Source organism: Diceros bicornis, chromosome 29 (genome assembly GCF_020826845.1).
Source record: "Diceros bicornis minor isolate mBicDic1 chromosome 29, mDicBic1.mat.cur, whole genome shotgun sequence".
NCBI lineage: Eukaryota > Metazoa > Chordata > Mammalia > Perissodactyla > Rhinocerotidae > Diceros > Diceros bicornis.
In genome coordinates, this window is record NC_080768.1 from 14,200,664 (window position 1) to 15,354,096 (window position 1,153,433).

The window sequence follows — 1,153,433 nt, forward strand, 5'->3', positions numbered from 1 at the left end:
CGGCCAGAGGTTTCCAAAACAGACAGCGACGTCTTGCATTTCTTCTCCCGCTAGAATTTCTATGGCAGCCCAGGGCATGGCGTGAGCTACCCCCATCCCCGCCCTCCCACGACAACAGCTTAGCGAGGCAAAAACCCTGATGGTCACGTAGCAAGCCGCCTCTCTGCTTTCCAGGGATGCACTTGGAGGAGAAAGTGTGTGGTATAGTTTGGCACTGCAAAACATCAGCTTTTCCTAACGGCCTCAAATGATGGAACTTCTTTGTTAGGGAGGGAAAAAAAGCCACGAAGCCCCAAATTTAACACACACAAACTGCCTGGCTGGCGGGCTTCGCCTTACACGTGCACACAGTCGTTGAGAGGGACACCTGCGCGCCTTGTCCACCAGCGACGCCTGGCACAAAGCGCACGGGGCCATATCAATGAGTTCTAGAGTATTTTGTCTATACTGCATCCAATTAGTATGAATGTTCAGCATAACATTCCGAAAAACTTTGACTATCACGTAACAGAGAGCTGGGCTAGAGACAGGCTCCAAGATTTATTACCATTTCTAAATTTTATGAGTTCCATTGTTTCCTACGCTTATTACCAGCGTTAGCTATAATGAGGGGTCTAGAAAAAAGAGCTGAAAAGAAAAAATATGCCACCCCCCCCACCCCAACTCCCACCTGTTCTCCAGCTATTTAGCTCTTCTGTTCTGGCCTTTTTAGGATGGAGCAGAGTGTCTCTTCTCTTTTTTGTGTATTCTTAGACAGCAAAGTACAAAAGAGCAAGGGCGAGTGTTACCTGCACCCTTAGAAAAGGTTTAAATGTTTTTGTGGAAACTGGGCCACAAACGTGATTAATGAAATACCCTTCTCGTTTCCTTATGATCATGTCAGGGATGCAAATTTTAAGTAAGTAGTAATTTAAGTAGTTTGTGTGGTTGTCATGTAATGTCTGGGGCATACCTTCATGATTGACAAGTTTTCTTTAAAAAATGAGAGTGGCTAGAAGGAGAGGGAGATAATTAATCTGCCCTCGCCACCTTCTTTTTTTCAAGTGTGAAATACACGTGGCAAGAAGAAGACGGATCCACCCCAGGACGACTCTAGATTCCTCCCGCAATGACGTGCGCGCGGTTCTCTGTGTCACAGGCGCCCCGGGAGCGGGTCGTGTTGCTCTCGTGTTACCGTTACTTCTTAACGCGTGGCAACGCGCTTGGTCACTTAGCAACTTTGGGAACTCACATTGTGGGAGTGGACACACTAATTCAAGTTCAGGGATTCTCCTTGTCAGTTTTACCCCAAACTTTGGAGAAACTCAATCGTAAAGGCTGAGGCTCTCCTGGGAGGCATTACTCTGATGTTTCCAGTGCTTGGTCTATTCCTTGATCTGCACGTAGTTACAAAATGCAAGTGTATTTCCTCCTGCCCCGGGTCAGGTTAGGTGCAGGTCGGTGGAATCCTCTACTCTGAAGTTGAGAGTGGGAGGTGGAAGGAGAAGGCTCAGAGCGCACTAGTCTCTCTGCCACGCTTCCAAAGCCAGGTCTGCGGGGCCCGGGACACTAATTCTCAGCTACCCCCTGAGGGGGTACGCTCGGGCGCCCCAAGAGGAGCCACGCGCGTTTGTCTGCCCCGAGCGCGCACGCCCCAGCCCGGCCGCCACAGGGTCCTGGAAGCGAAAGGCGCCTGCAGGTTCGAGGGGGCTGAAGAGCCAGAGCGCGGCTCCGCGAAGGTCGCGGGTTGGATGCTCCAGCCCGCCGCAGCCTCCGGAACTTCACGCTACCCCGGCGGGCCTTCTGCACGCCCGGGGGGCTGGGGCAGGGGAGTCGGGAGCGCGAGTTTCGGAGGGAACTCAAGTGGAAAGTGACAGCGCCTTGTGGAAAGCAGTAAACTTTTATTTTTCTCCTAAACAAACCAAGTCAAGGCAAGGGTAGCGTTCAGCTGCTAATCTGAGGGGAGAATGGAGACAGAGGAGAGTAACTGTGGGGTGTGGAGCCCTTGGGGGCCTCCAGGGTCCGTCCCTGGCCGGTGTGCGCTTGTTGGAGGTCCTGGTGCTTGAACTCGAGGGCGGACACTTGTTCTAGGACAGTGCCAAGGTGGGGCTTGTAAGGAAGTCTGGGTGTTCAGAGCCCCCTCCCCTGTCCGAAGGTCATTTGCGCTTTTCAGTCTCGGACGTGAGGACACTCTGGAGGGGAAGGCGAAGGTCATTTTCAGAGGCTCTGTAAAGGACGAGCCTCCCACCGGGGGTGGAAATCCTTAATTACACCCTTCTGCCTCGGAATCCGTCTTCCCGGCAGTGTCTTGCACTCCTACCTCCTCGGGTGACTCAGCTGACCTGAAATGCCCACCCCACGGAAGATCAAGAAAAGTAGTTTTCTAAGAAGGTTAGAGGTTTTGATTACACAGAGAAGTGTTTCCACTTAGGTCCAAAGCAATTACCCGCCCCCTCCCCCTGCTCCTCCTCCCGGCCACCAGGAGAAGAAAGGGACAGACCCCCACGCACGTACCCCCCGCACTTTGTTGGTGCGTGTGAATTTCAATTGGCGCTGTAAGTTCATTAGTGTTTGCAATCAGCGGCGCGCAGACTCCTCATCAGAGCCGAAAGCCGGCAAGAGCCATTCATCAGCGTGAAGTGTTATTCATGGATGACCCCTAAATCACTGCAAGAGTAGTAGATGCCCTGATTGGTCACAGCATGGGAGCCTCGGTGCTTTCCCGTCCCCGATGCGGCCGGGAGGAGGGAGGGAAGGAGGGGCGGCGGACGTGGTTCAGTCCGGCAAATCCCATTTGACAGAAAAAGGCAGTAAACGGGGAATCTCTTTTTTTTTTTTTTTTTTTTGAATAAAGAAGAAAAAGAAATAAAGTACCTGTCATCTTGACAAGTGGCGGAGCGGAGGAGTCAAGGATTATAAATGCTCACAATCGAGTCCAGCGCGCCCTGTGATTGGGCCTTCCCGCGATCTGCACTGGGGGAAGCGCATGGTAGGCTCCTCTCCTCTGCTCTCTCTCTCACACGCACGGACACGTGTACGCGCCCGGTCTCGGGCACACTTGGCCCGGCGCGTCCCCCGTCTCACAATTAAGGTCCTGGATGCTGATCCCTGGCACAGCGCCCTGCTTGCCTCCTCACCTTCCCCGCTTCCTCCTCCTCCTCCCTCTCCGCCTCCATCCTCCCGCGCCCGGGCCGAGAACCGAAAACTCCGGCCCGGCCTCAGCAGCCGAGGAGGAGGCTGGAGTGGGCCGGCGGGAAGGGAGAGGGGGAGAGCGCGGGGGAGAAAAAGAAAGTGAACTCATTGGCGCTCCGCGCGCGCTTCCCTCCCCCGCCGTGTCCCTTGCTGCCGCGGCCGGGCGGTGGGCAGGGAAGGAAGTTGTAACACTTGCTGTTCTCCCCCCTCCCCATCTCCCCCACTCTGCTGCCTCGGCGGGGCCCCCTCCCCCGCGCCCGGCTCCTTTGAATTTGGCCAAGTGCTGTGTGTGCGCGCTGCTCGGGTGGACGCGGCGGCTGCGGCCGGGTAGCGAGCCGGCGGCGCGGGCGAGCCGAGCGCGGTAAGTGCGGCGCCGCCGCCGGCGCGCCCTCCTTCCTTTCTGGGGTCCTAGTGCCCGGGCCGCGGCGCCGGGAGCGGGCGGGCAGGAGCCGGCTCCGACGGCGCCGCGTTTCCCCAAGCCGCTCTAGGAGGCGGCAGCAAGTTGGCCAGCCCCGGTGGCCCAGGAGCATCTCCTCGGCGGGCAGGCTCTCCCCGGGTCTGGCCTCCCGCTTCCCGGCCTCCCCGTCCCCGCCCCTCCCTCGCTTCTGACACCTCTGGCTGCCAGCTCAGGTGGGAACTTCGCCGGTGCCTCTCGCCCGAGGAGCTGGGCACCGCACCCCCGTTCCGAGGAGCCCCGGGCTCCCCGAGAAAGGCAGCCCAGAGGCTGGGCGCTCAGTGGGGGCAGGGAGTCCAGCCCGTCTTGCTGTGATCGGGGTGATCCCCAGTTTTGTGGTGGGGCGCCGCGTCTTCTGAGAAGGTGTCTGACAAGATCCTGGGGGCTTCCAGCGAGCGGGAAGCCCTAAGATGTCACCACTTTCCGGGGAAGTGGAAACGAGGCTTCTCCAACTCCCAGGCAGCCAAGTTGAGAGGGAGTGTAGGAAGGAGACGAGGGGCCGGGGTGGTGTGGGGAGTGGTGGATCTCGACTGAAACTTGATCTGGGACCTCTGGATGGGGCTGGAAACAAACAAATATCCGGAACTGGGCATTTAAAAAATTACAGATTTATGAGTCTGCAACTCACTCTAAGTCTGTATCGTGTTTAACAACCGATTAGAAAGAGCTTCAAATGTTTTAGACGGAGGTGGGTTATGTCTGATCTCTGCTGAACACGTTATTATGCGGTTTGAATTCCATTCTTGCTGCCTCACCTTTAAGGTAGTTGTAATGGTAACCTGCTACTAATTCTTATTACGGAGAAAGGGTAACAAGTAATTCTACCGTGTAATACAGCAGACACGTTTGTTTTCTGAAGTCATTATAATTTAAAGCTAGAGAAAAGTTTCCAGGTACTTTTGGGTAAGGGCGATGGAATTGAAAAACTGAGAGCTGTACCAGCACTTTTTACAAGGCCCTAGACAGCTGGGATCCCCGAGAACAGGACTGTCTCTTCATAATACTCTATTTCTTATCTTCTGACAATGTATTTGTCAAACATTTGTAGGCTCTGGCAGAATCCACTGGGTGGTCTTTTCACTGGAAATAGAAATGTGTTCTCTGGCATTACCTTTCCCTTCTGTTGTCAAAAGGAAAAAAAAAAAAAGACAGGACTGGCATCTTTGCAAAGCTTGGAAGAGTACCCCAAAAGGTGGTATTGCAACTTACAGAACTTGGTGATTTGATTCCTTTAGTGAATTTCTTTAAAATGGGATGCACGTGCTCCCTCCCAATTGCCTACCTAGAGAACTATTTGTAGTCTTTCTAGTATATTAGGAGCAGAGTTTAGAATTAAGAGTAATCGTATAATTAAAATTCATTCTAGATTTTAATATTTCATTCGAAACAAAAGATTTTACAAATACACCAGCGGTCTTGCTTTGTGCCTTCCTGAATACGTTCTTAATTGTCTAAAACTTCTAGCTTGTATTTCCTAATATGTGAAATTCGTGTAAGCCTTGCAACTTTCGATTTGTGATTCTAAATGCAGAGCAAATATTTAATTCTTGCTCTAAGAGTGAGAGGTTAGTTCAGTAACAAGACTTGCTAATCCTACTTTAAAATGTCATGGCATTCACAAATTATTCCTAAATTCTTCAAAGATAGGGGTTTATAATGAGTTTAGTTATTCTATTGTGTATTTCAGGATTGTATGTCTCTTCCTGTTGCATTTTCCTTAGCAATTTTGCCTTTTTTCTTACATGAATTTTCATATTTCTCTTACTCAAAGGTACTATTTTTTTCTAGTAGAAAATACATTTTATTTTAGATAATTTTAAAAAGAATATATATTGTGAAAAAAGTAGTTCCTTTGAGTTAGACAAATATATTTTTACATATACTATTCAATTTTTATGGAAGATGTATTTATACCTAATAACTATGCCAGTGCTTATATATTTGAAAAATGTATTAGTATCCTGTGCCAATAGCATTAATGTTAGCAACTCCTAGACAAGAGACTATCCACCCTAATGAGGATTGCTTATTTAAAATAAAGCAGATATATTTATAGTAGAATTGTGACTAGTTATTTTTCCGAATTGAATCATTTTGCATGGCTGTGTTTATTTTCTAGAAGGAAATGTTTTAGGGAAATTATAGAGGCTTTTCTTACTCTGATCTTGTAGGCGTGTCATGAGTCTTTTGGTTAGAAAAGGGAGCCTGCTTTATTAGGGTAAAGACAAAGAAAGATACGGATGCTTATCTTTGAATAGAAGAAAGCACCTCAGTAGGTGAAAAGTTTTAAATTTATTCGGAAAGAAAACCTAGCTCAACAGTAATAATCCAGTTAGCAAGCTCAAGCTAGTCTTTCTTAGCTCTGCTTCTGAGAGCCAAGAGTAATTATTCTCTTTGTAAAGAGTCAAGCAAATAAGAAACCAGATAAAACTGTATGGCTGTCATTGTGGGTAGAATGACCTATCAAAAATACTTGGTCAACTCTGAGCTTGATGTACTGAAAGTGATGTTTTTGCAATAGCTGTAAAAGTAGGTTTGGAAATGCTGAAGTTTATCCTGCAGTGGTAGTAGGAAATCAGTCCAGATGATGGTCACAGTCTGATATAAAAGTGCCATAAAGACTTTATTAGTTTATTAATATTGATTATTTTAATAAATACATTACTTCCTTTCTATTAAACTTTATTTCACCCTTTAAAAATTTGATTTCTGGGTGGCTGAGGAATGTCATCAAGGTATAGTCTCGTGAATCAGTGTATTCAGCAGCGTGAATGAATTGTCTGCCTTTTCTTGAAGATGTGCTGTAGAAACCTGTTAAGCATGTTCAATTACACGTTGCTTATCTACCCAATGTTTTATTTCGTAGTCGGATGTCCGTTTCAACTTTCAGGACATACTTTCTTTACTTAGATTGAGAACATTAGCAAAGAATACAGTAATTTGCTAGCAAACTTTTACTCTGATCCACAACCAATTGTACATCCCTTTGAATTTTCAGTTAAAGTTGGTGTTCATATTTGTTTTATAAAGTGGAATGATGGTCCGGAGAAGAATTGAATTTTCAGTTAGAGTCAATGTTCATATTTGTTTTATAAAGTAGAGTGATAGTCCAGAGAAGAATTTAACAGGCATTCAGGATAAGGAAGTGTACTGAGAAGCTAGTATAATAATGCAATGCTACTTAAAAGTTTCAACAACTAAGCCTTAAAAATTATGTCATATAAGCTTCTTTTAGAACACATTTAAAATATAATTTTGGAGATATCAGCTGTTTTAAGAGTCCTGATGGAAATTTTGTGCTTAAAAGAAATAAAAAACTTAGTTTCAAAACTGATTAATTGTTGTGTCTTATAAAAACTGATTTATTTCATACTTTTTTATACCAAGCATTACCATTATGAAGCTCTCCTTCTAATTGAGATTAATGTTTCTGAGCAAAGAAGTGGTTTGGAGGGCTGCATTCATTTTGAGTGCTGTTGTAATCAATTTTAGATACAGCATTCCACAATGGATCAGTTTGTATCCAAACCTGCCTTATTATGTAGAATTAACTTGTTGGTGATTGATAGTAATACTTCCACATCTTGAGAAGTCATTTGTTTCCAAACAAGTGTGATGGCTTGTATGAGTTTCACAATATTGCTTCTCATAATTAAAACATCCTTTTGGGGACTTCATTTGAACTTTCTCTAAGAATAATATAAAGCATGAGGAAGCAATTCATTAATACATTTTCGACTAAAGTAGCCTTTTCCCCCCAAATACAGTATGCCTCAAGGTGTATTTTCTTGTGCATCAAAGGGTTTTCTGGTCTTTTGAGTCATAAATGGTGAACATTAGACATCTAGGTTATTTCCTTTTTTGTTTATATCAACAGTCTAGTTGAGTTTTTCAAGGATTTCTTAGAATTATAGATCTACATGTTATGTGTGTGTTATAACTTTATTTCACAAGGTGGTAGGGATAATCCTGACAAAGAAAGATAAAGCACGTGGAGGTAATTCTTTATCGTCTTCGGAAACCTGGAAAGATGGTGAATTAACGTTATCGTCCTTGCTGTGATGTTTGCATTTGTTTCTTAATTGTGTCTAGTCGGCCTCAGCTTTATCAGTTTTTTATTCTCTTCTGAAAGACCCTGTGAAGATTTTCCTGGGTTTTGGTGCATGTTGCATGGCTTACTATGATCCATGCTTATAGTCTCAATAAAATAAAATATTAAAAGCATAGAATATAAGATTAATATAGATAAGAATTCTAGTACAGCCTTAGTGTATAGGATTTTTAAATAAAGATGTGACTGCTTTATAGTGCATGTAAAGTTCCCACAGTGACATTGTTTTTGTTTTCAGGAAAAAAAGACTTGGTAGGAAATATGTTTATTGTATTTTAATTTTCTTCTCTGTAATGATAGATTATTTACATTGAATTAGTGTTTTTCTGGTAAAAACATTCATTTTAAACAGTTTTAAATGCTAAAATAATGCACTTAAAATGCCATTTTAAAGTGTTATTTTAGCCAACCATTAGAATACAGACTATCAAAATGCAGAAACATGCTCTAAGGCATCTAGATGTTTCCTACACCAAAATGACGATAAGATTCATTCATTTGAAAGAATTTTTTTTATGGCTTTGATCAAATAACTCAGGTGACTGGGTAGTTAGAACAGCTACATAGAATTCTCATAAAAAATGGTAATCCACTCAAACCTGCTCCTTTCTCCTTAAATAAGTCACAGTGCAAATTAATGTCAGTATCATAGAATGTACTCATAAGTCGTACAAGTAAATGATTGAAACCATATCATAGATCGTATAATAATAATAATAATGAGACTTTACTGCCCTGTTGATACCCTTGCAGTCTTAGAAGAGTAGCCCTGGAGTGGCACATTTCAAACAAGTTTGTGATAGGTGGCAGTCTTAACTGGGTTCCATGACTTCGATGAGCTAGTAGATGGCTCTGATGTGTTAAGGAGTATATGTAGAATGCAATGTATCGTGTTACCAAACTATGGTTACATTCTTTTTTTGTGTGTTAAGTAGTTGATAATCACTTGTGGAGATATGACAGTTTAAAAATCATTTTCCCCACATTAAAGTTCTCCAGCTTACTCTGGAGCATGCAAAACAGAGATTATCCCTTTTGAAAATGAAGAGTTTTGAGAAAAACAAGTGCATATATTCACACTTGTGTTTTCATGTTCAGTTACATGAAAGTTATTGTGTCATGCTGTGTGTTGGTAAAGTGTTTCTAAGTATTGTGGAATACTTTTTACTTCTATTAGACAAGTTGAGGAAGAGGGGGGAGGATGTGATTTGGTTTGCCCTGGTAGGGGGGAGGATCATATTATTTAATAATAATCAGCTATATTATAACTGGGTCTACTGGGTCTCCGACTCAAAACCAAAAGGCGATAGAGAGAGAGAGAGAGAGAGAGAAGTGGGAGAGAGGAAGAGGAGAGAATATGAATATGAATATCTTTTATAAAGAGTGATGGTCCTTTGAGCATTTTCTGTGGGTAGTAGTGTGTTTGGTAGGAAAAGCAATCTAAAAGGGCAAATTTGGTCACTTAAGTTAATTGAGTAAGTGCGGAAGAAAATTAACTTCTGAATTTTTTCACTTCTAAGAATGTGCATTTTAGATCCGTGCATGAGAATATGAACATTATTGTTTTTTAAAATTAATCCAAGAAATTCCAAATATTGTATACTGTTCTTCATATTGATGGAGAAAAGAAAATGTATTAACAGCTCTATTTTATAGGTATACTTTCTTTGTATATGGGACTGAACAACAACTTATAATTTTAAAATTATAAATTTTATATAGAGACTTAAAAAAACACTCCGATTATTTTAAAAAATCATTTACGAGGTAATGTACAATGTCACTTATCTTTGAAGATAAGGCTCATAATCAATATATTTTAGTCATTCTGTCATTTCTTCCATTATTAGTTACACTTGCCAGAATTATTGTGATAATTCCTCTTCAGATTGACATAATTTAGGAAAAAATAACAGCTTGGTAATGACTATCTCTCTTCAGTCAGATTCTGAAGCACTTCTGGATAGGAAGATCATGTGAATTTGTGGTCCCCGCTTTCCCTGGAAAAAAAAACAAAAACTGTTCTTTTAGTAGAATGGATTATTTCATCTGGAGTTAAGTTTAGCTCAACGAATATTTTCTAATTAGAATTGTGGACCCCCTATCAGAGTGAGGAGGTGCAATATCTTTTTGATAACAGGGGCATTTTCAAAGAAGAGGACCTTACTTCCTCAAGAGTAACTCCAGCATCCCTGTCGTGTCCAGCATTTGGCTTCTGCACTGGAGTGGTATCTTAGGAGAGCTAATGTACTTGGACTGCACTCTGGAAGGTATGTTATGCAGAGACTGATAAGACAGGATTGAAATTAATTTAATTTATAACAAGAAATGCATGAAGTATTTTAATGAGTTTGCATGAAGCACATGCAAATATGTTAATATTGGGGTATGTTTATTTCGGTAATTATAAAAGCAAGGTATATTAAAAAGTATACTTATTGTTTCTTCTCAGTCTACCAAATGCTCTTTTAGAGTGTAACATCTATGCTAATACTGTTATCAGAGAATTTAGTATTTGTCAACATGTAGGTGGAAAAAATTGGCAAGGGACTGATTCTTTTAAATAGCTCAGAAAAAAAAAAAAGCTGGCACAAGGCTTGTCATTTAAAATAATTATGAAAACCAGGAGAAGCCAGCTGTAAATTTTATTTCTTTCAGAATTTATAATAACTTCCAGCTAAAGAAAGCTGTCAGTCCTATAGTTCTTGAAGAACAAATCTGTGACTTTTTTCCTCTGAAGAACCAAAAAAAAAAGCATCTTGAACAGTGTTATTACACTTTTCTGCATTTATAAGCAAAAATGAAATGAATAATTGAAAATGTAAACTTTTTTCACTTACATTTTGTGTAATTATGAGAATAATAAATATAGGCAAAAATACTGCAAATAACAACTAATCTAGTAATTTAAATAAATATATAAAAGTGACTTACTGTAATATCATAAAGGAATAAAAGCTATAGTGTAAACAGCCTTATTTTATCTCTTGATTGTCACAAAAATAAGGCATTCTTTTTACAGTGATATTGCTGAATTTTATGATAGTGTCAGTAAGAGTTGGAGAATAACATGAAATAATCAAAATAACTGAAATATTAATCCTCTTCATCTTCACTAATACTTTAAGAAACATTCCAAAAGAATTAGAAAACTTTTGAAAATAATTGTAGCATCTTGCAAAAAGGGAATGTACTTGTTGCCTTCCAAAGCTATTGATGAATTTGGGTTCAGAAAAGGGTGAAGGTTGAAGAGAACTTCTGCCAGGTCATTTTCCTTCAAATTAAAACGGAACAGACATTTTCCATCTATAATATATTTCTAAGTTGATATTTCTACTATGAGTTAATTTTCAATTTATCTTTCTCCCATAAAGGTGCCAGCATATTTAATGTTTAAAATAAACTTCAATATAAATGAAAAGTAAAGTTATTACTTATAGGTAAGGTGTACCTGCCAAACCAGCATTGAATCCTCACTTTCGGAGTAATTTTAATGCTTCCATATAACTTTTTTTTGCCAAATATGAATAGAATATCCTATTGTGTGTTTCCCGTGATTAAAAAATTAAGTAAAGCAAAATTCTTTCTTAGTGGTTCCTTTTGTCCTAGAATATACAATCGCTGAATGAGACGACTCTGGCATTACAAAAATTTCTATAAACAATGTTGACGTGTTACGTTGATTTGCCAGTAAGGGTTTTCTCTTTAATTGTTACTAATTTTAAAAATTACATGTGTGGCAGGGACTTTGAATCAATACTTTACTAAAGAGAAATACTTCTTTAATGTTTTCTATCCAGTGCTTTGATCATGATATAATTTTCTGTATTTTAATTTGTATGGTATTAGGAGGTATAGTTATGTATAGTGTTATAACTTTAAAGGAAAATAAATCATTGCAAGGATGTAATTTTTAAATAAATTTATTTTTTCTGTTCTTCATGTAAGGATTTGAAGCACAAGGCCCTCTGGTTAAAAATGCAGTCTCAAACAGAAAAGTTCTCATATATTTTTTCAAATTCAAATATTATTTTACTAATGATATATATAAATAAACCTTAACAATTTAAATTATTTACACTTATGACTTTGGCCTTTTATATGTTTCCACTAATCAGAACTTCAGATTTTTGATTATATAGACAATATGCTCTATAGTCCGTGATTAATGAATTTAAAAATGTTAGTAATCAAAACTTATGCTAACTCCAATCTAAGTTTTTAAAGAAACCTAAAAGGAATTAAGATGATTAGATAAATCTGGTGTTCTAGAAATCATAAAAATACTTTAATTTAATGAATATTCTGTTAGACACTTCGAGAATATTATTAATACATATGTTTGCAATATCCACACAGTTAACCAAAAAGTTATTTACTAGAAAGATGAATGATGTATTTATGTTATTATCCTTAAGTCATACAGCATGCATGCATTTGTAAAATAAATGTTACGTTTTAAGATGCATTATTTATTGATATTCTGGTTTAAAGTAATCTCAGTAAAATTCATATAATCTCGCATTTCATTTAAATATGATGTTAGCAAGTTGGGTCAACCCTCAGTCAGTGTAGCCATGACAGAAGTCTAATCTCTTTTTCTTCAAGTTTTATATAAAGTCTGCACCTTCCAATAAAATAGTTCAACTCCACTGTGCAGGTGTCTGCTGTCTTTGACAAATGAGAGATCTGAAGGAGAGGACCGAGTGCTTGTTTTATGAGATGCCATCAGTTCATTCTCCTCACATCATCTGATGAAAGTGGTTTTTAAAAACTGTAGTGTACTTCAGATAGGAATTTTAGCATATCCAGTTTGGTGAATTTTATATTTAGCCATCAGCAGAGGATAATGTGAATGACTTAAATCATTAATGTAACACGCATTTCATTTATATGTGATATAAGGTATACGAATTCGTTTTCATTTATATGTGATATAAGGTATACGAATTCGTTTTCATTTATATGTGATATAAGGTATACGAATTCGTTGTATAATTGCCACTTGAGTTTTGAAAAATTTAAATGTTGAAGAAAGCAGAGTATTAGTAGTTCCCAGTCTTGGAAATTGTTATTGTAAGCCTTCTAGGGACTGTTTTATTTTTTATTATTTTGTTTTTACCTTTTTTAAAAAAATCAGACCTTCTGGGGTATTTTTTATCATTTAATTTTAAGTCTGGAACATAACCATTTGATTTAGGAATATATGTAAGTTATTAGTGCACATAATGCATTTTTTCCCCCAAAGGAAAGTATCTCAAGGCTTTCTGGGTGAGGTTCTGGTTTTTTAGGATTAAGAACATTGGTATAAATGGCTAATTTTGGTGGAAGAGTGTTACATAGTTTTTAAGTCCTTGTTATTACTTTTAAAAGAATATCCCGTAGGGAATAGGAAGCTTTGTGGGTAAGCTGCCACTCTTTGGTGAAGGATTATGCATTCTCCCCTAATTCTGTGATCCCAGAATCTATTACACAATAGTTTTATCAAGTAGCACTAGACTAGCTTGCCATCATTTCATTTCCTTTAAAAGTTAATTGGTTCCTCTCCTAAATCTAATATTTATGTAGAATTTTAGTCTAAATATATATTTGAGGCGTTAATAGATTCAACTCCTAAAATCCAGAGGTTAATAATTTGATGCAAGATAATGAAGCCAGAAAAGTTTTGAAGGATGCTTTTCCATTATACCAGAAGACCAGTGAATTGATTATTGCAGAGTGCTCGGTCCTTTAAGTGGTTTGCCTAGTCAGTGAAGTTTGCTTGGTCCGTGGCCTGACTGAAGTTCTTTGTAAGCTTTTCCATGTTAGTAACATTGAGAGTAATTTAAGAAAGAAATAATAGCATATAAAAATGAAGCTGTCACATATTATGAAGGTTAGTTAATTTTCTGCGAACGTGTATGTAAAATAGTGAGCATATTATAGCATACTGTGGTCATAGATTTTAAAAAAAAGATATTTTGTTATGTGATTATATTCCCATTTAGAATGACCAACTCCTTGCAAAGCATTAAGAGTTTGACAAAAGTGTATGTTGTGTTCTAACGAGACCTCTTTTGGATCAAAGAAATATGTTAAAAATTGAGTGGTCGTACTGGACAACTAGTTGTACTTAGAGTTATTTCACTTTTCATTTAGTCAATGTCAAATAGAAGACAATTCATCCTATTAAAAATATCAAATATTGGTTAATTAAGACATTTTAATTGTAAAACACGTGTTGCCACATAAAAAAACATAATTTTTATAGACAGTTTTTCTTAATAAGTAGGTTCTTATTTCTCAGGCTACTATCTTCTTAAAGTTTAAAAAGAGTAGCAAAGTTTATTATAAAAATTGCAAAGTGAAAAAGTAAGTAAATATTTTTGCAATTTAAATAATTCAGGTTTTTCTGTAATTATTCATTGAAGCATACTGTAAACTTCAAAAGATGGCTCTTTATAATATTCATATTCCTGTTCTGAGTTATTATCCCCTTAGGATTTTATATATACATATCTATATGCATTGTGGAAGATATCTGAATCTAAAAAATTGTTTTCTATTTTTAAATATTGAAAATATTTTTAAACTATTTTAAAATATTATTTTTTATGATCACTTTAGTATGACAATTGATTATTCAAACTTTCATGAAGGATTCTAGACTTTCATAATTGGTATAAATAAGAAGTTAAAAAATAAACAATACTACCTAGAAACTAGCTAGGTGTAACCAAATTTCAATTACTTTATAAGATTTTTAGAAGAAGAAGAATTTCAAGCAGACCTTAAAATATTTTATGTAAATATTGTCCAAATTTTCAATTTATTACTGGTAAAACACAAAGTTTAATACATTTTTAAATAATTGTCTGATTGAAAAACATTAGTCACCATGTTTCCTATTTCTAATTCTTAGACTATATGTGTTTTAATTTCGTGCATAAAAGTAATACGGATTTAGAATATTGAAGAGCAGGTTTTCCTTCTATCTTTCATCAGCTCTGAGGCTGAACCCTTACAATCCCCTTCTTCATTATTCTAAGCCACTATCAGATTCTAATCTTTGCTGTCTCCACAGCTGTTTGAGGACTTTTTTTGTTGTTGTTGAAAATTTAATTACAAATACATGTGTTTTGTGCGCTTCACTTTCTATAAACATTGATAAATGAAGGTTAATGGAGAGCAAGACTGTGCTGTGTATAGGTCCATGGATGATTCTATTAGTTTTCAAATCATCAAATCATTATGTCAGTGGTTATTAGGAAGAATTGCAAAGATTAAAACACAACTTTGGCTTCACTGATACTGAACAATAAAAATCACTGAAAATTTAGTAATTTCTCCAGAACCAGTACATTTTTACAGAGGTAAACACCACCGAATCAAGTGCTTACACGTTTCTATGGGTCATTTTTCTAAAGTGATGGTCATAATTTAAACTCCAAACAAAATATGATAGTTTTTTCCCCACTTAAAAAAAAACCATTAGAATATGATATTGCAGAGAGAAATTTATGAATCCCTTGCATTTATTTTGATGTACCAAGTTGGAGAATGATTGATGTCCCATGGGCCCTTAACAAATATACAGTGATTTAACCTTGTAGAAATTAGAGAGAAAATTTAGAGAATTTTAGAAATTTAGAGAAAATTCAATGTATTTGCTTGCATTAATATTATTTATAGAACAAAATTGGAAACGCTAGCTATATATAAACCTTATGAAATGTTAAATTTGTCATCTTTTAAGCACGGCCTATCTTCTTTATTTACAATATCTCTCTTTTATAATATCAAAATTTTTTTCCATGTCTGTCTACCATAAGATTGGCTATCTCTAGGAATAAGTAAAGGTACTTTCTGAGATTAGAAAAGTGTAGAAAATTATTGGGTTCAATACCTACCAAGATGTTGCATATAAGCACAATTTTTATTTTCTTCTTGTTTGAGATTCTAGAGAATATCTGTTGCCTGCTGAAAATTCTTTGGAGTACAGGAAGGCGGGATGAGGGGTCGGATAAATCAGGCTTCTTTTGGAGAAGATAGACCTGTACATGGTATATCACTATTCTGGTCCTTTTTATGTGAACATGTGATTGTGGGAAAAGGTATTCAAAATGTAAAGCCAAATATGAAAAATGCTTTAGTTTCAGGGAAGCTTTTGAGAATTGTTCAGGGGAAGAAATGTACTACTTACCAATCAAAACTTGAAATTTTTCCCCTTTTATATTTAATATATTAGAAATTAATAATGAACCACTGCCATTGAACCTATAAAAATTATGAGGCTATAAGGGCCAGCCTGGTGGTGTAGTGGTTATATTGGTGCACTCCACTTCAGTGGCCTGGGGTTCAAGGGTTCGGATGCTGGGGGCAGACCTGCGCACCACTTATCAAGCCGTGCTGTGGCAGGTGTCCCATATAAAGTAGAGGAAGATGGGCACAGATGTTAGCCCAGGCCCAATCTTCCTCAGCAAAAAGAGGAGGATTGTCAACAGAGGTTAGCTCAGGGCTAATCTTCTTCACCAAAAAAAAAAAAAAATTATGAGGCTATCTATGTACATGGCATAAAGCTCTGCCCTGATTTGAAGGTCTGTATTTTTGGTGTGCACCTCATTTACACAGGCATTTTTCCTCTCCCAATTCATTTAAATCAAACTCCACATGTTTTGTCAGTGTTCTTTGTCCAAGGGACTGTGTTTTGGGGAAGATTAAAGAAAAAAGACATGACCTCGGACCCCTAGGAATTTCTCACTCCTAGTTGAGGCGTGCTATAAAAGATAACTGACGTTCATTAAGTTTATTAAGAAAGCCAAAAGAGGTCATGGAAGAATTACTACTTTGGTCAAATTGTACTCTAATAGCCCATGGATCTTTGAAATTCCAGAGAACTGGAGGCAGTACAAAAACTAAGGCTTCTAGCATTAGAAGCAGCATACAGACATTAGCAGTGCCTTGAAACTCTATGGGACATTGAGAGGACCTGAGGCGGTAACCACTAAAAACAACAGAAGTGCCCTGGGGCTCACAAATGTTTAAAAGGATAGATAGCCAAGTGAATCAGAACATATGCCTTACACTTCTCTGCTCCACACATGCATGGCCATGATGCCCAAGAAGATGGGGCATTGGAAGCCAGTGACCTGGGAAGAACAAAGGTTGACCATTTGCCTCCTTCCCTGCGGAATAACTTGGCAAAATGTTGATGCAGCTTGCCCATAAAAGCCCTGTGAAGGCGGAGACGCTCCTCCCCTATTCTCAGTGCAGCCTTGGCTTCTAGCACTGTGCCTGGCCCTGAGGAGTCCATCAGCAGATAATTGATGCGGGGGTGAAATCTTCCTTCACTCCACATCAGTGTCAAGTGTCCTCGCTAGAAAATAGATCCTTTCTACAAAAGGTTTGTGGCCTCTAGACTTAGGTCATCACCTAGGAGCACTCCAGTTCTAAAAGTGTATGATTCTGTTATTTTAAGATTGCCTATGATTCATGTTAAATATATAGTGCCAACAAAGAGTTGTCAGCATTTAGATGAGAACCAAAAATATGGCTATAGACTGTAGATCTCTGGAAAAGGACAGGAATTGACATGGAGAGGTAGGGGGATTCCAGGAGAGGGAAACAGAATGAGCAATGGAGAGATCAATGAGAGCAAACCCAAATTCATAACCAGGTAGCAACAATGTGGCAGGTAACATAGGTGAATGAAATTGGCCAGGTTATTTGCATATTAAATTTTTACTTCTACACAGATATGTGTTCTCTCATATTTCTTTTTTTGTGTGTGTGAGGAGATCACCCCTGTGCTAACATCTGCCAATCCTCCTCTCTTTTTGCTGAGGAAGACTGGCCCTGGGCTAACATCCGTGCCCATCTTCCTCCACTTTATATGGGACTCCGCCACAGCATGGCTTAACAAGTGGTGCGTCAGTGAGCGCCCGGGATCCGAACCTGCAAACCCCGGGCCGCCGCAGCGGAACGCGTGCACTTAACCGCTTGCGCCGCCCGGCCAGCCCTTTCATATTTCCTAAAATAAGTAGTTATTTTTGTCTTGTTTTTCTACTTTTGAAAGATACATGGGTACAGAGAAATGTTTCTTTACTCTTAGAAAAACAATGGAGCAAGTTTGATAATAAATGGTGTTGACATAGCCTCAGAGTCAGAGACACAGGGGGTGATGGGGACTGTGAACTGAAGGGCACAGGCTTCATCTAAAAGGGGACACCACATCTCACCTCTAGACCAGTTGTTGCCATGTGGAGGTGAAACAATGTTGCCAGATTGTGAGATTTTTCAAGAAATGCCAGAAGATGAATTATGTGAAATCTCTAGATTTTTAAATGTTGGCTCATTAAAAAAGAACTCACACACACACAAAACACACAGATAAAGCAAAACACGTCTGCAGGCTGGGTTTGGCAGTTGGGCCACCAGTTTGCAACCTGTGATGTAGATGCAGGGATCTGCATTATGTATTTGGGAGACCGTGGGTGAGCAGTAGGGATGGAACAGAGGATCCTCCCGTGGAGAAATCTGTGATGAGTTTGGAGAGAGAGCTTGGGTCCAGATTGTGGATTATCTTAAATGTCATCCTCTTCTACCCATTTTGGAGAAGAAAATGTTTTCAGTTTGCAGTACACTTTTTCCTGCTTTAAAACAGAAAGCCAGGCTGCCAGCAAGCCTTCTGTATGCATTATTCATGCCAAGGCAGGAAAGGGTTAAGGAACAATAGCAGTCACAGCCTCTTTTGCCCTTTCACGAGCGAGCAACTTCAGGTCCATCTCTCCTTATTTCCATCTTCTTCCCATCAGAGACTGAATATGCTAGGTTCTTGACACCCTTAATACACCTATGATTTGGGGGGAACTCCAGTAGTAGGCTACAGCTAATGTATTTTTTTGCTAGCATTTGAATATTATCTGAATCCAGATACTAATTCTATAAGAAAGAAAAATCCAAAGTTAAACATGACGTACTGGATTAGGTCATACCCATTACATTAACCGAGTGAAAAGAACACCAAAATTCCCTTGCATACTGTTTTTCCTTTTTTTTTTGTGGTGACTGAATTGGGCTCTGGAACTAGAGAAGTCTGCTCAAATCCCATTTCTGTCAGTTATTTGCTGTGTACCTTGGTAAAGCCACTCTATCTCTGAGCCTCATCTGAATAATGCGATTGGTGATAATGGCTGATGACATTGCTGTAGTTGCCAGGAGCCTGGCACGGTGCCCTGCACACTGTGGATACCACAGTGGTGCTGGCTTCAGTCATTGGAGTGGTTGTCAGTGGCACTTTATAGTGAACATCACCCTCACTAGCATAGCTTCATGTGGGTTTGGAGCCAAATTTGGAGACCAAAATTCAAGTCCTAACTGTGCCACTTGGTTACTTGAAGCTTCGTAAAATTGAGATGCTAACATGCCCGCCTGTGGGCTGGTTGTGAAGATGAAATGAGCTAACGCATGAAGAGGGCTTACATAGCATCAGGTACGCAGTGAGGGAGAAATATTGTGTGTGAGTGTGTACGTACGTGCATCAGGAGAGTGACACACTTCTCCAGCAGTCCGACTCCTGCAGCCTTAGCTCTCTAAATTAGGTAAGAATAACGAAAAAGCAGTCACCGAGTTTCTTCTCTTTATTTGGGCCATCACCTAGAACCTTACTTTGAATTAATGAATAATTCTTAACAACACTGGGTCTCTGACTCTCCAAGTTACCGATTATGAGTGGTAAGTTCAAGGAGGGGGAGCTGAGATGCCCTGTGCAAGTCTGGCCCTTGGAGAGCCAGCACAGTGACAGCGTGTAGTGTCCTATCCAGGGAGCGACCTACACAGTAGCAATGGTTACAGGAGTGAAGGCTCCTAACGTTGGTCCAGATCATTTAAAGAAGAAAAGAGGACAATGTGTGTGATACATTTCACAAATATTTATATGAAAAAGGTGAAAAAATTTTTGACATTCCAAGGAGTATAAGATGTATCTTTAAAATTTACTTTAAGACACATCTCCTAATGATGTCTGATAACTGAGATATTTTATGGAAAAAAATTATCGTGACAGGGTCAGCATTTTAAGCATCTTTTTTTAAGAAATGAAAATAAACAGTTGCTTTTTTCCACATTACTATTGGAATGACTTAAGTATATACTATTTAAATCACAATATCTAGAGATTGCAGGAAATTTTCCGTGAAAATGTTGTGCCTAAATATACATATATTGATATATTAAGTAGAAATAATTACAAAATAAACTTGAATATGGTAAAAATGTTTCTATTTTATGAACAGAATTACTTATCATTTGGATATATCTTGTTTGTTTCTTTAAAAAAAAATGTATGATAGAAAACGTATCTGCGAGCATATTAGTTAGCCCAATGGATTTCTTAATGTTTTGCTGAAAAGCAAATTTTAAACATTTGTCTGTGAAATGTTAGTTGGCTGCAGCGGAAGGTAGCCTCTTGTGTTCTTTTTCAGTTCTCTTGTCTTTATTAAGTTATCATTTATTAAGCATCTGTTATGAGTCCAACATTGGTTTAGGGTCTGTGAGAAAGGGGTGTAAAAATGAAGACGTATAATTCAGAAGTCCCAAAGAAACATATAATTAGACAGCAGTACTAATAACATAGAGCTAGAATTGAATCTGAAGATGTAACACAACCTGTATATTCCACAGGAACTCAAGGAAGAGGGAGGAAGGGGGGAGTAGTTCGACATGACCTCAACTTCATCATTTCCAAGACAGTATACTTGATCGCTTTTCTCTCAGCCTTGAGGAGCAAAGCTGCCCCTTCTGTATGTGCACCATCATCCTCTTTGATCACACATGCTAGAAGTTTAAGAGCCATCTTCAAGACAGCCCCATTCTTCACTACTCACGTCTAATGGGTCATCAAGTCCTACTGACTCTCCCTACGCTGAGTGTCTGCGCCCACCCCTCCTTTTCATCTTCACTGCCACGTTCCTAATTTCCGTCCTCAGCATCCCTCATCTTGATGACTGCAGATGTCTTCTGACTGGGCTTCCTGCCGCCGGTCTCTCATCTCTCCAATCCACTTTTCTAGATTGCCCCCAGAGAGAATTCTTGCTAATATCGTGATTCCATCATGGCAATCTCCTCATGAACTCACAGTGGCTCGGCTCCCCTTTATCTGTAGGATGAAGCCCAAACTCCTTACCGTGGTAGTTGGGGTATATTCTTCATGGTCTGGCCAAGATCCTGCTGACCCCACCTCCCAGTGGGTCTCTCGTGCACGGCATCGTCACAGAGGTTGATTTACTTACTCTTTCCCCAAGCACAGGACAAGTCCTCCCCCTTCTGTATCAGGTTAAACGTTCTCTGTGAAAACGTTCCTGATTCTCTCAGTAGACTTAATTGTTCCTCTCTCTCTCTTGCTCACATACTATTGTATTTGTAGGTCTATTTATCATTTACCTCATCCTGCACTGTCTTTTAGTTTATTAGAATTAAAGGTTATAAGAGTAAGAAGGAATTTAAAGATCATACAGGTGAAGCACCTTGTTTTCCAGAGGGACAAAGCTGAGGCCAGAATACATATGCAGCTGTACCCACTGTCTGCTTGTCAGTCATCCTGGCATCTATCTCAGCAGCATTCCCCGTGACGCTCTGGCTTCCCTTTGCTCTGTGACACTTCTCACACATTTCTTTGCCTCTTAGCAGCTCCCTCTTTACTGCATTAGTGTCTTGTGCTCTTCTAGTTGGCCTGAAAATACTGGAGTTCCTCAGAAACTAGCCCTTAGACCTTCTACCTTCTCCCCCAACCCTCAAGATATCGTAGATTCTTGTGGCTTCACTGTTCACCCATAGACAGATAGTTCACAAATATTCCACTCAAAACTTCTCCTCTTAGCTCAAGATCTGTGTATCTAGGGGGATCTTATAATTTGTCATCCAGATAGGGATAATTTGAGAGTGAAAGTGGGCACTAAATGGCAGGGTGCCAGCACAACTAGCGTAAACTGGGATAGTCCTGGGCCAACAGATCCCTATGGTCATCTAGGTATATTGAACCATTGACATATGCTCTTGGATGTCTCAAAGGCTCCTACAGCTAACATTTGATCTGAACCTGTGATCTTTCCCTGAAAACCTCAGCCTCTCCCAGTGGGTCCAAACTCAGTGAATGATGTGACTATCCTTCAGGTTATCAGGCCAGAAACCTTGCACGCATCCTTGGCCATTTCCTTTACCCCACTCCCTATATCCACTTCATCACAATGTCCAGGTTATTTTTATTTTACTTTCTAAATACCTCTCAAAACCATATTTTTCTTTTGTCTCCACCACTGCCATGCTAATCCAATTCCCATGACACCTGGACAGGACTTCCACAGCAGTTTCCTCATTGATCCATTGACATTCAGTCTGGATCCCTCTCCAACTCATTCTCTATATCACAGCCAGAGTTACCTTTTAAGTATGCAAAAAGGATCATATCATCCTTTATTCAAAACAACACATAATACAAAACTCCTTATTATGTCTTTCTTTTCCACTTAATTGTAAAGCCCATACAGCTGGGGACCTTGGTTTTGTAACAGCCAACCAACCAAATTGATCAAATCTTTGTTTTTATCAGTAGCATGACATAGCACCTCACACATAGTCCTTGATAAGTACTAATTGGTTGAATAAGTGAACAAAAGAGCCAGGATTCTGAAACCTGACTTCAGACTACTAGTTATGGAGTTTCTGTATTCTTTTTTCCCCCGAAACATTTGAACCCTCTTGAAGGTGGAGGCTGTGTCATTCTGTAATTTACTATTCTATTCTTTCCCATTTAGGAAAATGGGTTATTCCCTCTACCCTTTGTTTATTCAGTACTTTTCAGCCATAGCTACACCTTAGAATCACCCAGGGAGCTCTCAAAAAAAACAGTGCCAGGATTTCACCTTCATCTAAATCAGAATCTCTGAAATTAGGACGTGGTTGTAATCAGTAACTTTAAGAAGCCTCCCAGTGTTTTTAATGCACAGTCAGGTTTGAGTCAGGTTTAAACCACTGGTTTAAATCTAATCATCCTTCAAGTCCCATCTCACACACCATGTCCTCCAGAGAAACTCATGGATCCCTCATTTTTTCTTATGATTTAGTAGCGTGCAGTTGAGCTGTGTTATACAGTCAAGACTTATTTCGTTATTTTAGGATTTCCATTCCTATGTTGTAAGATCCATTAGGGCTGAGATTATATTTAGGAAGTTGCTGACACCTGAGAAGTTACTTTATAATTTTCTTTTTTTTGACCGATGTCCACTTGTCATTTTGCCAAGACTTAGTTAATAAGCAAGATCAGTCTTTATAAACCGACTTTGGTTGGTGGCTGTCTCTATGGTTGGACATACCAGCAAACTTTTCTTATCTATTCCATCTTATTCCTGACCCTCTTGTAGCTGTCCTAAGCCACTTGGTCAACCAAGGCCTAGATACACATGGCCAGGCTAGGCAGATGCCTCCTTATGCTACTTAGAAAACCAATTTTCCGTCCGGATCTCTGAGACTTTTAGGAAATATCTATAAAGCTGCTATGTATTCCTTTAAGATTTTGTTCGGTTGTTGTGGCATGCAGCACATTGAATAGAAACCTAAAATGCACACTATTTAACCCCTCTTTCATTCATTCTTTGAGATGGGGCAGGAGCAGGTGTAAAAGCAATTTCTTAAATGTATGCATATGTTTATCGACCTGGTTACTCCACTGTCTCATTGGTAAAAATCATCAAATTTAGCGTAGTTGTTTTGCAAGGATTTTTTCCAAACAGGCATAGTAAAATAGCAGGTTTTAAAACAGTTTCTTCAGGCTCGGTTGCAATTTTCTGCAGGAAACTAAAAAGGCAGATAACTTCACAACACCTTTTTCTAAAGTCGTTCTTATGGGCTTCAGTGCTGATGATATAATTGAGGGAAGAGGGAAGAGGTACCTCCTTCCCCCGCCTGCTTCTGCCATGAGATGGAAGGATAACGACACCTCCTAGTCACAGCCCTTCAGCACAGATGAATCTTGAAATATCCTTTTTAGTGGTATCATCGCCTCAAGCAGATTTTGCCGTCATTTTGCAGCTGCCAGGGGATTCTTTGTGGCAATTCACCCCAAACCACAAAATATTTAGCAAAAATGCCCATAGTATGGAAGTAATATTTTGAGTAGTGTTATGATGGATTTCGAAATTTATTCCTAACCAAATTTCTGCTGCCTTTTAAAAAAATCCAGATGTTTATGCATGTGTAATTATTTATGATAATTGTTAAATTGTAGTTTCTTTAAGACTTAGAATATCATAAAAGTAAAGAGAAAAAGCAAGCTATATTTACAACTTTAGCTAAGTTTGTTTTGTGGATGAAATTCTGTGTTGCATTTGAAATGGGATTATGAAAGCGAGCTACCTATAAAGTGGAGCTAATCGAATGCGGGTTTTGGTGTGTTCGATGGTTAGCTGTGGATCCTGAGATGCTAAGTGTACTTCAAGTTCAGTATTTATGTAAAACCACGAAGATACCATCTCACTGTGTAATCCTTGCTGGGGCTCGGGCTGACTGACTACAATGGCTGGCATTTTCACTGTTCTCACACTTATAAAAATAAAATCAGAAAGCATGAGAGGATACAGAAAGACATCTGGTAGTACAAAATGAAGACATTTATCAAAAAGAATGCCTTTTTTCGTTTTAAAAACTACAAAAAGTTTGTTTTATACAATTACGCTTAAAAGTAGAAATTTCACATAATGAGTAGAAAGGTGAACAAACAACAGAAAGTTGAATATTTTCTTTTTTATTTAATAGTAGCTTAACTTCATTTCTCTGTTAAATGTCTTGCCTCGATACATTGTTTATGCTAATTCAGAGTCCAAGTGTATAATTAGTTTCAGGAAGTATATCACAGTGGTAAGATTTGATAAAGAATGGGAATGACATATTGAGGAAAAAAGAATTCTTGTGCTTACCTGTGTCTTTCAAAGAAATGATTTATTACTTTCCTTGGAGAGCTACACTTGTTTTATGATATAGAATATCAGTCACTGCATTAAATTGGGATATTTTCATAATGATATTTAGTACAAAGGACAAGCTTGAATGTCCATTCATGCTGTTACACCTCTCAGTTAGAGCTAGGTGAGTTACATATAATTATAAATTAAAGAGACTAGATTCAGAAGCCACACATGAAATTAACATCATCTTACATTTCTCTTTCACTATCTGTAAATGTCTCTGTTGTTAGTATATTGTAGTGTCTAACCAAAAAAAAAAAAAAAAAAAGAGGCATCTTCATAAAGTCAATACGCTGTATGTAAAAGTTTAAAATGTGACTTTGTGTAATACAAATTATATGTGTAAGAGCTTGCTCTAATTTTTTTTATTTTTATTTTTTTTGTGAGGAAGATCAGCGCTGAGCTAACTTCTGTGCTAATCCTCCTCTTTTTGCTGAGGAAGACTGGCTCTGAGCTAACATCTATTGCCAATCCTCTTCCTTTTTTTTCCCCAAAGCCCCAGTGGATAGTTGTATGTCATAGTTGCACATCCTTCTAGTTGCTGTATGTGGGACACGGCCTCAGCATGGCCGGAGAAGCCATGCATCAGTGCGCACCTGGGATCAGAACCCGGGCCGCCAGTAGCCCAGCTCTCTCACTTAACTGCTAAGCCATGGGGCCGGCCAGAGCTTGCTCTAATTTTGGTAATTTGTGTTAAATTTTCTTCTCTAAGATGATACCTCTTTTAGTGCCGCTGATCTATCAAACCATTTTATCTTTTCATTTCTGTGGGCAATTTTTCATTTATTATGTGTTCTGAAAAAGAAACACACTGTGTATAATTATTTATTATATTTGCGCAATTTTTCAGAACATTTGTTTATGTGTATATTTACAGGCTTAAAAATTATTCACATTGTCCACAGTGATTAAATGAGAATTACATGGGGGAAAAATATATATATATATATATACACACACACACACACACAGAAAGTATATATATATATGTAAAAGTATATATACACTTTTGTGTTGATGACTTTCATCTCCAAAGATCTGAACATTTAACTGCCATTAATCATTGCTTCTTTAAAATTAATTAGATTAGATTAATTCATAAATCAAGTGATTTTGAAATCTGCAGTCTAGCTAGTTAGGTTGGTTAATTTTGTTCCTTTAGATAGATTAACTGAGTACAAAATTTGCCATGTAGCATTTCAGAAGACCCTGCCAATTCTTCCATCAGTTTTGAACATTTATTGTAAAGATCATCTTAAACTCTAACGGAAAAGACACCAGGATTCCACCAAAAATTCAAACAAAAATCTGCACCAGGAAAAAGAAAGAGTCTCTTGAGATAGATTGAATTTTTCTGAAGAGAAAAATATATAATTTACTACCATCTAAAATATTAATGAAGATATATGTGAGCGGCTTTTTAGAGGAGAATTTATCTTATATTTATTATCAGAAAATGCTGTGCATTTAAAATCTTTCTTTCGTCCCAATCAGACAGAATTTCCAGTAATAATGCAAAACTTTTGATTCTTGACCATTTTGTTTACCAGATATCTAGTATGCGATATCTCTACTAAAATAATAACTTTCAGTGTAATTTACACTAGCGTTTGTTAGCAGCAAAAGACCTCTCCGTTGAGGGTTAAGAATATTCAATCCTTTAAAGCTGACATATATAACGTGTAGCTATGTCAGCTACAGCTGTTTCTAAACATCAGTAACAAAATTATAGACAGGTTTTGAAGCTTCTGTGGTGGGAATGAATACATCTGAGGATTCAACTTGCTGACAGTGTTTATGTAATTTAATCTTACCATCTGGTAGAAAGTAAACATTTTTTATAAAATTAAAGTTTATAAAGTGAATCGCTTACACTTTGCAATTGTTGTGAATGACAAATTTAAATGTAGTTTCATGAAAAATAAATGGAGATTCTGTATCTACTATTTTGAGATGAACACTGGATTGCAATTGTAATGGTTCCTTAAACAGTAAACAAATGGGTACTTTCATCTCAGCTAAAGATTCTGCATTTCATGCTTCTTGCATTCCTCTAAGATAACATGCACGTTTTTATTATATCTATTTTACACAAAAGAAAACAAGACTCAGCACTGTTGCATGTTAGTAATCTCAGAATAAGTGATGTCACAAATAAAATACCATGTCTGAACTGAAAATAAATGATTTCTTCTTTGCATTTTGTAGCTTTTCCGTAACATAGTTACTTTATACAATATGCATTTAGTTTTGTGAATTATTTGGCACAATCCAGTGTGTTCACTTTGCAAGTAGCACCTTTCTCTTTCCTTAGAAGTCGGCAAATTAGTAGATTTGTGAAACTGACAAATTAGTCTACAAACCCTGCCAAGTTCAAACTTTATAAATCTGACCTAGACGTTTTACTTGAAATAAATACACAGGCTGATAGACTCTCGTGTTTATGGTTGCACCCTGTGTTAAATTGAAAGTCTACGCTCTGTGTTGATGTAATAAAATTTAATTAGTTGTAAGTCAGGTTTTGGTTTAGTAGTAATTAGTTTAGTGCATAATTATTACATCTAATAGCAATCTGAAATCTGCAAGCATTTTGATCTTTTTCCAAGTTAAAAAAAAAAACCTCTGTTAAGATTTATAACAGAAATAGCAATAATAAAATCACATTAGCTAATTTCATTAGACAAATTATGGAAAATGTTAAGTGGCTAAGTAAAATTCCAGTGATGATGTACATGTGTCATATTGAGCTAGTACATAAAATATTTTAAAGTGTTTTTTCTTATTAAATTTAAAGCAATCTAATGAGACTTTTGATGTTTCTTACTTTTTGAAATGTATTATCTGTAATTCTACATGACAAAATTTAGTGTTATTCATGTAAAATCTATAGTAGGAGGATCATCAGGGTCGACACACTCTTTACAAATCAAGGACATTTTATGAATAAATTTGAAAATTACCTTTAATTCATTGAGTTCTGACACGTGTTTAAAAATTTTACGTGTGAGGATTGCCTACTTCCAACAAGATACAAAGTAGTTTTCAGCCAACAAAAAAATGACACAGAAATACACTATATAAATAAATCTACACAAACTTTTAAAGTAGTAAATTTAATAAAGTTAAAAATGTAATGTCTCTCTGAGTTACACAGATACTATTATTTTTAACCAGTCTATCAGAGTCCAAGACTGAGAGACCAGTGATATTTACTTTTGGTATTTTCCTATTTCTTTCAATCCCTTTCTTTAGTAGGAACCTTCTTTATTTTTTTGTGTGTGACCCAAGTGCTGTCTCATTTCTATTTTTAAAATTATTTTTAGCAGCTTTTTTATTTTCTGCAAATTTATTGTTGCTTTTAACTTAAAATTTACGACCCAGGTAGATCAGTTGTCCACAACACAGTTCAGTACCAAGTGTGTTTCTGCATCAAAGATCATGTTTCTCATCATTTGTCTGACTTTAAAATATTTAGATAAAAAATGAAAAGTTCAATAAATAGTGTGTATTGTAAAGAGCACAGTCTTAGTAAAAGTGGGTAAATTGGTATCATCAGGCTATTAAGTAGTTTAAAACGAATTTTTATAGCTTACTAACTGATTTTTATAAGCAGAACTTAGGTTTACTACAAATATATAGAAAATATTAAATTTTCTATTTCTTTGATAATATTTTTTTCTTCATTATTCTTCTTTATTAGTAAAGGGTCTATTTTGACTTCAAAAGAGGTCTTATGTTATGATCATTTCCATGTGGCAAGGAGAAAGAAGTGATTTGAAATAAAATATTCATGAACTAACATAATTAAAAATATTAACTGAGACATCTAAATTGGCTTTTATAGTATACCATTATAAATATTTATTTAGGTCTTTGTGAAATGTCTGTCGTGATGTACACATCTTTTACATAGGATATCAGTTCAGTTTTCCTAAATTTGAATTTGTATTTATTTATGTTGAATCGTATTAACTGTGTCAATCTGGCATTAATGCCAAGTATTTATTCTAGAAGTATTTACTACAGTCCTAGTAGGTTCACAGTATCAGAACTGAAGGAGGATGGAAAGAATACTAAGAAGGAAACCTTCAATCACTGGGCAGTCTTCAACGTGAGATAAGACCTGCCCGTGAAATTTAGCAAAACAAAATAATATATAATTAGGTACCAAATGAGAGACATTTAGTAAAAGATGAGGTTGGATAATTGCTTTAGGCTATTTCTAGATAGACTTACCATTTATTCTTAGTTTGGTGGTTAACCTTATAGAAATTTGACTTCATTGGTTCCCTGGCTGTGGAACCAAATACATAAGATACTGTTTAATAAATCAATCATCAGTTTACTAATTTATATTGGGGAATAACCTATGTCCAAAATGTTTTTATTGATTACTTTGGGCACTGGCAATCAAGGCACCCAAACAACTGAGAAACTATAATCCTAAAGTTACTGGGTAAATTTAAAATTATTTATTCATAAATTCGGTAAGTGACTGATTGAGTCCTACTCTGCGCAAAGACCCACATTAGGAACAATGAGAAATAGAATATCTTGGTGGATACGGCCATCCAGAAACATACAGGGTGGTAAAGATCTTGTATTAAAATATATAAACAGAGTCCAGACTCAAAGTAATAACTACAGCATTTTGGTGAATATTTTACCTGAACCATGAGAGAACCTAGAGAATCCCTACTGCGATATTATGAAATGCATATGCCTGATGGAGAGTAAATTTAAAAATTCAGTCCCACATACCAATGTGAATAAACATGAACAGTTGACTAGACTTTGTGACCACGTGAATATGAATGAAAAGGAAGGATCCAACGAAGATTCTTAGATTTTTTCCTGGGTCATGAGAGTAAATGTTAAAAAAAAAAAAAGCTATTTCTGTTCCCACTCTGACTCTCTAACTTTCATCATTCTTTCAAGTGAGAGTGGAGAATGACAAGCAGTTTTTACAATATTTATTCAGTCGGCAAATATTTACTATGTGTCGTGTGCATAAGGATTTGTCATCTAAGAAACAGTACTTGCACACTTATAGCTCTGAGGTGCCGAGACACACCTGGTTCCTGCCCTCATGTTTTTGAGGTGACAATGGGACATCAGAATACAAATCCAGTAGGATTTAAGTCTTCATGACAAGAGTTTGCAGAACATACATCAGAATTTTTGGTGGTGTGCGTTTAGAAGTAGGTCCTCGTTAAACCCTGAGAGTAAATATGTCTGGAAAGAGATAGAAGCGAAGACCTGAGGACTAAAATTTAAGTAAAGCCTTCAATGAGGGAGCAGTAAAAAGATGAAGAGCCAGTCATGGGAGTGGAAGGCCAGTTGATGGACTTTGGAAAAGTGTCAAGGCCATGTTCGCAGACCTTGGCCTGTATGACCAGAAAGTTTCAAAAGTGGAAGATTGACAGGTGATATTGAAAGGCTCTGAAGAATGAAGTTTGAGTGAGAACCTTTATATTTGATTGGGAGGAAATGGCCTCGTCTACCTAGGAATCTCAAGGACACAGTGGAAGAAACTGAGACGTGGAATATGGGAAATATCAGAAAGTCATATATACAGCTTTTTACACAAATCCAACCGTAAAAGGAAGATGACGACTTAGCAAGTGGAATATCTCAGGGGGTTTAAAAATAATGTGTGGATAAATATTTAGACCAATTCTTCTTATATGTAAGTTCTCCTCAGCTGTTTCCGGAGTACTGATGAAGATTTTTAACATTCTGTTTTATAAATGTTGACTTTTAGGTTGCCTCTTTGGTGATACTAAATAGAAAAAAATTGCTATTTTTTATTAAGAATATATTATAGTTACCTATTTTTATAAATCATATAGCATCATTCAAAAACCAGGCTGTATGCAAGTTGATAACTAAAAAATTATTTTTCCCAGAAATTAAGATTAATTTACTCAAAGATTCAGGACTATGTATCTAGTTTATCTAGAAGACCAAATTATGTTGTCTCAGGAAATTTCTCTTTATCCATTAACTAAATAAATTTTGATACTAAGGGTAGTATCTGTAAGAGTAAGAATTGTTTCCTAAATTAATAGGTTCATGAGAATAAAAGCAAACTTATAAATAATCTATTAGAAATTTAATTTATATACAATATTAAATCAGAACTGATTCCTTATTTTTCCTCTTTATTCTTTTGGGATTCTTGAAACGTATGTAAGTGTATATGGCTGCGAAGTAAAAGCTTTGGATAGCTGCCTACTTTCATTTCATAGCTGGCATTCTTTTTATATGTTTTTTTCTTCTTCTTCTGATTTCATCTAAAGGAAGTCTCCTTAGCTACTAATTCATACACTCACATACATACATTGTACCCCTCAAGCGCAGATTACCTGAGTGACCCACAATAGTGGAAAGAGTCAGTTAAATATTTAAGGGCAGGAGGAGTCCGATTGAGCCCCACCAGGGAGAGGGGGGCAGTTGAACTGATATTAGGAAGTATAGAAAATAATTGAAACTGGAGAACTGTAGTCCATTAATCTGGAGTTTCCTTGTATAACCAATGAGCTTTAATATCCAATTTAATGAAAGATGCTTATTTCGCTTTCCAGAGCAGAAAAATTAATTGGTAGCTATAATTTAAGTTTGGTCTCCTTTCTAATTGAAAGAATGTCTAAAGGGATGGGGAAAAAAAAAAACATTTTCATTCCACTCGTTTTCATTTTTTAATTTCTTTTTTTTTAGAAAAGTTTTATTATAAGTATTGACATTTTCATTATTTCAATTGGATATTTAATTTGTTGCACAGTATCTGTAAGTAGAAAAAAAGAAACCTTTAAAGACAGCAAACAGTTTAATGAACTTGCAATCTATTCTCTGGGTTTGCAAGGTGTGAGGATGAAATTTGTCCAGGAAGAAGCTGGCACCTGACAATGTTTCAGAAAATGCATTTTAAGTCAGATAACATGAGCACATATATTTCATCTTTTCACTATGTTAAAAATGTTAATTTTATTAGTGACTCCTTACAACCTACTATGGTATTTTTTTTTTTTTTTTAAGAATGTCATTGGCAGGGGCCGGCCTGGTGGCATGGTGGTGAAGTTCAGACTCTCCACTTTGGCACCCTGGAGTTTGTGGGTTCAGATCCTGGGCACGGACCTACACACCACTCATCAAGCATGCTGCAGCAACCTCCCATATACAAAATGGAAGAAGATTGGCATGCATGTTAGCTCACAGACCATCTTCCTCAAGCAAAAAGAGGAAGATTGGCAACAGGTGTTAGCTCAGGGCCCATCTTCCTCACACACACACAAAAAAAGAATGTTATTGGCAGTTGGCCAAGCCCTGATGCTGTATTGTGTTACTGATATTCACACATTAGGCACTTTTTTTTTCTTTTTACCTTTATTACTTCAGGTCTCTGGTCTGCCTAATGTAAATATACATGTGTATATATATTATATATTATGTATAATTATATAATATATATGTTATATATAATTCAAATATATATATATTTGCAAACCACAAAAGTCTATATGCTAGTGAACACACAGAAATATTTCATACCTGTTTTTTTTTAAATGCCCTTCTTTTCATTACTCCACTGTGTAATTCTCAAATCAAGACAAAATCCCTCAGAGTGCTCGCACAGAAGTGCCACCACCATAAAGAGGCCCATAGGAGGATGGCCTATTTAAAACATCTGAAAATAACTTGAGAGAAGACCCTCCTAGTTTTTCCTCTGCCAAAGAAACAATGACACACAGGAAAGCTTAGAGCTTTCTGTTTTGTTGTCAGTTTTTCTCCTGGTATTGACCATGATTGCTTCTGTAAGGTGTAGGCCAGTTTGTCTTCATGAAGGCAGTGTAGAGAGAGCCAGGGTGGCTGGTCTGCAGAGCCCCTAAATTTGAAAAGTCAGTTTCTCATCTTAAGCCCATATGTTTTTGCAAGTCTTTTGCATGTGAGTGCCCATGGGTGCTTATGGAACACTGGGGTGATGCGCTCAGTGGCTCTGAGAGTAGGATTTTGTCTACACAATCGAAATGGCTCCCTGTCCAACAGTTAACGAATTGCAATATGATTGCTTCAACCATTTTGTGTTGCACGGTGGAATGACTTATTTGATCAACATTAACTGTGCCTTAAATGACTTAGATGTTTTAGTTAATGAGTTAAGTCTTAGGCAAAGTCCAGGAAATATTCTCTACGGCCACAGACTATTAGACCAGCATCTTCATACACAAAAGACATGATGCCTAGCATAGGGCCTAGTTTCCAGTAAGTGTGTAATAGATGACGTTAAGACAATGAAAGATTATATAAATGAAACAATTAAGAGGCAGTATAGCATAGGCGTTAAGACTGTGGCCTCCAATATGAAACTACCTATGTTTGAATTACAGCTCCAAGCACTTACTGCCTGTCTGACTTTGGACAAATTACCTACTCTCTATGGTTCACTGTCATCTTCAAAGTGGAGATAATAATAGTACTTATAGTGAAGCTTAAAGTGTTTATACATGTGAAGATGTTAGAATCATGCCTGGCACTTCGTTAACACTCAATATGTGTTAATTATTAGTATTATTATTGCATAAGTAAATACATAGAATATTCTTTGGTTGGAAAGTGAATATTCTTTTAGAATCACAAATTCTAAAGTAAACTGTTGTAATTATTTGTTAAAATAATTAATGACATGTAAATAATGTTTTTGGTTGGCAGAACTCTTTTCACATATATATTTTTATCTATTTATTTATTTTTTTGTGAGGAAGATCAGCCCTGAGCTAACATCCATGCCAATACTCCTCTTTTTGCTGAGGAAGACTGACCCTGAGCTAACATCTGTTGCCAATCCTCCTCCTTTTTTGTTTCCCTTTTTCTCCCCAAAGCCCCAGTAGATAGTTATATGTCATAGTTGCACATTTTTCTAGCTCCTGTATGTGAGACGCCGCCTCAGCATGGCCGGAGAAGCCGTGCATCAGTGCGCGCCCGGGATCCGAACCGGGGCCGCCAGTAGCGGAGCACACTCGCTTAACCGCTAAGCCCAGGGGCCGGCCCGACACACATATATATATATTTTTGTGTGTGTGTGTGTGTGAGGAAGATCAGCCCTGAGCTAACATCCATGCCAATCCTCCTCTTTTTGCTGAGGAAGACCGGCTCTGAGCTAACATCTATTGCCAATCCTCCTCCTTTTTTTCCCCCAAAGCCCCAGTATATAGTTGTATGTCGTAGTTGCACATCCTTGTGGTTGCTGTATGTGGGACTCGGCCTCAGCATGGCTGGAGAAGTGGGGTGTCGGTGCGCACCCAGGATCAGAACCTGGGCTGCCAGCAGCGGAGCACGCGCACTTAACCGCTAAGCCACGGGGCCGGCCCACACATATATATTTTTAAAATTTTATTTTTATTCAAACCTTATGAGATGGGCAGGAGAGATGTTAGAATTTTAGAGATGATTAGTTTAAAGTTACGTTCAAGAAAAGGTGACCTATGAAGATCAATTATGAGTGAGATGGGGCCCGTGAGACCCACCCTGGGGTCAAGCCAGGAGCAGAGGCCTCTAGCCTGTGTTCATCCAGTGTGGCCAGTGCCGGGTGGTCAGGTGGTGCTTAATAAAGACTCATTGTTTCCCTTTACCTTGTATGAGATGTCACCATCCCATCAGTACGTGAAGATGCTGAGACCCAATGATAAGTTTAGTTGTTTTTAGTGTGTATTTAGGATGATCCAAAATTGAGCCAGACAAAGTAGTCCGAAACCCTTTCATTTTCTCAATCGAGAAAATATCTTACAAATTCTTCTACCCAGCTGTATCTGGAGTTCCCACTCAGTGTTACACACAGAGCCACTCAGAGAATCACATCTCCAGGCCTTCTCCACCTACTATCCTTTGGCTTCAGCCCACCTGATGCCCCCGATTCACTGTATTTGGGGGAAATTTCTGCTTTGAAACCACTCTGAAAATTCTCAAATTAGGTGATTACAAAATGATCCTTGAATCATGATTGAAATAAAAAGGAATTTTTTAAATTTAAAATTATAGAATATTTGCCATACATGTTTTCTGTTGCTCTAGTCTCAAAACTACTTAAATTGATGTTTCTGATTGAAAGGTTTGGGGTTCAGATAAGCCAACAATTAAACTACTCCAGAGAAGTCATAGGATTTAATCTGTGGGCAAATTATGTAGACTTCTGTACAATATTTTATACATTTTGGTGTAAATTTTTTGCTCTGATAAGAGTTAGCTCCTGTAAAAACATTCTTTAAGTGTTTTCTGTATGCAGAATTTATGTATCTTCCTAATAGATTATAAGCACCTCACGGGCAGGAATGGTGTTCTATAATTATGTTTCATCCTACTAAGCAGAACATCGAATTTAATACATATCAACCATTCAATAAATAGATGATCGCATCACACATCCATTACTTAAACTTCTGTGCCTTTAATAACCCGAAATGTCTCCAAGATTTGTAGCGGCTGAGAACATTCAGATAACTAAATTGCCCACTTTTATTCTTTTAGATAGATGGCATCAATTTCTACTGCCTCGCCAAAAAATTATGTAGGCCAGGGATAGAACTTTCCTTATAAATTTTACAACCAGCTCCTGAGAGGCCAGTGCAAGATCATTACCTTCACAACACTGTTGATCTTCTCTGTGGCTTTTGTAGTGATTCAAACAATGTGACAGCAGCCATCCCCTGAGGACAAGTTTAATAGAATTAAAGGAATATGAGCCTACAAAAATACATACTAACTCTGCATAAAATCTGTATCTTGCGTGTTCAGGAATTGTCTTTTTGGGGGCCTTATAATTTCTCATGATATGTGTGTTTCCCTTCTAAATTTAATAACAGTAATTTTAAAGCTATGGAATTAAAAAATTAACAAGTTGAACTCATTGCTTGTAAGTAAAACAACTTCATGATCATTTTCCTCTAGTATCGATGAGGCTTCCAACTTTTCCAGAACAATTATGAATAAATATTTTATCCTAGGACCAATTAGGCATTCTGAAATTTTTTCTAGTTAATTTCTGTGTATTGGCTTCTTAAACAGGTGATGTGGTTATAATACTCCGTCTGTACATACCTGTGCATTTTCAATTCCAAATATTTAAAAGCGAAAGTCAGTATTGGAATGAAGGAAATGTACAGAATATATATTTTAGAGCAATAAGTGAAATCATTTGTTTTCACCCGGGTCCTTCATACGATTTTAATTCTTAAGTATTCACAGTTTAGTGTCTTCAAGGTGAGAATTTTTGTATTGAACAACTAAAATAAACTTTTAAAATTGCTGAGCAAAACCATATCTAAATCTTGTATTTAAGTTAGATTTAATTTCAAAATGCTTTTAAGGACCCCTTTTACTTATTCTCTTGGTGGTCTTTCAAAAGCCAGGTGTCTGGGATTGTCTCCAGCCGGCTCTAAAAGCACCCCAGGCTTTGGATTAATACGTGAGAGCTGCCTTTTATTCCGCAATGCCTATTTACATAATGCCCGTTCATTTAAACCCACTTGGAATGTATGGCCAAGATGAACCCGAACCATAGTGGGTCGGCAGTGCAGGGTCGTGTTTTTTCATTGAATTAATTTAAAAATATCCCTCTCTCCCACAGCTGGAAGAAGAAAGTACTGCAGAGGTATTTCTTAATTCAACTGCTGTATTCCAATTTCAGAATAAATACTGTATACTTATAACAATATATAATAGAAGAGGAACTTAAAAAAAATCAATGTCTATACTTAAACATTTCAGTACTATAAAATATATTATCATAATTTATATAACAGAGTAACAAAACGTACTGCAAATCTCAAAGTGATCTCTGCTCTGAAATAGCCACTTCCTTCTCACAGAATACATTTACTTCATCCTTTGATTCAGCTTTTAAGTTCAAAAGGCATCTTTGTGTGTGTATGTGTATGTGTGAAATACGAAGCTTTTTAATGTGATCTTTGTCTTCTAAATATTGTTTATGTTTAAAATACAGTAAGTCAAATTTAATATTATGGGATGAGATGCTTCTTTAATTTTAGACTTTGACATGAGTTTTGAATATGTTTGTGGCTTAGTCAAGAAACCCTAACCTTTGTCATTTTTTTCAGATCCACTTTTTTTTCTTCCCCCAGAAGGTTAGATAGTATCGGCTTTGTATTATGGGCAGGAATCCACTTCACTAAATTACAGCTTGTTTTAAGTATTTACTTAAGTATTTGTGGGACTGAAGTCCTTAATAGTTGCAATTGCATGCACTCTAGGAATTTAAATAAAACCTGCTTTTGGGGTAAAAAAAAATTGAAGGATTTTCTTCTTAAAATAATGTGAACTTTGAATTAGGAAATGCTGCTTTGAAAAATTAATTTTCATTCATCACATTTTAATGCTTGTTTTTCCTTGGCTTTTACCAAATGACTTGAACTTGAAAATGTTGATATTTAGTTACATATTTATGGAGGATGATAATTTCACCCATGTGTCTGCGTTACTTGCCTCTGTGTTTTTCCCGAGTAGAGTTAATGTGATGTTTATCTGCTGTTATCTTTTTGAAATCCTACTTTGGCATCTTTCTTTAGCATACATTTATGCAATGATTAAATCTTCTCATCTTCCTTTATAGCATCTCCAGATGCTATATAGTAAAGAGAGCATTTTTTATACTTCTTTAAGTTGGATACATTTCATAAAGTCATTCTATGTGAATAAATGGCCAGGACTTTTTACTTCAATATTATTCAGTATGCATGTAACATTATTTTTTATTGGGCTTCTTGATAAGTCATTTTTTCCAAAAGTATTTTATTAGGAACTACATTTGTTAAATAACATTTAATTGAGTTTTCTTTCATTTTAATAAAATCTCATTGCTTTTCCCCTTCACAAATCACATTGATTCATTAAATTTTATTTTATTTTATTTATTTTATTTATTTACTTCCTGGCTATTATCTGGCCTCAGAAGACTTCTTGATGAATTTTTAAAAATTTTACTAGCCATAACTTTGCTTTTTTTATCCACATAGATATGTGAATGGGCCAGCTTTGTGACATTAAAGCAAATCAAAACCCAGCAACCAAATAAAGCAACAAGGCAATTGAGACTTTGAAAGAATGAAACAACTTTCTCAGGAATTGCAATCAAGTATTCTGCATACATAAACTCATCAGGACAGTTTCATTTTTTCTTTACTATTCCCCTTGAACCTTGAACCTAACAATAAGAAATAATAGAAAACCGAAGCCCTGCTATGGCTCACTAAACTAACACCCTTAAAAGGCATTTGACTGTGACTGGATATGAATGAGAATGTTCCCCAAATCTTCTGCTGAAAGATGGGGCCTCCTGTGGGAGTCTTTAATTGTTTTCCTCTTTTTTCTCTGCGGGAGCCACAGAGCTCAGCTTCTTAACAAAACCAGTATTAGTGAGGAGATCAAAACCGAGCTCTAATATGGTCAACACTTGAGCATCTTTCCATAAAGTTAATCAAACCTGTTAAGAAAAAATGTAAAGTAGCAGAATGTAATATTCCGGAAGGAAATTCTATAATATAATATAAAATTCCGAACAGTTTGACCCCGTGGTAGGTGTTTACTTACAAAAAAAAAAAAAAAAATGTTTACTGATTTTCAGGAGAGCCCATCGGTCAGTGCAGTGAAAAGAGTTACTTCATTTATGTGTAGGTCAGCTTTGTAAATTCAAGGCAACTGTTTATGACATGTGTATCCCATTGTGTCAGACTATTTATATTCAAGGTTACTTTATTTTCATTTCACATTTGGCAAGTGTAAAAATATAGTATAATGCATAATCAGTCACCAATAATATTTCATTAAAAATAAATCAGTTGTAAATGTCACTTTATGATTTTAGCCGATGTTTTGCTTTTTGTTTTATTTGGTTGTAAAAAAAGTTTTTTAAGGATTTAATAGGTAGCATGTCTTTTGGCTTTAAAACATAAATCAATGGACACATGTTTATATGCTCAGATGTAAACAGTTATCTGACTGACAGAAGGAAATCCTAACTTACATTTATAAAATTCTCTTTCCCCTTTTGAGGAATTATTGCTGATGGAAAATATTGCACTTTCCAATTGGATAGTTGTACCCTCCTAGGTCAGCAATAAGAAAGGGTAGGAAAATTTTAGACTTGGTTCTAACCAAGGGCAGGTTTTTTCGGATATGATGTGGTTTGAAGGGCAACTCCTTCCTTCAAGAGTCGCTTCTGTTATTCTGTGATGCCTAAATTATCCCAATAGAATTTCATTCCGATTTTGCGTGAATGAACTACTCCCTATTAAAATGTTAATATCTCCTGGTCACTTACATCTAATATCTTCTGGTCACTTACTTCTAAGCTTGAACATTTAAATATCAAATTTTGTCCTGTATGAAGGAGAACATAAATTCAGGGTGATAAAGCACAGAAAACACGAAGGCATGGATTTCTTGGCGTCAGTGTCGAACTTCCCGGGGGTCGAATGAGGATACTGAATGGAAAAATGGTTGGTCACTAAAAATAAGATTGCCCTAATAAAAAATTCTGTTGTAGGAAGTCCTGGGACGTTGTGGGAAGTTCAGGTACGGGCACGCTGCATTTCTACACTGGCAGGATTATTTATCAGATTGTGTGCATCTCTTGGTGATCTAGTTCTTCCAAACAGCAACAGTATGAGTTTACCTACTAAAGCAGTGATGTTCAAAAGCAGGAGTCTGAATCTAGACTCCCTGGGTTCTAAGCTCAGCTCCACTATTTATCAGTTGTGTGTTTTTAGGCGGGTAACTTCTCTTAGCCTCAGTCTCCACCTCTGTGAAATGTGTGTCTGCTAGGATTGTTGGGAGGATGAAGTAAGATTGTATGTGTAAAAAGATTCTGTGAGGCACAGGGTTGCTTATGTTAAATCACTGATTTTTTTAATTACCCAAATGTTGTAAACAAACATGCAATATCATTTAAACCCAATATACCACTAATCTAGTATGATTAGCTAAAGAAGACGCAGGACTAATCTTTTTTTACCCTTACATGCATATTTCTTTTTATTTATTTTTATTTCTTAATTTTTTTTTTTTTTTGATGGGGAAGATCAGCCCTGAGCTAACATCTGTTGCCAATCCTCCTCTTTTTGCTGAGGAAGGTTGGCCCTGGGCTAACATCCGTGCCCATCTTCCTCTATTTTATATGTGGGATGCCTTTCACAGCATGGCTTGATAAGCGGTGTGTAGGTCTGCACCTGGGATCTGAACCTGAGAACCCGAAGCAGAGCATGTGAACTCAACCACTATGCCACCAGGCTGGCTTCTGTTTCTTTTTAGTTAAATTACTCTAATTGAGGAAAAAAAGATTGAACTCAAAAGGTACCCAAATAAGTGTGATCCAGAATGAAATAAGACCACATATGTTGTGATTCATTATGCTAACATAGTAGACTTCATAATACCTTAATGGGCAAGCTAGCTGTTTGGTTTCAGCCATCAAGGGATTTCTAACCAGAAATTTAGTTACTTCATTTGACTTTGTAGTAGTTCTCTTACTCTCATGCAAACCAGGATTCTTTGCAAAGACAGCCTCTATATTGTGCAATTTTACTAATTATAATCTAGCTAAATCTTTTCTTTCATGATTTTTCATCTGTATAAGTATCATTATTAACATTTTGAGGGGTTAAATGACTAGATTAAAGTGAAAAAAGAACTCAGTGGTGCCATCAGATTTCTAAACTTGGTATGTTTAACTTAAACCCAACTAAAAGCAATTTACCTCATGATGTGACTTATTGTTTTCTCCAAAGTGTTTTCACTTCAAAAGACTAAAAAAGAAATAATAATAATCACTATAGGAAAAGCCAGAAAACTGTGGCATTTGAATGAAATACTTGGTTGGTTAATTTTTATAATATATAGAAAAATAAGATAAAATGAATTAAGCATGTTTATAGGACCAAATCTTTATTCCAATTATGTGGAATACCCATCAATTTGCTGAGACTATTAGATGAACCTTGGAGAGTTAACTTATATTAACAACTGGAAAAGTACAGAGTTGCAGAATATTAAGGGTGAAATTAGATTTTCAAAGATTAGAACTGCATTTTAGAGGAAACCAGAATTTCCTGGGAAATTTTGAAAGCCGTCTTAATCACCACAAAACCCACATAGAAGATGTTGCATTGTTTTTAACCAGTTATTTAAAGGATTCAGTGCTTTCATGCCCAAAAAGGATGGCGATAGAGGTCCTCGTTCATATTTCTTGCTTGAGGAAAAGACCTTGATTATAATTCATTAATATGCAGTTGCAGAACCAAGGACTACTTTGTAGAAATAATTTCTACTCCCACGAACTCAAGGGAAGTCTCCCAAAATGAATGATAAGAAATGGATTGGGGAAGAATAATTTCCTTTCCTTCTTTTCTAGATATTTCAGCTGAAATGTAACATACTTAGAGACCAGATAACGTATGTCCATTTTTTATCAGCGTTTTCATTTTTCCACATCCTGAACCATGCACGTATTTACAGAACTGTCCCGAGTAGAAGCATGCCAAGATTGTAGGAGTTATTTCTGAAAAAGTGGCAAACCTTATCTAGATCATATTATATTAATACAACATGCATTTATTTTATATGTTTGTTTTCTATTTGTTTTTCATTCAAGTGTTCTAGTTTACTTGACCTTTAGTGGAGAATAAAAAAACAAATATATAAGTATCCTCCAATATCTGAGTTTAGTAAAGTTGAAAATATGTTCCACATTAAAACTAAAAATGTAGTTTGCTGCATTTGTATAAAAAAACAAATAGGTATAAGTTTTCATCTTGATATACAGAGTGGTAGTTCTGTCTCTGTTATTATTCCAAAATAAATGTTTTATAAATTTTGTAAAATGCTGACTGGCTAGTTGATTCCTCAACTTCAAAAAGTTCAATATTATAAGAAATTGTTTGAAATTACAGCAAGAGTGCTTTAGGTTAGACACGCAGAATATTTTTGTACGACAAAGATATTTAAACAGGCTATACTAGAAAGTTATTACAAGTTCATTCCCAGTAGATCTCTAGGTTTCTAAGACTGAAATTTCTGGGATAGAAGTTAATCAAATCCTTTTATTGAGTATGCAGATCACTCTACTGGGCCTCTGGGGAGTTAATGGGATGTTTCTTTCCTTAAAGAGTTTACGATTTGATGTAGAAGCAAGACAAAAACATATGAAAGCACCAAAAATCTCTAAAAATGACCATTGTATCACAGACATAAGCACTTAATAAGATATATTTGATGATGCTGAAAATATAATTACAAATATAAAGGGATTCACGGTTGAGTATTTTTTAGAAAAAGAGTGGATTTCTTATGGCTTTAATGCAAGTTTTTAGTGTCTGAAAGAATTAAAGTGTGTTTTAAAATGTAAACAAACCTTTTCAAAATAAACAGAGCTAGGCTATTTCTATTATTTCTCATATATAACCCACTATTCTTTGTCTTATTTTGGGGGAAGTATAGATTGAACTACCTGCCCAGTCGTCACAGAGAAGAAATGATATGGTTTTGAGGAATGGAAAAATTAGTCTCTTTTCTTTCTTGATTTAAAATTGTTTTGTTATAATCATGTGAAAACCATCATTTTATTCAGATTTTTGGAAGGAGGACAGAAGCTGTCAAAGGAAGGATGGCAAATATAGCTTCGGGTATCTTCCATCAGCTTTAAAATCATTTAATTTACTCTTTTTTTTAATTTTATCTAGTCATCCAAGCTATTTTCTCAGTTCCATTAACTTCAGTGCCATCTTTGGCTTCTGATCAGCAGTTGAACAAAGTTTTAAGTTGATGGCACTGTAGCATAAACAGAGAATTCTTTTCAAACACTTATCACTGTTTGAACGGAAACTGTTTTACATATTCTTTACAATGATCTGTTATTTAGACTATATTGGGAACCTGATCAAAGGAAGTGTGAGACACACTGAATCTTTGGCTTTTCTGAATTTGAGGTCAGCATTTGCGTGAAGAACTAAAAAAGAAGAAGAAGAAAAAAAAACTTCATTCTTACCTAGACAAGATAGGCCTTTTAGCCACTGCTATCTTGTTAGTCTTTTCCGAGTAGTCTCACCAGACAGAGAGCTCGTCAGTTATAATGCCATCATTACTGTTTCTATCATCCCTTCAAGCCTTGAGCTCTTCAAAGCAGCACAGAGCGGCACAGAGCACTGTATGTATTGGGTCCCACCACTCAGAGCAAGACGCTGAAATAAAATGATGCCAGCTGACTTGAAGGCAATTTACTTCCCTCTGTGGAAATTTCTGCTTCTCATATTGAATCGATTCACTGAGTGAAATTTGACCTCTTGTTATGGTGCATACACATTGCAATGTGCTCAAGTAATTCAAAATGAAATACGAGTTGTATGTAGAACATACAAAAACCTGACTAGAGTATATCCAGCTTATTTTGAAAATGAAAATGTCTTTAAAATCTGCTTTTCTTTTAAGAGAGCTATATTTACCATACATTAGATTTTTCTGCTCCTTGTAAGATAATATGAAAGTAATGGATTCTAGCCTGAACTGTAATTGTAAGCATGTAGTTAGGCTTCCTTTTAGATGGAAGCTGAAATGGGAAAATAACACAATTAATAAAAGAAAAGGAAAACTCTCTTTGTTAAATGGTGTTTTTGACCTCAAGTACTATGATGATCAATTTCCTGCATGTGTGTGCACACCAATGCTTGTGTGTGTGTAAACAGTCCAAAGGAGATGAAACACTCATATTAACATTTTCTCAGTATCTGTTAAAAGATAGAGAAAGTTAGTAGGTTTAAGAGTGCAAGAGATAATATTTGGGTGAAATTCATTCATTCATTCACTTTTGAAATGTGTAATTGTTTAAATGATTCCTTTTACAAAATTTGCCTGTTTCAAACAATAACTTCTAATATTTATTGATTAGTGCCATTGAATTTATACTGAAGGAAAGTGGGCTTGTGTTTTTAATGCTAGAAGATTTCTTGCTTGTTTTTTTGTTTGTTTGTTTTTTTGCTGAGGAAGATTCATCCTGAGCTAACATCTGTTGCCAATCTTCCTCCTTTTTTGCTTGAGGAAGATGAGTCCTGAGATAACATCTGAGCCAATCTTCTTCTATTTTGTATGTGGGTTGCCGCCAAAGCATGGCTGACAAGTGGTGTAGGTCCACGCCCAGGATCTGAACCCGTGAACCCAGGCTGCTTTAGTGGAGTGCCCTGAACCCAACCACTACGCCACAGGGCTGGCCCTGACTTGCTAGTTTTTAATAACAGATTACTTACTTCATTGGAACTCGTTACATTGATTACGTATTATTTATTGGGAGGTAAAACTAAACCATGTCTACATGCACAGAATGAATAGATCCCAAAACAGCCAATTTACTGACTTCTTGATCAATACTGATCACTGTATTTGTCTTAAGTGAGTGCCAATTCATATCAGTAAGATGGTTTTTTAAAAAATTCTATTTATATGAGCTCAAATAGATTGAGTAAGAAATACACTAACACATCTCATAAATATTATAGTTATTTGTATGGAATTCTACCCTGTTGAATAATTTGTGCTAGGCGTCTCATTTCTCCAGATTTTCTAATATTCAGGCAGTTGGTGTGAGGGTGGAAGTAGGAGGTATTGGCAGAGATAGCACAGCTTCTTCAGATCTTTAATAAATGTAATTAGTTGAGTTTTATGCCTTGCCTTTTTTTTTTTAATAGTGGAGCAATTCAGTGTAAAAAGAGCAGTTGTTTGAGTATATTATTTAATTAAACAGACTTTCTTCCCGTATTCTTGAAAAAGAAAAGCAGTTATTCAAAGCATAAAAAGAAAAAAGAGATTAAAAATAATGGTCTGTAAACTTTACAAAGTACATAAAGAAACCTCATTAATTCTGGATATTTCAAGAGTCAACAAAATCTAAAATAAATATGAGAAAATACAAGAACAGAGATCTTTTGAAGAAAGCATTCTAAATTCATTCTAGTTCTTTTTTTAAACACTGTAACAAATAATTATAAACAAAAGTACGACTCTTATCAGAACTCATGTAGTAAATTTATTAATAGCAGAAGCTTCCCTATAGGATCAAGTTTCTGAAGCTGCTAATACAGGTTTCTCAGCTATCCAGAAGTTCGCTTTACACCACTCCACTTTTCAGAAAGACATACAAATCCAAAGAAGTCAGAAGAGGTTTTTTGCTTTTACAAGAAAAAGCGAAAATAGGGTCCAGAGTTTGTTTTACAGAAAGCCATTGTAGAGGCAGCTTGCACCCCCAGCAGCGAGAGTGTCACCTCCAAGCTCCTTCCCCGGGAACTACACTCGGTTTCTCAGCATCAAGCCGCCATCGCTTTGAACTGTGTCTGTGAGCATCTGTGCTTTATCTGGATTTATTTTGGTAGGTTGTTTTTCGGGTCTGGCATGCTCAAAAATTTTTCCCATATAAATTAATGGTAATTGCATCTTCAATTTATGCCATTTCGGCTTAGGAAATGTTTCATAGGAACACTCTATTTTCAGATCGTGGGGGAAACCTGTATCTGAAAAAGTCTATATCTCTGTTTATGAATACTGTCCCTTTTTGAGTAGCAGAAGATTTAAATTTTTGTAGAGGATAATAATTATTTGTCAACTCTCCCCAAATGAAGAATAGCACCTAAATGGGAAAGTACCCTCCTTAGAAAGTTTTTTTTTACTATTCCAGTGGCCCCCCCAGAAAGTTTTTTTTTACTATTCCAGTGCCGCCGCCCCCCCCCCCGCCTTTGTTTTTTTGGTGAGGAAGATTGGTCCTGAGTGAACATCTGTTGCCAATCTTCTTCTTTTTGCCTGAGGAAGATTTCCCCTGAGCTAACATCTCTGCTGATCTTCCTCTCTTTTCTACGTGGGACACTGCCACAGCACGGCTTGATGAGCGATGTGTAGGTCTGTGCCTGGGATCCGAACCCACGAACTCTGGGCCACTGAAGCCGAGCGCTCGAACTTAACCACTACTCCACCAGGCTGGCCCGTCCAGTCCCTTTTTTTGAAGAGTAGAGCTCAGAAATGGGCTTGCTCCTTTTATGAAGGCGCTGCTATGATAGCAGAAGCCATAAAAGGAAAGAATTCTTTGGTTGAACAGAAATTAATTAGGAAAAGATGAGGAAGGGAAGAAAAGCTCTTAAGTCAGTGGCTTCAAAAAAACATTGTAACAGCTGTAATATGAGAGAACATACTAACACATTTTTTAATATAATTATATGAAAAAGACATTTTTATATTTCCCTCTTCTAGCATAAAAAGAGTTTTTTGTCAAGCAGTAACAATTTATTCCTTATGGAAACTGCTGTATTATTGTCTGATGGCCATTTTAGATCCATAAAACGAAATGGATTAAAGAAAATTAAACAGTATTTTTAAGTGTCTACAGCCTGTGGATGCTAACAACAATCGATGTGAAACAGCACCAAAATTAAGCTTGTGTTTCTAAGACGTTTTTGTACTGTAATCCAATACTTAAATGTTTAACTCTGAAAGTTTGTTTCAAAATACAATTGGGAAAGTCTCAATAATTTGGGGAAGGTAAAATGCGATACAACCCAATGTAAGCACATATTATGTATATGTTATATGCTATACATACTCTATATGTGTATATATATATACTTTTCATTCTGCCTCACATTATTCGTTATAGGTATTTTAAAACTTAGATAAGTAAAATGAATGCTTTTTGAGAGTCATAAAAATTGCATTCTAACTCAGAATTTGTCAGTAAATGCCTGATCTTTGCTCAGTCAATTAAACTCATGGGGCCTCAGTTTCCATGTTTGCAGATGAGAGGACTGGTTGCCTCTTTTAAAATCTCAGGATACCTCAAGATTCTTATTAGTATTCAGGTCGTCTTCCGACATGAAGTTAAACACCCAGAAATGGCTCAGTATCTCCTAGGACACTCAGTGCCCTGATAAAATCTTATGCATGTCCCCTAGAGGTGTGTAACGTAGTGTAGGTGGGTCTCACTTACATGTTGCAAAGATTAGCTAGAGGTAGATATTTTCGATTGGGTTGAGTATGACTTGTGAGCTGTTGTGCTTTTGCATGTAATGAAATCAATGAACAAAAGTCAAAGTGATGAGAAATGAAGTATAATGACTTGACAGTATCAAATGATCAGGGTGTCAAAACTCTTAAGTAATTGCAAAGAGGGAAGCATGATATGGTACAACGTGAGTTCTCTAATAATTGGAGCCCCTTGGGGCAAGGCCAGCGGTCTTCTCCAAAACATCTGGCTCTGCTCAGTGTTCTAGATGCGCAGTGAATATTTGCTGATTGACTTGTGTCCCCTTGGCTTGTGACACGTCTATATGTCATGTCAATGAGACTTTAACTTAATTGCTTATAATTCAGCATCTTTTTAAAAACTGTGTACTATAATTAAGAGAGGATTACATTAAATATTTATACGGTAAAGCATATTTAAGTAAAAGCTGTAAGACTTGGAGTGAATGAAAGTAGATTGAGAATTTTTCAATATTTGAAAATCAAAGTATTAAAATTAACACGGTTCTGTTATGTATGTTTTACACCCACTAAAATTCATTTTGAGATGGCAGTGGTGTTCATCTTGTTTTTCATATGATAGCATGTAATAGGTGACTTTGATGTGTGATTCTTGGTGGCCCTCCTTCTCCTTGTGCTGGAAGACTGTGTAACTCTAGCTTGGTGAGATTTTTCTGGATTAAGTGAGTATGATTGCTCAAATGTCAGCAGTACATCAATGCTTTACAGTTTTGTCTCATACAAAAAAATTCTATGATGCAAAAACACGATAATGAGTAGGAGATTTTAACATAAATACTACATCCACAATATTACACAACCAGACATGCTAAGGTGTTTACTTGTTAGATGTGTGTACATAAGAAAGCCAAGAGTTGAGGGAAGAGACCTTTGAGGAAATCAGACCTGGAGACTGTACAGCATGTGACCTTGAGGTAAGAAGGCTGATTTTGTGTGTGCACCAAGTCCCGGGCTCGTCCCGGGCTCATTGCTGAGGATTTTCCAGGCAGATATCTGAGTAACCACAGTTTCAATTCACCCTCACACATCTCAAAAGCTGGTGCATTTGGTGGTCTGGAATACTTCCAAAAGGGTGTGGACTGCAGTTTTTGAAGAAGCATAATTAGTCATGCCTATAAATCAGTACGTGTATGTGTGTCTGTGCGTGTGTGTGCACGTGCCAGCCTGCATGAGTGTGCCTGTATAGCCTACACATAGGCCGGCCCACCAGGGAGGCCTTGCTGAGAACTGAGTGGTGCTCAGGTTCTCTCTATCCAGAATTATCTCATCCACTTAGAGCCAAATTTATGAGTGGCTAAAGGAGGCATCTGCATCTTTGCAAATATAATTTTGTGGAGTTTACCCTTAGAATGTTTTCTTTTTCTTTTTTAAGGACTTTAATTATTCTTAGAAACTATTTTGTAGTTTCCTTGAAAAAAACCACTAAAAATGACTAATGAGATGGGAAGATGAACAAATATTATATTTCGAGTTCTGTATCACATTTTTTTATTTTCTATAAATATATCATTGTATGCATATACACTTATTAATAAAAATTGAGTGTAGTTGCAAATTTAAATAAAAAGGCATTTTTCGTTTCCTTGTTTTGGTGCTTAATTTTTTTCCCCCGAACATTAATTCTAGACACCTAGAATGGGCTCAACAAATACTTCCTAAATTAATTTGCTCTGACAGTACAGACATGCTTAAGTATTTCTTGTATGGCTCTGAATATATCAGGAATTCAGATAACTGCAGAAAACGGTGTCAAAAATCAGCACACAAATATTTGAACAAATATTCATGATTCTTTATGTGCACCTGACCTCTGAAAGCTCGCTCTAACACCTGAACATGAGTAGAATTTCTGGCCCCTTATTTAGTGGAGTTATAATTGGATGTTCCCTAAGAACCTCGTTTTGTATGGTTCATATTAGCACAGTGCTGTAACAAGGTTCACAGGGCGACTGAAGCCAATAATCCATTTATAACTCTGCCCTGACGACAATTAACAGACCAGTGGATATTCGAGAACTGAATTTACCTGGAGGTGTCAAGTGTCAATGTCAGGATTGTTTCTAAGCTCTAACTTCTTTTTCCCATGTGCCATGTCTTACTAAATGAAATTTTTCATTGAAAAAAATTAAAGGTTGTTTATCATCAATGAAATAACCCTGGTATAATTCACATTTTGCCTACACAAATAATACATTGAAAACAGAGGTGGGGGGATGTATCTGAGGCCCTCAAATTTTCATATTATATTGAAGAAAAAATTTAGTGTCTCTTAAACTTCAAATTTATACTTTATTTCATTTGCCTGACATTGGCATAGATCCGAAAGGTAATATGAAATTATTTACGTGTTTATTGAACACCTGCTCTGTGCTGGGCCTTATTCCAAAATCCACAGATAGCCTGCTCAACCATTTGAATCCTGTGTTATAAAAGTCAAGTTGATTTTTATTCAGGGAAGTGCCAGGATTTTAGAAATAATTGTATGGCCTTAAATTATTTTATGAAAATTTTCATTTTGTGATTAGAGTATTATTGAACTTGGGTAATAAAGAAGATTTCAGCTTTACTGAAATTTCATTTGTATAATAAGATCTTGCAATTCTTGGCATTCATTTGCATGAAAATTGAGTCCAGATTTTTCAAGGTAGCATTCAAAGCTTTCTTTAATGTGAGTCCCTCCTTGTTTCTTGTCTACTACCGACTCATCCCTTGAGGTCCTCTGAGTTCTCCTTGACCCCTGGAAACTGTGCACTTCCCACTCCTTTGCCTTTTTCCAAGCTCTTTCCTCTGCTTAGAATGTCCCTTTTCACCATTTCCACTCAAGTGAACACTCAAGATTACAAGACGGTCTCAACTACCCGCTCCCTTAACATGTCGTGACGGATCATCCCATTGGAAAGTCTCCTTTCCCAGCACATGGTATATCTCAGTTGCTAACCTTAGTGCAGTTGGTTTTATCTAGAATTCTTAAATAAGTATTTGTTTTTCCTTTTAGGATGGTTGAAAACCTAGATCTTAGGAACAGTGCCTGCTAGTTTACCTTCGTATCATATTTGGCAGTAAATGCTTCACAATTTCAGTTGAAATCAATATGGATTTCCAACCTCCGGTGCTGAATTTTACCCTCAGTCCTCTTATCACATGCCGGGGACTCTGCTCTCCATCAAAGATCCAAAGCTTTTTTTGTTTTGGTGTTTCACTTCAAGGTTGCCACTGGAATAACGGTGGTGTCTTCAAATAGATTGTAACTGCATTTTAGATTAGAGACTATATCTAATTTACTTTTGCATTCCTGATTGATTACAGTTTGAATTTTATGGTTGTATGAGCCAATAAATCATGGTGGTATTTATTACAGAATTATTTTAGAGGAAGGTTCAGCAAACTGTGGCTCCCAGGTCAAGTCAGACCCACCACCTGTTTTGTATGGCCCATGTGCTAAGAAAGGTTTTTACATTTCTAAATAAATGAAAAGAAGTTATAAGAATAATAATATTTCATTACATGGGAAAATTATATGAAATTCAAATTTTAGTGTCCAGGAATAATTTTATTGGAGCACAGCCACCTGCATTTGTGTGCATCTTGTCTGTGGCTGCTTTTGTGTGACAACGGCAGAGTTGGATGGTTGAGACAGAGCCTGTGTGGCCGCAGAGCCTAATCATTATCTGGCTTTTTACATAAAAAAATTTTTAAACCCTGTTCTAGAGTACCTGAGAAATATTTTATTAGATTGTAAGCTCTTTGAAGACAAGGGCCGTCTTCATGTCTCCCACTGCCTCTTCAAATGTAAGGCTCTTTGGTACTTCTTTAAACATTTGTTTATTGATTGGTTTGTTGATATTTGCCAGAAGTCAAGTTAGAGCAGTGCGAACAGCAGACAGGGCTATTTACGCAGTAAGATTTGTGCCTTTCATTTCTAACTGGCATGCCGCAAAAGTCAGCAGAGACTCAAGTCATTTTTGGCCTGCAACATGTTGATTACTGTTTGGATACTTTGGCTAGTTTTCTGACATGTCATTTTTTCATGTTTTACAGAAAACACTAATTCTCACTTTGCAATGCAGTTTCCATTTATTCCCAAGGGTGTTTATGCATTAGTTTTTGATTAATGAAATGTTTTCTCCTTTACCAAGATAAGTGTAGGGGATGCAACCTATCTAAATTGCATCTGGTGTGTGTATAAGGGCTGAACAACTGCTTTGTGAGCTAAGCACAGTTAAGGCTATGGATTTGGGTAAAAAAAAAAAAGTAAATAAATAAAAAGGCACTGGATCTTTCTTCTGCATGCCAGCCACAGAGCTTTCCTAAACTTTTCTCTGTCCCTAGAAAAATAAAGACTAGATGAGAATTCCTGTGAAATCTTGTTCTGTTTAGGGATATGTACTGAACCAGGAATTACTCAGCTAATCCTCCTATCGTTATCATGTTTTGTTTGCTTGCTGAATGTTAGCAATAGGGTTTTCAGGACCTCTTTCATGGTGCATTAAGGTAAGCATGGTTTGTTCCCATGAGTGTATTATTTGACATTAAGTACACCATCACGGGATTGGAATTTAAGGAACCTAGGAGAAGACTGTTTTAGAGAAGTATGTTTCATTGATAAACAGGGTTCTCAAAAATGAATGGAGGGACTATGTCAGGAGTATGAAAAAGTGCGTAACATTCATTCAAGTGTTTGTTAAATAATGTATTCAGACTGACTGTTTCCCAGCCTTTCCGTTGCCCATTATATGTTCTAGTAAATTAAAGCTCGGAAACCTTTGTCAGTTATAATACTCAAACTGACATCTAATTCCCCCAGACAGTGGGTACAAGTCCGCGAGTCTCTCTAATTCTTTCCAGTCTTTACATTTATTGATTCTTTTGTAGACCTGTTTCATTCAATCTATTACAAACAGCACTGGTTAAAAGTGCGAAGTTTACCACATTCGACCAGAGGCACATTAAAAAACAATAGCATCGTGGCGTACATTCCATACATCCCAGGAGAGTAGCTCTTAATCTGAGCAACATTTTCATCTATAATTACTACATTAGATTTGAAGTGCTGGCTTGATTAAAAAGATTGACGTGTTTATTTTTTGGCTGACCTATTTGGGTAGATGTGGATTTGGCTCATCTATTGTGTGTCACCCCCCCATGTTACAAATATTTTATTAGTTGAGCAAAAATACTGCTTTATTTTGAAGTTACCATTTTATCATAGATTTGAAAGCCCCTTATTATAGTTATGCAAGAAATTGTGTGTGCACAGATTCTCACTTACCTATTATAAATTGATATATATTTCAGAAGGCATTTTAGAGTTTCGTATTATTGAGATTGTTATTGAAACGTTTATAAATACTGCATCAAATGGCCTCTCCAACTTGATGGCCCATGTTAAGCTTTCACGGAATTAACATAATATACTTGTTATTGTATGCCATTCCTCGGGATTATGTCTTTTCTACGCATCTGATGTTGTAAAACATACTGTGTAAATAATTGATAATAAACAAACAAATTCCGCTTTTGCGCTGGTGTACTTCACCAGTTTCGAGACTTTCAAGTTCCGTAAATAATTTATGGCACTTATTAGTGCAGGCAAATCAAACGATATCCTTGATCTGAGCTGTTTTTTGTCCTTGTTGTTCCTGAGCAGAATTGTTAAGTGATCCTTCTGATTGGTAACTCAGCTGAACGCCACGGAAAATCACTGTGGCATTCCTGTGTGCATCAGTGTACACTGATGCTCATAACATTGCCAAATATTGGTATTTACACTAATGGAATTTGTAGAGTTACCAGAAGGTATTCTGAAACTAGGAGTTGGTATATCTTTTAAGAAAGAGAAGTGTCTTTTCACCATGCTTTTTGTTTACCTATAACTTCTTCCGCGGTGCATGTTAAGAAGAGGATTTTGACTCGATATGCATTCCTTGGCAAAGACACAAGCACGCTGAAAAACATGAACCAAAATATCAAAAGACAGATTATATGATCTTTTTTTAACGCATAAAAGCTTAGGCAGTATGCCAGCTAGCCAGACTCAATAATCCACAATGGTACAATAGTCTTTCTTGGGTGTGGAAAATGTAACCATGTGATAGTCAGAAGTGAAGCTTCAGAATTTATGAAAGATTTATGACTTCAACATTTTTTTCTCCTCGTGGTCTTCTGTGATATTTATAATTACATGAATCTTAACCAAAGGTTCCATTGATTTCATAATGAATTCAAATAAAGATTTTAGTTCCTGAGTGACCTTTAAAGGTTAGACTGGTTATGCATGTTTTTTCTGAAAGTTTTCTGTTGTGATGAAATTTATTTTTTACCCTGGAAGTATTCAGACATAATGGATAGGGTCACTTCAGACTGTGGTTATACCTGCAAGGCAGATGAAATAAAAGGTAACCAATACAATTACACACGCACACTTATATATTCAGAAGGACGCCTTTATAATAGTTTTGTTCAAACAAGCCACGAAGGAGAAATTTTGTCGCTTTTTGAGGGGGGGGTCAGTATAAGATGAGCAATCTATGATGCATCCCTTGTTATGGTATTTGCCATCTCCTAGAAGGGTTTGATTTGCAAGGAAAGCCCCACGGACAGTGCCTTTTCCTCCACACTACCGTGTCTATGATGGCTCCCTTCTGAAGGGCAGGGTCCTTGATTGCTGGTGAGGGTCATCTGCTCAACCTGTCCCTTTGGAGTGGATAAGGGAGAGTATTTTAAAGTGCTATGGCACACTAAAGCATGGCTTTTAAAAAATATTTTTAAAACCCTTGAAATAACAGTGTAAGTACAGCTTCACTACATTCTGAATATTAATTACTCTTCATAACCCTAAATTAATTTGTCAATGTGCTGTGCAAAGACATTTAAAAAGAAATGCAAATGCCAAAAAATTAAAAGATTTCCAATTGTTGTAAACGTTAACTCGCTTAACTTCAAACAATAATTATTACTATTTGTGAAGGAAATCCTGGCTCTCCATTATATTCTCAGAAAAATTTCTAACCTTGAAAACCTACCTAAGGCCCTGGCTAGACCTCAACTCCTGCAAGCAGCTTGTAGCTTTGAAATCAATAACCCTTCTGGCAACTTCTTTTCAGGGCCAAGATTAACTGCCCTAGAAAGAAAGCTTATCTTGGATTGAACTCCAGAAAAGAGCTAACAGTCCTCTTTGGGCTCTACTTCTCTGGTGTTTCTCTGCTGGGAGTCTCATAAGAATTCTCCCTGAAAGATACCACTAGAGAACAGTACTTTGATTGTCATGCCATCCCCCAGGAGGAGCGAATTTATTTGGCCTATGGTAGGCACAACACCACTATTTCCCCATGTCTCTCGCCCTAGAGGATCAGAGCCAAAGTAGAAGCTTTTTGCATAGAGTTGCCTAAGATCATCTATTTACTAGATGTAACATTCAGATGGTTCAGGAAGAACTGTAGCGTGTCCAGGTGCAGGACAAATTGGCAGCATAGCATCCAGAAAATCAGTGTGGCATTACCAATTCAGAAGGCCAATAATTCACCATTGCCAGATCTTATCCAGGAGGCAGGAAATAAGACAAACGGGAAGTCTGAGCATCTTCTCAAGGGTCAATATGAGCAAGTTCCAGGGTGGCAAGAGGTAAGCGTGGTCCTTGACACTAGGCTCTTCACCTCCTCTATCTCTGTTTTCACTGTCATTGCATCTGGTTGGAAAGTTCCATCTGGACTTGAGTCCTCAGGTGTGGCAAAGTGACTAGTGCTGATTGTGGAGAAAGAATAGAGGGCTTGTTCCTGGTTCTGCTAAAGATTTCCAGTAGTTCCTTTTAGCTGTACTTGTTACTTTTTAAGAAAAATTCTGATCGTTGCAGACATTTTTTTCTTTTTCTTTTTTGTATCCTTTCCTATACATTTCAAAGGAACATACCGGGAAGTTTTTAAGACAGTCATACCTTGTTAGTCTCACCTCTCTGTACCAAATCCAAAACCCCATAGAGCATCACTCCTTTCAAACCAAATATCATACTTGCCCTGGGCCTTTGTATTTCCTCTTCCCTCCCCATGAAATGCTACCTGTCAGTTCTGGTCATCTTCACAAGGGGCAGGAACTCAACACCTGACCCACCAAGAAGTCCTTCTTTACCTTCACTCCCTGTTTTCCATCCTCAGAACCCCTATTGCAATTAGTGGCAAGATGTTACAATCTGACCGTTGAAACTCCTTCCAGCAGTTTTCTGATTCCACCTACTATTACTTTATTTGTCAATCTATTTCCTAGACAAATGGCAAGTGCTATTTTTATTATTTTTGTTTTCTACAAGATTTTTAACAGAATTACACTGAAGGTGTAGGCATTCAGTGTTGAACATTTGTTAGCTTGATCGCCCTAAGTTTGTCACGTCTGAAGTCAAGGCCTGTGGTTAATACTCTTACTACTTAGTATCTTCTATAGCAGCGGGTTAAAAACTATGCCGCCATGACCTTCTCCAGCGGAAAGTCTGGAATATGGAACAGCCAGTTGTGTTCTGGGGGTTGCACCCCCAATTCAACAAGAGCAGTTCTGCTTTTTTACTGCTAAGAGTTCATTTCACTGCAGAAGATATTATTCAGAGGATAAAGAGAAGTTTCCAAACCACTGCTTTGATTACTTAGTAAATACTCAATAAATAATTATCCCACCATGGCATGCATAGGGAAATAATAAGTGGCAGCTCAATAACACAAAAAAAAATACTGTAAAGAGACATAAATGCATACTGTGGCAAGAGTATCTTTTGCATATAAATGGTTGAAACAGTGACAGTAGCTTTAATTATTTAATCTAACAGATTTAGGGCAGCTACCTACTTGTATATAATCCATAGTGGCCTTTCAGTCAGGGCTCACCGCTTCTCAGAAATGCAGTTTTGGTTTGTTAAACCTGTTCTCCTATTTGGCAAGGAGATAAAGAATCAGAGGGAAGGCCTAGAGCAGATGCCTGACCTCCGAGTGCTTACCCCATTCCACAATACGTTCTACAGAGTAGAGATTTCTTTGTACTAATCAACTCCCTATAGGAGTTCCTGTAGAGATGGCTTAATTTGTCAGTCATCTATCCCTGAGTGTGTATTACTTTAAGCAGGTAACCAGATTACTCTTACTGAGGGAAAAGGCGCATTGATTGAGGGCTAGGTAAGGTGAGGCCATGTGTGAACTCAAGGCAAGGAGAAGGAAGCACACGCAGGTGGAGTGCCAAAACCAGAGAGGTGAACGTGTGGGCGCTGGGGTGGCTTTAAGACCCAGCCAACCCTTTCAGGTGTTGGTGTGAACTGTGAATGCTGCTGACAGCCTGCCACTCTGGAGAGAGGAGAAAGGACTAACAGCACAAAACTTAAATGACTTGTGGCCATGCATGATGGACAGTTAGAATGAAGCCGACGAGAAAAGTCAAGGGTGGTGGGAATGGGTGCAAGCAACAAAGGCAGGCGGGTGTCCGGCAGTGCAGAGTCAAATGTGGGATGGCTCAGCTGCCAGGTCAGGCCCAGGCTGCATAGAGACCAAAGACCCAATGATGAAGGACAGAGAAAAGGGAAGAAAAGAAGTAGTGATAAAAGTGTCATTTGAGAGAGGTATAAAATCACGGTCTGAGATACATTGTAAAGGCACACATGGAAATGGGAAAGGTGCTAGATGGAAGGGAAGAGTGGGAGTAAAATCCAACAGGAAGAAGCCAAAGTCAAATCATAACCACAAAACGTTCCTTCCAAAGTTGATGAGCCCTTGCCTACTTCTGCTATCATCTCATTTTTGTAAGCTATATGAAAGTGTATATTAGTAAGATTTATACAAAAAATTTAAGTATAGTTTAGAAAGTGTTGGGACACAATGGAGAAAGCTATCCAGTAGAAACATTACCATAAACCTAGGAAGTACTAGTGTGGTTAATGACAGTGCTTAACCAAGACTACTGTACATTTCATTATTCAGTATCTTAGAAGCAAAAAACATTGGTGGTTAGTGAGAAAATTAAACTTGCTTAGACAAAACTTTAAATGAGGTGAGAGTTGGTGGAAAAGTGATTGTATATGTTTATATTTCTGTTTGTTTCATTGTAAAACATATAGCTTAGCATCCAAATTTACTACAGGTGTGAAGATCCAGGTACAAATCTCTAATCACTGAATGTGTAGTACTAATGTGTGCATGTGTGTATGTATATCATATAAACATAGATGGCTTTATAGAACATCATTGCATATTTTAAGGTATATTTTGCTTGGGTTTTCCCACGAGGTGATTAGACATTTCGTTTATGAAAAAAATTCTATTACAGAAAAGATTTAAAAGGAAGAGCTATAAAAGATCTTAAAATGATACATATGGGACAGAACAATGTAGGAAAATATCAACATTTCTTGTATAAGCATAGAAAAAGGATCAGTTTGAATGGGCCAATTCTTTTTGCTAGAAATAATAGTACAAAAATAGAAACCTTAAGTATTAGAAATAGTATTATTGAGCCCAATTCATCTTTAAAACTTATTCCACTAACTCAGAATCAAACACTGAGAATAAAGGGTTTGAAATAAAAGAAAATACATCCAATTCACACTTCAGGCAAATGAAAATACTACAGACTAAGAGAACATTCTTACTGAGGTTTTTTTCAATGCTCTCATTTTAACCAGCTGGAATTATTTTTAAAGTACATCCAATTCAACCTTTTAAAATGACAGATTTGCCTTTTAATGGGAAATATGTATTTCATCATAAAGATGGAGCACAGTGTCCTTGGCTTAAGTTATTCTCTGCAGAAGGATGCTCTTTTTTTGTACTCTATGCTAAGCCTATAAGGAAGAACACATATTATAGAAAATTTGCTCCTGGCATGGGAGATTAGAAGGATACAGACAGACTGATGGAGAAAAATTAAAAATGCATGCTGTTCCTTCCAGTATCCTGAATTCATATGGGAATGTTAATTGTTATGTAATGAGCAGTTCATACAGATAGAACCAACCAAGGAGAAGAAGAACCTGAGAAATGAGAGTTCCTTTTATAGTTCAAGAAGACATGACCACAACTTTAAATAACCAAATAGTACGTTAGAAAAGGTATCTTACAAGCCACCTTATTTGGAGGGCTTATGGTGTCTTACTCAAGGAATATCTTAAATCTATTCTCACTACAACTTTGTTTTTTTTGGGAGGAGTTAAAAAGCATCTTCAATTTCTAAGGAAAAACAAACAGCTGATAACAATGGAGCTGAATTAAGCTATCTCAGTGTTTATGTTAGTAAAACTGACACATTTTCAACAAAGATTGACGTTCCTGAGACATAGGCATGACTGATGCTGCTTGACAGAACAGGATCTGTGAGCGTAGGGTAAATATTCCAGGACTGTGTGTAAGGGAGAGGGCTGAGGTCACCCAGAGGCTTATCCAAAGTAGGACATTGGGGAAGGGCTTGTGAGCAAGTGCTTTAGGGCCAAAATGTGGGGCCAAGTGGGGACTAAAGGAAGGACCCAAGAAGATCCAGGAGTGAGGGGCAGCAGTTGGTCCGTGTCGGCAGCAGGAGGGTGGTCTAAAGTCATTCCCAAGGTGGGGGGTTGGGAGTCTGGAGAGGAGAGCGGTGCTCTGGAAGCACGTCCCTCTGTTGAAACAAATATACAACGTATCTCATCCTATGGCTCTTGTATAATGGATTTATTTCAGAACCCACTCTGAATAACAAAACATGGACTGAGGTTTGTCAACATCAGGCATACTGTCTTATTAATTTAAGTACTAACCTTTTGTGGAAGGGCCGAAGGGTCTTTTAGGAAACAGAATAATAGCTGTGCATTTAAGGACATTTTGGTGGAAATGCCAGCCTGGAATGCTGTATCTACACAGTCTCCAAAGCCCTTTTATAATCATAGGAAACAAACTGGATCACTACTTACAATATGTGGGCAAAAACACTTGGTTTTTAGGAAACTCATTCATTCATTCATCAAATGAAATGATTGTCTGTGCTACTCCCTGTACTAAATGTGGTGGGTTAAAAGTGGAATCAGGGGCCAGCCCCATGGCCTAGCGGTTAAGTTTGACATGCTCTGCTTTGGCAGCCTCGGTTCGGTTCTCGAGTGCAGACCTACACCACTCATTGGCGGCCATGATGTAGGCAGTGACCACATGCAAAATAGAAGATTGGCACAGATATTAGCTAAGGGCGAATCTTCCTCAAGCAAAAAGGGGAAGATTAGCAACAGATGTTAGCTCAGGGTGACTACTCCTCAGCAAAAAAAAAAAAAAAATAGAAAGTGGAATCAGACTCAGAGGCTGTTCTAGCTAAAGGATCCAGCTAAATTTGAAAGCATGGGACATTTTTAGCTCTACTTGACAGAAGCTGGGGTACCTGAGAGGGCAAAGAGGGAACTAAAATTTTTTAAAAGGGGTTGGAAGTTACTGGTTAACTTTGAATGCACAACTAAGGTGGGTGAACTGTACTTTTTAAAATCTAATTGTGAGATTCTGTCTTCTCACTTGTGGCCCTGGACTCTGCCTGGGAGGGGGTCATGGGGGTTGAAGGTGACTGAGAGAGAATGCTGATGCACTAAACCAAACCCACAGCCAAGCAGGCAGACAGGAAATGCAGGTGGCAGATCCAGAGAGAGTGGGCATGTAGAGCCTGGGCCGTGAGATGAAAGATCAAGAGGGTTGGAAGAAGAGGGCGAGTAGAAAGCCTGCATTACTTCCCCAAGTCTTGAGAGACTATGGCATCATTATTAAAATGGGTCGAAATATAAAGTTTTGTCCTTTCTCCTCACCCCATTTAACCTTTATGTAACATAAACTTATACCCCCAGCTTCAAGACGACAAGACAAGACGACAAGTGGTCTAAGCATGGTTAGTGTTTAGGGCGTTGAAGAGAAAAAGATTGAGTATTGGCTTCCTCCACCCCACCCCCAACCTTGCAAAGTGGTGGAAGGGAAGACAGCGGAAGGAAATTTCCAAAGAATGCCTCGTATTTTCTGGAGCCCTAAGAGCTGCCTTAATGTCTTCAATATATGACACAGGCAATTGGGATACTGGAGCTCCTGGTTCTAGGGCCAAGAGTTTAAGCCAACAGACTTGGCTCTGAGCAGAGGTTGCTCTCCAGAGCTCACATTCCCCAGCTTTGCCATGCCTGCTTCCTCCCTCTTTCCAAACTCTCTCCCTCCCTAGCCTGAGACCCAGCGAGGCCTTCAGTGGCTGCACTGGAGGGGTTTGCGACAGTTCTTGCTCCAGTGCAGTGTCTTTGGCAGGTGGTCCCTTGTCATGGGCACAGCCTCATAGCCCCTCCAGAAAGACATCTGCTGCTCAATTTCACCATTGCCCAGGCATATGGCCTTAGGCCTCCTCCCGAATATGGTGGAAGCCCAGAAGACCTCCTGAGGTCATTAAAAGTTTTAGAGCAGGGGAATGACAGAAAAAGAGTAATGTTTCAAGAAAATTAATTTCATCCAAGGTGCAAAATGGATTCAAGAAGGGAGGTAGTTCAGAAGCTGTTGCTGTCAAGGTTAAACATTAATGAAGCATCCTAGTTCTAATAGTAATGGATGGAGGGCATAGAGATTGAAGGAGTAAAATCAACTGGACTCAGTAATCAGTTGGCTTTGGGGGACAATAGAAAGAAAAGAGTCAGAGAGTCTGATGAGGTTTTGAGCCTCATTCTGATTACAAAAAGTAAGGAAAACAGGGACAGCTGGATGTAGTATAAGAGTGATAATGGGTTCAGTCTGATACAGATTTCAAATGGTGTTATTACAGTGCTGACTGAAGGGGTGTTATCTTTAGGCTCATATAAGAGTTAAAATATTTTCAAAGTGTTTAGGACCATTATTTTAAGTGTGTATGGTACAAGTTGAAAACCTGTGAAAACATATACTACAAACTAATTCAAAATAGATTTTTTTTTGAAAGATTGAATAATTCAAAACGAGTTTATCCTGAAAATACACTTGAAATAAATATGTGATCACGTTTGCGCTTCCTTGCAGAATTTTATTAGACACTGTGCACACATCTGTGTCTTCAATTCACCATTTCTTTCCACTCAGGTTATCTCAATCATTGTGTCACAATCTGTTCTGCTCAATGACTCAACATAATCAACACATTATGGTCTTTCCATTCACACATTTACTTTTCTGGCCCTTATTTTAATGAGACACATTAAATGGCTCTGCAGATTCCTGAAAACCTTTTCCTACAGTGCTTATACAGAAGTCAAGTGTTAAATTCGCTTGCATGAAAAATAATAATTAAATGCAAATTGAGAACATTTTAAAAAAACAAAAGGAACCAAATTCCTCTGTTCAATTAAAATTACAGCTTTACTCTTTCTTTATGCAAACATATATGTTTGCATTAAATGAACTGGTGAGAGATTTCTCTAAAAAATAAATTCACATAAGATATCCACAAAAATTGAGTCTGTATTGTTCCCCATTTGCCAGCAAGCTCTGTGGCTTTTCAGTTTCCGCAGCTGTGGATCAGCTGATTCATAGTCCCCTGAGATTCACACTCTTATTCATTCTCTTTAGCTTTTCTGAATTTAAAATAACCCCATTGACAGTAAAATACAGTTTGCAAATAATTCTCTAATGCTCATTTGATCATTTAATTCCTATTTAAGCTGTGACTCTGAAAGCACACATTGGCCAAGGCTTAAAAAAACAAATTTAAACTCTCCCATCCCTTTTCTGCTCACATTCTCGTTCCAACCGTGTAAATTTCACAACGGCTCCTTCCTTCGTGAATATGGCTCCCCTAACTAAAACAGTTCATGTAAGCTAAATGGTTCTTTACATTTAATTAATAAGTAGTCGAATTTGCTCACCTCAGCTATTTGCATCATCACATCTAGAAGTTTGGGCCTCTGGATGACTACTCGATTCTCTCCCTCTTCCAGGCCACCTCTCACTTGTGCATCTGACAGCCCCCTCTCTTGGTGCTGCTGGTCCCAGGGCCTTGGCACCCTACTCTTAATTCACCGTCAGTATATTTCCTTGGGGTCCCCCAGGTGCAGTGGAGCATTTCTATGACTGATTTACACCCAGCCTTTCTCCACATGGGTGCTCCCGTGGGCCTCCCCAAATCACCAGGCTACATCTGGCAACCTGGCTCATTCTAAAGCTTCACTTCCCTTCATTGTGCCCTTGGCACGTCATTTTCATGTAGACAACTGCCATGAACAGTTTTATTTATTTGTGTATTTATTTATTTGCAAATTCTTCTTCTCATATTTGAATGCTGTCGTCCCCCTATGTAAATTTTTATCCTGGAAGCTCAGGGGAGTCTCTGTGGAGAAGATGTGGATGCTCTCGACTCTCATCGTGTTCAGAAGCTCTCCTCGTACGCTTGCACGAAGTTAAAGTGGGTTAGGCAGAATATTAATAAGTTAAGCGAACTGACAATTAATACCGAGAACTCATGCTTCACATTTGAATGTGGACTGCCTCTCATCAACCGCTGGGCACTTTAGTCTTCTCTGAGGCTGGCCAAAAGACATAAAAGCAACTCATTAATTTAGACAATTCCCTGAAAGAAGGAATACACAAAATGGAAAAAAAAAATAATCAGCTAAACTAACATGGGATCTAATAAAAATGGTTGCTTGAATTTTTCACATTTGAAAGGTCCACATTTGTGTTTACAAACGTTAATTCAGAAAACAGAGTACAATTTAACTACAACCTAAAGTGATGGGGTAATGACCCTCCCTCAGAACAGTTTTCCTGGGCTCCGAATGCCCAGGACTATACAGCTGAGTGAAGCACAGCACTCCGCCATTCTTTTTTTTTTTTTTTTTGAGGAAGATTGGCCCTGCACTAACATCTGTTGCCAATCTTCCTCTTTTTTTTTTTCTTTTTTCTCCCCAAAGCCTCAGTACATAGTTTGTATCATAGTTGTAGAGTTGTAGCTCTTCTATGTGGGACACCTTCTCGGCATGGCTTGATGAGCGGTGCATAGGTCTGCGCCTGGGAGCCGAACTGGCCAACCCCGGGCCACCGACGCAGAACGCTCAAACTTAACTGCTCCGCCACCAGCCGGCCCCCTGCTCCTTTCTAGGTTTTGTTTTCCTGTTTTGGTGTTGACTGCTTTCCTCACAGAGCCTCAAGATTGCCCTCACTCTTAAAATGGTAAGTGTTTCTGCCGCCCTGGCTCTCCCCACTTAGAAGCATCTCAGACTCTATTATGGTCCAGTCCTGTGAGAAAAAAGCCACAGGGCTGCTTACTGGTGATTCAAGAAAATGCCTCCCTCTTCCTCTGTTCAAGCCTCGAATTCCTGACACTAGAGAGTGATTCCTTTATGAATGTCTTCCCCTTGTTCCTAACCCCTATTATTTATTGAGAATTCTGCCAGCATTCTTTACGACGAGTCTATTTCCCATATGTGTCATAGCCTTGGATTCATTCATTCTACAAATATTTGTTGAGAACCATTCATGTTCTGTACTTGCTGAATGTCAGTTTTCAGGGCTCAAAAATCGAGTGATTTCTGCTCTTTTCTTCCTTCCCTAGAAGTCAATTTCAGGTTATTAGCTCAAGGAGTAAAAAATTAGCAGGAGTTACTGACTATTCATTTGGGGAGCTTCTTTCTAAGAGAATCTGGCATACCTGCCCAAATTCTCTAGACTTTCAAATTCTCAATCTCTCTTTTTTTTTAATTTATAAAATGCCTCTCTGTTATTGTTATCTCTAAGTCCCTACATGTTTTCTTATGTTATGCGCTCAACCTAAGAGTGAGACTCTTGGAAATTTGTTTGCTAAATCATCTGGCAAATGGTCTTGTTGATGTCTGCTGAGATGCTTAGAGCCTACAGTGGTTAAGTACTTATTACAGGAATCCAGCCGGGCAAATTAAGAAAGCTACATGTTGGCTTGTTATTTTAGGACTATTATGCTATGCTTCTGAGGGGGCTGCATATTGGACCTTCTGACCTGACAGGACTTGCAGTTCTTTAGTCAGAGGTTGCTGCGTGGAATCTCAATCTTTGACCTGGCAGCAATAAAAGTGATTATCTTCCAGGGGGAGAATGTCCTCTATGTTGCTTTTCATAGTTCAGCCTGCTGGAAGAATGGAAAACACTTACTTACGCGGCTCAAGGTTCACTTCGTATGTCATATTTTATAACTAAGCTGGGAGCTTTTTTTTTTTTTTTTTTTTTTTTTTTTTTTTTTTGTGAGGAGATCAGCCCTGAGCTAACATCCGCCAATTCTCCTCTTTTTTTTTTTTTTTTGCTGAGGAAGACGGCCCTGGGCTAACATCTGTGCCCATCTTCCTCCACTTTATATGGGACGCCGCCACAGCATGGCTTACCAAGCAGTGCGTCGGTGCGCGCCCGGGATCCGAACCAGCGAACCCCGGGCCGCCGCAGCGGAGCGCGCGCACTTAACCGCTTGCGCCACCGGGCCGGCCCCTAAGCTGGGAGCTTTTTATACTTACAAATTAAGTTACTTACTTCATTTTTCACTGAAGTGCCTTATATAAACAGTACTACAATGTGTACGCTCTCAGCTCAAAGTGAGGTTCCCCCAACCCTTACAAAAAGATCTGTGGAGGGGCAGAGCTGTTATTAAAATTATAGCTGATGTTCTTGGTGCTTTGCTTGGAAGTATGCATTATAAATTGAAGCTGCCATGTGAGTAACTTACACATCACATAGTGAATATTAAAAAATAACTTTGAAGTTCCTTTACCCTTTCTAAGAACCATTATTAAAGTAGATTTGGAGTATCTGAAAAATTTCTCCATATGTTAAAGATTAGGAAAATATGATCAGAAGTAGTTTAAGTATATTAACTGTAGGACCCCTAAATATGCCGGTTTTCTACAAAACAGGAATTTATTATTGTCGTCATTTTAAAATGTCGTCTTTCTTATTGTATTCTACTGAAAGCTTTGCTTTTGGCACCTCCTTTCTGTGTAAGAGGCCTCACAGCTGTGCTTAAAATCTCTCCCCAACACTTTCAGTGGTTTCTCTTAAGCTATTTCTAAATGTTCATCTGGTTAAAAATGCTGATGCACCCGTGTTTTGGAGGAGAATACCCGTGTAGTAGAATATTATTGTGTTTCCCCAAAATGTTTCCCTTGGTTTCATGAGCTTTAAAATGTAGGTGATGCAAAAGAAAGTTGGCCTTTTCCTGTCTACTGTAGGTATTTTTGAATAATGCAAGCTGCTTAAACACAGAGTTAATGTCTAACATGCCTTTTTCTAGCAACAGACTTTGTACTTTATAAATGCTTTATGATGTTAAATATTTGTGAGAAGTAAAGGAACTTGCTTTTCAAAATAAAAAGCATCGGATAATCTTGCAGCAAACACATCATTAAGAAGTCAGATGCCAAATCTGAAGGTACCTAACACATCATTTTCTGTGAATCTGCCTGTGGTTCTCTGGTCTGGGGAGTAAAATTTGCTTCTCATCAAGACTCTAAGGCAGGAGTCAGCACACTGTTCCTGTGAAGGGCCAATTAGTAAATATTTTAGGCTTTATGTGCCAAGAGTCCAAATCAAGGATAGCCTGTAGGTACTCAATAAGAGAGAAAACAAATTGCCATAAATATTTTTTTGACAAAATTCAAAATGTAATGATAATAATAGAGTACACTGTTTGTAATACAGGTCTACTAATGAGAAGAATAGATTCTTTTGGAGGGGTGTTAACATTTTGCTTAATTGGGGTTCAAATTTAGCATTCCCTAGCATCAAAACTATTACAACATCTGCTGTAAAAACCATTCTTAGCTCAAGAGCCATACAAAAGTAGGCAGCAGGCTAGATTTGGCCACAAGGTGGTAGTCCGTTGACCCCTTCTCTAAGGTGGTTTTTCTCAAAGCACAGTCTTGGGACCATCTGATGACACATCACTGAGTTGGTTTATTAAACATGCAGATCCTTAGGCCTCACTGCAGATTCTCAAGCTCATCTGATTTAGTCTTTCGCTGCTACTCTTGTAACCTTGCTTTAGTTGGCAAATTCTATCCGCTATCTTTAGGAAATCCATCTTGCATTTTCCATAGACTTTTTCCCTTTAGTCTTCAGATAGGCTCAGCGCCCCCTTTTAAAAAAATAAACATTATTTTGACCTTGTTGTACTCCAACTACCATCCCATTATCCTCATTCAAAGCTAGACACTTCAAATGTGCACTCCAGGCTCATTGCCTCCACCACCAATAAGCTTTTGCATCTTCTACAATATAGTTGTTGTCCTCACCATTCTATGAAAAGTACACCCCCAAATTGCCAAGACTACTCTTTCAGATCCTCAGTCTTTGTTATCTTAAACCTCTACGTGTCGTTTGACACTGCTTACAAACTCAGCCTCCAACCCCCCCCCCCCGCCCCAATATCTCTCCTTTCATGGTATAGCTGGGTAAGGTCCTTGAAAGAAATGTTACCTGGTCCCGTAGATGATTTCTTCAGACACTGTTAGTCATTTTGTAAGTGCATCTTATACCATTTGAAGAGAGTATTGACTGGGCTTAGGAGTATAAGAGATAAATAGGCCCTGGCACAGGGCAAGAGTCTAGGGCTCTGAGAGGTAGATGGAATCTGAGAGATTGGAACATATGAACATATCAGCCCCTGGGTGTGCTAACGTGTATTAAATACTCAAAAAAATGTGAGATCCAAGACCAGATCTCTGTTTCTCAGTTGATGAGACCTGGATGAGAAGCTCTAATACCTACTAAGGCTCCCTATTACCTGGTTGGTAACAGGGCCTATGTTTCTAAACTTATTTCCCACTGTTCCCCAGACTGCACTCTTTATTTTGCTGAGTCGATCTTCTCACTCGTGCCTCCATCCCTACTCTGTACTCAACCCATGCTCTTCCTGCATCTGATTTCATTCATACTCTTTCCTCAACATGACCACAGAAGCGCCATCTTTCATGTCTTTAAGCCATCCCTTTCCTCTGTAGGTGACCTTCGATAAGTGGGGTGATGTGGGGCGAATCATACAGGACAAACCATAGTCAACATGGGCCCTGCCACTATCAACGTCCCTCCTTATCTCTCCTGGATTTATAATCTCATCCTCAGAGTCTCATGGCGTCAAAACAGGGCACAAGACACAGCAGCATTATTCATCTTGAAGTTAGTTTCTCTCCCTGGAATGAGGACAAGAACTAGGATTCTTTTTAAGAGTAAAGATAATATTCATAAAACTCTTTGAACCTGTGAACAAAAGATGTGACTCTTGTTTACAGGAAGTATAAATACAGTGGATACATTGTTTTGTGTACTTTTGTCTTTTTGTTTTCTGGTAGAAATCAAAGATGGCATTTTGGGGAGAACACTTATAAATTAGATTCATATGAGCTTCTATGACTAATTTTGCCATAATTAAATATTAACCTCTACAGCGTGTCTTATATTTATGCCATGGCTCCCTTTTCTGTTTGAAAATTGCTTAATTATATACAGAAATATGTCTAAAATATAGGCTCTATTCTAATACTGAATTTGAAGACAAATTTGATGTGTACATGAAAATAAACCCCCAATGTTCCCCACTTAAGGCTTGGTAGATTATTCAGAAATCAAATCTACTGCCACCTGTAAAAAATCATTATTGAATAATTCAGCCTACTAATTTTTTAAAAGATCCAGAATCCTTGCATCGAGAAAGTGTAGTAAAATTAATTTTTTTGCAATGCTGAAACCATTGAATTTCATCTTGATGAGACAGAAGCAATATACACTACTGAAGTACTTTCTGATTCACCAAAGAAACTTTATTCTATTTTAAATACATTTAGTTGTTGTTGTTTTTAATTCTTTGAAAATTGATCCTTTACTTACCATGTGAGTTTGCACAAATTCCTTAATCCTTGCAGGGCCTCAGTTTATTCATCTGTTAATTGGAGATAGAATAATTACTGAAGGGTTTGTTGCTACAGAGTTATTATGTTATTATGTGTAAAGCTTGTAGCATAGAGCCTAGCACATATGAAATACAGCCAGTGGCAGCTCTAATATATATTTATTAAGTTAAAAAGTACAATTAAGGGACCGGCCCAGTGGCATAGTGGTGAAGTTTGGCACGCTCTGCTTTGGCGGCCCAGGTTTGCGGGTTTGGATCTGGGCATGGACCTACACCACTCTTCAACCAATGTGGCAGAGGCCCACATTCAAAGTAGAGGAAGCAGATGTTAGCTCAGGGCTAATCTTCCTCAAGCAAAAAAAAAAAAAAAGAGTAAAAGGAAGATTGGCAACAGATGTTAGCTCAGGGCAAACCTTCCTCAGCAAAAAAAAAAAAAAAAGTTCAGTTAACCAAACCCCATCCATATCTCTCAGCTGCTATGAATAAATATTTTTTATTCTCGTTATTAGACTACTCTAAGACATGGAAAGGGAGATATAAATGCATAGAGATTCCCTTAGCTCTTTCAGAAAATTTATAAAAGGTTTGCATATTTTTCAAGCAAAACCAAGACCCATGCTGGGTTGTGCCTGGCTCCCTGGGCACATTCAGTGATGTGCTCCTTTGCAGTTAAAGTCCAGACCTGATGACCACATGGCCTCCACACTGTTTCCAGAGATAGAAATCAGATACCCAGAGCATCAGGCAGCGAGTGGAACAAACAACTTGAAGGAGAGTGCCACAGCTGCAAATATTGCACCAACAGTAAGAACGCGCCTGGAATCCCTGCAGACGCCTGTCGCCCACCTCTGCTGAAGTACCCAGGGCTCTGACTAATAATAAAAGGTCAGCCATTGGAGGCTCCCTTTATCTCAACTACTTAAAAAAAAAAAAAAAAAAAAACTTATGTCAAGTGAGCACTTTACATGTTGTTCACCCACTTAGCCAGCGCTTCCTCTGAAGCTGAAATAGCTTGCTTACATAAAATGCTCAGAACTGCCTCCACAAAGTCTTCTCAGGCTGCTTGCTTCCCTTAAAGCTGTGGTTTCCTAATCCTTTGATCCCCATAGCACTGAACTCTTTGAGAGTAACAGAAAGGACAGAGTTGAGATTTTAGTGTGACAAGTGGAAGAAAATCAATTTTGACTTTCCAAAGATAGAACTAGCGGTGCAAAAGATCACCAGTCACAAATAGATGTTCTCTGTCGTTGTCGTGGGTGACTAAAAATGCCGAAGAGGGGCGATGTAACGCGGACAATAGGAGGCAATTGTTTTCCTTTACTCGAAGAATAAAAGAAATTAAGACTGATGTTGGGACCACATCATGAACCTCAACACCCTGTCCGTTCTACTATTCCTTGTATGTTTGCCTGATGTTACAGATTTTAAGCATGCTAGTGTTCCACCAGAGGATTTACACATTGATTAGCAGTTAAAAGCATTTGTCTGTGAGTTTAGTTGGATGGCTGTTTCCTACTTCAGGAAAACCAGATCTTCCCTGTAATTGGCAGTCCTATTATAAGTGGATATTCTGTTAAGCTTCTAAAGAACTTCTAAGAACTTATTAAGTAATTGAATAAAGCAGAGTGCATTTAGTCTGATAGTTGCACCATATTTCAGAATATCATATAACCTATGAGTCAGTTCACATGTTATGTATAAGTGATAAAACATGGGATAAAAAGCAATACTGAAAAAACAATTATATGAATTACCATACCACCCACTAATACATTCCAGAGTGATTTAGTCATCGTTTCTCCTAATTGTACTGTTAAAAATTTGGTTACAGAGGTCGGCAGTGGCCTAGTGGTTTAGTTCGCATGCTCTGCTTCAGCAGCCCAGGGTTCACAGGTTCGGATCCCAGGCACCGACCTATGCACCACTTATCAAGCCATGCCTTGGCAGGCGTCCCACATATAAAGTAGAGGAAGATGGGCACGGATGTTAGCCCAGGACCAATATCCCTCAGCAAGAAGAGGAGAATTGGCAGCAGATGTTAGCTCAGGGCTTATCTTCCTCACCAAAAAAAAAAGGAAATTAGTTACAACTATTTTGATCCTTAGAATACAGCTATTATACCCCAAAACGCATAAAGAAATTAAGATAAGCTTTCCATAATTGGTAACAAACATGGTTGTCTTGAATGCGCTTAATTATTATCACAATTCAATTCAATACAATGGTGATTTATTGCCTTTTGAGAGCTGCTTGTGAATGTCTCATTAAGACCAGTTACTAAACAGTGCAGTACAACCAATATGAAGGCATATTTAATGTCATGCCAGTAATAGAAACACTGCTTCTTAAGTTCTCTTTGCATGCCAAAATTTCTAAGCAACAAACAAACCCCACTACAATAGTAGAATTTAAAAATTAGTCTCTATTTTTTGGCTATTGTCTAGAGATAAGAAACTCAGCTTTTCTTAAATGAGAGGAAGAAATATATGCAGTTTAGGTAACTAGGGTTTAAATCTACAGGAAAATTTGACTATTTTAGGGAACTATAATACATCACTTTTTGGAAATAAGAGATATAATTCTAGTTTCTCGACCCCTACTGTTTCTTAAATATGTGCTTACATTGTAATCTTCAAGAAAGTGAAATAAATTTAACTGTAACATAACCAGTAGATTTTATTGGCTTGACATCTGATCTGTAGTTTAGCTATATCCTTCAAAAATTTGAAAAGTTGAATGGATATCATAGCTTAAGATATGAAGACTTAATTACCTTCTCTTCTTGATCAAAAACACACATTTAGTACTATGTTTTTGGATGTCCATAATCAACCTTCATTTTCAGGAGCTTAAACTCTATTTATCATATTTATTTTTAAAAACACCCCTCATGAAGTCTGGGTAATTCTCTCTAAATTTTTATAAGGCTTAGCAGAAATGGTGTAACTAAAGCAGTTAAATTTTGACAGTGATTGTATTGTTAACATAATAGTGTTTATGACTAATAGGCAGTCTTTCTTATAATTAAGTTCATCTGTAGTTAGAGTAGACTAGGGCTATGACGTTATCAGTACATAAGAATACACTGTAGATTTTCCTAATTTATCCACATTCTTGAGATCAAAACAAATACATTAATTTTCTACTATATCACCCTTTAACTAAATCACGGTACACAAATGAAATTCCAGCTAGAGATAAGGAAGGTGTCTGCAAGACCATAATAATTTATCATGATTACAGGCGGGAAACTGCAGTAAAAGAACACAAGCAGAAACTTGGGAAGAAATGGCTCTGAACCGGAGTGCAAATGAAGTGCAGAGAGCCGGCCTTGTCACTGGGGCAGGAGGGTTGTGAATGGGATTTTCAAGGGCTTTAATAGTGGGCAAGGACAAGCGGTTAGTCCAGTTGACTAGTTAAAACAAATGTCATTAGAGGAAAAGTATTGTGCAAGCGACTGACTCAATCTTTATTAATGAAAAAAAGAAAATATGATGTCTCCAAAATGAGGCAATTAGAGCTGAATTGTGGCAAGCTCTCTCTTCACTGGCTAAATGACCACTTCAGTCGGCTAGTTTTAAAAGATACAGTTGAGGTCAAATAGAGGTGTTCTGGAAAGTCCACCATGTGTTGTTGTTTTGCATTCAAAGCGTGACATTTTTCAACCTACATGATTTAAAAAAAAAATGGAAGAATTGTCCAGCTTAGTAGAGCCAATCAAAAACGTATTGAAAATATCTGTATATATTCTTCCTTTCTTTCTTTCTTTTTTTGGTGAGGAAGATTGGCCCTGAGTTAACATCTGCTGCCAATCCTCCTCTTTTTGCTGAGGAAGATCGGCCCTGGGCTAACAACTGTGCCCATCTTCCTCTACTTTATATGCGGGACGCCTGCCAAGGCATGGTTTGATAAGCGGTGCGTATGTCCGTGCCCTGGATCCGAACCTGCAAACCCCAGGCCACTGAAGGGAACGCACGAACTTAACTCCTATGCCACCGGGCCAGCCCCTATATATTCTTTGTATAATAGTGGCAGTCACGGAGTGGAACATTCAAATCAAGTTATCTGTAGACTGTAGGGTCACTGAAGTCTATAGATTCCATAGGCCTCAGGCACAGAAGTGGCAACAGAGTTTTCCTTGAATTTCTGGGGAGATTGTTGTTCACACACAGGTCTTTTTATTCATACCTTGAACATGTCAAAAGAGTCGTCTTTGACTGCAAAGGACACTATTTCACTGATTTTCTCTTCTGACTTGCAGTCAGGTCTCAAATTCCGTTGATCTCTAGAGACCTTTCTAAGAGCAGGGCTCTACTGTCTCCAGGAATCCCCTCTTAAAACTCACTTGTGGAAGTAATGAAACATTATATGGAAATGAACACCTAATTGTGCATGAGGAAGGAAAGAGAGAGCTGAAGAAAAGGATGCTGCTCCAGCTTCTCTACTCTCTACCCTGTCAGAGTCTGTGGAGAATTTCCTATTCTCAGCGAAAAATCCCTTCTTCTTTGATTTTTTTTTTCTAGTTGATTTCTCCAAAGGCCAGTGAACAATCCACATGTAATCGTTACAGAACAATGGAAATTCTGCTATACGTCTGTCCTCATATTTACCAGCCAGAAATGGTGGCCAGCACACAGGCCTCAAAATGTGTGTTTCCAGCTGGGTCAGACTACATCCACAAAGGAGAAGGAAATATTCCTGATGCCGTGCCTCCTGGCTATCCTTTGGTACCTGTGGCCGTTCCAGAAAAAAAAATGGATCACCCAGGCATCCGTTATAGTCTGGTGCATATCATTTCCTGTCATTTTGGCTACTCCACCTCTGTCATCAATCCTTCCTGAATAGGAAAATTAAAGATTATGTAGACACAGACCTCACACCCTTTGAAACAAGTGGGTATATATTGATAGGAATGTTGTATTTTAGACAGTATTTACCAGAATCTTTCTGAGAGTAGACCATATCTTTCTTAACTACCATTGAATTCCTAGCTCCCAGCATTGTGTGTGGCATGCAGTTGGTGCTCAATAAATGTTGAATTGACTGATGATTCTTGTTAATAGCATTTAGCCACTGTGTTTAGACGATGCTGACATACTTAAAATCCTGTAACTGATTCTGGTCTTTTCTGGAACAAGGGCAGGCTTGCATCCCAGTAAAGAACACCACTGACCATCTTTCTAACCAAAGTGTTTACAGAATGAAAATGGATGTGATTCAGATCATTTCTCGTGTAAATGCCATAATCAGTGTATAAGTATATTTTTTTATTTCACTGTCATTTCTATCCATAACTTTCCTGCAAGGTGATTAAATGAATAGCACTGCCACAGCAAAGATAGTGGTCTCTGTGTGATTCACCATATAAGACCAAAGTACCTGAAGCATGTGTTAAATATGATGAGGACATGTGTCTGAGCGTTTTTAAAGAAAACTGTTTAACGAACACGCCTCACTAGTACCTATGATAAGAAAAGCTAATGTGCGTTGAGTACTTACTGTGCGTCAGGTACTTATTCTAAGCACTTTACATGTATAAACTCCTTAAAACCTCATGACACTCCTATGAGATGGGTGACATTATTATAACCATTTTACAGATGAGGAATCTGAGATGCAGGGGTATTAAATAACTTGTCCAAGGCTACAGAGACTGAGACTTGTTAGAACTGAGACTTGGATCCGGACAGTCTGACCTGATTTTTGTGCTTTTAACCTATGCACAATATGACTACTACTATTTTGTGATTTTCTTGGAGATTTCCCTCTCAAATTATTCTTTATATCTTTGGGGCAGAAAAAAATTGAATAATAATGTTACAAATATGAAAGCCACATAAAGAGAAAGGTATTCTGCCTAAGAAAACTAAAGATTTAATTAAATATGGAAAACATGTTGGTGGAGATAAAATTGTTTCCTAGGAATTTGGCCATAAATAAAGAACTTGAGTGAGACAGCTATCATGATAACCGTAATGAAAACTTAAGTAACGGGTAACATTTATTTAGTGCTTTCTATATGGCAGGCAATGTTATAAGTGCTTTAGCTGCATTTTCTTATGTATAATAAGTCCTATTTTATGGACAACCAAGTTAGTTGCCCAAAGTCACATGAGTGTAAGCAGCAGAGCAGGGTCCCTAATTTAAAAATATCTGACCCCAAAGACTGAGTTTGGAACCACCACTCTGAACACTCCGTGCAATGGTGAGAGACGACACCCTGTGAGTTTCACATCATTACGGCTATAACCTCGGGCTTGTGTTTGGTGTTTTGGTGAGCTCCATAATCTTTTAAAGATATTTTAACTGCATTTGTGATTGAATGTGTTATATAGGCAACTACTGCTTTTCTAGTTTTTGCAAAAATTTATCATAGCTTAGTAGGTGTTAGTCATTGTGCAAATTCATACATTATCTCATTTAGACTACCTGATGACCCTGATGAGTAGATATTATTATCCCTATTTTATAAATGAGGAAATTGAGGCTTAGAGAGGATAAATAAATAGCTTAAATTTGTGCAATAAGTGACTTCAAAGCCCATGACCTTTACTGCTCCATACATAACATTCTACCAAATTAGATTAAGCCATATGAGATTGCCATTTTGGTATGTCAAAAAATGGTCAAATATTGGCAATTTCACATTATACAACCTAATTAATGAATAATAATTAATTTAACCCTTTGTTACTTTTTTTTTTTTTTTGGTGAGGAAGATTGGCCCTGAGCTAACATCTGTGCCAGTCTTCCTCTATTTTGTATGTGGGTTGCCGCCACAGCATGGCTTGATGAGTGGTGTAGGATCCACACCCAGGATCCAAACCCGTGAACCTAGGCCACTGAAGCGGAGGGTGCCGAACTTAACCACTACACCACTGGGCCAGCCCCTAACCCTTCCCTACTTTTAATTGTTAAATACACTGAGAGAGAACCTAATCTATTCACCAACATAGTGCAGAAGAAAAAAAAATCATATAAACGTGACAGTAGCACTGCCTTTAATAGTGTGAAAGTGTATTGATATTAATAACAAGATGACCAAAGACTATGTTAAAATTCATTTTCTTTACACATGTAATATCAGCAATGTAGTTGTTAAAAACAATGATATATTTTGAATAGGGACTAAGTAATTGAAAATGAAGAAAAATAATTCATTTCCATTGGTTTGAATATTATCAACAAATACATTTGCTCAAAACCACGTAGTAAGAGTTAAAATCTGAAAGCTTCAAATGGTGGCAGTTATCCAACCTAAGAAAACACATGTGATTGTGCTTTTTTAAAATCTAATTTTAAAATATCCAAGCGATAGTCTAAAATAATTGTTTCAGTTTACATTGCAAACTCATGCAAATTGACATTTATCAAGCTTCTCTGTCAGTCGGTCTAATGGAGAAGTCTGCTCGCTCTGCTTAAAAAAAAAAGAAAGAAACCTCTGACTTGGAATATCTTTTTTGTGTTATTTGTCAAGATTTTGGGTACTTTAGATGGAACAGTTAATATGCATCTGTATGGACTGGGTTTTTCTATTTCCTGGAAAACATTTTGTATGGCTCAACCTTAAATTTGGCCATATTAAATGAAAACAGGGGCTCAGAATCTACATCCTTTGGCCCTTTGGAGCATCTTCCATTTTCGTGGCTTGTAGAAAGTCTGCTTGATAAAGAAGAGCAGTGACTGGTCTCAGCTCTCCAGTGTTGAACAGTTCAGGGCTCTGACAGCTGGATCTTTTCCTCACTCTTCTCTTCTTCCTCCAGTCTCTTCTGGGATCACACCATTCTAAGCAGTGCCCACATGTGGGAGGATCACACGAGCCAGCGTCACCATAGATTGACAGTCAACTGCCCCCGAGAAGGTTCTTGCTACCTGCTAGGCAGAGATGACTTGACGGGTAGAAATATTTCCTTACAAGTCAAGAGGTTAGGTAAAAATAGTAGTTTCATGATTACATTACACGACCCTTTTTAGAATTACCTAATAGCTAGCAGATGGTACAGTGTACATTTTATGTGTTTACTGAGACCATAATTTTCCCTTTTTTAGTTTTTAGTTTTCCTTTAGTAACTGGTAGTGAATAGTGTGTGATATGAAACAATAATGTACAGCTATATGAAGAGCATCATATAAAGAATATTTTTCTTTTTCTTCTTGGGAAATTATTATATTATATTATGTTGCGTTATTTAGAATAAGTTTTGAGCTCCAGTGTAAGAAAGTGAGAAAGACCTCTCTTTGCTGATTAGAAAAATCATGTCAGTGGATTTTATCCACCAAAACTATTAGAACGATAGTGCTTCAGAGGGCTTTAGCCTCTATCTGTGTATCTTTTAGTGGAGTTTTGTTTTACCCCATCACTTAATCAAAAATGATGAAGATTTATGCATGTCAAGTTACTTCAAATTCTCAATGAAAGGCATGATTGTTCTGTCTGTGCTTAAGTACCTTAGCTCAAATCCAGTTATGCTGCTGCAGAAAAATGTTAACATTTTTAAATAGTTCTTGATTTCATTTGCACTGATTTTATCAAAATAAGAGGGAGGAAAAAAAAAGGACACTGTGTCTTTGTTACATGTAGTAAACATGCAATTTTCTCTTTAAGGTCCCCCTGCTAAAAGTTAGCCACTTTAAACTCAGAGAAATTAGGTGAATAATAATACGATATTTCATCTTTTTAAGGATTTGCCATGACATTTATTTTTTAAAGACCAGAAACTTTATTGAAATTGAACTTTAGAAAAGTGGCCTTAGCTCTCTGTTGCTGTCCCAAAATGAAGAGAGAATCTAGGAATTGATAGAAGGTGGCCACAGATGAAACTCTGGTGGTGGGTCACATGGGGGAACATGTTAGAATAAAATGCCAGAGCTAAAATCGCAATGATGCTGGCAGCCTAACACTTAAAACTATATTAGTTGCGATCTTTCAAATGTGGGCTTGTGTAATTAACTAATACGCGTTCAGCCACCTTTCAATATAGACTATCTGTTTTTAGAGGTTGCTATGCCATATATAAGTTTAAAATTCAGGTAGATGTTTAAATTAATGAGAGAAAGACATTGAGAAATATTTTTAAATCTAAAATTTTAAATCTTTTTTTATTCCATCCTGGCATTTGATGTCATATAGTCTCAATCTACGAGTAAGACATTTTCAGCATATCATCAGTCTTCAGCACATATTGTATGCAAATGTCATCCTCGCTTTGAAAATACCTTTTGCATTTTAAGCAAGATCCTATTTTGACAGTTTTTTATGCTTTTTGGGGAGAGTTCTCTTGGAGAGTTAACAAAAAAAAAGGCATCTTGAGTTTTTGCCTTGGCATGTTCATTTTAATTTCCTCATTTCTGTTCTATCACAGTTAACCCCTCAATCAAATCACCTGGAAGCCCTTGTTCAAGTTCAAGGCTTCCATCAACCCCCATCAGTGATTCCGAGCAGGAGGTTTACACATGTTAAACCACCAGAATGTAAGTTGTTCTTCAGGATTGCCCTGGGGAGTTTTCTACTGCATTTTTGCCAATTGAGTTATGATGTGAGATGGCATGAATATTGATCAAATTTCTAAACTGAATTTCCCAATTTTTAGACTGTGGTGTAAACTAACCCACGGGTTGTCATAACCGATTCAGTATGTTTTTAACAATAGTCAGTGAAGCATGGAGGTCTTTAAAACTCATTGAAATGTATAAAATTATCTGCATATATGCTATCAACAAACCTTCCTTATTAACTCCTTCCTCCCCACGTTCAAACCAAGAACAAAATTCATATCCAAGGAATATGTCAATGTTTCTGTGGGGGGGGGGCGCTGTGTGTGTTTTTGCTTCTTGGTTTGTTTTTCCTTTTCCCAGTCATATATATTTGGAAGTCTGGAGGGCAATGTGTTTATACACGTTATGAACACAGAGGTATTCCATGACGGATGAGTAAAGGAAACTAGTATTGCACTTTGGAAAGTATTTCTTCATTGCAAAGTGGGTTTGTTTCCTCTAAAGAGAAAATAAATCACAAGTCATGGTGAGCTTTCATTTTTGGAGGCAGGTTACATATTTTCTCATTTATTAAGAACTTCTTTCTAAATTTTTCCCTTTTTTTTTGGTGAGGAAGATTGGCCCTGAGCTAACATCTGTGGTCAGTCTTCCTCTATTTTTTTTTTTGTGAGGAAAACCAGCCCTGAGCTAACATCTATTGCCAATCCTCTTCCTTTTTTTTTTTGCCCCCAAAGCCCCAGTAGATAGTTGTATGTCATAGTTGCACATGCTTCTAGTTGCTATATGTGGGATGCAACCTCAGCATGGCCGGAGAAGCGGTGCATCAGTGCGCGCCCGGGATCCAAACTCGGGCTGCCAGTAGCAGAGCGCACGCACTTAACCGCCAGGCCACGGGGCCGGCCCAGTCTTCCTCTATTTTGTATGTGGGTGAGCACCACAGCATGGTTTGATGAGTGGTATAGGTCCGCACCTGGGAACTGAACCCATGAACCCGGGCTGCTGAAGCGGAGCGCGCCGAACTTAGCCACTAGACCACTGGGCTGGCCCGCTAAATTTTTCCCATTTTTTCTGTCTAACTTTTAGCTCTTTACTTTTTTATTAAAACATTTTCATTTACAGTGGGATGGGAGGGGAGTCTGCCACAATTCCACGTCTGCCCTGGAGACGTTTCCTGAAATGAAAGCGTGAATTTGGGTTTGTGGAGAGTCAGGATGAAGGGGCCTGCTCCAGGTCTCTCCAACTGTGACCACAAGCCCACACCTAAGAGATTTTCTGGACCAAGCCATCCTTTGGAAAGGGTCAAGCATTGTTTATCTTCTGGACCTTATCCCACTGATTGATTAAAACAGCTTGGTCTCCAGAAATGGGAAGGGGATTTTGACTATCTGAGCAGTGTTTCCGTGCATTCAGCACCTTGCCAATCAATAGGAAAGAGAAGAATGGGAAAAAATACTTAGGAGAGGATAGTAGGGGAAAATGAGATGGAAAGAGTATAATGCCTTCCTTGTTTTGGTAAAAACAAGTTAATTCCTGTTAATATCCCTTTTGGTGCCAGTATATAGTTCTACTCCTGTCTCATCTGCCACAGGGAATCACATCTTTTCTCTTCAAAATTGATTTGGGAAAGAGAAGAATAGCACAAGAGAGAAAATGTATACATAAAATCAGTATTCAATTTAGAATATAACAAAAATATGTTATAGATTATTTAATGATATAGTATATTTTAATGACATTTTCCTGTGCAGCCTATGCTGGCATAGAACACAGCAGTGAAATCAGTTGAATAATAATAATAATAATAATAATAATAATAAATGTGTGTGTTTTATTACAGGCTTACACCTTACAATTTACAACATGCTTTAACACACCTAATGTGACCTCATTTGTTCCTAAGAACAAAAAGCCTTTTTAAGAAGTTAGCAAGTAGGGGCTGATCCCGTGGCCTAGCGGTTAAAGTTCTACGTGCTCTGCTTTGGCGGCCTCAGTTCGCGGGTTCGGATCCTGGGCGCGAACCTACACCACTCGTCAGCCATGCTGTGGCGGCGACCCACATTCAAAATAGAGAAAGATTGGCACGCATGTTAACTCAGGGTGAATCTTCCTCAAGCAAAAAAAAAGAGGAAGATTGGCAGTGGATGTTAGCTCAGGGCCAATCTTCCTCAGCAAAAATATTATCTCCCTTATATAAATGGGAAAACTGAGGCTCAGAGAGGTTAAGTGCCATGAATACAGCTTCACAGTTGCCCTGTGCACCGGGTGTTTTTATAATATTGAGCGCGTGTGTTTGGGTATATGTGTGTGAATCTGATGGTAGAACGCCACAAATGGAGGTAGATTGGTAAAAAAAGAAATTGAATGAATGGTAAATTATTAGTACTTTTATATACCAGTTGGCAGCTAAGGGATTGCCCTCAATGTGTTAATAGAAGCAGCAGAATGTCCAACAGATCATTTCAATCCAATTAAAGTGATCTGTTGCGACTCTATGTGACTGGAGGCAATGGAAGAAAGATGGTTAAAACATCCTTCCAAGATTATCCTCTTTTCGAATCCAAAACTTGAGAGGGTTTTTTACTGAAAAATGATTACAGCATGACTAATTTTATGTACTCCACAATACATATTATCAACTCATAAGTCAAACTGCTTTCTAAAAGATTTTAAGTATCCTTGGATAAATTTCTTTAATATTTTAATTGAAAGATGAGGCGTCCACTTCTCACAATTTTTATTTCTGAGAGGCATATGAGGTCCTTTAAGTAGTGAATCTGTTCTTTTTCTTGCTGAATATTCTCCTGAATAAGAATAAAAGCGGCAAAATTAGACAACGTGTGGAAGAGGAACTCCTGGCTTGTTAGTTTTGCGAGGAGAGTATCCAGACCCTATGTTGCTGGCTGGAATTCTCAAACGGGAGAAAATTCTTTTCCTGGCATGAATTGTGTAACAGTTGTTTATATACCTCGTAACCTAGAAGACTCTATCAAAGGTAATCCTCCCAGTAGACTAATCCTCTCCTTCAAAGGTGAACAGTGTGCATATCGATTTTTACATTTTATTTTTAAATTTTAAAATTATGTTTATTTAAAAATCTATATTTAAATTTTTGTGTTGTAAAATTGTTTCTATAAACAAACCACTTCCTGGCCCCAGGTGGGACAGGGGGAGATGTTAGGAGATATGAGTGCAGCTCATAATAACCCCCGTCCTGCTGGGCTTTGCTTATTTCTTTAGGAAGGCAGTGGAGCATGAAAATTGAGAACATTAACTCTGGAGTCAGACATTCTTACCAGTTCTGAGACCTTCTGCAAGTTATTTCACCTCTCTAGTCTGACTTTCTTCACCCAAAGATGGGGTTGAAAATGGGTTCGTTGTGTGGATTAAATGAAACAAACTCTGAAAATCATGAAGCTCGATGAATGCCTGGTATAACCTATTTGCATACTCAGTACATGACAGCAATTATTATTGTGTTTGGTCTCAGGATACGTCTAGCATTTAAGTTTTGAAAGGGCCCCTGAGAATGGATCTTATTTGGATTCATCACAGATATAGGGACTTCTAAACGTGGAAAAGATCAGTGTGCTGGAGAGATGAGACGGGGCCTTGTCTCTGCATGTTGGAATGTTAGCTGGAGGCATGAGGCCCATGCAGGTTGGTTTTCAAAATGGAGTGGTCACGATGTTTGCAGAGGACCACAGACAAAAGAGCGAAGCTTCCATAAGAGATAGAACCTGCCCCAGTGACTGGTATCTGAACTTTTCAAAGGTGAATTATATGGTAGACAGGGAATTAAGGCTATGGTGTATGGAATGGTTAGGACTTCCTGGGGCTGGAACCATGGAGAAGTCAATGAAGAGCAGAGTGGACGCCTGAAAATTAACACAAAATGCTCTGAGGCCCCGAAGAAGAATCTTGGGGTCCTTTGAAGGAAAAGTCTTCCTTCCACAAAGGGACCATGGTTAATTGTGGAATTTAAAAGGGCCAACTAGCAAGCTGTGAGGTGTCTCCAAAGTCAGTGAAGAGCTGCATTGCACCCCACAGGAAAAGCTTTAGGGGTCAGAAAAGAGAATTACCCTACCTCAGACATCCATGAGTCTGACAAAGGGGTGGGCTGTGCCTGGAGTTAGAACACAGGGTCTCACAGGGCTCAGAATTTGCTAGATTGCAACTGTGGCAACTTTTAAATCCACCATCACAGACCTAAGCAGCTCAGCTCAGGCACCATTTAACAGAGACCTTGAAATATCATCTAAGAAAGGAACCATCAGGAGATACAGACCAAGGACAATTACTCTGGGTATTTTGTAATATAGCGGAACCTTTGCAACTTGCTCTTATTTGTGCTTTTGTTATTCCATCTGTTTCCTTGTTGGCAAGTACCATCCTTACGTGAAAAAGGCCTGTGTGTATATTTTTAGAGACAGCAAAGACAGAAAAACTGGGTAGGATGTCCTATTCCATACCCCAGCCAAGGAAAGGAAACTGGAAAAGTAGAGAAGGTGGGAGCCCATTGAAGGAAATAAAGAATAATAAGGCCGAATTCCTGGGAGACTTTGCTAAGGAGGAAAAGAATACATGGAGAGTCAGCTCTTGAAGGATTCGTGACTCCAAGGGCAAGGGATCTATTTTATTCTTGATTGCCTCAATTTAGGCACCAAAATTGTACAAGAAAGACGACTAATGGAATGTAATGAGTTTCTATTTCAATAATGCCCAAGTAGGCTTCCTTAACTTGGTTCAGCAAGAACAAAGTCATTAATTGAGAAAAATGAAAATAACACTAAAATAAACAGGAATCAAGCCAATTATGAGCAAGCTTAGAGAGAGAGATATATAAGAAACTGCAGTATATAAAATGCAGTGTAAATCTTGAAAATCATCAAGCCCTATTTCGTGACTAAGGGATGGAGAGGCTGAGTCGTAAGCCTTTTCTGTTGAGCAGAGCCACCCTCCACCTTGGTGCCATGCTGGATTGCTCTGCTGTAATGACCTGGTACAGTCTTTGGACAGAATGCATCTCTGCAAGAGTTACTGGGATCCTCCTGCAGTTACGTAATGGCAGTTTAAAGCTTTCTGTCTTAACTCATCCTTTCTGCCGTAACTCCTGCTGCTGTTGCTATTCTGTGATTTGCCATTAATCTCTCTCTCTTTGAATTTGTAAATTCAGTTATTGCATTAGAGGGCTCAAGTGGTAAACACTTCTTTCCGTAGAATAGGGCTGTAATAGGACTTTTTCTTTAGACTTTCCCACTTTGCATTTGGTGAGGTCAATTTCTCTCCTGGGACATCAAAGAGTTGGCAGTGCAGTCCTCTTTGTCTGGATGCCCCATGGGTTTCTCAGAGCTGCACATTCCCAGTCTGTGAGTGTTAAGTCTGCCTTGTCGAGGCACCTTGGAGACCCATTAATAATCACATGGCCACAGGGTCCCTGTGACTTCATGGCCCCAATACCCGAGCTTTCAAGGCTTCAGGCCCTTCGCTGATGACAATGATCACGTTGGTTATTGACCAGTGTCCACTGTCAGTGGCATGGCCTTGTGGACATTATGGGCCACACAAGTGGAGCTCTGTGATCTTTACTGAATCTTCGGTGTCAGTAATGTCTCTAGTTTCTACTGTCAACACCCGATCTTTGGGTGAGAAGCAGTGGTTTCTGTGAAATAACTACTAAGAAGTCTAGCTTCAATCTAAATTTTTCGTTGTCTGTGTGTGCCGTTTTTTTTTTTTTTTTTTTTTCAATTTTGTTGTCCTTTCCAAATATTCCTCTTTTCATGGCTTCAGGGCAAAGAAAAAAATAGTCACACATCCAAACCACTCCTGTCCCAGTAGAAAATTCCTTTTCAGCACCTTTAAGTCTACTTTTTCTTGTTACATTAGCCCTGAGGTTCAGAGCTGTTGAAATTTTCTTTAAAGGAAGGCCTATTAAGGGCGAGGTGAATATCTCAGTATTCTGTGAGAATGGGTGGAGTCACAAAAAGGCACCTTCTAACTTTGTGTAAATCACTTTACTTTTCAGCCCTGCATTTAGGTTTCCTTACAAATAAAATGAAGGTGGACTTGATCTTATTTAAGATCCATCGCAGCTCTAAAATCTGTAACTCGAAGGTTGTGTATTGCAAATTGGACAACTGAGTCTTTAAGAATAGATATTTCCAGGGGGCCGGCCTGGTGGCGCAAGCGGTTAGGTGCGCGCGCTCTACTGCGGCTGCCTGGGGTTCGCCGGTTCAGATCCCAGGAGCACACCGAAGCACTGCTTGTCAAGCCATGCTGTGGCGGCGTCCCATATAAAGTGGAGGAAGATGGGCACAGATGTTAGCCTAGGGCTGGTCTACTTCAGCAAAAAAAAAGAGGAGGATTGGCAGATGTTAGCACAGGGCTGATCTCCTCATACACACAAAAAAAGAATAGATATTTCCAGGCCTGGCCCAGTGGCGTAGTGGTTAAAGTTGGCGCACTCTGCTTCAGTGGCCTGGGGTTCGCAGGTTTGGATCCCGGGAGCAGACGGACACACCACTTGTCAAGCCATGCTGTGGCGGCATCCCATATAAAGTAGAGGAAGATGGGCACGGATGTTAGCCCAAGGCCAGTCTTCCTCAGCAATAAAAGGAGGAGGATTGGCAACAGATGTTAGCTCAGGGCTAATCTTCCTCACACACACACACAAAAAGATATTTCCTTCACATTCCACCGTATTGATTTCTCTCCTGGTGCCTCTGCAACCACATGCCAGGGCCTACAGTTCAAAGAAAAGCGTGAGAACTGAAGTCAGCCTTGTCACTGCTAATTGGTGTCTTACATAGATAAATTATCTAGTTATCAGGTGTCTCTTTACTTTGTGACAACACAGCATCAAGAAAATTCATTAAGAATGCATACAGAGGGGATTCTTATACTCACAGATTTTTTTTAGGATGAACTCGCAAGCTTTTGAGGCACAAGAGTAGATTTCAGAAATTCATCTTGCACTCCTAGCATTATGGGAGATTTCTACCTTTGTCTTATTCTGTAAGATGAAACGCCTTTGTAGACTTTAGCATGAAGTCACCGACATCATCTCCTTTGTAGTATAGAAGCTTCAAGTTTTGTTGTAGAGGCAGCCACAGTGTGTGTATTCCAGAGGTCACTGCCAAGCTACATTCGGGTGGGCTGGTGGATGACACTGGCTGCTCTGAGCACCCGCTGGCTTGGAGCCTTGCAGCCACATGAGTCACACTGTAAATGCATTCTTAACCATGTTGATGATGACTTGAACACCCAAGTATATTTTCTTTCTATCTGTTTCCTTGCACTTCAGAAAATACACTATGGAGAACAGCTCGATGGATTTCATTGAGATTTCCTTGACTTTGTGCCAGCAACATTTTTATTTCAGCTTTAACCTGCTTACTCTTTTTTTTTTCCTTTTCAGTAAACAAATAGAGTGCCTTATGTTGAGGCGAGGATTTGGGAGGAGTTTCAGGAAAATCATTCTTCACATTTTAGAGGTGGTTTGTAATAACTTTGCTTATGCTATAAAAATGTTAATAGCTTTTGAAGAATAAAAACCCTGTAATAATTGCCCATCTATAAGCAGAGTCTTATGGTTTTAGCTGCAATCTATAGTCCCGAGTGGGGAAAGGGTAACATAATACCTTCTATTTATGCATGGTTTATGAACTGATTTGCACAAGGGGCTTTGTATTTATAAAAATGCGTCTTACTTTGTATGCATCTTAACCATTTAATATTTGATTTGCCAAGAGGGCAAAATTTTGTTTTTAAAATGCTGCAATACGACCTTAAACTATATAGATTCCATTAAGTGCATCTTAGAAGTGTTTTGAGAGATGACTTTGCAAGATCAGACCCTAGCTATAGGTCCTCAGGCATTTTAGTCATTCATGTAGCTTAATTTTCATTTCTCTTGCTGATACATAAGTCATAATAAGAGTAACAAAGAATTTCCTTAATGAATTGATTGCAGATAGTGCATATAACACTGAAGAATGTTTTCAATTCTAAAATTTGGAAAGATGGTGTTTAAAGGCACTGTAGTTAGTTATCTCAACAGGTGGTAGCTGGTAATTGATAATTATATTTAAAGTATGTGCATTCATTGTGGTTAGTAGTAATATAGCATTTTTATCCACAGATCTCAAAGCATGTGTGAATAAATATGCATTATTTCCCTATTTTAAATAGCCGGAGACTCGCTGAACGTTAATTAGATATAGGCAGATAGAGAAACTTCAGTCCCTGCTTGCTTGGAGCTACTAAAAAAAATTCTGCCCAGAAACTGGGATAAAGAACACAGTGTACCTGATCTCTAAATAACTACCACTCAGGGGCACAGTGCCAGCTCTAAGCGCAACCCCATGGAGCGCAAATTGCCCCTGCACACATCTTCCACCAGGCTCTTCACACCCAGGCTGGCAAAGCATTCTAGCAAATCACAGTCAGAAGAGACCTCAAAAATCATTCTTCTGAATCCTGGGCCACTGCCTGTAGCTATGCAGCAGATGAACCAAGGATGGGAAGGTGACAACATTTCTTCCATCCTTCATAGGGCTTCCCCCTGAACCCTGATTAACCCCGATTAGGAAAACATTTATTGGGATACCCAGTATGCGGGAAGCTCTTTTCTAGGTGCTTGCAGTAGAGCAGTGGCCCAAACAGACAGTCAGTGATGCACTGGAGCTGGCATCCCAGGGGAGAAAGATGATCTGTGCTCTGCTTGCTTCCACTTAAAGCTTTCGCATTTCCATCTGCACCCATCCTCTGCCAATAAGGGTGTCCCACCTTCTTTAACGAAGGCTTTCCCATCCTGTTTTTTGCATATCCTCATCAGACAGGGAAATATTTTTGAGCTTTATTTTCTGTAGTTTTTATTATGTTATTTTTTAAATTTGTGTGATGAAAACAACAGCTATATGAAGCATGGTTTCTCAAATTATACATCCCCTCTTCTACCTCCTGCTCTGTCATATCACAGCAAATGAAGAGGCAGATTTCCCAGCAAAGAAGAGGGTACAGTCCTGCCTTATGATTACGCTGACCAATGAGTGTCTTTCCTGGACCAGACCTGGGGGTCTCTAATACTCAATGGCTCCCAGTCCTCAGTCTCAAGGCTGTTCTATGCTGGAGGAAGGAGAGTGTTGTAGGGTTAGATGAGCCCCTAAATCGCTTCCTATTTTCTTTTTTTTTTTTTAATTTTATTTATTTCTTTCTTTCCCCCAAAGCCCCAGGAGATAGTTGTATGTCATAGATGCACATCCTTCTAGTTGCTGTCCGTGGGACGCGGCCTCAGCATGACCGGAGAAGCGGTGCGTCGGTGCGCGCCCGGGATCCGAACCCTGGCTGCCAGCAGCGGAGCGCGCGCACTTAACCACTAAGCCATGGGGCCGGCCCCGCTTCCTATTTTCTCATGATAGTACTTCTTTCTTCCCAGAAGATTCTAGAAATGTTTTTCTGATTTCAATTCTCCAACTTCCATCCTCTTTCTTTGTTCTCCTCAGTATTGTGTTCACTCACTGAATATGCGATTCTCCAGACTCTTGCCCAAGGAGAGGGCCTGACTCATTCTGATCACGACCTCACTGGACAGCAAGGTGCCGGCCTTGGAAGCTGGAGTTGTGTCAGATGAGCATTGATTATCAATTGAGTTGACCCTAGGGGAAAAAATAGAAAAGGGAGTTACCTTTGGGCCCACAACCTCTTCTGGCATTCATAATTATGTCTATTATTAAATGTGAGTCAGCCCAACTTTGTAATAAACTTTTTCTCGAGTACATTCCACTCTGTACCTCTGTGTCCAGTTGCTCAGGTTTATGTTTCATGGGCAGCTACTCACAACTGTAAAAAGTGGAGAGCAGCAGTAGAGGGAGGTTTTGGCGAAAGGGTGATGCCCAGGGCAGGAATGTTCCTGGCTCTCACTCCATGAGGATCTCTCAGCTGTTTCAGGAGTGGCTCTTCTCCTAGAATAGCAGTCCTGTGCAGCTGAGGGTTGCCAGCAACGTCCTGCTCTTTGTACCAGGGCTGGTCTCTTGGAACAGCTGGTATGCTTGTACATCAGTGACATTCTAAGCCTCGGATGCTCTGGGGCTCGGGGCACCAGCAGACTCCCAGAGAATTATTGAATGATACCCAACCTCACCCAACAATTCCTAAAGATCTGAGTGTGAGATGAATCTGCAGGAGAAAAAAATAATAGCTGGAAAGAAACTTAGAGATTAAGTTGGCCAGAGTGCTGCCTGGTTTGCATATTTTTTTTGTATGTGTCTCTGATATGCATTTAAAATCACTTGCCTAAACTTACAGTAATTCTTCAGGAGATTTCAGAATTCTCATTCTGCACACTACAGGTATCTCTAGAGTTTTGTTGTTGTCATTGTTGTTTTGCACTCTTAGGGAAATTAATTGTTGGTAGCTTATGAACAAATGTCCATTCAGGCGATTGGCTTCATAATTCTCCTGCCTTTCTGGCTGAAAAAGCTGAGAATTCCACTTTTATTCAGAACCCCAGCTCTCGCTTCTCACCTGGCCCCGGTGTTGATCCGGAAGGAGTCCTCACCTTCATTGCAGATTGAGCAAAGTTAAGGAGGAAGGGGAAGAAATACCCCAGCCCCTGCCATCACTATTATCAGGCCAGATCTATAAAAACATTAACAAAATGTCACATATCTATTATGTGCATCTAGTAAACTTTTGTTGATCAGTCATTAAGGACACATATAGACATTATAGTCTCAGAAGTGTGTAGAAAAGGGGTCTCCAGAGGGAGGATTGCCTCCATAGGCCACCAAAACAGCTCCTCCAAATCACCCACGTAAGTCACCAGCACCAGAAACTGCTACTAGTGGCCTGAGGCCTGAGGCATCCTTACCTTTCCTGCTTAGCAAAATAGGAGTAGGGGGGCTGGCCCGGTGGCATAGTGGTTAAGTTCATGTGCTCCGCTTCAGCGGCCCAGGGTTCACAGGTTCGAATCCCGGGTGCGGACCTACGCACCGCTCATCAAGCCATGTGTGGTGGTGTCCCATGTACAAAATAGAGGAAGATGGGCACAGATGTTAGCTCAGGGCTAATCTTCCTCAGCAAAAAGGGGAGGATTGGCAATAGATGTTAGCTCAGAGCCAATCTTCCTCACAAAAAATAAAAAAACAGGAGTAGGAGGACCCCATGCAGCAATGAGGGGAATTCCCTGATGCCTCCCACTAGTTCTTCAGCAGGAGAAAATGTGAAGGTTCAGGGTGGAACCACCCCCGCCCCCAACACATTCCCACAGTGGCATTGTTCTGCAGTGGCTGGTTCCTGGCTTGCCAGTCACCCCACACTCCAAGTGCATTATGGGTTAATTTCCCTTGGGAAACTGACCCCCATGCATGTACAGTTTCAGTGGGAAATGCACATTCCAAATTCTCACATGACTGCCTCAAAAACAAATTTCTGAAATACAACCTGTTCGTAAGTTGTGGACCGCCTGTATTTAATACTTTTTTGGCAGTACGGTATACTTTTAAAATTTTATGCTTCTTATGGAAGAGGACATTCTGGAAACTATTTAAAATTCACAGCATTTTGGATTCTTTCTCTAGCATATATTTCATTTCTTCTTTGGCTGTATATCTGACACGTGGTCAGGTCACCGGCACAATTTATCTTCAGCAGATACTCCAGCACGGTCTTTCCAACTTACCAAGATGAGTTTGTGTAGATTATTCTACCAAAGAACAATATCCTAGGTGACAAGATACCCCCAATTTTTTTCACTGAGCAAACAAAGAATCGCTTTAAGAGGGACCATCACCTTCCATTTCAGAAAAAGCTGCAGGTACACCACGCCTGGTAGAAATTTCTCACCTTCTCTTGGATGTAAGCATGGCGTTTTGCTCCAACTCTCTGGAGCTGTTGTTTTGTCTTGGTTAAGTCCCTCTTTACACTTTTCAGCTTTTCGAGCTTTCCAGGCCTCTGATTCCATTGTCACTGTTTCCTTTTTAACATGAGGAGTTGTGACATGGGTGGTTGATTCCTTTTGTTAGTCTGAGTAGCCACAGGGGCAGATCTGGTTTAGGGTTTCTGACAAATGCAGAAGCATCCGAGTTCACTGGGAAAGGCTGCCTCTTTGTTCACAGGACCTGTCAGTTCTTTCTGCGTTAACAACCCTTGGACTTTTCATGTCAGTTTTTTTCTCCAACCTCTGTCTTAGAGGTGGGAATACAGGCTTACTGTCCACAAAGGTGTGTCCGCCCACTCAGAGCCAGTGGCCCACAGTTTATGAGGGAACAGCCCTGCAGAGCACACAGTTCGCTCCTTAATCGCAGCACTGCCTCCTGCCCCGTGCCTCGCTGCGAGCAATTATTTTCATGGGAAGTAAATTCAGCGAGAATATTCATTCACTCTTCCTACTCACAAGTCTACTATGTGCCACATACCATGTTAAATGCTGGAGTTAGAAATATAAATAGGACACAGTCTGTATTCTCAAGAAAGTGTGAGTCAGCCTCACAGAGATAATTACAATGGAGCCTCATAAGCATGCTGATAGAGATACCGCGCAGACTGTTGCAGGAACTGAGTAGGAGAAAGAAGCTTACAGGAAGATGGAATCGGGAAGACTTCCTGGAGGAAGTAAAATTAGCCTGGGCTGAGTTTTAAAGGATGCATAGAGAACAAGCACGGGAAAGACATTCCGAATGAAGCAGAGAATCCGTCAGGGTGCTGCTGTGGAGGGCAATGAGAAAGACTTCACCTGCTGATACAGAAAACTTCTTCTCAGTTACCCCCTCCTTGCCCTCCCCCCCGCCTTCTCATGACCTCACTGGAGGCCAGTGGCCCTCATGTTGTGAATATCCCTAGGGCCAAGTACCACACTTGTTGGCACTCAAACACCTGTGCTTATTATAGTTCTAAAATACCTCTGGGGCATAGTAATGATTCTGAATTGAAAGCATATGGGCGTTTATAGGGAAAAACATATTAATAGGTTAAAAATGTTCTCCATGTCTGTGATCTCAAATATCTCAAAATATATGTGGTTATGCACGGTCTTTATATGGACCTTGAAGCAAAAATCCACCTTAATAGGGGTGGTTCTTTGGGATTACCATAACATGCAAATCTTCAGTGTCAGTGAAGAGAGACGTCTAGTGACTCATGCACATTCTGAATGCTGAGCGTTCCACAGTTTCTAAAGTGTAAAAGAACTGGCCTCAATGTGCTGCAGGGTTTGGAGTAAGAGTAACAGAGAGCATACTTGCAGAGAGAGGGTGGCTGCCCTGAAACTAAGCATCCACGTGCACAGGAGCCAATTGTCACGGGCAAATGTACAGAACACTTATCCCAGGGAGATACACAAGCCCTGGCGCTGGGAGGGAGAATGAAGCCCTACCCATACTTTCATTCATTCAGCACATGTGTATTGAGCTCCCACTATGTGCTGAGAGACAGATCCCCTGTGCTCATCAAGCTAACAATTTTGTGGGGAAATCAGAAATTGAATAAGTAATTGCAAATGTCGTGAGTATTTCAGCAGGAAAGGTTAAAGAATAAAGCAGAAAGTGGTAACACACAAAGTGCACCTGGATTTGGGTTTCAAGGAAGACCTCAGTGACTGGTATGGGCAAAACATGATGGATGAAGAGGGACATGGGTTGTGAGAAACATGTTCTAGGCAGAGGAAACCGGTCAGGGCCCCACCACCAGGCAGGGGAAAAAGTAGCCAGGGCTAACTCATGGACTGTTTCGTAGATGGGACCATTCCAGAAATAATTGTTGAGCAGCTATTATGTGCAAGCATAATAGAGGACAGAACAGTGAACAAAATGGTCTAAAAAATTCCCTATCCTCCTGGATCTGAGTTTTTAGGAGAACTTTATCCCAAGGGCAAAGAGAAGCATTGATGGGTTTGATACAGCCAAGTGACATGAGCAAATTTGCATTTACCTTGGCTCATTGCGTTAATAAATCTTAGAGAGGGAGGGTTTGTGAGTAGAGTGAAGGAAGAAACATTGCAGAATCCCTTTGAATTCAATCCTTTGAGCAACCCATAAGCTTCAACATGGTATCTGTGGCTTTCTCTGAGAGCAAAAATTTATTGCAATTTTGTAGCTGTTGTTTCAAGATACCAAGCAAGTGATGTATGGTTATCTAAAGCTTCGTGCTTTACACTGAATAAGACGTCATATTGCTGAAATTAACACTTCTGGAATACCATGTTTAAGGAATGCTTCCTGATGGACGGTTGCCTGCAAATCTGCCTGCAGTCACTCTCATTACGCCCGAATCCGTGCAGTTGATAAGAAATGACAGACTATAATATGTTTGGTTAAATAGACCATCTGCCTATTCATAATATGGACATTAATTCTCATAAACAGTTACTTCAGCTATGTGCAATGCCTGATTTCCTTTCATGATATGTTTATCCAGAGGCAATTACTTCTCTTTCATGAGATTGTATAATGGACCATACAAACATATTTTTTCCCAGTGTAGACTTTAAATAATTTTGTGTGAAATTTATATATAAAATGTTTATGCATTAAATCATTTATATGTGAAAATGGTTTAACAAGGTCATTCTGGTATGAAGTAAGAAATCTTTTTGATGAAGTAAAATGTGGAGTCCAGAAGAGTTTGATATTGTAACAGACAGCCACAAACATCCAAAGATGGCGCTGTGTAATTTTAGTCCTCATAAATAAAGTGGTGGGAGTGCTCATTGACCTTGCTGTGTATTCTGGATACAGTATTGAGCCTGTGGATCCTTGCAGAATTTTTTAGCCAAAACTCATTCAGAATTCAGTTTTGTGGGATTTTAGAAAAAGAATATGGAGGATGTGTATATTGCAATTGATGACGTCTAGGGCCATGTCTGACAATAAACATATTAACATTTCTTCCACAAAATTCATGCCAGGGCTGCCCATGTGGCCTAGAGGTTAAGTTCAGGCGCTCCACTTTGGTGGCCCAGGGTTCGCAGGTTTGGAACCCCAGAAGCGGACATACACATCGCTCGTCAAGCCATGCTGTGGCAGCGTCCCACATATAAAGTAGAGGAAGATGGGCACAGATGTTAGCTCAGGGGTGATCTTCCTCAGCAAAAGAAAGAAAAATTCATGCATATTCCAATTTAGTGAGATAAATAAAGAATATAAAGCAGTACAGGTTGTTTTGTCACCAAATGCGTTTCCTTCATTCTATTTTCAGAACTTTCTGAGTTTTAGAATACAGATAAGAGATTGTGTAGCTATAGGAGAATCCCAAAGGAATTTTAGAAAATTTCCAAGTCCAGACTATGGCATTCAGACCAAGAAATGGCAAATATGTCTGGAAATACTGATTACTACAATTGGAATATATAGGTTTCTTTTGTTTTCCGTACAATAAGACTATAGGTGGCTTGGTTAATAGGATTGCTTTTAAATAAGTTGAGGAAATGAATAAATGAATGAGTGAACGAATGTGGGAGTGAAGGAACAGTCACATATTCCCAAATTATAAATAATGCCCTTCTCATTGTTTCTTAGTTGCTTTATCCTCAGAATGGGTCTGGGATCAGATGAACCCCAGATTCTCCCCAGCCATATAGGGATTCCAAATGAGAATGACTTTCCCAACGTTTTCCAGCAACTGAGTACCAGAGGAGGAATGTTCAGAACTGGAACAAGTCAAGCTCATTCTTTCCTCAAGACCTTTGTAATTACTCTTCCCTCTGAATAGAACGTTTTCCCCCAATTTCCCATGGCTGGCACCTTGTCATCTTCTAAGTCTCATCTCAAATGCAATCGTGAGTCCTTCCCTGTGCTACCAACCGGTGTCCTTACCTTGCTCTATTTCCTTATCACTCTGAAATTCTTGTATGTGTTCATTCCCTGTTGATCTGAACCCCTCGCTAGTGTGTGCTCTCCGTCAGGGCAGGAATTTCTGTTCTCTGCTGAATCTCTTAGGGCCTACGACAGTGACTGGCAGACAGGAGCACCCCATACCTATGTATTAAATGAATAAATAAGTGAATGAATGTTTCCATTATTGTTGGTGCATAATTGAGACCCAACCTATGTGTAAGCGTTGACTCATCTTTTCATTCGTAACTTTAAACTATTATAATTTTAGAGAATGGGTGATGACAGTATTATGAAAATTATTTAAAGTTTTTAAAAAATGAAAGCACAACTAATTTTTCTTCTCTTTCTTTTTATTCACTTACCTACTCTAGTGACTCATTCTAATGTCTGAGTCTTTTTATGACAGAAACAAACAAGAGAAGAGAGAGACGGAGATAAAGAGCTAAGATCATAATTTTTTTGAACTGCTCTTTCTTATGGACAAATGCTCTCTCTGTAAAAAAAAATCTGAGAATATTCTAAGTTGTATGTCATTTTTAAAAATCTTGATTATAGGGGCCGGCCTGGTGGCATAGCAGTTAAGTTCTCGCTCTCCGCTTCGACAGCCTGGGGTTCGTGGGTTCGGATCCCAGGCGTGGACCTGCACACTGCTTATCAAGCCGTGCTGTGGCAGGCGTCCCACGTATAAAGTAGAGGAAGATGGACACGGATGTTAGCCCAGGGCTGATCTTCCTCAGCAAAAAGAGGAGGATTGTCAACAGATGTTAGCTCAGGGCTAATCTTCCTCACAAAAAAAAGAAAAGGAGGGGGGCCAGCCCCGTGATGTAGTGGTTAAGTGCGCACGCTCTGCTGCTGGCGGCCTGGGTTCGGATCCCGGGGGCGCACTGACGCAGTGCTTGTCAGGCCATACTGTGGCGGTGTCCCATATAAAGTGGAGGAAGATGGGCACGGATGTTAGCTCGGGGCCAGTCTTCCTCAGCAAAAAGAGGAGGATTGGCATGGATGTTAGCTCAGGGCTGATCTTCCTCACAAAAAAATAAAATAAACTTGATTATAGTCCTGTGTAATATTACAACTGCTACTCCTTTCAATGTTCAATTTGTTGAATTCTTTCCATTATTAGTAAATTACTTTTTATTAGTTTCTAAAAGTTGACAAAAACTTGTTATGATACTGCAATCTAACACGTAGTATGCTGCAAAATCTTTGATATTTGTGGCATATGAGTAAGTGATTTCCTCCAGAGTTGAGTTTATCTTGCAGAAAAAAAAATGATTTACTTTGTGGAGTTTTCTTCTTGAAAGAGACCTAGTTGAAAATTATATTGAAAAAAATCTAAAACCAAATAGAGACAGAGACCAGAGAGGGAAAAAATAGCATTGCTGACACTACAGATGAAATAAGGGGGAAGGACAATAATATCTAACATGTGTTGCTTATAGTAATATTATATCCCAAATCATGAAAAGGCTTTAATGGAAAAAATCATTATGCGTATCTGATTCTAAAGAAAAACCAAAAATTGATGAATAGTTTGCTCTTTTCAAACTGTAAAAATAGGGTAATTAATTTTAGATTGCTTGACACATTTTGGCTTTCTAAAATTAAACGTCTCAGAGAAATAGACTCAGAAGAAATTTCACAAAACAACATTAATTAAAATGGTTGGGAAAAAACAATAGTATAGTAACAGTTGTAGAGTAGTATTTCTTGCTACCGAAGAAAATTCGAGTAGTATTTCTTGCTTTGCTGATAGCTTCAGTGAGGGAACTTCTGTGGCGAAAAATATATATATCGGCTCTTGCCTTAAACAGGTTATTTAACAAGACTGTGGTCAACCACAGCCACCAAGAAATTCCAAAGCGAGAGTCACTTCATATAAGTTTGTCACTGACTCTAAGTTTAGGACTATAAACAGGCCAGCTTGTGTCAGGCTTGTCATGTAATGGACCTCAGCTAAGATAACTGAGATGCCAGAAGTAACCGAAAAAGTAGGAGAAAGATATGTTTATATGAGAAACACAGAAGCACACTTGCCACATTCTTTAAATATTTTCTCCCGTCTAGCATCATAACCTCTGTCTTATCTGGATTAATCCTTTTCGGGCTCACTTTGATCCCAGTCCCCTGTGGGGCCCCTCAGATGCTGAATAAATTGTGAAATTGCACTGTCAGGATTAGAGATAAAAGGGGAGATGTAGACCATGTGTTGTCAGCATCCTGATCTCAGAGTGAAAATGCCTCTGCTTTCTTCAAGGTGTCCTCTGTGAGCTTTGAACAGGTGGGTGATTATCATCAGATCCTGGCAACTCTCCCTGCCAGGCCTGGCCTTGCAGCCTGGGTGAGCCGGGAAGGGCAGTATCTAGCAGGGGATTCTTCCTTGGTGACATTCCCCATGGGACAGCTTCTGGGGTTTCCCTCTGCGCTCATAGAGCGTTGGGTGGGGGTACAATATATACCTCATATAGAATGCAACTCAACAACCTACTAGTTTGCCTATTGATTTTATGAATACTATATGACATGGCTTTGAAACCAGACCTCTTTATGTCCCTTCAGATTTAGCCTCCGAGCCCTGTGGACAGTGTTACATTGTCACTGCCTCTTTTATACTATTGTTCTACTGGCCTGCATTCAAAATTTCCTCCTTTAAAGCCCACTTCCCATCATCACCCGCCAGCCCCAAGATCATCCCCTTGCGTTCTTTGAGGCTTTTGACATCTGGTTTGAAGATTTTCTTTCCACACGGTTCCCTTAATCTGCCCCCATCCTTGGTGATTTAATACGTTTACTGAAATCTCATCCCCAGGAGAGCTGGAATCTTCATGAGAATAGTGGCGGCTTTTCTCTGGTTTACTACTGGCTTCCCAGTGCTCAGCTCATAGTAGACACTCAGTAAATATTTGTTGAATTGATTCATTATCTAAACACTTTGATCTCTTCCAACCACTTTCTTTTCCATTTCTAATAATGCCTCCTTCTAATTCACTAAGAAATGAGAGGTCATCACACATTTACTCCATCAGTTTCTCTCTTCTTTACCAAAAAAGGATATCTTCTCGCTCATTCTTCTGTTTAGTGATAGTCCATCTTCCTCTGCCCTGGAAGGGATTCCTTTTGCTTCCTTGCTCTGTTCATTCTTCCCCCACGCTCATATTTTCAGTAGCTTCCTTTTCCCTTTCTGTTCCTGGTCAGGTTATAAAATACACAAGTCTCAACCATCCTTCTAAAAACATGTCTCAACTTTGCCTCCCACTGAAACAACACTCTCATTCCCTTCATGGCAACATTCTAGAAAGAGTAGTTTATACTTTATTGCTGCATTATCCCATTGCAATCACACTTGCTCTTCTACATCTCTTCTGAAATGACTCAGAGGTCACCAGTGATCCTAATTCCTAAATCCAGTGACCTCTTTTCAGTCCCAGTCTAATATATATTTCCCATTGTTGCCCACATGCCCTTTCCGTCAGTTTGCCTTCTTAAAACTTTCTTGGTTTTCCTGCCTGACCTCTTTGTCTGACTCCTACCCTGGAACCTCCCACCCCAGTTGTCCAGGTTAGAGATGATGGTGGCTTGTATTTGAGTAGTAGTTATCAGAGATGGAGAAAAGTGGCTGATTGAAGAAATATTTAAGTGACGAAATTGACAAGAGTTGATGATGTATTAGAAATGAAGAGTAAGAGAGGGAAGTAACCAAGATGACGCCTAGGTTTCTGACTTGCATAACTGGGTGGTGGTAACCGAGAGAGGAAATACTCCAAGCAGACTATGTGATGGGAGGCGACTGTGAATTCAGCTTCATGTATGCTGAGTTTGAGATGTCTTTGAGATGTCCAAGAATATATGTCAAATAGGCCTTTAGATAGGTCTGGAGCTTGGAGGAGAAGTCTGAACTAAGGATAAACCAAATTGTGGAGTCATTAGTATGTAGATGGGAATTGAGGGCATGGATGAGACATCCAGGCTAAGAGGGGAGGGTGAGAAGAGGAGAGGATCGAGTCTTGAAAAATTGGAATGCTGGATAGGGCAAGACAAGTCTAAAACGGAGACTGAGAAGTAATCAAAGATGAAGGGTGAAAACTTGGGTAATCTTGTGGCATGGAAGCCAAAAAAAAAAGAGTGGTTCAGAATGTTTAAAATGGAGTACACATCAAAAATACTGTTAACTAATTCAGCAAGTCATGGTTCCTTATGTAAAATGTAAAGTTGATGTTCACATCAGCAAAATAATTTAAAATATATGCCTGTCGACATCAAGTATTGATTTTCTTTTTGTTGCTGAAGTTCCAGAACTTAGATAAGCATATCAAAGAAAGGCAGGCCACTCATGGCTGACCGTCTTCTCCCTGTGCAAACTAAAGACCCTTTCAAGAATGAAATAATTTGTCTTTTCTATTTCAATATATAACCAAGGGTATTAGAGCATTGTGGTGGTCAAGACAGTCAAAAAATTATTTTAACTGGTTTGCTTTGGGCTGACTTAATTTTTAAAATATTTTATTGTCCTGACCAATGGAATTGATTGAACCAGCTGTACACGTTGGAACAATTCACGGCTGCTCATAAGGGTTTTATGGGAACTTGGGCGGGATGTAAATCACTGTTCTTTACATTCAGATGCATTTATTTACATGGCCTCCAGGTTAGCTAATGTTGTATTTGCCTTCCATTCTGTGATTGCAATTGGCCTGGCTCTTAGACTGATGGAGAAAAGGAGAATATGAAGAGGAAGACATGGTCTCCTGGAATCCTCAGTTCTCAAGCTCCTCCCTCCAGTGGTCTGGGAACTCCACTGTGCCTGTTGTGAATTTGTGTTACTCCCATAGTGGGTAACATATGTAGAGAAGATCAATTTTTGTGTAGCCTAACAATATATAAACTGTTGAGGAAACTTTTACTACTTCTCAATTTTCTGAGAAGTTGCAAATATCACTTCCTACATTAATATATCTTCTTGCAAATCAAATCATATTGAACTTTATTAACTATGCTCGATGTTATTTATGTTCTAATTAAATTAAAGAGCATCTTGCATTTCTTCACAAAATTAAATTTCCAAAATCGCTTTCTATTTTAATGTCTACATTCTATAATCAACGAATGCCTTTAATTCTCTTAAGTAATACAATACTTTTGAGTGTTTGGGGAATGAGGCGAAGGCTTTGGAATCATTAAAAAAAAAAAAAACACAAGCCACTGACTTCTGCACTATTGTTTGTTTAATGAGCAGAGGTCAATTGCTTTAGGGATAATGACAGTCTGTGGCATGCTGAAATCATTCTCTTTTTACCCTGAAATGGGTCATTGGATGAGTTTACTTAATCTGTGGCCTTTGTTCCTAAAAACTGTTTCAAGGAATGGACACAATTGTTTCCAGCAGCAGACTTCTCTTGAGAGAGTAAGCCCTAGCAACTTTGCTCCTTCTCATGTGATATAGCATCTTCCAGCTTCATCAGAAAAGTGAAAGAGAAAGTGGAAAGGAATTTATCTGGTTTTCATTCCTTTGTTGTTGTTGTTGTTTATTTGTGTCACATATTGCTTTTCAGGTGGTCCCAAGAGTAAATCACACATTTCTATTGAGGTTGTAAATTTCGTTTTGATTTTCCATCGCTTTTCCAGCATGTAGCACTTTTCTTTAAATTCTGTCACATCTCCTAAATGAAGGCAGTGCAAGGGCCCAATATATTTCTCTGTTTTGCAACTGTGGTCTTTCTGAGCTGTGGCAATCCAGATGCTATTTAGGCTCTTTAGATTAATGTGACAACCAGAGTCCCTGCTAGAATCTGTTAAAAATAGGTATCTCAGGATGTCGATGTGTGACATGGCCATAGGACAGAAAACTTACACCAATCTGGGGCCAGCCATGCATGGGAGAAAGGGATCAAGAGGCTGTTGTTACTGAATTTGCTTTAGGACTCTGAGCTGGTTTCCTGACTTTTCCATCACTAATCAATAAAACCAGTATAGTAACTGTCCTCATCAATTTTATAGATTTGTGGTGGTTAATAAATCCAAGAATTTGGGGAAAGCAGTTTCTAATGTCTACTCAGTACCAATATGACATTTTATTGGAGGGAACCACTGCTGGATACTCACTCTGTAGTTCCCAGTAACTCCTTTCCTTGTGTGTACTCCCTGGTTTTACAAAGAACAGCAAATATCCTAAGAGCTAATTTGTCTCTCATGTTGAACAAACAGAGGCAGTAACAGCCATAGCAGAGGGAGCACATTGTGGATACATGTTTTTGGCCTGAAGTGGCCTGAATTTCCTAGAAGTTGTCTCATTGACACAATGCACAGTAATCTAGGTGTTGGCAAATTATTTATCCCCAGGATCACCAGCAGGGTTTACTACCAACACAAGCAGTCCAAGGTGTAGGGGGGAAAAGAATTTTAAAAAGAAGAAAATGTAGAAAGAGAAAAACAAAACAGTGCTTATGGATCGGACTCATGTTATCGCCCACCTTAATTCCCTGGAATAGCACTTTGGATATAGTTAATCTATGTCAACGTAAGTAGACACAATACATGCCTAGCCTGTGAAAGAGTACATGAGGTGGAAATGCGTTTGTTTTCCCGGACATATATGGTGTAGTTATCAAAGTCTTTGTTAATAGGGAGCAGGTAAAGATAATAGTGTTGGATGAGTGAATCAGAAAGGACCTAGAAGAGTGGGCTGAATTCAATGATTCCAGTCTTCCTTCTAAAATTCAACAGCACAATCATATTATGTAAGAATGTGTCTCATCCATATATGAAAAAGGCACGATTCTATTGACCTTAGACAGGTGGAATACCAAATGTGATCCAACTGCCAGAAAAACTTGTGCAATCCTGACTGTATTCATGAAAAATCTAGTGACATGGATCCATGTAGGGTCCAGAGCAGGGATAGTTCCCTCCTGCCCTCTCTTTCTTCCATTTGTGATGCACTGTTCTAGGCTCTGGCATTGTAGGGATGAACTTACTTTCCACCAAGGAAACTACCAATAAATACGTAAACAGATAAACAGGATAAGTTCAGATAATGATAAGTGTTAAATTGAAAATAAAGCAGTTGTAAGATAGTACTGGGGTAGAGGGGAAGTTAATTTAGTTAGGATCATGAGGGCTGCCTCTCTGATGGGTTGGTTTGTACATTGAAGATTGAGGGCGTAGAAGGAACCAGCCATGTGAGAAGCTACGGGAAGACACAGGGATGGGCAAATGTGAAAACTCATAGATTTAAAAAAAAAAAAAGGATGTTTTTGAAGAACAGAAAATATCAGCTGGAATTTAGTGAACAAGAAGAGCATGGTTAGATATGATATTGGAAAGGAAAGAGAATGCATTTCACTGTGTGCTGATCAGGCCTGAGGTGCTTCAGCAAGCATGGACATACCAAGGTGAACACAAAAATGGTGAGGTTTTTTTTAAAAAAAGCCATGTGGAAATAGTAAATGGAACTGAAGATAGTTATCCTGAAAAAAGAAGACTTTGGGGAGGTGAGCCATGAAAAATGTCTGAGCATTTGAGAAGTGTTCTATTGGAAGAGCTGCGTAAGTGGTAGCACCACAGAATAGCTCTCAGGCCCTTGGATTGGGCCATCCTAGGGCAGAACACACATTGCTTAGAAGGAGTAACTTTAACCATCAGCCTCATCCAAAAATGATACAAGCAGCTTCGCAAGACTATTAGCATCTAGTCACAAAGTGTTGTCAAGCAAGGCTGGACATGAGATTTTTAAGGCTGGTGACCATGTTTTATGTATGTGTGTTATCACTCTAGCACAGTACCTGGCAGATGGTGCTGAGTACATGTTTGCTAAAAGAATGAACAAATAAAATGCAGCAGTAATTGGTCCAAGGATGATCTAGGTGACCTCTGAGAACACACCTAATTCTAGGATTTTATAATTCAATGATATGAGTAAAATCAGCATTATGTTCAATACTAAAAAAATTTCATTTGGGGAAAAAATTGTTAACTTTGGTGGGAAGTCTTAAAAATAACTTCTCAAACTGTAGCAAATGCCCTGTTACCCTTTCAGCCCTCAAAGCCCCCCAGTGTGAGCTGTCCTGTGTTTCCTAAAACACTAGGTACCATAACACCGTTACTGTTTGGTAATAGCATAGAAAATATTATCTAACTTACAGAGGATCTTCTGATAGTCTGGCTGTTCAATGTGGGGTTTTGAAAGTTGAAAGACAATCATTTATCATTGCCTTTAGGCTTTATCTAAGCACATATGAAACAAATTTCATTATTTTATTCATTATATTTCAGTTAAAATTTGCTTTTAAAATATACTGTCAATCCCTTTAAAAAAGAGTATAATTTCAATAGTCTTAGCCTTAATGGCAAAGAAAAAAAAAAACATTGAAATTCCTCAACTAGTTTCATAATTCAGAATATAAAAAATGTACATGTACTCTATTGTACATTGATCAAAGACATTATTACAGTACATTCTTTAATTTAAGGTGATTCTTCTAATGTGTAGCACCAATTATTCTGATCTCTGCTGAGAATTGATGACATGTGGTATTTTTATTTAAGTTGGATAATTTAAGTAGATAGTTAAATGTACCCAGTCCCTGAAATAAGCTGGAGTATATGAAACTTCGGTTTATGGAACTGGTTGAGACTCAATCAGTAAGAATATAATTTAAAAATAGTGTCGGCATGGAATGGATTACAAAGGAGACCGTGATTTTCCTTCATTAATTCAACAAATATTTACCAGCCTGCTATGTGCCAGGTAGTATTTGAAGGCTTGGCATACAACAGTGAAACAGCAGATAAAGATCCTGCTCTTACAGAGTTCCTCATAACCACTAAAGGATTGCAGGTGAGACGATGAATGAGCTGTGCGTTACAATCATATATGCCTATATAGCACTTTATAGTTTACAAAGTACTTTCACAAACACTACCACTATTAAGCCCCCAAAGCCTATGGAAAAGGTATAATGATAATAACAATAAAACACTAATATAATTAACATGTACTGAGTGTTTACCATGTGCTAGGTACTTCTGTGGAAACCTGACATGTATTATTAACTCCTTCAATTTTCACAACAACCCTGTGAGGTAGATATTATTATCCCCATTTTGCAGATGAAGAAATGGAGACACAGAGAGATGAAATCACTTGCCCGTGACTACACAGCTAGTAATTGGAAGAATACATGCTCTGACCCACTGCACCATGGCTATAGAATGGAGAGATGAGGCTCTGCAGTGACCCAGGTCACACTGCCAGATGGAAGTTGAATTTAGGTTTTCTGACTTCAAGGCCAGTGCTTGTCTCAGTGTACCACAGCTGCTTAGCACCAAGCAATCATGTCATTGTATCAATTAGTGAACTTTTGCTGAGTTATGCTTTGGTAACAAACAATGGCAAAATCTTGTGGCTTACAATAACACGGGTTTATTTTTTTACTCATATTACACGAGTTACACAGGTTGGCTGTGGCTCTGCTCTGTGTTGTCTTCATACCAGAAGGAGAAGCCATTACCTCCAACATGCTGCTCTTGTGGCAAGAAAAATAAATAAATAATAAAAAATAATTTATTTGCAAACTACTATGTGCCTGGCACTGTTCTAGTCCTTTTTCAAGTGTTTCATTTTTTATTTTACCCAACCCAGTTGGCCTTATTATCCTCATTTGATAGATGAGGAAACGGAATAGGAAGAGAAACAGAAAGGTTGCGTAACTTGCCTAAGGTGACACAATTCTTAAAGGATAAAATCAGATTTTGAGGGCGGGCCCCGTGGCTTAGCGGTTAAGTGTGCGCGCTCCGCTACTGGCGGCCCGGGTTCATATCCCGGGCACGCACCGACGCACCGCTTCTCCGGCCATGCTGAGGCTGCGTCCCACATACAGCAACTAGAAGGATGTGCAGCTATGACATACAACTATCTACTGGGGCTTTTGGGGGAAAAAAAATAAATAAATAAAATTATTAAAAAAAAAAAATCAGATTTTGAACCTGGGTTTTCCTTTCCCAAACCCCACATTTTCCGCTTCAATATACTGCCCACTGGTAGGGAAATTGCTAATGAATTTGGTTCAGGTTTGGCCAGATGAAAAATTTCTGTATGTGAATGATTGCCAGCTAGTAAAGTGAAACCTGAACTATATATAACCTATAAGGCAATCAGTTATTCTGTCTGAGTTTTCCAGATTATTGATTTAATCTTTTAAAATAAGGACTTTTATATTTCTCTTGACTGAAAAACATTCACACTTGTAGAAATTCTCCTGTAGTCTACAGGATATTAAACATGGAACGATTCACTGGTAGTGTTTCCTACATCAACTCCCACTTAATTCCAGTACAGACTTTAATGGTGCAACATTTTCAGCTGGGTGTAATACTCTGGTATGCAAACAAGGGTTCGTTTACATTTGATTATCTTACATATCTAGAGGTCCCTAAAACAGAGCAAAAAATTTGCTCAGGGTGGTGTTGATTTTTCCATCAAATCAACAGTTTCTTCTCAATATCCATAGTCACAAAAGTATTTTCATCTGAAGGATCTATTGTCTTAATTCAATGGCTGCATTTGGAGGTCTGGGTTTCCAGGTGACTCTTCTCCAGGGGTATCAGTCTGGGAACAGAACAAGTCCTTCCACTGAAAAACTCATCCTAGGACGTTGTCTTTTATTGTTAAAATGGAAGGGTGTGGAGAGAAAATGAAATTACTGCTGTTCTTTCCCATACTAGTGGGCCTTCTTTTCCAGTATAATTAGAGTTACCATTTCATAACTCTGAATTTAAGATATAAAATGAAATGGTTGATTGTTTAGTAATCACTAGAATTCTATTTTTCCCCCAAGGCAGAAGTTTTATCTTCTTTAATGGGAGAAATCTGTTTATGTTACTGATACATGCTGCATAGTTTATACCTTACATGTAAAGATGCTCCCTCAAACTGAGTTAAGACATGTACAGAACATAAGATTCTTGGTCACTGTGAATGAGATCTATCAACTATAGTGACTTATTTATTTCTGTACATTAATTTAAATACCTGCATTTGAATTATACTATGTGATTGCTGATAATGTCACATACGCAGACTTGTCAATCGCTCTTAATTATTTAAGTGTAGACATAACTTTCTTTTATTATGCTCCTTACAAGTCAAACAAATATGAAGAACAAAGCTTTTAAGACCTCTAAAATCTCTCCATCAGATGTATACTGCTGTGAAAGTAGAAATTGCTTTCATGGAGATTTGGAAGGGGAAAAAATTTAAATAATGATGTGATTTAGTGTGCAATCAGCATACTTAGAATGCATGAATATTAAAATAAAGAATGCAATAAACATAACTACGGGCTTTCTATTTATTGAGCAACTGACTTTTAAATAAGGTATTTTTCCACTAAAATTTTCTTCATAGACCTTCAGAGTTCCATTGTTATTTTTCAAGATCACTGTTAAAGGCTTATTCTACTCACAGAATTCACCTGCATGTTTAAATTGACGTAATTACTATAAAAAGGCTCTAGGATACCGTTGGGCTCAGTACTTTCGTTGAGAAGTTTTATACAGAAAATGACACCTGGCTCATAAGAGGAAACCAAACGGCATTCATTTGGTGTCTATTAAGTGCTAGGAGGTCTACTGTGCTCTCATTTAATCACACCACAGCAGTCCTCTCAATTTGAAACAATAGTTACCCTTTGTTTGGCAGATGAGGAAACTCAGGTTCTTGTAGATTAGATGTCTGCCCCAAGTCACAGAATTTGTAGAGCAAGAATTTGGACCCAGATTCCTCTGCATCAAAACCCTGGGCTCTTTTTCCTCATCTACACTGCCTCCAGACCCCTTGTTACCTTAGGAAAGATAAAGTGATTTTTTTTTTCTTTTTTTTTCAAATAAAACCTTTGATCTCTCTTGTGTCACATGTTTTATTTTAGTGTTAAATATGGCCCACGGATGCCCAAATGCATTGCCTTCTTGTTGATCCGTTATTCCCAGTAAGAATTATACAGAGAAGTTGATGAGATTATTCAAAATTTCGCAGCCTTCAGGCTAAGTAGACCACTTTACATGAGGGCATAATTCCAATCTCTTAGACAAACAAACATTTTCTTTGATAACAAAAAGCTGGAGATCCTCCTTATGTTTGTTTTCTTAAGTTGTCTTCCCTCTTCTCCTCCCCACAATCTTCAGGCTCTCTGGAAAGTAAATGATATTATCTTTCTAAATTGAAGCAAACGTTTAATTTTTTAAGATTAATCACCATTATCTAATCTATTTTGTTTAAACAAAGTTAATACTTACAAGAGGGCTTGAAGATGATGTGACATTTGCCTCAACATTGAGATAGTAGATAGCACAAACCCAGTAAATGGCTTTTAAAAAAATACAGTTTATAGCAAAGAGTAAACTTTTCTGAAAGAAAACACTTTCGTTGAGATGATAATTCACTTGGCTAACTTTGAAACTGATCTGTTAATTTTGTACAATTATGTTTGCTTCCAGTCCGTCCGTTTCCTTGTGTCAGACTGCAGTCTCCTTGCTGGGGCCCTCCACTCTTCTTTGAACCATTCTCTCTCATTCTAATCATGTGTGGAAAAGGAGGTTTGAATTATTGCATTGTAGTAGACGTCGATTTTTTGATGCAAAAACACGTTCTGTTTGGTGGAGCACGTTTTCTCATGAGAGAAAAATCCAAGACTTCATACCTTGATGTAAAGTTTACATGTGTGTTGTAAAACAAAGGATTGTGTTAAGTGTTTGAAATCAGAGGAGTATGCGGGCTGGATAAAGACAATGATGGATTTCGGTGTCTTCTCACTGCCCCCAGATGACCCTATGAGCTACGCCACCCTCAGCCTGTCCTTGTACTCTCTCATTCTTGAGAGCTTTTTTTTTTTTGTAGTTATTGAAGCTTTAAAACATGATAGAAAAGAAATTCTCATATAAAAATTTTTAAAGAGAATAAGATAAGAATATTTCCCAAGAATATCAGTCAACTTGAAAAAATGAACTGGAAAGTCCTTCTTCCGGTATTTAGCACTGTTCAAGTATGGATGCCTTGAGGAACGCTGGGAGATTTCTTATCCTTTCGGGTCTTTATAAGCAACGGAAAGCTTTGGTTAACAGAGCAGAATTGCCCTTATTTAGGTAGACGTTACACTGAAAGTGGTAATCTTTTTGAAGTGCAAATTTTTTTCATTTAAACATATTAAACTGGAGGACTTCAGACGTGTAAAAAGCCTTTTATTTCTTTGGTCACAACCTACCATTTTCTTTAACTTTGGATTTCAGTTATCATATGGTGTTTGTGTCCTCAGTTTCAGATTTCCAGGAACATGTAACTAAAACAGTCCCACCAGCAGTGAAGATAATATACTAAATACATCAATACTCATCGCTCTGATGAAATAAGATCGAGGCTGTTACATTCAGCAAAAAACAGTGAACTAAACAGTCTGGATTTTGGGATTGTGTTTACAAATTGTATGTGTATATTTAAATATGTGCAGGGACATAATTTGTCACTAAAGCATTTCAATCAGGACACACTTAATGAAAGACAATACTTTCTGAAAATTGGAAACCATCTCAAATTTGAATGCAGCACAAATGAACAAGTTTTTACCCTAAACTTCAGGAGTTGTATATAATTTAAATTTTAGAGCTTAATTTTTGTGTCATTTGGCAAGGATCACAGCCCTCTGGGACCCTGTTGGCTTTCCCCGTCTATGTTTTAGCCAGATCTATGTCTCTTTTATTGGGGAAATCTCCTAAGACAGTTTGAGTCTATAGGAACTCTATAAACCCATCATGATAATGTACCCCCAAAGCACAAACCTCATAAACATTTTCAAATGTTTAATAGAAGAGATCATTAACTGTGTTTAGGAGGCAAGCTGATCAACAATGGAAGAAAAGAGCTTATTAGGATAAGATAATTAACCTAGGACCTGTGCAAGGCCTGCCCCATCCTACTGTTTACTCACCCAGCATCGTATTGGAAAAAACATTAAATCAGATCTTGCAGAGAATTTCATAGTTTATACTTTTCCATGGAGATTCTGAGGTTCCAGAATTGCTTGCATCTCAGGCAAGTGTCTGTAGCAAGTGCTGAAGTCAGCACGACAGTCCACAGGTCTGGTCTGATTCAGGGGTTCGTGGGGAGCTTCGGAGACTGCCGAGGAAGCACATCTTCCAAGGGACAACAGTGAGTGTGTCCCTAGCACACGTGATAGCAGCCAGAGAGATTTTTCCCTCAGAGGTTACACGGCCTGCCACAATTGTGCTCATGTGTTGCGTGGAAGAGGATGGGTCCAGAGAATTAGAACGATCAGACTAGTTCTTTCAGAGCCAGTTCTAAAATCTGGGTTTTTCATTGTTACCACTTTTTTTTTTCCCTAAGTGATGAGACAGAAGTACTGAAAGTTGTACTCTGAAAGTGTCGGGTATGTTTAACCTGCGCTACACCATGTCTTGACTCTCACATCCCTTAAATCCCTTATGTGTTCCTCTTTCCTGTTCTTTCTACATGATTCTATTACTTAATTTATTCCCTTAGAAGACATGAGTTCCCGTGTTCCTGCGGTGCCCGTTAAAGGCATGTTGAGCTCTCTGGGACACTAGCACGGGGCCCTTACTGCTCTGTACTATCACTGGACACACACATAGGTTCCAGGCGTCCCACAAATGATGGGGAAACCAATGCTTCTTTCCTTCTAGGACTTCTCGAGGTTATTCTGATAATTCTAAATTATTTCAACCCAAAAGTTATAAGAATAAAATGCACGAGATAATTGTCTTTTTCCCCTTCGGCCATAGCTATAAGGAAGAATAGATCAAATTAAAATATATTATGGCTTCCATTTCAGCCTACCTTAAATGTGGAGCTATTTCCACATAAGGGGTGAGTGACAGAAGACACACTACTTAGGAACAACTTAATAATTTAAAGACTTTCTTTTGAACTAACAAAACTACCCAATCATATATTGAACCTGAGGACCACATTGCAAACTATATATATTAGCAGTTAAAATTTTTTGAGTGTACATTTGCTGCAGTATCCTGTAGATAAAACTTTAAACTGAAAATTCATCTGCTCCATAAGCTCCTTCAACTCTCAAAATTTTAAAATAGCGCTCATGAAGAATCTTAAACCAGTTTTTAGGAGTTAGTAACGTAATCCCCTGTATCTTTGCATTTCTGTTTTTCTCTTGTAAAGTGGCCTTTGGTCTTTGCTTCACCTGTCCAAAGAAAGACCATAGCATAGCAATTATAGATTATTTTTCAGATGTTATTTAAAAATTCTTATGGATTTTGATATTCTTGGTTCCATATAGAACAGAGTTTTAGCTGTGGTTGGAGCATTTCCATTTATAATATAGCCCCATATAAAGCCAAATTAAATGGAAATAGTTGTAGGCCAAATTCTGTTGGATTATTATTTTTAGCTTACTCTTTTCTTCTTTCAAACACTGCTTTAAAAATAACTCTCTCTCTATATATATATTTAAAAAAAACTGCCCCCCCATGCCCCCCCCCCCCAAGTGCAATTTTCTTCTCTCAGCTTCACGCAGAGCTCCTTTGGAGTAGAGATGGTGTCAAAAAAAAGGTTCGAATATATTCAAGGGTTACTCGCAGTTTGTAGCTACCATGGGGCATAATGGTTATTGCATTTGGCAGCAGATCTCAAACTTTAGCATGCAGCAGAACCACTTGAAGGGCTGGTTAAGGGTGCTGGATCCCACCTCAGACTCCGATTTAGTAAATCTGGACTGGGGCTCAAGAATTTGCATTTCTAGCAAGTTCCCAGACAATGTTGAGCCCCCTGATCGGGGATCACAGTTTGAGAACCTCTGCTTAATGGTATTGTCTGCGCTCAAATGTAACATGTATGTGTATACGTACATATATATGTGCATATGCGTTATATACACATATATGTTTTTGTAAGTTACACAGTGGTGCAACGTGAGGCACACCCATGGATCTGATCGTGATCGTCCTCCAAACCTTAGAGGACACTGTGGATAATGACTGTTTGGAAGGGGCCGTGCCAATAATGTCTCTAAAACGATTAGTCTGTTGGGAAAAAGCAAACCAATAAAAGTGAATTCCGAGATTAGAGTATTTGAGGTGACAGAAGTGGGAGTGTCTAGAGGACATAGTGTACTATGCATTAACACTGCCCACGGGCCCACTTCTATGGCTTTAACTAACTTGCAAAAACCTAGAGTGAGTTGTGATTGGTGCAAGAAAGGGACCACAATCACTAAGACCAAAAGGACCAGTATTGATCCTGTCTTGTTTAATCCTAGCCCTTGGAGATGGGTATTACTACCCTCATTTTATTGATGAGAAATTTAGATTCAGAGAAAATATGTAACTTGCATAATGTCGTAAGACTATTATATGGTAGACTTGAGGTGCAAACCTGTTCATCTGGTCCCCAACCTGCTGCCCTTGATACAATGCTGCATTCAGTGGAAAAGGAATAAGACTTTGCCATTTATATTGTGCTCTACTCCCTCACCCACCGATAAATTTTATTACCTTTTATTGTTTTTACTACATGTGCAACATATTAATATATCCTGATTGTAGAATATTTGCAGAATTCGGGTGTATATAGTATAAATGTATAAAGAAAAATTTACATAGTATATGGTATATACATATACTATATAAAATATATAACCTATAAACAAATGTATAAAGTATATAGAATGATGAATATAGTGTTTGCTTCCAGTACTTTCTATGCATTTACAAATGTGTGTGCATGTATGTATTTTTAAATTTGAATGAAATCCTACTACATGTATTAATCTGGTTTCTGAGCTTATTACTGAATTTAAAGGTAAATAAATTGTTTGCTAAACCTCACCAAATCACTTTATATGAAATATTTAAAGTGATTTGTAATGACTTCGTTAGACAATTAATAACGTATCCAAAAGGAAAACTCATGGTTACAAGCAGATTCAATTTTTATATCTTCCAACTGTGCGAAAAGAACAATATCAGTACAAATGCTCACTGCATTTTTCATTTAGGTACCCAATGACCGCATACTTTCAATTGCTTAGTGTTTGCAGAAAAGCCATTTTCCCCCTCAAAAAATATATCAAGAAAAGAAAACTCGCCAAGGGCTAATTTGCAATTCAAAGAAAAAGGTATTGTTATGTAAGAAGTCAGAATAAGATATTTCCATTGCTTCCTGAGTTTCAGCTTGTGACTTGTAAGTGTACGTGTGTTACAGACTTCAATCCCATTGTATAAAAAAGCAAATCTTTGAGTTTTACAACCTTCTTACGAAGTCTTTCTTGTAAAAGACCATGCTGTGACTACCTATTAAACTAATGTCAGGATTTTAGAGAGGTAGTTCTAACAAAGGAACGCACCCCTCTCCTCTTCTCAGCGAGCATTTGTTACATAAACATCAATCTGTGAAGGACAAAGCTTTCGTTGTTTGGAAATGGCTCCAAAAACTCCGCCTTGAAACATTTACTAACCTCCCGGTGGTGTTGACAGGTCTGTTTCTACAGTGCTGTGCTTTTTGTGGAGTTGGCTTTGGATTTGTTTTGGAGAATATCAAATAGCTTTTAAATGTCTTGGTAATTAGATAAGGCAGGTATCTTTGTCTATAAAGCTAGTTATATTTTTCCCATTGCAATGGCCCCCCAAACTACAAGATGGCAAAGTAATATTTGTGAAGAATGATGCTCAGTAACGGTGGAGCTGCCTATGAGTGGGAGTGCGTGTTCTGATTCCGGAGACCCTGGCTGTAGGATAAGGTGATGGGATCTGACTAGGATGCTTGCTTTCTACAGATCACTTATGGAACATTTCGGGGAGCCACTTCCAAATCTTACCAGTTATTTTTATGAATATTTTAAGAAAGTTATTTTTTAAGAGTTCCTTTTGTCTGCTATATCCACTGGTAATATGATAAATAGCAGGCAAATTGGTGTTAAAACAAGCAGTTCCACATAGCCAACGTGGTAACCTAATATAATAAATTTATTGCCTACTAAATACTATCATGATATTGTAGGCATTACATAATTGGGGGGACTGTCTGTAATAACAGCTTTTAAAAACTACTTTTGTTTCTTTTGGCAATTTACCCTGAATTCTGAAATGATACTGCTAAAAAAAATCATACTTTTCAAATAAATGTTGTTTCTTATCCACAGGGTTACTCTAAGTAAGTGTAACTTTCTCTGACAAATGGGTGAATTATTCCTACATATTATCTCCAACATAGAAAAACAAATCAAGATGCTGAACTCAAAATATGATATTGATAATGCTAAAAAATTATCAGTTACTGGATCATAATGGTTATCCCGATGCCAGGAAATAGTAAATAAAATGTGTTATCTAGAGCTTAATTCATGTATTTTTAAAATAGTCACTTATTCATTCAATAAATATGTATTGAGTATGCGCTAAAATTCTACGCACTGAACTGGACACTCAATATTGTAATCTGGTAAGTTGTGATTGTAGAAATCTGAGTATTTTTTAAACAAAATTTTTTAAACAAAACATTCCAGAACTCCAGCACTAAAATGAACGTTGCCCTTCAGAGAATTATGACCTTTGGGAAGTTTTAGCTCTTCCAGAATTGTGACGGTGACAGTCTTCTCTGGCACAGCCGGGTTAGGTGACATGCAGGGACTCCATCTAATGAATGTAATTCCCCAATGTTCGTACCTCAGTGTTGTCAGTTACACACCTTATTCATGTGACTCAACTCTAAACTTTGGATTTTTCAAATAACAAATTTAATTTTAATCAATGATGGTTTTTATCAGAGAGAATAGAGAAAGTAAGAATATATACAGGGCATCCATTGATTCAGAAAGACCCCAGTTCAGGGTCAAAAGAATTGCATAGGCAACAACAGATCTCCTTTATTCCCCATCCAATGAAAATATAATATTAGCTTGGAAGACAACTTGCAAAGATTTGTTCCAAAGAAGCCACAGCAAGAACGGTATTGTCCAATTTGGGGACAATCCCCACCAAGACACTTTGCTGGCGCTCCCGCTGACCATTCCTCAAGTGCCAGGATGTTGGTTTAAACATTGGGATCATCATCTCACATGTGTAATTACACGCCACGTGCCATCATGTCACGTATTATAACTCTACTGCATACGCACTTCCAGATCGTGGTGGGTTGTTTTAGCTCGCCCTCCACCAAGGCCAGAGACAAGGCCTGGTTCAGCACCTCCGCAGTGGATTTTGAGCATCCCCAAATTGCTCTGATCACTTAATCCTTTTCTGAATAAAAATTGCCGAGATCAGAAGCCAACCACCTGATGTTAGTTTGGAGTCAATGCGTCCTTTGTAAGAAAGAGAAAGAAGGGAGGCACAAACCCTCTGCTTCCAGGAGATTGATATGCGTGAGGACAAATCACGGAGAACTGCATTTTTTACAGCCCTTAAGTGCCACACCCGATAGTCTCATGGCTACATGGCATTTATAAATGACACGACTAAATGAAATTAAAAAGGGTTTAATTAGAAAATTTTATTAAAATCTCACAAGCTATTTACTTACTCTGCAGAGATGGTGAAGACATTCAAACTTCACTTTCCTTTATTTTTTTTTTTTAATTCAGAGAACTCGCAATATTAGTGCAGAGATCTTGAAATGGACAAAGTTTGGTAATGCTAACTGTTTTTGCAGGTTTGAGAGATTATCATTACCTTTATATGTGTGCAGCTGTGCGGCAGTATTTGTGTTGATCTGCAACCATCTTCCCGTGAGGAAGGAATCCGAGCACTGACGGGCGAGGCACCACTGAATTGGCATGCCACAGCCCCGACCGCTAAATCCTGAAGAAGGTTCAGACATCTGCAGGGGCAAGAAAAGAAAATAACATAGAGGAAGGAGCAGTTAAAGGAAAATGATTTATCTTCACAAAATATGAATGTGAAAGTAGTGGGACAGTTGACAAAGGGAAAATTGAACTCTGGTGCATGGCAGTTACTCTCTAAATGCCCTTGAGTGATTAAAGGAAGGAGTAAGACAATGACAGAGCGCATCACTGAAAGGAAATATCTGCAGAAGAGCCAGAGAACAAGATCCTCACAGTAGAGACCCTCTCCCCCTTACATACATAAAATCAGAAAGACCTCCGTGGCTCTCTCCCCTGATTGCCTTTTTCTCTCTTCCCATCTAAGGTTTGAAACTAAGGGGGACTGATCCTTGAATAATAAAATTGAAGGGAATCTTGAAGATTATCTAATCCATACCCTTTCTCTAAGCAAAAGCACACTCAAATTGTCTTAAGTTAAAATGAATGAATGAATGACTTGGGAGACCAGGATAGAAGGACATCTACAGTGGCCCAAGCCTCATACTCATAATCCCACTTTAAGAAGAGGCTCATGTAGAGCCCTATCAGTTAAATTCAGTTCTGCTTACGATCTGGACCCTCTAGACAGAGATTCTGTAGTCAGAATATTCTTAATTCTTCATATTCTTGGAGGCTACTTCAAAATTGCAGTCTCCATGGCACGGCTCTGAAACCTCTCTGAAAACTATTATCCCTCCACGCCACCTAAGTAGTGGATCCTGGGTCGACTGACAGCTTTGTAAAAATAAGCTTAACACACACACGGATCATAGGTAGTGTTTTTCATGCTTTTGCTGTATTTTGGTTTGGGGACAAAATCAAGTCCCTCCCTTCCTTAATCCTACAGGGCCTGCGTTCTCTTATCTCTGGTCATTTAGAAATTCCTTATGCTAAGACCCCCAGCGTCTTGTGGGCTCTTAGAGTTTATTATAACCGATCGTGTTTCCTTAAAACAGGGCTCAATCTTTATAACCAGTTAGTTATCACCTTACAGCAGGACTCGTTCTTCTTTCTTGACAGTTCAAAGTCTAACCACCCCTTTCCTAAGTACTGCTGAAAAGACCTTTCCCTGAAATTTAGTCTTTAGGGCATCCATTGATTCAGAAAGACCCCCGTTCAGGGTCAAAAGAATTGCACAGGCAACAACAGATCTTCTTTTTTTTTCCCCTTGCAATTCTTGTAAATAAGACCTTTCCGTCTTTCCATCGAGCGTTGGAGGAGGCACAGCACATCATGCACAGGTGGGTCCAGTGGTGCATTTCAATTCTTGTCACAGAAGAAGGGGACATGTCCTTGAAAATTGTTTTGCCTACTTTTCACCTGAGTTAAGAAGGGGGACACTGTGAGAGAGGGAAACAGTGAGGATTTTGAGGTGTTTTGATATCTTCCCTATGTGTGATGCCTTTGTCTTCGGACCTCAATGCTATGAGCAGTAGCGATATTTTTACAGGACTTCTCATCTTCAATAAATTGTAGAACAGTAATTAATTCTCACAGCATCCATTTGACTAAAGCGTTATTATCCCTGTATTATAGAGGAGAAAACTGATTTGCCAAACCCCACAAAGAAAGGCAATGTCGGAGTAAGGATTATTGCTCAGGAGGGTCTAAAAGTCTAATCTCAGCTCCGAGATGCTTTTTTATTTTTGATTTTTGTTCTGTAGGAACAGATGCAGTGGGATTTACCAGGTAAATTCACTGAGGGTGTGTGAGCGTGGAAGGCTGCTCTGCCCTCGCTGAGTCTTTGTGACCATGAGATCAGTTTAAGCTGATTAGATGTAGTTAGTTGGTTTTCAGAGTCCTGTCAATAAAGGTATAAAAAATATAGGGTGAATTACTGTATGATGAACATAACCAAAAATTTGGGTCTACCCATTTCCACATAAATCCTGTGAAGGTGTAGTCTTGTTCTTTATTGTGAATAGACTTATTTTTACAAAGAGTTGGTAGACTAAGATATTTAGTTCACATTCTTTCCCATAATAACAACTCATTTATCTGTAGGTCATTAATCTCAAGACTCAACACTGTAATTCAGCCAAGAATCGGGAAATTAGCAAAAGAAATGGCCCAGCAGTCTAAAAATATTTCCCTAAATTCTGTAAACCAGTAATGCATTGCCAGTATGAACTGCTCATTGAAAAACTCTGAAGAGCTGATTTACTGCATTTACTAGACATGGTAATAATAGATTTGCACCAGATTCACCAGGTAAAGAACCAAATAAAATGGGGCAATTCTGCTAGAGGCTAGTGCACAGAAACCCAAAGCTGACCCTCTGAGAGTGAGGGCAGGAACAGAAGGGCTGTAACAAATACCTGAAAACTCAAAAGTCTTGTCAGTCTTAGACCAATACTCTCCTATACAGGCAAGCCTTTTAAGCACTGTATATATTCTCTAAGGACTACACGACATTATAACTACTTTAATGATTACTTTTCATGATGGTAAACCTGAGTGTTCATTTATTTGGTGAATATTTATTGAGTTCTTAGGACTCTAAGAGTGGGCAAGACAGACATGGTCCCTGCCCTCATAGAGTTTATAGTCTAGCAAGGGGAAAAGTCAATATCCAAGGACGTGCATTATTAAATGATTTCAGCTTCTGATAAGTGCTGTGAGTGAGAGAAACAGAGCACTCTGAGAGAGAATAACTGAGGAGGGTGGGCTCCTTCAGATGTGGGATCAAAAGAGTCAGAGACTTGTAGGTACCTGCGGCATGAAGGATGAGGAGGAGCCAGCCATGCCAAGTACTAGGGGGAGAGCATTCCTGACTTGGAGAAGAGCTCAGTGAGGCTGGCTCGCAGTGAGAAAAAGGGAGGATGGCAAGAACCGAGGTTGGAGGCAGCGCCAGCTCCTGTAGGGCCTGGAAGGGTTTTAAACTGGGGAGTGAAGAGGTCTGTGTTAAATTTGTAAAAGATGATTGTGAGTTGGGAGGGTGGAGGAGGGCCGTGATCAGGTGAGAAATGAAGGTAGCTTTAACCAGGATGGAGACAGAGAAGAGTGTACCATTCAGTATCCTCCAATGAAAACAGGATTATGATCCAGACATAATGATAACGAAATAACTAACACTTACTGAACATAGACCACATGCTAGGCACTGTGCTCTCTCTTGATCCCACGGGAACCCTAAGAGAGAGAAGTGCGATCATTATCCTATTGTGCGGTGGAGGAAAGTGTGGCTGAGAGAGGCGCAGACTTTTGCCTGTGGTTTCATTCTAATAAATGGTAGAGCTCGAGGTTTGAACCCAGGTGTTTTGGCTCCAGAGTTCACATTTTTAGGCTTGAGATAATTTCTAGAAAATGAGCATTTTCCATTTCCCAACTCTACCTGGCAGATTTTCGAAAGATAATTCAGGCAGAGGAACCAGCCCCAAGAAGTCCGACCAGAATGCTCTATTCTTCACTCCTGTGAGTGAATCAATAACATGATGTGGGTACAAGTCCCTGCTTTGTTTCCTTTAAACCAAATATCTTTATTCTCTTAAACATTTCCAGGAAGGTGTTATTGATTGTACCACATTTCAATAGTACATGTTGATTGTAAGAGGGAAAAAATGTGTACATTGTTAGAAGGCAGGTGCAAAACAATTAAAGAAACATCAGGACAAAAACACTCCAAGAGCTTGGCTTACCCTATTCAGACTTGAGGAGGAGGCCACATCCAACGCAAGGCAATTTAAAACAGTGAATACCTGGTTTTCCACTGACAAAGGGACTGTGTAAAATGAGAAATGTGAAGGAATGCCAATTCGGAAATTTGAGCGTTACACAAATATTTTGGTTTAAATTTAATTAAGGAGCTTTGTATTCTAAAGATTAAAGCATAAAAGTAGTTATCTTTCTAGGAAGGCTGTTTCTCCTATTAATGCTTTAAATAAGAATAGCGTCTTCTCAAGTATACATACAGGTGTTCCTTCCTCCAAAGATGGACCTGTTAGAGCAAGAGAAAGAATCAACAACAATGTGAAGGAAATGTATAGGGGACAGTCTTGCTAGAGGCCAGAATGAGTGAGAAGGGCAATCTGAATAAAAAAGAATGTGGAAATAGGCTCCAAAGAAAGTAGGAAATGCTAACATAATGTTAATAGCATGAGAAGAAGCTTCTGGGGAAAGCTGGACTGAGAAAGTGTTTTGAGTTGGTGAGTGTATAATTCACACAAGCCGGACTTGGTTTTTGAATCGTAGTCTTCTCCTTCTTTTTAGTCAATAGTGTCATAAAGAAAGCATCTGATAAGGGCAAGGACAAAGAGGCATAATTTGCACCCCAGACCTCTTCAGAAAAGAGAAAGGAGCCCAGTCTGAGAATATAGGGTCCCTGTATCTACTGATCCCTAAGAACTAAGATGTGATATACTGCTTGACAAAGCAACCAAGAAGATGACTGGCAGATTTGCCACCTTCGGTGATGATTATGCAGAGACAAAGTAGAGAGAGGACCTGTTTTGAGAGGGAAAGAAGGTGAGTCAGGAGGGTGAGGTTGACTGGGGCCATTTGCCCTCCCTCTCCTACCTCCTCTAGAGGTCACCTAAGGCAGACTTGCTTACCTGCAGCATCCTGTGCATGGAACCTTTGTTTTTGAAATGTAAATAATTTGAGAACAGAGAAACTCTACGAAATTAAAGGCAAAATTTTTTGACATCATACTTGGGTCCTGAAACTTGCAAGATGATTACTTTTAGAGTACAAATAATATGCAGGCTGTCTTGAGATTAAAGGACTGTCTCAGAGTTGAAGTCAAGTAGTCGCTTATTTAATTGTTTGTTCAGTATTTTTTATTTATGTGATTGTTGATTAGTTGGTTGGTTTTCACCATCGTCTTGTGGAATGGCGAAGAGTTCTCTCCTGTGCGCCGGAACCTGGTTTGAGGCCCATGCGTGGACATCCTCCCACTGAGCGGGAAAGACTGAAGTGCTACAGGTACAGGACGTGAGACTAGGCGCGTGTTAGACCTCTCACGTACAGCCTGGGGGCTCTTCACGGGCGGGGACTGTGTCGTTCATTTTGCTCCCAGCACCTGCTATAATTGCATCCGCCCCCCACCAAGATTTGTGGAAATATTACTAGACTTTTTCAATGGGACACACACATTCACTCACAGATTTTGACTGCACATCTGCAGTGTGGCAAACACTGTTCTAGGCCCTGGGAGTAAAGTGGAAATCGAGTCCTTGTTCTCATGAAACTTGTATCTTACTGGGGTAATAAAGAAGTAAGCAGATAAGAGAACAAGATCATTTCAGAGGGTAGTAAGAGCTATTCTTAGAAAGGTGCTGTGTGTTAGAGTAATAAGGAAGCAACTTAAATTTGCTGATCAAGCAAGGCCTGTCTGAGCAGGTGAATGGCTGCTAAGGCCGGAATAACAAGAAGTCTTCAGCTATGCAGGGATTTAGGGAGGGGGCCTTCCAGGCAGAGGATAGCTCACAGACCTTAAGAGAGATGGTCTTTCATGTGTTCCTGCAACAGAAAGGCCAACGTCACCAGGTGGACACATCATTTCCCATTTAAACACACGAGGGTGTTTTGCCCTTCACGGTCAAAACCAGATGTCCCTTATTGACCTTTTATCAAGTGAAAAGAGTAGAATTCAAGTAAACTTAAATAGTTATCAGGTAACCATATGTGACATCGTGTTTTATCGTTTACAAGGGTAGAATATTCTGCAGGCTATTCTCCCTCTAGCCCTCTCTGAGATAAACATTTGTGATAAGTGTGTTGAAAAGAGCATAAGGTTTCCTCCGTCCTTTGACTAGAACACTACCCTCTCTGAAAAGGACATGCTTAAATGCCAAGAACCAGTAAATATTATTATAAACAAATTTTCAATAAAATCGTCAAAGGTATTTCCCCACTGAAAGTGAGTTAATCATTGCCATATTTTTAAACACTGCTGTCCAATTATTTAAAGTAATGTGCAGCATTTAACGATGTTATTCACCTAGAGAAAATAATGTTTCAGTGAAAATTGTCAGCTAAATTTTCTTAGGTTATCTGATTTTCCATTGTTTATATTATTCTTACTATCTTTCAAGGGACATAGTTAGTGTATTTAGTCTGTATGTATATATGGACCTTTATATATAGACCTTTCCACTTGGTAAATTTTGATCTCTCTATGCTATGCATAAAGTCTCCTAAATGAAATGAAATGAACTCAATTCTGTGTTGTTTACTGTGCCACCTTGTTAAACAGAAAGAGCTATGTTAATCTCACTTTCATCACTGTGAAGAATAGTATGGAAGGACTAAGAAACATTTATAAAAGACCTACTTGGCAGTGGCCTTTTTTGTCTGTGTCTGAACAAAGTGTCGTAACTTGAAAATAAAATGGAAATAATATTAAAACATAGCTTTTCCATGAGGTCAGGTCCTGATACTTGGGAATGTTTAGAGAGAAAGCATAAACCAGGCAATAATAGATTTAGAAATTCTGCACTGTGGACAGAATAGGATGGAGTTTGGTGGAATTAGTTTACGTTGAATATTCAGAACAAGATTAGATAGCAATGTTAACCGAATCCACAGATTTTCCTGAGGTGAAAATATCTCATTTCAGAGAAACCTTATGTTAGGCAAGTATGTTCTTAGAGGTAGAGGGTTTTTTTTTTTTAATTTTTTTATTGTTTTCTTTTCCATCTGTTGCAGGGAAATGGGGTATTTTCAAGCACTCTTTAATATGACAAGTGTTAAAAAGCAAAATTATGCATTACATTTTGGGTTGTGGGTTGCTCGAAGGTAGACAGAATAATAAACTTTCTGTTCAGAAAAAGGAGTATTGTTATTATTGTTTATTTTTATAGCTATCTTCACTCGTAATAGTACAGATCCTTTTGGCTGAGTCGTTTGGCTCAGCATCTCCCAGGGACAAATGAGTTATCTGAGCAGTACGATGTTGCCTTATGAAGGGATGACAAAATAGGAGAGAATCCCAGTTCTATAACGTGTCCAACTACTAAAAGCAAAACTGCTCTAGTTGCCAGTAAAATCACTACTTTTTCTGTATTTTACCAAGTGGTCCAGCTCCATCAATAAATGCTCCTCAGCAGGCAATTTTAAATTCTAGGCACCTGAGGAAATTTTTAGACGAAGCCCTCTATTTAAACAGTAGTGCAAAATTACTTAAATAAGGTTTACAACTTAGGGAGAGGATGCACAGGTAGCTGGCAGGACCTCCCTCTGCCTCCAGCCCTGTCACTCTGGTTCTCCTCTGCCTGGCCTCAATCTTGTTCCTTCTCTTTTGCCATTTATATTTTTCCATGCATACCAGACTGAGGAGTAGTTAACTGCCAGTGAGAAACTCGTACTAGCTGGGTGACTTATGCAACTTAACCTCTTTGAGTTTCTGTTTCCTCATTGGTAAAATGGGGATAAGATGAAGAACCAGCTCTTGGGGTTGGTTTGCACATGGACCATAATGAACCCCAATACACATTAGCTTTGGTTATGATGATGATGAAGGTGGATGCTGTAAAGGAAATGAGACTTGCCTGGGAGCCGAGTGCTCTGGACCTAACTCTGCCACTGGATGGATTATCGTTTGACCCCTCCCAGTGCCAGAAGCCCCTAGTGTGCAGGACGAAGGAGCTGGAATAAGCTCCATCCCTCTGTGACATTTCATGATTTGATTAATTTAAGTCAACAAGCTCGTACAGTGGAGCTGGCATGTCATCAATAGAGATGAAAATTGGTCGAGCACCAACCGTGTGCAGCATGGTGCTAGTGCAGGTTTGGGAGATAAAAAGAGATTTAAGACAAACCCCTATGTCATGGCCTGCGCGCTCTAGGTTTTGTGCTAAAACGAACAGCACAGTCAGTAAGTGCCACAGAGCGGGAGGCTATGAACAAGCCCCGAGGACCTCCAAGTGCAGAGGATGGGCTTGAAGAGGGGAGAGGGAGAGCATACCAGGTGGGGGCAGAGGGGCCCATGCACGGATCTGGCACAAAACCTAAGAATCAGGAAGGATCAATTACCGCATTGCACAAACCAAAAATTTAAAGATGCTTAGTGAGGCTAAGAAAACCCACATCAGTTACTAAAATTACTGCCTTGTCTTTAATGATCTACAGTTTCCTTATTTGCTTTAGCTCTTTCATCAGAGCCACATATTTGTTTCTTTTTTTCTGGGTGGGCTTTAAAAATATTTCTGTTGAATATGACAGATTATACATATATATGTGTGTATATATATGTGTGTGTATGTATATAGAGTAAGCTCAAGAGAGTTATTGCTTACGATATGATTACTTAAAATTATTGTTAGTATTATCTTTGGGATAAAATATGGATCAGCACTCTTCATACCCTAGAAGTGCAATGAAATACGTTACGTCTATACGATATTTTGATAGTGTTGCCTGTGTTCCCATGTGCAATGCAGGGTCCTGCGCCGTGAGTGTAGGTAAATGAATAAGCCATCACTGAAGCCTTGCTTCAAAAAGCTAGCAATCTATAAAGACAGATACTCATGTTCACATAATTATTAAATGTATGAAAGAAAATGAGAGCAGAAAGTAAGAATGTATGTAATGTTTGTGGGCCATTTATACAGTCTCTGTTTCTTTTCTTTTCTTTTAATTTTCTTCTGGATTCTTCCATTTCTCCGCAGTTCTCGCAGTGTGATTTCTGCCCATCATGGATCCTCCTAGCAGTCATTTTCCCCATATGCTTTATAATTTTTTACTGTGAACTCATCTTCAGCTGGAGCCCCGGAGCTCTGGGCTGCCTGCGGTGTCCCTGGGCAATGCTTTTGCGTTGGCTTCTGCTGGGCCCTAGGGGTTTCAGATGCATTTTTATTTAACATCTCAGTCCAGGGTTCACCAGGTTGTAAATATGTGGCCTTGACACCCACACATTATAGAGACTTCAGGTTCTTCTCTTTCTAGAAGGCTCTTTTTTCCACCTGTGACCTGAGCACCTCTATGTTTAGACCATGGGCCCGTGGGCAGAATTTTTCCCAGTCACCTTCTCAGAGATAGGACAGTCCTTTTCACTACATAGGTACATATAGAAAGCAGATCCAGCTTCCCCAGTTCCAAAACCCCCATCCATTAAACAGGGCCTTCAGGAGAACAACCAGTTGGAGACTTCAGGCCATTCAACTTGACTGCCTGCTCTTCGTCTGGGCTCCGAGTCCCTCTGTGTATCTACCCACTGGAGGTTTTCCTGTTTTGTTTTCAAGGTTGGACATACATTTATATATGTATATATCAAATTACTTGTTGTAAAACTTGTATTTTATTCAGTATTTCTATGTGTTTAAAGTTTTTTGGGGAGAGGGATGCTGCTTCGAACCAGTCCATCATATCCAGTAGAAGTTGTATTCACTGAAGTTTTATATTCTTGAATAGAGGAGAAAAGAGGAACATTGACAATTTTTCTCTTACTCACCTAGAACAGAGTTCTTTTCAACAAAAATTTTAGAATAGATAATTTCTATTTTTACAGAAAATCTATTCTTACCAAATAGGAACCTGACTCATTGCATAAAAATAAACTTTTTTTCTCGCTTTCATGTTGTGCATCGGAAGGCTTATTTCAGCAGCCAGATCAGGCCGTGAGTTGGCAGGGTTTAAAAAAATGAGCGCTGTCCAGACACGTCCGTGCTGGCTGCAGCTGTGCCATGAACCTAGTGGGTCCAATGGACTTGTAACTTGCATTTTGGGGCAGCATGTATAAAAAGGGGGTCTTCAAACGTTTTTAGCCACAGAACCTTTGGAAACTTGATGTAAAACAGATAAGAGTGGGGGGACTTTCTTAAATGGGAGTGAAGGCCCTGTCTTCTTTGCCCAGTAACTTCTAAGGCACCTTCGAGAAATCCTCCCGAGCCCCAAGGAGCGGTGTTTGTAAACCATTGGACCAGATCCCTCTTTCACGTCACAACTTACACAGTTCTGGGAGAAAGTAGTGGTAGGCGGCACTATCTGACGATTTTAGCTGCTCGTCTGTCTTGGGTAATTTCTCCCACATACTCCTCCTGTTCCTTTGTAATAACATAAAAATCTCATTGAGTAAGAGATTGACTCCTAGTCTTTCATATGTTTAAGTTATAAAACTATCATTTTTTTCTTTAATAGAGACCATCCTAGGCCAACTGACGTATATGGTCACCCTATCTTTAATGATGAAGTGGGACAGTTTGGGGAGAGTTTCCTGCAATTTAGAAATATTTAATTCTATAATAGCATGCGTTTTGTTACCATTTGTCTATGTAATTGTCACTTTAATAACAGATATATTTGAAGATATTTCCATAGATTGGACATGAACAAAAAACAAGACCTCTTTTTTTTTTTCCCCAAAGATCTTTTGGCCATTATAAACTCTTTCAATACTAGACTGACTATAGCCCAACATTGGAAAGAAAACAATACTAGCAGATTCTCCTTTCCCCTTGAATGTTTTCCTACACAGAAACAGAAACCAATATATTTAATTATAACTCTAATGGGCCAAATTTCCGAGATGTTATAATAATGCATTGTCATTTTAAAATTTAATTCTTATTGGGAGTATGTTAATTATTAACCAGCAACCAAGTTTTTATTATTGCCAGCTTTTATAAAATCATGAAAAATATGGCTTTAAAGCAACGTTTATAAAATGCTTTATAATTCAAATACCAGTAGACATGTATGAGAAGTCAAGAGGTCTTGCAACACAGTGCCCTTCCTATGGGCATGTCCATCCCTAAACTTTTTAGGAGGGACAGGCATCTTCGAGGTCACTGCTAAGCTATTTCAAGGAGTGTAGTCAGGATTTATATTTTTATGTTGAGTTCTCTGACTTCTCTATTATATTAGTATGTTCTTTGTCTTCATGTGCTGTGTTAAAAAGCAAAGATAAAATTTTCATTATCCTTCTATCCTGAGGTTTGCATTATGTTTTTGAAGAGTAGTTTCAGTGTGTTAATTACATGTAAATATGACAATCGAAAGCGCTTATCTGTCATCAGGAAGTGAAAGTAGGTGGGAAGTACCAATGTTCCTTTCTTTGTCTGGAACCTGAAATTTTTGTCAGAAAACTATAAAAGAAACTGAATAAAAATTCGTAGTCAAATATCTCCTAGTATATGCTTACATCAGTAATATACTGCATGAACTATTATTTTAAACAAAGAATGAAATAGAATTGCTTCTACTTTGACAATCTACTGACAATTTAGAACCATGAAAATACCACCTGGTATTTGGATATACGAGAAAGCTGTAGATTTCCTATTTTAATAGGTTTGTATATTTATTGCATTTCAAAGAACATTTAAATAGGAACGGCAAATCTTCTTTTTCCTTTTTTCTTTTAAAAATTTATTTTTAATTGAATAATAATTTTACAAGTCCATTCTTGTAAAAAATGTAAATAATATAAGCACATATACAATAAATAAAATAAAATAAAATTCCTTATATTAAATTGAGTGAATTTAAGATGGTGGTTAAAAAGGGGGGGAGGTTTTTTCCGTATCATATGCACCTTGCTTTGTTGCAATTATTTGTCGTTGTTATGTTGTTATGAATGACTCATTTTAGTCATTCTGCATGGTCTCAAGTCAGATGACATTAAAAAACAGTAAAAGTTGTGCTGTATGAGCATACTTTTTTGGACTAATTTAGATGTGGTAGGCCTTTATCAAGTCATCCTTAATTCTCAATAGACTTTCCAGAATAAAGATATGTATGTTAACATTCCCTGTTTGCTCCCAAGATGGAGTATTTGCATTAATCTGGAGAGTTTCCTCTAACTTCTGGATGATTTGGAATAAGAAATTGTATTAGCCAATTTTCGTTCTCCAAAGTCAACAATAATGAAGAAAAGCAAATGAATGCTTTGACACTGAGGTACATGTGGTGAAATGAAAGGCTGTCTGAGATTTGCTTTGAAATACTTCAGAAAAAAAGAAGGAATGGGAAGATAATTTCTGAATGTTGGTGATGGCTGTATGGGGGTTTGTTGTCCTATTTTTTCTATTTTTGAGTATATTTGAAATCTTTCACAATAAAAAAGAAGACTGAGGAATTATTTTTAAGCAGTGTAGGAAATATTACTCCAGAGACTTCTCTGAATGCAGATCTTTTGACAGAGTTTATGAAACTGCAGCCTTGAAGTGAGATGTGTACATTACCTCAACATTACTTTGTAGTAGAGTTTTTCTGCCTGAAGTGTTTATTAGATGGCTTTTACCTTTTAAGAACTTTAAAAATATTTCCCCTTTATAAAATCTGAATTTATAAGACATGAGAGAGTTTAATTAAAGCTAAAAAAAATAATTGAACACTTAAGGTTAGACTTTTATTTCAGGGTTACAAAAACTTGCCTTTCTCTTCTGACTGATGTCGCTTTCAGATGGAAATGAATGAATGAAATTTGAGTGTTGCCAGCTTGCCAGTTTCCTTTCTACTCCAAGATTATAGGTTGAATGACTCTAAGTTTGCAAGATTTTCCAGATGACCCCAGAGGGGCATATTCACAGGTGTTAATCTCTCATAAACAACCTATTATAATTTTGCTTTTTAAAAGATACATGTTATGCGTAAAATACCATTAATGTCCAGGCAGCTTGGTATTTTATATATATTTGTGGATTGCTATTGGTCACCATTACAGTAGAAGGTGATGCTATGGTGTTTTAAGTGCATTGAGGAAAAATGAAGGGAAAACACTGAACCTGTGTTTATTACTGTGGAAGAAATCTGACACTCCATTGCACCCTTATTATTTTTCATACCCTGAGCTAAGTAGACTAACGGCTGTTAAGAAGCTGTCAGGGGAAGCGTGTCAAACACTAGGTGGATCATGCAATCAGACTGGTGTCGGGTTGGAAAAGTCAGTAGTTGGGAAGGAAAAAAAGTGACCTTGTATTCTCAACGTTGTCTTTACACTGAGTAGAACAGATGAGACTGTGAATTATTCAGAGCTCTGAAAGCTTATAATTGTTAGCAGTGGTGGCGGCAATTGAGGAGAGAGACAGGACTGTTTTAGTCCAAATGTCTGATTCTGTTAAACATCAAAGGAATCTTTTTCTGAAAACCATCTTTGGGTATTTGGGTGGTGTGGACCCCATGAAGAATCCTTTCCCCTATTTGATAGCTTTTTGGGAATCTGGGTCAAAAAGGCCCAAGTTAATATTTAGCGTAGATTTTTGGAAATGCAGAGTACAGGAACAAAGACACTCTAGGGAGAGGATTTGCTTTTTCAGCAGGTAATTGTCTGGGGAGTCGGTTCCCTATTTGACATAGCAGAACCTCTGAACTCCAAGGGGGTGTCACGTTTTATGCAAATGATCTTATCTTGTTAATAACAGGTTGAATAAGATTTTAGGCCTAAAAGAGAGTATTCTCCACATAATTATTAATTGCAATTTTTAAAAATGAGGTTTATAAGATAATAGCCGGGTAGCATTTTACATTGTGAGCAATTTCAGATAAAAACTGGTTTGCTTTTGTAATCTTTTTTATTCACTTATCTGGAATCTATGGAGATAGACTTTATTTAAAACTAGTTATTATATTAGGTTTTGATTATTTTAAAGTTTACCAGGGATTTTTAACTTTATGGGCTTAAGTAGTATTTTTTTAGAAGTTCCTTTGTAGTTCATTTAGGATTTTTCTTTCCAAACTGAAAAATATTTATATTTCTTCCTCAAAAAAATCATAATAATATTGATGGCATTTTAAAATTTCCATGACATATCTAAAGAACTGTGTGGTGCCTGTGTATAGAATTAAAATTTAATATCAGAATTACTTTTAAATGTCAAGACTTGAAGAAAGACATTTTAATAATATTTACTGCATATTATAAAATGTCATTTTTTTCTATTTTAATGCATTTCATAAAGATTGACTTATAATGTCAGAAATCATTTTACTTATGGAATAAATGGCTAAAATATTTATGCATTGCCTCAGTACTCCTAAAAAACTATCTCTTAGTTTAGTCCCGAATCTTATATCTCTACCAATAATAATCAGAATAAGCATTTCAATAAAACATATCATGCCCCTGTGTTCCAGAATCTCTTCTAAATTTAGAATTAGCATATTTTTTGATGCAAAGGCTATTTTAACCTCTGTATCCTTCTGTCTATGCAGTCCTCTTATTAGGATAAATAGGAGAGATTCAAATGGTAGTGTTTCGTTAGAGAAGAACAGATCAAACCTTCCCTTACAAAATAATCTTGATCACTGTTTTCATCCATTTCAGTAATAGTTATAACCTCATTCTCTGGATCCACCAGGAGTCTTCATTGTTATATATATTGGATTCCAATTACTAAATTTGGTTTTGAAAAAAGGCTATCACTTTGTTGTAGAGAAAACCCTCTTAGCAAAAAAAAAAAGTCTCCCATGAATCCACTTAATCAAATAGACCATTCTTATATCAGACAGAAAATATGATCAGAGGCAATAAAATCGTTTTCTGTTAGAAAATAGTTTGTTCTGGGGCCGGCCTGGTGGCGTAGCAGTTAAATTCATGCACTCCGCTTTGGCCGCCCGTGGTTCGCAGGTTCAGATCACAGGCACGGACCTGCACACCGCTTATCAAGCCATGCTGTGGCGGTGTCCCACATATAAAGTAGAGGAAGATGGGCACGGATGTTAGCTCAAGGTCGATCTTCCTCAGCGAAAAAAAGAGGAGGATTCGCAATAGATATTAGCTCAGGGCTAACCTTCCTCACCAAAAAAAAAAGGAAAATAGCTTGTTCTGTGTCTTTGTGGCTTGATTTCTGGATGTGTTGGAGCTGGAATGAGCTACACACTTATCTGATCTGAATAAGTTTCCCAGTCTTTAGACTAAATGACTTTTGTAGGTTGGAATATAATAACTTATCTTTAATGAAGAAACTACTTGGGAAATGATAAATATTTTCCTCATCTTAAATCTCAGGTCTTTTATTCATCGACTATTGGTACAACATATGTATTTTTTTAAATTAAGAGGCTTCTAAAGAAATATAGCCACACTGTTATCTTCCATCTCAGTGTTAAGGGTTAGTCTCAAATTCCTAGTGTTCAACCCTTTGGTATTGTTGTATTTCTTCCTTGTAGTTTAAATACAGGCTTTGGGAGTATAAATAATATTTGATTTTTGATTAGAGGAAAATTCATTATACCTAGGTTAATGCTTGTTTGTAATATTTGGGAAATGTGGTGAGCATGTCAATTCCTGGTAGAATTCAGTACATGGAATTAATCTTTGTATCAATTTTAACCACAATTTTGTTTTCTGGGTTTGTTTCTTATTTATTTATTTATTTATTTTTGCAAAGACATGATGTTCAGCATTTATATTCCACATATATTTATTTAGCCTCTCCTATGTGCCTGGCACTATGGAGTATGTAAGTGACAGGTTCTTGCCCTCAAGAAGTTATCAGCTACATTTTAAAGTAACATATGATTACAGGTCAGTATATATAGAATGCAAGTGCTCTAAGAGGTTGCTCAGGGCACTGATCATTTTAAGCCAAAGTAGTTGGGAAAGGCTGCATGAAGTCTGCACAGAGCTGTTTTTGGAGAATGGGAAGATTTGGATAGGTAAAGGCAGGTGACGCATGCAGCCTGGGCAGAAGCGTGGAATTGTGAAGGGATGTTTTCATGAAGCCACCAGAGGAGCTCAACCTCTGTTCTCAGAGAAATTGATGTTTTCAGAAGTGGACCAAAACCACTAACCGTTGGGAAAAAAAGAAAAAAGACCTTTAAATACTAATTTACAGGGCTTAAAATTTAGAAAATTCTGCTTTTCACTCCTGAATTTTCCTGAAATGAGTGAAATTCCAATTTTCTTGGATGGGTTTTGATGTTTCTCTTGCTAACAAGAGCTGACAGCTGATAATCTTCCTGCGGCTGGTGTCTCTTTGGGGGACACTTTGCTGGGCCTCCTCACAGCATGGTCTCCTGATATGGGAGATCCATTCTGCTTGAACTGTTCACCCAAAACCTCATCTCAGCTCTTCTGACTGGCAGTTGACCTCACAGCCTCTTACTTCTGGAATCCCTAAACTGGAGGGCAGGTTTCTTGCTGGATGTTGCCAAGGGTACTGGCAAGATAGCTTGAGTACAGCTACCTTCCGTCACAACCTAGCGACCCATGGAAGATAGCCATGTCTTAGTCACAGGGCCAATGGGAATGCATGCTGCTGCAGGTCTCTGCCTTTCACTTGGACTTGCCATCCTCTGCAGTTCTCCTTTCCCCTCCTCAGATAAGCTCAGTGTAGACTAGCAAATCGGTGGGGCCCGAGGTAGCTGTTCAACCAGGGATTGGGATGTCATTCTCCACCTCTTGCCAGTACCCCTGTCTCTAACAAAGCCTCCTCCTTTGGCTTAAAGTTGAGGTAAAGATTCTCACCACAGCTGCATCTCCATGAGGCTGATGGATCCCACCATCTCTTCCCCTCTCCCCTGCCCAGCGTTTTGTGTAGACGCAGAAGGTTGCAGAGTGGTGACTGTTGGGAGTAGCTCTACTTCTTGCTAAGCTCAGGGAAACAGGGTTTGGCCCCAGTTTTTGACAGCTCTTCTCAAAATGTGGGGCACTCAATCCTTTGCCCTCAGCTTTTGTCCCTTGTGTCAAAGTCTCGGCGGTAAGAATACCTTCACTCGTTTTGCTGACTAACTTACCAACATTTCTCACCTGGACTACTACAAAAGACTCTCAAATGGTCTCCCTGCAGCCCATCTTGCCCCCTCTCCTTCCCTCCCGGTCCTATGGTCCATTCTATGCTTAGCAGCCAGGGAAATCTTTGCGAAACATAAATCAGGTCACATCACAATCCAGACTGAAACTCTCCAATGACTTCCTATTGCCATCAAAATAAAATTCACACTTCTTGCCTGTAGCGCCCAATGCGACGTGGCCCTCGTCCAGCTCTCTGTTCTCATCACTCTCCACTCCCCACTCATTCTTCGTGCTTCAGCCACACAGGCTCCCTGCTGGTGTCTGTGATGCCCCGAGCTTTGCTATCTCAGAGAATTTGCATTTGCTCTTCCTTCCACTAGAAACACCTTTCCTCCGGGTCTTCCTGTCTGCTTCTGTCTTGTCATCCCTAATGAATGAATCAGCTCATCAGTTCAAATATCAGTTCCTAAGAAATGCTTTTCCTGACCACGCTAAGTAAAGTAGTTGCTCCTTCTCTCAACAAAATCCCTTTATGGGCTGGCCCCGTGGCTTAGCGGTTAAGTGCATGCACTCCGCTGCTGGCGCCCGGGTTTGGATCCCGGGCGTGCACCGACGCACTGCTTCTCCGGCCATGCTGAGGCCGCGTCCCACATACAGCAACTAGAAAGATGTGCAACTATGACATACAACTATCTACTGGGGCTTTGGGGGGAAAATAAATAAATAAAATTATTTAAAAAAAAAATCCCTTTATTTCCCATTGCCCTTTTTATTTTCTTCAAAGTGCCTATCCTTCCTGGAATTATTGTGTCTATTATTTGTTTACATGTTTCCTTGTTTTTGTGTAAGTTCCACAAGGGCAAGGATTTTGTCTGTCTTTTTCATCGCTCTATATCCAGCACCTAGAAAGGAGCCTGGCACTTCCTGGGCTCTCAATAAATAACCATTGAATGAGTGAATAGAGGGATTTATTCAGCAGTGTATCACCGACCACTGCATGACAAGCATTGCATAGAAAGAATAAACAGAATAGGTCCTACTGTCTTTAATTCATAGGTGATGAAGTTGACTTCGGAATGGAGTGACATATCCGAGCTCAGACAGCTGTTCAAGAGAAAAAACAGAAGTTGAAATTGAACACAGTACAATGTGACTCCCAAGAACTGGCTTTTCCTACCATCAGCTTGGAGCACGGGGTGGTACACCAGATGACACAAAGTCATTATCTTCAGGTCCGTCATATTTAGTCAAAGAAAGACAATTGAGAGGAAGAGGATAAGAATGTGTTAAGTAATTTAACTGGCAACTAATTTTCAGAGATTCATATCAAAATATACATAGATATATTGTGAAGGGACATGAAAAAATTTTCCAATTTAGGGGCTGCCCCGGTGGCATAGTGGTTAAGTTCGCATGCTACACTTCAACAGCCCAGCATTTGCAGGTTTGGCTCCCGGGTGCGGACCTATACACTGCTCATTAAGCCATGCTGTGGCGGCATCCCACATAAAAAAAATAGAAGAAGACTGGCACAGATGTTAGTTCAGGGCCAATCTTCCTCACCAAAAAAAAAAAAAATCCAATTTAAATAAAGGACTAGATTTCTAAGACTTTCTCTGTCTTAAAGGCCTGTTTCTGGCCTTGCTCTCTGGATGTCATTACCTCTGCTAAGTGAGGACCATGATGTTCTGCCACACTGCCTATTAAAGAGGTCCACCAGCTCTTTGCAAGTACACATGTTGCATCCATCTAGTACAACGTGGCCAAATGTAACAGCCAAAATTTTATTCATGTTGTACAAATATGTTTCTAACTAAATCTTATTCAAGGAAAAGTTTATTCAAAAGTTAAAGTTATTCTTAGAAATAATAAGATCATACATATATATATATATATTTTCCCTTTTACAAGTCAATAAGACCAATTCAAAAACCAACACATTCAACAATTTAGTTCAATAAACATTATTTGAGAATCTTCTATGGGAGGCTGTAGGGTGTACAAATGTGAATATAGGCAGAATCCTGGCCTTGTAGAAGCTTATAATTTAATGGGAGAATTTAGTCTCCCACTATTTCCAGAATAAAATCCAAATACCCCAGCATGGTGACCAAGTTGCTTCACTGTCTGGTTGCCCACATCCCCCTTCAGCCTCATCTCTCCACCCCGCAGATTACACTCCAGGACAACAGCACAATTTGTACTTCTCCTCCCCTGACTTGTAGTTCTATCTCCCCCTCCCTCCTGATACATCATTCCTCTGCCTGGGACACTCTTCCAACCAGGCTAACTCCTACCCGTTCCTCAGGATGTCATCCAGGGGCCCTCTTCTCTGAGAAGGCTTCTCTGTTCTATCTTTCCTCATGGTAGCCAATTGCTCTGTATTTTAACTGACTGGTTACTTGTGTATATCTCTGAATTGACTGTAAACTAAGCAGGAAGAATAGTGTCTTATTCATCTTGTCCCCAGATCCAAGCACAGGGCCTGACATATGGTAAGTGTGCGATAATGCTTGTCAACTGAATGAACGAAGGAACGACCAATCAGCTGGTGCATTACCTACCTCCTCCCCTACTGCTGCTAGCCGGGGCAGCTCCAGAAACCTGATTCCAGCAGCAGAGCCTGGCTTCTGAATCCTGAAACTCTGGGCAATTGCTTAAATATTCCACATCCTTGGGACAACTCTGCCACTAATTTGTCTCCAGAATTCCCAGAACCACCACTAGAGGTAACATGGTCATCAAACCAAACTAAACTTGGAATTTTTTTTTTCTGTTTTTAAGTCCAAAAAAGTCTAAGATTGACAGAAACTTAGACTGACCAGTAGTAATATAAAGGAGAATACATGATCACTTTGACTATCTGAGGAGTGCTCCCATATGCTGGCTAACTCTCTGACAGGCCCCGACAGGTGAACACCAGCAGGCGTGTCCCTCAACACCATTTGTCCCTGAGTCCAGGGTATTTTACGGAGCCTCCTGAAAGAAGGTCTCCAAAGGCAACTTGGATGCCAGGAGACAAAGCGTGAAAGGGCCTGGTCATATTGGGATATCAAGTCATTGTGAGAGAACCAAGATGGAATAGCGCAGAGACTAAATGCCAGGAGATCATAGGAATGAGGAACAAGAATTGGTAGTAAACATGGATTTGAGTTGTGAGAGGGTCTACTGGGTCTCAGACCCAGTGCCGGATGCTTGCCCCCGTTCCCTGATTTAATCCTCACAGCCTACAGCAACCCTTGGTCATATTATCACCCCTATTTTATAGTTGAGGAAGCAGCCTCGGAGAGTTTATATAAGCTGCCCCAGATAACACAGCTGATTGATTGTCAGAAGCACGAGTGAAAGCAAGGCCAGTCTGACTTCAGCATTTACATCCTTCCCTCATCTTGGTGTCTCCTCCGTGGATGTGATGGATGAACACAGACCCAGAGACTGAGGAGCAGAGCCCAGGACACCAAGATGCCACCCACACAGAGGCAGCCCAGAGAGGTTGTGTTCACCTGGAATGTTCTCTCCAGGCACTCTTTAGCCCCAAATTCAGCTGTTTATATGGCGCTCGGAAGAGGTGGGGAGGCTCTAATTATATTCCATGAGTCACGTTGATATTATTTTTCCCTAGAATGATTTTCTTAGTAATATTATTAAAACTTGGACATCTCAGATAAGGGCCTATAAGAAAGTTTTCCCGAAAACATTTTTTTCTGCTCGTCTTTTCCTTTTTCAGCCCATGAAAAAGCTGTTTTTGCCATATGAGTGCCTTCTGTTGTTTATGGAACAAACTACAATGCTAAAGAACAATTTGGCACTGTTAGATTTCTTTTAATGAGAAAAATAGGAGGCTATAAAGATGTTTTGTAAGAATGTAAGATATTAGAAGGTGGGCATATTGATACCTGCAACTAAGCTTGTAGAAACACAAAAACATAGAGCCATTTCCAAGAGGCATGGGAGTTCAGTGTGGCATTGTGGGAGCCTTCTGTCCATAGTATTCCACCCTTACACACATTTGGGAATATTTTCTATGTAAAATTCACCTTTACAAAATGAAAAGAGCACATCTCGGTAATAAAATTGCATGTACCATAGAGATAGATTTTGGTCCCTTAGGATCCAGCCAACTAGTTGAGGTGTTTTCCTACAATATTTTTTGTTATATTTTTCCAGTGTTACAAAATGTTAGTATTCTGTGGCTATTATCCATATTGTTAGAAAAGGATGTGTCTACATCAGCCACTGATTCAAACAGATATGTTTTTGTCACAGTTCCTTTGAGATCACAGATCTGCTTGGCCCTACCGGTGAATGCTTCAGGCTTTGAGCTTTCTTTCTCTCTGAAAAGAAGCATTGAGCATCTGCTATGTGCTAATTTGGGGGATATAATGCACAGGTGGTTTGTTCTCTGTCCTTAAAGAACTTTCAATGGACTTGAGGATACAGATGAATAAACAACTTGTGGGACAGCAGTGTAACGCATGCTAAGGGGGCACACTGGAGGCCCACATGGGCCTGGGGTGTTGCTCCAAGGTTTCCCAAAGAAGGGCCATTATAGCTGAGAGCTGAGGGATGAGGAGGAGTTAAGGGGACAGGTGAGAAAAAGTGTTCCAAACTCGGGTAACAACATGTTCAGAGACACAGAGGTGGGAGACGGCACCGTGCAGTCGGGGATCTGGGTTCATTCGACTTAAGTAATTTTCTTAGGATCTCACAGCAAGTAAATTCCATGGTCAGGTTATGAACCTCGTCTGCTAACCATTCTACTACACTGCCCACTGGGCATCTTTGGGGGCATCCATCATGGAGGATTCAGAAGCATATTCCAGCCAAATCAGACTCGGTAAACAGTGGCAGCAGCAAGAAGAGGGGTCAGTTATCAGAGTGCACATGGCTTCAGGAGCTCAGTGAGTGGGCTGTCTCTGCTCTCAGGCATATCTAGAGACCACGGTTCAGGACCCACTTAAAGAGAGTGGAAGGCTGCATCTCTCTTCCCCTTTCTCCTCCTCCTCCTCTTTCTTCATTTCTTGAGATATGAAAGTTGGCCAGCCCCAATGAGTTCGAACTGGGGAAAGATGAGTCTTGCAGCCTTCAAATGAATCCTGACGCCTTTAACCAAGGGGCAAGAATGGTGGTGATTTGCAGTGGTATTCTGGTGCCCTAAGACTCTGGACAAAACCAGCAGCAGACACAGTTTGCCTGCCCACCTCTGCACTTCCCTTTCTGGACTCCAACACCCTGTAACCCACTGTCCTCATGCCTCCTCCTTTTTCTTCACAGGCCCCTACCCTGAGTCTCTTCCAAATTTTTCCTCCCTTTGGCCCACCTCAATCAAAACTCTCTTTCCCTGAGCCCTCAATTAATTAGATCTGATTATCTAATTAAACTAATTCGCACTGAGGTATGAATGAGGCTTAACCCTCCTGAGGACGTTTGCATTTTAAAAGAGGAGCTCGTTAACCCAAATGCCTGGACAATTAGTGGAGTGTTTGGGGAGGTATTTGGGGGGCTTGGGGCTTTCCTGTGCTCCCTGCTTCCTAGGCCATCACAGGCCTGGGTTAACCTAAGGATTTCCTCCACCATGGAGTTGAAAGTATTGGAGTCAGCATCGCAGATGCTCACCATCTATACATCCCACCCCTCTGCCTCTGATGGTTGGCGGAGTGAAAAAAAATGTCATCACTTAAGAAGAGGGTTTCTACTAATACTGTGAAACTTCAGTCCTGGTTGTGAAGTGCTTTCTTTTCTTAGAATCAGCCTTCAACTCCTGAAGTGAAGTTTAAGGATTCCTAGTGACAAAATGATAAGATTTCTAGGTCCGCCCCTATGGCAGCCACAGAGGCTGCCCTGAAACGTTGGACATTCATTCTGGTTTTTTTCACCCTAATTTTTAATCCCTAAACAGATTCTGTTTTTCAAATGGGAAAGATAGAAGCATTTGTGTTCCAGCCCTGAACTGACATGGGGCGGGAGTTGACCAACGCCAGAGAGTCTGGGTCAGAAGCAGCTTTGAAAGTCCTCGTGGTAGTGTCTTACTGTGGCCCTCTCTGTGAAGAGCCATAAAGGCTGTTTTGTTCCCCAATGCCCCTGAGCTAGAAGTGAGGTAGTACATTCCAGCAAGATCCAAATTAAGGAAATGCTCTGGGAATCCAACCCAAAAGCTGCTGTTATTACCGACCATGCCCCGCATTGACCAAGACTGCCAAATATTATTACCATTTCCCATCAAACATTGGATTGCCATGGATACACACAAGCTAAAACGTATGGGCTCTTCTTTTTTTTAAGATATGACTCAGAATTCCTGAAAGTAAGAATCTGGACGAGCATAATTTATATGCCCATTATTGATCGTTTTGTTAAAGTTTTTTCTTGATGCAACACTTTCTTTTGCTATAATTTTGTTATGCTGATTTATACTTTTTGTGTCTTTTCTTGTTTTTTAGTGCATTTAAAGGTCTCACATTTTTAACATATTGAGGTAGGATCGGGACAGGGGCTACCGTTTAATATTATTGACAAAGAGTTGGCATTTTCCAATCTATTTTGAGTGATGGATGAAGAGAATTATTTTGTGTGAATGCGAACTGACTTTACATACATTCCTGTAATATTTAAAATAATTAAATTTCCTGGAATGATAAGAAAAAGTGATGTATATTATTGATGACATAAGACATAGTGTTGTGTTCACTCAGGAATATATATGGAAACCAGTGGGGTATGGACTTTTCTGGCCCATATATTTTAAGATTGTAACTCTTATAGCAGAAACAGCCATATTAATACAGTAAGGGTTCACAAAGCAGGGCTTACATGCAAAAGCAAAACAAATAATACAACGGGAAGCAGTAAAAATTGTGATTAAACCTTTCATCCGATTATTTTTCATTTCATATGCTATTTGAGTTTTTATCTTTATGTTTTGCTTCGTGGAAGAAATAAGTATGACATCTGGACAAGGCATTCTCAAGGGAGGACATAACTGTTTACCGTAGATATTTTAACTGTCAGGGCCTGAGAATTAAAGTGGGAGAACTGACCAGCTGGGGAAAAACAAAATAGGGTTATCCTTCTTAAGTGATTTGGGTTCATGCATACATGTATTAAATTTTTTAATTATTATGAAATTATCGATATCCTATTACATTTTATTTTACCCCATATATTTGTTTCACTGTCAAATATATGAAAGCTCTTTGAGAGTCTCTGATCAAAGCTGATTTTTCTTGATAAAGATGCAAAATAAATCATTAAGGGTTTTTTTTTCAATTGTACTTGAAGCCTATGGGTAATTTTGGTTTATCTGCAAGCTGTACATCATGCGAGGAATTTCTGAACCAGAGATGTTTATAATCAGAGTAATCCTTGATCTACCAAAAGATTTACTAGATGCTAATTGTCTGTGACTAGTGGAGGTTGTCAGACGAGAAGGTGACACCAGGGTTTCTAGATTGCATGGACTTACAGTTCAAGTCTAAATCTTCCTGTTTTGGATCAATTAATGTATTGATTAATGTATAATTAATATTTACAACTATTTAAATGTTATAAATATATATTTTATTGTATATTTATATAAAAATATAAATAATTAATATATTGACTGCTGTGTGCCCTGGGAATCTACTTATTTAAATTGCTGCCTTTGATTATGACGTCTTCCTGACTCTTTACCAAAAACACTCCTTAAAAATATTATGAGATTAAAACAAAATATCTCGTTTTTTAGAAACAAATTGCTTGTGCTAATTTGACCTTAATTTTGTCTGTGATATTTCTTTGTGTAGTTTTGATTTTGATAGAATAGCCTCCTGGGAAATAAAAACTTCCATTTATTTGGAAGGGAAAGAAGATAAAGGAGAGAGAAGAAATCAGGGACCTATATAAGTGAGGGAGGATGGATCACATATTCTCATTTTACACAATATTTCATAGTTCATCTCTTTAAATTTCTATTTCCCTAGCTGTACAATGCCAGTAATATTGTTACCTCATTATGAGGTATAAATAAGAGAGTTCATGGAGAGCACTAGCACTATGCATGGCATTTGGTGGCAGTCAATACAAGCTAGATTCCTTTCTGTTCTCCTCTCTTCTGGTGAAGAACTCAAATTCAGAGAATTTACTTGGGGTCAGAACTGAAAACCAAGTCATATTTATCAGCGATCAGCTATTAGATTGTATAACTATTTGTCGAACCATGTGATGGGGCCTTTTTTATAGCTCAATAACCAAAGAATTTTGACAATTTCGTATGGTTTGACCCAATACTGAAATAAGGAATTTACACAGTTATTCAAGTAATATAGATAATAGAGATAAATAAATTCTTTTATGCATTGTCTTGATCTTTGAAGTAAAGGTGCTGCTTTTAAAGGAATGGATTATTTTATTTCTGTACTTCCTTTCCACAATACAAGATGAAAACGGTAGTTCACCATCCTATGGTTTCTGATCTCTTCTTCATTACCTCTTAGAAAAAACAACTAAAAGCATCCCTTGATCCTCAGTGTCCCAGACCCACCAAGCTGCTTTGTTTCAGGATATATATCTGTGAATTCTCAAGACCATATATTAGCCATATACTAAGAATAGCTCGTCATAGTGTTGAAGCTCCCTATTTGTGTCATGTAGGCTCTTTTAGGTGGCAAATCCAGGTAGGGTCAGATTGCGTTATAATTGTGGTTTATTATGATGCAAAGAGAGTGGAGAAAACAGACCTCAGGGTGGCCAGGCCTCAGAGAGAGCTGGAAGGTCATTTGTGAATGATGCGTTACCACACAAAATTGGGGTTCTCTTGCCTGACGTGCATAAAAAAAACCAATTAATTATGGCATCAGCTTTTGGAGGAGAAATCAGCTTTATTCTGTGAGATCAATCTGCAGGGAGACAGGGGGCGTGTGACCTCAGATCTGTCTTCCCAATTCAGGATTTGAGGCAAAATTTAAGAGGTTAGGGAGAACATACTGGCATGTAGAAATGCTGGCGGGACAAATTTTGATTGGTGGGCTTCAAGCATTTATGTTAAGGTTCTAAACATTTATGACAGGGTTCTAAACTTTTACGATGAGGTTCTAAACTTTTATGATACGGTTTTAAACATTTATGATGAGGTGGGGAAGGAATTTTAACACCAGATCTTCCTGCAGGAGGGACCCCTTGCTTCTGATAAGGGTTTGACTTTAAAGTTCTGGTCATCTCCTGGTCCTTCGGTTCTGTGGAGAATCTTTGGTTCCGTGGTCATTTCAGGTCAAGATTTCTTCTTCTGCACATGCTCTAGCTGCATGATTTTGCAAATTTCCTGAAAGGCAATTCTGAATCACTCTGCTGATAAGATGGGGTCAGGTGAACTGGTCCTGGAGGGCCCACTGTTACACCAGCATAACACTCTGCCCCAGGCCTGGGACTCAATGGTGGTTTGGGTGACTCAATTCCTCTTTCTACCTCTGTTGCTCCTTCCCACTCACGCTAAAAGACTTTCTTGGCCTTATCTGTGCTCCACAGCCCATGCTGCCCCCACACTTGGCCTGGGCCACAGCTTTTACCCAGGCCCTTGATCACTCAATGCATCACCTCTCAGCCCGTATACAGGAGTGCATTTCATCTTGTCCATCTCAGATGAAACATCACTTCCTTCAGAGAGAATCATCCCCACCACACATACTCACCTCATTATTCTCCATTTTAGTGACCTGAGGTTTTCATAGCACCTATCACAATTTATAATTATTTATTTGCTTGTTTATTTGTTTGTCTATTTCCCCACTGAACTAAAAGCTCCCTGAGGACAGCATGTCTCTGTTCTTCACCATTGTAGCCCTAGAAAACCTAGCAAAATGCCTGGCACATAAAAGGTCCTTGAAAAATAGTTGTTCAATGAATACATGTATGAACAAGCAAGAAACTCCTCAGAAGGGCCTGGCCCATAAATAAATCTTTTAAAAAAAAAAAAAAAGGGCCGGCCCCGTGGCTTAGCTGTTGGGTGCGCGTGCTCCGCTGCTGGCGGCCCAGGTTCGGATCCCACGCTCGCACCAATGCACCGCTTCTCCGGCCATGCTGAGGCCGCGTCCCACATACAGCAACTAGAAGACTGTGCAGCTATGACATACAACTATCTGCTGGGGCTTTGGGGGGAAAATAAATAAATAAATCTTTAAAAAAAAAAAAAAAAAAGAAGGGCCTGGCCCGCCATGGCAGACACACCAAGACTTCTCGGGGAGAGGAACTGTCCAGTAGATTCTCTCTTCAAATGCAAATAATTGAACCACTGCTAGTTTGAATACCTCACCTAAATGGGGCACATTTTGTCAAATCATGTGTTTTTGTGTTGAGGCCCTTCTTTCCGTTAACCTAGGATGTGCATTTTCTTGTGTTAGCTTTTATTCTGCTGTTATAAGGAAGCTGATAGTATACAGAAATGAAACTTTCAGTAAAACATTAAATAAAATTGACCTCAGACTGAGAGATTTAAAGACTGTTCGAGAAAGTGCAGTCTTGGAATTAATAGCAAGGTAGAACGGCGTATATGGGAATCAAAGAATTGAAAGGAAGAAATATCAAAGTGAAGACTGGAAAAAATGAAGCTCTAATGATTGAAACACATTAAAGAAAGAGGTGATGGGCTGGCCGGCTGCAGAGTAGACTTTTGGAGATTGAGAAGTGAAGCGGAGAGACAGGAGTGGTTAGAAACCACTGGCTGGGGCTTATTCAGGACTGAAAGAATAGTCGGGCATTAAAACCCCAGATTATCTAATCATCTGTGGCAAGTTTTCAATTGAAATAGTTTCTCCTAGTTATTAACATCCACTTTGTTGAAAAATGAAAAAGATTCAAGCAAGGGCGTTTGTACATCTCTTTGTAAAACTAGGTTTGAAATTCACAGTCTTCTTTATTGACCTCTTTTTGAAATGTTGAAGTAGAGCTTTACCTCTTACAACTTCATTGAATCAATATGGAACAAACAGGGGAATGGAAAAGGCAGCCTGTGTGACTCTAATTGAAGAATACCAGTTTGTAATTAATTTATTTTGGAGTACAAGATACAGAAACAATAAAATTTTTGAAAAAGACAAACAGATGATGATGCTGCTTATCTTCACTCACGTTACACGGCAAGGTTGACATTTTCCTGTGTATCAAGGTCATAGAAATTAGGAACGAACACTCCCTGTCTTTGAGGAATCTCTAAATTATAGATCTTCGAGTTAGCAAGAAACTCAGGATAATTTAAACCAACTGTTTGCTTCCAGAAAGGCAAGATGTTATTATCCCCCATTTTAGAGAAGAGAAGTAAATTAAGTTACCTGCTGTGGTCCCGTGACTGAAAAATAACTGATGACTGAGGATGCAAAGGATGGTGTGGCGGCAGGGAGGGTTGTGAAAAGCCAGGCTCCGGTGTGCTATTACACTGCAAGCAGAGTGGTTATTGCCCATACTGATATGGGCCGTGTAGAAGACTTACTGTATTCAAGTAGGCCATTGTTTACCAAAATAGTTTCCTTCCTTTCTGAAAGAAGAAAGAAGGAAATGAAGGAAAGAGGAAGGAAGGAAGGAAAGAAGGAAGCAAGGGAGAGAGGGAGGAAGGGAGGGAAGGGAAAGAGGAAAGGAGGAAGCATCTACTGAAAGTGACAATTGACTTTTCAACCATATGGTTGAAAAGAGGAGAGAAATTACCTTGACTTAATCTTTTCTGTATTTTGAATTATGGGAGCTGGTGCCTCACATTTTAATGAATAAAGGCGTTCAGATATTGGATACTTATTACCAGCTCACAGATCTGATCGTAGAATTATACACCTTGAGAATTTTAGTACTGACAGGTAAGTGGACACACAGCATTAGCTATGCCTACCTTTGGTCTTAGAGATGGGAGGTGAGGATCAACCCTCCTGAAGTTGAGATAAATTTTCTCCCATCTTACATTTGCTACTATGTACATAAGTAAATAATATTATTAATTTTATAGTTTCTTTTTTTTTTTTTTGCTGAGGAAGATGCGCTCTGAGCTAACATCTGTTGCCAATCTTCCTCTATTTTCTATGTGAGGTGCCATCACAGCATGGCCACTAACAGACGAGTGGTGTAAGTCAGCACCTGGGAACCGAACCTGGGCTGCAGAAGCAGAGCATGCTGAACTTAACTACTAGGCCACCGGTGCTGGCCCAATTTTATAGTTTTTTGTTTTTGTTTTGTTTTTTTTGAGGAAGATTGGCCCTGAGCGAACATCTGTAGCCAATCTCCTCTTTTTTTTGCTTGAGGAAGATTAGCCCTGAGCTAACATCCATATCAATCTTTCCTCTACTTTGTATGTGGGCTGCCACCGCAGCATAACTGATGAGTGGTGTAGGTCTGCACCTGGGATCCAAACCCAAGAACCCAGGCCACCAAAGTGGAGTGCACTGAACTTAACCACTACACCACAGGGCTGGCCCCCAATTTTATAGTTTTTAATTGAAGTGTTATGTGTGTACGTACCAAAGGGGAATCTTTATACTTTACTTTTTCATCTATAGAATTCTCTAGCTAGTTTGATGTGTTTGCCATGCGTGATTTCTAGAGCTTACATTCTGCAAGCATAACAGTCAGAAAGCTGAGGCTTTTCTATTGTCCCCAAGCTCTCCCTAGACTTCTGCAAAACAGTGAAACTTTCAAAAAGGAAGGAAACATGATGGCAGACTTCTCATTTCATAAACAATTCAGTTTAATGATAGATTCCAAAATAATTGACTTCAGTTTGTGCTGAAATGACCTTTGATCTCTTTTAGCCTGGCATTTCCAGCCTACCTCTGTTTTATACGAAAAACAGAGTATTCTTTTTATTTATTAGTTCTCTGTTGCTTTTGAATTATAAAGCTATCCTTTATAAAGAAAAATAAAATAGACGTTTGAAAGAAAAATGAAGAGGACTGCATCTTGTACATATTAAGCCTCAGTAGTGAGGATGATTAATAAGCCACATACATGTTTCCTATATTTCTTTTGGCTTTTGTAAAAGCTGTTCACTTTGGCAAGACCTTTTCAATCGAGTAGAATCTATCTTGTGTAACTGAGGCTTCCACCATTGCATCACCTCTCTATGTGTCCCCCAAATTTCTTCCTTCTTTTACCTAAAATTGCAGCCAAACATTGAATTTGTCTGAGCTTTGTCTGTATGAAATGGTTTGTATTTTTAAAATAATATCTATAAAAATAGTATCTTTCTCCCTATATTACTAGGCTTCATTTCCCCCCATTCAGCACAAGGTACAATTTTGACAGGTAGCATAATGAGATGTAGGAGGCAGGCTGAAGTTAATTGAGGTTAGCAAGAAAAATACTACTGTCAATTTCAGATTTTTTTCTTTAATTATTTTTAACTCATGAATAATCAATTAAATGAAAAAGAAATGTACGTTTGAAAGCATCTTGAAAATCCCCACTCCTGGAAGCATCAGAGAAGAGAGGCCCCTTGTGACACTATCTACAATAGAACACACCACTGGCTTTTTGCGGATGACATAGTTTTTTAAAAAAAAATGATGCTTCTTTTGAAGTGACAGAATGAATACACTGGGAAGAGGTGGTTGAGCATATACGCAGCCATAAAATGCAATTTGCCTTTTCAGTGACATCCTGGCTGCACTATAACATCGGGAATAAGTGTAGCATGCAACTATAAAGAGAGGGTGTTGTTGGGTCTATACTGAGAAAGATAAACAGCCAGTCGGTACATTTCTGCATCAGGGTAAGTTTCAAATCACTGTGCTTCCTCAGTGCACATTAATGTGCCTTTGGGGCTTCAATATACGGAAAAAGAAGGCCTAAACGAACTCTCTTGAATGATACATTCTCTTTTAAAGACCAGTAATTGTTTGATCAGCCCTACTAGCCAAGTACCTTAGCCTGTCTGGATGACTTAATTTCTTTTACTGGGAAAAAAATGATTATTTTGTCAAAAACTTAGCATAGAAGAAAATCCATCCAAAAAAGAAAAAAAAAAAAGGAATCTGCATTAGTATTCTTCCATAGACTGGTTCCTTCGGACTTTTCCCGTTTTAATGCCCCCTCCACCTTTTTTTCATGTGTAGGATTGGAATGCTCTTTCCTTTGTAGAGTGAGAGTTAGCATTTTAGTTTTATGTTGATGCCTGTAGAAGGTGAAGGTTGTGTTAAAGAGGCTTCTGTGATCTGGACGGGATAGCGGTTGTTCCCTGTGGGTCGTTCTTTGTGGGGTCGTCCTCTCAGTCACATATTTGTTCAGAGAACTTTTATGGAGCATCCGCCCCCGTTCAGGAGGCAGCTCTTGAACTCTTTGCTAAGAGTTCACATTGTGACCGTTTTATAATTTTATTTATTTATTTTTTCCCCCAAAGCCCCAGTAGATAGTTGTATGTCACAGCTGCACATCCTTCTAGTTGCTGTATGTGGGACGCGGCCTCAGCATGGCCGGAGAAGCGGTGCGTGGGTGCGCGCCCGGGATCCGAACCCGGGCCGCCAGCAGCGGAGCGCGCGCACTTAACCGCTAAGCCATGGGGCCGGCCCGTAACCGTTTTAAAAGTAAGATAGATAGCATAGGATATTTGGTAATCTGACAGCTAGTTTCCTTTTCTATCTCCGCAACATTCTCCCTTTAGCAAAACTGAATGTCTTTTCCTTAAAAAGTTAAATGGAAACATCATTAATTACGGTTGGCCCAAAGCAATGGTAAAAGAAGATATAAAACTTGAAGTCACGAACCTAGTTCTGAAAACAATATTTAAAGATCAGGTGATAAATTTGTATTTTATCTAATTCTAAGATGGAAGGATATTCACGGCTTTCTTAAGGTTCGAATTGAGAGCTGTTCATCCCACAAGTCATTTTTCCCAGAGAGTGCTGGCTTTGGAAGCATTCTTTCTAATTTTTATGTGAGAAGACAGACTTCTGTCATTAGGGGCTGAGATTCCAGGTATGAGGACCTGAAATATCCATGTATTGAGAGTCATCACTTTGACTAATGGAGGATCCTGAACACATATCATCCTAAGCACCTCTTCACAGCTTGTCATTTTTCCAGCTCAGTTGACTTTTGATATATCTCACTTTATCAGTCATTGAGGTGGAAATTTCATCACTCTTATATGCTTTTTGAGTTTTTCTTAGTGTTTGTTTGTAATAGGCTTTATGGGTGATCAGTTATGTGAATTGCGGCCTTCACGGTGATGGGAACCTATCTTAATTTCACTCATGAACCTGCTTCTCTCCTAAACTCTGCCATAAACCACGGGTAGAATTTGTTTTTCATTTAAACATACTTTGTTGAAATTAGTATATGTACTTTTCATCACTACTTAGTGGGAAAATTAATAGCTGAAATTATTTGCACCAGCTCTAGTGTTTGCGCATTGCCTTATCATCTCTGTGATTTCACACATTGGTTACTATGCTGGGACACGTCACCGACTGATTGCTCCACTAGGTGCTATCAGATGTCAGGATTTTACCAAAGCCCCGCTGAGCAATATTATGACATAAGACTAATATTTCTGTTACTTCTGCAGATGATCATCTTTGCCTTAAAAGCTTTCAGGGTAAAGCAGGAGAATTGATATTATCCACCATTTTATCTTGCCTAATGTTACTTCATGTACCTGCCCTCATACTCAACGTAGTGTCATGGTCTGATGCACAGATTTTATGTCATGCAGGTCTGGATTTTAGCCCTAGGTGTGCTACTTTGCAGTTGTGTGAACGTGAGTGAGTTACTTCATTTCTCTGAGTCTAGGTTTCCTCATCTGTAAAAGAGGATTAATAAAAGAACCCACCTCATAAGTCTGTAGTAGAAATTACATGAGATAATGCAAGAAAAATGAACATTTACTGAGTGCTCAATAAATTTTGGCTCTGTCCATTAAACTTCTTTTAGTCTCTATTTGGCAACTTTTTATGCAACCCAGGGCTATAGAATCCTCAGGTTAACTATATATTGGAATGTTTAACAGTTTAATTTTTAATTTGAAGGTTTCTCCCTTTGTTTTTCTACTGTATGATTATAATGAGAATATTCTGTGCAGCCATTATTTTTCCAGATATAAATTTTACCATAATAAGAGTCATGGAGACATATGAATGTTACAGCATGATTTTGTGATGATAGCTTCCTTGCTAGGTCATCACATTCCTATTATTCAAGAGGAAAATCTGAAATAGAGCATGAAGACTGTTGGGGATAGTGAAAAAAAATACACAAAAGCAAATCAACTAAATCCAGTAGTGGCAAATGAGAGATGCCCTGAAGACAATATTATATTATCTTTTCTCTCTCTCTCTTTTTTTTTTTTTTTGCAGGGGAAGATTCGCCCTAAGCTAACATCTGTTGCCAATCTTCCTCTTTTTTTCTTCTCTCCCCGCACCCAAAGCCCCAGCACACAGTTGTGTATAGTTGGAAGTTCTTCTAGTTCTTCTATGTGAGCTGCCACCACAGCATGGCCACTGACAGACAAGTGGTATAGTTCCATGCCCTGGAACCAAACCCGGGCTGCCGAAGTGGAGCATGCCGAACTTTAACCGCTAGGCCATCAGGGCTGGCTCATCTTTTCTCTTTTAAGAGACTTTATTTTTCTATTAAAATCAACTCTATTGTCTCATTTGGGTTTTTGGAACATCAAAGGTCATGTAAATCAAGAAACATTATTGATTATTGAAGACCTACTATGTGCAAGACACAAAGGTAGATAATAACAGAGGGTTTTGGGGATGAGGTGACTGTGAATTTTGAAGTGGAGAAGCGTGTGGAGTAGAACAGAAAATGATGGCACAGCAGAACTTTAGTTACAACCAGTGCTCTCCCACCTCTCAACTGTTAAAACCAAAATAGTGTTCATTCTGGAACAGGAATGACATAGCTTAAAACTGGTTCACATGGACACAGACCAGAGAACCTGTGGGGTTGATTAGATCTGTTATTGCCCCACAGTAGTTTCGACCACTGTGCCTTGGCTTATTCGTGTGCTGAACATGAATAAGAGGTGCCACCACATTGAGATCAGTTTGTCAGATTTTTTTGCTGCACCAAGAAGACACAGGTTGATGGCGTCTAGCATCCAGAAAGCTGAGCTGCGCTGGTTTGAACATGGTAGCCTTGGCTAGCACCGAGTATTGCATGGGCAGGCCACCTCCAGGAATTATTACATTTTTACTGAAACATGTGAGCGTTCTGCCTGAACGTATAGAAGAGGATATAGTCGGGGCAATAAACAGCTCTACTCAAAAAGCAACAGGTTGTTACCAAATAAAAAGTCCTGCAGGGCCAACGAGTGAAGAGTATGATTAACAGAGATGCTTGTATCCTTTTATTGACACTGCGAGGCATTGATTTACCGTAGGAATAATCGCATTGTGATTGTGGATGAATTTTCAATTCTGTTTTGAGTCTTTTATTGCTTTCAACGTGCCACCAAAATGTTTAGTATTTCAAAATATGCCGGGAACAGTGTTGTGGAGAATTTGCTGAGCTAGAAAATTAGGTGTCATCAGACCAATAGAACGTTCTTCAATGAGCCATCCTCAGGGATGTGGAAGAGTTTTATTATTCAGAATCTGGATTTTGATGGTATTTAGTTTACAGACATTTTGGCCATAATTTATCCTCTTTTACTACAGTTTTTTAACTAGGTTCTTCAGATTTGTGCCCCAGTTCTGTTCCCTGGTTACACTGCTTTGCTTCTGCAAAGCTGCTCTTTTCTGCCTTTCTGCCTTGGCCTGGATAGAAGGATAACTCCCATCAGAATTTTAAATGTGCACACCAAGTCCTTTGTGTATGGCCGGGTAGAAATACCCAATGGCAGTTTGATATGGGTGCTTGCTTCACAGGAACCTCTTTCATGCCTTGTTGGAGGGCTTTGAAGGAAATGGCTGCCATCCTAGATGTACTGCAGTTTGGTAAGAGTAGGAGGGAAAAGAGTTCTTATAACATTATTATTAGCTCCCCAAGTTCTGCAGATCTGACCAAAGAGCGTATGATCCAAGCCATTTGGGGAAGGCTAAAGCGGAACCAACAGCAACAACTGTGGGCACATCTCTCACCCTTGCTGTGAAGGATTCTGCACTGTGGGCTCAGATATGTCACGAGAAGAGGGTCTGGCTGTGCCAGGCTCGGTCTACTCAGGCAGTGGGGAATCTGGCTCATCTACTCCTTTCCGCTCCAGGAAGTTACATAGACCTGTACTTCTACATGAAGTACTCCCAAGAGAAGGGAGTCCCCTAGTCCAACCCCTGATGTGAGAGTAAGCCATACTTACATTTGAGATACATTTTCTGTTTTTAGTGGTTCATACTTAAGGACCCAGGCTTTCACAGCCAACTTACTATTAGAGCATATATGATAATGTTTATAAATTATAATAGATTTTATAAATGTCTTACTATCATAAGTTAATCTTCTAGATATTTACTTGATCTTTCTTGAATTATTAGATGCATTTCTTATGTAGAGTTTATAACAAAATATTTTAATGGGAAATTAAATTATAATAATTTGGATATTTTCTATTTATTGCTATTTATTAGCATTGGACCAATATTTGGATACTCATGGTTTTCTGAACTCCATCTGAGTGCAGTCCTATAGTACCTGAGGACTTCTGCCAATAACATCATAGTTGCCTCAGTTACGTAGCTCTTCATCTGCCTAGTGTTTCATGGTTTTCAAATTGTACGTGCTAGAAAGGTTCTGTAGGTAAACTATGAGAGGAAAAAAGCATTATGTACATTAGTTGAAATTGGCATCATGTTGCCAAACTGTAATAAGCCTTAGGGGAGCTCAGTGTTGAAACTACTCAATTGAAAGCTGCAATTTCCCATAACAATTTAAAAGGCCTGCAGGCATGCTCAAGTCCTAGCTGGATCTTTCAGTTAACACTCTGTAACATGACCCCAAAGTCTCATTTACATCACGGCAATTAAAATATATTCCACATTACATGTTTACTACTGTATACTGGAGAAATAATCCAATGAAATGCCACTATTTTCTGGAAATAATCATGGAAATCTTTATATTCACGATTTCTTCTTTCCAAAGTGGGGTTGCTGTGTCATACTGATGGTGATTGTGAAGGAGGAAGAGGTTGGGGCAGGGGAAAAGGAAGGCAATCTAGACTAATAATAACTAGTAGTCATTACTACTTGGTTACCCACATGAAATTGGGTTGGTCTCAGTCGGTTCACAGGTCACAGTTGTCCATTATGCAAAATAATTATTGTAATCAGAGCTAATTGGCCCCCTACCAGTAGCTAGAAGTAGAGGGACCAAAAATTAAATGAGTATTAAAATAATATACCTCCTGGTTGCAGAAATACTGCTCTTGGACTAGGACAGAAATGCTCATGTCCAGTTGGGAGAGTGATGGAAAAGTCCAGTAGCACTCACCTAAGGAAGATGTTTTCATAAATTGGAGTCCTTTCCTTAGTGCTCCATCCAAATTAATTTCAAATCCTCCTGGCATGTGGATTATAACTATAACTATTAACTGATATCATAACTATTTTGTAATGAGATGAATAGCAAGTTAAATTATTTTAAAGCAAAGCCACAGTAGCCAAAATTAGATCATATTTTCTCAACAGTGACTATTGCATTTTAGTAATGCCTTTCTTTCAAGGAACACAGACCAAATTGACTTATTCCAAATTATTGTTGCGGTTTAATATTTATTGAGTAGCCACAATTTACTAGCTTACCTTGAAAGTGTGGTTTTTAGCAATTGTCTAGACTACATCACCAAGGTATGAAATACAGTGGCAAAAGTCCAGCTTCTCTACTTGGCAGACAGTCAACGGGAAGCCAAGGAAATGGATTTCTCTCTGTGCCTCTTGGAACACTTTTGCTTGCACTGCCCTTTGGTGGTCAGGAAGTTCGTTGAAAGAATCCTACTTCAGCAGACATCTGAGAAGAAGACAATTTCATCTGCTGCATAGGCCCATTTTAATACTGTGCCTCAGCTTATAACTACCAGTAGTCACAGCATGAAAACTATTTTTTCCATTGGGCCACATACTCCAGAGCATTTATGCTAATGATTGAAAGGGGCCTCTTTTAAGCAGACACGGCCTCCTTGTGGGCCGCTGGGCTGGGCAACAACAGAGTGTGGGCTGGATTGCAGCTCCCACTCACCCCTCAGCAGGTGCCCCTGACAAGGTAGGCCTGGGTCAGGCCATGTGTACCTGACTCATAAAATTTTTTTGTAAACATTATAAATTATGCACACGTTTGTCTTTATGATATAAAACATTCAGCTGATTAATTGGATATACTTTTCCTATTTTTACTTGACTATTTGGCAGCATTTATACAAGGTCATAATATTTGAGTGTATTATACATATGCATTTTAAGGTGTGTAACTAAACTTGAAATGACAAAACATTATATTACTATGTCAGCCTATACCATGTCCAGCATATTTATATGTCCTGATAGTGTTGCATTAAAATTCATTGAAAAACAAACAATAAACACCAAAGAAGAAAAATATTAAAGAGAATTGAACCCTCTAGAGTAAGTGCAGAGACTATTTGCCAGACTGGCTATGAAAACGTTGGTCCTTTTTCCCACACTCATAGGAACTGAGTCTAGACCTGACCCAGCCCCTACGTGTCCATGGCAAGCTTAGGAGAGTTTCCATAGTTCTTTGGGCAAATCAAACACTAGGCTGAATCCAAAGACATTTTGAAACGCTGAAGCAACTCTGGGATTGACCTATCCCCTTAGAGCTTCACCACTTGAAGGAGGGAGGGAGATGTGGGACTCTCTCTGTGCATGTCTTCCTCCTGGCTCCACAAGAAGGTGCCACGTTGAGCGAGACCCTCACCTCCAGCACAGAACCAGAATTTCCTGCTCTCCAGGGGTCTGTGAAGAAGGTGCCATTTGGCTGGTTTGGGGCTTTTCAGACTGAGACGAAATCTATCTGGTGGACTGTAGACAGAGGATATGTTTATTTTAGTAATTCTGCCTGTGGGCTATGGAGGCATGAATAACTGCGCTTATCCTTTATTCTCCACATACTTGTTGGTAGTTATCAGGTCTCCACCTAGTTGTTACTAAAATAAACCTCACATAGTTCTTTCAATTGTGAGACTCTTAAACAGTTTCATTGCTTCTCTTGAAAGTCCTTCGTGTTTGCCTCCTGCTTTCTACCACTAAGATGTAAATATTTGGATAATGTTATAGATGAAATCATTTTGAAATTATTGGGCTGGGAACTTTTTTTTTTTTCATTTGATAACCTAGTATTTCTGAATATGCTCATAAAAATGCAAAACCCAAATTCCATTCAAACATTTTAGCAAAATACCAATTACACTACAGAAGTAAAACCCCTTGCTCTCAGTCATTAGAGGACTGAACTTTTATATGTTTTTCCCATCCCCGCATCCTCAGATAAACCTAATGACATGATTTTGTTCTTGGACACTGAACGATGTTTTTCGATTTAATTATAACTGGCCCTTATCAAGTAGACATTATGATTTGTGCCAATCACTATGCTTTTAAAACTATATCTCATTTAATCTTCATAATATCTTCATAGGAAAGATATTGTCATATGCATTTTAAAGACTGAAATACAGGAAACCAAATCTCAGGGAGTTTAAGTAACCTGTCCAAGGTTATAAGTCACATAAATTGTAAATAGTGGAGCTAGACTTTAGACATAGATCTATCGGATCAAATTTCCTATATTTCCACTCTAGTTGAATTACTATAGATTTTTTTGGTTGAAATATCAGGGTAATAACTTGTTGATTCAAAATCATATTTCTCTCTCTCTATGGTCTTTCTTCGACGTAGACTCCAATGGCAGACAGCCTTTCTCCACATGGTGGCAAAATGTAAACAAGCTTCACGTTTTCATGTTCCCAGACCAGCAACTCCACATTCACTGGTTTTGAGTAGGTGCATTCCCAATAGTTTTGTCACATGCCCTGGAGCTGACTTTATTGGCCTGAGTTAGGTCACATCTCTATTCCTGAATCAATCACTGAGATTCTGTGTAGGCAGTTCCTTGACCCCAGGATTGGGGTCTTTTCCATCTGAACCCCTGGGAAACAAACATGGGAGAGGAGTATTTATTCTGGGAAATACAAAAAAAAATTCGTATGACCTTGATGGCCATGATGTAGAAGAGGATCTCTCCTTTGGTAACTAAACCACATGGGATGGGAGACAAGCAAGAGGAATTGTGACTGTGTTCTCCTCTGAAACACGTAATATCACAATGAGGTATCGTTTATTTCTTCCTTAATTGTCTTTTCCCTGAAGAAGAAGCTTTAAAATATTTCCAAAATATTTTATCTTTTTAACTTGGTCTTGAATTTTCCACCTTTCTTATTCCTCACTTGAATTTCACTGGGCTTTTACTTTGGCCTCCCCAGTACTGTGATCTCTGTATATTTAATTATCATGGTATTTTCAATATGACAACCTTCCTTAACTTTGTTAATACTGGACCTGTTGACATCCTGACACAGTTTGTCAAACTCTTTGTTGTCATTTCTCTCTCTCTCTCCCTCTCTCTTTGTTTTTTAACTTTGTTTTTTTATTGCTTCAATCCCCTTTTGGTTCTAAGGTTTGGAAGTATAGTCTAGTGGTTAAGAGTACAGATTTGGAATTAAAATGAAATGTGTTCAAATTCTGCTTGGCTACTTCCTGACTCTGTGTCCCTGGACAAGTCAATTAATCTCTCTGGGCCTTAGTTCTCGCAGGTGACAATGAGCTTTATAATTCTTACCTGGCAAGGTTGCCGTGAGGATTAAGCGAGGTCATGTATGTAAAGCACCTGGCATATTTTAAGCACTCAATAAACAATCAAGATTGAAATTAATAATTCATCAAGGAGCTTTTATGTCCACTCTTAAAGAGAGGAATATGCCAGGCACTTAGGGAAATAATATTAGCTCTTCATTTAAGAAGATCCTCCTGTTGCCCACAGCTTTCCCAACTGTCACCGGGTCAGTAATACCCATCTTTGAGTCACTTTTATGATATAGCAAGCTATAGCTGTGTTTAAGCCATCTGGAAGGCTTGCTTATTTTTTTCTCACTAAGACTAAAGCTTTGAATTCGGGGTTGCTGCTACACAGGTCTTATAGTTTGGCAACATTTCAGAGAAATAAATAGAAGAGTACCAAATGGGAGTGAGCCCCAGCCTAGCCACTCGCTGGTTGTCTGACTTGAACATTTGTATTAATTTCTCATATTTCCTCATCTGTAAAACAGGTAAATCACACAAACTTGATGAGCCATTGTTAGAAATAGACATGCAATGTGTAAAATACCTAGCATGAAAAAGTGTTTAATAAATGGAGGTTATTGTTATTATTGTGTATTTGACTACGGCTCAAAGACGGGCACGTTAGTTTGAAGGTGGCTTGGCAGTCCACGACCCGGTTCAATCAGAACAATACAGAGTTGGGTTGTTTTTTACCTAGTGTCTATTTGAGGCCATTTGGATAACACAGTATCATCTACATGATACATAGCGGTTTCCTTGATTTTCCCTCTGAACCAGATAGTATTACTGGCAAAATTGTCAAAGGCCTGGCTCGTGCTGAAGCATGGGTGAATAAAATGGTGGCCTCTATATTCAGGGTTCTGGTTTAAACCATCATAAAAATGCTTAAATAGATATGATGGATATTGGTTGATCTAGGCAGGCAGACAAATTGAGAGATATTATTTACACTTTACCCTGCAGGTCTGCAGGGTAGGAAAGCTGCGTTTGGCTCAGCTGTATTGGATTCTAAAGTGCCTTTTCCCATCTACATTAAGTATGGAGATTATGGCCTTCTCCCTCCAGTTTCTCACGCCCTTGCAATCACAGACTATATTACTGTCTTAATATGTATTACCATTACGTTATATTACCTATTGTCTATAATTTTTATCAGGAAAACCAGAATCACTTTTAATTTCAAACTCTGCAAGTGAATTGCTTTATTTGTTTTTAAATCATAGAATATATTCCCACTTTACATTCTTGGGTAATTTAGTTTCATTATCCATGGTTTTTCTTTTTTGATCATTTCCAGTTTTTGTTTCCTTCTACATATAAGGAATTTTGAAAGAATTTTTAATGATTTGATCAGATTTAAGCCACTTTTCTTATAGCCTAAGGCACTGTTCTATATATTTTTCAATTAAAAATTTTCCAGTATTCACACTTATGCAGGAGCTATTTTAGTAATGCTCCTATTTGTTTCATTATTTAAGTTTGCATATTTGCTATCTATGCTAAATCGTGAAGAACAGTTGAGTTTAAAAATAGTAAGCCTCCTATTTATTATTTTTTAAAGACATAAATATATATCTATGCACATGAAAATGTTCACAATATGTTACATAAAAATGGCTTACAACATCTATGTTAAATATATATATGACACGTATGTTCATACACACACACACATAGAAAAAGTCTGTAAAGGTGAACACTAAAATGTTAAGAGGACAACAATTTTCGTGACTTTTGCTGCACTTATCTGTATTTTCTAGTTTTCACAAAGAACAAATATTACTGCTTAATACATGTTTTAAATGAAAGAAAAGCAAGAATTGGGAATGTGCATTAAATAGTGTTGAGGGATGGCCTTCCGTTCTCTCTATCTCAGTAGATGGTCCTCTTTATCCATCCACTCAAGCCGGTGACCTGGTAGTCACTCCCAATTCCTCGCTCTCATTTTAGCCCATCACCAGTCTTGCTGATGCCACCTCTCTCTCTCATATCTGTCCATTTCGCTAAATCTCCACTGCCATTTCAGGCTCCCTAGTCCAAGTTGTCATTCTCTTGCCTGGACTTCTGCAAAAATCTGCCAACAAGTTTTCTTGTTTCTGCTCCGGATCTCCCTCTTCCCTGTTCTCCACACTTCAGCCCTGGGAATCTTTCCAAACTGTAAATCTGATGGATCATGCCAATGCCCTATTTAAAACTCTCATATTCCACCCATTATTGGTGGAACGTGAACGAACCTGCTTAGCCTGTCCTATGAAGCTGTGCATCTGGCCCTTAAGTTCCCTCTGGACTCATCTCTCCTCACTCACTCTGCCCTGCCCTGTTGGCATTTGTCCATCAAGCTCTTCCCTGCCGCCAGGTGTTTGAACACGTTCTTCTCTCAGCCTGATCTGTTCTACTGTCAGCCCTTTCCCTGTGACACACATACTTGTGACCAGGCTAAATTCTATTTATCCTGTGGGTCTCAACCTAAATGTCATTTAAGAGGGGTCTTCTTTTGGCTCTCTGTCTCAATTAGACCCCACCTCCTAGTCTCTCTCTTAGCAACTTGCAATGTTTTGCAGCATTTGTTACATTTTTAATTGTATATTTATTTGTGTGATTAATTATTTAAACTTTCTCTTTCCCCTTTCAGACTGAAAGAGGGTTCATTACTCCATTCCCAGTGCCTCTCACTATGCCTGACATGTATGATGAATGAATAAAAAAATTAATGATCACTAGGCTTTGTGCTCAATTCCATGTCAATGCATGTAGAGCCCCCACATTCTTCTGAATTAATGCTGAGTGTTCCTCCCACTGGTCTTTTCTTGCTTTTTCATCCAATCTGACAATCTCTGCCTTTTAATTTGTGTATGTAGATCATTTATTTTTATATGTAATGTGATTATTAACATGGTTAGGTTTCTCTTTTTCCATCCATTTAGTTTTAACCTATTTGTGTCTTTTTGTTTCTTGGAAGCAGCATATAATTTTTTTTATCTAATCTGAAAAATCTCTGCATTTTGTGGGGTGTTTACACCATTTACATTTAATGTGATTATTGGCCTTGTTAGATTTAAGTCTATCATCTTGCTCTTTGTATTTGATTTGTCCCATATGTTCTTTGTTCTTCTTTTCCTACCTTCTTTGGATTAGCTGAATATTTTTTATGCTTTCATTTTTTATGATTCCATTATTTCTTTTGTTGGCTTATTAGCTGTAACTCTTCGTTTTGTTATTTTAGTGGTTGCTTTAGTATAACATCTAAAAATATACGTCTTTAGTATAACACAATAAGGTGATATTATGCCACTTCACATATAGTATAAAAACCTTACAATAGTTTACTTCTATTTCCCCCTCCCTTCCTTTATGCTACTGTTGCAATACATTTTACTTACACATATGTTATAAAATCCACAATACATTGTTATGATTTTTGTTTAAACAGTCATCTCTCTTTTAAAGAGATTTAAATAATAAGAAAAATGTCTTATATATTTAACCAGATAGCTACCATTTCCAAGTGCTGTTCATTCCTTTGTGTAGATCCATATCCACATTTCTATCTGATGTAATTTTCCTTCTGCCTAGAGGGCTTCTATTACATTTCTTGTAATGAGAGTCTACTGGTGATCAACTTGTGTATGTCTGAAAAGGTATTTATTTCCCCTTCATATTTGAGAGATATTTTCATTGGGTATAGAATTCTAGGGTGACAGATTTTTTTCTTTCAGTACTTTAAAGGCGTTTCTCTACTGACTTCTTACTTACATTATTTCCAGTAAAAAACTCTGTATGTAACGTGGGTCTGCTTTTTTCCTGGGTCTGCTTTTAAGACTTTCTCTGTTACTGGTTTTGAACAATTTTAATCATAATCAAATGCCTGGTATAATTTTCTTTACATTTTTTGTGCTTTGGGTTCGTTGAGCTTCTGGGATCTGTGGATTTATAGTGTTTATCAAATTTGAGAATTTTTCAGTTATTATTTTTTCAAAATTTTTTCTCTTCACTCCTCTCTGTCTTTTCCTTCAGGGACTCCAATTGCGTCTATATTGGCCTCTTGAAGTAGTCTTACATCTCACTGATGATGTATTTATTTATTCTCTTTCTCTGTACTTCATTTTGTATAGTTTCTATTACTATATCGTCTATTACTATATCTTTAAGTTCTTTAACTTTTTCTTCTACAATGTCTAACCTGTCATTAATCCTATCCAGTGTGTTTTTCATCTCAAACATGGTAGTTTTCATCTCTAGAAGTTTTATTGGGGTCTTCTTTTTGTATCTTCCATGTCTCCACTTAATTTTCGGAACATATGGAGTATGATTATAATGACTATTATCATGTCCTTGTCTATTAATTCTAACACCTAGGTCAGTTCTGAATCAGTTTCAATTGATTGATTTTTCTCCTCATTATTTCCCTGCTTCTCAGTATGTCAAATAATCTTTGAGTGGATGATAGACATTGTGGATTTTGCTTGTTGAGTGCTGGGTATTTTTACATTCCTGTAGTGTTCTGGAGCTTTGTTATGGGATAATTAAGTACTTGGAAACAGTTTGATCCTTTCTGGTCTTGCTTTTAAGATTTTTTTAGATGAGACCAGAACAATGTTTAGTCTAGTGCTAATTATTCCCCACAGCTGAGGCATGACTTTTCTGAGTACACTGCCTAATAAATTATGAGGTTTTTCCAGTCTGGCTGATGGGAATATACACTATTCTTGGCCCTGCGTGAGCTCTAGATACCATTCCCTGTAATTGTTCTTTAGAGGGGTAATTTTGCTCCTAGGGGACATTTGGTAATGTCTGAAGATATTTTTTAGTGTCATGACTGTGGGTGCTACTGGTATCTAGTGGGTAGAGGCTAGGAGTGCTGCTAACCATCCTACTATGGGATAGCCCCCAATGAAAAGGAACTTTTACATCTAAAATGTCAGCAGTGATGAGACTTAGAAACTCTGCTCTAATCCTTTCAAATCCTTCTTTCTCTGGCCTTCAGTAGTCTCCTTGCACATCTACTGATCAGTACTCTGCTGAATGCTCAAGAAGGACCCTCTGCAGACCTCTCGAGTTCTTTCTCCATGCAGCTGTCTTTTCTCCAGCAATTTGTCCTGCAAATTCTTACCATCTGTTCCACCAAACTTTCAGCTCTGTCTCTTTAACTTAGGAAGTCTGCTGGGCTCTTCCTAGGTTCTTCCTCCCTGTGCCCAGAAACTCTCTCAAGGCAGTGAGCAGGGATAATCAAGGGCTCATCTTGTTTGTTTCCCATTTCTCAAGATTCAACTATCCTTCATTGCTTCTGGCAATATCTTGAAAACTTTGTTTCATGTATTTTGTCTATCTTGTTGTTGTTGCTATTTTATTTTATTTATTTATTTTTAAAGATTTTATTTACTTATTTCCCCCCCCAAAGCCCCAGTAGATAGTTGTATGTCATAGCTGCACATCCTTCTAGTTGCTGTATGTGGGACAGGGGGTATGCGGCCTCAGCATGGCCGGAGAAGCGGTGCGTCGGTGCGCACCCGGGATCCGAACCTGCGCCACCAGCAGCGGAGCGCGCGCACTTAACCGCTAAGCCATGGGGCGGGCCCTGTTGCTATTTTAGACAGTAGTGTAAACCCAGTTCCTGTTACTCCATCTTGGCTGGAAGCAGAAGTCGACTTCTTATTTATTATTGCTATCAAATATTCTCTGTATTTCCTGCCTTGTTTTAACCTTCTTAACCACTAATTATTCACTGTATTTATTTTTCTCTGTACCTATATCTTCTCAACAAGCATCACTTTTGTTTCTCACAGTAGACTCCCCTTTCCTTATATTTCTTTTCACAGTTTTGTTTGTGTTTTAACTTTGTGCCTCAAATATGATAGCTAAATTCACTTGCAGTCTTCTGTTTGAAAATCTAAGCTCAATTTTTAGTTGTGTTTGAATTTAGCATTACAAAGAAAAATCACCATAATATGAGTTTATTTTTGGACTTAATTATTTCAATTCTTTGATTTGTAAATTTGCCTCAGGAAACAAAATTTTCTCTAAAATGAACAATAGCAATTGATTTCTTCTTGAGTTCAAGTGACATTAATCCCGCTATTCAGTAAAGGAAATACTTTGAAATTCTTATGGTGTGCAAAGTTGTATTTAATGTTTGATTAACATAACTGGTAATAAAATCATAAATACTAACTTATTAGGGAAAATATGAATTGTGAATAACAAAAGGCAAAAATTTCTTGGTATTGTGTACAAAGAACTTAATTTAGATCTTTAATCTGAAATATGTTGGGATAAATTAGCATTTCTCTGAAATCTGCTTATTCTTTTGGGTGAGCTTTTCCGAACTATTATGAAGATAAGAGGACAATCTATGCAGAAAATATTTAAGGTAACATTCAGGAATTTGTAATTCTTACAGAAAATAAATAACAATGGAAGCATGAGTGAGTTTGACCAACAGGTTATTTAATCCTTTGGGTTTGGATATTTGTTTTTATGTCAGTTGCTAGATAGACCCATAAGCTCATGGAACTTTAGAAGTACAGATGATTTTAGAGATGTTTGTTATAGGCCTGACAAATAGTAATCATTGTCATCAAGGGTTTTATAGATACAGAAACTCCAGTTAAAATCAGATTACTTTCTAAAGGCACAATTAAAAAATGTTTCTTTGGAATTAGGAACATTTTATGAAACAATGTAATGTTATTAATTAGAAACATTTTATGAAACAATGAAATAACGTTAAGTTTTCTGGCCAAGTTTCAAAGCATGTTGAAATAATATATCTGAAATAGAGGATATGATCACCCTAAGTCTAGTGTCTATATAAGTCAGAGACTGCCTGCCCATTCATTCATTCATTCAAATACTTTGCAAGATATTGAGCAAAAACCAATAACTAAATAACGCAATTTGTTGTAAGACCACCTGTATTTTCCAGAGGAGTGCTATGGTTAGTAACTGAGTTGTTTTGCAAAGAGCTAATGAAATTAACCAAACCAGTTTGATATTGTCATGTATTTGCTGCAGCCAGTTCAATCAAAAGTTTTTGGTCAACTTTCTTCCTAATAGTTTTCTAATTTTTCAAAGGCCTTGCCCACCGGTGCGGCAAAGGTCCTGTTCATTAAATGCTTTATGCTGAATATGCACACCGCAGCCCTCTTCCTTGTGTGGGACTGTGCAGTCACCATTGAAGGGCTTCCACAGCTCAGTGATCCTAAAGCAGCTGCACTTTTCCACCTCTCATCTTCAGCCTTGAGTGCAGGAGACAACACAGAAAACCGCCTTTTGAAGTCATATCGAACTCAATGACTTCCATCAGAAGCATATCAGGAGTTGAAAACATTACAGTGCAGATTAAATCCTTGAAGAGTTTGAACTATGCACAAAAATAGAAAGACAGATGCAAAGGACTTTTTATTGTTTGGAATCTCTAAGATCAGAATGTCTTTGTCTTTGATAGTATGTTTGAATGCTATATTTTGATTTATTATGGTACTTTAGAATTGCTTCATAAATAAAGAAGACTCAGAGAATTGGTGCTAGAGATGTTCTATAAAGCTCAATCTAAAATTATCTCTTTATTACTAATTTATTAACATTTAATTAGTATTGATTTATAAACATTGGTAACATTACCACAAGGGTACATCTTTAATAGTGATGATGTTCATATTATGATGATAAATTACTACAACAAATAGTTTAGACTTTGCATGCCATAAGATTTCTGTATTAGTTTCCTAGGGCTGCAATAACAAATCACACGAACTCGATGGCTTAAAATAACAGAAATTTAGGGGCCGGTCCAGTGGGTAGTGGTTAAGTTCACACACTCCGCTTCAGTGGCCCAGGGTTCACAGGTTCGGATCCTGGATGCAGACCTATGCACCACTTGACAAGCCATGCTGTGGCAGGCATCCCACATGTAAAATAGAGGGAGATGGACATGGCTGTTAGCTCAGGGCCAATCTTCTTCAGGAAAAAGAGGAGGATTGGCAATGGATGTCAGCTAATCTTCCTGACATAAAACAAAACAAACAGAAAAAAAAACCTCAGAAATTTATTCTTCCAATTCCAGAGGCAAAAAGTATGAAATCAAGCTGTTGACAGGGCCATGCTCCCTCTGCAGTACTAGGGAAGAATCTGTTCCACACCCTCTACTAGTTTCTGGTGGTTGCCGTCAACCGTTGGCGTTCCTTGGCTTGTAGCTCCGTCACTCCAGTCTCTGCCTCCTTCCTCACATTGCGTTCTTTCCTGTGTGTCTGTATGCCTCTGTATCCATAGCTCCCTCTCCTCTCTCTTACAAAGACACCAGTCATTGGATTTAAGACTCACCCTAATCCAATATGACCTCGTCTTAACTTGATTGATTGTATCTACAAAGACCATATTTCCAGAAAAGGTCACATTCACAGGTATTAGGGGTTAAGACTTCAACATACCTTTTTGGGAAACACAATTCCACCCACTACAGTCTCTGTTGCAACCACTCAACTCTGTCTTTGTGGCATGAACACAGCCAAGGACAGTACATAAACAAATGCATGTGCTGTGTTCCAGTAAAACTTTATATACAAAAACGGGTGTTGGGTCAGATTTGGCCGGTGGACCAAAGCCTGTTCTAACGAATTGAAGCAAAACTTCAGCAGAGAAAAAAGCAATTTTCTCTTGCTTCAATCAGTCCATTTTTAAAGTATAAAAATGCTTACATATGTGTGTATATAGCAACATTTATTCTGAAATAGGTGTCAGCTTAGGGCAAGAAATGGAACTTTTACAATGATTTCAAATCTCAAAGTTCTATTACTAAAAATGCTTGAGTTATAATATTTTTCTTGTCAATTAAGAGCTTTATGATGATCTTTTAGTTATGAGAGTCTATATGGCCTTGCCTCCAAAGAGATCAAGACTATTTTGGAAACAAGATTTCCCTTGAACTCAGACATATTTATTCACTATATTGGAAAGAATGTACTTTTCCCCCCCACTAAATGTATGCTCCATGAGGGCAGGGACATTGTTTCATTCAATGGTGTATCCTCAGCACAGAGAAAAGAGCCTTATACACACTAATAGTCATTCAACAAATATTTATCTAAAGTAACTTTTGTTTGTTGGAATAAAAAGAATGAATTGGTGTGTTGTTTAATCCTGTTGTATAAAAATAGTCTCTGTCACTGTACCTTGAAATTATGTCTTGTCTTAAACTGAAAGAAAAGCTACAATAAGAGAAATACAATTTCTATTAAGAGCTATTGGGGGCCGGCCCCGTGGCTTGGTGATTGAGTGCGCGCGCTCCGCTGCTGGCGGCCGGGGTTCGGATCCCCGGCGCGCAGCGACGCACCTCTTCTCTGGCCATGCTGAGGCCGAGTCCCACATACAGCAACTAGAAGGACGTACAGCTATGACATACAACTATCTACTGGGGCTTTGAGGGGAAAAATAAATAAATAAATAAAATTATAAAAAAAAATAGAGCTATTGGAAGAATTTGTAGAGAGAATAATGGGGTAAAGAATCAGAAGGGGTCAGTGAAATATACTAGTTTTTTTTTTTAAATCAGATTCATGGAAAAAAAGAAAATGGTAGGTTAGTCAAGATACATTTCAACAACCCAACTGAAATATTAGCAACTACTTTTAACAGCCCAGCTCAAATCAACAGCAGAGAAATATGGAACCCCAAGTGAGGTAAACCTTTACTGGCAATGTGGGTAGGGGAGGATGTAGTTTGGTGAAAATGTAGCAGGAGGAACAGTCCACAAGTTTCTAAGCATAGGCTCTGGAACTCTGTATCACTCCAGCTCAGAGTCTCCCTGCTCTTCTTACAGCTGCATGAAAAGCAAAAGTTAGAAAGTGAGAGGTATAAGAGTAAGAATGTGGCTCAGAAAGAATCAAGACTTGTTGACAGCGTAGATGTAAGCAGAGCCACCATGGGAGATTCAGCAACGACTACAAGACTCCACGTTGGAAGCACATTAAAGAGTGTTGTGATGTGTATCATGAGAGCCAAGGATGAAAAGAGGGAGAGACAGACCCTCCGGGAGAGGGATGCTTCACGGAAGAAAATATCTAAATAGAAGTCACAGCCCTAAGGATGTGGAACCAAAGAGAAGACCTGGGGCCACCGGGAACCATTTGTCTCAAGTTGATTATGGAATCACTCAAACAAAAGATGAATTTAGGAAAGAAGGAGTGGAGTGGGGGGAAATACTGATGGCTGAAGACAGGCCTTCAGGGACCTTCAGATTAAAAGGAAAACCAAAAGAAAGAATAAAGACAGAGGAGGACATTTAAAATGCGGGTTAGCTCTGGGCAGCTGTCCCTCTTCTAAGCCCCACAGTTTAGGGAGCAGAGCCTTTTCTGCCCACCTTCACCCCTGTCAATTCAGCAAATTCAGGAAAAAGAGCATTGCTAAGCAAAGAAACACAATTCTCCTTGCTCCTTCTAACTTATTCTTGCTACTGGCAGTTGTAAGAAACTACCCCATCAAATTAGCCACTTGAATTGCCTTAAATATCAGGAAAGTGCTGATTAAACTCATTTTCTAGGGAGTAAAATGCATTTTGAGGAGAGGGAGTCTGAGGGAAGGACCAGCTTTTTCCACAATTCAAGATGTTTAGGTCCTTAAAACATGAAAATTGTGACCTCAGAAGGAAAAGTCTTTGTAAAAAATAATAAAATGTTCAATGCATTTTTCAAAGTTTCCTTTCTAAGAAGTTCTCAGTTTGCTCCTGCTCTTTTAAAAAAAAATTGAAAAAGAAATAAAAATAGTATAGGTTTTTGTAAGAAAAAGAAAAGGAATTTATTTGTGAATGGAGAAAATGCTGCAAGGGAAAACTTTTCCATTGTGGAAAATTTCAGAAACATATTGAGGCCAAGTTTTAGCTGGTTTCTGTAGTGAAATTTGAGCCTAATTTTTTTTTTTTTGTATTAATGTGAAAAATTAGCAGAAAGTGTACCTCAACTCCTGGTAATAGAGGATATTTTTACACTGATTTCACAAATTTTCATTTATTATTAAAAGCAAGTTTCCTAGATAGGCAATATTATTACTTTCCACCATTCTCCAGATTGAGAAGGATGTAGTCAGTTTTAGATGAATGTTATGCTGACATCATGCAAACCTTTTATCTTTACAGAGAGGCCAATGAGAATTGAACCCTGAGCATCATTTGTCACAACCAGGACTGATGTGCACACAGAAGGAATGAAGTATGGATGTGAAGGAACGGAGGCCTTATTGCTCCCTGACCAAGAGCAGACGAGAGAAAGAACGGCGGTATACTAATTCCTCAGCAGACAATGAGGAGTGTAGGGTACCTACACAGAAGTCTTACAGTTCCAGTGAAACCTTGAAAGCTTTTGATCATGACTCCTCACGGCTGCTTTATGGAAACAGAGTAAAGGATTTGGTTCACAGAGAAGCAGATGAGTACACCAGACAAGGTACGTCATTGTTCTAGGAAAACAAGGCATACTCAAATGGCATGAACTTGTAGATGTCCCTTGTTTCCCCTCAAGGTGACACGACTGTTTTCTTAGTTTGATGTCCTATCCTCTGATTCAGATTTTTGGATAGTAGATAATCACATAGTATTCTTAATTAAAGGTAGAAAGCCACCTATGGCACATTGACCCCAGACACAGGTACCAACACAGGTAGAGAATCATTCCACAACTCTACATTTTGTGTGTGAGGTTTGTGATTCTGCACATGGCCAAGTGTTTGTGCATAAACTTGAAACCCAGGTCTCTAGGGCTCTCTTACACTCTCCTGAAGGTGCTCACAGACATTGTTTTTTGAGTTAAAACTGGTGCCAGGAGAACAGGAACTGTTGATGAGGAATCTCGTCTTTCCCTCATAAGGAAGTAACAATTCTTATTCTGGATCATCTCATGATCCATCCAGCCCATCTGTTTATGTCTGTTTATACAAGATCCTGCCATGGAAGAGTTCCATTTTCTCTCTCACAGGCAATCTAGGACATTAAGGTTATACCTTAAAACATCCTAGTTTCCCATAACATAATCCACTATGGTTTGGTTGTTTGCATATATTTGTTGAACATTTTTATACTCTGTTTTCTTCCTGAATATTCTACCAGTGGAATAATGACTTCTGCAACTTTACTTCACAATCCTAAACCTACTGATTTCCACACTTTGAAACAGTAGCTTATTTTAAATTAGGCATACATAGTTATATTTTGTTTCTTCTAATACAGTCTTGAGATGTGGGCAAGATTACTACTAATAAAAATAAAATCCTCTTACATTTGTATTGCACAGTCAATTCACATAGAAGTTAGCATCCCTTAGCTAATTTAATCAGAAAATGAGGAAAAATAAATTAATCTTCAAAAATAAAGAATATATTCATTTTTTTTTCCAATCACTTTACAGACAGTGTGACTAACAGTTTGATATTGAGCAGGAACAAATTTAAGAAGAAGTAATAATGCAATAAATCATTCAAAAGTTTGAACATTTTCCGTGGTTCTTCTCTTATCCGCATTGTGGAAAGAGTCATCCTAGATAGATTGAAATAGCGTTCGCTCACCCAAACCAGATTACGTCAAAGAAGACTCATTTGATTTACTAAAGGGAGGGTTGTTTTTTCCCCAAAAGCATGCCTTACTAATTACAGGTATCAAATTTTATGAAAGAAGACAAAATAGCTTAACATTTTTAATCCAGTTTTTAAGGAAATATATAGAACACACATTTGAGATACGTACCCTTGGTAAGTCAAGGGACGTTAGTTCATCGTACAATGTGTTATAACTCTAAACTCGATTTTTTTCTTTTATATTGTCTGACAGATGACATAGATTATCAGGGTACATTTTTCACCAATTTAAAAAAGAGTAGGTACTGTAGAAATGCATGCAGTCTGAACCCAGTGTGAAGTCTTGCTTTTTGTAACAAAAATAACTGTTTAGTGCCCTATTGGAAAAAGAAAAAATACATTGTGGAATACTATTAGGAGAAAAAAAGCAGCACATGTGGCATGATGCTCTGAGAAGGCTCATCTCCACCCCAAGCAAGCATTTCGTCTTGGCAGAGCGGAGAATGCTTAAACAGGTTAAAAATAGCGAGCTGAAATTTTCACCTCCTAGGCAGCGTTAATCCAGTGCACTGTTGTTGATGACATGGCGGTACCATCTGTGGAAACCCTGGAACCGAAGCTCTTAGGGGACCAAATAGTACTATTACTCAGCTCCTTGAAAGCCAAGGACAGGAGAACAAAAGGGGGCACAGGGAAGAGAGAGCGAGCAAGGCGGCAGATGGAGGCCTCTTGTTGGAAGCAGCTGAATGGGGTAGTGAGAAGAGGTTTAAGAGCAGAAGTGGAAGGAAAAGCAAAAGTGCACTGCGTGATGGTGCACAATTCACTTGACATGTCATAAATCAGAATGTACTAAAAACACAAATAGGATGTACTGCTATTTATAGCTAAGGTGCACTGGTTCCCTACTGCGCTCCAGTCAATGTGCTAATAAGCAGGTTATGTGCACTATCGTTTAACCCTCGGTCACCTTGTAAAGGAGGTCCCAGTGGCATCCTACTCTCACACACCGAGACATCCGGGCTTGGAGAGGCCTGAGGTCCCGTAGCTAGCAAGAGCTAAGCTGGGACTTGCACCCAGGCCGGTCTGACCATAGTGTTCAGGGTTCTAACCTTGTGCAGTTCCCAAAGCAGAAAACAGACAAGTCAGTGTAATCATTGCCCTTTGGTTTATTGGAATGAATTTTAGCCAACTTTGATGATGTGGATAGAGAGAAGTGAGGAGACTGGAGACATATTTAAGAAATAAAATTGACATGATTTTGTGATTGGGTGGATGAGAATGAAGGAGAAGGAAGCGTTGCAAATACTTTTGCTTCCCTGTGCTTTGATATGCGGAATGTTTGTAGCAGAAGCGATAATGTAGGAGAGAAATAAATACAGAAATCCTGCTATCAGATTATGTCTTTCTCGAGCAAGCATAATGAAAAATCCTCCTAGGCTTTCATTTTCTTTGAACCTGACAAATGTCAATTTTTCCTCACTGACTATTATGCTGTGGGATTAATTATTTAATTGACAAAATGTGCTTCCTGCCACAGATTCTGACATCATACACATAATAAAAATGAAAGATTAAAAATATTAATGGTAGCCAAAGATCTTTGAAACAATTCCAAAGAATCATGCTAATTTAGCTTGTCCATGGAGTTTTAAAACAACTTGTCAGCCCCCATCCACTTATTCTTTGAATGACACAGGAAAATGCAGCTTCAGCTCGAGGAAGCAATGATAGAGACCCCGTTAATAAAATTACGTGAGAATTCAAATCGAGAAATATGATATTTTTATTTTTATCCACCAATTTTTAGGTCCTATTATCAAAGTTGATTTTAATCATTTCTATGGCTTTGCTAACTGGCAGATGACTATTGTTAATTACATGTTATATTTAGATACTGTAAAGCTGGGGATAATTTCATTTTCACAGTAATGTGTAATTTGACTGGATCTCACATAGATCTCTTTCTCGCTTTCTTTTTCAATCTCTGCATGTGGTTTATTGGGTGACGGAAATTGTTACTCTTTTAGCAGCTGTGGAGGTCTCTGTAGGTGTGATGGGGTTAGGGTAACCATGACTTGTTCTACATTCTTGGATACTATTTTCTTTGATTCATCTTTGAAGAGAATTTATCCCATCAAGTCTGAGACACATTTCTTATGAAACAGCTGCATAAGATCATCCCACAGTTTAGAGAATTGATAAAATAAAAGATCTTTTTTCTCTGCACTATGTCCATCGCCTGTAGTGTTCTTGACCGAATGAGAACTTGACCAAACTCCAACAAGGAATTTGGCCATGAGGGTGAATTTTGAAATGAGGTGATGTCTGAAAATAAGAACACTTTTGTTCCACAGACCCGTTAGCTCGAAAAGAACACCTCTGAGACAGTCTTAACCCAAAGTGTTTACCAGTTAGTCAGTAACCAGTGTTGGGGTTGTGAATTTCAGAATTTTAAAATGAAAAGACACCATTTATTCTTCATCTATCGAATAGCAATGGGGAGGAAGATTATATGTTTTAAAATTTGAAAAACAGATAGCATTATGTCTGTATTTATACATACCGGAAATCAAAATAGAGAATAAATTTGCAAAGAAGAGAAGGGAAGGAGGAAGGCAGATTGACAAAGACGGGCGCTCGCTGATGGATTCTCGGTGTGACCCACCTTGGGTCTTCCCTGACAGTGGGCTTCCCGTCCCAGAAACTCTCGTCTTTCCTCACCACTGCTTTAGGATTTGCCTTCTCGCCTCGTGACATTGCTGGTCCAAGGCCAGTTCAAATGTAGTTTGTGGGAAAATAGATCCTCAAGCCCTGATTTACACCACTGCACCTCCCTAAGGAGCCCCAGTCCATCTTTTATGCAAGTATTCCAGATGCTAGAACATCTCCTTACCGAGGATTACCCTCTTTTGTGAAAGAAAAGGACATTAGAGGTGCAGTCTGAGTTTTCCTGTAAATCTGTGTGCAGGATTCCAGCACGATGGTAGCTTGAATGACTCCTCAACCCACCCATCTCCTAGCCAACTCCTTACCTCCTCTGAGCGGAGCGGTGACCAAGGGTGCAAATGAGATCTAGAACTCCATTTGGGTCCTGAAGAACAAAGCTGATGCAGGTTCTTTTCCCCTTTGGCCCAGATGATAGCTCAGAATGTGGTGAAGATCAGAAAGAATGCTGTGGCTTTGTGGTGCCAGAGAGAGGCTGACCTGCCTCTCCCATGGACCTTCCTTGAGTGAATGTTGCCTTGCAGGAGCAGCTGGTTTCCTCGGCCTCTCAGGAGCTGGGGGAACCTAAACAGATGCATTTTCTCCTCTCTGATATTGTGAGAGTGCCAGATAAGGAAACCAGGGAAGAGAAAAGCTTGTCCCTAGAGTCTAACAGGACTTCCCACTGTTTCTTAAGGCACCCTAGGAAAGCAACACCATGCTTACCAGCACCCAGCATGCAGGAACAGGGACAAGATGCAAAACAAACAGATCAGGAAGCTCCTCATAAAAATGAGCAATGGCGATTGGAGAGGAAAACTTGAACCAAAATAAAATATTATAATAAGAGCACTTACAGAAATCTAAGCACCAGAAAGAAAAAAAGCAACAGCAAAACCCACAATAACAACCAGATGCTGGGGGGAAAAGCCAAAATTTACAAACTTAAAAATTTTGTAATAGATTAGTTGAAGAAGAGACAGTGGTCATTGTTAAAATCCACATTAATGGTTTTGAAGACCAAGTAGAAGAAATAACTCAAAACGGAAAATAAAGTTTCAAGTAAAACTAAGAAGAAAACACACACACACAAACCTAAGCACGTCCTAGAGAAATTCTTTAACTTTATGGATAAAGATATTTTACAAGATTCTAGAGAGACAAAACAAGTTACTTTTCTTGTTACTTAGAAAAGAAACAAAAATAAGACTAATGAATTTCTCATTTGTAACAATGAAAGCTAGAAGACAATGGAATAACATCTAGTGAGAGAAATAACTACAACCCAGGAATCCTATAGGCAGAGAAGATATCATTCATCTCTAAGAGTGAATGCAAAATATTTAGGGGCGTGCAAAGATTCAGGGGCTCTATCACCAATGTCCACTGTCTGAGGAAGTATTCAGGAATACCAACAGAGTCAGAATCACTACCTATGAAGAGGAGAGGAAACAGCGATGAGCAATCAACTTTGCAGTATATAGGCTGTTAAATCCCAAATGATGATGACAGAGGAACTGGAAATGGGTAAGAAGCGCTGAAAGGGAAACCTTACAGATGGCTAGAACTGATGCTCCTTGCCTATCTCAGCAAAATCCAGTAGTTGGAGGAAAGAGGTAGGGAAAGTTAAAAGTGTTCCAATATCTCATCTGAAGAGAGAGAGGGAGGGAGCAGTTATGGAGTAGAGCTTTAGTGGGAGAAATAATTGCTATCTTGCATTCATACAAGAATGAAAAACATGTATTTGAATATGAATGTCAGGAAAGGGAAGGTAATCATTAGTGGGAATGAAAAAAAGCACAATCGACCTACCTAATTAGCAGGGGGAAAAGGAGAATGAATAGCAATCTGATCAATTTAGCAACAACATCTCCAAGGAAAAAAGTAAAACCATGAATAACAATTAAACAAGATGGAAGAAGTCAAATCTGCTATATTACATGAAATATAAATGCACTGAATTTTGACACAAACTATTCAGTTGATTTATAAAAGTTATTGGTATTTATAAGAAACAGACTTAAAATGGTAAAAGCTGGTTGAGAATAAAAAGATGGATAAAGAGATATCAGGTAAATACGAACCAAAAGAAAACAGGAATGGCAGCATTAATATTAGGAAAGGTGGAATTTATGATTAAAAACACTAAACAGGGGTTGGGCTGATGGCGTAGTGGTTAAATTCAAGTGCTCCACTTTGGTGGCCTGGGGTTTGTGGGTTCAGATCCCGGGCGTGAACCTACACACCGCTTGTAAAGCCATGCTATTTCAGCATCCCACATGCAAAATAGAGGAAGATTGGCACAGATGTTAGCTCAGGGCCAATTTTCCTAACCAAAAAAAAAAAAAAAGAAAAAACACTAAACTGGATAAAGAGGACCACTGATAAATAATAAAAGGCACACTGTGTAGAAGGATGAATTAATCTTAAATTGCATACATTAAACAATATAATAGCTAAATTTATAAAGCAAAAGCTATTAAGAAAAAAGTTGTTGAAATACATTTATTGTGAGATATTTTGGTTTGCCTCCTTCAGAAACAGGCAGATCTAAAAGACAAAAATGACAGCAATTATATAATATTAATAAAAAATTTCAGCTAAGATATATATACAGAAATTTTTAACTGTCAGATAGAAGTGATACAGTTTTTCATATTTCTATGGAATAGTTGTAGAAACCAATTATGCATTGGGCCACAAAAAGAAATATTAAAAAAATTGTGTAGAGACTTTATAAGACAAATCATTTGATGATATAATTTAGTAAAATTAGAAATAAATAACAAAAACATAAACACACAAAGACACTTTCCCCCGTGGATATGACATCCCTAGATTATGATAAGAAGCAATAGAAAGCAATGAAAAGATAGCACTTTTTTCAAAATTTATGGGAGACAGTGAAAGCCATAATCATAAGAAAAAATATATTGTTAAGGAATATATTTAAAGAATAAATACCAACAAAAATGAATTTACTATGCATCTTAAGAAATGAGTAAAGTATCAGAAAAAAGAAACCAAAGGAAGATAGGAAGAGGTAGATAATCAGGAGAAAACTGAAATTAAAAACAAACAAAAAGCTGATTCTTTAAAAACACTAAGAAACTAGAAAGCCCCTGATGATCCTGATTAAAGAATTAGAACAACAATAAGGAGAGATATGGAAGACATTTAACAACTAAAATGCACTATTCCAAGTGTAGGGGAGGAAGACAATTCCTCTACCCACTCTAGGTCCTTCTGTCTGGGCTACCAATTAAATTGACACGATACAGAATAACAGGAGAAAATCAAAGTTTAATAACATTTATACATGAGAGAAACCCAGGAATTCTGACCAACTCGGCCATCTGGCCAAAGCTGCCAGCTTAAATATCATCGTCAGCTAAAGGCAAAGGAGGATGTCAGGGGTAGTGGTTTGGGACTTCAGAGGGGAGGAAAGCAATTCCCATGGAGATGGAAACGCAAAGGAGTGTTAAACAAGTTTTGCTGGGCCAAAAATGGGCTTGTTGGTGCCTTCCTATCACACCTATTTTACATTATACTATAGCTCTCTTATGGTATTAGCTCCTTCTGGGAACAGGCCTTCTGTGTTAAATTCTTTTAGGCAGTTTGGGGGAAGGTCAAATGTTCTTCCTGAGTCTTCTGAGCCTTTATGGTCTTCAGCTCGAAATAATGACCATTCCAGAGTGGTGAATCTTGGGACAGCCTGCACTGAACCCCATCACAAACAAGAAATTTTTTAAATCTAGAGGAATTTATTTTTTCTTATCAAAGTATCATTAACACCATATTATTTCAAAACATGGAGAAAACTTGTCAAAACCAATCATCTCAGAAGCAATTAGAAAGGTGATTAAAAGAGACACCATTAAAAAGTACCAGATTGGTTTCTAGGTGAATTTTACATAACCGTCCAAGTACAACTAAGTCCAATGTTCAAAAAAACTACTCAACGTCAAAAAAAAGAAAAAGAGAGGCCATCTTAGAAGTAGTTTGGTGCTCCGCTTTGGCGGCCCGGGTTCGCAGGTTTGAATCTCAGGCACAGACCTATGCACTGCTCATCAAGCCATGCTGTGGCGGCAACCTACATACAAAATAAAGGAAGAGTGGCATGGATGTTAGCTCAGGGCAAATCTTCCTCAAGCAAAAAAAAAAAAAGGAAGATTGGCACAGATGTTAGCTCAGGCCCACTCTTCCTCAGCAAACAAAAATCAAAAAAGAAAAATATGGAGGCCAGCTCAGTGGCGTAGTGGTTAAGTTCCCACACTCCACTTCAGTGGCCTGGGGTTTGTGGGTTCAGATCCCAGGCACAGACCTACACACCACTCATCAAGCCATGCTGTGGCGGCATCCCACATACAAAATAGAGGAAAATTGGCACAGATGTTAGCTCACGGACAATCTTCCTGGAGCAAAAAAAGGAAGATTGGCAACAGATGTTAGCTTAGCACCAATCTTCCTCACCAAAAAAAAGCAAGAAAAAAAAAAAAGAAAAAGATGGCAAGCACTAAAATTCATATTATGAAGTTGCCATAACCTTAATAAAAAAAAAAACAATTAAAATAGTACAAAAAAGAAGCCATGTAGACCAAATTTTATTCTCAATCTATGTGTAAAAATTCTAAATAACTATTTGCATATAATAATCTAGCAATATATAAAAAGAATAATAGTCTAGACCAAATTAATAACCAAGTGGTTACTAATCTTCAGTGATAATGCAAAGATTTTTCAATGTTAGGAAATCTATTAACATAATTAGATTAATAAATCAAAGTAGAAAAACCTGATCTTATCAATAGATGATAAAAAGGTTTGGGGTAAAATTTAGAAACCATTCCTTATTAAAATAAAACTCACTAAGTCAAACAAGAATAAAAAACACTTAAATATGTTAGTCATATGTAAGATGATCAATCAAAAAAATTAAACAGCATTCTAAATGGTGAGGTCCTAGGACCTTTTCCATTAAAATCAAGAAGATAAGAAAGGCTTACCTACTCTCACAATAACAATTCAAAATTGTTTTAGACATTTTAGCAATTGCAGTAAGAGAAGAAAATTAAACAGTTGATATATATTTTGGGAAAAGTTAAAATTAGCACTTTTGTTAGGTGTATGATTGATTGTATACATACAAAAACCATCTGTCTCTAGAAATTAAAAAAAAATAGTTCGAAGAAAATTGGTACTTGGATGAATACAAGAGACATATATAGACATCCCAGGGAGGACAGCAGAATAGTTAAAGGATAATCTGTGTTTTGAGTCCCAGATCTGCCATTCATTGGTTGAGTGGCAAGTGACCTAATCTTGGCCAACTAATTTGCTTGGACAAATTCTACTTAATTTCTCTGGCTTTTGATTTTCTTTTACGTAGGTTGTGCTTTAGTTTTCAGTCTGTAGTTTGTTGAGAAGGAAATAAATTAATATATGCTTAGAAAATGCCTGATGCCTGTTATATACTCTTTTTAAGTAATTATTAAGCAATAATTGGCTAAATTTTGAAGTCAGAAAAAACATCCTATCATAACGGCAAAAAACACTATAAAGTACTTTGGAATAAATTTTACAAGAGTGGTCTGGGACCTAATATGAAGGGATCTATAAAATATTATTGAAAGATATAAAACAAGATCTGAATGAATATAAAGACAGTCAATGTTTTCAAATAGGAAGACTGATATCCTAAGACTATTTCTCCCAGAATAAATGCTTATTTATTAGAAGTCAAGGTGTATTTTTAATTGGAGAAAATGATCTTAAAATTCATGTGGAAGAATACACTTCTGAAAATAGCCAAAAATATATTTAAAAGGCAAATAGTGAGGATAAAATGGCCTTAATATATATTTTTAAAAATACGATGAAGCCCCTGTAATCACATCTATATGATATTGGCATAAATAAAGACAAATCAATCAGCGGAATAGACTAAAATTTCAGAAATAGATCCTAGTATATAGGAAAATTTAACATAAAACAAAAATGGTTTTTCTATTCAGTGGGATTTGATAAATGGTGCTGGCACAACTGGTTATCCATCTGGAAGAATATAAAATTGGACCCATATCTCTCAGCATATTCAAAAATAAATTAAGATGGATTAAAGACAAATGTAAAAAATAAAGCAGTAAGAATTCTAGAAGTTAATTCGAGAGACTGAATAAAGTAGGAATGACTTGTTCCCTGAGTAGCAGAACGCTCCCAAAACAATGGCTTAAACACCTAACAGCATTATTTTCTTACAAAACAAGAAGTCCGGAGGTAGAGCGTCCAGGGTTCAAAGATGCTGTCAAGGACACAGGTTTCACTTCTGTCTTTTTTTGCTCTGCCATCATTAGCGTGTGGCCTTTGTCCCATGGATCCTCAGATGTTTGCTGCATTTTCATATTCCTGGTTGAAATAAGAATAAAAGCAAAGTGAGAAGGCTTTTTCTACATTGGACTATTTCTTTTTACTCCCCAGAGACTTCTTCCTACATCTCTCTTTTTCAGAACTGTTATACTTGGCTATGCTTAGCTGCATGAGAAGAGGGAACATTTACTATTTTTGCTTTCCAGCTTTTATAACAGAGGAAAGCAAGGAAAAAGTGGTTGTGAATCCACACAGCCTGCCCCAGGGACTAAATGTATACCCCAAGAATAGGGAGACCATTCTAATAGAAACAGAAAACTCAGAAGAAAAGGCTTAAGTGGTTATTTTGTTTTTAATTTAAAACCTTTTATACATAAATAAAAATACCATAAACAAAATTATTATATTGGGAAATATATTTACAATCCATGTGACAGATATAAGGTTTATGTATATAATATACTGTGGGTGACTTCTACAAATTGGAAACAGAAAGACAAACAACCCAATGGGAAAAATTACACAAATAGACAAGTCACAGAAGAGCAACTTCAAGTGGCCAGTAAACATATGAAAAGGTAATCAGTTTTCTTACTAGTCCAAGGAAGGCAGTAGCTAATCCCAGCTCCTGTATCCCCACTGCACAGGTCCTATCCTGGCTTCCTTCATTGAGCATTCATGTGCCAGGTGACCACCAGTGGTTTCCTTAGGAAATTCCTCCCAGCTTGGTAAGCAGAAAATTCATGGTAGAGGTTACTGTAGAGGTTTTCCTGGTTGGAATTCTTTTTTTTTTTTTTTTTTGTGAGGAAGATCAGCCCTGAGCTAACATCCATGCCAATCCTCCTCTTTTTGCTGAGGAAGACAGGCCCTGAGCTAACGTCTATTGCCAATCCTCCTCCTTTTTTTCCCTTTTTCTCCCCAAAGCCCCAGTAGATAGTTGTATGTCATAGTTGCACATCCTTCTAGTTGCTGTATGTGGGACGCGGCCTCAGCATGGCCGGAGAAGCAGTGCGTCAGTGCGTGCCCGGGATCCGAACCTGGGCCGCCATCAGCAGAGTGCGCGCACTTAACCGCCGAGCCACAGGGCTGGCCCCTCCTGGTTGGAATTCTGAACACATTTTTTCCCAGGAGACAGCCTCATACATAGAAGTCATGCTGTAGAGTGCTGTTAATCCAGTTCCTCAGATACAGATGACTTAGTACACTTGCTTGTTCCATCCTGGCTTCCTATGTGTTTTCATGGGAAAACATGTACTGATGCATATCAACTTCTAAACACAATACATTCCTAAAGTGAGGACTTTCTGTATAATTGTGAAGTTTGGCTTAGGAAGAAACCAAAAAAAGAAAAAAAAAAGAGCAACTGATGAATTGCTGTACTCAAAAACTTATAAAAGTATGTGAAATAAACACAACAAGTATGTATTCATAGAATGACTAAAAAAAAGAAAGTTAAAGAAAAAGAAAGAAAGGCAAAACATTAACAGAGGTTGTATTTGGAGAGTGGGGCTATGAGAGACAACCTGCCAATTTTGAATCAGCAAAGGTCGAGGGCAAAAATAATCCCTGCGTTGGAATTGCAGCAGGTTGGTTCGCTACTTTTCTGAGTGGGGAGGAAAAGCATCTTTCTAGACAGGCAGATACAGCTTGTTAGTGTCCACGCTGTCCTAATGGTTGGTTTTCAATTCAGGATGAACTCTAGATGTGGTGTTTAAGGCAGGAGCGTGGCATAGTGTTTCTGATTTGGTTTAGGGATGAAATATAAACCAGAAGTCCCTGGCACTAGAGGAAATTTTAACCCTTGTGACTCATACTTTTACTCTTTTCTCTTCCATTTTCTCCTCCTTGGAGTTGTGATGCCTTTGTTCTCAGCCTTGTTTCATATTCCATTGTGCTACCTTCTTTCTGCCTCTGTATAGACTTATATGGTTGGGAGATTTTTGAGATCCTCTAAGTCCATTTTATAGAGGAGGAAAACTGAAACTGTGACTTGTTAAAATGGTCACTCAGTGAACAGCTGGTGAGTTGCAGAGCCAGAAATAACCAGAGTCAAAATCCAATCATTTTCTACTCTTTCACCTTTCTAATTTCCACAAAAAAAAAAGAAACTCTTCTAGAAAACCACAGTAAAAAGCTAAACATGTTCTTGAATATGCTTACAACATTGGGGTAGACATAGATAGCTTAGGGAAATCATAAAAAGGACTAAATATAAAAGAAAAATTGATTAATTAGACTTCATCAAAATGAAAACTTCTACTTATCAGAAAATACCTTTAAGAAAATGAAAAAGCAAGCCACAATCTGAGAGAAAATTATATATATGACAAATGACTTGTATCCAGAATATATAAAGAGCTCCTATAAATAAATAACAAAAAGATAAACAATGCAATTTAAAAATGGATGAAAGTCTTAATAGAAACTACACAGAAAAGTTATGCAAATGTCTAATAAGGACATGAAAAAGTGATCAGCATCTTTAGCCATCAGGGAACTGAAAATTAAAACCACAGTGAGATACTACCACTCACCCACTAGAATGGCTAAACTTAAAAAGATCCACAGAGCCAAATATTGGTGAGAATGTGGAACAATGCTCATATGTTGCTGATGGGAGTATAAAATGTAAAATGGCACAGTTTCTTTAGAAACTCTTTGGCAATTTCTTCTATCAAGTTAAAAATAACATCTCCCACTTGACCCAGCAATTCATGTCCTAAGTATTTACCCAAAACAAATAAAAACTTATCTTCAGAGCAGCTTTATTCATAATAGTCGAAAACTGGAATCACCAAGTGAACATATGTTACAAATTGCAGTGTATTCATGCAATACACTATAACTTGTTGATACAAAAGCATGAACTACTGATACACAAAACAACATGGAAGAATTTCAAAAACACTCCATTAAGCAAAAGGATCCAGAGTAGGTACTATCGGACTCCATTTATATCAAGTTCAAGAATAGACAAAACTAATCTATAGTCAAAGAAACCAGAACAGTGGCTGCCTGTGGGGGTAGGGATTGACTGCAGGGGACATGAGAACTTTGTGGGTGTGATGGAGATGTGCCATATTTTGTTTGGGTTCATGGTGGATACATTTGTTAAAACTCACTGAAGTGTCCACTTAAGATTTATGTATTTCACTGCATATAAAATTTACCTAAGCAGTAATAATTTTAAAAAACAAAAACAAAACCTAGCCATGTTCAAACAAGTGTACTTGAATATGGAAAGTTTTGGGTCTGTGTTCTTGATTTCATCCAGCTTCAGCCAGGGTGAGATTTCGTTTGGTGCTGGGGCAGAGTCAGATTCTCCCTGCTGAACCATAACCACAATCCTCTTAAAAACCTCTGCTGCAGTGGCACTCCAATGTTTTGCTGGATAAAGACACTTTGTCCATTAAGATAATAGCATCCACAACATATCCAGATTGTGCTGAGGGAGAGAATGAAGAATTGGTGATATATAGATGGGACCATGCCTTTAAAATATTTTCATCAATTTCCAAATAAAAAAGGCCCAGTTTTTTTTTTTTTGGCGAGGAAGATCGGCCCTGAGCTAACATCTGCCAATCCTCCTCTTCTTTTTTTTTTTTTTTTGCTGAGGAAGACTGGCCCTGGGCTAACATCCACGCCCATCTTCCTCCACTTTATATGGGACGCTGCCACAGCATGGCTTGACAAGTGGTGCGTTGGTGTGCCCCAGGAATCCAAACTGGCAAACCCCAGGCGGTGGCAGTGGAGTGCACACACTTAACTGCTTGCACCACTGGGCTGGCCCCAAAAAAGGCCCATTTTTAGTTCTTAGATATAGATTACTTTTTTGGCAGTTTTATTACTAGAATATTACTAAAATGATAAATAATTTTTAAATCTTTCTACATACCATATGTTCCAGATAGGTCAAAAGAATTAAATTCATATTTCTTAAATGTAGAACATCCAAGTTGTACATTTCCTTTTAGAATGCCACTAGTAGCATGGGGCAGATGTAAAAATGGTATTAATAACTCCTTGAAGATACTAATTATGTGTCTTTCTGTACCATTTTATCCTGCTTTGGAAGTGAAATGGAATATAGTAAATTTTCTTACCCTTCTTCTTTTTGTTTTATTTATTTGTATTTTCTGCATTATGAAAATATCTTAAACCTTCAGCCATGTTGGAAATTGTGAAAGAGGAAGATTTGAGAGCCAAGAGCAAAATGCTTCTAATTTTAAGGACTGAGATTTAGTTTAGTCTTGGATGCCATTATAGTGAATAATGGGAACTGATCCTAGACTTCAAAAGAAATATGACCAGATGGTCTTACCATTCAGCACTTAATGCGGCTATGAATTTGCAGTTCTACCCCAAACTTTTCATTTCCCCAGTGTCCCCCCTCACCTCTGTCATCCTACAAAAATGAAAGGAATCTGAAACCCTTTTTCATGTTTTCTGAAATACTGGTACCGAGAAAACATTTTCTTTGTGAGAATAGGGTTTTATAAAGAGAAGACAAAAACCTGGAACATGAATTAGATCCACCAGGCTAATTACAGCAACTCTGAAGTTTATTACTTTTAAATATTAACTACTTAAAATGATTCATTTAGAGATCAAAATGATTAATCCTTCTCAGTCACTATAAATGTCAGCCGTGGGATTAAGGGATTTAGATGGTCATGTTTACTCAACCTTAAATTTCTGTACTTAAAGACAGAAGTTAAATAGCCCTGGTTTATCATTGTTTCATGTTAGTGTTTTCCTCTTAGCCTCCTCTTGGAGCTCCCCAGCTTAACTGATTGTTAACTAATTTGGGCTGTTAAGTAGGCAAGTGCTTTTTTCAGGCTTGGTGGCCGAGTGCTTTGTAGATTACCTTCTAGAAGGTGTGAGCAGATAGATGTAGCTTATAGCCCTCCTCCGGACACAGTGGGAGTAATCCTTTCCCCCTGACTCGCCCTTTATTGGTCTGATGTCTTGAGCCTGCAGCTTCCTGCTAAACGTGTATCCGGTTCCTTGCCACATTGCCAATTTTGGATCCACATTATGAATCACTGTGGTGTGGCTTCAGTCACAATTATTAAACACCTGCGGCTCCATGCCAAACCATATGCGTATTTATACCAATACCTACTGCAGGTTGACTATCAGATCTCAGCAGATACGTCGTAGGCATATTATCACTGGGTCTCTGATTGTTCTAAAGAAATAATAAGTAAAAACAAGAAGCAAATGCATCTTCAGAATGCTTTTGATAAAAACCAGTTTCAAAGTTATTTCTCTAATTACAAACGGTTGCTAATATCAGACTTGCACTGTTTTGTGGTTGGGTATATAAATCCTTCATGTTATGTGCTTAAGAAGTTGCTCTTTCTAGACAAGTCAGCCGACTCATAACCTAATTTTTCTCCTTTGAGCCACCAATCCTTCTATTCAATATCTATATGTTTGTCTTCCCCTGGAGACTTTACACATCTTAGCTTGAAGAAAATGCATATTCTCGGGGCCCATTCGTTCTAATCCCCCTTTCTCTGCTTGCAAATATTTTTGAGGTTTTCCCTTCTCATCAAATTCACCCTAGAGCCTCAGCTTTACGTGTCCATTGACAGAGGTACCTTTACACCTGAGTTCAGGATGAATGCTGAGGGGGCAACCTGCAGTGGCTTCCATTAGACTTGTGTTTTGGGCAATAAATTGAATTTTAAGTACGGTGTACCATGGTCATTTTCTCTGTCCTCTCAGCATTTGAGATTATCAGTATATGGTTATAGATGTTAATATCATATTAATAGATAAATTGAGCAAGAAATTGAAGATACTTGGATTTTACATACAGAGTAAAATGGGGTGGGGGGAGTTAAAGTATTTAGTGGGATTTTAAGTTAATTTTAAAAATGTAGTTTAGTGTAAGGCCTTCTAAGTGAAGATTTACACCGTCATTGAAATTTCTATTGCATGTTCAGGAATAAGTATTCTGTTCGAATGGGGACAATGTTAATTTAAGAAGGTTAAAGTGTTTGGAGTGTCCCATGAAATATGCATTAGGACTCAAAGGGAAAAAGTTACATACATCTCTATTACTGTGTGATCTTCTTATCATTTTGCAAGCACAGCAAAAAAGGGAACTCTAGTTAAAACAGTAGTGACACTAATTCCAAAAGCATCAAATAAGAAATATTTGCCCAATTTGTAGTTTTGTGTAATGCTCCACCCTTGGAAAATGTCACTCCCTGTCTGAGAATAGATCATTGCATCCAAGCTCAGAACAACCAAGGAAAATACTTGAAGACAGTTATAGATTATTTTATTTCTGTGTATTAAATTTATATTGATTCTTCTACCATTTCCCATACTCAGTTTTGGGGGTTGTTACTATAGAAGAAATGAGTGGTTATTCTTTTTTTAAAAAATCCATATATGATGAAGGGAAAAGGAAGAATTGAAATGAGAGAAAAACGTTGCTCCCATATTTCTTACACAACTTCATTTCTTTACAATAAATGAGGAAGGATTTTTAAAGCCCAGCTTCTCCAAGAGTAGATAATAAATTAATTACCTCTAATTATTGAATAGGAGCTATTAAACAGCAAATCAAGAAAATATATTTGTTTTTTTTATTTGTTTGTTTTTTTCGTGAGGAAGACCAGCCCTGAGCTAACTCCAATGCCAATCCTCCTCCCTTTTTTTGCTGAGGAAGACTGGCCCTGGGCTAACATCCACGCCCATCTTCCTCCACTTTATATGGGACGCCCCCACAGCATGGCTTAACAAGCAGTGCGTCGGTGCGCACCCTGGATCTGAACTGGCAAACCCCGGGCCACCGCAGCAGAGCGCGAGCACTTAACTGCTTGAGCCACCAGGCCAGCCCCAAGAAAATACATTTTTTTTTTTAAAAGATAGACTTTAATGTTTCCTTATTTTGTTTTTAAATTAATGAAATTATTATGAAAAGTAAAAATTCACAACTATAAAATAGAAAATTACTAATTTCCTTTACTTACAACTCCTTCTAAATGATCCATTGTAACAGTTCTATAGCCTCCTTACTTTTATTCATGCTCAAAGCCATAAGCACTTATATAATCCATTGGCTCTCTTCCTTAGTTTCCAATGGGATCATACTATACACACTACTCTGCAACTTATATTTTTTTTACTTAAAATATGTATAATGGGATTCTCTCCAACTCTGAAGATATGGTTCCAAATTCGTTCTTTATGCTAGCCACATAAAGTTCCATGCATGGGATATATAATTTATTCAGCCATTCCCTTTCTGGTAAGCAACCCATTTATTTTAATTTTTGCAACAATGCCATAGTAAAAATTATTTGTACATATATGTTTAAGATCAAGTGATTTTATTCCTATAGGATATAGTCTCAAAGGTAGACTTTTTGAGCTAAAGAGTACTTTTAATCTTAGTAGAAAACTATTTTCAAGTATAAAAGCAGCATAATAGAAAGCAAAGAGAAAAATAATAGAATAAAGTAATAATGAATTTACCTAGCAGGCTCACAGAATCAACTATTTTTTAGGAGAACAATGATTTTTGGTTTATTCCCCAGATTTCAATACCAATGACCTCCACATTGCCAACTTGCAGTGTGGTATAAAAGAGAATCAACAGATAATAACAAGTGTTGATCAGGATATGCAAAAATTAGAACCCTCATACACTGCTGGTGGGAATGTAAAATGGTGCAGCCACTGTGAAAAACAGTCTGGCAGTTCCTCAAGAGGTTGAACACAGAGTTACTATATGACCGTGTAATGCCTCTCATAGATATATACTCAAGAGAAATGAAAACATTTATCTACATAAAAACTTATACACGAATGTTCATAGCAGCATTTCATAATAACCAAAAAGTGGGAACAACTCAAATGTCCATTAACTGATGAATGGGTAAATAAAATGTGGTATGTTCATACAATGGAATATTATTCAGCCATAAAGAGGAATGAAGTCTTGATACATGCTACAATATGGATGAACCTTGAAAACACAGTGCTAAGTGAAAGAAGCCAGACACAAAATGACACATATTGTAGGATCTCTTTTCTTTGAAATATCCAGAATAGGCAAATCTATAGAGACAGGAAGTAGATTAGTTGTTGCCTTGGGCTAGGGGGGGAGGCAAGGTAAGAGGGGAAATGGAAAGTGACCGATAATTGGTACAAGTTTCTTTTGGGGGTAATAAAAATGTTCTAAAATTGATTGTGGTGGTAGTTGCACACCAAATGTATGTAGTAAAAACCATTGAATTGTATACTTTAAATGGGTGCAGTATATGGTTTGTGAATTACATTTCAATGAAGTTGTTTTTTAAAAAAAGAACAAACAAGTGAGAAAGAAAGAGAAAAATCTAGACAGGGGAGGGGAGAAAATACCATGAGTTCGAACACTGGACCACCCTCCCCCGGGTGACGTAGTCACCTGTGTAACTCGGAGGCTAGTCCCTCATGTAGAGTCTTTTTCTTTTCAGCTCACACAGAGATAGTAAATGTCTTGCCTATTGGTGAACATCACTCTGCATTGCAGCTTTGAAAAGTCCCTCCCTGCTCTAACTAGGTTATAGACACCATGTGAGAAAAAGACCCGAGAGCTAACCCGCTTTTCTAATCCCCTTTTCTTAAAAGAGGTGGATGTGCTATGTGCTAACTTCACTTGAAGTATTTGCTCTTATATGGTCCTTTTCACTCGGTCACATACCCTCACCCGTTTTTTAAAATGTGAGCCTTTTTAATGATACAAGCTGCCTAGGTTATGTTCACTCAGTTTTTCTTTTATAGATTTTCAATTTATGAGTGTCATAAAACAAAAAAGCCTAATCTAATCCAAGCTATCTCTGCCTTTTAATCACAATGAATTTCATCCTCAGGTATACTTTATTCTTGCTACAATTTATTGTTTTGGTACTGTTTCAAATTGTAATGGGAAATGCTGTTGTTGGCCCTGCTGAGCAAGGTTACCAAAATTCAACGTGCAGGAGATAAATACTTATTTCACCAGTCTCGGCCAAACAGAATTAATATAAAGATTCTAAAGGGCAAAGAAAGAAACTAAAGTGATGGTGTTAGAACCACTGCAAAGAACACAATCTGAAGAAACCATGGAAAATAAGAATAAATGTATCCTTATTTCTCTCATGTTACTTGAAGCCAAAGCTGACTTTAGGCAAGATGGTCAAGTTTTTAGCCTAGTTCCAAAAGCATCTTTGCTGTCTTTTTTCTGCCTTTCTCTTCCCACTTCTCTACATTGCCTTAAAGCTCCCCCCACTACACACACACACAACAACCCCACCCACCCAATCTCCCCACCTCCATGATAACTCAGCCAGCTGTCTCTTCTCCCAGTCAGGGACCTTTCTTCTGTCCACCTTCCCTCTGTTTGTCAAAATTGCATGTATTTTCCATAAGTATACGCCATCTTGCTAAACATTGCTACATTGTGAGAAATAATCTAATAAATTAATTCATTCTAGTTTAATAGCTAGATCTCCCCAGGAGTGTTTGCATTAAAATAAGGGATCCTACGAGCAAGAATCCTTAACCCAAGAGAGAATTGACAACAATAGAATCTGAAGCAGGGAGGCAGGTCTGGGGTAGAGATATTTTTGAATGAAAGAAAAGGAAAAGTCTACTTTGGTGGTGTTGTGGCTATTCTAAAATTATTTGAAAATGTTCCTCTCCTCACTCTCAAATTATACAGTTCTCTAGATTATTAACGACATCTGACAAGTGTTTATTTTTTTAAGGCATTTTTCATTTAGCCTTTCTTTATGCTGGTCGCAGTTACATAAAGCATCTCTTAAACCAAGTCATGACAGTCTTGAAAGAAGAAAAAATAGAATGGTAAGGTGACTTGAACAGAGCTAGTCAGTGGCTTTAACTTGGGTCCTTCGGAGGTCAGGTTTAGCGTTCTTTCCTAGAGGAAACAAAAGCAAACCTTTTAATTCAGTAAGGAAATCTACCTGGGTTTCCTCTGCTTGTGCTTTGCTTTCTATTGCATTTCAGAAATAGCCATTAAGCGTTTTGAATTATTGTGAGACAGTGATTTCAGAGGGTGAGATATTTAAGGAGTTTGGGATACACATATCAATTCATAGAGAGGATGCACTGAATATTTATTTGCAAAGTGAGCTGTGCTTACATACCCGGATAACAAATAATAAAGATTGCAGTTTTCTGCTTTCTTTCACCTCATAGATTTTCGCATCAAGATGGCAACAGTGTGAAAAGTCAATAACGTGGAAAATGTTTCAAGTTTTATGTTTCGGAGATTAGAAAGGGAGTTCTTGCTATCTTTGAACATCTCTCTTATGTTTATTCTCCCATGTGGGTGTCTCCCAAAATAGAGGAAAGATGCAGAGCAATGATCATTCATTTTCACCTTTTAAAAATTATGTTTTATATTCTTATTTTGAAAAATCAGCATATTTGATGGTAATATTTAACTGTTTTAGACCTTTTTTCTCCTCTCTCCGTTTTAAATGTGATATATAAATAACAGTGGGTAAGCTCTTCCAGAGCCGTTCCATTAACTGTCTATGACATTGACTTTTTTAAAATTTACTTTCATAGGTATAATCCATACTAATTTTTTGAAAAAATACTGACAATACTGAGTCTTACCTCATCAAACTTACTCACTTTCTCACTGTTCATGGGCTCTATCTTCCTATTTTTCTCTTCTCTCTCTTTTTTTTTTTTTTTTTTTTTTTTGGCTATTTCCTTTTCTTTTGTTCTTTTCCGTTTTTTTTTTCTTTTTTTTTTGACTTACTTTTTGGTTCAGGTACTTATTCACGTCTCTCTGATAAGCACAGTTTGATTTGTAGCTAATTGTAGGAACAGATTTTCATTATTTATGAGTGTCATTGTCAGAATCCATTTGGAAGTCTGACTGAGATAAAGCTGATTCCAACTTCTGATATGACCACAGCAATAAAGCAATTAACCACACTAGTTAAAATGTGCGGAGGCCTGGAGGGTGCTAATATCTTTACAACCAAATATTTACTGTATTGTGCATTATGTTTGATTTATTTCCTAGAAGATTCAACATATTATCACAAATAATTTATAACACCCTCTTTTAAAAAATATAATGTGTTATTTCTCATACCAGCCAATTAACTTTGAAATGTTCATAGATTTAAGAGAAGTAAAAAAATGAAAACTATGAATAATATAAGTGCTTAATATTCTTAAAAGGTTGATATTATGTGGTAGCATTTACATCAATCTTTGTATACTATTATTCTTTACATGTATTTTGATTCTGGTTGGTACCTAAATCTCAGACTCTACCATGCCAACAAGAGACAAGAAATGGAAGGGCCATATATATACATCCTACAAGCAAACATTTTTCTCTCTCTTCTCACCCATCGTATCATAAAACATATGTGAAATTTCAAGAATAAATACAGGATTGGAAAAAGTCATTAATAACAGCAGTCATTTAAAAGTGTCACCTAATTTAAACACTTTTGCTTTAAGTTATTGCAGTGTCATGAGTTTTATTATGCTCAATTTATTAGGAAAGGCCTGCAGAGTTCACAGCCATTTATTTTTCAGGGAACTTGATTTTATCATTAATTTTTAAATACATAATACTCCCACTTTATTTTTAGAGTACACTTTATTTGCAAAAATGAATTTACTCTGATCGATACAGATGTTTCCAGGTGTTTATTAAAGCAGAAAGTCTAGAAAGTCAGATGTCTGCAAATTTTCAAGATTACACTCCAAAGTTTAGTGTATGTATACACACACACACACACACACAAAACACATTTATATTGGTTGTTAAGTTAAGGTGGGAAGATATAATAAAACCTGACCAAGCTCCTGTTTCTACTTAACAAGTAACTTATTCTTGAGGGAAATCTTTTCTCTTCCAAAGAAGTGACATCTGGGTGGAAAATCCTATCGTTCAGGACTAGACCAGGACACAGGAAATAATTCTGGCAATCTCTATGGCTTCACAAGTCTGCTAAACAAAATTCTATCGCTGATAACTAATCCTTTCTCTGGGTTGCGTTTTCATGGTCTGTGCTATTTTACTTGCCCATCTCTCTGGAGGTGCTCATGGGCTTCTGTAGTTGACAAAGGAGCTCTAAGCTGGGGTGTGTGGAAAGTCAGTGGTGGAGGCTCACCCCAGCCTCCCATAATTGCACCCACTTGGTCATATGCCATACAATGCTAATGTAAACACCTGGTGCTGATAGCCGAAAAACCTGAATGCTTGATTATTGATTTTAGGGAGATTTTCTTAAAATAAAAAAAAGAAAAAACTAAAGCTAAACGTATACTCACTAGTTGTTATCTTTTTTTCCCCCTAATTAGGACAGAATTTTACCCTAAGGCAGTTAGGAGTTTGTGAACCAGCAACACGAAGAGGACTGGCATTTTGTGCGGAAATGGGGCTCCCCCACAGAGGTTACTCTATCAGTGCAGGGTCAGATGCTGATACTGAAAATGAAGCAGTGATGTCCCCAGAGCATGCCATGAGACTTTGGGGCAGGGGGGTCAAGTCAGGCCGCAGCTCCTGCCTGTCAAGTCGGTCCAACTCAGCTCTCACCCTGACGGATACGGAGCACGAAAACAAGTCCGACAGTGAGAATGGTAAGTTTCATTTTTCACTTTATAGTGTTGGCGTTCAGTGCTTCTGTCTGTTTTGCTCGACTGTGGGGGCATGTTTTTCTTCCTATCTTCCTTCTTCCTCTCCTTCCTTCTCTTTCTTTCTTCTTCCTTCCTTTTTGTTTTAATGCAGTGGAACTCAAGAAATGTCCTTGAATAATGCATTTTTTTTCCTGGAAAAAAATCAATTTTCGACATCAGATTGTTAAATTATGCAAGTGGTCTATGATGTGTTAGCTATAGTTTTGAAAAACCGTTTAACCTTGTGAAAAAAAATATTAGCTTTGACTTATCTTGGACCATGTCACCTGTTATCCTCCGTGGAGAGCAAAGCAAGTGGCAATAAAGTTTACCCCAGAGCCAGCTGGCAATCAAAGATGTCTTTGTAGATTCTTCTTGAAGATATCTCAAAGAAGTTGCAGAATCTTAGAATGGATGAGTGAGCACACAGAATAGTTTATTAACAGGGCTCAAGTGATTGAAGAACAAATTTGATCATGCTTTAAACTTACTAGTTGATGAGAGCAATTGAAAGCTTGGTGAAGAGGGGGAGTGTGGTCTTTGATGTGTTTTATGGACTGGATTACTATGCAATTAAATCCATGCACAAAAATTGGATTTTAGGATATCCAAATAGCAGCTTTACATATTGTAAGAAAAATGTCTTTGTAAATTATTGAGACTTTTTTCCTATTGCTAATGCAGGATAATAAAAACAGTTAATTTATATGCAATAAGAGATTTAAAAGGAAACTTAATTTTTAGTCAGTGCTGCTTCTAGGAAGAATTGGAGCATCAGCATTGATACGCCAGTCACCAAAAAGACATTTCTCCTTCAGCGTTTAATATTAACAGTGCACTTGCTATTCAATCTGGTTATTAATGCTGTGTGTATGTGATGCATCAAGAAGCAAAGAGAAAATTAAAATGGAAGAATTGCATGACGTTTGAAAAGAAAGATGGTTGTTTTACCGATGATGTTTCATTTTTATTATTTATTGAGCAACTTTGTCGGCTTGGCTTTGTAATAGATAGGCAGGTCTATTGTCAGCCTTCAGTCTCAGCTAAGTCACAGTATGAGGTGGTACCTGGTGATTCCCACGGCTTATTACTAGATTCTTTTCTATTCATGAAAAAAAAGTCTAATTTAAACCAAAAGAAACAATACCATATCTTATGTAGAGCACTTTAGTGCATTAAACCAAAGTCAAGATCAATTAATAATATGCACTCAATATTTCATTTTGGAAGTGTCAGTTCTTGGTGGAGGCTGGCTTTATTCCACCTCAAAACAGGAAACAAGGGCAGTTCTTTCTGACAAAATGAGTCTTAGAATCATGCTACCAACATTTATTTCCCTGAGCTAATCCATTCACCTCAGTAAAACCTATGTTCATATCAGTTTTCCATGTGGATTCAGAAGTCACTAACCTTAAATACATAAGACTTGGCATAAACTTTGTTTCTCGTCCATCTGCATCTTCACATAACACTCTGAGCAATTGCAGGTACAGTGGTTATATTCAAATGTAGCATTTGGCATTTGATTTTCCTAAAATGTACGATAAAATTTATTATGGTATAGAAAAGAGAAGGGTAGAATGCAGCAGAATAATGCATTCAGGTCTGATTATCTGCATTGGAGATCGTCCATATCCATATCTATTAAATATTTTTTCACATCGGGTCATCTTGCCCTTTCCACCCACAACCTTTGTAGCATCTCTTTCTCTCTCTCTCTAATAACAAGTATATCTTGTTATTGTATCTGTGTTGGTAAATTATAAATTAATTTTATTAAAAATATAAAGCTACAAACTTTGCAACATTTGGTTAACAGCAGAAAATATCCAAATGATTGGGAGGAGAGGAGCAAGACTTGTGAGTTTCTCACACCACTGGCCCTCTCCTGCGGGGATTATTATTAACTAGAGGAGGACCTTGTTTCCCCAGGATTCTCATACTCCCTGTTCTCAGAGGGATGTAAAGGCTAGAAAAGATGTGCTCTTTCATTTCTCCAAGTGGTTATTATGAAGCAGAATGAAGAGAGAGAAGACAGCGTCCAGGGCTTTGCCTTGAAATTCAGAACATTTGGTAGCATTTGTTGAGAGTAAACAGGTCAGCCAAGTTAAGAGTATAAAGTGTCAAAAACAATGTTTGTTGAGCTGGGCAAGTGATGACTTAAGCTTGTGTTTACTCTTTCCCTGAGGTTTGGCTGTAGTTGTTTTTTTAAATAACATTTTGATGGTCTCAGAACTCCCCGTGAGGGCAGCTTAAGGGAGAAAATAAAATAGATATGATCTCTTACTGAATAATAGCTATTGCATAGATTTAATATATATATCCATAAGAACATTTCAGATTGACTTATTTGTTCTGAATTTTCAGTGATTAGTCAGAAGAAGCAAGATTCCATTTAAAGTAATTAATTGCATTAAGATCTGGGGGAAGCATAATTTTCTGAGATATTTAGCAGACTTTATAATATTGAATTGTGGAACTAAAGTAGAGTATTGAGGATTTTTTTCTGATATAAAAATTTTATCTTAAGCTGGGTTATAGTAAAAGCTAAAATTTATAATCATACACATAGTCTTTTAAGATCTTTATAAACAATATCCTCAAAACTATTACATATTTTTGCTATTATTACTACTTCTGGTCAAATATTTCTAATGTAAAATTACTAAAATAATTCAATTCTACCCTCTTCAGTTATTTTTAATTGCTCTAACTTTGAAAGACTATTGGTTTTCCAGTTATATTTTCCTTTGACTTTCAATTATTTTGTCTAATTTTATTCATTTTTGGACTAGTTTGAGATGTGTCCTTGGAAGTTCTATTCTATCACTGTAGGTCGGAACAAGAAGGACGTGCATAAAGTAACTCACCAAAATGAAACTAATTTAGGAACCAGACACTGACTTGTTTTCATCCGGGTTAGCATGGGAATTTTCGTTGACTGTTTTCATCATTTGAAATAATTGTGAATAAGGCTGTTTTCCCAAGAAAACATTCAACATTTGTAAAATTACGCAAGCTGAGCGCCTGATGTTCTAGTTATAACCTCAAAGAAGAGTTTAGTCGCTAAAAGGAATTAGATTTCATTTATTTATTGATAAAGAGGCCAACAGTTCAAGTTAAGAAGGTGCTAGAACTGCTGTGAGGCTAATGAAATTTTGATGGCCTGAGCATCCCACGAGAGTAAAAGAACATTCAGACCATGTCACACGTCTCTATGTTAGCAGAGATTCAAAACAAGTGATAAAATTTAGTCTTTTGCAAAACTAACTCTTCACCAACCAGGGGAATTGGAAGCTAAAAAGCATGTTGAGGAAAAAAAATTGTTACAGTATATTGAGCTTCATATGGAATTCCAAATGTTATTCTTGTTCCAAATTAAGGATATGGGAGAAGTCGTTTCTTTTGACACGAGTTGATTGCTGCTGTGGTTGTCTTCGTAGTTCTAAGTCAAGTGCCAGGCACCAGAGCAAATACTGGAGGGGCGGTGGCTTGTGCCCACCGATTAGCAGCAGTCCTAGTAAGCTGTTGAGAAGTTACAAAATACATGTGATGGGATGCCCTAATCAAAGGTGAAATTCCCAGTATGCTCTGGATTGTTTTAGGCATCTCTCCTGTCTCTGATGTTTTGTTAAAAGACCCCTGACTGCATTCCTGCTATCCAGCTTTGCAAGTAATCTGATCTCAATTCCAAATATCAATTTAAATGTCAGGAACAAAGGAATTTTTTTTTTTGATTTTTATTGATATTTTAATGGTTTCTAACATTGTGAAATTTTGGGTTGTACATTTTTATTTGTCCATCACCCCATATATGACTCCCTTCACCCCTTGTGCCCACCCCCCACCCCCACTTCCCGGGTAACCACAGTCCAGTTTTCTCTGTCCATGTGTTGGTTTATATTCCACATATGAGTGAGATCATACAGTGTTTGTCTTTCTCTTTCTGGCTTATTTCACTTAACATAATACGCTCCAGGCCCATCCATGTTGTTGCAAATGGGACGATTTTGTCTTTTTTTATGGCTGAGTAGTATTCCATTGTATATATATACCACATTTTCTTAATCCAATCGTCAGTCGAGGGACACTTAGGTTGCTTCCACTTCTTGGCTATGGTGAATAATGCTGCAATGAACATAGGGGTGCATAAGCCTCTTTGGATTGTTGATTTCAGGTGCGTTGGATAGATTCCCAGTAGTGGGATGGCTGGATCATAGGGCATCTCTATTTTTAATTCTTTGAGGAATCTCCATACCGTTTTCCATAGAGGCTGCACCAATTTGCATTCCCACCAGCTGTGTATGAGGGTTCTTGTTTCTCCACATCCTCTCCAACATTTGTTGTTTTTTGTCTTGGTGATTATAGCCATTCTAACGGGCGTGAGGTGGTATCTTAGCGTTGTTTTGATTTGCATTTCCCTGATGATTAGTGATGTTGAGCATCTTTTCATGTGCCTATTGGCCATCTGTATATCTTCCTTGGAGAAGTGTCTGTTCATTTCCTCTGCCCATTTTTTGATCGGGTTGTTTGTTTTTTTGTTGTTCAATTGTGTGAGTTCTTTATATATTATGGAGATCAACCCCTTGTCAGATGTATGTTTTGCAAATATTCTCTCCCAGCTGGTTGGTTGTTTGTTCATCTTGATTCTGATTTCATTTGTCTTATAAAAGCTCTTTAGTCTGATAAAGTCCCACTTGTTTATTTTTTCTTTAGTTTCCCTAGTCTGGGTAGGCATGTCATCCGAAAAGATTCCTTTAAACCCAATGTCAAATAGTGTGTTGCCTATATTTTCTTCTATGAGTTTTATAGTTTCAGGTCTCACCTTCAGATCTTTGATCCATTTTGAGTTAATTTTTGTGTATGGCGATAGCACATGGTCCACTTTCGTTCTTTTGCATGTGGATGTCCAGTTTTCCCAACACCATTTATTGAAGAGACTTTCCTTTCTCCATTGCATGTCCTTAGCACCTTTGTCGAAAATTAGCTGTCCGTATATGTGTGGTTTTATTTCTGGGCTTTCAATTCTGTTCCATTGATCTGTGTGTCTGTTTTTGTACCAGTACCATGCTGTTTTGATTACTATTGCTTTGTAGTATGTTTTGAAGTCAGGAATTGTGATGCCTCCTGCTTTGTTCTTTTTCTTTAGGATTTCTTTAGCTATTCGGGGTCTTTTGTTGCCCCATATAAATTTTAGTATTCTTTTTTCTATTTCTGTGAAGAATGTCATTGGGATTCTGATTGGGATTGCATTGAATCTGTAGATTGCTTTAGGTAATATAGACATTTTAACTATGTTTATTCTTCCAATCCACGTGCATGGGATATCTTTCCATTTCTTTATGTCATCGTAGATTTCCCTCAATAATGTCTTGTAGTTCTCATTGTATAGGTCCTTCACCTCCTTGGTAAGATTTATTCCTAGGTATTTTATTCTTTTTGATGCAATTGTAAATGGTATTATCTTTTTGAGCTCTCTTTCTGTTAGTTCATTATTAGCATATAGAAATGCAACTGATTTTTGTAGATTGATTTTGTACCCTGCAACTTTGCTGTAGTTGTTGATTGTTTCTAACAGTTTTCCAACAGATTCTTTAGGGTTTTCTATATATACAATCATGTCATCTGCAAATAGTGAGAGTTTCACTTCTTCGTTACCTATTTGGATTCCTTTTATTCCAACAAAGGAATTTTTTATCAAAACATCAACCTTCAAGCTTTAAAAATGTTTGCTTCTGCATCTTTTCCCAGAAGAAGCCGAGCGCATATTATCCTTTGTCGTCCAGCCGTGTGGTATCATGAAAGGTGGGTGGATTCGGAATCACACCCGTCAGGGTTTAAATCCTCTTATTCAACCTCTAACACTGTTTGCTCCCAGCTCACTCAGAGCTTGGGTTCCCAACTTTTCCGTCACTGCCTGCTACTGCGTCAGTTGTCCTGCTTGTTCCAGAGATGTGGTGCCCTCCTAGGGGAGGTCCTCGTCTTGCTCCTTCTCCCTGTCTCCAAGACCTCTTATGCCCTTTGGAAAGCGATGACCTTTGACATTAGACTAGGAGGAGTTGGCAGGCCTCTTCCACCTCATCGTGATTCGGGACCTTGAGAGCCTCTATTGAGGGCAGTAGTTGAGAACGTGCTGTTGCGGGCAGACCACCTGGGTTTGAATTGGCCCCACTACCTCCTGGCTTGTGTGACCTGGAGCAAGCTACTCAACCTTCCTGTGCTACACTTTCCACAAGGGTAAAATAGAGAAAATAGTAAATAGTGTATAGTCCGTAGAGGGTTGTATATAAGGTTGTATATATATGAGGATTAAGTGAGTTCAGTTATATAATGTACTTAGAACAGTGCCTGGAATCTAGTGAGTTCCAAATAAGTGTGTGTCCCTTCCTTCGCCCTCCCCCCTCATACTCTCCCTGTGTCTGCATTAGTCAAGTGTGAGCATATTTGCTTCTCTCTCTCACAGAGAGAACTAGTGGTCTCCTCCAGAAAAGGCACTGATAATTTGCATAGTCTGGAATTTCTGTCACCATTTATTGACTCTTTTATTTTTCTCCAAAACTCCGCATCCTTTTTAATTTACTGTAATTAAATGAATGTACGTTGAATGGTGCTGATAATTAGTCTGATGGCTGTAGACTTCAAAGACTTAGGCATGCTCCTTCCCCTCCTGGCCAACGGAAATTTCAAAAGTAGTGTTTCCCTCAAAGGCATGTTACTGAGACAGCCAGTCAATTAAAAGGCAATTTAACTGATTCTCATCAGTTCACACAATAAAATAAATCATTCCTGGAAGACTTTATTTCTCACTTGGGGTCTTACAATATACTTGTTGTAGGATGTCACTAATGCCACACTAATTGCGCATGATACTAAAGTATTAAGGTCTAATTTGGCTAACAAAGAGGGCATAACATTAAAGTGCCATATTTTTAGGTGTAATAGATACTGCTTTGCACAGCTAAAACACTTCAAGGAACCAATTTACTTGTCCTTTGAAATAGTATTTTAAAAGTCTACTTTCTATACAGATAGATAAAGTCTGAAAGTTGAGTTATTGTACTTTAAAAGGCAAAAGGTATACCCCTTAAACCAATTTGATAAACTGTTGTAGTGATAACGTTTACGTCAATCTCTCAGCAGAGAACCTGAGCTATTTTGCAATCCAAATTACCAGGTCAGGCAGAGTATGTTCTCTGAAAGAGTGGGCAGTGCAATTTCTTCTCTCTCTGAGCAACCGCATATAGGTGAGAGAGAAGCAATGAAAGGACTTGTAGCTATTCTATTACCAGTTAATTTCTAGGATCATTTGGGAGAAACTGCTAGTGGCATGGGAGTACCTTGTTATGTCACATCCTTGTGATGCTTCCAGCAATGATGCAGATGTCATTTCTCTCCTGGCTCTTTTCACAAAGGGGATAAGATTTGAGTTTTCTGAAGATAATTTGAAGAGAGCTGTATTATTTTGCCTAACTAGCCTAATTCCATTCCTTCAACTGTATCCACGAACATTTCAGCCTACTTTGGAAATTGATTGTAAGAATTAAGATGGAATTCCATTGCTGCAAGAAATAAATGGTATTTCAGTGTTATTCTAATTTTATGAGATTCTATTACACATACTAAACTATAACTTGAATATAAATTCCATTATAGCCCCTCTTCTGGCATGTAATGGTCAATTCTGGCGTGTTCTACTGTTGTAAATTATATTTTATGTTTTAGGTGCTCTGGGATGTCAAAAATAGCAAAAGTAATGTGTTATGTGCTTACTAAATCAAGCTCAGAATTAAAGTTCTGCCTTGTAAAATACAGTGAAATAGTTTCTAATATATAGAAATAATTACCTTGCCTTGATATGTATACATTTATAGTTTAAATAGTGACTTGTCATTCTTTTAGCAAAAGCGTCCATATTTCATTTAAGGATGAAATATATTCACTTTATGGATATGTTACAAGTCACTCGAGCACAGTAAGTTATGATTTAAATAAAATTTTTTTTAAATTTAATATTATGAAACTAGAATTAAGAAGACTATAAGGTCCACTACCCTTGTTGTTGTTACTTAAGTATTTATATACGTTTATATTTTCCATTGTAAGAGGATTTTCAGAACCTGTTGGCGGTTCGCTACTCTTCACGTGCATACTGCCGTTTCTACGAAACTCGACTTGTGTTCTAAGTATTTTTGTTCAAAGTATATAGAGTATGTGCTGTCTCTGTCTAAATTCTAAATGTTCTTTTAATTGTAGGGTTGAAATCAAATTAAAGCGTACTATGTGCATACCAAAACTGATGGTGTGTGCTATTTTGATTTTTGAATGTGTTTTTGATATCCTTGAAAAATCACAGTAGCAGCAGCAAAATTGTTTTAATTAATGAATAGAACGGCAGCGAATGCTGAATCAGGTTTATTGATGTAATTATCACTGAAATAGAAAAAATAAGTGTTAGACCCATAGAACCTTAGTTTATTTGCCATTCTGAGGGTATTCCAGTGTTTGAAGAGCGACTAACTGATTTTTTGGGTACTATTTAAAGACTATTCTTCTCAAGTCCTAATAATTCTGTTTATTAACGTTACATACACATGCAAATTTAAATGTGAAAATCTTATACGTTATTTACTGAGTAGTTCGAATGATGGTTTCACTATATTGGAATTTCTTTATATTTATCAGTTGACTTGAAATAGTTTTCCATAATGACTAGACTATACATAAACTAAATGTAAAAGCTTTTTGAATGCTTATTAAAATGGATACAAATGCATGTCAACTTGAGAAAAGGGCAATTAAAAATGTCTTATGAATAGTATTTTGAATTTAAATATTATTTTAAGTCACACAGAAACTGAAACCTGAATAAAGTTTAGATGTGATTTTTTGAATTGACTTCTTATTTAGTATATCAGCTGTCTTCATTCAATGAATAATAAATGCTGGGTATTGTACCAGGTGCTGGAAAAACAAAAATGAGTAAGACGTAGTCTCTAACTTCTAGAAACTCACAGGCTGGTTGGGCACACAGGCAAGTAAATGTTGTAATTGTATTTTAATATGGTAAGTGGTATTACAACATGATATGCAAGATCTGTGTCGGCACAGTGCACATTGTTGCCAACTGGGAATGGGACAGGAGAGGAGAGAATGTTTCTTAAAGGATGAAGGAGGTGGCATTGGAATACAGGCTTGAAGGACGTGTCGAAATTCAAGATGCAGACAAAGTAGCAAAGGAGAAAGTGTAAAATCCGTGGGGAGTGTTCTGAGAGCCACAGGCCGTCTGGTGCCTGGAACACAGGGTGTGTGTGGATGAATGATGAGACTTGAGGCTGCCCAAGTGGCCCCAGACCATATCTCCAAGGGCCTTCATGGCCATGCTAAGGAATTTGTGCTTTTTCCTGTAGGTAATGGGGAGGCGCTGAAGGACTTCCATGCAGAGAAATATTGCTGTTGTAGTTACATTTTACAAAGTACTCTGAAAGCAGTGTAGAATGTTGACTTTCCCACAGAGGGTAAGCTCTGTAGGCATGTGGCCTTGTTCACCATTGTATCTCTAGGCTGACCTCACCCAGTGCCTGAACCCAGAACTGAAGTTTTTGCTGAGTGGATACATAATAGACTTGGAGGTCACATTTCTTTGGCAAATTGGCTGATCAGGAAGTATTATAATTATCAAAGTGAGAAAATATAAAAGTTTGAACCAAGAACCAGAAAGGAAAGGGAGACCAAGTCAAATAGAATCTAGACTTAATGATTAATTCATTACACTGGGGTTAGGAAGAAGGAAGACATTTAAAAAGACTCTCTAACATGGAAGACTGGGTGGAGTGATGGTGTAATCCAAGTTGGAGGTTAAAGTATATTGTTTGTGGTAAAGTTAGTAATTCAGACAAGGATAGGTTGTATTTGAGGTGTCTTTGGGACATCAAAGTTCAGTAATCTATTAAGCAATAATAGTAATCTATTATACATAGGTAAAAAATTCAATTAGATTTTGTTTAGAAATATCTACTTTATGATCTACATGATTTCAGTTAAAGCTATGGGGTAGAATTAAACCTCTCCCCAAAAGCAAATAGAATGAGAAAAGAAGAGGCCTGAAGATAAAATCCTGATTTCACCAATATTTAACAGAAGGGTATAGAAGAAGGATACAGAAGACCAATGAAAGAAACAAAGAGGGACTTGCCATAGAGACAAAAAGAAAACCAAACAAGGTCGGTTCACAGAAGACAGGAGAGACCGGGCATGTTCAGCAGAGTCAAAAACTTGCAAGAGTCTAGTAAGTTAAGTGCCAAAGATGTTCTTTGGATCACACAGGAAGATATTAATTTCCATATAGTGGGTGTGGCAGTCAAATTGCTACCCTGGGTGGAGAGAGGAACAGAAACCTAGGATATGGCTCCAGCAAATGTAGGTTATTCTTTCCAAAGCTCAACTAAGAAAGGAGGGAGCTAGGCTGGTAACTCCTGAGGAATCAAGGGGGTGGGACATTTTTATATTGGAGGACATTTCAGCATCCTTATAAGGAAAGAAATGGAGCGATACAATAAGAAGGGGAAAGTAGAGGAGATTAAGGGGAAAACTGATAGAGCCTGGCCTTTGAGGGATCAGGAGCAGAAGGATCCTTGCAATATAAACTTGTGTCACTGTGAATTCCTTAAAACTTTTTATCTTTTAAGATGCTTTTCATCTTACAACATTTCTATCTAATATTGATTAAAATCATAGCAGATATCAACTCAGTGTAGTATAAATTGATGATATTTGATGCAATTGAGAGTCCATGTCGTCAAAGTGTTTGGGAGAAAGTACATTCTTACTCAAAATTGATATTTTATTTAAAATAGTTCTGTAAAACTGTAAAAAAAAAAAATGCACACAAAATCTAATGGAGCACAGGGAGTTAATCAACTTTGGAGCACAAGCTAACACGATTGCTCTCAGGACTACTCCAGATACAAAGGTAATTTCTTCTTTCTTTCATCCTTGATTTCTGTGTGTGTTTGTGTGATATATATGTACGTATATAGATATATATAACAAATAAATATATAGGTACAAATAAGTATATATTTAACTATAGATCATACACACACACCTATATACATATATACCTATATAGATGTGTGTGTGTGTGTATGATCTTTGCCCTAAGGATTAAATTAACAGCTAGAAAATGTGTTGATTATTAATGAATACCTTTGAGGTATTATCAAACATTAATTTTTTAAAATTCACAAAAAGGGACCAAAAAAACATATCACAAGCGATATGTTCAGGAGAGATAGAAATAGACTGTAAAAAGCCAGAATTGTAGTTATTGGTATTTGCGTATTGAAATTTGGAAAATTGTGACTTTGTGAAATGATTATTCAGACTAAACTGAATAAAAGATTTGTCTTGAATTGGTTAATACCAAAGTAATCAATAGGAAGTGGGCTAGCCCTTCCAACTGGTTTTTATAGGGGTGTTAAAGTTCACAGAGATCTTAACATTTTGACATACAGCAGATGGAGATTCCTCGGGGATTTGAAAGTGCTGGAACGAAGTGTCAGATGCTGCAGAAAACAAGTATGAAACATTCCCTTGTAATGGACTGTGTCTCGTTTACTGTGACTGGAGTTCCATCCTATAGATTGTAGGGTACAAAATGTGCTTATGGGTGAACCAGAGTGTTTCAATGAACCTATTTAAAGACTTCAAGGCTTCAGATAATCATTAGAATTTTTAAAGCATTTAATCATCATTTGCACTGTATTGTCTCAATAACCCAAGTAAAATGATAGGTTATGACAAACATGATAAAAATGGAATTTTAGATTAAATGAATTTAAATATAAAATATTATGAGTGTTTAAATTCATGCCCTTAATTTATCTGTTTTAATTACTTAGCATTACATGTTCGTTGGACAATGCAGAGAAGCAAATGAATAATATTAGTGTGTTTCTACTTTGGGATTTACACTTTTATTCATCTCTATATATATCTATATCTACATATAGATAGAGGTAGACTTTTTTTTTTTCCTGAGGAAGATTTGTCCTGAGCTAACATCTGCTGCCAATCTTCCTCTTTATTTTTTTGTATGTGAGCTGCTGCCACAGCATGGCCACTGACAGACGAGGGGTGTGTGTCCGTGCCTGGGAACCAAACCAGGGCCACCAAAGTGGAGCACACCAAATTTAACCACTAGGTAACCAGGGCTGGCCCACTGTATATATTTTTTTAATTAAAATAGCAATTTCTGGGGGCCAGCCTAGTGGCATAGTTGTTGGGTTTGCGCGCTCCACTTCGGCGGCCCGGGGTTCGTGGGTTCACATCCTGGGTGCGGACCTATACACCGCTCATCAAGCCATGCTGTGGCGGTGTCCCACATCCAAAATAGAGGAAGATGCAGCCTGAAGCAAAAAAAGAAAAAAAAATTGCAATTTCTCTTTTGACCTAAGTTTCCCCATGTTATTAGATATTTTTCTAACATAACACTTTTCTATGCTATGATTTATAGTAATCTGTTTAGCGTGTCCACTACTTTTGGAGGTCCAGGTTGTTTGGATTTCCACTACTATCAATTGTGTTGTAATAACTATACTGGTGGCTAAATCTCTGCCACTAATTCCGTTATTACCTTAGGGTAAATGCTTGAAAGGGGAATATAAGAGCCAAAGGATATGTACAATTTAAAGCTTTTAATATACCCTGTCAGAATGCCCTGCAAAAAAACTTGTATCAATTTATACTCCCACCAGCAGTATAAAAAAGTGTCTTTTTCCATAAGCCATTGACAGCAAATGTTGCCATGCTTTAAAATTTTGGCAACTTGATGGATGAAACATAGTATCTTACTGTTGTTGTAATTTATATTCATTGGATTAATAGCTTGAATATATTCTCATATATGTGCGTGAGCTGTTTGTATTTCTTCTTTTGTGACCTGCCAATTCATGCCATTGGTCCATTGTTCTTCTATTGGGGTATGTGAAGAAATGGGTCTTCCAGGACCTAAGGAAACTGAAGGGAGAGATGGAATTCAAGGACACTGCGAGACTGACTCTGCTTTTTTTGCCCTTGTATATGTGTGGCCTTGATGAGAAAGGTTTGGTTGCAGGGAGACCTGATATGTATAAACATCTCCTTAAACGCAGGCCTTCTGCTCATAGATATATGTGTCAGTTCCACAGTAGTGATGAATAATGATGTAAACTCCAAGTATAAAAGAGCTGGAGCATAGCACAAATGTAAGGTCCTCAAGTCTAGCAGGACACCACTTTGCTCAAAACAGCTGCACACTCCTTAGTAGAGATTCTAGATGCCAAGCAAATCTGTATTTACTCCAGCTCGGAGTAGCCAATTCATTTCCACAGCGTTTCTGTATCCTTATTAAATAAATTAAAAATTTAAAGCAGGTGATAGTAGCAGTGGGCAGTAAATCTCTTACCATCAATAAATAGCTTGTTGGAAATGATGCAGGAGATATAGATATCCATATCCATATCCATATTTTTTTCTTCTTGAATTGCAAGTGGTTTCATATACTAAGAATCTTAATAACACTTTGTCTCTTTTAAAACATTTAGATATTAATCTTTTGCAAATATTTTCCTCAGTTTGATTTTGTGTAAGATATTTTTGATATAAAGAATGTTTTAGAAACTTTAAAACATAGTCAAGTCATTTATATAATTTACTTGTCGCTTTTTTATGCTTAGAAATGTTGATTTTACCCTTAGAGCAAGTAATCATTTACATTTTCTTCCTTTTTTATATATTTTTCTTCTTTTTTTTTTTTACATTTAATCTGTCTAAATTTTTCAATGTAGTCTATGATGTGGGAATTTAAATTGATTTTCTTCACATGATTCGCTTTTGTAAATGTCATTTAATTTAATTAGGGGAGGCTTGATAATGTCTAATAAATATATACTAATCTACTTCAGTTTCAGCAAGGAGACATCAATAAGAATTAGTGCTGTTAAATCTTTGCAAAGAAGTGGGATAAGATTTGCGAAATATCTTATATAAATAGTAGTTTTTAGATACTAAATTCAGGTTTCATAGTTTCTGAGAGATCTAGAATGCTAACTAAAAATAAACATTTTCAGAAATATACAATTCGCATTAGCAGTGTAATATGTAACCTTTAGGCATTGCAAAAAAAATGTAGTAGTAGGAAAACAGATTTAAATAAGATTATGGAAGTTATATATAATGTCAGAAGCAGTTATTGAGATCTATTTTTCATTAAAAAATAAAGCATTAATCCTGCAAAAAGTCAGGATGTATTATGCATCTATTTTGTGAACATCCTTATATTAAATATTTTGAGAGATATTTTTAAGGAATAAAATATATCCTCTGCTATCAAGCTTATAGACTTGGAGATACAGGGCTTTACAAAGAGGAAACAATTAGAAGGCAAAACAACTAGATGAAATATATTGGTAAACTGCACACTGAGATGAGAAAAGCAACAAAGATTCAGAAAAGATTTTGCAAAATTTATAGAATTTCTGCAGGACTTTGAAGGTGGTAAAATATGTGTAAGTGTAGCAGACGAGTGGTGCATGCTTACAGTTGGGACAACTTGAAGAGATACTTAGAAGCAACCAAGGGAAATGATGGAGCCTTATAAAGAAGCCACCCAGTCTGGAAGAATCCTCTTGGGAAGCAGTGGAAGTTAAAGTTGACAGTTAAATGGAATCCACTTATGAAGAACTCTAAACATCATGCTGAAAGGTCTAAGATAGTCTCTGGGTAGTGTCTGTCCAGTCCATGTCTGAGAGCAGAGTTGAGATACGGTGAATGGACTATATCGAGGTGAACTTGGAATGGAGGAGCCAAGGTCCCATATGAACCAGGAAGGTGTTATTGTGACTAGAGAGGAAGGAACAAGTTGTAGTGGTGTTAGCAGTAATATGAGAGAGAAAGAGTAAGAAGTCAAAGATGACTCCAAGCTTTTGAGTGCAGAACCTGGAAAATTGTTGCTGTAGGAGAAAAAAAAGGAAAGGCCATAGAAAGATAGTTAAAATAGATTGTTATCTGCACTATTACATAAAGTCATAGTACCGAATTCACAATGTAGTTTGTGAAATAGTGAACAGTATATAAAAAATGTTATTGAGGGGCTGGCCAGGTGGCACAAGCAGTTAAGTGCGCGTGCTCCACTGCGGCGGCCAGAGTTCGCCGGTTCGGATCCCGGGAGCGCACCGCCACACCACTTGTCAAGCCATGCTGTGGCGGCGTCCCATATAAAGTAGAGGAAGATGGGCACGAATGTTAGCCAGGGCCAGTCTTCCTCAGCAAAAAGAGGAGGATTGGCATCAGATGTTAGCTCGGGGCTGATCTTCCTCACAAAAAAAACAAAAAAAAAGATGTTACTGAAAATGAAAAGTGTGGATTCAAAGGAATATGTAATGATTTTGTTAGAGAACAAAGATAGACAGCAAATAATAACAAATCTAGGTCAGACTTAAAAGAGACAAAGTTATTTCTCCATATTTCCTGAGTCATCCTCTAGAACATGGCATTCGGTTATCATTCAGTATCCAACAAGAATATTGCATCATGATATTCCAGATAACCCCCATGTACTCCACTACCATAAGAGGCACTAATTTGCTACTAGAGTAAGAACATTAGCGATTGAAGAGCAGAGTCTGAGGATATTTTATCCCCATACACTTTAGTTGCTTCCTGCCAAATCTCAAAACAATCACTACATAAAATAGATTTCCTGTACTCTTGACCGTATTTATCTTCATTACAGCCAAAATGAGGGGTTTGCAACTGATATATTTTCCACATGAACCACCAGAGAACACCGGGATCTGCGTCAGGATGGTGCAAGGAAGGAGGCTGCAAGATTATTAATAGTAAACCATATTCCCCTTCCACCTGTGCATCTCAATTTTGATTAAGATTTTAAGTCAAGATGGTTGAGTTCTGTAGAGGGCTTAATAAAGGCACAGCAGATGCCCTGACACTGGGCCAGTGGGCTCTTCAATGCTGTAAAGACAGGACTTAAATTCCAGTAGCTCTTATTCTCCGTGTTTGCATCTTTAAGGGTCTAGATGTTAACTTCCTGGTTTCACCATTAGCACAATGAGTGCACTTATTTTGTCTCAAAATATTAAGAGATTAGCACAGAGGGTCAGAAGGGGAGCATAGACTACAACATTTTTTTAAAGTGTTGTCTTTTTTTTTTTTTTTTTTGCTGAGGAAGATTTGCCCTGAGCTAACATCCATGGCCAATCTTCCTCTTTTTTTGTATGTGGGACGCCTCCACAGCATGGCTGATGAGTGGAGTAGGTCCACGCCTGGAATCCGAACCCGTGAACCCAGGCTGCTGAAGCAGAGCGTGGAACCTTAACCACTTGGCCATGGGGTTGGTCCAGTGTTGTCATATTTTCACCTATTCCAAGATTGATCACTAAGGGATAAAAATTGATGAAAAGGAATCTATTTGAAGGTGAAAGTTTGTGCTTCAAGGGATAAGAAGTGAATCTTGGTTACTTCTCCCATAATTCAAACTGTTTGTACATTCATGTATAGATCATGGATAGTTGACAGCTGTCAGGCCAGATTTCTTTCTTCCTAGAAAAAATATCAGCAAGAGTGAGAGCTTAGGTTGACCTTTTTCATGAGATACATTTCTCATCCTATTTTAGTTAGAAATTTTCACCCACAAAAATCCTCTTACTCCAACCAATTCTGGTTCTGCTATTGATATCATTTCTTTATGGCACAGTTTGTATTCTGTCCAAAATCCTTTGACTTCCCATAGAAAGTGTCATTACTGCACAGAAGCATTTTGAAAACAGTCATTTTGTAACAGCAACATTTCCAGTGCTAAGATTTTGAATATTAATATTGTTGTTATTTTTCTTTAGAAGAAATCATTATAAGAGAATCCAAATGACAGAGTAGAAGCTATAGAGGCAGAGAAAAAGATAGATATTTGGATTTTATTGAGCACCTATTACATCTAATCTGCCACTCTCTGAGGTTGCTATTATTATCCCTATTTTACTGAGGAAAAACAACTAAGGCTTAGAGGATCTAAATATCTTGCTAAGGTCACACAGATATTAAATGACAAAGCCAGGATTTAAATCCACTGCCTCCTTCCAAAACCCACTGTGATACACTGCCTATTCTTGTGTGGAATCTATTGATGTCCAGACAATAGTAGAGTGTAGGTCCCCTCAGATCACTTACTTTTCAAAGAGAAGGAAAGAGTCTTGTAAATTTAAATGTCTTCCATGTCACCATGAGCTTCTGTGTAGTTGGATTTGTTTCACGTTTCTTAGTTTAAGATGTAATCCTACTATATTAAGAGAAGAGTTTCATCGGCACAGTGGTAAGGACGCTTGATCAGAAGGGAAGAGATCTGATTTCTTATTCTGGTTCTATCATCAGCTCGTTGTTTTACCTTGGACCACTTACCCAGTGTCTTTGGATCTGAGTTTCTTCAAGCTGTGCCTTTTTATTAAATAATTTTTTAAATGCATTATTTTATCTTTGGTTAACATTACAAAGCTAATATTACAAATTTTTCTCTTGAGGATTTCCCTCAAGGGAGGGAAGTCATGTTGGGTTAGGATAGGTCCAGCAAAATGAAGATATGAAGCATAAAAATCTCATAAACCACGCAAGGCAGCAAGAAAAATTAGATTCATTGTTTGCATCAATCAAACATAATCGAAGTTTCCTTTGCTTCTGTGTATGTCTCATAAATATCACGTCTATGAAGAATGGAACTATGACCCTTAAACTAATACAATATACATTATTGCCTAGAAAGTTTTATCTTTTGTTATGGTTTGACTAACATCTCATTTATATTGCTCAGTCATTTCCGATTTCTAAAATACATTTGTTTCAATGCTAATAGTTTTATCAAGTAAACATTAAGAATTCTATGGTATTTCGTTATGTAAGTTTAGAAAATTTGCTTCATAGTAATATTCAGGAAGAAATTTTTTGGTGAATGCCTTACTGTATCTAGAAAGTAGGTCCTAAATGTTTAATAGATGAATACAGAAAGAACTGACATTACCTAAATATTTCAATTAATCTTTTTTTAAAAGATCATCAAGCTGGTTTTAACAAACGAAAAATAGTCAATAACTTTTCTCTTCCTTTCCAATGCACTTTTCAAAGAGGAAGATTTGGCTTGAGACATACTGGTTTGTTTTGACCATGGTGATTTTGATTTCCATACATGTATCGTTCCCACCCCATATTTCCCCATGTACTATTATCTGCGTCTTTCTTGAGATACTACAGGCTCTCAAGACACAGTCTGGTGCAGGTTATTATTTCGCAGGAAGCACATTCATGTGATTATCAGCTTGTTTCTAGGGGAAATGATCTCTGCAAATCAATTCTGCTTTCTGTTGCTAAAGGACTTGCCAGATAATTGAATATCATGATGGTAAGTCTGACAGAGACCGTGTGAGACAGTAGTTCTCTTCTCTGTAAGGAAGCCTAGAGAGACACAACAGAACTAGACATCATGATTTTTCTGAATTTACCTGTGTCTATATTTAATTAGAAATTTTTCCTCATTTTTTTGTCCTAAGTCCTCAGTATGAAGTGGAGAAATTTTGGGCCTCAGCTTCGTGTCATAATCCTTTTTAGACTTGAGAAGCAAGACTGTTATCCTTCTTTTCTCAAAAGTAATTAGGCCCGATATTCATTCCTTGATAAACTGATCCTGCCTCCTGGCCCGAATCATTTTCATTATTGACTGAGCTTGTGCCCAATTCATCCTGTCTCCTCAGTTTCTGGGGACTTTATAACACACACACACACACACTCTTTCTCTCACCATTTTAATGATAGTAACGCCACATTTCTGCTCCAAGTTATTTTTAGTGCCTATGACGTGTATCGACAGTATGTTAAAAAGCATAGCGTCTGTCCTCAAAATATGTTTTCAATGGTTCCATCCCCTTTGAAGGACCTTTCCTTCAACTCTGATCTAAGGCTCACCATGATGTTACCGTAACCGTTAACAAGATCCATTTCTTGTTACGTTACGTTCCCTCCTTCCTGCTTGATCGTAAATTTCTTTGTAATTTGAACTTGGAATTTCTTGAGAATTTTCAATAAAACTCTTATTTCCCAGATGACTATAGATTACTAGATCAGAATTTTCTTATAACTCTCTTCTCACATCCTCTACTCTGACTAATCTAGTAAATTGTATTGGAATGTCTAATTTTTTATCCTGCTTGTAATTGTCAGACCCTCTCCCTCCTTCCTCTGCTCTCAGCTCATCACTCTCAATTTCTTTGTAACTGGGGTATTCAAATACATGTTTCTTTCAACCTGCGATTCTTAATAGGCCAGGATAAGCAGTAAGTATCTATTTGAAGGGCTGACTTAGTAGCTTTTCAAATCTTATTTCCCACACACTAAAAGTCAATGCAGCTTTAAAGAGATCTGAATTTAAAAGGGAATACAATATGTGAGTTGATGAAAGCCTGCTCCACAAACATGATATTTCACTTAATCTGTTTTAAAAATGTACCTTAGAGTATCTTATTTTAGTTTGTAGCTTAAGGTGTTCTTTGGTAAATTATGCAAACTCACATTTAGCAAAAATAACTTGTTGTCCTTTGCAAATATACTTCCAGTTAGAAAACTACTATGGGGGAATACAATGGTAGCTGTCTCTTAGTAGCCTACTTTTTTGTCTTAATGGGTATAAATCATTAGGAATAAATTGTGTTCTGTCATTGTAGCCAGTCATTGGTGACATTTTCTTGTCACTATGGGATTATAAATAACAGCAATATACGTACTGTCAACAGATTCATTATGTTATGAAAAACATAAACCAATAGTCTGTTTCTTTTAACTATCCTTTGTGTATTTCTATATTAAGTACGACACTGACATCTTTACAGATTTTTAAGGAACATTCGGAGCAGTTTTCATCATTAATAAGTTCCAATTGTTTTATTATGTTTTAAATGTGTTTTCATTATTTCTCTTTCTCCCATAATTCACCTGGAAAATAATTCCTCCAAGAAGATTGGAACAAAACAAGAGTATTTTGTTTGGAAACACATATTTTATCAATAAAACAGACGGGTTTTTTTTAGCGGTAAAACATACAAGAGACTGTGAGCCTTTGTGATGTATTTTAAGAGCTCATGTTATAAGAGTAACTAAAAACACAAGGTCCTCAAATTTTGTGTTTACATAATAAATATTGGTGCTCTGTATCATGCTGAAGGAAAAATAATCCAATTTGAGGGAACATTGATGTGGACCAAATCCCATCCTTGCTTGCTTCACTGATTGTTAACTCAGTACATCACTCTCCAATTTGAGTGTCCTGGCAATGTTATATACAGATCCCCTCTTTGACCACCACCCTCTATAAAGGAAGATAACATCTCTCACTTTCAGTAGCTTCTATTGCTTCCTGGAGAGAAGGTTTTACTTTTCTTTGCATCTTCAGAATTAAGACAAAGGAAGCCCTTGCTGGGTTATGGAGAGGGCCCTTCAGGCAAGTCTGCTCCAGCTTGAATTTGACCCCTGTCTTCCTGGACAAATTTATCAGCCTTTCCTTGGAAGTTTCTGGAGCAAGACTTGAAGGGTGTTGCTTTCTGCCAGTTCACTGGAGCCAGTTTTGGGAGCTCCTGGCGTCATGACGTCCCCATTGAGAGGAATGGGGAAGCTTCTCTTGATTTTCTAAGCTTTTCTTTGTTTCTCTCTTTCCAGTGACATCGTTATCCAGGTTTTGCTTACTTTGTTTTTCATTTGTTCATTCAAGAAACGCAGCCAAGGCATTGTTCCTGACTCTTCAGGGGCTACAAAGCTGAAAAACAAGACCTACCTGAGAGCGTAGTAGAGTGTTTTAGAAATAACTCTCATAGGAGCTAGAGTCATTTGTGTATTTCAAGCCTCTTGAGTCAAGTTTCTCTCTTTTAATATTTCTGCATTAATTTCTCATTATTTAAAGCAATACATCATTCACTGTCCCTTTTTTCTTCTGAAGGTTAGCCCTTGAGCGAAGTGGGGTTTTTTTTTTAAATGTAAAATAGGAAACTACAAAATGTTTTTTTTATTGCGGACATAACAGTTTATAACAGTGTGTAATTTCAGGTGTACATTGTTATTTATCAGTTTCTATGTAGACTGCATCATGCTCACCACTCATAGTCCAATTTTTATCCGTCACCATATATATGTGCCCCTTTACCCCCTTCGCCCACCTCCTACCCCCTTCCCCTCTGGTAACCACTAATCTGTTCTCCTTATCCATGTGTTTGCTTATCTTCCACATATAAGTGAAATCATGTGGTGTTTGTCTTTCTCTGTCTGGTTTATTTCTCTTAACATAATACTCTCAAGGTCCATCTATGTTGTTGCAAATGGGATGATTTTGGCTTTTTTATGGCTGAGTAGTATTCCATTGTATATATACACCACATCTTCTTTATCCATTCATCAGTTGATGGGCACTTGGGTTGCTTCCACGTCTTGGCTATTGTGAATAATGCTGCAGTGAACATAGGGGTGCATGAGTCTCTGACTTGTTGATTTCAAGTTCTTTGGATAAATACCCAGTAGTGGGATAGCTAGATCATATAGTATTTCTATTTTTAATTTTTTGAGAAATCTCCATACTGTTTTCCACAGTGGCTGCACCAGTTTGCATTCCCACCAGCAGTGTATGAGGGTTCTCTTTTCTCCCCATCCTCTCCAACATTTGTTATTTTTGTCTTGGTAATTATAGCCATTCTAACAGGTGTAAGGTGATATCTCATTGTAGTTTTGATTTGCATTTTCCTAATGATTAGTGATGTTGAACATCTTTTCATGTGCCGGTTGGCCATCTGTATATGCGAAGTGGGTTTTTTGCTGATGGAGTCACCAAATCTTTCCTGTTTCACAGACTGAGTCTGAGTTATATTTGATTTTGATTTATGCTTTTTCTTTGTTGGCCTCCTGATGCTTCTTTGATATCTTTCTATTCCTCTTCCTACTTAAAATCATATTGCCATTTAAAGCTGCAGATATGAGTTGTGAACTAAACATATTCTCTCTCTTTCACAATGGAAATTTTTAAAAGAAGTTTTGCAAACATAAACTGCTATAAAATTTTTTTAAATGTTGTGAACTCATGTGATGTGTATTATATATTTTTCATCATGGTAATCAAAATGATTTGCCAAAGTGGAGCTCAATTTTCTATTTTTTATTCCCGTTTACCATTTCCAAATTACTTCCAAAATTTCAAGCTTATTACTCCGTCTTACTTCTCTATTTGAAATCTTTCCACTGCCATATACTTTCATCAAATTCAAACTATTTATTTATTCCATAGCTATTCTTAGACCCTGGTATACAGGGAGCATGTATATTTCTTTGTTCAAATTTCTGCCCTTCTTTTGTTCTTTTCTTACATCCAGGAATCTTTATTTCTTTCCTCCAATTCTCTTGATTCCTGGCTCCAAAAAATGTCTGTTCACCAGAGAAGACAAGACAGAAGTTGAGTCGACCTTCTTAGGAAGACTTAAATTCTCTAAGCTTATCTTTCCTGTTATTTAAACACCAAATAAACTTATCTTCCTCTTCTTTCCTTGAGAAGACATTATAATGGACTTTTCTTTATTATTAAACTATGTGCTTTCTTGCCTCTTTGCCTTGATCATGCCATGCTGACAATCTGCGATATCCTCCCAGCTACTCTTTACAGATTAAAATTCTGCCTATCTTTCAAGGCTCCACTTAAGTACCTCTTCCTTTTAGTTGTCCTTATAACTGAAAGGGTAACCGAGCTGGCCTGCCTCAAAATCCCCATGGTGTCTATTTGTCCTAGCTCTACCATGATATTTTGCATTTACTATGTTATTTTGAAGTTATCTATGTATCTGCCTTATTTTCCTACACTGGATCATAAATCTCTGGAAAAGAGGAACTAGGCTTCTAAATCTATTCCACAGATTTAGTATCAATGGAATGACACACAAAGTAAGTGCACAGTAAAATTTTTTCAACAACCGAATGAGTGAATGAAGTGTCCATTAAATTAGGCATAACATCAGAAAATAGTGGGAAAAATAAATAGAAAAACTTAGCTCTATGCAGACAGACATTTTGATCTTCTTGGTGGGAGAATAGATATTTGTATACTCTGACCTGTAAAAGTATTTTGCAAGGAATTTTATGTTGTGGATATTTTTTAATCCACATTTGTGAAAAGGAGAATGAATGCATTGACTTCTGTGACATACTGTTTTAATTAGGATTCAGACCATTTGTGCATCCCTTATTATGGTTTCTTCTTATTTGCATTCACTAGATTTCCTTTCCTAAATGATTTATACACTTGCATAACTTGAAATTTAAACGTTAAATTTATTGCACATTGTCATTATATATTAAAATTATTTTCATACTCTTGAGGATTTTAATATGTCATATGTTCTTATACATATAATTTATGTTAAGAATTTTCTTTAGCAAGCTTTACACTGTCATTTGGAGCACTTTAGAAATCAATATTGTAGAATACTATAAGGAGAAAAATTATTTCTAAAAGTACTCCCCTGTGTTCCCATTAATTTGTTTATTATCAAAGTCTTTATTAGGAATATAGTTGCTAATGTAAGCCTATAATAAACAGAGTATAATTGAATTTTCAACATTTTGTCACCTGGGAGTAATTTTCTTACAAGACCTCTGCTCTATCTTCTGAATAATTGTCAGCAGTTACTCAGTATTGCCACATTAATGTCACCAAACATTGCAAAAATATCTACCTGATTGAATTATATTTAAAGATATTCATTTCAAGCCCTTGATATTTTCTCTTTAAATTATTTACCTCAATTTTAAATATCATTTAAAATGCAATAAATGTGATGTAATGAGCCGACATGTTTTAAAAATACAAATTCAGACATGAGCTAAGATTTGTTTGGGGAGATGATAAAGACGGTCATGTTGGGAGCCCTAAGGCGTTGGAACAGCAAAACGGTAGAGCAGGGAGCTAGCTGAACCAGAGTCGGGGCCCTGACACTACAGGGTGGACGTCAGACCCTCTCCTACACTGTGTGGGGGTTATTTTTGGTCAAGCCACTTTTTTTTTCTGTGAACCTCGCCTGGGGTGAATCAGATGTTATGCTGGTATTATATTATGCTGAATGGTATCTGAATATTATATTATCAAAAATAAATGATGGGGTCGGCCCAGTGCCATAGTAGTTAAGTTCGCACACTCTGCTTCAGCGGCCCGGGTTCGCCGGTTCCTATCCCAGACGCGGACCCACACACCACTCATCAAACCATGCTGTGGCAGCGTCCCACATACAAAATCTATGAAGATTGGCACAGATGTTAGCTCAGGGTCAATCTTCGCACCAAAAAAAGAAAAAAAAAAAATGAAGACGATAATAGTTGAAAATGCTAGACACAGGTGGGTTGATGGGAAAAAAACAAAAATTTTTGTTTTTCTTGGTACCATATGGTTAGAAGTGAGCTTTTCACAAATCCAGAACACACGTTATCAACCCTGAACAATCCAGGATTATGTCTGTTGTCCCAATGTAATCAATACTGCCTCTTTTCACTCTTAAAAATGGTTTGGTTTGGTCATTAGATTAAATGGCCACCCAAGCTAAACATTTTTAGCTTAGTATCTCCTTTATTTTCCGGACAGTTTGCTAATGATCCATAAAATAACGTTAAAAAAATTGTGTTCCTGTTCAGGAATCCTGGACTTGATCTACTTTGAAAAATTCTCAAGCTCTCTTTGTTCAGCGATTAAATATTGTTCAACAATTAAATTTTGAATTTGCATATGAGCACAGTTTATTTTTTAATTCAGATATTTCAATGTTTACTTGTTTGTGGTACAATATGTATATAAAACAAATCATATATATATAAAACAAATCATGTACATATATGATGATATATGTATATGATTTTGAAATTTTAATTCGGAAGAAAATTTCCCAAGGAGAATTCTTCACAATGTGTGAAAGCAAGAGAGCCTGGTGATGCTAGCATATTGTCATTTTACACTTCTGTGTGTGTACCGAGTTTGATCACAACAGCAAAGCGGATGCTGCGGATGTTCCATTGTATGATCATAGAGAAGCAAATCTCTGTACGTGAGTCAAATTGAGCAAATTTGACAGAAATGAAAAGCTATGATTTCAAATGCCATAGCTTAATTCAGTTAAAACAAACATTGATGGGTGCCCCTGATACCCAAAGGACTGTGCTGGGTTGTGTGGAGGATACAGAGAGAAGGCAGTTGTTTTGTGGGGGACTGTAGTTCGGAGGTAGAAGTGGGGGTAGCTAATAATTATCGGGCACCTTGTCTGTGCACATATGTGCTCAGCTTCTGAAAAGCAATGAGCTTAGGCTATTGTTATCCTTGTCTTTAAATAAGGAAACTGAGGTACAGAGAGATTTGTCTCTTTGTTTATCTGTCTTGAGCATCCACGTGTGCCATTGTGCAGAGCACGGGAGATATCGTGATGGATCAAACAGATATGTTCCCTGTCTTTTGTGGGAGCTTACAAGTCTAGTGGGAAAAACAGACCTTCCACAAGCAAACCACAGACGTGAAATTACACCACATTTAAGGAAAAGAACTGGCTTCTGTGAGAGGCGGTATCCAGGGTGGAGGAGGGAGATCAGATGTCTTTGGATCAGATGGTCAAGGACATCTTCTCTGAAAAATGGACAGCCTTAAAGCTGAGGCTTGAGGGATCTGAATGAGCAAGTCAGATGAAGCAGGAGAGGTGACAGGCAGGGGGGAAGGCCTGAGGTGTGTAAGAGCTTGCTGGAGCGTTTGAGAAACTGAAAGCAGGCCGCTGAAGGGTAACTTAACGGTCAAGAAGACTAGTGTGACTTATGAAATAAGGCTGGAGAGGAAGGTTGGGCTTTGTAGAGTTTGGATTTTAAAGGAATTTGAATTTTTTAAAAACTACATTGGATTCCAGAATTTTTTTTCCCCCAAATTGCAAGGGGAAGCCATGAAAGGGATTTGAGCAGAGAGAGACATGATCCAACTTGCCTACGATCCCAGAGCTAAAAATTCCAAGAACTGGAATGGATCTCAGGCCAATCCGATTTCAGAGCCCAGCTCCACATTCTAACACACTGTTTCCCCTGAGATTTGACAAATAACTGCACACACAGCAGAAGGTATGTGTGTTGCTGGGTACCCACAAAGCATTGGTGATTTTAAGCAGGAAGATAGAGCATCCATTTGGACTTTCATTTAAAAAATCCAAAGAAGGATGTGGCACATGTCCAGAAGCTAGCAGGGCAATTCAGGAAAAGGGAAGAGCATAAAAATGGGGCAAAAATGGAGCAAGGAGGGGCTGGCTCCGTGGCCTAGTGGTTAAGTTCAGCATGCTCTGCTTTTGCGGCCCAGGTTTGTGGGTTCAGTTCCCAGGCACGGACCTATGCAACTCATCGGTGGCCATGCTGTGGTGACGACCCACATACAAAATAGAGGAAGATTGGCACAGATGTTAGCTCAGGGCCAATCTTCCTCAGCAAGAAAAAGGGGGGGTGGGGCAAGGAGAAGCAAGCTGTTTTTGGGAAAAGTGAATAGTCCAAGTTCCCTGAGTATGTGCCACCCATTTGGGGTAGCCGGAAAATCGCCAAGGTAGATTAAAGAAAGACTGAACAGGGCTTTTCATGCTAGTCTGAGACCTTTTTATGTAATTCAATAATTAATAAAGAGTCACTGAAGGTATCTGAGGAGGAGAATGACTTGATCAGAGCTATGTTTTAGTATACTTATAATCTGAGAGTATAAGGTATAAGAAGGAGAATCTGAATGACAGAGGGATCTATAGGAAGTTTATGTAGCTGGAGAGTATAGTGGTTAGAGTCTAGCTCTGGAGCCAGACTACTTGGTCTCATATTCTGGTTCCACCACTAACTAGCTTGGTGGCCTTAGACAGTTTTCTTCGTCTCTTCGTGTCTCCATTTCTTCATCTATAAGTGGGCTTAATAACAGCACCTGCTTCATAAGGTTGTTGAGCAAAGTCAATGAGATGATCCGTGCCGTGTTACCAGGGGGCTTGGCATACAGTCAGTACTCAACGCGTGTTAGCCACTTCAGTAAAAGAACTAGTGCAGTAATTCCCAAGAGCTTGTTAAGCTCCAACTAGAGTGAAGGCAAAGGGAAAGGAATGGAGGAACTGTTTGGAAGAATTACATTAGAAACTGCATGAGAACAGGTCCGTGTCTGCTTTGCTTCCTGTTACAACCCCCATGGCTAGGACAGTGCCTAGCATTGAGTGAGCGTGCAATAAATGTATATGCATTTCAACTGAACTCATAAATGATGTATAATTACTGCATACGTGTTCTGCTGTATCTGATTTATGCTTGTGCTTAGCATACACATATGCTGATGATGATATTGACTAGTTTTGATAATATCAAGAGCAACACTTTGAGCTATGTAAAAAAAATAAAGTAACAGAGGGAAAGATATTCAAAATTATTGTTTAAAATGTCTCTCAACTGTGAAAATGTATGCAGCTCACAAAACTCACCAATTTCCCGAAATTTAACTGAGGCCACATCTTTCTTTCCCATTTCAGCAGGGGGGTGATTAGTTTACCAGTGACGCAACCGAGGTTAACCCAGGCTTTGGCTGACGTCCCAGAATAATTTAGTAAAATCTTCTCGAAAGTCTCTACCGCATGCCCTCTCAGCCTTCCTGACCTCATATGGAACCTCCTCTTGTTTGGCCCCCAGAGCATGGAGGAGGTTGATGACAGGGCGGCTGGGCTTGTGGGATGAGCGACCGCTCTTACTGCCTCCGTGCTCAGCAAAGGGCCCATGTTGACCAGAAGACTCCTTGTGCTGGAGCCTCTCCACTGACGTGGCCTCTTGGAGGGGGCTGTGTGCTCTGACCAGGGACGGGATCAGACAGCTGTTAGAGGGCCTGACCGATGCTGAGCTGAGGAGTGAGAGCAGGTGTTTTTGACAGCTAGGAAAGAATTGGTCTGGGAATCCCCTTGACAAAGGGAAATCACAGAAATTAGAGACAGAAAAAAACCTATTAGTCAATTCCCTTGCCAAAGATAAACTGATCCCTAGTGAGTATTCCTAGCTCCCTGGCCACTCCAGTTATATCTCTGTCAACGTGTAAGGTTGAGAGACCATGGGATGAAGACAAAAGACTCAGGCACTGGGATGAGTTAAGTACTGGGATGAAAAAAGATCTGTAACCATTAAAGGAAAAGTAATGATTTGGGGGGGCGGGGAATAAGCCCAGTTGACTTTTTTTTTTTTGTAGGATTGAAGATTTGAATAGAGAGAGAAAATTCCATACACGGTTCTGTAATCATTGTTTTCTCAATGAAAGTCTGAGTATTATTAATCCAAAGAGCAGAAGTGCTGTTGCTCATATTTTGTTCATTTTTTGCCAGGAAGTAAAGGTGTGAGTGAATATTTTTGACGTCGAAATATTAGATTTAGAGTATGCATTTTGCTTTGGAAGTTATGATAGCTGAGAAACCTCATAGACTAATGCTCTGATAATATTTATTGAAGAAGGAATTGTGTGATAGTTTGTTAAATATGTGAATTTAATTGACTGTCTATAGCCACTTAAGAGAGCCAAAGAATTTTGTTGCTAAAGATAAGATCATATTTAGATGCAAATAGAGAATGAAATATGAATTGGTTTTTATTTGCTTAGACCATTTTTCTCATCATTTCTAAGAAGAAAAAGGAGCTAATTCTCAAAGAAACTGTGCATTAGTAATTTATCTTGATTTTAATCACATTAAACTAGATGCCTGATTAATTGAACTGACTTGGATTGTCTGATATTTTTTCACTTCTTCATGTTTCTTGGATGTTTTCAAATTACACCCAGTCATTTTGTTACATATTTCACATTCAAAATAGCTCAGCCGAGCAATGTCCTTCTCAGCCAACCTCAGCCCGTTTCTCTTGGAGGCGAAGGACTTATGCAAGAAGCATTTAGAGGGACTTTCTTCCTCTTGTGCTATATTCATTTTCCAGACTCATCATCGGGGTGCTAACTCCTACTGCTCTCTCCTTCTTAGGTTTCAGGTCTTTGGTGCTAAGGCTGCCTCTCAGATTCCAGACCCCTGCGATCCTGGATATCGGCCTGATCCCTCAGCCAGATCAACTCTGAGCATCAAAAAGCAGGCAGAGGGTGAAGCCATAGCCCCAAATTCATCTGATCTTTAACAACTCCTTTTCACAAATTCTTTGCCTTGATCGCACTTCTAGCACATGAGCTCACCCTCTGCAGGTTACCTGATGCCAGACCCAGGTGGCATCTTGACCCCTGATTTTCAGGTCAAGCCGTCTACCATGCCTAGCACCCATGCTGTGGTTTTTACTGCTCCAGTTCCTTTTCTGGAATCCATGGTCTCTACCACATACAATTATTGTTAAAGAAAAAATTATCCTGACACTTGTTAAAAGGGTAAGGAAGACTTTATTCAGGACTATTGCCAAAGGTGTCAAATTATCGCAATGTTGTATTTGGGTTCAACTCTGAATATAACAAGAACAAGTAGGGATTTATAGCCAAGGATCAGGTTGGGGGGCTTGGTGGATGGAAAATTACTAAGAGGAGACATCAAGGGTAGCAGGATTCTTGCTAAACTGACTTAACAGTGTTCTTGCTGAAGGCAAGCCGAGGACTTAATACATCAAAGGTGGAAGATGAAGAATTTAACCAGATATGGAGGGTGGGGCATTCTCTTTAAACGGACATACCAGGATTCTTGCTAAAACTGAGCTATGGGGGCCCAGCAAGGATAGGAGAGGGTGAAGGGCTCAGAAGAGCCTGATTGAAGTTTGGTGAAGGAGGGAGTCTTTGTCAGTGTGACAGGCATCAGTTTTGTTCTAAGAACTTGTATATACAATTCAGCTAATTATGGCTCTCCCAGTGGCAGGACTGTTTCCGTGCACAGACGGTATGTGCATTTAAGCCCACTTCCATCTCTCACCCTCTGTCAGCATCGTATTTGCATGCTCCCTCCACCATCCTCATCGGGCCTGGGAAGTCTGACCTTCAGGTTTCGCTCAAGATGGATACTGTGTCGAGGAAGGGGTTTAAGAAGAGCCTCGGAAAATGGCTCGATAATGATGCTCGTAGCTTTCACACTCACCCTGTGAAGTAGATTTCATCAAACGAAGAAACATATACTACTCACATGTGACATTTTATTCAGAGCCAAAATTATAAAGGAAGGGAGTTAATGTGTTTATACGCGGAAAAATTGGCAAAGTTTTCTTTAAAAACGTCTTGTGCCGTGCCATTTTTTTTCTTGAAAGTGTACACTGTTCTTCATTTAGTACCATCCCTTTGAGAGAAGATTGCAGAGTAAATGCAGGTAGATGTCGTTGCAGAATTTTATTGTTATGTGTGTTTACAAGCAAAGAGTGTAAACAAAGAAATGCATTTGTTCTATTTATTGCCCCCAAAACACTTTGTATTAAAGCAGCCCTTGAACAAGCTAGAAAATAAGTGGAATAAATGGGCTACTTTAGCTCCTTTCCATTGACTTTTAAAAACACCACCGATATTGAAATATTTGTATTTTCTTTGCTGTAGTGCCAGCAACATAATAGATGAGAAAAGAGTGGATATTCACTGTTCTCCAAAAATACAACTTCTCTTCCTGCAGCTTGAACCTTCCCTTGTCTCCGCGACTTCCTGCGTGCTCCCTCCTCTAATTACTCTCCCTTTTTTCAGACTCTTTTCATGACTTCTCTTTTCTTGCTCCCTTTATTCCCTCTTGCCCACATTCCACATTTCTTTTCCACTCCCCCTTTATTTGGCTACAAGTGCTTAAAACTAGTATTGCGTCTTGAGGCTGAATAAGTCCCATCTCCTACAAAACGGTTTCACGGATTTTGTACTGAAAAAGTTAGCATCTGGTCTCAGTGCAAGGGAATTTAAAAGATAAATCAACAATCTCAAAGAGAAGGGCTTCATGATAAGTGTAGCAAACGGTTCTTCAGCCTTAGACTCATTTTTACATATAGTAAATTATTTAGCTGGCCCCATTGTTGTAAGCACAAACACATCATCAAGCATCTGGGAAAGAAAAATCCTTCTGCTTTTCCAAGTTAAATTCCTAATTCATGGAAACATTAAATCAAGAGAATGTTGAATTGAGAATGTAATTGTACAATTTCATCCAAACATTAAATCAAGAGAATACTGAGTGGAGAATGTGTAATTGCACAAGCAAGGAGTCTTGTAAGGTAAATCTGGCAAATGGAAATTTTATTGTGCATCTTACAAAAATAACACATTACTATTACTCTATTCAACAAAAAATCCATTACAATACTTACAGTATTCAGCAGGGGCTTTTGTTAAAAGTTATTTTTAAAATAAATAAAAATAAAATGATTGGGAGGTGAAATGTAAAAAATTTGAGGTTTTTATGAATTTGTCTTTTTTCTGCCTCTAAGATAAATTATTTCAACAAGAAACTGGTATAAATTGAGAGTTTCTTAAAACTATTAGTAGATGACAGGTGTATGTTTTTACATTATTTCATGAGATAGAGTTTTTTTCTTTTGAAGGAAAAAATTATCATTCATATTATCATTTTTTTCAGTGGCAGTCTTGTACAGTAACTAAAGTGATATCCAAATTGCTTTTTAAAAATTGTGTCACCTATGATCCTATACCTAGGGAAAGTAATATTTATCTTAAAAAATGAAAACTTGGGGCCAGCCAGGTGGCGTAGCAATTGAATTCTCGAGCTCCACTTCCGTGGCCCAGGGTTTGCAGGTTCAGATCTTGGGAATGGACCTATGCACTGCTTATCAAGCCATGCTGTGGTGGTGTCCCATATAAAGTAGAGGAAGATGGGCACAGATGTTAGCCCAGGGCCAATCTTCCTCAGCAAAAAAAGAGAAAGATTGGCAACAGATGTTAGCTCATGGCTAATCTTCCTCAAAAAAAAAAAATGAAAACTCAATTCAAGAATATTATAAGTTAATGTCACTTTATTATGTCATAAGCAGCAAAATCTCACTGTTTATTGACTTAGAACATAAGAAAGAGAAAGTGAATACCGAACACAGTGAGTTACTGTTTGGAGAAAAATCAGTCATTCAATCAGTCAGAATTCACAAAAGTATCTATGTGCCTTAGAGTTAAAAATTTTAGTAAACATAGCCCAGTATGATTTGGAACCCTAATAATTGTGAATAGTCAAGAACTTATCCCAAGAATAGGTTCTCACAAAAGAGAATCTCACAGGAAAGTTTGGGTACTGTTAACACAGGAGGGTAGAATTTTTACCTTATAATATAGTTGGAAGTATTTATGTTTTGAAGAGAGTGATATATAAAATAGAACTCTATGTCCTGAGGGATAATAATTGGAAATTTAGAAAAACAATAATTCATCTTGCTTTGGAATTTTTCTCTTCCATGTAGTTAAGCAAGTATATAAACATATGTTTGTTTACCAGAATGGAGAATGGGCTGTCACAGTTATGAGCAGGTTATTAACTCTTGGGAATTACGGTGTTTTCAACCGTCTAGATATCTTGGGTTGCTTTTTTCTTTTGTTGTTGGCTGTCTCTTCCGCTCCATTCCGGTTGCTCTCACCCTAGCTCAGAGATCCATCACCACTTCTCTGGAATCCAGGAACCACTTCCTACCTGGTCTCCCTAACTTGACGATCTTCCCTCTCAATCCTCTGCTGTGGCCAAATCAAGCTTCTTCAAACCTGTTTCCATTGTTATTTTCCTGAAAAACGATCTTCTAATGATAATAACAATAATAAAGTAATAATATTTATTGAGCAGCTCTACGCACTAAGATATGTTAAATCTTTTGATATTTTATCTCATCTAACCCTCAAAACAATCTTACAAAGTATGTTTGAGTGTTAACCACATTTAACAGATAAAGATTTGAGGCTTTAGCAGGTTAGGTCTTTTGTAGGAGGTTACACAGCAACTTTTAACTATTCCTTATTCTCTCATACTGTAAGTATAAAATGCTCTGCCTGCCTTTCAAGCGTCTATAGAATCTACACCCATCCTATTAACTTAGCAACACACTTACTATTTTAAATGTAATTTTTTTCTGGGACACTTGGTAGAAGATTAACTTCAGAGAACATCTGGAAATTTGCTATTACTTTGTTGTATTATCATGCTTTTGAATCTAAAGTTTAGATCATAAATGAAATTGAATGTGAAACTCTCTAGCCACCTCAATTTCTTGGAAACATTTATCTGTATCACAAACCCGAGAACCATTTGGAAAGGGTTAGGAATCCATGACCAAAAGTAGTTGATCCTGCAACAAGAGTAGACTGATAACCAGCACCAAGACAAATGAAGATTGCACTCTAGGTAGAGGTTGCTTTAAGAGCATCCTTTGCACCACAGTCCCCAGTCAGTGTTATTAAATGTGGTCCCTTTCATAACTGAAATTTCAAACGTAAATTATATTGTAACATCCCTATAGAAATGTCTCAAGTCATAAATGAAGAAGGAAGGAAGATGCTGTTCTCAATACATCCCACATCATTAACATGTCACATCTCTGTTCCCATTTAAATGAAACTGGGATGTTTTCCAACTTTTCATCTGGACTGTAAGTACAGTTGCCCATGTCAGGAAGGGAGGGAGGCGAGGTGAAAGTACCAGTTTTGTGTTTCAACTAATCCGATCCCCCAACCAGCTGGCCTTCCCACCTGCCCTACAAACTCTGCTCAGAAACTACACATTCAAACAACTTATCAAAGCAGACCCCTGATGTAGCCATTTCTGCAAAGTGAGCCAATTTAGGTCTGGTAGATGGAAGAAAGAGGTTAAGGAACTATGCCCAGGCCATAGAAATTAGACTTCAAAATGGAGCTAAAGTAATTTTGAAGCCATTTTACCTGTTGGGGAAAAAAAATTGCATGTAATAATTTTAAGAATTACTGATTTTAGCTCAGTGGATGTGGCACAAGCAAAGAAATCTGAAATTTAATTATCTAACAAGGAATATGACAGTAGAAATTTGTTTAACTATGCCTCATATTATAAACAAGTCACCAATACCAATTGAGTTATTTCTGTGGGAGCACAATGCTATAGTTTCAAAGCTACCTTTCAGTAGATGACTCTTTAAAGGTCATTCTATGAAGCATAAGATAAATCCTTTGAGGGTGCCCATAGCCCACCTCCCTCAGTCTGGTTTTATGTTTCATTGACTGTATTAGCATTAAACTCTTTAAGAGTGACAGGCTGCAGTAAGGGGGTCCCAGGTGGGCTATGGGATCTGCAGGGCCAGCTGTTCCTCAGCTCAGATAATTCTTCCTTTTTTTTGAGATTTACAGATCCGTTTGCATTTGACAGACCATGGCAAGTCTTTGTACTGCCCAGTCCTGATGTTTTAAAGGAAAGCAGCTTAATAATTTATTAACTGCTACATTTCCTCTGGGCTTTATCTGTGCGATGCTGTTGAGTCATAGAACATTACAAATATGAAGAACTTTGCAGAAGCACATTCTCGAAGAAAGCTATGGCTTTTCTGTTGTTGTTATTACGAAGGACTCCTCTGAGAGCTCTTGTTGGTTTACCTATTGGAGAGCAGCAGAAAAATGATCGGCTTTGTGAAGCGGGACAGCAATATCACTTTTGAGGTTGCTAATAATAGGCACTGCAAGAAACTATCTACAAGATAGTTAGCAATGTGATGACAGTAAAATGTGGTTGCAGCGTGTTCTGAGACATTCCTGAATTGTCTGTATGCTCCAGGGCCATTGTGCTGCTTGCTGTCTCTCACCTCTGTGCCCTTCCTCATGTGTTTCCTTCAGCCTGAAGCACACTACACCATACCTCCACCCTTGTGAAATCTTGTCCATTTTTATAGACTATCTCAAAAGTGACTTTTTACAAGGCTTTTATTGATCCTTTTCAGAATGGACATCACTTCAGCCTTCTTTGACTTGTTTATGACACACACATCTCCTACTTTGGTGATTACTGTTAACTTTGGCCCATTACTGGACTGGAACGCTGTGATGCCCACTGCCATATTATCCTGGCAATTCCTGTATGGCCCAGCATGATATCCTGCATAGGGAAGATGATTATTCATTTAATAAAATTTAAGAGAAGAGCTGTTAATTCTATGCCCTAATCTTTCTTTTCCATGTTTCTTGTCTGTCTCTTAATTGCATATAATTTCTTAATGATGTTTTCAAAATTTTGTGAAATTTATTTATCTATTTATTATTATTATTTTCTTTTTGGTGAGGAAGATTGGCCCTGAGCTAACATCCATTGCCAATATTCCTCTTTTTGCTGAGGAAGATTAGCCCTGAGCTAACATCTGTGCCATCTTCCTCTATTTAGTATGTGGGATGCCACCACAGCATGGTTTGGTGAGAGATATGTAGGTCCATGCCTGGGATCCGAACCCTTGAACACCTGGCCGCTGAAGCAGATTGTGAAAACAACCATTAACGCCACCCGGCCGGCTCTGTGAAATTTATTTTAACATGGAAAATAAATTATTTTTAGAGACTTTTTTGTTAGACTAATAACAAAAATAATAATATTTGCCTTTGTGAGCTATTCTTCAGTTTACAGAATATTTTCATATATATTATTTGACCCTGATGGGAAGGTTATGACCATGCCCATGACTAAGGAGGAAGATAGAGTCTCCTTTTTCAGATTAGGAAGCTGAGACCCACAGAAGTTAATTAACTTGTACAAAGTTGTATATCTAATAAATCTTAGAAGTTCAAATCAAACCCAGATGTCTTAAGGATTCCAGTAGGACTCACTCCACTTATATATATTTTTCATCAAATCATTATTGAGAGCTCATTGTTAGGCCCTGAATAGACAGTCTGCCCTCTGCTCTTAGGAAGCCTACATCATAATAACACAGCGGCAGAGCTGTTAGAAATGATGGTGCAGCCATGTTGCCTCACTACCCAGACTAATGCACAATTAAAAGGCAACATTCATTTTCAGTAACTGAGCAGATTCAATAAATTTAATGGCATTTAATGATTATTCAGCTTGTAGCATGTTTTATTCAAAGGTCAATCCTAAAGTGCTGTATATACTGTTTACTCTGTTTATAAATGAAAAGGGTAAAAGAATAGGAGACTATCTACATTGAAGAAATAATTGCACTGCCCTGCATACAGTTGGCACTTGATAAAGGTTTATCGACTAACTCAGTGGAAATTTCCTTGATGCTTCTGATCTTATCCTTTTTATAATTGGCTTCTTCCTCTACAAAATGGTCAAAAAACTGACTTTGGGGGATATAGGCCATAATATTTAATTTAAAGCAATTTCAGTCATAAGCTGAACAAACTGCTCAAATGTTCTATTCCTTAATTTTAAAAGGAATACTCTGGAGAATAGAATCTGACTAGAGTTTTCCCTGGTTTTAGTTAACTTTACTTATAATTCAACTACAAGTATTCTCAAGTTACTGATATACAATTGGATGGCTATTTTATCTATAATGTTCTTTTATCTCAAGTGTTTTAAAAAATCACATTTTCAGTGTAAGGGCTATGGGATTTAAACAGTTAAGGGTAATTCTTCCTCAAGGCAGCTTTACTTCATTACAGCCACCTGCTCTACCATACAGAGGTGAGGTAATTAATAAGAGGCATTAACACGTCTAGTATCAGTGTGGAGAAGGAAAAACCGAAATCTGTTGAATAGCTTTCACTGTGAAACAGTAATGTTGACTCACTCACCATCTTTCACTTTACCACCCAACTCGAGATCATTTCTGCAAGATGAAATAAATGGTGAGCTCACACCCCAATGTAACTTTAATGGGTTTAATTATGTGTAACTTGAAATATGTTTTTGGCTACGTCGTACATCCAGCCACTGATCCATAACCAGCATTTTTGGAAAAGCAGAGCTGATGCTCAGGAGGGAGATGGGGATTGGAAATGCAGACTTGGCATGACAGATGAAGCTATGGAGTCATGAGTTATCGCTCCGGGGGGAGCACTGAGAGCAGAAGGAAGGAGACAGGATAAAGCCACCAAATCTAGAGGAGTACCTACGTTTGGAGGTGAGGGTGAAAATAGAAAAGGAGATAGGTGAGGAGCAGTAGAGAAATAGGGAGAGACTAAGGATTGTACATTGTTACACAAATTAAGTGAGACATTAATTTCTTGAGGAAAAGGGTCTTCTGAATGCAGGAGGGAAGTAAGGATGCTGTGAGAATCTACGAGAAGCTGTTCTGGCTATTTTTAAATGAAGTGAAATAATGAACAAGAAGAGCTATTTGGGGTGCAGAATTGAAGGGAGAGGGACTAAATAAGGATAGAAATTTATTTTTTTAAGGATCGATGAGATTTGTGAGTGTCTGTGTAGGCTAAAGTTAAAGATCCACCGGGGAAAGAAAGAGTAAAGAATAATCAATGGCAGTGTGTCTTCGTGGGATAAAAGATACTATCAGATGTTTCCCCTTTATGAGGCCCATTCCTATCACCATATCTATGTAGCACATCATTAAAAATAACTAACAGAAAACATCTTTTTAAGTGACACATTCGTTTACTTAAATCTTTGCATCTGAATCCTGTTCCTACTTATTTTCCTGCACTTGTTGACAAGTCATTAGGAAAGAGAGTGTTTAGTTCAATATTATCTGTCATCTAAGAGAGTCGTATTGCTTAAATAAAAACTTGATGGATCAGAACCGTTTTAAAAACAAAAAGCCAAATGCTATGATTGGTCCTGCCTCTATTCACAAGCCATAAATATATGCATCTTTAGACATACAGAAAAGTAAAATAAGACATGAGAGAAGAGTAATATATAGAAAACTAGAGAGTTAAAAAAAGTGATGGTTAGAAATGTATGCAAATATTACATAATCAAATACAGAAATGATCATTCCACATGTCTAACTTTTTAACATGTGTATGCTGCCAAAAGATAATTTTTTATCTTAGAATTCTGTAATAGACACAATAATTAAATTACATAGAGTGGACATTGACAAACACAGCTAATGGACTTTGCAGTTATTTTTTAGGCTGTAAGATTCCTTTAACTTGATCCTTTGCTTTGATATTATTTTTAAATACCATCTAATATCCTGTTATAGATTTTTTTAGTAGACTGGTTAACAAAATGTCACCAATCCATGAGAGTTGGCAGGAAGTCAATGACACTTTATCAGAGAGGATTGCTGGCATGTTCGTAATAATAATGATACCTCTAATATGCATTAACAATTTCCTTCCGTATCTCAAGACTATCGGATATAATAGATACCAACAGAATTGTGGCCAGCTTGATGTTATGACACACAAGTCATTCAGTGTTCTTATTCACTCACCAGAAACCACACACTAGGGCAGAGAATAATTACAATTTTGTAGTTGTAATCCCAGGGAAGAATAGTTCGTAGATAGCGCGTGGTGATTCAAAACAAAATTCAGTAATAGAATAAAATAAACACCATCCTTGGGCTGTTTCAATATCTACGGTGTAGTTGTTAGGTAGGTCACCAATGCATCTAAGGTATCTACAAGAGCTGAGCGTGGCCTGTAACTTCTTGTGGAACAATCCACTGGTTTCTCTTGCTGCCTAGTTTATGTTTATATTTATTTCTCTAGAGAAGAAATCTGAGAATTTTTTTTATTATGGGGACTTTATTAACAGGAGAGAAGAGCACATTTACCTACCCTTCTCTGCTCCCCTCAACACACTTAACTATAAAAGCAAAACTACCCTTGTGCGTTGAAACATACATGCATAGGGAAGTAAAAAGTTACATGAATAACATTGACCACATGTACCTCAGGTTGACCCCACTTAGCTTGTGAAAAACCTAAGATCACATGCTGAAGTGATGTGGTAATAAGCAAGTCACCGACGAATTGGGGTGGACTTGATCCTCTTAATAACTAAAGTGTAGTTTTATTGCATTTGAGAGCTGTACAATTTTAAAGAATTCTATTTAAGCTCTGAGGCATGAAGTTCTAAGTGTTTTGTTTTAATCATTTATATATTTCATTTTTCATAGACTCTGGGTTATTCTATGTCATCCTTCCCACGTTCACTTAAAACTGTAGAAAATCAAATTGATTTTCAATTACGAGTTCTTGATTTTAGACTTCAGCTAAACGAAATTGAACCAGAATATTCTTAAAGCGTAAACAATGGATTGCCTAAATTCCCAGCTCTCATATGAAGTATTTGCTAATGTGGCATTGATCAATCTACAATTCCCAGTCTGAGGAGAAGTGATAGGAATATTGGATAAAAAATGCCATCCAGGCCAGAAAGATAAATTGTTTGGGTTGTCTTTTTGCAAGTTTGAGGTCACGATTCATTCATCTTGTTACTTTGCTCTATCCCTTTAGTGGCTTCAATTGCAGGATTAAATATTGAATGGTGGCAGATCATTCAATATATAGGCTCTCCTAGTTTGGCATTAGAAGGCTTTTCATGCTTAAAATGGAACTGTGTGCACACAGAATGCCAAAGATAATCGTGCTGATGATCTAGTCTGTGAGATTAATCCCTCAACAATATTATCAGACAATTCTTAACACATTGATTTGTCCCTGATATGACACTTCTGAAACAAATGGATATACTAAGCAATTTAGGAATAACGTTGAGCCTTCTGTACAGCCTGGGTCTTTCAGAAAAATTAACCCATTAGCAGATTTGGCTGGAAACGTCCAACACGTTATCACAACCGCTGTTTGTGACCCCAAAAATAAAAGCAAATTTTAAAAGATTCAAAATGCTTTCAGGGAGTCTTAATTAACAGAGGATTAAAAACTAAAAATCTCTTTGGGTAAAATTTTGACCTCATGGCTAAATAGGCAGAATGAAAATACTAAATTAGTACATTATCTAATAAGTCTAATTAGACCAAGAATATTCAAATCTCCTTTTAGTCTGAGGTATTATACTTAAAATATTTAGTGTAGTTGTTGCTGTCCTTATGCATTTTGGGGGTTACATACATACTAAGCCCATTAAAAGGGAAATGAAAACATTAAAGGTTGAAAATGTGTTATTTAGCCGAGAGACCCAAGAGGCTTGAAGGATAAATGCATATACTTTTTAAAAATAAAAATGTTTTATTTATAAAATATAAAAATTAAAGTTTGACAGGGACCAAGAGGTCATTCAGTTTCTCTCTGCCTCTGCAGAATTATTTTATTTCACATTTCTCTGGACTGTCTGAAATGCGCCCAAATGATAATTTTTCACTCCTTTCTGAAGTTGCTAAAATCCAGAAGTTCTTCAAGGTTAAATTGTTTTGAGGTGGTTAGGGAAGGGGAAGATGTTGCCTAAAATTTTCTTTTCTTAGAACCAGTTCATTCATTCTCCCTAGGTAATGCTATTTTAAATCATTATAATAATTCCATTTTGCTCTATAAACAGTTTTGTCATTTTTCATTTTTTCCTCAACCTAAGCACATTTGGATTTTTCTCATTTTCTTGTAAGTCATTCATTCCATTCCTTTCATCACCTGGATTTATCTCTGGCTTCCTTCCAATTTATCCACATCTTTGTGGAGCATGGGGGTCTAAGTAAAGTTTCACTGTTATGATGAAGCCTGGTATTTCTAGAGATAGTATAAGAATACAGTCTTTGGAGGGCCAGCCCTGTGGCCTAGTGGTTAAGTTCAGCACGCTCTGCTTTGGCGGTACGGGTTTGGTTCCCAGGCACAGACATACACCAGTCATTGGCGGCCATGCTGTGGTGGCAACCCACATACAAAATAGAGGAAGATGGGCACAGATGTTAGCTCAGGACCAATCTTCCTCAGCAAAAAAAGAGAAAAAAGAACACAGTCTTTGGAGTCAGAGAGTCCTGAGTTTAAATTCTATTTCTGCCACTTATGACTATGAGAATTTCATCTAGTTATTAAAACCCTCTGTGCCTCCATTTCTTTATCATTAAAATGGGGCTAACAATGTCTACTTCACAGGAGAGTTGTGATCTTATATAACTGGCTAGCACAAAGTAAGCAAAGAAAAATAGCTATTATAATTATTGTGCATTATTTATTTGACAAATTATTTCAGATTGATTATGGGTTTTCTGTAAAATCTTTTATTTTGATTTTTTTTAACAATAAGATTTTGTATTTGTCTATGACTTCTTTTGAATCCAACCTAGTTTAGGCTGGATTTTAAAAAAGAAACAAATCCTTCCAGTCAGTATAGAAATGAAAAAGCATAATATTAATAATAAAGGAATCCTGAAAACTGCACACATCATTATATGTTATGAATTAAGAACAGAAGAGTTAACTGTGTAAGGAAGGGGAAAACCTAGATGGGTCTGGACCGGAAACCAGATCCACCAAGACCCTGGCTCAATTCAAGCAGAATATAAAGACAGGTACCAAGTAGTTTTGACATAAAAAATACCAAACAAGAGGTAATAGGGAGCAAGCAGAACAAGGCAATGAACGGAGAGTCCAGGAACAGACAATGTAATTGAGCCCTGACTGTGTGTGAGAGCCCATCTGAAGCATTTGTGCTAATCCTATGATGTACTTTTTTTTTTTTCGGTGAGGAAGATTGGCCCTCAGCTAACATCTATTGCTAATCTACCTCTTTTTGCTGAGAAAGATTGGCCCTGGGCTAACATCCGTTCCCATCTTCCTCTACTTTACATGTGGGACGCTGCCACAGCATGGCTTGATGAGCAATGCGTAGGTCCATGCCCGGGATCCAAAACTGGGAACCCCGGGCCACCAAAGCAGAGCGCGAACTTAACCACTATGCCACCAGCCAGCCCCCTTATGACGTACATTTTATCTCCACTGTATAGGTGAGTTGTCCAAGGCTGAAAAGGTAAGCATAGCACTTGCCCAGGGTACTACAGTAGCAAGCTGTGGAGCTGGAGTTCAAACACAGGCATTCTTCATGAAATCTTACCCCAAATCGATGTTCTCAAACTTGAGCGAGCACCAGAATCCCCTGGAGGGGTGTTCAGGCTGAGCCCATCCCCCAGTCTCTGATTCAGTAGGTCTGAGGTGGGGCCTGAGAATCTGCTCATGCTGCTGCTGCTGCTCTGGGGACTACACTTTGAGGACCACTGCTCCAAATTTCTGCTCTACGTTTTCTGTGGGTTAATAATCATCAAGTGGAACTATAGGCCAGGCCCAGCTGTGATTTCACTCGGGTCTTACGTATGGCGATCCATGTGAGCAGACATTAGTTCTTTGTTTAAGGGAGTCTGGTACTCAATACTAGAGAAAGACATTTAGACCAGAAGAAAGCGGTGTCCTGGACACCCTATGAAAATAGAAATGCAAATAAGGTGACTCCAGTTACACGGACCCTTTGTCTCAGGAAGGAGGCAGAAGCCCATTTACTATAAAGTGAAGCACAAGGTTGGACCTAGCATGGAGGGCGCTTGTCACTGAATCCTCTATGGATTAAACTAGAGCACACTGAGTGCCTTTTTACTAAGGGTGAAATTGATTCCAGAACCTGGACAGGTGTTAGGCTATGGATCACATGCCTATTGCTCTGAGGAGGAAAGGGGTATGGGGACACGAACACACACACACGCACACACACACACACACACACACACACACAACCCACACCTCTCCTGGGATTATTGTGGTTCCTGGACAATTACCACAGCTTTCCTCCATATATTCCTCTCTCTCACTGCACGTAGTAGAAATTTAGTGGTTGTTGACTAACTAACTGCCCAGTTTGTACTGGCTAACTTAAACTTGATTGACTATGAGAGGGGAGGATCAGAGAAACATGAAACGATGTCACAGTTATGTCTTTGGAACTCACTATGCTGAGATCCTAGGAATGAACCACAGGCAAAGAGGAGTTGAATAAAATCTGTCTATATACATGATTGGTGAAGACTTGAGATGTGGTTTTCAAAGCCATGGAAAGGTGGAAGAAAAGTAAAATGTTACATTTTCAGTTTTTATTTAGCTAATAGTCAATTCAACCAGACACATCTGTGGCAAGAGCTAGGTTTCTTTCTTTAGGATAAAAAGAAGTCTTTACGTTAGCATCAGAAAGCATTTGGTAAATTCCTCTTTGAACATGGCAACTCCTTGGGTCCAATACAGAATAAGTCCAAAGATTTGGCCTAGCATTTGGGACTTAAAATGGATAGTTGTCAGCTCTTCAGTTCAATTCAATTCAATTCAGTTCAATTCACTCAGCATGATGCAGCAAGTATTTATTGATTGCCTACTTATGTTTACACTATGCACAGTCCTGGACTTGGTTTTATGATGGATAAATACAGGCCCTTCAGGCTGGTGACCTACCCCATGCACTTGAGGAAGACCATTTCAGCTTTCAGATGCATTGACTAATAAGCTTATAAATCATTGCACAAAACCTGTAATAGCTAAGTGGTTCCTAAAGGAATTAGTAGACCTCAAATACCAAACTCACACCTTGGTTAAAATACGAGTTATATGAGTAAATATTTTGGTAAAATATTTTGGATAGGAATGAGTACAGACGCTGTTTTAGAATGCTTAAGCTGGTAACTTTTTTTTCATCTTTGAAATAGCCAACACTGTATTTCTTCATAGAACCTCTTAACTGGATTCTAAACACGTTCAGCATTTCCTTAGAGTGAAGGCGACTGGGTAAAAGCTGGTAACACTGGTTGCTTTGGAATTAGCATTATGTTATGACAGTCAGCAGTGTTCTCCATAACCGGTACAATTTATTCACAAGTATGTATTTGTGCGTGCAAAAATTAGCTTGAGTTTTCTTTGCATCAGCGATTGGTGATATTCCAACGACCTGGGTGGAAGAAAATTGTGCAAATCTGCTCGCACCTCCAGACTAAGACAAAACAAGTTCCCCCTGCCATCTCTGTGTTATGTCATGGCCCATTTGAGATGTACAACACACTACTTGTTCAGTTTTTGTTATAACCTTCATAGAAGATGGAAAATGTACCCCAAACTGCCGCGCAGTAAGATCATTGCTTGCCTGCCAGTTTGCAGTTTCATATACTACGTGTTATTGTTGTGAAGGTGAAGTTGATGGCAAGCGAGTCTCTGACAGTCTGTCACCTGACTATGGAAAAAGGGTCTCCAGATAGACTGTGATTGCAACTATTGTAAATATTCCTACATTTGTAACATCTTCGTAGTGAACTTGATGAATTAACCAGCATTCCTTTTTTGCTGTTTTAAAAACTGAAGTTTGGTTTCAAAGGCCTTAACCTAGTTTTCTTGTGTGTCTTGGGGGAAAAAGGAGACAGCTGTTAAGATATTGAAAATATTTTCTTTTATTTTCTGTCTCAAATTTTTTTTGTTACACATTAGAGACCTTATGTAATGTTTAATATTTCAATTTACTGTATGCATTTTCAGCTTTAGTATTTGTCATCTTGTTCCAATTTAATGAAAGCTTATTTGGCTATGGTTTTCATTGGAAAGCAGAATACACGTACAACTTTCAGCAATAATATGTATTTTTCCTTTTCTTTGGATTTGAACAGCCTTCTAAAATTTTCTCTACTGAGATTCTGGCAGAGTTATTTCTTCAACATTTGGCTGAGGGTTTGGAATGTTTTAAACATTTGAAGTGACTGGGATCAATTACTGTAACCTAAAATGGATAACCTTTAAGACACAAAGCTCATGTTTTTCTTAATCATCTCATTACATGACATTTTTCTGTTTGTATATCGATAAAACCCTGCTTGTTGGCTAAATAAGGCACATTTCATTTATTTCCAAGTACTGTTGATATTGTAAAGCTAGCATATTACATATAACATTAAAGTTATTTTTAAGATATAACATCTTTGTGGATGAGAAAAATAAAACTCAGAAGATGCATAAACTTGTAACAATTTAGCAGTCTAACAAAGTATAATAAATAGCAAAGTGGTGTATTTGAAATGAATCTTAAAAAAATTCACAATACAAACATATTTTTTAAGCTCTGTTTTTCTAATTAGGGGAGCTCCAAGAGTTTTCTGATTCATTTGCACTAGTGTTATTTTGTTCCTGTAAGTTTTTCTTTTTTCCACTATAAAATCACTGCTTCTTTGGAGAGATGTTTACTTAGAAGGGGTCATGTAGTAATATCCTGTTATTTTTATTTATCCGGTTAATGTAGGACTCACATTGCACTTTCAGCTTAGAAAGAAAGCAAGCATTGCCAGCTTCAAGATTTGACTTTTTGATAAATATAAATGCGGAGCAACTCTCTGCCGATGGTACGTAGTGGATGTGACCCGTGACGGGCACGTGGCTGTAGCGATGGAGAGAAATATTACAGCCAGAACATTCCTGCTTCTGCTCCACTGGACTCAGAATACATTAGCAGGGTCCTCGCTCAGCTCGGAGTTTTTTTCCTGATGATGGATTAGTGATAAACTCATATGCAAGTTATTCCAGAGTTCCTCTGAGACATTAGCTTTTCATGAATGAAAAGGTCATTTGTAAGTGTTCTACGTCCTTTCATTATTTTTCCAATGGAAGCACATTGCTTTGTACAATTTTACATTGCTATATTTTCTTTGAAATAATAGCTCACGGTTGTTTAGTTTTAATATCCTAATTATTTGTTTGGTGGTAGGAGAAATTTACTACTCCTCCGTGAAATAAATTATATTTAGTAAAGGGAGAACTTAGTGTAAGGTTGAGATCATTCTATACTCTACAAGCTCAGACTTTTCGTGAGGCCAGAAGTCTCCTTGCTCATTTTGTCCTAAATGACTTTTGATATAAGGCCAAACTTTGTACCAGATGTGTGGTATTTTATAATAATTACATGGTGCAAGCCTTTAGTCATTTTCCACTGAGACCATTCAACATCTGTTTTATCAAGATGGTTTTCAATTTTTTTTTCAGGGCCATAGGTGAGTAAGAATATTAAGTGAGACACTAAGTCACATAATTTATTATTTTATAATGTCAATTGCTCTTGCATATATCTGTTATAAATTACCACAAACCTAAACATTTCCTTTAATGATTGAGCATAGCAGAATTGGTTTCTCGCTATTTTGGGGTTAAAATTTTAAAGGCATTCATTTAACATTTAAACTTATTGTTTTCTTTATTCTGTTATCCATTATATCCAAATACAGATGAAAACTTATAAAGAATGGATGAGGAAGTGGATGGGAAGGGGATGGTGTGGCCCATTTATTACCATTTCCACCGTGAGACCACTTTATCTATTTACCAACCCACTTCATTATAACTCTTCTTATCTGTACTAAACAGAGTTTACAGATATTGATTAACAAAGACAAATGGTCAGAGATTGTAAACGGAAGAGATGCCCAAACCATGCGACTGCGTGGAACACTGGTTCTCATACACCTGTTAGCATTTCCTACACTTGCATGAAGGGCAGTTCGAGAACTGCGCTTCGTTCAGGTGATGGGCAAGTCTCTAACTCTGAATCCATAGCTGCTGTCTTCACTCACTATTGGAATATCAAAATGCACAGGTCCTTTCCATTGCTATTCTTGAGTATTTCATTCAAAACTATAGGGGAAAAGACCTTTATTCGAATTGTTTCTAACTTGGCAAGCAAAATACTATCTTTGCAAAAATGTGTACTCCCTCAATGACTTTTATACAGTCATTTCACATGCCTCAAAACCTTATATACTAACTGGCTGCTATTACAATAAAAACAAAGTCGGTGCAGCTCTTCAAAGCTCTGTGCTTTTGCACTGACAGTAGTCCAGTAGTCTGTTTTCTGAGCCAACATAGACTGAACCCGCCATAAAAATAAACATATGCACATCCATGGCCCAAAATAAATCAAAGTGGACATAATGAAAATTTTCTAGTGAGCTTAAAAGAAAATTTAATATACTTCACCTCTTTTTTGGGAGGGTAAGGGAGTTGGTTTGGTTTTCATTGGAATTTTTATGTGGATAAAACTTCCTGTCGGCTGCACTTGCCTAGGATTTTCTTATCCCACAATTATGATGTGAACAAAGAAGTAGGAGAGGAATTATGTTAATAAATTTTGGTGGGCCAAATGAGTGTATCATGAGACAACTCAAATTTTTGTAAGCTAGATGATATTTGAATATAACTGAAAAGCCAACCAAACCCTGAAATATGAAATTTATTTAAAACATAACTTTTTCTTCAATGAAAGGATTTTTTTGTCATTTCTCTGACAAATTTGATTTGAGAATAAAAAGAAGCATATAACCATGATGGAAATGTATTTCTGTCCCAAAGCTGGTTTGTCTCTTAGATATCTTTGGTCACAGTTCAATTATTCCAAAATTATTTTTAGGTTTTTCGATTCTTGCTTTAGTCACATATATATTTTGTTCCAAAGATATGACACAAATATAATCCCGAGTATTTCTGAAGCCAGGCTATTCAATATTCCTATCATTCAGACACAGTGTGGCGAAGATGGCAGTTCAGTCAAGTGAAATGTACTTTAAGTCCTAAGGTTGATCAGTCAAGAATGCGATTTCTCCAGTAAGACATTTTTACAAAGGCACAATAACTATACTTTCATAGTTCAAACAAACAGAGCATAAGGAATTATTTTGAAATATAATGGTGGTACAGCTGTAACAATAAAACGGTCTGTAATAAATAAAAGATTGTGCATCTGTTTTAGAAGACCTCTGACTGCTATTCCTTGTAACTTGCCACAGGCATGATACACTGTATCTTAACTGTAAGTACAAATGCAAGAATAGTATATACCCCATATTGTGTTTTGTCTTGAAGAATTTTAGGCAGTTAGAGGCATGCTGATGAATGGGAGACTGAAATGGAGTTGAAACGTCAGACTAAATTATGTTTAAGTGTTATCTATTCTTTTTGTTTTGCTGAGGGAGATTTGCTGTGAGCTAACGTCTGTGCCAATCTTCTTCTATTTTGTATGTGGGTTGCTGCCACAGCATGGCCGCCGAGGAGTGGTGTAGGTCCATGCCTGGGAAGAGAACCTGGGCCACCAATACAGAGCATGCTGAACTTAACCACTTGGCTAGAGGGCAGGCCCCTCAAGTATTATCTAGTCTTCAGAGAAAATTAGCTTTCATCTGTTTTTCTAGAAGTAGTTTTGCTAAAATAGGCATATTCTTACCCCCAATGGGACAATAGGATACCTTTACAAAACAGAATACAGTTTAAGAACAGGTTCTTTTTGCATAAGATTATTTTCTTAATTGGTAATAAAAACTTGGGCTTATCATTGTGCTTCTGAATTTACTGGTTCTTGTTTTCAATCACCATCAATACAATCTGATAAAAAAAAAAAACTTCCTGAAATTTGCTTCCCCTTCTATTCCAGTAAAATAAGAATAACCACAGTCCTTCCATTATTGAATGCAATAAGATGTCATGAGGACTATTAAATATAAAGTTCTTAACAGTTTTTTAGTGTGTAACCTGAATGTGAAAAATCTATGAATGGTTAACAGAGAGTATTTGATCTAAATCTTTCCCAAGGTGAGAAATATTATTTTGGAATATGAAAGACTACACCTGCGAAGTGAAGTAATTCATCACTTTAAAAAACAAATTTGGGTTTTTAATAGAAGCAAAACTAACTCAGACATTTAAGACATCAATAAAGCTTGCCAGAATTTGAAGGGAATATCACGATGCGACTCTTTTTATGGATCAAGTACAAATGAAGTTGACAGTGTATGTCTAATCAGAGCACTGAGAACTGGAAGCTGCAAAGACAGTATTTCCACTTTCTCGTGTTGACACATTTGTGTGTGCAGGCGGTGCAGCCAGGCTGATTAAAAATGCCAGGGCTTTGCTAATGTGGAGCGCATGCTTCCTAACTCTGAATTCTGAGTTCAAGAGGCCCCAAACCACAGCGTGTAAATAAAGCACATTTATTAATTAATGTGTTCTATTGTATTGTATTTAAGCAGGGTGACACTTAGGACATCCCATCAATGTAAGCTTACTGTTGATTAGAATATACAGCACCCCGTCAAAGGAGCCTGAGAAACGTAACCATGGCGCTGGGAGCTGAGGCCAAGATGGAGGCGCATAATCATTGGCCTCTCCTTGAAGGCTTTTCACCATCACCAGTCATTGCTGACACTTTCTCACAGAAGGCAGTGCTCTTCATAAAAGGAATAGAGAACCTAGGAAGGCAACTGAAAGTTGCTGCCTGAGAAGTTTGTTTTAATGTGGCACTATTTTCATTAACTTCTGACCTGGCTTTTTGGTAAGTGTCTGAAGGAGCAAACTCAGCACCCAGACCTGAAAAAGGTAGTAGGCATAGTTACTCAGTACTCCCCACCAAAAGGCTTCATCGACCTCCATTCTCCTGGAACTTCCACCTGGTCTCCCATAAGGTAAAATCAGCTCCCAGCATCCTTCATGGAACATTCCCTGATCTCCCACTCACTCCAATCTGCTCTCCGGAATGTCTCCTGTGGTACTCATGGTTGATGTTGTATAACTTAGGTGACAGGGGGAATAGTCAGCCCAAGGGTTGATGTCCTCAGCTCTCATCACCTTTCTCTTTGTATAAAGATGAGAGTGTATCTGGAGGTTGTACCCTTAGCAGGAATAGAGTGAGTGCATGTTCAGTGCGTGGAACTAAGCTAGACACTTAAGGAGATGACAAAGGGATAAGAAACATCATCCCCTCCTTAAGGAATTTCACATATACTGGTAGCTGAAGCTGCCCTGGGGCATGACTATCTTTCCTCGGTTTCTTCACCTGTAAAAATTTTCAGATGATTAACAAGGACCGTTCTTACTCTTAAGATGATGTGATGCTTTACAGGTTACTTGTTATTGCTTCCTGAACATCAGATTCGCTGTAACTTCCTCACGAGCCTATGGAGTACAAATGTCAGACAGTGTTTTAATGTAAAAAAGTAAATTTGCAAAAGCACGTTTTAATTTTTGCCTCTATTTCCACTAACAACAATAGACTGAAATGATGTTTGATTAGTTACATTTCAGATGTTTAATTCCTGTCGTGTTCATGACAAGCAGATTTGTCATCTTCAAATTTTTAGGACAAAGGAAGGCAATGAAACATACTTAGATGTACAGTGGGAAATAAAAGAATGATAACCTTTACATCCAGAATGCTGTTTGCTTTCATTCCGTTTGTACTGATTAGACTTATAAGGCGGTAATTTGAGGAACTTTCTATCCATTGTGTGACCGTAAAATAAGAGGATTGATTTTTGATGTGTGGCCTCTGGAAATCAGTTTTATTGCTTTATACTCATTCCATGAATATCTGAATCCAGTTCCAGTGGACAGAGTTCTAACATAAAAACCAATCTCACATAAAATAATTCACTAACATGAGAAGGAATAAATAAACTTTTAGTTATCAATTCAGAAAACTAATTTTTTTACTTCTAGGTTGAATCTTACCCTTTTAGGTTGAATTTTAATACAACCAAGATATATTTATTTAAAGAAGAATAGAGATTCTCAGGGTCAGCTTCTTCATTTAACAGCAACTAAATTTATCAAAATATGTCAAAATAACATATTATAGGGAAGTGTGACCCTTGAAACCTCGAGGAAGGAAAAGCTAGTAGTAAGTAGTTCAGATCTTTTAAATAATGTCATTCCAACAAGAAAGAAAATGTCACATTGTTTGTTACTTTTTATAACATTGTAACCTGAATGACATTGGTGTTAGGACCTGGGACCTTAAGCATTAGTTGAGTGAATGAATGGATGAATTTTCTTACATATTGACCTTCAATAAGAAGAAAGACTTGGGACTGAACATATTAAAGCTATAAAGAAGGACTCTGAATTTTAAAAGTTTCAATAATGAAATTGACATTTGTTCAAAATATATGGCATCATTTAAAAAAAGACATCCCTATAGATCATTAGCAAATGACCTGGTTTTCCATAATACCTCTGCTGCTTTATGCTATCTTAAGAAATTCATTCTTCAGTCCCAGATCTTCCTTCTATTTTGTCAAAATGTATTAATGAGTACTAGAATGGTAATATCAAATGCATTAAAAATCCCTTTCAGAATTGATGGACACATAATAATATAAATAACCTGGAGATTTCCTCAAGTGTTTATAGCAAACCTGCCCATTTTTATAAACCTGAACTTCTGAGTTCATGTGTGTCTGTCGTTTCTTTCTTCACAGATGAACTCATCTTTAATCCTGACTTGCTGTCTTAGTAACAGCCATCTAGAAGTATAATCATAAACTCACCATGGGAAAAAGGCAAGCAGGGCCGTAACCTAACACCCCAGTATGCAGTGGGAGGTAGGATATTGACCAGAGAGTTGTCTTTTTCAGTTAGTAAATCATTGCAAGGACAGAGATAAAGATTAACTTCGTTGTATTTAAACTTTTTCTTCCAAATTCCACAAAAAAAAAGATCCCAGGTTATCAACCATCCCTCCCAGACGTTCTTTCCTCCAAATTCCTTAGTAGACACTTTCTTCTGTGACAATAAAATGTAAATAAAATGCAGGCAGAAATATATCCCATATTCCTGGAAGTTTGGGATAAGGGTTTGAAAGCTCATTGTCTGGAAAGATCAGGTTCTAAAGAAATCCTCAGGACCAACTGCAAATATTCATCTTCTGTGGACTAAGGGGCCCCCTCCTTGAGGAGGGGAAAAAGATAGAATTCTTGACACGAGAGCATGGTAAAGTGGGATGGCAAGGAATTAGAGATAAGGCTGCTAGCTCTGGTTGGTTGACATTGTGTAACACTTTGGCTCTTTTTTAAACATCAGATTGAACTTGCCCGATTGAAAAGTTTAAAATAAAGAGTCATCTTTTGTGTTACACTCTTTTCTCATTAAAGTTCAGTGGGTTCAGTACGGATGAAATAGAATTTATCCGTTCATTCAAGAAGCTTTCTTTCTGAAGAACCCCTGTCTCTTGGCCTGTGTCATTCATGATGAAGTACTCAAGAAGAGAGTATCATGTGAGGTGACCTGCGTGCATTTTAGCAGCCTCTTTCCTGTTGAGTTAGCAGCATTATTTAAAGAATTGAAACCTCGGGCTCGGTTGTACGAGGTCCACAAAGCAGGAAAGAGGTAGGTTCCAGATAATTGAGGCCATGCAAGGATTCAGGTGAACACACCAGGCAGAGGCTTCAGATAACTAAAACTTGCTTCCTCCATGCTGTGGCACTCTGCCAAATGAGGTAAACACACCAAATGAGATGAAGAAAAGAAAGGAGCCAGAGCAAATAGATGTGACTCTTAGAAACATCCACTTTCAACATTGCAGGGACTTTTCTAGAGACCCTGTCTCTCCAGGTAAGGGCCATGCCAAATTACCCCCTCAGAACATTTTTGGTCTGCCCCCCAGCCACAAGGTTGTCTTCTATCTAATTGGGGCAACTGGCATCCCTCTGGAGTCATTTCTCAGGAGACATACAAGGTCCTAGAAAAATGAAAAATGCAATATTTCTGTATAACACAATTTCTATGAGAAAATACAGTTCCTATTCCAGTTTACATTACAAGGAGCATATTTCTTTTCATCCCAGCAGCCAAAACAGAGGACTCCCAGTCTCATTTTAAGTGAAATAGCCCCAGGAGCTTTGGCTGCATTCTTTTTCCCTGTTGGGCACAGATCCAGCACCAGGGCTAGATACTCCACAGCACAAATAACAGCACCCCTTTCCACGTGTGCATTGGGGTAGGATCTTGTTAGTCACCTCTAGCTCTTAGGAATTGGATGATGAGGGCTCTGCCCAGCCATCCACTTACATGGGTAATTCCTCAGATAGATATTGATAAGAGGAAGGCTTGTTTGTTTTATATATTTAAATCCATCCTGAGAACAATACCATAATGAGAATATTATGAGCTGCAAAGAATGCATATTTTCTTTTAAAGATTTATTTATTTATTTTCCCCCCAAAGCCCCAGTAGATAGTTGTATGTCATAGTTGCACATCCTTCTAGTTGCTGTACGTGGGACGCGGCCTCAGCATGGCCGGAGAAGCGGTGCGTCGGTGCGCGCCCGGGATCCGAACCCGGGCTGCTAGCAGCGGAGCGCGCGCACTTAACCGCTAAGCCATGGGGCCGGCCCCAGAATGCATATTTTCTTTGGTTAGTGGCACGTCCTCAAAAACATGTATACGATCACCGTTTTGCATTTTATAATTTTAAGTTTGCAAAGATCATGTCCTTCTGTTTCAAATCTCTGCAGTGTCTAATACAGAATGCTAAAAGCCACGGGTGCTGGAAAAATGTCAATAATGAAGATGATAATAATGATGACATGGTCAAGTGTATAATAGTTCATCAAGCAACACTCTAATTTTCTTGTTCTGAAAGTGGTGTAGCACACTCAGAAAGACTTTTAGCCTAGCGGTGTGTGTGGTCTTGCCTGTACTCATGTCTGGAGCCCATGGCGGCTGTGAAGGAGGGCAACAGAATCTTGAGAGGCGGGAGTTGGCTTTCCCTCTGTCTTTAGAGGAATGCAGTATTTCTCTTTGCTGGGCCTTGCTAATGATTAACTCTCAGCTGGCATGTTGCCACACAGATTTTTTAAAGGGCATTTTTTTCAATGCAAAATAATTTTGTCACTTTCCAGTTACAACACATTGCTATAATTAAGGGGACTCGCTTTCTACTTGGAAGCCCTACAAGCGTCTGTGCCACATGAAAATTAAGAAGCGCTAACAGCAGAGCAAGGACGAAGATGGGACCTTGTCTTAAAAACGAGGACCACAAATGAAAAGCACAGGAACAAAAATGAAAAAGAAAATTTTCCAAGGTTATGGAAATATTTGGGTATAAGCTTTAGCCCTTCGTTTTTGATAGATCATATTGCATTACTAGTGGGAGAGATGAAAACATTTTTTTCATTCACTCTATTTGAACTAAAGTATATTGTGAATATTTTCTCCTTTTTTCCTTAAAATGCATTCTACTTGCCCATTAATGCGCATGGGACAAGGATTTGCCATCATTTTTTGTTATTTGACTCACGTGTCTTCCCTTGTCATTGTGTCAGTGTTTTCAGAGGCAGGTGTGAAGGAGGGCGTGAAACCCGGGCATTGACCTGCTGTGAGTTCCCATCAGCTGTAAAACTCTGATGCAGGGACTTATCCCTAAGCCCTGCTCCAGTGGTCGAGAGCCGTTATCTAAAGCCTGTCCCTCATAGCTTTCTTCACTCTTGAGCTTCGCCATGGCTTGTCAGTCACCAGGTAGGCACCATGGTAATCGATTACATGGAAAGTAGTTTCTTGATGGTAACTAACAACATAACTATTTTAGCATACTTTCTCCTTTTAAGACACTTTGTGGAGGGTTTTTGACCAAAAGTGTTTACTTTCCTATATAAAGTCAAAAGTGTAGTTGATTGTTGTGTTAAATGCCCTCACTGTCCCTCTTGAGATCAAATGAGAGAGCACCTGGGAGGTTCTTAGAAACAGGATTTTACAGTTAGGAGGTTGCTGGGTATGCACTGATTCTCAGAACTTCAGTCTGTAAAAGCAACAGCTAAAGTGCAGTTAAAAATGCAAACTCCTAGTCCCAGATGGGAAATCTGGAGAGGAGCCCAAGAATGTGCATTTTAAATGAGTGTTTCAGATGATTCCAATGCAAGGGTTCTGGAGTCCTTGGTTTAGCTAATGGAGGAGATCAGGGCTGTGGAGCTGTTCCTTTCCTAAATGAGACTCCAAGAGGACACACAAGGCCTTAGTATGTGTTACATTAATAGGTTGGCATTGTAGTTGAGAAGACAATGAAGATTTCCTGTGAAGATGGCATTGTATGTTCATATTATCACCTCCGCCCTTCCCACACTCAGACACTTCTTACTGCCTGCTGGGTTCTAAACACCAAACTGGTAGATAAAATATAAAAAGGAAAATAGTTTAAAGACATTTCTGTAATCAAAAACAAGATAAATATCTCTATGGCTGAGAAAAATAACAGAAATATACCAGTAAGAGAAGCTGAAGTGAGGGTCTACTGAAGTTTGGGTAGAAAAGCAGTCAGAAGCAGGCAGGAGGTTGTCTCCTACAGAACGACGAGGGCTGACAGTGCCCCATAAAGGCCTGGACCTGAGACAGCCTCTGTGCCTGAAACCATGGACCGAGCTGGAGCTGAAAAGTAGTGAAATGATGCTGGGAAACAAGATCTGTCGACTGCTCTCTGGAAAGCTGAGTATCTGGGGGTGGCTGGATGAAGCAGACACAGCCTGCTGGCCAAGACCTGAGCCAAGATACGCCCTGACTTGGAGACTGTATGGGTAATATCTCCAGTTTCATGACAGAACAAGAGCTCCAAGGTGTTGATCTGGTTCTGGTCTGGGGGTGCAGGGGGCTGGGTGCAGGCAACCAAAATACCATCAAACAGGGAGAGATGAATGAAGAAAGAGGGACAGAGACAAAGAATATATAAAATAACCAAAATGAGTATGCAAATCAAAATTCCAAAATATGTAAGTAAAATTAATGTTAAGAAAGCCAGTGAAATCAATGTGTGGGAGATGAGCTCACTGCATATGAAGTGAAAATAATTAGTTTTAAATAAGTACATTTATTATCCTCAAAGTGATAAGGGAAGGAATAACATCCATAAAGAATAAGAAACCATGAAAACAAAATAGACAGAAAGGAAACAGGAGCACAGTATATGAAAAAGTACCGCTAACAATTCTGAAAAAATGATCCTTACAAACAAATTAATAGGTAAGATAAACTCTAGATTCAACATAGTTGGAAAAAATTAGTGAACTGGCAGGTAATATTAAGGAATTCAACCAGTATAGAGCATAGAGAAATAGATGGAAAAAAATATGAGCGAGCAAATAAGAAACACAGAGTATAAAATAATAGTCTACAAAATACAAGTTGTAGGAGTATCAGAAAGAGGATAAATGAAATAGAGGAGAAGCAGCATTCATAGAGATAAGGGCTAAGGATTTTCTAGAACTGAAGCTGGACATGAATCCTCAGACTGAAGGTACATATCATGTGCAGAGCAGGAAAAAAGAAAGACACCTTTGGTAAGAAAATATAGAAATGTTAGAGAGAAAAACACTAAAGTAACCTGAGAGAAAAGACAGATTATCTTCAAAGTTACAGCTCTCAGACAGAAGTCTCTCTTGAGCATTTATAGAAAGCGAAAGATTTTTCCAAAATGCTTTTGAAGTGCAGAGAGAAAATAGGTGATTTCTATTCCCAGCTAAACTACCATTCAAGGTATTTCATTCAAGCTCCTAATGGAAGAGGGTAGATAAACAATTACAAGAGGTGTAGACACAAGAGAGGTCCTGCCCTTTATGAACTTTCAGCCAAGTTGGGCATTCAGTCCTGCAAACACTAATCATAATAAATCTCTTAAATCAAGTAGGTAATAATGTCATTTGAATGTAGCTTACTCTGTTAACGCAAAAGTGTGCTAAGGTTGGAATATATTATCATAGTGAAAGAATCATAGAAGTTGTAAGATCACAGCTGAAGATTTTGTTCATAATCTTAAACACACAAAGCTCACATAATATATTTCTTCCTGAGTTTAGTTCCTGGAAAAATTTATCCTTGCAAATTTGATTTCTTCCTTCAAAAAGTGGAAACTATGTCACTTAACATTTTCATTTTTGGTATGGTTGCTAAGAAACTGCTTGTCAAATTTTGTGCCTACTTGTGGTGATTGGACTTTTTTGATATTAGACCAGACTAAAGTAGGATTTATTTTGTTAACAGTCCATGCTCTCTGCTTCCTGTAATTTTGTCAAAATTTATCCCTAATTGTGTATGTTGTTTAATTTTGCAAAGTCCTTGAAATCTATTTGGAAGTTGATGGTACTGAGATTAATTTCTTTTAAAAGAAGAGTTAAGTGAAATCTACCATTTTTATAACCAGTGTGGAAAAAATACTATTCTTTGCAGAAAAATTCGGTTTTTAAAATTCATGCAGCTAGATTCCCAAAAACTACCATAGCGGTTTGGGTTTGAAGTGATGGTTTGAAGAAATTCTTTATAATAGGAATTCTAATTCTGCGCTTGCATAGAAATGTAGTTCATTTATAACGTGTATAATACTGAACTAACCTGAAGAAATGTGTGAAATAAATCCTTATAAAATCGCTCAGAGATCCATGGTGAGTCTATTTAAAAGCTTTGCTGTTTACATAGTATATGAAATAATGATTGTTCAGAACACACACACACACACACACACACACACACACACACACAGATAAATGTAGAGATCAAATTCACATAGAGAAAAAAAGGTACAGAATAGATAGCTTTACATTTAATTTTTTAACCTCTTCTGTTTCTGTGACTGAAAGATGAAAACAATCTTCAGCCTTTCAGTGATTTTGTTTGTGTCACTTCGATAGTTTTCAACCTTTGTCATTGTCTAAACTAGTGGGTAAATTTCCTGCCTGGAACGCTAATTGGTGACATGCTATTAATCAGCATACTGCTTCAAAATACTTGAATGCCCATTAAGTCTATTTTTTCCGTAAGTCTATGGGTTTCAGATGGATCTTTAACAGGAGGGAGAAGAAAGGTCAGCTTTTCCTTGCTTCTTTAACTGTACTTTCTGACCACAGTGATTTTCAAGCCTCATAGCAAATGTGAATGCTTGGTTGTCTCATCATTCTGGCACTGTTGTTTTTGATTCCAAAAGAGAATGTAGCATTTCAAATGTCGGAAATGTGCTATAGATTTTTTGGCAGTAGAAAGGAAGTCGGTTTGACTTTCCTGTCTTTAAGAAATATATAATGTTATGACCAAAATTAGTACTCTGAAATTATTTTGCTCTGAAATTGGAAAGAACTAATATACATTTATTATGTTGTACATGAACCCTTTTACTGGCAGCCAGGTTTGAACGTTTCTTTTTACTAGAAATCAACTTTCATATATTCATTTATTCATTTGGCATGAAAAGAAAAACAGACAAAGATGGAAACAAGAAATTGCATATGAAAATTTTAAACTAATGTAAAGTAAGGTTCATTAGCATAGAGGTATCATTTACCTGTTTTCATATATGCCAGCAAATAAACAATTGTGTACAGGTATTTTAAGTATACTACGTTGCCAATATGTCAAAAAAGCAGAAGAAGCTAAAATACATCAAGACAAAATAAATTATTGCTTATTGAAGTTTTAAAAAGTTATTGCAAGGTAAAAATTGATGTATAATTTAGATACAGGTTTTTTAGTCATATCTGATATACTTTTTTTTTCACATTATAGAGTACAAATATACTAAGGTACTTGCAGTCATTTAAGGGGAGTTGTTTGGCATTCATATCATCCTCAGACACCTTATAATAAATCCAATCCCCCTACCTTTCCAACATACCGTATGTTAAATTAATTAAAAATAAAACTTTTAACCGTACTTGTAAAAGTACTAAGAAATTGTCTCAATTAAAAAGCACCTGGAGCTTTTGTTTCAGAGTCCCTACGGTGAGTCGCTATAATATTTGTGAAAATTTGAATATTATAGGAAATGAGTCGTCTTAATTCACACCCCAAGAGAAGCTGCTTTCGTCTCGTTGCCGTCTCCGTTCAAATATCCATATTGCGTTTTTATATTCAACAGCTGCTTAATATGTTATTCAAGTTCAAGCATGGTTAAGCTTAGTCCTAGAAAACCTTTTGAGACATCAAGGAATGTGATACTTCTGACCAGCTGCAAAAATGGTAACCTCTTAGAAAAAAATGAGCCTAATAAAACAAAAAGTAGGCAGTGAGCTTATTCATCTTTTTTCTTCCTTGTATTTTTCCTCTCATATTGCTTTCTTTTTTTTTAAACCTCTAATAGAGCTCTAACCTTTAAAAGTTCTTTGATTCAAGCCATTTTTCATGATCTGGCTGTCTCATGATTGTTTTTATTTCGGTTTAACATTTCTCCTGATTCTCTACATTTTTTCAAGCTATTTATGAGATTTTATTCCTGAGTTCAGTTGAGGTTAATAACTCATGGTTTAAATCAGATCACTGAGTATATGCATGTGACCAAGTCAGTACTATTTCTAAGGTCACAACTGATTTCCCAAAGTAACTGGAGCAAAATTATTTCTAGATAGAATTCGTTGTAAAATAAGAAACCTGTCTGTACAGTTATGCAAACAAAGCATGCTCTAATAAGTATTCTTCCCTACTGATAACATGGAGACGATTTTATTGATCAAGAAACACTTAAGCCTGCAATACAGTTTTTTAAAATCTTACAGTAATACATCCTCTACATTACTGTCTACGTCAATTTTATGTTTTGATCAAAATTTTGTCACTCAGCATATTGTTAATATGAATGACAAAATACTTAATTCTAAGGTAGTGAATCTCCACATCCAATATAGTACAGAGAATGGAAAACAATCATAGTAAATAAATCTTTGATTTTGTGATTTGATTCTCATTGAGTTGTAATACATAACATTTGAATGTTTAATAGTTTCTCAATAATCAAATATAAAAACAATCATCACCCATGCTAAAAGTTATCCAATCCTTCTACTATTGTGAATGGTATATCCTTATATTGCATATTTTTGTGTATATTTTGCTTGCACTCATTTTTTTGTAGGTGGCTGACATCAATGTGTAGGACAATGATAGAAAAAGCATTCATAAAATATAGCCTCCCGTAGCTAAAAATCATGAACACCAGCAATGACTTATTACCCAATAAAGGCCTAAAAATCACTTTGAGGGAAAAAATTGTTACAGTGGCATCCTCAAGGATCAGGAAACAAAAATATAGATCAGGACAAAAAAGAGAGATTTTTTTTCTAAATGATAGTTATATTTTCACATAAGTTTAGTGAAGAGTTAACATCCACGCTGTGGGACAGAGCCAAAGGAAAAGCCAGGAAGAGTCAATCATTCTGATGTTTTGTTTGTTTTTCACATGGCTCTTTGGAAATGTAGATGATTGAGGACATTTTCCACATTTTAACTAAATGTTTGATATCTGTACATCTCTCCAAAATAAAGATTTACATTTCAAAAGTTGAATTTATGCCTGAAGATTTGTTTTCTTTAATATTCCTAATTTTGGAAAAAATCTATAATTTGGCCCTAAATCGTGATAAAAATGAATTAGGATATTATTATTTCCAAAACATTTATCTGTGCAGGTGCTAACATAAAAAGGAAAACATGCTCTAAGATTTGCCTTGGGAACAGATGTTTTTGAAAATATTGGTGAACAAAAGCAGGCCAAAAAGGTAGGAAAACATTTCAATGCAAATGTACAGCGTGTTGAGATTGCCGCAGACAGTGAAGCTGCTGGAGAAAGCTATGCAGTCCTTTTCGGTGCAGTTTCATTTTTATTTTCAAATAACAAGCGGGGATAACAAGTCAAGGAAGCTGGAAAACAGCCGCATATAACTGGTTCTCCAATAAGCATCATCTCTTTAACCACAGAATTCGTAAAGTTCTTTGCTTATTGGAAAGAGGGTTTCTAGAATTTGCTAGAGGTTTGCAGACACAGAGGTTATCAAACCTGAATGATTGTTGGGGGTAGTGATAGGCTTCTGTAACCTAGTTCCAGGGTTGGGGACCCATGGGGGAGACAGGAACTGAGGAGGTAAGAATCGAAAGGATGGAAAGCTGAGATGAGTCCTAAGAGTGATATGACCTGTCCGGCCAACGGCGATGCCTCGCCTCTCACAGCCCTCACATCTGCCTCACATCCTGTCTTCAGGGTGATGCATGGAAGACACAAGAAGATTATATACAGAAGATGATTTTAGAAAATGATTTTGGAAAATTAGTTTTCAAATCAGTGCTGACGGTTCTGAGTTACAAAGACCTTGTATGTATGAAATTATTTATTTAAGATTTTTGTTATTAATCATAGCAAATAAAAAGTTCTGAGCACATTGTGCTGTGCTAAATGTTTATTGTTCATGATCTTATTTGACTACTACATAAACCCTATGAAGTAAATGATATTATTATCCCCATTTTTCAGATGAGAAAACTGAGGTTAAGAAAACTTAAGGAATGTGTCCAATTGTATCCATCTAGTTAAGTGGTAGAAATGGTTTGAGCAAGTCTGTCTGATTGTTACATTGTTGCCCAATTTGCTATGCAGCCTCCTATTTTGAATGCATTTCTAATTCTCACAAATATGACTTGGGTGTTTTGAGAGGCAGGTATTATGTGGTTCTAAGATGGATGAAGTCTTCCTTTAATTTAATCCATTTGTGGCCATGAAATGAATTAATACTGGACTGCAGTTGACTTGGTTCAGGCACTGTCAGTTGGATTACCATATGATTTACCCTAATCATCCTGCAGAATATCCATTCATACACATCTCTTTCTCTCTCTCTCAAACACACACACACACACACACACACACACACACAGGTGTACAATACTGGTGAAGATTTATTATTGCCACATATGGCCACTAATTTGAGAGGCCGGGACTCTTCTGTGAAATGATGAGTTTTGTCTGGAAGTTTCTAGAGCCTTTATAAAATTAAAAGTGGAGCATAGGTACAATTGTTCCATGGTAAGGTTTACTGAGATAAATCAGTTAAAAGAGATTAGGCTCAGAACAATTAAAGGAAAACTTTGGTTTAACTTTGGCTGCTTTGGGGACAGAATCTTGTGGATATGACTGTATGTGATTAACATTCATATGAGGTCTGATAAATGGATATACACCAAACTATAGGTAAGGCTGTTATAAAGACATGCTAGGTTAGAGCCATAATAGCAATCCAATAATAAATTAACAGTTTGAAATTCTGTTTTTTATTTGACCCACTTAGAAGACACATAACAGCGGGGAGAGGAGGGGAGTTTCCTTATGTCCTATTACATTAGTCCATTTTGGAAGACACTTGCGTAGCCTGTACATTGTCCTGATGGCCAGGAATTGATATAAGTGCAAGATAAAAAAAAGTTGAGTGCCATAGAAGTAAATCTAGTTATTCCAGAGATGGGAGAGCTTTCATCACTGGACACCTTGTAGAACAGCTTTCAGAAGGTAATTCTGAAATGCCTGCCATGTCATCACAGAAGCGACAGTTTTGAATAAAATTTTCCCTGATAGACTAATTAAAATCCAAATTTCTGTGAGCCATTGTATCTGTCTCCATCATCCTCACCCATCTTCATCTTCACCTTCATTATCATCATCCTTTATTTTTTCATGGTCTCCCCACTGCCAATCACGCTGAGAAAAAGTAGAGAAGATGTTATTCCCAAAGTGATAGCGCACAGATTAGTGATTATACAATGTCGCTTACCTAAACTAGTTGCCAGGCTAGGAGTAAACTTAAGCTCTGGCACCAAGTACTCTTCCCTCTAGATCAAAGTTTCTCCCTTTATTTCATGCTTTATGTATGACTTTGAAAGATAAAATAAATAGGAGGTGTGTAGCCTTAATTCCCATTCATTGCTGTGTGCTCCCCAAGCATTCCAAAAGAATCCAGAAGAGAGGACTTCTATTAGCAACTGTTTAGCCTCTGGCCATAACTATCTTCCTTTTAGTGCAATGAGGGCAAGCAAAAAAGCAAAATGTGACAAAGAGAGAATCAAAGAAAACTCACATTTCTGCTCTCGCATTCATACAGATCAGTTCTATTTTTATGCTTATTAGGATTCTTTTAAAACAAGAGAAAATAAAATGAAATGAGCTATGAAAAAAGGAAGAAGAAACAATCAAAGCTCTTTCTAATCAGCGGGGAATATACAGTTCTTGATTTGCAACTTAACTTGGTGTAAACCAGCTAGCCGAAGTCCTCCCAGCGGTGACCTCAGGGACCAGAAAGCCCTTCAGAATTCCCAGGTTCCTGCTGGAGCTCATCATTCTGGATTATCATTGGTTGAAGGTCAAATTTAAATGCCAGCTTTGCAACTCCGCTGCTCTGTTGTTAGGCAAATTGCCCTGGGAAATGAATCCCACTGCGGTTGGGAAGAAACTGTTTTAAGATAACTTCTTAAATGCTTCTGGTAAAATATCCCTTGTCTCCAAGCTCAGTCTTCATTTTTGTCTGTGTAAAAACTATTTGTAATGCAAATGTGGTCCTCTGTCATAAAACACTTCTGAAGGCATGCAAATTTTTATAATCCAATAAAGGTGCTTATTTATCAATGAATAGCTATACTTTTTTTTTTATTCCTTTTAAAAGAGTGTAAACTGTAATGTTAGAAGCTACTGAAGGCAAGCAAGCAATGGGCTGTCATCCTTTGAAAACGGCGTCGTGAAATGAAGTTGCGTCTTTTAAAACCAAACACGTGAATTCAGTGGTGACATGGAAGGTGTAACTGTGTTATTGTGACCTGTTGTCATGTCAACATTGCTGCTTCTGTTGTTGGCTTCAGGTAACCTCATAACCAAGTCCCTGCTGCCTTAAAAATTAATTATGATAAGAATTTCTTTTCAGTTCAGACTGTTCAAGAATGCCTCACGTGCAGGCTGCAAATTATGAAGTGTAAATTAGGGCATCGCTGAGCAGGGAAGGTCCCAAGAAACCAATTTAAGAATTCTCTCCAGATTTAGTGAAGACCTGGAAAGCGTCCCTTCTGGAGGAAGAACTTGAAATTAGAATCGACTTGCCATTCAGTTTCACTGCATATTGGGATCAACTTTCTTGGGAAAGAATGTGCTAAATGTATGTGGACCAAAAAAAAATTTTTTTTTTAATTTTACTGCTCCTAGTACAATTCTCACAGCTTTATTCAAAAATAGTCACTTTAGTGATATAGATAATAGTAACAATTGCCATGCACCATTCTAAGCATGCCACATATATATTAACTCGTTAATTCTTACAGCAACTCCATGAAGTGGGTATTATATTGTCACCCCCATTTTACAGATGATGCAACTGAGGCACAGAAACTTGAAGTGGTGGAGGTCACAGAGCTAGTACGAGGCAGTCAATCTCCGTCTATAGTCCTTGTTCCTAGCCTCAAAATGATACTGCCTCAACAATTTGACTCAGTTTCTGAATTTTTTTTTTTTTTTGGTGAAGAAGATTCGCTCTGAGCTGGTATCTGTTGCCAACCTTCCTCTTTTTGCTTGAGGAAGATTTGCCCTGAGCTAACATCTGTGCCAATCTTCCTCTATTTTGTATGTGGGTCGCTGCCACAGCATGGCCGCAGACAAGTGGTGTAGGTCCGTACCTGGTGTCCGAACTCGAGAACCCAGGCTGCCAAAGTGGAGCATGCCGGACTTACCCACTAGGCCATGGGGCCAGCCCCTGAATTCTTTTTTTACTATATTTACAAAATAAATGGCAGGTAGTTTTTAAGGTGTGATCAATAGATTACTTTAAAAATTAGTTTTCCACATGGAACTTCAGGAACGCCAGGAGTCTGTGTCCCACACCTTGCTGAGGTTCTAGAGCAGGAATCAACTTGTCCTCGGTTGGCTTTCCTTTCTGCTGGTGCTTGGGCTCTAACTTCCCCACTCTGCCTTACCAGTTAGCACTTGTTCATTTGTTTTCCAGAATTTCCTTCCAGAATTTCTCGACATGTTTCATTTGCTGTCATCGCATTTCCTGTTCCCTTTGTTCTTGTGTGTGTGTATGTACGAATTTTTTAAAATTTTCGGGGCCAGCCTGGTGGCGCAAGCAGTGAAGTGCACACGCTTGCTGTGGTGGCCCGGGGTTCGCCGGTTCAGATCTCGGGCGCGCACTGACGCACCGCTTGTTGAGTCATGCTGTGGCGGCGTCCCATATAAAGTAGAGGAAGATGGGCATGGGTGTTAGCCCAGGGCCAGTCTTCCTCAGCAAAAAAGAGGAGGATTGGCATCGGATGTTAGCTCAGGGCTGGTCCTCCTCACAAAATAAAATTTTTTTTCTTTACTGTCATTTTATTTTCAGAGTTCTGCTCAGGTTGTATAAAGTATTTTCTCTACTGGACTTTGGGATGAGAGGTGGGGAAGGGCCAGAAAAGAAAATATCTGTGGTTCCTTCACATCTTTCTTCCAGATCACCTTATATTTGCAGAAGTTAAAGTTTAGTCTCAAATAGCTCTGAATATACAAAATTCATAGTATAAAAGTTTTCACAGCTGTGGTCAATCTGGCTGCATTATTCTTTCAGACTGTTTGGCGATGTCCTGTATTAAGGATGGATGTTCTCAAAAATTGTGCTCATTCCATAGACTTTAAAAATGAAGTAACAAAGCCCAGTGAAATAGTAAACTGAAAGTTAGGAATCATCAATACATGAGAGAACAATACTACTACAAAATACTCTTATTTTCTAAAATATATGCAAAGGTTCATATGTTAATACTCCAAATTCCAAGATGGTCAATTTATTTTTAAAACAAGAAACACCTGTGTATTATCAACCATAACAATAATATGTTTAATTTTGAGGGAGTCTTTTTGGAAGTTGCTAATAAGCCATATTTTTTAAGATTTAAAATAGTTTTAATATATTCTAATAGGCTACCTCTCAGGCATGAGGAAATATATTTAGATGTTTCTTAGTTTTCGCTTAAGTTCAGTGAATATTAAATGTATACCCTACATTAACTTTAGTCATTCTTTTACCAGATAGTGATTAATGAAAAAAAAGATATTTAACAATTCCATTACTTTATCTTACTAGGTTCTATTACTTAAGGAAAAATTAAAGTAGAATTATCAGCGACCCACGAATATATTTTTGAAAAAGCAGTTTTCTCTTGTAAAAGCATATGAATGTTAAAATAAAACACATGAAAAAGAAACCCTATAGGTAAATAAGCCTAAGACTAGCCGTTCGTTGTGTTTCACGTGGTTTGCTGGATCAATTTTTCGTGTATTTTCTTTGGTTGCAATTCTATTAAATAGAGCTAACTAAAATTTTAAAAAACACGTTAAAAGTGGGAATTCAACTAGAGCTCTTTTTGAAAAAGTGAAAAAGCAAAAATATAAATGGAATGTTTCTTATAAATTTGCATGTTAAAATATCTTAATGAATCTTTAATGGCAATTTGCGTTTTCATCTTTCTCACATTTGAGGCTTTCGCTCAAAGACACCCTTGCCAGCATTTACCCCTTAAAAAGCAAACATTGAAGGAAATTATTTTTTCCTGTTGATTTTGATTTTTTGACACTTTATTTTTCATTTTGACTATTTAATTGCTGTCATCTCTAGTATGTGCCTAATTTTTTTAAAATGTACATGAACAAAAAAATTTCATGTAAGAATGTTCAAAGCACATGTTTCATCTGAGGATTTTGCACAAATCTTGCCATGTTACTACCCTTAAAAGAAATAATGCATGGAAAAAAATCGTATGATTTTCCTAAAATAAACTAAATTGACCTCTTTTTAAGTCAATTTCATAGAAAAGTATGTTTGCTTGGGGCAAGATAAGGTATCAACATCCTCTTCCCTCTATCCACAGATTTGTTGCGTTTTTTAAACAATTGGGGTTAAGAGAAATTAAAAAGAGGAAAGAGAAGTAAGGCAGAGAAAAGAAAAGCCATTTTTATGAGCTAATTAAATTTTTGCTGACATTATCTCTTATAAATTGTATTTAACCTCAGTAGGTATGCTCCAAATGAATACAGAAATATTATGTAAAAACTGACATTCTTTTTGATGATATGGCATAATATAGATAAGAAAGATTTCTGAGATATCTCATCAAAATTTAGTGCTTGCAAATTGATCCTTATTTTCAGATTTTTTGAGAATACCCATTTCTTACATGATTTTACTTTCATTAATGAAGACAATCATCCAAGGAAATAACCATATAGCTTATTAACACTTTATTTTTCACTCCACACTAGCTGTTGTGCTACTTCAATAATGGTTTCAGAAAATAAATAACATTTTATATAATTTGGGGGATTATATTGAACTCAATTATAGTCTCTGGAGCAATCAAGGAAGATGTTTGTTGTTTTTATTTCTCAAAAAAAAAAAGTCAAAAAACCCAAATTATTCTGCTTGCTTAAGACAACTACTGAAAACATTTGTATTTCTTACATCTCCTAAATGCTGATCTTGTCTAACTCATATTAACCTTCCCTGTAAGGATCACAAATCTTCAGATAATCTCCTATATCTTAGTAATTTATTTTCTGTCAAACATATAAAACAAATCTTGGTAAAACATTCCATTAAAAAGAGAGAGAGGTTGGAGGAAATTTTTCCGTTGTGGTATGCACTGCATTTTCTGGAGTTTCTGATGAAACACAGATGTTTCAAAGTGCCCACAAGGATGGTTAGTCATGATCAGATTGATCTCTGGTTAATCTCCGAAACCTTATGCTTCCATTCTTTATATCAAAATATATTGCCTTCTTTTGCTGAATGAACTCAACTTGAATTTGCAACTGAAAGTTGAATCAGAAACACTCAAAGTGGAAATTGAACACATTAGAATTTCTACAATGGTTTATTATACATTTCTTTCCAAAATGTTCCAAATGTAATTTGGTTTGGGAGTAAATGTCTTTTTTGACTTTAAGCAGTGCCAATATTTACACATGGACCATAAGTTCAGTTCTTGCGGATATTTTACAGTATTCTACAGTGAGAAATAATGGATTTACTTGAGAAAGTAATTGTTTGCGTGGGTAGCTCTTTCCATACTTCCATACTGGAGAAGCACTGAAAATGTACTATTCTATCTAGTTTTGAATCTTTGACTTCAAAAAACTAATGAAGAACACATACCCTACCCTAAGAAAATTATAAAATCAGAAACAACCTGAAGACCGTGAAGACAGCTGCCAAAGATACTGAAGATTGTCATTCTGACGTTGACGCTTAGGCAAATCTCTGCAGAAATATGAAGAAAAACATGAGTGAATGATTTTTTAATCATCTTGATAGCGTTGTTAAATGACCCTGGACAATTAGAACCATACTTTTATCAGAAGTTAAAACCAATTAGGGGTTAATTTAGTCATTAATGTATTTTGTAGTAAGCTAACTACATTTCAGAATATTTAGCCCTTATTTCAATGTCTTAAATATCTTTAAGGCCCAGATCATTTTCCTTAACTAATATTGTATAAAAACCTGTTATTATTCCATTATCTGATCCGATGAGTATTTTTAAACTTTACATGATTTTGAATCTAGAGTTAATACTTTAACAAGTATAATTTAATATAATATGATTAATTATTGAATTTATAGAATAATTCCTAATCTTTCAGATAGAAAATATAATACCTCTATGTTCATTATCTTTTGAAAAATATTGAATTTCCAAACATGTTTGCAAAATATTTGCCTTTCAGTTTTGCATATTTGTATTTCTAATTTTCTTCCATGCTGAGGCATCTGTTCATGATTTCTAGCTTATTTTCAAAATCTTTTTGTGTTGATGTTGAGTTTGATATTCAAATTCTTTATGTGCTGAGTGACTTGGAGGCCCACTCAATGAGACTTTTCAGATTCATAAATTTTAACTTAAAACATTGTGATTTTTTTTCACTTGGGAAAATAGTCAACTTTTTACTGATACCCATTAAACAAAGTCTGTGTTGTTACTTTTGTTTTGTTTTGTTTTTTTACACTGGGACCTTCAAATGTACTAATGATTGAAATCACATTTGCAGTTTTTCTGAACATGTATTTTTTAAAATATAGCTTTAATTCCAGAATACAGAGGAAAATCTTTTCATAAGGGAGAGGGAGCTTTTGTTTGTTTTAGGGAGGGTGGTCGTATTTTGAGAGGAACTTATCCTTTGGGAGAGAAAGGAAGCTAGATTCCCCAGGATAGAACTTATCGGCTCTCTTTTCTGCAACGGAATTGTTACTCATTAAGGTAAAAGTCAGGCTGTGGTTTGAGTTACATGTATTTTCTGTTAATTCACTTAAAAATGCTTTCCTTTCATGTATATTCCTTGTAAACTATAAGTCTATAGGATAATATATGTGCCCATCTTTATCTATGGCTATCGAAAATGACATAGATAAATATCACTTTCTGCTAAAAATAAGCCTATGGTAGTATAGAGGTCAATCCTGAGTCACACAGTACATAAAACAGACTGGATTTTGAGTCATGACATCTACACAAAATGCAATACTGCTGAATTTTCATATTAAGAGGTTTTGGCTGAAGGAATTCAGATACATACACAGTATGGCCCCAGAAATCTTGCCAAGAAAAGTTGAGTTTAAAATGCAGGGGAACTGATCCAAGAATAGGCCTCAAACATGTTGCATTCATTACACGCAGCTGTGTACATGAGAAGTGACTCTTTATCCCACCTACCAAAACCTTATCCAGAGCTGTCAGTTTTTTTTTTTTTTTTTGCCAACTTGCTGACCTTTCTGTTCCCACAAAAGGAAAATGTGATTGACAGATGATGATTCAAAACATTTTGGCAATAAAAAAAAAAAATGCATGCTAATGTATTTGCTATAAATACAACACGTTTTTAAAGAGACGTTTCTTATAAGTTCAGTTTTTGTGAGTAAATATTCATTAACGAAAGGTATGGAGAAAACCAAATTGGATTCAGAATGCTGATGGATACGGTATTATGTGCTTTTGGAATGTAAGGATTTAGAGGTACTCAGTGTCCCTAGGTGATTAGAAATTCTTATAAAGATACTTGGCAAAGAAAGAGAAACACAGAAACCCATTTCAATAAGGCTGGAAGAAACACATGTCAATCACACATCAGCAACTGTTAAGTCAGTTCAGGGAAGTGGAGGGAACATTAAGAGATACCCATTGCCACCTAGTTAGAGTTACCTGGTTAGGTCACATGTTCTCTGCTTCTGCCTCTCCCAGCACTGCTGACTGATGTGCTCCCATTTGATCTCCAGATCCAGCTTCCCAAAGACAGGCTAGTCTCCTGCAGTGTAGAGTGCAACGACTTGGGGCCCAGCTCCATGACAGACCATTTTATGGATGCTGGCCCTGCCAATAGTTGGCTTTCTTCCAGTCAGCTACTGATTCCATCAATCAATTAGAGCCAGAGTTACAGGAGCTGATACCATGAAGCCAAGCAAGGAATCCAAAAAAAGCAGCCTTTGTAAGGGTTTGTGTGACTTGTGCAGCTCATATATTTTGTCATAAATGCATGTGTTAGAATAATAAAAGACATATATGTTTTTGTGTGTGAGGAAGATTTGCCCTGAGCTAACATCTGTTGCCAATCTTCCTGTTTTTTTTTTTTTGCTTGAGGAAGATTAGTCCTGAGCTAACATCTGTGCCAATCTTCCTCTATTTTGTATGTCAGTCACCGCCACAGCATGGCTGAGGAGTAGTGTATGTCCATGCCCGGGATCCAAACCCGCAAACCCAGGCTGCTGAAGCAGAGCATGCGGAACTTAACCACTATGTCACAGGGCCAGCCCCCAAAAAAGATATTTTTAAAAAATATATGATGCGTTTAAAAAATATTTTATTTTGCTAAATTTTTCTAGCACAATATTTTAATTTCTCCAAGAGGAAGTAAATAATACCAAACAAAATAATAAGGGGAATAATTTGTATTATTGTTTTTCTATCTCTGATGGTAACTAATTCTTATTAAGGGAATTGTGCTGATATAAGTGCTTCCCTGTTCCAGGAAGCATAATGGATAAATACTGTTTAATCTGTGTGCAAATATATGTGGTATAGGCAGCAAGGTCCAATATTTCCCAGTGCTAGGAAATATACTCTGTCTTTTGACCCAACAGATCCTGAGGCAACTTCTTTCCAAAGACTCTAACCAAATCCATTATTTTCTTTGGTGAAATGTATTTGGGGATTTTATGACTTATTAATATTCCAAAAGCAGGAGAATAATATTTGCATTTTCCATACTCAAAGAATATTTGCCAATTCACACACAACTAATTTGTGTCAGAAATAACGATGCTACCCCATCCCTAAATCCTTCTCCAATTCCATAATATCATGGGACTGTTAAACATTATTTGGCATTGTTGGATGTTAAAAACTAACTTTAATTTTTATTTGTGTCCATCAAAATTGTTTAATTTTTGTAACTTTTAAATCAATGCTTAGTTGTATTACATTTGAGTATGAAATTTCTTGACATGCACATACATTATTTGAATAAGCAATTTCTTCTATATGTGATATAGATGAGTATGATAAAAACAGAAAGGCTTAAATTCTTGTTTTTACTTATATCACACCTGTATTTTAAATCTTTAGATCCAATATTTGTGTTTTAATAATTTATCACCAGAAGTGAGTAATTGAATCTAACATTTCAGTTAGTGCCAAAGTGTAAAACCATTTTGCCTTAACAATTCAAATCCAATTCAAATGATTAGTTTTGATGTTTGGGAAATTTCTAAATATTTATTACTGTGGAATCAGATGATCATCTAACAGCTACAGTTGTATTAATCATGGTAATTCAAAATTTGCCACAAATTCAGTTCGGGTAAACCAACATTTACTCAGTGCCTACACATACTCAGTACTGTGGGGCATTGAATGATGAATAAAATGTGAACCCTGCCTTTGAGGTCCTACTATATTTCAGCCCATGGTCTTTAGTTCTCATCATGCCTCAATGCAGTGCAGTCACAGAGGTATATGATGCAGCTATGATTTTTGGTCTGGAGAGTACAAAAGGTAGCTGGTAGACAAAACATTTGATTTATTTGATTTGTTAGTTAATGTGTAGAAGAATGTTATTAGGCCACTTCCTCTGCAAAGAGGCAAAGTATGCTTGAGAAGCAGTACATAGCTCATTTTACAAAGAAAGATTCTAGAGTGGATTGAAGAAAGGCAGCACATGAAGATTAAAATGGAAGGCCAGGTTCTGAATATAAAAGTACCAAGGTGTCCTGCTAAGGAGGTTAAATTTGGCTTTGTAGGAAACAAAGCAGAGACATGAACAGATTTGTGTTTTTAAAAGATAACTTTAGTAGCAATGGAAAGGCATGCTGATAAGATGAGGAAAAGAGGAGGGAGAGAAGATATAGTATTACAAAAATCCAGGCACAAAATGATGAGGATCTATTTTTTTTTTTTTAACTTTCTTTTTCCCCCCAAAGCCCCAGTAGATAGTTGTATGTCATAGGTGCACATCCTTCTAGTTGCTGTATGTGGGACGCAGCCTCAGCATGGCGAGAGAAGTGGTGCATCAGTACATGCCCGGGATCCGAACCTGGGCCGCCAGCAGCAGAGTGCGCGCACTTAACCGCTAAGCCACAGGGCCGGCCCTGATGAGGATCTAGATCTGGACAGGGGTTCTATGAATAGCAATGGAAGAGTGAAGGAAAGACAATTGAAACTTCAACTAGGTGGAGAGCTATATGAATTAAAATATGGAGGACAGGAAAGAGGAATGGCTTTGGGGGTGAGGGTGACATGTAATGTATTTGACTTTAGACATGTTGCATTAGAATTGCCTAGGAGACAGCCACAGCAAGCATTGGGAATTGTGTTGTAATACAATCAGAGATGAAGAGCCAGGGGAATACAGAGAGAAAGAGATTAATGTCAACTAATTGGTCGAGGACGGCTTTGAGAAGAAAAAGACATTAAATGCCAAAGAATAGATAAAATTTCTGTGTGCAAGAATTAAGTAAAAGGACATTTAAGGTAGGTTTGAATTCAAAATGTGTTTTATGTTTATTATTTTGTTGGGCATCCACCTAGATGTATACACAATTTGATATATTTTTCTTATAATTTCTCTAACATATGAAAGTCTTTATGTTGAGTTGTAGTCAGGTTCAGTGTTTTATATATTCACTCATTCATTCATTCATTTACTCAACCATGTTTAAAAACATGAACTATTTTTAAGGCAATGGATACAATTTAGTAAGTGCTGTGATTGTTATGTTTTCTTAATATAGTGAATACGTGCAATAGCCAAGTGGCATCTAACCATGAGGGGACAGGAAAACTTTCAGGACAGGAAGAAGAGTCATCTAAGTTGAGACATGAAGGACAAATAGAAGTTAGCCGAGGGAGGATGCTATTCCAAAGAGAAGGAATATCCTATGCAAAGTGCGAGAAACCGTAGCTAGAGTAAAAACTGCAAGGAGAGGCTAGGTCACAGAGGATCTTATAAACCCTTCTAAGGAGTTTGGATATAATCTTAGTGCAATGGGGAGCCATTTCAAATTTTCGATCAGGAAATTGATATGGTTACATTTGTCTTTTTGAAAAATTTTTTTGAATGTAGTATGAAGAATATGTTGGAGGAAGGCAAGAATAGAAGCAGGGGTGATATTGCATCCAAGTGAAAAATGATGACTGCATTAATGGAGGCAGTGACTATGGTGTTGACAATAGCGAATATGGTGGAGGGCCTATGGATTGATTTGATGTGGGGAATGGGGAAGACAGTGCTGATAAAAGAGAAAAGAATGACATCCAGGTTTCTTTCTTGAGAATTGGGATGGATACAGAGGTTTTGTTCACCGCCACGGGGAATGCAGGAAGAGGTATAAGTTTGTGGAAGATGATTATTTTAGCTTTGAACATGTTGCATTTAAGATGCTGCCTGTAGATCATCTAATTGAAGACATTAAGTGATTGGATATGAGCCTGGCTGGTAATTGAAATCACGGAATAACATAATTTGTGAATTAGGCTTTGAGAGATGGCAACAGTTGTGGAAGACAGAAAGAAAGCGGAGAGGGGGAGAGAGAGAGACAGGAGGGCTGGAGGGAGGGAGGGCTGGAGGGAGGGAGGAAGGGCATCTAGGCAGAGGGAGCAATGTAACACACGAAGTGGCAGAAAATGGTAGGGGCATATTTAAGAAATATCATATTGTCAAGTACAAGATAAGACTAGAATGGTCATCTTAATAGACTGAGGATTGGGTTCATTCTGTAGTCAATAGGGAGCCAATGAGTATTTGAGCATGGGAGGAGCATTTGCAAATAAGCCGTTAGGAAGATTTGACTGGAATATGGATTGGAGTGGGATCGCAGAGACCATGTAGTCCACTATTGATTTACTGGGGATAGATGTAATGAGATTCAGAAGTAGGGTGGTTTCAGAGGAAATAACAAAACATGGATGCAAGAGGTTCTTGTGACAGTAGAAGTGTTACAGCTGGACTGGACCGGACATAGTAAGGACAGGGAAAGGAGATGACCATGAGAATGGTGATGACTTTGAGGAAAAAAGGGAAAATCAGAAAAGGGATCTGGTTTCGGGAGATAGGTAGCTTGTACTGTATGTAGAACTTTATGATTGTAGTTCATAGAATTATAACAGAAGAACAGTATATTAGTATATTTTATGTTTAAACTTGCTTTTTTTCCTCGTTTCCCTTGAGCTTATAAAACTATATTCCAGAGATTAGACCAGAGGATATTTTTCTTTTGCTATAGACTACAAGAGAAAACAAGACTTAGACGTCTATTTGGAAAGAGATTCAAAAGAGAGGACTCAGTAATCCTTACCAAGAGTGACAGTCAATCATCTTGGCTGGGCTGGACTGCTACAGGGGAGGCAGAGAGCAGCCACAGGAGCTGAACCTACGGTTTGAGCACATCCCTTTGGCAGGGATCAATAAAACAATGGATACAGAAAAGACGTGGGCATTTCCACGGGAATTGCTAGGATGCAAGTTCTTTCGCTGGCATTTTCGAAGTCTATAAAAATATAATTCTGGATATGTACCAAAAAGAGTCTGATGCAGAGTTAAACACATCCAGAATGCTAGATGCCGTTTCCACTTAAGTAGGCGTCTATTCTGGGGGGTGAAGGGGGGTCTCCTCATGACCTTCGCTGGTGGGCTCGCGAGTTCCACGGTTTTGTGGAAGTTCTGGTTTTGTTCGGAAGAGTCGATTCTCCCTGCCAGACCCCCACGGAACACCATTTTACTTAAGTCGTATTGCTTCAGACAGCCTACAAATACAGTGTTTATTACATGACTTCCATCTTCAGTGTTTACACTGCAGGTGGATATGTTTTCTTTAGTGACTTGACTTGTGAGTTGATTATTGTTATTGTTTTTATTTTTCAATGAGAGTTCTTATTCCAAGAAAAAAGTTTTAATTCCCATTGAAAAGAAAGACAGAGGACCCCAGCCTGTGGACCTGAGTGTTAAGATGCTTTTTAAGACAGGGGCAATTGGAAGCTGCTTGTAATATGGAGATTAGACATTCTGTCTCCAGCATGGGAACAGGACTGGCTCAGCTAACAGGCAACTGCTTGCCTGCCCGTCTTCCTCGGGCCAGATAAAGGCCCAGAAGGAGCAGCTGCCAGCCAGGAGGAATGTGAGAAAATAGGAAATTGATTTGAAATAGGATAAGGAAAAAGACAGAAAAATGAATTTAAGAATTTTTAAATATTCCCTTTTTAGGCCTATGTAGTTGCTGTCTCTGCAGAGCAAGATGATCTTTAGTTGTTCTCTCACGGGAGTGAAAAGGCAGCAAATTCACAGTCAGTACAGATATAAGAAAGAACTGAAGTTGGTTTATTTCTTTATAATTGGAGGAAAATTGAATATGGATTTGTATTCTACTCTTTGGAAAGTCTTCTTGATCCTTTAGAAAAAAAGAAGTGGAAAATTATAAGCATTCTAATTCTAGGCTCAGGAAATGTAGATTATTTTTTCCTGCTAGTTACAAGGATATTAATTACATATCACATTAACCAGAGGGGGCTGGGCAGTTTCATGTTCAACTGTGAAGGTCGCAGGGATTCTAATTTTCTATTGAGGGTGGTTCTTTTGCTCTAACAGTTGCCTTTAGGCAAATCACAACACCTCTCTGCTTCTTGGCTTAAGAGAGTATGGAGGAGGTCATGTTAACAATATTAGGATCACTAATAAATAGGGGAGATGTCTGTCTTTAGGGTCATACCCGGCAAGAAGGCAAGGGGATTGAGTAATGAGCTGTAAGTTTCCTTTGGGTCCTAACATTTGGTGATGCTGTGTGATGTCTTCAGGCAGGAAACTGGGGCTGTGTTCTAACTCCACTTCCCAAGAACCTTCTATTTGTAGAACACCCCCCTCTACCTTTCTTGAAGTTGTTGACAGGATACAGAGGCATTAGAAGAGAGGGACTTTACAATATATGTAAAACCTACCTAGGAAGAATAAACACATATGATTGCCACCAACGATGTGATAACAAACGTAACGGTATAGTTCACACACAGCTTATTACCTCTCTGTGCTTCTAAAAAATCACCAATGCTATTCTCATGAAGGGAAGAACCTCTCACCTCATATATACATTGCAATGTGGGAAGTAACTTAACACATGGAATGTTCAGCTGTGGAGTGGAATACAGTTGAAAATAGCTGTTTTCTAAATCACGTCTGCATTAAGAAGGCAACATCTGGAAGTGACTGAGTGGGCCCTTTACCTCATTCCTCAAAGTAAACAAACAGAAGCTTCATGTGTAAATTGACAGTGGATGGACAAGCAACAAAACAGTCAGGACAGTGGGAAACCAGGGTGGAAAAAGGAAAAACATGAAGAAAATGAATTAATTTAAATATCCAGTAACGGAAAACCATTATCCTAAGACACTAAAGAAATTGGAAGAAACTCCTGCGTGGCCATTTAAAGGATTCTGAAGACCTGAGAGATTTCTTTTTTACAGAGGGAAAAATTGAGGCCCAGATAAGTTAAGGCTTAGCAAGGTTACACAGCCCATCAGAAGAAGAGCCGTGTCCAGAGCCGTGTCTGATTCCTAGAGAATTTGTAGAGAAGTGGAGAAATCCCTGAACGGTGGGCTGGTTTCAATGTACAAACTGTTAAGGTTACTTGATTCCTTTTAGGTTCTTCTATTTTGCAGGGAGCACATTTTATCATTGGTTTCAGTGGTGCCTTGTCAAGTAACCCAGGGCGTGGATGAAAAGATACCTGCTGATCCGATTTACAGCCATGAATTTTCCTGACACTGATTATGACACTATATGTTTTTATTAAAATTGCTAGAAATAATCACCAAGCAGTAGAATAAGCCTTTTACAGAATAAATGTCTAGCTATAATTTAGGACCTGTCTCACTAATCATAAATTGCTGTTAATCACGATCTAATCTAAGTGCTCTTTTCCAGTTAGAAAATCCTTCATTCCAACCATCCTTCTGAAAGCCTGCCAGAAATTCCTTGAGGGGAAATTTACCCAACATCCATTCTAGAATGCAACCAATAAAGGTTCAGGTATTCAACGTAGACTTGTACCTGACCTGAGAGCCTAGCTGCTTATACTGGCTGCTTATATCATCTGAGCTAAAGCTATCTTAGACCTGGTAGTTAAAATGACACAATGATATATTGATCTAATGAGTAATATTATGAAATTCATTCCAAAATCCTCTAACTTGTTCTGCCTTAATCTTTAAAATCCATTTGAATGATCACATTGTACAAACCTTTTGTTGAAGATCTTGCCAAGGACGTTGGCCAAAGATAACACACAGCTCTACATATTTTCACAGTGGGTTCTATGTCGAAGTCAAATTGCCACCTAGGATGGTAGGCTTTGAAACACCTGTAGAGTCTGGTGTCAAAATCTTCACCTGGACTCGTCTTAGTGGTCACGGTCTTTTGTCCGCCATAGCCTTAGGAGTTTTATCCACTTTGCTTAGCATCAATTAAATAGATGCCCTTATTTTGCCTTTCAATTTTTCTAGATCTTTGGAAAGACCTAATTCCCTTTGCACCAATTCTCCTAGAAGAAAGAGACAGTCCGTGAAGCTTGCTATCACTCAGAAGCTGAAAGCCCTGGGACTAGACACACTACGACTGGGGCTTTCCTTACCTGACAGCCTGTCTGTACCCGGTTTTTACTGTATCCCCACCTCTCTTTCTAGAGTACTCATTTCTTCTCATATAGTAGTACCTAATGTGTATCTTTGCATGATTGCCTTTAAGCTGCTGAAGTTGCTCCTAGCAAGACCCTAAGCACGCTTGCTTTTTACAGACTGAGACAGACCCCAGGTAGAAATTTGCCTAAAAGAACCAGTGTATTTTTCCCTACAGAGTATTTTAAATCATGCAAATACTGTTTTCTACACTAGTTTTAAACTGGTTTTGCCCCGGGGATGATTAAAGAAGGCGTTACATGTGAAAGTACCTAAGGTGGGTTAGGCTCACAGTAGGCATTCAATAAATGTCAGTCAAATTCAAATCTAAACATTTTGAAGAAAAAAAACCAGTTTGTACACTAGCTGTCTCCATTTCCCCACCATCCACTTGCTTTTCAACCCCCATTAAACCTGATATTCTGATATTCATCCCATTACTCTGCTAGAAATTATTCTCCTTTAGGTCACAAATTGCTTCTTCCTGCCAACTTCAAGAGCTTTACTTCAATCATCATAAGTATTAATCTGTGACGTGTAGCTATGTTAACCATCACCCACCTCATTCCGTGCCTCCATTCTTGAAACCTCCCCACTGGGTTCTTTGTTGGCTACACTGCTGATTCTCTCCAGTTTCCTAGACTTCGCCTTCTGTCTTCCTTGGTGCCTAAACTTCCTCTTCGTGACCCCTGTATGTAAGCACCCCCCAAGACTCAGACTTGGCCCTTTGCTTTCTTAGTTTGCTCATTGCCTCTCTGCTCTACTTTCATAATACATAATACTTTTATCTACTTTCATAAATACCACTGTCATGGAATACGTTAGTAAATGTGCACCACAGAGTGAAATTCCTTCTTTCCATCTGTAAACTCCTTGCTGGCACATTTAAAGAGAGATATCCAATGAAATGCTCGCTTCACTCTATTTCCTTTATCTTTGTCTCCTCATAGAACTTTCTTCTCTTCCTGGGCCTAGATCTCTATTTCTAGAGCCTGATAACCCAGAGGTTGGGGTTCTCAGCTCCATCCCTGCACATCCTACAAAGGACGTTCAGAGAAGAGCCCTTAAGATGATGAAAGAGAAGAAAATTAGACCCATGAGGACATGGTAAAATAAAATAATAATACTTGAGATTATTTAGCATCATAATGTGGATCTTAAGGAAAGATTTAAGAATAATCATCTTCAAGTATATGAAGAGCCTTTGTTGAGAAAATGGTGACCAGCTGTTCTTTGTTTCTACTGAAGATTGAACAAGAGCATTTAGGCATAAATTGTGGTGTTAGAGATTTAAGTTAGAGGTTCTCAGAATAGAATTGCCCTCAGTAAACAATGTTAAATATTGTAATGTATTACTTGAAATGGACATGGCAGGGTAGGGCTGTTTTTTTTTTAAACGAATAGAGTCATCTGTATCTGGGGATCCAGAAGGATATGACCAAATTAGATCATGTATTAAGTTTATGTCCAGTTTTATAATTCTGTGATTTTATAATGAAAAAGTATACCTTTATAGTTTTAAAAAATAGTGACCTCAACCATCAATGGTGCTAGGCGCTGTAAGGTCACAGTCTCTGCCCTGGAAAAGTTGGTTACGTTAGGTTTGGTTAGGTTAGAGGTGTGTGTGTGTATGTGTGTGTGTGTGTGTATGCATGTGTGTGAAAGAGAGAGAACCAAATAATTATAGAATAGTGTGATAAATACAAATGATTGCATCATTTTAATTAACAAGAAGTTTCTTCAGTATAGACTATTTGTTTCCGACAATCCATCCATCTACGCTTCCCCAAACCCATCTTTAATTATTGTCTCCTTTGTGCAAGACACTGTGCTAAATTCTGGAGAATCAGCAAAGAAATGGTCCCTGCCCTCATGTGTTTATGGTCAGGGAAGAGTTACAGGCAAGTAGAAAAGGCAACAGAATACAGCATGATGAATGTTAGAAAAGGATATTTACGGAGTTGAATGGGAACACAAAAGAGGGGCCTTTAAACTATTTTTAGTGGACCAGGAAAGGCTAAATGGAGGAACTGGCTTCCAAGCCAAGTCATGAACAAGCAGAAATTGCCCAGGTAAAAAGCAGAGGTATCAAGCATGTACTTTGTCATCCAAAATGACATATAAAAATATGTGCATAGAGGGGCCGGCCCCGTGGCGGAGTGGTTAAGTGCACATGCTCCACTGCTGGCGGCCCAGGTTGGGATCCCTGGCGGGCACCGAGGCACAGCTTGTCAGGCCATGCTGTGGCGGGGTCCCATATGAAGTGGAGGAAGATGGGCACAGATGTTAGCCCAGGGCCAGTCTTTCTCTGCAAAAAGAGGAGGATTGGCATGGATGTTAGCTCAGGGCTGATCTTCCTCACCAAACAACAAAAAAAAATACATGCGTAGACACAATTTATGTTCACAAAATAGAAAAAAATGACTAAAAACATATTCCATGTGACTGTCATGAAAACAACTGAAATTAATATGTTGTTGATTATCCAGATTTGTTTGTCAATAAAGACGTATTAAACAAACTTTGCAAAAATCATCTTAATACATATGAATTCTTTTGAAAATTTTGATATTATAAATTATAAAGGGTGAATATAGACATTTGTATGAATTCTGTGTTCTGTCTGCTGCATAAAGGATTTGACCTGTGGATAGCTATTGTCTCTATAGACAACTACCCACTTGACAACATCACTAGCCATCAACGAATAACTAATTCTTAGCGTCTAAACAAGCAAAACAAAGTACTTCTAGTAATATATTGAATTTCAAAGATATATTGCCTAGCTTTTTGACATTTACCTGAAAATGTGTCTTTGAGAACTAACGCTAAAATATGCTTTAGGGATGGGTGAATGGAATGATGGTTGGAAACACATAGTCCAGATTGAAGAAACTGCTCCATAATTATAACATCAATCATTTTTATTGATCATATTTACATTTCTTAAACGTGGACTGTCAAAGAATACATTCAAGGGACCCCCCATAATGTATTCTTATTTTCAAAACCTGAAAATCAGTTGAACCCCAATAAGTTGCCACGCATGGACAAACACTGCCATCCCTGGGTGGGCCTGGGAATTAGTCTTGCTGCTGTAGACCTTGTATCCAATGGACCATAGCTGAGCGGTGCTCCCTGTATCTTGGCCAGTTCTATGCTTTCCCAGTGGCGGAGGTTTACTCATATAACCGGGCTTCTACACCCTACTCTACCACAGAATCCCTTCCACCTCGCCTTTGGACACCTGGTGGCTTGACTTGGGCCCTCAGCTCTTACTACATACCCAGTTCCTGGCATATGTACCCCCAGCTAACTCTTGCTGGCCATATGGATTTCTCTTGAAGCTCTGTCCTCCTGCCCATGTCCTGCTCTCACCACTAGGGAGGAATGATCTCCCTTCCTTACCCCCTGCCCTCCTACCTGGATATTTGCCAGCACAGGGCTGAAGCTCACTAAGCCTTTTGGATACAGTGCATTGCTTGATTGCCCCCTGTAAGGAGCCCAGACCTCATCACACACTCCCAGATCCTGCTTCCTCCTCTCCCTGCCTGCCCAGGCTGTAGACGACCCAGCCTGCTCCTGCCCAACGTCACCCGAATTAGGACAAAAATAAGAACCAGTTCCTTTGACACACAACAAGCATGATTGGAGATCTAAAAAAAGAGTCTTAGGTCGTCATTATCTATCATATTTCAGAAAGCATTTGTGTTTTTGGTGAAATAATTTAACACCTTTAAAAATAAAGAGGAGAACTTACCTTTTAGAAATGATTTATGATGTGGGTCATTTCAGAGAGTTGTGAAATAAATAGCTGTATTGTGGCTGGATTTTTCTGGAGGTTAAATCAAAGAATCACCTAGATATTATGCTAGCCTTTCAGATTTAATGTAAACATCTGTGAAAAATTAAGAATTGGCTTTTATTACAAGGCTTTGTTTTCAAACCTTTATTTCTGTTCCAGTGTAAATGATCATTGAACTTTATTGGGAAAAGGACCCAGAAATATGACTTTAAATACAGTTTTATGTCAGCTTATAACAGAGTCCACATAGTTGTTAGAGACTTGAGGGCTACTGACAAAATAACACTTTGCAAAACAGAAGATAAACTCAAAAATTTTATTCATAGCGTGTAACTAAAGTAATTGTACAATTATTGTGTACCAATGGATGGCACATAATGGTACATATGATATCAGTGCACTGTAATTTTGGTGACATAAACAGTTTCTTTGACCTGTTATTTAAAAAAGAAAAAAATCTTTCTAAATAAATGTATAATTTTTAACAGAGACTGAATTCTAGAGTGACAGATACATATTGACCTATGCCAATCCCTAAATCAGATGTTCAGGAATGTTTATTAACTCTTTCATTCCTCTATGAGATTCCAGCTTGCAGAGAATACTAATATGTGTACTACTTGTTACCCTAACTCTTAAGGCAATTTCAAAACACAGGAAAAGTCAGCTGCTATGTGTCTTCCCCCCTCTTCCCATATCCACAAATTATCAATTTTTAAAGTTGAATATCATGTTTTCAAATCTTTGGTCTGGCCTATCATGATATATTTGATTTAGAAAGTAAACTATACTTCTACTACCAGTTTTAACTGCTGAATGGATACTAAGCATTTAGTGAAATGGTTTAAACATCAAGCTCAGGATCTGGGGCTGAGTTCAGGATCTGGCTCTCTGTAACTATGTGGGCCATTATTAACCTCTAAGCTCTAGTATCCTCATCTGTAAAATGGGATAGTATTACTTTCTTATGGGGGCTTAGAGAATGAATAAAAAATGGTATGTGTCAAATGCTCAATATAGTGACAGTCATATGAAGTGTTCAATGTTAGTTTTTATCATTGTCATATATTTAGTATAGCTAGAAGTGTTCAAGTTTGATTTTGTATTAGCATCTCTGACAATATGGATTTGCTGTTTAATCATTAGCAGGAAAGGTAATCATTCCTGTTTGGGTTAAACTTGGATTTTTCTTCAAGGTTTTGGCCTAAGCAGAGAGAGGTCAGAGGAACTCTTAATATGAAAGCAAGTTGGTGCCAGTTTGTAGTAACAGCTCTTTTGTGGACTTTTTTTTTTTAAATACAATTTGCTTTGATTTGGTTTGGTTCATGCATTTTTAAAAATCTTCCTTGTGGTGTGCAGTCATTAGGCTTTTATGCCTAAAGAACTGAATTCAGTTATAAGTAAAATTCATTTAATAGCACAAGTATGATTCCATGTGGTTATTTATTCAGAACATAAAATAGCCACATAATTCCACGTATTTAATAGTGTCTGCTCATGGAACTTGGGGGAATTCTGCAGATCTTAGAGAAGAAATGCTTAAGTTATAGAAGGCAGTATCCATAATGCTAATTATTCCTGACATCATCAATATGGCAAACTATAGTAGGCAAAAATAGAAATTTAATGTGTGCCTTATTATATGTCTCTATAGAACTCTTTAGAGGACTCCTATATTTAACTGATGGCAGCGATTTGATGTGTGGATGGGTGTGGCTGCAAAACCTGTGTCTTTTCTTGGGAAGATGTACCTGGAAACCATCCTTCACTTTGCAGCAATGGAAACTGTTTAAAACCATGTCACTCCTTCTTCTTCCCCATGCGCTGCTGCTGCTGCTCAGCTGTGTTCAAAGTGAGCCCTTGATTATTCTCAAGGGATATTGTCTTTGTCCAATTTGAAAATAATTAGTTTTGTATTCAGAAAAGGTAGAACTAGATATACATGTAGAATATTCCAATATAGGCCAATATAAAAATTTACCTAACCTGTATCTGATATTTATAGATGGGCATTGCTTAATTAGCATTTTAAATTGGAATTTTAATAAATGCTATCAATCAGTGACCAATTTGCATAGCATTTATCTGGGGAAATGAGCATGCCAAATATCAGTCTTCTTGAGATTCATCTTGACCCAAACGCTGATTTAAGATTTTAAAACCTTTCATTCTTCCATTAGAACGTTCATCTTTCTGTCTTCTAATGTTCTAGTCCAAATCCTGATCTGCTAATTTGTGTCATCAAAAATCCAGGGGTAGATATCTGAAGCATAGACAAGCCCCGGGGCCTGGCAAATTCTAACTGTGCAATGTTCTACCTATTTAATTTTTCTAAGATTCCAGTTGCACAATACCTTCTTCATATTCTGGCCTAAATAGTTATACAGTGTTTATTTGCAATTACTTCAGGCCCCCACCCCCCGCCCCCAGAAGAGTCGCACACATTACAATGATCCGTGAAATGATCATTTTCAAAATATTATGACTTAGGAAGGTATTTGCTTAAGGACTTAGAAGTCTTTCAGTGCCCCACAAAATATCTATTGTTCTCTTTTTTGACCCAATTCTACTAAAGAGAATTTCAAAACCCTGAAATAACTTCAAAATTTAGACTGTGTCAAAGAAATGTTTAAATAATTTCTACGATATCTTAATAATGTCCTAATTAAAAGGTGAATATACTGATCATTCTGGGAAGAATAGACACGATGGTGTGATAATCATGCTGTAACAGTATGTGTTCATGAATCATGGTTTTAGAAGAGCCATTGTTATTGAGAGAAATGAACACTAAGGTATGGAGACTTTGCTTAAACACTGAGGAACAGAAATTTCCATGTATGATGATGGATGTGTTAGATGGTAAGAAAAAGTATCTACCAAGTGTTGGATGAGCTGTATTCACATTATTATAACATTAGATGTAAAAAGTGACAAAAGTCAAGGTAAAGGTAGTATGCTAAAGAGGAAAAAGAAATTACTGTTGTTGAATCATGGGAAAGAGGAAAGAATACAGTCTTTACTGGATCTTATTGATAAATGAAGGGAGAGCACTGATCTTTCCTTACTTAAAGTATTAATTAATTTTTTGGTTTGTTTTATGTCTATATTTAGACGATAGTTAAAATGTGGAATGACAGCTAATGATATAAAGAAATGTTGATTGAATTGATATCAGTATTGTAATGTAAAGTGCTACTGGTTTATTTATAAAAACACTCGAGGGGTGGAGGAACTGGGAGAAAACAGTGGTGAATCTAAAAATTAACGAACATTCAGTCCTCCAATTCTCAGTTTAACGGGGGAAAACGCTGAAAGGGATGGAATGTTCTAGAAGAAAGAGAAAATAAGGGAAGGAGGTACGTTGAACTGGAGGCAACGCAAAAATAACCATAAAAGTGGATCTGGAGGGAGAAAAATAAGACAATTTTTAAAATAAAAATTTAAGAGCCACCATATTGCAATATCTTTTATTTAAAAGTAAAGCTAGTTAGCACACCACATTAGCTATCCTAGATCAGGGTTGTCCAGTCTGGGCACATCATTTAGAGTTAGCTCAGACCACTTGAACACATGCCTCCAGCCCCAGTGGCCTTCTTCCCTCCCCGGGGTGCAGGCTTGTCTCTGCCATTAATGGGGGTCTGAAACAGCAGCGAGAACGAGGGGGGCGCAGAGCAGCCCCCGCACAATGCGATGGGCCCCGGGGCCGACTAAAGTGGCCGAGCCTCGGCAGCCGAGGCCGGGGGGCGAGCCGGGCTGAGCCGGTCCCCGCCGCGATCACAGGCGACACCCACCCCCACGCAGCGCCCGCCCGCCGGCGCTGGACTCCGCGCCCCCATCAGCGACCCCTCCCGCCTCCAGGATCCCCGTCTGCCCACCTTCCCCGGGCAGCGCGTCCCGGGAGCGAGGGGACGGACTCTCGCCGAGACCAGGGGAGTCTGGCCATCCCTCTCGTTGGGATCAAGTAAACCTCTCAGCTGCGGGCGGTATGAATGGTGGCAGATCAGGGGTCGAGATTCATTCATGTGCTGGGAAGGAGGTTCTTTTGTGAGCGCGGGGTAGTAGTGCTTCTGGAGAAAACCGATTTTGAGAAATCGACAGCAACTTGGAAAACCACATTATCGAATATTGATGGTTTGGGGTCTGCGTGTGTGCGCGCGCGCGTGTGTATGGAACACCTCCTATCGGGGTCTTGAAAGCGTGTCTGTCACCAGTTTGGGGTGCAGTTTTCCCCCTCTTCGTTAGGGGCATGGATGTGCAAATGCCCCGGCGCGCGCGCGCGCGCGTGTGTGTGTGTGTATGTGAGTGTGTGTGTACGGCGGCGGGCAGGAGGCGGCGGCCGGAGCCCGGGCGCAGGGCTGGCGGGGAGGCGGCGGCCCGGCCCGGCGCGAAGGGGTTAAGCGCCGCCGCCGCCCCCTCGGCGGCCGGGTGAAAACAGAGGAGCCTCAGCCTATCATGTCTGGCTGCCGCTCGCAGCCGGAGCCCCGCGCCCGGCGCTGTAACATGATACGCTCCAGACCGAGGCGACTTGGCAGCGCCGGGCCGGGCTCCGCACGGCCACAGCGAGGGCGCGCCGCGGCGAGGTGGGTGAGCGGCGGCGGCCTGGGCGCGCGGGCGGCCGGAGCGCGGTCCTCGCCCCGCGGGGTCGCTGGCTCGCGCTCGGGGGCGGCGGCGGCGGCCGCGCTGTTCTCCCCGGCGGTGCCGGAACGGGAGGCGGCTCCGAGCCGCTTAGCACCGGTGCCGAGGCCACATTAGCATCTGAAATGAGGTGGCTTTTTAACCCCTGAGGGACCAGATTTCAGGATTTGGAAGCAGTCGAGGCTCAACTTTCTGGATGACTCTTCGTGCCTCGGAGTGGTGCAGGTAGCCGCGGGGAGGATGGAGTCTTTTGTTCCCGGTATTTTTAATTAGGTGGATTTTTTTGTGAGTGGTGTACAGTCGTAATCTGTGAGGTCAAGCTTTTTCCTGCGTTCTGTGACTTTTCCCGTGTATCGTGTTGAATTCGTTGGGAGCTTTTGGAGTGATTTGGCATCATTTATGTCTGATATGTTTGAAAATCTGCATTGAGCTTAAATGAATCGGCCCTTTGGTTCCATGAACTAAAATCCACCCCAATTGCTGAATGGGGGGAAAAGGTACAAAATAATTTTGCTAATGGAAAGGGCAGTTTTTCTCCCGCGAAATACTGTGTGATTTTTGTCAGCAGAGGGTTTTACAGAGCAGAGTCTCTAAAAGAAATCCAACTTTACCGTCGTGCTGCCATGCAGATTGCTCCCGTGGAAAAATAGTTGAGCAGGATTTGGAAAAACTTGTGCGCTACGCATTAAAGTAAAAATCATTTGACCATTTATGTGTGTATTTGAATAAAATAAAGCAGAGATCTGTGGCAGGTTTTAGAATGAGAAGTCCCATTTCCTCTTTCCCCCGTGCTGGCGTCTCTCTCTCTCTGGAATATCTCATAAATGATATGTACAGAATATATGTGCCTGTGTCACAAAGTCATTCTGTCTTCTGAAAGCCTAATATAATCAAATTCAGTGCCTTAAGATGGTGTAGTTGAAGATTTGATCCCCTTCCACTGAAGTGGAAATACTTTCAGTAATTGAAAGCAGATTCACGTCTGGAGTTGCACAAGCCAAGGTTTTCATTTTTAAAATAAACCTTTTGTTCTCTGGTTTTAAATGTTTCAGAGAGCCATGGAGAGACCTCTGTGTGCTAATTGTTAAAGTAGTCCTTGAGAAAGGACTGAAAATATCCAGGGAAGGCATTTTAGAAATACAGCTAACTTACTAAGCCTGCCTCTCGGTAGGAGAATATTTCAGTGCAGCATACACTGTCTGTGCCACACACTGTGTTTTTTTCAGCGGATTCCTCGGCGTTAAAATGTTAACTGTAGTGCTCAAACTCCCCGAACCCCAAGCAGAGTCCATTTGTTTTAAGAGGTTAAAAAACTTGAGAAATTTGGGTGTTATCCCATTTTCTACTGTGATTTACACAATGTGATGATAAATTTGAAATCAAGTATAAAGTATGTTTAATTGAAAGAGATGCTAATTATACATTAACCAATAGACTGAAATTTACAAAATATGATTGCAGGTTGTTAACCGGGTTCCTTTCCCATCTTTGGAGGCTGTGTTAAGAGCTTTTAAAAATTGGCCATTAAAGACTGAAATTAGGATACATTCTAGACAAAGAAGGAGTCGCTTGATGTCTTATTAGCTGTGAAGATAGAGAAGAAGAGTGATCTGTTAAGAGCCCAGCCTTCCTTCTTCAGGACATGAAATCTAAAATGAATTGTGTGATTATGAGGAAAAAGTTAGAAGAGTCGTACTTTTAACAGTGATAGCTGAGATCAGAAAAAAATTGAAAGCAGCCTTCCAAATATTTTTAATTACTAGTTTCTTGAACCTGTTGTACTGATTATTAAAAAGATATGAATGGGCGTATTTACAGAGTATAACATGGCAGTTTGATTTCTTAAAAACTTCTTGGTAGCTCTTTATTTTGTCTTGTTTTCATTGTCGTCCTGATAGTTGATCATTTGAGCACCTTAAAATAAATATGAAGGGAATAACTTGATCGTGATTTAAATGATATTCTTAACATTTCTCATGTACAAGTCCTGTTTTATAAAATTAATATTTAAAATCTTCAGCAAATCTCTAACTACCAAATAAAATCTTACTCCATGTTGGCTGTGTGGCATCACATTTCTTAGCTATCAGTGGCCTAGTGTGCGGCATAAGAGAATTTAATTCTCTTCAAAGATTTAGAAAAAGAAAAGTGACTTAACATGGACTCTTATAAATGTCTGAACACTGATTTTCAGTGTAAGATCCTTGTCTAAACATTTGAAGTAACCCTTTTTGTGGCTTCTATTTACTGTTAGTTTTATGTCCTTACATTTTTTTCCTTGGTGAGAGGGTGCACAGGATCTTCTGTCATCTGAAATAATACATTCAATTTATCACGGGACTTCTTTCTTTCATACTGCAGGAAAGTGGCAAAGGAGGCACTGTCTGAATACAGTGATCCGGATAATTAATGCCATAAAATAGATTAAAATGCTATATTCCAGGTATTCATTTCCTTAAAAGGGCCACCAGAGCAGGGTTGCTAAGCACCCGTCACTACTGCAAGTAACAGAAAATGACCCAAATTAAAGAACCTGTTCTAAGCTGTATTCTTGCATTTTCTAAAGTGCATTTCAAAAGGTTTAACAAGACTCATTCAATTAGTGGAGAAAAAAAGATCTATTTTCAGCTCTGATCAGCAATTAAGAGATTGTGCTTTGGAACATCAGTCTCTTTATGTTTATAATTTATTTTGTTTTCTACACTTAACAATTGCGAATAAAGATTTTTAACAAACCACCTTTCTGACAACTCAAATGTAAATGCTAATTATAGGACAGTGTATTTGTTTTAAATTTTTATCTAAATTAGTAATTTTTTCTTAACTTTTTCCTCATTTTCAAAGTTTAAATTTTACACTAATATGGTATATTACTGCTTTGCTATGGATTTCTTACTCTGTCTTTGTGCAGATATATTTATGTATACACATCTAAATATGTACGTATGTAGTTTCAAGTATGGCCGTAATTATTCCATCTTATCTTAGATATGAGTGCTTTAGCACTGAACACTTGAGAAGTAGGATGTTCTTCCTTAAGGATGTTTGGATGTTGTGAATTTGGTACCATGAAGGTACATGATATATCAAAGTGAGAAAGGAAATAAGTAAATTAGGGGCACTAGTTTTTGTTGAGCATCAAGTAAGCTGTACCCTTTTGGGTTAGACCAGAACTTCTATGTAGTTATGGCAAAAAACCTAGCCGCAACGTTCAGAATGTTTAATGAGTTAGATCGTCCAGCTACCTGGTTCTTAGCTAATTCAACAGCACGAATATAAGTTGTGAAACTTCTCAGCAGAGAGAGAGGACTAGAAGGATAAGGCCTGTTAGAGGAATAGGAGAGCAGAGCAAGAGAGGTCCCAAAGATTTAGATTAGGATTATTAGCAAGATTTTTGCTATATCACATTGATCTGGACAAGTCTAAAACATATAAATATCCATAATAAGTTATCAACCCTGCATGCTATTTTGGCTATAATCACATATGCAGTGATTCTGTATCCTCAAACACGGAACCTTTTAATGCCAAAATAATGCTTAATTCTTTCTTCTAAAAGAGATATTTTACATCAGAAATTTATTATATTTAGATTTATCAGATTGTTTGGCATTACACATTTCTGTAGTCATAGATAATATAAAATAAATGAAATTTGTATGACTTATTGTAGTTGTCTAAAATGAAAAGTTATTGTAATGCTCATTTATGTCTAGGATGTAACCTGAATTGAAGTCTCAGTTTAGGTATTTGGAATGTGGGGTTTGTTTTTTGACATGTCAAAATTTGTTTTTCCCCATAGAGAATAACAATTTGATGTTTAGAAATTATTTGGTTATATGTATTTTTAGTGGGTTTGAAATAGTATGTACTTTAATATTTAAGAAACCACTTGTTTTAAAATTGGTGTTTGTATGTTGATTTTAGTTATAAACTCAGCTGTTCAGTTCCCTATCTTATATCTACTTTTAACTTTTACTACAATAGGGTGAAAACAACTACTTCCTTGGTATCCATAGATGTTACTGATGGTATTTATGCCATAGATGTTACTGATGGTAAATTCATTTTGCAAGGGAGGAAGAATAATTGAAAAGTACACACAGATATGTGAGGACACATTGCATCTAAATAAGTTAGATTTGGGAAACCACATAACAATTGTATTTAAAAGAAAAAGAGTTTCTCTCTTAAGTGTTATTCCCTTCTCAATATTAAATACTGTTTCACATAAACATCTTGTTTTGTACATTTAGAAGGCTGAATAGATTATAGAGCATACCAAAATGACTAAGGTACAAAAACACTTCAGTTTTTTTCTATTAATATATCTTAAGCTAAAACTTTTAAAAATTAAAATGATGTGTGGGAGTTTTAATGAATTTTTTTTCATGTTAGTTTCTGCGCAGCACCTTTTTATCCGTAGTCTTAAGCTGTTTCCGGCAGGCTGAGAGAGGATCTTCTGTCTAGAGACCTGTAAAATGCAATTTGGAACTCTTTTTATGTTTTTTCTTTTAAATAAAACAAAATTACCCTATATAACAAATTTAACATTGTTAACCTTTTGTAATTATTTAACCGTTATTTCATTTTACCTCCTGCTTAAAAGTTGTACATTAGTGGAGTAGACACCTGGCTGTGCTCTTAAAAGTTTATTTGTCTTTCAATTCCTATGATAGTAGGGGGCAGTACATCTCCTTAATTATCTTTGTTCAGGGAAATGCTGAAAGGCCGTGGTAGTTAAACAGGGCCATTTGGATTTGTGAGGTGGAAGTCAGATGCAAGGAAAGTGGTTAAATGCATTATCATCTTATTGAGCCCATCATCAGTAAAGTGACCTTGATGGAGGTAGAAAAAGCCATTTGGCTCTTTTATGACAGCCATCCTGCTTGGTTTATCACTGACAGATTTTTATATACTGTTTGATCATAATTCCTTCTTTTTGTTTTCAAGTATTATTTCCTCTGTAGATGATCAGGATGAAGGTGAAAATTAAAATGCATTTCTTTTTAATGATAGTAGATTTTCCTTCATAAGTTTATTTCATACACTGATATGTATGGAGGTATTCCTTCATTAAAAATTAAGGTGATCGGGCTGGCTGACCATTCTGTATTTGCTTTTAAAGGATCTTTTAATGATGATGATTAGTCTCTCTGCAAAGAAGCTGCTATTCTGCTACTTTTCAAATTGTTTTTAAGCTGTTAAGAGGAGAGACTTGCCAACCTCAATTTTAGCAGTGGGAATAATGTTTGTTTTAACAAGTGCGTAAGTATGTTTACTTGAAGGTTATTCAAGTTTTAGTAGTTCTGTTGCTGCTGTTCCAGAGTCATCACTTTCCTTAAAAAGTTAAAACAAAACTGAAAGATTTATAGTTTATATCTCTTAACTTTATGGCCAATATTTTCCTTGTGATGTATTTTATATCAACTCCATTCAAATGGAATTCTTGCTTAACTATTTGAACAAGTATTTTTCAATAATAGGAAGAGTTTTATTAAACACAGTGCAAGATCTAACCTTTTTGGAAACTCCACTTAAAGCAATTAAGTGCTGCATGCAAGATTTTTGTTTTCCTAGGCAAAGCTGTCAAACATTACTGATTGCAGTTGAGCGTATGCTTTACTTTTTACTAAATTCTTTTTTATTGCAATTAATCAGAACTAAGTACAAATCTTATCATAAGAAAGAAAAAACTTGGCCCATTATCAAAATACCTGGAATATTATTTCAAACTTTATCAGAGATATCGCCCTATCATCATGCCATGAATTATGTAACACTAAAATCTAAGAAACTCAGATGCTCCCATAGTAGTTTCATAAGGAGAGTCAAATTTTCTTGATCGCAAGGGATTTATGCCTTTAAGAACTTTTTATTTAAAAAACAAGCATACTAAAATGGAATATGTTTAAAAGGAATTATCAACCCCCCCACTTTCCGCTGGTCTGTTCCCATCATCAGGGCCAAGTTCAGGCTCTTTTCATCTCGTGCTCAGACTGTTTCATCAGCCTTCTAACCTGGTTTCCCTGCCTTCTGTCTGTGTCTTCTTTAATCCAGCCTCTACACTGTCATCATAGTTGTCAATCTGAATCATAATTATAAGCACGACACATCCCTGCATAAAATCTTTGTTACGTCCTTCAGATCCAGTTCAAATTCCTTAGTATATTTTATCAGCCCTTTCATCGTTCGCCTCTAGCTCCATTTCTCTTCTCTGCTTATATCTTTCCACCCCTGGACCATGCTTCGACATTTTCACTTAGTTGGTGATACTTATGCCTTTTCTTACCGTCTCACAAATCTTTCTAGAGCCTACTTGCATAGCATTTCTTCTCTGAAGCCTTTACTGATTGCTCCAGGCAGAGCTAGCTACTCCTTCTGTACTCCCACAGCACGGTACCTGTTTCTGTTACAGCACTTAACACATTATACTATAATCATTTGTTTACAATTCTCTCTCCCCAACTAGGGGGACAAGTTCTTTCAGGTCACAACTGTGTTTTATTCGTCTTTACGTACCAGCACTAAGCACAGTGCTGAGAAAATAATTATTCCGTAAATGTTGAATGCTTATTGAATGAGTATGTTAAATATAATGTAACTTCTTGGTAATGGAAGATTGTCATTATGAACATCAGTTACTTTGTTCTGTTAAAATATAATAATTTACTCAGAGGCTGTTGAGGGCTAAGTATACTCAATCCAAGGCCCCATATGACAGTGCTTAATATCACTGTTATCTATCATTTTTGAGCCCATAAACTATGCAAAGTGTTTTATACGTATTTCATTTTATTCTCACAACATCCGTTTTAGAAGGGATTTCTCCATTTTACTGATGGGAAGATTATTACTGAGTGAGGTTAAGTAACTTCAGGGTTACTCAGGTATTCAATGATGAAACAGTGATCTGAATATAGTACTATGTGATTCCAGACCTGTTCTTCATATCGCAGTCCTTCTTCTTAGAATTTTTAATTACATGTGCAATTCAAGTACGAATATAATTTTTAAGATAAGGTTTTTCATTTTCTTCTCTTGTCATGCTGTCAACTTTCATTTATTCTGTCATCAAACAGCTAAAGTTATTTCAATGTTATTGTTTTAACTTTTGCATAAAATAGCAACAGAAAGGTTCTAAGCAAAGACTATTCTTAGAGCTAATTTTATTAGCTTTATTAGTTTTGGCCTCTCAGAAGCCTTTTTTGGCCTAATAACCTCTATTTCTTTGTATTTCCGGTCAGGTGTGATTTTTGGGTAGCTGAGTTCCGATTAGGTATTAGGTGTTTAGTTGAAGCAAAATGTTAATTTTCGTAATTAAGAACTTTTAAAAGAAGCCAGTAGTTCAATGAATCATAACATTAAATTTTAGTAAGAAAAAAATTATGCAAAAATTGCATGCATAGATATATATGAAACTTAAACACATTGATAAGGGCATATGTGACTCTAATTTTTTAAACTGGTAAATGTCATATCTAATGAGACTCTCTTTTGGGTGACTAGAGTAGGGAAGATATATTCTTTAATACAATAATTTGGAGCAAGAACTAGTACACCTTCCGTGTTTTTGTTACCAGAAGGTTAATAGGTGAGGAGTACTAAAAGAACAGAAAAGAAACTCCGTATTTCCATATTTCTACTCTCTTGCCCCACCTTCCTCAACATTAAGAACAAAAAACTCACAAAATTTTAAAAACCAGTTTTACTGACTTCTCATATGAAAGTGAATGTAATTAGAAATTTTCAGAACTAAAGAGAATCTTCAAGATCACCCAGTCCAGACTACACATTTTATAAGTGGAGAAGCATGGCCTACTGATAGCTAGCGTTTATTAAGTATTTACTAAATGCTGGACTCTGTGCTACACCCTTTATATAGGTATTATTTCATCTCAACTTCAGAACAACTCATGGAATGAAGTTAAACGCTCTTATAATCTCCATTTTAAAGATGGAGAAACTGAGGCATAGAAGAGTTAAGAAAAGTGCTAGTTAGAGGGAAAGCACATCCCTAAGACATGCTCCTTTCTCCCTTGGGAATGGCTGGAGAGCACCACATCCTTCTGCTAAGAAGAAACTGGGGAGCCAGCCTCGTGGCCTGGCTGTTAAGTTCAGCACACTCCGCTTTGGTGGCCCAAGGTTTGGATCCCTCCACGGATCCTGGGCGCAGACCTACACCACTCATTGGCGGCCATGCTGTGGTGGCAACCCATCTACAAAATAGAGAAAGATTGGCAACGGGTGTTAGCTCAGGGTGAATCTTCCTTAGCAAAAAAGAAAAAAAAAGAAGAGAAGAAACCAGGCCTCAGAGCCCTTGACTTGAGTCCACTTTTTGCATTAAAAACAATTATGACATGTTAAAACACCTAATTGTAGCAGGCAGTTTATGAGGTGAATATTCTTACTCCCTGTTGTGTAGATGAGAAAATTGAGGCTTAAAGAGATTAATTTGCATAAGGTTATTCAACTACCAAAGGACAAAGGCAGGTGGGTCCTACTCTCAAGTTTACATCCTTCTTCATTACTGAATTCTGCCTCCAGTTCAAGTGTCAAAGTAGGTTTTGTCTTGACTTTAGTTCTAACTTTGCTTTCCACGTAAGTTCTCTTTACTGTTGTAGAATAGAAATATGCCGGTGTGCAACCTTTCATAAATATCGTAACCGTTGAGTGTTATAAGTATTTCCATATTTTTTCAAGACAAATCATTTCATTTATCAACCAGTACTTATTGAGGGATTGTGTGTTTGGTGTTGTACTCTATTTTTGTTTTTAATCTTATTTATATTTGTTTTTAGTGAACTATGATCATAAATGATCATCTATGGTATGGCTCACGTCCACTCCCTGGTTAATATCCAGCAATGATTAGCATCATTGATTAGGAAATTAGTAGATTATGCCTTATTGACACTTCTATTCCCTAATTAATGGTTTGTTTATTTAATTGATGGTGAATGCCTTCATTATTAAAGGCTGTTAACACATCAAAATGGTGTTTATTGAACCTGGTAAATGATAAATTATATTTGTGTTTACTCTTTTGTGCCCAAGGCTAATCTATTGGTGGTCTTGTTTTTTTATAGTTTTGGTCTGCTGAGAACTTCTGCTTAAGAGGTCAAGTAAATTAACATTTAAACTATTATCTGGTGGTGTGACCTTGGAAAAGTCACTTGACTTTGAGTTCATACCTGTAAAGGAGCGAAGTAAACCAGATCAATGGCTTTAAACCATATGGATTCTTGTAGAGGTTCTGCAGAATTTCTTCATTTGATTCAAAAGTCTTAAAAACAAAATCAAACTGAAAATGGTAGTAAAACGTAGCATGCACAATAAAATATATAATACATTTGTTCATTTTGTGTTACTGGGTTAGCTTATTGTTATGTGCATGTGCTGCTTCTTGTGTGCATCATATATTTGCATTTTTTAGGAAGATGTCTTTGGTTAGGGAAGTTGGGGCTCTCAGCTGGCTTTTTGGTTAATTCAGTTTGCCTAAGGAAAAGGAAGAGAAAGCATCCCTTGCAGAGGAACTCTAGGAAAGGAGGAACCTTACTCACCACCTTCCAGGGAGGTGGTTCATGTACTGTGGACTGTGTATGCGTGCTACATTTGGTCTTTGGTTGTAATAGAGATTCTGAAAATGAAGGTGGTTGTCCTCATATGAATAGATTATTGCTGTTCCCATGTTGCGTCACAGTACTTGAACCAAAACTTTTTTGAAATGACTCTTTTGAAATTAAGTTTATTTTCAAGACACAGATAAAAAACAGTTATTGTTATATAGGCATGTCTCATTTTGATCAAATACCAATTTAGCTAGTTTGATGGTTTACCTTCCTTCACAGGCTCTAACCAACATTTGGTTATTTCAGAAAATTGGATCTATACTCCGAGAGAGGGTATTTACCACAGTGAAGTATATTCCGTGAGGGCTTTTCAAAAGAGAAATATCAGTGTTATACTGAGAAATGATGGCATCATCTGAAAAAGGCGATCCCTCCTGAGATGGCCCTTTAAAGGCAGTAATATTCGTCTGGGTGAATTCTACTGTTTTTAAGAGTTGAGTGACATTACATTATAGCCCCTTTCACATGTCAAGATTAAGGACTGAACCCGAATAGTGTCCTTAATTGGCAGAACAATTAAATTTAGAAATTTGGAAACTAAAACTTTATAGTTGTTTTTAATGGACAATTGTTTAATTTAAATTATTCTTAGACTTTTTTTTTGCTGAGAAAGATTGGCCCTGAGCTAACATTGTTGCCAATCTTCTGTTCTTCGCTTGAGGAAGATTCACCCTGAGCTAATGTCTGTGCCAGTCTTCCTATATTTTGTATGTGGGTCACTGCCACAGCATGGCCACCACCCAGTGGTGTAGGTCTGCGCCCGAGAACCAAACCTGGGCAGCTGAAGTGGAGCGTGCCAAACTTAACCACTAGGCCACGGGGCTGGCCCCCTAATCTTAGACTTTTTTAAACTACTAAGATCTATGAGTATGTGATAATATGTTTGATTTCTTTAAAGTATATTTAAATTTCATGCATATTACATTTCATACTGAAAGCTAAGCTCAATCTTTACTTTGATGATTCCAGTTAGGAATAGGGATTCAGGTCTTTCGTAAATTGAACAAAATCATTTACTTTCATGGTCAGATATCAGTGTAAAGCCCTGGTTTATTAAAATGCTTATTAATAATATTTATTTCAGTAGTGCCTCAGTTTGGCAAGACCTAGGCATTAGAATTGTAAACTTACATATCGTTCCACCTCAACTGAGGCAGAACATGCATAGAATAAATATTAAAGATTTTTAAAATATGTTTATGGAGAAAGAAAGTTGATAGGATCTTTTCATTTAAAAGACATCTTCCTAGGGTGGCCCAGTGGCGTAGTGGTTAAGTTCATGCACTCTGCTTTGGTGGCCTGGGGTTCGCGGGTTCAGATCCTGGGCATGGACCTACACACTGCTCCTCAAGCCATGCTGTGGCGGTGTCCACATACAAAATAGAGGAAGATTGGCACAGTTGTCAACTCAGGGACAATCTTCCTCACCAAAAGAAAAAAAAGAAAAAATCTTTCTGTATTTTATAAAATTCTTCTCTAGACCCTACTTCCAGGAATATTTCAATTAGCAATAACAAGATGTCTACCTTCTAAATGCCTAGGGTGTACTTTAAACTCTAATGATGCACCTCATTAGAAGGAGACCACTTGAAGATTTTATTAATCTCTGCAGCGTGGAAATGGAAACACTCCGAAATAGAGATACACGTTCTAGGCTCTGACAAAACAGTAGATCGCCATCATGACCCTAGGACAGAGGACCTTAAAATTGAGTAAAGGTAAATTTGAGACACTATATTGAATTACTTCTCTATTTCTTAAGTTCACCAAGAAGAAAATTCTGTATATATTAGACTGGTCCGTTTAGGAGAATTCTTCTGTTATACTTAATTTTTTGTAATTTAGTCAGTCAGAATCTAATAAAAAATGGTGAGAGCCTGATTCGCATTGCCAAAATATCCATCAGCCAAGAAAATAAGCCTTTTTTACTATAGGCTAAAATATTCGAGGTGGCCAGCTGAAGTACACAGTAAAATACTGAAGTTCTATGCCTGAGAAAAATATACATCAATTACACATTAGTGGTTGTCTACGAAAAGGCAGGAAGAAAGGAAAAGGAGGAGAGAGAGATTGGGAACAATGATAGTGGTGTTTGGCTCTCTCTATAACATTTTATTTCTTTTAAATAAATCAAGAGATCTAACATTAACAACCATTTATGATAATGTTCTATACATCCTGTGTATCACACAACTCCTACTTCCCTTAAATGTAAGGACAGACCCATTCTATATATTTCTGTGAAATTGTTAATATTGAGCCTGATTTCTTTTTAAAATGGTATTTTTTAACCTAGTAATCACTGAGTTTAACTCATTGTACCCACTCATGATTCCTATAGCAAATTTTTCTCTGTCTATAAGATTAGAAATCAGTATATAACATTTATAGCGTATTTTAGGAATTTACTAATTTCTTAAGGAAAGTCAGTTCATAATTTTTAAAAAGTGAATTTACTCAGCATTTATTGAAAACCTACTATGTGCCACCTGGTATACTCTTCATCACTCTTAATCATAATCAAATAATTTTCAGTCTATTTAGACTAATTTCTTCTCATTTATGTATATACTTAATCACTAATCATAAAGTCCTGATGCTGCAAACTAGATATTTTTTGGATCTACCTATCATAATGTAATCACAATCATAATTTATAATATCCGCATTAGCTTCCCTGCCTTTAACTTTCCTTTTCAATCCAAAAAGGCAGATTATCTTTCTTGGGGATCACCTTGATCTTATCTCTCTCCTGCTCAGAAATGTGTAGTGTCATATCATGACAATTCTTGAGCCTGATGGAAGAAGAGGTAGGATTATGGACAAGTGACAGAGAGAAGGCATTCCGGGCAGAGGGAGGCACCTGGGCAAAGTTTTAAAAATTGGTGTGTGTGAAGTATATTTGAGAAGATATCAGATAACTGACTTGGAGTGTGAAGTTCATGAAAGAGAATTTTGGAAGATATGGCTGGAAAAGTTGTTTGAAGCCACAACATGGAAGACCTTGAATCTCAAATAAAAGAGTCTGGATGTTCATTTGGGGTCTACTGGAGATTTGGCGTAGAACACAGTGACATAATAGAATGTGTTTGGGGGAAGACCTCTCTGGTAGATGGATTATTAAAGGGAGACAGTAGAAGTAGAGAAACTAACAATGAACTTTTCCTACCATTATTTTTAATTCATGACTTGCTCTTAAATTTCTTAAATTTTACAGTTGATCAATGTAGGCTTCACAAAGGCAGGAACTTCTGTTCACTTGAGTATCTCAGAGCTTGGAACAGTGCCTGGCGCTCAGTGGAACTCAATGAATACTTGTTGAATTGATTGAATGAGGACACCAAGATCCAAAACTATTAAGTGACTGTCTGAGTTTACACAGCTAATAGCGACAGATCCAGGACTAAAAATTGCAGCTGACTCCCAGTTTAGTGTTCTTTTGACCGTGACGTGCTAAATTGTCATGCAGGTCATTCGCCTTACCGTAACTTCTTTCCTCCTTGTCAGCTCTTATCTTAACTTCTCAACTCATTTCTTCCAGCAAATGAATGCACACTACCTCATATCTTATGTACTCATTAAGAGCCTTCTCTGAGCTCTTAATAGGTTGCTTTCACATACAGATACAGGTTAGACTATTTATTCTATTACTTTTTTTGGATGGCAAACTCAAGGTCAGAGCCTACATCACTTTGGGGTTTGGTTTGTTTGCATGTTTTATTTTTCAGCAGCCCTCCTCTGCCAGAACACATGTACTCAGAACACCTTTGTCTGGGCAGAGAAGCTTGTTGACTGACTGCCCAGCCTTCAAGTCTGTCGTGTCGTTCAAGTTCTTGAGAAGTTAAAAACATACAATTAAAGTTATTTTTGTTAGATTGGAAAAGGACCACTTGAAATTTATTTGATAATTTGTAATAGTTGAAACAAATAGTGCAATGAAATTTTTGAGGGTTTTCTAGCTCTCTACCAAACCAATAGCCTTGTGAATTTAAATAACTAGTTTATCATTTTGCAAATTAAAAGCAAAGGGAATAAAATTCATAGTGTTATTCTGTCTGATTCTGTGAGACCACCTCGAAATAAGATGCCACATAAAGACAATTATTGTATAAAACTGTTGCAAAAACTGTTAGATGACCCACTATTATTGTCTGAATTTTACTTGGTAAGAATGTTAGTCATTGCATCTGTTGTCAATATATTGCTTTATTTTAGTAGAATAGTGCAATTGATGAAATACTTTAGTCCAAGTAGCTCTTATTTGTGTATTTTGTTATAATTTCTTTCGCTGAAAAAAGCATTATTCATTAAATGTGACAGAGGCTCTTAGTATGATTAATAAAATATTAAGGAATAAATATTCTTAAAGAGACCAAGAAATTGCCACACTATTATAAACATTTATAATTGTCAGTGAATCATTAACCTTTAGATGTAGAGATGTTTTCCTCACAGCTGAAAGGAGAAAAGCTAGAAATATTGTACTCATGAAATAATAAGTTTCTCTCAAATGTGAAACATTCATCTATGATTGAAAGAAGTCCTGATATTATAACTTTCCAGATTTAAAACTTTTTTAAAGAAAATTTTACAATTCATTTAATTTCAAGTGAATTAAAAGTACTAAAATTTGAACCAGGCTTATGCTGAATATGGTAGTAATACGTAATTCTACAAGGTATTGGTTTAGAATTTTAAAAGTTATAAAATTACAGAATAAAAACTTTTAGGCTTTTCAGAGAAATATATACTTTCAGATAGATTCTGTGAGAGAGCCATAATTCTGTATTGTACTGTTATTTATCTTATGATCATATTACATTATAACCATTTAATATTATTCTGTATATAAGTAAGATTAATATATTTGTATTTTTTGTTTGTTGAATTAGAAGCTTTTTGAATATGCTCCTCCTCTCCCCAATGCTCAATATTACCTGCTAAGTGTGTTTATTCTGTTGGTGCTTATTTTCTAATAGTTAAGTCATTAAGGAAGGAGCTTGAGCCTAATAAAATAAATATTTACAGTGGTTTTATACGTGTTACGAAAAGAAAACACTATAATATTTTGGGGGGGCACATAAATAAATGTTTTTGCCAAAGTCTTAGGGAATTGAGAATCACTTCCTTAAGCTATTTATAACAATAGTACACTGCTAGAGTATTCAATTTAATTTAATAAATATTTATTGAGTACCTACTATGTGTTTGACTTCAGTCCTTTATTAATATAAGGTATAAGAAGTTCACTAATAAGTATATAGTATAGTAAGAAAGTAAATAAAATAATAGTTCTTATAACACTATAGTGCTTACAACATTTTAATAAATATTGACGAGTTCCTTGTAGAAATAAAATGTTTTTTAATTTTAAATTTTTATTAAGAATATTTTGGGGGCCGGCCCGGTGGCACAAGCGGTTAAGTGTGCGTGCTCCGCTGTGGCAGCCTAGGGTTTGCTGGTTCGGATCCTGGGCGCTCACCGACGCACTGCTTGTCAGGCCATGCTGTGGCGGCGTCCCATATAAAGTAGAGGAAGATGGGCACGGATGTTAGCCCAGGGCCAGTCTTCCTCGGCAAAAACAAGGAGGATTGGCAGATGTTAGCATAGGGCTGATCTCCTCATACACACACAAAAAAGAATATTTTGTTCTGTTTCTTATATTAGAGGCCAAAAGTAGATCCAGGTCTCATTTCCATATTAAACTTTACTAAACATGGACAAAGCTAAATAATATTGAAGATTAAAACCAAAATACAATACCATTTTAGGCGAGAGTCTTAAGCTGTTAGGCTGATGGCTTAGGTCAAATTTTAGTGTAAATCACCAAAGAATAGATGAGAACAAAACAAAACAAAGCGCTGTACTGGCTGAAGAAAGATGTAATTCTTCATTGGCTGGTTCCTTAGGCATTTGAGGATATATAGGGCTACTATAATAAATTTCTACAAACTGAGAGGCTTAAAACAACAGAAATTTATTCTCTCACAATTTGGGGGGCTAGAAGTCTGAAGTCAAGGTGTCAGGAGGGCCGTGCTTCCTCTAAAGGCTCTAGGGAAGAGTCCTTCCTTGCCTCTTCCAGCTTCTGGTGGCCCAGGCATTCTTTGTCTGGGACCTGCATCACTCCAGTCTCTACCTTTGTCTTCACAGGGCGGTCTTCCTCCTGTGTCTCTGTGTATCCTTTCCTCATCTTATGATTTATTCACCTTGTAAGGATACCAGTCATTGGATTTAGGACCCATCCTAATCCAGTATGACCTCATCTTAACTAGTTATATCTGCAAAGACCTAATTTCCAAATAAGGCCGCATTCTGAGGTTCTGGTGGACATGAATTTTGAAGAGACATAGAAGTTTGAAGTAGCATAGAAGAAGGTAAAGAATGGATGGTTTCTTTGATGTCCTCAGTTTTTTGCTTTCCCCTTCCTTAGTGGATTTAGATAAGTTAGAATTGAGCGTTCATGCCTTCATACTCCTATTCTCTTTAAGATATTTTATCTGCCAAAACTGACATATGCTTCTTTTCTCCTGAGTCTCACATTACAGGAATTTCCAGTAAGAGGTCCCTAGAATTTTGGATGTTTGCTGTTCAATCATAGGGAAAATTAAAATTTAGTTTTTCTTCTTTTTTATTTTCAGAATTTGAAAAACTAGAAAGAAACAACAAACTATTAAGAATGCCATACTACAGGCGTAGCATTCAGAGAATATAGTTATAAACTTTCTAGTTGTAAGTTGAGCATCATAGAATATGTTGTAGTCATTAGTTATGATAAACTTTATGTGAGTATGGTCTGTTGCCTCTCAATTTCCCTATAAGTTTTAGATTTATAAACTATTTATAATGAAAAAAAGAAGTGGTGTGGTAAATGAACTTTATGATTGTCAATAAGTCTTATTTGTAATTTATTCAAAAAATTACCCTTGGCTTTCAATTTTAGTTGCAAAATCGAAATATCTGTATGTATCAGAAAATAGTTTTTAAAAATGAACTGTATTTTAATAAACACATGAAATATTTCTCTGTGAAATGAATAGATATCTATCTAGGCCAAGAATTTCAAGAGGTTTATCATCATCTTTCAAGACAATAAATGATAACGCTGAAATCTAAAGTGTTATATTCCCAAGGAGTGATGGATGAGACCCTTTCCTGAGAGCAGCTATTGGTTAATTAGATATGGGAAAGGCCTTTTCAGGGTAGTGGACTAGGGAAGATACAGACAAGGGAAAAGCCACAGTGCTCACACTATACTTGGCTTATAATTCTGCTTTAGGTCAACTCTGGCAGGAGGAGAGTACATATGTGAAATATTATAATATGGAATATAGTTCAAACCCTCCTCTATGAACATGCACCCTGTAAATATCCAGTCTTATAATTAAAGTGTTAGAGTCGGCTGTGCCTTTTTTGGGGTGTAGGGAGTGAAGAATGGGAATGGGTTGTGAATCAAGGACTTTCTACCAGTCAGATATTTTGCAGTGTGTATAAATGGGAGTCATCTACTGAGATTTCTCAGACAGACATAAGAGAAGATGCACTTATATTCTTGGATAATCAGTTGGCTTTCTCTTCAGCTGGTGGGATATTTTTACTGCGTGAAAGGTGGCATCTCAATTTCCACCTTTCTGAGGTACATGTTTTCCCCAGGTGTGACTTGCCCATAACTTCTTTTTTTTCTTTTAATTATTATTATTGTTATTATTTTGCAGGGAAAGATTTGCCCTGAGCTAACGTCTGTTGCCAATCTTCCTCTTTTTGTTTTTCCTCCCCAAAGCCCTAGTACATAGTTGTATATTCTTGTTGTAAGCTCTTCTAGTTCTTCTATGTTAGCCACCAGCACAGCATGGCTACTGACAGATGGGTGGTGTGGCTCTGCAACTGGGAAGTGAACCCAGGCCGCCGAAGCGGTGAGTGCCGAACTTGAACCACTAGGCCATCAGGGCTGGCTCTGCCCATGACTTCTTAATCTCAGTCCAGGAGTTGGTCAGGAGAGGGGGATATATTTTAAATTACAAACCTTTTTCCTCCTTTCTTATTTGTATGCCATTCACAATTATAATTGATTTTAATAAAATAATATGAATTTTAAACAAATCTTTGACAGATTTTCTAAAACGAGTATATTTTATTGTATGAAAGTATATCTGAATCTTATTGCAGAATGTTTTTCCATGCAGAATATTCCAAAAATGACTGGCCTGGGAGAATTTGGGTTGGGTGCTCCTTCTTCACAATATGGCGGAATATGCCTCAGTTTACTTCCTCTATTATGTGAATTTATACCATTTTCACTTGAAATGAACTTGAAGTACATTGCTTTCTGAGGAAGACAGAGAGACCCAAGTCTTGGCTCTGGAATTCATTCCTCAGGTTGCACAGGAGGAAGAGGAAGAGGAAGGGGTGATGATCTGACCTATAGAACTTAAATTCCTAATAAATTTATTAGCTATTAAATTTGTGAAAAACTTTTGCCAGTTTAAAAATGGTTTAAGCTCAGAGGCAACAAATACAAGGCATAAAATTAAAAAAAAAAATGTTTCACCATCATTTATTCGTTGAATACCTAGTTTCTCACACTTTTTCAACAATAAAAGTTACTTCATTAACTTGTTTTCCTGCAGAATTAGAATCCCCATGTATTTGATAGTGGTCAGATTTCTGCTTTACGTGGGGCCACGGAGTATGAGGACAAGAGGTACTGCACTGGATGTCAGAGATGTGAGCTGTCATCTGTGCCCTGCTACAGCTACCTAACTTGAATTAGATAGCAAAATCCTACGTAGTGACTCAAAGGACCTTTAAAAAACATTGGTTTGGAATAGAAGATCTCAGAGAATTTTTTCGGCTCTGAAATTCTTCCATTGTACTTTTATTTAAACTGACACCTAACATCCGTCTTTTCAAGTGTACATTATGATGGTTCAGAACTGTGTTCTTTGTCTATACCTACATGGAAATTTTCCTAATGACAAAAATAAAACGTTACCTTTTTATGATTAATTTTTATAGTTATGTTGATTTGTTTGGGAATAAATAACCCAACTTGGTATATTAATTTTAGTAGATCTCCCTTCAGTACTCTCTTTGGCTTTGTGCTCACAGTTCTTTAATTATTTCCCAGGAGCCTTTAAGTAAATTGAAAACAAACCAATCTCCTGTGTGTGTGTGTGTGTGTGTATGTTTGTATGTTTTAATTAGCCTACTAATGTTATTTCTTCTTTGTTTCCAGTAATAATAGTCACTAATTTATCTATGTTTTGAACTATTGGCCAATTACTTGGAGGTAGAAAAAAACTAATCCCAATATGGATGTCTAAAATAAATGATTTAAAACAAAGATCAGTAAATCAATGATAAAGAGATGATTTTAGGATTTCTTTTACATAGTCAGCCAGAAGGATCATCAACTGATTTTTAAAAGTTTATGTTTATTTGTGCAAATCTCCAGTGGAAGCACTGTTTCTAATAAGTAATTTTTATTCTTGAATATGGTTCATAAACATCTGAATTTCTGCATAAGTGAATTCTTAAAATGAGAATAAAGAAACAAGCTGAGATTTCATATCTCTGTTTTGTTTAGTGTTAAGCTCTGCTACCATATGCCCCAGTTTCATAATTTTACAGTGGAAAAATAAAATTAAAGCATTAGTTGCCACATTTTTCAATTCACCAAATTCATATTTCATATTAAAGTTCAAAAAAATTATTTAACTCTAGATAGTGAAGGACTTATCAAGATCATGATGAAATCAAGACCCAGAGAATATAAGAAATTTCACTGTGGACAGAGGTAGATATTGGTATAAAGAGAACTAGAAGCCAGTTCTGGCTTCTTACCCAGTATTCTCTCTATGGTACCAATATTTTGTTAAAATAATGGCATCTGCCTTAGAGGAAATAAAGTACGTATCTTTCTAGTCTGTGTAATATGTATGTAAAATCCCACTTTATAACATAAATATGAGGAAGTGATTTTAATAATGTTTTTTCTTCTTTTGTGTCAGATATCCCAAGACATTTGGAAGAGTTCTTATAAATTTGAATTTTTTAATTACAAAATATCCAGCTGGGACTGAGCCATTTTTAGAAATGAGTAATAGAATCGTAGCGTTGGAAAGAATCTCAGGTGGCTGTGAATACTAACTTATCCCTTGGGTGAGGTCATCATTAAAAAGTATGGAAGTTTTTTATATACTATAGGAACTAGTTTCATGCTGGGCCCTAAATTCATTTATCTAACTGTACTGTCCTAAGTGAGTTATTTATTAACTAGTGAGAATAATATGTAAATGCTGTGTTGTAAATTTGATGATCAAAAACTATTTAAAGCAAACAGATAAAGGCAACCTCCAATTTATGTAAATCTATATTTTAAAAGTTTGCTTGGGGGGCCAGCCTGGTGGCATAGTGGTTAAGTTCCCACACTCTGCTTTGGTGGCCCGGGGTTTGCTGGTTGGGATCCCGAGTGTGGACCTACACGCTGCTTATCAAGCCATGCTGTGGTGGTGTCCCACATACAAAATAGAGGAAGATGGGACAGATGTTAGCTCAGGGACAATCTTCCTCAAGCAAAAAAAGGAAGATTGGCAACAGATGTCAGCTCAGAGCCAGTCATCCTCACCAAAGGAAAAAAAAAATTTTGCTTGTAACTCAAAAAGTATTTCCTCACAATACATTAGTTTCCCAGGTAATCCACAAAATCCTGTTTAACCCACAGTGTAATGTGAGAACGATACCATCATACTCATTCTCAATTCTGAATTCCAGGAACACAGCTCCTTTGGTTAAATATCTGTACTCCAGCCTTACCACTTCCTATGCTAGACCGTAGAATAGGATGTATATCGATAATTTCAAAATGGAGAAAGGAAAGAGAACAACAGACCTTAATGGCTCCTAAGAGAAGGGGAGGGGGTCCTAGGAATTGAAAGGATCCTTGGTTAATCATTGCCGGAAGTGAAAATAAGACACATTGGTAAGGACTACCATGCTTTGGAGCTTCTGCAAACTCCAGGCTAGAGTTTGCCATTAGAGATTTGCTCTGGTATGTGTCCGTTATGCAGGAGGCTCTCAAACTCATCATCACTAAATGGGTCAGTTCTGAGACTTTTTGAAGCTTACAAGTCATTAGAAAACTAGCCTCGAAGTGAAACTCCTCATGATCCCAGGTAAATTGCAATAGATTTGATTACTTGGCAGTGAAACTTTTTAATTAAATAAGACAGACAGTTACAGGGTTTTAACTAAATTAGATTTGGGACAATATTTTAAGTGATTTAAATGAAGATTGGTATCTTTTTTTAAGTATAGAAATCTTCCAGTAACAGAATTTCCCATATCTGTCAATGAGTATAAAATTATGCTTGGCTTGAATTTTATTTGCATTTTTCCCTGACCATTTTCTTGTGGAAATTTTAATGAGCAGTGAAATGACCAAAAACTGGACAGCCAAGGGGAAGAAAATAAAGATAATCTAAAACATACTTAATTATCCTCAGTATAATAAAAACTTGACTGTAATAGAGATAATACAAGAACATTCAGATTATCTAAAAACATTTTAAAGTGGCCTTCGACTGTTAGGAGAGTAGATATGCCACTATCTATTGTATCTTTAAGATGATCTTTCTCATATATATAAAAATAAGCATTTATTATGTGTGTCTTATTATAAATTAAGTAGATTACTTATAAAAATGAATACTTCTTAAGAAATAAAAATGTAATTGAGATAATCATAAATGAATAGATCATTTAAGCAGTATTCCTTATGATATCACAGGGCATCATATGTCTTATTTACCCGTTTTCTTAAAAATTATGTTTAGAAGTCCACTTGTATTTTAAAACTTCATTAAATCATTATTGTAACCAGATGTGATTGATAGTCACATTTCATTTTAGTGAAACACATTTCTCTAGACTCCCCCTCTCAATCACTACGACCAATTAAACTTGCTCTAAAAGTTAAAAGAGTAGTTTATTTTAATTACTAAGAATACCCAGGTGGGGATGAGGGTAAGGGGGTGCATTTCTTGAGTGGACTTTTTAATTTTAGAAATTTCAAGAGATTTTCTGCCTTGTGAGTAAATTATAGAGTAGGCTTAAACCTAGTTCTCCATTCTTTCCAGCACTTTGAACTTTTTCTATTATTCTGCCTAAATGTAACTGTAATTGCCTTTTTCTGATGCTAAAGTTTCTATATTTGTTTCCTATTTTTTTCTTGGTTAGACTAGCAATCAGTCTCTATGTTACATATTTTTTTCAAACCTTATCTCCTTAATTTATTATTCTTTTCTTTTTTTCTCTTTTCTAATTAGTAACGTGTGCTCTAATTTAATTAATCTCCCTTTGATTGTTTTCCTTTGACATAATTAAGGCTATTAATACGTAGCTGAATACAGCTTTGTCTCCATTCCATGTGTGGGTATCCATTTTTAAATCATTATTCTGTGTGTATTTTGTGATTGCAAGTTATATTTTTCTAGGTTTAATTCATTGAAATCAAATAATGTGACTTGAAGAATGTTAGCTTTTTAAGAATTTCTTGAGATTTTCTTTGCATTTTTTACAGTAGTCTTCAAACTTTTTGCTTACATTCTCACTTAAAGAATTTTGGTAAACCAAATACCCCTCATACATTCTTAGTTAAAATCTAATGTTTTTCATCAAAGTAAAAATAGTTGCAAAGGATTTTCAATATATGACAAATATTGACATTTTGAATAAAACTGTTAGATCACAATTTTTAAATGTCTATTAATAATAATAAATCAATAATAAATGTCCTAGCAATTTTATGCTCACCATCATTTATTTACAAGTAAATTAAGAAATTCTTTGACAGTTGAATATTTTAAATTATTTCATGTTCTCTTTGAGACTTGTATTTTCATTCCATTTTCCCTAGAGTGTTTTATTTTAATGCAATTTAGTTTTATTCTTGAAAGTCTTTTATTTGATGAAAATTTAAATTTAGAAAATTTCCTATGGCCACAAGGTTCTAAGAACTGGAACAGAATTTCCGCTTTGAGTTAATATAATCCGTACACACTTGATCCAAAAACAAATATGCATGTTCTAATAAAAATTATTGATCATAAAAAATAAAATTCGATTGGAAATGTATTTCTTAATGAAATGGAGTGGTAAGTGTTGTAATGCCCTCTTTTACTGGGGAATAGTTTAATTGTTCATTGTTCTTTGGTTTGCTGCCCTAGTGTGTTTATGTTGGGGCATTGCCCCATGGTAAGTTTTTGGATAGTTTTCTTTCTTTGTTAGAGTGAAAGTAAGAAAGAAAGATCTCTTCTACAGGTACCTCTTCAGGCAAATCAATATTAAGGCCTGAAATTCACTCTTTTGCAACTATTCGGGCACACATACCCCTTAGAAGGGTTTTCCTTACTCTCAGCATTATAGATAGCACAACTTGAAGACCACTTGTTGAATATATAATACATTGTTATGACTGATCATGAGTATTTCTTAAAGAATATATTCTTTAAGTAGGTATCAGCATTTGCTTTGTATCTGTTAAGCCAAACTCAAAATTTGTTAATTATTTAGATGACTAAGTATAATTCAACTGGGGCACTGTTTAGCATTGTGGATAGGTTTTAGGATACCTACTGTTCCTGACTCTTGCTTTTAGACACTAAAAAGACTTGGTGGCAATCCGGACACCTGCCCCTCCTCACACCCCATTTCCAAACATTCTCAGGCAAATAGGACTGTCCCTGATTGAGAATCACTGATTTGACATCCCCAACATCTTTTTTAAGCCTGTTGGCTTTTTTATGTATTTGAAAGACCTGTTATTATTATTATTTTTTTTTAAATAATTTTATTTATTTATTTTTCCCCCAAAAGCCCCAGTAGATAGTTGTATGTCATAGCTGCACATCCTTCTAGTTGCTGTACGTGGGACATGACCTCAGCATGGCCGGAGAAGCGGTGCGTCGGTGCGCGCCTGGGATCCGAACCTGGGCCGCCAGCAGCGGAGCGCATGCACTTAACCGCTAAGCCACAGGGCCGGCCCAGAAAGACCTGTTATTAAAGTCTTCCACTGTTGTTTTGTTTCTTTTCATTTTTTAATGAGTTTCTTACCATTTTGCTTTGTTTGGTACGTAGAGTTCATGCCTACTCTGTCTTCATTGTCTATTGCATCCTTAATAGATCCTTTTTTATCCAAATCAATACTTTTTCATGTCATAGATACTACTTTACCTGATACTAATATGGTATCCCCTGCTTTCTTTTTTTTTTTTTTTTTTTTTTGTGAGGAGATCAGCCCTGAGCTAACATCCGCCAATCCTCCTCTTTTTTTGCTGAGGAAGACGGCCCTGGGCTAACATCGGTGCCTATCTTCCTCCACTTTATATGGGACGCCGCCACAGCATGGCTTACCAAGCAGTACTTCGGTGCGCGCCCGGGATCCGAACCAGCGAACCCCGGGCCGCCGCAGCAGAGCGCGCGCACTTAACCGCTTGCGCCACCGGGCCGGCCCCTCCCCTGCTTTCTTTTTAATTGAACTTTCTTGGTTTATCCTATGGCTTTATGTTTACCCTTCACATGGTAGCTGCTCCCCAACACTGTTGGTCCTCATGTGCAGAATGGGTTGCAAGTCACATTGTCCCATTTCTCCCAGATCTTCCCCCATCTACACACCTCAGTTCTTCACAAGAGGTGGTGTTAGCTGTGTTTCATCAGCATTTCCCTTATATAAGTCCTCTGGCTCTGCAGAGGTTTCTCAGGATGAGCAGTGCAAATTCATTGGATGTATCTTCCTTCTAACTGGTCACAGCTCCAGTGAATCTAGCTGAAATTCCTACCCTGTTTTTATAATGTGATGGGCTCCTTCAGTGCTAGTTTATTGCCTGATTTTATATCCTTCAGTCATTTCAGTTGTTTACTGGGGGAGAGAGAGGAAGGGGAGACTGTTAGATCCCTGTGCTTAAGTTATCATCTTATTCAAAAGTTAATTTTTAAAAAAATTCTATTCTTTTAAAAATATATAAGTGATTTTCAAATTATGTAAATACAAAATCCTGGACCATGGGATGGAGAATGAGTTTACTATTTATGTATATTACTTATTTAATACTAGTCCTTTATTTGCTCGAGTTTTATGGAAGTTTAAACGTTCAATAAAATTACTTGACGGAAGTTTTAGAGAGAAAATATATTTATGATAGAGGATATATTTTTGTTTAACCTTAGACTGAAATGCCGTACTACCAGAGAAAATGTAGAAGGTATTTTGCAGTTCTTGAAAGATTGATACTTGAGTGGCTTATGTCATTAGAAACCCTAACATCTTTTCTACATCCATATGCATAGTTCTTTATTCTGTTCATAAATTTAACTTGTGTAAATGACAAGTAGTAGCAAGCCCACACTTGGGGATTTCATCTTCACTGACTAATTCATCAGACGTTTCACCTTTCTGTAGTCACAGATGGTTTTAATATCTGTCTCTATTGAACAGTCACTCAGATGTGTCCATCTCCATCTTTATTGGATAAATAATATTTCAGTATCTCTCAAGTGACTATGATAATTGGATTCCAAAAGAGAATTCAAGCTTTGTAGGTATTGTCCTATTCAGAATTTGCACTCTATGTTCCTGTCTCTCTTGTACATTTACATATATTCCTGCTTAAGTGGAATACACGGGATGGTACCATTTTGTGTAAATTACTTAGAATAGCTTTTGTGGGGAAGCCCTGAGTGTAACCTCTTTGCTATCTAAAAATGGCATTTACCATTCCAAAATAAGTCCCTGGTGGTATTACTTGCTTCATTCCAAAGTGACCTACACTTGATTAAGTGAAGTCTCATTTCATAGCTGTAACTCCTTAGAGATTTTTAGTGGGTGTTTAAAATGAATGCTTTTATCTAAAGCCATTTTAGTTTTCACTGAACCTTTATTTTTTTCCCTATTTTCAGATTTAGAAAACAGGTTTATTTCTTTTTTCAGTTTCCTGTTAGTAAAAACAAATAGGTGATTTGGCAGTGGTTCGCGTGTCTGATAAGTTTAAGTATTTGGGCTTGGTGAACAGAAAAAACTGATGAAGAAATAAAGTTTTTAAGACTAGCTTGCTGATTTCCTTGATGCTGGAGGAATGTAAGTTCTTCACATTAAATTTTTTTTAAGAGTTAGAAAATGTTGATTTTTAAAGTGAAGAGTGGCACAAAACTTCAGCAGCCCATTGTATTCTTTCAGGATTTATAAACTATGCACTTGTGGGTGTGTGTGTGTGTGTTTTTGTGTATATACACACATATATTAAATATATGTAAATACATATGAATATATGTTTATATACACATATATATGTATTTAATTTCTTAAGTTTTTATTGTGCTAATTTATTAATTTACTAATTACTCCAAATTTACTCATGCTTTCTTTAAGTAGCTCCAAATCGGCTGCAGAATTGTGCTTTTAGGTCTGGCAGTGAAGCACAACAATACTTCCCAGGATGGAGTATGTGGTCTTGAAGACAAGATGTTTTAAATGTTAGGAGAATATGTTACCTATAGGAGAATTTGAGGAAGACCAGCCATCCCATTGTCTCACAGTCGGTCATTACTGGCAGTGGTTCTGACGCTAGCTTGAATCTTCAGAAAGGCTACTAATGCCCACTTCTTAAAGTTTGGGCTGTTTCAGATAGACGCTATTTCTAAAAGCACATTTCTTCAGATATCACATTTATGAGTTCATGCGTTTCCTTGGTGTAAGATTTAGAGGAAAATATATTAGCAGAATTTATTACGTATCTTTTTATTTTTTTACTTTTTTTATTATGAGGTACACTGAATATCTGTGAGGTCAAGAAAACCAGTTGCGTGATAGTTTGAGCACTTTTCTTCGTTACTCTGAAATTCTTTTCAAATTTGGTATATACTAGTGAACTTAGGGTTGAAACTAAATTATTTTGTCAAAATTTGTATAAAGAGAGAGCAAAATTGTCCTTGATGTATCTTTGCTCTTTCAGCTACTCATTCTTTTTTTTTTTTTTTGGACTTTTAACATTAATTAATTAATTTATTTATTTTGTGTGTGTGTGTGTGTGTGTGTGTGTGTGAGGAAGATTGGCTCTGAGCTAACATCCATGCCAGTCCTCCTCTTTTTGCTGAGGAAGATTGGCTCTGAGCTAAAATCTGTGCCCATCTTCCTCTATTTTGTATATGGGATGCCACCACAGCATGGCTTGACAAGCGATGCATTGGTCCTCGCCCGGGATTTGAACCTCCGAAACCCGGGCCTTTGAAGCAGAGCGCACAAACTTAACTGCTGTACCACTGGGCTGGCCCCCAGCTAGTTGTTCTTAATTTCGTTTCCTTTCATTAGTCTTTCTTTGCTGTCTGGATTTGATTGACAACTGATTTCTAATATTTCTTCTGAAAGACTAATTGTAGATAAGTTAGTTGTTAAAGAGCTGTATTGTCTTAGTTTCTTAATTCTGGCAAACTTCTTAGAAAATTTGCGACCAGAAAATAATCTGTTCTTTTGAAAACAGTCTTGTTCCATTTCTGAACATGTGTTGGCATTCAGTTGGAGTGACTCTGTGTTAAACTGCTCAGAAAGTTCTCCACACCAGGGGACAGCTGCTCTCTGGAGCAAAATGGAGATGAGACAAATATTTCTGTGAGATATTTTTTACTTCAGATATTAATTTCGAGGATTGTGCCATAGTTAGTATTCTTTAAAAAAATTTTTAGTAGTGTCCTTGTCTGCTGTATTTATTGGTAGAATTGCTAAAGGCGGTGCTTTTAAATGTTCTTTTTCATTCAGAATCTTCCATTTGATGAAAACCTTGAGACATTTTGCATGGTTGAACCTTTGAAATGACTAGATCGCTGTATAAGGATTGTGCCACCGTGTGTGTAGAAGGAGCCTAGTGAACGACTGTTTTATGTCTTTGGGCCCACAAGGAACTGTGAAGACGCTTTTCTTCCACGTTTTGACGTAATCAGCCTTCAACATTTATTGAGATCCCTAGAAAGAAGAGCCTGGTAGCGTGGTTTGCAGCCACTGCTTACACTGTGTAAAAACAAATAAAAATAACCAAGCCCACAGTTTATTTTGTATGGTCGCAGAGTTGCTAACAGTTTGAAACCGAAAGAAAGGGACCTGGATGAGGCCTTTCCTACCTGCCTCTTGTATCGCTCCTGCAATAGCTTTTCTGTGAACGTTTTTCATTTTGTTGTGTTTTTTTTTCCTTTTTTGAGTCTTTTCTCCTTTGCATTCTGTGATTTTCCTCTAAGACAAGTTATGAAAATAAACTATGTACATTTCTAAGATTACACTTTTTTTAATATAACAAAGCTATTTAATAAATTTTATATCTGAGAAACAAAAGATCACAATTCATCTACTAGTTTATTTTTCACTACCTATTTTCAATAACCATAAATTAAATAAAGTATTTTATGTCTGTCCAAAATCCTTATTTCTGATTATGGAAAATGAATATTGAAAAAGAAAGCAAAAAATAGTGAATACAATTATGCAGATGCTCTGGAAAATACTTGGAGAGGACTGATTTGGTAAAAAATAGAGCAAAGGTTAATTTAGTTTGAAATTATATATACTTTTATATTATACCAATTGTAAATTTTATACATGGTAATAACTGTTTCTAAAAATTTACTTTGTAAAATGTCTTTCATGAACAGATCTGAATATTAATTTAGTTTACTTGGTTCTGTCGAATTTAAATACCTTTACATTTTTATTTGTTTAGAATTTGGAATTTTAGAGAATATTAAAAATAATTTTCATAAGCTTGCCTCTATGGTCTAAGAATAACCAGTCTCCTAAAATTAAAGAATTAGTCAGATATTCTCTAATGTCACATAGAAAACATTTACGGAATTTTTAATTTTTTGATTAGCTATTTTAGTGCCATTTAAACACTGGCTGTATGTAATGGTTTATGTACAATGTTGTGCTATTATTCATGCTGTTCATGTAGTTCTTACAATTTTTTTAGCAAATAAAATTCGACTTTCCTATATAGTTTTTGTTTAATAATTAATCTCTTGAAAAGAAGTATGACATATGGCATAAAATTTTACTGTTCCATTTTGCAAGATCTTTTGATAGCCCCCATCGTGTGCCTTCCTAATCATAGGCTGTCAACTTCATACAGTGACTTGACTCTTTGCCACTAGAGGGCAGTAAAAAAATTGATGTTAATAAACGTCATTGTAGCATTTTTTTTAAGCTTTTGTACATTGTTCTAGACTGTCAACCCTAAAAAGTTTGTCTAGAGCTCTGCTTTTCAACTGGAAAGGAAGTACCCAAACCTGAGTAAAATTTATCTGCATATCTTCATAGATTGTAATTTAAAATCTTCCCTTTTTGTTAGTGGTAGTAAGTTAGTTAGGATTCTAGGCAAAATGTTATTTAATCATGCAGATTTTCTAGAAATTCATGATTTAAAATACTCTTTTTGTTTTATTAACGTTGAGGTTTATTTTAGGATTTGAAAACCTTTATAGTTGATGGTTGGTGACTAAATTTTTTTGGATAGATTCTTATTTGGCACATTTTATTTACTAGCATATTTTACTTGAAGGAATATTTGTCTGATAAAATGTTTTTCAATTTTATTGGAAATTGGAGCCAGAAAGTAAAAGGTTCAGTAAGTAAAATAAGTTGGAGCCCAATATTTATCCATATTTTTCAATAACTTAATAAGTAAGTGTTCAGTTTAGTTTCTTGTTGGACACGAAAATGTACTTTTAGCTTTAAAGGCTAAAAGTCACTGTAATTTTGACTGTTACTGCTTTCTAATTCAGAAGTGGATAGAATTACTAAGTAATGGAAATGTTAAAATTCTCCAATGGTACTATACATATTTATGATTCATTTAGTCCTATGATGAAATAAATACCAAAGACCACTTTTAGGGATTAATCAGCCTAGGCTTTTATATTACTTTAACTTACCTTCCTATTTATTTTATTTTTATATATTTAAATTCATTAGTTTGAATGTTATAAATATATTTATCAAAGTCAGCCCATCATCCCCAGAACAATACAGCCTAAACTCAGGCTTATGAATACTTAATTACTAAATTTAGAAGTGTTAGTGTCTTGTTAAAAAGGCAAAGCTTGTGATATTGAATGTGCAATTTTGAAGAAATGAGGAATGCCATTTGTTTTTATTAAGCTGGGATTTGAATGTTTGAAGAAAGCATTGAGGGAGGCATTTGTTTAGAAATTGAGGTAATAATCTTCATTTGTAGTGTTGAAAATATTATTTTTACAATACTCTCATCCTGTATAAATAAACACAGGAGTCCATGCTTGAAAGAACTAGGTTTACTTTATGTGTCTACTGATAAATTATTTTTTGTCATTTTTCATTCTATGGAGAATTCTACCTAACTTCAAAATTAGAAGTAAACGTTTTTGATCTGTAAATGAGGTATCACTTTTTTGTGATAGAAATACCAATATGTTGATTTAAGATTTCGAATATGTAAGAAACTGTTTTATGATGCTATTGATATTAATTCTTTAAAGATAAGTAAATGGATGGAATTATAAAAAGTCTTTTCCCCTGAATTTTGCCTGCACATTTAGAAACTAAATATAAAGAGAGAGGATAAAAGCAAAGAATAGTGATTTTTTTAATGGAATCTGCAGTCCACTCCTCTTTGGATATGATTGATAGCAACAGGAAGTATTTCAATATGTTTTCAAAAATTGTATCAGCAATTATTCTGTTTTGAGAAGTTATGCTCTGTATTATTGCAGAATCTTTAAAGTGGTTTTCAAGGCATCACATTTTTTTCTCTCCAAGCCTTGTAGAAGATTCACTTATTTTGCTCATGCTAAGCTTCTTTGTGCAATTGGTACTAAAAATAAAACAAAAGCCATTAGTAACGTAATTTAACAAATACAATCTTAGGTGGAGTCCAGAGTTTTACAGTAATTTGACAACACATCCTAAGTTTGACTTTCCCAGTCTCTCAAAGTAAAGCTTTTCACAACGGAAGCTGTAGGAAGCCGCTGGCACAGTTCTTTGCTAAAATTTCCTGGAAATACAGCGGGCCAGTTTCCTAATGGTATTTTTCAAAATTATAATTTCCTTTCTGCTCAAGTGTGAAAGAAGCATTTTTGAAATACAGTTTTTGAGTTTATTTGCAAACCTTAAGTAACTAATATAGTAACAAACTTGCTTTAAAAATATATAATTTTTAATTTAAAAGACTGCATCAATGAAGATGAAAAGTGAAAATTTGGGTTCTAGTTGTATTTGGAAATTTGTATCTTTGAAAACATTAGTAAACTATTTAATGAACAATTAGTTGTGTCATTTTTGTTTTTTCTTTTACATTTTTGAAAAGTCAAACACTTAACTATTTTGTGAAATTTTCTTAGGTTTCTTATTTTAACTCTGGATTTGTGTAGTGGATTTTCAGAAGCAAAATGAATTCTTGTGCAGTGACTAAAGTGTGATTTTAATATGTCAAATCTCAACTGACATCTTTTTAGGTAATTATTTCAGGAAAGGGAGAATTGGGTATTCAGGGAGTGATTTTGAGATGTATACTGAGTCATTTTACTGATTTTGAGTGATTTTGCATCATTTTACTATCTACTTGTGTAGATAGAGTATTTCCTTTTCTTTCTATTAAATATTAGTCTTTTTGAGGAGTATTTTGTGTTTGTTTTAATAGAATCACCTTTAAGAATTATCTATTTCCTGGACTTTGAGTTGAGAAATTTTATTTCGTCAAAGTAAATAATTGAGTATTTGTTAACACAAACTCTGAAAAATAGTTCAAAGAGAGACTAAGATCTTCTGAATCAAGATTAAAGTGTAGTTTTAAATAAAGAGACTGAAAAAATATTTTCAGAGGGAGGCTAAGATTTTCTAAGTCAAGTTTTAGATGTAACAAAATAAGGAGACAAAAAATCATGATATAAACCTAAAATTTAAATAGCTTTTCTTTGTCTTGCACTTTTTAACAATAAAAAGTTAAAAGGTTCTTCTCTCCTTCACCTTGGCTCTTCTGACATTCTTATACGATAAGTGTTGCTCAGGTTTGTTTTTTGTAGTCTTTAAACAAATTTTTGTGCTAAAGATTCATTATCCTGGGTAAATCCTCAACTTTGTACTTATGTTGAATATTTTTTAAATGATAGTTTATTCTATCATTATAATTTATTTCTAACAATAGAATTATAATTTATTTCTAACAATAATTGAATGATTTTTTAATTTTATATCAAAATTTAAGAAGTGATATTTTCTTTTGTTGTTCATTCTCTCCTCTCCTTGGTTACTTTGATGAGAGGAAAAACACCAAAGAAGCAAATTTCTCTTGGACAGTGCACAATATTTTAGTAAATGCAGATACTGTATCTTAATGAAATAATTTCAAAATGCAGTGTGAATTAAATTTACACTTTAGTATTCATCTATTAACTTAAAAGAAAAGCCATCATTTGTAAACTAAATTTTATTAAATATTACACTTGAACTACTAGACTATATCTATAGAATATATCTGTAACTTATCAAAAATAATATAAATTAGATAGTTTTCGTTTGGACATGTGGTAGAACACTCATTGAAAAATTGGTTGGGGAGGACAGTTGTTGCTTTACTATACATACACGTTTTTTGGTAACAATAATGATTTTGAGTTTATGACTCCTTTCAAAATAGTGATAAAGTAAACTCCATTATTAATATGCTGAAGTCCATATTGTAGATTTATTATGTACTCACATGAACATAATAATACAGATTGATTTTATTTTTCTTCCACTAACGTGGATGGAATAAAAGGTGAAGTTACCACCACTAGCTGTGATTTTTTTTAAAAATATTACTCTTAGGTCTAATCCTGCAAATATTATTTTTGAAATATTAATATGATTAAATCTTGGCATTGCAGAACAGAGTCCTTGCTATGTTCTAGATTAGAATAAAAGAAAATAAAGAGTCTTTCTTTTTTTAACCTGTTGCAATTTTAGTATGATTTTCATTGCTGGCCTGTGAAAATATCTACATATAGGCCATTATCTTGTACGTGGCAGGCTAGCATTGCCTCTGAGAGATCTGCATTATTTGAGAAGTGGATATTCATGTCAGTTCCTTTCAGAAACCACAAGTAGCTATTACACAGGAATATGATCTATTTTTATGGTCTTCTCCCATAGGATGCCTTCTTTGTCACATTACAGTGTACTTAAAAGAGGTCATTATATTGAAATAAAAAGACTCCAAGGAAGCAGATACTAGTGTATATCTTCAGTATAGGAATCACATTAGGATTTTAGGTTCATCTCTAACGGCAATACTTTTGGATTTGTTTTAGCTTTCTACATGTCACATACTTAAAGTTTTCATTGAAACTAAGACTATCCAAATTCTTATATTATTTTAGGAACACACAGGAAAAAAAGGTACTTTTTTGTTCTTTAGGTAACTTTTTCTTTATAAATGAGCATATCACTATAATTTCGTATTCAAGCTTTAAGGCAGGACTCGTTAATGTGTGGTATCTGTGTAGTCCCCCAAATACAAAACTGTATACTTGCTTTATCTAGTGATGACAATTTTAAGTGGAATAATAGCTTTGTGGTTATCTCCATGCAGCATTAGAAATATGTCTTTAGTGGAGGAAGATGGGCACGGATGTTAGCCCAGGCCCAGTCTTCCTCAGCAAAAAGAGGAGGATTAGCATCAGATGTTAGCTCAGGGCTGATCTTCCTCACAAAAATTAAATAAATTAATTAATAAAATTAAATTTAAAAAAAGTTAAAAAAAAAAGAAATATGTCTTTGCAGTAGAAATAGTAGATGGTAGGAATAAATAGTATATGTGTACTGTAGTGTGTGTGTGTGTGTGTCTGTGTGTCTGTAACAGTAAAATTTTCCAGAGCCCTTATTTAATACCACCGTCTTAAACCATATTGAAGGGCAGGTGCAAACCAGCTACTTGATGTTAGTTTGTAGCCAAATATATAAGAAGATAAACATAAGTGATCAAGTAACTTAGTTTCCTTGATATTAGGGCCCTTTAGACCCCAGTTCTCAGGGTGGTGATCTGACCATTGTTTCTAGAAATTAGAGACAGAAGTACCAATAACAAAAGGAGCAGTGTTATGTGCCCTACTCAGTGATATCCCATATACCTGGACAATGAGGTATACCTGGAAAGGCACAGCAATATAAAATGATTGTCAGTGTATCCATTAGTATGCCTGTTAAGAACTTCATGAGAGTTGGGGCCATCCTTGTCTTGCTAACAGTTTGCTTCTGGCATTTAGCACAATGCCTGACGTATAGTAGAAGATAAGTGATGACAACGGGAAACATTACGTGCCAGGTACTGTTCTAAGGACTCTGCATAGATTAATATATTTAATCCTTACATCAACCCTATAAAATAGGTACTGCTTTCATCACCTATTTTGCAGGAGACTGAAGTACAAAGAGATTAAGTAACTAGTTTAGGGTCGCACAGCTAGTCAGTTGTGGGGCTGGAATTTGAACCCAGGCTGTGTGGTTTAAGGCTTTATGCTCTTCATCATTACCCTACTGCTTCTCGTACTGATGGAGTGAACCATTTCCACAGAGGTTTAAAGGCTTTCTTTACTTGTTTTCTCTTCACAACTGATAAAATGGTGACAATATTTTAGCTTATTTTTTCCCCACATGGTTATTTTTCATGCAGAGAGAGAATGAAAGAAAATTCCAAAAGTTAGTTGGTATAAACTGCCCTTTGAATAGGATTCATTTTAACTGATTGTGTACCTACATATGAGAATGTTTGTTAAAATTTTATAAATCATGAAGATTTAGGAAATATCAATTTTTTTAAAGGAAATAATAATGATAAAATCTATCATGTATCATTTCTGGATTTGGTAGCCATTTTAAAATGTATTAAAATATTTGCAAATTGCTCCTTATTAGAGTTATAGATAACTGTGTGGTTTACCGTTAGTGAGTGATCTTGAAAGGTACTAGAGTTTGTATTATCTTTGAACTATTTATTTAAAAAATTACAAGACAATATTAACTTTTTAAATTCAGTACAGTTGATAATCAGTTATTATCATTTCATATATAGTGATAAATTCAGTTATCTAACTGCCACAAATATCCCATTTTAAGCCATAAATTAGGAGTTTATGTTTTGTTTTCACTTAGATAAATAATACCTTTATTTTAGATACTCTGTTTTTTCATAGTTTTTTATGTTAATAATTCAAATACTTTTGAAAACATATTTTATTTTACATGTGCTGTAATAATGGTATAACTATGTTCCTTTCAGACTCAGAAAAAATTTTGGTATAGTGTGTAATTCAGTATTTTCTGATAATGCATATGCAAATGACTTTTATAACATTGTCTACATGTATATTTTTAGCAGCAGTGTAAGTGTACATAACATTTTTTCCTTAATTACAAATGTATCACCAAAACTACTAATATTGGACTTGTGTGAGGTATTTCTTAATGCTTCATTTGTACTCTAAACAGTATTAACTGGTTAATTTTAAAAATGAAAGTGATAGAGGCTCCTTTGTCTAATGGCAACTTTATGGAAATGAACACTTCAGATGATTTCACAAATTATTTTTCTTCATAGCTCAAAACAAAAAGTATCATGTATAAATCCAGCAAATCTATCCAATGACACACAATCCCACCCAGTTTCAGTCCTGACCAAGCAATCAGTAAGTTTGATCAAGTTAACTATAAAGAAATATTTCACAAGAATCTCACTAAAGTTTTCAATATTTGATAATTGGCTCTAGAGGTAAACAGTGAACCTAGAGGCCAAAAAGTGAGATGTAATTTGGTGTGACTTATCTTTTTGGTTTTCTGGAAGTAAATTTAACAACAGTATTTTAGTATATTAAGTATATATTGAGTAACTGTTGGTGTTGGGTACTGTGTGAGCCACTGGGATATATTGTGAGGAAGACAAAGTTCCTGTTCTCAAGGAACAGGAACATCTGTCCATAAATATAGACAAGTAAATGGGAAATTTTTTAGTGACACAAGTTATGACAGTATTGAATACAGGATTCAGTGGGAACACAGATGGTGGGTGCCTAACCTGCCTTAGAGGACTCCACAGAGACTGGCTGGAGGAAATCCCATTTAAGCTGAGACCTAGGCAATGAAGAGAAGTTAGGGGTGAGGGTGCGTGTGTGGTGTGGGTTTCCTGGAAGAAATAGCGTGTGCAAAGCAGAGCCTGGAGAGAGTGCGGGGGAATTGCACGTAGATTGAAATCGTTAGAGTTCAGGGTGTGAAAGGAGAATGACCAGAGATGAGGCCAGAGAGATAGCAAGGCTGATCGTAAAGGCCCTTGTAAGCCAAACTGAGATGTGTGGACTTGATCTTGAGGCTGATGGAAAGCCATTGAAGGATTTTTAAGCAGCCATTTAAGGCTTTTTAAAACCATTTTTAATAAACTTTTAAGACTAAATTTAAGAAAGAACAATGTTGTATTTGTTATGTTTCATTCTTGAGAATCATTTTTTTTTTTGTGAGACATCCCTATAGGAAACATTAGCTGCTGTAATAAACTCTAGAATTAGAGGGGAGCATGGAACTATATTAACAGGCTGGGTGCTGCATCCTTAAGACACTTCCATTCTAGGAAGGAGGAGCATGAAATTTTTGGTTCACAGCTACCAGTTGCGGATACAAGTGACGTAAAGTAGTTAATACAGTTCTTACACAAGGAACAGCTACTCTCAAAGAATTAGGGTGATCAAAGTAAATCAACAGCAATCTTAGTAATAAAAATTTTAGGTAGGGTCTAGGATCACAAAAGCCACTGAAAAAACAGGGTGATAGAAGAACTCCCATACGCCACACTGTTGTTTCAGAAGAGCCCAAAGAGTTTCAGCTGGACCGTGTCCTCCCTTCTCAGCCAAGTGCACCAGGGTGGTCCAGCTGAGTTCCAGGCTTGTCTTATTATAAAGGGCTAACCTTCATGCAGATAGCTCTCAACGTACACCACCCTGTCCTCAACAAAACTGAAATTCCTAAAATTGTTTCAAGGCAAATCTAGTCCCTTGAGGTCTTCCAGATGGTGGTAGTTAGTTAACCTAGGGAGAGATCCAGTTCCAGGCAAAACAAAACAAAAGAAAAATGTATTCCAGGATCAGGCACATGCCCTCTGTCTTCTTATTCTTTCTCTCTGTAATTTATCTGGTGCCCACCTCACCCTGTATCGTCACTCTGTTTTTTTTTTTTTTTTTTAAAGATTTTATTTATTTATTTTTTCCCCCAAAGCCCCAGCAGATAGTTGTATGTCATAGCTGCACATCCTTCTAGTTGCTGTATGTGGGACGCGGCCTCAGCACGGTCGGAGAAGCGGTGCGTCGGTGCACGCCCGGGATCCGAACCCGGGCCGCCAGCAGCGGAGCGCGTGCACTTAACCGCTAAGCCACCCGGCCGGCCCCGTCACTCTGTTTTGAATGTCAGCAGTGTTAAAGGAAATCCACAGTGGACATTTCCTTTAACTTCCTAATTCCTGCACGTGGTTTCTTGAATTTGAAGAATCACTGGGGTGTGGGATATGATGTAGAAGAGAAATAGCCATAGAAAGCCCTTTTTATGGCTGCTGCAAACCAGTGTCATAATATAATTGTGTGTTCTTCTCATTTGATGCCAGTGTCTTTAGTGAAAGCCCCTAATAAGATGTAAAATGCCTTTTAATTGTAAGTGGTGGTTATTATTGTTATTATTTTGTGTGTTTATCTCTTTATCTTTTTTCTTTGAATTACTATAGATAATGGTTTAACTGTATTTAACTATCATGTATCAAGGTTGTGCAGTTTAAAAACTATAATTTTTGAGAGAGAATAATATGCAGAGTAATTTCATTTTCATAATACGAAATAATGTACATTAGGTATGGGCAACATAATTAATAGAGATTCTGGTTTTATTATTTGGGCTCTTAATATACTCATTAAATATGCCACTGGAAAAAAAATTTGATTAGCCAGTGCAATTTAATAAGTGCCCCTTTTATGCTAAGCATACTGGCTAGACATGCATGTTTTATAAAATGTAAAATAAGATTTTTCTCAGCCCGTAAGGAGTTACTATGGGTAACATACCTATATACTCTAGTAAAGACTTGAGATATTTTTAAAATGAGACCTAAGTGAGGTTCAAGGGATTTATTCAGACATTATTCTGAGGTTGTAAAAGTTGCACATAGTAGATGTTCCATAAACTTTTAGCAAATACAGTGATGTAATTTATTGTAGTGCAAACAGAGCCTTTACATTGTTGGGCAAAATGTAGCAGGAGTTCTCGAATATAGTAGATTGCAATTAGAGATTACGTATGGCAGTGATGTGTTTTAAGCAAGGGCTTGAAGTGGGTGGAGATGAAGTTTTGTACAGATGATGAGGAAGTGAGTGTTTTTTGGATAAGATGGCAAAAGCAAGGACATAAAAACAGTAATGATTAATTGTCTCCAGGTGATGGCAAACAGACCTGAAATACATATGGATAGTGATGGGAGAGAATATATTGACAAGTACAAAGAAATGGGGTTTATGACTTAAAGAGGTCATTGTTGAAAAAATTTGGTTTGGGAAACCAGAGTTAGGTAGACAGAAGAGGAGTCTAGGCTTGAGGTCATTAGAACAGTGGCTGTCCAAATTGAAGAGGGTTCTAAAAAATACTGACAAGTGGGCCGGCCCAGTGGCGAAGTGGTTAAGTTCGTGTGCTCTGCTTCAGTGACCCAGGGTTTGCAGATTTGCATCCCTGGCATGGACCTACGCACCGCTTATCAAGCCATGCTATGGCAGATGTCTCACATATAAAATAGAGGAAGATGGGCACAGCTGTTAGCTCAGGGCCAGTCTTCCTCAGGAAAAAGAGGAGGATTGGCAACAGATGTTAGCACAGGGCTAATCTCCCTCACCCAAAAAAAAGAAAAACAATTGACAAGAGAAAGCAAAGTGGCATGATTTAGTGATGTGTTTAATTTCCATGATGAAAATGGGAGTTTTTTTTAGATAGCATCCCTGAAGAAGATGGAGTGAGTAATTATAGCGAGGAATAGAGCTTCAATTTTATGAATTGGTAAGTTATCTAAATAAATTTATTCTGTATACAAATAGAGACAATGCTAGAGAGCATGGCCAAGTCTGGGGATGTCAATTATATGTTATTCTTATATTTCATAGAGGAAGTCGTATGAGGAGTCAAACCAAGAAAACAAAGGAAGTAAATCATAAATTCAAGGGGAAGTGAGAAATAGGCAGTTAATGAATACCAGGGAAAGAAGTCAGAGATGAGAGAGGATAGCTGGAACAGTCCAATGTTATAGGATACTAAGATAGAAACCATTTCAAGAGGAAGGTTTTTGTTTTAATGGAAGCATCTAAAAAGGAGACTATATGAAGGAAGATATGTAATCTGTAATGTAATTACATGTGTATATGAAACCAGAAAGTATTAATAATTTAAAACTTCCAGAAGAATGCTAGAGACAGAAGTCTGGGTCGGGGGAGCGGAGTGAGGGGAGGTAGCAAGAGATGAGGAATTAAAGGAATTGGACCTAAGAGTACTTTGCAACTGCTGGATAAAAATGATTCATTTCATTTTCATTTTTAATTGACTCTAATTACATGAATGTTATTCAGCAGTTAAAAGATAATTTTGTATTTTTCTCTTCATTTTAAATGAATTTGTTACTTTTTGGAAAGTGATTATGTACTCTTGAAAGCATACATGCTTCTGTGGACATAATATGGACATAATATGTTTGGGATTCTTGACAGTTTTTGTTTTGTACGGTGGGTAGAGTTTCATATTTAAGGGAAAGGGAGACTCTAAAATTGGTAAGTAAACATATTAAGTTGACTTTTGGAGCTACAATTTTATTCTGAAAGAGTGAAACCTTATGAAAGATATTATATTTTGTAATGTGCTCTAATAAACAAAGGGAAAATGTATCCTTTCAAAATAATTAATTCTCTCATTTTTTTGTGTGTTTACATGATCTCCAAAGCTACATTTTCATAATATTTTTACCAGATAAATATTACCATAACGTAAAGTGGTGTAGAGGAGAAATTTCTAAACCAGTATTGTGTCTTTTTATGAACTGTGAAATAACTTGTGGTTATTTTAGTAGTAAATTAAGCATTCAGGGTTTGTGTGAATTTGCAGGGTTGGGGAGAATATGCCAAGTCATATGTGGGCATTTATAAAATATTTAGACTTTAATAGAAAGGAAAACCAACTTTTATTGAGTTAAATGTGAGTAAAAACCCTATGCTGTTGAAATGATTGATGGTTTTCTCGTCACATGTAACAGACTAACATAATTTCACAAAACCTTTGCTTACCACTTACAAATTATCCAAAATTCTTTTGTAGTAAAGATAATAGGGTGTACTCCCTAAGCAAAACTTTGACTCCTTCCTGCCTTCCTTCCTTCCTTCTTTCTTTCTTTCTGATTTTGGAGTTTTAAAAAAATTTATTTTTTAAGAAAAATCTTTAAAATATAATTTTGATAAGTGTTCTTAGTCATTAACTATTTTATAGGAAAGAAACTATATATAATGGAAAACGCACTGTAATGGAAGGTAGGAAACTAGAGTGATTGACTGACTTCTTCCTTTTATTTTTATTTTATTTTATTTTTTGCTGAGGAAGATTCGCCCTGAGCTAACATCTATTGCCAATCTTCCTCTTTTATTGCTTGAGGAAGATTCGCCCTGAGCTAACATCTGTGTTAATCTTCCTCTATTTTATATGTGGGTTGCTGCCACAGCATGGCTGACGAGTGGTGTAGGTCCACACCTGGGATCGAACTTGTGAACCCTGGGCGGCTGAAGTGGAGCATGCTGAACTTGACCACTACGCCATGGGGCTGGCCCCACTTACTTCTTCCTTTCACAAATATTTTTAGCGCTGATAATAATACGAAGTACAATGCCAAGAGAAAAATTCATTAATTCATTTATTCAACACACAGTCTCTGAGTGCCTGCTCTGTGCTAGTTATTGGTAATTTACCATTGAACGAGACAGGGTAAGTTCCTGCCATAATGGAATTTATATTCCAGCTCTGCAATCAGATAATAAAGAAGTAATTAATGTAAGAAGTGATAAGCCATGGTAATGGAAGGGCATGAGACAATGAAAGAATTGAATGAATGGTGCAATGGAGAGTCACTGGAGGAGTCATCTTAGGATAGGGTGGTCAGAGAAGGCCTCTGTGAGGATGTGCTGTTTGACCTGAAAGACGAGAATGGACCAGCCAGGGAAAGATCTGGGAAAGGGGTATTGGGAGCAGGAGGGAGGAAAGCCTGGAATGAGAAGAGGTCTTGGCATGGTTAAAGGTCAGAAACGAGGCCAATGTGGGCTGCAGAACAGTGAGCAAGGTGGAGAACGGTATGGAGTGAGGTGGGAGAAGTAGGAAGGGGATACATCATGTAGGATGTTGAAGGTTTTGGGAAGTGGTTTGGGTTTAAACAGGGAATGATATAGTCTGATATATCTCTTTAAAAGATTATTCTGACTGATGGGTAGAGATTGAATAGATGTTGCCTTAACAGAAGTTACAGTGTGACAGGAAAGCTCAAAACATGTATGTAATATAATACACAGTAGGAAATGGTAAATTGTGTAGGAGAGGTCAAGACCAAATTCTGTTTGAGAGAACAATAGGCTTAGTTAGGAAGATCAGGGAAGACTTTAGTGGAGACATGTTCCAAAGGTGTAAATGGTTTAGACATCCTGGAGAAAGGAGAACAGCGTTCCAGAAATGAGATAAAGCACCTTGGAGAAAGGTCCAGGGAGCTAGTGAGTAGTTCAGTTTGGTTAGAATTAGTGGAAAGTAAGTTTGGGACAAGATCGTGGAGGACCTTGAACTCAGGATTAAGAATTGGAACTTTCCTGTAAGCAGTGGGATGCCATTGAAGAAATTAATTGTAGCAATGCATCACAAACCTTAGTTATTTTGCAATCTGTCTGTAAAATACACTGGGGCTCAGGGGGGTTCAACTTAGCTTTGCCAATGACTAGCTGTGCAGCCTTGGGATTTGTTTTCTGTCTTTATCATCTGTGAAATGAGGAGATTAAACTAGGTGCTCTCTACAGTCCCTGTTATTTTTAAAGTACTATTATTTTCTTTTTTTAAAATTATTTTATTGAGGTCATAGTTGTTTATAACTGTGAAATTTCAGGTGTACATTATTATTTATCAGTATTCTGTATATACTGCATCCTGCTCACCACCAATAGTCTAATTTTTATCCGTCACTGTATAAATGCTCCCCTTTACCCCTTTTGCCCTCCCCCCAACCCTCTGCCTCCTGGTAACCACCAAACTGTTCTCTCTGTCCGTGTGTTAGTTTATCTTCCACATTTGAGTGAAATCATATGGTGTTTGTCTTTCTCTGTCTTGCTTATTTTGCTTAACATAATACCCTCAAGGTCCATCCATGTTGTTGCAAATGGGACGATTTTGTCTTTTATGGCTGAGTAGTGTTCCATGGTATATATATGCCACATCTTCTTTATCCATTCATCCATTGATGGGCACTTGGGTTGCTTCCATGTCTTGGCTATTGTGAATAATGCTGCAGTGATCATAGGGGTGCATAAGTCTCTTTGAATTGTTGGTTTCAAGTTCTTTGGGATAGCTGGATCGTATAGCATTTCTATTTTTAATTTTTTGAGAAATCTCCGTACTGTTTTCCCTAGTGGCTGCACCAGTTTGCATTCCCACCGGGAGTGTATGAGGCTTCCCTTTTCTCCACATCCTCTCCAACACTTGTTATTTTTTGTTTTGGTAATTATAACACTGTGATTTTCAATATAATAAATAGCACAAATATTTCAAAAGTACAAGGCATTTAAATTTACTCATTATTTTAACAAATTAGGTTATATGGAAAGTCTGCAACAGCGTTATTAGAAGAGGTCATTATAAAGTATCTTTATTGCCTTTATCCCCAACTTTGCGTGTCCTTGTTTGTTGGTAAACTTTTCAAACAGCAAGTCTACAATGCTGGTTGGGCAAAGATTCCAAATATATTTTTTCCCACTGCAAAATGTAGTGAACACAATAATAATGGACTTCACTTTAAATAAACCTCATTTTTCCTCTGCAATAGCATCTCTTTTTTTTTTTTTTTTCTACTTATATTACCTAAGAGAGGGGCATATAAGACATTAGTTAATCCGGGCATTCATGTCAGAGTCTAATGTTCCAAGGTTGTTCGGTTTGTCTCTTGTTCCTCACACTGTTATGTGGAGGCCACTCGCTGCTGCACTCTCTCCTATTTACAAATTGATAAACCATTCGCTGACTGCCATTCTTACACAGCAGCCTGTGAACTGAGAGTGAGCAGCAAGAAGCCACCATCTAGCACAAATACAGTCCTTTACTTGCTCACTATATTCCTCTAGAAATTTCTGACCACCAGACTGACAATGCGGTATTATAAATTGTTAATATCTCGGGGGCTATATCTTTATAATTATTATATTGTTATATAAAATACTTGGACTTTTGTCTACTATAAATATTCAAATATTTCATTAATACATAAGAGTGTTCATTAAAGATATAATATAGCTTTATTTTCATCATGATTAGATAACCATAATAACCAGCTGATATTGATAAGAGTTGCTTAGGTTACTCTGTGATTAATTTCTGCATCTTTAGTCATATAAGGTGCTTTGTATTATCTTTAAAATGCTGTGCTTTTCTTTTTTGTCATTGGTGAGGGAAAGTGCTGGATAACAGCATCTGTAGTGCTCTCGTCCACTGAGCCTTGTGAGTCAAGAGCTCACCGAACAGTAAGTCATATCATAGTTGGTATGTAAAGATGTCAAATTACAGGGGAAAAAACTGGTGTACTCTGGTTATCATTTTTGATTTCGTGGAAAGGTAAATGGGATGAGTTGTGTGCAGAGTGTTGTGTCAGGTTAAATATCTCCATCATTTACTTTAGTTATACCAAAGAATTGCTCAAAAAATACATTTAAAATGATTTTGTGAATGATGGGGTTTCTGAGATTGTCTTTAGGCATATTTAGTACAAAATGAAGGGACTCCTTGGCAGCTCCAGTGGCGTCTTAGGCGTCCTGCTAAGCTTAAACTTGCTAGCTCTTGGGCTTGGAGCACCCACAGTCAAAATTATGGCTGAGCTGCAAACTCACAGTTTTCTGAACCTTTTCTACCCACCGCAGTGTCAGCTTTATGCCTACTTGTGTTTTTCTCATGTTTCCTCTTGACTTCCCAGTACAGTGCACATAAGAGATACAGGCACAATTTTGAGAAAAAAGAGAAAGAATTTGCCATATGCAGATGTACACGATACTTCATATGTACTGTTTCAAAAGACTCTAGCAGATCAACAAGAACTTGACATTTTACTGACCTCCGTGGTGAGGCTAGTAAGCCTGCTCTTGGTTTTAAATATTGTTTTGCAGAGAAAGGTTTATAATGAGGTTTTTCTTTGAACACAGTATGGTCAGTACTTTTTTTAATCAACAAAATAAACTTTAAGGCAAACACTACTTCCAAAAAATGATTACAGGACAAACATTTTATGTAAACATGGAGGGGTATTTATTTATCATGGTTCAGTTTGGGACACCTAGAATGTTTGTCAGATAAGTGAATGAATTTCGCTACCTGTATGTCACCGAATATTGTTAGACATCTATCTGCTTAATTTCATCACATTAAAAATTTGCAGTGAAATTTATATATATAAATATATATTTCATATATATATTTCTCACATATATGAAAAAGTTGTTACAACTTATAATCAAACTTATTAGCCATAAGCTTTTTGATGACCTGATATTCTTCTGTATCATTTTGATTATGTTTCATATCCTGGTATAATTTAATCTGAAGTTCTGATTTATTTATTTTTTTTTTTTTTGCTGAAGAGGACTCTCCCTGAACTAGCATCTGTTGCCAATCCTGCTCTTTTTTTTGCTTGAGGAAGATTAGCCCTGAGCTAACATCTGTGCCACTCTTCCTCTATTTTATATGTGGGTCGCTGCCTCAGCTTGGCTGACGAGTGGTGTGAGTCCTCACCCAGGATCTGAACCCACGAACCTGGGCTGCGAAAGCGGAGTGCGCCAGACTTAATCACTATACCATGGGCCTGGCCCCAAATTCTGATTTTTTTTTTGGATTAACTTATATAACATGGTACTGTGTTAGTTTTTGGTATATAGAATATATTTTCATCAGTATATTTTGTTAATGCTAAAGTGGTAGGTAGTGTTTTCACATTGTTCAAGGATTCTCATTGAAATTTGTGAAACATGCTAGCAAAAATTATGTTATTATTTTTCCCCCAATCTTTTTTTTTTTTTTTTTTTTTGTGAGGAGATCATCCCTATGCTAACATCTGCCAATCCTCCTCTTTTTTCACTGAGGAAGACTGGCCCTGGGCTAACATCCGTGCCCATCTTCTTCTACTTTTTTATATGGGACGCCGCCACAGCATGGCTTGCCAAGCGGTGCGTCAGTGCGTGTCATGGATCCGAACTGGCGAACCCCGGGCCTCCGCAGCAGAGCATGCACACTTAGCTGCTTGCACCACCGGGCCGGCCCCCCCAATCTTTTCTTTTAAAGGTGAATTATATCCAGTTGATTACAAGAAGTCTCAGGGGAGTACTTTTTAGTAGCTTTCAATTGTTTACCATCGATTTTAATGCGGGACACCTACAGAATCCACTTTTGACATGGGGCAGGTTACAGTAGTATTGCATTACACTGTCAGCAGGTGTGGCCACAGACATTGGTGTAAAGTAAGAAGGAAGGGATTGGGATGCAGAACAGTAATTGGAAAGAGAGAAATAAATCCTTCCCTTTCAGTTGCTTCACTGCTTCCCCATGTCCCAGGTAGAATGCACCTGCTGAGTGGCTGAGCAGAACAGGTACATGCTACCATTCCAATTTCAGAGGAATGTCAGTGCTCTGCATCTCCGCAGCAGATGTGATGAGCTGAAGGAAGGAGATGGACTCGGGCAGAGTATAGAGCAGAAAAGAGGTAGCCCAGATAGTGTGGTTCTCAAAACAAGGGACAATAAGGGTAGACTATCTCCTTAAAAGCTTGTATTTCTAATGATTCTCCTCTAATTCCTAATGGTACTACAAATTTCTGTAGTATTTGAAGCCACATTAAAATTATGACAGCATACACTAAAATTGCGCAGCATGGTTCAGTAATATAGAGCTCACGTTTCCTGGAATAATTTTAAAATCTAGCAGACTGTGAAGTTATCCTGATAAGGAACTTGGTTTTGATTACAATAATGAGATATACGGTGTGGTGTCAAAAACTGTCTTCCAGTTGACACAACAATCCATAATTTATAGATTGCCTTAAAAATTAAAAGACAAAGTCAATTATAACTAATTATGATGCTACATTTGCTCGAGAAGTTATTATATCCTTTGGGATAAAGGAAGTAATATTCATGTCAGTCAGGAATCTTTAGCTACAGTTTCCCGGTTCTATCTTAAGAATTTTTCAGTTTCTTTTCATGAGAATCCTAAGCCACCGAAAGCCTGAAACCCTGCTATTTTTAGAAATAACTGTAGTAGCTTCTGTACATCATTGCAGAGTTGTTCCTAGTCTGAACTTCTTATCTCTGCCAAATCTTCAGAGAGGTTACTGGAAGTTTTGCTCGACGACTGCTGAATCAGACAGAAATGAATTTTAAATTATGCCGGAGAAAATAATAGTAACCTGAGTTACAGCATCAAAATATCATTGTTATTCCTATTGATATTGGTTTCAAATACTCAATAGAAATTAAAAATTCAAAATATTGCATATTTATTAAATCTTTATTTCACAGTGGTCAGCATTTTTTTTTTTACAGGTAAAAGCCAAACTATCTGCGAATCACAAGATGGGACGTTTAGTATCTTTTAAGGAGGTGAAAAAGAGTGGTTTATATTTTCCTGTAATTTTATGTCATAAGGAGAAGAGAGATGACATTCTTCCTTCTTAAGGACAGTGAGTTCTTAGAAGAAAAGAAAAATTCATTCTTTTATAAACTTCCTAGAAAATTTAATGACTTTACAAATTAATAGCTGCATCTCAAGTTATTGGCGAGGCCTTCTTTTGTGTATGCTTTGATCATCAAGCAGTTTATAAGTGTAGGTGAAGCACATGTGTTTTATGTTGTGGAATCGGCCACAGTGCATATATGGAGCATAGCCTTCTTGCCTTATTTCTGGAAGAAAAAAGAACGTGCTGGAGTTAACATTAAGGGAATATGTATTCAAAGAAGACAAGCTACAATAAAGTAGTTGTTTGAGTAATATTATAAGTTGTTATCCTTTTTATATATTTAGGATTTCATTTTGTTGGAAAGCTTTCAAAGGGTGACCTAGTATATGTGCAATGACAAAAGCTCCTTGTAACAATTCAGAGCATGCTTTATGCTTTATGAAATGGGATTGTAAAAATCCTCTCAAAAATGACATCCGAAATAGCATTAAAACACAATTTCCTCTGATAAGGCTCTAAGGCACTCATATGAAAAGTGATACCACTTTGAGTGAGACTATGTCAGCATTATGTGATGTTGTGTTGCTCATAGCTGACATTAATCCATTAAGGGTGCGAGGGTCATTTATTTTCCTCGTGAAGTCATTAAATACCATTATTGATTTCTGTTCAGTCAGTTAGTTCGTACCTTCATTTTATGATCATTATGTACGTTAATGCTAAGTCTTGATTTCATGCACTTTAAATAATAGATACTATCATATTCAAAGTTAGAGTTTAAAATAATAACAACTACGAAAAAGAAATTCTATAATTGGTTCACTAACCGAGATCAATTCTAGTAACCAAGATGTTTACTAGAATTGTAAAAATGGTATTGATGTTTAAAAATGTATAACCACCCATCTTCAGTGTATTGTTAGCTAAATAGTATAAACAGATAACTTTTCATTTATTTTTTAAATTAAGTGAAATTAATAAAGCTGGAATGTGGGTCTATATAATATTCCTCTTTTACTGTCACCATTTCTATAATGGTTGGTTGTACTACTGTCTGCTGCTTTGCAAGTGGGTCTATGACTCTTTCATTTTCTAATTTCCTATTTTTTGCCATGTAAATGAAAACAAAGAGTAAATACTTAAGCAGATTCCTAGTTCTTCAGTGTCTTAAGCAGGAAACTGGGGGAGGAAGATGAAGAGAAACCAGTGACCTGGTTATTCTGTTCTGGAAGCATGATGGATAATACTAAATGGTTTTTGTTGGAGAACTCATTTTATATTAAATTGTTCATTTAATTGAAATGATGTAGAACTGATATTTCTACACACTCCCTTGAAATAATTTTGTCAAGAGAAACGGCAATATAGAGAATTCTGTTCTTTCCAACCTCTGTCGTTTTTTTAAGAGACGTCGTCTTTTCCTCCACTTACTACATGATATTTGTGTTTTACTTGAAGGCATGCTCTGATAGTCCTAGGAACTTTTTCATATTTTGGCAATGTTTTAAATTATTTCTCTGACCTATCCTTTTGGAATGTGATATAGAAATTATTGGTTTAAACAATAGTGAGATGAGGTTTGGTAGATCACATTTCTCCTAGAACTACTGTTGAAGGTCTTTAGCTTCTGGTGCAGTGGGACCACGTGGTACCAAGTTTATTATGGCAGCATCTTTGGAGAAGTTGTGTGCTCAGCGCTCTTTCATAGGCTTCTTGCGTGGCTCATTGAAGGAAACCTGAGCAAAGCTGTGATGTTAACGAATTATGACAAGCCTTTTGCCTGTCAGGCAGAGGTTCCCGCCTTGCTCCTTTAAGACAAAAACTTAATGGAAGATGCTCAGATGGGCAAGCTCTCTGATGATACCCCTTAAGTGCTCATCCCTTTTCTGATGCGAATATTCAGAGAGCCGTGAAGCTGCAGGTGGCGGCGTTTAATATCGTCTTTCTCATAATGCCTGAATAATTTTCCAGAGACTGATCGCTGCAGCTGCTGTGAACATGGTTATTTGTTTATTTTTCACCTTGGTCCTGGTGGAATGCTGACCCAGCTAATCTTCAGGACTCATGGGGAAAATGGTTTCGTATTCATAGCTCTCGTCTGTTCTTTCAAATAAGCAGAAAACTGAAGCTTCTGACCAGCCACTTTAATAATAGAGAGATAAGGAGAACTGGTTCTTTAGTTTCCTTTCAAAGTGAAAAAAAAAAAAAAATGACTGTTAATGAAGAATTTGGTGAAAAATGAAGACTACCTTGCATATTTTTAATGGATGTTTGTGAGAGGAAAGGAGAAAGCATAGGCTGTCGTGGTGAGTTATAGAATGTTTTTGAGATTTCCCTCCGGTAGTGCTGCTCATTATGTTAAACAGCCTAGCTTTTAAGCTACTGTAGTTTTCATTTTATGTGTATTGGCCTTCATTTGCTGAAATGCTTCAAGTTCACAGTACTAAAGTCATTTTGAAAACGGGATGTAATTACAAAGGTATCTTATGCTTACCAACAGCTTTTTTGGATCAATTTAATTATCATTACTTGTGGATACTGTAAATTGAATATCCCTTCCCTAATTACATTAAACTCAGGGGTTAGCTGCTTAAACATCTAAATGAGAAAAGTTCATCCTTTGCTATAAATAGGAGAATTGTTCTCTTATTTAGACTGACCTTAGAAGCTAAGCATTTTCCATGTGATTGTCAGGTGAGCATTATAAAGACAGTCTGTAATGAGATCTGTAATGAGGAACTAAGGTATAATGGCCCTTTGAAAAAGTTAATTTATTCAGGATTTTCTTATTGCAAGATGGAATTAAAGTTTGAGTATATGGCCAGACCCCTTTTTTAAAGAGGCCTGTCACACTGTTCTTAGTTTACTGATATTCTGCCAGTAGTTTGAAGTGGTTTAATATTACTATTCCAGCTTAATGGAAGCCACCATAAACATAGTGAATTAGTCTTGCCCTTTTAAACACAGCTAATTTATTTAGGGACTAGGAACGTTATTTTCCCTGCTTTCTCCTTCTCCCTTTTTACACAAATGATATACAGGAATTTATTCAAGCCACATAAAGAGTACATTTTTCTCAGAGGAAAAAAAAATGCCTTTAGTCACTTATAAACAGGAACTGTTTTTTCCTGTTGTGGAAAATCAGCCTTTAATTAGTTGATGTGTGTGTCTTGGGTTAGTATTTGTTGTCTGTTCAACTCAAGTGATTTTGTGCTTTGTAAGGAAACAGAGACTGTTCTAGTGAGAGATTTGATTGATTTCTGCTTGTTATAGTCATTGTAAGTTTTAGTGCATGCATAGCTACTTGCTTTTATTTATTTTGTTTTCTTCTCAATTGTAGCTTCATTAAAAATCTGTCTGTTACAGTTGAAACTCTTAAAAATGTAAGCCTGACTGTTTTCACAAAATAGCGCCTTCTGAGTGTGCTTTATGATTTATCATAAAAACCTGTAAGATAGGACAAATTGAGGTGAGATGTGTTCGGATCTGAAGCAATTCCTGAGATAACTAGAAGAGGTTTTTATTGTGCAGGCAAGTAGCTAAAATCATTAATAGTAATGGCCAATTTTGAGACTTAGATCAAAACACATCCTGAATGTTTTCTGGATTTTCTAATGAGGTATGTTGTAGAATACAACAGAATCAAGAAAAAATGTAGACTTAGTAACACTAAAGAATTAACAAGTGGGGGTTGGCCCAGTGGCATAGTGGTTAGGATCGCGCGCTCCGCTTTTGTGGAGGGTTTGCAGGTTTGGATCCCAGGCACGGACCTACACACCGCTCATCAAGCCATGCTGTGGCAGCATCCCATATACAAAATAGAGGAAGGTTGGCACTGATGTTGGCTCAGGGCTAATCTTCCTCAGCAAAAAAAAAAAAAAAAAAAAAAGAATTAACAAGTGTTTTTGAGCTCTAGGTTTTCAAAAAGCAATTCCGTGTTATACTGAAGTATACTGGGAACAGTGTATTTATAGATATTTTTAAATATTTTCAACTGTACTAAATTCTAGAAGTTTATTTTTGGTGGGATACTAAATAACAAAATGAAAATTCTTTGGATTTAAGTTGTCTTTTAATACCTTTTTAAAACTAATTTCTTAAAAATATGGAGTCTCACATTAGCAGTTCAGTAGTTAAAGGTATGAAATTGAATGTTGGTACAAGTGGCAATTTTCCTAATCAATTCAAACAGGCACTGAACTCTGGAATTACATTTCTAATATTAGAGGACCAGCCATAGGTAACCAAACTTTTAAAAAACTGGCAGCAATTTTATGCTTCTGAGACAATTAGACACAGTTACCAGTTGTATCAATTCATTAGCAGTCAGTCAAGTTTTATTCTTCTTCATAAAAAGCAATCAGAGGTATAGATAAGGTAGGAATTTCAAAGAGCCCTGCACATATAACTCTTCCAGAAAAGGAATCTTGGTAAAGATGCTCTATATCAATGAGTTGAGTAATGAAAACTCAGGATCATGAAAAGTAAAGAACTAATGATTTAAAGCTGATTTTAGGTATTGATGCATATGATGCTTTTCCTGTTCAAAATTAAATAGAGGGTTTTGTGTGTGTGTGTTTTATCTTTATCGGTATATGACACCTCGTAGTCATAAGAGTTGAGGTTCTCAGTCCAGAGTTTGTGGGACCAAAATATATCTAAGACATAGGCTTCTTGGAAGGAAGATGCTGACTCATGTAATCTCTTACTGTAATATCTAGTAAAGCATCAGGATGTAAATGATTTTGATGCTGCTGATGATAATTGACACACATTAAGTTTAGCTCAGAAATTAAGGACTATTATGAAAACTGCTCCTCATCATTTATCCTCACTTCTTGGGAAATGTTTATGCATTGTGGAATATTTATGCTGTTCTGCATGCTCAGTTAATAGTGTCATGATCCCTTCTGATCACTCTAATTACATTTCACTGAGATGGTACCAAATTGGCTAAAATCTTGCTAAAACTTTTCTCCCTATTAGCTTTTTCAGTGGCTTCTTATGCACTCTCAAATTCTATTAAAAATTATTTTCTTAGGGGGCCGGCCCAGTGGCGTAGCAGTTAAGTTCACATGTTCCACTTCAGCGGCCCAGGGTTTGCCAGTTCGGATCCTGGGCGTGGACCTGGGCACTGCTCGTCAAGCCATGCTCAGGTGGCATCCCACATAGAGCAACTAGAAGGATGTACAACCATGACGTACAACTATCTACTGGGGCTTTGGGGAGAAAAAATGAAAAAAGGAGGAAGATTCGCAACAGATGTTAGCTTGGGGCCAATCTTCCTCAAAATAAATAAATTAATTAATTTTAAAAAAAAGGAATTTGAAAAAAAAATTAGTTTCTCATGACTTTTATGAAAAGACATTTTTTTAAAAATTCTAGATTTCGGTACAATGCGCAGGATGGTTTATAAAGCAGCATCTGTATAAACTTTGCCATAAGCAAGTTTCCACAAAGAGCTAAGTAGTAGTTTTGTCTTAAGTAACATTAAGCATATACCAGAACTTGTAGGTGCTTTGTAGTATAATTCTTGCAGAAGCTTGAAAATAAAAGTAGAGTTTTCATCTTGCACAGTCTGTGGTCACTCTGTACATAAACACTGATAGGATGGTGAAATGACTTGGCTTGGTAATAAAACTGTCCGTGTGGTAACGAAGAAGTATATGGAGCACTGAGGTTCTTGAAACCAGGATGAGCTGAAGAATGCCATTTCAAGTTGGAGCTTACAGAATTCAATCTTAACGCATAGGGTGGTAAAGAAGAGTGTAAGTTAGAGCCTCAGTTGGAAAAGATACTTGATTTCATTTTCACAGTTACCCTCTGAGGTCTTGGTCCCATTTTTCAGATGGCACACCTGAGTCGCACAGGAGTTAAAACAGACGCTTTTCCCAGCATCACAGAACCAACAAGGAGGTGGTCTGGTATTTGAACCCAGATCTGTGTCACCCCAAAGTCTTTCAGTGGAAAGCTGCCTCCCATACTGTATGGCCCATGGATGTGGCTGTCGGTATAAACACAAAGAAGAAATCCCTCCTATCTCTTCTATTTCCTCTTTGTAAATCCCTCTCCTCACAGCTCATCACCATGTTCTTCTCCCATAATCTTCATTGCTTGCCCCAAAGTCATTACAAATAATTAAGTCTAAGTATAAAGTGTACTGGCAGTGCAAATGCATCTTCAAGACGACTCCTTAAGCCTCCACTATTAGGAAGTTCTAGAACTCTTCGTTGTTCACAACACCTAGGAACTAAAAGAAATAGACAACTGTTGATGGGTTGCGTGGTTTAATAGAGTTTACAGACTAACTGAAAATTGTATAAACCCAACCACAGGCCAGATTCTCGACGACTAAAATCTCTACCACCCTTTACCCAAGGTATGTTATTATCTTGTTCAAAACTTTACGGACTATAATAATAATGCTGGATAAATAAACACGGGGTAACAAATGTCATCATAAAGTATCTATGTGTTTTTAAAGGGAATCTTAGAAAAGCTTTTTCCAGCATGTACCCCTTGAAATAGCAACAGGGCCAGAATCCAAAAGAGTGAAAAATAATTTTTTAAATAAGACACTTCTATGACTTCTGGTTTACATAACCATCAAAATATTGTTCCTGAGTGTCAGAAGTAGTTCTGGTCTATGTCTGAAGCTGCTGCAAGAAGCGTGGAATCCAGGAAGTAAGTACTCCAGTAATTGAGACATAGTAAAGTGAGCCCAAGTAGATATCTGGAGCTTATCAATGAATTATTGAATTACTGTAAATACTGAGAAGGTGTCATGTCCCAAAGACCATCCTAAAGAGTGTATGTTACCAATTGTATAAAAAGTTAAAGGAGATTCTTACATGGTAATAACTTACTTTCATCTTATTTATACTGTAAACTTGGCATCCATTATATTGACCCTTCCTTTTCCATAATCCATCTCTCCTTCCTCTCTCCAACCACATCCGTGTCTTTTTTTACCTAGAGGCCAAGGAGTAAGCTAGTACAACCTTAAGTAATTCTTATTGTGCCAGTCCTAGCAATTATTTTTAACTTTTACTCCTGAAGTCAGATTTAGAATCTACTTCTTTTTGTTTCTTTTTCTGGTCCCTGAATTATGGTTTATGCTGAAAATCTTGTGCCTAGTAGGTTTGTCAACTAGGAAAAAATGGACGTCAAATGACAGAGGAGTGACCGTGATTGACGGATGTTATCTCCCTGCTACCTTAGTACAGACACATCAGCGGACCTAAGTTAATATAGTAGCTGTTCTCAATCATATGTTTCGCTTGCCAATCATCAAAGATGTAAGTCAATAGTATCTAACTTTACACTATTCAAAATACCTTTGTGTACTGACAAGAAAGCATTAAATTTTCATCACAAACTCTCCATCCAGAGACTAAATGTGAAAAAGAAGCTATAGAAAGATACACATAAATGAGTTAATTATTTACAAATATGACAGAGGATTGATATTCTTAATATATAAAGAACTCTTATAAATCAATAAAAAAGAGACAATAGAAAAATGGGAAAATTATAAAAGATGACATGGATAGCTAAGAACCATGAAAAAAATGCTCAGCACTATTAGTGATCAATGAAATTTACATAAAGCAGAAGTGAGATATATTTTATTTTTCACATTGGCAAAGATTTTAAAAGCTTATTAATGTCATTGTCATACACTTCTGGTGAGAGTGTTTCCTGGTGAACAGTTTAAGGAGCACAATTTAGCAATATATGTTTAAAAATTTTTTAAGTATATATTCTTTGGTTTAGAAATTTTTATTTGGAATCCTAAGTAAATAATTTGGAAGAGTGTGTGTGTGTGTGTGTGTGTGTGTGTGTGTGTGTGTGTAAGAACATTTAGCAGCATTGTTTGTAACGTCAAAAAAATAGCACTCTCCATGGCCAACAATAAGGGATTGTTTAAAGTACACAGTTTAACATCACGTAATCTTTGAAGTACTAGTTTAGAGCTATATAATCTCTAATAATTATTGAAAGAATTCAAGATACATTAAGTAGAAAAAATAGGTTATAGAAGAGCACATATAGTATGTTTCTGTTTAGTATATATACAGTGTATATTTGAATGAGAAAAGTTTGAAAGACTACACTTTAATTGATAACCGTATATATTTTTGGGTGGAGACAGTTGGGGAGATTTTATTTATTTTGCCTTTTATTTCTTTGGCTCTTCTTTTTTAGAATGATGAGCATTTACTGTTTATGTAAAAATGAAGAGAAAGCGATGCAGCACTGGTCATCAGATGATTTAATCCATTCTTATCACCTCAAAAAATTTATGCCAAGCAAATATTTGTCTTATTTGGACGGTAAGAGCCAAATAATACAGATTTCTTTAGTTCAAGTGGTACCTGCTGTGTGTAGTTAAATGCCTACCACAGCCATACTGATAATCAGCATTAAATCTATCAGTAAATAGGCAATGAAAAAAAAGGAAAAATGAAGAGAGAAAAATTCAATTGGAAAGAGACGTTGAGATTTTAAAAAATAAAATTATCTAAAAGTAAAGGATTTTTGTTTAAGTTTATCACATATAATTAAACTTTGCAATTTATCTTATTATTACATGTCTTAGGTACATTAATAAGGTGATTTACCCAAACTTTATAAATATGCAGTAGGTACTATTACTAGTGGGGCTTTTGCAAGAGTGAGTTGGGTCATATTTTAGTGGATTTGTTCTTTCATAAATTATTTTTTTAATTAAAGTAATTTAGATACATAGTTAAAAATTCAGTAGTACTGAAGGAGCCGTCTTGAAGAATGGTAATCCCTCACCCACCCCATTTCCATAGCCAGAATCAGCTACCCTGTTAGCTGTTTAGTTGGTGGATAAATCCATGTTACTAGACCCTATAGCATTATTTCTTAGTTTATCAATTTGAGAAATTATCTGGTGGCGTCTTATGACATGAGGCTACATCTCTCTGTCTACTCATTTTTTTTCTCCATTCTTCCAATATTGTTATATGACTATTTTAAATTTAGTCCTTAAGTATATATTGTTAACCCTGGAACCATAGATTGTATGCTGATTATATTTATTCCCCTATACTTCTCTTTGTTTTTTCTTCTTTTGCTGGAGCGTGTTCTCAAGGTGCTGAGACACAGGACAGGGAAGTAAATTTTCTGAGTCTTTTCATATCTTACAAACATGTCGTTTTCTCTGCTTTCACATTTGTGTGATAGTTTGTGTAGAATTCTCCATTGAAGTTGATTTGCTCTCAGCATTGTGAAGGCATTGCTCCATGGCCTTCTACTGTCCACTACTACTGTTGAGACCTCCAGTGCCATTCTCGTTCTTCTTTGATTATATTCAATTTATACCCCACCCTGTGCCCCATGGGAGGTTTTAGGATGGTAATTTTGTTCCGAGAGTTATGGCATTTCATGATGAGGTGCCTTGGCGGGGGGGTGTGGGTGTATTTCATTCACTGTGCTTGTTACACCATGGAGTATTTCTTTATATTTGGGGACTCATGTCCTCTGTTATGGTAAATTATTTTAGGATATTTCTTTGATAATTTCCTACTTTCCATTTCACAGTTGTTTTTTTTTTCTAGATCTCTTATTCTTGGATATTGAACCCCCTTTGTTGATTTCTGCAGTTTTCTTCTCTCTTCTTTCACATTTTCTTCCTGTCAAGTTTTTTGTTCTGCATTCTCAGAGATCTCTCAGCTTTTTTTGTTTGTTTGTTGAGGAAGATTCGCCCTGAGCTAACATCTGTGCCAATCTTCCTCTGTTTTGTATGTGGGTCACCACCACAGCATGGCCGTTGACGAGTGCTGTAGGTCCACACCCAGGAACCGAACCCGGGCCACTGAAGTGGAGTGTGTCGAACTTAATCACTAGGCCACGGGGCCAGCCCCAAGATTTCTCTGGTTTTGCTTCTAATCCTTCTATTGAATTTTCTTTTATTTTGACATCATGTTTTTAATTTCCAAGAACTCTTTCATATTTTTTGATTACTTATTTATCATAGCATACTTGTTTTGCATTTGGATGCTTTTAACTCTGAATGTTAACATTTTGGAGTGTTCATTATAATTGTTTTCATTCCTTGCATTATCCATTTATTTTGGTCTCTTCCATTCATGCTGGGATTTTTTTTCAGGCAGTCCTTGGTTATTCATATGTATTGAATTGTGAGGTACTGAAGGCTAATTGGAAGCTCTATGGGTATGGTATTATGACCTGAATAATTTGTGTTCCCTCAAAATTCATATGTTGAAATCCTAACCCCCACCCTGATGGTATTTGAAGGTGGGGACTTTGGGAGGGAATTAGGGTTAGACTAGGTCTTGAGGATGGGGCCCTCATGATGGGATTAGTGCCCTTATAAAAAGAGGAGGAGCCATGAGATCCGTCTTTGCTCTCCTCTATGTGAGAGTCTGCCAAGAAGATGGCCATCTGCAAACCAGGAAGTGGGCTCTCAGCAGACAAGATGCTGGACCTGCCAGCACCTTCATCTTGGACTTCCAGCCTCCAGGACTGTGAGAAATAAATTTCTGTTGCTTAAGCCACCTAGTCTATGGGATTTTTGATATAGCAGCCCAAATGGAGTAAGATAACGTGGGTTAGAGGTTTTAACTTGTGGACTTGACTGTTTTAGGATTGGGTGGAAGTCTCCATTTTTTTTTTCCACAAATGTCTGTATGTGAACATCTTTTATCTGAAGTCGGTTTGTTTCTCCTTAAAAGAATCTGCTGCCCTCTTGTCTTAAGGGTAGACAGCCCAGCTGCTAATGTTTCTGTGCAGAGATTGAGGAGGGGGATTATTGGTCCAACAGTTCTTTAGAGCTGCGATTCATTTTTGTTTTAACACTCCATCTCACCTCTGCCTTCCGTCATGTCTGGTGCCCTCAAGTCTCAAAGTCTTCCCCATTCTCTTTCTCTGGAGAATATACCTCTAGTTTTCTGCATAGGGTAGGGGTTGGGGAGAATGTTTACCCTTGGCTGCTAGGATTCTTTACATGCATGGGGCTGGGAATCAACTGGTTCTTTATTTAGCCTGTTCCCCAGTGTTCTGTCCCAAAGGTCTCTTCTGCCATTTGTCTTACCTAGGACTTCCCAGTCTTTATCTTCACCAGGGTGATGAGGACTGGATCACCTTTCTTCTCATTGCCTTAGTGGGTTTGGTGACAGATTCTGCCCCTCACTTATTCATCTCCAATTTCCCTGCCCCTTTGCTGTTTCTTATACAGGTTAGACATACTCCTGTCTCAGGGCCTTTGCATTTCGTATTCCCTCTGCCTAGAATGCACTTACTACTTTTACACTGCCCCAACAAACAGTTCCAAAATCTCAAGGACTTGTGTTACTTGAGGGTTGCAGGTTGGCAGTGGCTCTCCTGGGACTGGCTTGGCTCAGCTCCACATATCTCATTTAAAGAGCTAGGTAATCGGTCGGGGTATATGGTTCATGGTAGAGGGAAAATACTCGAGAGAGGACAGAGCCAAATCTGGCAAGTGCATTTAAAGCTTCTGCTTAGGTGTGACATGCCTCTCATAGGTTCATATTCCATAGGTCAGAGAAGGTCAGGTAGCCAAACCCAGGATGAGTATATCCGAGAAACGTGATGAGGCTAGGAGGGAAGCAGTAATTGTGAACAAATAATTCAGTCTACTACATCCCAGACATCACGTGACTTCTTCCCGCAGTTCCCTCAGGTCTTCGTTCAAATAATCATCTCTATGCTGTCTTCTCTAACTCCACCCTATTTAAGGTTCATTGCTCTCCCACTTCCTATTCCCCTTCTCTGATTTCTCCATAGCACTTCATACCATCTGACATATTATATAATTTACATGCTTATTTTTTCAATTAGCCATCTTCCCCAACTAGAATATCTCTAGGCTCCACGAGGGCAGAAATGTTCTGTTTTGCTCATTGCTGTTTACTCAGTGCCTGAAACAGTGGCTGACACAGAGGAAGTGCTCAAAATTATTATTGTAAATATCTAGAGATCTCCTCTTCGCCTTAGAGCTCCTCCATCCTTCTAAATCCTTTACCACATCTCAGGCTGATTTCCATTGTTCAACGGTTTGTTGAAATCACTTATCCACTGGTATATCTGCTTCCATCCTCTTTGACTTGGTGATTTTACTTCCCTGTTATTTTAAAGAATCTGTGAAAGGAGAGGAGATAAATACTTTTTGTCTAATTGGCCATCCTTAACTGGAAATCTGACTTCTTAAATATTTATTAAAGAAAAGACTCTTGAGGGGCCGGCCTTGTGGCTTAGCGGTTAAGTGCACGCGCTCCGCTGCTGGCGGCCTGGGTTCGGATCCCGGGCGCGCACCGACGCACCACTTCTCCGGCCATGCTGACGCCGCATCCCACATACAACAACTAGAAGGATGTGCAGCTATGACATACAACTATCTACTGGGGCTTTGGTGATAAAAAAATAATAATGATAAAATAAAATAAAAAAAAGAAAAGACTCTTGATTTAATGTGCTGGCTTTCGTACAAACTAACTACCAGCTACAGATTTGATTGGGATTTTTTTTTAAAGTGAAGGTCACATAGAGTTAGGTTCTCAAAAGCTGGAGGAAATAAATTGCTTAACATAGTACCTATTACAAGACATGTTTTGGTTGGTGATAGATGATTCTTGTTTGTCCTTCATTTTAAAAAGTAATATAATAGTCAACCTACTTGAAAGTGCATTAGTTCTTGTGCAGGTGTGAATGAAGAGGGCTGTGTGTGATCAAGAGCATGTTTATACTGAATACATGTGACATTTGCAATCTGTATTCTTAAGACCGGTTTGCTATTTTTGGCATGACTTCTAACTTTATGAATGCAAAAAGCAGCTCCACTCCTTGTAGTTGTATGCCAGCCTGTCTGTCAGCTACACTTACTCCCTATCAGTTATTCATCATTGCTTTCCACTGTGTTTCAGTGGGTTATTCATGCGCTGTTTTCTCCCCTCACTGCTGGTAATTTCCCTGGCCTGGGTCACTGTACAACAGGTATTTGGGTATCGTGCTGTTATATATTTTTATATATAAAAATTCGGCATAGTGAATATTGTGATGGTGATCTCATTCCTGTTATTCATATGTGAGACTTATGAAACTTGTTTTCCATTTTTTAATAACATCATAATACTTATTTGTTGACTGTCAAGGCAGCCATAAACTTATATCAATATCATCAATATTGATGAAAACATTTTGAAACTCCTCCTATAGAATTACCTTTAGAGTCAGCTTATAGGGCACATTTAAAAAGTCTTGTTATTACGTACCAGCTTCTTATTTCTAATTAAGCAATGTTAACTCAGTATGAGCATTTACATTCTCTAGCTTTTTTTTACTTCAAATAGTGTGTGTTTATTTCCAAAAATGAAATCCATTCTGCAAAGATGAAAATCTATATCACACCTAAAATTGTGTGATACAGATCTCACGACTGCCTGATAGCATTCGAGGGTGCTTCCTTCGAAAGGAAAATACTTATTTAAATGTCTAAATGATTATATGTTTGTTTGTTTGTTTGTTTTTTTAAACCTGTACCTCATTGCTGTACCTGTTACTGCCTCTTCTGCTTTTATTTTTATGCTCCAAATCTTACTTTCTGCTTCTTCATGACATTACACTGACTCGACATAAATCATTCCTTTGTTGGCCTTGTCATCGTGTGCTCACTGAAACATGCCTTACATAACAAGGGAGAGGGAGACAGGTTTCAGGTTTCTTCTTATTAAACAAAGCATTAAGTTTCTCTCAGGAAAGGTAAGATGTTGAATATGAAATACACTTAAAAGATGTTGCCTCACATAGTAAAATCCAAGATTTTCCTAAATGGAAGGGAGCTAAGATGTTTGCTAATGAAGATAAATACAACAGATCTGGTCTAGAAAGGGGCAGAAATTACTAAGCCCTCAGGAAGACAGAGTCAAGGAAAATTCCTGATTGGGCATGATCAGCATGTTGCTTAATGGTCAGTGAGCTTGAGCCTCACGTTAGCCTGAAGTAGATGCATATGATCCTGAAAACTAGGTTGATAACCATTAATCCCTTCAGTTGTTTTTGTTTTTAGATACCTGCTACATTTGAAATGTTTTCAATATTGAGCAATAATATGGTATGGTTGAAAGAGTACATGTTTGGGAATCAGAAAACCTGAAGTTAAATCTTGTCTTCACCTTCAGCTGAATTTCCCCATCTGGAAAATGGGTGTAATAACATCTAAATAAGAGAGTTAAATAATAATAAGTGGAAACAATGAATGTAAAGATTCACAAGATTCAAGCACTGGCTTGGCATATGGTGGGTGCTTAAAAATATCAGGCTATTCTTCTCTGTCTTCTTTATTATTTAGTAAGATATGTCTGGTGTGTGTGTGTGGGTGTGTGTTAGAATTTATACATCTCTATCTTATATGCTGTGCTAAAGTGAGAAATAAACAAAATCTGAATGCCTGGTCTCAAATATTTTGAATTCTAGTTGCGATGTAAAATAAATACATGTACTCCAAGTGTATTTACAAAGTAGGTTTTATTAAATTAACTAATAGGGTTGTACATAAAAGATTAAAGTAAAAGAATGATCACAGTTTAAGGAGTATGGAAGAGTTGAGTTTGGAGCTTCATACCAGAACCTTCCATGGAACAGCTCCAAGACTTCTTTTTGAATTTCCTCAACTGTGTCTGACAGTACTTAATCAGTTAGTTCAATGGTTCTTCATGCCTTAAAGATGGCTGGCCTTTATTATCCTGACAAGAGCGAATATAGGCTGGTTAAGGTTATCTGTGTTTAATCTTCATAGGCAAATACTATGGAACATCTTTATCTGTTGTATTCATGATCCATAAAACGTCTTTTGAAGTCAGGTTGCATATTGCAAAAAGTAGAGCTCTAAAGTAGGTCACAGTCCTAAGAGACACATTGGAATCAACATCTGAAATTGAAAAGCTATTCTCCATTCGTATTAAGTTTTTAGGTTACCACTAAGAAAAAAAGCACACTAAAATTAGATATAATAAAGGAAGACTGTCTTATTCAAAATGTAAAGACTATAGAATTAATGCTAAAATTTTTCTTTTGTCTTTTTTTTTTCTTCTATCGTTATGTCTAAAAATTGAAGTTAGTCTATGTAATATTAGCTCTCAAGATCTCTGAGAATTGATCAGGTTTGCTGTCTTTTTTCTTTCTAATTCAAGCACTTGTGCCCTGTGACTTTTTTCTGTTCCAGAAACTCGTTGCCAAGTGTCTTTAAAAATCAGTTACTGTGGGCTCACATATTTCTGAATGGAATCAACTCCTCAGTTTGATTTTTCAGGGGTCACTCTTCCTGGGCAATTACATCAGCTTTTTCTATCAATCACTGTGTAAGCATTGGGTTTGCTCGGTTCAGTCTTGTCCAGAAAGCTGTTAAAGCAAGATGTTGAAAGAGAATATTTTTCCATTGAAGGGAGAACAAAGTAAATTACCAGCATGCACTCTTTTTATGAGAAAGTTTTTGGAAGCGGAGGTTTATAAATTTTCAATTTGGGGAAGGAGACTCTCTGCAAAAAATCAAGTATTTGGGAAATTTTCACTTTTGAAATATAGTGCTTTGAAACCAGTTTCTTTAATGTCTTCTGTATAGTTCTTGTCTTTTCCTTTGGCAGAAAATGGCAAATAGAGAGAAATATGAGAAATTATTCTTGGAAGCATCATGATTTAATATTCATATCTTTGTGGTCTGTTTGATTATTTCATATACTTAAATTGTGAATATAATTTGTCTCTTAAATTCCAGTTTGGTCCTGGAGACTTGTGCTGTCATGGGTCCTGGAGCACATGGTTCCTGTCCACTGAGTGGTTAATACTAAGGCTCTGGCATCAGATTTCCTGTGTTGGAATCCTGGTCTTGTCACTAAATAGCTGAGTGATCTGAAACAGTTGATTTAACCCCATAAGGCCTCAGTTTTCTCTATGTAAAATGAGGATTAATACTACCTAGCTCACTGAGTTACTATAAGGATGAAACATCATATATAAAATTAATAATGCCTGGCTCATAGTAAATGTACAATAAATGTTAGCCATCATTATTATTGTTGTTGTTGTTGATGGTCTTTGAAGGGCTAGCTTGCATTTTCTCAGTTGTAAATATTTTGTAGGGTTGGGTCTATGGACCTTGATTTCATATATTTACAAGGAATGGTTTCTTTCATTTTGGGGTTTTCAAAGTAGTATATAGCTTTCATTAAAATAACCGTTCCTCTAAGAATTTGCTCCATTGTGATTATGGTGGTATAAATCTCATCTGGCAATTAAACACCAATAATATGATAGTCATAGATTAGGCATAGCTACCTGAACTCTGACCTGCTGTCAACAACCACTGAAAGACCATTTTGTAAGAATGATCGCTCACATTATTATTTGAACTTCATGAAATTCATGAACTATTTATCTTTCTTTGTAGCTCATTAGTCTAGTTTACTTTGAGATAGCACATAGTTGAATAGTAAATGATGTAATGGGATCCTTTTCTTCTAATATATATTAGTATATTCTGATATACTGTATATTGATAAACTGTATACTAATCAGTATACAATTAACTATCCGATTTTGTGCAGTTGAATAGGAAATGATGAAACAGGGTCTTTTCTTCTTTTCTTCGAATCAAAGTGACAACCTAACTTAGACTTTCAATTAAGCTTTCCAGCTTCCTACCTGTGTTCTTGTATTGGTTTCTTACGTAGGAACATTTTCTCTGCATGGACAGAAACAGTTGAAAAACTCAGCTCCCACCGAGAAATAAATTACATGCCAGCTATAATGAGACATCAACGTCTAGTAAATTTTCTTTTGCTTGTGAAAATGTGGCAGTATGAAGTAACAGTCAATGATTATTTATTGTTAATTCCCTAATGTTGGCTTCTGATGCACATGTCAATTGTGATGTGACTAAATTGGACAGAATTATCAGTTATTTAACATATCCACTTGATTGCACATGGATGAAAATGGCTGTGATAATCTAGCAGGGATCCTTTCTGTTTTAGTGAAGCATGTAGGTGCTCATCCTGCAGACCAGTACAAATGGACCTCTCACTGGCTTTAATGAAGATTCGCTTTCTGACAGTGAGCCAGACACTCAGATCAAGGAATAGTCCCTGTATCCTCAGATGTGTTTAATTCCGTTTCAATGGTTCCACCTTCTTTATTTATAATTTCTAGTTATAGATTCTTGTGGGAGGTCCAAGGGCTGTTTTAAACTGTTTTGTCTTTCTCAACAAGAATAATAGAATAAGCACTATATAATACTTGCTTTGTTTCATCGATGTTTTATTAACTGCCCTTCTTCCACATTTATTTGATGCTCAAGTAATATATGCAAACCACACTTGTAAATAATTATTTCGCTGTTTTCCAAGATATTTTCTAAGATATCTTGAGGAAAATAACACATTGAATTTTATTTGCACATATAATTCATTTCAATAATTGTCAGAACTGAATGTCTTACTTGAACAAATGCCATATCTAAAAACAAGAAGGATAGAATTAGATCAGTGAGGGGATGGAAAATAAACAACTTAACTTAGAGAGATACAGATATATAATTTGTACCTCAGATCTGAGATCATTTCTCAGCCTGATCCAGAAGTCATAAAGATGTGACACCAAAGTACAAATCTGCCGGTTAAGATCTTTGTTGTGTTTTTGCCAAATCCTGTAAAATTTTCCTCAAATTATCGCTCCTGACTATCTTTTAATCTCTAGTTCGTTGCTACTACCATAGTCCAGTTCCTTCAGTTTATTTATTTATTTTTTCTAATAAAGAGGTCATATTAATCTAACTTAAATATTGCTTTATCAATCAATGTCTTGCTTAGAAATTTACGGAAGTGACCTTTTTTCTTCTCCATCAATACTAAATCTTTCTCCTGGTCCCAGCCTTTCTTGATTTAGCCTCACTCTGGCTCTCCAATCTTATTTTCTGTACTCTGAAGACAAACCTCTCTGCTTCTGCTAGTCCTTTTCCCATTATGATTATTTCATGTCCCGCTTGCCTAAAAGAAATTTCACTATAACCCTCAATTTTGAAATCCTCTTTATCCCTTAAGGATCAACTTCAAGGATTGATTAATTTTATGATTATTCCAGTTCTCATTGATAATCCTATGCTGTTAAATTCTCTTGTACGTATTATTTGTAGCATCAATTTAACATTTATATGGATAATGTGAGTCTTAAAGTCAATGACATTTCCTTATTTGTTCCTACCGCGAGGACAGGTGGGGCTGAGTTGTTGTTCAATCTCTGTTTAGTAATTGCAGAGAATCTTTGATATCCATTTCTATGTATTAACTTTCCCTACAGCATTATCTTCATTATAATGCTTCTCTTTTGCAGCAATTTCTTCTAATTTTTAAATCTTCTTATATATTCTGTCTTCTTGTAAGCCATCTCAAATCCTTGTTAGGAGAGGTAATCTTCCATGAGCCCTGAGCGACCCTGCACATTCTTGCTGGCTATGCCAAAGTGTAAGGCCCTGACTACTCTTTATCTAGACCATTTCTCAAGATTGTGTTTATAGCAAGAAACCTTGAGGGAGGAGGTATTAACCAAGAGCAGGCTTGTTTACTGCTTACTATAAAACAGTGGATTCCGCAAGCTCAGTGTTCCTTAGCTGTGGCACAAACCCACTGTGTGCACAGCATCCATTTGGGCCCATGGGACTTGGGGGCCAAGGGAACAAACACACATACTGATCCTCATGCTGCTTGCTGTGCCATAAATATTAAAGTCTTTTGCCTCTGGCCCAAGAGTCTCGTGTCTTCCTTCAGCATTCATAACAGCAGAAGGCTAACTTATTAGGTTGTAATTCAGATAAAATGAAACCCAAGACCAAACAATGCTTTATGGAAAGATAGAAACTATTCCATAAATTAATATAAATAAATGTGCTTTGAGGCTTTTAAACCAACCCACTGTGCCAGCACTGTCCTAAACATGCTGAACATGTAATTGGATGTAAGTATATACTTAACTATGCTCTGCAGAGCTTATATATCATAAAACCGTAGCAGCAGTAACAGTAATTAAATTGGTCATTTCTTAGAATTATGTTGAGAATACTCAAGCTATTAAAATTGATTGAACTTTTCTGCTTCAACTAAAAAGATGAATATCGAGAATACATTTAACTTCAGCTTTCTTCGGGGGAGGTTTCTGAAGAGCACTTCAGTATAGAGTTAAGAGTTTTATTTATTTATCTACCTCAGTCTGTGTTCTCCTTTTATCCTCTTTGGTTCTTTTTAAATTTTTTGATCTTCATTCTCACTACAGTTTTGAGAATGTAGCACTTCTATGTGGATAAAAGCAGGAACATATGTTTTTAGATTGTTTAGGGTTTTTTTTTTTTTTTTAACTCTAAGTTTGAAAGATAAAAGGAAACTATGAACATAGAAATAAATGACATATGACCTCTGAAGGACTGGGGTAGAAAAAAGTTAATATGTATTGATCAGTTAGCAAGTGCCAGGTGCTTTTAAAGTACTTTACATGCATTATATCATTAAAGCTCCCCATCATCTAAGAGTTAAGTATTATTAGGAGAAGAAGCTAAACTATTAGAAAATGAAACTAAGTAAGGTTAGGTAAGCAGCCCAAGTCCATATTGTGGCAAGCAAGATTCCAACCCAAGTGGGTCAGCCATCAACACCAAAGTCACTTAACCATTACCTCTTATCTCCTGTGATAGTTAAGTAAAGGAAGTTACAGCAGAGGCTGTTGTGTTCTCCAGAACCAGTTCTCCTATCCTCCTGGGCAAGACTACACTTCCCAGCCCTCCACCACCTCTTACATCTAGATGTGGACATGTGACTAATTCTCTACAATGGAATGTGAGCAGAAGTGATGTACCAGGCCAAAAGTGTGCCTGCCCCGTGGTCTCTTTTTCCATCTACTTGCTAAAAGCAAAGGACTTTAAGGATCATAGAAGATGACAGAGTCACAAGATGGAAGGAGCCCAGGTTTCTGAGGCATCACATGGAAGGCAACCCCACTGAACACCAGCATTGGGCTAATATTAGAAGAAAAAGCAAAACTTTTATTATGTTATACCACTACTATTTCAGAGTTTATCTATCACAGCAGTTCACTTTACCTGACTAATACAGATGGATATGATCAAATATCACCATTAGGAGCATTAGAAGATACTTAAATATTTGATGAAATTATGATGGCATTAGTTACTTCTGAGACTTCTAAAAGACTTGATTATTACTTTGCATATGTGAAAGAGCAAATATTGTTATTACTTTCATAAAAAGAAAAAAATTCCAAAAATATTGGGAGTGGTGCCAAGATAGTAATAACCTCATCTATGAACTGCCTCTGTTTAATTGGGCAAGATTTAATCTCTATCAGCCTCCGTTTCCTAATCTGTAAAATGAAACAATCCAACCATTTTAGGGTTGCTGTAAAATTGCTAGACTAATAGTGTACAGAAACACAGTGGTGTGCATGCTCCTTGAGGATAGAAATAGTGTCCAGTTTATCTGTGCATCTGTACTAGGACTGTTTTAGCACATAGGACATGTCAATAAATATTGAGTGAACTTCCAGTGGTTAGAATGTGATATCCTGATATCCATGATATCGTGATGCCAAAAGCATTTTGGCATTTTGAGTCAAAAGCCAAAAATGTATCTATTCTAGTTGACCCAGTATTAACATTTAGCATTATTTATGAATAATCCCAGCAAAAGAAGAAGTGAGATAGGATGCCTTATTTCAACCTTTGGAAACAGTCTAGGTATCTGACTATACAGAGTAATTTGGCAAAGTGTGATAGAATCACTTGCTGCAAAGTTTTCCTACTGTTAAAAGGTAAATAACAAAAACCATATTAACATCATGAAAGTTGATGCTAGAAAACTAACTGAAACACAGAATCAGAGCTATGTCTTTTTTTAAAGTATGGAAAAATTACATTTATACTTAGTAAAGAATTAGAAGGGAACATACATAGAAAATTGAAAACAGTTTGGTATCTTAGTGATAGAATTGTGGAATTAGTTTTTTCCTTTTGGTTGATTTGCAAGGCAAGGTGGGAGAAGAGGCTAGAAAAGAATTTATGGGTTAGCTATTTAAAGATCTTAAATGGAAAAAAAAACTTTGAATTTCATTCTGTAGGTACTGGGGGCCTTAATATTTTTATACAAATCTGTGATTGAATCTAGCTTTTAGAAAGATAATTTGTAATAAGAGAATATGGTAATAGAGAGAGAGATTAGATCCTTATCTCAGTAAGTCAGGTGACAGTGGTGGGTGTGAATTAACAATGTCTTTTATTTTCTGTATTCTGATGCTTTGACATATGGGGCCTTGGTTACTCTAGATGGACTCCCTCTCCCAGGGGTAGCCAATACCTAGAGATAATAAACCACTGGCTTAGGAGTACTTCTTTTCAGATGCAAACCAACTAATCCAGAGCCCTCACCTCAACCACCTTCTTCATCGAGCTCTCACACTCTGGGCCATTGTCCACCTGCCCTAATCACCCCCAGGCCAGACACCAGATAGCTAGGGACAGCCCCTATGCCCCAGACCAGAGGAAATCATTCAAACTAGACAGTCTTCAGCCTGTTCACCCTGCCTCATCTATTCCTCCCTGCGGAAAGCACAATAAAGGCTACTGCCCTCAGTTCCCCTTTACCCTCTGCCTCCTGACTGACCCTGGTGCTTCCCCATGTGGCCCTACATGCTGTGGCCCCATGTGGTGTGGAATGCCCCCTCCTCTCGGGAACTGTGAGTGACAAACTTTCTTTTCAATTATAATCATCTCCTGTCTGTTGGCCTTACTATACCTCAAATTTTCTATTAGTACTCTATATTTTAAAGTAAGACATTGTGGGCCTAAGTGAAAGCAGTGAAAATGAGGATAGAGAGGAAGATAGAGAGATGTTTAGGAGTCAGAATTACAGGTTTTGATGGTGATAGAATATGAGGAATAAGGGAATGGAAGGAACAGATGATTACTGACGGATTTCTAGCTTGATGATATTAACTGTGAGAAGGGATAAACTAGAAGAAAGAGTTTTGAGGAGGAAAGATAATGAATTTGGTTTGGAACTTGTGGAGTATAGAGACATCCATATAGAGATATCTAGTAGGCAGTTACAAAGAGGTGTTCTGCACAGTGGTTTTGAATCTTTTATGACCACGACATGCAGTAACAAATACGTTTTACGTCTGACCCTGTACCAAGATATGATCTCATATTTCACAAAACAGTACCCTTTTGTTTGTATGATACACTCTGATAGTTTCTGTCTATGCCGTCTATTTTTTGTTCATTTTTAAATGTGTGTTTTAAGCCACTAAGTTGAATTCATGAACTACTACAAGATCACAACCCATTCATTGGAAAACACGGGTTTGGAGCGTAAAAGAAACTTAGACTTGAAGATATTTTAAAGTCATAAATACACTGATGTTAGTTGAACCTGTGGGACATTTTCTAAGGGTCAAAGTGGGGAGCAAGAAAATTTCCCAGATTATAACTCTATAGTATACCAAACATTTAAAAATTTTAAAGCTGATAGAGGAAAAGGAGACAACAAAAGAAACTGGGAAAGAATAGTAAATCTTGTGATAGATTCAGTAAAGTAATGTTGAGAAACCAAGAAAGAAGAACATTTCAAGGAGAGAATAATCAGCAGTGTCAGGTGCTGACGATACCAAATAATATGAAGAAAAACAAGACTGGATTTGTAATCTGAGGCATCGTTGATGGTAAATGAGAAAACAATTTCAATATGGTACGAGTGGAAAAAATAAATGGGAGTTAAAGAAAGGGAGGCAAAGAAGTTAGACTTCTTTTTCATAGAGGTTGTTCTTAAAGGGAAAAATATATAATACATATAATAATAATATATAATTGTGCATAATATATATTAATATAATTTATATTTGTATATATATGAATGACAGTAAGTAAGGGGGGCAAAAAAGGATTCAAGTGAAATCCTTGAAACAGGCTGGTTTGTGTGCTAGGGATGCATGTTAAAGAATAAATGTTTGCTGAATTTTTTGAAAAGGGAATTTAAAGAGTTTAAGAGGAAATAGATGAAAGTGACCAATAGGTGAAAAAATAATAGGAACAATTAGAATAGGATTATGACCATTTCAGTTATTTAGCTTAGAAATGGACAACCTAGAAACTAATAGCAAGAATCATATAATAGCTATGGCCCCAGATTAAGAAAGATGAAAAAATAGTCTGGTTAAGTTAGTATATATTTGAATATACATGTATATACATATAGACATATATATATATATTTTATTAATAATTAATGTATATATAATTTCTTAGGTATAAACTGGTTTAATGAAGATAGAGTAGCCTTTCTGAAATACATATTTTTAATATATCTTTTGAATGATTTAGAATCAGTCACCTGGAAGATATGGTAGATTACTACTGGAAGCTATTCTGTGAGTTTGTGATCGTTTTATCTGTGTTACAGTAAAAATCTAATATTGGTTGAGAGGGTTTAACTAGAACCTGCTATGTAAACTTTTCCCCCTTTTAAACAAAAAAATTTTGTGATGCTACATACAGCTTTAAGATGCCATTCTACAGTAAATGCACTTACACCTTGCATTAATCTCCAATTTAAAGATTTACCATGGTCATGCTAGAGCAAAAAGCTTCTTGTTGACTCAAGGGGAAAAGCATGTTAATGCAGAAGTCTAAGATGATGCTGTTCATTCCACCACAGATTTAAATATGCCATTGAGAAGCTGTGCTCCTAGGCATAGAGTTGGCTAAAAATCCCCAACTGATTTGTTGTGGGAGAATGGAATAGTGAAGGAATGTGAGCTGGTGGGAAATAGCACTGGATTATGAGTCAGGAACTACAATTTTGCTCCACCTTGAGCAACTCAATCTCATCTTTAAATGGGACTGAAAATAACTGTGCCTCCTATCTCACAGGATTGTGATGATTATTCAATGAGATAATAAGTGTGGAGATACCTAAATAAGCAAAATAAATAGATGAATATAAGGCAGTAGTATTGTGATTATTATGATTAGATCTATCCAAACATTACTGTCAAATTTGCTTAAAACAGCACGTTGCAGGGTGCTTTGGCTCATCCTCAGCCCAAATCCCAATGTGGCCAAGTGGACTTTTTACTAGGGTTCTTTTTCAAAGTTTTTATGAACTTTTTTAGAGTTGGCTGTCCTTTCACTATTATGTATTAGTGATAGAGAAGTTTTGCAGGGCTCCTTGAGTGTTACTTCATGAAGTCTGTGATGTGTAAGCAGATGAAAAATGTTATATAGGATTAATGTATATCACAGGAAAAAACCTGTGAAGCAAGTCATTCATGTTTTCTCTGGGCTCATCCTCTTCGGGAGTTAGAAAAATGAGTGCATTTTATACCAGAAAAAGAAGAATTTCAAGACAAGTAATTCCTACTGGATTTTAAAATATGAGGCAAGTAAAATGATTCTTAGATTTTTAAAAGAAGAAAGGGAAGGGAATAAAAACTCTGCATTTTTAAGGAACTTCTTTCATCACTTTAACATGCAGCCAGAAGCAAAGATATATTCGAACCCAGCCAAGAAGAGTGTAAAAAAAAATAAATTGGACAAACTTCTGGGAACTTCCAGAACCATAATTTAAAAGTAGGGAAAAAGCTTCCAAAGTGTCATCATTGTTAGAAATCTCAGAGCTTCACAGTAGCATTGGAATCCAGCAGAGTCTTCTTCCTCTTTTCTGTAGTCTTTCTATTACTCTGTTTAAAGAAACAAAGTTCAGGGCCGGCTCCATGGCTTAGCGGTTAAGTGCGCGCGCTCCGCTGCTGGCGGCCCGGGTTCAGGTCCCAGGCGCGCACTGACGCACTGCTTCTCTGGCCATGCTGGGGCCGCGTCCCACATGCAGCAACTGGAAGGATGTGCAGCTATGACATGCAACTATCTGCTGGGGCTTTGGGGGGAAAAAAATAAATAAATAAAAATTAAAAAAAAAAAAGAAACAAAGTTCATCATAACATAATAGACTGGTAGTCAACATAGTGCAAGTCCAGGAGAAGAGACTGATGTTCAGCCAGTTTTTACACTTCATTTGTGTACCTAAACATAACATTTGTCTTCAGTCATTTAAAAGTATATGCTGCAAATATCCATAGTCCTCTGAAAATTTGAAATCCTATAAATGCACATAGGACAAATTTAGAAGTATATAACTTATGAGAGAAACTGCATATTAATCTACATGGAAATAAATAAAAGTAATCCTCTGTATGTCAACACTAGTTACCTGCCCCTTCTGATTTCATCAATACCATTACTTGATAAAGAGGCCCCAGATCCTCTTTTGCTTGATTTTTTTCCTTCCTTTTTCAAGTTCTTTTTGATTCTGAAGCCTTGGAAGCATCCAATTCAGATGCATAGACCTAGGTCGGAAAAAAAGGAGAGAGACCATTAACTGTTACTGGTGCCTCATAGTAATAAAAATCTTTGGAAATATTATTTGAATCAGCTACACTAGAAACACTCAAATTATCAGGAAACACTAGTCAGTATACTGGAAGGTGACTGTGTTAGGCAGAATTCTAAGATGACACTCAAGATTTCCGCCCTTTGGTGTATACATTCTGAGCCACTTCTCCCCAGGAGTGTGGTGTACACATTCTGTGAATATGATGGAATATCACTCCTGTGATTATCTTTCATTATATGGCAAAGGGATTTTAGAGATGTAATTAAGGTCCATAATCAGTTGACTATGCATTAATCTAATGGAAGATTCTCTTGCGTGGGCCTTATCTAATTAGGAGAGCCCTTAAAAGAGGTAAGATCCAGCAGATGCTCTCCAGTAAACCTCAAGGAAAAAGCAAACAGCCATGTTTGTGAACTGCCTGTGGAAAGAGGCGACCTCTAGGGGCTGAGGGCCTCCATCCTATAACTGCAGGGAAATGAATTCTGCCAGCAACCTAGATGTGCTTGGACAGGGACCTTGAGGTCCAGTGAGAACAACAGCTTGGCTGACGCTTTGATTTCAACCTGGTGAGATTCTGTGTAGAGAACCCAGTTAACCCGTGCCTGGACCATCCTGATCCACAGAAACTGTGAGATAATTAATTTGTTGTTTTAAACAGCTAAGATTAAATGGTAGTTTGTTAGACAGCAATAGAAAACTAATACAGTAACACAGAGAATAAAGTGAAAGACTATGTGAGAATTCCAAACCTATTCAGAAAAACAACTAGAAGTAACTGCCATTTATTTACTACCTGCTGTGTACTGGGCGTTATACTGGAAGTTTTCTCTAATACTCACTGCAAGTTTTATGAGAAAACTAAGACTCAGTAAAAGTTTGAAACTTACCCAACTTCCTTCCCAGTCTGTCCATTGCACTGTCTAGTGTGGCATCCACTAGCCACATTTGGCGACTGAGCACTTGAAATGTCGCTATGCCGAACTGAGATGAACTATAAGTGTGAAATGAACACTGGATTTTGAGCCTTTAGTGCAAAGAAAGGAATGTAAAATACATCAATTATTTTTGTATATTGAGTCCACGCTGAAATGATATTTTGGATATATTAGGTTAAATAAATTATATTATTAAAATTAATTTTACCTGTTCCTTTTTACTTTTTTATGTGGTTACTAAAAAATTAAAATTATCTATGTGGTTCACATATATTTCTGTTGGAGAGAGGAGAATTTGAAAAACAAGAAACAAAACAGAACTCCCATTCCACTACCCAGAAACAACCATTGGTAAGATTTTTATGCACTTCTCTACTGTTATTTTTAAGGTATAAATTTTTCTCTTCCTCCACAGTTTATTGCAATATATCAAGAAACATTTGTAGAGCAAGAGAAAGAAACCCCAGGAGAGCTTAAAATATTTGCCTGAGATGTTCCATTTGTTAAGTGAAGGAGCTGAAATATAATCCCATGTCTTTCTGACTGAATCTGTTGCCTCCAAAACCTGTGTTCTTTTCTACTTTACCACAATACCTCTCCTGAAGAATCTTTACAAGAGAAATTAAAAGATGACTCAGTATTACATTATAGAAAATATTAAACACAGAAAGAAAAGTCAACAGGGCCTGAAGTTTTACATTTTTATGAATAATTTCATTTGGAAAAAAATAAAACTATATTTCTGAAATTTCTTAGTTACCAATGTTTATAGGATTGATTGCAAATTTTTTCTAGAATATATTCAAGAGGTATAGGTGGGCAAGAGATGCTGGATATAGTCAACTTTGGTTGTTAATGCTAGTAGTTATTACTAGGTATGCATAGATTTGAGTACATAACTGCTTTAGAGATAATTCTTTTAAAATGAATTTTGCAAGAAAAAGAAATTACAGGCATACAGATAGGAAAGGGAGAAATCTTTGCAGACTATGTGATTTTGTGTGTAGAAATTCTTAAGGAATCTTTACAAAATTTTCTAGGACTAATAAGAATTGAACAAGGTCACAAGACACAAGAACAATATACAAAAATCAATTGTATTTCTATATTCAAGCAACAGACAATCTGAAAATGAAACTAAGAAAACAGTCAGTCATAGTAGCAAATCCAGTCTGTGGACTAGCAGGTTCATTTCCACCACAGGAAGATCCAATTCTTTGGTGTATAGACAATATCTTAGTGTATTCAGGGTGTTTTACCCTCAAATTAAAACATTTCATTTTACTTTGATTTCAGAATATATATTACTAAGTTTCAGTATTCATTTCTGAATTTAGCTGAGATTAGCTTGTTTTACATACTAGCTTTTTCAAAAAGCAAACACAAAAAAGTTATGCATTAAATTATTCCTGCTAAATGTATGAGCCGACTTGACAGTTTTCTCCTGCTTTTTATTGCACAACAGATGTTGACATTTCGAAATAAACAAACTTTTTTTCCCTAGAAGTGAATTTCCTTCTTTATGAATCAGTTTTGGACAAGTTAGTATAGATCTGTGTCTTCTAGAGAGTATGTGATTTATTATTTTTACAACAAAATGGCTTAAAAGAAAAATAATTATAGTACCCTGAAATTCATACATCAGCTCTTTCCTTCTCTCCTGGGCCATAGTTCTAATTATTTTTTCTAATGGTAATTGATAACCTGGTGAATTCCCTTGCTATTGCAGCTTTGTAGAATTTTTTTTGCTCTTAGCTTTCTTGGGAATAATAGAAAATCTCCAAGTTCAAATATATGTCAAAGTGATGTACTCCTTCTGTACATAAACAAAAACTGTACAGAAGTGTGTTAAAGGGGACTTCCATTTTTTATTTCAGATTTGCATCAGAAAGGTAGTGACAGTTCATTAGCACTTGAAGTATCTAAAACTTGGAAAATATATTTCACAATTCAAGGTTAAATGGGTCATCATCAGCTATGAAAGCAAGTGTCATGCACTCTGTAGAATGTTTCATATATTTCAAAGTGTTATCTCTTGCAGGGAAACACAACTCACCATTCTTCAGAGAAATGACATGACGATGGGAATATCTATACTGTCTTATCCTTTAATATATGTATAAAGAATCGGCTATGCAGATTTTTCCTCAGGGAAAGTTTCACACTGGCTCTAGTAGTTGTTATCAGTATTAAAACGTTAGATGAAAAAGATTGTACAGTTATAAATTATCATGCTTTGTATGTGCTTTTGCAACAGCACTTTTTTAATACTGCTATAGTTGCTTGTAGAGTTTTAATTAAGAGAGAACTGTCGCCACAGGTTGGCTGCAGAAGGCTACAATCTCCAGCAGAGAGAGAAATACCAGTGCCAGGTCCTACAAGTTGGGTAGTGAATGGGGGGTCGGGAACATAAAACAGGCTTGTAATTAAAAGCATAATAGTCACCTTTTTCTAATTTAATGAATAATATAAAAATATTTAAATGCATTCACTTATTTTTAAAATAATTCCCTATTCCTTTTAATGCCTTATAAAAGTCTTCTGAATGTTGCTGCCCCTATAGGATTTTTTTTTTTTTTTTTACTCTCAGCACGTGGTTTGTTTTCTAAGCTGGATAATAATTCTTAACCACAAAAGTTATGATCGAAGAAGATTTAATCCTTTTCTTGTTTTCCTCTGATTCATTAGAGTCAGGATTGTACTTCCATGTTCACCAAAGAATTTTTCCTACAAAGTGACTTAGATCAAAGAGAAGACAGTCTTAACTTACTCTAGAAAAATCATTCAGAAAAGAGATTCCTATGAAGTTCTAACTCAGATGAGCTATCAAGAATTTGTGGCTAGGAATATTTAATACATAAGGGGGGAAAATGAAGTTTAAATAATTCTGTGTTATTTGTTCATTGAGCCTATTACCCCATTTTTAGGTGCATTTTGAATAAGACTTAAGATTTCCAATCTTAATCCAGACTACATACACATAGATCAAAGGAAGAATGCTCTTGCCTCAAGGCTGTAATTCTGATCAAGGCTCACGATTTCTTCTTTCTGCTTTCACCCTGTCAACCAAGTAATTATTTCTGCTTTATCCTCAGTTATCTTAACCAATTATAACTCTTTGGAACAGGTGAGGTTCCTTTTTGCACAATACGATGGGTGGGACAACCTCCCATTCCCGATTCTTGTAGTAAATTAGTGGGTACTGAGAAGAGAAAATAATTGCCATGCCATGCCATGCCATAACAAACTTAACATAATCTATCGTTTCTTCATCGAAGTATTAAAAATTATGGCAAATTCTATTCTCCAAGAGGAAGTTTTGGACAATCTGAAAATGTTTGTGTTGGTAACAGTGTATCTTCTGATGTCCTTTATGATGGGCTTTGGTTTTTGGTCGAAACTTTATTCTATATATATCACTTAACAGCACACTGGAATTGGAAGGGGCAGGATTTGAGCCAAGCCTCCCTACTTTCTCATTTAACATACTCACTATAATTCTTATGGTGAGAGACAAACTGGATAATTGGAGAGAAGAGAAACAAGGCATTTTACTTTATTACTTTCTTTTATGATATCATGTAAGTATTCTATAGGGTGTTTGCTTTCCTCAAATGTATCATAGCATACTACAAGGGAATATAACCAGTTTGGAGGGAAGAATTTGCCGTAGAAATAAAAGGAGCTAGAAAACCTAGAAATCTAACTGTTCCTGCAGTCGTTTCCTATTCTTTCTTCCTACTACTTCTGTTATCCATCACTTTCCTATATCTCGGATGAAGCCATCATCCTTTTATGTTTACAGTTCCAGTTGGTTAAGAGGCAGTAGTTACTTAGGTTTATTTGGACAAGAGGAAGAAGAACATGCTCACAACAGAGAAGGAAAAGTCAAATTATGCCATTTATCATTTTGCCAAATACTTGAATATGTTATCATTTCAAATGGTGACATCTAAAATCTTGCATTGAGAACCAGAATAACATCTTTCAGTTCATTCAGAATAATGACTTTATACACCTCCATGCTGATGAATCTCTTTTAAAACCAAACCAGTATTTGTAAAAAAAATTTTTTTTCCCCCAAAGCCCCAGTAGATAGTTGTATGTCATAGCTGCACATCCTTCTAGTTGCTGTATGTGGGACGCGGCCTCAATATGGCCAGACAAGCAGTGCGTCGGCGCGCGCCCGGGATCCGAACCCGGGTCGCCAGCAGCGGAGCGCGGGCACTTAACCGCTAAGCCACGGGGCCGGCCCCAAACCAGTATTTGTAAATCCAGAGTCATAGCGTTTTAAAACAAAAGGGAATCAAATTACATACGAAAATAAAACCCCAAAAACCCAAGACCCAGGAAAGGCTCAGTAATTTGTATAGTCACATAGCTAGGTACTAGTGTCAATGAGTTTAGTGTCCATACCTGCTGGATCCTAACTCTCCTTTCTACTACTTGACTCTGCCTTTGACTTGAGTAAAGGACAAATGTGGTGGTCATAAGATTTACAAAAGAATTGACTATAGGGTTATTTTAAAAGCAGACTCTCACAGTACATTAAACATGTAATTTTAAAATTAAAAACAAAACCAGAAACTATAGTAGCTACTGGTTCCAGATATAAAGTTAATCATTACATCTGTGCTGTTAGATATGCATTATTATCTCCAATTTTATAGATTGGAATGTGGAAGTTTAGACAGGTTGTTAGTTAGATGATTTGCCCAAAGTCATGCAATAATAGCTGCCAAAACACAGAATTCATAGCCTGTCTGACTTGAAAGACCAACCACTTTCCATGACACTAGGCTTTTTCTCCTTTGTATTTTATGCTTTTCAAAAAATCAATTTCTTATGAAGCAAAGCATAATTGTTCGAATAAGAATGTAATACTGCTATGAAGTCGTCTAGAACTGCATTTATGTCCACCCATCCCACTAGCATCTGCCTTCTATAAGTTATATTGAGGAATTTCTGTTACCTGTGAGTTCCACATCATGCCAGTCTCCTGTGCCTCCATGTTTATAATTCACTGTGTCTTTCTCACCATCCTGCAAAAGTTCATAGGTCTAAAATTACTCGACTCTTTATCATTTAACAACATTAATTGTTTGCTTGGGTGACATGCCATATTCAAAATGAAGCCAGCAAGATTTCCAAATAAAGGAAAGACGTTTTGATAAGGAATATGGAAAATGTCGACGCCAAGTGAGAGCACATAATCAGGAAAAAGTCTGAATGACTCATGATTGATTTGGCTTATTTCTCCTCATTGTCAGTGCCTGACACCTTTTCCTATTGCATTATTCCTATTACACCTACCTCTTTCTGGTACATCTCTACGCTTGGCAGAGGCAGTCTGACCATCTCCTTTAAAGTGGACTATCTGGTTCACTATCCCTTTGGGGTTCATAGTCCTCTCAGTAGCTGTGTACATTTAGTCCAGTTGTTTGGCGTTTTCCCTTCTCTTTTCACTTCTTTTTGCCCAAACCAAACACACAACTCTCTTCCTCTTGAGTGGGACTGCATACCTGACATGGTTGTTAATGCGTTCAAGTTACAGGAAATGAAATAAATAAAGGAAATAGTGGGAAGGAAGACTATCATTTTGTTTGATGTCTGCACCCTCACTAGAATGTAAACTCCGTGAAGGTAGAGCTGTAACTATCACGTCTCTATTCCCAGAGCCTTGAACAGTGAACACATTTGAGTGAAGGAATGAATGAATTGAACTCATTTGCAAGGAAGCCTCAATAGCTGCTTATTGCTGTCAACTATTTTACTTTCTAATACTCAACATGGCAACACATCTTTTTCATATAACATACAGGTAGCTGCTATTCCTGTGCTGACATGTTGAAATACATTTGATTCACCTTTAGCTTGTGAATCTATCCAGTCATAGTCCTTGCTTTATAATCATGACTATGTGTAATGTTGTTGAGGTGATCACTTGTCTCTTTATCTTCTTGAGACTAATTAGGCCTTTTCCCTCCTCCCTGAATTCTTTGACATTTTCTGAGCTCCTAATAGTACCAGAAATCTGCTGGTGTGTATAATACATTCTGACAAATGAAATTTGGATAATTATATTGTTTTTCTTTAGAGATATACTGTGTTGTCTGTAGTGTTAGCTTTGAAAGCAAATATTTCAATTAAAGGAGTCGAAAATAGTTAACAGTCAAAGGAGGTAATACAGTGGGTTAGAAAGTTAGGAAACAGGTTCTTGTCATATCTTTGCTATTACCTACATTATTTCCTTCAATTTTGAAACATATTTCTGTTTTGTTTTGTTTTAACTTTCTGAAATTGGGATTTTTTTTAATTGATGTCAAAAGAAACTTGCCTGCTGCCAGGTACAGGAGTGAATTGTGACATGGTTGTTACCATGGTGCTCTGCCTAATTACAGATGATCAACAGTGATTCAGAAGAATCATTTGACTTTAAATGAGGTGAAGTCTTGTGATTATGTTACCAATGCAGAAAATAGTATTTAATTACAGTCCTGCACTGCCTAACGACTTTTCGGTCAATGACAGACTGCATATATGATGGTGGTCCCATAAGATTAGTACCATATAGCCTAGGTGTGTACTAGGCTCTACCATTTAGGTTTGTGTAAGTACACACTATGATGTTACACAATGATGAAATCGCCTGACCCATTTCTCAGAACGTATCCCTGTTGTTAAGCGATGCATGACTGTATATGGATTAAGGGGAACTGTTACCTGTTGGTATTAAAAAAAAAAAAATGGTGTACATTTAATGCAGTATTTTACCCCATACAAGATTTAATTAAATGGATGATTGATGTTACAATCCATGATGTCACACATAGAGAAAAAACAATAGTGTGTATGAAATTGTGTGAAATTGGGTTGGTTCCTTAACCTCCTTAAGCATTGATATCTTCACCTGTAAATAAGGAGTTAGGACAAAGGTCTTTCAAGATCACTTCCAACCCTAATTTCCTGTATTCTTATGTTGAAAATGAATCTTCAAAACTTAGCAAGATTTAAAAACTCCTAGTCGCCATCTAATATCACATTCTCTGTAGCCCACCAGGATTTCTCCAGTGCCCACTCCTGGAATTGTTTCAATAAAGGAAATTATAGAAATACTGTAAGTCTTTTAATGAAATCACAAAATTCTGAAGAAAAAAATAGACTTTTCCTCTGATCTATTTATGTATTTGGGGGAAAATGAAAGAACTATTTATTTATCAGCAAAGACCTTAACCCAGAAGGTGAGGACAAATGAGGATCCCATTTATTCATACCAAAATGTTTCTTTTATGACAATGATGATTTATTATGGTAAATTACATGTTAATTCTAAAAAAATCCAATTTTGTAGCAGTATGAATCACTCAGATTGTGAATTTAGATTATTTAAAGGATTCTACTTTGATGATAGCAGTCCAGTGCTCGTCTTTACTCTGTACCCTAAGCAGTGAGTATGTGATTGTGCGCTGTTGAACTGCATCAATATTTAGCCTCAGTGACAAATTTTTGTGATTGTTGTGCTTGCAACTAGAACTCACCTTGGCTCCTGAGCTTGCCAACTTCTATTTCTATAATTCTGAAGTGATTTCAGGGTAGATTCTAGTTTCTGGTATTTTGATATAGAAGGAGGAAGCATGACATATTGGGGTCAGTGCAATAATTGAACTTGAAAGGAGTTGGGAGGGAGGGAAATGAGCAAAAAGAAAATTGGTGTTCTAGAAAGGAACCCTAAAATGAACCAAATTTAAATATCACTTGGTCTTAGAAAGGTTATCTTTATGGCTTATTTTGTGTTTTGTGGATAAATGATGGTGCACTTCCAAGTATATAAAAGTTGCCCAACATATCTGTTTTTCTCCTGTTATTAAGCATTAACTTTCTTATCACTTAGGAGTTTGTGAGGACATAATAGAGACAATCATTTTGAAAAGACAGGCCTCTTCGTCTCTCTGCTATTCTCTACTAACTTTTAATGTTTATCTGGGATTGTGGATCCAAGATGAGTTTTTAGGTCTCATTTCATTCTTCTTCCTTTCTGCAGGAGTCCTATAAATTTTCCCCACTCTGCCCTATTTGCTTCAGGAGCCTAGATAGTACCAAAGGCATACCAGAACCTTTCCTTGCCATTACCAGTGAGTGGTCCCTCCTTCCTAAACATCTATTCATTCATTCATTTTTTCATTTGTTCATTTATATGTCTATTTAATAAATGTTTGTTCAACACCAACTTATGGGCCAAGTGTTCTGAATATAAATTTATATTAGCCACTGACCCTGCCCTCATGGCTTATGGTATGGTTAGGGAGAAAAGTAAGTCAACAATTACTGCACAATGTGGTAAGTATGGTGAGTAGACATATGTACAAGTGCCAGTGATCTAAATTAAACTGCACTGAAAGAGAGACAAACATTGTTTTTTAAGCCTTTGCTGTATCCTATGTATCAGTAGGTTTTTATGTGTTTAGTTGGTTTTATGTGTTTAGTATATATGTAGCAAGATGTCCTAATATCAACCAGTAAAGGAAAATTACTTTTTGAGATAACTGGGAATTTCAGACTGATCAGTGAGAAATTTCTTCTATATTAAAATTACATTATAGATTCACAAACATAATCATCTCAGATTTAGTGACTTTTTCTAATTTTTCTTTTGGTGCATGTGGAAACAAACATTACTCAGAGGAATTAGAAAAGCAATCTCATATTTTCTTTTTGTCATTGAAACTACTCTAAATTTTATTCACGTCACACTTTTTCAACAGGCTACTTCTCCCATGTATTGTTTTTAGAAAGATTATAGATTTTAGTTGAACTTTCCCTTTCCCATTTATAATATTTAATTTTACTTATACTCTGTCTTGTTCCAGACAGGGTGAATGGTAGTTTAGAAGGATATGTAAAATAGACACAGAATGAGTCAATTGGAAGCAAACATAAGTAAGGGTTGCAGTTGTCTGTATTGCTGGGTCTCAAGCAGGATTCCTCAACCTTAGTACTATTGACATGTTGAGCCACACAAGTATTCATTGTGGGGGTCATCTTGCACATTGTAGGATGTTTAGCAGCATCTCTGACCTCTACCTACTAGATGCCAATAGCATCCTAGTCATGACAGCCAAAAATGTCTCCAGACATTGTCAGATGTCCCCTGGGGGGCAAAATTTCCCCTGTTGAGTACCACTGGTCTAGAGGATAGATGTAGAGAAGTGTTTTGGAAGTAGAATCGGCAAGGCCATGGATTTCCTGCGGAGGTTGAGGAAAAGGAAAAAGTCAGAAATGAGTCCCAGATTTTTGGTCTGTGTGCTCAGTGGAAGCTAGTGTCATCTACTGAGACAGGGAAGACCGAGGAAATGTGGGTGGGATGGGGATGGGAGAGGTGAAAATCAAGGAGTTTTAATGGATTTGGACATCCCAAGTTTAAGATGTGCATTAGAAATCCAAAAGAGACGTCAAATGGACAGGTGAATTTTTAGTCTGGAGCTCAAGAGAGAATTTTCTAAAGCAGTTGGACTAGAGGAGAACATCTATAGAGAGAGTGTAGATAGAGGGGAAAAAAGGGATCTCGAAACCAAGCTCTGAGAGTGGTTAGAGGCGAACTGACCAGTGAAGGAGCTGGGGAAAGAAGAAAACAAGGAAACAGTGCTCTCAGGGAAAGCAAGGGAGGAAAATGTGTTAGGGAGGAGTATCAACCTATGAGAAAGGCTTCTGGGACATCGTTGGGAAATTTTAGCGATTATTTTGTTATTACAAAGCTAACTAAAATTATTTTTAGCTGTCAAAAAATTAGCTCCAAAAGCAAATAAAAAGACAGTAATAGAGACAAAAAAAATGGACTATGAAATGAAATTAAAATGCTAAAATTTGCAAATCATAATGACCTAAACCCTTGTTCTGGTTGTGCTACAAATCTTGGCTGTTTACATTCTAAAAGCCTATATAAAAGGCAGTGTTAGTTATTTGTTTTCACAATGACCATAAAGTAAAAACAAACTAGGTCGGGGTCCCCAGGACCACCCCCACGTTAGATGATTTGCTAGGAGGACTCACAGGACTCGGTCATTAGACATACCTACAGCTAAGATTTCTTACAATGAAATGACCCAAAGCAAAATCAGCAAAGGGCAGAGGCACTTGGGGTGAAGTCTAGAGGAAACCAAGCAAAGCTTTCAAGAGTCCTCTGCTAGTGGAGTCACACGGGCACACTTAAATTCCTATGTCAGTGAGTTAACGACAACACGTGTGAAATGTTGTCTACCAGGGAAGCTCATTAGAGACTCAGTGCCCAGGGTTTTTACTGGGGGCTAGTCACAAAGTCACCCTCTGCCAAGCATGTCCCAAAATTCCAGACTCACAGAAGGAAAGCAGGTATTCAGCATAAGCCACACTATTTATAAAACAGTTTAGGCACGGTGAGCCACTCTTATCAGTCTGGGAATGGTGGGAACTCTCCCGAAATCTGAGTTCCCGGATGCCAGCCAAGGGCCAACCATGCAAGCAGGGCTTTCTAAACCTAGCTGTCTCAGGCCTGCTGTGTTAACTCTTTTTTGTACACAGGCCAAAGCCCAGGAAAAACAAGCATTGTTGGCACTGAGACTAATCAAAATTTTTCTGGAATGGGCATTTGATTAATAAACTGCTTCCAACATATTCCAGGTCATTTGGCTAGCTAGTAAGCTAAAATTTTTGTCTCTTTGTATTGGGAGACAGTCTAGCATATAATAAAATAATCATGGACTGTGATATCTGACAAACCTGGCTTCTAGTCACAGCTCAGCTACTTGGCAACTCTCTGTACCTCCATTTCTGGTAATAAAACCTCCCATTTTGAAGATTCAATGAGATATATACAATGCCTAGCATTGGGACTGGCACGTTAAAGACCTTCAAAAATGGCGGTGGCATTGGTGTTGGTATAATAATTGCAGTAGTAGTTGTTTGTTTTATTATTGTCTGTCTTCAGTTAGATATGCCATTACTTTCTTGGATTAATCGGTTGTAATATCCACCCTACCGTATTTTCAGCTACATGGCTTCCAGTTTTTCAATTAAAATTTTAGTTGAACAGTATCAGAGGCATTTTAATAAAAATTTTACTGAGCTTGATTAGTTGATGAGAAGTAAATTGCTCATTTTTGATTACCACATTAACTCTTTCTAGCCATTCGGGTACCATTTAGTAAATTACCTCTTTTAGTACGGTACTGAAAATGTTACCCAAGTGACCAGAAAGAGTTAATAATGCACCAACAGACTGAGCAGTTTACTACCTGCTCACTATCAGATCAGTCTCATTATATTAAATGTTTCCCTTCCTATAATTGTCATTTTCTTTAAAAATGAAATATTGGATACGCTTCTTTATTTTTAATAGACCTTATAAGCTCAATGAAGAGTATGGTGGGTTCACTCAGAAGCCTTCTAAGGGGATTTAAGGTTTTGGTATTCTCTGTATAATATAGAAAATAAATCTGATGGGCATAATAAATGCATCTTACACAGTGCACAAGAAGGGCATTATTTTCCAAGGGCACAAATGATTCCCTGATTATGATCTCAGTATTAGGGAGTCAGATTAATGTGCCTTCCCTATGTGTTTGAGCACTGAAGAGAATTATGTCTCATGGTATTGTAGCAGGTAAACTTTTGTGTGGGCAGGATCCCTACCTTTTTATGATGTATACGTTATCAGTCCCCCTGCGGATGAGTTTTTACCCTAATTCTAATACACCTTTTAATTATTCAGGAATGACCCTCACTTTCTCGTTAGTAGGGACTTGCAATCAATTCTTAAAATTACATCTCTAGCTCAAATATTTTTCCAGGTAGCTTGGGAAAATCATTACCACTCACTTGGAAAGAATACTTGACTCCTGAAGTACTAGTGTTTTCACATAAAGGGTTATCTTTCATTGATATGTTATAGTCTGGGAATCTATGAGCCACTGAGTATTTACTGAGTGGTCGCTGTATGTGTAACATTATGTTAAGTGCTTTGAGTGGTACAGAAGTAATGTATGACTGGCTCACTCAGTTGTTTATTCAGTAGATACTTACTGAGCCAGCTGTGTGCTATGTACTCTAAGAATATGAAGATGAGTAAAAAGCATCAAAGAACTTGAAGTTTGATTGAGGAGATGGTAATGATGGCATCATAATACCATTGCACCTATAAAAGTGCAGTAAAAGGAATATGCCCAGCTACTTAGGAAGGTCAGAGAGGGAGACCTAACCCAGCGTGGAAGGAGTCAGGGAAAATTACCTGCAGGAGATGAAGCTGAGCTGAATCTTACACAGCATGAATAGGAGTCATCTAGGGACAATGGCATTTCTATAAGAGAGGACAATAGAAAGGCACAAATTTGAGAAAAATGATGAGCGGCGGAGGGCTGGTGGTACTGTCCGAGTTTTTTGTTGCTGAACGTCACATGCAAAGCAGAAAGCAAGGCTGGAAAGGTAGGGAGCTATCAGATCAGTGATATACTATGGTTTAAGTTTGCTGGTTTTAAAACCTAGTTGGAGAGAGAAAACTAATGTATGTACACAATGTAGACAGTATTATGTGTGATTAACAGTTGATCACTGGAGTCCATTATTGTATACATTCTTCCCCCAAACCCCCATGTTGTAGATGAAGAACCTATTGTTTAGATATTAAGTAAATTACCCAAGGATGCAGAGAAAATAAGTATGGAGATAGAATTCAATTCTACGGGATTCCAGAACACAAATTCTCAGAGAGATTGAATAATTTGTCCGGGATTACATGGTAAATGTCTGAGCAGGTATTCAGTTCAAATCTTTTTTCCTTGCATGAGGGCAGTATTGAAAATGGGTTCTATCTACATGGAAGGCAGGGAGAGAACAGTAAAATCTCAGAATAAACATGAGATGTTGGAGAAGGACAGTAGTATGTAAGTACCTTGGGGACAATAAAGTAAGCACGTATGTCGGTTTTCCCCACAGTGCCCATTGACACCTGTTGCCCTGGCGTAATTACTAATAACACCATCTTTCACTCTCAGAAGTTTTCCAGTTTGGATGATAAATTATATGATCACCCTCGATATAGAACATTATACAAATGTCAGGTTTTGTACCAACCACAACAGAAAGTGTGATTGGGGGAAGATTTAGGAATGTTGGTTTGGAAAGTGAGGCCAGATTATGTTTTCTAATTGTAATAGAATTGATTAAAAGTGGAAATGGGGGTAATCACTGATTTCACAATAGTATATTCTTAGAGACATGCCAGAGAACAAAATGCATCTTTTTTCCTCATTTCCTGTGTAGCCCCTGGGATAACCATGTTATTCAATATCCAAGCAAGTTAAAATTTTGGTGGATGGTTTTTGTTTTATAGCAAACTTCTTTGATATAGTAACAGAATCAGGATTGCTCTGGCACTGTAACCTGTTCCCTTCTCCTCAGATTAGCCTCTTAATATACGTATCTGGAAAGGATACTGTAGAGTGTTAAAGGAAAACAGCAACCAAGTTATAAATTTTCCTAAGGTTATTAGCCCTGCCTCAGGAAATCCTGTAGAGAGTTTCAAATAGAAAAGCTTTCACCTTTCCTATGGAAAATAAATTCTCAGTGGGACCGGGTACTTACTATTTTCTATCTTCCATGTATGTATTTGGGTGAATTTTGATATTTGTGTTGAAATTCTTACTGGTATTTCATTTTGTATGTGTGTGTGTGAGGAAGATTAGCCCTGAGCTAACATCTGTTGCCAATCCTCCACTTTTTGCTGAGGAAGATTGGCCCTGGGCTAACATATGTGCCCATCTCCCTCTACTTTATATGTGGGACGTCTGCCACAGCATGGCTTGATGAGCGGTGTGTAGGTTCACGTCTGGGATTTGAACCTGTGAACCCCGGGATGCTGAAGTGGAACGCATGAACTTAACCACTATACCACCGGGCCGGCCCCTCGTATTTCTATTTTTAAAAAGAAGTATTATGATTATTGTCTTCTCATAGACTCTATAGCAAAGACAGAATCCTTCTTAGGCCAGGATTTGGGCAGAGGAGAGAATCATCTCATTTCAACAATCTCAAGCCACTGTTATTTGTTGTTGCTGTTTTATTTTGTTTTAGCAAATATTTCTTCAAATATATAGGCCAAAGATTTATGCTCCTGAATCTTTACACTTTTTCACAAAGAATTTTTATTGCAATAGCATTTGATCCATAATGAATTATGTTATATATTATTATATATTAATAATAATAGTACCTACCTCAGAACTAGTGTGAGAATTAAATGAGTTAAAATATGTTAATATATGTAAAACACTTAGAACAGGGACTGGCACACAATAACCACTATACAAATGTTTGTTATTATTATCAGTTTTTCTAAAATAGGGTGTTGACCTCACAACAATGGAGAATTCTGTCCAATATGTAGATAAATGCCACAGACAAATATGGTGTGTGTTTATTTACATTAGATTTGCATGCATTAACTATTGTTGTTTCTATTATTATTGTTACTACCTTTATTTCCTGTTTACAGCAAGCTTTTCTTCTGGCCAGATCAAATTTGTAACTTGTCATTATGTTGGGGCAACCAGTGTCAAGTGGCACTGTCCAGGGAAAAATTGGTTGAGGTTTATAAGACATCCTCATAAAATTAACATCCAAATAGCTTCTCAAGTCTTTCTTCTATCCGTGTGGCTGTGTTCTAACAGTAGGGTCACCAGCCCGTTGAATGAGAATGTCACAGCAAATGCCTCTGCTGGGCATCTGAGCAGAATAGCTGCCAATATGCATGCCTTGCTTTGTACTTCAGTGAAATTCCAGTTAGAAACCCTGTGAGGTTTCTTAGTGGCTGATGACAGCACACAAATGGGTCAGAGGATCACATCCTGGCTGCCAGGGAAAGCCTGCGCTTTTTTTCTTTCTTTCTTTCTGCCAAGAAAAAAAACCACCGACTTGCTGAAAAAATAAGCAGAAGCGACTGCTGCTCGTCTGCAGGCTGGGCTCCCGTGTTTTCCTGCTCTGACGCCTTGAGGAACCCTGTGCACTCATAAACATGGCATGTTATTTTAGGCTTCATTCCTTAGCGTGAGCCTGTCCCTGCTAGCTCACCAACTCTCTGTGAAGTTAGAACTTCGTATCCCATCTGCTTGGGAAAATTTCATCTCTTGCCTCTCCTGGTCTCAGAAAGCTTAGGTTTCACTCACAGAACCATTAGATATTTCATTTGTTTGTGAAGTGGGTTATCTTAACTACTGTTTCACTGTACGTCAGAGAACCTCTTTTTTCCCTGCTTGTTTACGTTTTATGCATTCAATGATTGTTCACTAAAAGCCTGATAGTCAGCAAGATATCGACATGCTGGATACTCTGAAGGAGGGTTCTGAAGAATGAAAGATATAAATACAGTTAACTAGGTTTGAAACACATAGTTAGAAGCACACAGAAAGAAATAAGGTTTATAAGGAAGTACAGTATAGATAAAGTGTTATAGAAGCTCTGATACAAATCTGCCATTTCTTTAAGAATATCTCATTTTGTTTCTAGCCCTTCCTTGTCTCATCCTTCTTGCATTTTCCCAGCATCCTGTGGGACTCTTACATAAATCAAAGTGTGTCAGTGGTAGTTTCTTAAATCAGTTTTCGACAGGACTATCTTACACAGTTCACCATGAACCAAAATCTGTAATTGCAGGACATAAATTCTCGCTATGTAAATATCGCCAGTCTCTTTCTTTTCTATGTAAGGTCTCTCTCTTGTCTAGTTCAATCTTCTAATTATGTATTTTGAAGGCTTTTACCAGTTCTTTGCACCAGCTACTTTATCTTTCTGCTTCCATGGTCCATTCCTCCCTAAACCGAATTTTCAACTTCAGTCAAGTAAACTCTTTATTTACCGTTCCTACTCAGGCACTTTGCTGTCTCCTATATCCTGGCCTCTGCACTTGGAAACCCGTCCCACTCACACGCAGAATGCCTGCTTTCTCCTCAACTTAAGACCTTTTTTTGCCTCTGTTCAAGACTTTTCTTCTCTGTGATCTGTGCCAGCATAATCTCATTGCCTGTAGTAATTCTAAATTTTCCACTTGTGTTTCATTATACAGCTATGACTGGTTACTTAACGTTGATTTTTTGTTGGGTGTCGGTGGATCCTTTTGTGTCCCTGTCTCTATTATGTTGTACGCTGCAGTGTCTTCTTCAGTTTCCTAGCACCCAGTCGTGTTCTCTGAAGGTGAACGGATGCAAACTGACACAGATTTGTAGGTCTATGGAAGAGAGTTGACTCCTCTTGCTGCTCACTGACCACTATTTTAGGGAGTGCATTGTTCATAATCTTCCCAATGGCTTAACTATTTTTCACTAAGTGAGGCTTCTTAAGCACTTTCCATTTGCTTTTTTTGTGTGTGTGTGTGAGGAGATCAGCCCTGTGCTAACATCTGCCAATCGTCCTCTTTTTTTGCCGAGGAAGACTGGCCCTGGGCTAACATCCGTGCCCATCTTCCTCCACTTTATATGGGACGCGGCCACAGCATGGCTTTACAAGCGGTGTGTCAGTGCGGGCCCGGGATCCGAACCAGCGAACCCCGGGCCGCAGCAGCAGAGTGCGTGCGCACTTAACCGGTTGCGCCACGGGGCCGGCCCCTCCATTTGCTTTTGACTGTTCTTTTTGAGCAGGTGTAAAAATACCAGTAGTGCCTGATATTTGAATATTAAAATTTAGAAACTAATTGGCCCAGTATAAACTTTTAGATAGTATTTTTTTTAATTCACATGTCATAAGGGGAAATGCATATCCCTTCTTTGGCAGATTAGAGCAATAGACTATAATGGGCAGAAAGGCAGCAATTTTGCCAGAGGTCTGCCCAGGAAGTGTGTGATGGAGCAGTTGTGTTAACAAGTATTTATGGAGTGCCTAGAGGCATGAGGCATTTTGCTAACTGCCAAGAATACAAAAGTAAGCCAATCCAGACCAGGGTCCCATAGCTTGAAGCACTTATAATTCCATAAGGCAGTGACCACACAGATAAATGTGAAGTCACCACTGAGATGGAGCTTCCTCAAGAACTGTTACCTACTCTGAGTTTGAAGGGTGAGGAGGACACAAATGGGGACAGAGGAGGGGGAGAAAGAGGGGAATTACAGGTAAGGAGTAGAGCATACGCAGAGGTAGCAGGAGGGAGTATGACCCACTTGAGGAACCGAGAGATGATAATTATGGCTGGAACACAGCAAAGAGGTGCATAATGCGATGGTAAGCTCTGTATAAGGATTTGGACTTTTAGCCAAAAACCAATAAAGAGTGCCTGGGCTTAGAAGGATGTGACCTGATGAGTATTTTGAATTGTTACCCTGACTACAATATAGAAGAACAAATTGGTGACTGCTAGGAGATGAAGATACGTAGGTGGATTTTGGAAGATGTTTATGAGAAGATAGGAAAGTAGATTGGACACAAGAGGGAGGGAAAAGTAGGTTTCCAAGATGGCGCCTATGTTTATGATTTGCACGAAAGGATGGATAATGGTGCTATTTTCTGACATGGGGTATACTAGAAAAGAACAAGGTTTGGGGACTGGGGGAAGGTCGTGAATTTTGTTCTGAATATACTGAATTTGAGGCATTTTGCAGCATCCACGTGGAGATATCAAATAAGCAGTTAGATATGTAGCTGAGTAGCTCAAGGCAAACGTCAGGGCTATAGATATAAATTTTAAAGTGATCATTATATGGATGATAATTGAAGCTGTGAGTGTAAATGAGATTGCTTTTACTTAATATATGATTAGTTTTTATCTGGGTGGATGTCAGCAAATCTCTAAACACCTCGTGGCATCAATTTTCTTACCTGAACAAGAGGTAAGATCAGGAGCTCTCAACTAGTACGTCAGAATCTAATAGTAGATACCAAAAACTTACATGCTAGATCTCTTTTGACTAAGTTCCCCTCAGGGATTTCCTTTTACTCCACATCGCTGAAGAAATAAAAAGTAATGGAAAGTTGCTGCTCCTCATAAAACAGGTGTGGTTTTTAGCCAAGATGACTTCTAAGATGTCATCCACTTTTATAGTTAGCTGTGATTCTACCATATGATTAAAATAAAATTGAAAAAAAATGTTAACCAAAAAAATCAGTTGATTTATTTGATCTGCCTGTGGTTTGCATGGAAATACCTCTTTTTGGTTTGTGTGAATTTATTAGTGTATGCATACTTTTGATAGATTATATTTCAACAAACTGTTGTTAGCACCTCCCTAATATATCTCAAATCTACCAGCTCGTCTTCAGCCCCACTGCAGCCACCCAGGTCTGAGCCACTCACTCTCATCTCTCACCTGAACCACAGCAATTGCCTCCTGGCTTGGTTTCTAGCAGCCAGAATATTTTTTAAATCAAAAGCCACTTTTTAGTTGTGTCCTCCTCAAAACCACTCATGGCCTACAAGACCCTGCATAGTCATGCAGGCCTTTGCCTACCTGTCGGTCTTGGCTTGTTCCACTTTTGCCCCTGCCCTCTGACCTCCTTTTGGTTTTAAAACTGACTGGGGCTGGCCTGGTGCCGTAGTGGTTAAGTTCACGCACTCTGCTTCGGTGGTCCGGCGTTGATGGGTTCACGTCTCGGGCACGGACCTACACACCGCTCATCAAGCCATGCTGTGGCGGCATCCCACATACAAAATAGAGGAAGATGGGCACAGATGTTAACTCAGGGACAGTCTTTCTCAAGCAAAAAGAGGTGGATTGGCAGCAGATGTTAGGTCAGGGCCAATCTTCCTCACACACACACAAAAAACCAACTTACCAAGGTCTCCCTCTCCAGTGCTGTTGCACAATCGGTGTCCTCTTCCTGGAATTGCCCCTCTGGCTTGGAATAGCATCTTTTTCTCTGTCTTTAGATCTCAGCTTATTGTCAGCTCCACATTAGTGAGAAACCCTCCCTCACTACCCTATCTAAGTGGGGCTCACCATATTTACTCCCTTACTTTGTCCTTTTTGTTTCTGTTCATAGCAATTATATTAATTCATTTGTTTCCTTTTTATTATTTGTTTTTCTTTCTAGAAAAATTGAAAGCTCCTGGTAGGAGAGGCCACGTCTTTTGTGTTCACTTCTGTTCACCTAGCACCTGGTACTATGCCAGGAACACAGTGGGCGCTCTACAAATATTTGTCAAATCCTTGAACAAATTGAACATTTACCTTTTTATTTGTATTTTGCTTCAGTTAATTAAAGTAAGTTGTTTTGGTTTTTTTTTTTGCTATGGAAGATTCACCCTTAGCTAACATCTGTTGCCAACCTTCCTCTTTTTGCCTGAGGAAGACTCACCTTGAGCTAACATCCGTGCCAGTTCTCCTCTATTTTTTATATGTGGGTCCCCGCCACAGCATGGCTGCTGACGAGTGGTGTAGGTCCACGCCCAGGAACTGAACCCCGGCCGCCGAAGCAGAGCATGCTGAACTTAACCTCTAGGCCACAGGGCCAGCCCCTGTTAATTAAAGTAAGTTTTTAATCTCTGAAAACTTACACTATCCAGGCAACTGAAATATTCTGCAAATGTGCAGAGAAATAGAGAAGTCTACCAGAGATTTAATTTGTCCACAGAACATTCAGAAAATGGGTGATCATAAAAATCTCCAAGAGGTATCTGTTTTTGAAAAGTTTCTACATGTGCCCTTCCTCTAGTGTTAGCTGAAATCACTTCAGAAAGTATGCACATTGAAATCTGTATATATCTGAATACATATGACTTAAAGCTTAACTGTAGGTTTGCAACATGTTTATATTTGTAAAATCTGATCTGTGTGATCCTTGCTGAATTTATCCTGTGTTAGTTTTCTAAATCTGGAATATGTTTTTACAAAATAAATACCTCCTATTCCATTTCTTGATCTACCTCATGTGATGAATTCTCAGGAGCAAACGGGATCTTGACCTGTAGCTGCTTACATCTGCCTATTTGTTTAGTGGAACAGAGAATTATGGTTAAAGCAGAGGAATGGTACAGGTGTGTGTGTTTGCTTTGCAAACATCTCTCCCTTCTCAGTCCAGAACGCGCTGTGAGCTCTTAATTTTAGATTTTGTTAGGTTTGCTGTTAATAGAAAGTAGCATACAATGTTTTATAGATTTATTTCTAAACTATATTGTGGTGACTTTTTCTCATTGTGTTTTTTAACTGTTTGATAAATTGTTTATATGTTATTATGAATGTGAATTCATTACTATTAATTGTTAATGAATAACTTTCCTTCAAAATAGAATAGTGAGCCTATGCACTTTGCTTTATATAATATCCTGACCCATATTTTAGTTTTTTAGTTTTTTTCACCTATCCCTTCCATGTCATCTTCTTTATCTGGTTCATCAGTTATTGAACATACACACTCTCTTCCTCCATTATCCAATCTCCGTGACAACCAGAGGTGGTTGCTAAGTGCTGGTTTCATCCAAGCCGTTGTGATGCCAATGCTGAGCCCACCACCAGCCCCTATCTAATGTGGATTGATACACTTTCCATTGGAGTTCCATTCTATGGCAAGAAGATGACAGCTTGTTCATAGTTTGACCAAACTCTCTATTTTCACCTCATGTAAGAAACCAAAATCTTATTTTAAACTTGTTACTTGATATCTCTTTATATAAAATTTCCTAGGGATATTCTGTAATTACAGATATTAAGGGACTGAGAAAAAATAAATGCCACATAAGTAGTTTTCTTTTTTTAACCCATCTTTTTCCCATCTCCCTCAAAAAAAAAATTCCCTTCCCATGTCTGATTGCAATAGAAAAAGAGACCAACCATGGATCACCATTCAGAATTCCTCCAGTTCAAACCCAGAGTTTTCTCGTTTTAGGAAAATATGAGATACTTTCAAATGCACAGTATTTGCAGTAGACACAAGAGTTTTAGAAACTTGAAGAATGTCCATATTTATAAATGAACACAGACTCTAATAACGCCAGCACAGGTTGCTAACGCTTGGGAGGAAAAAACAAGGCATACACTGACCTTCAGGCCTCTGCGACTCTGCTGGGGAAAGGGCACTTCCATGGATAGGTCTGTTGATTCTGGCATTCTTTGGTTAGTCACCTGATTTAGATGTTCTGTTTCAGAGATTGCAAATATGTGGCAAATTTGTTAACGCATAAGTCCACCTGGAATGCTTATAATCGATACCAATGATGGATCATGGCAGCCTTGGAATCTTTCCTAACACAGCAGTCACTATCAATTGTCAACCTTGTTTTTAAAAAGAAGCATCAGCAATCCTTCTAATTCTCAGTTATTCTTATTCTGTTCTTGTGCTGTGTGTCTCCCCTTCTCACCCCACCCCTCTCCCCCACCATGGCAACTAGACTCTTATTTTCATGATTGCTCTATGATATTTTCTAAAGGACCTGTCATTTGCTTAACAAAATGAAAAACAGGGATGACGTGATTTTTTTTCTCTTCTACTTTGCAACCCAGCAATAACTTACCTAAATGAGCAAGAGTAGGCAAGGCAACATAGAAGTTTAAAATGGCTGTCCCAGATATAATTCTAATGTGTCCAGTGACGTTACATAAAATTTTAATTCTCTCAGAACTATGTATTATTCTGGTGTGTGTGTGTGTGTGTGTGAGTGTGTGTATGTGTGAGAGAGAGGGATGGGAATGGTGTGTGTGTGTGTGTTACAATCAAGTAAAATGTCAGCATAGTAATTATAGACCAAACAAGTTCACTTCAAAGAATTAATTCTGTTCAAAGGCAAATTCATTATTTGGAAACTTGCGTTTTTAAAATAAAGCATTTTCTTTTAGTTCTTTTCCGATGAAAGATGGGTGCAGTAGTTAACAGTTCTAAGATGAAGTCTGTAATAGCATAAAAATCCCTGTGGATAAGAAGGAGTGTGTTGTTTGAGTTTTCTAGCTCATCTTGTAGGATTTCAGAACTCTTTAAGTGCTTAGCTTCTAGTGTTTCTTGGATTAGGAATAGTGTTGGGTGAGTTTTCATGGAGAATTGGAAGGCAAATGTTAGGCTTGTCAGCATCCGAGAACCACAGAGGCAGCCCACCCATTGTTGGATTCACACTGCCAGGCGCAGCACTTTTCACAGAGGAGCCTGCTTTTGAAGTATTTTCTTTGCTTAATTTTCTTCACCTTTGAGATCCTTTCAGAAGTGTTTTCTTTTTAAAATATCATGCATTCTTCTTTAGAAGAATTAGTCTTTCAGATAGTACAAAGGACCATAGGATACTTGTACTCTGTCATGGATGGCTAAAAACCTTAGGGCATTAAGGACAGATAGAATAAGGGTTCTGGAAGAAGAAGCTTTGCAGTCTAATTATAAATGTGCTTTTTCCTCCTTTTAATTTTGTCTGACTATAGAGAAATCTGTCTAGGCAAAGAAAATAAGAAATTTGGGTTTCATTCAGGAATTGCAGTTTGTTTGTTTATGTGTATTGGGAAATCAAAGTAGGAACCTTTCTTTGGGGTTAAAATTCTATATTGGAATCTTCCTTGTGTATGAAAATAGTTAAAGGTCTTATAAAAATTCTACTCAAATCTAATACCTGTTATTTTACAAAGAGTAACTTTTAAAAATTATTTAAGATGACCATAAAATTTTTTTAGAAATTTTAAGTTAAAAAACGTCAGCATAAACCGTTAATGTGGGATTCAGAACAGAAAACAGCAATTCCAGAATGACTCAGGTGGTCATATGTATGTATGTATGTGTATTTGTAAATTTAGGTGCAGAATTTGAAATTTTGAGTATACCTTGATTCACAAATAAATGAAAAGTAGCCGTACTTATAGGCCTATTTGTTGAAGGCTAATCCATAGAATAATATCATATATTGCTAAACTATCACTTCTCTCTGTTTACCAAAACCAAACACTGGGGTCACAGTCCCTAAAATAACTCCTATTTCCTTATTCTCTTTCCTGCTCTAATTAATCTGTGTCTTTTCTCTCAGGTGGTAACATATTTTGCAGATGTTAGTAATGTCAACATCTAGTGGATTTGTTCTTGATTTTGCTTTGTGAAACCTTATTCTCGCTCTGTTAGCCTCTGAAGCTTGCTTAAAATGTTTATTTCAGGTTTCCTGGATTTTCGTCATTAGAGGCAGGTGATTAATACCTCTAACACTAAGGATGTATGGAGGATCTTCTATTTCTATAAATCTGCCCTTCCTTGATGTGAACTATGTGAGGTTAAAATAAAAACTGTCGTGGGGCCGGCCCCGTGGCTTAGCGGTTAAGTGCGCGCGCTCCGCTGCTGGCGGCATGGGTTGGGATCCCGGGCGCACACCAACTCACTGCTTGTCCAGCCATGCTGAGGCGGTGTCCCACATACAGCAACTAGAAGGATGTGCAACTATGACATACAACTGTCTACTGGGGCTTTGGGGAGAAAAAGGGAAAAAAAAGGAGGAGGATTGGCAATAGATGTTAGCTCAGAGCCAGTCTTCCTCAGCAAAAAGAGGAGGATTGGCATGGATGTTAGCTCAGGGCTGATCTTCCTCACAAAAAATAAATAAATAAATAAATAAAATAAAAACTGTCTATTTTTGTAACCCAAACACCTAATACAGTGCTTAACATAGAGTAGTTACTAGGTCTTTGTTGAATGAAAACATGTCCTGAGGTGCTGGGACTGGAAAGGAAAGATGTTCATTTCACCTTCTACTGCTGGGGTTGAGTGATGCTTCAGGGAGTAAGCCAGTTGGGGATTGGTTTAAATAGTATCTGTTAAAAAATCTTTATATATAATTGCACCTCCCTCCCTTCTCAATAAGATAAAGATGATAAAGCTACCCCTTCTTCTTCTTTTTTTTTTTTTATTTTCCCCCCAAAGCCCCAGCAGATAGTTGTATGCCATAGTTGCACATCCCTCTAGCCGCTGCACATGGGACGCAGCCTCAGCACGGTCGGAGAAGCGGTACGTCGGTGCGCGCCCGGGACCCGAACCCGGGCCGCCAGCAGCGGAGCGCGTGCACCCAACCGCTAAGCCACGGGGCCGGCCCTACCCCTTCTTCTTTTAAGCAGAGCTCTCAAGCTAACTTTTCTGATCCTGACAATATTCTGTTAATGCTAATAATCATTTTTATAAAAATATAAGACCAGGGATTGCAGGACAACTATATAAACTGTATGAGTATTTGCTCAACTAAGTGAATTTGCACGAAGAAATAACTTTTCAAACTCTGATGATTAGAAATATACTGATAAAGTGCTGGAATCTATTATAAAGTATACAAAAGGAGAGGAATAATAATATTCATAATATGAGGATAAAATTAATAATGTAAATATAATTTAATAAGACTCACTCAAAATATCATTACTGTTTTAGCTGACTTAATGTGATCCCCTGTCCATTATGCAGACTAGTAAAATTTGATAACCATGCAGAAGTATTCTAAGGTTGCATCTTTTACTGTATTTAAAGTTAAATGATATGTGAAATTTGGGAGTGACGAGACTGTCCATCAGCTTGGGCCTTGGCAGCAATTTTTCCATTGTTGACGTTTTTCCTTTCCTCCACCATGGCTTAAAAATAACAACGAAAAAATAACTCTTGATTTGCTTTCCAGTAGTGGGTGACATTTTGAGTTCCAATGATTGCTGACCCATTGATTCATCATTTATTGAACACCTGCTATGTTTCAGATACTGTAAAGATGTACAAGACTGGGTTCCTACTCTCAAGGATCTCTCAGTCTAGCTATGTGAGATTTAAACTATTTTATCTTGCATTGGTTGGACCTTCATCAGAATTCAGTTTTGCTGCACTATTTTGAAACTTGAAGAGCCTTCTGAGGGCCACCAAGCCATTTAGAGGAATAGAAAGTGAGACTCTTATGAAAAACACTCAAGAAGAATTGAATTATTTAGTAGAGAAGAGAGAAAGCTAAAGGGAGATATATTCATTGCTTTGGAAGATATAATGGATGATACCATCTGGTCCTAGTGTTGGCTCAAGGTGGGAAGAGGAAAAAGTGTGTTAAACTACAGAATGAGATATTTAGGTTAGACTTGAAGGTTTAAGACCAAGTGAATTATTTTAATATGGGTCCTATTAATGAATGTACTCCAGACTTTTTTTTTTTTTTTTTGCTGAGGAAGACCGGTTCTGAGCGAACATCTATTGCCAATTGTCCTCCTTTTTTTTCCCTTTTTCTCCCCAAAGCCCCAGTAGATAGTTGTATGTCATAGTTGCACATCCTTCTAGTTGCTGTATGTGGGACGCCGCCTCAGCACGGCCGGACAAGCGGTGCATCGGTGCTCGCCTGGGATCCGAACCCGGGCCGCCAGTAGCAGAGCCCCCGCACTTAACCGCTAAGCCAGGGGGCCGGCCCCAACTCCAGACATTTTTAAAGGATATTTTATTTTATTTTATTTTTTGTGTGTGTGTGGTGATGGGTTGTAGTTGGTGTTTTGGTGGTGAACATGATGTAATCTGTGCAGAAGTGGAGGTGTAGTGATGTACACCTGAAATTTTTACAATGTTGTAAACCAATGTTACTGCAATAGACAAAAAATTAAAAAAAAAATAAAGGATATTTTAAAATTATACAAAATATCTTTTGTTTCCCCAAGTTGAATCTTGACTGAATTTGGGAATCAACTACAGAAGAATGTTCCAAGTTCTCTATAGTCCTTCAGAAAATTATAGAGCTTCACTAGAGAGAAAGTTAACACTTGGTTCCAAGACGTACATGACATTGAATCAATAAAAAAAAAATGGTCACAGCAAGAGCAGCCCAGTTTTAAGAAGTACATCCTAATTCACTTTTATAATCGTAAATCATTTAGAAAATTGAAACTCATTTACTGTGGACAAATTTAAGCGTAAGATTTTGATCCTTTTCATGATTACAGTTTATTTTTAAACAGTTTCTCTTTTCCTTGGCTCAGTTGCATATTGCTAGGGAAGATGTATGCTAAAGAGTTAATGCCTCTCATTTGGAATTGAAAGGCATTCTTGCTGTTGGCTTTTACAGCACTTTTTCAAATTATAACAGCTTGATAACTTGGGTTAGGAACTCAACCTTCAAAGAAAATGGAGAGTTAGAGTCCATCTGCTTTGTGATTTAACTTATTGCAAAGCCTCTGATTTTTAAATCCTTTCACTTCTGGTGCCAAATTTCCTCAAAGCGCAAGACCCCTTAACTCAATCTTTCCTCTTTGCCAAACGAACAATTTTATGTCTACTCCCTTACCATACAGCCACTGAAATTAATATTCATAATATGCTTAGGAAGGGTTAGGATCTCAGTTTTTTCCTCGTAAAAACCTTCTGTATCGTATTACTTATGGCCAGTCTTAGGTACTAATGTATGTACCTCTGTGCTACCTGACAAAAAATTAGCCTGAGAAGGTGAATTTCCCTTAGGTAAAAAGCTGTGCATTTTTCTTCTCTTCGTGCTTTGGGAGAATAGAGAAACATTTTAAACATAGAGGTTTTCTAATGACTAGCTGATGTTTAAAAATCTCTTCTTGATCTCTGATTTGATTAATCTTTTCTTTTGTCTTTTTATTCCTTAGTTGCAATGCCAAAGCAGTTTGTACTGTTCTTCTAATATATGAAAAATATGTGTTTGCTCAGTTTAATAAGTATTCCAACTTTTGCCAACAGGAAATTACTGTCTACAACACATCTGACCATTGACTTGCAAAAATTTTTATAGTGTGGTTGAGCAATTAATTGAACTACATTATCCTTGTAATTCATATTTTTTCCAAGAATTATGGTTTTCTACCTTTTTTAGTTAATGCTAGAGATCAGACCAATTATGTCCCCTTTGAATGGGAGCTTCTTAGCTTTCAGAGAAAAGTGTCCTCTACACCTCTATTATTAACTGCATATCTTTCTCCAAGAATGATTTCAACCTATTCACAGATCAAGAGGTTTGGAATGACAAATGATTCCTTCCACAAGGAGACCTTCTCCCGGGATGGGCTAACCTGCAGAAAGTGTAACATACTGGAGACATGATGACATCCAAAGATATGGTCTCATTAACGTGTAATGAGAAAATGTGAGATCTGAAAGAATCTAGAAGGGGCATAATTGATTCTATAGTGGGAGTGATGTCTACTCACGTTTTTAAAAAGAAACACTTAAAGGACAAAATTATCTCCAAATATCAACTAGGTTAGAATCCAGAAACTTGGTCCCCAAAAGCTCTACACAGAGAGTTGAAGCTAAATGCATATCTGTACTACTCTTGCTACCCATTCATGTTTTATTTAAGCTACTCTGAAACGTGCAGTTAAAAGAAAATTATGTGCCAGTACAAAAAACAGAATTCAGAAACCTCTATAATTAGAGGGGTAATTAGGAAGACCAGCTTAATTCTTAATCTAACATTTAAACACTCAACATGGTGATTAATTTTAATGTTTCTTTACTCTTTTAAATAAGAGTTATTTTAAAAACATTATTGATTTGAGAAATGTAAGACTTGCTGTTTTATATGTATATAAATGTTTTTATTAGCTTTGGTGACTTTTCTCACATGTTGGTAATGTAAATGCATCAGAAAAAGAGGGAAATGAAACTAATATTTACTATTAGATGCCTACTATGAGCAAGCCAGTTGCCAGGCAATGTGTGTGTGTGTGTGTGTGTGTGTGATATTTAATTTAATGTTCATAGCCCTGAGGAGTTTGTCTCATTAACCCTGTTTTCCAGATGAAGAATCTGTGGCATGGAGAGGTTAAATAACTTGCCCAAGGTCGTAGGATTATTAAGTGGCAGTTAAAATGCAGATCTATCTAAAAGCCATGGAGAAAAAAATAATCCAAAGAATTCTGAAACAAAGCCCACTGTATCATATCATGAACACTTGGGAAACCGGGAACAGTGTCTGATTTGTCTTTTTGCACCTTTCATTCTATTTCCATTTCTCTCCTTTTCCCTTTAAGCTTCCTTTTTCCTTTTTCACGATTTACATTTCTCTTTTTCTTCACTCTTTCTAAAGCCAAAACATGAACAGCTTAAAAGGTTAAGGAAGAGAGAGAATAGGGAGGCAGAACTATTGTGGTCTCTTTATTTTTTATGTCTCAAGTGTACAATGCCAGAATATCCCCGGGCTTCCAAAAAAAGCAGTGAACGTGGTTACTTACATAGCTCACATGTGAGTACACGCTGAAAATGTATGGTAAATGCAAAGTAAGGGCATAATTAACATCACAAACCATTCTAATAGAATTAGTCTATGACTTAATGAGGGAAGTGATTCCAAATCATTCTGTATTGTTCAGTACAATTCTTTTTTGATATCAGGTATAAATTTAACTGCATGTTGTAACCACTGACAAACTATCATAAAGGTTTTTTTAAAATCAAGAAATATTGTTTGACTCTTTTTCCTTCATTAACTGTAACATTATTTAAGTCTTATTTAAAATATCATGCTTATGTGGTAGACATTGTGTTAGTATAATTTGGAAAAAAATTTAGTTGCCTGCTTGTAGCAGTGGATGCTTTAAAAAATTATTTTCAATATTTTTAAGGAAAAAAATTATCTATATGGCTTGGGGCTTCAACATAAATTTGAGGCTTAAAATACATTTAAAACTACAACATTAGAAATTAAATTTCATGCCTGATTCATAGTAGGTGTCCAGTAAAGGAGCATTGAATGAATGTTCTAATAAATAAAATATTAATATAAACTAAACAGCCATACAAGTTAATAGCATGTCAAGGAAAATTCAGTATCTCAAGAAAAACAAATGCAGTATTAACTTACGGGCATTATTTGAATTTTAAATTGTTATCCGTCAAAACGCAATAATGTATTTAGTGATCTTGATTTTTTGACCTGTAAAGTATTTTTATAATTTTCTGAAAATTCAGTGGTAACACTTAATTCATTAACTTGGTACTCTCTCAGAATAAAATATTTTACAAAGCTCAAGAGTTATTCTTAAAGAATAACTTTCCAGGTCCCAATGCTTCATGCAAGAGAAAATAGTAATGCCTTTTTTTTTCTGTTTATGTCTTTCCCTGTCTGGATGGACCGTTGACTGGAGTCTCATTGTTCCTAGCCCTTTAAGAGCAGAAGTTTCACCCCACTTCTCCACCCGTTTCTCAGGGTTGTAGAAATCTGGCTAGAAGGCACAACAACCTCCCTCCTTCCTAGTAGACCAAGGATTCCTATTGTCAGATGCAGTGGGCGTGAAAGCAGCAATTTTACAGCACAAAAGCTCCAATAACATTCACTTCGGTTGGCTGAGATTGAAATGCACACAGGCACTGCTCAGTCTTGGTTGCTTAAGCACCAGCTTCCCTTGGCTTTTTGCCACTTTGTGCATTTCAGAGAGACAAGTCCTTTAAGGGGAAAAAAAGGAGTTTTCCTTGTAACTTTCACTGGCGTCAACAGACCATTCAGGCATAGTTGATTGCATTACAAACTCAACTATGCAAACTATTCCAAATTGAATGCAACAAAGTAATTAGTGAAATCATTTGGTCATTAGCATTCATAAGCATGAACTGTCCTATTTAAAAAATAAAATTTTTTCTTTGCTAAAGGATCACTCAAAGCTTTATATGTAGAGAATGACAGCTTATCTCTAAAAGTTTTTACTTACTCAAGTATTGAAGTTTAAGGTCCTGGGTTTACAAATACCTCCTTCTGCTTCCTTCTCCTCTATAGCCAACACTTTGTTGAATTAATTTGAGGAACCATAAGCACGTGCATTACATTGCAAGGCAAACACTGAAATGAGGATGACCCACTCCTATAGGATGACGTGTTGACCACAGCAACCCCATGTTATTATATAAAGAATAGGCAGAGAAAGGCATAACTGGTAGACATACAAAAACATTTCAATATCCTGACTGATGCTGAGCTAGGTAAAGTTGCACACGCACTGTGTTCCTTTACTTTATCAGAGTCCCCCCAAGAACGGCAAGGAAAAGCAAGGTGCTGTCCATTAGGTTAGCATTCATTCCTGCAGCCAGATGTTATCATACATCTGATATGTGCTAAGAATTGTTCAATATGGTTACCAGACATTATCTGCTTTCTACAGGATTCCTACATTCTGTATCTTTTTTTGTGTGGGGTTTTTTTGGGAGAACTTTAAAACAAAATTATAAAACCTCATGTAAAATGTCAAATGAGATAACATTTCTCATTTCCACTCAACATTACCTCTAATGATTATCTGTTTATAAATCAATCCTGTTTATACTAGTCAGATCAAACTGTAAATTTCAAAAGGATATTATCATACTGTACAAAATAATTAGCACATTTATTAACTGGGCCCCTGTTTACTGTTCATATGCCAACTCTGTCCTCGTTTGTGTGAACTGAGTACTGTGAGCTTCATTAGAGTTATTATTGTCTATAAATAAATTATATTTGAATTTCTGCAATTGTGTTTATTTTTCATATTTTGTTAAATAAGCTAGAGCTCAACCCTTTATCAATATTTTCAAGTACTTACTTCTTTTAATAAAGGGCTAGGGTCTTATTTAAGCTAACAAATGAGCCATCATTCATGAAGAACCCTAAGCAAAATCTTATTAATCCACATGTTAATAGTCTTCCTTATTGATGGATTTGTCGCCTGCTCTGTTTAATCTGTGTATAGTCTACATCCAGGGATACTCAAAGAGAAGCCACAGGGCACAAAATTACGAGGGTTGGAGTTCAAACTACATCATCTCTCTTTCTCCACCCTACAGATTCTGGTACCCCAGGGCAGACACATGCATGCTCACTCTTCTCCCCATCCCTGCACGCACCCCTGCTCGCCCCACCAGCCTCCAGCTGCTGTGCTGTCACCACCCAGCTGAGAACCAGAATCACTTCTGAATTGATGGTGTCCCTCTGGTATGCTTGGGCATAAAAAGGCTTCATGTGCATCAGAAACACTTTTACCTGAATATCTGCACCATTCACACATATTTACACTGACTTCTTTCTGAGTAAATATATATAACTTGCAGAATTTCCAGTGGAGTTATCTGCCCGTTGCTGAGTTGCAATCCTACTTTACTCCTGGCTTGATCAGGAGTTGATTCTGTTTTTCCAGAGTGATTAGAAAGAGAGAAAACTTATAGGGAGGCTTTCCCCTCTTTACCTTACGATGCTTTCTTCTGTGGCTACAGTCTGATTTCCCTTTAAGGTACTGAGGAAGGGTTTAAATGGCATCTGAGGTAATCTCGAGTTTCTGGGTTACTTTTCAGTAGTTTGCCCTCGTTGGAGAGTTAGAAGAGGAAAGAGTGGGAATGACCCTGCCCTGTCAGTACGTGCCTGTAGCGGAAACGCTTCAGAAAACAAGTGAAGCACTCCTAATGAATTGTGCTTTTGGTTCTCTGAATGTGCACAGCATCTCCATCAGGTTTTTACAGCTTGACTCTGGCTGTAATTGCTACTGGGATGAGATGCACAACATGGGGCATTGAAGCTAAGTACTTATAGTGTTTTAGTGGGCAAAAATATATGGCATGGTAGGAGCATCAGGCTGCATGAAATTCTCACTTGTATATCTTCCTGTTCCTCACCCGTTTCTGACGTGCTGCTGATTTGCCAGCAGGCACTCTAGATGAAGGTCATAAAAATGGCAAAGCTGAAAGATGTTGTTTCTTAAAAGATACTGTACATCAATTAAGAGGAAGTGGATTGGGGATGCAAATGCATAAAAAGCCTCTGTAGCCATTCGTTCTTCAGTCAAGAAGAAAAAGATAACAGTTTTGATCTTATTATAATATGGTACAAAATGGCACACATTGAAGTATTTCTCCTAGTGTAAACAATAATTCTGTACTTCTGTAGCATCAGCTCTCAGACCCCTTGTCCTGATTTGTCATTAGATGTGAATCAGTTTTTATGTTTCTTCCAGAGCAGCTTTAAAGCCTAATGTTTCCTTATTTGAGATGTTGTAATTCTAAAGAGGGTAAAATTGATAGTTTCATTAGAGAAAAGTATCATATCCAAAATTATAATGTATAAGAGTAATCCAAATGCCCATGCTGATTCACCCTTATGGTTATTTAAAGCATAATCAATGAGGTTGGAACTTAATGCAATTCAGTTGGCATCATAATTCTCCAGAGTGTCAGCTGTGACCAATCAAGTGAGATTATTTAACATTACTCTCTGCATTTTCTATTTTGTTCTCTTTCTTTCTTTTCTCTTTCTTTCTTTTTTTTCCTCTATATCTTGGTTTTTTATTTTGAAAATCGACCCTCGTGTCAATCCAGCAAAAAGATTTTGTTGTACATACATTAACTTATATCTTAAAAGCAGTATAAATATATATTAATTAATTCTGAGAATAATACAGTCCGAAGGATTGAATTATTTAAATTAAATTTGTCAAAAGTGGTATAATGCAAAGAGTTCCCTAAAACCTCTGAAAGGAGTAATTTTCCTTGTTGCCATAGAAATAAGGAGTTCCTTGTTCTTTGGTCTTTACTCAGATCACGCTACTTTTGTTTAATTACAATAAAATAGTTACCACTAATCAAAAGATCCTTTGTTCTATTTAGAATTCAAACTTTTGTTCTCCTGAACATATCTACCTGCCTTTCTAGGATTACTTAGTAATAGCAAAGCCAGAAAATAGCAACATGATAGCCTGAATTGAGAAGAAAAATGTGCACCTCATGCAAATACCCTATAATAAACTTTAAGATTTTTCTATTGATTTTTTTAATGCTCACGCTTTGCTGTATTCTTTTCATAAAATTTTTTCACTCCACTGGTCACTTGAAGCTTTATTTCATTCAGAATTACTTTAAAGCACATGCTTTTATTGAAATTTAATTTGAGAAATGGAGAATTGGGAATTCTCATACATTCTATCAAGAGTAACTATCCCACAATACAATACAGTACAATGCAATACAGCGCGCGCGCACACACACACACACACAAATACACACATAGAGAGCTTAATCCTGGCAACATGGCAGTGCACAGGAGTAAGCTATTAGTATTAAAATTTCCAAAATATTTTAATGCAAACATACATGATCACATACACACACACAGACTTCTATTTGTTAAAAACCAAAAAAGAAAAGCTAAAAAACTGAAACATATAAAGGAAATTGGAATAATAATACATGTTCCACAGTTTTGTCTCAAATTTCTTCTTTAACCTTAAATTGAAAATGGATTCCATTTGAAGGTGATTCAACCATTTAATATTTCAAAACTTGGGTTATTCCCTAGAGTTTGCTTCCTTTGCTGCTTCCCCTGCAAACAGTGATTCTCCCAGTAATACCAGCAGAAGCAGTAGAGTGAAGCTAATGCAGTCACTCTGCTCTGGAGGAGAGATTTCCAAGGGAAGCAAAGGCTGCTTCACATGTTCTTCCTACTGGTTAATGCCATCAGTGGGTGGTCATGCCTGCTCTGTTCTTGAACAAAGGACTTCCTTCTCAGGAGCAGCAGGAATAAAACTGACAAGTATCACATCTGTTTCATGCTGCTTCTCCAATCCCCAAGGACCAGCACCACATATATAGCAGCAGCTCTGATGGCACCACGAGGGAAACCAGACAGTAGGGCATCATAAGTGAACATCTCCTGCTTGCGTGAAAGAGGGAGGGAAAAGAAAATATTAAACTGTATAAAAAACAGCATTACAGACAAAAAATAAGTGGGCACAGATACAACTTGTCAGAGAAAACAATGTTTTAGAGATAGTCTCTCCATTTGGTATAAAATCTGAATGTTGATATATATATATTTATTTAAAAAATAATAAAGGATAGGGTGCATGTATCTTTCTATTTATGTGCAAAGATCTGGTTACGTATTAAGAAAGCATGGTTTAATTTAGAGGGAGCTTCCAACTGGTTTTATCTTCTGGCCTTTGCTGTCACTATCTACAAATGGGAAGAGAAGTGGTAAGGGCATTTAAGAGCCAAAGAGGAGTTAACAATTAGACTTAATAATTGAACAAATGGAACATCAGGAGATAGACTCAAAACAGCATTGATGGAAATGTTCTAAAACTGGATTGGCTGATGGTTGTAAAACTGTAGACATATTTAAAATTGTTGAATTTATGAATTCAAATTTCAAAATTACAAATTTTATAGTATATAAATGATACCTAAGTAAAACTATATTTAAAAATTAACTCATATCTTCATAGTTCTTTACAGTTTAAAAAATGCTTCCAAATATTTAATGACATAGGAAAATGCTCATGGCATGATGATACATGGAAAATAGCAAAACAGGGCTATATAGTACGATCTCAACTTTGGCTATATTTGTATAAGAAAAAAGACAGGAAAGAAATAAACCAACTTGCCTCTGGATATATGGATTATGGATGATTTTTGTTTTCTTTGCCTAGTTTTCTTTATTTTTCTATAGTTCTGTTTTTCCTAATTTTTATACTGAACATGAAATATTTTTATGATGAAAAAAATAAAAACATTTTAATGAGAAAGTTTTTTATCAGTACCTATCAAAATTGTTTATGTGGGTAAGCTATGACACAGTGTCTCAATTCTCTGGATGTAGCCTATAGAAATAGTTATATAAGTGAGTAGAAGTATAAGTACTAGGTGGACCTTAGAAGCAATCTAAATGCCCATCAAAAGGGAATTTATGCTATGTAATAATACTATTCAGTTATGAAAAAAAGAACTGGAAAAAGTATATATAAGATATGTATATATATATATATATAAACAAGAGTGTGTGTGTGTGTGTGTGTGTGCATGTGTGTGTGTAGATATATACACACTAACTTGAAAAGACACCTATGCTCTGTTGTGGAGTAGATAAAAAAGCAATTTGTTAAACTAAATATGAAGACTGATTCCATTTTCAAAAAATGTGTGTGTGTCTAGGCAAACTTAGGCTATGTAGGAAACGTAACTGTGTTTATTCTTTTAAGTAAAGTAAGTTTTAATCTTGAGCCCCTATTCCATCAGATGGTAGAAACTCTTTAGTTAGACATAGTCAAATCAAGATTTCTTATCAATTTCCTAATCCCATGTGAAGAATAGGATTATATTAATGTCACATTATGGTGAGTGCTGTGGATTGAATTATGTCCCCCCAAATTTATGTTGAAGCCCTAATCCCAATGTGGTGGTATTTTGCGATGAGGCTTTTGGGAGATATTTAGGTCATAAGGATGGAGCTTTCATGATGGGATTAGTGTCCTTATAAGAAGAAGAAGAGATCAGAGCTCTCTCTGCCATGTGAGGACACAGCAAGAAGGCAGCTCTCTGCAAGAAAAGGGGCCAAGAAGAGGGCCTTCACCAAGAACCCAATTAGCCAGCACTTTGATCTTGGACTTCTGGCCTCCAGAACTGTGAGAAATAAATGTTTGTTGTTTAAGCCACCCAATATATGGTATTTTGTTATAGCAGCCCAATATAGATTTTGGTATCAAGAGATACGGTGCTGCTGTAACAAATACCTGAATATGTGGAAGAGGCTTTGGAACTGGATACTGGTTAGAGGCTAGAAGAGTTTTGAGTTGCATGCTAGAAATATGAATGTTAAAAGTGATTATTGTAATGAGGTCTCACATGGAAATGAGGAACACGTTATTGGAAACTGGAGGAAAGGTGATCCTTGTTATAAAGTGGCAAAGAGCTTGGCTGAACTGTGTTCTAGTGTTTTGTGGAAGGTAGAACTTCTGAATGATGAAATTGAACATTTAGCTAAGGAGATTTCTAAGTAAAGTGTTGAAGGATCAGCTTGGTTCCTTCTCAATGCTATAGAAAAATGCTCAAGGAGAGTGATGAATTGAAGAAGGAATTGTTAAGCAAAAAGCAACCAGAACTGGAAGATTTAGAAAATTCTGAGCCTATCCATATTGCAAAGAATAAGAAAGCTTGTTGTGAAGAGAACACTAGGAGTGTGGCTGAACAACCATTTGATAAAGAAATCATGAGTGCAACTCATGGACTTAATCAGCTATTTCAACAAAAGCCAGGAATAGAGATGGGATTATACCAACAAGACACTGCCAGTTTGAACTAAGGAAAACAGAAAAAGCAAGACAAAATGAAGGACGGCTGCCAGATTTCTTAGATCCCGCAATTCTGGAACGTAGAGCTATGCAGCTGCACGCCAGCACTCTTCTTCAAGAAAAGGGAAGAAGGACCCTGAAAGCAGTTCAGAGATCATCAGGGCCACCACCTAGGTTTCAACAGGCCAGAGGGCCTCTCTCTGAAGCATTGGGGGCAGGGGCCCCCAGAGCTTTAGGGGTGCAACTCCCACTCGGCAGAGCTGTGGGAGCAGACCACTGCCCCAGTGGTTTGAGAAGGTAGAGCATCAAACAAAGGAGGATTATTCTTGAGCCTTCAGATCTGGTAGAATATGGCTTGCTAGGTTTTGGACTTGCTTGGGACCCATCAGTCCGTTCTTCTTTTCTGTCTCTCCTTTTTGGAATGGGAATGTCTATCCTTTGCCTGTCCCACTATTGTATTTTAGAAGTATGTAACTTCTCTGGTTTCGTAAGTTCACAGCTGGAGAGAATTTTGCCTCAGAATGAATCCTACTTCAAGTCTCATCCATATCTGATTTAGATAATATTTAGATGAAACTTTGAACTTTAGACTTTAGAGTTGATGCTGGAACAGTTAAGATCTTTGAGGCTGTTGATGGAATGAATGTATTTTGCATGTAAAACAGATATAAATTGGGGGGATCAGGAGCAGAATGCTATGGACTGAATTATATCACCCCAAAATTCCGATGTTGAAGCCCTAACTCCCAGTGTGATTGTATTTGGAGACAGGGCCTTCGGGAGATAATTAGGTTTAGATGAAGTCAAGAGAGTAGGGCCCTCGTAATGGGATTAGAGCCCTTACAAGAAGGAGAAGAGACACCAGATGCTCTCTCCACTATGTAAGAAAACAATGAGAAGGTGTCCATCTGCAAGCCAGGAAGAGGGCCTTCGCCAGGAGTCAAATTGGCTGGCACCTTGATCTTGGGCTTCCCAGCCTACAGAACTGTAAGAATAAACGTCTGTTGTGTAAGCCACTCAGTCTGTGGTATTTTGTTATAACAACCTTACCTGACCAATACACTGAGAAACATCTGGTCTTCTTTCACATTTCATCCGTTGAAACCTATCAGTATCTTTTTGCTCATGAGTCTGTTGTAATCACTGCTGCCTCATAAGTCCATACTAATCATAAGACCTTTTAAAATTCTGCCCCTTTCTCAGTGATTTCCATGGCCCTTTGATTTACAGAAAATGTATGGCTGCCCCATATGACACATTGGGCATGGTGGGGAATGGGGGCAGGAATGGGTTGTCTCTTTGAGGCTGTCTCAGTTTCATCTGTGTAAACACCCTACACAACTGTCTTTGCCCTCACGCTACTTCACCATGCTGGGGAAAGGGTAAAATCTTGCTACTCTTGGGTCCATTTTTTGTTTCTGTTATTGTATCCAACTTGATAGGGAGGCAGCATCGAGCATGGCTCCTTCTCAACACATCAACACTTTGCTTAATTTTCTTCTTCAATCATGCAATCTTAAGTACCGTGAGGGTTGGGGGGATGGGTGCTAGAAAAATCAGCACTGAACACCCAGGAATTCTTCCAGAACCTTTCTGTTTCTTGCATGAGTCTACGATTTTGAAATGCAAAGATCAAGAATTTATTTATTTATACTCTGTTTCTGCTTTAACAACTTTTTCTTAAGGCATTATGTACTCACAAAATATGGAGAGAGATACAAGGGAAAAAGGCAATGGTGGTGATGGTAGGGAATCTTGATTATTATTTTAAAATATTTCTCTGGTATAGCTGGTTAGCTTTAGAATTTAGGATTAGAGAGGGGAAGGAAAGACTCACTTTTTACTTTATATAATTCTATAATATTTTAAAAATAATAATCATCCCTTTAAAATAAAAAATTAACTACTTCCATAAATTTCATATCACTTGATCCTTATTACAGTACTGTGATGTAGCCAGGGCAGTTACCAGTATCCCCATTTTAACAGATGAATAAGTGAAGTCATTCACACAAATCGTATCTTTGATCTTGGACAAGTAAGAAAAACATGAGAGACGAACTTGTAATGAGTGTCTTCAGTGTGTAAGGCATGTGCTAGGAAAAAAGGTATTAAAAATATGTTTCTCTGAGCCCTTATTGATTAAAGAGCATTTCCAATGTTACTTTTTTTTTTTTTTCTTGGTAAGGAAGATCAGCCCTGAGCTAACATCTGATGCCAATCCTCCTCCTTTTGCCGAGGAAGACTGGCCTTGGGCTAACATCCGTGCCCATCTTCCTCTACTTTTTTATATGGGACGCTGCCACAGCATGGCTTGACAAGTGGTGCATCGGTGTGCACCCGGGATCCGAACCTGCAAGTCCTCGGGCCGCCAAAGCGGAGCGCGCGCACTTAACCACTATGCCACCAGGTCGGCCCCCCAAAGTTACTTTTTAAATTGATTTTTCCATTGAAATAGCTTGTGTCCATCTTTTCATTCCCAGCGGTATCTCCTTCATTCTAGTCCTCATGGTTTCATGTTTCAACTACCACCATATCCTTCCCTGCTGCTATTCATTCCCTCCAATACATTCTTCACACCAATTGCTTTTACTAAAACATTGCTTGGATCGTATAATCATGAGGGCATGATTTGAAAATTTAAAATCAATTGAAAGAGCCTCATGTGCAACCCCTCGCATAGCTCAGGAATCTTTTCTAGAGGATCAATCTTTTCTAGAGCATCCCTTCCATATGACTTTCCAACCATTTCTTGAACCATTGGATAGGGATTAGCTCCTTTATGAAGCAGCCTGTCCTTTTTTCAGCCAGCTTAAAGTGTTGGAAAGTTCCTTCTTATTGCTCTACTGAATACCTCCCTTTAACTTCCACACAAAATGAGTCCAGTCTTTCTTTTAAATGACAGTGTTTCAACAAATATAAGAATGTCTGCTTTGGCAGCTCAGTTCTTCTCTTCGCCAGGCTGGGCATCCCCTGTCCCTTCCTTGTTTTTGTTTCTGTGTTCCTGAGACTACAATAATTCTTGACACATAGTAAACATTTAGTACCCATTTGTTTCATGAGTTAATGAATGGTTCAAGTGCCCTGTCATTACAGTATTGCTTTGGTTCCAGTTTTATAATCTGTAAAGGAAGGCATCAATACATATCCTCCATCGGGTAGGTGATCTGTAGTAACTCCTGCAATGATGTAACATCTGTTCTCTCTTCTCTTAGCTTCACAGAAATGTCAGATATTTCTATGCCAGGGTAATTTTTAAATCTATAAGTTTATTCCCTCCCTCTGCTTTAATATCTGTTGTTTTTGAACAGCGCATTCCAGCCTTACAGTATAAATATCTTAAATGAACATGTGCCATCTTATTTATCTCCTGTATTTGAAACATTTCCCATACGGTTTGAGTTTTTACCCACAGTGTGTGAAAAGTTCCAATTTTCATTAGCATTCATATATAATTAGGCCATCACTAGAATGAAGCAATAAGGCTTTAGTAATATGTTTAGTTATATCATTAGTAAAGACACTATATTGCACAACTTATAAAGCACACGTCCTAAAGGAATAAGACTGAATTATAAGAGATATTCCTGGTGAAATGGTAGTTTTGATTACCACCTACTTTTGTTTATTTATCATACTGTCTAGAATTTTTTTTTTTACTTCCAAGATAATAAAACCAAAAAAGCTAAGAAAGTAATAAATCAGTTAATTCTTCTCTAATAATAGATGTATTGGCTGTGAAGATTGAAGCTACTTACTAAATTAATAAGTGACTTTTAATCCACACCCAACTCTCACAAATAATCAAGAATTTTTTATAGTTGAATTTCTTATATTATTCAAAAGCAGCTATTGTAAGTCCTCTCTAAAGATATAATGTAATATTGTGAACATGTTGGTTATTCAACAATAGAATTTTTTAAAGAAAAATATAAAGCCAAATGTCTCAAGAAATGGTTTTAAATTATTATATACCTTTGAAATCTACGTCTCTCATACCAATTGTCATTTATCAGTATGTTTTCAAACTTTCTGTCTTAAATCACAATGTCTGTTTTTACAGTGCCCTTTTAGGGATCTGGATTACTCTATTAAGTAAAACAGTCAGAAAACACAGTTCCTGGTTGCATGCATAAATGGATTAGATATCTAAAGTTTTCTGCTTTAAAGAAAATTCTTGGCATTCTTTAAGAAGGAAGGGAGAGAGAGAAAACAGTGGGATTTTCACATCTGTTAAAATGATCATTAGTATGTAGGATTGAATTCTATCTTCTTTTTCAACTTAAGACCAGCTGTTGAAGTAAACTTGAGGGGCCCCTTAATTATTGCATATTTCAATAGCTTCTAGCAGGTTCAGTTACCTAGTTCCACCACTCTGATCAAAGGAACTCATTTACTTTGTACACCATTGTTATTGAAAGCATTCCTCATTTGATTGTTTTGCTTCTGAAATGTTCTATAAAAGGTCAGACAGGGTGTCTTTCTCTGATTTCATCATGCCGCTGAGAATGACCTCTGCTACCAATTATGTGTTACTTGGATGGGTGCTAAGATACCCCAGGGCTTCTTTCCCTTGGCCTCAGTACATGTTTGCTTTTGCCACTTATATTGCTGAGTCAAAGATGTTTCAGTGTCTGTATGATATGTGGAGTCAGTGAAAAACAAATTCAGAAAAGTGAATAGATTTTCTCTGTTTCTAACATGATTTGGCAGTGTTGCTGGAGACACATTTGCCGTGAGTTGTGCATCCTCATCAAAGGCTTTAATTGTGTGGAAGGTATGCTTACTGTTGTTGGCTTCATGACTTTTTGTAACCATGGAATAAAGTCTTAACCTGGCATAACACATGGCTCAGGGAATGAAGAAAGCTAAACCAATGTGTAAACCTTTGGCCCTTCCACGGGAGACACCTGATGAATGACTAAATATGAATATCAAATCTTGACTCATTCCAAATAGATCACAATACTGAATTATGCCGGTGTTTATTGCTTCCTCCTCCCCAACCATAATGTACTGGGTCAAATAGTCAGACTATGCAGCTAGCCTGTGAGCTCTCGCGTTTGGCAAAATGGGTGCTCTCCCTTTGAAGTTAGCCTACCAATTGACTGTCACTATGGTTTTACAAAGATATGTTCTGTTTGGAATATGCTCTAATGTCTGCACGATTAACAAATTTTGGATCTAAAGCTATTTTCTCAAATAGTGGATGTGAAAATTTCTTTGAAATCTCTTTATACCAGATGTATAATAAACTTCTTACCTAGATACTGTTCTTTTCTATAGTGTTTCACTACTTTCAAGATTCAATTTATTGGTATATATCGTGACCTATTTTAAGACTTAGGCCATATTCTTCTTTACTGTAATGAAGGTTTTTCCCCCTAAAGATATATAAAAGAAATGAAGCATATATTACTGCAAACCACAAAGGGTACATGGAAAGGGAAATAAAATAATAATAACTTTTAAATAAAGAGGTAAATATAAGAGACACAATATAGTCTGTGTCCTTGAAATCTAAATTTAGGTATTAGAGTTCAAAATGGAGGATACTTTTAAGGATTTGTTTACTTTTTTTGGTGACAGAATGACTTGTATATTAAAATTTTGAGTAGGTTGACTCTATTGTCAAAATATGTTCAGAATCTAACAATTTCCTGTTATCTGTACTGTTAACATGCTAGCCTTAGCCACCATCATCTCTCACCTTGATTTCTCTAGATTTCTATCTGGTCTTTCTGCTTTCACCCTTGACACCCCTCCCTATCTGTTTGCAACACAGTGGCCAGAGTGATTCTTTTAAAGTATATGTTAGATTATGTCACTTATCTCCTCAAAACTCTCCGCTAGCTCCCCATTTCACTCCGAGTACAAGCTCATCTTTATAATGGTTTACGAGGTCCCATGTGATCTGGCTCCTGTTGTCTCTGAACGTCCTCTCCTATTCCTCTTCCTCCGTGTTTGTACCACTCCAGGCATGTTGACCTCAATCCTGTTCCTGGAATATACCAGGCATGCCTTAGTACTTGTTAGTCCTTACCTGGAATGCTCTTCAACCGGATTTCTTCCTATTTAACTCTCTCATCTCCTTTGTTCAGTCTTTCCTCAGTGAGGCTTACCCCAACATCCCTGTTTAAAACTGCAACTCATTCCCCCACCCCATGCTCTGGACTCCCCCTACCCTACTCTTTTTTTCCAAGGCACTTATTGCCTGCTAAGTTACCATCTAATTTACTTTGTAATTATATTTATTGTTTACTGTCTTTCCCCAGAATAATGTAATCCTCAAAAAGACAGAGATTTACTTTGTTCACAGAAGTAACCCATATGCCTAGAACAGTGCCTGGCACATACATAGTAAGTACTCAAAAATATTTCATGAGAGAATGAATTGAATCAAAAGAACTAGTAAAGTTGAAGAATTGGTTTTAGGAGAAAGATGTGAATTCAGTGTTGTCCTATTAAGTTTTAGAAGTTAGCAGTAGAGCTTTGGAAAGAGGATAGGGCTATAGATGCAGTTATGGGAAGAATGTGCATCTAATTCATCATAAATCCTGTCAGCTCTATCTTCAAGCTACATTCAGAATTTACCACTTTTCACTACCTCTACCACTATCACATTCTTATAAGCCACCATCATTTCTCACCTGGATTATTGCAGTAGTATCCCATAACTAATTACCTTGATTCAGCCCTTACCCCTCACCATATTTTAAGCTCAACACAGTGAGTTGGAAGGCAAGGATCCAGGGAAGAGGAACACCAGAAGCTGCAGAAGAGAGGGAATAATTAATGAAGAGATGTCTGAAAGGAGGTTGGAGAAGCTTAGATCAAGAATAAAAGTAGAATGAGAAAGAGCAGGACTGCTATTTCTTTGGAATTCTTGGGAGTGGCTTAATAAAATCAAGAAAGGCTGAGTAATCTCATCCCACTAAAATCAGAGACTAAGGACACCAAATGTTGGGAAGGATATAAAGCAATTGGAGCTCTCTTATACCACCGATGAGGATTTAGTATGGTGCAAACACTTTGGAGAACTGTTTGACAGCTGTTTATAAAGTTAAATATCTACCCTCTGACTCAATAATTGCACTCAGATATTTACCAAAAAGATATGAAAACATATGTTAAGAAGACTTGTACAAAAATGTTTATGGTAGCCTCATTTATAATAATCTAAAACTGGAAACAACTCTAATGTCCATCAACAGGAGAATAGGTTGTCATATATTCATAAAATGGAATGTTATTAAACAATAAAAAATAAACCACTGCTATTCACAACACTATGAATACATCTCAAAAACATTACATTAAGCAAAAGAAGCCAGATGTGAAAGAGTACATACTATATGATTCCAGTTACATAATCCAAGAACACACACAGAATATATATGTTATGACAGACATCAGAAAGTGGTTGCCTAGAGTGGGGAGGTGGGGAGGAGGAAGGGAATTATCTGGAAAAGGGCACAAGGGAACTTTCTGGGTGAAGGACGTAATTAATATCTTTTTTTGGGTGGTGGTTAGTTGGAAGTACACAACTGCCAAACTCATCGAACTGAACATTTAAGATCTATGCACTTTATTGTATGTTAATTATACGTCAATAAAAATATACATAATAAAAAGCTATGAGCATATATTGTGAGATTCTAAGATAAACAGGAAGGAAAATTTGAGAACTGAAATGCAATGGCTCAGATCTTCTTAGAAAAGTAAGATAGTAAAGTCATTTCCTGAGCTTGGTGCGTGAGTGATGAGGTTGGAAGATGAGAAAAAGCTTAGAGCAGCTACTTTAAGGAATGTGACAGGAAGTCAACAAGAGACAACACAAGCAGTAATGAGCAGAAGTGAGGGCCCGGTTGAAGCAGACGGTATGACTGCTGCTATGAACCAGTCAGCATAACTTTGTGATTAGGGGTGAATAAATTAGATAACTGCTAGTTAGGGAGTCAGGGAGACAGTTGGAGTCCAGGGTGTTTGTGTCTTTCTGGAAGTCTTCACAGGAGAGGTGAGGTTTGAACTTTGCCTCACAGAATAAGATAAATTTTACTAGGGAGAGAAAGTACGGGTAGGATATATAGGGTTAAACAGAATGTATGATTAAAATGAACTCCACTTGTGTCTTTTTGCTGTCTTTGACTACTAGAAAATTTAAAATTACTAATATGATTCACATTATATTTCTTTTGGACACTGCTGACCTTGAGGCATGGAGATAAATTAAACTATTGCCATAATTGAGGCGAAAGATGATAAATGCCTGGACTAGGGCAATGGCAGTAGGATAAAAGAAGAGCAGTAAAATTCAAGAGATCTTCCTTAGGACAGAATTGACTGGCCTAGGTTAGCGATTATATTTGGGAGGGCAAGGGTTATGGAATGGCACAAATCAAAGATTGCTCTAAGATTTCTAACTTGGATAATATTGGTTGGGATGGGATGCCATATACCACATTAGAGAAAACACGGGAAAAAGAAGCAAATTTGTAAGGGGTTTAGGAAGAAAGAGAATAATACCACGTACTGAGTTCCAGGCACTTGTCATATATTAAATAATTTTAATGTCTACAAACATGTAAGAATTAAGACCAGAGATGTTGTTAACTTTGTCAAAGATCAGTCAGCTAGAAAGTCGTAGAACTAGGATTCAAACCCACACCAGTGGTGGTTCTAAATGATTTAATAATTTGGGAAGGGCCAAAGAACAAGCGATAGTTTGGGTTCTGTAAGTAGTGATGGGTGTGCTTATCCTGAGTCATGTTGAGAGAATGCTGAGTACCATAATTATCGTTTGCTGTAAGAACTGACAGACTAACCTGGAATACAATAATCAGAAATGGCAAGATTCATTTTGGGGAATGATTCTTAACTAAGTGCAAGATTATAAAATCTGTACCATTTTATAAAATAGCTCCAAACAATTATGTATAAAGGACAGAACCTATAGTAAACACTCAATAAATAATACCTATTGTTGTACTTACTGTCTTAGAGGTGTAGAGGCACAGGTTATGAAGACGAATGTGTATTATCACAAGGACGAGCCCTACTCGTGTTTTCTTTTAATATTTATAAATCATACTTGGTTTTCTTTGCATTTTCTTCTCTTTTAAAATTTGAAGGATAGGAAAAGTAAGAGTTAACTGAGAATTCTAGTTACTTGGGTTAGATTTTCCTGGTAATATGGTAATTTTGGTAATGCAATCTATGTTTCAGACAATATAAATTTCCACTGAAAAATAACTATATAAGAAGCAATTGGTATGAGCATTTTAAGAATGTGTATTTTTCTCCAATCTATATAATTAACACACAAGACTGCAAAATTTCAAACAATGTGAGATAATTATAAATTGCTATGAAACAAAAACCAAAGACCATGCCGGCACACAGCAATTAGGAATGATATGACCTGCTTTAAAACAAAGACTTTGGACCGACTCTGGCATGAGTGGCAGTTTTGCACACAACAGCATATTTTATAAACAGCCACAAACCAAAGACTAGTCTTAAAATGAGAACATTGTTGTACAGACAGTTGCTTATCTATCAAATTGGTCTTTTCAGCCACATAAAAGTAGCTGTGAATCTGGAGGAGCATATCTAAGTGTAAAAGATAGCAATATAATAGTTTAGTCCACTGAGTGACCTACTGCAGCACCATCGTGCTAATCCCGGGCACAGGTCTACGTTTAATTAGTAGTACTTTCAGAAATGCAATACCCTTGAATAATTCCAACAATAGACGTGACCTTAATGACATGATCAGTGTTAAGAAACCTACTTCTTTGCAGATGGGTGTACCTATTTTCAGTGACGTGACTTTTCCTAAATTTTACCAAATTGATATCTCAATCACTTCTATTTAGAGCTAAGTAGAAAAAACAAAATTAGAAGTATTCAGATTCAAGACACTTCTTTTAGTGGCTTTAAAAGACAGTAGAAATTGTGGCCCCTAGGTTTGATAAAGAAGCTTACGTTCATATACTAACTCAAATTCATTGTTAATAGCTGCCTGATTCAGGGTTTTGAGAAATTTTTAGGGTCTTGTTGGAGGTCAAGAGTGCCGTATATATTAATACCTGTTAAGGTCATAGACCTAGGGTGGGCATGAAGAAATGGGAGGGGATATAATGAGGGCTTCATATAGTCCATCTCTGTTCTAAGGCATGACTTTGCTGATTCTGCTGAGGTCAAACTGTAATAAAAAACTATCATGTGATCATTGATCATCTACTATTAATTACAAATTGTGCCAGATATGATTTCATTGAATTTCGTTCTCCTTGAATCCCTAGAGGTAGTAGCTGTTTATCTACATTTTGTACATTATTCAGAGATTCAAACCCAAGTTGACCAGACTCAGTATTACTGAGAATGGAGTAGGAGACGCACCTGAATCATGAGACTTTTTAGAATATAGCCAATAAGGTGTGTATACACTTATTTGAACTGAACATGTTTCTGATATTGACAACGTAGGTTTATCAAATCAATTAACAATATTGATTTTGAAGAAATTTCTGTAAAGCGTTTTGACAAGTTTTAAGTATATTCCTCTGAATAAACATTGAAGTAAGCTTTTTTGACATGGGAATCAAGTCTCTGAATCATATTTTTAGGTGAACATCACAATAATAATATGATGAAATTCTTTGTCACATCATCAGACACAACTAGTTAGAGAAAGAAACAGGGATATAATAAAAGTGAAAAGAAATAGCGAAAATCCAGTATATTTGTGTTTTAGCTTTTTCCCACGTTGAATGAATGCCACAAATATTTATGACTTCAAAGCAGTATATTCGTTAAGATTTCTGAAGATTTTCTCAAGGATTTGAGATGGTTACTAGAAAAACAGATATAGAAAGGGAAGTATTGAAGCTTTATATCAGAATTGAATTTTTTGTGGGATTTAATATTTAAAAGAAAGTTTATAGTTTACTTCCAGATATTCCTAAATGTTATGATGTTTTATTTATTAATAAGGAAAAATATTGAGATTCATATTTCACACATCAATGAAATGATTGTACTTAAGCAGAAATTCTTTTCACATTCGTCGTTGTTTATTACTACTTATTTTTTAGAGCTGAAAACGTGTATTTTGTTGTTCAGGAATACAGCTAAATAGATTAACTACAATAAAATACCAACAACTAAAATGAATTTTTCTTGAAGGCCTTTAGCTCAAACTGTTTTCCATTTTGTTTTGAGCACAGAAAAATATTTTAGTTCACAAAACGACTTAGCTTTTGAACATGCTGCCTTCTCCATTGATGACTCAGAATGCTTTCTCACGATTTAGCCCAAGTCTCGTAATTTTTTTTTATAACCAACTTGACAATTTAGTTTGGTGATGTGAGGCTAGAAATTTATTTCTTTCATATGCCTTTTTTCAATCTTTTTAAATGACTAGTCGTGTCAAATTGATTCCCATAACATGCGGATTTCTACTCTTATCAGAATTGCAATTTACCACAGCTTTATTATTTATCATTTATTTATTCATTAATTTATTCTCCACTTTATTCCAGAAAGGATACTCATAGGAAGGATTTACTTATGGATTGTTTTCATTTGGTATGCATTACTTCATGCATTTATTTATTGCCATCTCTACTAAATTGTGTGTATGAAACTCCTGCTTTATTTTTTTCATGCTTTAGAAAGGAAGGGAGCATCTTTAAGCAAATGAATTCTCCTGAGCCACTATATGAAGAATTATTTAAAATGCTAAAGCATTTCATTGAGCTGTTTGCAAGTGCTATTTATTATATATTTTAACTCAAATTAAACACATAGTGAAATATATTATTTTTGCCTTTCTGATAATAATTCCAAATGATACATATAGATAAAGCTTTAGTTTTCAGTGACCAATAACCTATTAATAGCACCTAAATTTCATTACATTTTTGTTCCTTGTTCTCTTCCCCTACCCTGCCACTGCCCTGCAAACCTCCCTCCCCAAAAGATTTGATAGTAAGAAGGTAAGCTTCTCAATAAAATGTTTTTCTCCAAAAGGGAACTCTTTGCAATGCAATCACAGATGGTAAAACAGTTTATTCTGCTCACAGACGTAGAGCATATGTTTCCTTTTTTTAAAGTGATTTTACAGATAGGCCTTAAGTCAGGCTCTCTTTACCCAGGTTATCTCCCCAACTTATGCTAAACTTGAAGCTAACATGAACTTCATAATTTTTGGTTTTATGACCACAATTTTTACCTTCTAAACAAATGAGAAGGAAAATTCCTTATTATTGAGGAAGTAATAAGTTTATGTTTAAAACTTGTTAGCATAGACATGTAGTAAAATTGTATAGAACAAATACACACACACACACACACACACACACACACACAGAAGGAATGCAAGTAAAACTGGAGAAATCTGAATAACAAAGTGGATTGTATCAATGTCAATATGCTGGTATTAGTTTTGCAAGATGTTACCATTGGGGGAAACTGAGTAAGGGTACCCGGATCTCTCTGTATTATTTCCTAAAACTGCATGTGAATCTACAATCGTCTCAATAAAATTTTCAATTAAAAAAAATGCTGGTCGGCAAACTTTTTCTTAAAGGGCCAGATGGTAAATATTTTAGGCTTTTAGGGGGGGCATCATGTGGCAGCTACTCAGAACCACTGCTGTAGTGCAAAAGCAGTCAAAGGTAAATGAATGGGGGAGGCTGTGTTCCTTTGAAACTTTATTTACAAAAACAGGTGGTAGCGGACCTGCAGTTTACAGACTTCTGGTTTAAAAAGACACAAACTTTTAATATTCTACCTGCTACTCCCTTCCAGAAAAGAAAAAATGGTAACAAAAGCTAATTATGTATTTGTAATGCTATAATTTGCAGCATCTCTCTGTTTTCATAATTTTCTTAATTTGCATAAGTATGTATTTATACGTAAGGTATAATATACACTTTCATTTACTTGAAATATTCTACAAAGCACTACTGGGTATCATGTTTCTCTTTTGGGGGAAATAAAAAGTGGTTAATTTAAATTTATTTGTCTTCAAAAAGTAAGACATCCTTAACTTAAAGTTATTTGTCTTAGAAAAGTAAGAAATTGTTTTTAGACAGAACACTATCTTAAAGGAAGAAATAACATGGAATTTCTCTCCTAAAATTCTCATCCCTAAACATGAATAGTAATCAGTTGAGAGAAAGGTTCTAAGTTGAAAAATAGCCATTTTCTGTGCTCTCCCTTGTTTTTATCCATCATGTCCAGGAGTTGAATATCTTTTGCAAGAGTTTAGGCTGTGTTCAGTTACTCTCATTTTTAGGATGTGATAAGGCATTACCTAAGTAGAACTTAAAATAAGAGTGCACTCAGGCTTATGTTTCAGACAATGTTCAGAAAATCCACTATACAAGATTTCCATATTTATTCAGTAGATTTTTTGGTTAACTTTGCTTTCTCTCCGCTCTGCCACATCAGGAACATAGTTTTAAGAAATCAGGTTCAATTCCCCATCAATACTAAATTTCTTTCTCCCAGTATGTTTCTTTTTCCTTCTGTTTAGTCATCTGTTTTTAATGTGAGTGGCTTGTGTGGAAAAGCACCTTGAATATGGGATAAAAAAGAAAAGAATTTGCTTTAGAAAGACATATGTATTAAGTTTTCACTCAGTGCTGTGGAGCGTTACAAACAAAGATAGACTTTGCAATTCAAAAGAGGCGGCAATACAATTCCTACAATGCAATGATGAGACATAAAGAAAATCTTCAATAACTATAATTTAGCAGAAATAGAAGCCAATCCTGTATAGATTTCCAGAGTGATTAGAGTGCTGAGAGCCAAATAGGATTAATATGATGAGATCTCCTGATTTTTAAGTACTTTTAAAAGATGAAAGATATTTCTGAAAATATTTTGAATATTCTCTGCACGTCCTTCTCTTTTACCCTACCCTTCATTTAATCTGTTGCTAAAGGTAATGAATTTATTCTGCCTCTTAATGATCTGTTGAATCTGACCCTACATTTTTATCCCCATTTCCAGGGCTTTTGTTTATGTACTCAATACAAATATTTACTGCAAATATCTACTAACTCTCCTCACCCGCCACTCACTCAAACACAACACAGACACACACACACACACCCCCACCCCCACCCCAACTTTATACTCCATGTTGCTGCCAGAGTAATCTTCATAAAATGCATCTTTGAATTTGTCCTTCATTTGCTTAAAATCATTCAGCAGCTCCCTGGTGCTCTGTAGTCAATACACAAGGCAAGACCCATCGAAATCTTTTCATCTCTATCTTTCCAACTTCATTTCCTATCTCATTTGCCTTTCTCCTGTGCAATCCCAACATCCACCTTTATGCAAACTAGGAAGAAGGACCTGTCCACCCACTTCCAAAAAAATTGGCCCTGAGAACCCTATGAGTAACAGCAGAGCATCGTCTGATACAGTGCTGGAAGGTGAGAGGATGGTGCAAAAAGGCTGGGCAGGGTTCCGATCTACTGTACAGAGGGTCGCTAGGAGTCAGAATCAACTCAACAACACTAACAACAAACAAAAAATATTTGATCTTTTTGTATGTTTGTATACTCAAGAGTAGGAGGGCAGTATAGTTTGGTAGGAAAAAACGTTTGGAGCCAGGCACAATGGAAGCTCCAAAAGGGCAGGAAAGTTTCTGTTTAATTCGTTATTCAATTACTAGTACCTAGCAAGTACCTGAAATACTGTAGGAGTTCAGTGTGTATGTGTTGTATGAATTAATGAATAAATCAGTTAATGAGTAAATGAAGGAGATAATTGTGTTTTACTCATTGGAATTGGATGGGATATCAGCCCAGGAGGCATTTCTAAAGATATTAAGGCTTTAAATGAAGATCCTCCCTTCTATAGTATTGCTGTAATGAAGGAATGAATATCTAAAGGGAATTTCTAACCATTCAGTAAGTTACCTAGGAAACTGTAATAGTTAATTTCAGAAATAGCAGTGGAGTCACCAACAATCAAGTGGATCTCCATTATTGACAACATAGAAATTCATGAATCTAGGAGAAAATATATAAATTTGAGGAATATATTTTGTTTTTTGTTTTGTTTTGTTTTGTTTTTATTGTTGCTTTCTTTTTTTGTTTTTGTTTTTGTTTATTGCAGTAACATTTGTTTATAACATTGTAAAAATTTCAGGTGTACATCATTATACTTCTATTTCTGCATAGATTACATCATGTTCACCACCAAAACACCAACTACAACCCATCACCACACACATGTACCAAATTATCCCTTTCACCCTCCTCCCTCCCCCCTTCCCTTCTGGTAACCACCAATCCAATCTCTGTCCCTATGTGTTTGTTTATTGTTGTTATTATCTACTACTTAATGAAGGAAATCATACGGTATTTGACCTTCTCCCTCTGACTTATTTCACTTTGCATTATACCCTCAGTGTCCATCCATATTGTCACAAATGGCTGGATTTCATCATTTCTTATGGCTGAGTAGTATTCCATTGTGTATATATATCACATCTTCTTTATCCATTCGTCCCTTGATGGGCACTTAGGTTGCTTCCAAGTCTTGGCTATTGTGAATAACGCTGCAATGAACACAGGGGTGCATGTACCTTTACAAATTGGTGTTTTCAAGTTCTTTGGATAAATACCCAGCAGTGGAGTAGCTGGATCATATGGTAGTTCTATCCTTGATTTTTTGAGGAATCTCCATACTGTTTTCCATAGTGGCTGCACCAGTTTGCACTCCCACCAGCAGTGTATGAGAGTTCCCTCCTCTCCACATCCTCTCCAACACATGTTGTTTCCTGTCTTGTTGATTATAGCCATTCTGACGGGCATGAGGTGATATCTCATTGTAGTTTTGATTTGCATTTCCCTGATAGTTAGTGATTTTGAACATCTTTTCATGTGTCTGTTGTCCATCTGTATATCTTCTTTGGAGAAATGTCTGTTCAGGTCTTTTGCCCATTTTTTAATTGGGTTGGTAGATTTTTTGTTGTTGAGATGCATGAGTTCTTTATATATTTTGGAGATTAAGCCCTTATCAGATATATGGTTTGCAAATATCTTCTCCCAATTGTTAGGTTGTCTTTTCGTTTTGTTGATGGTTTCCTTTGCTGTGCAGAAGCTTTTTAGTTTGATGTAGTCCCATTTGTTTATTTTTTCTATTGTTTCTCTTGCCCGGTCAGACGTGGTGTTTGAAAAGATGTTGCTAAGACCGATGTTGAAGAGCGTACTGCCTATGTTTTCTTCTAGAAGTTTCACAGTTTCAGGTCTTACATTCCAGTCTTTAATCCATTTGGAGTTAATTTTTGTGTATGGTGTAAGGTAAGGGTCTACTTTCATTTTTTTGCATGTGGCTATTGAGGAATATATTTTGTTTTAACATTAATAGATATGGTTATCATGCACATAAATACAAATAGTACTTCTTTTTTCCAGCTTCAGCTATATTTATAATTCTTTGAGTACTCAGCAACCTATAAGATAATCTCACCAAAATATCCTATGTCAACATTTCTTAACCATTATCAACATAGCTAAAACTTAATTTATCATTTTTTTAACTAATATATCCCTCCTGCTGTAGTAGATGCTCAATAAATATTTGTGGAATGAATGAATAAACCATTAACAAACGAGTCTGCTCGGCTCCCACACTTAGAAAGATGGTCCTCATGTCACAGCCAAATTGCTGCTAGAAGATTCTTGTATCTGGAAGAACACCCAGGTTAAGCTTCCTCCAACTTATTTTCTCATAATAAATCACTCCGAAGGAACTTATACATGGCCTGCCAAATCAAGAACAAATTCTTCCATTTGGAGTTTAAAGTCATCAGTTAGCCCCACTTTGCCTATCTGGAATTCTCTCTCTTAACTTGTTGTCCAAACCAGTGTCCTGCTCATCTCCACAGTCTTCTTTGTGATCACTGTTTTGACTGTCCTAAATCTTTGCTTCTCCCTTCAAAGTTTAGCTCAAGGTTAGCCTACATCTTAAGCTTTCCCAGCTAACCCCAGCACAAAGCAAATGTTTCCTATTCGCTTTCCTCATATTATAGTTTGAATGTTTTTGCTTTTTCTTTTCTTTTTTTTGCATTTACCTGAGATTTGTGTTCTAGCTGGTTTCATGTGGTTACATCCTATCTCCAAAAAGAGCATAAGCTCCTTTAGGCCAATAAACCTGTCTTCTCCTTCTGTATCTCCACAGTACTTGAATATTATTGAGTAAAAAAAAAATTTTGAACTTGTGGCTTGGCAGCAGCCAACCATTGTTGGTTCAAAAAGGAGAATAAATGTATGAAGACGAAGTTGTCAGTTGTATGTAGGATGGATTGTAGTGGAGAGAGTCAGTAGGCAAAGATGTCAGCATACAGTTTTTCACAGGGCTTATACCTAGTCAGCAGACAAGGGTTTTTATTTAATAAATGAGAGGTAGGGAGGGAGGCATTATAAGGGTCTAGATAGGGTGATGCGGTGGGAATCCAGGGGAAGGGGCATAAGCAAGGTGCATTTTGAGTCAACTCACAATAAACTTGATGATTAAATATAAAGGATCAAAGAGAGTAAGAGTCAAAAATGTCACCAAACTTTTGAGTAGAAAAATGGTGAATTCAGTGGAAAAGTGAAATGGTCGAGAAAGAGGATATGGATTGGGTAGAGTGTATAGAAGGAGGAGGATAAACTTGGTTTTGAACAGATTGACAATGCGCATAAAGACAAGAAAAAATGTTTTCCTTTAAAGTGTTTTAGAATAAGAAAAATGACATTACATTGGCTACAATGGATGTTAAAAATTGTATCCACAGATTTGAAAAACTTTTTTTCCCCCCAGTGTGGAGGTGCTATCTAGATTAATTTTCAGGGATCATACTTGAGACATCTTTTAAAATCACTTTTGTTTGTTTTAAAGCAGGGTTGTAATGGTACTCAGGTATGAAGAGAGTTAATTGAAACATTCGTACTCGTATAATTTTGTTGAAATTCTCATTTCAAATTTAATGGATCGGTGCCTGCTGCAAAGGAAGAGCCACACCGGGAACTCATTTACCTGTGAGAAGGCAGCTGGGCAGAGGCTGAAATCTTGGTTCTTTTAAGAAAATTGCATGATGTTAAGGTTTGTTTTTGCTGCTGCTGTTTCTAGTGCTTTCAATAGGATATAACTATGCTTGAGGACCAGTAGAGGACAGAAATCAAATCTTAATCAGTCTTGATGTCTTTTTCTGTGTTAAAAAAAAGAGGTTCAAATTCACTTTAAAGTCTATGGAGTTTAATGAAAGTAAGGAGAGATAAAAGTACTTTTTTGAGGGCTATCATTTCTCTTAGTGTGACACTATTAATAATGTAGTGTAATGCTATTTTGGAAGTTTGGTTCTTTCCTTGTGTTTTGTCTTGTTGTGACTGTTTTCTATGTTCTGAATGAAAGAGGAATAAAGCACTTAAAGGTACTGTATTAAATCCACTGTCTCCTCGTGCGCCACATTATCTCTCACCTCAGCTGTAATTCTTCGAAGAAATAACCCTTCCAAGCTCTGTTTTTTTCTTCGCCTTCCTCTTTTATTGTGTCTCCCTTACCAACGTTTGCAGGGTTCCTCACACCGTATTTTCTTTTTCAATGTGGATGAAAACTAGATCATGATGTGACCGTTTCATTGTGAGTGTAACTTCCCTTTTTGACAGCTCCGTTAGATCTGCCCAGTTATAAATCTTCATATTTCTGACATGCCTTGAAATCAGAAAGTGTTTTCATTATGCTAGTCTTTGTGAGCCACAAGCATGAATGAAGACATGGCAGGCAGCACTGCCTCTTCCTTGAACTTTCCTGATTTAACTCAGCGCCAAGGCAAAACGTTGGCTGCTAAACCTCATGCTTCAGCTTTGATTGCTAATTATCTGTGATACATTTTTGAATTTAAAGAGTGTTTCTGAGGTCACTTTCCCTTTTTGTGTGTGCGGTAATGTGTTGTGTATAACTTGGATTTCATAATCTTCGTTGTTTAAAGTTAATTAGTATTCTTTGTTAAAATACCTTCTGCTTTGCTTGAGTAATCATTTAATTGCATCTGTCTTCGTCACTTGATTTTGGTGACTATTTTTAAGTCAAATGATATATTTAATGTGTGCTACCTCTAATTTCATTGACATGCAAAAAGTCAACTACTAAACATGTTAGTATAAGTTATACTTTTATTTTCTAATAGTTTATTTTTATAACATGCATAAGGTTAACTAATTAAAATTACCTAGTATTTTAACATAATAGGTAAGAAGTAAGAAATTATAAGGGAAGCAGATATTGTTTTAAATATAATATATGAAATTAATCCTATTTTGATGCCCTCATAAACATATAAACATGGCAATATATGATCAAAGTAAGAAATTAAAGAGTTAATAGTTCTTTATAAACCAGAAGGCCATTAACTTTTAATAATGCTGTCTCAAATATTTGTCTGTAAATTGTGGTGATAATCAAAGATGAGCCTATGGGATTGTGCTTTGTAGTAGTGTTTGATTTGATAACTCCAGTAATCCCTTAAGAATGTTAGGAAAAATATTTTATGCTTACATTAGCAACTATTTTGAGTTTGTAAAATAACCTGCCAACCCCAAGATGTATTATAGTGACAAGAAGAAAAGGAATAATATCTAAGATCTTATGTATATATATATATTTTTAATCATTACTTTTAGAGATTGCTTTAACCTATAATGTATTTTTCTTTCTTAACATGAGAAAGAGGTGAACTGGCTTCAGAAAATTTAAAAGTGAGACAAAAAACTGCCCACATAGTAAAAAATGTTAAAAACTCTTTAGAAAACTGGAAAATAACATCCAAATTATTTTTTCATCTGTGTTCCCCATTTCAAATGCAATGTAGCTTCCCTATAATTAAAAAAAGGCTGCTGTTATCGCCGATGGGTTATGGTCTCCACACTGGCCTTTACTAGATGACACTCGGACCCTGGACTCAAAGTGAGCTTTTCTTCAATTTAAAATTGAAGGTCTACAATGCTGTCTTAAAGCTAACGTTTCCTCTTTGTTTTCTTCTTGACAACATACCTGAAAAAAAACTGACAAAAATAATTACTCCTGTATAAATTAGCGTGGAAAGCTTTGGAGTCGTGTTCTGTGACCATTGCTAGAGTTCTCAATTTCTCAGAACTTTTTGTCCTCGCGTGTGAAATAGGAATAAATACCGACAGCTTAAGGTGGCTGTGAGAGTAAATAAAATAATGTATGTTGAGTACATAGCATAATGAGTTTAATAAACTTTAATGAGTGTGCATTTCCTTTGTGGACTCCCCTCCCCCAATGCGCCCCCCACTTTTGCATTTAGGATTTATAAAGTTATATCAAGCCTTGATTTTTAGGAACTCCCTTTTAGATTTTTAGTAACTCCTGTCTGTAGTTACTGAGTAAACTAACTTACAGCTAGCAAAAAACATAAAATAGAGAAAAAATATGTATTTCCTTTTTTTGTTTTGTTTTAGTGAATAGCACGCAGTATTTTTGAGTCTCAGGGGTTAAAGGAATTGTTATAGACTGGATACGAATGTGTTGGAATGCTTTAAAAAATCGATTCTAGCTAATGGAGAGAATGTTTTTAAAGTGAACTATTGCCATTCCTTCAGTGAACCGCATATAGCAAAAAAATTCAAGTAAACATGGAGGGAGAGGCAAGCTCTTCCTTGTAGAATTAATGAGAATTGCAGTGATCTGCCATGGGGAATTAGAATTTGAAAAACCTTTTCCATGTGCATTATTCCCTTATGTCTAGAACCAGATAAGTAGACTCTAATTTTAAATGTGCAATTATCCAAACAAGATGAATGTGCAGGGAGTGCTGGATAAGAATGTCGATCTTAATGTTAATATTTTTATTCTCCTTTATGGTAGACATATAGTTGGCAAAAGCCACATGTCTGTGAGATCCCTGAAGAACACAGCTAACTCAGGAGAGATGTAGCCAGCTTTATCTTACATCAACTGTGGAGATACGACCCAAGGGAGACACATCCCAGAATAAGCCCCTTGCTATTGTCCTTTATCATGTTTTTGATCAGTTTTTTTATCTTGAGTAGATTTACATTTTGTAAAATGCAAAGTGATAAAGCAGAACAGCATTTGAGACTTAAAGTCAGCAAGCAGAGCTTTAAACTGTATGTGTATATACACGCACACACATGCACACTTAAAACACTATAGAATTATGAGATTTTATGTGTGTGTGTGTGTTGTGTGTGAGGAAGATTAGCCCTGAGCTAACATCAGATGCCAATCCTCCTCTTTTTGCTGAGGAAGATCGGCCCTGGGCTAACATCCATGCCCATCTTCCTCTACTTTATATGGGACGCCGCCACAGCATGGCTTGCCAGGCGGTGCACTGGTGCGCGCCCGGGATCCGAACCGGTGAACCCCAGGCTGCCAAAGCAGAGCACGCACACTTAACCACTATGCCACCAGGCCGGCCCCTATGGAATTTTTTTAACTGGAAAAGAGACCTTAGAATTTATAATCTATCCCCCTAATTTTATAGATAAAGGGAGCCAAGACTGAAAGAGTAGAATAGATTAATGATAGACCTGGGACCTAAATATGTTGGTTTAAAAAACAAAAACAAAAAACCAAATATAAGAATTGTCTTTTCTTTTTTCACTTGTATCCTCCTAATTTATATATAAGTAAGATTCTTTTATGACTCTGGGTCTTTAATAAATGAAATTGACTTGTATTTGATATGTTTGAGTTTCAGAAATTTTGAAATTAATTTCAGGACACTAGATTCCTTTTAAAAAATAAATTAATAATTATATTTAAAAAATAAAACATACTTCTACAGCACAAACCCAGTCAGCAATCAGTAGTTAGTGTATACTATATCCACATACAACATATTTGCCTTAATAGGCAGAGAATATACATGCTTACTGATAAAGGCTTTGTGAGCTGTGCATATTTAGCACATGTTTTGTGTGTATTGTAATAAAGTGATTTACTAAAATATTTAGGTAAAAGCAAATATATTCAAGACTGTGTGGGAATGCAACAGATACAAGTAGAAGATTTTTTATTGATAAGTAAACTCTAATAATACAAGTTTTACCTCACTTTTAAGAATCATCATGATTTTCAACAGAAGGCCATATTTATTATAAACCCTAAGCAGTCTTTCTGAAACCTGAAAAAGATTTGTGAAAACAGCCTGCAATAAAAATCACACACGCTTCATAAAACACTACTTGATAGATATCACTTGCACCATTAAGAACTAAACGACAAAGGATGTAATTTCAGGTCTGGCATGCAATATTAATCGAAAGCCTTTAAAACATCTTGCTGATGGGAACTATGACAACATGACATTGAAGAATTATGAGCTAAAGACATCTATCTTAATCAGATTTTCAAAGTAAATGCCATAAAACATATAGTTGTTTCATTCATTTTTACATTTTCACATGTTTCAGTGGGATCATCATTTTCTAGTGTGTTGCCTTAAATGCGAAGAATGCAAATTCAATACTTAAAAGTTTGAGTTCAGTACACAGGATTGAAGCAAATTTTAGGCAGCCACGCTGCATACACAGGGAATTATTTCTGTAAGAATGTACATTCTTTTCATCTTTTACGCTAGTGATACATTATCCTGAGTAAACACTCTAAATGATATTGAGATACTTTTGAAAAATAATTAGGTATATGTTTGCCTTTATAAATTTAGAAGTGAAAATAGAATGTTTTTAAAGACCTCCCTGTAGAAGTTATCTTATGAGCATACTCACACATAAACATCTTTTGGCCAAAAAAATAAATATATGGTAAAACGTGTTTATTGCTTTATTTGAATAAATGGGAAAAGTCTGGAAAATAAGACCTTACGTTAAAAAAGCACTTCACAGTTTATAAAAATACTTTAATATACCTTATCTCTTTTAGTCCTCACAGCACTTCTGTATAGGAGTGATTATTACCACCATTTTTTTTTTTTTTTGGTGAGGAAGATTAGCCCTGAGCTAACGTCTGTTGCCAATTGTACTCTTTTTTGCTGAGGAAGATTGGCCCTGGGCTAACATCCATGCCCATCTTCCTCTATTTTGTATGTGGGATGCCGCCATAGCATGACTTGATAAGTGGTGCATAGGTCCGTGCCTGAGATCTGAACCTGTGAACCCCAGACCACCGAAGCACAGCAGGTGAACTTAACCACTATGCCACCCGGCCGGCCCCATATTACCCCCATTTTACAGATGAGGAATTAGAGAATTTGAAATTGATTATGAGTATGAAATTGATTCACTCAGTTATATAGTTACTACATTTTATGAAATTGATTCGCTCAGTTATATAGTTACTAAATTTTAGACAGGGAGCTTGAACCCAGGTGTTATGGACTGAATGTTTGTTTCCCTCAAAATATATATGTTGAAGCCCTAATCCCCTAAGTGACTATATTTGGAGGTGGGAACTCTAAAGAAGTAAATAAGGTTCAATGAGATCATAAGGTGGAGGCCTTGATTGGATAAGATTAGGGTCCTTATAAAAAGAGACACCAGAGAGCTATCTCTCTCTCTGCTGTGTGAGGACACGGGGAGAAGACAGCCGTCTACAAGCTAGGAAGAGAACCCTCGCTAGAAACGGACTCCACCGACCTTAATCTGGGACTTCAGCCTCCAGAACTGTGAGAATATAAATTTCTGTTGCTTAAGTCACCCAATCTGTGGTGATTTGTTATGGCAGCCGGAGCAGACTAACACACCAGGCCTTTTTTACTCTTCTCCACTGTAAATCCAGTGCTCATTTACCTCTTTGATGGAAAATTTTAATAAACTTGCACTAAAATATGTATAGACTGATGAAATAAAAGATCAGGAGATCTGTGAAAGAATATCTTACCTGCTTCTTCTTGAACCTGTTTTGAGAGAAAGCTTTCTCAGGGCAATTAGCGTCCTATAGAAAGACACAGCCTTCCAGCCTCAACAAATCATGCTTGCTACTATTTTAAAAGGCACAACCAACCCTTAGAAAATGCATTAATCTCCCAAACAATAATAGTACCTTACATTTCTATAGTACTTTGCAATTTACAGAGTGTTTTCAGGTACATGATCTCATATTGATGTTGGTTTTTGTAATATGTCTCATATTTACTGTTCTTTTCACTGTACCATCCTGCTTTCCGTTGGTGCTCAGTCATTAAAACAGCAGAAAAATGTATATTGGGAAGAGGCTTTTATGCACACACACAAAAATTATACTAAAATTATTAATGACAGAGAAGGGAATTCAAGTATACATGTGTCAGCTTAAACTATGACTCTGTTTCCCTTTTAATCAAAGAGCATCATTGCGTGGTTTCCACTTAACAGATCACCCTCAGTGCACCTGCCAAGAATGGGAAGGATATAGTGGGTTCCATTGAAGTCTGTTGCATCTACATAATATTTAATGTTTGTGATAACACACATCTCTGCCTAGGGATTATAATATGATTAGAAGGAAACTTAAAAAATTAGATTCTATTTCAATGTAAGACATTTACAGACGATATGGACTCAATAAACTGCAGATAACAAATATGATATCAAATAGTATGCTAGGGAAAAATTCAATGGTGGAGTTAATATTTTGGGGGAACAAGATAAGCAGGGTTGTTGGGTACTTTCTGTATGTTGTCTGATCACTTATTTTTCCTGTAGTTGCTGAAATATTTAAAAAATAAAAATCAGAAAAAGATTCAGATAAAGTAGGCTGAATCTCTTTTTCTTAAAATTAACTATATTTTTTAAATGGATTATAATTGTCATCATAATTTTTAAAAAACAGGTCAGTTTTCCTTTGAGTTTGAAACTTACATGCTGGCTTTTTACGTAGTTGTTTTTACAAGCAATTTTAATATTGAAATCTGAAGTAAATTTAAATTGAGAAAAAATGATTTTCACTGTACGTACCTTCAGATGTTACTAGTTACAACATAAGGTAATAAAGAGTGGTTTATTTAAAAAATAAAAATATGTTTTTTAATATTTATCACATAAGTAGGGTATTTATGACATCAGTTAGTATGGTAGAGTTTTCATAATATTTACATTTAAAGTAAAGTAATTTTTTTACTAAATATCCCGTAAATGTTTTATATGTATAACTTAAGATAATATGATGGTTTTTTTAACTTACCTTGAATTTTTAATATTTATAACATAAGCTAATATGTTTCAAGAAAATATTTTGTGTTACCTAAAATAAGGAGAATTTTAAAGCTAAACAACTTTATAATTCATTGCATGACCTCACCCTACCTCTCCACCACTATTTTTTTTTTTTATAGTTTTATTTATTTTTTCCCCCGAAGCCCCAGTAGATAGTTGTATGTCATAGCTGCACTTCCTTCTAGTTGCTGTATGTGGGACGCGGCCTCAGGATGGACGGAGAAGCAGTGCGTCTGTGCGCGCCCAGGATCCGAACCCGGGGCCGCCAGCAGCGGAGCGCACGCACTTAACCGCTAAGCCACGGGGCCGGCCCATCCACCACTATTTTTTTACAGAGGAGAAAAACCGAGGCTCAGAAGTTAATTAATGTATATGTGGTTATGTTTAGTTATTTAAAGCAAGTATTTAACCGTGTGTCTCCTGTTTCCTTTTCTAGTACTCTTTCTTCCATGTCAGACATATTCTTTGTGATAAAGAATATGTTATCTGAAAAGCACAGCAAATTCTGCATTATTTGCAATATTCAATTTGCTCCTCTTATTCTTTATAAGCCACTTGTCACATAATAATGGCTATTAGTTGCTTTGCCGCCTGTCCTTATCCATATGTCAAATATGTACTTTCTTTATATCATATCATATAGTCCATTTAAAGTCAATAAAATATAATTGCACTAAAATCAAATTCTCCTTAGGTAATGAGACAGGTGAGAAGGGTTGATTGATTATATGTCGGCAATTTTTTGTTGTCAAGATTGGGACAGCTTCTTCCTTTTTTTTTGCTTACTCTCTCAGATAAAAATATTTTAAAGTCGGTAGAAGAATATCCTGAAACATATACTGAGACATTTTAAAGGTATTTTTCATCTAGTTTTCTATGCACGTGTAATAGATGAGTTTTATGTATGTTTCTGTAAGAAATGATTGTGCAAAACTAAGAATTCCATAGAGGATAATTAATATGTCCGTGGCATTATTAGTGTTAAGTACATTAAAAGGTGAACTACTTTAACAAGCAGTTTATATTTGTTTCCACCTACTGAAATCTGTTAGGGTGCTTGACATTTTACATAAACTGCACACTTTTGAGCAGCAACCATAGAAGCCAGAATATCTTCAAAGAGAAGTTACTGCCATTCAAGAGAAGTTACCTTTTAAATAAGACAACCAAAAAAGCTGTTATCCAATAACAAAAAAGAGAATAGCAGAGATCATTCATATGAAATGAGAAAGAGATGAGTAAGTGCATGTTCTGTATAATCTGACAGCCATAAGCATGGTATTAGGAACTTTGAAGAAAGCTGTTTAAGTAGCTCTAAAGAAAACTGTATTCTTGCCTTCTGGAACTCTTACTAGATGTGTATTGAGCTTTCTCCTTGGATCTTTTTTGTCTTTGTCTTTTGTCTCTTTCATATTTAAGCACTCTTGATCTTTCTGATGCCATCTGAGTAATTTTCCCAGATCTCTTTTCCAGTTCACTGGTACTCTCTACCATTGTGTCTAATATACTGTTTAAACCATCAGACAAGTTTCTAATTTCAATGGCTGCATTTTTCTTGTTTATATACATCCTACCTTTTTTTTTAAACTGCCTCCTCTTTTTTCATAGTGTCTTATTCTTATGTTTTTAATTTCTTTTAAGTCTTTAATCATTTTGAACATACTTATAGTTTTATCTGTTGGTTATATTATCTGAAGTTTTGGGGGAGATAAATTCTTGCTGTTTATTTTGTCTGTAGATTTTGGCTCAAGGTGGATTGTTTCCTTTTAAATTTTGTAATTTTAGACTGTAAATTCATTGGAAGTAGGGTTTCTCTGTGGAAATCCTATGTGATATTGGTTGGGAGCATGTTCTTCTAAAGAAGTTTTGCACTTCCTTCTGCTGGATGCCTCAGGGAGGAGCATTGCTGACCCAGGACCACTTTTAATATTAATTTCTTGGCTTGGGCTTCCAGGACTATGCTGATAGTATAAGTTTCAACCTCATACTCCAACCCTGGGGAAGCCCAGGCCAGTGGTTAAAATTTTCAGGAGTTGTTTTCTTTCCCATCCAGGGCTTGAGACAACATAGCAAGATTCCTTACTGTTCCCTTTGCAATGAGAAGGTTTTTTAAGTCCACTCATAGACTGAGGGTATAGCACTTCAAAGGTTGGTGCTGTGTGTAGGGGTCTCAGCAACAACTGACTCTTTCTTGTACAATAAAATGGTTACAGAGACTGGCAGATCTCCTCAAGTAGCTACAGTGTCAGCTGAAATGCTCTCAACATTTTTTCTCTCCCCTTTGCTTCTGGCCCATCCTTTCTTTTCAATTCAGTTATATTAACCTAAAGTATAAGTTGCACTGGTGGGCTGAAATTTTGGCTGTTTTGTTCACTGTTGTATCTTCAGTGCCTGGAACAAAGTCTGGCAAGTGTTAGACAATCAATAGATATACTAAATGAATTAATCCAAAAGGTATTTATTATATTTTACCCAGAAATTCTGGGTATTTTATAGCAAAGGAGTTGACAGGTAATCTAGGTTGCCACAATGCTTGAAATAGAAAGTACAATGGACTCTCAAAGAAAAGAGAATGCAAAGATTTAAAGACTCATACCTTGATGACTTCTTCTAATACTCATTTCAAAGAATGACCTTAAATAAATTAACCAAATTCTCACTCAGTAAGTACAGTAGATCAGTTCATCTGTGCTCACTTAAATAATATCCTCTGGGCAATACAAGTCTTCCTTTTACATCCTCTCGTTTATCTCTAAGGTTTTTCATACACAAATGTCTGTATGTAACTAGCCTTACAATCATTTGTTTGATGATGAAGCGATAAGAGCAGTATTGTTTACTTATATAGTATTTTATGATTTTTAAAAGCACATTTTTTATTTTCATTTGATTTGCATGCAACTGTCTGAAATGTTTAAGTGTCAGATAATTGTGGTGAAAATTTTTACATGGTGCCATATTTTAACCAAGCGTTTACAGAGGTGTGTAAATGGACAATTCACTTTCAAACATTTGGCTTGTATGAGAATCATCAGGTAAAATATCCCGAGGAACAAGTTTATGTGAAAATGATTTTCTAAGTGAGGTGAGGTCTTTCTTTTCTAATTTCCATTATACCATTTTAAGTGATTATCTTATTAATATAGTATTTGGCAGGGGGCGGGGGCAGGTGGGAAAGGAGAGGAGAAGAAAACACCCTGAATATGTAAATATTTTTGTTCTAATATGAGCTCTGTGAAGTTGTGGTAGGACTAAGAACACATATTTCCTTAACTCAGATTTTCTCCATTTATAAGGAAAATTCATGCCACTTAATTTTTTTTCTTCATAGGGAAGTTATGACAACTAAATATCTGCAATCTATATGAGATTTTCTGGGCAGAGGAAACATTTTTATACATAACTTACTATTTTCAGTGTCATAAAAAAAGTTTGAATTTATAATACATCTTCCTAATAGCTCCTGAAACGTAGCCAGATGAGGGAGGGGTTGTTGCCTAAATTTACCATTAGAACATCAAGAGAAAGCAATTTCCATACGGCCACTGAGTTAGTTGATAAGGGAACAAAAGATTAAACCAAATCCAAGAATTCAATTGGGATTTTCAAACTCAAAAGCTAAGTGTGAATTGGTCCTTTTCCCCTGGGAACATTCACTCCAAGCTCTGGTCACTACAGTTAAAACTAATATGGTAATAAAATATACAGCGACAAAAAGAGTTTTATGTCTTTTGTTTTGGTGACCTGTTGTAAGAGAGAGGTCAATTTTGAAGAAAACTTAAGTTTTGTTTGAGACAGGTAGGAGAAGGTAAAGATACAGCCAGGAAGTGAAGTGAGAATGAATAAATTTTATGATATAGAAACATCAGCACCTTTGCTAATCACCAGTAAGTGGGCTTGGCTCCTTCTAAATGTTTGTCTGGTCCAACATGGTCTATGTATCATGTTGTAAACTCTTAGAGGGCCAGAACCCGAGTTTGTTGGTTTATTCAACTTGCTGGCATTAGTATCTAAGAGGATGCAAGCCATAGGCAGAGGAATGATGAATCCTAGTAGATATTTTAGGTAACAGTGCTTCTTGGAGTTCTTTAGCAGTTTGGTAAACCTAGAAATGTTTCTGTTCTTTTGTGTTTCTCTCTCTCTCTCTCTCATCCTCTCCCTCTGCCTCTTTCCTCTCCCCACTTGGTAAAGTTAAAAATGTTTCTGTTCAGGGCCCACCCGGTTGCGTAGTGGTTAAGTTTGTGCACTCCACTTCGGCAGCCGGGGGTTTGAAGGTTCGGATCCCAGGCACGGACCTACACACCGCTCATCAAGCCATGCTGTGGCGGCCTCCCACATACAAAATGGAGGAATTGGTAACAGATGTTAGCTCAGGGCCAATCATCTTCACCAAAAAAAATGTTTCTGTTGTTTTCTGTTTGTCTCTCTCTCATCCTCTCCCTCTGCCTCTTTCCCCTCCCCCTCCCAGTTTCCCTCCAGCTCCGTCTCTTGATCCCTCCCCCTACCATTTATTTGTCTTTTGCCTGCAGACTTTACTCAAATTGCAAACCATTATTTTAATGCTGCACAGTTATCAGCCCCTAGCTTCTGTCTTCCTTCCAAATTAGAGTATTTCTTCCCTTGTGAAATTTGCAACCAGTCTACAGCTGAGATCCAGGGAGGGAAGAGGACAGATTAGTGCAGGAAGTGGGTGAGAGGAAGCAGTCGGAGTAGCTGTGGGGACACCCTGCTCAAAGTGAGGGCCAGCCCCCTTCTCCTCACCTCTCATCTCACAGTCTCCTTTCAGTTCCTCCCACGCGAACAGAGGCGCACGCACAAATGCAGACATACACTGGCACACAGATATTTTCTCTCCCAGCAGGTATTATTTTCTCTCCCAGCTTTCCTGTTGGAAAGCCCATTAGCACTCTGCTCCCCGAAGACCTCAGCCCCAGACTGTGAACCTGAGAGGAGCTGGAGCTGGATCACACAGAGCAGACTGGAAGCTGCCAGTAGTGGCTTTTAATTAAAAAAAAAAATAATTCAAACCAGCAAATAGGCCCCGATATGTTAAAAAAACAGGTGTTCCTTTTTTTTTCTTTTTTTTTTTTTAATTCTTGACCTGATTCTATGGTCTTACTAAAGATGAGAAAAAGAGACTTAACCTAACTTCGTGACTATGAGATGAAATTCCCTCTTCTGTGGGAACTGGCAAGACATTAGCTTATTTCTGATTCCTATGACATTTCTGATTCTTGTTTTCTTACCTGATAAAGGAAGAACGTTTCCTCTTCAGACATATTTGATTGTGTGTGTTCTTACTTTTCATGGTAATGGTATTAGTTGCTGACGAGGCTCTTCAATTACTTTGTTTTTCCTCATGATGTTCTGCCCTGAAGGGAATTGTTTCTTTCTACCATTAATAAGTTACCATTTAGCACTTACTGTGTGTCAGGCACTGTATCTTTTAGATCCTTTAAATAAGCACTATAAAATAAATGAAGCTCAGAGAGTTATGTAACTTATTCAAGAACATATCCCACTGAAAAATAAATAGCCCATGAGAAATAAATATCCTATATTTATTGTCTTTTGTCTCTATGGCGCCTTTCACCTCACTGATTCATCACAGCAGAGCTGCTCTCCAGGAAAAGTTGTCAGAAGTTTCTGTCCTGCCTCACGTAGAGCTCAGTCAATATGCCTTACATTCACTTGGAATTGGGGTTTTATAAGTTGCTTAAACTGCAATCTACCCCATCACCAAATAGCTTCTGTGGCTCGTAACTCTTCTGTGGTCTAGTAGTCAACACACCTTATTCAGTGTACATCATGACCCAAGTTATTACCCCATGCTGATAGGTTTACTGTGACAACCTTACGTGACATGGTTGAAGAGCTAAATTCTTCGGTGGCAAAGAGCTGAGCCAAAGGACTAAAGTCTTTTCTATCTAATATTTATTATTAATATGTGAATTTTAAAAAATATCTGCTATAAATTTTCAATTTATCAAATGAAAACAAGCAAATATTAGGCTGATGCAACTTCTATGAGCAGTAGGAACTTGAAAAAAGAAAGACAGGTGGAAAGAAAGAATGAACTGAGTAAAGACACTTGTTGGGTATAGTACATAATTTCTAGTAAGCGTAGTGCCAAAAATTTTATTTTTTTAAAAAAGTAAGGAAGAATATTTTGAAAAAAATAACTTACACCTTTTCTAAAATATTCAATTTGGAGCATTTCTAATCATAAGCTTTAAAATACAAAGAAAATATACTGTGTTTGGTAAGCTATAATATATATTTTATATGTTGTTTCATATCTTATATGTTTATTTTTATGTATCCTTATACATTTTATGTAATCTTTCCCTTATTTGCACATCTAAAAAGGTAGATTTTAGGGGAGTGGCCCCACGGGCTAGTCGTTAAGTTCAGCTCACTCCGCTTCAGCGGCGTGGGTTCAGTTCCCCAGGCGCAGACCTACACCACTCATTGGCGGCTATGCTGCGGCAGCAACCCACATACAAAATAGAGGAGGATTGGCACGGATGTTAGCTCAGGGAGAATCTTCCTCAAGCAAAAAGAGGAAGATTGGCAACGGATACTAGGTCATGGCGAATCTTCCTCAGGAAAAAAAGATGGATTTTAAATGTAGGAACATCTGCTATAGTTCCAAAGAAATATTCCTAAAAATCAATTTCTGGGGTGAGTGACATGGTACCCTTCCTGGATGAGATGACCCCTGAAGGTGCTATTATTGCATAAATGTCACCAGTTGTTCAGCACACTATTAGAAGTCTTAGTGAAGGTACTGAAAAATGCAAAGAAATTTAAATTAGAGTCCTTGCCTTTCAGGATTCAGTTGGAGGTCAGTGAATTTAGTTGAGAAATAAGACATGTTTGCAAATGACCCTACAAATAAAGGCATTATGGGCAGGCTCCACTTTGTACCACTTTCACACTCTCTGCATTGAATTCTTCATAAATAGTCATTCATTCAACAAATATTTATTATCCATCCTGTGTGGTCCTTAGGAGTTCAAAGGTGAATTAGACATGAACCCTGCCCATAGAGAGTCTAACAGAGGACATGAGCCCTGTGAAACTAGTTGTAATACACAGGGAAAAGTGAAAAAAGCCGTGGAAAAGGAACAGATAAAATACTCTAAGGAGACTCAGAGAAGAAATAACTGGTTTCTCCTTGAAGAAAACAGAAGAGGTGTCATCTTTCTCAGAGCTTGAAATACGTAAGATTTGGATACAGAAAGATGGAGAAAAATGTCTTTCCAGGTAGAAGCAACTATGCATAAGTGGAAAAGTGTGGGGGATATAGTGGGTACAGCAAGCTGTAGAAATCACCTTTAGAGTTTTATGGGCACCAGGAGGCATTTGGAGTTTTCCAGGAGTAAAGTGACATGTTCAGAGCTATATTTCAGGAACCTTAAACCTGGTCACTCTGTGAAGTCTAATTGTCCCATCTGTAACTCAGAGTCATTATATCCAGAACTTTTTCTCAAGTCTATGCAAAGCCTGAATCAATAGATTAGCTTAAAGCAAAGGCTACAGTTGAAGCTTTGGTTGTTCTTGTGTGGATCTGGCCACCTGTATTAGATTCTAGCGTCTAGTCTCCAAGTCTAGACCCTGTCCTCTGTGTGCTTGTGTCCATTTTGAACCTTGGTCATAAAACTTTCCCTGGATATTCAGTTGTTCTTGCTACAAGGACTTAAAAGAGAATTTCTCCCTATTCTTAATACTAATAATAGTTATACCTTTCTTAAGCAAACTTTTTGATCTGAAAAACACTCCAAATCATGTAACTGATCATGTTTCCCTCTTTGCGTTGGAAACTAAATAATTTAGACCCAGATTTGTATCCTGCTTTCAAAACGTACAGAGTATACAGCAGGCGTTTTGTCCACTAACCTCGTATCTGGCTTTATCTTATCTTTCTCACTTTCAGTTTTCTTTTATTCTATCTTATTTTCTGGCTATGTTTAATTTTATCTTATCTTGTTACACTTTATAAGCTTATTCTATCTTGAATAAGTTGGTAGAGACAAAGACATACTCCCAACTGCTTCTTACATCCTGTAAGCCCAAATCTCTAGAACTAGCATTGACCTCCAGCTGAATCCTTGCGTTTTGCTTCTGTTGGTGGTCTGCTGCAGAATTTAAATTTCTGGCCATCCATCCCATCTCACTCAAACTCTGCACTTATTCTGTTCCATCAAATTTTAGATTGAACCCAGCTTTCGTTATCTGGATGTTTTTTATTGGTAGGCCTCTTTCTTATGTAGTCAAATCAAAAGATGTCCCAGCACACAGAACACACTATGCTGAAATAACCCAGATAGACAACTGAAAAGAGCATGGATCTTTGCATGGTGTCTTTTCTATTATAAGTTCTCAATAGATACTTGCTAAATGAATGAGTGAACTTAGAGAAAGCCGCAGCAGCACTAATTATTTTTGAGACCTTAAATGGAAATTTTTTCCCCACTGTTTATGTTTTGATTTAAGAGTAAGAATCTTAAATTCAATATATTGAAATATGTGATGATGATAGATCATAAAATCATTTAATTTTCGATAACAATCGTAATATCCATAACGCTTTACCATTTCCACAATGCTTTCAACTGTTACTAACTTAGCATATCCTTGGAGCACAAAGCCTTGATAAATGTTTGTGGGATGAATGACTAAGTGTGTGAATAAATGAATGAATGAGTGCATTTCACTGAATCCTTAGATTGCACTAATACAGAGATGGCGCAATATTATTTCCCACATTACAGATGAGAAAACTGAGGCTCACTATCATGATGCCTGACAGAGTTAGGAATTAAATTTGGTATTCTGACTTCTGCTATACTTGCCTTTCTTCTACATGGTATAATATCTAATATAATTTATTCTATATAAAGTATGTATAATGTAATACCATTGTTTCATGAAGCCATGCTTAAAACCATGGAGTCATCTGATCCATCCCTCTATTTCTATTTAGGCACAATCTTAATACTTATCCCTTTGAAATGTTTTTCTCTTTGCTTCCATTCCATTAACACCAACCTACTCGATGCCCTCATAAGTGTAGCTTGTTATATCATCCTATAAGCAGCTTCTTGAAATGTTCCTTAAAGACATCCATAGAGATTCTAATCATGTGCACTGATGCTGGGGAAGACAAAGCTAATTAATTATATGATACCTGAGTAATAAATCTTCCATGAATATTAAAAACTGTTAGTTTCTGTTTTTCTAACACAATTAAAACTAGATGTGCTTTTTTAACCCTACCATTCCCTCAAAGGCTAATTTCAATTTAACTGAGATTTAGACACTCATAATTTTTCATGAGCACCAAAGCAATGGACCAAGCAAGATTTCTGTAGTTTCTCGTGTGGGGATCTTCAAGAATAGAGACTTCTTTAAGCAGCTTTATTTCATATATGAGGTGCTATCTCTGTCCCTCATTTCAAGAGTAAGAAATTATTAGTTGTTAAATGATATGATATGGATTATTAGAGACCATTAGAAACATGCAGTAATTACTGATATTATATGCTATGGGAGGAGTTACTTTAATTGTTGTTCTCTGTAAAAAGGTTTGATAATATATATTCAAACTATTATGTATCATGTATTCATTTCATGCAACCAGATTACAATGCTAGACTATATTATTTGGCTTAACAATCACTGCTGGAGTTCACATCGTAGATGAAAGATAGTCCCGGTGTTTTCTATTCTCTTTCAATATGTGCATTTATATTAATAGCATGATTTAATACATCACTTTAAATTATATTGCACTTCGAACTGCATTTAGTCAAAAATTGACATCTTATGTGTGTGGAACCATAATAAGTTTAGCATTAAATTAAGGAGTCATCTGTCTGTTTGGTAAAATGTAGTGTTTGTGAATTCTAGCATGTCCAAAGCTAGGTAATGAGATTGAAAAGTCGGTCTCAGATGTTACATTAATTTGTGAATTTTAACTTATGTCTCATTAGCTTTAGGGAATTTTTCCATGGTTACAACCTAGCATCGTGTTTATATTTTGAAGTTGCTGGATCCCTTATGATTCTGGTTTAGAACAAAATATTTGTACCACTGGCATAGTGACATGAGTCGCTCTGGTCACCTATGACTTTCTCCCAAATGTAGTTATTCTGCATACTACTGTGAAATTGGAAAATCTGTTCTGTGTGTGTTCTAATGGATGTAACGGTCATTAAGTATATGAGTCTTCTGACGTTGTAATCAGATGTGATTCAGTCTGTTAAATATCCATGAAACAACATCTGCTTCACAGAGTGACCTTCTGCTAAAGAATACTTAGCGTCTATTAGTAGATCATAGTGCAGATCTGCCTTATTTGAAATGCACTAAACTAGAGTAGTCTACTGCTGTTTAGCAACTCGCTTGTAATAATTTATTGCAGTTAAATAAAGCTTAAAAAAACTCCATTAAATAATTATAGGGATTCTATGCATTTCGAAAACCTTTGTGTTCTACTGAAATTACCCATTTAATTTCAGGGTTGGTGTGTTAAAAAAAGCTGAAATCTAAAGGCACATTAGGGGAGCTGTCAGATGCTGTTTTCTGTAGGTGTTAATAAAACCAGATTGAAAGAAAATCTGAAACAAATTAAAACCAAAAGCAATTTTACCATCTGTTGTATATTAATTAGAACTTTGTGTATCAAGGGTAAACTTGCTCTTAGAGAATGTCACTGAACACTCGCTTAATAGAATAATATGCAAATTTATTAGGTTATGGATTTATATGCAGTTTTTAATTCTAATTCATCTACAGTGAATCCCCAAGAAATTGAGAGTGTGTATAGATATGTATGTATACATACACATATATATATATATATACACCTGTGTATGTGTACATATATATATATATATGTACACATATAAATGAGTATATATAAAATGAGTTTTCTTTTCTTTTTTCAGAGCAACCTACAAGCAATCAAGGCCAGTCCACCTTGCAGCCTTTGCCACCTCCCCATAAGCAGCACTCTGCACAGCATCATCCATCCATCACTTCTCTCAATAGAAATTCCCTGACCAATAGAAGGAACCAGAGTCCGGCACCGCCGGCTGCTTTGCCCGCCGAGCTGCAAACCACACCCGAGTCCGTCCAGCTGCAGGACAGCTGGGTCCTTGGCAGTAATGTACCACTGGAAAGCAGGTAACTCCTATATGTGAGACTTTCAGGTCATTTGATTGTTAGGACCACACAATGTACCTGCACAGAAAATGCATATCCTACAGTATTTTTTTTAACATCTGAAATTTAAAGATAAACTAATCCAACCCTTTTCTCACTAAGAGAACTTTCCTACACTTATATTCTCTGTGTTTTGTCTTCTCTAAGAACAGTTCGAGACTATTGGTAGTTTTTTGGTTGCTGGGTCGATGACCTTTCTCATCCTTGTCACGCATTTCATAGCCTACAAGAGATGAGAATAAATGGCCTCAGTGAAGCTTTTCATTATTACCGTTTTGTTCCCTCTTATCTACAAATTACTAGGCATGTGGAGAAAAGGATAGAGATGTAAATGGTGATCCCTCGTCCCATGATTCAATGAGCATATTTAGCATCTACTTGGTTCTAGACATCGCTGCTTTCACAAACAATATTTTGTCCACTACGTTGTAAAATCATAGTTGACTCCCAAGTATGCTACTTTAGCATGAGTCAGATGACCATTTGTTAAGGATATTTTAGTTTGTTGTAATATGAAGGAGGTGGGACCTATTCTCTAAATCCTTCCAGCATTATTTCCCAAGACATTCCATTCGTTCTTAGACGGTTCTATTAGAAAATTATTCCTTAGGATGAACTGGAATTGCCATTCCCGAAACTTCCATCCTCTAGTTGTAATCATGCGACGAGTAATCTGTAACTGTACAAAGTAATTCACCCCATTTCTGTATGATGGCCCATGAGCTTCTCTCAGTCTGCTCTTCCAGAGGCCTCATCAGCTTCATGCTCTTTCTCTGTACACCTACTGGTGTTTCAGTGAGGTTCTTAAATTATGACTTCTAACACAGGCTGGCCCACAGGGAGCAACCTGTTTACACAAAAGTATAGATCAATAAGATCTGTTTTGAGCTAATCTATTTCATTGTTAAATATCTCCAGGTACAAAAAATTTACTTTCTTTTTTGGGGCAGAACCTCAACAGTCAACGTCTCCTTTATATCATGTATTGTACAAGCAAGAGCGTGGTGTCCTACCTCATTGGTCTCCTATTGGCAGCCTTGCAGCAAAGTTCCCCTAACATTCCTTTTAGTATTTATTTCTTCCCTGCCCTAAGCTTCCATTAGGCTCAGAGAAAAAAATCATCACTACATAAAAAAGCCAGAAAACGGAGGACTCCAGACCCTCTGAGAGACTGTCCCCCCAAAATGTCGTGCCCTGTAGAGCCCCTGGCTAGTGTCAGCATTTAAATTAGCTTCTGGGTCTCACAGTGAAAAAATTCCTATTTTTTTAAGCCAGTTCTGCCCTGAGGATGAGCTAGCAGCAGGTCCTCACAGTTAGTTGTCAACAATAAAAATCTTCCTGTCTTTTCTTTTCTCTTGACCTAAGAACAAGATTCCAGAGAACTCTTGTCTTTTTATCTGTAGTGTCAGCCAAGAGTAGTTGTGTTTTATTGTTTATTTTGTATTATTGAATGCTCTTCTGGGAGAAATTAGAAAGAGAAAGTACAGGAGAAGTAGGCAAACAGCAAATTTCTTCACTTAAGACAAAGTGTCACGTACACAGATTTTTTTCCCTAAGGTTATTAGCACAGAGCTAAATTTACCCAGTGTAATTAATTAGCACACACTGAACAACTAACCAACACTGATTTACTATTGTCATTTGGAAAAATTTTATTAGGAAAAAAGTAATTTTCCAGTTGAGTCATCAAATTGAACATGGATAGTTGCGTTGTAGTTAACAATAATTGTTTTGACAAATATTTATGAAATATGTCAGGTCAAGTCATCAGAAACATGTTTAATTTTAAGGATGTAGTATAGCACAAAAGCTTGAAAAACTGTGTCAGTAAGAGAGTTGATATTCCTTGAAGCCATGTCTTATAGTGTCGAGATTTGGAATAATTTGGGGGAAAGATGTGTTCTTGTTATTCCTCATATTGTACTTATGAATTTTGGTTGATGGGAAGTTAGGAAAGAAAGTAGCTATTTGGAGGAGAACTCTTGTGGCTATATGTGAAATTGTAGCTGGTTTCTCTATATTCAGACCATGTAAGAAATCATTCTCAGGGTGATTTCAAAACAATGTTGTTTGAAATTCCATTTCAAAGCCATACCATTAGTGAACCATCGATGGAATTACATTTTATAGTTTTATGAATTGACATAGGAAGAAAAAATCTACCAGTTGATATTATCTCACATATGTATATAAAGAATAATGAATCTAAAAAATGTATATCATGCTAAAAAATTTTAATCGGTAGTATAGTTTTGTTATTTTCTCATCTTCCAATGTTCACGTCTTCAAATGTTGCTAATCAAAAGAAATGGCATTTCAACTTGCAGGTACCCAGTGAATCAGCCTAAGCAGCGATGTGAAAATCTCACACTGTAGCGACATGGTACTACTGTGGTTTCTTTAATAGTCTCACTTGGTTGGAACTCTTGAGGTGAAGAACCAGACTTATTTATCATTGATTTTTCCTTTTTTAGTTAAGATTCCCTGTGGAGTATGATTCTCTGGCTCAGTTTCAGCTATATTAACAACTTGATCCAGACTTGTGTCTGCCTTTAAGTGTTTTTAGTCTAGCGTATAGTTTCATCTTTGGCGATTATTTCTATTTATGCATACACTCATTTTACCAATCCTCACTTCTGAAACTGTCATTTAAAGGATATAAAGTATGAAGTTCAGTTAGGAGTAGGTAAGAGTTTCTATTTTTCTCCTCCCCTCTTCTCCTTTCGGTGTATATTGATATAGTTGGTTACAAATTGGCACGTAATAACCCACGAAAATCTCAGTAATTTGTAGACTTAACAGTTTATGTGAATTAGTAGAGAAAACATAAAAGGTTTTCTACCTTATTTTGTTTCAGTGTAGCTTTCATGTTGATTTATTAAAAAGCATTTTTTTTTTTCACCAGCAGTCTTGCTTTCATAAAAATGTTTATTTCCTTTCTCTAATGAATTTAACATTTGCTGCTGCTGGAGACAATCAATATTATTGTGTGCTGTACATTTCTACTCAGTAAATAGAGCAGTTCTGGTCTATCATCTCCAGTGAGTTTCAGACCTCCTAGAATCACATCAAGATACAAACAAGCATTTGCAGTTTATATTCTTATTATCTCATCATCTCCTATAAATAATAATCAGTGCCTAGATATAATACCAATACTTGCTTAGAATTTTCCTTAAAATTCCATTTCTTTGAGCTCACTATTTCTTATACTTTGTATAATTCACTTTTAGGGCAGTTTGATAGCCTATGGCTCATCCTTTGTTTATTTTATACTTCAGCTGCTTCGGTGCATAGTAATAGCTGCTGCCAGAATACAGAGCGGCTGAAGCAAAGCTTAGACTTGACCTGGTATAGCAGCAACACTTAAAGTTACAGTCACTGGTATTGAGAAGCCTTGACCTTCAGCAATTGTAAAGTTAATTGCCTGCAAGTTCCTCATTTATATATGTGAATTAAGTAGCTTAGTAGTTACCTATTAGATGTTAAACAAAATGGTTCATTCGTAGCCATTTAATAAAAGATTTATTAAAGTCTTGTTTTATTATGAAGTCTCCTTTGGCATTGATAGTTCATTAGTTGTGTTCCCATAGCTTTTTACCTTGTAGTTCAGTAATGCTTTTCTAATTATTAATGTATGAAATTGCATATTAAATTACCTCTTTATTATTGCATTTTTAATTTAAATATCAAGATGTCCTGGGCTGTGTTAATGTGAGATCAATGCTGCATCTTTAAAAAAATAAAATACCTAAACAGAAGAGTTATTTACTAAATTAAGATATTCTCCTTTTCTTTCCCTTCCTTTATCTTCACTCTCAGTGGTTCTAGAAGGCAAGACAATCATCTGAGCATCAGATCTGAGTCAGCCTTGCCTATTAGAAGTCTAAGCAACAGCCTACACATTGTGGCCTTATAGTACCAGGGAAAAGCTTTCCCAGCTGAAAAATTGTCCCTCTACCTGCATGCTGATAACCAACTACCTTTAGCAAGGTAGTAAGTAGTAAGATCCTCCATAATTAAAGATATAGCTTTAAGTAAAATATCCCTGGGAAAGTAATCCGCTGACTTAAGTTTACTGACTGATGCCATATCCTTTTATTAAAAGTAGTTTGGGGTGACCCAAGGGCACCTGTGGGGAAAGAGAATATCACAGAATATGGAAGAGAGGTGCAAAAATGAAGAAGCTAAGGTTACTGAATATACATTTCAAAACTGGACCTGGGCCTAGGCTGAGAAATTCTTAATTAATCTTTGAGAGTCTCGCCATCTCCATTCATTAAAAACAAACAACAAAAAGCCCTGGTAAACTCATCTAAAATTACTTACTAAGGAATAATAAAAATCAGTTGGATTCTAGATCTCTTGAAATATTTCACCTTTAGTAACTTATAGTATTTCTTAAAAGTCCTGTGCAGAGAGATGTATGCATTTGTAAGGGTAACAGGAAGAAAGAGGAAGAGGGAGATATGATGTATAAGGATTTGCTAGGAGGTGTTTATATTTAAGGTTCATTTCAATTTGTGGCTTAAAAACTTTGGCTCAGTGACAGGAGGATAATTCAGGAGGCTATTGTGATCCCAATTCAGTGCCTCTGCTCTATGATGACTATGTAATTTATCATCAAACCAGAACAATTTGAGAGTGAACGGGGAATATGAACAATTACGCTGAAACTACAGGCATAAACTGAGGCTGTCCTGGGCAAAGAGGGACATATGATTACCCTACTAAGTTTTATTGCCAAGAGTAAAGTTGCTTTTAAGTCCATATTATCTTATACCTAAAATGTATAATAAGATAGAGATCAAATGAGAGGGGCAGTGGAAAGTTGCCATTGCTTGAATATGGATATGACTTCCGACTAGAACATTTCTACTTTCTATTGCCAACTTGTAGCAAATATTTAATCCTTTGTCAACCTCATCACAGAAAAAGCTTCTGTTGGCCTCCAAAATATGTAACTCCTAAAATAATACATAAAATATTTGTCTTTATTATCTTCTCACAATATCAAGAGAACAAGAGGGAGCATATATTGAAGTCAGCATATTGAATGAAGTTTTTCTCAAAAAGTTCAAATTTAATTTTTTAAATGTGAAATGTTAGATTTAAAGGTAACTCATATCTTCACTAAAAATGTAAAACAAAGATAAGATTTGGTCCTGAATTTACTCAAAGGATGAACATCCATGTATCTCCAGCAGTGTTATAATTTGGTTTCCAAAACCGTTCTCTTACACTGAAATAGAGACCTCATTCTAAAGTAAAGTACGAGATACAGATTCAAAGATGATTACTAAGATAAGTGAAAGCAAAAGCATGATTTTTTAATATGAGATTCTTATTAACCAATTGTAATGCTGCAGCCTCCACTTGGTTGTTTAGCAGGCGTCATGCCAATAATTAAAATGAGAAAGTAGGCTTGTGAACCAAGAGTAGCTCTAAAATGAAGGTCATTCCCAGGAGTCGGTATTGATATATATTCCTGAATAAAACCCAGTGGATCTAGTAGAGATACAAACACAGTTTAGCATCATGAGAAGAGCATGTGCCTTGTAGTCAGATAGACCTGGTTTTTAACCCTAGATCCATCATTCAAATTATCTCTGTAATCATCTACAAATTATTTAAACCTGAGGTCAATTTCCAATGCAATAAGACCTACTCAAAGTAGTGCTGTGAATATTAAATGAAATAATTAAATAAAGCACCTGGCACATGATAGGTGCTCCATAAATATTTTTAAAAATATGACCAAATGATAACAATAATAACAACTATTGCATAGGATAAGATAACCTAATTGGTTAACAGTTAAACAAATATCTTTTATCATTAAGTATCTCTCTTCTCTCCAAGGGGTAAGGAAAATATTTGTCTTAACTGGAACATTTACGCTGAATTTATCTCCTTTATGTGTTAGGTAGGCCAAGCCTAAACCGTAATTTTACCAGAATGAAATCTCTTAGTTTTTTCACTATTCCTGTCATTCAGCAAAACGTAGGCAAATTTTTGCAGGTAGGAATCCCAAGTCTGTTAATTTTGTTCTTAAGAAGAAAAAAAATCTTCAAATTATAATGAAAAGCAACTATTCATATCCTTGAAACGTTTAATTAACTAAACTATTAAATGTTTGGAATGAATGAGTAAAAGCCATGATAGATGCATTGTCTCCACATCAGTCAGAAGTTAGGCCCCAGTTTATTTAACGTATTTAAAGCTTTAGATGTCTTTTGAGCATGATGAAGGTACTGTACAATAGAGTAGGAGTGTTATTTTGTTTAATTGAGATGAACCAGTTTCTTTTTAATAGCAATTAAGACACCAAGAAAGCATGCATTAATCATTTGCTATAGGCCTTAAATGATTTTTGAAAGCATAATTCCAACAAAATTGCAAATACTATGTACTCCGATAATGTTTGGTTTTGGATAACCAGCAATCTGTATAAAATATTCATATATGGTAACCTTAATTTCCATAGTACCTAGGGAAATGAATTCTTAATTACTTCTAACACACTTCTAGTCACTTCCCTGAACATGATCAAAGTAAAAGGTCATCTATGCCGTTATTCTGGTCAGAGCTAATGACTGTGATTTAATCATTATCTTTTTCTGAACATGACCTATTCATTTTGAGGCACCCCTCTTCCTCAGTGACTGTTTGGTGAGGTTTTGCTTTTATTCTTTTACTCTTCATTAATATTGTCTTTGAAAATACATTGCAGTCCTCTTTCTTTGGGGGGGGGGTGTGTGTGTGTGTGTGTGTGTGTGTGTATGATCTCTACTCAACATCGTTACTACATGATGATTTTATCTTTTACTAGAAATAAGTTTGGTCCAATTTTAAAACTGTGTGTTTTTCTCTAAAATTTCATCCTCTGGTTTATCACCAATTAATCTATACCCTATCAAAGGTAATTGCTTATCTTTTCCTGCGTTTCTTCATTTTGCCTTGACATATTTTTGCCTATTTTATTTCTTTCTCCTTTAATTTCAAACCTGAGGTAAAGCCTGTGTTCCATTACACCATTCTCAGAACTCTTTCTTCTTAGCTCGTAAGATTAAATTCTTGGGTATGCGATTAACCAACTAAGCTTAATAAATTCTATATGATAACCCCTCTGATTCTGCTGTGACCCTCTTTATGATTTCTTAGCATCTCACCTCATATTCTGAACCACTTAAAATACTACCACTAGAAATCATCCTGTTCCAATTACATCCTGCACTAATATAATAAGTATTACTTCTTTCTGGTCATGAGTTCCTAGAAAAAACATTGTTTTGGGGACAGACAGATCTGGGTTAACATGTCAACATCCTCCTAGCTGTGTGACCTTGGGCACATTACTCATACATTTTTATCTTGTTTTTTCATATAAAACGGGTTTGGTAATACTTCACAAATATCTTATAAGGATTCGTTGAAATGTCATATGTAAAGTACCTAGCACTTTTGTTTCTTTGCTTTTCTTTCTTTTGCTATACATTTAAAAATAAAATAATTGACTTACTATTTACAAAGATAAATGACAACTACCAAAGCAGTAAGATTTGGTAAAGGCAGTGACAACTACCAAGAACTTAGCATGTTGATTAATTTTCATGGGCAATTAGCTTTTTCAGCTTTGGAGATAGGCATTTTTTTATCCTGAGAGTAATCACTATATTCTCAGTTTAATTGGGGTGACTTCCTAGAGGAGATAAGCTATGAAGTAAATTTTCAAAGACAGGATTTGTTTTAGAAAAAGGCATCAGTGATAGTATGCGAAGGAAATTATCTGAGATAGTGGTGGGGTGGTGATATTTCATCAAAGAAAGCCTGGATGCATCCATTCATTCAGCAGATAACTTATGAAAGTCTTGTACCGGTATGAAAAACTCAAGTTTGTTATAGAGAACCTGGATATGTTGTGACTTCTTTTGAGCAAGATGGACTAGATTCCAGAACAAATCTCAGAATTGGAATTAATCTTAGGGATTATCTACTCTTACCTTCTTGTTAAGGCCCATTGAGATTTAGTTAGCTGCCTGAGGTCACATGACTGATTAGTGGCAGCACTCAGCTGGATCTCAGGTCCCAAATTCTAAATTTATTACCCTTTCTTCTTATAGTGTCTCCAAATTATTATTAATATTATTATTATTTTGGTGAGGAAGATGGCCCCTGAGCTAACATCTCTGCCGATCCTCCTCTGCTTTGTATATGGGACACTGCCACAGCATGGCTTGATGAGCAGTGCATAGGTCTACGCCTGGGATCTAGACCCACGCCCTGGGGCCTCCAAAGCAGAGCGCATGTACTTAACCACTATGCCACCGGGCTGGACCCCCAATTTTTGTTTATTACATATGAAAGGGAAAAAAAAAACACTCAACCCCCAAATATATGTATTTATTAAATTATAAATTATACAGATGTAACAATGTACTAATCTTCTGCATGTTATCATACCTATATAAAACTAAAAATTGAAAAGATTAAATGAAATAAATAATATCCTAAAATTATTTTTATTTTACTTTAATCTATTAAATTTGTTCATTTAATAAATTATTTATTAAATGTAAATTTATAAGGTAATTATCTGTCAAATATTAATCATACCGTAAAGATTTTTCAATCCTATTTAACAATTATATGAACTTCCTTTTGATAAATAAAAGTTGTATATATTTAGGTTGTACAGTGTAGTTTTTTAAGGTGTACAACATGATGATTTAGTATATATACATTGTGAAATGATTACTGCAGTCGAGTTAATTAACACATCCATCACCTCACAGTTAGTTACCTTTTGTGTGTGTATGTGTGGTGAGAACACTCAAGATCCACTCTCTGAGCAAATTTCAAGTATATGATACAGTATTGTTAACTATAATCACCAGGCTGTACATTAGCTCCCTAGAGCTTATTCATCTTATAACTGAAAGTTTGTACACTTTGACCAACATCGCCCCATTTCCCCCACCCCCAACCCCTGGCCGCCACCGTTCTACTCCCTGGTTCTATGAGTTTGACTTTTTTTTAGATTCCACATTTAGATGAGATCATACAGTATCTGTTGAAATTTGGCTAATTTCTCTGATGTTCTAGCCAACTAATTTGAAGTTGTTACATTTTCACGTTTTTAAATAAACAAGGACCAAACCCACTAAAATACCGTGTTTTGCAGACTTTTAAATAGTTGAGAAAAGTGAAAATTGTGATAGATGACAATCATTGTTCTTGGCAACAAAATCATATATTGATGGGAATATTTCCAAATGTAAGTTTTAAAAATATTCTCTCTGCACTAAGAGTTTCTTTAGAGAAACAGTACTTTCTTACCCATTCTTGAATAGAATTGAAGGGACAGATTAAGAATTTTTTCAAAAATATATTCTTGGTAGCATACTACTGGCAGCCACTTGTCATCACAGACAAGGTCAGCAAATTTGGACCCTTCTCCTTTTTATATATTTAACTCATTTTTTTGGGGGGGGGTGGGGAGGAAGATTGGCCCTGACCTAACATCTATTGCCAATCTTCCTGTTTTTGCTCATGCAGATGGGCTCTGAGCTAACATCTGTACCCATCTTCCTCCATTTTGTATGTGGGACACTGTCATGGCATGGCTTGATGAGCGGTGCATCGGTCCACGGCCGGGATTCGAACCTGTGAACCCCAGGCTGCCAAATTGGAGCACACAAACTCAACTACTGTGCCACCAGGCCGGCCCCAATATTTACCTCATTTTTAAGGTTTATAACTTATTCTTTGCCATGAGCCATCTGGCTAACTTTTATGTGGTTAAAAAAGATTTTCAAGATCACTGCACAACTCATCCCAAAGTATTGTGAACAATCTTGTATTTAGTGAATCACACACAAGCTGCAAAAACTAAAAGATGGGGGCATTGCTGTCGACTCCTCTGCTTGGTGAACTCATCCTTCTCTCAGGAGACCTCACAGAATTAGTGACTTGCCAACAAAAGGGCTGAGTGTAGGCTTCGCTATATCAGTGTATTAAATATTATAAAAGCTTAACATCTTTCTTATTTTTTAGATGAAAGAAATATAAATAGAAGTGTGTTTTACACACAAGTTAAGATACATACCTCATATAGAGACTACTACTATACTATGTAACTGGTTAAGAGCGTAAGTTTTAGGACCAAAAAGACCTGGCTTTGCCCCTGTATAAATTTTGACAAGTTAAGGCTCAGTTTCCTCATCTTAAAAAAGTAGATTTTACAGTACACACACAAACACATGGGGAGTTTGTGAAGTTTAAATTAGATAATATATGCTTTGCATACCGTGAAGAGACGCTCAGTGAGCTTCTTTTACACACTTCCACTATTGGACTGGTTGTTTTCTGTTTTGTTTTGTTAAATACTTCTTGTTCACTATCACACATCTGATTAACCAGGATACCTTCAACGTCTCTTACAACTCTGAAATTCTTTTATTCTTCATAAATTTACATCTACACCTGAAATTCTTCTCTTTATCTAGGTCACACTTCTCCAATTTATAGAAAGAACTTTGCTGAACAATTTTAAGCATAGATGGCCATCAATAATTAAATGAATTACTAATTAAATAGATTAAAACTTGTTCAAATAGCACATAGGAATTTCAAGATGTTCTTTTTCATTTCCATTTTAACTTTAGTATATTTAGTATGTAATAACTGCCAACAGTAGGTGTAATTGGTATCTTAAAACATGTAAGAAAATGTCTAATACAGATTCATGCATTTGATGCCGTGGCTATACCATTAAAATGACTAAAATGTGAAACAAAGACTGTTAAGCTATTTTAGCCTTCTTGATAATGGTAAAAAAAAAATCCTATGTTTTTAATCCTGTTGTTCATTTGTTTTTTTTTTTGTGAGGAAGACCAACCCTGAGCTAGCATCTGCCAATCCCCCTCTTTTTGCTGAGGAAGACTGGCCCTGGGCTAACATCCGTGCCCATCTTCCTCCACTTTATATGGGACGCCGCCACAGCATGGCTCGACCAGCAGTGCGTCGGCGTGCGCCCAGGATCCGAACTGGCAAACCCCAGGCCGCCGCAGCGGAGCGCCCGCGCACTTAACCGCTTGCGCAACCGGGCCAGCCCCTGTTGTTCAGTTCTTAATACTCTCGAACAAACCCTGTAACGTAATTTGGTGCTTGATTATAGACGTGTCTAAGGTAAAATAAGTCATAATAAAAATATTTTGCTTCTTGGTGCTGGCCCAGTGGCGTAGTGGTTAAGTTCACATGCTCTGCTTCAGCTGCCTGGGGTTCACAGGTTCGGATCGTAGGTGTGGACCTAAGTACCGCTTATCAAGCCATGCTGTGGAGGCGTCCTATATAAAGTAGAGGAAGATGGGCACGGATGTTAGCCCAGGGCCAATCTTTCTCAGCAAAAAGAGACATATTAGCAACAGATGTTAGCTCAGGGCTAATCTTCCTCACCAAAACAAACAACAACAAACAAACAAAAATATTTTGCTTCCTGTTTTAACCTTATATATTTTATACAGCTGTGGTTATACTTAAATTTTATATCATATAAGTCTCTCACGTAAGACTGAAAAGTAAATGTGAAAGTTAGTGAAAGAATTCATGAAAATATATTTCCCACAAATCACCTTAACACTCTAGAATTTTGCTTCCCAATTTTCAGGCATCAACTAACACATAATGCTGGACTTACCATGAACATGTTTGTGTATTCCGTATAACTATAAATTGATACAGTGGCAATTGCTAAAATGTATCTTTATTAATACATTTATATTGCAAATTTTTTTTACAAAATACTAAAAACAATTTTTGTCTCAAACCACTTTTTGTACAACCACTAACAGCGCATATTAATTCAGGTAATAGCAGTGAAATGTATCTTCTTGATAAGCTTTTCATTTAAGACATTTTTCTTGCTGGGATCACCTCCTGGTGTGAAAGTTGTGCAAAGATAATAGCACATCAATTCAAAAGTGTAATAGATTTGAGACCACAACATGCCATCAGCGTGAAGAAGCAGTTTATCAGTCTCACTAATTCATTGTGTCACAGCCAGAATCATTATATATTTGTTCTTTTGTTTTCATGTCAAAATATATAATTTACAGTCTTATGTCCATTACTACTTGGGGGATGTTTAATTTTCTTATTTAAAATATTTTCCTTTAAAATGCATACCATAATTAATTTAAAGGTAATAAAAGAAGAGGTATTTTAATTAGTAGGAGTCTAAAATATTCTCTTTTTACAATTCAGGGGTGCATAATATATTACTTACTATAAAATAGTTTCAATTAAATTTATAGTAATATTTTCTTCATATTAGAAGCAAAAGAATGAATCCGTTTTGAACAAGCCTTGGCCAATTCTTAGAAAATTTGCACACACATATACACACATACACACATGCATCTTTTCTAGACTCATCCTATTTAAAAGTTAGAGATTAAATTATCAAAAGGCAAGGAGAAAAATATTGAAGTTTATTTTATTATTGACTCACTCTAGGTAAATTTTATTATTTCTTAACTGTTTCACCTTTTTATCAATCCTTGAGACAAGTCTTTTCAGGTTTTAGATCCCATTTGCAAATTTTCATTCTTAGTTATAGCTTTAGTAGGTAACTACCACTACCACAGTGGTTATTGAAGAAGTTAATTAAAAACTAGTCCTCCGAATACTTTTTACTTTCCTCATACCAGTGAAGTACTCTACCAAGTTCTCCTGTGCCCCCCCCCTGAAAGCACATTTTAAAGTAATATCTAAAGGATGAAAGAAAACAGTTTCTCTTTAACTGTAATAATGAGGATTCAGTGTGGGATTTTTTTTTTCAATTATGCTGGAATTCTGCTCCCTCTAAACCTCAGTAAGAGAATCTGTTTTTCATCGTGTTGCTTTGTAGATCAGAAGCCACCGCTGTTGCAACCTCTGTTAGGGTGTGGTGTGCGTCCACCGTGACCAGTCCTAGGAACATCACCTTGATTGTCACTATTTTGTCCTCAGCGGCTTTAAAGCAGGAGACAAGTTAGAGAATAGGCATGTTGTGCAGGAAAATATTTTCATGTCTTTTCCTTCTCCTCAAAATAGCAGATGTGTCAAGGGGTAAGGAGGTTACGTGTATGTGTGTGTGTATGCATGCAGTGCTTTAAAAATATTTAGAATTGAGTTTTCCAGAAGTCTCTGCTGATAAAGACAATGATTAGAGATAGCTCTTTCTTTCCTATAGAGATTTTAATAGAGGTAATAAATTGAAGCAAAGTTTTCAGAGGAAAAAAGACTACCATATAAAATTACTCCAGTCAGAAAGGTTGAGAGTAGAGAAATAGCGTTGTCTGTATGAAGAAAGTAGTGAAACCTCTGGGGAAGTTGTAAATACTCAAGGTGAATTATCAGCCAGGCTTCTACATGGCTCACAAATCTAAGTATTAAGTTCAAAGAGAAAAGGAAAGAGAACCACCTAAAGAAAGGTACTTGTGGGGTAAGGTAGTATGTTGGTGTAAGTTTTGTAAGCACATGGAAATATAGATGCTATCAGAAACAAAGAAGAACTAAAAGAGAACAGACGCTGCCATCTCATTTAGAGATAAAGTAAAGGCCAATAAGCTTAGTGGATACAGTCACGTGTCACTTAACGTGGAGGATGTGTTCTGAGAAATGCATCGTTAGGCAATTTGGTCGTTGTGTGAACATCATAGTGTACTTACACAAACCTAGATGGTATAGCCTACCACACATGGAGGCTATATGGTACTAGTCTTAAGGGACCATTGTCATATGCCATCCATCATTAACCAAAAGGTCTTCATGAGGCATGTGACTGTACTTAAAAATAGCAATGAACTTAGAAAGGATGAGGGAACCGATTTTTTAACAAATAGATGAATTTGAAAGGAAAGAACAGTAAAGGGAGATGTTGGAAGTAAAAATTAAGAGTGAGGGGCTGGCCCAGTGGCGTAGTGGTTAAGTTCACGTGCTCCACTTCGGTGGCCTGGGGTTCAAAGGCTTGGATCCCGGGCGTGGACCTATGCACTCCTTATTAAGCCATGCTGTGGCAGGCGTCCCACGTAAAATAGAGGAAGATGGGTACAGATGGTAGCTCAGGGCCAATCTTCCTCAGCAAAAAGAGGAGGATTGGCAGCAGATGTTAGTTCAGGGCTAATCTGCCTCACCAAAAAAAAAAAAAATTAAGAATGAGATGACATAAAACAACAAAAAGTGTTTAAGCCGTTTGATTCTGAAGTCAGAGGGATGGAGCCTTGTATTGCACAAATTCCATTTGTTCTAAATTAACTACTTGAGATGGGCTACCAGCAGTGACTTTCTAAGCAAGAGTCTTTTGAATTGATTTTCTGATTTGTTATACAGTCTTGATGTGAGTCTTGAAGTTAAACGGAAGCTAAGAAACGAATATGCCAATACCTACTGCAGTGGTTCTCAAAGTGTAGTCCCTGGACCAGCAACATCAGCTGCTGGGGTTCCGCCGTGCTATGTTTTAACAAGCCTTCCAAGGGACTCGGATACAAGCTAAAGATTGAGAACCACTGCTTTAATGTATAGAACAGTCTCTAAGTACATTTCTGCTCAAATTGGTGGCCTAACTTTCAGCTACATAAGTTCACAAGGCCCTACCAAAACCTGTGGTTCCGTAATTAGTCTGGTTGAACTGTTTTCATGTGAAAGATAATTGCCTGCTGAATACCTTTTGTAGTCTTATGCAGATGCTAGTGTGGGTGGGTTTCTCCCTGAAAATTCATAGCAGCCTCTGCAGTCTCTTGGTTCCGGAATCTCACAGAGCTCTGAGGGCCATCATCCTCAACTGATGGAGATTTTTTTCCAAATAGCTAGGTATTTAAGCACCGTAAGTAATTTTACTAGATGTCTCTGGATCTGTATTGAGAATCAGTTGCTAAAAGGTAAGGAAAACAAACAGGAACCCAGCCTTGAATAAGAACAATTTCTATATGGGCTTGCTTGCTTTAGTTTTCTGTTTAATAGCTGCCAGAAATTTTGTATTTCTTTGCATCACTATCTAAAGCACATCATTTAAATAAACTGCTTTTTCAGTCTTTTAATCAATTATAAACACATTGGTAAATATACCTTTAACAGATAATCCAGTTGGCTTTGGAATTTAAAATTCATAATTTGATAGCGAAAATTTTGAAGACTTTGATAATGAAGTGCAGGCTCTAAGTGTTCAAATGCTTGGATAATAGTTAATATCTTTCAGGTATATCATTTCTTTCAAGTATATACTGACAAATATTTTGTGCTGTTTTAATTCCTGCAGTATTTATTAAATATACTCTCAATTACAGACTCTAAGTAATGAAATGAGTGATAATGGGCAATATGGAAGGAAGATAATGCATAATAATTAAATGTTGTATATTTTGACAATTTTTAAAAAGTATTTTATCTTAAAATGAGTTCTAGTTAAACCATTCATTGTTTTGGCATCATCAAGTGACTAAAACTATTTTGAATTCAGTAGTTAATTTTAGCCTTCATATATTTTCAGGTAAATTTAATCCACAAGCATGGGATTCATTTGCTTTAGATCTGAAAATGTCACTTTGGAAGAGTCGTTTGATGTTGAGGAAATCTTGTGAGACCTTTAATAAGCCTCTTAAATCCCAAAAGTTATATTTTGCCAGAAGGAAAAGGAACCTATACCTTAAAATTTCCTTAGCTCTTAAGTGAGAACTTCAGATTCTGAAAAGGTTGTAAATTTCGCCAAGTACAGCCAATCTTTCTTCTCGTTGGTGCATTGTCTTTGAAATCAGAGCATCTAATTTGAAGCAGGCAATCTATATTCTAGGTAAATGTTTTATTGATTTGCCTAGAAACATGTAGAAGGCAGGACATCAAAACATTTTATTTAAACAGTTCACAGTTTGATGTAAATTACTCTCTTTGTTCAACAGAGACTATAGGATGAGGAAGAAAGCATCAATGTTTCCTGTGCAGTAATAAGATATAATAGGTTATATACGATAGAAATATTTTTCCAGGTGTCTGTATGTCACTAATAAAGGTTTCAACTGGGCGTTAGGGACAGAAACTGAACACTACTACACCCTTTTTATTCTAATCATTTGCTCTGTTAATCCCTAAAAAGGTTTTTAACACTGTATAAAACAGGAAAGAAAAAAACCCTATTTTCTATGAAGATAACCAATTATGAAGTTAATCTAATTAAAATTTCATTCAGTGGTGGCTTGCTTTCTTTCTGACTTTTATTTTCAATCCTAATGTCCCATTGAGAAAATGAGTCAAACCACTTTGAATGATGCTGTAACACATTTTCCAGGGATGTTTTCATTTTGGTCAATATCATTTCCAACTTATTAAACCATGTTCTTGATATTAGAGGAATAACATGATTCTGTTAACCTCCTTAACAAAAGATTAGTATTAACCCATTTGTTTCCTGGTAACTCCTGTAAGCTTATAGTTTAATTATATATTATAACATTTAATTTTGTACTTGATATTAGGATTTTTTTCGATGGGCACTGATATATTAGTATTATATATGGTATAATATAGAAAGGCACATTTATACTTACTCAGAAAATCTCGTTATTTTTCCAATGAAAATCTTATGATAGTAAGTTTTGTGGTTATTACTTTGAAAGACAAAATCAACCCAAAGTGAAGTTACTAAGGAACAGAGCATACATTCTAAGAGATGGAGTAAAAAAGCAAAACAAATTATAAGAAGCAATTGTAAGTGGCCTGAGATTAGATAAAAATGATGACTGGACATATAGAAGTAATTCAGTGCGCTGTGCAAGTCCATCAGTTAGAGAGACTTAAAAGATAGAGTTACTAACAGTGACCAAAAGGCAGGAGTGGGGCCGGCAAGGAAGATGAGGAGATTCAGTCTTGGTCCCTACTAATTTTAAATTTGTGACGTGACCCAGAGGAAGAGACATGACAGAATTGGTTAGAAATAGAAGCTAGAACAGAAGGTGGAAGCTGAAATGGAAAAGTTGGTCTGAAAGTAGATCAACAAAGAAACAGCTCTTTCAACTTCAGAAGGAAAGCAAGCAACTATTAATCGTGCTTAGTATAGAGTAATCCTTCCCGTTTACGTTTTGGTTGCTGCCTGGCATTCCAGTTAACGATGCAACGCAGTTCCCCAGTTCTCGTCTGGTGGTTGCTGATGTTAATAGAATCCCCCTCAAGATTCCAAAGCCGCAGGCAACTGTTAGCGTGCAGTGGCCTCCTGCACCAGCTGTCTTCTGGGCTTTGAGATTGATTTTCCTCCTCTCGGTCTCTGATAGTCTCTCTTCAGGTGTGCCTCTCTAGTTCATCACCAGAGTGGAAACGGGGGCACCAATAGCTGAGGAACGAGGCAGGCGCCACGCAGGGCATCATTAGAAACGTCAGAACGGAATCAGCCTGCGCCAGTGTGCTCTGTGTTGAAGGGAAGCCGCTGCCACTGCTGCTTTATTGCTGAATACAATGGGGAATATTCTCACGGGATTCACTTTCCCCATTCCCGAATATGGTCTGAGAAGTAAAGAAAATTTCTGCCTTCATTCTACAGACCTCATGTGGATGCCAGGTCAAACCCATATGTTTTTGATGGTAATTTTTGCAGAATTTTTGATACGTGAGAAGCATATTCCCAAGGCTGTGTGTCCTGGCAAAGAGGCACAGGATGGGGAAAGACTGGAATGACACACAGAAATGTGTGTTATAGAGAATTAGGTGTTAAATAATTTTCTCCTATGGAAACTCGTTGTATACTTTTCATATAGCTGAATATCAGTATTCATTTATTTGTTCATTAAATATTTGTGGAGTTCTAGACATAAACTAAGCATTGTGTTGGACTTTGAAACGGTTAAAAAGAAGTCCCGGGCTAAAAGCTCTGTATTAGTCACAATATACACTTGTCAGTGTTTTATATTTTCTATATTGCAATGGAAGGGACATTATTGCCTTTGGAAAGAAGGCATCCTGTCTGAACCTAAAAATTAACAAATTCTCACCAAATTAGAAACCAGATGTTCTCCTCTATAGAAAGTATGTTGACATAGACCTTTTCTGCTATTCTAGTTAATGTCCAAGAGGTTTTTACATGTGTATTTTAACACATCTATTTTGAGGCCTAGTTTTACCTAAAGGAATCATCCTCACACAAATGACACCGTTTGTTTGTAAATGGTTTCAAAATATATCAACTTAAACAGTGTTTACAAATTCTTTCTATACTTTTATTAGAAAATCTGAAGATGATTTATTGAAATTATCTGAAAATATTGAAGACCCGTGATTTTAACATATAATGTACTGGTGATTTGGCTTCTCTTTCAATGTTTTATAATGTTTCTGTATTTATTACACATATATATCTCCAAGGCACAAGTTTGATGCCCCTCTGATATGGGTAGTGATTTAGTCAAGAAGGGGAAATGTACTTCTGAGATTTAATGTCAGGGGCCAAAAAAATACAATTAAATTCTGTTTTCTCTTGCAGCAACAAAAGTAAATTTATGTATTACATAAGTTAGAAACTCTTTCAAGGTAACGAAGTCTTCAGTGCCACTAATATTGATGAATAGCGTATTTTTGAATATTGCGTCTTTGTTTCCAACAGTATCTCAGAGTTGCATTTTTCTCTAAGAAAAATAATAATTTCATAGTAATTCAAGCCTAGTTCTTAAAAGAGTTCTTTGCCAGCGTCACCAAAGCAGGTGGACCTCATGTATCAATGTCATAGGTTTTGAAAGTTGAAATAGACGTGTCTAATTTGAAGTCGGCACATGTCTGGCTCACGGGCTTGCGCACAGTAGGTCCATGTTTTTAGTGTCAAGGCTAAGATCATAATCTTTAGAGTCCCATAGGCTCAGGTTCAAATCCCATTTCCCATTGAGAAATGACCCAAACCACTTGAGCAAAGCTATAGCCCATTCTCCAGGGATGCTTTTCATTTTGGTCCCTATAATTTCCCACTTTTATTTATTTGTTTTTAATCTATCATTTTATTTATTCATTAGCCATGGGTCCTTCTCCAAGGTTCTTAGTTTCCCTGAGACTCAAATTTGCACATTGGCACAATGGTCATCATTTCATTTATTTCACAATATTTATTGAACTACTGCTATGTAGGAACTTTCTAAGCCCTGAAAATACTTAGAGGTGAATAAGACTTCATGGACTTTACATTCCAGTGAGAGAAGACAGACAATAGATTTGTGCAGTGGATACATCATTCTTACTCCTCAACTTAGTATGCTGGATAGACAACTTTATTTTTTTATATTTCTGTCTATATTTTATTTGAAACCCTCATTCGTAGAAACTTTCCTCAGGTGATTTGGGTCTTTCCCTCTCCTCCCCCTACCCCCTTCTGCGATGATACTGTGAGCACGGCAGGGAACATCTGGGCTTGAGTCTTCTCCACGAAGACGTTGAGCTTTCATACTGTCTATTCCTTCACTATTACTCGCCATGTTGCTGCTGAGATAGCCTGCATTTCTATGTGTGTGGCCCCTTCAGGTCCAGTAGCACACTCTAGCATTTCTTTGCCACCTTTGAAGCTGTGGAAGTAATTCTGCTTCTCACAGATGATGCTGAGGCACAGGAATCTCAGGGAGGCTCTTTCTAACTGCATCACCTGGACACTCCATGCAGCAGTTTTCTCTTTGGGATCCTGTTACCTCTGCAGGTCTCTGCCTGAGATTCAAGGCACAGATTTCTCTACCTTCAGGTCCCCTGATATACTACGTAGTCTCTTTTTCTCCAGGACCCCACCAGGGGAGCCAGGAGCAGGGCCTCTGTCTCTGAGGCACAGTGAATCTTCTGCCCTCATCCATTCCCATCCATTTCCCTCTTCCTCACCCTTAATAAGAAAATTGTCTAGTCTAAGGGGAATCTTTATCTCCTATATTCTATTTCATTCAAACATTTGGCCAAATCCCAAATCTTCTCTGTTTCTACTTTTCCCTCGGAGGTTCTTCATGGTACTTAAGACTAAGGCAAGAGAATCAGCCTTTGCCCATGGGCCTACATATTGGTTGATATTCAAATGCTGCTGGTTTCTGTGTGCACAGTTTCATCAGGTAGCTCTCTGCTATTTCTGTACCTTCAAGTACCCTTAAGCTTGGCATGAAAGTAGCAGAGAGAGCCTCAGACGTCTTTGGAGACTTGCTCCCGCCCCAAGGGGCTGCCTGCAAAGCAGAGGACAGGCTTCTCTCACTGGGTCCTATTGAATCCTCTGCTCTCATCAGCTCCCCTCTGGTTCTCTTCCTGCTCCCAGCCTGAAGATATTCTCCTAGTCTGGAGGAAACTCCTTTTTATCTCACACCATACTTCTCCTAAACATTATGGTTCTACCCCAGTCCACTCCATTTCACCCAGTAGACTGGGCTTTAGGAAACCAGCAAGACACTCTGGCTATTTCTACTTCTCATCTTGTCTCATCTCTCCTGGAGGCAATGCAATAAAGCGGCTGCTAGAATTGAGAGAGTTGAGGCGGAGCAAAGACAGAAAGGGGAAAATTTTCAGGAGGAAAAAGCACACTTGAAATAGTATTTAAAAAATTTTACCCACCACACAAGTAAACAAATAAACAAGAACTGATTGTTATAAGCGCTTTGAAGAAACTGAGCGTGGTGATACGATGGAGAGTAAAAGGACCAGGGCTTTAGTAGGATCTTCCTCCAGGTACATCTGTCTGTCCAGTCTTCCATCTACCTTCTCCAAGAGGAGTGGATATGCATCCTTCCGAATGCTTTTTTTAATCCTTGCCAGTGGCGTTAAAGAAATAGTCTGTTACTATGGGCTGTGAGCCTCTTGCTCCCTCTTCGTGTATCATCCTAAAAAAAGTGAGAATCTAGATCAGGGAATCAACTGCAGCTCACAGGCCAAATCCAGCTTGTCACCTGTTTTTGCGATGATCATGAGCTAAGAATGGTTTTAACGTCTTTAAGTGATTGAAAAAAAATTAAAAGAAGAATAATATTTCATGACATGAGAAAATTATATGAAATTAAAATTTCAATGTCGATAAAGTTTTATTTCAATCAGTCACTCTCCACGTTTGTGTGTTGTCTATGGCTGCTGTCATGATGTAACAGCAGAGTTGAGATGGTGTGGCCAGAAAAGCCTAAAATATTTACTCTCTGGTCCTTTAAAGAAGAAGGTAGCTTGCACCTGGTCTAAGTGATCAGGTTACTCCTTGACAGGATATAGTCCATCTTCTCATCCAGAGTACATGCCAGAGTGTGGATCGCCAATATCAAATTTGTAAACCAGGAAATTCATTTTGTACGCGTTGGTTTTGAGGGGGTTACATTTTGAATTGGGATTTAAAGTCTTCAAATGATGATTTTTGATCTTTTGGAATATAGATTCCAATAAATGAATTTGGGAAGGAAAATAGCTCATGCTTATTGAGCACTATGTAGTAATATACTAACATAAACATATCATATATGTTACTTCATTTAATCCTCATAAAATGCCTGTATAATAGGTATTATTAGCCCCATTTTATGGATGATAAAACCAAGACAGAAAATTTGAGCATTTTACCTAACATCATCCAGCTAATTATAGGTGAAGCCTGGATTTGAACCCAGACAGTCTGGGCCCACATTCTTTTTTTTTTTTCTTTCCTTTTTTTTTCTGAATTGTAAATTTATTATATGAAAATTTTACAAAGATATACAAATTAAGTGGCATTTAATTTATTAAAAAGAATGCAATTATATTGAATTGGATATGCTCCAGAAATTCTAGGCTACCTGCAGTAGCCTTAGGTTATAAATGCAAATATATTTCATTATACTTTTGTTCTACAGTCAGTGCGGTGTGCATAAATAAACTGAGTAAAGCTAGATTATGTGATAAACATCAGTTTCAATCAGTGGCACCTGAGGTTCTATATCCTATTAGAATCTATTGCTTTATTAGTTCTATTTTTTTTGTTTTTTTGAGGCAGCATTGGTTTATAACATTATATAAATTTCAGGTGTACATCATTATATTTTGATTTCTGTGGTGTAGACTACATTGTGTTCACCACCCAAAGACTAATTACCATCCGTCACCACACACATGTGCCCTATCACCACTTTCGCCCTCCTCCTTTCCCTCTTCCCCTCTGGTAACCGCTAATCTAGTCTCTGTGTCTATGTGTGTGTTTGTTGTTGTTGTTATCTTCCACTTCTGAGTGAAATCATATGGTATTTGACTTTCTCCATGTGACTTATTTTGCTTAGCCTAACATCCTCAAGGTCCATCCATGTTGTCACAAATGGCAAGATTTCATCCTTTTATGGCTGAGTAGTATTCCATTGTGTATATATACATACCGCATCTTCTTTATTTATTCGTCCATTGATGGGCACTTAGATTCTTTCCAAGTCTTGGCTGTTACGAATAATGCTGCAGTGAACATAGGGGTGCAAATATATTTTCTACTTAGTGTTTTCCTGTTCTTTAGATAAATACCCTGGAGTGGAATAGCTGGATCATATGATAGTTCTATTCATAATTTTTTGAGTAATCTCTATGCTGTTTTCCCTAGTGGCTGCACCAGTTTGCACTCCCACCAACAGTGTATGAGAGTTTCCTTCTCTCCACATCCTCTCCAACACTTGTTATTTCTTGTCTTGTTAATTATAGCCATTCTGACAGGTGTGAGGTGATATCTCATTGTAGTTTTGATTTGCATTTCCCTAATAATTAGTGATGTTGAACATCTTTTCATGTGCCTGTTGGCTATCTGTGTATCTTCTTTGGAAAAATGTCTGTTCACATCCTTTGCCCATTTTTTAATTGAGTTGTTTGTAGTTTTTTTGTTGTTGAGTTGTATGAGTTCTTTATATATTTTGGATATTAACCCTTTATCAGGTATGTGATTTGCAACCATCTTCTCCCAATTGTTAGGTTGTCTTTTCATTTTGTTGATGGTTTCCTTTGATGTGCAGAAGCTTTTTAGTTTGATGTGGTCCCATTTGTTTATTTTTTCTTTTGTTTCCCTTGCCTAGTGAGACATGTTTTTCAAAAAGATGCTGCTAAGATTGATGTCAAAGAGTGTACTGCCTATGTTTTCTTCTAGAATTTTTATGGTTTCAGGTCTTACATTCAAGTCTTCAATCCATTTTGAGTTAATTTTTATTATATGGTGTAAGATAAGATGGTCTACTTTCTTAATAACCGTGCTGAATATGAATATGGTAGTAGGTGCTAAAAATGCTGCTTCCAACGTACCACTTAATTCAGACTATAAACTTTTAAATTTGCTTTATGAAGTAGTTCCAAGGGGAAAAATGGATTCACAATTAGTTGCTAGTATAATTTATAGAAGTAGTAACTTACCGTTTGCATCTGTTCTAATTTCGTGGTTGAAAAAGCATTTTTAGATACTTTAATTGATTTACAACTCTGTGAGATAAGTGAATCATTAGCTCCGTTTTACAGATGAAAAAACGAAAAAACAAAAACCAGAGGCTTACTAGGATCACGTAACTAGGAAATGATAGACCAGGGACTTAACCTGAGATCTTATTTCTAATCCTGAATTCCTTCCACTATACCTGTGTTAGGCCAACTTTCATGACTTTGCCGTGTCTGTACACCAGCTACATTATTATTCACTTAGTAATTCTCTGGAAATGGACTCTTTGTAACTTACATACCTGGTTAGGTATGAGTTTGATTCCTCTTTTATTTATCAAATACTTATGTTGTGCTTACTATATTCCAAGTACTTTATAGTAAACATTAACTCATTTAAGAGTCCTAACAACCTCTAAGAGGTAAATAGTATTACTGTCCCCATTTTACAAGTTAAGAAACCAAAACACAGGGAGAAGTTAAGGAACTTGCCCAAGGACACATACCTAGTAAGTAATAGAGCAGGATCTCAACCTCGGCAATCTAGTTTTCAAGTTCTGTCCTTTTAACCCTTTAACTTATTTGATATATTAATCTGTTTTCTAATGCACATTAAAATAAGTACCTCAGTATTAAAATTAAAAATATTCAGGGGCTGGCCCCGTGGCGTAGCAGTTAAGTGCGCGCGCTCTGCTGCTGGCACCCCCGGCGCGCACCGACGCACCGCTTGTCAGGCCATGCTGTGGCGGCATCCCATATAAAGTGGAGGAAGATGAGCACGGATGTTAGCCCAGGGCCAGTCTTCCTCAGCAAAAAGAGGAGGATTGGCAGATGTTAGCTCAGGGCTGATCTTCCTCACACACACACACACACACACACACACACAAACAACAAAACATTCAGCTGTGTGCCATCTAAAATCATCTTGTGTAGAGACTGTGCTGTACTTTGGTGGAATATTCTAGAATACCTACAACCTCATGAGTATGGTAGAGGGAGCACCTTCTGTTGACTTCATTGAACATGTTATTAGGAAACATAATCATACGTGTTAAGACACACACTGAATACACTATAAATTACCAGCATAGTGTGAAATGTAAACCATGAAAAACATGGCACTTTTTTAAAAACTGGGGGACTTTTATTGTTAATAGGAATCTTAAAATTAGCCATCTTTCCTAAAACTTCCTTATACAGCACTCTTGTCATCTGTTCATTGAATTTCTGCTTAAAAATTTTTGAAGTAAGGCAGCATACAGCTTTTAGAGGCAGCTTGCTCCCCTGTTGTACGGCTCAGTTGTTAGGGAATCTTTCTATATTTGATCTAAACCCTGCTTCACTGACCCTTTCATTTATTGAGGTTGGTTTTAGAAAGTGTGCTGTGATTCCTTCCTTTCTCTCCCCTCCAGCAGATTTGCCTTCCTGGTTATGTTTGACAGAAGCTAGAAATAAAATTAGTTTGCATCCCTTGAGAACTGACCAACTGCCTGTGGCCAAGCTTGATGGTACTCACTAATGGGGGAGCAGGCTAGGATTAGAATGTTTCCACGGGCATCCAGAAGATAAATCAGTCTGCAGACCATCAGCGTGGTCATGCATACTTGTGTTTATATGAGAACGTATTCTCACATAGCAATAAGTTCACATGTAGCTATAAAGTACCAGGATTCATTTTATTAAGTGGAATGTGAAGATGTTCTTGAGGCATTTCATGAAGGAAAGTTCCAGAATGGTTTTGTGCCAGAAATGGTATGATTAGAGTAACTTTATAGTCTCTCAAGATATCTACTTGAAGGGACAGTAATCCTTCGTGTGCATAAATACTGCTATAGACGTTACAAATCAACCTTTTTCATCAGAGTCATTTTTATGAGTTGGGTTTTTTCATTAAAATATTTCCTTAATTTATAATTGTTTTTTAATTATATGAGGTAAAGGAGAGAGACAGAAAGAGAGGAGAGCTAATGCATAGCTGTCTCTGTCTCTCACATTTTAACATATTTGCATCTTATAATCATATTCTCCTGTTCCACAGGCATTTCCTATTCAAAACAGGAACAGGGACGACGCCACTGTTCAGTACTGCAACCCCAGGATACACAATGGCATCTGGCTCTGTTTATTCGCCGCCTACTCGGCCACTACCTAGAAACACCCTATCAAGAAGTGCTTTTAAATTCAAGAAGTCTTCAAAGTACTGTAGCTGGAAATGTACTGCCCTGTGTGCTGTAGGAGTCTCAGTGCTCCTGGCAATACTCCTCTCATATTTTATAGGTAAGAACAAGTTTTCAGAATTATTTTGTCTGTAAGTCAGGATGTTATGTTGTTGTCTTGTTGGTTTCATCTATTTATTTGGTCAAGAAGTATATTATGAGTTATATTTTCTGGGGGAGGGGTTGTAATAATACGTTATAAATCACAGAGTATTTTAAGTAATTTTCAGCAAATTTAGATAAATAGAGAAGCTGCATTTTCCTAAAGAATGGCACAGGGGATGTAGTATTTAAGTTCGTTTGCTCCGCTGCTGTGGCCTGGGATTCGCAGGTTTGGATCCCAGGCGCGGACCTAAGCATCGCTCATCAAGCCGTGCTGTGGTGGTGTCCCAAATACAAAATAGACGAAGATGGGCATAGATGTTAGCTCAGGGCTAATCTTCCTCAGCAAAAAGAGGAAGATGGACAATGGATGTTAGCTCAGGGCCAATCTTCCTCACCAAAAAAGAAAAAAAGAATGAGACATAGTCTCGGACACAGACTATAGTGTACTTTTGTGCTTCACTTGTCCCTCGTGAGACATGGGTAACTCTATGACATGTCTGTGAATAATTCGTTCACTTGCAGGAATGAACACTATACAGGAACCTCCTTCAGTGCATAGTCAATAGGGAGCTCTCTGCTGCTGGTGATATTACATGTCTTTCAGCTAACTCAGCTATCTAAATGTAAAACTCATCACTCAGGACCATCATCTTGCACTCAGGAACACTCTCCAGAGAACTGTGCATCCATAAAACAATGAATGGATTATATACTTGTTCATATATGTGGATTTTTCAGCTTTTCTGATGTAGTATTGATCATGTTTTTCGTTTAATAGTAACCCAAATGATGGAAGCTGCTAATAGAAGTTGTAAATTTTCCTTTTATTTAACTGTTTCGTAACATATATGAGCATTCAAACTATTGGAGATTGCTTTTTAAAATGTCCAAAATGACCACATCCGATTTTAATCTGCTTCTAAGTGTAGGGGAAGGCCTACCACATCAAAATGCTAATGGTGTCCACTGACATAAATCATAGGCTATATGGTTTATCCAACAAGAACAACAGCCAGTGATGCATCCTCAAGTTTACAAAGCGATTTGTGACGCGCCGTGAAATTCTATAACTGAGTAAGAGTATTAGAGAGCTGTATGTACAATGATGTGATGCTTTTGCAGTGAGCCAGTTTCCGTCATTAGCTACAATATGCCTTAGTTATAAATTATGTACTTTGGAAAGGGAAATAACCATTTCAAGTTACAACATTTAAGAGAAAAATAGAATTTTAGAGCGTGAAGGAACTTTAGAGATAATTGAGTCGGGGATGGCAACTGGGTGGCATATTATGTACTGCTAGTATTTCCAATTCCTTGAGCACGGCAGACATCACTAATGAATCAGGATACTCTTTGCCACTGAACCTGACTACAGCCTCGTTATCCTTGTTACATGCTTTACTCAGCACCTCGTCTAGCCACTGTCATCAGAGACGAAAGCAAGATGAAGCCTTTCTGTCATTTTTCCATCTAAGTTAACTGCTTCCTTGTAAAAATGGTCAAACCACCTACCAAAAGGGTTGTCACCTGGCCAAGATCAGACACTAATGAAACAACGCTATGCTGTCTCTTTTTTTCTTTTCTTTTTATTTTTGGGGGGAAGATCAGCCCTGAGCTAACATCCGTGCTAATCCTCCTCTTTTTGCTGAGGAAGACCGGCTCTGAGCTAGCATCTATTGCCAATCCTCCTCCTTTTTCTCCCCAAAGCCCCAGTGGATAGTTGTATGTCATAGCTGCACATCCTTCTAGTTGCTGTATGTGGGACGCAGTCAGCATGGCCGGAGAAGCGGTGCGTGGGTGCGCGCCCGGATTCGAACCTGGGCCGCCAGTAGCGGAGCGCGCGCACTTAACCGCTAAGCCACGGGGCGGCCCTATGCTGTCTCTTAACACTCAAGGTAAATGAGGAATATCACCACAACAAGAATCAGGATTCAGACACAGATTTCTAGTATTCAGCCAGAAAATATCCAACCATTAAGAGAATCTCTTCTAGTTAGCTGTATAAATTATTTGTATCTGTCAGCAGTGTGCTGCAAAGAGTTTTAAATGGTTCTGAAATGGACCAGTCATAAATGGGATGTCATAAATTAAGTATATGTATTTGTAGGGGATGTTTTTTACTAGAGTACATGTCAAAGAGGTAGATAAACACTGCGCAGGGCTGGAATTCAGTGTCTGTGTTTTGATATGTTGTTGGGTGTCTATTCTGATTAGAACTGCCTGTGTCCTACTGGTTGTTAAATATTTCAGATATCAGCTCTGATACCATTTTGTTTTATTTACACTGTACGACTAGCAGGACAAATAGCATTTTCATGTGAGATTAGATCACTATTATTTGTGACTTGCCCTCTTTTCAAGGATCCATTAGTGAATATAATTGAGGATCAGACTTCTAAGTAAAAACTCAAAATATTCCTTTTTTTTTTTCAAGTTACCTGTTTTTATTAAAATAGTTAGCATCCTGCTTTATTCCTACTAGTACCACTGTCATAACTTCTCCCTTTGACTTTATCTTTTTCAAATTACATAAGTAATAAACTCATGTACTCTTGTCAGTTCAAGAGATATTTGTGGAACTTTTCTTACGATCTAGTTATTGTGCTAGAAGTTAAGGCGACACAAACCAAGTGTTATCTGGTAAAAATTACTTTTGTCATCCAAGAATTATCTCATAGTTTTATTGCTTTCATTAAGCACAGAGATACTTAGAATTTTCACTGGTCTTCGTGTGCTTAAATGACTAACAGATTAATGCAATGATTTATTTGTTTAAATCAGGTAAGGAATTTCATTTCTCCATCAGTTAGCATGATAAATCTTTTCAGACTGAAAAGATTGAAGACTGAAGATACTGCTTTTACCCTTGAAAAAGAGAAGAGGGCACTCCTCTCAGGGAAGGTTGTCCTTTTCTATTGACTGTACTGTAAGGCAGAGAGGGAGAAAGGGGACACTTGCCTGTCCAGCTAGATCAGTCTGATAAACCCCAGAATCAATGGGGAGACCAATGTCATCATCAGATTGACCTCACCACCTTTAACAAAAGTGCAGCCATCCTTAAACTTTTTTTTCCATTTCCTTAGAGGTCCCCTTCTCTCGTATTAACTGTCAATATGAAGCCAAGGCTTAAGAAACAAGTAAAATAAAAAGCTTGAGGAATTATTTCTGTCCTGGGATTTTCTTTCTCACCTTCCACAAGGTCATGAGAAGTTGTGAGAGTGTAGCATTAACATGTCTCTTCTCTAAGATAAACTTATCACAGGGTAATCAAGGTGAATAACTTCTGAAAGGGAGGGAGGGGGGCTGACAAACTTTGCTGTTTGTATTTCCTATTCATATATAAATTACAGAGAATAAAGAAAGGCCAAAAAAAAAAAAGTGAAAATTAATTCCCATAAGTCACTGTTAACTTTTTGCATAGATGACCACTGTTAACTTTTTGGTGTGTACCCTTCCAGATGTTTCCCCATGCATATATATACCTAGAGTTCCATATTTTTAAATACATTTTATACCAGGCTCTCTCACTTATCATTCATTAAACATCACAATTGTATAACATCATAGTGGCTATTTTTAATTAACCTGTTCCCAAAATGCAGTGACTGTTTTCTTATGCATGTAAGTGTGTGTGCGTGTGTGTTCAGTTGATCAAATTTTTGATCGAAATAAATTCTTTGAAAGAAATTTGCTGTGCTAAAGGGTAGACATGTTTCAAATTGTGCAAACTGTGGCCAAATTACCCTTAGTTTACAGAACTACCAGAGTTACTTATTATCAATATTTTTAACCCCTGCCAATCTCTTAGGTAAAAACATTTTATTGTTGTTTTCATTTATTACTAGTAGTGCTGAATATCTTTTCGTATACTTATTGACCATTTGTATTTCTTTTTGTGTGAATAGCCTAGTTTCCCCCCATTTTTCTACTGGGGCTTTTCTCCTTTTCTTTTTTTTTTTTTTTTTTTTTGATTTGCAAGTGTTTCTTTATTAAGGATATGAATCATTAGTCATATATGTTATATATTTTTCCAATTTAATATTAACTTTGTTCACAATTGTTTTGCCATATACCATATAGAATTTTTTAAATAATCAAATTTATCAATTTTTAAAGTAATTTCTGATTTTTGTGGTATACCTATAGAGTCTTTATTTACTCTAAGTATTATTTTTTAAAATTTACTTAAATTTTCTTCTGGTACTGTTGTGGTTTTCAGTAACCATTTTTAGGTCCACATTTTTCTGGATACTCTGATAAATGTTAGAGGATCAAATTAGCTCTTCATTCTAGAAACTCATAGTCAAGTGATAAAGACATGTATGCAAACACTTTTAATAGTACATACTTTCACAGCAGCTTGAGCCATATGAGCAAAAAATAGAGAAGAAGAGAAGGAAAATACCTATCTCTGGCTGAAGATGTTGGGGAAAGACTTGATCTAGCAGATGATTCTTGCAAGATGAAGAGTTCAATTCACTAGGTTTGATGCCAAATGGCTAGTGGGAGATCACCTTGAGAAGAGGTCATCCAAGGCAGGGAAAGTAAGAATCATGAAATATCTACAGCAGTGCATGTGGAGCGTTGTTCATAGTGTGCCAGGCACTGTGTTCAAAGCTGTGTATGAATTATCTCAGAATTTTCACAACTCTATGAGTTATTATCTCCATTCAACACATAGGAATCTATCACTTAGAGAAACAACTTGCCTAAAGTGAGACAGCCAGTAAATGATGGAGGCTGTCCTGGAAACTATCAAGGACCCCATCACACTATACTGCCTCTCATTAGGTTTTTTGAAGAACTGAAAATAGGAAAGAAATTGAAGAAATTAAAGCATGGCAATGAAAAAGAATCACATTTATGTTTTTAGAAGATTGCTTTAGTGGCATTCCAGGACATGTACTATGAAGAAATCAAGTCCAGCCTTGTGCTTTTCAAACTTTAATGTGCCTAAGGAATCACGTGGGGATCTTATTAAAATGCATGTTCTGATTCAGCAGATCTGAAGTGAGAACCGAGAGTCTGTGTTTCAAACAGGCTCCCAGGTGATGCTGCTGTGGTCCATAGACCACACGTTGAGTAGCAAGGCTATAAGCTAGCGCTGTCAAATGTTATGTTTGATGATAGAAACGTCTGTCTGCACTGTCCAATTCAGTAGCCACTGGACACATGTGGCTGTTGAGCCCTTAAAATGAGGCCAGTGCAACTAAGGAACTGGAGTTTAAATTTTATTATTGTTAGTTAATTTAAACTCAGACAGCCACACGTGGCTAGTAGCTACCACTTGGACAGTACAAGTATAGACAACCTGTTAGAAAACTAGTCTGAGTGGGAGATCATGAGGCCCTGTAGGGATAGAGGAGTGAGCCGAACTGAGAAACTATAGCTGATACATAATAGAATAAGTGTGCCATGATTTGTCATATCCCAGTTCTTAAAAATCAAGCGTCAAATGCCATGTACATACGGCCGCTCCTTTTCAGCAGAGTCACAGTATGCTTTGCTTTAGATTGCTGAGCTCCCAATTAAAATCCATCTCTAATGCATTAATATTTAAGTTGGTGTGTCTTAACACAATGGAAAGTCTACTGATTCCTAAATGCAAATGTTAAGTTTGATAATAATAGTTAGCGATACAGACCTATCAAAAAATACCTGTCCCACTTTTTCTGGGCCCTCATTTCTTCTTTTTTCTGTTCTAAAATGAGAACATTATAAAGATGGGCAGTAGCCAGCAGTTGTTCACCAAAGAGTGAATAAAAAAGAGAGTCTGTTGGTTACCGTTGCTTCTGCTTCTGTGCACAGTTATGGAATGAGTAGGGGTCCTGATTATTGTTCTTTTCTCACAGAAGGCTCTTTTTCCTGGATGGGAGATAACCTGAAATTTTGATGTTGTACACACTGAAAAATTCCTGGAAATCTTATCATAAAGCATAAATATTATTGAAACATTATTAAATACAAATCAAAATAAATGTTGGAAGTATTATGTTAACACCAGTTAGAATTGCCACCAAGTCAAGTCAAACTTCAAATAAGACCATTATGGACGTGTAACCTCATTAACATTTCTATATACTGCTAGGCAGAGTCTGAAAATTGAAATAATTTCCCATGTAGAGTAGCACCTTAAAAGTATTTGCACATCCTCTTTAAATTTAAGGAAAACTAGAGAAAACAAAAATCTTATCAAATTATATTATGCTAGCACGTTTTCTCAATTTTTAGCCCGTTTTATCCCAAGCAATAATTCATTTGACAATAGTTTTTTTAATAACAGCTTTATTAAGATATAATTCACATATCAGTGTACCCTTTTAAAGTGTACAATTCAGTGGTGTTTAGTATATTCATACAGTTTTGCAGCCATCACCACAATCAATTTTAGAACAGTTCCATCGCCTCCTCAAAAGAACCCTGTATCCTTTAACAGTCTCTTCCCATTTCCCTCCAAACCCTCCGTAATTTTTTTTCAACAACAATCTGAACTTTTAAGGGACTGGTTTGTTAACTCATTTCCCAATGACAAGAAATAACTCAGCATTGTTTTTCTTATGAACTCATGACCTATGCTATGCTGCTCACCGAAGAACTACTTGCATTTTCAATATTCCTTTTCATTTAAAAAGATACATATGTAGTTATTTATTTCCTTTGAACAGCTGCTACCAACTGCTTCCTAAAATAGACGTTATCATATGTCTGCTAAAAAGGCTGTTGAACATCAGCATTCCCTAGATCTAGCAAAACATAACCTGTCGATTCCAGGTTTGTTGCAGTTATGATTCCACAGCAGTTATCTGTCCTACTTCGGTGTCTATTTGCATTTTATGAACATTTTTACCTCTCTGTGTACCTTGAAATTGATTATGGTGCTAGCTCGATGTGTATGCATCTCAGGGTCAGAAGGAAAAATGTGCCAGCCTTTTATGCTTCATGAAAAATCAACCATTTAAATATATATGGCACAATAAAATGTGTTGTGACGTTCTTTTTTCTTTTTGGACATGTCTTTGTAATAAAAGTGCTGTTTTATTAGGTTATAGAACACAGCCAGGCAATGAATTACACACCATTTTTCACTACGGCTTCTTCCCTTAACTCCTAGTTGCATTACATTCAGAAAATGCATTTTGTGTGAGATGGAATGGTAGCATTTTAATACTAATGTGATTTCATCATGTGGTAGAAAAAATATATTGCCTATATTTTAGAGGATTGAAAATTGTAAGCTAAAAATATGAAATCAATATATCAATAATTTATTTTATCCTTGGGTACATGAAATTAAGGACATATTTAAACCTTATTCAATGGTGAATGAAGGCTCAGAATAAAATAGTTTACCTCTAGGAGAGGAGGAAAATAGTAATATGTGATAAAGCATATTACTGCAGTACTCTGAATCTGCAAATTCAAAAAGGAGAAAATCTACTAAGGTAGATTCTAGGTAGTTGTATTTTTTTTCTTATTAAGGACAGCGCTTTGTATGGGTAAAATTGTGCTTTCATATATATATATCCATACTCCTCCAGCACCCACAGAAATTTTGGCCATCTTGTCGTGTTGGTACTCTGTCCTGACTTTCGATATGAACTCTATTAATTTGTAGAAAATATTAGTTTTCTATCATATAGAAACCTCGAAAAGACTGAGAGGTCGCTTAAAATTCAGTTCATTCTGTAGCCAACTCTGTATAATCATATCAGTGACTTCTAAATTGAACCTAAAGTGGGAAAAAGTTATATATTTACACTCAACTTTTTTGACATTATAATTTCTGCTGCTTTTTATTAGCACAACATAAAAATGTTTCGTTTTGAGTTTATCCTAATATTTATTACTATACATAAAAAAGAAATCACTACCAAATTCAAGAAATTATGCAAATGTAGGAAGCATGCTCTTCCTCTCCTCCCCCAAAATAATTGATTCTACCCTTAGCTTGATGTGAGGTCAGCTAAAGTAAATAATATATGAGAAATACTATATTTAAACAGACTGTTTTTACCGTTCAAATATAAGGATCTCTCTGACTTGAAAAACGTTCAAGGAGGGCAGCAATAAGAAATAGCCTTCAAGTCAGCTAAACTCCCGTTTCTGCCCGACATAAATATCTTATCTGTGAACTATGGCGCTGTTTTCTGTTTTAGGCTATCATTTCTGCAGAATGTAGCAACATCTCCTGACTAATGACAAGTGCAAAGCATAATACAATATTTACCATTTCAGTGCTACATTGCATAAATATTTAATTGGTGTTGCATATGTCATTTGCTTTTACATTAGTGGTGCTGAGAGCAGTGTGTTCCAAGAGAAATATCTACATATAGAGGATTGAGAGGAAAAGTAATTGGCATATGTAAGGTTAAAAAAAAAAAAACTTGATAGATTGCTAGGAATGTTAGGAATGAATTCAGCATAAAACTTTTAAGTTCCATTGAATCTATATTCAAACAAAGAGCTCATCCTAGAATATAACAAGTAAAATAAAATTCCAATGTGTATAGACTCTTCTAGTTTAGTGTTCCTACATCATCTTAGAATGTCTACAGAGTACTCACACCTTGTCCTTCTTCCTTAAAAATAAGATTCCATGGTTTCTTCTTTAGTGACTTAGTAATATAACACCAGAAAAGGAAGTGACCGTCGATCCACGCATCCATCATTCATTCGACATTAATTTATTGAATGACATTTATTTATTGAGACAATATAAAAGGTACAGCAGTGAACAAGATAACACAGTCCTTGCACTCTTAGAGATTATATCTTAGAGAATGCAAACACTGAGCACTTCATTATAATCATGATGACTATTTAAAAAGGAGAAATGTAGGTGACTGGGAGAGTACATCAAAGGCAGAACTTACTGAGTTTGAGCATTAGAGAAAGGTTTTTCTGATAAAACCAGAATAATAACTAGGATTATGTGTTTTGACAAATGCTGACATAAGGACAAATTTTATGTATTACCACATAAACCTAAATGTGGCCCAAAAAATCAATTCTCAGAAATGTTAAAATCAATATATTGTGATATAATAAAGATAAAATCTAGATACATCGGAGAAAAAAAGGTTAAGATATTCATTGGTTTTCTTTGTTGAGTTAGTCTAGCTAGAAGGCTTTTTTGTAGTTAACATCTAGAAGTGGAAAGAAATGTTACTCTGGAAATTTTGGGTAACTAGATTTAAAATTGCCACAAGAATTTATAGTTGGTTTCTGTTTGTTCCTTTCCCTTAATTTTAGATAACGTACATGCATGCTTTAAGAATTTTATTTGTAGAGTATACCCTGTTAAAAGAAATGATATCTCTGGATTCTTTCCAAACATTCATGAATACTCTTAATCTATTTTTAAGAAATTTTAAAAACATGTGTGTTTCTTGTATTTCAAAAGTTGTTGGGAGATTAAAAAAAACAAAGATCATGTTGCTCGGCATATGATACCCAAAGAAGTCAATGTGTCCAATTTCCATTAATGAGTTGGGCCTAAAAGTGGAAATAACATTACTTTGAGACCCTTCCATTGTGCATTTTAAGCATATATCATTCAAAGAACAATTATATTTTTTAGCTAGACCCACTTTTGTATAGTATTAAGATGTATTCTGAGAAAATATTCGGTGTTTTTAAAGATAAGAACTTCCAGTCTTTCCTCTACCCTTTAGATTTCATCACTGGTGACTTCTCCAGTTTCCAAAGAGGGAACTCATGCTCCTCTCCCGGTGGCTTTCTCCATCTGCCAGCCTGGCACGGCCTTGGCTGGCTCTATCCTGGGATTGTCTGTTCTCCCTAATACTTTAGCCACAGGCTGATCCCTTCTGTTTCCTCCTCTACTAGTGAGCTTTTTCTCTCCTTTATCACTTTCAATAAGCCTCCTTCTGCCCCTAAAAGAGAAGAAGCCTTTCACGTACTATCCTACATTTCCCAGGGCGATAGAATGGTGTCCAAGGCCACCTAGAAGATTACTGTATGTGATTCTAGAGTGCGGGGCCCTTCGTTTGGAGAAAAAATGATACAAGTGGTTTTGTATCTTGCAGATTTTTATTTGTTTTTCACAGGCATTTCCTTTTAGTTATTTCCAATATCACAGTCAATTTAATTCCATTAAACTTAGCAATTATTGAATATCCCTCCTAATCACTGAATTCACAAAGATGAGTAAGATGGAATCTTTACCACAATGATCTCATAATCTTATATGGGAAAATATAATGTGAGATTTGCAAATCACATTACAATGTATTTTTAGAATGCTGTTTACAAGTACAGACCCTCAAAGCAGTAAGATTTGAGTCTGTATCCCACCTCTGTCACTTACTAGCTATGTAATCTTGAGCAGGGTACTTAACTTCCATAAGCAAGAGTTTCCTCTTCAATGTAAACAGGATTAATCGTAGTACAGCTCGCAGGAATATTTCATAAAATAATGTGCCTGATAAAATGTAAGTGCTCGATTAATTTTAGCTGCTCTTTCTGTTGTTTACAACAACCTAGTAAATCAAATATTATTGTCCACAATTTTTAGAGGGAAAAATCTTAGGCACAGAAAATCAGTGACTTGTCTAGTGTTAAAACCAATAAGTATTAAAACAGGGGCCATAACCCAGGTCTCCTTAGTTTGAGTCTAAAACTTTTCCCACTATATCATAGGGCATTGTTTCTCAGAAGATTTAAGAATTTACGGGTGGCACATAGAAGAATAAATAAAACTGAATGACAAAAGGAGAAATTTATTCCCTCTAGAATTCTTACTTTGTTGTTATCTGATTTGTCATGAGGAAATCTCAGTAGATGTTAGCGTGTCATGACGCCTGTCTTTAACATTTCTTTCACAAATAAAGAACAATTTTGCTGGCAATAATTTCTACATAGATTTGTGTGTGTGTGTGTGTGTGTGAGAAAGATCGGCCCTGAGCTAATATCTGCCAATCCTCCTCTTTTTGCTGAGAACGACTGGCCCTGGGCTAACATCCATGCCCATCTTCCTCCACTTTATATGGGACGCCGCCAGAGCATGGCTTGCCAAGTGGTACGTCGGTGCGCGCCTGGGATCCGAACCGGTGAACCCCGGGCCGCCACAGCGGAGCGCGCGCACTTAACGGCTTGTGCCACCGGGCCAGCCCCCTCTACATAGATTTTAATAACATTGTTTACAGTTTACTCCATTTATTTTTATTATTTCCTTCTATTTGTATCAAGCCATCCTGATTTTTCCCTTAAGATAATGCTATAAAATTTCATTTTAAAATAAGTGTATTTAAATTTTTAAGTCAATAATTTCAAGTAAAAAATAATTTAAATATATAAATATAAAAATATTTATTTATAAAATAATAATACCATAGAAGGTTCACAATTGTATCATAAAAGTGATAAGCACATTAAAAAAATGTATAGGAATCACTGCTGGGGGGACTGAAAATGCTATAGATCTTGTTCATTGGGTCTTTTAATATCATTCTAGATTTTTAATCTTTTCATTACATTTGTAGTTTTAACAAGCTAACTGCATGATGTAGTTAATGAGCCTATGTGAGTTACATCAACTTTGTACCTAAAACGTAACCATATTATTTCAATCATTTCAAAGAATCCCAACTTTTACCATTATTTTCTATTTTTAGAGTGAAGATATTTTTAGATACTTTTTACTTCTTCAAAGAAATTCTTTATGATCTTAGAAAAGAATCACATCTAGAGAAGCAATGTGTGTTTATAGTGGGAAAGTGGGCCATTTATTTTTAGGAAAGGAGACCGAGACCACCAAATACAGAAGCAAGTGGACAGTGTGAACAAGTCTCCTGGGGATCAGAGGACAACTTCCTTTGTATTTTGCTTTGGAGCAAATCCACAAATGATTCATAAATATCCATTAATAAGAGTTACATTCATAAGTAAGGAAAACTGCCCTCTAAGTGAGCCCAGATTAATGGGGAGCAGCTGGAACACTGGCTTCCTAAGACCTTTTCCCACCCTGCCTGGTGAGATGAGATAGTCAGGGGAGGCTGATAGGATCTACCAAAGTTACCATTACCTGCTAGGTACCAGAAGTAGTGAAGTGGATTCCACACCACTCTGCAGCTCACATGCAGCAGAACTTTATAAGGTGAGACTGACTCAATTTTTGTTGATGAATGAATGATGAACAACAAACATACAGGAGCTAGTTGTGCCTAGATTCCTGAAGGATCATTCATTTCATTTAAAGTTGCCCCTTGACAACCACACACACACACACACACAGACACACACACACAGACACACACTCACAAATCATATTCTCTTTCTCAAATGTAACCTCTTGGAGGAGAAGTAGACTATTATGAAGGGGGTGTTTTGAAGGGGATATTTTTCTGGATTTTGCCATATTTTGATATACCAACCTTCCTCCAAGAATCTCCATATCCCTAATCGTTGGATATTTTAATAATGATGATTAAAGTGTCTTAAAATTTCAAAGAATTGTCATGTTTAGGTCTATTCTACTACTTTTTCAAGAAGTCAGAACAAGCCAAGAAAAAATTTTTTGCTTAAGCAGCTCATTAACATACATACACAATTGTTACATAAAAGTAGAATGTAGCTCTTAAAGCTATTATGGAAGAAAGGACTCCAGATGAAAATTGAGTCAGTACAACAAGCCTTTGAATAATGAGTAGATCCATGGGGTTTCAAAGGCAGAGCTGCTAATAACTGTCACTAATGAGTCCTCTGTTACATACATTTCATGATAACAGCAAACGCAGTATTTTGGCAAGCAGGGAATAGTCTATAAATCATGTAAATGATTTCATTCTGTATTTTGAATGTTCTTGAAATAGGTCCTCTTGCCGTATTCTTTAATGTTGACGATGGTTACCTCAAAGATTCTCTAGCTTATTGATAATGACTGGCCCCTTTGGGCAGCTAATCATGATGGTGAACTCTGTTCTTTCCATTACATTGGAGAATGAATGCTTCTTTCATTCAGAAAACAGAACCTGGAAACAAGAGAACACTAACAAAACATTAGGAAAACAGTCTGTTGTAGAAATCCTGACTTCATTCCCCTGGTGACAGAAACAACAGCTTGATTTTCATAAGCTGCTGTCAGCTTCATCATTGGCTGTTGGTGGGCAGCTGGAATTACTATTTCCTAAGCAGCATCCTTAAATGTATTACACTGAATTTGGATTTAAAGGTAGAATTTTTTAATATTAATGTATAATATAATTTATAATATTTATATTATAAAAGAATATAATCCAGATATTCTGGCAGAAACAAACCTACATAACTAAATTACTATTTAGTCTCATCAAGACATTTTGATAAGCAGTGTGATTCTACTTTCGCATTAATGACATGATGCCAAAAAAGGATAGAAAGGAAAAATACACAGCTTAGAAATATAAAATATCAGCAGCCATTCCTTACTGCCTTTCCCCCTCCCCCCAAAAAACTGTTAGTTTATAAAGCCTATGATTTCAGTATGTTATCTTATAATACTCAGAGGAACTTGCTACATTAAGTGTTAGTTCCTTTGAATATCAAAATATCCTATAGTTGGATAATTCTCTTTTTCTCAGTGACAACTTGAGTACATATTAATATGAAAGCTTTCAAAAGAAATATTGATTTTAAAATAACCATATTTGGGTCAGCAAGGTATAGACTGTTGAAATAATATTAGCCTTAAAAGTTAATAACAAATAATAATGGATTAGAATGTCAAAATATTGCTTAACGAATTCTGTCAACATGTATATGAACACAGCAGGAAGTCCAAAACAAAAGCTAATTTATGGAAAACTATGTATTCCTAATGACAGTTTAGACCAGTAGGGGTCCAAGTTACAAACTGCAATCTTTACATGAGATGCTTTCATTTTACACTGAAAAGTTGGTCGCATTCTGGAAGCATGTATCAAATCAAATCATTGCCCTATATTTAAGAGTATTTTTCTTTTTTCTGTAAAATCTGATCATTGCACACATGCATCATGCGTATTTATGTATTCATGAAATTGAAACATAAAATGAAAAAATTTTCCTTTTGATACTTGAGGAATCCTATGCATAAAATGATAGTTTGACCCCATGCACTTTTATTTTATTTTGAAATAAAAACAAAGGATCGACAACATTGATATTCTATTATGTTGATATCTTATTGATGCCAGATGTTTTTTCCTATGCTCAATGATTTAGCCTAAATATTTGTATTTTAACGTATATTGACATATCATGGAATATAAATCTGGAAGAGACCTTCAAGATCATCTAGTGCAAACCTTTCAAATTTTTATGTAAATGAGAAGTCTAAGCCTCAAAGAGGCCCAGTGACTTGCCAAGGTTCCACAGCTAGTTAGAGCCAGAATTGAGAGTGGGACCCAGGTCTCTTTTAATATAAACAAAGGCTCCACGAGACGCCACAGACAATCTCTGTTGAAACTGTGTGCTTAACTATAAAAGGTCAGGTTCTGATTTTCTTTTCCAGCAGCTTCTGATAACATATTCTTAATGAATCTTTCTTAGAAAGATTATTTTGGGGAAAATGTACCATGATGGATATGAGGTGAATTATAAGAAAGGGAAACTTTAGACCTTAGCTTGTGTAGATGAATTTCCAAGGTTTTGGAGGCTAAACAAAACTGAACTGCAGACATTTTCAGGATGATATTTTTTAAGCCTGTTTTTCTTGCCAGATTCTGGTTCTCAGATTATCCCATACTTTTTTGTCTTTGTGAGAATGTTTGCTTGATCTTGTAATATTAAACAACATTTAGCCAATAATGGCAGGCATGCTAAGAACTATACTCTAAGTTGCCAAAACCTCAGAGTGTGCTCTTCAGGGTTCTGGTGGCATAAGCTGCGTTCAGGTTTTGGATGGCAAGGGTGCTTGCTTCTGTGTTCGCTTCACAACATCCCTTGTAATTTGCTCCAAGGTTCTGGCAGATTGCTGGACCATGTCACCAGCTGTCACCACCCCTCCTTCCCATCCATATTTGGCAGTATCTGAGAACACAGGCATGCCAGTAGAAATAATAGTAGCTGTGATGACAACTTCAGTGGCATGGTCTCTAGAGACAAGATCAAAATTTGGCACCTTTTCTCTCAACATGGAAGTAAAAATGGCACTGAATTTGCCACTTGGTGGTATATAATTTTCTTTAATTACACATTTTGGTTTCAAATGTTCCACATGCTGGCTTTTAAGTATCAAACCAACATATATTGGTTAAAAACAATGGCATGCCCTTTTTTCCTATGGAGAGGAAGTGAAATAACTATAAGACCATGGATTCCTTTCATCTCTATCAGCCTTGAAAAGAAAAGGAATGTATGCTACAATTCCTCTCACTGGAATGGTCTTTGAGCCTGAAAGAAAATTTCTTCATAAAATTTCACTGATAGATCTTTACTAGCAGATTGTCTCAAAATTATTTCAATTAATGAGATTTTCTTCTTAACATTTACTAGGAAAGCCTACAGAAAAAAACTAAGATTTTAGACTGAATGCTTTTGAATTATATAAGAAATATTTTAATTTTAAACGTCTTAAAATTGGTTACAATCTAAGAATATCACAAGACAACCTAGAAGGATGTAGCTTAGAGTACACTAGTTGTCTATTAGTAACGTAGGTTGCAATAGTGGTTGATGGCTTCACATCCATGTGAGTCACTCCTAGAGTTGATATCATTATAATTTTTTTTGTCATTGACTTGCATGATAGTATAAAAAGTATGCTCATTAATTTTTTTAGATGACAAATGTCAGATATTACAACTAACTTAAAAGAGTTCTGACTGACTAGGAATCATCTTTGAGATCTGTGTTCTCCTGCTCTGAGAAAAAGGGAGGAATTATACAAGGAGCCCTCCAAGGCTTCTTCTGACTGTTAGTGGTCTCAGATTCTCTGTTAGTCACCTCTGTGTCTCAAGAACCAGTTCAGCTACAGAGATCCAGGCCCCTAAGATCAATTCTGGCAAAATATTGAAAAAGCTGAATTATATATTGAACTTTTCCCTTAACTATTCTGTCTCATTTTTCCGTAGCTAAAATCCTATACATTTATTCTCTTTCCTCCCAAACTCCTGTTTTTCTTTCCCATTGAAGTACCTATTTTTACCACCTTGCTGCAAAGATCCATTTCTCCTTCTCTTACAACTCACCACTCCTCAGACTCCCGAAAGTGAAAAATTTATTCAAATATAAGGTGAAATGTTTCAGATAAAATAATACAAAGTGCTGTGGCAGTTCAGAATAGTTGTTAATTCCAGGAAGACTTCGTGAAGAAATATCATTTGAATTAGCTGTAAGGTGTTGGTGAAATTTCATCAGGCAGAGTTTGGAGGCAGCATCCCAGAAACCAGGAATTGTAGGAATAAAGGCATGGATGCAGGAAAATTAAGGGAATGATTTAAATGGTAGACAAGCAAACCTGGCCAGCTCATGGGGTCTGTGAGAGGAGGTAGTAGGAGATACATCAGTGGCTACCTGTGAACAGGAGACCATTATCAGAGATACTTTCTAGGAAGATAACTCTGGCAACAAGATGTGGATCGGAATGAATGAGAGGAAAAACTAATTAAGAGTAATGAAGGCCGCTTCCAAACTCAAATTCAGCAGATAACGCCTGAAACTGAAAGATCAGGAAGTAACATTATAAGAGTGTTATGCAGACCTATGGAGGGAAATACCAAAAGTACCAGCCCAAAGAATCAAGAATGGTTTTGTCTAAGAAGTGGCAAATTGGATGAGCAGATTGAGGACTATTTACCATAATAAGCTTTGTAAAACTGTTCATTTATAACTTGGAGAAAATAAAAACTGAATTTAAAAAATTTTAAATGAGAGCCTAGAATAGGAGAGTGGTGCTGAAAACAAAATGAATGCAATTAGGAGAGAGATTACTGGATTTAGCAATTAATGGGATGGGAATTTGGGGGAGGAAGAAAGGTTAGAGTCAGAGTTTACAGTTTTGGTGACCAGTAATGGTGGCTAACATTCTATTGAGTGTTGGCACAAATCCAAGGGCTTTGTATACATCATCTTATTTGATTTTACAGCAGACCTATAAAGTAGATACTCTTATAATTCCTATTTAATAGATGAGAAAACTGAGAATTTCAGAGGTTAAGTAATTACCCAGGGCCACACAGTTAGTAATTGGTAGAACCGTGACTCAACCCACGGCCATGTGACTTCATTGTCCAGGCTAAAGTGGTATCATGAACAGAGAAAGAAACCCGGAAATCAAAGCAGTTATGAGGATACAGACAATTGATTTTGTCTTTAGTAATGTTTGAGATACTCACAGGATTCCTAGGTATGTCTAGTAGGAAAATGTAAAGTTTGAAGTGGGGGTCAGTCAGGAAAGAAGCCAGTGTTAGAGATACATATTTGAAACTTATCTGTCCACATGGAATTGAAAGTTGAAGTCATGAAAGCAGATGAGATGAAAGATAAGGGGGGGTCAAGGAAGGACTTTGGTGGATGTCTGCATTTGGGAGATACATGGAGGAAGAGTTGTATAAGTCGGGGAGGGGCTAGGTTTTAAAATGGTAAAAAGAACCCTAAAAATCTCAGGGGCTGTATTAGTTATTTATTACTCCTTCACAAATTACCCAAAATTTAGTGGCTTAAAACAAGAAACATTTATTATCTCACAGTTTCTGTAGGCCATAAATCTAGGCCCAACTCAGCTAAGTGTCTCTGGCTCCAAGTCTTTAAGGTTGCAGACAAACTGTAGACTGGGGCTGCAGTCTCATCTGAAGGTTCAACTGGGGCTTGAGGAAATCTGCTTTCATGTTCACTCACATGATTTTTGGCAGGCCTTGGTCTCTCACCACGTGGGCCTCTCCACAGTGCTGCCTCATGATCTGACAGCTGGTTTCCCCCATAGCAAGCAATTCAAAGGAGATAGAGCAACCAAAATGGAAGCTGCAGTCTTTTATGACCTAGTCTCAGAAGTGACATTCCATCATTTCTGCCATACTGTTTCCATTATAAGCAAGTCACTAAATCAAGCCTACACTCAAGGGGAGAGAATTATACAAAGGCATGAGTACGAGGAGGCAGGGATTATTTGAGGCCATTTTAGAGGATACCTACTACAGTAGCTTAACATGATGGTTTATTTCTTGCTTAAGCTACATGTTCAATGTAGAATGGCAAGGGAGTTCTGCTCACTCAAGGACGCAACCTAACAGAATTTCCACTCTGCATGTTTCCGTGATCACTGCATGGAAATGCAACAAATGACATATTGATTCTTAAAGCTTCCTCCCAGAAGTGGGGCACACTATGTCTGCCCACTTTTCATTGTCCAGAGCAGAGTCGTAGGGCTTCAAAGGAGCAGGGAAGGGTAACTCTACCCTTTCCTGAAGAACTGAACATGCCCAGAAGAACCAGAATACTTGTGAATTGCTGTTATGAATTCCGCACAAGCATTCAGTGAAGACAACTGGGAAGCAGCAGTCAGAGAGCTCAGAGAACCAAGAGAGTTATCAAAGGAGGATTAAGTATTAAGGATGTGTGGCTAATGATGCCAAATACTGTTGAAACATACATAAGGTGAATATTGATAAGAGGCTACTAGATGTGGCCATTCAAGAGATCACCCATAACCACTGAGAGAAAGGCTTTAGTACAATAATTAGGAATATAAGTCAAAGTGAGGAGAAAATACGGGGTATGTGCTGAAGTAGAAACAGCGGGTGGTCTCTTCTTTTGAGATATATGGCAGTAAAGGGAAGGATAGAAATTGGGTAATAATTTGAAGGAAATCAGAATTAAGAGATCTTTTAAAACCATGATTCTGTAATTGAGCATGTTATTTATACTCTCCCTCAAAGTCCTGTGTAATCTGCACATTTTGATAACATTGCTTTTTATATCTTCATCCAAATCATTAATAAACATGCTTAAGTAGAAGGACCAAACACAGAAACCTTCAATATGCGATCAGTCACAGCCAGATGCTGGTCGCTCAGTACTCTATGGGTTAAGTTATTCAATCTGTGACAGAGCCACACTTCTTCATTTTAACAACAAGGATTTTCTGCAGGCTGACAAGTCATAATAGTTGTGTTTTTTTTTCAATTGTGGTAAGAAATACGTGACATAAAATTTATCATCTGAACCATTTTTAAGTATACAATTCAGTAGTGTTAAGTATATTCATTGTTGTACAACAGATCTCTAGAACTTTTTCATCTTGCAGCACTGAAACTCTGTACCCATTAAACAACAACTCTCCATTTCCCTCTACCCCTAGCCCCTGGTAGCCTCCATTCTACTTTCCTTCTCTATGAATTTGACTACTTTAGGTACCCCATATAAGTGAACTCATACAATATTTGTCCTTTCGTGACTGGCTAATTTCACTTAACATAATGTCCTCAAGGTTCATCCAGGTGATAGCATGTGACAAGATATTCTTCCTTTTTAAGACTGAATAATATTCCATTGTACATATAGACCACATTTTGTTTATCCATTCTTCCATTGGCAGACATTTGGGTTGCTTCCACCTCTTGACTATTATGAATAGTACTTTTATGAACGTGGGTGTGTAAATATCTCCTCGAGACCCTGCTTTCAATTCTTTTGGGTATATACCCAGGAGTGGGATTCTGGACCGAATGGTAGTTGTATTTTTAATTTTTTGAGGAACCGCCATATTGTTTTCCGTAGTGGCTGCACCATTTTGCAATCTTACCAGTAGTGCACAGGGGTTCCAATTACTGCACATCCTCACCAAGAGAAGTCATAGTGTTTTTAAACTACAAATCAATCTGGGAAGGCGACAGGCTGATAGTCATTAACAAAATATGTGAATTTGTTTATTTGTATTGCTTTCCTTTCAACACCCAAGCTGTGCAATGAAGGAAGCCTTTCCTCACTCTTCCCTTTCCTCCCACCTGATGGAGTCATTTACCATTCTTCTATACTGTCTTTACTCTGTATATGCATTTATTCTAGTTATCTTAGGAGGGCTGTAACATAGGCTGTCATAATCGTCTGACCTACAACCTTATGGGAAGGAACACCTGTGAGCCTTGTAGAGAAAAGCACCTGCAGGGAGGGTTTAGGGAAGGTGAAAACATATATCCTTTAGCTAGGCTATGTGTTAGATGGACTACTTTTAAATAAATTTTTAAATTTAAGTATAATACACATTTAGAAAAGTACACAGATCATAAGTGGACACACCAGTGGAACTACCTTCCACATAGAAAAACAGAATATTACCAGCACTGCAGAAGGCCCCTTTGGATTCTCCCAGTCATCACCTGCCCCCTTCTCCCTAGAGGTAATCACTCTGGTGACTTTTGTTCCTACCAATTGATTTTACCTGCTTTTGAACTTTATACACATCGACTTAGAAAGTATTCATGTTTTTTGTGATTAGATTCTCTTGCTCAATATTATGCTCGTGAGATTTCTCCATACTGTTGCATCTGGCAGTGGTTCATTCATTTACATTGCTGTATAGAATTCCATGGTATGACTGTACTATAATTTGCTTATCTGTTTTACTGCTGGCAGTCATCTGGGTTGTTTCCAGTTTGGGGCTATGACAAATAATGCTTCTGTAAACGTTCTTGTTCATGCCTTTTGGTGCTATGTGTATACGTATTTCTACTAGATATGTAGGCAGACTTTTGTAGACCAACTGGGGACTACACCACCATTTCTAAGATTTCCAATTCCAAACAAGCTACTTACAAATGATCTTGCAAAACACAACCGTTTATAGTTGGAACACATCTTGTATTTAGAAGCCAGTTTTAACAAATGGACAAATTTGGTGGACAAAAGAGATAAATTAACAATTTATGCTGTAATTTTTAAAATGTCTTTAATGTGAATGCTCAGTTTTAATTCAGAACAATTGAGATAAATAGGAAAACAGCACAGTGTAGGAAAAGGAATCCTGAAATAGGGTCAGGACATCTGGTATCATGAGTCCTCTTTATACACTAACTTTTTAAAAGACATTGGGTAAGTCACGGACCCTCTCTGCCTTTGTGTCATCCTAAACAACAGGGATAATGATCCCTGTCACACACTACATTATTAGAAGATAATAGACATCAAGGTATTTTAAAATGTGAAAAACACGCTGAACAGACATATGATATTATTGCTTTCATCCACAAATTCCATTCTTCCTTGGATAACATTTTGGATATGAATCCAGCCCCCCTTCATTAACATCACCTAGAAATACGTGGAAATGACAATATAAAACTATGAAACATGAGATCAGAGACAAAATTTTTTTAAAGATTAAATCTACATAAATACTATTTGTATAACTTTGAAATATACAAGTATAGTGTTTACTTATGTAATTTTCCTTTTTTTCCCTTTTTTTTTGGTGAGAAAGATTGGCCCTGACCTAATATCTGTGCCAATCTTCCTCTATTTTGTGTATGGGATGCCGCCACAGCATGGCTTGATGAGCAGTGTGTAGGTCCACGCCCGGGATCGTAACCCATGAACCCTGGCCTGCCAAAGTGGAGCACGTGAACTTAACCACTATGCCACTGGGCCGGCTCCCAGTTACATAATTTTTAAATTGTTGTTTTTTCAGACTCTTGGAGTTCACCAGTCTCTTCTTGATTTCAGCACCATCATATTACTATAAAAATTTCTTTTAAGACAATGTAGCTTAGTGGGAAAGCACTTGCCTGGAAGAACAGTGCCTGAACACACAAATATTATCTGTTAATATCTTTGCCCACCCTCCATCCCCAGACGCTGTCTCTGCCTTCAGTTTCCTAGATCTAGTAGAGAAGCACGATCTATATAGCCTGTGGCCCTCACAGGAGTTACATTTCACTTCCTTCTGAGTGGATTTTCACACTCCACTGCCATCTGGTAGAAGAGAGAGAGGTGTCGTGATATGCCCTTTGTTATCAGAAGGTCTGGGTGTAAGGTCAAGGTCCCCTGCTTACTGCTGGGAACCTTAAACTCTCAAAAAGCCTCAGTTTTCTCAGATTTAAAATGAAAGAAATATATAGTAATCGTAACTATTCACTGGAGACTTTGTGAAGATTAAATGAGATAATACAGGTGCAGCAACAGCACCGGACTTGACACATACTAAGTGTTCAATGAACTTTATTTTTTAAAAATATTGCATCACAATGTTCTAACACCAGCGCAAAGAATGCCGTCTATGGCTGAGAGAATGCCTGGTATTGCTGCCAGCCTATATACCTCCTTATCTAGCCCAGCTGCCCAGAGGGGTGAGGGGCTCTGAAGAGCACAGAGCGCCCAGCCACGTCTTGACACTCTTCTCACACCCTCCATTAGGTCCACTGTACCCTTCATGAGTAGTGGCGGCAGATGCGTTCCCAGGCGTTCAGATCTGCTTTCCAGCTCAGGCGTTGAAGAACCGGGCTCGCCCTTCTTTATTTACAAATGTATTTTATTTCACTAATATTCCCTTTATTTGTCTGCCAAGACATTCCTTGTAGTTGTATTATACCAGTGCTCGGTAATTTCTGTAGCATTCTTGACTTGTTGCTGCCTCTCTCTCTGTCTCTCTTTGTCTCTCTCTCTCTCTCTCTCTGTCTCTCCGTCTCTTTCTCATTAACTTGGGCGTCAATCTCACTAACACTCTGTATTTATGTAAAAATGTTAAGTTACACATAATGAGTGTTAAGAGCTTCACTAAATACCAAACACCAACATTTTCAAAGTACATCATATCCTAAGACCAAACAACTTGTTGGTCTGTTTTCAATGCAGTGTTAAACAAGATATAATATTATTGGGTATGGTTCTCATTACACAAGCATCTTAAGTAAACTGGAATATCATTTTATTGAGATTTTTTATAATAAAAAATATATGTAATAGAGCTATTGCCTATCTGGCAAAAAATAAAACAGCTCTCCAAACACAAACATAACATTACTTTTTAACATTTGACATCTGTGCGCAGTCCCATGGATTTTCTCTCCTCTTCAAAGTCTATTAAAACCAATAGTATGAGCAAATCTATCATTCAAGAAGACTTTTTATGTTACATAAAAGCTCTCAATGATGATAAATTATTTTGTGTTGGAACTCTGACCCTTTTGGAACATTTATCGTTGCTGTGCCAAAGTATGTCTGTCAAGCCTTTTACTGTGTGCAGAACTAGCTCCCGTTATTTTATTCAAAAATTGCTAAAATATCTGAAACCTTGAAAAATGTATGAAGTGGTAAATGTTTAGAAAGCTGCTGACATTTTTCCACTCAAACACTACGTAATTTAACACCAATGACATATGAAGTTATACCTCTTTGCAAGTTGACAATTTGTAAATTCGAGAATTCTATGACCTATATCTTAATCCTTGAAAAGTCAAAATTTAAAAGGAATTGCTGGCAGACTATAATTTAAGCAGGAAGTATGAGTATTTGTTACAAATATACAAGGTAGATGTGGCTATGTTTGTATCCATGTTTGATATATTTCTTACTATAGCATGATTTTGTAACAAATCATCTTGTTAACAAAAGAATGTGAGGCTCGTACTAGAATGTCCCCAAACTGTTGAATCTTTAAAAAAAATTCAATCAACTGTATATAGTACTAGTGGACTTCCACTCAACTACTTTTCATATAGCATTACACTAGGGCAGTCAGTTAATTAATTCTTAATAATATAACACTCCATTCTTAGCCATTTATGTATTTGTTTTATATTTATTAACTTTTCTTTTAAATTGTTATATTTTTATCTGTAACAGTGTTTTCTTAGATTTTAAAACCTCAGAAGATAGAATTCATTTATTTGACAGATATTTATTGAGACCTGCTAGGTATTGGGCACTGTATTAGGCAAATGAGTTATAAGAGTGAACTAAGACAGTCTTGGGAGAGATGCTTAGCCCAGTCAGGGAAGGCTTCCCCAAGAAGTCGATAGCTGCCATCTGAGTGATGAGTAGGTATTTTACAGTGGGTGGAGAGCACTGCAGACAGAAGGGACTGTTTCTTGAGAGATACCATGGTCTGGTCAGGTAACTCCACATAGTTCAGTAAAGTGGAGTACAGAATAAATAAATGAAATACCCATATACTAGGAGCTGTCCTGCTGTGTGCCAGCTATCCTTCACATATAGTATCTAGAAAGTTCACATCAATTAAGTAAGGTAGGTCTAACCAGCCTCATTTTCTAAGTAAACCCAATGTTTAACAATGTTACATCATTTGTCCAAGGTAATCCTAGATTGAGGATTGAACCAGAATCTAACCACATCTAAAGTCCCTGCTTTTTACACTGCACCAATTTAATTTTGTTACTACATATATTGGATATTTAATAAAGGCTTTTTGATAGTGATAGTTATCACACTGTCTCTAACAGTGTTTTTTAAACACACGTCTTTCTCCACTTCTCTAGTAAATTCCAATATGTATAGTGAGTAAATAATATCAAATAATGTCAAAAAGTTCTCTTTTGTGATATGGTAATATGACCATCTTTGGATTTCTCTATGGATATTTATCCTTCTTAGGGATTAATTCCTAAACTACATTTTGGGGACACAAAGGAAAGTTCAGTAAGTGTTCATAGTTAATATGACAGTGATTATTCTTCTAAATACTGTAAATAAATTAAGAAAAATAATAATATATAAAAATTTTAAATTACATTTATAAATTTATAACTGTGTAGTCTTCTAGTTATCTGTTTTCTAGAATAGAAAATAATATTTTAAATAAAGAATATTTTAAATATTCTAAATATTTTAAATAAAGAAAATTAGTAAACACATTTACAAAATTTTTACAAATTAACAAGATTCTCATGCCCACATCAGAAACTCTACATGAAATTACTTGACACACACGCGTGTTGCTTTAGCTGTGTCATTGCTGAATTGAATGTCATAAATTCAAAGCTAACTCATATTAAATTTAGAATATTCAAATATTATTATACTTTGTGCCTTTGAATCCATTCTGATCATTTCGTATGCCAACAAATTCATCTGTGAGACCAGTTTTTACTTTTTACCTTAATCCAAATGAACAGTATCATGTCTGTTAAGAACCTGTAGATGTCACGACAAGTATTACACATGTGCAAGTGGCCTGTGGTCAGGTGAGTTTGGCAAATGCTGCCATAGAGCCTTCTACCACTAACTTAAATGATGGTGAAGAGTGGGACTGGAACAGCAGAGCAGATAATGATTCATTCCCAAGAGTTTCCTGGTACCAATTAACTGAGTAATGTCAAATCATTAAAATGCTTCCATATTGTACTGCATTGCTACCTACATTGCATTTGTATGAGAAACTATTTGTTTTCTAATTTTTATTATGCAGTTATCCTTGGTATTTCAGAACAATGGAAATTTTTACCTTACATGTGACACTCGTTATAAACACGTTTACCATTTGCTATTGTAGCTAGAAGCAGCCGGCCTTTAAACAACTTGTGTTCTTTACCCCAGCGATGCATCTGTTTGGCCTCAACTGGCAGTTGCAACAGACTGAAAATGACACGTTTGAGAATGGAAAAGTGAATTCTGATACCATGCCAACCAACACTGTGTCATTACCTTCCGGCGACAATGGTAAGAGAAAGAATTATGTCTTGTGTTTTTCTTTTAACATATCTTTTCCATACATTTATTTTTACCCATGTTACGTCCAGTTTTATATGGGAGAGGGAAAAAGCTTGGAATCACAGATGTCATCTTTTAATGAGTGGTTTTTATTAATTATCTTGAAGGATTGATAATTGACATTTTCATTATAGGAATAATACCTCCTGATTTGATAGCTAGGTTGCCTTTCCCTCCTGCAAGTGTGTATTTGTTTTATTTTTAGTTTGTAAATAGATTATAATTCAGTGCATCATCTCTTATATTACCTTGGGTCTATTAAGCTTTCTTCATTCAACTAGTATGTGGAATTGGAATACTACGTTAATGTTGTTATAAAATCCTTTAAATACAAAACACATAAAAGGGTTATAATTTATTGACCTTTCTTCTGGTTGCCTGTTCTCTAAACCTTCAAAAGTTTGTGCTTTGGGCTAACAGCCTTTCAAATCACTTGGCTCTGAATTAAAAATGGAATTTAAGAGGTTAGAGAAGGACGTATTTCAGTTTTCCAATATAAACACCCAGAAAAATATGTACACGCATATGTGTATTATATATACCTATTATTTTTATGCATGTGTGTGCATGTATACATGTCTTGGCATTTGGCATCCTCTGACTTTTTGCAAAATGTCCTAATACTTTATATCTCAAAGCAACTAGATCATGATAAATGTATCATTTGTCTTTAAGCCTTTCCCTAGCTTTTCTTCTGCTTTGTTTCTTCTTATCTAGTGTATTTGTATTCTGTTTTGGTGTTGACTGTGTTCATCGTCAGGTGGCTAGTTTCTTTGCATGACTAAGAAGAAGCATTATATATTTGTATATAATATATTTATTTATATTTGTATCTATGCTCCTATTTTGCATTACCCATTGACTGTGACTAATGCTTTTACCATTTTTGTTGTTGTTCTTTTCTTTCCCATCTTCTGTTTTATTTTAACAATACTACTTTATGACACTTCTCTTCCTTCTTAGGGAGGCTGAGGAATTTTGTAAGACATTAGATTTTTGGGGCCGGCCTGGTGGCGTAATGGTTAAGTTCGCACAGCCCGGGATTCACGGGTTTGGATCCCAGTTGTGGACCTACACACCGCTCATCAAGGCATGTTGTGGCAGCGTCCGGTGTCCAAAGTAGAGGAGGATTGGCACAGATGTTAGCTCAGCAACAATCCTCCTCACCAAAAAAAAAAAAGATATTAGATTTTCATAGTAATAATAAATATCTCCACCCCCACCCCTGTATGGAGCCTTTTGATACAAAGTCCTGCATGTTCCAAAAAACTATAAGCTGGTGACTGATGGCAGTGAGAGTGGAAGTCACTGCACAGTAGATTAAAGAGGAATGAAGAAGAGCTTTCCTAATTAAAACTTGTGGTGGGAAATTTCAATTAAGTAAAATATAATTACTTTAAACAATGGTTTAATTTTTTATACACTGATAACATATGTATGAACAGATCAAGTAACTATACAGAAATCAGTATAGAGTATTTATTTCTCGTTTATATAGATTGAAATTTAGACTGTCTGTTAAAGTGGATGGTTCCTGTGAAAATGGTCAAATGGCATTTATTAACCACACATGTAGGGAACATTTTTTCAGACTGAAGAAATTATAGGAAAGAGAAAAATGCTTATTGTAGACATTTTATTTATTTTACAACATCTGAACCTCTTATTATGATTAAAATGAAAATAGAGTGTGGCTAATTAGTTTCACAGTACTTGAAAAACATGACACTGAGAAAGCTGTGGAGTCAGAGATGCTCCCCTAGCCTTGGTGCTGGTTCCTGGTATTTTGCCAGAGAATACGTCTGCTCGAATCAGCATTCCTCAGCTCACACGGGTCTATATTCAAATCCTAGCTTCTTCACCTATTTACTTTGTAACCTTGGTCTGCATGCTTAGTAGTTCAGATCTGCAAGAAAATTTTAGGACAACTCTGGAATAGACCGTCTAGGATCATATCAGCCCCAGACATTTGGAAGAAGGTCATATAAATATAGCTTCAGAAATCTCTGTGGAGCTGGAGTCCTCTAAAGTGGTGAGGAACTATTGACCATGACAGTGAGAAATACGCACTACATCAAAACCCACATACACATACACATATATCTCTGAAATATGTTTTCCAAAATAATAACAATCCTCATTTTGTGAAACGCACCCTGGTATTTTCTATTCTATTTTATTGTGTTTCCCATTTATAACAAATGCTGGTTGAAATTCACTCAAGTAATTTCACAATTTACAAAGGATTGTGGTCCACAGTTTCAAAAACACTGCTCTGAAAGTCTCCTTCTCTAAGAGGGACTGAAGTTCCCCCGTGTTCTTCATCCACCGTGAATGCGCTGAGTTCAGTTGATGTGTGCCTGTAGAGGAACTGTGTGTACATGTGAGTAAGGTGCCTTCTTCCTAGCCTCCCATGTGAGGAATAGATAACAAATGAGCTGGGTACTCTGGAGAAGAACTGATCCTCCCCTGCCAACTGGACTAGGGGATTTGTAGGAATTTCTCTTTATGGAAAGGAGGCTATCTCTGGGCTCAGAACTTGTCCAAAATGTGACCTAAACCATAGTCACTTATTGTCTTCTTGATTATTTCTCAAATAACCCAAAAAACCCTAAATTGTAAGGAATTCTTATTTTCATTTTTCCAAGTAAATTTTCTTGTTATATATCTCTTAAATATTTATATACCTGGAGTGCAGGGGGCAAGAGGGGACTCTAGTTGCAAGAAGGGAGGTACCTTAAAAACACTGCTTTTAAACCTCTGTGATGAACCTCAGTATTCATGCACCATCACCCACTACTTAGGTTTTATAAACTGCCCAGAGAAGCAGATCACATCATCTCTTTAGAAATTCTAGGAGATTATAGCCCTTAAGAAAGCCTTAGAATTCTGAACGAAGCTCACTAGGAGAATTTACCATGCTAAGCATAATGAGAAAATTACTTCACGGCTTCTAAATGCAATACTCTTAATTATGCAGTCCTATTTTATTCTCATTTTATAAATATAATTCTAAGGAGTAGTCATGATGCTAAGGGTTCAGTAAACTCTCTGCTTGCTTTTAAGTTAATACTGAATCAAAGCTTCTAAACGGTATTTAGTATTTAAAAGAAGAATTTCTATTATGTGCCGTGATCCTTCACTGATTATTCCTGAGACCTTCTTTGACTACAAATTTTAGAGATGAGATGTCAGAAGTGTGGGGTCTCAGGCAGAACTGATGGAAGTGGACAACGTGAATAAAAAGGTAAGAATGAAGTTTTTAGCTCAAACACCAGTCTTTTTCCAGAAACTAAAATTATTCCCCTGGACCAAGGAATTCATTTAGCCTAATGTACTGGAAAGAATCACACAGGCCTATATTCCAATCCTAGCTCTTTCATTTATTTACTCTGTAACTTTGAACAAGTTACTTAACCTCTTTGAGCCTCAATTTCTTCACAGGTAAAGAGGGAATAATAATTCCCCTCTCTTAGCTCACCAGCTTCAACAGTCTGGCTATATTTCCCTCGCAAACTTGCTCCCCTACACTTCTCGACAGTTATTTCAAATCTTCCTTCTGTACTCAAAGCTCCAGTGCATCAGCTCTCTCAGCAGATGACCTGTTGAACAAAAAAATAGAAGCCCTCTCTTAATTTCCTGTAAACAAATCTCCATTCCTGTGTGTATCTGGACCTGTCCTTTCACCCTTTTCTCACTATATTCAAGGCTAATTTTTGCATGAGGACTCTTGATCCCGTTCTGTATCTTCACAATTTCCCCACTCGACTGGTACTTTCCAGTCAACATTTGAACATTCCAAAATCTCTCACAGCTTTAAAAAAAAAAAAAATCCTGAGTCTACCTCCTACTCCAGTCCCACCCTATCTTTCTCTTCTCCCCTTACAGCCAGCCTTCTTGAACGTAGTGTATATATTCACTATATTCATTTCTTTACCATCCACTTGCTCCTGTTACCCCGTCCAGCCTCTGCGGTGCTCCTTTCTCGTGACCGTCCTCCACCATCACCACTCACTGAAACCCAGGTCTTCCAGAGTTAGCAGTTGCTCTGTCAGTAACATCAATTAATGCTTGTCAATCTCTATTATATTTGGGTTCTTGGTAGCATTTAATAGGTAACCTATCTCTCCTAACTGAAATATTCTTTTCCCTTAGCTTCTGTGATAGCACATACGCCTGGGCTTTCCTCCTCCCTTTTTGGCAGTGACTTAGTTTATTTAGTTAACTCGTCTTCCTCTACCTGATCTCTAAACGTTGCTGTTACTCAGGACTCTGCTCTTTTCAGAATATAATCTTTCTGGGTTGTCTCATCCACTCTCCTGACTTCAGTTACATTCTCTGTGCTGTGTGTTATGTTACGTTCTGTGTGCTCCCAAATCAATAAATGCAGCCTACATCTCTCTCTTTGAGCTCTAGACATCAACTACATAAACTCTATCCAAGTATCTTTGGAATATCTCCACTTGGGTGTCTTCCAAGCACCTCAAACTCCACATGTCTAAAACTGAACCCATCAAGTACTTTGGTTATCTATTACTGCATAACAAGCCACATCAAAACTCAGTGGCTTAAAAGAACAATTTGTTATTATCTTTCATGGTTCTGTGGCTTGACTGGGCAATTTTTGTGTTTGGTTGGGTCTCCCATGCAATTACTTTCAGATGTCAGCTGGCTCTATTTGAAAGCTCCACTGAGCTGGAAGGCTAAGGTAGCTCACTCACATGGCTGGCAGTTGGTGCTATTTGTTGGCTGGAACTCAACTGTTGAGTTGTTGACTGGAGCATCTACACATGGCCTTCCCTGTGGCTTGGGCTTCTCAGAGCATGGCAGCTGATTCTGCAGAGGATTGTCCCAAGAGGGAGCGTTCCAGGAGTCCCAGACAGAAGTCACAAGGCTTCTAATGACCTAGGACATTGGACATTCCAGGATGTCACTTCCATCACATCCTGTTGGTCAAGAAAGTCAGTAAGATCAGCTCAGATTCATGGGAAGCAGAATTAAACTCCCCCTCTTGACTGGGGAAATGGCGGAAACACATTGCATAAGGGCGTGTGGGATGGAAGATGTTGAGGCCGTCTTTGGAAAACACAATTGGCATATCATCTTTCTTTCCAAATTTGCCTTCTTTCTGGGCTTTTTATATCAGGAAATGGTGTCATCATTCACATAGCTACCTGGCCCAGAAGTTTAGGAGTCAAGCCTGCCTTCTACTCTCTCACCTGCCATATTCAATCAGTCACCAAGTCCTATCAGTTCTAACTCCAAAATATCTCTTGGATCCCATCATCTCTCACTTGGATTATAGAAGCCACCTTCTATCTAGGATATATGTTTCTCGTATTCCTCATTCATTCTTCAAACACAAATTTGAGATACCAATACCCTGTCTGAACCTCTTCAGTGACCTAGATTCTGGTCACATACCTTTAAATGACTTACAAGCCTCTCCACAATCTGGCTGTCCATCACACCATAATATAATATAGAAACAATGTAACAAAGAGATAAAGAGTGTAGGCTCTTGAGCCACAGCACCTGGTTTCATATCCTAGTGCTGATCATTAATGCCTTTGTTGCTTGGAACAATGTATATGGCTTCTTTGTGCTTAAGTTTTCTCATCAATTGGAATGGTCGTGAGTATTCAATGTAAATACTTAAAAATGGTGTATAGTACCAAATAAGTGCTTGAAAAATGTTAGTTGTTATCGCTATTACCATTTAATGTATGTCTTCTTTGCTAGAGTGTAAGGCACAGATCATATTTATTTTTCCACTGCTCTGTCCCAAGCTTTCAGCACAGTAATAGATGCTCAATAAGTATTTGTCAAATGAGTGAATGAAAATAGTTTGACTAAATGACAGAGTATATAAAGGGGCCAACACAGTGCCTGGCATAAAGTATACACAAAGCGAATGTTGGTGCATTACAGTGATTGAGAATTGAAGTTCTGCCACTTACTGAGTGGCTTTAAGCAAATTACCTCTCTAACCTCCTGTTTCTTCATGGGGTAGTAGTGAGGTTCAAATCAGATAATGCATGTAGGGTGCCAAGCAGTGACTGGAACATGATAAGTATTTGACGCATGTCAGTAATTATTTGTTCACTCTTTTTTCTGCAATTCAAGATTATGTACTTGTAATTTGTAGCAAAATTCTTAAGAAGATAGATCCTTAAATCAGCATCAATAATACCCTCTAAGGCTTCGTATGACCTAGGACATTGGACATTCCAGCATGCCGTTATCCATCACATCCTGTTCAATAACCTTCCTGTGAATGCATCGTTTTAATTCAGTCTACATTAATTTATTGAGCATATATTATGTGCCATGCACAGAGCAAGGTTCTGAGAACACAGCAGTGAAAAAAAAGACAGTCACAGTTGTTCCCAGAGCGTGTGAACTGCTCCGCAAAACAGGAATCAAGCAAGCAATTACCATGAATGAGAAAATGCACAATAGGGAAAAGTAGCAGTTACCATGGCCGGACATTTCAACACTAGCTTTATTTGAAAGGAGCAAAAAGACACATGCCAAAATTTCGCATAGATAATATAGGATATAAGACTAAATGAAAGTTCATGAATTTTGGTTAATATAACTCTGGCGAATGACTCTTCCAATCAAAAAACAAACTTTTCTTTTGTACAAACTTTCAGTTATAAAATAACTCATGGAATGTAACGTACAACATGGTGACCATAGTTAATAATACTGTATTGTATATTTGCAAGTTGCTAAGAGAGTAGATCTTAAAAGTTCATCACAAGAAAAAAAAATATGTAACTATGTGAGGTGATGGATGTTAACTATATTGTGGTAATCATTTTGCAATATATACAAATATTTAATCATTATGTTGTACATCTGAAACTAATATAATGTTTTATGTCAGTTATATCTGAACAAGAAAATAAACTCCTTTTGTATGAGTACAAATGGAAAAACTACATGTGTGTATGTATATATACATATATATGATTCATCCTGTTTAAACAATAATTCAGATTGCTTTTAAATTTTACGTTATTGTCCATCATGTATGAATTTTCTCAAATACTAGACAATTTAAGAGACTTAGATAAAGATTGCCTGTGAATTGAAGAAATGGGACTAACAGGATTATAAGATCATTGAGTTTTATTCAATATTGTTTACAGTATTTGTGTTGTTGCAATGTATAATAGTTCCTTAATTAGGTGCTACATTGATTTTGTCCATTAAACCATGTTTGCAAGATAGTCATGTTTTAATTCACTTAGCTTGTGATGTAACACTGTATCTACAATGCTAAGTTACAGAGTGTGGTTGTTTATAAAAAGATATGTTCTCTCAGAGATCTCAAAGTCAGGGTATGAATCCAAGGTTAGGTCACAGAGTTGGAGGGTGGGCTATTGATTGTCTATAAATGGCTAAATTTGCTTCCTCATGTCTTAATTATTTGTGCCTCTGTGGGACTGAAGATGATATTATCATTTACACCCGGCAACAATCGAGTTAGATTTTTACGGTTGGATTTCTTTTCTGCCTTTCCATTTTAATCATTATTGGCTTCTTTACTCACATCATATGCAGGCAGCAAATTCATGATATATATGACAAAACACTTAGTATTGTTTCGATGGTTTTCTGATGTCACAAAATAATTTTCCAACAGATCCCAAATCTCCTAATTACCGGTATGATTTTAAATACTCTGTTTCGTCCTTAGAACATCTAGGGTTGGTAAACTCTTATTTATAAAATATCTCAGAGTACAAAGTACTTCTTTAAAGGCATTATCTGAAAAATGCCACTTTACTGATGTGTTTTCATATAAACTGGGTATCGCATATGAAGGCGAGGAATAACAATAGCTTTGTATAGGGGTCTCTTTATGTTTTCACACTGACAACTGTATTTTAAGACGTTAAGACTGTTGTGACACATGCTTACTGATGAAAGGGAAAATCACAGTTAGTTGGTGAAAAGACTGCTAGTGGCTCCCACATTCAGACACAACAGGACACACTGAAAAAAAATCTTCAAGATGATACTCTATTGTGTTTGAAGACGTGGTACATCTCACTCTTACTGGGAAGGCTTTAATTGGTTTGATTTCTAACCCACCAGCTTTGAGTTTAGAATAACTACAGGGCACGCTGTTGCCCTATTTTTTCCTCCATTTTTCCTCCTTTCTCTCTTAGTAAAACCTACAGACAACCTTAGCGTTTCCTATGATCATTCCCAGGTTCAGGCTCTGGGGGTTTAAGGATGGAGTGATCTCAGTGAGGGAGGAGAGAGAGCACTAGAACCGGCCCTCTTTTTATTTCCTCTGAAGCCACAGTTTTCTGGAATTCAGGACATGATGAAAGACAGCTATGTCCAGGCTTTTATCTACGAGGACTGATGAGCTTCAGAGGAAAAGGTTGTCCAAGTATTTACAAGTTTATCCAGGTGTCCCCATGGCTCACTGACTTCCAGGTGTGTTTACGATCAAGAAGGAGCGTTTGAAAATGCTAACAGGAATGACCAATCTTGACTTGGCCAAATTAGAGAAGGGCCAGGCCTTGAAAAGTAACAGTGCAGAATTTAAAAAGACAAAGGCCCTTCACAAAACTGCATTCCCCTCACATTCACACTGGAGGCTTTAGCAGGAATGTTATATTCATCTAAGCTGCCGGGTCAGTGGATTTAAGCAGAGAAAAATCAGTGATGTCCTTCTGTCTCTACATTACTGGTTACAATTGAGAGGTCAGCTCTGCATCTACATTTTAGAAAAGACACATTCTAAGACTTTAATTCAAAATAAATTCATTCTAAATAGTGTCATAGTTTGAAGCAAATACAAGTTGATATGTACTTAAAAAGGAAATTCGTATTTCATAGGAAAAGCTGGAATAGTGATCTTCAAACTCTTTTGTTCTTGTGCCCCTAAAACAAAATGTGTATACAAATTTAAATTAAATTTTATTTCCTGTGACCATAATGCTCTTAAAGTGTTTTTAAAAGCCTATTTTCTTCTATATTGAATTATGCTTACAATTATTAGTTGTACACATTTGACTGAAATCAACCTAATTATTATATAAATATGTTAAACATTTTGATAATTATTAAATATAAAAAGTGAAATGTATTGAAAATACCTTTCTGAATGAGATGAATGGGGACTTTTTCAAATACTTATGTGTTCATGGATGAATATTACTTATCATAAGAACAGAGCAAAATTCAGTATCAATTCTATACCTGTTTTCCTTTTTTATAAATGTAAACATAAGAACTCTTGCTACAAAATAAGCAGATGGGAATGGAAGGATTTTTTTTAGAGTGATGCTGGCCAATTATTTGAACTCCTTATTGGTCATATGTCAAAAATCACATGGTGATTTATTTCCAAAAAGTGTGTTTGGTGGTCTACAAGCTGTCAATTCCATCCGATTTCTTCTTCAGTTTTACCGAAAGCAGAGAATGGATAGCTACCTACTTTCAAAAAGATTTGTTACAGTTTTCTGAATCTATCTATTTCTCAGTTTCTGTGAAGTATTCCAAAAAAGGATTCACCAACGCTTAGCAAAATACTACACGTTACACCTGTTGTACTTTTACTTAGTGACACTTTGTTTAATCTGGTAAGTGCAGAATGGGGTGGAAAATGGAACTATTGTTCATTTTAATTCACCTTTGTTATTGTAATCTTTTTTGAATGCTTTTGTCATATGCTTTAAGTATCTCTATTTAATTTATGGGAAATACCTGCTATATAATTTACTGGCAGAATTAGTACTCATTAAAATCAAGCTTACTTTCTGTCAGAAAAAGTCTGACATTTTTTCAGTTCAAATGAATTAATATACGTTTTGTCACAACAATCGCAGTTCTGAATTCCTCCTCTAGGTAGATAGTAGAGAGATAGATAAAGCACAAATCCTTGCCATGGGTTTGACAATTGGGTTAAATAAGGCATCACCACCTTTAAGATTTCTTACCTTATTGATGTTCTCTTTGCAATCACAAAACTCTTCTGTAGGTGAAAAGCAATTTTTGACAATGGTTGGGATGGGTGATAAGGGCATTAAACAAAAATCAATCCTCCCTCTTGATGTCTCAGATTTCAAAACCTGCCAACAGTCTTAAATACTCCATTTCTTAACTTCACACTTTGTCCTTGATAGAAATACCTGAAAGACACTGAAGCCCTACCTCGGGTTTATGGTGTCTTGAATAAAAGAGGCTTCATCAACAAAAATGCTTTAAATTTTGCCTTTGTTTGACATACAGGAAGCTTTATGCTCCAGTCACAGTATGTCACAGTAAGATTCTGAATATGTAAGAAGTAAGCTCTTCTGTTGTAAAGAAAGCCTACTTATGGAAATTGTTGAGGTTCTAGACATTAATTCCCCTGAAACAGTCTACCTCTTTCCTCGTTGAAAAGTCCTCATGCACCCTAGGGGTATGACTCCTCTTTTTGAAGACTCCTGGACTAAATGACCTCCATGAGGTCATGAACTCTGAGTCTATGATGTTATGATTAGTTAGACTTCTTCATTACAGGGATACAAGAAAACAATTATCTCAACTCCTACTGCCCCATTCAAGCACATCTGGTCAACCTTGGCTTTTTTCTTTTACAAATGAAAGACCCTCTTTCTGAAAAAGAGCCACGTGTTAAATCAGCTATGGGACTAATTGGATAAATAGATACATTTATTGACACAACAGTGGGTGCACATATCATTTCAGTGAGAAAGATTTTAACCCCTCAAAATCATTATATGGAGAAAGCAACAAAGCAAAACCTGAAACCTTAGAAGCCGGAAGTTGATTACTGTTTCCAAAACTAATGCTCTTGGGCAAAGCTGATGTTTTGGGAAAAAAAATTCTGGAATTAGCACCAGTTTATGCTTACCAACTCTCAAAGCACAGGTATGCTTTAAAGCTGCTAAAAATCATTTATAGCTGCAAGAGATAAGATCAAAACCAAGAGCATATTAAATCACATAAGCTTCAGATACTAACAGAACTTGTTAATAACAATAAAGTATAATAGCTTAGAAATGTATGAACTTGGTGAGTGAGTCTAAATATGAATCATTTCCGTATTTGAATATGATATGTTACTAATAGATTTTCATGGGAAAAAAAGACTACTACTTTATTCAGTATTGTAAAAAATACTTTCATGTGGAAGTCAACCAAAAGACAAAAACTTATTAGGAATTTATTATAAATTATAACACAAAAACTATTAGGTTAGAGTATCCATGGCAGTTTTTACTGGTCATTTCTTCCTAATAAAGATAAGTATAACTTTATGTCCTAAAATTGAAAGCTAAGCTGATTCTCTAAGGTGGTTCAATGGGTTACGATATCTGATTTTATATGAGATAGACAAATTTAAAACTTAGTAATTTAAAATAATATTTTTAATGAAAAGCAAAGATTATATAAAAGACATCGTTTTGGAATTTTGCAGACCTAGATTTGAATCTTGACTCTACCACTCCCTTTGGGCACATAATTTACTTCTCTGAGCCTTAGTTTCCTCATCTCCAAATAATATTGACCTCACAGAGTTGTTTTGAAACTTAAAACAGATAATATAGGTGAAACTACCTGGCATGTCATAGGTTCTCAGTGAAGGTTAGTTCCATTTCTCTTTTTCACCTTCCTTAACCTTTTCAGTGACAGGTAATTGATGACAAATATAGGTGCCTGTGCAGAAGCATCCAAAATGAAAAGTAGAAATTGGTCTCAGGTATTTAAAATTTTTCTATGAATGAAGAAAGATGTCTGGTTAGATCAGAAGCAAAAATAATCTCTGGGTGGTAGGATTATGTTTTTTATCTTTTTGTTTATATATATGTTCTAATTTTGCTAAAATGAATATGTATTACTATCATAAAATAAATATTTAAAATTTTAATGAATGATGCACAGTTTATGTGTTGATACATGAAAAATTACAATGATTAGTATACCCCAATTTTGATCTTTTATTCCCCAGAGCATTTTATATTACTAAATTAATTCAAGAAAAATAGACCTGATACCTGAAGCGTTGTTAATAGCCTTGATTATGGATATCAGGGAAAAAAAGAAGAGGAAGTGAGATTATAAATAATGTATTTTTATTAAGCTTACTTGTACAGCCCCCTTCTGCCTCATACTTGGGTTATTGCATCTGTATCCTAACCAGTCTCTCCACTCCCAGGCTTCCCACACTACTGCACTTTAATGTCCTTGAAACAATGACTTCATTTCACCTATTGCCTGATCAGAACCTTGAATGAGTCTCCATTTAGCTACAGGTGTCCTTTGTAACTAATGGTATATGTATCATTGTGGGATGCAGCAGTCCAGGTAGAAAACAATCCCAACAATTAGTAGTAATATACTCTCCCTCAAACTTCACATTTGTCTGTAAGTGTGAATTTGTTGTGAATTACTCTAGACCCTAAAGGCCATAACCTGAATATCTGCCATACTCATCTGTGACCACGAGGCATGTTCCTTAGTAATCTTGAATTCTGTTTGTCCTGATTACACACACACACACACACACACACACACACACACACACAACAGAGGAACAAGTAAGTGCCTTTGTGGCATTGAAATACAATTTACCCTTGTTAAGTCTACTTCAAGTGTCTATTTTTAAAACATGCCATAAATTATATGCATAGTAACATAATACTAATAACTATACACATCTTAAGGAAAAAGGGTAGAATAATGCTATTTATGAAGTTGAAAGTACAAAATACAAAAAAAATCACTAAGATAAAGTATAAAGACCAAATTCTTTAACCTGGCCTTCAAGGCTCTCCACAAATTGATATCATTCTCCCTTTCCAACTTGATCTCCCATTACTCCCATGACAAACCAGTTAATGTCTCCCATTCATTCAATACCTACTGAGAGCCAAGCCCGTTATGTAGAATGCCTCGTGTAATCCTCACAATAGTCCTGTGATTGCATTATTACTATCCCCATTTTACAGATGAGGTTTAGTATCAGAGGTTTAGTATATTCCTTCAGGTCACACAGCTAGTTACTGACAGAGCCAAGACTCAAACCCAGGTTTGTCTGATTCCAAACCCAGTGTTCTCAACTTCTTTTCTAGCCAGATGGATCTCTCTGCTCACCATCACCCTAACATGTCCAGTTCCGCTGCCATGTTTTTAATCATGATGTTTACCCTGGCTCAGAAACCTTATCCTACCTGTCCTTCAAAGTTCACTTCAGAACTTACCTCTTCTGTGAGGTCTTTCAAACACCAGCTACAGGAATATCACTTCCTCTGACCCTTACCAGTATGTTGCTTTAGATTGTCATTTAATTTATTGGTTTATAGGTGTTGTCTTCCCAGTCATGTAATTAATTGCTTAATGGCAGAAGCCGTGGAAGCCAGAGTAGATAATCTCTAAGATTCTATTCTTTGGTTTATATTTCATCTTATCACCTACAGTTCTATGTCCCTAGTAAACACTCAAAAATGAACTCAATGTTAAGTTAATAACTCTTCATAGATAGAAGACGCTCTCCTTGGTCATTAAAATAAGATGATTTACAGCTCTCTGATTTGAAATTAAGTCCTCTAAATTTTGAACTATCAACTTCTCTAGAGGCTATTGTATAATATTACGTAATATCAGAATTAATATTCAGGTTAATGTTTAAAAAACCACACTTTGTACTAAATCAGCTTTCAGACTTTAAGAAGATTGAGTTGATAGAGGATCATTTGCCCCCAGTTTCATTCTCTTCCTTAGCTTTCACGGACCCTTTCTGAATAAGAGACAAAGTGGTTTTACGTCCATTTAAGGCAAATTATAAAACCTCCTCTGTCACTAACCCCCTCAGAATAACTGAGAAGAAACCTTAGCAAAGAGGGAAGGGGAACACCATACTAGAGGAGTCTTGGATCTGTTTCCTAAAACCAGGGCTTGCACAAAGAAAGGAGATGGACTCTAAGAGGTGGCAGAGATCCAGGGAGCAGTCTTTGTTGCTGCAGGTTGAAGGTCATTGAGAGGGGTAATTCAAGGGTGCCTGCTAAGGCTGAAAGTGAATTTGAGAAGAAGGTCAAAAGAAAGAGGAAAAGTTGTGGCAGCCTACATCAAAAACTTTGTGAGAATTTAAAGTTACCCCTTCTTCCCTTCCCCTCATAATGTCCCCACTCCCCCTTCTCTGCCACCCTTCCAGCATCTGGTTTTTCATTCATTCTAGTATATAGTTTAGAGAGAACTACGTGAATCAGTGCCATTGACTGGTTTTATGTTTGCTTAAGGATTGATTTGGAAATCTACATAATCCATTCTGCCTTAATTTACACTTTTGCAGTGTTACAGTATGTTTAGAATGACTGATACGTACCAGACTTTCTCTACCAAGAAATAACAAGACATATAATTTGTAAGATAATTATGTTTCAAGTGATCAAGAAAAACTGTAGGTGTGAAAACAGTTTCAGTAATAGGCATACCTAAGGGAAGGCAAAGAATTTTGACTTAAATATGCTAAAGAATGTGCTAAATCAGAATTAGTTGAACAGCAATATCTAACAAAAAAGCTTTTCAAGTGAAAATTAGATGAGAGCATTTCATTTTTCAGAAGACGATGAAATGTCTGAGCATTTGGTGAAAAGAACTTTTTGCAAGGAAAGCTGTTTTGTTTTATTTTGTTTTAATTTTTTATTTTTCTTCAATGGATCTCTTACATTCAGGAAAATTAGGTGGATTTACACAAGAAAATAACACCATAGATTCCGGAGAACTTGATATTGGCCGAAGAGCGATTCAAGAGGTTCCTCCTGGGATCTTCTGGAGATCACAGCTCTTTATTGATCAGCCACAGTTTCTTAAATTCAATATCTCTCTTCAGAAGGATGCATTGATTGGAGTATATGGCCGAAAAGGCTTACCACCTTCCCATACTCAGGTAAAAGTAGGCTTTGTTGTCAATAAAATGAAAACTGCTAGTTTGCATTTTTAAAGTTATTCTATTTCTTAAATTCAGCTGTTTAACTCTTTGACCACTTTTGTATTGATGTTTTACAGTGAAAAGAATTTTGAATGTAGATTACACTTATCTTGAAGTTTTTGAATTAGTGGGAAGAATAGCATTTTCTTCCCGATTTGCTTTAATCATTATTGATTGATTAATATGTACTAAAATTTGTAAGTAACTTAATGCATATTGAATATCATCTGAGCACCTTATAAAACACCATGGATTTTCAAGTGTTTTACAAAGATTCTATGATCATTTCAGATGGTCTTATTCCTTTCGTGTAATAGATGTATCACACTTTCCTCTCAAACATGTATTCATTCTATTGAAAAGGTGTTATATATTTTTTTACTCAATGCCAGATTTACTCAGTAAAGAAATTATGGGGACATAAACATAAATATGGTGACATGAACTTTATCAGCTCAAGCCACGATTCCTCATCTACAAATGATGACCACTGAAATAAAGAGGCAGAGAGCTTTCACTGATAACCAAGGATGAATTCGTTAGTGTGGTACTCAAAACAATTCAAATATCCTTATATTATAGATTCAAAGAACTTTAAAGTCATTTTGCTTGCATGAAAATCACCTCACAATAACAGTCACAGATAGAGAGCCGCTATCAATAATTCCACAGGCTTTTTCATAATCTAATACTGGGTCATGGTGTATAAACTGGAAATTGTCATTTAAAAGAGGTCCCATTATATGTCTAAGAGAAATTATTTAAATTACCTACCATAAAATTGGAGCTTAGACTTTTCCCAAGATCAACTATTGTGTTAGTGAATACAGAAATTCAAAAAATATGATAGATGGTTAATTAAAATTGACAATTGGATGAGCTTAAAGTTATACTTGATAATCAGTTTATTTACCCATGGAATTTCATGCTGGTTTTAATTTGATTGATAAAATGATAACTGGAGGGTTTTCATGTATGCTTTTTTGTATTATGTAATTTTGTGAGAAATGTTCTTTCTATAACCTAAGAATATAAATTATAAAGAAAAACTGATCATATACTAATAAAAAATCATCTTTAAAGAAAGATGAGTAAGAAAATTTGAACATGCTCTCTCTAATGTCATTGTGGATCAGGAAGTTTTCAGATTATAAGTTACATAGTTATGAAATGTTTGAATATCATGCTTTGGTGTATTCGTTTTTTTGATTTAACATTTTTCATATCTAGATTATTAAAGTAAATATGATTAATCCTTACATTTCAAATACTTTTTACTGTGTACCAATGTCCAATTTTAAATTTTAGATTATAATTATGTTTGACTCCAGGTGATGTTATAGGTGACACTGTCTAGGATGTAATAACCAGATTCTCTTAAATGGAAGTGGGCTTCTGTAACTTTTAATTATAGCAGATAGATTGAATTTATAGCATAGTCCAGTGAAATAGGAAAAAATATTTTTTCCATTGGAACCACTTATATGATTAAATTATTTTTGTATAATTCAAGAAATATACCTCTAAGCTAAGCACAACAGTGAGCATGTAACCTATAAAGTAAATTCCAAAAAATAATTTCAGAAAAAAATTGTCTAATGTGTTATATACTTTAAAGGTTTATTTAAAGATTTAAGGTTGACTCTTTGCAAGTTATAATACTATATAAGATTAGGGAAATTAAAGGTGCAGTTTCAGGTTTTCTCATAATTCTTCTGGTATTTAAACACAATATACATGATATCCACTTTTCTTTTCTACCACAATATATGTATTTAAGTAGGTTACGCATTTTCTTAAGCTCCACAGTTATTAGAGTTCCTTAGTCTGGTTTATTCAAGATCAGCAGAGCAAACAACTGTTTCGGAGTTCAGTGTTTAAATATGAAACATGCTATAAAGCCGCCCAAATTGAACATTTCTCTGTTTCTGGGGAACGTTAAATAAATCAACCTGAAATAATTAAAATTGGCCAGCCATTCAGAATAGTCACTTGAGTTTTGAAAGTCTTTGTGACCCTTTATAAAACTGTCCGTTTGATTGTTGCCAAGGAATCAATTGACTTTCTTCTCCCTGATGCCCAATTCATTCTCCTGGACAGTTAGAAGCCTAAGGAAGCAATTTAACGCTCTACAGTTAACAGTGTACCGTATCATTTGAGTGCATTTGCATGAAGCCTGTTTTAGAATGGGAGTAGAAGCCTGGGTTCTAGGCACACACCCCTATCTCTTTTTAACCTTGTGACCTTGAACAAATCACTTAACTTCTCTGCACCTCAGTGTCTATCTGTAAAATGAAAGAGTTGGATTGGATGATCCATAAAATCTCTTCCTCCTCTATATTCCAATGATTTACAGTGAGATGATGCCACCACCAAAAAGTTGATTTTAAAACACAGTTCAGTGTTTATAGATTGAGTTCTCATCATTGTAATAACTGAATTGAGTTAAGCATATGGATAGTCTAACTGTTCAGAAATGAACCACCAAGATGCCTTTATCAAGTTGAACCTTTGTCTTGTGATAGCTTCCCCAAAGTAGGGAGACTGAACTTCATCCTAAAAATAGCACAAGATCCTAAGGCTGGCTCCCACTTAGTACTTATGAATAAGTGTTACAAAACAAAACTCAAGTTAACTCAAGTTTGCCCATAAGTGATTACTTTACACCGTAGGAACAAAGGTTACTAAATATTTATATCCCATATAATTTACTTTTTTTAGAGATGGTTTTAGCATTAAGTACGGAACTTGTCTTTAGGTATTTGAATAACCCTCCTGAAGTTGTGTGTGAAACGCCCCTACAGAAGAGCCTAGAACTGAGTAGATACTCAACAGCTGTCTGCTTACTCCCCTCCACCACCATCATGCCCACCACCCCAGCCTTATTTTATTGTTCATAGTATGATTCAAGTGGTGATTTCTATGATAAAGGTGATGATTATGAGTATGGGTTTGAAAGACCAGTTAAAACTCAACATTGCCTCTCTTTTCAGTTTTTCAGTTACTGTGTTGAATGTCAGAGGAGAAAAATGTTTATATGCAATAGGACCATAAAAAGAAACTTTTTTCTGTCTCTTTGCCATGCTAATACAAATGTTTGAATCTGATGAGAAAATGAATGGCTTATTTGAGATAGGGACACCTTTCAAAAGTGCTGAATTAATTTTCCTCTGATAATTTTGGAATACAATTCCAGTGAAATTTTTGCAGGTCAAATATCCACACCAGTCATTATTTTCATCCTTCTAAGATAGAAATGAAAAAAAATTTTTGAATGCTAATCAGGTTATAGCTTTTTTGTGTATTTCTCTCAGCTGAATGATGTTATAATGCAGTTTTACTACACAAAAAATGCTTTTATATTTAAATAAAAATTTTAATATGTTGGAAACTGAATTAGATATTCTAAATTCTGTCCAATAGTGACAACAGAGGTTTGCAATCAGTATGGTGGCAATGTATTTAACTGTCCTTCTCAGAATACCAACAACTGATTTATTCCAGTTTGATCGTATTAAGGGATTCCTATAATAAACTTTTCCTTAAATAGATCCCTGATGAAATTCCATTTAAGGAATCTATTAGAAAGTAGAATATTGATCATTCACATGTATAGTACTGTAACATTAATGATTAATATATATATAGTACTGTAGTATACTTTCACCGTAAACACATACCTCAGGAGTAAAATGAAACTGGGTAAGAGTATACAGAAGCTCAATCACTCTGCTTTTAAGAAACTGTTATCTAACAACTTTATTAACACTACCTTGGAAAGTCTCTGCAGTGTCTTCCAAATGTGACTATTACCAGTCACATTCCATAGTTTTAATTATCTTTAAATTCTCCAGTTAAATTCTTTTTAGCTACCCAGTGTTCAAGATTAATCTTACTAAAACAAAAATTAAGTTTAATGATGACCGACTTCATAATAATAATGGGGCATATTTACTGTTATTGCCATGCTTTCACAACCCCTCCATTGTTTAATTGTTTAGACTTTTGATCAAAGGTGTGAAGGCATCTTGTTACATGTTTTTAATCTAACCGTAGCTAAGTTAGAAACCCATGGAGTTCTCCATGGTGCTGGGGCTGGTTACATCAGGGTTGCAGGGAGGGTAACATGGGTGGTGGAGACATCCCAAGATCTGGAGCCAAGTGCCCTTGAGTTCACGTACCAGCTCCACCACAACCCTGCCCAAGCTCCTCAGGCTTCCATTTCCTTTGTCTTTAAAGTATAAATATAAATGCCTGCCTAAAAGAGTTGCTATGAGGATCAAAAATAGAGTAAGTATTCACTAGTGGTTGTTACTACATGAGTATTCAGTAGGAGGGGAAGACCTTAAGAGATTATCTAGTGGTCTAACTAAAATAAGGCTGCTGGGTTTGGAATGTTAGATTTATGTTTGTATCCCCAAACTGCCGAAACTCATCAAACTTTCCATCAGTCAGGAGAATTAAATAGATTTGGAAACCATATTGCCCAGTAAGGGAAAACATGATCTGTGAAGCTTACATACAGCAACGGTGTGCAGTAGGTAGTTTTCATCGTCCCTGTAAATGCTCTGCGTGGAAGACCTGTCAATCAGGAACTGTTTTCTAACATTGTATTTATTAGAGCAAAGGAGAAAAGTTTGAAGAAGAAAAGAAAAGAGAGAAGCAGCCGCAACCGTAATATTTCTGACTACTAAGCAGTTTCACTTGTCCTCATCCTCAGTACGACTTTGTCGAGCTCCTGGATGGCAGCAGGTTGATTGCAAGAGAGCAGCGGAACCTGCTTGAGTCCGAAAGAGCCGGGCGCCAGGCGAGATCCATCAGTCTTCACGAGGCTGGCTTCATCCAGTACTTGGATTCCGGAATCTGGCATCTGGCTTTTTATAATGATGGGAAAAATGTGGAGCAGGTGGCTTTTAATACCATTGTTATAGGTAAGAACAGTCTTCAAAGCATCTTTTTCCAGGCTACAGCCTGAACACTGTGTTGAATAGAAATTAAATTGTCTTCACCAATTTTGAGTGATTTTCTAGGGTGTGAAAGCCTGAGGCAAAATGTGAGAGATATTTTTAAATTGTTTACTCGTGAATATGTGACAAACCATGAAGCAGTGGAAGAAAATATTATTTGGAAGTATCTCAGAGGAGGAGAGTGCATCATGAAAACACTTAAAAAATCTGCATTTGAAATGGCAATGCTTTGCTTTACTGCTTGAATACTGTAGTATAAATGGGTCCTTTTTTGGTTATGGAGCAAGCCATCCCTATTTCCTTCAACAAGTGGCTAAAATGATCAAAGAGTTTGCCTTGTGCAAGAGGCAGGCTCTACAACAAGTATTGCTTCTTTCTCTTTTCTTCAGAGTCTGTGGTGGAATGCCCCCGAAATTGCCATGGAAATGGAGAGTGTGTTTCTGGAACTTGCCATTGTTTTCCGGGATTTCTAGGTCCAGATTGTTCAAGAGGTATGCGAGTTAGATTCTTTTCCTAAGCCAATATAAATAAGCTGTAGGAACACGAGTAATTCAGAAAACTACCAGGACAGACAGGAAAGAAAGGAGGAAAAACTGGCCTACCTCTTGTTCCAACGATGTGTCTTTTCTTTCAGGATCTCAACTGAAAAAGTGGCTGTTAATTCTTGTGTCGTGTTTTATTTCACAGCAGCCTGTCCAGTGCTGTGTAGTGGCAATGGGCAGTACTCCAAGGGCCGCTGCCTCTGTTTCAGTGGCTGGAAGGGCACCGAGTGTGACGTGCCGACTACCCAGTGTATTGACCCCCAGTGCGGGGGTCGTGGGATTTGTATCATGGGCTCTTGTGCTTGCAACTCGGGATACAAAGGAGAAAACTGTGAAGAAGGTAAACATGTCAATATTTACAGAAGTCTATTGTTAGCCTCATAAAGAAACAGATTATGTTTGTAATCTTTAGTTTGGCAGATGAATCTTTTTATATGCCTCCTTATGAAAGTAATTTTGATTTCCATATTTATGAAGGCATTGTTCTATTAACATTTAAACTAATATAAAGAACAAAGACCAAAGAGACCCTTTGCCTTTTTTCAGTAGTGTGGATAATTCTTTTTTCTCTCTGAGAAAGTAAGCAAACATTTGTGTCTTGAAACCAACAATGGACTTGATTTTTTTTTGTACAGTCTTCCACATTGATGGCAGCTTCTAAATCTGGAATTTTAGCATCTCTAGATAGACAGAATATTGAATATAATATACTAATGAAAAAAGTATGACATCATGGTTTGTTCCAAAACTGTATATGATGATCATAGTCAAGATGCTATACTGTAAAGTGCAGTTGAATTGTTTTTTCAAAAAGCAGAAAACAGCTATTTCTCTTCTTCAATCAAATTGATTTTATTGATCTGCATACACAAAGTAATGCAATTAAGTCTCTGGAATTAAATTTTCAGGCCATTGACCCTACAAGTGTAAAGTTTTATTGAGTCAAATTGCTAAATTAAATCTCGTCATCTAAAGCACATTAAAGTGAATTACAAAGGATAGAGAGTATGCAACTTATTTATTTCTCAAACAATTTAAGGGTCCCATACAGCTGTCAGTACTCAACGGTTGTGGGTTAGGTCAGCTCATACAGATTTTGTTATAGAGAAGCCAATGCTTATTACTCTCGGATTAGGCAGAACAGAGAGCACTAGTCTTGAATCTCAAGAGCCTATGTGTATAGTTCATGAAAATTACAAATCCTTACAAGAGTCTCAATTACCTAAATGGCATGATTCTTAATGCTTTATTGTATAATTCTTTGTGTTTTCAGAAACAGGTTCTTGAAAATGGTAGATAAATGTTTGAGTATCCAAAATGTTCATATAAATTAGACTAGGATTTAATTCTTTATTTGACATGTACTGTGTATGGTGTCTTGTAGATTTAATCGTAAAATTGTTCTCCTTTCTTTACACTAGCTGACTGCCTCGACCCTGGATGTTCTAATCATGGTGTGTGTATCCATGGGGAATGTCACTGCAATCCAGGATGGGGTGGTAACAATTGTGAAATACTGAAGACCATGTGTCCAGACCAGTGCTCTGGTCATGGAACGTATCTTCAAGAAAGTGGCTCCTGCACTTGTGACCCTAATTGGACTGGCCCAGACTGCTCAAATGGTGAGGTTAATAAATGCAGTTCAATTGAGCGCCTAATATTATTTAGCTAAAGATTAAGATATTTTAATTTTTAAAGCACACTTATTAAATTTAATATAGATTTTATTAAAGTGATTATTTATAGAAGTAAGTATTAAAAGTCATGAAATTTCATTGTCTTATTAAAAAGAAAGAAACAGGCTTAGTCAATTTGTCATTAAAATTTCTCCTTATTGTAAAGAATAATCTTTTGTTTGTGTAAAACATTCAGTCTTCTTAACTCTCAAGGCCTGTGTACAGCTTGGGAATTTAAGCACATTATCTCATAAATAAAGAAGCCTCAATTAAAAAATTATTTGAGGGGCCGGCTGGTGGCACAAGCGGTTAAGTGCGTGCACTCCGCTTCGGCGGCCCAGGGATCACGGGTTCGGATCCCGGGCGTGCACTGATGCACTGCTTGTCACGCCATGCTGTGGCAGCGTCCCATATAAAGTAGAGGAAGATGGGCACAGATGTTAGCTCAGGGCTGATCTTCCTCACAAAAAAGAGGAGGATCAGCATCAGATGTTAGCTCAGGGCTGATCTTCCTCACACAAAAAAAATAAAATTATTTGACAACATAAAGCTAAACATGATCACAATAAAGAGTATACATATATAGATATTATGATGCGTATAATGGTTCAACACTGAGTTTGTAATTATAATAATATGATTATAATAGAAACGGCAAGTAGTAATTTTATTCAATCAGTCAAATTGTCATTGAGCACCAACTCTGTGCAAGGCATTGTGATGGGCCCTGTAGGGATAAAAGAATAATGAATCATTCCTGCCCTCTAGAATAGTGGCCTTCAAATTTTTTGACCGTGACCTAAATGATCTACAGTCCTAAATATGTTTTTACCTTGTGACCTGGTATACATGTACGTTGCATATACTCATGTACCTCAACAAAAGCTTTACAAAGTGATGCTCACTGGTACTTCTTTTCAAGTCTATTCTGTTTTTTTAAATGCTGGTTGCAACCCATGAAATCATTCTGGGATCCACTCATTAGTCACACAGTTTAAAAAGATGCTGTTCTAGTCTAGAAGATTACAGTTTAATTGGGAAGATAAGTTGAACACACATGAAATACTTAGAAACGAATACATTCCAGTTTGACATTTTATTGAGTGTTACGTGGAATAATAGGTGATATGATAAATTCAGTCGACATTCAGAGGAGTGACTGTGCTTTGATACATATTGAAAGTTTTCAAAGAGACTTATGAACATTTCTTGCCTTCTTTTCAAGATTGCAGTTAATGTGGGGGTGGGAGGGGGGACATTTTTTGACTAGAGGAACAGTATTAAAAAGTACTTAAGAGCATGGACTCTGAAATCAGCTGCTTGGGTTCATATCCGATCTCTACTACTTAGTAGCTGTGTAGCCTTAGGCAAATTACTATATGCTTCAGTTTACTCATCTATAAGATGGGTTTAATCATAAGACATTCTTCACAGAGATGTTGGGGGAATTACTTAAATTAATGCTTATAACGTACTTAGTACAATGCCTAGCTCATAATAAATCCTAAATATAGCTGCCACCACCACCACTACTACGATTAGCAAAGATACAACTGTGAGAATATCATTATATACATGAGACAGTGAAGAAAAAGTATTTAGAGTTAAAAATTAGGTTGGGCCCAATTATGGGGGACGCAGTTTAGAAATGACGGTTTAGACAATGGAGAATTCACTAATAATAATGGTGTGCCCACTAATATGATGAGAATAGTGTTTTCAGAGAACTGTCGTATGGATTATATGTCAGAGTGTGACCAACGAGACTGACAACTGGAAGACGGTAGAGAGCTTTCCCAGAAGTGTGAAGTGATGAGAGCGTGAATTAGTTTGGAGCTGGCAGAAATGAAAAGGATGAATCTGAGGGACATTTTAAAGGAAAAATAGACAGGACTTGTGGGAAAACAGAATATAGAAGTTGTTGAGAAGAGCTGAAAGTCTGAAACAAGGGAGACTGGGTTTCGTGTTCATGTCTCTGAATGAGGTAAGTTAGTGGGGAAGGGGTGAGGCTCAGCGAGCAGCCGGCATGTAGGGGAGGCAGTGGGAGGGTAAGTGGGAAATAGAGAAAAGGCTGAATTCTGTTTGGAGACTCAAACCATCTGAGCAAAAATAATAGAAAAGAAGAAGAAGAATGAGAAGAGGGAGGAAAAGAAAAAGTGGAGGAGGAGGGGAAACAGGAAGAAGAGAGAGAGGAAGGAAGAGGAGGAAGAAAGAAAAAGGACAGGTTTTAGTAGCAGTGTTGAGTAAATAGACTTCTGCATAAAGTTTAGATTCAGTGAAGGAGTCTATCCCCTGTTAATCCTGCCCACACTGCGTGATTACCCTCTTCTCTGAACCCCTTGTTTAACAGTAAGTGTTAATTTACTGGAGGGATTCTGGAGCTGACCTGCCTGGCTTCAGATCTTGGACTGGCCACTCCCATCATACAACATCCTGTATGATGTTGGGCAAGTTATTTAACTTCTCTGTGCCTCACTTTCTTTATCTGTAAAATGGGGATAATAATAGTGCTACCTTATACAATTGTCGTAAGGAGTAAATGAGTTAATATATGAAAAGCACTTAGAACGGTGCCTTACACATAGTAAGTACTCAGTGAGTATTAACCATTAATAAAAGTAGCAGTGGGGCGGTGGTAGTCACAGTTATGGTAGTAGAATTCTAAAGGCTGATTGTAGTTTGTCATACTTAATTCCTCATCAATTCAGAGGAGCTTCCACATGACAGTATTGATTGGATATGGTTCCCCAAATGTGAAATTTGTGAAATGCAAGTAATTTCATCTATTAGTATAGCCCAATGCCATAAACCTAAATGAAATCTTCCTAGGTAGCTAATTAACATGCTTATTTTAAGAAAAAAAGACTAGGAATTTTTACAAATCACTCTTTCTTGGCATTTTGAGAAACTTGAGTGACATGCCTGCTCCCCTGTGAATCAAAATCTGCAAGACAGATTTATGTGCCACTCTTCACCTACTGCAAATTGAATCCTGGAGGCCCAAACTAAAGAAAGTTTTATATAGGCTAATTTGTAGTATTGATGAAAAACTTCTGTTGAACCATAAGTAGATGTCCTAGTTAGAGAGACAACATATGAGTTTTCTTTCTTGCTGCCTTCCTTCCTTCCTTCCTTTCTTCTCCCCACCCCTGCCTCCCTCCCTTCCTTCCTTTTTCCTATCCTTTCCTTCCTTCCCTCCTTCCTTCCCTTCCTCCTTCCTTCCTTCCTTCTCTCCTTCCTTCCTTTCCCTCTACCTCCCTTGTCTTTTGGCCATACATTTTTGGAGGCAGACAAGGTTTATAATAAGTGTGTTACTGCTTCACAGAAATATTAGTTGATTCAGATAGCTTGGAGAACCAGAAGCTTTTGTTAGAAAATGCATGACTTCTGGAGCAAATAACATGTATGGGATAAATAAGAGTAAAAACATAAATTGGGGGCTGGATGATAGAGGGCCTTGAACGTCTCGTTAAAGAGATTTAGGAAATCATCACCAACCAACATTTATCAAGCGTGAGTGCGTGGCGTTATTTTAAATAATACATTAACTTGTTTTGTTCTCCATTCTTAAAAATATATTTTATAATAATCAAAATAGGTATTTAGTTTTTTCTGTTGAGTTTTTATTTACATTTTCATCTTCTATACTAAAAAGTACATCTCAAAAAAAAAATCCTTTTAAAGTTTGTGGATTAAACTTGTAATTACTTGTATAGTAAAGCTATTTGGTTCAGGTCTCTTATGCCTCTGTCAGTAAAGTGAGCATAATAATACTAGCTATAAAATAATACTTATTTGAAATACTGTCGTTCTAATTTGTTTCCCACAATTATCTGAGTAGGAAAGGAATACTGAAATAGCCCCTTTCTGTTTCATATAAAGTTATTTAATACATGACCTGAATTATTTTATAAAGGATAGTTTGTAATTGATAGTAAATAGCTCCAAAGGCAATTCAGTTTCTTCATAAAATGATATTGCTTTGAATAGCAAAAAAAAGATATAAATGTTAATTAAAATATGAACTTGGCTGCCAAAATAACAGATTTTGACAGATTTTTTTTCATGCTGATGTAATTATTTTGCTAGTTGAAAATCTAATTTTACTTGTATACAAAATGACTGTTTAGACATAGTAAGTGAAGATCTTCATCCTATTCATCTTTTTATCCCCAGTGGAAAACAGAAACTTAACATATATTAAACTCTCAGTGTATGGAGTTGAATAATGAATACAGTACTCTTCTTTGGAAGAAAGTAATTAAGCACAGAAAAAAACTTTATTAAACTTTGCTATTAGCTGCAAAAAAACAGAAAACTTACTTAGAATTATTAGTAAAGATCTCAAATATGCATATATTCATCCCATGAAAATGTCTGGGTTCATGCGCCTCAAATTTATCCGCATGGTGCACAGCTCTCATTTAAAGTCCACAAATACGTTGTTCATTTACTTTTGTGACTTGAAGTTTACCAGCAGTATAATTCTGAATTTCTGTCTAACTGAATGCTAAAGCAAAACACTTTACCAGCTGGCTCTTTTGTTGTTATGGAATTGACCTTCAGATATCTAAATTCAATAAGGAGTGGATTTTACACCTGAAGAAACATTTGGCTAAGCTGCTAGAAGAGAAGCAATGAATTCTTTCCATCAGAAAGTTTATAAGTTAGGAAGCAACAGAGTTTTCCTCTATCTTCATCAGCAGTTCGTCCATTAATTAGCCCTTCAATTCCACTTCAATTAAATTAACTCTAATTAATAAGTTCATTACAAAGATTGACGCACCTTGCTCAAAGCCAGTGTGCTAAATGCTGATAAACACCTTCACCCTAATGAAAAATTGATTAGCTTGAATAAAAAGGGGCCTCCTAAAGAAACCTCTCCGTTCTGCAGCAGAGTTGACATTCTGTTGCTCTGAAATTAATCAAACCATCTTGGATCTCTTAATCAAACATTTAATTCAAATGAGATAGAAAACGTGGCCTAAAAAAGCACATGCCACTCTCTTCCAGTTAATAGTCCCAGCTGTTGTTTATAAGAAATGTTACAACAGTAGGGCCTTGATAGGGTGTTTAAAGTTTTCCACACCGTGAGGCAGAGAATTGTGGAGTTTGAGAAATGTCATTTGGGCAATGAATGCGGGGAATAGGAGCATGTGACTACATCAACAGTTACTATTTTTTAATTTAAAAATAAGGCTGTAGTCCCTTTTCTGTTTCTTAAAAATGATTTTAGGGCCAGCCGCAGTGGCTTAGTGGTTAAGTTCAGCGCGCTCCACTTCGGCAGCCCAGGTTCAGTTTCCGCTTGTGGACCTACACCATTCATCTGTCAGCGCCCGTGCTGTGGCGGTGGCTCACATAAAAAGGAGGGAAAAAAAGAGGAAGATTGGTAATGGATGTTAGCTCAGGGCAAATCTTTCTCAGCGAAAAAAAAAAAAAATGATTTTAGGTGTTTATTGTTCAGCATTTTTATTTTTGCAAGAAAACCAAAACTCAACAATAGTCTTACAATCTTAGAAAAAAGAGATAGTTAATTTTATTTAACTTTACATGTAAAAAGTAAAAAATAAAATACCTTGCAATGTTCTCTCTCTGTCTTTCTCTTTCAATTGGATCTAGTTAAATAAAGCTTTTAAGAGAGGTTTTTTAGGAAAAAAAATTACTCAGACACCTGAATTCTTTGTAAAGACCTAACCTATGGTTACAGTGTTTGAAGAACTTTGGTCACTTGTGCTCCTTTCAGTAATTCTAGTAGTTGAAAAACCTTATTTTTCAAATGACAGAATCAATAGTTATACATAATGTTAAACTGGTTTCCTACTATTGTTTTACTAAGCAACTTGTATCAGTCAACAGTACGAATTTACTGAATAGGAAAAATGACAGTTCTTTTATTTCACCAGCGTGTCTGTGTGTCAGAAGCAAACTAATGTGCAGACTATAATAGATTCTTTTCTGTGTGTGTATGAGGAAGATCAGCCCTGTGCTAACATCTGCCAATCCTCCTCTTTTTTTGCTGAGGAAGACTGGCCCTGGGCTAACATCCGTGCCCATCTTCCTCCACTTTATATGGGACGCCGCCACAGCATGGCTTGCCAAGCGGTGCGTTGGTGCACACCCAGGATCCGAACTGGCGAACCCCGGGCTGCTGCAGTGGAGCACACGCACTTAACTGCTCGTGCCACTGGGCCGGCCCCTATGTTAGATTCTTTTTAATGAAAGTTTCTGAATATTTTAAAAATTTAACCTGTGGGATTAGAAATAACTCCTTTTCAATTCTTCCCATGGGGGTGAAACCCAACTCCTGTTAGATACCTGCGATGCTTAGACACTGAAATATTTCATTAATTTTATATTAATTTGATGTGTGTGTATGTGTGCATGTATTCTTGGCTACCAGAAGATGCTCTCAGATATATATATGTGTGTGCGTATATATTTTCCTCTTGTTATGAGTCATGTGTTTTGTTTTGTTAGTAGCCCCTGTGTGTGTGTGTGTGTATGTGTGTGTGTATGTGTGTATAATATAGGAAACTATAACAAAATTGTCATGTGTATCTCATGTACAATTACGGCAGCGTATAAAATTAAATGATGAATAAAAAAAACTTCTGTCATTTATAACTCTTAGTAGTCGATGCTGAAATTTACTTAGTATATAAATATTTTTTATTGATTTTCAGTGATTTTGTTTTCCACCTTAACAAACTTGAGTTTAAGCTGTAGCACTGCTCAGTAATTCCCGTTCTCACTCCCCGCTGCCCTTGTCTCCTGCTCTGCCTCTTTTTTCCAATGTAGAAATATGTTCCGTGGACTGTGGCTCACATGGTGTTTGCATGGGGGGCACTTGTCGCTGTGAAGAAGGCTGGACGGGCCCAGCATGTAATCAACGAGCCTGCCACCCCCGCTGTGCTGAACACGGGACCTGCAAGGACGGCAAGTGTGAATGTAGCCAGGGATGGAACGGAGAGCACTGCACCATCGGTAGGCCCGCTGCCCTTCTGTATCTATCCTCCACACACAGTTAATGAGCTCACGTTGCTGGCTGTCCTTCAACTTGGAAAAGCTGATTTCTTCTAACTAGTTTTTACTCATCTTTCTTAAAAAGGAATTACTTTTTAAATACGGTTATCATTTTACAATGACAATTCAGTTCTTTTTAGAACTGTCACAGGATGAAGTTATGAGAATTTTTTATTCCTTGTTTGTTGATGGCCACAGAAATTGACTCACATCAAGATGATTTCATTCCTTCCTTATAAATAAGCTTTCATAGGATTTTAGTTTTTAGTGTTCCATTGCCATTGCATAACAGCAACATTTTTTACTTTAGAAAAAGAGTCCAAATATGTGGCCTTTTTGGCTTCTGTAGTTTGCAGAATCACACATCTTAGAACTTGTCGATATATTTGAGTCTCTAAAAAAGAGTTTTGACTTTTTATGACTTTCTTGTGTAGTGCCACAAGAAATACAGTAGAGTAAAATACACAAGTCTAGCTGTTCTTAAATTTATATGCTTTACACTTCTTAAAACATGATGATGTTCGTGAACATCTGTAGGTTAAATAAAACAATCAACTAGGTGTTTAATATTGAAATGTTAGTACATAAATGGTATTTAGCATGGGTACAAAAGTATCCAGAACATATATAATACCATATTTTCAAGATATTCGGTGCCTGTGCTTTTAGTATTTGAGTCATTGAAATTAAAAGGTTTAATTAAAGAAAATACAACAAAATAAGTAATAAATTTCTACCTCACTTCAGTGAAAGTTTACAGTATTAATTATAAATGGCACAGTCCTACAAAAATTTCATAATTTGAGGTATGGTGTTTCTCCACATTGTTTTACGTCCATGGAGTAAAATTTGACAAAAGCTGTTGGGGGCACTCTTGATACCTTAAAAGATTTCTTCTTCCAATGCATCTGTAAGTATTATGTACTTTACTTTTTTATTTACAGGAATTGGTTAGCCAGGAATTTTTTTATGGGAAAATTGAAGCCACATACATCTTATAAATTGTCACAATTGTATCTTTACAAAACTTTAAGGAAGGTTCTTTCTAATCTTATTGACATCTGTTTCAAGGGTCCAGCTACCACGCCTACATGGGGTGATCCACTTGAAGGGCTCACAGGACTCAGGGTGGTTGTGCTCATGGCTGTTGTAGTTATCAGGAAGGGAAAAGAAAGACCCATTACGGGGTATCTGGAGAAATCCAAGCACAGGCTTCCTATGTTCTTCTCTCCCACCAGGGAGGTCACGTAGAGCAGGCTGCTTTCTCTAGCGGTGGAATACATCAACATGGGTGCATCATTTCTGCCCAGGGAGGCCCGTTTGAGACTCAGGGTTAAAGGTGTTTATTGGGGCTGCTCAAAGAGGTATCCTTCATCAGTCACAACCACCAAAATTCCAGACTTTCTGAAGTGCTCTAGGGTGGGCAAAATAACCTTATCAGTGTAGGGAACATCCAACTTTCCAGATGCCAGCCAAGCGCCAGCCATGCCAACTTCTAAAGATCAGGCCTGTTATGTTAACTCTTCCTGCAAAACATCCTTGGGGTCTCACTTGTTGAATGTGAGCTTACTGCCTACAACTGGGGAAACGTATAGTTCTTACTGAGGTCAACTGCAAATACATGTATTCACGCACTTGCAGAGTGCTCATCCCCAGATTCTGATATGGCTTTCCCCTCCTCTACTGTTTAAGAGAGGCTTCATAGGGCCATGGCTGCCTGTGGTTCACGTGAACTATGTTAAGGCAAAAAAAAAGTTGACAACCACAGTTTATGTATCTTTCTGTGGACATACAGAGGTCAATGCAATACCCCTGTGACCAAACAGCTCCATACCCAAAGCCCAGAATGCCTGTATTCCAGCAGCAGGGCAGGAAGGATATGCCTCTAATCATATTCTGTTGTATTTTGTGACCCCACTACCCCATACTCCGTCAGAAGTAAATTGATTCTTGCTGGGAGGAAAATGTTACATATTTGACTCTATGTATCCTATAAGAAGTACAACAAACATATGAATATATAGCTTGGAAAACCAGAAAGTGTACTATAAGCTTATCCATAGGCAGATTTAACTTGCCAACCAACAGTTACTAAACAAACCATTCTATTGTTGTCCTCACTGACGTTGGCAATGTTACATGGTTGATTGCCCACCGATAAGCTGTACTGGAACAACTCTTCAGTTGTCTGGGAACAAACAGGATTTTTGTTAGCAGCGGGTCTTTTTATTAAAATTTAACATATCTCGCTGTGGTTGTTAACAATTCCATTTTTTATCATTTCATTTTTTTGTTGTTGTTTTTATACTCCATATGAATAGCACTGTGGACATAAAGGACCTGCTTCATTTAAAAATAAATCTTCAAAGTGAACCTTTTAAAAGATGTAGAGAACCTTTAAATCATTGTTTTGCTCTTTGATACTATTAGAACTAGTTATTCCAAATTTTGGCATCCGAAGATCCCATTGCTTTTCCCCTGTCTACTTACTGCCTGTGTGTATGTCCACAATGATGCCTAGGGGGCCAATTTAAAAAGGCCTTTGTGAGCCACTGATTAAACAACCCGGGAAACTACTGTACGTTTTCTCATTTGGGATAGTTACTGTTCTGTGCATTTCCTCTCAATTTCAACACATGCATTTGGCTGAAAGAAGCTGCCACTTTATGAAAGAATACTCATAAATCAGCAAGATTTTTTTTGTTTCTCCATATTATGTGCCATCTCGTTGAATACAAACCGGGAGGTTAATTGAAAGAGAGATGGAGGAGAAATTAAACAGTTAGAAGCAAACCAAAGTTCCCAATAGAAAGCAAAGAATGTTCTTCATTCGTCATCTTACTGTCTTCATAAACTGTTCACGCTTTCATAAAACCATACGCATTTTGATTGTAAAATAGCTTATGAATTTAGAGTATTCAGTGAATGCCCTATCTATCTGAAAGAATTCCATCCTGATATTTTTATTAGTGTTCACATTTTTCTCTTGTTATGAATCATGTCTTCAGCAAATTTAGGCATATTCATTGCAGGTTCATTGTCCCCAAGTCCTTCTCTCCTTCCTTGGGTTAGACTTTGACTAGTGTATGCAGATGGAAAATGAAACAAAGAGAAACCTACTTTTAGCAATATTATGATTACAATAAATATTTCTCCCTTCCTCCACCAAAAAGCGTTTATGATTATTGAACCCTTTTATAAATAAAGAGAAGTTACATGATTGAACCACATCAAGTAAGCACCAGCAATTATTACTAACATAGTTTAATAGTAATAGCACTGGTCTAGGTGCTCAACTACCATAATATCCTTTGTATGTGACCATTCCGTAAAAGGGTCCCATGATTATCATGCTCATGTTCCTACCTTTGTTTTTCATGAGATAGGAGAGATGTAAGAGTATTTAGAGGATGCAGAAGCAAGTTAAAAATATATTGAATATAATTGTTTTATAAATGATAGTTGGCGTAATTAGACTATTGTATGGCCATCTCTATATAAAAAAGCTTGAACAGTTCTGTATTGTGAGAGTTGAGGTGAATCAAAGTTAAATCTGTGATCTGGGAGATACTTGTCTTTGCCTAATTCAATAAATTCACTATTAATGTATTTAACTGGAAGCAGAGTCTATAACCATGTAAAGGCAACTCAGTTGGTTTGGCTCTCTCTTTTCTTCTTGCCTAGGAAAAGGGGGAAACTGCTCTCTGATTGGCCTGTGCCTGGAGTTCATTGGCCATAGAAGCAATGCAGATGCCATGTCAGCCTCTGCTGAACAGATGTTTGTGGTCAGAATCAGTAACTTTTAAGTGCGATACTAAGTATCCTGGGCAATGGTAAATCCTAAGTACCAAATTTTGAGTATTCCTAAAATTTGTGTAGCTTCCGTAAGAACCATTCTTTTCAGCATTTGCTTAAACAATTTGCCCCTAAAGCCATCCATTTGTCTCTGAGAGCACTGGATGCTATAGATGAGATTTTGACCCAAAGGAGAGGTGGGGGAGAAGACGAATAACACATTTGATTATATTTTCCATGGAGGGTTGTTCTGAAGGTAAAGAAGACCCACATCTCTGTCTGTAGATGGGGGAAGTGTCTTCTGGATGCTGATTGCCATTTCCCATTTCTCCACAGACAGAAATGCAGAAAATGGGCTTAAACTGTTTAAATGTTGGTTAGACATAATGAAGAACCTCAAGTTGGAAAACATACTTAAATCTTGGAACAAGTTCCCAAAGAAATTTTTGAATCCTCAGTCCAATAAGCTTTAGCAATACCACAATTACTTAGATGTGAAACAATGGAGTTTTTGTTTGTTCTTTTTGTTAGTTTGAGGAGTGTTTTAGGAAGGGAGTGTTTTTTAACTTCTTTCCATCCATTATCCCAAGAGAGTAAGTTTCTTGACTAGTGTCCCTATGTGAAGGACACTTTGGGGTCTTTTGCAATTCTAGAATTTCTTAACTATTGATAATTTCTGCTCTATTTGGAAAATTACTGGATTTAAGCATGAAGTTCCCTTTTTATTCTCAATTTCATTTAACTTTTACTTTTAATTTTTCCTGTGGCATTAAAAAGTAAAAATCATCTTCACTTTTTCAGATCACTTGAGGTCCGTTTGTAAGATACTGCACTTTGCAGGCTTCCAGTACTTTTCATTTGTTAATTAATTCATTTCTTTGTCCATTAGGCAATTACTGAACATCTCATCTATGATATTTGAATACTTCTTCTTATGAAAGTCACTGTAACAATGAAAAGAAGCATGGGCTTTGAAATTAAAAAAGCTGTTTTCAAATCAGTTCTGTGATTTATTCACTGTAACTTGTATCTTAACCATTCTTAGCCTCAGTTGTTTTTTTTTCCCCAAACGTAAAATGGCTATAATAATACCTATCATTATTTTATGAGATTTTATGAGATTTTAGAGCAGAACACTCTAATGCTTAAGAGCTTTTGGAATTTGAATCCTTGCTGCATGATTTACATAGTGAGTGACCTTGGGCAAGTCATTTAACCTCTCTGAGTATGTTTCTTCATATATGAATATTATGTACCTCATAGAGTTGTTAGAAACAAATTAAATACAAGAATGTAAATCACTTATTATAGTGCCTAGCCTATATTATTAAATAAATTAGAGACAAACAACCCAAACAATGCTTTGGGTGGGTTTAAAAAAAATGTTAAAAAAAGTAAAACAAAACTGCTATCCAACGAATTTGCTTTAAAGAGTTAATGAAATTTCCATTTCATTGTTATAAAATGTAACCTAGTCTCAAGATGGATACAGCTTAACAAGAAGTTAGTATGTTTGGGTTGGGGATTAGAGAGGTGTTGCTTTTAAAAATCATGATGATGAAAGAAAGATGAAGTCTATTGTGGTATTTTTCTTCTTGTAATGTCTCAAACACCAAGTTGTTTATTGAACTACATTGATTTTCATGTACTTTCAGGCAATTCAAATGGAAATTTGGCCTAGGGGAAATCCTAATTCCTGTAAACTACAAAAGACCAGCTATTTGTTTTTACTCTAATTCTTTAGTACATTGGGAAACAAGATCATTAATGATCACAAAGACATGCTTTATTTGTTCAGACAGAACGTAGACATACAGTACTCAGCATACCTCCATTAAATACCATGGTTGCTCTGGGCTTTGGGATACTGGAGATTAGAAATTGGAAATGAAATACACATAGCTAGGGAGGTATTTTCTAAACAATATAGGGGGAAAGAGAGAGAGAGAGCTCAGAACTATACCAGTGTGGACAAGGCAATGTGTTCTAATTCTTATCTCAAGATAATGGTGAAAGAATAGTATTTTAGTTGTTAAATAAAACAACAGGTGACAATTTTGGGGGAAAAAAAAATGACCACTCTGAAAAATATTACACTTAGATTCCAAAAATCAATATTCTTTATAACTTTTGTAATGTTCCCAAATTGGGAATCATATTCATAATAATACAGAATATAGAAATTCTGAAACTATCTTTTTACATTTTTCTTCAAACTCTATAATGCCCCCTTAACAAGTGGATAATAGGGTACTACATTACACATTATAACTGTAAATGATTGCTCTGGGAGATATTTGGTTTCAAATCTGTCAGTGTGATGTGGTAGTTAAGAAATGGGTCTCTGATGCCACCTGCCTGGGTCCCTAACCAGGCCAGCAACATATTTACTGTGAAGCTGGTGAAACTTAACCATCAGAGCCCCTCACTTGCACAGACCCCTTTTAAGATCTTGCAAGGGGACCATGAATTTATATGGTCATGTGTTAATATGAAACTTGCACATCAGTTAAGACTTTTGTCTCTCTTCACTCTGACCTCCTTTCCACCACACTTTTCCTTGTGTAGGATGACATTGGAGTGACTGTGGGCACTCTGAGGATTCAGCTCAGTAGAATTTGAGCTGGGGGTATGTTTAGTTTATATTTAATTGGATATATTTATGAGGTGTGAAATCATTGCTGTCTGTGGGGGTTATTGCTAGCCATCCAGGAGTATTCCTAGCATCCAGTGACTCACCTAGTAACATGCAAGTACAGGGTCAGAGATTTTATGAAGATTTGAATTTGTCCTAGGAGCCCTGCACCACCAGTAAGTAGGGAGTAGAGGAGGAATAAGGTTTGAAATGTATGGAAACAGAAGTTAGTCTGTGGAGAAGTCTTCTTGTCATCAGATACATTGTAAAATACCAATCAAAACACAAGTTTTCTCCTGTCAGAAATATACTTGATAATGGAACTTATGCAATTATAAACTTGCTGTAATTTTCTCTTTTTGGTGAATATTTCTTTTTTGAGGAATTCATCAGAATTCCTGTATTTTTAGGGCACAAACCTGTAACAGTTCTGCAAGCAGTTCATCAGTGTGTGAAGTCTCATGTGTTTGCATCCTGGTGTTATCTCTGAATGATATGAACATAACCAGAAGAAGATTTGTTGCTTATATGACATGAAATACTGATATTGACAAAGATAACATGAGGACCTCACAACAAGGTGGTTAATGAATGTCATCATTTCAAAAATTATTTAAGATTAGTTTATTACACAATAAAGTCTTCCCAAATTTGACAGGAATTTCAAAAATTTACATGACATTACTAATAACAAATTTTGAAGCCAAATGAAACTTTTCTAAACTATCAATAATGAAACCATATTAAGCAATCACATTGAATAAAGACCGAATTATCTTTCTATTCTCTCTATAGAAAATATTACAAAATCTTTGTCTTCTAAAGAAGCAAAGAATATATATAGCCCAAAAAATATAGAAAAAAATGTTTATTAAAGACATGTCAGGCACTTAAAAAGTATCATGTGGTTTTTCTGATATTCTTGGTATTTATCAGCTTGAAAGTTATAATTTATTGTGATTTCTTTTCTCATTCTAAATAATTACTCATTTTTGTACCTAATTTCATATTCATAACTTGGTATTCTCTATCTTAAAGAGGGCTCCCCAAGTTGTATAATTTCAAACCCCACAAAACCTGGACCTGCCTCTGTTCCCAGCTCTATTGCTTGATAGCTCTGTGATCTTGGGGAAATCACTTAAGCTCTCTGTGGTTCAGTTTCCTCATCTATAGTACCTTCCTCATGGAGTCACCGAGAGTATTAAATGACTTAAAACATGTAGAAGAACACTTAGAAGAGTATCTGGTGCCAAGTAAACACCATATAGATGTTACTTATTGTTACTGCTGTTGTTGCTAGAGTATTTGGAATGAAATTAATAAAAAGTTGACTGTGACTGATTTTTCCCTAAGTCTTGTCTTTAATTAGAGGAATTAGCCAACAGGAAAACAGACTGGTTACAAGAGCTACTATTCCCCTCCGCTTCCTGACACACTAGCAGCGTGGACATAGATGCCTCGTGATTTGTGATACACAGTGAAGGGTGGGTCATCAGGGGTCACTAGGCAAGCAGTTGAGCGGGAGCAAAGTCTCCTAAACTGACTTGGTTGGCAGTGAAAATCCAGACAGGCTAAAACACCTCCCATGAAGTGTGCAAAAAAGAGACCTTCTTAGGATCCTTCCTGCTCTGCAGTGCCAGGGACTCAAGTAATTTGATGTGACAGAGAGGATAGCGATTCCTGAGAGAACAGCTGAAAGCCCCCTTCAGAGCTCATTGAGTATCATGCATGTTCTGAAAACCAGGCTGATTTTTAGATGTCTATTTCTTCCTTTGAAATTCCATTAGTATCCATTTGGGGCCTCTCAAAATTATTTTTTTCATTTTGGTCTGATTTATTCAGTTCACAGTTTTATATACAGTACTTTATCCCTTGTAATCCCCTCAGAATTGGTATTTTTTTTTAATGAGGTCACTTAATCTCCTCTTTTTTAAAAATGCAAAGCTAGTTTCTCTGACCTTTCTGAATGACGGAGGCCCTATTTTGTTAGGTTGTCAGTGCTCTCTCTGCTTGGTTTCAATATTTTTTAAACTATCACAGAGATAATGTTTATTTCACTAGTCATTTAACAATGTTCCCTTTTGTTTCATTTCTGTGAAGAAGTGCTTGGATAATGGGGGCATCTTGTTTACGGTGATGGTAACTAGCTAGCTATTTTGAGGTTTTAATTAGTCTATCCTTCAAGTGGTTTTCTCTTCACTATATAAACTGTTTTGTATTAGTTTGTTTTTCTTTCCATAAACCAATTTCAGCATAAAAGGACACGAATTTCAGCATAAAAGGACCGTTTAGTTGCAGCCAGCATTGCAAGCAATAATGGCAGGTCACACTTGAAGCTAAATTATTAGTCTTTCACTCAGTGTTCAGTATCTTGTTGGGTGAGAGAGTAATCAGCCAACAAAAACCAATTTAGTGGTCTAAATTTGAAACTTTAGTAAATTTGACTGTGTTTCTGTCATATTTTAGTCTTAAATCCTACCTGTCAAGGTTTTTGAATCACTCTTTACTAACTTGGACAATCCGTATCCCATAAAGATTCAGCGTTGTTACTTATTTGGACTCTTCTACTCCCTTTGTGGGAAGTGCTTGCAACTCTAACTTTGTAGCATCCCATTCTTCCTTATCTTGTTAACCTGTCTGCACAACTCAAGTCATGTATAAAGAGCCCCATTAGAACTATGTCCTCCAATCAGACAAATCCTCAAGAAAATTGGGATTTGAATCTTCACATAACTCTTGCACCTGATTGGCTGTGTGACCTTCAGTAAAATCTTAGCCCCAAGGGCCATCTTGATAAACATTCACTTATCATGTGGATGATTTATTTCCCTAGGCCTCAGTTTCTCTAGCCCTAAGAATGGGAGTCACTGTAGCGTAAACACTGTTGACATCAGGTATCTGAGTCCCCTTTTGCTCTGTTCTGTTCTTCCTGCGGGAATTTATCCTCACTCAGAACAGAGGCAGCCTCCTGAATGTGAATGAGAGTTTGAAATCACGTGGTAGCAGTGGTCCTGCGGTAAATTTCAGTGAGGGTGATATTGTTTGTGAAAGGTTCAGTGTGTTTTCTGCTTTAGAAAAGGGGCATTTTTTTAGAACTTCTAAACTCAATTCTGAATGCAGGTGATTGTTCTGTGGTCAGTATATCCAGATTTAACACAAATCTTTCAATTTAGGTGATTTACACACTGCTTATTAGGATGAGAATTTTAAGTTCTTTAGAAGAAATATGCTTCACATACTGTAGGATCATAGAATAATGAATTCTATACTGTAGTGGTTATTTGTGCACAGATTTTCTCTTCAATCTACCTCCTGTGGTATAACTTAGATCCCAATAGCTACTATAAATTAAGCTTATTCCTACTCAGCTTACTGTTAAGGCCCACGGGGCTCAGAGGCAGCCATGTTCAGAAAAAAATGGAGGGGTAAATCCGCTGTCATTTTTCTCATATGAGAACCATATTAAAAAAAATACTGATTGTATTGTTTCATGATCACTTAGGTGACATTGAAATATGCCTGATTTCTTTAGGCTTGATAAACCTGATCCCTTCCTTTCTTACTGTCTTGTGTTTATTTTCCACCATGAACTTAGTGGTTTTCTAGCTAGTTTTTTTTAAGTCTCTCAAAATAATTTACTGTGTAGGTGTTCTATGTCTTAGGGAAAAAAATTATAAATTGTATTTATTATCCCAAGGAAATTTTTGAATCTGTTAATTTGAATTAAAATGTTATATGCCATGACAGATTTTTTAAATGAGTATACCCATGCCTAGGATTTCCTTTTTGCTTCCTTAAACCTCATTTCTCATCTTAAGTCAGTTTAAATTGTTTTTTAACAGTTTATGGAGACACATCATATCTGAATAAAAGCCAGTTCAGTTTCATGTCAAATTTGTATTTTATTGTTTTATTAAAAGCCTGCCGTTGTGTTCCTTTAATAATATACTAGAGTATCTTTTTCAGTTTGGAACACCTAATTGATTTGCATCTTTTAAAACCATGAGACCTTAAAAAAAAAAAAAAACAAACCATGAAACCTTAATTTCCACCAAGATCTAGTATATAGGAGATTTTAAAGCTCAATTGACTGGATATACAATTTAACCGGAAATAAAGATGAAAAATGCTCCTTTCAATTCTTGCCAAGTTCATCAGAAGCCTTTTATTGAGAATTTTAGATCCAAGGCATTTGGGAGTGAAACCAGGTGCAAAATAATATGTTGTGAGCTGTTTTACAATATTAGCGAGGAAGAGAAAGATTATAACTAGTGCCAGATTATAAATATGTCACATTCTTCCTAAAACTCGAGCCAGGTAACTGTAGAATGCCAGCCAGCTAGTGAAGTGTTAATATGGATTTTAAGTAATTTTCATTATATGCCGAGATCCTTATTGCTCTAATGGAGTAAATTAAAAGGCAGAACTTTGCATTCACTTTAACGTAAGGGTGGAAGAATTAAGCCCAGAATTTTAAGGAATATGATTATTCCTTTCCACAATTGTATCCACATTAGTATCCTTTCAGTGGCAGAATTGATTTCTGTCACTGCTTGAAAATGACAAGTTGGAAATAGCCTCTTTTCATCTTAAAACAGTTCAATTTCCACCTACCTGTTTTTAAAATACAAGTTTGGTTATGATGTTAGTCCATACAAAGCCAGGGCTTTTCTCTCTTGTCATATTTAACATATTATATTCACAGATTATGATGTAATGAGAGCCAATTTTTTTCTGTTGCTCTTCTTCGTGATAGGTTCATTGACTCTCTCCCTTTTGAGTGCCTCTTTAGTGAAGCTGGAAAACAGCTGTCTGAAATGTGGCTATTATTTCTGGGGTTTAACAGACATGTGCCTTGGATAAATTAAGGAGCAGTCAAAAGAGGTCCATAAATATGAATACTTTGCCAGCTGCTTTTCCATTAAACTCTGTTGGTTGGATGAAATTAGTAAATAATTATGTTGGTGGGGAATCTACTATATCCAAATGTAATATAATGTCTCCCTTTAACCACAGAGTTTAATTTTTTCCTATACACCAAATTAGTTCTTAGGGTAATCTACATTGCAAATTGGCCGATTTGCATTAAAACTATGCCTACTTGTTCTGATTTGTCAACACCTCTTTTTTTCCAAAAGTCTTTAACATTAAGCATGGATGGGTAAGACCATCTGCTTATGGAGCCTGCCTGCAGCTCCATCGCTTAACACATGAGACAGGTTACAGCTGTTTAATTGTTATGGTGCTGAATGATTATCATTCTATCCAAAATTAATATTTATATATGTATGCATAGAAAGCATGTGGTTAAACATAAGTGATCTAATTGTGAATTCATGGCACTAGGTATTCATTAATTAGTCCCCACATGAACAATGAGGTGTAAAATAATGCTTTTCACAACTCTCCAACTCTTGGCTTTTAAGATGGGTCCCCAGTTGACTATTATGCATGTGAGTAATCCAGTCCAAATACATTGGTGTATGCAAGAAAAAAAATCACCATATAGCTGCCATAAAAAGCAAAGAGAAGACTATCTGTGTTGTTATTGCCCGTACCCTATCTCTTTCCTGTCCCCAAAAGCATTATCCTCTGAACTGTCACCATCATAGGTACAAGCCACCTACTAAAAGCCTAGATGTGCAGTTACTGTTGCATGTACCAGCATGTCACCCACAGCGACTACTACAAGCTATTGGGAAAGCTTTTCTCAGCAAAAGACAGGTTTCCTCCTGTATCTAGGAATAGTGACAATGCAAACTTACATCATTCTGCACAAAAGTTAGCAATATATATACTGTCACATCTGCTCAGTACATTACAGAATGAAAATTTTTCAGCAAAATTGCAATATAAGGATAGGGATATGCATATAAAATAGGATATTTAAATGTCTTAGTTTCCAAGTACTTACTGTAAAAGTGATTTGTATTTCTGAATTTATGAGCAGATTATGCAGATATTTATAGGGAAATTTAAACTCCAAAGAAAATATTAATTTACCTTGCTCAAATAAAATTACTAATGAGGGAACACAAAATATATAAAGACAAGTTGTGATGTGTTCTTTATTCCAAAAAGCTGAATCACATTTTGATGGGAATTGTGCATCTACAGCAGCAGAAGGTTTATGTGAGACAAAGAATAAGAAAGCTTCATGAGACAAAAGTGGAGTGTCCACAGTCTGGGAATTAGCCAGTTCATATAAAGGATGTTCCCATTAAAGGGAGTATATCTTGAGGAGGTAGAGTATGAGGGGTTTTATCCTGACGTTACTGGGGCAGAGCGGACCTCATAGCTTATGAAATCAAGTCATTGGCAGTCCCAAGATGCTTTGCTTAAAGTCAAATTTCTTTTTCTTCATAGTCTCTTAAAGATACTAGTTACTTCATGAGTTTGTCCTTTTTAAACTATCTTTATTCATAAGATGAATTAATACGTAATATTTATTGTTTACTGTGTGCTAAGGCACAACGCAAAGATCTCTGCATACATGATCTTGCTTAATCCTCACAACAACCTTCTGTTTCCATACATTTCAAACCTTATTCCTCCTCTACTCCCTACTTACTGGTGGCTGCAAGCTAGTAAGTAACAGGACCGGAACCTAAAGCCACATGAGCCATACCCAAGCCCATACTCTTAAGCGCTATAATATGCTGCCCCCTAAATTACTTTTTAATTATTTCTGTGTGTATGTGGATAGTGGAATAGGTGAAAATTAAATTTTTTTTTTTCTGTGATAAAGATAAATTAGTATCTATGTCCTTGTCACAAAAGATTGAATTGTCGTAGAAACAGATGCGCTTGATATCAGTGATGTATCAATAATAAAAGGTCACTTTTTTTTATGCAGGAAAATTTGCATTATAGCTGATAACAGGATCCATAGTTTGCCAAAATAAAGAATAACAATTGCAACAACAACAAAAAAAGTTCTAGGAAAATCAATTTATACTGTAAAGGATTTAAGAAAGTTGTAAACTATTTATTGAAAACTCTACACACCTTCTTCCAAAATTTAAATTTAAATTTATTTCCAGTTTTTTGTCAGCTGAAATGAGTAGGCTGAATTCTGTGTACAGACACTGACCACTGAAACACACTCCTGGCAAGTGGTAGATGATTCATATAACCAGAATCTGCTCAGGAAAAAAGCCTCAGAAAAGTTTAGTACCAAAAATACAAGTGGTAAACATCTGTGCACACTCTCTCTCGCCCACAAGTGAAGAAAAATTACTCTCGCTGTAAATCATCTTTGAAAAGAGCCATTTATCTGCAATTTTCTCAAAATAAATTACAGTTTATCTTAGGTATGTTAAAAGGATTGTTCAACTTTATTATTTTTCTTGATATCATCAAGAAAACTGAAAAGAGAAAGACCTAGTATCCCTTACATACTTATTGACAAGTCTTAGTCTATGAATTTTTCTTAAATATTAAATTTTATGAATAGACAAAAGTAATGATGGTAGACAAGAAATTATACTCATTGATATTGCCCAAATCTGTAGATCATTTTTATGGTGTCCTGCCATTAGACTTGTTAGTACTACAAGACACCACTTTAATAATTGTTATAACCGAGTCCATTGTATCAAAATGTTAAAGATCTAAATATTCATTTAGTGTAGAAATATTCACATTATAATTTTTATTTATTAATGTTAAGAGCTGTCTCTGGATAGTTTAGTTCCCAAATCAGGGTACTAAAATATACCTGATTTTTTTGTGTGTGTGAGGAGGATCAGCCCTGAGCTAACATCCATGCCAGTCCTCCTTTTAGTTTTTTTTGCTGGGGAAGACTGGCTCTGGGCTAACATCCGTGCCCATCTTCCTCCACTTTATATGGGACGCTGCCACAGCATGGCCTGACAAGCGGTGCATCAGTGCACGCCTGGGATCTGAACCCAGGCCGCCAGCAGCGGAGCACGTGCGCTTAACCACTACGCCACAGGGCCGGCCCCCTGATTTTTTTTTAATCTAGGAAATCCTAAGAAAATGTGGTATTGTTTATGGCATTCAATGAACTCAAACAAGGAGTAAAAATATAAAGGAGATGTGTGTTACTACATGTTTATGTATGTGGTCCAGTAGATGAAATCATGCCATGTGCAATGATCACCACGAAACTCATGTATCGCACGCCAAACAATAATCGTCTCTTTGCATAGGCTGTGCACATGCCAACGTCAGGGAGCATGCTGTCCGCATTCTGCGTGCTCCACTGTTACTTCCATATGTAGATGTAGTCTACAGTAAGGCATGAAATTCTAAACTGAAGGCAAACACCAAATATTCTACCAGTTGTCTGTACAAAACTCTGCAGCTTATAATGGCACTTTTTCAGCAGTGCTGACTTGATAAAATTTCGTTTATCCCAAAACACCTTTTCCATAGACTCTAGATCTTTCTGGGATGACTTAAATCAGGAAAAATATGATTTCACTCTTTTGGAATGTCTTGGTATAAACAGTGTTCCAAACTGAAGTATGGTATTTTGCTTGGGTAGGTGCGTGCAAGAAGCAATGTATTTGTACAGATCCTTTTTTCACCAAATTTCCAATACATAAAAAGAATAAAATATGCAAACTTTCAAAAGCAATTTCTTTGAAGCAGGTTTTCAAGAATGTATTGCCAATTTTAGGGCAGCCAAAACTCGTTCAGGCACACATGCATGCATGTGCATACACACACACACCCCATTTTTCTTTACTGGCACCACCTCACTTACTAGTTGTTAAAATTCAAATTAAGTGACTCTCCTAAATAGGATAAGATATTTTCTATGTTTTATCCTAATCTTAGAATGAGAATTCTATGGTGAGGGAGAACATATTTTAAGAGGCCTGAGTAAATTGCTTTATGGTGTTTAAAATTATGTCACTGTCACAATCCTTTGTGAAAGGATAATCAGTAATAAAACAGTGCAGTGCGAACCAATTAAGGAGCATCAAATCAATGGGTGTGCAGCCTACACGCTGATTTACACAGTTGCTGATTGAAATAAATGGATTTAATATGTACTTATTTGCAGACTGTAGCTTTTCTGTCATCCTACAGGAACTGGTACATGAATAATCCAAGAATGATACCTACTTACAACTTTAATGAGATACTAATGTGAATCATTTTTTAAGTCTGTGTTATAAAATATTGTGAAACACACAGTGCTAAATAAAATTTTGTCCTCAACTCCAAGGACTTTGCAGTAATCGCCACAGTGAAGAATATGTCTGTATTTTATTATGTACTCATCTTGATTGAATTATCCTCTTTTGAAGACAGGCCCCTAAGATTTTATTGTTGTAATTAAACCGAGAAATATTTCCGGCATTCTGGATTCTGTGTTATTTGCCGATGTCTAGGCCATGCTCAGGAGTCAATTCAGTAGCCCAGTGAAAATACTCTACTAATATGCTCCAACCAATTACTTTGTCGACAGCAGAAACCATGTGAATAGCTCATAGCTAGACACATCAGCAACTATGTATACACAGTCAAACTATTTGTATTTTTCCCTCGTGAGCTGCCTAATGTGTATATAACCAACTTGGTTTGCCTTTGTTTCTTCTCTGTGTGTTTTTTTTTTTTTTTAACGGTATGACTTTTTAAATTTTAATTTTAAATGGACTTTATTTATTTATTTATTTATTTATTTGTGAGAAAGATCAGCCCTGAGCTAACATGCGGGGGCCGGCCCTGTCAAACTGATTCTTAAAAACACAGAGAAGAGGGCTGGCCCCGTGGCTTAGCAGTTAAGTGCGCGCGCTCCGCTACTCGCGGCTCGGGGAAAAAGGGAAAAAAAGGAGGAGAATGGGCAATAGATGTTGGCTCAGAGCCGGTCTTCTTCAGCAAAAACAGGAGGATTGGCATGAATGTTAGCTCAGGGCTGATCTTCCTCACACACACAAAAAAAGAATCAGTTTAACAGTAAAAGGAAAGCAAATTTGGAATTAATACTATTCCATATAGACCTCCAAAGATCCCAGTTCCTCCCCAAAGCAGACACATATCTTTTGACCTCTTTGTTAAATGAACAGCCTTCTTTGAGACTACTGTTCAGCAGATATTTCTTGTACAACATTTATACATCAACTGAACTGCTTTTATTGTTTGATTTTTCAAACTCACTTGTTTTTAATTTTCCTGGTTTTATCCCTCAGTTTTAATATCTTGCCAATTGGTTTTCCAAACTCTGGGTTTTTAGAACAGGTTACAGTAGTTCTTATCATAAATCTTCTTTAGTCTACTTAAGGTACTCTCATTTATGAGGTTGTGTCAACAGATTAATATTTCAAGTTCATCTGAATTTTAAGCTTACTTTCTGGTTTCTCCCTTTAACTGTCAATGTTGAATTACAGATTTCCACATTCTTTTCATCTTATTTTTTCATTCAGATAAATTCATTGACCAATCCAAAACCAGATGATGCTTCTAGTCTACCTTACGCAGGTACACAGTTCTCGTTCTTCTGAGGTGTAAATATATAGGTTACTTATTAAGTGTGTGGACTTTGGCCTCAGGCTACCTGGTTGGAATTTTGGCTTTGCCACTTGTTAGCATTTTGACCTTGAGAAAGTTATTTAATTTCCTGTGCCTCAGTTTCTTCGTTTGTGAAAGAGAAATGGGAAATTGTGAAAGAGAAGATAATAAAAGTACCTATTACCCCAGAGGGTGGTGAAAATTAAATCAGCTAATTCATGTGAAATCCTTAGCATCGGTTTCAGCACATAGTACCAGTGAGTAAATGGTGGTTATTATTAACACTACTATAGTTGGGATAGATGGATTGGCCACGAGGAGAGGAACAGGTGGATGAAGGAGAGGGGAAGGATGTTGTCAATGAGGTATTGCTCACATAGTCTTCTTTCTCAAAAGGTAGCCTCTGTATTATTCATAGAATTTCTTCAAAAGCCGCAAACACATATAGGACGTACTAGGACCACCATAGTAAGCTACATTTAATCATTTATTCAGCAGATATTAAGAATCCCTTATGAGCCGGGTGATAGCAATACAGTGATTCGCATGGCGTGGAGTTTACATTTCTAATGGGGAAGATTTACACATAAGTCATATTATTAAAGCCTTGTATTTTCATGAAATTTCTTAACTGAAATGAACTGATCACAGCTAGTTCTTGATTCTTCTCTTCTCCTTTTACATTTACCCTGGTGTTCATACTTCTAGGCTTCATCCGTGAGAAGTATTCAGGGGGAGAAAAGGAAGAATCAGGTAACTAGAGGAAATGCAAGGAGGAGAGCTGCCCATAATTTTGATAGATAAGCCAAGGAGGCAATAATATGTAGGTAGAATTTCCAAAAAGATGCTATTCGTCCCTACTCTACATGTTAGTAATTAAAAATGGTGCAACAAGACTATAAATGAGCAAACTCCCTCCTAAGGGGCCCTAGAATCCAGGTCCATTACTAAGGGGTACAGACAAGAGCAAATCATTTTGGGTCCACTTCCACCCACCTTCCCCAGAACACAAAGGGAGAAATATGGTAAGTAGGGGCCTTGAAAAGAAAAAGAATTCTTTTTAAAAAGGAACACCTAGAGGGGAGGGTGTGAAAGGATCCAGCACTAGTCATTTGCTTTGGTGATACTGAGGTTTATAGGCTAATAGTATAATAAAAATATTTTTGAGCCAGACCTTCCTCCTACGTCTAAAATGTCACTGAGTCTTTGCTCGCCGGTACCAGCAAGTAGACCAGGAACCTGCCATGCAGGGGCTTGAAACCCGAGCAGTTGTTTCATTTTCAGGGATGACTGTGTATCTGAATATATTTGAGAGAGAGACAGTTAAGGCCAAGAATTAGCCCTGGCATTTAAGAGACACTCACCTGCATTCTGCCATTTAAGGCGGATGCACCTGGCACTTTCCCAAGGAAGCCATGTAGAAGACATCTCGAAGATGGTGGTACTACGCTATGGCTTTTGGGGAAGAAGTATCTGCTTAAATGCATGTTAGGTCAGGAATGATTGCACAGTATTTCTGAGAGCCTTTCATCGGTTACTTCTACTGAAAAAAAAAATTTTGTTGTTGTTTCTAAATCTCCAAGAAGAGGCATTATGACATAGTGGTTGAGAGCGAGCTCTGGAGCCAAACAGCCTGTGACCTTGTCCAGATTGTGCCTCTCGCCTCTTCTCAGTTTCTTCATCGTGTTTACCGTATCCACTGTATTTACATCATAGAGTCATGGCGAAGATTAAATGAGAGAATAATATAAAACACTTAGAGCAGTTTCTGACTCCAAGTAAGTCTTTATTATTATCCTCAGGGCACAAGGCTGGGATCAGAGGTACTTCATGTGTGTCCCCTGGGTCATTCTAAACCTGGTCTCAGCCAGGAGAAAGAGACCTGGCCCAGAGCTAGAAATTCAGGAATCGTTAATACATCAGCTGGGTGTTTCTAATCTGCAGGTTCTAGAACCAGAGCTCACGGAAGAGCTGAAATCATAGGGAGCATTTTGTGTTTGTGAACAGGTGTGCGTTTTTTCCGGGGGAGAATCCATAACTCGCACCACTTTTCTCAGGATCTGAGACCTCAAAAAGATTAAGAAGCACTGTCTTACAGGAAATATGGTAATACCTCCTTTGTCCCACGCAGGTCTTAAAAGATCGTTGAAACCCTAGGGAAAGTATTTTATGAATACGACATTTTACTGGAGAATAGTTTTTTAGACGGCTCCATTTTATATGTCGAGCACTCATTTTTATAAGAGTTTTCTTCTATAAAACAAATTGAAAACTTAGTAAATCTAAAAGCAATGACTTGCCTTTAGTATGAGAACACACTGGTTAGTCTCCAGAGGGATTTCTTCGCAACTTAATGTGCCTTTCAGCAATTGTTAGGTGTATTAATTTTTAAATATTCCGTATTATTTTTACGATTATTGTTCCTAATGGCTTCTTACAACATGCCTGCTTTTTCTGATTATTTCCTATAGTAGCTTATATAATGATATTTTCATTGTTGCAATTATTATTTTAATAATTATTTGAACCTCCTATATCGAGGTCTCCTTTTAACTTCTTCATTATTGAGAACCAAGCTTTTGTGGTATGGTCAGAAATTTTACTCTTCGAGGCCAAAATATAGGTGGTGATTTTCCCCCATTTCTCTCTTAGTTTTAAGCTGTCAGCTCACAGTTATTCCCTCTGATATAAAATGCAAATGAGAAATCTTGGTATCTCTTTCTCAGTACAGATATTTTTCTTCTGGTTGGTTACAACTTTTTGCAAAACTTGTATTAAATATTTTTAATATTTAAAGTGTTACATAAATTTTGACCTGCCATATATTTTCTAATTTCAGCTCCACCTTTGATGTTCTCTTGACCCAATGACAAACCTACCTCTATCTGTAATCAGTCCATGGTTTTGCATAATTGATTCTGTTTGCTAAAATAATGGGATTGGCTGGATTAGAAATAACTTATTCCTCCTTTAAAAGTGCTAATCTAGATCAGAATTAATTACATTCCTTATTTTGGTTGTGGACCTGATGTAAAAGCAAAAGGCTTGCTCTCCAACTATGATTGATTTTGTTATTATGTTATTACTTTTTATGAACTAATTTATAAACTAATTTTATAAATTCTTATAAACTAAGAATTCTCTCAGAAACACTACCTATCTGAATCAGAATCTCCAGAATTTCTAATGACACTTCGCTTATGTTCAGATCATCAATTGAGCTATTATGGGCCTCTACTAGATTATATAATGTTTAGACAGAATTATTAAGAAATTATATGAATGACATTATACCATAAGACATTTTTATTTTAGTATTTGAAAATAGGATTGTTTTTATTAAATTGTAATTTCAGGAGTAGTGCCTAATGCTGTTTCTTCTTCACCTTAATTTCCCCTGCAATATATTGTCAATTAGCTATAAACACACTTATTTTTAAATGCAATTCAGAAGGCTCTAGTGGAATCCTGTGGCAAAGTGAAGAATCCTTTTATGTCCACAGTACAGACGTGTCAAAACCACTTATGGTTTTGTTTATGCACATGACAGAACTACGAGACCTGAGTGGCTCGACTGAAAGTTAGAGTTTAAATCATTGTTAAGAGTTCTGCCACCACTTGCGTATGTCAGTAATGAAAAATAATCAACGTAAGCATCTTTGAAAAGCAATTTTAGATCATTAAAGATGTATGAATTTTGACAAAGCAAGAAAATTTCAGGCTTATTAAGAATATATCAGGTCTCCACGTTGAGTGAAGGGAGAGGGGTATTTATGTCTCTATTCAAGAAGAAAGGTGTAGCCTCATTGTGACCTCGTGAAAGATTAAATGGACAGGTACAGTCAAAGACTTCAGTTTTAATCCTGACTATTCCTACAAAGCTGTTGTGAGAAACAGACTATTCCAGTGTGAATCCCAAGAAGAAACAGGATCTTAGAACAGTTCATATTTCCTAATGGACTACATATGGGATACGTCGTTGTCCATCTGATGTATGATCAAGGGTTACTGGGTAATCATTTTCTACAGAACTCACACAAGCTTTTTTCATAATACATTAAATTTGCTCAATTTGCTCGAAGATTCTCAATTTCTTTTTTTTTTTTTGCTTATTTGTTAATCATTCAAGTTTGATTATTTGTAAATATGCAAGTAACTCAAGAGAAAAGGTGAACAAAGCAGGATTTCTGTGGGTTTATCTCTCAGGTTGAAGAAAGACAGCATCAGAAGATACAGAAATGGCTCCTCTGGGGCTGCTCTGTCATCCTTTTGCCCTTCCACTGTGTAACTCTTGTGAAACTACTTTGTTAAAAACAAACTTTAAAAAAATAGAATTATTTTCTCACCCCCCCCAAAAAAGCTTATTTGTAGATCTCATAGTTATAAATTTCCAAAATTCTTTAGTAATGAAGAATTGATTCCATTTGTTCTACTTAGCTATTAAAAGTAAAATCTTAAGAACCTTCAAAGTGGATGCTTTCCAAACAGTCTGTGAAAGGTAGTTAGTTTACCTGGATACTTTCCTCGAAAATGCTGAGTATTTCCTGGAATCATGACTACATTTGCTAAGACGTGAATATATTGCATTTTTAGAAGATATGAAGTGCATCTCTGTCGTGTGATGTGAGTCTTGTGTCAGCTGCAGCAATTCAATTTGCATGTAAATTCTGAAAATTTCCTTGTCCCATGTGACACTTCTGAAATGTCTGTCTGTTCTTTTTTCCTTTTTAATTTCTCAAGCTCACTATTTGGATAAGATAGTTAAAGGTACTGTATCCTTGCTCTTTGTTGACATATCTACATATATATCTATATATAACCGTGTATCAGATCACACTAGGTATGAAAATAGGCTGTTTTTCATGCATATTTTTGTAAATTATCAGTCAGGCTTACGTTACGTGAAATTCCTTGGATTTAAAGCACTGAGACTTACATGTCTGCGTCTCATTTTTATAATTTTGGGTTATCACAGATTTCATTCCTGTGTAAAAGCATTAGTTTTCACTGGAACCAAAAACTGAAGATAATAGTACATTTGCTGTTTTTTGTTTATGGTGTTTTTTTTGTTTTGTTTTTTCTTTTTTGCTTTAAGATCTTCATTGTTGGCAATTCAGCTAATGAACTTTAAATTCTAAATTAAAGTGTCACAAATGTTCACTCTCTTATCACAGAATAAGAAATTGTCAGTCTAAAGATGTTTCTGGTTAACATATGTTGAGAGAAATCTCATTTACCCTTATATGGAAACTTCTTTGGCTTTTTCTGAATGTTTCAAAATATATGTGATATTATAATTTATTTTCTAAAAAAACTACAAAATATTGTGCATTCTATAAAACAGAAATGATAACACTGCTCAGCAGAAAACAGCAGATTCTCATGTCTTCAGTTATTGTTGAAATAGGTGGAAAATATTTTTTTTCAGAAGAGAAAATTCCCTTTCCCTTTCTCCTCAGATTACCTATTTTCTATTCCTTGTTTGTGCTTTTCATTAGAATATGAAAATATTCATGGCAATATCCAGGCTTTCATATAATAATTCTGTGTGCACGCAGTCAGCGGCTGTACTCCTTTGAGTCAGTGGGGCAATTAAATCTTTCTTTTTCATTCAAAACAAAACAAAACAAAAACATCCATAGGGAAAATTCACCTTTTGTGTATTGAATAATCCGTAACTACAGACGGTAATTGTCTGAAAGAAAAGAAGCAGCAAAATTAATCTTATCTTGACCTGATGGTATCCATAAGTATAATTTCATTATAACCTGCCACAAGAGACTGTCAAAATATGCTTCTTTCTTTTAACTCTAATCTTAAGAGACAGAATGTCTCTTGGAGATATTTTCATTTCAAGTTCTGCAGTGGAGGAGGGGAAGCCAATATATGAATAATTCTTTTAATACAGCCTTAAACATCTTTAAACAGATTATTCTCTTAAATTTTGAAAAAAGAATAGCATTCTAATTATAAGATGCTGTATAACAAACCCCAATTGCTAAAGCGAGTATTTGTACTAATATATATTCTATACCAAATTATAAGTAATTCTGTCGAAAGAGATCTGATTAATAGCCAATTGTTCCTACAATTTTAGAGCATTTATATCCTTGTTTCTGTCAGTGTCATATCACGCTCATAGACAAGAACACCAGAATCGACTGAAGTGTCATCCTCATAATCAGATCATTTTGGCTGCATGCCAGATATCATCAGTAGGAAGTGGCAAAAATTGTTTTTTTTTTTTCTTAAATGTCATGTTAGACTGAAACAATTATAGATTTTGGATATATTAAATTATTTTAATTGTTTCCCAAATTTTCCCTCCTTGCCCATAAAAGCAGACAAGATAGGATATAAAGGTAACAGCATAAAAGCCTTAGGGAGATTGTCACAAATTATCACTCTTCGCTCTGTCTTGAAGCACGTCACTACCGTGTTTTTGTTCGGTCTATCAATGTTTTATTGTGGTCCTTATGGTATTTCATTTTGTCCGTCCTAAGTAATCGAATATGCACAGCTATTACATTTAGTTGGAAATCCTGTCGGTCCTGTCCCATCCGTATGCAGCCTGAATCCTGATGTTTGTTAGAATAGACGCTAAGCTGCTTCTCTATTTCCTGGGCTCTGCTTATTCTGTGAAAAGGAATGTACTCTTGGCATAAAGTATAGTCATTAAGACTGGCCTATACTTTGTGCAATTATTTAATGCGCTGTAATTTCACATGAATATACGGCAACTCTGAGGCCAGATAAAATTAATGTTTTCTTTTTAACATCATTGATAGCCTCATACCCACTTTCATGCTTTTGAATCTAGAGGGGATTTTTTAAAGCAACAAGGTGCTCTAAGAAGGCATGTCCTAATGAGTGACCGGTAATTAAAAATTTGTGCTAGGGATTCTGAAATTATCTTGTTGAGATGCTTTTTCACACCATACAATCAACCTTGTTGCTTTGCTAAAGGAAAAAAACTTAAGTTAATTTTGTCTGGCCTGCAGCTACTCAGGGGATCGTTGCATATATTTCTGTCCTGCACAGGTAAGTGGTGTCTCAAGGATCAGGCCAATCAAAGATGCCACTTGGATAAGAATTAGATTCCTTAGATAACGTTGCTGTTCCTATCCATGTGCAATTACAGTATTTGTGCTGTTTATAGAGGCCTGTTCCCACTAAGTGTCCCTTATCTGTTTATTTCAGGTGCAAAAACTTTCAATACTCAAATCATTTGTGTTTTCCTTCTTTGTCTCTTTTGACAGAGGGCTGTCCTGGTCTATGCAACAGCAATGGGAGGTGTACGCTGGACCAAAACGGCTGGCATTGTGTTTGCCAGCCAGGGTGGAGAGGAGCAGGGTGTGATGTAGCCATGGAGACCCTTTGCACAGATAGCAAGGACAATGAAGGAGGTAAGAAATGCTGAGCGTGAAGATAAGCGTGTGCCAGAGCACAGGTTGATAAGTTACAGCGAGGACATGCTTATTGGTTGCCAAAAAAAATCTGATCCCCATAGATTAGATTGATTGAAAAATTCTGAGTGCCGATAGAGTGATGTTGCTCCCTATTTTCCGTGAAACAAATGCAAGATTATTATCATTCAGGGAAAAGACAAAGTAACCAAGCTACTGTATAATGTGCATTGTTCTCCATTCCTTTTCCTAACCTCCAGGCGACAACTCTCCAGGCTACAGTATTTAGGAGTCTGTGTATTGGGAACTCTAAAGCAGTGTTTTAATAACTAAACATTCCAAAAGATGACAGGCATTTTCCAAGCTCTTCTGTTGAAAGGCATGGATGGAAAAAATAAAAGAGTAACAGAAAAGAGTCCCCTTGAAGCTGTACTTCCAGTATCTTTTTATTCTAAACTTTACACCCTATTAAAAAGATTGTGAAATTCCACCCAACATAAGCCCTTGGTTAAGAAGTAATTATTTTGCCCATTGTGCACATCCTTCATGCTACTGAATTTTAATTTCAGAGAATAGAATGAGAGTTGGTGGTTACTTCTCGGGGGGTGGAATAGTTGCTCCCGATAGCTGTTCGAAAAGGATTTCGTTCCCATCTGGATCTCTGTGGTCACTTGCTCTGTGAGTTAGGGTGTGTTTCTCTACCTGCTCCTTCATTCCACTTGCTCTTGTGGGAACATCCACACGGCAATACAGTGTGGGTTAAGAGTGCAGGTTTTGGAGTCAGACAGATCTTCACTGCACCTCGTAGTACTGGTAAGACCTTACACAAGATTCTGATCTCTTTAAACTTCAATTCTTTCATCTATAACATAGGAATAAAAGAGTTTCGGAAAGATTAAGTGAGAGAATGTATGTAAAGTACTCAGCATATTGCCAGGCACATAGTATGTTGTAAGTAGCAGCTATTATTATCCAGTTTTTTTCTTTTGCTTTCAAAAGTGCTCATCTTGACCAGTTGAAATCGTAGAAGGTTGTCAGAGAAGATTGAACAGCCTTTTCTTTTCTGCATAGAGTGGACCTAACTACTGTTCTTTAGGAAGCAGAGTGACCAGAATCAACTGTCGACCTCCTCCATCCGCCCAACACACACACACACGTGCACACACACACACGCACAGACGCACGTGCGTGCACACACACTAGGCTGGGCCTATAGTCCTTCTCAAACCAAATGTTATTTGTGTCTCGTCTTCCTGACAAGGAGCCGCAATTCTACCCTTTAGTTTTTAGCAGACTACTCACTGTTTTCTCGATTTTCTTTTAACCTGGACTATCAAGAACATTGAGCCACAGATTCTGAGCTAAAGCCTCCTTTTCTTTCTGCTCCTGATAGATTTAGGTGGTCCTTAGCTTTTCCTGTCTAATAATACCTTCTTGCCCCTGACTCCTCTTAACCACGCGCTTTGTAGAAATGGCAGCATTAATCCTCTCTGAAGCGCAGCCCAGATGGCAACTTCCCTCATTACTTTTCCCCAAGAATCCCCGACCCCATTGTTTTCTATTGCCTGGGGAGGGAGGAGAGCATCTCTTCCTCCTAGATCATCTATTTCAAGTTTTGTCTTCTAAGGGGAGATTACCTTGAGGAGGTTACAGACTCTCAGAGGGAAGCAAAACTGCGGGCCAAGTCTGCAGAGACACCACCGAGTAATTTAGGGGCTAATCAACTCTTTAGTATTGTTATCAGCTAAGGAGGTTTTTCCTTTTCCTCAAAATTTATCAACTGTGAATTGGCCTCGTTCCCCTTTTGTTTATTCTTACTAGCATGAAACTCTGCTATCTCTGGGCTTCCCTCTCCAAGGGGAAATCTGAGCTGATAGAAGACCTCCTGTGCATTCTCTACTTATCTCATATAATTTGTATTCCTGTCTCTAACCTAATTTTGTTGATCTTCTAAGAAGGAATCTCAGTGCCAGCTTTATTGTATCCTAAGATTGTAACCTGGGTGCCTTATAACCTAAGTGAGAGAGTTATTTGAGCTTGAGCATGGGCTATGTGTATAGAGACGAAAGTTTCCACACCAGACCCCAAATCAAGAGGGCATCATCTGGTAATTAAGGATATTATTATCATTATATGAGGACAGTAGAACAGAATGTTTAAAATAAGGACAGTACCTAAAATTCTGTGACATATGGTAACTGTACCATTCTAGATCCATTGTCTAAACTAAGTTTGGTGTCACAATGGTGAATTAGCCAGAAAGTAGCTCAGTAATTTGACATAATACATTAAGTAACTAAGGAGGAAGAGAGAGTGAAGAGGTTGATTTGGTCCTAGTCAAAAATTAAACACATCATATATAGCTACTAGTCTAGTCTGAGCAACTTTGTAGAAAACAATCTTTGTACAAAAGAACAAAGAGGCCCTGGCCCCGTGGCTGAGCGGTTCAAGTTCCGTGTACTCCACTTTGGCTGCCCAGGTTCGTGGGTTCAGATTCGGGGTGCAGACCTATGCCACTCACCAGCCATGCTGTGGCGGTGTCCCACATATAAAGTAGAGGAAGATGGGCACAGATGTTAGCTCAGGGCTAATCTTCCTCAAGCACAAAAAAAGAAGATTGGCAACAGATGTTAGCTCAGGGAGTATCTTCGCAGGAAAAAAAAAAAAAGGAAGAAGAACAAAGAAGGTTGCTTACTATTCCCAAAACTGAGGAATATATATTAAGAAATTTTAGAAAGGACAGCTACATATATGGAAATAGTTAAATATTTTTTCTTAGACCAAGCATCTTCTTTCCTCTCTAAAATATACTTTTCTTTATCAAATCCAGTTTGCCCCATCTCCACTGTCGAAGCCTAAAGATCTTCAAAATCTGGATCCCACTAAATTGCCTATGGAGTCCCACTTCCCCTTTATGTCTCTGAAATGCTTCATGAAAAGCAGCCTTAGAAGGGAATTCTTTATGAAGAGTAGGAGGAATAGACTATCAGTAAAATAGATTGGAGGAACTTACCTTTAGCCACTCTCTTAACACCTACACAATCTTAAGAAGTAAACCTCCTGTTCACTTGGACCTTATTTGGCCTTACGGCTCAAATAAACAGCTGTCATGTACACATGGTCTCCTTAGCTTTTCAGAACTAATGGCAATCTTTTACCCACAAGAAAGGCCCTGGCAAAGCTCCCCACTCTATATGGAATCAACAAGGTGCCTCCCCCATCTGCTTCTCAAATCTAGCTCCAGGTATCAAACAGAGACTGTTGAAGCAGATCACTTGGACAAAGGCAGACAATGGAATAGTAGATTTTTAAATCACACAGTGGAAGACAGAAACAAATGGTCACCGGACCAGATAATTGTGGATAACAGGGCATGTAGATACTTTGGTGGCAACCACAAGAGATCCTGTCCTAGTTGAGAAAGCTTTCAGAGCAAAATGATCAATAGTACATGCCTGGACTTGGCGTATAAATATTTCTTCTTCAACTCCACCATCACCTACAAAGTCCTCCTCCCTCTAAATTGAGCCATTTCTTGTTCATGTCCCAGAACTCACTCTGCTGGTGAAGTTGCTAAGATCAGAGAAAAGACAGGTGAAGAGATGGAAACCACTCACTATTAAATGCTTTGTGATCTGGAGTGGGGTTTAAGACAGTGACCCTGTGCTGCCACGGTCTTTAGTTCCTTGGGTACCTCTTTCAGTCAGCCACCTGAATTGAGGCCCTGTCTGTCTCACAGCGCACTCTACCTCAGACTATCACTTCCCCTCGACAAGAAGATCCTTTCTATTCTCGAAGGTTCTATTTGTTTTTCTCACCAGGAAAGACTCTTTGGCTGCACATGATAGAACTCTACTCAAATGGTCTTAAGCTTTAAAAAAGAAAAATTATTAGCTTGCATAACTGAAAAATTCAGAGATAGCTGCACCTAGGTATTCACACAATGATAACAGAAATCTGGGTTAATTCATCTGTCAACTCTGCTATATTCTATATTGGCACCATTCTCTTCCCAAAAATGACCACCACCCCAAAAATAACCCCAGTACAAGGAGGACACCTTTCTCAAGGTTACATGAGGCTGAGGCCTGGGCCTGGGCCTGAGCCCAACACTCATCAGTCTGAATTAGGTCATCTCTACCCAAAGGAAAATTGAACTTCTAACACAAGAAAGTGGTATGGATACTGGGTAGGCAGAAAAACAGATTCTACTATAGGAATATTAATAGCTCTCCATAGCATTTAGTTTTAGTATAATCAGACAATGTATTCTAATAACTACCTCAATGGCTAATAGACTTCTATTATTTTCAGAAGGAATCTTCTATTCTCTTTTCCTCCCTTCCCTCAAAATTACAGCCTTCTCACTTGAGAACAAGAAAACCAGTGCTGAACCTCTGACATGCTTTCCATACCCACTATTGGCAAGGCAGCCATCCAATTCTCCGTATATACTTTTATAAGCCTATCCACTAAGAATCTCCTTCAATAGGGGGGTTCTTGACTTTAAATAGCTCTCCATATGGTGGTTCCACTATGTAAGCATAAAAATGCAACAGCTTGCCAGAGAGAATTCTATATTTATAGAAACTCAAGATACTTATTAACAAGATGATTTCTACAAAATACATTATCTCTGGTAGTTGTTACCATGTTCCCATCTTTCTGCTCACTGGGGAGATCTAGTCAAAGTTCCCTTTGACATCTTGCTTCCCTGTCTGGTCCTCCAGTGGGTAGCTCCCCTGTGGGTACTTGAGGCATGGGACCCAAGCCCTCTCCTGGAGGTTGGGTGGTTGAGGGCACAAGAATGACTTAAGCCTCATACTAAACTTTGTGCAAGAATGGTGGAATGCCAAAATAGAAGTCCTGCCAAGAATGATACATCTTTCTTGTAAGTTGATAGAGTTATTCTTCGTCCTTCAGAATTGTTACTTTGGGGAGTACGTCAGGAAGATGTACCTAAAACAGGCTTTTTAAAAAATCTTTGGAGGCTAATGATAGCAGAGAATAAAGCACAATTCAACTGAGGTTATTCAGAAATTAGAAAGATAGAAACAGCAATAAGAATTAAGGAGAGAGAAAGGAAGGAAGAAAAAGAATACAAATGAAAGGTTCACACTATAAGGAAAAGTAGGAATGTGCTAGGAGTAAAGAAGAGGAGGGAAAAATGAATGAGATTTTAGTGTCAGGATCAGAATGAGTATGATGAGTGGATAGAGATGGTCTAAGATTGGAGATTACCAAATGAAAATAAGGAAATATTTGAAATTAGATTTTTAAGAAGTTCTAGCAGGAGGATGAGACTATTGTGTTCTCCAAAAACATATTAAAAATGAAAATTAAATAAAATAGAGCATAACAGAACTGGGAAGAGAGGAGGAAAATGATAAAAAAAGAAAGAGAAACGAAAGAAAGAAAGAGAGAGAGAGAAAATTATAGGAGGTCATACATAATTCCCAAAAAGAATCCAGAAATGAGACCACAGAGTGTCACTCAGGGCTGCAGAGCATTAAAATATATCATCCTGGCAGATGATGATTTGGGGGAAAAGTTACTATTAGTTTGAAAGACTCTACTGAATCCTACTTTAGGGAGAGATTCAGGTTAGTCTGACCCATTTTGCTATCCACAGATTTAGAGAATAGTAAATCCAATTCTAGAAGAGTCCAGCTTGTGCTCTCAGAAGCAAAGGACCCCAGTAGTTTCCCAGTAGTATACAAGGAACGTGAGATTTTACTACTATTTTTGAATAAGTTTTAGGAGAGGAAAATTGGAGCCACACAGGCTAGAACTAAAAGTCTCCCCTGTATTTTACACCCATTGCCATTAGCTGCCACCTCCAGCTTCCTTGCACAGTGCCTCTTTAGAAACGGGTCTGCTTGTTACACATATCTCCACGTTAAGAACTTCTATACTGCTGGTGAGGGTTATTGTTAGCAGCCATGGTACACAGATATTACATTCTCATTGTCAAAAGAGTGAATCACTGTCAACAACTTGATGTGCATATTTCTACTCCTCCTTCAGTGAATTTATATACACATTTATATATATATATATTTTTTTTTTAATAATTTTATTTATTTATTTTTCCCCCAAAGCCCCGGTAGATAGTTGTATGTCATAGTTGCACATTCTTCCAGTTGCTGCATGTGGGACACGTCCTCAGCATGGCCAGAGAAGTGGTGCGTCGGTGCGCGCCCGGGATCCGAACCCGGGCCACCAGCAGCGGAGCGCGCGCACCCAACCGCTAAGCCACGGGGCCGGCCCTACACATTTATATTTTAAAACTTCAGTGGGATAGGTACTATTCTAAATTTGATTCTTCCAAAAGGTATATCTAAGAGATTTTTTCATGCCAGTACATGCAAGCCTATCTCATTCTTTATACGAGAAACATGGATGTATTAATTAATTTTACCACTACCACATTAATAATAATTCAGTTGGGTTTTTTTTTTGCTCTTAATATAAAGACAAATCTGTAGTGAATCTATGTGTGTCTGTCTGTGTATCTGCATATAAATCTTTGTGTAAATGTACAAGTATTTCTGTTATACAGATTTTTAGTAGTGAAATTGCTAGATCGAGCGGTATTTTAATTTTTAATTTGGATAGCTCCTGCCAAATTTGCCTTGCAAGTAGGTTTTACCACTATCCGCTTCATCAGTATGAGAGTGTTTATTTCCCCTATGTTCGTAGTGTGTACATAATCATTGTACATAAACAAAATTGTCCAACAAAATGAAAAATATGAATTTTGTCTGACGGGTGAAAATGACTCCAATTTTATTGTTTTAATTTGCATTTCCTTAATTAATAGTTAGGTTGATGGCCTTTATATATGTTTTTTGACCATTTGTATTTCTTCTTTGGCTAATTGCTTATTTATTTCTTTTGCCCATTTTTTTCCGTTGAGTTGCATGACTTTTCCTTTTTAATTTTTAAGATTCCTTTGTTTGTTCAACTTATTAATGCTTTGTTTGGTGTGTTGCAGATATTTTATCCTAGACTTTCACTTATCTTTTAACTTTGTTCATGGTGTCTTTTGTCACGCAGAAGTTTTCAACTGCTATGTGGTAAAGTTTTATGAAGTTTATCTTTTCATTCATGAATTCCCGGTTGTATGTCTTTATAAGTAAGTAGGACCTTCCCCTTTCGTAAGATTAAATAGAGTATTTCATATAATTTCTTCTAATAGTTTTTATAATTGTGTGGATTGCTTAATGTCCAATTAATAAAGAACATTTTAAAATATCTATTGGAGTAAAGAGAAATAGAAATTCAAGGATAAGCATAGTTTCTGAGATAGGAAAAAGATGATAGAAGGAAACTAGCAGGTGTGTCTAATGTGCTTCTAAGACTTCATTTTGACCTGTTTAGATCTCACAATCCCTAGGAACTGAGTTCATTCTTTACTTTATTCAGCGAATATATTGTATGGTGACTTAGTGCCAAGCAGTATACTAGACGTTAGAGACACAACAGTGAACTAGATTAGCCCTCAAGGAGCTTCCTGAGACCATTGTCTGAGCTAATGGCTGAAGGAGTTGGAGGTGGGGGTGGGGGCAGTAAGAGAGCAGGTTAGAGGTCTCCAGGCAGAGGGAGTAATAATCATGAAAGGTCTTGTAAGCCATATTAAGGAGTTCTAACTATTCAGAAGGCAGCAAACACCAAGTGAAGGAAACCTTTTAGCTAGGGAGGTGAAATAATCAAATTTGATTTCTGCAAAGATTACTCTAAAGTATAGAGAATGAATAGTAGAGACAAGACTGGAACCTGGGAAGCCAAGCAACTGTCGAGATCTTGTCAAGAGGTGACCATGGTGGCCCGGAGGATGGTTTCAGTGGAATGGAAAGAAATAAGACTGATTCAAGAGATATTGGGGATGAAGAAAAGAAGGAACTGGTCATTGATTAGGTGCAGAGAAAAAGAGTCAAGGATGACATTCAGGTTTCTACTTTGAGAAACTGGATAGGTGGATGGTGGAACCATTCGTTGAAACAAGAAATACAGAAGCAGCAGCATGTTTAGAGAAGATCATATGTGTTGTGTTTTAGATGTGTTAAGTTTTCAATGCCTGTGTAATATCCAAGTGGAAATATCTAGAAGGCAGTTTGTGGATTTGGAGTTCAGGAGAATGATCAGCCAGGAGTCATTAGCATTAAAGTGATGTGAACATAGAGACTAAAGCTACCAAGAAAGCTCTGTTATAGACAGACCAAGAAGATACAGAAAACCAAATATGATCCCAATTCAGTAATAAACAAATGAATTTCATGCATATTACAGAATCGTGACTTAAAAAAGTAATGAAAAGCATACCTGTACACTTTGAAAATTCTGAAGTCCACAGACAAAATATTGCATCAGCATTTCTACCTCGACTTCTAACTTGGAATGAGGGAGAGTGGTTTCCAAATACTGTGGAGAAGGGCAGTGGGCATTAATTATCTTTTGAGTAAAAAAAAGGAAATTCATTAAAAGGAAATTCATGACTTTTTATCCAGTCAATAAGTCAAGTTTTTTAAAAACAGATTAAAATATCTATAGCTGCTTAAAAGAAAAAAGTGAGAGTTTTGACAAGCAGATAAAAGCCAGCATAGAGGATAACCGAGGAAAGACTTGGAATCAGAAGTTGTAATAATCTGGCAAAATGTGCATTGTTTAAATTTGCTGGAAAAAATATCAAGAATGATTTGAAGAGCACAAGGAAATAGGGTAGGGTGGAAACATTAAAGCAAGACCAGAGGTTGGCAAACTATGACCCCTGGGCCAAAGCCTGTTTTTGTAAATAAAGTTTTATTGGAACACAGTCACACCCATTCATTTCCATATTGTCTATAGCTGCTTGAGCGCTATAAAGGCAGAGTCAAACAGTTGCAACAGAGACTGTAAGTCCCATAAAGCCTGAAATATTTATTATCTGGCCCTTTACAAAATAAGTTTGCCAACCACTATGAAAGTCCAGTGAAAGCCTAAGGAAAGATGAGAACATGTTTAAAAATGATAACTAGAGCAATAATATTAAGGATTGAGTGGACGGAAGCATAAGTTGTATTATGTACTTCACATCAAAGTACCACTTATATTGCAAAGCCTAACTGAAGAAAGAAAGGCTCTTAACTGAACATTGAAGTTGTTATTCAGTGAGTTTTGAACGTTTCTGGTTTTCTTTAGATTTTTTATGATTAATTCTGTTAGAGATGGCTTCTACGCCAATATAAATTTAAGCCAACCTAATATTCCTGAGACTAAAATGGAATTTCGATGATTTTGAGAAACTATTCCACGAAGACAATTTGACTACAGTATACATTTGGGCAAGTGGGTAATCAACTTAGTGATACTAGATAGCCTTAGCTATATAAGTACAGACAAAGAATGAAAAATATTTTTTCAAGTTATATGGAGTCAGATTCATAACCATCCGTCACTTGCTTGGGCAAGTTACTGATAAACTCTGCAGAAAAATAACAAACAGTGTGTCCCTGCATCTTGACTGTTGAAAATGAGATTCTTTCTCTGATTGATGTTAGCAGAGAGGCTTGTAAAAATGCATTTCCAACTGATTAGTTCAGAAGGTGTCCATCTCATGCAGTTTTACGACTACATGCCAGATGTACATTTGCTTTTTATAAACTAACAAAGATGAATGACTAAATTTAAGCATTCCTCTTTGGCAACTGTACCATATATTGCCTAAAGGAAGACGTTGCCGGGAGTATTGTGGGGGAGGAGAAGAGGACCGGGAGCATTTAACCTTAATTTACAAGATTAATGGAGATAAAATATAATATTTGGAAGTACTTTCTCCATTAAGTAGTTTCTACTTATGTTAAAGAGTGAATATAAGGCGAGTACCTGAAAGAATATCAAATATTTGTGTTATTTGTGGGTATGTGCCTATGCACACCCATTCTACATCCATGGAGTAAGAACTCTTAAATATGTCATAAAATACGTATTAAAGATTTCTCATGAAGTCTCAACGTATAATCATGAATTGTTACTGAAAGGGTTTTATTTTTTTAATTGTTTTTTTGAAGGCAGAAATGATATTGGGGCAATAGGTCAATAGTCTACTACTTTAAAAATCTGAGTCTTAATAACTGTGCTTCTATTTCTTTGAGAGAGATGGAGAAAAAATACAGTGTATTGCATTATTATAATATATCCTCATGAAAAATAAGCCTAGAGCATAGTTTCATCTTTCTTCCGTTAGAAATATTGAGAAATATTTAGACATTTTTCACCTTTGTGGTCTTTTGGCTAAGAAAGTAAGATCTTGATAAATTTATATGAAGTTTCAAAGCTGAGTTTCATTTGATTTTCTTAAAACATCATTTAAAATTTTTGTCAAATAAATAAATATGCAGTTTCAAATAATTAAAAACCTGTTTTTTGAAATATAACAGACATCTACATGAAAATGTAACTATAATGAGGAAACAATATGTAATAAGATCTGCCTATCAGAAATTCCAACTCATACCTTTTCGTATGTGTAGAAATTATAGCAACAAAAAATTAAAATATTAATGTAAAAAGAGTCCAACACCATAAATTTAATTCCGTTATTCACTTATTAAGCTTTTTTTTCTTCAACTATAAGGAAAATAGTGAGGCGATTTTTAGTTACTGTCTCTGGATAAACTAAGTCTGTTTCAGTTGATTTCACGTGACAGAAAATCCAACCCAAACAGGAGTAAGAAAGAAGGCAATGCCTTGGCTTCTAGAAGTGAAAAGCCTAGGAGGTCAGGTGCAGCTTATTGCAAAAACCCCAAACATGTCACTGTGAACTGTTGTTTTTTCTCTCCAGCTCTTAACTCTGCTTCTTCTGGGATGGCTCCATTCCCAGACAGGTTATTCTGTAGTGGCAGCAAGATGGATGTAGCAACCCCAGCCTCACAGCCTTACAGCTCCAAGCCTCAGGGGAGGGGGTGGAGAGGAGACGGAATCTCTTTTCAGATAGTTCCTGAAACTCACTCTGGTTAAAAAAGTTAGGTCACGTGTACATTTCTGAACCAAGCATGAAGGAAAATACGCACATAGCCTGAGAATTAGGGAGAGCTGAATACCCAGATGAAAATTTAGAGCTATTGCCCAGAGAAGGGAAATGGGTGTTAGCAGAAATCACAAATGTTCAAGACATTCTTCTTCAGGTGGGCAAAATGACTTAGGGTCATTGAGCCAGGCCCCTCATCTCATTTCTTACCTTACCTGTGTTGTTGTTGGCCTGCTTCTAGGCTGGGTCATATAATTCAATTTAGTCTGCTTTCTTTTGTCTCAGTTTGCTGCCAGATAATAAAGACGCAAGCTTATATTCTATTAATAAGAGTAGCCTAAAGCAAAAAAATGGCTAGTGTGGTTTTTTAAAAATAAAAGTATTCAAAAACACTTGTGTAAATAAAACATATAGGTCAACCAGATATTTTTAGCTGAGTTTGTCATAATAGGGTCACACCAAGACCTGATATTTAGGTTTGAAGATTTTACAACCATTTTGTCATTTCTCCCAAGAATGAGTCAAGTCTTCAGAAACTAATGCTTTTATTAATCTGTACTGAGAAACGTAATTGCCAAGCAGATCAAAATTCATGTATCAGCTGGTCAGTGCAAAATGGCCTCAAGGCATAATGTCATCAAGCCATTATAACCTGCCACTCTTATCCACTGATAGGTTGGTTTATATATTTCAAATAAAATATCGCCCATTGAATATAGTTTCCTTTTGATGTTCCTAGAGAAGGCACTGGTACATTCCTTCTATCCATTACTCTTTTTTTGTCACCAACACTGTAGGTCAATTTTTTGTGATAAGTTTCTTACCATTTCTAATGTTATGGCTTATTTACATTTGCCACATTTTTATTAATATCTGCATTTTAGGGCAGGCATACTAAGGGCTCAGGTTCCTTTTTAAAATTTGAGAAATGCCTTAATTTTATTTGGAACACACTTGACTTTCCTTGGGAGAACTATTTCCTTGAAAGTTGGTTGGCTAATCTCATCCATATTATGTGATTTGTATTTGCTTCATTTCACAGCCTTTCATTTTCTGACCCTTTCCCAAATTTTAGAGCTTCACTCAATGTAGGTACCTATCCGTTTGCCATACATACTTACTATAACTCCTGGTGCATTTTCTCTAAAATGTGAAGGCTTGAGTGATTATACTTACAACTAATCCATATTCCTTCATGCCACTAATAGATTGTTCTAATCAGTAGTTTTTTAGTTCTTACCGAGAATCAACATTATATGATTCTTTTCAGTCCTCTTCAATCCCAATATTTACTATCTATGAAAGCAGCTGCAAGTATTGTATTTATATTTCATCTGGTTTCAAAAAATATGCCTCATAGAAGTTACTATCAGATAGGGGGAGCGAAGGTGAAAAAACAACAAACAAACAAAACTTATTCTACATCACGGCATAAAAAGGGGAATTCCCTTACTGGCTTACGTTTCTCTCTTACAGATGGACTCATTGACTGCATGGATCCTGATTGCTGTTTGCAAAGTTCTTGCCAAAATCAGCCCTACTGCCGTGGACTGCCTGATCCTCAGGATATCATTAGCCAGAGCTTACAATCCCCATCTCAGCAAGCTGCCAAATCCTTCTATGATCGAATCAGTTTTCTTATAGGATCTGATAGCACCCATGTTATACCCGGAGAAAGTCCTTTCAATAAGAGGTTAATGCATCTTTTCCTTGTATAGACCTGTAGTGAAATTATCAACAGTTATATGCACTTTATATGAAATGCTGATGACTGTGAATTTGAGGAAAGTGCTTTTTTTATAATGCAGTTTTTCCTCTTTTGGCAAATTCTTCACCAAACTTCGCATTTCAAGCATTTTTGACACAGTTCACATACTTTGTCAATTTCAGTGCCTGAGACATAACAGGACATCCCATTAAGGAGTCAATAAATCTTCATTTAACTAGTTGATTTTGTTAGCACAGTTGGAAATGTTTCAAAAGAAGCAATGAAAGGACCCCAAAAGGCAAAACAGAAGTGCACTTTTTTTTTAGCTGAGCTCACTAAATAATATAAATTATGAATTAATGTAATGGAACTGCTAACGGCATGGCAGTAAGATTGCATAAGCTGTTTGGCACTTTACAGAGCAGTAATGACCTGAAAATAAACCAGTAAGTGAAAGCAGGTGTCTCGTGTCTCACTGAGCAAAAGAAGACGATTTACACCAGAACTCCTGGGTCTGCAGTAATTTAACTGCGTTAATGCAGTCAAACCCAGCAGTTGCTTAAAAGTTGTTGCACAAATGTTCCTTATTACCTCCTTAAATCTTGTACTTCTTGGTCCCTGCATTTACAAATTGCCTCAGAATTAATTGGAAAGTTACTTTTCTTCATGTAAGCACCAGATATATGACTTGTGAAAAAAGCAGTTTATAATTTTAAAAACTCATCTCTAAATTATTGGTCTTGATAACTCTCCAAAAACCAGATTGCAATGAATTAAAATCCAGGGTAAACACCAGGCATTTGGGGAATGTGAGTTATGCCTAATTAAACGGGACATTGTCTTGGGAGTATTTCAGGTCTGATTTTTGTGAATAACAATAGATTACGTGTGATTGTGTTATTGTATCCTTGGGTTGAATTATCTCTAAATCATGATAATGTTGGCCTGAGAAGACTAATGTTCATTCTAATTATTCTGCTTTTCCCACAGCCTTGCATCCGTCATCAGAGGCCAAGTGCTAACTGCTGATGGAACGCCCCTTATTGGAGTAAATGTCTCGTTTTTCCACTACCCAGAATATGGATATACTATTACCCGCCAGGACGGAATGTGAGTTTGTCCCAGTGTACTATCTCTGCTTGAAGTATTTAAATATAGAAACTAGACCTATACCCTACATGTTTTATTGTCCCTTTCAATATAGAAATGCAACAACTTTTAGCTCTAGAAATCTGGAGCTAAAGTGACAGTACATATGGCAGAAATTTAGTCATATACTCACATAGTTCTTTAAAAGTCAATTTCATTTTCTAAGGCATGATAATAGTATTGTGTTTTTGTAGGAAAATGTTCTTTGTCTTAGAAGATTCATGTTGAAATATTTAGGAGTGACATTTCATAATATCTATGACAAGCTCAGATGGTTCTGAAAAAGGCGTAGATAGGTAGTAGTTAGTAGATAGTAGAAAGTTCAAGAAAATTTGGGAAAATGTTAATAAATTGGTAAATCTAAGTAAAGAGTATATGGGTATTCATTGTATAATTCTTTTAATATTCCTGTAGATTTGAAAGTATTTCATATACAAGTTGGGAGAAAAAGTTGATTTTCTTTATAAAGCATATTAATTTAAGGAGGTGAGCGTTGGGAATTATACAGGATCCAGATAATTCACTAAGCATATCTTGTTTTTTCTTAGGTTTGACTTGGTGGCAAATGGTGGGGCTTCTCTAACTTTGGTATTTGAACGATCCCCATTCCTCACTCAGTATCATACTGTCTGGATTCCATGGAATGTCTTTTATGTGATGGATACCCTAGTCATGAAGAAAGAAGAGAATGACATTCCCAGCTGTGATCTGAGTGGATTTGTGAGGCCAAATCCTATCATCGTGTCATCACCTTTATCCACCTTTTTTAGATCTTCTCCTGAAGACAGTCCCATTATTCCTGAAACACAGGTAGAATATTCTAGTAGGCAGTATTTTTAAATAAATATTTTCAGATAATGTGGTTTCCAAAGAGTCTTAAAAAAGGATTGCAGAATTTCAATGCTATCCTAAATAATTCTGTAGAATGTGATGTGTGCATGTGTATTAGAATAGGTATTATTAGAGTAGGATATGGTTGTTTCCTAAAAGATCTATTCAAAATACTTTTCCTTCAGGCTATATCTTATATATTTATTAGTTGTAGCCAGGTGAAAAACAGCTTAAACTCAAAAGCTGATATTGTCTTTGCTCATTCATTCATTCATTGGAAAAAGTTTTTAGTTCCTGTGGGTACCTGCCGTCCTGGCTGCCGTTGTACTGAGTGCTGTTGTACGTGGTTTTTACTCTCAGTAACTTACTGTTTAATTATTATTGTAAGTAAAAAATGTTTTAGGAAAGATGACTTTTAACAGAAAAAGTTCATTAATTTTCTCAAGGTATAATTTTAAAAACTTGGTATCTTGTTTTAAGCTCTAATACTTTGTAGTTCATAAAGCCCTATTCATCACAGGAAAAAAAAGCTATATAACTGTAAAAAATAGCCATACCTTCATTATTCATTTTATCTACTGAAATATCTGGAGATTTTTTTCTTTCCTTTATGTTTCCAGTAGAAATAACTTTCAGATCTTAAAGGTAGGACATTAGGTACAATAATAATGGACTTTATTCATAAATAGCTAAGTAAAAATTTGTGGTCTTTAAAGTACAACGGCACGTAACAGCTTTGTCACATTTGTTCTTCAAATGTATATTGAATTCTTGTTCTGCACCAGGCACTGTTCTAATGGAACAAAGCAGTAAACCAATCAGACGAAGTGTCTGCTCTCAAGGAGTTTACCAACTAATAGGAAGAGAGAGGCAAACGAACATACGTCAGGTTGTGATAAGACTTATTTAAAAATAAAAAAGCAGGGTAAAGTGGACGAAGGTGCAATTTTAGAAAGTGTAGTACAGCGAGGTCTCTTTGATAAGATGTTTCAGCAGGAACTTTAAGAAAGTGAAAGAATAAACCCCGAAAATGGAAGGGCATTCCAGGAGGAGCAAAGAGCAAGTTCAAAAGCTCCAAGGGAAGAATGTGTTTGGCTTGTTCAAGGAATGGCAAAGAGATCTGCAGGTGTGGCTGGAGTGAAGATGGTGGTATACAAATCACAAATCATTGAAGACCACACAAGGATAAGGACTTTTTGCTTTTGTGTGTGTGTGTGAGGAAGATCAGCCCTGAGCTAACATCCATGCAAATCCTCCTCTTTTTGCTGAGGAAGACCGGCTCTAAGCTAACATCCATTGCCAATCCTCCTCCTTTTTTTTTTCCCCAAAGCCCCAGTAGATAGTTGTATGTCACAGTTGCACATCCTTCTAGTTGCTGTGTGTGGGATGCGGCCTCAGCATGGCCGGAGAAGCAGTGTGTCGGTGCGCGCCCGGGATCCGAACCCAGGCCACCAGTAGCGGAGCGCGAGTACTTAACCGCTAAGCCACCGGGCCGGCCCAAGGAGTTTTTGCTTTGAGTAATTGGAAGCTGTTGGAGGTTTATAAGCAGAGCGATAGTAGTTACTGATTTCCTTCTTCAAAGGATCACTGTAGTTGCTATGCTGAGAATATTCTGTATGGGGCAAGGATTGAAATAAGGAGACCAGTTAGGAGGCCATCTCAGTAGTCCACAGGAGAAATCATGGTGGCTTGGACAAAGGTGGTTGGGGTAGAAGTGCTAAGAAGTGGCCATGTGAGAGTGGAGTCCAGGGAAGAGGTTGGAACTAGAGATGTAGATTTGCAAGACACTGGCATTACAGAAATGCTTAGAGCCTAGGATGACATCCTCTAGGGAGGGAGTGTTGAGAGAGATTAGAAGAGATACGCCAAGAAGGTCTAAGATAACAAAATATGGAGTTTGCTCATAGGCAATATGATGCAGAAGGGACGCCTCAATGATTTATTGCATAACAGTTAACTAGACTTTGAGCTGAAGCTTTCAGAAATTCATTGTAACCTTATTCAACTTAGTATTTCCTCCCCAGGTCCATCTTGCAATAACTCTGAACTTCTTAGCCTGTCCTAAAATAGACTTAACCTAGAGGCAGTGTCTGTCTATAGGTGGCACATATGTAGCAAACCAGGTCATTGAAATGAGTTTCAAATAGTAAGCAGTCCCATGAATTCTTGAAGGATTTTTTTTTCCATTCCATCATACAGTCAGCAAACATTTAGTAAAAATTTACTGAGAGCCTATTATGTACAAGGTACTCTGCTAGGATAAAAAGAATAATAAGACATGGATCCCGTCCTACTAAATGTGATCAAGATTTAAATGAAGAACTGTGGAAGTTCAAAAGAGCAGTCAATTCCTAAGAAAACCAAAGAAAGCATCACTGAGGAGGTTGGCCTTAAAAGGAGGAAAAGGATACTTCAGAATGAAGAAGATGTGTGAGCATCAGCATGGTAGTAAAAACAAATGATGTTGTATAAAAACTGGTGAAGGATTTAAATGTAGGGCCTAGAAGGGGAAAGAGTGGGGCCAGGTTATGATGGCCCTGAAATACTGTACAATGGAGACCTTGAATTCTTTAGGCAATATGGAACCAGGAGACCAACAATGTTTTTGCAGCATTTTGCTAAAGCTAACTCCAGTGACAAAATGCATAATTGATAGAAGGAGACAGAGAGATCAGCGAACAGGCTAGTGTTCACTGTATTTCCATACATATCCAGCACTCAGATGGAGAGGACCCAAGAATCACAATGATAGTGGAAATGGAGAAGAGGGAACAGATTAGACAGAGATTTGGAAGGTAGAATTGGCAGGACATAGTTTCTAACTGAATGTTTAATAGGGTCAAGAATGGGGCTTACAGATCATGCAGCTGACAAAAATAGGCTTAATGGTTTATTTTTCCACTCTGGCTGGATTTAGTTTTCCCACTAATGCAAAATAACATGGTCATGTTAAATTACATAGAAGAAATGCATGTTTTAATGAAGTAAATTACAGATGTTTGTTCCATGGAAGTAGGTTAGTGATGACAAAGACAATAACCAGTTATTAACATTAGGAATAACATATGCTACTTTGAAATAGAGAAGGTCTTAGGAAATATATATTAATGAAAGACTGCTTTACGTATAGAAAACCTATCAAATTTGTGAGAAATTATTTTAGAAATAAATTAAGAGGAAACAAATTCTATGCTCTAGGGTTCAATCACTTATATTTTCAAGGCTGTTCGGGAGTCACAGAATCTATTTTTCAAACTAACCCATTTCACCCCAATGATGGGAGAATAGCAAGTTCTGTTTAGATTTTCACCCTACAATCCTCCAGATTGACAGAAGTACTGTCAATCTTAAATGTAATGGTTTCCCTGAGTCTATTAGAGCTCTAAAATGTTTCTGTATGTTCATAAACTATTTTGCTTGGACAATCTGTGGCTGCATTCATTTAGCATGTTTGGTAAGGAAAACCCCAACTGTAATAAATCGGTACATCTACTATAGCATAGCAACGCCTTCTTAATCTATTACATTGCAACACATCCCTCTTCGTGCCAACACGAACTCAACAGGCCAGACTGGAAGTTTGTTTAGTCCATTCTTTTGTGCTCCTTCCAACTGTGTGATTGTTGATGTTGAAACTGATGGCTATGCCCTCAGTATCAAGGATTCTACATAAGTTATTAAAATTTGGAGATGACAGATATACATCATTTCTAACGGTTTTATGGGAGAGGATTTGAGGGAGGGGAAACTGCTGATCATCGAATCACTATTCAAAAATTTTTCTAACACAAAAATGTAGTTCTTTATGTCTGAATAATGAATCTTGATAGGGCAACATGAGGAAGCCTTTGAGAATGCGATTTAATTCTTAGTAGAGAAAGTATGAGTTCCTTGTGCAGGTTCTTGAACGTAGATAGCCTTGCACTTTACAGAGTATGTAGTAAGCCGATGAAGAGCTATTGTTATTAACCACACTAATAGGAACATTAGTAAGTCAAATCTAAACTGTTGAGAAATGTAAAATATATTTTTCAAAATACTTAAATAATGTTTTGGCGTAATATATTTTGCACATGTCAGTACAAATTCATTGAGCTAGTCACATTGATGGGTAAATTGTGGGGTTAAGAATATGATTTTTAGGGCCGGCCCTGTGGCTTAGCGGTTAAGTGCGCGCGCTCCACTACTGGCGGCCTGGGTTCGGATCCCGGGCGCGCACCGATGCACCGCTTCCCCTGCCATGCTGAGGCCATGGCCCACATACAGCAAGTAGAAGGATGTGCAACTATGACATACAACTATCTACTGGGGCTTTGGGGGAAAAAAAAGAGGAGGATTGGCAATAGATGTTAGCTCAGAGCCGGTCTTCCTCAGCAAAAAGAGGAGGATTAGCATGGATGTTAGCTCAGGGCTGATCTTCCCCACAAAAAAAAAAGAATATGATTTTTAAAAAACTGTAAAGGAGGGCCAGCCCAGTGCTGTAGTGGTTAAGTTCATGTGCTCTGCTTCGGCAGCCTGGGGTTCCTAGGTTCGGATCCCAGGCACAGACCTACGCACTACTCATCAAGCCATGCTGTGGTGGTGTCCCACATACAAAATAGAGGAGGATTGGCACGGTGTTAGCTCAGCAACAGTCTTCCTCAAGCAAAAAGAGGAGGATTGGCAACAGATTTTAGCTCAGGGCCAATCTTTCTCACCAAAAGAAAAATAAAATAAAAATTTGTAAAGGAGATAATTCTTATGCAGGTAATTATATTAACTTTTTACAGTCCAATTTCAATTTAAAAAGTATATATTGAATTCAGAATATACATATTTTGTGTGCATTCAATAATACGTTAATTGTTTTCTGGGGGAAAATTTACACAGCTTTAATATATTAGTTCATTTACCATCATATCAAAAATCAGTGGTGAGCCCTAGCTTAATGTTTAATTATGAGAATGTGCTATTGTTATATTACCTTTCAACATGGATGTGGAATTTGCTGCAAAAAGAATTGGTCTTTTTTGTTGTCATTCCTGTCGTTATAGGCTGTGGCCCGTCAGCTCATGAGGCCACGGGCCTAGGTTTAACCCCTAAACAAGCCAGCTGGCATAGACCAGATCTTTGGCCTGGACCACATCCCTGTTCTGAGCTAACCATCTTACAGATGTCTGCTCTGATTCTCCAGGGCGGCTGGGGTGAAAGATGGGTTAGTGAGAATCTGCTGTGACTAAACTAACAAGTCAGTGCATGTCAGCCTGATGGAGCAGTCATAGTGTTTCCTGTATGAAGAGTAGCACCTGAGGTATGATTAACTCAGAATAAGTGACACGAAACTTTTAGGAGAAGTAAAATTGGGCTGGCAGCAGAGTTCTTTTTAATTATTGAATAAGATAGTTCAAATACATATTTGTGAAGAGTGATTCTTTGGTGTCTTATTTTACTTGTTCTACTAGGTTCTTTTAAATGTGTTGTAGCTAATAGTCATACATGATCCCAGTGTGAGGCTTCTGCTTTATTCAAACCTAGGTACTCCATGAAGAAACCACAATTCCAGGAACAGATCTGAAACTTTCCTACTTGAGTTCTAGAGCTGCAGGATATAAGTCAGTCCTCAAGATCACCATGACCCAGTCCGTGATACCATTTAATTTAATGAAAGTTCATCTGATGGTGGCTGTAGTAGGAAGACTCTTTCAAAAGTGGTTTCCTGCCTCACCAAACTTGGCCTATACTTTTATCTGGGATAAAACAGATGCATATAATCAGAAGGTCTATGGTCTATCTGAAGCTGTTGGTAAGTTCCATATAAATATATTCTGCATCGAAAAAAATTGTCTCGAAGTCAGAACTAACATAAAATTACTTGTAACCCATGGAAATCAATGGGTGAACAGATAGGAAGGCAATAAGGTTGTCCTAGGGAGTTATGAGCTGGTTGGTATAAATGGGAATGCATTCCGTATGATGAAAAGGAGAAAGTGTCCATTTTTCTGGCTGAAATTATATCTTAGAAGAATGTTCTGAATGGGATTTCCGGTTGTCATATCCTTTTATTCCTGTTTTTTTAATCTTATTGTGTCCCTCCGTTTTTCCTTTTTCTTCTTTTCTTTATAACTTTATCTCCTTCGCTACCTTATCTTTTTTTGTTTTCTCTATCTAACAACTAGTGGAAGTTCAACTTATCATGACACTTAACAGGGTATCAGGCAACATTTGTGTCCAAAAATTATTTCAGCTCCTTTGCCTAGAAGAACCAGTCATTTCAGTAGAAGGATAGTCTTAAAACATCAAACCAGTTGTTTGACTGAACCCCGGGACAACACAATCCAAGTTTGACTTGTGAGATGTATAAGGTATAGCTTCAAGTGCAGGCTCAGAACATCAAAAACTAAAGGTTAACTTGTGTTTTGTTCTGGTAGTTTTTACTTGAAAATATGATAAATGTTTTATTCTGAAGTTAATATATAATTTGGACTTGAATTAATTCAAATCAGTCAGATAATTGCCACTTCTCCCTTCTCTTTATTCTGACTTTTCAAATCCATGCTTCATTGTGAACTCTGAAACTTTTCATTTGTGATTCATTCATATTAATTTACTGGTAATTTTATTTTTCATTCCTGATAATAACATGTGAAAATAATGTCATAATCTGGCCATCGTTTTTGCTCTATTGAGCCTTCCTTATCGTAAATATTTTCCATAGTATAATACTCTTGGGAGCTAAACAGCTCGAATTATTCCGATAGCAAATATTATTTTTAGTTGTTATCATCTGATCACCATTTGGGACTGATTTATCTGATCTAATTACTTAACCAGTTGCCCAGTCTGAACTTGATTTTGTGCTGTGAACCCCTTGTGAAAAAGTGATGTGGGAAAAAATACTGGTTTTCTATTAAATCAGTACAGAAATAATATTTGGAGATCACTTTTTAGAAAACCGCCTTTTATGTGACCAAATCTTCTCATAGAAAAAAATAAACTCTGCTCATAAATAAGTGGAAATGTAGTCTCAGAACACAATTGTAGAAAAAGCAGTTTTTTCAAAATAATAAAATAAATTGCATTTCTGCCTGTAGTTGAGAAGATGAACTGTGACTTGTTTTGGTTCCAGTGTCAGTCGGATATGAATATGAGTCATGTTTAGACCTGACGCTGTGGGAAAAGAGGACCGCCATTTTGCAAGGCTATGAATTAGATGCTTCCAACATGGGTGGTTGGACGTTAGATAAACATCATGTGTTGGATGTTCAGAATGGTAAGACCTTGTTCTTAGTTAATATTGTTAATATTGTTCACCTTCAAATTGATTAGATTGCAACAACATTTTATACTATGCATGCTATAGGATTAGAATTAGTAGAAAAAATAAAGATATATTTTTAAAGACTATAAAGGCCTGACGTGGGAGCTACATAGTATTCTTCTTACGACCATTAGAATGTAAGTGACTGACTTTGGTGCTTCATTTAAAAGCACTTTATGTGGGAGCCTTCACCCCAGATTCATCTAGAAATGTCTAATTCTACAGTAAGTCAGCGAATCGATTCAAAGTGCTTTAGGAAGGTTTACCAAAAATGGAAGGAGGGGGATTTTTTAAAAAGTAAAGAAAAAATAAATCTCCACGTGACTTTACCAAAATATTTCTAATAGACCTTAGTCTTTAGGTAATCTATTCTGAATATCTAGATTTTTTTTCAATTCTTCTTAGAATGTATTTGAGAAAAAAGTTATTCTTCCATTCAAATTGGATTAAATATACTGTTATTTGACCTTGCAAATATTAGGAAAAAATAAATGAATAATCTGAGAAAAAAGCAATAATCAAGAGTATAATTTATAGATTTTATTACGTGATAAGTGAATATGCTCTGAAAAAATGTATTTCAGGTATCACAAACCAAAAGAGATAAATTACTTGCAAAATGTGACCAGCTTAACCTCATAAAGAATATTATTTATATTAAGCAAATTCTTTTGTCTTTGCATTTTGCCTACATGCTGCCTGCATCTCAGATAATTTATAGGTACTTTGCTAGGAAAGCAGAACCTTAAGGTAGCTTACTTTAGACTCCTATCCTAAACCGCATCATGCCAGTAACTCTCTACTCTCTCTTTTTTTTTTTTTTTTTGTGAGGAAGATCAGCCCTGAGTTAACATCCATGCTAATCCTCCTCTTTTTGCTGAGGAAGACCGGCTCTGAGCTAACATCCACTGCCAATCCTCCTCCTTTTTTTTCCCGAAAGCCCCAGTAGATAGTTGTATGTCATAGTTGCACATCCTTCTAGTTGCTGTTCTACTTTCTTTTTACAAATATCCAGAGAAGGAGGTTTCACATTTTTGGCAAAATAATCTAGCTTTTGACTTCGCAGAAGGTTTTGGAAGGTTCAGAATGTTGGTTTGAGCATGCAGTGCAACTAAATGTTTAACTATGATTAATGGTCACTTTTTCAGATTAATCTTGCTTTGATATTCTTTTTTTTTTTTTTGGAGTTGGAGAGGGTGCATGTTAAACCTGCAAGTACACTAAATCTAAAGCAATTTCCAAGCCAGTGCATGAAAATGCCGGTTGGTGCCTTACCTCCAGAAGAGAATAGTACAGAGCAAATCAATAGTAAGAAAAAAACAAAACAGGAAAACCCTTTCCGCCTTTCCTATTTTATGGCAGTACTAAACTCTACTCCATTTCCAAGTGTGCCAGGGACATCAGGTTGTAGTTCAGTTTGCACCCAGAAGACTGGGGGCAGAGCCAATAACTAGTGCCACGTGCAGCACACACTTTGGAAAAATAGGACTCCCGACCAAGGAGGATGCTCCATATGTCATCTCTAATCATCAGCAGTGTCGGAGCAGTGCTAGTTTCAGTCTATGTTAGTAACACAAGGCTTCCTCATGGTCTTTCAAAATGCAAAGCCATGTGCCAGCCATGCTAGTAGCTGCTCTTGAGTAAATTATTTACGATTATATTTCACACAGTTTGACATACTGCCATATTCCTTCAGAAGTTCTTTACAGACAAAACTAGAGAACCTCTCTAGATGCATTTAAGTTATTATGAGAATATAGGGTCAAGTTCACAACCGGTTAGGCCCAGGATTTCACCCAGGAGATTATGAACCAGTAGGGAGACCACAGGCAAAGAGCTCCAGGAAAGCCCATACCTCTGTAATTCAACACTGTTAGGATCCCCAATGCTCAGTATAGTAGGCAGGTAGATTGAGAAACTCATAGATATTCTGTGTATGTGTATATAATAAAAAGTACATACATACACACGCGCACTCTACCAGAATAATTCATACAGTTAGCTTTTATTAAAATATCAGGTCAGACGTAAAAACTGGACTACCCCAAATTCTGTCCTCCAAAAAATGTTATAAATTATAATATATATGTTATTTTAAAATGTGAGGTAACCTAATTCATGGAGTGAACTGATTGTGCTTTCAGATTTTATCCAAGAGCAGTTTGACAAGTAGTGACTTTTCAAAGTGACATGTGTCTCATTGAATAAACAGAGTGATTTGTAATCATGACAAGGTGGATGAACTATGAAAATATATTAAGGAAGAAGAGAAGGAAAAATGTAGACAGGGACAGGTGTTTGTGCAGGCACCCCGAAACATGGAAATAAATATTCTAGTGTTCGTCTTTCTCCTCTGACATAACAGAGGAGAACCATGAAGGACCACTCGTTCAAAGTCGTGACTGAAGCAATCAGGGCAATAGAGCAGTAGGCTGACTTGTAACTTGAAAATTACAGAACTGGCTCTTCTAGGAAATTCTGTTCTGTAGTTGTCTGTAATTGTCCAATAATGTAATCACAGAAAGAAGGATCTTAGGTATCATTAATGTGTTCCTTGAATATTCAAGGCAAAATGCATTTCATCTGTTATGATCCAGTCTTATTTGGATTATTTTTCCTTATATTTGAATAAACTTGTTTTATCTTTCCTGACTCCTTTATGTAAATTTGCTCTGATTGCTGCATCACCCAAATAGCAAAGCATTAAAAAGGTAATCATAGACTCCACCTAAAGTGTGCTGAGTTGTAAGGGGAACACAATTATTCTGATCTCTTCTTCACTTTAAAATTATCCCAAAGTGGGAGGAAAAAACACTTTCTCAAGTTTCCTGTTTGTACGTTCATGGGATTGATTTTTTTAACAGTGTATCTGCTAAAAAGTATAAGCATTGGCTTGGAGAACTGCTTTGAAACATAGAACATTAAATAAATATATGTACATCTCTAAAGTCAACACAGCAGGTAGTTTATACAGATGATTACACATTGAGAAGTGTCACAAAATATGTATGGGACAATCACAGCTGACCATCCAGTGTACATCAGACCAAATGCAATGATGTATAAGTAATAATGGTAAATGAATGAATTTAGAATCTCAACTCAAATCTAGTTTCTAACCATGAGAATATTTAATATTTATTTGGAATTTTTTTCTCCGATTTTCATTGAAGATCGTAATGGAGCGTGGCATTTTGTCTTAAAATTATTGGCACTTTCATGCCTTAAAGCAGAATCCACTAGAAATAATAGATTGTCCTTCCACAACAGTTTTGTAATGTTTGATTTTTTTAATAACTGTGTGTATATGCATTCTTATAGCAAACAAGAGTATACCCAAGAAGAATATTCTTTGACAGTGTAGTAGTATATTGGAAGTTTGATATATATTTTCTTTGTTTTCTGTAAAGTATTTTTAACTTTTTAAAAATCAGTGATAAACTCATAAAGAAGAAATTCATATTTATGATGTACATTTTTATTAATTGGATTAATATATTTTAACATCATTTAACAATTAAGATAACTTGTTATTCCTTAAAGAACATTATGTAGAGCCTGGATCTCAAACTTGGTTGCACATTAGGATCATCTGGAGAGTTTTTTTAAAATCTCAGTGCCAAGGCTGCACCCCAGACCAACTAAATCAGAATCTCTCAGGATGAGATCCAGCTTCAGTATTTTTTACAGCTAGCCATTCAGTTCCAATGTGTAGCCAAGTTTGAGAATCACTGGTGTTGAGAATTTGGGTTTTTAATTGTTAGTCTTTGTTTCTTTCACCAGACATTCTTTAAATCCAGAACAGAACAGCATTTTTTGTGTATACCCTGTGTATTTTGTCATATAATACTTTACACTAGGTAACTGAATGGAGTTCTTTCCAAGAGAACTTTAAATAAAAATTTTCCCAGTCCAAATCTAAAAGGCACTGAATTGTAGTTAGATCTATAGTGAACGTGTTTACTTTTCATCTTTACACTTTTTATCGTGAGAAAAATGCATCTTATTTCTTCTAGGTATACTGTACAAGGGAAATGGGGAAAATCAGTTTATCTCCCAACAGCCTCCGGTTGTCAGTAGCATCATGGGCAATGGACGAAGGCGCAGTATCTCGTGCCCGAGTTGCAACGGTCAAGCTGATGGTAATAAACTATTGGCCCCAGTTGCATTAGCTTGCGGGATCGATGGCAGTCTATATGTAGGGGATTTCAACTACGTCCGGCGGATATTCCCTTCTGGAAACGTAACAAGTGTTTTAGAACTAAGGTATGTCTTTCTGTAATTTGGGATTTTAATCAAAGCTAGACATGCCTTTATAGAAAAAAATGTTGACTCTATAGTACTAATTTATTTATTTAAATATACCTTCCCAATGTTGAAAATTCTCCCTGGAAAGAAGTTAGATTCTTGGTTAAAGTTAAGAAAAGCACAACACATATACATTGTGCCATAAATGTACAAAGGAGTATAAAGTTACCTTGTATATAAAATGTCTCACTGATTCCAGTGAATTTTGTATGCTCCAATAGGATCAAACTATGATTTTTAAGTCCCTTTGGTTGTCTTTAGAATAACCTTGTGATATACATTGTTACTCTTTTATTTCACAGTGATTGAATGTAAGGCATAAAATATTTTCCTAAAATATCAGGACATAATGATAAATGAACTAAAGCTATGACTTTCAACTAGAATATTGGATCTTCAAGTTGGGTTAACCCATTAGCCATAATGCCAATAGTTAAAGTAACAAATTGTTATCTTTGCTTTGTTCATTTGTTTGTGATTATCAAAATCATCCTATTCTGTAAATTATTTGATAAGCCTTGGCCTACAAAATTCATTTCCTGCTTAAGTTGGCAACTTTCCATACAAATAATTAAAATCTCGGTATTCAGCTCATTATATTTTAGAAGCCTTTTCTAACTGTGCTTTTTTTTCACCTTTTTTATCTGCTTCCACCAAGAAATAAAGATTTTAGACATAGGTAAGCATCTTGCGTAAAGGTTATTGTATGTTTTCAAATGTCCTTTTTACATTTCAATGTGACTCTTTGACATTGTTTTCTAAGAACATTTCATCATGAGAGAGGAAACAGTATCATGGAACATCTAAGGAATTAAAACTTCTTAAATGAACTATTGTTATGTAATATATTGCAATTTACATCATGCAGTATAATTTGAAAAAATTTTCAAGTTGGTTAATAAAATAAATTTTGTTAGAAAAATTATTATGATGAACATCTCTGTTTAACAAAAAATATTTCTAAACATCAGTTACAAACTCACATAATCTAAGCCATGTTGAACAGAACAAAATCTGAAGCACAGAAGGAGAGTTTAAAGAGAGTTTAGTTTGACCAATAGCCAGGGCAGATACTGGTTTATTGCGTACAAAGCTTATTCAGTTTGGGGGACTCTGTTTAAGAAGAACAACCTAGGGTCCAGCCTGGTTGCATAGTGGTTAAGATCACGTGCTCTGCTTTAGCGGCCCGGGGTTTGCGGGTTCAGATCCCGGGCACAGAGCTACACACCGCTCATTAAGCTGTGCTATGGTGGTGTCCCACATACAAAATAGAGGAGGATTGGCACAAATGTTAGCTCAGGGAAAATCTTCCTCAAGCAGAAAGAGGAAGATTGGCAACAGCTGTTAGCTCAGGGCCAATCTTCCTCACCAAAAAAAAAAAAAAAAGAATCTAAAAATATTTTACTTCAGCAAATTTTTAGAAACATCGTGCAAACATGTTGCCAGGGACCTCACTGGGGTTTGAAAGAACCCACACAAGTGAGGGACCCTAAAGCTTAAACTTTATTAACTTCCCGGTAAATTCATCATTGCTGTAGTTTATATTTTCCTAAGTTGAGAGAGTTACCAGATTTGAGTTTTAAGAACTAATGTTTTCATTGACATTATTATGGAGAAAAAGACTTTCCTCAAAGCTACAGATGAATATAGTTGAAGCAAATATATAGTCTCAAAAGTTTTTCCTTTTCTATTTGCTCTGTACACTTAGCTGGAGAAGATACAGGAAAAGCTTTTATATGGATACTTTTGGCTGAAAAACTCTCCCAGGACAGCAAAAAAGAGGGAAAAAACAATATGTTTTAAAGTAAAGCTGGTAAAAAACAAGACATACTGGACATGCTAGATCAAGTTTGGCCATTAAAATATCCAATAAAATGATAACAGATGGAAAAATTAGCAATATTTTATGTGAGATCCTTGAGATGGATAAATCAGCATAACCCATTTTTACTATTGTGTGGAGATTCACAACTAGGAAATAAAAAGCAAAGTTCTACTGAAAGGCATATAGCTGTTGCATGTCCATATGACCAGGCGTATTTTCCTGAGATCCCCTGTTGATCTTGTACCATCAGCTAATAGCTCAGTCACTTGCTAAGATTAACACTAAGTTTCTCCAGACTACTCAGCATACAAAGCTTTGCTATTAGAAACCACAGCAGAATACCAAAATTTTTCCAGCCTTGCCCTCTTGGTAACTGTGGAGAAAAGAGGAAAGACAAACAGATGTGTACACCAACTAAATGTGAAAATGCTGGAGGCAAGACAGAAGAAACTATCAAAGCAGCTGCCTTTTAACAAGCTGGCCTATTACATGCCAGGCAGGGCACCAGAAATTTTATACATGTTATTGTGAATCCGCACAACAGTGCTTCAGGGCTCCAGATGAGGTCATTGAGGCTCAAGGAGGTTACATATCTGCCCCGAGATGCACAACTAAGAAATGGGAACAGAGTTTTGAACCACTCTAAAAGGTGTGTTCTTTCCATTACACCACACAGCCAGTTGTGTGTCCAAACAGCTAGGTTTCCATGGGATAATTCCCTGGGTATGCAAAAAGCTAGATTTATTTCATGATCATTTGACAAATTACTTGGAACTATAATCTCTTTTTCTGGAAAAAAAAAATCTATGAAGTTAGAGCTACATTATTATTAATAATATTTTATAATATGAATTTATTATGTACTAACTCATGGTATTTGGCAGCGATACTCATTGTAAGCCCTCTCTCATGATCCTCCTTCGCCTTTCTCCTCTGTACATTATTCTGGCTAAATTTGGACTCCTGCATTTTCTTTATGCACCATGCATGTAAAATACACTGTTTGTGTTTTATATTGATATTCATCCTTATTAAATCAATGTTAACTGATCACTTACCATGTGCCAGGCACTTTGACAAATAGTAGTATAAGACAAAGTCTGTGCTCTCAGAGCTCACAGTCTAGTAGGGGAAACGATATATATGTAACAGACTAAATAACATTGTCAATATCATTCTTTGACACTTAATCACATCCGTGGCTTATACTATCAGAGTAATTCTGTGGAGGAAGAGAATACTGGGAGATGGGGATGTGGTAAGGAAAAGTTTCATGGAAGGGGTGATATTTGATCTAGGTCTAAAAATGAAGTCTGCTTAAATGGAAAAAGAAAGGAGGGTGGTCATGAAGAAAGAATATAGAGCAAATAAAGTTACTGGGGTCTGCAAAGGAGACAGACAAGACGTGTTCTGAGAGGAATCAGATCCACCTGAACATGAAACAGGGGATTCATGTTGGTAATAAGGAGAGATACAGGTAGAAAGGCAGATTGGGGTCAGATTGCTTAGGGCCTTGAGTACTCTGAGGAATTACTCTTCTGTCCTATAGGAGAACAGAGACAGTGGGGAACTATTTTCTGATCTTGAACAAGATAGTGGCGTACCAAACGGGCCTTTTAGGAAGATTAATCTGGTATCAATGTTCAGTGTGACTTGAAGATCAGTTAGAAAGCTGTTACACAAAACCATGAGATACTAGTGTAGGGGAGGAAGACAATTCCTCTACCCTCTAGGTCCTTCTGGCTGGTTGAAGAATTAAATTGACATGAGACAGAATAACAGGAGAAAATCAAACAAAGTTTAATAACATGTATGTATACGTGGGAGAAACCCAGGAAAACTGAATAACTCACCAGAACGGCCAAAGCCACCACCTTAAATACCATCTTTAGCTAAAGACAAAGGAGGATGTTGGGGTAGTGGTTTGGGACTTCTGAGGAGAGGAAGGCAATTTACATGGAGATGGAAATGCAAATGTTTGTTAAACAAGTGTTTGCTGAGCCCTCTATAGACAATGTGACCCGAAAGACACATTTTACATTACACTACAGTTACCTTATGGTATGAGCTCCTTCTTGGAACAGGCCTTCTATTTTAAATTCTTTTAGGCAGTTAGGGGGAAGGTCAAAATTTCTTTCAGAGTCTTTTATTTTTAAAAATAATCAAGGCAAAGAGACGCATTTTGGGGTGACCAATTCTGATCCCCCACACTAGGTACCTAAAATAGTATGGCTAGCAATGAAGGAAATCAACCAGTAAAATAAAGGAGGGTGGAAAATGGGCAGACTGTACATGGGTGATAGGGAAGAGGAAGATATAAAAAGCATCCAAGGTTTTTGACCCCAAGTCATCAAACAGATGACAAAATCATTGACAAAAATAGGGATTCCATTTGCTTAATAACTAATTAATCAAAACTGATTTAACAAAAGCAAGATATTTCAGCTCATTGAAACTTCCTCATCTAGCTTAAAAAATTAAAATTATTTTCAGGTGATTCTTCCTATTTGCCTACCTGATCTTTCTTTTACTGGCTGATAGGATCCTGCCTGGCTTTCTCCTCATCCCCACTTTCCTGGCTAGCGTAAAAGTAATGAGAGACTTAGGAATAGGTGATGGGAAAAAAAAGAAATTGAAAAATGTATCTAAACCTATAAAAATGAACAGCATAGTTGGTTGTTAAAGTAAAAAATTAAAATGCATGCTTCTGGTCCTCTGACCATGTTTCACATACTATCAACAGTCTCATTAATTGGACTAATGGGGAAATAATTAATAAAAATATTGAATAACAAAATAAATATAAAAATACATAGTCTTATTTTAAAACTCAGAGTATTCTATTATACCAAATTTAATAAGTACTGCCAGGATATTATATTGAATAAAAGTCCCTAGCTACATTTTAATGAAAAGATATAAATACTACTCAATCAACATGTTAAGTTTTTTACATAAATGGAAGCTTCTGAAATGCTTAAAAAATGTTTCTCTTAGATATGCGAAACATTTCCCACTATGATGTTTATAGTATTAGTTTGCTAACAAATCCTTTTTGTGGGTAGTAAATTTTAGTTCATCCCTCTTCCAATTCTTTAAAATTTCAAAATAAAGGAACTTAATTAACTAATACCAGCCAAGGGGCATTGAAACATGTAGGACTGAAAATCAACTTTGTGAATTTTATATTACCAATTAAAAGATCAAAGAAAGTGTCAATTACAGGTCTGTGAATTGGAATCAATTAAAGTTTAGATACAAAATCGTAAAAACTTGATTCAGCACTTCTATTGGCTTAATATTTAAAAATCAAGCAGTCAGAAAAATATCACATCCCAAAGCCCCTCTTGCAATAATCTAAACAGCCTTTTGGTCGCCAGAAAATAGGTAGTATACCAATATAAATGGTATATTTATCCATAAATATAATTTATGCTTCTTCAAACACTCTGTGTTCTAAGGACTATGGCACAATTTCCAACTAAAAAGATAAAAGTGCTAATGATATCTATTCTATAGCTTGTTCTTTGTGAATATTTATCTAATCTAAGAAGGTTGAGTTATGACAAAATAAATGAGCAAATCTAGTCTGCATTTACCACTGGATCTAGGTCTAATCGCATAAGACCGTGGGGAAGATGGCTTGATAATTGTGATGATCTAGACAATTCAGAGCGAGTTAAGAATCAAGAGACAGTATACTAAAGGTGCTTGACTTGATCTCAGTTTCTTTGATTTTGCTGCTATGCGTCAAAATCTGATTGTTATTTTAAACCTTTCTGAAATGGAAATCTCAAAGGCTGTTGTGCTCCTCCTGTAGAACAGAGATTCCCCCAGATCATGCATTTTGTAAATTCTTGCACTCCAGCTGCCAGCAGCAGACTGTTTTCAGTCATTGTAGGCTCACATTTTCACACGAGGTATATTCCTGATCTAAAGCTCACCCTGCTTTGTACCACACCAGCCTCTCTCATTCTTTGGCTTTTCAGGAAGTTGGAAAACTCTCTATGCTTAAATTCCGTGTCCTTGAATCCCAGACCTATGGCAGATACTGCTCAGAGCTTCTCTGCCACCTGTCTGTCAACTAAACATTTCCAAACCACTTTTTTTTTTTTCTTTCAGTATTTCTGTTTTGATCCCTCTTTTCATTTAGGGGAGGCTGGGATCTAAGAACCAGCTCTAATTTGCCAGGCTAGGCTGCTCTGCAGGGAACTTACCCAATTCTCATTTCCCACCATTCTGGAGGGAATACTTCCAGAGGCGAATTCTCCAGGGCTACATACTCCTCCACACTTGTTCTTCTGGACAATAGAATTGTGTGCGAAATTAGAGCTTTCATTTGGCGGACATTTTTAAAACCATTGACATATGTTGCTTGATTTAGAAGTTTCTGTGTCTTCAAGGAAGGAGATGTTTCAGGATAAGAAATAGCAAATATAAGCACCACTTTGGACATTCTCTTATTACTGTCCCACTAGAATAAAACCGATGCCAGTAAAGGCAAAGCGTGGGATTTGAACGTCCATTATTTTTGCACCAAGAAAACTCACATCCCGTGGCTAAAGAGTGTGTCACTACTACTCAAGCAGCCACCTCAACAATCTGTTGTTTTTTCCAAATGAGGGACATCATGAAAAAGCATGCATGATTCATTTACCTCTAGCATCATTACTCTAGAAATAATTCAAAGTGGATGTTTTAAGGTTTTGCCTTATTTTAATAGTTTAGGATATTATAGTGTAACAGCAGGACTAAGGATACAAATTTGAACCTATCCAAGTTTAGATAATTTTTTTCCTTATTAATATTTTCAGAAAGCATGCTATACTTTAGCTAGTTAATAATAATTATTACAGTCCTACACTATATAGAGTTACAAAGCAAAAGGCATATTGCAGTGTAAGAGGAGACAGAACAAAAGCATATGTTAAGAATAGCTAATGGTTATTGAGCATCTATTATGTACTAGGCACTGTTCTAAGGAATTTACATGTATTAGTTCATGTAATCCTCTCAGCATTCTATGAAATATGTATGATCATTAGCACCTTTACAATAAGTTAGATAACTTGCCCAAGGTCACACAGTTAGTGATGAAGCTGGGATTCAAACTCAGGCAAGCTGGTCCAGAGGTCTTGCTCATAAATATACAACTGACAAGAAAATAAAGTGTATGTATGTGTGTGTGTATGCATTCATAGCCAACTATACAACTCTTCATAATAGTATATAATCAGGGAGATAGGAAAGACTAGAGAAGTCTCTCTAATGTCATGTATCTCAAAAGAGACCCAGCTTGAGTGATTTGCAAGTCTGTCACCAACTATATATACCCAAAAGACCAGCTCTGTCAATATCAGACTGTTTACAGAGAAAAAAAAACCTCTATAAAATTGCTCTGAATGTTATATTGATATGTACCTTTTACTTCATTACAAAGTAATAAACCACCACACTAAGGAACACAATATGTCTTACTGCATTTAAAATTTCAGGCATCAACCTAGAAAAATGGTATAATAACACTTAGCATGGCAAGTTGATCGTTTGGTATAACCCAGCAGTTCTGAAATGTTTTTATTTCAAATGACTTGCATCTCTTTGTGAGTTCTTCATATCACGTTTCACCCTTTCACACATATTTACACACTCATGACCTCTTGCACTAATCTGTCTCTTGTCACTAAAAGATATGAAAGACTGGAAAGGAGACCCAAAAACTGAAGGTGTTCAGGCCTCTGTGTGTCTCAGTATTTCTGGATGCCAACGGCACAGTCGTAGAGCTTTTCAGAGCTCCAGAAAGTCCCTACAGACTCCGTGAGTGGTCGGCCTCTCCACCAATGTGAGAAACACTAGCGGAAACTAGAACCTGTTATTTTAACAACAGACTCTTACAGGAGCGATGAAGCACATATATTCACCACTTAAAAGCAAGAGCATTGGGGCCTGCCCAGTGGTATAGTGGTTAAGTTTGGTGTGCTCCGCTTTGGCAGCCTGGGTTCGTAGGTTCAGATCCTGGGCACAGACCTATACCACTTGTCAACCATGCTGTGGTGGCGACCCACATACAAAAAATGGAGGAAGGTTGGCACAGGTATTAGCTCAGGAACAATCTTCCTCACCAAAAAAAAAGGAAGAACATTAAGTAGTGAGAATTGTTTCATTAGAACCTAACTAGTAATGAGAATACTACTAAACGATTATTTAGAATAAATATTTTCATGTAGGTAGATTTATGCTACATATTTTAAATATTCGCATATAAAATAAATGAAAACAAGCATATAATTTTGTGTGTGTGTGTGTGTGTGTGTGTGTGTGGAGAGAGAGAGAGAGAATGGGAATGAATTAATGAAACCGAGTTAGTCATCCAAACATATGTGGAATCCAGTAGATTCCTATCAGTTGACATCTTTGTTGGGACCAAATTATTTAAAGTCTCTTCAAAATGTTTTTTTCAGAAAGTGGTTTTTGCACATGGTACAAAATTGCATTAATTCTAAGAATGTGGTGTTGAGTGTTTGTAAGGAGATTAATTTTTTAATTCCAACTAAATGTCATAATTTGTCCATTCCTTGATAATGTTGGTCTTGCCATTTTTTACAGAAAGTGGGACATAACATAGTTTACATTTGCACCACTTTGTATTTATAAAATTGATGCGCTATGTTTTATGAGCAAATGTCTATATCTCACCAAATTCATAGACAGGTTTTAGAGCAGCTTAATTTACAAACTTTGAAAATGGATGTACCGTTGTGACTCATTGCCTTAGACCACCGACTGAGCCTGCCTCCCACACTTGAATGACCTCGTTTTAATCTTTAACCCCATAGCTCAGGACAAACATTGTAACTACATCAGATTACCTTTCCGGATTGTGATAGAGCAACCAAGACAGACACAATGCTACATTTCTTCAGAGACAGGTGTTGAGTTTGATTTGGTTTTGTAGCAAGAGAAAACAGGAGAATTCTCTCTGATGAAGTGCTAGTGAAATCAGTAGTATGTTTTACTTCACTGGAGGGTTGGGTAGAGACACGCTTCCCCTGGAATAAACTTGATGTCTGTCACTCAAGAGCAATTTATTAATGGCTTTGCATCGAACCAAAAAGATTTAGGGAACTTGCTGCTTTGTTTTAGGCTAGAAGCGTTAAGTCATTCTTTTAAGTGATTATTAAATCTGCTGTTCATTTCCCAATCTTTGATAATAGATTTCACTTTATAATCAATGTCTCATGATCTATTTTATTTTGCTTTTAATTTCTCTCTGTGTGTTAGGAGTAACTCTCCTGTGATGTTTATGTGTGATCCTTTTTTTACAGCAGCAACCCAGCTCACAGATACTACCTTGCAACTGATCCAGTCACAGGAGATTTGTATGTTTCTGACACGAACACCCGCAGAATTTATCGCCCAAAATCACTTACGGGTGCAAAAGACTTGACTAAAAATGCTGAAGTGGTTGCAGGAACAGGAGAGCAATGCCTTCCATTTGATGAAGCCAGATGTGGGGATGGAGGGAAGGCTGTGGAAGCCACACTCATGAGTCCCAAAGGTACTGGCATGTGTCAATTTGCGGATTTCTTTTTATTAAAAAAATAAAAGGGTAGAAAATCCAGTTAGTGCCTGATTGTGTTTAATGCTGAGTCTAACATTTTACCCTCAACTATGTTCTGGAAAGCTGTTTCATATCTAGTGTTTTCAAAAGCCACTTAGCGTGAAACTGCTAAAATCCTAAGTTGATTTTACAGTAAATATTAGGTTCTTGGCATTTTTTATTATCATACCATTTTCTCAACTTTTCAAAGAGTAAAGCAACTACTCTGTATTATTCAGGTCACATCCTGTTAAACTTCAAGGAAGTGTCCAAATTCTTTCATTGTCCCGGAATTTCTTTGTCAGGAATGAATCCTAGGCCTCTTTAAAAAGCATCACTAAGCAACCCTATTAGCCCTCACCAGTTTGGAGCTATTAAACTTTTGTTTCTATGCCATGGGAAAAAAATGCTTGCTGTGAAGAATTTCTGGAGGTAATAAGGGCTAAAATTCTGTGTGATAAAGGTTTCTAGCTTTTAAACTAGCCTGGACTGACTCCTTGCTCATGTATTATGTCATTCATCATGGTGTTTTTTGGTTTGAGGCTTTATTTCTTTTTCATTATAGCTACTGACTATTATGTCAACAAGGACTGGAAAAAAGTATTTGTTGTGCTGAATTATTCATAATAGCAAATTTCATTGTAGCAAGGTCAACAAAACGCTAACCTTAGTTTAGATCTGTTTTCGTTAGAATGTAGTTACTCTAAGTTCAGCGTAACAGAATTTGATCTGTTTCTATAATTTATAGACAACATTATACAGACATTATAATTTTATATTTAAAACACAGGTATGGCATAGATGATTCACAGACTAAGCAGAGATTCCTACCAATTTGGGTTATTTCTTTATTACACTTTACATTTATTTGTGTTATAAATGCCTATGTTGGGTTTTTCCTAATGTGTTTGCAATCTACAATCCTGTCTGTTACCCATCACCCATGTTATCCTGGGGTTAAATGTTGAGTTTAATGATGAGCCTCAAAGTTTAATCAAAGTTAATCATTTTTGAAAAACTAGTAACACTTAATTCTCTTGGATAAAGGAATGGCAGTTGATAAGAATGGATTAATCTACTTTGTTGATGGAACCATGATCAGAAAAGTTGATCAAAATGGAATCATATCAACTCTCCTGGGCTCTAACGATCTGACTTCAGCCAGACCTTTAACTTGTGACACTAGCATGCACATCAGCCAGGTAGTTAAAATATTAAGCTGAATTATTTGTTTTTCTTCTAAGTGACTTGATTTACTATGTCAGTAGACTGTGATGGCACCATGTTAAACTGCATATATCTGTGTAGTGGTAGTTGTGATAAAGCTATTCCATTTAAATGGATCTCAGGAGCTAATAAAACGTTATTTTCTTCAATAGTTCTGCATTTGATGAATTCAATGAGATACAGAACAATTATCACTAAGAAATGCTAAGTATTTGTAATAAAATACCAGTAAAAGAGCAGCATGCAGATATTCCAGAAAGAACAAAACAGCTTAAATCTCTAATCTTTTGATTGTATGAGCTCCATAAGTAGTAGAGAGAACCAACTAGGATCAGTCCCAAGGGACTTATATTTAGAATTAGGAACTTTGCTATTGGCCTGATTGAAAACACAATAGCACACTAATGTGTTCCTCACCTAGAAAGCTCGACATTTGGTGGTTATTACTGCTAACGGGAACATATGTGTTCATATCTCATTGATATCTATTAACTTACTCCTTAGAGGTTCTTTTGCTATTTGGCTATAACTTGCAAATCTTTTAATAAGCTGCATTTTTAAATAAAATGTTATTTCCTACATTGGTCTCCACTCACAATTTTTAAGTTTATTTTACTGTAGCTATTGAAAAAACAATTTTAAAACAGTTTATCAAATTAAGGGTAATTTCCCCAAATGGTCTAATTTACTCTTCTGGCAAATTAACTGCAGTGCAGTAACTGACTAACCAGACCATTTCTTTTTTATTAAGGTACGTCTGGAATGGCCCACTGACCTAGCCATTAACCCTATGGATAACTCCATTTATGTCCTGGATAATAATGTAGTTTTACAGATCACTGAAAATCGTCAAGTGCGCATTGCTGCTGGACGGCCCATGCACTGTCAGGTTCCAGGAGTGGAATATTCTGTGGGGAAGCACGCAGTTCAGACGACACTGGAATCGGCTACTGCCATTGCTGTGTCCTACAGTGGGGTCCTGTACATTACTGAAACCGACGAAAAGAAAATTAACCGAATAAGGCAGGTCACAACAGATGGGGAGATCTCCTTGGTGGCTGGAATACCTTCAGAGTGTGACTGCAAAAATGATGCCAACTGTGACTGTTACCAGAGTGGGGACGGCTATGCCAAAGACGCCAAACTTAATGCTCCGTCCTCCCTAGCTGCTTCTCCAGATGGTACCTTGTATATTGCAGACCTAGGAAATATTCGGATCCGGGCTGTGTCAAAGAATAAGCCGTTGCTTAACTCTATGAACTTTTATGAAGTTGCCTCTCCAACTGATCAAGAACTCTATATCTTTGACATCAATGGCACTCACCAATATACTGTAAGTTTAGTCACTGGTGATTACCTGTACAATTTTAGCTACAGCAATGACAATGATATTACTGCTGTGACGGACAGCAATGGCAATACCCTTAGAATTAGACGGGACCCGAATCGGATGCCGGTTCGAGTGGTGTCTCCAGATAACCAAGTGATATGGTTGACAATAGGAACAAACGGATGTTTGAAAAGCATGACTGCTCAAGGACTAGAATTAGTTTTGTTTACTTACCATGGCAATAGTGGCCTTTTAGCCACCAAAAGCGATGAAACTGGATGGACGACGTTTTTTGAGTAAGTATGTCAGAATTCTACTCTGATTATAAAATACTGTGATGTAATAATCTAATCTAAAACAATAAGATAAACTTAAGGGAAGGTGGAATCCAGGTTTTGGGGGGTGCGGAGCTTTTATAATTTTTGGATCCTTCTTTCTGGAAACAGAAGACAGAATTAGACTCAGGGCCTTGGAAGGGACTAATGCAAGTGGGAAGCTCTGAAGCTTAAGTTTCGTCGGCATCGTGGTAAATCTACCTCTGCTTAAGGATTAACATTTCGCTTCATACAGACCTAGTATGTTAGCAGCAAACTTTTTTTTGTGTGTGTGTGAGGAAGATCAGTCCGGATCTAACATCCATGCCAATCCTCCTCTTTTTGCTGAGGAAGACTGGCCCTGGGCTAACATCCGTGCCCATCTTCCTCCACTTTATGTGGGACGCCGCCACAGCATGGCCTGACAAGCGATGGGTCGGTGCGTGCCCGGGATCCGAACCCAGGGCGCCAGCAGCGGAGCGCACACACTTAACCGCTACACCAGGGGACCGGCCCCAGCAACTAAACCTTCTGAGAAACGTACTACGGCTTTAGTTTGGGGCTTAAACCCTTTGGGTTAACATTTGCCCATGTGATAAAGCTGACTATGTTGGGAGCTGTCACTGAAAAGGAACTTTAAAAACATTTACAATGAACTTGGCTGATTACATCAGCACCATCTATGTTATTCTTATCAAATAGAAGGGCTTAACTTTTTATAACCAGTTATTGAGAATCTAAACTGCACTGAATAGAACCTTACCACTAAAAGCAAATCAGGAATTTCTGGTCGCTCTGAAAGCTTATGAAAAAGTATGAGGCTCATCTAGCCGGGGTATTGTCCTACATCTGTGGAGTAGTGGCCCAGGCAATGTGTGACTTGAACAGGCTCATTTTGTGAGGTCGATTAGAATGAAATGAGAATTAGCCGTTGTATATTTTATGCTATATGTCCTTTGCAGTGAATGCATGTGTAAAATCATTTTCGATTACTTGTTCACTTCACTAACATTGCACAAATCATAAGGAGAAATTAGATGTACAGAGATGGCATGTTGACAAATGCAAAATAGTCCTTAGAAATGAATATTGAGTTCCTTAGTGTGATTTCTACAAGGATGTGCTGAAGCGAAAGTATTTTCTATAGGAGCACGCCTCTAAAATTATAATAAAAGTCAGTAGAAAAAATGATCCAATATACAAATATTTCCCATACAACTTTTCTGGAATGGGTCTTACACATAAGGCTTAGTTCTCCTGTAGCTTGAATTGCTTTTCTTTTTTGACAGATTCCCTTGTAATAAAATGAATGTTACCCAGCAGCAGGATTTTGTCAGAGGAACAAACCTTTTCGATTGAATTACATTAAAATTCTGTTCTTAACATTCCTTTTGCTCATTTTAGGATCGCAATAGGAAAGGAATAAATTGGAAGTTAATGGAAAGAACTTCCTTTGCACCATTTTCAAAGTGATAGCAGGCTATATTGCCAAAGAGGCAGAAAAGAGTACAGAAAAAGTGCTTCCATCAGATGAGACTGGGCAGGAGAGCTGCTCTGATTATAAGATCTTCAGGAAATGATGGTGGCATTGGTAGGGTTTCAGTTTAGTTGAAAGCAGGGGGAAAAAATAGAGAAATAAGTTTTTAGTACAGTCTAGGGCTCAAGCTCTGCTCTGTGGGTCATTTTTGAATGTGTTCTTATTTGTTCCTGGGAATTGACACTGCATAGAAGTTCATCATGTGGGTTACTGCTGACACGTGAACTGCTTGCAACAGGTACACTGGTTTGCTTTTGGCCTACAAATGAATTTTAATCAAGTTTGGAAAATTGGAGAAAGAGATATACCCCATTGGTGGAGCTGATGTGGGACAGTATAAACAAATTTGGGATTTTTACCTTTTTTAAAATTATGGTGCACAAAGAAGACACATTTCTCTAGTAACAAACACCCTTAAGAATTTCAGACTTAGTCAGGAATCAGCACAGCAGCTAAAGTAGAGATTGATGTGGCAAGACAATCATGTAATAAATGGGCCAAGCATTGTTTTAAAGAATAAAAGTTTTTAATTAATTGAAATATATCATAATCATATTTTACTAATACAAATTCATTATACATCATATTTAAAGTATATCTATTAAGTCTTATGTCTAATAAGTTACAGTAAAGGCAACTATTCCAAAAAGCATTATTAAAAATTGTACCAAATATAAACCTCATGATTATATACATATATATATACACATATGTGTTTGTTATAATTTAAGAATATAGTGGTTTAACAAACCAGTGGTTGAAAAATAACTTTTCTAATAAAATTAACAGAAATATTGCTTTTAGAAAGCAATGGTTTTTTTCATTTTTCTCTAGATGTCTGCAGCAAAGACATGATTAAAAAATTTCTAAGAAACATTTATGTATTTTGCAAAACAATGTATTACAAAATGAGACAGAAAAAATACAGCACTTAACCTAAATATTCAGAAACAAATGATCATTTTTTTCTTTCCGTACATTCTTATAATTTAGCTGTGAAAAAGCAAGGGCCCACCTCTTCTAAGTGTAAGAAACTTTACAACACATTCAAAAGTGCAGTAAGTGCATAAAAGAAGGGAGGGGAGTGTCATTATCAGGCAGCCCCTCCAGAAGCTCTCTCTGTATTCTGACAGAGCAGCACATTTTCAGATTGTTGATGAATAAACTCATCCCCCATCTCTACTCATCAGAGCCTTGACACCACGAGTTCCTGCTTATGACATCCTGACTTGGACGTGTGACTGGATGTGAAGCTCCCGGTAGAAACAGCGGGGGGCACTGCATGCCTCTCAGACTTCCTTGGTGTTGGTAGTTATTGGTGGGCTGGCTGACTCCCAGAATACTAGTACATATATTTCCCTTCATACTTTTGTAGTACTGCGTGTCTAATTTAAACCTTATAAGGGTAGTTGGTAATTTCATAAAGAAGGGATGTGAGAGGTTTGACAATGGTCAGAGTTTTACCAAAACCACAAGGAGGTAGTGGGGAAAAAAATCACTATTCCCAGTTGGAAAACACCTATTTTCTGTGACTTTTCATGACACCAGTCCCTAGAACTGGTACATGCTCAATAATCATCTTTCTACACAAATACCTTGCAAAGAGAAATTAAACTTTTCAGCCCAAATTCCCATTTGTACGTGTCCAGCTTTTTAGCTAGCCTAGTGTCTAAAAAGCCTTCAGATTAAACTTTATAGGATAGAAGCAGATGGAAGAAGCCCTGGAATCAATAAATTTGCCTGCTGATAAAAGTACAGCTGCTATCATTCCTACCAAGAAATTTAAAAGAGAATTAGCTCAAATTACTTACCTTACATGTTTTAATTTTATTACTTTTTTTCTTAGTACATACTTTAGTTTATCATTAGTTGTCTCAGTATTGCTGTGAGTACAGAATGAAATGTGGAAAAGTATTTTATAAAATGCAAACTATTTAATTATCTTTGTGGCTCCCACAACTCCTGGAATGTTGCGGTGCATATAGAACTCTCCCCATAGCTATTTGTTGAATGAAGGAATAGAGGAATAAACCAATGATGTAGACAGGTGAATATTTATTTATAGAAAAGAGTCTGGTAAAACCTAGAGCTGGCTCTTGCCAAGGCTCCATTGAAGGAGCACCATATCAATGCTCACTTGCTTTCTGAGAGGTCTGAGTTCAGACCTCTCTGTACCAATAGTTAATGCTGAAAATGTTAACACTCCTCATTTTTGTTGTTGATTTTTTTAAATTTACCCAATATTACATGTTTACTCACTTTCTTTTGCTTTATAAAATAAGGACTTCTTCGATTGACCCTGTTATTAAAATATTTAACAAAAAAATATAACTTCATATTGATAGCACTTTCTTCTGAAATGTTGGTGTTAAGGAGTAGAGACAGAAAACATTTCCCATGCAAATGCAGGTAAACTGTATTTTCGTACCTGGTATCAAAAAGGATGATTCTAGGAAAAGAAAGCCTGATTCCAACTTGAGAGTCTTATCAGTCACCAATAAAATAGACAGGTGACTTTTTAGGGTACACAGTTTCCAAAGCACAAGAACCTTCCTTTCAAAAACTAGAGATATTTTCTTCTTAGTAGTAATTTCTCTCCAATGTTACATGCAATTATTATATGCCTACTGTCATTCATTAGAGAAGTGACCAGTATTCTTAGACATGCCACTGGATAGTATGATAGGAAGATTATTGTAGGTATCAGGTGGTGTATAACTCAGCTTTGAAATCGTAGAGTTAGACTAATATGTTTCATGAACTGAATAATTATTTATTACTGATTGAATAGCCATCTTGTCTCAGACCTCCTCTTCCATTGACTTGCTGGACAGCAGAAAGGATGCCCAACCATCTAATGGGGGCCCCTTGTGTGATGACCCTGTGACAAGCCTAGTTACTCCCTTCACTTATAGGGACTGTGTCACCCTACTCTTCATACCATTTAAAAACAATTATCACACACTGTAATTCCTCAGCTAGAGTAATTCCAGGGAGACCAAAAAGATCTCACTGGCTAAAAAATCTGTTATTAAAAAAGTTCATCTCCAAAGCGAAACCTCAGTTCTTACACTTGAATGCACACGAAAGCAGATCCAGTGTATTGAATTGGGCAATAGAATAAATTATTTAATAGTAAATGGAATTTTACAGTTCTCTGCTTGCTTACCCCCATAAAATACAAACCGTGTGGGCATAGCTAGAGGCTCCTCTGTCTGGTTAAAGAAGACAATGTGGAAAAAAAGAGCTGTGAGTTCTGGCTGATACATATATGTACACTACCAGGTTAGTGGCCGTTTTCTGTCCTGGGACTTTGAATATCTGGAACCTTCTATTTGTGGAGCTGACTCTGTGATCTTTTGTGAGCTATATTCAGATTTACAGAGCACATAAATGAGTTTCAGCTTTTACACGTTTATGTAGGTATATTTGGGTCTCTAGCTTCTCATTTGGGTGCTTTATGGTCCCTCATTCAAGCTTAGCAATTTCAGAATGAGCTTCTGAACCATTCCTTTATAACGAACTTAACTCTGCGCCCATGGCAAACCCACGACTCCACTGACGTCAGTTCTGATGCTCCAGGAGAGTATCAAAAAAGGGATCTCAGAGGATGTGTCTATTCTCATTGACCCAGAATCAAGTCTAAATAGCCTGACATCTGTGCCATCTCGTGCTCTCCTTATATATGTATTACTGTAGTACCTTCCGATGTTAGAAAAATTAGAACAAAACTGAGAGAATAACCTTTCCTTTGTAGGCATCTGACATCCAACCTTAAAAACTCAAACACTAAAACCACATTTCATTGTTATTTCTGCCAAAAACTGCATTAAAAACAAAGCACCCCGCTTTATAAATATGTATCAAAAAATGGTGCTTGGCTCCTTTATTTTCCTTTTTTTTTTTCTTATTTTCTTCATGGAAGAAAACATTTGGGACATTAAGAATGATTTTTAAGAGATTTTTATCAGCAGATCACTTTAAAATCATGGTAAAATGCTATGGTTGATTTCCATTTTTGCTATTTTGTTTAACTGTTCAATAATTTTGCTTTAAAATTTTTTTTTTTTTTGAGGAAGATCAGCCCTGAGCTAACATCCATGCTAATCCTCCTCTTTTTTGCTGAGGAAGACCGGCTCTGAGCTAACATCTATTGCCAATCCTCCTCCTTTTTTCCCCCACAGCCCCAGTAGATAGTTGTATGTCATAGTTGCACATCCTTCTAGTTGCTGTATGTGGGATGCGGCCTCAGCATGGCCGGAGAAGCGGTGGGTCGATGCGCGCCCGGGATCCGAACCCGGGCCGCCAGTAGCGGAGCGCGCACACTTAACCACTTAGCCATGGGGCCGACCCTGCTTTAAATTTTTAACCAGAATGTGTATTCCCAGGGACATCAGTAAAAAATGTGGAGGCAACTGAATAAAGTGGCTGCTGTACATTCCAAACATTAACCTGAACACGACTGAGGTGATACTTTTATTAATACTTGAGTTAATCCGATTTTCTTCTGCAGTCTAGTTTTAACAAATAATTAGTTCTGTCCAGATTTCAAAGCAGAAAGGGTAACGAGGAAATTGTGTGTTGCTCACATTATTAGAAAAAATCCCAGAAAAAATAAAAACAAATAGCCAGATTTTCTCAATATATCTCAGTATGTAATACAAAATTTCTCAGATTTTCTCTGTATAATTTGCAGTGTATCGACAGTTGCAAGGCTACATTAACTCTTTCGGTGTGTTCCATTTAGCAAATTAATGTTCTAGATGTGCTAAATTGCTCCATGATAGTTCAAGAGTGAGTAAATGCAGCTTCCAAAAGTGTCGAATTCCCTCTTTAAACTAATTATGTAACTGTCTAAATTAGATACTCGATCTGATAGCCCCCTATCTGTGCGCATCAGCAACTTCCCTTACACGGCAAATATCGAATGATTTACCTAAAACTGAGTTATAGACACCAGCCCTTTTAAATGATAGTTTGATAACAGGACAAGAAGTTTACACATTGACAACCAGTGGAAGGGAACTTTTTATTTTTTTACAATCACAGAACTGATGATAGACAATTGGGTATTTTCCAGAAACTATCCAGCATCTCTGGCTCAGTCCTTTCATATAAAAATAAAAGCAACCTCAGGGGCCCTCAGTCCTGGCTACCTTAACTCCTCAGTCTCCCAGAGAAAGCCCCTTGCCCATATTCCAGGATCCTGGAATGGTTTCAGAATGTCTTGAAGCTGCAAATGCAGAACTAATGAGGACACCGTTCTCTTCTGAACTCTCTGCCAGTGTTGGGGGAGGTAATCCATGAAAGAGATAAGACGATTGGGGAGATCATCCACATGCTTCAAATCACCCTCATTCCTCACTGAGCATCCCTCCCATCCATCACCACGATCACATCTCATAAACACACACACACTTCAAAAAACAGATTTCCCAGACCTCAGTTCATCCCAAAGTTGGGAAATCTCTGGTTCTTAAAGATCTCCAAAACTTGTGAGAAATGTGGATGTAAAGAAATACCACTCTGGAGCCAGCCCTGATGGCCTAGTGGTTAAAGTTCGGTTCAAATTTGCCGAAACTCTCGCCGCTTCAGTGGCCCGGGTTTGTTTCTGGATTGTGGAACCACACCACCCATCTGTCAGTTGCCATGCTGTGGCAGCGGCTCACATAGAAGAACTAGAAGGACTTAAAACTAGGATACACAACCATGCACTGGGGCTTTGGGGAGGAAAAAAAAACAGAGGAAGGTTGGCAACAGCTGTTAGCTCAGGGCAAATCTTTCCCTGCAAAAAAAAAAAAAAAAAAAAGAAAGAAATACCACTTTGTTTCTCTGGCTAAAAACTAGGTTTTGTTCCCTTTATTTTAAGAATTTGTCTTATACAAATTAAGATTTTCCCATCTCTGGGCCTTTTAGTGAAAAACAGTGTATAAAAAGCAAAAGCTGAAAAAACTGGCAGTTTATCTAAAGGAATAGTTAATCAATTAGTATAAGTATTTAATGAATGTAAGTCAAGCATCAGCTAAAAGGAATACCTCATTCTATGTCAAACTCCAGGAAAGGAAGGAAGAAGGAACCAAGTTCTAATGAAGGCCAGCATAAGCCTTCCCTGAAATTAGAAGAAAGTTCTTTACTCACAGATGATGTTTTTAAGATGAATCAGTTCGAGTTATAACAAAAGAAAGACTGCAAGAATGTTATAAATAGGGCAGCAAAATGGCTGAGTATCTAAATGCATCAGACAGTTCCTCCATAAACCAAAGAATAGTCAGGATGACTAAACCATAAACCTTTAAGACCTATAGGAATGAGTTTATGCAGTGGTTATTTATAATTTAGAGCTAGTGAGAAAGGTTACACTCTGCAGTCTATCTTCATGTGCATATCCGTATATGCATATTCAATTAAAGATTAGTTCATTATGCCTTATTAATTGAATAAAGAGTTCTGTTCTTTTTAACTTAATTTTTTCTTTTAATTTTTTCTTTTCTTTTCTTTTTTTTTATTTTTTTCCCCCAAAGCCCCAGTAGATAGTTGTATGTCATAGCTGCACATCCTTCTAGTTGGTGTATGTGGGACACGGCCTCAGCATGGCCGGAGAAGCAGTGCATCAGTGCGCACCTGGGATCCAAACCCGGGCCGCCAGTAGCGGAGCGTGCGCACTTAACCGCTACGCCACGGGGCCGGCCCCTCAACTTAATTTTTAAAGTGTACTTCATTCTCCTTGACACAAGGTGTTCCCAGGGGTGTGGTTAGTCCCGTTTGGGACCAGTCCGGGCAACACCAGCCCCCAGGGAGACACTTTTTCCGAAAGTAACTACGCCGCCTAAAAGAAAATGAAAGTCTTGAAGTGTTACATTGCAAAGGCACACTGATTAGCAAATTATTAAATTATTTCAAACCTCATAGGCATCACCCTTTGATGATCGAGCCTTCCTATTTATCCACTAGTTTCCTGGCATTCATTTATTCGCTCGTACACTCATTCATTCAATGAGAATGTATCACGTGCCGGGTACTGGTGTTAGATGCTATTGAATGCAGAGCTAAAAGACACATGCCCTCCTTTCGAGTTCCTCAGAGTCCACTGGGGGAGACAGAGAAGTAAATAATTATAAGAATGGTAAGGGCTAAGATAGAGATGTTCAAGATGCTGTGGGGGTCCAGGGGAAGATCACTTAAATTAGGTTGGGGACTGGGGGACAGGCATAAGGTGAGAGGAACTTCCCAAGGGGGGTAATTTTTTGGGGGGTGGGGGGCGGAGGATTAGCCCTGAGCTAACATCTGTGCCACTCTTCTTCTATTTTGTATGTGGGTCGCCGCCACAGCATGGCTTGATGAGTGGTATAGGTCCCCGCCTGGGATCTGAACCCACGAACCCAGGCCACTGAAGTGGAGTGCACCGGACTTAACCACTATACCACGGGGCTGGCCCCAATGGGGGTAATTTTTAAACTTAATCTTGAAAGGTATGAATAAAGGTTAGCAAGCAGAGGTAGTGTGTTCTAGGCCAGAAGAAAGCATTTGCTCAGGATGCAGAGCGTGGCAAGTTTTGGAAAGAACATGCAACTCCAAGCATAGAATGTGTGTGGGGAAGTAGGGAGATGAGACTAGAGAGGGAGATGACTGTTCTGATCAAGTACTGACATGTCTGATGGACCTTCCGTCCTGGGTACACAGGGCTCTCTTTAAGGAGTTTAACAGGAAAGCAGCATGGTCAGTCTGGCGACAATGTAAGGATGGGTTTGATGTGGAAAAGCAGAAGGTTAAAAAAAGGGAAGGGGGGAAGTTAGGAGACAGTAAATCTAGTTAAGAAATGAAGGCCTGAACCAGGGTTAGGCACTGAAATTACAGACAAGGAGGTAGATTAACCATTAGGAAATGAAATAGAACTTGGTGACTGAATGAAGAGGGGAGGGAGAAGGAGGATCTGCTAACTTAGGTGACCAAGAGGATGGGGAGATACAGGGAAGAAGCAGGTTAGTGGGCAAAAGATGAGTTCAGATTCGGAAATTAGAAATTTGAGGTTACCGTAGCACAGTCTGGCGCGTGGTCAAAAATGCCGGTTAGAACTTAGGAGAAGCCAGTTCTAGAGATGTGGATGTGAAACCACAGAAAGAACTGAAGCTGCGAGTGTGAATGAAATCACACTGAAGAGGAATGCAGAGGATCTAGTTACAAAAGGAAAATACATGTGTGAAGACATGAATTTACAGACTGGAGTTTCCTGTGGCTTAGTAAGAAAGACAGTGCCTGTGTCAATACTTTAGGGTCTACTTTCTGCTACTGGACACCATACCCCTAATTTTTTGACACCTTCAGATCTGTGCCTCCCTTGTACCTTACATCACCTCTGTATTGCTCCCTTCTGCTCCTTAACTGCCCACATTTGACACTATCCACTACTGCTTTTATTTTTCCTTCCAGTTCTTTCCTATTCACCTCACTTTTCCAAATCATCGACCTTTCATTAGCTCCTTGACGCTGTTTTCTTTCTGTCCTCTCTGTTCTGTCTTCTGAGGGGCAGCACAGGCTGACTGCAGAAGATGCTGGCTTTTGGAACTGAGAACCTGGGTTCCATCCTGATTTTGTCACTTACTCCTCACTGTGTGACTTTGGGCATGTCACAGCACCTCTCTAAAATTGTGTGCCCTCACCTGTAAAATGAAAGGCTTCTTAGTAATTAAAAATCTCTTCCTACTCTAAAAATCTGTGATTCTGCCATTTCTCCCTCCCCAGTTTTTCAAAGGCCCCCGTCAAGGCTTATTCCAAAAGAAACAATATTTAACAAGTTACCAAATTTCCTTTGCTAAAATAAGTATATTGCATTTCCATCAAACCGAATATCTTATATATTGTGCTGGTGGTAGTAATAGCAATTTATAATAATAAAATTTCTCTTTCCAAATGGGCTTTCTACTTTTTTTTTTCTCTCTAAATCACATTGCTTTATTTTATTTTATTTTTTTGTGAGGAAGATCAGCCCTGAGCTAACATCCATGCTAATCCTCCTCTTTTTGCTGAGGAAGACCGGCTCTGAGCTAACATCTATTGCCAGTCCTCCTCCTTTTTTTCCCCAAAGCCCCAGGAGATAGTAGTATGTCATAGTTGCACATCCTTCTAGTTGCTGTATGTGGGACGCGGCCTCAGCATGGCGGGAGAAGCGGTGGCTCGGTGCACGCCCGGGATCCAAACCCTGGCCACCAGTAGCGGAGCGCACGCACTTAACCGCTAAGCCACGGGGCCAGCCCCCTCTACTTTTTTTTTACCCTTTCCAACTTACCATAAGTTTCCCAAATCCCTCCTTGTCCTCACTCACTGTGCAGCCGTTTCCTGGGCGGGAGTGTGTGTCTGGCAGAACAAGTGCCAGAATACAAAGAAGAGGACACAAGAGAAGGATGGGCACTTCCTCTGAGCACATCCAGGCCCCATGGAATAAATCCAAGACGATGAGGGCAGATGCAGTCCTGTTTCACAGATTCTTTAGAGCAAAAATTTCCCTTGACATCGGCTGTCTAGCAAGTCTACATTTCAAGACCTGTGCCAGACCTGGTATCCAAATAAATAAGATGTGTCCCCCTCATGTCAACTTCCTCAGTCAATAAACAAACAAACAAAAGAATGACTTGAATATGATCCTTCTCTTAGTGACGGCTAATGTAGAATCCTTCAAACTAAAGGGAACTATTTCTGGAATGGCCTGACTTGGATGCCTGACTTGTCTCAAGGCCTGTAAATTTCAGAGCTGGGCGTTGTCATTTTGTCACTTCTCGCTGATGTGGTAATGACCGTGTAAGGAAAGAGGCATTGGGTGATTTTTCTTGACTTCATCTTTGAAAAGTATGTCATGTCTGTGACTGTCTATCACTAGGCTCAATGTTAAAGGAAAGAGGGGGACCAGAGGTGAAGGAGGAAAGGGCTGCCCTTGTCCGTGCTCCTGAACTCCTGTCATCTGGGGAGTTTGAGAGAATAGTGGCTTGACTGCAGACTACTGCCCTTGCTGGTTTTATGGAGCAAAGCACTGGTCAGAATGTGCCCCATCAGGAAGACCTCTGAATGAAATGCAACAGCAGCCAAGAAATTTAAATGTGTTAACCACCTCCACCCGCCATGCAAGTCTCACCCTTTCTTATCCAGATCCTCTTAGCACTTGATACAAAAATCATGGAAGTTAATACTTTCGTCTGTCTTATTTTGCATTTTTCCTGCAATGAAAAAATGGAAAAAAAAATTTTTCCATTTTTGGTAATATGTGGGTAGCAGTCAACTAAGTACCAAATGAACCCATGATTTAGGAGTTGGTTGATTGCTCTACTTACCTCTGTAATAGAAGCATTTTACATTTTCTATCCAGAACCTGATTTTTGAGGATTTCTTACTGACAACATTGCTACTAAATTCAAAGAAATTATGATTTGTCTGTGAGATAGTCATTAAAATACACAAACTAACATTCATTCCTGGAATACTTGAATATAAATTCTTTTGATATTAGTGTTACAAACCACATTATTCCTATTAGGATTCCAAATCAGTCCACCATTAGAAGTTTAAATCAGATTGTGTTCTGTGTTTGCTGTTTGTGCATGTCCTTCATCAGCAATGAGGATCACGGAATGATTTATGCATACGTTTTTGTTATGATAGGGTTAGTAATTTTGTTCTTCTTCACCACAGTGACAGATAAGAGGTTGTTACACATTAGCATTGTGAAAAAAGCGTTGCTATAACAGATGGCAAGATTGGAGGGATTTTTTGGTTTTTGCTGGCTGTTAAACTATGCAAGGAAATTGGAACCTAAGGAACTCCGATAGTTGGAAGAAAAGATTCTCCCTCTGTATAAGGAGACAGTGGAGTAAGTTGTTCATGGGAGTCCTTACTGTGAGTCAAGTCTGAAAGCAAACCATGTACCCCACTAAGCAGCTCTCAGAGTCGGCTTATTCTGGGATGGTCCTGGGGAAGACACAGAAGGACCCATCATGCCTAAACTTGAATATTTATCCCATCCAGAGGCCTCTAGAAGGAACCCAAACCAACGTGTGCTGCTGTCTTGGCTTCTCAGAACAGGATGGTTTCTCCAGTCGATGATAAAACATACATTTAGCGGGCTCTCATTCACTCTTCTATAGGTGAAGAGAAGAAAGGTTTGGGAGAGGGGCATTGCCAACACTACATGAGTAAATACATAAGTTTGTGTCATCTTTGAGACAAACCAGTTCAGTGTCAGGTTGAATTATAAGCCAACAATCAGCACGAGGGTTGAAGAACGTTCCACTCCTGAAAACATCCCCACCTCTCCAGAGTTTTAACTGCTTGTCTTTGGTTTACTGGCTTTTCTAAAGCCCTGCTCTGATTTACACAGATTTTCCTTAAAAGCAGAAGATAATTTTTAAAACATAATATTTGATTAAAGAAGCCATTTTATGGGGAAGCACTGAAGATAATAGAAAATCCTGTTGTCGAGTTTTAAGGAAAGTTTTCGAGAACTGCAAATTGTTTCCACGTGAATAAATTTGCAATATCAATAGTCTATTGACATGGGTTGGTAACAGTGTAAGTCAGTCAATTTTTCTCTCAGTTGAGGAGACACTAAAGATGTTTAAGCATTGAGAAGTATTATACTAGGGGTGTTTCAGGAGATTAATTTGGTGTCAGTGAGTATGGGGAGAGGCAAAAAGACCAGTTTTACAATCGAGGGCAGCCATGGGAATGGGAAGATAAATACCTGAGAGACATTAGGGAGGAAAAATGAAGAGTTGGGAACTTCATGTCTATAAGGGGGAGAGAGAGAGAAAATTTCACCTCAGCGTTTTCAACTGCTAATGGCTGAGGCTCTGACTCTCTGGGGCCTTTGTCGATAATCCCACTGCTTAGGAAACTTGGAAAGAGATTTAAAAATATACCACAAAGGCTAAAACAGCAAGTCTAGGCAAAAATGCAATCAAAATTAAAGACGAACAAATAGATAAACATCAAATAAAGGCATCTCATCAGTGAAAGAGCAGAAGGTCGTTAAGAGCCTGAGGGAGCTTGTCTTTTCCAGCGAGAGGCCTTTGTGAAGAGGGGTCAATCGGGAGCAAAAAGAATGTGCTGTGTTGTGAATTTGAAGCTGTGAGGCTAAGACCGGATGAGTGGAATGGAGAGCATGAAGTTGATGTTCTATTCAAATTCCCTAGAGCCGATTGCATTGTAAATTCAAAAAGCTAATAACAGAAAACTATGTCTCAGATATACACGCTGGGCAGGGCTGGTTCACCACCAAAGCCAAGCAACATTAAATAGAGCCACAAAGTTGCACACAAGGAGAGAATGCATCCAGAGGCGTGTATCGGATGGGAAGGCCTCTCTGAGTAACTGGGCAGAGGGCTTCAGGGGACAGTTGGCCATTTGCTGGAGCGTTGCTGTTCCACTTTTGCCGAGGTGAAGAAGGGTTCTCCTGCCATTTCTGAAGTCCCTGAAAGTCATCTTTGACGACTTATTTTCTCTCTCTCCCTTATCGAGAGTCCCCAGGTAATTTTAATGTCTGTCATCCATCTTGTTTTCATTTCTGTTGTCGGAGATGCTAATCTGTGAAGAAGTTTTCACAGATCCACAGTGAAATGAGAAAAATAAATAATGGCGTGTGGAGAATTTTTTCATAAAGCTTTACTTATTCCTTTTAAAGAACTGTCTCTCACCCTGAGTTAGGTCCTTTCTACCTTTGGTAGGTGTAAATGGCCTTTCTTTATGAAACAATGGAGGTAATGGGGGATAGTTTTTTATTTAACAATCCTCTGTTGTTGGGCCAGCCTGGTGGCGTAGTGGCATAGTGGTTAAGTTCTCAAGCTCCACTTTGGTGGGCCCAGGGTTTGCAGGTTCAGATCCCAGGCACGGACCTACACACCACTCATCAAGCCACACTGTGGCAGACGTCCCATGTAAAGTAGAGGAAGATGGGCACCGATGTTAGCCCAGGGCCGGTCTTCCTCAGCAAAAAAGAGGAGGATTGGCAAGAGGTATTAGCTCAGGGCTAATCTTCCTCGCAAAAAATAAATAAATAGATAGATAGATAGATAGATAGATAGATAGATAGATAGATAAAAACCCTCCATTGGTCCCTGATTTCTTTGGTCCTGGTTTGTAAAATCAGGAAGTCTGGGAAGCACTCCCCGCTTGACCTGTCACCCCGCCCCTGGGCTCCTTCTGTGCTGCCATCACATCAGCTGATTAAAGCCTTGCTTTCCTCTACAACCTTCTCCAGCTCCCCACAGTCCCCAGTGAGAAAACCCACCCAGGGCCTCCCTCTATCGTATGATGGGCCCTGATGGACGCCCAGCTTCAGTCAGCACTTCTGCCCCCCTTACCCCCTCACAGCCCTTCCGTCTCCACTCCTCCACACCTCACCCTTGCTGTTTTGCAGGCTGGAATGCTGTCCCTTGCCTTATCAGCCTGTCTAAATCCCACGTCTATTGCAAAGCCCGGCTTAGGTCCCCACCTTGATGTGGCCCTTCCCTCGCTGCTCCAGCACGACAGTGTCTCCTCTTTCAGACTCCAGGCGCTCTGGTGATCTGTACCACTCACGTGGCACTCATTCTCAATAGTTAAGTTTTCATGTGAATGACTTCTCTCCCCAGCCAGAATTCTTATCCTCTTTGTATCCACAGAACCGTCACACTGTGACTTGCCCATAAAGCTTATTCAGAAACTGTTGGGTGACTGGTTAGGCAGAAGCTCGGAGGGCCCTTACACCGTAGCAGCCTTCCTGGCCTACCTTGTGCAAGCTCTTCAGCCCTCTCTGCCTTCCCTTGGATTCAGCCACTCCTCGGAAGGCGCAAAGTCAGAACTTGCAGGGCTAAACTGTGAAGCAAGGCCACTAAGATCCCAGCTTAACCCTATGTCATTCTAACGGCACTACCTACAAAGGTTACTTGTATTTTTATTTCCCAAAGAAGCAAAGGCTAATAGGTTAGCGTCTGAATGCGTAGCATCCCGTGCTCTATCACAGCGTGCGCAGCATTCTCTGATACGAAATGCCTGCCCAGCAGGACAGGGAACGTGCAGTAAGCCAAGGAAAGAGCAGAGGCAGAGGTTGGAGAAATGCATGCTGCAGGAGAAAGGTGACGTTCCTGCTTTAAATTGATTGGAGCTAGAAAACATAAACCAGCAAAAGGGTCGAAAAGGGGCAGGTGAGTGACAGCAGGAGTGAATCAGCAGAGGGCTGGCAGGTGGCATCCTCTGTATAAAGCTGCAGATCTCCACTTTACATCAGGCGCGGTGATTTACAGAAGTCTAGTGGACCTGGGGTCTAGCGCATGAAAGTCCAGTTACCGCCCAGTCATGAGATGCAAGGAGATCCCAATCAAGTCGCCTAACCTCGTCGTATTTTCATTTTTCCATCTGTAAGGTGCAGAGGGCATATACTGCAATACTGAACTATCTTTTATATAAGAGCATTCAAAAGGATGTTAATTTCTTGAAAACACCAATAACATGTTCTTCACTATGAGAAACGTCAAGTGAGGCAGAATGGTGTCCAGGTGAAGATGGAACTTTAGGCTGGTTTTGTCAATAATTTTGTAACTCTGCTCTGCAGTATAAATAAAGCTATGCATGTTTGTTTCTTCAAGAGCAAAAATTTCTTCAAAAAAGCAACGACAGGGGCCGGCCTGGTGGTGTAGCGGTTAAGTGCGTGCGCTCCACTGCGGCGGCCTGGGGTTCAGCCTGAGGTTCACAGGTTCAGATCCTGGGCGCGCACCAATGCACCGCTTGTCAAGCCACGCTGTGGCGGCGTCCCATATGAAGTGGAGGAAGATGGGCATGAATGTTAGCCCAGGGCCAGTCTTCCTCAGCAAAAAGAGCAGGATTGGCAGATGTTAGCTAAGGGCTGATCTTCAAAAAAAAAAAAAAAAAAAAAAAAAAGGCAACAACAGCAATAAACCGTGTTGGGTTTCTTTCATTGATGCCTTAATCTGCTAGGGGCATTTAGGTCGGCAGGGAGGGAAAGGAGTCAGCTTTTTGATTTCAGCTCTGCCTTTTATGGGTCTAAACAATGATGACCCTTAATGGTGCATTTTCTTTCTCTTCGGTTCTCCATCGCTCACTTCTCCCTCCTGAGTGCCCGTTCCTGCCGCTGGCTGAGCAGCAAGGCAAATTGCCAGATCAAGTCGGTCAAACCCGTGATCTGACTGATTTTGACCCCACTGGATTAATGGGATCACCTCATCACTGAGCCCTGTACAGACATCGGTGTCTCTCCTTCCTCCTTCCTTCCTTCCTGTCTCTACCATGACATTGCCCTTGCTGAATCTTCTCTACCTTAATTACCTAGAATCTTCTCCTAATTACTAACCACATTTTTCAAAGCTAATTTTTACTCTCTAAAAGCCCTCTATCTTTTTATTCCAAAATATCACTTAAGTACTTTTTTCTATTCTTTTTCCTTGTTGCCCCATATTTACACCTATTAATATGATCCTCTACACTTTTTTCCTCCCCTGGTAACTTCTGTCCGTCACTCACAAGATTCTTTCTCTACTTGTCCTGCATCTGAACTTATTTTAAGTGTCTTAGACCTTTTATTAATGAAGCAACCTTAATATCAATCTGAAATCCAATCTTAACTATATTTTTGGTCCAAGGAAGTCCCTAGTTTTTCATCCAGAACTTGCTTTTTTTTTTTCTTCAAGACACATTGTCATTTTTGGAATTTTCTCTGGTGCTTCCACAAAAAGAAGAGTCACCAAAAAAAAATCATTCTTTTTTTTTTGGTGAGGAAGATTCGCTCTGAGCTAACATCTGTTGCCAACCTTCCTCTTTTTTTTGCTTGAGGAAGATTAGCCCTGAGCTAACATCTGTGCCAGTCTTCCTCTATTTTGCCAGTCTTCCTCTATTTTGTATGTGGGTCGCCGCCAAAGCATGGCTGACCAGTGGTGTAGGTCCGCGTCCAAGATCTGAACCCAGGCTGCAGAAGCAGCGTGTGCCAGACTTAACCACTGCCACAGGGCGGCCCCCTGCTAGAAAATCATTCTTTAATAAAATTTTGTATCTATAGTGCATATTTATGATTATAGGACAGCTTTTTAAAATATATCCTAACATTTAAATTATAAGTTCCTCTTATATGTGTATGCTAAAAAAGAGTAAGTATATAATAAAAAAGCAAATAATTATTAAATGTCAGGAAATATTACATCTCACTTCAGCAAACATAATAAATCATCATTCAAGACATCACCCATTCCTACAATGTCCGTATAGAGAAGAGAGAGTATCACCACCACTGCCAACATTTAAGTCCCAATTTACCATCATAAAGTATATCAATCACTGAGAAATAAGAAAGTCTTTTAAAGGCTTTATTTTATTAATTTGTTGAAGATGTCTCAAGACACTAAAAGAATATTTTTACATATGCAAATACATACGTGTATGTATACATCCTGTTTTACAAAGTTATATATATATATATAGATATTCACACTGCACTGCCATAGAGGGCATAAGTTAGTAAAACTTTAAAAACTGATATAACAGCGAATTAAATCTACTTTGTAGAAAATATGGAGGAATACTAAGGAATTTAATATCAGCAAACATGTTCCCTTTGAAACAGCAAATTAGATGTGCAGGAGCATTTTGGTCACACTTCAAAGAATAATATGCTGAGATGGAGAGCTGGTCTGTTTACTCTGGCTCTCACTGGTGAGGTTTTTCTATGTTAACCAGGCTTTTGATTACTTCAAAGCATGTTTGAAGCCCTCACTCTCCATAGCTCTTGCGCAAAGACAAATATCCTTCCAGATCTGTGCAGCTAATATTGCTGCCCATTATATTTATATGTAAGAAGGACCTGCAGGTTTCTAGTTAATACCGAGTTAATGCCTCTTTTATTTAGCTATGACAGTGAAGGTCGTCTGACAAATGTTACATTTCCAACTGGAGTGGTCACAAACCTTCATGGAGACATGGACAAGGCTATCACGGTGGACATTGAGTCTTCCAGCCGAGAAGAAGATGTCAGCATCACTTCAAATTTGTCCTCCATCGACTCCTTCTACACCATGGTTCAAGGTAAACACAACAGCACAGTCTTAAACTGATCATTTTAAAATACCACTAGCCCCCAAAATAGAATGTGGCAACTTCCATTTTCTAAGATGAACCAGAAAAGGGAAGGGGAAAATATAAACCTCTAGAGATATTGATGAAATAGTCTAATGTCTACATGTCATGTTTCTTTAGTAATGTATACATATTTAAAAATCACAGAATATAAAAAACAATATGTTAACCTAGAAATAGTGTCTTTTTTCACTCCCAGTTAATAAAGCAATTTAATTCCAACTCTTCACATACATCATCAGACCCTTTCTGAGTCATCCACAGTTCTCCAAAGCAAGTCACCCTCACTGTCGTGGAAATACAGTCATTTGAAGCAGAGCACTTTCCAAATCCGTGCGTGATGCAGTGTTTGAATCTGCATATGATGTGATCACTGGAAATTTTATACCAAGAACTCATTTACGTAATATCTGGATTTTTGTTTTTTTCCTTCAGTCTACAGGCATATATAGCCAATATCTGCATAATGGAACCTCCTGCCATATTCCTTTTTGACATAATCTTGAAAGCCTATTTATAATGATGATTGCAATTGTGAGGTCATAGCTCTAAGAATAATTGCTAAATCTGAATTAAACTTCTTTGACTTTTTTTTTTTTTTTTTTTACCAGTTCTGTCAGGTAATGTCTACAATCATCTAAAATTGGTATTGCTTGAATTCATTTCTTCGCTAAATGGTCCTATATTATTCAAAAATTTTAAATTGAGGCAGTAGCCTACACAATATGAGAGGGTTTTTTGTACAAAATATAAGATGACTCCCTTTTTTAAAAGTCAGTTTCAGGGGGAATATCACCTTATATTTTTGGTGCACAAGGTACAGATATTAAATCTTTTCCAAAGATCTTTGATAGAGGATATAGGGGTGGGTGTAGGGGAGGGGAATCTCCTGGGACCTTGGAGGGACACACCAGCCTCCTAAAAGAGCACAGACTTGGCTCTTTGCAAAACATTTACAGCACATTCCATGGAGGTTGGGCCCTTATTTATTTCCTCAGGCAAATGAGAAAAAGAAATCTATTAAAGTGGAGAAGGCCTCTAAATTCCCCTAAAATTTGCCTTTAATATTCAGCCAAACCTATTACAGCATGAAATGCCAGAAATCAAAGTTGTTTTGTTATTTTCTAAAAGGACATCAAGTACTTTTTATTTTCTTATAAATGGAGTTCACTCAACATTTTAGAAATTTATATCACTTCTAACTGCACAACCAACCAAGTATTTAATCCATATCAATAGTTCGTGTTTTCTGCTTCTTGTTTTTTAGATCAGTTGAGAAACAGCTACCAGATTGGTTACGATGGCTCCCTTAGAATTATCTATGCCAGTGGTCTGGATTCACACTACCAGACAGAGCCACACGTTCTGGCTGGCACAGCCAATCCAACAGTTGCCAAAAGAAACATGACTCTTCCTGGTGAAAACGGTCAAAATTTGGTGGAATGGAGATTCCGAAAAGAGCAAGCCCAAGGAAAAGTCAACGTCTTTGGTCGAAAGCTTAGGGTAAGTGTGTGTCAGAGAGTAGGTGACAGCTGCCCAGTGCTCCGTGTCGTGTAGATGACCTGTCCATGAGGGCGGGTCTCTGTTCACCCTCATGTTTGCATTGCCACACGCAGTGGAGTGCCTTATCTTACAGCATGAGTTAGATCTAACCATCAAATCAGTAGCTCATTCATACTAAAAGCCAACTATTTGAGAAAAGGTTTTTCTCAGTATATCTATGATTAAAAATAAATTCTTCCAGGGCCAGCCCATGGCGTAGCGGTTAATCGCACACTCCGATTCGGCGGCCCGGGGTTCACAAGTTCGGATCCTGGGCGCAGACCAACGCACCGCTTCTCAAGCCATGCCGTGGTGGCATCCCATATAAAGCGGAGAAGGATGGGCACGGATGTTAGCCCAGGGCCAATCTTCCTCAGCAAAAAAGAGGAGGATTGGCAATGGATGTTAGCTCAGGGGTAATCTTCTTCACACACAAAAAAATAATAATAAAATAAATAAAAAAATAAATAAATTCTTCCCTGGGAAATTAGGAAATTGCTGATAGCACAATTCCAAATTGCCTGGATGTCAACTGATTCTTGTTTTACTAATATTATCTTAATAATCTTATACTTTGCCTTTATCCACTCAGTTAGGAGTGATGGCTTCCTAATATGGGGATGGGGATAAGTAACAATTGGCTTAAATATTGAAAGTTTTCCAAATCATAAATATCTATATTGAAAGAGATGGGCTGGCCATTGAAAGATGGATTCTTTCTTCGCATTCTCAATATTTTTAAAGTACAGTTTGGGCACACAGAAAAGTGCCAACATCAGAAGCTAATTGCTACCTCCTGACTATTGATTTATATTATTTTTACGAGGAATGTGATGATATTTCTGATTAGGCTAGTGTACTTGATCTTTGCAAAATATTCTCTGCATTACCTTGTTAGGTGTTTTTTTTTTTCTCCCTCTCACATTGTGGGCCAAATGTATCTGGAAAGCAAGCCATGATTTATGACAGTTCTTTGGTCAGGACAATGTGGAGTAAGTACTAAAATACAGGTTACAAGAACCACCTTCAGACCACTATAAACTGAACCTGATTCCTTCTTTCTGTTAGTAAACAGATTTTAGTTTATCAGATAAATGTAGATAACTATTCCTAATGTGACTTCCCTTGCCATTTAAAAAAAATTACTTAAAGTCAAGGAAAGAGACCAAAACATGGAGCATACCATGAATGTCCTTTTTTCTGCACCAAGAATGGTTAAATTATTATTGTAACAAACCAACATTATTTACCTGGATAATTCTTCAGGGTAAGAAACAGCCACTACATATTGTCTCCGGCTACTCCCAAGAAATAGAAATGAAGAAAAAAGAATCAGTGCATCAAATACCTACTGTATCCAACTTATGGGTTAGATTCTGATTCCACTTCAATTGCAAGACAGGTGTTTGGGACTGTGAATACATGGTCTTCTGAAACCAATGCTGTTATGCTCCCATCTTACCATATCCCAGGCTGTGGGAGCCTGGATGGCCCAGCTCCAGAGCACCTGGAGCAGGAGTTCTGGCCAGCAGGAGCTTGGGGAGGCTGGAGGTGGGTTACGTCAGTGAGAGGAGTGAGAAGAAAAAGCAGTAGAGCACTAGAGGAGAAAACAAGATTAGGGTTGAAGTAATGGGCAGGAAAACAAGTTTCAGACTTGTTTCAGGTCACTTGCATAGGGTCTCGGTCTGTTGCCAGAGTCAACTCCAGCTCCTGCCCTTTCTTCGACTGAACTGGAGAGTCGGTAGCTGCCTGCATCCCTGTCTGCTGCCACCACTTCATGGTGGTGCTGCCTTGGGCCCCTGCTGCCTTGGACCATTGCAAACTGGAAGCTAGTTCACAGGCCGTATCTCATTCAACTGCCCCTACAGCAGGCATAACGCACATGTTCACACATACACACAGAGTCACACCTATTCTCAGACACAGATCTTCATCAAAAGACATGAAGATTCTGCTCACGTTTGTGCTCCTCATTCTGCACACCAAAGGAGACACAGCACCGAACTAGAATTCAAAAAATATGGGTTCTAGATCAGGCTCGACATTTTACTAATAATAAACCTTATGGGAAAATCATAACACCTCTAAACCTCATTTTACTTATCTATATCATGTATCCATATTATGATATCAATAGATAATATCATAACATTTTGCCATTATAAGATAGACATGATATATATACACACACACATATATACAGCTATATTATGGATAAATAAAATTTACCCTATCCTACCTCTGTTTCACACAATTGTTACAGAATCAAATGGGACAGTGTGAAAGTACTTTGAAAATAAAACGCATGATTACATATTCCCTAACCCTAACCCAGAGAATCTCAACCACAAACGCAAACGTTGGGTATTTATACCCACACAACAGGTAGGTAGGAAAGAGCTGTTTAGCTCGCTGGATACGAAAACATCGGTACAAAGGAGAAGAGAATGGGAAATATTTTGCCCAGAAAGTGACCACATAACATGTTGCCCGCTCTTCTTTGAGACAAGCTATGTCTAAGTGAATCCTTTTTTCTTTGTTACACTGCTTTTCTAGACATCAAAAGAAATTAGGAGGAAAAGAGGGGAAATCCAATCTTAAGTCTCTGGTCCTCTACCTGATTCTAAATGAAGAAAATACCTCACTCTGGGGAGGAAGAAACTAGTGGCACTAATGCCTATAGGTGTTAGTTTCTTTCTAAATAGCAGAACCACAATGCCTCAGCAAGACATTTCAGAAAATATACTATTTAAAATGGCCTGCTCAGTCCCACTGAAAGGAGATTTCCAGCTGATAGGTGTGATTGCTCTCACAGAGACAATGCCAAGATCACAAGGGAGGGTTTCTTACTTTCAAGATAAGACTGGATGAGCCAGTGCTGACTGCTAATTTCATTCCTCTGTGGATCCTCAGAGAGAAATCCTAGGGAGAAAGCGATAATATGAAAATCTGGTTTAAGGACTGGACCTGGAGTCTGCCAAAATAGGGGAGAAAGGAGAAAGGAGGAAGACCTGAGGCCACCCTGGCGATCAGAATCAGCCTGAAAGGCCACCCATTTCTATCCCACTCTTTTCTGAGACAGAGAGCACCTCCTCTCTTAGCTTTCATTATTTCCTAGCAGGAAGTTCTTTTCATTCTTAAGTTATTGACCTAAATTTAGCTGTGTGCCTGACACAGGGTGGACACTCAAGTGTTCATTCAATGAATAAAAGAATGAGAAAAAGCCCACCTTATAATATGGATTATTTCATTGCATCTAGAGCTTCCTGAGAGAGAAGCTATATGAATAGCACATCCTTGCAAATCTTTGACTGTTATAAACAAACTTAACACTAGATAGAATAGATTACATATTAATAGAATAGAATAGTAATAGAATACTAGATATAGTAGCTTAAAAATTTTTTTTAAAGCAAAGAGTAGAAAAGGAAAATTTGTATAAGAAACTAGCAACATGAAAAGCATTTTCTGTGAAACAATGCTTAAGGGAAAGGGGCGGGTACAGTAGGAAATAAGCAAATGAAATGGTGATAGTGATGTGGGAAAGCAGAGCAGAAAAAAGATGAGAGGATTCTTTAGCTCCTTTGTTTGTAGCTACATTTTTTTAAAGGTGCAAGCATGATAGTTGCTTGTCTTTGTCTTATAATATTTGGTAAATATTCCTAATTTTTATCAGGGTTGGACTTTGGAACCAGCCTTTAATCAGGTACAAAAAATTATGATGGCATTCTAATATTAAAATTCATCTTCTAAACTTGCCCAGAATTCAGCTGCTTAAAAGGAAAAAATTTAGTGAATCATTTTAAAAAGAATTTCTCAAAATTTGAAAGCCAAGAGCATGTTGAAAGGCATACATAAATATGATGGCACATTTAAGTCTTATCACGCCAGGCACGTTTGTGTGATGTCCTGTTCTCACTTTAATCTGAGTGGCACAGCCTGGAGAAGGACTGCACAGTGCAGTCAGCTCTTGCTGCCATGTGGAGAGACACAAAACACTCTGCAGCCCGTTGATGTTCTAACAGGGACACGAGGGAGTCGTGATACTGTCACCAAGTGTACTGGGTGATGAGCCAGCCCTTCCTCATGTCCCTCCGTAACATTCCAGATAGATGAATATAATCCAACTGTGCTTTATGCCTTAGTTTTTCAAGCATTCCAGAGGGAAAATGATAACTACTCCCCCAATATCAAAGGGATGTTGTGATTAATGACAGTCATGCTGGACATGGTCTTTGAAAATAGGGATTTTCCATGCTTACTTAAAAGAAATGCTGTACATCACAGAGGAATTCATGGTGATCTCTTATCCAGACACAACATTTGGAGTCATTTTTATATAGCTGGAGGTATAGTAATGATCTGATACGAGGTTTTTCATCTTGGATGAACTATTCAACTTGACTTGATATTTTTTGTATTAAAAATATTTATTAAAAGGCCATGGGGGCATGGAACAATGCTGGTGCTTTATGATTGTCAAAAAAAAAAAGGTTGCAAAGTTGCCATGATTTCATAAAGGAGTAGTTAAGAGGGACTATGTTCTAGAATGGAAATGTCCCGGGACTTCTGCACTTTGTTTATGATACCCAAAGGAGAAAGTCTGGGCACGTTGGGGAGGGATAGAAAAAACAAAAGATCTGCTAGTACTTCTTGAAATTTTACATACTGAATAACAGTGGCTGGTGTCTGGAAACAGTAAGAATGGTTAAAACCTTGGCTTGTGTTGGGAATGTGGGAGAAAACACAACCACATTCTAATTCTTTCCTCATTACTGCAGTTTGAGGACACAAGAAATGCATTGCATACAATATTTGTCGGATAAAAAGAAAAATTTAAACTTCTATCCAGATGTTTGGTCTCACACTGCTTCTAGATGTTTCCATATGGTGACATGTTTGGCATGGCGGCTCACACAGTAGCAACAGTAATGACACCATTTGCTTTTCACCTGGGTGCTTTGGAGTTGTGTAGCCATACTCACAAACCAAAGAAACAAGTCAGAAGCCTAGTACAGGGTGCAGGCAGGGGTTCTAGACCTGTCTTTTTGTCCTTCAGGAACCAAGCAATCATACCAGATCTGCAGCCAAGATTTCTTATGCTCTAACCAGAGGAAATATTGCAAAGATTAAGGAGGCAATAAAGAATTGAGATACAAATGATAATGAGTGCAAACAGATGGGGCAATACCATGGGCCACATAGCCCACGGAAACCACACAGTCCGTCTTGCATGGCTACTCGCAGCCTGGAATACCAAAGGAAGGAAAAAAGAGGGCAACCCTAAACAGTCAGGTTTTATTTTCTTTTAAATCACAATCTGAGAAACACAAGAGCCCTAGTAAACCATTTAAATTGTGCTAAACCCCTTCTTAAGGCATCAAAAATTCTGTGCAAATACAGGCTGAAGAGCTGGACTCTGCCAGTTCAGTACTGAGTTAATTTGATAGCAGATCAAAGCTTTCTACAGACTTTAAAATAAATCTAGATTTGTAACATTAGCTAGGAGCTTCTTTCCAAGGTACACAAAGCATTCTGCAAACCTAAACTCATAAAGTTTCACAAAATCCACATAAGGCAGGGAGCAGCTAATACGCAGACATTGCCTCTTGGGCAAACGGAAGCCCAGGGAGCCTTCAGCTGGCCAGGCAGAATCTATCCAGTCGCTGAAAGACAAAGCCTTAGAGGCCCCATCCCACCTGTTTATTCACAGGCGGACAGAACAGATTCAGAGGGGTTAAAAGCCCAAAGTCAGGCTGCCTCTAGGTATGCAGAGCAGGCTTTTGACTCCTGGGTTCCTCCTCCCGGCACGGCACGCACGTGTGCACACATACACACACACAAACACACACCAATACATACCAATATCTGCTATAGCAGTTCAGTAGGTTTTTTTTCCCCCCACATCAGCTGCATCTGAACTGATAGAATATAAAAATTAAGATCTCCTAACTTCTATCCAGGGCTCTGCTTTCTCGTTTTCTATGAATCCTCTCTGCGGGTGCTTTCCCCCAAAATCACTTTGCCTGTAAGGCTTGAACTTCCTTTTAGCTTGTATCTTCCACTTTCCATGGTCTTCACAATACTCCCCTTGAACAGCTAATTGGAAAAGTTTAAGCTTAAGGAGTACTTTTTTCATGGGAGTTGTTTAATGTCAATGATAAAATGCACAAATTAGTTTTATCCCAGATTTTACATAAATATACATGTATATTATATATGTACCTACACATATATTGACATATATATGGGTGTGTGTGTGTGTGTGTAACTGATCAACTGGGGCTTTCCATTTTGAAGGTTCTAGCTAGGACATGGTCATGTAAAATTAAGATTTTCCCGTTTAATTTTTAACAATCCAAATAGTTAACGAGCATTTTGGTATGTAGAAGCCACCATCGCCACAAAGGGGCTATAGGAGACCAAAGATTGGATAGGCCCTGGTCTCGCTCTTGGGGGTTCCCAGTCTGCAGACACTGTAGACCGTTTGTGAAGCAGAATTTAACCAAGGCCACATTTCCGCTGCTGTAACAAATGCCAGCTTGTGTATGCCCTGGATCTCAGACAGTCACAGCCAAATGTAGTCCCAGATTCTGGACATGGCACAGAGCCACACAGAGACCCGATGAGAAACAACATGGGGCTCGATTTGTAAATTAAGCACAATAGTCAGACCATGTAGATGTGGGAGTAAAGGATCTGAAGTCCCTGCCAGTTAACCAGATGTTATCAAAGAAAAAGGCATTCTAAAAAATTGTGACATTTGAGCATTTGGCCGAAAGCAATGATCGTATTTGTAACCTCCTGCTATTTAAGCTCATTAATAATTTACAGTAATGTGGGTTCCAACTTCTACTTAACTGCTCTTCAAAGGGATCGAGTCACATTTACCCCTGTTTTATTTAATGTAGCCATGATTAATCTACTAAGCAATTATTTTCCAGTGTGTTATGGGGGGGAGGAGCTTTGAGTAATTTACAGAGATGTCATGTCTACCACCTTCCTATCTTCTGAACAAAGTTTAAAGCAAATACATTTTGGTATTTTTCTTATCAGTTGCTTAAGTTTACCAAATTTAATTGAAAAGGTTTCGAACAAATGCCAGGCTGTCTTTCTGCTTAATGAAACCTTTTAAAAGAGCAGTTAATCTACTGCCTTGCACTTGGTACCCAAGAAGTTGCTAAATTAATTTACTGACAAAGAGAATCAATCGTCATGAATGGTGTTTAAACAACAGTGGGGACTCGGAAGAGGAATAAGGGACTGCGACTGGAATCGCATGATTTATTTTATCATCTTGTGTGTGCTGTAACAGGTTAATGGCAGAAACCTCCTTTCTGTTGACTTCGATCGAACCACCAAGACAGAAAAGATCTATGACGACCACCGTAAATTTCTACTGAGGATCGCCTACGACATGTCAGGGCACCCAACGCTCTGGCTGCCAAGTAGCAAGCTGATGGCCGTCAATGTCACCTACTCATCCACAGGTCAAATTGCCAGCATCCAGCGAGGAGCTACCAGTGAGAAAGTAGACTATGACGGCCAGGGCAGGATCGTCTCTCGGGTCTTTGCTGATGGCAAAACCTGGAGTTATACATACTTGGAAAAGGTATGCCTGCACACTAAGCGTAAAAATCGGGAAGCAACGATTGGTATGTTTCAGCAATTACCCAGAGCGCTACAAGGGAAAATACCAGGGCATGTGACTGAGTTCCGTTTGTTACCCTAAGTATCGATATGTCAGTCACACTGGTACAGCAATGATGAATTTCTGCATTAGCGAAGTAGTTTCTCCTTAGTTAAGTTCTGCTATCTGAGACCCTTTTAAGTGATTTATGCTGCAAACAAACAGGCAATAACACTGTCCACCTGCGAGGCTTATACGTCAACAACATTCACAAATTAGACCTTGAGCATCTAAGTCATTTGTAAATAATCTCCGTGCTAGCTCTTTCATTTAAGAAAGAGCCTTACATTTGCACGGTGAAAGCTGTCAGTTTTGTGTTGTCGCTGGCCGAGCTTCCACATAACCGTAAAAAGCATGTAGATCCTATTTATGCATTATTAACCAAAAGAGGCTATTTTTCAGAAAGCCACATTTCAGGTACTCTGTGGCATCTGTCCTTTCTTCTGCATATTAAAGGTAAGCACCCTGGCTTAGGCTTTCCCCATTCTGAAGAACTGTGCACAGTACCAACAAAAGACTTACAGTTACACACATATAAAATCCTAAGTCATAGGATGTGAGGTTTGGGGTAGTAACTGGGGTCAGGAGGTTTGAAAGTACTACAAAAAAAGGGAAAGGACTGTCTCCTGTAATTCCTTTCTTAAGAAATATAATCCACGGGCCGGCCCCATGGCACAGCGGTTAAGTTCAGCATGCTCCACTTCAGCGGCCCAGGTTCGCACGTTCAAATGCCGGGCGTGGACCTACACCACTCGTCAGCCATGCTGTGGCTGCGACCCAATTGCAAAATAGAGGAAGATTGGCATAGATGTTAGCTCAGGGTGAATCTTCCTCAGCAAAAACAAAAGAAGTATAATCCACCAAAGAGCATATTCATGAAATGTTTCATTTGCCTCTGAGACAAATGTTAGCACTAGAAAATGATTCAGTTTTGAGTTCTGATACCTCTCAAACCTCAGCGCATCCACCACCAGTCACACAGCAGCCTAAGTTACAAACTCAACTCTTAACAGTTACTGCCTCCATCCTTACACACATTACACAGAATAACTTAGGTCATCCAGAAACTCTTATGTCATCCAGAAACTCACGTCCTCATCCTTGTGCTCACAATCACACAATGTTGTTCACCAGAGATGCTCCATGCAGCTCCTCATTCTAAACCTAATCCCCCACACTTGGGTCATCCCATCTAGTTCTAGATGGCCTATACCCAGACCACTCTTCCTGAGAACCAGTTTCAGGTTCAACGTTCACCATAGGATGCCACCTATCTTAAGGCAGCCTCCCAACTGTGGAATGTTTCCCACTAGGACCCCACTTGTCAGTCTCTCCTCTTGCAAACCCACTTATCTGCTCTCCTTAGAGGAGACTCACCCCTGAGACTACAGACTATGCCTGTTAGATGACAGTTCCCTCTATACTAACCACCCCACTCTACAGTTAGTCATTCAATTGGTTATTTGTTGAGAGACCAGAGTAAGCCCCCTACACACCTTCCTGGGAACAAATCCTGACACCTGGAAAATATTTCACCCTCCACCCCAACAAGCCTCAAGACAAGTTCTCCCTGAAGAAACTGGGAGTGGATCACTACTTCATTCTGGAACATTCTTCCCAATTTAAATTAAGTACATTACAGAGATGAGGACAGAAATATAAATATCCAGACCCCAAAAAATTGATAGTAGTGATCACAATGTGACTGAAATTGTTTACAGGGAGCCAAAGAGCATGTCATTGATAAGAGCCACCATCACAAAATGATACCAGCACCATTTGGTCTAACAGGGTTTAGAGGAAGCTTCCTCAAAAATTTCCCATGCTCTGTATTACTATTGAGCTTTACTTAAGCCACCTCAGGGTTGACCTTCTCTTGGGTCGGCCTGATAAATTAATGTCTTTTGTCTTTCTGCAATTACTTGCAAAATAAGCAGAGTTTATTTTTACTTACATATTTATTCACTTCATAATTTAGCACCAATGCGGTATGTAGCCCAGAAACCGTTCTTACAGCACCTGAGGTACAAATCAGATTTGGTACTAACAAAAGGAAATATCAAAATGTAGATTTTATTGTCATTTCAGATGCCACGTAAGAATTTGCAAAAAAAAAAAAAAAAAAAAATCCTAGATCCATTTTCCTAATAAGGGTATTTATGGCCCTCATTCACCAAGTGATTAATTCAGCAGTATTTGCAGACGTTGATGCTTTATGTGCACATTATGCATTTTGGGCTAATTTTATGTCTCTTCTTCATAAAGTAATATTTTGAATGCTTTGCTCCTCCCCCAAATGCATTGGAAATTAAAACACGATTGGAGTGGCTCTTCAATCAAATGAGGGGGAAAAGCCACCTTACTAAACAATTGCTAATTACGGAGAGGATTGCATTTCCCATATGCTGTTACCTCCTTGAAATATTGTCTTTAAAGCAGCTTTGCCCATGCTGGTATTATGACTTATCCAAATCCGTTGACAATCTGCTGCTTGGCTGTGAATGCCTGGAAAGAGAATGGTACAGTCCTGACAAGTAGCACATTATGAATCTGGAGCCACTCACTGCAGAGCCCTCACAATTAGGCATCCAAGCAAATTAGGCAGGGGATTGTTAGCAACATGTAAGGTCAAGGAAAACTCAATTAAAATGAACATCATTTTCCCAAGTGAAATGTTTCTGGGTATTTGTGGTCACTAAATCTGCTTTTGCTTCCCCCATTCACAAATATTGGAGAACAATATGTTTTCTCTTTGCAGTCCATGGTTCTTCTGCTTCATAGCCAGCGGCAATATATCTTTGAATACGATATGTGGGACCGGCTGTCCGCCATCACCATGCCCAGTGTTGCTCGCCACACAATGCAGACCATCCGATCCGTTGGCTACTACCGCAATATATACAACCCCCCAGAAAGCAACGCCTCTGTCATCACGGACTACAATGAGGAAGGGCTGCTTCTGCAAACGGCTTTCTTGGGTACAAGTCGGAGGGTCTTATTCAAGTATAGAGGGCAGACCAGGCTCTCAGAAATTTTATATGATAGCACAAGAGTCAGTTTTACTTATGATGAAACAGCGGGAGTCCTAAAAACAGTAAACCTCCAGAGTGATGGTTTTATTTGCACCATTAGATACAGGCAAATTGGCCCCCTGATTGACAGACAGATTTTCCGCTTTAGTGAAGATGGGATGGTAAATGCGAGATTTGACTATAGCTATGACAACAGCTTTCGAGTGACCAGCATGCAGGGCGTCATCAATGAAACTCCACTGCCCATTGATCTCTATCAGTTTGATGACATTTCTGGCAAAGTCGAGCAGTTTGGAAAATTTGGAGTTATATATTATGATATTAACCAGATCATTTCCACAGCCGTAATGACGTATACGAAGCACTTTGATGCTCACGGCCGCATCAAGGAAATTCAATATGAGATATTCAGGTCACTCATGTACTGGATTACAATTCAATATGATAACATGGGTCGGGTAACCAAGAGAGAGATTAAAATAGGGCCCTTTGCCAACACTACCAAATATGCTTATGAATACGATGTTGATGGACAGCTCCAAACAGTTTATCTAAATGAAAAGATCATGTGGCGTTACAACTATGATCTGAATGGAAACCTCCATTTACTGAACCCAAGTAACAGTGCACGACTGACACCTCTTCGCTATGACCTGCGAGACAGAATAACGCGTCTGGGTGATGTTCAGTATCGGTTGGATGAAGATGGTTTCCTGCGTCAAAGAGGCACAGAGATCTTTGAGTATAGCTCCAAGGGGCTTCTAACACGGGTTTACAGCAAAGGCAGTGGCTGGACAGTGATCTACCGTTATGATGGCCTGGGAAGGCGTGTTTCTAGCAAAACCAGTCTGGGACAGCACCTTCAGTTTTTTTATGCTGACCTAACTTATCCCACTAGGATTACTCATGTTTACAACCATTCGAGTTCAGAAATCACGTCCCTCTATTATGATCTCCAAGGACATCTCTTTGCCATGGAAATCAGCAGTGGTGATGAATTCTACATTGCATCAGATAACACAGGGACACCACTGGCTGTTTTCAGTAGCAACGGGCTTATGCTAAAGCAGATTCAGTATACTGCATATGGTGAAATCTATTTTGACTCCAATATTGACTTTCAACTAGTAATTGGATTTCATGGTGGCTTGTATGACCCACTCACAAAATTAATCCACTTTGGAGAAAGAGATTATGACATTTTGGCAGGACGATGGACAACGCCTGACATAGAAATCTGGAAAAGAATTGGGAAAGACCCAGCTCCTTTTAACCTGTATATGTTTAGGAATAACAACCCTGCAAGCAAAATCCATGATGTGAAAGACTACATCACAGGTAAGCATATATTTTTTTTCCTTTCCAAGTAATGAATTACAAAATAACTAGAGTTGCTTTCTTCAACTTGACACTTTACTCATAGTTTGTTACTTCTTATTCTGCCTGCTAATGCTCAAGACCACAATTTTCTGAAATGACATGGAATCCAGTCACTTAAGGATAGGACATGACATGGGGGTGACAGAAAACATGATGAGCTTGCAGTCCCCAAATTGGAGTTCTAATCCCAACTCCCTTCCTACTAGTTGTTTGGCTTTCTAGACAAGTCACATAATTTTTTATGAGTCTTGTTTCCTTAACTGTGAAATGGGGATAACAATGCCTACCTTATGGTATAAAATACAATAGTATATGCAATTCTGCTTTCAATAGTAACTACTTCACAAGTGTGTAATAGTAACTACTTCACAAGTGTGTAATGTTGGTTTTTCTTTTATCCATGTGTAAAGTTCTGATGGGGGAATTGATGTGAAACACAACACAGGGTGACTGCCCATCTCATCCCTGGGAGGTGTTCCACTCCCTGTTCACAACTATCATCTCAGGACAATAATGGAACAATTTCTGCCATCAGTCGCTTAGCCAATGGAGCGTGTTTTTGTTCTCACCTCTGTCCTCTTATACAACTGTCCTCATGGCCATTTAGTGCAGTTCTTGCATGGTGGCACTACTAAGAGACATACTAATTATTCTGCCAATATGGGGTAATTTTCACCGTATTTAAGATCTTTCCAAGTTTAGTGCATGATCCAGTCTAAAACACTGCATCCTACTTCTGCTACCACAGAACCAGCATGTGAAACAGACAAGGTTCTTGCAAGTGTTACTCTAGTTCCCTTTAGTGAGCTGACTTCTTCCCTCATCCCCTACTCCAAGGATTCTGAATCCCTATGCTTCCCCCTTCCATTCCTGAATTACACTACCATAATTAACCACTCTGCCACATTTATGTTTCCTGGAGGAAGATTCTTTCCTGTTTTATTTTATTTTGGTTTGGTTTGGGTTTGTTTTGTTTTGGCTTGTGTTAGATGCTCCTTCAGGCTGTCTCTTTTCGTGCTCAATATTTGAGTCCTTCTCAGATGTCTATTTTCTCAGTTCTCGGTACAGCTCTCAGAATGCCCTGTTCATTTCACATCTGCCTCCTGCTTTTCCAGACTGCCTGAAGCTTTTCATCTCTCTCTTCCATGTGAGCCAGCTGAAAGTCCCTTCTTTCAGCATCCTGATTCAGCATCACCCTGATAGTATTCTCCTTCAGGGTTTTTCAGCACACATCTGCATTTAAGCCCCATTATTTAGGCAATGTTTGTAAATACTTAAGACCCTCTGATTTTCACTGTTACACAGACATTGTTCAAAGTAATAGAACCTTTGCTCCCAACACTCTACCATTCAGGAGAAATAATTTTCTCCAAAACATAAGACCCTCTGTAATTTTATATACACTGTCTCTCTCTCTCTCTCTCACACACACACACACACACACACACACACACACACACAATGTATCACTTTCTATCTGACGTGATGAACTTGGGGTTTTTCTCTCCCCACCATCACCCCCCCTCAATTTCTTAGGGAGCATACCACTGGTTTTATAGCCATATGATGCCTGGACAAAGGACCTGCCAGCCTGGTGATGAGGTGAGAGTTTGTGCCCTAGAGAAGGAAATAGGAAACAAGTAGCTCTCCATCATTCTGACAAGCAGTATACCACTGGTTATTTAAGAGGACTTGACAGGGGCGGACTGAAAGGCTGGAAAGCCCACAGCTCCTGAATTCATCCTCTCCTAGCAACATGGACTGCGGTGAATGCCGTAGCAGCATTTTCTGAAAAACATCAAAAGAGAGATGGAACAGCATAAAATATATTAGGTGAAATGCAATTTCAAATTTTCCAGCAATGTGCTTAATATGTAAAATCATCTACACCCAACCGTACTCATAAAGCTGCAAGCCTGCTGAGTAGTTCTGTAACATTATAACCTCCAGAATAGAATAAAAGCCTTATTCTGAGCTTAATGGCTTTTGGAGTCACATGGCAATATTTTAAAATACCTTTTTAAAGGTTTCCAGGTTCTCTCCCCAAAAAGTTTGTCTCCACCTGTGCACAGAGAGCCTTTGAAGTCATAGCTGATGGTTATCACAAGTTCTGTGCCCTTGGCCAGTTTTGCCAGCCTTCAGCATTTATCTTTGATTAAGAATCAACTGTTGATTTTAATACTCTCAAACTAGGGTTTTTATTAATAGAAAATTGGTTGTGGAACTCCGCATATCCTTGGGCAATCGCTTTTGAAAGCTAATAACACACAACTTCTATTTAAGACCAGTCTTGACTAACTACGAAACAAATTTCCCTTGTTTTTAACCACTATGTTTCTTTCATGCTGCTGTGCATTATTACCCTGTCTCATCCCCATTACTAGCACAGGATGACAGTTTATTGGTCTGTCTGTCTATTACTCTGCATTTTCTGTAGCCTTTGCCATAGTTCCGCGATTGAGGTTATTGTCTTCATGTCTCAAAATAGAGAGTAGGTTTTGAATTGTAGGATGAAGGCAAACATGTGCTCTTTTTCAGGTTCTTATTTGTGAATTTGGGGTTTTCTTGAAGGTAAGAATTTAAATTTATGAAAGCACAAAGTAACTCTAACACCTTTCATTTTGAACATTCTTCTCCTAGATGTTAACAGCTGGCTGGTGACATTTGGCTTCCATCTGCACAATGCTATTCCTGGATTCCCTGTTCCCAAATTTGATTTAACAGAGCCTTCCTACGAACTTGTGAAGAGTCAGCAGTGGGATGATATACTGGTAAGAAACAAAAAGCAAAACTATGAAAAGGTGATAAATGGCTTACTTGTGTCTTATTTACCCATATTTAATCCAGCTCCCTTTGTGAAAACTGTACCAAAGACAGTTTTTAATTTTTTTGACTCTTTTAGGGAAGAAAAACAACACTTCCCTTTGCATTTCTGTTCAGCGAACCAGGGGCCTGTTAGACAGACTTAAATCTGTTTTTAGTGATGTTAATAAAAACATAGACATTATCAAAAGGTAATAAAATGAAGAAGCTGATTTTTGAGTGCACAGTTTCTACAGAGAACCCTGTGAAGCACATTGATAGCCCTTGGGACCTGAAAGCAAAGACACCATAAACAGGAGGGCAGGGGATTCATAGTACAAATTAGCAGCCCACAAACAATGCCGCAAAGTTTAACTTTTAAAAAATATTAACAGGGGGCTGGCCCTGTGGTGTAGTGGTTAAGTGTGCACGCTCCGCTGCTTGCCGCCGGGGTTCGGATCCCAGCCGCACACCAATGCACCACTTGTCAAGCCATGCTGTGGCGGTGTCCCATATAAAGTGGAGGAAGATAGGCACAGATGTTAGCCCAGGGCCAGTCTTCCTCAGCAAAAAGAGGAGGATTGGCATAGATGTTAGCTCAGGGCTGATCTTCCTCTCACACACACACACACACACACAAATTTAAAAAATATTAACAGTGTTTCATGGGAAAAGAATAAAAATAAAACAAAAAGTCCTCTGGTAAGGCTCCACCTACAATTAGGTGTTTATGGAATTTTCCTGAAAATTACAGATCAGGAGACCTGTAACTGTTCTGAGAAATAAAAGAAAAAAAGAATGGAAAATTGCAAAGTCAAAGCCACCATTTCAGAAAATGGCATTTTTAATTCCCACCATTCAGAGATCAGAAAGAAATGCACAACAAAACACCAGAATTTCTAGCTTGAAGCAAGAATAATTAAAGATCAAGAACTTGGGTTACCCCATAATGATAAGAAGAGAATGCAGAGTTTCCTAGAAAGATTAATTTCCCCCCCTTGAGCAGTTTCCTATAATTTCCCTGAATACAAAGAGAAAAGGCAATCATGGCTAAAACATACACAGAGTGTACACAGTGCCAGTACCTCTGTTTTCTGGTACATGTTTCATTCTTAACATAAAAGCAATTCCTTTTTTCAGATGTCACCTTTACATTTAAAAAGCAAAACCCATCAAGTTTCCAGGGTCTGGGAGCCATTTTAACATTTCTAATTGCAACTATATCTACACTGATCAAGTGCCATGAAGACAGACTGAAGTTTCCTAATGCATTTGAACAAGCATGTCCTAATTGTGTATGACTTGCCAACATGTCTGAAAACACTTAAGTCTAACCGTACAAGTGGACTTGCCAACTTTTTTCCTAGGCAGCCTTTTAAACATGGCTCAGGTTCTCCGTCAAGAGACAGGCACCATGAGGACAGCTTAGGGAATGGCCAGCAAAGACATCGGAGGCTGCCTCTAGTGCAGAAAAACAAATGTTTCTTTCACTGCAGCAAATGAAACAGATGTTTCCATTTGGGAAACACTGGCCAGATGAACATCTGGGAGTATAAGAAATAGCTGAGTTAAAATGCCCCCAATTTAAAACATTTGCCAGCGTCGATGGTCCACTGTCCCTAAGTCTAGGAAAAATAAACGTTTCCCTAAAGTAATGAATACTCATCTCCAGCTGTCCCGCTGTGCGCTCATCTCTGTGCATTTCAGTCCTGCAGTTACACTGGCAAGACTCGGTTGAAAACTGTTCACCAGGAGAGAGGACAGAGTTTACCTGAATTAAAGCACAGGCATTTCAAAGCATATAAAGTGGGGCGCGCTGCTCCGCCCCAGAGCACCCCCAGCTTTCAAATCCTTCTCCGCGTTTGGTGCTTTCTCCTCAGCCTCCCATGGAGGAAGCTGCTGGGATGGAGGACCTGATAAACTGGGTTCCCCAAATGGGGCGGGGGTGGGAAAAGGGCATCTAGAAATGGAAAGAGAGAAGCTAAAAACATGAATATTTTGCGGGCGTTAGAAACTAAAAAGCTCTGAACTAATACATGATAGATTTACCTCTTTTGACGTTTCAAAACACGTTTGGATCAACTTGAGGGGAGGGGATCTTGAGTGCATTCCTCCACCCAGGGTCTTTTAAAGCCTTTTCATCTCTAAAGAGCCGCTTGAGGTTTTAATAAATGCCTTGGCGATCTCCACCCAAGCCCCCCTCTTTTTTTGGTCAGGAGTGGGAGCGCCGCCAGGAAGCCCAGCTCCCCGGCAACCCAGAGCTCCCGCTGTTCTCTAAACCGGCCCCCTGTTCTGTGTTCGCTTTGCAGCCCATTTTTGGCGTTCAGCAGCAAGTGGCGAGGCAGGCCAAGGCCTTCCTGTCCCTGGGGAAGATGGCCGAGGTGCAAGTGAGCCGGCGCAAGGGCGGCGGCGCGCAGTCGTGGCTGTGGTTCGCCACGGTCAAGTCGCTGATCGGCAAGGGCGTCATGCTGGCCGTCAGCCAGGGCCGCGTGCAGACCAACGTGCTCAACATCGCCAACGAGGACTGCATCAAGGTGGCGGCCGTGCTCAACAACGCCTTCTACCTGGAGAACCTGCACTTCACCATCGAGGGCAAGGACACGCACTACTTCATCAAGACCACCACGCCCGAGAGCGACCTGGGCACGCTGCGGCTGACCAGCGGCCGCAAGGCCCTGGAGAACGGCATCAACGTGACCGTGTCGCAGTCCACGACGGTGGTCAACGGCAGGACTCGCAGGTTCGCCGACGTGGAGATGCAGTTCGGCGCGCTGGCGCTGCACGTGCGCTACGGCATGACCTTGGACGAGGAGAAGGCGCGCATCCTGGAGCAGGCGCGGCAGCGCGCGCTCGCCCGGGCCTGGGCGCGCGAGCAGCAGCGCGTGCGCGACGGCGAGGAGGGCGCGCGCCTCTGGACGGAGGGCGAGAAGCGGCAGCTGCTGAGCGCCGGCAAGGTGCAGGGCTACGACGGGTACTACGTACTCTCGGTGGAGCAGTACCCCGAGCTGGCCGACAGCGCCAACAACATCCAGTTCCTGCGACAAAGCGAGATCGGCAAGAGGTAACCCCCCGGGCCCCGCGGCCGGCCGGGGAGCCAGACCCAGCCGGGGCGCTGCGCTTCTCGGGAGCCTGAACCCACCTCTGCTCAGATTGCTCTGTAGCACAATCCGAATGGGACTCTCCGGCACGGAAGAGCCTTCCGGCAGAACGGCACTGCTCTTAAGAGAAAAAATCCACAAAAACAGAAAACTTTTTTATGAATGACCTTAAAGGTGATCGGCTTTAAAGAATATGTTTACATATGCATATCGCTGCACTCAGTGGGACTGGAAGTATTAAAAGGAAAAATAAAGAAAGAAAGGGAAAAAAAGGCCTACGCATTTTGCTCTAGGCCGTGTGTTCCTTTGAGGCACTGTATTTAGAGTAAAAAGGCATCCAGTGTTTCCAAATATTCCCGAATTGTCGACCTTTGCTTACAAGAGGTAGTCTCTGCATAGGATGTGATCTATATCTCTGTTAATTTTAAAATGTGGGGCAAAATTACTGTTTATAGACAATCCAACCGCTGTCGCTGTGCTGCTTTGTAAACGGACGTTGGCACGAGTGACTTCTGCCACCGCCGGGATTTCATAACGGATTTTACAATGCTAACGTGGTTTGCCTTGGGGAAAAAACTGGCGAATAGAATCCTTGTCACTGATAAGCAAAGGAAACCCTGATTTTTTTGTAAATTATGTGAGACAAGTTGTTTATGGATTTTTATATGAATTACAATTTACTGTACATCAAATATTAGTCTCAGAGGAGTTAATTTATGTAAAGTGTTTAAAAAGTTTATACTTAAAAATAAAATGATAAAAACATGTGAACTGTGTGATTTTTTTAAAAGGATTGCACCTTTTGTTATCTGTTATAGCTGTACAGTATAAATTATTATATTGTAGAGATATAACGACTTATGCCTATAATGTCCAGAAGTGTTAATATTTTTGTATTAGGTTGAAGAAATGTGCAGCTTTCTATCACTAGATAGATAGATAGGACAGTGCAATCCGAAGTGTTGGCTTGTCAGAGAACTGCTCCTTTCTCTTCTGTTTCTCATCAAGCCAGTGCCCTCAACCATTATCGACTAAGAGGCACAGTGAAAAACTAAGGCTGGTGGAATGTAATGGAAGATATGAACAAAAAAACGGCAGGAGGGGTTCTCTGGCCTTCTCAGCCCTAAAAGTCGATGGGAAGTTGGTATAATTAACCACAGGGTTTTTACTGTTACCAGTCCTTGAGGCTCTATTTCATGATGAAGGTGAGAGACCACATCAGATGCCGGGAAACATTTGCCAGAAGGAAAGGATCTGATGTAGTCATGACCACAAACATGTGTCTTAAAATCTAGGGAAGATAGCAGAAACCAAGCAGTGGTGAGAGAGCCAGATGGAGAAGGTCAAGGTCACTCTGCCAGTCTTGGGTTTGGACCCTCAGGTCACCAAGAGGGACAAAAAGGGAGACAAAAACTCCTGTAATGTAAGCCCACATGACCCAACCATCTTGGGAGCTGGTTTGACTGGCAGCCTCTGCTCTGTCTCGGGGAAGCCGGGGGTGGCAGATCCAGCTGGAAGTGAACTGACAGCCGTGCCCTCCTGCACGCGTGCGAGCGGGACCAGGCATAGCCGCCATCTGCGCCTCTGTGCCGGCTCAACTGCTCTTGCAGATCTCTTTCGTGAGCACTAAATTCAGCCACAAAAATATTTTTAGAAAATATTTCTCAGTTCATTGAGCTATAGTACACACTGTTTTCCTCTCTGTATAATGGTGATAAAATATAGCAAGTGAACATGTCGTAAATATAAAGGTTCAAGTGATGTATTGAAAATAATTTTCTAACTGCTTTGTATGTATCACATACTCTAAATTGCACAGTAGGCGTGTTTATTAAACAGATTGGCTGGGAAAGTTTCAAAATAGCTACTGAATTTACAGTCTCAGTGCTATTACTGTCTTTGTGTATTTGGTAGAACATACCGAAGTAATTAATCTTCTAATGAATGCTGATATTTTATTAGAATGAAAGCACAGATTAGCATTAATATTTTTTATCCTGGAATCCTTTGGCAAGTATTACGAAGCCCAAATTTAGAAAACTATGAGATTTCAAACCACATAAACATGGCTCTGTTTTACATTTTATTTTTTAACTGTTAGGTGTCTGCAGTTCTGTTCCACGGAGCTTCTGTCTTGAGCATGCTTGTAAGTACTTTTGGTTGAAATAGGCTCTGAGTCTAAATTCTCAGAAATGTTTCTGATGTATTGACCATGAAAAGCTTGTACCGCATCACAGAAATGAAATCATAACCTTATCCTCTTCTTGACACGGACTGGTCCTTTACACTGGCACCGATAACGAAGTTTTGGAATATCTCCTGGTGCTTATCTTAGATGAAGTCAAATCAACCCAATTAGTGTCTTGTTAGTAGGTATAATGAGCCTATTTCTTTCTAAAAAGACTTGTGATCTGGACATGCTTTTACAAGAAATAGTGACCTTGGGGAACATGTACACAAAAGACCTTTTTCTAAGAGTTGGGGTGGGGTGGGGGACTGTATAATGAAAAGAATTAGCTTACAAAAAAGAAATTGATATTCAAAGTATTTTAGGCAAAGCCAGTCAAAATGCTTTCATGATATTTTGAGATGTAAATTTTGTCTGATTTGTATTGTTCTTTTCATTTGCCTTCTTAACTTTATATGTGACCTGAATTTTCCATAACTTGATGACTATAGATTGCATCTAGGCATTCCAATAAAAGCCGACCCAATGTGTGTGTGTTTATATATTTTTTTAAATCTAGGGCTACCAGATTTATTGCTTTTGTGTTTTAGGGTGAAAGATGCAAATAGATAATTCATCTGCAACCCAGTTGGAAATATCTTTTATTTTATTTTGTTTTATTTATTTTGTGCCCACTAGCCAGACTGCCAGCTCAGCAGTGTGCACCTCACAGGGGACTCTCCCGTGTCCTACTTTAGAAAAACGTTAAATACGCCCCCATAAAGCCATACATTATCACTATAAAGAAGAATTTAAAAAAATACTGCCCATTACGACTGGAGAGCAGACCTTGTTCCTGTGATCCTGGCAATAGCTACTTAATTAAGACACTTGATTAGAATAATCAGGTTGGGCCTGATAGGTTCCCAGCCTCCTGGAGATGTCTAAATCTGCATGCAGACTGGCTGATTAGATGATGCTTAGGTCATCAATTCCAGGCTGGCACAGCGCTTTGATTTTAGCCTGAAAAGGCAGGCTTCGTCACACTTGCTTTGTGGTGACAACCTCAACTTGATAACATGTTGATCCAACAAAAATCAGGTCACTCCACTTGGCAAACTGGTCTATTTTTTTCTCCTTGAATTAGACTTTCACATCCTCAAACTGAGCAAATCCAGAAAAAACACATGTGAATTCCTACTTTTATTTACTGCACGGCTTTACTTAAAAGTCATGTCGGGACAGATGCAAAGAAAAACATCGTCAATAAGAATTGTATCATCTTAGAAAAGAGTTTTCTGGGCGTGGGATATGCTGCTGCTGCATCCTGTGAGATTTGCGTTCCTCTGTTGACATTCCTCACAGGTGACCTGATAGTTGCGTGTGGTTTTAAATGCTAGACCTGAACGTGAGTGCGACGCCTGACTCGAGGCACCTCGGACTCTGACAGCAGTCCCCGAGCACTTAAAAAGATGAGGAGAAAATTCTGCCTTTGATGTGCTCCTAACCATGCCCACTGCTCGCTCTCTTCATCATCTTTTCTTTCTCCTTTTATCCTGGCCTGCTCCCAAATGAAGCTGTTTCTCTCACCTGCTGAACAGCAAATCAGCTGTCTGAGGGCCTTCTGAAATGGAGGCATCCAAAAGGGGAACTGGAAGGCGCTGATCCGCATCATCCTCCGTGTGTGGTAAAACCTTGGGGCTGCGCTCGCGGAGTACAGAGGAGGCAGCGGTCCCCAGGACCAAGAACTGCCCCCGCCCGCCTCCGGGGCTGTTTGAGCTCCTGCGGGGTGGAGTGAGCCCACCCCTGGGAAGCCTTGAAGGGCAACATAACAAGTCTTACACTTCCACAGTTACCCAGATCTACCCCACTTTCCTTCAGAGGAGTGAGCTGATTCTAGCACCTGGTCCATGACACATATCAAATGCTAGAAGTTGGAGCCAGAGGGGACTTAGAGAAGTTTGAGTAAGTTATCCAAGTTCACAGAAGTGGCTCAAGCCAGTGAGCAGAGATTTCCTGTCGGCGAGTCCCCTCTACTCTTTCATATAGTCTCCTGATAACACTACCCAGGAAGGTACTGGGGGCACTCCTTACCCCTCCCCATTCCCTTGGACCACTTAGTCTTTCCAAAGCTGCCATAATTTAGAGTCAATGACATGCATTTTTCATTATATGAAGATGCCCCAGACCCACTAACAGGACATGTGTCTTGAGTTCCCCTCTGCCTGTCAATATTTCTAGCTCCTCAGCCCCCCTCATCTTAGATAAGAAGGCCTGTCGCGTAATGTCGCTGACTTCATAATTTCTGAAAAGACTTCTCCAAGACCATCGATTTCCATATCTGCGTGTGTCGGGCTATTTATCTAGATTTTCTGTAAGCTATTCATCTGGCTTTGGTCATCCTACCCAGCCAAGGAAAAAATAAAAATTAGTTACAAGTCATTATTACCCATTTTAACCACAGAGTTAAGCCAAAGTATCAAAGAAATACTGAGAAGCCATTTGAGTTTTCCACCATGTAATTTAAGCCGGATAATGAATATCCTCGCTTGCCAGAGTTCTCATTTGCGATTCACCGTCTCTGCGAGCAATGGTCTCTTGATGTCAGTTAATTACTAATAACTTTTAGGTAAATTGAGTAAACCTTTTCATTTATGAACTGACTTAAAATTCTGTCATGGAGGAATATAGGCTTCCTAGAGTCCTGTGTGTAGAGAATTTACTGTAAACTGATTCTAAACCTAGAGCAACATCATTATTCAGTTTAGAGTTAATAGGTTCCACAAAGCAAATTTAATAAATCCTTCTGGGACCTAAGCTGAGGAAAATTAAAATGAGAAGCATAAATCGTGACTTTTAAGGCAAGACAGTGGCTTGGTTACAGTCTTCCTGCTTATAGGGTGAATTGTGAGCTGGGCCCTGTCCACAGGCATTCAGCCCACATTTAAGAAGAGAAACCGCCTTCTTTTACGTGTGTGCAGAGATTTCCTGAATTCCATCCACAATGGCTATTTCTGTACAGCATAACTGCACAGAACTGACAGGATTTACAAGTGGTCCACTGGGTCAACAGGAATTCTTTAGAATTTTCACAAGTTAAAACTTTTATCAGTGGGGTGTGAGGGGAGCATAAATACCCAAGGAGTTAAAATGACAAGTTTTGATGTGACTGAAAGGCTGTAAATGGAACAGCTCAGCAGCAGTCTGCGAGGCAGCAAACCAAAGGCTCTCCTCGACCTGGGGTTCTTATGACATGAGAGATTAACAACCGTGTATGTGAGGAAACTGTCCTATCCCAATTTTTCCTCCAAAATTAATACTAGGGAGATTCTAGTCTACCTGTTCTACGGAACATTCTATGGAACAGTCTATGAATCATCCCCAAGACTCCTGTCTCTACACCCATGATGCCCTTCTCTCTCTCTCTCTTTCTCTCTTCTCTCTCTCTCTCTTTCTCTCTTCTCTCTCTCTCACTGGATTTACCCGGGCGTTTGGGCTGCAACGGCTCAGGTTGTGTCTAACCACGTATCTTTCTAAGGCTTAGAAGGAAAACCATACGGCTCCCTTGGTAGACCAAATGGACTTTAATTACCCAGGCCATCACAGGAAACTATGGTCCCTCATCCCCAACTTACTTACAAAAGGTTATAAATAAGCACATTTAAAAATGTCACTTCAGCTGTGACATTATTTCCAGGTTCCACCCTGTAGCAAAAAAAAAAAAAAAAAAAAAAGAGCAGGCCTGGGGTTCATGCTCCAGGTTCAAGATTTGACAAGTCCGCTGAAGAACATAGAGAAGTTGCAGAGACGACACAGAAGGGGAGAAATGGTCAGGGCTGGCCTAACACTGGGGGAAGCGGCACGTGAGAGGTAGCAAAGGGAAGAGCATCTTTCCCTGAGGTGGCCGTCATCATCGGCTGCCCTCTTGCCTTGCCCTCCATCTCCAGGGCTCTGGCTCCTGCAGGAATGAAAAGCCATCCCAACGTCCCCCTCCTGAAATCCCACGGAGGGTCCAGGGCAGGGAGGACTTGGGGACAGGGGCTGGTCCTCTGACATCCCTCCAGGTTATCGTGGCTTCCGAGGCATTTTCTGGAAGGTCTCTAGCGCCGCCTAGTGATGTACATCATTGGTGCAGAACGTGATGGATGCCAAAGCGGCCGTGCCAGGGACCAGACACAAGAAAGAAACCACAATCTCCCGCCACCCTCCACCGCGCTCCCCAGTTTGGCCAGTCCCAATTATCCTGTATTTTCCCATCTCTGCCCACAGAGTTTCACACATAAAACGATTACTTCTGCTTCACGGACCACCTCACTGAGGCCTGGTCCTTGCAAAAATCACTCCCACAAGATTTCCCTTCACGTCAAGCAGAAACTTTGTCAAACAATGTTCCTCTCGCTTGGCAGATCAAAACAGGGCCCTTCCTCCCAGGAATTGTCCGCAGGCTATGTGAGTTCTACAGCCCCCCGAAAACAGTGATTTCTGAACTATCGCATTGTTTCCCTTTTACTTTTCATGTTTGAACAGTCCTGTCACTGGGAAGAATTTCCCAGAAGGACAGATCATTTAAATTCAGAGTGGCATTTTATTTCTGAGCGAGCCGGGCTCTCGCATAAGTGCTGGAGTGACAGCCTGCAAGAGTGAACTCCCTCCTGATTCAGGGGCCTGCTGCCCCCTCCACTCGGCCTCCCGCGGTGGAGACGTCCATCTTCCGCCTCCGGCTCCCGCATCCGCCCCGCCCTGCAGCGGCCCCTGGAGGAAAAAAGTGGCCATTTATCCTTGTGCTGCCATGTGGTCACCCAGAGAAGCCAGTGGAGGCTACTTTCAATGGCAGCCTGAACTGGTGTCCTGCCTTCAGAAACGGCCTGTGGCTGGATCCCGTTGTCATTTGGAGGCCTGTGGGGACCCAATAAATAGCCTTCTTTTTCCCTACCTAAGTTTTCACGGAAATGAGAAGGAAGACCAATATTGGCTTGTGAAAGCCAAATCACCTTTGATAAAGTTGGAGAATGTAGCTTCATGCAAAAAGCAAAACAGCCCACTAACTGGATGCCAAAATTAGCTAGACAGATGTCCCCCATTTCGCTGGCAGACCTGGCCCCAGACAGGCCTTTCCTGGTGGGGCAGTGAGGCCCAGCTCTCCCGGTGAGCCAAAAGGGCCCAGTTCATTCTTCCAACTCACCAATAAGGGGCCACTACTCTCCTGCCCCAGGCGGCTAGCGTGATGGGGAGAGAGAAGCCAGACATGAGGTACACACACACACACACACACACACACACACACGCACAGGGTCATCAGGGAGGCAGGGGGACCTAGAAGGAGGAATCTCCCACCAGATCTCAGGATCCTCGGGCTTCCTGATGCTGCCACCAATGACTTGCGGCCTCCAGCCAGGTTGCTTGCCTCTCGGGGCTCTGTCAATACCTCCTTCCTGCTCTGACACGGGTGGGTGTATTTGGTGGCTGCTCAGGAAACTAGTCCTAAAACACAAGTTCTCCCTCATAGGCAGCCTGGCAGCCCTCCAGATGAGGAGCGCCCCTTTCATAAATCTGCCCCCGGCCTCACTCCCAGACCCCATCACCCCCTTGCCCTGTTGGAGTGAACCCGGATTCCCTGCACGGGGACGAGAGCCGGGGCGCTGGGCTTCTGGAAGACGATTCCCGCCTAGTTACTCCGCCACTTATTAGGATGGGGACGGCAGACCTGTCTCGCTCTTGTAAATCAGAGAGAAACAGGACTAGCCTTGCCACAACTCAGGGCTCTGTCTGTGGTCTCCGCCAATTAGTGCTCTAGTTAATCAAGTTAGCAATTCCCTGGAGAGGCCGGAGCAGTGGAGGACTGCTTGTTAGTCCCAACTTGGCCTTACCCAAGTGAGGCGACCACTGGCTGTGGACCTCAGGCTCTGCATCTCAGTTTTCTCCATCTTTAAAGTGGGCCCAACCCTCTGCCACTGAGTGGCTCCTTCCCATCCTCCCATGCCCATCAGGGGCGAGTGTGTGTGTGTGTCTGTCTGTGTGTGTGTCTGTGTGTCTGTGTATGCGTGAGAGAGAAAGAGACATAGAGTGAGAGAAGAAAAAGCTAGAACAGAGAGCTTATGCTGATTTTAAGGTTATTATCCAGACTTCTTTCAACATCTCACTGCCCAAGGTTGTGGTCACTAAACTAAGGGGCGTTTAGGAGGGCCCCCTAGAAAGGAAAAGGGGGAATGTTCTCCCTGTAGACTCACAGAGGGGAGGGGAATTGACCAGCAGGGCTCCAGAGAACGTCTTTCGAAGGAGCCGTACTTTTTCCTGCCACATAGAGCTGAAAATGATAGCCCCTTCCCACTCCAGCTCTCATTGTTCAAAATTCTAAGGTGATGGAAACAGTTGGTGATTATTGGGTGTGAATATTTTAATCACAATACAGAATAATATAGAATATACACCTTCAAAATACTGCCCACAGCCAGCATCTCTGGGCTTGGTTGGTTCCAGAAAAGGAACCCGATGAATGAGAGAGGTGGCATAGGCAAAGGACTCAAGGATCCTTGGGTCCATACCCAGTGGGGCACAATTTTTCCCCTCTCCTGGCAGCCTCAAAGACCAGAAACATCCTGAACAGAAGGATTCTCCTGCCGGGAGCTCTGCCTCCTGGCCCCACTGGGCCCTCGGCATCTGCACACCCACATCTACAGGCCCATCACTGAGCTCAAGCCCCTGGCAGTGAATATGCCCGAAATCGTGGCCCACTGCAAAGCCCATCCCCCAAATCCAGAGCCTCGTGGAAGGAAAGGATTAGAATATTTCATCAATAATCATCTCATCAATAATAACCACGGATGTTTGTGGTGTTGCATAATCTTTTCACGGTGCCAAGCAAAAAAAAAAAAAAGAAAATTCGAAGATCTTGGCAGCTTCTGCCCAGCTGCTGTTTACTGGGGGAGAAAACAAGCATTGTGACAGTCTTAGCTTGACCTAACCTCGAGTGTCACAGTCCTCACATGACTCCCAGGGTCACCCAGGGGACAGGCAGGAGACCCAGCAGGGGCAGGAGAGTCCCCAGTGAGGGTCCCCCCCCGGGCAGTTCTGCAGTGCCTCGGAAAGGAGCTGTTGAAAGCACTACTGACAGCTGAGCAGAGTCAAGGGCGCCTGAGCTGTGTGCCCCTGAGTCCCCACCACTCCCTCATGTGGCCCCTAGGGCGCATCAATGCCACCGCCAGACCTCGTGGCATCTGGGTTGAGACTGAGACACTCTACCTGTCTAAGGCTAGGGACAGAGACATAATCAGCCCCAGCAGGGCCCAGCCCCACTGGGTGGCCAGCCCTGCAACCACTGCCCCCAGCCACTCCCCTCAGCCTGACCAGACTGGCCCAGGGGGCCTCTGCCCTCCAGAAGGGCCGCCAGGGTCTGTGGAGAGCCCTCTGTCCCCACCACGTATAGACACACTTCACCACCGTCACAGCCACACCCACACCCACACCTACACCCACACACACCACCACCACCCATACACACCTCACCACCACCACCTCACACACACACCATCACCCGTACACACACTCATATACCCCTCATCACCACCACCATCTCACACACACACACACACACACACACACACTCGCACATGCAAATCTGCCTAACTTGCTGTCTCGACACCTCTGTTTTCTCCATCTCTAAAATAGGCCCACCTCTGTTCCTGAGCCGTTCCTCCCCATCCTCCGCGCCCATAAGCTGTTTGAGAGAGACAGAGAGCCAGAGCGCTCCTTTCCACTGTTAATAAAGAAGAGGCTCCCCCAGGCAAATACCTCAGTTTCTCACTGTAGTGAGGAGCGAGAGAACCTACACTCCAGTCAGGGAAGCATTGGGGCTCCAGGATGTCCCGGTTATGGGTCCTCTGCTGTCTGGTTACTGCGACCATCAGGAGGGCTTTGCCAGCTGGGCAGACCCCTCAGGACAGCCGCTGTCAGGAGGGAGGCGGGAGGAAGGAGCTGTCGGCCACCAGGATGAGGCTGCCCAGGGCCCGCCATGCCATCACCCCATCTCCACCCCCGGACACCTCACCACAGGGAGCCAGAGGGGACCCTGCAGAGGGCTGGAGCCTGAGGATCCTTTGAGAACCTTCATTCCATGGTTTGCAACTAGTTTTCATCTGTGGGTCTTTTTTGCCATTTAAATTTTACAAGAAACCAAAACAGACAGAGGCCCAGCTGCTCAGATTTAAATAGGAGTGGGAGTCCAGGCACCCTACACGTGAGAGGCACTGTGGAAGTTCCCAGAAAAGAAAGACCCCTATCCTCTAGAATTTCATGTCTAGTTGGGAGGCAGACACCATAGATTCTTTCTAAACAGAGCAGCAATTTCTCTGAGCATGGACTAAGACACTCCAGTCCCACCTGGAGGAGTCAGGCAGGCTTCCTGGAGGAAGTGGGGCCTGAGCTGGGGCTCCAGGCTGAGTAGCAGTGGCTAGGGGGAGGCTGTGAGGAGTAGAGAGCAGGTGGGAGTCAAGGTACAGGCTCTGGAGCCAGACCGCCCGGGTCTCCTGGCTCTGCCAGTTAGCAGCTGCGTAAACTTGGGTGACATACTTCGCCTGTCTGTGGCTCAGTTTCCTTTTTTGTAAACTGAGGATTATGGCTCCATGGGGCTGTTGTGAGGCTCAAGGAATTAGTAGATGATATCAAGAGCTTGGAACAGCGCCCACTTAGGTTCAGTGCTTGATGAGCGTATGGCCCCTGGCAAACAGTCGTGGCCACAGTGTGGGCCATGCTGCCTGGAGCCCAGCTTCCGAGGGGCAGGGTTGCCCTAAGGGCTAGTGCTCCAGCCCTCCCTGCCCTAGGGCAGCACAAGGTCAGAACCCCAGTCTACACGCAGCAGCACGCATGCACTGGCACAGCCTGGATGGGGCTGGGCTGCAGAATGCACGTGCCTGGGACCACCCCAGTGGTGCAGGTCCAGGACAGCCCCCGTAGGCAGGAGTCCAGAACATGCGGCCCCTGGGCTTCCTGCAAGGCTTTTCCCACCTCCAGCAGGTCAGGAACTGGCCCAAGACCCATGGCTAGTGCTACGGGAGTCGGGGCTAAAATCCTACCTCATCTGGCTCCAAAATCCACGCTCTTCCCACTCACCCAGCTGCACCCAAAGTCTAACTCCAAGCTCAGGGTACGAGACTCCGAGCCCCTTCAGATGCCCACTCCACTCGCTCTCTGGCCTCTCCACGCAGGAAGTGCCAACACATCCTGAAATCCAGCGAAGTAGACTTTCTCCCATTTTCCAAGAAACCCCCACCTGCTGACACCCCTGTGCCTTTGCACTTGCTGAGCCCTGTCCTGGCTGGGCCGCTGGCCCCACCTCGCAGGCTCCCTTCTGGACTGGCACCTGCTTGGTGGCGCCGTGGCAAGCTGGGTCTGGGGGGAGAACTGTGCCCTGCCCGAGCTGTAAGCGGGTCCAGCTCCCTGTCCCCCACGAGGCATGGGGACAGTGCTGGCCCCAGGGGTGCTCGTGTCAGGAAAGTGCCACAACGCCTGTGCCCCAAACACACAGAGAAATCCTGAGCAGCTGCCGTTCTGTGAAACATCCAGAATGCCTCCGGAAACCTGGCCCTTATTTCAAAAATAAACTTTAAATTTTAAAAGATCAGCTATTTATGGTGCAGAAAGAAATGGTCTAAATTGTTGAAGAGCTAATTAATAGTTCAAAGCCGAGCAGTGGCAGGTGACGGGCTCCTGTGGTGCCCACGGGCGTCACACATTGGGGGCGAGGGGCACACCCCACACGTGACACAAACCCGCTGCTCCCACGGGCCTCCAGCCGCATAGGGGCCTGAGGGAACCCTCTAGCTGGGGGAGTCTCCCTCCGGCCTCTTGACTTTGCTCCCCCCTTCTTCCTTTGGCTGGCCGGGTGAGGGAGAGAGCAAAAGCAGACTTTGTTGTTTCCCCAGAAATTGAAAAGTATCCTTTTCTTATTTTTTAAAGCTAGTAGGTAAAAATGCTATATTTCTCTAAAACTGGGCAATGGGTTGCACAGTGATGCCTGCTGGAAGCTTCTGAGGGCATGACTAACCTAAGTCTGATCTCCCTCCTCCCAGGCCCAAAGGAGCTCCCTCACGGCCCCCCTCATGGCCCCCTCCTGGCTCGCCTCATGGGCCCCTCATGGTCCTGGGCCTGAATCCCGACTCTCCTCCATTCCCACCTGTCTTCCTTCATCCCCGTCAGGAGGGAGCCGGAGGGAAGGAGCTGTTGTCCACCAGGATGAGGAGGCCCCTGGTCACCCCATCTCCATCCCTGGGCACTTCAACCACAGGAAGCCAAAGGGGGCCCTGCAGAGCGCCAGAGCCTGAGGATCCTTTGAGAACCTTAGTCCAGTGGTTTGCAAAGGTTTTTAGTTGTGGGTCTTTTTTTGCCAATTAAACTCCTTCCTTCACACAGACCAGCACTGAGGGGCGCAGAGGCCCAGCTCCAGGGACTCAGTCCCATCCAGGCTGGTGCTTCAGACACAAAGGTGCAGCCAACACTGCAGCAAGACAAACTAGACTACTTGGGGGGGCAGTGGAGGGGTGGGGTGTGGATTTATTCTTCCACGTGGGGTTGGAAACTTCGGAAGAAAAAACTCTCTCCCCATCTCCCCACTTTAACGAGAGTAAGGGTACCAGCCCCCAAGCCCACAGCCCCGTCAGCCAGCTTTCCCCTCAGATCAACACCAGGCCCTCACGTGTTGGCCTCCACACGCCACACCTCCAGTCCCTCCAGGGCCAGATGTCCTGAAGAGGGGCTTGTTCTCATCGCCTCCACAGAGTCACCTCTGTCCCTGAACAATTTACCTCTTCCCTGTGCTGCTGCCACAGCTGCTTAACGTCCCCTGGTCATCAAGGCCATTGCTTCCCGGGCCCTGCACCCTCCTGCCCTCTCCGCAGCGCTCATTCCCTCCATCAGCTCCTCCTTCAAGCCTCCTCTGCTCTGGCATCCAGACCTTCCACACCTCCACCCCCTGTCCCTCTGGGGGTCCTCCCCCTGCTGTCCCCAGTGTGGCCTTCCCCAGGATCTGTCCTCTGCCTCCCTGCACTCGTGGCCTCTCCCCGTGGGGAGGGGGGTACAGGGTGGGGACACCATCACTTTTCACGATTCCTGCCCACTTCCACCTTCAGTGGGCATGGCCTTGGATCACTGCTGGACCTTTCTAGAGAGAGGGGTCTTCTCTAGACCCTGTGGTGCCAGGAAGGGAGAGTATGGGCTTCTGTAGCACACGGCCCCGGGGAGCATCCCAGCTCTGCCCCTCACCTGCTGCAGGCTGTGGCCATGTTACAGAATCCTGCTACCCTGTTTCCTCATTGTATGCTGTGGATGATAATCATAATTCCAGAAACATCTACATGCTTATTGCATGCTAGACAGTGTTCACCTAATCTTCGCAAAAAATCCCTATGCCACAGGTGTATTATTATCCCCCTCTTTGAGCTGCAGAATCTGAGGCCCAGAAAGGTATAGTAACTTGTCCACGGTCACACAGCTCACAGAGATCAAAACTAGAATTTGAACCAAAGCAGCTCTGACTCCAAAATCTAAACTAGATTTGATATGAAGGTTAACTAGGCTCAATATTAAGTACTTAGTAAACATTATGGGACAACAAATCAGATACCAGGCTCTACACCCCTCTCCTCCTGGCCCTGTCTTGTAACAGGAAAGTCCTCCTGAAACTCAACTGATTTTCAAGATTCAGCTCAAATATGATTACCTACAGCAGCTCTTGAGGCCCCGCTGTGCTCTGCGCAGATTTCTGTAGTAGCCACAATTCCTTGAGGGCCTACTATGTGAGTTGTGCAGGGTAATTTATAGATAGCATCTCAAATCCAACAATAACCACTCTGAAAGGTAGATTTGATTATCTCCCCATTTCACAGACAAGGAAACTGAAGCTCAGGAGCTTTAGTGAGAAGCTGGCCCAGGACTTGAATTCAGGCGTGTGCGTCCTTTCCTTCCCATCACTCGGCCTCCATCTCCATAGCAACAGCACTGCTTATTGATGTCCATGTCTGACCCTCAGACGCCAGGCCCTGTGGGATCACTCACGTTTGTGTCATCAGCCTCCAGCGCTGTGTCGCATAGGTAACAGGACCTGATGTTTGTTAGGTAAATAAGAATGAAATGAATGAACTATCTAATGAATGAAAGAATGAACTATCTAATTAACCAATGTGACCTTCTGTCCAAGAGCAGCCCAGAGACTTCCTCACCAGAACCCTGTTCCTACTGGCCCAGCAGCCAGGACACTAACCACCCCAAAGAGCTCTCGAACTGCCCTTCATCCAGAATGAACGAAGCCCCTTTCTCTAGTGCCCTAGGGCCCAAGTGTGACGCCTACAGGCCCACCACGCCACACTCACCAATTATAGAACACCCCTCTCATGAGCGCTGTTCTTAACAGTGCCGGCCCTCATCCATGGAAGGAGGGGCTGGCTCTGCTGTCCCTCAGCCCTGAGGACCAGAGCCTGTCCATGCCGGCAAGTAAGTCCATGGACAGCTGCAGGCATGGGCTGCCCCGGCCCCTAAGGCAGATGGAAGCCCTTCCCACAGGCCTGGGGGCTCTCTGCAACAGGCAACACGCGGATCAACAATCCTCCCCTGGAACACGACCAGCTCCGGGTGTTTCTGTCTGCCAGTGGACATTTCCATGCTGTTGGGTTGCAGCCTCTGCTTCACACCATTCCTCCTTTTTCCCCTGGGCTCCATTTTTGGGAAATGGCAAGTCAGTCCTCCTAGTTATGCAGGCTTGTGTCCTCAGCATCACCTTGTCTCCCATATCCAAATTAGCCTGTCTCACAGTTGCCTTCCAAAGAGTTTGGTTGGGCACTCGGGCCCTGGTCCCTTCTGTGTCCCCTCAGCCAGGGATTCCCCTCTCCCTGAGCCCTTCAGGAGCCCCGTCCTCCAGCCGGACTGACTGCCAGATTTCTTCCTCGCAATGCCTCATCTTCTTTGCCTTAGAATTCCTGTGCCTTAGAATTCTGCACAACTCTGCTAACTGGCTTCTGGTTTTCCAACCGTTCCTGAGGCCCCTGATTCACACCACACACCCCACCTCAGCGCCCCCACCCTCTTCTCCCTTCCCTGGAGGGAAACTGAAGACAGCTTAAGATAGAACAAGTCAAAGTGCAGAGGCAATGCCAAGTGCGCTCAGCAGGCGTCACTGGGAGACCCGGCTCCCTCCCGGCTGGGAGGCCTCCCCCAGGCAGGCTGCTGCCTCCTTGCCTCCTCCGTCTGTTCCAATCCCACCAGACTTGCATCCAGCTGGTAGAGATGATGTTCAGACTGCAGGCTGCTGGCAGGGCGCACGGAGCCAGGAGTGAGGAGCACGATGGCTTTAGAAGCAGCCCTGCTGGGCTCGCTGGCTGCCACCTTGACATTCCGCGGGTGCAGGTCAGAGCAGGCCCTGTTGGCCCCTCTGTGAGCCGAGGGCCCAAAGAAATGGCGGGGTGGGGAGGCGACAAGCGGGGGTGGGGGGGGTTAGGAGTGCCAGATAAAATGCGGGATGCCCAGTTAAAATAGAATTTCAGATGAACAAGGAATAATTTGCCAGTGTAAGTATGTCCCATGCAATATTTAGGACATATTTATGCTAAAAGAATTTATTTGTTGTTGCTCTGAAATTCAGATTTAACTGGATATCCTGTTTTGTTTTGTTTTGTTTTGTGTGTGTGCTAAATCTGGCAGCCCTAGGGCGGCCCCAGATGGAGACCCTGATGGCTCTCTTCCTCAGATCCGTGCCTGCCCCTCCAATGCAGGGGAGGGAAAGAGAAAAGGGTGGGAGGATGTGTCATCTCCTGGGGCTGCCAGAACAAAGTACCACACACTGGGTGGCTTAAACAACAGAAATTTATCATCTCACAGTTCTGGATGATGGAAGTCTGAAATCAATGTGTCGGCAGAGCCATGCTCTCTCCGAGGCTCTGAGGGAAAATCCTCCCTTGCCTCCTCTAGCTTCTGGTGGTGGCCAGCAATCCTTGGCGTCCCTTGGCTAGTGGCAGCATCATTCCCGTCTCTGCCTCTGTCGTCACGTGGTCTCCTCCCTGTGTGTCTCCGGGTATCTGTTTTCTCTGCTTATAAGGACACCAGTCACGGGAGTAGGGCTCATCCTAATCCAGCGTGATCTCATCTTAACTAATTACATCTGCAAAGACCCTATTTCCAAATGAGGTCACTTTCTGATGTTCTTGGTGGATTTGAATTTGGAGGACACTCGTCGACCCAGTAGAGAATTCGCTCTGCATTCACTCACACCCACCTCGCTGAAACGTTCAGATCCAGAAAACCATGGAATTGACTCAAACAGAAACATTCAATGTCTGCTCACAAGGTCCACGAGGCCAAAGCCACAGGATTCCAGGGCAGCAGGAGCTGACTCGTGGGGACCTGTCGGGCCTGAGTGAGGAGGCCAGAGCTGCCCTCTCCTCTTCCTGCAAAGAGCCCATCAGAAAGGGCAGCGGAGTTGGGCCCCAGGAGCAAGCCAAACGCCATCATCACCGCCCCAAGAAAATGCAGTGTTCCTGTGCCTGGGACCCAGGCGTCAGCGTGCCTCTGAAGTTCTGTGTGAGGCTGAGCTCCTGCCGAGGAAAAGGGAACATCTTCAAAGGCGGACACAGCATGTGGGCCTGATTAAAGGTTACACACCCCGGGCTCACCCCAATTCCACTCTGACCAGGGGCTGCAGCCCTGCCAGGAAAGTGTGGGCGGCCAGTGAATAGAGGAGGTTCAGATGAGGATTCAGTCCCACGGGCTCTGAGGAGCCTCCCGGCTGTCCCCTCAGGGGGCTGCTGCTCTCTGGAAGCCTCTCAGAATCCCGCTGAGCCCCTGAGGCCGGGCCTCGGCCCCCCCAGCCCACCACAGTGGTGGCTCCAGCCCCTGTGTCTGGAGTTCTGAGCCTGGACTGGGTTGTGAAAATTCACAAGGCTGCAGAGCTGACAAACAGCTCTGGGGGGCTTCACTTATTATTTGGAGCCTTTCTGGGTGGAGAAGCCCTTACTTCAGATACCTAATATCAATAATTAATTCATGGAGCCCATTTGGTAGGTAGCCATAATAAATAGTAACAGAGCGCAGAGTAGTGGTGACTTATTGCATTGAAACTATCACGCACACACACTCACACACACACACACACACGCACACACACGCACGCACACAGTGGACAGCTCTTTCCCAGAGGCCCTGTATGCCTCCCTCTCCTTGACAAGTGTCCCTCATACCAGAGGGGGAGCATGATACAGCAGCTGGGTGGAAACTTCTGGAGCCCTGCTGCACCTGCCATGGAGAGATGGCACCATCCTTGCCCTGGACCCCTGGTGACCTCTCTTAGGGATGAGAGTGGGGTGAGCTGGGTCTGCAAGGGAACACTTGAATTTCTGGGCCTATGGAAGCTTCTTCCCATTCGGTTAAAGTCTCAAAACATCCTCTCTTCCTCCCAGCCCGAAGCAGTCTCCCCTACATACCTGTGAGATTCTTCAGACAAGCAGGAATTCAAAGGCTTGAATCCTCCATTATGCAGCCGCTGCAAATGGCTTCGTCTCACATGGAGAGACTCAAAGGGGTGGGTCTTTGAAGCGCTTAAGATGCTCTGATCTTTCCAGGTTCTATTGAGCATCCCAGTGCCTTGCGTGGATTCTGGCCTCAGGAGCTGACTGCCACGATTTGTGTATCTTTGGTAGAGTGCCATAATGTGAACACGATAGGCCCTGACATAATTAATGGAATATTTTAATATAAAGAGGGGGAACTCGTTTCTGAGTAATCCGTGCGTGCCTCCACTGGGACCCCATCTTCAGTCAGGATGCTTTGTTCAGAGACAGACCGTCTTCCTCTGATGGGGAAGTGACAGCTCAGCTCCCCAGAGGGAGGGCCAACCACACAGAGACCCCTTCATGGGAGAGAAGCAACTTCAGGGAACGGCTGGAAGGAAAACGGAGGAGTCTTGAGATTCCACAGTCCCTGTCCTCCGTCCAGAAAGAACAGTGCAACACAGGAGGCTGGCGTCTCCTGACACCGAGGAGACCCCCAAATAACAGGAGCCCAGAGAAATACTTGGTCACAGGCCAAATATGGGAAAGGGAGGGGGCAGCAGCAGGAAAGGCCCCAGGGTGGGTCCCTCAGTGACTCCTTCACTTCTCTGCACGGGGCCTTCCAGGGTGTCCGAGACAAGCCAGCCACGTGCGCAAAATGGGACTGAAGCCTGAGTTTACAAAGCCCGAGACAGAAGAGAATTTATTGTTGTAATCAGATAAAGCTTACAGTCAACTTCATCTGACATGTGTAATGATAGGCAGAATCATTACTATGCTGTTAGCACTTAGGTCTAAATGGTAAGCAATTTGCTTAAAGGATTGCAATTAGTGTGCCTTTTCCATGACACACTGAGCATTTCCGGGGTCTGGTGAAGGGACCCCCAGTCCAGCAGCGTGGCCGCCATTCTCCAGACCCCTGAGACCCAGAGCTTCCACTCTTTGGGCAGAGGATCCCCCAGAACTAAAACAAAAAGCTATTCATTTCCGCTTCTTTGCTTCTGTTCAAGATGTCCCTTAACAGTGAGCAAGCAAATGTCATCGAAGGGAAGGCCACCTGTGCACCAGTCAAAACCACCACTGCCTTCAGTGAATCCGCTTAATCAGACTGCTTGCCTAGCACCCAGTGCTGAGCCAAGAATGGCTAAGGCGGCCGCCATCCCTCAGCCTTCCCCAGCGCCACGTAGAAGAATTTCAATGGTATATCACAGAAAATATGTGCCAGAAATGATTGTATATCTGGCCCTTAAAAAAATCTCTTATCTTTTTTCTCTATCTATATCCAGAAGGAGAGAATCCAATGCCATAGCAAAATTTCAAATTTTGAAATTAGATCCTTCCTCCCAACACCCAGATCTCCAACTTTTGGCCTCCTCTTCCTCTTGTCTCTTAAGAACACAGAGCTTCTGGGGCCGGCCTGGTGGCACAGCGGTTAAGTGCAAGCGCTCAGCTGCAGCGGCCCGGGGTTCGCAGGTTGCGCGCACTGATGCACTGCTTGTCAAGCTATGCTGTGGCGGCGTCCCATATAAAGTAGAGGAAGATGGGCACAGGTGTTAGCCCAGGGCCAGTCTTCCTCAGCAAAAAGAGGAGGATTGGCATCGGATGTTAGCTCAGGGCCAATCTTCCTCACACACACAAAAAAATGAATACAGAGCTTCTGTGTTGCCCTCTGTCCAGACTCCCCTCCCTGGCACTGGTCTCCCCCACAGAGCCCCAGGATCCCTAATCACTTTTTCTTTCTCTCCCTTTCTCAAAATCTCTTTCTCCTAAAGGTGATCCTGAGCTAGGAAGTCTCCCAATATTTCACTTTGCTATATTGATAATAAAGAGAGAAAAGGAGACAGCGTTTGTCAGGATATGTCCTCATTTCTTCCTCTTCTCCTTTCTTGTTCTTATTCTTATCTTTTTCTCCACGTGAGAAACATGAGTACTTTTTGGGAAACAGATTTTTACAGTCTTTAAAACTGGCCCAGCACCCTGATGAGGGCATTTGTACCACTCACTCTCTAGCTCCGGACAAAACGACAAAACTTGGCAAAGTTTACCAATGTGCACTTCCTCCCCCTCTGAACCTCTTCTCTGGTCTCCTCTCACCACTTCTGTAATGCTTTGCAGGCCCAATATCTCCTCCTGACCTCCAGACGGGTAACCCTGGCGTCAACCACTCCATTTATGGTAGTCTAAAACACAGCAGGCTCCAGTCAGGGAAACAGTTACTTCAACAGAGGGAATTTAACATAGGGAATTGGCCACATAGGTGATGGACTGCTGAAAGGAAAAAGAGGGGTGATGGACACCGAAGTACCAAAGAGGATCATAATTGGAAGCAGTGACTCCCCCTGGTGCTAGGGGAGCCGTTGGAAGGGTCTGGGTTTATCAAAAGCTAGATGCTTGGAGAAGGGGCCCCACAGAGCTGGGACACGGACCTCTGAGCTGGGGGTGATGCTGGCTGCTGCTGGCTGGGACCTCTAAGGAGGCGTGATGAGGCAGGTTCTGGGGGCATAGACGGAAGCCGGCAGCTGGAACGAACAGGACAATGAGCCACTGTTGGAGCAACAATGACAGAAACTGTAAACAAACAAGAAACAGGCCCTTTTGGCTGAACTCGCGGGAGTCAGCCTGCTAAGGAGGGATGCAGTTTAAAGAGTCCCAGCTCCAGCAGCACAGAGCTGAGAACAGGCGACTGGGTTTGGGGGCCAGAGAGGTAAATGCCAGAGCATTCACGGTGTTGACAACGCCTCCCGATTCCAATATTTGGCATCAAATACAGGATAGCCCAGTGCTTCATTCTGCCAGAAGCTTGCAAAACACCATCACACAAAAAGATATTTCACAGGAAACATGTATTTCAGATCAGATCTATAGATGGAGGCCACTACAAAATTCTGTCTTTAGATGTCCTCTGCGAGCACCCTACTCACTGAGGTGTGAGGAAGGGGGCAGCGGAGTCTTGGAAAAGGCGGGAACTCCTCGGTCTCCGGAGACCAGGCTTCCTCTGTGGGGCTGCCGGCTGTTCCTGGAGATGCCTGCATCATTAACCTTCAGTCACTGCCAGCTGGTTCTGCAAATGCCGTGGATCCCCAGGGCATTCCGTCTACATTTATTCCTAGCACTACCACCACCTTCTCTTTCTTCCAGCCGTCTTCACGATCGCTCACTTTCTGGGCGCACCATGCACGCATCCCCAGGACCCTGAGGCAGACACTGGGCCAGCGCTCCCCCTAGTGGCGGTCAACGAAACTCCTAAAATTACCTTCCTTCTTGGAGAAACGCTCACAGTCAACCTTGATTCACCACTGAACTACGCCAGGTCGGCACTAAGTTCTTTATTTTCCTTATCTCGTGTAATCCTCACAACAGCCCTATAAAGCAGGTGCTCTCATCAGTCCCAATTTACAGATGGAGACACTGAGTCTTAAAGAGGCTCGATAAAGACCTGAACACACAGATCTTCTGACTTGGGAAAATAATAAACAAATAGCTCAGGGTCCTGCCCCAGCCAGTGACTTTAATGCCACACTTGTGTCTCGCATCATCTGAGTCATTCCGCTGCATTGGCAAAGAAGTGACACTATTGCAGCTCAGCCTGGCCCTGGGCTGTGGAGCCCCAAGTGCCCGGATCTGGGCTCCTTGGTTACCGGCATTTAAGAATGAACCACTAATGTGAAAAATAACTTTAGTTTTCCCCTTACAAATCCCTTCCCTCTGCTCAGACCCCCAAATTTTCCCCCTCCTCCCCAAAAGCCAAATGCTCAGAACACTCAATCTAGAAAATTCTCTGGTTGGAGAGATTTAAACCCCTGTGTGAAAGAGCCCCACGTTCCTGGGTTGCACATTTGTTCTTTTAAAACAGTTTGTTCATTAAAATAAGAACAAGCCAGCAAAACAAAGGAAGGAGGGAGCAAAAGGGGGGTCAGCAACCAGAAAGAGAGCAAGAGAGGTGAGATTTCTGAGTGTTCTCTGCTTCTCCATCTTACTTGCCTGGTTTGCCAGGAAGTAGACGGTAAAACACACAAGATGGGGGCTGGCCCGGTGGCTTAGTGGTTAAGTTCCCGCACTCTGCCTTGGTGGCCAGGGGTTTGCAGGCCTGGATCCCAGGCGTGGACTGATGCACCATTCATCATTCATCAAGCCATGCTGTGGCGGCGTCCCACACACAAAAATAGAGGAAGATGGGCACAGATGTTAGCTCAGGGTTAATCTTCCTCACCAAAAAAAAAAACAAAAAACAAAAACCACACAGGATGGCCACAAGTGTTCCTCTCTGCCCCGCACCATATCTCCAATCGGAAACAGCTTGCTCGAGAAGGACTCCATCTCCCCATCTCCCCAGGCGCCTCGCACACCAGGGGCACTGTAGCCCAAGCCTGGGGACAGTGGCAGCTGACGTGGGCTCCAACTAAACTTATTCTGCAAGAAACCTCCACAGGTTCTGGAGAGCCTCTTCTTGGATGCCAGGATCCCCTCTACCCATCCCGGCCAGGGTGGCCCTCTGTTTGAATGCCCCCAGTGACGAAGAACTCTCAGCCCCATGGGGTCCCCTAGCCCAACACTGGCCAGCTCCAAGGCTTAGGAACACCTCACTTGTACTGGCCCAAAACATGCTTGTAACTTCCAACCTCTGGGCCTTGTTTGGTTCCCTGGGCTCCACAGAATAAGTCTAACTCCTTTTTCACAAATGTCTGGGTTATCCTGGCTGCCCACTACCACTCGCACCAGCCACCACTCCCATCAAGCCTGCCCTTCTCCCGTTCCTCACCCAGCCACTCTCCTCTGGATACCTACCCACTTAAAAGGGTTACCAATCTCTGTTAAACGTGGCCCAGTAACGTGACCTGAAGTGGGACCATGCTTCAGCTCTGAATACCACACTTAGAGTGCATCCTGAGATGCCCAAACACAGGTCATTGATAGTGAATGGCACTGCCAAGAGCCCTGTGGCATTCCACTAGAGAGCCCTCTGATCCATTAAGCAACACTCCTTATTCACTCACCCAGTTAACTGTTCACATAAATGTGCCATCTTCCAGTTCACTTTCTCCATCTTGCACAAAAGAATTGATCAAAAGCCTCACTGAAATCTAGATTTTCATTCATTCATGCATGCATTCATTCACGCCACAAACACTTATTGAGCTGCTACTATGTGCTGGGTACGATTCAGTACCGGCAGTACTGTATTGAACAAGACGGATGATGTTTCTTTTCTTATGGAGTTTAAATTGATGGGGGTGGGGGAGAAGGAGAGGGAGCAGTCAATGAACAAGCAAATAAATTAATGAGATAATTCTAGACAGTGCTTTAAAGAAAATTAAGTGACCAATATTGTAGCAGGGGCAAGTGTGGAAACAGGAGATGAGTCGGGAAGCTCTAGTGATTGTTCATATGTGCAATGCCTACCACACACCTCTCATCTACCAGGCCAAGAACCCTAGAAATAAGCAGGGTTGTCTGACCTGATTTGTCCTTGGCAACCTCATGCTGACTTTCACCCCATCCTTTCTTGATGATCACAGACCTGGGTTGAGTGTTCTAGAAGTTGGCTGTGACCCTCGTGATATTCAAGGGTGATACTTTCCTCTCGTTCTTACAACTTGAGAGAACTGGTCGCTGGTCCCCACAGTCCCTCCCAGGCCTCTAGCAGCCGAATGTTCTCTGGGGCTCTCTCAGGTCTCTGGATGTCGTCCCACCCCACCTCCCAGCCTCCCAAGCGATAAGGGCACATTTAGAGCAATCAGGAGCTTTATTTCAACCCCTCCCCGACCTGTTTTCCTCTTCTCAAGGCGTCTTCCACCTTTCTTCACCTGAAGATTCATCTCCTGGATAGAAAGCAGGTGTGGACAAGCCTCCACTCCAGAAAGGCCTTCCAAAGTAGCGACTCTGCTGCCGATCCACTCCACATCTCAGCTTGCCAAACTTCTAACACCCTTGCTGTGGTCTTTAATGAATGCCTTTGGACCAGCTCAACTCATTCATCCTCAGACAGGCCTCGTGCAAGGCCAGCCACCATTTGGCCCTTGAGTGGAGGCCTCCCCTTCCCGCGTTAGGAAAAAGCCTTGTAAACCTGAGCTGCTCTGAGTGCACCCAGCTAAGATCCTGGCTTCCTTAGGCACCTTCTCCTTCCTCCTCCTCCTTAAGACTCTACTTTTGAGAACCGCCCATTCCTCTAGCACAGGGCCAGGATTAGGGTGCAAACTTAAGGGGCTGCCAAAAAACTCAGGAATCAAGATAAATATGATTTTAACGCAAACATTTCTAAAAATCTAAATTAAAGCAAAAAATCCTTGATGAACAAAACGTCGCAATTTTAAATAAAGACAGAGTTGGTATTTTCCCTTTCGCCTCAGGCTCCCATATGGGCTGGCATGGCCTTTTTTCTAAACTGTGGTAAAATATACATGGTACGTTAGTACCATTTACCAGTTTTAAGTGTACAGTTCAGCATCATGATGCACGTTCACGTTGTTGTGCAGCGATTACCCCGGCACTGTTCTTGGTGGTCCTCTGCTCAGAGCCCAGTCATGGACCCCCTCCTGTTTTCGAAATCTGCCTTCCTCAAGCCAAGAATGCCCTTCTCATTGACCACCAGGACCTCTCGAAGCATATGCGAGTTTTCTCCCAAGTTTTCCATCACGTCCTCTTTACTCTGTGTTGGTCAGAAATGGAGTAGCAGTCCCCTTGTCTGCTCTGTTATTTTCTGAGACACGATAGACCAGCCAGAGCCTCTGTTTCTGCCGAGTGAAATGCACAGCAGCCATCTGCACAGATGGAGCTCCTCACGTCCACTGGGTGGGCCCCGGTGCCAGCTCTCAACTGTGCATTGGCGATGCCCCGTCCATGTCCAGCAGTGAGGGAAACAGGCCCACCTGACGCACAGATACCGAAGTCTGGATATGGAAAGGTCAGGCTATTGAAGTCAGCTGCTGAGAAGATTTTTTTTTAATAAGTGCTTAAAAAAAGGAAAAAGTGCCAAAAGTCAAGCCGGCCCTGAAGGCCTAGAGGTTAAAGTTCGGCGTGCTCTCCTTTGGCAGCCCGGCTTCACTTCCCGGTCTCGGAACCACGCCACCTGTCTGTCAGTGGCCATGCTGTGGCGGCGACTCACACAGAAGAACTAGAAGGACCTACAACTGGAATATACAACCACGCACTGGGGCTTTGGGGAGGGAAAGAAAAAACACTCCAAGAACACTTGTTAAAAAAAAAAATACCCAAAGTGTTCTGGATAATTGACATGTTCCTCCAATTAGAAATAAGAACAGGCCTTTTTTCACTCCCTAAGGTGGCCACTTTGGGGATCCACCATTGAGTGATTAGTGAGACAATTATGATTGTGACAGAACACGACAAAACGGGCACTTGAGCCTCAGTGTGCAGGCAGTGTCCCCTGACTTCACTATTTATCGATTCCGTGTACCCTCCCTTCTATCTTAATGATTTATAGTTTAAACTTGACTACGTGATTTATGGAGAGGCTTGGAGACACCCATGATTTAGCTCCAGCCCTGGAGCAAACACCCCGGGGACCAAGACATGGGCCTCTGTCCCCATCACTGCCACGGTCCTGCATCAGAGAGCGGAGGAAGCGCAGACGGCCTGCGACACCGGAGGAAGTGGGTCAGGAGAGACGGGGAGAAACTGTCTCCATCGACTAGAAGCAGGAGACTGTGACGGAGGTGAGCCCCAAAGCTCAAGCAGAAACGGGGCTCCCACCTGCAGGCGTCCCACCCCCATCCCACACGGGAAGACTTACAGCCGCCCCTCCAGACAGTCTTGGGGGACGGTATTAACAACAGTGATGGTGGGTCTTTTTTTCTATGCACTTATTACCAGTGCTATGTGAGTGCTTATTATTACTAATAATAATTTAGTGCAGACTTTACTGCTTTTGTGTGACAGTGAGTACCTGGATTCTAATTCTCTGTCTTATTTTAATATTTATGGAATTAATCAAACTTTTTAATGGAAAACCCCGCAATGAAATCACCGAGAACATGCTTCAATGAAGACAGATGCGACGGCTGTGGGAGAAGACAGCTCGCCTTTATTCACATTATTGGGAAGCAGCCCCGAGACGCAGGCTGGTCCCCAAGTCAGGCTGGTAGCCAAGCGGCCTGGAGCCCCAAGGCAGAGCCCACGGGGGCCCAGGGAGCACCCCATCTGTGGGCCTCGGGAAAGGGGGTCTCCGCAGCCCAGGCACCCCCTATGCTCGTGGGGTGGGACTGCCCTGCTCCTTGAGGCCAAACTGTCTACCCAGGTGGCCCTGCTGGCCAGGCCCAGGGCTGACAGGTGCTCCTGGCTGGCCTAACTCTCCAGCAACAGGTGGGCAGCAAGGCCAGGCTCATGCTCCGTCTGGGGATGCGGGAAGATGCTCCCTCTAGGCTCCAGGCCTCAGCCGACCGACAGCCATGTGGCCTTGGGGCCTTCCTTGGTGTTGGCAAGGTCAGAAACGCTGTCACTAGCATCATCTCAAACCTGGAGGACCAGCAGCCTGGCAAGAGGTGGCCAGCTGATGGTCACCTAAGACCCCGCTAAGATTCTGCAGCTCCTGGGGCCTCTGCAGGAGTGTAGAGGGGTGACAGGTGCCTCTCGTTAAGCATTTACTCGGGTGCCATTTACTACGAGCTTACCCCCGGGAGGCCCTGTGCCAAATGCTTTCTTTGTATTCTTGAATTTTAGTTTTACAGCACCCTGTGTATCAGGTACTGTGGTTATTTTCCTTTTGCAGATGAGCTAGGCAGCTTGCCCAAGAGGGCAGGAAATGCTGTGCGCAGACCTGAGATCTGCCCGCAGGTGTCAGAGGCCAGGCTCACTGCACTCTCTGGCTCTCACCTGCTCCTCAGATCCCCTTCCTCCACAACTCCTCTGTCAGGGGCTGGAATGTTTGGGCTGCCCTCCGCTTCCAAAGTGTCACCCTCCTGGAATCACGGGGGCCATGCACGGAATCCTGGGGAAGGTGAGGAAGCCCAAAGCCCAATCCATACATCAAGTGCCCTGGGACCCAGGTGGCAGTAATTTTTCACTAAGAAATGAGATGAGAACATCCATATAGAGCGTCTAGATGATTCCAGTCTGCAGCCAGGGTTCCATTGGGGTTCTGAATTCTGGCTTCTCACTGGGGAGATTTTAAAAATGCTCATAATGGGACCCAACCCCCGGTGGATTCTGTGTAATTGGTCTGGGGAGACTCTGTTTAAATGCTCTGAGAATTGGCATATATATTTTGAAGCTACCCAGTTGATGTTGGCATGTCACCTATGTGGAGATGGCAGAGAAAGAAAACCTATTATCTGAAAAGAAAGTGAATACTATTCCAGAAGTTGTCACCCTATTGTCCTTCTATGTGAGCTCAAAGGTCACCTTCGCAGAGGGGCTCTGATCCCCACCCCAGACCCTCCCCCACCAACAGTCACCCCGCCCCCACTCACTGCCATGGTGTCCAGTGTTCTTGTCTTCATAGCATATTTCACTGTACTGGGTTGAATAGTGTCCCCCCAGGATTCCTGTCCACCCAGAACCTGAGAATATGACTTTATTTGGAAATGGGGTCTTTGCAGATTTAATCAAGTTAAGAAGGCGTCATACTGGATTAGGGTGGGCCCTCATCCAGTGACTGGTGTCCTTATGAGGAGAGGGAAACTGGGACCCGGAGACACACAGGGAGAATGCCTTGTGAAGAAGGGGCGGAGGTTGCAGTGATGCACCTACGAGCCGAGGATCGCCAAGGATTGCTGGCAACTAGAGACTGGGTCTCTGGACTAGCAATGGCTCCCCCAGAGCCTTCAGAGGGAGCATGGCTCGGCCAACACCTTGATCTCAGACTTCTAGCCTCCAGAACTGTGAGACAATAAATTTCAGTTGTTTTATGCCACCCAGTGTGTGGTAATTTGTTACTAATACAATCCCCACGTAAACCGATGGGTCTATTCCTGTGTTGGCTTGTCCATTGCCCTGCTTGCCAGTGGCACGTGGCGTCATGATGGAAGGGGCCTCGTCCGTCTATTCACCTCTCCAACCTCAACACCTAAAACAATACCTGGCACGTAGTAGGCCCTCAAATCTTTTGCTTGAGTGGATAAATAAAAGAATAAATAAAAGGCATAAACCTGCCTTCTAAGGCAGAGGGTGAAGCTCTGTTCAGACCGTGTGGGACGTAAAGGAAAATACCTTTATTTATTTTAATTTTATTTATTTATTTTTTCCCCCAAAGCCCCAGTAGATAGTTATATGTCATAGCTGCACATCCTTCCAGCCACTGCGCGTGGGACGCGGCCCCAGCACGGCTGGAGAAGCAGCGCACCGGCATGCGCCCGGGGTCTGAGCCCAGGCCGCCAGCAGCGGAGCGCGCGCACCCAACCACCAAGACACAGGGCCGGCCCAGGAAAATACCTTTAATCTATCGCTTGTTGCAGGGGGATCATTGTTCTAAAAGCTTTATATGGATATTATAGATGCTATGATTACCCTCATTTTATAATGAAGTAACTAAGGTACAGAGGTGAAGTCAGCTGCCAGAGGGCAGGGATCACAGAAGTGGTAAAGCGAGGAATTGAATCCAAGGCTGCGTGACTTAAGAAACCCCATGTTTTCCAAGGAGGGGCCTGGCTCTGCCCTTGCCCACTCAAATGCCACCCAGGATGCCCCCTCAGAGGCAGGCTGAGCAGGCCAACATCCCACTCAGAAAGGTTGCGAATCTTGGTCTTGACAAACAAACGTTTCCCCAAATTCCTCTTCTCTCAACGGTGTCTCTCCATCTCCCTCCCCATCACTCCTGGAATTAGAGCTGGAGAACTAATTTATCAAGGGCCCTGGAGCCTTCTGAAAGATCGCCTGAAGAGAACAAGTCCAAATTAGAAATGTTTATCTTGTTTCAGCTGGCTGCAAGTTTCAGCTCCTCCTAGAAAGGACTTTTTTAAGGGATGGAGGAGTTGAGCAAAACTAACCTACATTAATAATATCCCAGGTGAGGGAGGAGGCTGAGGTGCCACAGAGTAGCGATGCTCTTTTCTGTGTTAATCTGGAATAGAGGAGTAAAGTTGGACGCCCTGGTGACGCATGTCAATCTGCTTCTGGCTGATCCTTCTGCAGAGACCGTAGGAACCAGGAGAATCTGGTCTCAGCAAGTTGGCTCTAACTGCAAATTACTAACAAGGACATGTCGAATCGCCTTTATGATGACAATTGAATGTGCTGCTAATCGAGTGTTCTGTGTTTGCCTTTACTGTGGTCCTAAATTATTCTGACATGTTTCTCCTCTTCTCCACCACTGGAATCCAGTTTTAATTAATTTTCAGTATCAAGTCAATTGGGTTCTGTTTGTTTCCCCTTCAACACATGCTCATCACCAGAGCCACATTAGTCATAAGTGACAGTTACAAATAAAATCAATATCCACACAACCAGAGACATTGGAGATACCAAGGGTGAATTCGGTCACCCAGCTCCCACTGGAGGCACCAGCATCTCCCACCTTTCCTCTCTCACAAGGCAGCACCCGACCAGGGGTCGGTGATCAACGCTATCAAGTTCTTTAGTCCTTTAATCAAGTGAGGACTGAGAAATGAGGGAGGGAGGAAGGGAAATAGAGAGGAGAAAAAAGAACAGGTAAAATAAAAGTGACAGTAGGAAGAGTGAGCAAGAGAATGCAGAGGGAGAGGGAAGGGAAGAGATTGAGTTTTAGGAGTTAGAAGCCTTGGGAACTTCGCTTCTTAGTGAAGTCAAGGAATGCCCATGCCTGTCCTGAATAAGAATCAGAGAGGTTGAATGGATAAAGAAGATGTGATATGTATATACAATGGAATACTACTCAGCCATGAGAAAGAAGGACATCCTACCATTTGTGTCAACATGGATGGACCTTGAGGGCATTATACTCAGTGAAGTAAGTCAGACAGAGAAAGAGAAAGACTGTATGATCTCACTTGTATGTGGAATCTAAAAAAAGCCAAACTTGAGAGACAGAGAGTAGAATGGTAGTTACCAGGGGCTGAGGGACGGGGAATTGGGGAGATATTGTTTAAGGGCACAAACTTGCAACCAGTAAATAAATAATCCCTAGAGATCTAATGCACAGCGTAGTGATTATAGACAACAATATTGTAGCGTAAACTTCAAAGTTGCTAAGAGACAAGATCTTAATTGTTCTCACCACAAGAAAGTAATGATAATTATGTGATGTGATAGAGGTGTTAGCTAACACTACGGTAGTAATCGTATTGCAATATATAAATGGATCAAGTCAACACGCTTTACACCTTAAACTTACACAATGTTACATGTCAATTATCTCTCACTGAAAATACTTTTAAAAAAAAAAAGATTCAAAAAGGAAAAGGGAAGTGTGGGGAGGGGGAAATACGTGACCACCAGCCAAATGAGAACAGGCCAAGGTGATTTATTCAGAGCTTGCTATAGTGAGGGAGTCAGCCCCTGTCACCTGCGTCTTGACAGAGACTCAAAGGCAGGCAGAGGAGTGGGAAAGCTTCATAGTGGAAAAAAAGGAAGGCTTCAGGTGTGCCATGATTGGAGGCTGTTGGCCTGGAGAAGATGCAGGTGGGCTAGTGAGAAGCAGGGCATTGTATGAGTGGTTAGGGGTGCGTATCGGGCTTTCTCTGGTTGGACCTGAGTTGGAAACAGAAACAAAAATTAAGGAAGCTGTCAGTTATGAATCAAGTCCTAGCCATTTAAGGCCTGTTGTTACAGAGGTAATTGTTCAGTTTCCTGGATTGTTACTAGAAATGGCAGTCTGACTTCCTATAAGTCTGACTTATACCAGGCTGACTTCCTGGGTTCATTACTGTAGGCCATGGGTTGGTTTCCTGCACAGGGTGCTACAGGCTGTGGGTGACAGTTCTATTTTTATATCCAGTCTGGCCACTGTCTATGTGTTCAATCTCTCAGGAGATAGCAACTGCCATTTTTATGCTCATGGCTTCTCTTATTCTCTCCAACCAACACCTCTCTCCTGAATTCCACACCCAAATATCTAGTCAATCACAACACTCTGACAATCTCACCTCCTCTGATGGACTGAATGTTTGTGTCTCCCTGAAATTCCTATGTTGAAGCCCTAACCCCCATGTGTTGGTATTTGCAGGTGGGACCTTTGGGAGGTGATTAGGATTAGACGAGGTTGTAAGAGTGGGGCCCCCGTGATGGGATTAGTGTAAGAAGAGGAAGAAAGACCAGAGCTCGCTCTCGCTCTCTGCTATGTGAGGACACAGAGAGAAGGCAACCATCTGCAAGCCGGGAAGCCGACCTCACCAGGGAACAAAATGGGCCAGCGCCTTGATCTTGGACTTCCAGCCTCCAGACCTGTGAGAAATAAATTCCTGTTGTTTAAGTCACCCAAGGAGGCTGCTGTGACAGCCCCTACCCCAGGGCTCGGGAAGGGGGTCTGCATCCACCTCTTCCTTCACTCATCAGCTAACACGGCATGAATGTGGGAAGTCTGGAAGGCCTTGCTCCTGCCTCTCTCAACGAGTCCAGTGAAGGCAGATGAGCCTACAGCGAGCAGGAAGGAACTGCTGCCATCGTGATGTGCTGAGGATGCATCATTATGCTGTTCTGTCTACTTCTGTGCTTGTTCAAAATTCCCCGTAGTAAAAACACTATGGGAACAAGATTATAAAACCAAAATAAATATATATTATTTAGCTATACTTATATATTTATTTTATAATACATTATTTATTCTAATTATGGAAATAGAATGTTATATTATAAAAAGCACATTCTGTGCTATATAATAAATATACTGTATATGACAAAAGCTATATTATAAGGTAAATATTACAAGATAAAAATCAATAAATTACATATAAGTGGATATGGCTGAACCCCCACCCGTTCTTCCCATCTCAGTCATTCTCTGAGGCCGAGGCCCCCTTCTCTGGGATTCATGGATTTGAGGAGCTGTGAAGATTTTTGGTCTTTAGTCCCTCGGGGTTTGTAGAGCTTCACAGGTAAGCCCAAAGCCCATGGCTCTTCTACTCCTGTATCCTCTCCCCTGTAACCAAGTCACTCCATAACCAAGTGGCCACCAGATCTTCCCAGAGGCTGCCAAGGCCACTCCTGGCACTCGGTCCCTTGAGATCTCTGTAGCCTTCCCCAGGGAGGTCCTGCTGCCTCAGGCTTTGGATGGGAGCAGGACACAGATCCTTGCTGTTCTCTTAACCTGCCACCCACCATTATCCCGCTATAAGTTAACCACTCTCCTTTACTCTCTCTCTCCAACCCCCAGCAGCAGTCCCCACCCCCAGAAGTTTAGAGGTCAGAATCTCAAAATCCAAGACCGGAGAATAACTAACAGGGTGACAATAGGGAGTGGTAGTGACTGGTAAACTGGAGCAGACTCACCCCACCTAAAAGCATTTGAATTCCCTTTGTAAAAATAAAAGCCATATTTCTTTTTTAGACTCTGGCCTCAGATGTTTTAAAACAATGTCCTGGGCCTTTATAAGGAGACAGTCAGGTGAAGACAGAAACACAGGAGGAATGTGTGGATGGATGACTGGGTCATCCCATCCATCCCAGATGGATGATGCATCTACAAACCAAGTCACGTCAAAGATTGCTAGCAAACCACCAGAAACTAGGAAGAAGTGAGAAAGGTCTGAAACCCCTCCAGGTTTCAGAGGGACCCTATCTGTACCTTGATTCGGACTTCTAGACTGCAGAACAGTAAGGCAATAAATTTCTGTTGTTTTAAGCCAAAAATAATAATAATAATACTCTATAACTTCCTTGGGAAACTCCAGAACTGAAAGACGGGGTGTTTTCCCATTGATGAGGCCACAGCCAAGTAAATGAGATACAGTTAATTTTTTCCATCAGGTTACCCCATTGCTCTAAATTTTTGACAAATCACTCTGCCTCAGAGGATGCCACAGGGGCTGGGGTCAGACACGCTGGCTGCCCTGTGCCCCAAGAACACATCAAAGCCTGCCCATCTGTTTGCAGCATCACGGTGAGCCATGTCCCACAGCCCTGCCACCCTTTAAGCCTCTGGAGAAGAAATCCAGAATGTGCTGCTGCCCATGGCGGGTGGGAGGACTTCTCGCCCTCACTGCCCTTCAAATGCCTGAGCTTTGGCCTTTCTTGCTTCCCCAGGAGCAGCCCTCCCTCACAGAGAAGGCCCTCCACAGGGAAAGTCACTTCAGTCAGGCTCTCTGCCGCAGTGTCTTCGTGATTAGGGTGCCTTTTAGAAGTAATTAAAACGTCATGTTGAACATTAGGACTTCTGCTGGGCCACTGAGAAGAAGCCCGTAATTGGGTCCTTGGAAAGCTTCAGTCACTTCAATGGCAGGTTGTGGTGACAGGGAGCAGGGGGCCAAGGGTGGGGGACAGCTCGCAGGTCTCTCATCTCTACCCACTCTCGAAGAAGAGCTTGGCTGATCAGAGCCCCCCGCGCCTTTCCTGATGGGCAGCATTACTGGGTTAAAGTGTGTCTCCTCTTCTTGCCCCAAATTCATATGTTGAAGTCGTCACCTCCAGGACCTCAGAATGTGACCTTTTTGGAGATAGGGTCCTTAGAGAGGTCATCAGGTTAAAATGAGGTCATTGGGGTGGGCTCTAATCCAACATGACTGTGTCCTTTGAAGAAGGAGAAATTTGGACACAGAGACAGGCGTAGAGGGAAGATGATTCGAAGAGACACAAGGAGAAGAGGGTCATCTACAAGACAAAGAGAAAAGCCTGGACAGACCCTTCCCTCACAGCCCTCAGAAGGAATCAACACTAGTGAAACCTTGATTTTTTCACTTCCAGCCTCCAGAACCATGAGACAATGAATTTGCAGCCCCAGCAAACTAAGGCAGGCAGCCACCTCTGCTTTTCAGGACCCATCCCCACAGCCTGCTCTCCACTAACATCCCAGGCAAAGACCGTATTTGACTTGTTCTTCCCACACACACACAAAGTTGAATAACAATAACAATCGAAGAAGATGAGGAGAAAAAGCAGTGATGAGCAAGAGGAAGAAAGATGCGCTCTGCTGCAGAAGTGACGCATCCCGTGGTCGCCATCCATCAGTCGGACTTCCGCGGAGTTCTACCCCACAAAGCAGCAGGGGGAGATGCAGCGACCCAACCTTCCTGATCCCCAAATCAAAGCCTTTATAAAAGCAGTATCAGGTTATTTGAATCTGAATAATACATGTACTGAAACCAAAGGCATAAAGAAAAGTTTGAAATTCCCCAGGAATTGTCCTGTCTGCGTGGGAGATCTAACCACTGCTCTTTTATTTATATCCCAGCATCAAATAAACACTTTTATCCCACAAATCCATTGGAAGCAGCTTGTCTCCCTAATACGCAGATGCTAATGTACTTTCTGCCCTGCCAGCCAGTGTTTTCAGACAGCGTTCTCAGTCTTTGACAGGTAGGAAATTTGCATTTCCATTAGTGAGGCCTTTGTCAATTGTGAGTCATAAAAGCCCCAGAAGAATAGGATTGGGGGGAAGGTATTGTACTTGAAAAAGGAGACTTTATTGCATGGTTCAACAAAAGGTACCAGAGGAGATAAAGGCTGCAGAACGGGGACTCAGCTGTGAGAAACTCACAATAAGGAGAAACTTATCAATGCACGTGCCTGTCACCAGACAACGAGAGGGGAGGCAAGTCTGAATGTGACTTTACTAGTTTGCAATTTACTGTGTTTAACATTAAAATAATACGCTCTTCGAGGGTGATAAGGGGCATTTGGTGCTGCCAGCCCAGTGCAAGCGTTTCTCGCTCCTGCTCCATTAGCTTCGGCTGTAATCTTCTCATTTAAAATCGCTCCCGTTCAGCGGCAGCAGCTCGGGCAGGGCTGGGGGTGTGATTTGTGTATGTGATTTGTTTTGTTCTTTTTGTTGGTAAAGTCAAGATGCCCAAGAAAAATAAGAGCTCCAGAATCCCCAGCAGCGGAAAGAAGGATGCAACAGTGCTGCTTCATTTGTTATCTTATTTGCCCTTCAAACTCGGTCCCTGGACGCTCACATGGTTAAATAATTCAGCTGCCGCATTAAGTACTGGAGAGGAGCAGGCGGGGGAAGATATCACCAGCCCCACGGCTGGGAAAACACGCGTTTCCTAAGAAGCAAGAGACTCCTCAAAGAGGACCTCTGGCCTTTCCAAGACTCTCCCAACGCAGATGGTGAAAACTCCTTGTTTTAGAGACAAACAATTATTAATGGTGAGCAGGATCTGAAACCCCACTTCTCTTGGGGTTTGTCCTAGAGATCATGCTGATTCTCCTTGACATTCCCCTCCTTCATTACTTGCACAGCTATTTACTGACTACTCCGTGCCAGGCAACCAGGATGCAAAGGGATTGGAGACGGACCAGATCCTTGCTCACGGGCAGGCTCTCCATCTTAGTGAGGGAGACACAATAAATGAGGGAGCCAATGAGGACACAGGGTAATGTTATTAGTGATGTGTGCCATCCGGAGAACAAAAGGATCCTGTGGAAGAGTGGGGGCAGGGATAATATGGAGAAGAGGATGAGAGAAGGCTCTCTGGAGAGGTAAGCAGGGAAAGCATGATGACAAAGAACATTCCAGATAGTGAGAAGGCTACTGCCAAGTCCCGAAGGCCCTGTTAAGCTCAGTATTCATGCAGCAGGACCCTGAGTGCAGCGGGGAGAGTGACCTGCCTCAGAGCAGGAGAGCAGGAGGCCAGATCCTGCGCTCATGGAGAGGACTTGAGCTTTATTCCAGTTGGGACAGGAAACCAGTGCAGAATTTTAGGCAAGAAGCAACATGATCTGGTTTATATTTTGTAAAGCTCCCACAGGCAGTGAGAATGGATTGTAGTGAAGCAGAAGTGGAGAGAACATTGTGATATTGCTGCAGCCAGGCTGCCAGGGTCTTGAATGGGCCACCCGCCACAAATAGCACCTCTTTCTTGCCTGAGTTCTGAATCATTTGAGAACAGTGGCGTGGCAGATGGAGGCTAAACTAGCATTCTTATTGTTGACAAGCCTAGGCAAATGAGCCAAAGGGCTTCCTAATATTGACTCCCACAGTCGGTCAGTCCCCCAGCGCCGTGGAGGGCAGGAGCTGGCCAGCCCTTGGAGGATCAGCAGGGAGCACCAGCTCTCTGCAGGCAGCACTCCCAAGAGGAAGAAGGGTGAAGCTGAGCTGAGCATGCCCAGTCCATGCTTCCTAAATTTACCAGTGGGCCAGTGCTGCGGCTGAGGCAGGCAGGAGGTATACGGACCGAGCTTCCTCCACACAGAAGGAGACACAGGTTGTGGAGGAGAGGCGTTCTGCCCAACCCGGGTGAGAGGTGACGGTGGACTAGTGCAAGGTGTTGGTAATGCAGATGGTGAGTATGAAAGATAACATGAATGGGGACATAATAAAATAGAGCCGGAGCAGCCATTTCAGAGAAATTGAATTGCACGTCTTGTTTTTTTAATCTTCCAAACTGGACCAAACTGCTGGCATTCCAGGAAGTCAGTAAGGACAAGGATATCTTGTCCGTAAGGACTGATGGAGCTGGGCTTTGCTGATGACCAGATAGCTAACCAATCAATGGAGAACAAGTCTAGCCTTGTGCCTGATGACAGAATCTCAAGCCAATCTCTGAAGTACAAACCTAGCCTTACGTCATCCCGCACCAACGCACTCTTCTTTAATATGACTCACCTCATCCTCCCTTGTTCCCATAAAAACTCTGAGACCCTCTCTTCTAGTCAGGACACTATTTGGGTCTCTACCTGTATTTGTGTTCCCCGAATTGCAATTCTTTGATCCCAAAATAAATGCCTCACTGCCTCTCATTTTGGCTCTTTATTGTTAGGTTTTCAAGAGCCTCTCAAGGAACATCTGACAACTTGTGGACTCAAAAATATTTATTGCCACACATTGTGCTGGCCAGCCAGGCCTCTGCCCCCCGGCAGCCTGTGGCTTCAACTTCCCCTGGGAGATGGGTATTAATTAAAATGTTAACAATCTTCAGAGTTCCTCCCCACACAGACCTCCTCAAGCAGGAACTGGAGCTCCTCTCAACCTCTTCCGTCCTCTGTGGAGTTGACGTTGTGGAGTCTCCTTAAAACTTCTCACGCGCATGAGAATAAGACTCTGCAATATGCAGTTCTTACATTTCTCTTTTACAAGTTAAACAACTTCTAACTCCTTTGTAACCTTTGCTCATCTCTGCTTTCGATTTGCTCCAGTTTTATTTTATTGCTCTTAAAATTCTGAGAGCACAGCACGGCATGACGCCCTGTCACCGAGCCTGACCTCCGCTGTGTCTGCACAGCCCGCGGACTGCTCCCTGGTGACCCTGTGTCACCCCCTGTTCATCCAGGCCACATGCACGCTCCCTTTGTCAATACCGGTGTGGCACTGGCCATCAACTTCTGCTTCTGGGGCCCAACACTCTCCAAGGTTTTGTCTGCTGTGCTGTCTCCCACCTGGATATGCATGAAACAGCTTGTATTCAGTCCTTAAAAGCATGTTATCCGTGTTATTACTGAAAGACACCTTATTATTCATCAAACGTCTGTCTAACTTAACTAAATTACGTTGACTTCTAGTCCTGTCTTCGGAAACTGGCCAATTTGGAGGCATTTGCAGGAGAGAGGAAGGGGCCTCAGCGCCTCCTCCAGCCTGACAGGGAGCCCTAGACTGCAGATCTCCCAGCCTCAGGGAAGCAACCGCCCAGCATGCCTGCCACCCCTGCAATGCTCTGCTTTAGGCCAGTGTTTCCCAAATTGGAGGTCTGGGGACATTTCCAGAGCATCACCAATATTGATGATAGTGTAAACGCTTCCCAGAGGTGGGCCATAAGATAAAGGCCAACTCCAAGGTCCCTGATCTGTCACCAGCCTTTTAGCCCGTGACCCCCCTACCCCAGCCTTCTCAGGCTCCGTTGGTGTCCTCACTGATCTCTAGGCTCTACAAGCTCCTCCTGCAGCTGGAACTCGAGGCTGCTGTGGCCTGCCTACAACACTCTTCCTCCTTTCAACCCACTTCCATCTTTCTTCCAGTCACATTTTCCCCTCACATTTCTACCTCCCTACACACGCCCCCCCCCCCAAACATGGGAGCTGTGGAAGTGGTGTCAGCCTCTTCCAGGCCTGGCCCCCCAGACTTCCCATGGGCAATCCTCTGCCCACTAGAACTTTCTGTGATGCTGGAAATGTTCTATATCTGCACTGTCCAAAACGGCTATCCAAAGAACATGAAAACACAAATGCGTAAAGATCCATGCACCCTTATGTTCATTGTGGCATTATTCACATTAGCCAAGACTTGGAAGCAACAAAGTTGTGCTGTTGTTACCATCAACAAGGATGGTAAGTGCCCATCAATGGATGAATGGATAAAGAAGATGTGGTATACATACACAACGGATTACTACTCAGCCATAAAAAAAAGATGAAATCTTGCTATTTGTGACAACACGGATGGACCTTGAGGGTATTATGCTAAGCGAAATAAGTTAGACAGAAAAAGTTAAATACCATATGATCTCCCTCATAAGTAGAAGATAAAAACAACAACAACAACAAACAAACAAACACACAGACACAGAGATTACATTGGTGGTTACCAGAGGGGAAGGGGGGAGGGAGGAGGGTGAAAGCGGTGATAGGGCACATGTGTACAGTGATGGATGGTAATTAGCCTTTGGTGAACATAATATAGTCTACACAGCAATCAAAATACAATGGTGTACACCTGAAATTTATATGTTATAAACCAACATTGCCTCAATTAAAAAAAAAAAAACAACTAACAAGAGGGAAAAAAAGAAAAATGGTAACCACAAACCACACTTGAAATATGGTGAGACAGAGGAACTAAAATTGAACTAATTTTATTCAATTTCAATTAATTTAAATAGCCGCATGAATGAGCTAAATTAGAAGTTGATTGAGGAAATGGACCTCATGCTCCCATCTAGTATATGGCCCGGCAAACTGCAGGGACTCAGCAATGAATGAATGAATGAATGAATACATGGAGGCAGCAACCCGGCAACACACCCCCTTCTCTGTCGCTGCTGCCTCTGTTCTCCATCTTCCTGCCACCATGGCTGCCCCCTGCTCTATCCCTTCACTCCCCATCCCTGTCCTTTCCCTCACCGCCCCTCGCGTGAAGTGTCCCCGTTAGACGTTTCTCTCACTCTTCCCTTCTCAAAGCTGTGGAAATGCCCTGTTGTGGGTTGAATTGTGTCCACCCCCAAAACTCTTTTGTTGAAGTCCTCACCTCCAGTACCTCAGAATGTGACCTTATTTGGAAATAGAGTCATGACAGGTATAATGCGTTAGGCTGAGATAAGGTCATACTGGAGGAAGGTGGGCCTCTAATTTAATTTGATTGGTGTCCTTATAAAAGGGGGAAATTTGGACACAGACAGACACAGGGAGAACACCATGTAAAGACGACAGCAGAGACTGGGGCGATGCGTCTACAAGCCAACGAACACCAAAGACGGCCAGTAAGTCACCAGAAGCCAGGGGACAGTATAGAACAGTTTCTTCCTCACGGTCCTCAGAAGAAACCAAACCCGCCAACACCTGTGAGACAATAAAGTTCTGTTGATTAAGCCACCCAGTCTGTGGTATTTTCCTATGGCAGCCTAGAAAACTGTTATATATTCCCACTCACTTTTTTGCTAGAAAGGGATAAATCGGGACAGAGAAAGAAATCTCACGTGTCCTCTGGGGGCCTTCTCGGTTGAGGGGTCTATTGCACTGGGCTAGTGCATTTTCTGGGATGCTGTGACTTCAAATTTTCCATCCCAACTTTCCTTATGAATACACATAATTCTCACTTTTCAAGCTTCACTATTCCATTATTCTTTATTTCAGAAAACACAGGTACAGTATTAACCATCATCATCATCAAAAATATTAGAAAATTCCTATTCCCGTGTGCCGGGGCTCACAAAGCACATTAAAAACCTGTGGCCCTATTTTCTGGGACATTGAGTTCAAGGTCTGCATGTTGATACTACGACGCCATTGATTTTAATTTGCTGACTCATTCAAGGAATTACTGAGCATCTACTCTGCATTATGTGCTGCGAGATGTTTTGTCAAACCTTGAAAATTAGCAGAGAATGGCATATAAGGGAACTTGACATATTTTATTTCAGGACCTGCTTGTCTCCTGGGAGGCACTGGGTAAAGGGCCATTTGCAAGTGCATCACAGAGACTAGCCAAGGGCATACAAGAGGCGAAAGAGGCCGCCATCCATCTCTCTTCCCCGCCCCGGCTGATACCTGCCACAGGCCTGTGGCTGCAGCCACATTAGGACGCTGCAGGTGCGTGCTCTCCTGCAACTCTGAAGCCAAATGGAGAAAAATGCATCTTTCTGGCTAAAAGGACGCCTCCTCACCAGGCACCCCTGCCAACTACCGAGTTCTGGCCGAGCGTGGCTCTGACTGTCACACTCGGGTGAACACAGCCACCAGGAGTTGGGTCGTTCTCAGTCTCGCCCTCGTCCAAGAGGCAGCTGCTCCAGCAAACCCGAAATTAAAGGCGATGCCCGCTGCGCGCCAGCTGACAGCCTTTACAAGACAAAATGGCAAGCGCCACCGTGGCTGCTCGTGCTCTGGTGGCCCGCATGCAAGCACACGGCTTTCCAGGCGTCCTCCCAGCGTCTGCCACTGGCCCCCTGCTCCCCACCCCGGTGTCTGTGTCCTTGACTGGCGGCTCAGGCAGCCTCCCCGGCTGTGACCCGCCACTCGATCAGCTCTCAGCCCGTCTTCTCTGCAAGGCCTGAGCACTCAGGTCCTTTTGGCAAGAGCTTTTGCCACCTGTGTGATTTTCACTTATCTCTGTGAAGCGAAAAAAGAAAGTAAAGCAAGTGGTATTTAAAACTAAAGCCAAAAAGCTTAGCCTCCTCTTGGGAAAGCGATCTCCTCCTGGGACTGACTTGGCTGTGCCAAGTTCAGAAAAAAGCCAATGAAAGAACCAAGCACAGTGCTGCAGCCGCCCGGCTGATGGGCAGGTGGCTGGCTGCTGGCTCTCGGGGGTGGCAGGGTGGCACCACCGCCAGGCCATCCTCTTCACGAAGGCAGCTGCACCTGGTGACTCTATCAGGCAGGACCTGAGAGGAGAGTGAAAAAGCGTGGCCACTGTCACCCACCAAGAGGCAGAAATCCCGGACTCCTGGAAGCCCCCTGTTGGAGTTCATCTGAGACAGACTGCCTTGTTTTGTTGGATCCTGACACTCCCCTCTCTCTGAACTGGAGATAATTCCACCTCGCACTCATGCATCTTTAGAGGTGTAATTAGTTGACAGTGATTAAAAGCCTTGGAATCAAAAAATGCTAGAATAAATAGCCCCTCTCATAGAGAGAGGTCGCAGCTCTGGTCTTCCAGCGAAGATGTCTGGTCATCATTCAAGACTAGCCACTCATTTTAGTGTGTGGCCTGATATTCTGTTTCTCTGCCATGCAGGCAGGTGACTGAATCTGCCTTATGGTTTCCTGATCTTTGTATGGACGGACCGATGCTGGCACATCATGTTACTTAGTGTTCATGCTCCAGCCGCCATGCCTTTATCCAGGTTGGTTCCTCTGTCTGTGGAGCCCTTCCTCGCTCTCATTGTGTCATCCCCTCTCTCTCTCTGGTTTGCTCATGCCTGCCCTTCAGGCCTCAGAGTGGACACCATCTCTCCCGGGAAGCCCTCCCGGTCCCCTTGGGTACACCCAGCCGCCAGCCTGAGCTGAGCTCATCTCCTCCGTGCTCCACGGCCCTGCCACTGCTTCGCCTATGATATTGCATTTCTGTCTCCTTTCCCAGACTCTGTAGACAGGGCAGAAACTGTGGCTTGGTCTCCCCTAATAGCCAGCACAGTGTTAGCTCATAGTAGGTCCTCAGTGACTGGTGACTGAGGAAGTTCAGAGAGCTTGCATCATGATTGACATGAGGAGCTTAATCAAGGAAGGACTAAGCCCCCTCCTTTATTTCATGAGTTGACAATGAAACCAAAGCCCACAAAACCTTTTTAGTGGACATGGGCTGCTTTAAGGGAGTCGTTTTCAGGTTCTCAACTTCCTAAAATTGATCAATCCAAGAATTATGCCAACATTATGCAGGACCTTCCCCCCACTCCATCCCCTTGCACAGTTGTCTTCTCAGTAAACAAAAGTAAGGCCTTCCTCTCACGCATCCTGAATTGCTCTGGAGCATAAACACCTTTAGGACACCAAAAAAGGGAGAATTCCAGAATGCACTGTTCCTGAGGGCAAGGCAAAGAGAGCTTTAGAAAGAATCTTTGAAGGGAGCAGTTCACCTGGGCAGGGAACCGAGTCGTGGCCTCATCCTTCCACCTGCCATCTGTCTCTCTATCTACCCCCTACCTCTCTCTCTACATCACCGCAGCACCTCTCTCTCCATCCGAGGCCACGTTCCGGCCATGTCAGGGTTCAAATTCAGAACTGAGATGACCATCGTGGGGACTCAGACATCTTCTGCCAAATAGTAAGTCTGATTCAGCTGATTGGTGTGACGGCGAAGACTGGCTTTGTCATTTGGTTACTTGAATAGGATGAGCTAAAATCCACAGCTCCAAGGTTTTCATAAATTATGAATTTAAAGCAGGTTGACAATATTAAATATGCAGGAAAATAAATCTTTTTAAATGATTTAAACTTACAATTACAAATTTGAGCTGTTTACCTAAAAATGTGTGAAGAGATACATAGTGCTTCAAAATTCTTTTAAGGACTATACAGGCAAAAAGTTGGGGCCACTGCCTGATTTCAAAGGTGAAGAGCACAAGAGGGCAGGAGGACCTCAGTCTCCAGAGGAGGGGGGACCCTGCACTCCAGAGGTTGTAGGACCCCACACTCCAGAGGTGGGAGGACCCCACACTCCAGAGGCGGGAGGACCCCACACTCCAGAGGCGGGAGGACCCCACACTCCAGAGGAGGGAGGACCCCTGTTTCCAGAGGGGGGAGGACCCCACATTCCTGGCTTCTGCAGTAACGAGGAACTCTGCAGAGCTGAGGAAGAATTAGTGAGAGGTGCCTGGATACGACATGACCCCTAGTACAGAGAGGTTACCTAACATGCATATTAACTTCCCTCCCCTCTCATTTTCTGCCTATTGCATATTTTCAAGGTGTTTCTTCGGATTTCCTATTGTGTTTAAACAGCCAAGAGAACTAAAAGGCTTTTTATTTTATTTTTTTGCTGAGTAAGATTTGCCCTGAGCTAACATCTGTTGCCAATCCTCCTCTTTTTTTCTTTTTCTATGTGAGCCGCCACCACAGCACGGCCACTGACAGACAAGTGGTGTATGTCCACACCCGGGATCCAAACCTGGGGCACTGAAGTGGAGGGTGCTGAACTTAACCACGAGGCCACCAAGGCTGGCCCTAAAAGACTTTTTAAAAAGGAAAGGAGGGCTGGCCCCGTGGCTTAGCAGTTAAGTGCGCGTGCTCCGCTGCTGGCGGCCCGGGTTCAGATCCCGGGTGCGCACTGATGCACCGCTTCTCCGGCCATGCTGAGGCCGTGTCCCACATACAGCAACTAGAAGGATGTGCAGCTATGACATACAACTATCTACTGGGGCTTTGGGGAAAATAAATAAATAAATAAAATCTTTTAAAAAAAAAAAAGGAAAGGAAATGAAAGGTGTTCAAAAGACTGAGGAAGGGATTCTGAGACTGCAGAGGATGAATAAGAGAAACCGAGTAATTGAGAAATTAAAAGAGTTTAAAAAAGCAAGAAAACAATAAAAACAACAATAATAAACCAAGTTTCTCTAAAAATCTTCAGGAAGGAAAGTTGGGCTTCCCCTTTACAGGAATTCAGGAGGCCTGTGAATTCTGGGGACCCTCAACTTGGGAAGGAAGACAATCACACAATTACTTTGTTTTCCCTACCCTCTAGCTGAGACTTTGCATTTCCTTTCATTACGAACGTGGGCCCTGAACCACGGTAGCTGTAGCAGTTCCTGTGGTTTGTTCCGCATAGAAATCACAGATCTGTCCATAACCCATCGCCAGTTGCTGCAAATATCTCAAAATATTATTTACCCCTATCACTACCTCAAAATTATGGTGGTTATTAAACCTGGGCCAGATCTGGTTATTTAACTCAATAAAAAAGCACACATTTATCACAATGTGTTTTAGAGACTAGTTTGATAACTGTATATCAATGTAATTGGTTTCTTTTGTAATCCCATGTGTTTTATTTTATGTGTTTAAAAATATTGTTCCAAAAAGGGGTTCATAGACTGCCAAAGGGTCGCCGGGGCAAAAAAAAAAAAAAAAAAAAAAAAGTTTAAGAATCTCCGCTTTAAAACCACCCTCTGAAAAGATTGTATATGTGTTTATGGTGACAGCAGGCTGCAGTGGGTAAGGGGAGAAAAAAACCAGCAGCCACACTGGAGAAAGGGCATGAGGTGGGGCTGAGGACAGTGACCACCCGAGAGACTTGCTGGTCGCACTCCGGCTCTCAGGGAACGAGCAGCCTTTCCTGTGTTGACTAAGCACGTGGTAACCAAGCACACAGCACCCTACATTCTTCTAACACGGACTCAAGTCCTGGAAAAGCCACTGGAGAAACGCAATCCCAATATCCCAGGTTCCTCACAAAAGTCTCAAGCACCAAGTAGCATTCTCTCCCTGCAAGGACCTAGGAGGGCAAAGGTGAGTCTGAATCCCATTCCACTGTCTCCTTTCGGCTTTTGCCAAGCTGAGCATCTGAGATCATCCAAGAGGGTGGGCACCAACATTACTCTGAATTTGCACCAGAAAATAAGCCATAAATAAAAGTCTCCAGAAGTCATAATGCCTGGACCTGCCAAAATAATTCAGCGTGGCCAGCAGCGTGAATTACCTACTAAAACCTAGTCATTTTATTCCCACCATTTCTCCGTCCAGAGGAAACAAGGAAAACTCATTTTTCTTGGACCAGAGCTGGGTTTGAATTCAGGCCCAGGGAGAATTAATCAACATTTCCAAGTCCCAGCCTCCTCGTTTATAAAATAATGCTGACCTGCCAGATTGCAGGAGGATGGAAAAGCCCACCAGCCTGGTACTCTTTGCTCCCTTCATCATGAAACAGAGGAACGCTTCCCCGAGAGAGGCAGCAAGACGTGTCTTCTCCAGAGAAAAGACTACAGAACTAATAAAATTGTGTGCTCATTGGGAGCAAGGCCAGTCTTACTCCTCTTTTTTTCATCAAACTTGAAATTCCCTATCAATGCTGCATGCCCCACTCTTCTGCCAGAAATCTCCCAGGTTTCCTTTCTAGAATCGGTCAGACCTTGGTGAGCTCCTTAAGACTTGCTAACACCACAAAGCAGAAAGTCTGTTCAACAAGCCTGTCTTCAGCAGGGGTCTGCCCTGCGCTTCAGAAACCAGGGTCCACAGTCCTGCCCAGGAGGGTCCAGGAGGCTCAGGGCTCCAAGGGGCTTCACAGCGGAGAGTTAAGAGGTCCCACGTTTGTTGACTGGGGGCAAGCAAGGTTCCCCCAAATTAAGGCACCACAATGTTGCCAGCTTTTGCTCTCCCTTGGTAAACAAGATGTTTTTAATCAGTCATTATAAATCCAGTTTTCTTATTTTCCTTTCAAAGCACAAATTCATGGTAAAATATTTGAAAGGCCCTTTGGCTTCTTTTGTTAGTTTGTTTTTCCCTTTCCATTCAAATGAAAATAATTTCCACACATCCCAAGAATACCTCACACCCGAGAGCACTTCATGCTTTTCAGCATGGTTTTCCATTCAGAGCCTCTGATGGGCGGGCATCTGAGCTAATCTCAGCACAACTGTTCCTAACCTGGTTACACACTTCTAGGAGCCAACGCCAGTCTCTTTCCAGTTCTCGTGATACCGATGAACTCAAGTCATTCTTTACATTTCAGTTTCTTGTGAAGGGTCTTTGGTTTTGTTGTTTTAATTTTAATATTTTGGCCAGAAAAGATCTATGGTCTCCCTGAACCCTTTTGGGATGGGCCTTTGGTCAGTTCTCCTTTGGTCTTCATATGCATACTTGATTTGGAAACAAAGCTTTGTCATCCTATAGAATCCAGAGTCTTCCCTTTCCATGTGAAGCCAGCACTGGGCTTCTTTACTTAGAGCTGTGAGATGTCTCTGCTTTCCTCTGGAAGCTGTTGCTTTACTCTTCCTTGGCCCTAGGAGAGGCTGGGTTGCTAGAACAAGAGCAGATGACCTGTCAGGTTTAGTTGCTTCTTCTTATCGTGATCTCATTGTGTTGTTATTCTCGATATTTCTCTCTTCAAAAAAAAAAATAGCTTTATTGAGATAGAGTTCACATACCATACAACTTATTTAAAGAGTACAGTTCAATGTTTTTTAGTATATTCAGAGTTGTGCAAACACCACCACAATCAATTTTTGAACATTTTCATCTTTCCAAAAAGAACCCCATACCTATTAGCAGTCACTCCCCATTTCCTCCCTACCTACGCCCACCGCCACGCCCCAGGCAACCACTAACCTATTTCTGTCTCTATAGCTTTGCCTGTTTTGGACATTTCACACAAATAGAATCCTACAATATGTAGTCTTTTGTAACTGGCTTCTTTCACTTAGCATGCTGTTTTCAAGGTTTATCCATAGTATAGCATGTATCAATACTTAATTTCTTTTTATTGCCAAATAATATTATACGGCTATACCACATTTTATTTATCCATTCATCAGTTGATAGACATTTGGGTTGTCTCCACTTTGGGGCTAATATGTATAACGCTGCTATGATCATTCATGTACTAGCTTCTGGGTGGACATATGTTTTCGTTCCTCCTGGGTACATACCTAGGAGTGGAATTGCTGGGTTATTTCCTATGTTTTTAAGAATTACATTTCTCTGGGATCCTATGGAGTCCTTTTTACCCATTGCTCATTTAATTCTTCTTAGCTCTTTATTAAACAAGAATCCAAAGGTGTTTATGAGGTTGTTAATTAGCGGTAATAACAAATAAACCCCAACATTCGTATGGTGTGACGTACTCCAAGTTTATTTCTCACTCACATAAGAGTCCGGTGTGGGGGTTCCCGGTCGGTATGCAGCTTTCCCCATATGGTAATTTAAGATCCCAGGCTCCTTGCATCTTGTGGCTCAAACATCCCCTCTGCTTCAAGCAAAGGAAAAGAGGAAAAGAAAGTGGAGAAGGCTCATCTGGTTCTTAAAAAAAACCCCTTCCAGATTTTTCCATTGGTAGGAACTAGTCGCATGGCTCCATCTCAGTGCAAGTGGGGCTGGGAGAAATATCTCTGGGTGGGCAGCTGCTTCCCAGAACAACTTTGTGGCATGATAGAGGGGGCATAAAATATTGGTGATCAGCTGACTGCCTGCCACACTGGGGTTCAGTAAAGGCTGTTTGTTGGCAGCCAGAGGGCAAAGGGCAAAAGGGGATTTGAGCCAGGGTCCCAACACGGTCAAGAAGAGGGATTTCTCTCTCTCTCCCTCTCATCCATCTCCTCTTCTGAGAAAGGAGTTATCCCTGTGTTCAGTGACAGATTGAATATAAGCAGGAATTGTTCAACATAGGAAGCAGTGGTCTGGTTAGCTCTGGACCACTCCACTTGTCTCGAATATTCCACCTCCATATTTCCTGCTGCCGTGAATGCACCCTCACATGGGGAGGTCAGTCATGGATTTTTGCATGCCTGGCATTTATTTAAACGGTCTTTTGCTGGTAACAGTATAGACCCCTCTCTCTTCTTGTAGGACTACCCATGAAGGGGCCCCGCTGCTTCTGTCCACAAGATGGACAGTTGACCCAAAGTAGGCCAGATTAATCCCTCTCCATGGAATATGAACCTTAAGCAATGTGACACAAAAACTGACACATCCTGAGGGAGGGGTCTTGAGGAAGGCTTGTCCATTCCTTTCTGCCCTGCATGGCGCTGGGATCTCAGTGTTTCTGGAACCTGGTGCCTTAGCTTTGAGTCTGTGACTTGCTCCCTGTCCTTACAATAAGCCCTGCTTAAGTACATCAGAGTTGTTTCTTGTCACTTGCAACAAAGAATCCTAACCAATACTCTACCCAAGGCTGAAACCTAAGGATCATTCTAACATCTCTTTCAACCTTTGCATTCAAGTCCTATTGATTCTGCATCCTGCATAGCTCTCAAATCTGTCTTCTTTCTGATATAACCTCCACGGCTATAGTTCAAGTTCTTACCATTGTTTGCCTGAATTTCACAAGACCCCTTAACTACTACCTCCCTGTCCCCACGGAAACTTTTCTAAAATGCAAATAAGGGTTTTAAAAATTACAATACCTCCATTGATGCAGTGAAATTATGCACTCATATATTACTGGTGGGGTTATAATTTTTACAACCTTTTTGAAAGGCAATTTGGCCATATGTATTGAGAGCCATTAAAAAAAATACAGCCTTTGACCCAACAGTTTCACTTGCAAGAATTTTTTTCCTGAACAAAAGAGATATAGAAAGATTTATGTATGAGAATATTCTCTGAATCATTCATTCATTCATTTACTCAACAAATATTGAATGCCTACTATATGCCAGGCACTACTATTGTTATTTATAATAATAAAATACTGAGGGATTGAAAGAACTGTCCAATTAGAGAGAATTGGTTAAATAAATTTAGTTATGGTTACATGACAGAATACTATGTAGTCATTAAATATCATGTTTTTAGAAGAATAGTTAATGACATGAGGACATTCACGTTAGAGGAAAAAGTCAGTTTCAAAGTAGTATATAAAGTATAATTCCAATTTTGAAGGAAGAAATACACACCTGTGCACTGACCAAAATGTTAGCAGTGGCTACCTCTAGGAAATGAGATTATAAGTGATTTTTATTTTTTTGTCCATGTTTCTCTATATTCCCAATTTTTAACAATAAATGGGGAAAGTTTACTTTAAAAATTACTTAAAAAGCCAAATATGATCATGTCTCCATTCTACATAAAACCCATCAACAGTTGTTCCTCATTTGTGGAATAAATGCTTCAGCATCAGCTCCCTCCAGCATCTCCAACCTTCCACCACTTCCCCCATTTCAGCTCATGAAGCAGCCACATCCGCCTGCCATTTCAGATCACACCATGATCCTTCATACCCAGGGCACTTACCCACACGGTAGTCCCTCCTTGTACACTGCATCTCTGTGTCTTCATTCATTCAACAGACACTTATGGGGTGCCACTCCTGTGCCAGCCTCTGTTCTAGGCACCAGGGATACAACGGTCAAGACAATAGACCAAGTCCCTGGCCCCATACTCCAGTGGAGGAAGACAGGTAATGAGCACATGCACAAGTAGATATGTGGTGCATTGGTTTCCTATTGCTGCTGTAACAAATTACCACAAATATAGGGGCTTAACACAACAGGAATTTATTCTCTTACCGTTCTGAAGGTCAAAAGTCCAAAACAAGTCTTAAAGGACTAAAACTGAGGTGGCAGCACAACTGGTTCCTTCTGGAGGCTCCAGGGGAGAATCCATTTCTTTGCCTTTTTCAGCTATTAGTGGCAACTCATGGCTTCCCATATTCTAGTGGCTTCCTCCATCTTCAAAGCCAGCTGTGGAGTGTCTTCTCTCCTCTTTGAACTCCCATCTCCTTCTTATAAGGATTCTTGTGATTATATCAGGTCCACTCAGATAATCCAGGATAATCTTCCCATCTCAAGATCCTTAACTTCATCATATCTGCAAAGCCCATTTTGCCACACAAGCTCACATATTCGCAGCTTGTGAGGATTAGAACATGGACGGTTTGGGGGACCACTATTCATCCTACGACACATGCTATGTCATATGTGTTGAGTGCTGTGGGGAAAAAATAAAACAGATTGAGAGTCTGTGGACGAAGGGGAGTGAGTCTGCTCTTTACATGTGGGAGTCAGAGATGGCCTCACCAATGAGGTGACATTCAAGCATAGACCTGACCACCCTGAGCATTCCTGTGGTTGTCCTGGCAAAAATACTCATTTTCCAAGAACTAGTTCAAGTTCTTCTCCTCCGGGAAACCTTGCTTCATTTACTACCTCCCCTGTTGGGTTGGTGCGGCCACGAGTGTTCCCATACATCCCACCATCATAACGCTTAGCACCCTATATGGTAATATTTTGTTTAAATATGGCTTTCCCTAATAGTTTATGAATTTTCTGAGGGCAGAGATAATGTTTTATGACACCTCCAACCCAGCACAGTACTAGACACAGATATCCAATGAAACTCTGCTAAGCAGACCAACGAATGAGAACTGGGCTCAGATCAAATGTGACATCAAATTCTACCTCTCCCACTTACATGGGGAGACAATAGGCAAATTATTAAATCTCTCATCTGTGAATGAGATGATGATAATAAAAATGTCACCTGCTTTCTAGGATTAACTTGGGAATCCAATGAGGACAAAAGTATGTAAACTTCTAGCAATTGTTTCACAAGAATTCCATTAAATTATATAAAGTTCTGTTCTATTATTGGGAGTGAAGATCAATTAATAAGAAAGTAAATTTTGAACACTTGTCACTAGTCACTTAAACTTAAGCTGAGGACCTGAGCTGAGGGCCCACTCAATGCGGACACTACCCACCCTGTTACCAGCAGGAACATGTTGTGTCTCCCACGGGGCCTAGAACATATTTGTTTAGCTCAATAAATATGTATTGAGGACCTACTGTGCGCCAGGAACTGTGCTAGATATCAGGGGTATACAGCTGACCGGAGAGACCCATTTCATGGCCTCACAGACATGACAGGAACTAAATAGAGCAGAAGTGACCCAACTCTGAGGTTGATGAGACTCACGGGGCAGCAAGGAGCCTGTGCTTTGGGCGTCTGGGGATGTTATTTGCCTCACAAAACACCTAGGCCAGAACTGCATTTCCAGCCTTGGTGTAATTTTAAAAGAAAACAGTACTTTCTGAAGATATTTCTGATTTTCCATGCAGGTTCTGTTGACAGCAATACCACTCTGCATCTGTGAAATTTGCTAATGCACGATTCTGCTCAAATGCATCATAAGGCATTTTATGACAACCGTGCAGCTCTAGTAAAGAACATGCTTACAACTGGGAGAAAAAACAACATGCCAGGAAGAGAGCAAGGTGGGCTCTCAGGAAATTTCCATTTTCTCCTCACTTAGCACTGATAACCATCATGCTGGGTGTTCCCAGACTCCGAGATGCTATCACAGCTGCCTTTGCTGGGAGAACGTGAGTTTGCTGGTGAGTTTCCCATCCATTTCTCTGAGATAGATGTTGACAGAATGCCAAATTTCTCTGCCCTGCCAACAAGGCAAGGGGCTCAATGATGCTTCCTGCTTCTCTCCCTTGGGAAAGGTGACAGCCAGAGAGCCTTCTTCGATTGCATTTGCTGGGATGCTGTTCTCTCTGATCGTTATGTTCGCAGATCATCATGTCATTGAAACTCCTTCCCCCGCCAGTGAAAGGCCACTGACAGGCCTGTGGCACACACGCCTTGTCCTTCACCATGGAGGTGACTGCAGTGTCTCCAGTCTAGGCACTGGTCAAGTGGCCATGGCAATGAACGTGGGTACCAGGGGCATACGGACACATCCGAGCACTAGGACGCCCCTGGTCTTGCCCCGAAAGCGCCAGGGCTACCTCTCCTCCACCCGCACGACAGTCCTGAGCTCAGATTTGTGCCTTACTCACTGCCCTCCAGCCTCCTGCAGGATGTGTCTTCTTTTCCTGGATCAGCATCTTTTCTCTGAGATGCTGCTTAGATTTTTTCCTGCCCTTGTGTCCTGGACACTGGTAGGAGTTCAAGAATGATGAGAAAGGGCGACACAGCCACGGGGTCTGCGAGGACCGATCTGGCCTATTTCGAAATTTAAATTTGGTTTTAGGTCATAAAACGGCTATAAAAACCTTACACTAAATAAGGAAAACTATCCCATTCGGGGGCCTAATCCCTGCCCCGTTCTGCTCGGCTTGGCTCCCTTATTATACTTGTATATACAGTACGGTTGCTATTGAGTCTTTCCTTCCTGTTTTTACACTTATTCTTGCTTCACTGACTTTATTATCAGCAGAATTTTGCAGCATTTTTTTTCCACAGCCATAAATACTATTCAGTTCAACAAATGCATACAAATGGTTTCCATTAGAATTTTAATCTACTCTCAAAATGAAAGAAAAGCTTATTATAAATCTTTTTAAATTACCAGAACATAAATTCAGACAGGGACAGCTCCACCTAGACTACGCACAAGGGGTCACATCCCGCTGTCCTCGCTCATAAATTAATTGAGGTCTCGCGCCGCCGTAAATGCACAGTGCATCCCGGAAAGATCATATCTGCCAAGATCGCAGATTGCTTTCCCTCAGACTTTGTAAAAGTCATAGCTTACAATACCTTCATTATGCCGATGAGAATGGCTGTCTCCCCAACTGGAAAGAAATAGGAGTTTTGTTCTGTGGGACCAAGGTTTACAGAGATCAATTTTCCTCCATGCAGGAGATATGACAAACCTGCTGGAAAAAAATGTCATTTCACAACTTCTTTCATTTCATCACCTTTTTTACCGCTAGATGTGGATTCTCTTCCCAGTGCGCACGGGCTGCAGTGACATTTAACAACTAAGTGAGGTAGTCACCGGTGAGTGGAGGCACCTTTCCGAGGGCCTCAGTTTCAGAGTTAGTGTTCCTTCCTCTCCCACCTCCGAGAGGCTTTCTGGAAACATCCCAGAGTTGGCCAGCTCAAGGCAATGAAAACCTGAGCCCCTCCAGCCCTCGGACCAACTTGAACTTGAGAACTTGTGTGAGTCATGACCATCTTCGTCAAAAGAGCTCAGTGGGCTCAGCGTTCCTCTTGTTTGCTGAGCCCAAGAACCACAGCCCACCCTCTCTGTCCTTGGCTGATGGCGGCACTCTCTCAGGAGGACGACTGAAGGACAGAGTTTCGGCTCAGATTTTTTTTCCATAGCCTCATGTCACAACCTAATGCTGTTCTAGCAGAGCTTCTGCATATTAAATGGCCTTTTAGCAACTGGGAAGGGGGTGGCATGATCTGTGGAGGAAAGGCCCCTCATGTAAATGTATGACTGCTGACACTACCCCACTGAGGAGAGAGGGCAAGATTAGCCTGGAGCCCAGGGGTCAGCAAACCCCGAGAAACGTCACTCTTTACAGCCTCTTCTCTCTCCTTGAGTCAAGAGCTGCTGTTCTGGGCTCCTCGCCCACGGCAGCCCCATCCCAGGCCTGTCACCGCCTGTTCTCTGGGCCGTGGTTGGCGACAACGCTGAGCAAGTCTAAAGAGGAGCATACGGAAGTGCATTGGCTTCTGAGAGCTTCTCTGAGGTTTGGGTACCAGAGAGAAAGCAAAGACAATATTACATCCCTCTCCTGCCACGAAGCAGAGCCGGGGCCTCGGGCAGCAATCCGTGCTGTAGAAAAGGCTTCCTACCTGGGCAGCCACTTAGCTGCTCCGGGCAGGGAGGGCAGGGCCACTAGAAAGCCTAGCGGGGCATCGTTTCTATGGGCCGGTAAGGTTTTTGCAAATCTTTCTACAAATGATGATCTCTATCCACATAAAGTGGCATAATAGCTTCTTCCCTTTGCTGAGTGGTGCCGGCTGTTCAAGTGCTGATTTCTTGATTCGTAGTCCATTTGCTTCCCATTAGCAGTAATCCCAAGCCTGCAAAACTCCAACTACTAAGTGATAATAGAAATGCTGCTCTGCCTCGAATTCTCTGGAGCACGGGGTCCAGAGAGGCCTGGGTTCCGTGCACAGCCACATTACAACCATATTTATGCCACAAGAGCAAGACCTCTGGCCAAGTCCTGGGTGAAAGGCCCAGGGGGAGCTGAGAGGGCGTTCATAGCAGGTGTCTGCCTTGCAGGGTCCTAGGGAGCTGGGTGAAACAGGACAGGTGCTTCCCAGACAGTCCAAGACGCTCAGGCAGAGAAGTGGTGTCCGGAGGAACCGAGGCATAAAGCAGGATGCTGAGTATGTGCTTCTTTGAATATTCAAGCTGGGGGCAAAGATAACCTGGGCCTGAGTGATTGCAGAGAGAGAGAGAACAAAGTGGGGCATTTGAGTCAAGTGGACAGTTCAAATCTTCACCCAGACCGATGAGAAAATTCACCATCCACGTGGCCCCTGGTGACCACTCCAGGGGCAGGGCAGCTGTTTTGGTTTTTGGTTTTGTTTTTTATTGTGGTAAAACACACATAACATAAAATTTACCATCTTCATCACTTCTAAGTGTACAGTTCAGTAGTGTTAAGCATATTCACACCGGTGTGCAGCCAATCTCCAGAACTTTCTCATCTTGCAAAACCGAAGCACTATATCCATTAAATAGCGCCCTGTCTCCCCCACCCTCAGCCCCTGGTAACCACCATTCTAATTTCCGTCTCTATGAATTTTAACTACTCTAGATACCTCGTTCAAGTGCAATCACACAGTATTTGTCTTTTTGTGACTGGCTTGTTTCACTTAGCATAATACTCTCAAGGTTCATCTATGTTGTAGCATGTATCAGGATTTCCTTCCTTTTTAAGGCTAATATTCCATTGCATGTATATTCCACATTGTGTTTATCCATTCATCCACTGATGGACACTTCGGTTGCTTCCATTTCTTGGCTATCGTGACTCGTGCTGCCGTGCACGTGGGTTTGGGGCGGCTGTTCTATAAAGGAGACACGTCAGGCATTACAGCAGCCCTCAGATGGTCCATCTGCCCCATCCGGCTCCTCCTGAAAGGACTGACTACCTTTTTCTCCTAAGATTCCCCGCCCTCGGCACCAAGCTCCTTATACCCTCCCTGATCAACGCTGTCCTTGACTTCTCTCTCCTCGAGGCTCCTATCCCTTGAAATGTCTCCATTTTGGCCTGTTTCAGGCCTTCAAGAATAACTACCTTTTTTCCATTTCTTCCTCAACCTTAAAACTACTCATCACCCCCTTAGTTTGCTTCACTACCAAGCCCTTCTGCTGAATTTCACCAAGCACTATCCTTTCCTCTTCCAAATTTTTCTTCAAATTTTCTTGACTCCAAGATCTTCTTTTAAATATACTGGTAAGGTAGACGTCTAACTTTTCTCTATTTTACACCCAGGGATAAACAGATCCCAACAGAAAAAAGACAATAGAATTTGCAGGTGATCCTGATGTTCATTTTGGTGATCTTTGTGCCTTTGTTCAGATTTCTGCACACCTCTCCCCCCCAGAAAATTCATAATTCATTACTATTGCCATTGTGCAAAAATGTGAAGGGTTTCTCACTGGAGCAAAGTCCATCCTAACAGTGTGTTCTCTCCAACAACGAAAAGTAGCAAAGAAAATGGAGTGTCTGCACTTTTTCTCTCTGACTCCTTTGCATTTTCTGAGTGGCTCCTGACTCAAATTGTTGATTGTGGCACCAGCCACAATTATTTTTTAATTAATAGACTATTCTTTAGAACAATTTTAGGTTTACAGAAAAATTGAGAGGAAAGTACAGAAAGTTCCCACATTATCCCCTCATTCTGGTCCCTATACACACACACACACATTCTCCTATTATTAACATCTTGCATTAGTGTGGCACATGTGTTACAATTGATAATCCAATACTGATACATTATTATGAACTAAAGTCTATAGTTTACATGAGGATTCACTCTTGGTGTTGTACATTCTATGGGTTTTGACAAATGTATGGTGACATGTATCCAGCATTATAGTATCACACAGAATAGTTTCACTGTCCTGAAAATCCCCTGTGCTCCACTTCTTCATCCCTCCCTCCCCCAACCCTTGGCACCAGCCATATTTAAAATCACACTTTGGACCAATTTTCATAAGACCTTCTACCGATAGTCTCTGATATGTTTTGCCTCACGTGTCCTTGCTTAAATCCAAGGGGGTGGGGGGGGGGGTGTTCATAGGGCGGAGTGAACTCTGGTTTTCCCGCTGAGGTTTCTGCATGAGAGCGCACACACCAGGAGATTGGAGCAGCGAGCTAAGTTAGGAATCCTTTCTTCTGTGTCATTGTGAAAAAACAGTTAGCTGCCAAAAAAAAAAAAAGGAGGGATATGTATTCTTGACACACCACTCCAAAGGATGTAATGCAAGTAAATGTTCAAGTGAAAAATAATTGTGGGCCAGCCCCAGTGGCCTAGTGGTTAAGTTTGGCACACTGCTTCAGTGGCCAGGTTCAGGTCCCGGGCATGGACCTACATCACTCTTCTGTCAGTGGTCATGCTGTGGAGGCGGCTCACATACAAAAAGAGGAAGATTGGCAGCAAGTGTTAGCTCAAGGTGACTCTTCCTCAAAGAAGAACAAGAAAAAAAAAAAAAAGATTGTCTTTAACTATTAGATGATCAGATTTTTTTCTCCACACAGTTCTCAGCTGTGATAGGCTCTCGCCCATGCCTTCTTGGGACTTTGTCCTGAGTCCACACCCTCCTGGCTTCCCTCCCCTGAGCAGAAGCTTCATGACACACTGGCAGGCTTCTCCCCATAAGGGCTGGTCCTTAAGAGGGGGATTGAGGAGCTCTGAGCCCCTGACAAGTTCTGGTGACTGGATTTCCAGTTCTGGTGATGGAGTTACCTGCCTGGTAATCCAGCCCCTTGAGGACAGGTGACCTGCTTTGCTCTGGCAGTTCCCTGGTGGCTGGGGCCCTGTCACCTGCTGACAGACCTCCCCCGCTGCCCACTCAGATATCCCGCTCCTGGGTGCCCCTCACTGGCTCCTCTGAGCTCCAGTCACCCTCACTATGGGCTGGTCCCCTCACTTGCTCACTGTCTCTTGGAAAACCTGTGGCTCTCCCTCCCTTCCATCATCACTGGCCCCAATCACTGTGCAACTGTGAGTCCACACTCACTGCTTTGATTCTGACTCTGGAGCTGGCCCTCTCTCCAAAGCCATAGCTGACCTGTCCTCCCAGCACCTGTCCCAGCCCAGGAGAGCATCTGTGTTCAGTGTCCAGAACTTCACAATCTGTCTCTGCTGCAACTGGCCTGACCACGATCAGCCTACTCTACGATAAGAAAGCCTCTGAGGACCACTCTGTGGCACAAGTGTGGGGGCATCATTCACAGGGAAACCATAGGATGGTGCTCCCAGGAGCTGTACAACACAGCCTCTGCCAGGCAGATGCCAAGCTACCACCGAGGGTGGAATCATAAATGCCCTCTCTAGGAAGCAAATTGTGCACAACAAGCAGAATCTTACACTACCCCTCAATCTGCGATGTTTCCCCTCGGCCCCCAGAGACTGGAAAGGGATCTGACTGAATGATACAGAGATGTTTTGACCAAGACTTCCATAGACCAAGCTTATCTCCTCACTCAACTAGTCATTTAATACCTACTTATGCAGAACCACTGCTAGGCCAGGCCCTGTTCTAGGCACCAGGGAGTCAAAGGGAATAAGAGACACTTGGCCCCTGAGGTCCTGGGGGGAGACAAGTAGAAACAGACAAAATAATGACAGATGGAAAGAAGTAGAAACTGGGGGTTGGGGGTCTCAGAAGGGCAGTTAGTCAGGGTGGGCCTCTCTGAGGAGTAAGACTTGAGCTGAGTGCAGGGATGGGAAGAGCTGGCAGAGGAAGCTCCCATCCAGGAAGGAGAAGTAGCAAGTGCAGCAGCCTTGACCTGGAAAGGAATGTTCAAGAAACAAAACAGAGGCCAGCAAGGCCAGAGCATCAGGAATGGGAGGGTAGAGGGAAAGTGGGAAATCTAGCGTAGGTGGAAAGCTGCAGAGTAGGGTGCTCGCGTGCCTGCTGTAGCTCCAGACCCAGCTTGACCGCCTGCCCCCTTTGCCCTGTGTTACTCAGCCCAGCATCCTTCCCGGGGCCCTGGCCTCAGAGTTGGAAAGCCGGCATCCTCATCCTGCTTCAACCTCTAAAGCTGCAGAAGCCCAGCTAAGTCCTTAACTGCGTGCTCCTTATCCACAAGGCGAGGGGGCGAGACCAGATCTAATATTCTCCAGCGAAAGCTGTGCCATGCTGCCCACCCGCGAACGCAGACTCACAAGGAGTCCAGGACTCCGAGTGCCAAGGCGCCAAGCTTGCATTTCCAGGGCCTAGATCTTCCCCTGCAAACCCGCTGCTGCTCCTGCGAGAGTGGAAACCTGCCAACCGCAGCCCGGGGACACTAACAACTCACTTGGCCGGCGAGCAATGTCACAGTCGTGTCCAAGAGAGGCCAGGCAGGAGGAGCGAGGGTAACAGGCAGGAAGCCCACTCCCAGACAATGAGCCTCTTCAGAGTCCTGCCTGAGCGGGAGTCCAAATTGAAACATCACCCCAGTGCAGCGGAGTGATTGCACTAAAGCAAGTTGGCAAAACATCAGACAGCAGGTACCACGGCTGCCTGCGCCCGAGGCTCCAGCTGACTGCCTAATTGGGCCAAAGGACCCGAGCGTTGGGAAGCCCCGAGTTCACTGGCACCACCACCGGGGGCTGAAACGACTAATCCTTCACTCAATTAAACTGGTTTCCATGGCGGCATGCTGCCCCTCCCCGGAGGTGGGGAGGGACCGACTCTGAGCCGCGCGGGCCTTGAGCCGCACACCCAGGCTGCACCCGCGGAGCCTGGAGCTCACGCCCGGGCCTCCCCCTGCTGCTCCGACCTCGCGCCCGTGTGCGCTTGGCTCCTTCCCACTAACAGCCCAACAGACGGTGCAGAACCGAAGGGTTTTGCGATAGAAGAGAGACGCCCCACGTGGAATCCTTTCTGTGCCCTGGCAGCTAATACGTAGGGAGCCTGTGCCAGGCTGCTTTTAAATCAGGGTGCTGCTGCTGTTTGGTAAAGACCCCCCAGTTTTGGGCGGTGGGCAGGGGAGGCCCATGTCACAATGCTGCTCGATATCTCTTTCCTCTGAACTTCACAAGCTGGAACTACATTCTGGAACCCAGACCCCGGCCTCCTCCCCTTTTTAGAGATATTAGTAGCTGCTTAATTGAAATGTGAAGACTGATGTTCCTTTTGGGCAGCAAAGGGCTGGATTTATTTATCGTGCATTTTTGTCAGGCACTTTGCTAAAGCCAGTTTGCGCCCTCCTCCCGCTAGTCCTGGGTGTGACGTGGGGCCAGCCTGCGTCAGCCAGCATCCCTGGGGATATAGTGGAAAAGAGAGGTGAGGAGACACAGAGGAGTTCGCCATTAGTTTGTGATCTTTGTGGGCTAAATGAAAACTCTGCTGTGCCCTTCACGAAGCCGGGGCTTCCTTCTTAGAAGTCAGAGCTGCTGGTGGAAAGCCGGAAATCAGCAGCACTCTCCCCTCCCTTTCTGACGCCTCTCATAACAGAAAAGAATCAAGGTCACAAAACATGCAGAGAATGTGTTCACAGTATGGAGTTTCTCCTAAGTAATCCTTTTCTGATTCATTTTATTAAGAAATTAAATAGTTGGTCCATTTGAACTCTCATTACTAGATATTAAATGTTGCTTATTATAAAAATGCTAATAAGTCATTAGGTTTTTAAAAAATTAACCACCCAATGGCTAACAAATTAAATTTAAATAATTAAGTCTGATATTCCTAGAGAGAGATCACAGGAGGTGGTGCATTAGAGAACCTGTGTTTATTTTGTTTGGTTTTAAACAAAAGGAGTCTGGGCGACTGCTGGCTCATGCCTCCCTGGCCCCCTTCCAGAAGGCAGTGAGCATCTGCCTGGTAGCTGACCGGGTAGGGGCGGCAGTTTGGAGGGTGGCCGCACTACCTGGGCTGTGGGGCCGAGGCCATGACCTCAGCCTCATTAGTCCTCGCTCTAACCAGCAGCGCTGATTAGCACCGACATGTGTTGTTCAAGTGTTGATGGCTCTGTTGCTTATTGCCACTTCTAGGGCTGCCACAGATAATTAAAAGCTCTACCTCCACCATGAAGACGGCCAGTCAGCCTCATCCCGGGTTAGAAAGAAAAACTATTGTCCCCACTCAATGAAAAGGAAGCAAGAAACAAGGTCCGCCTGTGTGGACAGAGTTTTCATTAGAGCTCAGCGCCTATCTTTCCAGCAGCTTGCCTGGGCCGCTGATAGACTAGGGCTGAACATTCCATCCTCTTGAAATACACTGCTGTGACTTGCCTCAATTCTCTGTCTCTTATTAACATTTTAACACAGGGGCATTAAGTAAGAAGAGAGTCTGTGATATTCTAATTTGCAAAACCTCAACAGACTGTTCCATTTGTTCCGTGGCAGCAAACCAAGCTAGCCTGGTATATATCAAGAGTTGGTCTATTTTTTCTTTTCTTAATGTGATGATATTAATTATACCTTGCCTACTCACAATGATATTTTAAGTGATAACATTACAGAAGAGGTGGAAAGGATCAACTCTTTAAAAAAAAAAATGTTTTTTTTTCTCCTCAGGCAGTGTCACCCAGGCCAAGAAATACATAAATGGAAAGGAGCAAAGCCAATAGTGAACCACCAGTTCCAGGTGCCTGTCCGGCTGGTGCCACACTGTCATCTAAGGCAGTGGTTCTCAAAGAAAGGTCTTACAGACTTTCAGGGAGTCAACGCTATTTTCATGATGCACCTAAGGTGTTCTTGGTCCTTTTCAATGTGTTGGTATTTGCACTGATGTGACCAAGGCAATGGTGGGTAGAGTGCTGGCAAATGAATCAAGACGGTGGCACCAACATGCACTCCACCCCACCACACACTCGGGGAAGAAAGAAAGAAAAGAAAGAAGATAAGGGTCAGTTTCACTTAAGAATGTCCTTGACGAAGCCTGAAAAAAGTATTCCTTGTACTAAATCTCGACCCTTGCGTCTTTAACATTCCTTGGGATGACATGGGATGGGAAGGACGCATGAGACACTGCGCTGGCTGCTAAAGCACAGTGGGGTCTTCAGGACCAGCTCTTGCTCAGTTGCTCGAGTTGCAAGCTGAACTAGCCTCTTGGTTTCTGGAACACCATTTGTACTTGAAAGAAAGAGCGACAATCCATGGTTATTTAGATTTGGGCATGCGACAAACATTCTTGAAAATAAACAATGTAAGCCTATCACTTTGAGGAAAATGAAATGATAAAACTCAAGCTTTCAAGATAAAATTAGGATTTTGGAAAACTTATGTGGCACTGTGAGCTTGACAGCTTCCCAATAACTAAAAGATTTTTCTAATGAGATTGGTTGTGACATTTACACAAGTGATTTTGGGATATTGGGTAATGAAATGTGTCAACATTTGGAAGATATACCTAACTAACTCAGTTAACCAGCATTTTCAAAATAACCAATGCATGTGATAATATCGTGCATGAGTAAAATATCAACACAAAGTACAAGATGGACCAATGGATTTTAATGTCAGATAATAGGAAATATTCACTGATATGGTTTCAGATTTCACATAGCAACTAATCTTTAAGAAACTACCACTTATCAAGTTGTGGTGTGGGAGCAAAGAAGAATATTTACAATTTTCTGAAAAGACTATTAAAACACTCCTCTCTTTTCCAACTACATATCTGTGTGTAGCCAGATTTTCTTCAGATTCTTCAACCAAAATATCATATAGCAACAGATATAAAGCACTTGCAGAAATGAGAATCCAATTGTTTTTTACTAAGCCAAAAATTAAAAAGAGTTGCAGAAATGTAAGACAATGCTACTCTTTTCACTATTTTTTGTTGTTCTGGAAAATAGCTATTTTTCATAAAAGTGTGTTATTTATGTTAATATGTAACAGGTTTGTTATTGTTACTTTAAATGAATTAAAGTATTTTTTAAATTTCTGTTTTGATTTCTAACGTGGTAAATATCAACAGTAATAACCCACATAAACAGCAGTGCTTTGGGGTCCCCAATAATTTTTAAGAGTATAATGGGGTCCTGAGATCAAAAAGTTTGAAAATGGCTGTTTCTAAGGAATCTTAGCATAAGGCAGCAGGAGAAAGGGGCTTTCTTAAGAAGCCATGCCACTGTGGAAATGTTCCAGATTGAAGAGGCTAAAGAGACATGATAACTAAATGTACTACCAAACCATAGACTGGATCCTGTACTGAAAATGCTATAAAGAGATTTATTCGGTCAACTGACAAAATTGGAATATGATTATGGATATTGTAACAATGTTAAACTTACTAAGTCGATAAACATACTGTGGTTATATATGAAAATATCCCTATTCTTGAGAAATACACACAGTATTTAGGAGGCAAAGACTCTCACCTTCAAATGGGGTGTGTACGTATGTGTGTATTTCTCTTTATAGCTCTGCCAAACTAAGAAACTAAGATTTTCTACACAGGAGTTTGAAAGTCAACGGAGAGGTCCACAAAATTCCTGTGAAGCAGATATCACTTTTCTTTCTCTTTTTTTTTATACTTTTATTTATTTATTTTCCCCCAAAGCCCCAGTAGATAGTTTTATGTCACAGTTGCATATTCTTCTAGTTGCTGTATGTGGGACGCGGCCTCAGCATGGCCGGAGAAGTGGTGCATCGGTGCACACCCAGGATCCGAACCCAGAGCCGCCAGCAGCGGAGCACCAGCACTTAACCGGAAGCTAAGCCACGGGGCCGGCCCGAGATATCACTTTTCAACTTAAATACTTTACCCCCTAGTACGTGAAAAGCAGCTGAGTAGAAATTATATAACTAGACTGTTGCACAATTTCCCAAGCAAGGCATATATTGTAGCCAATATCATTAGTAACAGCCATTACTAACCCCCTTCTCCCTTGAAGCCTCCTCTATAGAACATGGACTGCCCACTATCCTCACAGCCTCCCTTGCAGCTAAGGGTGGCCATGTGATCCCGTTGTGGCCAATGAGACATAGGAGAATATTTGCTGGGAGCTTCGGGGAAAGTTTCTGCTTTCCTGACAAAAGGGAAAGCAAGAAGGGGGAAGTCTCATGCCCACTCCACCTCCCACCGTCTTCTTGCATTTAATGGGGATGCCTGGAGCTTGACAAAACGAGCCTGAAGACCTAATGCTAAAGATAGCCAAGTGAAAATAAAGAAAAGAGCCTAGATCTTTGCTGACATCATTGGGCAACTGAACCGACTCCAGCAAATGTTTACCTCCATACTTATTATGTGAGAAAAAGATACTATTTGTTTAAGCCACTGAGAGTCAGGTATTTGTTACTTACAGCTGTATATATTACTGATGCTTGTTTATGCAGGAAAAAATGGGGAGAAAGCAGGAGAATAAATACAAAAGTCTGCACGCCATGCACCCCTGTGCAGAGGAAGCAATTCCATAACAAAATGCCCATTTAAAACCAGGACCAAATGGCATTTTTAACAATACCAAAGATGTAACAATTTTCATTAACAAAAGTTAAAATAAAGAGCCCCTGCAACAGTAAGCATTCTAAAATGATTTAAGACCTGAAAAGGTCAAAACATCCTCTAATCAGCTGGGTTTAAATGGAAACATCATCTCTGGGTGTTCTGCCAAGAGCATATATTGTTGCCAAATTCCTAATTCAAAACCATATATAAGAGTGCTTTAACTGAAACACAGAAGTTAAAAATAAAACATTTAAATAGTAATCTCCCTTCTCTCTCAAAGATAAATGTGCCCATTAACCCTGGATGCTAACAGGAAGATTTCTTTCTCTTACATTCTATTTGACCTTTTTTTTTTTCCAAACCATTCACGAGGAAATCGGTACAGAAAAAATAATTTAGGAAGTTGGCTCCTGATCAGCTACTTCACTGAATTAAAGTGCAATCAGGTTCATAACTTTTAAATGGAAACATTAAACACATGTAGTAAATACCTCAGCATAAGGTGCCATGCAAACCTGTGAGTGTGATGGAAGGCAGCTAGTACAAAGACACACAACACACACACGCACACACACACGCTCTTGTGGAGTTAATCATCTCATTAGAGCAGAAAGAAATCAATGTGAAAAGTTAAATGAAATGTTTCAATAACAGTTCTAGACAGCAGAAGAGATGTCATAAAACAGTGCACCATTCATTGCCAAAAAGATTGTTGCTGACGATACCTGTTGCAAGATTTCAGAGAAGAAAAAGACCATTTCGAGTTGAGGAAGACCTGGGGAGACTTTACAAAGAAGGCAGGACCCCAGCTCAGTCTTGAAAGATGCATAAAAACTGTGGGTGGGCAAAGTCAGCACATTAAGAGCCTCATAGAAAGGTTGGTTTTTAAAAAAAAATGTGAGGGGGCAGGCACAGTGGTGTAGCCATTAAGTTCACCCGCTCCAATTCCGCGGCCTGGGGTTCACAGGTTTGGATCCCAGGTGGGGACTGCCACACTGCTCATCAAGCCATGCTGTGGCGGCATCCCATATAAAGTGGAGGAAGATGGGCACTGATATTAGCCCAGGGCCAATCTTCCTCAGCTAAAAAGAGGAGGATCGGCAATGGATGTTAGCTCAGCGCTGATCTTCCTCATTAAAAAAAAAAAAAAAAGTGAGAAATCCTCCAGGATGTTTGGGTGACTGCTGGAGGGAGGGAGGCAGTCAGGGGCCCAGGCAGATGATGCCAGGTTGTAGAGGAACATTGACCATCCCAAAGAAAATGGCAGCCAAAAGGTCGAAACAATCTGAGTCCATCAACTGATGAATGGCTAAACAAAATGTGGTATACAGTGGAATATTATTCAGCCTTCAAAAAGAAGGAAATTCTGACACGTGCTACAATATGGATAAACCTTGAAGAAATTATGCTACGTGAGATAAGCCAGTCAGAAAAAGAATATTCTGTATGATTCCACTTATATGAGGTACCTAAAGTAGTCAAATTCACAGAGACAGAAAGTAGAATGGTGGTTGCCAGAGGCGGAGGGGACAGGGGAATGGGGAGTTATTGTTTAATGGGTACCGAGTTTCAGTTTTGCAAGATGAAAAGAGTTCTGGAGATGGATGGTAGCGATGGTGGCCCAACAGTGTGATTATACTTAGTACCACTGAACTATACATTTAAAAATGGATAAGATGGTAAATTTTACATTATGTATATCTCACCACATTAAAAAAAATACATTTTAAAACAGAGAGAGAACAGCAGCAGGCGAGTGAAGATATGGACGCAGGGCTTGAGAGAAGAAATTTCACACTTGGCCACCAAAAATAAGGACATCTTCGGACTCCAGGAATGTGAGACCCATGGGCTCCACCTGGTAATTCCACTACTGAGTGGTGAGCACATGGTACTCAGAACCCCTCCCCCAATTTTCTTTGGAAATACTGAACTCAATTTAATGAAGGACCTTTAAAATCTTTTGAAATATCTAAACTTGGAAATGAAGTAAGAGCCAGGCACCTGCAGACACTCACTTCTGACTCCTGCCCTCTCCCCGCTGGCCTCACTCTGAAGGATGTGGACACTCAAAGGGGACAGCTCAGACCCAGAGAAAATAAAGTGCAGGTCGCAGCTGCAGGGCCCATGCAGACAGAGAGTGTTACTCAGCTTAGTAGAGACTGGGAGTCGGGCTTCATCTAACTAACGATTCTATTATCTGGGCATCTACATCTTCCCAAACTCTAAAGTGGGAACCATCGGAGAATCCACCTGATGCACGGTATAGACACTTGATAACTATTTGGAGATTCATATACTCTCATGATGAATGGCTTTAGACCCTCCAGCAGTTCTGAAGGAAAAATCAGGCTAGTTCTAGGTCTTTTCAGAATTCCTGGGCACCTCTCATCTAGTCCAAACATGATAAGCCTTTTCTTCTAAATGTGATCCTGACTGCAGAAAGTTCTGGGCCCAGGGTCATTTTGCCTGCCTCCACCGATGGTAATCTGGGACACTAGTCGTCACAGGCAGGTACACTGGTGGATCCCCGGCCCCGTGAGTTCAGCTCCCCACTTCAGGCAGGCCTCCTGGTTTATGACTTGCTGAAACTACCATTTTTAGAGTAGCCTTTTTTTAAAAAACAAAAACAAGTGAACTATAAATATTAAAACTTCTCACCAATGTCATCAATAGGAAAGCTGCCTCCCCTGCATTCTCGGGCCTTTCTGCAACAATCGATTCTGCAACCTAAATACTTTTAATCCTCAGGCGGATATGGACATCAGAAGATCAAAAACTCTGCCTGGCACATAGGAAGTTTAGATCACTGTTCATCCAAGCCTAAATTTTTATTCAGGCTTTTCTCAGTTTTCCTTTTTATGTGTGTTCCCTTATTTTGCTTCATTTTTAATTGAGGAAAAAATGGCTAATATATGCGATCACCTTCATTGTTCGGTCTTGTTGGGCTTCGGACGTCTTTAAGGACAGACTTGAAAAAAGAAAAGCATAAAATGTGTCAGGGAAATGGAATTCCTATTTCACTCACAATTTTGCCTTTTAAATGTAGTTCTCCTACCAACAGTTCAGTGCAAGATGGTTTCCTTATTGTCATTTATTAGCCTTGACAGGCAGCAACACTCCTCTCAGATACAGGCTCCCTTCTCAGATACAGGCTCCCTTCACCACAATTATCTAGTAATGCCTGCAAGGCAAAAGATGGCTCCTTCCTTCTGGAATGCTTTTCCAGAAAAACTCCTCCCTTCTGGAATGCTTTTCCAGAAAAACTCCTCCATTCTGGAATGCTTTTCCAGAAAAACTCTTTCCTTCTGGAATGCTTTTCCCAACGGCAATAGTTCAAAGCAAACCTCTGTTAATGGGAACTCCAATATCTGCAGAATTCTCTGGACAGGAAGATTCATTCTACTACTCCTACAGTGATACCAGAAACTAAGACATAATTACTCCCACTCCAGTCACCAGGAAGTCAAGTTCAGCAATGTGGTCTATATGCGGAAGGCTTCTATACCCACACTGAGAGGATCACCCCACATAAACAACCCGACCACAGACTGTCGAGAGACATACTTCCTTATTGCAAGGATCCTTCCCTGCTAACCTCCTCCCAAAAGGGAAAAGAAAAAAAATTTTCTTTTCACTAAAACTCAATTTAACAAAATGAGACTAAATATAAGATAATATCAAAATCAAATAAATTAGATGCACTACCAGCTTATTAGGCCCTAGACATATTTACAAATGTGACATAAAAATTACACACTCCTTGCTATCAGGGCTCACAAGTCATAATTTGCAGCAACATAAAAATCTAATATATTTTCTATCTTTAAGTATCTTTACTGATTTCCTTCTTCTTTACACCTTTTATGCATTTTGGAGCAAAGAGAAGGCAAGGGGTTTGGAAGAGATAAGAGAGAAACAAAATTGAGGAGAGAAAAGAAGAGAGATTTAGAAAGAGAATCAGCAGTCGTGAGACAAGGAGCAGGGCACACAGGAGAGAGAGGGGTAAGAGAGCCTTTTTTCACATCTTCAATCTGGTCCATAAAGATGTTCCACCCATCAACCCTGGAGAAAGCACCCAGCATCAGGATGTCAAACTGTTCTCTGAGCATTAAAACATATGTAATGTGCTTCACAGACAATACAGAAATGACAGAAATGGAGAGTTAAGCATATAATTATAATATAAAAATGAACATGCTTTGGCGTGGTGGATTTTAATAGTATTGGTAAGGAGCGCCAAATTACAAAATGCGTTAGAACATGGAGTACAAAAACTCAGAGACAAAAAAAAAACTCATGAAAATATAAGAGCACTTTAAAAATGGTAATAATCTTTAGGATAAAGAAATCATTTCTAAACAACAGTACTGAGCATGTTTAATAAAAATTAAATGAGAATAAAGACAAGGCACACGGCCACACACTCCCCAGATCCCAGTGATTAGGAAGGTGAGCTGTGTGTTGATGGAGGCACGGCCAGGAGCATGAATGAGCTCCCGCCACTGGATAGATCTGGAATACCCCGCCTCGAGGCGGGCTGAATTTCCTCACATTTCACCTACAGGAAGGAATTCATTTACTCTGTGGTTGTAGAGCGGCTTTGGAAATGCACAGTGTTGGCAGGTGGGGGAACGTGGCGACACACTTACACGTGGTGGAAGAAGCAGGGGCACGGCCACAGCACCCCCATCACAGCCACAGCACCCCCGTCACAGCCACAGCAGGGCGTGGTCTTGGGGGCGACACGGGGAGACAGGCTGTCTCCTCTGGGAATAATTCATTATTCAGATAAACTAACGGAAGAGCTCTGTGTGACCAACAAATCAAAAACAAGAAGCAAAAGCAACAGGGGTCCCCCCGCAGAGGGACAACGTGCCACTGCTCTGCGGGTAGCTGCACAGCAGGTAGCAGGACAGCAGAAGCAGAGAAAGTATGGGGGTTCAGTGATGCTCATCATCTGTCAGGACGGATGAGCCATCCTATCTAGGTTTTTCGGCGGGTGGGTGAGGGTTACCCTCAACTCTCTAAAGCAAAAATACTTTCACGCTACTGTCATGTGGCTCCTATTTATTTTCCCAAGGGCACTTCGTATTATGCTTCATTTGGGCCAGATGTTCACATCAGTATGTCTGCTCCTCTCGCTAGGAACACAACAGCAATTATTTATTTGTCCTTCCAGCACATGTAGCAGCGAAGAGCAGCTGTGAGATGCAGCGGACGACAGAGTCACCAGCATTCCAGCCAACCAGGAGACAGAAGAGAGGACCCCACTCCAGCCCTACACGACAGGCCATCTCCAGGCTCCTTTATTTTAAACCCTAAATCAATAGTTTAAACAGATGCAGATTCCAAGTGACAGGAGAGACAGTCAGGAAGATTTGAGGCTTTAGACTCTTTAGATGTCTACTTCTGCTGCGCGGGCTATTAAAAAGTTGTGTGTAACTTCAAGATGAAAGGCGTTAGCAGTTTCTTAGAACAGGATAATCCCAATCTTCTGGAGATTTAATGAGATGTAACTCACTGAGGCTTCTGACTCGGTCTGCTGTTAATTGAATCAAAGTCAATGACAATCTTGTTGCAATTTGGTGTGAATTTCCTAAACATAAGAAACAAAACATATAAAGACATTATCCAGTGAGTAGTGAAAGCAATCTGTTTACTTTGGCTTAACCTACATTTTCTGTGGGGAGGAAAAAATTTCCTGGGATTCACTTGATATTTTTTCTTTATAGAAGCCAATTAGAGTGCACCATACTAAGAGAAACATGGGCCAGAAAAGACGAAGACGAGAAAAGATGCGTGGGGTGGATTGGTGTGACCGTTCTCCAGCTAGCTGAGTTCACAAATTATCGGGGAGTCAGAGGGTTTCTAACAAGTTAGCTGCACAACATGACACCTGATTACTAGTTTTCCCACCAGATTGATCTTATTTTCTAGGAAACTTCTGCAGCCAACTTGGAAATCACTCTAAAGCAAAGAAGAGTAAGAAAACTTACTCTTGTACATGCCTCTTGTACATTACATAGCAAAAAAATGGCTAGCTTTAGTGAGGAGCAATTTTTTAAATCATGTTGTAAAAATGCAGAAGTAAAATAAACCCACTACATTTTTTTACTTATTCACGTACCTTCTAAAACAGTTAAAAAGAAAATACTTGAGGACTAAACATATTATTTTAAAAATCAGTAAACAGTAAATATCTAATTCTTATTACATAAATAATTTGGAGTTCAAGTCTTCTAAGGTACAGCAGTTAAGAGATCCATTACATATGACCTACACCCCTAATGATGAATACAAGGAGACAGGAATGTTACTGATGATAAGAACCCCACTGCTGACCACAAATACTGTCAAGGAACTGCTTTCAAAGCTTTCACAGTCTCAAAAGAAGTTTCCACCATGAATCAAAGGTGGTTGAACTTACCTGCAAGTAAAACACACCTCCCAATCTCTGCCTATCAAAGATAATCATAAAAATCTAAATGACTTCAAATCTCAATTTAAAACATTGCTGTAAAAAGAATTCCTGGCGTTTCAACCTGGCAGGTTACTTTCATCCTAAATTTTCTATGCCAGAGTTGTTACATTTGCAAAATTTACAAAGGTTTAATGTTAATATTATAAAACTTGTGAATTTTCAAATTTCTTGCTGCTAGAATAATTAGTCCAAGCTCTGGAAAGCTACTAACATGAAAGTGCAATCATTAGACGGATTGTCTTCAGATACTTCTGTCACTGCTCTTAAAAATCTACCCATAAAATAATCTTTAGATCCTTAGCCCATCACATTTAAAAAGATGCTTCCAAGTGTGGAAGGCAGGCGTCACAAGGAGAAATGAAACATTAGACAAGGTCAAGTCTATTTCTTCATACACCTTCCCCCCAAGTTCTTCCTACTTACCTGAAAGTGACCCCAGCCATATCGAACATGAGCCTCGCAGCCGTTGTCTCATCACTATCATGGTATTTATCAGACATGAAAATAACTTCTTTTATACCTTAAAAGGCAACAATACGCACCCTGTTACTATACGCACATAGAGATACTGCAACAGACATGCCGAAGCACCCCTGGTAGTGTCTATGATTAATCACCTTTTCCCAGTGTGCTTGCACACTACGTCCAGTTATGGAAGTATATATCTGCTGCTTTCGAATACAGCAAAGACGGATTATATTTAATCTGCCCTCCAGTCTTTATGGATTTTTTTTTTTTTAACAAATGTGAAGTGAAAACATGTCAAGTAGTCGAGCCTTGATCCGATTAACAAATTTTCTTTACTGTGGGCAATCAAATATTCTTGATTCACTAGGGGACGACTCTTAATTCAAGAGGCTAATAGGGGGAGTGGAAAGTGCTGGCAAAATCAGAGATAAGTACCACCGTGCCTCCAAGAACGGCTCTGCAGACTGTCTTAAGCCAGCTCCACAGAGAGCAGATCTGTTTTCTTTTCCTGCCTCACCAGGCGGTGCTAACTTGAGGGCCAAGAAGCTCGAAGCACCACTACCAGCCTCTGAGGGGGCCACGGGAAGCTGGCCTGGCAGGACACACGCTGTTCTTCCCACCTGCCTGCTGCCGCCTCTGCACTTAACGACAGGGGAGGAAAACTCCTGCAGGATCGGGCGCCACCAGGGAGGGAACCCACGATATTCCTTAACGGAGGCCTTTGATTCAGTACTGCCGGACCTCTTCTGCTCAGAGATCCAGGGGCTCGACATAAACAACCGCTTGAAACCACACACCTGGCTAACATGATAAGTCTTTAAATCTCAAGCCAAGAGTTTTATGGCGCTCAAGTGTACCTGAATCTTAGATGTGACAGTCTGAAAAAGGTGAAATATTCAGAATATAATGGTGTAGATTTATATGGTAACCGTCACGTAAGAAAAACTTAAAGTACTACCATTTGAGTCTTATGACATTTATATGCAAAGATACATTTAGGTCCTCAGATATCTACCATATATTAGATACAAATTAAAATTTCATATACAGACTCCCAGTTGACCTTGTTTGACAGAAGTTCATTTCTCTGCCTCCCCTCCCAATCTATGCACAATATGTCAGAGAACAGTAAATTGACAGTAATTATATGCAACGCCAGTGTTGTCTTTTGGCAGCTTGCAGTTTAAGAAGTTGCAAGCTAAATTAAAAACATGCTAAGAATCACAGAGGATGCAATTAGTCTTAGAATACCTGGCACCATTCAAAAACAAAACACGGGAAGTATCTTGCAAACTTGATAGTGCAATTAATTTAGATCTAAACAATAGCACGTTAAGATCAAACACATCCGAAATGAGCTACTAAAGAGCAGGCAGCAATGCAAATGTGACAAATGGAAGCAGGCCGGTTCCCACCTGCCTGGATGATGAGCTTAGCACATTCATTACATGGGAACAAGGCGACGTACATGGTACAGCCCTTCACATCGGCCGAGTTTTTGTTCATGATGGCATTGAGCTCAGCGTGGCACACTGCGGGTTGGAAAGAGAAAGAAAGAAAAACTTAGATTGCAGCTCATGAAGAATTTACTATCAGTGTTGAAGCATTCCATTTGCCCCTTTGAAATAACACATATAATAGACTCAATTAAAAAAAATTTGATTAGGGCAGGCCCAGTGGCGTAGTGGTTAAGTTCGCGTGCTCGGCTTTGGCAGTCTGGGGTTTGCAGGTTTGGATCCCAGGTGTGGACCTATGCACCGCTCATCAAGCCATGCTGTGGCAGCGTCCCACACATAAAATGGAGGAAGATGGGCACAGATGTTAGGCCAGGGCCAATCTTCCTCAGCAACAAGAGCAGGATTGGCAATGGATGTTAGCTCTGGGCTAATCTTCCTCACCAAAAAAAAAAAAAAAAAAAAAAAATTTGCTTAGAAATGGAAAATACTCACAATACCAAATGACAACCACGTGGTCCAACAGGTTGGCAACTCAGGGCAAAACCATTCACGGTAGCAGCCCTCGGTCTGTAAGCATCTAGAGCAGCCAGGACGGGCCAAGGTCAAGTATCCTCACCCACCCTAAGCAGAGCAATAGCTCACGGCTCCACAAGACCCTGGGGTATGCAGCTGCCCACATAAATTGGCTCCTTTGAGTGTTGATATGCACACGCAGGGATATTCGCTGTGGCCATTAAGAGGGCAGGGAGCAATTTTAAGAGCAAGAGAATCAAGACGTGAAACTGAGCATTTCTGTCCTGGGGGATTTGCTGCACCTCGTGGTTCTCAGTCCACAGACACTCAAGAAAAATGCCAGCAGGCAATTAGCAGCTTGTCTTTTATAAGAAAAACATTCATCCACCTAATGGCAATGAAAAGCCAAGTTCTTGCTACACTGGCCATTCCACCAACGATCCCCAAACGGTGGCCCAAGGTCAGCCCCAGACTTGCCTGAATTCACGGTTAGAGGGAGCACCTTCTCTCTCCTCCCGCACCTGTCAAGCCGACCCATGTTCCCAGGCCTTCTAGATAGGTGTTCCCCCCAGCTAATCCACAGGGTGGTCTTCCTCTCGAGAAAGCAAGTAGTACTCACAGCTCCAATTGAGTCTAGAATCCCTATCTGCTTTGTGAGGTCGCTGTATTGCTATCTTACATTGCTATTTAATTTCCTGGGGGCATTCTCTAAGACTATACCATAATCTCCTTGTGGCAGTGATTCGAAAACTTGTCTGCATGTTGGAATCCCCTGGGGAGCTTCCAAAACACTCATGTCTGTGCCCTACACCTGGAGACTGTGATGGTCTGGGGTGTGGCCTGGGCTTTGGAATTTTTAAGAAATTCTCACGTGATTTTAACACGCAGACATGTTTAGGAAACTTTGCCTTAGAGAATCCTCTGGTATTCCCAGGGGCACTTAACACACGCCATGCACACATGTGCTAAAATAAATGTTTGTTGAACGAAGTAATGAATGACTATCTGGCTGTGGTCCAAATCATACAAAACTCCTAGAATTATAAATATGGGAGCCTTCAAGGGTCTCCCCCACCCTCTCTAACCTACCAACCTTCCACACTTACCTTCTTCCAGGAGTGTTGAAGCTTAAATGAAGAGTGGCCTAGACTCGTGGCTCTTGTACATTTTAGCTGTGACGTACTCAGTCAATGACCCTTTACTGAGTGCCTACTCTGGTTCAGACAGGATACAGACCCTGGCCCCCCATCCTCCCCAGGCTATCAGGTGGAATTGCAACCACCTATGTGCACCTGCGTCCTGCAGCAGCTGTGCAATGCAGCAGGAGGAAAGCTGACCTCGGGCCCTCCCAGAAAATGCTGGGGATGCTCATTTCAGTCTATGAATATCACCACATAGGAGGTCTGAGTCGTGTGTGGAAATGAACAGTCTCTGGCATTGCAAGAAAATCTAAAGACGAAAAAAGCTGCATTTATAACCAGATCACAGGCATCAGAGAATAATCCCCACTGGACACAGAGGGACCTGAGCCACTGGCCTATAAACCTCGAGGGGGTGGGAGGACGAGGAAAGAGAAGAGAAAGGCTCCAACGCTCAGTGGCAAGTGGTCATCTTCCCTGGTGACCAAGATGTTCCCAAGCTGGGATTAACACTGCTCAGCGTTAAAAACAATTAGATGTAATTGTTTCTTTTATTTCTCCCTTGAGGGCCGAGACCAGTCTTCTAGGTTCTTTGTAACACCCCCAGCCTTATGTGATGCCATGAACACGATGGGTGTTAAATATTTATTGAACGAATAAAGGAGGAAATGCAGATTCCAATTATTGATGGCGACATCGGGAAGTACAGCAAGTCCTCTTAAATTCAAATATCAAAAATATGCTTTCCCATCTAACAAAGATTTTTTGATGGGGCTGGTATTAATATTCAGAACTACAGAGCTTCCGAATCTGTTAGGAAATGCTATTATATTGTCCTCTTTTGAATCTCTAAAAATTGTCACATTGACTGCAACTATCTTTCTCCAGTTCATCCGAGGCAGTTTGGGGCAAAATTAAACATTATATGTCTGGGCTCATTAATGAAAATTACCATATGAAACAGATTCTCTTGGGCAGCATCTGACATCCCTGTATAAAGAAGGTTTATAGAAATAATACACAGGATTATAAACAGACTCCCTTTCTCTTAACTACAGAGTCACAGGATGAAAAATACAAAATTTCTTGTTAGAGAAAGATGAGGTCCACTGGGCAATGTGAACGGCCTAGTGTCAGGCACACGTGGCACTCGTTAGAAGGAGCAGTTCATAGTCCACGATCCCACATACTCAAAACTAGACAATGACAAAAACAAAACTCGAGTATTCCATCCACACTCGATTTCTCTTGCTCCTCTCTGCACCCATTCAACTCCAGATACAGGAACACCTCCTCCAGCCTCCCTGGAGCCCCCGTGGCCCATCAAACCCTGTCTGATTAACACCGGCTTCCCCGGCCTGCACCCAAGAGGTTCAGGGGAGAAGCTGCACCCCAGGGAAGCACCTGACCCCTCCGCCTGTCCCCTCCCACCTTGTAACTCCCCACGAGTTCTCTTTCCCTATCCCGAAGTCTGAAAGGCTTCGTGTTTCTGACCCGGCACCTCTGAGGTCTACGCTCTCCACAGCCTCTGTGGCTCTGACCCTCGGCTTCCCCTCCAAAACCGCCCTGCATTCTCCTCAGGACTGATCCATCGTGGAGGGCGATCAGTCAGGCCTCAGACCCCCAGACTGTCCTCAAAGAGGAAACCGACCAGATGACCGTGACGACTGTCCATTCGATTTGTTTAATGTCGGTCAATCAGAGTGGCGTTTGGGGACTCATTCACCTGGACTGGCCATCTCGACTGATCAAGTCACAGGGAACTGCCAAATCTGCTTCAGCCACAGAGGGCACTCAGGAGCGAGCACACCGGGCCCGTGACGGGCTTGCTCCGGGGCCCTGGCTGGCCTGACCACAAGGCCAAGCCTCTTCCTCCTTGTGTTCTCCGCCAGGCAGGCAAGTGTGGAGAAAGAGCTTTGCAGCAGGAGTCAGCACTGGGGTTCAAGGCCAGTTTTGTCACCTAAAGCTGTGTGACCAAAGGTGCACGCATAAGTGCTCTTTCGGTTTGCAGGAATAACTCTGGCCCTGAAAATGCGTTTCCAACTAACTAAATAAAAGCAATTTTTAAAATACCAAGCACCTCCGATTTCTAGCTTTTTCCTAATGTGTCCAGTTTCCTTCCTCCATCCTCTAGAAAGGCTGATTGACAACAGAACAGGAGTCTTCTCTATCTCCAACGGCAAGGCCCGGCTCTCAGCCCCGACTCTCACTCTGACGGCGCTCGCTGGCGTCCCTCTACTCCACCTTTCTTCTCTTTTTTGCACGCATACTTAGTCCCCATTCTGAAGCGGCCATCTTTTCAGCATTTTTGGTCTCTTTTCTTCTTCCTTTCAAGATGAAATTGTCCTGCCTAGAACTGCTACTCGAATTATTTCTTAAATAATCGTCTCTCGACTTTATACTGCATATATAACCTCTAGTTTTCTCTAAAACAAGACTTTCCAAACAGTAGGTCATGAAATCAACTTAGTGAGTTATAAACAGCAATTTTTTTTCCTTTCTAACGAAATGGATGAAAAGAGAAGGGTAGAGATCAGAATACCTCTCACATGGCGAGGTTAAGTACTGTTCCTAAAAACTCTTTTAAGATGTAAACTACGTTTGCTGGGTCACTATGTAAAAGGTTTGAGAAACACGACTCTCTGGAAACCTGCTGGCCTCTGTAATATGATAGTAAATGTTCACAACCAACTATTTAAAAAAAAAAGCCCTGATTTGCAGCATCTGCTGATTCCTGCGGTATAAATACTCCCACGTGGCCAATTTCAAGCTCCCAGCATGACATGGCTTTGGGAAGAGAGGCGCATGATCTGCTCTGGCGAGCTGATAAGAGCCAGCTCCCACACACACTGGATGGCCTCGCCTCCACTTAAATCCGAAGTCTCTCTCGGCTTCAAACTCTGGATTCGCTGCTCTCCCGGCCCTTGATTAGTGATGACTCTAAACCCCCTCAGGATCACCAGACTCTTTGGGGTCTCCCAGTTTTCTGTGGGTGCTCTTTTCACCTTTCTGGGCATTTCCCAAGGTTCAATCCTGCTCTTTGATTTGTCTCCTGTAGTCACTGACTTTAAGAATTCATCCATTCACAGATTCTCAGATAGCAGATCTGTTTGTAAAACCCTGAAATCCACATTTCTAACCCCAATTTCCCATCTGCTCCTCAGGCCTTTTCTTTGAGTGGTCTGAGGCTTCTCTGTAACTCTTCTCACTATGATAAACATTCCACAGATACCTGACAGCAATAAATTAAAGAATGAATTTATCCTTTTCTAGTGCTACTATTTTTAATTTGTTGCCTACAAATAACCACACAGTAAGAGCTACAAATACACGAGTGCAAAAACCAACCAAGAGGAGTGGTTCTGATCAGTGTTCTGATCGAGATGAGCAGAGTTTTTATATTTATAGTAGGAATAAAGAGCAAGTATTCCAAAGATACACAGTGTCTAGGAAGTATTCACAAGATAGCTAAATTATCAACAAAAAAAGACAAATTTTCCAACTATCTACCCAGAAGTACACATCTGTGGCTAAGCAACAAGCAAAAGAAATCTCCGAATACTACAAGTATATTTGATAAGCACAAAGAGTGACACAAAACTCTTCAATTATTCTCAAGATTGTTTAAAAGGAAAAGAATCAAATGCTGAAAATATCAGATTAATGCTTATAAAGTTCTTGATTGCCAGAAGGAGACCCTCTGTTTCAGGTAATTATAAGACAATTCATATGCTATGGTCTTTTTTTTTTTCTTTTCTATTACTAACTGTCAGAACTCAGAACTGCATTAACCTTGGACCACTGAGAAGAGACTGTATAATTAGAAAACTGTATTTTTCAAATTCCCTCTTACGAGCGCTTGATTAATCCTTACTGTCTCAGGTAGGCGGTTCTCTAGAAGTTTGATAAATTAACAGGATATATTCCATCCTTGGTTAGATTTAAGAGATTCAACATTTTATAGACTTTCATTTCATTTGGTAGAAGACCAATACAATATCTATTTTAGACAGCAGTATTATTAAGGTTACTTAAATAGGTCTGAATAATGCTACACAAATGCTAATTGCTGCACAAATAATTTAGCAGGAATAGTATGACTCTACCCTCAATGGATCTTCATGGGCTACCAGGAGGACATGATGGGAAATACTTGGGCCTGATAAAATTCGGGACTCTCCAGATTGTTTACAATTCCTCATTTTCAGTGGTGTAGGATTTTACTTGAAGAAAACGACTTCCTCAGGCCTGAGGGGCATTCTGCCAAGGCTAACCTGACAAGTGGGCAGCCTGGTGTGGCAGCTCTGTTAGGGTCGGGTTAGAGGGCCAGACGGGAACCACCTGTTGCCTCCCAGGCAGGACCTGCACCACCTCCTGCCAACATTCTCCAGGCTGTATTGTCCAAGCCTCAGAACGTCTCCAGGGAAGCACTCCTCTGCCCCCAACTGATGACTGGGAAGGTTCTCGGGCTGTGCAGCCACCCACGTTCAGAGCCCGGACAGTTTGGCTCACTGACAAGACAGAGGGTCAGAACTCAAGAGCCAAGAAGCATCTGCTCACAGATTTCTGGAATGAAAAGGTGGGAAGCTTCACCCTGCAATTAATAATTGACATGAAAAAGGGTACCCAAGTTCAACGTTGACCTGTGCTTTTTTTTTTGCTGAGGAAGATTCGCCCTGAGCTAACATCTGTGCCAATCTTCCTCTATTTTATATTTCGGACACCGCCAGAGCATGGCCACTGACAAGTGGTGTAGGTCTGCACCCAGCAACCAAACCGGGGCTGCCGAAGCAGAGCGTGCCAAACTTAACCACTAGGCCACGGGGCCGGCCCTCAATCTGTGCTTTTTAAATAATAACTCAGTGTTAATTTTTACAAGATATTCCACTTCTATTCTGATGACAAAGCTTTTTGTCATTACTTCTTGAAATTAGGGTCTAAGTGTTTTTTTACTTCTGGCGTCCTATAGGTATCAGAGTCGCTAAATCCAGGCACGTCTCTCTCTCGAGCACGTCACCCTCTTCCCTGTGCTCAATGCCCCACAGATGCCCGGTGGATACTTCCACTGAGGGGTGGGGCATGTCCTCGCTCCTCTAACAGATCCATTTAGGGAACTGTCTCACTGCTTCTGGAGCTAAAATGGAATTTCTACTACTTATTTCTTAATTATTGAAAGATACCCTGACACAGCCTCATATATCACTGCCAGCTTCCAAAGTACCTATCCTTCAAGTTAATAATTTAACAACAGAGTAGCCTCTAAATTCAAGCCCCCTCAACCTACCAGCACTCCCCTAAAGGTTATAAAATGTTCATTCTTATGGCTACCCCAACATCTACAGCAAACATTTCTAGAATTTAGCCCTAAACAATGTCACTCTTCTACCTTATCTCCCTCCATGAAGTTCCCATATCTGTAAAGGAGCAACTGGATTCGTTATCAGAGTTGTCAAAGGATTTGAGATAAAGGTGGGATAGGAGAGAGGGAGAACCAACTTAGAAACCAATAGTTACATCATTCTCTAAGACAACCCCAACCAAACAGGCCCCGTCAACCACACTCTTCTCAGCCTGTGCTCCCCACCACTCTGCCCCAGAGCTCCTGTCCACGGTCTTCCACCATGACAATTCTTGGAGTCCTCCAAAACCTACATCATTCTTATGGCTCCTCAGACAGAGCTCTGCCCCAGGACAGAGGAGCATTGCTTTGTACCAGGCTGCAGTGGGGAGAGAAAAGGGTTTAAAACTGTAGACATTTCCCGTGTATGTGTAGAGATAAGTTCTGGTTGCAAAGCCCGCCTGGCTCAGGCAGACCGCTCACAGGGCTGGATGCAGGGCTGCAAGAGCTAGGGGTCCAGTCCCCGTGGAGCTCATGCCCTAGCAGGCAGGAGACGCTCACACACAGAAACAACCAGAGCCCCGAGCCCAGGCTACAGGCACTGCAGGAGAAGGACCACGGGAGAAGTGAAGTGCTGTGAAAATGCAGGAAACAAGGGGTTAAATGCATTGTTTGTAGGTCAATGGGGAACTGGATCTGTAAGTAACACTGTTTCTGTAGAAAAATGTATTTGGATTACAAGTGGCTTTTCAGAACAAAGGGGGTCTACATCCTGCGATTTGCCTACACAAAGGTTCCAGTCCCAGCCTCTCTCAACTACAGACAGGAATAATACCTCTCTCCCTATCTCACAGGGTTACAATGAAGAGCACAGGAGGAAAATGGTAGCAAAAGCTTTGTGCACTAGAATGCAGTTCATTGTGCGCCGCAAATGAAGCTGTTGTTACCAATAGTCAGAACTGGGCTTGTTTCCTGAGAACGCACAGCCTCAGCTCTCGCTGGTCCTCGCCGCGATGAGGACCTGGGGGAGTCGGGAGCCAGGAGCAGGGTCTTCCTGAGCAGAGTGACCGGTGACAGATGACAGCACTTCTGCCTCATCTGACCAGGCCCCAACCATTCCACTCCAGTGCTTAGATTCAGACATTATCACCCCCCAGCACCGCCCGTGCACAGTCAGTGGCCTCTCTATTCAGAAGATAAAGTAACTGGGCCTCACCGCCTTCTGGCATCAAGGGACACACAATTTCAGTGGAAAGATATTTATTATTACAGCGTAAGTTTGCGCGTGAAACTAAAAGCAGGTAATAGTGATAACGTGGAGGAGCCCAGCCCTGGGCCTGGAAAATGCCTGCAGTCTGTGCTGTTACCACCCTGTGCCCAGAGAGGAGGTCTCTGCCAGAAGAAAATGGCAGGAGACCGACATTCTGGCCAGGTCTGGAAGAAGGAGATGAGCTGCTCACTTAAAAGGCAGCCAGCTCCCCCAGGCACCAACTCCTGGGGAGCCCCACCTGTCTGCAGCCCAGACCCCAGGGAACAAGGCAGCATTAACTCCCCGTCTCCACTCCTGGGGCAATGCCTCTGGGCTTCTCAGATGCGCCTGGTTCTTGGAGCCATCCCACTGCTCTGCCTCTCTGTTCCTCCCCACCACGTCCCCTCAGCCCCCTGCTCACAGACTCTGCCTCCCCCACCTGCTAGTTCTACGACCTTACGTACATAGTGAAGCCTCAGCCTCCTAGCCTGTGAAACGGAGAGAAAAATACCTACCTCTGAGAACCCAGCACAGATGGACCTGATAAATGCTGGCGCTCCCTAACCTCTCCTGCTGGGGCTGTCCACCTGAGGCAGCCCTGGGCAGCCCAGCTCGGCCAGACTGGGAGAATAGACATTTCATTTTCTTTCTCTCCTACTCTGGTCCCCGTCCCCTGCCCCCTTCCTCGTCGCCTCTTGCTAAGGCTGCTGGCAGCAGCTCATGCACCCAGGGGAGCCACTTAGCCCCAATGGTAGAGCTTAGGGCTAAAGAGATTTCTGACTGTGGTGTTTCCATTATTGATAATAAAGCCCCCAGAACTCTAATTACATGGCTTCCCTATGTGCTCAGGGCACACAATCAGGTCAGAAGGAGGAGGATGTGGAAATACTGTATTTCATCAAGGGGTGAACCATGGCCACCTCCCTTCCTACTGTTCGCGTGAAATACATGTTTGATGCCTAAAATGCACTAGAAAACCACGCATAGAAACAGAACACTAATCACGGTGTGACAGCTTTGTCATGCAAATAGACACCATAAAGCTTCAAAGCTTCCCTCTTGCGTTAATAGCTAATTTTAACGGATAAAACTAGAACTGAGCAACGAGCACTGAAACAGGAGTCGGGATGTCTGTTTTCTAATTAATTCTGGCTCTACCAGGCAAGCCTCAGGCAACTCACTGATGCTGTTTCAGTGTACAGAAAACGGGGCTCAACTGACCCAACTCAGGATTCTGAGATGAGCTACGAGCCCCTGACACTGCCCTACATTCCTAGGACATTTCTCTAGTTGGCCTCCTCAGCTCAGATCTTTTCTTCCTTTCTCCCCAGCGTCCAAGCTGGCTCACGTTCCTCTCCCCTCCTCTCTCAGCCACAGTCTCGCCTCATCCTTCACTGACACGCTGCAATTGATCATATCCCCACCTGCAACTCCACGAACCTTGTGGAGCTGTCATCCGCCCCCCCTGTACCCCCACCTAGTGTCCCTCCTCTTCTTACTAATCAACGTGCTTGGGAGGCCATCCCCTCTCCCATCCTCAAAGGCCTCGCCTCTTTCCCCATTCTGGTTCATCAACCTCTCTCTCTACTGGATTATTCCCATCAGCAAACAAACGGCTGCTGCAAAAACCAACACAAAACAGATTTGCCCCTCGTACAAACAATATAAACCCTTCTCTTGGCCCCACCTCCCCACCTAGCCACCACCCTATGGTTCTGCTCTCTTCACAAATATCTCAAAACCGTTTCTATTTACCTGACCCCACTTCCTCACCCTCAGTTCTTCCTTCAACTGGCTCCAACGTCAACAATGACCTCCATGTTGCTAAACTCCATGGACATTTTTCAATCTTCTCAGACCACTCAGCAGCCTCTGACAAGCTGACTGCTCCCTCCTTCTTAAAACACTGCTCTATGTGTTCCCCGATGTCATGCTCCTTCTTTGCAGGCCCTTCCTCCTCCAGCCAACCTCTGCATGTTGCAGCTCTCAGGGACCAGGCCAAGGTCCAGCCTTTGCACACTCGCCCTACATCACCTCACCCATTCCCAGGGCACTGATGTCACCCAAAGGCCAAACATGCCGATACTGACATCTCCAACCTGGACCTCGCCCCCCACTCATACACCCAACCTGACAACCTGACACCTTCACTGGGAGCTCTTACAGATGTCTCAACCTCAGGGGGCCGAATTTTCCTTATCTTCCCCCAAATCTAGGTGCTCAGGCTGGAACTCTCTGGGAGGAGCAGATCTCCCTCCCCCACTCCATATCACCCAGCCCTCTTGACACTGCCTCCAAAATATACCCTAAATTCACCCATTCCCCTCCACCGCCCCCTCACCCAGCCTACTGCAACTACCTCAGGCTGGTATCCTGTGTCCACTCTGGCTCCTGAACAATCCAACCTACACACCAATGTAATCTTTAAATCCAAACTCCTCACCCTCCTATAGGCCCTCAACCTCACCTTGTTACTCCAGCCTTCACAACTAAGCTTGGGCCAAATTCTTTCCTTCACACACAATGCTCCAAGTGCCGACCTGGCCTGAGGGACTTTGCCCAAGCACTCTCTCTGCCCAATGCTCTTCCCATCCCCAAACACAGACCACCCCATCTTGACCTGAGGGGACCCATCTAATCCTTCAGATCTCAGTTTAAAAGTCACTTGCTCAGAAAGGAATATTCAATAATATGTTTATTTCATTAATTGTCTGCCTCCTACACTATTAGACTACAAACTCCTTGAAAATAGAGACCATATCCATTTTATTTACCACTGCAGAGTGCCTGGCAGAGAACACACATAAGAGATGCCCTGTAAGTATTTGCTGAGTGAATGAATGACTACATGTGAACATGCTCTGAAAATGTGATATATTATAAAATTAGTTATAATTTTTAAAAAGCAAGTAAGGCGACTCGAGAACGCCACCATCACCAACAGACAACTCAAACTGATAAGAGAATAGATGACTCATTAGTATTTATTCCAATTCCTAAAAAGTTATAACTCACTTGCAGAAGGAAAAACGACAATGAGGAATTCTGCTTCCCTTTTTTACCTAAACTCAAAATTAATGGCATTTTGAACAAAGTCTTTTAATTGCAGAATTAAAAAATTCATGCTCAGTTATCATATTCAATATTTTAAATTTACTATGGCATCTATCATTTGAAAGAAGCACAGAGATAAAATTTACACCTCCACTAATTGGCTAGTCCCTACCCTCCCGACAGCATGAGCAGAGGGAAGACGGGCCCTTCCTCATATTCTAACTCCCTTGCTTTTACCAATATTCTCCATTTATCACAGGATTTCCTAATGCCAGGCAAGTATCCATGCTTCAATAGACATTGTAACATTGGCTGACTCACCAAAGGATGTCTAAATTCCTTTCTTTCTATTTGGTCTTAGAACAACCTCTTGTCTCTAAAGAGTTCTAAGTGTGCCTCCTCTAGTCATATATTTTCTTGTACTTAGACATGGGGTCTTTTCTTCACTGCTGTCCTCCAACCTTTTTTCATCCAATGTCTTCTGATCCCCATGTTTGTAGGGTAACCTACACTCTTCAACCGTCCCCTCTGTTGGTGCATACCATCTCTATCCAATTTATATTCATCTTAGAACTGGAGCAGATCTGAATGGCTGGAAGAAGGGGGAGAATGAAGCCTGTTTCTCTTGGTTAATTTGTCCACATGGACAAATGCATATTCTCTCTGTGTCATGGCCACCAATAGCTTTTTACAGCTCTGTAGCTTTCACCCCAGACACTTTTAGAAACAGCACCCTAATCTAATGCAATCAAAGCTATAATGTTTAATTTTTCCTCAAAATACAGAGCTGGAGGAGTCCTCAGTGATCATTTATTTCACGAAGATATGGAGAAATGAATATCCAGTCAGGCATCTAGCAACCCCACAATCACTGCTACAAACACCCCACACCTGGAACCAGGCTCTGGATGGCCAGTTCAGGATTCTTTCACTTGAATCTGATCTCTTAGCTAATATGCATATTAAACACATGTATAGTCCCACCCAAAGGTAAAACCAAAGTCCTAAGAACTTAAAGTAAAAAGCAATATAAATATTTTCAAAAATATCTAGGAACCAGGTTTATTGCATATTTCTGGCAGCAAACAATATATACATATCCTACTTTAATACCAGTATTAACAAAGCTTATGAAAGCAATTCTTGATGGAAATAAACTCAAAATAAAATAAACCTTTAGTCATTCAGGTCAATTTTGGAGATGAGTCAAAATCAGCATAACTGACATAGAATAGAGCAACATAACAAAGACTATCAGGTTCCATCATTTTTAGTTGTTCCCCGTAACAACCCCGCCTGGTAACCCAGTGTCTGAGCAAAGACTTAGCAAACTTAAAGAATTAAAGAACTTATATTTAACATGAGGAATATGCATTTGGATTCAGACAATTACTGTGCTCACATACTTAACACAACCTAAAATAGGTTGAATGTGGCCCTGAAATGTTATTGAGGCCACTAATTTCTCAACAAACCTTGTCTTTTGAGAAAGAGTACGAAGATAAACTTCAGCCCACATCTAGTCATCAACCTGGGAATCACTAACCTTGAATTATTTTATAGTTTTATTACAAACTCTCATAAGGCATATTTATAAAACAAATATGTGTATTTTCATGAGTAGGTGTGATCCCATAGATGAGTGTTTTGGCTTTTCATAGATCTGCTCTTCAGAACAGGAAGTTATTTGTTACTATACCAGCTTTGTAGATATTCATAGTGTAATAGTAATCTCTAGCTCTTCAAAAATAATTAACGCTGAATCTATACATTAAGATATATGGATAAAAATCAAATAAGTTAACAAAAAAATCATGATTTATTCTTTTCTGAAGACTGTCTATAAACAATTACACCTGAAAGTGAAATTCACTTATATCAAGCTGGTTAACCTTCAAGGGAGCCTCATACATAAGCTGCTGTGTCTCCCTATTTATTTAAAACACCACCCTGTTTATCTAAAAAATCACACAATGAAACCTGAGTTTGCCCCTTGACTCATAAAAACAATCTAATTTCTTTCCTGTAAACTTGTACAAAGGTTTTCCATTAATTATATTAGTTATCTTGTACAAAAGTCCCTAATTAGACCCACTGTCAGGCCACAACTACCAGATGGCCAGGCAGGGGAAGGATGGCGGGAAGCTATATGTGAAATGAGAATTCTGCAGGAAGAGAAACAGCAAGTCATCAAATCCACGGATCTGCCTAACAAAACCAGAGGGCATTCGATTTCAACTGGCTAAAGGAACAAATTTGATCTTAATTACTAAGCAGCTCTTACATGTTGTGAGGAAGTCATAGCTTAAGAAGGATCAGCCTCCTAACTTCTTGATAAATTAATTTCTCAAGACTAACCTTTTGGATGCCAAAGAAATATATCACCTGCATGGCAGTCAGGAAAATGTCAGTGTTCAAGGGGGTAAGGTAAACGGTTCAGTAATCACTAAAATGACATCAGTGCATGCTCAACAATATGCTAAATCTGAAAAATAAAGATTAAATTTAAATATAAAATTTAAAGAGGCACTGCCACACACTGGCAAAACTGTTTCAAGTTGCCATGCTGAACTCGCACCTTAATTAATTCCAGCATTTTCCCTTCAGCATTGTATCCTTTTTAGAGTTTTCCTGCAGAAATATGAACTGACTCTGGAAAGAGCCCCGCTCTCCATTTCTGCCCGATGCGTATAGAGTTTGGTTGCCACTCATTCTCGGGATATCAAGACTATGGTCCCTTCCGTGATGAAGAAGTGTGATGCAACGGGCCAAGCCATCTTGGCTTCCTGATTGATGGGGATGGAAGAGGAGACCAAGCAAAGAGGCATGCTTACCCATACACCCCTCGGCCAACACAAAACAGCATGGTGGGAAAACACATGCAAGCTTGATGAGCGTAGGGAGCACCATCAAAAACATGAAGTTTAACAATGGCTCTCAAGGATGAAAGGAGTGGATTCTACTCCAACTCTCTGATCTGTAGACGAAGTCATCAAAATTGGTTACGAAAACCCAAGGAAAGAGTGATATCTGAATTACCACGAGTCCTGTACCTCCATTTTATAAAATTGGTATTTTGATTAAGTGTGCTTTACTCTAATGAATTTCACAAAGAGAAAGGAGCCAAAAATGTCAGCTAAATACTTCATCCCGGGTTTGGCAACCACCCCCTCATAAAAATAAAAATCCTCCAAAGCTTTGTTATATGGTAAATTAGATAACTCTGTTGCTTGCTGCTTTTTAAATTGTCATTCATGTGAAAAGGTGTCACTATAATAACGCTGACTTCTTCCTGCCACTTAACGTAACTGACATCATACTATCTTTTAGATTTTTCAGGAAAAGGATGAAATAAAAAGCAGTTCTTTGGCAGGATGAATTTTCACTTTCCATATTAATACTGCATTATAATCAAATAGTTTCATGAAGTTTTGATCCTAAGGCTGGAAGAACAAAAACACCCTTTAAAAACGCCTCTCCAGAGACAAAGCCTGCAAAAACCTCCATCTTCCCATTATGTTACAAGTATTCTGTGTTTCCCTTCTTTCCACAAAGTGTCAATCAAGACTAATGACTTCCAAACTTACCAAATTAATAAGGAGAATTAAGCTGTATGTGTTATTGGTAAACTCAAACTTACACACTTCCCAAGCTCCCCTTTGGAGAAATGTTAAAGCGAGCCATATGCAAATGGCTTTCCGCCTAATGCCAGGTGCCCTTGACCTCTGAGAGTTACTTCATCCAAGCCTCTGTGTGTGCAGGTGCAAAGTGAGAAAAAAACACATGGTGCACTGTGGTAGGAGCTAAGCAACATTTCAGAAAAGCTGAATTCCTGGGCCCCACACCAGAGACAGAGTGGGGCAGCAAAGAGCACTGACCTCGGAATCAGGAGCTGTCACCCTGCCTGGGTGGCATTATAGAAATTACTTACCATTTCTGGGCCTCCGTTTTCCCATCCATAAAAGAAATGGGTAGGCTTAGACCCTGTGGCACAGAACCCCGAAGCACCATAGAGGTTCTGCAAGGGGTGCAAGCATGCGCCACAGACTGGGGAGACATCACCTTCTAGCACATCCGTACACTTTTTCCAAACACAGGCGAATGCTGTTTAATGAAGTTCAGATTAATGCAAAGTGTTACTGACATCAAGTAGGTTTTCTGTCATCATGGATTTTCTTACTCAAAAGATACTAGGGGCCCGCCTGGCGGCATAGTGGTTAAGTTCGCATGCTCCACTTTGGTAGCCCAGGGTTCGCAGGTTTGGATCCTGGGCACGGACCTACGTACCGCTTGTCAAGCCATGCTGCGGCAGCATCCCATATAGAGGAAGATGGGCACAGATGTTAGCCCAGGGCCAATCTTCCTCAGTAAAAAGAGGAGGATTGGCAACCGATGTTAGCTCAGGGCTAATCTTCCCACACACACAAAAAAAGATACTAATAATGTATGATCTCACTTATATGTGGAATCTAAAAAAAAAACAAACCAAAAACCAAGCTTGTAGATACAGAGAACAGACTGGTGGTTGCCAGAGGTGGGGTAGGGGGTGGGAGTTGGGCAAAATGGGTAAAGGGGGTCAAAAGGTACAAACCTCCAGTTATAAAATAAATTAGTCACGGGGACGTAATGTACAGCATGGTGACTACAGTTAACAATACCGTATTGCATATTTGAAAGTTGCTAAGCGAGTCGATCTTGAAAGTTCTCATCACAAGGAAAAAAACTTTTGTAACTGTATGGTGATGGATGTTAACTAGACTTATTGTGGTGATCATTTCGCAATATATACAAATATCAAATCATTATGCTGTGCACCTGAAACTAATATAATGTCATGTGTCAATTATACCTTGATTAAAAAAAAGACAGTAATAGTTTAACTAGCATTATATAGGGATTCTGGAAGTTCTTTTGACGTTTAAGAGGGTCCCTATATATTCAAAAGAATTAGGAAATCATTGGTTTAGAATTCTAGATAATCTCTAAAGCTCTTTTGCAGGGATTAACACATAATCTATCCTGCCTGAGACAGCAGCTCAGCTGCCATTAAGGTCAGTGAGGAAAGAATGGGTTAAGCCTACCCAATTCCAGACACTAAAAAAAAAAATGTTTTTTTTTAAATTAATTTAAATCTAAAAACAGAAGTAAAAAAAGAATTTGCATTTTAGTCAATTATCACTAAACATGTCTATTACATCCAAGGCTATCCAAACATTTATTTCTCCATGGCCCGAAATCCCTTGAAAACACAAGATGAAGTGTACAGTTTACAGCCAGTCACCGTTATTCAGACTTAAAGCCCATTTTTACGTGTATTATGATGATAGTAATACTAACTGCCTTTTAAAAAACCATTTAATACCTTCTGCGACTTTTACGGTACATCAAATTACAAGCCTACTCTCGTGAAAGAAAATTGTCTACATTCTAACATAGCTACATGTAAAATGAATAATTGATAAGTCAGTGCAAAGAGCTTTGAAAACCTAGAGGTATCATATGGATAGTGAAAAATAATACAGACAGACAACCAGTACCCTGAAACTCAGCAACTCTCCAATAAGAAACAATCAGCGAAGTTGGACAAACGCCTGTGTGAGGTTTTGTTTTTTTATTGCTTCTGGAAAGAAGCTCTGAAAGGTACTCTCTCCAACTTGGACAAAAGGCAGTATCTCAGAACAAACAAAAGCAGCTCCTTGAGAGGTTCCAGAACGCTGAAAAGCCGGAGGATTGCAAATGTGCTCCCAAGCCTTTGGCTTCTAGGTCACTGCTGCAAATCTGCCTGGGGCTTAAGTGATGGAAGAAGGCATAGGTCCTGCAGGGAGAGCCACTCAGTGACGAATGAGGACCCCTCTACGCCAGTCCACCCACTAACATCGTTTTGCAACCAGCCTCAGTGCCACAGGCTGACCCCTCCTAAGAATTCCTCCATATGGAGTTCAGCACAAGGACCAGTATTTCCCTGTCTGGACGCAGTGAAATAACCATTGCGGCAGTCAGATATTTCAATGCAGATCATGACCACATCCACCCTCTCACTTCTGCGATTTTGATATGGCACACTGAACCGGAGTGTGAAAAATCACCTTTGCGTGCACCTACAAACAACTCATCATTTCCCCTCTTTCTTACCACTGAAAGCTTAGACAGTCAAAATCAGGATGACAAAAAGTTTCCAAAATACGTTAGCACATGTTGCATTTCACACGCTCCATTCAGCTGTACGCCCAAGGCTCAGCAGACGGTTCTACCCTCTCCCACTGGCGTCCTCCTCTTCCTCCTCCGCCCAGGGGTGAGGTTAGAGGGACTAATCTGCCTATTAAATCCCCTTAATCATTAAACTACGTTTTAGTCCCTGAAAACTCCGAATGCTTTGAAGTTCTCCCCGCTCTCCTTCCTCAATCCCTTCTCCACCTCTAGGCACCTTTTTTCTTTTTCTTTCAAAAACGGAGCAGATACCCTGAAGCAGTTTAAAAAGAAATTTATGGGGCTTATTTAACATGATTAAGGTCCAGGAACATTAGTAAAAGTATATAAATTAGGCTAAATGCAGACTTGGAATTCTTCATGAGGAAAACCCACCAGGGAAGAGCCAACAAAGCAGAAAGGTCTTCCATCACGCCTTCAACCTCGTTTCCTGAAGGGACAAGCTTTCCCATTTGGATGGCCTTAATCTACTTTACTTCCAACAGGGCCGGTCTGTTCATTTCCAGACATAAATACAGGTCCCAACATTATGAAAAACCAGCAACCGGCATAGGCAGCCCAATTTGCCTCTTTTACGGCATCAGCTGCTTATTCTCCAGGGAATGAAAGGAAAAGGAAAGCTGTGGCTTGTCCCTTCCAGATAATCTCTGAAGTGATTCTCCCTGGGGCTCAGACAGGCAACAAATTATAAGCACCCTTCCCTAATTTAAAGATGAAAACTGGAGACAGCCAGGCCAAAGGTTTTCGGGTCCACACATCTGGCTTGTGGTCTGACCACCGTCCACTCTGGGAGTGCAGAGGCCCCTGGAACAGGAGGAGGCTGCCGCACCATCCATCTCCTGATGTCCAGCGCACAGTGCTTCCTGCTTCCCACAGACGAGCTTGAGCCAGACTTCCTTGGTAGACGGAGGAGCTGAAGGAAGCCTGCTTCTCATCAGAGCAAAGCCCTGGCCAGTACTTGATTAGTTGGCTCTGCTTCTACACAGCCAAGAAACAAGCTGCAGAGTCACCGTGCACATCCCTCAACTACCTCCATCAGGGCTGTGGCCCTCTGCAGAGAAGCCCACCACCAATGCCTTGGCGTTGGACAGCCTGGCAGGCCGCCCGTAAAAGACATCAGGCCTACTGCAGGCAACACAGCCCTGGACCTTGGGGCCAGGCAGTGTGACCACTACCACGCTCCCATCTGTTGGCTCTCTTTGGAACCCAAGGGATGGGGACAGGAAATTGGGGTAATTCAATAGGATTTTTTTTTTCTTTCCAGCTGTTGATGACTGAAAAGGGAGATGACACTTTCTGACCAACTCTCTCATTTAAGCACTCACCGAGGCTATGCCACTAAGCAGAATGGAACAGAAAACATGCCCTACCGTAAGGGTATTTGGTATCCAGCTTATTCGCTGCTGTCCTCCTCCACGGCAACAGGTCATCGCTGCACCCATTTGGCATTCCATTGTACCCGATCCCAACGATCTTGTTTTCTGCATTCACGATGCAGGCTCCAACCTACACGGAAACACGCCCAAAGGCTTGGTGACTGCGAGTGGCTGCCACCGAGGAGGCAGTAAATGAAACCAGAGGCCTGCAGAGCTCCAAAACAAAGTGCTAAGAGCTCTCTGTCTCCTTCCTCGCCTTCTGTGGCAGCTCCCATAAGCCAAAGAAAGTGCACCCCCAGCTCCACGGGGGTGCAAGGGGCAGTGTACAACGGCATGTGACAGTTTACTCTCTCACAGGAAAATGTCAGAATGTAGGAACACACACAAAACACAGGTTTACTCAGGTGTCCACCGAGTCCCTTCCTTTTGTAATTGGCTCATTTGCGGGTATCTCTGTGTCTGTAATTGTTCAAACATCCTCCTATAAAACTCACTCACCTGGGAATTTGGATCTTTGCTTCTCTGTGCTGATAAGAAGGCCACTGCCATGAAGTACTCGGGCCATTCCAAATAGTCATCACGTTTTTTGCAGGGAACATCACTCATGTTGGGTCTAGAAGGAAAACACAACCAGCAGCAGTTGAGAAAAGCATTTTGGTAAATCTGCCAATTCTACCCAACCAACCACATTAAACTGTGGATTTCCAAACCGGGACAATTTCAGTTACATTTATCAATCAGAAATCACAGAACATGGACCCCAAACAGCCTCTGGTCTTAAGAAAAAAATTTAAAAATTAAGTTACTATTTCAGAAGTTCGGAATCGGCATGTATAGCTTCACATTCCCAAATATTACATCTGTGTACTGCTTTCTCACAGGATTTTTTTTAAGTTACTACAAATGCCTGCCCTACAAATTGCTCTCAGTCCCTTACCTCTCTCTCTGATAAAATGAAGCCAGCACAAGAGGGAGGGGGAAAAGAGAACATCTATGGATCACCTAATACATTCCAGACACTGTTGCAGGTTTTACACATCCTCTCCCTCAAGCCTCATTCCTTGCTAAGGTAGAGAGTCACATCCCATCTTACAGAGACTCAGAGAACTTAGGTAACTCGCCCTAAGTCACACAGATTATCCACGCCAGTAGGATTCCATTTGGAGCTGTCCCAGCTCTGATATTAACCAGATGATTGGTCCCTCCCCTTTCCCCTTAGTTTCCCTAGATGGGGCAGAAGTTATCAACTCTGAGTACTGAATCAAATGAGGAGAAACTATGAAAAGTGTCAAGTGCTATGACTCAGACAAGGTCTTGGTAACATGGGCTTTACTCCCCGGCAGGCGCAAGCTGTCTCTACAGCAGGGAGAGCCCATGAAGCGGCCTAAAACGTCCAGTCACTGTCCTTCAAGAGAGATGAAACAAGGGCAAGGAAGGAGGGCACCACAAGAACCGGGCAGCTATCACCAAGAAGTCTCGAGAAAGCCTAGTCATCTGGGCTAAAGGAAGTGAGAATTTCCCAAAACTTCGGCTTCAGGCTTTAAGCTCAGGTCACTGTGCACGGCAGCAGCGCCGAGGACTGGGACGCAGTGACCAAGCTGGTACTGGGAACCGTGCCTGCCCACTGATTATGATGCCCAAAGTCTGAGGAGCCTGTAAGCCCTCTTACCACGAAACGCTGCGGGATGGGACTGGTTTACCACCGGGCTTAAGCGTTAGCATCCCTAATCGCTGTAGGGTGCCAGAAGCGCCCACTAAAGAGGAGGTGGGGAGGGGAAGCGAGTAGGCAATGGAACGTATTACTCCACCCCAGGACTATTTTAACGCCCACTGGAGCCCCGAAGGCAGCTGCAGAAACAGAGGAGGGACAACTAGTCCAGGGAGATACATCTAGCCACCGGCCGGGACAGAACCCAGGCTCCTCCCACCCCCGTCGATTCGGATCCCGGGACGAACGCGCGCATCCCCTCCCCACACGTGGGCGCAGAAGTGTCTGCTAGTTTCAGACGCCCGGAACCACCCTCCCTCGGCTTTCCCGGGGAGGAAGCGTCCTGGAGGCCGCCGAGTTCGCCCAGCACGCGCGGCCCCGCGCTGTCTGCCCAGCAGAGGGTTAAACCGGGAGCGGGGCATCCTCGGGGTTCCCCGCCCAAGCCGGGCGCCCTGCTGCCAGCGTCCGGGCCGCGCCACGTGGCGCGCGGGCGGCGACCCCGCACGCCCGCCCCTGCCCAGCCGCGGGTCCCGTCTCCGACCTGCAGGCCGGCGCTCGTCCCCGCCGCCGCCGTCCCCGCCGCGCCAGGGGAAGGAAGTCCGGGGAGGAGGCGGGGCCGCCGCGTGGCCGGAAGGTGGCAGCGGCCCGGGCGGCCGCGCTCCCGGCGCGGAGCTCCCGGCGAGGTCGCCCCCGGGTCCTAGTTCCGGCCACGCGGCTGGCTCGCTCGGCCCGCGACTCCTCCCAAACGACTCCTCCCGGGGCTGGCTGTCCCCTTTGTTGTGGTGGGCCGTTTGGGGTTGGCCCCTGACTTGGCGCTGGTGGCGGCGGCCGCACCCGGGCCCCTGCGAACCGCCCCGAGGCCGCTGGGCTGGGACTCGCCCCGTCGTCCCGCTGCCGAGGTGGCCCCGCCGCCCTGGGTCCCCGGCTCCCCGAGCCTCCGCCTGCGTTCGTGGTCGCCGGGTTGGGCGCCAGGAAGGGCTGCTCGCGGCCGCTCCCAGGGCTCTGACTTCATAACCGTTGCGTTTTTTCAGATCTCGGAATCTGAGGCTGGGTCATTTTTGTTCTTGTTGGTGAGTTTGTTTTTTCCCACCTGGATCTGCCGTCGACTGCTTAAAGGTCTCGCTGTAGATATATATTATATGTGAATAAAAGATGATGCAAAAGTGTCTAGTGCAATGAAACTGACAGGGGCGGGAAGTAAGGAGACCTGGGTTTGGCCTCTGGAATGCGCCTGCTGTGTCGCTATGTCCCCTGCTGTGTTGCAGTCTCCCCTGGGGAATAGTGACCCCTAGCAGCTTCACACTTGCATACAGGAGGGGTTTGGGGCAGCGAGCTGGGTCGGACGGGGACGCTGTGCCTCGAGGCTCAGATGCCTCGAAGCTGCATTTGCATTTGCATTTGCGCTGTGCATGGCTACCTTACAGTTTCTACTCAAATTGTGTGGAAGGTCCTGAGATGTGGGCTCAAGCCTGCTACCCCTTCCCAGCCCCCACCACTGTCTACACACCCTCTTGGTTTTTCCCGATGACGTTTGCCGGCTATAAAATTGTGCATATTTTGTTACAATTGTTTAAAAGATCAGAAAAACATGGCACAGGTCAATAAGAAAGAGCATCAGTGATTTTTCTGAAGTCATATGCCCCAAGGATCTAATCTGATTTTCTTGAACTGCATTATTCTATTCAGACATCTAGGCCCTAAGTCTGGTGGGACGTTGGTTCCTCCGGGAGAATGAGAAAAGAACCTCTTTCTGTTTTACAGAGGGGCTTGAGGTTCCTGTCAGCACTCCATAAATAATAACTACTGTAATAATCATGAGTTCTGATCGGCACATCCCAGATCTGAGCCTCTAATCCAAACAAAAGCTTGTTAACTATATTAATTTAGCCTAACGGCGGAAGAATGATGAGAATAAACGTTGGTTCTATCTAATTTCTCACTACAGCTGACACATCGTTCTTCATCTCTATGGTCCAGCCTGTAGACTCAATAATTAAATTATGTACTGCATTTGGTGGATGCCGGGAAAGCAAAGGGGGAAACATACTTCATTGTTAGCTATAGATTTTTTTTCCTTGATAAGACTCAGGCTTGAAAGCGCTACATAGATTAAGATGATGATTTTTGATGTCAAGTTAACTTCACTTGGCTGTCTTGTTGCCACTAAAATTTATTGTGTGCTGGGCCCCTGGTTCCCCTCCCCCTCCCAAATCCACTGCTTGGTCTTTATGACACTCAACTGTAGTCTTTGAGTCTTCATAGATCCATTTCTCTTCTTACCAACCTCCAACCTATACATCACCAATTGCTGCTGGTCCTTCAGCCACAACATCATTAAGCTTTCTTCCTTCCTCTGCTCTGTAAAGACTGTCATACATAATTTAGTTACTTCTCATCATTCTCCATTTTGGTCAACTCACACACTGCCCACTGCAATAAATTCAGGGTGCTGCTTGCTGCAAACACATTACCCTGAATGTTCCTGCATTTCACTGAAAGTCTCTCCTCTTATAAGATGATATCATTCATAATACAGGAAACCCTCCTGATTCATAGTTTCACAACTTGAGGTTTTAGTTATTCTGCACCAACAGCAAACCCAGGCAGCCAAGGAGGAAAAAAATTCATGCCTTGGTTTATCTTGCTCATTAACACCTTGTAACTCCAGGCGTGACTAGGTGTTAAATCTCTCTTGTTAATACCTTGTATTTTGGTTTATAATTGAGGATCTTTGTCCACCTACCACAGACACAGAGGCTCACTATGTTTTCAGCCATATCAAGAGCAAGGAGAGGGGGCTTCACAAAGGATGAACACAATCCGATGTTTGTAAGGACTTTAGTACCTTACAAAGGCTTTGGCCTGCTTCCTCTATTTATGTGTCTGACCTGAAATACACTTTAGTACCTCGAATGTGGGGGATCCAGACTGAAAAGACAGAAGCCAAAGTAAGCTTCTTGTAGGGCGACCTCAGATGTGAATTGATGGCCTTCATGGATGTCTGTTCTACGAAGACAACACTTACTCTTCTCCCACTGCCTCTGCTTGCCCAGGAAAGGATGTGGCTTCCAACCTAGAAGAGACGCAGGGAGGCTGGAAAGTCGCCAATCTGTGCATCAAGTTTGTTGTGAGAGAAAGGGCACAAGCCTTGAGTCAAACCAGACTTTGAACTCTAATTCCACTCTTACTACCCAAGTGACCTTCAGAAGGTACTTACATTCTGGGAATCTTTGTATCCTCATCTGTAAAATCAACAACAGTTATTCATTCAATCATTTTTTATTAATCCTCCATGTGCTAGGTACTGCAAATACCAACAATGAACAAGATAACCAGCTCTTGCTCTCACAGGGCTTACGCCCCCTTCTCTCAAATAAACGCTGAATAAATGGACCTCATTGCTGGCTCCGTTAACACAGTAAACGTTATTATAAGATGTCACCTACTGGAATATCTTTGTTCTTAATCCAGTGGCCATCGGGACCAAAACCTTTTTTCATAGCTCAACAACAGCACTTAGAGGCAAAGTACCACTTTTACTGTTTTTCAAAGGAATAATTGTTTATGTTTCCATGCAGTGGTCCAAACTAATTAAACCTTAAATAAGGAGATGACTGGAATTCTACTAAACCAGAAAAGAAGTTTATGAAAATTCTAGAAAAAAAATTAAATATGTGGTCTTGTCATTATATGCATTTTTAAATGTGAGTTAGTGGATGAGGTCAGCTGTTTGTGTTTAATGAAAGACATACAGACTGCAAATTGATATGAAAGAATATTCCTATCTAAAAAATTCAAGATTCCTAAATTAGGATTTGTGTTATGAGTTGAGGCCCTCAATTTTCTTTATCAGTACCATCTCCAAAATCATAATGAAACTCAATGAGGAAATGTTAACTACGCATATGCACAGAGCTGAGTGCTTTGCTATTGTATATCAATAAATGTTTGTTGGCTAAAAAAAAGGAATTAATAGACGATAATTTCTTTATGCCAAATTTTTTGGAGCATCCAATGCATAAACAGAAGTCTTTGTAAACTCTAGTTATACCTCTCTGTCTGCTTTTTTTTTCTCCTTGCATTTAATGAACCTGGAAAGACATTTGTTAAGTGAGACATTGGGGTGGATGGGTCAGGAACCAAGGGCTCAGCAGAGTTGTTTTCAAGAGATGTGGTATCTCGGGGCTGGCCCTGTGGCGCAGTGGTTAAGTTTGGTGTGCTCTGCTTCAGCAGCCCGGGTTCAAAGGTTTGGATCCCAGGCACGGACCTACGCCACTTGTCAGCCATGCTGTGGCAGCAACCCACATACAGAGTAGAGAAAGATTGGCACAGATGTTAGCTCAGGGCAAATCTTTCTCAAGCAAAAAGAGGAAGTTTGGCAATGGATGTTAGCTCAGGACGAATATTCCTCAGCAAAAAAAAAAAAAAAAAAAAAAAAGAGGTGTGGTATCTCAGTCCTAGGATTTAGGTCTTGGCCTGCAAATAACCATCTCTAGTACTGGAATGAAAGGCAGCTGGGAAGCTGTCTGTTTTTTCGGGGTGTCAATTCTCCCACAACTGGCTTTTCCTCTACAGAGCTGAACTTGTAGCTTCTTTCATACATAACCAGTTGAAGTTGATGGAAATTACATGTCTTATCACTTCGGAAAAGAAAAAAATACATAAAATGTAAATCTAAAAGAAATGGGCAATTTTCTTGTACCACTTTATATTTCTGTGTAAGTTACCGAGTGCCAATCATTCTTACTTTTTAAAATTCAAATTTGTCAAGCAGCATGTAAGCTTTCAATGTTGTACAAGAAAAGATAATGCTTCATCTGGAACAGTCACTTATGCTGGTTCTGAAAAAGTGCCTACCAAAAGAGAATTTATTAGATTGCTGGTTTTATAGAAATATTAACAACCTCATTAAATTTTCCCTCTCCTCTGGGTCACCATGGAATCTACTGAAAGGTATTCAACAAGGTATTATGGTTCTGGAGGTAGAATTCTTTATTGACATTAAAGTCACCACTCAGTTCGTAATGTGTATTTAACTGATGTAACAAGTTGAGTGCCCAAGAATCATTGTAAATGAAAGCCCCTGTTAAATTGCATTCAGAAGTTAATGGCTGCCATAACCTGCTTGACATGTTGTGCTTCCCTGAGCTAACTGAAGAGCTCACTGGGGGTAAACTTCTAAAGCAAGAATCAAGTGAATATTTTAGTATTGCAGCTCGCTATGTACAGGTATATTGAGGGTACCATCTGTGGCCCCATCATGACAACAACATCAATGCCAAGAGGTGAGAAGTCATCTTCTACAGGCATGAACAAACAAAATAAGGAAGGAAGCCTCTCCTATTTGAATAACTATTGACACTGTTCACAATAAGAAATTCTAAGCTTTGATGTAGGTGTTGATGGAGAACAGCATGAGAATAACAATGTCAGAGTCGTCCGAAAGTCCCATTGTTGACGAACCTCTGTCTGCTGAGTGTTTGATAGACAGCCCAGAGGTGATGAAAGGTAGAGAGCTGTCAGCCACGAAGCATTCTGAGATACTTTGGTACTGATGCTATGTTCAAATTAGCCCTGGATTGAGTTAATGTCAACCAATGGGAATGGAACAATGCTTGTGAATTCATTCTTCTGAGAACGGGAGAGATTCAATAGTTTGGTGGTTACAGTAACCATTATCCTGCAAGAAAAATCAATACCTACACAGTGTTAAGAATCACACCAAGGGATCCCGGAGCTGAGCCATTTCACTGAAGAATAAACCCCGGTTCATTAGAGCAGGAAGTCAGGATGTGGTCGGAGGTCAAGCACAAATACACCCCGGGCTCTTCTGTCCGGAAACCCAAGATGTTCCTCTTTCAGAATCCAAATCTTTTTTAAAAGCATAGAATTTACAGTGCTGGAAGTGACCTCAGCAATCACTGGGTTCAGCCCATTCTTTTTATGGATGAAGAAATAGTGGCCCAGAAAGATTGCTTGGCTTGCTGCCATTCACACAGCTGATCTGGTGAGATTCCCTTCATGCTACGCTGCTCGTCCCCAGTCTTTGAATCTATGAATCAAACCACAACTGTGTATCGAGAGCCTTTATGGAAGGCACTCTGCTAAGCCTTCAAGGAGGATAAAAAAAGCGTTAAAAAAAATCAGCTTTCTTTACCAGAGAGAAGATAAAACTACATAGCAGGTTAACCAACATTCGATGGTTAAGTAGCCATGTAAGACAATAAAAGAGTTGTCCCAAAGTAGACCGTGATTTCTTGTGTGTGTCTTCTACCTAAAAAAAGCACCCTTTCTGCCCACCTAGGAAGTAGTTTATGAACACAAGGGTACCCCTGCTCCCTTCATTATTTCTTCCATTTACTACGGTATTCTCTTTATATAACCCAGTTTCTTTTTTTTTTTTTTTTGCAGGGAAAGATTCGCCCTGAGCTAACATCTGTTGCCAATCTTTCTTTTTTTTTTCTCCCCAAAATGCCAGTGTACGCTTGTATATCCTAGTTTTAAGTCATTCTAGTCCTTCTATGTGAGCCACTGCCACAGCATGGCAACTGACAGATGGGTGACGTGGTTCCGCTACGGGGAAGCAAACTCAGGCTGCCAAAGTAGAGAGTGCCAAACTTAAACCACTAGGCCATCAGGGCTGGCTCCTAGTTTCTTTTTTGAAAGAAATGCAAGATACACAAGATGCAAAGAATGAAAGCCTGCACAGACATACAGAATCATTCGCATCTCAACTTGGAGTGTTGAAGTTGCCCTAAATGTAGTTCTGCACAGCCTAGGGAAAAGATCCCATCTGGGGAAATAAGAATTTGCTTCTGGGGCTGTGGTTCAGCCCTGACAAGGAGTGAGTGCCATCTCTTTGCCTTCTCTAAATACTGAATGTTAATATGTCCCTGACATAATCATAGCCCCAAGGAACCATAGAGTTTCAGGCAAATAAATATATATACATACACAATACACAGGCGTATGCGATCTTTCTGCTTTGTACTACTTAATTCAATCCTTGTTGAAATCCCAGGGATAACATTACCTTTTAGATAGAGTTCTACTCTCTTTTCACCCACACAAAAAGCATCACATGAAATAAATAAATAAGAGCATGCAAGGCATACCCCCTCTAGGATTGGAGAAGAAGGTGCCTGGATCTTGCTTAGAGACCCATAGGCAAAAACTAAGTCTAGCTGCTGAAAACCAACAATATCTACACAATAATGCGTATACCCCCATGTAAACTCCTTATCTTTGCCTTTCACGCCTTTATATTTTCATATTCATGGCTCCCTGTGAAACCCAGAGGAGTCTATTTCTTCGAAGTCTTTGTTAATAACATATTCACTCCCTTGCTATTCTCGTGTCACATCCCCAATGCTGTGTGTTGGCAAAAGGTGAGATAGTAAGTTTACATTTTAGAGTGTAATTTCATTATGAAGCAATCCATTTGTTTATAACAGTCTGCCACTGTTCTGGCCAGATTCTATGAGCCAGACACCTTGATCGAGGCAAGAACTTCATTTTATAAAAATGGTGGCAAATTATATTAGTGATTTTACCGGCACGTTGCACAGGTTATTATTAGACATAAATGACATTTCGTATGCAGAAATATTCTTTACTTGAAAGTCAAGTGTCATTCAAAAGAAGGAGAAATTATTTAGGATTTTTTAAAACATTATAGAAATCCCCTGCAAACCTACCCTTACAAATTCCTCCATCAGTTTAGCAATCAGGGCTAGGACTGATGCCTTTGGTTTCTCTTTGATGCAAACAATAATACCAGAATGGAATGGCTCTGGAAAATGCTCATAAGCAGTGGTCAGGAAAGTTCATTCTTCTTCTATATCCACAGCTAGACCCCAACGCTGATGCACCGAAGCCCAGCTGTGAAGGTTGGTATTTTTCATTCACAATGCACACCACAAAAAACTCCCCCTTTGCTTCCTCCAAACAGAATCTCATCCTCCTGCTGTATATACAGCTATTGCAGCAGTAACTGAGATGCTTGAAGAGTTTTTCACTGCATCTGCCTTTAGAAGTACACATTTGGCTCAGCAGAAGCTAAACATTTTTAAGAGCACAGTAAGAAATAGGCCAGAAAACATCAAAGCTTGATAGCTTTTTAGAAAACTTGATGGTCTTGCTGGTACAACTCCCCATGATACGGTTCAGTAGTAATAACAATGGAAAGGGTATCAGTGCAAACTGCTGATGAAACATCAGAAAATGTAGCCAAGGGTCTTTTAAACACATTCAAGAACTGTTCTTTTGAACTGCACCTCTTAGCCTTGGAAAACCTCTTCAAGATTTTAAACAGGGCTTTGGATGAACTGCTGAGTGAGAACCTGAAATTATCTCGTGCAGTGGAATCAATATCCAGCAATATTTTCTCTTTGAGAGAAATTCAATCTGACAGAAGAGAGAACAAGCAATAGGCAAACTGGGAGCCTGGCTAAAACGCTTGCCTTAGAAAGACGATGTAAAGCAGGACAAATTAGGTGATGTCACCAGAGGCAGAAAACCATAGTGACAGAATAAAATGTTATCTGGGCTTCAGAATACTTCATTATCACTACCACAGGTCACTAAGCTTCACAACATGCATCCATCAACCTTGAGACCCATTTGTAAGTCGCCGCTGGTAGCTAGATGGCTCAGTGACGGAGCACATAGCCCCTTGGTCACGGGAGACCAGGCAGGGTTCAAACGGAAGCCTGGGTCCCAGACCAAGGTTTATTAGTCTCAAAGTGCTCTCTAGTGGCCGGTGAACATAAAATTATCCGAGGCACGGAGGCATTTGGAGGAAGATTCAGACTAGAGCGTTGATTTGGAAAGGCAAGGTAGGGAGGCTTTCTCCTGCCATCGGCATCCCTTGGATCCACGGGAACTTTTTACCAGCAAACTTGCCTTTTCCAACTATTGCATACCTGCCCATAAAACACTTATAAATTATTAAACTCAGCTGCATAATGTCTGCACTGTGTATTAGAGGCTTATCATATTAATAGGGAAGCGTTTAGGTTTAAATTAATCCTTGTGCACTTCTAGGAGGTTCATTAGTGAAAGGTATTTCTAAATAGAATATGAAGACCATTTAGCTTGTCCATCTATCTGACTATGCAAATGTTCTGGACTGTGCTTCAAAACCATCTTGGAAGCAAAAGTCACTGTTTTAGGGAATGTGAAAAGATTAAAGTATCAGGCTGGTTGGAGCAAATCATATCTCAAACCCCTGCGTATTCCAGGTGCAGCCCCATATTTTATCTCTAGTATTCATTTAATCCTTGCAAAAAACCCTCTGATGTAGGAATTATTGTCCGTTTTTTTCCAGATAAGGCAGAGGTTGACAAACTTTTCCTGTAAAGGGCCAGAGAGTAAATATTTTAGGCTATGAGGGCCAGCCAGTCTCTGTCACATCTGTGCATCTACTCAATGTGCTGTTATAGTGTGACAGCAGTCTAGGACAGTAAGTAAACAAACGAGATGGCTGTATTCCAATAACTTTATTTATGGACACTGAAATGTGAATTTCATATAACTCTCCCATATCTCAAAATATTGTTCTTTTGGTTTCTTTTCAGTCATTTAAAAATGTAAAATTATTCTTAGCTCATGGACCGTACAAAAACAGGTGGCGAAGCCGTACAAAAACAGTGGGCTGTATTGGCCACAGGCCAGAGTTTGCTGAGTCCTGTGATAAGGAAACTGCATCTCAGTCCACAAGTCTGTGAGAGGTGGCATCAGCGTCAAACCAGCCCACATGTCGTCCATGCTCGATTGGGTATCGTAAGTTGTGCCTCCATTTTTAGTACATCAGCCCCTTTCCACCATCAACACCAGAGTAAATTTGTTTTTTAAGAAAGAGAAAATTCAAGAGAACTTCTCTACAAAGAGCCAAGACAAAAACAGAGAAAGGAAGAAAAAAGCATTGATGGAAGCCAATTAGGCATTAAGAAATATGTGCGGAAAAAAAAAAAAAAGAAATATGTGCAGTGCTCTTCCTGGAAGACCACTATGACTTGGTGGAGATTTCCAAATCAGAAGGATGGCACAGTTCCTGAATTCAAAAGCTTTGATATCATATAGGGAACACATTAGAAATTGATGGAAACATAAATTTTAAAACTTGCAGACGTGTATCCAATCACCTTTAGCAGTAGGGAAATACACATGACAATTGTTGTCTCTAGGAGACAGACCCCAGGGATCCCAGGTCTCCTGGTTCCAAAGGTGTCAGACATTAACTCATTTGCAGTCTGAATAACAATTTCAAGCCACAAAACCCAGGTGGGCAAAACAAAAAAGTAAATTTTCTTGTATTTCTAGAATTTAGATTAACTTCTACTTTGAGTTCTAATGCTGTCTAGCAAAAGAAATGTAGACTCAGTCACTTCAGGTTTAAAATCAGTCAGTTCAGCATTTCTCTTTCCCCTCCTTATGCCCAGGAAGCAAGAACCCCTTCTACATTTTAGGGTCGAAGGTAAGGGTGTAGCCTCAGAGGGAAGGGGTTTGATCTTCAGCTGGCATCTATCCACACAGGTCCACGGCCACCTCTTGTCTCCATTTGTGGGCATCAGTCTCCACTGGCCACCATTGAGATGGAACAGTCCCCTCAGCCACCAGGAACCCAGTGTCTTCCTCATCCAGCCCAGAGGCCCCTTCATGTCTGGCCACAACTTCCTCACCCCACCAGCCACCTCTCAGGCCTTCTCTGCCCAGCCACGTCAGGCAGTCCTGTGTCCTCCACTGCTGCCCCACCCCACCATGCTGGCTCTGTGCTGGGCAATCTAGGTCCTTGCTCTCGTCTCTGCACCTCACCAGAAGCAGGCACAGATGCCCCCACCCACAAACCCCCAAGCTTATCTGAAGGATAAGCACAAAGATGGTGGAAGGAGTGAGGAACTTACGGCTCCCAGCTCACTCACTTCCCCTCCAGCTCTCAACTTTGCCTTCAGCATCAAGTTCTTCCCCCTCCCACCAGTAATGGCACAAATCAAAGTCCTGTGCTACCTGAGAGGATTCAAGGAGATAACAGCATGACTACTGTTATATTTCTGCCAAAGATATATAACCTGGATCTAATAATGATCAAACAAGAACAAACCCAGACTGGGGGGCATTCTACAAAATAACTGGCATGTAATCTTCAGAAAGCGTCAAGGGCATAAAATTCAAGGAAAGATTGAACAACGTTCTAGATTGATAGAAACAAAAGAGACATAAGCTAAATGCAATGTGTGGTTCTGGATTAAATTCTTGGGACAGCTGGTAAGGCTTGAATGGGGTCTGAAGACTAAATGGTAATAATGTGTCAGTGTCCATTTTCTGATACTGATGGTGGGATGATTTTGCAGGAGGATGTCCTTGTTTTAGAAATACACTGAAGTATCGGGAAGGATGGGGCAACTTACTCTCAAATGTTTCAGAAAAGAGTAGTTCTTTGTTCTGTACTTGAGACTTTTTTGTAAGATTAAGATTGTTTCCAATTTAAAAAAATAAAATTATGCATGGAGATATAAAAGTCCAAGAATAGCCAAGACATTGCTGAAGAAGAAGAAGTTGAGAGGAGTTGTTTTACCAGATATCAAGACATATTTTAAAAGTATAGTATTAAGACCATGTGGTACTTATCAGCACAAGGGTAGAGAAATGGATTAATGGAACAGAATAGAGAATCCATAAACAGGCTCACTTATAAGTGGAGACTTCATAAATTACTAAGTTAGCAACTGCAGAGTGGTGGGAAAAAAATAAATAGAGCTGAATTAATTGGAGGTCCATATGGAAAAAATTAAGACTTGACCACTACCAAACACATAAACAAAAATTAATTCCAGGTGGACTGCAGATCCAAATGTGGAAAGTAAACAATAAAATTTGTAGATCAGTGCTGTCCAATAGAACTTTCTATGATGGTAAAAATGTTCTGTAATTCTACACTGTCCAGTACACTAGCTATTAGTCATATGTGGCTACTGAAATGTGGCTAGTGCAACTGAGAAATGTATTTTAAATTTAATTTAATTTCAATTAATTTAAAATTAAATAGTCATATATGGCGAGTGACTACTATATTAGACAGCACAGATCTAAGAAGATAATTTAAGAAAATACCTTCATGATCCTGTGTTAGGAAAAGATTTCTTAAGTAAGATGTGAAGGGTACTAACCATAAAGGGAAAATGAAACATTATACTTAATTCGAATTAAGAACATTTTCCCTTAATTCAAATTAAGAACCTTGAGAACTATCATGCTAAGTGAAATAAGCCAGACACAAAAGGACAAATGCTGTATGATTCTACTCAGATGAAGTATTTAAAGTAGTCAAAACCGAAACAGACAGCAGAAAGATGGTTGCCAAGGGCTGCGGAGAAAGGGAAGGCGGAATTAGTGTTTAATGGGTAGAGAGTTTCAGTTTTGTAAGATGAAAAAGTTCTAGAGATCTGTTGCACAACAGTATGAATATACTTAACACTGCTGAACTATACACTTAAAAATTAAGATGGTAAATTTAATGTTATGTGTTTTTTACCACACAAAAAAAATTTAAAACTTCTGTTCTTCATTATGACAGTGGAAAAGGTAAGTTATAGCAAAGAAAAGAGCACATTATATAACTGACAGAAGACTTATATTCTGTATATACAAAGAATTCCTACAAATCAGTAAGAAAAAGATAGTCCAATAGAAAAATGTAGAAGATACTTGAATAGACATTTCACAGAAGAGGATATCAAAATTGCAGATAAATACATATAACATATACTCAATGTCATTAGTCATCAGGGAAATGAAAATAAAAACTACAATGACATATCACTATCCTTATAAAATGTAAAAGATTTGAAACTTAAAACTTAAAAGATTTTAAGCTAAAACTTAAAAGATTGACAACATCAAGAGTTGACTTGAATGTGTAGGAACTGGCTAATCTCGTACACCGGCTGGTGGGAGTGTCCATTGGTAGAACAACTTTGGACAACTGTTTGGCCTTATCTACCAAAGTTGAATATATGGATCCCCTATGACACAGCAATTCCATTTCTAGGCATATACTCCACAAACCTATGCACATGTGCACCAAGAAACATGTCTAAGAATGTTCATTCTCATTATTATTCATAATAGTCAAAAAATGGAGACAACCCAAATATCCATCAACAATAAAATAGTCAATTGTGGTACATTCATACAACCAACTATTACGCAGCAATAAAAACAAATGAACTACTGATACATGTAACATGGATGAATCTCGCCAATTATTTAGCTGTTGTCTTTTCAGCTTCAAGCCCATCCTTCCATTCTCTGTTTTGCAATGCTGGGGCTGGGACTCTCTGTCTGTGGCACATTTCTGCTTTGCTAGCTGGCTCCCTGGAGGTTCTGCCAATAGAGGGCACTAGACGGAGACAGCAAGGCTGGAAGAGGAAAATAAACCTGCTCCTTTCTGTAGCATCAATTGTATCCAGTTTTTGGTTTTTCTTCTGTCATGGAAAAAAATCATCATTGTATCCCCTCAGAGGTCTGAGCTTCGGCTCCATAGCACTCCCCCTTTTGGTCTTCTAAATTTTAATAATTCCACTTTCTTCCCTTTGTTCCCACAATCCTAGAGGTGATAATTGCATCCTGAGGCTGCTACTTCATAATACTTTAGTGTCTCCTTTTGCCTTCTCAGTTCTCCAACACCCAGTTAGCAATTCATTATATTGAACTAAATGATCTCTGTTAAAATAACTGGTGTGGCTTCTATAATCTGATGCTACCAAATACAAAATAATGTGTATGATTCCATTCACATAAAGTTCAAAAACAGGCAAAACTACTGGCACCTTTAGAGAGAAGGAAGAGGAATTACCATTGGGAGGATGGGGGGTGGGGTGTCCTGGGAAGCTGGCAGCGTTCTGTTTGCTATCTGGATGATGATTACATGGTGTATTCCCCTGTGATAATTCATTGAGCTACTCATTTACACTGTGTACTTTTCTGCATGTGGTTTTTAATTCAATAACAATTTTTTCAAAAAAAATCAAACGTCTTTATCTGTAAGAAGAGAGATTCATGAAATGGAAAAGTAGCACTTTTACAACACTTTTTCTCCTAGCGTAGACTACTGGCAGGATTATCTGGGGTCATCATTTAAAATCCAGATGACAGGATCCCCCCCTCAGAGGTTCTGTCAGTAGGTCTGGGATGTGGCCCAGAAGCTGAAGCTTTAACAGGCTCTCTAGGAGCATCTTACGCATGCCAAAGTTTGAGAATCACTGATATTGACTGCCCTGAGCCTCTTCCTGGTAGATCTGATCCATCTACTACCCACAGTAACTCTCACCATACCTCTGCGAAACCAAGCATTGGCTTTGTTTGTCTCTAAATTCCTGTTGACTAGGAATTTCTCATATATTTATTTTAATAAGGTTCCAGTGTAAAGAAACATCTCATGGAGTTGAAATAATGGGATTTCACTAATAACTTGCATCTCCTACTGAAGAAAAGACTAGAAGTGTGGAAACCCGCAAGAGATTTAGCTGTAAGATTGACCCAGGTGATGGGTGATTTGATGGACCCTTTGAGAATCTGCTGGTAGCTCTGAAGCCTCTCTGGAAATTGCACAAACACACAGTTTTCATACAATTTTGGAGAATTCTCAGTCACCCATCCATAAACCCCAGAGGGATCCATGGAATCTTGGTTAAGGACCTCACCGCGGAGACTTACGGCCCACACTTGGGGTTAATTTTATTTCAGAAGTAGGCATGACCCTGGAGATTTCTGGAGAAGGTGATGTGCTCTAAGTACTTGCTGATCTGTTTTGGGTGCTTCAGAGGAGAAACTGGGAAAGGGAAGTCAGCAAGGGTCAAATTCTAGTGCTATTCCAACAACTATGGAGACCTGTTCCCATATCTTAATTTCTGTTCCAATTTCTTCACTTGAAAAATGGCATTAATACTTGCCCTACTTTCTTCACAGGGCTGCTGTGAGGCTCAGAGAAGATGTGGAAGTCCTGTGCATTGACAGGCATAAGGCAATATATATGTTTATTAAACACCCACAAAATAGCCAAGTACAGGTCTGATGTGGGTTATATGAGCAAACATTTGTCAAATATTTATACAAATACAAGGCATTATCCATAGTCCATGTACGAGGGAGTAAAACCTGACTCAAGATGTGACAATAGAAGAAATAGGTGAATGAAGAAATATGGAACAATTGAGTTTTGTTTTTGTTTTTGTTTTGCTGAGGAAGTTGTGCCCTGAGCTAACATCTGTGGCCAATCTTCCTCTTCTTTGTATGTGAGCTGCCGCCACAGCATGGCCGCTCATGAATGGTGTAGGTTGTGCCCGGAACCTAACCTGGGCCGCTGAAACGGAGCACGCTGAAGTTAACCACTAGGCCACTAGGGCTGGCCCAAGATTTTTTTTAAAGGCGAGAAACAGGGAAAAAAGTCCCAGATAAAAATCATAGATCTGAGGGTCAACAAAATGTACTTACACAGTAACCACTGCCATAAAGTCTTCTAAACTCTACAAAGGACTCTATAGAGAAGAGTCCTGCAGGCCCCCCGACAGGAACACTGGTCCAGGGCCCTGCACCTCTTTGGGCTCCAGCCTGTGGCCAACAGCTGCTCTTCTCATAGTCACACTCCTCTCTTCGTGTTTTCTGCTCCTATCGCCTGGAAACATACTCTTCCTTCAGTGAATGCGATTGATCTCAATTTAGTTATTGTAGGGTCATTTTGTAATCTTTCGTTACAAATGATGTGTTTACTACTCTAGACTGTTATAAGCTATGGTCTACAGGATATGAAAAATCCAGTCTAATTCTTTGCCTCGTGTAGACACAGCCTTCATCTTTAGGCTCATATCCTTTTCAGCAATGTTTCCGTGGAAAGACCAATCGAGGGAAGGATGAGAAAGGAGCACAATCTGCCTCCCCTCCCCCTTCTAACTTACCACAACAGGTGTCACGCAGGCTGCAATTTGCAATATCTTTGTTGTATTGCTCTTGGCTAGCTTCTGCCTTCTACTATTTTTGATACTCCCCGGTCTATGATTTTAAGATTTAAAAAACTTTGAAAAAAGTTGGAATAATTTTTCTTTTAGTATGGGAAAATATTATATGAATATAACCAAAGTTAATTGCTTCATGCACAGAGTAGAGGATGAAACAAACAGATCACACACAGCTTCAAAAGAATTTGAATTACATTTTTGAATTCAGACTTGTATCATCAACTGAGATAATAACTAAGAATCTACCAGGATTTTTTTCTGACAATAACAGATATTGCATTGAATTCATTAGTACTTGAGTCATCAAATAGATTATATCTGGGGGGAAATATTGAGTTTACTGATCACAAGAAAACCAGTGCAACATATGCTAGGTCATATTTTTAGTATCAAGACTTGAAGCCAAAGACTATATTAATAGATGTGTGTGTACTGTTATCCATCATAAACTGACATCCAGTGACATAATCGTTAGGCTCACCAAAGCTTCCTATTTCCAGAAGAGAGAAAGCATTCTAGATGTGACTCAAAAATAATTAAGGTTGATTGTTGTGGAGTCTGTGTCTCATTGCTTCATAATCAAATTACATGTCCTCCTAAAGTGGTTGAACTTTGTCTTGGATTCAACAGTCTTACTAAAAAATAAAATGACATAGTTGTTACTATACAAGTTTTATTTTACTTGCATCTTTCAGAATCTTGAAGTATATTTTGTCCATTGGCCAACCAGAGCTCCCCTTATTCTAGTAAGCTCTACACTTTTAGTTAACTTCACTTTCTAGGAATTATAAAACTAGTAATGCAGTTGGGATACACTGGAAACATCTTAAATGTTTGGAAACACCATCATCGTCATCATCATCGCTAAGATTTACTGAGCACTTCACATGTATTATATAGGTTAATTATCATAACAACTCAGGAGAAATATAATTATACCCATTTCACAGACTAGAAAATTGAGATTATTGAAGTTAAGTAACTCGCCCAAAGTCACACAGATAGTAAGTGATGGATCCAGGAGTCAAACCCGGGCATTTTCACTCTGGAGCCTGCCAAGATACTATGCTGCCTTAGTCTACATTATGTAGTCATCAAAAAGGGATGAACATAGAGTACATAAATTTAATGGGATACTAAGACTAGAAAGTGAAGAATATGTGAAGAATATTTAATAGTATGAGAAATTTTCATAATACCTTAAAAAAAAGAAAAAAATTTTCTTGAGTACTTACTGTGTGCCAGACATTGTGGTAAGTTGCTATATGTACATTATCTCATTTAATCCTCGTATTAACTGATGGCATAATTAATTCTACTATTGTCTCAATTTTAAAAATATGGGGGCCAGCCCAGTGGTGTAGTGGTTAAGTTCATGCACTTTGCTTTGGCGGTCTGGGTTCACAGGTTAAGATCCCAGGTGCAGACCTACATACCGCTCATCAAGCCATGCTGTGGCGGCATCCCACATACAAAATAGAGTAAGATGGGCATAGATTTTAGCTCAGGGACAATCTTCCTCAAGCAAAAAGAGGAGGATTGACAACAGATGTTAGCTCAGGGCGAATCTTCCTCACACACACACACAAAAAAAAATATGTGGAAACTGAGTCAGAGCTTTAAGAATCTTGGCCAAGATCACACAACTAATAAATGGCAGAGCCAGCATTTGAACTTAGGTCAACTGACTCCAGAGCCCATGTACTGAACCACTATGCTACATTGTTTCTTAGGACACAAAATCATACCCACCGCATGATGTAAATTTGGGTAAGATATGCATGCACACACATATCCATGTGCACACATGCAGGAAGAAAAAGAGACTGAAAGGAAATACACAAAACATTTAAAAGTGGTTATTGCCAAGTGCTACATTATGAATGATTTTTATACTTTCCTATATTTCATAATTTTCTTTAATGAACACATTTCTTTTTAATTAACGAAAAATTATTAATAATATAAAACAAACATATTACTTGCATATGATGCACTGTGCTCTCTGGAACCTCCACCCTGTGATAAGCAAAACTCTCCTTCTATCCTCAGCCTCTTCTTGCAGGCTCACTCTGTTTCCTGACTGTAACTGAAACCAGGCTGACCTGGAGCTCCCATGTAAAAGGGAATATTGCCACCCCAGACCATCACTCCCCCTCTCCCTTGAAACTCATAGCATCTGTCAGTACCACTTTCTCCTTCCATTGAATTCTATCATCAACAAAGCTGGAGTCTCTCCCTCATGTGTCCCTCTCCTCCACCCTCATCTACGTGGATGAGCCACCCAACACCTTGACCAATCAGTTCCTTGGCTTCCTATGGCCAAGGAATAACCTTTTTCTCCACCCCATTGTCGTCATCCTCTTGCATGACTGTACACACATCACCAAAACTGTATCACCTCCCAAACTTTACGTACACCAACCCCCACCTCTTATCTTCAATGATGCTTGATCAAGAAGTTTCCTATATTTCACCTTTATCATGACGTAAAATCCATTGATTTCTCCATCTCATTCATCGGCCGTTTCATTTATTTACGTTTCTTCTCTGGATTAGACTCCATGGCCCATCATTTTAATCACCTAACCTCTCTCTGCCTCCATCACACTTGCCTGAGCAGACCCAGATGCCCATCAGCAACAAGTCTGCACCCAGCAGTTGAACTTTGCCAGATTCACACAACTGGGCAAATTGGCTTCACTTTAAAACTCATGATCCCATCCCTCAGATGGAGTCTCAGAACCCAGTGACCCAGCACTTTTTTGCATTTAAGATTACTGTCTTGTCTGCAGGAGAACCATTTCTTCTCTCCTCTCAAATCTTCTACTCTTCCTAATGGTTTCCTTACATCCTCCATCTATTTTGCCTTGTACTTGGTTAAAAGGATAGGAGCCATCATCTTCCCTTACCGTCCCACCATCAAATTTACAAACTCACCTGCACCAGTGACGAAGTCTATTTTTCCCTTGCTTTAGCAACTGAGGAACAGTTTCCTTTCCTATCAAAGGCCAATCCTTCCATGTGTTTTCTGGATCCCATCCTTTCCCAAGGAATTTGCTCCATAGTTATCCTTTCTTTCATCTGCAATACCAGTTTCTCCTTAGCTCATTTCCTATGGTCTAATATCACAGAATCTTCCATCTTTTAACATTTCAGCATATTATAGGCAAGGCCAAGAGTTAGGATGAATGATGGGACCACGTTTTTTTGGAATCAGTTAGTGTCAGTGTTAGTTCTTTAGGCCCAGACTCACCCACATCTGTTACAGCCTGACCATACGAAAGGATCCCCTTTGCTCGTGGAGCACCGCCCTTGTTGGTCACCCAAGAGAACAGGAACGGCGCATGCATCACCTCTTCTAGAAATCAGGTGCCCTGGTTCGATACGATGTTTTCTTGCTGAGGAAGGATGCACTAGCATGGGAAACACCGTGGTGACATGTTGACCTCTTATGCTTATTCTAAACCACTTGGAATATTTCCAGGGGACTCCAGCCTCACAAAGCTGACCCTTCTAGGGGCCAATTGTCACATGTATGTTCATGAGATAGGTGAGATACAGGGTCAAGATTGTTGTCCACGTAACAATGGGAAATTGTGAGTGCCAACCATGCCCCTTGGCTTTGGCCCTGCACTCTCAGCATGCCAGCACATAAAGATTATTGTCCTTCAACCTTTCATTTATTACTGAGCAATAAACTAAGCATACTCCCTGGATAGTCACTTCCTTGGGGAGAGTTTATTCCAGTAAATTATGTAGATCCGTGCCTCTTCAAGAGTTCCAAGTGATTCCACTCCAAGAATCTCTGCCAATCTCTCTGCCCTCCCACTTACCATTACAGATGGTGAAGTTCCTGGACCCAGAAAGCTGTTACTGCAGCTTCATCTCACACATTGCCAGTCTGACTGCTCGTGCACAGACTGATGTGAAGAACGAGACAAAGAAAGAGTTACAGAAAAGTGATAGTGATCACAGAGTCAAACATGCCAGGCTATCAGTCTTAGCAAGACAGAGAATGGTTTCTCTTATAGATGCTCTAGTCAGAGAGATTTGAGAGACTTAAGTCTTATAGAGTACTTCCCAAGATCCTCCCAGGAATAACTCAATTCTCCATGGCCTCGACCATGCAAGAAAGTCCCAGCAGGATGAACTCCAACAGGAAGGCAGAGACACAGAAAAAGGAGAGAGTCTGGGGGAAGAAGTTCTCCCAGACGTACAGCTCAGTTGACTCTGAATGAGATGATGGGAACCAATGAGAAGGGAAGGAAATAATTTGCACCACCCTCTGGACCAGTTGTTCTCAAAGTGTGGTCCATAAACCAGTGCCTGTCTTTGAACTGTTTGTTAAGTGTATGTGATAAGTACAGAAATAACTGTTTAGAAACTTTCCAAGCAATTTGACGGAGTAACTTTCTGTCAAAACTTGGGACTTCTATTTTGTATGCCTTTATTTTTTTCTAGAAATTCATTTTTATCATGTTTTATAAAAATAAAGATCTGGTAGAGATTGTGCAGAAAACTCTGGTCCTTCTTCACAGATTGAAGCCAGGTACCTGAGGGTTGATGTAAGTGTTCAATAAAACACGATTACCTTTCGATTTTGTTCCCAACACAGACATAGATGAAAAGAAGTTAATTTTGTCAATTCGCTGTTTTCTTGTTTAACCTGAGGGGCTACTCAAGGGCCACAAGGATTTATGAGCTTGTTTTACAGAAGAAAAAGAATGCCTTCAAGGAAGTTATGATCACCAGATAACCAACCCTCAGCTGGTGTTGACCCCCCCCCCCCCCCCCGGGAGTTAGATTGCCCAAGGGCTTATCTGGAATGAAAGAAACATAGATTTCCCCTTTGTTTCTCCTAAACTCCTCCTGCCAACCCCCTTAGCTCTATAAAATCCCCTGCTTTCTTCTCTTGGGAAGGCAGATTTAAGAGAACCTATCCTCCCATCTTCGTGTTTTGGCCAATTTGAATAACCCTTTCTCCATCTCCAAGCACCCAATGTCTCCCTGACTGGCTTACTGCTCATTGTGCACACAAACTTGGGATTAAGAGGTTCGGTATGAAAATTATTTGAGAAGAGCTGCTTTAGATTCATGTCTGTAGTTAATCATGGTAAGAACATTTTCTTTCTGTTGACAACCATGCCTCCTCCTGCCCTTCTGTCCTGACAGGCTCATGTGAGAGCCATCTGCATGTCTCAAGCCAGGAAGGAATGGAGTCTCTGGAGAGGGAGAATGTGAAGATAATAAAAGGAAAAGAAAAGAATGTTATTTAATACCTATTTATGATTTAAATCCTGCCCTTTTTTCTTAAAGGATTGGAAAGACAACAAATGGGATATGTTCAGGAGTGAACTACCTCCTGGGCAGGAGGAGAGATTGAGAGCCAGGAAGTGAAGTATCTCTTCCTTTATGTTCAAAGAGAGTTATAGGAAGCGGGATGTAGAGACAGATGAGAAAAAAAAAAGAACAAAGCATAAAAGAATTCAAACTGTACTGTATTCATTTGCTAGGGATACCATAACAAAATATCACAGACTAGGGGGCTTAAAAAACACAAATTGATTTTCTCATGGTTCTTGAGGCTATAAGTCCAAGATCAAGGTGCCGGCAGGGTTGGTTCCTGGTGAGAACTTTCTGCTTGGCTTGTAGATGGCCACCTACTTGCCATTCATTCTCGGTCCTTCCATAATTTCAGTTCATGAAATTGCACCCCTGCCATGTTATTGATAACTCAGAACCTATAGCGTATGAGAAGTGGACCCTTTATTAACTCTGGTTCCTAAGATCATAAAAATATGAAACCAAAATTAACTGAAATTGACAGAGCGGGACACTGTACAAAGAAAACCCCTAAAAGTGTGGCCAAAGACCAAGTGGCTGAGATCTACAACTTGCTCATAAAGTTTAATAGGCCATGGTAGCAGATGCTGTCAATGCCCTCAGCCTTAACATTGAGGAGCACAAGCACCCAAAGGCCCGAGGGCGTTCTCTGGTCCCAGAGCCAGCTCTGCCTGCAGGCAGGGGAGGGTAGAAATTCCAGAGAAGCAACTCATCCCTACCCCAGAGGCCCACAACCAGCCCTGAGGGAGTTGGTGTTCTGTTCTACATTGACTCCCAGCTGGATTAAGCTCCGGAACAGCCAGCATGATGGCTTGATGCCCCACCCCATATATCCTGCTTGCCTGCCCCGTCTCACTTTTCCCCTCTCCTACCTGTGTTCCTTGAGCAGCTTCCAAATAATGACTTGCACTTGAATCTCATCTCAGTTTTCTTCCCACCTTCGCAGATTTCTTATTAAAAACAAAAGAAATCTGGCAGACGCCACCTTAACTAAATGAACAAACTGAGCATCCCCAGTAATGGGACGAACTGATGCAATGGAAAGTACACAGCACCACCTTTGAAGTATTCTTGGCAAAACTCTTCAAGCTCAATTCAGTCATAAGGAAACAATCACACTGTTAGAGGTTGAATTGTGTCTCCCCGAAGATTCATAGGTTAAAGGCCTAGCCCCCAGTATGTCATAATGTGACCTTATTTGGAAACAGGGTCTTCACAGATGTAATTACTTAAGATGAGGTCTTACTGGAGTAGAGTGGACTCTAAATCTGATGAATGGTGTTCTTATAAGAACACAGGGAAGAATGTGAAGACAAAGGCAGAGATTGGAGTTATGCTACGCAAAGCCAAGGAACACAGGAGCCACCAGAAGCTGGAGGAGGCAAGACAGGTTTATCCCCCAGAAACTTTGGAGGGAGTGTGACCCTGCCGACTCCTTGATTTCAGATTTCTAGCCTCCCGATCTGTGAATCAACAAATTTTCTGTTGTTTTAAGCCACCCAATTTGTGGTACTTTGTTACAGCAGTTTTAGGAAACTAATAACACACAAATTCAGATTGTGGGGTAATCTACAATACAGCTAGTCTGATTCTTTAAAAATATCAATCTCATAAACAACAACAACACAAAAAATGCGTGGAGGATTATTCTAGATTGAAGGAAACTAAATGCAATGTGTGACTCTTGATTAGATACTGGGTATTAAAGGGACAATTGGAGAAATTTGAATATGGATAGATAATATTATTATGCCAATGTTAAACTTCTTGGGTTTGTTGATGATGCTATGGTTATATGGAAAATTTCTCATTATCAGGAGTACAGAGTATTTAGGAGTGATGTATCATGATGTCTACAACTTATTTTCAAATGGTTCAAAAAAAACAATATATACACACATGTACCCACACACAGAATGATCAAGCAAATGTGGTCAAATGTTACCAATTGGTGATTCTAGATAAAAGGTATATATCCTACTCTTTCAACTTTTCTGTAGTTTTTTAAATTTTCAAAATTATCAGTAGAGGGAACTATTATTACATTTCTTGTGGGTGGTGGTTTATGGCAACCATCCCTTTTTTCATAGATATTTTACACTTATTTTCTAACAAATTAACTAGGTGTGAATAAATTAATTGACTTTAGGTCAATCCATGTCTTGTTTTAGTGGGTGGCTATAAGAGATATAAGAATGCATCCCCTCCAAGAAACTAGAATTGGGAATTGGCAATTGAACAGACCATCCAACTAAAATTTAGAACCCTTTCAGAAAAGCACACCAGTTACTGCTTATATACGACATCCTGCCTTTTAGGCAATCTAGACTCTAGATATGTCATTGGGTAGACATCCCATAAAACCATCACGTGCACACATAGACACACATGTGAAGACCACATCTAACCAGTAATTTTCTGAGTTTCAACTAACTTGTCTTATAGCCCTGAAAGACCAGTATCCCAGATTTAGATTCAGCAATCTTTTTGAGGTTATTACAGAATGCTATGACCTTAACTCACGGAATAAACGTTTTTGAATGTATTTTTCTCATTCAATTATTTAGGTTCAACGTTTATGTGACAGTGTTGAGAACTCTGAATATGTTTCCATCATATTCAAAGTATTTCTACTCTCTGGACACCTCAGGATAAGTTCTGACATTATGACAAATATAAAAACCTGAATGACTGAACCTGTGAGTGCAAAGTAGTTATATTAGGGCAGTATCTCTCGAAAGGATTCAGTCTTATATTAAAGTTCATTTCTATAACAAAATTTCATTTTTCATTGGAAAATCTTAGGAATAGTTGCTCTGTATGGTTCCAGGCTTTGCTTCCAGCACAACAGGAAAGAATGCCTCTGACATTGCCTATGACATTACCATAGAATACAAGAGGAAAGATGTACCTTGATATGGCCATAATTATTAGCTGTAATAGCTATAAAATATAACTATGTATATTTTATGTAATTTATTTAAATGTACGTATTTTTATATTTGGTAGCTAATATAAAGAGAATACAAAGAAAAATGTAAATTGATCAAAAAATGACAATGAGGATGAGTAAAGTACAAATTTCTTTAGTCTTCCTATTTATTGTTGATAATTTCCTCTTTTGAAGACTCCTCCTCTACTGGCTTCCATGACACGCATTCTCTTCGTTTCTTCTGACCTCTTTTTCTACTCGGGTTTAGTCTCCTTTGATGGTTCTTCTTCCTTCAATCATTGCTTAAATATTATCTTTCCCTGGAGTCTTTACCTGGCTCTCCACTCACTCTACACACTCGCTCTGGGGATCCCATTCATGGCTTCACCTACCACTGATGACTTCCAAATTTCTTCTTTGATCCAACACTGCTCTTCAGAACTTCAAGATCAAGTATGGATCTTCCTGCTGGACATCTCCGCTCATATGATCCATAGGCACCTCAAGCATAACATGTCTAAAATTCAATCTTTTCCCCAAATATGTTCCTTCTCTGCATTTCCTTGCTCAGCAAGTGATATCCTTTTGCCAACATGAAATTTTGGGGTTGAGACTTCTCTCTCTCTCTTGCCATAAAATTAATTGTTCAATATGTTCTATTGAAACTATAGCCTAAATGTATTTTAAATCTTTCTCCTCTTCTGCATCGTCACTTTCAATGACTTGATTGATGATTCAATATTTCTGTAATAATCCAAAATTGTCTCCCTCTTTTAGAGACTATTTGTGAATCTACTCCTTATATTATTTTCAGAAAGATTTTCTTAATAAGCAAATAATCTTATGTCCTTTCAGTGCTCAGAATCCTTTAACGCCTCTCTTTCCTCTCAGGGGAATATCCAAGCTCCTTAGAATACTCTACATAGCTCTTTCTGATCTTGCCTTTTACCCGTTCACACCCATTGTGCCACGATAGTGAGCTGCATTTAATTTCCAAATCTTGCTCTCTCACATCTCTTTGCACACACTGCTTTGTTTCTCTGGAATGACTTTCTTCCATTCACTTGCCTAGCTGACTCCTTCTGTCCTTGAAAGAACGAGCTCAAGCATCATCTCATATGGGAAGACTGTCTCAGTCTTATTAGATAGTTCTCTACGTGCTGACATACTGTTCTGTTTATGCATCTATCAGGCAATATAACATAGTAATATTGGTTTATCTTCTTGCCTGTGTCCTTCACTGGACTGTGAAATTCCTGAGTGCCAGACTCTGTCCTTTTATCTCTATATCCACATGGTCTGGCATATAACATTTGCAAACACACGTTTATTCAGTGGAAATCTATGTTTAAAACTTGCATTAAAGAAGATCACTCAAGTATTATAGTTAATATTGAAGTTGGTGGTGATACACACAATCAAACATCAATTTTTCTCAGGATCAGAGACTTGTTGCTATAGAAGGGAAAAAGTAAGTTTTAAAACTACAGAAAGTTGCTATAATGATTGTAAATTCTCTAACAACATTATGGTAGAACCATTAATAACAAACACTGTCCTGTTTTTCTAAGTTCTCAATACATTTTTACTTATGTGAGAAGCCTAACTACTTTTCAACACTCTACGTCTCACTTAAGCTTTCTAATTTGCATTCAGTTAACCGTAGCTAGCTGGAGATTTAGAGAGGAAATACTCTTTCATCATTTATATAACAAGCGCTGCAGGTTCTATAATCTTTATGAGATTCATACGAGCCACTGATTTGTGACAACATCCGTTGACATTTTATAGATCATCAGAATCTTCCTCAAGGCAGAAATTTATAGTCTTGTTTCTAATAGCCAACAGTCACAGTATTCATGTACCTGCTAACATTTATATTCTTGAACTTCATTGTACAATTTCATTGTACTGTACAATCTTGAACAGCAATTCTTTCTCCTGTTTTCAATCATTCTTGGCTATGAAGTTATAAAATTATGAAAACGAGGATTAGAATCTTCTTTTAACATTTTCCTTGACTATGTTTTTTCAACAGAAAAAATGAAATTATTCAGCGACTATGAAGACTTACTTAAACACTCCATTTCTTTTCATTATCAATCTACTTCTTTCCAAGGGAAAGAGACACTTTGTTCCTTCAGCCTGAAAGACAAAGAATCTTTACTCCTCTGGCATTCCATCTTAGGAATTAGAATCTTATGGAGATTATAGTCTACAATATTTCCTTCTGTTTCATAAATGTAGGGGTAAGTTAGACAGGAATCTCCAGGATCCGAAGGTCAGGAGACACGATTATGTGGTAGTGTGCAGTGATTGTTCAGCACTACAGACAGTGGGACAGCACTCCATTGTCCCATCTCTGATTTTTTTTAACATTCTGCCCACACACCATTACCCAAAATGAATTGCACTAAATGATCCTTTGAGATGCCAGAAGAAAAATATTAGAATTCTCATTTGTAATTATTTTTACCTAAAAAATTAAAAAGTTAAGCTTAATTAATATTAAATATATGGATAGACAGGAGTACCCATGTATAATTTATAAATAAATACATACATATTAGGGGTGTATGCTCAAAATACTTTTACTGATATGTACACAGTCAACTGAGTTTTGAGATCGCTACTAGAAAAGATGAGACACTACAGAAAATTTTGGTCAGGGGGGATTTTGATAAAGGGGGAATTTTAGGAAAAATAATCTAAGAGCAATATAGAGGTTAGATTGGAAAGAGTAGATGTTGAAGTAGGGAAGACTAGTTACGAGGCTATTGCAAGAATCTAAATATCAACAGACTGGTGGCATTGGTGAAATAGAAATCCATAGTTATAAGAGGTGTAAAAGAAGAATCTTAAATGTTAGGAGTGAAAAAATGTCAAAGAATATGTGGAAATTTTTTGCTAGGCTGGCTGGAAAAAAAACAAAGGAAATCAGTTGTGGAACTCAAACCACTGTAATTGCCACTGACAAAAGGCCCACATAAGTAATGTAGAACAGACAGTATTATCTTCTTGAATATGCGAGTTAAGATCCTGAAAATCCCCATAGCAGGAGACACAGAGTTGAATAACTTAAAACCCTACAGGAAAAAAAACAGGATTGTGGAGTAAGGATTACACCCAAACTTGTGAAAAGTCTTATGAATTTTTATGTTTAGAAAAATAAAACAATAAATACTGAGACCCTCTAAGCAGTTTTTTTGGGTCTTTTTTGTGAGGAAGATCAGCCCTGAGCTATCATCCATGCCGATTCTCCTCTTTTTTGCTGAGGAAGACTGGCCCTGGGCTAACATCCGTGCCCATCTTCCTCCACTTTATATGGGACGCCGCCACAGCATGGCCTGGCAAGCGGTGCATCAGTACATGCCTGGAATCCGAACTGGGACCACCAGCAGGGGAGCGCACGCACTTAACCACTACACCACGGGGTCGGCTCCCTCTAAGTAGTTTTATATCCACAAAATAAGTAGTAAATATTAGCTAGGAAACAGTAATCAATCAAATAAATATCAATAAAATATACATATATACGTAATTGGTAATAATAATTACTATAAATTAATTTCCGCTTGCCAGTTACGATATACTGGGAACTTTTCAGGTCCTTTCCTCTCTCATTTTCAAGATGTGCTTTGAAATTTGTTTTTATTTTTTTGTTGGTAAAATGCATAACAAAGAGGGTTTTGTTGCTATAGAGGCTTATCCTCCAAATTTCTTTCCGGTTTTTAACTTGGATCTGTTGCTTTCTGTTTCCTGGATCCCACTGTGACTCCAAATTTGCAAAGTAATTTGGATGTTTAAGGTATAAAATCTTTGATTAACCTTCAAATCACCTTTATCTTGGCTCTACCCATGGTAAGGTAGGGCTAAAATACATGACAACAGTGCACCTTAGACTTCTCCCACAGAACCTCTGCTAGCCTTTGTGCAAATAGAAAAAGGTCCTCCCTCTGTGTAAATGCAGCCCCCCAAATCACTGTCTGGATTTCAGTCTCCATTCTCATCATTGTCCAGACACCCTTGCACAGTGCATGATTTCTGTTGTTTTTAAGCCACTGAGTTCGTGATGTTTTGTTACCGCAGCCCTAGGAAACTAATACATGAGCCATCACTTCTCCCTCATCTCACACCTATGGCCGGTTGACCAAGAAGAAAAAATGGCCTGATTCAAAGATGAGTCAATGGGGTATGTTGAAGTGAGCCAAGAGTGGGCTGCTGCTGCACTGCAGATCCACTCAGAGGTCGCTTTGAGAAACAGTGATGAGGGAGAAATTCTCCCATTGGGCAAAGCAATGGGCATTGCACCTAGTGACCCCTTTGTCTTGAGAGAGAAGTGGTTCAAGGTAAGCATATATGTGACTCTTAGGCGGTGGTGAATGGTTTGGGCTGGTTTATTAAGGGCATGGAAGGAATAAGTTTAGAAAGGGCCAAGGAGGTCTAGGGAAGAGACATATGGATGAACCTACAGAAGTGGACACACAGTGTGAAGATCTTTCCAATGCATGGTAACGCCTATCAGACAGCTTCTGCTACAAAAGAGGCATTAAACAACCAGGCAGATGGTACCGCTCATCCAGCTGATGTTAGCCAGCCTCTGTCCTTGCCACTCCAGTGCTTGCGAAAGTGCTTATGAACAGAACAGCCATTGTGGCACAGATGGAGGACGATTATGGAATTTGCTCTAGCTGTTCTTCTTCCTGGAATACTCTTTTCCGTTTTGGCTAACTCTCTCCCCTCCTTCAAATCCTAGACAAATGTCCTCTTCTCAGTGAGACGCATCTGCAGGGGAAGATTTACGGATGAAGCTAGTGCAGCTTAAGCTGCAAGACACATCCCTCCCACAAACCCCCACGTGTGCTGGAAGCTGCTGGTAGTTGTAGAGTGTGGAGAAGAGGACATGAGTTTACAATTAGGAAGCATTTCTATGTAAACAATTCTGGGGAATTGTTTAGTCAGAAGAGAGGGACCTGTAACTCCAGTGTGACAGTAATTTCTTGTAATCTTTTCTTGATCTAAATAAATATTCACTTTGGGGACTAAGTTTTTATCCACAATTTTGTACTTGTTTCTTAGGAGGAAGGCCCCCCAACTAGTACCCCTACCTTTCCCAGCCACTCTGTTTAACTACACCTGCCTTTCCCTTATCTTGGTACTCCTGATCTCACTTACCCTGTTTAATTTTTCTTTTTTTTCTTTTTCCTGTAACATTTGTCACCTTTGCCACCCTACATAATTCACTTCTGCTTATTGCTTATTGTCTGACTCCCGTCATTAAAATGTAATCCCCAAGGAGGCAGGGGTCTTAGTGCTATTCATGGATTCCATGTGCCTAATACAGTGCCTGGCATGCAGTAGATACCCAATAAATATTCATAGAGGAGAAGATGGAAGGGAAAGAGAACTGGAGGAAAGGCGAGGGAGGGAGAAAGGAAGAGAGGAAGGAGAGGAGGGAGGAAGGGCAGAAGGTAGGAAGGAATTGAGAGTCAGAGCAGTCGGTAATGGAGCAAGAGCTGAGGTGGAACTGAGGCAGCAAGGGACATGCGTAGCACCCTGAGCAAGCCACGATAACAGACCACAGGTTCGTCAGCCACAGGCATCCGCAGTGACTGCAGCCGTGCACAGGGAGCAGGCAATGGGGACATCAACACTGAGGCCAGCAAAGGCTCAGTGAGGCTGAACTTGAGAACCTGAGGCCTCCTCTCCTGGCCACCGCCAGGTCATCGAGGCTGTCTCTGTACCCAAACTCCTTCTTGGGGAGGAGAAGGCAAGGGGGAAAATCTCTGAACACCTGAGCATTTACCTGGACCGGCATATTTAAACCGAAAGAGAAAGCTTTAATTGGCACGAGTCTACTACATACATAGACTGAAGGTATGAGAACAAGATTATATCAATTATAGAAATAAACCATGTGTTCTTCGCATGTCTGAGTAGTATAAAGCCTTTTAAAGATTAAGTAAAACTAGTGATGGAAGTACATAGAATAACTAGCGGTATTTCAATATGTTTTCTTCTAAAAGATCTGAGAGCACCCACAAAAAGGAGGTATGCCATCAACATTTTGGTCAGTTTTAGAAAACAAATATGTCTTTATTAGTGTTTTTACTTGCATGTGTGCTTATTTTTGACTAATAACAGCTTCTACCAAAATAAGAGACACCTGGTGATTTTTACGGTGTCCATGATACTTTCACAAAATCTTGCTTTAAATGAGTTATTGTATCATTTGTAGCATTGTCATGCAACCTTATGGCATGTAGCTTCTGCTATATTAAAAATTATATTAAACTAACTGGATTTTAAAATATTCTGTAAAACAGATTAATGAAATAAATAAGTTCCCCTAATACACCTTTTATTTACAGTCTCTTTTAATCTCTAGTCACAAGATAAGGGATACAAACTGTATACACACACACAGACACACACACAGACACACACACAGCCTTGGCCTTCAATGTAGAAAATCATCCTCTTAGGCAATCTGAACTTTAAAGAACCTGGAAATAGTTTTTCTGGAATAAATAAAAACCCACATTGCCTTATTCCCTTCAGGACATAGCAGAAAGCTTTTCCACTCAGACCAGGGCTAATCGTTCGATAGAAAATGCCAGCGAAGCTCATTGTAATGGGATTCTATCCATCGGTACTTTCCATTCCCAGAACCAAATACTTTCATCTGTTCTCATGTCTTCCAAAAGATAAGTACCCTTGTGGTAAAGGGAAATATCTACAGATTGTCATCTCATTTTTGAGAGTCATTCAGAAAGAAAGAGGTGCACTACAGGCTTGGGACCGGGAACAGATTGAATTCATAAAAAAGGCACAAGCCAAACTGTTCATCTCTGGTACATGAAAAATTACCACTGTTGTTGTTAAAACCATATGTTCTAGGTAAGAGGACAGGTTTTGTATTCACTCTGACATTTGTTCTGAGGAATGTTAACGTACTTAATGCTAGTACGTGCTTAGCAGTAATTTGCAAATTTTGAAAAGTAACCCAGAGTTCAAAATACAAGTAAGGAAGGTAAGAAACTTCATCCGAGATGTTTCTCAATTATCATCGTGTCTGAATGTTAGGGCATGAGTGAGGACCTATGACATTTGTCATCATCTCATAGCTTTGGGGATGCAGATTGAACCTTTAAAAGTTTGCTTACTCCTGAAATAGTGCTTAAATTTTTTTAAGCTGCTGTAAGGTGAAATTAGTGGAGGCTTTGGTCACTGCAAGTGACAAGGATTTGCATCTTTCAGCCGAAACTCTGCTAAAACAGTTCCTCAGTGCCAGGTTTAAAAAACACTTTTTATTGATGTATAACATATGAAGCATACATGATGCATAGCAATGTGCATTATATAGAACACAGCACAAATCTTAAGTGTTCATCTTGATGAACCATAAGCAAGTGAACACACCCAAGTAACTTCCACCCAGGTCAATAAAAGATTACCAGTTTCCCAGCACTCCCTTACATTGCCCGCACTCAATCATGACTCCTTCCCTCTGCCCCAAAATTACCAACCATGCTGACTTCTAACACCATAGATTTGTTTTTCCTATGTTTGAATTTTATATAGATGGACTCATGTATGTATTCTCATATAATGGACTCATAGGTAGACTTACAATATATATTCTTTTGTGTTTGGCTTCTTTCACTCAGCAATATGTCTGCGAGATTATTCCACACTGTTATGTAGAACAATAGTTTGTCTTTTTCATCATTAATAGCATTCCATCGTATGAGTAAACCATAATTTATTTATCTCTGCTATTGTTGATGGGCATTTTGGTTGTTTCTAGTCTGGGCTGAGTAATGTCTTAAGAACATTATTGTGAATGTCTTTTGATACATGTGGGTATGCATTTCTGTTGGGTTTATACTTTGGAGTGAACATGTGTGGTCATAGGGTACATATAGATATATTCAAATATAACAGATAATGCCAATCTTCCAAAGTGGTTGTTCCAATTTACACCACCAACAGGCATCCCTCTCCATTGCATGATAGTGTCAGCTCTTTTAACTTTGGCCATTTTGGAGGATTGTGATTGTATCCCACTGTGGTTTTAGTTTGCGTTTTCCTAACAACTAATGAGGTCAAGTACCTTTTCATACGTTTGTTGGCCTCTTAAATATCCTCTTTTGTGAATGGCCTGACCATAACTCTTGTCCACTTTTCTAGTGCATTGTCTATCTTTTTCTTATTGACTTGTAGGAGTTCTGTGTAAATTCTGGAAACAATTCCTCAGTTAGTTATATGCATTGCATATATATTCTATGGCTTTTCTGTATATTTCAGTAGCTTTTTAAACTCTCTTAATAAGATATTTTGATGAACAGAAATTCTTATTGTTAGTTGTCTGATGTATCAATCTTATGACATACTGCAAAGTTTTTAAAATCATAGAATGGATCTTGACTTTATCAAATTCTTTTCTGCATCTGTTGATTGATTTTATGAATTTTCTCTTTTATTCTTTTAACTTGATGAATTACAAGGATTCCTCAATTTTTATTTTAAACTTACAAAATAGCTAAAAGAATGGTTCAATGAACTTCTGTATATCTTTCACTTAGATTCACCAGTTATTAACATTTTACCACTTTGGTTATATCTATCTATCTATCTATCTATCTATCTATCTATCTATCTATCCATCTGCCTACCTACCTATCTATCTATCTATCTATCTATCTAACATCTATCTGCTTAACTATCGCTCTCTCTACCTACCTATCTATATTTATATTTGAAAGTATATTGTAAGCAATGATTGCTTGGGTATGACACTAAAAGCCCAGGCAACAAAAGAAACAATAGATAAATTGTACTAACTCAAAATTTAAAACTTTTGTGCATCATGGGGCACATCAACAGAGTGAAAATATAATCCATGGAATGGGAGAAAATATTTGTAAGTCAATATCTGACAAGGAGTTAATATCCAGGATATACAAAGAACCCCTGCAACTCAACAACAACAACCAAAAAATATTTTAAAACAGGCAAAGGACTTAGACATTTCTCCAAAAATATACAAATGGCCAATAAGCACATGAAAAGATGCTCAACATCACTAATCATTAAGGAAATCATTATGTGAATCAGAACCACAATGAGAAACCACATTATGATAGCCATTAGTTAAAAAAAAAACACACACACACACACAACAACAACAGAGAATAACAAGTGTTGGTGATGATGAGGAGAAATTGGAATCCTTGTGCATTGTTGGTGGGAATGTACAATGGTGCAGCCGCTATGGAAAACAGTGCGAATGTTCTTTAAAAATTAGAAAAAAAATTACCATATGATCTAGTAATTTCACTTCTGGGTACATACCCAAAAGAAATGAAAGCAGAGGCTCAAACAGATATTTGTAGTAGCATTATTCACAATAGCCAAAAGGGAAGGAATTCAAGGATCCATCAACAGATTAATGGATAAACAAAATGTGGTATATACGTATAATGAAATTTTATTCAGTCTCAAAAAGGAAGGAAATTCTGACACATGCTACAACTTGGATGATCCTTGAAGACATTATCCTAAGTGAAATAAGCCAGTCACAAAAGGACATATACTGTGTTATTCCACTCACATGAGTCACCTAGAGTAGTCAAATATATTGAGACAGAAAGTAGAATGGTGATTGCCACGGGCTGGAGGGAGGAAGGAATGGGAGTTATTGTGTAGTGGGTACAAAGTCTTAGTTTTGCAAGATGAAAAATGTTCTGGAGATGGATGGTGATGATGGTTGCACAACAATATGAATGTACTTCATGCCACTGAACTGTACACTTAAAAATGGTTAAAATGGTAAATGTTTTTATGTATTTTTTACCACAATTTTAAAAAAATTATTAAAAAGTATATTACAGGCATTCAATGTGAGGAGCTCTCCCAGACCCACTTCCCAGTGAAACAAGCATAACTGGTGAAAATTATATTGAAAAAAAAGAGGAAAGTCTCTAAAAATTGTCCTAAAGGCATACAGCAAGTGAAGAAACATTTACTCCAGAAAATCTACCAAAATTCAGTAAGAAGAGCAAGAGTCTATGGCATGTGAACCACAACTCTCTCTCTCCACCTCCTCACTTCCAGCTTAGCATGAGGAAAACTCACTCTTGGTAAGTGCAGCCAAGAACACAGAAGAAGAAATGAATAGAACCTCAGAAAAATGAGGAACACCACTAAATGCTCCAATATACAAATAATAGGAGTACCAGAAGGAGGGTACAGACAGAAAGGAGCAGAAAAATATTTGAAGAAACAGTGGCTGAAAAGTTCTCAAATTTGATGACAAACGTGAATCTGCTCATTTAAGAATCTCAATAAACTCCAAGTAGGATAAATACAAAGAGATCCCTACACATAGATATATTACAATACAAAATGGTGAAAGATAAAGACAAAGAGAACATCTTCAAACCAGCAATTGAAAAACAACTCAGCACTTACAAGGAAACTCTGATAAGATTAACAGCCACTTCTCATCAGAAACAGCAGAGACCTAACATTCATCCATAGAACACTTCACCCAACAACTGCAGAATATACGTCCTCTCATTCTCTAGGATAGACCAGACGCTATGCCATAAAACAAGCCTCAGTAAATTCAAAAGGATTGAAATCATAAAAAGTATGTTCTCAAATCACAACGGAATGAAACTAGAAAACAATATTAGAGAAATTTGGGACGCTCACAAATGTATGAAATTAAACAACACACTCACACATAACCAATGGGTCAAAGAAAAAAATCACAAGGTGTATTTGTTTGCTAGGGCTGCCATAACAAAATACCACAAACTGAATGGCTTAAACAACATAAGTTTATTGTCTCATAGTTCTGGAGGCTAGAAGTCCAAGATCAAAGTGTCAGTACAGCCATGCTCTCTCTGAAGATGCAAGAGAAGGATGTATTCCAGGCCTCTCTCCTAGCTTCTGGTAGTTCCTTGGCTTATGCCTGAATAACTCTAATCTTCACATGGCATTCTCCCTGTGCATGTGTCTATGTCTAAATTTCCCCTTTTATAAGGACATCAGTCATATTGAATTAGAGGCACATTCTACTCCTCTATGACCTCATCTTAACTTAATTAATTGCATCTGCAATGACACTTTCCAAATCAGTTCACATTCTAAGGTACAGGGGGTGAGGACTTCAATGTACGAATGGCGGGGGAACCATTAAACCCATAACACAAGAGAAATTATAAAACCCTTTGAGATGAATGCAAATGAAGACATAACATATCAAGACTTACAGAATGCAGGTAAAACAGTATTTAGAGGAAAATTTATACTTGTAAATGCCTATATTAAAAAGAAGAAAGATCTCAAATCGATAATCTAAGCTTCCACCTTAAGACATTGGAAAAAGAAGAGCAACCTAAACCTAAAACAAACAGAAGGGAGGAAATAATAAAGGTTAGAGTGGAAATTAATGAAATGGACACTAGGAAGACAATAGAAAATCAATGAAACCCAAAACTGTTTCTTTGAAAAGACCAGCAAAATTGACAAACCTTTATCTAGATTGACCAGGAAACAGAGAGAAGACTCAAACTACTAAAGCCAGAAATGAAAGAGGGAGTATTACTACCAGCCTTAAAGAAATAAAAAGGGTTATAAGGGAATACTATGAACAATTGTATGTCACTAAATTAGATAACTTAGATGAAATAGATAAGTTTCTAGTAAGACATAAACTATTGAAACTGACTCAAGAAGAATTAGAAAATCTGCATACATCTATGACAAGTAAAGAGGTTGAATTAGTAACAGAAATTTTTAAAAACTTCCCACAAAGAAAAGCTGAGATCCAGATGGTTTCACTGGTGAATTCTACCAAATATTTAAAGAGAAATTAATAACAATTCTTTACAAACACTTCCAAAAAATAGAAGAGGAGGGAATATTGTTCAACTCATTTGATGAGGCCATAAATACTCTAATACCAAAACCAGACAAAATATCACGAGAAAAGAAAACTACAGACCAATATCCCTTATAAATATAGATACAAAAATTCTCACCACAATACTAGCAAACTAATTCAGCAACATATAAAAAGGTTTACACACCATGACCAAGGGGGTTGTATTGTAGGAATGCAAGGTTGGTTTAACATCTGAAAATCAATTAATGAATTATACCTTATCAATAGAATAAAGGACAAATACCACATACTCATCTCAATAGATGCAGACAAAGCATTTGAAAAAATCCAGCACTCTTCCATGAAAAAAACACTCAATTGTAATTCCACTCCTAGGAGAAATAGAAATATATGTCCATTCATAAACTTGTAGAAAAATGTACATTGTAGCATTATTCACAATAGTCAAAAGAGGAAAACAACCTAAATGTCCATCAACTGATAAATGAAGAAACAAAATGTGATATACCTATACAATGGAATATTATTTCACAATGAAAAGGAATGGTGTACTGATACATGCTACAACATGGATGAACTATGAAATCGTTATGCTCAGTTAAAGAAGCCCTTCACAAAAAGATCATATATTGTATGATTCCATTCATATGAAATGCCCAGACTAGGGAAGTGGTTACAGACATGAAGTAGATTAGTGGTTGCCTAGGGCTAGAAGGGATGTAGGGATTAGGGTGTGATAGCTAAAGGGTACAGGCTTTCTTTCAAGGGTGATGAAAATGTCCTAAAGTGAATTGTCTTGATGGTTGCACAACTTAGTGGATATACAAAAAAAAATTGACCTGTGCATTTTAAATTGCTGACTTGTATCTCATAAAGCAATTACAAAAAATTATTGCAGACACCAGGACATTTTTATCCTTAAATACTTTAGAATGTATCTCCTAAGAACTGGAGCTAGGACGTTCTGTAAGTAAACAGTTTTTTCTCTGATTCAGAAGTCCAGCATTTCTGCTAGAATATGTGTGTGTGTGTGTGGGTGTGTAACTGTGTAAGTAGGGTAACATCTCAGACTTTTCATAATTTGAGCCAACATTCCATAAAAACCTTCTACACACAGATCTAAGGTGTAGCGTAGAGACCTTCTCAAAAGACTGTGAAAACTAGGGATCGCCTTTTCCAGTCCTCAATTTGGTGTGCTCAAGTGCTCAATTTGCTGTGACTCAGCTGTTGCTAAAGAAATGAGATCAGAAGCAATGAGCACAATTTTTTTCTCACTTGCCTAAGAAAAAAATCTCTAACCCTGGACTTGTCATTCCGCCATTCCTGTCAGCTAAGATGGCAAAGTCTATACTGACATTCTCTCATCCAATGTGTGGTTCGAGGAGATAAATCCCTCACCTGAAGCTATGGCTCCCAATATTCATGAACCAGCAGGAAAATTCACCTCAGAAGCCAGGAGAATTTGAAGCAACTATTTGACAAGAAAAAGGAGCTGTCTGGCTGGCACCCAGCTATACTCCACGCACCTCCCATCTACACTCGCATCACCTACACCTATCAGAGAAGAATACTTTCCTCATATTTACAACCCTATTATCTGTTCTCCCACAGAACCCAGAGCTAGGAACTGTCACTCTTACTGTGCAACAAGGCTAAAGTTAATTTTTCCAAGCAAATCTACGTTGTTAAGTAAATACTGATCCTAGTTTCTTCTTTTACTGTTTTATTTAATGCCCTATGTCCGTGGGCAGGTTCGGTCTATGTGCACAAAGCTGACTGAGCTAATTCCTATGGCACCTGGACACCTGGCAAGTTTCCCTTGACAAGAAGTCCTCATGTTTCTTTTTCTATCATAAAAAAGTGAAGGAACCTCCTGTTTTCCCACTAGCATTTGGCATATGCCCAGAGGCATTTTGAAACCATCTAAGATATTCATGGAGGACTATTTTAAAAATATCTGAGCACAGGCAAGAAGGTGGGTGCTTTCAAACATGTATCTTATTACTAGAAAGTTTCCAGGATTACTAAAATGACATTACAATCCTAAAATCCTTTTTATTTGTTTACGAGCAAAAAAAAGGCTTAGAAAGTCAGAATCCAACATACAGCTACATGCAACCATATTTCCAAATATTAATATCCTGCTAAAAAAAGATGACATTAGAGAGGGATTAGTTCCTGCTAGACGCACGTTTTTACACAAATGAATGCCTGATCATATAGTTTCACTGCAGAGCTTTATGGCGGAAAATCAAAACCACAGCAAAGATTCATCTCGCCTCCTCTTCCTGTGTGCCCTAACCTATCAGTCACTTTGAATCATGATTTCATTTTCACAGACAGTAGAATTCCATCAACTATCTGTAGCACCAACTATGTCAAAACTGTGAAAGTAAATCCAAATTCTCAGTTTACCTGTTTCCGGCAATAATCTATGAATACAGTTCCTCAATTTCCAAAAACTTATAAATATTCAATGCCTTAGAGTCTTGTCTAATGCTCAGGTGAGAAGAAGGCACATTTTGCTTTTTAGATTGAGACTCATAAGTAATGGGAACTGTCAGTGAAGGCCAGAGAGTCATCTCTCCTATCATCTAAATAAAAAGCCCTGGGAATGGGCCTCAGAAGAAAAATTCTTGAAGACGTGTGGAGAAGCCCCAAAATATATGTCTGTGCATCTCTATAAATATAGTTAAATCTACCTATAGCTATTGCATTAGCTGTACATTATATCACACTGGAGACTTTTTAAGAGGTGATTTTTCACACGCATAGAATTTTAAAACAAGACATTTTCTGTATCCAATAAGTTACTAGCCTCTGAGACCCATACGAGAAATTCTGAATTCACAATTTTCCTCCAGAAGAGGTATGAAAGAAGAACCCTGGCAAGCAATAATTTAATAATTTTCTCTTCTGTGTAACACTCAATAAATCCAGTCATTTTCTCAAACCAAGATCTATAAGTACAATAAAGGTAAGTGATATTGCATCCACTGGACGTGTTTTACGTATATTCTGGCTAAAGACAAAACTCAACCTAATTTCCGCAATAAATGAAGAACAATTGGAAAAGTCGTGAATCTTAAAGCTTTGTTGGTTTTTATTGTAAGGATTAAAGGAAAATTTGTATAAGAAACAACTTTGATGTCAACTTTTCATATAAAATTTTTATATACAATTTTCTTTTAAAACTTGGACCTTGTCCGAAATGTAATATGTGAAAGGCAAGTCTATGAAAACGCATGAACTGCAGAGAGAGTTCTCTTTGCTAGTAGTCACACCAGAAACTCATTATTAAATTAATAATTAATCTTGAGAAGAGAAAACTAAAAACAAAGTAAATATATAGCACTTAAAAAGACCAAAATATGACTGGCTAAGGCTGAACAATTTTGTAATGGTGCTGCTCACCAGTGTTGCCCACTCTAAACATCAGAATCTTCACCTTCAGCCTGGATCCTCTCAGCCCACAGGTGTTCATATAACAAGGTATTAGAGTAGTTCTATAACCTAAGACCTAATGAGGTTTATGAAAAGATTTGATAAGAATGACACAATCCTCCCTCTGAAGTGAGAACTTTGTATACTTATTATTGATTTGAGCATCAACATGTACAACTACAGGCATAACTCGGAGATATTGGGGATTTGGTTCAAGACCACTGCAATAAAGTGAATATCACAATAAAGTGAGTCACATGAATTTTTTTACTTCCCAGTGTGTATAAAAGTTATATTTACACTATACTGTAGTCTATTAAGTTGCAATAGCATTATAACTACAAAAATAATGTACATACCTTAATTTAAAAATACTTTATTGCTAAAAAATGCTAACCATCATCTGAGCCTTCAGTGAGTTGTAATCTTTTTGCTGGTGGAGGGTCTTATAAAAAACACAGTAACTGCTAAGCTCAATAAAGTGAAGCACAATAAAATGAGGTACATCTGTATGAAGAAATCTCAGTAAAGTCTCATTATCAACTGCTAGTTCCACCACACTGAAAATCCTGGAATGGGTTTCCAGTTTATTTGGCTCAGTATCTACAAAAATATTACCCCTAACATACCTGATGGTGAAAGACTGAAAGCTCTGCCCTGTATCAGGAACCAGAAAAAATGTTCTCTCTCAGATGTCATTTTTCACCATTTTTATTCAACGTTCTTCTGGATGTCCTAACTAGTGTAATAAGGCAAGAATAAAAAAAAGAAACATACATAGATTGGAAAGGGAAAGTAACATGTTCACATACTAAGAAATTTACAAAAAAGCTACTGCAACTGGTTAGTCAATGTATCAAGGTCATAGGAATGTCAATTCATCAAAAGCCATTATATTTCTATACTAAAATAAACAACTGTTCATAGATTGGATACTGTTAAGGTGTTAATTCTCCCCAACTTGATCTGTAGATTAAACATCATACCAATAAAAATCCCAGCAGACTCTTCTTTTGTATAGACCGATAAGCTGATTCTAAAATGTATATGGAAATGAAAAGTGGTAGAAAAGCCAAAACTATTTTGGAAAAAAAAAAATTGGAAAACTTACCCTACCTGCTCTTAAGATTTACTATAAAACTACAGCAATTAAGACAATGTGGTTTTACTATAAGGATAGATATTTAGATCAATGCTACAGATATGGAGTCCAAAAATAGACCCACATGTATATACGATCAACTAATTTTTGACAAAGGTGTCGTGGTAATTCATTGAGGGAAAGGATAGTTTTTTCAATAAGTTGTGTTGGAACAACTAGTTCTCTACAGGCATACCTCATTTTATTGTGCTTCACTTTATTGTGCTGTGCAGATATTGTGTTTTTTACAAGACCCTCCACCAAGAAAAAGATTATGACTTGCTGAAAGCTCAGATGATGGTTAGCATTTTTTAGAAACAAAGTATTTTTTAATTAAGGTATGTACATTGTTGTTTTTTTTTCTCAGACATAATACTAATGCACACTTAATAGACTATGGTCTAGTGTAACATAACATTTATATGCACTGGGAAACCAAAAAATTCATGTGACTCACTTTATTGTGACATTCGCTTTATCGTGGTGGTCTGAAACCAAACCCACAATATCTCTGATGTATGCCTGTATATGGAAAACAAAATAAAACTCAACCCTTACTTCATACCACATATAAAAATTAGCTCTGGGGCCGGCCCCGTGGCTTAGCGGTTAAGTATGCGCACTCCGCTACTGGCAGCCCGGGTTTGGATCCCGGGCGTGCACCGACGCACCGCTTCTCCGGCCATGCTGAGGCTGTGTCCCACATACAGCAGCTAGAAGGATGTGCAACTATGACATACAACTATCTACTGGGGCTTTGGGGAAAAAAAAGGAGGAGGATTGGCAATAATTGTTAGCTCAGAGCCGGTCTTCCTCAGGAAAAAGAGGAGAATTAGCAGGGATGTTAGCTCATGGCTGATCTTCCTTACAAAAAAATAAAATAAAATAAATAAAATAAATAAAAATTAGCTCTGAATGAATCATAGACCTAATTAAAAGCTAAAATTATAAAATTTCCAGAAGAAAACATAGGAGAAAACCTTTATAAGTCTGGGGGAGGCAAAGCTTTTGGAGACAGGACACGAAATGCACTAAACACAAAAGTTGACAAATTGGACTTTATGAAAATTAAAAATTTCTATACTTCAAAAGACACAGTTAAGAAAATTAAAAGACAACTACAGACTTGGAGAAAATATTTTTGATACATATATATGACAAAGGAATTGTATACAGAATATATAAAGAACTCCTACAATTTAATAATACTGTCAAATAATTTTTTAAAATAGATAAAAATGTTTCATACTCACAAGATAAGATATAGGAATGGCCAAAAAGCACCTGAAGAGATGCTTGATATCATTAGTCATCAGAGAAATGTAAATGAAAACCTCAACGAGTTACCATTACACAAGCACTAGAATGGCTAAAATTAAAAGTATGACCACACCAAGTGTTGGTGAGGATGTGGATTACTGAACATTGCTGGTGGGAACATTAAATCATATAAGCAATAATTTTGGAAAAGAACTCTCTAGAACTTTTAGAGATAAAAGTTAGTCATTGAAACTAAAACTCAATGGAAAGTTAAACAGAAGACAAGGGATGTCTGGATATCTTCATATCCAGAAGATAGATCCAAAGAAAAACACAGAATACAGAACAAACAGACCAAGAGTTGGAAAATATGAAAGATAATTTAAGAGACAGAGGTTAGTGTCAGAAGATATAACTCAGTATATTGGAATTCCAGGAGAGGATAGAAAGGATAGAGATAATTTTGAATTGCTGAATTTTATAGATATTGTTGCAAATGTACCAATCTCAGATACAGTAAACTCAACCAAGGAGGATAAATGCCCATATAGGAAAATCAAAACTACAGAACAGCAAAGAAAAAGAGAAGATCATAAAAGCAACCAGAGAGGAAAGAAAGTTCACCTAGATAGGAAAGGCAATTAGACTGATGACTTCTCAACATCAACAACATAGCCAGAAGACAGTGGAACCACATCTCACACATGCTGAGAGAAAGTATCTGGCAACTAGAATTATCTTCTTGGCAAAACAATCTTTCAAGAAAAGAGGTAAAATAAATGTATTTTCAGGCAAACAAACACTGAGTTTCCTCTAAAGAGATCTCGCTAAAATAAATTTCAAGGACTCTACTTCAGGAAGAAGTTGTTATTACAAATGAATGATCTGAGATGAAGGAATGGTGAGCAAAGATATTGGTGAATACTGGGTAAATATAAACAAACAGAATAAAACAACAATAATGTTTCTGGGGTAAAAGGAAAATGAAAACACTGGACAGCCACAGCATATAAGTTGAAAGAGGTAATCAATGTTAAAGCATTCCAAGGACCTTGTATCTTTTTGATAAGAAGGTAAAGTTAGTAATTTTAGACTTTGTTAAATATACATTTGAAGTAAGTGTAATAACTGCTAAAATAGTATACATACAGAATACAACTTTCAAATTAATAGAGGGAGAAAAATGGAATTAGAAAAAAATTAATTTAAAAAGAAGAAAAGGGAAAAAGAAAGAAAAAGCAGAAATATACAATATATAGATAAATATAATAGAACTATATTATATATTACATAGAAATATAGACTATATACAATAATATGAGAGAAATGGAAAATATACAATATTTAAAATATTGTATAAAATAAAATATACCATAATATGGTAGAAATAAGTCCAAATACAGATAGATGGATATGTAAATAAACAAAATTTGCCAGTTAAAAGATAAATCTTGTCAAACTGGAAAAAATATATAAAATCAAGATCTACGGGCCAGTCCCGTGGCTTAGCGGTTAAGTGCGCACGCTCCGCTACTGGCGGCCTGGGTTTGGATCCCGGGCACACACCGATGCACTGCTTCTCCGGCCATGCTGAGGCTGCGTCCCACATACAGCAACTAGAAGGATGTGCAACTATGACGTACAACTATCTACTGGGGCTTTGGGGAAAAAAAAGGAGGAGGATTGGCAGTAGATGTTAGCTCAGAGCTGGTCTTCCTCAGCAAAAAGAGGTGGATTAGCACAGATGTTAGCTCAGGGCTGATCTACCTTACAAAAAAAAAAAAAAAAACCGATCTGTGCTATTTATAAGACACCTATCTAAAACATAAGGATACAAAAATTTTAAAAATCAGAAAATGAATAAAGATATGCCAGGTAAATCCTAACCAAAATGACTCTGGGTAATATCAGACATGTATTTTACTCAACGATAAGAGATTCTACTCATTAGGAAGACACAACATTTCTAAACTGATATGCACCTAATAACATAGTCTCGAATAACATGAAGAAAAAAATTGACAGCTACAAGGAGAAATTAACAAATTCAGTATCATAGTGGAAGATTTTAGCATTGCCTCAGTAATTGGCAGAGAAAAGAGTTTTTAAGAAAATCAGTAATAATGTGAAAAGTTTGAATAGCAAAATAGACAGGGAGGATCTATTGTGCTCTCTGTCTCTCTCTTTCTTTCTCTCTCTCAAAGAATGCATACTCTTATCAAGTATATATCTATCCATTTAAATAGTTGACCAAATGCTAGGCTTTGAGGAAACCTTAATAAATTCCAGTAGGTTGGTATTATTTAGAACATATTCTTTGACCACTAGGCAATTACATTGGAAATCAATAACAAAAAAAGTAGAAAGTCCTAATATATTTGGAGACATAAAACACACTTCTAAACAATTTCAAAGAAGAGACTATAATGGAAATTATAAAATATTTAGAATAAAGCAATAATCAACTAGCACATAATAAGATATATGAGATACAGTGGTATGGAGAGAGAAATTTATAGCCTTAAATGCTTATACTAGGAAAGAAGGAAGTCTCAACTTGATGACCTAAGCATCCAATTTATGAAGCAGAAAAACTTACCTGAAAAAGTCCCAAAAAGTAGAAGGAATAAATCGTCCCATTTGCAACAACATGGATGGACCTGGAGGGTATTATGTTAAGTGAAATAAGCCAGAAAGAGAAAGACAAACGGTGCATGATTTCACTCATATGTGGAAGATAAACCAACACACGGGCAGTTAGAACAGTTTGGTGGTTACCAGGGGTAAGGGGGGTGGGGGTGGGCACTAGGGGTGGAGGGATGCACTTATATGGTGACTGATAAACAATAATGTACAACAAAAATTTCACAATAAAAAAATAGAAGGAATAAAATAAGAGATATAAAAGCAGAAATGGATGAAATGGAAAACATAGTTGCAAAAGAGAAAATCAACAAAGCCAAAAGTTGGGTCTTCAACAAGATTAATAAAATAGATGACAGTAAGATTAATAAAAGAGAAAGAAAGAAAGAGATGGAGACAACTAAACTAATTAAGAATTAAAGTGTGGACATATTACAGAGGCTAGAGAGAGTAAACAGGACATAAGATATAAACAAATTTGGGCCAATTAATTTGAAAACCTTGAGGAAAGGGATGCATCCTCTTATGGGCTGAATTGTGTTCCCCCCAAATTCATATGTTGAGGTCCTAATCCTCAATACTTTGGAATGTGAATGTATTTGGAGAGAAGGTCTTTAAAGAGGTAATTAAGTATGAATGAGATCATTAGAGTGGGCCATAATTCAATATGACTGGTGTCCTAAGAAGAGGAGACTAGGACATAGACCCAGAGGGAAGACCATGTGAAGACACAGAGAGGGGATGGATATCTACAAGCCAAGCAGAGCAGAGGAAGCCAACCCTGCCAACACCTTGATCTTGGACTTTTGGCCTCCACAACTGGGAGACAATAAATTTCTGTTGTTTAAGCCACACCCAGTCTCTGGTACTTTGTTATGACAGCCCTAGGAAACTAATACATACCCCTAGAAAAAGTCTCAACGATTAATAAAACTAAGTCTGTAGTCTAAAAATCTTGTCACAAGGAAAACAGCAGGGGCTGGCCAGGCGGCATAGTGGTTAAGTGCGCGTACTCCGCTTCGGAGGCCCCAGGTTCTCAGGTTCGGATCCCAGGCGTGAACTGATGCACCACTTATCAAGCCATGCTGTGGCGGTGTCCCATATAAAGTAGAGGAAGATGGGCACGGATGTTAGCCCAGGACCAGTCTTCCTCAGCAAAAAAAGAGGAGGATTGGCAGATGTTAGCTCAGGGCCGATCTTCCTCACACACACAAAAGAAAACAGCAGGCTCAAATGACTAGTTCTAGTCCTACCAAATATTCAAGTAACAGATCATTTCAGTTTCTTCCAGAGAATAGAAAAAGAAGTTGTGAGGCTAGCCCGACACAGATATAAAAATTTTGAACAAAATATAAGTAAATCAAATTTGGCAATACATAAAAAAGATATAATACCTGATTACCTTATTGAGTTGATCCTAAGAATTCAAGGCCAATTAACGTAATTCACCCACAATAACAAATCTTTAATGGAGAAAATTAAAATAATGCAGAAAAGTCATTTGCTAACATTCAATGTCCATTCACAATAAAAATTCAGCAAGTTGAGAATAGAGAACAACTTCCTTAACCTCTATAAAAGACATCCTCAAAAAAAAAAAAAACCCGAAGAAAACATGATTGTGAAATGTTGAAAACATTCTCTTTAAGATCAGAAACAAGGCATGAACACCTGTCATCACTCTTTCTCTTTAAGATTATTTTGAAGGCCTAGCCATGCAGTAAGAAAAGCAAAAAACATGAGAATATAGAAAGATTGGGCAGAAAGAAACAAAATTGTCACTATCTGCAAGATGATACGACTATCTACATAGAAACCTTGAAATAATCTGTAGGTAAACTATCATAATTAATAAGAGTCTATAGCATGTTTGCTGGATAACGTCAATCTACAAAAGCGAAAATATTTTAATACCCTGGCAACAATCAGTTAAGATACATTTACAACAGCAACAAAAATATAAACTTCCTAGGAAGAAATCTAACAAGGGATGTGCAGGCACTTTAAGGGCTGCATTTTACCAAGATCTTTGGGTTAAAGATTAAGTTTTGAGGAGAACTGTCTAGTACAGTTGTTTTTAGTACATATCCTTAGCCGTATGCTGTATATTAGAATCAAAATTGATTATATACTATATTATATTACATTACATTATATTATGGTATATTATATTATATATGGACTCCCTCATTCTAATGTGTAACCACTATTGGCATCAGTATGGTTCTAAACCCAGGTGATTCTAACATGTAGTCAGGGTTACAAACTACCACTCCAGGGGAAGAGAGCAGGATATGGTGGAGGAAGTACAACGGGGCTTCCGAGGTACTAGAAATGTTCTATTTTTTCATTTGAGTGACGGATTCATTGGAACGTTAGTCTTTAAATCATTCATGTATGTATTATATACTTTGTTGTATTTTAGATTTTAAAGTAACACAATTCAATACCCCCTTAACAGCGGTAGTGCAGAAATTTTATTATTTATCATATCTTTACCTCCCTAATGCTGAGACAGATTAATTTGCTGGTCTTCTTAATCATTGCAGAAATTTGAGACTGCTTGAAGTCATACTACTCATCACATAAAGTTAAGCAACATCAGAAATAAAACATAAATATCCGTGGGTGTCTACCATTTTGAACAAATGAACCCCTCACAAACTCAGAGGACGTGGATGGCACATTTCCTGGGATCGACCTTTTCCACTACAAGCCTGGCCAAGATTTTAGCTAATAAGTAAGTGCACTTTCACCCTGGTGTTGTTTTTCTTCCTTGCAAATCAAAAACTTCCATCAGCAGGTTTTCCCAGTGGCCCCTAGAAATTCTGGCAAGCCTTCAAGCGCTCTTATAACAAGAACTACAATAAACAACTAGTTTGAACTTGGAACTCCAGGGCCAATATTCAAATCAGTTTTTCATAAAAACCTGGGAAATCATATTTATCTCACAGTAGCCTTTAAGGGGAAAGTAACCTATGACTCTATGCAGATATAAAATCCTGTGATCTGCACATAATTTTATTTTAACTGCAGGGAAATTGGTATGTTCGTACAGTCAATTACAGACACCCACTAGATCTGCCCAGCCTTTGGGAGGTCCCCAGTGTCCTCTTCTTTCCAAGCGTGCTTTTCAGACTTCATAGTGCTGGGAGAGTTGAGGCCAGGAGAAGCACTCACAAGTACTGGGCAAATGGGAAAAACCTCAGGTGCCCAGTGGAGCTGCTGAAACACTGCTGCAGCTAGAAATCCTCCAGAACTGAGCAGGAAGTTTTAGTAACCAGGAACAAAAAGTGAGGAATTATCACAAGTTTTTTGAAAACGACTGGATGCTTTAAAGAAGGAGTCATCACCGTTTGACAATAGCATGGTATCAAAGTAACTGTTAAATCACGGGATATAAAGCTCTAAGGTAACTTGGAGAACATTGAGCTCAACGTCCTCAGGGAAGCTATGACTCTGAGAGGCTAAAGGTCTCCTATAAGGTCATCCATTAAGTTTGTGATAACATCAGGATTAGCACTTCGGTCCCCTAAGTCTCCCTGAACTGCCATTATCCAAGTCTCAGAGAACGGGGCATGGATGAACTGAATTCAGACTTCATATGGTTTCTTGAGTGGCTGCAAATCCCAGGTCCCAAGGGGAGAGTGGCCACTCTGGGTTAGTGATATTTATTCTCTGGCTGCCTTTGGCTTAACATTGAAGACTGCACTCATCTCACTGAAACAGGGTGTCTGGTGGGAAATAATGCTCCCTGCGTGTCTCTCACTGCAATCTGACTGTTCAGATACCTACTGTTTGGAGATTCTATGTGGCAATCAATGCCACTGCAGAAAGTATAACCCATTTCAAAATATTTAGTCTACAGAACCATTTTACTGTCATGAAATATTTTTGTGTAATGCCCAATAAAAGGCCACACTGGTTTACGGTGCAAAAAAGAGGGAGGGGAAAGGAAAACACATGGTGGTTCCTCAAAAAATTTAACGGAATTACCATGTGATCCAGGAATTCCACTTCTGGGTATATATTCAAAAGAGTTGGAAGAAGAGTCTCAAATGGATACTTGTAGACCAATGTTCACAGCAGCCTTATTCCCAACAGCCAAAAGATGGAAACAACCCAAATGTCCATCAACAGATGAAGACATAAACAAAATGTGGTATAGATATAACGTAATAATATTTACTCATGGAAAGGAATGAAATTCTGATACATGCTACAACATGAATGAACCTTGAGGACATGATGCTAAATGAAATAAGCCAGACACAAAAGGACAAATACTGTATGATTCCACTTATAAGAGGTACCTAGAGTAGTCCAATTCACAGAGACAGAATAGTTACTAGGGGTTGGGGAGTTATGGAGTTATGGGAGAAATAGGGAGTTAGTGTTTAATGGGACAGAATTTCAGTTGAGGAAGATGAAAAAGTCCTGGAGATGGGATAATGCTGATGGTTGCACAACAGTGAGGATATACTTAATACCACTGAACTGTACAATTAAAAATGGTTAAAATGGTAAACTTTATGTTATATATATTTGACCTTAATAAAAAGGGGGAAATTTCTATTTCAAATTTGGAGTTGGTGCAGAGGAAGACATTCATGAAATAATAAATTTTTAGGAAGAACTCACTTCTAAAGAAACAAGATATTCCACTAAACTCTTAATTGTGTTTGTTCCTTCTCAAAAGCTCGGAAAGAACCGATGTTGAAATTTAAAGCACCCCTTCCACCAAAGTGGTAGAATATCGTAAGGAAAGCATGTTGTCTTGATCTCTGTACCTGAACAAATCTTCTCATTTTTGTTGTCACGCTTTGATGTACGGCCCCAGCCAGCAAGCTTCCTGCGTGGCTATGTAAACTTCTCGTCTTGCCCTCGACCCCGGGGGTGACCTGGCATGTTAGTGACTCCTAGCTGAGGCAAACGATACGACACACTAATAATGGCATCTGCCAGATCTTTCTCTTTTATCTACCTCCATCCACTGTTAAGTGCCTCTCCCCTGCTTCCTCCTACCAGGTATCAAAAACCCAGAAAAAGAGGAAAGGAGTTATCTGAAGCATTGTGTGCCCCCTGTAAAAAGTCCAATTATTTATGGTCACTGGAGACATTTTCTTTTAAGTGTGTTAGTGAGTGACCTAAATGTGTAGTTTTTCTCCTACCATTAACAGAACTCTTCCCTTTATCTCGAATTTAAAAATCGTTAATAGTCCTTTCCCTTCTTCAACATAAGACGAAAGTTAGTGAGAATACACTGTGTCCTGTCACAATGGAGAGAAGGCACAGATACTGGCGTTCTCTTCTTTAGTTTTCATTGTTTGCCTTTAAAAAAAAAAAAAATTGTTCCTAGGACCATAGCTGATGTAATTTTTTAAATGACGGCGGAGCAGGTCTATAATCCAGAGGATGCTTGCCTCAAGTTCTGCTCTGTTGAGGGCAGGGAAGTAACACAAAGGCATTCAATCATTCCAGCCACTTCCACAGGAGGAGTGAGAAAGCAGACCCCTGAGCTCACAGGAGTAAAGCTTCAAATCCCACTTTGGTGGAAGAATCTTTAGGCAGACCTAAAGATTAGATCCATTTTCTGAAAAGCCTTCCATCTACTCCACCCTTGGTGCCAATTACACCAGAGCAATGGGCGAGCTCCATATGTGGCCCTGAGCTGGAGGTTCCGTGAATTGGATGGACGTGAGAGTCTTTGCATCTTTGCCCGAGGGAGTGTTCCCACTTCAGGTGTCCCCAAGCTGCTTAAGGAAAGGAGCTACTGTTCATTTCCTTGAAGCCTTTTTGCCATTGCTGTGTGGGAGATAAGCCCACCAGTGAAGTTCCCAAGGAGGAGCTGGAGAGCAAAACGTCGGGGTCGAATCTAGCAACAGACTCTCGTACTGGCGGTGGTCTGTGCCTTCTCTGGACTTCCGTGTTCAGAAAGGCTGAGAAAGACCAGGAGGAGGCCAGGGCCTCCCCTGGCCCCCCCATGATGGCCAGACCACCAGGTACAGCAACGTCTGGTACAACAGCCACCCGTGTCTCCTGGATTTCCATCCTCCCCTTGCCCGGTGTTCTCAACCTTTTTACCATTATCATAAGGAGGCTTTTTAGGCATTTTTTTCCTGATCGTCCCCCTCCATGAAATTTTAATAGCACAAGTATACTGGATATCTCTGTTTCTGTACTATATGTATATTTGTGCTTTATAACAAGAATAAGATTTCTACCTCTTCCCAAGAACAAATTTTTGCCCCCTTAGGCGCATGATCACACCTGTTGAAAATGCATGCTTTCACTCCTTTGGAGAGCCATTTGGACAAGACGTGACTTGAAGACAGAGCTGTGATGTGGCATCTTCCTGTGGCCAGTCTAGCAGAACGGCAAAGCAAGTTAACTCCGGAGGGAGTGAGGCTCACCAGGATCCGCTTGCAAGCTCCACCCTTCCCAAGCAGGACCAGATGGCTGAATTTAGGAAATTCCCATATTCTCTCAAGGCTCAGTATCCTCATCTATAAAATGGGGATAATTTCTACCTTCAGGGTTGTAGGGAGAACTAAATGATGAAATGTGTATTACAGCAATGAGCGTCCGTCATGTTACGCGCTTAGCAAATCTAGAGTTTCACCTGTCCCTCTTCCCTTTAGTTTCTCTCAAAAATATAATATTCTGGTTTATGAGAGCTATTTTGCATTCTTTAGTAAGATTTTATTCCCTTCCCCGGAGATATACTAGATTGATAACTCATTTGCAAATGAGTGTAGAATGTGTTGCTGCTACAGTTGGTGAGTAAATGTTAACTATGAAGGGCTAGTAAACCTAATTATACATCAAGGGAAAATAAAAAGTTACACACATGCTCAGACTTTACAGCTCACTGAAATTTCTTTGCCCTTGAAAAATTGAGTACATTAATCACTCTCTTATCTCTACTTTCCCTCCCCCATCAAGTTTCACCATTCTTTGCTTAAGGTTCCATGATGAGGATACCAACAAAATAGAAAGAGGTCCTTCTTTCCGAGGGTAGGCTCCTTCAGGGACACCACTAAAAGAATTTTACGAGAAGTGAGCATCTTAGGTGAAACTTTCAAAGACGATTGGCTTTCTCTGCTCTGCCCTTCCCCACCCCTTCCTCTACACCCAAAACTCAGAGTTAGTTTTCAAATTTAGCCCATTGGCGGTGAAGGTGCAAGAATGGGGGTTCTTTAGAAGTTTCGTGATGGGAGCAGTAGGGCTTCACAACAACCTAATTTGGGAAGAAAATGAGGCATCTGAAATTACTTCAAATGATATGTTTTGAGAGATACTGATCTGCCAGTAAGTACAGAATATACTTTAACGCGTACTTAAAACTAAGAAAGTCATGTAGTTTTAAATAAGTAAATAGAGAAGATTAAATGACATTAAAAGCAAAAGCTAATTTGAGTTTCTGGCATCAAAGCCAATGCTTCCTCCACAAGAGTGGGTGGTGGGTGACAGATATTCCTGAATCGGATTGTCACCAGCCTTCAGTTTGGGGGTGTCCTCAGGCACCCCCGGGAACAACGACGGGTGAGTCAGAATCTTCCAAGGAGAAAATGCTCCCCAGGGAGGGAGTTCACTATTAAGTCCCCTGGTGCGTAATAGGGACACACACATACTTATTGATTTGTGAGTTTGTTTTTGCTTTAGAAAACAGTCTACTAATGTATGTAGGTGATGATATGCTCAGTTAACTGATAAATCCTGAAATCTCAGTGATTTAGGGTTTCATAAAGGTTCTTTTCCAGCTCACACAAATTCCACTGTGGCCTGCTGACTCTCCAGGGTGACATCCTCCATATCATTGAACCAGGTCACTTAAAACTGCTGGCTTCCCCTACTCCACACGTGGTTTCCAGGAACGCTGAGGTGGAAGAGAGTGGAGAACTCCTACTCACTCTTACACCCCTCATCCCAAAGTGACACATCCACTTCACTTCTGCCTAGACCCAGTGGCTGCCTAAGTGCAGGACTGAGCGTGCAGTGGCTCACGGGGGTATTTGGTGAGCGTTCCTGTCCCTGCCAAACAGAGGTAGACTCCATCAGATCTACCTGTCACCAGAGTCAGGGGACAGCTTCCTCCTCGCTCTGCTTCATATTGATTTGTGTGTGTGTGTGAGGGGGGAGCTAACTAGAATTATTTATTAAGGGACTGGAAACCTAGTTCCCTCCCAAATGTGTAAGCATAGAGGGGTTTGCACCCCGCCTGCTTTTGAACAGGAAAAATTCAGCACAGTTGGCTTGAGCAGTAGGAGCGATGAGCTTGCAAGGGCTCAGCTATTGTGTAGTCCGCTCTCTGTAAGCCACAATTTGAAGAATAAATTTTAAGCATAAGAGGTCAATCAATATGGCTTGATATAATAAATACCCATCAGTCAACAAATTCAGCATCTCATTTGACTAAATCAAATGGGATTTAGTCTCTCAAGACTATGTCGTTTCTGGTAAAAGCCAATAACCAAACCCAAGAGTTTATCTGGAATGTCCAGACATCTGGGACTGCAGATAGTGAAAAATGGGACTGTCCCAATAAGCGCAGATGGCTGGAAAGCTGGTGGTACCATGGATTCATTTTCAAGTATGAGATCAGTCACGATTAAGCCAAGTTATTCTCTTTTATGAACTTTTAATGTTTTTTGGCATACTCGAAAAGTGCAATAAAAATGAAAAAGTATTCATCAATATTAGTGTATCTCTGTAGCCCTACTGTTGCATGGTAATATCATTAATTATGTATGGCTCCCATAGGGTAGTGTGTTTCAAGGGAGTGGAAATTGAATACGAAGTCTTATTCTTGTTTTCACTCCAACTCAAGTCATTAATACCCCAAGCACAACCCCGCACCATCTTTGCCCACTCACAGCATTTTGCTGGCAAGCCAAAACACTATACCTTGACGTGAATCCGCGGTCTTCCTCCAGTTCCTGGCGAGTGAGCATTGCTATTTTAAGAAGTGGCTCAGTCTAAAATAGCCACTCATTTCTCCAAATGCTCTCAGCACAATTGTATTTTGAGTGTGACATGCACATTTAGCCTTTCCCCTTTGGAACGGTGTAATTGCGGGACTTTTTGGCTGTCTGGACACACTTGTATTTCTGAGCCCCCAGGTCCACACCCAGAACAGAGACAGGCTGGGATAGACACCTAAGAAAAAATACTTTCCTCTGCCACATGAGCTGCTCACCTAGCATCTGTGCTCAGTTCTTGAGATGCTACTTGTTTTTTCATCTCCTACAGGCAAGAAATCTTACTGAATCCACTGGTAGGGCTGTCCTTCTGAAAATGGCAGTCTGAGCAGCTATGTGCAGCCGCAACAGGACTGGAGGTCCCACAAGCCCCTTTCCAAGCCCCCAGGCCCCAAAATAAAAGGAAGTGCTCTACTCTAGGAAGAAAAGGGAGAAATGGAGAGAGAGAAGAGATTCAAGAGCAAGAGACAGCAGTGAGATGGATAGAAAGACGTTTAGACTGATGGAAGAGGAGGGATGGAGAGAAAGAACAGCACTGTACCCTCTCCTAGGTGTATGCAGGAAAAAGGGCCCTGGCATGTACTTGGCCCTCGGGGTCCCTGCATCACAGCACTGTGATGATAGGAGCTGTCCTGGAGGAGAAGGAGAGCGTATTGGAGACTGCACACAATAACACCTCCCGGGGAATCCTTCCTTCCGGTTCTGACTTGCAATTGCAGACTTCTCAGGGCTGGCCATTCTCCCTTCTAATCATTTAGATTACTCGTTAGTTGCATGTGAAGATCAGTTGCATTAGTTGCGTTTGAAGATACAGCTTTCACCGCAAGGTAAAGGAGATAGATGCCTCTTCCTCTGAAGCCTCCCCTGACTTCCCCTCTCCTAGCTCTCATCCCTGTGCATTGTTTTCACTCATCGGCCTCTCCCACCAGCTCTTGAGCTGCTTGAGGGCAGTGACTGTATCTTGCTCACTGTTGTATCCTCAGTGCCCCCCTGTGGTGCCTGGGACCTAGTAGGAAATCAATAAATGTTTGAGAAATCAATTAACAAATGAATTAATAGAACAAGTTATTACTCATAAAAACACAATGCTGAGCATGGTATTCTTCAATAGAGAAGAAAGAGACTGGAACTCACTACGTATGTTTTTCACTGTTGAGTGGTAACTATATCCAGCCCTCCCGAACACCATGGAGGAAAGGTGTGGGGGACACACACATATCATTCTATTTCCTTTCACGACATCTCTGACTATGCAGTGTTCTTTACTTCTTCCTACGAATCCTTTTATTTACTTATTCTTTTAAGTTAACTTGGATACTCATTAACCATTACCGAGTTTTTTAAACCATGTATCTATCTTGGAATATTTGTGTCAGCTGGAGTGCATCCCTGGGCAGCTGCTAGAACAGCTGGAACAGGTGTGGGGCACAGCGCTTGAGGGCAAAAGTCCAGGCCAGTGTGACTTCTGCTGTGACTGCTGACAGCCAGGTTGTGAAGGACTCAGGTGCTGGTTTACCTGGCAAGATTAACTAACTTCAATTTAGATAATGTTTTAAAAATAGGTAAGTGTTTTTAGGACCACAGTATGTTATGACAGATCCTAGACACTCTGGTGTAACCATCATAGATGTGGAAATAAATATAGGATTATTTTAGTTTTCAAGGAAACTTATAGCATTGGTTTATTCATTCTAAGCAACTCCTTCTCTGTGGAAAATTTGAGGATTTTAGTTTCTGGAAATGGAAATCTTATAAATTTCTTTTACTGTTCAATTCCTTTTTGTTTTGTTTTAAGCAATTGACTCAAATTGATCATCTTTAAGAGAAGGAGAATGTGTGAAGGATATGGTGCCTAGTAGAATTCTTACCAGCTAGGAACACAATGGAGTGGACCAAGCCAGTCAGACCAGGTTAAGCCTGTACAATTGTATGCTGAGTGATGAATCTCCTACCAACCTGTTTAGACACTGGGCTGTTCCAAGTGGCTCAGACCCTCCCACCCACATGTCTGCATTCCCTGGTCCTTATTCTGGGGGTCTTCACTACCATTCCTTCACCAAAGGTCACAAACTGACTATAGTGGGCTGAAAATGGCCCGCAGACACAATTTCTTTGACTCACTCAGGAATTTTGAAAATTTGCATTAGATGCTGACATTTTAAAACTGGGAGACCTCACATTTTAAAAAGTCTAGATTTCCATCTTCTCTTTAAAAATCAGATGTAGGGCCCGGCCCTGTGGCCAAGTGGTTAAAGTTCTGCATGCTCCACTTCAGCAGCCCGGGTTCACGGGTTCAGATCCCGGGTGCAGACCTACTCCACTCACCAGCCATGCTGTGGCAGTGTCCCACATATAAAGTAGAGGAAGACTGGCACAGATGTTATTTAGCGCTGTGCTAATCTTCCTCAAGCAAAAAAAGAGGAATATTAGCAACGGATGTTAGTTCAGGGTGAATCCTCCTCAGCAAAAAAAAAAAAAAAAACATCAGGTGTAGCAACGCTGAGCATGAATTCCCGTAAGGCCACATTGAGCTCAAGTAGGAGCAATTGACTTTTTAATAAAAATGGTGATAATAATAGCAGTGATAGCTAATTGTATAATAATAGCGTGTACTATTCACCACACACTCTCTGTTAAGTGCTTTGCGTATATTTTCATTTAATCCTCACATCAACTCTATGAGGTGTGTACTATAATTATCTTCAATTTCTAAATGAGGAAGACAAGGCACAGTGAGGTCAAGTAACTTACCCAAAGTCACACAGCTTTAAATGGCAGAGCCAAGATTTGAACCAAACAGTCTGACTCCCAAGTCTGAACAGTTAAATCCTAGTAAATGTAGTCTCCCAAAGGATGCTGGGTAGGAATGGACCATTATAGGCATATGGATGTCTATATGTCAAAGCTGTTGTGATCAACGGGTAATAATTAAAAGTAGTTTGGTGTCTAACGTCAGATCGCCTCTCTTTGAATCCGGGCTCTGCTGCATTTCACCTGGGAGAACTTTGGCAACTTGTTAATATTTTTAAGCTTTAGTCTCATCTGTAAAATGAGAAACTAGTACCTTCTCCATGGATCCCTTAGACTTTACAGAATTAAGTGAGGTAATAAATATAAAGTCCTTATCACAGGTAAGTGCTGACACACAGGAAGTACTCAGTTAATCTCTCACTGTTATTATGTTATCTGGGTAACTCCTAGCCCTGAAAATCTCATATGTGCTGGACTACAAAAAGTCTTGAATGCAGAGCACTCTCCCCAATTTCTAATATTTTGTAGTTTAAATGAAATGTTTATAGACAAAAATAATACGGTTCTATGTTTAGGAAATAGTTGTCAAGTATTATGTAGCTGGAGACCAGCATTATATAAAATAAAACTAACCTTTAACTTGAGTTTCTTTCTGCACATATTTATTGAGGATCTACTATATTGTATCCATCATTGCATCTCTAATGGTTTAGCCTGGTTTGTAGTAGGATTCAATAAATATTGGTCGAATGAGTAAACGATAAAAGTTAGAAGTTGACAAAACTTTGTTCTTCTAAAAGGTAAGAAGCCAGAAAAAAAAATTCTGAGAATCAGTTCACAGAGCAAGCAAACAAACAAAAAAGTGTAATCAAAGAAATTTTTCTTGTTAGGATCAGAATGCATTAATACTAATGAAAACAGAACGCAGACTCCTTCTGACATATTTTATACTGCTTAAAGATAAACATTTGTGCACTGCAAGCCGAGAATGGATTTAAACTCCAATGAGGACTTTATAAGCCTTCTGCTAGTCTCCTAATGAGGCTAGTAACTATCATTGTTTACGGTTAGGCACCAGAGGTCATGGATATTTGTTGTAATGAAAGCTGCAATGCATCACTGCAGAAACTAAAAGAGCCTTTCTTCACAAGGGCTAATTACAAATATAATAAAACATTAAAAAAATCTCTTGAAGTCCACAGAGAAACCTAACTTGGCACAACGAGTACGAACTGTTGTACGCGCTCTGTTTGCGTTTCGTGAATTCTGATTACAGAAGCCAAATCATATTTAACTACTAACAATACAAGGCCGCCGATGGGTCCTTTGCTTCGGATCACTTAACCACAAGATGCTTCGTGAACCATCTGGATCTGTAAGATATTTGCTCTGACACTCTTAGCAAATGCTTAGCAAGACCCACAGGTTTTTGAGTGTGTTTTTTTAATAAGGTGCTACTTTAAAGTTGTGCTTCCGTTGTGCTTCCCTTGTGCCCAAACTGAACTTGTTGAGTTAGTTAATTCGGTGGGGCCAGAGAGGAATGTGAGAAATTGATGACTTAGGATCACAGAAACAAAGAAACTGATTGGCTGGCTGAAGTTTTTACTTTTCAGTTGGCAATTTTAGCATCCCAGAAATACAGTCTGAATCAGAATTGTTTTGGTCCATATATTATGGCAGTATTTCCATAGTCCACTGGAGAAAAAAATATGACCTGTTGCATTAGTTGATGATATCCACATAGTTCATTTATTCTCAGCATCCCCAACTAGGAAAACTTAGAGTCACAATGTGAAGGGGTTCTTATGAAATGTTTCATGTTGGTAGCACTAGCAGAACCTGAGATGTCAAAAATGAGATAATGCTTTTTATTTTGTTAAAATTGCCCATTAATAGTAATAATGAGACTATGAGAAGAAAAATATCTCATATATGTAGATCGCTTCCTATTTATTTCAAAGCCTTGTACACAAAAGCCAAAACCAAAACTAAAAACCATGAAGTAACACACATGTCCCTTCGGAAAGAATAGCCGATAAAATTTTAAAAATAAGAGAGAAATTAGGTGGATTTCGCACTACCAAATATTAAAACCTATTAAGCTTATGTAAAGTTGCGTGGTGCAGGTACAAGAATAGGGTGAGTGGAACAGAAAGCAAAGAAAGATCCACATTCAGGGCTAATATGAATGGAGCCCCTGAAATTGTGCTTAAGGTAGATAACGAAGTATGTGTGATAAATGCGGCATTTGAAATAAGTGGAGAAAATATAAATTACTCAATAAATAACATTAAGATAATAAGTTAACTTTTGGCGGGGGCAGGAGAGATCCTCATATCTTTTCATACACCAAAATAAATTCCAGAGAATTAAAGAATTAAATGTAAAAAATGAAACTATTAGAAAAAAACTTTTAAAAAATGTAGGCGGATATTTACGTAATCTCTAGGGTGGGAAAGACAGAAACCACAGAGCAGTGTGGCTCACAGGCCACGGGTCGTCCCTAGCAGTCTATCAAGTAGCCTGCAACCATCTGCAGAGGAAAAGCTATAAACCAATTTTGTTCATAGACACGTCATAAATTTTAAATGCAATATAAACTATGATTTTCACAGAAATGCCATTAAAGTACTAAAAATATTATGAGTTTAGAGGTTGCACACAAGCTATAAACTGTGCTGACCATTTTGGAGGGAGCATCATCCAGTAAACGGGACCTGCTACCTTCTGGCTTGTGTGCTTCCAAGTCATTTAAATGGCATTGCTTACTTAATTCAACACCCTTTTTTATTTTTCTTCACATGTTGCATTTTAACTCCATTTCACAAAAGTGGATTAGTGGCTCAAAATGATTTATTGGAGTATAAAAACAATAATAGAATAACACACATTCCACACAACTCAGAACAATAGCATACACATATGTAATGCACAAGACTCCAGTGCAAATACAGAATGTGAATTTGTGCGTGCTAGGACAAGCGGATCTGTGAAGTTGAGGGTTTCGCAGAAGCACTGGAAAAGAAAAGTGTGAATAGGATGTATGATAATGAATATCTGAAAACTGGATATCATTCGACAAGTGATCCATTCACTCTTTGTCTCTGGTGCACTGTCTCTATTGAAATTTTGTCGCTTAATGACACGAAGCCATCATAACTTTCGCATCATTTTCAAACCCGTGAGTGACCTTTCTAGCATCCATATGAGGTTTTCTGGAATAAAAGCAAAATATTGCTTTCAAAGTATGGAACGGATTAATTTGATTCCTAAAGGCAAAGAAGAGGTGTGACAGTAACAGGTACCAGTGACATGACCGTTAAGAGACATAAAACCAGCCCCGAGGTTAATGGTCAATATTATACTTAAGAGGAAGCAGAACAATTCTTGGCAAAATGCCTCTATCAAAGGCCACTGGTGAACATCATTCCAGACCAACGACAGACAAAGCGAAGGAGTAACTGTTACCATGTCCTCCTGCTGGCAGATATTTCTCTACCCTGCTGGACGAGCCCACGAGCAGAGCTTGAATCTGCTCCTAGCATATGTGCAATGCATCCCTGGGAATGATGTGCTCTGTGGCTTTCGATTCTATTTATCTCTGAAAATCCATGCTACGTAAATAGGTATTTTCTTGTCTAGTTAATGATCATTTAACCAATTATATGCCAATTTAGCCAATGTGGCCACTGTTCATTCATGGAGAACAGTTGGTAGACAAAAAGATGCCTTTTGATCTCAAGTGTTGAAGGAAATACTGAAATACGTAAATGTCATCAAATTGTCACCACTGAGTGTACACTGTGTGAAGAAAATGACGATGAATGTAGACGGCTTTCCTACACTGAGGTACACTAGTAATTTACAGAAAAGAGATCACACAAGATTTCAAAGTCTTTAGACAATTTTCATAGCCTCATTCATATACATAACAACCATTTTATGATTTCCAGTGACTTGTCACGGGCAATTTAATAGGAATACATTTACTGTTATCTCCCAAGTCAAAATTCTCAATTCTATAGCTTTGACTGACAGGCTGGTTGGGTTAGCATCCCACGGAATAGTGACCATAGACTTTAGCTAAAAAAGCTTATCATATTTTCTAGGTTTATGTTCTATCTTAATAGGCAGAATTAGCTGGCAAATCATCAAAACTTGCTGCCATTCCTGAAAACCTGAAATTGAATAGAAACCAGCTATGGTGGGCCTCCACTCTATTACTATAGGATTTTCAAATGGCAGGAAAGGTGTATCTTATATCTGAATCCCCAAAGCACAGCACGTTGTCTGAACAGCACGAGTAGGCACAACTCAGAATATTTTGTTGAGTAAATGAATGCAAGTCATTGTAGAGGACACGTGATGTTTGTTGTTCAGTCTCCATGTTCGATCCTTCTGGAAACATTACTCCCAACTTTCTTTGGAAAACCACTTCTGTTCCAGTCTATATATGAGCTTTGCACGATACTGATCCCACCTCTGATTGCAAGAGTGAGTTCATATAGAGTCAATCCAATCACCATTTCTCGTCTCCCTTACCCCATGATTGCTTCAAGGGTAGGGATTTAATCCAAGTGGAGCCAAGAGGATGTGAAAAAACTTGGCTGAGGCTTCTGGAAAGGAGAGGCTGGCACTCTATTGAATTCGGGATCCAAAGATGTGAAGCTTGCATGGCGTTCCTCTGCAGCATCTTGCAACCAGGATGGGGAAGCCCAGACTTTTGGGAATTGGGCCAGGACTTGCCAGTGTAAACACCTGAGAAGGGAACCAACCTAGAGGGAGCCTTGTGGAGAGGAGAACCCTGCTGACGCTGTTTCTTCTCTCAGGCCAATCCGGAAGTCATACCCAACTGGACATCTCAGTTTCGTGAAGCAGTAACTTCCTACTTCTGTGTAAGCCAGTCTGAGAATTTTGTCAAATGACATAGTCATGGTGTTGTCCCTAAAGGAGTTCATAGTATAGCAAAAATCAGTCACGGTTTATGATAATCAACCTCATTATTTTATACTATTACCTCAAAAACTGTTCGGTTTTACATATTATTATTTCACTGTGTTAGCTTCCCAACTAGATTGTCTGTTCTGTGGGGTCCACGTCTTGTCTTCTCCACCAGAATGCACATTTCTAGAGGACACTCAATATATGCTTAATGTATTGGTTGTGTGGAAATAAACGAAGACTGACCACATGAGATCAAGGAAGGGCGACTTATTCAGACTTTGCTATAGTGAGGGAGTCAGCTATCATCACTGGCATTTTGGCAGAGACTCAAAGGCAGGCCGAGGAGGGAGAAACCTTAGTAGTGGGAAAAAGGGAACGCTTCAGTTGTGCCCTGATTAGAAGCTGTTGGCCTGGGGAAGCTTCAGGTGGGCTAACTGGAAGCACGGCATCCTATGTGGTTAGGGGTGCATATTTGGTTTTCTCTGGTTGGTCCTAAATTAGAAGCAAGCAAAATTAGGGAAGCTTTCAGTTATTAATAAAGTCCTGGCCATTTTGGACCACTTGGTACAGAGGTTGCTGTCTGGTTTCCTGCATTGCTACCAGAGATGGCAGTCTGACTTCCTACCAGTGTGACTGACAGCAGGCTGGCTTCCTGGGCTCATTGCTGCAGGCTGTGGGTCAAAGTTCTGTTTTCACATACCATCTGGCTATTGTTGGTTTATACATTCAGTCTCTCAGTTGATTGAATCTCCTTTCCCTAACCTATATCGAGAGACAGACTTTTCAAGAATAGTTGGGAAATTGTCGTCTTTGTTGCTAAAACCTAAATAAAAATGTGTCAAGTATTTTTAACGCTTAAGGGCTGATTCTAACTCAATCTGGATTTGGAGAATCAAATCCAGTCTGCGGTGATACTTAAGCTCAAAAAGAAAAACCACTCTACGCACGTCAACCACACAATAATCAATTGGGATGCTGCTCCTAGTGGTGAAGGAAAGAAGCTAGAAGGGTCTTTCTCAGCCTTTGTGGTATGTCTTCAGAGCTGCTTCAGGAGAAACTGAAAAGCTAGTGAAGATTAGGAATGAGAAAAGTTTCCCTCATTAGGCGGAAGTTCTAGCAAATTACTGATACATTTCACATATTAACGAACGACACTAAGTATCTAACCTAAGCGCAGCCAGATATCCAGAGCTGTAGGGTATTTTTTAGGCTGAATTTAAGAGACTGGAAAGGTGCACAAAAATTTTCCTAACAAAAGAGGAACAAGATTCTGGGATAAATTTAATCTTTGTAATAATTCCCCTTTTAAAAATAGACAGTTTATCAGTAAGAAAGCCTCTTGATAATCAGTTTGACAATGTAACAGCTACATTTTCACAGTATACGTTCGTAAACTTTAATTACTGGAATTAAAAGAAAGCAGCACATATGGTAAGACTATTCTAAGATGTAAAGTGACAGATGTCTATAAATATTAAAATTCTGTAATTATCAGTATAGTTCATTAATTATCTGTCTTTGGATCTTAAAAATAGAAATGATATTTATTCACAAACATTCAGCCATTTAATGAATAAGACCTTACATGAGGAAAATAAGAAATGGCAAGCTGAGGCCTTTTTAGGGTAGTATTTTACTCTTAATAATCACACAATCAGAAGTATTGTGTTGACTTAATACACTTTCATAGTGTGAATATTGCAAAGCAGAGCTTAATTTGGATTTTAATATACTAAATTTCCTCACTATTTTTTTCTGAAGACTGAAGAAAAACAGTGTAACTAGTGGGATCATGTATATTCTTGGGAAATAATTAGCATATTGTTTGACTTGTTTAATATCAACACTAATATTGGTATAAACAAAATAGTCATGATTGACTTCCTTCTAAAAGGAATCTTACTAGGGGATTGGGCAGGGTGATTTATGGCTTCCTCTCAAGGTTATCTAAGCCAGGACCTCTCAAAGTTTAATGTTCATACAAATAGGGATCTGGATCTAGGGTGGGGTCTAGTTTGCATCTCGACGGAGAGATGCTCTGCTACTAGTCCAAGGACTTTGAGTAACACGATCTGGACCATCAGCCACCAAAGACCTTTGCTGAGTTTCATATTTATCAACATGTTTATGAACCTTGGCTTGTAAAGTATTTTACAAGCATCTCTAAAGAACGTGTTCATAATTTATTATCAGTCCTTTAGCATTGATTTCTTCAGGGAAATCTGTTCTTAGGGCAAACTTCCCAATGGAAATCTCTATGAACCAGCAAGGGAAATTCATGCCCGTAATCGACCACGCAGTGCTGATGGGGAGAACTTGGTGTCCTGGCTCTCTAAGAAACATAGCTGTTCAGACTGGTCATCGTAAGTGTGAAAATGGAAGGATGTCGCAAACTCTGACGATTGAAATAAAGGAGTCTCTATTGTGAAATATTCCGAAGTAGTCCAGTAAAAGATTTCTACTTGCCTTTTCAAATTATTCTCAAATACATGATGTTGCCGTTGCTATGGAGGTAGTTGTGTGATTAGATTAATTCCTTTGCTCAGGGGAGCTGGGAGGAGATCCAAGCTGACCCCAGCAGCGTTCCCCTGGGCCTGGAGGGCAGAGGGTAGGCACCACTGCTCATTGTTTCCCTGTGTACTCACTGCCAGAGGCAGGATGGGAAGAACCGATTGCAGGGATCTGAGACTTGGAATTCCAGGATGGAATTAGCCAGATACCTTCCTACTCCTTCACACTCCGGCTCATCCTAAGTGTCTAGGGATCCCTAAGGGATTCTCTACGTCAGACTTCTATCTCTTCTTTCCTGATCCAAATGTGCCTGACCAATGTCCATTTCCTCCAGGCAGGGATGATAACTGGCAAATTACTTAAATGTTATGTGAAAGGAAACAGAACTCCTTTAGTCTGAGCCCTCTCTCCATCTTTTCATATTCTTTTCAAATTCTAGATGCCTCCCCTTCCCAGAGCCTTCTCGGATGCCGGCGGCTGACAGAGCTTTACCCCAATAGGACACATTATTGCTCTCAGGGCACTCACCTGTCTGCCTGGTATTCTATATGAGTACCCAGTCTCCCCTAAAGCACTGCAAGCTCCACAAGACAGAGACTGTGTCTCATTCACCTCTAGCAGGCACTCAAGAAAGACTTTGGAATAAAGAAGTTAATAAAAGCTGTTGTGTACTAAAGCCTGATAACGTGTTATTGCATAACTAACGCTTATCTTATCCTTATAAAATATGTTACCCTACCTTCGATAAGTGTCATGCCACTTATATAGCATGTTAAAATTTATAAAGCATTTTCATATACATTATTTTTTTAACCAATATTAATTTCTAAGGTGGTGCCACGCATGTGATATTTTGGGGACAATGCATCTGTTCCTTTGCCCCCAAATTACAACCAGCAGTTGGGTGCCTGGACCCCCTAATTGGAGATGTTACCTGGCTGACAGCTTTCTGACTCTACGAAATGGTCATAGCCACAGAATCATGATGTGAGCACGTCAGTTAGCCCTCTGCTGCAGATGAGGAGAAAAACCCTGAGCCCCCAAAGGGAGTGTTTTGTTGAATATACTATAAGGGTGGGTGGGTTTTTTTTTCCTCTTATTCTTTTTAAAATGAACGCTCCTTGCTCCCATGAATCCTTGCTCCCACTAATTCAAATTGCCATTTTGTTTCACTCTACTTTTCATCTAGATAACCTTATTTTGTTCTCACTATGTCTCCTCGTTCTATTTCTTATAAGTTTTCACCTCTTCTTTTCTGTTTACCAAGTCTCTGAGCCCTTTATATATTTATTGTTTAACAATTTGCAATGTACTGAAAGTTTGTGTCTCTCCAAAATTCATGTGTTGAAACCTAATGCCCATGTAATGGTGGCAGGAGGTGGGGCCTGTGGGAGATGCAGAGCCCTCATGAATGGGATTAGTATTCTTATAAAGGAGAACCCAGAAAGGCCCCTGCCCCCTTCCAGCATGTGAGGACATAGTGAAAAGACAGCTGTCTATGACCCGGGAAGTGGGCCCTCACCAGACATCGAATCTGCCAAAGTCTTGACCTTGGACTACTCAGCCTCTAGTACCCTGACCAATAAATTTCTGTTGTTTATAAGCCACCCAGTCTGTAGTATTTTGTTATAGCAGCCGGAGCAAACTAAGACACCCCCTAAAATGTGGTATCCACAACAGGTCTTATTCCCTTTCATTTAATTATTATTTTTTAGGAATCATTCATCTATTCTTTCATCAGTGTCTCAATTTTATGAATTTTCTATATAATTATTTCCTCTATTATTCCAATTATTTACCCATTTAACATCCAGGTGATCCAAAAACAAAACAAAACAAACAAAAACCAACCTCAGGGAATTACACTACAAACACCTGCGGGCCCACTACTCAGCTTTACTTGACATTTTGCCAATTTTGCCAAATTTGCTTCAGATTTTTATTTTCTTGGGAAATAAAAAATGGGTCAAGGAAGTTCTTTTCTATTCCTGTTTTAGTAAAAATAAAATGTTATCATGTACTGATGTTGAATTTTGTCAAACACTATTTCTGTGCTTTCCAAGATGCTCTCATTTTTTTCTCTTTTAATCTGTTAATGTGACAAATAACATAAACACAATTTTCTAATTTTAAACTATCTTTGCACCCGCAATAAGTCCAACTTGTTCATGATACATTCTTTTATCTACATATTGCTGAAACTCAGAGTGCCAAATTTTATTTAGATTTTTGTAACTCTATTCACAAATGAGATTCCTTTGTAACTTTCCTTTCTTGTACTGTTCTGGTCAAGTCTGTGTTAGTTCATAAAATGAATTGGGAAGCATTTCCTCTTTTTCTACTGAAAAAGAATTTTTATAACCATTCAGATAACCATTTGTTACACACCTAACACTTCTGGGGTTGGGTTTATTGATGGGTTGATTTTTAACTACGGATAAAACTCTTCCATTGTTATTGATATATTCAGGTTTGCTGTCCCTTTTCAAGTCTCTTTTGATAAGTTATATTTATTTTGGGAAATTGTCCATTTTATCTGTTTTTCTACTTATTGGCACTAAGTTGTGAATGGTATTCTCTTCCGGTTTTCCAAATCTCTGCTCCGTCTTTGGCAATGTCTCTCATTTTTGTCCTAGTGTATCTTGTGTGTAGGCTTTATCTCTATTTTTCCTGCCAAATCTTGCTCGCAGGCCTTACCATTTTATTAGTTTTTGCAGTGAATCAGCTTTGGGTTTTATTATCTTCTCTATTGTTCCTTTGTTTTCTATTTTATCAATTTTTGCTTTCTGTTAATTGCTTGCATCTACTATTTTGGAGCTTACTCTGCTGAGTGTTTATCTCATTATTTTTCAGTCTTTTTTTTTACTAAGATATAAGCATTTAAGATTATAAATTTTCCACTCACTACCACTTTCAGTGTACCCTACACATTATTATATGTTTTATTTTCATGATCATTCAGCTACCTACTTATTTTCTAAGAGAAGAAGCAGTTTGGGGTTGTGATAAAGAGGATGGTTCTGCCTCTTGGACAAGTTATTGAATCACTCTGTGCCTCAATTTCATTCTCCGTAAAGTGGAGCTAATGATGGTTCCTACGTCATGGGGTTGTTCTGAGGATTAAATTAGCAAATCCATGTAAAATGCATAGGAGAGTGACTGGCACACAGTAATTGCTCAATTACTGTTAGCAATTATCATTCTATTATGATGTTTTTTAATCCTTTATGTTTTAGAAGTTTTTTCTAAATTTCCCAAAATATGAAACTTTGTTGTCTATTTGTTATTAATTTCAAACTAATTACATTGAGGTAAGAGCATGTGGCCAATATGATAAAAATGTTTTGGTATTTGTTGGTATTTCCTTTGTGACCCTGAAATATGTTGCATATACGCCTAAAAATAATATCTATTCTCTGCGGGCGTAGGGTTTTTATGTAATCATTAGTTCACCCTTGTTGTGTTATTAAAACCTTATATGTCTTCTCTTTTTTATTTTATTTATCTATTTTATTTATTTATTTATTTATTTTGGTGAGGAAGACTGGCTCTGAGCTAGCATTGTGCCCATCTTCCTCTATTTTGTATGTGGGATCCTCTGTTTTGTATGTGGGATGCCGCCACAGCACAGCTTGATAAGCGGTGCATATGTCCACCACACCTGGGATCCGAACCTACGAACCCTGGGCCGCTGAAGTGGAGCACGCGAACTTAACCACTACACCACCAGGCCGGCCCCACTATATATCTTTCCTAAACTTTCATTTGTTTGATCTGTCAATTACAGAGAGTGATGTGTTAAAAGTCTCTTGTTGTAGTGGTGTTTCTGTTTATTTCTCATACTCTTCTGTCAATATTTGCATTTTCTATTTGAGGCTGCGTTATTAGGTGCATAAAATTTCAGAATGATATTTTTAGAATTGCTCGTTATTCATGATTTCATTATCTGTCTTCATTATCTCCAATCATGCTTTTCAACTTCATTATCTCCAATAATGCTACTCTTTGATGCCCAATATTGTTATAGCTCACAACTTCTATTCTTTTTTGTTCTGTTTTGGTTTTGGATAGTATATGTTTGGTTTCAGTTTTTTGATTCTTTACTTTCAACCTCTCTGTACCATTATGTTTTAGGTACATCTCTTATAAACAGAAGATAGCATGAATTTTTAAAACACAATTTTTGACTGATACTGTATTCATTATGTTTGTTAGGACTGCTGATTAAATTTATTGCCGCCGTCTTATTTTCGTGCTACTTTCCACTGTTTGCTTCTTGTTTCTCCTTTCCCACCTCCTAGTGAATTAATCATTTTCATCATCCCTCTCTTCCATTTTCAATTATTTTGTAAGTTATATGTTCTACTTTTATTCTTTTAGGGGTTACTCTTAAAGTTTCACCATGTATATTTGACTTAAAGCCAAAGTTAATCAATATCCTTACCCTCTTCTCAAACATCACTAGGATGTCAAAATACATTTTTAAGACACCCATAACCTTATATGATAGTTTTCCCAGTAATTTAGTGAATTAGTCATTATTATTGTCGTTGTTATTAGTTTAGATATTTAGTGCTTTTTAGATTTAGACAAAAGTTTATACAATTGTTTGCTTTCTATTTATTCTTGTAATTTGGTCTTTCCTTCTGAGTGCAGTTTTCTTCTTCCCGAAGACAAAAATTGAGTGGTTCTTGCAGTAAGAGTCTGTTTAACTAAATACACCGTCATAGTCCAGGTATCCTCAAGACAAGAAATGAACACAAACTGGTCTCCTTGGGCTGGGACCGTGGGCTTTTTCCTAACCTTCTCTTTCACTGAGGTGATTGCCTTTCAAAGGTTCTGGATTTATGGGATGATCTCAGTTCTTACCTCTGTCCACAGCAGGCTCAAGCCCCCGTCTCTTGCGCCTGCACGAAAGTCAAACCCAGGTCCCTATAGTTCAAGGGACACTTGTCTGTCGCCACTTCAGACTACATGCTCATGGTTCTGGTTTTGAGTTCTGGGTACCACTTTCTTGAGCACGCAGCTGTACGTTTTGGAGAATATTTGTTCTATTTTTACCAGCATTTGTAGTTCTTTGGAGATGGGTTTTCCATATATTAAGTCCACGATATTGCCAAGACCCAAGTCTTAGATCTACAGTTTACTTCATAAAATTTTCCTTTCTAGACCAGGATCATATTTATTTTTTTATTTTTATTTTTATTTTTTTGCTGAGGAAGCTTCACCCTGAGCTAACATCTGTTGCCAACCCTCCTCTTTTTTTTCGCTTGAGGAAGATTAGCCATTAGCTAACATCTGTGCCAATCTTCCTCTATTTTGTATGTAGGTCACCGCCACAGCATGGCTGACAAGTGACGTAAGTCCATGCCTGGGATCTGAATTCACAAACCTGGGCTTCCAAAGCAGATCGTGCCAAACTTAACCACTATGCCACAGGGCCAGGCCCAACCAGGATCATATTTAAATCAAGCTTCTCTCTGTGATACTATCAAATATACCTTTTCTCTCTCCCAAAAGACTTAAGTAAATACTGAAATAAATTATATTCAAATAAAGTTGTTTAAAATAACTATTAATAACAACTTTTACACTGAGCAGCACATGTGTCTCATTCCCTCAAAAATGGTAAGAAGGCCATTTTTTTCATTGATGAGGTTCTATTACACTTTTCCTTTTATTACAGACACAATTTCAGAGACAGGTTTCTGGCTGCAGTTGTGAAATACGGACTCACTATGAACATTTAAAAGACTAAATTGTTCAGAGAAATAAGACATTTCTGCACTAGATAGGCAGACTGCCAATAGTTTACAAGTACAGGGCCTGGCAAATCCCTTTCCCAAAAACCTTATGAACCAAGTACCCCTTGTGTGGAATATATATTACAAACTCCTGAACATACTGCAGATATAAAGTACTTTCCAGAAGATCTCTTCCTTAACAATAAGTTATGCATAGGGGCAGTCTCCAAGGGCATTACTGATGTGCCCTTACTATGATCAAGATAAAGAAAAGACTGTTCTAGTTCATGAAAGTCAGCATGTCAGAAGTGTCCAGGCAGCTCTGTGGAAAGTTACCATAGCAAAATGTTGCGGGATCTACCTTCATGTTTCCCACGGTAAGTGAAACGGCCGTATGCAGATCTGCTACCCCGTGCTTTTTATTGTTGCATTGAGCAATATAATAGAGATAAACGCAGAGCCTAACCAATAGTTATAAAGCAAGCACGGGTGTAACTAGGCCCCAAGTCAAGAAATAGCAGCTGACGGTTGTCACAGAGCAGCTCTCTGCCGTGTGCCTCTCCTGGTCCCCTCCCTCCCTACGCAGGTCACTACTCAGTATTTTCCCCATGTATGCATTCTAAACAATACAGAATAGTTTTCTCTATTTATGAACTTTATATGGACTTCTAAGTAAATCAGGATGTTTATATTCTTTTGTGACTTGGCTTCCCCTTCTCATTGGTCCATCCGGTTGCTTTGTGCAGCTGTAATTCATTCATTGGCTCTGCTATATAGTAATCCCCCTACGACTATAGCATGATTTATTTACTTATTCTATTGTTTCTCCATCATATTTTATGACAATATTCTCCAAATTCTCAATATTTCCATTGTGCTTCCCAACCCCCACACCTCAGGGGAGAATATCCAGCTCTTTAAATACTTTGCACATACTGTGTATGACTTGTCTTTCACACTCAAGAGACTCTGAAGTTGTTTATACTTTACATGAAGTTCTTGGAATGCAGAGTTGCTTGGTCACTAATGAATAATATTTTAAAAGTCACTTTTTTTCACCAGTGATTACACACTCACCTCAGATAAGGCACATAGAGAGTGGTCGGCGAATTCCTGGGGGTGATAACACAGATGAGGCCTGGTTGGTCACCAGAAACACTCGAAAGCAGTTTTGAGTTAGATATTTTTAAAGCACATCTTTCTTTTCCACACTGAACTGAATTACTAAGGTTAAAACAATCCGCCTGATGCTTTTTAACAAGTGAAAAACTGGGAATGTAGTAGTGTCATGAAGAGGTATGAAATAAGAATCGAGCCCCAGATCCAGTTCGAAGACCAGTCTGCTGGCAGTCCTTGCAGCTTCTCCCACCTCCTCCCACGTGCCTGGCCAAGTTTGCATAATGTTGGTTGCTGGACAGCTGCCAATTCCAAACCCACCAGGGAGAATGGAAAGGAGAAATCCTAGAGGTGTTTTGGTGGGAGGCTGTGAGGTTTTTAGCAAACCTTGCTTTTTCCACAGTATTCTCTGATTGAATAATCTATAGCAGGAAAGTGCTTTAAACTTTTTCTTTTCCTTTTTAACTGTGAAATATATCAAATACAAAGAATACCTAGGGCAAGTCCTCGTGGCCTAGTGGTTAAAGGTCAGTACACTCTGGTTTGGCGGCCCGGGGTTCGATTCCTGGTTGTGGAACCACACCCATTGTCTGTCAGTAGCCATGCTGTGGCGGCAGCTCACGTAGAAGAACTAGAAAGACTTACAGCTGGAATCTACAACTGTGCACTGAGGCTTTGGGGAGGGAAAAAAAAGGGGAGAGGAAGATTGGCAACAGATGTTAGCTCAGGGTGAATCTTTCCCTGCAAAAATTTAATAAAAAGCAAAATAAAGGAACCAATTAAAAAAAAAAGAATACCTACAATATCTGTACAGTTAAAGAGTAATAAAGCAAACATCCACATAACAACCTGGACCAAGAAATAGAACGTAGGCAGCACCCCAAAAGTCCCTCCATCCTCCCTTTCTGTCCCCCATAGAGATAATAACCATTTATCTTGACTTTTCTAAGAATCATTTCCCTACTTTTCTTTATAGTCTTACCATCTATGAAAGCATGGTTTTGCCTGTTTTTGGATTTCATATAAGTGGAATTTTATTGTATGTATTATTTTATGATCTTTTTTTTAATTGTGGTAAAATACATGCAACATAAAATTTACCATCTTAACCATTTTTAAGCATACGGTTCGGTGGCATTAAGTACAGTCATATAATTATGCTGTCATCACCACCATCCATCCACAGAACTCTTTTCATCTTGAAAACTGAAACTCTGTACCTATTACACAATAATACCTCACTCCCCGCTCCCTCAGCCCCTGGCATTCTGCTTCTGTCTCTGTGAATTAGAGTACTCTAGGTACCTCACATAAGTGGAATCATACTGTATTTGTCCTTTAGTGACAGCCTTATTTCACCTAGCATATAACATCTTCAAGGTTCACCTATGTTGTAGCATGTATCAGAATTTCATTACTTTTTAAGGCTGAATAATATTCCACTGCATGTATATACCACATTCTGTTCACCCACTCATCCATTGATGGATATGTGGATTGCTTCCACCTTTTAACTATTGTGAATAATGCTGCTATAAACACAGATGTACAAGTATCTCTTCAAGTCCTTGCTTTCAGTTCTTTGGGGTATACATCTAGAAGCGGAATTGCTGGATCATTTGGTAGTTCTAGTTTTAAGTTGTGGAGGAACTTCCATACTGTTTTCCACAGCAGCTGCACTATTTTACATTTCCAGCAACAGTGCACAAGGGAGGTGCTAATCTCTCCACATCCTTGCCAACACTTGTTATTATCTGGGTTTTTTTAATGGTAGCTATCCTGATGGGTGTGGGGTATTACCTTACTGTGGTTTTGATTTGCATTTCCCTAATGATTAATGATGTTGAGCATCTTTTCATGTGTCTATTGGCCATTTGTATATCTTCTTGGGAGAAATGTCTATTCAAGCCCTTTTCCTATTTTTTTTAATTTTATTTAATTTTGTGTGTGTGTGTGAGGAAGATCAGCCCTGAGCTAACATCCAATGCCAATCCTCCTCTTTTTTGCTGAGGAAGATTGGCCCTGGGCTAACATCCGTGCCCATCTTCCTCTACTTTATATGGGACACCGCCACAGCATGGCTCGACGAGTGGTGTGTTGGTGTGCGTCTGGGATCCGAACCTGCGAACCCCAGGCCGACAAAGTGGAGCTCAAGCACTTAACCACTGCACCACGGGGCCAGCCCCACCCTTTCCTCCTTTTTAATCAGCTTGTTTGCTTTTTAGTAGTTGTGTTACAGGAGTTTTTATATATTCTGTATATTAACTCCTTATCAGATATACGATTTGTAAATATTTCTCCCATTTTGTAGTTGCCTTTTACTCTGTTGTGTCCTTTGATGCACAGAACTTTTAATTTTTATGTAGTCTAGTTTATCTAATTTTTATTTTTCTGTCTTTATTTTTGGTGTCATATCCAAGAAATCATTGCCAAATTCAATGTCGAGAAGCTATTCCCCTGTTTTCTTCTAAGAGTTTTATAGTTTTAGGGTCTTACATTTAGGTCTTTGATCCATTTTTAGTTAATTTTTGCATGTGGTGTAAGGTTAGGGTCCACCTTCATTCTTTTGCTTGTGGATATCCAGTTTTCCCAACACCATTTGTTGAAAAGACTGTCCTTTTCTCATTGAATGGTCTTGGTACCCTTGTTGAAAATTATTTGACTGTATACGTGAGGGTTTATTTCTGGGTTTTTTATTCTATTCCATTGGTCTATATGTCTGTCTTTATGCCAGTACCACAGTTTTGATTACTATAGCTTTGTAGTAAGTTTTTTTGTTTTTGTTTTTGTTTTGCTGAGGAAGATTCACCCTGAGCTAACATCTGTGCCAGTCTTCCTCTATTTTGTTTGTGGGTCACCACCACAGAATGGCTGCTGATGAGTGGTGTAGGTCTGTGCCCAGGAACCGAACACGAGAACCCAGGCCGCCAAAGCAGAGCACGCCGAACTTGACCACTAGGCCATGGGGCGGGCCGCTGTAGTAAGTTTTGAAATCAGGATGTGTGAGACCTCCAACTTTGTTCTTCTTTTTCAAGATTATTTTGGCTATTCAGAGTCTCTTGAAATTCATACGATTTTTAGAATATGTCCTGCTTCCTTTGCTCAAACTTTTGCTTGTGAGTTTCTCCCAGGTTGCATTAGTGGTAGTTCATTTGTTTCCATGGTCACATTTATCCAGTCTACTGTCGTCGGACATTGGGGTCCTTTCCACTGGGGCTACTAAGAACAGTGCTGCTATACACATATCTCCTGGCGCAGATGTGTAATGATTTTCTAGGATATATGCCTAGGCATGGAATCAGTGAGTTACATGGTATGTTCATCTTCAACTTTATAGGGTAGTGTCCAACTGTTTTCCAAAGGATTTATACCTATTTATGCTCCCTCTAACAGTATATAAGAAATCCCATTGCTTCACATCTTCATGTACTTTCCAAATTTTGTTTAAGTAAAAAATAGTAGAAGCAACCTAAGTATCTATCAATGGGCAGTGGCTAAATAAATTATGACATAGGCATACAGTGAAATATTTTTCAACCATTAGAAATGACAAGGACAGGGTTGGCCCCGTGGCTTAGTGGTTGGGTGCGCACGCTCCGCTGCTGGCGGCCCGGGTTCGGATCCTGGGCGTGCACCGATGCACCGCTTGTCCGGCCATGCTGAGGCCGCGTCCCACATACAGCAACTAGAAGGATGTGCAGCTATGACATACAACAATCTACTGGGGCTTTGGGGGGAAAATAAATAAATAAATAAAATCTAAAAAAAAAAAAAAGAAAGAAATGACAAGGACAGCTAACCTTTACCGAGCTGGGTACCAGGCACTGTTCTAAGTGCCTTACGTATTATCTACTGTTATCTAATGTTATCTACATGTTATCTAATTTGATCTTTATAATATCTCCAAGAGGTAAATATTATTAGTCTACCCATGGTACAACTGACAAAACTGAGACAAAGTTATCAAATTGCTTGCCCAGTTTACACAGCTGATAATAGAGGAGCCGGGATTCAATCGCAGGAAAGCTGACTCTGTAGCTATTATTAAATGATCCAAAACCAAACTAAAAAAACAAAAAAAAGGGGGGACCAGCCTGGTGGTGTAGTGGTTAAGTTCGTGTGCTCCACTTTGGTGGCCCAGGATTCACAGGTTCAGATCCTGGGCACAGACCTACACACCACTCATCAAGCCATGCTGTGGCAGGTGTCCCACATATAAAGTAAAGGGAGATGGGCAGCAGTGTTAGCTCGGGGTTAATCTTTCTCAGTAAAAAGAGGAGGATTGGCAACAGATGTTAGCTCAGGGCTAATCTTCCTCACACATACACACAAAAAAAAAAAACAAAAAAGGTAATCAAGAAAACCAGAAACAAACAAATCCTTTTAGTCTTCAGGCTACCTAACCTTTATTTGCAATTTTGTGTATTTCCTCCAACCAAAGCTCATAAAAATAAATACAAATTTTCCCCTATGGCCACTCTTCTGAGACACAACCAAAAGTGTTAGGTCATTAGAAGAGCTACTAAAAGTTAAAATAATGCTGAAAATATTTTTACTTCTCATGCATAACACAGAGCCACGCAAAATCCTTTTTGTTTGCAGAATACTCAAAATGTAACACATTTATGCTTTTTCAATCAACTTCAGCATTTAAATAGAAATTGAAAGAGTCAACTCCTATTTTAGAACGTCTCTCTCTGCAAACGTCCATCCCCTCTCACCCCATCGCCTCCTTCTCTCAGCTGAGAGCCTCGTGTCCTGCTTCATAAAGACAGGCAATAACCACCATGTGGAGACCACCCCAACTTCTTGTCATCTAAACTAAAAGATACAGATCTGCTGCCCTCCCCTTCTCCTTTCCACTGCAGAGAGCAGTCCTCCCACATGCCCTCAACCCCATCCCTTCCCGCTGTCTCAGTGCACCGATTATCTCCTTTCTCCTTCAGCTTCTCCCTCTCAATTCAGCCTTTTCCATAGGCATATCATGCTCTGCTGGCTCCCACCTTAGCAAACAAACAAATAAACACCCAAACAGTAAACAAGACATCTGGTCAAGATGGTGCAGTGAGTTTATGCTTTGACGCACTTCCTTTCTCAAAACTTACAGTAATGAGACATAAAATGCAAAAATGGAAATCAGAAATGCAAACGACTCAAAAACAAGAAAACTTCTCTGTGGACCAAAAAGAGAACAGAACTGCAAAGCAATAGGCCAGTTGGGCCCCAGACCCAGATAAGGGTGACGAGGAAGAAGCTTGAGTCCCGTGTGGTAAAGCAGCTAAGGTAGGCTCAGTGCCAAAGCTGGGGCCAGACTGAGACTGCCCTGGCTTGTGAAGGGAGCAAGCCTAGGGCAAACTGGAGACCCAAGGAGGCAGATAGTCACAGCAACCCTAATGACCAGGTGTTATGGGTTAAACTGTGTCCTCTAAAAAGATACATTGAAGTCCTAACTCCAATACCTGTGAATGTGACCTTATTTGGAAAGAGTCTTTTGCAGATGTAATCAAGATGAGGTTATTAGTGTAGACCCGAACCCAATATGACTAGTGTCCTTATAAGAAGAGGAGAAGAGACACAGGGACACACTAAGACACAGGGACAGACTAAAGACAGAGACAGAGATTGGAGCGATGCTGCTACAAACCAAGGAATGACTGGAGATACCAGAGGCTGCAAGAGGCAAGGAAGGATCCTCCCCTAGAAACTTCAGAGACAGCATGGACTTGCCAACATCTTGATTTCAGACTTCTGGTCTCCAGAATCGTGAGAGAATAAATTTTTGTTGTTTTGAGCCACCTGTTTGTAGTAATTTGTTACAGCAGCTCTAGGAAACTAATATATCAGATATTGACCCAGCAGAAGAGTTAAATATTTGTAATGGGCTGAGCTGTGTCCCTACAAAACTCATATGTTGAAGTCTTAACCCCAAGTACCTCAGAATATGACTATATTTGGAGATAGGATCTTTAAAGAGATAATTGACATAAAATGAGGTCATGAGGGTGGGCTCTAACCCAATATGACTGGTATCTTTATAAAAAGAGAAAATTTGGACACAGACACAAACAGAGGGAAGACTATGTGAAGACACAGGGAGAAGATGACCATCTGCAAGTCAAAGATGGAGACGTCAGAAGAAATCAACCCTGTCAACACCTTGATCTTGGACTTCTGGCCTCCAGAATTGCTTTAAAAAACTAATTTATGTTATTAATTCACCCACTTTGTTACGGCAGCCTAGGAAACTAATATAACGTACAACTCAATATCACTGCAGGATGAGATCCCCAAAAAAAGACCAGAAACATTTTTGGGTTTAGCATGGGGGACCATATCTGCAAAAATAGACAGGGTGAGATAAAGAGAGAAAGAGCAGTTGAGAAATGTACACGATAACTGAGAAGCTCCAACATACATTTCAGAAGAAGAAAATAGGAAAAAACATCAGGGAAACAATATTTGAATAGCCAACAACTGAGAACTGAAGATGCAAGGGACCTCACATTGAAAGTGAACTTTGAGTGACAAGCAAGATAAGTATAAATTCTCACTGAGACACACTGAAATGAAACTAGAGAAGATGAAGATAGTGAGCAAGTCTCAAAAGCTATCAAAGATGAAAGACAGATTATTTACAAAAGATCAATAATTAAATTGGCAGCAAGAATAGATAGACATCAGAATAAAATAAAGCAATATCTTTAAAGGGTTGAAGGAAAATAATGATCAAGCTACAATTTTATGCCCAGCTAAACTTTCACTCCACTATGAGAGCAAATTAAGGACATTTTCAGGCATGTATTAAAAGAAGTGTTGAAAGATGAACTTTAGCAAAGAAATCTGATCCCAAGGGAAAAGTATGAGTTACAAGAAACAACAGTGAACAAAAAATTTGATAAAATACGTCAATAAATGCAATTGATTATTAACTATAAATAATTAACATTTTTGAGTTACAAAAAAAATAAAACCCAATAGGATGTTTTCTGACAATCAGACAAGCTGATTCTTAAATTCACATGGAAAAACAACCACATCAGACCTTTGTTGTCTGGTAATGGTGGGCTAGGTTATTGAACCAACCCGCCAGTTGAAGGCAACTAAAAGTGCTAAATAAAATATTTTTTAAAATTCTGACATGATCATAAGGAATTGCCATGTAAATGTTGGAGGAAAAATAGAAACTCATAATGGTGTGTAGACCGTGAAGGCCATTTTTGCCCAGAGGGTATCTGCTGTTCCCAGCAAATGTGCGTTTTCATTTTGAAAGCTGAAGGGGGCAAGGAGAAAAGAAACGGAAGCCCCAGGGTCTGCGCAATGTGGGAGGCTAAAAATATAGCTGTATTTTCAGGGAAAGAGTAAACAGCAAGTAAACGATTCCTCTCTCAGATGAGCAGCCCTGAGTAATTCCGGGGAACCTGAAGCCAAGAATGCCGTCTAAGGTGCTCCTGGATCAGTGGTGTTCCCAGGTGCTAAGCGGAAGCTAATGAAAATCTTTTTTGCAGGAAACTTTCGTTTTGGACCCCAGGGAGACCCCACGAATAATATTTGTGTGTGTGTGTGAGGAAGATTAGCCCTGCACTAACATCTGTTGCCAATCCTCCGCTTTTTGCTGAGGAAGATTGGCCCTGGGCTAACATCTTTGCCCATCTTCCTCTACTTTATATGAGACGCTGCCAGAGCATGGCTTGACAAGCGGTGCGTCGGTGCACGCCCGGGATCCGAACCTGCGAACTCCAGGCCACTGAAGCGGATCACGGGCATTTAATAGCTACCCCACCAGGCCAGCCCCCACAAATAATATTTTAAGGGCAGCAACCAAGATACAGTCCAAGATAACCAGGAGCACAAGGAAGTAAATCACCACGTGTGAGAACAACAGATCTGTTAGTCTGCTCCAAGAAGCAGCTACGAAGGTGGGGCTAAATGTGCAAGGGATTTATAGGGGAATCCTCTGTGAGGGAAAATGAGCATAAGCCAGGGGAGGCTGGGAGAGTCGTCAGACTGTGATGCAGGTCTGGGTCCTGTGAAGCTGAGAGGGAAGGAAGGAAGGTTGGATGGAAGAGTCTTAGACTGCAGGCGCAGTTCTAAGAAAGCTTGTCAAGACTGATGAGGAATCCCAAGCCAAAGTGGCCCATCAGAAGAGTTTTGTGTTTCCCAGGAATAGACTTGCCTTAGTATCCGTGCCCTGCTCAGTCATTAGCTGGGAGCAGCAAACAGGAAGTGTGATGGATTTCAGAGCACAGCAACTGAGGCCATCCATCAATTACACTCCCTGCAATTGGGGATCTCAGAGAAGTATTCCTACAGCCACCAACCCTTGGACTGCACCAATCTACTTCTCCACGTAGGTTCAGGGAGCAGCTCCTCCTTGGTTCCCATGGGCATTTATTTCTAAGAGGAAACTTAGAAGAAGGAGGCGAGGGAAAGGAACTACATCCCTACCATTGCAGTCAGTATCAGGGCCACAACTGTTACTCCTCATCCCCCGAATCTGGATTAACCTCATCTTCAGCTATCATCTCAGTAGGTCTTGGTGGCTTACCTGGTAGTGTGACCCAAACCTTCATTCCTGAGGGGTCTGAGCCATTGACAATCATACCCTTCTAAGGCTGGGTTTGTAGCATGTGCCCATTCACAATTACAACAGGGCAAGGGAGTGCCAGGATGCCCCCACATGGAACATGTGGGTTCCACACATATTCCTCTCTGCCCTCACTGTGTAAAGACAATCCTACCTTCTCTTTCCAGTCAGGGTCAGTTATTTCTATCAATGACCTTGCCTTCTAGTCTATAGCCTCAAGGAATCCAAGTGCATTTGCAACAACTGTAACTTGTAGTTCAGTGAGACCCTTGCTGGGTCTCCTGGCAAGAGTGTGCCCTGCAGAAACCAGAGTTGAAGGAAGGGAAAGCATACTATTCCCCAGTGGGTCACTGGGAGTGATGGTAAGGGTGACCACTCCTGCTTCTATCCCTTCGTTTCTGGATCCATGTAGCATTCCTATTGGGGACACAGAACCATACAAAGGTCCCAAGTTTGATGCATACACTACACCCTGAATGATGGCATCCCATCCTTTCAGAAGGTTTCAGACTGGCTGGCACTTCAGGTGCTCCTTAGAAAGCTGATCCAGTGTTCTATGAGGCCAGCTGCTTCTGGAGGGTGCTGTATAGGATACAACCAACAGATCCCATAGTCTTGGGCCCACTTGCACCTTTATTGTAAAAGCAGGTTCCCTGATTGGATGCGTGGTTACATGGGATCCCATGCCTGTAGATTAGGCATTCTGTGGGCTCCCAGATAGTGATGCTGACTGAGGCTCTTCAGACAGGAGAGGCAAACCCACACCCAAAGTAAGTGTCTATCCTGTGGAGATAAACCACTGGCCCTTCCAGAATGGAAGAGGTCTGATGGAGTCAGACCAAGTAGCTTGTTGGTCTCCTCAAGGAATACTGTCATATTGGGGGCTCAGCATTTGTCCCTGTTGCTAACAGATTGGACATCCAGAGGCAGCAGTAGCTAGATCAGCCTTGGGAAGTGGGAGTTACTGCTGTGGATCCATACGTAGCCTCAGTTTCCACCACCATGACCCCTCCATTCATGTGCCCATTGTCCCAGTGCTGGGGTGGATGATGGTGAAAGCTGGCCAGTGTCAACTAGTTAGCCTTTTTTTTCTACTTGCCTAGTAGAAAAACCTACTTGTCTACTTGTCTTTTTTTCCACCTTTCTAGTTGTTCAGTGCCTCTTCCATGCTAGATGCTTTCTAGTAGGTGTTAACATGCAATACAAAAATTCACAATTTGTGCCCACTCCCACATGTCCCTGCACATGCCTCTGCCCCAGATCTCCTTGTCACTTGTCCTTTACTTTTCGGGTCACTGGCCACTGCCCAGGAATCAGTACATTTTCACCTCAGCTTCTTTTCCTTCTACACAATGTAGCTGACCACATGCCTGGCTTGCATCTCTGTCCATTGGGAAGATTTTCCCTCTCCACTGGCTTTCAAGACCATTCCTGAATGTGACTATAATACAGCCACCCTCGATTTTCGACTTGCATCCACACACCATCTCTGCTAATCCATAAACACCCTTGGGCTTTTCCCCTTCCTTCATCTGGACTATGGTACTCCCCAAATGGCCATAGTACAAACCGGGTGAGGAGCACTGGTGCAGCTGGGGTAGGTGACAGAGGGTGTGGGATAGTTCCGTGCTAATGCAACTTACTCATGCCCCCTGGTCCTTCTTGGCTTGATCCTTGATGTGTGTTTCCATCCTACTACAGACTGCTCCTGGACACACTGGAATTTATGACTTGGTGGGTCCTACAGAACTCAGCTCATATGGGCAGTTCCAGGTGCATGGCCACTTAGTGTCCCACGGTCAAGCATTGCATCTCTACCAGGGCCCAGTAACATGCCAGGAACGTTATCAAGGAGCATATAATTCTCTGCTGTGGGTGACACGGCCCTGCTCTGGATCCCAGGGGCCTGCATTGTGATTCTCTCACTGGGGCTTGCCGTAAGCTGCATACTGCATCTTTTCCCACCACTGAGATCTTCAACACTTCCATAGAGTCTACTGAATCATACGGCCCAACAGTAAGGCTGCTTGCACCAGAGCCTGAACCTGCTACAGAGCCCTTTCCTGCCCACTCACTGCTGGCAGCCTTCCATGTCATCCAGTATACGGATGCAACAGTACGCCTCGTTGTGGAACGTGTTGCCTCCGGAACCCACCAGGGATAGTGCTTTCTTCTCTGTGCTAGGGGAGGCAGGATGTGGCAAGTTGTCTTTTCCTTTAGAGGAGATATCCCAGGATGTCCTTGACCTCGGAGCTCTAGAAACTTCTCTCAAATGGCAGGTGTCTGAGTCTTCGTAGGGTTTATTTCCCACCCTCTAGAGTACATGTATCTTACCGAGATCTCTGGCTCATCCTGTCCCATTGAAATGATGTGATCCATGTAACGCATCATTGTGATGTTATGTGGGATATTTTTATTTCCTACCTTGATAGGGAGAGGAGGTAGTTTCAGGGATCTCCACTTGAACTTCCCCCCTCTGACAGCTCCCACCACACAAGCCAGGGACCCAATGTGGGAGTTACTCCAACTGCCAAGTACGTCAATTCCAATTATATTCTCAGGGACTGGGGAAATAACTGCTGGGTGGATCCACGGACCCAAGAAGACCACTGTGGGCTGGACTTTAGCCAGGACTCCATTTATTACCTGGTTCCTATAAACTCTCACTCTAACAAGGAAGGGGGAGCATGATGACCATTTGGGTCTCTTGAGTTATCAGCGTCAACTAAGACTCTGTGCCCAATAATCCTAAAAATGTCTGATTATCCCCCGTTCTCCAGGTACAGTCATCCAAGCTGTGGAAATAAATGAAGACCGCCCAAATGAGAACAAACAAAAGCTATTTACTCAGAGCTTGCAATAGCAAGGGAGTCAGCCACCGTCACTAGGTTTGGCAGAGATTCAAAGGCAGGTGGGGAAGTGAAAAAGCTTTAGAGTGAAAAAAAAGGAAGGCTTCAGGTGTGCTCTGACTGGAGGCTGCAGGTGGGCTGACTGAACGGGACAGCCACAGGATTAGTTGGAGTGCAAGTGTGGCTTTCTCTGGTTGGTCCTGAGTTTGAAGCAGAACCAAAAATCAGAGAAGTTGGCAGTCATCGACCAAGTCCTGATGTCCTGATCCGGGTCACTTGCTGTGGGTCAGAGTTCTATTGTTAGATATGGTCTGGCCATTGTCCCTTTGTATATTCAGTCTCTCAAAATAAATGGCCGTAGGTCCCTTTGGGGAAGGACTGGGGAAATCATTGTAGAACTGATATTTATGCTTGACATGGTGCTGCAGAGTGCTTCCTCCTTCAGACCTGACCACCTCTTCAGTCAATGGGTTCTGGGGCTGAAATCTGGCTCAGGTCTGGGAAGTGAGCAAAGAATTGTGATTTTTTTTATTGGGGTGACTGCCCTTAGCCTCTTGCTCCTCTATTCTTGCCTCTTTTCTGGGTTATAGTTATTAAACAAAACCTTGTTATCTGTCCACCTGTTTTGCCCCAGATGACATATTCTATTATCTCTTCGTCTCCTTGTAGAGTGGGCTACTCCTTGGGTGTAGCCCGACGGTGGTCATAGTAACTGTAGCCCCCTGGCTTCTGGTGTGTAAGGGCTGCCACCTAGCCTCCATTACTTTGGGCCCTCATCATTCTGTGGCTGTTAAGGAAGCCTAGTTCCTCCCAACAGCCCTGGCCTGCGGAGGAGAGCCACCACTGAACTCCTTACCAGCCCCTCTCTCGAGCGCGTCTCTAACGGTCTCAGTGAAGGCTATGTCCTCCAGGCCCTCTTGCAGAACATAAGCCACTGGTGGGTCTTTGGCCTCACAAAATCTATCCATCCCAGCATACTCACTTGCCTCAGACTCTACCATTTGCCAGGGCAACTCAGGCGTTTCCACTTAGCTGTGTATTGGTCATTCCATTCTCCAGGCTTCCAAGAGCCACCCCAGCAAGGCGTTTGCCCCATCCCCTGGAGTCCTTGCCAGGATATTAAATCCTATCTCCCAAGAAATTGCTTATCCAGCCTCACATTCCACTAGTCTTGATTGAGCACTCCTAAAATTCAATTGCAGGGCTGCTCCCCTGGCTCCTGACAGTACACGCTGGCTAATTCCTGTCATGCTTTTGGTATATGGTCTCTTTCATTCCCTATTATGCTGGGTTGTACTGGAATTTAATCCTAGTTATCATCTGGCAGCCAAGAGAGGAGGCAGTGCATTCCCAGGGGAGGAAAACTATTGCCTCCTGGGGTAAATGTCTCTGCAGTGTCTTCCAATATAGCAGAAGTGCTAATTCATACTAGGGAAGGGTGGGCCACATCTGTAAGGCTGGGGGACAGGGTTACGGAGCCAACATCTGCAGGGCATTTGTTCAGGTGACCCCGTCACATGTTTCAGAGTCCCAGGTTCTCTCCAGCAGGACCCTAACCTTTGCATAACCTGCCTTGGCTAAGCATGCAAACATCTCTAACATCTCTGCCTTCAGCTTGCAAGAGAGAAGGGCCCCTTTGTAAGTTACCACTGAGGCTTTCAGGCTTAGCCGTGAGCCACTTGTTAATGGCCCTCAGTCTCTGATTATCGCTCTGCAGGGCATCAATACAATTTAGCAGTAACCAGCCAACTCGCGGCTTTTGTAGGCATGGCTCCCTCCATATTGCTTGAATGTCTGCATCACTGCCACAGCCCCTTCACTGGGGCATTTTTCCAGATCACCAATGGTGAATTCTTTAGCAATTAAGCCTCCAATTTGTGCCAGGGACTTTTGGTGCCCCACCTACCAACCAGGATAGTGTCCACCAGGATAGCATCCTCTCAGCCCACTTGGCAGTGTGTGGAGCAATCTCAAATCCACATTTCTCATCTATTGTCTTGGACTATTCCTGGTACCACTTGTGTTCATCTAGGTCCTTCAAGAAGCAGACACCAAGACAGGATTAGATGTGCAAGAATTTATTAGAGGAAATGCTGATGAAGGAAAACAAGGAGGCAGGAAAGGGAATGGTGGGGGAGAGTCATACCACAATGCAGTTCTGGCCTCTGTGAAAGAGAGAGGGGAGGAATAAGGTTAGGGGAGAGAGTCTTAACTTCAATGCAGCTCTAAGAAAGTTCAGCAAGGCTGATGGGGAGACCTTGAGCCAAAGTCACCTGTCGGAGGAGTCCCATGTCTCCCAGAAACAGGCTTCCCCCAGGGTCCTTGCTGTGCTCAGTCATTGGCTGGGAGCTGCCTGTGGGAGATGCGTCCTCTGCCTAAATGTGGTGATGGACATCAGGGCACCACAGCTGGTGCCGTCAGCCATCTGTGCTCCCTGCAGCCAGAGATCTGAGAGGTGCATTTTCATGGCTGCCACACAGATGCCTCAGATATTGGAATTCTAAGGCACATATATGAAACAGCTACCTTTATGTATTAAGAAGTCAAAAGCGGGGGCCAGCCTGGTGGCATTGTGGTTAAGTTCATGTGCTCCACTTCACAGCCCAGGGTTTGCGAGTTCAGATCCCAGCCGTGGACCTACACACCACTCATCAAGCCATGCTATAGTGGCATCCCACATACAAAATAGAGGAAGATGCACACAGATGTTAGCTCAGGGACAATCTTCCTCAAGCAAAAAGAGGAAGATTTGCAACAGATGTTAGCTCAGGGCCAATATTCCTCACTAAAAAAAAAAAAACAAGGAGAAGAAGAAGAAGTCAAAAGCTAGCTTGAAAATATCTCCAGGGGACTAGAAACTATAAACATTACATTAACAAAGAAACAAATAGAACTTCTAAAGTTGAAATTACTCTAAAACTGAAACTAATTACTCAAATATAGTTTAACACAGGCTAGACAGAGTTAAACAGAAAATTACAGAGCTGGATGTTGGCCAGAAGAAATTATCTAGAATGAAGCACAGAAGACAAAAAAATACAGAAAAGAGAATAAAAGACATATAAAATAGAATAAGAAGGTCCAATTTACATTTAATGTGAGTCTAGAAAGAAAAGATAAAAAGAATAAGTAAAAGACAATATTTGAAAGGATGGTAACTAATAACTGATAAAAGACACAAATCCACAGATTTAAGAAGTTCATCAAATCCTAAGAAGAAAAAAAAAATCTACATCTAGACACATCAAACGAAACTAAAACAGAACAAAACAAATAAACAAAAATCTTAAAACAACAACAATTATTTCAAAAATCCAAAGAGAAAAATCTTAAAAGCAACCAGAGGAAAAAAAACTAATTACCCCAGAGGGAGTTACAGTCAGACCAAGATCTGAAGCCACAAGACAAAGGATGAGATTTTCAATGTGCTGAGAAAAAATAATCATCAGCCTAGAATTACATCAGGAAGGAGGGCAAATAAAGACATTTTCAGAAAAACAAAACAGGGAGTTTACCACCAGCAGAAACTCACTAAAGAAAGCTCTAAAGTATGAGTTTAGAAAGGAAAACGATACCATATGGAGGGCCGTGATGAGAAAGGAATAAAGAGCAAAAGAAACTGTAAATGTTTGGGTAAATCTAATAAACACTGACTGCATAAACCAATAATAATGATGTCTTGGCGGGTTAAAAAAATTATAGAAACATAATTGGTATAATCTCTGTGGAGGGAAATTTAGCAATACCTATCAAAATTATGAATGTACATATTCTTTGATTTAAGAATTCCAGTAGGAATTCTAGGAATGTATTTGAAGGTTACATATTTCTTACTGTAGTTAGTCTTCCCAATTGTTTTGATTGCAAATAAGGATATTTCAGATATGTACACACTTAGTGGAACTAACAGAATTCTGAAATTGTGTAATTTTCCCCAAATTTTTTGATTCTTACTGGTTCTATCTGTGTTCACCCCTACTGGATTTTTTTCTAAAGATTTTATTTATTTATTTTTCCCCCAAAGCCCCAGTAGATAGTTGTCTGTCATAGCTGCACATCCTTCTAGCTGCTGTATGTGGGACGCAGCCTCAGCATGGCTGGAGAAGCGGTACGTCGGTGCGCACCTGGGATCCGAACCCGGGCCACCGGCAGCGGTGCGCGCGCACTTAACCGCTAAGCCACGGGGCGGCCCCCCACTGGGCCGGCCCCCCACTGGATTTATAACTACATCTATTACTAAGTGTTTTACAACCGAGTCACAATTTAAATGCACTGACAAGACCATGTTATTTAGAGATTCCATAATAAGTTACCTTATGAAGTAACAAATCATTTTCTATTGTAAACAAAATCACCTCTAATTTATCTGTTTTTTAATTGCAGAAAATTTTCATGTGGAGGTGGACTGCATTTCAAAAGCTTTTAGCTACTTGTTTGAACTCAAAATGAATTTTCCCTAAAAACAGTTTTATTAATGATGATTATGTTTACAAATAATCTCAAGAAAGCTGACAACCCACGATGAGCTGAAACGGTCTATACTTCTGATGAAAAATAGTAAAAAGCAACATTTACTATTGCTAGAAATTTGGAAATGGATGGGAAGAACTATAAATCTTTTTCTCTAATGTTGGTGCCTCAGGAAGAGCGTAAAAGTGATGTAGGCACAATTAGATGAGAAGACAAAAAGAGTCTTTTGTGGAACTCTGGGCTTTTTTGAGGCCTTTAGAGGTTTATGGAAAAATCATAAAATTTATGACTTCCTTTTTCCTGATGGAACAATGTCTAACAGCATAACATTTTTGCTTTGTCATGATCAGTGTCATTGTTGGTGCACAAATGGAACCTACAAAAGGAGAAGAGAAATAACCATTTCTAAGGGAACTGAGCAAGAATTCAAAGAGAAAAAGATGACAGAGAGGGTTAACGAGAATGAGTCTATTCCCAAGAAAGCAATTGCATGAGATTAAATAAACTGAATTGTAAATGGTAAAAAGCAAAAGAAAGGAGCTAGAGACAGGACGGACTGTCTCCTGAGTAATTATCACCATGCCTGGCCCTCGTGTAAGCTGGATAAAATGCTTATTGCACAGAGCAGAACTGAGTTGAACCAGATGTAGGATGCCCTGGAAAAAATAGATTGGGGGTAAATGTTACCAATATTGACCACCAGGTGGCAGCATCATCTCGTGACCCCTTCGGTTTCCCAGGTAAAACCGGGGGGGGGGGGGGGGGGGGGGCGGAGAAAGGAGCAAGTCTACAAATATAGGATTTTTGTGTATGGCTGTTCATTAGTCAGGTGTTCAGAGTATGGGAAGAACCTGTATGGCCTTTCTCAAGTCAGGTGAAGTACAGCTGGAGTTATTGATGGAATTTTGGCCCCAAACTCCACATATTTTTAACCTGAAGTCACTGTTCTTCAAAAATTGCCCCAAAACCTACATGTCTAACCATTCCTATCAAGTTTAAAACACGTGGAATGGGTGACAGAGCAACAGTTTTGATGACCGACATTCAGAAAGCTGTGAAGTGACCTATTTCTCAAAAATACAATTATTCCAAACTTCATTGTTTCAGGCTGATTCACACATGAATATTCCTCTGGGTATTACTAAAATAAAAATCAAGTGAAACAGATTAAAAACTATATTTAATGGTCCCCAAAGAAACCCTTTTTTCAAAAACCTTCTCTCTGTCCATGCTAGAGAATGATACCAAAATAGTTTGAAAGTTTAAAGCAAGTAAGTAGAAAGTAAAACAGGATGTTCTTAGAACGTGTTGACAAAGATTTGGGTAAACATAAGAAGACAGAAAACATAACTGAGAGGTATGGCTTTTTTTTCTTCCCCAAATCTCTCATTTTTCTACGCACTCATGGCTAGAACACTTGCTCCAAGGGATTCGGATCAATTTTCGTGAATTCTCCTTTCTCCGAGATCACACTGAAGGTTCAGGCCCTCCTCTCCTTCTGCCCTCCGTGGCCAACAATGCATCCTCTGGCACAGTTCTGTTTATCTCCCGGGCGTGGAAAATTCCAAAATTGCATTCCTCACACAGTTCTTCCCTTCTCTACCAAGATTCAACTCTGTCTGGCGAACATCCATCATTGGGAACCTGTGGATCTTAGAGCCCCAAGAACAAGATTCCATTTCCTTTTCATGACTATGCAGGATTTCACACAAGAATGCTAACATTTATGCAAAGGTCACTGACCTCACTGGAAATGCATTTGATTGCTATGGAATTGAGTTTTGCACTCCTGACACTTTCCAAGGAGGGGCACTGATCATTTGAAATAGGGAGTGGTATTCCTAAAGCTTTATAAATAAGCCTAAGATGAATGAGGATGCATGCACCCAAATTATTATCCTTGGCTCTACAGATTAATGTGGGTAAAATGTGATGAGGGTCCATGTAGTTAAAAATAGCATTTATTTTAAAAAAATCAGCATTCTCCTTTGTTTCATTTCCCGTATGAGACCTACTTTGAAGGTAAGTCTTGTAACCTACAGAAGACCGGGGCAATACCTTTGCAGAATATAAATGATTGCTACTTGCAAGATTGACAACTGACACTGATTCTGAAACAGTCTGATATGGCAACAGTGTAAAGTGTATTGGGTGATTTTCTGAAAGCCAGAACTTTTAAAAATAGCCTTTAAAGCTGAAAAGGAAGGATACTTAATAGATCACGGAAAATCACAAATGCCAATGGAAGTAATTCCAGGCTTTGTTTGTCAAATAAGGCAACAAAGAGCCACTAAGAAATTTTGAGAGGAAAATAATATCATTTGTGTTTAAAATGACTCCTTGAAGGACGGAGATGGGAAACTGAAGGTAGGAGAAATAATTAGGAAGGAATTGCAAAATATTAGACAAGTGATCATGAGAACTGGATTTGTGTAATGACTAGAAATGGGGAGATGAAAAGTAAGAGAAACTTTGTGGTAAATGAGTTATGGGGTTTGGGTACAAGGGGGTGATGAGGGGAGGAAATAAAGGATGGTTGAGTGACTTCATAGCATGGGTCACTAAGAAGATAATAAAGTCATTAAGGGAAGAAGGGAGGAAAATGTAGGGGTGAAAAGACAATGGGTCAGGTTGGGGGGACTATTGATAAGTATAGCTGTGAAGATGCCTAACAGGCATTTGGAAAGTCTGTGTAGATCTCAGGAGGAATGAAATGAGAGCTATAGATGCGGGATTCTTCAGCATACAAGGCGCAGCTGGAGCCGTGAAAGTGGATCATCACCTTGGGAGAAAACATACAGAAAGAAAGAGAAGGGTGCTGAGAAAGAACCTGGGAAACATTTACCTTCTGGGGCAGAGAAAGTGGCAGAGGAGCCAGGTGAGAAGGAGTGAGGAGTATCCAGGGCGAGGGGAGAATCAGCAGGGTTCAAGCACACGGAATTCCAAGGATGGAGCCAGTTTCAAGGACAGAGCTTAGATTGGGCTGTGTGCTAGTTTGCTAGGGGTACCATGACAAAGCACCAGAACGTCAGTACCACAGCCTGGGTGGCTTAAACAACAGAAATTTATTTTCTGAAGTCTAGAAGTACAAGATCAAGGTGCTGGCAGGGTTGGTTTCTTCTGAAGGCCTCTTGCCTCGGCTTGTCAATGGCCACTTTCTCCCTGTGTCTTCACATGGCCCTTCCTCCGTGTGTGTCTGTGTCTTAATCTCCTCTTATAAAGACACCGGTCACACTGGATTAGGGCCCATCCACATGACCTTATTTTACCTTAATCACTTCTTTAAAGGCTCTGTCTCCAAATACAGTCACATTCTGAGGTACACGGTGTTAGGACTTCAACATATGAATTTGCGGAGGACACAATTCAGCACATACAGGCTGTGAGACCTGAAAATTCCTGAACTAAGGAATATGCATTATAATGGCCATAGCCAGCCCTTACCGAGCACACACTATATGCTGGGGCAAGTCATGAGCCCCTCACATGTAATAACTCACTTAATACTCACAACAACCCTGTGAAGTAGGTGCTATTATAATCATCACTTCTTTTTGCACCGAGGCACCGAGAGACAACTTTCCAGAGGTCACACCGCTGGCAGATTCCACGAGCTTAGCTTCCACACTGGATTTCGGTCAGTGATTCCTTAGTTTGCTCTCTGCGGCAGAGACCTGAAGAAGCGGTGATGTTCTGAATACCCAGTGGAACAGAAGCATCTTCCCGTCAGCTGACAGTGATTGCAGACTTTCTCTGGAGAGCGAGGTGAATTCTGGTGGCTAGGTGCAGCAGTTTGAGGAGAAAGGAAAAGAAACAATAACTAATAGATGGTTAAATTGCCTCGGATTGAAAAATGCAAAAAAAGCAACCCTGTTATAACTTCAAATTTATTACATCTACTATGACTATACATTTAAGTTGTGCTTCTTACTTTGGGGCTGTAGTTCCAGAAAGTATTGTAAAATGCAGTGAGAAAACATTTAACATTGCATTTATATGCTTAGAATAAATCTTTTTAAAAACCTGTCAGATGTACAAGCACCTTTTAATCCTGGATTTTCTACTGATTTGGGCTTTATTGTTTTTTAATCAGAGATAAGTTTTGTGACCTCTTTTAACTCCAGGTTAGATTTTAACATGAGAAGACTGAGGAGAAGGAAACATACTAAGACAAATAGATACACCCAGAAATAAAGGGAGAGGAAAAGAAATAAAATCAGGTTACTAAAATTAAATTTCAAGCAGCACCCACCAGTGAGGGTTCCTAAGAGAAGCTTGGTAGCCTGTCACTTTTATCTAGGAGATTCCCAAGGCAATGGCACAAAAGACGGGAAATGGCTCTAGAAAGTTCTCAGACATGCTTCACTTCTTAGATCCCACTCCAGAGGAACTGCCTGGAACAAAAAGCCACAAGGTCTGCGAAGACTGAGCGGTGAGCAGCGCCCCAAGCTAAGGCCACTGTTGAACGCCGAGCCCAACACAGGCACGACGTACCCTTGGCACTGGACCCAGGGGATGCGGCTGCCTTCCCACCCCTTGCTTCTTTGAATCATTCATCCCACAGTCACATCCCATTGGGAGCATCTGATTGGCTGAGCTACGTTGATGTACCACCCGTATTCCCTTCCTGGTTTCTCCAGCAGGAGGCGTTTCCTGCCTTCCCTCAAGGCTCCCACGGGGGGCTGTACCCAAGCTTAGGAAGAGGGTTCAAGTGTTGGGAAAAGAGAAAGTCCATTACAATTTTTAAACGTTTATTGTCAGAAACACTGAAAAGTTTGATGTCACCAGATTTCTAAATTAGAAACTGATAAAGACAAAACATTTTAAAACATACTTTCTTTCCAAGATAATGCAAATTACCTGTTGGAGTGAGAAGATAAACCGAGGGAAGGCAAGAGAGACAAGACTGTGGGAGGCTGGAAGAGGGAGAAGGAGGAGAAGGGAGAGTGCACTAAATCCGAATAGTGCTGTCCTATGTTGGACACATTTAGACACTTTATCTCAACGTTGGCTACAATTCCGTGAGGTAGGTGCTTGTGTTCTCATGTAACAAATAAGAAAATTAGAGCTCAGGGTAAAGTGATTGTTACAGTCACCCAACTAGTATGTGGTGGAGCAAGGGATCCCACCAAGATCTTTCTGACCCCTGAAGTCCAGGCTTTTCCCCTGGGCTTCTGTAGCTTCATCTGGTGCTCCTAAAAAAAAGTTGCTAGGCATATGTACACAAAAAGAAATGCAGTGAGAAAAACAATGAGGAAAAGGAATACACACACGTATCTCCATATTGATGCGTTTGTCTATTATCTCCACGTTCATTGAAAGAGAAAGAAGAAGGGAAAAATCTCAGCAGATTCGGAAACAATGGTCGAACTCTCTAGGTGCATCCGTTCGTGTACCAGGGTTGTGGGATTCAGGGTGTCACTGCTTCTTATGACTAGTCTGTTCTTCATAGTTCTTCAGCAGCTCTTTGTACTGCACCTGTATGGTCCTGGTCCTGGTCACTGGCACTTGCCAAGACTTACAGCCAGGACAGTTACTGATCCTCAATGAAGCCGGGATAACAAAGGCCTTCAAAGCCCAGACAAAAGCTGGACTTGGTCAATAGGTAGGAGGTTATTTCGCCCCTTTGTAGGGAGACTCTTCCAGCTTGTACCTTGGACTCTTCAAAAGGGGTCAAGAGTGCCCTCCGCTAAGAGGAAAAGCCTCTGTTGTCAACACACTGTTTGTTGTCACGTATCAACACACTTTTTTTTTTTTTTTTGCATTGAGAAACCAGAGCAAAACATAGGAGTGAACTTTGTAGCTGTTTCACTCAAAAAGCAAGGACCAGCCAGATTGTTTAGAAGCCAATAGTGATCGGACGACTATGACTTTAAACTGCGTGTTTGCAAACACACGTGTATATTGCCTTGTGTATATTTGCGTACAAAATCATTGTAGTACGGACAACCTTTCTACAGTTCAATATAAATCAATACTGGCCCTGTGGTACAATCTCTCTGCCTTCACGGAGTTAAATAGAAACCCACCAAGGGGTTTAGCTAATATGTGGCTCTAGTGAATATATTTAAGTCAAAAACATCTCAATATGTGATTTCTCTGGGCACTGAGCCCAAATTAGTACTATGGTGCTCAACCTCCCCTATTTATTTTCAAGTGAATGCTTTATAAATTATTATTCTGTTATCCATGATATAAACTTTGATGGGTCAATATGTAAGAATGAAAAAGCATAAGGCTATGCAACTTACAACCCCAATGGCAGAAAAATGGACTTTTCATGCCAGTTACAATACAAGAGCCAAAATAGTCAGGAGAATTTTCTGGCCCTTATGGCAGTTCAGAGTCTATCTGTTTCATCTGCTGTTTCGCTGTCTGAACGGTTGGACTTTATTTCCTCTACATCATACTGAACTTCTAAGAATAAACAAAAAAGTTCTAGCTAAGGATTGTGCACAGATGTGTTGCATTACGTATTTAAATAGCCCTTTCTATGCACCTCATTTTTATATCTTAAATAATTCAGTGTGGTTGGTCTTTGGAATTATATTTTTTAAGCATTTAATCTGTAACTATTGCCAGTTCACCAAACGTACTACAAACTCTTACACAAAACAGTCCTTCAAGAATGTTGGATTTCTAAAGGCATTATCAGTTCACATAAACTAGAAAAGCAAGAAAACTGATTTAGAATTAGTACTATTTAAAGATTTTTGTGTGTGTTTTAAAAAATTCTAATTATTCTTGTTTGTACCAAAAAAATGTTATTTCATGAGGTTTGATTGTATAATACAATGAAGATTGTTACATAGGGAATATACAATATTTCAAAATAGTCCATATGACACATATTTCTTGGCATTCATAGATTACCAGCCAACATGCATGCATGAATTGAATTAAATGGAATTCCTATCAAGTTGGAATCGTAGATTTGGAAGAAATCTCAAGATCGCAAATGGCGCAGTCTCCTCCCCTAGAGGTAGACCAGCCTGCCTGCTGCAAAGGGCAGTGATTGTCTTTGCACATTTAAGGATGTCTCCATAAAGGCAGATTTCCCCCCACTTGATTTCCCATTCCAGTAGGATATTTGATCTCACAGAAGAGAAGTTGTCTTAGTCTACCGAAGCTATTTTTCTTTTAGTCAACTCTTTACTTTGGAATGATTTTAGATTTATAGAAAAGTTGTAGTATGGACCGTTCACGTACACACTTCACCCAATCTCCCCTAATGTGAAAATCTTACAAAACCATGGTACATCTGTCAAACTAAGAAATTGACATCGGTACATCACTATTCACTAAACTCCTGACTTTGTTTGGATTTCATCAACGTCCTTTCTGTTCCAGGATCCAAGCAGATAGCATCTAGTCATCATATCTCCTTAGTCTTCTCTGGTCTGCTCTGGTCTCTGACTTTCATGACCTGTTCATGACCTGTTTGTAGAATGTCCCTCAATCTGGGCTTGTCTGATGTTTTTTTTCATGATCAGACTGGAGTCAGGGAGTTTTGGAGAAGCATACCACAGGATGAAATGCCCTTCTCATCACATCACGTCGGCGGTACATGCTATCAACATGACATCATTAGTAATATTAAACTTGATCACTTAGTTAGTGTTGCCAGATTTTTCCACTATAAAGTTACTACTCTGTTTTTTAAAATGAGTCACTAACTCCAGCCCATATTCAAAGGGGAGGGGATTAGGCTTCATCTCCTGGAGGGAGAAGTCTCCGTACGAATTCTTCGGAATTCTTCTGTAAGGAAGATTGTCCCTTCTCTGCATTTATTTATGTATTCAATCATTTACTTGTTATTGAACTCGTGTATATTTATTTTATTTTGATTACAATCCAAAACTATGTTATTTATTTTGTTGCTCAAATTGTTCCAGGTTAGGCCATTGTAGGCTATTTTAGGTTGGTGGGTTAAAATGTATCTGTGGGATTTTAATTTATGGAGGTCACTGAGTGACAACATGGAGAGGTTACCATTGAAAGAAGAATTTGTTACTTACAGTTCCCAAGAGAAGGTGGCCTGCCACACCATGCAGGGCCACATGGGGAAGCACCAGCTTTGGTCAGGAGGTGGACACAGGAGTGAGAGGAAGGCATAGGCCACAGCCTTTACTGGGGTTTCCACAGGAAAGGCAAGGCAAAGCAGGGCAAACAGCTTAGGATTGGTTGGCTTTGAGGTGTACGGACTGTCCCTAGTTGTCTGGTACCTGGCCCTGGGTTGATACAGAGCTGGCGAAATATTGGCTTGGTGTGTGAGAGTTAAATAAAGGAGATAGTTGGGGATATGGATTTGGGGTTTAGGTTCAAATAGGTCCCCTATCAGATGAGCAGCTGCCTGGCCTGTGAGACAATCTATGGTTAGCGAATCCCAGGAGAGTCTGAACCTCTATCTATCCTCCAGCCCTTATGCTTTGGGGGCAAGGTTGAACATTTATAAAGATGGGTTAAGGCCTGGGCCAAGATAGAGACTCATTTAGGGCTTATTTGCAGGGCTAGAATTTTTAAAGGAGTGGTTTGAGGAGACTATTATGTCTGTCAGTTAAACGAGCTATTCGGGACCCATCAGGGACATGAAGTTCTATTGCATGCCTTTTCCAAGAGCCCAGCATTGTGTATCTTGACAAGTGAAATGTGTGTGTTGGTTACTAACTACCAGTAATGTCTGTGACTCCAAAGGGAATAAGGAGTGTTGTGGCAAGGGCTTGTATCGTGGCCTTAGTGTATATAGAGACATGTATGATTTTGATTTATATTTTGCGTATCTGTGAGGCAAGAGATTCCCAGAGTCCTTTACTTTAACGGGAAAAATTTTTAGATAATGTCCCCATAGTTTATGATAAATGTGAAGATGGAACCAGTTGTTAGCCAGAGTACCCAATGCTAAGATGACTGACTGAAGTTTGGCCAAGGGTTTTGATTTTGGGTCCTGTCCTTTATTAGGGACATCCCGGCTAAGAGATAGAAACCAGCAACGTTTCACTGAACCCCATCATGTACAATGGTTGGCTGTGCCATTCAAAGCATCCATGAACTCCCATTGCTGTCACTCAGTTAATCCCCAAGAGGCTCTCCAGGTAGCACCATGACATTTGGCAAGAAACTGAGGACAGGGGAGGCCACTTCTTCTGTAGGTAGAATATACCAGAGGGTCCAGGTTTGGTTCCATCCTGTTGTAAGGAGGACTTGGTAGCCATGCCAAGCTTGTGGGATGCTGTTTCCAGGACCCAAAGAATAATGGGCAGCTGAGTCTCAGGCTCAAGTTTGTGAGAGCCTCTATTTTCAGGAGAGCCCAGTAGGTAGCTAGTCATTTGTTGTTGTAATAGTGTATAGCATGAGGCTGAGAGGGTCCATTTCTTTCATCAGAAGCTCTTGAACACCCAACAGCCATCAGAGGTGGTTTAGAGATTCCAGGAGGCATGAGAAGAGGTTACCAAAGACTCTTTAATAAAAGAGTCACAGAAGGCGCTAATAGGAGTGACTGTTGACTTGAATGTGGAAGTAAAATTTGTAAATGAGAAATATATTGCCACCAGAACCCAAAAGGACCAAAAAATATTGGATTGTTTGTCCTTAGTGTGTTGAACGAATCTCCTTGAAGGAGAAAGTCATTAATCTAATGTCATACTTGTGCTTCTGGAGAATGATGGATGCGGTGAAGATTTTGCTTGCCCAGATTGTGTATCATGGCAGAGGTGTTGAGCTACCCCATAGGTAGTCTGGAAAAGCTGTATTTTGTCCCTTTGGAAGTGGAAGCAAACTGCAGTTGAGAGGCTGTTACAAGAGGCACTGAGCAGAACATGTTAGCCAAACCTATGAGTACAATAGTTACCTGCTGTTGATTGAACAGTGTCAGTAATTTTAATAACATTGGATATTGGGTGTGGGGGCCCTAATGGATGGGATCACAGCATTAAGGTTGTAGTAATCCACTGTGAGGTGCCCTTAATTTTTTCCAGATTTAAGAACAGGCAAAATTGGGCTGTCAAGTGCAAAGCAGTGGGAATAATCACTCCTTTATTAATTAGGCTTTATATATTAAATTTTAATCCTTGAATACTCTGTTTTAACTTACATAGGGCCTTATTAACTATTTTAACTGGGAGTCCATGGGGTCCCATTTTATCAAGCCAATTTTTGTGTGTGTGTGTGTGTGTGAGGAAGATCAGCCCTGAGCTAACTTCTGATGCCAATCCTGCTCTTTTTGCTGAGGAAGATGGGCCCTGGGCTAACAGCCGTGCCCATCTTCCTCCACTTTATATGGGATGCCGCCACAGCATGGCTTGACAAGTGGTGCATTGGTGCACACCCGGGATCCGAACCTGCAAACCCCGGGCTGCCAAAGGGGAGCGCATGCACTTAACTGCTATGCCACCTGGCCAGCCCCGTTATCAAGCCAATGTTTTACATACCAAATACTTACCTTAATTTTAATTTATTATTTATTGTGTTAGAGGGTCTATACTCAATATAGAATATTTTAGGGCAATGGGTTTTATGACTGTGAGAAATTTAGGCAAGGCTATAGTTAAAATGAGGCATCCCTATTTTTTCTCTATTTTGTATTTAGCTATTTTCCTAAGATTATAGGGGTAAAATATTTATATTTTGTGGGGTCCCCAGGTACGACTATAATTTGAGCCCCAGTATCAAGTCCATGAAAGTTTTGTCAATTGGTGCATTTTAGCAAATGCTAAAATTAATAGAGAACTTATGCTATGGAGACACAAACCCAATCAGCATCCTTTTTGTCTTTTTGTTACATAAATCCTTTTAGTAAATAAATTTTGTTATATATTAATTATATATAATTTATTATATAAAACTTTAGTAGATACATTTTGGATATCCAATTGTGTCAAATTATGGACCTTTCTTTTAATTTAGTCATATATTATGTATATATGTAATTTATTTATTATATATTTGTATTAAAATATTATGTATATGTGCATAGACAATTTACTTAATTACCTTTTATTTTCTCCCCCTATGTCTAGGGTAAAAAGCAAAATAATCATTGTGGGATGTTTTGTTTGTTTTCTTTCTCTTTTCCTTTTTTTTTTTTCTGTTTTAGGCTTTCAGTTGCCTGAAGCTGCACTTTTTCATTTCTGTTTCTGCCTGATAAGATGAAAAGGGAGGAGGGGAAGGGCCGGTGCCTCTAGGCGGCAGGGTCTCCTGGGAAGACCACTGTCCACAGCAGAATCAATCCCTCTCCCCCTTTGTCTTTTCTTCATTAAAATCTTTTAGGTGGGTAAAAGTTTTCCCTTTTTTGGCTGCCCTCTGTCCCTAACCATTTGCCCTCTTTTTTCTCCTTTGGGTGTTTACCTGATGAGCCTTTGGTGGTTCCGCATAACCTTGCTATGAGCTGTGGGTCCCCCTTTCTAGGGTGTTCCAGTCAACCTCACAGGAGCCTACATTCAGGAGAACAATAGCGACCTCCACTTTTTATGTTTTTAGTTCTTTGCTTGGTGACACTTTGGTTTTAAAGAGGAGACGCCCAGCCTGTCAATAGGCAGCAGTACTTAAAAAGGGCCCAACAACATTGCCCAGGAGATTTGCCACCTCAAACCAGCTGAGCCACCTCCTTAGGTGTCTTAGGGGAAGCAGAACATAGTGTTCCTTCCCATTTTCCTTTTTTATTAGGCATTGAGCCACCTGTCTCCAAAGGTGGGATCCCTTATATCCCACTGGGTGGGGGATGGCTTGGAATCACCACAGCAGTAAGGCAAGTAACAACAAAGAGATTCGCCTTTGAAACAACATTTATGTCTACTTGGTACCGTGGTTTTCTGAGACGAGGATGCCTCACGCCATGGCCAGCAGATCCCTATAGCTCACCAGAGGCCAATGCCCGGATTCTTCACTAGGGACACCAGAGACACCCTCTAGAAGGGCAGGCCAGAGCAGTTAAGGGGAGGAGAGACTCCAGTGGGCAGCCCGATTACCCACTGCTGACTTCAACGCCGTTGGGTAGGTTGAACAGACTCACCCCCCATATAGTCTCATTGGAGGAAGCCTCTCCTAGCTCCTTTTGTGGGGGGGCCTTTTCCTAATAAGTTAGCCAATTATCCTAACACCCTTGGGGTCACTGCCTGGAAGCTAGGTATATGAACCTGGGAAACCAGGTCTGGTCCAGTGGACCAAGCTGTCCAATGTAAAGTGCCAACTAGGGAATTACAGCCACCGGCAATCTAGACTTCAGCACTTAAGCCCAAGTGAGGTTGACTGTAGAGGTGCATTCCTTCAAGGTCCTCTTACAGTTTAGGTTGGAACACCATGGCAGCTTAGGGCAGACACAGCATAAAGCAGTGGCAGCTGAAGCACGAGGGTGCCAGCAGCCAGCATGCCTCTCCAGGCAGCCCTCGCTGTGTGGGGAGTCCAGTTAGAGAGCCAAGCGCAGCCTACAGGCATGCCCTGCTAGCTGTGCCAATTGTGTTAAAATGTACCTGTGGGGTTTTAACTTATGGAGATGACTAAGTGACAACAAGCAGAGGCTAATGCCATGGAAAAAAGAATTTCTTACTCACATTTTCCGAGAGAAGGGAACATACTACGCCACACAGGGCCATGTGGGGAAGCACCAGGTTTGGCCAGGAGGCAGAAGCAGGAGCAAGGGACGGCATAGGCCACAGCCTTTACTGGAGTTTCCATAGGAAAAGCAAGGCAGAGCAGGACCAACAGTTTAGGATTAGTTAGTTTGAATAATTCCAGTGTGGGCTTTGAGGTGTGGGGCTAATCCCTGGTTGCCTGGTACCTGGCCCTGGGTTGATACAGAGCTGGGGAAATATTGGCTTGGTGTGTGAGAGTTGAATAAAGGAGGTGGTTGGGGAGATGGATTTGGGATTGGTTGGGGTGCTTATAATATGATTTTCACACACCCACAAAAGCTGGATCACAAGAAAGATGTAAACAACTTTGGCTGCTGGTTTGGCCCTGTGATTAATGGAGACCGAACAGACAACTACAGAATCTAAGAGAACACAGAAGAGTTGGCTCCTGTGTCACTTTGATATATCTCTGCCATTTTGTTCTCTGAGCACTGCTTTTCTTTCTGGTACTAGAAGACGCTCCAGGCTCATCTTGTATTTTCCATGCTTCAACCCTAGAATTAGCCATTTCTCCAAGGAACCCTGGTTCCTTTTATTCGAGAATGGTATCAGAAACCAAGATCTGGATGCTGAGTATAGTCCTTGCTACTGAGGTGTCATTATTTCTAGGCCTTCTAAGAAGACAAATTAAGATATACAAGTGTGTATACAAACTCATGGATACACCCATATTTTTAATTATCTATCTATATATCTGTTATTATCTATTTACATATGTATGTAATTATCTATGTATCTATCTACCTATCTTCCTATATTAAACTAAACATGAGTTCATACTGATGTCTCCAACACTAATCTAGTACCACAGAGTTCATTCTAGACTTCCCCCTTGCTTATTTGTAACTTTTTTTTTTTTGACCGTGGGAAACCTGGTTCAGGTCTACCTCAACCTTTGCTAATAATAATGACTCAATTTTGAACGAAGACAGAAAGTAAAGAGGCAATGTGATTCTCAAAATAATTGTCCACACTAACCATTACTCTGCTAGGAGATGGCCAAGAACACAGGTGCTAGAGTCAGTCTCCTTGGGTCTGAGTCGCAGCTTCATCACTTAGCAGCTGTGTGACCTTGTGTAAACAAGTTAAATGATCTGTGCCTCGGTTTCCTCACTTCTTCTTTTTTTTTTTTTGTGAGGAAGATCAGCCCTGAGCTAACATACATGCTAATCCTCCTCTTTTTGCTGAGGAAGACCGGCTCTGAGCTAACATCTATTGCCAATCCTCCTCCGTTTTTTTCCCCCAAAGCCCCAGTAGATAGTTGTATGTCATAGTTGCACATCCTTCTAGTTGCTGTATGTGGGACGCCACCTCAGCATGGCCAGAGAAGCAGTGTGTCGGTGCGCGCCCAGGATCCGAACCCGGGCCGCCAGTAGTGGAGCGCACACACTTAACCGCCAAGACATGGGGCCGGCCCCAGTTTCCGCACTTCTTAAAGAGGAGTCCTAAGAGTACACACTCCATAGGGCTGATGGGAGGATTAAATGACTTTATATAAGTAAGGCGTTTAGAGCAGTTCCTGGCCCGTGGTAAGTGCTCAGTAATGGTTAACTTCTTAAGAAGTCTATACTGGAAGATTTGTTTGACCAAAATATCCAGTAGCCAACAGTGACCTGATGACTTTAAATTACAAGAGTGTTTGTAAATATGATTTATAAATCAATAGAATACATAAAGAAAAATCATTTCAGTATGGAAAATGTTCAGCAGTTTAATAGTCACTCTATGAGACTAAAGTCTAGACTATAGCATTCCTCTGTGGCAAACCCTTTAACCATAACTTCTCCAAATTACACATCATTTCTTTAGCATGGCGTCATAGGATCTACTCTTAATCCCTTTTTATCATTATTATTGTTTTCTACGGGATTTATTTCCTATTCACTGAGAAACTTGAAATTTTTTTCTTTTACTTAAACTCTGATCTTCCTTTGGGTCTGAAGTTTTTATTTTATTATGTAGTATTCCATCACTTTAATATTTCCAATGAGAAAGCAGCACAGAAATATCAATATGCAACCTTGACATTTTAGGAATATTTTAAATCTTTGCAGTGGCAGTTTCTTTAAAAATGTAAAAATATCTGAAATATTTAGCCTTGACAAAGATATAAAAGATATGTTCTGAATCTATCATTCATACATATCTCATCTGAGCATTATAGCTGCTCTGTATCCAGCCTGCACTTTTCCCTTTAAAGTTCATGGCTGTTGGTTCATAATTAAACACGGTCTTATATAGTTAGGCAAAATCAAAATATTATAGAACCAGAGAGAACACTGAGAGTTGATCAGGGCAATATTTGCAAAACTCAATCAAAGGAGTAACGCAGAACTGATTCAAGAGAAGCTCACGGTTATTGTTAAACACAGAGCTTCTCACTCCCTTTCCCTGGAGACTGATGCAGTAGACCTGAGCCTGCATATCTGAATTTTTAACAAGAGTTCCAGGTGATGTTCATCATCAGGTAAGGTTGGAAACACTGATTTAACCCAAGATCCTGATTTTATAAAAGGAAACTGAGGCCAGGGAAGAGCATGCACCGCTCTATCCACCCACCCATCATTCACTAAGTGCCTACTTTTATACAGCACTGTGCAAGTACAATGGGAGTACACGGAAAGGTTTGGGACAGCGCATTGCTATGCACTGCTGGTGGAATTATAAACTGCTACAACCTTTCAGGCAGACAGTTTGCAATACATGTCAAAATATTAAATGTGCTTATCCTTCGATGCAGTAATTCCGGATGAAAACAGTTTCTTAAATTGTCATTCAGACCACTTGCATCAGACGCACCTGGTGTTCCCGTTGAGGACCTGGATTTCAGCATCTCATTTCAGCCAGTTGAATCAGAATCTGTGGGAGGGGAGCTGGCAATCTGCATTTTTAACAAGGTTATCAAGAAATTCTCATGATTGTTAAAGTTTAAGAAATGCTACCCTAACGAGCACGGAGAGTCAGAGCCCTAGCAGGGTGAGGAGGCACCCACATAGAGGGGCAGCATGGTGTGGGGTATCAGAGCCTAAGATGAGTAAGAATATTGTGTGGGGGGGTGGGGAGTAAAACAAGCAGAATGAAAATGGTGTCCCCATCGAGGGGCCGCCCACCAGCGGTGTCAGAGCCGGAGCAGAGGAGAGGATCATTATTTGAGGGGGGCAGTGTGCCCTGGTATGGGGTGTCGGTGCTTGAGTGGGGTGAGGAGGGCTCACAGCAGTGTAGCCCAGCACCAGGTGTGGGAACCCACAGAGGGAAAGAAAGGCTTCTGTGAGGGGGTGGGCCGGGCATGAGGCATGGAGGCCAGAGAGGGTGAAGAGGAAGGCGCAATGGCAACCTTGGGAGGTTGGTTACATTCATAAATACATAAATACATTAAGGAAAAAGAGAGTCAGCTTTCTGTCTGCTCGAGGAGGGAGTTACAAATATGGAAACAGAACTAGAATGAATTCTGGGTGTTGGATTCAAATTGAAGGAATTCATGTGAACTCATGGTTTTTGACAGATGGATAAATAGATATACATGTAAACGTGTCTTCTAAGAGGACCTGGATGACATTCCAATAGCAGTGAGTTCGCCTGGATGCCCAGAGGTTAGTTTCTAAATACCATTGCCCACTAAAAGGAACTGAGGTCCCTGGAGAAATGGCTGATTGGAGCTCGGGGACAGGGAAAGCCTCAGAGGAGCCTGCAGTATCTTGTGCCAGAAAACAAGGACGTGCTCAAAGAGTGATGGGGATATGTCAGAGGACACAGGAGCCAGACTGAAGGAGCTCCCATCAGCCAAATCTGAGACAAGCTGAGCATTTAAAAAAAAAAAAAAAAAAGATAGTGTAGTTGCCAGGAACTAGGGGGAGGGTAGAATGGGGACTTGGTGTTTAATGGGTATGGAGTTCAGTTGTGGAAGATGAAGAAGTTCCAGCTGGAGATGGATGGTGGTGATGGTTGCACAACAACGTTAATGTACTTAATGCCACTGAACTTAAAAATGGTTAAAATGGTAAATTTCATGTTATGTATATTTCACCACAATAAAAAAATAATGGTAATGGATTATAACACACTGAATAAAAAATAATACATGAGTCCCTAAGGATTAAAAATAATAATAATAATGGCAGGAAGGGATAAGGAAAGTTCTTCACACAAAAATGCTGGCTGATAAATGTAGGAAAAAAACACCATTTTGGAACCATTAATGTAATAATGGATGTAGGTAGGCATGGATCTTCAATAAATGCCAAATCTAGTCAGTGAAAGATTTGTTGGGGAAAAGAATATTCATACAGTCTTAAAGTATCACCCCACAGAGAGTTACTAGTTACAAAGGAGAACAGATATCTTTAAAATAGTGTCAGATACGTCTGTGAGATACCACATTCGCTGAGTAGTCAAATTGAGCATCACCCATGATGGGACAAAACTGACATCTTGTGCCCCCTGATGTGACGAAATGAGAAGTATACAACCTAACCACGGAGTTTTCTTGACAAGAATTTTATTCTGAAACTAATCATGAGGAACTCCTCTAAAACCAGATTGTGGGATATTTTGCAAAACTGCTGGCCTAGACTCTATGTCATTGTCATAAAAGATTAAAAAAGAAAAAGCAGGGGGATGTTCTAGATTTAAAGAGACAGGACAATTTTCTTTCCCCCCCAAAGCCCCAGTAGATGGCTGTATGTCATAGCTCCACATCCTTCTAGTTGCTGTATGTGGGACACGGCCTCAGCATGGCCAGAGAAGTGGTGTGTCGGTGCGTGCCCAGGATCCGAACCCGGGCCGCCAGCAGCGGAGCACAAGCACTTAACCACTAAGCCACGGGGTCGGCCCAAAAGAGACAGGACAATTAAGTGTAATGTGATGTCCTTGACTGCATCCTGTTTTAAACAAACAACCAAACAAACAAATAGCTATAGAGGACATCTTGGGGAAAATAGGGCAATTCGAATATGGACTATATATTAGATAATATTTTATATCAATTTTAATTTTTTAGGTTTGATAATACTGCAGTTACGTGGGAAAATGTTATTTTTAGGAGATACATATTGAGGTATTTAGAAATCAAATGTCATGATGTCTATAATTTACTTTCAAATGGTTGCGTAAAAAAGCCTCTATTTCTATCTATAGACAGAGAAATAAAGCAATGTGACAAAATGTTAATATTTCCTAGTGAATCTGGAAGACAAATACATAGGTACTCATTTTATTATTCTTTCAACTTTTCTGTAGTTTTCACATTTTTCAAAATAAAAAGTAGAGTCTAACTCTCTTGGATGTGTCTCAAGAAGTGAATGGTTCAGATTTCTTATTCTTAAAATATTAAAATAACAGTATTACACCAACAAAATTGCAGATATTGAAATACATAAAACCAGCACACTATATGGGAATATCCAAATACTGAGAATCAGTATGGCAATCTAGCGAGGACCTTGTTCTCACTTTTTAGTCTTCAGAACTCTGTTCATAATCAGTGCTCAATAAGTGTTGAATGGATGAATGAGGAATTCATTTTATTTTGTGATTTGATGGTTTAGGTAACTCCTAGAAGAGGTGATTTGGGTGTTTTATGCAGAAGGAGGTGAGGTGAGCTGAAGGGTAAGAGTTACAAAAACTGGTACACACAGTGCAGTTCAGGGGAGCCTGGTCCACTCTGGCCTACCCACCATCCCCACCACCACCATAGGATGCCAGGGCAACAGAACTCAGGCTGTTTTAAAACTGGAAGTGTTTAGTAACCAGATAGGGCATCTGTTGTGTAGAATTATTGTTGTGCATAATTTATTATGGTTTTAAAAATTTCTGATATAGGATAACAATTTGAAGGATATAGCTTTGTTTTATGGAATTATTGTAATTGGATCTTATTTTATGGTCCCCGAATCTGTAAATAAATAAACAAGGGAACTCTGCCTCTGTTTTAGAAAGAATAACCTTTAGGGTGGTGTTTGCGTTCACACACTAAATGTGCTAGTTATAAGTAAATTTTTCATCTGTTCATTAGAGCAGATTTCCCAGGTGTCGAGATAGGTGTTGCGTATTTCTGACACTTCAAGATAAAACTAGAGTATCTCTGTGCGTGTGTGAGAGACAGCGTGCGAGAGAAATATAACATACATATATAAAAGTGTATAACATATGCACACATAATTTAACAAATAAATGTAAAACAAACAGGTAAAAATACAGAACATTATCAGAATTCGCCTCCCCATATCCTGTTCCCCAAGTTCAACATCTCTCTCTTTACAAGAAAACACCATCGTCATTGACCTTTGTGATAATTATTTCCTTATCTTCCTTTATACTTTTACCTCTTATGTATGCATCCTTAACCAATATGGTTTGGTTTTACCTGTTTTTGTCAACTTGAATGAAATCATACTATACAAATTATTTTATTTCTTGCTTCTTCTACCCAATATACGTTGCTCAATATGCTTAAAGATTCACCCAAGCAGTTTAGTGTAACTGTAGTTCATTCTTTTATCATTGCTATATTGCACTCCATTGTTTAAATATACTACAATTTATTTATCCACTACACCCTTTATTGGACGTTTGCATGCTTCAATTTTGGGCTACTGTAATAATGCTGCTATAAACACTCTTGACCATGATCTGATGCCTACATGTATGAGTTTCTCTAAGGATATACCTAGGAGTGGAATCACCACGTCATAGGATGTGGTTATCCCCTACTTTCCTAGATAAGGCCAAACTGTGTCTGTACCAATTTATATTCCCACCTGTCACTGACAAGAATTCCTGTTGCTCTACATTCTTGTCAACACTCCACATTATTAAACTTCACAATTTTTGCCGATATAGCAGCTGTATGAATATCTTATTGTGGTTTTAGTTTTCATTTCACTGGTTACTAATGACATCAAGCATCTTCCCACCTTTCCATATGTTTACTGGCAAAATATATTTCTTTGAATATGTTTTCTTACGTAGACCTTTTTTTTTCCTATTCAATTTGAATATCCCCAAATCAGACAAATTTAGGAGATTATATTGTAGCTAAATTTCTTAATGCCAAATTCACAGCATTGAGTCAACATCAGGGAATCAAGAACTGAGGAGAAGGGAGAGACGAAGTGGGGAAAGAGAGACTGAAAAATAATAAGTAAAAATAAAAATTTTAATGGAAAATTCAGAGGGATAGGAAAGGAGATGTATAATTGTTTTAAAAGATAGGGATGAGGGATACAATCCCATCTTTTAAAGAAGCTGTTTTTTAGAGACTGTAAAGTTGGAATGGGAAAAAAACGCAAATTAAAGATGGTAAAAGGAAAAAACTCCTCATATTATTTCATTACATAAGAAAAAATGTAGATAAATATTTACTCTAAGAGTCTACCCCACAGAGTATACAAGAGGTGTCCTCTGAGAGCCTTACATATTTCAACATGGCGTGTGAGCTTTTGTTCCTTTTCACTAAGACAGATTTTAAATGGTCAGTATCTTTTTAGCAACCACAGAATTTGCTCAAGGTGATTTTTTTATCCGCAATGAATAAGGGAAAACCTAATCTGTTTGATGTTGCTTAGGATTGAATTGAAATGATTGTTGTTGATATAATAATTAACTGGAGGGGAAGTGGTTATGGTCATCGAGGTTTCTGGTTTGGCCCCAGCACTGGGAATTCTTAAAGATCACATGCCTGTCTTGTTAAGGACTGTCTAGGCAATAAAATTTAGGAATTGTGGACTAGGGTTACCTATTCACAATAATCAGAGATGTTATTTATTTTAACCAGTTTGATTGCAGAAGAGCAAAAACAACAAAAAAGTCACAAGTTTGATTCAGAAAAAAGGAATGTTCTCTTTATTTAGATGTTCCAGTTTATATAATCCCTGATCTCCTTGAGGAACCGGGGGTTATTAAAATATTGAAAACCAGTTCATCTTGTCCTACAGAGTTGATTCAATAGCATAACGACAAAGGTTATAACAATAATTCATTCAGAGATGGTTTACATGCTAGTAACTAATTCTTACACACATCACTGAAAATGGAGACTGCATTTTACAAAGAAATAAACTAAATCATATCAAATTACTGAAGAGTTATAGGCCAAAAATAGGATTATAGCTGGGTTACTTAATTCTATTTGACTTGCAGTGACATTTCCTTTCCAAGATTCAGTCCTGAATCCTCAGCCCTCTGCATACATTCAGATGGGTGACATCCAACCACATATTTGCAGTCCTGATCTTCTGTTTGAGCTTGAGTCCTGATCTGTAACTTTCTGCTGGGTATCTCTAATTTTTAAAATCAACCCCCATGTCAGATCCCCCTTTGGACTTCCTCATTTATTCCAGCCATCTGAGTCTCTCTGGACGGCCTAAAATCTTGGAATCATGCCAGATTCCTCTTTCTGGTCTATTCACCTCTCCCTTCTTAATCTAATCAGTCGTAAATTCTTGCCAGATCATTCCTTTTCATCCCCCGTTGCCTTATTTCTAATCCAGACGTTTATCTTTCTCATACCTACACTATCACACCAGCCTCCTAACTAGACGGCTCCAGCCAGTCTTGGGCTCCTTCACGCCAGATTCATCTTTGAGCTTTGCACGTCCGTTTCTTTCCAGAAGCATGCCCTGCCATGCCTGTCCATTTTGGCATCATGTCCGTGCTCATCTCTACCCCATCTCTTTTCTTTAAGGGTCATTTTGTTCATGTATACTTCTTTGATGGGACCTCCTTGACAACCCCCATTCTCTATAAAAACTCCCCTATGTCACTGTCTGAGTTCTTTGCCATTAAGGAAATATATAGGAGACCACATTGTTATTTACAATTTATGATGGGGCCACTTCCAGTGAATTTAGCAAGCGTTTTTTGCACCTCGCTTTTCTCACTTAGTATATCCTGGACATCTTTCCTTATCTGCACATATATGTTTATCTAATGCTGTTTCAGTGCCTGCTGAATATGGAGGTACCATAATTCATTTAGTCAGTCCCTTACTGATGGACACTGGTGGTTTTTCCAGTTTTGTTATTATCAGACATGCTGCAATGAACATCCTTGCATATCTTGAGGAACTTTAATATCCATAGGTAAAATTATAGCACTGGAATGGCTGGATTAAAAGTATATATTTTTTAAATTTGGATAGACATGACTAATTATCTTTTGAAATAATTTTCACTCTCTGCTCCTTCTTTTGATATCACTAATTTTCCAGCCACCCAGGAATTAGTCATTGACAGTGGGAGGTTTGTTTATGGGGCGGCTCAGCCCCACAGACTATGAGTTCTGGAGAAAAAGTAAAGCCAGGAGAGAAGGTGTTGAAGGCCAGAAAACAGACTCTTCAGTGGCTAGTGTATAGTTCCACAGACTGGAGTAGCCTGGCATCCAGGACAGCAGGTTGCATCATGTTTCTTTGCCAATGATCAACTGAAGCCAAATGAAATCTAAATGTACCCATCTATAAAATAGGGATGATCTTTATATTTATTTTATTTTTATAGATGTGGATATAAAGGAAATGAAATTTCATTGTCTTAACCATTAGAAATTGGCCGAAGGGATGGTGCTACGTAAATTGTATGAACTCAGAACAGCTGAGTTCGAACTGGATCAAGACAAAAAAGCCTGTAGAGCAGTGACTTTCCTTTCTGTCACTTAAACTGCTTTTGTGTGACCAAATGTTTCCTGTGCCAACCAGTGGGAGAGAAGTGAGCTTGTCTCTTAATTGCTTTAGAGTTTTGTTTGTCTATTTAGCGTCCCTTTTTGAAGTCTCAAGATTTATGGAACAATAAATGCCATTTACTGCTGTGTGCTTATTTTGGATTTCTCATCAGTGTTAGAAGTTGGGTAAAAAATATTTATCTGAAAGCTTATCAAATTTGAAATGACACCAAGAAGTATTGTGCAGTTGTTCACCCCAGTGAAACAAATCGTGGCAACGGCAGAGTGCGTTACTTTTTTTTTTAATAGTAAGAAGCAGACATTTTTCTACAATACACATTTTCTATTGTTTGGGGGGAAAAAGGCCAGGAGGGAAGGTTTAAACAAGAATGGTTTGGCTGGGTTGCTGAAAGATGTTCTTAGAATACCACAATATAAGTTTAGGCCATGCAAGTGGCCCAGGGCAGAACAGTTCAAGAAAAAGCACATTCACTCAGCAGTGTGGGAGATTAATTTTAGATAGGCCTCATCTTTTTCACAGTGTTCAGAAATCCAAATTTAAGATTACCCACCAGGACGGCACATCTCACAGGGAACTGGAGAAGCTTACCTCTTGATGAATGGAGTGGGGCAGAACATGGGACCAGGAGGTGTGGGCTTCTCCTCGCTAAAGGTGTAAAAGAGAAAAACCTAGAAGGATGCAGTGAGTGAATTCGTCTTGGATGACTTCCTTCCCCACCTCCTGCTCCCTCTTCCCCACCTCCTATCCAGGAGCGATGAGCTCGCTAGAGTTTCTGGTGGTTTAAAGTTTCCGCTCCAAGTGCAAATACAACCCCTCTCCGGATAAGGGAGGTCTAGTCCCCGCCATGAAGCTGTTCCAAGCCTGGCCCTCGATCATCACTCTCCAGGACCACCCTCCTCCACCTTCGAGATGGACCGCAGATGCCCCAACGGCCTGGGGATCCGAAGGCGGCCCCCATCTTCCCGCGGCAGCTGCTACCCAAACCGCACTGCACCAGCTCCGTGCCGTAGTAAATCTCAATTCACTTGACTCTCTGACGGATCTGTGAATCCAGGGGGGCAGACGGACGTTGTTTCCAACCCTCTGAAAGCCCCGGCCCCCCACTGTGGCCTGCACAAGGTGGGGAAGTCATTTCCCTCAGCCGCAGGGTTAAGCGAATTCACACCAAGAGGTGAATGACTGAGCTCCGGGCCCTTCCTCGGGTGTCTTACTTTAAAAGAAGCTGCTTAGTAACCCGGAAGAATCTGAATAGGGACAGTGGTGTAGACCTGGCTGGAGAGGAGTTTGGGGACTGGGAGGGACACTGAATGCTCTGTGTCCAGGCCCTGCCAGTCCTGCTGCTCCTGGCACCGTCCTGCCCGGAGCCGGAGGTCTGGCCCCTCCTGGGTGTTGACCACTATGTAGCAGCTGCTGAATAAAGAAATGCTTGTGCAATTAGAGAAGATCCATGTTCCATCCCGGACGCATCCAGGGCCCAGGAGGGCCCGGCCTTCGGCGCACCGTGGGCTCCTTCCCCGCGCGCCCGCCCCCACTCTCTAGGCCACGGCGGGGCTCGGGGTGGGGGACTTCCCGGGCGGGGGCTGGACAGGAGGCATCGGTTGCGGGATGCGTCCACGTCCAGCTGTCCAGAAGCCCGGCACCGGAGGCCGGCGGCAGAGGGGCCCCCGGGGCTGGCCGGGCCCTGCGGGCGCAGCGCCCCGACTCGGCGGGGAGGCTCCGGTGCCTCCACGCCCCAGGCCCGCGCGCGGCGGGCGGCGACGACGGCCGCGGGGGGGCGGCCCGGTCGCTTCTCGGGGTCGGGCTGGAGTTCCCCGGCGGGCCACTGGGGCAGGCGTGTCGCGGCGCTCTCGGACTGCGGGACCCGCCTTCGCTTTCCGCCGCGAGGCCCGCGGCCTCTGGGCGGAGGTCACGGAGGGCCAGGCGCCCTGCAGAGGCCCCGGGGGCGACGCCGCCCGGGACACGCTTTTAAGCGCTTTCGGTGCTTTTCACACTTTCCCACCGCCCGAACAGCCCTGGGGTTCCGAAGGGGCTCAGGGTGCGGCGTGGGGTAGCCTTTGTGGCCTCGCTGTTTGCTGGGGCTTTTTCCTCCGAGGAGAGCTTCCCCCACCCCTTTCCTCTCCAAAGTCTTGTGGTTTCCCTAGAAGACGGAAAGAGGTCGAGAAGGTGCTGGAGACTTCTCTTTAGCTATCCTTCCCGACCCGAAACTCTAAAAACTCGAGGCGTCTGGCCGCAGGGAGATATGTGGGGTCAGGGGGAGGGAGCGAGCGGTGCATTCCTTCGCCCGCTTCCCTCCCACCTGGTCCTTGGGCTCCCCTCCCCCGCCCTGGCTCGGGCCGGACGCCCGGGCGCGCGCAGCCGCCCCGGGAGCGGCAGGGTTAAGCCCTGGAATGTGGCGGCGAGGAATGTGCATGCAGATGAGCCCGGCGAGGGGAGGGGCGGCGGGGCGGGCCCGGGGCGGGGCGCATGCTAATCGCATGCAAATGAGGAGGCCCGTCGCCGCCGCGGCCGCCGCTCCGCCGCGCTTCCCGTATCCGAGCCCAGACGGCGGCGGCTCGGGCAGCCTGGGCGCCGCGACCCTCGGCGGCCACAGGGGGCCGGGGAGGAGGAGGAAGAGGCGGAGGCAGCGGCGGCGGCCGCGAGGAGGAGGAGGAGGAGGCTTCGCTCGCTCGCTCCGACGCAGACATGGTGGACTGATCCCCGGCGGGGCCGAGAGCAGGGTTTCCGGAGGCGCCCCCCGCGCGCGGCCCCGCCGCGCCCCGCGCCCCGCAGCCCCTCGCCGGCGCCCGCGTCGGGTGCGGCGGCCGGGCCGGGCAGTCGCGTTCCCGCCGCGTCCCGCGCCCGGTCCCTATGGAGGCGCCGCTCGCCGGCGAGGCCGCCGACCATGCCTAGGAGGGCCGGGAGCGGGCAGCTACCGCTACCCCGGGGCTGGGAGGAGGCCAGGGACTACGACGGCAAGGTCTTCTACATCGACCACAACACCAGGAGGACCAGCTGGATCGACCCCCGGGACAGGTGGGCGGCCGGGCCGCGGGTGGGCGCGGGGACCCGCCTCGGAAGCGCGGCGGCGGCTGTTGTCCGGGAGACCCGGCCGAGCGGCGGCGCCCGCGGCGCGGGGGGCGTGGGGCGTCGCCGGCGCGGGGTGCGGGAGGGGTCCCGGGAAGGAGGCGCGGGACGGTCCGCGCGAGCCGGGGCTGCGTCAGCCGGCGCGGCGCCCGGGAGGGGGCCCGGTGGGGCCGCCCCTTCCAGGGCCCCTTTGGCCACCCCCTTCCCGGTGCCCCCCCAGCCCCGGACCTTTAGACACTCCGGCCCCCGAGGGGAGGTGGGATTGGCGCCCTGGGCTGCCCCTGCATGTCCAGTTAACGGACCCAGAGGGGCCACCTGAGCCCTGTTCCGAGGTCGCCTCCGCCTAAAGTTGGCCACATTGAGGCCGGAGGGCACATTTGGTCTGGGAGGCGAGACGGGCTCGGGGCCTTCCGGAGGAGGCCTGAGTGTAAGGTGGGGACCCAGCCGTCCAGGCCACCTGTGGCATCTCTCTGGCCATCCTTGGCTCCCCTCCTTGACTGCAAGTTTTTGACGAGAGGCACCACCGGTCAGGCCGGAGGTCCTGGGTGTGGAGGGGGGGCGTCCCTTCCTCGTTTGGCCCTGGTGGTGGCTGTAATTGGCTTTGCCTCTCAGATTTTAGAAACGCCTGTTAGGGATTTTACTGCCTAGTGTCAGTCTTCACCTGGAAACTTGAACTGAGTAACAGATCATGAAAAGGCAGATTCTGTTTTGAAGTAAGAAGTGGTGAAATGAACATTGAAACTGAACCTTGGTTGTTGAGGAGCTCTGACTTGAGCTTAGCATGATTTCTTGTAGTTTTCAGCACACACTTTTTATTCCCGCGCGGAGGTGAAGAGGAGAAGCGTAACAAAATCATCCTTCAAGAAGTTCGGGAGCTGAAGTTGAGCCGAATGTTCTCAAATGCTGTTCCTCTATCCCATCTCTCTCGTTACCCTTCAAAGGAAACTCTCCTATACAGTATTTAGAAATATTGTAAGAATAATGGGAGATATTCCTAATTGTAAATGTGTAAGTTGTCCATTTAGGAGGTATTCCTAGCTAGTTGTAAATTTAAATAAAATATCATTAGGGATAATTCCAACATTTGGACTTTTATCCTTTCTGAAACTTCTTCCCAGCTTTTTATGGAATCTAGCCTTAGGGTTTTATAACCTTTTTAGATGCTTTTCCTATTAAACATTCCTCTTTTCTCAATTTGAAGCTGAAAGAGTGTCATACTTGATATTCTCAGTTACTTTTATCCTAAGTTTTGGAAAGCTATTAAAGAGCAATTATAAGAAAGTCATGAATGACATTATAAATTTATGGGACAATCCTTATTAAATTATCCATGAAGGTATCGGTTTAGGTTTCCTTCCTGAAAAGAGAAAAAGCACCTGTGCCGAGGTTCCATCGTGCCACAGCCTGGCTGCCTGTTGCTGGCCTGATGAAAGTTATGACAAACATCACACCTTCACAGTCTCTCCAGACGTATTAGTTGTTGTCATAAACTTCACGCTCCAAGCCAGTTATTGCACTTTGAAACTACTTAACAGATAGTAAATGTCAGTGAGGATGGTGTGCACCCAACAGTGGCTTTTAAGGCACCTGTATAAATATTTGACTTTTATAGTTGTGGGGTAATCTTTCTGCTGTCTGATCCTTGGAGTTTCAGGTTATTGAAATTGCAATGAATTCCTGAAGTATTTAGGCATTTTAGGTTCTCTTTGGCTTCAGTTTACATGTTTTATTATATTGTCTCATTTGTGTTTATCAGCAAGGATTGCAAGAATATGTAATGCCTGGGTAAAGCAAATAGAAAGTGAAATAAAACTATATGGCTTGGCTTATCCATATCACTACTTCTTAAACAAGTTAAGCATGTCTTTTTATTTTAAACTGTTAGTGGATTAACAGTTATTATGAACTCTGTTTTCAGGAAACTGGGTAACCAATTCATTTGATGTGGACAAACAGTGTTGACTAAGATGATTTGTTATTATTACGTTTTTCCTGAAGCTGATGAATCTTTAACTATTTATAAATTTGACTGGTTATAAGACTCAGTAGTAGAGTTTTAGACTCAGTATTAGAGTTTTAAAAGATATTCTGTGAGATCAGAGTCAACATTGACATATTTAGTTTAAATTTGAGTGTGATTTTTTAGAGCAAGGAAGCGTCTCTAAGTCTTCCTAAATAGTATAAGAGATGGTGGGAGAGGATATTTGGAGTAACTATTAACTCCTGTCAGTTTTGTTACACACTCACCAAACATATGGAAAGAGAGATGTTCCACAGGCCAATTGGAGTGTGCCCATTCTTCTACAGGATCAAATTACAATCCTGAAAGAAAAGGGACTTCAGACTGCAGGTCTGCAGTGCTTTTGAACTTTTAAAGCCAGTTAATTAAAATGGTCATGATGATTTTACCCAGTCATATTTATGTTAAGAAGAAGAATTTTGTGTTTTAGATCGTCTATCAGAATTTGTGTGGTGTTGCTGATTGTGTAGGTAATTTTATGCAGATTTAGTGGGAGAAGAGTAGGGGATTTCACAAGAATATAATTTCATTCAATAAGTAGTGATTTTAGAATACTGAAGTGTTGTTTTAAAATACTTTTCAGCTTTTGGAGGTAGATGACATAATGCAGACTTTGCTGGGACGTGATCAGAGCTTTTATTGCTCCGCCACTTATTACCTGAGTAAGCTTAGATGAGTCTCTGAATCCCTCTCAACCTCCATTTTTCAACTCTATAATGAAGATAATACTGCCTACCTCACGGGGATGTTTGGGGGCCCGTAATTAGGGCCAAATAGTAGTGGTTGTAGCATTGTCATGCCACTGTAGGAAACAGTTGACTGTTTTACGCCTGAAAACAGTCGCTATACTAGCGTATACTAGTATATACGAAATACTCGGTGTTTACTGTGTGACAGCCCCTTTGCTAAGCTCTTGAACTGTGATCTCATTTATTCTCTCATTAGTTCTGTGAGGCAGGTGCTGTTATTATCTTCCAGTTACAGATGAGGAAACTGAGTCACAGAGATTGCCGTTGCTGTTGAATGTGGAGCCAGGATTTGAAGCTAGGTAGTCCAATTCCAGAGCCCGTATCCTTGATCACTCCTCTAGACTGCGGGACACTGGACGTGTTCAGGGGTCTTTGGGTGGAGTAGAACCTCTGCCCAGTGTTGATTTTTCAGGCTGACTGACCAGTCTTAATTGATCTTCAGAGGTTCCTGTCAACTTTGTATGATTCTGTGATCCCTGAGTTAGCCACACGTAGGGTCTGGTTCATTAATGCCTTGGGAGAGTGGGTTGGGGACCCATTGCAACACAGTGCAGGTCCAGGGAGAGCTTGGACGTTCAGTGTACTCTTGGGCACGTTACAAGTTCTGTTTGGGGGAAGAGTTAAGGGCTCTGTCTCGTCCCTGCATAGATTATAATTTTACTATGCCAGTCTTGACTCTGCTCTCTTCCTCTCCCCTCACTAATCCTGTGAATTCTGTCCGTCTGTGATTCCTTGCCTTCCCTCCATCCCCGCCCTATGGGCCTACTCCCCCAGGAGTGTGATTCTGCACGTCTACTCCTTCATTCACCTCTATTTTGCTCACTGTGGACACCCTTTGACCACACCAGTTGGTGTTTATGGTGGGCCATAGATCTTGGGCAAATGGTCGGGTGCTTTAAAAAAAAAACAAACCATATTCAACACAGGAGAAAAAGATGGGATGGATTTGTTGCCTCTTGGAGGAGTAGCGGGCTAAGGTGAGCAGGCCTCAGAGACAGGGTGAGTGGTTTTATGAACTCACAGTAGAATTCTGCTCATTTTCTGTCCTTGGATTGGATGTCACCCAGAGATACAATAACTTTGTCTAGTTGAACTTGGAAGATGTACCACCACACAAAGCGACTTGACGTTAAAACTGGCTGATAGACCATCATCTTTGGTTTATGGCTGGGGTCAGATGTTGAGCAACCTGTACTTTCTAATTAAGGAAAGAAATCCTGGGGGTGGGGAGGGTGACAGTGGGAGGAAGAGGATGTCAGCTGGGCATCATTGATGATAAAGTTAACTTTTGGCTCTCTACGCCTAGTTCCTGGCACGTGTTTAGGATCTGAGGAACTGTATTGTCGTTATTTCAAAGTCAATGCAAGGAATTTTGCTAAACCTGCTCTAGAGTGTTAAACTCCTTAAGAGACCTGATTGCTAATTACTGCTTTCTGTATCCTCTGTATACGGTGGATGTTAAATGAATGTTGGTTGGGTCAATTAATGAAGGAAGTTGTTAAATTAATGAAAGAATACTAGTTGAGCTACTCTCTTATTTCCAGTTTCTTATTGTTGGGTTTTCAAAAAATATACCCATAACCATCAACAACCAGGGACAATTGATTTTCCAGTTAGATTAAAAATAATGAGAGAACTAAGCTGCTACATTTTGACTAATAGTATAAATATGTGAATTACTTATAAGAGCAAAGAAAACAAAATCAGCCTTGATAGTCTTAATCACAGCTGCCGTTGTTACAGATCGCTGGAAATCCTTCCTATCCAGCAGGCTCCGAGTCTGGGTGCCAAGTGGTTACTGTGAATTATTTGAGTGATTACGGTATTTGGAGTATGGAGAGGTTGTTAAAAGAAGGTTTTTAAAAAAATCACTCTGGGAAGCACTAATTTAAACTAAACTATGCTGTCTTCCAAAAATTCCCAAAGAAATATTTCTTGTTTTCAACACAGTTTGCTATAATGCTTGCTGGAATGAGCCGTAGTTGCTTAGTATACGACTGAGATTTCTTCAGTGACTTTAATAATAGTCCATAGTTTGTAGTTTAGTTTTGTGGGAAGACTCAGGACAATAATTGCTTTTTCAAGAAAGACTATTATTTATAAGTAAGTAATTTTTGTTTTGGTAAGGAAGATTGGCCTTGAGCTAACATCTGTTGCCAGTCCTCCTCTACTTTATATATGGGACACCGCCGCAGCATAGCTTGATGAGCCACCCGTGTGTAGGTCCACGCCTGGGATCTGAATCTATGAACCCCAAAATAATAAATAACTTTTTTAAAGCTGCAAATCACTAAGTTGTGAGCTACATAGCCATTGTGATGTGTGTGGCCTTCAGGTAAGCCAGTGTTTATTTATTTACTTATTTTAAAGATTTTATTTATTTATTTTTCCCCCCAAAGCCCCAGTAGATAGTTGTATGTCACAGCTGCACATCCTTCTAGTTGGTGTATGTGGGACGCGGCCTCAGCATGGCCGGAGAAGCGGTGCGTGGGTGCGCGCCCGGGATCTGAACCCCGGGCCCCTAGCAGCGGAGCGCGCGCACTTAACCACTAAGCCACGGGGCCGGCCCTAAGCCAGTGTTTAAATCTCACGTGGGGAAGCTCTGGTGCACCAGAAAAGGTGCACTGCCTGCCTGTGGGGCTGGGAGATGTTGCCTTGGAAATGGTACTTGCTTACTTTTTTTTGAGTAAATGTCTGTAGGAAGATGATGCCACCATTGTAGAAGGGCGTGGCCAGCTTCATTTTGCTGATGTGGGAGTTATTGAATTGGTAGGAAACAGCGTTAGCCCTAACTTAGTGTAAATTCCTTGAGATATGGCCTGAGTCTGTGTATGCTCTGGTCCTATGAACTTGACTGAGGTTGGTTGAAACGATTTCTTGTTAGAATTTTGGACTAATTTCTTCATCCGTTTCTGAAGCTCCTGCTATTGGAAAAATTACCACAGAAGTATATAGTATGGGAAAGGGATTTTTAAAGGCACAGTGTGTGTGTAACTTGTGGGTTACAACAAATAATTTACCAAATATATAGGTTCAGAATGTTTTCAATGTCTTCAGTGGTTTTTTCCTAATTATTTTCTTTGTTTTTATTGAGATAAAAAAATCACATAACATAAAATTTACCATTTTAACCATTTTAAAGTTTACAATTCAGTGGTTTTTAGTATATTCACAATGTTGTGCAACTATGACCATTATATAATTCCTGAACATTTTTATTGCCCCAAAAAGAAACCCCGTACCCATTGACAGCTCCTTCTCCATTCTTTCTCCACCCTGCTGCCTTTGGCAACCACTAATCTACTTTCTTTCTCTATGGTTTTGCCTATTCTGGACATTTTATGTAAATGGAATCGTACAATATGTGTCTTTTTGTGTCTGGCTTCTTTCACTTAGCATAATGTTTTCAAGGTTCATGCATGTTGTAGCATCTATCAGTACTTCATTTCTTTTTATGACTCTGAATAATATTCCATTGTATGAATATTCCACAGTTTGTTTATCCGTTCATCAGCTGATGGGCATTTGGGTGGTTTCCACTTTTTGGCTATTATGAATAATGCTGCTACGAACACTCATGTTTAATTTTTGTGTGAATATGTGTTTTCATTTCTCTTGGATATATACCTAGAAGTAGAATTGCTAGGTCATACGGTAATTCTATGTTTAACTTTTTGAGGAACTGCCAAACTATTTTTCGCCACAGCTGCACCATTTTACATTCCTACCAGCAGTGTGTCTGAGGGTTCCAGTTTCTCCGCATCCTCATCAACACTTGTTATTTTCTCTTTTTTTTTAAGCGTGTCTAGCGGGCACGAAGTGGTGTCTCGCTGTAGTTGTGATTGCTTGCCCTCCGCAGAGGGTGTGGACAGCCTTGATTTGACCCACACTTGCCCCGTTATTCTTGCCTTCAGCCCTTACCACTCTCCCCTCCTGTTTTGTGTCCTCTCATTTCTTACTTGACCAAGAAAACGTCAGGGAAGAGAAATTAGTTCTTGTTAGTCTCACGTTGCTCTTCCATTTCTCCTATGTCTGAGTGCTTTGAATTACTTGAGCACTGAAGCTGTAGATACAAATCAATCAACAGTGTTTACTGTGTCAGCCTGCCAGGGTGCCCTGGACTCCGGGAGATGTAAAGACGGGTGAGATTCGGTCCCAGTTCAGGTTGCTTGCAGTCTAGTTTGCATAATCACCATCTGAAAAGTGAAAGAAATGTGGACTCTAAAAAACAAAACCAGACAGATACAGAGAACAGACTGATGGTTGCCAGAGAGGGAGCTTGGGGGATGGGCAAAATGGGGAAGGGGATCAAGAAGTACAAACTTGCAGTCATAAAATAAGTAACTCATGGGAATGTAATGTATAGCACGGAATATAGACAATAATATTGTTTTAATTTTGAATGGTGACAGATGGTTACTAGACTTATTGTGGTGATCATTTTGTAATGTATACAAATGTCAAATGGCCGTCTTGTACACCTAAAACTAATATAATATTGTATGTCAGTTATATGTCAATAATAAAAAAAAGAAAAAGTGAAAAAATATTTGTGTTGTCCATTACATTTTTCGTTATTGCTTTAATTCAGCCTAATGGTTACCTTCCTCCTTCCTGATAGGCAGGGGAAGAAGACTTAAGAGGAATTAGACGTAGAATGTACTTGCAAAGTACATATTAATTTTTGTCTTCATCCCTAATATGATATATTTTGTGAGGCATAGATGTGAATCACATAGATAATAAATCATAATGTATGTGTATGTGTACAGTCAGCTTATTCAAAATTATTTGGCATTTAAAATCTTTAGCTAGTTATATATGGTCAGAAGTAAATGCATTGTTATTATTATTATTTTTTTTTGGTGAGGAAGATTGGTCATGAGCTAACATCCATTGCCAATCTTCCACTTTTTGGTGAGGAAGATTGGCCCTAAACTAACATCTGTGCCAGTCTTCCTCTATTTTGTATGTGGGATGCTGCCATAGCATGGCTTGATGAGCAGTGGGTAGGTCCACGCTCAGGATCCAAACCTGTGAACCCCGGACTGCCAAAGTGGAGCATGTGAACTTAACCACTACGCCACCAGGCCGGCCCCTATTAATTATTTTTTAAAAAAACAGTTGGAGCAAACCTGACAAATGTTGCCTCAGCAGTTGATCAAGATAAATATCAAGCCACCCCTGATGGCCCAGTGGTTAAAGTTTGGCGTGCTCTGCTTTGGTGGCCCAGGTTCTGTTCCTGGGCACAGAGCCACACCACCTGTCTGTCAGTAGCCACGCTTTGGTGGCGGCTCACATAGAAGAACTGGAAGGACCTACAGCTAGAATATACAACTGTGTACTGGGGCTTTGGGGAGGGAGAAAAAGAAGATAAATATCAACAATAAGTCATGTTGATGTACCCTTGATGTGATGTGACAACAATGACACTTTTTCTTTGTGGTCTTTCTCCCCCCAAAAATCATAACCCCAGTCAGTTGTGAGAAAAACACCCACAAAATCTCAATAGAGGGACATTCTACAAAATATCTGACCAGTACTCCTTAAAACTTTCATCATCATCAAAAACAAGGAAAGTCTGAGAAACTGTCACAGCCAAGAGGAGCCTGAGGAGACTTGATGAGTAAATGTACTGTGGTGCCCTGGATAGGATCCTGGGACAGAAGAAGGACATTAGGTAAAAGCTAAGGAAACCTGGAAAAAGTATGGATTTTAGTTAATAATGTGTCAATATTGGTTCCTTAATTTTAATAAATGTAGCATTGTGGGGCTGGCCAGGTGGCATAGCTGTTAAGTTCGCCGGCTCTGCTTCGGCGGCCCAGGTTTCGCCAGTTCAAATCCCAGGCGCGGACCCACTGGCCGCTCATCGAGCCATGCTGAGGCAGCGTCCCACATAGAAGAGCTACAACTCTACAACTGTGATGCACAGCTATGTACTGGGGCTTTGGGGAGAAAAAAGAAAAAGAGGAAGATTGGCAACAGATGTTAGCACAGGGCCAACCTTCCTCAAAAAAAATAAATAAATAAATGTACCATTCTAATAGAAGAAACTAAGTGTAGGATATATGGAAACTCTCTGTACTAACTGCATTTTGTCTGTAAATCTAAAACTGTTCTATAAAAATAGTTTATTTTTAAAAAATTACAAAAAAAAGACACAAAACAGTTGGAAGTGTTTTTCTTTAGTCAGAGTGTGGCCATACTCTATAATTATGGGTTTTTTGGTATACTTGAAAAGCAAGAGTGGGCAAACTATGGCCCAAGGGTCCAGTACCCACCCGCAGCCTTCATTTTGTATGGCCCTCCAGCGAGGAATGGGTTTTACATCATTAAAGGATTGTAAACAAACAAAACCAAAGAAGAGTATGTGACAGAGATCGTATGTGGCCCACAAACCCTAAAATATTTGCTCTCTGGCCCTTTGCAGAAAATGTTTGCCAACCTCTGATATAAAGTGAAATGATGAAGTCTTTAAAATATTTTGTAAACATTGAAAAGAAATATAAAAAATCTTATGTGATAAAATAGTATGTTTATCAGTGATCATTGATCATTCATTTATTTCGCAAATAACGTGGACTCTGGACACTGTGTAATACAAAAATGAATCAGGCATGGATGCTGAATTTGAGGAGCTGCCCTGATTTGAGAATCACTTTTCTTCTAATGAAACGCATCATGTTACTTAAAGTTTTCCAAACCCGTTCTTCTCTGAAGTAGCTGGAATTGTACACAGGGACATGAGAAAAACAGGCAAAAATGAACTTTTGGAGGTCCCATAGCTTTTTGTTTACAGTTTGCTGTTGGGAGTATAAATATTACAGCAATCTGTTTTAAAAGTTTCCCGTGATATGTTGCTAGTATTTTTAAAATCACAGAGTTGGTGGTGATGATCAAGAAGAAAATAGTTCCATGTAGTATCTTGACTTGACACAGCTGGTGCCTGTCACAGTTAAGGGTATTCCAAAGATGTGTGAAGGGCTAAAATTGTTTTGCTCTGTGAATAATTTTTCTGATACTGTTAGTCTTGCCATCGGTAAAGAAACCTTGGTTCTGAGAAGACAGTAGTGAGTAGCACTGAAGGTAGAGCCAGCTGGGAAGTGGGCAGTAGTGGAGTAACAGGGTTAAGCTCTGGGACTGGCTTTCACTCCTGTGACATAGGAGGAGTTACAGTGGTTCCTCCCAAGAGAGAATTGGAACAGAGATGTACGTTTAATGTACTTTGGTCTCACTGGGGGTGGAGGTAGGAAATTTAATTTTAAAGAAATGTAGACATTATTTTGATTGAGATAGTGACTTTTAAGTCATTAAATACGTGTCTCTGGTTTTTCTGTACAAGTGAGCGTGTCAGGATTTGGCAGGCAGCAAGTCTCCCTTGGTGTGACTGTTGCTGCTACTACACGTGCTGTGTTTTCTCTAGTGCACCCTGGGTTGTGGTGGTCACCAGCTCTGCATATGAGTGCTGACAACGGTAGCAAACATCGACTTATAGAGATTTGTCCTACAAACTCCTGATTAAAATTCTGACCTAGTGATAGACTGCAGAAAGTGTGTTGTTGTACTTTACTGACATTGTTCCATTTTATAGGAAGGAAATTTTAAGTGGCACTGATTTTCAGTAAAGTGTAAAGTATGGTAGACCATGTTTACTGCAAAAGATTTGAAGAGCACGCAGTTTCATTTAGTGCAAAACTTTACTCTGCGGTTTTCCTTAGTGTGATGGTTTTTAATACAGATAAATTAAAATGCCAATCTTTTTCTTTTGAAATTGTGACAGCGAATGGATGTGTGGAATCCATGTTTTACCTGGTGTCCCTGGGTTATCAGTATTGTCAGCTTGTAGGTCTAGGTTTGTTCGTTTTTGGCTAGTCAGTAATTCTGTCCACACTGTGTGTTCTGTCTTTCCCTTTCTGCTGATTATTGGGTGTTTGAACTTGTTAGAAACAGATCATTTACTTTCTCTCCTCATTGCCTGCCTCCCCCCTTTTCTGCTAAGTGACACACTAGTGACATTTCTCAGAGGACGGTATGACTATAAACCAGTATTTGACTTGGCGCAATGTATAACATAGCATTAATGCCCTGGTTTGCTATTGCAGATCTGGAGACACAAAGCTAACTTGGTCGTCTGACGCCCCTTTCAGTCTCTTTCCCCCGAACGGTATGCCTGTAGAGTGTGTAGATGCGTTCTTGAGAGGTTTCCTAACGTCTCCTGTGTGAGGAACATCTGTTTGTCTGCATCACTAATGTTCTCATCAAACTGATTTCAGGTCAGCTGAAGATGGAGACCTGCTTTCATGAGCACAGTTCCTCTGTGCCCTCTGCTTAGACTGCCTGTCCCCCCGGGGCACTTAAGAACGTGCAGAGCCCTGTACCCATATAAATGAAACGTAGGTATTTGAAGGACCCTTGCCTTCTTCCAGCAGCCTCCATAATCTGTCCCTAGTCCGCTTTTACTGACTTGACTCCGTAGTCATTCGCTCACTCATTTATTCATTCAACCATTCGTCACAAATTTATTGAAAACACTGTACGCCAAACACAGATATCTTGGGGACGTAGCATTGAATGTAGTAGGCAAAGTCCCTACGTTCATGGATTTTATATTCTAGTTTGGGGAGGCAAATTATAAAGGCAGTTGTGAACGTGTTCTGGTAGAAATAAACAAGGTGAAGTGATATGGGTGTCAATGGGAGCTCCTTTGGGTGGGGTGGTCAGGAAAGGCCTTTCTGAGGAGCTGACATTTAGCTGAGACATGAGGATAAGAGAGAGCCACCCACGTGAAGACCTGGGAGAAGAGTAGTCCAGCAGAGGAAAAGGCTAGGCAGAAGTCTCGTGCTGCACTGTCCAGTGTGTTAGCTTCAGGGCTGTGTGGCTATTTAAATTAATCAAAATTAAATAAAGTTAAAAATTTAGTTCCTTGGTCTCACTAGCCACATGTGCAGATATAGCACATTTCTGTCAGTGCAGAAAGTTCTATTGGACTGCACTGTCCTGAAGTGCTAGGGAGGTTGGTGTGTGCAAGGAACTGAAAGGCAGCCAGCGTGACTGCAGTGCTGAGACAGAGGGAGGAGGGTCTTATGAGATGAGGCAGAGAGGTAAAAAGAAGTTTGATCATGTGTGCCTTGTAGACTGTCAGCATTTTCAGGGCCTTTGGGAGCCATTGAAGAGTTTTAAGTTGAATGGAGGAATGGAGGGGCGTGTGTGTGTGTGTGTGTGTGTGTGTGTGTAATGTGATCTTATCCATTTTTAAAAAAGAGATCATTGCTCTATGGAGAAGGAATCATAGAAGCTATTGCAGTGAGATGCGCTAGGTAAGAAACAATCAGATCTTGAATTGGAATGATGGCTTTGGCAATAGAGAGCAATAGAGAGCAGTCAATGGATTGGGAATATGTTTTTTAGGTAAAAGTGAAAGAACTTGCTCATGCTTTGGATATGTGAGGTATGAGGAAAAGAGAGGGATCAAGGATTTACTGACTTACTGATGGGAAAGACCAAGGGAGAAACATGGTTGGTTGGTATCCAGTTAGATCAGTACTCGCAGATTTACAGGTCTGAGATGCCTACTAAGACATACACATGGAGATACCTAATAGGCAGCTGGATATACAGTCTGGGGTTTGGGAGACAGCTTAGAGCTGGAGATACCAAAATTGGGTATACACAGATAGTATTTTAAAATTGTGGGATGGGATGAGATTCCTGGGAGAGAAGGAAAAGAAGAGGTCCCAGGACTGAGCTCTGAGGCATGCCAATATATTTTTGTGAAACCTTGTTGCAGCTAAGATGGTGTATTTGTTCTCACTGGAACATATCTTATACATTCCACCACCGGGCTAAAGATGATGATGACGATGATGATGATGACGATGACGATGATGATGATGATTTAGGTACCATCTGTTGAGCCCTTCATGTATGTCATCTCAGGCTCCGTGAGGGCAGATGCTATGTCTGTCTTATTTACTGTTGTACTGAGTGTCTAGTTCTGTACAAGCTCTTAATAAATAGTTATTGAATAAATGAAACCTTTGATAGGTACCATTATGGCCCCCATTTTAGGAAGCTTGTAAGGTTTAACAGGTTAAGTTGACTTGTCTTAAGAGCACAAAGCTGTTAAGCAGTGGTGGCAGAACTCAGCCGTGTCTGTCTGAATCCAAAGCTGTGCATTAGCTATGTACGGCCTCTGACTACTCCTCAGAAGGGCCCTAGGCCTCCTCTTGGGGTTGGAAGTCATAGCCACCCTTTAGGACCAAGCAAAGTTTCAACACTTTAAGATTCCCTTAACAGCGTGGCCACACGTAATCTTCCAGTGCCTTAATTCTTACTGGTACTTGTTTTTGGCATCTGTATTAAAACTAAATGTATACTGTTTTGACTTCAAATTGAACTATTACTTTTTCAGAATTATTTTTTATTTTTCCAAACTAGTTGATAGGCTCCATCTGGTTAAGTCATGCACACTAGTATTTATTTATGCCCCTCACAGGATGCCCAGTACAATATCTTGTGCATACTAGGTGCTCAAGTAAAGCCTGAACTGACTGTGTCACTTCTGCCTTATTCCAGTGCTTTAGGTTCCTTCAGAGGCTGAGATCTGATGTGCTGTAGATCCTCTTTATCCTTGTCTTTGGGTTCTAAAAACCTTTTGACCTTGTACCACAGCCTTCTCCCAATCCACGCTTCTGGGGAACCATCTCTTTCCCAAATGTGCCACCTGCGCCCTTCCGTGCCCCGTCCCCCATCTGAGGACAGGTGAACTGATTATTAAGGATGGAGAATTTTCAAAGTGATGAAACCAAGTCCCAGCTCTTCCAGATTCTTTTCTAGAGCGCTCTCTTTTTCATTGATTTAAACCCTGGTGGGTGATCTATTGTCTGAGAATGCCTTGGTTTCACCACAGATGTGTAAATTACAGACCTTGATTGGAATTCTTTTTCACTTTGACTCTTGTAGTTGAGTTTAAGTCTTGGCAGAAAAATAATCTCTTTCTGTAAATTGTCGTGTTATGGTTTGCTTTACACTGCTTAGATTTGGATTCAGGCCCTGGCCTTGGTAAATGGGAAGTGATAGAAACTAAGAGGGAGTATGGTGTATTTTTGTTTGATTTTCTTATGCCGTGAAATTTACCTGGAAGAATACAAGCAGTCTCTGAAATGGTGATTATAAAGGAATCTTTTAACTTGTACATTCCTTACCCCCGTCACAAGCTGCTGTACTTTTTTTTTTTGTCTTTGTCATAGCTAAACAGTATGTTCTGTATCTGCTTCTATTTGGGAATCTAGTATTCTTACATTTCTACTTTTGACTTGGTTTGAGATTCAAGTTTGTGAATTTTAATTAAATGCTTAGATTATGCATGTGAAAAATCTTTTGTTCCTGTGTTGCTGTGAGCAACAGTTGTTAAAGTTAACCTTCCTTTTTTAAGGAAATGTGGACAAATAAATATGTGAATTTTAACAGATTAAAACAAAGGTCACCATTTGGTGTTGTGAATGTTCTGCCTATAAAATAGATTGTTACTATGACCGTAATTATCGTGGTGAAGGGAAGAATGCAGTAGAAGTGAATAATCATTGGACACGTTGACAAAACATTCCTAAAATGCTATTCAAATGAGGAAAGACTTTATGGGGCTGCAGCAAGTAGCCAAGCGTTGAGTCCTTTTAGCCAGTCGTCTGACGGGGTTGTTATTGTGGCCGGAAAGAAGCTGCCTGTAGTGGTTTGCATAGAAGGGCCACGACTTATCTGAAACTTCCCAACTTTTTTTTCTTTTTTTTAAACCTTGTCTCCCGTCCTCCCCACACATTTTATCTCCTTCTTGAAGAATTCTTTTGTCCTGGTGTCATTTGTTTTGTTGCTTTCCACCCTACTTCAGCCTAGATTTTAGTGACTCCCGGTGATTGCTTAGACTTGCTGTTTGATTCGGTTGTGTGATTTTTGATTATGTTCCTTTGTGCTATTTAAACTAGCAGTGTTTACCTAAATTAGTGTGGTAGTAAAGGGCACAGGTTGGTCCATTGAATGAAAATTGAGAGCGTTGCCCTGACCCTGTTATAGAGGCTGCTTGATAGAGTTCCATGAATTCACCCTCCAGAGGGGCGCTAGGAATTTGGCTGGACTAGGAAGCCAGCTCCCCCATTAGAGACATGAGGTCGGGAACGGGCTGGTTTAGGGGTTTATAGTGATAATATAATTAATTCACCCTCTGAGAATACAGAACTCTGCGAAGAGACGCTCTTCGTCCTCTTCCTGCATTGTCGCCTCTTCCCCAGCTCACTCTGGAGAATGAACCCCGGAGCCAGAGCGCTAGTCCTTTACACAGTTTACAGGAAGAAAGCATCACTTTCTCCTTCAAGATTTCAGAAGACCCCTCGGGGTTCTCCACCTTCAGGAGGGGTTGGCAAGCCCCTCCTCACTGAGACTTGTGTCTCTGTGTAGCCGTGCACTTTGCATGTTAGAAAACACTGATTTCTTTTTTTAAACAAAAGTTTTATTTTTAATTTTGAAAAATTATATTGGATTTTTATTTTTTTTGCTCAAATGTCGGTTTTAAAAACACAGATACAGTGTCGGGATGTTAATTCTAGAAGATATTCTGGGAAAAGAGTGGGAACTTAGAATGAGCATGTAGTATTTGAGATGGATATTCATTTAATCCATTAAGGAAAGTTTTTATGTGTAAATCATAGAAGGCCGTGCCTCCTGTATACTAAGTTCATTTCCTTTCCATTATTCTCAATTCTTGTTCCAAGGGCCATCTTTAGCTCCCTAATTCTTTATTGCGATATTCATCCGTAGTAATAATTATATAGTTCTTAAGCAGTCCATCCAAAGAACTTGAATTTGTTTGTTGATGGGTTTTAAAGAAAGTCACAAGGGAAATAGAAGTCATCTAAACATTTGGTTTCATCAAGATATCAGAAGTGATGCCCTAGCTCTGGAGATGAAAAGTGACATTTGCAAGTATAGAAAGAATGTTTTTACTACTTTAAGATTAAATCCTTTAAGTTAATTAATAATTTAGGGACTGAAAAACAGGAAAGCTGTTTTTCCTTTTCTATTCTTGAAGAGGAAAATGAAGAATCCGTTAGTTGGAAAACCAGTTATTTTAGAATTTTCAAGATCACAAGGTCAGCTGCCTGAAAGGGGGTGAGTGTATGTGTGTATGTATAAATTTTATTGAAACACACCTTTATTCATGCTAAATAGTCATGGCACACAGAATGAAATATGAATTGATAAAGAAAGATGTATGGGTGCTGAGATACAAAGATCTCTGTGATTCCATTTGAGTTGAAACATGCATGCATGTGTTCATATACTCCTATATTTTGACATTTGTCAACTAGGATGGTTTTGAACAAGGAATCTTTATTAATGGTTACTTCTGGGCAGTGAGACTGCAGGTTGGGAAAAGACTTGCATTTTATGTAATTACTTTTAGGCCACTTTAATTATTATTATGTGCATAATTTAATGTTTAAATAAAAACCGTCTTTACAGAGAAGAAAAAGTTCAAATATTTCCTATTTATAACTAAAGAGTATTTGTTGTAAAATCATGATATCCCTAAATTTCCACACATATTTATTACATTTAATTTTACCTTGTTTACATTTTTGGGGAAATCCTGTTTTTTTTTTTTTTGTGAGGAAGATCAGCCCTGAGCTAACATCCATGCCACTCCTCCTCTTTTTGCTGAGGAAGCCTGGCCCTGGGCTAACATCTGTGCCCATCTTCCTCCACTTTATATGGGACACCGCCACAGCATGGCTTGACAAGCGGTGCATCGGTGCACGCCCGGGATCCAAACCCGGGCCACCAGCAGTGTAGCGCGTGCTCTTAACCGCAACACCACAGGGCCGGCCCCCTGGGGAAATCCTCTTAAATTCCTCTAGTGTAAGATGGATGGAACAAAGAAAACACATTTAAAAAACTAACGTTGTGGAAGAAAACAGTGTAATTGTTGATATGTGTAATTTTTCCTGATGATTGTTGCCCTAATATGGAGGTAGAAAAATGTTTGTGGTGTATTGGTTGTCAATGGAGAGAACATTTCTAATATCTACATATTTTAGTTTTCCCAGGTAAAACAGTTTAAGCATTATCCACTTATCTGATTTAGTTATAAAATTAGTTTAAAAAGTTAAACATTTTGTGCAGTGAACATCATCTAAACCAGAAATATCTTCTTTTGTTTCAGTGAGAACTGTTCTAAGGCAGTTGCTGGCAAATTGTGGCCTGGGGGCCAGGTCCTGCCTACGCCTGTGACCTAACCATGGGTTTTACTTTTTTGCTTGAAAAAAATCAAAAGGAGAATATTTATTTCATGATGTGAAAATTATATAAAATTCAAATTTCAGTTTCCATAATACAGTTTTATTGGAACATACCACGCTCATCCGTGTACATATTGCTTTCACACTAATGGCAGAGCTGAGTAGAGAGACGGAGACTGTGTGGCCTGCAAAGGCTAAAGTATTTATTATCTGGCCCTTTTTACAAAAAGTTTGCCCAGCCCTCAAATAAAGTAATATTAAAAAGAGTAGCAATGCGTTTCTTTGTGGAAAACTGATGATTACGTTGAGCCTTCTTGATAAATCATTTGACCTAATAACTTGGTCTTCCTGTAGCACGGTACTAGATCTATGGCTGTGTGTGTGTGCGCGTGGGTGCGTAAGCCGACTTACCTCCTTTGCTTCTCTTTCTCTTGGCTTACTTTTTCTTACTTAATATAAATTTCCTTTTGCTATTTTAGTATCTTCATAAGCCACCATCAATTGAGCTCTCAGAATTGATAGTCATAATAGTATCCCAGTTATTTATTGAGGGCCTTTTATGTGCTAGAAGTATGGTAGGTGTGCTAAATACATGATCTCATTTTTATCATAGCCTTTTAAAATTGTGGTCAGAAACACGTAACATAAAATTTAGCATCTTAACCATTTTTAAGTGTACAGTACAGTAATATTAACAATATCCACATTATTGTGTAACATCTCTAGAACTTTTTCATCTTGCAAATAAATGATATCCATTGAACAGCTCCACTTTCCCCCTCCCCTGCTGCTGCAGTCACCGTTCTACTGTCAGTTTCAAAGAGTTTGACTTAGACAGATACCTTATAAAAGTGGAATCATGCAGTATTTGTCTTTTTGTGACTTTTATATTTCGCTTAACATAATGTCCTCAAGGTTCATTTATGTTGTTCCATGTGACAGGATTTCCTTCTTTTTTAAGGCTGAATGATATTCTATTGTATGCATATACCACATTTTCTTTATCCATTTATCTGTTGATGGACATTTAGGTTTCTTCTACCCCTTGGCTATTGTGAATAATGCTACTATGAACACAGATGTGCAGATATCTCTTTGAGATCCTGTGGATATATACCTAGAAGTGGGATTGCTAGATCATATGGTATTTCTATTTTTAAGTTTTTGAGGAACCTCCGTACTGTTTTCCATAGAGGCTGCACCATTGTACATTCTCACCAATAGTACACAAGGGTTCCAATTTCTCTACATCCTCACCAACACTTGTTATTTTCAGTTTTTGTCTTTTTTTTTATAATGGCCATCCTAATGGGTGTGAGGTGATGTCTCATTGTAGTTTCGATTTGCATTTCCCTGATGATGAGTGATGTTGAACATCTCTTCATATGCTTATTGGCCATTTGTATATCTTCTTTGGAGAAATATCTATTCAGATCTTTTGCCCATTTTAAAATTGGATTATTTGTGTTTTTGTTGTTCAATTGAGTAAGTTCTTTATATATTTCTGATATTAACCACTTATCAGATATATTGTTTGCAAATATTTTCTCCCAATTCATAGGTTGCCTTTTTACTTTGTTGATTGTTTCCTTTGCTGTGCAGTTTTTAAGTGTGATGTAGTCTCGTGTTTATTTTTGCTTTGTTGCCTGTGCTTTTAGTGTCATATCCAATAAATCATTGTCAAAGCTGATATCATGAATCTTTCCCCCTAGCTTTTCTTGTAGGAGTTTTATAGTTTCAGGTCTTATAAGATTTATGTGTTTATTCCATTTTGAGTTAATTTTTGTATATGGTGTAAGGTGCGAGTCCAGCTTCATTCTTTTGCATGTGGATATCCAGTTTTCCCATCATCATTTGTTGAAGAGACTACTCTTTCCCCATCGTGCAGCCTTGGCACCCGTGTTGAAGATTGTTTGACCATATACGAAAAGTTTTACTTCTGGACTTTCTTTTCTGTTCCTTTGGTCTATATGTCTGTCTTTATATCATAGCAATTTTTGCAGGGTTGGTAACATTATCCTTATAAATGAGAAAACTGAGGTTTAACTAGAAGATAGGGAGCCAGAACTGGACCCTAGGCTTTGAATTTGTCCATTATGCTAAGGTAGTTTGTCACTTTTCAGAAATCAAAAGGTTATTAGTACTTATCCAATACAAGAGATATCCGAAGGTGGAATTTGTTTTCACTTTTATGAATGACCACGTGTGTATATAAGCATGTATGCATGTTTCCTGTCTCTCCTGCTGGATTATAAATTCATTGAAGGTCGGAATGAAAATTTATTGGTGTTTCCCAGCTCTGCATATGTCCTCTGGAGGATAACTAAAGGTTGGTATAAACCTGTATGAATATGACCTAGATTGAATAATAATGATTTTGCGTTTACAGAGTGTTTACTGGAAGCCAGACATTCTTCTAGACGCTCCACGTGTCTTATCTCATTTAATTCTTACTACAAGGTAGATGTGTTCCTGTTCCTTAGTGTTAGCCTCCTAACTTCATTTGCTTGTTTACTCATTTGTATGAAAAAATCTGCTACCTGCTCCGTCTTTGCTGTCTTTCCTGGGCTCTGCAGCTCTGCTGTTATTGTGGTCCTCAGTGTTTAGGGGCAAAATGAAATCCCCTTCCGCATCCTACCAGGAGGTAGAAGATGCCCCATTACTTTAGCAAAGACAGGATCAATCAGTACTTTTTTCCCTTGAAATTATTTTTAAGAGTTTCTCATTTTTGTATAGGTAATATATGTACATGTTACAAAATTCAAGAACAAGAACAAGAACAAAATGATACTCAGTGAAAAGTAAATCTCCTTCCTACCCTTCCTGGTGCCCCGTGGGAGATATCTATCCCCAGTCTCTTGTATATTCTTCCAGAGATAGTCTCTGCTTATACACACCTACATACGCATATGTGTGCTTCTACATATGTCTTAGCTTTTTATTTTTTGATACAATTGTAATACTGTTTTGCACCGTGATTCTTTCCTGAGTATTTCTTAGAGATTGTTCCATTCCATTGCGTATAACCTGCCTCTTAATATTCTATTTCATGAGTGTACTGAAGCTTTTTGGACCATTTCCTCGTTGGTGGACATTTAAGTTCCTCCCAGTTTTTGTTTTTCTGTTACAGACAGTGCTTCGCTGACACTAACTTATATAAGTCTCTTTAATGCAAATAAATTCCTAGAAGTGAAAAGGCTGGGTATATGCATTTATAATTTTGATAGGCTGGTTCAACTTGGTCTCCATGGAGGTTGTTGTACCTGTTTCCACTCCTGGCACCCTATGAATTAGTACCTGTTTCCCATACCTTTGCCAAGCATTATGTTTCAAAACATTTGGTATTTTTGTACTGATAAGAGAAATGCAAATTAAAACGACAGTGAAATAGCATTTTCCATCTATTATGAGTGAGGTGGAATATTTTTTTCATTTATTTAAAAGCCATTTAGGGCCGGCCCCGTGGCTTAGCGGTTAAGTGCGTGCGCTCCGCTGCTGGCGGCCCCGGGTTCGGATCCCGGGCGCACACTGACGCACTGCTTCTCCGGCCATGCTGAGGCCGCGTCCCACATACAGCAACTAGAAGAATGTGCAGCTGTGACATACAACTACGTACTGGGGCTTTGGGGGGGGGAATAAATAAATAAATAAAAGCCATTTATTTTTTCTTTTCTGTGAACTGTCTTCATGAATATGAAGTCTTCATGAATACTCAAAAAAATCTTTACTTTTTTTGTTGTTGGATAGTTGCTGTTTTTATTCCTGATTTGTAAACATTATTTATATATTAGGCAAATTATAAAATCAGTGGGATAAGAATGGATTATTCAATAAATGGTGCTGGTACAATAGGCCATCTATATTAAAAAATAAAATTCCAATCCCTATGCTTTCCCATACACAAAAATTTGTAGACTGATTAATGTGGAAAATCAACGTGGAAAAACAGATTTTAAGCTATTAGAAAAAATTATAGGTAGGTCGGTATCTGTATGACATGGTAGTAGAGACTAAGAAGTCTAGACTGTTAAATTTGAGTACAGAAAAACTCTGACATGACAAAAGGCATAAATAAAAGTAAAAGACAAAAAAAAGGGAGACAGTGTTGCGTATAACTAATAAAAAATCAGTGTCCTGAATGAATAAAGATCTGTAATTCAGTAGGTAAATGAGAACACAGAAGAAAATGGGGTAAAAATAACAGCCAGTTCTCAGAAGAAGAAAACAGAATGGTCAATGAATATATGGAAAGATCTCAATTTCACTAGTAATAAGGGAAATGCAGAGTAGAACTCCAGTGAAATACCATCTCATTTCCATCAGATTTAGTAAAATTAGTAAGCCTGATAACATCAAGTGTGGAGAAGATATGGGGAAACAGAAGCTTTCATCACTGCTGATAGAAGCGCGAATTGATAATATAACTGAGAGCATTTGGCAATATGTCAGTTTAAACATCTGCATTCCTGTAAGCCCAGGATTCCACTCGTGTATCCTAGAGAAACTCCTGCATGTATGTACAAACAAGTTCATTGTAGCATAATTTGTAAAAGCAGAAAATTGGCAACAATCCAAATGTCCATCAATAGGGGATTGTATGAAACAACTTTTATGGTTTAGTTTTAAAATGGAATGCTATACAGCAGTTAAAATAAATGAACTAGAATCTTCCTACATATATCAACATAGATAAATCTTGATGACAGTGTTTAGAGAAGCAAAGCAAGTTTCAGAAGTGTATATATATATATATATAGTATATCATTAATGTAAATTTTTAAAAAAAACCATAAAGCTAGAGTATATAGCATTTATGGACACATATGTATGTGGTCAAGATTTAAAAATAGGAGTGATCTACCCTGACATCAAGATAGTAATTGCCTCTGAGGAGGGAAGGGTGTAAGGGGATCTGTCCTAAAAGCATCTATTATTCTTTGTATTTTTAGATCTGGAGGTAAGAATGGCAAAATATCATTCCCTAAGTTGTGGTGTTGCAGACATAGTTGTTCATTTGTTTCTGTATTTTTTGATATATATTAAATATATATTTTGAATTTTTCCATGTGCCTTTTCACTATATAGAGATAGTTTGTGCTTTAAGCTATTAATATAATGAATTTTGTTAATAGATTTCCTAATTTTGAATTTTGGTATGAAGCCCACTTGATCGTTTAAAAAATGTATTGCTGGATTCTGTTTGCTAATATTTAGGATTTTTACATTCATATTCATGAGAGTAGTCTAATTTTTTTCTTTCGATGCTCCCTTGAGTAGATTTGGTTTAATGTTATGCTGACTTCCCAAAAAGAATTTGGAAGCTTTCATTCTTTTCCATGGGACAGTTCAAGTATCACTGGAATTATGTGTTCCTTGCAGTTTGATAGAGTTCACATTTATAACTTATTTGATCTTGTACTTTTTCTGGGGGGTTAGTTCTTGGATAACTGTTTTGGTATCTATATGGCTGATTAGATTTTTCCCTGTCTTCAGGGATCAGTTTGGTATTTATATTTTCCTGGAAAATCATCAGTGTTTTCAGATTTATTGGACAAGTTAATCCCTTAATGTTGTTTTCCTCTCTACTGTATCTGTGGTTGTTTTCCTGTTGTCATTTATTATTTAGTGCGTTCGTGCTCTTTCATTTTTTTTTCTTTCTAGTTAAGATTACCTAACTGCTCAGTTATTTGGATATTTCTTCTTAAAGTAACCAACTCTTGAATTTATTGTTATTAATTACTGTTTTTCTAATTCAGTACTATTTGCTTTTATCTTTGTTCATTACTTCCATCTGCTTTGTTTTCCATTTTTTTAGTAACTTCTTGACATTGCTTAATTTATTCTTATTACTTATGTATTAGTATTAGCAGTTAAATGCTATCAATATTCTTTTGATCTGGTGGAGTTTGGGGGGGGCTACCTCAAAATATGGCACATTCCTTATCCTATAATATTCCTTTAGTATGTCCACTCTTCATCAAACCTAGCATAAATATACTCAGGTCTAAGTTTTTCTTTGGGTCTTCATTTCCTATGAAGGCTTCCATGTCACGTAAAACTTATTAAATTTGTATGCTTTTCTCCTGTTCATCTGTCTTTGTCAGTTTAATTTTCACACCCAGCCAAGGACCCTAAGAGGGTCGAGGAAAACTTTTTCTTCCCCTCCAGATCTCTGATCAGTTTTGAATTCCTCTTTATGTCAGAATTTAGAATCTATGGTAACTCAGACTTGTCCACAAAGCATAGAAATGACTAGACACACTAAATTTTTCTGGTGGAATGTGTGGCCAAGGAATTATCCCAAGTGCAGGAAGTGTCCCCAGGGCTGCACCCGTGCCCGGCGTTTGGAGATGACATGGACTTTGGGGGCTGCTTTCCATGTGTGGGGGGCACTGGGGAGGGGTAAGACTGGCCTAGAATCAGTCTGTCCTTTCAGTCCTCTTCCTGGCCCTGGTGGCTCAGGGCTGGAAGCTCTTACCTGAGACAAAGTGTGTTTCCTGGAGGAAGGTGTAGGTGCATCTTCAATTTTTGCCAGTTCTATTTTCAAATGACTCAGTTCAGTGAAATCTGCTTTCAGATGCTGAATTCGAATTAACTGACAAACATTTTTAGCTATATATGGGTACTCCCTGACAAATGTTCTGTTTTGGTATTGTAGCCATCATTGCCTATAAAACACTATTTTCATAATTATTGAAATATTTTAAATGAATCTGTTGTTATTTTATAAAAATGAATACTAAAAAATAATCTGAAAATGCTAATATTAGTGAAAAATGTGATGAATCCTTCCTGTCTATCAAATGCTTATTTGATTAAAGGCAGTTGTCTATGTGTCCACTTGTGAAAGAAAATTAAAATTAACGATATTAATGTTGATATTGCATCATATAATATTGGATCTAAAATTCTGTAATATTGTCTAGTTTTCTTGCTCCCTTCTGCCTCCACATAACGTTAAGCCTACTGAAAACTTTTCATACTCAACTTAGTATGCCTTTTTAGGAATTTTTTTTAATATCAAAGTAGAAAACTCTGTACACGTCAGTGAATTTACTCAGTCTGTAGGTGTTTATTTATCTTCAGTGTTCCAGCAGAATTCATGCTCATTCCCACATTCCCATCACCAAATTGAAAGTCACCAAATTGGAAGAGAGAAGTACCATCCCACATTCTCAGCTGTACTTAATTGGAAGGCTTTTAAGACTGTCTAGTGAATGCATACAGTTGCTGAGATAAGATATGTTGGCGTTGTTTACTTCCAGGGCTGGACTAGGATGAGGCCAGGCACCTCACAAGGTGAAGCCCAGGGCGCAGGATTTAAGGAGGCTCTCTCCTGCTTGTGCAGGTGTAGGGTCAGCATTGCATTGCATGACCCTGAGAGTGAGTGCCTCCTTAAATTTTGTGACCTCTGACCCTGGCTTGTCTCACCCTAGTCCCGGCCCTGTCCAGTTCCTCCACCGGTCCACTCTTTCCTGCTTCTGCAGAGATGGTCTCTGTGAGCCTATGTGTCCTCAGAGTGACTGAGAAGCCATCATCTTGTCCATGCAGGTGTTCAGTTAACTTTTGTCCACTGCTGACCAGAACCGGAGGAGAACCAGTTATTGTTATGGATCGTCTGAGAGAAGGTGCCAGAGCTGCTCTTCTAGAATTACGTGTTCTGTTGTGAAGCCCTGCTGCTGGGAGCTTGTTCCTCAGTTTAATCCTCTGGGATCCTGTTATGGCAGAGAAGGGTATCAGATACAGTGACCTTTATGCTTCTCAACCCAGCAGGCATCATGGGGCTCCTCAAAATATCCAGTACCTGCCTGAGAATATGACTTGGGAGTAGATACATGATGTTCTTTCTACCCACTCTTGTCATTTTCAAGGCAAATAAAACTAGAGTTTTCTTAGAAATAGCAGAGGAGCTGTTGTGGATGAAATGGAAGCAATTTCGTTAGAACTTCCCAGGATTTAAGTATCACTATATTTTCAGGTCAAAGGATAGATTAGCTTTTACATCAGACCTGGTTGAGTGAATATGAAGAATTACTGTAATTTGGAAAGTCTTCTATGGCATATGTATGCACACGTTTATTCTTACTTATGTGTGAGAATGGGAAAAGAATTGTAAGAAAGAAGCAGAATGCTGTACCAATTACTACACTCTAAGATTAGTTGCATTTTGAATTATTTTCAGGTTTGAATGTGTGTATATATTTAGTATGTCAGTTATTTATTGCTGTGTAACAAGCTATCTCTAAGCTTAGTGGCTTGAATGGGTGCTTCCTTGGGTGACACAAGTAGTTATGTGACTCCCATTCTCACTTACATTGGACTTCTTTGGAGTGTGATATGGTTCTCTAGTCAGAGTGGTTTTCTCATGTTTGTCGAACACACACTCATTTGTGTTTTAGGCTCTCCACTCTCCCCACTGGAACTCTTTTATCCCTCTTCCTTGTAGTCCATGTCCTGTGGATTCATTAGGAGCTAGCCTAAGTTTTCAGTCTCCTTAAATACATCTTTTAATTCTTCATTCTATCTCAGATACTTAGTGTATGCCGTTTGTGGAAGTTCTACCCCTTTTGTGAGGACTGGTTCAGGAACGGGCATGTGACCTATTCAGGCCATTGAGAGGTGAGGGGAAGTCTGCTTGAGGGAGCAGCTGGAGGAGACAGTTTGTCCAGTGCTTCTCCGTGTTGTTTTGGCTGGAACTGTGGCCTCCATCTTGCTGCCAGCCTGAGAATGGAGCCAGCACATGGCCGAGTAGAGATGGACAGAGGCAAGGGCCTTGACATTGTTGAGCCGTTGAAGCAATCAGCCCTGGAGTCCCGGCTATCCTTGTGTTAGGTGGGATAATAGCTTTTCTTATTGTTAAACCAGCTTCACACCAAAAGCTTTCATTTGCAGCAGAGAACTTGTAACCTCACTTGTGGCTCTCTGCATAGTGCTGTGGTTCTGGAATGTAGAATTTGGAAACTGGTGGACTGGAGTTTCAGTCTGGTTCTGCTATTTACTTGGTAGCTTTGTGGTCTCATGTGGTGATAATACTATCTGTCATTTAGGGAGCACTTAACTTTGTTTTGGTGCCTACATAATTATATCATTTAATCCTTTTATTATCATCATTTCACAGATTAAGGAAACGGAGTTTCAGAGTCATTGAGCTTGTGAGTGAGAAGGGCCTGGAATAAAATCAGATCTATTTGACTCAGCTTTTCAGAACCTCATTGTTAAATAGGAAAGATGGGGATATTCTATATAATGCCAATTGAATACTGTTGTCGGGAGGATTAAATGAGATAATTCAGAGCATTTTAGTACAGGGTCTGTTACATAGACATCATTCAAGAAATAGCTGCTGTTATTATTATTGCTGTTGCTGTTATTATTCCTCATTGTGTGCCCATCACATAGTATAGTGTCTGGCATGTTTTAGGCTCTTGATAAGTATTTGCTGAGTCGTGAATGATTCAATGAATAAATTTCTCAGATTCTGTTAATCATAGTGCTGAGGCATATAGTGCCTCGTCATGTGTGCTATTTAACTGCTTCCCTAAGATTTCTGGCCTCCCCAATGACATTAATTTCATGTTTCTTGAGATTAGGGAGCAAATCTTACCTTTTTGATTTTCTTTACCACCTTGTTCAGTGGTAGGCATTTGAAGTTTTTTTAGAAACCAGTTTTTTTGGCCAGATTAGTAGATTGAAGAGAATTTATTTTATGGATCACTTCTGAAGTTCCTATTTGCCTTATATAGCATTTTATATCAGAGGAACTGAAAAAATTCTTCATAAACATTTCTTTTATTCCTCAGATTCTCAGTGAGACGTGAAAAGAGTTATAGTGCCTGTATCTCATGAATTTGTCAATAACATTTTTTGCTTCTGGACAGACACCTGTGTCTTGAATTCTAGTCTGAATTTCCGACTTCTAGTTTATTCTTTTCTTATGCACCACATCGTACTTTTTCTCAGAAACTGTAAATCTGTATTCCTTCTCATGACAGCACATGAGAACAACGGATATTCCATTCTGTCAGCCTCTACATAAGAAGGTCATGGTACAGGTACAGTGAGCCCTCATAGGGTTAGTTTAAGATAAATGTGGTTGGAACAGCCCAGTAAACTCAGTTTCTCAGTTTTAATCCATTGCTTTATTGTTGTAGCAATCTCCCCCCCCCCATTATAATGCTATGCCGTATAACTTTGCTATATTTATGTTACCCATAAATAGGGAAGGATTATCATTTTGTCTGTATGCTTAAGTAAATTAACAAATGCTTTCAGGGCCTGTTATTTTTTTTAGGTATTTTATGAAGAATATTTGTGCATTTTCTGTGAGGAATTAAATCTGATTTGCTAATAATGATGTGGAGTTGTAATGTATGATTATCTTTTGTTTTCCGTGTATATTGAAGACTTACTGCAACATCGACCAGGTGGTATTCAGGGAAATCTTGGGTCCTTTTGGTCTTAGCGTTCACGACTGAAAATGACCTAAGAGCACTTGAAATACCTTGCTATTTCTCTTGTTTCTTTCTTTTTTTGTGAGGAAGATTAGCCCTGAGCTAACATCCATTGCCAATTCTCCTCTTTTTGCTGAGGAAGATGGGCCCTGGGCTAACATCCGTGCTCATCTTCCTCCACTTTATATGGGACGCTGCCACAACATGGCTTGATAAGCGGTGTGTTGGTCCGTGCCTGGGATCTGAACCTGCGAACGCTGGGCCACCGAAGAAGTGGAATGCGTGAACTTAACCACTACGCCACCGGGCCGGCCCCTCTTCTTTCTTGTAATTGCCTGTCTTCTTGAGATAATTCTTCCACAAATATTCAACAAATAAATAAATAAATATTCAACAAATATTTATTAGGCATTTGCCCAATAAGTGATGTGAATGATGCCTGGCTTTTTTTTGTTTTGTTTTGTTTTAATATTCTATGATCTCATTTTCCTGTTCATTGCTTTGTTATAATCTGACTTTTCAAAAGTAAACAGTGGTCTTTTTAATAAATCCAGTGATCTATCAATCAGGTTCATTCAGGAAAGCAGAATTTTTCTCTCCTCTGTATTCTAAGATGTAAAGGGTTTAATACAACGTTAGCTGCTGACACACAGTTGAAAGAAGTGAGGAGAGGCTGCTGCTGAAGGTCAGAGGAGCTGGCGCAGGAGATCTAGGCCTGAAGCGTGAGGTGGCCGGTCCTCAGAGTCTGCCTGGAAGCGGCTGCAGTTCGCCTGGCCTCTGCCAGCGGCTTGGTCTGCAGTGGTGAAGTGGGTGGCTCTCAAGATCTCGGGTAGGCAGCCAGTGGCAGTCTCTCCCGGGGGGTTCCTCTCTCTGCCCTCACTTCCGTCTTCTCAATCTCACGTGAGCTCCGCAAACTCCCCAGGAACCACACAGGCAGAGTGGTTCTGCGAAATTATTCCCGGCCTCTGCGTGTCGCAGAGGGGCGAGGTGACCACACACGATCCGGCACAAGAGGCCCGTACCTAGGCCACCACCTTCTCAGTCTTTCTTTTGTATGTGACGCTGAAGCTTCTTGCTTCTGCTTGACGCTTTTCTGCCTTGCCTTCCACGAGAGTCTCTCTCTCTGATTTTGTCCTCTTTCCCTTCATTTGTGGCCATCCTCCCACCTGTGACTTAACGCCTTCTGTCACACATGTCTCAGAGCTTTGTCCTCGTGTCTTTGTTCTTCACCATGTTCTCTCCTTTTGGGACTGTCATTATCCTCATACCGGTGATCATTATTTTAGTAAGCTCCCCTTTACTAAATATATTATGTAGACAATGGAAGTCACTCATAATTCTTGTCTTTTAGCAGCTTCCTCCTTTACTAAATGTATTATGTAGACAAAGTCTCTCATGACTGCAACTCAAAAGAGGCTGCATTGTTAACAGTATGCTATATATTTGTCCCCTTTTTAAATGCATGTACTGAGATATTATTTACTTTTTTTAAACAAGATGGGATCTTACTTAGACATATTTTATAACTTGAATTTTACACTTAAGATCTTAGCCATCTTTCCCCGTTAGTTCATAAAGCCTTACTGCAGGCTTTTAATAAACGGCATTGTGCAGAGGCTTCTTGTAGTATATCCTGTAATTTATTTATGTTTCTGTTGATAGGTATTGGGATTGTTTCTAGTTTTTTGCACTTGTAATCAATACCACAGTGCCAGGGCCGGCCCCGTGGCTTAGCGGTTAAGTGCGCGCGCTCCACTGCTGGCAGCCCGGGTTCGGATCCCAGGCGCGCACTGACGCGCTGCTTCTCTGGCCATGCTGAGGCCGCATCCCACATACAGCAACTAGAAGGATGTGCAGCTATGACATACAACTATCTACTGGGGCTTCGGGGAAAAATAAATAAATAAAATCTTTAAAAAAAAAAAAAATACCACAGTGCCTGTCCTTATATGTACAACTTTGTGCATTTTTTAACCTTTAACTTTTAATTTTGAAATAATTTCCATCTTACAGAAAAATTGCAAGAATAGACAGAGAACTCCTGCTTACCACTTCATCCAGATTCACCAGTTATTTTAAACATTTTGCTATATTTGCTGTATCATTTTATCTTTTGCTGTCTTGAACATTTATATGTAAGTTTTCCATTTGAGTGTTGCACACGTTTTGTCCCTTTATGCCATAATACTTCAGTGTGTATATTCTTTTTTTTTTTTAAGATTTTATTTATTTATTTTATTTCCCCCCAAAGCCCCAGTAGATAGTTGTATGTTACAGTTGCACATCCTTCTAGTTGCTGTATGTGGGACGCGGCCTCAGCGTGGCCGGAGAGGTGGTGCGTCGGTGCGCGTCCAGGATCCGAACCCCGGGCTGCCAGCAGCGGAGCGCACGCACTCAACCGCTAAGCCACGGGGCCGGCCCCAGTGTGTATATTCTAAGGACAAAGTTACTTTCTTATCTAACCATAGTACAGTTTTCAAATACAGAAAATCGATACTTTACCGGCAATATGGCATTTTTGTCGATTGTCCCAGTAATGTCCTTTTCTTCCTTCAGTATCGGAGTTCAGAATTAAGTACAGCATTTAGTTGTCAAGTCCCAAAGTTTGCGTTAATCTGGAACATATATACATCAATCTTTCATGACACTGACATTTCTGAAGAGTACAGGTCAGTTATTTTATAGCACGTTCCTCAATTTGGGTTTGTCTGATGCTACTTTGTGATTAGATTTTTGGTTGTACATCCTGGCCGGAATATAATTTCACATAAGATATGTTTGTCCTTCGTGTATCACATCCAGAGGTGGGGTATGTCCATCTGCTCCTCCTTGATGCTGTGCTACTTCTGATCACTTAGTCAAGGTGCTGTCTTGTTTCTCCACTGGATAGTTAGTATTTTTACCTTGCAGCTAACAAGCAGTCTATGGGGAAACACTTTGAGAGCATAAAAGAATCTTGTTCCTCATCAAAATTTCCCTTAGATTTAGCATCCGTTGATGGTTTTTCCTGCTCTGATCTTTACCATGTAGGTTGCAAAACGCTGATTTTCTGTCTTCACCGTTCTCCCCGCTTTTATTACTCATGACAGTGTAAGGAAGAGCCTTCCATTTTCACTTATTTCTATATATCCATTTATTATCATTGTGGCTGATAACCGGTTACTGTCCTGTGGATGCTCTAGTTCTTTCTAATTTGGCCTCTTCAATGTGTAGGATTTTTTTGTAGGATAAACTAGATGTGAAATGGCTGTCCACGTGCATTTATGCTTTCCATAGACGTTGTCAGTTTTGCCCTCACAAAGGGTGTTCATTCCCACCAGCAGTGTTTGAGAAGGCTTGTTTCCTCACAGCTTTGCTGATTCTGGGGTCTTCAGTCTTCCTGACTTTGCTGATCCGATGAGGGTGGGGTGGGTGTGGAACCTCATTGTTTTAATGTACATTTCTTTGTTTGTTAGATTGGATTCTTTTAATAGTTTCCTTGGAAAACATCTTCCTCATATTTAAATGAGGTTGTCTTTTTTTTTTTATCATCCATGAAAGCTCTTGTTTAAGTAATTAGAACAGTTAGTCCTTCGTTAGTGTGCTATATATATTTTTCCTTTAGATTTTATGGAGTTATATGCTGTTTAATGTTTTGAATTTTTATGTCATCAACTTTCCCAATCTTTTCCTTTATGCTCCTGGGTTTTGTAAAATGCCTAGAAAGGCTTTCTGTGTGAAAATTACAAAAATATTAATCTATTTTTCTTCTACTCTTTTTTTTTAAAGGAATTATTTTATACATTTAATCTTCAAATCATCAGGAATGTATTTTCCCATCATTATTTAACATGTTCAAGGCCAAACTCATCACCTTTCCTTTGCAAACTAATTCTGCCTTCCAGGGACGTTTGTACCACTGTAATTTCCACCAACCAGGCTCAGGGTCTCCTTTGACTGTTCCCTCATCGAAAGCCTCTTTCCTTGGCTCTTGCTCAAGAGGACATCCTTCTGTTCTCCACCTTAATTTTGACCCCCTACTTAGTTTTTTGATTGAGTCTTCTTTTAACTCTTTAAAAATGAGTGTTTTTCAAAATTCTCTGTAGCTAGGGCCATGTACTTGGTACCATCGTATCAACGGCCAGCCACAAGGCTTGGCATATCCGAGAATTTATTGAATGACTTGGTGAGTGGGTGGGTGAATGTTCTGTCCTTGTTCTCTAAATATTGTCCTGATATTTCCCCATTGACGTCTAGGTGTTACCTCCAAAATAACATGTCCCAAAATAGTCTCATGCAGTAGACATAGTATATCTAAACAAGATATTTTATAACATTCTTGTGAAGGTCATGGTGAAATATGGACTTGGTAACCTTTTAGTTTGGCATATTAATAATTGAGTGACCATACCTAGATGTGTCTGCAAGGGATCAGTGGAACCTGAAGAGGGGTTTCTTTGGGCTTGTTCTAGGATTTTGACAGTTGCTCTGAGTTCACTCTTTTCTGTTAATATCTTAGAGGAAAATATATGTTTATCAGATTTGCAGATAGAGTAAAGTGGGGGAAGACAAAGTTTAGGACAGAAGCAGGATCCTAATGTATTGTAGACTTGGATGAAGTAATCAACTATATGAAACCTAATGCAGCAATATAAGGCCTTGCACCAGGATCTAAAAACCTATTGTATAGTCCAGTACTGCCTGGTGGAAATATAAAGGGAAACGACTGAAAAGTTTTGATTGGTGATTTGGGCTTGATCAACATAAGTAAAGAGTGTGACCTGATTCGGAAAATGCTAAGGTGCTCTTATATGATCGGAAGAATAAATTCTGATTTTTCCTGTGACACTATAGCTAGAATATTGCATTTGGTTTAGGGATATCAGTCACCTGGAGCTCGTTCAGAGCCAAGAGCTTAGGGGATGGTGAAGGGACTTGGAATTACGTCACAGGAGGAAGGGTTGGTGAAAATGCTTAGCCTGAAGGAGAGGGTATTTCAGGGGTGGGGAAGTGTCCCATAACAGGGTGATCATATAATTTATTGTCCAAACCAGGACTCTTTGAGAGTGAGAGAGGTCACTATTAATAATTATGCTGGAATGGTGAGCATAAACCAGGACCGTCTTGGGCAAATGGGAACATATGGTCACTTATTTATAATAATCTTCAAATACTTGAAGGTCTGTTATGTGAAAGAAAGGTTAGGCTTCATCTGTGGGAGTGATTGGACCAGTGGACACGACTACAAGAAGGCATGCGTCTTTTTCCTTTGAATGAGCCACAGTCTAATTCTTTCAGTTGTTGAAGAATGGAATGGGCTGCCTTACAAGGTGGTGTGTTTCTCATCACTGCTGATGCCAAGAATTTGTACAGCTGCCGTTTCTAAGTCTTGATGATACACAGGTTAGACGAATCAATTTGTACCAATCCATCAAATATTTGTGTACTTATTCTTTCCAAGGACTCTGCAGATGTCTGTTTTCTCATTACTTTTAGCTTAACTATTTGTACACTCCTGGTCCTGTGCCTTTCACTAGAGAAGGTTAGGAGCCATGTCTTTGATGGCTTTCATGGTAGACCCTGCTCTGCAGTCGTCTGCTGTCTTGTCCCAGCTGCAGAGCCTGTCCGTTCTATATTAGGGCATCGCCCCCTCCTTCCCAGTCACCGGAGTGCAGGGCTGCCCTGCCTTAGGTCTCTGGCCTTTCCTGCACTCTCAACACCTGCTCTTCTCTTGCCTGGGGGTGTCTGAGTACTCGCTGCTGCAACCCCTACTGCCTTGTCTTGTTCTCTCTGACCTTCTTCTCTATTCCTGAATACCTTTCTTTTTATTTTTATTTCTGTGAATCTTGGTTGTTATGCTAAGTAAAAGATGCCTCTTTTCTTCTTCATGGCAGAGCAATCTCTTCAGCTTTCCGGGATACGAACTTTGGATCTGTTCATTTCTTACTGTGGGGGCCGTGGTCATTTCTTGGCTTCCACGGGGCTCTGATTATTGCTTGATTTAGTTCTTTACAACAACTCTAAGAGGATGATGTGACTGTTTCCATTTTATGAGGAAATGAGGTTTAGAAAGGTTAAATAATCTGCTGGAGGTGACCCAGCCAGGAGTTGTCTAAGCTGGATCCATGCCCAGGTCTCTTCATTTGTCCACATATTCACTCACTCAGCCAGTGTGTGAGTGCTGGCATCGTGCCAGGTCCTGTCTCCTCCAGACTCATGACAAGTCACCTTCCCCTCTCCCTGCGAATACACACTCTAGTCACATTGAGCATTTTTCTGTACCTTCAGGGTGCCACATTTCTTCCTGCTGTGTCAATAAGACAGACCAAGCCACTGTCCCCATGTTGTTTGGAGTCTAGATGAGGAAAGAGATACAGAAAGTAGTTTTGTTTTAAGCATCATGGGTATTAAGAAGAGAAGAACAGTGTGTAACGGCAGAGTGCTGTGTGGCCCTTGATTTACTTTGGGAGTCAGGGAAGCTTTCCTGGGGAGCTGAGGAAGTGACATATACCTGAAAAGCTGGAGGATGATAGCAGTTCGCTAGAAAAGGGGTGGGATGAGACCGTTTCGGGGGACAGAGGAAAGAGCATGTACAATCTCTGAGCAAGGAGAAACTTGATATTTTGGAGATTCAGAAAGAATCCAGTGCCTGTGCGTGAGCGAGAGAGAGATTGAGAGAGAGAGAGAGAGAGAGAAAGAGAGAGAGAGGCTTAATACAAGATTGGAGAGGCTACTTGATACAAGTTAGGCAGGGGCTAGATCAAGGTCTTGGTAGTTTATCCTGAGAGTAAGATATTTTTTTCTTTCCTTTTGATTTTATTTATTTTTTAAATAGGTAAAACAATAACATAATTTGATTTTCAAAAGATAGGAAAGATAGCAGTGTTGTCTCCTTCCCAATTCTGTCTTCCCTCCTCTAGTTCCTTTCCCTAGAGACAACTAAACTTCCATTTCCTATGTATCCTTCCATAGATATTCTCTGTGCATACAGGCAAATACTTAGGTATTTAATTTTTCCTCACCGTTTTTTACACAAATAGCAAAACATTATATAAACTCTTCTACACACCTTTTTTCAGTTAACATATTTTAAATATCATTGCATGGCAGTATAGACAGAGCTATTTCATTCTTTTTTTATGGCTGCATAGCATTCCATTGCAAATATGTACTCTAATTTATCTAACCAGTCTATGGGAAGTGGAAAACAGATCGATGGGGGAGGGGCAGTATTGCAGCGGTGGAAGATAACTAGTAAGTCATTTCAGTAGTTCAGGCAGGAAGTGATGTTGACTTGGATTCAAATAGTGGCAGTAGAGATGGAGATTAAGTGGCTGTATATGAGAGAGATTTAACACTAAGCAACAAGAGAATCTGTTGATTGATGGGATATTTGGGCTGAAACAGAGGGATGACTGCTAACCTTTCAGGTTTGAGCAGTTGATTAACTCTAGAGGAAGGGCTAGGTTGAGTTCAGTTGTGTAAGTTCAACTGTTGAACTTCAGGCGTTTATGAGACATGCAGGTAGAGATGTGGAGTTGTCATTTGACTATTGGAGTCTAGAGCTCAGGGGAGAGCGTTAGTCTTAAGATACAAATTTGGGAGATATTATTGTATGGTAATGCACATTTCCAACAATGGTAATTGAAATTTTGGGAATGGTTGAGATCACCTTGTTCAGTGATCTGGTCAAAATGTTGATGTGGTGGAAAGTGCTTAAAAAAGGCATGTTCTCTAATCTTTGAGAAAATGATATACCATTCTGTAGGGTTGTTATTAAAGCCTACTGAATGAGTGTAGAGATTATTACAATTTGTTTGATAACAACAATTAGCACATTAGTAGAGTTTGTTGAGGAATTTAATTTGGTATTCTGTCAAGAAGTTGTCTGTCACACAACTTCAGAAAGCTTATTTATTACAAATGCATAAAAGATAGTTGGAATTTTGCAGTTTTCTTCTACTCATTCATTTATTCATTTAACACATATTGAGTGCCTACTTTGTATAGGGTGGTGTTCAGGAAGGATGTGCATATTTAGTGTTGTTTTGCGGTAGGCGTTGTTTCCAGTTGCTTCTTTTGCTTTCTAATTATTTCAGTTAGCTGAGTGTCATTATCTTCAATTGAGTCCTCTGGGTTGTTGTAACTCAGTGTAGTGATGCATGTGTACAGTAATGGTATTTTTTACCCATGCTTTTCCAGTGACTAAACTTTGGACATGCATGAGTTGTGGTTAAAATATGAAACATCTCGTATATACGCCTATTGCTAAACAGGGAAGTATACATAATAGTCCTCCCAGACTTTTCTTATATAGTCACAAGTTTCTGTTAGTACAGAGTTCTTTTTCCACAAAAGAGTAGAACTGGTAGGTGGAGGAGGTGGCTTTTGAGGAATTTAGCTCACTTCAGGTGGCTACAGTGAAAGAAATTTCAGAGCCATTGGCCTAGTATAATGACCGTCAGCTCCGACCTAAGCATTGAAAATTATACATGCTTTGTCCTTACCTTAGAAAGAAACAAAACGAAAACAAAAGCACTTTAGAAATAGAGAACAAAAACAGTGTATAACTATTTAGGAACTGTGAATATTATGGTAGTTACACTATAATAGTTTTATAAGGAAAATAGTGTGGCAGATGGCAAGCTTAATATTTGATAGATATATTCCCTCTTTTGAGAGTCCTAACTTTCTAAAAAACCCTTCATTTTAATCACATTAAGACTGACCTCTTTCTCACAACTCAGTAGTGAGAAAAGAAACACCCTAATAAAAGATTGAAACTGCACATTAAAACATTAAATTTTAAATTAAATGTTTAAACATTAAACCAAAATGAGATACCACTGCACACCTATTGGAATGGCCAGATAAATAAACAAACGAGCAGAGAACTTGATAATACCGAGTGCTGGTGAGGCTGGGAAGCAGTTGGAACTCTTAGGCATTGCTGATGGGAATGCAGTATGGTAGGGCCACTTAGGTAACAGTGTAACCTACCTTTACCACTCAATCCAGCAATTCTCCTACAAGGTTTTTACTCAAGAGAAATGAAAACGTGTGTCCATCAGTTACTGAATGGATAAACAAACTGGCACTTCTATACCAAAATACTACTCAGTAGTAAAAAGTAACAAACTATTGATACATGAAACAACATGGATGAATCTCAGATACATTATGCTAAATCAGTGTTTTTCAACCTTGGTAATTATTGTACTTCCTCTAGCCTTTTTAGATATTTTTTCCCTAATTGCCCATTCCGCCCATGAAATTTTAGTACTACAGCTATATTGTCTGTCTGTTTATGTACTGTGGCCCTTTGGAGGAGCCAGACTATTGTAATATCTAAGGTTTTTGCAGCTGCCAAGAACCAATTTTCACCTCTTGGGGACGTATCACCCTCACTCCCCCATTGAGAATGCCAAATTCATGTGGCTGCATACTGTGATTCAATTTACATGACATTCTTGAAAAGGAAGAACTATCAGGTCAGAGGACAGATCTGTGGTTGCAAGGGGTTGAAGAGGGGATCATAGGAGTGTGAGGGAACTTTTGGAAGTGATGGAAAGGTTTTAGTTCTTGATTGTGATGGTGGTTGTGCTGTACTATGCATTTGTCAGAATTAATAGAATTGTACCCCCAAAGGGTGAATTTTATGGTATTTATACCTTAAAAAGCCTGACTTTCCCATAGTCTCCCCAGTTAAACCTGGAGTGGTTATGGGGAGTGCAAAGATTGAGAGCATCAAAGGCTGATCATTTTGGAATTTTCCATCACGAAGTGTGGTCTGTATGCTAAGAGATTCACATATAAAATCGTAAATAAAACCATAAAACTTTCTGGAAAAACACACACACGCACATGCACACAAGGGGCAGTGAAAGAATAGTATAGATGGAGGCTGTCTGGGGACTCATTTGAGGGTTTGGTGGCCCAGCCTCCTGAGGACAGAGTCTAATCTAGATTAATCAAGATTGGAAGTCCTAGTTTTCCCTTGGGAGTTGCTAAAACCAGGTTGAGATTTAATTTGCCCAAAGAGAAAGAACTGAAGAAAAGCTGCCTTCTATTTCTTAGTGGAAGCTGGCTTATTGTCAGTCTGACTTTTGGTAAAAGTTCCCCAGTTCCTGTGGCATCCAACAGGCAAAAAGTTTTTATGCTACATTTGCTTTTTTCTAGTTAAAGCTGAGACTTTTCTCCTTTACTGCAGGCTCCATCTGAAGTACGTTATCGTCTTGTATCAGGAGGAGCCTGGAGAAGCAGGGGTGGTGGAAATAATAGGTTTTGCTTTTGGAATACCTTTAACAAAGGTATTTGAATTTGTAAATGTTGCCAAGGAATGGAATTTTCTCCTGCATTAAAGTTCTTCTGTGTAATCATTGTATGCATCTGATTCTGAGCCAAAATGTTATATTTTAAATGCTCTGGTGACAAATGAGCTATTTTTTTCATTAGAAAGCCCTCAGTGAATTGTCACGTATTTTGGGAGGGTTCCCAGATTGTGGTGTAAGGAAAATTCTGCATCTTGTAATCTTGATACTACAGTAGTAGGTGTAGCGGTTGTAGTAAAGGCTGTTAACTACTGCAGACGTTAGGGACGCCACCTTATGGGCTGTATCTTAATGTATCTGAAAGTCGTGAAGAAGATATTACTGACTTCATTGATTACAGAGGGAGGCATCTTGTCAGTACCTGTTGATATTTACAGCATGCCTTCTGGGATTAGAGAGCAGGTTTTCTAGGAACACAGAAAATGCAAATGAAACTGAAGGCTTCAATTAAGTCTTCAACTTAAATCACACTTTCAGGTGGCCTAGTGGATCGTTGGCCCCCTAACCTGTCATCTGCCACATTGTCACAGATGCTTCTGTAAGACGTATCGCTGTTGATGTTGACCTTAATTTGGCTGAGGTAGTGTCTGTCAGGTTTTTTTACTATGAAGTTGCCTTTCTCTTCCCCCTTTCCTCTTGAAGGAAGTCACTGTCCAGCCCACACGTAAGGACTGGGGACTTATGCTGTCCCTCCGTGAGGGTGCAGTATGTACACAAATTAAGACAGTATTTTTATAAGCAGGCAATGGACAATTGGAAACCAAAATTAAAACAATACCATTACAATAGCTTCAAAAAAATGAAATACTTCTACATAAACCTAATGTACACAAAACTGTAGTCTTTAAAGTGGCCTTAAATGCAGGTGGAAGAAATCAAGGAATACCTAGATAAATGGGGAGACATCCATGGATTGGAATACTAAATATAGTAAAGATATTAGTTCTTCCCCAATTAACTCAATTCCAATAAAAATCTCATTAGGATTTTTTGTAGATAAAGACAAGGTGATTCCAAAATTTATATGGAAAGGTAAAGGAGCTAGAAAAGAGAAAAGAATTTTGAAAAAGAAGAATAAGTTTGGTTTATTATAAGACTTACTGTGAAGCAATAGTAATTGTTTTAGTCAGGGTTCTCCAGAGAAATAGAGCCAATAAGGAATATATTGAAGGGACTGGCTTGCATGATTGTGGAGTCTGGCTAGTCCCCAGTCTGCAGGGGACGTCAGCAGGCTAGAGACCTAGGGAAGAGTTGATGTTGCAGCTTGAGTCTGAAGGCAGTATACAGACAGAATTCCTTCTTTCTTGGGGAACATCAGTCTTTTTTTCTCTTAGGACCTTCAACTGATTGGAAGAGGCCAACCCGCATTCTGGAGGGTAATCTACTTTACTCAAAACCTACTCATTTAAATGTTAACCTCTTCCGGAAAGTACCTTCACAGCAACATATAGACTCATGTTTGACTAAATATCTGGGTACTGTGGCCTAGCCAGATTGACATTTGAAATTAACCACCGGTAATTAAGATAGTATGGTATTTGTGAAGAGCAGACATATAGATCAGTGGGACATCATAGAGGATCCAGAGATAGACCCACCCAAGTATGGACAATTGAGTTTTGAAAAAGGCTCAAATGCAGTATAATGAAGAAAGGATATGTTTTTCAACAAATGATGTTGAAAGAATTGAACATCTATATGCAAAAAAAAAAAAAAAAAGCCTCTGTGGGGCCGGCCCAGTAGCGTAGCAGTTAAGTTTGTGTGCTCCACTTAGGCAGCCCAAGGTTCGCAGGTTGGGATCTGGGCCATGCACCTATGTACCACTTATCAAGCCATGCTGTGGCAGCGTCCTGTATAAAGTAGAGGAAAATGGGCACGCATGTTAGCCCAGGGCCAATCTTCCTCAGCAAAAAGAGGAGTATTGGCAATAGATGTTAGCTCAGGGCTAATCTTCCTCAAAAAAAGAGAGAAAAATCTCTGTGTAAACTTCACATTCTGTACAGAAATAAACTCAAAATGGATCGTAGATGTAAATGTAAAATTATAAAAATTTTATAGAACACAGAGAAAATTTTCATGACCTTCTGTTAGGCAGAAAGTTTTTAGATATGACACCAAACACATGATTCATAGAAAAAAATAACTTAGACTTCATCAAAGTTAAACACTCTTGTGAAAGATGCTGTTAGGAGAATGAAAAACCAAGCTACAGACTGGAAGAAAACATTTGCAAATCACATATCTAACTATATATTATATAAATTCTTCTTTTTTTTTTAATTTTTTGTTTATTGCAGTAACATTGGTTTATAACATTGTAAAAATTTCAGGTGTACATCATTATACTTCTATTTCTGCATAGATTACATCATGTTCACCACCAAAATACTAATTACAACCCATCACCACACACATGTACCTAATCATCCCTTTCACCCTCCTCCCTCCCCCCTTCCCCTCTGGTAACCACCAATCCAATCTCTGTCTCTGTGTGTTTGTTTGTTGTTGTTATTATATAAATTATTCTTAAAACTCAACAGTTATAAAATCCAATTTAAAAATGCCCAAAAGATTTGAACAGACATGGCACTAAAGGTAGATAAGCAAATGAAAGGATGTTCAACATCATTAGCTCTTAGGGAAATGCAAATTAAAACCACAGTGAGATACCACTGCATGCCTATTAAAACCACTAAAATGAAAAAATGGTGACAATACCAAGTGCTGACGAGGATGTGAAGTAACTGAAACTCGCATACGTTGCTGATGGAATGTGAAATGGTATAGCTACTCTGCAAAAAAGTTGGCCAATTTCTTATGAAGTTTCATGCACACTTACCATATAACCCAACAATCCCACTCCTTGGTGTTTTTCTGGAGAAGTAAAAACTTATATTCATACAAAAACCTATACACAAATGTTGATAGCCACTCTGGTCATAATTCCTCCTTTCTGGAAACAAACCAAATGTCCTTCAGTGGGTGAATGAATAAACAGGTTGTGTGTGGCACGTATACAGTTGAACACAGTGTGGATGAATCTCAGAGACATTGTGCTGAGTGAAGGACTTCTGTCTCAAAAGGTTACATAGTATATGATTCCATTTATATGACCTTCTCAGAAAGATACATTTGTAGTGATGGAGAGCAGACAAGTGCTTGCCAGGGTTTGAGGGCATGGGGGGAAGAGTGTGTGACTACAAAGGGGCAGAAGGAGGGAGTTTTTTGGTGCGATGTAATTGTTCTGTATCCTGATTGTGGTGGTGGTAGCTCAAATCTATACATTTGTTAAAATTCACAAACTATACACTCTCCAAAATAATCAGTTTTTCTGTATGTCAATTAAAAAATAGCCTACAATAAAAAGAACACATTAAGGTCAACATACAATTAAAATTTTGAATTTATCCATGTTGCTGAGTGTCACTCATTGCTGATTACTGGTCTTAGATTATACGGATGTAGCAGGTAGGCATTTGGTGTGTATCCAGTTTTCCCCTATTATGAACAGTGCTGCTCTAAGCATTTTGTACACGTCTCCTCAGGCACGTGTGCAAGAGTAGATTCCCAAGAGTGTGCATCTAGGAGTGGATTTGTTGGGTTGTACAGTTGCATGTGCAGCTTTACTAGGTAAAGCCAACTTTTCAGAAGAAAATTTTTTTGTAAAGCAGTTTACATTCTCCAGCAGTAAATGAGATTTCCCAGTTCTGCACATTCTTGGCAACACTTGAAGTTATCTGACTTCTAATTTTTTTTCATTTGGGTGGGTTTGAACTAGTACCTTGTGGTTTTAATTCTTCATTTGCCCAATTATAAATGAGGTCAAGAATATTTTCATATGTTTAGAGGCCATTTTTTCCCCTTTTCTTTGAAATTTCTGAGTGGGGTGTTTTTTTTGGTTGCTCATCTTCCTATTGGTTTATTAGTTTTTTATTGAGTCTTAAGAGTTCCTTGTATATTTTAGAAACAAATCCTTGTGCGTTACATGTGCTGCAGCTATCTTCTCCCAGTTTGTGGCTTATGTTTTCACTCTCTTCATGGAGTTTTTGATGAATGGCAGTTCTTAAGTTAATATAGTCAGATCTCTCCATCTTCTCATTGATGACTGTGCATTTGTTTCTTGTTCAAGAAAACTGTATCCTGTATCCTGAAGTCATCAAGGATTCTACCAGATTGTCTTTGCAAAGCTTTAGAGATTTGCCTTTCACATTTGGGTTTTCAGATCACTAGGACTTGGTTTTTGAGTGTGAGGTGTGGGATGAGATGAATTTCATTTTTACCCCTGTATGTCTAATTTGTCACCACAGCACTATGTATTGAAAAGTCCAACTTTTCCCACTGAGCAGCGATGATACCTCTTCTACATCAATTTCCGTATCTCATGTTGATGTTTGTATGGGTCTGTTTTTGTGTTGCTGTTCAGTTCCTTTAGTCTGTTTATTCAGTCCTTTTCCTGTTAATTGTCTTAAATATTATAGTTTTATAACAAATCTCAGTATTTGGTAGAGAAAACCTCCTAGATTATTTATATGAAGACAATGATAATATTTGCAAATAATGATACTATTGTTCTTCTTTGCTTATCCTTAATCCTTTTACTTCTTTTTCCTGCCATACGGTACTAGCTTGGACTTGCAATACACTGTTGAATTGAAGTAGTAATAATGAGCATCTTTGTTTTGTTCTAAATCCTACAGGAAATGCTTTCAATGTAAAGAGGTATTTTGTAGACACCTTCATCAGGTTAAGGAAATTCTCTTCTGTTCTTAGCATGCTAAGAGTTTTTCTTTTTTAATGATGTTGAATTTTATTAAAAGATCTTCTGTTCTTTTTGAGAGAATCAAATGATTTTTCTTCTATGAATGGCACAAGTTACATTAAATACATTAGTTGATATTTTAATGTTAAACCAACCTTGCATTCCTGGGATAAACTCAAGTTGGTTATGAATTATTATTATTATTATTGCCAGAGTTTGGTTTGCCAACACTATATTTTTTCAGATTTAAAATGCAGTTTATGTAAGATGCATCCCTATTTTAGGGATGTTAAATTTTCTTTTTTTGAGGTGGCTGCTGATGATTGTAAGATGTCAGAGATTGTAAAGTGTATTCTGGTTTCAGAGATGTTAACTATTTTAAAATGTATGTCTTAATGCCAGTTAAATGTTCTATTGTTTTGCGTTTTATATCTGTGTTCTTAAGTGAACTTGACCTACACTTGTCCTTCCTCATTCTTTTCTTATCAAATTTTGGTATTAAGGTTATGCAGCATGATAAAATGAGTTGAGGAATGTGCCCACTTTTTCTATAGTATTGAATAGTCGATGTAATATTGGCCTTATTTCTTTCTTGACTGGTTGAACAAGCCTATAAAATCATATGGGTTTAGCATTTTAACGGCTGATATAGTTTCTTTAATGCTTATGAAACTATTCAGGTTTTCTGTTTCTTCTTCTTTTTTTTTTGTGAGGAAGATCAGCCCTGTGCTAACATCTGCCAATCCTCCTTTTTTTTTTGTTGAGGAAGACTGGCCCTGGGCTAACATCTGTGCCCATCTTCCTCCACTTTATATGGGACGCCGCCACAGCATGGCTTGCCAAGCAGTGTGTCAGTGCGCGCCTGGGATCCGAACTGGTGAACCCCGGGCCCCCGCAGTGGAGCGTGCACACTCAACCTCTTGCGCCACTGGGCTGGCCCCTGTTTCTTCTTGATTCAGTTCTTTTGAGTTTCACTTTTTAGGAATTTGTTCATTTCATCTGTATGTCCAAATTTGTTAGCATGAAGTGATTCATAATAATTTCATATATGTTTAATCTATGTAGCATCTATAGTTCTGTCTCTTATTCATTTCTGCTATTGTCTATTTGCATTTTCATTCTTTTTATTCTTTATCTGTTTTTGTTAGAGGTTAGTCAGTTTTATTTTTTCCGAAGAAATGAGTTTTGACATAGACATTGTTCATTCTCTTTATCATTTGCTTTCTGTTTCATTACTTTCTGCACTTATTATTTCCATACTTCTACTTTGGATTGATTTTACTGATTTTTTTAAACTTCTTAAAAGGGATGCATAACACATTAGATTTGGGTCTGTGCTCTTTAAAAATTGCACTTACTAGATAATAAATCTAACTACTTGGTGCTTTACTTGTATCTCATATATTTTTACGTGCAGGATTTTCTTTATCATTCAGTTTTACAAATTTAGTAATTTTAGCTGTTTTCTTTTCTTTTCCCCATAACTAAAGTATCATTCTGAATTTCCAAACAACTAAGATTTGTTATTGATTTTGAGTTCTGATGTAGTTAAATTGGGGTCAGAGAATGTGTAGGTATAGTGCCAGGCTTTTGACTTTGTGGACACTTGCTTTATGGCCTGTTCTATTGCCATCTTAGTGAACACTACATGTGTTTTACGGGCAGTTATTGTAATGGTTCTTTCATCCACGAGACTTGAGAGCACTGTTTCAAGGGGAGAGTGAGTGGTCCAGTGCCGCCCATAGAGAAAGACAAAAGTAGATTTGCTTCAGTGTTCTTAGTGGGAAGGTGCTGACTCACATAAGAGTCATGAATATGAACTATTAACTTAGAACTTTTCAATACTCTCAAGAATATATTGGGATAACGGCTATTTTTAGTGTACATAAAGAAGCGTTCTTTTTAATAAGCAGATAGACTTATGGTGTTACTGTTAGATAAAATGATTGATGAGACCTTATAAGAACAGCGTTGGAAAGGAAAAATAAATTGTTTTCTTGACTTACGCCCACTTTTGCTTTCTTTACTAATATTATAGTATCGCCTTAGTAATAAAAGCAACAACCTTTACAGAGTTTTTTCTCTGGGCCAGAGTTAAGAGCCTAGACCCTAGGGTCAGAGTTCCTGATTTTGAATCTTGGCTCCTCTACTTAATAAACTGTGTGACCTTTCTGTGCTTCAGTTTCCTGAAATGAGGGTACTGCTTGTACCCACTGCATGATGTTATTTTGGAAGTAAAATTGGATAATTGTGCTCCTAATAATAGTAGCCGATATTATCTAGCATTTACTCTGTGCCATATACTGCTGTAAACATTTTCTGTAAGTTAATTTAATCCTCACAACAACCCTATGAGGTATATTGTTGATATCCCCATTTTTAGATTTTCTGAGGCTTAGAAAGACATAAAGATAGCAACAGACTCTTCCTAGAACTGCTGACTTCTGTTACGGAATTGGGAGCATCTTAACTGGAACAGCTTCTCCGTGAGGATGAGACAGATTTGTGGGGAAGCACATGGGGAGTATTAACAGAGGAAGAGGAATGGGTTTCTGAAGGACTTCTAGTCTGTTAAGGATCATCTGATTTCCACCCTCTATGTATTAGTAAGTTTGGGCTGCTGTAAAAAAATACCACTATGGGACCGGCCCTGTGGTGTTGTGGTTAAGTTTGGCATGCTTAGCTTTGGCGGCCTGGGTTTGTGGGTTCGGATCCCGGTCATGAACCTGCACCACTCGTCAGCCATGCTCTGGTGGCAACCCACATACAAAATAGAGGAAGATTGGCACAGATTTTAGCTCAGGGCAGATCTTCCTCAAGCAAAAAAAGAGGAAGATTGGCCACAGATGTTAGCTCAGGGCCAATCTTCCTCAGGAAAAAAAAATACCACTAGTTCTGGAGGCTAGAAGTCCAAGATGCAGGTGCTGGCCAATTTGATTTCTGGTGAGGACTCTCTTCCTGGCTTGCAGATGACCACTTTCTCACTGTGTCCTCATGTGGCCTTTCTTGGTGAGTGTGCGTGGAGAGAGAGATCTCTCTCTCTTCCTTTTCTTATAAGGCCACCAGTCCTATCGGATTAGGGCCCCAGCCTTATGACCTCATTTAATCTTAATTAATTCCTCCAGACCCCATCTCCAAATACAGTCACACGAGGAGTTAGGGCTTTAATGTACAAATTTTGGGGAGACACAGTTCAGTCCATAGCACCCCCCACCACCCCAAGGGACAAATATAGCATCCTTTATGCCTAACTAGATTCTCTACTACCTTCTAGTGAGTGTCAGTTTTTTAAAAAAAGTTATCACCAGAATGATTAGGTTCACATTTGTATCACCAACAGGCTTATTTCAGAGTATTTGGCTTTTCCTTGGGTAGCAAGGTGGTATTGTGTTGCTAAAATAGGCAGACCATGGCATTGCTGTGGATACCCTGTCTTTCTGTGTGTTGGGAGGTGTGTATCGTTATGTAGATGTACCAATCCGATCTCTTCATGTCTTCATGTTATATGTTTCTGAATAAATAGATACAGTCTAGTAGTCATTCGCTTAACACATATTTAATTATCCTGCTATGTGCTGGGTACTGTCTGTAGGCTTTGATAATATAGTGAAAAGCATAACAGAACAAGGTGCTGCCTTCCTGGAGTAGGTACTATAGTAGGGGGACATGTGCCTAACAAGTAAACACGTAAATCCGCAGCACAGTGTCTCTGTGCTGTGAGGGAAATGCAGAAAGGGAAGGTGGTTGAGGATAGCAGTCTTGCTGGGGTGGGGCGCTGTTTTAGAAAAGTGGTTGGAAAGTAAGGGCGTGAGCCAAGGAAATATCTGAGAGAACATTCTGGACAAAGAGGATGTAATATGAAATACAAAGGCCCACTAGTTGGAATATTCTTGGCAAGTAGTGTAACAGTGACACCCCAGGTTCTGGGGTCATATTGCCTGGAAATGCTCAATAAATGTTAAATATTGCTGTTATTCATGTGATTACAGTGCAGGTATAACTGCAATAAATAAACTTTTTCTGCCCAAATATACTGTTTTGTTGGAAGCTCAGTTGGTAGGAGGATCAGCTTGCCACCCTTCTCCCCTTTTAAAATCAAGACAGCTGTTACGTTTTCTGAGTCAGTCCTCAGTTTATGCACACTAATGGACTAATGTCATGCTTCTCTAAGTTTTTCACCAAAGTATTCGTAATGCAAAGAAGATTGAGCCCAAGACGGTGTGTGTGTGTTCAGGTCTTTCCATAAAGGGAACGTTTCTTTGTAATTGCTGTTTTCTTCTAAAGATCCATGCCAATTTTGTCTTTTTCTAAGTAATATATTTGTGGCTATCTTAATACTGAAATAACGTTTTAAACGCCGTGTCTGTTGTGTGGGTCTGAACACCCCTGCCCCTAGGCCCGTTCCCTGTCTGCTCCTGTGTGGGAAGCCCTGGCGGAGAGCCCCGTGGGGTGTGTTCCGGCTTTCGCTCAGCAGCAGGCCCTTGTTACCCAAGGGTATCAGGGTGTGGGCTGGGTGGTTTTACTGTTAGTATCCTGTAAAGAGAAACACAAGAATGTTCCACTTCCTTCCATAAATTATATATGAAGTAAAAACCAAGAAAATGCAGTTTTCTTCCCAGAATGAGCAATATAAAGTGAAGCATAAGAAAACCCCATCTCCTGTCAAGAATGAACACTGAAATCTGTCCTGTCGCTATCAGAAGAGAGTTACCAGATAGAAGATATAGCAACAAGCGTTTTCTCCATCACTTTTATTTGGCTTTAGAATTCATAATGTGACACTCTCTTTTGCAGGCTAATTTCTTTTTAAATTATGTTTTATTAAATTAATATTAAAATTAACTTGGCAGTCTCTGAATATTTATTAATAGTGGGTGTCAGTGACTCAAGCGTGGTGCCTGTGCCACCACACTCTTCACTTACATCTCGGTCATGGCTCTCTGCTGCCTCGGAATCCTCAACAACGTGCTCCAGGAACTCATCACTGATTGATTAGAGCTGCCCTGGAGATGAGACTCATTTGCTGACTGTCATGTTCAGTATATATGAACTTCTTGGGATAATTGGGAGCCAGCTATGAGGTAGTGGACTCTGGTTATCATTCTTTTAGTTTTATATGTTTTTAATAATATACAAACATTTTTAGGCAAGAATCATGTTAAGTTCTATTTCTAGAATATTAAATGAAATATATTGAAAGTTTTTAATAAAATTGAAAACGGTACGTATTTTAAGTCATGAATTTGTATGGGGTTGCTGTTCCTAGCATGAACTCTTTCTTAACAGAAAGGCCAAACTACTAGTGAATATGAAATTAAGGTAATGGATACAGAAACATAAAGAAGGAAATTATAATAGACTGTTTTCAAGCATCTTCTTCAGGTGTCTGTATTTCAGAATCCTGTGTACACGGGAGCAGTTGAGATGCCGTTTGCGCATCTTCAGAACTTACCCTGAATAATTTGTTTCCCTAGTTTGAGTTACCTAGTACTTGTAAAATAACAAGGTTAAGTTTCTTATAAATAGTTGGTTAATTGATTTCATGACTGTAGTGTTTGAGGATTTGATTAGTCTGAATCAGGGAGCTTTTCCTCTGGTTTGGGTATGTATGTTAAAGTGATTGCAGACATAATGTAAGGTAATAGTTTGGTGAAATATGACCATTTTGACTCGAATAAATAATAATTGTTTACTGTGAAACCTTAGTGTTTAGTATCCTGTTTTGGAATTTCAGTTTCAAATTGAAAAAATTTACAAATGTGCAGAGTATTTTACTAGGAGATTAGTACTGAAATGTACTAGGGCGAATAAAACTGCTTGGCATTAATTTCATACTCTTGGAGCATTGCTAAATCATTCTTTTGAAGGTTAAAATTAATATTTGAAAGTAGTAATTAAGGCCGTGGCTGCCAGGACTAATTGAAATTTTTGTAGAGAGAAAATGTATGATCCCAGATGTCATTACTCACTCATGATACGTCTTACTAAGAAGAGGTTGTTCTGGTTTCAGTTGTTTTCATACTGACTGTTTATAACAGGACAGGCTTTGTTGAATGATGTTCCTTGTACAGGGAACGCTATCATTGTAAATAGGTATAGCATTGTAATTAGACGATAATATGCAAACACACACTATTATTTTTAAGTAATGGAAAAAAGTGTCACCTGAGTAACATCTAGAGCATTCTTGAAGCCACTGTGCTTTTCTTGTATTTCTAAGGTTTGGTTTTATTTAGCTGATGAAACCTGACAAAACATCACAACCCCAGGAGGTGTGGCCATAGGCGAGACAGTGTGCTCGTAGAATTTTCTGTGCTTCCATTGACGGAGAGAAGGTTTAATGACTTTAGCCCCACAGTTGAGAAGCAGAATGGCCTGGTGGTTGAGAGTGTGGCTTTAATCTTGGCACTGTGGCTCACTGACTGTGTAGCCCTGTGGCAAGTTTCTCTGCCTGTTTCCTCATGAGGTTGTTTTAGGATTAGATGTGTGTTATTTACAAAATGTTTAGGATCATAACTGCCTCATAGTAAGTGAATATAAATGACTTTTAAATAAATAAAATTCTAGGCAGTGTTTGTTTTCAAGTTGTTTGGAAATATACCTGGCAAGCATTTTTGTTTTATTGTGGTTGGAAAGATGATAGTTCAATGGTATTAAAGAAGAATTTAAAAATAATTATCCATATACCTAATATTTAAAAATAATGTTTGCATATTATCTTCTAATTATAATTTATTTGTGTGTGTATTTTATATTGTTGAGATCATAATGACGTGGTAATCACTGTGGGCAACCGAATATGATTGGCTAGTCCTGGTCCCATGTTTCCTAGGGAGTGGGACGAGCATAGAGGTCCCAACCATAGCCTCATGGGAAGGGGCAGGGCAGCCTTCCCTCGGAAAGAGAGAAGGGGTGCTAAGCAGCGGAAGCCACAGAAAGAAACCCACTACAGTGAACTGTGGACTTTCTCACAGCGTGTGAGTGGTCTTTCTTGTCCAGAAATATTTGCTCATTAAATAGGTAGAATCACTGTGGTAATGACACCCATTTACCCAGTACTGTGAAGATTCAGCCTGTTTCAGGGATTTGAGCTGAGGTGGTGATGTGGTAGGGAGAGTGTGAGACTGAAGGGCTGAGGGCAGTGCAGTCTGGTGACTAGTCTGAGCTGTGCGACCTTGGGCAAGCTCTCTGGACCTTGGTTTCCTCATGGGTAAAATAAGGCATCAGATTAGTTGATATTCTTTTTTCTACCCCTAAGTTTATCCTGCCCTATGCCGTGGAGCTGCTTTTTGCTATTTTTTGTTTTGACGCAATGCTTAAGAGCGGATATCGAGATACGTTTTTCAAATTTTCCTGCTTTCCCCTTCATCCTTTAGTTTTTAACAGTGTCTGAACAGAGTGAGTAAACAGGACATGTTTTATCAAGATTGGCTTTGCAGCAGTTTGCTTAAAGGAATGGATCTCTAAAAAGAAGAAATGCATGTGTCAAAAAAAAAAAAAGTGAAAAAATGTTTAACTTCTTTAGTAATCAAAAATACATACAGAAGAAAAACAATTTTACCCCCTTTGAAACTGACAAAGCCTTAAAAACATTGTTACACCCATGCTGGATATAACGCGGTGAAATAAGCACTGTCACATAGTGAGACTGTGAATTGACAGCTGATTTCTGGAGCGAATAGGGTGGAAACAGAACAGTTTTCTGATCTGAACTTAACTAAAACTATAACCTCAGATTGGCATTTTTCTATATCATTAAATATTCTTCTGTAACTACTTAATTTTCTTGTGTAGTTTATGAGACTTATCTGCCTTCATTTCTTATCCTTGTTGAGCGCGTTACTCTGACTTCACTGTCAGAGATACACAAGTTCCCCAGGTTTTGCAGTTTTGGTTTGAGGACTTGAAGGACTTATTATGACATAGGTAGGATAAACTCCTTAGTTGGGTATCTCATTGATAGCAGGAACATCTTGGTACCAGCTTTTGTTTGTGTCTACCCAAGACTCCACCATGACAGAGGTTGAAGAGACTTATCTTTTAGAGGCAGCTGGAGCAATTCATTGCCAGGATGGTAGTCTCAATCTTCTGTTCCCCCTGGGTCCGGGGGCTCACGCTGAGTGGGGTTCTGATGGAACTGGTGATCGTGTGCTACCAGAGGGCCAGTGTCTTGTAACCAAACAGACTGGACCATGATTTCATTCTAGTTGTTGGCTTGGGGTATTGGTGGAGCTGGACTTTGAGAGGACACCGTTCCGGAGAATAGAAGGAAGTAGGAATATGGATTACCAGGACCTGGAAATTGTAGACGATGGAATGTCTTCCCTGCCTGGTTAATGTTCTCAGTCTCGGCCAGTAACAACTAGTTTGTACACCTCAGGCAATTGTCCATCATAATTCTTGTTCAGAGTATTTGTTTGCAGGAGTGTTACTCCCTTTGTCTTGATTTGAGATGGAGTGGTTGAAAAGATATAGTGTAATGAGCTGCCATCAAAATGCTGGCAATCTGTCCACTTAAGGGGTTTGGTCGAGCAGTTTCTGCAGCTGGGAAAGGGCAGGGGGGATGTGGGTGTGGACTCAGTTATGGTAAACAGAACAGTTTTCTCAAACCTTCCTCAGTTTACTTGTCAATTCCAAGAAAAGCCTGGAAAATGAGATGTAGTAAACTCAGAGCCCTTGGGAGTTCTTCCATGCCCCAAGTACCATGGGTTGGCAGAATGGTCCTTTTTGTGGGACACGATGGGGAAGGATGGCTTGGGATTTGAGTGGACAGGCCGGCCTGCTCATGAGGGCATTGTATAGCCTGCGTGGATACCAGGCCCTTCTAGATGTCTGTGTAACAGGGTGGCGATGTGACAGATACCACATTGTCAGCGGGAGAAAACTGCCAGGAGGGGGACAGCCAGCTGTGTTCTGGGAAGTGAGCCAGTCAAGTCAAAAGTTGAACCTACATAGCTGGGCAGTTGAAGGAGCTGGAGTGACAAACAGGGAAGGAGAGAGGTAAGCAAGGATCAGAAAATGGGATAAGGAATCATGAGAGGATGCTGCTTGTAAATACTTTGTATTTCTAGAACAGTAGTTCCCAAACATTTAATGTTCTTAATGTTCCTGGAAAGCTTGTTAAAACAGTTTCCTGGGCTGGTCCACAGAGATTCTGATTTGTTAGGTGGAGCTGAGGTCCACGCCATGAATTTGCATTTCTGACAGGCTAACAGGTGATATATCAGTGCTGCTGGTCCTGGGACCACACTTGAAGAACCACTATTCTGGGTCTACAGTGTGTCACAGGCAAACTTTTCTTATCTCTCCAATCTCAACATTTCTCAAGAGAAAAGAGAAGGAAACAGGAACTTTTGAGTTCTTATTCTATCTCAGATGCTTATATATATGTATAGCATCATTTAATTCTCACAAACATAAAGTATAATCTCTATTTTCTATGAGGCTATCGAGGCTCAGAGAGACTAAGTAATGTGCCCAAAGTTACACAGCTAGTCTGTTATGACTGGTTTTCTGAATTAATGCCAAATCCTTATTGTAACTCATATTATTTTCCTTACAAGTAACTGCACAACAGGTTAAGGTTTTGGACAGTGGAGGGAGCCTTCACATCTATGATAAGGAACACTCAGATTACTCTGGTGGTGGTGTAGATTTCCACACTCACCAGGACCTGAAATGTGGCAGTTATTGTACCAAGTGAATTCCAGAGTTTTGTAATTGGTAAAACCTCTTCAACTTTTGCGTAAAAATGTTGTAAAAAGATGATATTGAAAAATAATGAAATTTAAAAAATTTAGGATCAAGCTGAAAGTGGTACAGAAATTTCTGCCATGTTTTATTTAGGATTTCAGTTAAATATTGTTGTGAGAGATTTTGAGTGATGTTAAAAGAGAGAATTGTCCGATTAATTTGTTTCTTTTAAGTTCTGTTTTCTGAGACATCATAAAGACAAGCATAAAAGCATATGAAGGCAAATATAAGAACAATAAGGTGAAACCTGTTTTTCTCTGGTAAAGTATATATTTGTACATGCTAATATATTTCATTCTGTTTCATTGTTCAATGTGAATGGGAACAGCCTTTATAAAATAAGTGCTTGGAATGATTGTATTGAATAATCCTTTTGAGTAGTTAAAAAAAATTAAAGTAGGTTATAAGAAATTTTAGAACTCTGTGAAATTATAGCTCTGCAGTTAGCTGATCTTGCTAAAACTGCCCTTAAACTCTGGCTTACCTCCCTGAGTACAAAAGATAAACGCAGCGTGTGAGAGGTGGCTGTCTCACAGTACTATAGCTGTGCATGTTTTCCCCTTCATATAAAAATTCCTGTTTTGATAAAACAGTGGGTTTTTTGGGATATAAAGTGCTAGTGAAGAATACTGTAAAAAAAAAAACCCAAAAGGATCCAAGGATTAATCTGGTAATGATGCATCTCATATTTATATCGCTACTAATGAATATTGAAATTTAATAAACTTGGAATAGAAAGCCTGTTTAACCTTACTGAAATCAGATCTAGGTCTTAGGGTTTTAACTAAGTGACTATCTTTAAGATGATCATCCTGCTGTTATCTCCTCCTCCCTATTTTAATATTAGATAACAAACGTTGAGACGCATCTCTGATTTTCTTAACCTAGTGTGATGTTGACCAGACTCTGCGTTATGTCCCCGCTGCCGTCTCCATTTCTCTGCTCTATTAAATACGGCTCTCTTCCTCTCCAAAGATGGTGCTAGATAAATGACGTAAGTGGGCTCTGGATTTCAGGGAACGACGGTACATCTGTGCTCCTTGTATACATCCTGGCTCTAGCTCTGAGCTCATAAAGTAAGTATCCACGTTCCTGTGCAGCTCTATCCAAAGCTTGAAGTCCTCGCAGCAAGGACTTTCTTATTCAAGTTGGAATCTGTAGAGGCAATTCTCTCTCTACCAAACCAGGGTGTCTTGAATGAAGGAGAAAAAAAGATCTGAAAAGTGTTTAGTATAGATGAACGATTAAGAATAGACCCATCCCACCTCCTTCTCACCTCCACAGTAGGGTGAGAGATATAGTTTTTCAGAAAAGGCAGGGCAAATACAACCCTTTAGGGTCCTCAGACATTGTAAAGATGATACGATGTCCCTCCAGTACACCTCAAAATAAAGAATTCTGTATAGTAAAGGAATTGTGAGGACTGGCCCAGAGTTCTGACTTCTCATAATAACCTCTTCTGTTCCTTGGTTTTTAAAGTAACAAATCCAAAATTACTTTTAAAAAATTGGGGTAGGGGCAGGAGAGGAGGACTCTGTTACTGATGCTCTAAGCACCTCAGCACATACTCAGTCTGCCTGATGGCTAATGTGAAGTTACCTTTAGAATCTCAGTCTTCTTTCTTTAAAACTCTTTTTTATTATTAAAAATATCTATATAGAAACCACATAAAACAAATATATAGCTTAACAAATTGACATAAAGAGAATATCCTTCTGACACCACCCAGGACACTAGAACTTTGCCAGCCACCCAGAAACCTTCTATGGCCCCTTCTCATAAAAGTAATTATCCTGATAAAACTACAAACACCATGGATGGATTCTTTTTAAAAAAAATGCCCTTCTGTCTTCATCCTTTTCTTCTCTGATAGCCTTCCCATTGTGCAGTTCCATATTTCTTGTAAATTGATAGTAGATCTAGAGATTTGATCAAATTCAGGATATATATATATATAAATGTTATATAATATGTAAATATTTATGTATGGTTATTAATGTATTTAAATATTTACATACATTATATATACATATTTTGGTGGTAGAAAGCACACAGTGTTTGAGATGTTTCTCAGTGCGATTGAGAAAGCAATCAGTGTTTGAGCCATTGATGCTCAGTGTCTCGACCTATGAATTAATTGGGGGTTGCAAAATGATGATCTCATTCAGTCATCCCTTATTCATTTGTTAGCTGGACTGTTTCTACAAAGAGGGATTTCCCTTCCTCTGCTCCTTGTACAGAGTTCGTGGGAGGCTTCTGGGGTGCTGGGCCTGGGTTAGCTATGGCATTCTCCTGGCCACCTGGCAACCTGAGAAGCTGATCATATCTGGAAAGGGCCATTTGATAGGCACATGTCTTGGTTCTTGGGTTGGACAGGGGGCAAGTGGTCCTGGCCTGCGAGTTGTTAGTTGTTACCTGTGAATTCTTTTTCAGAAGAATGGACTCTGTACCTTTTCTTTTGAGCTACCCATGTTTTTGGATCTATTCCTGTTTGTTGACAGATTTAAAACCTTATTTTGCTGTATGAAACCACTAAATATCATCTGGTCCTATCTCTTGCCTTCAGTAGGTTAGATGAAGAGATCTCTATCGTACAGAGTTTAAAGTCATCGCAGAGGCCAAAGTTGTCAATTTTTTAAAAAATACTTTTAAAACAAAATAATTTCAATAATCGAATTTTAAAGTAAATATTTTATTTTAATATAAGCCATCCATATAAATTGGGATTTATTAATGCAGTTTTTTCTTGGAAGTTTCATAAATGAAGATGGGGATGGAGAAACATTGCTTGTCTCTTGGACTCTGGAAGGTATCAGTATAGTTGGGACTTACTGATGTGCAGAGATGACAGTTATCTGTCCGCATTTCCCCTATAAGAAAGAAAAATATTGGGGCCGTCCCCGTGGCTTAGCAGTTAAGTGCGCGCGCTCTGCTACTGGCGGCCCGGGCTCAGATCCCGGGCGCGCACCGACGTGCCACTTGTCCGGCCATGCTGAGGTGGCGTCCCACATACAGCAGCTAGAAGGATGTGCAGCTATGACATACCTATCTACTGGGGCTTTGGGGAGAAAAAGGGAAAAAAAAAAGGAGGAGAATTGGCAATAGATGTTAGCTCAGGGCTGGTCTTCCTCAGCAAAAAGAGGAGGATTGGCATGGATGTTAGCTCAGGGCTGATCTTCCTCACAAAAAAAAAAAAGAAAAATATTTAACATTTATTTCTTTTAGGTCTGCTAGTTTTGTGTATATTATGTATTTTTATCTTCAAAATAACTTTAAGCTGTTGGTGGTGTTTACAAAGCTCAGAGAGGTTACAGACCTTCCCCAAGGTCACAGAGCTGGAGAATGGACTAGCTGTATTCAGGCAGGCATTGCTTCAAAGCCTGGACATAGTTCTCTGTGCTTCACCACCTCTCAGGAAAGAGTATGAAGATTGAGTCATATACCAGATATTTTTTTCGTGGTAGCCCAGCTAAAATGTTCTATTTCATTTGTGTTTATTTCATTTTTGTTTTAAAAGACACTATAATTCATGCTTATAACTAAAATAAACATCTAAAATGTATGCCTATTTAAAAAACAATTATTGTTATTAAAGAAAAATATCCATACTATAATAATGTTATTTTGATTAAACTAATAATTGAAATGTCAGTTTTTAGTAATTATTATTGCCCTACAAATAGTTATGATTAATGGGCTCACCATTTTAACAGTGACTTAATAAGGTAGCTTTTAAAAGCAAAGAAAAAAATTCCAAATTATTTAATACTGTTTAAATTAGACTGCATTCTAAAAATTAACCCAAAAGTATGCAGTTAAAATATTATACCTTTTGGTTAATTTTTAGAATGCATTTATTTGATGTTTTTTGATACATTTGTATTTGTGTAAAGGTTTAGAGTTTGGACTCTGAAGACTGCCTGCATTTGAATCCTGGCTTTACCCCTCGCTGGCTGTGTGATTTAGAGCAAGTTACTTAAACTCTCTGGGCCTCAGTTTCCTCCTATGTTAGGTCATAGGAGTACCTAACTCAAAGGGTTGTTAATGAAGATTAAGTGATTAGATACCTGCTCAAAATGTGTTAACTGTAACTATGATTACCTTGAATTGTGAAGACTGTATATTTGTGTTGTGTGCCATTCCTGAAGATTCTGGTCCCCAGGGAATATCTTTTTTTTTTTTTTTTTTATGAAACGTTTTAAATCAAAACGATCAACTACTTTTGCTATATTCTCACCATTCTGGCTAAATATTTATTCTCATAACAAACATTTACTAAGCCCATAAATTGGGCTGGGAGCTGCAGATATAGTGATAAATAATAGGCAGTTTGCTGTGAGAGCTCTCAGTCTGTTGGGGGAGATGGGCAAGGGAATGAGTGATTTTAAGTGTGGAAACATGTTATGGGGAATAAAGGGAGCAGCTTTCTCAGTTTAGGATGAATTTTATCCTTGGGAACTCTTGGAGAGTTGCAGAATGTCATTATTCAACTGCTTTTTATCTCTTTTTGTTTTAAAGACTTTTCAAAGAAGAAACACATTTTAAAAATTCCTTCATTTGAGCTGGGCTCTTGGTTTTATGGAACTGGGCTGCAATTACAAAAGTTTCTTTCTTTTTTCAAATTAATTTTAAAATTTAGTTATAATTGGGGCTGGCCCGGTGGCATAGCGGTTAAGTTTGCATGTTCCACTTCTGCGGCCCAGGGTTCATGGGTTTGGATCCCAGGCACGGACCTACACACTGCTTACCAAGCCATGCTGTGGCAGGCGTCCCACATGTAAAGTAGAGGAAGATGGGCATGGATGTTAGCTCAGGGCCAATCTTCCTCAGCAAAAAGAGGAGGATTGGTAATGGATGTTAGCTCAGGGCTAATCTTCCTCACCAAAAAAACAAAACAAAACAAAATAAATTTTCGATATAATTGACATATATCACTGTATTCTTCTCAGCTGTACAACATAATGATTCCATATTTGTATATTTTGCAAACTGATCACCACAATAAGTCTCCTTAACATCCATCACCTCACATTGTTACCCCCAGGGAATATCTTGAAATGACCTTGAAGCATTGTCCTGAATGAAGAGGAGGGAGGGGTCAGGTTCAACCTTGAGTGTTCACCAGTGCTGGATTTCTACATTTACCAGCAGGATTGCCATTTCTGTAACCAAATGGTACATCTTCCGTAGAGAATCTACCCTGTGTTACTGCTGTACTTTGAAAATGTGGTAACATTTCATTAATTTAGATTTATCTAATTATAATTTTTAGTCATTTGAACTGGATTAGGGTGGAGTTCGCCCTTCTGTCTGTGGCTGACTAACCATCAGTCCCTTCCCACCCTCCTCCCCGCCCCCCCGCCCAGTTGGGCTATGTTATACTGCCAGTGGCTGTATGCTGGAAGCTTCATGCCGGCTAGTAGGCAGTGGCCCACACTGCTCTGCGGCCTTACCTACTCTCTGGCCTCTTATCTCAGACCATAAACATCAGTTCTTCCTGTGCTGCTTTTGGTTTTATGTTTCTTTGAGCACTACAGATCCTTTGATATCTTTATGCTCTCCCAGCTTCTCTGTCCCACTGTATTACAGAATACACATGCGCTAAGGTATTTGCAAAGCTGGAGCAGTAAAAAGAATGAAAGGAGGGGGAAATTGATGGGCAGGAATTAGACAATTGATATTCAAAAAAATCAGAACTTTGTAGGGCTTCTGTATAATTTATTTGTTTATTCTTAGTTTATTTATTTATTCTTAGTTATGTGCAGCAAGTTCTAATTACTACATCTTCCAAGGAGAGGGAGATGGTTGAGGTGGTGAGGACAGGCTTCATGGAGTTGGCAGACCTGCGTGGCCTTTGAGGATCAGCCGGGAAAGTATTGGGGTCAGCATACACACGGTGGCTAGTTTTGGCTGAAGGGATATTAGAAAAGAAGTTTGGGAAAGAAGCTAAACACTGGATGGTAGGAGACCTTGGATAATGAAGGTGAGATATCTAAACTGGGTTCTTTGTAGATATCCTTCAAAGGGTTTTGATAAAGGAGTGATAGTGTGGAAGGTGTATTTTACAATGAAGAATTGAGAAGAGTGTAGTGGAGAGATTGAAGGGGAGAGTGATTGGAGGGACGGAGACTAGTTTGGACAATCCTGTAATGATCTAGGGGTGATAAGGGCTCCCAGTCGAGTGCTGGTGTTGGAATGAAGTTCTGTAAGAGTTACTCCCTTATTCTTTCCTCTTAGCAGTTGGTTGGACTATACACACTTGAAAGTAATAAGGTGTACTTTAAGAAAACGTTATATAATGTAAAGTTTTCCCTTGGTCCTTCTCTGTATCTGAGTGCCTACTGCTAATACAGAATCTGTCCACAGAGTCATTGACCCAAGAACACCCAAGGAGAGGCTGGAATAATTTTTCCCTTTGCTACCTGGCGAGGTTGTTGGTTTAAATCAGGATTTTCCAACCTGTATTATGGAGCCTGATTACTTTACAAGTTTATTTATTTTAATTTCTGAATTCAGCCTTTAAGATGATATGATAATATTATTTGTAAATTTCCTATTCCCTCTTGTTCTTTCTTCTTTCATTACACTCCCATCGACTCTGCCAGGGCCTTGTTCTCAGTGAATGAATTAAAGACTTGACCAGAAAGCAAAAATTGGAAGGCTGGGCAAAATTTCTCTTTCTCTTTTTAACTTCTTGTTTTGAAATTGTTTCATACTTACAGCATAGTTGCAAAAAGAGTACAAAGAATCCCCATATACCCTTCACCCCTATTCCTCAAATGTTAACATTTTACCATGCTTGCTTTATCATTTTTCTCTCTCCTCCCCTCTTCCCTCCCTCCCTTGCCCATGTGTGCACGTGCATGCGCGCACCCCCTCCCCACACCCTCCTTCCCTTATAGACATTAATTTTTGTTCTGAACCGTTTGAGAGTAAGTTGCAGACATGATACCCTTCACCACTAAATACTTCAGGTTGCATTTCCTAAAAGCAAGGACATTCTCTTAGGTAGTCATAGTACGATGATCTATTCTATATGCTTTATTCCATTCGTGCTAAATAGCCCGACTACTGCCCTATGTAGGACATTTTTCTCCCTAGTCCACTAAAAAATTCATACACCTGTTTTATTTAGTTGTATTGTCTCCTTATTCTCCCTTAATTTGAAATAGTTTATCAATGTTTCTTTGTCTTTCATGAATTTAGCATTTTTGAAGAGCACAGGCCATTTATTTGGTATAACGAATGTCCCTCAATTTGAGTTAGTCCGATGTTTAATCATGATTAGATTCAGGTTATGCGTCTTTACTAGAAATTTCCAGAAGTGATTTTGTGTCCTTCTCAATGCATCACATGGGGGTACATGATGTCTGTTGCGCCCATTTCTGGAGATGTTAACTCTGGTCTCTGGTTTGAGGGGGTGTCTGCCAGAGTTCTGACAGTGTCGTCTAATAAGATAGCTTTACTGGAAGTCTTGTGGGGGAAGGGGGAGGATTTATGTGCCCCTCAGTAGTTGGAAAGTTTTTTCTCTTGCAGCTTTCTCAATTTCCCCCTTGCTTTTTTTTTTCTCTTTACCATGCAGTTTTCCAAAGAGTACCTCTCCTTTCCTGTTTACCTTGTTTTTTCCCCCAAATAGTTGACTTTTCAGGACTGCCTCCTAGAGTCCAGGCTGCACTTTTAAGTTCCTTCCCCCTCAGTATTTTCACATTTAGGGTGTCAGGCAGTAATTTTAGATCGATCTTAGGACCATAGCTACCGCTCCTTTCTTTCTTCCACTCAATTTTTCCTGGACTATCCTTGTTCCTGTGATGGTTTGCAGCAGGAACATAAGATATACAGTCAGTTCTGCTATAATGCAACATGTGCATTCTTAAAAGTCATCATGCTGTGCACAGTCACACAGTAAAAACCACAGGGCTTGTGTGAAAAATGGGTTTTGGGGTATGTATTAATTTGCTAGAGCTGCTATCACGAAGTACCACAGACTGGGAGACTTAACAGCAATTTATTTTCTCACAGTTTGGTGGCTAAAAGTCCCAGATCAAGGTGTCGGCGGAATTGGTGTCTTCTGAGGCCCCTCTCCTTGGCTTGCAGATGGCCACCTTCTCCATATTTTCTCACGTGGTCTTTCTTCTGTCTGCGTCTGTGTCCTAATCTCCTCTTCTTTAAAGATGCCAGTCATGTTGGTTTGGGGCCCACCTGTGTGAGCTAATTTTTACCTTAGTCACCTTTTTAAAAGCCCTATTTCTAAATACAGTCACATTCTGAGGGACTGAGGGTTAGGACTTCAACATATGTACTTTGGGGCTGGGGGAAGGGAGGACACAATTCAGCCCATAACAGGGCACAACACCCAGAAAACATGAATGGCACATTAAAAACAAGATAGGAACCTAATAAAAACTGTAGCGCCATTTTACCATGTTAAGTCATTAGAAATACATAAATACTCCAATAAATACGGCACTTGACCTTGAAAAAGAACTGAAGTTTGCTTGTAGGAGTGGCCGTAGGAAGGATTGTAGCTCGTGAGTTATTAACCAGTGTTGGAGGGAGGGTTATCTGAGATCGGATGGAAGGTTGTAACGCCAGATGTGGTTGGGTGTGGCTTGTAACTCCTGTGGTGAACTGAGGTAGCTGGCAGATTTTTGAGGAGGGTGTGTATGTATTTCATATTCCTACCAGCTTGGCTCAGCAGGCTGCGGTTTTCTGCATTCACCTAATATTTCTTGCAGATGAATATGCTCATAAGCAAACTCAAAATTCTCATTATGTTCTAATTGTTACTTAATATATCAAAACACATTTGAACACCAGATTTTGCATTTTCCAAACAAGTGTTACAGCAGAACTGACAGTAAGTCATTAGGATTTGGTATTTCTTTTTTACTTACAGGTAATTTGAAATCACCGTAGTCTTCTGGTTATCCTGAGGGTGTGGGTTTATGTAGTTGTATATGATCTTGCTTTTTTTTTTTTTTTTTTTGTGAGGAAGATTAGCCCTGAGCTAACATCCAGTGCTAATCCTCCTGTTTTTGCTGAGGAAGACAGGCCCTGGGCTGACATCTGTGCCATCTTCCTCCACTTTATATGGGATGCCACCACAGCATGGCTTGACAAGCGGTGCATCGGTGTGTGCCTGGTATCCGAACCTGCGAACCCCGGGCCGCCGAAGCCGAGCATGTGCACTTAACCACTGCACCACCAGGCCTGCCCCATGATCTTGCTTTTTAAAATTGTCTTTTTATATTTTGGAGAATGTGTTGGGAGATTTGGCTTTACACAGCTGCCGTTACTGCTACTACCCAGATTCGTCTTACATTTCTTTTAATAAAAGAATTTTATTTATTTATTTATTTATTTATTTTTTTGTTGAGGAAGATTAGCCCTGAGCTAACATCTGTGCCAGTCTTCTTCCATTCTGCATGTGGGATGCCACCACAGTGTGGTTGATAAGTGGTGTAAGTCTGTGCTGGGGATCCAAACCTGCGAACCCAGGCCACCGAAGCAGAGCGTGCTGAACCCAACCACTACGTCACGGGGCCGGCCCCCAGAGTTTCTTTTTTTGAAAATGCTTTAATCACATATAACCCCACCTTTTCCTCTCTTCTGTTTCCACATGCCTTATTTATATAATTAATTTCTCCCTACTTGATCAGAGTTCAGGGTTCTTTTTATTTTTCCCCAAAGTTTAATTGTTTCAGTAAGATTTCTAAATCTTTAGCCTAATTGGCGTAGGTAATTCTGAAGCAGGGATTGGAATGAAATCAGGCAGTCCTCACTTTACATGGTTATGATGTGCATGTACATTGGTTATCGTGGTTTCCTTACATACCACCAGTCCCCCAGCAACATGGTCCAGATCTCAGCTACCATGGTATATTAACCGTGAGTAACTGCATAAAGCAGAACTACTTCAGTGCAGACTCACTGCGTAAATAGCAAATGTGCATCATGACCAGAGACAAATCACACTGGTCACTGTGCATCTGTTATTCAGTTTACATACAGAGAGCAAAGTGTATAGTTGTTTTGCCTCTTTGTCTCCCATTCATAAACTCACATATCATTTTAGAAGAATGAATAATTGACAGAGGGAATTGGCCAACAAAAATGAAGGTGCATCGAAGAAATGAAAAGTGATAATGCTAGAGTGAAATTGGAAGTAATTAGAAGATTTGAAAACGTTGACAACAAAGCAAAGATGGGACAAGACCTAGGCCTGTGTGAAGCTGTGGAGTGAGCCATACTGAATAAGTCCTGTGAATATAAAAACAAGGTAAAGTCACTTCAGCATCTTTGAGTTTAAATTGTACTAGGAACAGAAAGTTGCTTATGGTTAAAATGGAATGTTTACTTCTACTTTGGACTGAAGACTGTAATTTTAAAAATCTCAATCAGTTTGACTATCATTCAGGCCAAGGTATTGAAGTTAGTTGCTACTTTGATAGAAAATGGTAATTGCGTGGATATTGAAGAAGAAATACTGTCTGTAAAGACTGGTTTCATCATTCAGAAGTTGGCATGAATTGATTAATGTTAAGCCATTGGGAGAAGCTGTTGCACAGATAAGGATGCTTCTGAGAAATTTGCATCTAGATTCCAAGCATTAGTTAAGGCAGGTGATGATTATCATCAGATATTTAATGTTGATTAGACAGATTGGAAAGCAGCCTCATCAGGAACTTGTGCCACAAATGATGTAAGATTTCAAAGTGGCTATAAAGGAGTTAAACACAGAGTAATTCTTTTCTTAGGAGGCAACGCAAAGGGTGACTTTAAATGAAAACCTATGCTTATCTATCAGTCCGAGAATCCTAGAGCATTATAAAATCATGAAAAAGCATCTCATTCAGTCATTTATAAAAGATCATGGGTTACAATATTATTGTTTCAAGACTTGTGTCAATTGTGTTTATGTCCAGAGGTAGGCAAAATAATTTAACTTTTAAAGCATAACTCCTACTGTTAGATAATGCTCCAGGTCACCCTGATTCTTTTGGGGACTTGAATGAAAATGTGAAAATTTGCTTTTTACCAGCAAACACAACTTCATTAATAGAGCCACTGAACCAAGGAGTTATTTCAGCTTTTAAAGCCTATTATCTTAAATGGACTTTCGGACAGGTTATTGCTGCTGCAGCTGGAGATCGCACATTTTCTGTAGCTGAATTTCGGAAAAAATATGACATAAAGCATGCATTAGAAAATATCCAGGCATCATAGCAGGAAGGAGCAGTGAGTAATATGTGTGCAGAATAGCAGAAACTTTTACCACACTGTGCAAATAACCTTGCAGGATTTGAACGAATATAAATAGAGTTATAGAAGAAACAGTAGACCATGAATGTTGACATTGCTACCATTCGAGAGACTGGAGCTCTGTAGCCAGAGGAACTTAGTGAAGGCAAATTTTTCGGCATAAATGAGGAAAGTGACTGTGACGAAAAGGATGAAGATGTCCCAGAGGAAGTGATGCCACCAAATATGTTCACATTAAAGGAACTATCGGAGATAATTCATGACATTGAAAGCACAGAGGATAAAATGTTGGCAGCTGATCCAAACTTAGAAAGGAGTATGGCAGTTTGTCAAGGTGTAGAAAAGATTCTTGCCCCGTGTCATAAGTTATACAGTGTGACGAAGGCAAGCGCTGTTCAAGCTACACTTGATAAGTTTTTTACAAAGAAATAAACACTTTAATTCTCAGTTTCTAATGTTTTAAATTGTGGTATACTAAATAAATATTAGTTTTGCTGTTTTTTCATTTCCCTGTACGTTAACAGAGAGCTTCTAATATTTTGATGAAAATTTTCAAAAGTCATGGAACAATTGTAGCCTTTTCCCATTCATTATTAAGATCACTTTGCACGATTTCACTTGCACATTCATTTTTATGGTCCTGCACTACCATGCAAAGTGAGGACTGCCTGTATTAAACATAAAAGGTCTTTGCCTTCTGTTGCCATCACTTCCCTTCAGCAGCCATTATTGCTGTTTTATTGCCTGTATCCTGCTCTATTTCTAAACTGTTAGTAGTGTTCCCTATTAACACTCGCATGCTACCCATTACGCTGCACGACACCTTGTTCTCCAGCTGCCCTTGCCTACATTGCCTCGTCTTCCCTGTGCTTGTTTCTAGTCTGCAGAGTTGGCAAGGCTGTCTTTTGTGGGAGTGTTAGCTTGTCTGACTCGTGAGAAACTACGTTATTGCTGCATCACCCAACTCTTCTTCTCCCCGCCCCCTGCCTGCCCCACGCAGGTGCCCCCCCCACCCCCAGTAGCACTGCTGTGTCTTCTTCTTGTCCAGTTAATCTAGTTCAGTGTTATCTTTAGTTTCTAGAGCATGTGCTTGGAGTCTCATCCTCAATCCAAGGTCTTATCAAGGCCTTTGCCTTTTTGAACGTATTCATCTTCCCTTTGTGTTCCAAGAGACCTCATTATTTCCAGTGTTCAATTTTTGCTCTTCTCTAAAGCGCCTCGGTGAGATGAGATAGATGACTTCAAGGAAGAAAACCCTCCTATTTGAGTGACTAGCAGTTAAAAGCCTTAGGATATCACAGTGATTTGCATTAGGGACCAAAGAGGATAGAAGTAAAGCTGTAAGACTGTTTCCCCAGTGAACCATAAAGGAGAAATGCTCTGGACAGTAAGAAAAAGTGGTAACAGGAAAAAGGGAAGCAGGCAGACCCATCCGTGTGGCCACAGAGAGATTAGAAAATCAGTGTCTTGGGAGATGTGCTGTACTGAGTGGGCCGAGAGTTGTATTGACTGCCAGTAGTTCCTTACTCACTCTACTCCACACCCCACACTCCCAGCTCGCGGTGGGCTGCAGGGATGGTGGACTAGAGCTGGGGATCTGTTCTCTCACTGCCAGAAGACAGGCCCAGAGCCCACAGCTGATGGGGGTAATAAGAACAGAACGACAAATCCTCCTTCCAGTAAAAAAGCTTGTCATATGATAGGGAGGGTGCGGAGAACTCTATTTAGGTACACTGTGAGGTTAAGAGACTTCTGTGATCTCGTTTGGGGCCTAACTGAATAAGTAACCTGAGCGCTAAACAGCTGACTTACAAATGAGCTTTTGGAGCCTGACTCCAGTGTCAATTAGGATGTGTCTCCATTTCCTTTATTACTTTTCATTTTCATTGTTTGCATTGACCCAAGTTATAAGTCATTGCCAAATTACTTTGGAAGTATACTTTGTCTTGATTGTGTTATTGTATGTGGATGGTGCTCAAAATTATTAAAATTAATTTAGAGGTTTTCAATTTTGTAAAGAGATTGGGTATTATCTAGGTCAAAATACAAAAGTGATTTGTACTCTAGCTATTGAGTGCCTTATAATTTTGTAACATAATTATACATCAAATTGAATCATCAGATAAAGTGGTAAGATTAGTGGGAGTGGTTTGCATTAATGTTGCAGGTTGTATTAATTTTATTTATTTTTATTTTTATTTTTTTTAAAATTATTTATTTATTTTTTCCCCTAAAGCCCCAGTAGACAGTTGTATGTCATAGCTGCCCATCCGTCTAGTTGCTATGTGGGACGCGGCCTCAGCATGGCCGGACAAGCGATGCGTCGGGGCACGTCCGGGATCCGAACCCGGGCCGCCAGCAGCACAGTGCACGCACTCAACCACTAAGCCACGGGGCCGGCCCAAGTTGTATTAATTTTAGATAAAATGAAATTAGTGTTCCTATGGACAATTGAGCCAAGTTACTGAATTACTCTGTTCAGTGGGGACTGACTCAATTTAACAAAATGGTACTTTTGGAGTTTTTGAGGGTAATGAGAAAATGGAATTGAAATTAAAATTCTTTCTTGCAGTTTGGACAAAATAATTTCTGTGAGCAGCAATTAAGAAGGTCCACATAAGAAATTCACTTTCTATTCTAAATTTCATTTAGTAAGATTTCATAATCTTAAGCTCCCTGTTAGCTTTACTTGGAAAATGTTATGACTTAATGCAGGTCAGTGTCCTCTGCATTATGTGATTTGACACTTCCTTTTTTAAGTAATGGGAACAGAAAGAAGAGATTGGGAGTTGGTCTTCGAAAGACAGAGCAAGTTAGAACTAAGTTAGAGATTCTTGCTTTTTTTAAAATCAAGAATATTTTGGGAAACTCTTAAGCCAGTCTATACTGTGTTTCTCACTGTTGGAGAAAAACTTTGTGATATGTATGGCTTGGAGCTGGCAGAGAAGTAAGTCTTTTCTTGTGAGTATGGGTTCTGGAATAGATAGGTCTACTCCAGCTTGACCCACCCATTAAGAGGTTGCTCCTCAGGGGAGCCAGACCTTCTGGGTATTCCTTGACATTGATTGGCTTTTGGGGACATGGACAGATATTTTCAAAAACAAAACCAGGCAAATTATGGCTGGCTGTGTGCCAGTTCTGTGTGACAGCCTTCAGTATGGTGACATCCACATTCTCATTGCCGTAATGATTTTTCTTGACAAATGGTATCCTGTAGAAAAGGCACATTTTGGAGATTTAATAAGTCAAAAGTACTAGTAACTGTTACTAGGTGCTATTACCGAGGTACCAATAACTAATAAATGTTAGACTCATTTAAACCCTGTATTAACAGTCTTCACCTCTGATGTACCAGAAACAGACATTCTCTAGCCTGTGCTGCATTTCACATTCCATTTGTTTCAGAGTCTTGCATTTACTGGGTAAACGCCCATGGGAACCCAAACACGTTGGGCAGAGTGGGTCAGGGAGTGAGGGTTAGAGGGCTGGAAAGGGGTGGAGGGCCTCTCCTGCCTTGGAGAGTCAGAGCCACATTCCTGGCAGACGTCGGAAGGGCCTCTTGATTAGGGTTTGGTATGTGGAGAATGGAAAGCCGAGTTGGTAAGCTTTCTTCTTTTCCTCCTAAATTCCACCCTGATAACAACAGAAAAGCATATTTGACCTGCGCGGCATTAAAATATTTGAGCATTAAGGGTCAGGTGCTTGGCTTGAGGAGCTGTTGAAGGCAGGCTAAATACAACTTGAGTGGAGATGTGGTGTCTAAACAAACTGAGGAATAGGTACGCGATTTCTGTCAGTAGCTTGTGTTGAAGTTTTAAAGAACACTGCAGGCCTTTTGAAGGCGGTTTAAGGAATGGGTGTGGAAGGGGGTGTGGGGGAAGGAAATCTCGGCAGAATGCTTTTAGATATTTCCTGTTATATAAATGCTACATACTTCTCATGCCTTCAGACTCATAGCAAATGGGAATGAAGCCCATTGAGGCTTAAATTTAATTACTGTTACAAAGAAAGAATGTAGAAACTGTATAGGTAATGAAGGAACTTCAAAAACTGGCACAAAGTACAAGTTTTAGTTTTTCATCCAAATCCTATATGTGGTATTTGAATATGGTAAAATGAAATCTACTCGGACAAAAAATAAGCGTGTTTGATTTTTAACAAATGCTTTTGTTTAATTCATAAGACTTTCTGTTTTAGTAAAAGAGTCCATCTCCAGGTGGACATTCCAGATGATAAAGTGCCTCATTTATTGTGTCCCCAAAATAACTCGATACATTTATGGAGCAATGTTGTAATGTGTGCCTGTGGTGAACAAAATGCCCCACTGGTGTCATGAAACTTGACGCCTTCTGCTTCTAGTTTTGTAGTATCTTACCTTTTTTTTCTCTCATTTATATTTTTTCTTCTTTTCCTCATTCTGACATAGCCAGGTCTATGTATACAAGTGGCTGAAAGAAGCAGCTCATGAAAGCTTTTTCCGCCCCTTGTTTTCAGAAAGTTAGAACTGCGAAAGACATTCGGGGCCGTTGTCTGCCGTAGCCTGTGGCGTTAAGGGATTCTCGAGAGTAGCCATGGCCAGGGAGATATTTCCTGTGATAGCAATGCCGTGTCTGTCACGTTCAGTGCAGTGTTCCTGTCTTGGGGTTCAGAGGGTCTGGATTCAAGACCTGGCTCCGTCACATAGCAGCTCATTCTGAACAATGCTCTTCATTTCTGTGAACCATAGTGTTTTGTAAAATTATATCTGTCTCACATTATATCCACCTCACAGGATTTTTTGCAAATGAAGGAGTTGGAATAGAAGGAAGCAGACCCGAATCAGTGTATGTTTGAGGCATGCGTGCTTCAGCAGGGCCGTGGGAGTTCTTACTCCAGCTGCTGCACAACCTCAAGTCAGTATTCGTTGAGTGTGTACTATGTGTGGTATTCTGTGTACTCGGGAGGATACAAAGATCAATGAATACAGATCTGGAGCCCAGGGTGTCTAGAATGTGTAACTAGAAAGTAGTGGATATCTTAAGAAGGAAGAGATAAAATACTTGGGGATTCAGGTTGGTTAGGACCCTGTTGGGTAATAAGTAATCTCTCAGCTCTCGATCCCGAGACGTAAAGCTCTCCTAAGGTGGAACAGTGCTTTTCACGAAATGTCTCCTCACCAGTTGGAAGCACAAAGTTCTGTAGAACTTGCATGAGAGGTTAGACATGTCGCTGTTTCCAAGGCACCAGGTGGTTGGGTGACGTGGTTTCTGTCCCAGCATATGTGACATCATGTGTGAATTTGACAGATGCAGCAGGGAAGTTTCCTATCAGGACAGACCATCAGAGTGTGTGAGCAGGGACCTCTCTGATGGAGATGGCTCTTGGGTTTGGCCAAGGAGTGTGGTTCTTCTCTGTGTGAACTGTGGTGCTGATTTTCAAAAGGCATGTACTGATTTGAAAGAACCTGATGTTATATACTGGAGTTAGACATGCCTAGGAACTCAGTCATTAATCAAATATTTGTTGAGAACCTGCTGTATGCTGGGCATTGTGGGGAGTATAATACTGAATTACTTCATGACTCAGGCTCATTGGGAGATAAAGCCTGTTATACGCATAGCTCAGATACACAGCAGAAACGATAATCGGAAAGAGGTACCAATTTCAAGTGCGATGGAGGTTTAGCAGAGGGAGAGATTATTTCCAGAAGATGTGCGTTTGGTCATGTGTCCCAGCGTGCTTGGGTGAGCCCCAGTTTATTCCTGGCGTCCCATTGTCCCATCCAATTACCATCCTCTTTCACTGTCAGAATTGTCCCAGTTTGCATGATAAATTATATGGTCCTCCCAGCTTTGAGAATTAGGTAAAACTTGACTCTGTGGAGATAGAGAACAGTCTAGGTAAAGACAACACCATGAACAAAAACCGTTGGCAGTGGGAAGATTTCGGTGTGCTTAGGAAAAACGTGTTTAGTTGGATTGTAGCTTTGGGAACAGGAAAGAGAATCTCTGCAGATAAAAGTCGGGAAGGAGAGTTGAGGTCAGATTTTGAGTATCCTGAATGCCAGACTGGATACCTTGGATTTTATGTAGTTGGCAATGGAAGTCAGTGAACGATTTTCTTTTTTTTTTTTTAAGATTTACAAAGATCCTTATATTTCCCTCCAGATATAGTAAGGGCTCTTTTGGAGCACAGGGGTTTAAAAGAAAATTGTTAGGGGCCACTGCCAATTAAAGATCATTTAGATTTCTTTCTAAGTCAGTGGGAAAATAAGACATGAATTACCACAATCTACCATGAAGTATTGCAGAATCTAAAAAATTATTACGCTTTAGAGCATAAATTGACTTTGGATCTTTGAATCTAACCCTGTTGTTTTATAGGTGAAGAAAACTAACAGTCAAAGAGATTGTTAAATGTTAAAGCTCTCACAGCAAGCTGTTGGCAGAGGTAGGGTTAAAACGTAGATACTCTGCTTTCCTGTGGGGTGGGTACTTCACTTCACTGTAGAGCTGTATTTGGGGGACTCAGTCACTTTAGTGTCTCCCTGTCCTGGCTTAGTTGTGATAAAGTAAAGACATCTACTTTGCTTCGAGAACGTTGAAGCTTATTTTTTTAAAATATCTGGTGCCTAGGAATTCTTTGAAGAGAGCAAACGTTAAGAAGGGAGGTTGTTAAACCAGTCATTCCCTCTCTGTGTGCCACCGAGTGTCATAGTGCATGCTGGCCATGGTAGAAAGCGTCAAGGACAAAAATGAAAAACAAGGGCAGTATCATTATTGATACTCATTGAAATGAGATGCGTTACTATAAAGTTGTTAAGGTTTGAGGAAAGACCAACAAGTATGTTATGTATATTTTTTACACCTTTATGGAAAACTAACTTAAGTTTTTTTATCATTATATTTTTGGATGTCCATTGGAGAAATCCTGAGAAAATACAATTTTGGAATGACCATGGTATACCCAAACAATGGGGTGAATATCTTTATGTGTACAAACACAATTTGTTTATATCACATAGTATTTATGTTAAAGGAAGTAATTTGGAGATTCAAGACCTGCTGTAAAGAAATGAAGTCTTAAATGAAGTGCTATAACTTTCTCTCTTTTTTTTCAGTAGGTTTTCTTAATTTAATTTTTATTTTTTATTGATGTCATAATAGTTTATAACATTGTGAAATTTCAGTTGTACGTTATTTTTTGTCAGTCACCATATATCTATGCCCCATTACACCTTATGCCCACTCCCCCACCCTCTTCCCCTTTGGTAACTACTAATCTGTTCTCTTTGTCCATGTATTTGTTTATCTTTCACATGTGAGTGAAGTCATACTCATGTGTGTATACCTTTCTTAAACCAGTGAATTACTAAATATCTAATAGTTGTATCATCAAATAAACGTACCATGTAAAATTATGTTTTCATCCCAGGAATGCTTTGAAACCCGATTCTAGCTTATTTTAATATAAACAATCAAGTAGATGTTTATTACCTAAGTAGAGAAGTTACCATGAAATCAATACTTTCTCACGGACACCAATTTGAGCTTCAAAAGAAGAGCGTACTTCAAAAGGATGATTTTATTTTCTTTGGAAAATAGGTTTTCAAGTTACTTAGAGAATAGTAGATTTGTTGGGAAAAATGGACATAAAGCCACAGCAGAAATAATGCTGAGAGGAGTATTCCAGATGCATATTCCAGATACTTATTAACTTAAAAAGACAAAAACATTAGATTAGCAGTTGCTATGCCTTTGGCCAGAGAATGATTTCCACTCTAGAAAATACTGGGTCCTCTTTGATCCATCATCTGGCTTAAAATATCAGATTCAGGAGGCAGACACTTGAAGTCACAATGGGGGACGAGCTCAGGGTGTATGGAAATAAAACAATCAAAAACCTTCCATGAGTATGATCTTCAGATATCTGATGGCAGTTGCAGGGGCTTCCATGGGCAAACTCTTCAGTTCTGAGGTCCTGGAGTTTCAGTTGATTGGAAGAATGTGCGGTAGCGAGTGGGGGTCAAGAGGAGAGCATTTCCGCGAGGTTTGGGAGCTGGTGGAGTACTGCAAAGGATTGGGTACAGGGAGAGTTGACAGAGAGTCCTGAAGGCAAAACGTGGGGCCCTGGATGTTGAAATGCACTTTTTTGATGTAGCTTTTCATTTATATTGATTTTTTATAACCATTTATTGAGAGCATGGTAGACGTAATAGGACAGAGAAATGGTCATTGTAGTATGATATTTAAAATTATGATGTTTCTTCAAATTAAGTTGTTTCTCTGCTTTATAAAATGGAGAGAGAAGGTAACTGATGAGAGCTTAGTGTGACAACTGCCATTTGAGATGCAAGCATCTGGAAACTCTTTCTAATCAGCTGCCATCGTTTCTTCTTTGTACTATTCACGTGGCTCCTAGCATGAACTGCCTTGTGTTATAGATATTCCTGCATATGCTTTATCTTTCCAGTTAGACCATAGCCTCTTTGAAAGCAGGGTCATGGGTTCAAAGATGAAAATAAAAGCATTTATGTTGTGCTTTAACACTTTACAGAATACTTTTCATATATACTGTTTAGTATGTCTTAAGAGTGCATTGATGTAACAGGGGCTTCTAAATAAAAGCTGGAAGAACAAGGTATCATATTTATACTTCCTATTTTGTTTAAGATTCACTGGAACTTAGTTTATACTAAAAGACTACATTGGTAATATCTTCAAATTTTTAGGTTATGGGCTGGCCCCGTGGCTTAGCAGTTAAGTGCGCGCGCTCCGCTGCTGGGGCCTGGGGTTCGGATCCCGGGCGCGCACCCACGCACCGCTTCTCCGGCCATGCTGAGGCCGTGTCCCACATACAGCAACTAGAAGGATGTGCAACTATGACATACAACTATCTACTGGGGCTTTGGGGGAAAAGAAAAAAAAAATTTTTTTTTAGGTTATTAGGTTATGTGCTTTAAAGATTTTATTTATTTATTTATTTTCCCCCCAAAGCCCCAGTAGATAGTTGTATGTCATAGTTGCACATCCTTCTAGTTGCTGTATGTGGGACACGGCCTCAGCATGGCCGGAGAAGCCGTGCGTCGGTGTGCGCCCGGGATCCGAACCCGGGCCGCCAGCAGCGGAGCGCGTGTACTGAACCGCTAAGCCACGGGGCCGGCCCAATGTGCTTTAGAGTACCCAAAAAAGAAAACTTTACATAAGCTCTGAGCAAATGTAACTTTAAAAATTTATATGAGATTTCTTTAGGGGTAAATTTGAAATCTCTAAATAGAGACAGTAGAGAAAGTTTTCTGACTTTTGAAATCAAAATTGGAAACTTATGGGAGATTTTACAACTTTATTATAATCAAAGTTGTATCTGTAAATGATTAATAAACACAAAATAGGTTCCCAGGGCAAAATAGCAGTCTCCTGACCCACTGGTCTTCCCTACACCTGGTTTTCTTCCCAGAGTCAACCTCATGTACGTATTTATTGGTTTCTTCTGGTGTTTACTTCTATATTTTTAAATAACATATTTATATGTCTTGATGTTTTGGTTGTAGATGTTGGGAATCGACTTCCCACTGTGCCTGAGGATTCAGCTCTCTTACTGGTGCCCTCCCCAAGTACACACGCTTCCCCTCCCCTCATCCTCTTGGGATGTTATATTACCTTGTAAAGAAATCAGGATTCAATGTTTACCTTTTTTATGGCTATGTAAATATTTCTGGATGACAACTCTAGTGTACTATAATTGAATTTCCTTTGGTTTTCTCTGTAGTTAGTAGTTGTCTCTTTTTCCTGTTGGTTTAATTTTCTATGTCCCTGTCAGCAATTTGCTGCCAGAATTATAAATCTCCTTTCAGCACATTCAGACACAACAGATATTCTGTCTGTTTCAAACCTCCTGCTCCTTCTGTTCTTGGTCTCCAGTTCACACTGGTTAATCACTGTAACTGATTAACCAGTAACTGTAACTGCTGTGCATGTCATATGTGCATGGGGTCTCCATTTACCGTCATCTTGTGGATTTCATTTGTCTTTTTCCTGTGTTGGATACTTAATTTTTTGGATTCCATGTCTTCCAGTTTTCTTGCTTTCTTCTCTCATTTGGTAGAGCTGCCTTAGCAAGGGGGCATAGGAGATAAATTTGTTGAAGGCTTGCATGTCAGAAAGTGTCTCATTGTTCTACTCTCAGACATGGTCGATATTTTAGCTGGGGATATAATTCCAGGTTGGAAATAATTGCACTCAAAAATCTGATGATATTTCTCTACTGACTTGTAGCCTCCAATCTTGTGTTTGAGAAGTCTGATGCCTTTCTGAATCTTCATTTATTTGTTTGTTTTGATGACCTGGTTCCTCTCTAAAGCTTTTAGACTCTTCTCTTTGCCTTCATGTTCTGAAATTTCACAATGTTATGCTTTGATGTAGGTCTTTTTTTAACCATTGTTCTGGGTGGGCCGTATATAATCAGGACACCTGTGTCATTCAGTTCAGAGAAATTTTCTTGCACTACATCTTTAATATCTTCCTCTTCACGTGTACCTTGTTCTCTCTCTCTGGAACTCCTGCTAGTCAGATATTAGACTTCCTAGACTAGCTCTCCAATAGTCGCATCTTTTCCCTTCTATTTGTCTTACTCTCTGGAAATTTTCTTAACTTGATCTTCTAACACTTCATTGGACGGATTCATTTCTGCTATCATATTGTTCATTTCCAAGAGTTTTAAAATTCTTTCTCCAAATATTTCTTTTTTAAGGTTCTATCTCTCTGAAGATGCTAATTGAAATTTTCTTCAGTTTCTCTGATGAAATGGAAATTTTCTTTTATTTATTAAATTGCCTGTTTCATTGTTTCAGTATGTTTGTTTTAGATTCTGCTTTTATTTTAGAGGGCTAGTGTTCTTAACTTCTGCATTAGACATAATTACTACGAGTCAGTCTGGTTCTTCACTCCTTCTAGGCACGTGAGAGGATTAACCTCCCTGCCTCTGTTTTGGCCAGTGGAATGTGAACAGAAGTGATGTGCACAGCTCCCCTGCCTTGGTAATTGGACTCTTGTGCTGTGATGGAGGTGCCACAGTCACCCGAGATGCTAGAATGCTGAGCCACACTGTGGAGGCTGGCTGCCCTGGGCATCCAGAGCTGCTTTGAACTTGGCTTGAGTGGGAAATAAGTGTTTGCTGTGTTTGGCCACTGAGACTTTGGTGGTGTTTTTTATTGCAGCTTTACCTATCCTGTCCTGACTGATAAAGCTGTCAGTCTTACCTAAGAATGAGGCATAAAGAGCTGTTTGGAATCTCTGGATTAGTAAGTGGGGCTTGGTCATGGAGTGATCTGGCTCAGCATTTCTGTTAGGGCACTCCCAGATGTTAATGTCAACAGATCTCTTCTCGTGGGTTTGTTAGTTTTCCTAGAGAAGACTCCACCAATCTCCCTCCTTGCAAATGTAAGCCCAGCTAATGGGTTTCTGCAAGCTGTGTAGAGAAAGTGGGCTGGGGAGGCTCACTGGTCAGTATGTACACTATCCCTTAGTCCTCCTGTTTTTAATAAGGTCCTCCTTCTTTCTGTGGTACCCGCTGCCTGGAAGTCCACAGTCTCTCTGATTGAGTCTCTCGAGAGAAGAAACCTTCAGCATTGCCCAATTGGGCAAAGACAGGCTGAGGGTCTGACAACTCTTAACAGACTTCCAGCTCATCCTCCACAGCCTACCATACTGTCTGACGTCCTTGATGCTGGATTCCAGAGCCGTGTCCAGGGTTTGCAGCATGAATTGGTTGGCTTCTGGCCTTTCTCTCTTGCTGACCTAGGTTTCCTGTTCTCAGGTCTGCTAAGTCACTTACCACTCAGCCATTTGCTTTCCACCACACCAAATTTTGTTGCTCTTGTCCTCTGACCGGCTCTTTGTCCTTCTGTATTTATGCCTTTTTTAATCCCCTTTCTGCTATTTTCTAGAGGAAGTGTAGGTAAACACATGTATTGAATCTGTTGTGTTTACTGGAATTTTCTTAATGAAGGAATTTTTCTTCCCAACTTTTTATTATGAAAAATTTCAAACATATAGAAAAATGAAAGCAGTAGAATGAACTCCTCCTATATGTAACTTCCACTTAGGTCTGACACTTATTGCCATATTTGTTTTATCTTCCCCTCCCTCTCTCTTTACATATATATGTGTGTATTATATTTATATCTATATTTACTTTTTTTGCTGTAACATTGGAAGGTAAGTTACAGATATTATGACCCTTCACTACTAAACAGTTCAGCATACATCTTCCAAGAACAAAAATATTCTTTTACATACTGTGATACCAATGATCCCAACTATGGAAATTAAGAAAAAAATACCATAATATCATCTAACATCTAGCATATTTAAATTACCCAGTTGTTCCAAGAATTCTTTGATAACTTTTGTTTTAATAAATTGTGATCTAATTGAGATCAACATGCTACAATTGGTTGTTATTTCTCCTTTGGACTAGAACAATTCCTCAAAGTTTTTGTTTTTCGTATTTTTTGTTCTAATTAATCTTGAACAGTACCAGCACCTATAGGACTGGATAAATAACTAAAGATGAGGCCCTGATAAGATGTTAGTGAAAGTGTGTGGGAATAGGACGAATTTTATTTTATATAGTAATTTTAATGATTTGTTTTTCTAACTCAGGTGCCACTAATCTAAAACTTAATGAGGCAGTGCTTTGCACATTCAGTTCATTAACGTTTTAGACGAAGAAGCAGTATTTATCTTTGCCGTGATGAAGAGCTATATTTAGAGTTTTCCCAGGCCACCCCACTTCGCCTTGCACACTTTGCCAGCACTGAGCCTCATGACTTTTGTTTGCTTTGAATTGAATTTGAGTCTCAGCTCAAAGGGCGTGCATTTTTGTTTATGACTAAGGGCTGGTCTCTGAAGTTAGGATAGTTATCAGGCATTCCTGACATTCCATATGGCTAATTTTTAGTGCTTGGATCTGGTGCTACGCCAGAGGAAAATAGAGGCTGGAGAGCACAAGGAAATGCCACCCAGGAAAGTCTTCATATAAGTTATAAAAATCGAATCATGTGTTTAACTAGCAAAACAAATGCTAGGTATGGAATTGATTTGTAGCATGTTAGCGCCGTTCCTTAGGCTGCCTGGGAACATTTCTTAGTTTTCTGAGATTTGATTCTTGAAATTCCAACCCTGGAGCTTTAAAAAAAGTCTGTGATTCTTTTGGTTTGTGTGTTAGTTGTACCCAGGGCCAGGATGAAGTGCTTTTCATGCAAAAGCCTAGTGTCCTGAAGAGTGACTTAGTGTGTGGTTGATGGGGTCGTCAAGACAGATGTAGTAGTCATTGAAAACGTGTTGGCTGAGCACCTGCCGTTGTTCCAGGCGCTAAGGACCGCAGTTGTGGGCAGGACAGGTCGTGGGGAGGTAGGAAGAGAGACTCTGTCAATAAACAAGATAAATCAGACGTGATAATAACATTAAAAAATCTACTGGGTGATAGGATAGACCACGACTACTTTAGATAGACTCACGTATTAGTTGGCTCTGCTGATTTAACCAGCAACCTGGAAATCTCATGACTTCTCCAGCAAACATCTACTTCTTGCTCATATTGCATCAAGTAATCTAAAGAATAAAATAAGTAAAATAATCATCTAAACTGTAAACCTAAGGGAGGAGGATTATGCATGAACTGTTAAATTGTTTGGTCACTAAAATTGTGTGTTTTTAAAAAATTCAGGGCTGGCCCGGTGGTTTAGCGGTTAAGTGCGCGTGCTCGGCTACTGGCGGCCCGGGTTCGGATCCCGGGCGCGCACCGACGCGCCGCTTCTCCAGCCATGCTGAGGCCGCGTCCCACATACAGCAACTAGAAGGACGTGCAACTATGACGTACAACTATCTACTGGGGCTTTGGGGAAAAAGAAAAGGAGGAGGATTGGCAATAGATGTTAGCTCAGAGCTGGTCTTCCTCAGCAAAAAAACCAGAGGAGGATTAGCATGGATGTTAGCTCAGGGCTGATCTTCCTCACAAAAAAAAAAAAAAAGAAAAAAAATTCAAATTGTCTCAGTCTAATACACATGTGTCACAGAAGAGTCAAATTAGATTCTGATGTTAATAACTTAAAATTATAACCTTTGTAAATTTAGTAGAAAACAATTTAATACAAAGAACTTAAAGAAGGACATTGTAGGACACCTGTGGTCAGAAGCTTTAAATGTTTGTTACACTCCTTTGGTGTACATCAAGGTTCAAGAAAGACGAAATAATAGAGGGATGTTTCCTCCTCTCAATGAAGACATTATGTATAAAATACGCTAATAGATATTCTGTAGAAACTGACTGTAATCAAGACTTATATCTTAAGTTTAAAAAGCTTTAGCCAGTGTTACAAAAAAAATCTCCGAGTAACATTTATGGATACAGGCATACATGTTTTGCATGTCTGTAAATAGTCATCTTTGAAACATTAAGCGTGCTTACCGGCCTGTGGTTTTTCTCTAGTATGAGAAGCTGCAGGTAACACAGAGGATAATTGACTCATTTATCTTCTCAAAGGTACCTTCTTTCTTTAGAAGCAGTCAGACATGGTGTAATTGTGTGGAAATCTGGTCAGATGTCTCCATGGTCTTCACCTTCTGAAAGGCCTGTGCTTAGCTCAGAGTCTCTGCTCCGCTTTGGGCCCTTGGAGGTCCCAGGCAGTCAAGTGCTAGATCACTCCATTTGGGTCAGTCATGAAGAGACCTCTTAATGCAGGACCAGGCTCTGCCAATAGCATCACTATAGAGTCAGGAAATTTGTTCAGTCAAATCTAGCAGGAACGCAGTGTTCATGTGGCCAAACCAACATACTTTCTTGGGGCGTTTATCCAGGCAGGATTGACAAAGTTGGGATCCACTGAAGCAGCACACACTTCACATTATGGACAGCATGAAATTCATTTGCTTTGTCTCTGAATGCAACAATTCTATAGACTATAAAAAAGGAAAAACTAGAGGATAGACATGAAGCACCAGATACTTCCCCACAAGTCATCAAGGCTGAGTTTTTACAACTCACCATTGACAGCAACGGGGCCTTTACACCAGGGGACTGCTGCACGCTAGGGACTAGAAGACTCCAGCACGGTGTAGCTGGGTACTTACTCCCTCAGTGGCCTCAGGCTTCAGGGCTGCAGAACTGGAAACTCCCTAAGTCAGGTACCTTGGCCTGAAGTCGCCTTCCCTCAGGAGCTGCCACCCTTTGTGCGTGTACGTAGCTACGCAGCAGGCAGCACTTTCTGAGGTTAGCTTTGTAAACCTGTGCCTGAGCAAAGTACTTGTCAGTATCTCCCCAAGCGCTCATTCAAGGATATTCAGTACAGTGTTATTGTAGATACAATTAAAATGCCCATCAGTGCTGGACTGCCCTGGAAAGACTAGATATACCTACTATACAAAATGAGATAGCAACGTGAAAAATCTCTTAAGTTATACTGTTGAATGAATAAACTGCAGCATGACACAAGCAGTACGTTATTTATGTTAAAAGAACACCACATGTTTTCTAGCTATATGTAGAGAAAGGTCTGGAAGGATACACGCTACACTGGCAATAGTGGGTACTTTCGAGGAGAGGAGTGTGGGAACTGGGGTGAGAGCTGGTGGTCAAAAGGAACTTGAGCATTATTGGCAATATTTTAGTATTTTGCAAGGAAGATATATTCATGTAGTTTCTAACTAAAATTTTAATAAAAGGAAAGATTTAAAAAATGTTTTCCAAAAGGTCATCAGCTGCTGTGTGGAGAATGGGTTGTAGAGGGACAAGAGTAGAAACACAGCGACCAGTTAGGAAGTTATGGTGGTAATCCAGGCAAGAGATGCTAGTAGCTTGGATTAGAGAGTGGTGGTGGAGAAAGTTGTGTGGACGGAGGCTATGTTCTGGAAGTTGAGCCTGCAGGGTGTATGATGGATTGACTGTCGGAGGTGATGGAGTGGGAGCCATCAAGGATGACTGCCTGCTGGGTTGAGACTTGAGCATCTGGGTTGATGATCCTGCCATTTTCCAAGGTGGGGTGGTCTGGGGAAGGAATGGTGTTGGGGGATGTGGTGGGAGGTGGGGGCGTCACGAGTCGTGTTTTATATGAGTTACATTTGATGTGGCTGTTAGATGCCCTGTGGAATTCTCAGGTAGATGTTGGCTTTAATAAGCCTGGATCTCCACAGAGAGCTCTGGCTAGAAATCACTTGCTTATTGTTTTCTCTGACAAACGTCTGTCGAGCAGCAAGTACCATGCTATGTGCTTAGAATACAGAGATGAGACACCAGTAGGAACTCAATGAATTGAATAGACAAGTAAACTGAAAAATGTAAACAGTGTGAAAAGTTTTGAATAGGATTTGAATAGGAAAATATTTCCAAAACCAAAGCTCATACGATGTCATTAAATAGTACAGCCTAGGGAACAGGATGGCTTCCTTGAGAAGCTGATGCTTGAGCTAACTTTTAAGGAAGTTGAATGTTAAAGGACAACTGTAAGGTGAAACTGAGGAAGGGATAGGATGGTGGGAAAGTGGAGAGAGAGGACGTGTTCCAGGTAGAGAGAACTGCACGTATAAAAACTTGTTTTTGCTACCTGTATGTGACTGGTTTTTCCTTTACCTCTCTGGGCTCATTTTTAGTAGGTTTTTCAGTAGTTGGTGGAGTAGGCATCTGAGATGTGGATGTCCTGCTTCTGAGCTGTGAAGTAGTATAGTATTGCTACCCTTTGCCAGCTTGTGTAGTGATTTCCTGGTGTTAGTGAGGGCATCTTGTTGTTCTGAGCTGGTTTTTCTTTTCTTCTCTGATGTTTATAGACCACTGTGCCACTCACTTGTGCCAACCATGTCAGGAAACCTGGCACTTCCCACTAAGCTTGAAGTCTGATTATTTTTTCCCCCCCCTCAAAAGCTAGGCTTGGAAGCAGATGTTCATAGCAGCATTATTTATAACATCTAGAAGCGGAAACAATCCAAATGTCTACAAACTGGTGAATGGATAAGCAAAACATGGTATATCCATACAATAGAATACTATTTAGCAATAAAAAGGAGTGAATTCTTGACACATGCAACAACATGGATGTACTGCAAAAAAATTGTGCTAAATGAGAGAAACCAGACACAAGAAACCACAAATTGTATGATTCCATTTATATGAAATTTCAGAAGAAGCAAATCTATATAGACAGAAAGTAAATTAGTGGTTGCCTGGGGCCGGGGGGCAGGGATGGGGGGGGCCGGTGACTGCAGATAGGCACAAGGGATCTTTTTGGGGTGGTAAGAATGTGCTAAACTTAGATTGTGTGGTGGTTTTAACTCTATAAATTTACTAAAAATTTCTGATTTGTACGTTTACAATGGGCAAATTTTATGGTATATAAATTAAGCTTCATTAATGCTGTTTAAAAAAAAAAAAGCTGGGCTTGGCATTATTAAATTCCAGCGTGACCAGTAACTGCTTCCTGTGGTCTGGGTGATCAGGAGAGTGAAGGTAGTTACTGGACTTCGTGTGTGGAAAGCAGACTACACCAGTGTTGCCTCTGTGCCAGCTGGGTGTCCTGGCCTCCAAAGATTACTTCCCTTTTAACAAATATGGAGTCTCTGGAGGTATGAGATAGAAGAAGAGGTGCTTTTCTTCAGGAAGTCTAACATTGTGCTGTTGTTATGAGGATGACTTTGTGTTCAACTGGACTCCCACCTACTTCGCTGTCACGGACTACCTCGCAGGTATTAACTGAACGATTTTCTGATGGTACAACAAGGGGGTGCACTCAAAGTTCGTTTGTTTCCAAAGCAAACAGGGAGCTACCACTGAGGAAGCATTTTACACCAGGAGACCACTTAGGCCTAGAGGGCAGGCGCTGGTTGTCTGTGGAAGAACTGCTGGAGAACTGGAACCGCGCTTAACCCATCTTGTGTATCCCAGTGCACGAAAGAGGCAGCCACTGTGTATTTGACGACCTGACGAATGCATGAATGCGTGTTCCTTTGTTGCTATTTCATTATTACTTCCTATTGGCAGGAATGAAAAGATTAGAGACTGAAGTGGTTTTTTTTTTGTCTCTTCCAGTTAAAGTCAGTTTTCTAAGCATTTTTGCTGTTATCTCCTTTTCTCCCATTAAATGTGGGCACATCCCAAGGCCTTGCCTGGCTCATTAATCTCATCCGTTATCTGATCTCCCTATGGAAATTGCAGTCCGTATTTTACCTGCATGTCCCTCTGGCACCTCACACACAGCATATTTTAAAGTTAATTAATTATTCCTGAAAATTTGCTTACCCGTGCTGATATCACTGTACCTTTGAAACTATCCAACCATAGAATTGTAGACTTTCTCAGTGGCCTCTTCCATGTTTAGTGAGTGCGTTGTTTCCATAACACCCGCAACTTTTCATTACCCAGCTTCCTCTTTCAAATATCCGGTGACTGGGAACTCTGCATGTACTAGGAGCCTTTCCTCCTCCGTGGCAGCCTCAAATCCTTTTATTTCCTTTGCAGCAGCCCTCCGCACGGCCCCCACATTGGTTACCTTCCTCCTTGTCAGTTGCAGTTGCTTACTTCCTGGTGGTAAAATGGAGAACTGAGTTCTGTTTCAGCCTCTCTCCAGTCCAGTGGCTCTCACCCTGCAGCAGGCATCAGAATCATGTGGAGAGCTTGGCCTCACCCTCAGAGTTTCTGATTTAGTAGCTTTAGGGGAGGAACTTGAGAATTTGCATTTCTAACAAGTTACCAGGTGATGCTGATACTGCTGATTTGGGGACCACACTTTGAGAACCGCTGCCATAGTGTGTTCAGTGCACCACTGGGAGGTTCCCTTTCCTAAATTAAAATTTGTCCCAGTTCTGCCGCTCCTTGCTGGGGTCTTCCACTGGACTAGGACCGTGTTTCCCAAGGTGAGTGTAGTGGAACAGAGACATCACAGTAAGTAACTTTTGGTCATGTATTTTTTTCTTATTTTACTTTTCTTTCAACTCTTCCGATTAGATCAAGGAGCAAGTCTGTTGGTGCTAATATGTCTTTAACGCCTTTCTAACACTTATTAATTGGCTTTTTAACAAAGAGAGCAAGCCATCAGCTTGAAGCCTCTGTCAGTAATTTGCTAAAATTTTATAGTATGATTTTGTTTTTGTTGTGTTTATTTTCCATGGGAAGTGTTAAAGGACTACAATGTGAAACACTGGGTTAAGGAATGGAACCAAGAAGTCTTCAGGAATTCTTGTGCATCCTTTGTTCTGGTGGGTTTCATACTTTAGTTTCATTGATCACATATAATTCTTTTGATTTATCTGGAATTAATTTTTTTGTAAGGAAGAGAGAGGATCTAGCTTTTATCCCCTAACTGGCTATCCAGTTTTCCCAACACATTTAAGTGATCAGTGTTTTACTCATCATAAACAAAGTTCATGGATAAGTAATATCCTCAGAAAAAATATTTGCCACTCGAAAAAGGATTAAGAGTAAAATATATTAAAAGTTGCTACAAATCAATAATGACGAAACACAATTTTAAAAATGGGCAATTCACAAAAGAATCAAATAAACATATAGAAAAGTTATGGCCCTTAGTAGTAATTATTAGATTGTACTCCCCCTCCCCGCCCCATAACAGTATCACTGGATGGTGGAATGTGGGTAAATGGCATTCACTTATGTTGTGGATGAGAGTACAAACTGGTAAAGCCCATGTGGAGGAGAATATCTATCAGAATTTAAAAATTTAAATGCTAATATGTCTTTAACATCTCTCTAGTGTATATTGACATTTTTTAATTTGAAAAATGTGCATATTCTTTGACTCAACTGCCAAGAATTTATTCTAAAAATACTGGCACAGCTGAAAATATTTACAAGCATGTGCGTTAAAGCATTAGTTTCTCTTAAAGAAATTTGAAACTAATGTCTATTAATTGGTGTTAAATAATGGACTGTAATCCATTCAGTGTATGTAGATATTAAAAGATCGAGGTAAACCTATGTGTACACTCATTGAAAGATTTCTAACTTGTGTTGCAAACTGAATAAAGTCATAGAAAATGCACATAGTATGAGCCTGTTTGTGTGTTTTGTAAAAGTATATGAATTTGTAGATGGACTGAAAAGATACCAAAATATTGGAAGATATATCATTCTATAGGGAAATGAAGGAGGAACTTTAATAAGTTTATCCTATTTTATGTATTTTTCATGAGAATGTATTGTGTTTTTTAAGGCAGGACTCAAGACTGTAGCATATGTATAGTTTATTTAGTTTAATATCAGTCTGGTAAAAATGTGCATAATATTATTTGTGCATCAGTATACATATGAATATTTAAGAAAACATCGCCTGGAATGAAACACATTGTTAACTGTGGTTATCCCTATGTAATAAGATTATAGGGATTAAAAAACGTCTTCCCAGTTCCTTAAGTTTTGATAAAAGTAGTATAGGTTCATTTTAGTTATTTAATTAATCTCTTTAAGAGAGATGTTGGGTGTAACAAGGTTCTCTGCATCCAGAGGAGTGTGCCCTCACTCAGTTCTTTGTGGTTCTGACTGGAGCACATTCTCCAGGGTGAAAACTCAAGCCTCTTCTGGTCCTGGTCCTTGACCAGTGATTGTCTGTGATGAAATCCGTGATGGTGGTGTGTTGTTTGAGCTACAGGTGGGAGGATGAGATAGTCTTGGGGGGGGGTTTGTTTGTTTGTTTGGACAATAATCTTTTAAGCCCTCTTCCTCTCTTAAACATTCCTACCTTCTTTGCTGGCATATCCACTTAAATTCTCAAACTACTTTCCAAAACCAAATAATCCAACAAGCAAACATTTCTTGGCACTTGTGAAAGAAAAGAGGTTCAGGTTAAAGTGTTTGCTGACTGCTCTGTTTTCTTCTGTAGGGTAAACTACTTTTTCTTTTAACTTGCTGAATTACTGAAGCACCTGAGATAAATTCTTTTACCTCGTTGTAACTAAGAATCTGTTTTCTATTTAGCTATTCCTTTATGATACATAATGTAATTATAATAAACTAAAATAAATTATAGGGCCAGATATTTTGATGCAGTATTGAAAGATTTTTCTCCTGTCCTGCCGCATTGTCAGGAAACATATTTATCAGCTAGCACCTTAATATCAACCTTCATATTGTTCTTTCAGTAAATGCGTTTACCATTACATCTTGATACATTAATTGAAAATTACAAAAAAAGACAATCTTACCATGTTATAATTGTTGTCAGTTCTGTCGTCCTTTCTCATCTGCTTCTATCCAGTCAACACTGATTATATGCCGACTATGTACGAGGTAGGCATTGTGCTAGAGGTGCAGAGAACAGAGCAGGGGCCCTGCCTTTGAGAAGCTGTTAGGCTGATGGGAGAGACGGCTGTGTAGTAAGGTGCCTTAGGTAGCTGTTGAGTCTTTGTGGGGTGGTCAGGTCAGACGGGATTCAGGGACGCCGCATTCCTTGGTTAAACGGAATCAACATTGTAATGGTTTTTTAATACTGCCAAATTGTTTCTTAAAAGGATTGTATCGAGTTACAAAATCACCAGCAATAAATGAAAGTAAATGATTCCCCACATCCTCACCAGAACTGAGTTTCATCATTAAGACAAAGCAAAGCAAAACAAAAACTTGATACCCCAATAGGCTTAAAATTAAGCCTCATTATTGTTTTATTTGGCATTTCTTTTTATCATTAGTGAAGTTGAACATTATCCCATATTTTTATTATTTTACTTCCTCTTGTGAAAATATTTTATTCACTCGGAGTCTTGGCATTGTTATAACTTGTTACTGTTTGTAAAAAAACAATTTATTGAGGTGAAATTCACGTAACACAAAATTAACCACTTTAAGGTGAACAATTCAGTGGCATTTAGGACATTCACAATGTTGTGCACCCAACCTCTATCTTGTTCCAAAACATTTCCGTCACTCCAGAGGACTCACTGGGCAGTTCCTCTCCATTTGCCTCTCTTCCTAGCCCCTGGCAACCGTTGATCTACTATCTATCTTTATGGATTTATCAGTACTGGATATTTCATATGCATGCGATCATACCATATGTGTCCTTTTGTGTCTGGCTTCTTTCACTTAGCGTAATGTTTTGGAGATTCATCCACATTGTAGCAGGTACAGGTCCTTTATTCCCTTTTTTGGCAGAATAGTATTCCATGGCATGTATACAATCACACTTTATTTATCCATTCATCCATTGATGGAAATTTGAGCTGTTTCTGTCTTTTGGCTGTTGTGAATAGTGCTGCTGTGAACATGTGTGTATGTGTAATTGTTTGGGTACCTGTTTTCAGTTCTTTTAGGTATATACCTGGGAGCAGAATTTCAGGGTCATATATTTAATTCTGTGTTTAACTTTTTGAGGAACTGCCAAACTGTTTTCTACAGAGGCTGCACCATTTTACATTCGCACCAGCAATGTACAGGGTTCCCAATGTACGGAGTTCCCATTTCTCCGCATCCTCGTCAACACTTGTTATTTTCTATTTTCAGTTATAGCCATACTAGTGGGTATGAACTGGTACCTCATTGTGGTTTTGATTTGCATTTCCCTGATGACTAGTGATGTTGAATACTTGTTACTATTTCGAATATAAGTGAGAAAATGAAAGAAAATGAAAACCTTGCTTTTGAAGAACTTATTTTGATTATTTAAATGTCCTTTGATTCAAAGGCAGAAAATGTTTACTTAAGATTAAATGAAGTGGCCCAAATCTGAGAATTATTGTCATTAATTTTGTCTAAACATTTCATAGTTAGAATGTTAGAATTTCATAATAGAGATATTTCTGAAGCACAGGCTTTTGCCTCCAGTTTCATTTTTAAATTGAGTTTCTTTTCCATTTCTCCATCACCTGGGTGGATTAGGGCTAAAATTTGTGCCCTTTAACCAGTGGTTCTCAAAGTGTGGTCCAGGGACCAACAGCATCAGCATCACTTGGGAACTTGTTAGAAATGTAAATTCTCAAGCCCTCCTCCTGATTTATTGAGTTGGAAACGCTGGGGGTGGGCCCAGCAGTCTGTTTTAATAAGCCTTTCAGATGAGGCAGATGTACTCTTAGGTTGAAGAACTACTACACTAAATTAACATTTTCTGGCCGATCTTATATTAAAGAGCCCTAGTGGGAGATGTAATCCACAACTTTGGCCTTATTAGCACCAACTTTTTTTATAGCTAGACTAGGCAGACAATATAAACAATTAAGTTTAATCATTTTGTAACCTTCTGTTTAAGGATTACATGTATAAATCATATAGTTTTACTTAGAAATTGCTATTCACTCTACAAATCATGTCAAAAAGAGATAAATATTTTTTAAAAGGTACTTTTGATCTTTGGTCAAATCTCTAAAGAATTTAAAAGTTATGTATCCGTGATATATATTTTTCCTTTTATCTGTGACTGGACTTTTTACTTTTTCAGAGACTGTGCTGTGAAGGTTTATAGTGTGAAGGCCTGCGCAGCAAAGCATGCAACATTATTGCTTTATAGCAGACTCTCGAGGCAGCAGCCAATCAGCAGTGTCATTGTAAAGTCCAGGCCCCTTCCCGTCTTCTTCCTCCAAAACTTTTTAAAGGGACCTCTTTCTTTCCACTTCTTCCAGAAATCGGTGGATAGTCGAATCCGAGTAGTGTAGCAGCAGTTAAATCCCTGCGTTAGATAACAATAGTGATAGCCATATACCGCATAGTAAACTTAATGGCTGGAAACTACAAATGTTGTCTAGGGAGGGAGGTGTGTGTTGCGTAATCACATGCTTATTTGATTACAAGCAAGTTTTTTTTTCCTGTACAGGCTATTCAAATAACAGTAGTAATTGTGTCTACTTTGCAGAATTTTATGAGGATTTAACTCACATATTTGTGTATATTAAAGCATGTGCAGCACATAGTAAGCACTCAGTAAATGTTTTATATTAGTATAATTACTATATGTAAAAATTGACTTTGTTTTTTTACATAGAATATTGTGAGCATTGACATTTTTGCAAGTAACATATCTGATCCCCAAACCAACAGCATAAGCAATGTGCCCTTTCAAAGGTGAATCACCCACAAATATTGCCTTTCAGGACGGTATTCATGAAGCAGCTGTAGAATTAGGCTAGGTGGCCTAGGGAGAGTTTGGGAGGGCCTCCTCAAGTCCTCCAGATTTAGAATCTCTAGGTTAGAATGAGTGAATGTCAAATAGGAGCCAGAGCATGTGAGAAAAGGCTTTTTTAGGGTGGGGGTGGGGGGTTGAGTATATTTGTAGGCTGAGGGTGAAAAAATTAACTATATGAGAGAAGATTAATACTTAATAATTGGTGGAGTGAGACTGCAGGGCGGAGAGAAATGGATGGGAGTAAGGCAGGCTTTTGAGTGGAGGAGGGATATGAGAAATGGTGAGGGGAATGGGGCATTTGGGTTCTAGGAGAGCAGACTTGGGAAACAAGATTGTTGTGTTCAAATATTTGAAAGCCCGACATCGCAAGGAAGAGGGATTGGACTACTTCTCTTTGGCACCAAGGGATAAAACCAGCACCAGTGGGTAAAAGCGGTAGGAAGACCAGACCGAGGGCCGACATAGACGAGAATGGTCTGAGAACCCAGCACGTGCAAAGATGACATGAGCCAAATCAGAAGCAGTGAGCCTGGTTATGCTTTTTCCCAGCCACTTGGCACTGGGCGGGTCATTTGAATCTTGAAGCAGCAGTGTCCTCCGTACCCATCGCTCCAGGCCAGGGACCTTCCCTGCTGGCAGTTCTCCTGTCTAATATGACTCCTTTTGAAGAACTTAAGCTAATTTCCTCAAAGACACAGAAGTAACCTGTTACCCTCCCCTAGAGTGGTTTGTATAATTTCTCATAAAAGCTGTTTCTTCTTGCTGCCACCGTTCACTCTTTCCTATTATTCCTGCTCTTTTTGTTCCTGTGCGTTGCTAGTTTCCCAAATAGAATCGTGATAGAAACAGAAGTTGTTTTGAGGGGACTAATCCACATCATTATAAATTAAAATTCTTTTAGAACTGTATAAAGATTTCTGGTATTTTACCCTCCCTTTAAAATTCACGTCGTGACCCGCATCCTTCTTCCCTGTTCTCAGCGCTGTTCAGTCACATCTGTGTGGGCAGACTCTGTAGTAATCGTGGACAGTTGACAGTACAGCTCTGCTCTGAGTTAGCTGAGCAGTGACAGCAGCAGATGCCGTGAAGTAAAAACAACTGTGAGGACCTTTAACATTCATGTTACACTGTACATTTGGGAGGCTTGAACTGTGGCTGAAGGTTAGTAAGCTTCTCTGGTTAGTAAAATGGTTTTCTCTGTTAGGTGCTTTTTCATTTAGTGCAATTAGTACAGACTCAGTTTTTCTGGGTTTGTGCTTACACACACGCGGTATTCACCATCGTATAATTATGAAGAGTAAATATACCTGTGTGTGGCATCTCACGTCATAGGACGGGTATCCATGACTTGACGATAAATACTAAATGACAGATTGTGTAAAACAATGATATAATGCCCAAAGAAAAGGCAATACCATGCAGAGTTCAAATTTTGTATATAAACTTTGGCAAAGTGCTGCAGTAAATTGCCATTTTCTTCACGTTAGTCATGGTCCAAAGGAAGACTGTTTTTTAAGCAAAGAGTAATCTTTGGAATTTAACATAAAGACTCTTGTTAATTTCAGGCTTTTTGCATGATGTTGCTCCTTCGTGGGGAACCAACAAAAGACTCCATCCATTTTTACTTCCTTAACATCAAAGGAAGATTGACTATTTCAGAGATGCGTTGTGTAAGACCAGAGGAAGAAATTTAGAAGTTAACATTTCTGCTCACTGTATTTGTTTGTTATATTGTTTCTAATTTTAGAATACATCTGTTATTTCTCTTTGTTTTGTGTTACTTCTTAGTGTGTGATAGTAATATGTTTCCTTTATCAGGAGAGCAGCATAATTGGGTGCTTAATTTTGTTTGGTACCTGAGAATGTTATTCTATTTATATGATGTAATTTGGATAAGAATTAAGTGCTAAAATTTTGAAGTTTATAAATATGTATTTAATCATTTTAGTTATTGATAGAGTGCAGAAAAAAGATATATTTATCCAGACACAGAAAATAAAGTATTAAATTGATTTTTGAAGTAACACTGCAAAGAAACTTTTATGTTAAAATTTCTGGGAATGGAAACATCTAAATTTTTAACTGAGTTCACAATTACATGTATTCTCATAGATATATTTCTAGTCTTAGAACTGTGACAGTTAATAAAATCCTTATTTTCTGTTGAACAATTAATGAGAAAAACTGGATTATTTCCAAGTGTAATCAAGTTACTATAACTTATAGCACATGTTCTGAAGTTTTGTGACTTCTAATTCTAAGAGTTATAAATGTATTCATATCATACTCATGCTTAAACATGTTGATTTGGTACCAGGATAAAACTTGTGTAATATCTCTTTTGTCGTGTAAACTTCCCATTTCCGTGTCTCCCTATTCTTCATTTCTTTAGGGTGCATGTGCCTTTTAGATGGCACCCAAAAGGAGTTAGGGAACGAGGATCCTCAAACAGGATAATATGGAGATATCCTGGCATTGGGGCTTCCTCTAATCAGCTTTATTGAGGAGTCAGAGATCTGTCTCATAGTGTAGGAGGACGTGCCACTTCCAATGGTATGGGGATTTTTTTATATAGTATCTAATTCCTTTGTCAAAAGAAAACTCAATTTTCCAGGGCACTTTATGATATAAGATCGAATTTGAGCACAATTTTTTGACTCAGATTGAGTTCAAATTTACTCCAGGTTTACAAAGTAAATATGACAAGTTGCCATATTTGGGCATATTGCTTAATATGTCTGAGATTCATTTCACTCATCTAGTATATAGTAAAGCTTACCATTTGTCAGGTATTATACTGTTTATTCTCATTTAAACTTTATCACCGCCCCCCCCCCACCTTTTTAAAAATTGATTGAAACAGGGGTTTTTAAGGTTAATAACCTGCTGTTGGTTGAACGGCAAGTAAGTGGCAGAACAAGAGTTTGAACCCAAGTCTCTTTGATGCCAAATGTCAAGCTCTTAACTTCTGAGCCAGTGGTTCCCACATTCTCCAGAATTACCTGAAGAGCTTTATTCAACATACTACATTGCTGGGTGGGCCCTAGAATTTCTGATTCTGTAGGCCTACTATAGGGCCCAAGAATTTGTTATTTCCTACCAGTTCCTAGATGTTGGTTCGGCTGGTTGTGAGGACTATACTTAGAGAACCACTGCTCTATACTATGCTGACCTGGTTCCTCTGGAGGGTACATGAAAGAATTCACATGTTGTGCTTGTATTAATAATCACTAAGATTTATTGATTACTTATCATGTCCTAGACACTGTTTTACTGAGGTAGAGAAAGACGCCCAGTAAGGGTCTCACGGTGAGTCAGTGGTAGAGCTGGTTGTTCTCATTATTACTTCTGTAAGCTGAACTGGATTTTTTTGGTGAGGAAGATTGGCCTCGAGCTAACGTCCGTGCCCATCTTCCTGTATTTTGTATGTGGGATGCCTCCACAGCATGGCTTGACGAGCCGTCTAAGTCCCCACCTGGGATCCAAACCCGGGGAAGAGAAGTGGAGCACGCCGAGCTTTACTCGCTACGCCGTGGGGCCAGCCCCTAGCTGAACTGGTTTTAAAGGCCAGTATCCTCGTAGCCATCTCCAGAGGCAGATTTCATAGAGTGGAAAAGTTGAGAGAAAAGGAGGCACTTCCTGCCTTGCATCCGTTGGTGTTTTGTGTCCTTGGGGGAGGGCTCTTGCAGGCTTGGCCTGGGAAGAAAGGGTTTCTCTCCTTTTCTTTTCCTCTTGCCCTTCCAGCATTCTGAAGGGTGGATGACGCAGTTTGTTACTCTGATGAATGACGTGATTCCAGAAATGCCCTATATTTCAGTTGAGCTATGAGATGGTTGATGTTCATTAGCATGGATAAAAGGGATTTCAGGTGACTTCACAGGTAGGAACTGTGCTGGTGGTGCCAGTGCATTAAATTAGAAGATACGTCAGCTGATGTTGGCCACCCTACGACAGGGCCCTCGCTAGTCTGTAGTGTTAGCCTGCCTGTGGCTTCTCTAAGAGCCAAGGAAAATCTCAGAAGCAAAAATGAAGGCAGTGAGTTGGGGCCAGCCCGATGGCGCAGTGGGGTTAAATTCACGCGCTCCACTTCGGCGGCCCAGGGTTCACAGGTTCGGATCCCAGGCGCACACCAACGCACCGCTTGTGAAGCCATGCTGTGGCGGCGTCCCATATAAAGTAGAGGAAGATGGGCATGAATGTTAGCCCAGGGCCAATCTTCCTCAGCAAAAAGAGAAGGTTGGCATCGGATGTTAGCTCAGGGCTGATCTTCCTCACACACACACACACACACACACACACACACACACACACAAAACAAGGAAGGCAGTGAGAGAAAATCAACCCGTAATTAAGTCTGAAACCTGTACTCTGCTCTGGAAACTGCAGTTTCCCCGTTAGTTTTAAAGCTTGAAGGGAAGGTATAAGGCAGTTTCAAAAGGTGAGATCACATTGATAAATAAATACTTCATGTGTTTGGTTCCATTAAAAATTTTGTTGAGTGACTGTTATGGTCAAGATACTTATAACAATAAGATATATTTGTCCCTTCCCTCAAGGTGAACTCATAGTGGACCTCACAATCGAGTGCTTAGTGACTTTATATAAGAGCATCCAAATCTGAAGTTAGTGTAGACCAATGTATATCTCCTGTCATAGAGGTACTGATATGACGATTCCCATGATCCTGGTATTTGAATCCTGGGGCACATTGCTCTTTGTAACAGCGGGACGGCTGTTTAGCTGTAGAGCTTGAGGTATACCCCAGCCTCCTTACCCTCAGCTTGGAGTGCTCCCTGATGTAAGATGGCCGATTTACTTATTGTATAGATTTATCTCCCAGTCTGAAGCTGTGAACTTTCAAAAGGGTATGATTTATTGCTACATTTTTGGATATTCATCTCTATATTTATCGTCGTCGATCTTTTTCTTTAAGATTTCAAACACTGTGGTGCAAACTCCAGTCACAATGCAGAACAAGAAGGAAATGCAAGCCAGACACTTAACTTGTGGTTAGGGTGCTGAATTTTGACCTATGTGGTTTGACGGAAAGAATCACCTCTGTTTGTTCTGGTTTGTTACAGGTTAACGAAGCCCTTGTCGTTTGCTGATTGTGTTGGGGATGAACTGCCGTGGGGATGGGAAGCAGGGTTTGACCCTCAGATTGGTGTCTACTACATCGATCACATCAACAGTAAGTTTTCCTTTTTGGTAAAAGCAAATGTATCAGAAAAGTGATCCCCTCAAATCTAGAGTCATACAAAAGAGCAAACATTTTACAAAGTGAATTTCTGTATTGAACTCCATTTTCTCTCAGACTGATATTTAACTGAAATGCCTGTTTTGGAATTTGAGGCATATGTGTAGAGTTGGACTTATGGGGGCAGAGAGAGAGAAGGGACTCTGGTCTGTCTGTCTGCCTGCCTGGTAGGGAGTGAGTTTTCTTCAGCTCAAGTCTGGGGGCCTGTGGGGATCATGAGCCATTTGGCTTCTCTTTCCATGGCCACTGCACCTTCGTATTGGCGTTCCTCCTCCTTTTGTTCTTGCCACGGAAGGAGGTGGGCCTTGGTACAGTCTGGTGTAACGGCACTGCTGTGTGTGTGTTACGGTGGGGTCGAGGGCAGGAGTGACACCCATCAGCAGCTCTGGAGGGTGCAGTTGTAGCTGTGGAAGAGTCCTAAACCCTTGTCTTCTTTCTGTTTCCTGATTTCTTTGTGGTTGGAAGGGGAACACCTCTCACTTTAATAGCTTTTAAATCTGCCACATCCCTGACGTGGTGAAGCTAGAGCAGAGGATTACTGTGACCATGAACAACTTTTTCAAACACATACTTGAAGTATTTCTTATATGTTTGCTTATATGTGTGTGTGTGTGTTTATATTTAGCTCTCTATCCACCCCTTTAAAAATTTATTTGGATGGTCGCATACTCACTGATAGTCATTTTGCTTATTTCACTTAAAAATAATTATTTTTATAGATTTTTGAGGAATATATAATGAGTTTATACTCTATCTCAATTCTCTTAGGTCTAGTCTTATATTAAAAATTGATATAATATGGTACTCTTTAATATCTTTAGGAATAATGTCATTATAGAAAAGTATTTTATTTGATGCTCATTTATTAGTGATAGCTTTCATCTACCCCTGTGTAGCTAGATGATAAAGTTTTTGAGAGGCACTAAAAGCCCATATTAATAGGAGTGATCTCTTAGAAATTTAAGAATGTTAAATATGTGAAGTATGTTTACATCACATACCGAATTTATGAAAATATCCTTGCACTTAGTCCCTGTCGAGGTCTGTCTTGATCTGTGTGAATATTCACGTCCCAGGGTAACTGAGAGGGGCTCCAGAACTGATGGACCTGCTCCACTCATGCCTGAACTCTGCAGAGGCCAAAGGCCATGGGGTGTGTGGCCAAGCTGGGTGAGGCGGCTTTGAGCCTCCAGGTGATCTTGCGCGAGGCTCCAGTAAAAGTGAGGTCGGGGTGAAGGACTCGCTTCCAGTAATTTACACTGAAAGAAGGTACTCTGCCTAGGAGACAACCAAGAATGGATAATAAAATGCTCACCCCCAACTCAGTGGCAGCCAAGGAGCCAAAGAAGATGACTGTTCAAAAGTAGGGCATGGTGAACGTTTGTTATGCTTTGGTGGGGGGCAGGCAGCCTTGTGAATCACTGGGAGTTATTGTGGAATAAGTTTGACGGCTATAATAGTCTCTAATTCTCACAGGTGGCTGAGATAGACGGGTTGAAAGGAGCAAGCACTTGGAAGTATTAAGTCAGTTTTTCAATGAACACGTGTAGTTAGTCATCTGTTGTAGTGGAACATCATATAGTGCATATTGTTTGGGAACCAGCTTTTATGCATACATTAGTTCAACATAAATACAAATAACGGTTTCCATAAGTTTTGCCTCCACTTCTTTTCTATGATTTGAAGAAATGTGATTTTTTGTAGAGATATTGTCTCTCCCTGAAGGTTTCTACAAATTCCATGAAGGATGCATAATTGTGACTCTTAAGGTTAGCTTCTATTTTTGTATTTTCTAATAAACCTTTCTTGATACTATATTGTTATATAGAGTCACGTGTTGCTTAACAAAGGGGATACTTTCTGAGAAATACGTCATTACGTGATTTCGTCATCATGCGAACATCGTAGAGTGTACCTACACAAACCTAGGTGGTATAGCCTACTACACACCTAGGCTATATCGTACTAATCTTGTGGGACCACTGCCGTATATGCAGTCTGTCGTTAATGAAACGTCGTTATGCAGCACATGACTGTACTAGGTTTTATTGCTTATCAATGATTGACAACCAAATGTTTTCATGTTGTGATTGAAGGGACTAAATTTTGATAAAATTTAAGTTTATTTTAAACAGTTGTAACTCATTCTTTTGTTGTTGCAAATAATTCAGTGGAATATCTGAAATGTATAACTACTTAAATCTCACTTTTATACTTGTTTTATATAGATAAAAGTTTAGCTTTTTTTTCCTTAAATGATATTTGGGGAACCAGAAATAAACCTACCTGTCCTGGTTCAACAGAAATAAGCTCTCATGGCACCAAAATGAGAGAAAATTAATTCCCTCAACTTCCCTCCCACTGCCTGCAGACTCTCGGGTTTCTAACACCCCATTAGGGCTTTCTCTTCTCTCAGTGGAAGAGGTGGTGTTTTGGGACCCCCTGCCTCTAAGATCCCTCTTAATAACTTTTATATCCCATCCTTCTCTCCTATTTGGTATCTTTACTAGTTATTTCCTGGTTTTAAAAATTTCTCCTACCATTTCTATTTCTGGTGGTTCTTTTGTCTTAGTTTTTAAATGCTGGAAACTCAAAATGAAAGCAACCAAAACTACCAAAAGAAACGAATAACGATCTCTCTCTCTCTCTCATACTCAAAACCATCTTTCAACCTAAACCCTTTACTAGCTATGGTCCTCTCTTTTTCCCATCACCGCGAAACTTACTGGAAGCCATAGTCCAGATGAACTTCACTTCCTCCACTGTTCTCCATCATTTCACAGAACCTCCTCTTGCTGAGGTCACCTGAGACCCCACAAATGATCAAATCCCAACAACACCGTAGTCCTGTCTTCCTTGCTCTCACCGAGTCCCTGCTCATGGTTATTCCCTCTTGCTCTTTACTCCTTTGGGTTTCCTGACACCCTCTGTTGGAGTGTTTTTTACGTACCTGGCTGCACCTGCCTAATCTTCTTTTGCCTGTCCCTTCTTCAGCTGTTTGTGGTGTCAGGATTTCTGTGATAGTCTTCTGTTCGCACCCTGCAGATCTCCCTGGGTGATGACTTCAGTTGCTTCCTTAAAGCTGATGGCTGCCAAATTTCTCTCTGAAGTCTTGTCCAGAGTTCCAGATGCATGCATTTGATTCCTTACTATGAGGCTCTTTCTAGTCTGCCCCCACTGGCCTCCATTTTCATCTCCTGCGCTCCCCTGGCCCTGGAGGACACTCCAGCTGTGCCCTGTGCTTCCTTGGCTGTCTGCTTTTCTTTGCATTTGCTGGTTCTAGCCCAGAGCACTCTCTGCACAGCCCCTAGCCCCTCCCTTTTGGCCAACTGCCACATCCTTCTAGGGTCCATGTATTTTCCTCCCTGTACTGTGAGCTTCTTGTGGACACTGACTGCCTCTTTATTTCTTTATCCTTGGGTGCCTAGTGTAATGATAAACTCTTAAATGTTAGAAGGAAGGAAGAACTTTATTGTTTAACTCCCAGATTAAAAGCTTTGTTTGTTTTTGAAGAAATTAAAAGTGCATTTCAAGTATAAATTATGCTTCAGAAAGCACCATTCTGAATATTTAAAAACTTGATTATCAGAATATAAATTTTTAAGTCTACCATTTTGCTTTAGTGCAGTAATGGATCCCAGTGGCCTGATGGATTTACTATGCCCTAAAGTGCCCAAATTACCCACAGCAAGTAGTTTTCCCACTAAAAAGGATCTGGTCCATTATCTCATTAATCTTAAAGACATTCCTGTGAAGTAGTTTAGGGAGCAAATGGTATTATCTTCTCATAACAGCTGGTCCACGCATATGTTGTATCTTGACATTGTATAGCTTCAGCATTATTTTCTCTTTATTTTAATAAAAAATGAAACAAAGAATGTTTGGCTGTTTAATAATATTTCTTTGTAACACTATTAAATATCTAGAAGTAAAAGATTTGACCTTGACAGTGATAGTTATTTTAGGCTTTAAGTGTTTTATGATGGAATTCACCTTATAGTGGGTGTGTGTGTGGGGGGGGGGGGGTTGGGGTGTAGATGGTGGGAGATATTTGTAACTAATGAGAAAGTAGTTATAAGGTTTTGATATTATCACTACAACCAGAAGTGAATCATTTGTGGTAGGGTCAGAGTTGTACCTTAATTTTTTTGTCTTTTAGTAATTGAAGTCTCTTTTATATGTAAGAAAATGCACAGATTTTAAGTGTATATTTCAGTGAATTTTGACAAATGTATAATCCTTTGTAACTGCCACTCCAATCAAGATACAGAATATTCTCATCACCCCAGTAAGTTCTTTCCTGCTCCTTTCCAGTCACTCTTTCCCTACTGCTGCAAATTGTTCTGATTTCTATTGTGACAGCTTAGTTTTGTCATTTCTAGAACTTTCATGTAAACGGAGCATATTTGATTTTATGAATGGAATCTTTCACTCAACGTATTTTTAAGAAATATACTACTGATACACAGAATATCATGGATGAGTGTTCACAGTACATATATCTGATAAAAGAATCCATATCCAGGACATATAAAGAACTCCTGAAAATCAGCATTAAAAAGAAAAACAACCTGGGGCTGGGCTGGTGGTGTAGTGGTTAGATGCGCACGCTCTGTTGCAGTGGCCAGGGGTTCGGATCCTGGGTGCACACTGATGCGCTGCTTGTCAAGCCATGCTGTGGCGGCATCCCATATAAAGTAGAGGAAGATGGGCATGGATGTTAGCCCAGGGCCAATCTTCCTCAGCAAAAAGAGGAGGATTGGTGACAGATGTTAGCTCAGAGCTGATCTTCCTCACCAGAGGAAAAAAAGACAAACAACCCAATTTAAAAATGGGCAAAAAACTTAGGCAGACACTTCCTCAACCCTCCTGTCTCCATCTTTCCCCATACTCTCTGGCTCCCATGGAACCTCTTTTTCTGATATTCTGGCTAATAAGCTGAGGCCTCTCCACACAATTGAATACTTCCCATTGCTGTGTATGTCTTATGGCAATGTGGGGAGAGAACGAGCCTGCGAGGGGACACCACGGCTGCTGTTGCCTGCCGTGGTGCTGCAGGTTTATTCCTGGGGTATTCTGGGATGGCCATGGGAGACTCCAAACAGCTTTGACTGACAACACCCCCTCTCCCTGCCAGTCCTCTAACAAGCAAGAGTGCTTTTTGTCTTGGAGCCTTTTTTGTCTGCACTCATTGGCAGTTGCAGAAGATATGGGAAATGCAGGAAATAAGGGAGGATAAGACAACAAAAATAGAACTCACCGCCTTGTGATTGTTCTGTGAGTTCTGACTTCCTTCCACAATCCTGCTTGCTCCTATTGACTTTTTAGAGCCTTCCTTTGATTGTTTTATGTATGCTGTCCTGGGGTTTTAGTTGCAGTTGGTGAGGGAGATTGGATGGCGTGTGCTTACTCTACATTACCCTGAACCAGAGTCATCTGTATTAGCTTTGAAGCCACATGTGTGTTCAGGCTTGATGAAAATTCCTCAAGTGTATATATTTTATATGGAATTGTTTCCTTTAGAAGACAGCAACTAAATTTTGGGTGCTTCTATTTCATCTCTGTCTTATTTCATTCTTTATATTTTCCTAGGAGGTTGAACTCTTAAAAGATTTTATAAAGAAAAATTTTAAATACTTCAAATATCCAAATAAAACATATTATGGTGGTAGTGAGACTGTTAGCGATACTAACAATTGTTAGTATCACTAATATGTGATAATTTACATATTTGATATAGTTGTCAAATTCAGGGACTTTGTCTCAGTGATAGTCATACTTCCGCCTAGATGTAGAGCTGACGTCGATGACTATGCCTTTCTTCTTGAACCTGTTATCTTCCTTTCTTCAGACTGTTCCTTCTGTCTCTCTTCATTTGAGTCTTATTCCTCAAGTCCCTATATCTTGTCATTCCCCAAAGATGTGACCTCGCCCTCACCCCCACATGCTGTCCTTTATCTACACAGTATTTTCCTTTGCTGTTACCATGCGAACAACTCTTCTGTGTTCCTGGCTCTGATTGTCCTAATATTTTGTCAAACATTTCCAGTTATAGGACACTGCTACCTATTTTGCCATCAAAACTTCAAACAAGCACAAAATGGGATTCCTCAGTTTTCCCTTTGACTTTATTATTTTTAAAAACATTATGGTCTTCATGGCTACTGAATTGAAAAGTTTAGAATCATCTTGTCATTTCTTGTTGACTTTTTCCTCTATAAAATAATGTCAGATTTGCTCCTTTAGCCCCTTTTCCACACAGTTTTCCTAATTCAGACCCTCATTACCTTGTGCCCTTTGTTCCTTTCCCTTTTTTAAAAAAATTTATTTTATAAAAATAATAGATGTACATAGGAGAAAAGTAGAAAATGTAGGTAAATAAGAGGAAGAAAAAAATTATCCAGAGTCATGTCAGTATCATGGCAGAGTGAGCTCTCCCCTTAGACTCTCCCCACTAAGATACAACAAAAGGTCATTCATATACCAACAGAGGACATTCACATAACACAAAAGATGTCTGAGAAACCCACGCAGCCATACATCTGAAGGTGGAGGTGCTGGACGCCCTGGAGGAAGTGCAAGGAGGTAGGGAGAGCTCCTTTCCCTCCCAAATGTCAGCGACCTTGAGACTGTGCAGCTCTCCCAGAGAGAGGAAAGGGGCGGCTCTCCATGGGAAAACTGTTGCTCTCCAAGTTCCCTCACAGCCCATGGGAAACCCCCACTTGGAGGTGACTGAACTGTGGTGGGGATGTCTTCATCAAGCTAGCACCCCAGGAGTGGAGGTAACAAGGGAAGAGTGAGAAGCCCTTGGGATCAGGAAGGTGAAAGAAAGTGCCCCTCCCTCAACCTGGTGCTGCAGCACAGCCAGTCAGCTAGAGTGCCTGTGGATCGTGATGGGCTCAGAATACACAGCTCTTGACCCCCACCCAGTGGTGGCAGGTGGAAGCTGTGATCAGATACTATCACTATGTAGAGGCACAAATCCATGCCATTAAACAGTATGAAAAAATATATTAAATCTCCAGACCAGAAGGAAAATGACAAGCAGCCAGAAATCAATCCTGAAGGCACAGAAATTTATAATCTAAATGACAGGGAAATCAAAATAGCTATCATAAAAAAGCTCAACAGATTACAAGAAAATACAGATAGACAGTTTAATGAAATCAGGAACTTCTTCACAAAAGAGATTGAAACTATGGAGGAAAAACCAATTAGAAATATTGGAGATGAAAAACACAATGGAAGAGACAAAGAAAAATCTGGGGTCTTTAAATAACAGCTGAAAATATGGAGGATAGAATTAACAATCTAGAGGGTAGTAATGCAGCATTGCTCCAGGTGGAGGAGGAGAGAGAACTACGACTAAAAATAAATGAAGAAGTTCTCCAAGAAATATCCCACTCAATTAGGAAATGCAACATAAGGATGATAGATATTCCAGAGGGAGAAATGGAAAAAAGGAGCAGAGAGCTTGTTCAAAAGAAATAACAGCTGAGACCTTCCCAAACCTGATGAAGGAGCTGGAAATACAAGTGAATGAAGCCAATAGATCTCCTAACTATGTCAACATAAAAAGATCCTCTCCAAGACATGTAGTAGTAAAGCTGGCAAAAGTCAATGGCAAAGAAAAAATATTAAGGGCAGCAAGGCAGAAGAAAATAACATACAAAGGAACTCCTGTCAGGCTCTCAGCAGATTTCTCAGCAGAAACCTTACAGGCTAGGAGAGAGTGGAATGATATATTCAAAATTCTGAAAGACAAAAACTTTCAGCCAAGAATACTCTATCCAGTGAAGATTTCCTTCAGATATGATGGAGAAATAAAAACTATCCAGATAAACAAAAGCTTACAAAAGGGTCTTGTTCATCGCCACAAGACCCACACTACAAGAAATACTCAGGAGTGCCCTCATACCTGAAAAAAAAAAGAGAAAGTGGATACAAAGCATTGAGTAAGGAGAAAAATAGGTAGATAAAATCAGAAAAATTATAACTCTCTATCAGAACAGGTTAGCAAATAATTATAACATCAAAGATAAAGGGAAGGAAAACACCAAAAATAAATATAATCTCATCATTTTAACCACAAACTCACAACACAAAATGGGATAAGTCATGACAATAATAACTTAGAAGGGGAAGAGGAAAGGGATGGAATCGGCTTAGTCTAAGGAAATAAGAGGCTATCAGAAAATGGACTATCTCATCTACGAGATTTTTTTTATACAAACCTCATGGTAACCACTAAACAAATAATTAGAACACAGACACATATGACACATAAAGAGAAAACTAAAAAAACCATCATAGAGAACTACCAAACTGAATTGGTAGTCTAAAACACACAGGATGAGAAACAAACGAAATGCAGAAGAACCAGAAAATGAGTGATAAAATAGCAACATTAAGCCCTCATATATCAGTAATCACTCTAAATGTAAATGGATTGAATTCTCCAATCAAAAAACAGAGTGGCGGGATGGATTAAAAAACAAGACCCGACAATACGCTGCCTCCACAAAACACATCTCAGCTCTAAAGACAAACAAAGGCTCAGATTGAAGGGATGGAAGATGATACTCCAAGCTAATGGCAAACAGAGGAAAGCAAGTGTTGCCATACTTATATCAGACAAAGTAGACTTCAAGATGAAACAGATAATGAGTGACGAAGAGAGGCAATATATGATGATAAAACAGACACTCCACCAAGAACATATCACTTACAAATGTATTTGCACCCAACACAGGAGTACCAAAGTACATAAAGCAACTATTAACAAACCTAAAAGGAGATATTAACAACAACACTATAATAGTAGAGGACCCCAACACCCCACTTACATCAATGAATAGATTATCCAGACAGAAAGTCAATAAGGAAATAGTGGACTTAAACGAAAAACTAGACCAGATGGACTTAATAGATATATATAGAGCACTCCATCCAAACACAGCAGAATACACTTTCTTTTCAAGTGCTCGTGGAACATTCTCAAGGATAGACCATATGTTGGGAAACAAGACAAGCCTCCATAAATTTAAGATTGAAATGATAACAAGCATCTTTTCAGACCATAACGCTATGAAACTAGAAATCAACTGCAAGAAAAAAACTTGGAAAGTGACAAAGATGTGGAGACTAAGCAACATGCTACTGAACAACCAATGGATCATTGAAGAAATTAAAGGAGAAATCAGAAAATATCTGGAGACAAATGAAAATGAAAATACACCATATCAACTCATACAGGATATAGGAAAAGCGGTCCTGAGAGGGCAAGTCATAGCAATACAGGCCCACCTTAACAAACAAGGAAAATCTCAAATAAGCAATCTTAAACTGTACCTAACAGAATTAGAAAAAGAAAAACAAACAAAGCCCGAAGTGAGCAGAAGGAGGGACGTTAGAAAAATTAGAGCAGAAATACATGAAATCGAAACCAAAAAAAAAACAGTAGAAAGGATCAATGAAACAAAGAGCTGGTTCTTTGAGAAGATAAAAAAAATGGACAAACCCTTAGCTAGACTTACTAAGAAAAAAAGACAGAAGGCTCAAATAAATAAAATTAGAAATGAAAGAGGAGAAATTACAACTGATACCACAGAAATACAAAGGATTATAAGAGAATACTAGAAAAACTATATGCCAACAAGTTGGACAATCTAGAAGAAATGGATAAATTCTTAGGCTCATACAACCTCCCAAAACTGAATCAAGAAGAAATAGAGAATCTGAATAGACCAATCACAAGTAAAAAGATTGAAAGAGTAATCAAAAACCTCCTGAAAAATATAAGTCCAGGATCAGATGTCCTCTCTGGAGAATTCTACCAAACATTCAAAGAAGATTTACTACCTATCCTTCTCAAACTATTCCAAAAAATAGAGGAAGATGGAACACTTCCTAACACATTCTACGAGGCCAGCATCACCCTGATACCAAAGTCAGACGAGGACAATACGAAGAAGGAAAATTACAGGCCAATATCGCTGATGAACATAGATGCAAAAATCCTCAACAAAATATTGGCAAACCAAATACAGCAATACATTAAAAAGATCATACACCATGATCAAGTGGGATTTATACTAGGGACACAGGGATGGTTCAACATCTGCAGATCATGCAGTGTGATACACCACATTAACAAAACAAGGAATAAAAACCACATGATTATCTCAATAGATGCAGAGAAAGCGTTTGACATAAACATCCGTTAATGATAAAAACTGTCAATAAAGTGGGTATAGAAGGAAAGTACCTCAACATAATAAATGCCATATATGACAAACCCACAGCCAACATCATACTCAAGGGGGAAGAACTGAAAGCCATTCCTTTGAGAACAGGAACAAGACAAGGGTGCCCACTCTCGCCGCTCTTATTCAACATACTACTGGAGGTTTTGGCCAGAGCAGTTAGGCGAGAAAAAGAAATAAAAGGAATTCAAAGAGGTAGTGAAGAAGTGAAACTCTTGCTGTTTGCAGATGACTTGATTTTATATATAGAAAACACTAAAGAATCCATCGGAAAACTATTAGAAATAATCAACAACTACAGCAAAGTTGCAGGGTATGAAATCAACTTACAAAAATCAGTTGCATTTCTATACTCTAATAACGAACTAACAGAAAGAGAACTCAAGAATACAATCCTATGTACAATCGCAAGAAAAAGAATAAAACATCTAGGAATAAATTTAACCAAGGAGCTGAAAGACCTATACAATGAAAACTGTAAGATATTATTGAAAGAAATCGGTGATGACGTAAAGAAGTGGAGAAATATCCCGTGCACATGGATTGGAAGAATAAACATAGTTAAAATTTCCATACTACCTAAAGCAATCTACACATTCAGTGCAATCCCAATCAGAATCCCAGTGACATTCCTCATGGAAATAGAACAGAGAATCCTAAAATTCATATGGGGCAACAGAAGACCCCAGATAGCTAAAGCAATCCTCAGAAAAAAGAACAAAGCTGGAGGCATCACAATCCCTGACTTCAAAATATACTACAAAGCTATAATAATCAAAACAGCATGGTACTGGTACAAAAACAGACACACAGATAAATGGAGCAGAATTGAAAGTCCGGAAATAAAATCACACATCTACGGACAGCTAATCTTCGACAAAGGAGCCAAGAATATACAATAGAGAAAGGAAAGTCTCTTCAATAGATGGTATTGGGAAAACTGGACAGCCTCATGCAAAAGAATGAAAGTAGACTATTTTCTTTTGGCAGACACAAAAATTAACTCAAAATGGGTCACAGACTTGAAGGTAAGACCTGAAACTATAAAACTCCTAGGAGAAAATATAGGCAGTACACTCTTTGACATTAGTCTTAGAGGGATCTTTTCAAATTACATGTCTACTCGGACAAGGGAAACAAAAGAAAAAATAAACAAGTGGGACTACATCAGACTAAAGAGCTTGTGCAAAGCAAAGGAAACCAGGATCAAAATGAAAAGACAACCTACCCGCTGGGAGAAAATATTTGTAAATCATACATCTGACAAGGGGTTAATCTTCATAATATATAAAGAACTCACACAACTGAACAACAAAAAAGCAAAACAACCTGATCAAAAAATGGGCAGAGGATATGAACAGACATTTTTCCAAGGAAGATATACAGATGGCCAACAGACACATGAAAAGATGTTCAAAATCATTAACTATCAGGGAAATGCAAATCAAAACTACAATGAGATATCACCTCACACCCGTCAGAATGGCTATAATTAACAAGACAGGAAACAACATGTGTTGGAGAGGATGTGGAGAGAAGGGAACTCTCATACACTGCTGGTGGGAGTGCAAACTGGTGCAGCCACTATGGAAAACAGTATGGAGATTCCTCAAAAAAGCAAGGATAGAACTACCATATGATCCAGCTATTCCACTGCTGGGTATTTATCCAAAGAACTTGAAAACACCAATGCGTAAAGATACATGCACCCCTGTGTTCATTGCAGCGTTATTCACAATAGCTAAGACTTGGAAGCAACCTAAGTGCCCATCAAGGGACGAATGGGTAAAGAAGATGTGGTATATATACACAATGGAATACTACTCAGCCATAAGAAATGATGAAATCCAGCCATTTGTGACAACATGGATGGACATTGAGGGTATTATGCAAAGTGAAATAAGTCAGAGGGAGAAGGTCAAATACCATATGATTTCCTTCATTAAGTAGTAGATAATAACAACAATAAAGAAACACATAGAGACAGAGATTGGATTGGTGGTTACCAGAGGGGATGTGGGGAGGGAGGAGGGTGAAAGGGATAATTCGGCATATGTGTGTGGTGAAGGTTGTAATTAGTATTTGGGTGGTGAACATGGTGTAATCTATGCAGAAATAGAAGTATAATGATGTACACCTGAAATTTATACAATGTTGTTATAAACCAGTGTTACTGAAATAAAAAATTAAAAAAAAAAAAAAAGAAATGGAAGTAACCCAAGTGCCCATCAACTGATGAATGGATAAAGAAGATGTGGTATATATATACAATGGAGTACTACTCAGCCATAAAAAAAGGCAATATCGTCCCATTTGCAACAACATGGATGGACCTGGAGGGTATTATGTTAAGTGAAATAAGCCAGACAGAGAAAGACAAACACCGTATGATTTCACTCATATGTGGAAGATAAACTAACACACACACAGAGAGAACAATTTGATGGTTACCAGGGGTAAGGGGATTGGGGGTTGGTCACAAGGGTTGAAGGGGCACATTTATATGGTGACTTGTCACAATAATGTACCATTGAAGTTTCACAATGTTATAAACTATTATGACCTCAATACAAATAAAAAATTATCCGTATTCACACAACCCAGAGATAACTAAGTATTCTATGCCTTTTAGTGTGTATCCTTTGGGACTTTTTCTTATTAATACACACACTCAGTTTTAGATATATTTTATACCTCTAGTGGGATTATATCATACATATGGTTTTATAAACTGCTTTTTTCACTTAATGTATCATCTTCCATCAAAAAAATCTTCTGCACAGTCATATCAACTCTTTTGTAGTAGAATGTCACATTTCTGGCAGATGATCCTCCTCAAATACAGCTAAGGTCCTTTCATGCCCTTGGTTAGAAACTTTCTGTGGCCACCATTGCTTACAAAATGAGTTTTGTAGTTGTTAATCTGATGTTCAAGAACCAGAGGTTAGTCCCTGCTCAAGTACTGGGAAAGGAAATAGAAAGTGTCGTACAATGTGGAAAGACCCACCGTCGCGCCAGGAGAGTATAGCTGTGGCTCCTTAGGGAAGGTGCTTTAAGCTGATACCTAAAGAATGACTGAGTTACCCAGGCCTGGGGAACAAGGGGAGGGGGAGCGTTTGGGGGTTGGGAGAGGGAGAAGCTTCCTGGAAGGACCACAAGTAAAGCCAAAAGTCTGGAGAAATTCAGTGCAGTGAAGGCTGGTGTGAGTGGGGGTGGGGTAAGACGGCTGGAAAGTCAACGGGGCTAGGTCCTGAAGGGTGATCACTGCCTGTCCTATGAGACCTTACTTTTTCAGCCAGGGGAAACCCCTGTGTCTCTAAACTGCTGTGGCACTTAACCGTTCTCCTCTCAAAGCTTTTATCACTTTCTGCCGTACAAAGATAGTTGTTGTTTCTTTTAAATTCACGTGTCACAGTTTCTTCTCTATTTTGTAAGTTCCTTGGAAGGAGGGATCACGCCTGAACGTCTTGTTTCTCCTGTTGCACGTATTAGATGGTCAATAGTTGTCTGTAGAAGTAACAAACAGATAATAAATAAACATAGCAGGTAGTTTCTAAAAAGGAAGATAAGGAAAGTTATTCATATCCATTTCATTCATTCTTCCTGAGCACAGCCGAAGAATAAAAATACGCGTGATAGACAGAAATAATATTCCTTTGAAGAGTCTATCTTCTGCGGTAAGCTCTTGTAAGTCGCAATGTGTTCTCTATCTATAAATTTCCACATCTATAAAACTGATGGAATGTGAATTCCCTTGAGGTACGTGATGTTTTAACGGTGTGTAATATATTACTTCTTTCATATAGTAGACAACATGCAAATTACATTGCGTTATAATACAGTGATCTCCCAAGGTTACCAGGTCTTAATAAAAAAATACCATGTTTGTATAATGTACTTTTTTTGAGTATTTACATTGAATAAATATCCGTCACAAATCTATTCAGCAAATATAACTGATGGAGATGAAGCACAGTCCTGCTTTCTGAAGGCTTCTTGTAAGGGGCCTTTGGGAACCCTCTTTTGTAGTTCATATTTGAATTGTGCAGTATTTCAGAAATGTAAATGTTTCCTGTGGAAGCTCTGGTAGTGAACGGTGTTTAAACTAGTCTGCTGGAATGTTTCTGCTGATCTAGCCAAAACAGATGCTGATAGTTTATTATTATTGTTATTATTGTACTTTATTCATTTAAGTGTCAGTCAGTGTTACTTTCAGTGTTTTGTGGCAATTCAGCTGTTGACAAGTGTTTTATGAAAGTATGCCAGTTCCCCAGTATGTAAGGAGATATGATTAGATAAAACCTCTAACGATATTGAGAGAAAACTGGGAGTACATCTTACTATAACTATTGTGACCTATAAACATTTCAAGTTTTCCTACACATTTTCAATTTGTATTATCTCTGTATTTTGTTAGTTTATTAGTTATATATTTCACTATAACGAAGTACTCCAAAACTTAGTGGCTTAAAATACGTTTATTATCTCATGGTTTCTGTGGGTCATGAATCCAAGCAAAGCGTAGCTGGGTCCTCTGGCTCAAGGTCTCACAGGCTGTCCTGAAGACGTTAGGCAGGCTGCGTCGTCTCCAGGCATGACTGGACAAGGATCTGCTTCCAAGTTCCCTCGTGTGCTTGTTGGCAGGATTTCCTTCCTTGTTGGCTGCTGGCCAGCGGCCCCCTCATTGCTTGCCTCCATAGGCTCTCCATAGGACGGCTTACAACATGGCAGTTTGCTTCATTAGAGCACGACAGCCAAGAAGAGCCGGGGAGAGAGAGCGAGAGCAAGATGGCATTCACAGCCTTTTGTCACCTAGTCTCAAGTGATATCACATCACTTAGTCTCTGTGGGTTCATGAGAAGCAAGTCACTAGGTCTTGTCCATATTCAAGGGGCATGGGTCCTAGGAGGTGAGGATTATTGCAGGTCATCCACAGTTATGAAAACTTTTGTTTTCTATTTCAAATTTCTATTTGTTAGAGGGTGATTTCTGTACTTTGAGTCAGGTTGCATTCGTGTATGTAAATATTGGAAATGAATATATATATTGTATGTTTGGATAGCCAGAGACCTGAGTTATAGTGAATATTTAAAATTGAGAAGTTTAGGCTCTTATCGACTGACCTCTGCCCATTCTCCATATTCCCCAGATGGCTCGGCTGCCCCACAGTGATGATGTCCTTGAAGATTCTTGGCTGGAGGGGCTGTCCATCCAGGACTGTTCCCTTCTACATCTCCTCTTTAGACATTGACTCATATATTTTCCCACAATGACATGAGATATGCCTCTTTTGCATATTGAAATATTTACATCTTTAAAAATTAGTGTTCAAAATGCTTCTTGAGAGAAAGCTCAACGTTCATTAACCAGTGAGTGTGAAGCGAAGGCTCTAGGTCTGAGGCAGTGGTTGCAGTGTGTCTGGCTGACCCAGGCCATTTTGTTAACCACCCGGCCCCTCTCTTGGCCCTAAGGGGACCCAGACTTTACAGCCTGAACTGCTTTAGTTTAGTGTATTCCATATCCCTAGAGACCAGGTTAAACATTTCCAGAACCAGCCTGGCCTCTAGAGACTCTTGAGGTGCACATCAGATCGCTTCGTATCATGCTCTGGGTTTTGACTTACTGCAGCCCAGGTATTGAGATTCACATACCGCACATTTTGAAGACAGTATGTGCCACTGGACATTCCAGCAAATTGATAAGTTAATTTTCCTGTCCTGACTTGTCAGGAACAGTGGCCAGCCCACGTGATGTACCTGTTTTGATTGTACCTTGGATTAATTTATAGAGGTAGCTGAGTGATGACACAGACAGGTCAATGCCGTTGACAGAAGTTGTATTACTTACAGTTCCCAAGGGAAGGGGGAGCACCACACTGTGCAGGGCCACATGGGGAAGCAGAAGGGGCGAAGGAGAAAGCTTGGGCCAGAGCCCTTATTGTAGTGTCTTTGGGGAGGAACGGGCGAGGCAGGGTAGGCAAGTTTGAGCAGGTTTGGGATTGGGTAGTTTGGGTAACTTCAGGGAGAAGGCAGCATGTGAGCCTTTTGAGCATTTGCAGAGCGTGGTGCTCAGTCTCGGCTGCTCCCTGGAATCAGCTGAGGAGCCTCTTTTTTTTTTTTTTTGTTTGGTGAGGAAGATTAACCCTGAGCTAACCTCCATTGCCAATCCTCCTCTTTTTGCTGAGGAAGATTGGCCCTGGGCTAACGTCCATGCCCATCTTCCTCTACTTTATATGTGGGACGCCGCCACAGCATGGCTTGATAAGCGGTGCATAGGTTTGCGCCCAGGATCTGAACCTGCGAACCCTGGGCCACTGAAGCGAGCGCACAAACTTAACTGCTACGCCGCCAGGCCAGCCCCACCTGAGAAGCTTTTAAACCTGCCGTTGCCTGGGTTCCACTCGCAGAAGCTCTAACTGGTCTGGGATTTTTTGAGAGCTCTCTACGTGACTAGTGTGCAGAAGCGCAGAACCAAGAACTGTGCCACAGAGTATTCTCCTCAAACCAGGACCAGAGTTTGTTTGTAAATTTCTGATCCACTATGAACTGACTGATTATTTTTGCAAAATACAATAAAAGTGAATTATTAGAAAAAGGGGAAAAAAAGAAATGCAAAATGCGAGCCCCAGTGTTGTCAGAGTCAACAGATATACAACAATAACTGTACAAAATTGCGATAAACATTTCAGAGTGTTTACTCTTGATTTCTGTACTTATTGTCATGGACACATAACAGGTCACAGTCTGCACACCAGACGTTGAGGAGCACTGATGTAGCGGGCAACATGGCAGGAGTCCTGTAGGCGGTGAACGGAAGCACATGCCCTGCGAAGTAGATTGGGTTCCAGTCATACCGCGCCTTGAATGCTGGTGTAAATAGCTTGGCTTTTATTCTGTAGGTACTGGGCAGCCAGAGAGTCCTTGAAAGGAGTGGCCTGATCACAGCTGTGGAAGCTCACTTGGGCAACATTGTGTGTGATGGATTCTTAGTGAGAAAAAATTGTTGACACCTGAAAGGGAGTGGGGGTGGGGAGGGACTGGTAAAATAAAACAAAAACTGTATCAAATTTCTGGAGAAGTCACTTCACAAGTACTAATAAACTACTTAGAGGATATAAGAATTAAAGCTAGCTACTTTTTTTAAAGCTTAAATAATCCAAAAAAACATAATTCAATTCTAAAAAATAACCCACCTAATATATTTTCAGAAACCACACAGATTGAAGATCCAAGGAAGCAATGGAGGGGGGAACAGGAGAAGATGCTCAAGGACTATCTCTCGGTGGCTCAGGATGCCCTCAGGACACAGAAGGAGCTGTACCACGTGAAGGAGCAACGACTGGCTTTGGCCCTAGACGAATATGTACGGTTAAATGATGCCTATAAGGAAAAGTCAAGTTCCCGCACAAGCTGTAAGTACCTGTGGCTCTTCAGACCTGAGAAATGGGGAGCAAATTTTAGATAACAGAAGGCCACTTGGGTTTCTGTGGAGTTTCATTTCTAGTCCTCTTCCTTCCTAGGCAGAAAGAGTCCCTCAAAGCCTTGAGGGAGGGTGAGGACATAGTGCAGATTTCTCCGTAAAACCCTTCGACCCCATTCCAGATAAAAGGCTCCTCATTTGGGGATGATGTATCCCTTCTGTTTTTGCTCCTCCCTCTGCCTGATTACCTTTTATTTATTCATGAGTTAATTTTTACCTTTTCAGATCAAGGCAGATAATTTGGCCCTTTTTGCTATTCTCATACAGTAATTTTAGTGCGGAGGAACTGCAACTATTAGCTAGAAGGAAGTTTCTCTTGACCACCAACCTCTCTCTCATCTCAAAAATTTATAATCTGGAGCTGGCCTTGTTTAAAGAAGCAGCTGTGATGTACTTGGAAGTTAAATTATAAGTTTCTGGATCCTGCGAAGCTCTGATAAACTGTATCTGCAATAAGGTCCTCTGTAGGTATAAAATTCCGAAGAAGATTAAGCACCAGCACCTTTATGACATTCCTTTTTCGTTTCTTATTAAAAAAAATTAAAAAGGTTGAAGATTACTTTTTATGTTTTGGTGTCTGATGCATGACAATAAAGGAATTATAAAGTGAATATCCACAGAAGCATGTAACCTTGTTGTTTTTAGAGTTTGTAGTTCTCAGCTGAGAACTAGTTGTGCGACTTGTAGAAGTTAACTTTTTTTTTCTTTTTTTCTCTTTGAAAAGTATTCTCAGGATCTTCATCCAGTACTAAATATGATCCCGATATTTTAAAAGCTGAGATCTCCACTACGCGATTAAGGGTAAGATTTTCTTATTCTGGTTCTATGTTGAACGTATGCATAGGTTACGAAGGTGGTGGAAGGGACTTGAGTGGTCATCTGCCATCTCCATTCAAGGTGGGAGCCTCCTCCACTGACCGCTGATGAGAGGTCTTTCTATTTCTGTTAGAACATCTCCAACAATTGAGATTTTCCTCGTTATTAAGACAGAGTATGTTGCATTTCTGGGCAGTTTTATTATTTGCAGTTAGTATATTGAATGAACATTTGAGTCTCAATAACATCCTTTCCCTTATCGTGCTGAAATACATCTTCCAGAATTGAGCCTAGTGGCTCTTTCATCAGACAACCCAATATTTAAAGATGCCCACAATCTGCGTCACCAAGTCATCCCTTTCCTAGGTCAAGCTTTACTAGTTCCTCACACTTCCTCATGGATTGTTTCCTGATCTTTACCCTAAATCTTTTTGACGAAACTGCTGTTAAGGTCAGAACTTATTTATTGTTGATTTTTGGAGTCGTCAAGACTGCTCACCAAGTAAACAAACTCATGCAGCCCATATCTAGGTCATGCAAGAGATTATTACCATGGCCCCAGAAGCCCCCATTGGATCCCCTCTTCATCATTGCCCTTCTCCCTAAAGGTAACACTAGCCTCGTCGACACTGTAGGTTAATTTTTTGCCTGCTTTGAGCTTTGAAAAATGGAATGTTATCATATGTATTATTTGATGGCTTCTGTTGTTCAAGAACATTTCAAGATATGTCCACATTTACTTCTATTGCTTTAAGGCATTCCACTTTTGTGTACATACCATAAATTCTTTATCTCTTCTACTATTGATGTACATTAGAGTTTATTCCAATTTCTGGTAATTAAAAATTATGCCTTAATGTCCATGTCTATTATGCATGTCTTTTGGTGCACATATGCACACATTTTTGTTGGTTTATGCAACTAGGAGTGGAATTGCCGTGTCAAAAAATATACATAGCTCCAGCTTCAGCGGATACTGACAGTTTCAGGCCTTCTTACATTCTAATATCTGCCCTTAAAGCCCTCAGTTACTCTCTGCACATGGCTTTTGCCTGTATCCCACAGGTTTTGAATTTTGTATTTTTATTATTAATCAGTTCAAAATATTTTATCTTCTTTCTGATTTCCCACATGAGTGTATTGCTTAATTTTTAAACAGCTGGAGATTTTCTTATCTTTTATTATTTACTTCAGCTTAAGTCCATTGTGTATTTTTCCATTCTAAAGTTTCTATTTGATTATTTCTTATTGTTTCTAGTTACTTTCCCCAATTCTGCACATTGATATATAATTTTTTGAACAAAATAATTACAGTTATTTTTAAATTCCATGTCTTGATTAGTACAGTGTCTAGATTTCCTAAATGTTGGATTCTTCGGTCTGGTCTTTTTTTTCCTCTTGATTTTTGGTCGATATTTGACTTCTTACAGTTGCTTACTTTTTATTAGGAGCCATATATTATGTATGAAATATCCTAGAGGTCATTTGAGGTTTTAGATGGTCTTGTCTTTATTTCCAGTTTACCCTTTCTCGTAGGGTGAAGCTCTTCAAGACCCCAGTTGAACTCCTGGGATGTTTTATGAAGGCCTCTTATGGTTGGTTGAGGCTGAACTCCAGATCTCTCCCTTGAGCCTCTCAGCTCTGTGGGACTGCCAGGAGTTCTCTGTGTCTCAAGCTCACAGTCACTGCATTCTTCCGACTTTTCAGTTTCACTTTTGCATACGCAAATGTCTCGAAAGGAAAAACAGTGCCAAGTTTGGATCAAGACTATGGGCTTCCCTTATCTTTTAGATCTTTAACACAAGTTCTTGCTGCCTTGGTTGTTCTCCAGTGTCTTCAAATAGGTGTTTTGTTTTGTTTTTCCTCATGACTTTTCTATTTCTTCTCGGAAGAGGAGTATGAAAAAAATGTGTCCATACTTTCTGAAAGCCAAACCTCTCTTCAGTTTGGATTTCTGGGTTTAACTGATGAAGTCATTGATAGGAGTGTTCTGTGTCATTCTGCCATAAACATCCCTCCAGTGTATCATAGACCCTTTACTCTGTCAATCCACCCACATTTCTCTGTACATTTCTCAAGAATATCATGTGATGATTTGCCAAACACCTTGTTGCTGAACTCCGTACTGTCTATACATTTCTGTGATCTACTAGACTAGATACCTTATCTAAAAAAAGGGAAATGAAGGTATTTTGTCAAAACTTACTCTTAATAAACTTCAGCTCTTACTTGAGCTGTGCACTTCTCAGGAAGTTATTACTTATTATTACTGCCCTTTGAAATTTTAACCATTTTTCACAGTTCTTATCTTGGTAAGACACATTGTGAATGGAATAACCACAATAGGCTATTAGAGTCTGTCCATTTAAATCCCCTTTTAGGAAAGATGCAAACTAAGGGAGGGATTTGAAAACAAAAACATATAGGATGTCTCATACAAATAACCGTTTAGGAGGAAATGGAGCCCCATCTCGATCAGGGAGATCCCAAGTGGTCACATTCCCCAGACCTGTCTCCCAATGCAGCAGAATCCCTTACATAAAACTTATTTGATGCCAGGTTGAATGTGCCCTTAGTATCAGAAGCCTGTATTTCGTATGTATATTCCATCACTGTGAGACCACAAAGATGAGTCAGACAGGAGTGCCCTCCTTAAGAAGGAGCTTCTCTGAAAGAGAGGATTTAAGACATTCATATATAACTGGAATGAAACATCAGAAGGGACACTCTCTTCTTCTCTTTCATTAGTGAATAGGTGCTTGTTTAATATTTCCTGTCAGTGTAAATGCCTTTTTATAGAAATGCCCCCCTAGCAAATTAGCTGTTGTGGCCTGTGTTGCTATTGTGATGTTTTGAGCTGTGTCATGTTTAAACACTGTGGAGCCGATGGTGTGGTCTGTCTGCTATTTGCGCACATTTTGGCCAGGTACCCTTTCAGAGTGCCCCAGCCGTTCAGAAATGGATGTGTAACTTGACAGAGTCTGATGGGTTTTGATAACCTGGCTTTTCTTGCCTTGCCTACCCTGTAGAAATTCTTATGTTTACTAGTCCCTTTCACAGATTAATGCCACAGAAATAGTGACTCATGAATCAACTAACTCTTCATTGCTTTGGTGTCTTGGAGTACCTGCCTGCATTTTTGGTCTCACTAACAATTTTTCAGGTATAACCAAACACTAGTTTCATACTTCATTATTTTGATGCAACAATATTAGCAGACGTGCTTCATTTGTTTTACTGAATTAGAGCGAGTGGCTCAAGTATTTGGGAACCAGGTATTTAGGAACATCCGTCTAAAACATCTGTTTTATATTATTTTGTGTTGTGGTCATGGGTATTGGTGATCATTGGGCTTCAGTTTCCTCCTTGGTCAAATGGGATAATAGTATTTCCTGGCATCTTATTTCTAGTTGTTGAAATGGTGAAATGAATAAATTAATGCTCTTTTATTAACATACTCTGATAACTTTTAGACATGATGTTTAATTGCTTGAGAAAATCTATTTTTTAGGAAGAGGAATGTAAAAATTTTTACTGCAAAATTTATTACTTCATTTATTCATAATAGATACTTAGACCATAGCCTTCTTGGGGTAGAGAATGGAATATCTCATACAAACTAAACCTTAAACTCACTTGATATTTTAAAAAATTTGTACCTCAAATTACAAATAGGTGAGATTTGGTGAAAATTTGGTGGAGAAAATTTTTGGTGAATTTTGATTAAGTTTTTACTATTGTTTGTTATACTGAAATAAAATGTTGGAAGTGTAAAAGAAAATCTTTAGAAATACAAATGCATTTGAGAAATTTATTGAGCACTATAGCATATGCTCTGAGACAACTTTTAATTTTGTAAAAAAGAAAACAAAGGCCCCTTTGGTTAAATTATTTATATTTCACTCCAAACACATGACTGGTTAGTGGGCACTGCTAATGATAACTGTGTGCTATCTTTTGTTCTCAAAAATATTTACTCACACATTGTTGGGCCGGCCCCGTGGCTTAGTGGTTAAGTGAGTGCGCTCCACTGCTGGCGACCCGGGTTCGGATCCCGGGCTCGCACCAACGCGCTGCTTCTCTGGCCATGCTGAGGCCGCATCCCACATACAGCAACTAGAAGGATGTACAGCTATGACACACAACTATCTACTGGCGCTTTGGGGGGAATAAATAAATAAATAAAATCTTTAAAAAAAAAAAAAATATTTACTCACACATTGTTAATATGAATTCACTTTGAATTATTTTTAGCAATGGTGATGGACTTAGAAAAGTCATCCACAGTCTCACCTATTTGTAATCTTGGGCATAGATTTAAAAGAATGGCAGTTGAATTTAAGGTTTAGTTTGTAATTATGAATAGAGTTTAACTTGTGTGCACATCAAATTATGGCACTTTAACCAGTGATCTAATATGCAAAAATCATAACAACATGCTTTAAATGGAAAGAAACATGCCTTTTGAGAATGTGAATTGCTACAAATAAGGGTTATCTCTTGACTAGACATGAGAGATATCTTTATTCTTGCACTGCATTTAAAACTTAGCTTATGTCCCAAGTTCTTTCAGCTGTGACTTAGCTGATTTCAGGGTATTGAAGGAGATAAAGTGATATTGATTTGCAACACCATACTGTGCATTAGATACGGTTATTCTTCTTTTAGGATGTTTGGAAATGAATTTGTGTTGTAGCTGGTGTTGGATTAGAAAATAGTACAACAGTCTTTGTGAATTTTGAGTGAAATAAAAATGATATGACTTGATTCACATTCACTAAAGAAAAGAGAGCAAGACTGAAAGAGAAAATGAGAGAGAGAGAATCTATTTAATGCAAGAACTGGTGTTATCTCTATTATGACATGCTAGTAACTTGAAGTAATTAAAATTCATAGCATAGTAGTGCTTTTTTCAAAAAGCATATTCAGACCTTGAGTGGAGTGAAATTATAGCACTTAATCACATTTATTAATTTCATAATGTTTTGTTTCTCTCTTTCTGTCTGATGATTTTGGTCTTCTTTTCTAGCTTTGAAGGGTACCATACTGCAGGCTAAATAATATATACTTCAAAAGAAGTCCTTCATTGACACTGTGTTGTTGGGGAGGAGATGTTTACTTTCTCCTCACCTGGATAAACTACCATGTCAATCTCTCTGACTGTGACTTCCAGACTTCTCCATTTTAATTCATAAACACCCTTATATCCATAATGCTCATGGCATTTTGCAAAATTAAATGCAATTAGCATCTCCTATGAGAGAATATACAGTCTAAGCCGATAGGAACAGGAAAATAATGATTCATAAATGATTGGTTTTAAATGGTTCTATAAATTCTGCAAAGCTCATTCTCTCATTTTTGAAGGGCTATGGGAATTAAGCATTGAGAACTCTATGAGATAAAGATATTATAATGAATACATTCAAACCAACACTTCCTTATATTTTGATATTTTTTGTTGACATATACACAATAAATACATTGACCTAATGTGTTCACTTAAATTTTGAGAGAATCAGTCTCCTGAGGCCATAACAATGAAGTAGTGAGAGAAAAAACAGCTATTATACTACATACATTTTGCAGTCTTCAGCATTTTCATGTGCGTATTTATATCTAGAGTTGAGTGGGAGATAGTACTGTCAGCTTCTGTTTAATCAAGGATCCAGAATCTGAGAGAGTTCCTTCAAGATAGAGAGGAATAGAATTGTATGATGTGAGATTAGTCAGTTGGATCCCAAATTTAGATCTTGTGCCTTTAGAGAGAGAGAGAGATTGATGAAACAGGTCCAACAGGGTGATATTTTGCATAAAATTCAGTCTGTTGGAATCATCTGAATATCTTTTAAAAGATCCAATTAACTTCTTTTTTTGCCCAGGAAGGATTAACTGCTATAGGAATTGTCCTCTAACAACAGACAATTAGAGAACTGGACAAACTCTATAAAATTATTTTCAGACATTGTATAGTAGGCAGTAGAGAAATAATCCCTAACTGAAGCGAAACAGAGGAGGTGAGCTCTAAGATCGTACCATCTGCAGTGCAGGGAAAAGGGCTCACACATATTCCAGTGGTGTGCCTGACTTGAAGACACTAAAGAATAAAGTTCAGTGAAGTGGAAGTGTCTAGAATTTGTGGGGAATACTGGACAGGAGGGAGCTACAGAGAGAGAGAAAGAGAACAAGAGCAAGCTCTGGAGATTTCTAATGGGATCTCCTCAAATTTTTGAAAACTGAGTAAACGTGGTATAAGATACAAGGAGGTTGGGGAAAAACAGCAGTAGGACAGACAATTCTCAGAGCTTACATAGGCTGGGAATAGTTTATGTTTCCACCAGCCAGAATAGAGAGACCTCATAAGACATGGGGTATTAGATAGAAACCTCAGTAGTGGGACCAAATTAGTCTAAGACTAAAGGCTGCTTTGGACCTGCCCTAACAAAAATTAAAATCAAACCTTGAATGTATCAAATTTATTTAAAATAATTTAACTGTGTGCTAGAAGAAAGTCTAGCATTCTTTAAGAGGATACGACAGAAATCTAGCACCAATAATGTAAAATTCACAATGTCCAACATGTAGTCAAAAACTTTCCTGCATATTGGGAATGAGAGTAGTGGGGAGGGGCAGAAGGAAGGAATTACCAAGGGGCATGAGGAACCTTTGGGAGAGTGATAGATATATTCTTTATCTTGATTGTATTGGTGGTCTCATGGGTATATGATATGTCAGCACTTATGAAAGTATAAGGTTTAAACATGTTCACTTTATTATATGCCAGTTATACGTCAATAAAGCTGTTGAAAATTGCTAGGCATTTAAAGAAGCAAGAAGATGTGACCTGTAACAAAAAGAAGAAATAACAGATATAATTTAATTAGCAGACAAACATGTAAAAGCATATCATACATATGCTCAAGAATGTAGAGGAAAACCTGATGAGGAGAGAAAATAAAGATATAAAAAAGATCAAAATGGAACTTTTACAGTTTAGAAATACAATATCAGAAATGAAAAATACACCAGATGAGAATAATCTGGATGCCAAATAAAAGATCAGTGAATTTTAAGACATAGGAATAGAAACTGTCCAAGATGAATTACGTAGAGGAAAAAAAGCCTGAGAAAAATGTAATGGCACATCAGTGTCCTGTGGTACAACATTAAATGGTCTGATGTGTGTGTAATTAGAGTCTCAAAAAAAAGAACAGAGAGGAGGAAATCACAAAAAAATATTTGAAGAAATTAAAACTTTAAATCCATAGGTACAGGAAGGTATTCCAAAGTAGAATGAAAACAAAGAAGATCACACCAAGGTACATCAGAATTAAATTACTGAAAATAAGTGATAAAGAGAAAATCTTAAAAGCAGCCATAGAAATTAGACATATCACATACAGTGGAACAAAGATGATAATTACAACAGACTTCTCATCAGAAGCTATGCAAGGTACAAGACAATGGAATGATATCTGCAGAGTGCTAAACAAAAAAAATGTCAACCCAGATTTCTATACCCAGTGAAAATATTGTTCAAAACTGAAGGCAGAAACAAATAACCAACTCAAAAATGGGCAATAGACATTTCTCCAGAGAAGATATGCAAATGACCGATAAGCATCTGAAAAGATGGTAAACATCGCTAGTTATTAGGAAAATTCAAATCAAAACCACAGTGAGATACCCATTCAGAAGGCTGTTACCAAAAAAAGTAGAAAGTAACAAGTATTGGTGAGGATGTGGAGAAATTGGAACCCTTGTACAATGCTAGTAGGAATGTAAAGTGGTCCAATCACTATGGAAAACAGTATGGCAGTTGCTCAAAAAGTTAAACATAGGATTACCATGTGATTTAGCAATTCCACTTATAGTTATATACCTAAAAGAATTGAAAACAGGGACTCAAACAGATTCTCATACACCGATGTCCACAGCAACATTATACACAATAGCCAAAAGGTGGAAACAACCTGTATTAGACAGGGTTCTCTCAGGAAACAAAACCAATAGGATGTGTATATATGTCGAAAGAGATTTATTATAAGAATTGGCTCACATGATTATGGAGACTGGCAAGTCCAAATCTGTGGTGTGGGCTGGCTGATGGTGCAGTTCCTGAGCAAAGGCCGGCAGGCAGAGACCCAGGAGAGCCAGTGGTGCATATGAAATCTGAAGGCAGTCTCCTAGAGAATTCCCTGTTACTTAGGGAAGCTGATCTTTTTGTTCTAATCAGGCATTCAACTGATTTGATGAGGCCCACCCACATTATAGAGGTAAAGCTACATACTTAAGAGTTCACTGATTTAAATGTTAATCTCATCCAAGAACACCCTCCAAGTTGACACATAAAATTAGTTATTATACAACCTATATGTCCATCAACAGATGAATGGATAAAATGTGGTACATATATATGATGGAATATTATTCGGCCTTAAAAAGGAATGAAATTCTGGTACATGTTACAACATGTATAAATTTTGAGAACATTATGCTAAATGAAATAAGCCAAACATAAAAGGACAAATATTGTATGATTCCACTTATGAGAGGTACCTAGAAGAGGTAAATTCATAGAGATGGAAAGTAGAATAGTTGTTACTGGGGCCGGGGGAGGGGAGAATGGAGAATTATTGTTCAATGAATACAGAGTTTCAGTTTGGGATGATGAAATAGTTCTGGAGATGCCTAGTGATGATGGTTGCACTTAATGCCACTAAATTGTACATTTAAAAATGGTTAAATGGTAAATTTTATTATATGTATATTTTACCACAAAAAATTTTAAATGAAGGCAAAATAAAGAATTTTTTCAGACGCACAAATGCTGTGAGAATTGATTGGCTGCAGAACTATGATATATTAAATGTTAAAGAGAATTCTTTAGGCAGAGGGAAAATGATACTACGTGGAAATTTGGGTCTATATAAAATAATGAAAAGTGTAGGTGATAGTAAATAAGCATGTGAATAGAAGACTTTTTAATAATTTGAATTTTCTTTAAATATAATTGCTTATTTAAACAAATAATAAAAATATGTTGTGGGGCTTATATAATATTAAGGAGCAAAATATAGTATATCACAAAGGGTAGGGGAAAATGGAAAGATACAATTATAAGGCCCTTACACTATACATAAAGAGATATAATATCATCTGCAGGTAGATTGTATATTTTATACACTAGAGCAGGGGTGGCCAAACGTTTTCTATAAAGGACCAAATTGTATATATTTTCAGTTTTGCAGATATGGTAAGCAGAATTGTAAGATATCCTCCAAGATTCCCCGCTCCCCCACCTTCCCTGTTGTACACACCCTACACAGTCTCTAGGCTGAATATGATGAATTTTAGTCTTGTGATTGGGTTATTTCATATGGCACAGCCGACTTTAACATAGGGAGATCATCTGGTGGGCTAAATGTGATCACGTGAATCTTTAAAAGCAGAGCCTGTCTTGGCTGGTTGTGGAGGAGAAGTCAGATGTTCGAAGCACAAGCATTCAGTGTGCCATTTCTGTGTTAAAGATGGAGGGGCTCACACAGAAAGGACCTGAGAGTGGCCTCTGCTGATAGCTACCAAGGAATCTGAGTCTCAGCCCTAGAGCCAGGAACTGAATTCTGCCAACAGCAAGAGTGTAGTCAAGAGTAGATTTTTCCCCAGAGCCTCCAGATGAGAACTCAGCCTCCATTTCAGTTTTATGACCTTGAGCAGAGAACCCAGCCAGACCTAGTGAGCTATTAAATGAGTGTAATTTTAAGCTGCTAATTTTGTGGAATTTGTTCTGCAACAACAGAAAACTGATATAGCAGGCCACGTACAGTCTCTGTCGTAGATTTCTCTTTTTCTTCATTTTTTTGGGGAAAATAATAAAAAACATGAAAACCATTCTTAGCACATGAGCCATAAAAAATTAGTCCCCAGGGTAAGTTTGACCCACAAGCTATCATTTGCTGATCCCTGCCCTAGAGTAGCCACTAAAAAAATGTAGAAGTATTACCAATAGTGGAGGTAAAATGGAATCATAAAAAAAAATTTAGTTAATCTAAAAGGAGGCAGGAATAGAAGTAGAAAGGATAAAAGAACTTATGTGACAATTAGAAAACAAATATAAAGATAGTAGATTTAAACCCAACTATATCAATAATTACACTAAATGTAAATGTTCTGAATGCTCCAATTAAAGGGCAGAAATTATCAGAATGGTTAAAGTAAGACCCAACTCTATGATGGCTACAACAAAGCTATTTTATTTTTTATTTATTTAATTTATTTATTTATTTATTTTGTGAGGAGGACCAGCCCTGAGCTAACATCCAATGCCAATCCTCCTCTTTTTTGCTGAGGAAGACTGGCCCTGGGCTAACATCCATCTTCCTCTACTTTATATGGGATGCTACCACAGCATGACTTAACAAGTGGTATGTTGGTGCATGCCCAGGATCTGAACCGGTGAACCCTGGGCTGCCGCAGCAGAGCGCGCGCACTTAACCGCCTGCGCCACTGGGCCAGCCCCAAAGCTATTTTAAATATAAAGACCCAGATAGGTTGAAAATTAAAGGAATGAAAAATATATAACATTATAATACAAATGCAGAGAAAGTGGCAGTTGCCATATTTACATCAAAGTAAACTTTAGAACAAGGACACTATTCCTAGGGATTTTATACTAGGGGTTTTATACTAATAAATGATTCATTCCATCAAAGAACATAAAAATCCTAAAGGTGTATGCACATAATAACAGAGCTTCAAATACCTGAAGTAAAGGCCAATAGAACTGAAAGGAGAAAGACAAATTTACAGTTATAGTTGGGTATATCAGCACTCTTCTTTCAGTGATTGACAGAATACATAGACAGAAAATCAGCATGGTTGAAGATGTGAACAATACTACCAACCAACCTGATCTAATTAACATTTGTAGAACATGCCATCTGAAAACAGCAAAATACATATTATTTTCAAGAGCACCCAGAACATTAACAAAGGAGGCCTTACTCTAGACTATGAAAAGAAGTCTCAATACATTTAAGGGGACTGACTACAATGGGATTAAACTAGACATCAAAAATAGATACATATCTGAAAAAATTGCCAAATAATTGCAATTCATTAGCTTACTTCTTAATAATTTATTGATGAAAGAAGAAAGCACACAAGGAACATTTTTAAATATTTTGAAATGGATAAATGAAAATGGAAATAATACTCTATAAAAATTTATAGAATATAGTTAAAATAGTGCTTAAAGGTAAGTCATTGGCAATGGAACTCTCCTCCATTACTATGGGAATGCAAAATAGTACAACCCCTTTGGGAAACAGTTTAGCAGTTTCTTATAAAGTTAAACATACACTTAAAATGTTACTCAGCAATCCCACTTGTAGGTATTTATACAAAAGAAATGAAAGCATATTCCCACACAAAGACTTGAGTGTAAATATTCACAGGAGGGTTATTCTTACTAGCCCAAAGCTAAATGTTCATCAGTGGATAAATGGATAAATAAATTGTGGTATATCCATAAAATGCAATAAGAAGGAACAAGCTGCTGTTACAACATGAATGAATTTCAAAAGCAGCTGATAAGTGAAAGAAGCCAGTCATGAAAGTACTTATTGTATGCTTCCATTTATGTGAAATTCCTGAAAAGACACAACTGACAGAAGGCAGGACAGTGGTTGCTAGGGGCCAGGTGGGGATAGGGGCCTGAAGAAATATTGTGGTGATTGCCCGATGGTTACGTGATCATGTATATTTGTCTAAACTCATCACATTGTATGTTTAAAGTTGGTGAATTTTATTATAAATAGTTTATTCAGCAATAAAGATGACTAAAATACTATTTTCTATTTTGGGGAAAAGATTTAAATGAATAATTAGAACCAATAAAGTAAATCGAATATATGTGTATTTTATACATATACACAATATTTTTTTTTTTTTTTGTGAGGAGATCAGCCCTGAGCTAACATCCGCCAATCCTCCTCCTTTTTTGCTGAGGAAGACGGCCCTGGGCTAACATGGGTGCCCATCTTCCTCCACTTTATATGGGACGCCGCCACAGCATGGCTTACCAAGCAGTGCGTCGGTGCGCGCCCGGGATCCGAACCAGCGAACCCCGGGCCGCCGCAGCGGAGCGCGCGCACCTAACCGCTTGCGCCACCAGGCCGGCCCCTACACAATATTTTTTACATACCTGTCATAGCTACTTATAAAATATAATGTGAAAGGGGCCGGCCCCGTGGCTTAGCAGTTAAGTGCGCGCGCTCCGCTACTGGCGGCTCAGGTTCAGATCCCGGGTGCGCACCGACGCATCGCTTCTCTGGCCATGCTGAGGCCATGTCCCACGTACAGCAACTAGAAGGATGTGCAACTATGACATACAACTATGTACTGGGGCTTTGGGGAAAAAAAAAGGAGGAGGATTGGCAATAGGTGTTAGCTCAGAGCCGGTCTTTCTCAGCAAAAAGAGGAGGATTAGCACGGATGTTAGCTCAGGGCTGATCTTCCTCACCAAAAAAAAAAAAAAAAAAAAAATGAAAAACCATATTCACAATAGCAAACAAAAATCATACCTAGGAATAACTTTTATCAAGAAATGCAGAGTGGTCCTATCTAGAGAGAATTATAAAATGTTATTGAGGGATAGTAAAAGAAAAGTTTTAATAAATAAGAGTCATACATTTTTCTTGAATAGAAAGAATAAATATTATAAGGACACAATATCAAAATCCTAATTTGGGAGTGGAGGAGGGGAAACAAGATAAAATTTTGCAGACTATCATCTGGACGAATGACTAAGTAGAAATAGGGAAATTCAAAAAAAATTGGGTTAAACTAGGGGCAATTTATTTTAGATTAAAAAAATACTTTATTGGAGCCCCGTGGCTTAGCGGTTAAGTGCGCACGCTCCACTACTGGCACGCACCGACGCACCGCTTCTCCAGCCATGCTGAGGCCGCATCCCACATACAGCAACTAGAAGGATGTGCAACTATGACATACAACTATCTACTGTGGCATTGGGGGAAAAAAGAAAAGGAGGAGGATTGGCAATAGATGTTAGCTCAGAGCCGGTCTTCCTCAGCAAAAGGAGGAGGATTAGCACGGATGTTAGCTCAGGGCTGATCTCCCTCACAAAAAAAAAAAAAAAAAAAAAATAATTGTCCCAGTGGAGGATGGGGAGTCTGGAGCATTTACCCACAAATCTCTGTTCCTTCATTTAAAAAAAAAAACAACTTTATTATGGTAAATATTAGATGCTGTACACAAGTAGAGAAAATGGTATAATTTTCTCCCTATTTCCATCACATGCCTCAATAATTTTATTTTATCTTTTGTTCTCTCCCCCATCCACTGAATTATTTTGATGACAATTGGAGGTAGTGTATCGTTTCATCTATAAATATTTCAGCATCTATTTCTAAATGTTTTCTTTTTTTTTTTTTTTTATAATTTTATTTATTTATTTATTTTTCCACCAAAGCCCCAGTAGATAGTTGTATGTCAGCTGCACATCCTTCTAGTTGCCGTATGTGGGACGCGGCCTCAGCATGGCCGGAGAAGCGATGTGTCGGTGCGCGCCCCAGATCCGAACCCGGGCCACCAGCAGCAGAGCGCACGCACTTAACCGCTAAGCCACGGGGCCGGCCCAGGAGTGTTTTCAAAAATACAACTGCTATACACCATTATCACTTTTTAAAAAGTCAACTCCAAATTCTTTGGTACTATTCAAATACCCAGTCAAGGTTTATGTTTCCCATTTGTGTCGTAATTTGTTTTTCTGTTGGTTTGTTTGAATCAAGGTCCAAGTATGGTCTATACAATGCGTTGGTAGATACATTTCTGAAGTCTATTTTAATCACCCTCTTTTCTTTCTATGTAGCTGTTCAAAAAAATCAGGTCATTTATAGAGGTCCTCGTCTGATTTTTCTATCTGATATCCCCATGGTGTACTTGAATAAATTTCTCGGCCCCTATATTTCCTATAAATTGCTAATTAGATGTAGAGATCATGAGATCTAGTTTTTTTGGAGGGGTAGAATTCATCATAATATTATATCATCTCAGGCATACACTGTCTCATTTATTCTCTTTTGTTATAGTAGTAGGCTGTTTTGAATAGTACCACTATGAACATTCCTGCACAAGTGTTTGTGTGGACATAGTTTTCATATTTCTTGGGTATATGCCTAGGAGTAGAATTGCTGGGTCATGTGGCAACTAACTGGTTTGTTTTAACTACTTATGGAGGCCTAGCATTGACCTTCCATATTTTTCTCTATTATTTGTATCTCAAGGTAGTATATTTCATAAATGTTTCATATAATTTTTCTCAGTGGCTTTTGTTATTCCCTTTTTATCATTGTTAAACAAAAGTTTGGGTTTTTAGAAAAAATGTTACATTCAATTGTCTTGTTTCTGATGACAGCATCCATTTATTAGATATCAGAAATGGTTCTAACAGCATCTGAGATTCTGTGTTCTTCTATTCATTAGTCAAGTCAAAAATATTATTACTATTAATCCATTCACTCTCTGGAGCTGATTTCTCATTTTCTTTAAAGGTGACTTTAGAGATGGGGCAGGGTGGTGAGGCTTTTCAATGCGGTGGACGCAGCAGTGAAGAGAAAGACTTCCAGAAGGAGCAAGTTGACAGTTGCCCTTTGTTGGCTTGCGTAAGGAGCTCCCGGCGAGACTATGGAAAAAATGGTGAAGAGGAAAGGTGGTCATTAGTAAAATGCCATTTTGCTCATTACAGTTTTAATGTTACATGCTTCACTTTCAGGGCACACTTATGAAACCTGCCTGTCTTGTAATCCTTCCAAGGTCCACAGGTTCTGGAATTTACTTTTCCTTCATTGTCATCTTCCTTCTCCTTCTTTTAAAATAAAACTTATTACATACTAGGATTGTAAGAGATGGTTAGAGGCTCTTTGGTTTCCAGTCGTACTTATCACATTTAATCACAGTATCTTCCTGGTTTTCAGAAATGACTTTAAAATCAATTTAAAATGTCAGTGGCTTTAGTGTAGTCAGCATAGAAAGCAGGAAATGTGCATAAGTCATGAGTCTCCTGCCTCTAATTTGATACTCTGGATTGTGAGATTTGATTCCATAGAAATAGGTCTGTAAAATTAGATGGTTGGCTACAGCTGCAGAAAGTTCAGTATGTAAGAGAAAAAATAAAAACAGACTCTAGGGCTTGTGGGCCATTCATGTCTTCAGTTTGGGTAGGATGCAGGAATAATGAAGTTTCTAAGGTAGAATAAGGGCCATAGATTTTATTTAGGTCATTTTGTTGCACTTCTAGTTTTTCTTTAATCTTACGTGTATTATCATGCCATTAGTAGCCAAAACTTCTATAATTGTAGTTTAGAAAAAATTCTCCTGGGTTCTAGACTGCTCTTTGTTGCTTAGTAACAGTGTAACCTTCAGCAGATTACTTACTTATTCTCTTTGGGTCTGAGATTCCTCACATATAAAATAAGAATTAAAACTGTCTCTATCTAGTAGAATAGTTATAAGGATTGAAAATAGGTATTTATATTTAGTACAATGCCTGGAATACATAAAGTGTTCTCGAACTTTAGCTCTCATTATTGCTTCCTAGTAGAGTCCACACTGTGCTAAATTTGCAAGTCAGTGTTCGCTAAATCCTTTAGCTGTGGTCTGAGGACATTTGTTTTTACATTCTGTGTCCTACATTTGAGGGTGGGTTGGAGAAGAGAAGAATAGAAGCGGTGATGCTTTAATAGCTAACCTTGTCAAATGGTTCTCCAAGAAGAAAGGTTGTTGATCTAATTAAGACCAAACTCTTAAAACCAAGAACAATTGGAAATAACGTCTGGTTGGAAGTAATATCTGCTTTCACTTGTCGGTATAATAGAATCAAACTTTTTCATAGTTAACAAAATAAAATGCAGCATTGATATTCGTTAGCTGAGGGTCATTCAGTCCAACTAAGAAGACTCCCCAAAATACAAACAGTAGCTTACAGCCAACTTTAGGTAAAGGAAATAACGTGGAAGAAAAGAAAGCACAGATTAGCTTCCTCTATCGTTGTTCACCCAACATACCCTAAAATCTCACTCACACTGCTTAAACAGAGAAGAATCTGAGTTGTCAAAAGTTAATTTAGATTTTAAATGATAATTTTTGAAAAAATGGTGTGTCATCACAGTCCAAATGATTTTAAGTAGAATGCTATTTTATGTCAATGAGATATACTAATTGTTTTAATTGAGCTGTTCTCAGTGGGCTCAGTGTCACCATTGCTTTTACCAACTGTGTTTTTATTTTTATTTTATTTTATTTTATTTTTTTTTTTTTGTGAGGAGATCAGCCCTGAGCTAACATCCGCCAATCCTCCTCTTTTTTTGCTGAGGAAGACGCCCCTGGGCTAACATCTGTGCCTATCTTCCTCCACTTTATATGGGACGCCGCCACAGCATGGCTTACCAAGCAGTGCGTCAGTGCACGCCCGGGATCCGAACCAGTGAACCCCGGGCCGCCGCAGCGGAGCGCGCGCACTTAACCGCTTGCGCCACCGGGCCGGCCCCTATTTTTATTTTTTTTTTTAAGATTTTATTTATTTATTTTTCCCCCCCAAAGCCCCAGTAGATAGTTGTATGTCATAGCTGCACATCCTTCTAGTTGATGTATGTGGGACGTGGCCTCAGCATGGCCGGAGAAGCGGTCAGGGCCGGCCCCCAACTGTGTTTTTAAAAGTAAAGACAAGTTTCAGCCCACCACTTTGAGTTGCTGTTGATTTTTGGATTAACAGTTGTTTTTTTAAAATAAAAACTTTACAGTCTTTTTGGTAAAAAGTTCTTGAGAGTGCCGTCAGAAATAGAAGTACACAGGGAACGAGCTATTAATTACTGATGCCCATTTGACATGATAATAGTCTAGCTAAACGTGACATGTCTTTATGATGCACTGCGAATGAACTCATTGCTCTTCATGAATATTACAGCACCTTCAACATCCAGCTCAGATATCTCCTCCTCCATGAGATCAGCCCTCATCCCCAAGCCGTAAGGAATCGTTTCCTCCTTTGGATTCAAATAGCATTGTTTATACTTCTCTTGGTAGTTATAAATTGGGCCTTGCAACACAGTTGTTTGTATATCCTTTTCCCTAATAAAATATAAGTGCCTCAGGGCACGGGCTGTTAAACATTCAGATAAACTTAACAGATAAATTATTGAATATCGACTATATCCAAATTGTGCGTTAAGTATACAAACATGAGTATACCTCAGCTCTTGTTTTGTCATTTTATTCCTCAGAGTGCCTAGTCTCCCTCTTAACTTTTTTATTCCATGATGCTCTCTTTTTTTCCTCCAGCTTCTCTTGCCACTACTACGTGATATATTTTGTCTCTTCCTCTAGTAGACTTCTGAATGATGAAGATGCCCAAGGTGTGTTCCTGAACTCTCTTCTCTTTTCAGTCCTGTCTCTAGGTGATCCCATTTATTCTCATGCATTTAAAATATCATCTTTATGTCAGTGACTCTCAGTTAATATCTCTAGTCCAGACACTTCTGAATATCAAGTCCACATATTCCAATTGTTTGAAGTCTTGTGGGTATCAGAAAAATAAATATCTGAAAGAAAACCCTGATCTTTCCCCCAAATCTGGTCTCACTCTCTAGAAAAGCACCTTCCTGGCAAGCCAAAATCCTGGAGGTGACCTTTGACACATCTTCTCCTTCACCCTCCACATTGAGTCCATCACCAAGTCCTGTTGATTCTCCCTGCAAAATACTTCTTCCTCTGGGCTCTACTCTCTATAGTGCTGTCTACACCCCTATCCACAGTGCAGGTGGAATGGCCCCTTTTGGCCCCTCTGATCCAATCACCACAGAGTTGTCACAGTGATCTTCTAAAATCATAAAGCAGATCATGCTTTAAAATCCCTCCCTGATTCTCATTGTTCTTAGGATAAGATTTAGAAATCCTCAATGTGGCTTCAAGACCCTACATAATCAGGCCTTCTTTTCCAGTCCTTTCTCGTGCTGCACTCCACCTCTGTAATCCAGCAGTGGTAGCATTCTTAAATCCCAGGGATTTGCCGAGTTTCCCGCCTCCCCCAGTTAGGGTTTGTCCACAAGCTCTGCCTTTTGAGGACCCTCTTCTACTAAGTGAAGCCCCACTGACCCTCTCAGCTTAGACATCGTTTTCTCAGAAAGGCTTTACCCAACCCCTCAGACTAAATTAGGTCCCGTCCCCCTTATACATCTCAAAGTATCCTGGACTTTTCCTTGATATCACCTGTGGTAATTGGTAGGATTTATTTTGTTAGATGATTGTTTGCTCAATATCTGGCTCCCTATTGTTCTGTAAGACCCATAAGGGCAAAGATCATGTCTGTTTTGTTCATACTTCAGACCCAGGACCTGACACATAGTGGAGAGTCAATAAATATTTGTAGCATGGGTAGAATAAATAGGAAATAAAAGTTCAAAAGCACATTGAAATACTGTATAACAGAATGTGCTTAAACTTTGATATATAGAAATAAGTTTCTGACACCCATGTGAAAACCTTATTTTGTGACTAAACCAGGCTTCTGCTGTTTTTCTGACCCATCAGATTTTAGTATTGTTATTACCAAAGAATGTATTTGGCAACAGGAAAAAAATATTTTTTATCAATTTGACTACAAATATTTATTGATCACCTACCGTTTGCCTGGTACTGTTCTAGAAGCTCGGGACACAGCTGGTGTGCAGCTAACTGTCTCATGGGGGACAGACAGTAAACAAGTACACAGAAAATTTCAGCTCTGGAAAAATACTATAAACTAAACGAAACAGAGTGTTAGCATGGGGAGGGTGGTTAGACCAGTCCTATTTGAAACGGCAGTGTGTGAGCTAAAACCTGAATGACTAGGAGTCAACTATTGAAGATCGGAGGGAAAAGCCTTCCAGCCAGAGGGGACAGCACGTGCAGAAGTGTTGAGGCAGGTGCTTCCTGGTGTGTTTGGGAAACAGAGGGGTGGCCAGCGGTCCTGGAGCATAGCGAAGGGAGGACAAGGACATGGTGGGAGACCCCTTTGTTTAAAGCTCTGACTCTCCCCTTACTGGCTGTTTATCACAAAATGGACACCATGGTCATGTCCAGCTCATAGGAATGTTGCTAACTAAGATGATGAGGGTAAATATTAGTGATATATGCATCATTGCTACTGTAAATGTAGTTAATCTACCTTCTGTAGATTTGTGTCAAGGAGAAACTAGTAGAGTGAATGTTAAACTAATGACTGGTCGTGTGTTTAATAGTTTACTGATGGGTCATCTTTTAAAACAGTCTTGCTAATTATTTACAAACATTCATATTTACATTGATTTCTCACAAAAGGTTAAAAAGCTGAAGAGAGAGCTCTCACAGATGAAGCAAGAATTGCTCTATAAAGAACAAGGCTTTGAAACATTGCAACAGTGAGTATGAAAATCCTGAAATTGACTTTAGAATAATTCAAAGCCCCCTCACTAAGACAAAGGAAATAGAAGTACTGAATACATAAGAGATTTCTCAAAGAAACATAAAGTAAAAAGCTCAAAGCTCTGCACCAAAAAGCAAAAAGCAATCAACTGACAAACAAAAAACTTGGGAAAATCTATACACTTTGAAAATGTCTGAAGTTTCTGTTAATCATTGGAGATCCAAAGAAACTAAAGTAAGGAACTTGACTTTGTCTCCCGGGCACCTGGCAGCCTGCTCTAAGGTGGAGGTGTGGAGCTAAGGGAATGGGCCCAGGGAGCACGCTCCACATTCTGCTCGAGGGCGGGACTAGTGAGCTCCACTGCCCTGGGCCCTGGCGCAGGCATCTCTGAGCTCCTCGTTTCCCGGTGCCTTCTGCGCTTTCCAGTTCTGTGCTGAGGTCTGATGGGCCATTGGCATAGCCCTAGGCCGGGCCAGGTTGAATGGAAACGTAGATGGCAGAGGGGAAAGGGAAGTGGGGTCTGGAAATCCCTGCTTCATTGCCACCCTAGTGGTTCTCCAACCTGGCTGCATATTAGAATAATCTGCAGAGCTCTTTAAAAAATGCCTGTTTCTGGTCTCCACCCCGGGTATATTTTATGAGATCCCCAGGTGGTTCTCCAGTATAGGTGTGTTCTAAGAACTTCAGCTGGTTGCAGAGCTTGCCTAGAAACTGGGCAGACCTAGAATGACATAAATGTGTTATTTAGTCATTGTGTAGCAACATAAAGGAAGGCTTTCTGGTAGGTGTGGAGAGAGAAAACAAACATTGAAGAGCACCACAAAATGTTTAGCCATACGTTAAACAGTTTTAAGGCACGTGAAATTATAACTCATGTCACCACCCAAGATTAAAGGTTAGCCAAACTTGCTGTTTTTGTTATATTGGTGTAACAATGCCGTATTGTTTCAAAACAGTTTGCTTGCAAGCAGTTTTTATAGGAATCTAAGGCATGTTTAAGAATCTGTCAATAACATTCCACAAGGCAACAATAGACATTTGTTGTAGAAATTCAGGCATTCTCTTACAATGATTCTGATCCCTTGAACCAAGAGCAGAAAGATATGATATCTAACATCAGAAACCTTTCTTGTTGATCTTAACTATAGACAAAATAAAGCTGTTTTCATTCAAATGTTAACCACCACACTACTAGAACATTGAATAATGATTGATTGAACCCAGAGACCATACCATGCTTTTCAAGAGACCACATTCCTGATACTATAAAGGGACTTTTACTTGGGGTTATGACAGGAAATATATTTCAGGAAAATATTTAAATAGAATCCCACTGCAAGCTTTTGTGACTTTTCACTTATTCACAATAGAATGGAATAGTTTTGTTGAATCTGGAATTATAATGTAATTTAAACTCAGGCTTCATTTTACTTGGTATAATAGTTTATGGTGGATGAATGAATGTAGTTTTATTCTCCACATTATTCATTTCAGTCTGTGGTCCCAAATTTGACTTTGGCCTAAGCGAGAGTGTAGCTTATGTGTAGATGGATACCAGGAAGAAACGTATTTCCACTTCGCCACCTCCAGTGTTCACTCAAAATTGGAAAATGGGAGGTGATGAAACACCCAGAAAGCCAAGAGTATATGCAGATTCTATGAAAGTTTGGCTCTGGGGGTGCATATTTTCCAGGGAAGGCATGCAAATGGTGATCTCTGCTCTTTCTGAAGAGGCTGAGATACAGGGAAAAATTAATTATAGGGTACAAACCAAAAAATTTTTAATTTTTTAGGGAAAAATATGTAATGATGTTTCTCAAATCAAGAACAAAAAGCACAGTACTTTGTTTTAAAAATCAGCAAGTAATGCTAATATTTTATTTCATTGTCAGTTGGGGTCAAAAGAGAAAAAAGGTGGGAGATGAAAAGTGGAGGAGAAAAAGGAGAAACATGGAGGTAAAGGAAAAAAGCAACATTTAGAGTAAAGTAGAGAGGTTGAAAGGAGGCAGAAGAAAGAAAGAAAGACCAAAAGGGGTTCCACGGTGCATGCTGCGTTGAGATGGCTTGCTCTTGTCATTTTTAACTTGATTGAGCGGTGGACATCCAGGAAACTCTATTGTTAAAGCTCTCTGCAATTTAAATTTAGCAGTCTTGAAGTAGTCCTGCTTTTATTTTTAAATGTTAAAGTTTATTTCTGAAAACAGCTTTTTTTACCTGCTTTTTTATTTTCAAATGTTAAAGTTGACTTCTGAATTAAAAATTTGTTTTACTGTTAAATTCTGCAGGTTTTACACAAATAGGAAGAAATTACTTGGCTTTAGAGATTCACTTTGACAGTTTGAGATTCCTATATTACTAGCTATTTCGTGAAATCTCACCGATTTTTTTTTTTAATTAAAATAAACATTTTGCCTCAACTAAGTTGGTAGGTAGAATAGTTAAGGGGGCCAACAAGTTCACTGACAAATCCCTTCCCAAATAAATGGAATGAATCAATATTCAAAGTACTTCCAGTGTTCTTATCAAATATTATGAATGTAATCGTCATAAGAGCCTGAAGCCTGAACCTGTGAGGCTGGTTGCCCTACTAGCAAAGTGTTTGTGCAGATTTAGCCCCTAAATTGGGCTCGGTTTCTTTGTTTGGAGGACGTGTGACTCGTAGACCTCCAGGGTCCTTTCCCACCCTGAACACTTGGTGTGTGTGTTTGTGTAATTCACTGACTTCACTGGTTGTCCTTTATTATCAAATGCCCTTATGATGAAACTTATTTTATTGTTCTGGGTTCTTATAGGCTTTCATTGCTTGTTAACAGCATAAAATATTTAATAAAATAGTGCTTGGGGAAATATGTTCTCTATAGACTGCACCTAAGTAAATTTTGTTCGGAAGAGTGAAAAAGATGACATTGTTTTGGTCTTTTTTTCAGATTATACCCTTCACATTGAAACAAATGTAAATCGTTAAATGTTTTAAACCAAATGAGCTCGGAGCCCGTTTTCTGTGATTTATTAGGTGCCATTTCTCTGGAGAGTCTGTGGATTAGACCAAGACTACGTCCACGAACGTGTATTTGTCTGTAGATAAGCCCAAGAATATGTCTGGGAATGGGTGTTGTGGGCCGATGGGGCAGAGGTGAAGCTGTACGTTCCTCAGTGAAGCCCAGGCTGTTCACAGTGAATCCTGGGCTGCAGAGGTGGCGGGGGGGAACCAGGAGAGTGATGTGAAGACATTGTTAAACCATTTTTTAGAAAGAATTAGGTAATTTGGTTGGGCCCTTCAAACACAAGGGATTCTGTTACATGAGATCCTCTGACATGGAGTGACCATGTGAACTGTAAGGACGTTTGGTGAGCAGATCTGCAGAGGTAATAAATTAGCTCATTGAAGAGCTCTTCATTCAGTGTTAGTTGACAAATGAACGTATCTGTCCTTCTGCCTTGTTCCTAGATTTGAACTCATTCAGCAAGGCAAGCAGTTTTCTCTTGATTCACAACTGTTGTAAAAATAGAATAAATACTTTCCATATATTTAAAAAGACATAAGAAACTAACCACACAATCCAATATTGTAGGATATGCACTAGTATAAATAATAATCATGACCACGTATGAACAGCCTACTAAGCTGTGGGCACAGCGCTGGGTTTTGCACGGGCGTTCTGGCATGTAAAATTAGGCAGCAGGGACGAATCCTGTAGTTCCTGTGGTTGTCCAGTTCATTGGCATTTCTGTCCTGCTAAATTGTCTCCTGTGTCCTTAACCTTTCTCAGGGTGGAGATCAGGATCAGCGTGTGCTGAGGTTTGAGTTCAGCCAGCAGTGGGATCATCCAGGCAGGCTGAAGACAAAAGACTGAGCCTGAAAATGATTAGAAATGGTGGTGGGTGGGAGAAATCTTAGCTAGAAGTGATTAGAAGAGAAAGAAGGGAAACCATCAGCTTGAAAGGATGACACTGGTATGTGAGATCACGTAGTAAAATAATCAACCAACTAAGACAATCCAAAAACCAATTCCTACCGTTTTTTTTTTTAACTTGTATTGTCATTCTTTAATTTCTTTTCCTTTTCTTTCTTTCTTTTTTTTTTTTTCTTTTAACAGAATTGATAAAAAAATGTCTGGAGGCCAGAGTGGCTATGAACTTAGTGAAGCCAAAGCCATTCTAACTGAACTGAAATCTATCAGAAAGGCTATTAGCTCAGGAGAAAAAGAGAAACAAGACCTGATGCAGGTATGTTATAGAACATTTTGTTAAATCAAATAACTATCTTCTGGGACCCTGGAAACTCTCCTTGAGGCAGAAGTTCTCCTCAGAGTCTGGATGGTCCTTTATCACACCGCCTCGTTCATACAGAATTTGGTCCCATAGGAGACTGTTATAGACACTAAGGCAATTGGCTGCCTTCGAGGGAAACAGGTTGGTTCCAAGGTTCTGATATGCTTATTCAAAGGCAGGCTTTGGATGGCCTTTAAGACAGCGGGTGGTGGATCCCAGAGCCCATATAAGGAGATTAGCATCTTGGTGCACCCTGTAACTCACTGAAAACTTCATGTGGAAGCCAGATAAGTGGGGCTATCTGAACCAGTGATCCTCAGCCCAGGGTACATAAAGGGTGTGTCACCTGTCATCAGTGAGCATATGCCTTGAGGAGTGTGGGGAGGGTATGTGAGGAGCTTAGAAAAGCTGCTCTCCCCCCATCCCCCTACAGGTGATTCTGAGGTGCTGGCTAGGAGTTGAGCAGGGAATATTGACCCAGCGAGGGAATATCCATACAGTCACCCAAGGAAAGCTGCTAATGGCAGTAGATCCCCTTGTTACACCTGTACAGTTCTCAACTTAGGGGTCTTAGCTCCCAGTGACTCAGCCTTACGTGCAGGAAAAAACCACCATTCAGTGATTAGTATTCTGCGTTTTGAATATCTGTATTAAGCAGATACAGTCAGCTTTTGTGTGTGTGTGAGAGAGGAAGATTAGCCCTGAGCTAACAGCCGACACCAATCCTCCTCTTTTTGCTGAGGAAGATTGGCCCTGGGCTAACATCTGTGCCCATCTTCCTCTACTTTATATGGGATGCTGCCACAGCATGGCTTTACAAGTGGTGTGTAGGTCCGTGCCTGGGATCCGAACCCTGTGAACCCCGGGCCGCTGAAGTGGAGCATGCAACCTTAACCGCTATGCCACCGGGCCGGCCCCCTACAGTCAGTTTTTTAAGAGTGTATCTCTTCCTCTTCTTCCCTTCCCTCCAGCCTATAATTATCTCAAGCACTGAGAATTCTTTGTATTTCAGATATTTGGAGTTCTTTACCTAGCTAAGATTTTAGTCTGTGTCTTTGGGAAAATGTTAGAGCCAATGGTGATATGTGCATTCTTAATAGAACCTCTACATTTAAATACAATATTCAGTTACTTCATTTCAGTTTTCAAAATGCTAGTTGAATATAGGTAAACATTCTTGAACCCACATAATTTGGCATTTGAGGAATTTTTAAATAACTTGCAAGAAGAGATCGAATAGAAAAGATAGCAGTAATAATAGCAAATATATTATAAGTACTGACTGTGCCAGGCAGTCTTCTGCTTGCCTTGCATAGCAATAGTTCATTTAATTCTCACAACAACCCTAAAGAACTGTTATTATCCTCAACTTACAGACAAGGAAATTGCAGTACAGAAAAGTTAAGTAACTTAAAGTCACACAGCTGGTAAGTGGCAGGACTGGGTTCAAACCTAGGCAATCTTGCTCCAGAATACAGTCATGCATCGCTTTACAGCGATTTTGTCGTTATGGGAACATCATAGCGTGTGCTTACACAAACCTAGCCTACTACACCTATATGGAACTACTGTTGTATATGCGGTCCCTTATTGACTGAAACGTCATTATGTGGATGTGGTGCATGACTGTGTGTGGTTCTAACAAATACAAAACTTAACTTCGATATTTTGGTTTTGTTTCACAATAATCCTGCTGATTAAATCAGTAATTCCTGAAATGTATATAGTAGGTCCTTTGAAAAAAGTTAATGGAACTTGAACAAATTTACTTTGGAACGTCATAAATCACCAATTTTAGGTCATCTTTGATTCTTCCTATAAACTTTGGATTTATACACAGGCCAGGTTAAATTAAAAGATTAGATTCCTTTTTGATTACCAAAGTATATAAAATAATTAGTAGATACAGACATCAACAATAGAGCTGGGAGGGACATATTAGATATCTTCTTGACTTTCAAACCTTTGACCATGACGCACAGTAAGATGTATATTTTACATCAAAACTCAATAATACACAAATGTCTTTATCTGTAGATACACGTACACACACACACACACCAAATTTCACAGAAATTTGCCTGCTCTTAATACTAGCAGTGTACTCTGGTTTCATTTTCTAGTCTCTTCTGTTTCATTAAAGAACATACTAGTCATGACCTACTAAATTGATTGAGTGCATTGTCATCACAGAAAGGTATGAAAAATACTAATCTTTTCACTATACAGATGAAAAAATAGAAAAGACTTGCCTACGGTCGCTAAAGGTTTCTTTTCTATAATGTGTTGTTTGATGTGACCATTTAATTTTATCCCTCTTGTATATACATTTTTGTAATAATACCCCTTTGAAAGAAAATAAAGAAGGTTAGGTAAAAAACCAATATCAGATCTCTGATATTTCTAATTCCTTATCATGAGAATTGTAAATATCAGAATTAAATTCTGGCTCTTCTTGAAGTTGATAATAATGAGTTTCTTACCATTTTTATTAGTGTTTTATAGGGGGGTTTTTTTGGTAGCAATTTAGATAAAATTTTTCCTTTTATCTCACCTACTCACATCCTCCCTCTAAAGTAAACTTGTTATATTAAACCTGGGTGCCGACAGTAGGCACGTTCACTCTTGATTATTCACTTTACCAAACCAAACGGATCACTACTGGCAGTGCCATGCTAATCGAGGTACGCACGGGCTCAGATTGACTGCCAGTACTGCAACTTCTGGGCTTCAGTTTCCTAACCTCTAACATTAATGTGAGCTAAATAATCTCTTAGGTCCCATCCAGATGTAAAATCGCACAATCGTAGACGTCGTCTAAGTAGAAAGTTTTCTTGCCATATCTGAAAGGAGATTGCATTATAGGTATTCCATGTTTCCATAATTTCTACTGCATAAAGTGAGTAGTTCTTATTAAAATAGAGATTTCTTGTTAATGAAATTTTAAAAATAAGAAATGCATGTATTAAATATCAAGATACCATTATTCACAGAGTGAATAATTCCCAAGCTGTCTTGGGAGAGGTAAGAAAACCTGTTTAATATGATCTCACATACTTCCAAAGTCATGCGTATGTGCAAAATTATATTCTTATTTTTTCAATAATTTAAAGTGGTAAGTACCTTCTAAAATAATTGTTTTTTCCATTGAGATTAGCTCTTTCAATTTAATTTTACCTAGTGGGGAAGTTTTGCCCTCTTAAATGTTTATGAAGTACTTTGTATTTCCTGAACAGAGTCTTGCTAAGCTGCAGGAGCGGTTTCATTTGGATCAGAGCATGGGCAGATCTGAACCTGACTTGAGATCCAGTTCTGTGAACTCTCATTTATCTCTCTCCAGACAGACCCTTGATGCCGGGTCACAAACAAGCATTTCCGGAGATGTAAGTTATTCATGTGGAAGAGTTGGCCCCAGCTCTGGTCTTGATGGGCCTTAATTGCAATATGGGTGGCAAAGGGAACAGGAGCTGGGTAGGTGGTTTGAATTCCAGCAGCGTGCATTCAGTATTCATGCTCATAAGATTGGTTTTAAAAATCATAGCCTCACCTTTTCTGGCTAGGTGCCAAGCATATCAGGATTTGTCCATATGAATAGCTTTGTTCAAACTTTCTCATACTGCGTTTATTCAGAGACACTATGGGGAGGCTAGAGACACATGAGAATTTGTTTTTCCTGTTAAGTTTAGAGTCTTGGAAATTTAGGTCCTTTCAAATAAACGTTAAGGCTAATGAGAAGCGTAAATATATGCCTTTAAAAAGTAACAAAAAAACTTGTTTTTGTAAATCTGAAGTTGATTATATTAAAATGTTTAGTTTGTGTTTTATACCTGGCATTCAAAAATATTTATTGTCGCTTAAATATTGTTAACTATTTCACATTCTTCTGTTTTGGGACCATTAGCAGATCTTTACTTTTTAGTAAGTTCCCAGTTATTTTTGTATTCTCTAATGCTTCTTTGAATTCTGTGCTTTGAAAGTTAAAACGGGGTAGAGATCAACAGTAGATCTTAACATGGTTGAAAAATTATTTCTTGGAGTTATTTAGTTTATATTTTATGCATTTGAAAGCTAAATGATGGAAACTTTGGCTCATAGAGACAAGGAAATTAGTTCCAGTTCATAAATTTTATTGACCTGTACACCCCTCATAAACTCTTAGAAACTAGAAACATTTACTTGATATTTTTTATCTTGAAATTAATGTGTGGAGAAAATGATGCTAAAGTCTTTGAAAAACAGACAAGCTTGAATTAAAAAGAAATGGTTTACCCCTACTGAGACTATAAAGTAAGTGCCTTTTTCAACTGGTGTTCCCAATTTCAGTTCCATCTTCTTTAGCTTTTCAATTACTTGTACTTCCTAGAAACAAAAGCAGTTTACCTTCGTTCATTAGCAGAGTTAATTGACTTTTTCCCTTTTGTTTTTTACCAGATTGGAATGAGAAGTAGATCAAATTTAGCTGAAAAGGTCAGGCTGAGCCTACAGTACGAAGAAGCCAAAAGAAGGTAACGCCGGGGGAGCTGTTTGTTCAGTGGTCAGCGGGCTTCAGCAGGATTTTCTTTTCCAGAATTAATCTTTACTCCTAGAGTGACATCTGCTGGGCACTCCCCACATGTCCTTACCAAGGTTACCCTTCCGTTTTTTAGACTGTAAGGTTTGCGAAGTCCCCTCTCTGCTCCTGTCTCTTCCTTTCCCCCTCCCCTCAAAGCTGAAGAACAAGAAGAGTTGATGAGAAGTGTGAGAATGAAATTGTCCCCTTCTTTTCTGGAAGAAGCAAGCTGTGAGCTTGTATGATACTTACAACTCAAAGCGAGGTTGCTTTCTCAGATAGAAACATGATGCAGTGGCTCAGGACTTGACAGCAGTTGATGAGTTCTAAGGTAAATAGCTTTAAGCATGTTCCTTTGCTTTGAAGAGAAGACCTCCTGCTAATGTGCTGGAAGATGCAGGAGTGTCTATGCCAGTGACTTACTTCAGGGAGAAGGAAGGGAGATTCTTATTTCTTTCCTTTACCTCCTAAACTCCTATTAAACCCTGTGCTGGGTGTCTTTTACTTACCTTGTGGTTCTGCTTGGGTAAGAGCTTAGGAGACTTCACCATCCTTATCTGATAGGCAGACTCAACTGGTTTTCGTAATATAGGACTCTTTGCTTATTTTGAGGGAGAAGGTCATACTGATACATGTGATTTCACTGTTTTCCTTTTAAGAGTTTAAAAGTGCTGTTGATGTATCATTTAGGAAGACACTGGGGGCAACACTGCCTTATCACCCTCCAGGGGCCAGAGGAATTTATCCTGTTCCTCCCCATGAGCATGAAGAGCTCAGCTGAGAGCCTGCTAGAGTGTCATGGTTTCCTACCATAAGGACAGATACTGAAGTATATCCATTATTACTGGTGATTATAATTTAAAAGTAATTGGCCAAAGTTCTTACAGGTTATCTGGCTTTAGCAAAGTAATTATTTGATCTGCCTAAATACAATATTTGCCTCTGTGTAGCCTCTGCTACTAATATTACTTGGTTCTTTGATTTACTGAAAGAACCCTAGACTGTGCTCCACAGTTTATTAACCACGTGAGCTTGAGCAAGTTGCCCAGGCTCTCGGAACAACATTTTACTCAGCTCATTTTAAAGCCTATAAATTTTCCCAGGTAGATTGTAAATTGCTTGAGGTTAGGAAAAATTTTGTATACTTTTATTGTCTGCTTCTCAGTGCCCAGGCTAGTGCCTTGCCCTCAGTAAGGATTGAGGATTGCTTTGTGGTTTTGTGGCCCGGGACATGGAAGCCCCTGCGGGCTGCTGTTCACGGCCCCTCTGCCTGTGAGTGCGCCAGCCCTTCAGCAGCCAGAACTCCTGGGTTCTGCTGTAAACAAAAGCCCAGGATTTGTGTCTGGTTCTCTGAAGGAGAATGGCCATCACTCAGAATGCATCTTGGAGAGCCAGGCCCCATGCCCCTGGGTTCTTTGGGGCTTACTCAACTTCCCTTGGATCAGCTTGAGTTTTTGTTTTGTTTTTTTTTTTTGTGAGGAAGATGGTCTCTGAGCTAGCATCCGTGCCCACCTTCCTCTACTTTATATGTGGGACACCTGTCACAGCATGGCTCGACAAGCAGGGTGTAGGTCCGCGCCTGGGCTCTGAACCTGCGAACCCCGGGCCACTGAAGTGGAGCGCGTGAACTTAACCACTAGCCACTGGGCTGGCCCCAGCTTGAGCTTTTGCTTTACTTGGTCTTCTAACAGTTCAGTCCGTTGGGAGCTCACGTAGCATTTCTCTTCCTTGGTGTTCCCAGAAATCTTTACATTTTGTTCCCCAGGTTTGGTGCGCCCTTTCCAAATACAATTCAACACCTACCTGATGGCTGGTCACACTAAGTAATAGCTGCCTTTCTCTCCTTCCTTACCTTGTCGCTCCCATTTCAGTTGGTTAACTCAGTCACATCCAAACCTAAGACGCTGGTTCTTTGCCATTTGGTTTCATTGCTGTTCTTTTACCGTTGAGGGTTTTATTTGAGAGTTACTAGCGGTGCTGATGAGAAAGTAAATCTCAAGGGTTTATGCATATGTTGAAAATGCTTTCTCTTCCTCGATTCTGAACAAGTAAAGAGGCGGGTTTTGTTTCTCTGAAACCTGTTTTCTCCTCCAGCCCTTGTTTTTTGTGCTTAATGAAGCTAATGATATCATGCTTATTTAGCAATTTGATGATTAATTTTCCAGCACGTTGAGACAGTTGTTTATGGTTTTGTGGTTAAAGCTGAAGGATAGCTGATGTTACATCTATCGTAAGTGCAGACAGCGGGTGACAACCAGAAGCACATTATATATGCAGTGCCGGTTTAAGACGGTGATTTTATTTTTAACTAAAACAAGAAACTTATGACACACGAATGTGGAACTACCTCCATCATTGTCCTGATAACGGTTTTGTTCGCATATTTTCTTCCCTTCTACAACTTCTGCCATCAAAAAGGAAGAAAAAATTGCCCCCTTTCTGTGTTTTTTGTGTTCCTGTGTGTGCTGTAACAATATCCAAAGTAGTCATCCAGCATTTTTTTTCACTAGGAGCATGGGTTCCTTGTGCCCGCGTCAGTTGTGTTCACGGTTTACCTTGATCTTGCGCTTGTGGCCGAAACAGCCGCGTGCCGTTCACCTTGTGAACAATCCTGATTGTCCTCACAGTGCCAAGAGCAAGTTATTTGGTCCAGACATTCTTATTGAATCAGGAGTTAGCTTTAACTTCACTGTTTAGTACGAAGCTCTGGACGTAGTGAAATCTGGGGTCAGGTGCCATTATGAAACCAGCGAAGTTTCCTTTGCTACTTTTTCCTGCTCCTCCCTCCCCGCCCCGCTGATTTCAGCACCTGTTGTCACTCTAGTGGCGCCGCTTCAGCTGCCTGTGCTGAGGAAGGCCCACCAGCGCTGCCTGCTCTTGTGCAGCCAGATAACAGAATGCAGAGGAAAACCAGGTCGAATGCAATAATGCCTACAGTGCCGGCTCAGTGAGCTCAGTAAACGGCGTAGACACCAGTCCAGGCCCTGAGAGGGAGGACACCTCACAGTGCACAGCTGGAGGAGAGCGAGGGTGAGGAAGCCAAGCCCTGCGCCCTGTTCCTGGGCGGCGGTGGTGGAGCCTTGGTGTGTTGACGTTGTTGTATTACCGGTGGGCCCAGCCGCCGCTCCCCTTCCTCCCTCTTCCCTCCCTGACTGGCTGATGTCCTAGCTGCTGCCCAGCCTACCCGGGGACAACCATTTCACCAGGGGGCAGCGTCGTCACCTGGAGGAACAACATCTGTAGTAATGGCGTTTCAGGCATCGTTCACCTTGGTTCTCTTTAAACGGAAGCCCTCCAGGTCCCCTCCTGTCCCCCCTCACGGGCAGTCACTCGTCAGGCTGGCCTGCCCCTGGCTCCCGGAGCGCTCTGCTTTCCAAGCCTCTGTGTACTTTGACCTCCGCCCTTTTTTCAGGTAGGTAGGTGTGCTTCCTCGTATTTTAAAGGTGGGGAAAGTGACACAGGTGGCAACTGAGTGTAGAGTCAGGCCCAGATCGGAGCCCGAGGCTGCTGCTTTACTCTGCCTCCTTCCAGGCGATCGCACCCCTCTCTGGGGAGGCTCACTGGGGAGAGGCAGCACGCACACCCCAGACTTAGCCCGGTTTGTGTTTCCCTGCTCTTGGTAGTTCTAAGTATGTGCACGCCTCTTTTATCTCTTTGTTTTAGTATGGCCAACTTAAAAATTGAATTGTCGAAATTGGACAGTGAGGCCTGGCCGGGAGCGCTGGATGTTGAGAAGGAGAAACTGCTGCTGATGAATGAGAAAGAAGAACTTTTGAAGGAGCTTCAGTTCGTCACTCCGCAGAAACGCACTCAAGATGAACTGGAGCACCTGGAGGCCGAAAGGCAGCGGCTGGAGGAGGAGCTGCTGTCGGTGAGGGGCGCCCCGAGCCGGGCTCTGGCCGAGAGGTTCGTGTCCACCCTGGGACAGGACTGCTTAAACCTGGTGGGTGTGCCTTAGCTGTGCCTGGAGGCCAGTTCTCCTGGGTCTGGAAATCTCAGCGGCATCTCTTCTCAGCGGACTGAGGACCAGCACAAAGGACTTACCCTCCCAGTGTCCCTCAGTGTCCGCTCTTCCGTGTGTGTGAGGAACGTGAAAATGCCAGTGACAGGTGACAGATGTTGACTAACTAAGGAATGTTGACTTAAAACCAGGAATGGAGTACATCATTGACCGAGGCTGATAACAATAGCTATAAACCGTTGTACTCTGATAAGAAAGATTGTCTGGACTGTTACAGCAACTGAAGCTTCCTATTCTGGGTTTTATTACTCACAGGAATGCAAAAGTTTATTGCTTTTCATTTCATGAGGAAAAGACAACTTGCTCCCTTTGATATCTTAACAGGTCACACAGTGTTCACTTGGGGTTTTGTTTGTCAGTTGAAACCCTCCTCTGCCGTAGGTGAAAATGCAAAGAAAAATACTTTCAGCAATTCCTGATCTTTCTGGGGGAAGGTGTAACTTGACCATTTAATCTGAAAAATCCAGTTGTGTAAGCAGAGCAGCTGGAATATTGAGCCGGGGAACGGCTGTGTGTCCGTTTGGAGCCCTGAGTCCAGGCCTTGCTGACTGATATGGGCGGACCTGTCTCAGCCGTAGATGGGGTAGTCCTTTAGAACCACGGGACATCCGTCCTTTAGGCCAGCAAGTGAGCAGCAGTGCCTGCCCCAGGACGACAGCACAGAAATTCACATTTGTATAATTCCAAGTGACCTGGAAGTAAGTTTAGAATACCCAGCCACAATCCGTTGCTTTTATTATTTTTTTTTTAACTTCTTGGCTTCTTGCCTTCTAATTCCTCGTCCCCTATAATGTTTAAGGTTGTGTATCTACATAATATCAAAACATTTGAAAAGTGTAGGTGGGAGCCAGGGGGAGGGAAAGAACTTCAACATTCCTGGGTGGTGGTAGCACATGGACTTGCCTGCCCTGAGTGTGACCATCTGCGGAGAGTTGACTTCTATGAGTTAAAATGTTGATCGAGATGATGCATAGCTGCAGCATCACAGCTTTAGGGAGCCTGAAAAAGTCTCAGGCGGAGAAGCCTCTGCAGGTTACATTCTCCTACCATCCTCAGTAGTTCACGTCGCCCCGCCTGCCCCTTCTTTCCTTCCCCTCCTGCTCTGACATCCTTGTCTAGTGGTGCTGCTTGAAGGCTCAGCTAAAGGTAGGTGTGAGCAAGGCTGGCCAGGGAGGGGTCCATCCCACAAAGACCAAAAGGAGCAAAAAGTCGGGGTGAAAAGGCAGCATTCCGTTGTTTTCCTGAACTACCTCAATGTCGTCAGGGTCTGTGTTTGTGTATCTTAAATTTCTAGGATAAAAGTTTGATAATCATCAGTAAATATGATGAAATGGGCAGCTTTGTGTGGCCCACGAATGAAACACCAGTGATATTTTGTATATTACGTAGCAGTTAATAAATGTCATATAATCGCACATGTCTACGGTGCTGAGTCTATCTGAGCTTTCTTCTTTGTAGTATGGACTCTGGGAAGGGCCTGTGAACAGACTTGAGATTTATTCTGGGAGAGAGAGCAAACAGACGTTTGTTTATTTGTTTGTTTTTTTTGATCAGCTTTTACAGGCGTACTGTCTTGTTGTCTTTTGTATTAGGGCTAGAGCTGCAAAAATGAGAACGAAGTAACATGAAAAATACAGTTTGTTCCTCAGTGCCTAAACTTTGGCTTTTATACTTCTGTGCGCACACACATAATACCTGTCACAATCCCAGCAGAAACAGTAGGTTTGACTCATCAGGAAGACGAGCTATAAAATAGATATCTATTGAGTGAGATCCTGTCATGGGGTTTGGGGTCTATTGGGGAGTGAGTGGTTTGATATCCCTCTAATTTATGGTTCCTGGATGGCCCTGTCTCCCACGACTGGATGTTAGCAGGAGCTGAAATGTGTATGTTTTACATTTGTAATATGCTGACTTTCCAAGTCATTTGGAAGAGTCATTTAGCATTACAAAAAATGAATACTAATTTCCTTTCCGTTGTCCGTGGCCAAAAGCAAATCCCCATAATTATGCTGTAGTGTAAGGTTGAGGGGCTTATACTTTCTTGCTTGAGCAACTTAAGGTTTTCTCCCTGCTATCCTTGGATGCAAAACACCCCAGTATTTAACGTGTCCACAGAGCAGAGCCATCTGTGGAAGTGATTACTGGGTCCTCTATTTCCCAAGTAGATGGAACATAGTATGGCTTTGGGGTTTGTTGTTGTTGTTGTTAATGGTTTTACTTTACTCCCCCGCATACCCTCACCTTTTTCTTATCCTTCACCCTTCATTATTTCTTCCTACTACATGTATATATTTCTGCTTTGCTTACTTTTGCCGTTGAACTGAAACAAGGTGCCTCAGAAGGCAAGAGAATACGATACCCCTGCAAGCCGTGTATTTCCTCAGTGTCAGAGCAGGTGGTACGGGAGACACTTCTGGGAAATAGGATTCACCACATAAAACTTGGTTTCGTGATAGGACAAATTGTGCTTCACTGACACCAAATCTCTCGATTTCTTCTTGGTACCTATGCAACTCTCAAAGAAGCCACTTGCTGTATTCCCCCGAATTTTCTTGTTTTCCGTTATATTGGTTTCTTCAGCGGTGGCCTCAGGCAAGATCCTGAGTCATTACTGAATTTTGGTTTCTGAAGGAGCTAAACCCACGTGAATTTTCAGCCACTGTATGATCCTAGAGTTCCCCAACCGTGTGCCTGCTGGCCCTGTCCTGCGCTGTTGTCTGCTCACCAGGGAGCGGTGACTGAGCTCGCCACCTACTGGTGGTAAAGTGCATGGAGAAGAGAGAGCGGCTCCTTATTGGGGGATCATCAGCCAAGGGAAATGGCTCTCAGATGAGAAACAGTCATGCGGTGTAGGACTTTTTACACATCTTTCGTATTCTTTCCACGCAGTTATTGAAGTTCCTTAGCTCTCTGCTTTTCTATAGCTGATAAGATCTTAACATTGCTCTTTATTTTCTCACAAATCTTAGGGGTTTGGTCTTACATCTTGCTAAGGTGTCTTAATTGTTTTTTAATTATGTGAATGTTTTTGCCACTGATTCTGAAAAAAACTTTAAAGAGAGTGGGTACTGATTTGCATGTCATTTATTTTTTAATGGAAAAGGAACTTCTTACTTCTATAGATGACATGAAATTTTCCCTGGGTGGAAAGTTCTGGGTGGTCTGAATCAGGAGGGAGCAGGCAGTGCTTCTCTCTCTTAGGGTACCAACCGCAGAGGGAGGAGGGCGTGAAGGCCCTGCCCTGCTCTTGCAAAGGGCAGCCGAAGGAAGGTGTGGGGGCAGCAGGACGAGTGGGATGAGTCTTCTAGGGGCCTGGTTGGAAAGTTCCTTGCTCACCCAAGAGGACTAGAAGGATAGAGATTGGAGAAGGGCTTAGAGAGACAGCTCTTGAAGGGCTGATGTCTGAGCGAGTTCTTCTCATCCCTGGTCCAGGGGAAGTGGGGGAGGTCGCCTCTCACCGTGGACACCTGGAATCGGAGGCAGACTTCGGCTCCCGCTAGGAGAGGCCTTACTGGTTCCATCAGAGCCAGGAGCGAGACACATGACCAAGGACAGCGACAGCTGCCCCGCCGGAAGGGTTTCTGTGACCCTCCCAGTGCCTTCACTATGCTTCTCCCAGTGAAGGTGTTATCTAGACACGCGCCAAGAGGGGCTGCTGGGGACGGGCCCAGGCTCTTCAGGCAGCCTGGGTAGAAGAGGGAGAAAGAGCTGATGGCTGCCCGCTGGGAGCTTAGGATCTGACCAGGGAACATGCGAATAAGAACCCAAGAGCCAGGCCCTAGGAATTCAAAGTAACCATGAAGGGGCCACAGGGCAGCGCCTGAGCAGTCGGCCAGAGGAGGGCCCAGGTCCCAGGGGGGACCATTGCTTGTGACTGGGATGGGATTCTAAACTTCAGCATAAAACACACTAATGTCATACTGAAGTCTCCTTAACACACCAGAAAAGCCTTCATTTGTGCAATATTTAGTTTTAAAACTTAAAAAATGCTTCTCCTGTTGTTTCAGAAGACATGGATTTTAGTAGATTTTTAGGCTTTCTCCACCCCTTTATATATCTTCTAATTCAGTTTATCTACTTTGTATTAATATTTTTCCTTGTTGAGTTTTTGTTTATATTTAAGAGATTAAAAAAATAGGGACTGTGTTCCTTTTCAAAATACACCTTTGAAAGCTGTGAATTAAGAATTTATCACTCTTTGAAGTACCAAACAAAATGACAAGAATTACTTTTCTTATTTTAACATATAATGAAATTGTGTTGGTGATACATCAAAGGAAAGATACCTATAAATAAAATATGGGCATGTTTCCTTACGGCCTAAAGTACACAACATTTCTAAGGGGTGGGAAATTTTCTCTTTCTCCAAAGAAAAGTAGCTAGTTTTTATGGCACCACCTTGCAGGGCATGCTGAGGCTCTGAACAAGTGAGATTTGTTTTGATGTCTGCAGAGCACTTTCTCATGCATTCCTCCATTTGGTCCCTTTAGCAGCCTCTGCAGGCAGACGCAGTAGGATTATAATCGCCATTTTACAGATGGGAAAGCTGAGACCCTTGTTGAAGGGCCTTGCCTAAGGACACACAGATAAGTGAGCAGCAAATCCAAGACTGGAGACCGGGGTGGTTTTCTGGGTCTCCTTCTGCTGCTCGTTGACCATTCTAAACTTCTGGGTGCTTGATGTATTTTTAAGTGACTTTTTCAAGTACACAATTCCATAATACTCAGATTTTTAAGAAACCTCATAAATGCTTATTCAACTGAATACAAGTGGATGAAATTTCGTGATAATCTGGTGCAGGTGATGAGATGTGCTGTGGATAGGAAAAGAAGTCACTTTTATGACTTTTTCTTGCTTAAATAGTTAAGCCCAAATTAGCTCACACTGGCAATATGGACTAATTTGTTTCTTAATCGCTAAAATTCTCATCAAATTAAGATTAGAATTTTTATCACTAAATATTATTGAGGAACAGTCCTTACCAAATTCAGTACTTAGGATGGTCTTTTCTAATTCTCTGTTATTACTGTCAAATGCTTTCATAACATAAACCCAACTCACAGGCCTGTAGGAGGATTCTGTGATCTTTGTTAGTTTTTTGTTGTTTTCTTCCTCACTCTTTCCCCAACTCACAAGAGCATGGGGTTTTTTACCCATTGAAGGAAATTTTAGAATACCAAAATTTGAAACACTCTCGGTAACGTTGGAGTTGTGGTATAGATCTCCCGCCTCGTTTAGCCTGGCTGTGGGCGGTTCTGCTGGCGTGGCTTCTTGCTGGTCGTTCTGTTTTCCCTCCATCGAATTCATTTGGATTTCCCCCTCATGGTACAGAACGTTGTGTGATAAGAATCTTTCTTTTCTTTTCCTTCAGTTTCCATGCTTTATTGTAATCGTATGAAAATATATCCATTTCTTTTGTTTTCCTAGATTGAAATTGGAAGAGCGAAGAAAAGAGCTGCTACAGAAACTTGAAGAAACTACTAAATTAACTACTTATTTGCATTCACAACTTAAAAGGTAAGCCTATTTGGTTCTTGAGGGGAAAATTTTTCTTGACTACATTCAGGTGGGTTTTAGTTCATCTTTGATTACTTTTCTCTTTATTTTCAACTATTTAAAAGTAATTAATAGTTATGCTAATACAATTAAAACTTAGATGAACAGATTTAAAGTTACGTAGACTTTTTTTTCATGAACCCCAAGGTCATATTTGGAACACGTCTGAAATATGTTGTGGGAAGAAGGTATATTTTAGCTCGTGTTACGTACTTAGGAAAATGAGGCATTTCTCCACATCACCCCTTTTTTTAAAAAGCAAGGGTGGGGGAGATTTGCCTTAAAATAGCCACATACTCACTCCTTAAATACACACAGAAGAGGAAAGATCAGTGAGCCCAGGAGTCTTTGAGTAACCTCTATCTTTGTAAGCTTGTCTTTTTTCCTATCGAAATAAAAAGTTTTATTCTTGAAGCAAAGTAACTGCATTAACACTGTTCTGTTTACAGCTCCCCCACTTCTATATTTGTAAATTGCACAGTTGCTTCTGGATACCCATGCAGGTAGATTTATCAATAGGTATTTAATCCCCCTCCCCCCCCATTTTTTTTTAACTTTTGCAAAAGGGGGATGATTCTTAAATAAGAGTAGGATTGCTGCTTCAGGAGTATTTAGAGAGCCAGGTTGATAATGTTCGTGAATACACATGAGGTATGTGGTATAATAGCAGCTTCCTTTTCCCCTTCGTTGATTATGTTCTTTGACAGCACTGGGTCCCTTCCCTCGGGGGTGCAATGCAGGGGTTGTGCTTGGGTTTTCCATGTCGTACCAGTTTTTTACAACGTGTGCTTTTCTTCTCTCAGCCTCTCTGCCAGCACCCTGTCCATGTCCTCTGGGAGCAGCCTGGGTTCCCTGGCCTCCAGTCGGGGGTCTCTGAACACCTCCAGCAGAGGGTCACTCAATTCCCTCAGTTCCAGTGAGCTCTATTACAGTAGTCAAGGCGACCAGATAGATGCGGATTATCAGTATAAACTGGACTTCCTTCTGCAGGAGAAAGGTGGTTACATTCCTTCTGGACCCATCACCACCATCCATGAAAACGAAGTGGTTAAGTCCCCTAGCCAGCCTGGCCAGAGTGGTCCCTGTGGGGCAGCAGCTGCAGCAACGGGCCACACCCCCCCACTGACCGAGGCCCCCAAGTCTGTGACATCCCTGTCCTCAAGGTCCTCCCTTTCCTCCTTGTCCCCTCCTGGCTCTCCCTTGGTCTTGGAAGGCACATTTCCCACGGCGTCTCATGACGTCCCTCTCCATCAGTTCACTGCTGACTTTGAAGACTGTGAATTGAGTAGCCATTTTGCAGACATTGGCCTCGGTGACAGTCAGATATTGCTGGATACTGACTCAGGAGGAGCGTCCGAGTCTCTTTTAGAAGATAAAGACCTCAGCGAATGTGCTAGGGGGCCGCTATATGAAGGAACTACAGGTAATGGGGACCTTTGCTTTCATGTATTTCCTCTTTTTTTTTTTTTTTTTTTTTTTGTGAGGAGATCAGCCCTGAGCTAACATCCGCCAATCCTCCTCCTTTTTTGCTGAGGAAGACGGCCCTGGGCTAACATCGGTGCCTACCTTCCTCCACTTTATATGGGACGCCGCCACAGCATGGCTTACCAAGCAGTGCGTCGGTGCGCGCCCGGGATCCGAACCAGCGAACCCCGGGCCGCCGCAGCGGAGCGCGCGCACTTAAACCGCTTGCGCCACCGGGCCGGCCCCCTCGTGTATTTCCTCTTAATTACTTTAAGGAGAATGATTGGAGGGTGACTTGATTTCCATATAAACAAATGGTACTACTCCCCCTTCTCTGTCTGCTGCCTATTCATTGTGGCTTTGAGATGGAGTTTTTATTGATATACCTAGACATTTTTTCTTTATCAAATAAAAATTGCCTTCCCTATTTAATAGATTTAATTATTAAGTATCTTTTCCATTGTCCAGAAACCTGCTGTGTATGGCAGCTGACTCGGAACATATTTTGTGAACACACTTCATGCTTCCAAAATGATTCTGGTTCTGAAATAGCAAGGCAAAGAAAAGGGCTTTCTTTTAAAAGTTGGTCTAAAACAGATTAACACCAAGGCAATTAGCATACCAACTAATTAGTACCAGGGTTCAATGTTTAGGTTGCTCAGGGAATTCTATATAAATACAATTTTTGTTTCATGCCAGACTCGCCCGCTCTGCTGGTTCCCGTGTATAGTCCTACCCTGCCCTCTTCTGGCTGCATTGCTAGTTGCAGCCCGGGAAAGAGTGTGGCGGAGTGAGTTTTCACTCCTGCCTTTGTACTCAGACAGAAACAGAGGGAGAATTTAATTTTTTTGTGATTGTTTTACTTTGCAAAACAGAAGCTTTTACTATATTAGATGTAGTTGTGAAGAGAACAAGATGGCACCCTTGTTGGCAAGTGGTCACAGTTCTGGTCCGAAGAGGGTGATCTGTTGGAGAGCTAGCCCGAACAAAATGGGAAACAAAAGCTCCAGTGCTGGGCCAGAGCCCTCCCTGCTCAGATCTGCACTGTGCGTCCATAGCACAGAGCGGGCAGGCCTCTTTGGTAGTATGTTCTTGCTGTTTAGAGAAGCATATTTGTTTTGTATTTATGGCCCTAGGAATTCTAAGTATTAATTGATTGGCCAATTCAGATGTTCGAAGAGAGAGATGAATCTGTGTTGTTTGTGTGGTTTCAAATACTGAAGACTGAAGCACTGCCTGCCAGCGGCCTGGGGCAGAGCAGAGGCAGGAGGCATCTGTGTGGCTCGTGTGCCACCGCCTGGCGGGTGTCAGAGCTACAAGTAACATGTTACTGAGATAGTGAACCACGAAGAAAGCAAGCACAGGGATGGTGTTTACTGAATGGCTTCAAGAACGCAGAAGCCTGCTGGGGGCCTCCCCTCCGCCTGCAGGAAGGAGTGCAGTGTGTGGTGTAGTGCGCTCCGCCCCTGGAGCCAGCCGGGCCTGCATTCGCGTTTTGGTTGCCCCATTGGCAGGCTGTGTTCTGCAGAGCACATTACTTGGTCTCTCGGGCTTGTTGTTGCTCATCTGCAAAGCGGGGATGATGCAGTTCTACCTCGTAGGGCCCTGGGAGGATTAGAGCCACAGTACCCCTAAAGCATCTGACGGCGCCTGGGCTCGGCACTCAGCTCATGGTTATTATTATTACCTGAGGGCAATAAGTAACACAAACTCTGCTAAACAGTTTCTGCCACAAACCGTTGAAGTTTCTGAAAGGAGGAAAGAACAAGAGAGAGAAAAAGTGGAGTGGTTCTGTGCCGTTCTCCTGTGCTTTGGACTTGAAGGATCCTACATTTCTTGAGCATTTCACTGCTGTTTTGCTCTTCAGGTGTTTGGAGTGTTCCCTAGTGACCACTTCTCCACATTCAGTCAGTTTGGAGGGGCCACTAAATGAGGCCGGATGCTGGAGCAGGGGGAAGATCACAGGAATATCGCCCAAGGCCCGTCCCCGCCTGGCCGGCCTGCGCCGCTAAAGCCCCTCCCTGCAGCGTCCCTGCCTGGCCGTCACCTCATTCCAGACCCTTGGGTCTGCTCCTGGGTCTGTCTGAGAAGTCTCTGCCTGGAGACCAGTGTCTCCAGGTGAAATGGCTTTTAACCTTTTAAATGCATATTATATTAGAAACCGCTGTTAAAAAGTCACCCTATGGGAAAATATATCTGAGAGCTTTGTTTGCAAGTAATATTCAATTTCATGTGTGAAAACATATTTTTAAGCGTAAAGACTAATTCTCTTCAGGTTAGGTCACCAACGCTTGGTCTATTCAGGGGATGGCTGACCTGATGTCACGTGGGGGGGGTGGCTCATGGTAGCGACACTGTTCATCTCCCTCAGTGCTCTAGACCCTTATGCAGATAAAGTCAAGTTCCTTTTATATACATTTTACTCTCCAGCCCCGATCCCTGCTGGATGACGGAAACCAAGTTGGAATCACTACGAAGTCCTTCCACAGTCAGTCTCTGTCATTGTCAAAGTCAATTTCAGGCTGCTGTGGTTATTCCTGGGGGTAATCAATAAATCATGTCATCACCTTCACCCCTCACAAAGGGGGGTGGGCGGAGAGAAGGCACTTCATCATCAAGGAAAAAGCATTCCCACTGCCAGAAATAAAAGGGAAAATGCAGCAATCAATCCTGTAATCTGAAGCCTTAAAACTTAAACATCTTAACAAGATGTAAAGTCACGGATCAGAAGGGGGCCGAAATGCATACCAATGCTGCTCCCTGCTCGCTGCTCTGGATGAAAGGACTCCACGGGTCCACAGGCTGGCAGCTGAGGACAGAGGAAGATGGCTGTCAATGAATGCTATTTGCTCACCGCAGGAAGCTGGTGTATGAATATGAGCTAGAGATAAAAGTTAAGTGGTAGTTGGTGCGAAAGATTCAGCAGCACAGAGTTTTTTTTTTAATGGTATTAGCTGGTGAGGAATTCTGTAAGTCAAAGACTGTTTTTCTTTAACTTCTATTAGGGGAGCAGCACAGAGGATGTAGCGTTTGGCCTGTGGAGAGAAGCAGAGAGCAAAAGAGGTGGGAACCTCTCTTGCATTGAGTAGCTGGAAGCTGTCTGTTATAGAAATTTCTCTAATACTCGAGGGAGGCACACAGTTTCTTACCCCGAGTGTGTGGTAACAGCAGTGACTACTTAAAGGGATGCAGGGGACCAGTGAGAATGTGTGCAATTCATCCCTTCCCTTAAAATATTTCAGGACAAAGAAAGACCATGTTCTTTCTCAAATAATGACAGAGATAACTGATATCCCAGGAATCTTATAAGTCACTGCACCTTGTATGATCCACATGTGTTGATTTGAATAGTAAGATCCTTGGTTCTCAGATGAAAAATATATTTTGGATTTCTCATAACCTAACTGGCTATGTATTTTCTACTTACCTTTTCCTAATAGGAAATCCTAATTAGTGCTGTCACTCTCTCCTTCCTAGATGTGGAAAAATCGTTACCAAAAAGAAGGGTAATCCACTTGCTTGGGGAGAAAACCGCTTGTGTGTCGGCTGCTGTGTCTGATGAGTCTGTGGCTGGAGACAGCGGGGTCTACGAGGCTTTCGTGAAACAGTAAGGATTCAGCAGGGGTGCTTCTCTGTTCGCTGTGTCTCCTCGTAGCCGTGCTTGTGGGTGATAGGCTGAGTGTACTGCTGCCCTTAGTCCGCTCTGCTGTGGTAAGGGCTGTAGGCATTAAAGAAATGGTATGCTTGAAAATTTCAGTGTACCAAACATCCCATCAGCCAGGGAAATGATAAACAGGTCGTTGTACTCAAACTGATCGTCTTTAAGACCTAAAACTTGATTTTGATGAGAATGTTGGAGTGGCGAGCCAGTGCCTGTTTGGCACATGAAGCCTCTCATGTATATTTCTGAAAGCCTGGGAGGTGTCTGAGGGTATATACCCCAGGGAGGCTCAGGAAAGTCAGGCATCAGAAAGTCCCCTGAGGGCTCAGAGGCAGACTCCTCTTGACAAGGTGAAGAAAGATCTAAGAGTGAGCTTTCCCGGGGATCAGCCCCACTGGGTGGTATAGGAGTGCTGTTGATTCAGGTTTTCTCTCAGAATCATTAAGTGGCAGATAGTAACCATAGCAGTTGATATCCCCGTTAATAAACTATTCTCTATGCCTACTGTTTCCCTGTCCCTAGGCCAAGTGAGGTTGAAGATGTTACATACAGTGAGGAGGACGTTGCCATCGTGGAGACTGCCCAGGTGCAGATTGGACTCAGGTACAGGAATGTGCACAGGGAACGGGGCAGTTCGAGAACTCCATGCAGTGCTGCGTGGGCTGTGCTCTTTCCTTACTTCATCCGCTTCTCTTTTGACAGATATGATGCAAAGAGGTCAAGTTTCATGGTGATTATAGCACAACTCCGAAATCTTCATGCCTTCTTGATACCTCATACTTCAAAAGTGTAAGTAAAATCAGTGAGGAGCTTAAAATTGTCCACGTATGATAATTTTACATTGTAGTCAAGCAATCATCCAAATGAAGACATGGAAAAGACATAGCGAGGCTGTTCATGTCTTAATCAACAGTAGATAAAGATGAAGAGAAGAGGAGAAGGTGAGAAAAGCATATTGGGTTTTGATCCTAATTCAGTCGATTCATTATGAAGAATAGGAACCAAGACTTTTTATTTCCCTTTTCAACCAGAAATTATTATGATGTGTTGGGGCCTGATTTTTTTAAATTTAATTAAAATTTTCATTGTTGCTCAATTGTGACTACTGTTGGTTTGGAGGAATTTTCTGATCTTTTACATGAAGATGTAGTGACTAAATTTTATTTATCAGTACTACTTTGCCAAGCATCATATCATGCTACATGTAAGAGGATCATGTTTTTATCATCAAGCATTTACTTCCCTATGACCAGTAATTTTTTAAAGTTAAATTTCACTTCATCAAACCATGAATCCCAAGGGCTGCTTCACAGTCTGTGGCTCAGGGACTGTTTGTTTCCTGACAGATATTTCTAGAGACCTTTACCACCATTCACACTTTCCAGAGTCAGAGTTTCAGTGACCCTTTTAAGGGCCCGTGGCTGGAGAGTGCCAGAAAGAAGCCAGATTTCAACTTAGCACCTCTGACTTAGAATCCAGAATCTCTATGTCTACTTACTAATATGTTGAATAAGCCAGAACAGGCCTGGAAATAAGAGAGAGCTATTGAGGGGTGACCCCCAAGACTCTATACCCAGGCAGGTCGATGTTTTCCTTAATGATAGAGTATATTCCTCGATGAGGAGACTGTTTAATAGAGTAAATGTTAAGAGTTCTGGATGTTTTCCCTTTGGGTTTATTTTTAAGTTCACGTCCTAATAGTCTAATTGTCAGAGAAAAGAAACTGGATCTAAGAAGAGAAGAGCAAGATGGAGATTGTTCGGTAGGCAATAGAAGAATGGGGCTAATGAGTGTTTATGTATTGATGACCATCAATGCTGGAGGGGATAGGATTCCGGGACGGGAAATCAAGGTGTGGGGGATCCACATTATTAGCGAGAGCAGTAAAGAGGGATGGCATAATGGGGGCGTGGCTTGATTACTCTAGAGATCCTGCTTCCGGGACTGAGATTAGGAATACCCGTCAGTAGTATTCTGGGAAGACTGGCTGATATATTATTTGTGACTTCTCCCTACCGATAAATACGCTGAGGTACTGGAGCCTGCTGTTGGCAGCCTTTTAAATTTAGTATGGCATTTCAGGAGAAGACCGGTCCCCCAGGGTTGGAATCTATGAGCAGTGAGAGCCAACCCACAAGTCCAGGGGAAAACTGCAGACCTCCCCAAGAACATGCGCTCTCTGTAGACTCATGTTGCAGCGGCAGGCCTACCCGAATATTCCACCTCGGCCACACCAGTCTTAGCCACTCTAACTTACCCCATAGGAAGTCACAAACAGAGTGCCCTCTGGAGGCTTGGTGACTGCCAGTGTAGTTCAGGTCCAATAGTAGTACTCACCCCGGGAGGACAGCAGGCTCTTCTGCTGCCCAGCTGGTGTGCAATTACTTGTCTAATTGGTCTGAACCTTCCTGAGGTGGAGAGCGTCATGTTCTTAAGCCCATATGTGAAAGCCTTGGCCTAAAAATGACAGTTAAAAATGACTACTAGTATGAAATATCCTTAAAATAGTTCTTTTTTTCCCCCTAACTTCAAAACTTATTTTTGATTACTAATTACGACAAGCAGAGTTTATGCTTCAGCTGGTTGGCAGCAGCCACAGTGTTTCCGTGAGTGGCTCCTGACTCCTCGGACCCTGCTACAGGAGAATGAGAGGAAAAGCACCCCTACTTTCTTTCCCCTGTGCCTTTGCCTCTGAACCACATAAAACCTGACTTTTTTCACAGGAAAGCGTTTTAGGATTGCCTAAGTGGTTAGGTTACTCAGTTTTAGAGTAAAACTGAAGTCTAGAGAAAGAACATTCCTTCCCTCCATTCCAGCTCTCTAAAATACTTCCCTTTAGTGCTTTTCCATGAAGGCAGAGAAAAAAGATTTCTTCTGCTGAATCTCCAGCCTTAACAGTGGTGGCCCAAGGTCCACTAGGTTTTTAATGCTGAATCTCCATAATTAATGTTGATATAAAATACAGAAATAATATGACCTTCCTCTGTCCTGCAGTTTTTATAATTGGAGAAAGGCACCTTTTAGCGTATGAATTAGACAAGCCTGGGAATGGGGGGCAGGGATTTAATGGATGTGCTCTTTCTGGGATTTAAAAGAAAATACTTCATGCTGTTTCCAAGCATTGTGAGTCCTCTTATAACGTGTGCTCAGAAAATTCACTTTAAAGTAGTATTAGAAGTTACTATTTTTCTGTAACTTTTCCTCTGAATTTTACAAAGCATAAACTCTTCAGTTTGTCATATCTGAAACTTCTGAGATGCTAGACAATGATATTTTTGAACTGTTAAATTTCATCTGTTTTATACTTTAACAATATGCTACTTAGCCTTTCTTTTTCTCTAGTAAGATAATGTCTTCCATTCCTGAGAAATGATTATCAGCATCTCTTGTTTATTACTCCGGATGAGTATTCTTTGGGACAAAGTCACCAGTATCTACTTAGTGTGTGCCTACCTTCCCAGGCTCAGAAATAGCTTACTTTGGAATCAGCTATACATGGGCAGGTGGGACGTGAAATTCGTCTGCCCCACGGACTTTCTTCCTTCATTCTCCTGTCATGTGCCTTCGCTGTAGCCCCGTGGTGACCGGCAGGCTGGGCCGTTGCAGCTCAGGGGCACAGTTGGCACAGCTGGGTTAAGAACAGAGCCTCTGCGCTGAGCGTGGACCCATACGGCAGCAAAACTTTAGGGTGATAATGAACCCCGTCTTCCCTGCGTTTCTCTCTTTTGCAGATAATTTCAAATAATAGCTGTGAATCCAGTATAATTGAAGTACCTGTGAAATCCGTTTCACTCTTGTTCTTCGCAGATATTTTAGGGTTGCTCTACTCCCCTCCTCAGCTGATGTCAGCTGTCTGTTTCGAACAAAAGTCCATCCAGCCATGGAATCCATTTCATTCAACGATATGTTCAGAGTGGCCATTTCCCAAACCACCTTACAGCAGAAGACGCTGAGAGTAGACCTTTGCTCTGTTAGTAAGCACCGAAGGGAAGAATGCCTGGTAGGATTTTTCATAATTACCATTATCAAATCATGCTTATGAATGGATATTCTGAGAATAACTTTCTAGTTGCTGTTTTGCCAGCCCTGATACCACTACTAATCTGCCGAGGGCCTCAGACACATCCAGTGGTTGTTTCATGTTTTATCTTAAGTAGTGATGTCTGGTTTTCATTCTCTTGTTCCAGACCTTTAAAGTCTGCTTAGAAATTGTGATTTTCTGTAAAATCTACTTTCTACCCTTTGGCTAAAGAAGAACTTTGTCCTTTGTTATGACTGTCACTATGGAGTATGTTTATTATTCTCAGTATGACTCTTGTGCCGGGTGCTTTGTGTACATTATCTCATTTAATCCTCGTGACAATCTTATGAAAAGCGTGTGATTACCTCTATTTTCAGATAGACAACCACTTAGAGAAGTAATGTGTCCAGGGTCACACAGCTAGTGAATGATGGAGCGAGATGTCAAAGACATCCCAACAGAAGTCACTGTCGTAAATTTAGATTAAGCTCCTTTGTCCAGCTCGTTCTCCCCAGCCGTGGTGTTAGAGCTTCTAGGAAGACAAGTGTTGTTTAGAGCAATGTGAGGTCTAAATGCGAAAGCAGAAGACTTCATACATAACCAATAGTGAGTTTAACACACCATTGTGCATAATAACCAGAAAACGATTACATAGCAGCAAAGTTCATAAACATTCAGATGCAAGCATGCAGAGGTGTGCCCATGTGTCCAAAGAACAAGAGTCTAGTTGAACTTTTCTCTACAGTCCAATAGGAAACACAAAAACACACGTTTCACAATGAACAAAATGTGAAAGAGTGATAGATTTCCTATTAATATTTCCTTTTCTTTATATGAAAAAATATATTTGATAATATTGTTTGACAATAAAGGAAGTTAGAAAGAAGCAAATGTAACAGACTCATTAGGCTGTCAGAAAGGCTTAGTATAATAGATGTATATGTCACAAGCTCCATAAAGTTAGTAAATATATTAATTGATAGCCTTTTAAAAAATGGTGCAGTTTAATTTAGATTCTGGCCGATATGTGTGATTTGGTGGAATGTAAAAGCTTTTAACCTTTAATTTTTTTTGACAGTCTATTAACTTACTTATCTAAAGAAAAATTTTGCTATCTGATTTCTCATTTAAGATGCACAGTGGAGTTTTTGTTTGTTTTTAAAATTTTCAGTGGATACTGGGTTTTTGTGAGTAATAATCAAAGCACTCTTATGGCATATTATAAGACGTATTATGGTTTATGCTTAGTCATTTATTCTTTTATTTTTATTTTTTAAATTTTCATTTAGAAATAATTCCACACTTATCAAGTTGCAAGCTTAGTCATTAGGTTTTGGCAAAATGGTGTCTCACAAAATCATCCCAGGGTTGGCTTTTAGATTGGGATTATTTCTTATTTAGTTACACCTGAAAATGTAAGGTATCTCCAGGTTTTAAAGAAATGCACCAATGCTTTATATCACGAGTATTGTATTTTTTTCCCAAAAACAAGCTTGCCCGATAATCTTAATTATATCAGAGGGAGCAAATATGAATTTAAACATTTTATTTTCTCTCTTTCTTTTTTTCCTTTCATTTCCCATAGGCTGGAACTCAGATCAGCCTGGCAGATTTACCATTTTCCAATGAGATTTTCACTCTGTGGTATAACTTGCTTCCTTCTAAACAAATGCCTTGTAAAAAGAATGAAGAAGAAAATGAGGATTCTGTATTTCAACCAAACCAACCATTAGTAGATTCTATAGACTTGGTGAGTCAAAATTAGAGAAAAAAGTCGTTACAATTTAATAAAATGATATGAAATAGAGAATGCTGTGACGCCAGTGTGTTTTGTTTTGTTTTCACTCTCTTTCTGCTGTCACAGCTTACCCTTTTTCCCCAGCTTCCTAACAAAGAAAAAAAAAGAAAGAAAGAATGATAGTTTCCAGCTTTGTTTAAAGTACAGTTTATAAAAGAATCACTCGTTTCTGCCCCTACTTCCTTCTGTAAAAGTAAAATGATGTGGAGGCTTCACTGTTTAAGTGACCATGGAAAACCTTTTGATTTAAATTTGCACTCTCATACATTGTGTTCACGTCTTTGATTCCACTGTCAAGTTATACATTTGGAACTCTTGTATTTTGCAAACGTTAAATTGTTAAGCCTAAACAGCGTCTTAATTTCCATTTGTAACACCAATATCCAGAAATATTTTCTATTAAAAAGTTTGTTCTAACCAACAGTCATACTTCAATACTTCAAAAAAAGTTTACAAAGGAGAATTTTGTGAGGCCATTCATCACTGATTTGGCATTTGTAGATATTGTTACTGAGTTCAAGTTTATTTTAGACTGTCTATGAGGAAAGAGTTTACTAAGCAAAAGTCACATAATTAAGCAACAGTACTTTATTGATCATCTACTATGTGCAAGAAAGTATAGTGGATGTTGTGGTAGGTGGAGAAAGGGAAACAAATACTTTGGGAGAGCTTATATTACATGCCCAGGTTTGTGGTAGACCCTAAGTGAGGTACATGAGATGATGAAATACGGTTTCTACCTTTAACAATGCTTTTGTAATGGTCACACTGTGTATAAGGTTTTTTTAAAAGCTTAATGCAATATGATTTACATACCATACAATTCACCTATTTAAAGCGTACAATTCACCCATTAGAAGGACAGAATTCAGTGGTTTTAGTACATTCACAGAGTTGTGCAACCATCACCACAATCTAATATTAGAACATTGTCATCATCCCAAAAAGAAGCCCCATACCCATTAGCAGTAACTCCCAGTTCGCCCTCACCCCTTTCACCCAAGGCAACCTCTAATCATCTTTCTGTCTCTGTAACTTTGCTTATTATGGACAGTTTATATAAATGGAATAATACAATATTTGTTCTTTTGTGACTAGCTTCTTTCACTTAGCATAATGTTTTCAAAGTACATCCATATTGTAGCATGTATTAGTACCTCACTCCTTTTTATTCCCAATTAATATTCCGTTTTATAGGTATACAGCATTTTGTTTCTCTTTTCATCAGCTGATGGGCATTTGGACTGTTTCTGCTTTTTAACTATTACTAAAATACTGCTATGAACATTTGTATACAGGAGTTTGTGTGGACATATGTCTGTATTTCTCTCGGGCATATATCTAGGAGTGTAATTACTGGTCATATAGTAGCTCTGTTTTTTCCAAAGTGGCTGTACCATTGTGTATTCTCACTAGTTGTATAGGAAGCTTCCAGTTTCCTCACATCCTGTCACATGTTATTAATCTTTCTTTTTGATTCTAGCCATGCTAGAGGGTATGAAGTGGTATCTCGTTGTGGTTTTGATTCACATTTCCCTAGTGACTAATGATGTTGAGCATATTTTCATGGACTTATTGGCCATGAGTATTTCTTTTTTTTTTTTTTTTTTTGAGAACTGTCTATTCAGATCGTTTGTCTGTTTTTTTAAATGGGCTATTTATTGTTTTATCATTGAGTTTTAAGAGTTCCTCGTATATTCTTGATACCAGTCTCTTACCAATAAGTGATTTGAAGATATTTTCTCTCCTTCTGTGGGTTGTCTTCTTATTTCTTGGTGGTTTCATTTACAGTGCAAAAGTTTTAAATTTTGATAAAAGTCCAAGTTGTCTATTTTTTTCTTTTATTGCTTGTGCTGTTAATGTCATATCTAAGAAAGCTTTGCCCAACCTAACACCACAAAAATTTACTCCTGTGTTTTCTTCTGAGAGTTTAAAAGTTTAGCCTTATTTTTAGCCCTCTGATCCATTTGAGTTTTTTTTTATGTGTGATGTGAGGAGTGACTCCAATTTCATTCTTTTGTATCTGGGTATGCAATTGTCCCAATGTTGCTTATTAAAAAAACTATTCTTTCTCCATTGAATTATTTTGGCACCCTTGCCAAAAATCAATTGACCATACATGTGAGCGTTTATATTCCTGGACTCTAAATTCTGTTCCATTAATCTGTATGTCTGTACTTATGCCAGGTTCACATTGCCTTGATTACTGTAGCTTTGTAATTATTTTGAAGTCAGAACATGTGAGTCATTCAACTTTTTCTTTTTCGAGATGGTTTGGTCTGTTCAGGGTCCCTTGCATTTCCATATGAATTTTAGTATCCATTTGTCAATTTCCACAAAAAAAAGACAGCTAGGATTTTGATAGAGATTGCACTGAGTCTGTAGGTCATTTTGGGCGATGTTGTCATCTTAACGGTTTTAAGTCTTCTGATCCATGAATACAGGATGTCTTTCCATTTATTTAGATCTTCCTTAATTTCATTTAACAATGTTTTGTAGTTTTCAGTGTCCAAGTTTGCGCTTCCTTTGTTAATTTTATTCTTTTTGATGCTGTTGTAAATAGAACTTTCTTAATGGCATTTTCAGATTTTTCATTGCATAATTGGTTTTTAACTATTTATCTTGTATCCTGCAACGTTGCTGAGCTCATTTATTAGTTCTAATAGTGTTTTAGTGGATTCCTTAGGATTTATACATAGAAGTTCATATCTTCTGCAAATAAAGTTCATTTTACTTCTTCCTTTCCAGTCACCTTTTATTTATTTTTCTTGTCTTTTTGCCCTGGCTGGAACTTCCAATATAATATTGAAAGAAGAGATGAGAGCAGACATCCGTGTCTTGTACCTGATCTTAGCAAGGGAGCTTTCGTTCTTTCACCATTAGGTGTGATTTTTGCTGTGGGTTTTTGGTAGATGCCCTTTATCAGGTTGAGGAAGTCCTCTTCTTTTTCTAGTTTATTGAGTGTTTATATCATTAAAGGCTGGATTTGACAAATGCTTTTCAGCATCTGTTGAGATGATCATGTGGTTTTTGTCCTTTGTTCTGTTCATATGATTTATTGATTTTCAGATGTTAAACCAACCCTGCATTCCTAAGATAAATCCCACTTGGTCATGATGTGTAATCCTTTTTATATGCTATTAGATTCAGTTTTCTAGTATTTTGTTGAGGACTTGTTTGTCTGTATTCATAGTTTTCTTGTGATATCTTTGTCTGGTATTGATATCAGAGTAATTCTGGCCTCATGGAATGAGTTAGGAAGTATTTCCTTCTCTTCGCCCTTTTGGAAGAGTTTGAGAAGAATTGATATTGAGGCTGTCCCGGTGGCGTAGCGGTTAAGTTCACGCTCTCTGCTTCAGTGGCCCGGGGTTTGCTGGTTCAGATCCTGGACGCGGACCTACTCACCACTCATGCAGCCATGCTAAGGCGGTGTCCCACATAGAAGAACTACAATTCTACAACTATGATACACAACTAAGTACTGGGGCCTTGGGGAGAAAGAAAAGAAAAAGAGGAAGATTGGCAACAGATGTGCGCACAGGGCCAATCTTCCTCAAAAAAAAAAAAAAGTCCAAGGTTTCCAAATTTAAAAAAAAAAAATTGATATGAATTCTTCTTTAAATGTTCAGTAGAATTCACCACTGCAGCCTTCTGAGCCTGGACTTTTCTTTGTGGGAAGTTTTTTTGTTTACTAATTCAATCTCTTTACTTGTTATGAGTCTATTCAGAATTTTCTTCTTGTGTCAGTTTTAGGAGTTTTTGTCTTTCTAGGAATTTGCCCATTTCATCTAGGTTATCTAATTTGTTGGCATGCAGTTGTTCATAGTATTCTCTTATAATCCATTTTATATCTGTAAAGTTGATAGTGATGTCTCCTCTTTCATTCCTGATTTTAGTAATTTGAGCTTTCTCTCTATTTTTCTTGGTCACACTTTGCTAAAGGTTTGTTAACTTTTTTGATCTTTTCAAAGAACCAACTTTTAGTTTCATTGATTTTTCTCTAATATTTCTCTTTTTTCTGTTTCATGAATTTCTATTCTAGTCTTTATTATTTCCTTCCCTCTGATTGCTTTACGTGTATTTTCCTCTTTTTCCATTTTCTTAAGGTAGAAGTTTAGGTTATTTATTTGAGATCTTTCTCCTTTTTTGATGTAAGTGCTTACAGCTATAAATTTACCTCTGAGCACTGCTTTAGCGTCATCTCATAAATTTTGGTATGTTGTGTTTTAATTTTCATTCTTCTTGAAGTATTTTGTAGTTTTCCTTGTAACTTCTTCTTTGACTCATTGGTCAAAGGAATATGATAATTTCCACATATATGTTAATTTCTTATTTCCTTCTGTTATTGATTTCTGATTTCATTACAATGTGGTCAAAGAACATATTTTGTATGATTTCAGTCCTTTTAAATTTATTGAGGCTTGTTTTATGACCTAGCGTATGGTCTCTCCTGGAGAATGTTCCATGTGCACTTGAGAAGAATGTGTCTTCTGCCGCCGTTAGGTGGAGTGTTCTACAAGTGTTTGTTAGTTGGTTTATAGTCTGATTATGTATATACACTTTTATTACACTTTTTATCTTATTCTAATCTCACTGTCTGACTTCTTTTGTGGAGAGGGGTGATGGAGAGATTTATGACAAGATGCCCAAATCTTATGTGAATTTTCTGATGAATTTTCACGAAGCAAACACACCTGCATAGTTACCACCCAGATCAAGGTATACTATATTACCAGCACCCCAGAATCCTCCCTTGTGCCCCATCCTAGTCATTACCACTCTCCCCTAAGGGTAATCTCTCTTCTGATTTGTATCACCATATATTAGTTTTGCCTGACTTTGAACTTTATATAATGGAATCATTCAGTGTATATTCTTTTATATCTGGCATCTTGTACTCAACATTATGTTTGTGAGAGTCATCTAGGTTGTTTTGTGTAATTGTAGTTCATTCATGCTCATTGTTGTGTATCTCATTGTGTAATCATATCACAGTTTATCCATTCTGCTATTGATGGACATTTGAGTTGATCCTAATTTGGAAGCTATTATGAATAGTGCTGCTATTAGCGTTCTTGTACACGTCTTTTGGTAACAATACTATTTATCTTCTTTCATTTTAGCCATTTTAGCAGGTATATAGCACTCTCTTATGTTTTTTTGCATTTCCCTGATTATAAGGTTTATTGGCTAAATGGATGTCATCTTTTGTGAAATGTCTGTTCAAGATTTTGCCCAGTTTTCTATTAGGTTCTTTTTTAAACAGGGTGACAGAGTTCTTAATTTTAGATTTGAATGTTTTGTCAAATAGATTTATTGCAAATATCTTTTCCCATTTTATGGCTTACCTTTTCATTTTCTTAATGTAGTATTATTTATCAATTCTTCCCTTTATGTTGAGCGCTTTTCCTTTCCTATTTAAGAATTATTTGCCTACCCAAAGGCCATAAAGATGTTTTCCTGTATTGTCTTATAAAAGCTTTATTGTTTTACTGTTCATATTTAGATCTGATCTGAAATTAATCCATCTGAAATTAAATTTGTGTAAGGTATGTGGTAGGGGTTAAGATTTCTTTTTATCTGTATGATAGCCGATTGACCCAGCATCTGTTGAAAGTACTTTCTTTCCCAACTGCACTGCAGTGTCATCTCTGTCATAGATTACATGGCCTCTACATGTGTGAGTCTGTTCCTGGATTTACTATTCTGTTCCATTGGCTTAGTGTTCTACCTCTGTAGATAATACTATACTTTTTCAAAGTGAAGCCTTTTCAATAATTCATCATTTAGAATGATTTTTCTGAGGCTGTTTATAGATAATTGCTATCAGATTAAGGAAGTTCCCTTTTCTTTCTAGTTTGCTAGGAGTTTTTGTTATGCGTGGATATTGAATTTTATCAAACATTTTTACTATAGCTCTTATTACATGGATGTTCTCTTTTATTCTTTTAATGTGATGGATTATACATTGATTGACTTCTGAATGTTAAACTGCCCTTGGATTCCTGGAATAAAATTGACTTCGTTGTGGTGTGTTTTATATGTGTTATATATATTGCTGGATTTGATTTCTTGATTTTATGTTTGGGGTTTTTTTCATTTATGTTCATGAGGGAGATTAGTCTTTAATTTTCTTTTCTTGTAATGTCTTGGTCATTTTTTGATATCAAGGTTTTGCTGGCTTCACAATACAAGTTGGAAAATATTCCTTTTTTACTTGCTGCAGAAGTTTTTGTAAGATAGGTGTCATCTTCCTTAAATATTTGGGAGAATTCACCCACCCACCCTGTAGTTTTCTTTGTGAGAAGCAGCCTTTCTCAGCCAGGCTTCTGTGAGAGAAGTAAGCCTGACAAAAAGTGTTTTCAGTGACTATTTTCTTATTTCTCCCAAGGATGGTATATAACTTATATCTTTCTAGATGTTTTGTTTTGTTTTAGCATAATGGATGCCTGAGGGCGTTAGGGCTTAATTCTCTTGGAATTCCAGTTGAAAAGGACTAGTGGATTGTTTTTAAATTACAGATTCAATTTCTTTATTAGTTATAGGACTATTCCAACTTTCTATACTTGCATTGGTTTTAGTAAGTTGTATTTTTCACAGGATTTGTCCATTTTATCTTAAATTATGAAAATTTTGACACAAAGTTTTTCATGATATGCTCTTATCATCTTTTCATATATGCAAGGATTTTGCTGTGTACTCTTGTTTTATTCCTGATATTGGCAATTTGTGCCTTCTTTTTTCTCACTCTTGCAAGAACTTGTCAGATTTTTTATTTTATTCAAAGAAACAACTTTTGGCCTTGTTGATTTTTCTCTATTATATATGTGTTTTCTATTTTATTAATTCTGCTCTTTATTATTTCCTTGCTTCTACTTTCTCTGGCTTTAATTTGCTGCTCTTTTTCTACTTCTTGAGATGATACTTAGATAATTGTTTTGCAACCTTCTTTTCCAATATATGCTTTTAGGGCTAAAAAATTCTCTTTGAGCACAGCTTTCACTGCTTTCCAGAAGTTTGATAATGTGACATTATCAAAATATCATTGAATTAAAAATATTTTATAATTTCCATTGTAATTTCTTGTTTGATCCATGAGTTTTTTTAGTAGTATATTTACTTAATTCCCAAACAGTGGAGCTTTCTAGTTATCTTTTTGTTATTGATTTCTAGTTTTATGTCACTGTTTTTGGAGAACAGGGTACATACTCTTCAATCATACAAAATATTGAGACTTGCTTTATGGCTTAGCGTGTGGTCAGTTTTAGTAAAAGTTCTGTGTGCTCTTGAAAAGAATGTAGTTTCTGCAGGTCAAGTTTGTTAATTTGGTTTGTCAAATCTTCTACATTTGCTGATTTTTCAGCTTGCTTATTTTATCTGTTATTGAGAGATATATTAAAATCTCCAGCTTATGATTATAGATGTCTTTTCTCCCCTTAGTTCTGTTAGTCTTTGCTGTATGTATTTTGTGTCCGTGTTATTAGGTGAATATAAATTGAGCATTATATTGTATCTTTCTCTTCAACTGACCCTTTCATCGTTATAAAATATTCCTTTTTATCTCTAATAGTACCTCTTATTTTAAAAGTCTATTTTGTCTGGTATTAATAAAACTATATCAGTCTTTTTTTTGATTAGTGTTGCATGGTTTATCTTTTTCCATCCTTTCACTTTCATCCTGAGTCCTTATATTTCAAGTGTTCTACTTGTAGGCAATACATAGTTGGTTTTGATTAATGCTATTAGTAGTATATTTGGGTTTGACCCTATCACCTTACTATTTGTTTTCTTTTAGTCCTATCTTTGTTCCTTTTTTCCCTTCTTTTGGATTAATCAAGTATTTTTTAAATTTCATTTTCCCTTCTATTAGATCATTAGTAATACAGTCTTTTATTTTTTGCTGTTTCCCTGATGATTACAGCATACATCCTTGACTTATTAGAAACTACGTTAAATTAGTGCTTTTACTTTTTCCCAGATAGTGCAAGGAATTTAAAAGACTTGAACTCTGTTTATTCCCTTTCTTCTTTCTGTGCAATTACTGGTCCTATATTTTAGTTACATATAGTCTAAATCCCACAAGACATTATTATTATTGTTGTTTTATTAACAATCAATGTACATTTACATTTCTCCACATCTTTACCCTTTCTGAGGTATTCTTTTCCTTTCTGCATTATTGTGCTTCCATTTGGGTCATTTTCCTTCTGCCCAAAGAATTCCCTTTAGTATTTCTTTTAGTACAGGTCTATTATCTTAATTTTAACTTCATTTGTGAAGGACATTTTTTTTTGCTGCATATTTAGAATTCTAGCTGGGCAGTTATTTCTCTGGTCACATTAAAGAGATCATTTTGTTGTCATCTGATTTCCATTGATTTTGTTGAGCTGTTGGAGGACAGTCTAATTGTTGATTCTTAAAAGGCATTGCATCTTTTTTTCTTTCCCTGCTTGTAAAATTTCTTCGTTTTCTTTGATTTTCAGCAGTTTCACTCTGATGTGCTAATGTGTTTTTCTTTGTATTTATTGTAGTGATATTCTCAATGATTTCCTCCGTTTTCTTGAACATACTAATGTAAAATTTTAAATTTCGTCTCTAAATAACTGCAGTATGTGGATCACCTGTGGGTCTGCCTCTTTTGTCTATTGTTTTTCTTGGCTTTCATTTCCAGTGGGATGGATGCTGAGTATTATGTATGAAAGATGGTGGAGGCTCTGGCTGATACCTTCCTCCAGAGAGGGTGTAATGTTTTCTGGAAGGCAGATTATGATATGGGCAGATCACCTGGATCACTTGAGGGACCTCAATTCCAATTTTTCTTTCACTAGGACCACAAGGCAACTGAACTATCTGCTTACTGTTTTGTTTTAGCCTCTGACCAGGTAGTTTCTCCTTTGTTTTTCAGCTTCTTGCTCTGCACATATGCAGCTTAAGAATGGCAAATGCTGGGGCCGGCCCAGTGGTGTAGTGGTTAAGTTTACGTGCTCTGCTTCGGCAGCCCAGGGTTCGTGGGTTCGGATCCCGGGCATGGACCTACGCACCACTTGTCAAGCCATGCTGTGGCAGGCGTCCCATATAAAAAGTAGAGGAATATGGGCACGAATGTTAGCTCAGGGCCAATCTTCCTCAGCAAAAAGAGGATTGGCAATAGATATTAGCTCAGGGCTAATCTTCCTCGCCAACAACAACAACAACAAAAAACAGAAAAAGAATGGCAAATGCCTCAACAGGAATATTGGGCTCACTTGACAGTTCATTTTCTCTGACCCCTCATGTGCTGACTGCCTTGGAAGTCCTCAACTCAGTTTTCATCTTTGCATCTTGCCAACACTGCCCAAGTTCTGGCATTCACAGTCTGGTTAGCCTGTATGCCTCATCACTAGAATGACACACACTCCCAAGGGAGAAGTGTGGCAGTGATGGCCGTGTCTCCTCCTTGCACTTCCCTTCTCCCTGGGATCTCAGCCCTCTAGACCTGATCGCCTTTCTTGTTCTTCATTGCTTTAAAACAGCTGGAGTTGGTTTGTTTCCTTTTTGTTTTATTTTATTCAGCTTTTCTGTTTGATCTCAGCAGGAGAATTGGGTCTAGTATCACTTTCTTTTATTTTTTATTTTTTATTTTTTATTTTTTTATTTTTATTTTTTTTTAATTTTTTGTTTATTGCAGTAACATTGGTTTATAACATTGTAAAAATTTCAGGTGTACATCATTGTACTTCTATTTCTGCATAGATTACATCATGTTCACCACCAAAATACTAATTACAACCCATCACCACACACATGTACCAAATTATCCCTTTCACCCTCCTCCCTCCCCCCTTCCCCTCTGGTAACCATCAATCCAATCTCTGTCCCTATGTGTTTGTTTATTGTTGTTATTATCTACTACTTAATGAAAAAAATCATACAGTATTTGACCTTCTACCTCTGACTTATTTCACTTTGCATAATACCCTCAATGTCCATCCGTGTTGTCACAAATGGCTGGATTTCATCGTTTCTTATGGCTGAGTAGTATTCCATTGTGTATATATACCACAGCTTCTTTATCCATTCGTCCCTTGATGGGCACTTAGGTTGCTTCCAAGTCTTGGCTATTGTAGTATCACCTTCTTTTTCACAACTGGAAGCATAAATCCCCATCTGATGAGTTTTTAAATCATTTCTCAAAGAATATGATGTTACTTGCCGTCTGTTTTATATTCTCCAGGATGCAGTGTCGGCCTTACTTGCAAGAACATCAGCCGAGCTGTTGGCTGTGGAACAAGAATTAGCACAAGAAGAAGAAGAAGCAGAGCCGGGGCCGGAAGAAGAACAGAGGGGTCCCGAAGGAGACTGGTAACCGCTCTTTCCTTTTGCTGCTGGGAACTCAAAGAGGATGTGTTTAGTGTCTCATAAGACACTTTCAGGGAAACCTCTAGAGGTTCCTCTGTTACTCTGGAATTAATGGAGAGCAGTGCGGCTTCAGGGAGCTGCCCCAGAGGAGGGGCTCTCCTTGGTCATTAGCGAGTTGAAGGAGGGAATGGTGAGCTGGTGCGCAAAGTTAACACACGAGTGAGACTTTTTGTTCTTGCTTCAGTAATTTTGACACTATTTCCTGAGCTTTTTAAAATTTTAAATCTAAACTATCTGTTTTGAAAGGTATGGTAATCTATTGTAGTCATAGATAAATTTTAGAACTGATACTCTTTTCTTTTAAATTACCAGAAGTACCATTTAGGCTCTGGTAAGTCAAAGCAGATATTTAGAAAACAGCTTCTGAGTTGTCATGTGTCTATTTGTTACCACTTTCACCCTCTTTTTCTGTTCCCTCCTCATTATCCATACCCCATCCTTTAAAAAAAAAGAAAAAATGGTTATTCCAGCTTTTGTATAGATTCACATATGTATAAAGAACTATCTTTCCTTGTTTGCACTGCTTTCTCTAAAAACAAATTTTGGTGGATGTGTCAGTGTTTTTAAGTATATATGTGAAATCATTTGGATTAATTTTGTATATATAGTTGTGTATACTGCTACATTTGATTGAACTGTTAACACATATAAGTGTGTACATATATAGCATGCATGTGTGTATATATAAAATTTTTTACAAACTTAGAGTGACAGGATATATCATAAATAACACAATCATGGACATTGGGAAGGAACAGCTACTACAGTGATGTAAAAAGGTACAGATATACTTTGTTCTTATCAAAAGCTCTTTATAGTGAATAAAAATCAGAGCACTGCAAAAAAAGTAAATATGAGAGTGATTATAAGGTTCATCATGGTATCTTTAAATACTCACCTTCCTTGGGTTTGTAAAATACAATTTGTTTCATAGACATTTCAAAAAATGCACTTAGTATATAACATAAGGAATTTATAATTCAAAGTATTCATTGCTAGTTGCCCCTGTATTCGTTTCACGACTAGGCGTTTAATAACTCGTCTGTGCCAAGTTGTCAGTATGTCACCAATCACAGTTGAAACTCCACTTTTAGTTATCAGTGGAAAAAATGTTTCCATTCTAAGAACATGAAACTCACAAGGCTTGAGATATTCTAAACCATCCGTGTACTCTTGCTTTCCTGTCAATACAGTTTATACAGAATATAAATTGTATTTATATTCTGGACCCTCACGGGTAATGCCACGCAAGCCTGTGCCTTGGCTTTTGTTAAAGACAAGATCATATGGCATTAAGTCTTCTGTTATTTCAGTAGTAAAATCCCCTTCTACCCTTGCTGGACTGTGAGCACAGTTGATAATGGATATTTCTAATCCTTATATCTGTTCACTCTTAGCAGCGAGTCACTCCTTTCTGTCATATGATATAATTTTACAATAAATGAACAACTAATACCAAATTATATTGTAGTGAGTGTCGATATTTTTAAATGGTGGGGTTAAACTTCGTATGTGATTTTCAGAATATCTCTTTTAATATCTAGGAATGAAGTCAAATTTCATGAATTGAACTTTTTAGTACTAAATTACGGTGGTTTTGCTGCAGATTGCTAGAGAGTAAGATGATTGTTTTATTTTTCATGAGCATTTTAGTAAAAGTTCTAGCCAAAGAAATGGCTTGAATGATTGTGTGTGAGTCTGTTCCTTGCCCAGATAATGGTTAATGTGCACTGTTTGCGGAGCACACCTGCCTGACCTAAAGTGTGTGTGTTGCGTTTCACCATAGGTTAGCAATGCTGAGAGAGGCCTCCGATGAAATTGTGGCTGAAGAAGAGGCTGAAGTCAAATTGCCAGAGCACAGTAGCTGTGCAGAGGGCTTAAGTTCATGCCCAAGTGTGCCTGAGATGAATGAAGACATGAGTGGGAAAGACAACAGCTATGCCAAAGACCTTGGAAGCCAGCCACCTGCTGGGACACCCACCCTGGTGAGTGTTCTCACTGTGCTCTCCTGAAACCAATCTCATCCAGGCACCGTGTAGACTAGGTGTGTCTCTTCGGGTATGATTCCATGTTAGGGTTTTGTGCCAACACTGATCATGACAGGCATTTATGGGAGTAGGCTGTGAGAAGCATTGTAAATGCTTTAAAATTTTTGAATGGACCCACAATATTCATTCTCCACTTAAATTTTATAAAGAAGATAAATAGTGCTATTTAGATCTCTGTGAATGTTCATTAACAGCGTTTTCAGAATCTCCTGGATAACACCAGGATGACTACTTAATTGTATGAAGTCTCATACAATTGGTAAGTTTATTTCAATTTCAAACATGAAGTAAACATTTGAAGTTCATTTTAGTCAGATGGTGTTCCAATTGAAGCCTCTCCTGGAAGGTCGCAGGTGACTCAGCTTAGGCACAGGTGCCAGCCAGGTTATTAAGCAGGTAACTTTGCTAGTTAAGTGAGAGACATACTGAGACTGCCATCCCCAGAGGGGAAGATCGTTTTCAAGCTTTGACGATGCTGGCAAACTTGGGATGTTGATAAAGAGTTTGGGAAATTCCATTTCTTTATTCCTGAGAAAAATAATATTATGCCCTGACCGAAGACTTCCCTTTTATAAAGGAGCAAACCAGCACGAGGCAGGTTTGGAATCAAGTTCTACCTATAAGATCAACCATAGACATCTTCCTATGCCTATAGAATTTGTATTTTGAAAAACTTCTGTTTTTACTTAAATTTTATTTTTTGTTACATTTCCAAAGATCCAGTAAAAATCCAAACTCAGCAAAAATCCAAACTCAGCTTCACAGTAGTTGCTATAGTCGTATATGTATAATTGCAAACCTGTAATTCTATGTAAACCTGTAACTTAGTAGTATATTTTCATTTTCTTATGTTTAATTACTTTTATCATTTATTCTGGAAAAAAACTAATCAGAAAGTTGAATAATGTTTAGTGATGAAGCATTCCCAAATAAGATTATTTATAGAGCCACATTTACGCTCTGTAAATCTAGACAGACTTAGGTCTAATCTGTTAGAGGTGGCGCCTCCATTTATGGGTAACCCTGTGGGACAGACGTTATCCTGCCCTCAGAGGGTAACTTCTTAAGAACTCCGTAGAAAACCATCTCCCCGGGTTTCCATCAGGAGTAGCACAAAGCCTTTCTCCCAGAAGTGGCCCTGGGGCCAGATGGGTCTGTGCTGTAGCAGTAGATATTTCTTCCATACTTAGAAGAGAGGAGCATAAACGTATCCACGTCCATCCACTCCTGACAAATTACTGACTTCTATCGTAGGTTGATAAAGAGACGAATACGGACGAGGCAGGTAATGCCAGTCTGACAGTTCGCCCCAAGGACCGCGGCGGCCTGAGCGCTCGGCAGCGCCCCTTCGTGAGGAGCAGCGTGATCGTGCGCTCGCAGACCTTCTCGCCCGGAGAGCGGAACCAGTACATCTGCAGGGTGAGTGAGCGGTGCTCCTCCCGCTGGACGCTGAGAGCCCAGCCCTTCCCTCCTGCCAGTGATGGCCCCTAACGACAGCAGACTGCACTGGGAGTCTTCAGACTCCAACTACAAATACTGCTGGCCGGAAATGCTTTTATAAAGTATACATAAAATATCACACTCTGTGGTTCTTTTAGCTTGGGTTTTGGAATTTTTTTAAATTTCTTTTCCCAAATTTAGCGTCTCATTGGCTCTAATGCTATTTATTTGGCAAATAAGTGAAATTAAGGACCTGGCTGCTAAGTTTATTTAGACTTCAGTCTGCATTTAGAAACTTAAAGTGACTTGAGGTTTATAACATTTTGTATATTTCTGCTTCAAACCATGTTAGTCTTGCTGAACCATGAATTGGGTTTTAGAACAAAAGTCATCTTTTAATAATGCTTCTAGACACTGATTCAGATTCATAGTTCTGTGCAGAATATTGTGGGATTTGCATCAGCTTACCATATTCTACTTCCAGAAGGATTTATGACTTATAGTAAAATAGATTTAATATTCTAAAATGAGTTAGAAAACACTTTTAAAAGTCCAAATTTGTTCGTTTAATTCAACAAACATTTTTCTGAAGCACTGCTGTTCAGTGTGTTTCTGGATACTTGGGATTCGTCCATGAACAAGAGACCCCGAGCCCTGCCCTTACAGAGCTTACATCCTTCTAAGTCGAGCCAAACAGTAAGCAGTAAACATGATGAATAAATTAGGAAGTGTTCTGAGCGGGGGCCAATACTATGGAAGACAGTAGAGCAAGTTACAGGGGATCGGGTGTGGTGAGGACGAAGTTCGCAAATTTCCGTAGGGTTCAGAGTAGGCTTCATTGAGAAGGTGACATTTCAGCAAAGACCTGAAGTAGGTGAGGGAGTCTGGTCCAAGAGTGTGCTAGATTGTACAAACTGTGTCTTCACTCTGATTTTGAGCTCTGTACATTATGCACACGTTTCTTTAAAAAATGAATATTGCTTATTTGCTAAAAGTACAAGAGACAATTTTATATCAAAGTATGTACAATTATCTTAACACATGACTTGTGATAACTGCCACCAAAAGGCAATTGTTTAAATTAAGAAAATTAAGTTATTTAAGAAAAGCATGCAACAGGCAAAAACTTGTTTGGGAGAGGTTTTCTTAAAGAAATAAACCTGTATTATCACTACCTGCTTTATCTGATAAACTTCTCAGTTCTGAACTTCCACTAGCACTCTCTTATGTAGTGATTTTCTTTTTTTTATCTTTTATTGCCAGTTAAATCGAAGTGACAGTGACAGTTCAACCCTGGCTAAAAAATCACTGTTTGTGAGAAACTCCACTGAACGGCGCAGTTTGAGGGTCAAAAGGGTATGTATTCCCTCAGCAACATCCCACTATCCTAGACTGTCCAGAATCATGAATGGCACAGCATAAATACCAGAACCTTTAACTGTCATTGCTCTGTGCTCTTGGGCTGTTGAATGAAGCCGCTGTGATTACAGAGAGACGCAAATGTTATGTCAGTTATGGAGATGGAGAGAGGATGTGCTTGAGAGCACTTGTTCATCGTGGTTTGGATCACGTGATACTTAAGGCAGGAAATTTAGATTGCAGTATTATTGGAGAAGGGCTTACTGAGTGGGGAACACATTTCTTCTCATGGCTGCTGTGTCTCTACACCGTGTGTGGTTCTTGAGCAATTGTGGGAAGAGCATGGCACCCAGTACCTTTTCTGAGGAACAGACGTCTGGTACAGGAGAGACACGGTTTTAGTAACTTGCTTAGGAACAGATATTTTCAGAAGGTTAAGATTAATGTGGATGGGAAAGCTCACGTCAAGTTTTCCTGGAGGCCATAGGTCTCTGGATGAGCTTTAAAGGATAAATCTGAGAGAATATTTAAATAAGTTAAAAGTTTGGACTGTTCTGGTGGTTCAGAGATTCCTGTGCAGTTACCAACAGCTGAAATACTAATGGGAAGTTATTGGTTTACTAATAATTTGTTTAGTAGTAATTTACTAAACTGTGTTCTTCCAGATTGAAATGTATCTTTTAGTCAGTACGAAGCACTGTGTGCTCAGCTCTGTAGTGACGGAGGAGTTTCCACCTAGAGGAGGCGTTCAGAGGAGTGCACGCACGGGACGGTTCAAGTGTGGTGGGTGAAGGAGGGAATGAGCTCATCTGGTGGGAGAATCAACAAGGCCTCGTCAGGGAGGTCGATAGCCTTGACACCTGGATAAAATTTCCAAAGGAAGTGGTAGCTTTGCGGGGGTGGGGGGAAGGAAACCAGTTGCTGTCGGTAGGTGGCATGAAATGACGCAGGGGCAGAAGGACACATTCAGGGGACGAGGAGTGATTAGGCTGGGCCAGGGCAGGCCCTGTGGATGATGGGAAGACTGGAGTGAAGACTGGAAAGGGGGTTAGAATCGTTATCTTCACCGTTGACCCTCTGGTTTAATGCTGCTGTGTGCAAGATACTGAATGCATGACTAGGCAACATTTGACTCCCCTGTTTAACATCCTAGTTACTTGAAAGTAATAAGCATATTTCTTTGTTCTAAAGGGAAATATGCCAGCAGTTATTTAGTATTGGCATTTTCAGGAAATTTTCCGGTATAGATCTTTCAGATTAGCGAACTTGATGCTTTAAAAGCACCTAAATTTTCATCATCTTGAATGAAAGTTTTTCTCAACTCCTTTATCTGTTGCCAGCATCTTATTTTTTTGGTGAGGAAGATTAGCCCTGAGCTAACATCTGTTGCCAATCCTCGTCTTTTTGCTGAGGAAGATTGGCCCTGGGTTAACATCTGTGCCCGTCTTCCTCCACTTTATATGTGGGACGCCTGCCACAGCATGGCTTCATAAGCAGTGCATAGGTCTGCGCCTGGGATCCAAACCTGCGAAACCCGGGCCACCAAAGCGGAGTGTGTGAGCTTAACCACTACACCACTGGGCCGGCCCCCTGTTGCCTGCATTTTTAAACAGCACAGAGGATGGTAGCACTCTTCAGAGAAATTTTAACCAAAAGTGTTTATAAATTGAATGGAGCTGAAAAACAGTCAGGTTACTGATAAACTTAGTTATTAAAACTACTTGAACCAGAGATTAATTCTGAAACGTTGTGTAGGAGATGATTATTAAATGGTTTTGTTTTTTTTTTTTTTTGTGAGGGAGATCAGCCCTGAGCTAACATCCATGCTAATCCTCCTCTTTTTGCTGAGGAAGACGGGCTCTGAGCTAACATCTATTGCCAATCCTCCTCCTTTTGTTCTTCCCCAAAGCCCCAGTAGACAGTTGTATGTCATAGTTGCACATCCTTCTAGTTGCTGTATGTGGGATGCGGCCTCAGCATGGCTGGAGAAGCGGTGCATCCGTGTGCGCCCGGGATCCGAACCCAGGCCGCCAGTAGCAGACCGCGCGCACTTAACTGCTAAGCCACCAGGCCGACCCTTAAATGATTTTTAAAGTAGGCAGATACGGTTGGTGGAAGTGAATGGGGAACGGTATTCTGGTTTAGGCATTACAGCATTAAAAAGCTGCAGAGGTGAAAGAGAACAGAAGCATCTGTGAAGACCAGTAGAAGGTTTATCTGACTGGAAAAGCCAAGTCCCAGGCATATGAGGCCTGAGGTTAGAGGGTACCTGTGGGCAGTGGAGTGCTGGAGCCTCCTCAGGCTGGCTCTTGAGAGACGGTCGTGCACACCTCTTCCCAAGTGAAAACAGTTATGGCGGGAGTATTCACACCAAAGAAATTGGCACACCCTACAAATCAGTGAGCTAGTTGTTAAACAGTTACTCGCAAGCCACTGCACATTGGAGTCCTTAGAAAGGCTCCATGTGCATGACAACTGGGAAGGATTTCTGATTCTGAAGAACAAGTAATAGTCAAAGACAGTGTGTATCTGGGTGATTCTGCTATGTAATAAGTTTGTTAGAGAGAGCAGAGTTTAATAAATGGAACCTAATAATAAGAATGTTACAGAATGTTAGAGAGTGTTGCAGTAGTATGTGTTGGACAAGGAGGAAGAGGAATAGGAGACAGTGAAGGCTATTCAGACTTGGCTAAGGCTCTGAAATAAGAAGAGGCAGGCGCTCTCCCTTCCATCTGTCATGAGCACCATAACTGTTCCAGATCTTTAAGCTAGAATACTTGTCAAGTTTGAGTCCCTTCTCTCTTGTATCAAATAGTACCAGTTTTTATTAGCAATCTCTTATTTTCCATTCCCACTGCCAACAGTCTAGGCAAGAAATGCCCTCCTTGTTCCCCTCTGCTTGTGCAATCTTTCCTCGAGACTCGCTTTCCTCAAGCGAGTCTCAGCCCTGAATGTTCACTCCCTTCCCTGACTCCCTGTGGCACAGAAGGCCTACCCGACAGTTTGCTGTTGCTTACTGTCTCATAACATTCTCTGATTGAAGTCTTCAAGGTCAGTGTGTCTTCTCTTCCTAGTGTTTAGCCTACAAACCCCCAACAGATATTTATTCATACATATTCAATAATTATTTCTTGATAAATGGGTGAGATTGGCCTCAGCAAGAACACCAGTGATTCAGGGGTGAAAATAGATATCAGACAATGGGAAATTGAAGAAGGAGTTGGAATTTAAATATACTGATTAGAGGAGGGAGTCAAAAACTTATCTCCAGGGGCCGGCCCTGTGGCGTAGTGGTTAAGTTTGCACGCTTTGCTTCGGCGGCCCGGGGTTCGCAAGTTTGAATCCTGGGCACGGACCAATGCACCACTCATCAGCCATGCTGTGGCAGCATCCCATATACAAAATAGAGGAAGATGGGCACTGATGTTAGCTCAGAGCCGATCTTTCTCAGCAAAAAAGAGGAAGATTGGCAACAGATGTTAGCCCAGGGCCAGTCTTCCTCACAAAAAAGAAAAAAATAATCTTACCTTTGCTGACCAGCTATGTGACAGAACTTACAGAAATGAAAGCCAAAGGTGTAAGCTGTGGGGATACAGTTATGTGTCCTGAAATGGAGGAGATGTAAGTTTCTGGTAACGTGTTTGTTTTTCACAGTAGGTGGGCTTTGTGTAGTAAATTGGTCAGGCTAAGCTAGGGTATACTATGGTAACAACTTTAAAAATCTCTGTGGTTTAAAACAATAATGGTTTATTTCTTGCGTAGTTCATTGCAGATTGGCTGGATGCTCTGCTCCTTGTCCTCGCTCAGGACCCAAGCTGATGGGCCTCCATCTCTGCTCTTTGCTGTCTCTCTAGCGGGGGACAGAAATGTACACATCTCACACTGGCTTTGAAAGGCTTCTGCCTGGAAGTGATACATGTCACTCCCACTCACCTTTCCTTGGCCAAAGCAAGTCACTTGGCCAGTTATGCCTCCCTTCAAGGGAGCAAGGAAATGCCATCCTGTCATGTGCCAGGAAGGAGGAAAAGCGGAATAATGACTACCAATGTGATAAGAGTGTTTTGTTGTTTTGTTTTCTAACTATCCAGGCGGTTTGCCAACCAGTCCTTAGGAGAACAGCACAAGAATGCCCAGTACGTACATCTCTAGACTTAGAACTGGATCTTCAGGCATCTCTAACCCGGCAGAGTCGCCTCAATGATGAGCTGCAGGCCCTGAGGGGCTTGAGGCAAAAGCTGGAGGAACTGAAAGCTCAGGGAGAGACTGACCTTCCGCCAGGTGTGCTGGAAGATGAGAGATTCCAGAAGCTCCTGAAAGAAGCCGAGAAGCAGGTACAGATCTGTGTCTCCATCATCTCTGGGGGGTTACACAGAGTTAATCTTTTTCAAAGCCTGCCGTGTAGAAGATACCCAGCTTACACCTCAGTTTTCCTCAAGTCTTAAAATCCTTTTTCTAGAACTTAGAGCACATTTTTTTCCCATTGTTATAGGCTTTTTTTTTTTTTACCTAGGATATTGCCAAAAAAGTGGTACTGCCACCCACCAAGGTGCAGACAAGAGGTCCTGCCCGCACCCCACCCCACCCCACAGCTGCAGCTCTGGTGGCCACTGGCCTCCTGACAGGAAGGGGACATGGCAGCAAGGGGAAGTTGTCGTCTTCATTGCTGCTCAGCACTTTTCTTTGACTCAACATGAGACTTGGCAAATAAATATAGTATAACTTTTATCATGTCATAAACTTTGAATTTTTACGAGTAGCTCTTTAAGATTCATTAAGCAATTAATCAATTGGAAAGGTATTGCTAATTTTAATTCCCCTAAATTTTCACATTCTTTTTTACCTTCAAGAAAGATCAGGGGCCGGCCCAGTGGCGTAGTGGTTAAGTTCATGTGCTCCACATCAGCGACCTTGGGTTCGCAGGTTCTGATCCAGGGCACAGACTTACACACTGCTCATCAAGCCATGCTGTGGCAGCATCCCACATACAAAAATGGTGGAAGGGGGCTGGCCCAGTGGCGTAATGGTTAAGTTCGCATGCTCCACTTCGGTGGCCCAGGGTTCACAGGTTAGGATCCTGGGTGCAGACCTATGCACCACTTATCAAGCCATGCTGTGGCAAGCATCCCACATATAAAGTAGAGGAAGATGGGCACGGATGTTAGCTCAGGACCAATCTTCCTCACCAAAAAAAAAAAGAAAGATCACCCTTCACATATTGGCATTCTCCCTTACCTTTCACCATACAAGCAGCTATACAAAATAGGATAAAATCTCTGATTAAAATATAGGGTATTTGTAAGGGAATATTTCTATTATTCCACCACGTAAATATGACCAAAATTTTCAAGAACCTGCATATTTATGAAGTTGATTGATCCTCTCGAGATTAGAATTTATATTTTGGTCCTAGAGTATATGTTCACATCCATATGTAATATACAAATAGAATTTTCCAATAGGTGAAATATTACAAATGCCAAAACATTCTTTTCTTTCAACCCTTTTGGATGGAAATCTGAAATAGATTAGACACTTTCTTAAATTAATAGAAAATCTTGTCCATAACATAGACTTCTTGCTTTGGCGCAAAGTGATTTTGATCATGTAGTACATGGTACTATAAGGAACTTGGAGTCCTTTAGCTCACCAGCACTGCTAATCCTAGATGGAACTCAGAACTTAATGAATGAATTTTGGGGATCAAACTAATATCAGCAATTTTTAAAGAAAGTTTAAGCAACAAAACGTATTACATATCTGTATTATATCCCAACTGATAGAAAGAAGCCTTTGCACACAATAGGACCCCAATAAATGTCTCTTCAGTGGGGAGTTGAGTTGTAGGCCTTGTGTCTGACACTGCGGTGAATACAAGGATAGTTAGACATTGTCGTGCTCGCAAAGAGCTTATGGCTTAGTAAAGGAGATGAGCCAGATACGCCAGCTCCTCAAGAGAAGTCACTTCCTGGTGAGATCAGGGGAGGTTTCATGGAGGAAGCGAAACTTAAACTGGCCTTGAAAGTGGGTAGTGGAACTTCATCCCAAGCGGGTGGAGAGGCCAGGCCAGCAGGCACTGGACCCTGCCATAGTAAAGGTCGGGAGAGCTCCGCACAGTGAGGGCCCCATGGCAGGAGCCTGCAGGAGGGCAGGGCCACAGCACGGCTGTCCTTTTGCTAAATGGGAGATCGAGTTAAAAGCTGAAATGACCTACTCTTATGTTTGTAACCTTCATCATCATCATCATCATTTTCACTCGCTTGAATCTTTCAATTCAACATTAGCAATAATTTCAAACTCTTGGTTGACATTAACCACCTTGAATGTCATGGAGAAGCATCACAATCTTTTGACTCTTATGGGTCAAAGCCTTTCAGAGCTGGATTGGAGTTTTACAACTATAGATGTAAGCAGAACTTTGCATCTTTGGGTTTTTGGTTGTTTCTTTGTTTCTACTTTGTTGTCACATGAAATTCTGGATACCTAGGTATCAGTAGTTATAAAAACTTTGTGACTTTTTTCTACTTAGTATCATATTACTAAGATTCATCTGTAAATTGCTTGTTACTGTAATTTGCTTTGACTGCTATCTCTTCTCCACTGTGTAGAGAGCAGCTCAATAAAGCAAAAAGTTGGTTCTTTGAAAAAAACTGAAAAAAAAGTAGACAGAGCTCTGGCAAGATCAATGAAGAGAAGACAAAAATAAAGAAAATTATAAAAGTAAAGAGAGACAGAACTATAGATAAACTTGAAATTTAAAGGATAATTGAATACTATCAACAATATATGCCCACAATTTGGACAGATATCTAGGAAAATATAACATATGAGAACTGATGAAAGAAGGGGAAAAAAGATTGAAAATTCTGTACCTCCTAAAGAAATGAAAGCAGTGATTAAAAATCTATCCACAAAGAAAACAAAGGTCTAGATGTTTTATAAGCAAGTTCCACCAAACTTGCAAAGAACAGATTATCTCAATTTTATACAAACTCTTTCAGACACTAGAAAAAGGGAGAGCACTCCACGACTCATTCTCTGTGACCAGCATCCCTAACACCAAAACTAGACAATTATCAAGAAGGAAAATCTTAGCCAGTTTCATTTATGAATATAGATGCAAAAATTCTAGGTTAAATATTAGTAAATAGAATCCAACAATATATTTAAAAGATATTACATTTTGAGCATGTTGAATTGTGCTGAAGCGTGTTGAATTAATATTTTAATATTAGAAAAATCTATTAATATAATTAGTCCCTTTAACAGATTAAGGAGAAAAACCATTTGATCAACTCAGTAGATGCAGGAAGAATGTTGATAAAAATCAATACTCGTTCATGTTTAAAACTCTTAGTAAGTTAGGAGGAGATAAGAACCTCCTTAACTGAAAGCAAACGTGGTCCTAAATAGACAAACTTTGGAATCATTCCCTTTAAGATCAGACACAAGCCATTCAACACTCTTCTGTTCAACGTCATATCAGGAATTCTAACCAACGTAAGACAAGAAAAAAGTAGAAGCAGAAGGATTGGAAAGGAGGAAATGAAGCTGTCGTCATTTGAGATAACATGATTGCATACATTTAAAAATCTGCAAATTACTGCAAATAATAAGAGAGTTCAGCAAGATGGGTAAATAGAAGAATAATATATAAAAATCTGTTGCGTTGCTATACACCAACCAGAAACAACTAGAAAATTTAATTATTAGGATATTATTTACAACAGTATCAAAGAATGTCAAATATCAAGGAAAAAATTAACAAAAATGTGCAGTACAGTCTAGGAAAAATTATAAAACCTTTTGAGGAGAAATGTAAAAACACCTGAATTCATGGCGAAATATATCATAGTCATGTAGAGCAGAGGTCAACAAACTTTTCCTGTAAAGGACCAGGTAGGAAATATTTAGGCTTTGTGGGCCATAGGGTCTTAGTCACTACTATTCAACTCTGCTGTGTGGCACAAACACAGCCAGAGACAAGATGTAAATAAATGGTTATGACTCTGTTCTAATAAAACTTGACAAAAACAGATAGCAGGGCATAGTTTGCCAACCCCCAATATAGAGGAAGAATTGATATTGTGGAGATAGGCGATTCTCCCTAAAATGTACCATAGATTCAATGTAATTCCAAGCAGAACGCCCACATGGTTCTTCATGGAAATTAATACAATTAATGGAAGAACAAAGGACAAAGAATAGCCAAGATACTTCTGGAGAAGAAAAAGGAGGGGGACTTGCCCTTAGGGAATCAGAATTTGTTAAGCTGCTAAGGTAGAGAGCCAGTATGTAATTGGTGGAGGACTCAAGAGACTGACCCACGGCATAAGATAGGGAGCCCAGAAACAGACACGTGTATATGAAGAGCATGGCTCTGTGCTGGAGGTAGCGTGTCAGCCAGTGGCTGAAGGAGGGACTGTTGAATGAGTGAAGCTGGAAAAAGATTATCCATAGGGAACAGATGACATTGGACCCCTCCCTTATATATAAAAATCAACTCCAGATAGATTAAGGACTTAAATGGCCAAAATGAAAGTTGAAAACTCATAGTAAAAAATATGTATCTTTTCATGTTTTGATTTTCGTATCTCTAGAGCCTATTCTGTGTCCTACCTAGTTGGAGATAAGGTAGATTGGGGCAGACTTGACGAGAGCCTTGAATGCCTAAGTGATCGGAGCCACCGAAGGTTTCTCAAGAGGAGCTGTTTGGGAAGTGTGTGTGGTGGTGATGTGTGTGTGACATCAGCTAGAGTGGGTGGCTCCTTCCAAGTCCCCAGGGATAGACATTTTTCCCCAAAACAGCGAAAGGAGCTTAGGCAAAGCCCAAGCAGTATGTCTAATACCGATTGAAAGAAACAGGATTGAGGCATCCTTTCAAAGGTAAAAGTATCATAAATACACTGTTGTCCTCAGTGGTTTTTTTTAATCTTTCATTATAGAATGCTGCTAAGATTTTTGCTGATGTTGATGGATGATTTGAGGTTTGCAAGTTTTTAGGATTACTCTTGTTTTCCTTCTACATTAAAGAAATCCTTAGTACAAGTAGATGAAAACCAGAAGGAGCGTAGACCCAGCAACCAAGGAGATCTTCAGGGCCGACTTAGACACGTTGCTCAGAGTCTCTGAAAACCTGCCCTCGAGTAAGAGTTGATGTTTGGTGCACACCTGTTTATTTTAATGATTTTTCCTTTAATGAGCCAGTCAGGCATGTGTTTGTTTTCAGCTGTAGAAAATTCTGGGAGGAGTTTCTTGGGAAACTTGAGCAGGTGTTTTCCCTGTAAAAAAGAATAACGTCTTAATGCAAATCCTCCTTCTCCTGGGGTGCCTTCAGCCTGGTATATAAACACTCCAGGGGGATGACAAGGCCACCTTTTTACTTGTTCCCTATCACAGTGCCTTGTAGTAGATGTTCCATCCAACCTTGGCGAAAATCTCCTCTGCCTCATTAAAGCTGCTGATCTTGCTCACCAGGCACGATTTTATCCTCTTTTGAGTTTTGCTTGCTCCCTACCTGCCACTAGAGTAAAGGATTTTCCCTTGAATTACTGTTGAATAGACAAATATAGCAAATAAAGAGTCATGAGAACTGAGTGGTGGGCACTGCTGGTGGCCCCAGGAGACCTCGGCCACCTCAGAGCCTGTGCCCTGCCCTCAGGGTTGGGCAAGGCCATGATGTGGGCACCCGTGGTCCAGCTATGCCTTGGTGGCTCTGGGACCAAGTTCCAGGAGCCCCAGGGTCTGGGGATATCATCAGATCAAATCAGTCAGCATTTCCTAGGGACTTGTGTAAGATACGGTTTGTACATGAGCCTCAACTCTTCTCACAGACTGTTCTGAAACAGGAGCCTTATGCTGTTCTGTTCCGTGTCCCACGGGATGTTCACAATTGTGATCTAGGAAAATACTGGCAGTGATGTAGAGAAAGGGGCCTATCACACTTGCCAGGCTGCCAGGATCCCTGGTTTGTTGGTTTTCATACCTAGCACACTGTCCCTAGTGACAGAAGTAATCACAGGGACGTCAGGCAGATTGTCGAGACATAATGTGAAGTTGAGCTCAATTCCCTGGTAAGTGACCTCTTTGAAAACTGTCATCTCTGTCATTCAGCAACCATTTGTGTGACACGGGTGGTCTTTTCCCCTTTCATCTCCTAATTATTAGCACTTTGTCCCTGTGACAAGTCACCATCTGAAAAGTGGGTGCCAGCTACAGTTCTGATGGTGCTTTTCCTGGCTCTGCCTCAGAGCCAGTGTCTCCATGAGTGTGCTGCTGTCGGTATGGGGAGAGGTTGCTTCTTTAAAGCCAGCAGAGCCCAGCACACTTTGGACATTGGATGCATTTTGCTCACAGAATAGGCCTTCTCTCTTCACCATAGCAACACTCACTTAGATAAGGTGAGAAGTGGCCCCTGGGCTCAGAACTGCCCAGGAATAATACTTCAGAGATCATGGACTTTTCCAGTTTGCATCGAGAATGTGAAGATTCAAGGGCTGACATCTCCTGAGTCCCACCCAGTGCAGGATGTCAGCAGGTCTTATTCCAGCTTTGCCAAGTGTCTGAAGAAGAGGGACACTTCAGAATTCTTTTTTGTAAAATAGTGCTTTGTTTTTATGTTGACTTGAAGTTGTTTAGTCATTAAATGATACCTACTTATGCATGATTCTGGCCTCATAATAAACTCTGTTGATGATTTTAATCATCCTTACATAAGTTGCATTGATGATTTTGCTTAGAAATTTAGTTGTATCTTAATAAAGGATTTCTGGTCTGTATTATCTGATGAACCAGCACTTAGCTGGTTTCATAATCAGTTTGCACACCAGATACTGAGGGGAAGGAATAGCTCCCGGAGGTTTCTCTTGTGCTTGTGCAGAGCCTGAGATAAACACTCCACTGCTTCATTAGCAGGGTGCAGCCCCAGGAGGAGAGGAGAGGTGAGGCGGGAGGTCACCACTGCGTGTGCTGCTTCCTCCTGTAGGTCCGGCCCTCCGGAAGCCACGCACACTGCATCTCCAGTCGTCTCTCAGAGAGGAGAGGAAAGAAAGAATTGTTCTACCACTGTGCCTGTGTGGGTGCCAGGCAATCTGATGGCGCATTTTGGCTTCAGCAGGAAAACCCACGGCCAGGCTGGAAGCTCAGAGAAGGAGCACGAGGGGAGACACTAGCTGTGCCTTCATGAACATGCCTTCACAGGGAGCTGGTGACCACAGGGCAGCAGGAAAGGTTGAAAGCATCTGAGCTGACATGTTAGAAGTGTCTGATTCAGAATAAGAACATACGTTTTCTAGTTCTCAAGAATTCCAGCTTGGGAACCGGCCTGGTGGCGTGGTGGTTGAGTTCGGCACACTCCGCTTCGGTGGTCCGGGTTCATGGGTTTGGATCCCAGGCATGACCTACACCACTCATCAAGCTATACAGCAGCGACCCGCATACAAAATACAGGAAAATTGGCACAAATGTTAGCTCAGGGCCAATCTTCCTCGAGCAAAAAAGAAAGAATTCCAGCTTGACTAACCAGGAAGATATATCTGAATAACTAAGGGCCAGGGAGAGCTGAGATTGTTGTCTTAATAATTTGTATTCCGCTTTCTCCATACCATTGCTGTTATTTTCCTAGACCATTACTGTGAACATCACATGGAGATGCTGTTAACAGTTCAGTATAAAACTCTTTTGTTAGAGGAGTTGAAGCTCAGATATACAAAGTGCTGTATTTTTGTGCACAATGCAGGCTCAAAACTCTCTAGCCAGCCTGATGCTGCCCAGGGCAGGAGTCACTGGTGTACGTTGGAGGTTCTTGTTTAGGGTCCAAGTGAAAAGGAAGAGCGTGACTGTGACAGCAAGGCCAGGAGACCTGGAGCCCCTCTGGGGTCAGAGCCAGATCCTCTCTGATGTTTTTGCTTTCTCAGTACCCTTCCCCATTCCTGTCCTTCACAGCTCCATCTTTCTCATCAAGATAAATAAATAACAAATCAGCCTTATAAAATGTCATAAAAAGTATGTGTTATCTGTGGCTTTTGTTTTTTCCACACTCAAATAGGATTCTATATACTTATCTATGAAATAAGAGGATTGGATAAGATGGCCATCAAGATCCCCTCTAGTTGCAAACTTCTGTGCTCTATTTGAGATCACATCTAATATGCTTTCAATATACGTGAAGATTCAGAGAAATGTGTGGGACTTGGAGGCTGCGTGACCTAAAAGAACCAGACCTGTAGGGCACACGCAGTACTTTGATAATTCTGAAGTCCAAGGTGAGGGGTGATCCCTGGACGCTTTTCCATATCAGGATGTCCACACCTCAGTCTTACACAGGTTACGCAGAGTAGATCTTTTACTGAACCCGAGGAAACTGCTGACCCTCTGCCCCTCGGTCTTTGCTCCTGCCGCCCAGTGGCAGTTGGTGCGTCAGGCACCAGCGAAGAAGGAGCTCGCGAAACAACATGCATTTAGACTGTTTTAAAAACGATCTGATTCCCCTGGGTACAGATGTTTTTTATCTTTATTTTTACCAACTCTGTATATATAGACTATTTCAGTTATGTACTTTTCTTTCTCACACTGGAGTTTGTAATAATCAGCTCTGTGAAATACAGACTGTTCTGATTGTGTACCTTTCATTATTAACAGAAGTTAGTAACAACCATTGACGTTTCTCTCCTGCTTGCTCTTCATTTCCACACCCACTTCTTAAATACACACAGATACAACAGCACACATAGTCACACACTGCCCTTTCATTTCCACCGTTTCTCTGTAGTGGTGGAGAGTTGTGAGATTTGGTCGTAAAATGCCTAACAATGAGCAAAGAGCCTGCCTATTGCCATAAAAAATATGGCTCCCAGAAAAGCAGCTAATTGAGGCTGGCAGCGGGTCCCGGATTTGCGTCCCTTGCCAGGGAAAGCTGTCAGGTCTCAGGGCGCACGCCATAACCTTCCTCCTTTGTCGTTGAAAGTCTGTTTTGTACCTCAGAATAAAAACTGAATCAGAATTAGTGTCCTCGTGTATTGTACAACCCCCTTAGGAAGCAGAGCAAGAAACCTGGGACTGTAAATTAGGACTGGATTGTGTTCCTTATTCCATTAGGCTTAGCATGACTGTGAGTAGATCACTGGACTTTTCTGCAGGTCAGGCTCCATTGCATAAACTGAAGGTTAATCACACTCTTCTGGAATCTGGGGCATAAAAAGTGGCTTCCAATCCTCGTGAATCAGGAAGCTTGTCATGACTTGTGGGTGAGAAGGGGAGAGGCATGCCTGGGGAGGATTGGTATTTTTCCAAAGGAGCCTCATGTTGATTACAAGGCAGAAATTTCTTTTTCTTCCCCAGTGTTTCCTCTCAAAATACCAAAGTTCTATGATGCTAGACTTTTTAAAGCTTAAAATAATACAGATGTTAACATCTTTAAAAGTTAGAATCTGCTAAGAAAATTATGTCAAAGATGATTAATACACTTCACAACAAATAAAATAAAGACAACAGATACAACAAAATAAATCTTAATGATTTCAGTGAAGTATTCAGCATCGAGATTTAACCACCTGCAAAGTGAGCTACTTTTGATTATTAACAGCTGACAAAAATTTTATGATATATTTGTTCACCCAGATTTTTGGAGAAAGATATAAATATGTAAGACAAATGTATACAGAGACAAATGTATTCTTCATGAAGTATGTTCTTGTTCAGCAAGGAAAGGAATATTTTTATCTGTTCCATAGTCATTCTTATTTTGCACAAAACAAAGCCAAGTTTCGAAGTAATTTTGCAGTTACCACAAAAATGCTGGTATTTGAAAATATCAGCAGCCATTAGGCTACTTAATAGTGCTCTAGAGGGGATAAAACAGACCTCCACAGTTCCATTCACGTGGAAGGCAACAAAAGACTGGCAGGATCCCGGGAGCCTGTCGCATTTCTGCTCTGATAAAAGACATTTTCTTGGGGGAACTGGGTCAGGTTTTCTTACCTCGGTGTATCCCGCATGTGCATTCCCTCTCTGGCTTTTCCTGATCTTGCCATTCTTCAAGTCAGTAAGCAGATGGCCATTTGAAGATTGATTTACTCACGTTGTAAGTCACCAAGAATTAGAAGGGCAGCAGTACTTTGGTATAATTCCTTGTTTACTAACTTGATAGACCTCATCGTGGGAGGAGTCATTTCTTTGTGTTGACTAAGTCGGTGTTTCCTCACCTAGGACCTAGTGAGCAATCGTCCGTTTACTAAAGATAAGACTTCACCAAATAACTAAAATCTCACGTTTGTCCCCTTGTGAACTTGAATTACATCAATTCAGGAGCTCCAAGTGACAGCTAAACTACCTCATCAATTACAAAATAATCAAGAGAATTGTTACCTAACAAACGTGGGCCACTTTTCTAAACGAAATCTTTCAAAACAGGGAGAGGAAAGAGGAGCAGTAGAAAATCTCTGGAAAAGGGATCCTTCGTGATGAAAAGAATCAGAAGGTACTGCCGTCGATGCTCGTTAGCAAGGTGCCAGGGACGCCCCGCTGTAGGGTATTGAACTTTCTGTAAAGTGGTGTGAGTCTAACTGATTCTTCATAAGTACTTGCTGAATAAATAATTTTTGTAAAGTGTCCTCTTTCCTAAAAGTATCACAGCATTTTTATTTCCAAATTTAAAGTGAGTTTTGTGTACTTCTGCTTTGAGAGTATTTTAAAATTTAAAAAGATTTTTTTGAGTTGAAATATTAACACGTGCTTATTGTAACAAAACCAAATAATGCAGAAGTGCCCCTTGAGTCCCATTCCCCAGGGGTGACCGCTGATGACAGTTTGGTGTATAGGTCCTTCCAGCTCTTTTTTGTGCCATGTGTGTGTTAGTGCTATTTGGAAGAGTTACACAAAAATTGGGTTGTAAAGACATATTGTTCTGAAACTTGTTTTTTTCCCCACTTAATTCTAGTAATATATGATAACAGCTTTCCATATTAGTGAATGTTGCGATAATTCATTATTTTTAAGGCATCACTGTGTAGATATATCATAATTATTTAATTATTGTACTAATGACAATTTTCAGTTATAGACAATGTGGAAATGATCATTCCTGTACAATTTTGGGCACCTTTCCACTTTCAGTCGTGTTTCCAAAGTATAAATACCAGTAGAGGAATTGCTGCCCTATCAGTTTGGCTGTGAACCACGGTCAGAGATCTTGTCTGTGTCGTGTCTTTAACCTAAAGACCTTGTTCTTTGGCTTCTTGGCCTTGAAGGTGCCTGAAACAGTGGGTCCATATGAGAAGACAAGATCCTTAATTCCCTTTTTGCCAGCCCCCGTCTTACCTCCTTCTAAAGTTCATAACTGCTTAAGTTAAGAACAGTAGTTGGCCTTTTTGAGTCCAGAAGGATCCCAATTATGGGATTGTCCATCAACTTAGGTTACAGACTGCAGGCTGCCACCCTTAGCAACGCTGTTTTTTCTTCCATCTCTGTGCCAACTGCTTAGTTCTGGCCTGGGTTGAGCTCTCTCTTGTAAGACTTTGCTCTAAGCTGCAAATAGCTGCAAACACCAATATTGTAAATTTCCCCAACTATTTCCTTGACAGCTCCAGCTGCCACCCCCATGACCAGTGGCCACCGCTAAGCAGGGCCACATTTTATATTCTGTTACTGTAGCACACCACCTGGGAGGCCATAGGGAGAGAGGCTGACAGTGCTGAAGGGCCCTTCCAGATGAGCTGAGTGTCCCAGCCTCTGACTCAAATTAATAGCATCCCCTCCCCCAACACATAACCCCTTGTCGGGGGACCGGAAGCATGACTCAGAGTGCTCCCTCTTGGGGGCAGCACAGGCCTCTCACGTCTGTGGGAACCTGTGGATGGGGACACACACCTTCCTCTCCCAGGACTCACGGCCCTTTAAGGTGTCCACAGTCAGGTAGGCGAGAGTGGTGTCCTTGGATGAGAGCTGGCCCCCATGTTTCTTTGCCACGTGTGTTTATCTGTGGGTTTTCTGCTCATACCTAGACCCTTTTTCCTGTTGCATCGTTTGTGTTTCTCTCCTTGAAAGTCCTCTTTATACACCTACCTATTATTTGGGTTACAAATGATTTTGTCCATTCTGTCGTTCGTCTTTTGAATGCCTTTCGAACTATAGAAGTTGAGATGTGTGCTTGCGTTTAAATCTATCAGGTTTTATTTTATGGCTTTCTGGAGAGCCTTTGTTGATACTCATTGTTGTAATGTTGATTACTTTGTTGTAATCACTGGAAAAAACCCTGGGTAGTTCTAAACCTTTTGAGAGTTACTGAAGCACATTAATCTTAAAAAGATTGTCATCTAAAAACTTGATTTTCCCACAGACCCACTCATTCCTTCCCTCATTCAGCCTGTATTTGCTGAGCTCCTGCCGTGCGCCGGCTTGTGGAGCACTGGGGCTTCTGGCCCCTAGCGGGGGCACGCATCAAGTCCCTGCCCTCGAGCCACTCCAGAAAGTAAGGCAGGGTCGGGGCCCTTAAAAAGCACCTCTCGTTCCTGCGCTGTCTACAGGTTTCATTGTGAAAATGGCTGCTACTCAGGAAATGTACCAAAAGGGCCCTGAGACGCAGATTTGAGTAAACCAAGTCACAGTTTGTCTCGGCAGGGATAGAAGTGACGGGGTTTCTGTGACTTAGAGTGAGAGAAGCAGGATACCAGCTATAGCGCATGACAGCTTCCCAGAGCACTGCTGGGTCAGGTAGGTGTCCCCAGCACCCTGGTGAGAATTGGGAGGAAAAGTTACCCTGGATCAACACCAAAATTTTTGCTTCGAATTCCTTTTCTTAAAGCACCTCTCCAAACAAGTGCCAAAAGTCAACTCACATATTTATAAGGTCTCACTGTCCCCAAAATACAAAGTAAATTAAATTAGATTTTTATTTCTGTCGGATGGACATAACTCCTGTTTTTAAATATATATTGACAAGCCTGCTTTTAGATGACACCACTTCCCTGCATTAAGTACATACGTAATATATTCTTAAGTCTCCAGCCATTTGATTTAATATAATTCACTTTGTAAGGCAACACTGCAAGCAACTTTAGGCATTTGTCAAAAACAACCTGCTGGTGTAAAAATCTTCATTGTGCGCTTGAACCTCTATAAATTATGTTAAGCAGACATAAGCCCTGCCCTCCTGAAGCTTGTGGGCCCGTGTAAACAGCTCAGACCCCAAGATGAACCGTGAGCTGCAACCTGTATTAACAGCCAGGCAGCCTCTTCCCTTTACTGTGAGTGGGAGCCAGCACCTTTGTGCAGGGCGGCAGGGCGGGGGATAGAGTCAGGCCCCTTCACCCCACGATGACATTCTTACTGTAAGTCACATAATAAGCACATTCATACTTAAACCTCATTTCCTACTTCACAGTTTGTTTATGTAGCTAAGAAATCGTCCTTTTATAGCATAGCTCTTAATAAATAAACATAGATTTGGATTTTGCTATCAGGGAAGCCTTCTTCAGTATATTACAATATCATGTGTTTTAAACTTGAAGTGCAAATTAAACAAAATTTTGATTATTTTTTCCCTGATAGTGGGGTAGTGTAAATGCAGAGTTATATGTATATGCAAATGCAGACCTATTGTGGATAGCTTTAAAAGACATAGTACAAGCCTGCTTTTGTTCCTTTCCAAATCTAATTAACCACATGTTTATTTACCCAGATTTTAAATGCTGAATCCCACTCGAATGAACATTGCAACATGGAAATAATTAAACTTTATGATTCTAGAGGGTTAATTAAATAATTACGCTACAGCTGTTAAATAGAATGTTATGAAACCATTAAAAAGTTATGGACTTGTGGTTCCTGGTCTGCGTGTAAGGAGCTTGGCAGCCGTCACTCCATCCTAGCCACAAGTAAAAAGCTGAACAGACTGAAAAATCAACAACTCTTCTTAGATCCGTCAGGGAAGTGAGGTCACAGGGCAAAGTATTGTCTGAAAATTGGAGAGCCAGGCAGAAGAGAGAATCACAACTTAGCAGAGCAGACACTCTGGGGAGCCAGTACCTGGGTAGGAAAACCTCCACTGTGATTGATGAATTGCTAGAGGCTCAGTGTGGACAAGTCCAAGAGTTAAAAACGCCAGGGCACCAGACTCGGCGAGCCCCACACTTATGTGAGTTTTACTTCCAGGAGTACTACCAGGTCCCCTAGGGAATATCAGGAAAAAAATCTCCTTGTGCTTCCAGCAAGGAGAGGGGAACAGTAACCGTTCTGAAATATGCCAGATCATTCTGTTCTTAACAAGGCCTGCCCTCAGGGCAGGCTATTTTACCGGAGTCTAACATATAGAGTTTTTATGAGACCCTAACCAACCCACCCTCCCACAGAGACGGAGCACAGAGGATTTTTAGGGCAGTGAAACTATTCTATAGGACACTCTACTAGTGGATACACGTCATATACATTTATCCAAACCCAGAGAACGTACAACACCAAGAATGAACCCTAATGTAAACTATGAACTTTGGGTGATCATGATGTATCAGTGGGGGTTCATCAATTGTAACACGTACTACTCTGGTGAGCGGTGTTGGTAACAGGAGAGTCTATACGTGTGTGAGGGCAGGGGGTACATGGGGAATCTCGGTACCTTTTGCTCAGTTTTGCTGTGAACCTAAAATAAAGTCTATTTTTTAAAAAAAGTTATGATGAGGAAGAAGATTTGTTAACCTAGGGAAATATTTACAATATATTGTTAATCTTTAATAATTATTAAACAATTTCTAGTCTTTGCTATTGTTTCTCTCTCCCACTAGACTTCCTCTATCCTGTTCACAACTATCTCCCCAGCTCCTGGTACAGTGCCTGGCTTATAGTAAAAACAACAACAACAACAGCTAAATACTGAAATAGTCGATTTATTGCTATGTTGGGTACTGCTCTCAGTACTTTATCTATATTAACTCATTGAAACTTCACAACAGTCCTTTAAAGGTAAATAAATGTAAATATGATTAGGAAGTACTTATTCCCTGTTTACAGCTGGTAACTGTCAGAGGTGGAATTTGAAACCAGGCAAAAGGTCCCAGAGTTTGTGCTTTTCACTACTAACTTAGACACCTTTCTTTAGAAGGCAGTTGACAAATATTTGATTCGATGGATAAATGAATGAATGAAATGAAATGAAAAAGGAACTTCTAATGTTATATGTATTATTCCATTTTTATTTTTAAAATATGTTCATGCAAAATACCCAAATATCCATCAGTAGCACAGATAATAGACTGTGGTCCAGTCACACCGTGGAATATTGTACAGCAGTGAGTAAAACGAGTCACAACTCCGTGCAGTAGTGTGTTTGATTCTCATAAGCATAATGCTGAGCAAAAGAAGTCAGATCCTAAAGAGTACCTGCTGGACTCTTCCATTTATATAAAGGATGCTGGTGACCCTTGGTGTGGTTCCTGGAAGGGTACTCAGGGGGTTCTGGGACTGGGAATATTCTGTGTCTCCATCTTGTGCTGGTTACATGGATCTGTTCAATTTGTGAAAGTTCTTTGAGCTATATACTTATATGTGCACTTTTCTGGTATGTAAATTCTACTTCAATAAACATTTTAAAATGGCTAAGATAGACAGAAAAAGGGTTGAAAAGATGAATAAGAGGTTGATAGCATATTCGCCCAAATGTTAACAATAGCTATTTCTTGGACACAGAGCAAAAAGTAGTTTTTAATTTCTTTGTTGAGGGTTCTTATGTGTTTCAGATGTAATAAAATGATCACATATTACCTATGTAATAAGATTTTTTAAATGTGATAAAACAAACTTGCCCCGAACCAATGACTGCCCCATATTAGCACAAGTTTGGCACGTGGGTATTGTCCCCACTGGTGAGACAAGACACCCACCTCATCGGTTGCCCTTCTGGCTCTAGTCTACAGTCTTTCAAGCCTTTAGCATGTCTTCAGGAATTTCTAATTAATGTTTTGTGGGATTTTTGTGTTTTTATCCCCTTTGCCAGGCTGAACAGTCAAAAGAAGAGCAGAAGCAAGGTTTGAATGCGGAGAAATTGATGAGGCAAGTCTCCAAGGACGTGTGTCGGCTCCGGGAACAGAGCCGGAAGGTGCCTCGGCAGGTGCAGTCCTTCAGGTAAACGGCCCCACCCTTGGACACTTTCGGGGTGTCCTCGTGTGCTCTGAGTTATGTAGGAGTTCCCCTCAGAGTACGCTCGAAGTTACTATTGGGATGTGAGACCCCAGATCCTCTCCTCCCAGTTTGAACGTTTAAGTTTCCATTTGCTCCTTCCTGAGGTACAAACCCCGCTGGCGCAGTCCTGACTAGATTAAAGCCGGGCTCCCTAAGAACCTAGGTGCCCCCAGTTCTTGGAAGCAGTTAGCACACCTGCCCGAGACACCTTGACGCAGAATACAGAAAGGTACAAAAAGGGCACATATCTCCGGGGTTTTGTTGTTCACTCGTTCCACAGACATCCTTGGGCCCCCCGTGAGCCACATGCGTGCTGGGCCCAGGGACAAGAGAGGAGCGAGTGCTCCTGCTCTCACAAGGCTCCGGTCTTGGGGAGACGGCGGGTGAACAGACCACCATCAGGCCATGTGGGAAGAGCTCACTGAAGGGATCAGGGTCCTGAGGGCCTGCAGGAGCTAGCTGGAGAAGGTGGTGAGAGAGGCAGCATTTGAACCCCTGGTGGAAGTGTGGGTACGAGCGTTTCAGGCACTCGGAGTGGTAGGTTTGAGAAGGGCATCGAGGCAGGAGGGACCAGCGTGGACAGAGGCGCAGAGCCTTCGAGGTCAGTGCCAGGCTCCGTGTGCGGGGGAGAGCTGCCAGCAGGTGAGCTGTGGGGCAGAGTTGGGCTCAGACCACACAAGGCCTGGCATGCTGTGCTGAAGATTTTCAGCTGTGGTTTTAGACGGTAAAGGAGCCAGCAGGGTCTCCAAACACAAAAGCAAGGGACGGAGATAGATTTTATGTGGGGCCAATGTTAGAGGCCTTGTGGAGAGTGGGCAGGGGCAGAAACTGGAAAGGGGGAGACCAATTCGGTGATAGAGTGATGGGAGAGGACCGGGTGGAGGGGCAGTGGGAACCAGCGGAGCGCCCCATCGAGGTGCCAGTATGGAGACTGTGCCAGTGTGGGCGCTGGAGAGAGGAGCAGGTTTGTTGTGAGGGTGGTGGGTTCTGCTTTTGGACAGAGCAGGTTAACAATCCCAGTAGGACAGCCTGGGTAACTATGGCCAGTAGACAAGTAGAAATAAAAACCTAAAGCCAGGGTTGGAAGTCAGATGGAAGATAAAAATGGGAGTCTTCAGCCTACATGTGGTGGTTCCATCAACGGAAATGGGACAAACATCCCAGAAAAGATGGCCAGGAGAGGAGGCACGGTGGGTGCCGACATTGAGGGCCTCGCAGCAAGAAAGGTGTAAGAAGGAGCGGCGGGCGAGATAGAGGAGACCCAGGAGAGCGTGGTCCGCGAGCTGGAGGGAGCGACGTTGTCTGACACCATGGAACACCACAGAAAAGAAGAGGAATGAAAAATATCCCCTGGACTGGGCAATCAGGAGGCCACTATTGACCATCAGGAGACGGTTTCAGTCCAGTGAGAATAGGGCCTCAGAAAGGGTTTTGTTTGCTTGGGGTTTGGTTTGGTTTGGGTCTGGATGGTGTGTGTGTGTGTGTGTGTGTGTGTGTGTGTGTAAAGCTTTTGTGTGTGTGTGTGTGTGTGTGTGTAGAAAGCTTTTAGGGACAGGGAGAAGCCCTGGAGAGTGTTCTGGTGTGTGGGGGCAGGGGGCTGTGAGGTGGAGCAGGCCTAGTTGGGAAGGGCTGGGCTTTGGTGCCAGGCGGAGGGTGCAGCCCGAGGAAGAAGTTGGAGGTCAGCGCTGAACTGAAGGAGTCCAGAGCGGAGGGAAGGGATGCCGAGGCGTCCTGGGCTTCCGACTTTTTGAATATGACGGTTTATAGTCAAGAGTCAAGTTTTTCCTGCCTCCGTTCTGCTGCAGAATCACTCTTGTAACTTTTAGAGAATGCTGCTCCTTGGGTTTTCAGAACTCCAGGGTGGGGAGAGGAATCTTCTCACGCCTCTGGTGCTGTGGTCACTTTGAGAGTAAGCAACGTTGTCCAGCGTGGAAATCATACAACCCCCAGCTGTTGCTAAAACCCAAAATAAAGATTTATAAACACTCCCCGTGTCCCTTAACATACAAACCCATTTATATGACCAGGCATGGGGTAAAAATGAATGAGATGGACCAGGCTAAGAGAGACTGTACTGGAATTGTGGAGGCCCCTGGTCACTGACACCTGGCATTGTGTAGTGAGACAGCGGAGAGCAGTGGGGCCTGGGGCGCTCTGCCTGAAGCACAGGTGCGACTTCTGGAATCAAGAGCCCAGTGTCTCCTGGTCTTCTGATTTGTCAAGGGAAGTTAGAAATCAGGAATTTCATGTGAAATATCTCAAATGTAGACACTGGTAGTTAATTCAGATATTTCAGAAACACCACGTGAGCCAAAGAAACCCACTTACAGGAAGTGTTCAAGCACGAGTCCCCAGTTTTCAGTTCTGCCCTATGGCCTTCAATGACATCATGACCATGCTCACTTGCCTTTTTTTTTTTGTGAGGAAGATCAGCCCTGAGCTAACATCCATGCCAATCCTCCTCTTTTTGCTGAGGAAGACCGGCCCTAAGCTAACATCTATTGCCAATCCTCCTCCTCTTTTTTTTTTTCCCCTTTTTCTCCCCAACGCCCCAGTAGATAGTTGTATGTCATAGTTGCACATCCTTCTAGTTGCTGTATGTGGGATGCGGCCTCAGCACAGCCAGACAAGCGGTACGTCGGTGCGCGCCCGGGATCCGAACCCGGGCCGCCAGCAGCGGAGCGTGCGCACTCAACCACTAAGCCACGTGGCCGGCCCCCACACTTGCCTTTTTAATTCTTATTTTTATCTCTTATGGAATTGAACAAATCGAAAGGATGCTATGCCACGAAAATAGCTCTCATTCTAACTTCCACAATGTTTTCACCCTTCCTTTTCTTCTCTCTCCTGTCCTTAGCCTTTAGAGCATTTCCACCTCAGTTCTGGCTTCTTACCCCACGCTTCCTCCTCCGTGTAGACTGTTCATTTCTCAAGGGAGACCCCATGCTTCTTCCTTCTTTACGGCTACCGACGTGCGCCGTGTAGGTAACTAACTCTCCTCAGTAAATGTGTTGACGGGACACTATGAACCATGTGAGGATTTTGTAAGAAAACAGGCATATTGATCCTGTCTTTGGTAGCTATACAATCCTAAAACCTTATTTTTTTTAACACTCTCCTAACCTCTGAAAAGCATTCTGCCCGTTTCTTTCTCAACCTCTCCTTTCAGGTTGTGTTTGCTCATCCCCGCATCAGGATGCAGGACAGACTTAACCTTTACAACAGTCAGGTTCCTTCTTGTCCCTTCATTGGAGTCATGGTATCACCCACCAAGTCGCCCTTATCTTAGCATGGTGTCGATTTTAAAGAATTTCCCGATATCGTGTGCTTCTCTGTGAGGTCCCTGAGAAATTTCCCAGGATTTTGGCCCTCTTGAATCCTCTACTGCCTGGTTTAGAAACACCTGGACTGACCACCTGGTGGTGTAAAACTGTCTTCGCTGGAAATCCTGGAAGGGCACTTCCCGCCTTGGCTTGTAGGTGAATTCCGGTAAGCCAGAGCTACCAGTCTCCTTTCTGGCCTGCCACAAAAAGGCCAAGATGATCTTGATTTTAAATGAGTTCTACCTAAGGAGAAGGCCAGTTATCCAGGCTTGTAGAGCTACGCTGGAGTTCTTGGGACTATGTTTATGGCCACAGGTACTTTCTCATCGTATTTCAGTGGGTTTCTTTCTCACCTCGACTCTAGGGAGAAGATTGCCTACTTCACCAGAGCAAAGATCAGCATCCCGTCCCTGCCGGCAGATGACGTGTGATGGCATCACTGATGAAAGTACTTTTTCACCTGTTCATTTCTTAGGGAGGGTGAAAGACTGAACATTTGTTCTGTTTTTAGGTTTTTTTTTTTTTTTGTAATATAAATGTCAACTCTTAAAGAGCTTTTATTTCACATCAGATTTTCAACATGTTAATTTGTAAAGTACCTTGAATGTAATTCCTATATGTTTAAAAAAGAAAAAAAAAATCAGATAACCAAAATGGGATAATCTCGTACACAGATGTTGTACAGTCTGTATGTAATGCCAGTGGGCTTTATTTTGTAAAAATGGACTAGAGGCAGGACCCAGTGTGCATCCTATCGAACCGACTGTTGAGAGAGAGCTTGGTTGAGCAGAAGGGGGTGTCTGCCTTTCCTTTGAGTTCTTGTGAGGACACTGGGAAGATGGCAGGGGCGCCACGTGCTGTTTTTGTACTAGAGAGCAGTTCTTGCAGTGTGAAGTTAGACGTGAGGGAGGATAAGCTTCGTACAGAGCTCCCAGTCCACCTGAAACAGGTGCGGCCTTCATTTCTGTCGCCTATGTTGGAACACTTTGTTTCCATAAAACAGTTTCCTTTTGTCCTTTTCTATTTGTCTAAAGAAAACAAAAACGAAATGCTGAATGCAAGAATATAAGAATGCAAAGGAGCAATACTCCTGGCCTCACTAAAGTTCTTGTGATTTATGACATTAAGGGGAGGGAGAAAGCCAGTTACCTGAAAATACACGAAAACAAACTCATCAGCTGAGCAGCTGCTGCTTCTAACTCAACCTGAATTTGTGTAAGTGTTCAAACGTGAGTTTCTGGGTTGCACCAATATGTTTTGTCCTAGGTGTGAGGATGGTACCTAGTGGAGGAATGTGGGGGCCCAGCGTCTACGGCCAGACTACAGGTGATGTGGGGGGAACGCATCAGCACTTATTTGTTGAAACCAGGGACAAAGGAAAGGCTATCTTGATTGAATCAAAAGTTGCCAAAAATTTAAAAAGATACTTTATTAAACAGTTTTCTAACATTTACTAGAAATTACTTTGCAGCTCTCGTGTTTGGGGGATCGTATCTATAATTTATGGTAAGGAATTGGGAGGCAAAGAGAAGAGTGTGCCTGGGGAGATTATTAATTTCAAGTATAGGCTAAGTCGTTGGTTTAAAAAAAACGCCATTCTAGATGAACAAGTTTAGAGATATAAACGGACTGAAGTATCCTCCAGTATAGAATTTTAGCTTACCCAGCTCAGGCACTTCTTAAAAGAAACAGATCCCCATTGTCACTCTGCCAGCATAAAGGCTTCTAAAATAAATAGTATTTATGCAATTTAAATCATACTTATTACTCAATCTGTTATACTGCAAGAGGCAGGTTTTGGTTAGCCATCTTATATAGCAAAGTAAATGAATTTTTTTTTTTTAGAAATGCAAAAATCATCTTAAAGGAATGGGCCCCTTAAAAAATTCACACACACAAGTTCTATTCCTAAGCTAGAATCGTCATTGGCAAGAATTTTTATTTTCTTGAAAGTAATCATATTTTGGAAAGTTCATTTTATCAGAATCAAAATTCAAATTAAGCAATTTCTGAGCCTAGAACTTTAATTACTTTTTCCTAAGTGTCCCACCACGTATATACAAATGTCTTTGAAGCTATAACTGGACGTGACACTACTTTGAACAAAACCCAGCCTCATGAAGTGACTGAGCACAGTCCTTCAAGGCTGCCCATTTCATTCTGTCAGATGACTAAGGAAAACTAGAAAAAGAGTACCATTCATCCTTGTCAAGGTCAAATGTGAAAGACAGAAGTTTATTTAATGTAGAGTTAAATGAAGGTCAGCTGTTTTCAGCTTCTTAGTTTGACCATGAAAATGTTTATAGAATTATGTGTAGTTGTACCGTACGATTTTATTTTCTTCATTTATTTATTTACGGTCTTATTTATGTTCTGTTTAATATATAGTTCGGTTCTGGCCATTTTAAATGTTTGACATAGAAGAGGCTATATTGGAATATTTACAGCTTTATAAATCTTCATCATATTAGCTGTTAACTTTTTGTAATACAAAAAGTTTCAGACAAGTATAAAAGAATAAAATCTGTCTCAGGCTGGTAGTTAACAGTTGTGACCAAGATGCTTTTGGTTTTATTTTATAAAATTTGCTCATTTCTAACATGAGAGATAAACTTATTTTAATGTAATCTTTTTCCACACTTTAAAAATCAGCAATAGTGTTATGTATTTATAGGCAGCTTTTAACAATCCTGTCATATTTGTACTAACCCAAATGATTCACAATGATAAAACATTTTAATAACTTGATCACAAAACCATATGGACAATACGAATTTTAATATTATAAATACTATTTTTTAAACGTAGAATTTATTCTGCACAGGGTAAAAAGAATGTAATATTTAGTTCTCAAGTTTGAATTATCAGTATGTTATTACAATTTTGTATATCAGAATCTAAGTGTTACAGGTACAAAAAGAATATTGCTAGCCAAATGAACAACGTTTAGCTGAATCTCTGTAGCATGCAAATCAAATAAATTTAAAATCTTTTTTTTTTTTGCTATTACTTTATCTATATTGTATTAAATATCAAAAGCTCAGGACTGAACTAAATATTTAATCAGGTTAAATTCTGAATATGTTTCTGTTTTAATTTGTCTTGTTTGTAAAAGTATGCAAATACATCACATAGATTAACTTTGGTTTCTGCACTCTTCATGTGTTTGTGGGTGGAAAAAAATTCAGTGGGATTTTTTTTTAAACAAAGATACAGATTGCCTAATACCTTACTTCAGTGTCATTTATTGTTCAGTCAGTTTCCCTGATTGGCACAAATACAAGAGTTTATTTGAACGGAGCAAATATAAAATCTTTCATGAAGAATTCCCCAAGCCAGCAGTTTATTGTGAATAGTCCTTGGTAGGATGATATGTACTGCTGATAAAAAAAAAAGATGCAGTATTTTCGTTGTGCAAGATGAAGGGCTCCAGGATATGAGCTCTGTCATCGCGCCACCCGGACTGGCAGAGTGCTCGGCGGCCCGGGGCAGCCGTCCCAGGAGGGTCTTGCCCACACACCCGGGTCCTGACCTGCAGTGCCCCCTGTGGCCGCTCCACAGAGCCAGGGGCAGCCAGGGGTGGATGGGAATGTTGACCATCTGCCGCAGAGCCAAGGACACAGAAGCCAAAGCACATTTGCACGGTAGAGTTTCCATGAATCTCCCGGAACACAAGATTGCCCTCCTCCGCTTCTGACATAGTAAAGAAGGCGTGAATGAATGTGGCTGACTTTTAGAAAGGGCTCCATAGAGGCACTGAGATCTCCGATTAAGAATAAGGTGATGTGCCCGTGTCTCTCACCTCTCAAGCTTCCAAAGAGCCAGCCGCTGTTGTAGTATAATCAGATGTCACGCAGTTAAGATAAATATGCAGCAAGGCTGTAGTCTCAGTGTAATAGGTGATCTTGAACAATTAGAAGAAGTAAACGATCAGCAGTAACATTTCCAACTGCCAGAATGATTCATCTCTATGAATAACACCTTCAAAGATATGTAAGTACTAATATAATGTTTTATTTACCAGTTCTGTGCCATCACTGGATCTACTTTAAAATTGAGAAAACTCATTCACAGTGGTGAGTATGATTACTATTAAGTCTTGATTGATTTTGGTCTCAGAGTAGAAGATGAAAGTGGCTTACCATCTTAGAAAGAAATGCGAGTTTAACAAGCTAATAGCCACAGGAAAAAACACATTTTAGAAAATGAAAAGCAAAGTGAATGGGTGACTGTGTAGCAGGAAATCCTACCACATCCAGAGTTGACACCTGAGGAGGGGACACACTGATCCCTTCTGGCTTAGATTTTCAGGTGGGAGTTTTTCATCTCCAGGTGTTGATGGTGATATTGTGTTTCTGCCACTGCATAGTGGCCCGAGGCTGGAGGAGCTTGCGTTGAGCAGGCTGCACAGTTGAGCAGACACCCTCCTAGTACGAGAAAAAATCCAGCAAACCAGCCAATAAAGAGGGCTTCCCCAAACTCCCACCTGGGCACAATCTCTGGGACAGTCTCATCCCAAAACTCCTGGACGGTCATGTGGGCCACCCAGGAGACCGGCACGAGGGCCGTGATGCCCGCTGTCCAGAACAGGAGTCCGCCCAGGATTAGCAGTCGCTTCTTGAGAGCTGGCTGTCTCTCTCCAATTCTCAAGCAGTCCAGGCCAAACCCAGAGACCAGCAGGCCCAGGAGTCCCAGTCCATTTGACAGGAACATGAGAATCCTGGAGATCCTGAGTTCGGCAGGCAAAGCCAGGAAAGAATCAAAGTCTTTGCATTGCATCCCTACTTCCTCCTGGATGACACAGGTTTGCCAGAGTCCCATGGTCCAGTTTTCCATTTCATTTAAGTCCAGGTTGAGGTTTTTCCATTGTGGCAGGTAGTTTGTAAGACAGGATAAAATCCATCCCAACAAAGATAAGGAAATCCCAGCTAACTGTGCCATAGTTCTAAATACTAAAGCCATTATAAAGTCCTGAGAACTTTAGCCAAACTAACTCCTGCCTTTCGGTTGCTGTGAAAAGAAGTGTGACACCGTGTTATCACTCACGGAGCTCAGAAATATTTTTTCATTGTGTATATAGGAGGATTCTTGCCAGAGTTGCTATTGTTTGATTCCATGTTGAATAGGTTTCAGAAAAGGATAGGGAAATAATTCTGCAAACCAGTAATGCCAAGGTGTGGCCAAGATCGTGTTTGTGTCCTATAGGCGGAATTTTGTAGTAAGCAGTTTGTCCCCAAAATAACTAAGTAGTAATAATCCTCCTTTCATTGTTAACGTATAAATGGCTTGCATGTTGTTCCCAGCCTTTCTAAGGAGTCAAAGAATTAAGAAGCCTACATGCAAAATGTTTAATTGACAGTTCTGGCTCAACTCCTACTGCTTTATACCTTACTAATTGCGCCTGTCAGATTTTCATCTCTTAAAGTTCTCACATTTCAATACATATGTTCTGGTAATACTGAGTGTTACCATTTTTTAAAAATAGGTTCAAGAAAAGTATTTCTTAACCAAATAAATCGATCTTATCAGAAATCTCTCTAGACCTTCAATCTGCCCCATTTTTCTTAAATCCCTTAGGCTACGTATACCACATAACAAGAAACAATACTGAACTAATATCAAGTCTGTTTACCTACATGCCTTTCTGTCAAATTCATGCACGTGTGCATAAACACTTATTTTTTTTCTTTGCTTAAGTATGCCTCCTGTGCTGTGGAAAAGTTAAGCAATAGGACTTTGTAGGTTAGAATCAAGATCTCTGTTGCTTTACCACTAAAGTATATATCCCCATGCTTGTAATTTTTAATTGAACAAGGGAAAACTTTTATTAGGGCAAATGAACTGTCAATATCTGTATATCAAGCAGAATATTTTTGGAATTATCTTTTTTAAATACGAAGCTTTTGACGGAAGTGACGAGACAGGAGATTGGCCGGTATTTTAAATCTGAGAGTATCATGATGTACTGAAAACTTTCAGCCTCATAAAATCCTGTCACATAGGGTGCCTAGTAATTTCCTGAATACAAACCACCTCTGTTCAAAGAAGACCAAAGTCATTGTTGTGGAAATAACACTCTGAGATAGGTTTAACGTGTGGTTTTGCTAATGTAGAATGCTTAAAAGATTCCAGATGGTTCATGTTTTTCTTTAGGAAACAGAAACTAATTATTAGTATTTCCAGCTACCAACAAAAACAGAAAAAAGTTCTGATATAAAATTAACACATTAAAGCTTAATACCAACTATATTGGATAACCACCACCACATTTTGATTTAAATAGCCAGATCAATGGATTATTTTTGCTCATACCTATGTAATGCTTACCATAATAAGTTTCTTTTAAGTACAAGATTCGCCTCTTTCTTACTTCTCCAGGTTGTGAGGGGAAGGGGAGCATCTAGGATAGAAAAGTAGTTATTTAATGAGAAAATGTGAGCAGCACAGATTTAGTCCATAACAAAGACCCCTTTGTCATGTAGACCCCTACATCACAGTTGATGTAGAAAGATGTGTCTCTGTGGTCTTGTCCAAGTCTTACACTTGAGGATCTGCAGTTCCATTTTCCAGGTACAGACTATGCATTTCTGCCACTGCATAGTGGCCCAAGGCTGGAGGAGCTTGCATCGAGCAGGCTGCACAGTTGAGCAGACACCCTCCTAGTACGAGAAAAAGTCCAGCAAACCAGCCAATAAAGAGGGCTTCCCCAAACTCCCACCTGGGCACAATCTCTGGGACAGTCTCATCCCAAAACTCCTGGACGGTCATGTGGGCCACCCAGGAGACTGGCACGAGGGCCGTGATGCCCGCTGTCCAGAACAGGAGTCCGCCCAGGATTAGCAGTCGCTTCTTGAGAGCTGGCTGTCTCTCTCCAATTCTCAAGCAGTCCAGGCCAAACCCAGAGACCAGCAGGCCCAGGAGTCCCAGTCCATTTGACAGGAACATGAGAATCCTGGAGATCCTGAGTTCGGCAGGCAAAGCCAGGAAAGAATCAAAGTCCTTACATTGCCTCCCCACTTCCTCCTGGATGACACAGGTTTGCCAGAGTCCCATGGTCCAGTTTTCCATTTCATTTAAGTCCAGGTTGAGGTTTTTCCAATGTGGCAAATAAGTTGTAATAATGGATAAAACCCATCCCAGCAAAGATAATAAAAGTCCAACGAATTGCATTGCTACTCTGAAGACTAAAGCCATTGCAACCAATCTTAGGACTTTTGCCACCTCTATAGGAGAGCTGTCTTTGTGGTTGACAGTAGTGTGACGATCTTGGTTCTATGCTGCCTGGAATATAAGCTTTGGTCATTAACTCTTTGAGCAGTCTGAAATGCGTTTTTGTTCTTGAATATAATGTTTCATGTAAAGGACGAAGGACTCTGTTAAAACTATGAGTTAGGCTTTCTGATAAGGATTTGATCTCTTACCTTCCAATTTGCTTGGTAAATTATATCCCCAATGCTTGATGATTATAAGTCTAAAGATGAACAAAGAGAGCTCTATGACCCCTCACCCTAAAATACAACAGAAATCTTTGTGCTTCAATATGGATTAATTAGATTTTAAGTGGTGATAAAAGGCCAGCTCTTTCTACAACAGGACTTCATTGTAATAGCTGAATCTGAGATTTCAGAGATGCAAAACAAGCCCTTGTAAAGAAAGGTAGACTGTTTCCCTATAATCTTTATTCTTCTCGGACTTCCTTAACCTACACAAGAGCCTGGCCCGAGTTCTTGAGTGTCACAGGGACTCACTTGGGACTTGGCAGAGATGTTCCCTCAGATTCCTTTCAAAGGTAGAGGCTGGTTCGCTGGGTTAACTAAAATGAGAAAGACGGAGGCCAGGTCCAGGGTAAGTGAAGAAGGGAGCTTCCGGGGAGCTCTGGATTTCATGCTAAGATTTTCTCCATCCTCATTAAGGACTGGGGGTAAAGCTTGATTTCTTTGTGTCTGGGAGATGTGTTTTGGTCCAGAGCTGAGCTGTCTTTGCTGTTGTGTAAGCCCCATAGACAAAGCAGCACAGAGCTTGAAGATTCTTGCCATTTCCAGACAAAAGGCCCTGCTGTGAAAACAGCAGCCTCAATGGAGCTGACCTCTGAGGCCGGATCTTGTTTGTTTTTCTGGTTTGGGCCAGACCTTGAGAACATACTTCTGCAGAGCATGATCCCTCAGGGAATACAGGCCCTCACAGGGCGGGACAAGAGACTACCTGCTCCTGAGTGCCAGGGCTGTTCCAGCTTCGGCGTGGCCTGACTCCTCTCCGCAGGGCCCCTGGGCGTCCAGCACCCACAGCAAGAAGGCAGGGTCTGATGGGTTCATGCAGGTTCCTAAAGTGGAGCCACTGTCCTGGAAGATTCTAATGTCAACTGGTAAGAAGCATCAACTGCAAGAGAAGCAAAAAGTTTATTTGGGGTCTCAAGAATTGCAATTCGGGAGATGCAGATTTGAGTAGAAACTCAAATATGCTCTGAGGAAGACAGAGGAGACGGGAGCTTATAGAAGCAAAAAGAAAGAAATGATATAGGTTGTTTTGTAAGATTTGTGATTAGTGCTGGCAACGACTGTTACTTGTTGGCTTTACATGATTAGTTGCTAAGGCCATTTCTAAGGCAGAAAGTTCTTATCTATGGGAGTAAGCATGTTTCTTGGAAGGTCAGGGTGACAGCAGTGAAAAGCACAGTCTAAAGGTTACATTCCATCTGGGTAGAGATGTGCTTAAGCCCCACTTCCCTAATGGCCTCCCAGCCCCATTTTAGAAGCCTTGACATATGTTACTCCATTTTGTTATCGTCATCCACATTTTCCCCTTTTGATCAAGATCCTTTGGCAGAAAGCATCATGGATCAACCATTTGATTGATACATCTATAATATCCCTCGTTGCCAGGAAGGCTCCTTCACAAGAAATCATGTCCCATGTAGTGGGGAAAGCAAGGTACTCAGTCATCAGTAGGAGTAACACAGAGGCTTCGGCCACATCTGAGCAATAAGGAGACGGTCAGGAAATGAGGCTTAGTCTCTATCTGGAAAAAGTATCAAGTCCTTTGTTCAGAGTTGCAAGATGGGTTGATCATCTCAAGTCATTGAGCAATCATTATTCTGGAGGTAGAGACAGACATACAGCATCAAGAAATGCAAATCATTAATAGCTTGAAGGCAACAAAGATCATGCAAATCAGGACAATAGTCATTAGTATAACTTGGAGCAGATCTGAGTGAGTAGTAATATAAGTTTAAATATAAGTACACAGAGCAAGTTTCCAATAATTATAAACAATCTTTAAAGTCCTGGTCTCATCCAAGCACCCATACCTGAAGGAAGACGGAACCAGAGAGTGTCATTAAAAGACATTGGATGGAGAGATCCTATGCTATTTTTATAATTTTTCCGAATTCTAACTGAACTTCACCAGAGGAGTTGATCCAGGTGCAGCAGGAGGTGTTGGCTGTGGCACAGATGCCACCCTGTCCTGTAAGGAGATGATGGATTGCCATTTGATTATCCAATATAACCCTCACTATGGAATCCAGAGATCATTGTTATTGAGCCAAGGCTTGAGTGGTAGAATTTGCCAGTGTAGCTATGGTTAGGGATAAAATTTTTATCAACAGATAGTCATGGACAACATTAATCCAAGGGACAAAGCTTTTGGCAATGGTAATCAATGGAGAGTACTTGAGGTATAAGAAGGGGTCACCAAGTTTTGCCTAGACCTATGAAATTGCAATTGGGTTTTGTTTTGTTTTTTTTTTAACAAGAACTTGAAATGGAATATTATGGTATCCTAAAAGGCATTGTCCTGCCATACACCAGCTGTCTAGACCTTCATAAGCCCATGGTTCCCTGTAGTAATCACACACAAAGGTGTACCCAAAAGGGGCATATAGTATGCAATGTCTTCTAGTTCTGTAGCAGTGTCAGCAGTCAGGAGCACTTAGAAAGGTCATTTCCAATGGGGCTTGAGGGCTGTCTTCCTCTGAGGATGCTTCCAGAATACACAGTCACCAGGCTGTAGACTGCAACCAACAGGATACTTTAAATTGGAATCTGGGAAAGCTTCTTTAACCTGTTGATGATAGGCTCAAGCATAAGACATTAGAGACTTACAGAAGCTGGTCCTACTCACGTAAGACAACAGGGGATCCGCAGAAGGTTGTGTACCAACACACACTGATCTGCTGGTGATGTCTCCTGTGGAGTTAGTTTCTGTTTTCCGAAGAGGGTACTGCGAACAGTCAGCAGGAGCAAAGGCAATACCTTAGGCCGGGCGAGTCCAGTCTACAGGTATATAACAAAACCTCAAGACACTTAACAGGACTAGAATCTAATATCTACGAAGGCGCAAACATAATTTTTCTCTCCATAATTACCCTCATTTTTTTTTTTTTTTACCTAGAATAATCACAGTAAAACTAATTTGTTTATATTAAAAACTTGGCCTGGGGGCCGACCCAGTGGCGCAAGCGGTTGGGTGCGCGCACTCCGCTGAGGCGGCCCGGGGTTCGCTGATTCAGATCCCGGGCGCGCACTGATGCACTGCTTGGCCGTGTGGCGGTGTCCCATATGGAGTGGAGGAAGATGGGCACAGATGTTGGCCCAGGGCCAGTCTTCCTCGGCAAAAAAGAGGAGGATTGGCAGATGTTAGCACAGGGCTGATCTCCTCACTAAAAATAGAAAAATAAAAAAAATAAAAAACTTGGCCTGATTATTTATACAAGTGAAAATCAAAATACGCACTGAGAGTTTCTGAATTCTGGAGGGATCAGGTAGGGAGAAAAAGTAAATGTTTCATCTTTGTTCACAAAGGTAAATCTTACCTAATTGTTGATAGCTTAAAAGATTTCTTTAAATCTGGAAAAACAAAACATTAGAGCATCTTTCTCAGCTCGTGTAGTCTCATGTAATTTAATATTTCTTCTACTTCAATCCAGTTTTTCCATTAGTTTTTTCAACTGTGCCTGATGATTGAGGATGATCTGAACAGTGATAATTCCGAGAAGTTTGAAAGGTTTTGTTAAGGTTCGTGTGATTTGCCCAGTGAAGTGGGTGCCTTGATCACAGGAGACTGTGGAAGGTATATCCCACGTGGGAAATACATTTTCTAATAGTTTCTTTGCCATCATGAGGGCATCTGCTTTTCAAAGTAATCGAAGACTTGAGAAAGACAAAACACAGACTCTTTGTTTCCTAGGCAGATTACATTAAAGGTAAAGGAACTTGGTTTATAATTTCTTATTAAGAGCAGACCAATAATCTGAGAAGATTTTGTTCTTTAGTAGAGAGAAAAACCAAATTCTAATTTTGTGCCAGTATACTTTTGATATTAAAATTTATTTTTAAGTAAATTTATTTTAATCTTAGCTAGCTTGAACACACAACAAAATTTCTTTTTTAAAAGATTCCTTTTTCACAAAAATTCTACCACTTTCTATGTCTGTTTAGGTTTTGTCCTATCTTTTTCTTTGTTATTTTGGAACAAGCATTTTATTTTAGGGCAAAATTACTTTCTTGTTTGCCTTTAATAAAACTGCATCTTCATTCTTCATACCTTCTCTTAGCAAAAACACGTATCCTATTTTCCTTGTCTATTTTCCATATACAGTCGTCTTCTCAAATTTCAAAAACTTACAAAGTTTATCTAAAAAAGAAATGATGCAAGCCAGTTGTTACAGAATTATTACAAATTTTACTTTTAGAGGATAGCATAATTGCCTATGTATTACAATAAATGAATATAAACTCTGTCTACATAATATAGTTAAACCAGACACTCTTTGGAAATTACAGAATGAGATTCATTGGCGCCTACAGGTTCATCCTGACATGCTCTGCTAGACTGTGAATGACAGAACAGGCAGAGGCAAGAAGATCCCCACATTATTGCTAAAGAGGGTTGCTCTAGGTTGAGTAGGCAGAATAAAGATTTGAAAGGTGGAACAATAGCTTCTAAACCAATGGCAGAGCTATGAATATCTGGGAAGCCACCACCAGAATTCTCAGCATTGCAAGTAGTTGTAAGGAATGGGGGAAGTTCTTTTAAATAAAGATTGCTGGCTGGCTGTAAATCTGAAAAGAAAAGGCAAGAAAGTATGAGCCTATCGGAAAGTGATTACAGCCTGGCCTTAAGGAGTTAGCACTGTGTGCAGGCCAGAAAGGGTGGTGGTTCTTGTGTTGGCCTCTCCATCTGGCTGCGTAGACCCTTCTATTGCTCGATTTCCTGTGGTATAAGAGCAGTGGCTTTCAAATATGTTGGATTATTCCACAGCAAGAAATATAGTGTATATTATATGGTCCAGCATATACCTACATATATAAAACCATAAATGTAACTGAAATAAAAATTTAATAAACTGCCATGTATTTTCTATTTTTTAGTATATACCATACATGCATTCTATTTTGCATTTTATGAAATTTTTCTTTTATTTGTATATAAATTTATAATAAATTTATGTATTGTGGATAACATTAAAGATATGTATTATCCATTTATCTATTTTGCTAAATGTAGATACCATGTACATTTTCTATTTAAATAAATGTCAATCATAATTTATCAATGGTCTGTGACCATAGTTTGAAAACTAAGAAGTTACAGTAAATCCTTCCGTAGTCAGAGAAAGCTTTCAGGAGAGTTCCATTGCTTCTCATCTTTCAGAGGGGCTCCTGCTGCAGTGCCAGCATTCTCTCAGCATCAATGCACCCAGTTTGCATAGAGTTAATTTATGCTTATTACTCTAAATGTTTTGACATTGTCTCTTTGGTTCATTTTGTATTCTCAGCTCTTCTTCCAACTTTTTTTTTAACTATTTGTAATCTTTGCTTTCCAGTGAAAACTAGGAAGCAGGCAATTATAAACTCTCTATCATATATTACCATCCTGTAGTAGATTAGCAAACACATTTCATAATTTCTAGAAGCATATTTATTTCTCTTTACAGCAAACTTTTCGATGTGGCACAAAACATGTCTGTTGATAACCCAAATATTGTTTGTCTCTCTGTAAAAAAAATTAGAAAGCCAAAACTAGACAAACTTATGTTTAGCAATCAATGTCTCAGCATACCATCCTATCTGGAAATGATTTAGATATTCAACGAATATCTATTATTTAGTTTAACTTAGTATAAACTTTTATCTTATTTACAATTATTTAAACACTTGTTTTTAACAATTATGTTTGGATTAGACATTAAATAGTTAACCATCATCCCAAGTTATTCCCCCTGCTGACAAATTCTGCAACAGAAACAGCGGACTAGTAAATCCAGATAGAACAAGTTGTATGTTTGCATTACATTCAATATTGATAACTCTGAAGACATGCTTGTTTTTATTAAACCAACAAATTTAAACTATCTTTTATCAAAGATTATCTCAGATCACTTGAACTTGAAAAACATTTGGGTTAGTTTTTATTGTATTTAGAAATAATTTATGTAAGTGCTTAGTTTAATTATATAGAGCTCTTTAGAAATGAATTTTGATAATACCATCCAGAGGTAGGAAAATATCACACGTATATAACGTATATACATATATATGAACAGACAGAGATCTTATAGCTTTTGTTTTACAAATTTCAGCCATGAATCAGATGTAGTAATACAAAGCTCACTAGTTATGAAAGAATAGTTGGATCCAAATTTTTTATTTCTGGCCGATGGAACAAGTTCCAGTTACTTGCTTAAAAGTTTATTTTTCGTTGTTGTTGTTGTTTTTGGTTTTTTTTTTTTACTTCAGGCTTTACTGATTGAGTTAGCCAGTTAGGCAGTTGTGGACTGTTATCTCCTGAGGTGTTTAGATTCTAAAGACATGGTGAAATTTAGAACGTCAAAGGATGGAAAGAAAAATGCAAGTTTTTTTTGTTTTTTTTTTTTGTCTTAGGAGTGTGGGGGTAATTGTAATTTAAAACTTCCCTTCAGTCTTGGGAATTGGATGTGGGTGAAGGACGAGCAGAGGCTGTGACTAGAGCAAAAGGAGTGTCAGCTGACTCTCCTAGCTCTTCAGACCCTTGCGCGAGCTCTGACTTGGCCTGCCTGAGTTTGGGATTAACAGCTTGCAGGAACGCAACTTTTCCAGTGTTTCATTTAGAGGCCCCAAGACACCAATTAAAATGAGCTTCCCATTCAATTTGTTTAGTTCGGTAACCTTTTCCAATTGCGCACGCAAGTAAACCGAATTAAGGAATTTCAAAGCGGCCCCATTTAGGCCAGCGAAGCCTCAAATCGTCCCAAGTAATGCGAATCCAGCAGGACAAACATCTACACGTAGAAGGTCCATGTTCTTTAAACAAAACCAACTGGAATCCCAGAGTGGGGCCCACCCCCCAGTGGTCCCCTTAGAATGGGACTTCCTATTTGTAAGTACTTACCAAAGAAACAAAGGCCCAACAAAGGAGTGAAAACAAATAGATGTCCCTTAACAAAGCCGACAGCGAAAGGACAGGATAGCCAGAATCGGTATCAAAGGACACCCAAATGAAGAGTTTGAACCTCAGTCAAAAAATGGGAATGTTCTGGCCCGGGGGGACTTACCGCCGGGAGCCGGAGCCACCAGGAGGAGATGATAGTGCACAAAACACTCTGCAGGTACCTCGCTCGCGTCCATGCAGTGGCGCCGGAATCAGAGGTCCGTCGCTCTAGATCCCCTGTCTCTGACACCATGTAATGTCATGACTAAGAGGCAGAAACTGCAAGAGAAGCAGAAAGTTTGTTTGTGGTCTCAAGAATTGCAATTCGGGAGACACAGCTTTGAGTGGAAACTCAAATGTACTCCCAGGAAGACAAAGGAGATGGGAGTTTATAAAGGCAAAAAGATACATTAAGTAGGTTGTTTTGCCAGATCTGTGATTGGCGCCAGCAACAACTGTTACTTCTCGGCTTTACATGACTGGTTGCTGAGGCCATCTCCAAGGCAGAAAGTTCTTATCTATGGGAGTAAGCATGTTTCTTGAAAGAAAGTCAGGCTGACAGCAGTTCAAAGGGTACATTCCACCTGAGAAGAGACGTGCATAAGCCCCCCTACCCTAGTGGCCTCCCAGCTCCGTTTTAGAAGCCTTGACGTACGTTACTCCATTTTGTTAGCGTCATCTACACTAACCTGATGAAACAGAAGCATTGCCCGTCATGTTTCAGCAGTTGAGTCTAGTCCAGGCTCAGAGAAGATCTTTCATGATGTTGCTCAACAGGAGATCAGAGAGACAAAACCCAATCCTGATGTATCCAAAGTAAGCACATGAGTCAGGTTAGATGAACGGAGCTGTCTTCAGCATTTTCCATTATTTTATGTCAAAAAGGAAGATGACCTCTTTCTTAACTTTTACAAATTCTCAGAATCCCTTAAGATATATTGCTGTCCTCAGCGTATGAAAATAAGAAGTTGTTCCAGTTTGCACAAAGAATGAGGGTCCAGGGCCTCATCACCAGGAGATGGAATAATGGTGAGCTAAAGTTTCCTACCAGGAGGCCATCAAGATGATGAAAGCCCTCGGGAGCAATCATTAACAGTTACAGGGAGATGATTCCTAATATCGCATTGAAACTTTTTTTTTTTTTTTGCTGAGGAAGATTCTCCCTGAGCTAACATCTGTGCCAATCTTCCTCTATTTTCTATGTGACCTGCCACCACAGCATGGCCACTGATAGACAAGTGGCGTAGGTGCGTGCCCGGGAACTGAACCCGGGCCTCCCAAATGGAGCATGCTGAACTTAACCACTAGGCCACTGGAGCTGGCCCAAAACTTTTTTAAAAAATGGGATAGAATAGGCTGCTCTGTGAGGTAGTGAGCTCTCCATCCTGAAGATGTTTAAAAAAGAGTAATTCTCACCTGTTAGGGCTATCATGGAGGAAATTTCTGCCATGGTGGGGCTGGATAACTGGATAAGCTGGATAATTTCTAAGTGCCCTCTCATCTCATTTATTCTTTCCACATTTAAAAAAATATTTTTTGAGCACTTCCTCCTGGCCGGGTGGTAAGTGCTGAAGACACAACCAAGACCAGAATGGATGCAGGCCCTGCCCCTGGCCCTCTGGGGCTCACGTGCCAGTGGGAAGAGGCCATCAGGAAACAAGTAAATAAGATAATTCAAAGAAATAAAAAGAGCAGGGTTGAGGGGCCGGCCCGGTGGCGCAAGCGGTTAAGTGCGCGCGCTCCGCTGCGGCGGCCCGGGGTTCGCTGGTTCGGATCCCGGGCGCGCACCGACGCACTGCTTGGCAAGCCATGCTGTGGCGGTGTCCCATATAAAGTGGAGGAAGATAGGCACAGATGTTAGCCCAGGGCCGTCTTCCTCAGCAAAAAAAGAGGAGGATTGGCGGATGTTAGCACAGGGCTGATCTCCTCACACACACAAAAAAAAAAAAAAAAAAAAAAAGCAGGGTTGTGAGTGTTCCAGGCAGAGGAAACCCCAGTGCCACAGCCCTGAGACTGGGAAGCATGAAGCACCCCCCAGCCTTGGGGGCTCCCATCTCCATGTTGCAGTTTGTGGATTTCCTGCTCAGACCATGTTGCTCTCAGAGTGAGGATGGGAGTGAAATTCAGCCAGAAAACAAATATTACCACCACATTGTCCAGCATTGGATGGAACTACATCATCTCAGGAAGATTACTCACACAAAAAAAGAAAACCACAACTCTCATAAACAGAACCCAAGAGGTCAGCACATTATATACATTTCTGATCAACCGAAGGTTGGGGTGACCAAACATCCTGGTTTGCCCAAAGCCACACATCCTGGGAAACCTCTCAGTCCAGGGCAAGGGTTGACAAATGTCCCCAAACAAACCATCCGCAAATGCAGTCGCTTGAATCAATGATTGTGTATATGTACTTTGCTCATGAATCTGCAGTTTGGGTGACACTCAGTGGGGACAGTTTGTCTCTGCGCCCAGTGGTGTCAGCTGAGCCCAAATCACCTTTTATGACCTTGTCTCAGAAGTCACAGAGCATCATTTCTGCCAAAGCCTCGTAGATGAGGCCGTCACAGGGGCCTGCCCTGTTCAAGGAGAGGGAACGTCTCCATCTCTTGACAGAGGAGTAGCAAGATTCTGGAAGAACTTGTGGGACTGGAAATACTTTTGTGGCCACTTTTGGAAAATAAATCTGTCCGGAAAAGTGAATCAGATTGACCTGTTGATGAAGCTGTTGACCAAATCAAGATTCCAGTAGATGCATGGCAAGCATTGCATAGAAAAGATGGACTTTCGTTCTCTCCTTGGTTTTATGTTTTTATGCTTAAGGTTCAGTGTGAGGTCACAACCAAACTGTCCGGGCTATGCAGACTTGACAGGTTTTACCCAAACTCCTGCCACTGCCAGCCTGTGCCAGTCCCTCTCAGCCGCTTGCGCTATTCTTCCTGGCCATCCAGGGCTGACATCAGAGAAAGGCCTTCCCAGGCTGGCTCAGTGACTCAGCCTCACGTATTCAGGTTCCTCCTCTGTGCCCATGACCGTGCCAGAGCTAGGGGCGCAAAGATGTGTTCTCAAGCAAGACAAACCCAAAGAAGACGACGGTATCTTAAATATTCTAATAGAGACAATGCTAAGGAAGGGGTGGCTATTTCAGAGGAGGGAGGACGCAAAGGTGTCTTGAAAGGAAGGGCTGCTCCCGAAAGATGGTGGGCGGGGGACTGTCTCAACAGCTGGTGCGTGAGGGGAGAGCGGAGGAGCCCACAGAAAATGAGGCTGGGTTGCGGGCACGGTTGTGTAACGCAAAATCATGTGGATTTTAGAATAGAGATAATTAAGAGCCTTTGAAGGATTACAAGCAAGGGTGTGACACGATCATTTTTGCATTTTAGAAACCTGACAGGTGGCTCCAGTGATGAGCTTCTTTGTATCATCTAAGACACAAAAGCCACGCAGAGAAGGCCACCGGAAGCCACACGTAGCCTGAGTGCTGCTGACAGCGGCAGGTGGCCCTGGGCAGGGCCGGTCCTGGCCCCCACCTCGTCAGCTGGCGGCGGTGGCCCTGCTACAGGGAAAGGTGCACAGGAAGAGGGGTTGAAGAGACATGGGGAGCGGGAGCACAAAACATCTTTTGAGAGCACTCGAGTCTAAAGTCAGTGGAGAGACACAAATCTCATGTCATCAGAATTACCCTTAAAACATCCCTGAGGCACTGGAGGTCCACGCACATCTCCCAGAGTCCGGGGCGCAGCCTCTCCTCCAGCAGTGGGCCAGATTCCCGGCGGTCCTTGGGTTGAGCCCGAGGTGAAGTAGTTGGCTTGGTTTGGGATCTTGCAGGAAAAACACCTGCTGAATCTTAAGACAGTAGAATCAGCTTTGCTGTGAGAGAGGAGGACTCTGGGAACAACTAGCCAGAGACACAGCAAACTTCCCTACCTCCCCATCGAGCCCTCGGGGTGCTCTCTAACAGAAAGAATCATGCTTTCTCCCAACAGGTGTTTCAGGCCTCCCTGTAAAGACAAAGGGATTCCTCCTGTCAAACACAATTTTTTTAATTAAAAGAAAACCTATAGTTTATTTTGCTTTTCTTACTATTTCTTGGCCTGCTAAATGGTAATTCCACGATTAATACTGTGAACTCACTAATCAGGACAAGACACTGTGTTGCCTTCACAACCCCCACAGCACAAAGCCTTGTATCTCTTAGGTGTTCAACAAATATTTGTCTAATAAATGGATGCAGTGGAGCCGTCTAAATGACAGTGCATGTCAACATAGGATGCCACCCCTGGAAATGCTGTTCCCCTTTGCTGCTTGCCTTTCGTGATGATGGTGACGGGGCCGTCCTGGTGCACCTGAGCCAGACCAATGAACTCTCGAAGAAGTGAACTCAATCAATCGCCTGTAGCAGGACAGGAACTATTGCCAAAGCATCGTGAGTTAGCAGAGAAGAGTGTCCTAGGCCAGAAGGGGGTCAAGACTGATGTATTCTAGGTTTGGGGAAAGACGGGAGGGCTGGCAGTACACCAAAATGTTCACAGGGTGCTAGAGACCGATGCTTTTTCTTTTCATCATTTGCATTATTTATATCTTCTAAATTTTCTACAAACTAGGTAGGATTCTCATAAGAAGAAAAAATAACATTAAAAAAGAAAAAAGATACCCCTCTGGACTAAGCTTTTTTTCTTTTGTCGGATCATGAGAATAGGTAACGATCATCAAATGCCTTCTACTTCCCAGACACAGTCCGAGGACTTGCACGTGTATCACCTCATTTAATCCTCTCAGTCACCCGGTGGGGCGGGCGCTGGCAGCAGCCCCATTTTGTAGGTGATAGAGCTAAAGCACAGAGGCCAGCAAGTAACTTGCCCACAGTCACAAGGTCATTTCTAGAGCTTTGGATGCAGGTGCCTAGATTCTTTTCCCAGAGCCCAGAGGTAGCCTGGGGCTGGGTGCCCTGAGTCGACACTTAGCAGTGTTGTTCCAAGAAGAGTGTCTGATTCAGAACCACCTGAGGGGCTTATTCCAGCTTGACTTTTGGGTTCTGCCCCCAGTGGTGTGCTGGAAAATGTTTAACGGTGGCTCTCGGGTTGTGGGAGCCCTGGTTTACAGAATTTGCCAGTTTCCATGGTATAAAGACTCTCGCCATGACCAATTTCAGGCTAGTAATATGGAGTCACTGAATGTGGGCTTAGGAAGAGATGTGCGGTAGCCCACCTTATATAGCATTTTTACCATATAGATAGAATAGATGTAAACAGCCTCAAGAGCATAGATAATAATACAATGAATTAAAATAATTAGGAAGTGATGGTTTGAGTATTAATAAATACTTTTGTTTTCAATATAATTTAATTTTAAATTTCTATAATTCCATTTTTAATGATGGCTATGTTTAACAACTAACTCCCAAAATTCCTGAAAAATTAACCCACGGCTCTCTCGGGTCAGCATGAGACAGCTCCGGCACATCACCGTAACCAGCCCAGACATTACAGATCAGAATCTCTCAGGGGAGCTGGGGGGCAGGATCCTGCAGGTCAGCAAGCTCCTGCAGGAATTCTCAGACGTGCTGAAGCTTACCATTTGAGGACCAGGCCCCTTGATGTTGCAGCCAGGAGCTCAGGGCAGACCCCTCCGAATCCTTGGCCGACCCCACCCACACCACCGCAGCCCAGCCCGTGGAGAAGGTGGAAGGACAGTGGTCTGGGTTTGCCAACCCCTTCATATTACATCCGCCAACAGCAAAAAAAACAGATTTTTGCTGTTTTGCTGAAGGTGACTTCTCTGAAATACAGATGTGGTACCTTATGCCTTTCTGTTTCAATCCCCCAAACACTACCAGCTGTGTGACTCTTGGGTCTCCAGACGTTCAGGACATTGGTAATTAAAAAAAAAATGTTATTGTTTCAGAATACACAGCATTTATCCATTACTTGCATCAACTGGTTTGATTTTATAATTGCCAGGCAAGCTATAAGTTGAGTGCCCCGACACTTTCATCAAAGGGTTTTGGAGAGAGGGAAAAAGAAAAAGATCCTCTCTTGCCAGTGGAGTAAAAAAAACGGAGGAGAGGGGGCCATCAAGAGACTGTAAGGGAGCCCAGCCCCGTGGCCGAGTGGTTCAAGTTCTATGTGCTCCACTTTGGCAGCCCGAATTCGCGGTTCGGATCCCAGGCGCGAACTTGCTCCACTCACCAGCCACACTGTGGAGGTGTCCCGCATACAAAAAAATGGAGGAGGATAGGCATGGATGTTAGCTCAGGGCTCATCTTCCTCAAGCGAAAAAAAAGAGAGATTATAAGGAAAAACAGATCAAGAAGTATAAACTAACACTGCTCTGCAAACTTAACAAGTGTGCCCGGGTCTTTAAACTTGCAGCCAGTGGCTTCCTGCATCAGAGGGTCTTTGGGGAGTCAGCACCAGAAAGCTCCAGGCCTGACATGTTTTGTTCAGGACATTTTGGGAGCGCACGGATTGAAGCAAGTGGTGGGAGGCTTCAGCCCAGCGGAGCATCTTGGATCTTGGCCTCAACTCCTAGCCCAGAAGAGGGTGTCTGAATATATGCCCCAGGATGCATTGCCCACATATACTCACTCTGGTTTGTGAGTGACTCCAGGGTGCCCTCGGTCAGGTTCAGGCGATGGCATTTAAGAGAGGAAGTAGGGGAGCCCTGGTCCATAGGAACTTGACCCTTCCTTGGGTGTGCTGGCGTGCAGGAATGTGTGGATTTCCAGCAGCAGGTTTGAAAGCCCTTTTCATAGCTGGGTATATGTGGGTGGAGTGTTTCTGGAGGTTTAGTTTTCCAATGTTTCTGCCTTCTGAGGCCTTCACTGAGATTTTATTCCAAACCTTAATGCTAAAAAAATCATGTGAGATCTCCGTTCTGGATAGTGAAGGGGACATCCTGTGATGCAGCAAAGATGGGACCAAGAGACAGAATAAAGTGTAATAATAATAGCCAGGATTTATTGAGCACTTACTGTTTGCTAGGCATTAGGAACAGGGCTTTATCTGTGTTATCTTATCCTCACAAGAACCCTATGATGTAGGCACCATATTTCCTCCATTTAACAGATGAGACATCTGAGGCCTAAATAAGCCAATTAGCTTGCCCCCCTAGAGTAGAGAATTAACCCTAAGCTGGTCAGACACCAAAGTCCAGGCCTTAATCATTTTATACTATAAAAAGCCATCTTTGGGGGGCCAGCCCAGTGGCATAGCAGTTGAGTTCATGCACTCCACTTTGGTGGCCCAGGGTTCATGGGTTCAGATCCCGGCAGTGGACCTGCGTACCACTTATCAAGCCATGCTGTGGCGGCGTGCCACATATAAAGTAGAGAAAGACAGGCACGAATGTTAACCCAGGGCCAATCTTCCTCAGCAAAAAAGAGGAGGATTGGCAACAGATGTTAGCACAGGGCTAATCTTCCTCAAAAAAAAAAAAGAAAGAAAGAAAAGCGATCTTTGGCCATTGTCACTGTCGCCTCTCCATTTTGTTTAGAAGCTTTACCTGCTAACCCTCGGCATTCACTGAGCCCAGTGCCTCCCCCTTGGACCAGAGTCAGGCGCTGAGTACATCCGACAGGCGGGGGCTGAGGCCGCGGAAGCTTATGCTGGCTCTGTGGCTGTAAGGTTAGAAACTGCACCAGCAAAAGGGCTTTCCAGGGAGGACTGTGGGACTAGCCAGGGACATAGTCTCCACCCACTCCACAAATAGAAATGAAAAGCCCTCTATCTCAGGATTAACTGGGTTCTTTTCTTTGTAAATCCTTTCTAAATATTAATCTAGGCTCACAACCCTTGTGCCGAAGTTAACTTCCAGTTAACAGGTGGGGAAATCATTGAAACCAGCGACAGCCTTGGCGTCTACTCTTGAGGAGGCGAGTGTCTAGAGACTCATGGGATCCCAGAGGCAGCCGATACCTCAGACACCACAACGCCTTCATTGTATAGGGAGGGGAGACCTGAAGAACGCATGCACCTGGTTAGGACCCGTGTCAAGGCTAAGACCTGGCCTCCTGACTCAGATCCCGGGGCTCTTTCCACTCTAGCACACTGCTGGGTCCTGGCAGGGATGCACAGCCCAGCTGGTGCCCCGGCCATCAGAGTATGTGTCCTTTCTCCGAGGAGAGACCAGATTCCATGCCAACATTAACTGAGCACCTGGCGTGCACTGGAAACTGGGCTAGGAGCTGGGGACGGGGCAGAAGCGAGGTGGGAGGGCATGACTCCAGGTGGAGGAGGCAGGAGCAAAGGCAGGCCCATAGGTGGTGCCCAATCTGGGACCGCTATAGCCCCTGCAGATCCTGGCAAGCAGCCAGAGGGAGGATGAGATGGACAGGGGGATGACAGGAGGTGACACTGGAAAAATAGGCTGGGGTCACAGTCGTTCAGTTATTCCACAGAAATTTATTGAGCAGCTACTATGTGGGAGGTGCTGTGCTAGGCCCTGGGGTTAGAGAGGTGACTAAGAAACATACAGTCCTTGCCCTTTGGGGAGGAAGATAGACAATAAGCCAGTAAAAGGGAAGGAACAGAATGATCGCAGATTCTGATAGGATTCAGGAAGTTGGAGAAAGTAACATGGGAGCCAAGAACTAACCGATGAGAAGAAAGTCAACCAAACAGAGCCACGGGGGAGCCATTCCAGGCAGAGGGAACATGAGCACGAAGACTGATGGGAACATGCCTGATGTGTTTCAGGAGCCAAGCAAAGGGCAGTGTGGCAGGAGACCTGTGAGCAAGGTGAGGTTTGGACCAGGGGAGGCCAGGGAGGCCCAGAGAGGCTTGAGTTTCACTGTAATTGCTTCCCTTTCCTGCAGCCTGGAGCCCTGACATGATCCAATGTGTATGTTTAAACGATTTCTTTGGCTACTGGAAGGAATAGATAGGGCAGGGGTTCTTGCAGTGGAGATGATGTTGCTCAGTCTGTGCAGGGATTAGTGGAGATGGCGAGAAATGGAAGAATTCTGGGTGCCTTCTCTGGAGATTGAGTGGGCAGGACCTGCTGGTGGCTGTGGGGGATGAGGAGTAGATGGTGACACTCAGGATTTGGATTAGCTCTGGGTGACTAGTGGTAACGTGCCGAAATGGGAAAGACCGAGGAGAAGAGAAGGGAGAGAAGAACCAAGAGTTCTTTGGGGGTGCATTATATTCAAGATCCTTGTAGTCGTCAGCATAGGGATGCCGCGTAGATGGCGGGATAAGCACGTCAGGTGCTCAGAGATCGGAGCTGGAGACTAAATTGGGAGTCATTAGCCTTCAGATGGTATTTAAAGGCATGGACAAGAGGAAGCTGGGTACCTGAGGGGTACTGTAGATGTTAAACCAATTTGCTGTTTTTCGTGTTTAACTTGAGGGGTGACTCAGGCGTCTCTAAGAGTTACGAGCTTGTTTTCTAGGGGATTTGTGAACTTGTTTTGCAGAAGAAAGAGAATGCCGTCAGGGAGGTTGTGATCACCATGACTGGCCCTCAGCAGCTGTGGAAGCCCAGAAGTCAGATTGCCCAGGAGCTTATCGGGAGTGACCCCTTTGTTTCCCCAAAGCTCCTGCTGCCAAGCCCCTCAGCTCCACTAAAACCCCCCTGCTTTCTGCTCTTGGGAAGGTGGATTTGAGCAAACCCAGGCTCCCACCTACTCGTTTTGGCCAATTCGAATAAATCTTTCTCCATCTCCAAGCACCAGTGTCTCGGTGTTTGACTTCCTGTGCATCGGGCACATGAACTTGAGATTAAGAGGTTCAGTATCAAAGACACAATCACTAAGGGATTATGAAGGATGGGAAGAGAGCTCACAATGAAGCTCTGAGGAAAGTCAACGTCTTGGAGAGGGGTAGAGGAGGATGAACCAGCACTGGCAGTCTAGTTGTTAAGATTCGATGCTCTCACTGCCATGGCTTCAGTTCCTTTCCCAGTCAGGGAACCACGCCACCCATCTGTTGGGTGGCAGCTGTGTGTGATGCTGAAAGCTATGCCATTGGTATTTGAAGGACTAGCAGGGTCACCCGTGGTGGACAGCTTTCAGTGGAGCAGACGGAATAAGAAGAAGGACCTGGCCACCTACTTCCCAAACAAGTTGGCCTTAAAAACCCTAATAGCACAGCAGGGTCCAGCTCTGCTGTACACGGGGTCCCTAGGAGTCAGAATTGACTTGATGCACTGACAACAAGAGGAGGGTGAGCCAGCAAAGGTGACCGAGAGAGAAGCACTGGCGGAAAATCAGAGGTGGAATTGCAGCAGCCAGGAAAGGAGACTGTTTCAAGGCTCATGGTGAGACCAACTTGCCTAACGCTGCTGAGAGGTGGAAAAAGAGGAGCGTGGAGAAGATTCCTTTGCATGGCCGGCCCGACCTTGTATTTCAAATGAAGGAACATGCACCTTGTCCTACAAGGCGGTGCCAAGAATGATTTGAAGCGAGAGACTGACATTATCAGGTTTGAGTGAGAATGAGCTAGAGGGAAAGAGACCAATTAGAAGGTTCTTCAGTGGTGAAGGCAGAGCCATGAGTGCCTGACTTCGGGCAAGAGCAGTGAAAATGGAGAGGCAGGAAGAGACAGTGAAGGTGGAACCACTAGAAGTGGTGACCAGTAAGAGGGAGAGGAAGAGATGTCAATGTTAATATATGGACTGTGACATCCTTAACCCAAATGGACACTAGAGGAGCAGCGGGTGGGGGCAGGTGGAACTGAGTTGCATCTTGGACGTGTTCAAGTTGTCTGTGGTCTGTGGTCCATCCCTGTGGTTTTATGGGTGTTGTGCTCAGTGAAGAAGTTGTGGCTGGAGATGGAGTTTCGAGAAAGATCAGCGAATAATAATGGAAACCCTGGGCTGGAATGAGATTACTCCCAGAGAAGATGAGAAGCAAGAAAAGCAAGGGCTCGTTAATGTGAGAGGGCCCCCAGGGTGGCCAAAATACACAACACTTTTCAAGCTTCTAAACAGATTCGTAGGATTGTTGGGATTGCCATCACTCAGTGCCTCTGAGATCTACTTATAACCTTTCGGATTCTGTGGCTGACTTTCTGGAAACCTGGGTATGGACTCCTGCTCACAAATTCCTGGGTTCGCTCACCAAGGTTTGGGGCTCCACATGATCTGCGTCCCCCAACTTCTGGACTTCATGAACAGAGGGGGTTCCGGTCCTGTGTTCCGGAATGACTATGAAGGAAACATCAGCCTCCAGACTCTGGGAACATGGCAGCCCCGGCCAGGAGTTGGGAAATGAGGAATTTCTGGGAACGAAAGGTAAAATCTGAATTTGCATCACTGCCTGTCTCGAGTCTGCCCAGGGCCATTAGATCTGCACCACTGCATTGCACAACTGGGGTTTGGGGGCGCCATTTACATAGAAGGCAATGGAAATGCTGCTCTCTAGAATTGGGCAGCCCAGCAGGCCTGTCAATTCTGTTCCTTCCCTTTAAACAAAAGACACACTCCAGAAAACTTAAAGAGTTCTCAGTCACTCATTCAACAAGTGTTCAATGAGCATCTGCTGCCAGCCCCGGGGCCCTGGGCGGATGGGGTGGACAAAAGCAGTCGTGGTCCCTGTCCTCATGGAGCTTGGAGTCTAATAAATTTTGGCTGGAAATATGTATTCAATGCCTGCATAGAACCATCTATGGAAAAGCAATCAAATGAGTTAAGTACCCACAAGCATCCATGTCTGGTCCTGGGCTTCTGGAAACCGTGACTCCCAGCCTGGTAGGGTCACTACACTCAGACCCGCACGGGGGAGAAGCAGGAAATCGCCCCCACTAGTAGGGCGCCCCCTGAGGTGGCAGAGGAGGAAGGCCCTTCTTGGCTCAGGAGGGCCTTGGGGAGCCAGGGCAGGGAGAGCTCTGCTTCAATCGTGCCTGACTCCCCAGATCTCAAAGAGCATGGAGCAAAGTGGAGGAGCTCAGGTCACATGTTTATGGAACTTTCCAGAACAGTGAGCCTTCCTGGGGACCCATCTTAGTGTCCCAGGGACTTTAGAGCCTGCCCGGAGCGCTAGAGGACAGGTAGTTCCATCTCAAAGCTGGCAGGCCCTGCCCAGCCCGAGAGGGCTGAGTCTGGGCCAGAGAGAGGGTCTGTGGGAGGGAGCCGCATCTTGGGCCTCCCCATCAAAGGGCGCTGCTGCTGCCGGGTACACAGGGCTCCCCAGACACAAGGCTCTTTGTTCTCTCAACAGGTTGTTCCATTCCGGTTTCCCGAAAATGGTGTGCTAAGGGGGTCTGGAGGAGATTTCTCTCATAAATCCCCTTGTTAAGGAAATCCTCAAATCCTAGTGACATTTTTTGTCATAGCCTTTTCTTTTTTTTTTTCAAAAAAAATTTTTTTTTTGTGAGGAAGATCAGCCCTGAGCTAACATCTGTGCAAATCCTCTTTTTGCTGAGGAAGACCAGCTCTGAGCTAACATCTATTGCCAATCCTCCTCCTTTTTTTTCCCCCAAAGCTCCCCAGTAGATAGTTGTATGTTATAGTTGCACATCCTTCTAGTTGCTGTATGTGGGACGTGGCCTCAGCATGGCCGGACAAACGATGCGTCAGTGCACACCCAGCATTCGAACCCCGGCCGCCAGTAGCGGAGCGCACGCACTTAACTGCCAAGCCACGGGGCTGGCTCCGTAGCCTTTTCTTTCATAAACTCCTTGTTATTTGTTAACACACCTGCTTTGTGCTCAGAGGCTGCTACCAAAAGCAGCCACAACTCCACCTGGTCGTGGAGCCCAGCAGAGTAAAGCTGCCCTGGGCGGTTCCCAAAGGAGACACTATTTCACCCAGTCAATATAAAACGCCTTTGAAAAGCCCCACCTAATGCTCATAAAAATGGTCTTACTGCAGAATTATTACATGGATTTCCCCCAAGAGACTTTTCCATAAATCAAAGATTTTTTTAAAGGAAATGGAAGAGTTTGGGCTCTGGAATCAGAAAGACCTGGGTTCAAATCCTAACTCGGCTACTGACACCTGTGTGGCCTGAGACAACTTCCTCCCTCTGAGCCCCAGTCTCCTAATCTGTAAAATGGTGATCATCATAACAATGCACCGACATTGACAAGGTCACTGTGAGGATTGGGGATGGTGATGGAAATCTCACAGCACGTAGGAGGCTCTCAGGAAATGAGAATTAGTTTTTATTTTGTATTTTGTCTTTCAAACCCAACTGTGAAGGATAATGTGGACCTGCATTTCCTCTGTGGCTGGGTTTTGTGTTATTGTACACTGGCCGAAACAAAGTCTTTCGGCCCTTTTCCAAAGTCTTTACACAACTGGATTCTTCTCAAATTGGGGTTTGTGCCATCAGAAAAAGCTTGGCGGGCAGGCTTGGCTTGGCTGGCCTGCCCGTGCAGCCTGTTCTTTCTCCGCAGACGCAAGTGAATGGTTCTCTCACAGGGTCTCTCCTCTGTCACGCTGCGCCATCCATGGCAGTTTTGTGTGACTGTCTCACTTGCCTTCAGATTAAGAGGATCAGATACCCCAGTCATCAACTGTGTTTCCTGTGGCCGTCAGCCCACCTGCTCGACATATGGCTGAGGCTGGGAGGCTGGATCCAGAGTCGGTGTTTCTTGCCAAGTTTCCTTAGGATCCTGCTTTGAGAGAAGGGGTCTAGATACTATCAGCATGAAGATTTTCATCAGCCTTAGCTGGAAGGAAAACTTTACTTCTAAGAGAAGAGAAATTGATTAAAGAGATTGCAAATGTGAAATACTTTACATCTACCCTGAATCTTTTCATCCATGTATCCTTTCATCCATCCATCCATCCACCCACCCATCCATCCATCCATCCATTCATCCACCCACCCATCCATCCATCCATTCATCCACCCACTATCCATCTACTATCCGTCCATCCATCCATCCATCATCCATTCATCCAGCCACTATCCATCCACCATCCATCCTTCTACCCACCCACACAGCCATCCATCCATTCATCCAGCCACTATCCATCCGTCCACCCATCCATCCAACCATTCCTTCCTGCACCAGGTATCCCCATGTTGAGTGCCTATAATAAGCATGTCAGGCACGTGAGGCACAGGGAATCAGAGACGGAGAAGAGGGTAAATGTCAAGTAGCTCACAGACCATTCAGGGAGACGGACAAGCAAAGAGGCCATTAAATGCAGTGTGATAAGTATGGAACGAGAGGAAGAGAGAGAGAGAGAGGTGAGGGACGAGAGTCCCGTATGCTGGGGCTGCACAGTCAGGGAGGTTTGCCAGAGTGGGCCATGTTTCATATCCGTGCAAAGCACAATGGGAGCCAACACATAGAGAGGAGGAACAGGCAGCCCAGGCAGAAGGACCAGAATGTGTGAGGCCCAGAGGCCAGAGGTCACAGCTGATTCCCAGCTGGTGGCAGCCACCACTAGAGGGCTGGGCTCAGGGCTTCTAAACCTTCTTTGAGCCATTGACCCTTTGTTTAGTTGCACGAGGCCTATGGATTCCTTTTCAGAATAATATGTTTAAATGCATAAAATAAAATAAAAAGATGAAATACACAGGCTGACAAAGGAAGCCAATTACACTGAAATACAGTAATCAAATTATTTTTTAAAATAGTAATAGATGTGCTTCTTTATTAACACCTTAAATAGGAAAACCTAGCAGAGGGACTACATGTACTATAGTTTCCGAATGGTACTACGTGTCACTAGTTCAGCATCTTTGCGACAACCGCGATATCACGTGAAAACATCTGTGGTTCCATTGGTGTCAAACTACCACTACAACTAAACCACTATGGTTTGTTGCTCACATTCATAATTAAAGAAAATACTAAATTTCAGTTAGAAGTTAGCAGAATGTAATTTTTCCCATTTCCAAGAACCCTGTTCTTGAAGTTCATGGACTCTACGTGAACACACACCTGACCCAGCTCAGTTATCTCCTCCTGCCCCGCCGCCTCCAGCCACTCCCAATTTGTTGGTATTCATTGTCCTCTTCTTACTAGAAGGTGAGTTCCCTTCAGTCAGAGTCCATCTGTCTTTTCTCCTCTGTATCTCCAGAGCCTTCAGAGGCAAGTCTCTGCCTATATTAGATGCTCTGTAAATGTTTGTTGACTGAATGAATGAGTCATGTCACACTAAGGATTTTAGATTTTGGAAAGGGATTTGGGGGTGGGGGTTGGAGTGGTATGATGAGATTTATCTGTGGATTTCAAACAGAGGATGAAAAAAAAATCTCTGAGATGTTACTAGGTCTGCTTCATCTATTCTACCCAGATGAGAAGCCAAGATGGATGAGGAGTGACTCTGGCGCTTTTGAAGTTTGTATGATGACCTTGTCGTTCCCATCACCCATTCATTCAGCCGACATTTGCTGAGAACTGACTAGATGGAAGGCATTGCAATGGGATCTCTGCCTCACGCAAAGACGCATAGATGTAGTCCCCTTGAGTTTGGAGTAGGGCCCACAAGCGACATTTCACATCCAAGAATTTACTTGTTAATCAAATACGTATGTAATCTGTGCTATGAATGCTCTGGGCAGTTGGATGTGGCTCCTCCTTAAAAGACAGTCAACAGTCTTATAGGGAAGGCGACGAGACATCCACTAATAACTAACACACAAACTAAAGATGGGGCGTGCCAGAAGGCCAGGTACAGATTAAAAGAGTTGCATCCAGGGGGCCAGCCGGGTGGCGCAAGCAGTTAAGTGCATGCGCTCCGCTGCAGCGGCCCGGGGTTCGCGGGTTTGGATCCTGGGTGCGCACCAACACACTGCTTGGCAAGCCATGCTGTGGCGGCATCCCATATGAAGCGGAGGAAGAGGGGCACGGATGTTATCCCAGGGCCAGTCTTCCTCAACAAAAAAAGAGGAGGATTGGCAGATGTTAGCACAGTGCTGATCTTCCTCACACACACACACAAAAAAAGTTGCATCCAAGGGGAGAGCGAGCCAGCTACGGAAAAGGAAGAAATGAGATGATTTGGGAAGGCGTCTTGGAGAAAGTGGCATTCGAGCTTCGCCCAAGAAGCTGGGCAGGACTTGAATGAAATTTTAAGTGGTTTATTCCTTACCAGTAGAGAGCGATTCCAGATTGAAATTCTTTATCTTCCTCCTTGATGTGTCGTTATTGAAGATCCAGCTCACATTCTCAGACATCACGAATAAACCTCCCTTATCTGAATTTTATCCCACGTGTCGTCAACGTTTGACTGGACTGTTAAAGCAATCGTGACCCCTTGCATAATTCAAAATTTATTTTTGTAAGGGTGACAACGTGAAGCTTTCAAACAGTTCCATAATCCTTACAATAAGGAAAAGATAAATGTATTTTACTTCACTTGTGAAATTCATGCAACTCTTTAATAACAGTGGAGAAAACCATGATCCTGAACAAAAAAAAAAACCTGTCTTGGCGGATTTTAAGACCTGCTGTGGCAAAACAAAAGTGCTTCAAGAAATAAAAGTAGAAGTAGATCTTTCACAACAAGGGACTTAATTTAATGTCAAAGTGATATTACAAAATATGAGATATAGTGGTAATATCTCATTAATTTGAAGCTCAAAACCAGGAAAGAATGGGCTTTGAATTATAAGGATCTGTGTTAGAGCAGATTCCTCAAACTTGAGGAATTTATAGAGAAATAATTTTTTAGTTGTCTCAGAATATGCTCATGAACCCCCGTTTGAGAAAACATTGACTTAAGAAACGTAAAGTCTTTTAACGAAAATACCAAATGTAAATTGCCATTTAAGTTTTCTCTTTGTAATTGCTAACAAAAAAATTATCACCAAGACGAAAATATAAAATTAAAATCTTGCAGATGTCTATGATTCCCAGTTTGAGAAACTTTATGTTTTAGAAAATTATAATTAAATAGGATATCTAGTTGCCTGAGGAAGAGTGTTGCTGTTATCTTTAATTATGTGATATACCGAAAAAAATTGAATTTTAATAAGTGGCTACAACCTATGGTAAAGAAACAATAGTGGAATCAAGGGATTCTATTTTTACTTATTAATTTACAATTTATATCCCACCTAACCTACTTCTCTAAAGAATCTGGAGTTGGCTAAGACAATTATAAACTCTGTAAGATAACAGTGTTGCAAGAATTTTTAGTTTATTGATTTAGCGCCTTTCCACAGAGTATATGCAACTTTAAAATTTTGAAGGTTACAGTAAAAGATTGCTTTATGCAACCATCTTTAATATCAAAGACATATTAAGTAAACTCTTTGCTTAAGTGAAGACTGATGTGCATCCTGTCTAAATTATTACATAAAAGTTACTATTAGGGGCTGGCCCCATGGCTTAGTGATTAACTTTGGTGTGTTCCACTTTGGCGGCCCGGGTTTGATTCCCTACACAGAAATCTGAGTAGTGGAATACACCACTTGTCAGTGGCCATGCTGTAGTGACCACCCACATACAAAATAGAGGAGGATTGACATGGAAGTTAGCTCAACGTGAATCTTCCTCAGCAAAAAATAAAAAAAGTTATTATTAACATACTTATCGTCATTATAAAAAGTTGAATGGTCATCGGTGAGAAATAATATTTGCTTTCACCAGTCCATTCTGTGTGCTATGACTAGTGGCCTGTTTCTCTGTCTGGCTTCCCTGCTGACTGGATGTCTGAGGAAGTCCTTGAAGGACTTTCTCTACTCCTAGCGCATTTGGTTCTTCTGAGGCCATTTTGTCATGACCACTCAACACAAAGCTTTCACCTCACAGCCTCCCCTTGCCCAAAGACACCCACGCCCTTTGCTCTCCTCTCTGCCAACTAAATTCTTGAGAGCTTTGGTTTGGACCACCTCGGTGTTCTCCTTCTTGGTTTTAGACAGAGCTTTCAGCACAGTTTTCAGCCCTAATTGTTTTTTGTTTATTTGTTTAGTTTTTGTATTCCTTGCAGTTGCCTCAGATTAGAATTTCTACACCCACTCCCAACCCAAGGAACCCCACCCCTGGCCCCCCAGCATGTCCAGAACTTTGCTGTTGTTCGTTAATGTTCATGAGGTAAATTGAATGGAGCATGGTAACAAGAGCACTCAGGGACCTAAAATGGATTGTAGCACATGAGTGATGTTTTGTAAGGTCTTTGTAGCTCAACATAAAAGAAAAGGAAATCTGCTTCCTCACAACAAAGTTTTGATTGATCATTTTTGTTTACTTTTTATTTTCTGGCCTTATTCCATAAAGGGATTCTGAGGTCACTAGAACAAAGACTACAGCCTGAAATACGTTTGGAAGAAATGATTCTAGTTTTACTACAGCCAAAAGGTAACTGTAGAATAGTTGCCTACCTGCTCCCAGAACCCTTCCCGTACTTGCACATTTGGGGGTCAGTCTCACTCATCTCCCGGTTCTGAATAAAAGGCAACCCAAGAGCTCACCTGTCTTGGATATCTTACACATTTCTGGTGCACCCTGGATTGCTGCGAACTGTAGGCCCTGGTGGCCACTGTAAGTACTGGGGTTAGTTAATTTATCTTTTCTTCATCACATAGATTCATTCATCCATCTTTCTTTCAACAGTTGAGCCGTGTGCCAGGCAGTGTACTGGGGCAGATACAGAGATGGGTCAAACACAGTCCCAGCCCCCGTGGTCCAGTGCGACCAGCAGAAGGAGGAGAGAAGGGCAGGATGCTAGGGGAGCACGGAGGAGCAGCCCCTAACCCGGAATGGGAGGTCAGGAATGAGCTTCTTAGAAAAGATGGTACCTCAATGATAGGTATTAGCAAGAGCAATGAGCCACAGGAAGACATCCAGGGAGAGGAAACAGCAGGTCTGGAGCCTGGGATGCAAGAAACCCCCCAGATCATCTCGGGCTGCCTCTGAGAATCTCCACAGTCAAGAACGTGCCCGAGAACTGGAGCAGCCTCCTGTGGGGGGCCACTCAATGGAGTGTCAAGTGGTTAAATTCCCCTCCATCTACAGGGACCTCTGGCCTCAGTCAGCTGGACCGGCTCTAGGTTGGGAAGAAGGTTGTTATTTGCTGGAGGGGAGATGTTTTTGGATGTAGTAGGGCCTTAGCCTCAACATGCAGACAGGGTGGAATTTTCTCTTTTTGCACGTTGGAAGAAGCAGGGACAGAGCCAAGCTCCCAATCCTGTGTGGTTTCCCAGAGTACCCCTCCAAGACCAATAGAACTCCATAATCCATGCTTTCATGAAAACCAAGCTTGTCACACTAACCCCAATCACCTTCTGGGAAGGTGGGTAAGGACGGTCTCTTAAGGGAGAGTTTGCAGATCCCAACTAATATAAAGAATTCTTGGAGTCTACCCTCAGGGACAGAATAGGTGGAGTCTGCGTTCGTGGAGAACCAGCTCTGCGCCACACACACGTGGGTACCAGGCTCCTTACACATTGCTTATGTTGAAGAGAAATGACAACTGGGACCTGGTGGGGCTGCCTCCTAGTTGACCCCTTCATGCTCCCCTGGGTGTGCCTTGCTGCATTGCTTCATGCAGGGACCCTACACAGACCTGTGGCCATCTGGCCCTGTGCCAAGCTGATGGATTTCAAACCCCTAGCCACGACAGAAATGTCACTTAACACAATCTCCCATCTATTAAACTAGCACAATTTTTTTTTGTTTGTTTAAGAATAAAGCACAATGCTGGCAGGACTTTAAGGAAATAAGGGCATTCATACACTGCTGGTGGCTCTTAGCAGTTCTCCTCTTTCTTGAGAAAAATTGGACAGTATGTAACAAGAGCTACAGAACTGTTTGACCCAGTAATTCCACTTTTGGGAATCTGCTACAAGAAAATAATTCAGAAGGAAAAAACCTAATGTGTATAAATATATACACAGCAGCTGCAATTTAACACTGGATAAAACTGGAAACAGGCCAGACACACACAATAGGGGAAACGGCTAAGCAAATTATGCAGTGACATGAAATACTCCATGGCCCTTAACGACACCAAGTGCATGGACCATATCAGCGCATTTGGATCTGAATATTTAAGCAATGATAGAATGTTAGAGCAGCATGCACAGGCTGAGTGTAACTATATTTTTTAAAGTACATAAGTATTCTACAAATGTTACAAGGTAACCTAAAAGGAAGTAAGTTTAATTTAAATGCTTATTGGGTCCTTTGTTTGTATCCTTGCTCAAGTTCATCATTTACGAAGCCCGTTTTTAAACAGTAGATGTGTGTGCATCTCTTTAGAAAGAAAGCAACCCAAACCTGGGAGCAATGGAGCCTTGTGGCTGTAGCTGGGGCTGCTGTTTGTGATGCCACTGCATCTCTGACTTGCACCTCGTGCTTGCACACTTGCCTCAGACAATTCTTCAAGGATCTCTTTTCACTGAGCACTATGGGAGCCCAATGCAAAGGAAGCTACTTGCCTCATTTCTGCTTCACGTAGTGCCTGGCAGGAATTGACAAGGGGAGGCAGAAAATTTTCAGTTTGATTTAGAACGCCAGGATGTCCTCCTCTCCTCCAGGACCATTGGTCTGGCTGGACTGGCATTTGCTGTGCTGCAATGCAAAGAAGTCATGCACAAGGACGTGAATGAGCAACTATCTATTTATTAGGATCTTTAGGGTCTAACAACTAAGAAGCTTATGGGCACCAATCCTGGTGCAAACTGGGGCTTTCAGGAAACAGTCACCATTAGTCCTCCAGGCCGCTGGGCATCTCCAGCTCTGATTCAGCCTAAGTCTCAGCTCACAGTAACATGGAGATAATAATTCTCTCTTACAGAGTTGTTGTAGGAAATGGGTGAAATAACATAGGCAAAGCACCTGTCACAATTAGGCTTTAAATGATGGTAGTCTGTTGTATACTAGGTGTGTAGCTAATACTGCCTTCAGTTTAATTCATGCTATAATTGATCCTCAATACAAAAAAGAATTATCACACGGACTCTCAGCAGTTCACACATTATGAATCAACCAGGTCAGTAGAACTTCATGACCGTAAGCCTGAGACTTTGCAAACCAGGAGTCCACACACTGAGATGGGTCTATAGGCGGGTTGGCGCCATATTTTTTTTAATTGAGATGTGGAGAATCCACATTTAAAAAAAAAAAAGACTTCTGGCTTCTGTTGAAAATTCAGAAGGTTTTGAGACAGCAGTGGGCCACCTGGCCCCATGGCTGCCAGCAGCTGCTGCTTTGGACATGTGTGGACAACTCCCAACTCCACCACTGGCCGCTGTCTGATACCAAACCTTTCCATCACATCTACTACATTCTTTATTTCAACTAGAAAAGCTTACCTACTTAATAATTCTCCTTAGGTCTTTTAAACTAATGACTTATTATTCCTTTTTAACTTGCCAATAGCTTCCTTTTCTGTTACAGAGCAGTGGGCTCGCTCTGCTGGCTGCGATCTGAGCCAATTAATCACAATGAGTTAGAAATCAAGAAAGGAAGTTTAATTAGATTAGCCGGCAAATCAGAAGATGGGTGAGTAATATCTCAAAAACCCATCTTCAAGGATTATAGAATCTTGAGGCAGTTATGTAGGGAAAATGGGCAGTAAGGAGGGGGTTTAGAAATGTACATTATGGACTCCAGGATCTCTCATTGTTCTTTTATTCTGTTGATGATGATGAATATTCTACAGGTGTTCTTTCTTTCTGGAGACTTTCTTATTCTCTGAGAAAATTCATTAAGATTGTTAAGAACAAAGCTATTCAGGGCCAGCCTCCTGGCTTAGCGATTGGGTGTGTGTGCTCCACTGGGTTCGGATCCCGGGCGCCCACTGACGCACCACTTGTCCGGCCATGCTGAGGCGGCGTCCCACATACAACAACTAGAAGGATGTGCAACTATGACATACAACTATCTACTGGGGCCTTGGGGAGAAAAAGGGAAAACAAGGAGGAGGATTGGCAATGGATGTTAGCTCAGGGCTGGTCTTCCTCAAGCAAAAAGAGGAGGATGGCATGGATGTTAGTTCAGGGCTGATCTTCCTCACACACACACACAAAAAAAGAACAAAACTCTCAGAGTACCTCATCAGGGGTATGTGCACAGGATCAGGGCCAGAAAACCATGAAAGTGTGAAGCAATTTATAAAGATCACATACAAGAAAGATTTCAACTGAGAAAGGGTTATTTAGTGTAACAAGATGGCCTCACTTATGTTCACTTACGAGATGGCCTTACTTATGTTCACTTACACTTCTGTTAAAATAAATATAAATAATAAATATTTTAAACTTATTCATCTGTTCCAATAGTTCTGCTTTGGATGGTATGTGTTGTTCCACTTTTGGGTCTTTCTTTTATGAGTCTGACAGAGAGTCTAAGCTCATGTTCTTCTGGAGTATTGGCCACTCTGTCTAGTAATGCCCATTAGAGTTGATGGCCAGGTCCTAGAATGGGTGCCTCTTGAGAAGCTAAGGAGTGGGGAGTGGGAGAAGCTAAGTGCCTGGGGAGCCCCCAGGCAGAAAGTCACAGGCACCACAGAACGCTTGGTTGACCAATCCTGGGTGCAGCCATTCCACCATGTAACTCCTTTCCTTTTTGTCTAATCTTTAAGCAACATGGGGAGAAGACAGTCTCCCCATGGAGACTGAAGAAGGTGGAGGAATGAATGCCTGAGGGCAGCTGGTGAAGCCCCAGCTGTTTTCATCCACCTCCCTCTCCTTCCCTTCCTGACTTTTGTCCTGCCCTGATATTTGTGCCCCAGACACTGGCACCAATGGCCTGAATTGTTGCTGCTGATTCCTGTGGCAAATGGACAGGCCATGATTATTCCAAAGCATCTTGGGAAACAGGAAAAAGCAGAGCCTGTTATTTTTGTTGGTTCCTCTAATCCATGCTTCTCTCTCTCTGGTGTTGATTTGGAGGTGGGGAGCCAGTAGCCTATGGAAGTCCGCCGTCTTGACTGGCAGCCTTCACCAGTTGTCTTATTGTAGAAAACCATCTCTTTGTACTAGAGGCAGATATCCATGACACTAATGAAATTAAACTTTGGGGCCCCTCCCTTGCGTGAGTGCATTCCAAACTCTGGGAAAGGGCCCAGCAATTTGTTCTCATGGTCATATTCTTTTGTAAAATTTGCAAGAGTAAGGTATTTTCACTGCAATTGGTCAAGACCACTGTCTCGTTCCACTTGGATTTTCTCTTCATCACCTTCCTCTCACTTTTCCTCCCAGTCAGCCCCCATGTTGCTCAGCATTAGAGTGTCTCCTTTTTGGGGGATGCAACTAAAGAGACATTGAGTTGGGGATACATTTGACTGAGATTAGTGGAAATGTTTATGTAGCTCTCAGTTATTTTCAAGTATTAGGCTACTGATAACTGTTGCAGTGTAGGAAGCTCCTAGGAATCCTTGCCTATACTGTGCTGACTCATCCATGGCCTGAAGATGTGGGCCCAGAGGGCCAATGGCAATATGAATGTGACCTACTGGGCCTGGCATCAGAAATATGCAGGCAGTGTGAGGAGAAACAAGGTTTGAAACGTACAGAGCTCAAAGCTGGTCTGTGGAAAATCCTTCCAATCTTCATATAGACAAAATTGTAAGCAGAGGATTCAGTTCTCATTAACACCTTGTCAAAACGGAAGGTCTCTCCTCTTGGAAATATAGTTCATAATGCATAGTACACTGTTGTAAATGAACCATATTTCTTTTTGGGGGGAAACTGTGTGAAATAGAGTTTATCAGGATTCCTGTGTTTGAGGGCACAAATCTCACATTTCTCTCAAACAGAAAATACATCTGTGCGTGAAGTTGCATGTTTTATACATCCAAAGTATCATATCAGGTCTTGGTGTATCCCACACATCCTTTGTCTTCATGGAGTGTGGCAGTTCCAGATAAAACAGCACACAAAATTGTACAAATGCAATGAAATAACTTGAAGAAACAAATATTTCCAGTGACAAAACTGCGCGTATTCATCAGTAAGTCCATGTACTTCATCTACAAGTGATTTGATTTCCCATCTGTGCAGCTCACACAACAGAGGACAATTTAAAATGCACTCGAATTGCTCAGTAGTATGACTTCATATTGCATTTCTTTTCTTGAAGTACAGCCTCAAAACTGTGTCTGCTTCAGGCCCCATGAAACCTGGATCTGCCCCTGTGAGGTACCCATGTCTTGAGCCAAAGTGGAAAAACAGAAGGTAGATGGGAAAAGCATATATTTCCATTAAAAAAAAAAACAAAAACAAAAAATGGAAAGAGGTATATTTATTTGTAGGTACAAAGAGTATTCCCATACATTTAAAATGGAAGTAAAGCATACATGTATCAATATTTTTTTACAACTAGCCCACTTTACTCATTCATGTTACCTGCCTGGCCCCTGTGATCATCGAAGTTTGTCACCTCTGTGTCAAAAATTGTGTAGGCTTGATTCAGGGGCAAATGACAGCCAAGGAAGGTTAAAAGGGATGCATGTAAGCCTATGGCTGCTGCTAATTTGTGCAGATTCCTGTTCAAGAGGGAGATAAGGGCTGAGTAACTTGCTGAGTAGGGCAGAAGCCTTCATATCAGACAAGAACAAGGCTGGAAGTTAGTCTTTGAATGGAAACAGTCTCAAAGTGGAGAATCATGAAAAATAATACACATTCACCTTAACCATATTATTTTACTTTCAAAGACATAAAGATACATTCATCCACTCACCTTGTAATGTCAGGCAAGCCTGTTCTATGAGAATGGGTCAACTGACCAGAACATCGCTTTGACTTTTGTGCAGAAACCACACTTGAATGCAGCATCCACCAATTCCACTCTTGGTTTCTTTAAATAATTGATCTTTTATAATTGTCTCACTGACACCTAACATAAGAGCAATTTTGAGCTATTCACCTTTATCAATTCTCCAAAGCATTCAAACTAGTTTTCATATAAACAAACGTTGTTCCCACTTGTATTTAATCAGTTGATGTGAAATTTAACTAAGTTACACATCAGTACCAAAGAAAATGGCACAAACAGGTTTGGAAATAAACACCACTAATTCGAGGCAAGTGCACAACTCAGTTGATGAGAACAAAGAGCCGGAGAGCAGCCTATAGGCTGAGAGCTTGCTGCCTGCAGGGGCATACATCCCCATGCTTCCTGAAGGACGAGAGCCAGTGGGTAATGGGGAGAGCTTCGGCCTGAATGTCTTCTTCTAGTGGGCACAAGGCAGGGCAGTGCAGGGTGAAAAGCCTTGTACTTAGAATCAGGAAACTTGAACTCTAATTTGGCTCATCCCCTAACTGTGTGATTGAAGGAAATCTCATTTTTCTGGTCCCTCCCACCTGCCACACCATCCGCGGGGATGCTGAAGAATCACATGACTTTGCTTCCTAATTCACTGAGTGACTAGTAGCAATCAGAAAAGTACTTGCACACGTCCCACTGCACACCTACCCACTCTGTGCGTCTCACCTGTCTACCGTAAATATACAGTATCTACACTCTGCCTTCCCTCCCATTAGGGTATTGGTACTGTCACTGCCCTTTCTAAGCCAACCCCTCACCTGGACGCTAGATCCCATACCCTCTAGCAATTCTCCTCTCTCCCTCTGGCATCATCAATTTTTCCCTCTTCACTGGACTTGCCCATCAGAATTCCATAGTTTCTCCCACTAAACAACAACAAAACCCTCTCTTGACTCCATATCTTGCCTCAGCTACCACTCTATTTCTCTTCTTCCTTTTCCAGCAAACTCCTAAAAAGACTTATCCATTCTTGCTTTCCCCAATTTTTCTCTTCCTTTTCTCTCTTGACCTCATGCCAATCAGGCTTTGTCCCCCTAACCCCCGGGAATGGATCATTTCCTCTTCTCGGGTGACCTGGCAGCTGCACTTGACACCTCTTCCTTGAATCATCTTCTTCACTTACGTTCCAGACCAGCTCTTTCCTTTGGCAGCCCCTTCTCAGTCTCTGTTATGGGGTGAATTGTGTTCCCCATAAAAGATATGTTGAAGTCCTAACCCCGAGTGCCTCAAAGTGTAACTTTATTTGGAAATAAGGTCATTGCAGATGTAATTAGTTAGTTAAAATGAGGTCAGAGGGGAGTACAGTGGCCCCCTAATCCAATATGACTGGTGTCCTTATAGGAAGATGGCCATGTGACGACACAGAGAGAAGACACAGGGAGAATGCCAAGTGAAGATGGAGGAAGAGATTGGAGTAACGCATCTATAAGAAAAGGAAGACCAAAGATTGCCATCCTTCACTAGAAGCTGGGAGAGAAACATTGAAGAAATTCTCCCTTACAGCCCTCAAAAGGAGCCAACTCAGCTCACGCTTTGATTTCAGACTTCCAGCTTCCAGAACTGTGAAACAATACATTTCTGTTGTTTTAAGCCACCCACTTTATGGTACATTGTTATGGCTGCCCTAAGAAACTAATGCAGTCTCCTTTTCTGGTTCCTTTTCTCTTCATGCTGGAATGTCCCAGGACTCAATTCTCAGACCTCTTCTCTCCTCTTCTCTCCTGTTCTCTTACATTTGGTAATCACATCTAATCTCATGGCTTTAAATTACTACCTCTATTCTAACTACTCCCAATTTTATACCTCTGTCTTGGTCCCCTCTCTCCTGAACTCCAGACTCACATATCCAGCTCCTCTTCAATGTCTCCTCTTAGATGACATCGATGTTTGGCCAATAGGCCCCTCAAAGTCGACGATCTCCTTCCTCCCATGGTCTTCTCCGTTTCCTAAATTCCACTCTCCTAGTTTCTCAGGCCCCACATTTTGCTGCAATCCTTGCCTTCTCTCTTGCTCATACTCCACATCCAATCTGTCAGCCAATCCTGACGGCTCTACCTTCAAACATATCCAGAACCATATACTTCTTGTCACCTTCATTGCTTCCATTCATCTCCTTCCTGAGTTATGCAAATGTCTCCCACTCCCTGCCTTACCCCTTCTCAGTCTATTGTCTATCAGGAGGCAGACTTATCCAATAAAAACTGAAGAAAAATTCCAATAGTGGGGCATCCTACAAAATATCTGACCAGTCCTCCTCAACACTGTCCAGGTCATTAAAAACAAGGAGCGTCTGAAAAATTGCCAGAGCAAAAGGAACCTAAAGAGACACAGCAACTCAATGTCACATGGTATCCTGAATAGGACAAAAACTGTGGAAATCTAAACAAACTATGCATTAATAATAATAATGCATCAATTTTGATTTATTAGTTGTAACAAATGTATCGTATTAATGTAGGATGTTAGTAATAGGGGAAACTGGGTGTGGGATATATGGGAACTCTTTACACTATCTTTCCAATTTTTATATAGATCTATTAAAAATAAAAGTTTATTTAAAAAAAAAAGTCATTGCAGGTCAAAATTCTTTGTCTGTTTTCCATGAAAGGGTAAAACCCCAGTCCTTATGAGACACTGTGCTTAGACTTGCTTCCTCTCAGCTCTTGCCTCTTATGACTTACTCCTTCTCATTGTGGCCACCACAGGGCCTTTGCATTTGCAATTCCCTCTTCCTAGAACACTCTTCCTTCAGAGATCTACGTAGCTCACTCCCTCACCTTGAAGGCTTTACCCAGTATCACCTCCTCGTGAGGCTTTCCCTCACCTCCCTATTTAAATCTGCAACACTCCCTAATCCTTCCCATGGCTTTCCCTACTGTGTTTCTCATACCTCTTATCAACATGGAACAAACCTACTTACTCCCTTGTGCATAGCCTGTCTCCCCACCCCAATTAGGATGTAAGCTTCATGAGTGCCCAGAGATTTTTGTTTGCTGTATTCCCTGCCATGTCCCCAGGACCTAGAATAGTGCCTGACACATGGCAGATGCTCCCTACACATTAGCTGAAAGAATGAATGAATGAATGAATGAATGAAGTATGTGGAAGTGGGAGGGGATGCTGTGATGCACTGTAGTGGAGGGAGCATGAAAGTCCAGGTCAGGGAGCAGGGGCCAGAAGAACAGAAGAAGCAAAAACTTTGGACAAAGGAATGTGTGGGCCCTTTTGGATTTAACCTAACAAGGGAAAGCAGGATTACGATTCTGAGCCATGAGGAACGTCAGAAAGCCACACGCTCAATCCTCTGAACTAGTGCGGGGATACCCAAGGGTGGCACATACTCAAGGTCTTCAGGGGAAGAGAGTCCCAAAGTCCAAGTGGCCACACAATAACAGGAGGCATGATCAGAATGTTTGGTTGATCATTCTCAAGGCTAGTAAACGCAGGGCAAGCCGTGGGCGGGCGGGTGTGGTGTGCTTGAGGGTCCAGTGAGTTTCAGTCTGGTGGGCTTGTTTGTAAGGCTCTTCGAAAATGTCAAATTTTAAGCAGCCCGTAACTTGTGCTCCAAACTTGCCATCTAGCTATTTGGGGCAGAAAAAAATGTACCCACCCTATGGCAACTGCTTTATTAACTTGTAACTTTTAGACTACTCTCTAAATTGAGACTAACCATGAAAGGGAATAGATTGGACACCATAAAAACCACCAGATCCACTAAGACAGCTGTTCTGTTTGGAGGTGCCTTTGTAGATGGGTTTCAGATATATTCCAACAAGATGCACATGTGGTGACATCAGTGTGTTAGCATGACAGGGAAGCCCATGGAAGACGTCGATTTTGTGTCCATTTTTAATGGACTTTTTTTAGTTTGTCATGGACTGAGCTATTTGACCATGTGGGAGATCAGAATTGGCCACCTCAAAATATATCTGTTTCCCTTGATTATTTTCTGGAAGACACTTTGACCTCTCCCCCCACTAACTGACTGATAGACTGGGAGGGTCCTTGGTAAGCCCATTCTTATCAAAGTTCTGCTTACCAAACGTCTACATTTATAAGGGAAATTTCCGTTCGTAAAGATATCTCCCTCTCTGTAATGGAAATGGGGGGCAATGACCTCATCCCTGGAACTTATCAATGTGGAAGGCGAGGCTGCATAATAACCTTACTGTGTTTTTCTGGTAATCTCCCATAACTGACTCTCCCACCCCCAACGTCATCCTTTGTCTTTACCTAAATCTATTTAAGAAGAGAACCTCTGCCATTTTGTTGAGATACTCAGTTACCCAGTGGGTCTTTCCCATGTATACATGTTATAAAGCTTTGTTTGATTTTCTCCTGCTATTTAGTCTCATGTCAATTTAATTTGTAGCCCAGCCAGAAAGGATCCAGAGTGGGTAGAGGATACTCTTCCTCCCCTTCAACCACATCTTTCATATGACTTGCTTCTAGTACATGAAATGTATTGAAATATGCTCTATTCCTAATGGCAAGAACATGGGACTAGAAGTCCTCAGACCAATGTGCTAGTCCTGACTTTATTGCTTCCCAGTTATGAGGGGCCTTTGGCAAGAAACTTAACAATCAGAATGTCATTGATAAGTTTGGTTCAGGAGTCAGGGCTCTTTCAATTGCAAGCACAGAGACTTATCACGAACTACCTTAATCAAAAAAGGAAATTTGTCGACACACATAACCAGGAAGGTCCAGACCGGCACTAGCTGCAAGGTGGCCTAGACTCAGTGACCTCAAGGTCGACCAACCTCCCTCCTGGTTCCTGTCTCTGGTACTCCCGTTTGATGTCTCACCTGCATTACCTCCCATCCATCAGGCTCAAGTTGAATGTCTTTCTCTGCTCCTTTTCTGTTCTGCGTTGAACCGACAGCAAACCCGCAAAACCCTACTAAACCAAGTGAGACATACAGAGAATCTATTCATGTTGTGAAACTGGAGGGCTTACATCCAAATCCATGAGAATCAAGAGTGAAGGAGTTCTACTAAGCGTCTTAGGAGAGGGACCCCACCCTCCTGCCTAGATGAGCTCATGCAAGAAAATAAAGTACTCACTCAGGATTCTAAGAGAAATGACAAAAGATAGAAGAGGAGGTCTGTCAGGGGATCGCAGGTGACAACTGGGCTCCTGGGGTAGCTGGGGTGGACCCGAAGCACAGTGCCCAGCCTCTCGGATCCTCCCTGCTCTTTGCAGAGTTCTCCAGGAGTCAGAAGTCAAGGGGCACCAGAAAATGGGAAGTACCCAGAGAGGAAATGAGAGAAAGAAACTAAGATTCAGGAAGAGAAGAACACATTCAAGAGGCAAAGCTGAAATGCATTTGAGGACACGCATTCCAAAACAGCTACAGCTTTTCAATGGAAAAGCCTGCTCTAGAATGATAGACAGGTATCAAACAACTGCCCCCAGGGCCACCAGTGAGCAGAGGAACGACAAGGATGGATAATGTGCAAAGACAGGGTGCATTGGTTTCCTAGGGCTGCCTAAGAAATTACCACAAAATGGGTGGCTTAAAACAATAGGAATTTATTCTCTCACAGTTCTGGGGCCAGAAGTCTGAAATCAAGATGTCGGCTCTGCTCCCTCTGAGGCCCTAGGGGGGATTTCGTTCCTTGCCTCTTCCAGCTTCTGGTGGCTGTTGGCCTCATTCCACTCTCTGCCTCTGACACCACAGGGCCTTCTCCTCTATGGCTTCTCTTTTTGTAAAGACACTTATCATTGGATTTATGGCCCGCCAGATAATCCCGAATGATCTCATCTCGAGATCCTTAACTTAATTACATCTGCAAAGTAGATTTTCCAAATAAGGTCACATTCACAGGTTCCGTGTAAATGTGTTTTGTGTGAGATCACCATTCAATCCACTACACAGGGACTTCCAGGTTGCAAGGTAAATGGAATTTCTGCTCAAACGGACAACTATTAAAAGACTTTTCATTTTCTTTTTACACAGTGCTGTGGAAAAACTGTTTAAAAACTAAAATAACTTCTGAATGCCTTCCTCTTCCAATGGGTAATGAAATACTTTTATCCATTAAAATGGTTTTCAATAACTTTTGCATGGCCACACATGTACAAGAAACCGTGGGGGAGGTGGATCCCTACCGGTGGGGTGTGGACCTTTGCAGGTTGTCACATAGGTAAAATAGATCACAGGGGATTTCAAATTCCCAGCTACAGCTCAGAACTCCACCCTTTTCTTTCCTCCTGCTCCGAGACACTCCAGCCTTCGGAGATGTCGTGTTTGCACCTATTTCTTTAGTGCACGAGACCCCCCAGCATCTCTAGTCCTCAAGCCATGCAGAAGTAGAAAAATCTCCCCCCCGACCTTGCAAATCATAGTTAGGACAATTACTTTATCAATCCTGAAGGTGAAAGAAATGAAAAGCAGAAACTTTTAATCAGTCCATCATACCTATACAATCTATACAAAGGTTGGTTGCCTGAAGATATCTGGTAAATTTTGAAGAGACACCAAAAGGAGTAGAAGCTTCTGGTCTCAATTGGAAGAAGTTGTCTAAAGAGCAGCATGTCTACTAAGACACCAAGTGAAGGGGCTAGGGTTATGCCAGGAGCAGTTAGAGACCCCCACTGAACCCTAGGGGGTACACTCAGCATCAGAATTTTCCTTCCAGGATGCAGACCCAGCGTGGGGAAAAGTTCTTACCCTGCTGTGGTCTCAGGCCAGGTGTATGTCAGAGCATTGCGACATCTGTAGGCACGGGCAATCACAGCCCTGCCCCTTGCTTGTGTAAGCAAATACAATTAAATGCATTCTCTCAAAGCCAGGACGTGGCCTTTTTTCTTTGTTGTCATTGGACAGAAGCCGATGATTGAAGATCCCACAGAAGACACAAGATTGCTTTTGGGCTTTGAAAGTGAAGCACCGGGGCCAGCCCAGTGGCGCAAGCAGTTAAGTGCGCGTGCTCTGCTGTGGCGGCCCGGGGTTCACAGGTTCAGATCCCAGGTGTGCACCGACCCACCACTTGTCAAGCCATGCTGTGGTGGCCTCCAATATAAAGTGGAGGAAGACGGGCACAGATGTTAGCCCAGGGCCACTCTTCCTCAGCAAAAAAGAGGATTGACATGGGATGTTAGCTCAGGACCGATCTTCCTCACCAAAAAAAAAAAAAAGAAGAAGCATGAATGCCCTTTTCCTTTTGTGTTATCAGGAGAGAAGCACAGGTCAAATTAAATCATCTACAACTTGACCACATCTGGGGGCTTTATCATATTTACATAAGTGGGCAAACTCCTTTTATTCTTCCGTGTAGATCATAACACCAAGTGTCAGGCATTCAGCCTTTCTTTCTTTTTCTTTCTCTCTCTTTTTTTGGCTGTTTATGTTTTCATATTACAAAAGAAATACAACATCTTCTTTTTTTTTTGGTGAGGAAGATTAGCCCTGAGCTAACATCCGTTGCCAATCCTCCTCTTCTTGCTGAGGAAGATTGGCCCTGGGCTAACATCCATGCCCATCTTCCTCCACTTTATATGTGGGACGCCTGCCACAGCATGGCTTGATGAGCGGTGCACAGGTCTGCCCCCAGGATCTGAACCTTCGAACCTGGACTGCCGAAGCAAAACGTGTGAACTTAACCACTACGCCACCAGGCTCGCCCCTGCATCTTCTTTTTTTAAAATGTAGAAACTGTAAATAAATAAAGACAAAGAAAAATCACCTGTAATCTTGCCACAGACCAAGAGCCCTTCTGAACACTTCTGGGTGTGCTCCTGCAATACTTTTGCAGGAGCTGCAATGCTCCTGCAATACTTTTTTATGCCTAGATACATACACATGTGGTTTTCTTACAAAAAATGGGTAAGAACACTTACTGTTTTTTCCTGCTCTGTTGGTACTATACTATGTGTTTGCACGAATCTCTTCCCACGGTTGTACTGGACATCATCTGCCTGCCTGTAGCTGGTTGAATGGTGTACCCCTCTTGAAAGACATGTCCACCCAGAACCTGTGAATGTGACCTTATTTGGAAAAAGGTCTTTGCAGATGTGATTAAATTAATGGTTTCAATATGAGATCATGCTGGATTAGCTGGGAGGGCCCTCAACCCAGTGACAAGTGTTCTTAGAAGAGAAGAGAAGGGGAGGAGAAACACAGAGGAGAAGGCCATGTGAAGAGAAGCATAGATTTGAGTGACGTGTCTACAAGCCAAGGAACGCCAAGGATTGCCGGCGGCCACCAGAAGCCGGGAGGGAGGCATGGGGCGAATTCTCCCTCAGAGTCTCCGGAGGGAACCAATTGATTTTAGACGTCTGGCCTCCAGAGCTGTAAGAGAATAAATGTCTGTGTTTGAAGCCACCAAGTTCGTGGCAATGTGTTACGGCAGCCACAGGAAACTAACATACTGCTCCTCCAGACGCCTCTCCACTCTTCTCCACCTTTTCCCATCTGCCCTCTGCCCTGTGTGAACGCCATCCACAGAGCCCATCGCCTTTGTTGTTTTTAGCTCGGTCAGTAGGAGCCTAAGCAAGAGATCAGAGGGACAGAGGAGAGTCTTTCTTCAGGTCTCTGCTCTGCGAGGTCTCTTGGGCTGGTCTAGTCCTTGACCAGTGGTCATTGCTCCTCTCAAGGCTCTCCTCCACAGCTTTCTCTGGTTACACGTTCTGGTCATCTCTCCTACTCCGTGTCCCTTTGGGCCAAGGATTGGTAACAGCTCTGCTGCTGCTACCCCCGAGTTCCTGCACTATCCCTTGTGGTTTCCGTCATGACTCACACTTGCATACTTAGTTCTCTTGTAAAGAAACTCTCCTTAGATTATCCTAATGCCAGACCCTGACTGATACCATGCCTTAAATATCCTTTCCAACCACCATGTTTAATGGCCACATACTAGTTCATTGTGCGGTTATGCCATAAAACTTTATTCATAATCCATGAATTAATTTAACTAATCCTTCATTATTATGCATTTTGGTAGTTCTAGCTTTTTGCTTTTATAAGGAATGTCTCAATGAGCATCTTTATGGTCAAATCCTTTGACATAGCCATGTTAAGATAAATATCTAGATGAACATTTACTTGAACAAATAATTTTAAATTATTAACAACTTATTTAATGTTACTAATATTAATTATAATTAATTAGTAACTAATAGTAATTCTTTATCAAAGATTTAATTCTAAAGCTTTTGATGCATGGTGCACAATTGTTCTCCAGAAATGTTATATCGACCTACACTCCCATCAGGAGCATAGGAGAATACCTATCTCCTAGCACCAGCTCTAATCAACCTTTTTGGATAAACAAGGAAACCCAAAGATTGAGCGGTCCCAAGTTTTGCTACAAAATGCAAAGCTGTGCATTGTGAACAGCTGTGCATTGTGAGGACAAAGAAATTAGCTTTCTGAGTGGTGACTAGAGTTTCCTGGAGTGGAAAAGCATCTTGAATGAGAGAAAAACAGGTGCCACCTCTACTCCAGGATTATCAGGAGCTTGTCTGAAATAGTTTGTAATGAATGCTTTGGGTCAATGAGAGGGTGATTCCAATTAAGGAATTTTAGTGGAGAGGAGAAGGCAGCTGCAGGCTTGAGTAAGTGAATGGCCATTATTGTCTGAGATTAAAGCAGCAAGCCCTTCAAATAGAGAATGCACTGTTTGGAAGAACCGATTAAGAACATGTCTGAAAATGGACGTCAGTGTACACGGAGGGTTGTTCTAACTATAGAGTTTATGATTTACTCCCTGACATTGACCTTATCTTGAGTGAGTTATGATATTTTCTGGGTCTCAGCCATGAGATCTCTCATTGAGCTGATCTCATCGTCATAAAATAATCAGAGTTCAGGTTCGTCATGCCATCAATCTGGGCATACCGAGGAAAAATAATAAATGAGCAACTGAGTAATGCTTAGATATAATCTCATTAGGAGCCCTTTGTGGTGAGATTGTGGGAACTGAATTACAGTGAACTAATTCCATAACCTCTTTTGCAATCTCAGAATCATTCTCTGCTGTTTAAAAAACCATTCTGTCTAAAATTAAAATATACCTGTTGTAAACTCCCTTCATGTTTGAAGTGGCATCACCAGCAGATCTGAACCATGAGATGCTAGGTGAGTACAGAAAAGAGTTGTGACTAAGAGGGTCTGCCTCAGACCTTGGGGGGCTGTTTAAAATCCCAATGTAGCAATTTGTTCATTCACAAAATCCAAGGCCTGCAGATAGGAAAATTAACGTGTACCCAAGACCTAAAAGAAATCAAGCTATGGGAAAGAGAAGATGTTGAAATAAAAGTTGAAAATAAAATCTGCCATCCTAAAGATCACCTGTCCCTCAGATATGAGTCTTCCTTGAATTAACCATGACCCATGGCTCTTCTTTTCTCATGTTTAACTCTCACCTCTTTAATACCCAAGTCTGTGTATCCTCCTGGTCCTTCCTTCCTTCCTTCCTGCCTTCCTTCCTTCCTTCCTTCATCTTCCTTCCTTCCTTCCTTCCTTCCTTCCTTCATCTTCCTTCCTTCCTTCTTTCCATGGGGGAGGAAATGGTAAATAAATAGCAAGCAATAGGATATATTGGAGCATATGAGGAAGCCATTTGGTGTAAAACTAATTCAGCCTGACCTTGTTTTTCCAAAAGGGCCTGACGTGGCCTTTGAACATGCGTTGTGTATCTGCTTTAAACATTTACCACATCCCAAAGACAAGAACAAATGCCCTTAAGATAAGGATGCAACTTCCCCCACATTGGCATTTCCTTAAGGATAAGCATTTCTCCCTAGGCTAGGATTTGATTGTTGTGCTCATCCTGCGACCACCCAACTTGAGACAACAGACCTGGTACCTGCCACGCCCATCAAAACAGCAGACCTGATACCTGCTATGTCCATCAATCACTGTGCTGGCAGGGCAGTCTCGTGACTATTGTAAAAGGGACATTGCAATCATATGTGATACATGCTCTTTGATGGTATATAACCACTCTGTACACTCCACTTCTTTGGTGCCCTTCCTTCCTTGGGGAAGGAAGGCCCCGGGCTATTTGGTCCTCAAATATGGCTCATGATAAACTCACCTCAATTTTGATTTATAGATTGATCATGGACTATTTGTGTCCACACTTCTGGTCCTTCCTTCCTTTCTTCCTTCCATCGTCCTTCCTTCTTTCCATCATTCTTCCTTCCTTCCTTCCTCTTTCCTTCCCTCCTTTATCCCCTTCTTCCTTCCTCCCTTCCCTCTTACTTCCACAAGCAAACAGACGTTCACCAAGGGCCTACAAAGCCCCAAGCACTGTTCTGGAGTCTGAGGCGCTAGAAGTATCCAAAGGCCATGGTCTCCAGGTCTGCCCCTCTGCCGTCTTCCAGAGGTATTGTCTAACAGCCATTATCTCTGGGGAAACGAGAGCAGAGCCCTGCTGGAGCCCAGTTGCCACCTCAGCCATGTCCTGGGTTGGTTCCTGCCATTCATCTTTATCACCTCTCACTCCATCCCCACCTGGATCTGAGTGGTTGACCATAAGAGCCTGGAAGGGGACATTCAGAGAGCCACTGAAGATTTGTGGCTGGGACACCGGTGCATGTGGGAAGGCTATGTGGCAGTTTCAGTCTAAAGAATGTCTGGACTGGAGAGAGGGGACATTTTTTCTAAGATACTAATGTTTGAGTAGCAGTAATATGGACAAGTAGGGCTTATTATTTATAGCTTAAGAAAATGAAATAATCTATACTTACCCCTATAATCTATAATTATTTACCCCAAAAAGGAACAAATTGGCAAGAAGTCAAGGAGCAAGAAGATGTCACAGAGGAAGAACAGCTCCTCCTCCCACCCCCCCCACCCCTTCCCCAAGGCCTGCCCCACAGGCGCCATTTACAGGCATCAGGGTCACGTGAGCAAGGGGGTAGCTTTGGTGTGAGTGACAACAGAACTCCAACTTCTCCTCCCATCCTCCACTCTCAAGAAATAACATCAAGAAAGACATCTCCCCACCATGTGGTTATTCATCCATGTATTCACTCAGCCCAGTGTGGTATTTAAAATATGGTCTCAGGAGTCCAATGGCCTGGGTTCAAATCCTGACCTCAACACTTACTAGCTGTGTGACTGACCTTGGGAATGCTACTCAAACCTCCTGTGCTTTAGTTTCCTCCCCTGTAAAATGAGGAGACTATTACCAGTCTCCACCCCAAAAGGCTCCTGGGGGGACTGAAAGAGATAAGGCATGTAAAGGATTTTAGAATAGTGCCCGGTACATGGTAGGAACTAAATACATGTTGTCTCTTACTAGTTAAGAAATGTTCATCAAGCACCGCATTCCAGTGCCAGGGATACGACCCTTTCTCTCAGCCTACCAGATGATGGACAAGACACCACACAAGACGAGCAGTGCAGCCATTCGTGCCCAGGGGAGCTAGATGGATGGACATCCAGATCAGTCTGGGGTGCAGGAGGAGATTCAAGGAAGACTTCCCAGAGGGATGACCTGTGCACTGAATTCCTAATGGCAAATAAGATCTCACTAGATGAAGAAAGGTGAGGCTAGGACAGGGGAGAGAGCTACGGAGAACAAGAGACCTTTGCTGGTGGTTCTGTAAGGTTAGAGCAGATCATGGAAGACTTCCAGTGGCAGAGACGATGCAGCCAAACCATGAAGGGTCTTTTCCGCCATCCTTAGGAATTTGAGCTTTGTCCTAAAAGCCAAGGGGTGATCCTGAAGGATTTGTGTGTGTGTGTGTGTGTGTGTGTGTGTGTGTGTATGTGTGTAAGATCAGCCCTAAGCTAACATCTGCTGCCAATCTTCTTCTTTTTTGCTGAGGAAGACTAGCCCTGAGCTAACACCTGTGCCCATCTTCCTCTATTTTGTATATGGGATGCCACCACAGCATGGATTGACGAGCGGTGTGTGGGTCCTCACCTGGGATCCGAACTTGCGAACTCCAGGCCACCGAAGCAGAGCATGCGAACTTAACCACTACGCCACCGGCCTGGCCCCTCCTGAAGGATTTTAAACAAGCTGATCCCCTGAAGGGGTAACAAGCCGGCATTCCGCTGGCCACCCTCATCTCTATAGTGTATCTGAAAGAAAACTTGTTTTTTTCTTCTGTCATCTTAAAAATATTTGTAGTAACGCTTGTCTGGGTCTTGAATTGTGGCCAATTTTTACTGAAGCAGTAGTTATGATTTCGTAGAGGCAACTGGCTAGATAATAAACGCTGGCTCCTGCAAGATTTTTTTCCTCATTTCTTTTCTTATTTCATGCAATCATTTCCAAAAAGGGCCGGCCGATTGTATTTCTTCATCTGAGGTCCCTGATGTGGATGGACACACGGTGGGGCCTTTTGCAGCATTTAGGGCAAACCACTTGGCGGAGCTGTCAAGTCAATGCGAGGGTAATCAGCAGATTTATCTGAGGAAATGTATTTATGGTACTAAATGGCTGTTCTAAATGGGGCCATTATCTGGCCTTTTCGCTGTTGCTATAAACCTCCCTCCAGAACGTGCATACCCACAACAGGTCCATCACGCTTCCCGGACATGACTTCAAGACAATATTTATGCTAGTTCCAGTCAATGCACATGTATGTGAGTGGGTCATTTCAGTAACGTTTCTTGAATGCTTAGGCACAAACTCAACGCCAGAGGCTTTATTAAACATTTCCAGGGCAATCAAAGGCAGAAAGAGGAGGAAAAGCAGAGGTTTGTTGAATAGTCAATGGAAAGTAGGGGTTGAAATGCAATCCTAAATTATTCATGGTTTGGTATAAGCCAAGGAGAAATCATAACTATACATCCTGGAGTCACTTCAAAGGGCACCATCTTTCTTCTGGACCTGGGGGTGCCCTCTCCACCAGAGTTCAGTGAGAAAAAGCCCAGCTGAGTGGGGAACTGCCAGGAAAACATCTGCAAGGAACAGAAGGCCGAAACCTCTTGGGCTGAGCCCCTCAGAAGGCCTTGGATAGCTGCACCTCCATCAACATAGAAACTCTTGATTTCCATGATTCTGGACCCCACTCTGCAAATATACTCTGAGACACAGCTGCTTTGAGATTTCTTAGAGAATGTCTATGCCAAACCCCAAAATACCCTTTCCATATGTTCTTGTTTTGCTTACCCACCTCTAAAGCTTGTACAACAGAAATGGGAACAGATTCTTAAAGAATGTACCAGTTTTTATTTAAAAAAACTAATCGTGTGTATATAGGGATAAGCATGTATATACAGAAATGCAGCAAATATCCACGTAGTTAGGTGCCTCCAACACCCGATATCTATATATGTTTAATGAGAAGGGGAAATTACTATTTAAAAAAACTAAATTACTAAAGAATTTTCACATTCTAGGGGAAAAACATTACTTAAATTGCTTAAGAAACATGTATGGGCCATTTGGTCTGGAAAGACGAGGCCCTTGTCCAGTCTACAAGTGTCAGGATTAGGCAGGGGAGAGTGGGCAGTGAGAGAGAGAAGTAAATTGCTCTGCTTAATAAAGTAAGAGGATGTAGACACGGTCTTCTCGAAGTTCAAGAGGAAAAAGGTTTTGTGGGCCTGAAAGATGGAAAGAAGAGCAGATATGGAAGAGAAGGATCTAGAAAAGAAGAGAAGCCTGAGAAAACGTGATGGCAGGCACACACAGTGAGAAGGACAGCCAGTGAGAAGGACCCTGTGGAAGGGATGGTGAAGGGACTTGAGGACTGTGATGTTTAATATTTAGTTGAAGTCATAGACTATTCTGAGCAGCACCGTAGAGTCTTCTTGGGTCCTAATTCATCAGATTCTGATGTTATTGGTATTGTGGGGAAGGAGAGAGAGCCACGTCTGGGGTGAGCAAAGCAATATGGGAAGAGGGAGCAGCCTTAGGAAGTGAGAAGATGGAGGGGTCACTCAGATTCAGGAAAAGCAGGAATCTGTAGCAAGAAATGACTTGGGGAATATAAGCCTGCATCCCCTACCCCCAAATCTGGGGGAGTCATCAGAAATCTTGGTGAGGCCATGAACGTTCTATAGCCAGAGCCTGGCATAGGGCCTCAAGTGAGTTTGTTTGGCTATTAAACAAAAAGGGTGATTGCAGAAGATTGGAGGACTTAGGAGCATCCAGGCAGCTGACACTGGGTTGCAATTATGCACAATTATGTGTATGGCTCAAAAGGAAAGAAACTTTTGTGATTCATCATTTCCAGAATTGCTGTTCTGAGTCTTCATCGGGCACCAAGTCAACTTACGGTCCATGATGCATTTTTATTTCTTGGGCTTTCTAAAATGGCTTTCCATTTTTTTTGCTTGCCACAAAGAAGAGAGCCTCTGGTAGACACAATTCCTTCTTTTTAATTCCTTCAATTAATGGGGTGCTAGTTTCTTGTGTTCTCTAATTGAAGCCATTTTTTCTTCTTTCACAGGTGCAACACATAATTGCCCCATATATGGAGAAAGGCCAAATGGGAACCAACAATTATATTGTTTTCAAAACGGAAGTGGTTTTATAGGCTTTTCACACTATAAAAGGAATTTTTTTTAAGAAATTTTCTTTTAAAATCAGACAATACAGAAACCTAAAGACGAAAATAAAAATACCTGATTTCCTACCACACAGCTTTTTTATTTTACAAAAATTCTAAAATAGATGGTGCACAGTTGTGTAATTGGCTTCATTTTTCTGTAACTCTATATTATGAATATCTTTCCATGTCAATAAACATGGAGCATGATTTTAAATGGTTGTGTAGTATTCTATTGGATAAATTCCCTTAATTTATTTAGCTACTCTCTCATTTTTTGACATTTTAGAAGCCAAAAAGGGACAAATGGCCTTTACCAACATTTTTGCACACTTGTCCAACTGTTTCCTGGGGGGTACATTCTAGAAGTGAGAAGTATTCACTAATTCATTAACACGTGTATTGAGTGCCCGTTAACGCACGTCTCTATTGACCCTGGGAATACAACGATCAACATGGGCACGGTCCCTCCTTCAGATCTGTTAGTCTGGTAGAGAATTTAGGTATTAAGAAATTAGAAGGTAATTACAAGGAAGTACAAGGTATTTTGGTTCAAAGGAAATGCACTTTTAAAAAGGCTCTTGCTACATAGCTAATTGCTCCCCCAGCAACCTTGTGCTCATGTGTCTCCCCCCAGCAGGTCCGCAAGCACCTGTGTCCTTACTTCCTTAGGCAGCCTAGTGAACCCACATTCTTTTTCATCTTTGCCAATCCCAAAGACCAAAATTGCTTCTCATTGTTGTGTTCATAGCAATTAATTACATACATAGGTTTCTGGTTACTTTTCTATTGTTCTGTCCATTTGTAAGAAGACACTTAGCAACCCTACCTTCATGTGTGTACGCTTTCAAAATGCTAATTGCTGAATTTCCAAAAAGTATCCTTAAATTTTATACCTCGAGCAAATTGTTGAGAAGTTGAAGTTGGTCTCTTGTATCTTCCTTTACCCAAACCGCCCAGACTTCACTGTGCTCTAAGGCATGCAACCCTCATGTTTCTTTCCATCCCTGCAGGGGCTGCTCTCAGCCCTACTTTCCCTAAGTAATACCCGCCACTGCTTCGGAGAGCTTGGAGGAGGCCTTCTCACTAATGCATACCTGTTCGTGACTCTTTCTGCACAGAATGCATCCGTACGGAAGACTTCGGGTGGGTGGAAAGAGGGGATGAAAAGGGTAAAGGACTTAAGTAATGATCCAGTCTAGAAGAACCTGGAGATGCCAGTAAATCCCACAACAGGCTTATTTAACCATTTACTGGACTACAGGCATATTAAGCTTTTCTGTTCTGCAAATCAATCTCAGAAATAAAATGCCATTCATTCATTCAGTCGACTAGGATTTATCGAGCTCCTCATCTGTGCAAGGCCTCTGTGTCTGAGGATACAATGTGCGTATATAATTATATAAAGATCACAAATTATTATATATTTTAGCTATTGTTACATCAGTGGACCGGCAGACTTGGAAAGTCATCTTCCAATAGGTGGGGTTGGCAGGTCCCACCAAAAAGTGAACAGTTCATTGTATCGATCTTCAGGGTCTATATGGTGAATCCCTCACTGGGAAAACCAGACCTGAGTGGCAGAGCACCTGGGGAGCAGGGCTTTCCTCAGTATCAAGGAAGAGACCAGTTCCTGAGTAACCTGAATTAAGAAGGCACCTAGCACACAAGACAGCCCTGGTGCCTGCGGAGTCGCACAGTCCTATGGAGTGAGAATATCACCATTTTAAGATCAGAAATCTGTCTCTGGGAAATCTGATTTTTGCATACTACTGATATTTTCTGGTGTATTTCCTTTTTGCTTTGCTTTGTCAACGTCCTTTTGAAAATGCCAGCTGGTCTCCTTTGTACTAAGAGACACCAAGAAAAGGGACTTTTGTGCATGCTCGTTTGACTACTCTTTTTGGGGGATGGAGGGGCTGGGCACAGTGTGGATTACTGGAAGAATCAAAGCCACATGGCTATGGTGGGATTTCCTCTTCCCCACACAGTAAGTCTTCTTCCTCCTCCTCCTTCTTTTCCTCCTCCTCCTTTTTTAATCTCCCCCCCCCTTTCTAATCCATAGCTCAGTGACAAGCTGAGAAGTGGCCAGCTCTTCTGAGACTCCATCAAGAAACTATGCAGAACAGGAAGCTTGACCCTAAACCCGGGGGCTGCCACCTCTGATCATCCTCTGATAGTGCAGAGGGGCACCCAGCTCTTCCTGAATTTTTACACTTCAGTGGGGGAATCACATCATCCTTTGATTTAATTATAGGAGAGTTTCATTCTTTCAGCACAAGAAATCTTTACCAAGATAGGGCCCAGTGAGAAAATATAGAGGATGTTCTTAGCAGACCTGATATCTGGAACCCTGAGCTACATCTGAAGAGCAGTGTCTCAGGTTTTTAGTTAATTTCAATATTGTTCCTGTATTATTATAATTTTCCTTGTGTTTTTGTAAATGAATTTTTCATGGATGATTGGGTGATTTGTGCTCTGACTTGGACAGGAAAGATTTGGGTCTTTGTCTGCACGGGAACCACAGAGAACACCCAAGCCTGAAGCAAATCAACGCAAAGATAAACCTAACCCTGGGCAAGTGATTTATAATGGCTCTGCTGACAGACGGGCAGCACGCACACGGCCATTCAGACCAGCACTGGGCCAGAGGGGGAGGGACGAATCAAACCAGGGCCCCAGCTTTGTTGTCAGTGTTGGAAACAAATTGTTGGGGTTCAGAAAAAGATTCAGTGGTGTGTGAGTTATTGTAGCTTGACAATCCTCATTATTTGTTTATTGACTTTTATTTTTAGACTTTAAAAATGTTTCCATCGTTAACCCCTCTGGGCACATGTACAGTGGCAATAAAGTTACACAACCAGCAAGCTGACAACAGCCAGCCAGAGAGCCAGCTCCTGAAATTGTTTAAAATCAATCTCGCTGTCACTTTCTCTCAGATCAAATCTAGAGTAAATATCCATATTCTTTGCTCTCTGTCACTAAAGGTCAGAATACACATTGGATATAGGAGGCCGGCAGCGTAAGTGCAATTTAGAACTGAAACTTGGTCTATAGCACAGCAAAAAAGGAGAGCAAATCCCTCCTTGAAAGTTTGCTTATTGATTTTTGAGGGCTGGCAGTTGGAACCCTCATGCATAGTACCAGAGAGTAATGAAGGTGAGACCCAGGAAATCAGAGGCCCAGGTACAAGTCTGCACCTTACTAGCCAGGCAGCTGTAGGGGAGGAAGACAATTCCCTACCCTCTAGGTCCTTCTGGCTGGTCTAAGAATTAAATTGACATGAGACAGAATAACAGGAGAAAAATCAAACAAAGTTTAATAACATGTATACATGGGAGAAACCCAGGAAAGCTGAGTAACTCACCAGAATGTCCAAAGCCACCGCCTTAAATATCATCTTCAGCTAAGGACAAAGGAGGATGTTGAGCGTAGTGGTTTGGGACTTCTGAGGGGAGGAATGCAATTCACATGGAGATGGAAATGCAAATGTTTGATAAACAAGTGTTTGCTGGGCCATCTATAGACAAGGGACCGGATAGACAGAACTTTGATAAAAATGGGCTTGCTGGTGCCTTTCTATCACACCTAGTTTATATTATACTATATTTATCTTATGGTATTAGCTCCTTCCTGGAATAGGCCTTCTGTCTTAAATTCTTTTAGGCAGTTAGGGGGAGGTCAAAGTTTCTTTCAGAGTCTTTTGTCTTTAAAAATAGTCAAGACACATTTTGGGGTGGCCAGTTCTGATCCCCCACACAAACTTGAGCAAGTCAGCCTCACAGAGACTCAATTCTTCATCTGAAAAAACAGAGGAATTAGTGTGGGGGTGAGGGGAACTCATCATTCATCCGACGCATTTTTATTGTGTCCATCTGTGTGCTAGAAATTGTGTTAAGAACTGTGCATACAGTTGCTAACAACAGAAATAGAGACCCTGCCTTCTTGGTCATGTTGGTGACATGGAGAAGTGAATAGACAGCAGTAACAGTGCGATAACTATGGTAGGACGGGACAAATTCAGGATGCCACGGCCCCCAACACCCAGAAGGGGTTCAGGACAGCCTTCCAAGAGCAAGTCTTCTGGGCTGAAACCTAAAGGCTGAATCAGGGGTGGCCAGGCTTTGGCAGGGAAAGTGTCCCATGTGCAGAGGAGAGGACTGGGGGTGCCTCAGCCCCAAATCTGCAGTCCTGGTAGATGGAGGGTAGACCAACGATTCCTGCCTCACCCAGCGTCAAAACTGACTTTAACAGAGCCATTTTAAGATGGAGTCAGAGCTGCCTTTCCAGAGAAACCACCTTGGTGTCTTGAACCTTGCACTAGGCCGAATCTTTGGACAAAAATTGTTTTACAAGCAATTGTTTGAGAAGTCAGCAGGAGAACGGACATCCTGATCACAAGACTGAGGATTGTGGACTCTGAAGATAGATCAGTAGCCAAGACTAGCGCTCTGCCTCTAACTCCAATTAACATTCTTTGTAATACAATCTCCCTTCTTTGCCTTTAAAAGTCCCTGATTTTTACTCCCTAGCGGGATGCTTTTTAGCTTTCTACTTGAATCTGTGCTTCTGGAATTACAATTCTTTGATCACAAATAAAGCTTTGCTCTTAAACCGGTTTCTGTTTTTGAAGGTTGATACCGGCTTCTCCCAGTCCTCTGCACCCTCAGGCCAGAGGCACTGGGCTTCTTCGCGTGGGAGCCCCAGTGCCCTGGCCCTCGCCTGTGGGCCTGTTCTAAGGTCGCCCCGCCTTTAAGTTGAGATTTAAAGGGCACCCGGAGAGCTGCCCAGGTGAGCAGGGGGGCCCGGCCCGGGCCTGGGCTGCAGCCACCAGCGTCTCAAAGGCCTTGTGGCCTCCGTGGGGCTGGGCAGTTCAGTGGTGACCTGACAGATGAAACCCTAAACGTCTGGTGGTTCTGTTAGTTGGTTTGGGGATCTGTTATTTGACATAAGTGATTTAGTTTCTCTCTTAGGTCCAGAAGATATTTTTGGACAATTTAGAAGAGCTTGCATGACCTAACAAAATACCCATTGACCTGGCTGGGGAACCACTTCAGTGGCCCTGAGGCCATATTTAACAACTCCCTGGCCCCTCAACTCTGTCGCCCCTACCCATCCATGACCCCTCCCTTTCCTCCTTAACTGGCTGAGACCCCACAGTCCCTGTCAGGGGCTCTCCCTTGCATATCCCAGCTCCCTTTCTCTTCTCTTCCTTTCTTTGAACTGACCTCACATCCTCCTACCCTGGTCATGTCCAATTCTCCAACAACAACACGCAGCTGGAAATGGCTGGAGAAACGCAACCATGCTGCTGGCCGTGCTTGAAAGCCCTGGTCAGGAACCTCCAGTGGGCCAGGGAGCCTGTCACCTGTCCTGTGGGTTCACTCCCCCTCATTTTGATCGCTGTTTTGCAAATAGTCCCCCTCTCAGATCCCCAAAACCTCTTCTGTGCATCTGATGGAGACATCCAGAAGTCCCATAAGTGCCACCCTACATCCACACACCTACCCACAAACTTCACCCTTGCCCCTGTTAATCTGGGTGAGCTGTGGGTGTGCCTATCTCAGGCCAATCTCTCATTTGTATCCTAAATCCACTCTTCTCACTGTTTAAGAACATCATTCCAACAACAGCCCCTCTCTCTCTTGCATCACCAACTTTTCCTTTTCCGTTAGACCATTCATCCCACCAGCGTACAAACATTCTTTACATCTGAAAAAAATAAAATAAAGCAAACCACGTGTTCTTCCCAGCCTCCACCTCAATTCTCCACTCCCTCCCATTTACAGCAAAACTTCTCGGAAGAGTTTTCTCTGGGACCCGTCTCCAGATCCAATCCGTAATCAGATCCTGTTGGTTCTACCTTCAAAATGTACCCATAATATGACATCTCACTGCCTACCACCTCTGCTGCCGATACCTAGGTCCAAACCACTGTCACCTCTTGCCTGGATTATTGCAATAGCCTCCTGACTGTTTCCCTGCATCCAGCCCTGCTCTCTTCAGCAGAGAAAGGCGCTCCTCTGCTCAAAGCCTCCAGTGGCTTCCCATTTACACTCAGAGTGGAAGCCTTGTGTGAGTAAAAAGCCTTACATGACCCTCACAGCCTCCCCCCACCACTGTGATGCTATCTCCTGACCCCTGTCCCATCCTCGTGCCTGAGCCCCAGCCACAATGCTCCCCACTATAATGCTCTTTCCCCACCAGGCCACATCTCACCCCTTCCCCTCCTTCAGGTCTCTGCTTCAATGTCCCCTCATCAGGGCAGCCTTCACCAGTGAGCCTATTTCAGATTGCCTCATTTCCTAATCCTCTCCCCTGCTGCATTTTTTTCCATGGGCTTTATCACCATCTGACATACCATGTATTTTCTTTTTCACTTTATTGTATTTCTCCCCCACTAGGATGCAAGCTCTGTGAGAGCAGGACTTTTTTACTTGTTTTTGCATGACTTTATCTTCAGTAGGAGATAGTGCAATCGCTCCAGGAATGGCAGATAATATTGTCGATATTATTATGATGACGCTCCCAGGAAGACAACTGGAAGAGCTAGCAGTAAGTCTAGTTAACCCGCTTTACAAATATGAGAATGTAGAAATGTGAGCCAGGCTGAGCTGCAAAGATGCCTCTCCAATGAGCTACAACTCCTGACGTCCACGCCTTCATATAGTCCCATCCCCTTGAATCTGGTTTGACCCTACTGAGCTCCAAGGCTGGGTCAGAAGCAACGTCTGCTGCACTCTGTTGGATGGCATGTTCTTGGGGAAGGCACTGCCAGAAGGAAGTTCTACTACCCTGAGATTGCTGCGTTGTGAGGAGACTCAAGCTAGCCAGGTGGAGAGGCTGTGGGGAGAGAGAGAGGCAACCAGCCAGCCCCCAGATGTTCGAGTCCTCCCAGCCTAGGCACATACCATGTGACTCAAGAAGCCTTCTTGACATCCAGTCAAGTGCCATCCAGTGACCCCAGCCCCAACCAACATCTGATTACAACTGCATGAGAGATCCCACGGGAGAATCACCTAGCTGAACCCAGCCAAGCCACTGAACCATGAGAGAGAAAACTACATTGTTGTTCCAATTCACTATGTTTGGGAACGGTTGGTTACACAGCAATAGATAACTAGAAAGGGGACATCCTTAAAGGCAGCCCCTCCTAGTGCCTGGAGTGCAGTCAGATTTGCCAAGGCCGCTCAGCATAGGTGTGCTCTGCTTAAAGAAACTCCAACATGAGAAATTTTGTTTAAAAGAAATAAATTAAGGCCTTATAAAACCATTGTCTTATTATAAGTGCAGCTTCCAAGGTATTTGTAAGCATTCATTAAGAGGGAAATAGCTACTTACCAGAAACTTATGAGCAGAAAAACAGGAAGAAAAATGTTGGAAATAACTACCTTTTAAAGATAATTCAGTACCAAAGTAAAGCATCCTAGAATTTATAGTGTAAGTAAATGAGATAATTATGCAATGACCAAAATTGAATTCACGCATAACCTTTTAGGAACAAACACTGATGTTAGATGTCATTAAGTATACTTGTACTTCAAAAGTTAAATCTCATAACCACAGTAATCCAGGTCGCTTCAACCCCCCACCTGCTTTAGCCTTGATTAACCAGCCTAGGATACAACCAAGGAAAAACAGAATTGAAAACTGAATTTCCCAGGCTGGTGGCCTACCGAGCCCCACTTTGCCAGACAGCTGCCAAAGGTCTACTTTCTCTAACACCTCTGAAGAGGAGCTTCTACTGTTTATGCAAAGTTGAATGATGCAGTATTTCAATAAGAAGATTCATTAACTCACAAACCTGTCCAAATGTGTTGTGAGTAAAATAAAGTTACATGCTTTTAGATATTATGGAAGATTACTGAAGATTTAGAAAATATTTACCATTTTTGTTTTTAAACCAGGTTTGTAAACCAAAGCATTTGCCCAATTTTGGATTCTCACCAGAGCATCAGAATACAACAGAACTGTAGAAGAAAGAATAGCATTCAATTCAGGACTAGAAAAAGAACTACTTACTCCCTCAGGGAAGCCTTGTTGGTGTGTGGGTGGGAGAGCATTGAGGGCCCTGGCTGAGCACAGTTCTGATGAGCGCACAGTGGGAATAAATCAGACGGTGTTAATATTCTGATAGAGAAGTGGATTGCAGGCTGGCCTGTTCTGTGGCTGGGAAAGAGTGAAATATAGCATTCTTTGATGTTTTTATTTAAGGCTTTTGCTCAATAATTCAATAAGAAGATCCATTAACCCATGAAACCATCAAAATGTGTCAGGAGTAGAGTAAAATGACACGCTTGTTAGACATTATTGAAGATTTAGGGAATATTTACATTTTGTGTTAATTGGCATTTACCTATAATCAAAGGGGGGTTGAACAAGCCCTCCACATGGGCAGTGCATGAATGAGAAGAAAATAGAGGTGAGTGAAATTTATGAGAAGTGGGATTTTCTTCCTTACTAGATTGTTGTTTACTTTTTTTTGTTAATAATTTTATTTATTTATTTTTCCCCCCAAAGCTCCAGTAGATAGTTGTATGTCATAGCTGCACATCCCTCTAGTTGCTGTATGTGGGACGCAGCCTCAGCATGGTGGGAGAAGCAATGCGTCGGTGCGCGCCTGGGATCCGAACCTGGGCAGCCAGCAGCAGAGCGCGCACTTAACCGCTAAGCCACGGGGCTGGCCCTGTTGTTTACTTTTCCTTTAAAAAATTGATATCCTCTGGCGAATGTCTCTAGGAGAAAAAGAAAAGGCTCTTTCTGACGAAGAATTCTTCTACTTTAAAAGTGCTGGTCATGCTTAGATGTTGAGAACTGAAACGTACAATCGTCTAGGTAAATGGATTTGTTCAGCACAAAGAAGACTAATCAGGCGTCTGTAGTGCTCAGCTCTACCTTCAGGTCCAAGTAAGGTCTGCAGGAAAGATGCTCCTGGCTCCTCGGGAAGGCGGAGCAGGAGGAGAGGGAAGGGCTCTGAGTTCAAATGCTTTGGGGGTTTAAGAAGTGTGAGGCCCTTGAGTAGTGAACATTTCGGAAATAAGATAGATGCAATAAAAGAACTGCTGGAAGACAAATGATGGCATTGAGGCCACGAAGAGATGGACCCAAAATGCCCACAGAGAAGAACTGGAAAGAAAAATGCAGCCAGGGAGAATGAGGGAGAGGTGGGATGGGAATGTGTGGGTTTCCAGCTGCTCTTCTCTTTGCAGTGACTCCAATATGATGAGAAAAATGAAACAGAATCCATTCAAAACAAAAATCAGCTAGCAGACCTGAAAAGAAAGAAATTTCACAGTACATTTCCATTTTTCATGCTGATTTTGGTGAATATTTTTAGTACAAGATTCAGAAGAATGTCTTTGTTAATAAAAGATTTCTGATGGTTTGCCTCCCACCACCAATGAGGGAAGAGAAGCCACCGCCAGTGTTAGAAAACACTTCGGGGGAATTCTGAAAATTGCACAACTGAGGCCACCTGGTGGCTCTCTGACCCCTGTAGGTGCTGGCGGGGTAGTGTTGGGGTGTGTGCGTGCACGCGCGCGTGTGCGCAAGTGTATGTGTGATGGGATGCGCGTGGGGTATTGAGGGTTCTGACATCAACTAAGATTCTGGTCACCAATTATTCCAATGTGTGTGGGGGGTTGGTTTCCATACTTACCCTTCAGATGCCAGTAGCAAGTCCAGGTTGTCACTGGTTATGTCACTGGTTGACAGACTGGTTATAGATTGGACATTCCAACAACCCCCTTCTTGCATTGGATTAATTTGCTAGAGCAGCTCATAAAATTCAGGGAAATATTTTACTTACTAGGTTACCAGTTTATTATGAAATGATATAACACAAGAACAGCCAGATGGAAGAGATGCATAGCACAAGGTATGGGGAAAGGGTAGGGAGCTTCCATACTCCCTCTGAGCACGTTACTCTCCCAAAATCTCCATGTGTTCACCAACCTGGAAGCTCTTTGAACCCCATCCTTTGGGCTTTTATGGAGGCTTCATTACACAGGTATGATTGATTAAACCATTGGCCATTGGCGACTGATTCAACCTACAGCTCCTCTCCCCTCCTTGGAGGTCAAAGGGGTGGGACTGAAAGTTCCAACCTTCTGATCACATGATTGGTTCTCCGCAACCAGCCCCCTTCCTGAGGTGTGGTTCAAAAGTCACCTCATTAACTTAACAGAGACACCTTTGTAGCTGTCATCACTTAGAAAATTACAAGAGTTTTAGGAGATCGGTGCCAGAAAGAGGGACGAAGACCAAATAAATATGACTTATTATAAATCACTATCACATGTGTGTAGGTGGGAGATGGGTGTTGGTTGGTATTGTAACCTAACCCCCAGCCTCACTCTTCTCCCAGTATTGCTGTGACTTCCTCGGAGGGGTGAGGCCCTCCTGCTGGCCAACATTCCTCTCTCATGGGCCTGCTCTGTGGAGTGATGGCTGTCGCCACAAGTCCACAGGTGCGGAAAGTCTGATGAGGACCCAAAAGGGAAGAGCCCAGAGGGACCCCTCTATGAGCAAAGCAAGCTCTTTGAGAAAGGGAGGCAGAGATTAAGCAAATGTAGACTTACAGGCTCTGCGACCTGAAGAGAAAGAAGACTTGAGCTCAAAAACTTCCAGGGCACCCATGTCTGTAATTTTCTTCCTTCCTTCCTTCCTTCCTTCCTTCCTTCCTTCCTTCCTTCCTTCCTTCCTTCCTTCCTTCCTTCCTTCCTTCCTTCCTCCCTTCCTCCCTTCCTCCCTTCCTCCCTTCCTTCCTTTTTTTTTGCTGAGGAAGATTTGCCCTGAGCTAACATCTGTGCCCATCTTCCTCTATTTTGTATGTGGGTTGCCACCACAGCATGGCCACCAATGAGTGGTGTAGGTCTACGCCCAGGAACCAAATCTGGGCATTAAGATGAATCGAAAAATAAATAGAGGGATGTATAGATGGATAGATATGTGATAAAACAAATATAGTGAAATGTTAATGACAGAGCCAAGGTGGTAGGTAGATGTGTGTTTATTATAAAGTTCTTTCCACTTTCCTGTATGTTTGAAAATGTGTATAATAAAATGTTAGAGGAAAAACCAGACCAAGTGATTCTTAACTGGAATCTAGAAATCAGAATTAGCACTTGTTCCCTCCCATGGAGCTTTGTTTCAGCAGCAGTTCCTTTTCAAATGTACCTGGTCCACATTCACACATTTCCTTGGGGCAAATTCTCAAGGCCCCTCTGAATATATTCAACCTGCCATTGAGAAGAAAGAAACGGTAGAATTAACCAGCACATTTCACAAGAGAGACTTCCACAGTAAAACACCTTTTTCTAACTCTTGCTGGTAAATTTCTCCCCAGAAAACCTCCCCTTACCTTTATGTATATAAGGTCATTGAAAAAAGAAAAAAAAAAAAAAAAAGAATTTCAGGGCCGGCCCAGTGGCGCAGCGGTTAAGTGCACGTGCTCCACTGCGGCAGTCCAGGGTTTGCAGGTTCGGATCCAGGTGGGGATCTATACACTGCTTATCAAGCCATGCTGTGGAGGCGTCCCACATAAAGTAGAGGAAGATGGGCACGGATGTTAGCAGAGGGCCAGTCTTCCTCAGCAAATAGAGGAGAATTGGCAACAGATGTTAGTTCAGGGCTGATCTTCCTCACCAAAAAAAAAAACTTTGCCTAGCACACAGTTTCACACACAGTGGGTGTTGGAATTGTTGTTGAAGTGTTTGTTTCTAGAAGTCCATCTCTAATTAGGTTGATTACTGACTGATTACTGACCGACCAACCAGAAGGACTCAGGCACAGAACAGCCGGAGTCTTTTTGTCTGTGACATAAAAGAGCCCATGTACAAAATGAGGAATTAGTGCCAGAAATACTGGTGACAATCAAGGAAGCAAGTTAGTATCAATGGAGATAAAATTCAGGATGCTAAGAATTCAACTGTATCTGTTTACACTGTCGTAGACCCTGCTGGATGATAAGAAGGGACAAGAGGAGGAGTACTGAGTTAGATAAGGAAGTTTGTTTTCTGTTTCTTCCACCTGCTGGCTTTGTGACCTTGGACAATAACTTCATTGACTCCTAGGTGCCTTATCTATAGTGTGGAGAGGATCATGCCTACTTTGCAGAGTGGTGATAAGGGTCAGATGAGATCATGAATGGAAGGGATTTCAGGGAGCATGCAGGAGAGGCACATTCATAAGACTGGAGACTTGGAAGATGGCTCAGGCGAGAAAGAAAAAGGAGTGCCTATGGAGAATGATAAGGACACAGACCTGGTAGAGAAAGAGCGTATGGAATAAGGTTTGCAGCATGTTAAATAAGAGTGACTGAAGGGAAATTTGCTTCTGGTAATGACCGATGAACCTCCTAGGGGACCAACTCTCCCACAGATAACGGCCATGAACTCTGAACAAAATACAAAAAACAATACTCAAAGGCACCGGAAAGTGACTAAAAACAGGCAGATTCTGGAAGAAAGGAATGGCACTGTGTGAGTTGCTTGTTTTCATGTTGTGGGAGATCAAAATTTGGCCACCCTGAAATATGTCTCTTTACCTTGATTATTTTCTCTGATGGACATTTGACCTCCCCCACTAACTGCCTAAAGGAATTTAACTCTGGCTATGGACGGACTGGCAGGGTCCTCACTAAACCCATCCTTTTCAAACTTCTGTTTACCAAATATTTACATTTGTAAAGGTATCTGCCTCTGTGTAGTGGGAAGAGGGGGGGGATGAACTTATCTGTGATATCAGGATAGAAGAAGAAGACTTAACTCTACATACTCTGGATTACTATAATTCCTGTCTCTCCAGCCACATTCTCTATAGGTGACCCTGCAAAGCATTGTCTGACAAACATTTACATTTCCCTCTTCATGTAAATTGTCTTCTTCCCCTCTGAAATCCCAAAACACCACCCACCCCCAATATCCTCCTTTGTCTTTAGCTGAAGATAGTATTTAAGATGAGAGTCTCTGCTATTGTGTTGAGAAACTCAGTTTCCCTGGTTTCTTTCATGTATATATGTTATTAAACTTGGTATTATTTTCTCCTGCTAACCTGTCTTTTTAATTATTTGGCCAGCGAGAAGAACCTTAAGGGAAAGGGCTGAGGGGGATTCTCCCTCACCCCCGACAATGTCTCCAACCACAGTCTGCAACCTACAGAGTGGCTAAAACTGAGGGTGATCAACCAACCCAGTTTTTCCAGGGATGTCCCAGTTTTAGCACTGAAAGTCCTATGTTCCAGGAAAACCCTCAGTTCTGGGCAAACCAGAATGGTAGGTTGCCCTACCAAAACTCCAACAGCAAACCTGCAGTGTTTCTGGCCTGAAGGGCAGTAGATCGACTTTGGGACAATCACAGCCACTGGGAGGTGAGAGGAGAATGCCAGAGAGTCCCAGTGAAAGGGACCCCCATTTCTGTGAATAACTCTGCCCAAATCTCTAGCTGACATCTGAACCCCACATGCCGGGAGCAGACTTAACGCAGCCCTGCTAAGAATAGAAGAATTGAACTGAGATTTCAGCTGCTGGCCGAGAGAGAGGGTTTGCTGTCTGAATCCAAACAAGTTAATTGCCTGGTAACACAACAACAACAAAACCAATAACATTCAGAGCTGTGTAACAGAATCCAGAGTCTCCACAACATAATGTGCACAATGTCCAAGATGAAATCCAGGATTACTCAACATACCAAAAACAAGAACATTTGACCCATTTTCAAAAGAAAAGATCCACCATGAGATAATCCAAGATATTGAAATTAGCACACAAGGATTTTAAAGCAGCTATAGTAACTATGCTCACAGACTAAAGGGAAATAAGTCCACAATGAATGAAAAGATAGAAAATTTCAGAGGAGAAAAAAGAAACTGTAAAAAGGAACTGTTAGTCAGAGAAACAGAACCGATAGGATGTGTGATATATAAAGGAGAGATTTATTTTAAGGAATTGGCTCATGTGATTATGGAAGTCAGCAAGTCTAATCCACAGGGTAGACCAGCAGTCTGAAGACCCAAGGATGAGCTGATGTTACAGTTCAAGTCTGAAGGCCATCAGGCTGGAGACCCAGAAACGAGTCAACATTACAGATAAAGTCCAAACTCAGTCTGCCATAGATCCAGAAAGAGCCCATGTTGCAGATGAAGTCTGAAGATAGTCTGCTGCAGAATTCCTGCTTGCTAGTGTGGGAAATCAGAATTGGCCACACACAAAATATGTGTCTTTACCTTGATTATTTTCTCTGAAGGACATTTGACCTTCTCCCAAACTGCCTAAAAGCGATAGACTGGGAAGGTCCTTGCTAAGACCAGACATTTACATTTGTAAGGGAAATCTCCATTTGTAAAGGTATTTCCCTCTCTGTACTGGGAAGAGGGAGGACGACCTCATCTCTAGAGATGTATCAATGTGGAAGGCGAGGCTGCATAATAACCTTACTGTGCTTTTCTGGTAATCTCCCATAACTGACTCCCCACCACCAACATCCTCCTTTGTCTTTACCTAAATCTATTTAAGAAGAGAAACTCTACCATCTTGTCCAGAAGCTCAGTTTCCCTGGTTTCTCCCATGTATACATGTTATAAAGCTTTGTTTGATTTTCTCCTACTATTCGGTCTCATGTGAATTTAATTTGTAGCCCAGCCAGAAAGGACCCAGTGTGGGTAGAGGATAGTGTTCCTCCCCTTCACTAGCAAGAGGTCACCCTTTTGTTCTATTCAAGCTTTCAGCTGATTGGATGAGGCCCACCCAAATTATGGAGGGCAATCTGCTTTACTCAAAGTCTACTGATTTAAATGTGACTCTCACAGAAACATTGAGAATAATGTTTGACCAAATCTCTGGGCACCATGACCCAGTCAAGTTGACACATAAGATTAACCATCACAGGAACTAGGTGAAATTCCTAAAAAAATTAAATTGTCATATCTGAAAAAAAAAAGAAAAAGAAAAGTGTCATATCCAAAACCAAAGAAAAGTGTGATATCGGAAACCCTCCCCCCCAAAAATTCCAATGGATGGACTTAATAGCAGAATGTAGATGACAGAGGAACAAGTCAGTGATCAATAGAAATAGATCAATAGAAGTTAATCAATCTTTGGGGCCGCCCCAGTGGCATAGTGGTGAAGTTAGCACATTCTGCTTCAGCATACTAGAGTTTGCCAGTTTGGATCCTGGGCACAGACCTACTCACCGCTCATCAAGCCATGCTGAGGCAGTGTCCCACATAAAAGAACTAGAAGGACCTACAACTAGGATATGCAGCTAGGTACTGGGGCTTTGGGGAGAAAAAAGAAAAAGACAAAGATTGGCAACAGATGTTAGCTCAGGGCCAATCTTCCTCAAAAAGAACAAAAAAGAAGTTAGTCAATCTGAATAAAAGATAAAAAATGATTGAAAAAGATGGACAGAGGCCTATGAGACAATATCAAAAGGTCAAACACGCACGTAATTAGAGTCCCAGGACAGGAGGAAGAAAAAGAGGCCAAGCACAATTTGAAGAAATAATGGTTGAAAATTGGTGAAAGATATGAATTTCCAGATTCAAGAAAATGAAGGAACTCAAGCAGAATAAATGTGAATAAAGCCATGCCTAGGGATGATATAGGCAAATGCTGACAAACAAAAATATAGAGAAAACCTTGAAAGCAGACAGAGAAAAATGACACATGGGGAAACGATGCAAGTTATCACTGGCTGCTCATCAGAAGCACTGTGAGGTCAGAAGACAGTGGAAAAACATCTTTCAAGGGCTGAAAGAAAAACATTTAACCCAGAATTCTGTATCTAGTGAAAATACTACTCAAGGATGAAAGCAAGATGAAGATATCTTCAGAGAAAAGAAAACTAAGGGACATCATTGCCAGCAGACCTGTACTACAAGAAATTCTAAAGTAAGGTCTTCAGGCAAAAGAAAATTATATTATAAGGAAACTCAGATCTTCAGGAAGGAATGAAAAGGAAAAGATGGCTAATATCTGGGTAATTATAAAAGACTATTTTCCATTTTAATTTCTTTAAAATTGATACGACTGTTTAAAGCAAAAATTATAACATTGTCTAGGCCTACAAAGCTAAAAAGCTAGAATAATCCACTGGAAGTTGATTTAGGGCCAGTGCCTCCACAGCAGAGGGAGACGTGTGTGGTGTCTGTCATTAGATTGCTCTAGACCAGGAAGGAGACAAAGGTTGCAGGTTCTATGGATGCCCAAGACCTGAGCACACATAAATGCAGCACTTCTGTAATAAGAGGACTCCAAGCAGAGTGGTTATTGAAGCCTTGAAGGCCTGACCCCCAGCTAGTCTTTAGTTTAGAAGCCTCAGCAAAGCGTTCCCACAAGCTATACTTGAGTTGACGTGGATTATTTGTAATGCTGCATCCTAAATAACAGCTACCATTTACATTTGCAAACAGAGATGATTTTAGTTCTCTTTCTGATCTTTATGCCTTTGTATCTTTTTCTTGACTTATTTCAAAAGCTAGGACCTGGAATAGAATAGAGAGATTGGACATCCTTACTTTGTTCCTGACCTTGGGGAGAAAGCATTCAATATTTCACCATTAATTATGATGTTAGCTCCGGGTTTTTCATAGATGCTCTTTTTCAGGTTGAGAGAGTTACCTTCTCTCCTATTTGGCTGATAGATTTTTGTTTTTGTTTTTGTTTTATCACAAATGAGTATTGAATTTTTTCCAAATACTTTTTCTGCATCTATGGAAATAATCATATGATATCTCTCTTCTATTCCATAAATATGATAAACACAGATTGATTTTTGACTGTTTAATCAACTTTGCACTCCTGGGATAAAATCTACTTGGTCACGATATTTATCCTTTTTACATATTGCTGAATTTGATTAGCTAATATTTTGTTGAGGATTCTTGTGTCTATATGCATGAGGGATATTGGCCTCTAATTTTCTTTTTTTGGTAATATTTTGTCAAGTTTTGGTATTAGGGCTATGTTGGCCTCATAAAATGAGTTAGAAGTGTTTCCTCTTACTCTATTTTCAAAAAGAATTATTTTTTTTCTTAACTATTTGATAGAATTCACCAGTGAAACAATATGAGCCTGGAATTTTCTTTCTGGGGTTTTTGATAACAAATTCAATTACTTTAATAGATACAGGGCTATTCAAATACTCTGTTTCATCCTGTGTCAGTTTTTATAAGTTACTTAAGGAATTTGTCCAATTTCATCTAAATTGTTGAATTTGTTGCCATAAAGTTGTTCATAATATTCTCTATTATTTTTTTAATGTGTGTAGGATCTGTAGTGATAACCCCTTTCATTCCTGATATTGGTGATTTATATCCAACCATGTTGTAGCATATATCAGTACTTCATTCATTTTTATTGCTGAATAATTTCATTGAATGGATAGACCACATTTTATTTATCCATTCATCAGTTGATGGACATTTGAGTTGTTAACACTTTTTGGCTCTTATGAATAACTATGCTCTAAAAATTCATGTACGAGTTCTTGTGTGGACTCCTCTAGCTTTTAAATTGGCTTGCTACTGTGATCCCAATAGGCCTTCCTATCACCACCCACTCTCAGTTCCTCATTGCTGTGTAATCGAGGAGATTCTTTTGGTTCCTGTCCCTGAAAGGCAAGCGGATCATGTAGCCTGAGCTGGATTAAGCCTGGGGTGAAATCTTGAGGTGCCTCAGACACCTGGACACTCAGGCAGCCTGAAGTTGGAGTTGCTGCAGGAGGTGCAGAAAAAGACACAGCAGGTGCAGGATTTTATGACTTGCTTGAGAGCCCTTGTTTGAGAATTCTCATGCAGTATGTAATTTGTCAATTCATATTAATGAACGCATATATCGTTAAGCAGTATGATTTGCCTTTTAGATTAGCTTTATTCCTATGCACATTCTTTTATCCCTGGAAACCCTTAGGAAGAGCTTGTTATGTTCTAGAGGAAGATTTCACCCCTCGGAATCCATTTCCTCCCCTGCAATTTGTATATAACTCTGAAGGACAAAATGACAATATTTGATTTTCTTTCACATTTTTATCATTTACCTTAGCCAGAACCACTTCTTCTGAAGTCTATAAAGAATCTTCATATTAAATGAGAATTTGGCAAGTCCTTCCTTTTCCTTTTAAAGGGCTTGTGGGTGAAATTATTGAAAGAACTTTACATCTGATAAGAGACTAGGTCTTGAATTGACTCAATAAGTAAAGAAAGGAGGAGCAGAAGGAGGTTAACTATGTGTGAGTTTATAGATGTTTTGGTGTCTGGGGTCCATGAAAATAGTATATTACCTCACTGTAAATATTAACTCTGCAAGAGTCTGCGTCTTTAAACACGATTTACCAGGAGAAGCTCCCGGGAATGAAGAGATGCTCTGCTCTTAATGATCTTTTCAACACTACCTCCAGGTACCTAGGACCCTGCAGGGAATTCCTGGGATGTGTAGTCCTTAAGATGCTGATTTCCAGTGTTGAATAGTTTGTAAAGGAAAAAAGAAAAGGAATCTTCTCCATGTAATACAAAAACTAGAACACTCTACAATTAATCCTTTAAGAACAATTACAGTAATTGCTATTGGTCTGGAGACGCCAGGGGTTTAAATATTCAGTAGATAATTTTTTTAAGGAGATAAAAGTGGACTCTTTGACCAAGATTATTAGCGGAGGCAAGGCTTATCTGGGGACACACCAGTCATGCATATCCTTCTGCTGTGAATGCAGACGTAGCCTGACTTTCTTATCTCTGCTGGCCTCTCTGGAAAAATCACCTGCTTTATCACTTCCTGCTGGGTCTGTCACGGTGCCACCAGGCACCATGACTTGCCTTGCTGGTCCCCAGGGTATGACCATTCCCCACTGGTGATGCCCTGATGTCCTGAGTTCTCATGGTTCCCAAGCTCTGGAATAGGAAACTGTGCCAGAGGGAGGGATCTCAAGGCACTATGGCTTCAGCCCTAGTATCTTATCAAGTATCTTATCAAAACAGATCTTTCCATTTTTTTCATGGCCTCTCTCTCTCTCTAGATGTGTGTGTACAAAATAGACTGGGCCAGAAACAGGTTAGAGGAACAGCCCCCCACCCCCCTGGTATTCAGAACCTCTTCATGCCAAACTTCTTGCCCGTGGCTGGGTCTCTTTCCAGGAAGCTCCCCAGCTTTTGCAGATGGAGTTCTGATGGGTCACCATACCAGTTCTCCAGCAGTAACCCAGGCTGAGCTCCTTCCTGAGAAGCTCCTCAGCCCCCCAAAATACACTTCTTTTGGTCCTATTCTGCCTGTCTATCAGGGACAACAGAGGATGATTGCTCAAGTGACAGCTCCACCACATGGTCTTACAAATAAGCTATTTTTGGTAAACTTATTTATAAGCTTCTATTTTTCAAACACTGACAACTGTCTGCCCAATTATTCCTTAAGGTATAAATATACTATCATAAAGAATGATTTAAAATAGGTTGGGCAATCATTTAAAAGATAACTGGTTGCAATAATCCAGTATTCTGGCAGAATCCTTTTGCAGATAATGCTACGGTTTCACCCACATTTTTGATGAGTCTGAGAAGAAAAGAATCAAGGCTTTTTGTTGGTAAAGAGGGAGCAACTGAACCGTGGTCTTGAAACCAATGCTTAAAATGACTCAGTACTTCCGCCAACAGAATGGAAAGAAAGATGAAGGCCGAAGGAAGGGCTTGAAGGAAGACATCGCTGGTAAAGTATGTGCCAGTGCCGAAGATGGCGAAGTTGGCTTTCTGTTGGTGTTTTTTGAGATTCTGGACGTTTACTGGTTATATTTCATTCCTTAGGGAAACCATTCTTGAATTTCACCACAAAAAGCACACAGAAAACCATTTTGTTGGTTCAAACCTTCTCTTTGGGTCCTCCACTCTTATTCTGCTGCTACAGAGAGTGAATTCCAGAAGGATTTCAGGCAGCACCTCGGAAAAATAGACTCTGGGAACTTGGAGCCCTAAGAAATACCCATTTTTAGTCAGAGGCTGGGCAAACGCAAATTTGCGTCCTCAGGAGGCTAGGAATGTCATTCATTCAGTCATCAATCGTTATTAAGCACCTACAATTAAGTGTCAGGCGCTGGCAATTCAGCTGTGAGTAAATACAGTCCCCGCATTTAACCCAGGGGTTCGGGGGCATGTGGGGAAAAGGGCAAATGATAGGCTATAACAGTGTGGTGCACGGTATTATCGGGTTATTGGAGGTCATTTTCCTCCACTTCCTTCATTTGCTCTTTGACACGGTTCCTGATCAGGCCGTTCCTCCGCTCTGCTTCGCTGGCCGTGCTTCCTTAGTGCACGCAGATTCCAGAGATCTGTGAAGCAACAGAAAACCTGTTCCCTGCCGTGTCCGCACCCACACTGCAGCTCTTTGCTATAAGCTTCTGAGGACTAGTAGGATGGTACTCATAGCCTCTCCTTCCCGTGTGTCCCCTGCTGCCTCTTCAACAGCAGCACCACCTCTGTAAGAACTTGTTGAGGAGAGAAAGGATGATCTCGCTGCTCATTTTGAGCCTCTATGGTGTGTTAAGAGCATTTGCTGGCTGCTTTATGCACATTAGCCTTGATGCTCACCCACCTTGATGAGTAGGTGTTCATACCCTCGTTTTATAAATGAGAATTGGAGAGTTTATAAAAATTTCCCAAGATCTCGTAACTAATAAGTTGCAGAGCCAAGACCCCAAACCGCGTCTATTTAATTCAAAAGCAATCATTAGAAAAATCTAAGTCTAGAATGGCCTGTGATACAAGTAGAAATACTAACTGAGTGAAAAACATTATGCATTTTCCTTTTTCTACAAATATGTGAGCAATCTGCCTATTATTTCACCCGTTAGATGACACTCCCAGGAGGAGACCCAGAGGAGCCACTGATTTAAGGGGTCAGAGAAGAGGGACGGTCGTCTAGGGTAGGAACTCTCATTCTCCTCTGTAGAGACAAGCTTGCCTTGACATATTATTTCCCAAGAATTCGCATGTTACACTCATTCGCATATTAATGTGCCGAGGGCATCACACAGAACGTTAGTGTCGTCCTTCACTGCTGTGTGGGTTGTCTTTGAAACTTTTCCCCCAAAGTGACCTCTAGCAAAGTCATTAAAATCAATGTAGATGTCCTGCTTTAGGCCCTTGTCACTCCAGCCCTGGGAAAGAGGAACAGTCTTACACTGATCCAAAGCCTGATCACCTGGGAAGGACAGAGAAGAAAATATAGCTTTCTTTAGTTATTTAACACTCCTGGCTAATTAAAAAGGAATTGCCATTTGGACTTGGGGGAAAATAAATTGAAGGGGAGAGGATTGTATTTTAGGTAAACCTTAAACTTAAAACACAATCCTCCACTCCCTTTAGTTTTTCTTTAGAACAAACTGGATTTAATCTTGCCGGATATTTGAGAAGAGTCAGACCAGGTAAGTCTAAGCCATTTGAAATGTTATTGTCTCTTGTATAAAAGTTGAACAAAATGAGAGTATAATCTGCAGATGAACCCGGGTCACCTAGATATTCCGCAGAAAGGCAGCTTTGCATAGGGAAACCCATGACTGCTTGTGACAATCAAAGTTTATTTTTTGTTTTAAAACTTGCAGTGGCATTAATTCTCTGTAAAGCTTTAGTCCTGCCTTGAACTTTTTTCTCATGCTTCTGTATGGAAACCACTGAGCGTGGTATTACACCCAACATACTTCAGTGATCATCCTGGGAAATGAAACTATCATGACTTACCCATGGGCAAGGAGTAAGGACCCCTGGCTCTGACTGACTAAGAGTGATGGAAATTTGGATCCCGGATGCCCCTCACAGATTTTATCCTGCCTGCAAGATAAATGATCACAAGTTTGATTACTCAGCAAGACGGTGATCACATTTTCAGGTGAAACTGGGGCTTCAAGGAGTGGAGGCTTGAGAAGGGACACACCACATTGACCCCAGTCCTACCCCGAACCCTCTTCCAGCTCAGAGTAAACCCCAGCTTCTGGTGTCTGTTGCGCATACCTCCCCTCATGGCCTCCAGTCTCTTTGGATGCCATATTTTTTGGCCTGACCTGAGCTGGTCTGGTTCCTGTCTCCTACTTTGGCATATGTACCAAGTTTTCCATATCTTAAAAGTCTAGCTCTGCCTCAAATAGCCTGGCTGTCTGGCTAAAGCCCAAGAAGCTTCTCGCCCACCCACACAACTGCTCAGTGACCTGAATGCACCTGAGTTTTAGGTGCCAGAGATGGAAGGACAAATAATTAATTGTAAGACTTTATTAATCAGTCTCTCCAAATGCAACAGAGGCAAAGAGCCAAGGGTATTTAGTCCTTTTTAGTTGTTTGCATCTAAATTAAATTAGTCATCACTTTCATCAATAGTAATTAATGTTTCCTGAGTGCTTATCAGTATCATGGCATTATATTAAGTCTGCCCAGGGTTTTTCATAGAGGATGTGAAATTTCTGGTCTCAATGAGCATTTAATAATAAGCAGGACATGGCAATTAATTAGCAACTATTTATGGAGTGCCTATTTAGCCTCAGCATTTTGCTAGAAGCTTGTATACCACAACTCAATAATAACAGGAGAGAGCCTTGACTAGTTGGAGGCTGCCTCCAAGAGCCTTGAGTCTGGCTTTTAGAGGACTCAGGAAGTTGGAGAGTTTGTGTCCTCAATTCCAGCCCCCAGGAAGCATTTGTTAGTCTTGAACCATCAACTATCAATGGTTTCCAAACAGGGACAGTGCTTCTCCCAGGAGGTGTTTGAAGATGTATGGGAGCATTTCTTATTTGCTTTTGGTTATTACAAATGAGCATTTAATATGTGAGGTCCAAGGATGCTAATATGCTACAATGTTCCAGACAGTCCTTTCCAATCAAGAACTTTCCCACTCAAAATGCCAATACAAACCCTATTGAAAGCTGATAGGCTAAAAGCTGTGAAATACTCAAAAGGTTGAGGAGTCCTCACTCTATTTCCTTCCCATGTACTTTAGGAAACCCTTGGGGAGGGACGGCATGGGGAGGGGGCAACAGTTAGGGTAACTCCAATTCTCCAGAATTCTAGGAGCCTCTGGCATTTGAGATTAAGCCTCAGTGGTCTGTTCTGCTAACAAGTCCAAAGGATCATGCCTTTCATGATTGTGGTTAAGTTACCTTTTTGGGGAGAAGTTAAGCAAGATTCTAAGTTCAGAATATTATTTGGCCTCTGTTTTTAAGTTGACAGTCATATCACAATATGTCTTTCAGAATAATTTTTCTTAATGACTATGACCAATTAAAAAAAGAGATACAGTGGGCTGACCTGGTGGTGTAGTGGTTGAGTTCACGTGCTATGCTTTGGGGGCCCAGGTTCATGGGTTCGGATCCCGGGCACAGACCTACACCACTCATCAAGCTATGGTATGGTGGCGACCTACATACAAAATAGAGGAAGACTGGCACAGATGTTAGCTCAGGACCAATCTTCCTCACCAAAGAGAGAGAGAGAGAGAGAGAGAGATACATGAAGTATAAAAGGGACAGTCGAGTGACCTGCAGTGAAGTTTATCAGATTCATCACTGCCCAGGCTCTGGGCATTCCCAAGATTACCTGAGTTCTGGCCAAACTGCCTGCAGACTTGCATCAAGAGGCCAATGAGGGGCAGCCTGAAAGCATAGAAAGAAGTAGATCAAGATGTGGCTGACCGAGGGACAGGTAACCCAAGGGACTGACATGGAAGAAAAGGAGAATGAAACACAGCCAAAGCAGAATGTGGACATGTTGGCCTGGATCTGCAAGACAGGGCAGTAAGTGTGGGGAAGGTGTTGAAGTTCAAATCCATTTGGAGCAATGCTCTTCAGGACCAGAAAAGTGACCTTGGAGAGTGACATCTGGCTCTGGGGAAGGCAGAGGGCATCTTTAGAGAGGGTGAGCCAAATCTTCACTCACTCCCAAGAAGGGTTTCTTGGATGATTAAGGCACAATTTCAAAAAGAAAAATGAAAAGTCCGTGAAGAATAGATTGGGAACTTTCATGTCAGTGTGTGGGCAGGAAAAGCTAGTAGGGTTGATTCCTAGGAGTGCTGTGGTCTGTGAGGAAGAGATACGGAGATGTAGAAAAGTCTTACGTGACCTTGGAGTCTCCCAGGGAGGCTGGTGATGTTGGCAGAAGGCCTTGAAATCCAAGTTCTACCATTTCCTACTGTGTGACCCTAAACATGTTATTGAACTCTCTGAGCCTCCATTTCCCCATCTTTAAATGAAGATATTACCCACTCTCAGCTTCTTGTGAAGATTAGGAATAATGTATTGAAAGCTAAATGCCCAGCTCCTCATAGGTGGTCAACAAATTGATGATAGGTATCATTATTATTTGATCTTTCTCTAAGAACACCCCATACCAACTCCATCCTACCTAAACTAAGATTTAATTCCAAAGTGTTCTTCCTAAATAGGTGTTTTGACATATTTTTCCAAAGCAATGATTATGGCATATTTGACCTGATCATCAGAAGCATTACTGTAAGATGCTTGATCATAATAACAGTATTAGTTAGAGCTGATGGTTGCAAGTGATAGTAAACCCCACTCAAACTTGCTTAAGATGAAAGTGGAATTTATTTCCCCATTTAAACTGAAAAACGTAAGGATGGGTCTGCGTGGTTTTAAGTATGGCCCCATGTGTGACTCAAACAATATTGCCAGGACTTGATTTCTCTCTTTCCTTCTTCTCATCTATTCTTGAATAGAAACTCCACTCATGGTGGCAACATGGCTTCAGCACCTCCAGACCCTTGATTCAAATCCTGACAGTTTCCTTAAAAGCCTTGGGACATAATCTGCTTGGATTAAATACTAGAGTCACATGTTCATCACCAAATCAATCACCATGGCTAAGAAGATCCAGTGCTCTGATCGGCCAGGCCTAGGTCACATGTTCCACCCTGGTGGGAGGAAGAAACCCACTAGAAGCACATGAACTGAGCAGGGAGACTGGCTATTCCCCCAAAAGAAATTCAGGATGAATGGATGTTGGGTAGGAAAACAATAAAAATCCACTCTCAAGTTCTTCACACATTGCAGGACCACAGTCAGGTTTCCTCGGGTGGTTAGAATACAGTGCACATCAGGCCATGGACAGACATTTACCAGCCAGGTGAGCCACACAGCTTGGTTTGGAATTTCTCCAAGTGTGGCCCATGGCTCACCACTGTCTGAATCACCTGGGATGCTTGCTAAAAGTTTAGGTTCTTGAGTCCTAACCTAGACCTACTTTATCATAAGCTCTGGAGCTGGGGCCCCAAATCAGAATGTTAAAATAAGCTCTCAGAATATTCTAATGTACAGAAAAGTATGAGAGTGACTGAAGCCTAAATTCTGGGCCATATCGATGATTGTGAAGGGCCTGGGAGAAATCATACTGGATCAGCCTTTATAGTCACAGCAAGAAGATCAGACAACGAACTCCGATATACCTCCTACATGGTATTGCCTTACTCATTTCTTTAAAGGAACCTCACACTGGTTTTGCATTTCATCATTCTGATGAGTTATCTTTTGGTTGAGGGACCACACAGAACTGCTGTCTTTCTTCGTGGGAAACTGAGGCATGATGGCTGGTAACTTTGCAGCAGAAACGACTTACTGTCTCTGAGTTCATGTCTTAATTTGCTCAGACTCCCATATCTCTGCTTTTCTGGCTTTGTTCTTCTCTATAAATAGTGCTGAACTACAGAAAAAGTCTAATAGACCAAGAGAATACCCAAAGCTGAAGAAATTCCCTGCGTTTTTAACACTAACTTTATTTATTTTCTCTTTTAAGAATCTCCATTTTGTTGACTGAACACCAGTTTTCTGAGTCCAGAGGGCCTCCCCTTCTTGGAGATCTGAATAATGCCAGAAATCCAATGAAAATACCACCAAGCACATTTGTGGGACATGCCTCTTCCCATAGGAAAACAAACAGAGCAGAGTAAACAATATAGAAGCTGCTGCCCACTTTAAATCCGTATCTAGAGAAATGTGGGCCCCAATGGACTTGACATCTTTAAATAAAAACGGGATCTGATTGAGCGATTGACACTCCCATGTCAGTGTATGTGCAGGATTCCAGCCATTCTGCTTTCAACATTCAACAGTGTTTTTATGTCTTTTTTATAGCATTCCTCTCTGCAAGTCTGCAGTAGGATTTCATATTGAATATTACTGTCAGGCAAAGGTTGTATGAAGCAACTTTATTATCACTTCTGTTTTCTAAGGGATCCTTTTATCCATACAGCCCAAGGCGGTGGTAGTCTTTTTTTGTAGCGGCAATATTCTGGGCTCATATCTACAGTAAGCAATTCGTATTACTTTCTGATTTTTTTCTACAGTGCTGTTTCCTAAAGAGCAGCCTTCCCTTTTATGTATTTGCTGATTATTATTTCTCCCCAGGTGTGTTACCTTACATTTATCTAAATTAAATCTCTTCTCACTTACCTCGCTTCCTCTCTAGGCTTACCAAATCTGACCACAATTTCATCTTTTTCTCCTCTCTCTTCCTTCCTCTCTTCTTCCTTCCCTCCCTTGCTTCCTTCTTTCCTTCCTTTCTTTATATCTCTTCTAGTTTAGTGGCACCAAATAGTTTTCCTCCTTCTTTTTAGTAGATAAATTGCAGAGTAAAAGTCTTGGCCAAAATGAATCCCAGCAGCATTATATTTCACACCTCCCCCATTTGAGAGAGAATCGTTAATAAGTACTTACCATTGTCAATCTGATTGTCAACAAGTATTAATAAAGACTTACCCTTGTCAATCTGATTGTCAACAAGCATTAATAAGGACTTACCATTGTCAATCTGATTGTCAACAAGCATTAATAAGGACTTACCATTGTCAATCTGATTGTCAACAAGCATTTGGCTTTTATCATGGGAGATAGCAGTGATGGTTGTGGACTTGGCGATGGTTGTGGATTTGCCTTTATCAGAGTCGCTTGGACCCTTATTTGTTACAGGGATCTTTTTCCCTTCCTGATTGATTTGGTTTTCCTTCTTATAATCATATATTGAACAGTTGGCAACTTTATGCTTCCTTTTCCCTTTAAAATAGGCATCGATGGGGCCAGCCTGGTGGTGTAGTGGTGTAGTGGTTTGCACACTCTGCTTCAGCAGCCCGGGGTTCAGGGCTTCAGATCCCAGGTGCAGACTGGCACACCACTCATTAAGCCATGCTGTGGTGGCAACCCACATACAAAATAGAGGAAGATGGGCACAGATGTTAGCTCAGCGACAATCTTCCTCAAGCAAAAAGAGGAAGATGGGGAACAGATGTTAGCTCCAGGCCAATCTTCCTCACAGACACACAAAAAATAGGCATTGATCTGAAGGGGCATGTATGCACACGAATATTTGCACATGTCCACACTGGAATTTTATCACATCATTACTTCCCCAGGCTACACTAAGATGGTAGCTGAGAAAAGCAGTGCTCAGTGGTTGGCAACTTGATTCTGAGTCAAGACTCCTGCCTTCTATTGCTGGTGCAGGACACTTGGTCTTTGTATCTTAGTGTTCTCAGTCTATAAAATGGAGAACACCCACAAGATGTAGGGAGTATGGGAACACACTAATGTATGGTAATATCTTTAAGAGGCTGTGATTTAAAAAATAAATGAAGCCTCAAAAATTAAAGTTCTAAAAAATATCATAACAAGAAGAGATCACACGTAACTTGGATTGCAGGGCTTGAAGCAGAGGATACAGGATTTGGGTAGTTAGCTTTGAACTGTAGTTATCCTTGAGGTATGACTGGGTTCTCAGACAGCTCACGAGCTGGTGACTGTGTGGTATGTATGATGTGTGGGTGTTGTCAGAACTGTTTCCAACATCTTTTAGTTTTGCTTCAACCCGTATTGCACTGATACATGCCACTTTTGAAAACTTGCTGAGTTCTCTGGATAATCCTAGAATCAAGTCAGTTTGGGCCACCCTGAGCACTCAAGTCAGTTTTTTCATCATTCATTTCAGAGAAACTAATGAAACTCATTTTCAAAATATGAAGTGACCTCCCCAAGATTACACAGTTAAATCACTTCTAGGTCCAGATCACAATCCAAGGTACAATTTTGTGTGATGGTCAAGAGCATAAGCTTTGGGGCCTAACAGACTTGGGTTCTAGAACCATCAGAAGGCAAGCAACAACTTTGTCATTATTTGCAGTCTTCTTGGGAGACCCAAGAAAATTGATCAAAAAGAGTTAGATATTACTAGTCATGTTTCCAGATGAATATCATAAAATGTCAATTATCCCTAAATTAATTTTCAGCTTGAATTCTATAGTCAGAACACATAATATCAATAAACCCAATTTTAAAAAGGAATAATGAGGGCAGACATGTATTAAAAGGTATTCAAATATATATTTATGTATGATACAAACATACAGACTCACCTACACACATAATAATTTAAGGATGTGATTCTTACACAGGAGTGGACAGACAAACCAGTGGAGGGAAGGGTGGATTTAGTGCTGAAAAACATTGAAGACCCATTTGGAAAGAAATTATTTATAGCCACTATTTCCACTACAGGAGAAAACAAATTTCAGGTGAACTAAAGCAGTAAATGTAAAAAAAAAAAGTCACAATAAGAACACTAGAAACAAAATAGCTGAATACATATATGACATATGGCTGAGAAAGGACTTTAAAAACATTTTTTTAATGGAAAAAGAAAAGAGCAACAAAGAAAAAGATCAATACATTTAGCTACATAAAAATGTAAAATTTAGGCACATAAGAATTAATTTACAACACACTACAATAAACTAGAAAATGACAGACATGGAGTTAATGTTCCTTCATTCAGCAAATATTTATTGAGTACCTACAATGCACTAGGCACCTTCTATGTGCTGGGTGTGCAGCAGCAGACAGTACAGACAGAACACCTGCCCCTGTGGCAGAGGGAGCAGAAAAAGATAAATTGTTAAGCCATAAACCCCAGATAGAAAAGTGGACAAAGGATACGAGCAGACAATTTACCTAAGAGAAAAATCGAACACCTAAGAAAACTGCTTGTGTTGTTCCTTCCGAAGTCTGGTCTAAATTCTGCAAACAGGACCTGTGTTGACCATCCAGCACCGCTCTATGAGCCCCGACTTACTCCTGTAGCTGCAGCGCAGGCCTTTGCCAACAGCTGGCTGGTCTGTCCTTCAGCCATGCTTTGCCATTCCTGCCACCATTCAGGGTTCCAGGCTCTGCAGCCAGTGCCTGGTTTGGGATCCTGGCTCCTCCACTTAGGAAGACCTTGGGCAGATTACTTAACCTCTCTGTGCCTCAGGTTTCCTCGTCTATGGCGTGCAGGTTAGCTAGTACCTACCTCATAGTGTTGGGGTGCGGATGAAATGAGCTAACATATGCAAAGTGCTTGGAACAGCGCCTGGTGCAGAGAAAGAACTCAATAAACAGCAGTTATCATTGACCTCCTCCTAAGACGCCCAGAGGAGGACTCTAGTGATGGGCAGTTGTGTTGGGGCAGGAGGAAGAACGCACTCCCCACAGGCAAGTGGGAGAGGGTCTCCGTTCAGGACCTCCCAGAGTTACAGCTACTGCGCTCACCCTAACGGCAAGACTCCTGCCATGAGACAGCTCGTGTAGGTAAGCCTGGGAGAACTCTGAACCAGGGAACTCCTGCTTTTCATTGACACATTGTGTCTTAGTTTTTTATGTCCAAATGCACTGCACTGCATACCTTCCTGCTGACTTTTCATGAACTAATTCTTGACAGTTCACAAGTTCTCTGTTTTGCCTGTCTCTCGAGCCAATGGGAAGCCACGAAAAAAACTTGACAAAAGGCCTCCTAAATAATGAATGAAAAAAAGAAATTTTGTTAGCGGTCCTCCCACTACCTTGTTGGCAACTACCTCTAACATACACATGTTTATTCTCCTGCCTTGGCCTCCTCAAGCATCCTCCATTGTAAATGCCACAATCCCGGGGTAGTATGCCAATGTTGCTCAGTCCTGTCTTGGAAGTGGCTCTAGGCAGCAAAACCATCCAAGGTAGGAGGGAGGTTTAAGGTTCACCTACCAAATGGCTGATGTGAAATTTGAGGGTCTCTTAGATCCTTGGCTTGAGAGCAAGGCCATGAACAACTAAGACTTTTGAAACATCTTTATTATACTTACTCCTTTATAAAGGACCGTAGGAAGGAGAAAGTATTATGTGGAGAATTTTGACTCTGGTATAAGTCTAGTGCTATCCCGGTTTCACAAAACCAAGATACATTTTGATATGGCAATAAAAACATAGCTCTTGGCCATACAGATTTTCCAAAAGCATAGAATATGACCAAATTCTTGTTTTCAAATTTGGAAATCCCTTCTCCTAACTCCAACCCTCCAGATTTGCAAGCAGGAATATATAATTCAACAAAAATTCATCTTCAAGTATATTAATACAGTTGTAAAACATAGGAGAGGTAACATGTATATAGCATGCATATATAAAACTAACAGACATGCAGCTTTGAAAAGGACTTCCTATTAAAGATTTAATATTAATTGTAGCAGAGCTTGGTTTCACCTTCATTTTTCCTTAATTCATGTTGTTTTTTTATAGTCCACACTTAAATGAAGCATTACATAAGGACATTTTTGCCTAGCAAAAAGTGGCTAGAGAACTATGGCCAAATAAACTCTCCCAGTGATAACCTAGAGGCCAGGTACATAAGTGAGTGAACAGACTGTATCAGACAATAGGACCAGTGGAGCCTGTAAACTGGAGATAAGCTGCTCCATCTACAGGGGCCAGCAGTCGCTCAGTGCCTGCTAATTGCTGCCATTCAGGATGAGGGTCCAATGATGCCAGAGCTTCCAATTTTTCAACACAAGTCAGAAATCCTGACTTTTATGAGAAATCTCCAAATACTGAAATTTTGAATGTTATGCAAAAATCAAAACAAAACACTGTATAGGGAAAGAAACAAATCACATCTGTAGTCTGGAAATGTTTTGTAGGCTACCAGTTAACAAGCTCTGCAATTAGTCAGGTATTTGATTTTGCTGTGTTTCGTTTTTAGTTATTTTAAATGCTATTTGCATTTGATAGCAAATGGAGAATTCTCACAAAGCATTGAATTTGAAGATACAAACGAATTCAAAGCAATAACACCAATAGCTCAAGGCAGATTTTCTCCCGATGAGAACCATCGTTAGAAACTATAATAACATACAGAGAGAGTGTACGATGTTCTGGCATTTTATGAATCAGGCTAGCTGCACGGGGCAGGCTAAGAACAGTTCTTGAAGGAGGGTTTTCCATGATGCCGTATCACAGACCTATGAGAGGATGGAGTTTCAAAGGACCAGGGACAGGCAGCCTGTAAATAAATATTTACGTCCATTTTAGCACCAGGAGTTAGATTTGTCCTGGGTAAATCGCATCAGATTAAAGAAGCTGACACTTCCTACTTCCTTCCTGTGTCTATTTCCACTTTCCATGTCCTAACTTTTTTCTTCCAGATCAGTCAGTTCTCTCCTCCTGGTCCAGCTTCATCATATCTATGATACAGGCAATTCTTCTAAAGGACCTGAGCTAAAAGTTCATATTTAGTTCTGAAATGTATTATTCCATTTTCTCAGTTTATTTACAATATCATGCGTAGGCTGATGTTAAAATTAGTCTTAAAAAACAATGCCACCCCATTCTCACACCCGGAGAAGGAAGCAGTGTGATCCTTCTGTCACAGAAACACCATTGCCTGCAAGTTCCCCGGGGCCATCTGGGGACTGATCACAGGCACCACACCTCATCTGGGGGCTGACCATGGAATGAGTTTCTGGCCTTCATCCCCATCTACTCTACCTTAATCTGTCCCTCTTGCCGTGTTCAAGAGCTAGACAAGATCCCTTTTATAAATAAGGAATCATGCCCCTGAAACAAACAAATAAATAAAATAGCTGGAGAATCCCTGTGGGTTCAGCACTTCCAATGTGAATCCTTAAGAAATGTGGTTTTCTCGGGGTGGGCCCCATGGCCTAGTGGTTAAGTTCAGCGCGTTCCGCTTCGGCAGCCCCAGTTTGGATCCTGGGTGTGAACCTACACCACTCATTGGCAGCCATGCTGTGGGGGCGACCTACTTATACAAAACAGAGGAAGATTGGCATAGATGTTAGCTCAGGGCAAATCTTCCTCAGCAAAAAGAAAAGAAATTTGATTTCTCATGAGCAGATATCTGGAAATAGGATGAGTGAGGTAAGGGAGGTATAAGACATAAGAAATGAAAGGAATATTCTGGAGGTAAAGAAACACGGTCAGCAGTTCGTGATCAATTATAGACTCATTCAGAAAAAAGGGATCCCAAAGTCAGGCACTGTGTTTGGTCCTGGAAATATAAAGATATGTAAGATATTACAAGATATCTTATTAAATAATAAAATAAATAAGATGTGAGCTCTGCCTTCAAGGATCTCAGGGTCTAGAAAACGGAGCAGACAAGTAACTCAAGAATTACCAATTTGCTATAGTTAAACAATAGTAATAGTATGTACAGGCTTCAGAGGAGGTACAGAGAAGCAAGAGGGAAACAATCTGAGGGCAGAAGGGCAGGTTTTAAAGAAAGTTTAGCTACTGAAACAGGGTTTTGAGAGAAGGCGACGTGACCGGAAAGGCTAGGTGGCGAAGGGCACTCCGCGCATCATGGAGAAGAGCGTGCACAGTCTCCCCCACTCTGATAAAGCCATGGGGACTATTTCCAGCCTGAACAGGTAGGCGTGTCTGCTGAGGGGATGCTGGGATGATGAGGACGCTCGGAGCCCAGCACATCAGACTGGGACGACTAGTGAAGGTGGAGGATGTGAGCAAGGGAAGGAAGCTGGTTGGCAAGGAGGAGAGAGGGGACCACGTAGGCAGGTGTGAAGGCTCCGGAGGAAGCAGAACTTGCAGCAGCTGTCGGGTGCTGCGTGGGGGGGCTGGAGCCGCTCTGGTTGGTTGGCAGCATCGTGAGCCCCGGAGGGAGGAGGAATGAGGGTAATTAGGGCAGGACCCCCTGGGGTACCCCTCTACCCTGGGGTAGAGCCTCCCAGCCCGGGTTGCCTCCGGGAGGATGCACTGTACCATCCAGACCAGGTGGGGAAGAAGGAAAGAGGCAGGGCCAGTCGCCTACTGTGTTGGTAAAGAAGATGAAGTGCTGGCTGTGGAGCACAGCCGAAAGCACAGGACAAACACTGGCCCCAGTGGGCGGAAGCCGTCAGTGTCAGGAAGGCGGAGGACTCCTGGCTTAAAGGAGCTTCTGGTCCTTGCCGCCGACCAGGGCACACCAAACCAGAAGGGCATGCCAGCCGCCGGGCCCTGGACAGGCTGGGGCTCCCTGCTGGGGACCTTGCCCCTCACCAGGTCTCCTGAGCAAGGGCGAAGGTCAGAGCGTCCCAGACAGAGTTTGAACTCCTGGTGCCCCACGGGGGCTCGCAGGCTGGGCCCACCTCTCGGTGCCATCCTTCCAGCCACCATTCATCTGCCTGCCCTTTGTGAAGTGGCTGGCTTCAACCCAGCCAAAGCTGGGAAATCTCTATCCTTAATCCTTGATTCGTTAATTATTTAAACAGTGAGTGTGTGTGTGTAAGAGTGTGTGTTTAATTTCCTTTATTAAAAAAGCACACCGAGCCTACTGGGACGGCGATGCTGGAAGAGGCTGGAAGGACACCCGAGAGATTTCAGTCTGAGAATCAGCCAGCAAGCTGGCGAAGCGGCCGGCGACCACGAGATTCCAGTGGCAACAGAGACTCCTAGCGACGAGAGTGAGCGCTAGGTCCCCGGCCGTTCGAGCCTTTGCTCCTGTTCCCGTCAACCCACCTCCTCACAGCCCTGCCCAGCCCTGCCCTCCTGCAGGCCCCGCCTTTCCTGGATTGCCCTTGTGGCAGGCAGATCTGGAAGCTGCTTCTCAGCCCACGGGGCTCGGTCCACTGTCCACTGCCCCAGCGCTGGGACGATGAACAGTGGAGCCCAGATTCATGCTTATCATCTTGAAGATCCTTAAGAGATAGACACATGGTGGATGGTACCATGACATGTCAGGTTTACTAAGTATATACTCTGTGCCAGGCACAGTTCTAAGAGCTATGTATTACCTCAATTACCCCTTCCTTACACCTCTGAGGTGGGTTCTACTGTCATCCGCATTTTACAGAGGAGGAATGGAGACACAGAGAGGTGAAGAACTGGCCCAAGCTCGCACAGCAACTGAATCCGGGGCCATGCCCCTCCCTGCCCCCTGTGGGAGGAGGTAGAGCTGCCAGGCTGTAGGAGGTGCCCAGACAGGCCTTCCCAGAGCACCCAGATGGATCAGACTTTAAATGGGAACAGTGAAATCAGAAACGTGCGTGACAAAAACGTGGGTGCCACATTTCAGAGGAATCGAGGAGAGAAAGCTGTTTCTAAGCATGATACAACACCCAGAAAACCTAAGGGAAAAAACTTGACAGGACTGAACAAATTAAAAAAATTTAAATGTTTGACTGTAAAATAACACAAAACCGAAAAACTGGGAAAATATTCATGACAATGGCTAAGTTGACTAATATTCCAAAAACTGTTAAAGCAAAAGGTACAAACAGGCATTTCACAGAGAAGGAACTAAAAATGGATGATAAGCAAATGAAAAAGCAACCTCATTTATCTTTTTTAAGATGTAAATTAAGACAACAAAGAGAGGGCATGTTTCACCTGTAAAGTTTGCAACCATTTCACATCAGTATCTCCATTTTCAATCCCACACTTCAGGCTTCAGTCTAGTTTTCTTGTTTTCACAGTTATAACTGCTCTCTCCAGTAGCAAGAAACCAGGCTCCCATCACCCTCTCTGTGTTTATTTGCTCAATCCCCCTCTATGTATCCAATTTCCCATTGACCTTTGCCCCCACCCCGTCCTGCTTGGACTCTGACACCCTGGGCTGGCCACTGCCTCCACTGCCCCCTGCATGGATGTCCCTTCACCCCACATGAGTGCTAACACCCTACTCTACCCTCCCCGCCCACACACACATGGACACCTGGGCTCTACATTCCCCATGCATCATCCCCTCCATGCAGGTGCCCATGCTGCTTGGCACCACCTTTAATTCAGACATTGTTTAAAGCTAAACCTACTCATGTGAAATAATTGGCTCAAAGGCCACATATCTTTGAATACAAATTGCTTTCCTACAGGTTTGTACCAATTTATAATACCATTGAGTGCCTGCTTAACCACATCTTTGCTGGCATCAGGTATTATCCATTTTTTCCAGCTTCTTTCTCTTTTGGTTCCCTCCTATCATAGGTGTGCCAAGAACAAAGAGATAGAATCCTACAGCTATTTATGGAGCCATCTCATCTAGCCACCTGACTCAGTGGTCTACACCTAAACACTCTAAGACGGATGGGTTTTGATCTGATTAGTTGGTGAACTGTATAATAGGACTAAACCATCAGTATAGTTACCACACTTCCTTAGTGAGCTCATGCTCCTCCCAGTCAAAAAGTAGGAACTGAGGGGCCGGCCTGGTGGGGTAGCAGTTGAGTTTGTGAGCTCAGCTTCAGTGGCCCAGGGTTCACTGGTTCGGATCCTGGGCACGGACTACGCACTGCTCATCAAGCCATGCTGAGGTGGCACCCCATATAGAAGAACTAGAAGGACCTACAACTAGGATATACAACTATGTACTGGGGTTTCAGGAAGAAAAAAAAAGGAGGAAGATTGGCAACAGATGTTAGCTCAGGAACAATCTCAAAAAATAATAATAATAATAAACAAACAAAAACAAAGTAGGAACTGAGCACCAATATGATGTGCTGGGTTTTTCAGAGGTTTCCAAAGTGTGTAAATCACAGTCTCTGCCCTCAAAGATCTCGTATTTTTGAGAAGCCAGATATTCTGATAGTATTATGAACACAGCATTCACTTAATAAATTACTTCAATTTTCTGCGGTTCAGATTACTCATCTGGAAATTGGTACATCCCAAATTTTCTAGCACCAATATTCTGTGTGATTTCATAATCCCAGCCCTGTCTTTTCAACTAATCTTCCTCTCCTCCCCAACACAAGCCCTGTGCTCCAACCAGGCCAGTCTCCTGTCCTCCAAATACACAATGACACAGCCTTTACTATTGACAGTATATCTTATCCTGACTCCCCCACCCCAAGCAGCTGCCATATATACATCATCTCATTTAATGCTCACAACAACCTTATCGAGGGAGTTACTGTAATCCCCACTTTTTAGCTATTGACACTGAGACTTAAAGAGGATCTTGCCAAAGGTCCTAAAAAATGGGACCAAAAGCCGAATCCTAAAGTATGTGTTCCTACACTGCCAGAGGCAGCCTCATTCCCCCCGTCTCCTTTCTCATCTGTCTCCTGTCCGTCTTCCCGAGGGGACTCCCCTTGCCTTTCCCTTTGACTATCTAAATCTTATCCACCCACCAAGCTCTAGCTGGAAATCCCACAAAATCTCCCAGTCCCGCCAGGCTGAGATGTCCCTGAGGGAGCTGACCCACAGCCTCTGACAGACTCTCACAAGCTCGTTTGGCAAGTATTTGATGGAGATGGAAAGGATTCCCAAATAAATCATTCCTGAATCCCAAGCTGACTTCAAGCGACATCCCTGGGCTCTCTTGTCCCCTTGGGTGGAAACTCGTTGAAGATAAATATTCACCTTACTTGCCGTAGTTTATAAATTCTCGCCGGGTGAAGGCCATTCTGAGCTCCCGGGCTGATGGAGGCAGAAGGGGGTATGCGTGTGTGTGAAAAGGAAATTAACTCAATGCTTGCAAAAGGAAGAAGATTATATCAGCAAAATGTGCCTAATTGGTGTAAAAAAGCCTCTGTGGTTGTTGGCACCGAGCCACTCTCACCCTGTGGGCCTCGGTACTTAGTATACTTATGTCCCTTGTCACCTTCATAATTGGAAGGAGCCACTCCACTGATTTGTATCTTTCTCCTCTTTATAGAGGGGCTGTGAGAGGTACGGTGTCACTTAAGGTCATGAGCTTAAAATTGGTCTGGGCCTGGAGAGAGACGGTCATTGTTCCCATAGTGGTTGCCAGCCTTGGTGACGTAAGTTAGTGGCTTCAGCTGAGTACCTGCTGCACAGGTGTCCACCACTGTTGGCACAACGGCTCACTTCCTTGTCACCAGCCTGGGCTGGCTGGGCCACGTGACTATTCAGTTCTATTACTTTTTTTGTTTTTTGTTTTTTTTTTTGCTGGGGAAGATTGGCCCTCAGCTAACATCTGTTGCTAATCCTTCTCTTTTTGCTGAGGAAGATTGGCTCTGAGCTAACGTCTGTGCCCATCTTCCTCTAATTTGTACATGGGATGTCTGCCACAGCATGGCTTGATGATCAGTGCGTTGATCTGCGCCTGGGATTTGAACCTGCAAATCCTAGGCCGCCGAAGCAGAGAGTGTGAACTTAACCGCTACACCACCGGGCTGGCCTCAATTTCTATTACTTTTGAAGCACAATGAAAGAACAAGAAAAAGAAGCTTAAACTCATCCCAGTAATAATAACCCACCTCTAACACTAACACTGGTGGCAGGAATTCTGCTCTGTCCTTGTAAAGCAGGCCGCTGGGCCTGAGCCTCCTCAGAAGCACGGGCTCATTAGCTCTGGGGAATCTGATCATCACGCTTCCCCTCGCTCTGACAATTCCTCTTGCCCCAAATGGAAGTGTTGGGCTGCTTGAAACTCCGGCGTTTATTCGTCCTGCCCCCCTCTCCACCCTCCAGGAAGGGGCAGCGATGGAATTACTGGCAGCCTCTCTTTCATCTGCAAGCCTGGCCACGACTGAAGGGAAGTGCTCCTAAAGTTGGGGGTGGAGAAGGAGGGTGAGAGGTCATGGTCACAACCTTCTGGGCTCGACTCTCATGACTGTCCCCACCCAGCCCCAACCTAAAAAGGACGGAGGCAAAGAGTAGCAAGGAGGATGAGCAAGGAGGCGAGAGACAGGTAGAGGCAGAATCCTAGGGGTGGCGGTGTGAAAACACGGCCCCGAATTCTTTGATATTCCTTCTGTCAAGAGGTGGGGTCTCTGATCTCTCCTCTTGAGCTTGAGCCTCGCAACTATTTAACCAACTGAATACAGTAGACCCAAAACCCTGCTGTACCAGTATCTCAGCCCAGGTCTTAAGAAACTGGCAGCTTCCACTTCCTGTCTCTTGGGACTCTCAGTCTTGGGAACCCAGCCACCAAACTGTGAGAAAGCCCAGCAGATCGTGGAGAGTGCCGTGGTGACAAGAGTCAAGGCCCCTGGCCCTCAGCACTGGATGAGCTTGCAACCAACAGCCAACTCCCGTCTCGCGCCACGTGAGAAAGCCATCTTGTGAGTGGATCCCCCAGCCCCGCTTGGAGCTGCCCCAGCTGATGCACGTGGAGCAGAGGTGAGCCTTCTCCCAGGCCGCGAAACCCGTCCAAGTCGCTGATCTGACTGGCCACGTTAATTACGCTGTGGGATGGTCTGTCACGCCACCATAGGGAACCAGAGCACTAGCGTTCCAGTGTTCCTTAAGGGAGCCCAGGGAGGGATGCTGACCCCACCTCCACCCTCCCCAAGAAGTGGCCACTGGTCGGCCTCTTGCACTCATGATGATATGGGGTCTGTGAGATTGGGTCCAAACTGCTAGCCCAGCACTAAACGCCTTTCACACACTTTCCAGCCCCCTCTCCCAATACCCACTACATGTATCCTCTGATCTTGGGAACCTACCCTATACTAGGGATACTTGGCCAAGGTCGATCTAATGGATCACAACTCATCACCCTGTCTCCCAGGTCCAAGTCTTTAACCCCTACTGTAGTGGGGCTTTTTGTGGACTCCCTTCCACATCCAGCACGGTGCTTTGTGGAAATGGAGCAACTGTGGACCGAGGGGGGCGGGGCCCGGGAGGGGCGGGGCCTAGGAGAGGAGCGGCCCGGGAGGGGCAGGGCCTAGGAGGAAACCCAGGGGATGTGAGTCATAGGCGCCGAGGGAGGACCGAGTTCAAGAAGGAGATCATGATGATCAGTATCAAATGTAACAGAAAAAAAACGAAAGCATCTCCTGCATTTGGGATTATGGGCAAAGTCAGTTTCAGTGGAGCCAGAGGGACAGAAACTGAAGTGGGGTGGATTCGAGTAAATAGGAGGGAGGAAGTAGAGGCAGTACTCACAGGCAAGTCCATCCCAACGTTTGCTGAGAAGGAAAGGCGAGAGATTGCCAGTAAGTAGCTAAAGGGGGAGTGGAGGCCCAGGATGGGCTTCTTGTCTGTGGCGCTGTTTGGTTTTTAAGATGGAGGTTGCTAAGCAAGTTTATTCCAGAGAGCAGCCCAGGGGAGGGTACGACCACTAAGGCCTGGCCGGTCCCTGGGAGGTGGAAGAGTGTGGGACCGGGACTCAAAATGCAAGGGAAGCCCGTCGGTGGTGCCCCTGACAACTGTGGAGATGCTGGGGGCAGGAGGGGCTCACCCAGAAAGGAAGGACGCGCACGATTCCACTCTTAGCTCTTTGCATACAGGAGGGGCTGAGACGCAGCAAGCTGGAAGGGCCGTAGTCAGGCGACTTGCCTTGAAGCCGCATTGGCACGGGATGCATTTGCACACTCTTACACAGATGGTCTTTTACAGATCAATAAAAATAGCATTTTCCAAATAAAAACATCTTTCCTAAATATGCTTTTATTCCTTCTTTCTGTAAGAGGGAGTCAACAGCGACTGCCCACATCCAAAGTGGCTTTAGGACGGGGGTTAGTCGGCTCTCCTTGCGCGTGGCCTGTGTGACTGACAGCCCGCCCCTGTCGGATCCGACAGACACAGGAGGGCCTCGCCGCCATCCCGGCTCCTTCAGCGCCACCCAGTGGCATCAGGGCGGAACAGCACGCGAGCACCGCGGGGCACAGGCGCAAAAACAACCCTTTGTCCCCAGAAGGTGCTTTTCCTGCCAGAGCCAACCGCCGTGTGTTACAACTCCTGGAAGGGCACTGCCGAGAAACAAAGCCCTGGTTTTTTATAGCAACAGTGGAAACCAGACCCCGCTTCCTTCCTGCAGGATTAGGCTCTATTGATGCTGGTGGAATCGGTCATCTTCTTTCAGGGTTGATCTGCAGCCAGCCGTGCTCAGAGTGAGAGAGGAGAAACGTGTGCGCTCTCCCGGGGGCTTTATCAAAGGTTTTTGTGTTCGGGTTACCCAGCTGTTACAAAGGACTCTCTGATGGGTGTTTCTTTCTTTTTCTTTTCTTTCTTTCTTTTTTTTAAAAAAATTTTAAAATAAACTGAGCCTGAATCTCCCTTCCCCGCAAGGTTGAGAGCAAGTGAGCTTGGGGGCGTCAATTAGTGACACCTTAAACGTCTTTCTGTGCCCTCCTGTAGGGAAGCGGCTTCCGGTGCTCCACCAAGGAACTTGGCCATCTAGCTGCGGCGACCAAATGCATACAGTGGGTGCTGTATGATGAATTTCTCGGAAAGCAAGTCAGGAGAAACCACTTCAAAATAAAAGTCTACCCAAATTCAAAAATGAAAATGCCATAGCCAGTTACTGTGCAAAGTAGGATGCTGGGGCGGGGTTCCAAGTGCCACCTTAATAGCTGTGAGTAATTGAATTTCTCACCCCTTTAAGGCTCCACGTCCTCTGCAAAATGAGGGTGACCAGAACACCTACTTCGCAGGATTCTTGAGAGTTTTTAATGAGATAATACATATTTAATGGTTATGAGTTTTATTCTAAAACATAGAGTATAAAAAATGCCACCTTTTCTAAATCATATCAAATCAACTTGCCTGTGTGGTGAGAAACGCAATCTCAGTCATGTCTGGGGGCCCGCCCCATCTCTAGAGTCACACAAGAATCACTGGCGTATCCGTGGTGTCCGAAACACCAGGGTCAGGCCTCTAGCCTTAATCCATCAGGGTCACTGCCGATATCCACTCATGCCCAAACTGCCTGGTCCCTAAAGACTGTCAGCCGCGTGAGCGTAGGATCTGGCCTCCCAAGGGGACTCCTCTGAAGGGTTCAGGATACACCACTCCAAAATGTGCCAGTTTGGCATAAGGATTATTTTGAGCTGAAGGCAGTTGAAAATCAACGGATGCAGGAAGAGTTCTCTGCCCTCCCTTAACCACCTAAAAGCAGGGTGTAAGTTTCCTTTCCCTAAAGGCGGCGTAAATATCCCCCCTCTCCTGTACACCCTCAGGATGAGGAGAGCCACCATTATCCCAGGAGATGCAGGGCCAGTGCCAAAATGAGTCTGCATAAAAAAACTTTACTAAAATTACCCTTATCTTCCATTATTTCCTAGTCATCTTCCCACAATTTATCATCCCTCAAAGCCCAGTCCTTTTGTCTAGTCACTTCTTCACAATTTATCTCCCTTTGTAAAATGGTATATAAGCCCCTATGTCTAACCACTTCTTTGAGGTTTTTATTTCTGTTCTGTGAAGCTTTGTGCACATAAAATTAAAAATGTTTTTTAAATTGCATGCTTTTTCTCCTGTTAACCTGTCTTTTATCAGTTTAATTCACAGGTGTCAGTTACTGAACCTAAGAGTATTACCTCACAGTCAAGTCCTCTGAGTTCCTCCCTCTTCCCCAGGGGGTTTGGGGTCAGGGGATGGAACCGGGCTTGTCTTTACTACTTACAGAATCCACTCAAATCTCTGTTCCACTGCCAACCTTGAGGGAACTTCTCTAAGCCTCTTGTTGCTCTGGCATCTTCCATTTCTTCTCCTCCAAGGACCTCAAACTCTGTCCTATGCCCCTAAAGAAATATCTCCCACAGTCCCCAACACGAGACAAGAGAGCCAAAACTTGGGATGGCAAAGAGGGAAAAAAACAACAGGGAGAACAGCAACACGAAAACCACAAGTTAATATCTCCATAAACCATCCTGTAAAACAGTAGCACGTGTACAAGGTGAAGCTTCAATGAGTGGTAATAATTGTCATTGATGCTACAGGCTGGATTTGGGACTACATAATTGCCGCTAGTACTGTACTATTGCTTTGCGTGTGGCTCATTTACATGTTTCTTTTGTTTTATCCACCCAGTCTACTGGGCCGGTGCCCTGCGGGTCTGGATGGGGGCTCTGGGGAGCAGAGGGCGCTTGCTCCTGAGGGAACTCACTCAGGGGACCATGCCTAGATCGTTGCTATGTGAGTTTCTGTTTTTCCAGAACCTGGAGAAATAAATCAATGCAAACAGATGGCGGTGTTTTAAGTGACCTGCCCCTGGCCAGCCCTCACTGCAGACTTGAACTGTCACCCACAAGAGAGCTGTGTTCCAGGGGAGGAGAACGGTGCTGGGTCAGGTGCTGGGGGCTGCTCTCCGGCTCAGCCTGCTCCCTGCTCCGCCTCTTCACTGGGGCACTTGAGTTAACATCCTTAGGTTTCTCCTGTGATGGGGGGGGGGGCGGTGCGCCAAAAGAGGCCCCAGATATTCAGCGGGCACATTGTGGGAAAAAAACTCTCTGAAGAGGTCATTCTGTTTTGGTAAGGGAAATGTCAGTTCCCAAAGGTGCCAAGTCACAAAAAAGCTTCATGCCAGCCTGACACACAGGCAGTGGCAGAAACTCGGAGACTGTGCAACTTTCTGCGCTCAGACTTGCTCCCTTCGTGGTGCACAATGGGTTTAGCCATCTCTTCTATCTACAACTGCCTGCCCCTCACTGTGGGGGGAGGGCGGGGGGTGGAATCATGCCTGTGTACCTCTCAGCCTGTCTCTATCTCCCCTCCCTCCTCCCTCTTCCCCTTCTCCTCCTCCACCCCCTCCCCCATCTCCCAGCAACCCGAGTCCTTCTCACTGGTCTCCACCAGCAGGAGGCGTGTAAAGGGGATGATTGATAGCCAATAGGAGAGCTGGCGCTTAATGAAGGCGTAGTACATGTCGCATTATCTTAGCAGACCTTGCACAACCCTCTGAAGTAGCATTTTCATTTTTAAAGATGAGGAAGCCCAGGTTAGGCGATGTGTCAGCTTTGTGCCCCATATCACCCAGCCAAGAAGACATAGAACTGGACCGTGCCCCTCAGTCACTGGAGCCTGTTCTCTGTAATGCCAGGTGACTCCGCAGCCCAGGCAGTTTCCATCCCTCCCTGTGGCCTCTCCTGAAGGCGCTGTACCCAGCCTGGCAGCGGGTGTGGACAGTGCGCAACTGGCCCTGCTCAACCACCTTTGAAGACCTTTCCAGCCCATGAGGACACCTGGGTAAGGAGACCAGCTGTCTGCAAGGCTTGGAGGAGACAGTGGCCCCCGGAATGTGCTAAGGGGGGTATGGGCAGGTCAGCTGGCCAGGTAAAATATCTGGGCCAGTAAAGGCACTTCCTGGCAGAAGGGGCCAGCCCAGGAGAGGAAAGGGGGGCTTTCACCAAGGTGGCCAATCTGGCCCCATTATTGGGCTCAACAATAGAAATGGAAGGATCACTACGTTTCTTCCTGGCTGTTTTTAAGGGTTCTGCCAATTCCGATTTTCAGGGGAAAATCCTCTAGGAGGATCATGGTTCCCATTGATTCTATCAAAGAAAGAGGAATGTACTAAGTATTTTTTGGTTACTACTGAGAGACCACAAGATGACTAGGAAAAGATTCAGCATTGACAAGAAGCATCTAGGAATTTCACAGGGCTTCTCAGCCTCCGTGAATCTTGCAAATATTAAGTTAACCTGCTGGGTAAATTGGTCATAAAATTCTCTTTGTATTACGGAAGTGGTAAAGTTAATAGGCTGTAAGCCAGAATAATTCTTGGGTGGTTTTACAACAGAGCATGCCAGCACCTCTAATTGTGAAGGGCTGAGTTACTCGGCCACCCTTGTGACTGGAATAGCATTATTGTTGACTCATGTGGCAGTCCCAGCATTGAGAAGTGACCTGGCCCAAAGTAGTTGTCCAATAAATACCATTGTAGTAAGTCTAACACTCAGTCTACACAGGACAAAATGAAAATCAAGAGGCTGCAGTTAATCTGAGGTTATCTAGACTCTGATGAATGTCCATGGTTCAGGAATAGGTCTAGAAACTTCTTCCTGGGTGCTCTAAAGCAGAGATCCTAGAAAGTCTTCCCAAGATGGTTTAGTTTTCCTGATCTCTTGGATGATCTAACTGATAGTTGATCCCAGTGCCCAGTGCACAGAACCATAACAAATTCTGAATTTTGACCATATGATCCAGCTATCCCACTACTGGGCATTTATCCAAAGAACATGAAATCAACAATACAAAGAGATTTATGCATCCCTATGTTCATTACAGCATTATTCACAATAGCCAAGATGTGGAGGCAACCCAAGTGCCCATCAACTGATGAATGGATAAAGAAGATGTGATGTGTGTGTTTGTGTGTGTGTATATATATATATATGGTGTATGTGTGTATATATATATATACATATACATACAATGGAATACTACTCAGCCATAAAAAAGACAAAATCGTCCCTTTTGCAACAGCATGGATGGACCTTGAGGGTATTATGTTAAGTGAAATAAGCCAGAGGGACAAACACCGTATGATTTCACTCATATGTGGAAGATAAAGAAACACGTGGACAAAGAGAACAGACTGGTGGTTACCAGATGCGAAGGGGGTGGAGGGGGGCAAAAGGGGTAAAGGGGCACATATGTATGGTGATGGATAAAAATTAGACTATTGGTGGTGAGCATGACGCAGTCTATACAGAAACGGATATATAATAATGTACACCTGAAATTACACAATGTTATAAACCAATATGACCTCAGTAAAATAAAAAAAATAAAACTTCTGAATTTTGTACATTCAATGTGAAAAAAACAAATTTTACCACTGAATTCAACAAAAATAACAACCTCGATCAAAAGCCTAGTGGCAGCAGGATATCTTGAACAAATTTGTACTGCCCAGCCCCTCAGCCGTAGGAATGCAAGGGACCAGCTCACCCAGGGCTCACAGTCTGAGGATGACGCCTACCTCGGTCTCCCTAAGACAAAACTCTGCAGTATCATCACTAGGAGAAGCTGGCCTTCCTCGCGTTTTCCTCTCTTCATCGTGTGATCAGTCAAGTGAGGAAAGCAGAAGTCAGTGAGAGACCAACCCTTTCTTATTAGACCACTGGAAAGATCCCTGCTTTGTGACCACATGCTGAGTAAATCCTGATGCCTTCTCGACAGACCCCATTCACTATTTTGTTTCTTTTCTTTTGTTTTAATTCAGGACCCTCTGACCACATCTTGCCTGGATCAGATTCTGACTTAATAAAATAGTGACAGCTGTGGCGGTCGGCTTTTTTCATTGCACTCGAGTGAGCTCAAGTAGGGGGACTTCATGTGCACACGCTCACAGCGATGGGGCAACAAGAATCTCAAGGAGATTGGGGGGCGACAAGGGTCATCATGAGGGACTGGGACTGGTGGAAGCTTCTGGAAACAGGGCAGTGCTTTGTGGATCTCGACCCTAGTGCCTCGCCCTTATGTGGCTCAGCCACTTTCTCCATCTCTGCATCTTTTTCTGGGGTTCCTCCCTTCTCCCCTGTCACCAGGCAGCCACCGCACTCTGTGATCTGCGTGTCATTTTTCTATGCTGTAAATTGTGCTCCATGCACATGATTTCTGCCTGTTCTGAAACTTCAGCCCACTCATGGTCCATCATGGCCTTCCCGCCTCATAACCTCTCCTTGAAGTCTTTCAGCTTCAGGTTCTACTGATAGCAGCCTGTCTTTCTGCATATCGCAGAGAGGTGATCTGATAGGCATTGGCGCTTTCCATGTCTGGTCTCCCCCTCCAGGCCAATGGCTACCCTACCACGTGGTACTGAATAAGATCACCGTCGGATGGGTCTGCATAGGTGGAGCTGTGTTTTAGAAGGGAACAGTGAGCGTGGGGGAGCTATGATGGACAAGTCTAGAACAGCAGTCTAGTATATAGTACTCTGTGATCTGCCCTTTTCCTCTGCCTCTTCATATTTGGCTTTATTCATACATTCATCTAGTCTACTCAGAATCACCAATGACCTCCGTGTTGTTAAACCCAATGGTCAATTCTCAAGACTCATTCTCCTTGACCTGCCGTCAGCATTTGACCCAGTTATTTCTCTCTCTTCCTTGAAAGATCTTCTTCCCTGGCCTTCCAGGATACCACATGTGCCTGCTTTTGCTTCTACCTTCTGGCCACTCCTTCCTCAGTTTCCTTTGCTGTTAGCGTCTCTAAGCTTCAGAGAAGGTGGAATCTCAGAGAAGAAGGTCCTTCACTGAGATCCAGGGACGGCGCCTATGGACGGCTTGCTGACATCGAATTTGTAGGTCTCATCACGGAACTGCAGGACCACCTGGCAGAAAGCAACTATTTCTATGTTGCTTAGAATCACCAGCCGCATTATAATCTGATGATAAATCTTCATCTGGTCACTTAAAACCATGTCAGAATGGCATTTAATTCATAAACCCCAAGGTGAAATTTAGAAAGAAGAACCTTTATATAATTTAGTTAAAAAGTTCACATATTGGGCCAGTCCTGGTGTCCTAGTGGTTAAGTTCAGTTCACTCTGCTTCAGCGGCCTGGGTTTGGCTCCAGGGCATGGACCTACAACCCTCGTCTGTCAGTGGCCATGCTGTCGCAGGAGACCACATACAAAAAGAGGAAGGTTGGCCACAGATGTTAGCTCGGGGCAAAGCTTCCTAAGCAGTTGTCCATATATTAACATGATCAGTGTTTATTAAATGAAATGGCACTTCCTCTCTTTCTCATATATATTTTTTCATATTATGTATTTTTGTATATACATATATATTTATATATATATATAAAATCAGGTTCTGACTGAAAAGAGAGTGACAAGTGGCTCTATAACAAGTCATTTGGGGTTCTTATTCATTCCTGCACTCATTCTCATCGCCCCCACATCGCATTATATCTAGCCGATCCGGCAGGCGCAGGTGGAACTATAAAATAGGGAGAGGTTTTTATTACTTTCCAGTCTCGTTCAGAATGGAGCTGCAGCAGCCTGTCGACCTGCTGGTGAGAAAACCTTTCAAATGAAACCTTCTCTTCCACAAAGATAAGGAAACCTAGATTCACAGTCTAATCTCCTTGCATATTATAGCCTTCTTCTTTTATTTTTTTTAAAGACCAACTGCAAACATCATCATTATTATTATTATTATCATCATTATTTTTGTTTGCAGAGGAATATTGACCCTGAGCTAACATCTGTTGCCAATCTTCCTCTTTTTGCTTGAGGAAGATTCTCCCTGAGCTAACATCTGTGTCAGTCTTCCTCTATTTTGTATGTGGGTTGCCGCCACATCATGGCCACCGCCAAGTGGTGTAGGGCCACGCCCAGGATCTGAACTTGGGCCACCGAAGTGGACCACACTGAACTTAACCACTAGGCCACGGGGCTGGCCCCTGTGAACATAATTTTTAAAGCCAACAGTGAAACTCTGCACCTGCATAGTCCAACCTTGCCCTCCATACCCACAGATGCTGCTGCCTCTGAATCAGAGTCTCACTGCCTCCCCTCAGTCTTGGCAAATGAGGCAACTCAAAGAGCTATGGGGCCTGGTCACCATTCGCCCCTCCATTCTCTGTGTTCCAGAGTATAGCGCTGAAGGAGACAGCTCAGGGGAGATGGCATGGAGGATTCTGTGAAATTCTGACAAGTGAGCTGTGACGTCAGCAGAGTTTACCCTCTAAGCCACCTGGGAAGGTAGAGACACAATCAGTTTCATACAACAAACATCTGGAAACAGAATGGTCTGTCTGCCAGTCCAAAAGCCCACTCCTAAGCGATATTTCTAATTGCTCTTTTTCTACGCTGTTTTTGCACAAACTCACTGAAGCCAGATCGAGTGGTCATTCCTATAGTCCATGCTTTATGATTGCTCTGGTGCACAGAAAAAGAAGAAATGCTTTCCAATTCACTTCTTGAAGTCAGTATAACCCTGGCACCCACATCTGACAAATATCTTGCCAAGCTCCCACACACACAAGACCAACATTATTTACATACACTAGATGTACAAATTCTCAATAAAATACTAGCAAAAGCGTGTTAAGCAAGAGTGAAAACTGGTGGAAATGGGGCCCAGGCCAGAGTCTTGTATGCACTCTTCCCTTTGCAGGGCACCCCGCATGCCCTCTTTGGCTAAATAAAGTTCTCAGGTGGGCAGGGGTGAGGAGATCCTTCCATCATCCTTTCCAAAATCAAATTCAAATAAAAAGACATATCATTTCTCTGGATGAGAAGACTCCATATTGGGACATGGCATTTCTTCCCAAACTGATTTCTACGTGTGTTGACGTCTCCTCAACATCTCAAATGTCCAGTGGTGCTGGGGTGGTCATGGATGGTGGTGGTGGCAATAGACCTTGATAAAAATGAGACTCAAATACAGGATTCTCAAGTTCACCTGGAAGATGTTTTTTTAAAAATAAGAGTAGAGACTTATGCAACCATATATTACAATGCATACTTTAAAAATTTGGAGTAATAGGCGGAGAGAGATTTGAGATACACAGAGGAGGAGAAGGCCACATGAAGATGAAGGCAGAAATTGGAGTGATGCCAAGGAACACCTGGGGCCGCCAGCAGCAGGAAGAGGTGACTACAGACCCTGCACCTGCCATTTCAAGCCATTTCCAACATGCCCCAGCCTCAGCGATGCCTGGCAGAAGTGGTTGCAAGGTCATTTACTGTATTGCCCCCTGGGGACCAGCCTCACCCTTAGGAGAAATCAGTTCTGCTTCATTAATAAACATTGAGTTAGCCTAAGACACTTGAGTTTGTATTCTGTCATGCCTTTCCCCCTGGAAGACAACATTTTGTGGTGTAAATCTTATCCCTGGATAAAATGCCTAGAGATGTCTCTCTTGGACATTCAGAGGCCAAGCCCCAAAGAGATGGCACACCTTTCTGACTCCACTAGACTAGTGTTTCTCAAAGTGTGATAAACGTATCACTGGAAAGTCTAGTTTAAAATTCAGAATCCAGAGCCCTCGCTCTGATTTTCTGAATCAGATCTCTTGGGGCAGGGCCCAGGAATTTTGAGAAACCTTCTCATGATCTTGACACACACTCAAGTTTGAAAACCACCGTATCTGTGATGTCCCTTCTCAGCTCTAAAGCACTTGACATACCTTATATTCTTGGTTCTATTACTGCCTGTTGGCTGAGGCTCCAACTTCCCATCTAGAAGACAGAGAAAGCTTACCTGCTGCTAGGTTTTTGTCCAACATTCTTTGAAATCCCGAGATTGGGGGCCAGCTACACAGAGCACTATTATTTAGCAACCCTTCACTTGCAAAAGGCCCCGTCAGCACTTCGTTCAGCACCGCACTGAATCGTGCCAAGTATGAAGGACCTGGGAGCCATAGAGATTATTATTTCCCTCCCACTCCACATATACGGGCAGGTTAAAATGACGATTTTAAAGAGCTTCAGATACCTTCTTTCCCCTCTTTGCCATATTCGAAATCAAATCTGCAGATTGCCCTCAGGCCCAGCTGAGCCCAGCATAGTTTGAGCTGTTCAAGTCCCCACAGGTCTCACGGCCGGCCTCTGAAGCTAGTTACCCAGTCTACTTCCCCAGCCACTCAGGGGCCATAGGGCCGCAAGTAAGCTCTCAGTAAGGTGATCGACTGCTTGCTCAGTGTATTGTTATATACTATTATATAGTACTGTTTCATTAATACTCCAACAACCCCACGAGCTGGGCTTTGTTATTTTTATTTTGTAAGACCAATGAGGCTCTGAGAGGTTAAGTAGCTGGCTGAAGGTCACATGACTGGCGTGTGGCATCTCTGTGGTTTGACTGCTGGTCTGTAGAATGCTGTCTGTGCTCCCTCTCTTTCCCCACCAACTGCTTACCACTGTGTGCTCTAGACTGAATGCTTGTGTCACCCCCACAAATTCATATGTTGAAACCTAATCCCCAATGTGATGGTATTCAGAAGTGGGGCCTTGGGAGGTGATGAGGTCATGAGGGTGGAGTCCTCATGAATGGGATTAGTACCCTTATAAAAGAGACCCCAGAGAGCTCCCTTCTACCTTCCACCCTCTGAGGACACAGCCAGAAGACGGCCACCTATCAAGGAGGAAGCAGGTTCTCATCAGATACTGTATCTGCCATTGCCTTGATCTTGGACTTCTCAACCTCTAGACCCATGAGAAGTAAATGCATGTTGTTCAAGCCAACCAATCTATGGTATTTTTGGTATAGCAGCCAAAACATACTAAGACACTATGTGCAGTTTTCCAGGCAGTCAGGCTCTAAATATTCTGTTTGCATTCAGCCTGGTGGAATGAATTTCCTTGTGCCCTTTGCAAGTCAAGATTCATTGTTTTTCCAGGGTCTGACCCACCTCGTGTGAGGGTCTTTGTCAAGGGCAGGGCCTAGTCCCCTCTGTTTGACTGTGGCTACCATTGCATACACAATTACACACACAGATGTGACAAGATACTGGGTTATCGATACTTATGCAGGGACTTACTGCCTCAAGAGATCTCCAAGCTTCCATGATTTTATATTCTTTCCCTGCTGGTGATCCCATTGAAATGATTACAAATACAGATCTTCCTCGACTTAAGATGGGGTTACGTCCCAACAAAACCATTGTAAGTTGAAAATATTGTAAGTCAAAAATGCATTTAGGGGCCCGCCTGGTGGTGTAGTGGTTAAGTTTGCATGCTCTGCTTCAGCAGTCTGGGGTTCACGAGTTTGGATCCCAGGCATGGAGCTGCACACCACTGATCAAGCCATGCTGTGGCAGTGTCCCACATACAAAGTAGACGAAGATGGGCACAGATGTTAGCTCAGGGATAAGCTTCCTCAAGCAAAAAGAGGAAGATTGGCAATGGATGTTAGCTCATCTTCCTCACCAAAAAAAAAAGGGGGGTCGGCCCCATGGCGTAGTGGTTAAGTTCGGCACACTCTGCTTCAGCAGCCTGGGTGCATGGGTTCAGATCCCCAGCGCAGACATACACCACTTGTCAGCCATGCCGAGGCAGAGACCCACATACAAAAAGTAGAGGAAGATTGGCACAGATGTTAGCTCAGGGTGAATTTTCCTCACCAAAAAAAAAAAAAAAAGAAAGAAATGCATTTAATACACCTAACCTACAGAACATCACAGCTTAAACTAGCCGACCTTAAATGTGCTCAGAACACTTCCGTTAGCCTACAGTTGGGCAAAATCATCTAACACAAAGCCTATTTTAGAATAATGTGTTGACTATCTCATGTGATTTATTGAACACTGTACTGAAAGTGACAAACAGAATGGTCATCTGGGTACAGAATGGCTGTGAGTGTATCAGTCGTTGACCCTCATAATCACAGGGCTGACTGGGAGCTGTGGCTCACTGCCACTGCCCAGCATCACCAGAGAGTAATGTACCAAATATCGCTAGCCCGGGAAGAGATCACAATTCAAACTTCCAAGTAGAGTTTCTACTGAATGGTATCGCTTTGGCACCATCGTAAAGTTAAAAAATCATAAGTCGAACCATCGTAAGTTGGGGACCATCTGTAATGAAAAAGCACTAATCCCACAATGTCAAAGATATAGAGAGGAGCATTCAGCAGACTAGAGACTTCCACAAGCTTATAGAAGGTGGAGAGAGCATGAAGTAACGTGGGGGAAGCTGCCATCCAACGCTGTGGCCCTGGGGACAGCTGAGGTGCCTGGCAGAACTCCATAAAGCTCCAGATTCACAGAGCTCAGGTGTGACAAGGAGAAGGAAGTGAGAAGAGAGTGGATTAACGAAATGGAAAAAAAAAAAAATAATATATATATATATATATATATATATATCTTTTTCTCACAAAACTAATGTATGCTCCTTATAAAATTTGATTAATATTGAAATGCCTAAAGTAAAACAAATAGTCTTTGCCTCTCCATCCTCCAGGGTTTGGAAGGCACCGCCTTACCTCCTTGATGTAATTATTGTCAACAACTTTTGAATCTCTTTCCATGAATTTTCATTTTTTTGGAAACATATACAAACACATATGCATTTACAGGTCTTCAAATATAAAATGTGGTCACACTATACATATATATTAAAATGCAAGTTTTATTATCATTCAGGTTTGGTGAGGCCAGTAGATCAGGAGAAGACTGTCATTGAAAAGATAGTTTGTTACTCACAGTTCCAGAACAGAGGGGGCAGGCCAAGCCACCCGGGGCCACATGGGGAAGTACCAGGGTCAGAGGCAGAGGAGGAAGGGGAAAATGTGGGAAAGAGCCTTCCTTGTTTTTGTGGGAAGAAATGGGTGAGGCAGGATAAGCAGGCTAGGCAGGTTTAGGATTAGCTAGTTTGAACAAGGGATGTAGGGACTGGTCCTAGTCTCTTGGTACCCAGCTCTGGGGTGATCAGGGCAGGGGGATAGTAGCTCAACCTGTGAGAGCTCAATAAAGCAGGCAGGCGGCGGTCCAGGCTTTGGATTGGTCAGTTTGCATATGAAAGGCACACTCATAGGGGAGTTATTTACTACCTCTAAGAATTAGCTAGTCCTGGGAGGGGCAGTGTCTCCAGCATGAGCAAGGCCTCAGAAGCGTCATAAAGACAGAAAACATAGTTAATACAACATATCTCCAACTTTCTAAACCAAATGATACATTGGGAACAATGGTCTATACACCACAGCTTTTTTTTCCTAATACCTTCATAGTATCCCGTAATCTGGATGTTCCATCACTCGAATATAAATTCCACAAAGGGACAGTTTTGTCTCTTTTGTCCACTGCTATAACCCCAAAGACTAGAATAGTGCCAGACATAGAGTAGATGCTCAAAAATATCTGCTGAATGAATAAACACATGGGCCATATTGTAGTCAACCATTGCCTTATCAACAGACATCCAGATTATTATTTCTCGGTATTTTAAACAATGCTTCAGTAAACATCCCTGTATATAAATCTTTATGCATTTGAATTAGTTAGGATTGGGTTTGGAGAGTAAAATAAAACCTCAGATACTGAGGCTGAACCAAGATAAATATTTAATTTTCTCTCCTATGTTCAAGAAGTCTGGATGTAGTCAGGTCAAGGCTGGGATGGCTCTGCCCGGAGCCAGGGGCCCAGGCTCCTTCTACCTTGCGGGCTTTCACCTTCATGGCTCCCGTTCCCAAGGACACCTCACAGTACAAGCTCGTTGCCAGAACTCCAGCCAGCAATCAGCTGAGAGAAGAAAGAAGGGCTCTAGGAGTATTACTCCTTCCTTTGAGGATGCTTCCTGGAAGTTGCTACCTCTGCATATGTATTATTGCCTAGAGCCGGAGTGCACGGCCACACTTGACTATATGGGATGATGGGAAATGTAGTCAAGACTCCAGGTAGCCATGTGCCCAGTGCAGCATCTGTAACTGAGGAAGACAGGGTGGTTGAATATTAGGAAACAACTAGCTTTTATTTCTGTCAGATAAGTTTCCAGAAGGAAAAGTGCTGTATTAAAAGATATATGTGTTTCAAGGCCAGCCCAGTGGTGCAAGCGGTTAAGTGCGCACACTCCGCTGCGGCGGCCCAGGGTTCGCTGGTTCGCATCCGGGCGTGCACTGATTCACCGCTTGTTAGCCATGCTGTGGCAGTGTCCCATATAAAGTAGAGGAAGATGGGCATGGGTGTTAGCCCAGGGCCAGTCTTCCTCAGCAAAAAAGAGGAGGATTGGCATTGGATGTTAGCTCAGGGCTGGTCTTCCCCACAAAAAAAAATTAAAAATAAATAAATTAATTAAAAAAAAAAGATATATGCGTTTAAAAAGTTTTAATAAATATTGACAAATGCTTTCCACAAAAACGTTACTAATTGAATCCCACCCCCAATGTATGAGAGAATCCACTTCCCTACTCGCTAACATGGATGTGGGAAAAACTTTTAAAGAGCGTAATTTAGTGAGCAAAAGAAGTCATCCCATTGTTGTTTTAATTTGTATTTATGTGACTACTAGTGTGGTTTAACCTCTTTTCACATATTTACTGGCCATTTTTCATTCCCCTTCTATGAACTGCCTGTTCATATCCATTGCCCATATTACTTTTGGGTACAATAAAAAAAGTTGTTCTTACAAAAATGGAATCACGGAGGCCGGCCTCCTGGCATAGCGGTTAAGTGCACATGCTCTGCCGCTGGCGGCCCGGGTTCGGATCCCGGGCGCGCACCAATGCACCGCTTGTCAGGCCATGCTGAGGCGGCGTCCCACATAAAGTGGAGGAAGATGGGCATGGGTGTTAGCTCAGGGCCAGTCTTCCTCAGCAAAAAGAGGAGAATTGGCATAGATGTTAGCTCAGGGCCGATCTTCCTCACAAAAAAAAAAAAAAAATGGAATCATGCTATGCATTTGATTTTGTAACCGATGTTTTTTGTGGACATCCTTCACATAAATAACTATCTCATTATTATTAGTAGTATCATTATTATTTTTACTTTTTTTTTTTTGCTGAGGAAGATTAGCCCTGAGCTAACATCCGCGCCCATCTTCCTCTATTTTTGTATACAGGACGCCGCCACAGCATGGCTTGATGAGCGATGCGTAGGTCCGCACCCGGGATTCGAACCTGCGAACCCCGGGCCGCAAACTTAACCACTACGCTGCAGCGCCGGCTCCTCATTGTATTTACTAGTACGAATTAACAGAATGGATTTAACCATACCCCTACCGGTGGACAATTACGTTGAGTCTAATTTTCACCTGTAACAAAAAAGATGCTGCCATGGCATCCTCATACGTCCATCCTTGCACACCTGAGCGTTGATAGGTACGTCTGTGCCGTTATACCCCAGAGAGTTTCTCAGGCTCTCATTCATAGTTTACTGACTCTAGATGAAAACACAGTTTTAGAATCTTGTTTCTACAGAGTATCAATCAGGAATCCTTTGGTTGCAACCCAACCCAAATTGGCTTAAACAAAAAAGGAGTTCGTTGGTTCGTCAACCACGCCGTCTAAAATAGCCCCACTCTGGTGCTTCTCTTATTTTGTTCCCTTTCCCTTAATAGAACTTACCGCTACCAGACATTATCTGTCTACCTATCTATATCCATTCATCCACCCACCCACTACCCGTCTATCTCAATGTGGTAGATATGTATGGGGGAACATGGACTTGCTCTCTCCTAACCTCCATACCCGGCACAGAGCAGGTGCCCAGGGCTCTCACTCTCCATTTCTGGGTTCCGTAGCTGCCAGCAGCCTCAGGATCGCATCCTATGCTCTGCATCCTACGCATCCAACAGGTAGACACATCCTTTTCCTAGTTGCTCCTGCAGAAGTCTCACAATTGGCTCTGAATGGCCAGGCCTAGGTGAGGTGTCCCCTGGACCCAGGGATTGGAGCCAGCCCCACGCAGACCACGTGGACTGCAAGGGAGTGAGGGGTGGAATCCAGGAAGGATTCAGAAGGATGCTGTCATGAGAAGAAGGGGGACCACAGCACACACGCGTTACAATTGGTCAGCCCGCCTCCAGCAGTTTAGACAGAGGTCAATGAGGGCTCTCAGAATTGACATCTGACAAACACTTTGGTGAAACAAACAGGAAAAGAAGCACAACCACTCGAGGCCACAGACTTCATCGTTGATCCTTCCCGTGCAAATGTTGTATATGTTTATTTTCTTTTTCACTGTTTTCTCCTAATTCAAGTTCTCATCAACATACATTCTTTAATAAAAATAGTCTGTATTATTAACAGTAGCAACATTTATTGAACATTCACAACGTGCCAGGCACTACACTAAGAGATTTGTGAGGATTATCTCATTTTATCCTCACTACAACCTATGAGGTCTCAGGGGCTCAGAAGGTTAAGTAACTCCCCCAAGGTCAAACAGCTAGTTTGTGGTGTTCCAGTCATTGCTCTCTTCACATCTCTGATGCATTCCTCTCTCTCAGCCTCTGATGGCTGTCTCCTCTTGCTCTGATCCAAGACCATGCTTTCCAGCAAGGTCCAGAGCTAGACCCTTCCCCGAAAGACCTCCTAAAGCACCTGGATCATTCATTTGATATTTCTGAATATTTTGTATACATTTTAGAAATATATGTATTACTGTATAGTAAGCTCCTCGAGGGTATGAACAGTGCCTCAACCATCTTTGTGACCTCACAGCTAAGTACAAGGTCTCACCTGTCACAGACAGTGCGTAGATGACCATCTCAATGGAGCCTACCTGTATGGTCCACCAGTATGCCAATGAGCAAGGACTAATACTCATCATGGTGACTAAGAGTCTTTAAGAAAATGATGAATTGTGTTTAGGGATATCTGGAGAAGGTTTTTGTTTTTGTTTTTCCTCCCCAAAGCCCCAGTGCATAGTTGTACATCCTAGTTGTAAGTCCTTCTAGTTCTTCTATGTGAGCCACCCCCACAGCATGGCAATTGACAGATGGGTAACATGGTTCCTCGACCGGGAAACAAACCCGCTCAGCTGAAGCAGTGAGAGTGCCAAATTTTAACCAGTAGACCATCAGGGCTGGCTCTGGGGAAGATTTTTAATTGATATTATTGAAATAAAATCTGGGAGGCTTGAGGGAACTCATTTCAGGACTTTTGTATATTTATATGAAAAACTTTACTCTCTTCTATCATATACACAAGCCCAGTTGCCATCTGATACTTATCTAAAGTTATTCAGACTAAGAGGGTGAGTTAAATGATGACTCAAAGCCAATCCCTTTACTACCCTCCCCACCCCTAAATAAACCCACCTTCCACCAACAAAGTTAAACCTAGAATCCTACAACCTCAGAGGAAGGGACCTCAGGGGTTCTCTGGCCCAATCTCTCCAAATTTCAGGTAAAGAAAGAGTTTGGCTTTTCTTTCTTTATTCCTTGTCCTTACACACTACAAATTAGTCCCCCATCAAACTATTCTCCTGTGTCCACCGTCATGGCAGCCCCAAGATGCTTGTCTCAAGGACATCTAAAAGGATATTGGTAGCCTTTGTCCTTAGAAGAATTCTCTTAGGAGGCCAGAGGTGATTTTGGCCAAAACCTACTTAACCCTTGTGCCCCCAAGCATGGGAATGCAGGCTGCTCCTGGGTTTACACGAGGAGCAGAAAAGATAAGGCTCCTCTGTCTTGGAAGCCTCTGGGCTGTGAGGTAAGGACAGCTGGGGAGAAGGCACTCTCTGGTACTAAGACAAAGGGCTCTGTGGGTCTGTACCAGGAAGGGTGGCTTTCTCAGCCCCCAGAAGCAGGTTCGAGACTTTACTGACTCCTCAGGGGGGCTCAGGACACCGTCAGTAGACTTGAGTGCAATCCACTAGGAACACACAGCTCTGTCCCTCTGCCTCTCTCCTCCCAGCTGAATCCAGGATTATAAGAAAGACTCGAGAGAGAGACGGGGTGAGCCCCAACCTGTGCTGCAGAAGGAAGCTTCGATTGGCACAATTTCCTTTGCTTGGGCCCATTACACTGTTTGGGTCCTGGCACTCTTGCTGCCAGGCAGGAATTCACACGTCTTCAAAGCAGGTACGAAAGGGGAGTGTTAAGCAGATTGACTGAAGCTAATAAAGAACTAAAGCCTGGAGAAATCGGCAACTTCCCTCGGATTCCTGAGAACCCAGCAAGCACAAAGAAAGGATGAAAGTCTCTTGCTAACCTGGAGGGAAACTGAAACATCCAAGAGTGGATTCTGCAGACAGTAATGTGACCGAGTTCATAGAAAAATGATATTAACATTTGAAGTTATTGAAGCTCGTTCTCGGCTGTATTGGGAAAGATATCACTGTACTCAGAGAAAAATGACCCAATATGGTAAAAGCTAATGTAATATCATACATATTATTCTGGAACAAAATAAATAGAATAATATACTTTATACTTCTAGAGTGCTTTTATTTTTTGAAGATTTCAGTACCAGGGCACTTGGCCAACATTATCTTACTGCTTTACCATGTTCCCTTTGTAAAAATTTCCCTTCATATATTCATAACCTACTTCTTGCTTATGGAAATACTCAAGAATGCCTTGGTAAGAATTGTTGGGGGAGAGGGAGAATCCTCTTCCGCTCTTTCCCTTATGGCTGGCCAAATAATTAAAAGACAGGTTAGCAGGAGAAAATAAAACAAAGTTTAATAACATGTATACATGGGAGAAACTCAGAAAGAGAACTGAGCAACTTGTCATTCTGATTAACCTGCTCCCTTAAGTATTTTCAGCTAAAGGCGAGGAGGGTGTTCGGGGGGTAGTGGTTTGGGATTTCAGAGGAGAAAAAGACAATTCACATGGAGAGGGAAATGTAAATGTTTGTCAGACAATTCTTTACAGGGCCGCCAGTAGATAATGTGGCCAGAGATACAGAAATCACAGTAATCAAGTGTATGTAGACTTAAGTCCTTTCCTTCCGTACTGATAAGAGTTCGCAGAGATAAGGCCATCCTCTGCTCTTCCCAGTAGAGAGAGGGAGATACTTTTACAAAAGTAAATGTTTGGTAAACAGAACTTTGGTAAGAATGGGCTTAGCGAGGACCCTGCCAGTCTGTCCATACCCAGAGTTAAATTCCTTTAGGTAGTTATTGGGGGAGGTCAAATGTCCGTCAGAGAAAATAATCAAAGTAAAGAGATATATTTTGGGGCAGCCAAATTTTGATCTCCCACAGAATGAAGCTGGGTTTCTAAAAGTAGAAGTCCCCAAAGGAAGGAGACTATAATCGAGTTCCCAGGCAACACTTCGCTCTCCCCACAGGCCTCATGTGGAGCTTGGCTCCGTGCTGGAATCTCAGGACAGTGGTTGTTCTCCACGCCAGGCTGCTCAGGCCGGCACAGGGAAGGGAATTACACGCGAGATGGCTGCTGTTGCTCCAAAGGCACGTGCTGCCCTGTGGTCACCCAGGCTCTCTGCATGTGGTGTGAGCGGGTTTGTACTCCGTTTTCCCCTGGCCTTTTCAGGCACTGTGAATTCCCCAAATGAGGTTAACTATGAATCAACCTGTTCCCCGGAAGTGATGGTTTCTCTGTGTCTGACTTGGGCACTTCAAGTGGTTAGATGCTAACCTTCTCTCTTTTTGAAACCAGGGCTGGTAGAAAGAATGTCAGCCTGGAAATTGAGTATTATGCACTACTCAATGGCCTCTCTGAGCCTCAGTTTCTTAATCGTTCCTAAAGTTCTTAAAAATAATGACACAGCCTCCATTAACCCTTAGGAGTCTGCCAGTAATAGAATTCCATGAATCTATGATGTCAGAAGAGAACTGAAGTAACTCTCTAATGTTTTGGGGTTTTTTGTGGGTATATTACATCATCTCTTTCTGAACCAATAATTAGAGCATTATGATCTCTTTCAAGACAACCAAAAGTGACACTAGGTCCAGAATCCTATGACCCAGAGCCACCAAGGCAATGACAGTGCCCACGTTGACCAGGGGAACAGTCCCAACACTTCACGCTCCTCCTGTAATTCTAAACTGAAGCCTTCAGCTAATGTCTGATTCTCATCACGTGTTTACTGAAAAGTGCAATCAGATTTTTCCCCACCATAATGAGCAAATTCATGGCCATACAGGTAACATAACTACGTTCTTTCCTCTTCCTATATACTACTTCTAGTTTCATATGGCAGTGATAAAAGGAGCATTCTGATCTTCTTAAGCTCTAGCTTGGAAAAATAAACAAATGTGAATAAAAATTCCCCACTCTCTTCACTCTGTATCAAACCTCTGTGGAATCCATTTTACCATACCAAGCCCCACCGAAATCAATGGAGTAAGCTCCTGAATTCATTTCCAGGGGACTTGGCATTGTAAAAATAATTGGATTGTGCTGCTCTCTAACATTCCTTTCAGGAAATAGAGAAAATGTGATTTTGCTAGTAGGCGGGTGTGATAACTCCTCAGAGCTGGTAGGTTTCACCCTGTGTTCAGTATTGTCTTGTCAAGAGGAGCTATTATCAAGTCCCAAATGAGCTGGCAGTAACACCCTCAATGAGGTGTTTAAAACTGCCTTCCCTAGTGAGAATGAAAACACTTCTTTTGTTCCCATCTTTAAAATTAACTGCATAGTGTTACCACTATCAATGAGGTGTTTAACATCAAAATTGCCTTCCCTGGTGAGAAGAAAAACACTTTACTTTGTTTCCTTCCTTAAAATTAATTGAGGTTTTTAAAAACTCATCCTTATTCAACCAACAGTTGCATAGGAAAGAGAAGAAGATGGAATTTTTAAACGTTGCCTTTGTAACCTAGCAAAGCTTTTCAGCATGTTCTTTCTGTTTAGACCACTTGCTGAACACTTTTCTGCTCCTCGGCTTTTCTCCCCCATTACATTTTATAACATCGGTCCCATTGGTGTGACCCTTGGTAGCGAGTTAATTAACAGGTACTTGCTAGAATGAAAGAATGACGCCATCAACCCAGATATTCCTTATGAGCTTGCAAATATTCCACAAGCCTACTCTACTTGTTGGATGGGGTTAAAGAAATTGCTTATTAAAAATTAAAATTAGTCTCTAATATTACCATCTGAGGGGGCTTTGGTAGATATAGCTAAAGATGTTCCCTGCCCCCAATTTCCACAGGAATTCTAGAGGTGCCTCTAGCTCTTATAACCATCTGGCTAGTATTTGAGATGTGAGGTGCACTGTCTTTTGCAAGAAGCAGCAGAACCCAGAAGGCCAAAGAGGTAAAGTTCTGACTTTTACAAGTCAAAAGTCCAGGTGGGGTATAGTAACAATAGATTTAGAAGAACAGATTAAAGAACCAGGCTACCTCTGCTCCAGATAAGAAATTCTCCAAAGGAAAGCAAATTTGAAGGGGGAGGGGAGGGAACCAAGAGAATTAGACGCAAGAGAATTCGACGCTGGTTGTTTCCCTAAGAAGGGCCCCCATGTCCTGCCTACCCTTACCCTCAAGGCTGAACTGCAGATGGAGAGGGAAGAAAGGGAAAGAGGCTTGGGGGATCCTTGAGCACGGTGACCCATGCCTCATTCCCTGCAGAACTCAGGGAAGCTGCAAGATAACCTGAGCACCCCCACTCCTAGCATGCATAAAGGAGAAGACTAGAAACTACTGCAGGACATGTCCGAGCAAGTGGACCTGAGAGAGCCTCACAGAGAACCTGCATCCCCTAGCATAGTAAGACAAGCAATGGAATGTTCACCTGTGCCGGATGGAGAGAGGCATGAGTACAGAAAAGAGAGTCCTCTGATCTAAAGAGGCCCTGCCATAGGGCTGAGGAGGATGAAGCAGTGGCCTACATGGACCCAAAACTGATGGGAAAGATGGATATTTCAGGGGATCCCTGGAGACTCCTCACCTTGACCTCCACCCCCGGTGTCTGTGTCACACACTATGTAAGCTCCGTGGAGTGGAGACTCAAAATCCTGAATGGACTGAAATCACGTTTCCACCACTTAGTGGATTGGGACCTTAAAATAGAAAATGAGTTCAATCATAGAAACAGAGTTACATTTCTTTGCACACCTTGAGTTTGTGGACTGAGATTTGCACCTGCTGAACTCAGTTCATTTGCAAAGATGTTATCTCCATAAATCAAAAAACCAATTATGACAAACCAATTATGCATCGTTACCAAATAAAGCCTAAAACATGTTTCTAAAGTTCATTTGTTGAATGTAAGCTATGTACTGTCCTATTCTTTTCAATACATAATCTCATTTAGTCCTTACAATTCATAGGTTCAGCTGTCTCCACTTTATGATGAAGAAAACGATGACTTAGAAAAGTTAAGTAGGGCCGGCCCCATGGCTTAGCGGTTAAGTGCGCGCGCTCCGCAGCTGGAGGCCCGGGTTCGGATCCCGGGCGCGCACCGACGCACCGCCTCTCTGGCCATGGTGAGGCCGCGTCCCACATACAGCAACTAGAGGGATGTGCAGCTATGACACACAACAATCTACTGGGGCTTTGGGGGGAAAAAATAAGTAAATAAAATCTAAAAAAAAAAGAAAAGTTAAGTAATTTGCCCAAGGCAGAAAGGTGGTAAATAATGGAGCCAGAATTCACATCCAGGAATGTCTGACTCCTAAATCAATATTCTTAATCACTAAGCGAAGCGACATACTGTCCTCTCATGTGGCTTCCCAGACCTCTTCAGGAACATTCCTTTCTACCTCCTCTGCTACCCATAGTTGTGTGTGTGTGTGTGTGTGTGTGTGGAAGATCAGCCCTGAGCTAACATCCATGCTAATCCTCCTCTTTTTGCTGAGGAAGACCAGCTCTGAGCTAACATCCATTGCCAGTCCTCCTCCCTTTTTTTCCCCCAAAGCCCCAGTAGATAGTTGTATGTCATAGCTGCACATCCTTCTACTTGCTGTATGTGGGACGCGGCCTCAGCGTGGCCGGAGAAGCGGTGCGTCGGTGTGTCGGTGTGTGCCAGGGATCTGAACCCGGGCCGCCAGCAGCAGAGCACGCACACTTAACCGCTAAGCCACGGGGCCGGCCCCCCGATAGTTTTAAGACAATCACAAATTCATGTACTGGAGCCCAGGGTACAAAGAAGCACTAACTTCGTATCCTTCCAGCTCCTAGTTTCCAAATTGCCCAATAATTAAGCGGATTATTGTTGTCATATCTTAGTGCCTGGACTTAACAAGTTTTAGCTCAGTTCCTATTTCTTTTGCAGCCACTACACCTTGTGAGTTAATCAAAATTGTAGATTAATTAAACTTCAGCAAGCAGCAATATGTGACAGCAGACGGAGTCCTAGACCAGAAGTCTGCAGACCAACTGCCTTGATTTCTCATTCTTGCTCCTCCATTAACCAACTGTTTGACCTTGGGCAATCATTTAACCCCTCTGACCCTCAGTTTCCTCATCTACAAAATAAACACAATCTTAAGGTCCCCTGCTTCTATAACTTTCCATGATTCTGAAGAGCCAGTATTAAGTTTGCTACCTTATGGGAACTGGAACTGTACTTCTCCAAATACTAACTTTGATCTGTATCCGTATCTCTTTCTTAGATTTACTCCACATTCTGGGATAAGGCACAGGTCAAGAGTTTCACAAAGAGATGGGAAATTACACATAATAATACTTTATCTTGTCGGCATTAGGAGGAACATGAAGGCTAAAAAGATGGAATTGTTTTCAGGATGGCTCTGTATAAAAGTGTATAAAGAAATATAAGAATTGCTATCAAAAGATTTGATCACTTTGGCTAAGATGTGGAGGAAAGTAAGTCATCCTGATAACAGGGCCTCCCATAGGAGCATTGTCTTGTGTCACTTGAAACTGCTTACTATCATCTTTTCTTTAAAATCTTTTCTGGTATTTGCTGATCCTTCTGTTCGTATTGATGTCATCTCCATTTCCTTGAGTGTAAATTCTTTGTTTTATTGAGTTTGTTATTTCCCTTGCATGATATTGACCCTACACAGATGTTTTATTATTCTTCGGGTAGGCACATGACACAGACCTGTACAATTACAATATTTCACACCCCTGGCTAGAGTGTTTATTTAAGGGATATATATATATGACCCAACAGAACCAATGGCTTCCCAGCAGAACCTCAGGACATTGGCAGAAACTATCAAGCAAGATAAGTTCTCTTTCTACTGCGGCTGCCAAGCTATGGAGGATGTATATGCCATAGGCTGCTGGGAACCATCTTGCCCCTATGTAAGAAGAGCTTGCCCAAGTTTGAAGCTAACACAGAGAAAGCAAAGTCTAGAGATGAAGAGAAACAGACTTTCTGATTATATTATTTGAGTACCTGGAGCCCACAGTCTACTCCCTGGGCTGTTATATACAACACAGCCAATAAATTCCCTTTTTGTTTAAGCAGAAGCAATTTTAAGTCACAATTTTTTGTTACTTGCAACTGAAATTAATCAAAATAGAATTTGTGAACCTGCAGAGAAAGTCCATAGTTCTTTACTTCTTCACATCGCTAGATGCCCAAAGGGCCTTTATAAAATTGAAGTAATTGCTACACCACAGGAAAAGATGGTAAAGCGGAATCACATCATATCTGACTTTCATTTACATGCTGATTTTAGAAACTACCCCCCATGAAAGATGTAACGTCACAATCTTATTTCTCACAGCAGCAAACAAATTTATTGACATTTATTAATGTTAAGGCTTAATGTAAAAATGAAAAGACACAAACCCTGCAGGTAAGCAGGAATAATTCAGAATTCTCCACCTGCTGCCAATCCCCACTAGGGATTAGATTTTCTCTTAAAGCCAGATTTTTTGAATGTCCAAATATGTGCCATATGGTTTCTCCTCCAGAATCTTCTTACATGATGTGGGAATCAAGAGCTAACTGTCTAAAGATGATAGTATAATTAAAGATTAAAGAATTTAAAAATTAAGTGTAATAATCTTAAAGATTAAGTATAATATTTAAATTTATGAAAGGTGGCCAACAGCAGAACAATAAAAATATAACTAACAAAAATTGGGAGACAGAAGGGGTAGTGTAAGTAATATGGATTTATCATCTTTCACATTCAGGAGTGAAATAAGTACTGCTTAAAGTTGAAAAATCAAGAAATAGAAACATAAGCCTATATTTTGGAGTTACAAAAATAACCACCCAAAGAAACAAAGAGAGAAATTGACATTAATCTGATATATGCAGAGTGGGACCAGGCACAACAGGGGAGGGAGATTTTTACTGTCATTTATGCCTTTTAATTCTCTTTAAACGTTTCATTTTTGTGTGCATGTGTAATTTATAATTTTTAAAAAATTGGCCAGAACTTAAACTATGTCTTTCCAAGACAGCTTGCTCTCCTGCAATCTAAAATGTCCATTTCAAGCAGTCTCTACTTCATCAAATGACCTCCATCTCAATTCCCCACCCCCAAACTTACAAACCTTTTTTTCCTTTTAAAATGCAGCAGATGTCTCTCTGTCTCCCTGACGTTAATCTCTCCACCTGTGTGTTGGATCCTAGCCCCTCTTGCTTCTTCAGAAATTATGTTACCCTCTTTTTCTTCAGTATCCTCAAACTCTCCCTCTATCAGCCCCTCCCACTCAGCAGATGCGCATGCTCAAGCTACTCCCATCTTCAATTTAAAAGCTGCCTGGACCCCATGACCCTGGTCTCCAGCTTCCTCTCTCTTATCTCCTTCACAGCCAAATGTCTCCATTTCCCACTCCTGAACTCACTCCTGTATGGAGTCTGCCGCCATCACTCCACCAAAACTACGTTTGCTAAATTTGCCAGTGGTTCCAATCTCCAAATCTGACCATTAAGACCAATATCCCTCTTACTTGATCTCTCCACAGCTTCTGACACAGGGGACCACTCTCTCCTTAAAACATTCTCTTCCTGGACTTTCAGGACACCACGTCTTATCACCACTGTGATTTGACTGACTTGGGACCTCATACACTCTTTTGTGTACACGTTTTCCCTTCACTGTGGACTGCTTCTCAAGTCAAGCCATAACCTTGGCCATGACATTGACTAGAGCATTTGCTCTCTGTGTCCCACATGCAGACCTTCACACCAAGTGCTTCCTTAGTCCTCTGCTTGCTGCTATGATCACCCTCAGGAGCCGGGGCCATGCCCTTTAGGGGAAGCCATCTGGCAGAGAGGCCAGGTTGCTGCTGGAACTGTTCTTTGGATTTCTTCAGAGACACAATGTAGCAGCAGTTTTAATGAACGTGCTTCCACTTGCGATGGAAAACTTAATCTTGTTAAATTAAGAGAATTCAGTCGCTTATGGCTTAAAACTCAGTTTGGGAGTGGTGGTGGATAGTTCTCGGTTGATTAGGATTCTCTCCCTGTCCTTCTCTGATCTGGTTTCTAGTGGCGGCAGTGGTGGGGGAAGAGGCTTCAGTATCATCCTAGCATCATCTCTGTAATTTATAATTCTGTGCCTTCTTCCCTGTGGGATCCACTGAGAGTGCACTGTTGGATCTCCCAGCACAAGTGCACAAGGGTCATTGCAGGAGAGCTGGAGGGCTCTCCTCTGTTGATTTGGCCCCACATGGATCTCAGGGGCCTGATGACTTGTTAAGAACTAGCTGCAGCCGCCTTTGCAAACCTGGGCTGTCCACCCCTCCAGCATCAGTCATATGGACCATGGTGCCTGGGAAGCACTTCAGCATTCCTCTAGGGCCTGTGAGAGACAAGGCGTGGGGGGGTGGCAGGGGAGGAAGGGAGTGGTAAAGTTGGTTATCAGAGCTATAAAGGGCCCTCTAGATGCTCTTTCCTACTCTTTTAAAGGCCAACCCAAGCTGGCTCAGGGCACTAAATGGGCTGTCTTCTCCCAAAGGTCCAGGCAGAGCCAACACTGCCCATCCCTACCCCCATTCCCACCCCCACTGATTTTCACCAAGTTCTCTTCTCACCTTTTCTTTCTAAATCCCTCCTCCAGGGCCAGCCCCGTGGCCTAGCGGTTGAGTGCTCACGCTCCACTGCTGGCGGCCTGGGTTTGGATCCCTGGCGCGCACCGTACAGATGCACCGCTTCTCCAGCCATGCTGAGGCGGGTCCCACATACTGCAACTACGACATGTAACTGTCTACTGGGGCTTTGGGGAAAAAAAAAGGACGAGGATTGGCAATAGATGTTAGCTCAGAGCTGGTCTTCCTCAGCAAAAAGAGGAGGATTAGCACGGATGTTAGCTCAGGGCTGATCTTCCTCACAAAAAAAAAATAAATAAATCCCTCCTCCAGCCCGGGAAGGAATTTGTCTCCTATGGAGAGAAGCCGTTTTTTTTTTTTAAATGTATGTTCTTCTTCTCAACTTTGTGGTTAGTACTCTATGGTTCTGAATCTTTACATGCAAAGCCAATTTCTTAAGAATCAAAAAGAAAAATACATGTATCTTTTCTGTCAAGCACCTGGCTCTTACAACTAAGAACTCCACCCTGAGACCATATTGCTTTTATTATAACTTTAAAAAATATTTTTGAAATTCAGGCTCTCTTTGCTCTCCCTTCAAGGCAATGAAGCCCGTGGTGGGAAGGCTACAGGGCAACCAGGAAAAAAGAGAAAATTCTTGGTTTAAAATGCACAAACATCATCTAGGTATGTAATCATAGATTCTTTTACTTGCTTATCTCCCTCTTGCTAAAGAATTCATGAAAGGAAAAAAACCATGAAATTTCTCCAGTCTTTTAAATTGCCAGATTTCTGCATCTTTTCAACCCTCTAAAGTTTCAGCAATTTTCAGTGAAAAGGAAGAAAAGGAAAACCAGAAGCAAAATTCCAAGCTTCAAAATTTCTTTGTGCCTATGTTTTTATGCAGATTCTTTTGGCATGGCAAGAAAGTGGACAATATCATTTCCATGTAATAGCTGAATTTTTTATTGTTTTCGCATGTATATAAATGACTTGGCTTATCTTTTTTGGCTAATCTTATCTAAGCGACCATTATTTTGTCTTTTTTTTTTTTGCTTGGTTAGTATGATTCAAGCATTTTAAAATCAAAATCTACATTTAGTGAAAGGAAAATTTCCTCTTGTAATTTATCATTACTATATATCACTCATTTTAACTTATTAAAATTTATTAATCTGAAAGTACACATATGCCTGAAATTGGAAAGATAACAAGCAAGCAAACCGGCAGTAATGCCGTTAAGTGTGGACATTCTAAAAGGGGGGAAAAATGCAAGGCAAAAAACAGCTCCAGGAGGGAAAGGTTTGGGGCGGGAGAGGCAAAGAGGCACTTTTCCACGCCGCCTGCTAGCTATTTGTGCAGTTGGGGGGTATTGGGATATTGTTACTTGAACGAAATACGACAGATACAGAACGTCCACGGCGCAGTCCTGTTATTGACCAAAAACGGCCGCGAGACGAGGCGGGCATCGCCCGGGATGAACTGCGGAAACGAAACCAACCCTGCGGGGCGAGGGTGAGTTTCAAAGACTGCACTCCCCAGGGCAACGGCGACCTGCATTAATCGTTTAGCTTTATGGTGACTGCTGTTTGAGTTCACATGCACCCCCGCATTCCTAAATGCCCCGCCATCCGGACGGCCTCGGAACGCTTCGCTTGTCCACATTCAGAAGCTGCTTTCTGAAAGAATCAAAACATGGAGGCGAGCTTTTGTTGATCTTGGCCCGGCTGAGAAGCAGCGTCTGCGGGCGGAGGCGCGCAGCCCCCGCATCCGCGCGGCGGCACGGTCTGCGGACGCGCGCGCCGCGGCCCAGGACTTTGGCGGGCTGCCCTCTGCTGCCCGCGCCGCCGCGGCCCGGGCGGGGCGGGCAGGCGGCGGGGGCGCGCGGCGTCACAAAGCCCCGCGGGAACGCGGGGGCCCCGCCGAGGCTCCAGGCGCCCCCGGCGAAGCCTCTGGCGTCCCGCTCCACCCCCCCGCGCGCGCGCCCGTTCCTCCGCCGCCCGGCGGGGCCGCCGCGCCGCAAAGCGTGCTGGGAGAGCCGGCTCGCGCCGGAAGGACGCGCGGGCGCTCGGCGGCGGCGAGGTTATAAAAGGGAAGGAGCCGGCGGCGGGCGGAAGTGGGCGGTTCGGGCTGCTCGGGGCGCTGTTGTCTGGCGTTTGAGCCTCCCGAGGGGCGTTCTCTGTCTGGCCGCCGGTGCAGGCCGCAGTGACAGGGCCGCGCGCCCCCGCGCCCCCGCTCCCTCCCGGTGCAGCGCCGGCTCGCGGCCGCCGCGGCCCGCAGGCCCAACATGGCGCAGGAGGTGGCGGAGTACCTGAGCCAGAACCCGCGGGTGGCCGCCTGGGTGGAGGCGCTGCGCTGCGAGGGCGAGACGGACAAACACTGGCGCCACCGCCGGGAGTTCCTGCTCCGCAACGCCGGCGACCTGGCCCCCGCGGGCGGCGCCGCCTCCGCGGCCCCGGAGGACGCGGCCGACGCCGAGAGCGGGACCCGCAAGCGGCAGCTGCAGCAGCTCATCTCCTTCTCCATGGCCTGGGCCAACCACGTCTTCCTCGGGTGCCGGTGAGTGGGGGCGCGCCCCCGAGCCGCCCTCCCCGTTTTGTCTGTCGCCCCCGGGCTGGGGCCCAGAGCCCTCGGCGGGGAGGGAAGTTGCGAAGCGCGGGAATCGGCGGGCCCGGCTGCCCTCTAAGCGCGAGAAGGGCGCCTCTGCCCGAAGCCGACATGATTTACAGTCTGGAGGTGGCCCTGATGGGTGGGGGCTGCTGGGCGAGCTGTTGGCTGACAACGCTCTTGTGGATGGACGCTGCATTTAAAAGTTGCCGAAGAGGGACCCCGCCTCCCAACCTTGGGGCGTTTGTTGATGGGCTTCCAGGAAACCGAAAGTTCCTGGCGGTTGGTGCACTTTTTGATTACAACCAGGAAATGCAGTTCCTGTAGCCGGTTTGTGCACACCAGCAGTAGTAGCTTAGAAAAAACACTATTTTTAAAGTGTCTACTCCTTCTTTTTCAGGTACCCTCAAAAAGTTATGGATAAAATACTTAGTATGGCTGAAGGCATCAAAGTGACAGATGCTCCAATCCATACAACAAGAGACGAACTGGTTGCCAAGGTGAAGAAAAGAGGGATATCGAGTAGCAATGGTTAGCAGATCATAGATGTGAACATACATAGGAGTTTAGAACATAAGTTTGATATAATTAGGAACTACTGTTACTACTAATTTTTTAATAAGCTAGAATTTATATAATGTTATTAATCAAGTTGGAACATTAAACCTAAATTATGTGTCTGTGTATTTTAGCCTCTGATTTTGATAGTTTTCTTTGATTGCTTTAGATTTTGAATTGTCAAATGTTGTCTATACTGTTTATTTTTTATTTTTTTTGTGAGGAAGATTAGCTCTGAGCTAACATCCAATGCTAATCCTCCTCTTTTTTTGCTGAGGAAGATTGGCCCTGGACTCACATCCATGCCCATCTTCCTCCACTTTATATGGGACGCCACCACAGCATGGTTTGAGAGTGGTGCCTTGGTCTGCGTCCAATGGGGAATCTGAACCTTTGAACCCCCGGGGTGGCTGAAGCAGAGCACGCCCACTTAACTGCTGTGCCACTGGGGCTGGCCCTGATTTCTTAATATTAGTAATTAATGATGTTATTCAATGCTGTTTTAAGAAATTAATTTGTTATTATACACTTTTTAAAGAAACTACTAGTCCTGAAATATTTCGCCTTGTGCCTTTATTTTAATGAATATTTGTCTTGTAAATTTTCAGCAGATGTGTATGAGGTAGGCTTAGTCACATATGTTTTCTTTCTTTTTAGAAGGGGTAGAAGAGCCATCGAAAAAACGAGTCATAGAAGGAAAAAACAATTCTGCAGTTGAGCAAGATCATGCAAAAGTTTCTGCCAAAACAGAACGTGCATCAGCTCAGCAGGAAGTCAGCTCAACGTGTACGGGGTCATCTGTGAAATCCGAGAGTAGTGGGAACTCAACTCGGAGCTCTGGTACCTCGAGTCAGAACAGCTCGACGAGTGATGGAGATCGGTCTGTTTCCAGCCAAAGCAGCAGCAGCCTTTTCTCTCAGGTAGCAGCGGCAGGGTCTGGAAAAGCTTCTGAACCCGAAGCTGCAGATAAACATGGTGCAGCGTCGCTTGTCTCTTCGTTGTTGAAATCCAGTGTGAATAGTCATATGACCCAGTCTACTGAATCCAGACAACAAAGTGGATCACCTGAAAAGAGTGCTTTGGAAGGCTCTTCAGTCTCAGCTTCTCAAAGCCTCTCAGAGATAGAGGTGCCCTTGTTGGGCTCCTCAGGAAGCTCAGAAGTAGAGTTGCCACTGTTGTCTTCTAAACCTAGTTCAGAGACAGCTTCAAGTGGGGTAACTGCCAAAACTAGTTCAGAGGCAAGTGTTTCATCATCCGTTTCTAAAAACAGTTCCTCATCAGGCACATCCTCGCTAACTCCCAAGAGCAGCACCTCAACACACACATCGCTGCTGACTTCCAAAAGCACTTCGCAGGTAGCTGCATCACTGTTAGCTTCCAAGAGCAGCTCCCAGGGCAGTGGGTCTCTGGTTTCCAAAAGTGCTTCCTTAGCGAGTGTGTCCCAGCTGGCTTCCAAGAGTAGTTCTCAGACTAGCACATCACAGTTGCCTTCTAAAAGTACTTCACAGTTAAGTGAGAGTTCTGTTAAATTCTCTTGTTGCAAGTTGACCAATGAAGATGTGAAACAGAAGCAACCTTTTTTCAACAGACTGTATAAAACGGTGGCGTGGAAGCTGGTAGCTGTTGGTGGCTTTAGTCCCAATGTGAATCACGGAGAGCTCCTAAATGCAGCTATTGAGGCTCTGAAAGCAACACTGGATGTGTTTTTTGTCCCGCTAAAAGAACTGGCAGATCTGCCTCAAAATAAGAGCTCTCAAGAAAGTATTGTTTGTGAATTGAGGTGCAAGTCTGTGTATTTGGGCACTGGCTGTGGCAAAAGCAAAGAAAATGCAAAAGCAGTTGCATCCAGAGAAGCACTGAAGTTATTTCTCAAGAAAAAGGTGGTGGTAAAAATATGTAAAAGGAAATACAGAGGCAGTGAAATAGAAGATCTAGTACTCCTTGATGAAGAGTCAAGGCCTGTAAACTTACCTCCGGCGTTAAAACATCCTCAAGAATTACTATAATATGTCCAAAATATCACTGCATACAGTATCTGGTATTTGACGACAAAAACTGGCTTACTTTTGTACAATATAAAACAGGCTTTCACAAATTTTGTATTGCTTTTTTCCAGTTTTGCAGAAAATTTACATTCTAGTTCTCTTCACACAATAGGAGTTGTAAATAATTTATGAATGACAGTACACATTAAAAAGTATGCATTAACGGCGTACCAGTATGCTGTTTTCGTTTGCTGAAGAAAATACTGTCTTCTATTTTTAATGATACATTAGGTACGATGTGTAGTTCTGTAGTCTTAAAACTTTTGTACTTTCAATTTGGTGAAAATGTATTGTCTACCATGCATTTTTTTTTTCTAGCTGAATAAACCTCCACATCCAAGAAAAGGGGACCATAGTATTTGAATGTCTGAAAGTTTGTGAAGCTTAAGGTTTTAAGAATGTTGCCCATAATGTTGAACGTGTCTCTTAAAGAATAAAAGAAAAAATAGTTGCCTCAGACTATTTTTATGAGAAGTTGTAAGCATTTTTTAGATATAAAGCAGTATAAAGTACTTAAGGTTATTTTATTCTGAAGTTGTTTAAAATTCACCATGATTTTGCTGCAGATTCTTTAAGTGGGTTAATTTATGTTTTGAGGTAAAATACAATTTACACTTTTTCTTAACATAAATGTGGGTTTCTATATTAAGCATATTTTGTGACTACTACTATTAACAGATTGATTTGTTTAGATATTAAATGCTTTAAGCTATTTTACCTTTTCAAGAAGTTGTGTTTTTTTTCCCCCCAAGTCAGAACCAATTACTGCAAATAGGCTTCCTACTACTAGCCACTGTAAACTGCAACCAGGTAATTTTTCATAGCTGATATACAACTTTTTATGGGTAGAGAAGTTACAGTTTGCAAATCTAGAACTAGATGGTTCTTTTGTTTACAAATCCCATAGAAGAATAACTGGGCAGACTAGAGAGCCAAGCTCAGCTCTTCAATGAGCCTGATCAATTGAATTAACATTTGTTAGTAATGAAATGGAATCCTCCTGTGTGTCTTAGGTGATTCTGACTGTATTACTCTATTGTGGTATATTCTGTTTCATTTTTCTTCAAACTCTGGCCCAAGATGTTTCGTTATTTTTGTGGCCTTCTGGCTTTCTAGATGCTGCACATTGAGCAGTACTGGTGATAATGTACAGAGAAAAATCAAGAAATGACCTTTTACATTACATGTTTTCATTTACATTTGTATTGGAATAGGAAAATTGAACACAAGTAGCACAATTTAAGTATGTAGAAGTTATTTCTATTTTTATATTCTGGAAATAATAGACAAGGATACTTGATATACTTGAAATCAAGAGTGGTTTTAATTTCACCAGGTAACCTTCAAAAGTGATTCATTTTTGAGGATGTTGAAGTGGATACCAAAGCTAAGTCCATCTTCTGTCAATGGGTTGCCTTTATATGTTGTGAGAACCAATAACAAAGCACTTGAATTACCTCACTTTCGGAATGTGTATTTTGCAGGACAGTGTTGCCAGAAAAGTGAGCTGAATATTAGAAAGAACAATAAATTTCTGTAATGTATCTAATTAAGTGGTTTGGTAATTTCCTAAATTGGCTTATTTCAAGTTAAAGTTTATTGAAAATATTTTAAATTATAGTAGCCTTTTGATATGTTTGAATTTGAGGAAGCTGCTTAGTGTAAAAACAAACACTTTAATTTGTAAACATTTATTTGCTACAATCTTATTAAAAGCTGATAAAATACTCTTAGTCAAAACTTAATCCATTTAAGAGAAATACATATTTTACAGTACTTCAAGATGTGTAGTGCAGAAGAAAACAAGCTTTGGAATCTCTTCTTGAGATAGAATCTCGGCTCCTTCTGGAATTTAACCTTTTAACTTCATCATTTGAAATAGGACTATGAAGATTAAATGTTAAATACATTTAAAGTGCCCTGTATAGTGCAGTATGCCATAGTTTATTCATTGCTCATATATGTGTTCTTATTTCCCCACAACGTTATGAGTAGCTATTCTCATTTGGCCCATTTTTCAGATGAAGAAACAAAAAAGTATTTTGGTCAAAGATTGAATTCAAGCCTGTATCTGATTCCAGAACCCAAGCTCTTACTATGTTGTATTGCTTAATATCCTGCTCACTTCTCTAAATGCTAAGATTTTAGAAAATCCCCCTCAGACTGCTTTTCTACCAGTTGTAAGTGACAACAATCTTTTTCCAAAGCCTCATTTTCTTGAAATGAGTCACATCAGAAGCTCTTCTGTTTATTAATGCTTGTCCTTAGTACTTGCATGTCTGGAATATTCTAACCAGGGAATTATCCCATATGGGTGCAGTTGAAGTTTGTTTAAAAAAGAACACCTAAAATGATTTGCCACCAAGTTGAGTGAATAAAATAGATTATCAAAATGGGAAATACTGAATTTATTTTTAATCAATGAGGTGAAATGATGTCCTGAGACTGAATTTTCTTGATGGTGCTAAAATCAGGATTTTTTTTAATGGTAAAATTAAAAAGTTGACTTCGAAGAATGGTATTGTCATGAGTTTTTAACTGCAATTCTTGGGGCCTGCCACCAGTTATTGGCTGGGACAGTTGTCATAAGGATATGTGTAATTCCAAGGCTTTTGATATGTATTATCAAAAACCTCTGATTTAAATTATGTATGAAAAAGCATTATTTTCCCTGCCAAGCGCAGCTTCACTTGGCACAGATTTCTCCTTGCTGTTTGGATTCCTGAGTAATAGTAGTGAGAAGGTAAGCAAAGCAGTCATCAACTGGAAACCGGTCAGTCCTACGATTGTGTTGAAATTGTAGTTTAAGGGGAATTTGTCGGCTTTGCCCTCAGTAATTGTGCTAAAGTCCTAGATTGACTCACTTCTTAGACACTGGCAAATCTATGGATATCAATTTTCTGTGGTTGAATGAAAAAGCTCTTCGTAGCTTTCTACCATTTAAACAAAAATAGATAAATGCAGTTGTCGTCGAGCCATTAATTTTCCCATACCCCTCCACAAGAAAAATACTACTTCAAGTTCACACTTCTTGGCTTCCATGGATGCAGCTTGCTATCCAGCTAGAACCATTCCTTTTTACTTTGCTTACCTTATTACCAGCATTAATATCTCCACTTTTCTGTTTTCCCTCTTTAGAAAAACTACTGAAGAGAGGTCATTATCTGGTCTTTTGTTCTTTTGTTGTTTATGCAGCAAGAAAAAATAGTGGACAAGCTCCCAAACTAAATTGGCTAGCTTGGAAGGGAAAGAAGTACAGAAAGGGTTAGCTACAGGACATTCTTAGTGAAAACTAGAGATTTCATAGGCCAGTACTTAACAGAAAGCAATCTAATACTTGTGACTTTGAAACTTTTATGAGTAGAATCAGAATCCTTTTTGGAAGTCATTAAGCAACCAAACTAACATAACATAAACAGCAAATACACTGAACTATGAAATTGTACTATTATATAGAAGTGGAACTACTATATGTATTGTATATAGCTTGACATGAAAAGGAATGCAAAGACAAGTGCACAAAAAGAAGAATCACCTAGTGTTTTCCTTATGACTTTTCATGTAAATCAGTTTAGCAGGGCTTGGACACTGAAATGATAAAATGTGAGTTCTGAACATGTGATCCATGGTTTTCAAGGTTTCTTTCAGCCATATTTCTTCAAAGACTAATGGGAGCCCTGTGTGTGTAAAAGAGGAGCAGACCTACTTTGGTTGAAGGCGGGCGGCCACACCCCACCACTGAATTCCTTCTACCTTCCTTTCTCAAGGCCTGCAGCACCTTGGACTCTGAGCAGAAGGGAGTTGAGCAACTATGAGGCCCAGTGTAGATGGCCAGCTTTCTTCTGCAATAGGTAATAGAGTGAATGTGGGCAGAAAGCCACCAGATTACTACAAAATGGAAGTCATCTGTTTTGAAGGAAGGTGCCATATTAGAATTGGTAATTAGTAGGGACTCAGGTCAGACTTAAGGGCCCATCACAAATTAATATTTAAATAACACTAAAAATAGCTACCATTACTTTCTTTTTATTGTGAAATATAATTACAGAAGTCCATATATATAAAGCCCACTAATTATTAATTGTGCACATAATGATTACCTAGGTTGTAAAATAAAACTATGTCAGCACAGCAAGAACTCACCATGTGCGTATAGCTGCCATTTATTGGGTGCCTACGATATGTTGATGCGTTGGGTGTCTTTTTTAAGCCTCCCGACCTGTAAGGTGGGTTGGTATTGTTGATCCTATGTTACAAATGAGAAAAGTGATAAGCATTTTGAATTGGCAGCCAAATTGCAGAACTAGTAAATGTTGAAGCAGCAACTCAAATCCAGTGTTCGTAGAGAAGATTAAACAATGACTTGGTTCTAATTTGGGGCACTGAACGGGAACGCCAATAAGACGTTTTGTACCGTGATATTTGTTTCCTATGTTCCAGAAAATAGTAAGTATAATTGCACTTTGAGGAAATTTTTGAGAAATTTTATTTAATTAAACTAGGAAGCTTCTAAAGAAGTAAACTTGAAACTGCTCAAATATGTATCTGAAATAATCATTGGAAAATGCTTTCTAGACATTCTATTTATAGAATTTAAAGGGACAATTTACAGAGGCAATGAAATAATGATATAATGAATGGTTGAAACATTATATATCTTATGAATCCTGTCTCATTACTCTTCAGTATTTGTATATTATTATTTTTCTATACTAGCTAAGGAAAAAAAATGGTTCTCATGAAATAAAGACTAATAGAGGTCCGTGGAAGCATTTCTAGTTTCTCATACCTGTGTGCACTGATAGTGGACCGTACTTAATGAGGGAGTTACTACACACGCTCAGGAACCTGCAGTTCGGAAGCCAACGTGGGGTAAAGTGCATGCACCTTTCTATCCCTGTTTTTCATTTCAACATATTGAGTGCAATTAACAAGAGAAATATGATATAGGTAAAAGAATACTATTTTGAAAACATTCATTCCTTTTCCCTGTAATTCACATTCTCTAGCCATCATTCTGCCATTATGGCTCGTGTAGGGAAGGAGAGAAGGATAATGAGACTTCAGGGAAGTCCATCCCAGGGATAGCAAGGAAGTAAGAATCCTCCCATTCCAGCCCTGGCAAATTTTGAGGAGAAGGGAGAAGAAGGGAACCAGGCATCTGAGACACGTGGGTCCTGACCTCTGCTCTATAGCATGAACTTCACCTGTGTGAGTATTGCAGAGGTGAGAGAAATGACAATTTTCACTTAATGAGCCTGCCTCGTTTATCCTCTGACTGTAGTCAAAGAATGCATCACTCCTTAGAAGGGTCCAAGAGATTGAAACAAAGAGGGCTTGAGTAAGAAATACTGAAGGCATCGGGATCTTGAGTCCAGAGCCACTGAGTTGCACAACACCAGGGGGCACCATTCACATGGAATACAATGGATGTCATTTAACACAATAAACGATGTCCCTTGGAGTTGTGCAACAAGGTGGCCCTTTTTGGCCCCTGAGATTGTCGTATGAGTAAACTTACTAGAAAAATCTTTCTTATAAAAGTGATTTGAGGGGCTGGCCCAGTGGCGTAGCAGTTAAGTTCTCGTGCTCTGCTTTGGCGGCCTGGGGTTCGCAGGTTCAGATCCCGGGCTCGGACCAACGCACTGCTTGTCAAGCCATGCTGTGGTGGTGTCCCATATAAAGTAGAGGAAAATGGGCACGGATGTTAGCCCAGGGCCACTCTTCCTCAGCAAAAAGAGGAGGATTGGCAATGGATGTTAGCTCAGGGCTGATCTTCCTCACACACACACACACACAAAAGTAATTTGCAATAAATATTTGTGGTTCTATGAAGCATGGATAGCATATAAATTCTAACAAACTGTTCTTGGGGGTAGCATATGCTAAAGTTATTTGATGATGCTGGGGGCACTATTTATACTTGGTCACCAATTACTTTGCCCAGCACATTCTTCTATAGGAGGAATTATTTCAAGACAATAGCCTAAAATAAAATCATATCAGGTGAAGTAAGGCTGCTTGGGTTATGTTAAGGTTTTTTTTTTCTCTCTATTCACAAACCTTGGGGGAAATTCAGAAACTAGGCAGATAAAGAATTATGTCAGCTCAGGTGTGGAATAAACCTGAGCGTCTGCCTTGTGTTCTCTCCCACGGATAGATAACGTCCCCTAATTACATCGTTTGCTTCTGTACCTTCCATGTAAACCCACATCTCTTACTCGGTTTCCCTCTCATCTTTCTCTTTCTTTGCTCCATTAATTTTTTCTTGGTTGTTACCTTTTGCTGATATGAGCTAACATAAATGAATAAAGATTTTGAGATTTTTACTTTCTGAAACCATGGAAGACAGTACTTGAGAAGTCAGACATCCTATAAATTTCAGTGTGATGTTGGTTCTGGGAGAAGAGTGAAAGAGAAAATCACGGACTTCTTTTGATCTCTGTCAGTATCCAACAAGAGGGGAGAGAGTGGTACACACAAACTAATGTAAGGCCAGCTCAACTCTGTTCCCATGAAACATCTGTAAATTTTTTGTAGACTTTAGTGGTTTTTTAGAATTTAAAATTCTATCCCTTCCTGTTTCAAGGGAATCCATGCCACCATATATCAAAGCAAAGCTTCCCTACTGAGTCTTGACCTACAGCAGAAAAACTAAAATAATATCAACAGCATATTGATTTTCTCTTGCTGCTGTAACAAATTACCACAAATTTGGCAGCTTAAGCAATACGAGTCTGTAGGTTAGAAGTCCAACATAGTTCTCCCGGGGCTCAAAACAAGGTGTTGGCATCTCTGTGTTCCCTTCTGGAGGCTCTGAGGGAGAATCTGCTTCCTTGCCTTTTCCAGCTGCTAGAGGCTACTCTCATTCCTTGGCTCATAATCCGCTTCCTCCATCTGCAAAACTAGCAAGGGTGGGTCGAGTCCTCAAATTGCATCACACTGACCCTGCCTCTGCTGTCACATCTCTCTCTCTGACTCTGACTTCTCTGCCTCCCTCTTCCAATTTTTCTGTTTCCCTTTTCCACTTCATAGGAACCCCTGTGGTAACACTGGGTTCACAAGCATAATCTCCCTATTTTAAGACCATCTGATTAGCTGATCATCTGATCAACTTTATTAATTCAGCCTGCAACCTTAATTCTCCTTTGCCATGTAATGTAACGTATTCACAGGTTCTAGGGATTAGGACATGGGTACCTTTGGGGGTCCATTATTCTGCCTACCACCCAGAGGTTTGAGTTCACCACCAGCACCAGCACCAGCACTTATCTTAAGAATGCTAGCTTTCTAACTTAACAAACGACAAGTGTTGAGTGCCTTGTTGCTGAGCAAGATACAGTATGGAAAGTGATACAGCTTAAAAATGAGTTCTGCAGTGCAGCTGGATAAATTGCTGTGACAGATAAACTTTCTGTAAATGATGTCTGATCACAAGTAGTTTCTCTGCCATTTAATCCTAAAAGCCTGATAAGGGAGCCTCCTTCTGCTCCAGGTATCCTTCAATAAGAAAGACTTTCTCTTAAGGGCCAAGTAATAGAAGTAAAGTAGCAGCTGCAATGGCAGACAAGTTGTTGACAGTTTTCCAAAAACTATTTTTTTTTTTTTTTGGTGAGGAAGATTGGCCCTGAGCTAACATCTGTTGCCAATCCTCCTCTTTTTGCTGAGGAAGATTGGCCCTGGGCTAACATCCGTGCCCATCTTCCTCCACTTTATATGTGCAACACCGCCACAGCATGGCTTGGTAAGCAGTGTGTAGGTCCGTGCCCAGGATCCGAACCTGCAAACCCTGGGCTGCTGAAGCAGAACACGATAACTTTACCACTATGCCAGTGGGCCGGCCCCTCCAAGACTTCTTTTGGGGCAGAGCAGACAAACTAGAATTGCAACTTTGCCATAATGAGGCTAGAGGGTGTGGTGATAGCTATACAATAAGTGCTCTGTGGCTAACTTCATTACTTATGGCCCGACTGACCTCACAAACGTTAAATGTCAACTTCTCACTGCTGAGAAAAATACATCTTAAATTGATAGCTCTAAAGTATAGCTGGACGAAGGGCATGTATAATTATGAAAACACTCGATTGTACATTATTCATAGCCATTAACAGTTAAATACATCCTAGGCATTTAAAAAAATCACACTGACTTTAAATATCTAAAATTTCATTGCAAGTATCCTAAAGAGGTAAAAGGGAAGTGTTCATGAGGAACGTGACAGCACGTGTTTTGCTCCAGATAATATGTATAATTCTAAACTCAGAGATAGTTTAAAAAAAAAACAAATCCCAATTTTGTGTAGTTCAAAGAAAGAATATCTTTATTTGGAAAGAATATCTTTATTTCATTATTTTACCACTTTCAAAACATTTTTAGAACACCTCTTTTGGAATTGCCTTAATGATTTAGTGGTAGAAAATATTTGTTTTTTGTGGATTGATTTGATTTTTACTTTTACTTGAGTTTAGGGTACAAAGTGCACTTATCAGATAGGGCCTCAAATTTCCTCATCAATTTTGATGATTCACAAGCCCCCACTTAATGACTCTTCTGTCATTTGTCAACTGGTTTAACACAAAATTTGTTGAATCTTACCATTTCTTGAGTACCTATATCAGTTAGGATTCTTTTGTTTCAAGCTACAGAAATTAACTAAAACCCCAAAACAAAAATTATTCAGGGGGCCAGCCTGGTGGCATAATGGTTAAGTTCACATGCTCCACTTTGGTGGCCTGGGGTTTGCAGGTTCAGATCCCGGGCGCAGACCTACACACCACTCATCAAGCCATGCTGTGGTGGCGTCCCACATGCAAAATAGAGGAAGATGGGCACAGACGTTAGCTCAGTGACAATCTTCCTCAAGCAAAAAGAGGAAGATTGGCAACAGATGTTAGCTCAGGGCCAATCTTTCTTACTGAAAAAACAAAAACAAAAACAAATTATTGAAAGGGTACCAGGTAGCTCACTGAATCAAAGGACTAGTTAACAACCAGATCTCGAGGACCTAAGCAGCAGGGACAGATAATTCAATCAATGTACTGCCATCAAAACAATTCAGTTCCACCCAATTTATGTTCTGTAACTTGACTCAAGCTTCTCATTCTCAGGAAAGAGAGTCCAAGTGGCCAAGCTTAGGTTACATGTTTCATGCATAAATAATTTATTATTGACAATGTCAACAGTAGGCTTGACTCAATGAAGGACCAGGCACAGATACCACCTGGATAAACCAAAGTTCACTTTTTTAAAGGATATAGAATGAAGTTAGCACAGTTAGGATACTCTGCAGAGAGATCAGCAATATTCTTCAAAGACAAACAGTAGTGGAAACTTCTGGACTCAAATCCTCAACAAATATTGAGTTAGTGAGGGTCACATCAGACCTTCTGTAGCTCAGCTGCATCCCTCAGGCCCACTCTGATGTAGCAGAGGTTAAACGTCTGAGATACAGCCTGTCTACTTATATGTTAGAGGCCACCTTATGTGAACCAAATGCACCCCATATTAGAGTTATACTCTACACACTCTGATTTCTAGGGTTCAATATATAGTACTTTTAGGCCTGGAAAAACTTTTCATCTATTGCTCTTAGCTTTCCCAAGATAACATGGCTTGAGCCAAGGACATACTTGAATTCAAAGCTGTAGGATCGGAACAAAGGTCAGTTACTTATATGTCCCCAGGAGTTGGGCAGTAGCCCTTGGGCCAGCTAAAGGGGCTATCCTGAGCTGGCGACCTTGGTTGACATCCCCATTGAGACCTTATGGCTGGGGTATGGGAGGGGGTGGGGCAGTGGTGAGGGGATAGTTCTCCCAAGTTCTCATTGACTTAGGGATAATTCTCCAGAGGGACGTTTTAACCACAAAAAGGGAAAGATGTGCTGGGCAGGCCAAAATAGATGTCCTGTAGAATGACCCCAGAACCCTGGGTTCTGTAAGATGTCACCAGGGGTTCCACAAGAGCCTGTGATTGAAAAACAACAAAACTTTTTTCGAACTTTGCATGCTGTGCAATGCTAGCACTCACAATGATCAATCGTCCTACTAATTTTGTTAGAGGTCTTTCAGCCCCGTACGGCAGGGCACAGTGGCACAGTGTTCATTTAATTGAGTCCATTCTCAGTTTTGGACATTAGATAAGGGAGTCGTTGATAATTTGATAATTGGGAAGCGTTATCGCAGGGAGCTGGTGAGGGGAGGGGAAGATGGTAGGCTAATGAGGGCAGCCTCTCCATCCTGAGTTACTTCAACTCCCCCAGTCTCCCCTTCCATGCCACCAGCTGACAGCGGCGAATAAGCTCTACCAGTTAGAAGACTGGAGTGAAATTTCCTGTCTAGTGAAGGGATTTTTTAATGCACTGTGACTCAGCTGTCCACTCCTGCTGCCTTGCTCATGTAAACATTGCAAAACGCAGATTGTGTAGGGTAGAAGTGAACTGGCACTTTTTTTTGCTTGTGACTCTATTGTTTAGTTTTTTATTATGCCCTTCTGTTTTATATTTGTGTTTGGTTTTTTTAAAAAAAGTATCTAATGGTCCAATGTGGCAATTTTTTAGGAAAATATATGGGATTGAAGGGGAACATTCTGGGCCTACATCTAGGGACGATCCAGATTCAGGCTAATTACAACCTTCTGAGTCATTTCACTGCAGTAATAAAATAAAGAATACACAAAAAAGTAACAATAAAAGTTACTTATCAACGTAAGGTTTTTAGGTGGGCTGGTAACCCAGGTTGGCCTATTCCGTTGTCTGTCGTCAAACAACTTAAAAAGGAAGCAGGGGCTCTAGAAAATTGGAAAAGAACTTAACTACAAACCACAGCTGTTTGATAGTAAAGGTGCTGATTCTTTTCAATGGCTATTGGAAACGCAAAACAAAGAGGGTAAAGCTTTTGTTTTTTTAAAAAAAAGTTGCATTCAGTAGAAATCTCAAGAAGCAATTTATTTAGTAGCCGAACTTATTGTTCAGAAAAGGAAAAGTCACATAGTTGGTGAGAATCTCATAGGGCCAGCGTGTAAAATGCTAGGATAAGATGCGGTATGTGAAACTGAGAAGATTCCACTTTTAATAGTAGGATCAGTTGATGTGGTGATGACATGTCGCACGATGCTGAAGGGTTTTGTGTAATTAACTGGAAAACAATAAAGCTTCTCTTTTCAGGTTGATGAGTTGACAGATTTTACCAATAAATATCACAGTGTAGCATGGGTAAGATTTGTAAATGATGATGAATCTCAAAACTTTTTCCTGCTGCAAAGATCCAACTGAAATGAACAAAGAACAAGACACATTTAATAGTTCGTCTTCCTATCTGGAAACAAAAGTTCCATCTTGGAAGGCACTGTGTTCGCCACCCATGCTGTGGGTGTCCCATGAATGGATGGCTCCATAAGAAGTTCCACCTCTCTTATGAAGAAAGAAAATCCTGACAATGTCAGAATGCACTGCTTTCCTCATAGAGAGGTGCTGGAGTAAAAAACTCACGGAGATGGAATGACAAAAGTTCCAAGCGGTTTTACAAAAATGGTAAACTGCATTTTAACAAAGCCCAGTTCACTTGAGTATGTTCTAAAAACTGTGAAAACCTGGACAAAGGCACATAGTCTCCTGGTACTTACAGAAATCTAGTGGCTTAGCAGAGGAAGAGTTCTCAACCCGGGGGTTTGAGCTGAAAGGTGACTTGCAGGAGTGTTTGAGAAAATAGGAAGCCTGAGTGTTTTGAAGATAAAGAATGTCAGCAGAAACTAGCCTATTTAGCAAACACTTCATCACATGAACTAGTTGAACAAGTATGTACGAGTCCCTGGAGAAAATGTTTTGACTCCAACTAACACAATTCTTGGGTTTAAAAAGAAACTGAATCTTTGGAAAAATCACATTGAAAAAGAAAATCTTGAAATGTTTCCAGTGCTGTTTGGCCCTAAGAGTGAGGAAAGATATTGGTAAATCTCAAGTCTTATTGAAAACTACTTGGAAGAACTGCAGAACAAAATGGAACGGGGTTTTCCTCCCTTTCAACACCACCCAACGACTGGGTGTGGGACCCTTTCCCTAGATCTGTTGCTCAGTTTGAGAATTTGACTTTGAAAAAAGAGAAAAACCTTTGTTAACTGCAGTCTGAGAGTACACTCTAGATGAGATTCCTGACCTCTTCCTAGACAAGTTCTGGATTTCTGCAAAAGAAGAGTATCCTGCCACTCATAGGCAAGCAAGGAAAATTTTGCTGTAGTGTTCAACTTCTTACTTACATGAGCAAGTTTTTTCTAGTTTAACAAGCATCAAAAACAAGGACAGAAATGGTCTCATTTCAGCTGAAAATGAAATCTGTGGGTGCCTATTTCAAATTTATTCTGAGATCGAGTATTTGTGCAGCCAAAAATAAGCACAGGTTTCTCTTTTTTTTTTTTTAACTTAATTAATTTATTTTATCCCCCAAAGCCCCAGTATGTAGTTGTATGTCACAGCTGCACATCCTTCTAGTTGCTGTATGTGGGACGCAGCCTCAGCATGGCCGGAGAAGCAGTGCATCGGTGCACACCCGGGATCCGAACCCAGGCCGCCAGCAGTGGAGTGCGCACACCTAACCGCTAAGCCATGGGGCCGGCCCACAGGTTTCTCTTAAAGAGGCAAATTTTACTCTCTATTTTTAGTTTTAAAAGTCACATTTTTTTTGGTGAGGAAGATTGGCCCTGAGCTAACATCTGTTGCCAATCTTCCTCTATTTTGTATATGGGATGCTGCCACAGCATGGCTTGATGAGCGGTGTGTAGGTCCTTGCCTGGGATCCAAACCTGTGAACCCTGGGCCGCCCAAAGCAGAGTGTGCGAACTTAACCACTACACCACCAGGCCAGCCCCTAAAAGTAATATTTTTTATGCACAAATAGGCCTGTAAAAGAGATCAAGAGGGGGCCAGCCCGGTGGCATAGTGGTTAGGTTCACACACCCTGCTTCAGTGGGCCGGAGTTTGCCAGTTTGGATCCTGGGCGCGGACCTACTCACTGCTCACCAAGCCATGCTGAGGCGGCATCTCATATAGAGCAACTAGAAAGATGTATAACTATGACATACAACTATCTACTGGGGCTTTGGGGAGAAAAAAAGGAGGAAGATTGGCAACAGATGTTAGCTCAGGGCCAATCTTCCTCAAAAAAAAAAATCAAGAAACCAACACGTGTCAACAAGAATCTTGTAACTGCTGGGCTTATATGTGTCTGATCATTTCACTCAATAAGAAAATGTTTTTTCAAAGTCTTATATAAAATTATGTTTTAGAATCTATTTTTATTAACATTGCTTTGACTTATGGTTTGAATAGCTTTACTACTCAACATTGTCAGTACATTTTCATGCTGTAAATAACATTAATTAAAATCGCTTTATAACTTTAAAGTCAATCTGCTGAGACTACACTTAATTAAATTCCAATTTTGGTTTAAACTAGTTATTTATTTTATTATTTTTGTCTTATGAGTTTTAAAAATTTATGGAAAAGAATGATTTATCTCAAGAAAGGAAAGCTAAATTTAACTACTTAGAAAGAAAATTTGGCTCAAAAGTCATTTGTAGCTTTAAATAGGGGGAAAGCTACTCTTGCACATATCCATGTTATATACCACACACCATACCTTACTACTCTCTTACACAGTAGAAATCTATGATAAGACTTATAGGTCAACTTGGATAAGGTTAAAAAAATATGAAATTTAAAAGAAGGAAAAACTAATTTATTCGCCCTACACTACTGATATCTTTTAGCATCCTTAATATCCTGTGTGGGGAAAGGGAACCCCACAGATAACTAGAACCTAGATTCCCAGCGGGCAGCGCCGCCTGGGGAAGGTTAGGTTTAGGCGAAATGTCCAGTGAAGGGAACCCTGAGCCACCAGGGGGCAGCATAAGGGCACTGACAGGGAGTAAACAAAGAAGGAAAAGACAGATAAACATCTTATTCAACAAATACATATTGGGCATCTTATGCGCACTTGAGATTTCATTTACCGGAGAATGGAATGGTGTGAACAGGCATCAAAGCAAAGTTGCCTCCTTCCCATTTTGCCTGTAGTTTAGCTCAATAACATTCTCTCTCCCAAATACCCATGTCAGCCTTTAACAAACATTCTATTTTTCTCTTATTTCTCACTTCTAGCCCCCTTCCTGTTATTAGCCGCACGGCTGGATGGATGGTAGTTCAGGAAAATACTGATGACAGATTTTTTCAGGTAAGGCTCTGATCATTTCTAAGTGGGACAAAGAAACTTTCACTATTGCCCACTCCTTTCTTAAAATTATAGACGTCGTGTCAGACTTTTCTCCTAACACTGTTATCGTGGGAATTTATTTTTTCCTCTGGGCCTGCAAAGCGTAAATTATTTATCATCTGGTCCTTTACAGAAAAGTGTGCCGACCTGTGACTAATCTGTCATCATCTCTTCCTTGCATAAACTCAAATGCTTCCAGGCCAAGCATTATCTGGCCTGTGTCTGCGTCTAAATCACCCTGGCCTCTCTTCCTCATGCACACTAAGTCCTTCCCCTCTTCAGGACTTGCTGCATCCTTTACCTGGTCTGCCTCTAAAGGTTCATTCTCATCCTTTAGGGCTTATCTCGAACATCACTATCTAGAGTGAGTGTCCTTCATCCCTACTTATTCTCTATCACAAATTCACCCTCTTTATTTCCTTCATAATTATCTCATTTATCTTTTACTTAGTCATTGTTTCTTCCACCAGAATGGAAGCTTCATGAGGCCAGGCAACTTACTGGCTTGTTCATCAGTGACTGGCACATAGTAGGTACTCAATAATTTTTTCCTTTTTGGTAAAATACATATAATATAAAATACATAAAACATAAAATCTACCTTTTTTTTTTTGGTGAGGAAGATTAGCCCTGAGCTAACATCTGTTACCAATCCTCCTCTTTTTGCTGAGGAAGATTGGCCCTGGGCCAACATCTGTGCCCATCTTCCTCTACTTTACATGGGATGCTGCCACAGTATGGCTTGATAAGCGGTGAGTAGGTCCGTGCCTGGGAGCTGAACCTGCCAACCTCGGGCCACCGAAGTGGAACATAAGAACTTAACCACTATGCCACCCGCCCGGCCCCAAAATCAACCATTTTTAAGCGTACAGTTCAGTGGCATTAAGGACATTCACGTTGTTGTGCAACCATCACTGCTGTCCATCTCCAGAACTTTGTCATCCCCATCCTTTCCTCCCTCAGCTGCTGGCAACATTCCACTTTTCTATTCTACTTTCTGTCTCTACGAATTTGATTACTTTGGGTACCTTGTATAAGTGGAATCATACAATATGTGTCCTTTTGTAACTGGCTTATTTGACTCAGCATAATGTCTTAAAGGTTTCTCCACGTTGTAGCATGTCTCAGACTTTCCTTCCTCTTCAAGACCAAATAATATTCCTTAGTATGTACACACCACATTTTGTTTATCCACTCGTCCATTGATGAACACTGTAGGAATTTCTTAGTTTAAAAAAATTAATCTTATCAATAGTAAACATTCCCGGGTTCTCTTAAATTAGGCCTAACTGAGCTTTACTATTATAATCAATGTACAGTTAGTATACAGTTAATTTTATGTGTACAATGCCCACAGGCAAAACCAAGAGAGTAATCAGCAGTCAACTCCAGGCACTGTACAGGACAGCCATTACAAAGCACTAGGGTGGGCAGCTGTTCTTTTTCTTCCAATTTATTATGGAGTATATTAAACATATATCAAAATAATGTGATGAACTCCCATATAACCATCACCCAGCTTAACAACTACCAACTCATTGCCAATCATATTTCATCTATACCTTCATCTACTTCTCCACTTCCTATATTATTGGGGATTAAATAATTTTGTCTATAAGTATTTTAAATGTCTCCCTAAAAGAGAAGTAAACAGTTTTGATTTCTTGACATTTTATCAGGAAGATTATTTTTAGCTGAATTTGTTTATGGTGGTATCAGATACATGTCTGTAACTTTGTCATATAATTAGATGGAAGGCACTTCAGTAATAGAACAAATTTTAAATCGGATCTTTTAAAGGGAATTATATTGGGGCTGACCCTGTGGCCTAGTGGTTAAGTTCGCACGTTACGCTTTGGCGGCCTGGGGTTTACAGGTTCGGATCCCGGGTGCGGACCTACGTACTGCTTATCAAGCCATACTGTGGCAGGTGTCCCATACAAAGTAGAGGAAGTTAGCCCAGGGCCAGTCTTCCTCAGCTAAAAAAAAAAAAAAAAGAGGAGGATTGGCAACAGATGTTAGCTTAGGGCTAATCTTCCTCACCAAAAAAAAAAAAATTCTTAAAAAATAAAAAGAATTATAAAGGTCTGATGATTTCAAGAATGTAAACCCTGATGGAAAATATTTGCCAACATTTAACTACAAACAAAACTAAAAATTGTTGAGCTACAAGGTGACTATATTTCTTTGAGGGACTGGCACCCGCACAGGGAATGGGAGACCAAGTCCATGGTCCTCCACTTCAGTGAGTGAAAGAGTTGCAAGGAGCTTGTTTAAAAAGCAGATTCCAGGGCCCCACTTCTGTAGATTTCTGATTTAGTAGGTCTGAGCTGGGGCCCAGAATCATGCATTTCTAATACGTACTGAGGGTGATTCTGATGGCAGGGGTCCGAGACCTCATTATAGGAAACTCTGGCTAGAAACTTTATTTCTAACTTTGGCATTCATTTGCTCCATGGCTTTTCCATTTAACATTCGTGCCTTTTAGTATTCCCTTCAGTGATATTTTTCATGTCCTGACCAAATAAATATACCATAATCCAGCACTGCCTTCCTTTTAATTCTCTACTTTGTTGTTTTTTTTTTTTGTGTGTGAGGAAGATCAGCCCTGAGCTAACATCCATGCTAATCCTCCTCTTTTTGCTAAGACCGGCTCTGAGCTAACATCTATTGCCAATCCTCCTCCTTTTTTTTTTCCCCAAAGCCCCAGTAGATAGTTGTATGTCATAGTTGCACATCCTTCTAGTTGCTGTATGTGGGACGCGGCCTCAGCATGGCCGGAGAAGCGGTGCCTCGGTGCGCGCCCGGGATCCGAACCCGGGCCGCCAGTAGCAGAGCGCGCGCACTTAACCACTAAGCCATGGGGCCGGCCCTAATTCTCTACTTTGAATGATACACATTTTCCCCATAAGTTTATAGGATCGTATATTCTATTGTCTCACTTGTGAGCATGATTGGTTTTCATGGTTTTAGGGAATTTTTATTACTTTATTGGTTTCCAAGAGCAACAATCTCAGTTAATCAGGATGACATTGGCCTGAGCAATTTATAATACAGGTGCATTCAATACTACTGAGGATAAGAAAAAAGGTATGAATATATTATCTGTTTTGGTAATATAAGTTCTTTTGTATCAGACTATGTTTGTTGTTATAGCAGAATACAAATGCAATTTGTCTCAATTTTCTTAATTTAAGAACATCACTGAAGTCAGCAATGCTTTTTATTAATTAACAGCAATCTTCTTAGAAAATCATTTCATGCTACCTAATTAAAATTTCCATTCCACAGTGATGGAGCCAAGGCTAAAGAAAAAACTAAAAGAGTAAGTGGACTGAATATGAGGAAAATGTAACAAAGGAAAACAAAGAATAAAGGAAAGCTGGATTTTAGTTATTTATCTAATCACATTAACTGGCAGTGGTGTATTAACATCAAATAAAATTTGTATGGCTTTTCTCCTGTGAATCTGTCTTTTGTCAGTGTAATTCGCAGGCCTCATACACTGAACCTAAGAGGGTAGAGGAAAGTTTTTCCTCCCTACATAATTATTTGAAAACTTAATCTACTAGGCATTTGCTCACACAGTTTTCTTTTAAGTAGGAAGGAATAGTGGTATAGTAGAAATAACTCCCTCTAAAATTTCTGCATCTATAAAACCAATGTGATAAGACCGACTTAATGTAATTGTTATGAGGGTTAAATAAGATGAAATATGTAAAATACTTAGCACAAAAGTAGAGCCTTGGTAATATTTAGTTCCTCAATTTTGATGTGTATCTCTGTTGTTAAAGACTGCTGGAAAGAGATAAGAGTTTAGGAAGAAGGATGGATAAAATGTGAGTCTTGAGTTTTTCCCTCTTTCTCTAGATGAGGCTGCCATAGAAACGCATAGGGGTCCTACTGTGGTAGCTGGCAGTCTTGTACAAAGGACTTTGTAAGTGAAAGAGGAATTTGAGAAAAATCCAAGATCCCAAAGAGTATAAAATAAAAGCACAGAAGTGAGGCAATTATGATTGTGGATATTTCTGAATGATTCAGAAGGAAGAAGCAAGAGAGGAAAGGATTGATACCTGCCTGATTATCAATATGGAGCAACAGATTTTACTCAATCATTTTGCCTTAAGGGGCCTCTATTAAGGAAATAATCCGAAATACAGAAAAACAATTAAGCACATAGATGGTCATCTCAAATTTATAAAATGGAAAAACTAAAAACAACTTGAATGACCAAAAATTGTAAAGAAATTAACTTACAGTATTTTTATATGATGAAATATTACTTAGCCATTATAAACAATACAAATGAGTATATGCATTATCAGCTCAATTATGTAAAAAAAAGTACACAGATGCAAAAAGACTGGAAGGAAATATAAAACAGTATTAAAAGTACTTAACTTTGGGTGGTGGATTGTGAATGTGGAATTTTAATTTTCTTCTTTTTAGTGCTGCCTATTTTGAACATTTCTACCTTTAATGAATGTCATTTTTATAATGCTCCCTTAAAAAACCTCACCACCACCATCACCACTACCACAAAAATTATTCAAAAACCAAATGCATGGAAACTATCTGTAGTGCAGGCATTCTTAGTTACGGATTAAAAGGAGAGCCAATCACTTGAGGTTTCAGATAGATTTGTAGGGGGCAAGATGGAAATTTCTGTATGTAAATTAAAGAGACTGAGATATGCGTTTCCTCCAGTATGGAAAGGTCTCCCTGACTCCGCGTGGAGAGGGCCTGCAAGAGAGTCAACACCCCTTCAATAATAGATTTATATCTGCTCGAGCCAAAAAAGTCAAGTGAAGCCCCAGATGTCTGTGTCTTAAAGCATGGAAGAGAGACCCTTGGCTTAGATCTTGAGGGCTTAGTTACAAATACTCCATTATACCATAAAAAGACCTCGATATGACTATTACAGAACATTTGATTTGAACAGGACTATGTCCATGTTTGACCATAAGAGATTTAAATCTGATAACTATCAGATGACTTCTCGTTTCCTGGGCCTGGCAGTAGTTTAAAACTGCTTCTTTCCACAAAAAAAAGTAGGTGCTTTTGTCCTTCAGAGACCACTACTAGGAATATATGACTGTATTTCCCATGACTCAATGTATTTTCCTCCTGCTGACATTTCCACTGCTAATAGGATTTTCTGGTTCACTCCACAGGGACTTTTTCTTTTTGGAGTCCCATTGCTCGTCTTGGTCAGGATTTTACATAACTCCAGACTCTGTGGCCCTCATCGGATGGGCAGGAAATATTCAAGCAACTCTAGGCCACATGAATTCAAGAATGGCACACTGATTCCAGACTATCAACACCACACCTTCACTCTTGCCTTTTCAGGAGCTAGCCGGCTCAGCTTTTAGATTTTCTAGGTGACAGTCAGTTAATGCATGGTGTCTCCTTAATTACAGGCGAACATATTAGACTTTCTGTGAGTTCCCACTGAAATCTCTCTCCTTGATCTTAAGTATTCCCCACCCTCTCTCTCTGGATGACTCTGGATGACAGCACAGCCATCTCTCAAGTAATCTTTACAAATCTCTCTTAACCTTTTTATATCATTAATGTGGAGGAGAGGCTTAAGACTCATGCATCTATGCTGAAATTTTTGCATGGTGGTCTGTTTAGAATAAAACATATAAAGACTTCCTCCCTCTGCTGAAATGTTGACAGGAAGAGTCCCATTTAAACATTCTATTACATATATGCCTGTATATCATAGAAAATCTCTGGAAAGACTGATAAGAAATTGGCTTTCTCTGGAAAGAGGAGCTGGGAGGCAGGGGTCAGGGGTGTGATGATACTTTCACTATATATCCCTTTTTTCTATTTGGATTTACTATGTGAATGTATTTTTTGAAATGTTCAAATGAATTAAAGTTAAAAAACTTTAGAAGTAAAGAGAAGATCAGAAATCCTGCATAAAGGGATATTAATATCATGTTCTTAGTTGAGACAACTTATCATTGTAAAATTGTTCAGTCTCCCAAAATTAATCTATAAATTTAGTGCAATTCCAATAAAAACCCTAACAAGATTTTTTACAGGAATTTGATAAATGAATGCCTAAAATGTACACAAATAAATAAACCTCCATAAACTAGCTAATTTGAAAAAAAGAGATTCACCTGTCAAATATTAAGACATGGTATCAAGGCAACAAAACTTTAAAGCAGTGTATTTTGGGTAGGCGACAGACAAAAAGACCAAAGGAACAGAAGAATCAGAGCCAGGAAGGGTGCATGATGGCATGTACATGAAGGCTGAGTCACACAGAGATGGTATAACAAACCACTGGGGAAATGAAGGATTATTTAATGGATAATGGAAAAATGGTTTGCTTTGTAGAAGAAAAAATAAAATTATTAATCCCAGTTGGATTAAAAGTGTGAAGGATTAAAAAAACCTATGAAAAAGAGGAAAATACCTTTAAAATTTTAGGATGGAAAGATTTCTTAAACAAGAACTTCAATTCACAAATGGAAATGAGTACACCAAAATTAAGTAGTTTTGTTCAAAGAAGGCACAATGGCAATGTTAACACATAGGTAATGGACCAGGAAGAGATACTTACAGTATTTAAAACCAATAAAGGGATAAATAGCCACAAAGTCTTTATGCAAATCAGTAAGAAAAAACAGGAAATCTTAAAAAAACAATGGTCCAAGGCCATGAGTAGGAACTGTCATAAAGAAATTCTCAACCTCGCTAGCAATCAAACCCAAATTGAAACAACGAAATTTTTTTTTTAATCCAGTAAATTGGCCAAGATTAGAAAGTTGGATAGTACCGAGTGATGGTGAGGATGTAGGGAAGGAAGAACCAAAATGCATAGCTCATGGGAGTTGTTAATTGGTGTGGCCATTTTGGAGATCAATTTGGCAGTATTTATTGAAAGTGATAAAGTCCACGTGCTATTATCTAGTAATTCCATTCCTAGATACACTCTAGAGAAAATCTTACACTGGTTCATAAGGAGACAGATATGTAAGTGTTCACTGGAGTGTTGTTTGTAGTGGCAAAGTTGGAAGCAATTGCTACTACCCAATAATGGGGAATACTAAACACTTCTTATCAATTACAAAAATGCTAAATATATTGCAATAGTTAAGTAGTTACAAAAAAGCAAATAGGTGTCACTTTAAGAAAATGATACTTATATAAAAGTCTAAATGTATACAACAAAGTAAAATGAGTATTTGTATTACTAAAATATTCTTTTAGTTTATATCAGGATAATGGAAAGACTTTTATTAGAAGCCAAAATACCTGGCTCTACTATTCAGCAGCTATTTGACCTCAGGCTAGAATCTAGCCTAGATACTTAATCTCTTTAACTCTATTCCTTCATCTGTGAAATGCTGTCTACTTCAGTGAAGAATAAGCGTGAAAATATCTTGTGAAATATAAAATACAAACAAAAATCTAGACTTATTAAAACTATTCTTTTGATGTGAAACAGCAGCTCTCCTAGTAGTTTTTTAAAAATGGATTTATAAAAACTGAATTTACGGGCGGGCCCCGTGGCTTGGTGGTTAAGTGCGCGCGCTCCACTGCTGGCGGCCCAGGTTCGGATCCCAGGCGCGCACCGACGCGCCACTTCTCCGGCCATGCTGGGGCCGCGTCCCACGTGCAGCCGCTGGAGGGATGTGTAGCTATGACATGCAGCTATCTGCTGGGGCTTTGGGGGTAAAATAAATAAATAAAATAAATAAATAAATAAAAACTGAATTTACACACAACTAAAAGGAAAATACGCTATGCATAGAAAAATCTATTTCTCGGTCAATTACTTTCAAACAAGGTAGGAGGTAGAATATATAATATTAGAAGCTTCTGGGGAATTTAAAGATATGAATGACAATTTGCTATGAGCAGACCCTATTTACCCTTTAGAATAAACTCACTACTTCTCTCAGGAGGGAAATGTTCCTAGTTTCAGGATGAGTGTTATTTATCACAGTACAAAGTAGCTTGAATTTGGAAAAATTTTAAATGTACTTTAAGTTATTTTAATCAGCCAAAGGGAGGAATGGAATTTAACTTTGTAAATAAAAATATGATTCAATGGTCAAAAGGAAAGACATCTGTCTCCAAATTCACTATAAAAATTTTTATAGTTCCATTCTTCAGTAGTTGTTGTTGGTCAGTTAGGTGTTAGGTGGTCAGTGGTACTGTTCAGATCTTAATGTCTATACTGATTTCTTTTTTAATATGTTCTATTAATTCCTGAGAGTGGTGTTAAAATTACCAACTATGATTATGGAATTGTCTATTTCTTCCCTTAATTCTGTCCATTTTTCTTCATGTATTTTGAAGCTCTGTTATTGGGTGCATACACCCTTATAATTATCTTTCTGATGTACTGACCATTTTAGCATTATCAAATATCCCTCTATATCTCTGATAATTCTCTTTGTCTGGAAATCTACTTTATATGATATATAGCCACTCCAGCCTTCTTATGCTTATACTTGGTATATATTTTTTTCTATTCATTTAATTTCAACTTCTCTGTGCTTTTATATTTAAATTGCATCACTGGTAGACAGCATATAATTGAGTCTTACTTTTTAATGCATCCTGACATTCCTTGCCTTTAATTGGAGTGTTTAGTCTATTTACATTTAATGAATTATTCATATGGATGGATTTAGGTCTATGATTTTATTATTTGTTTTGTCTGTCCCATCTGTTTTTTTGCTCCCCTATTATTCCTTTCTTGATCTCTTTGGGATTAATTGAATAATTTTTAGAATTCTGTTTTAATTGATTAATATTAGCAAAACCTCTGAGGGTTTTTTTAGTGATTGCCCTAGGGATTACAATACACATCCTTAACTTTTCAGTGTTTTTAAAGTTAATATTGTATTACTTCACATAAAATACAAAAACCTTGCACCCTACCCATACCTTTAACCTATAGTTGTCATATGTATCACATCTACATATATGATAAACTCCATTATATAATGTTATAATTTTTGCTTTAAAGTCATACACTTTAAAGAAATTATGAGGTTGGAAAAGCGCCTTTTATAATTACTTTTCTGGTGCTCTTAATTCCTTCTTGAACATCCAGGTTTCCATCTAGTATTATTTCCCTTCTATCTAAGGAAACTCATTTAACATTTTTTGTAGTACAGGTCTGCTGGTGACAAATTCTCTTAGTTTTCTTTTAAATGAAAACATCTTTAATTTGCCTTCACTCTTGAAGGGTATTTTCATTTCATTTTATCTTGCAGGATATTTCCAGATAGAGAATTCTGGGTTGACTTTTTCTTTTAGCACTTTAAAGATGTCATTTCACTTGATTCTTATAAGTCAGTAGTATTTCAAATCTTTGTTCCCCTCATACAATAACATTTTCTCTGGCTACTTTCAAAATTTTCTTTTTGCTTTTGCTTTTCAGCAGTTTGACTCTGCTGTACCTCGATGTGATTTTCATTATAGCCTGCTTGGGCTTCAATGAGCTTCTTGAATCTAGTAATTTGTTTTTCACCAAATTTGGGGAAATATCAGCCATATTTCTTCAAAAATTTTTTATGCCCCATTCTCTCTTTTTCTTCTGGAACCCTATGTTAGATCTTTTGGTATTATCTTATAGGTCCCTGAGGTACTGTTCATGGTTTTACTTCACAGTATTTTTCCTCTTTCATCTTCAGATTGAATGCTTTTTATTGATCTACCTTCAAATTCACAGACACTTTTTTCTATTATTTCCACTCTGATCTTAAGGCTATCCAGTGAAAATTTTATTCCAGATTATTATATTTTTCAGTTCTTGAATTACCTTTTCGTTCTTTTCAAATTTCTTTTCTCTTCTGAGATTTCCTATATTTTCATTCATTATGAGTAAATCTTCTTTTGAGTTCTTGAGCATATTTATGACAACTACTTTAAAATTCTTGTCTCTAATTCCAATATCTGGTTCATCTTGGGGCCAGTCTCCATTGATTGACTTTTGGGTCACATTTTCCTATTTCTCCATATGTCTAGTAATTTTAGACACTATCCTGGACATAATGAATGATGTACTTTAAGAGATGTTCAGTTCTGATATGTTTCTCTAAAGAGCAGCAATTTTTTTGTTTCAGCAGGCAGTTAACTTGGCTGAACTCCAACTCTAACTCAGTGCAGTTCCTTTAGCCTTATCTGGGCTTGGAGTCCACCCCACATGTGTAGTTTAGGGCTTAGCTAGAGATTTGGGCAGTTTCTACACAGACTTTAAGGCTCCCTCTCTGTGGCTCTCTCCTTTTGGGGATTTCTCCCCCACTTTCCATTGCTGTTTTTTTTTTGCGAGGAAAAGTTGGAACCCAACAGCTTAGATCCAAACCCAAAGAGCACTCTTTGATAGATATGGCTCTGAATTCTTCTTTTTTTGGTGAGGAAGATTAGCCCTGAGCTAACATCTGCTGCCAATCCTCCTCTTTTTGCTGAGGAAGATTGGCCCCGGGCTAACATCTGTGCCCATCTTCCTCTACTTTATATGTGGGATGCCTGCCACAGCGTGGATTGATAAGTAGTGTGTAGGTCTGCACCTGGGATCCAAACCCACGAACCCCGAGGCCTTGAAGTAGAGCGTGTGAACTTAACCAATCCCCACCAGGCCAGCCCCCCATTGCTGTTTGTTTCAATTGCCTCCTCTTTATTTCACTGGTGAGGGAAGGATTCCCACTGTACAGTTATGTGAATGGTCTAACACATGACACTGGACAGAGGAGACTGACAGCAGTTTACTAGTCACATATACTCA

General features: G+C 39.7%; 6 protein-coding genes across 10 annotated transcripts; 3 read left to right on the forward strand and 3 right to left on the reverse strand.

The window, feature by feature from the left end:
* Positions 1-2,809: 2,809 nt before the first annotated feature.
* TENM3 (teneurin transmembrane protein 3) lies at positions 2,810-601,594 on the forward strand. Of its 4 annotated transcripts, XM_058524938.1 has the most exons (29): positions 2,810-2,968; positions 163,297-163,603; positions 186,141-186,419; positions 417,795-418,032; positions 443,480-443,718; positions 469,227-469,349; positions 484,112-484,326; positions 489,089-489,299; positions 489,725-489,826; positions 490,023-490,217; positions 491,299-491,499; positions 498,352-498,537; positions 522,751-522,897; positions 535,382-535,598; positions 536,604-536,723; positions 537,311-537,572; positions 543,108-543,375; positions 544,699-544,842; positions 548,907-549,156; positions 549,857-549,877; positions 558,349-558,581; positions 559,671-559,825; positions 560,602-561,476; positions 579,905-580,080; positions 581,399-581,634; positions 588,989-589,285; positions 592,122-593,733; positions 596,416-596,546; positions 598,887-601,594. In XM_058524938.1, the coding sequence occupies exons 2-29, from the start codon at positions 163,372-163,374 to the stop codon at positions 599,640-599,642; spliced, it is 8,121 nt and encodes a 2,706-aa protein (XP_058380921.1). In that variant the 5' UTR covers positions 2,810-2,968; positions 163,297-163,371; the 3' UTR covers positions 599,643-601,594. The 4 variants fall into 4 exon arrangements, with proteins under 4 accessions (XP_058380921.1, XP_058380922.1, XP_058380923.1 ...); XM_058524939.1 differs by lacking the exon at positions 549,857-549,877; XM_058524940.1 differs by lacking the exon at positions 549,857-549,877 and having other exon boundaries at positions 558,352-558,581.
* Positions 601,595-667,778: 66,184 nt separating this feature from the next.
* On the reverse strand, positions 667,779-692,109 carry DCTD (dCMP deaminase). Its single transcript, XM_058524942.1, has 6 exons — positions 692,031-692,109; positions 690,280-690,394; positions 689,776-689,911; positions 670,864-670,980; positions 669,404-669,500; positions 667,779-668,095 (listed from the first exon to the last, which is right to left on the reverse strand). Exons 2-6 carry the CDS (start codon positions 690,385-690,387, stop codon positions 668,017-668,019), a joined length of 537 nt encoding a protein of 178 aa, XP_058380925.1. The 5' UTR covers positions 690,388-690,394; positions 692,031-692,109; the 3' UTR covers positions 667,779-668,016.
* A 110,903-nt stretch (positions 692,110-803,012) lies between these two features.
* Positions 803,013-1,005,680, forward strand: WWC2 (WW and C2 domain containing 2). The gene is made up of 23 exons (XM_058524943.1): positions 803,013-803,449; positions 896,262-896,371; positions 913,910-914,113; positions 914,906-914,982; positions 934,375-934,454; positions 938,557-938,686; positions 941,968-942,114; positions 943,163-943,236; positions 946,944-947,186; positions 952,732-952,821; positions 953,664-954,283; positions 957,802-957,931; positions 958,508-958,588; positions 958,688-958,774; positions 961,793-961,985; positions 963,592-963,756; positions 974,018-974,145; positions 975,989-976,187; positions 977,505-977,669; positions 978,954-979,046; positions 983,138-983,380; positions 999,028-999,155; positions 1,002,900-1,005,680. Exons 1-23 carry the CDS (start codon positions 803,319-803,321, stop codon positions 1,002,964-1,002,966), a joined length of 3,585 nt encoding a protein of 1,194 aa, XP_058380926.1. The 5' UTR covers positions 803,013-803,318; the 3' UTR covers positions 1,002,967-1,005,680.
* Positions 1,005,681-1,006,834: 1,154 nt separating this feature from the next.
* CLDN22 (claudin 22) lies at positions 1,006,835-1,007,497 on the reverse strand. The gene has a single exon (XM_058524945.1). The coding sequence runs from the start codon at positions 1,007,495-1,007,497 to the stop codon at positions 1,006,835-1,006,837; it is 663 nt and encodes a 220-aa protein (XP_058380928.1).
* A 1,575-nt stretch (positions 1,007,498-1,009,072) lies between these two features.
* Positions 1,009,073-1,009,729, reverse strand: LOC131393923 (putative claudin-24). The gene has a single exon (XM_058524946.1). It carries the CDS (start codon positions 1,009,727-1,009,729, stop codon positions 1,009,073-1,009,075), a length of 657 nt encoding a protein of 218 aa, XP_058380929.1.
* A 115,689-nt stretch (positions 1,009,730-1,125,418) lies between these two features.
* CDKN2AIP (CDKN2A interacting protein) lies at positions 1,125,419-1,129,126 on the forward strand. Of its 2 annotated transcripts, none has more exons than XM_058524947.1 (3): positions 1,125,419-1,125,753; positions 1,126,202-1,126,332; positions 1,127,017-1,129,126. In XM_058524947.1, exons 1-3 carry the CDS (start codon positions 1,125,482-1,125,484, stop codon positions 1,128,363-1,128,365), a joined length of 1,752 nt encoding a protein of 583 aa, XP_058380930.1. In that variant the 5' UTR covers positions 1,125,419-1,125,481; the 3' UTR covers positions 1,128,366-1,129,126. The 2 variants fall into 2 exon arrangements, with proteins under 2 accessions (XP_058380930.1, XP_058380931.1); XM_058524948.1 differs by having other exon boundaries at positions 1,126,202-1,126,301; positions 1,127,017-1,127,104.
* Positions 1,129,127-1,153,433: the final 24,307 nt, after the last annotated feature.

Excerpts from the sequence above, each read along its gene's own strand:
- TENM3 (XM_058524938.1), top strand. The coding sequence starts at position 163,372 with ATGGATGTGAAGGAACGGAGGCCTTATTGCTCCCTGACCAAGAGCAGA. Across the intron at positions 186,420-417,794 it reads CAAGTCCGACAGTGAGAATG|AGCAACCTACAAGCAATCAA; the intron begins GTAAGTTTCATT and ends TTCTTTTTTCAG. Across the intron at positions 580,081-581,398 it reads CTTCTACACCATGGTTCAAG|ATCAGTTGAGAAACAGCTAC; the intron begins GTAAACACAACA and ends CTTGTTTTTTAG.
- DCTD (XM_058524942.1), bottom strand. The coding sequence starts at position 690,387 with ATGAGTGATGTTCCCTGCAAAAAACGTGATGACTATTTGGAATGGCCC. Across the intron at positions 689,912-690,279 it reads GCAAAGATCCAAATTCCCAG|GTTGGAGCCTGCATCGTGAA; the intron begins GTGAGTGAGTTT and ends GTTTCCGTGTAG. Across the intron at positions 670,981-689,775 it reads GGATACCAAATACCCTTACG|TGTGCCACGCTGAGCTCAAT; the intron begins GTAGGGCATGTT and ends TCCAACCCGCAG.
- WWC2 (XM_058524943.1), top strand. The coding sequence starts at position 803,319 with ATGCCTAGGAGGGCCGGGAGCGGGCAGCTACCGCTACCCCGGGGCTGG. Across the intron at positions 977,670-978,953 it reads GGAACCAGTACATCTGCAGG|TTAAATCGAAGTGACAGTGA; the intron begins GTGAGTGAGCGG and ends TTTTATTGCCAG. Across the intron at positions 999,156-1,002,899 it reads CGGCAGGTGCAGTCCTTCAG|GGAGAAGATTGCCTACTTCA; the intron begins GTAAACGGCCCC and ends CCTCGACTCTAG.
- CLDN22 (XM_058524945.1), bottom strand. The coding sequence starts at position 1,007,497 with ATGGCTTTAGTATTTAGAACTATGGCACAGTTAGCTGGGATTTCCTTA.
- LOC131393923 (XM_058524946.1), bottom strand. The coding sequence starts at position 1,009,729 with ATGGCTTTAGTCTTCAGAGTAGCAATGCAATTCGTTGGACTTTTATTA.
- CDKN2AIP (XM_058524947.1), top strand. The coding sequence starts at position 1,125,482 with ATGGCGCAGGAGGTGGCGGAGTACCTGAGCCAGAACCCGCGGGTGGCC. Across the intron at positions 1,125,754-1,126,201 it reads CACGTCTTCCTCGGGTGCCG|GTACCCTCAAAAAGTTATGG; the intron begins GTGAGTGGGGGC and ends CTTCTTTTTCAG. Across the intron at positions 1,126,333-1,127,016 it reads AGGGATATCGAGTAGCAATG|AAGGGGTAGAAGAGCCATCG; the intron begins GTTAGCAGATCA and ends CTTTCTTTTTAG.